The 977,081-nt window shown below is 31.3% G+C and overlaps 24 protein-coding genes, 1 long non-coding RNA gene and 1 other non-coding gene across 50 annotated transcripts; 13 read left to right on the top strand and 13 right to left on the bottom strand.

Annotated features, from left to right (window-relative positions):
* Positions 1–29,495: 29,495 nt before the first annotated feature.
* ds (dachsous cadherin-related 1) lies at positions 29,496–585,453 on the top strand. Its single transcript, XM_076398269.1, has 16 exons — positions 29,496–29,791; positions 43,183–44,937; positions 510,860–511,040; positions 528,095–528,580; positions 544,710–544,885; positions 544,951–545,361; positions 546,994–547,189; positions 547,389–547,625; positions 571,846–572,076; positions 572,130–572,422; positions 573,935–574,967; positions 575,031–575,748; positions 578,066–578,886; positions 580,036–580,221; positions 580,282–580,701; positions 582,361–585,453. The coding sequence occupies exons 2-16, from the start codon at positions 43,195–43,197 to the stop codon at positions 585,312–585,314; spliced, it is 10,086 nt and encodes a 3,361-aa protein (XP_076254384.1). The 5' UTR covers positions 29,496–29,791; positions 43,183–43,194; the 3' UTR covers positions 585,315–585,453.
* On the bottom strand, positions 369,783–371,238 carry LOC143192751 (uncharacterized). The gene is made up of 3 exons (XM_076398302.1): positions 371,038–371,238; positions 370,129–370,233; positions 369,783–370,071 (listed from the first exon to the last, which is right to left on the bottom strand). Exons 1-3 carry the CDS (start codon positions 371,131–371,133, stop codon positions 369,955–369,957), a joined length of 318 nt encoding a protein of 105 aa, XP_076254417.1. The 5' UTR covers positions 371,134–371,238; the 3' UTR covers positions 369,783–369,954.
* LOC143192706 (uncharacterized) lies at positions 393,434–461,732 on the top strand. Its single transcript, XM_076398199.1, has 3 exons — positions 393,434–393,463; positions 397,123–397,356; positions 461,531–461,732. Exons 1-3 carry the CDS (start codon positions 393,434–393,436, stop codon positions 461,609–461,611), a joined length of 345 nt encoding a protein of 114 aa, XP_076254314.1. The 3' UTR covers positions 461,612–461,732.
* On the bottom strand, positions 481,495–483,526 carry LOC143192749 (facilitated trehalose transporter Tret1). The gene is made up of 2 exons (XM_076398299.1): positions 483,394–483,526; positions 481,495–483,337 (listed from the first exon to the last, which is right to left on the bottom strand). Exons 1-2 carry the CDS (start codon positions 483,455–483,457, stop codon positions 481,956–481,958), a joined length of 1,446 nt encoding a protein of 481 aa, XP_076254414.1. The 5' UTR covers positions 483,458–483,526; the 3' UTR covers positions 481,495–481,955.
* LOC143192752 (uncharacterized) lies at positions 535,332–535,758 on the bottom strand. Its single transcript, XR_013004873.1, has 2 exons — positions 535,632–535,758; positions 535,332–535,572 (listed from the first exon to the last, which is right to left on the bottom strand). It is a non-coding gene; the product is annotated as an uncharacterized LOC143192752 (long non-coding RNA).
* A 3,186-nt stretch (positions 585,454–588,639) lies between the features above and the next one.
* Positions 588,640–600,556, top strand: Traf-like (TNF-receptor-associated factor-like). Of its 2 annotated transcripts, none has more exons than XM_076398268.1 (8): positions 588,640–588,796; positions 589,801–589,960; positions 593,666–593,907; positions 597,141–597,480; positions 597,531–597,665; positions 599,300–599,454; positions 600,060–600,212; positions 600,274–600,556. In XM_076398268.1, exons 1-8 carry the CDS (start codon positions 588,710–588,712, stop codon positions 600,466–600,468), a joined length of 1,467 nt encoding a protein of 488 aa, XP_076254383.1. In that variant the 5' UTR covers positions 588,640–588,709; the 3' UTR covers positions 600,469–600,556. The 2 variants fall into 2 exon arrangements, with proteins under 2 accessions (XP_076254383.1, XP_076254382.1); XM_076398267.1 differs by having other exon boundaries at positions 593,666–593,911; positions 597,145–597,480.
* An 8,498-nt stretch (positions 600,557–609,054) lies between these two features.
* LOC143192740 (pectinesterase) lies at positions 609,055–614,449 on the top strand. The gene is made up of 5 exons (XM_076398266.1): positions 609,055–609,359; positions 611,585–611,843; positions 612,685–612,839; positions 613,039–613,321; positions 614,214–614,449. Exons 1-5 carry the CDS (start codon positions 609,117–609,119, stop codon positions 614,414–614,416), a joined length of 1,143 nt encoding a protein of 380 aa, XP_076254381.1. The 5' UTR covers positions 609,055–609,116; the 3' UTR covers positions 614,417–614,449.
* A 1,659-nt stretch (positions 614,450–616,108) lies between these two features.
* LOC143192739 (pectinesterase) lies at positions 616,109–620,827 on the top strand. Its single transcript, XM_076398265.1, has 6 exons — positions 616,109–616,168; positions 616,430–616,669; positions 616,735–616,990; positions 617,053–617,207; positions 618,702–618,969; positions 620,548–620,827. Exons 1-6 carry the CDS (start codon positions 616,166–616,168, stop codon positions 620,745–620,747), a joined length of 1,122 nt encoding a protein of 373 aa, XP_076254380.1. The 5' UTR covers positions 616,109–616,165; the 3' UTR covers positions 620,748–620,827.
* Positions 620,828–640,840: 20,013 nt separating this feature from the next.
* Positions 640,841–640,947, bottom strand: LOC143194505 (U6 spliceosomal RNA). The gene has a single exon (XR_013005345.1). It is a non-coding gene; the product is annotated as a U6 spliceosomal RNA (small nuclear RNA).
* Positions 640,948–648,375: 7,428 nt separating this feature from the next.
* Positions 648,376–670,044, top strand: LOC143192736 (muscle LIM protein Mlp84B). 9 transcript variants are annotated; one of them, XM_076398260.1, is made up of 11 exons: positions 648,409–648,542; positions 649,089–649,222; positions 650,261–650,417; positions 651,963–652,089; positions 656,585–656,681; positions 657,888–657,972; positions 658,119–658,215; positions 661,532–661,828; positions 664,219–664,351; positions 666,345–666,649; positions 669,243–670,044. In XM_076398260.1, the coding sequence occupies exons 4-11, from the start codon at positions 652,058–652,060 to the stop codon at positions 669,397–669,399; spliced, it is 1,203 nt and encodes a 400-aa protein (XP_076254375.1). In that variant the 5' UTR covers positions 648,409–648,542; positions 649,089–649,222; positions 650,261–650,417; positions 651,963–652,057; the 3' UTR covers positions 669,400–670,044. The 9 variants fall into 9 exon arrangements, with proteins under 9 accessions (XP_076254372.1, XP_076254368.1, XP_076254375.1 ...); XM_076398261.1 differs by having other exon boundaries at positions 648,472–648,614; XM_076398257.1 differs by lacking the exon at positions 658,119–658,215 and having other exon boundaries at positions 648,376–648,542.
* Positions 670,045–674,660: 4,616 nt separating this feature from the next.
* Mp20 (muscle-specific protein 20 transgelin) lies at positions 674,661–676,661 on the bottom strand. The gene is made up of 4 exons (XM_076398264.1): positions 676,643–676,661; positions 676,416–676,584; positions 675,478–675,689; positions 674,661–675,101 (listed from the first exon to the last, which is right to left on the bottom strand). Exons 2-4 carry the CDS (start codon positions 676,443–676,445, stop codon positions 674,789–674,791), a joined length of 555 nt encoding a protein of 184 aa, XP_076254379.1. The 5' UTR covers positions 676,446–676,584; positions 676,643–676,661; the 3' UTR covers positions 674,661–674,788.
* A 2,701-nt stretch (positions 676,662–679,362) lies between these two features.
* LOC143192737 (uncharacterized) lies at positions 679,363–782,586 on the bottom strand. 2 transcript variants are annotated; one of them, XM_076398263.1, is made up of 4 exons: positions 782,271–782,586; positions 766,755–766,951; positions 697,082–697,364; positions 679,363–679,753 (listed from the first exon to the last, which is right to left on the bottom strand). In XM_076398263.1, the coding sequence occupies exons 1-4, from the start codon at positions 782,584–782,586 to the stop codon at positions 679,503–679,505; spliced, it is 1,047 nt and encodes a 348-aa protein (XP_076254378.1). In that variant the 3' UTR covers positions 679,363–679,502. The 2 variants fall into 2 exon arrangements, 1 of the variants encoding a protein (XP_076254378.1); XR_013004871.1 differs by lacking the exons at positions 679,363–679,753; positions 766,755–766,951; positions 782,271–782,586 and adding an exon at positions 698,890–699,027 and having other exon boundaries at positions 697,229–697,364.
* LOC143192735 (coiled-coil domain-containing protein 63) lies at positions 711,033–715,530 on the top strand. The gene is made up of 8 exons (XM_076398252.1): positions 711,033–711,304; positions 711,359–711,574; positions 711,632–711,888; positions 712,633–712,879; positions 713,123–713,311; positions 714,771–714,918; positions 714,976–715,132; positions 715,248–715,530. The coding sequence occupies exons 1-8, from the start codon at positions 711,086–711,088 to the stop codon at positions 715,486–715,488; spliced, it is 1,674 nt and encodes a 557-aa protein (XP_076254367.1). The 5' UTR covers positions 711,033–711,085; the 3' UTR covers positions 715,489–715,530.
* Positions 782,587–798,582: 15,996 nt separating the features above from the next.
* LOC143193309 (uncharacterized) lies at positions 798,583–803,869 on the top strand. Its single transcript, XM_076399458.1, has 5 exons — positions 798,583–798,833; positions 798,915–799,078; positions 802,250–802,489; positions 802,545–802,715; positions 803,622–803,869. The coding sequence occupies exons 1-5, from the start codon at positions 798,750–798,752 to the stop codon at positions 803,830–803,832; spliced, it is 870 nt and encodes a 289-aa protein (XP_076255573.1). The 5' UTR covers positions 798,583–798,749; the 3' UTR covers positions 803,833–803,869.
* A 4,335-nt stretch (positions 803,870–808,204) lies between these two features.
* Positions 808,205–809,765, top strand: LOC143192733 (uncharacterized). Of its 2 annotated transcripts, none has more exons than XM_076398250.1 (4): positions 808,205–808,624; positions 808,687–808,915; positions 808,987–809,224; positions 809,284–809,765. In XM_076398250.1, the coding sequence occupies exons 1-4, from the start codon at positions 808,360–808,362 to the stop codon at positions 809,527–809,529; spliced, it is 978 nt and encodes a 325-aa protein (XP_076254365.1). In that variant the 5' UTR covers positions 808,205–808,359; the 3' UTR covers positions 809,530–809,765. The 2 variants fall into 2 exon arrangements, with proteins under 2 accessions (XP_076254365.1, XP_076254366.1); XM_076398251.1 differs by having other exon boundaries at positions 808,221–808,624; positions 809,029–809,224.
* Positions 809,766–810,500: 735 nt separating this feature from the next.
* NAT1 (N-acetyltransferase 1) lies at positions 810,501–828,242 on the bottom strand. 2 transcript variants are annotated; one of them, XM_076398248.1, is made up of 17 exons: positions 828,093–828,230; positions 825,706–825,850; positions 823,946–824,076; positions 822,793–822,906; positions 818,913–819,035; positions 818,725–818,856; positions 817,881–818,078; positions 817,652–817,824; positions 817,468–817,596; positions 817,102–817,391; positions 816,739–817,013; positions 815,480–815,651; positions 815,098–815,420; positions 814,868–815,038; positions 813,265–813,378; positions 812,928–813,182; positions 810,501–812,866 (listed from the first exon to the last, which is right to left on the bottom strand). In XM_076398248.1, the coding sequence occupies exons 3-17, from the start codon at positions 823,967–823,969 to the stop codon at positions 812,804–812,806; spliced, it is 2,556 nt and encodes an 851-aa protein (XP_076254363.1). In that variant the 5' UTR covers positions 823,970–824,076; positions 825,706–825,850; positions 828,093–828,230; the 3' UTR covers positions 810,501–812,803. The 2 variants fall into 2 exon arrangements, with proteins under 2 accessions (XP_076254363.1, XP_076254364.1); XM_076398249.1 differs by lacking the exon at positions 823,946–824,076 and having other exon boundaries at positions 828,093–828,242.
* A 536-nt stretch (positions 828,243–828,778) lies between these two features.
* On the bottom strand, positions 828,779–830,098 carry MCTS1 (malignant T-cell-amplified sequence 1 homolog). 2 transcript variants are annotated; one of them, XM_076400366.1, is made up of 7 exons: positions 829,966–830,098; positions 829,757–829,909; positions 829,529–829,629; positions 829,332–829,465; positions 829,084–829,151; positions 828,906–829,010; positions 828,779–828,829 (listed from the first exon to the last, which is right to left on the bottom strand). In XM_076400366.1, exons 1-6 carry the CDS (start codon positions 829,974–829,976, stop codon positions 828,929–828,931), a joined length of 549 nt encoding a protein of 182 aa, XP_076256481.1. In that variant the 5' UTR covers positions 829,977–830,098; the 3' UTR covers positions 828,779–828,829; positions 828,906–828,928. The 2 variants fall into 2 exon arrangements, with proteins under 2 accessions (XP_076256481.1, XP_076256480.1); XM_076400365.1 differs by having other exon boundaries at positions 828,912–829,010.
* Position 830,099: 1 nt separating this feature from the next.
* LOC143193924 (uncharacterized) lies at positions 830,100–833,103 on the top strand. 2 transcript variants are annotated; one of them, XM_076400363.1, is made up of 8 exons: positions 830,100–830,221; positions 830,378–830,581; positions 830,922–831,078; positions 831,135–831,466; positions 831,526–831,658; positions 831,741–831,852; positions 831,908–831,977; positions 832,699–833,103. In XM_076400363.1, exons 2-8 carry the CDS (start codon positions 830,387–830,389, stop codon positions 832,762–832,764), a joined length of 1,065 nt encoding a protein of 354 aa, XP_076256478.1. In that variant the 5' UTR covers positions 830,100–830,221; positions 830,378–830,386; the 3' UTR covers positions 832,765–833,103. The 2 variants fall into 2 exon arrangements, with proteins under 2 accessions (XP_076256478.1, XP_076256479.1); XM_076400364.1 differs by having other exon boundaries at positions 830,183–830,321.
* Positions 833,104–834,658: 1,555 nt separating this feature from the next.
* On the bottom strand, positions 834,659–854,917 carry egh (egghead). Its single transcript, XM_076399214.1, has 3 exons — positions 854,120–854,917; positions 843,878–844,181; positions 834,659–837,889 (listed from the first exon to the last, which is right to left on the bottom strand). Exons 1-3 carry the CDS (start codon positions 854,674–854,676, stop codon positions 837,308–837,310), a joined length of 1,443 nt encoding a protein of 480 aa, XP_076255329.1. The 5' UTR covers positions 854,677–854,917; the 3' UTR covers positions 834,659–837,307.
* A 153-nt stretch (positions 854,918–855,070) lies between these two features.
* Positions 855,071–855,814, bottom strand: LOC143193190 (mitochondrial inner membrane protease subunit 1). Its single transcript, XM_076399215.1, has 3 exons — positions 855,631–855,814; positions 855,373–855,532; positions 855,071–855,320 (listed from the first exon to the last, which is right to left on the bottom strand). The coding sequence occupies exons 1-3, from the start codon at positions 855,730–855,732 to the stop codon at positions 855,136–855,138; spliced, it is 447 nt and encodes a 148-aa protein (XP_076255330.1). The 5' UTR covers positions 855,733–855,814; the 3' UTR covers positions 855,071–855,135.
* Positions 855,815–855,901: 87 nt separating this feature from the next.
* Positions 855,902–859,239, top strand: LOC143193187 (NEDD8 ultimate buster 1). Its single transcript, XM_076399213.1, has 10 exons — positions 855,902–856,116; positions 856,172–856,431; positions 856,502–856,703; positions 857,009–857,166; positions 857,248–857,444; positions 857,498–857,659; positions 858,250–858,388; positions 858,444–858,675; positions 858,765–858,897; positions 858,956–859,239. Exons 1-10 carry the CDS (start codon positions 855,988–855,990, stop codon positions 859,132–859,134), a joined length of 1,791 nt encoding a protein of 596 aa, XP_076255328.1. The 5' UTR covers positions 855,902–855,987; the 3' UTR covers positions 859,135–859,239.
* Positions 859,240–860,183: 944 nt separating this feature from the next.
* Positions 860,184–881,586, bottom strand: LOC143193885 (cilia- and flagella-associated protein 44). 3 transcript variants are annotated; one of them, XM_076400320.1, is made up of 34 exons: positions 881,468–881,569; positions 878,215–878,378; positions 878,025–878,155; positions 876,484–876,624; positions 875,704–875,886; positions 873,548–873,790; positions 869,083–869,205; positions 868,800–868,994; positions 868,363–868,633; positions 868,196–868,307; positions 868,025–868,138; positions 867,822–867,921; positions 867,575–867,761; positions 867,294–867,466; positions 867,095–867,237; positions 866,808–866,969; positions 866,308–866,497; positions 864,788–864,976; positions 864,469–864,602; positions 864,277–864,409; positions 864,018–864,217; positions 863,725–863,962; positions 863,493–863,673; positions 863,266–863,434; positions 862,968–863,106; positions 862,660–862,850; positions 862,328–862,604; positions 862,088–862,268; positions 861,930–862,016; positions 861,684–861,873; positions 861,114–861,363; positions 860,884–861,049; positions 860,653–860,828; positions 860,184–860,215 (listed from the first exon to the last, which is right to left on the bottom strand). In XM_076400320.1, exons 1-33 carry the CDS (start codon positions 881,545–881,547, stop codon positions 860,662–860,664), a joined length of 5,604 nt encoding a protein of 1,867 aa, XP_076256435.1. In that variant the 5' UTR covers positions 881,548–881,569; the 3' UTR covers positions 860,184–860,215; positions 860,653–860,661. The 3 variants fall into 3 exon arrangements, 2 of the variants coding, with proteins under 2 accessions (XP_076256435.1, XP_076256434.1); XM_076400319.1 differs by lacking the exon at positions 860,184–860,215 and having other exon boundaries at positions 860,516–860,828; positions 881,468–881,568; XR_013005126.1 differs by lacking the exons at positions 860,184–860,215; positions 861,684–861,873; positions 861,930–862,016; positions 862,088–862,268 and having other exon boundaries at positions 860,516–860,828; positions 881,468–881,586.
* Positions 865,155–866,297, top strand: LOC143193887 (proteasome inhibitor PI31 subunit). The gene is made up of 3 exons (XM_076400321.1): positions 865,155–865,798; positions 865,862–865,982; positions 866,095–866,297. Exons 1-3 carry the CDS (start codon positions 865,244–865,246, stop codon positions 866,241–866,243), a joined length of 825 nt encoding a protein of 274 aa, XP_076256436.1. The 5' UTR covers positions 865,155–865,243; the 3' UTR covers positions 866,244–866,297.
* Positions 881,587–884,334: 2,748 nt separating the features above from the next.
* LOC143193306 (uncharacterized) lies at positions 884,335–898,334 on the bottom strand. Its single transcript, XM_076399446.1, has 8 exons — positions 898,210–898,334; positions 894,619–894,802; positions 890,696–890,766; positions 890,473–890,641; positions 890,188–890,421; positions 887,862–888,169; positions 886,132–886,391; positions 884,335–884,539 (listed from the first exon to the last, which is right to left on the bottom strand). The coding sequence occupies exons 2-8, from the start codon at positions 894,784–894,786 to the stop codon at positions 884,340–884,342; spliced, it is 1,410 nt and encodes a 469-aa protein (XP_076255561.1). The 5' UTR covers positions 894,787–894,802; positions 898,210–898,334; the 3' UTR covers positions 884,335–884,339.
* A 3,108-nt stretch (positions 898,335–901,442) lies between these two features.
* Positions 901,443–966,608, top strand: LOC143193307 (G-protein coupled receptor moody). Of its 9 annotated transcripts, none has more exons than XM_076399454.1 (6): positions 901,443–901,486; positions 953,429–953,569; positions 960,133–960,318; positions 961,574–961,758; positions 963,393–963,735; positions 965,663–966,608. In XM_076399454.1, the coding sequence occupies exons 1-6, from the start codon at positions 901,458–901,460 to the stop codon at positions 965,799–965,801; spliced, it is 1,023 nt and encodes a 340-aa protein (XP_076255569.1). In that variant the 5' UTR covers positions 901,443–901,457; the 3' UTR covers positions 965,802–966,608. The 9 variants fall into 9 exon arrangements, with proteins under 9 accessions (XP_076255569.1, XP_076255562.1, XP_076255563.1 ...); XM_076399447.1 differs by lacking the exon at positions 901,443–901,486 and adding an exon at positions 907,470–907,598; XM_076399448.1 differs by lacking the exon at positions 901,443–901,486 and adding an exon at positions 907,476–907,598 and having other exon boundaries at positions 960,148–960,318.
* A 3,471-nt stretch (positions 966,609–970,079) lies between these two features.
* On the bottom strand, positions 970,080–976,387 carry LOC143193305 (putative methylmalonate-semialdehyde/malonate-semialdehyde dehydrogenase [acylating], mitochondrial). Its single transcript, XM_076399445.1, has 8 exons — positions 976,228–976,387; positions 973,175–973,343; positions 972,234–972,428; positions 972,000–972,101; positions 971,743–971,921; positions 971,329–971,567; positions 970,803–970,986; positions 970,080–970,743 (listed from the first exon to the last, which is right to left on the bottom strand). The coding sequence occupies exons 1-8, from the start codon at positions 976,240–976,242 to the stop codon at positions 970,267–970,269; spliced, it is 1,560 nt and encodes a 519-aa protein (XP_076255560.1). The 5' UTR covers positions 976,243–976,387; the 3' UTR covers positions 970,080–970,266.
* Positions 976,388–977,081: the final 694 nt, after the last annotated feature.

The raw sequence follows: 977,081 nt of genomic DNA, 5'->3' as shown, positions 1-977,081 counted from the left end.
TGGCATCAGTTTCGGCGATCATTTCTTCATTCGACGAAAATTTCTTCCCAGCGAGCTTTCCTTTGAGATCTGAGAACAGGAAATAGTCGCAGGGGGCCAGATCTGGAGAATACGGTAGATGAGGAGGGAATTCGAAGCCGAGAAGATTTTGCCATCGTTTTCACTGACTGGTGACACGGTGTATTGTCTTGATGAAGCAGCACTTTCGGCGATTTCGTCATTCAAACGGTCCAATAACGCTATGTAATAGTCGCTGTTGCTGGTCCTTCCTTTTCAAGGTAGTCAATGGACATTATTCTATGCGTATCCCAAAATACAGACGCCATAACGTTGTCAGCCGACTGGTGCGTTTTCCCACGCTTTGGAGCAGGTTCATCGTATGCAGTCCACTCGGATGACTGACATAAAATGTATATATGAAATAATAAATAAATAAATAAATAAAATTAATAACACAAACAGGGGGGTTAAAAGTATAACGAGTGTAGAGGTTCTATCCAGACAGTACACATCAGCACCCATACCGAAGTGGTAGTAGTTATTTGGTTAGTAATACTTAACTTAGCATAGGCTAGATTCTATGGAAAAACCGATTTCTTGTAGAAATCCGAGGAGTCTGTCAGATTTTCTCCTGTTACGGCGTTTCTAAAATTTTGCAGTCTGTACTTAGTTCTAATCTGACTAAAACATCATATTACGTTTTATATTTCAAGTTATTTCGTTCTTTCTAGATATTTTATTCCAATCGTAATTCTTAAAACTTCTTCAGACAAATAACTTATTATTTTTACCTATTATTATTTATTGAATATTAAAATTCTTATTAAATTTCAACAAAATATCGATTATATTTGTCAAAACATTCGTAGGACCATCTATATACCACAATTTCAAATTTAAATAGTAATCGACTATAAATATTAAATTAAATTAGTTTCTTTATGTAATTTTTATCGCTAAATTTGTTTTCTTCGACGTAAAAGAGATTCTTCACACCTTTTTCTGTCATTAAATAAACACACGGTGCGGTAGATTATTAATAATACAATATATTTTATGCTAATGCTGAAATGATGTAGATTCGTTGTTTGCTGACGTTGACGGTCGTAAATTTCAGAAACGTTTTCCTGTTTTCCCGAACTGTATGAATGGTAATGACAAATCCTACAACGGAGATTAAATTGAATATTAAATTTTATTCCAGATGAGGCTGTTTCGCGATTTCGTTAACAATTGGTGCTGGAAATGACGTTTTCTTCCTTTTTAATAAGGAATCGTACATAACTATTCATACCGTTAATTTCTTTCGCTGGGTTTAAATGAATTTTTACAACACATAATGAAAATTTTCTTTACCAATTTAACTAAAATATTATTCTACCACAGCTATTTGTAAATTGTTTCAATGTTTGAATTAGCGTCAGTTAACAATATTTTTATCTAAAAATAAAGTTATATAACTCTCTATACTTCATTTATTTCATTTATACCCAACATTGTTTTAAATCTGTAGTCTATCCAAAGAAGTTTTGTACATACGTCGTCTGAATTTGTGACATAGAAAAAATAGAAATTTCTCGGTATAGGCGACCTTGGGGAAATGTTTTGTTTAGTTCAATCAACGGTAGCGCTGCGATCGCAAATTGTGATTGGCTAGTTTAAATTCCTGGTACCGCCACTAACATGGAACGTGATTGGCCGATCAAATTGTGTGAAGTCAGCATTTTCTATGGGCGTCCATTTTTAAGTTTGTAGTTTTAAGGTTTTCGTTTTTGTTTAGACCAAGAAGTCTTCGTTTTACGTTGTGCATATTTTCTGTTTTACATTAATTATTATGGAGTAATAATATAAAAATTGATGACAATGCGTTAGTGTTGTAAAAGATGTAGTGTACCGGGGTAAAAATTTGCTACGGAAATTAGACATCGTTTCCCAAAGAATGATCTCGCTCCTTTCGAAAAATGGGTTGATCAAGTAAATAGTAGTAAGTTACCTGGATAAACCACAAGGCATATATATCAACGTCCATGGTGTCTGTCACGGACATTTTAGTGAAAAATTTAGAATTACCCTTCCTTCACGAACAGGTATTAGGGTAAATGCATATCCAACATTGTTTTTATCAGGTACATATAAAATTATCTATCTACTACATGTCTGTTTATATATTGTTTGTTTACAGAAAATCAAAACCCACTTATGAAGATGTTAGTAGTAATAAAATTCAATTAATCTACCAAGTTGTTCGTATGCTGTCAGTGTGATGTCTCTACATAAAAAGTCTTACAAGGAGGTAATAATTAAGATAACTGGATAATTAATAGTAATAAATACTACTTTTGTTTGCAAAATATCTCTAAATTATTGTAATTCTTTAATTTTTTTGATTTGTTACGGTGCCATCAATTAAAAATTTAATTTCTACTTTTATTGGATTTATTACCTTAAAGAAATCTATTTTGTCTAAATTTACAAATAACTACATTTGTTTAACAAATCTTAACCAAGATTGCTTAAATAATTTTGTTGGATCTAGTAGAGGTCATGGAGGTAGAAACAGCATCCTTCACCTAGTATGTTCGAGAAATCTTTAAAAGGGCACATCATCACTTCAATTTTTTCACATCAGTCTCCCGGAGAAAATTGTCAAGAAGGTGAACATGTTAGATAACTTACATTCTTTTTTAACGGGAGATCTAGTACCACTTGAGGTTGTTAAATCACTAGTTGAGTCTATATTTTCAGTTCCAGAGAACTTTGCTCTGAGAAAAACAAGAGTCTAATATTGTATTTTAGTCTTATTTCAGACTATTTAACAAACTTCTCAAAAAGTGACAACATGCAATATTTGCCTACATTCTATATTAAGTAGTTCCACAGATTAAATACTCTAAAATCAAAATATCTTTAAAAAACATACATTTTTAGTGTTTTAAGCGTCCAATCCATAATGATTTTCAAGACCAAGTTTTAAGTTATTATGAGGTGTGATTGTATTTTTGGTTTAATGAAGTTAATGCAATATCAACAGGGAAGGATTTAAAGTTTACCTTCAATATATCAAGATAAGTTAGAACTCTAATAGATCCCGTAAAATTGATGGCACGAAACAAAAATGGGAAGGCGATATAGAAGAATTATAGATCTTTTAATTTTGCCTAGAATAGAGTTCATAATTGTTTTTTTTTGCTTTTTCTTTATTTATATTTATATTATTTACACTTATGTATATTTGTATAGGATTTTATTTTAATAAATTAATTTTAAAAATTAAATTTGATTTTCATACTATTGGCCAATAAATGTGACGTCACAAAGTAATCAGGCGAAATGGCAGACCAAAGCAAAGTATTTTCTTTATAGGTTTATACATTACTATTTTTAACTAACCAATCAAATCCACGTTGTCAGCGCCGCCAATGATTGAACTATGCAAAACTTTGCGCCACTACTTACCATTGGAGTTGCACACCGCTGACTTGTGATGTCAAAACGTCGCAATGTTGCCGTATCAACTCTAAGTTTAAGTTCAGTTTGCTTTTGACAAACAACAAAATTATAACCAAAATAAAATAATTGAACAAAATTACGGTTACTAAATATAATTTATTTTAACATTATAGTAGATATAATGTATTATAATAGTTCGTAGGTTAGAGTTGTGTTTGATTATATTTACATTGAACTCTTTTCCATACTAACTATGAGTTCTAGGCACTTTTTTATGTAGTTTTATCCCCTGTAGGCCTAATCTACCTAATTAGCAATTGTATTTCCGAGTAATATATTTTACTTTCATTAGAGAGCATATTTACCTTTATGGTTTTTAGTTTGATGTGTTAATAGCTGTATACAACTTTCTTGGTGAAATTAGATTTAATCACCACACTCTCCTCAATGCATTTTCAATATCTGCAAAATTCTGAATAATTACAATATCTGTGCACATACATATTTCACACTCTACAATAAGATTTCCTAAAGTTATCGTATATTAATTATACTCACCTTTAGTTGTTTCTACTCTCATTACCCTGTGTTAGAAATTGACAGCATTGAGTCATATTATATTCAGAAAGTTTCATTCAAGTGAATAAGTAAGTTGTTAATTTTCAATTTATCTAATATTTGTTCACAACTCCTTCATTTCTCAATTTCTTCTTCAATGTATAAATCGAGTTCATCCAACTCGAAGGTGTTATTAACCATTCCTATTTCCACCATGAAGTACAATATATCTGCAATGAATTATTAATAAATGTTGTAATAAATAAATAACAAAACATAATCAATTGTTATTTCAACGTAATAATAAGTTTTCGTTCATTTTTCATGCTTTTAAAAGTTGTATTATCTTGTAAGCCCACTAGACCACACAGATAATTTTCAGACTAAGAGTTTCTTCCGAAATAATTGTATTAAATTATGTTTGCGTTGAAAAACTATTGGTTGTTTTTAATATATATCATATATTTTATCTCTGAAAGAGCTAACATCAAGCAGATCTTGATTATATTTTTAATTTTTTGATGTATTTTAATGACCGTGTCCATACTAATATTCAGTGCAGCTGCAACACGTTAAAAATATTTTTAATGAAATTCGCAGCAAAAATTAATATTTAACAATAAAAATGCTTACCTCTCTAACGAATGTTACTGGCAAGATGGGGCTTCCATTATTTCGTTCCTGTTAAAAGTAACTGACTAGAGATGCAATCTGTTTTGTCTGGCTTCGGAATTTTCACTCAGAGAAATTTATCAAAACAAGCAAAGCATTAAAATAAGGTTTTCTGGTTTATTACCTCTTATCATTATTGTTTTGAAGGATTTAGTATACATTTGACAACCGTACTATTTTGGCAGGCTAGTTCGGTTACACGTTCGAAGTTCTCAGACAGCATTGTGTCTCCTTTTAACTAGAATAAAATGAAAAGGAAAATATTGTCTGGTTCTGAAACAAATTTACAAATTGCGGCAGGCAATACATTAAACATCTTGATGATGTATGTACAAAAGTTCTTTGGATAGACTATACAATTCTTTTTTTTAGTCTGGAAGGTTACTGTCATAGAGTAACAGAGATGCAACTCAATAGGGGACTCTGGCGCATAGTTTTGGTTTGCCCAACATCAAATAGCATAAATGCCATAATGGGCCATTCAAGTAATTTGATTGGTCAATTTAAACCTCTATTATAGGCACCTGTAAGAAAAATATTTTACTGTGAAGTCATTTCATTGGCTTATTAGTAATGTTAGGCACGTGACAGCCTTGACGTCATGTTTAATTGACCAATGAAATTTAAATAAAAAACAATTTTTTCTGAAATAAATTTATGAAATTAAATTCAATTAAATATATATATAAAGATAATATTTAAAAATAAATCTATAAAATATAAATATTATATACATAAATATAAAACCGTAAGCAAAAAACTTTGGTGCATTGCAAATCAAAATTATCTCTTCTATCTCTCCATTAGTACTTTTAATATTTTATTCGAAAGATCATTATGGAATGTACAATTGAAGGGTTTTAAATTTACTTTTTTTTAAACATTTGACAAAAAATTTGTTATATTATCGACGCGGCAAAATCGCTGAATAAAATAAGATATAGCTCAAAGACCTACTGACAGTATAATAAAACAATTTTGTTAGAGTCTGGGGCAGGAGATATTGTGTTGATCAGTCTCAATTTCTGGGTCTACTGATTTATTCATAATTTTATGTAAATAAAAATCACACTTAATTTCTATTTTAAAAAGTTTTACTAAATAACCTGAGATGTACACTACGGTACAACGTAAAAATCTGTTTGCTCCTTTAGGAACATCTGGAATGAAGTTATAGAGTCAAGCAATTAACAGTAAGAATGAGCAGAAAGAAGGATACTGGCTGAATGAATACAAACTTTACCATTACCTTCTGGAGCTTGTCCAAATGTCGATGATAGTTGCTTCGAACACCCTGGTTGTGGACCTGGAACGATGGAAATAGGCACTACAAATATAGTAAGACAGTTTAGAAATTAATGGTAACAATTATGAACAGAAATGTGACTGACTTCTTTAATTTACCTTCTATAAAATTTTGATTTTGATCCACTTCCATTTGTACATATTCTGGGCCCGTGGTATTATTTTTACCATCACTAAATTGTTCATAAGTACTTAAAGGAAAGTTTAAATGTATCACAAAAATGTCTCACATGATAACGATCATTAATCTGTTTCATGTTTAATTCAACCAGTTTAGGATTTTTAATGATTTCTACTCATTTCTTAAAGATCACTTTTTTAACGGAAAACGATGATTTCCTCACTAGCTGTGCATCCGGGCACACAACACTTCCTAGAACGGGAATGCATTTCAACTACCGACTTGTATATAGTAGTAAAATAAAATAATAATTTAATATATAAACGTTATAAAAAGCTAACCACACTATTCTCAATATAGGGCACATTGAAAATGGCGTGAAAATAAACAAACCATAGAAGAAAATAAACCAATCAGATTCCGTCGCGGCTCTTAGCATAGCGAATAAAACAAGTAATATGTTAAACGTAGCGACATCTACATGTTGGACGCTGCGTTTCGCCAAAATTTCCTATGAAGTTAAATCTCTATTTCTCTATGTATGTTATTGTTTTTGTTAACTTTATGAGAATTATATCTAAAATGAAAAAACCAATATACGTATATTTTTATTGCTGGAAAACGTTCACCGTAAATCTTGAATATCATCCCATACATTTCAGAAGCGCTTTTCTTTTGAATTGAATATGAAAAGCAAAATATTTCTTCTTCTTCTTCTTCGAATCTCAGAAAATTTTGCTGTACAACAAAATGACATATAATAAAAAGTAACGATGTCAGCTATTCCAACAGACATTGTTGTTTAACACACAGCAAATATCACGTATTAATTTAATTAAACAAGAGGTTTTTTTTACATTCGGTGCTAATTAAAATTTTATACAGTTATTAATTAACCATTGTCTCGTTTTGTGTTTAAAGCTAACGGATGATGGCGATTTTATGCCTGACATTCTTTTATTTGTACAAAGTTCTTTTCGTTTTATTACATTGCGGTTTTTATATCCAGCAGGATTGTGAATTAATTTTGAGGGATTTTTTAGAGATTCTAAGGAAGTCTATTTTTAGAATTCCACAGCAAAAAGTCAAAACTGAAGAAGTGCGCTCAGCTAGACTATGTGGATTGAAATAAATGATATATGGGAGAAATAATTAGAATTTTGTGGATACCACGGTGATCTAATTTTGTATTATGATTATTTTTAGATTTTATCATTTACTTTACATATATTTTAAAGTTTAATATACAATTTTTATTATTGAAATATTATGGTTATTGAAGGTATGACGGAAATATATTTATGATATCCAAATAATTAAGATTGAATGTGATATATAATAAATACGAAACAGTGTCGTTACAGCAGAAGGTCGCCACACATTAATTTATTTCTACTGTTCTGCTTGACATGTATTAATAGACAAGCAAATCGAGTACTGGATTGATATATTTCCTAAATTAAAATAAAACTTAACTACTTAAGCTAAACTAAAGAACTCAAAACACAGAGGAATTGGAAGTGTAGTTCTCATCTATTAGAGGTTAATTGAAAAGTCCCCGGCCTACCATAGTAAAACACATTTTTTTGACAAAATTAGTTTTTTTATTCAACATAATTCCCTTCAAGGGTGATGCACTGATTATAGCCACCCTCCAACTTTTCGATACCATTTTTGTATACGGTGGATGAGGAAGCAATTGAAGCTCAATTCATGGATTCTTGCCATCGTTTTCACTGATTTGTGACACGGTGCATTGTCTTGGTGAAGCAGCACTTTCTTTTTCTTCAAATGCGGTTGTCTTATGGCGATTTCGTCCTTCGGACGGTCCAATAACGCTACGTAATAATCGTTGTTGATGGTCCTTCCTTTCTCAAGGTAGTCAATGAAAATTATGCCATGCGCATCCCAATATACAGACGCCATAACCTTGCCAGCCGACTGTTTTCCCACGCTTTGGAGCGGGTTCATCGTGTGCAGTGCACTCGGATAACTATCGATTGGACTGCGGAGTAAAATAATGGTGCCATGTTTCATCCATTGTCACATATCGACGCGAAAACTCGGTTTATTACGCTTGATCATCTTGAAACACTGCTCCAAATCATCAACTCATCTATGTTTTTGGACAAAAGTGAGCTCGCGCGACACTCACTTTGCAGAGAACTTTCTCATACCCAAATGTTCGTGAATGATATGATATAAACGTTCATTTGATATCTTTGGAGTGTCTGCTATTTCAATCAATTTGAATTTACGGCCATTAAAAATAATTTTGTTCTTCACTGCGTTCACCGTCTTCGATGCTCATTTCGCCACGTCTAAACTTAGCATTCCAATTCTTGATGGTTGATTTTCCTGGGGTAGTGTCTATCAAGCCAAGTTTTGCTTCAACTGTATTTATTCCCTTCAAAAAGCAATATTTTATCAACACACGAATTTCCTTTTTATAATTTTTTTTACAATAACTAAAGTTGCTTCACTCAAAATGATATAATTCACGAACTAATAATCCGACAGCTGTCAAAATTTGAGCAAAATTACACGCATCTTTTGAGGGTTAGGAATAACTAAAAAACATATGGATTTAATTCTAGTAGTACCATCTATGTGTCAGGTTGTGGATTTTTCTATTGACTTGTTACAAGCCTGCTAAAGAAAGCTGTTAAAATTTCATAATTTTCTACTCCTAGGTTTGTGAGTTATTGTGCTAAGTGTGACACTACTTCTGTTATTTTCAATACACTGCTTCTTGATGGGAAAATATATCGTTCAAGCGAATCAATAACTTGAAAAGTGTTATAAGGACACCGCTCCATCAGAAACGACAATAAAACGTTGGTTTGCTAATTTCAAAAGTGGTCGTAAATACAAGATGACGCAGGACGCAGTGGACGTCGAAATGAGTTGGTATAACCAGAAAACTTCAAAAAAATCCACAAAATGGTTTTGAATGGCCAGAAAATGAAGTTTTGTCAGTTAGCAAATATCGTAAAGATATCAAAAGAATTTGTTGGTTTTATATTGCATAAATATAAATGATATATTTCATTGCGATTTTTGTCATTTTTCTTAGAAATAAGCCAAAAAAAGATACCCAGAAGATCAGATGGCCGAACAATATGGTCACATAATATTACGACTTCTTCTTTATTACTGTATATTCAATGCAATCGAGTTCATATGGTGGGTAGCAAAGAATTATTATAATAGAAAAGCTGGTCGAGAAGGACATTCCATCAAGAATTGTTTGGATATGTGGAAGGAGGCATTGTCGGCCATAACACCTTGGCTTTGGATGAACTTGATAAGGCATACAGAGGAAGAAACTGATAAACGGTGGAATCGTGAATGTGTTTTAGACAGATTGGAATTGCATGAGCATTTGGCTATGAGAAAGCTCTGTTCAAAATGGCTGCCGCCTTTGCTCACTGTTGACCAAAAACTAAAACGTGTTGATGATTCGAGAGCAGTGTTTGGGTATGTTTAAACGTATCATAACGGAATTTTTGCGTCTATATATGACAAAGTATGAAACGTGGATCCATCACTTCACTCCGCAAGCAAAACTATCGTCATCTGAGATCACATCAATATGACGACCGCCATATTTTAAGGCAAAAGATAAATCCTTCTACAAAAGTGGTATTAAAATGTTAGAGCGGCGCTGGAATGATTGTGTAGTTCTTGATTAAGATTACCTTGATGAATAAAGCCAATTTTGAACAAAAAAACGCGTTTTCTTTGTTATGCCTGATCCATGTGTTAGTTGGTAAGTAGTTTAGTTTTATTTTATTTGCAAAATACATACTGACGCATACTAATCTCATACTTGCCTTGCTTGTGTGTTAATGGAAGTACAACACAACAGTAGTAATAGATTAATTTGTAAAATAAGATTGTATTAAGAATATCGAACATAAGAAGTAATTAATAAAAAAAAATTTGAGAAATATTTGTTATTTATTTTACACCAATTATTTTTGCACATGTATTGATATACACCTTACGCATAACAAAATTATATAGTTCATTTAACATTTTTACTGTAAAGGAAAGCTTTGCTGGAGCATCGAATATCAAATCAGTTAGTTCCTGCTATTGTTATTAAAATATCTCGTAAAACAATTAACGACAGTGCTTCGATTATGTATATAGATTTCATGATCAATTCGGATTTATCATTAGGAGACCTTGAGCATCGAATTCAGGTCTTTAACGTTACATAATGCGATGCCTTGATGTAATGTAATAACGTGGCACCACACAAAGGAACTGGACCCTGTTTTTTGACGCTATTTCTAAGGTTAGGGGCATAATTACAGTAATTAGATTTTTTTCCGAATGTATTACTGAATAATTTATATTGTACTAAGAATATCGAACATAAGATGTAATTAATAAAAAAAATTGAGAAATATTTGTTATTTATTTTACACCAATTATTTTTACACATGAATTGATCTACACCTTACGCATAACAAAATTATGTAGCTATTTAAATATAATACGTTTTTCATTTAACATTTTTACTGTAAAGGAAAGCTTTGCTGGAGCATCGAATATCAAATCAGTTCGTTCCTGCTATTGTTATTAAAATATCTCGTAAAACAATTAACGACAGTGCTTCGATTATGTATATAGATTTCATGATCAATTCGGATTTATCATTAGGAGACCTTGAGCATCGAATTCAGGTCTTTAACGTTACATAATGCGATGCCTTGATGTAATGTAATAACGCGACACCACACAAAGGAACTGGACCCTGTTTTTTGACGCTATTTCTAAGGTTAGGGGCATAATTACAGTAATTAGTTTTTTTTCCGAATGTATTACTGAATAATTTGTATTGTACTAAGAATATCGAACATAAGATGTAATTAATAAAAAAAATTGAGAAATATTTGTTATTTATTTTACACCAATTATTTTTACACATGAATTGATCTACACCTTACGCATATCAAAATTATGTAGCTATTTAAATATAATACGTTTTTCATTTAACATTTTTACTGTAAAGGAAAGCTTTGCTGGAGCATCGAATATCGAATCAGTTAGTTCCTGCTATTGTTATTAAAATATCTCGTAAAACAATTAACGACAGTGCTTCGATTATGTATATAGATTTCATGATCAATTCGGATTTATCATTAGGAGACCTTGAGCATCGAATTCAGGCCTTTAACGTTACATAATGCGATGCCTTGATGTAATGTAATAACGCGGCACCACACAAAGGAACTGGACCCTGTTTTTTGACGCTATTTCTAAGGTTAGGGGCATAATTACAGTAATTAGATTTTTTTCCGAATGTATTACTGAATAATTTATATTGTACTAAGAATATCGAACATAAGATGTAATTAATAAAAAAAATTGAGAAATATTTGTTATTTATTTTACACCAATTATTTTTACACATGAATTGATCTACACCTTACGCATATCAAAATTATGTAGCTATTTAAATATAATACGTTTTTCATTTAACATTTTTACTGTAAAGGAAAGCTTTGCTGGAGCATCGAATATCAAATCAGTTAGTTCCTGCTATTGTTATTAAAATATCTCGTAAAACAATTAACGACAGTGCTTCGATTATGTATATAGATTTCATGATCAATTCGGATTTATCATTAGGAGACCTTGAGCATCGAATTCAGGTCTTTAACGTTACATAATGCGATGCCTTGATGTAATGTAATAACGCGACACCACACAAAGGAACTGGACCCTTTTTTTGACGCTATTTCTAAGGTTAGGGGCATAATTACAGTAATTAGATTTTTTTCAGAATGTATTACTGAATAATTTATATTGTACTAAGAATATCGAACATAAGATGTAATTAATAAAAAAAATTGAGAAATATTTGTTATTTATTTTACACCAATTATTTTTACACATGAATTGATCTACACCTTACGCATATCAAAATTATATAGCTATTTAAATATAATACGTTTTTCATTTGACATTTTTACTGTAAAGGAAAGCTTTTCTGGAGCATCGAATATCGAATCAGTTAGTTCCTGCTATTGTTATTAAAATATCTCGTAAAACAATTAACGACAGTGCTTCGATTATGTATATAGATTTCATGATCAATTCGGATTTATCATTAGGAGACCTTGAGCATCGAATTCAGGCCTTTAACGTTACATAATGCGATGCCTTGATGTAATGTAATAACGCGGCACCACACAAAGGAACTGGACCCTGTTTTTTGACGCTATTTCTAAGGTTAGGGGCATAATTACAGTAATTAGTTTTTTTTCCGAATGTATTACTGAATAATTTGTATGCTCTCCATTGTGAAAGGTCAACATCGGACAAAATTGGACCGAAATGATATAATTATTATTCGGTATTAAGAACACTACATTAGTTAAAATGATTTTAAAAACGAGGTATGAAATTATTGCTGCGTCCATCCACTAGATGTAAAAGGAAACGAGGCAAACGTAATTTTTACAATAAGCGTTGAAAAAACGCTTAATTGGAGAACAGTACGTGATTTCTGCTCGCGGGAGTGAGTTTTATTTATTTTACGGTGCGGCGGAAAAATTAATTAAACCGTTTTGGTGTAATTGCGTTTAAAAATGCCATTTAAATGTCATGTACAATAATTACGCTGATTTATTTTCAGTAAACTTAACTACTTAATTCAAAATAACGCAACACTGGAAATATTTGGTGTATTGAATTAAATTGTGATCGCCCAATGCTCAAAATACGACTATAATTCTTCAATTGTGTATCTTGTGTAAAAGAGGAACAAATAGAGTAGAACTTTTGGGCCCGAGGAGATGAGAATTATTCTTAACGTTATTTGATGCCTTGAACTCGTATCTTCAATCCGTGTGTCAAGATTGGCTTTAGTTTTCGAGTTCGCACATGGGGGCAGCACTGCGTTCTTATAACGAAAATGGTAAAAGGTAGAATAACATTTGATTGGGATTTGTGGGTCAGAATATTTTTTTAATAATTAATTTCATGCAGTGAATAAGAATGGTTTGATTCCTGGAACAGAATTAGTGTTTTCCTCCAAGGGCGGCTACCATGGAGAAATAAACCATAACATGTTTTTACTCTGGTTTGAAAATCAATTATTAAAGAACGTGGAAAAGCCATCAGTTATTGTTATGGATAATGCCCCATATGATAGCAGACCCAGCAAAAGCATTAGCAGAGGCTGTAATGAAGGAATGGCTTTCAAAACAATTGAAAAAAACAGTGAACTATTTCAAACTGTTATCCGATAAATATAAATTATATATTTCATTGCGATTTGTGTAATTATTTTTAGAAATAAGCCAAAAAAAGATACCCAGAAGATCAGATGGCTGAACAATATGGTCACATAATATTACGACTTCTTCTTTATTATTGTATATTCAATCTAATCGAGCTAACACAACACTGGAAATATTTGGTGTATTGAATTAAATTGTGATCACCAAATGCTCAAAATACGACTATAATTCTTCAGTTGTGTATCTTGTGTAAAAGAGGAACAAATAGAGTAGAACTTTTGGACCTGAGGAGATGAGAATTATTCTTAGAGTTATTTGATGCCTTGAACTCGTATCTTCAATCCGTGTGTCAAGATTGGCTTTAGTTTTCGAATTCGTACATGGGGGCAGCACTGCGCTCACACGAAAATGGTAAAGGGTAGAATAACATTTGATTTGGTTTTGTTGGTCAGAATATTTTTTTAATAATTAATTTCATGCAGTGAATAAGAATGGTTTGATTCCTGGAACAGAATTAGTGTTTTCCTCCAAGGGCGACTACCATGGAGAAATAAACCATAACATATTTTTACTCTGGTTTGAAAATCAGTTGTTAAGGAACCTGGAACAGCCATCAGTTATGGTTATGGATAATGCTCCATATCATAGCACATCCAACAAAAGCATTAACAGAGTCTGTAATGAAGGAATGGCTTTCAAAATAATTGAAAAAAACAGTGAACTATTTCAAACTATTAGCCAGTAAATATAAATTATATATTTAATTGCGATTTTTGTCATTCTTTTTAGAAATAAGCCAATAAAAATACCCAGAAGATCAGATGGATGAACAATATGGTGACATAATATTACGACTTCTTCTTTATTACTGTATATTCAATGCAATCGAGTTGATACGGTGGGTAGCAAAGAATTATTATAGTAGGAATGCTGGTCGAGAAGAACATTCCATCAAGAACTGTTCGGATATGTGGTAGGAAGCATTGTCGACCATAACACCTTGGCTCTGGATGAATTCGATAAGACATACAGAGGAAGAAACTGATAAATGGTGGAATCGTGAATGTGTTTTAGACAGATTGGAATTTAACAATTTGGTGATTGGTTCGGACAGTGACTCGGAAAGTGACAGTAACTAAAGGAAACTTCCAGGATATGTGATAATGCTGGAAATTCCTCAGACAGAGGGATGAGAGTGGAATAAACTAAATTTATGCACATAATTAATAGAGTATAACTATAGAAAATGGTATTGTAGGGTGTGAAAGATTTGTTTGCATAGATATGTGGGTAATCATCCAGATTTATACATTAACATTAGGTAAGAGGAGAGGATGAATACTAACTGTTTTGTAGATATGTTAAAGAAGAGGGAGAATGATTAACAGTGATTAATTTTATCAAAAATAGTGTACCACAGGTAGTAACAGAATAAATAAAAAATAAAGTGATGTCACAATGACTTGACAAGGAAACACACCTTCGAAGAAATGCTCTCTGACGAAAGCAAATTACATTACTTGGGTATACAATTGTTAATTGGATGGATCAGTCCTTCAGGGGATGCCACTACATAAAAAACGCGCTTAGAACTGTACCTCATAGGAGGTGTAGAAAATAGTTAAATGTAAATATAATAAAACAATTCTAAATTAAACTGTACTTTAAATTATTTGAATAATATATTATAATATATTAGGTGTACTATAATCTTAAAATAAACTATATATATTTGATAACAGTATTTTTGTTTAATTGTTATATTTAGATTAAAATTAAGTTGTATGTCAAAGCCAAACTGAACTAAAACTCAGAGTTGATGCGGCAACATTGCGACATTTTGACGTTATACATTTAGATGATGTATGTCCAAAACTTTTTTGGAAAAACTATAGTACTTGAATTTTATATAATTGTTATAATTGTACCTTTTACATTATACATTATTCTTTTACATAACTAATTAATAAAATGTACTTTTAACTATGTTAAATAAATAAACTTTTCGTCGCTAGATTCACGCCATATTTGAAATTGCTTTATTAAATAGTTGATAAACTAGACCCGCCATTAGCTTATCTCTTTTCCGAGGCAACGGCCTATTCAGTAATCTCTTAACTGACCTGCTCTGGGTTCGAATGTGATTTGTCAACGACATTAGAGATAAAAGACTCCTTATACAACATTTTAGCTAGATCCGAGGTCTAAAGAATCCCTGGTCCTTTTTCCATCGACGGCTACGGTTTCTTTTTTAATCTACAAAAGTCAACAGAATATTTCCTTCTTGGAAGAATGTAAAAGAAATACACTTAAAACTGTGTAAAATAACAGTGATAGATTTTATAATATCTAAACGTATTCAATATTTATTATATTCAAGATACTATTTAATTAATTAGAGATCAAAATGCAGTTATTCATTAGTAAAAGCAGGTTAATTATTTTAAAAATAATTTTAATTAAACATTGTAGGATGGTTGCTTTTTATATTTCGGTATTTGAGACTAAATCGGATATTCGTTTTACGATAAACAACAATATTTTTTTTAGTAAAAGTTATTTTATTCTTACGTGTTTATAGCACGATGGTTGCATTTTATATTTCGAGATCAAATCGTATATTTATTCATTAAAGATAAAAGAAACAATAGTTTTTGAGTAAAAGTGGCTTTATTATTTTTAAACTGACTAATTTTAATTTCATTTTGTTCGATGGTCACATGATAATTCATGATAATGCAATTTATTAGAGATAAGACAATAATTTCACAATAATTCATCGAAAAAATCAATAATTTATTAGGAAAGTAGTTTATTGAAGGATGGTTGCATTTTATATTTTGAGATCTAATCTAATCTTACATTCAAGAAAATGTTATTCTTTAGAGGTAAAAGTAAGACATATTTATTAGTAAAAGTAGTTTTATTACATTTTACAAATTTTAATTATAATTTTTATGATCATTGCATTTTATATTTCAAGATTTATGATAAAATATTATATATATAATAACTTTTTAGAAAAAAGTAATTTCGTTGTGCTCTTTATTTTTTCTTTATGCTATACTTAATCAATATACTACATTTTCTTTAAAATATATTTCCAAAAATCATGATAATACGGAAGCTTGAGTACTTTTTAATGGTTCACATTTTAGTTTCTTACTATTTAAAATCTTTTTTATAATCTGATAACTAGGGTGAACATTTTATTTGGACATTTCTTAAATATAAAACTAAAATAAACATAAAAATTATATTCTATGTGACGTTTGTTTAAATGCATAATTTAAATAAAGTTTAATTACAAAGTGCAAGTTTAAGTCTAGTTGCTCTATAAGTCTCTTGCACGAACTAAACAACCAGAACATGTTGAATATGTTTTTCTTATTTGTTTAATATGGATTACTGGTATAATGCCAGATCATTAAATTAAGTTTAAAACAAGTTAACAGCGTTTGTTCCATGCCAATTTGTCTATATCTTAATACACAGCCACCAGTAATTGCTTAGATATTATATTTTGTCATAGTTTCTGCCGCGTGATGATGAATTATCTACGACAGCGACTCCTTTCGCAACGAAATTAGAGCATGTTTAGCATTGAACATGTATAATTTTCCTCTTAAACAGCAGAAACGGAATTGTACGATGTATGTTATTCTGCATAATTTTCGACTTCCTGATAGATTTAGACTAAGCACCCCGTTACACGAGACGTTTTTCTGAATATCCCGTTGATGCCTTGGGGATATTGCCTCAGGGAGGGAACTGATTTGTTTGTTAGCGTATGTTCTATTGACACCCAGGTAGATTTTTTCTCAAGCATGAGTGGAAAGCTCATAAAATAGTGCAGGAATTTCAGATTCAGTTGGTGTTGGATTTATTCGTCAATTTTCTAAAAATATTTTTTAATATATTATTTGAAATAATACTTTTAATGGTTCAACAATCTACTCAATTTTTTTTATGTAAATTTTATTTATATTTTACATAAGAAACATTACGTTAGACAAAAAGCAAAAGACATTAGAACTAAAATAAAACAACTATACTGGTTAGTCGGAAGATCTCTCAACTTGATCTAAAATCAAAAAGGTTGATCTATAAGACCATTATAAGCCAATTTGGACCTATGGGGTGCAAATATAGGGTTGCACTAAAAATTCAAATCAACTAGTGACCTGGAAATCGAATGGATTTGCGAAGTTATTCAAGATATCACCTTGAAACACGAAAGAAGATTACTAAATCATACTGACGTGGAAGCAATACAACTGCTGGTCAGCGCGCAGGATGTCAGGAGATTGAAGCGAATCAAACCGTACGAACTTATATAAAGTGTTTACCTTTAGTGTAAACTAAAGCTATAAGTTATTATAATTTTATAATTGAGGAATACATATCGATGTATTTTCTGGCACTCATCTTGCTTGTGAATTAATCCAAGTACAAATGAAATATATCGTAGCGTATCTGATAAAGATGTTATAAAAATAAATTACATAAGATATGCTTAGTATAATCTTAACTTAAAAAAATAAATTTATTAGTCTGTTCCGCTGTACTCGCATCAATACAATAGCAGGACGAATATGGGATATACACATCAGTGTGTATTTTTTAAATTAAAATTAATTTAGACTACTTAAGCTAAAGCTGAGATTAAACTCTTATACACTATACAAGTTTAGGAGGTACCGGCTTGGTGGCACAGTGGTTAAGGTGACAGGATGACCCTCTTACCGTTGCGGTAGTCGCGGGTTCGACATCTGCTAGGGGTATTTTATGTCTGCGATTGTCATTGTAAATGTTACTATATTTAATCGTAAAAAACCCAATAATGAATAACCATCCAGTCACGCCAGGAACCAAGCTGGGTAAGACCGGATGTCTTCTGGGATGGTTTGGTCACTGGTTGGCGGTATGATAGGTCCATTTTGCTTCAATCGTCTGATTTCTTGATTGTTCTCCAGTAGCTGTATTGATTTTGTAAAACTGTAAAACTTTTGAGATTACAGGTAATACATCTCCTGTTTTTTTTGGCTTTGGGATTAATAATGATTTCAGCTAGGGAAGTAATTCGTTGTGAAATATTGTAATAAATATTAATTTTATTAATTTTATACACTTTTCTGGTAGTTCTTGTAGAACTTTAAAAAAAAATTGTGTCAACGCGCATTATTCTTTGTTTTACTCTTTTTATTAGTTTTATGAGACAGATCTACTTAACATTGCATTGAAGATTAGTTTTATTAATTTTATACACTTTTCTGGTAGATTTGTAGAATTTGTTGATTGAGAAGTAGATTTTTTAGTTATTATATTTTCTTGCGCATTATTTTCTGTTTAAATGCCTTCACGGTAGTGTAATGAGGAGGATAAAATATAGGCTTTAGAGAGTTAATTTTATTTTCTTCATCTGCAGTTATCTCAGATGAGTTTAAATATATTTTTTAAATGATTAGAATAAATCAGCCTTTTCTTATTTTTACTGGGTAAGTTATGTATTTAGTGTCTTATGAGCTTTCTTGTTGCTTTCCATAGTGAATATCCGTTGCCTCAGTTGGTGTCAGATTTTCTTAATATTCTTGAAGTCCTTGGTTTTATTTGTTGTGGATCGGTTCTTTTTTTTTCAGTTTTTTCTATGGCTTTGTTGAATATTTCCTTGTGAAAGAGATAATGAAAATAGCTACAATTTAGAGACAATCGGCGCATCAATTTCGATTCATTTTCGCGTTTCTTTAAAAAATGCGTGCTATTGTCTCGATAGGTTGTGTACAATTCATGAGAATATATTAATAGTCACACCGAGCAATATTTGGTGAATGTAGCGGGTAGATTAAAATTTCTCATTATATCAGAGAGGCCAAGATTTTTAATGAAATTCACAACTGATGTTGATAATTTTGGGCTAGATTTCGCTTTTTTTACCATTGAATTATCAGCCTCAAGTAACGTAACTTCGATACCTATTGTCAATAAGCTTACTTAAAAAAAAGAAATTTTCTTTAAAAAAAGTTGAAAAAAATCGCTTCGGTGGAATTAGAGATAATATACCAACCGTTCTAAAAAAATCGATAGTTAACAAAAAATTACACGCAGTTTAAGCCTTACAGTGGTGCTTTATATATAAATGTTTTCCTATGCAATTCTTGCTCCTTATATTGGGCTATCCCTTTCTTCAAAAACAGCATTTTTTGAACTTCTTACTTCAAACGAGCGGTTTGATCCTCTTCTGAAATGTTAGAAGTTCGCTCTGAGCGCTCAATCTTGGTGTTGCTAAGTTTAATGGCAAACGTATAGGCTTCTGGACCTATAGTTATTCCCATAAGGGCCATTTTTTAATATGGGAATGAAGCCTTTATTAAAAATGCAAGCCGCTATAAAAAAGTCTATTTCAATTGTGTTACTTCCAGCACATGTGTAAGTGCAAAAGTCCGTATCAATGAATTCACAGATTCATTATTATTATTGGTCTCTGAACCTAAAAGATCCCTCGACTTCTATTGTTTAATCCGTTCACTCTTTTGTACATTTCTAAAACAGCTATGAGCCAGAAAATAATTTAAATTTTGGAAAATCTTTTCAAATTATATCCGGGATATTCTATGGATCTGTTAAGAAAAAAGAAAATGATGTCTTCTCCTATATAGATTAATAAAACGGCAGGTGTGATGCAAGTTAATGAAAAGATCACAATAAGCCTACCAACAAAAATGCAAATACATCTGATAGCGATTTCATACTAAGAACGCGAATATGTTAATCGAGAGCGTATTTATAAAATATTTGTGCTATAAAACAATTTTAATGGCATATCCAATCCTCCCTGTTATCCGTGGTAAAAAATGACTATAATTTAGACAGTGCGATCGTTCCCAATGTCATCAGACTCTTAAAGGCTTATGAATATTCGTACGTATTTTAATGAGTACTCATCAGCTTGCAAATAGACAAGACAATGGTTTAGTTCTGTGGGTTTAGCTATTTATGGTAACTTTAATGAATCTCGAACATGTCTGTCTGAAAAAGACAGAAATATAGATAATACAGAAAACTGTTGAACATATAAAGCTACACATAATTATTACTAATGGTTTAATTGTTCCAGCTGCAGATTATATGACAGAAGTCATAAAGGTATAAATAGAGATTAGAAAGATGCTTAATATAAGTTTATAATGAATTTTTGACACTGATTCAATAATAAGGGCAATTTTACGAAGCTTTTAAGAGGGGTGAAGTCTTTCTTAAGAGGTAATTTAATGTTGTATTCTTAACTTTGTTTTACCACCAATGCAAAATAAATACTTGATAAGGATGAATGTGAACGACTGTAAATGTGTATAATAAAGTTTATTTTACAGTTATTCTAGTTACAGTTAGAGATATTCTTCAAAAATTTAAATATAAAAGTAAAAGAAATTTTTTTCACTTAAATCATTTCAACATTATTGTGTTATTTAATGACTTTTTGAACATTTTGATGTACTAAAAGTAAATTTTGAAAACAACAAACGAAAGTGAGTGATTTTTCTTATCGCCACTACATTAATTATCTCGGGTTTCATCCAATATAGTATCCATTCGAATTTTAGCACGTACTTTGACTGATATTATATTTTTATCTAATTTTAATTACTCTCTTCTGTCACCCTTTGGTACAACGTGGGGCAAAAGCCCCGCTATCATTTTTATTGCCTATAACTTTGCTCAAAGAAAACATAAGTAAGTTTGCTTTTCACAAAAAGTTTATTTGGTCTTTACCATTTTTTTCGTTATGATTGAAAAATTATATCGGCTAAATGGTGTGCTTTGAAATTTTTGGTTCTTTTTAAGGCATTTTTCACTACATTCTGGAATATCTGAAGCTGAATTTCTTCAATTTCGTGACGAATATTGTCTTTAAGGTGTTGAATCGTTTGGGACTTATTCACATAAACTTTTTGTTTTAAAAAAATCATAAGAAAAAGTCTGGCGCTGTTAAAGCCGGAGATCTGGCTGGCCATGCTTAATCACCACTTCGCGAAATTAGTCTTCGTTCTGTGTGTGCTGTGGCCCTATCTTGCTGAAACCATATGTCCTGTAGTCCTTGCTTTTACATTTCAGACACAAGAAAGTTTCGAATCATGTCTTGGCACCGTTCAGTAGTAATAGTAACTGCAACACCTTTGTCATTTTCAAAAAAATAGTGACCTGTGATGTTTCCATCATGAATACCACACTATGCAGTTGGTTTTAATGGATGCAATGATGTTTCATGAATTAATTGAGGATTCTGTGTTCCCCAAAACCGAGTGTTCTGTTTATTGACGTGGCCCCTGAGAAGAAATTGGGCTTCATGGCTCATTATTAATTTAGACGAAACATTTTCAATTTCACCAGACAGCCTTAGGATTGCATTACTGTACTCATCTCATTGATCTGGATCTCTCGGTGTCAATTTTTAGACTAATTGAATTTTGTAAGACAACATTTTCAAAATTCGCCTCAAACTGCGTGCAGAAATGTGTAACTGGGAACCACGTCTTCGAATTGATGTTTCTGGGGACTCTGCAACACTATCGCACACCAGAGCCACATTTTCATCATTACGAGACGTCTGTTGTCTCCCAGAACAAGGCCTGTGTACTCTCGTACTGTCGAAAATTCGCATGTAAACGATAAATTGTGGTTTTGTGAGCCACTGGACCATTAGGATATTTTTTACGCAATTTCCGTTGAGTGGCAATAATGGAAAGATTATTTTCAATAACTATTGTCACTATTTCTGCTCGTTCTTATTGCGTATATTTAGCTGCAATAAAATTTGGACATCTACACAACACAATGGTCGAAACGTCACATAACTAAGATGGCGGAGCAATCGAAATGGTAGCGGGACTTTAACCCCATCTGTTACATTCTTAGGAGTTCTTGATCAATTATATCCAAATTTAAAAGTGATCATATTTTCACTAAAATAGAAACCTTGAAAGCTTGAACTTTTCAAGCGGGCAAACTTCAACCTTTCTTGTTCAATTTTATTACGGTGGAATGAGTATATGATCAAAGAGCTGTGATTTTGATGAGATATACTCACATGAAGTACATCGAATTATATTTATCTGTAGATTTACTGTCACATGGTAATAGCACTAGGACGGAATGTCATGCATTTGTTTAGATTAAAAGTGTTATAATAGCTTTTTTGGAAATATTCAGAAATCGATGGTTTATCCATTACTGCCTACTACTCATACTCAAAGTATGAACAGTACAAGAACAAGTAAACTATAAACAGCAAAATTCTTAACTTTACAAGACAGAGCTCGTACCAGTACCAGGTTAAATCCAAAATGGCCGTTGTGGTTCTTTCGATTATACCTCTCGATTGCTTGTAAATGACAACGTCGCAAAATAGCTACTACTAACAAAGTTCGTCCACATTCCTCAAACAAAAAATAATTTGTTTTTCTATCACATCTTATGAAGAGTTCTTGCGTGATTTCTGTATTATTTCTACAGACGAGGATTTCTTCTCATGAGGGATTTATTTAACAGATTGAAAAGAACCAACTAGCTCTGTATAATATTATTAAAACACATTTTTTCAAATAATTTTTTAAGTATTTTGTTATTTAGTAAACGCTACGAATTAATTCCAAAATTGAAAATATTTTAGATCAAAATAAAAATGGAAAAACATCAGAATAATGATAAATTTGGCCGTAGTGAATGAACGTCTAGTATAACGAAGACGAATACTCTTCGCCGTGCCCGTTTAATATGTCGTTCACGGAAAGGCTTGCAGTTGAGGTTAAGGGTGCCGCTCTTCTTTACTATCTCGGAAAGGTTTCAGTAGGTTGTCGTATTCGAGTTTTCACTTTATTTTAGTAATTTAAAGGTCGGCCGTGTAAATCTCGAGCGTCAGGGCGCTGGTCCAGCGATAGCGAGGGCGTGGGTTCAACTGACTCTGACGATGTGAACGTTTGTAGTTATCCAGTTGAGTAACGATCATTCATAGTTATTGTACCATTTTTTGGGTACATTTTTAGTGCGTACCATCGACCAGAGTGAGGTTTCGATGAATTTTCTACTGAAAATTATATTTTTTCAAGACATATTTTCATTTCAAGTTACTTAAAAGATACTCTTATTAAGGTATTAGTAGAGTATTATCCATTTTTGTTACCATTACAAATATTCATTACTATTAATATATCGTGAAATTATGAATTAAATATGTGTAGTAATAAATAACGCTTTAAATATGCAATAAGTCCCTGGAGATGCCAACGTGACGTTAGGTTGCAAACCTTCCTTTTACTCTAGAACGGTACAATGTTTTAATTACGTATATAGTCTATCCAAAGGAACAGTGAAGTAATGCCATCTCAATTTATGTCACGGTGTAATGTTCCCGCACTTAATGTTGACATTGTATCCATTTTAGTTTATTTTAGCTTCGATATATAACATCATTCCAATTTAAATAAAATAAACAAACATACATGTTGTCAAATATAATTTATTTTAACAGAATGTTACATTTAATGCATACATTATCAACGAACTTAAACTATTGTTGAAGTGAACTCTTTTCTAAACCACATAAGGTATCCCCTGGAGGCTTAATCAACCTAATTAATAAATGTACATCCAAGACATGTATTTTATTTTCATTAAAGAATATATTTACCTTTTTAAATTTAGTTCTTCTTTCCTTTTTTGCTGTGTTTTCTATTCAAATCATTCTGTTATTACTGTATATCTCGTTAGTTTCTTCTATTACTACCCGTGTACATTTTTATTGATAAAGTTAGATTTAATCACTGCATTCTTCATATTGCATTGGCTATATCTGCAAAATGCACGCTCGCACATTCTAACAAAATGCTCATATATATTCTGAACAATAACATACATATCTATGAACATAAATGTTATAATTTTCTACAGTTATCTTATATTAACTATTAGCTAATTTTATTTTATTATTATTATTATTTGTTTAAATTTACCTTTAGTTGTTTCCACTCTTATCATGGTATTGTCAGCGTTAAAATGGCTATTTAAATTAATTACTAAGCCGCTAATTTCCAATCTAACACTAGTTCACAATTCCACATTTTTTACTTTCTTCTTCTGTGTGTCTGATGGAGATCCCCCAAACCAAAAGGTGTTTACTTTTACCATTTTGCATGAACTATTGTTTCTTTTACACACTCTTTATTAGCGTCTTGCCAACGGTGGCCTAATGTTCCATTTTGAAATACCTATATATAGAAATTGTTAAATTGTAAAAATTCTTTTTAAAAATAATATTTGGAAGTTGGAGTGGATCTCTTCGAGGGTTAATTGTGTACTTTGCTTGATGCTTTCCAAACTGACGGTTTTCTCTGAAGTAATTATTTTACATTTTGTTTATTTTGAAAACACTACTCACAGATTTTATACACTTCATAAATTTAACCTGGAATATAGCTAACATCAAGGTAACTGTATATTTTCTTTCCGGTGAATCCAAAATTATATGGTTTAACTTATGGCCCATAGTAATTGCAATGCAGCTATAACACAATAAAAATATATTCAAAAAGACCCTAACAGCTAAATATTTAATAGTATCAATACTTACCTCTCTAACGCATTTTACCGGTAAGAACGGGTCCTCATTATCTTGTTCCTATTATTCTTTTGTACGTAATGTGTTTCTGACTGACTATTTATACATTTTCAACCAGAGTAATTTCAAAATATTAAGTAGCGATTTGATTTGAAATTTATCAAAACAAGTAAAGCGCGTTTGGTGGTTTATCTTATTATCACTAAGGTTTTGGAGAATTTTGCAGAGATTTGACAGTGCCACGAGTAGTTTTGTAGGCTGATTCAATTACATGTTCGAACATATACGTTGATTCTTTTTTAACTGTTATAAAATTAGAGGGAAAATATAGTATGAAACGAATTTACAAACTGTATTAGGCAATACATTGAACATCTTGATGACGTGAGTTCACTGCAATTTTGGATAGACTATAGCTCTTTCTTCTTACTGCTCCTAATTCGATACAATGCTGAATAAAGCTATTTATTTGCATTTTTCTAAATTATGAGAGAGTTTTTGGTAAATTTTTAACTTATAATTATATTTGTAAAGTAAACTTAAAGTTAATTAAAGATATTCTTATTAAGGTATGAATATTAACTATTGCTGTTACTATTACAAACATTCATTAGTACTAATATTTCTCAAAATTATTAATTAAATGTGCGTGGTAATAAATAACACTTTAAATGGGCAATAAATCCGTGGAGATACCAACGTGACGTTAGGTTGTAAACCTTCCCTGTAATGTAGAACGGTACAATGTTTTAATTACATATAGATCTTGCTTATTACCGCTCTTAATAAAAAACTATGCCATATAATGTTATGTATTTGCATTTTTATAAATCAGATGCATTATATGAATACAGTATTTCAATTTTCGTGCAACAATTCAATCAAATATAGAGAAAATTATAGCAATCAAAAACGTTTTGTAAAATGTCTTTAATCAATTTACTTTTTTTATGTACAATTGTCTACTTTTTGAGAGTGTCCATATTTGTCTTCATTACCGATTTCAACATCAAAATATGTATGCTTTTTATGGCAAATATTTCAAATCTTTAGGAGGAACTTTATTACAATCTCGTTTAGCTTTATCGTTTTAAAAAATAAATAAAAGGCATATGTGTATATATTATAGTATAATTATTCGAATAAAGTTATAATATATTTAAGAGATAAGATATTATTTACTTTTATTAAATTTTGAAATGTTTCCTTTTCTATTATTTTCCTAATTAGTACACTAAATAACACAAAAATTAAAAACTAGTTATATCAACAAGCCATTACTAATACAGTAGAAGATATTCTACCGAGATGTTTGATGTTGAACTTCTCTGATGAAGGTCTAACACATGGGTCTTCTGTTTTCTTTTTTGCAGTTAGTTCTAGGTTTTAAGTTTTTTTCTTGAAGATATTTTCATGTTCTTATCTGCTTAGGTTTTAAGTATAATACGGAATTATGATTTAAATTTTTATTGAGGTTTAATGAGTTCGTAGATTTTCCTTTTTGGTTTTTGCTCAATATCTTTTCTATTTCCTTAATTCTTACGATTTATCCATGTTTAAGTTAATTATCTTACTATACTTTTTAATATTATCATTGCTAATATTAAATTTTGTTGTGCCAATATCGTTGCTTGATCTTTGTGTGTTTTGAGTTCTTTAAATACCTTCGTTTTCGTTTGTCTTTGTTATAGTTTAATATTTATCCAAAAAATATAGGAAAAAATCATTATATTCAGTTTATATTTAGCTAAATATCATTGGTATTTCATCATTTCTGTGTGTTCCAATAGGGAGAACACGGTAAAAATCACATATATATTTAATAATTATGTTGCATATGATTATGTCTATGACTGAGTGTTGTTAATGATGATAAATATAGCATTTTGTATGATTTTATTTTAGTTGCTGAACAACTAGAAGTGTTAATTCTTGTTTCGAACAAAATGAAAATCAATTTCAAATAATAAAATTCAAAATAGTAAAAATAAAAAATAGGTATAATTAATCTTGGAAGCAATTATTTGATATATACAATAATATAACATATAAGGCCTTGACTACGTTTACTATATCTTCGGAGATACCAACGAGTCGTCAGGTACTGAACCTTCCTTTTTTTACTATACTATTTTTAAACATTCTAATTATATATTAGGTATTATTTTACCATGGACCAACGTATGTGCTAATTAATATTGTTTTTATTTTAATAAATCTTGAGTCTAGTTGTGGCGGATATGGATGCTAATTATGGTTAAAATTACTATTCTTAATTTGTATCAATATTTCTCGATAACATTGAGTATGGTATCATTGTTTTTTTCACGCAGTGATGATGAGCTAATTAATATTGTTTTTAAAACAATTTTTGGAATAGATATAACAGATATGTCTTTAAAATATTATGTTTTATATTTTGTTATGTTAAGTTTATTATTTCACTGTAATAAAGTACTCTCAACTTGACCTAAAATCAAGGAGATTGGTTTATCAGCCAATCATAAAGCCAATTTGGACGACGATAAAGAGATTAAATCAACTAGTGATCCAACGTACCCAAAATCAAGTTCTACGATTAATTATATAAATACCAATGCTTATCGCTATGTAACCAAACATGAGCTGCGATAACTTCAATCTATAATAACATAATATCAAAGGAATACACGGAGTTTTAACGGAGCAAATTTTACCTTAAAACATTTAATAAGTTTGCCAAATTACAGCAACGCGAAAGCAATACAGCCACTGAACGATATGCAGGAAATCAGATTGAAGAAAGATTGAAGCGAACGAAATCACACGAACTTGTTCAATGTATATATTTGCAAAAATATTATTACAGCAAAAGGCATTTTGTTATATAACAGTTTTTATTTTTAAAATTTATTAGTTAATGATTTCAATATAACAAAGAAATAATTTTAATTAAAAGAGAACTTAATGAAATAAAACACATAATATTACATAGTACAGCTTTACTTTTGTTTTTTCCCTATATTAACTTTCTATGTTGTCTCAGTGTACATCTATATATCATGTGTTGCAGTATTTACAGGACTTGTAGTAGACATATATACAGAGATAATCAAAGTAATATGAACACCATGTAACATACTACATGTTGCATGTTGGCAACATTGCTTCCCTGTAAATAATATGACGCCTATATATTGATCAGTTTTTCTTTTGTAGATTATATTTCAGCATAATATACGTTTTGTTCTGTGACGGTTGAAGCAAGCGATCGGTGAAATGTGTGATCTCTGAATGGTTGTTGAATATCGTGGTATTCGGCTGGTCCTCACTTATATTGTTCACAACAATGATCGGCTTTGTCATATGCCAGTACACAGAGGAGATAAAAATTGCTAAAAGAAAATTAAAAAACATCAGATATATATAATTAATTAACGGTTCGGAATTATATTTTCCTAAAAGTTATAGTAATAATAGATATTTTTATTGGCTATTGGTCTTAGTTAAATTTATATGACGAATTCTCTTCTAGATCCGAAAAAATATTAAAATTATTAATTACTATTAATTAGTAGCGTATTAATTAGTTTTGAGTAGCCTGTCTGCTGTTTTTGAATTGTGAATAGGGTCTGATTGTTGAAGACGTTGGACAGTCTTGCTCTACAGTATAGACGAGAGAAAAAATGTAAAAATAAAAAAAAGATACAAGGAAATTGTGAGAGATCATATTTTTAAAATTATTCAACATATTTTGAATGATATTATAGAAGTTCCAGCAAAGATAAATATTTTGTTAGTAGATGTGTAGTCTTGGCGTAAAGTATAGCCTGTCTGTGATGTTTGAAACGTCATTTTGATCCGTCTATTGAAGACGTTGGATAAGGATGGTTATACTGTATAGCTTGTCTGTGATGTCTGAATCGTCAATTTGATCCAACTGTTGAAGACGCTGGACAAAGCTTGGTATACTGTATAGATATGATAAAAAATGTTCCAATTAAAGAAAATAAGACATAAGGAAATTGTGACAAAAGAGATCAGTTTCTAAAAATTACTGAATGGTTTTTGAATTATATTTTCATAGAAGCTCCGACAAGGATAGATGTTTTCATTGATTAGTGGCTGTAGTCAAATGTATGGGATGGATCTTCTTCTAGGCCCGTGTCGTTCCGTCTCGCGACCGAACACCGCAACATATTCGGGACAATGCGACCGTTTCGCCGATGTGCCATCGAATCCTTAAAAGCTTATGAATATTCGCGTGCGTATTTCAGTGGGTACTCATCAGCGAAATAGCCCGCGAATAGACAAGACAATGGTCTGTTTCTGTGGCCCAAACAATGAACGGCCGTCATTTCAAACTTGCCGCGCTCCAACAGCCGCCGATCGCCGTATACCTGTGTGTGCTTGCGAGTGTGTGTGTGTTGCCGCCGGTTCACGAGACCGAGACAGGTGGGGGCAGGGGAGCGCAAAGGAATGCGGGAGGGGGCAGCACTCTCGCGGCTTCATCTCGTTTAGTCCATCTTAAGAACTCGAGGAACAGGTACTCGGCGCGTCGTCCGGTCTTCTTCTTGTGTTGGTGCACTTTCTAACCCCCGAAAAACCGGGCGTTGTATTTTCTACCGTCGCGTCGACCATCACGTAGGGTCGCGAGCCGTCCGCGGAACCTCGCCTCGCATCCGGTGGTGGTGTTGTTGTTGTTGTTGTTGTTGTTGTGTACCCCCGATGGGATTATAGTGTGCGACCCGTCCCGAGATTTTTGGCTCGTGGTGCCGTTGGGATTAGCAGACACGAGACGCAATGGTAGCGCAACAGTCTATCGCCCTGCAGGTACGACGAGGAAGCTGTGCGTATGTGTGACCGATAATCTAAAATAGTTCGTCGAAAACTCGGTAAAAAGCTGGTGTTATTTTGACACCGGCCCGTTTAAGCGGACCACATTGCTGGCGTGCCTGCCTCGGGGGCATGTGCTGCCAGCATTCGTCTAATTAGATTTTGATGCTTTTGCTCTTTGAAGAATTCTCGTTTTTGTTTTCTGGCCGCGGTCGTCCTTTCTCGCTCTCTCTCCGCTTACATTCATGATTTCGGGCCCTTCCAAACGTTATCCGCGTTTCTTTCGCCACTACTCTTTAAATTCTTAATCGGCCTCTTATTGTTCATTAACATAACCCTGTAAGATTTTTAACATCATCATTGTTGATGATACAACCTGTGCAAACCATGCATCTGCAAAGGATATCTTGTTTACAATCGTTTATTCTCTCTAGCAGTGTTTTTACTATAATCTAAGTGTTGTTTATGTGTTCAATATTATTATCACATGTTTAAAGGGATATTTATATCTCTAGCTCATTTTAAACTTGCTTAAGCATCTAGTGGTTTCTTGCTCTTACCTTTACAAACTTTAATTAAACCTATTGTTGATGTTAATGTTGGCAATTTTATGATATACAGGTTCCAAGATCGGTATGATTTCCCAAACTCAGATTCATCCAGCGCGTTCTTAATTTAAGAACAATTTTCCTACAGATATTTTTATCAGATCTTTCATTATGGTAATTCCATATAGACAAAAGCTATTCTGAAATTCCAAATTAGCTGGATATTCTGAAAAAGATTTCATTAATTATGTTTCTAACATTATTATCACATGTTTAAAGGGATATTTATATCTCTAACTCATTTTAAACTTGCTTAAGCATCTAGTGGTTTCTTGCTCTTACCTTTACAAACTTTAATTAAACCTATTGTTGATGTTAATGTTGGCAATTTTATGATATACAGGTTCCAAGATCGGTATGAATTCCCAAACTCAGATTCATCCAGCGCGTTCTTAATTTAAGAACAATTTTCCTACAGATATTTTTATCAGATCTTTCATTATGGTAATTCCATATAGACAACAGCTATTCTGAAATTCCAAATTAGCTGGATATTCTGAAAAAGATTTCATTAATTATGTTTCTAACATTATTATCACATGTTTAAAGGGATATTTATATCTCTAACTCATTTTAAACTTGCTTAAGCATCTAGTGGTTTCTTGCTCTTACCTTTACAAACATTAATTAAACCTATTGTTGATGTTAATGTTGGCAATTTTATGATATACAGGTTCCAAGATCGGTATGATTTCCCAAACTCAGATTCATCCAGCGCGTTCTTAATTTAAGAACAATTTTCCTACAGATATTTTTATCAGATCTTTCATTATGGTAATTCCATATAGACAACAGCTATTCTGAAATTCCAAATTAGCTGGATATTCTGAAAAAGATTTCATTAATTATGTTTCTAACATTATTATCACATGTTTAAAGGGATATTTATATCTCTAACTCATTTTAAACTTGCTTAAGCATCTAGTGGTTTCTTGCTCTTACCTTTACAAACTTTAATTAAACCTATTGTTGATGTTAATGTTGGCAATTTTATGATATACAGGTTCCAAGATCGGTATGAATTCCCAAACTCAGATTCATCCAGCGCGTTCTTAATTTAAGAACAATTTTCCTACAGATATTTTTATCAGATCTTTCATTATGGTAATTCCATATAGACAACAGCTATTCTGAAATTCCAAATTAGCTGGATATTCTGAAAAAGATTTCATTAATTATGTTTTTAACATTATTACCACATGTTTAAAGGGATATTTATATCTCTAACTCATTTTAAACTTGCTTAAGCATCTAGTGGTTTCTTGCTCTTACCTTTACAAACATTAATTAAACCTATTGTTGATGTTAATGTTGGCAATTTTATGATATACAGGTTCCAAGATCGGTATGACTTTCCCAAACTCAGATTCATCCAGCGCGTTCTTAATTTAAGAACAATTTTCCTACAGATATTTTTATCAGATCTTTCATTATGGTAATTCCATATAGACAACAGCTATTCTGAAATTCCAAATTAGCTGGATATTCTGAAAAAGATTTCATTAATTATGTTTCTAACATTATTATCACATGTTTAAAGGGATATTTATATCTCTAACTCATTTTAAACTTGCTTAAGCATCTAGTGGTTTCTTGCTCTTACCTTTACAAACTTTAATTAAACCTATTGTTGATGTTAATGTTGGCAATTTTATGATATACAGGTTCCAAGATCGGTATGAATTCCCAAACTCAGATTCATCCAGCGCGTTCTTAATTTAAGAACAATTTTCCTACAGATATTTTTATCAGATCTTTCATTATGGTAATTCCATATAGACAACAGCTATTCTGAAATTCCAAATTAGCTGGATATTCTGAAAAAGATTTCATTAATTATGTTTTTAACATTATTACCACATGTTTAAAAGGAAATATATTTTGAGATTTGGAGCTTTTATAAGTTAATATCTCTTTGCATCTTATTTGTTTAGTTGCATTTTAAACTCTAAATGTTATAGAAGTCTTTATGCTTCTTGTTTATGTCTTGTGGCTTAAATATTTAATGGTTTCATAACCTTACAAATTATATAACAAATTTGAAACTAAAATACTTTAATGTTTTTTTTCCCAAGAATTGTACAATTTCTTCAAAGACAGATCCATCCATCATCTTCTTAAGATTTGTTTGAGATTTTCTTGTTTCAGTTTTGCGAGTTAGAATAACCTCAATTTTATTTGTCTGAGGTTACTTATAAGCGTTGATAGTATTCTGTGTATTAATTTTCAAAAAATATAAAAATTAGTTATGTGTTTAACATTATTACCCCATGTTTAAAAGGAAATGGGTTTTGAATTCTCGCGCTTTCATACGTTAAAATCCCTTCTGATCTTTATTTCTAAGATTTAGAACTCGTATAGATAGAGTCATCCATAATCTTCTTAATATTAAAACAATATTCTTTCAATTTTTTAAAAATCTAATCCTCTTGCTTGAACTCCGCGAGTTTATAAAATAACCTCGATTTTATTTGCCAAAGGTTATCTCTCAGCGTTGGTGGTATACTGTGTATTATTTTTCCAAAAAATATAAGAAAACATCATTATGGTAATTTTATATATCGACAAACTGTTTTGAAATTCCGAATTAGTTAAATAGTAAAGATATTTTGTTTCCGAAAAGGTCTTCGTTAAAATACAAATACGTATATGATTTTTAAAGATTCAATAGAACTAGTGGGACTAGTAAACTCTAAGTATTTTTTACAAAGTTCGTTACATAACAAACCAGTATATTTTTACTAATTACACTGTATTTCGTGTTTTCTCAAATAACCGCGTCAAATCTCGCACTTAACTCTTCTTTTATTAAGTTGTATTTTGTCTTTTATTTTACTTTTTTCGATTCTAATAGATTCTTTTAATATTTCCACGCCGGTTTTTATAAAGCTTAATTTATTCCACAGCCATCACATAAAACATTTATATCTTTCACCTTCATTAAATGATTTTACATTTAAATATCCTTGTTAGAGACGTTAAGATTTTTTTTAATTATCTGCCCGCCATTTTTAAGTGTACAACTTGTTCCCTGACAATAATGGAGTGAACACTCTGATGTTGTGCTTCGTCATTTCAATTTCGATAGTATACTATTGTCCGAAATGAATTTTTACCGTTCTGTTTTTAGTTTTAGTATGTTTAAGAAATAATTTTGAGGTCCGAGGTAGTTTTCTGTACCTGTAAATCTCGGTTGTAAAGGGAAGCTGTAAAATTTAGGACTGAAAGGTTATGGTTTTCGTTTATGTTTCTTTTTTGCGTGGGGTGCATATTTGAGTAGCTAAAAATTCTTGACTCTACCGTCTGGGTTTCTGTGGATGGTCGGATAAAGCCTAGGAAACATATATTATCTGTTCACAATTGTAACATCGTCGACGTACGATGGAGATTATAATTTCTGACTTAACATTGGTTTTCTGTTATCGGAGAGTTTTACGGATTAAATTTTTGGTTTCTCCACGCGATGTTTTACGGTTCTTAACGGTACATCGTTCCGAAGTCGACAGTTTGTTTTATAACACGTTAATTAGCAACTACTTGCAATTATTTGAGGTACGAAGTGCTTTGTAAAAAGCCTCGCAGTGGTGAGATTGCTCAAGTGAGCCTTTATAAATTCATAAAGCCGCGGGTTTGGCAGTAAAACGGACATTACGGCGTAACGTTGGATACGTTTGACGAAAAGACGAAGAAACGCGTGGAATGCAACAGTAAATATCGGACAAGGCACGTAGTAATTTCGGAAAAGTTTTTATTTTGAATTATGTCGGAGGGGCTTCGTTATGCGTTGCCTAGCATCGTTTTATATGCTGATGAGTTGGATGTAAACAAAATAATGGAATTCCTCCATCATTTTATCATTCGTCAGATATAGCGATTGAATTTAAATCGCCCTTTAATTAGTTTTAAAATAGGCATCGTGTTCTCGTCTTTTTTTCGAGTGTCTCGAAGTCCATCTACTGGTTTTGGTTTTCATTAGTTACCCGTAGAGCTTAAATGAAAAGCAAAAATCGTTGTTTTGGTATGTCGAGAAATAGCACAACAATTGTTTAATTATAATATATTGAATTGAAATGAAAAGCTAAACAATTTTCATGGATAATGAAAAAATCCAACATATTTCAATTTTCAATTAATAACCACATTTTTTCATATTAGAGAACTAAATATAACGTGATGTGGTAACTTTAATTTAGACTTCAGTTTTATTAGATTCGTTTTTTTAAAAATAACTAATATAAAATATGACCAAAAAAACAAATATATTTTATTATAATTTTTTTACATTTTTGACTCTAATCGTTTATTAGCTAGGTTCAATTTACAAATTAATTTATTATCATTTTATTATAATACTAATACACTATACACGGTAACACATATAAGTTCGTGTGGTTTGGTTCACTTCAATCTTCTGATTTCTCGCGAGTTGTCCAGTAGCTGTGTTTAACTTTGAAAGTCTTGGAACATTTTGTAAACCCAGTTGAGTTCGAGGTCACCCATAGTTCTTCCTTGGTGATGTAGCGGTAACCATTGGTAATTAATCAAAGAATTTGATTTGGTATTGTTAAATTACTAGTCGGTTTGATGTTTCAATGACTTTATCATTACATATTTGCTGTGATTTTTGTCGAACATGATCATCATTTTTTGTTTTAAATCATATTTAGAGTTGAGAATTTTCAAATGTTTACTAAATCTCAGTATTTTTTTACTTATTTTCGTAAATACGTCACATAAATAACAACAACATACACTTTTGTTATGATCATTTTAAAATACGACAAAAAATTTTTTTAATTTTACACATCTGTTATCTGTTATTCAATTTCAGCTGTGAAGATGTATCGTAACAATGATTAATATTTAGTCAAAGTATACCACGAATATACCCAGATATTTGTAGCTTTTACTAGAGAAATATAAGAGTATATAGATTATACAAAATATACATGTAAAATAAATTCAATGCAAAAAATGGTAAATATATAACCAAAAATCTTTTTATTTTTAAAAACATAACTTATAAGGTAAACATTTTAATATATATATATATATATATATATATATATATATATATATATATATATATATATATATATATATATATATATAACATTTAATATATAGTCTATTATTGTATTGAGAATTTGAAAAATTTGAGAATAAATTCAGTTACAAATGGCTTTATAAAACTTGCTCTTTCCATCCATAGGTTTGAATAAGTATTATTTGTATAAGTTGAAGTAGTATTATTTGGAATAGAATGATGCGGATAATACATAATACAATATAGGCAATAAGGATATTAGGGAATAAAGGTAAAATCATACTTTTTTATGGATTTCGAACACATGCATTTGAAAGAAAATATTTCCTAGAGTGCTTAATGCGTTTTAACATCACTTTTCTTTGGATTACATGAAAAAAGTAAACCCTTTTGCTTTGGATGTGAGAGAATATGTTAAAAGATTATGTTCCACACTGCCGATGTGGCCATAAACACCGCCATCTATTGTAGATCTTAAAAATAATTCGCGTTCGTAATATATAATAATATAATTAAAAATAATATAGTGCCTGTATTTCGTTGAATGTAACACGTCGAAAGGAACAAGGATATAAATTCATACAATTATACGGCAGCCATGCTATACTTAACGGTATATATCTCAAATACTTGCGTGCCTATTTGTACTTAGTTACTCCGATCTCTCTCCTCGGATATGAAGATATTCGACGAGAGATAACCCAGTTTAAGTTCGTTTGTGGTCCGATTGAAACCAATTAAAGGTTCGCCTTTTAAATTTCCGTATTTCTTCGCGTGTCCTTTTTTTTGGTTATAGACAGTAAGTCGAAAATCTCAATTATTCGTACGTATCTATGCAGGTGTGTTGCTTCAAAGGAACGTCCCAAGCCTTTTTTCTCTCGCCATCGAAAATTCTGTCCGTCCAATCAAAGCTTTCTGGTTTAATGATTGCCGTGCTATAATGAAGCCCATTTGTTCCGTATCAAATCGCAAAACGTCCAATTTTTTTTAAACGCGAACAAATCCCAAATATCTAGACGTACGTAATGAGACTTATGCGGTATAAATATATTATACAAGACGGTTTTTTTGTTCTCGGGTTTCATATTGATCAGAAATCGACGTGGATTCGATGTAATATCGAGTAATTTTACGGTATAAGGCGACTTAGGGAGTAATGAAACAATACGAATAGCAATTTATTTATTATCAGATGTAATTTTTCTTTATTGAAATACTCGTTTTTTTCTGATTAAATTTGTAGTAATGGTAAAAAAATTAAGATTAATTCGACATGGTATGAAATTGTTTTTGCTTAGGTCGTTCAACACTAATGTTTCATACTGTTTTAAGCGTTATTAAATTATAATTTATTTATTTTTTGTTGAAAATATGTTTGTAGGTGTGATAAATTAATATCTGGTTAATTTAAATGTATATTTATATTTTTCTATTAATAGCCAAACATATAAAAGTTCTTGTTTTGACACATCTAATATATATTATATATAATATAAAAAATGTAATTGAAAATTTTTATCTTGATATCCGAATTTTTTTGCCTTTTCTTAAGCATTGTTTTATCTTTTTATAATAAAATTAACATTTTAAATAATATTGAATAATTCATTGTTCTAATTTTATTTTCATAGATTTTATCTTATTTTTAATTTTACTAACTAACCCGAATGTTTTAACTAGACATAAAGCAAATTAAATCAAGGATTTCAGTAATTTTTGGGGTTAGGTATTGTTATTTGTTATCATTATTTCAAACAATAATACTTTGTCATATAAATTAAGTACTGTTGACATTTTAAGGGCAAAATATTATAATATGTTACAATGATTATGATAAAAACTAGGATGTGAAGACGTATCTATGATTCGATTTCCAATATTTCCTTCGATAAAAATGAGATTTTGAAAATAATTTTAAACTATTTGAAGTTAAATATTGATATTATGTTAATAATGAATGTTAAAGAAATGTAGAAGAGTAAAGATCATAAATATTTTAATATGATTGAATATTTCATAAAGCATATTGAAATATTTATGATCTTTACTCTTCTACATTTCTTTAATATATATATATATATATATATATATATATATATATATATATATATCAAATATTGCTACCAATTTTTATGGCTATTACACGATTATTAGCAATTTATTCCTCATGAATCAAAATAAGAATCCATTGAGATCCATCTTATGAATATTTAATATTTGCTTATTTAACTTATATAAATTTTGATACATATAATGAATGTGATAACATAAAAAAAAGATAAAGAGATTGAAATATATATATTGGTTAACCTTAACCCTTTTTTTGCTTCTAATTATATTAAGTAATAAAATTTGGATTTTTATATTAACTTTATAGGGATCAGTTTGTACTTTAAAATAATTAATAGTTAATGATAGTAAATATCAGCAATGAAACTTATTTATAAGAAGCTAATATTTTAATAATAATTCTTAGCTTAAACTAAAATTGTAATTTTTTTGATCTCAGAATAAATATGCTGTACAAAATCTTGTTGTATATTTTCACATAGTACATTAACTAGGAATAAACTAAAAGAAATAATAAATCACAAAGCTTCATGTACTATGTTATCAATTTATTCCATCCACTTTCTATTAAATACACCTTATATTTACACTATGCTGAAAATTCATGATACCGTTAGCTTTTAGCTTGGTTATAGCTTTTTTCTTCTTTTGAAATATTTGTAAAATCAGAAAGATATAAGTATAATAGGAAATAGGCAGAAAACGTATACAAACATGACCATATTTCATTCTTACCTTTACTATAATCTTCAAATTAGTTCTGTTTCATGTTATTTAAGATATTCTTTGTTCCATACCAATCTAGAAAATTAGTGTTATAAAATGGTAATATTTTATTAGTAATTCATTCTTTATACACTCATTTTCGCATTATCTGCTGGTAATTTTGCCTATGAAATTATTTACCTCTACAAAATGTAAATACAAAATTAACTTAAAAATGACGTCTAACCACAACTAAGACTGTGGTACGAAATGCGTGGTAGAAAAGGACGCTAGTTGTGAAAGCTGTCAGGTTAGATTAGAACAAGTGCGCATGTGAAGTTCTAGCCAACAGGAACTTGTATAGGCATGGATGGCGAGGTCTTTTACTGTCGTCTATGCCGAGGACTGGGGTTCGGAGCCCACGTTAAACTGAAAAAAGGAGACTTTTATTAACTAACTAACTTTTTTAAATTTTTATTTATGTTAATTTATTACTTTTAACTTATTTAACTTATTAATATAAATATATTCGTTATATCTGCAGACTTATTAATTCATAACACATACGTTTTGGACTATATTATTTTCCGGTTCTTTTTTCATTCTCGCATATATCATTCGTTAATTTTTATTGGTCAATCCAGGTTTTTTACTGTCATTGATTGATTGATGAACACACTAATGTAATTTAAAGTTTATGTCGTAACGTTTGAATTCGTTTTTAATTTCTCCATGGAGTTACCGCAAAATAACTCCTATTGTTTTGTCAGTTTCGTTCGACGCTTTTAACATATGAAGCAGAAATAAAAACCAGACCAGCGTTTTTGCCCGAGCGATAGATGGGAGACGAAGGAAAGGAAATAAACCGAAGATTAATTGACATTTTTTATGTTCTCTATTTGAGGTACCTCCATATTAAGGTATTGAATATGTCGAATGTTGTTTTCGTGCTTCTATAATTAATTGCAGCGAAAGGAAAAAATACAAAGACCGGAGGATTTAAAAGACTCATTAATTGCAAAATATGCGGCGTTTTAACACAGAGGAAAAAACACGAATTTTATAGACTGTAAATGTTTTGTTATAAACAAAAGACTGAGGCTTTCCTGAATAAACAATTAATTGCCCATTTTAAATGAATGATGATTAATTACGTTACACATGTTACACGCAGGACGGGTGAGTAGTTTCGGGCAACGGTTATTCAAGATTCTTTTGTTGTTAACGCAATTAAAAATTACTTGGTTCCTTGAAGAAATGTTTTAAAATGTCTTTATCGTTTTCTACTCAGCGAGGCTTATAAATATGTGGTATTTTTCGTAGAATAAAATTAACGTTCAACGAGTCTCTATTTGTTAAGAATATAAAATTTCACTGTCTCATTCAGTCATTCAACCTAGCTCGAGTGTATGTGCATTTAAGAACATCTGTTATATTAATATTCATAAAGACGTATTATTAAATAATGCTATAGGTATAATCGAAGCTACGGTGGTTGTTTCTCTCTAAAAAAATCGATTGTTGAACATATCGGCGTTAAAATAATAATCGATTCATCACTTATGTCATCCTGTTGTCTGCAAAACTCAATTACACATATGAAATTACTAATTTTCTTTTCGCATTTGAGGGTTAACGTACATCGGTAATAAGTGCAGGTTTTAATTATTGTAGAAATTCCTTCACGTAGTCGTTTTATTGATTATGAGTAATCTTAATGGAATTTCTTTAATTACTGTTATGATATACTTTAATAATGCTAGTAAAAAGTTCTGTAAGGTATCTAGCTCTATTATTAGACGAGTGGATAGAAGTTTTAGTTCACGTTGTTAATATCAGCTGCAACACAAAAAAATAAAATTAATTATAAACATTAATATAAAGATGGATGTTTGATTTTCTTGAACTTCTAACAAATTAGCAGCTCTGAGAACGAAAAGGTGTATCCGGTATTATATCAAATTACCTTGTAATATTTGTGTAAATCAAATTATAATTTTTAAGTTAATTTTAATAATAGCCTTACAATCTTGTAACCATATACAACTACAATGCTTCAACAAATACTTTACAAAATCTCTATTTAGACATGCTTTAACATATTAGGTTCGTCTATGAATTCCTAAACTAGATTTCGCTTAGTTTCTTTCACTTTACTTTATTTCAGTGACAATATTTGGGAAGATGATTTGTTGTTAAAAAAATGTATAATAATTGTTTTAAAATTACAAGAGAGTATAAATTAACTTTCTGGTTGTTGTTTACCAGTTTTCCATGATGAATCAATATTTCTTTATATCTGATATCGATGTTAAAATATTTCCTACTAATATAACATACTTGTGAAAAATGTTTTGTGCTACACTTCTTTTTGCTCATTTATTCATATAGGCAGAAATATTGAGCAGAATGACCTTAGTCTTCTATCAATTGTTTATGAAGATTATACAAATGGAATTTCAAAAAGCTCACGAGAAGACAAACCTAGAAGGGCAGCTGGGATATGGACCCAATCGTAATTGTATAGATAGGATTTTCTTCAGATAGAGGAGATGCTCTGCTTTCGATTGTATACACTCCTCATTTTGTGTAGCTTTGGAAGCTGAAAATATTCCCCTAAAAAATGTGAAACTTCTTCAGACACCTTGGTTCTATGGTTCCAAGCTATGTGTAAGAGTGATATGTTAAATTCAGAGATTGATGATTGATGTCGCCTCTTTACTGATTTTTAAAATATGTTTGCTGGTTCAATGTAGGTGGATACAATTATGCGAAAAGCTTTTGGAAACCTAACCTAACCTAACCTGTTCATTATGATGCTGAAAATTACTTGACCGATCTAGTATTCGCTGATGATAGCCCTATATACGTTGATACAGATGCTGAGGCTTCTAATATTGTTCATGATATAGTTTTCACTGCAGAGTCATACAACTTGAATTTAATGAAGACAAAACCAAAATATTGATAATTGACGTGTGGAAGGTAGGAAATACTACAATGCTTCTGTACGGCTTTGAGGCTTGGACAGTATTACAGTCTGACATCTGTTGCTTAAGCATCTTGAAGACTTTAAAATTCGATGCTAAAAGCAAATACTACTCTCTGAGGCCGTATTAGGAATGAAGTTATTCATTTCATACATTCAGAGACACACATTACATTGGTTAGAACTTTTCGTTCATATGAAAGGTGAACAAAATCATTCTATGATGAATTCAACCTTTTGGAGGGAAGACTGAGATCAAGATTATAGAAAGCGATTTGAAAAATTAAGATTGTCCAAGACCAGAACAGTTGTGGTATTCCTGCAGCAGCAAGAACAGCATCTTGGTTGAGAAGTGACCCCCTTTCCAAATTCCTATGTAGATTCAGTAAAAATTTCTAGTAAGGAAGTATTTAAAAAAATATTCAGCATTTAAATGAAGATTTGCAGATGTATAAAAGAGAATCCGAAGTAAAAATAATAAATAATAATAAAATATATAGATTAAAAATGTAATTAATTATTTAATTTAATTAGAAAAATTCGAAGTATATACAAAAAGGTATGTCCATTCTAAACCAATCAATAAATTCGGATGCCATCTTAATTTACATCAGGTCTCGATCTCACAAAGCCATACACACACACGACTCGTTAATTTGCCAAAAAGTGACAAATGATTTATAGTGTTGCGCAAGTTTAACGAATCGTGACCTTGACATTTGTTATGTAATCATTTTTCACTGAATGCACTTTTAAAATAAACAATGGCTTTTAAATGTAGGCTTGCATTTCCTCGTTGTTTCTTTTCGTTCTTCTGTTTTTTTTTCACGGTACTGCAGTTTGTTTGTACAACGTTACGGTTGTTCTACGTGAAAGTTTACATTGTTTTGTTGATGTCGTGTCGTAGGCTTGTGATGACTGCCGATTTATTTCACTTGGGATTGATTAGTGTCTTCGACTAGTTAATATGATATATAAAATGTTTAATTAATAATGTGTCCTTTCTAAGTATTAAATAATGTTAATTACTACTTGTTGGTGTGATTTCAATAGCATTTAAATTCTACGTCTTTCGGACACAATAATCAAAAAGTAGCAATCATGAGCAGCTAGGTATGGTGGATACGAGATACCTTCTCATTAATAATTGTTCTTATAGATTATCTTTGATTTTGGATTAGTTTAGTGGTACAGAAGTTTTAAAATATTTTTGTCAGCATTTTTGAAATATCAATTACTTGTAGAGTCCATAGAGTGTTGACGAATTCATCAGTAATTATTTAACGATAAAATTGACAATTTACAGTAGTTGTATAAAGCTATTATCACAAGTATATTCCGCATTTTTGATGGATGACGTATTGTTTAAAAGCTTTACTGAAATTACCAATGCCACAGTTCGATGATTTTCAGCAATAATTTTACGTTCTCACAAATACCTCAATATTATTAACAATTACATTAACAGATATATCTATTAACGGATGAAGTGAATTGAACTTACTCTGGCTGAATTACTTATTATTGTATGAACCGGACTTTTCCATTTAAACTATCAAAATTTAATTATAAAATCTATTGAACAATTTTCATCTGCGTGGCTTTTTATTTACACGGTATTCGTATAAATTCCTGTGGGATTTTTTCTCCGAATCGCAATTAAACCTTTCAATAAATCTCCGATCGAAAATGTACGTTTTTAGGCCCAAATAAAAGAACATAAAAATAAGCTAAAGAGTCGTAAAGTTCCTACGCAGAGTCACGCACAATAAAAGTATCCGTAAAGTTGAGTGTTGTAAACTACTAAGGTATCCTTTCGATTTGATTATCGGGATATAAAATAACTCAGGCTTAAGGGACGACGTCGTCTCGGCGACCTTCCTCGGAACTGTGGGCCGACTTCGTACCCAACCGTTTATTTCGATTTCGCCCCTTACATGCTCTACTTAATGACTTTTCGTTGTTGCAGGATGTGCAATAGATGACCATGCGTTCGTTGACAGTAATGGCCGTGGCGCTGTACCTCGCCAACCTTCTCCTGCTGGCCACCGCGGGAGCAGAGCACATCCGAAACCTAGAGGTATCCGAGGGCGTCCCCGTAGGCACCAAGATTGGTTTTATCGGTGACGGAGCTTCGCCCGATAGCGGTCCGCCGTACTTGATAGTTCCCGTGGGAGCAGCCGTGGATACCGACTTGTCCATCGATTCTACCACCGGCGAGATTCGGACCAAAGTCCCTCTGGACCGAGAAACACGTTCCAGTTACTCACTGGTAGCCATTCCCATGAGCGGTGATAATGTTAAGGTGGTCATTAAAGTGCTCGACGAGAACGATAACGCCCCAACGTTTCCGTCGCCGTTGGTGAATATAGAATTTCCCGAAAACACGCCCAAAGATGTGAAGAGGACGTTGCCGCCCGCGAGAGACTTGGATCTGGATATCTACAACACCCAGAGGTACAACATCATATCGGGAAACATCAACAACACGTTTCGTTTGTCGTCGCACCGTGAACGTGACGGTGTCTTGTATCTGGACTTGCAGATTAACGGGTTCTTGGATAGAGAGACCTGCGAGTTTTACAGTTTGGTGATCGAAGCCCTGGACGGCGGTACTCCGCCACTCAAAGGAGAGATGACCGTGAACATAACTATACAGGACGTGAATGACAATCCTCCCATTTTCAATCAATCGCGGTACTTCGCGTCCATACAGGAGAACAGCACCGTTGGTACGGTGGTGCTCCAGGTAATAGCTACAGACGCAGATGCCGGTGATAACGCTCAAATCGAGTACTCGATCAATCGCAGACAAAGCGACAAGGACATGTTGTTCCGAATCGATTCCAACACCGGCGTCATCTCGGTCAACAAACCCCTGGACTTCGAGACGAAGGAACTCCACGAGCTGGTGATCGTGGCCAAGGACCAGGGACTGCAACCCCTGGAAGCCACGACGTTCGTGTCGATTAAGGTGATCGACGTGAACGATAACCAGCCCACCATCAAAGTGATCTTTTTGAGTGACGATGCTACACCGAAGATTAGTGAGAGTGCGCAACCTGGTGAGTTCGTAGCCCGGATCAGTGTCCACGATCCGGACTCCAAGACCGACTACTCGAATATTAACGTGACACTGAGCGGAGGTGACGGACATTTCGGCTTGACCACCAGGGATAACATTATATATTTAGTGATAGTGTCTTTGCCGTTGGATCGGGAGATGCAACCCAACTATACGCTTAACGTGGTGGCCACGGATACGGGGACACCTCCTCTTCACGCCTCCCGAACGATCAACCTCCAGGTGACGGATGTGAACGACAACGCTCCGGAGTTCGAACACGATGTGTACGAGGCGAACGTCATGGAGGTGTCCGATCCCGGCACGTCCGTCGTCCAGGTCCTGGCGACCGACAAGGACGAGGGCAACAACAGTGTGATAACGTACTCGCTGCTGGAACCGGCTAATAACAACATTAACTGGTTCCAGATCGATTCTCGAAGCGGTTTAGTGACTACGCGGGCCCATGTCGATTGTGAAACTGAACCGTTGCCTCGGTTAGTTGTTGTCGCTACTGATAACGGTTTTCCGCCGTTGTCCTCGACGGCCACAGTGTTAGTGACCATTCATGATGTGAACGATAACGAGCCTATTTTCGATCAGAGCTTCTACAATGTGAGTGTTCCGGAGAACGAGACGCAAGGACGCTGCATATTAAAGGTGAGTCTTTATTTTTTTTTTGTTTTATTTCATTCATTTTCGTTGAGAGAGACATTTTTTTTAATTAATGCGGTTGTTGATTATCCTACAATTTGTCTTTACAATAACTTGAAAACTGGGTATATATTTAGGAGAATGCGTGAGTCCTTATAAGTTTCCACATTGCTGGTTTTCATGTTACAAATACTTAACTGCACTACTAAATCAAATGGTTTGATCTTTTTGAGCCTGTGTTGATGTTTATGTTATCCAAGAGTTGCAATATCTCGATATTAACAGGAGTCTTGACTCTCTTGATTTCTTGACTGACTATGGGTATCTCAAGGTCTCGGTGTAAATAATTATTCCTAGAATGTCCAAACACTTCTCAGGACTTTGTTATTTATGTTACTTTTCACGCAACATTCCCATAACTGAAATTTCCTATGTGGGGTAATTGAAGTTTTCTTCAAAATAACTAATAAAATTTCCCATATATTACTGTTTGTGTCCTCTGTCCTTTGGTTGAACTTTGGTCCATATGGATTTTATATTTTGCTTATACTACAGCAACTTATTATGTACGGATAAGTGAGATGTTAATTAACCTATACATTTCTCTATATTTTCAGTCCAGTCCGTTTATTTCTTTGTAATGTGATTTTAATTTATTAGATTGAAATATATAACAATATAATATTGATTTAAACGATATAATATTCTCTAATCAATTAAGTTGTAGTTGTGTATTGTAGAGTAAACTGCTAGATCGTTCATTAAATTTGTGTAAATAAAAATCCGAAAACGAAAATTTGGAAAAAATAGATTAGTTGTTAAAAATTGTTTATGACACTTTTTACAATAAAACTCATTTATTTCAACAATGATTATTAAAATCCCATGTATGGATAGTGTTTTTCTAGAGAGACTGCAAAATTACCTTCTTTTCCTCCTTATTTAACAAGAATTGATTTTGGAAAGGAATTTTGGGAAGTGTGACAAGAGCCAAAATCCAAAATGAGATGAGACAGATTTTAATGCACAAACTCAATGCTTTTTTGAATGCTTATGTGAGTCCCAAACGGATTAAAGTCTTACAATGTTAATCTGAGTTTATTGTCTTACCAATTTGGAGGTAATTCATCAGCCAAATTTCTTTTACCTACTTTTTCTTTAACTGATTCTAAGGGCTCCAGGTTAGATTCATACTACTACTCTTTTTAGCCTCTTCTTAGCCTATAGATTTGATTCAGAATAATAATAGTAGTCCCAAAGCTCATCCAGTGTAACCAAAATTATTTCAATCTTTTTTAAAATCGTATTCGAATCTATTTTTATTTCAGTTCATTTATTTTAATAACGAAACTGGATTATGTTTTTATAAAGAAATATTGAATATGTTCTTCTCTAGATGGATAAAATATATTTCATGAACTTATTGAACAACCTAGTAACTTTACGACACTAAAGCACAATTTAAATAACATTAATAACCTGAAGAATATTGTAAACATTCGTAATATAAGGAAGGTAACAAGAAACTGAATTTGAAATTCGATCTAACTAAATGAAAAATACGTATGACTCCATATTTTATTCTTGAAGAAATTGTAATTCAAATACATTTGTCAAGAGAACGAAGTTATAATAAATGGTGTAATATAATTCCTTTTAGTTACAGGAATGTTTCCATTCAATTAAATTTTATTAAAATAACATATTTAAAATAATAATGATGAATAAATTACTTAAAAAATGTCGTGTTAAAATGTAATAAAATATTTAGTTAATGTTAACAATATATATGTAATAGTATAACGAGAAATATTAACTACATAGTCAATATTTCGTTTTAAATCGTTTTAAAAACTATAGATATATTTAGGCTTAAGAAATAATTTTCTCTTAGCCTTTATTAATTAACAAATAGATTGAAACTATATATCTACATCAAATTTATTTTCACATATTTTCTAAATGTATGAGCTTTATAAAGGAGTTGTATAAGATACACCAATGCCTATATATTGGTGAATTAGTTCTGGTAACTGACATTAACCCTAAACGTTTGTAGAAATATTTACAGAGTAAATACAAGATTGGCAATGGTTTCTTTTGACGAAATGTTTTAGTTGTAGAAGCATCTAAAGTTCAAATAACATAGAAACTAGAGCCACTGAATCACTTAGACGTCGTATATGTCATGAATTATTCATTGTAAGAAATGTATTGTTAATTCAAGATATAATATGATTGTTTACTTTAATGAAACGTTAACATTCAGTTTTATAAGAATATTCTATGATTGTTTTCTAAATTTAGAATCACGCTTGCTAAAATATTATCAAATATTTCAATAAATGTGTATATGTTTGTAGATTTGCGATGTTATGAAAAAACGTATATTTTGATGAGAATTGAATGAACACGAAGAAGCGTAACCTGTGATTTATTAAACATATGATTTATTAAACTTCAAATACGATATGTCCCCGTGAAATAATTTATAGGTAGGGAATTCTATGGGAGTACGAATTAGATTCTTCGTGTTATTGTTGGATTGGATTAGGTGATGCCATCATAAATAACACTTATTGTACAAGTATTTTAAAGTCTTATTAAAATAACGCTTACAGACTACGCAAAAGTAGGATACGTTATATAGAAGAACCGTATAAGGTTTGGCGCATACGTAAAATGGGCTCCATTTATTTTAAGGTAACCTATATATATATATATATATATATATATATATATATATATATATATATATATATATATATATATATATATATATATAGAAATAAATTTGAAAAAAGTTTTAATTGAGTTATTTTGGGTTGAAATTATATACAAGAAGAAAAATAAAGGTTGGAAAAATTTTGACATAACAGATTTTATTAAAAAAATTAGTGAATAAAATGAAATAATACAAATATAATTAATATATTTTTCTATTTTTAGAAAGCTCAGTCTATATGGATATATATATATATATATATATATATATTTATAATATCTATTAATAAACAAAAATGTCACCAGCATTAGTATACATGAAAGGAGTGAAAATGTTGCAAAAATCTCCAAATGTGATCAACAGTTGTCCCTATTGCAATTTCCGCTACTATTCTTGATGGACAAACCCCATAAATTAATTAACTACTTCCAGCTTTTGGTAAAATGGTTTTGGTTCACATATGGTACATTTACTATTACTATTATTATTAGTATTACTTCCAGCACAATTGTGACAACAAATCTCTCTTATAACCTTTATATTTTTTAATTTAAATAACAAGAATAATTTTTTTCTCTGCTTCTTGTTATCGTTTCGAAATTTGCAGCTATTTCGGGATAAAATTTCAGCATAGGTTGATTCCTATATGATGTCGTTGAAAATGTTTCTTGTTGCTCTTTAGATTTTATATTTTTTAAAAATTTAACCTTCCATTCTGCACTTATCTCTGTTGTTCCAAAATCAATATATTATTAAGTTAAACTATCAAGAATAATAGAGCAATTTATTTATTATTCCTATAGAGTTATTAATACAGTAGATTTTTAATATTATCAACTCATTTTTTAAGCCGAATACTTCTTCAAAAGAAAACTATGATGTATTTCTTTACTATCTATTGTTTTGGGTACACAATACATCCTAGATTGAGGATAATCTTTTTTATTAATCTCTTAAAACTTCAGCAAGCTACCCGTGGGCAATAAGTATTATTATATGATTTCCGTTATACTATATATCACTCTACTGACATCTAGAAGATCACCTCGGTAAGTGATCTGCTGTACAACTTATAATCTAAATCTTATTCTGGATACTTTTCTAACTTATTTTAAAGTATCTCCTAACTTATTCTAAAGACTATTCTATTAGATTATTAAATCTCACTTTATGTATCTATTAATCAGTTCGTATGATAATACTCTTTCGTAGTATTTCGCACTAACACTTCTAATCACATTCGTTATGGGTTCTAAGGGGATATCACGCTGAATCAGTTTGTTGGAGACGTAATATAAGGCATCAACGATGACTGGTAATACAACTCTGTAGGACAACTATGTTAGATTTGCTAGTTGTACCCCACAGTTCAATACTATATGTCCAAATGGGCCTAAGTATAAACTTATACAGCAAAACTTGTTAGCTAATTATAATTTAGATTTACGCCCTATCAGCCAATATATTTGATTTAGTTTAAGCCCAAGTTGTTTGAGTTTTGTCACTATATGTTTTTCCATGTCAAACAAAATGCAATGAATAATGTAATCACTGAATCATTTAAAAAACTAATACAACCTTCAATACGTAAGGTACATTGAAATTGACGCCCAAAACTATTAAACAACAAACGCACCATAGAAACGCAATGAACCAATCAAATGACTTCCCGGCTCTTAGCTCTTAGCTTATAGCGATTAAAACAAGTAAAAATTCAAAGTAGTAAGTTAAATCTCTATTTGTTCTGTGAATAACGTATGCTCGCGAATGTACACTCAAAATACGTTCGAAAATGAAATCAATCGACACAGTAAGTAAAAAACCGTGTAATCTTCTCGGCTATTTAAATTATATCCTGTCGAATCGTACGAGAGAGATTTGTGGTTACAAACATTTTCCGAACCGATAAATTTATGGTTTAGTAAAAGGATTGAATGAATAATAAATATCGGATACTAGCTAAACGTTTACAACTGTATATGAATAAAGAATAAGTTCAAGGACCTAGCGGCCCAATGGGTGGTCATACCTGATTTTACCTAGATGAGTCCGGGCGGTGGTATTTATTCGTAGCGCTTTTTGAACTGGGACAGTTTCGGCATGCAAAAATATACGGAACGTTTTAAAAATAAATCGACTCGTTTTGTTAACTAATTCTGTATTCGTAATAACTTTTACTTTTCGTTTTCATCGTTGCACAGTTATGTTTCAGTCGTAGACATTGTTTTAACGGTTCTTGTTGTTGTTTATGACAGTTACTATTGTTGTTATACACGTGGCATTTTTTATTAAGAATTTATCGGAAATATCCTTTGTAATAACAAATAAAATATTTTAACAAAAAAATTGAACCGACTTCAAAAAATAAATAAGGAACTTAGATTTTTAACACAAAAATATGCGTATATGTCATAAAATTGTATTATTACTTTTGTTTTGTTTAGGCTCGGCACCGACTGACTTATAATTTTAATTTTAATTGATTAATAATTTTAATTCCTATTAAATGACGTATTAAATTCACTTAAGTGTCTAATAATCTTGGCTTTAGTGACACTTGGCATCATACACTATTTATATAAGTGTTGTTTGAGATGTTCGAAATTTCTATCGGCTATAATACATGTTTTTGCTGAAATAATACTTATTTTAGGTCAAGTAACTCAAAGTAGCTCTTTCAAAATAAGTTCTCATGCCATTTATTCCAACAAATAAAACTACAAAAAGCTCATAGTTTCAAACAAACTGATCAAGATATATTAGAAGAATAATATTTAATAAAAATATAGCTTTATTAAAATGGATCCTAAATGTATGTACTATATTTACATAATAATTTCAATGATAATGTGAAATTTTAAAATATAGATGCTTTTATTTTAACAACACTTAAATTTGAAGCTGCGATTCCTCATCATTAAACTTTTTTACCTCTTCTAAGACACTAAAACTAATGAGTCCATATTTTCAAGGGAGAGGATTATGTTTAAAGCAGTTCTGCAGCCTTTCTCTGAGTGTCAAACTTGAAATGTGGTAAAGAAAAGTATTTATAGTTTGGAAAATGTATGTAAATTTTTTTTGTAAGGGCCTGATAATATATAGATTTACCTATTTTCATGAAACTTTCTATTAATTTTTATTATGTTTTATTACATTTTATTAAAGTTATGACAAAAGTATGATGAAAAGCGGTAAATAAAATTGAACTAACAAAACAAAATTGTTTAAAAACAAAATTAAGTGATATAATATATTAGTTATAATAATAAATTAATTATTTCTTATGAAATTTGCAATCCATATCACTGTACGATAACTATAACAATTCTAACAAACAAAATATTATCCATATTATATTAGTTTTACATAATATGATATCGGCACAATATATTAATTTTGAAACAGGTTATTTTTATATTTTCGTACGAGAACGACCTGAATAAACAAACAAAAACCCATAAAATGGTGGCTTTATTATGTAATGTTTACAAGAAGCTGGTGTTGTATATTTAGTTATTACCATATAACTTTATTTTATAACAGACAACAAGTCAAGAATATTTCAGTCAAGATAATATTCTTTCTTGATGTTATTTAAATATGTGTATGTAATAAAGATATAGTAGTTGTATATATTTTTTATTTCAGGTAAAAAGTGTTTATTAAATTTATTAATAATTAATACCTTTTGTTGGCTGATTGTTATTAATTGAATCAAAAAGAAACTTACAATAGAAATTATTGAAAAAATCTGTGAGATAGTTTCACACCTGAGGCGCCAAATTGTGATTTCATTACGGCGACTTTGGTTCTCAGAATAGTTACCAAACCTCTGGTTCTGTTCGGTTAAGGGTTGGGTACAGGTAAGAATCTCGCCTTGAAAGGGCACCCTATGTAAAGATTGGTCGGAAAGTGGTGCGGTCAGGTCGACTCAGCTATATTTACTTTCAATAATTTACCTGTAGAAATTTTACCTCTCCCGAAGTTAAATAAGAAAGCTTATGGCGGCGTGGTATCCATTAAAAAACCTCTGCTTTTACAAGTAGTTTAAAAGCTCTTTTTAAAAAATCATTGGTAGGAATCTGTGACATTAAGAATTTTTCTGGGTATTTTTTACTTATTTGTTCAATTAATTTCAAAGTTGTCTTTGTATTTTGTTTAAAATATTCGCGCCATTTTTATGGAATATATTATAATTTATTTGATATTCTATGCCGGGTGCTATTGTACTGACCATCATTTTAAGACTTTATAACCTTTTCTTCTGGGTTATTCTGTTGATCATATGTTTCTGTTTTTGTTTTTTAGAATGGTAGTGATTTCACAGTTCACATGCAGTTCATTTTCTCCTCTCTTGTTGCCATTCAATTCTTCTAGGAATATAAGCTGGCTTAATATACTAAACCCATCACGTTATATTAAATATGACCCATGTACACAATAGAAAAAACAAATGAGGCTTAAGCTAAAATTTTATCCACGTTATTTATCTTTATATTATGTTTATGAATAACTTGTTATATACTATGCGAGTTCGTGTGGTTTGGTTTGCTTCAATGTTCTGGTTTCCTGCATGTTATCCAGTAGCTGTAATGCTTCCACATCGTGTGATTTAGTAATCTTAACTCATGTCTTAAGGCGAAATTTTGGATAACTTAAATCCATTTAATTTCGTTGGTTGCGTTGCATTTGTAATTACCAGCGGATTACTAGTTGTTTTGATGTTTTAATGCAATCCCTTAGGTCCAAATTAGCTTTGTGATTGACTGATAAATCAATCTCTTTGAGTTTAAGTCATGTTGAGATTATTTCACGAGTAACCAGTATAGTTACTTGATTTTCAGTCTGATTTGCTCTGCTTTTTGTCTTATATGATGTAGATATATGGTGAAATAATAGGAAAATATGAGATATTATTTGGAGTAATGGAAAACAGAATTTGTAAGAAACAAAGTCACATAAATTATAATAAAAATGGGGGTAGAAATGACAAGAAATAAAATAGATATGGTATTTAGAATTGGAAATGTTTTTAGATAACAATTTAATAAAACAGCCAACGTGCGTCATAGATGATGTACTGCCATGTATAGTTTGTAAAAACGTAAAATTTGTTTTAAACTTGGAGTGGATTTTTCCTCCTCATATATGCAAGTTAAAAGAATACAGAACATGTAACTGACTCAGTTTGTAAAATTTTATTTGGGTTGGAACTAGTCGACAGCGTGACACCGTTGTTAAAGGTCTACAAAATTCTGCAAAATATTACTGAAAATAATGATAGGTTACAGACCAACAGTCGTTATAAACAAAAATTCTATATAAAGTTAATGCAGCTACCGTGCTACCGTCATACATTTCATTCATACATTAGACTATATAAACAATACTTCTCTAAAGTATTGGTAAAGCGATTATTTTAGTATAAAATCTAGTTTTTATTTTAGTTCAGTATAATTAACAATGTGAGATATATAGTGTATACTAAACAAAATTATTCACTGTAATAATACTTATTTAATGGATAAAACAAACAACCATGATTAGTGACATGAGCGGAAAAAACGTGTACAATAATACCAGGTGTTCGTTTGACCCAACAATGAATCATTTTATTTTCGAAACGTTTCTGTTGTTCTTGAGATTGTGATTAGAGTAAAAAAGTCTAATTTATTACTATGTCTTAATACTAAGGAATGATGTTTGCGAAAAAAAAAAACACACCAAGTGGGTGGAAGTAGTCCACCGATCATTAACATGTTTAGCTGTGGCAGATCGTATAGGAACGGCTAAGTGGTACTCTTACGTACTCCATAACGAACCCGGGCATCGATGACCTTAAAGTAATGACACACGAGCAGAAGTTATTAACTCGGGATGTACACGAGGATAAATGTTAAAGCGTTCCCTCTTTCTGCGCGTCGGTTTCTAATTTGGTTTTTTTCTCTCTCTTTCTCTGCGATGCAAAGCAGGTTAAAAGTGAACGTAATAAATCTGAACGCGGCGAGATTTCCACCACAGAATGTTTCCTAGATTTAGAGAAAGTGCAATGCACACTAGCCTGCGGAGTTACTTCGTTACAAAGAGGCTGCATAATTATCTTCTTGGGTGTAACGCCAAGAAAATGACATGGTTAGCAACGATGAAATATGGGCATTGTTTGCTTTGTGTATTCCCATTAGATTCTTCACAATTTAATATTTATTTATGGAAATTCATTTAACTTTGGCGGTTTATATTCATGGTCGATATCTACCTCGTACCCTAACGATTTAACGGGCGTTTTAATGGCTCCACATGTCAATATTATTTAATTGTTTATCTGTATGTTGTTATAAATTTAAAGAACGAAAGTTTCCGGAAGAACACGAGTTAAAAAGAATGCAATATGCTCTATGTTTCATTGTTCTCAGTTTCAGTGTAACTCTAGCTATTTCAAAATAGCTGGATATATAATAATTGGTATAATAATATGTTTAAATGATTACTATGATAATCTAGTACATAAGATTTTAAGTTTGTTATATTCTTGATGAATTCTATACAACCTTTATATTGCAACTAGCGACCCGCCCCGGCTTCGCACGGGTGCAATGCTGATACTAAATTAAATACACTGCAGAAAAAATATGAACGTTGTATATAAAAACATAGCGGCCCGCTCCGACTTTGCACGGGCATAAAATATATATGCCTATGTCACTCAATGAAAACATGATTAAAATCGATCCAGTATTTTTGGTTCATTCATTACTGCCCTTGGCCTGCACGCATTAAATTTGGAGTAAAACAATTCCTCTTCCCCTATACTTTCTATGAAGATTTCCTGCTATCTTTGGAATATCTAAATTCATACAATTTTTATTACATTACACACTTTTAAACGCAAATTTTAAATTTGTAATATCTCCGAAAATATTTCTTTAATTTACATGCTGTAAGGAACCATATTGATCTATATTAATTGCACACTGTATTTAAGGTACTTAATTCGACAAGGATTAATGCCGTATTGCTTAAAATAGCTTCGTAAATAAGCCATTTTCTCACGTAAAAAGTAAACAATAAAAATGGTTAATGTGGGTTATCCCTAAAAGATAAACATATACCATCGCGGACTTTTTTGTAGACCTTTTTATGGTGTACAATACTGTAGTACATTAATTTGATCTAACTCGTAGGGTTAGGCAGCGTTTTTGCTAATTGCTAAATAAGCCTAAAAAATAGGTTAATTTACGACATCACGTTAGAAACCTCTAAAATTAGCAATGTTGCCTTAGTATATTATGCATGTATTATACATATAAACCTTCCTCTTGAATCACTCTACCTATTGAAAAAAACCGCATCAAAATCCGTTGCGTAGTTTTAAAGATTTAAGCGCACATAAGGATATAGGGACAGAAAAGGCGACTTTGTTTTATACTATGTAGTGACTAGGTTTGTTTTATGATAATACAATGTGTTTCCCTGTACTAATTTCAGTTATTCTTCATTTTGATATAGATCTTAAAAAAAATATTTGTTTCAACAGGCTTTCTCTTGTTGCTTAACCGGCTAACGTGGTATTTTGAGGTTCTCCCATTATCTTTACTTTCTCAGGATATTTTTGTAGGTTTCTTTCCTTTTTTGGGTTCTGTCCCTTTTTGTAATCTTTTATATAACTGATACTTTGAACTTTTTTCTTGAATAGTATTTTATTTCAAGATTATTTGGGACCTTTTCAACTATCTTTGCTTTCTATATGTCTTTATCTACTCTCTCTTGTAGCTTATATATAAATAATAATATTGATTATCGACTTTTTTTAATATTTTGGGTTGTGTTCCTTCTTATAGCTATTTAATATTTATATAGTTTATATAGTGTTTTGTTCTTTTTTTAGTGTAAAACCGTTGTAATTATTTATCACTTAATTGTTTTGCAATATTTGATGTTCTCTTGTTTTTGGCCATTTTTTACCATAATAGGTTAATTGTTTTTTTTCTTGAAGTTGTGGTTGAAATACGTTGGTGATTTTCAATGTGGAAATGAAAATCCAAAATACGCCGTGATTACTATTTATTTGTTTGAACTTTTTGAAGTGTGATTCCTCATAATGTTGATATTTCTTGGTCGATTTCTAGTCCGAGCTTTTTTATTAATATAGTTTTACGGCTGTTTTGAACATATTTACTTCTACCTTTTTCTAAAATCATTCGTTTTTCAATTTTAATTTCATTTTATTAATTTTTTTACAGTTTCGATATCGGTAGATCTGTGGTTCTTTTTTTGTTTTGTGGTTAACGGAACACTGAACGGTAAGAAGGCATTAAGGCATAATCGAATGATATAAATTATAAATAGTATTTTATCACAAAACGTTCTATTCTACGCGAGCTCATTGAATATAAATCAATATTGATGGGCATTACTGTACAACTATATATAAATAAATATATAAAGAAATTTTGTATGAGTTTATTGGACGAAATTAAAAGGTTATTGCTCGTATATTATTCCATCAATTTATTACCCTCCTCATATATATCATTTACAGCATCGACGATTTTTCTACCAAATCGAATTAACTTTTATGAACCATTAAGGGTATCTGATGATAGGCTTAGTCTTTTATGCGCTTATTACCCCTACCGTTTAAAAATGGCGATATAGCCGAAGTGTCAACCGTAAATATCGACTTTATCTACTACAATCGATTGTAGCGGTGATTCTACCGCTGCTATTAAAATCAACAAAAATGTTATCAACGCATAAAGCTCCTTCAACTAGCGAATCATCGTTTCCCAGCTGTCATTATAGCACCTCCACAATATGTCATGGTGTCTTCCACCTCGATTTTTGAAAATGAAACACTCAAACTATCCGATAATTAAATTATGTTAAAGACGAAAATAATGTTCCTTATAGTCATTCTATATCTTGTTCTTGCAAATTTATGTTCTGAATACTACATAAAAAACATAGAAGAGACCAAACTACTTAAATATTAATGGTTTTTCTGAAGAAGCTTTTAATTGTCGAGAATTACAATTTAACATAATAAGTAATTTATAATCGAATTTTAAATCTAGTATAATCCTAAGATGCAAATATTTTATTTGTCTTTTCTTTCATTTTAGAAAAATAAATAAAGTCATATAAGACGGCAAATAATGAATTTTTGTTCTATTTCGTGCTGGTATCAGGACTGAATGAATGTAATTTCCAGTAGCCAAAACATATATAAAGCCTATTTAGAATTATAGGGTTCATATATTTATATAAAACATCAAACCAAGTTATAGTCCAGCAATGCTAAAACAAAATTCTTTGATTAATTACTACTCACTGCATAACCAACGAAGTATCACACGAAGTTATCCAAGATTTCGACTTAAAACTTAAAATAAGGTTATGAAATTACAGCAACGTACAAGCAACACGTAGAATATCAGAAGATTGAAGCGAACCAAATCATATGAACTTGTATAACGTATAGGTTTTTATTCTTAACCATCTATAACTAGTAATATGTCAGATATAATAATAAATAAAGCTTGAAAATTTCGGTAGATTATTCCTTTATTTTTAAAAGTAGTTAACAAATTGCTAACTTAGTTGTTAATTCTGTAAAGACAGTTTAAACAACAAAGTACAAAATCTAAAATATTTTTGGCACCTAATTGCTTTTGTAATCATTACGTGTATTCATAATAATTATTTAAAATTAGTACTTAATAACCATATTATAATAATCTAATCAGACCTTTGTCAAGCATTAGTATAGATTAAGTAATTCTAATTTAGATACATTTAGGTCCATTGGATTTTCTACGCAATTTCACAATCCATTGGAAACGTTTCATTCATCTCATAAAATTATTTTTTTCATTAAGTAGAGCATATTAAATTTTTCGCAATTCGAAATATTTTGTTAAAAACTTGACTTCACGTCTCTTCTATTTTTTAATTAATTACGCATATATAATTAAATGATGATATAATTAAAAATATATTCATAAAAATGTTTTAGAGAAGAACTGGTTTATTATTATTTAATTATTACATTGATACTAGTCATTTCCGACTAACCTACAAATTGTCTTTATGATAACTTAAATCTAGGTATATTACTAGGAGGACCCATCGGCCCTATCTCAATCTCTGGTGAAATAATCTTTACATATGTCACTGCCGTATTTTTTATTATAGGCACTTCACTACACAAAACTACCCAAGATCAGATGGTTTGATTCTTTTGAGTCTGTATCCAGTTCTGGTGGTATCCAAAATCTGCAATACTTCAATATTCTCATGAGAATGGAGTATTTCCTCATGCCCCTTGCAATTCTCTTGATTTCTTGACTGACTGTGGGTATCTGAAGTTCCCGATGTAGGTAATCAGTCCTATAGTGTTTGGGTGCGCCTACAATACCTCTCAAAAAAATGTATTTTATTTATGTTACTCTTTGCAGAACATCCCCATAATTGAACTCCGTATGTCCATAAGGGTTTCAGTATTTGCTTATATAATAGCAATTTATTATGTACTGATAAAAGTAATTTTCTTCCAATTAGCCAGTACATTTTCCAACATTTCAATACATTTCAATACTAGTTCTTTTTTTTCTTCTTTATATGTTCCTTCCAGCGAAGTTTTGCATCAAGATTTGTTCCGAGATATTTTGCGTTGTTGTTATATGGAATTATAGTATTATTTAATATTATTGGTGCTTGTACGGTCTGATTGTAGGTGAATTGCACATGCACAGATTTACTTTCATTAATTTTTATTTTTCAAGCTTGTGTCCAATTATTTATATTGTCATTTGCCTGTTGTAATTTTCGTGAGGCTTCTTCACTATTGTTTCCGACATCTATAATCGCAGTATTATCAGCAAATGCAGCCATCGCAATATTGTCCATTTGTGGTATATCACAAGTGTAGAGTAGATAAAGTATTGGCCCCAGTACACTTCCTTTTGGTACACCTGCTTTAAGTTTTTTTGTAGAGTAAATTTCATCTTGTGTGACTCTAAACATTCTGGTTGTAATATACAATTTTAAAAGTTCGGTGTGTTGTTTTGGTAACATTTTCTGTAGTTTATGAACAAGGCCTTCTTGCCAAACCTTATCGAAGGCTTGTGCTATATCTAAGAATATAGCTGAATATACTTTTTTACTTTCGTAGGCTTTTTCAATATGATCTGTTATATGGACCTGGTCAATTGCTGAATACTTGTTAATAAACCCAAACTGGTGTTTTGTTATTAGGTTTTTTCTCTCCATACTGGCAACAGTGATATAGGCTTTGGGATCATTATAATTTCCGATAATTATAATTTTCATTATAATTTTAATTAATTGTTATATAATAGAGAGGGAATACTTTTTAAAGTTTAACAAGCACCATTGTATTCTCAAGATATCTTTTAAGGTATTATATGGAGCCTGGCACCGTTGGCTTTTATTCTTTAAAAATAAGAAAAAAAACAGAAAGTAGAAACAATATAAGGTGACATATACAAAAGTGACGGTGATAAACAAATGGTCGACTAATTATGTCATTGAATAAAGATAATGAGTAGCCAAGAAAAATAAAAGATGTCGTCCGAATTCGAGAAGAAAAACGCGCGAAGTGCCCAATAATTACCGAGGCAAAAGGAACAAAAGTAAAAGTGTAAAACAGCAAAAGACGTTGTTAATTGGTGAACGGGTATGACACGGTGGGTTACCGCGAACCGGCCAGATATGTGACATATTTTAACCGCTTGAGCTCGTACTGACAACCGTAATAAGGACGTTAATAGACCCAACGGACTCACCGCCAGGACTGTGTCCTGGTCATTTCGTGGAGTTTTAATATCTATTTTATGGTCCGACTTGTGCCATTGCCTTTAATTGGTTTTCTTAATTATTTCTCTATGTTTAGAGGCGGCTAATGACGGACAGTCCATCATATTGTTGCAGAGGCGAGGATTAAAGCGCATAAAAGCAATATAATCAAGGAACAATCACGTGATTAATATCTTGAAAGTTTATCAAGCGTTCACGCAGAACATCTGTTTATTTGACGCCATCCAGTCGTTTCTAGGATGACAGAATATTTTTCAGCATTGACGGTACATCGAATCTTATTTGTTATGGTATTTAATTTTAAAGGTTTTTTCATTGCCAATAATTGGATTTTCTTGAAGCAATCTAACCTTCAAAGCACGATTATCTAAGTTTAACAATGTTTCTGTGAAATTTTATGCATTTATGATGAATATTAGCAGGATAATCTCCATGCCTACATGACTGTCATCACTACTGCTGTTAATAGACATATTCAACAATAAGTACATATTCTCAGATTTATTATATTGAGGATTAAAAATAGATTATTTGTCCAGAAAAATATCACTATATGTCGATAAGCATTTATTGTTGTTATATTGCAAGTAGGTTGGATGTTTTTACATTTCTGTGCAATCCTATTGAAGAACCCTAAGTTTTAATCTCTGTTATACCTGGACAGTTTCTTGACTTTGAATGTGATCTGCTCTGTTTCTCTAACGGTATATTAGCTATGTTATACTCAAAAGTAAAAAAAAGTCATTGGTCCTGAAGAAATATCGGTTTGTTGAAAAAATGACTTTTGAGATCAGATGGTTTTATTTTTTGAGTGTGTGTCCTGTTCTGGTAGTATCCAAAAGCTGCAATACTTCAATATTCTCATGAGAATGGAGTCTTAACCTCTCAGGACTTTGTTGGAAAAATTTGTATTATCTTTATATTACTCTTTGCAGAACATCCCCATAATTGAACTCCGTATGTCCATATAGGTTTCATTATTTGCCTGCAATTTTTGCATCAAGATTCATTCCGTGATTTTTATCGTTGTTGCTATATGGAATGATAATATTATTTATATTATTTATATTGTAGCTAGACTGTTGTAATTTTCATGAGGCTTTTTCACTATTGTCTCCGACAGCTATAATCGCAGTATCATCAGTAAATGTAGCCATCGTAATATTGACCATTTGTGGTATATCAAACGTGTAGAGTAGATAAAGCATTGGCCCCAGTACACTTCCTTGTGGTACACTTGCTTTAGCTTCTTTTACTGTAAAGTAAGCTTCTTCTTGTTTGACTCTAAACATTCTGGTTGTAATGTACGATTTTAATAGTTCGGTGTGTTGTTTTGGAAACATTTTCTGTAGTTTATGAACAAGGCCATGCCAAACCTTATCGAAGGCTTGTGCTAAATCTAAGAATACTTTTATACTTTCGTGGGCTTTTTCAATAACATTTGTTATTATGTGGACCTGGTCAATTGATGAATGCTTATTAATAAATTGACGAATGTTTGATACTGCCGAGGACCGTAAACCTAGTTGGTAAAAAAGAGACTTTTAAATATAATAATAAAGGCATGTTTAAAAATAAAAAAAATATATTTTAGCCATATTTGTTTGAGTAAAGAGTAATAAAAATTGTTTGGTTTAAACTATTGTTGCTTCTAGAGTCGTAAAAAGAGATAGAGAGGAAGAATAAGGAGGAAGCCGAGACAGAGAAGACCGAAGGAAACCCGTATACGAAAATAACGACAATAAAATCGATGATTGCACAATAAAGCTAATAACAACAAGTCGGTGAACAAAAACAAAGCAGCTACTCATAATTACATTAGATTCCGTAGTGGAGTTTTTAGCAGCGTTAAAGTCGTTTTGTGGCGAACGAATAAGATAAAAAAATTATTATGGCATATTTCAGAAAATTCCACGACGTTATGACTGGTTTCCACTAAGCCATATTTGGACAAAATTGAATTTAACGAATTACCTCACAGTTACGCACTGATGCGACCATAATGGTTTCGTTAGGTATGGATTTATAATTGATAATAAAAAATGCAATATTGCGTTTGGGTTAGAGTCGAACAAATTATTCAATTACCCGAGCGCGGATCAAATAAAATCGCGTTTCTTTCCTGTCGTCCTGTCGCCACGAAATATTTTCGGAATCCTAAACTCTCGATGTGGAATGCGCGTTAAATTTACATGTCATCTCCATCAATAATTGAAAATGGAATACTTCATATTACGGCATGAATATTGAATAACCTAATAATTATTATAATTTCTCGGTCAGGCTGACAGCTTGAATTACCTCAATCGCAGTCGTACCTAGCATAAAATACGCTATAATGCTATGGTACAGCCGAGAAAACGGAGTACTGTTCTGGCTGCGTTTAATTTTATTTATGCCAGGCCGCCATCGTACATATCACGCCTCATAAAAATGGATAATCTTATATATTGAGCCTGTAAATTAGTTTTAAAAGATTTTTTTTGAAGCGTTTGTGTACAATGTATTTTATTCAAAGTATTATCCATCGTTAGCCGTCTTACTCTTCGTACAATTCACGGATTCCCTCTCAAAAGCACTCCATTTTTACCGATTTCGAAAAAGGAGGAGGTTCTATGTTCGACTGTATATATTTTTTAATGTATGTTCACCGATTTCTTCGTCAAGTGTGGACCGATTTTCAAAATTCTTGTTTTATTCGAAAGAGTGCACTTCCGAGGAGGTCATATTGGAACCACGCCAGGATCTGTTGGGGACAATGTAGGGAAACAGAGGGAAAACCTCAAAGGCGTGTACAAAGTTTTCACATATTTTTGATCTAATATAACACACCCCAGATGGAGGTCGAGGGTTCAATTCCCGGCGGGGACAATTAGTTTTGTTCTAGATTAGTTAGAACATTTGCCAAGTCACCTAGGTTAGGTAGAGGATACCGCGGGTTGAAGCGTTCCTTTTCGTTCAATTATTGTTTCTTTATCCCTATTTTTTCTCATACGGGCTTCACTTTTACTTGGCTTATCCATTGTAATATTTAATATAATAACTGCGTAATTTATTGAGTAAATATCTAATACTAAAAAGAGAAATAAAAAATATTTTTAACAAAAAAATTGAACCGATTTCAAAACATTATAAGGAACTAACTAAAAAGTAAAAATAATTCAGCTATCAAATTTATACACGCATCTTTTAAGGGTTAGGGCTAACTAAAAGACATATGGATTTAATTCTAGTAGCGCCATCTATATGTATAGACTTTTCAATTGAACTGTTAAGTAAAAAATATACTCTAAATGAGCGATAAAGCTCCTATGCTACAAAAAGGGAATCAGAAGAAGAAAGGGTCGAAAAAGTTTCGCTAGCAGTCATCTGAGCCATAAAAATATATTTTAGAACGTTGAGAATATGAAGGAATAAGCGTAAATCAGTTGGTGGTTCAAAAATAACTGCTTTGAATAATACGAACGGTCAGAGAGGAGGTAAATAATTCTGGAATATATAAGGAACACTCAAAACACAGAGTTTTTATATAATTTTTTTAATTAATTTATGTTTTAATACTTAATTAATATTACTGGCTTAATAATAAGGAAAACATTACTTTTTCCTTGAATATTACTTTATTATTGCGTAATATTACCTATAACAATCTCTATAAAATATAAATAATATAATAAAAAGCCTCCTTATAATATCTAAGTGAGCTCAAGTATATACCTCATTAAAAGTTCGAATTTCATATAAACCCGAGTTAATTTTTATACCTGACCAAAGGAATATTAATATTTTATAACTCTCCCGTCATTTATTGATTATAAACGTACAAAATCGACTTCTGTTTCGAACGTGGATGTTGTTTTGATGGCCGGAATCCATTATCATACCGAATAAATAACTTTATATTTAGAGATCTAAGACAATGTAATTGAGACTCTTAGGTCGGAAATCGGTGGGTCTTATCACGGTACGGGATCTCGATTCAGATACTATAAAGTATCTAATAATATCTATAAAGTATCTACGCGGCCAAGGCAATCTACTGTAATCCCAAAAGTAATGGATAGTTTGGCTCAAATAGTTTTGATTCAGATCTGTTCAGATCCAAATATCTGATCGTTATAATTAACGTAGCTGTTACATATTAACAAACATCGGAATGCTCTCTGTGGTCTCTTGGGCATGGATATAAAAGAAAATCTTGATAAGAACCAATAATTTTGTGTAGTTGTATCTGAAATAATATATTTTAATTGTTTTAGTTTAGCTTCTTCATCTAAACCATCAGAAAGTTTACCATTTTAGATTATTGTATATAATTATTGATGATTTTGCATAATTAAATAAATATCGACATTAATACATAATTACAATTGCTTTATAGAATTGTTGGATATCGTCTTTTTATTAGATGCATCTTGTGTTTGTTTTTAATATCATTTCTTCTATTTATGATCAGAAAAAATGGACAAAATGTTGTTCGTTGTTGTTGATCGTCCACACATCAGTATTGATTAAAGATACGATTTAAATAGTGTAATAAATAGTATATATATATATATATATATATATATATATATATATATATATATATATATATATATATATATATATATATATGTATAAGTTTTTGGGAGATAATGCATTTTGCTGTTATTTTTTACTTTGTCTTGAGAACTAAACTACTTCAGAAGCTATTCACTTTGCTTTTTTTCTGTTAATATGTACATATTTCGTAGTAAGTTGTTCGTGGCTCCTTTACAAATAGTTAGAGCTAAAAAGTTAGGACAAAAATCCACATTTTCCGTTATGGTATTTATGAAGGGGGTGAATATCATTAATTGTCTGAAATCATATTTATATTCATATTGTAAATAAATTCGATATAAGTAAGAGTAATAAATAAGACATGACAACTGAAATAGATATTGAAATTTAAACTGATAAATTAACAACTAATTAAATTTGCATAATTTCATTATAGTTGTTAGATATTGTAGTTTATTCCATATTTTCAAAACATATCTTGCAACTACTTTTAAAACCAACGAATTGTGTTAGTTAAATATCAACGAATTGATCATCAATAATATCTTTCGTTATAATTAGCCTAATTATAATTATAACAAAAATTAGATAATGGTTAACAAGTAAATTATTCAATGCCAATTTAGCTATAGATGCCAAGCAACTATACTATTTACTCCATTGAAGCTTTCACCAGAACTATGGTTAAAGTACTTATTAATGACATTTTAATATTTACTGATTTGATACAGATCTCATTATAAAAACATAATATTCATTTCTATCTATTGAAGTAACGTGAATATACAATATCAAAAAATTGATCATCAAAAACCTTTAATTATTATAAGTAATATGTAAATAATTAATGAGTTACTAAAAGAAAATATATCTTGTGTTGTTTGAAGTGAATTTGGCGCTTAAAAAGATTGATCTATTGAAATTTCTTCAGAATAATGATAAAATGTGGTTATTGATAAAGTTTTAACATTAACAGGTTAGCGGTGATTAGTAACCCCGGAATAAATAAATGGTTTAAGCAATTTATTTATAAAAAAATATATATTTTCTAACCGAACAGTTTTCCATTCAGTTCAGTCCATTCTAATTGGGGCATGTTTAATATTATGCTTATTATATATTATTAATATACATACAACTGATTATTCAACATCTTTTGCGATAGCTATACGGTTTGTCATGTGACAACAGAATACACGATCTTCCACGATCTCGAAATATAAAAGGCAACCTTCATAAATACGTTTGGTTAATTAAAGTTGGCTATTTATGTCGGAAATGCATATTCTTAAACGCGAAGCTATTCAATTAATTAATTTACCTCGGGCTTCGAGCAGCGCGCTTTTAGTTTATTGTGTTGATATTTTTCAAAATAAACAATAACCTATTCAAACGTTTAACGGTAAAACGCGATGAAAATATTGTTCTTGTTTTCTATTTCGACCTGCGCGCTACTTGATTAGAAACATCTTTTATTACTTTGCGTATGGAGACCTCTTTCAGGCGATGGAACACGGCGGTTCACTGAACCCCATCGTTCAATAAAATCCGAGAGGAGAATAGGACGATGGCGCGGCATCGCCGGCTCCTAATTATTTTAAAATGCCTCGAATACTCTTTAATTTCTGTCTCCCATTATATTAATAAACTCATAGAAATGAGCGAGTTGTATCCTCCAGATAACGAATAGGGCGCTTCCTGTATCTGGGCAACTTTCTTGTTGCGGAAAGATTGCGGTTATTTGCCGTACGTAAGTGATGTTTTACTATTTCATCGCGTTCGATACCGTGGCAAAATTTCACTCGAATAGGCCAGAAGCTACTTATTATGTTTGTAAGGCCTTCGGAAGCCGAACAGAACCAATAGAAATATCGGGACCGTTTTTCAACATATTTTAGATGCAGCAGCATGGCGTTCGGTTGATTAATCAATTACCGACTTATTGTTGAATTAAGAAACTGTACTTAACAGTTCAGCTAATGTTTATCTGTCGTGGCTCTTTTTCCTGCAACAAGAAGTATTATTTCTGTTTAAAAACAATTTTTTTATTCTTACATTGTTACTGGTCGTTGGCTAGTAACCTGCAGTTTGTTTATACAATTACTTAAATCTAGGTATACATCTAGATTGTTTGCATTACAACTTTTGATATTTGGAAATTCTGAAACAAAAGACTCGAAAATAAAGTACATACTTGGTAAAAACCACATTTATATAACAATTTAATCTCTCGTATTAGGCTATTAATCTACTTCCATTTTTCATGTTAACATTTTTATATATTGCTGAACTAAAAGTACTTCAAGAAGTTTTGAGGTTGGAAACTGCTCCATCGTCAATGAGTATATCTCCCAACAACAGAAACAGTACGTGGGATATTTGCCGACGACACAGTTATTATGATAAAAGATATATCTCTGTCTGAAGCTGTAGAAAAACTACAAGTAGCAGTAAACAAGATCTATAAATAGACTAGATATTGAAAAATACAGCTTAATAGCTCCAAATAGGTCCATGTTACTTTTGCGTTGTGGGGAGTCGGCTAGTCGGAAGATGCTCTCAACATGACCTAAAATCAGAGAGACTGGTTTATCATAAAGCCATTGCTGTTGGATGTAAATATGGGGTTGCACTAAAACAAACCAACTAGTAATTCAGCGCAGCCAAAACAAAAGTTCTACGATTAATTACCAATGCTTATCGCTATTTGACCAACGAAAAGCTACATGATGACCTCGAATGGAATCAAATGGATATACGAAGTGATCCAAGATTTTGATATTTAAATTGATATAAAAATATTTAAATCACAGCTATATGGAAGTAGCAATAGTATAGAATTCTGTAGCTGTATTGCAGCTACAGAACACCACGTTGGAAATAAGAAGATTGAGGCGAACCAAACCATATGAACTTGTATAGTGTGTAAGTGCTACTCTTAACTTTGTCTTAAGTAGTTTAGTTTTAATTCAAATTTGAGAAATACATACTAATGTATTAATCCCGTAGTCGCCTTGCTTGTATATTAATACAAGTACAACATAACAGTAGTAATACATTAATGTATAACTTAAGATTGTACTAAGCATATATAATGTAAGATGTAATTAATAAAAAAAAAGAGAATATCAGTGAGCATCATTGATTCTCATTACCAACTATTTTCGGATATCGAGAATTAAACATGTGATATTTAAAAGGTATGAAAAACTCAGACAAAAACGATTTTAAAATTGCCCATATTTTTTTTAAGCTTGTCCAAATCAAAATGGCACCATCATCAGTTTACATTATTCTTGATCGTATGAAAGTAGTATGAAAATCAATACTTATTTTATAAGATAAATATATTGGTTTACTACTTGTCTTTGACGTCTTTTTATGGGTTCTTATCTAATTTGAAAAATAGACATTATTTACTTGACGACTTTTCGATATATGTAAATGCCATATTCAGGTTGTTAGTTCGAATCTTCTCCATTTTTTGGACTTGTTTTATGATCTTATATATATATATATATATATATATTTATATATATATATATATATATATATATATATATATATATTATATATATATATATATATATATATATATATATATATATATATATATATATATATATTTATATATATCGATTCTTTGTGTCGATTCACACGTCAAAAATATTCTCACAGGAAAATCCTAACAGAGAACAGAACGCAACATGTACATCATCTAACAATGGCAAAACAAATTCGAGCAACAAGCGGACCAACAATCACAGTCGGCATCTCATTCTTATTCAGTTCTAAACACAATTAGATATTGATCCCGCATAAATTCAATGGAAAAAACACAAAACTTCCGGACCTGAAAATAATGTTCTGCCTTGAAAGAATCGTGTCGACACATTTTGAGAGCTTTACATATTCAATTATGTGCGGCAATGAAGGAGTGGTCTCGTGTTTTGGCTATTCGACAGGTTTATAAGGGCGCTAATTTAGTATAGGTGACTAATAGTAACGGATATGGTCTCGGAATAATCGTTTTTTCTCTGTGATGGGAAATAATTAATCAATAATTGCCATTTTACTTTGATCATTTGTTTAAATGCCGGTCTTAAATGATTTAATTGAGTCGAATCCATACAAACATTCTGAGGAATGCTTGGATAAACGATGATACAAAATTATCTGTTAGATAACGTCGTAATATTTCAGCTGACTATGTTGCGTTTAATGCGTTCTCAAATTGAACAATGAAAAAAGAAGTCTATCCAATGACCAGGTACAGTTAAATTAACCTATAATTGGTGCAACTGTGGGTTACTAACTGACACATCGTTCTAGCTGAGAAGATATATCCATTCAATCACGTTAAAATAAATTTTTGAAATTTTTTAAAATATAATATGATATAATAAATTCAGTGGAAAAAAACACAAAACTTTCGGACCTGAAAATAATGTTCTGCCTTGAAAGAATCGTGTCGACACATTTTGAGAGCTTTACATTTTCAATTATGTGCGGCAATGAAGGAGTGGTCTCGTGTTTTGGCTATTCGACGGGTTTATAAGGGCGCTAATTTGGTATAGGTGATTAATAGTAACGGATATGGTCTCGGAATAATCGTTATTTTCCCTGTGATGGGAAATAATCAATCAATAATTGCCATTTTACTTTGATCATTTTTTTAATTGCCGGTCTTAAATGATTTAATTGACTCGAATCCATACAAACATTCTGAAGAATGCTTGGATAAACGATGATACGAAATTATCTGTTAGATAACGTCGTAATATTTCAGCTGACTATGTTGCGTTTAATGCGTTCTCACATTGAACAATGAAAAAAGAAGCCTAGCAATGACGAGGTACAGTTAAATTGACCTACAACTGGTGCTACTGTGGGTTATTAACTGACACTCTGTTCTGACTGCGAAGATATACCCACTCAATCATTTCAAAATAAATTTTTGGAAATTTTTAAAATATAATATGAAATATAATATAATATAAAAATAATCTGAAATAATAGTTAAATATATAATTAGTATATTACATTTTTAGTTTTTCAGTGTTTCAGTTTTTTAAAATATCTCACTGTTTATCTAAAAATTTAAGCATTAAAAGTTTTAAAGATAATCTATGTACGGTATAATTTCTTTATAATAATTTATAATTTATAATTTTTTATTATATCGTACAATTCTTAAACTTATTCAATATTCATATCAAGTTAAGGGTACCTAAGCTTAAGTTAAAAGTAACACTTATATAGTATACAAGCTCATGTGGTTCGGTTCGCTTTATTATTATAAATAACTACATACTGTCCAGTAGCTATATTTCTTCCATGTTGCTGTGATTTAGTAAGAATTTTTCATGTTTTGAGGCAAAATCTTGGATAGCTTCGTAGATTCATTTGTTTTGGAAGCCATCATCCAGTTCCCCATTATTTAAATAGAGTTAAACATTAGTTATTAATATAAAAGTTTTGTTCAGCAGCGATGGTTAGCAATCGGTGTAATTTCTTCATGCAACTCCGTATTTACACCCTAGAGGCTCAAATAGGTTTTAGAATTGACTGAACATTATAAAATTGAAATTAAAAATAATCTGAAATAAGTTCGTACGTTCAAAAAAAGTTCAGTTAAGCAATGCAAAATTTTCTGATTTAGAACATTAGAACAAATTGGACATGTGTCAAAAATATAAACTGATACTATCTTTATCTTATTAGCAATTTGAAATCAGTGGGAAATGCGATACATTGATTTCTTTACTTATTACTGTTCTTGTGAATATACTGTGAATACTCTGGTTTAACATCTCTACGCTTCTTGAGAAGTAGTTAAAAATTGGCTCGATTTTGGAATGCCTTAAACGATGAGGAATTGTCCTAGCTAAAGATTGGCAATACACAAGGCCACGAAAAACTTCTTATGACATGCCACTGAAGTGCATAAAAAACTATTTGTTCATATCATAAAAGATTGCTTGTTAATTTATTTTAACGCCAATTATGACGATCCAAAATCAATAATTCTTCTTCCCCTACTTGATTTTTTGGTTGGTATATAACAGGCTTTTTAAACTCACTTTTCTGATTTCCTTTTTCGCTGCTATTAATATCTAAAGACTTTTGACAACCTTTACATTGCATTGCTTACACAATCATTGCTAGTTGACTGAGGTTCATTTATGGTTTCAGTTAAGATCGGTAAGAATACTTTGTGAGAATAAAATGCGTTGGACTCATTAGTAATTGCGATATAACCTGGTATAAAGAATGAAGTAATGATTTAAATGTGAACATGAAATGAAACTAAATATATATTTATAAACTAGACTGCAGGTAAATGTTGTTGGATGAGGATGTGGTGAAACTAAAAGCGACGTTTATCTGAGATATTGATGATCAGGTTATTAGATTAATTTGCATTTTCAATGCCAGAGGAGTGCGAAAATCTAATAATGGTAAAAATGTATTGTATGTTGTTAGTTGGTTCAATATTTTTTGATATATTTATCATACAGCTTACACGGTATCATCAAATTTTCCTCAACTTCCGTGAAATTCCCTTAATGGAGGGAAATTAGCGTTGAAAGTCCAAATCACGACGTTGCGTGATGCGCTATAATAGCTTGTCTCATTCCTTTTCTGTAAAAAAAGTTTAACGTTGATGGAATAATGGCTTTATTCGAAAAGTGGCAAAGAGTTCTAAAAAATTAATATTTTTACTAATTAAAAAAAACGTAAAAAGATTAAATATATAAATGAATAGAACTTGAGCTCAGCCGTTTTGAAGAAAGTACTTTCGAGAAAAACCCGTATAAAGTTTCGTTTTTAGATACTATGCCACTAAAACAGCTGTATATCTGAAAATAATTTAAATTTTAAAAAATATTCTTAAGGACATGTCTTTGGAGGGTTAATCTTCGAGAATGTGAAAGAAGAGAAGGATTTTTTTGAAATTTCTGGGCTAGATTACCGCATTAACGTTATTGTTATCAAAATAACGGAAAAAAAGTCGAAACAACCAGTTTACATGCATGCGTGTGTATGTGTGTTTCTTTAAATCCTGGATATTTTCCGATCTTTACGAAGTCGTTTTATTGACGAGAAATATCTTCAACGATTGTAATTCGTTAATCCGACCCAGTGTTAACCTTTATTTATCACCGAATTTCTTTCGGGCGAAGAATGCGAAGGAGAACAAAATACGACCGCGGCCAAATCCCAAAAATTATCCAGACAAACTGCATTTCACGATTTTAATTCAGTTTAAGTCTGAAATATTTCCTAAATCACTTCTGTGGACGTCCTTGTAATTTAAATTTTATTCCTCTTTTTTGGGCCTCGCGGGCGCATTACAATTTTACGTGTGGGTGACACAGAATAGAAGCAGGTTTATACCTAATCTCGCCATTTGCATATTCATTATTCTGTATAATTTAATAACGCTCTTTCATTACCCGGTTTCTTTTACACCTCGAGAAATTAACGTACTATTGAATCGGAACTAATTAGTGTCTTTCGCGATGCTGACTGACGCCATCTTGCTTTTCCGTAAGCGTTATTACGGCGGTAGTCACAGAAGTTCGCCACCAAATAGAAATATTTTATCGTCTATTCTCAGTAACATTTCTTCTTAGGCCTGCCATTTTATTAACCATCGGATATTTTTTTTCAAAATCAGAAAAGAAACATTATTTAATGCTATTAAATTTGGTGAATATGGTGCTTGAGGAGGCAATTCGAGTGATTTGGTTACTGATTTTATGTTATTATTTTGATGAATAATATTGTAACTGACACAATCTTGAAAAAATAAGAGTTACTAGTGATCAACTTGTGGTTAAAATTAGACCACAATTTATAAAGTTTTTTTTATTACACTTCGTGAGTCCACAATCTGCCCTATTGGCAATAAGTATTTCTTATGTCTATATTATATATACATGGCATGTAGAAAATCACTTCATTAAGCAATTTTCTGTACAAAATATTATCTTAATTAATTAGTTTTATTCTAAAGCTTATTCTAAAGTCTACATATGTCCAGTAATCAGATCAGGTGGTGTTAAACGTTTTAGTCTACGCACTTCACTATCACATCGCATATTTAGCTGATTAGCGAGTACATTGGGATGCACTGACACTCTTTCGAAGTACTTCACACAAACACGTTGAATTACACTCGTTATAGGTCCTGGAGGAATATTGCGTTGTATCACTTTATTTGAAATATAGTACGGAGCATCAACAATGGCTAGCAACACATTATTTTGGAACCGTTGAATGATGGATATATTAGATTTGCTAGCGGTACCCCATAGTTGGATTCCATATGACCAAATGGGCTTGAGTATAGACCCATACCGCAATACCTTGTTGTCTAATGATAACTTGGATTTGCGCCCGATGAGCCAATACATTTAATATAATTTGAGTCCAAGTTGTTTCAGTTTTGAGAGTATGTGCTTCTTCCAGGTTAGGCGTCGACCTAAGTGCACACCAAGCTATTTAAAATGCTCTCCTTGGGTTGACGATGATTAATATTCACTGGTGGCCATGTTCTTCAACCATAATTGTATTTGCTCCAGGTGGGTTTGTAGGTTTATCGATGCTGTGACTGGATCTTCATGGGATGCTAAGATTGCTGTGTCGTCTGCATATGTTGCCACAGTAGTTACTTTTGTGGTGCGCAGATCGGCGTATACAAAATATATAGTACTGGACCCAGTATACTACCTTGCGGAACTCCTGAATATATGGGATTTAATTCGGTATGTTCATCGTCTTGATTTACAATAAATTTTTTGTGAGATACAGTGAGATACGATTTTAGTAACTGATAGTCCGGATGAGGGAGAAGTTTCTATGGTTTGACCTGCAAGCCCGTATGCCATACTTTGTCAAAAGCCTGAGATATGTCTAGAAAAGCAGCCGAACAATATCTTTTGGCATTTAGGTCAGCGTTGATTTTGTTTGCAAATCTATGCCCTTGTTCCATAGTCCCATGCTTATTGCGAAAGCCAAACTGATGTTCTGGAATAATTTTTCTTTTTTCTATTATATAGTTTAGCTTCTTTATGTAAAATTTCTCGAAAACTTTCGAGATTATCGGTAATAAACTTATAGGTCAGTAGGAGGTCACATCTTTTCCTGGTTTAAGAATCATTTTTCCTGATAATTAAGTAATTAAATCATTAATATTAATTAGCTAGTAATTTTATTTTCCTCATCTTTATAAAGATACATTTTTTAAGTGTTTTGAGAAAATGTCCAACATGGTATGATGATATGTTAATATTACCAAAACTTGTTTTGATAATATTTTTAAAAGATTTTAACATTTTCGAATTGCATTTAATTAATTTAATCAAAGTATTAATAAATTTAAATTGCTACATCACTGAACATTGTAATAAAAGTATCTTGAGTAATATTATGTTCAGAACAGAACAACTTCAGACCATGAAATTTACCTATATATGATTTTATTTACATTTAAATAATGTATTTATGATCTTTATATGAACTGTTAACGTCTTAGAACGTAGGTCTATAAAGTAAATAACTAAAATAATTAATAAAAGATTCGAAGAATAAATTGTCATGTTTGTCTACATATTTTCATTAGGTCATTTATGTGTTAATATATGTTTTCATCTTCTATACATATTTTTCGAAAAACAATAAATTTAATAAAAATCCAGGCTTATTTGATAAGAGAATAATTTACTTACATTTTCTAAATAAATTGCATCGTTTGTTACTTATTTATTCGACTATTCACTCTTTAAAAGAGTAGGTGCCATATTTTTTCTTGTCAGTATTTATTTCAATCTATAATTTTGTGTATTATTCTAGAACGATATTCTATGTCTCTAGGACATTATGAATTACTACCAGTTCTTCCATTTATCATACACTACCTGTTATAAATATTTTAACCACTTTTTTGTATTACATTTTAGAGAAAGCAAAGCTCATAATTTCAACTAAAAACATGGGGCTTAAAATTATTAGCTTTGATTAATTTTTTTTAAACAGTTATTATTTTCGGCTGTTGATAATTTAATGAAAATATATCCATAAAAATGGTAAAAGTTGTTAATAAACCCCAAAGCTTACGAAGGATGTTATGTAACTGCGCAGGATCTTGTGGAACAATTTCCATTAATATAATTAAATTTTTTCATATATATCATAAACATTATCATTATATAGACAATTTTAAAAGTAAAAGTGACTTTTAATAGTTAATTAGCTTGCAAAATTATCTCAAAACGGTATGTCCTATATCTAAATACAAATTACATTTTAATAGTTAATTGCAAAATAATTGCGGAGGCTAAAATTGATTTCGTCATTTCATCCTCGTCCATTAGATTTTTTCTAATCTTTGTAGTTTAAGTTAGATAGTGATTCAGTTTTAATTATTTTACGAGAGTTGTTTGATAAATAATGGACATTAACAAATTTGTTTATCTCTGGGTGTTAAATCTGGCAAATATGGTGGACGCGAAATGATCGTCAGTTTATTCTAAACGTCGTTATCTGTCTTGCCATTTTACTAATTGAATTGTTAATATTGGCAAACAAGCAATTTATTTTTTAGTTATTAATGAACAATTTATTTGTATTTAGTCATATAATGTTGTCGCCTCGTCATACGTACGACATCTGGCCGACCATTTTTGTTCTCTATGAGGTGAATCGTAAAATTACGAAAGCGGCAATTAGTAATTAGGTTGCAAGAACAACTTAATTTCGTGTGGGATAGCTCTTAACTATTTTTAACGAGTAAACGTAATTTCAGCCGAGACGTAAATATCTACGTTTTCTTAATTATTAATCTAAAGGCGAACAGTGGTTTTTTGCTTTGTTAATACTAGCTATATATATTTTTTCGCAAATAGTGCTGTTTATTAAAACTACTACTGAATTCAAGGGACTATCGATGTTTTAAAGTTTAGGATGTTATTACCGTTATACATACATAAAATTATATTATGTCAATGGCATCTGTCATTTTAATATGTATTAATAAAATGTATTAAATATAAGATCGATCACAACCTTTGTATTATATGATATATATGATGTATATGATGTATATGATGTATATGATGTATATGATGTATATGACGTATATGATGCATATAATATCTATAACGTATATGACGTATGTGATATATATGATGTGTAAAATTACTAAACAAGATAAATATTAAGAAATATAATAATAATGTGGGTTTAATAAAAATAAAACAAAACAAAAGAGTTGGTGTTGAAAAGGATATGTGTTGATATATGACTAGATATGCATATAGCAGGTCAAAACATTCGTATTACCCATTCATTCATATCAAAATCATAAAATTAGACTATACATTTCGTGACCGTTACGATGAAGTTGTACCTGCAAAATTTAAATGTCACTAGAACATTAACACTCATATTTACATTGATATTTAATCGCAATACAATACCGCTTAACCAGTTAACTTCACGGTCAGTTCGATCCGTAAATCGTGATTTATAATCTACAAGTTCGGATTCGTCGATCATCACCATCTATGCACCGTTAAACCGAAAAATGTTATTCATAAAAAACGTCTTTTGTCGAATCTAATATACTTCGCGTACGGTCAACTTTCTTCGGGGAAACGACACGAATTACGTTCGAATGACTAATGACGGCAATAATGATTCTAATATTTTCCATTCTCGTCGGGCACCTACACGGGAATATTTGAAAGCTTTTCACTTGGACATTACGTAGATTTTAATCTGTCTTCATAGATGAACCGCGCAGATATGGTAGAAGGCCGACGGAACGAACTGAAAAATTTATTGCGATAACTGTCCGTGTGTACAGGGTGATCGTTTCGGAATTTAAATAAACACGCAACGACCGTTTTGTTTTACTACTGTTTTATGATTTCGTTCGCTGGAAATTGCTGTAACTTTGTAAAAACATCGCGGAATAGAACTGGGGGAGTGAATTAATTCTGAAGGGTTTAAATACATTGCCTCTTTTATTAAAGCTCTTTCAGCAAAGTTTACTTTATATTCTGTCAATAAGTTGGTATTTAAATGACATATACTTGAATTAATTTTGATTATTTTTTTGGTATCAGTTTTCATCATTTTCTACAATGGTTTATATCTTTCATCTTAAACATTTCATATATTTCCGTATCTAATTAATGATGATGCTGGTTTGGCAGAGATATTGCTGATATTCGTTGCAATAATACGTCGTGAAGTTTGTTCTATTGACATCGGTAGACATATGCAGTAACAGTTTTAGCAGTTTTAGGGAGGATGAGTTTTTGAGGGATATAATTAATATTCAATCAGTTTTCAACAAGGGAAAAAGATGAGAGAATGGTAATGTTAGGGTAGATGGTCAATAATATGAAGAGAATATTTATAAGATATTCATGAAAATGAATGATTTTTGCATTTAGAGAATATTAACTCTTGATTCTTTATTCTGTTACTACTAACTAGCCGCTAGTACTAAGGCTTCGCTCTTTCAAAGTATAATCTTAACTTCGCGCGATTTTGTTATCTTACTAACTATCGGGACCTCGTACCATCCATCATGCTTTTTACAATATTTGATTTGTTTTTAATTGATGTTTTTTTTTATTCAATCCATTAAAGGATTATAAGAAATATTCAATCAGTTTTCAATAATGAAAAAAGATGAAAGAGTGGTAATGTCGGGGCTCCAGTAAGATGATGATGACTGAAATGATCTATTAGATTCTATAAATAATAAAATCAGAAAATAGAAAAATCAGATCAAAATCGACATAATTTTTTACTTTATATAGCAAAAAGAAAGTTAACTACGAAAGTAAATGGTGATTAACGCACCTTCTTCTTATATTGGTGCATAATGAGTGCTTTGTGGAGCATTTAAGGATGCACTTTCTCACACACGTATATTCGTTTAAGCTTTTCGATATTTAATTAGGTTATGCCGATGCAGATTAAAGAACCAGATAAATGCGAAAGTGACGCTTTTTGTCGTCGCTCGGGCCAGTTACTTCGTTTTTTTCCCTTTCGTTCTCTCTGGATTAATGGGACATCATCGTTCGTCGCCTCGCAATTTCGAGCCCATTAGTGGAACGCGCTTTCCGAAATCGCCAGAGCCGCGGACTTAAAATCGATCGCCGGTGCAATACGACTTTCTCTTTTTAAAATACGCGCACTTTCTCCTTTTACGCTGCACTTTATCGCAAAAAAAATCCGTCGATATCTTCGATCTGTATGTCCCCGTATTTAAATTTGTTTCAACGCTTGCAGGTTGAACCGATTCAATAAAACAATTTATATTTATATTATTAATTAATCATATCAGTAATGTTATATCAGTTTTCATTTCATCTAACCTTAATTTTAACGTTTAACTTCAAAACATATTTACAAATTCACTGACTGTCAGGCCCTGACTTCAAAGGTAGTAGTTAAAATAATATTATAAGTATTTAAATAGATTTAGATAGGTATTAAGCCAAATTGGGTGTATATAGTAGAATATAAAATACGTGTAGTAGATAGGTTAAATAAGTTTTATTTAGTTATTACAACGATTATATGGACATATTTTATTTTAACTTTTTTTTTTGTATTAAAAATCTAAGTTTTTTTACCACTGTCGCTTCTTGTTGGTTATTTTTGATTGTCAGGTCGTCTCTTGGATCTCTTAGTTGTGACCCTTGCGGAAGGGTTTTACGAATGTCATACTTTTTAAAACCCCGATATTCCATATTAGTACAATTTACAATATGTAAAAAATATTGCGGCTCTATGAATGACATTTTGTCCTTTATCCAAGGTCTTCTTTGCCTAGAGGCAAGTAATCTACTATTACTAACTAACTAGCTCCAACGTTCTAACCTTCGTACATTATCATTTGTGTTTTTCAAAGTATAATCCTATTTTTGCGCATTTTTTGTCATCTTACGTAAGAAAAATTAGGACCCTTTTACTCAATGAATGAATGGCCTCGATGTAAAACTGAATAAGGTACGATAAATAAAATAATAACAAAATTTAATTAAGATCAACTTCAGAAATTACGAACTGGAGTAAATTGCTAGAGTAGTACTGAATGATGAAGTACAGTTCAATATGGACAAACAAAAAACAAAGTTTTGTGTCTATATTTTTTCACTAAGGTTCATAGTCCAGATCATATTCTAGATCATAGTTTTTAGTTATCAGAAACTAAAATAACCCTAAAACTTACCAGCCAAAGTAAGCTGCAAAATGACTTCTAAAATGCCCAATATATTTTATTTAGACTCATTTTTAAATCATAAAGGTTTGATTTAATGGATCGTATCCATATTTATTCACAACAGTAAATATATCGCTTAGTATCTATAATATATATTTAGATATATAATATATCTCTTTCAAATAACGAACTGTTCGATGAATAAATATTTAAATGGAAATATAGAAATGTAATTCCAAAATTCCCCAGATTCTAAACAATACAATTTACATCATATCATAACCGAACTGATCGATTGACACGGCAACTGAATAATTTATTAGTGGCTCTTGTTGAAGAATGTCAGAAATTAGCTGTCTGAATCAGCTAAGAGTGTCCATATAATAAAATGACAGTACGAAAAGAATATGACATAAGCTGTATGAGTATGAGTCATATAAAACCCAAACGCATATTTTGTTTCTACAGTATGTTGTCGTTTTATTGGATTTAGAATTAATCAATTATTTCAAGTTTTTCCTTTATGTTTTAAAATTCTTTTATGTATTTTAAGGTCTCCTTTTACCAACTAGGGGTTTACCAACGTGGGCTCCGAACCACGGTCCTCGGAATTAAGTCTACCGACTGGCGAGTGACCAACTTAGAAATCATCCCAGAAGACATCCGGTCTTACCCAGCCTGGTTACTGGCGTGACCGGGGTCATTTTACTTGTTGGTTTTTGCACTCTTGCCTAGGAAAATCACAAACATAAATTTACGACTATGACCCAGCAGGATTCGCACCTGCGACTATTGGCAACAGTAGGTGGACTATATTGTCGTTTTTACCACTCTGCCACCAAGCCGAAATTTCTAGTTATTGATGGAGACTATCAATATTGGTCGTGATTTTTTGTTTTTCATATTTTATTTTCTTCGTTGTTATTAGTAATTGTTACTTCCACTTATTCAAAGCATTGTACTGCGCTGTACTTTTCTCTGATGTTATGAATTCTTCTATCGGTGGCTATTTTGTTTTTTTATCAGATTGATGTCTTCCTTGAGAAATACTTGCGTGTCTGTTGTTTTGTACAGCTTAGTATTTTTTATCCGTTATAAGTCTTAAGCAAGTTAAAAAGGATGATATAGAGGTGTAGATTTTGTTCATATTATATACTCTGAATCATATTTGGTGTAAAGATGAAAAGAAAAAAAAACTTGAATGTTTTTCATTTGTATTTGGACCAATTCCTAGGCAAGATGAGTTTGGGATTAATACATCGTTACCAGTGCCAATTTAAACTAAAATTTATAATGATAGTTAAACATTTTATACAAGTTCGTGCGATTTTTTCGCTTCAATCTTCTTATTTTCACTGCATTGTCCGGTAACTTTCTGGGTCCATTTTAGGGCCATCGTGTAGTTCTTCTTTGATTACCTAGCTCATTTTAACGCAACTATACATTTTTCACAAGTCTCTAAATTTCCTTTAGAAAAGATCAGACTCTAGCAAGTGAGAATAGTTCTGCGACAACAAACGGTTAAATAACTGTGGATCGATTAGGAATAAGGTTGGGCAGCTGGGCAGCTGAGCTCTTTGTTGGTTTTTGGGTGGCGATTTCGAAATCCAAATTGGAAATCTGGTTTATTTATAAGTTTACGTTTTAAGTTACGTTTTAATAGTAGCATTTCAAACAATTTTGATATAATAAGTAGCAACGAGATAGGTCCTTAAAACTAAACATATTTTGTATATTTTAACATGATCATTGGTTTTCATGTTAGTTGTATCAATCATTATAGCTATTTCAGGCTGCTAAACAAGTGTTGTATCAATTGGATACTGTTTATTGTATATACCACGTACGACAAAAGTCCCGCTACTATTATTGCTACGAGTGGCAATTCAATAAATATTGTCACTATTTCTGCTCGTTCTTATGACGTATATTTATGCGTAATAAAATTTGGACACAACACAATGGTTAAAGTGAGACTAAGGTAAACGTCACATAACTAAGAAGGCGCGCAATCAAAATGGTAGCGGAAGTTTTGCCCCACCATATGTTTTGAAGTTATATGTCTAATGATGAGATAGAGGAGATACATAGATGTTAGATTATGTGTCACACATTCATTTTTAATTAATAATCAGTAATTATTTACTAATTTTTTGTATTAATTCCCTAATATATTGTTAAAGAAATGTTGATTATTTTTTTTTGATTCGTTTTTTTGATTACTAATTTAATTAGACTTTTTTGTGCCTATTACTATTCTAGCTTTTCGTCTTTCTAATTTCAAGGGGATAATTTGCTGTATGATTCAACCTCTCTCTTGTTTCTGAATCAACAAATCAATTAAAAAAAGGTAAAAATATGGCAAAACTGTTATTCGATCATTTCAGTTCAAGAGTTAATTAATTTTTCAGTTTAAATAGTGAAAATGGCCACCGGGTAATGAAACAAAATGCTAATCGGTCACATTATAAAGTCAAATGGCATAAAGGACGTGGTAAATAGTTAAAAAGTTTTTCCCTCGTAATTATTCATTTGGAAAAAGCATTCATCGGGAACGCGGTGAAAAAATCTGTATTATTCCCAGAGAACGGCTTAAGTGAAGCATTAAATTAAATACAACATTGTTTTTTTGTAGCATTTCTGCTATGTGGATATATTATGTTTAATTTATTTCTTGTTTAGCCATAAATGAACAATGACAGAATACATATAAACTTTTGTAGTATTTTTTCTGCTCGTCCAAGCATTACCGAGAAGATAGACAAGCGAAGAAAAAGAAATATAATAAAGTATTAATATTTATGGCTGTCTTTAGAATTAGAGAAAAAAGTAATAGACTTACGTGTAGTTTCTGTAACTTATAATGGACGGTGTTTTTATGCGTGCGCCTTAACAGGTCTCCCGAGCCTTTAGACACAAGTTAGCAAAGGTTCATTTGTTTTAACTATCAAATGCAGTTATATCGACAATGTCACCTGAGAGCTTTTGCCGCATAAGGCGCGTTTCATAACTAGTCGAACAACAGGACGGGCGAAATATAACATGTCTATTTGTGTTATTGTTTTCGCTCGGCCATCATCTTGTATTGTTTTTCCTCGGAAAACGGCGTCGATCATTATTTATCGTGCGCTGTAGAAAATGCGCATTTATTCTTTTATTTATCTTTATATACTACTTAGCGATGGGAACTATCGACTGAAAACAGTCGAAACAGTCGACAGTCAAAAAAATAGCGTCTGAAAATAGTAATTACTATTTTCAGTCATATGAGCGGTTCGACTGTTTTTTTTTCGTGATATCAGACGAAGATGAACGAATCCTTATCTGTATAAATTGTGAGATAGGAAAGGACGAAGATAATTGCTCGGAACAGTTAATTTTAAATGTGTTTATATTTTCCAATGGTAATATCAACGAGAAAAAGATGTATTCATTCTCGTGCTAACTTAAAAAATTACTAATTTCTATTAACATGTAATAAATAATATAATTTTAAAGGAAGCAGGATTACTTTTATACTGAATCTTCTGTGGATTTGTAAAAATGAATGGAATTATAACACCACAAATATTCTATCGTGTTTTAATATATTAATTGCTATATTTAAATAACATAGCATAATAAATATAAAAACAAGACATAAAAACTAAAAATGTTCAAAAACCATATTTACTAAGTAAAATGTAAACATATACCTAATTAAAAAATTTAATTCATGACGAACCAAAAATAATCGTACAATAACTACCAGACCCTTTTTAAATAAAAGCTTTATTTATTTTTGAATGGAAATATGTTTAAATTACTGTGAATATTATCATGTTCAACTTTTCTCCTCTGAGACGATTTCTTCGATCGTTAATTATTTGCCCAGATGTTGCAGATATAGAGGAATATTTCACATGTAACTGATATAATTCACGTAGTGTCATTTTATGGGCCCGTCAAAAATCTAATGGATTTACTGCTTAATCTGTAATGTTGCTGCAGTACTTGGAGTAATTACTTCTTTCATAGTAGCCATTTCTTTATCAAAATATCTTCAGATGTCAATACATTCTTGGTCAGTAGTTGTGCCTTGAATTTTGAGTTGTGGAACTATATTTGTATTTTTTCAAGTTAGAATGAAAGACTCCTTCTTTGTGATAACTTTTGGTATCGCCTCAGCATTATTTGCAACACCAAACCCTGCTTTTATACAAAAGTAATAACATCACTTTGTGACATATACACAAACTTCAAAGTGGTCAGTTGGTAGTAGTTAAAATAACATTGTAAATAGATAAATATGTTTAGGGATGTATTAAGCTAAATTGTGTATATAGTAGAATATAAAATACATGTAGTAGATAGATAAAATAAGGTTTTTGTCTATTTTTATATAGCTTTAATAATAATTTTGTTTTGATATTTTTTTTAATATGTTTTTTTGTGTGTTGAAAATCTAAGTTTGTTTAATTTTTACTTTTTGGTGGGATCCTTATTTATTCTTTGATTCCGTCGAAATTTTTGTTAAAAATTTTTTTTCTATGTTATTCTTTTTACTGAATTTATCTCCTCAATGGTTATATGGTATATCTTCTACAAGATAGACAATCTAATCAGTAAAAAGACCATGCAGGTGATTTTCTGTTTTTGGAAACTATTTACAATTATTAGTACATATTATTATTACTCCAAATTTAGCAATGAGTTTAACCACTTCTTTGTCAGTTTTTTTTTCTTTGAGAGCTCTGACTATATATTTCAGTAGTTTCTTGGGAAATCAAAGTTCGAGTTAGTCACTTCAAATCAAAGTCAGTAATATAATGAACAAATAAAACTGACATTTTGAAGGCCAAAACTTTATTTGATTTCTTTGATTCTAATTCTAATGATTCTAAATGCATTTTTTCCTATTAATTTTCAACAATTCACATACTCTTTATATAGTGATTTTATAGTAATTTTGATATTATTGCTGATTATACTATATCATATTATCTTTTAATATACAGCCATTTTTCCATTAAAACAACCTGTCAACCTACATTGTCACGACAAATTTCTGATTCTGTGATGAATATCATCCGACTTAATCTCCAGATTTAGCACCATATGATTTTTAGCATAATTTTTTCAAGAATAAATCTGAAATAAATGGTTTTCAGAGCTAATTTGACTATAAAAGTATTATGATCGAAGAATTAAAAAGGTACAGTTCTATATGTTTAAAAACCTATTCTGTGTCCTTATGTGTATTTCTCAAAAATTATTTCTATTCATATTTGTTTAACTCGAATATGCTAAATATATTCAAACATATTAAAGCTACAGTACGGAACTGTAGTGGACACTTCTATTTACACAATGGCTTCCAGTTATGCCACATTATTATTTATGAATCGTGTTCAGTGGGTTATTGTCCTAAAGAAATATTTATTGGTCTCATAAAATGTCTTCTCGGTTAACTATTCCTTTCATCTCGATATTTTGAAAAAAAAAACGGAAAAAGCTTCTTTTTTTAACCGTCTTCAAAAAACAAGAAGGTTCTATGTTGGGCTGTATATATATATATATATATATATATATATATATATATATATATATTTTTAATGTATGTTCGCCGATTCCTCCGTCAATATTGGACCGATTTTCAAAATTAATAATATAGATAAAGAAAGATAAATAAGAAATTCACTAAAAATTTTTGTTGTTGTTTGTGCTAAAAATCTATGTTTGATGATTTTAAAGTTTTTAGTAAGTTCCTCATTTATTTTATTCGTCGGTTCAATTTGTTTGTTAAAAATATTTTATTGTCTGTAACTTTTCACTATGATTAAAACTGAACTTAACTAATATATTGTATTCAGTTTTATAGTCGCGTTTAACGTTGTTTTATGTGTGAGTTGTCAACTGAAATGTATGGCAAAGTATTTAGCATCTTTACCTTGCGGAAGGTGTCTATTGTTGACTTTGAAAGAGAGTATGTGTATCTACGTAAGATAATGGTTACGTGGGAGGACTTTGATTCATTAGCTTCGATGAGCCATGTTTTTAACTAGTGTTGGATCTCGCTAAGGTCTGTTTCTATTTTCCCCTTAGTTAACGAGGTATTAATATATTGTTAGGACTGCTTCATTATGAAATAATACAACAGGAATATTTAATGTTATATTGTTGTAAGCTTTGGACTTATATTATCAGTATTCTACCACCTGTCATGTTTGTTCTATCCATAAAGTTTCAAGGTTTTTTATTTGATATATATATATATATATATATATATATATATATATATATATATAATTAGGCGAAAAAAATATTTGCATTTTTTCATAATAGATGGCTCTAAATAATAATAGATTGCATATCTCTAGTAATATCACGTTTTTAATAAATCCGAAAGGGCTAAGATTCATTGCAGACTCCTTTGACAGTTGTGTTGTGTCTATGGTGGTGAGTGTTTAAGTGAACGTTTATGCCTGAAATGCCTTGAAGAAAATTCGACATTAAACATACAGTCGAGTCAGTTATTGGAAAAGTCTACGGAAAAAAAGCAGTTTTGAACCAATTTTTCATAAAATATATAGCAAAATTAGTTTGATTCTTCGACACATAATTAAGGAAATATTTTTTATTGAATATTAGAGAATGTAGCAAAAGTATGGGATGTTTTTAACTAACCAAGAAGAAATACCAATAAAATCCGAGAAGCTTTTATTATACATTTAATTTTACCGTTGTTATATAAATTTAAAATATGATAATCGAAAATATATTTCGATGTTAATTGAAAATTAATAGCTCTAAAATGTTCGGTAAAATTTGAGGTGTAAATATAGCGTTATTGTGATCACTAAGAAGATTGCCCTCCGGCTATTCTCTAGATTCGTCTAGAGCTCATATATGTGAGAAATTATCTTTTAATAGCCGCACTATTAAAGATATTAATGGGTTTTTCAAAAATCTCTTTTATACCACGAATTTTTCTTTTAACATCCCGCAAAACAGATATATCTTAATGGCGTTTTTGATTTATCCTCATTAATGGAGCAAGAAATAAATTGGTAATAAACTATACGTTCGCTAGTGCAATTACCTTTCTCTAACACTCGGGTTCGGATATGTAGTACCGCTACGTAAAATGGCACCTTCTTATACAGAACCGTCTCGAATTAAAGAGATCTGGAAAGTCGGTAGCTGCGCTTGTTATTTTTACATTATTTTTCTGGGTCCAATTATTTCGAACTAATTTCGTGGTAATTGCGGGGAGCTTTTTCAAAATCAACAATCTACATGCCACGTCGGTACATCATCATTTGACGGACGTAGGAAAAAATTCTAACGGAAAATTGTTTTTTTTTGCCTTTTAATCGAAATTATCGGACTCTAAAATTGTTTATCATTATTGTTAATGATCAAATTATATACTCTAAAATCAACAGAATATATATACTGCTAGAAAAAAAGTTATGGACAGCAATGTATAATATTAAAAAACAATGTTTACACAACGGATACCTTTAAATTTACTTTAAAAAAATATAGTTCTAGCTCTTGTAAATTAAAATCATTCAGATCTGTATCTGATAAATATAGAAAAATAAACATTTATTTAAATTCAAATATAACACCGATATATAAATTGTTTTAAGTACAAATATTACATAATTATATACAACCAAATAAATTGATCAGAGCTAGTTTAAGGTTTATTGTTTTCATACCACTTTAAATATAATTGTTGATATTGAAAAATATATATTTTTCATTATACTAAATTACAGGATAATGTTTTAAGACAAGGGTCTTGATTTCTGTCGCAACCAATTACTTTACGTTCGAGTAACAGTAGAATGATTTGTTTGATTAATAGCACAATTTGTCTACAACTTTTTCTGTTATAAAGAAGTTTTAAAATGAGTCAACGTTTGGTTACCAAAAATGTAAAAATAATTATGGATTATGCTTTGATCTAGGCAAAACTTTAAGTATAATTAGTTTTCCTCTAAAACTCGAAGTCACAATGCTATTTTATGTCTGAGGATAATATATGTTATATATGATATGTTGATATGTTATGTAGATGTTCATATCAAAAACTGAAACAGTGGAAATAATATTGTTATAAGGATAAACATCTTTAAAATAATAAAGCAGGGCGATTGGTTTCATTTATTTAACGGCTCAATATTTTTGGTTATTGTATTTAATACTGCTATATATCTTTAAACTGGACTAACCAGTACTATTCTTTGATTTTGAGACTGATGTGCTCTGCTATTTGTTTAATGCGATGTATCTAATTTAACCTACCATACTAATGCATGCTGAGGTGATTTTTTTTGTATTGGGCATCTCTCAAGTGATATAATTAGGTACTCGACATTTCGCTACAGTTGACATGAACAGGTTTCCATTATTTTAAACTTTCGTTTAGTTAATTTAAACTGAATTTTGACAGCTTCTAGTTCATTTGTGGATCTTGTACAAGTGACTGCCAACTTGTATTTTTCTATCGCTCTAGTCAGAGAAATGCTCCAAACACTGTTTCTTTTATTGATGGTATACCAGCCTTGTAGAGTAGATACTAGAATGCTCCCAAGACATTATTCTACTGACAAGTTTCATAATAAAATAAATATTATTAGAAAAAAAATGTATAAACAGTTTGACGATACTGGAAATGATACTTAGTAGTCTAGTATTTTTATTACAAGCTCGAACTACCAAAAGGGAAAATAATATTGTTATGAGAATAAACATCCATGAAATAATAAAAATAATAATATATGTAATAATAATTTATTACATAATAATTTTTGTAACCACAATATTAGGTCAAAGTATTTTATTGTTTTATGTGTTTAAAGTTAAAGTTGTAGTAAATGAACAGAACATATAATAAATATAACAAAATCTACAAATATTATATAACAGGAGCGATATCAACTAAAACATCTTACTAGTTATGATTTAAACAAGATACTAAAACATCGATTTTTTATTAAATAATTATGATTTCTATCAAAATTAACTAGTTAAAAAGAAACTATATAGAACATAATAATATCTCAGAATATATTAAAAAAATAACAGAAAATTATTATTAATTATTAATTTTCAAAGTGATGTTAACGAAATGCGCATGTGCAGTTTAAACCAATCACCATCCGTTTAGATTAACGAAAGTAAATTGCATTACAAGCACCAATAACATTAAATAATACTATCATTCAACGCTAAATATCTCGGAATGAATCTTGACGCAATTTCGCTGGAAGGAACATATATAGAAGAAAAGAAGTAACAAGTAACAGTAACAATGTAATAATTAAATAATAAAAAAACATCCATTTAGGTCGAATTTCCACATTTTGCTGAACATTTACAGTATACTCATATTATTAACTATTTTTTCAGTAAAAATAACCATATATTTTGAATAAATGTTCAAAACTAAAACAAAAATCTGTAGAAACGTTACTGTTATCTCTATATGTCGTTCCCTCTTCGGCTTGATCGTCCGTAACACGAAAGGTCTTCGAGATATTTCTTTTATAATTGGGTTTACTTCCTCTTATTAGATACAATATATATTTTAGTGGTAACAAAGCTTTGCATTAGATCCATAATGGGCAGCGTGGCATCGAGAATGAAGCGATCATTACTCAAATAGAGGCCGGCGGTATTAATTTTAACCCACCTGCCAACGGGACATAATACATCAGGCCCGGTCCTGATCACGAAACACACGACCGGTCGTCTCTAGCGTTGCATCAACCTCAAAATAGTTTAAGGTCAGTAGTCTGTGGCGTCCGCTCGAGGATTTTAAATCAACTTATTTGTAATCAATGAGGTTGATCTAATTTAGTCGAGCCATTAATCAAAAGCCCATGCTACTTATCATGACCGAAGGAACTTCCACTCGGTTCTCGTTCGGTTGTGAGGTGAACTCTACCCATGAAAGGAATCGTGCTAGAGAGAAGTAAATTATACTGATTTTTCCGGTAAATCCGTTAACTTTTTATTGGCACACGTTAATATACATATACAAAGTGCGTTTCTTAAGTTATGTTTCGTTAAATCACCAAATAAGTTTTAAATGTAGTTCTTTCTTTCATAAAGAACATCATTTTTATATTGAAAATAGTAGAAATACAGTTACCGAAGGGTAATACTAGATGTCTGTTAAGGACACTGAATTAAAAGTAACAATAAGTAACATGAAAGCTGATATATGATGACGCTGGTCGCGCTTTAATTTATTCTGATGACTAAATGCCAGAACATATCTTAATGTTTTTATTACATCTACATTAGATGTTAAAACATTAATCTTAATTTACAAATTACCTTACTACTACTGTTCTATTGTACTTGCATTAGTACTTAAACTAAAATTAAATAGCGTGGCAAATATACTATATAAGTTTATGTGGTTTGGCTCGCTCAATTCATTTGAATTTCTTTGCGTTGTCCACTAGATCTATTACTTCCACGTTGCTATGGTTTGGTAGCCTTCTTTCATGTCTTAAGGGGTATAACTCCTTATATCCACTTGATTTCGATGGCATAGTGCGGTTCTTCATTGAGTACGTAGATATAAGCATTGGCATAAGCAAAATCGAGTTGGGTAACTAGTCCTTTTGATGCCTTAGTACAACCTCATATTTACATCACATAAGCCCATAATGCTGATAAACCAATCGCTTTGTTCTTAAGACAGGTTAGGAGGATCTTCAGTACAGTTATTTGGTTTTGAGTATGTTTTTCCGGGTATTTGATCTAACATATTTCTAATTTAACCTGTAATCGAAATGAATATCAATGTATTTCGCTGATTGTGATGGAGGAATTGGCCATTCTGCCCTCAAGTGATATAATTAGGTTTTCGTCATTTCGCCATAATGTTAAATTGACATAAACAGATTTCCATTTTACAGGCTGTATTTTTAAGTTTCTAGCCAATTTGTGGATTTTGTACTTTTTTATATTTCTAGACAGAGATGTGTATTTTGTCATAATGACTGTGTTGTCTGTAAATGTACCAAGTACTGTGTCATTTGTTATTACACTTACACTACAACTTTGGACTATTCATTCACATAAAGTATGTCCTATAGTGTGTATCTCACCGAAACTACTGAACATTTTACCACATCGTCCTTATTTCAGTCTTTGTCTAACAGTTTGGTGACTAAACAATAAATGTAGTTAACACAAAAAATTAGCAAGCAAATCATTCGAGAGACCATTGAGGTTAATTTTCAAAAATGTATTTACTTATACTTAAACAAAAAACTATTAGTACAGCATAAGAACAAAGTATCTTTTGAATGGTTTCTCCATTTTATAGGACAAACTTTAGGTTGGCAAAATATAATAGTATGGTATACTCTAGATTATATGTCATATATTAGGCACGTTAGTTTTTCATTTATAAATAATTACATTCTAGATATTCTTAATATAATGAAGAGAGAATTTCAGATTATCTCGCGTCATCAACATTATCTTCTAGAAGCCATTTATATACGTTTTTGATTTGTCTTTCGATAACGAGAGCTTAACTTAAATAAGATTGGCTTGATTAGTTGAAATCTTGTGTCAAAATCACAAAATCAGAATCAACTAACTTCGAGATTATTATTTTATAAAGATTTATATATATATATATATATATATATATATATATATATATATATATATATATATATTCTAACTTGTTGATATGTAACATAAGTTTCTACTTTTTCAAATGAATCAAATGAAATATTAAACTATATACATATATCATATAACTGATTATTGATACTCTTGTTATGTCTTCAATGGTTTAACGTGATTTACAGCAAATGCTATATGGTAAATGCATTCGATACTTCATTATGTAAGAGTAGCACAACACAACGATTTTATTTCAGAAAAAGTTGATGCAGGCAAATGTAAAATAACAAGAACATTCCACCTAACCAGTACGAAGTTAAAGTTAATGGTTAAGCAGGAAATACCAATCATTATAAACCATATTTTTCCCATTTTTTCATCTCGGTAAGTTAGTTCTTGTTTTTCATAGTTGAATACGTTATTTAAATTCCTGATACTCATCGAATATCTCGTACAGTTACAATTAAATCGATAATTAGTCCACTAGCTTCCGCGTATGAATTATGAAGACCGCAGCAATTATCCATATTGGTTTAATCTATGCTTAATAATCCGACATAAAATATGACCTGATCAGAATTTCAATAAATTAGATGAGATGGGTATGATCTGGAACAGTTAGATATGAAATTATAGTTTGGAGTTTAATATAGGTTATTATTGGAGAATACTGAAATGCATAAGACTGAATAAGATGAATTATTATTAATAATGCAGTATCAAAAATTTAAAAAGAAAATGTCGAATTTTACATAGTGGAACAACGGTCTACAAAATGAAACCAGAAAAACAATCCCCGATGTTGAACACGGGCGGGGTGCCAGCAGCGTCAACTAGAACCGATAACGAATAGCTAGCAACCCCGAGACGTTTATCTGGGATGTTATTGAAGGGTATTTCCAAGGATTCAATAACTGACCATCGTTTCATCGACCAAATTTTCTTGTGCCTGAAATGGAAGAGCAAGACTACTAGAGGACATGTGGTTTCAGCAAGATGGGGCCGCAGCACACACAGCTCGTTCAACAGTTCAATTATTGAATGACATTTTTCCGCGAAGACAGCACCAGACTATTTTTTATGGCGTCTTTTTAAAATTAAAAATTTATATGAATAAGCCCCAAACGATTCAACATCTTAAAGATAATATTCGTCACGAATTTCACCAAATTCAACTTCAGATGTTACAGGATGCCATGAAAAATGCCTTAAAAAGAGCAAAAAGTATCATAGCGAATCGCGGTCACCCTTTAGCCGATATAATTTTTCAGTCACAATGAAAAAAAAATGTAAAGACCAAGCAAACTTTTTATGAAAACCAAACTTACTTGTCTTCTCTTTGAGCAAATTTATAGACAATCAAAGTGGTAGTGGTACTTTTGCACCACGTTTTATTACATTAAATACTTCTTAACCAATATTTTGCTGTTGGTTCTATAGGACTTTTAGTGTTGTTCATGATATAGTAAAATAATATAGTTAGTCTTAGCTAATGAAGTATGTGAAGAATTCCTTCAATTTTTATTCACTAGACATTTAAACCATTGTAATCTGAGCCTGAATTTGTTTCCGGCTGTGCATTGACTGTCGCTTCTTCAGCGAATGACTTAATTTCTGATGCGACCTCGAACCATCTAGAAGACCTAGTTGAACACCTGCATAATTCGACAGTTCTTAATACTACAATACTTTGATATTTTCTCTATTGATTCTCAACCGACAATAATATCAACACATTTGATACACTAACGTAGTAGTGATTTTGATTTCATGACTGAATACTGCAAGCCAAATGAATACAGAGTTTTTCCAAGAACCATATGTAGCCATTAAAGCATTCAAATAATTTAACTTATACATCTAATTCTTGTATTTAAGATATCAATGTAACTGTGAGGTTTTACTGTTAATTTTTTACTATTCAATTAGTGGGTAAGTCTTAGATATAAAATAAATAGTGAAATGCAGTTTTTTGTTAGGGCTTATCGCCCCAGAAGAATATTATACATTAAAAATGTTAATTTACGTTAAATAAACAATAATCGTGAATAGTAATCAAATAAAATTGAAAGAAATTTGAAATCGTTTAAAAAATTAAATATCTGAGTAATTTAGTTGAATTAACAGTATCCTGTAGTCTTGGTGATGGTTAGCTTCAACCATATTTTATTACCATTGACAATTATCTCGTTTTTTAACATATAAAATCGCGAGTTGTAAATGTACATTAGAATAAGTGAGGGCATAAATAAGTCTTACGATACCGTCAGTGAATGGGATATAACTAGAAGTTAACATTTAAGTTACAATCGGCCGTTATCACTAAACCACACAACTGGAATCAGGAAGATCGAGGGGAATACAAAACGCGTGACCATAGGTCTTGTTGCGTTATCTTTTCCGGCGGCTAGAGTTACTGTTAGGAAATGAGCAAAAATAATAATACAGAAACGTATAGATCTTGAACAGTACCGATAATATGCAGGGTGGACAAAGATTAAGAGCTAAATGAGCATAAATCGAGACCCGATAACAATCATCGAGTATCAGAAGGCAGGATGATGTTTTTGTAACTTATTTTTCTAGAGATTTTCAGTCTAGAGAATATTCAAAAGTAATTCCAGAAAACATAATATGATCAGAACTACAGTACTTAAACTTGAAGGCGATCACGTGAATCGAATATTTTAGGAGAATTTGCTTTTGATTCTTCTTACTCCTTGTCTCCACACTGTCGCCAAAATTGCTTTTTTGTATGTATCATAATTTTGAGATAACCTTTTATTCAGATAGGGGGAAGAGTGATGTTTTCATAACATATTTTTCAATTAAAGGCTGGCAGATTAATGATGGTATTTTTGTGGAAGATTCAAAAGTATCAAACAATGAGATAAAAATATTTAGGTTTAAAAGTCCCAGAAAACGTAATTTAATTAAACTATTGAAATATTGAAGTTATTAAGAGTTACTTTGATTATTTAAATGTTAAGGTATTTAAATTTTAGACAAATCGAGAGTCAATCCTTTGAAATTTTTATTAGAACATGCTTTAGGTTTTCTTTACTTTTGTTTTCATTCTTTCTCCAAATTGTATCCTTGTTTTCTTTCTTGTCTCTTGTATCATTTATTTTAGTGTTGCTCTGCTTTTTTTGTATGTTTCATAATTTTGAGATGACCTTTTATTCAGATAGGGGGCAGAGTGATGTTTTCATAACATATTTTTCAATTAAAGGCTCGGCTTCTGGCAGATTAGTGATGGTATTTTTGTGGAAGATTCAAAAGTATAAAACAATGCAGGCTAGGAGATAAAATTATTTAGGTTTAAAAGTCACAGAAAATGTAATTTAAACAAATTATTGAAATATTGAAATTAATAAGAGTTACTTTGATTATTTAAATGTTGAGGTACTTAAATTTGAGACAAATCAAGAGTCATTCCTTCGAATATTTTTAGGAGAAAATGCTTTAGGTTTTCTTTACTGTTTGTTTTCATTCTTTCTCCAAATTGTATCCTTGTTTTCTTTCTTGTCTCTTGTATCATTTATTTTAGGGTTGCTCTGCTTTTTTTGTATGTTTCATAATTTTGAGATGACCTTTTATTCAGATAGGGGGCAGAGTGATGTTTTCATAACATATTTTTCAATTAAAGGCTCGGCTTCTGGCAGATTAGTGATGGTATTTTTGTGGAAGATTCAAAAGTATAAAACAATGCAGGCTAGGAGATAAAATTATTTAGGTTTAAAAGTCACAGAAAATGTAATTTAAACAAATTATTGAAATATTGAAATTAATAAGAGTTACTTCGATTATTTAAATGTTGAGGTACTTAAATTTGAGACAAATCAAGAGTCATTCCTTCGAATATTTTTAGGAGAAAATGCTTTAGGTTTTCTATACTGTTTGTTTTCATTCTTTCTCCAAATTGTATCCTTGTTTTCTTTCTTGCCTCTTGTATCGTTTATTTTACGGTTGCTCTGCTTTTTTGTATGTTTCGTAATTTTGAGATGACCTTTTATTCAGATAGGGGGCAGAGTGATGTTTTCATAACATATTTTTCAATTATATGTTCGGCCTTTGGCAGATTAGTTATGGTATTTTTGTGGAAGATTCAAAAGTATAAAACAATGCAGGCAAAAATATGTAGGTTTAAAATTCCCAGGAAACATAATTTAATCAAATTATTGGAATATTGAAATTACTAAGAGTTACTTTGATTATTTAAATGTTAAGGTATTTAAATTTGAGACAAATCGATAGTCTTTCCTTCGAATATTTTAGGAGAAAATGCTTTAGGTTTTTTTTCACTGTTTGTTTTCATTCTTTCTCCAAATTGTATCCTTGTTCTCGTTCTTGCCTCGCGTGTCGTTTATTTTACTGTTGCTCTGCTTTTTTTGTATGTTTCGTAGTTTTCAGATGTCTTTTTATTCAGATAGTTTTTTCGGAATTTCTACTTCTACTTTATTTTTGTTTTTGGCCAGATTTTTTGTATTTAGTACCACATGTCAATTTTGCTGAATCTAATATTTAGTTCTTGAGATAATTCCAAAATTATTGAGTTGCTTGTTCTTGATATTCTTTCAACTCTCTCTCAAATTTCTGGGTTTATAGTTCTGCTTACTTTCTGTTTATAATTTGATTTTGTAATTGGTAATTTCTTATGGTTCCAAACTGCGTATGTTTTTTGGTTGACTGTTTTTGTTCTGTACATGCATTGTCTTTCTTTATTGTCATTAAAACTTAGTAGTGATCACTTCCTCCTTCTTCTCAAAATTACATCCTTAAGTCTACATTCTGTCTCCTTTTTTACTCTTCTTACCAATATATAGTCTTTGATTGATTTTTCATTTATGCTTGTTTATTTCTCTTATATATTGCTCTACTTATAGTCATTTCTCACACCTTCTCCATATTTCTTTATATTTACTATCAAACCTTATTAGTCTATTCTATGATGGTCTATGAAATCTCCCATAATATATAATTTTCCTTTTCCTTCATTAGTTACCTGTGTTAGATAAGTTTTCATATATTTTTCAGTATTATATTTATTATGTAGCCTACTTCTGCTAATGCTCTCTCTTCTTACTGTAGAACCTATGGCTGTTACTAATATTAAAGTCTAAACCTATGAAAATTATGTAACAGAGAGTGTATTGTTAATTAAAGTCGAAACATTTTTTCTTTAGTAAGCATAAATTGTACTATCAAGAGAATTGTACATTTTAAAGTCAAATATAGTGAACTGTACCAATATTATCTAATAATACACGCGTAATAACCATATATGTCCAAGATATTCTTTACTTGTTACACAGGATGTGTTGTGTACATTGTCATGTACTTTGATGTAAATTTCATGTTTAGAAGCTTAAAAGTAAATAAGTTATGAGCATAAGTATTTTGCATTGCATATATTTGACTGTTAAGTCGTCAACTTGTCACCTAACTGTTGCGTTCGAATTCTTATGTGTTTTGTGTTGTATGTTAACAATTTACTTTATTCTACGATTATTATGATTTAAAATTGTTTGTTTGATTTAAATCATGGAGTACGGAGTTGTTAATATGGGAAAAAAGAGAATCAAAGACGAACCCCATTCGTGTTTGTGTTTCCATTTTATAATATATAACATGATTTCTTCACCGAGACGGTGAAAGAAGATCAGGCAATCAGATTTTTCAAATAACTCAGATGCCTTTTGTTCGGCCGCTTTATAGGCCTCCCATAAACTACATTTTTTAAAATCCAGTTAATGTTAGTATTCGTCCGCAATATTAAATTTTCCCATAAAACGTCATAAAGACTAATTTATCTGCAAATATAAAAAATTCCAACACAAACGGCTGTAAAAGTATGAAAAATGCTTTATCTGAAGATTAGTTGCGACCTTCGGCAAATTTAAATTAATAACTCATTAACATTCGCCGGTTGTTCGTGGTTGGTCAGAGCGCCATCTCGGCCTAATTAGAATAAATATTTGCTTAAAAATATTGATATAAACCAGTCATGGTTTTGACATATTTAAAATATCTTTAGGCTGTATATTTTATAGTTGCTTCAACTATTAGAGGATCGTAAAATCTGCTAATTTTTTATATTATTTTGCTAACTTATTCTATATTTTGAGTATATTTGTACGTGTAAAATATCGCGATTAAGATGAGGATGGGATAAATACATAAGTAAATACACGTATATCCCAAATTAAAATTTAATTAATCTATTAAATCAAAATTAGGAGTAAGACTTGTACAAGTTGGTGTGGTTTGTTTGGTTTCAAGATTGGCTTACTTCGTAGATCCAGCAAATTAACGGTTAGTTTTGATAGCTTATGTTTTGATTTACATCTCATTAGTACAAATAGGATCTTGTCTTTCTTCATGATAACGTACCTTCTCACACAGAATTATTTTATCGAGGCATTGTAATCAAATATTCAATTCATACCATCTAGCGATCATAACATTCTCCAGATTTAGCTTCGTTGATCGTAATTCTGTCTGTTCCTAAATTGGAAAATGTCTTAGAGGATGTTGTTTTAAGTTGTATGAAATTATTGAAATCAAGTTGAAGTAGGTTTTTAAAAGGCTACTGCAGAAGTTGAATTCGATAACAATGTTGAAGCGTTGAGAAATCATTGTTACTAATGCATGATGAATATGGTTTATTGGATCATGATCATGCCAAAATGTACCTTGTAGAGACCGAAACAAGAACAGATAGGTTATTTTAAGCAAAATTATAATTCAATATATAATAACAGAGAAGTGCTTTTATTTTAAAGTATAGAGTACACAAACGTTGGTTTATGTTTGATAATGATCTAGAGCCTACATATTTAATATTTTGAAATTTTCGATTTTGTTACATTATTCAAGATTCAAGTGGTGAACTATATTGTTTTTAGAAAATGTATGATCATAACACTCTTGGATTAAGTATTAAAGTATAACTGTAGTAAGTAAATAATTTAATAAAAATAGTTCTTAGATAATTGATAATACATATATTTGGTGTATCTAAAGTTGACGATTATGAATAATAAATATATTATGTTTCCTTGTTTATAGAAAACTCTTTATGGATCCATGTACTTGTTACTCCAACTGATTTTTCTCAATTTTAACATATATTCATTGAAATAGACAAATAATTTCTAAATCCACTGCACGTCATCAGTAGCACAAAAAGAAAGAAGAATTCTAGAGGCACAGATAATAATTTGAGTACATTTGCTGATTCTTATGGCTTATGGAAGATATTGAATCAGTTCTAAAAATGACGCGGATTAATGTTATTGATTAAAGTTCAGTGAAGGATTATATAGATAGATAGGTATATATAGATAGGATTATATATATATCCGAAGCTAAAAACTTTTGTTCTAGGTCCTTAGGTACCTAGAACAGTACCATATGTTGGTTAGAATGGTGAATGGATGATGATAATATAATTACAGAACTCAATGTGTATATATGTATAGCAATAGTCTTTCTTGTAGGTCTATGAGTGTAACTTTCTTGAAATCAAACTTAGTTTACCAAAGACAATATTACGATGACAATTATTTATAATGTCTCTGTTTATGTCTATTTACAAATCTCCATAACTTTTCTAACAGACACAGTCGTACCTTTATATTCGTTTGTGCTTATTTCAACACTTTCATCAAAAATAAATCAATGCCAATGTACCATTTTATAGTTAGAAGAACATTGTAAAATTAAATAGTAATGAACTATATATAAAATCATATATATAAAACACATAGCATATACATCATTCAGATATAATTCATTGTTAAATAATTTGGAAACTTATTTCGGCATGATCATTCGTACTTACACATGCAACAGCCGCAAAGAACAACCTGCCTTTTCATTCCTTAACGCTTCGCTGCTATTCTTTATTGCTGGTTGGGCGACACATGCGGCTCGGACTGATTTTAATATTCAATAAGCCGAGAACCACCTCCAAATAGAAAATACGATGTAAAATATGGTATCGTCTTTTTAGAATAATAATTAAATGATTTAAAATAATATTTTTAAATGGAAACGTATATCGAATCTATGATATATCGATCTGCTTCACCGACCGTTGCTTCGGGGTAGATTACCATTGCATATTTGATGATGGGAATTTTGGTTTGTTTATGTTGCTATAAATTTCGAATTTTCGAATAGTAACTAATATTTTTCTTTTTTTGTTTTAGGTAAGCCACTTGATTTTTGGAAGATATTGTATAGTGAGGATAATTGTCGATAAGTACCGTAAGTAAGTGTATAAAAATAATGACTAATTGTTATCATATATACTATTTTGTAACTTAATTCATTATATGATAAAGTTCAGTGTTTGATTGAAATAACAAATGTATAGACTATGTTTGGTTTCAGCTGATCATCTGTGGCTATATTGTCAAGTATTTCTGATTTCTCTAAAATTAGCATTCAGTGATTATTTGTAATCGATATTATCGTGGATTTCTTATCTCTTCATCGTTTATCATTCTTTCTAGTATATATATTTTTGTGGATCGCAAAAATTGTTTAATATAAATGGATTTCATTCTCGAAATAAAAAAAATTTAGCCAGTGAAAAATATGACAGATTTTTTTGTATGAAGGATGCAAGGGCAACTGTTATTCACTGCTCTAGAACAATAGTACCTTTTTGAGATTTTGTACACCTTAACATAATATTGTCCATAGCAACTGTAATGTGAGATTACTTCTGATTCGAAAACAAGTAATTAAAAATATTATTAACACTGTAATGTTGAGGGTGTTTGAAAGCTTATTGAAATAAACTGTTGATATGTTGTCTTTGCTTTTTACTGACTTCGAAAAAGGAAGAGGTTTTATGTTCGACTGTATATATTTTTATATACATATAATGTTTACCGATTTCTCCGTCAATTATGGGCCGATTTTCAATTCTTTTTTCACTCGAAAGAGTGCACTTTCGAGGTGGTGCACTGGGACCAAGTCAGAATCTGATGGTGGAATCCTGAGAAATCGAGGGAAACCCTCAAATTTTGGAGGCACATACACAGTTTTCACATATGTTTTTTATCTAGAATAATCAGATATTTGTGTATAATGTTATTGCTCAACTGATGTCATGGAAGACCAGAAGTCTAGTGAAGATGCCGTTGAGATTCCTTTTTAAGGTCTACCACATCATATGGGAAGCCGTAGAAATATTGCAGGCAACTGCTTCTATGGTGTAACGGTTACAGCGTTTTGTTGTTGTTCTAGTTTGGTTAGATAATTCATATGACCTAGGCTACTCATTATAATACTTTGAGTATTTATTGAGTAAATATTTAACACTAAAGTTCTTTAGCTGCATATGAAAATAAATAATAAATATAGAATATATATAAAAACCGACACTAGAGGATAATGCGACTCCGTTTTTGAACTAGACAAGTTTAATTTAATAATCACTCTAAGTGTAAAAAGTGCAAGAAAAATGAGAAGAGAAAATTCTGAAGAATCTAATTATTCCTATTATGACATATAAGTGCTTATGAGAATCAGATAGAAAATATTATAAGACGATATTTTGTAGAATCTTTTCATAAACTTGCATCAATACCAACATCTCCAATGAACTTTTTTGAAGTATTCTTCATACAATCTTATGTACTTATCATATAGCTCTTGTATTTATACTTATTTTTCAGCGTTCGAACATTTGCTATTTTATATTGATTTAATACTTAATATATGTTAATCAGTTAGTAATTTTCAGTGTTTTGATAAATATATCAACCACTAGAATTTCCCCATACATCTTTCGCTATTATAGAGAATGATTAATGGTTGGTGATAGCCACTATGACTATTCAAGTGACATTTTATTTACATAATCATTAATATTATTTTCGGTTCCAGTTCATTTAGGCTTCATATTTTGACGCGAATATTTGAATATGCATGATAAATGGAGTTTCTATTTGTCTATTTAACGGGCACCAAGTAATTGACGTGTTCTGTGTCGCTTTTCTGATAAACATCCGAGAATATACGTTTAATGAATTCAGAAAGAAGGGGGAACGCAAACTATATTACATTAATTTGTACAGATCTACATATAGGATTGATTATTACGGGTTTATTACGCTTGATCATCTTCAAACACAGCTCTGAATCAGTAACTGGTCGTTGTTTTTGGTCAAAAGCGAGCTCGCGCGGCACGTTCTTTGCTCAGAGCGTTCTTATACCCAAATAATCGTGAATGATATGATGTACACGTTCAGTTGATATCTTTAGAGTCTCTGCTATTTTATTCAGTTTCAATTTACGGTCCTTCAAAATCATTTTGTGGATGTTTTCGTCTGTAACAATCCCTCTTGGGCGTCCACTGCATTCGCCGTCTTCGGTACCCATTTCATCACGTCTAAACTTAGCATACCAATCCTTGATGGTTGATTTTGCTGTGGCAATATCGGAAAACTCGGCATCATCCAAGTTTTTGCTTCAATTGTATTTTTTCCTTTCAAAAAGTAATATTTTATCAACACGCAAAATTCCTTTTTATCCATTTTTTTCACAATAACAGAAGTTGCTAATAACTAATGATCCGACAGCTGTCGAATTTATACACTCATCTTTTGAGGGTTAGAGCTAACTGAAAAACGTATTGATTTAATTCGGTTCCAGTTCATTTAGGCTTAATATTTTGACACGAATATTTGAGTATGCATGATAAATGGAGTTTTGTATTTGTCTATTTAACGGACACCAAGTAATTGACGTGTTGTGTGTTGCTTTTCGGATAAACATCCGAGAATATTAGATTAATGAATTCGGAAAGAAGGGGGAACGTAAACTATATTACACTAATTTGTACAGATCTACATATAAAATTGATCTATTATGGAGATAACTTAACAGTAATGGACGATTTACTTGTGTACATTTTATAAATTACGTATAGAGGTGGAAAAAGCTAATAAAGCAATCATGTCAAAAAATCACTTTATTTAATGGGTTTAGACACTAATTTACACTGTTTGCGTGAGAATTTTTGTTACACTCTTTCACAGTCATTATGATGGGTTATTAAACTGCAAGTCTCGAATAATTTATCACTATTCAATCTTTGATTTCGTAGTTTGAAATTATGTTTTAATATTCTTTTTATATTATTATTATTATTAAGAGACAGTAATTTTAGCTTTTCCAAATATATTTGATTAACTATTAATAGTACTTAATATGAATTTAATAGAAATTGATATTCTGGTCTTCTAATCATTTTAGCGGAGATTGTATTTTTAATATTAGAAAAAGTCTATGTTCTTTTATAGTACAGTATTGGACGGTATGTAACTTTTGAGTGATCATTAAGACGTCATTATTTTCCTATTTGTTTTTAAAATGTAGAAAATACGATTTATGCAGGAAAATACTTGATTGATACTTGGTGCCTAATTTCGAAATAAGTTTCGAACGATTTCTTACAAATTATCTGATACTTTATTGTTATAATACCAACTCAGTAATTTCACTCTTTCACAGTAATTCAACTGCAAGTCTCGTATAATCTATCACTACTCTATCTTTGATTTCGTATTTTAAAATTGTTTCTTGATATTCGTTTTTTTTTCTTATTACTAATATATAGTCTGTATAACTAATATATAATACACTTATACACTATACAAATTCGTGTGGTTTGGTTCGTTTCAATTTTCTGATTTCCTACGTGTTGTCCAGTAGCAGTTTTGCTTTCACGTTGCAGTGGTTTAGTAACTATATTGCATGTTTTATGATTTCGAGGTCATCTCTTCATTGGTTACATAACAATATGCATTGGTAATTAATCGTAGAATTTTGTTTTGCCCATATTTGCACCTATTGGTTAAGCTTATCTTCCGACTAACCAATGCAGTTACTGACTTTGAGGATAACTTCTTCTTATAAAGGAAGCAAGGAAAGGATATATTGATGAATTATAGGTGCAATAGTTCCAATATATGATATTATAATATTCTAGTGTGATTTTTTATATGAATTCAATAATAATTTAAAAAACTAAAACTGACTGTAATATTAACACAAAGGTCCAAGGCCTTATAAAAATATGAACATAGATTAGTATCTAAAAAGTTGCACTCTAGACTATTTTAATGACATATTATTTTCTTCTATACTCCAACATATTTTTGTATCCGGTATATTTTTCATAGGGTGTTATTAAAATATTTTTAATGGGCTTTAAAATTCAGGTAGAAAGACCCACTCTGAATAGATAGTGGTGGCGGATACTTCTTGGAAAAGAGAGTAGTTATATCTGTATGGTATATCTTTAGTTTGGAATGAGAACGAGAATACAAAATCATCCAAATTATTATTGAACAATACGATGTTACATTATTTTGTATTTAGTTTGATTTGATTACTAAACATTTTAATAAGTTAACAGATTATTTTAATAATATATAATATCTTATGGCCGTCTCTTCTCGCGGTATTCTGAAACTAGACTAACAAAGATATTTTTTAGTAAAAAATGTATTAATCCAGTTAATATTCAACTAATAATTTTCAACATTTGAAAATAGCTAAACATATGTATTTATTGATATTGTTAAAATCAGCGTAGAGAACATGGATTATCGAAATAATTAATTATGTAATTAGAGTTCTATGTTACGGTTACCATGACAAATTAGAAACCAATATAAAATACGCTAATTGTTAGTTTCTATTACAATTTTAAAATGAAGAAAATAGAGAAATACCTATTATATAAAATTATTATTAGAATTTGAAGAATTGAGAAGAAGTTGGGATAAATTAAACAGAATATACTAAGTATCACATGTTTTTTCAATTATGCTGATGAGTGAGACTTTAAAATATTTTTTTTTTCAAGTTCATTGTGATTAACGAGCAGTTCTATTTATCTCTAGTTCTATCTTATCTACTCAAATATTAGAACCTCATTTGGATGTCCACTGCGTTCTGAATCATCGGTATCTCTGTGAGCATGTTTGAAGTCAGCAAACCAACGTTTTGTTGTTGTTTCTGATGAAGCCATTGATTCGTTTTTTCTTACAAAGAGGATGTGTAAAATTAAAACACGAAATTGTTTTTGGTCTATTGTTTTGAAAATAACAAAAGTAGTGTCAGTCTTACCACAATAACTCACAAACTGATGATAAGAATATCATACAATTTCAACAGCTTTCGTTCAAAGGTTAGTACTAATAGAAAAAAGGGCGAAAACAATAAAACTAGCTCCATCTATATGTTAGGCCCCGAACCGTTCAACACATGTGTTATAAATAAAATTAATATTAATTTTGATGTTTGATAAGTGCGAAAAATAAAAAAGATTCATTGAATATCTAAATTAATTTCTTGTTGGTCTAATATACCAAATAATCTTAACATTATTTTGGATATTGTTCGGTGCGGTTCCGTTTCAAACTCGAACAAAGAACCGAAAAAATATCCATAATTTATATCTCGGATCTAAATTTTTAAATTGTAACTTGCATATCATCATTTAGCGAAATGGGCTTCTCTCCATGCGATAGAGATCTCGCCGGCTATCCGTCTCCGTTAAACATCTCTTATTTTTTAAGCCCACACATCGGCCGGGCGCGTTGTTGGTCATTTTCGATGCTCTTTTATTTCAGGACGTTAAAGGCGACCAGATAAAAACGCATTCCTACGCATTGGCCCAATGAGAATTATTACGTAACGGTCGGGACAATGAGAGACCGATTCGGACGTTTCGATTCAGTTTTTTGGGTTCGATTCGATTTTTCGTATAATCGTGGCGAATTCCCATTGAAATGAGATGATCGTGGGCGATTCTAAGTTCAATCATGTAGCAGATGCTCTCAGGCGCATGCGCAATTTTGTTTGACACATAGCATAGATCTGCAAAACAATTCTAAGATCTATTTAGATGTTGTGAAGTGATATTTTTGTTTTTGGGTGTGCCGAATCCGAAAAGGACTTCTTTTTTATCATAGAATGACAGGTTTCTTGATAATTTGGGTAAGTAATAGGTCAATTGAAAAGTCCCCGGCCTACTATAGTAAAACGTATTTTTTGGCAAAATTAGATTTTCTTATTCAACATAATTCCTTTCAAGGGTCCTCCAAATTTTCGGTACCATTTTTATAGTACGATTTGTCTTTTGCTTTAAAATTGGCCCCAGTTTCGGCGTTCACTTCTTCATTCGGCAAAAATTTCTTCCCAGCGAGCATTCTTTTGAGATCTGATAACAGAAAATGGTCGCTGGGGGCCAGATCTGGAGAATACGGTGGATGAGGAAGCAATTCCAAGTCCAATTGACGGTTCTTCCATTTTCAAGGTGGTCAATGAAAATTATTCCATGCGCATCCTAAAATACAGACGCCAAGAACTTGCCAGATGATTGTTGCGTTTTCCCACGCTTTGGAGCGGGTTCATCGTGTGCACTCGGATGACTGTTGATTGGACTTCGGAGTGAAATGATGGAGCCATTTTTCATCGATTGTCACATATCGATGCAAAAACTCGGGTTTATTACGCTTGATCATCTTCAAACACTGCTCCGAATCATCAACTCGTCGTTGTTTTTGGTCAAAAGTGAGTTCGCGCGGCACTCACTTTACACAGAGTTTTCTCATACTCAAATATTCGTGAATGATATAATGTACACGTTGAGTTGATGTCTTTAGAGTGTCTGCTATTTCACTCAGTTTCACTTTACGGTCATTCAAAACCATTTTGTGGATTTTTAAAATATTTTCGTCGGTAACAACCTCTCTTGGGCGTCCACTGCGTTCACCGTCTTCGGTACTCATTTCACCACGTCTAAACTTAGTATACCAATCCTCGATGGTTGATTTTCCTGTGGTAGTATCCGGAAACACGGCATCAAGCCAAGTTTTTACTTCAACTGTATTTTTTCTCTTAAAAAATCAATATTTTATCAACACGCCAAATTCCTTTTTATTAATTTTTTTCATAACAAAAGTTGCTTCACTCAAAGGAAAATTTATATTTCATTACTGATCAATTTCTCATCTTTTCCTTTCATAAATAGGATATATAATATTATATATTAGATTAGTATCTGTAATTTTTACGAGAACTCCCTGAAAACCACTAGGTACCAATTAATAAAAAGCGAAAAACACTTAATCCAAACGGTTTTCAAGTAACGGTTACCTGTTCATATCAGAACAACATTCCGATTGCTTTTGCTAGTTGTTGCGGCATTTGGTACGCTGTTCTCAATGCCTCGGATTGATTGAGCAGCTGCTACAGGTCGCTTTTGCGATGCTATAGAGATAACGCGAATTTTGAACAAAACGAAAAAGTAGGCGATTTAAAAAGAGTGAGTTATTATTTTTTCAACAGTTGAAAGTGTCTTATTCGAACATCTCTCCGTGTCTGTTTTTTTACTCATTGTGCGAATCATGATAATAACCGGCTTATTTAAAAGTATAATATTGTAAACTCATTCTGCTATCACTAGATAATCTAAGCTTGTTTGGATCGAATTATCTATATAATGAAAATACGATCGGCTTTCATTATTTAATACGAACTTAGTCTTATGGCTGAAAATTATATCAGGAAAAACTTAATCGCCCTGCTCGACGATGTTTTTGTTTTAGAAAATGGTCTGCTTCATGGAGGTATAACTATTTATTTTGTCTCTATTAATTAACGTTAGTTATAGATAATTTGATCTTGTTATAGGCTTGATAGGGGACAAAATTTCATGATCCTATACTCTAACATTTCTTCTGTATCTTGCAGGATATTTCCTGCGAATTTGTACAGATTAGAATATAATAACTTCACTTTTAAAATCTGCTATTGATCTAATCAAGCTGTTGCTATTTGTTCAGTTTCATATGAGTTTATTTATTGGATGATGGCTTAGTTTTGTTGATTTTTTTAATGAAAAATAGACTTTTTAAAAGATAAATCCAATTTTAATATGTTTCTATCAAATGAATGAGAAGAATATTGAAATTTGATGAATTTCAGTTACATCTTTTGAACCGTACGTTTTTGAGTATTAATTTTAAAGGGATATTACAACTATATTAACATTATAATTACTTTATTGCTACTTAATTTTTATATAACCCAAAAAGTTTCATTTTCTTGAGCTTCGTGTCGGCGAAGAATACTTTTTTATTCTAACAAAGTTGTTGTTCAACTCTTGTTGTGACGTTAATTGTGACATATCTATCTGGGGTCATGCTGCTGTAAAATTGACTATGCTATTATGTTAGCAGTTTAGATATACTCGAATATTTACGAATTATTATAAATTTTAAAAAATCATATATATATATATATATATATAAAACTGTTGGAATATGTGTGAAATTATTGAGAAAATTTGTTACATTCTTGGATGTACCAATTATAAAAAAAATGTTTTCTCGAAAGAAATTAAATATTAATTATTAATTATACTTTAGAATATTGTAATTTATACCAATATATCGGTAGCATATATCTAATTATTATTTGATACACCTTTCTGAATTGCTATTAATATTACTGTCGTTGTATTTACTCTAGTTTAGCATTCTAATTAGAACAGCAAAATGACTTATATCATTAGAACGAAAAGTATCACGTATTACGCCAGAATGCGTATCAAAAAACCCGAGATATCTCAGTTGCGTTCTAGGGAGGTCCTAGAGCCAATTATAACTGCATAGAAACTTCACCTGAATAGCCAAGCTTCATTGTATGAGTTATTTACAATTTCCTCGAAATTACTTTTTTTGCATAATGTATAATTAACAGCGAACTAGTGTTAGTATTAATAATATTTGCAATATAACAGGGTCTTGCCTTGATTTATGTTTTAATACGAGCGGATGGTATAATGAAACAGCCACAACTATGCTTATAAACCATAAAATGTTCATCGCTAATTAACAAACCTATGAAACAACGTACTTATTATAACATAGATGTTGAAGAAACGCCTAATTTGTCGTTTTTTTTGGGTTGTCGTTTTTATCGCGTAAGTAGACGTAAGGAGACGTTGAACTTCATTTGTTATTGTTAAGTACACGACATAGTACATTTTTTGCGGTTTTTAAATGTCACGTACTCGCGCCGGGTTTATGATATGTTCCGCCATCATGCTAATTTGAGTTTGATTGTTTTTGATTGTATGGGCTCGTGAAATATTTGTTTGTCCATGAATAGACTACTTAATTACCTATGGGGCGTTGACTAATCAGCGGCAAGGTGCATGTTCGCATTGTTCGGTTGTAAGGACATTAATTAACAATGTGTGTTTGTTCGGTTAGATGGCGACGGAGTTGAACTCGCTAATAAATTAGGATTGATTGAAAAATCCCCTAAAACAGATTAGTTTACAAGGAGTTTATTTTATCAAATTAACATTAAATTTATCATATATTATTATTAATATATTATTATTATTATGAACTAGTGGCCGCCAATTGTTAATTGTTATGCTACTAAAGCTTGTTTTGACAGTATTTTTATCATAAGATCAGTATATATTTGACATATAAATACAAGTGTATAACAAGTTATACATGTCTGTCTGTTAAAGCATATTAAATTATATGCAAATTATCTTAAGGACTAACAGTCATTGTCATTTCATTGTCAAATTGTATTTAATTAAATCTAATTTCCATTCCATTCCAAGTTTCACTAATCAAAAAAATATTGATAAGTTACTACACCATTGAACAGAACTTTTTCAGAACTGTAACTACATTAGAGCAACAAATCTTGTTTACTTTTATCTAATTAATATAAATTGGGAATAATAAATGAAGTAATAGTTGTAGGTATATTCAAACAGGGAGTATATTAATAAGATAATTTTGAAATTGATATTTGACTTTGACTTGGCATGTCTGTTAAAACAATAATGAACAGAATTAGGTACTTTATTTTCTACAATTTAGAAGTGTATATTAAAGGAATGTACTTACAATCATGAAATGAACTGTTGATTTTGCAAAATATAGGTTTACGAAGTAAATAATCAAAATAATTGATACAAGGTTCAAATAATAAAATGCCATATAGTTATATATCTTACTTCATTAATCATTATACACCTTAATATTTATCAAAGCTCCAAAATATTTACACAATTACTGTTATTACTTCATGATTTTTTCTTTTTATCCTAGTTCCATCTATGAAAATTATGTAGGTATGTTGTATTTAGTGTATTAGTTGTGTATGTACTTAGTTTCATTTATTGTCATTATTTATGTATCATATAATGTTATGGTTATATTTTATCCATATTTCTCTGATATTGAGGCTATTTAGCATTAGATAATGATGCCTTGTTGTTCATACAACTTGTAATATTATCTAAAAATAATTGAACTACAAGACAAAAAAACTTTAGTAAATTTAAGGCACGTAAGTGCTTTAAAATGTATTGAGTAGAATTTTTACAAAAGTAAGTAAAAGAACACTATAATTATTATGGATAGTTCGATATATATATTATTAATTATTTATACATAATATATAGAATATAATATAAATATATATATATATATATATATATATATATATATTTATATATATTATTTAATTATTTTTTAATTATAATTAATTAAACAACGATGGAAATATTAAATGGTATACGCTGTGTCTTGATAAAGAATACCGTATAATAAGAAACTTGTGATGATACTGCTCGGTATAAAATTTTTGTCATTGATAAAATTTATATGGCCATTAATACCTCTGAAATTCTTGGCCATAAATTTAGCCATTGTTCTCGCCCTTCAAACCATACGTTTTATAAGAAAATTAAGACGAAAAGAATTATAAAATCATCTATAAAAACTAAAAATATTAAAGCAGGTTTATTAACCGATATTTAATTTTTAACGGAATGTGTTTTTTATTGCATTTGTTGAGTTGTGAGGTTACAATGTAAAGTTAATTTTAAGTTCGGTGTTTATTGAGGAATGGTACCAATGTTAGTTTTGATATATCACTAATATAAGAAGTAATCATGATATTCGACTATTTTTGGCATTGTACCTGCTATGTCTCTAACGCTCTATGTCTTTTCTATAATCATTAATGCTTAACAATTATTGTTATTAGTAATTTTTATAGATTTTGAAATAGAGATAGGGGAAGGTATATATGCATTTCTTTGAGGGTTAATAATTTAGTTAGAGAAATACGTATATTGAGATTTTAACTGCAAAATCACAGAAATATATTAATTTAAATATCATTTTGAAATTCAAAAGTAACTTACTTAATAAGCTTTTCTTCAAATAATATTAAATGTTGATCAAATGATGGCAAATCAATGTTGGAGGTGGAAAAAGAGATGAACTATTAGTAGTAAATCTAGTTAAGTAAGTTGCGATATGTAATGACAAAAAAATACCTAGACATATAATATTATACTGGCACTAAGATATTACTTAAGATATACGTTCAAGTAACTATGTCGTTTACACGTTGCTGTAATTTTGTAACTTATTTCATATTTTAGGGCAAAATCTTGGATACCTTCGTAAATCCATTTCGTGGTTTAATGTTTTCGTGTACCCCTCAAACCAAAAAGCCTTTATAATTGGCAGATAATATAATCTTTTCAATTTTAGGTCAAGTTTTGGAGGTTTTTCCCGACTAAGCAGTACAGTTCTTAAATTTTAAGCCTGATTTGTTATGTTTTTTGTCTTACTTGATGTAGAAAGTCATTTTTTTTACTAACTACATCTTATATTAGATATGCTTAGTACAATTTCAATTTACAAATTAATGTATTAATGCTGTTCTGTTATACTTGCATTAATTTACCAGCAAGGTAAGCAAGCAAGGTGAAGCTAAAGTTAAGAATACACTTATTCACTAAACAAGTTCATGTGGTTTTGTTCGTTTCAATCTTCTGATTTTCTGTGTGTTGTCCAGTAGCTGTATTCCTACCAGGTTGTTGTAATTGAGCAATCTTATTTTGGAAATCTTGGAACACTTCGTGTATCCATTTGATTTTGAGGTCATCGTGCAGCTCTTCGTTGGTTAGGTTGCGATAAGCATTGGTAATTAATCGTAGAACTTTGTTTTGGGTGCGTTGTGTTACTGGTTAGATATAGTTGGTTTGATGTCTTAGTGCAACCCCAAAATTGGCTTGAATGATAAACCAATCTCTTTGATTTCAAGTCAAGTTGAAAGTATTTTCTGACTAACAAGTACCGTTGCTTGACTTTGCGTCTAATCTGCTCTGCTATTCCAGTTGTTTGTTTGTGATGATGTTTCCAGTTTAACCTACCATTGAGTTATATTCTGAGGTATTTGGCTGATTCTGCTTGAGGAATTGGGCATCGAGTGATATAACTAGGTTTTTGTAATTACGCCGCAAAGCTAAATCAAGATGAAAGAAAATAAAATTTTATAGGGTGGATGCTTTTTCATAATGCTATTAAAACTATAATTTATTATTGCTTTATTGTAAAACTAGCCTATTTTAGGTTATTGATGAAAAACTGAAAACAATAATATTAGTAAAACGCAGAATGTAAATTCAGGTAATTATCGGAATAAATATGTTTAACGTCATCAATATTTAAACGCTTGACAGTAAGATATACGTTACGAACAAAAATTAGATGGAATCAATACGATACGGCCAATATATATACGATTCTTTTAAAATACTGCTGGCAAATTAATAGCCGTTTGAAATAATTAGACCCTAAGAGCTTCCAATATTTTCCGTCTTAATGGGAAGCTGTAAATTCGTACGATAATGAAACCATTATCGTGGCATTATCCCGGTAATCTTAAACAATCTTCTCGATACTCATTGTGCAACCAGAGGTACTAGTATAACGGTCGACAACAATGCGGTCAGCAGGGACAGTAAAACCAGATGTAGATATGCCTATCTATTTACGGATATCTGAGTGTCATAAACTTGCACGTTTTCCATTTTGCCTTTTGATATATTACGGAGATGATTATTTTTTTATTGTCGGGTTACCGTACCGCGTACCGTGCCCGCGACCGTTTCAGTGCACTCCCGATATTTTAACAAATCTTTATGATTATTTCCTGGCGTTTGTTTCGTTTGCAACTCAATCAAATGTCGAACTTCTAATGATATGTTTGTTACTTAAAACTTAAAGAGTCCGCTCTTCTTTGTCCTAAATTGTTTATATATTGTGTATATGTATGTATTTTTTTATTGAGATAGCTTTGATCTGTGCGCGCAGCTTCTCTCATCTCTCTACAACTGTTGTTGAGACTGGAGATGTCGCATCTTTTGAGGCTTATTCCTATTCCACTCAGCACCAATGTCATTTCATTTATATGTTGTATTCTCTGGTACTTTAGGCTATACTGTATATGTACCTGTTGCTCATGCCTTGAGGAATACTGAGCGTGTGCCTTAAATATTTGCTCTGAAACCGTGCATATATTCCAATATTGCTGTTGCTTGCTGTGTGCCGTAGTTGAATGCCGTTTACCCAGACCGGACCTTTGATGGATTTGTACACCATCATTTTACGCTACGCAGTCTGCTGTTGATTGGTTTAGATGTACTAAATATGCAGAAACGATATTTGCTTGCTGTGTTCTGTATGATCCTACTTAACATGTATTTACGCTTGTTTTAGAACCCGATCAGTTTCCGATTTCATAAATCTGTCTCTAACTTTTGTGAATAATAGGTAGTTTAGTCAAGAAAACAGCCGATGGATGTCATAGAGGACGTCGAATATATTACCAATCGCTGTTTATAAAAATGTAAAATTCGTTTTGAACTAGGAGCGGTTATTTTCGTCTCATTTTATTTATCGATTTGGGTTGGTACTAGTGCACCATGTTGCCAAATGTCTGCAATATACTTCAAAACATTAGTAATAATAATTAGAGGTGATAAACAGCCAAATATTCTTTTGGCGTTATGTTTACTTTGATGATTGTATCTATGTGGTTATGTATGTTTTACTAGGTGGGCTTTTGTATCTTCAGAAATGGTATAACCACACTTTAAATCGTTACTAATTATCTTCAATTATAATTATCGTAAGACGTAAATTATAAATAATTCATATCAACAGTATCCTTATTTATTATTTTTCTGAAAATTACTTAGTGATGATTGAACTTTATACACTTGTATTTATATAAAATTTTTGGGTTTTATGGAACCTGACTCAGAAGAATTACTTGTGCTAACAGGTATTCATGCAGAGTTTTTAATGAGAATTTCTTCATTTGCCATGTTCGATTTGCTGATCCTACTATATGCGGCCTAACTAATGTCTTTTTTCGGTAAGAATTGGAAGTAAATCTATTTTTCACCGCCCGTTACAATGCGTCTTGCTGGGCAAGCAAAGAAATGATGTTGAGACGGTTCGAAATAGTTCCTTCAGTCAACTCGTCTGGTACTAGCCATTTTTCTTCATATCGCATTCTTTTTATCACACGTAACCGCTCTGAAAATATTTAGTTCGTTATTTGGTAAGTTATCGGAAGGTTCTTTGAAAGTTTCGGGTGCGTTTTTGTTCAAAAAATCTTGCAACAATTAATTGTCTTGTCTCTCCAGACCGTTCTTTGCCATTGTCATCTAAATGACTGAAACCAAAACCTACTAATGAGATATGATGATGAAGCAACATCGCTAACTATTTCAGAAAGATTCTAAAGGGAAAACTGTTATTATATATACGGAAATGTCAAAACCATCGAATTTAAGATTTTAATTTAAATGAATTTTTTTAAACAGTTAACTTAAGTTGTTCAACAGTTGTTTAAAGCATTTTCAACAATAGATACCGCTAAACAAGGCTATATTTATAAATAGTACTAATATTATTATAGGTTTTTCTATAATTTGATGACAATAAATGGTGGGAACGTAAGCCGAAATCTTCATTGTAGTTTAGCAGCAAGTCGGGCCGCGTATATCGGCCATTGTAAGACGTCGTCCGGCTTAATTATTTATTTAAATTAATAGTGCCAACATAAATCACACAGATAAATCTCGAAGCCGTACGGTTTGGATACGTGGTATTTTTTTGTAAACGCGAAAACGAATAGTTAACTTTTCTTAATTGTAATAAAACATTATTAATGGAAATATTTTAGGCAAACTGTCGTGACAGCTATAATAAACGGCCTAAAAATGAAAAAAAATATATAAATTAAGAGGAGGCAATCAGGCATTATTACGGACGTAGTTGAGAATGGGCACTAATAAATAAAAAGGAGTTAAGTCAAGTTTTCGATGCCTATAAAATATGAATATTTGATATAGCTATGTAACGGAATATAAGTTGTGTGCGTAACAAATAATGTAGAGAAAAATTTCTTTATAATGGTAATTAAAATTAAATATCTAATAAAATGTAAAGTTAAAAAGAGGATTTTTGTCCAGTATTATTAAAATTTTATAAATATGAAATATATTTTTATATATTATTAATATTTAATAAAGCCTAAGTTAAGAAAACTTTTTTGTATTATATGTTATTATTGTGGTAAATAGTTTTAAAAAAATTCTATATTATCCACATCTAATAACATATGACAAATATTTTGTCGAATGATACCTTGTTTTTTTAATATATTAAGTGAATAGATTAATTATTGTTTAAAATAATTGATGTTCATAGGTTAATTTAATTTTTTAATACAGATTTAGCCACATGTGACTGAGTCTTATTAGAGAAATAATTTAATGCTCTATTTATTATGACGATGTATTGTTTAAAAGAAGTGTTTTGAATTATTTTATCATTCATGTTGGTAGCGTATTTATTCTCGTGGTTCCTCGTTCATTGTTTCAATATTAGTCTAATATTTATCCATATTTCCGTATATATTATTTACATAATCGATCTTATTTCTATTCAAAGTGACTAGTAGTAACTCATAAGATATAAAGGATACCTTAATTTCTGTGATTCACTAAAACGTTATCGATTATGTCAAAGTCTTACGCGAAAGTTTGGTGTATGAATGTAATTTAATAAGTAACTTCTTCTAGATACCTAGAAAGATAAAAAAGGATGATTCTAATTGACTTTACTACATCAGAATTTGAATTAAACCTATCATTCAGAATAGGTGATGGAATTTATAGTTCTAAATCGACTAAGCTGCTAATCACTACATAGTATAAAACAAAGTCGCCTTTTCTGTCCCTATATCCCTATGTGCGCTTAAATCTTTAAAACTACGCAACGGATTTTGATGCGGTTTTTTTCAATAGATAGAGTGATTCAAGAGGAAGGTTTGTATGTATAATACATGCATAATATACTAAGGCAACAATGCTAATTTTAGAGGTTTCTAACGTGATGTCGTAAATTAACCTATTTTTTTAGGCTTATTTAGCATTTAGCAAAAACGCTGCCTAACCCTACGAGTTAGATCAAATTAATGTACTACAGTATTGTAAACTATAAAAAGGTATACAAAAAAGTCCGCGATGGTATATGTTTATCTTTTAGAGATAACCCACATTAACCATTTTTATTGTTTACTTTTTACGTGAGAAAATGGCTTATTTACGAAGCTATTTAAGCAATACGGCATTAATCCTTATCGAATTAAGTACCTTAAATACAGTGTGCAATTAATATAGATCAATATGGTTCCTTACAGCATGTAAATTAAACAAATATTTTCGGAGATATTACAAATTTAAAATTTGCGTTTAAAAATGTGTAATGTAATAAAAATTGTATGAATTTAGATATTCCAAAGATAGCAGGAAATCTTCATAGTAAGTATAGGGGAAGAGGAATTGTTTTACTCCAAATTTAATGCGTGCAGGCCAAGGGCAGTAATGAATGAACCAAAAATACTGGATCGATTTTAATCATGTTTTCATTGAGTGACATAGGCATATATATTTTATGCCCGTGCAAAGTCGGAGCGGACCGCTATGTTTTTATATACAACGTTCATATTTTTTCTGTAGTGTATTTAATTTAGTATCAGCATTGCACCCGTGCGAAGCCGGGGCGGGTCGCTAGTATTTCTATATAATATAAATTCAAACTTCCAAATATATGTTTCTAAGGCAATACGACAACAATTGGGAAAATAATATTTGAAGGATCAGGAAGATCCATTGACAAAATTCTTCAAACTTTTTGTCGATGGTACTGAGTTGATTTAAATCACCCAATAGTTGTACTGTTATAAATACAATAGAAGTGAAAAGGCTGTGTTCTTCACACGTACATTCTTGTATTGACTGACCTCAATATCGTTTACATTTAAATGGTTTCGTATTTATCATTTCGACTATCTTGTTTGGGCAGATCGAAGAAAGAATATCCAATTACTTTTTGACATTTTTCATGCAAATTAACACAAAGTGACAATCTCGCTAACTTTAGTCGTATCCAATTAATCGGGCGTCTCTCTCGAAAGAAAGTTTGTCTAACAGCATGTAGAACCATTCGATTGTCAATCACCTTTTATGTTTCACTTAAGGCCGTTTTTTTTATTATTCATTAGCCGGGCAGTTGATGATTTTTTGTTTTTGTTTGATTTGATTAGACAAGAAAGTTTTATTATTAGCATACGCCCGGGGCTGTGTACCTGTTTCAGGTTTCGGATTGATGTAGAATTCTGCCTTTTGGAGCGCATCATTGGCTATTTATACAAATTGGCATTCATGCAGGGAATGAAAGTTTATAATTGTTGATATAAGTTTTAATTAGCTTATACATATTAGAGTAGTAATATTTTCTTTTATTTTCAATTAATATGATAAATAAATAATCTGGGATACTTCATATCACGGTGATTGACTTGTTCAAGTAATCGTACTACGTACAGTTGCTTGACTGTGAGTCTATTTTGCTCTGCTTTTTGTATAACATGATGTTTCCAGTTTAATCATCGAGATATATTCCGAGGTATTTGGTTGTATATATACCATAACTGGAAATATACCATAAACATATGTACATTCACTGCATATGATTGGTACAGAGTAAGATTGTTCAAAATGTTGATATTTATTAAAAATCAACTGCTGAAGTTAACATTTTTTTTGCCTGCGTTTGGTTTCTATTAGTTGGTGGTTTAGTCTTGCTAATTTTTTAGGAACTGTCCTTTATTTTATTATATAATTTTCAGTCAATTTTAATATATTCTTTGACATATAGCTACAAAACTGTACTATGTTCTTTGTTATTAGTAGTTGCCAGACGATTCAATAGTAAAAAAAATGATGAGCTCTGTTTTTGAAGTGAAGAAAATGATAGCTATTGAATTGTAATTATATTTAAAGAATGTTGATATAGTATTATGGTTTGGCATTACAGTAACCTCAAGTTTTATATAAATGAATTCGATTGATTTGTATGAACAAAATAATACATTATTTGTTGTTTATATATATTTTTAAAAAGTTTAAAATTATATTTTTAGGAATTCAAGATTTTATACTTTAATTAGGTATATCGAAAACGGTAATAAGAGGTGAAAATTTAGCGAACATTCTTACCTCTTTTTTTTTAAATAATATATTGAAATTATATTAAATTAAACATATTTTTCTAATTTTAACGCAAGTAACATACTTCATTTCAGGATAATCACTTTCTTCCAATAATTTGAATCCTTGTTGCAGCTTACTGTAGTCAGGCTATATTGTCATTTCGACGATTTTGAGAGTCATTAACCTTTTCTGGAGTGTACTCGACGTGCTAGTGTGGCGATTCTCTTGGTATAAGTATTCCTGTTCAATTCCGGCTAAGAATGTAAAATTTGAGAGACAACTTGCACTACTTCAAGTGTTTCAATCTAAAAAACTCCGTGCTATACTCAATACCCCATGGTTTATGAGGAACGTCAACACTCACCTCGAATCAGACATCCCTCTCATTCATCCCGGCAGTTTCACGAACATGGTCAGTGTAAGGTTCTCCCTAGGCGCCTTAGAACATGATATCTTGATTAAATCCCTACCCATCCACAAACCACATCAGCAAAAGACCATTTGGTTCTGGCTAGTCATTCTGGAACAAGAAAAACATGGCATGGCAGTCATGTTGATTAAGGTACTCAACTACAATCCACGTTGCACTAAAAATTCAAAGCAGTTAGTCATACAGCGCTGTCAAAACAAGGTTCTTCGATTCACTACCAATGCCTATCGCTATGTAACCAATGATGAACTGAACGATGACCTGGAAATCAAATGAATTTACGAAGTTGTGCAGGATTTCGCCTTGAAACACGAAAGAAGATTACTAAATCATACTAACGTGGAAGCAATACAGCTGCTGGACAGCACGCAGAATGTCAGGAGATTGAAACGAACAAAACCATACGAACTTGTGTAAACATTTAGTGTGATTATTAGTGTAAACTATAGCTATAAGTTAATAATTAATAAATAATTATAATTTTATAATTGAGGAATACATTCTGATGTATTTTCTCGCACTCGTCCTGCTTAATCAATCAATTAATTAATTAATCCAAGTACATAGGAAAAGTAGTAATAAATTAATTGTAGATTAAGATTGTACTAAGCGTATCTAATAAAGATGTTATAAAAAAACTACAAACCAGAGAGATCAAAGTTATCCTTAAGTTATTTTTAAAGTTAGTTTTTACATATATTTAATATTTTCGATTAGAAATATCAAGTAAAATATGCCTTAAACCAATTCCGTTTAGTATTTCTTTTTTATCTCGACTCACTGGACTTAATACGGTACAGGTACGAATAATAAAATGGTAGCAATAATACTTCAATTCTCCTCCTTCGAGCAATAATCCTCCGGGTAAGTCCGAAATATCGTCTCTCCTATTATTCCATAAACTAATACCTGTGAGGAATGTGATTTCACGTGCGAGCCGGAGAGATAGACGGTCGGAAATCAACGGCTAAGAAGCCGGTGAAAATAATAGCAATTACAAAAGGTTTTTCTTCCTGGCATAGCGGTTATTTCAATAGGCGAATAGGCGAGTGGCTCCCATCTCTTTTGGAGCGTCCCCATGTAATTTTTCTTTTTATTTCGTCGCTTATCGACAGGGTCCTCGTCCACGTTGTGGTCCTGACGGATTTAATTCTAGCCGGTGAATATGAAGTATGTCAAGTAGATTAAGTGAAAAAAAAAACCACCTGACTTATCAACTTATCAAACTGATGTGTCTGCCTAAATATTTTAATGATTTTTAATTATACTTTCTCTTTTATATACAGTATTATGTTTTTTTGTGGACGTTATATTCGATTGAAAGTATATTTAAACAAACAATATTACCGCATGTGACGGGCGAAAAGAATGGATTATTTTAATTACTTTTTTAATATAAAGCTGTTGGATTTTGAGAGGTTTTATATATACGGTTTGCTTTCTAAACTGTGGTATCTCTTGTTATTATAGTTCTAATCGATATTAGGTCTTTTTAAATATTACTTACAACATATATTAAATATGCTTTTTACAATTTTACTTCACAAATGAATTTATTACTACTGTTCTATTGTACTTGTATGAATATACAAGCTAGGCTTGTTCAGGATTAATACATCAGTATGTTTTCCCAAATTAAAATTAAACTAAACTACTTAGGTTAAAGTTAAGAAAACACTTATACATTTGTGTGGTTTGGTTCGCTTCAATCTTCTGATTTCCTGCCTGTTGTCCAATAGTTGTATTGCTTCCACGGTGCTGTCATATAGCAAACTTATTTCCTGTCTTAAGGAGAAACGTTGAACCACATCGTATCTCTATTTGAGTTCGAGGTCATCGTGCAGCTCTTCGTTGGTTATGTATTGATAAGCATCGGTAATTTATCCTAGAACCCTGTTTTGGCTGCGTTGGATTACTAGTGAAGAAATATGAAAAGAAAAAGTAGCATCTAAATTAATTTCTTGTAGGAGAAAAGAGTCTTAACAAGATTTTCGTATATTTCAGTTATATCTAACACGATGTTTCTAATTTCACCTCTAAATTACATATTAAAATATGCCAAAATATCGTTTATTGGCACCTTTCTATTTTTCAAAAGCATTTTTATATGAATATAATTATTTTTTATCCAAAACTTTTTTGTATATTGTGTTATTTATTTTTAATATTAAAAATATCTAATGTACATCTAAAGAAATTAATTTCATCTAAGAGAAAACAGTCTTAACTTTTCGTATATTTCAGTTATATCTAACCTTTTTAAATTACATATTAAAATATGCCAAAATATCATTTATTGGCAACTTTCTATTTTTCAAAAGCATTTTTATATGAATATAATTATTTTTTATCCAAAACTTTTTTGTATATTGTGTTATTTATTTTTAATATTAAAAATATCTAATGCACATCTAAAGAAATATGAAAAGAAAAAGTAGGATCCAAACTAATTTCTTCTAAGAGAAAACAGTCTTGACAAGATTTTCGTATATTTCAGCTATAGCTTGTGAGTATGATGTATGAGTAAAGTACATATTAATTTTTGGGATAAGAATATGGATAATTACCTCACAGTTAATTTTTTTACAATATTATTTTTACATTAATTGGTAATCTAATGAAATTTCGGGTGTGGGGCACTAACTATATTTTTGGGTAACAGATTCCACAGCATAATTTTCTAAACTTTTTATATCTGAATATGATCTAAAGCGGGTTTCTCTCTACCGTCATTACCATCTTCCATTATCTTCGCTGATTTATTCTGTATATTACACCGCTTTTAGAAAACCATCAAACTACTGATTATTTAAATTGAGATATTATAGTGAAAAAAAAAACGTAAAAAATGAGCCCGCTATAAAACACGAATTCCACCGTTGGTGAACATAATGGTCGAACAAGGAAAAGATACGTGGTAACATCCTTAATCAAGAGAATCGTTTGTAAGAAGGAGACTAATGCGATATTAATTTGGTTTTAATTTGATACGGTTTGGACATATTCTTCGGGTTGGGAATTCGGTCAATTTGGATTACACGAAAATGATTTTATGAACCCGGTGGTGAACGAGTCATTTTCTTGCGTAATGGTCGGAATTAAAAAAGATTACGTTTTTGTTTTTTCGGACCGCGTGTTCCTGTTCCGTGGCCGCGGATGCGTGTTGTTGACCTTCGGGATTGTTTTTAACCGGCGCGATGTCAACGCTACGGCCCCGATGTCCTTAAGCCCGTCATCGCGAGCCTCGAATTAGATCTCCGCACGGAATACATGTGGGTGATCGAAAACAGAAAATTAATTTTTAAAGTTCCTTATCGCGATATGGCTCAGCTCCAATCCGACATATTTTTAATTACGCGTTTTTCTTTAATTCGTCAGATACCGGGTTCTTATCAGTTCATCGTCGTTCCTGCGCGTTTATCCGTTTCCACCGTGTCGTTGGTTCGACTACCGATTGTTTAACGACAAACATACAGCAAACACCAGGATAGACGACAGTAAAAAACCTATACATCCATGTCTATGCAAGTTTCCATTGGCTAGAACTGCACATACGCACTTGATCTAATTCGAAATGATTTATCGCACGATTCGAAATATCTTTTAAAATATTTATATAAGTATAATAACAGATAGTCAGAAAATGTTTACAAACATGATGCTATTTCATTTTTAGATTTACTATAATCTTCAAATAAGTTCGGTTTCCATTTTATTTAATTTTATGTTATATATCCTCTGTTCCATAACAATCTACAAAATTAGTGTTATAAAATGATAATATTTTACTAATAATTCATACTTTTACACTTATTTTCGCATTATCTGCCACTAATTTTGCCTATAAAACAATTACCTCAACAAAATATAAATACAAATTTAACCTAAAAATCACTTCTAACCACAACTGTGGTAAACAACAAGGCGTTATAGAAAAAGACACGTAGTTGTGAAAACTCTCAGGTTAGATTAGATCAAGTGCGCATGTGCAGTTGAAATGTGTATATGCATGGATGTATAGGTGGTTTACTGTCGTCTTACGAGGATAGTGTAAACACAAGATAATTTCAGTTTAGCACATGAGCATTTGCATTTATTAGAATTAATAGTCTGAGTGAATAAGCTCGCTCTTCTCAAGACCTACGCAAGCGCATACTTTGTTTTGAAATTGGTGTTCAAAATATTAAAGATGAATTATGTGAAATATATGAAATATTATATGAAAATTATCGCTATCATCAAAAATGCACATTTTAATAATTGAAAGTGATGTAATTTTGTTTACTATATAAATAATAAATAACTATATATTTACTATGCATCATATTTATAAAAAGACATATTGAAACATCTTTAGAGAAAGTCCATGTGCAATATTTGCATAAATACTTATCCATAGTTTTTTTTCCTTGTTTGTTTCACTCCTCCACTTTCAGAGTAGTAGTCAATAGGGTCTCATTGGTGATTAATGTTATATGTTTTATTTATTCGATTCAGATCAACTATTACTGGTAAATTTGATCTTTTCAAAATATCGTTTTCCACTATTCTTGCATCCTGTAAAATCCTATCTATTTTTTTCCTGGTATTCTAATTTAACTTTCATCAACTTTAGCTCAACAACTACTAGCGATACTCCACCTATAAAAGAAAAATTAAATCGTTGCTAAAATATATCATGATTGAAGTAAATGACTAATTTTTATCAATAACTGCAGTATTTGCTACTATTTATGATGGACAAACCCCAATAACGAATTGACTGCTAATCAGTTCACCTTTTGGTTGACTTATTGCACATCTACTAGCCTATATCGAATGGATGGTTAATTACAACAAAATGTGTATAAAAGTTATATTTACGTTTAATATTACTTCTACATAATTGAAATTACAATTGTACGTATATTATTTTTCTCATAACTTTTGAAACGTCTTTATTTCAACAAAAAGAATAATTTTCTTCTTTGCTTCTTGTTATCGTTTTGTAACCATCTGCAGCAATATCGGGGTGAAATTTTGGAATATGTTGACTTCTATTTGATGTCCTCGAAATCGATTTGTTACAAGTTGCGCGCTTAACATTCCCACTATAAACAACTGATTTAATTGGGTTGGGTTCTTAAAATTATAAATTTATAAAATTAAAATTGTGTGTATATAATAAACCAAACAAAAATCTAATTTAAGTGGTAGAATATATAATACATGTAGTACAGAGGTTAAATAAGGTTCTTGTTTATTTTAATTTAGTTATTACAATGACTATTATGTACATATTCTATTTTAAAATGTTTTTTTAGTGTTAGGAATCCAAGTTTGATTATTTTTTAATTTTTGGTGAGTTCCTTATTTACTTTTCGAAGTCGGTTAATTTTTCTTGTTAAAAATAGTTATCAATATCAATCACAGTTAGGCACGTTGTGATAAATAATGAATGATCAAAGTTTTAGGCAATTCCACTGGTGAATTAGACGGTGATGATTAATGTGCTGGCTCGTCTTAATTCGTTACACCCCGACCGCTCCGGTATTGATGGCATGAGATGGCGGATTTCGCTTTCGGAATGGGTTTTTGTTCGAGCTACTTCATATCGTCCGAACGATCGATTAAATTTAAAAACACATATTTTGAAGATATTCGAGGAATCGCTATGTAATACGACTCTTGGAAAAAGTTACTGTTCTTGTTAATTTTATAGAAGCCATAGAATGACCGTGGAACTTACATAACCAATGGACACTCTTAAATGAAATTCAAGGGACTAGATTCCTTCTGATTGTTACTTGCCGGGATTGCTAACATATTTTATGTATTTATATATAGTCTTAAAATACGAGGTAAATTTGCGATATATTATGTTTTTAGAAAAATGAAAAACTAGTGATTAGTGCCCTATAATTATAATTGAACAGAAATCCTCTTTCTTTTTGCAGAAAAATTCTAATAAAAATTTAAAATCTATTTAAGGGTATTCTTTAAAAAATTATATTATATGTGGAGTATTTCTTATCCTTAGTTACTATTTTTTTTATTTTTATGCCAGAATTTTAATTATACATAACCATACATCCATCAATCTTTCGAACATCTTCCAGAATTCAGTATCAGTTATCTTGGTAACAATGAATCGGCTGCTAAAGAAAATTGTGCAGCATCCATGAAGCAAGTGTGGAGCTTATCTTGTAAACTTTTCAGGCAGGTTTTGAGATAGCCACTTAAATCGATACCCATCTTTCTATGATGATGTTGTTGAATTTTAGTATTAAATTATTTTAAGCAAATGAAACCTGCGGCAAAAATTGCATTTGAGTTATAAGAAAATTTTGCACATTATTAAGTTTAATAGGCGTTTGCACGTATTTTGATCAGTGATATCTATTTGTAAATATGAGATGTTATTTTGAGGCATTACAACTTAATTATACTTAGTTTCTACTTAATTGCTTAATTAATTACGATTTACAACTTAATCTAACTATTAAATACCGTGATTTTTTCTTTACCTAAGATAGCTATATTTCATTCAGTATTATTGAGTTATTTGGTATACACAGGCACAAATTATGACACGGTCAAAGTACTACTTTTGCTGTTGAATGTTTGAAACCTATGGTGATGTTGTCCTCTCATATTCCACTGTCGAAAATGTAAACAGTAAGAAGTAAAAGCTCTATCTACACTGATTTCCAAATGGTCGATGATGGCCTGATGCATTACCAATATGTCTCTATAATTTTTGGACTAGAGCTCAAATGGACTTATGAATGAGTGAAAATGAATTTATGTTTGGATTTATGGACTTCTTTTTCTCATTTAAAGTAGTAGATTATTACGTTCAAGTGTAGCAACCATACCTGATTTAGCAATGAAGAAATTTTAATATACGGTATAATCTTGTTGTTTTGTTGAAGTTACGTGCCGTAAATGTATATGGTAGTTAATTGTAGATAGGAAAATCATTAAACACAACGCTCTTTAAGATATTTTCCACTACATGACAATTACTTTTCTGTATTTATATTATTTCCGTTTCATTTTTTTGCAGTATTTTATCGTACCCGATTAATTTGCATAATAGCGACACGATCTGAATTATTGTATTGCCCTATTGCGAGCATAGCGTATGGGAATATGTTCTTTTTATAAAGTTGATTCGTCATTGATAGAATTCCTTTAAACACGCGCAAGTCTTATTATAATTCATACTGGAAGTATGTAAAACATTTCAAGTAGACGTGTCAGGGGGTTCTATCAGTCGTTGATGCAGTATCTAATATATAGATATAAAAATTATGATAATTTAAGAACTGTGAATTTTATTTATAATAATTTTAAAGCATTCATTTTTTATGAATTATGATTTTTATAATATTTCTTTTAATTTTAATTGTTCAGTATTAACTTTACCTATTCAGTGTAAAGAGAAGTGTGGCTAAAAATCATCAAGCTATATCGGAGATTCTCAATAAAGTTGCTTGCATTGAGAGGCCTTTTTGAATATTAGTTCCAATGGCTGGAAAACTGAGTAGAGCTGTTGAAAAGTTTAGAAAATGTGTAATGCTACAATTTCAGTGTAACTTGCCTTTGAAAACACAAAAAGTCAATATTTAAAGGGATATTTTCAGAAATATTCTAAACAAGTTGATTGTAACTAAATCTGATAATATTTGCAGCAAATTCTTTAAGTGGAAACATATAACAGTGTATCTCTTAGTCAGGAATGTTTATAATTAGAAGCTATACAGATAAACATAAAGAATCCGTATGCAAATATATAGCAGTAACATTTGAATTTTTACTATTTCGTTTACCAGAAAAAATCATATTACAATAAAACAAGGAATCCAGCGTAACAGAACGTAGATTAAAATAGAATTATGCAAATAGTATGAAAATAGAACAAGATCATTAGGTTTTATTATTTAAAAATGGTTACAGTTATAAAGGTTTAATAGTCGGAATATCTCATCCGCCTTTAAATAGTCGAGAAATGACAATGTCAGAGAGATTAGATTGAAATAGAAACATGCGAATATTTCAAATTTGACAGATGAAACGTGTACGGTTATAATGACTTTTTAACGCGTTAAAATATAATACAAGTGTGGTTCTTTCTTTATTTAAGTGCCGATTGCCGTTAGAAAGTTATAACAAATCCTAATGAATTGAGATTAATGGGCAATTTGTTTTAAAAAAATATTTATAAATTGTTTAGGGTTGTATTATTGTTTTCTGTTCAGCTTCGAGCGTGATAACTGTTTTAATATTACACGTATTCTTAAAGACTTTACTCTAAGTTTAGCTTATTAGCTTTAACAGTAATTGTTTATGTTTTTCTCTGTTTTTTTTTGTCGAGATTTACTATATATTACTAAAGTACTAACATTTTGTGATAGAATGGCTATTTCCTTTCAGTGCTAGGTTCAAAAGTTTCAATTGCCATCCATGGTGATATTCCATGTTAGCTTTGTGCTGAGATTTCAATTCTTCATTCTGCAATATTCTAAACTTTTTTGTTTGACTAAGTAATACTCACAAATTTTTAACAATGAAATAATATTCTTCATGAGTTTTTAATGGCAATTAAAAGTTTACTCAGCAATTGTGTTTACGTTGACAAAATGGTGTTTTGTTGGCTTGTACTTGGGTATATTATGTTTATTGCTTTCAGCATTATTTTAATATTGTTATATCTATGTTCAATATTTCCTTTTAAGTATATTTATACCTAGAAAAATATATTTAGATAAAGGCTTTTACTCTTGAATCGTTCTCGAATCCACTAGAGCTATAGCTTAGTAGATATTAATAAGCTAAATATACTTCGCTATAGCTTTTTGAATTTGAGTGAAGCTATTCGATGTTATTAGGAGTTTTTTCTATATTAAATGTTAAACTAATTGATATTTAAAAATAATATTATTATCATATTTGTATTGTACCATTGTAATCGTTGTTGATACTATAACAAGGAAATTCTTCATAAATAGATTTTATTCTATCGTTCATAATGAGTGACAGTTATTCGAGCCTTGGATTTTGTTCTTTGGTTTGTATCACGTTGATTTCGTGCCTTTGGTTTATACGGATCTCTCCTCATCAATGGTAGTCTTTTATTGTGGTTTCCTACTTTTTTTGTACGTATAGGGATTTTTTAAGCAGGTTTCTTGGATATTCTTCATTAATTCTGAATCAGTAAGTTCGCATAACGACAGCTGAGAAACTTGAAGCTTACAAATATCAGTTTGTGTCCAAATATCTGAGTCATAGGAAGGGTTGGTAAGATAAGTGTTCAAAAGAGAGGTATTTTAGTCTTGAATGTAATACTGCTTCTCTTTCACATGCACCATCTTGACGCTGCAATGCAAAATATTCTATGAAAAATGCTAGAAACCTTAACATTTACATTAATTAATATAACGTTAAGGTCGGTCAACAATTATGTAAAATTGATGTTAATTTTTTAAAGTTACTTACAGAAATTTTTGAATCCATTGGGTGCAAAAATTAGTGAAAAAAAAACACGATTTAGAAAATAAAAATCCAGCTTATTTACCCGATTTAGCACTCTTTGATTTTTTTGTAGCCTCATCTACCATTTTTCCAATTATTTTACGTTTTTCTACAAGCTTGTTCATACAATTTAAGCGTCCTATATATAGCGTTGTTAATTATGCACGAAATAAAGCAGTTGTTGTCCTAAAAGAAGTTTAAATTAGTGTAAAGGTCGGACAAGAAACGAGTCCGAATTGTAAAAATGTCCCCTGAAATAATGGACGCCCGGCGACCATTAAAATCAATGATGTGACAGCTTTACTGCTCGATCAAAGTGTCAGTGCGGTGGTTTAATTATAATATTAGTAAATACAAAAGCCCAAAGAACGTGAAACGGCCGCGTCCTCACTGATCCACGGGCCCCGATGCCCATCGTCGGGCCGACCAACCGACTGCAAAATTTCTGCCATTTTATAATTATTTATTTATTCAGCAGTTACGGGAATATTGCGTAATGATAACGATCTGGACTTCTGTTAATAGAGATATCGCCTTAGAATGTAAATTGTTCGCGCCTTGACGAGCATAACAATGAGTTCAAATATACCTCAGCTTCATTGTTTGTCTTCATTATTTGTTTATAAATACCGAGTTAATATTTTAATAGCAAATGTATTCATTATCCTTCTTATTTATTGTTTATCAAATTGGTTGTAATTTTTATTCGTTCTTTTTAACTCTCTGTAAACTGTTACAGCTATATTCTTAGTATGATATTTTGTACCAGTATGTTTCCATTCTTCCTCAAGTTCTTCCTTCTTATTCTTCAGTCCTCACATGCTCGTTTGTCATGTTTTCTATAGTCCTTCCTTTTTATCTTGTTGAGTTTATTTGATCTTTTCTTTTTTTCAATTTTCATTCGCCATGTTCTTGCCTTCCGTCGTCTTTATCAACACCCTCCCCACTATATTTTTCTCACCATTAATTGTTCTTGAACTATCTCTCTCATATCCTCCTCTTGTCCCTTTCCAACCCATTTGTTTCTATGTTCTATGTCCACATCTCTCCATCTATTTTCAATTTTTGAGTCCTAATTATATAGTTTTGCCGTTCTGTCCCTCTTCTTTTTGTTTATTTTTCTTCTTATTTTTCTCTGTATTAGCCTCTGTTCCTTAGACATACCCTCATTAATATATATTATTTCTTTCAATTTAATTAGGTTATTTTTATTCTTCATGATCAGTTGTTATTTTTAATATTTTCAATCTTAATTAGACAGATTCTATGTCCCAATTTTCATTCTGCATTGTTTGAAAATCTGTATGTCATTCTTCAATTGTTCTCCTGCATACATATAGTCATGTTGCAGTCATGACATCACTTCAATTTCTTGTATAAATAACTTTTTCATGTTTACCTTAGAAGAAATTGAAGCCAAAAGCCATTACAGTGTTTTGTGTGTTCTTATGATGGTTGCATTTTATATCTCGAAACTGAGCTAAACATATATTGTCATGTATCAACAGACATTTCCATGTGTAGTGACAAAAAATTGTTATTTTTAATTATTTTCTACTTCGGTTTTTACTAGTTTAAAAGGCAGTATAAGATACTCTTATATCATTGAACATCTCCCTTAAAATTATGTTCATATATAAGCTTGATATGGTGTATTTCCTTTACCTTTTGCGTTAAGATACAATAATGTTAGTTGCAGCTACTTGAAAATTAGCATAACTGTTACTGTACCACAAATAATTTGAAACATTACTTTGAAATTATTTGGATAATCTTTCAACAATTTTTATGGTACTATTAGATCTAATAACTTTATTTAATAGTTTGAGGGGTTAGTGTTATTTCATTAAACATTTCATTCATGTCGTTAGACATCTTTTGTTGTTGTTGATTTTGATCTAATATTTTCTGAATTAATTTTCTTAATAACAATTGTCTCCTACATTTTGAGATTAAACTAAGCCGATGTTATTATTCGGTAATCAGCTTTATCACACACTGAAAGGTTTTGATATACTGATACTATTTATATTATTCAAAGTTCCTTGAAAAATATACCATAATAAAAACCGAAATGCTAGAATTAATCGGTGATAATGAGATAATTAAATTTATCGTTTATAATGGAGCAGATCAGAATGCTTTATATAATAGTTTTGGCAATATAGCAAATTGCAAGTACTATTTTTAAGTTATTTTAACTAATCAATTGTTTTGGTTGTTTACTTTTTTTACTTTCAGTTTTAATCATTATCGTTTTAAATTTATACGATGGGTGTCTTTTATATTTCGGGATTAATTGAAACAGATGATATGCAATTATTTATATATTGTTTATAATAATTATTAATAATTAAGCTACAAGATTCTTGGAGTCCTAATACTTATAAATAGTTAAATCCCTTGCCCATTGGATATATTGCAAATTTCTTCAGCATATCGGAAATCTTTCTATGAAATATTTTATGAAATGGTGTAATTTAAATGAATATTAAATAAATTCAGAGTCCAACGACCAGTTCTAGCAACACTGGAAAAGCCACCGCGTTTATTTAACGTTAATTAGTAACCTGAATCGTAATCGTAAACAAACCTACACCGCGCAATGTCCCTGCATCGTTACGCACAGACCACGTACTCCCATAATATCAGGACCAGTTCGGAGCCTGCCGATGTATCAAGCTTTCGACTTCTTACCTAGCCTATACATATTACGGTATCCTTTTAGGTATCTCCAGGGTCCGCTAACGTCTGTACATACATTGACAAGACATAATTTGTAGCATTTTCTGCCAGCTGACTTACATACAGGTTTGTATATCTATGTTGTTTGTTTAATTTTTATGGCGCTTTCCGAGTGAGTGAGACGGAGAGTCACAGGAAGTTCGCGTCAAGTTGCTTCTTTAAATTATCGGTTTTGCATATTTCGTCGAATGATTTGTGGATCTTGATGCGCGATATTTCGAGAATTTCCACGGGAATTTCGAGAATCGCCTAGGATGATACGGATAGTGGCGATAGATCTCCAATTTTTATGTGCCGTTCGATTTTTCCGCAATCAATATTGGTCAGTTAAAACTAAGTAAATAATTTCATTTATTTAACATACATTTCTAGTTGATATGGTATCCGACATAGGTAGTATCGTATAGGATCTAGTTTCCATTTGCATTTAAAATATTCAGGTTTTTTTAGATAATTGGATCTTATCCAGTGAAATTACTGGCTGCAGAGAAAGATTCTTCTAGTTTTATTAAAAAAATACCAGAAGACAGAACATATTTTAAATAGATTTATTTGAAGTGATTGCATGTATTTTAGTCAGCGTTATCTATGGGTGAAAAATTATTGTTAATCCCATGGGACACTTTTAGAAATTTCTGGCGATGTTGCTCGTTCATGTCTCAATTGTTGATTTTGGTTTCGTTTATTTAGATATTGTGATTTTGATGTCATAAAGTAGGACAGTGAATTTTAACAGTTATTGGATGAAAACCCAGTAACACTCTCGAATATTTTTCATATAGCTTAGTATTTAATGAATCAACTATTTATAGACGCTTGTATGTCATGGGAGAGATCCAAAAAGAGAGAAAATGGCTACCACACTAATTGACTGAAAATGATACCTTAAATCCTTTTGATATAGTTTTATTACTTGCTAAGTTAAAAAATATCTGGGAAGTATTGGGTTGAATGAAATGTGACTATACTACGCTAGTACCAAGCACAACAAGTTATGCCTTTGCCCAGAACAAGCATCCATATCAACAATGAAGCGAGCATCAACTTTACCTGAATTAAGCTTTTATTGCAAATGCGCGCCGTAGAAAATATCAACATTCTGTGAAGCTTATACGAAATAGTATATTAAGTTGTAGCTCAAATTAATGAATATTATAGTAATTGGTCTCAGTATTTCGACTATTTTAAAGTTGGAAAATGATCAGATTACATGCATACATAAATTAAAATATTCCTATTTATTTATTTTTCCTATTTATCAAGTATACTTCGCATAAATATAGATGGAATCATATTTGTATTATTCAATTTTTCTTACATATTAAGATAAACGGTTGGAATTATGTTTTGCGCCTTGCGAAAAAGGAATTTTTAAAGGGTTTCAGAAAAGATTTTATAAATAAATTTCCTAAAATTTTCAACAGTTATTTAGCTGATTTTATGATATATCAGCAAATTCTGCTTCATCCAGCCTGTTCATCAGGCATCACACCTTCTGTTTATACTTGCTAAGAGAGAAGCACCATGGATTTAGATGGCATACGGTTTTGAAATAATGAACGACCTTCGCACTTCATTGGTTTATATATACATAATCTAGCAAGAATCATGGCTAAAAGTTGTAGAAAATGATGCATAATATTTTGATTAATACCAATTTTAATGCCTTTTGAAAGTGAATATATGATCACAGTACATGTAAGAATTTATTCCTACATACTATTCATTTATGATTTATAAATTGATGAAATTAGGCGTAATTAATTGTTTATGTCTATTTATATTTATCTGAATAATATAACTTTATTTTAAATAAACAATTTTCAACAGATAGAGAATCCTTAGTTTTCGCCTATCCTCAGATATTTCATCTTTGTAACATAGATGGAATCTTATTGGGCTTATTATTTTTTTCTACATTTCGATATAAATAGCTGAAACAATGTTTTTCGCTATCTGTAGTTGCTATTGCTTTTGAAAAATATGTTTAGATATTTCTCTATCAGAATAATCAATAAATAATTTTTTGCGATATTGAACTAGCGTGTGTAAAAGACAACCTTAGTGTAGAGCAAAATTATGTATAATAATATTAGTAAAAACCGAATATTCCTCTGTGGCTTATAATGAAAAGGAAAGAGACATACCATCAGACCTTCTACCTCGGCTGTAACGCAACCAATTAGTTGAGCGTATATGCCATGTCAGCCCAGAACAAATTTTTTTTACGGATCATTTCCGAGAACCGAATTTGGCCAAGTCATTTTCAATTATGATTTAATTTTAAGCTTCGTTTTTTTTTCTCGAAATTTGTTTTATAGAATGGAATGGTCGTATATGTAGATCGTAGTGAATTTTATTTCAATTATTTCCCCCAAATTACCTAACGGTAGAATATTGGTTTAATAATTCGTAGAAAAAAATGAGGGCTTGAATAAATTGAATAAGTTTTTCGAGCAAAAACAGAGAATTTCGCGCCCAGCGTTCGTTTTAAATTGTTGGGAACCTTTTTCGTTTGTAACGGTAAAATTTCATTAAAAAATTCATTTTTGTGAGTCGTAAGCATAACCTGGTAACTGTTTATTCTTTACTCAATGTGTTTCATTAATTTCTCCAAAGCATTGCATGTATGTAATAATAATTTAGTATCTAGTTTTAATAATTGTAGGAGCAAATTATATTTTAACTTTCAATTTTAAGCTTACTGAATTTTTTTTGTCCATTGTTTTACCCCTTCTTCTATCTTCACTGGTTCACTGCTTAAAACACATACATGGTTTCCAATATCTCTAATACCAAATATAATTTCAATTTTAGTTTAAGATGTAGTGAGTTAACATAAATCTATTGAGCTGTAATTATTCAGTTGGTCAGCACTCAATCATCAAGCCTAAGCATCAGATTATTTATCATGATATTATTTATCTGTTCAATAGCTTTTGAAATGGTAATACCATTTGAGCGATTTCAGCTTCGGAGGAACATAATTTCCATTGATTTTTAAGAGGGTAGTTAAGACCCTCTTATCTAGACTTCTATCATATCAAAGTAAATTATTGTACGTTCACAAAATATGGATTTTTATGTTTAAAAACACATCTAAAATGCTTCAATCTCCAATATGCTTCATAACACATTGTAGAGATGATTTTAATGCTTGTAATATGTTGATTTTAACTTGAACATTGGAGAATATTGCAGACAAAAATATGAGGATGAAACAATGACACTCGTACGGTTGAAGATACATGGCAATGTCTACAATAACTCGCGGTATCTTTAAAATGTTGATCTATCATCAATTTCGGGCAATCAGAAAGCCATTTTAATGATTCAAAGTAAGATAAATATCAATTTTCTTACTCGATATCTCGCTCCAGTGCTAGAAAAAGAAGTTGTTTTATATCGTACTGCTACTGGTAACGTAAAACTGAGTAAGAATTTCTATGAAGTTGTTTGTAAACTGACGAAGTTAACTTCTCACAAAAAATATATATTTCTTGTTTTGACGGAAAAGTCTCTCTCATAAAACGACATTACTTCTTCGATTTGCCTTTATTTTATACACATTTTAATGCCATATAATAATTGGCAATCAGAACCGGTAATAATTAGTAGCAACAACAGTTACACAATCAATTATTGGAATTATATTTTACAGTTTTAAATTATAAACTTACATTACTTATATTAGATCAATTAAATGACTGTTCGGTAATAATAATTTAATAGAAATGGTCACGGAATGGTATAGAAAGATGTTTTTGCCGGCCGAGTACCCACCTCGTCGCCGTATCGTTAGTAATTCTTGCCAGATCTCGAAAAGAATCTCGAAATTGAGAATTACATCAGATAGGTATTGAGGAAAGCATCAGCGGATAAATATAAAAACATGCTGGGATATGTTAAAACGCGCATTTATATGCATCTTTGAATCAAGGATTTGTATAGTATCGGATAGATAATTCTCCGCTATCTTGTTTTACTATTTTTTTCTTCGTTCGGTTGCCATTCGGTTATTAATCATTGGAAAATTACATATCATAATGAAGGGAATGTCAGACGAGTCCTTCTGGCAGTGTACCACTATTATTTTATTTATATAGGGGAATATCAACACGTTCTTCTCGACGATTACTTCTAATGGCTAATCTTGTGGTATTTCTTTCGCGATGGTTACTGCCTATTGGTTTTTTGAAATTACTTTTATGTTATTATTATTACTGTTATCCCACTTAGATCATTGAAAGTGATAAACCAGATCGGATTACACATTTATAATGGATATGGGTATTATTTTATACCAATTATAATAATATTGACGGTTGGATGTTAGAAATAAGTTCGAAATTTAAGCAAATTGTTATTACAAATTTTTTATTAATTAATAATAGTCCTACAACAGTTTCGGATAATTTCAAGAAATATTCCACATCAACAACCTATTCGAAAATATGTTTTTGTGCTTCATTTTTCAATATCAATTTATTATCTCTTTAGAAACCATTTAAAGTTGATACGCGGCATTTTTAACTCAAATTTCTTAAAAGAGGTTTAAAGCTTATTCAAATTCATTTCAAAATAGATTATGTATTAAGCTAATCTGGGTTTTCAAAAATAGTGGTTTGTAACACAATGTTAACAAAATATTTTCGCAAAAATATAGGATATCGTTTCGGAATAATGCAACAAAAAACATTCAGCGCGACCTTATCAGCATGAAGCATTTGGTTAACTTTAATTAGACTCTATTACCGCAATTCTTAACATACTAATAGTTGTTTGAACACCCTAATATATACTAAAGTTTCATCACCGAATGATTTAATTTACTTGAAGAATGGAGCAACGACGACTGAGTAGTTGTACCGTATCTTCTCAACCAATCTTTCTAGTCTATTTATCTATCGTAACCTTTTCAAATACAATAATAATTTTATTTATTGTTAGTAAGGAATATTTAGTTATTAAAAATATTATTATTTGTTGAATCTTGAATGAAAGATGTTCTAAAGGTTTGAAGAAACACCGAGGGATTTAGAAAATCGGAAAAGTCAATTAAAAAAGACCCAATAGTTACCAAGATTTGTATTATATTCATTTCTATTTATCAATAAAAAACCATCTTTATTAGGTATGTTTGGTAAAATTTTAACTATAAATTAATTTATTTCTAGATTTCATTTTTACTTGGATTAATTCACGAGCAAGATTAGTGCGAGATAAATACGTCAATATGTATTCCTCAATTATAAAATTATAATAACTTAAGCTACACTAAAGGTATGTACTCTATATAAGCCTGTATGGTTTGGTTCGCTTCAATCCTTTGATATCCTGCGCGTCTTCCAGTTGTTGTATTGCTTCCACGTTAGTATGATTTAGTAATCTTGTTTCGTGTTTTAAGGCGAAATCTTGGATAACTTCATAAATCCATTTGATTTCCAGGTCATCGTGCAGTTCTTCGTTGGTTACGTAGCGACAGGCATTGGTAATCAATCGAAGAATTTTGTTTTGACAGCGTTGGATGACTAGTTGATTTGAATTTTTAGCGCGACCCCATAGCTCCAAATTGGCTTTATGATTGTCTGATAAATCAATCTCTTTGATTTTAGATCAAGTTGAGAGTATCTTCCGACTAACCAGTATAGTTGTTTTATTTTATTCCCAATGTGTTTTTTTGTCTAACATGATATTTCCAATTACCGTTAAGATGGATTCCGAGCTATTTAGCTAATTCTGCTTGAGGAATCGGGCATCCATTAAGATCGATGAAAATGTTGGTACTTTTTACGTTATAATATTAATAAATAATCTTGAAAGTAGAATTCAAAAATGCTGCTATATTAATGTACAATATATTGTTAATTACAATCATACTACAAAACTAAACATAAACCCATATCTACAAATAAATAGTATATATAAATCTATGTAAGCATACATTCGGCATATTATTTCCAAGGTCGCGCCTAGGGCGCCAAAGCCAGAACGTCAGAAATCAGTCGAATGATACTGGCAGGTCTGAAAATAGTAATTAGAACTGTCGATAGTAAAATGTACTCAAATCAGTCGAACTGAAAGTAGCGACTGAAAGTTGTTGGCTTGAAACAGTCGATAGACGTTTTCAGTCGACAGTTCCCAGCCCTAATATAAACTGTTTTTTAGTATAAAATTTCTTAAAGTTGTATGGTTGTATTTTCATCATAAATCTACAATTTTTGAATATGTTTGCCAGTGATAAATCCGTGGATAAATCGGAAATATCTAAAAACAATGAAACTACTAACACCTCTCCGAAAGAGTTAGAAACAAAAACTCATATCTAATACTTAACTATTTATTTGACTTCCATCTGAATATCTGATCCTCTAATCTTGATTATTCTAAATGATAACGTGATCTAGAAATAAGTGAGACGCTGACGGCGAGGACAGTTGTGAAAGAGATTCAACGCCGACCGACGCAATGTGTCTCCTTTAATAATTTCGTATTGCTGGCTCCGCGCACAGATGCCATCGTGGATTTAATGAATCTAAAACAATTTTTATACAAGACAATCTGACGCGTTGCATTGCATATCAGATGGACGGTAGATACACGCGCTGAAAGTTATATCATCTTTATCACCAGTCATCAGATGGCATAAGTAACACATTGAAAATGAAGGTCCGAGCGACGATCCATGTCGGAAACCATTGAATATGTATCTAATGTACGCTTGCAGCTGGTCATACAGAAAGATGAGAACGATTGACGAAAGCTTTAGATACTTATCTGTATTTAAATATCATCACAGAACGTTTTTTTTCTCCTTCCTCAATTGTTTTGGAACTAGTATGGGAATTGGATTATCTGATCTTATCGCTGCCGTTCATGTCGGTTTCTTAAACATTCCAACACACGTTTAACAAAAAATAACCATTATTTGTATGGACGAACGGTAATGTGATATTTTAGAATTTTTTTAAACAATCTTTTTAAATAAAATGTTCATACAAATAGCCAACATTATCATAAACTAATTAGATAAATGGTATCTATTGTAAAGCCATTTTTTATTTATAATTCGGAATTTATTTACAATCTTAGCAATAATATGCATGATCCATGTAATAACCATTTCTGAAAATATTTCATAATATTCTAGATAGATATTTAAAAAATATTTATGTTCAAATTCCAAAAACTACAATTATGCAGACCTCCGTCCATTACTGGAGAGGAAAGGACTAAAATTTAATTCGTTATCCTAACTGAATTTAGCAAATGAATAAAAATATATATTAGCTAAAAAATATCGTGATTTGACCTTATTATCGGGAAAATATTAAAGCACTCATTAAGATCATCAAGGTAATAAATGCTTCGTTTAGACTACAATATATACCACAAATGTGGAAGGTGGCTCAAGTAATTCTATTTATCAAAACTATCTCATAAAACAGCGTCATACCGGCCAATATTGCTATTGTTGACAATATTCAACCTATTTGAAAAATTATTGAGAAGAAATCCAGTCAATGAGAAGCATCTTATTTCTTATTCCATTCTCATTCCGGCCCAGAAAATCAACAATGTCATAGAAACATTTCTAGATACAAATAAAATTTGTTTCGAAATATTTTTAGATGTTGCTCAAGCTTTCGATAAAGTTTGGCATGTGGGTTTAAAGCATAGGATTAAACTGCTTCTTCGTAGCATAGCAATTCACTTTTTCGAACAATACTAATTTGGATTCATTTGGCACTAATTTAGATGAATTAATTGTCAATTGCTCTAGAGACTTTTGCAATGATAATATTTTTGTAACACAATATATAGTTCTTTCAATAAAACAGCCAATGCACGTTATCAATACTGATAAGGCAAAGTTGTAGCCTCAAATTTATGTTTCCGTTTAGTTTGACTTTGACAACAAATTATTGATGTAAATGAAATACTGGCCGGCTTGGTTGGCGCAGTGATAAAGGCGACTGGATGGTCCATCTACTGTTGCGATAGTCGCGGGTTCCTACTGGCGCATGGTCGTTATTTATGTTTGCGATGTGTTTAATACTTGTAATTGTCCTAGGCAAGAGTGTAAAATCCGACAAGGAAAAGGATCCCAGTCAAACCAGTAACCAGGCTGGGTAAGACCGGATGTCTTCTGGGAAGATTTCTAAGTTGGTCACGCGCTGGTCGGTCGGCTTAATGCCGAGGACCGTGATTCCGAGCCCACGTTAAACATTAAATCCAGTCCAGATAAACCTTCGGTGGTTAAAAGGAGACTTTAAAATATTTTTAAAAAATTGAAAAATAACGTTATAAAATATAATTAATATTAACAATATAGTACCTCTATTACATATTTATTGACGGAATTAAACTAGAGCTAATTAAGCAGCCAAAATAGTTTGTAGGTTATAGTTGTTTTATTATATTTACATTGACATATGAGAACGGTGTTAATTACTACCAACATTAATCGAATTCTATAGACCGATTTGGTAACATGTAATTAGAGCAGTGCTAATTAGTAAAATGAGAAAGAAAAATGCTCCGAGTTTACCGAGGTATTTTACGTTCTTATAAACTGAATTTGGTAATAGTTCGACGGTGTTGATGACGTGCATTGGTTGTTTTATGTGTAACCTAGTGACCACAAATTTGCTTTGGTCGAAATGATTGTTTTGTATCCGTTGTCTGTCGATTGTATACCTACCAATATTCCCGGGGAATCTATAAAAATCCTCGAACACGAGAAATATACGCACACTTCGACCCTATTGCAAATTAGAATAATCGAGTCGTAATGATGCAGTTCGCAGATAAATCCTAGAAAATATTACCTTTCCGCGGTAAATTTGAAATACGTTACAGAAATTATATTTTACGATCGCCGTGGTACTGCTCGGTATTGAGTTCTACGCGCCATACAAGAAACCGATGGATTTTTACCATCCTTTCACGATTGCCATTCCGAGATATATATTTAAAATGGAACGGCTGCATCTACGACCTTTCAATTCCACTGCCATAAGGTGTCCGTTGACACTGCTCGTTCTTTTTGTTTACGTTTCTTGGCTGGCCGATGACCATTTTTATCTCAACCTCCATTGCTGCCTGTTTAGAAACATAATTAAAATGTTTGTTCTTGTCGGATGCTATCTGTATAATATTTTAATTAGTTACAGAATAATCTATGTTCCGATTGTCACAGTTTCCTTTTATATTATCGAATTACGCCGGTATACAAAATCATTTCTTTTGGGTTTTGGCGCATGGATTTTAGTTAATACGTTCTGATCGCCAAGCTGTCTAAAAGTTTTTGCAGTTTGAGCTGAGTTTTTATTCAATAAGTTTTGAAAATCATAGTCTTTAAAGTTTTAAAGTTTTGGTTCTTCATTTTATAAATGATATCTTATAATATCTTATAAATAACAAACTTTAAAAGTTTGTAAACGAGACACCGACTCGTTTTAATATATTTGCGATATATAAAAATTTTTTTGATAACATCTTTATTAGATATGCTTAGGGCAATCTTAATTATAATTTAATTTATTACTATATTTTATTTGTACTTGGATTAATTCATAACCAGGACGATTGCGAGATAATTTCTCAATTATAGAATTATAATAACTTAAGCTATAGTTTACACTAAATATCTACACTTTATATAAGTTCATATGGTTTGGTTCGCTTCAATCTTCTGATATCCTGCGCGTTGTCCTGTAGTTGTATTGCTTTCGCGTTACTATAATCTAGAAGGTTACTTTTGTGTTATAAAGAGAAATCTCAGATAACTAAGCAAATCCATTTGATTTCCAGGTCATCGTGCAGTTTTTAGTTGGTTACGTAGCGATAGGCAATGGTAATTAATCAAATAATTTTATTTTGAGCGTTGGATGACTAGCTAATTTAAATTTTTAGTGCAACCCCATATTTATACCCCATAGATCTATATTGGCTTTATGATTGTCTGATAAATTTCTTTGATTTTGGATCAAGTGGAGAGTATCTTCCGACTAACCAGTATAGTTGTTTTATTTTGGTTCTAAGGTGTTTTGCTTTTTGTCTAACATTATGTTATATATTAAAGTTACAGAAAAAAGTACGATCTATGTACAAATTAAAATATTTGCGAAGCCTATCAAGCCTACTTCAATCAACCTGTTAAAAGTCAAGACAAAAATGGGCTCAACATCATGGGTGTCATGTAACTCTTGCAGAAATATTCTGGAGGGTGAGTTTATGTTCTTTTTTTTAAATTTTATTGAACCATTCATTATGTTATGTGGTACGTCTTATTGTGTTTGCAGTGCCAAGTCTTTGGAGGGAACCAAGTAACCATGACACAGGTTATTATTTTTGCATTGTAAATCCACTTAAAGGTAAAAAGTCAAAGAAAACATCTTATTTTTATCTACCATCGATATCCATCGTATACCCCATACAGAAAAAATCCCGTACCTGCATCTTTTGTATCTGTATTCATCTGTGTTCATCTGTATCCGCGCATTGCGAATTGAATTTATTCTCTTGTACTGACCCATGATTTTTTATACTTGGAATGTTTGTGGTAGATTTACTTTTTGCAGACAAACATTAAAACCGCGATGTTGAGGCGGTTGGAAATGATATTTTTAGTCAATTCATGCGGAAGTAATTTTCTCTCCTTCTGGATATTGTTATATATAGACATATAGAGACAATTGATTCATCGACTGCCAAGCTGTCTGTTAAAGTTTTTTCAGAGTTTGAGCTGGGGTTTCATTCAATAAGTTTTGAAATTTATAGTCTTGATTTGACAATTGGGACTCAAAACCGATGAAGCAGTATCACCATAAGTTTCTAAAGTTATTTAGAGATTTTCAGTAGCAGCTTTCTTCGTATATTCATCCATGATTAGCAACCATGTACAGCGAATAGTTTAATAATACTAATTGAAAACTGTCATTTTATGAAGAGAAATGTTAAAACCAGCGTATTTAGGTTAGGTTGGGTAGACCGAAGAATCACCAAGAGATATCGCTGGCTAGATTATGGCCAAGATATTTCAGCTTGTTAGGATTAACTAGACATGTGAACATTGTTGTGTTTTAATAGAGAAGAAAATTTTAGTATAGAAAGGTAGCATGAAAATTAAACTACATTAAGAATAAATTAATATAAAATATATAACGCATAATAATAAATTCCAAATACTTATATTATTTATATCCTTAAAACTTAAAAAAAAATACATTATTTAATATTAATTTAGCTGTGTTTAATTGATATTATATATCATAAAAGTACGATTATTTACTTAATTAAAATGTGTATTTATTTCGGTTAATACTATTGTTATTCGCAGTATATTAGTGTAAAATATAAATTCATAGTAATATGATATAACCACACTAGAAATTATCAATTAATAATAATGGTTATTAAAAAATATGCCAATCAATCATAATTTTCGTTAGAACTTGAAAAGTACCATTCAAAAACGTACATGACTCAACGCGTGACGTATTATTTTTGTTGATTAGAAAAGAAAGTCCCTCCAGTGGATCCTTATGGCGTTTTTGCCATCGTGAGCTCTCGTGTTTCTATTTTCTACGGCTAAGCCGGCAAAAATGTTAAGCTCTTCTTTTTTCGGCCCGACTCTAATGCTTTTCGTGCCTCCACGGCCTTTTTATGTACTTGTATTGCCTTATTACATAACGTATAATTATATTCTCATTTATATGAGCTTTGTCCATTAAAGTACCAGCCTGACTAGCAACTATAAGTCTTAAGTGAAATTATTTCAGAAGTTTCGATACCGGGTCGCTACATATAAAATATAATTTTCTATTATTAGTTGGTGAGGGGCTGAGACAAAGAAATGTAGATGTACGAACGGATAGTCGACCAGAACTAATTTGTTTCCTACACAGTGACCCAAAAATATATCCTAATATAATTGTAGAATTTAATTTTTCGTTTCAGATCCTTTTGTTATGCAATTTATACAGTAACTGTTACAAATAACTGAATGTCCAAACCAAATAGGGAACAATACCTTTTAACTGTGAATGTATTTTTCTGAGCGTTCTATCTGTTTACCATCAACAACAAATTGGAAATATCGTGTTTTGTTTCATTCAGGAAAGAATAAACATCATTATATAATAACGATAGGATATGATAACGATATTAAGTGTATGTATTTAATATATCTTTACTGAAATCTGCAATTTCAAAAATTCTGAAGTAATTTAGAAGGATTTTTTTTGCACGGGGGAACAGCTAGCTCATTTTTAATGAGATTTTGGTGTATTTTTGAGTAAGTTACAATGAAACATACAATGGACCGTTAGTTTTTATTATAGATCCTAATAATATGACTTGTATTTGAAAATGATCCAATAGCCCACCTTTGTTCGGGTATGATATTTGAAAGAGACAATAACTGGTAAATACAGAGTGTTTTTTAAATGTTATCAAGTTTCCAAATAAACTTGTGTTGATATTTGGATTATAACCAACTCAATACATTCTAACAATGTGCTGTTACGATAAACCTGTGTATTATTGTGTACCTTTAATTTATCAAATAAATTAATGTAGAATATATCTAGGTTATATTATGATGAAAGGTATATGAAGAATTTTTAAGCCGCACTTGTTGAATATACCTTATAAGGGTGCAATTATTGTGTTGTTTGGCTATAAGTGCTTTCTTTTTCGAGATAATTGCTTTGCGTTGTTATCTCCCGCTTTTTACTAGTTTTAATACTGAGGACTGAGGTAAAATAACAGTTAATTGACGTATATATTTTTTATTAAATATGTAGTTAAATTGAGATTGTAGATATGTTATTGTCCATATTGAAGTAGATTTTTTACCTGTTAGTTCATAACAGTTCTATTGGTATTATATTAAGAAATTATTTATTCTTTTTTAATTAACAGTTAGTCGATAACATAGTTTCAACCAGCTCTAGGAATTAAAAGGTCTTCAATTGCTAACATAACTGTTAGGTAATTTTTGTAATATATTACGCTTGATCGATTTGTTTGATATGCCTGTTATTAATAAATTCATTTTATGGCATATTATTGGTGATACCTTGTTAAATGGAGTCAATGTGCATGTTGCTTATACTATATTACATCTTGTCGGGCCCAAGTTTTCACTTATCTGAACAGGAAGTGTACGAAACTGGTAAAATACACAGGCCGGGTATCTGTGCTACTCCTTCTTGTTTGAAAAGTCTAGATTTACGAAAAACACGCCGCCAGAATGTTGTAATACCACAAGCGTTCGCAATTAGTTGGGAGATGGAATTGGAAATGCAGTTAGTGTTTATCGCATCTTGGGATATTGATATTAATTGACGTTGAATTATACGTACTGGTATCTTATTAGTTTGTAGTCTCTATTTTTATATCAGATGTCTTTCTTGTCCTTAATTTTTTATTTTCGTTTCCAGTTTTGTTTCTTCCTTCTTCTCTAACAATTAGTTCTTATGTAATGTTAAAGGTGTAGCTTTTGTTTCATTGTCTATAATTAATGTGTTTGTAGTGAGAATAATGAGTTGTCACAGGAGTGATTCTTGTGTTAAATATTTTGTTTTATAGTAAACTGTCATCTATAGGACCAAATACCAGCCTGCCGTTGAGGAGGAAGCTTTTTAAGTCTAACCTACAGGCATGTGTGCCATAATTTATCAAAAGCTTGAGATATAACCAAGAATCCAGACGAGTTATATATTTTATCATTTAGGTATTTATTCGGTTTATCAATCTATGTATGTTTCTGTAGATCCGTACTTATTGTGAACCTTATTTCAATTCTTCTATTAAGCATCCCGATAATATCTGTATAAGTATTCCAAGAACTTGAAGATTATAGGTAATAAAACTTATCAGCCGGTAGAAGGAAGATTGGGAATTATATTATGATTTCACACAGCGGAAACACTGCGTTAAATACAAAGGCAATAACGTTTGTATTTAACATAGTACATAGTGCATTTAACATATTTTATTCCCTTTTCTGGTGGTTATTGTAAAATTTTTCCTGTTATTATGTCATATCTCGAGATTTTTACGCTCAGTTTTCTTCGGAAATTTAAGAAGTTACATTAATAAAATAAGTAAATAATAAAGAACACATCAATGCAAATCCTTAGATTCAAGTTTCATTTACAGTCTGATTACAGTACATTTACAGTGTCTTAGTTGTCTATGTGTTAATCTTGAGATAAAATATTGCTCTTAGAACCTACTGCTTCAAACTTTTATCAAAATATTTTTAGCTGACTGATGATCCTCCAAAACTATATTGTGTGTTGTGTTTTCAAGTGTTGATACACGTTTTGGATGTACTTTTCGTAGATTACCTTCAAAATTGGAATGAGCACGTTTAAATTTAGAAACATTATCAAAACCTAATTACGAGGCAATTTTAAACAGCTAAATATAATAAAAGTACCACCGTTCTTATAGATGTAAAACGACCAAGTAAGGGGCTTGAATTACATGTGTTAAAATGTGTATAGATGATGTAAGAATGTTATTTTTCAGTTCTGTAAATTCTGATGGTATATAAACACATGAACATGTAAATAATATTAACATAACCATAAAAAGAGCACCAGTAGAGTTTATTTATTATTTGTTCAGACATATAATCATTCACGATAAGTGAAAAACAGTCCAAAAAAAAAACAAAGGCACGGAACAAAGAGCCGTTTTATTCGATAAATGCAATTGAAAAACTAGGGGTATCGGGTGGCTTTCCTTTTATCGTTCATAAAAGGGTATATCCGTAGAGCACTCACCAGGTAGAAATAGGATTATTATATTTCACAACACTCCGTAGAACTAATTACCAACCTTGAAGATGTCGGGTCGCGGCTCAAATCGTGTTTTAATGGTACTCCTAAGGTTTATTTGCCTGCCTGTATTCGTCATTTCTTTTTTGTAACTAATAAGTTGATTATATATCAATTTACGGTTAAAAAAAAGGAGAAGAAGATGATGATGACGACGAACAATTTTTACTAAAGCTGATACAGGCGTTAAAGCACGGCTAAGAGGAAAATCGCCCGAGAAAGGAATCCGCAATAATTCTTGACGTTTCGTAACAGCTTGTGTGACTTAAAGATGACACTAGTTTTTATATCAATTAAAGACATACCATTTATGAGGCTCATTGCGAGCTATGTCTAACGAAAACAGAAAAATTAATTGTATTGCCATATTGTTCCTTTCGCCTGAATTTATGACGATTTTTAGACAAGATAATAAATTAATTAAAGAATCTATACTGGGAAATGGAAAATCCTTTGTGGATTGTACCATCCGCGACTTGTTGGTGAAGCAAACGACCTAAAACGGTTAATTAAATCTTTATATAGCGCCGTGTTAAAGGAGATGGTTTGTTTTGCTCATACATAATTAAATTATACGTTTTCTAATTTTTATTTTATTGTTTTCAGCTTATTTGTTTCTCTTCATTTCATACTAATAAAGGATAATTAATTCTCTTTTAATTGATTAGTTCAATGTGTAAATTACGGATCGTTGAAACTTACCTTTTATTAACTTTAAGAAAAATAACGCTCTCTAAGCCGCCGCCTAAGTGCTTCAATTTCATTCCCAATTTCTCTGTTTGGATCATTATGGTGTTTTTAGTCAATATATTATTTCCTTAACTTTTCAATTATTAAGCACGATTCGTGGTTTCATAGAAATTAACCTATTTTTAATCAAGTTTCGACTAGAGTTATTTTCGCCTCAGAGATTGATTTTTAATATGTACTTTGCACCTTTGCAATAAGCCTGCTACATCTCAAGGATATGTGACAGTAAATTTTGAATTTTTCTGAGCATATCTGAGTCGTATTATTAACTTGTTATTCCTATTAGTTTTTAAAATCTTTAGTTTTTGTCAATTGTATAGAAAGAGAAGTAATTCTGCCGGTACCATATTATCTGAATATATAGCATTTGTGTCATTTAATATTGTATAATTTTATTTACATTATATTGTATTAGGCCTGTAAATTTGTTTTAAAGTAATATGGGCGATGGTGATCTCCATTGGTGGTTAATTTTTAGAAAATTATAATATACCACGCCAAGCTGATCTTACCAAATAAAGAGCATTTGCTTGGAGCCATGAATATTCGGTTTTGTCATTGATGTGACCATGTGGTTTTTATGATTTTTTTGCTTTGAATAACTGTAGTGAATCTACGTTATATAACTCGTAATAATACGATGCAAAAAAATCGTTCCGATTTGGTCGTTGAAGCACAATTTCACACATCACCAAACGCTTTTCAATATCTCTTGTCTTCGATTCATACGGTACAAAAAATCCAAGCTTTTGGATCTTTCCTATGTTTTTCAAGCGATAAGAAATGAATTCGTGTTTTATTACCAAAAATTCTGCGAGTTCTTCTTAATTTTTAGACGGATTTTTAGTGCTCTTTGTCTGTCACTTTTAAAACGTCGAAATCAGTATTCACATATTGAAATAGATGAAGAACAAGGTTTCCAAAAGCCTCACACAGCATTCGATGACAATGTCAGTGAGGCTCAAATATGAAATTGGTTACAGATACACCTAATATTGTTCTATTATAAATTCTTTAAAACAACTATTATTCCTTTATGAAGAAAGCAATTACGACTAAATAATATTATTAATATATAGTCTATTCAAAGTTTTTTCAGTTTGGCTTTCACATACAAAAAATTCTAATCTAAACTCTTTTCCACATCATCCGCGAGGTAGAGTTTCTAGGTGCGTTTTTTTATCTAGTGGTATCTCCCTGGACGCCTAATCCACCTAATTAACAATTATATAGAGATAAACGTATTTTAATTTAATTCGAGAACATATTTACTTTTTCCGTTTAGTTCTTGTTTCCTTCAATGGTGTGTTCACTTGACAAGTCATCTTGGTATCACTGTATATTTTATTTCTTCTGCTACTATCTGTGTACCCCATTCTTCATAAAATTAATCACTGAATTCTGTCTAATGCATTTACCGCATCTACAAAACAGTTAGTGATCAATCAGCTCATGTTCAATTTTGAACAATTACAATCATATCTAAGTACACAAATCTTTCACACCCTACAATACCATTTTCTACAGTTATTTTCAATTAATTATGTGCATATCTTTAGTTATTTCTACTCTCATCACCCTGTCTCAGGAATTTCTAGCATTGCACAGCATTATCATATATCCTGAAATTTTCCTTCAGATACTTTCACTTTCCCACTCATTGTCCAATTTAATCAAGTGTTTATTTCTAATATGTCTGAAACATGTTCACAGTTCCGCCATTTATCAATTACTTCCTCTGTATGTCTAATCGAGTCCATCCAAACCCAAGGTATTATGGTTGACAATGCTTCCTTCCACATATCCAATATCCTTCTCGACTAGCAATATATCTGCAAATAATTATTAATAAATATAATGATTAACAAAACCTAATCGAATGCTATTGTAACTTTTACCTTTTTCCACCTTTTTGTTACCGTTTTGCCAAGAGTGCCACAATGAACCATTTTGAAATAAACATGTTTCATCAAGATACACAATTTCAATTAGTTTATCTTCCTTAGTTTTAATTTAGGCCTTTAAAAATTTAATTCTTTTCAAGGTAATGTCTGGAACTTCTATTAAACCTCTCCGAGGGTTATCTTTACACCATTTAAACCCTGTAAGGGTGTATAAAAGGAGGTCTTACATACCTGAAAAAGCTTCATGTCCCTAATTTTAAGTTTATATCGATAAAATAGTTTGTGTACTTACTGTTCTTATTCATTTCGTATATTCGGTCTCGAATAGAGCCAATATCAAGGTGGTCAAGATTCGTCACCCACTTTGTATGTAGAGGGGTTTTTCTTGGGTGAATCTAACGTATTATTCTTCATTTTGTAAGCGACGTTATTCACAGTACATACACTAATATCTAGAGCGGCAGCAGCCCGCTAAAAGGTATTTTAAATACAATTGTAGGGACTAGTATTATTTAATATCATCAATAATTACCTCTCTAACGGAATTTACTGAACTAAAGCTCAGAGTGAATTCGGCAACATTGCATATTTCGACGTCACAAATATCCATGATGCGTTATTAAAAAAACTTTGAATTGACTATAGTTTTGAACGTTTTAATTACGATTTCGTAAAAATTAACTACCAGAAATATTTGGTAATATTTTAACGATATTAAGGAGGTCAATCTATAAAATTTCGATCGAATATTGATGAAGAATTTTAGACGGGGGTAATTTTGTGGCCGATACAATTATTATTTAGATATTCATGAATGATAAATATTTATGAACAAGAAGGTAGGTGAAAAAATGGCCCCGTCTTACCGACTTTTCCCGTACGCCAAGCCAACTTTGTTTTAATACGGAATAGCTTTTCGGTCAGATAAGCAATATTGTCGCCAACGCACAGGGGACCGTTACTTCGTCCGTATGTAGCCAAGATTCATCTCAAATAGATCAAAAGTACCGACGGTTTTTCAGTAAAACACGACGTCAGTCCGTGCAGTACTCTACCGTGAAGAATGTGTGATAAAAGTTAGTGAAATATAGATGCTGTTGTAAGCAATTTTTAAGCAAGAAACCATTATAAAGTGAAGAATTTTAATTGAATTTGCCGTAATATCTTTGACCGTCATTCGCAGAACGTTCACTAGAATTACGGATACTTTTTAATAAGTAATTTTTCATTACATTTAAATATCATGTTACGTTACTTTCACATATGCGAGGGCTAATATTTGGGGATTGGATAACAAACATTAAACTTATATTCCAAAAATATTTTCTTCGCTTTCTTTAAGATTTCTTCTAAAATATATTTTCAGAATTCTTGGGTCGTTTTTTATATTCCGGGATTGGAGATCAACCATTAAACTTAATTTCTAAATACTTTCTTTACTCTCTTTGAGATGTGTTTAAATAATATATCTATATAAGAATTATCATTAATACTACGGATGCTTTTTACTAATAGAAATTCATTTCATATTTGTGGGGGTTGTTTTTTTAACCTTAAACCTATTTTCCAAACATATTCTGCACTCTCCTTGAGACGTTTTCAAAGAATATATCTACGTATAAAATTGTTTTTAGAATATGAAAAAAGAACTAGCCGTACGAACAAAGAATATATCAACACTATCGAGAAATCTGTGTATGTGGAGGTATTTTATCTCCCTAAGTACAATATGTTCAAAATGTTACATGACTTACCAGTTGTGTGGGTACCTAATCTAACAGTGTAAATCAAACGAAGAGGGATTTCATAGAGGTCGCACGGCATATTACGACAAATTTGAAAATTCCGACGGTGTTGCCATTGTTCTCGTATAATTGCTGGTTTACAATTAGAGTTATGTTGATCGTAAATAATATATTTAAAAGTTTTAAAGTTTGTTCATTATAATTTTGTGTTACTATACGAATTATAAACTTCATTAACTCTCTATTTTTAATAATTCCTTCATATTATAATAGAAATGGATTGAAATTCAGTAGATTTTATCCTGGTTATAATGCTTTTTAAAATCTATAGTGTGATAATCTACGTGTTTGGCCATATTAGTTTATAAACAGATCAAAACCTAGTTTGAAATTTAGAACCAATTGATTTAAACAATTATGAATTATTATACTCGAAATATGGAATGCATTAGATGCTATTAGATATTTATTTGTCTCATATCTTTACCGGATATTGCTCTTTTTTTGGTGGTATTGGAAATTGATTTACTTCGTCAATTTGCTTCAAAACATATTCCATCTCTTTCATTACCGAGATCATCAAAACTGTAGTTGGGGTTTATCAACAGTGAAAACTTATTTTGTTGGAATGAAATTTGTTGCCTTATTACAAGAAATATTCATTTATTTTGTCATTTAAACGTGTATGTATAATCCATCCAATAAGACAGTCAGTGTACGTCATAGATGAAGTTGAAAGTGCAATTTGTAAATTAAAAAGAGACATAATGTTGTCTGACGCGTCGGAGTATGGCACCGATTTAATCAATAACACTTGATTTGTGTTTGTACTGGTGGATTGTTGTCAAATGTCTATAAAATTATTCAAAACTTTAAGTGATAGTAATTAGAGGTTATAAACCAACAAACGTTGTAAACTAAGAGTCCAATTTAGTGCGGCAACATTGCGATATTATTAGATATATCATAAGATAACCAAACAAGCTTTAGTCTAATAAGCCAAAACAAATTTATTTTGGAAATTTGACTTTATTTACTAACATATGCTTTAAGCCTCATATATATACTACTATCTTCTGATAACTTAAGATGTAAGCAATCTTATGTAACATAATTTTCCAAAATTATAATGTGGATATTGGGTGAAAATTAACAGTGGATATTGGGCGACCAGAATGTTCAGCATCATGGGTATTGGTGCGACTCTGTTTAAATTAGGATATCAGTTAAAAAAAGTTAGTCATTTTCCCTTGTCCGGAGTCTCTATAATGCTTATTAAGCCATAGTCTGGCATGATATGATATTGCATGATATTGACATGTATCGTTTGAACACTAATCAAAAAATCTAATGGGTTTGTCAGCAGTGTATCAGACCAAATGCTAACAAAGTAAGATAAGTTTCTTGCAATGGTGTCGAAAATTGATTATGACTAGATGTTTATTAGAGATATTATACAAAAAAAACGATAGTAATTAATATTCGTATGAGAAATAGACTGGAATGGAAGAAAATACATAAAAACTGGACAGAAGCAAATGGAAAAATGGACGGATAAAAACAAGTTTCAGATATTTTGATCTAATAGACGTAATTTTTTGAGATCACGATGGTAAAGGGGCTTCAGAAGTATTCATGTTGTAGACTGCTAAGCATTGTGATGGTAGCTTAATGGTTTGGGAATACTTCGGTTGTAATTAGTCCGGTCATAAGTTTAAAACTGATAGAACACTTATTAAATGAGTGTATCTGAAAATATGTCAGGAAAATTAGATTCCGTCTGGAATGAATCTAATTGGCCGAAGATTTGGTTTTCAACAAGACAATGACCGCAAAAATTCGCCAAATTTTTTTCAGGGATTACTACAACAAAAGCGAAATGAAGACATTTTGTAAATAATGAAATATCGAGTTCAGCACAATTGTAGGATAATTACAAGGTTAATGGAAGATATTGTACTCCCAATATTAAAATACGTTAAAAAAAATAATAAGTAAAAGTTGTGATCAAGTGTTAAATATAAGGGTGGCTATTTTGTATGAAAATTATATTTGTATTAAATATGTTTAACTAACTTTAACTAAATGATTATTTGTCGTTATGTATTACTGTCGTATTTTTCTGATTATTTTATTGTCTTCATACATTCGAACGCGCGAACTATATATTGTAGGTTAGTAAATCGGATTTTCACAGAAGACGTTATAAATTTTCTCATATTAAAATTTATTGAACCTAGGTGAATTTGCATTATGTAAATCGTGGCAGATAAGCGATGCGTACGAATAAGAATGGATCGGCGGAAACTAATGTAAACTATTAAGATGCAGTAGTCATTTGCCATGTAAGATAAACATCCTGTACTATTAAAAAATATGTCGGCTACTAAAGATTTCTCGTTTAGGTAAGGAGGCTTGCAGTTGATCGTGCGAGAACGCTAAACTAGGTGGAAAGCAGGCAGCAGTGGGCATTACATACTTGATTACAGTTTATAACGTGGAACTCTTAATGGCGTCTTTTGTTTAGCAGGCTAAATAGCCGAAGACTTTATGCACGACCCAGGCCGGAGCGTCGAGGCAATGAGAATTCGCCGATGTAGGTGGTACTGCTACGCTAACAGCGCTTGTACCGCGTAAATTTTCATTCCCGACCGCAAAAATTCTATTCTACTTATTGGCCGGCGATTATCAACGTATTTCTGCCAGATATTGGCGTGGTGGTTTATGGTGGCGTTCCCTGACGGATGAATAACAAGCCGGTAAATCCCTTTTCAAAATATAATACGCCCACGTCGTACCGACATTTATCTTGTTAAACATCACCGTCCTTTAATGTCTATACTACAACGTTTTTTATCACTAGCCAATTAATACATATTCTGCCCCTACTGACCTCTGCAATTTCATACCCTAGTTCACAATCATATTAATAAAAATTTTTCTCAATCAAATAGCAACTTTTTCTCAAACAAAGTAGGAGGTGGTTCTGTCAATACACGATTTGGTAAAGATTATACAAGAAAATTTTTTAAATATATTATTGAGCTAAGATAAAATACTTATAAAGTACTGTAAAGTATGCCCTAATAGTACTTGCACAACACAGCTTTTACAAAAAAATATACATTTGGTAGATGTTGGTAAATATCTTTAATTACAGTTAGAGTTTTAAAACAATACAACTGAGTTAAGTTTAAGTTGTAAAATGATCTTAAAATGATAAATTCATATCTTTTCTTGTCTTGATTAGAGTGTGTATACTTTTTTACCAATTTTAAGCAAGAAAGCTCATCTAATCCTAACATTTTGTCGTTGGTGTACGTAAAGCAAAGCTTTATACAAGTTTTTATATATCTTCTCCCAAATTTCTTATACTTTATAATCATAAAATACTGATAATCTTCATTACTTCTTCGGGATTGGTTTTCTCTGCGTAATAATTCTTCTTATTTTTATAAGATAAAAGAATATTCTTCCGGCTTACTTAACCTGCTGATAGATCCGCCACTGTTTTTTAAATCTTTCCGTGTTTTATTGCAAATTAATAGTTATATATTTCATTTTTAACTATAGATTATTCTTGTTGAGAATATGAGAATTTAAAAAGATTAATTGCTATTTGACATATATTGGAAGCCTTATTATTACTGAAGGAAAGAAAACAAAAATGAAATGAGATATTAATGAGAATTAAAAGTTATCAAAACATACCTTCAAAATCAAAGTTGTTATATTTGGCTAGCGCGACGAACCTGAAGAAACTGACTATAAATCATCAAAAGATACTGTGTGGTTTGGTTCATATTCTGGACTAAAAATGAAGCTAATGGAATCTAGTATCTTGGTCATTATTATTTTCAAATAAAAACAGGCGTAATTAAATGTTTCTATTCAGTTCTATCATTCTACAAATATCCTTTTAAGGATAATTATTAAGGGAGTGTTTGAAAGAGAAATGGAAGGGAGTGTTGTAAGGGAAATTTTGAAAAAATATCTTTCTTCTCAATATAGTCTGTTTTTAGCTCGATATACTTACTAGCTTTAAAATTTTTCTTTCAGTTTAATTTGAATTCGTTTTGATTCCAATATAATGTAGCTAAAATTCAACGGTTTCAAAACAGTGTTAGGATATATTTAGGTTTTAGCGTGGTTTTGACGAGCTTTAGAGCAAGATTAATGATAATATATTTTACACATATCGTTTACTGAAGTGATCTTCTACGAAGTGATCTTAACAAAAAATCCTAACAAATTATTGAATCACTAGGGATAATAAGAAAAACATTTTTGGTAGTAAAACTTAATTCTATTTCTTGATTATTAATAAGACTTTTAGTACGAAGTCACCTTTTCGAGGACTGGAAGTAAAAAATAAGACGAAATAACAAAATTATCTAACTGTAGCTTCGGACGCGAACTAGGTCATTTTCTTGATGAAATTGTTTTATTTATTCATTATTTTCTTTCATATATAGCATCGTGAAACTTTGTTATAAGCTTCTGTAGTAATTAGGCTTTTGTTTGCTTTTATTAATGAAAACAGTCACTGAGAAATATTTCAGGCACCTTTCATCAGTTAAGACTACAACTTTACGAGTAGATACAATCGTGAATGTTTTCTCTGTTTCGGCCATTTGGTTATGTGTGAAGTAATCTATGCAAAAATTGTGTCCAACTGTTGTGAAATATCGTTGGGCAGTCAACTTAAATACCCTCGTAACGATGTTTGTATTAATTTTGTATCAGAATTAAGACGTGTTCAGTATAGAGCAGTTAGTATACGATGAAACACTATTTTATTAATTTTCATCAATTTAAGTGTATTCTTAAATTAATTTCGATATGATAATACAGTATAACAAAGTGCTGAACAATTTATAATATTAGATATTTTAATGTTAAGCTTTCTTTTTTCTTTTTTTCGCCAAGCATATTTTTTAATGTTATTATTCCTCAGACCAGGTAGATCTAATCTTGTAACTGTAGTTTTACTTGTCATCTCACAATATTCTGTCGCATATATCACACGCCAATGTCTCACTATAACTGTTATTATAAAAATTACAAGCTACCATAAGACTAATGGCGGCGTCTTAACTTCGTTTTTAACGTTACAAAACGTCTAAGTCTAATTTAGTGACTCATGGCATGTATAAACCATTTGATTTAACTGTAACACTCATAAAAAACGCAGTCACAACTTTCTTAAAATGGATGTATCTAGATAAATCTCAGATCTTACCTGCAATAGAGAGGAAAAAATCTCGTTAGCTGGCTTCGAGTGAACAGTCAGGACTTGCAGCAAACTGTAATTTCGTGGGAATTTTTTCTTATCCTTTATATTTTTTTTTGTACGGCAATACAATTATATTCTGCTTCCGAACATCAGAATACGTTACTGTAACTCGAGTTTTTCAGCGGGATGGAAATAGAGGCAAATAATTTAGGAGAATATACGATTTATTAATTAATATCCAAAAATGAACCGTTCGAATGAATCAACGTTGATACTCCGTGTTTTTTGACTTTAATATGATAATGTGAGGTTATTTAAGTCAGATCTAGGCAATTCGAACATTAATTTAAAGAAATGAACTAGGAACCGCACTAATACTAGCGTTTAACTACGTTTGCGGCTTTGATTGATTTGATTAATTGAAACCGTTAAGATTCGTGGTAATAAAAATGTAACTTAATTGATATTTTTGCGCAACGTTAGTTTATGGACTATGTTGGTTAATAAAACAGTGGGATATCAAGAAATGGAAACTTATAATGATGATGTCTGTTTTAATCATTCCGTTTTAAATATACGTTTGAAGATATAATGTTATTTTCAAAATATAGTACGCAATCGTTGTTTTACCAAATATTCAAATATATAGCTTCAAGTCAAGTTGCCTTAATATAAAGTACTGTATGGTAACACATTTATAGGCAGAATATATAAGGTATAAACCATACATTTCCCATATTACATGAACATTGCGGCTTCAAACATACGTGAAACATTAATAAGAGAAATAGTTAATGTTATAAACATGTTATATGGTTCACGACAAAAGAGGACATAGCAAGACTAAAAAACTGAACTATTGTACTGTCCACGTGTACCAAAGACACTAGAGACAATAAACCGTGTACTATATTTATTATTTTTCTTAATTTTCGATCACTTTAGAATTTGAACATTTTTTAAAAAGTAAATAAATTATTAAAATAACAGGTCAATTGAAAAGTACCCGGCCTGACACATAGATGGAGCTACTAGAATTAAATCCATATGTTTTTTAGTTATCCCCAACCTTCAGAAGATGCGTGTATAAATCTGACAGCTGTCGGATCATTAGTTTTTGAATTATAGCATTTTAAGTGAAGCAACTATTGTTGTTGTGAAAAAAATGGATAAAAAGGAATTTCGCGTGTTGATAAAATATTGCTTTTTGAAGGGAAAGATACAGTTGAAGTAAAAACTTGGTTTGATGCTGAGTTTCCGGACACTGTCACAGGAAAATCAACTAGCAAGGATTGGTGTGCTAAGTTTAGACGAAATTGTTGTTTTGTTGAAAGTTGTTGTTATTTAGATGAAATGAGCAGCGAAGACGGTGAACGTAGTGGACGCCCAAAGGAGGTTGTTACCGACAAAGACATTAAAAAAATTCCCTATTGACCAAAAACAATGACGAGTTGATGATTGGGAGCAGCGTTTGAAGATGATCAAGCATAATATATCCGAGTTTTTGTGTCGATATGTGACAATGGATGAAATATGGCTCCATCATTTCACTCCGAAGTCCAATCGACAATCATCCGAGTGGACTGCACACAATAAACCTGTTTCAAAGCGTGGAAAATGTAACAGTCGGCTGGCAAGGTTATAGTGTCTGTATTTTGGGATGCGAATGGAATAATTTTCATTGAATACCTTGAAAAAGGAAGGACCATTATCAGCGACTATTACATGGCGTTATTAGATCGTTTGAAGGACAAAATCGTCGAAAAACGGTCGCATTTAAAAAAAAAGAATGTGAAGATTCACCAAGACAATGCACCGTGTCACAAGTCAGTGGAAACGAAGGCAAAAATTCATGAATTAGGCTTCGAATTGCTTCCTCATCCACCTTATTTCCCAGATCTGGCCTCCAGCGACTATTTCCTGTTCTCAGATCTCAAAAGAATGTTTGCTGGGAAGAAATTTTCGTCGAATGAAGAGGTGAAGAAAAGGACAAATCATACAATAAAAATGGTTATGAATTTTTAATATTGGTAGGATTTATTCGACCTTTTCACTAAGATTAGCTCTTGGAACAGTTTTGATTGTTATATAATTGTTAAAAATAACAGGTATAAAAATGGCAGATGTTAAATAAACACAAATTTGGTTGGAAGAATAGTATATCAATAAAATTAATAGAGAAAACTGAGTAAAAATTGTGAAAACAGAACAGAACTAACACGTTTTCGCGCAAATCCGATACAATGAGTATGCCGAACGATATTTATTGACTGTTTAGTGTTGTTGTCATTAAATTTCCCTCATTTTTATCTTAGTTTCGACGGTACATTAGTCGCAGATTAATATCGGATGGGAAATACGGCAACCTTGCCTCATAATTTCCAGTTTTACCTTCGGAAATATTTACGTATCGAAAGAGTACCGCCGCGACCACGCCGTTCTGTATCAAGATCTTCTATATGCTGTCTTGGGGTCAAATAATGCAGTGTATTTCTCTATCTATAATACAATCGAGAGCTATGTGGTCGACGAGGGTATTTTTTATTTAGGATTTCACACTTCAGCAATATTTGAACGTAGTTTCTCCCACGAATTCACCTATGAACTTAAAGGCGGTTTTACACAAGAATAAATGTACTTAGTGTCAAACTGGCTGATATCTTCGTGTAGGTGGTCAGTAATTTATAAGTATATAATGACTTTTAAATTTATACCAAGTGAAGATCCGCCATTTTTATGGGTCGTATTAGCACTTAGTTGTTGTGTTGCATCGAACTGATAAAAAATTTTAATATATGTCGCGGGAATGGCAGGATTGCGTTTATTTTATTGAAGGTTCGTGTACGTTTTATATATTAGCTTTTTATTCCTGCCCCGTTATTTTCGATAGTCATATATTCCGAAGTAATAAACGCTAATATATTCTGCTGCTTTTATATAATTTTTGACCCTCCTAGAGCTCTCTTGCAATTCTATTACATTAACAGATATAGTCTTAGTTGTCTATGTTCACATAATTAATAACACAACTTAAATAACATTATATAGCTAGTCCAATAAAAGATCCAACTCACGCCATCAAAATATATGACGTCAGCACGTTGCAGTATTAAACGAAACTAATATTAAATATAATTTGCTGCACATTGAAGCTGAAACGTGCATTGGTTGTTCTTAGACGTGCTATGTGTATCAAGCTACGAGTTAAATATTACAGTATAGTTCTACGACTCCCAGGAATGTTACCAGGTTTTCTATGTTGTATGGTGCTAGGATCTTTTCTAGATTGTCAAGATTTTGTGTTTTTCCTTTTTCGGTATAAGAGTTCATTATAAGAGAGCCTTCTAGAAGAATATGCTTGATTCTCTTGCTTGACATTGTGTACAAGTCACAGCATCCTGTGGTTCCAGTCTGAGACGGGTAAGAATAATTATTTTTACTGAGAAATTTATTGTAGATCTTTCTAGTATCCCACAATTGGTTTTCATGGTTTTAGCAGGTAACAGTTCATTTGGTGTGGTTTTAAAAAGACAGTGGCAAGGTAGTTTTCTGAAATGTATTTTACCTCTTCGGAGGGGTCAGCCTGAAGATTCCTGTGTAGGAGGGAAGCAGTAGGGAGGAGATTGATTTGCTATGGTCGATTAAGACAGCAATATGATGGAGATATCTAAAGGGTGGGAAGTCGATGACTTGTAGTGACGTCATTGAGTTTGTTGCAATTACGAAACTCTTATTTTCTCTCACCAGAAATTAATTTATTGATTTATCAATGGCCAGGTACTCCGCTGTTAAAATGCTTAGTGAGATGTTGCGCAAATGTGGAACAGCGTTTCTTTCAGGAATTTTCTTGTAAATTATATTATATGTACAGACGCTAATACAGGTTGAAAATTATATTTTTATAATAATAATATAGTACAACATGTACTTTCTTTAATATTAGTTCATATATCACTCGTTTTCTCATTCTGGAATATTGCGAATATACAAAGTTCTCGCTGCCTTCTCTACATATGATCATCGCATATTTTATCTTTCGACACTGTGCACAAAAACATTTCATCTTCTCGATTATATCATATCATATCATATTTTTTATACGAGGATTGATATATTTTCAATTTGAGCCTAATAATGAAAATGGTTCCATTGTCTTTCGAAGTATTTTCCATGATGACCAATACATATTGTCATGTGCTTGAACCAATCTTCTTAACATTTTCCACCTTACTGGGGTAAATTCTGTCAAATTATGCGTGATCCAACGCGAGTAAACATTTTTCACATCTAAATGTTTATGCAATATCTTATTGATGCTTGCCATAATAATACCGAAGGATAACACAATTTCACGGTAACTCACAAGACGATCTTGGAATATATATAATTTCGGGTACCTCATCAATATCACCATGAGTATTCGCTCAAAATAAGTATTAATCAAAAGGGGCAAATTCCGACGAATACAGCGGGTAGAGTGGGATAGATTATGTAGGTAATATTTTATACATATTTCTTATATTTATACCTATATACTTTTTACTATAAGAAATACTATTCATATTCAATTTTTATTTCGATATAATTAATAACAAAAACCTTACATATAAATCCCTATTGTTTATATTATTTATAATTAACACTTTACTTCGTGTATATTGTTTAAATTAACTAAAAAATAAGCACACCAAACAATAGCTAGGAATAATGGAGATTTCTCGTCAGTACACATTTCATAACTGTTTATAGTCATTTTATTCATTACTTTTCGTAACTATATTTCTTCTCCAGATGTTTATTAAAAATCTTGTTATTTTATCCAGTTACTCGCTGTTATTATTTATTCATTACTTCGAAATAAATATTTATTTTAAAATAATGTAATGAAGCAAGCTGCTTTCAGTTCCGTAATAAGAATATGTAATCTCAGTACTATTACATTTTACTAGTCTTGGTAAAGTACGATTTCTCTTTATGTTATTGTTGATTATTTCGCTTCATTTCAGCATTTAGTCGATATCTATTTTTTATGATTATTTACTTCTTTCGATATATTCATGTTTGTCTTAGGTAGGTTTCAGATTTTCATTTCATGTTTATAGTAGTGTTTATATAGAGCAATGTGGTAATATGAAATTATGTGGATTTTTGAATACTTTTTTTGGAAGAATATAATCATTTAACGAGTTCACACAATCATGTTTAAACTCTGCATACTAATTGTTGGTGGTTTATTTCTCCTGCAAAATGAAAAAAGGCACTGGGATGAGTTATTATATCAATTATATCTGCAGTACGGTTTCTCTTTAATCTGATATTTGCTGGTTAGGTTTTAGTAATAATCGTTTAATCTACACGTATAATATCTTATTATAATAAGTGTTATTTTATTCACAGGACAACTTTGGTTTTACTGATTTAGGTAAAATAGGCTTAGTTAGTTAATTACTCATTTCTTACTTTGAGCCAAACTTGGGGAGTATTATTTTGAAGTCTGAGGACAATAAGTAGTTACTGGGCGTCACTGTATGTTATTTTAAAAGTAACAATAGTTATTTCATTGTCAACTTTTGGACTATATCTCAGATTGCACTGAAATCTGATTGGGTCATTTAGGAAGGTTAGAAACAGAGTTTGGGAACATAATAGCGTACACCAAATAGTCATTTTGATTATTTCTAAAATATTAGGGTAAAACTCCCATAGTTAGTTTGACATAATTGTTAAGTATATTGGATTGTTGTAGTTCTTCTTCGCGACTAAATCGATACTGAAGAAGGATATTAAACTTAGTCCAATGACGTCAATCTCCATCTATGTGCTGGTCATTTAAAATCTAAGTTTTATAAGTCCAAATTTACTAATTGGGTGTAATTGAAATTTACCATCTTCATGTTGAAAGAAGTAGGGACCAGTTATTTCATTCTATACTATTAGTAGTGGATTTTGTATAATTTTTAAGACGAAAAGTCGAGTTTAGGGTTGAAATGAAAAATTGAATTGTAAAATTTTATGTATGTCGTAAATTGTAAAATTGTGAAATGCAAAATAATGTAAGATTTTGTTTTGTCGATCCAACATATGCTTTTTAATAATAATTAATATAAAAAAAATATTTTAGGCTCTGTTTTCATTGGACCTGGCTGATCCGCTGCCAGCTCTATTACTATTTTTTAATTTTAAGTAATATTGTTTAAGATTTTGTATTATTTGTGGTTATTCCCGTATTGTTGGGACTATTAAAGAGTTATGGTATCTATGACTCAATAACTAACAAATGTATGATCATATATTGTTCAATTTTAGATTAATTTTAAGGGCAACAAATGAGTGTGTCCATTTTAACGGAAGGTATCAATGCGAAAATTTCATCCTAGTATAGCTTAACAAAAGTCCAGAAAAACAAGAATAGTATGTGCTCTGTTTACACGGTATTTATATTTTTGCAAGCAGCCTTTTTCAGATTGATAATATAAACATCAATCAATCCATTTTTAATTTTAAGAATTTCTATTAATTTGATATCTGCTGAACACAGCTCAGAAAAATATTCTTGGTTAAAAACTGGTAGTAACTGATCAGATTCTGGAGATACAGAATATCATTTTATTAAAGGTTATTGTTGAATTCTAATTCCTCAGTTGTTGATACATTTACTAACAGGAAAACATATGACACCTATTGTTTTAATGATTGATTAGTGGAATAAATAATTAAAAATGATACAATTTTATTTAAAAATGTTGGTAAATAAATTATTCATTTATCAAATGAGTCCGATTTTTTTATTCAATATATTGTTTTAGGTGAACAGTATGTGAAAAAAATAAACATTATATTAATATATAAATGAAGTACTGAAGTTGTTGCAGTTCTGAAACAAACAAAACAACTCATCATATTTTTGTTATAATATTCCGTGATCTAGTAATTTAAACTTATTGTTGATTATTAAAATTTAATAGGAATCAAATTTAATTAAATACTATTTAATAAAAGTTATTTAGTGTGTGTTCTTGAGATAGTTTGCATGTATTGTAATATTGCATTTGTTATTGTAATTAATGTTATATATCAAATATATTTCTAATTTTATATTGAAAACATTATCAGCACAAATTCTAGTCACTTTTAAGTTCTCTTATACTTATCAATCGGTAATACACTAATATTATATACTGAAGCTTATTGATTTTATAATATAAAATTGAGAAATATATTTTTAGAGTTGTTTTGGAGCCTATCGATTCCATGTGATATTCGGTAATGAAAACAGGCGATTTCAAATCTTCGAACCCGACGGCATTGGATTGGGCGCGCAAAAAGTTCGCGGAATTAGTGCAAATCATACCACCTGCCTATAATACGGGTAACTGCATTTGCAGGTAGAGAAATCTGATGCATGAAATGTTGCGATGTGGGAAATTGAAAACCGTCTGCCAAGTTTTGTCCGCGCCGCTGCCACGCAGACCGACGACGAATAGAAATATTTGCGCTAATGCCGGGCTTATTGCAATTTAATACATTGTCTTCGTCCCAGGAATTTACACCACAATGTGGTATTACCTCCATTTATCTATTGTCTCGTCGATATCGATGTAGCGAATTACTAGATACTCTCGATTTTTTTTTTAGATTTTACTGTACTGTTAGGATTTAGTGGTCCGATTAATACGTCCGATGCAAGGACGGCTGATTTTATTTGTTCTTCAATCACCTGTTAAGCTCGGGAATCTGAATCTGCGTAATCCAGCGACCATTACGCCTAAATAAGATCAATGAAATGTTTTCACTTTCATTGTTTTGGTGTTCGTTGTTGACATTTGTTCTGTTGGTTTTGTGTGATCTAGTTTTCGTTACATGCTAGCTATTTAATAACTTTAATAGCCCCACATTCTATAAAATTTTTCACATAATATAGCTCGATGCTAATCTTTGGTCCATAAAATTAGGGATCCTTCATGTCCTACTCATTTAATTGTAAATAATTTATTGCTATCTTGTAATACAATCTTATAATTTGAAATATTTTGTACATTCTTTATCATCACGTCTAATATAATTTCTATTTTGTTAGGTTTTTATGTCTGTAAGCTTGAAGTATTTCAAATACGATTACTAAGGTCCCCATACAAATGAGGAACATATCCAGAGGCTCAGATTGCGATAGCTTGGACATATTTATCGAATGAAAAGTGGAAAGTTCCTCAAATACTTCTTTGCCGAAATCGACTTTTTGGCCGTGAAATATGGGGCAATAATATTATTCAAGGTGTCATTAAGGTCAGAGATGGGTCTGGATATGAATATGAAGGTTTGATATAATAAATAGAGTCGTTATATACAAAATATAATCTAGAGGAGGATCTAACAAGAGAATGTCAAACAATAAATGCTTATTCATAAGCAAAATATAACCTTATTTGTTTAACAGTCTTAAATTATGAAAAATAAAAGGAGGAATATTAGAATTAGTACTAAAATTACATTTATTTATTGTTTTAGAAAAGTATGGAAAGGCACCCATTGATGCTATAAATGCAGTGAATTATGAATATTTCTATATATGGCTACCAAATCCCGCCAAGAAAGTCTATGCTTTTCAGAAGTATGTTAAATTATGTACCAGGATTCAGATTCAAATCATAATACCTATAATAGAAGATGGTCAAAGAGAAAGGACTGAAAATTGAAAAGAACTGGCGCGATGAATGATTAATATTAAAGTAACAAAAGTTTTATCACAAACCTGTTCATAATTAAGCGTATGAATAAATGAGAAGTACTTGATCACTTCCGACATTTTGGGGGCATAATGTACTAATAACACCATTAAGCTCAGAATGTGACTGTGACACTATTCGACCACGTCTCCAATGAAATGTGGTCTGATATAAATAACCATATTGTAACGTTGGAGATCTCTTATGACTTTAAGATATTACACCATCATATATTTCTGAATTCTTTTTCTATTTTGGAGAAATTTCTAGTTGATGACCATCAATTGCTTGTAGAATTGGTTACGTTGATTTAACAAAGATAAGTTGATGCGAGTGAAATATTTCATTTAATATCTGATGGGCTTGAGTTCGATATTAATAAACAACATTACCAAGTGACCTTATTCCTGTTTTATCTACTGTATTCACCAGTGTAAATATCTAGGTCATTACTACGTATTTAGATGTAAAAATGCGTGACATGACGATGAAAAATGAGTGATAAAACAGTGATTAGCGATTGATAATATAATATTTCTTTTCTTTCAACAATAAATCTCAGTTTCTCATTAACATAATCGTAATATCCTTATATGTAATCGAAACTGAAGTTGATTGATAGAAAATGCAATTTTAACCAAGGTAAAACAATAAAATTAATCCGTAGATATTTATCGGCATACAAACAAGTTATGATTTTTATCTCGCGTCTCAACAAATTCCAACTGTACATGTGATCCGAGATAAGCACCACTGAAAAGTACTCGTACATATGTGTAAGTTACCGGACATATGCCACCGTCGACAACCCAATTAAAACTCATTGAAAAAAAAACGGTCCGTTCCTATGTATCGAATACGACCCAGAGAAAAAATAATTAGTTATAAAGAACGTTCTGTTATGACTTTATTATGACTGCATTTATTATGTTTTAGTCTAACAATAAACCACTCCCACGTGGTACGACCTCAGGGCCACCTAACTAGCTGGAAGTGATTGATTTTGTTTACTGCTAAACAATACGGCTTTTGTCGATGTCGGACGCAGTAAAGCGATACCTCGATCTGAACTCTCAAATTAATAATTCCCGTTCGGTTTTTTTCCTGTTCCAATTCATTTACACTGATACGCATCTATCAGGAAAATATTTTTACGCTGATTAACGCCGGCCGCTATCTATATAAGTTAGTAGTTTATTATGAATTACTTTCTTTTTGCGTACGAACCGAGCCTTTGGGCTCCGAGTTAAGTTCATTTGAATAATTATAGGAAACGATCTAGAAAAACCATGAATAATGTACGATTGGTAATAGTTTAATTAATTCCGCGACTTAACGAGTAAATACTTTCTTGTACGATATTATTTAATTGTTTCATAAATCAATTTTCTTTTCGACAAACTCAATATTACGTGAATGCCTAAGGAATGGAGTTGAGAAATATTCATTTTTAATTGTCATGGGCTTTGCATTAATTGAACAATCGAAATACTTAATTTACTCGAAAACTATATTGGATCTTTATTCTATTATATAATATAAACTACACTCTTAATTTTAAACTTTTCACCTCTCATCTCTCACAGTTATATATAAATACTACATCCTGTAGAGAATCGTTTAAGTCAGCCTTTGGAAGTTTCTTTCCAATTTCCAATTTCCAATATGTTATGTTGGTCCACAGGAACTTTTGACCGCCTCTGATGGCTTATACCTTCAAATGGTTTTTTTTTTAAGATATAGACGTTCCCTAGTTCTAGTAGTAGTTTTTTAGCGGACTCTCATCGTCTTCAATAAACCTTTGGCAACCTTTCAGCTTGATTTTCTATGTTTTCGCCATAGATACTAATTTATGACCACTAATCTATGCTTCAAGTAACTTCGGAAGGATAGATAGTCCAACGGCAACTTATTTTCTTTTCTCTATACTATATTTTTTCCGAATAAGCAGTCACCTTAAGTTAATTCTTTTTCAGTAATTAATTTTATAAATGGATAGTAATAATGGATTTCGAATATATCGCCTTCCTTTTTCCATTTTCATTAGCTCATATAACATCAAAACTCCCAAGGGTTTTGATATCAAAGATTTTTCCTATGTAACGTAAAGAAATAACGATCTTGGTATATGTATGAAGGTTAGATAGATAGAGGTTGAGGACCTGACTGTAATAGTAAATTGACATTATTTACGGCGTATTAGAAAAATTACTGAATCTGTTGAAAAAATAGCGAAATGCAATTTTGGAGGCTTATATCATAAAATTAAAAGACATGAAAAGTCGCAAAACAATGCTGTTCTGGAGTCGCCTCGTCGTTCTTTTGACAACCTGACATGAAAGGTGCTTAATCGATACATATATTAATAGAGCTGCCTTTATAAAATGTTATTTTAAAAACCTTTTTGATCATCAAATAAATATAAGCCCTTAAATAAAGCAGTCTTATTTTATTTTAACAAAGCATTATTTGAAGACAACCTTATGAAAACGGAAGCTGACAATTGCCGTTAGTTTGCTAAAACTATAGTGAAAAAACATTGTTCATTTAAATATGCATACACTAACTTATAATTTACAAAATATTGATTTCTGGTAAATTAATTCGTTTTAGCATGAAAGCTGTGAGCAAACATCTAAGGGTCATCTTCTGAGTCTTTCTTCATTCATCGTACTAACTAGACAATATTATTGTTCCACTTCTGACTGTCACTTAATTATTAGAGAATTTTTATGTTTAAATATTCTAATTTTTTATTTAACTAATTGATAAAAGTTTAGAAACAGTAATTGGTAACAGCTTGATTAAAATAGAATTATAAATCATACTTTAGATATTACATTATTACTTTAAAATAGAATATTATACCATTCCAGTTATTCATTCTTTATTGCAATTTTGATTTTTTAAAAATCTGTTAATAAATATTATAAAATGATATAATTTATTAATTGTCCTTTATTTTAGTATCCTTTAATCATTATAAACAATATGATATAATAATTAACCAATGCAATAGTACACCAATTAAAGGTAAATATTATAGTTATATTAAGTTAGTTTTATTAAATGTTTTATTTGCACATAAAATATTGATATTCAGGTATTGTAACAAATTGACTTTATTAATTTTTGTTACCTTCTTGTGAAAATAAATAAAATAATGTAGTATATGCATCGTAAATAGTAACGGGTGTCTTAATTAACAACAAAACAGTGCTTAGTGAAAAATTAAGCCTGTCACTGACGCTTCAATCTGAAGTTGGTTACGAATCTACCAGATAAGATTTAACACCATCTGTTGTAGATGCTTTAAAACTAAGTAAAGGCCTGATAAAAATAATTTTACCTTTTTAGCTCAGTAACAAGAACTACAACAAAAAATAAAAATGGGCTGTAAATTCCCTGACTTTATTGTGACTGGTAAAGTTTGACGATTTTGAGAAATATTAGCGTCAGACCGAAAACAATTCGAGAAAAGAATGTTAGTAGTATTAACACTTTTGTAAATATTTTGTCCGTTTTGTACCGAAATGGTAACTGGAAATAAATTTGCATTCTCGCCACCACCAATCGCGACGGGACCAGATATTCGCATCTTGTTGTCATCGCTAGCCAGTTTTATTTATACGCTGACGGGCCGACGTTGTCAGGACTCTCGTGACTCGGCTAGTGCGACATGGATCCCAAGTAATTCAGCTCATTTAAATCTTAATACCCAAACATAAGAACGTCAGATAAAATCTCAATTAAAATAAAGAGACCTGTCCGTGCTTTCGCGACTCCGAAGAGGACTTTAAAAAATCCCGAAATTTATTCAGCCAGTTTTTTCGGGAACCGTAAATGGCAGCCCATGGCACGTAAAATATGTTGGTCATTGTAAACGCATGAGGTAAGTTTTGATAATGGCAGAAACCAGTGGCGTGCCCGAAATACTTTTTTCCCCCCGGATACCGCTTAAAATTCCTATACGTCATCGGACTTCGACTGGCTCACTGTAAAATAGCTTTATTTCAACTTAATGATTCGATAATGGTTCTTCTTACCTCGATATTGTCATATATATATATTTAAGAATAAAACATATTCAGTTAATTTTTTTATTGATTGCATCTTACACTGGAGTTACAGTTAGTACAATATTCATTTACAAATTAATATATTACTACTATTCTGTTGTACTTGCATCAACAAGCAAGCAAAGCGAGAACGGGATAAATACATCACCATGTATTTCCTAAATAGAAATAAAATTAAACTATTTAAGCTAATGTCAAAAGCTAACACACTGGAACATACTAACAGGTTAATTGAATAGTCCCCGGCCTGACACATAGATGGCGCTACTAGAATTAAATCCATATGTTTTTAGTTAGCCCTAACACTCAAAAGATACGAAAGAAAGATTATTGTTTGTTATATGTATTTTTATAATTCACAAGTTGCTTCACTACTTTTGTTATTGTGAAAAAAACGGATAAAAAGGAATTTTGCGTGAATATTGCTTTTTGTAGGAAAAATACAGTTGAAGCAAAAATTTGACTTGATGCCTAGTTTCCGGACACTGCCCCAGGAAAATCAACCATCAAAGATTCGTATACTAAGTTTAGACATGGTGGAATGATCACCGAAGACGGTGAACGCAGTGGATGATTTTGAATGACCGTAAATTGAAATTGAATGAAATAGCAGACACTCTAAAGATATGAACTGGACGTGTACATCATATTATTCACGAATATTTGGGTATGAGGAAGCTCTGTGTAAAGTGGGTGCCGCGCGAGCTCACTTTTGACCAAAAGCAACGACGAGTTGATGATTCAGAGCAGTGTTTGAAAATGATCAAGCATAATAAACCCGAGTTTTTGCATCGATATGCGACAACGGATGAAATATGGCTCCATCATTTCACTCTGAAATCCAATCGTCATCCGAGTGGACTGCACATGATGAACCCGCTCCAAGGCCTGGGAAAACGCAGCAGTCGGCTGGCAAGGTTATGGCGTTTGCATTTTGGGATGCGCATAGAATAATTTTCATTGACTAGCTTGAAAAAGTAAGCCCATCAACAGCGACTATTACATAGCGTTATTGGACCGTTTGGATGATAAAATCGCCAAAAAACGGCCGCATTTGAAGAAAAAGAAAGTCAGTGAAAACGATGGCAAAAATCCATAAATGGCTTCGAGTTGCTTCCTCATCCACCGTATTCTCCAGATATTGCCCCTAGCGACTATTTCCTGTTCTCAGATCTCAAAAGAATGCTCACTGGGAAGATACTTTCGTCGAATGAAGAGGTGATGGCCGAAACTGAGGCCTATTTTGAAGCAAATGACAAATCGTACTACAAAAATCGAAAAGTTGGAGGGTCGCTGTAATCAGTGTATCACCCTTGAAGGGAATTATTCTTGCGAATTATAATATTGATAGTATATTACACTTTATTTTTTGGTATCATTATGTATTAGGAGGTTATCTAGAACTAGTTTTTATATGGGACCATTGTTATAATAAATTTATTCTAAGGATAATAGTGAATATATACAAAGAATGTTGCGCCTAAATAGTTAACGGTCATCTAGCGGAAGAAGTTTACGGGTTAGTAATATTGTTCTGCATTGATCTAAAAGTAAGAGAAAACGTTAATTTTATCGATTGATGCTCTCTTAGTTGTGTCGACCAACAACCGCAATGCCCGGCTCCGAGGCATTAATAGGCAAAGAGTGCACTTATGCAATTCATCACGTTTAAAGGTTAACAGACTCGTACAATAGAGTCATAATTAAATTCATACGAAGCCCTGCTGTAAAATACATTATTTTATGCGAAACAGCTACGATTCATACCGCTGATTAGATTTGCGCAAATAAATAACTGAGAAATTGTTTTCAACGTTTTCGTATGAATGGTCTCCTTGAACATTTTGTTGAGTGCAACGTGACCGGAGTGTACCAAAAGATTTCTGTTGACTTATTTCATGTGTATATGTTTAAAATGTTTATGTTGTAATGCCTTTGTTTTAATGCACTGGTTTTTGCTATTTTTTCCCAATATAATTTCTCACAATTTATTTCCAAACACTTATAACTCGGAGGTTTTAACTGAATTGAGTTTTTAAGGTGCGTTATCTTGGAGCGGTTAGGGTTTTCTTAACTTTTTCATGGAGAATGACATTTTCTTCTCTAAACTGGGTCTTTTTCATTAATTTTTTCATATATTTATTTCGAAAGTTTATAGTACTAATCTGAATTTATTTTTATGTCTATTTAAATTTAATTCAGGAACAAAATTCCTTTTGAATCCCAAAAAAAGCTGACCCTAATACTTTCGGACACATTTCTGAGTATGAACTTGGGTCAGGTTTATATTACGCTTAGATCTCTTTTTTTATGAAACATCATTGGTATTGTACTGCAATATCATGCATAATGGTAAAACGGTGCTCAAAGTCTTTTAAATTATTTTAAAAGTCACACTTATTGTCAAGGGTGTGATTAAATTCTTCTGAGATTGTAAATATTGTTATTCTTATGAAAATGGTGTTATTCAACAAACTAGTACACACTGATATAAAATAATAATGACAATTTAAACGTTCATTAATATTTAAATTTCACTAGTGATTTTATTGTTGAGCCATTATTTGTTTTTTTTTTGACAAACTTATTTATACTATTCCTGTAAATATTACTAAGATGTTAAAATGTAAGTCAGTCTTTTTATTCATTCTTATATCTATATTTAAGTAATACTTTATCAAAACTTCATTATGCCAGTCAATGTTTCTCTACGTCCCCTAACTCCAAACTACAAGATTTGAATACATAATGCAAGTAAAATAGTGACTGCATCCCAAACAGACACAATGGAAAGCAGGCTCTGTAAGGCCCAACCATCCTTTCTTAGTAACAGAAAAGTAGTTAAAAAGTTAAATTATGCAAATTTTCTTTAGTTCAAACTAATCACCCACCAATATTTTGTTAGTAAAGAAGTACCATTGCTCTTGCTACAGGTTATATGGGACTAAGGACAAATTTCAAGTGATCATTCTTTTTGCATTGATGAAATAGACTCAGGATTTGAAGTTTGCTAGTTCTTGTAGAAAGGAAAAGAACTACAACCTTTATGTTCAGTTACAGTCGTTCCATGAGGTATTGGCCAACAAGGGAACGTCCCTTAATAGTTAACAGAACTATTTACATTTATTATACTATTAAATTTAACTTAAAAATATAAAAATATATATAAAGATATTTTGTCAGAATCTGTACGAAAAGGCATCGAAATAAGAAATGTTTTCATGAATGATGAAATATTTGTTAAATATTTTAACGGATTGAGACCTGAAGGTGTAGAAAAAAGCTGTTGTTACTCAAGGTTGTCATTTTACGATCATACCGAACATATTCGACAAAAATCCACCAGAGCAACGGGAGAACCAGGTTTTATTCCGATCTTTATCGCTGCATCTTATCAGATTCCCATCATTCACGTTTAGTTTATCCAAATGAGAAAATTGCACTTCACTTAATTAACTGGCGGAGCCTGTATCTTAACGATGAGGTTTTTAGGATCACATTTACCTCGATATTTGACGTAAAAGGAGAACTGTTTCCGATTTAAATTAAAGAATTTAACGAAACATTTCAATACGACGATAACGAAATTAAAGAAAAACAAAACGGGTCCTGGTAGTAAAAATGCCCGTAAAATTTTAACATTGCCTCGGCAGCATTCTGGTTGTTGACAACCTGGACCGTATGAAGTGTTTGGCGAAAGAAGACCAATGGTAAATTAGACCAGTTGGCAGGTTTATAAAAGAATAAGAAAAAAAAGTTTCTTCATAATTAAACAAAAATTAAATCAATATTATTTGAAATTAATATGAGATGGAGCTATAGCATAACTACACTAAATAACTAGAGATGACTACCTCCTCTCTGTTATTTCCTCGGTTTGTCTAAGATATCTCATTATTTTTGTATAAGTTGTTCTAAAATCTTATATATAAAACTCTCATATCACAATGTCCGTTCCCATACTCCTCCGAAACCGTTTGACCGATTCTTATGACATTTTTTATACATATTCATTAGGTCTCAGAATCGGCTACTATCTATTTTTCAAAGTGATAAGGGGTGTCCACATCAATTTTTTTTTTGGATAAACTTTTTCTAAATTTTTTTATTATGTGACATTAAAAATACATACAACCCTAAATTTTCACTTTTCTATTTTTCTATTTCTTAATTTTTATCCCGCTCGATAACATCAATTATTATCACTTGGTAAGTTATCCCCAATCATCAAACAATTGGCTTATCAATCAATAAGCCTTCTCTCAGTCCCTCTAGAGTTTTTGGCTATTATTAGTGTTTATTCGTCAAGCGTAGTAGTAAAACATTTTTGCTATCTCAGTGTAATCCTCATATCAAATTTAGTCTCCAGTAACTTTATTATTTGTTTATTAAAAAGTAATAAAATTATTAATTTCAGTTAATTAAGTGATTTACATAACCTCTAAAATATTCAACACGTGTTAGGAGTTCCCGCCAAAAACGGCTATTGAGTTGTAAGTATCAATTATTTTTATACTTTTATTATAAAATCAAAAATTATTCTCTCTAATTTATAACGAAAATATTGCTGGGAATGGTGAAAAACGAATTCGGTGAAAGTGAGATTTTTTTGTGTTTACTTATAAGAGCTCTAACTTCTACAGAATTTATGTTTCACTATTTCTAACAATATGTATTTTCGGTATAATTAAGAAAAATAAATTTTTTTCTCTTTCGTGAAACTATATAATATTTACACGTATATTTAAGGTAATCAAAGATAAAATAAATTATTAATATAATAATTTTCATAATAAAATAATTCAATCAGTTCTATTTATGTTTGTTTTGTATTGTGCAGTGAACAATGCCAACAAAACGCAAAGGGGCCAATTTGAGCCGTCATACAAATACATCTATCAAAAGCATTCGAAATAGAAGAACCCAAACAAGCGAAGAACAAGTTCAGGAACAAAATATTGGAGCGCGTGTGAGCAATTGCGCCAAGAACAAAACAAAGACGGGCTTACAAAAAATATTGTTCACGCTGTAGCATTAAGAGATTAATATTATGTAATGAATTAATGATATAAATAATTATTACTTAAAATACATTATAATAAATTAAATAAATTAATGCTTGGCGTGAAAAAGAAAGAAAAAAGAAAAAAAGAGAATCTAAATATTCCAATAGAACAAGAAGTTATATAATAGAATTATATAATTTTGCAATTTATGTTTATATATTTTTGATTCTTTCGATTTATATTCTTATTTCTGAGTATTTTAATTTAAAACTTTATACATTTGCTTGTTCTATGCCCTAAAATATATTATAATATTTTCATTATATATATTCTATTATATATATATTATTCATTTTGAATGATATTCAGATGTTCATTGTGACATTTCTTAAGAAATCTTTGAAATAACATTATTCTTATTCTACAATTTTATTGATTATTGAAAATAGCTCAAGTTAACAATAACACAACAGCCCTAATATCTGTACAACAATTTGTAAATCAGTAGTTGGAATTGCATTCATTTTTGATGTATATAGTTTGAAGATTCGGAGATAGCTTAGAGTTAATAGCCAAAAATTCTGTGTCAACAAATGTGCCATCTACGTGTCAGATTGAAGTCCTACTGAGTGATATGTTGAAAATATCAAGAAATATATTGTTTATATGCATATTATCTATTACATCATATATTAGATATGCTTAGTATAATCTTAGTTTGTAAAATTAAATTATTACTATTGTCCTGTTGTACTTGCATCAATATACAAGTAGGATGGGTGTAGGATAAGTAAATCAGTATACATTTCGAAAATTCAAATTAAATTAGATTGCTTAAGTTAAAGTTAAGATTAAACTTATAGATTACACAAGTTTTTTTTAGTTTCGCTTCAATCTTCTGATTTCTTGCCTGTTGTCCAGTAGCTGTATAGCTTCTACGTCGCTGTGATTTAGTAACTCTATTTCATGTTTTAAGACGAAACCTCGGATAACTTATAACTTTTAATTTTGAGTCTGATCTGATCTGTTTTTTTATCTAACGTGATGTTTCTAATTTAATATATACACAAGTATTTTATTATGTAAACATTTCTACATATTTCAATTATTAATTACTTCTAGACACTGCCCTGATAGGGATGTAAGGATTAGTGATAATGTTTCCCTTATCATTTTTGAAGGTTTTTGTGTAAATAAATTAAAGACAATTGTCTAAATATGTTGTTGGTTTTACTATCAGTTACTTAAGACGGACTCATATCTTAATAAAAGCAGTTTGTGGTTGTCTGTGTCTGTATTTTACGCAGATAGTGAAAATCAAAGAGTAAAATGGTGGAATTCGGCGATATATTTCAACCAGCTGATAAGAAAATTAAAGAAAAACAAAACGGCGGTGCGGCGATACGAAAAAAATGTCGTGGTCTCCGATAAAGAAGTCTTGGTAAGGTTCATTGCGGTATTTTAACTAAGTAAATCGTTAAATTACGGCATTGTTTTGGGCAGGAGAGCGGACGGGCTGTTGACACAGCTATATTTTTCGACTGCCCGAGCAGATCTGATAAAGCCCAACCCCTAAATTCAAGAGTCGATGAACCTCTTGCTTTTGGATAATAAGACAGTATGCAAATTCTTCTTTAGTCGGTAAAAAGGACACTGCCAAGTCTTATTTATGGCCGTGCCCGAATAATAACACGCAGTATACAAAATTTCCATTTAGGATGGAACCAGCCTGCTGCATGTGACAAAATCAACTTCTCCGACGTTTCGCTTCTGACCGTCCACCGTCCGTTTCGACTGAAAACAATGGACATGGGTAAACTGGTAGCCACAGGTATATAGAAATAATAAATGCTTTCTAGAACGCATTAAGAATTCAAATTAACTCATAAACTGATTTAATCGAGATAAATCTGTTTCGGTTCGCCATTTAATATTTAACAAAATCTCCAATTACATTTTTTCCATGTTGTTTTCGCCGTCTTTTAACTTCGCCGCCACAGTTCAACAAATACCTTCTACATACATCACCGACCAAAATGTCAACAAGGAGTATTATTCGAATGTTATGCATAATCTTTGCGGGTTTTTCGTTCTCCTAAACTACCTTCTAATATTCGGCATTTGATTTTTACGACTTTTTCATAATAAAATCAAGAAATGTTATTCGATAACCGCCGTATTGGCCTGATTTATCGTTGGGATTTTGTTTGTCATCTATACTTAGTAACGACTTTGAGGCCATTGTTTTGAGTTAATTGAAATTGTGGAAAGCTGTAAAGAGTATGAGTTTTAAATTACTATACTAAATGTTAGGTGTAACTCATGACTTGAATTTTCCTATCTTTCGTTGACCTTTGGTAGAAATTCAGACATTTTCAATACACTGATTTTTTTTTGTTCAAATTTCGACGAAATGACGATCAATGTTATCACTGAACAAGTTAATAATTTCTTAGACATCACTACATAGTATAAAACAAAGTCGCCTTTTCTGTCCCTATATCCCTATGTGCGCTTAAATCTTTAAAACTACGCAACGGATTTTTATGCGGTTTTTCTCAATAGATAGAGTGATTCAAGAGGAAGGTTTATATGTATAATACATGCATAATATACTAAGGCAACATTGCTAATTTTAGAGGTTTCTAACGTGATGTCGTAAATTAACCTATTTTTTAGGCTTATTTAGCAATTAGCAAAAACGCTGCCTAACCCTACGAGTTAGATCAAATTAATGTACTACAGTATTGTACACCATAAAAAGGTCTACAAAAAAGTCCGGGATGGTATATGTTTATCTTTTAGGTATAACTCACATTAACCATTTTTATTGTTTACTTTTTACGTGAGAAAATGGCTTATTTACGAAGCTATTTTAAGCAATACGGCATTAATCCTTATCGAATTAAGTACAGTGTGCAATTAATATAGATCAATATGGTTCCTTACAGCATGTAAATTAAACAAATATTTTCGGAGATATTACAAATTTAAAATTTGCGTTTAAAAATGTGTAATGTAATAAAAATTGTATGAATTTAGATATTCCAAAGATAGCAGGAAATCTTCATAGTAAGTATAGGGGAAGAGGAATTGTTTTACTCCAAATTTAATGCGCGCAGGCGAAGGGCAGTAATGAATGAACCAAAAATACTGGATCGATTTTAATCATGTTTTCATTGAGTGACATAGGCATGTATATTTTATGCCCGTGCAAAGCCGGAGCGGGCCGCTATGTTTTTATATACAACGTTCGTATTTTTTCTGTAGTGTATTTAATTTAGTATCAGCATTGCACCCGTGCGAAGCCGGGGCGGGTCGCTAGTTGTTGTATAAAGGGAGTGCCTCTGCATCTCCATTTTATATCTACTTTTATATCCGTTATATCTACACAGAACAACGCTTAACTTATTCTTGGAGCTTGAATATTCTACTCCAAATAATGTTATTATTCTAGAATCGAATTGTTAATTACCCACGCTAATTTTAATTAATTATTCTGTACGTGAACCTCCTAATTTGAATATGTTCAATGTTACTCTATTTAAATCAGTTTAAATATTTGAGAGCGTAAATAAGATTTTATTGTTGTTAATTGTTTCGTCCTTCTGTCAGTCGGTTGATGGAATCCGTCCTGACATATTTAAATTCCTCGAGCATTTGACTATATCATCATATTTTATCTCATCTAGTTTTTGTATTATACTTTTACCAAATTACTTGCTAAATTTTAATACAATTTTTTGGGTATCAGTATCAATAATGTCATGTTTTAAAAATTTTTGATGATACTAATGATTTGATTGTATTATATTAAGCAACTGTAGTGAGTTATAGAGCGACACATATGTTTATTTTTGGCAACACTACTTGACGAGTAACGGGAAACGTTGGAAAATTGGTTAGTGACAATAATTTAGAATTAGTAAACAGGTCAATTTTTTTTCTACAGTTACTGTGCTAGTTCAACCATAGTACATTTGTTAATTGTGTTATATAGGGTAATATAATAACATATTTGTTTTACACAATCTATTATATATGTGTGATATACCTAATATTTCCCATATATATCTCCAAAACATATTTTTTATATTAAACAATAAAAAAACGAACAGACACTATGGATAATTAACTCGATTCATATGCAAACAACACAAAATATAATTGACATTTTTAGATACAGATGTCATGCGAAATATTTTCAACGGGCAACACAAAGCCGATTCAATTCGAACTATTCATTACACGGGGCAAAAAAAAATGACACGAAATTAATCGCAATTTATTTAAATGATCCCATAAGAAATATTTCTACCGTCTTTACCGGGCCCTATCTGATGAACCGTCTCCTATTCTAATTTATTAGTTTAAAATTGTTATTATACATGTATCAATGGGATCACCGATGATTTATGACCATACAAACCGACTGGCAGATATAAAATGGTAGTCTTCTAATTATAAAGATATACTACGAATTTTCGGTGAATGTTAATGCGAGAAGAGATGAGAAAAAAAGAGTTATTCGTGAGTTTATGCTTATGGTTTTATCATATTTGGTTTTTTCATGCATAAGAATATTGTCTTTTTATTGTTGTGTCCAGTATTTTGATGACCGAAAAAAACTGTTGATATTTATCTTTTAATAATTAATGAATCAGGTTTCTGAAAATTTTAATTCTCTATTAGTGCTGAAGATGCTGAAAAAATAGTATGTTTGGTCATTTCAGTAGTTTGTTCATATATTCCGGGTTCAAATTTTCCTAATCTTTCCCACATTTGGTAAAATGTTGTCATTTTTGACTTTATTACCATGAAATTATTAAAGGGCCTTCCGAAAAATGCACTAATGATGATCAACCTAATAATATATCCAGACTACAAAATGTCTAAATCATTTGAAAAATTTTTATTGAAAAGGATACACCCAATCATTGAGGGAAGGCTCTTATTCAGGAAGGCATTCTTATATCTATTATCATTCCATCAAAATAAATAAAAAGAAATTAATGCAATTTCACCAATAAAATAATTAAGTATAAGTCAGTAGATATAAAACATCAAATAGTCCCATATGGAAATACAGACAAATATCTTGAAAATTTGAAGAATACAAGCTGACCTGAAATACAAAGAATATACTGGTTGTTTGTTATTAGCTTTTGCATTACCAACAATGTTTAAAACCGATGTGGGCCTATGGACAATCGGTACAAGGACCTGTAGGTATAAACTATCGATACCATTATCAAGAACTATGACAGAGGCTTCATAAGCACGTGCTCCAAGAAATGTTGATATAGTGATGTCTTAGTCAGACTATCAATTGTTCTAGTTTAGTGAAGTTAAAAGTAAAACTCAGTTCTCATTAAAAACAGTGAAAAAGATGTCAAGTCTAAAGTGTCTAATAGAATAAGTACTTTATAATTTTAAAACCGTAGCCAATTAGGATAAAAACAAATTACTTGAGTGTGAATTTGCCAGATTGCATTATAAATAATAATAGGAAAAAAAATTAGTAAAAAGGACAAATATAGAGGTTGCCTAATATTAAGAATCTTAGCAAAATGGAAGTGTAATAAGCTAAATACATTTAAAGAATGTTTATTTGGTATGACCATTTTAGCTCGAATCCCCTGATACTTTTAAAGTTGATGTCCTTGATGAAAATAATGCTAGTTATCATGCATATGTATATTAATTTTCAAGATTGATCACATAATTTAAATAAAACGTGACATAAGACAGACCAGTTAGTATTGTCGGACAAGTACTACATGTGACTTTCTTAGCTATTACGTGCATATGTAACCCTTATATGTTGATATACGTCATTTCTCCATTGGCTTTTTGTTTCCCTTTTCCTTTTGTTCTCCCATATTTTGTTGAAATGTAGAAACGTATTCAAGCATGTCTGATTCATTAAGGAATTTGTTCTTTTCTCGAAATCTCCCAAAGCTATTTGATTTGCTTAAGGAAATAGGTGTTTATTTTGAAACCTAATTTAACTGGTACTTAGTTTGATTTTAAGATAATTTTTATTTAGCCACAATTTTATTTATCTAATTAATTATTTATTTGTTTCTCTATATATTTGTTTTGTTTCCATATTTATTGTATAAGTGTGGTTATTGATTTTGCTTATATATTTTTGTATCCTAAACCCTTTCTAATTTCCCAGTTTTCGTTAATATTCCTTCAGGCGTCATCAATCAACCAATATTTTCCTGTTTTTACTTTTAGATCCTTTTAAATGTAAATGAAACATATTTTAAGAAATAGGATTTGTTGAAATATTTTGTTTCTTGAATGATGTATGAATTTTTGGTTCTATATGGTTTTTAAGTTTTTATATTAAGAATCTTAGCAAAATGGAAGTGTAAGAAGGTAAATAAATTTGAGGAATGTTTATTTGGTATGATCATTTTCGCTCGAAACTTCTGATACATTTAAAACTGACGTCCTTGATGAAAATCATGCATATGTATAAGACAGACCAATTAGTATTGTCGGACATGTAAACTAAATCCGGATTAAATCTTGAACTTGAATAAACCCAATCGAAATAAAGAACGAACCTTGTGGCGAATTTCCGCTATATCTCGTCATCACGTCGCGTTTAGATAATGTTCTCGATGCGCAGCGCATTTAAAAGCTCAATCCAACGTGGCATTTCAACGATTTTTTAATAAATTGTTTTTCGCTTCCTAAAAAAGTTTTAACTGCGCCGTTTTGAACATCGATAGTACTTAGCGATTCCGAGCGGCGAAGTTTATGGTATTGACGGTGAGGAACAGCTACCCACCTTTGCGGTTTCGGAGTAGAATAAGACAAATAACTCTAAGAGTTTAAGTCAAATCGGCATGCACAACATTCTCGCTAATTATCACCATAAAATAGACTTGGCGTCGGACACTTTTAACACCTTTCCGATGGCATGGTCTTCTGCGGTATCTTGTCGTTGCGACCGGGTAGGTATCCGTGCTAGGGACTATTTTATATCAACTATACAAATACATTTTAAACGGTAGTATAGATCCCGGCGAACATCCACTCTACAAGGCTTCGTTAAATTTTACTGACCATATAACGCAGCTTAAATGATTCATATATACGAGGGTCACTATTTATATTTCGGGAATACGAAAAAAACAAACAAATAGTTAAGCTGCGAATATATTTTTATTCTGAACAAAATATTCAGTACTTTGGTCTGAAATCTTGTAATGTATGAAAAATATGTAGTCTATATATGAAAGAATTAAATACCAAGCGTGTTCTTATCATGAACGATATACTTATTTCTCCATAATACTCATGTAATAGTGAAAACAACACGGATCCCATAACTAGGTTGTTGCATACACGTACGTAAGCTTTAATCATTCCGAGAACTATAACATTAGCTGTCCGTTTCGTTGATTTTTACATATCTCACATACCGGTTATATAATTTTTATTAATTTATTTGATTTTAGTGGATTCCTCGGCGATTTCCTTCTCTAGTCACGCAAGAATTTAGACCTACGGATGAATAGCGAATAAGTTGTTATTCTAGATCGAGCGTTTCTCGATAATGTTTTCCTATATCAAAAGTTAGATGGATGGATATTGTTTTAATAACTAAATTATCTTTTTTAAGCGTCTATTTTTATTTTTACAAGAATGCATATTTTTTTATTGATCGCATCTTACATTAGATGTGCTTAGTACAGTCTTAAATTGCACATTAATTTATAACTAGTGTTCCGTTGTACTTGCCTTAATACTCAAACAAGGGGATTAATAAATCAGTATATATTTCCCAAATTAAAATAACTCTAATCTACTTAGGGTAAATTTAAGAATACACTTATACACTAAACAAGTTCTTGTGGTTTGGTTCGCTTCAATCTTCTGATTTCCTGCGTGTTGTCCAATAGCTGTATTGCTTCCACACTGCTGTGATTTAGCAATATTATTTCATGTTTTAAGGAATTTAAATATAAATAAAAAATGTATTAATTTAAAAAATATAATAAATTGGATTTATAGAAATGTCTCTATTCTTGGATATTGAAAAAAATGCTGTTTCTATATTGTGGTATATAAAGTACATATTTCATAAAATAGGCCAATTATTTTACAGTATCTTCCTGTGAACTTGTTTTATACCAGGTAAAGCCTCTAAGATACTTTTCGGCCTAGCTAACATTTTCAACAGGGTTATTCTTCAAAAAATGTTCTATTACAATGACGAAATATTAATTTCCATCAAATAATGCTGTTAAATGCACTTTGAATTCATAAATTATTTTATGAATGAGGGTGTTCAATAAATCTTTTTTAGCTATTACGTGCATATGTAACTTTTTTATTTTGATATACGTCATTTCCCTATTGGTTTTTTGTTTCCCTTTTCCTTTTGTTCTCCCATATTTTAATGAAATGCAGAAACGTATTCAAGCATGTCTGATCCATTAAGGGATTATTGTTCTTTTCTCGATATCTGCCAAAGTTATTAGTTTGTTCATATATTCCGGGTTCACATTTTCTAAATCTTTCCCACATTTGGTAAAATTTTGTCATTTTTGACTTTATTAGCATGAAATTATTTAAGGGCCTTCCGAAAAAGGTACTAATGATGGTCAACCTAATAATTCATCCAGACTACAAAATGTCTAAATCATTTGAAAAATTTTTATTGAAAAGGATACACCCAATCATTGAGGGAAGGCATCTTATTCAGAATGATCAATTTGATTGCAGGAAACAACATTCCACGATCGATTAGTTTCACAGAAATACCAATGTCATAGAAAAATCACTAGAATAAATAAAACTTTGTTGGGCAACATTTTTGGATGTAGAGTTTTTGAATGTAGATGTAGTAGATTTAAAGTAGAACTGACTTATACTTGGGTCCAACAAGAAGATACCTATTCTGATTAGAGGAAAATACAGGGCAGTGTGTCACAAGGAAGTGTATTGGGACCAGTTCTCTATATGCTGTATACTCGGGACTTGCCTACGTTCAATGAAAATGTTGTAGTTACATTTGCCGACGACACTGCGATTCTAGCCATTAGTCGAAATACAATGCTGGATCATTGGCCAATCAAAATAAATAAAAAGAACTTAATGCAATTTCACCAAAATAATTAAGTATAAGTCAGTAGATATAAAAAATCAAATAGTCCCGTATGGAATTACAGACAAATATCTTAAAAATTTGAAGAAATACAAAGAATATACTGGTTGTTGGTTATTAGCTTTTGCATTACCAACAAGGTTTAAAACCGAATATATAGAAATGTTTCTATTCTTGATATTGAAAAAAATGTTGTTTCTATATTGTGGTATATAAAGTACATATTTCATAAAATAGGCCAATTATTTTACAGTATCTTCCTGTGAACTTGTTTTATACCAGGTAAAGCCTCTAAGATACTTTTCGGCCTAGCTAACATTTTCAACAGGGTTATTCTTCAAAAAATGTTCTATTACAATGATGAAATATTAATTTCCATCAAATAGTGCTCTTAAATGAAGTTTGGATTCACAAATTATTTTATGAATGAGGGTGTTCAATAAATCTTTTTTAGCTATTACGTGCATATGTAACTCTTTTACTTTGATATACGTCATTTCTCTATTGGTTTTTTGTTTCCCTTTTCCTTTTGTTCTCCCATATTTTAATGAAATGCAGAAACGTATTCAAGCATGTCTGATCCATTAAGGGATTATTGTTCTTTTCTTGATATCTGCCAAAGTTGTTAGGTCTCTTTAAGCAAATAAGTCTTTATTTTGAAACCTAATTTTACTTGGTACATAATTTCATTTTAAGAATTTCAATCTATCGACAATTTTATTTATTTAATTAATAAGTTTGGTTATTGATTTCGTGTATTTATTTTTATATTCTAACATCTTTTCTATTTTCTCAGTTTTCGTTAATATTTCTTGATTTGTATTTATAGTCTCTCAAAAATGCTAATCAATCGTCCAATTTTTTCCTGTTTTTAATTTTACATCCTTTTAAATGTAAACGAAACATATTTTAAGAAATTGGTATATATGTAATATTATGTACCACAATATATTGTGGTACATAATATACATATTTCATAAATAAGCTAATTATTTTACTATGTCTTCCTGTGAACTTGTTTTATACCAAGTAGAGCCTCTAAGATCTTTCTTTGCCTACCCAATATTTTCAACAGTGTTATTCTTCAAAAAGTGTCCTGGTTCGACGACTGATATTTTTTTCTATCAAATAAAGTTCTTAAACCTATTTTTGAATCCATAAGTGATTTGATGAATGTTTTAATTTTAAAGTTTTCCTTTACTTTGAAATTATGTCATTGATTTTTTTTTGTTTTAACCTTCTTTCGACTTTACTAGATATTAGATGGTGCTGTGACTCTCATATTCTGTTGTATGTTATTCCTACATTTATATCTTGTTTATCTTTTCCTTTTGCTTTTCTATCTTTCATATTTTAACGAAATACAGAAACAAATGCAGATCAGTATTCCACTTCGGTGTCGATGATGGTGAATTTCCTGGACGAACTAACGACTTCTTGCCTATGAGGTTGTCGGAGGATCTCCAGATTTAGTTATTAGTCACAATACATAAGAGAAAACTCTATTTTTATATAATTTTTATGAATAGATTTTGCTGGCAAGTTCCTAATATGTAAAAATGTCGACAATGTAATTTAAGAATTGCTAGGAACACGGAATTGTTTTTAAGTAATAAAATTAATATGCACCGAATGAGATATATGATGATTTATTCAAGGCTTCAGGTCATATATATGAAACATATTATGCAGAGTCTGTAAAAATGACTGATTATAATTTTTCGATCGAATAATATATAGTAAATCAATGCTCTCGATTGTCTGGAATCCTAATGACGTTAAAATCGTCAATGGAATCCGTAAGTTTTTAACGTCGAGTCCGAACATTTTCCGAAGAATCACCCGTGAGAGTGTTAGTGTCTACCTGCTGTCATCAGATCCATTTTAATATTTTCATCACGTCAAAAATTCTTCGACGCTATCGTGATGATAATTTCAATTTTTTTTTCGTTCAGGATTTTTATCAGCAATAATTCGGTGGATTTTAATAAGTTTAATAGGATATTACAAAATCGTCGAATATGGACATTTATTGCCCGATGTCGTTTGCATTTTCGTATTCATTTAAATTCAACTTAAATTAGTATATTATTCTTCAGAAAATTTAATTTTGTTTATCTAAATAGCTATTATTCATAAACTGTAAATACGTTTTGTGGTGACAGTTTGGCGTACAAACTTTGATTGTTTATTATTATTGATTTTGATTATCTGTTATTGTTACATTATATCTGGTTTCCTTCTTTTTTTGTCACTACCAGTGTCTTCGGGTCGTCGGATTCCATCTCCAAAGAACGATATATTTTTTGAGGCTATCTAGTGTTTTCATAAGACACAACCCAGTGTTTTCATAAGTTGTGAAGCGCTCTTCAGGCAGGTCACAACTGATATGTCGGAACAAGTAATAATCAGAACGAGAAAGGTCTGGAGAATACACTACGGTAGGGTAGCATCTCCCATTGTAACGTTTACAAGTATGTGTTCGCCTGTTTTTTAATATGTGGTCGAACGTTATCATGCTGAAGAATAACATTGTTGTGTCTTTACTCGTATTCCGATAGCGATTTCCATTGATGATTTCATTCATTTAATTGTTTTCAACAACGCTCTTTGTCTTCGACGTCAAGATCATCACTCTTTAAACGTCGAAAGCGGTATTTGCTTGTCGAGTTCAATGAAGCATGGTATTCATAAACTTCAGACAGCATTCAGTGACCTTCAGTCGCATTTTTCTTTAAATTGAAGTAAAGCTTCCAGACAATGCGATTTACTCGGTATATATTCAGATATTTTCACACTTCGTGGAAATTACGCACATTGAAAAGTGAAGCTTGTGAGTGAGGCTTCAACATGGAATGTACCCTAAGCGATTTAACACGCAGAAACACCATATGTTGTAAATCCTTTAAATGTATATTTATAGGCCGATAGTAATAATTGTTTGAAAGGTAACTGCACATATTTGTTCAGCAGAAACAAACTTATTTTTTTCTATCATTATTTGTGGATTAATTAGAATTTTTTTATGAAAATACGATATTAATATTTTTAGAGAAACACTTAAGGGAGTATCCTACTTCAGAGACATGCATTTTAGTTATGTAGCAAAAATACTACAACTTCTATTAATGTTTAGAGAACACGTAAAGAAAAAGACAGTAAAAAACCAAAAATTACCCTTCTAGTAACTGGTAATCAAAAAAAAACTTAATTTAGAGAAATACTGCTATTGTACAAAGTGAAAAAAGGTAAATTTTGAAAAATCTGCTTAAGAGTATATTTTTAAAGGATCAGGCTTTGGAAATATGCAAAAAATGTTATTTTCAAATTTCTAGGTTACTACTACGATACCCCCCTAAGAGTCATATGAAAATAATGGTGAAAAGTGAAATTAGAGTGAGTATTTAGTTTTGTTGTTTAGAAGTGGTACAGCGTGATGGTTTAACGAGTATAATTCAGACCGTTAGTGTTAAGTACTTTGGAAGAGTATCTAAAATGTTTAGTAATATCCGATCTTATTAGTGGTTATATGTGGACTTTAGATCAAGGTATAGAATAAGATATTTTTCATAGGGGTTCACTAACTTACTTAAGTGATCTATGTCATGTATATAATAATTATCATAAGACATACTTATTGCCTATTGGGCAGATTTTTTAACCACTATGGCCAAAAATATACAACAATTTCGTGTGTTGAATGATTTTTAAAATAACATTTTTAGAATCACTGAACGAAATTAACGTGACATGTTTTAATTAATCAAAATGTTTTTTAATTAGGATTTTAGCCGATTGTTGAGCTATGGCGGTTTGGTAGTAATAAAAAGGAACGATTAATCAACATTATCATCCCGTACACATCTAACTCCAAGGAGAATCGCCATATTTGTATCTTGAGGGCTATCGCGACAATTCCCCGTCGCCTCTCGTAAAAAATAGCAATTGTAACAAAAAAAAAGACCATCGATGACTATCGTACATGTGACTTGTACAGATTGAATCCGTCTCTGTCTCGGTAACTAATATTCGAGGATCGTGTATCGCGAAAGTGTGGATAGGTATTAACGGCAATTCCTCCCGTAATAAGATATTGCGAGAGGTATAAGATTCGTCTCCACTAAGATGTAACCACGATGCCGAGCAAATGTGAAAACACGTTTACTTATTCTCGGTATACTTATTCTTCTTTCTTTATAGAGGAACGGCGCTGAGACAAGCTTGATCAATGATATTTTGCATTTCGTATTCTGTTTTTACCTTATAGATTGAAAATTGTCTTTTGCTTTTATTTTACGTTAATGGTTAACAATGGCTGTCTAGGTTTTGCTCTTTTTATTTTATTTAAAGCTTTTACTATTGTACCAAAGCTATTAATATGTTTTTATTCATAAATATCCTTCATGGTCACTAGTTTGTAAGTAGAAGTATTATTTTTATTAGTCTTGTTTTAACTTCTAGTTATTTTCATCTTACTTGCATATTTTTTTTATAAAACATCAAAATTCAGTTATTTTATGAGCTTGATCTAGAAGCCTTCTATATTTTTATTTATAATATTTTGTTGTAGTACCTTTTCACTAATTTTTTCATTTTTTATTCCCTTTAAAGCTGTTACTATTGTACTAAAGCAATTAATATGTTTTTATACATAAACATCCTTCGTGGGATAAAGTGGAAGTATAATTTTTGTTAGTCTTGCTTTAACTAGATATTTTTATCTTACTAGAAATGTTTTTTTTTTTAAAACATCAAAATTTAGTTGTTTTATGGGCTAATTCTAGAATCTCTCTATATGTTTATTCATATTGTTTTGTTATAGTATTTTTGACTAATTTCTTGTCTTTTGTTTCAGGTATGTTACATTATCACGGAAAATTATATTTTGGTAAGATATATTTTAACAATATTGTTTTTTAGCATGCTTGATCTAGTTTTATGATATATATAAATAGATACTCTAGGGAATATTATAAATATTCAATTTTATATTTTAATGAAAGTACCAACATTTTTTTATCAATATTTTTGAGGTTCTACTCTTTTATTTGAATAAAGAAAACCTTTAAATTTTGTTTTGATTCAAGGTCACGGTGATAGTAACTTGTCTTATCCACAGTGATCTTTATTCTATATCTGGTATTTTTAAATAAAATTTCATATGAAAGATGAAATATTAATACCATATGTATAAATGTCTATGGATGCTTATATGTTGTTGGTAATTAGACGACATTTTCAATATAGAATGAGAGGTCCTTCATATAATAGGTCAATTGAAAAGTCCCCGGCCTGACACATAGATGGAGCTACTAGAATTAAATTCATATGTTTTTTAGTTAGCCCCAACCTTCAAAAGGTTCGTGTATAAATTTGACAGCTCTCAGATCATTAGTTTTTGAATTATAGCATTTTGAGTGAAACATCTTTTGTTATTGTGAAAAAATAGATAAAAGGAAATATCGCGTGTTGATAAAATATTGCTTTTTGAAGGGAAAAAATACAGTTGAAGCAGAAACTTGACTTGATGCCGCGTTTCCGGATACTGCCCCAGGAAAATCCACCATCAAGGATTGGTATGCTAAGTTTGGACGTGGCGAAATGAGCACCGAAGACGGTGAACACGGTGGACGCCCAAAAGTGGTTGGTACCGACGAAAACATTTAAAAAAAGCACAGTGATTTTGAATGACCGTAAATTGAAATTGAATGAAATAGCCAACACTCTAAAGATAACAACTGAACGTGTACATCATATCATTCACGAATATTTGGGTATGAGAAAGCTCTGTGCAAAGTGGGTGCATCGCAAGCTTACTTTTAACCAAAAACAACGACGAGTTGATGATTCGGAGAAGTGTTTGAAGATGATCAAGTATAAACCCGAGTTTTTGCGTCCATATGTGACAATTGATGAAACATGGCTCCATCATCTCCGAAATCCAATGGAGAGTCGTCCGAGTGGACTGCAAACGATCAACCCGCTCCAAAACATGGGAAAACGCAACAGTCGACTATTACATAGTGTTATTGGACCGATTAAAGGACGAAATCGCCGAAAAACGGCCGCATTTGAAGAAAAATAAAGTGCTTCTTCACCAAGACAATGCAACGTGTCACAAGTCAGTGAAAACGATGGCAAAAATCCATGACTTGGGCTTCAAATTGCTTCCTCATCCACCGTATTTTCCAGATCTGGCCCCAGCGACTATTTCTTGGTCTCAGATCTCAAAAGAATTCATTGGGAAAAATTTTTCGTCGAATGATTAGGTGATCGTCGAAACTGAGGCCTATTTTGAAGCAAAAGACTAATCGTACTACAAAAATGGTGTCGATCTGTAGTCAAAATATACAGCCGAAGAACTGAAAAAACCCGCTAACGAATCGAGATTTTTTCGCACATGCCCAACCATCAGGATTCCTAAAATAAGTTAACTACGTAAAACAAAAAGCGCCTACTTGATACCATCCGCCGCAGACACAACGATATTTCTGGTTGCGTTAATAGGAGTTATTAAGGTTTAATTGTAATTGTGGCTTTTTTCAACGGGGATCGGAGAAAAAGAACTATTTTCCCCAGTTAATATGCGCATACAAATATGCCGTTTAAAGCTCAAACAATGCATTTATACCCGGTATGGCGCGTGTCCAAGGTAAACTTTGAACATTCCATTCCATAATGTACACAGTTAACGTATCGAAAAGAAGTTGCGTCGATATGCGCATTCCGGCTACACTATTCAATAAGAGATAAAGGCTGCGGGAAAAAATACATCACAGCTATATATTATATATATTAAACTCGTATAGGTAATACCTAATAGGTAAGGCCCATTTACAGTCCATTGTGGAGTGAATAAATCTAATTGGTCTGAATTGTTTGAATACTGGGCACTTCAACCTCGAACCTTTATGTTTCGCCATTTTTTAAGTTTAAACGACAAGTATTATGTACACAATAAAATCGTTACTATTATGAAATAGACTGTTATGGTATTTATTGCATGTATTTGTTGTGAAATCTAACCTAATGTATATTTCAATTAAGTTAATAATGTTGTATATTGGTTTTAAACATATAGTCTATTCAAAGTTTTTTTAGTAATGCGTTATGGATATTTGTGACGTCGAAACATTGCAATGTTGTCGCATCAACTCTGAGTTTTAGTTCAGTTTGGCTTTGACATACAAGAAAATTCTAATCTAAATAAAATTCAATTCAACAAAAATGTTATCAAATATATTTTATTTTAATATTATAGTATATCTAATACATATATTATCGTAGGACTTAAAACTACAATTAAGAACACAGGTATAATAGTTTGTAGGTTAGATTTGTGTTGTTTACATTGAACTTTTTTCTACACCATCCATGAGGCAGAGTTTCTAGGCGCGTTTTTTATATAGTGGTATCTACCTATAGCCCTAATCCACCTAATTAACAATTGTATATCTAAGAAATCTATTTTACTTTTATTCGAGAGCATATTTACCTTTTTACGTTTAGTTTCCTTCGATGGTATGTTTACTAGTCAAGTCATCTTGGTATCACTATATATTTTACTAGCTGCTAGTATCTGTGTACACCATACTTCATAAAATTAATCACTGAATTCATTCTAATGCATTTACCATATGTACATATATACAAAATAGTTGGTATTCATTCTCTCCTCATGCGTTCTAACCTAAGGCTCATGTCTAATCTTGAACAATTGCAATCATATTTGTGCAAACAAATCTTTCACTCCCTACTATACCATCTTCTGCAGTTATATTCAATTAATTATGTGCATACCTTTAATTGTTTACGCTCTCATCACCCTGCCTCAGGAATTTCCAGTATTGCACAGCATTATCACATCTCACTCTCCTTCAGCCACTTTCACTTTCCGACTCACTGTCCAATTCAATCACTATACTGTTCATTTCTAATATCTCTGAAACATGTTAACAATTCCACCATTTATCAATTACTTCCTCTGTATATCTTATCGAGATCATCCAAACCGAATGTGTTCGGGTTGACAATGCTACCTTCCATATATCCAAACAGTTTTTGATGGAATATCCCTCTCGACCAACAATATATTTGCAATTAATTATTAATAAATATAATGAGCAACAAAGCCTAATCGAATTCTATTGTAACTTTTACCTTTTTCCATCAATTTTCCATCATAAGACAAAAACCTAAAAGAAGAAAATAAAATTGTCGAAATATTCATATGGGAATTACGGTGATCGTAAGTCACATGAAGGTAGCAATCATAAAATGGGCTTATTAAACTTTACGAAGCACTTCTAGAGATGAGAGAAAGTGGAGCTACCGAACGTAAGAAGTAGGTCAATATTTGCAGTTGGCGCCCCGATACTCGGCTATCAGGTACTCAACATATGAAAAAAAAATCAATAATCTCAAATATAATCACTTTTTATGTATAATCTAGACGTATCCATCAAATCCTAATCAAAATTATCAATAAGAACATCGGTGTATAATAACTGTAAAAACAAAACATCAATAAGCAAATAAACGCTCCTATTTCTACATTAATTAAATGACCTAAATAAATTATAAACAAAAACAAAGTAGAGTGAGGTCATTCGGTAATAAATGGAAAGACCATCAGTTTATTGGACTGACGTAGAAAAAATATTTTGGAAAAACTAAATAGTACAGCGAAAAAGCAGAAATGTGTGTATAGCAGTGATCTTCAGCAATTAGTTGATGTGTTGATTTTCAGATTGTTTATTCCATTCGAATCTTATGAACATCTGGATATTTTAAAACATTAGAGTGGGCCACTTGCCAGTTGGTAGCCCCCATGAGTTGTTAAATATTAATACGCTTTGTTGGTGTTAAGCAGGAGATACATATATATGATTGAAAGCTAGAATATTATAGCTTAGAGTACAAGTCAAGCAGTAGGTCCAGTCCAACTTACACTAGTGATTTATTATTAAATATTAATAAATAATACCTTTTCAGTTACATTACTAGATCATTAATATAGAAAAAAATAGGAAGTTTCTCAGGTTCTAATGTCTTGGTGTATATTAGGATATAAGAAAGTAATTTTAATCCTATATATAGAAAATATTTATGAGATGTATTTCATGAGGCAAGAGATTCAAACGTCATTCTGTTGAAGACTCTATTGCTGTAAGCTTGGCTTTGGAAATTTGACTATCGTTATTTTATCTGTATTCTTCATCACTTTCATCTCGTAAATTTGCAGTAAAAAAGTGTGCCAACATTGAAAATGTATTTTATTCAAACTCACTATATATAAAATATAGAAGATGTATCGTCATATGCATTTCCAAATCTCGAGTTAATCGGTATTGAGAATTCATGAAATTCAAGAATCTTAGTGTTGATGGACATTAGAAAAAGTGAGTAGACACTTTAGCTCTCTTATTTCTTAATATCTAGGCAACAAAAGTCCTATGTGAAACGAATTTCAAATTCATGTTTTTGGTAATGGTGCAGCTGTGTTCTTATTAATATTAACTGGAGGCTTTCATTGGCAGTATTGGCAGAATATGGAAAGATGATTAAGAAGCAAATTGTAGAAATATTAGAAAGGTACCTGAAAGATTTTGGAATAAGGCGGTTGTAGAATGAAATATTTATAAAGAAATATTAAAGGTAACCAATAGTGATATTTTCATTACCAAACCAAACTACCTTGCTTATTGATTTGAATAAGATTCAAGAAGAAAGCAAATGGTACTGTAGGTGTGTTCGACTGGTCGGTCGGTCGAAATATGTGGCTGTGGATGAGATTGTTTGTCCGAACACTCACTACTATTTTTGTGGAAGGAATTCGTACGGGAACTGAAAACACTGGTTGAATAAAACTTGTTTATTTCGATATTGATTGATACACATGGTCGACGGAAGAATGGACAGGATATTAGGTTAGGTAAAGGAAGTGCGGTAGCGCTGTAGAAGTGTTACTGTTACAAGAGGGTAAAGAAAAGAAAAGAAAGCAAGACGTCATCGTGGTGGCCTTTTATAGCTGGGAACCGCATGCTACCAATCTACCAGCGTTGCCAACCTTTGACCTTGATGTAGGTGAATGCGTGGTGGCCTAAAGGGTCGTAGCGCTCGCTACATCACTCCCCTCCAAGTGGCGCTATCGTGGAAGTACATGATGTGATACACTTTCCAGAGTGTACCCGCGTTTACGCAATGAATCTCCTAGGGACTGTTTATGAGATGGGGACCCCAATCTGAGCGAGGGGTTTTGTAGGATCAGCTGTCACCGAAGTTGTACCAGGAGGTCGTTCGTCTTGGTGCATTCCGATTTGTTTGAGGGTACCTATAAGTGTGGTGGCTTATGTGTCCCGTTTCGTGATACAAGGGTGTTCATGTGTTAATGTTATGCATGATGGGCTTCGGTTGTTTTCGTCCTTCAGGCTAGTCCCGTAGAATAACGTCGACCATGTGATGTTGATGGGTGCCTCGTGCTATCCTTCCATGCACGTGTCAAGCACCTGTCCAATGGCTTATGTAGAGCTGGTTTCCCTATTTTCACACTATATACACATATACACTCACTACTATTTTGTGGAAGGAATTCGCACGAGAACTGAAAACACTGGTTGAAGAAATACTTATCTATTTCGACAGAGAATTCACAGGACATTAGATTAGGTAAAGGATGTACTGTAGCGCTGTGGAAATGGTACTGTTACAAGTGGGTAGGGAAAAGAAAGGAGAGCGAGACGTCGTCGTGGTGGTCTTTTATAGTCGGGAACCGCATAATATCAATGCATCAGCCTTGCCATGCTTTGACTTTGATGTAGGTGAATGCTTGGTAGCCTAAAGGGTTGTAGCGGTCGCTACAGTACTAAACGATATTAAGATAAAGAGAGTTCATAGTGTTATACGTTGTAATAAATCTAGCAATAGATTGGCTTAAATCCTTACTAAGGTGTCATATGAAAAGGAAATTTCGGTTTTATTATCAGTAGAATAAAATTTCATAAGAAACAGTCATAGTTACCTCTTGGGTTGCCAGGTTGAGTAAATAAATTTGGGTTTTGTTTGTTACTCACTATTTGATATAAATCAGGAATTACCAAAGATTAATGTGAATTATTACATTAATTCCTTAGAGAAGAATGGACCATAAACAAGCATGGTTTGAAGCCAATATTAAGTAGAATGTAGAGACACCAATTTATAGTAATCTGAAGAATGATACAATAATAAAATGCTGTGTTGTGCTGACAAAAGCTTCTTAGGCCAAACTTCTATGAAGAAATAAATAAAAAGTGTATTTTTATGGCAATAAACATTAAATAATGACCTTGGGTTATAACCCTGACCGATTTGCATCGAAATATTTTTATTTTCACGGCACGCAGTTAGTGAATACGCCCTTCAGGGACGTTCTGTGTTTTAATCAATCGAAATTATCATCGAACGGAAATCAACACGGGGTAATTTGAACGGAGAAGCCACGGACACAAGAAATATTAGCATATCGGTTACAGCGGCGTAAATTCTGTTCCAAAATTTAGTGGCGAAAATATGCAAATAATCAGATGTTGGGGCCCGGTACGAAGCACCGCGTCCGATAAATAATACTAACAGCGCATTACAACTGTATAACGAGGGGACGTGTACGAATGCAAACGCGCACTGAAGAAGAAAGAGCTGGAACTGTCGAAGATGTAATCGGCCGGAATGTCCTGTAATACGTTTTCGGACGCCGAGATCTCAAGTGATAGATGTCCGTGACGTAACGGAACCATCTTCAAGGAAGGATTCCGTAAAATGAAGGTAATTTCAGTTTAGCACATGCGCATTTTCATTTATTTGAATTACTAGTCTTACTAGTTTTCTACTTGATGTCCAAAATGTTTTATTACAAGTTTAGCGTTCAATATTCTCACTATAAACAAAACTGAAGCTGTTTGGTTATTTTAACGTTATAAAACTTAACCTTACATTCCGTACTTACCGTTGTTCTTCCATATTTTAAAACCAATGTATGTTGTAATACTAAAAATAACACAATTTAATTATTATTGTTATATACTGGTTAATTCAATACAAAATTTTAATCCAATAACTTTTTAAATCTACATATTCTAAGTTATTTATTTACACTCGACCAACAGTTAATTTTAAAATGGCCGATTATACACTGTTGGTGCGGAAAAGATGAGCGCAAATATTTGGTGCATGCGCACAATATTCCATCATTACCTGCAGTTTAGCGTCTTCTGTCGAAGATGTAATCGGCCGGTATGTCCTGTAGTACATTTTCGGACGCCGAAATCTCAAATGATAGATGTCCGGGACGCAGAGGAACCATCTTCAAGAATGATGCCTCGTCGAGCATACAGTAAACTGCAGGTAATTTTAGTCTGACTGATGCGCATATTCATTTACTTGAATTAATGGTCTGAGTGAACTAGCGCTCTTATGACAAGCTCTACGCAAGCGCATATACTTCCAAAATTGTGGGTTAATATATTTTCCATCAATCCCTTCAGTTTAGCGTATCCTGTCTCATCGGGGTTTCAGGCCGATCGAATAAAATCGTTTGAGAGATTCAGCGGGAGCTTACTCATACTTAACAGCTGCAGTCTGCCTTCGAATTGGGTAGTGGTATTTATTAAAAGGTAATAAACGAAGTTTTAATCCCTCATTGCGTTTAATTGTTCGCGGAGTAAATTAAATTTATCTCTTTTATTTGACACGTCGGATGATGGGTACTTTTTTCTTTCTTTTAGATTCCCATTAGAGCTTGATGAGAAATCTCGTTTGTTGTCCTCCAGATAAATTCATTGATATTTAAATAAATCTTAATAGTTCTTCAGTTAAATCTTATAAAGCTTTGTTCATCTACATTTACAGTTTACAATAATATAATGAATTTTATTTTTAATTTTTTTTGTTTACATTATTAACATTATTTAATATTAATAACATCAAAATATCCTAATAAATGAGTCGTGTTTGTGAATATCGCATAATAATGTTTGTTAATTAATTTTATTATTTGGAAAAACAGTGCTTTTTCTTTAAAGTTTTTTCGATGGCTGAAACATTTTAAACATATTTTCTACTTTAATATCTTTCAATCTTATTTAAAGCCCCTCCAATAAACTAGAAAATGTACGTCCTCATATTTTGGCTCTAAAATATAACAAAATACTAAAATAAATGAAATTATATTTTAAATATAATTCATTTTAACATTATAGTATATCTAATGTATATATTATCGAAGGACTTACACTAAGATCGTATAGTTTATTATATAGTATAAGGTTATTTTATTATATTTACATTGAACACTTTTTATGTTAGTTCTTGTCTTCTTCATTGTTGTATTTCAATTTTAAGTTTCTTGGTCGAGTCATTTTGATATCAATGTCCTAATTTTTTCTCTTTTACTACCTACGTACTACTACAGATTCCCATAAATCTCCTAAATATTTTTCATATTTATTCCTCTCTTAATTTATTTTCCATATTATCTGCAAAAGAGTTACTACCCATTGTCTCTTCATATTTTTCTACCTCCATTTTGAACAAAAATAGTGAACCCAAATTTAAATTTATAAGCAGATTTGGTTACATCTTCCGACGCACAAGACACCACTCTATCTCTTTATAATTAGTACAGAATGATAAGGAAATCCCCGCTCTGGGTTTAAAACGAGTTTTACGTTACTACAATTGGCAACATATTCCACGCCATCTATAACATGTAGGTTATAGGCTTTGTCGGACGGGCTGTACATACTTTTATACGGTTTTTACGGTTCTGGCTTCTCAATACTGTATTTCAATATACGCTTAATTATATAATTAAAACTGTTTTAAAATTAATAATAACTTCATGTCACATTCACCACCCGAACTATTTCAATCTGCTCAACATTCTAAGCTAATAAATAGATTAATATATTAATAATGTATAATTTGTAATTACATATTGATATGAGAGTTATGCAGAGGACTCATTCACTCAGAATTTCGAGTTCACATTCGTAATACATACGGAGGAAGAGATATGCGAATTTTTGATGTTCTCGTATTTGAGATATTTAATATCTGTACGTTACATGTTTGTTGTGTCATCTGGTCTGAGAATCCTAATGATGTAATAATTATTATGCTATATTTGTTGATAAAAATTGTATTTGAATTATTAAAACTATTCTATTTGAATGGAAAGAAGTGTAACAGTTTAGTTAAATTATTTCTGCGTATTGACTGTATATTCTTCCGCCAGTTTTGTATTTATATTTTTTTGAATTCTATTATTCTTACCTAAGTTTTCATGAGATAACCTTTATGAAGTGGCTTCCCAAGCTTTGCTGTTTACTAGGCTATATTTATTATTTTGATGGCCTTACACTGCTTTAAGTGCAATTTGTCTACAGTCTAAGGGTGTTTTTCAAATAATGGATGTTTCCTAATTTTAGCAGTTCATGGCTAATGGTATTGGGAACCTTTGGTGATATTACTGCCTGAACTGCGATATTGTTGAATAAACTGCACTAAAGTATGTCTGCCAATGATTGCCATTCTAATGTCAACGTGTCTTATTTTTTTTATATAAGTTGTTTCTTTTCTTGGCAAGTACGTTGCTGCTAGTTTATTGATTAAATTCCAAAGAAAGAGAAGGCTTAACGCAAGGAAAGAAGTGTACCTCTGTTAATTGTGCCTTGATCTATTTGAAGTAAAATTCTAATTAATTCTATGCATCATCTAAAACCTATATCGATGAAGGCTTTTTGACAAATGCTATATACCATTAAAAGCATGTGTGCCAATATTTTTTAGCCTAGAAATTTGAGAAAATCGAGTTTTTTCATACTTTCAAACTTAAGAGTATTTTTTCTTTTTTTTTCTGTTTTAGTAACGCGGCGTCTAAAAACGAAACTTTAAACGTGTTTTTTTCGAAACTGCTTTTTTCAAGATAGCCGACATGATATTCCAAGATCTATACATTCTTCGATCGCAGCAAAGCGAATTCATAAAAAAATTTGAATATTTACTGTTTTAAGAACATTCAAAAATGTTAAAAAACTGTAAAAAAATTGTTTCATTTTCTCAAACATCCGTAATTATCGAAAAAACTTCCTTTGATGAAATTGTGATAATAAACAAGTTCTGATTATTTCTATTGTGGACATTATGGTTACCCTCAGTAATTATATATATTGACGAATAGCGAGAACTTATTCAAGGATCAAATTTTATTAGGAAAATAGTCCAAATGGGTACCGGGCACGGAAGCGGTTAGTTCCAAAAGCCTCAGCGGTCGGCCAGAGAACAAAGGAAGGTTATTTACTTAGTCCTTTAATTAAAATTATAAAAAAAGGCCCCCGGTTTTAATTTGTCAAGCCACATTAAACCACATACGCGTACCACGTTACCGAGCTCGGTTCATAAAATTAAATGCGAATGCCCTTCCAGCGCACAGACCGTTTTTTATTGGGCAGCTTAAGCCGAGACCAGGCGAGGTGTTAAATATCGAAAGTGTTAAAATAAAACAAGCACGGGTTTCGGGCATAAATATGCCCGTTCTAAGCCGCTTACGGGCGAAATATTCGAGGCTGTATATCGAAAATACTATTTAATTAATTTAGAACGTTATCTTTTGGCGAAATCCGAAAGAATTAAGCGGCTTTTGTGAGCGCGGAATAGTTTGCGAGCGAGAACTCTAAATCTATTTCGCGACACTAAGAAACCATATACCTTTTGTCTACCGCGACGATATATAACAGGTGTAAAAACAATTTTATGTGTAACCGGATTAGTAGACGCGTATAGAGTCGGTACAGCTTCATTTCTACTTTTGATATAATTCTACGGTTTACGTGGACGTTTTCAATAACGCTCTATTTCGTCTCGCTCTTAGTTTTCTGTTTCTCTCTTTCTGGATTAATTATTTTGTGTTTTGCGAAAAAATGTGTTTTATTTAATATTATCTTATTTCTAATTTGAACTAATTTTACCATCTTTTGTTCGTCTTTTCCTGATATATTTTAAAGTCTCCTTTTTACCAAAGAGGGTTATTCTGGACTGGAACCATTATTTAACGTGGGCTCCGAACCAGGATTCTCGGTACTAAGCTTACCCACTGGCGAGTGACCAACTTAGAAATCATCCCAGAAGACATCCAGTCTTCCACAGCCTGGTTCCTGATTTTTAGTGAATTCCTTATTTATTTTCTGAATATTTATTTGAATATATGTAGATAAATGTGTAGATTAATAAATAATGAATAAGCATTGCGATAAAACCATTTTATAGCATAAATAAGAAGTAATTAGTTCAATTAGTACAGAATTATTTTGTATTAAATTATTAATTTTTCTCATGTATTGTCTCGTTCCATAACATTTAGGTATAAATTCATCCAATGTGAAATGCTGTTTTGTATATAGTAAACTTACTGTTGAAAAGTAGAGATATTGATCTGAACGTTATAGTAATCAGTAAAAGCAGTCGTCCTCTGGTGACCATTCCCGAAGCTTCGTAAGCAATATTAGACCAATATTTGTTTTAATTAGTCTTTCACTGTTGTCATACATGTTAAGTGGACGTAGAATATCTTATAGCTAAACAAAATAATCTTCTATGTGGTGATATCGCCGCTGTTTAGCTTAAGAGGGATAACAACACGAATTACTTTGAAAAAAAAGTTTCAGAACTTCTATACACCCTGTATGCATGTAACAGCATCGCCTATGTATTTCCGTAAATATAAAGTAGCAATTATTGCATGGTTACACTAGTAAGCAAAGGATGACTCCAATCTGAACAGCTATTTTAATAGGAACATATGACCGTCTTGTTGAGACGGCAATATGCCTCTGACATTTAAAGCATTCTACGCGTAAGCCGTGGGACATTAAATTAGATCAGAAGTGATAAAGAGGAAATAAAAGTGGACATATTTAAACCAATTGGTTCACGTCGTAAAATACTTATTAAGTCACGTGGCAGATATACCATAAAAAAAGGAACACTAAAAAATAATTACTAGCTATTGTATAAACACTGTGAAAGTGTTTATCTAGATTTATTAATTAATTATTGATTTCTAATAGATTGTAGGACATTTTACTTCGTAAAAAATAGGGAGAGGTTACCTTCTCTTTAACAGATGATACTTCTTACCTTAAAACATTTGGTTGATATGCGAATTCGCTTTACAACTTTCTGTGTCGTACTAATTACAGAACAATCGCAAATAAAAACTAGTTATAGGCTTATAAGTCATATCAATATTGAGTTTGATATTAATCGATATAGTAATTAGTGCGGCAGGTACTTTCTCTTTATTATAGGACAAGTTTTATTATATATATATATATATATATATATATTAAGATAAATAAACATTCTGCTTTGTACATATGAAAGTTGCAATTAACTGCCTCGCTCTGTAAAAACAAAAACGAAGCATTTTCGAGCTAATTGGCTTGAATTGGTCTTTGAATAGATACATAACGAGCCGATACGTGCATATCCTTTATTTTTGTTGTGATTAAGCCTTATTTCATATATCGATTAAATAAAATTGAAAAATATCTTTAAATAATAATAAATTTAAGCAATAACGAATATATCGAATGGAGGATAAGTTATTTTTTTGTTTTGTTTAAATATGAGCTCGTTAATATTTTCGTTCAGCCATTAAGTAGGTTAGCAAGAAAGTAATTGCGGTGCTATAAATTAGACAAATACTCATAATATTGTATAGGGTGCTTTTCATTGCATTAATATTAAAAGCATCTTATTATATAAGCATATTATTGGAACAAAATTGGATATTAAAAAGAAAATGGGTTTTTTTTTGACGATCTAATGATATGTTTAGTTATTCTTGATTATTTAACTTTCAAATGTCTATCCTTTAACAAAAAGTAGAATAGCTATGAGCCGAAGGTTTGAAAAATGTCTCGAGACTTGCTAATGTTCTAAAATATATTTAATTAAAATGTACCTGTCCCTCAGATTTGTTTTATCAACAAACATTCAACAATTGACCAGGTACATGGAATTACAGATGGCATTGAAAAAGACTACAAAGATAAAAAAGTCAGCTCATTTATATATTTGCATGTAGCCCAAGCCTTTGAAAAGGTTTACACACCAAAATTATTCAAAAAATTCAGTAATGTTACCAAAGCAGGACACTACTTCTAAACTCTTACATCTCAACTAGAATGTTTAGAGTCAAACAAGAGGAAGTCTATTCTACAAGAAAACATAATAAGGCTAAAATACGACACAGAAGTATATTGGGGATACGGCTTTACTTACTTTACACGTGTGTTATACCACAAATGTCTACATTTGCTGTTGATACTGAGTGAAGTTGATGTTGGAGAATACAGCGAAGAATTTCACCCCATATAGCAATAACGCTGATGTATATTGGGATGTATTTAGATGCAGGACTCCATTGGAAGGAACATATTTGAAAGAAAAGAAAGGAATTTGAAAGAAAAGTCTTAAATATCCGTAGATAAGTTACTGGTGTTTTCGATTTCAAGTAAATTTTAAAACCAATATGACCTATGAAAGAGGTCCATATCATATAGGGATGTTTCTCGAATATTATTAGATAATCTCTCTTAATAGTAATACTGAGGTACTATAACTCTTGGATAATAACCGAACAAAACACAGACTGAAGAATTGAACCGAATTTAACAGAAAAAAAGCACTGTTAATTCATGGACATTACTGTAAAAATAAATTGTAGGTTAGCTGGCAATGACTAGTAACAATGTGTTAATAAAAAAAGCCTTAATATTTTTCAGAAATTGGGTCTAAGAAAACTTGTTACAAATTCAAAGAAAATTAAGAAATGGAAATGGTCGAAGCGTTATATCTTTGTTTACTTGACCTTTGAGCGAAAACAATAAAATGTACTAAATGTAGTGATATCTTGATTTATATTAGAATCTTTCCTACTAATTTCAGACCCACTAAATAAAAATGCTGTTTTGTATATAGTAAACTTACTGTTGAAAAGTAGAGATATTGATCTGAACGTTATAGTAATCAGTGAAAGCAGTCGTCCTCTGGTGACCATTCCCGAAGCTTCGTAAGCAATATTACACCAATATGTGTTTCAATTAGTCTTTCGCTGTTGTCATATATGTTAAGTGGACGTAGAATATCTTATAGCTAAACAAAATCATCTTCTTTGTGGTGGTATTACCGCTGTTGAACTTATGTGATTATGGCGGCTTGTAGTATTGGTTAATTGAAAGGGAGTCTTAAATATCTATACGTAAGTTTCTGTTGTTAAAGCAAATTCTAAAATCGATATGACTTATGAAAGAGGTTCATGCAATATTTCCCAAATATTACTCTGATGTTAATATTGAAGTATGGTAACTCTTGGATAACACCGATTAAAACACAAACTCAGAATAATCAAACTGAATATAACAGAAAAAATAGTAGTGTTAATACATTATTGCGTTCTCTTAGTTATGTATATAGTTTTTAAGTTATTGTAAAAACAAATTGTTGGTTACCTGGCAATGACTAGTAATTATATGTTATTAAAATAGGAACAAAATGCCTTAATATTTTTCAGAAATTGTGTCTATGAAAACTCGTTAGTTGTTACAAATTCAAAGAAAATTAAGAAATAAAAATGGTCCAAACGTTATATCTCGGGTTACTTGACCTTTGAAAGAAACCATTAAAATGTAGTAAATGTAGTGATATCTTGATTTATATTAGAATCTTTCCTACTAATTTCAGACCCATTAAATAAAACACTCCCATGTTACATAACATTTTATAGATATCCATGATAATTGTACAATAAGTGTTTCTTTAGACAAAAGAACATCATCTAGAACTAGCTGAAAGTCAATTTACCAAAGTTTTTCTTCTTTTATTTTTAATATATGAAAATACATTCTTTTTTCCCCGACATTTTATTACGTTACAACATAGACAATAGTATGATTAGCCTTATCTAAACCAATGTGTTCGAAAATCATCTACGTCTTATAGAGACCGGTTTAAGGTTCCCCGCTCTTAGTCAGATGAGTTTTGGTACATTCTCCTAGGATCCTGATTAAAACACTGTACGCTCGAGTACCGGCGAGTGTTTATATTGTTTCACGAATGTCTGAAATAGTTTTCACATCTATGTCAAAGGATACGGTCGGAACACGGTGGTTGCTAAGCTAATATATCTGATTTGAATGTGGAGTTATTATTGTTTACGTGATATACGGTTTCATAATCTTAATGGATCGTGTTTCCTTAAATGTTTGCCACGTTTTTTTCTTTGCGGCACCAGATTCTGTGCAATTGCCATGTCCTTTCACGGTGCTTAACATAAGGAGTGAGATAGTTAATATTATAATGTTGGACGTATAAAGCTCTCATCTTGAGACATGTCTTTTCAATGTAATCCATTCATATAAATATCGGTTCATTACATTTTAAAGTTTGTCTGGTTTCATAATTATAGGAAAATTAACTGCTACATTCCTTAAAAATTGACGGAAACCTCATTTAATATGTTTCTATTCATAACGTGATTATACACATTAAAAGGTTTTTCTGGACATTTGATTGGTATAATTGGTAGTATATCCATAGATATGGTTGAGATATTGAGTCGTGCTTTTTTTCTTCACATTTTTATATTGAATATTTTAATTTTTCAGATAGCTAATTGAATGATCTTGGGTTTGTGAAGGCCAATTTTAAGGAGTCTTCAAGCTTTTAGTCTGTAAAGTATCCATTCCTAGCGATTTCACAACTTCAAAATTTATTAAAGTTGTAACGCAACAAAAAAATGGATACAGATTGTATAATAATACTGAAATAATCAGTGTTTAATATATATTATTTCTAAGTTTAGATCAGAGTCATTAACAATTACAGTCATTGTATTAGTCAAAGCTTCTCATTCTTTAAACTTTCTGTTCAGATTCATAAATTTCTTGATTTTAATGCAGTTCTCTTTTACGAATACTGATTTCTGAATAACGTTTTTGTTATTTCAATTTGCATTTTTGGAGGTGGTCTTCTCATTATCATCAGGTAATTTATTTCTAGAGTATTTAAGTCGTGGAACTATGAAGCCTTAGTTTTAATATGTTCTTTTTTCCCAAGCTTATTTATCTTAATGGAAGGATAGTTCACTAAGATTCACTAAGTTTTGATATATTTCTCTTCGCAATACATTTTTCATACATTGATAAATGAAAATAAAAACTGTATGTTTATCTACAGCCATTACATTATATATAATTTTCAAGATTGGGAATACGGACCATCAGAATGTATCTTAACGTCGTTTTCGAAGATATTCATAGACTATGATACAAATGAACAACGCTGAAGGGATGATACTCACCTTCAAGTCGTATTTCATTATATTGTGAATGGCACTCTTGTATTATCTCCATAGAATAAGGTGTATTAAGAAAATAATATTGTTCAACTTTAGTCAGAAATATCGATTGACAAAAAATATTTTAAGAAATGAAAATCTTCATTATATTAACTGGTTCAATTTAATACGTATCAACATATTAGGCGAATGCCTTTTGATAAATGTCAAAGAACCGATATCTTTTCTAAACTGAATTTGGTTACTGACAGAGCGTTATTTAAAAACAATAACGAAAATATTGTGTTTTATTCTTGTACTTGTTCCTATGTATCTATTTATATGTATTTTTGTTTATACTAGTGCTACTATATTTAGGTTATATATTTGTATATAAATGGGTATTTCTTTATATTTAAATCTTCTTTTTACCTATGAGGTCTGGACTGATCTGGAATGGACCTACTGTTTAACGTGGGCTCCGAACGACGGTCCTCGGCATTAATCCTACCGACTGGCGAGTGACCAACTTAGAAATCTTCCCAGAAGACATCCGGTCTTACCCAGCCTGGTTACTGGCGTGACTGGGATCATTTTCCCTGTTGGATTTTACACTCTTGCCTAATACAGTCACATATATTAAACATTTACGAATATAAATGTACGACCACGCCTCAACAGGATTTTAACCCGCCGCTATCGCAACAGTAGCAATACCGTCCTTTACCACTGCACGGCATATGTGTATTTTAATATTTATATTTGTTTTGTACCTTCCTATATCCGAAGCAGTTTATAATTGTCTGGAATTTGCAGGAATTTGGGTTCGAATGCATAAATAATTATTTCTCTATTTTTTATTATTGCGATTTTATATTTATTTCTGTATTATTCGTATAATTGTTTATATTTCACAATTATATACATATTATGTATATGGACTCTAATAGACTTATACAGTTGCTGGGTCAGTAATGTATAAAAATTAATTAATTAATAATTTTTGGATTGATTGTGAATAAGAATTAATATGAAGCTTTTCTGGTTTAGTATGCAAATTATGTTAATATCTATGACCATCTCGTATGCGGAAGAATGAGCAGTGAAAGTGTTCTCTCTACACTTGCAACTTTGAACGCTTATTAATAATTTCCGAATTCAGAGACCGTACCCATTATAAGTTAATTTCCATAAAACTAGAAAGCACATGCAGGTGTCTAATCTTATTACCGCAGTAACAACATGCCGAATCCGATGAACGTAAAGCAACAGGTTTGTTCCGCGCCAAAACAGTACGTAATATGGTTCATAGTTCGTGACACGTCTGACGTAATACGCCTCTTCAAAGGTTATTTAAACGGGTTTGGCGTAATTGACATATCAATGGTACATGTAGACTCTAAGTGGTTCTAGTTGCGATACAAAATCTCAAACATTTTACCGTGACTAGCTTAATATTACATGCTGGGTTTTGTCTCAAAATGGGACATGGATACATATATTTTCGTCGTAGATATATTTCTCTACTAGATAAACTATACGTCCTGGGACTTTGTTGAGAACAACATAATAGAACGGATTTGTTTTACATAAGACCAGACGGTGTGTTTAAACAAAAATAATCGGGCGGTAATAGCAGATGTTACCGTCGTGTGGTTGTTGTACAAAAGTGAAAGCTAACAAGTTGTAAATCATTAATAAAGTTCAGACAATATCTAATAGATGGTTAGTTAAGGGGGAAGTTTAAAATATCCTAACCTTTTCAGCGGTATTAGATTTTCTCTTCGTTAGGGGACTTTTTTAATTAGCTGATATAAGGCATTAATTCTTCTGTTATGTAATTATCTATTATTTGGATAAAATAATTTCAAAACCCATCGAAGAATTTTAATTTTGACTTTTATTTTGTTGCTTTGAGTGCTATTTCTGCAGAATCACAATAAAATAACTATTAACGAGATGTTACATAGACTGCAATTTCAAGTAAAATTAATTACCGTTAATAAGTATATACTAAAAAACAACACATATCTGTATTTTTATTTACTTAGTAACAGATTCGAAATTCGATATAATTACCATATAAAAAAGTGAGGTTACGTTAAAAGCAATGGCGTTCGGCAAATTAAGGATATAGAATGATTCTCATTTTCAAAATTCATATATAGATTGTTAAATATCGAAAAAAATATAACTAATTGGAAGAATCAGTGGAGATTTATTTTTACTCAGAAATTATTTAATACATCGAATTTACTATACTTCAGAGGTATATCTAAGAATAGTTAAGGTATAATATATTGGAGACCCTCTAATATTTAACGTTTTAAACCACACATATTTTACAAGTTAATTTATAGTTTTTCCTCTCTAAGTTGTACTTCTTGGTTTTGCTTTCATACTTTTATGGGCAACTAAAAGGGAACCAACCAGCATTCCAAATTGATTCCGTGAATGGTAGTTGATGTCGAGATGCCTTTGGGTCTGTCAGAACAAATAGCCACTTAAACTATTATTATATTCCGAAAGAGAGTCACCAGTTATTGTTTATATTTAACATTTTACGACCTGTAATATTTTAACAAGATAACAGGATTCTAATTATGAATAACTTCTGCACTTATGATTTAAAGCGAAAGAAGAAAACTGGAAAATGAATCTCAAATTCAGAAACCTCAATTAACCATTTACATTGCACATCCGACATTAAAAACATTCACTGCAGTGCGCAGACTACGAATTCCAGAAAATGTATTTTACGATTTTTTTTTAGAAATAATGTGTTTCTTTCACGACTGAAAGTGGTAAAATGGTTCCGAATGCCTGTACTCAATGTATAAGAAATAACATCATTAAAATTGGGAACAAAATCCTCAGCATTAAGCCTACCGACTGGCGAGTAACCAACTTTAGAAATCATCCCAGAAAACATCCGGTCTTATCCAGCTTTGTTACTGGCGTGACTGGGATCAATTTCCTTGTCGGATCTCACACTTTTGCCTAGGACAATCACAAATTTTAAACAATCACAAACATAAACTTACGAGTCCATGCCCCAGCAGGATTCGAACCCGCGGCTATCGTAACAGACGGTCTTCCTGTCTATCGCCTTTACCACTTTACCAGGCCGGCTAAGTCTAATTTTAATTGTCTTGTTGTCGCAGATGTGGTAGATGTTTGCCTTCAATTGGTGAGAAGTATGTAATTTATTCTAAATGATTCTAAACATTTTGAACTGTTGTTTCAACAAGTCCTGGCCATTTTGAAACTTCTGACATTTTATTCTGGAGGTACCATTCTAAAGTGCTAAACCAATGTCGCCATTGAGTCAGAAGTGTAGAGTAAAGAGAAGAAGAAGTCAATAAGTGTAGAACAAAAATTATGGTGGGTGTGCATCGGTAAAGATCAAGTTATTAATAATACTAAGAGGGTGAAGTAAACTTTCTTAATGTTTGAAATATTTGCTGCTTCTATCCGATATATTGTGATGATGCAAATTTTTCTCCCATCAATTTTATAGGAAGAATCATTCCTGCAAGTCAGGGCACCAAATTTATTTCAAACACAGGTGTTATTAACTAACCATCCCACAAACTGCATTTATCTCCAATGGATTTCTCTTTCTACCCTTTTTTCAAAATTTATTACTGAAGAATCGAAACATATGTAACGAAATGCTGTTAATTTATAAAGTGTATTATTTTCTTAAAGCCATTTGATAATTTAGGGAACATTTTGTCCATCTATTACAATTAAGATTTTAATAATTAACAATATTCTCAATTTATTTTCGAAAAACTATTGTAGAGAGCTATCTTACTATGTCCACGTCTTCGCTTTATAATTAATGATCTTGGTTAATCGAAATTTATTTTGATATGGTAGATTACAACCTTTTTTTCTGTATAGAATATAAAATCTTTGATACAACTCGGAATTATTATTATTCCTGCGCGATGTAATTAATCTCCTCGGCCCAACTGGCAGAAACATACTAGCGACATTCTCACTATTACCACATAAAATTATGCGTCTCTTATTTTCTCGACGTCTTAGACTTATATCTGAGAGGGCGTAAAGCACCAACAGTATTTATGAAAATAAAACAAAGACACGGGAATATTTATACAATCTTTGGGGCATATCTTAATATAATTATTTTTGTCGTTCGTACCGATCCTGGACAAGATGGCGCAGCGTGAACGTCCGAAAATGGGCATTTTAATGGTGAGCTTGATTTTAATGTTTGTTCACCCATGAATTTAAAATATTGAAACTAGGAAAATATTATTTGGCGTTTATGCTGTAACTTTTCATGTTTTTCGCAGTTAGGGTGAAGTTATTAAGGCATTTGAATAGTACCCTTTTTACTATTTTTCGTGTATAAATATTCCGTGAAAATAAACTACTCTGGTATCTTTTAGCTTTTAGTTTGACAATAATTTCAACGGTGTCAGGGCTGTTAGATCTAAAATTTAGATGTTTGCTTAACATTTATCTCAACATTGTTCTTGTTTGTTATGTTCTGATGTCAACTGAGTTAATTATCAATAACTTATATCTGAGAATAATTCCATATAATCAAAAATACCTTTCTAATATTACCATATGGCTAACACTATTTAATTTGAGACTTATTAGAATGTTTTTCCAAATTTATATGCTCAACACAAACACTTGATTTTAACTTAACACTCTCATCATATATTAACGCAATACTAATTCTTAAGGGTGTGGCTATTTAATAATATTCAGGGTAACTAGTGTTCTACATGGGAAGCAAATTAAAATGATCTATAAACTCAAAGATACACCGAGCTTCTGATTATTAGGGTTTCTAGAGTTATTTGAATTATATTTAGCAATTTGTTAATTCTCTTGGTTCCTTTAATTAATAGAGATCATAAAACCATGCCCCTGAAAGGTTGTTTTGTTCAGTTTGAGTAGGCTATAGTAAACTAGACTTAGGCAATATCAACAAAGATGTTGTAGAAGCTTCAAATTAGCATTGCTTGTCATGACATATGTTAATCTCGCAGATTCAATTGATGTGACACTTAAAATTCACTTGTAGATGATTCGTAATATATTTGAATGTTTCAATATTATTGTGCTATCATCATCATCATCCTCATTGCTGACCATAATCGGGCTTCGTTATGATTTATTTCATGGTATGCCAATCCAATACACAACAATTTTTCTTCAGAGCTTTTCTAGCAATGTTTTCAACTGTTAGTAGTACAACTGTAGTTCAACTGTTTACTATTTTAATAAATTTCATCAATATGTTTCATTTTGGGCTCTTTTATTCTTCATATTTGTTAGAGATGTCAAAGCCAATGTTTTTACACCAAGTATGTTTACTGATAGAAGGCACTAGTCTAGTATTTGTTTTGTATCTCATTCATATTATTAACTCCTAATGAATGTACAAATTCAGCTACTATTTCATGTACATCTTGGAGATTTGGCTGGCCATGTTAAATCGTCACTTTGCGAAATTAGTCTTCGTGGAAAAACGTCATTCAATTATTGAATTGTTAAACAAGGTGTATGCTGAAGCCACATGTTCTCTGGTCCTTGCTCTTCCGTTTCAGGCAAAAGAACATTTCGAGTCATGTCTTGGTAGTTATCTTTTGTTCAGACGTAATAGTAACTGCACCTTGGTCATTTTCAAAATAGGGACCAACAATGTTTCCAGCATTAATACCACACTATACAGTTGCTTTTAATGGGTGCAATGATATTCGTGAATTAATTGAAGATTCTGTGTTCCCCAAAACTGACTGTTCTGTTTATTGAGGTGGTCACTTAGAAGAAAATGGCTTCATCGCTCATTATCAATTTACATGAAAAATCTTCAATTCCACCAGACAGCCTTACAGTCTTCCATAACGAAGCCTCTCTGCTTTCGTACCGTACTTGTAAGGCATAGAATATTTTTGACGCAATTTCCGCTGAGTGGCAATAATGGAACGATTATTTTCAAAAAATTTTGTCACTATTTCTCCTCGTTCTTGTGGCGTAAGTTTAATGGGACTTTTGCCCCACCTGTTACCTTAATGGTTTGTCTTCAATATTTCAACCATTACTTTTGAATTGTCCAAATAAACAGGAGGGGTTTGCAACAGAATATAACCGCTATGATCAGTAATACATGTTATGAATATTTATCATAAATGTCTCGTCCGTTGTATTTTTTTAAAAGTAAGTCTATAATTACTTTCATCTGATGGTATCATACTATGATATGATATTCATTCACCCGATAATATTTAATTCCAGTAAAACTATCTGTAACAGTTTAAAGATAATAATGAATTCGTAGGTCTAATATATATAGAAGAAATAAAAATAAGTAAAAATATTTGGACTACTTGCTTCGCGATAGATTTAGAACAAATCTACAAACTATTAAGGCAATTATTAGAAACAGAAAAATTGTTCAAAATGTCAGAAGAAGACTTTTATATTTGTCGGAAGATTTTTAGACTTATTTCTGTTACGTTTTCATTAAAAATTATCCATTCAGTGTTAGTGTTTAACGTGAAAAGATGCAGATCGAGAAAGGCACATCGACATGGCGATACATGTCATTACGATTCGCATTGACGAGCGAGAAGGAATATCCACGAGGAAACGCAGCCAGATTATATCATCGCTGACAGACTACCGCTGAAGAATGTTTAATTAGGACATTCTTCAAACCCGATATTACCACCATATGTAATCAAAAGCGAATATCATCGAGTACAGACCAAAATAAAGAAAATTAATCGAATTTTTCCAAGGCTGCACAATTTCGCCAAAATTATATTACTATGTATTTCGCAAATCAATTCCGCTAAATTAGGGCTAATTACGCATAATGGTAGAGCTATTTGCAAGTGAATATCCAGCCAACAAAATTAACTATACTTTCACGGTGCCTCTGAGAACACTTAAGGTATATTGGGGCCCCTCTTACATTTATATTTTAAACGCTACATATTTTACTACTTAATTCATATTTTTCCTTGGCAGGAGGTTTAAGTCGAAATTGACATATTTTTTGTGATTACTTTTGATGGGGTAATAAAGTAATTGCGTAATCGTTGTTACACCAAAAAACGATTTCCAAAATTCATATCAATTCAAACAATAACTCATGGCAGGTTATTTATCATGGAAAGTAATTTACTATTTACATTTAGGAAATTATTTTCATTTATTATGTTGTGTGTTGGATAAAATTATCAGAAAAGTCATTTCTACAAAAAGGCTGTGTCTAGTGCAGAATGACATGTTTCCAGATTTTGTGTTGATCTTGGTCTAAGCTTCAACATGCTTTGGTCGTTCAGCTATGCTAAATATGACTTAATCATCAAAAAAAAAACTGCAAAAAGCGGTTTTAAGATGGATTGATTCAACAAGTGTACATAAATAATAATATTTCGATTTTTATTAATGAAATATTGAATATCGAATGTTGTTTGAAAATTGTTATTTCATTAAATATTGATGTTGTACATAAGTTGATAATAGTTCTAATATGCATCCATTAGAGTGTTATCATTCTCCACCATGACAATAAGAGTCCTTTGTATATATATTTAAATAAGTTACACTGATTTTAAGTTATTCTGATTTGGCATATAATTGCTTATTTTTTTATTTATGAAGCTTTTTTTACTCAAGATATTATAGATCATCATAAAATTCTGAATAAGATGATATCTGGTAGTATGGTATTGCTGTTGAATCACAAATAATTGATATAGAACTCCAGAATGGAAGGCCAAATTATTACATCTATCATATATATATATATATATATATATATATATATATATATTACATGTAGTAATACTTGGAAATTTTTTTCTTGAATTCAAAATTTAGATAAAAATAAAAATAAATAAAATGCTTATTTAGCCTATCTACTACACGTATTTTATATTCTACTATATACACACAATTTAGCTTAATACATACCTAAATCTATTTGTCCATTTACAATATTATTTTAGCTATTACCGACTGATCACATTGCAGTCGGTGCTGAGCAACAAATTAGATTTGATTTGTTCGTAATTTGATTTTAAGAACCCAACCGAACCCAAACAATTATATTAATTTAGATTTTTATTGTTGGTAATTTTATTTTTTATATGTCACAAAATTTTATTATTATTTTTGTATTGTTAAAGCTAGGCAGCGACTTCAGTATCAGTTGGTTGTAGTTAAAATAATATTGTCAACAGATAAATAGGTTTAGTTATGTATTGAGCTACATTATGTATATATAGTAGAATATAAATATAAAATACGTGTAGAAGAATTTTGAAAATTGGTCTATAATTGACTGAGAAATCGGCGAACATAAATTAAATAAAAAACATACAGCCGAATATAGAACCTCCCCGTTTTTCGAAGTACATTAAAAAATCTTCCCAGTATATTTGCTATATTATTTCAATCAATGCCATTAAAAATAACTAATAATTAGTTGAAGAACAGTACAATTTAATTTAATTTTAATTTAAATGCATTTAATTTCAGACAGAACATAATATAATTTCAATTTAATTTAATTTCAAATGCATTTTTAATTAAATTTTAATACAGTTGCACTACATGTTTAAAGAAATGATGATATTACGTTAAAACAGACCTATATATTTCGCGAAGGTTTGGTTATATGTTTCATAAAATCATAGCTACTAAAAACTATTTACAAAAACGTATTGAATAAAAAAAACATTTCGTAATGTATGACAATTCAACAAGAGGAACTGTACTAGTTTATCGTTAACCCAAAGCTGATTATCCTGTATAAACAACGATTAAGCTACATATATATCCTATTATTATACCTAAAACAAAATTGAAAATACGGATGGATATTACTTTTAACTCAACTACATCAACTGTTGTTCACGGAATCGATTTGGAATGCTTTCTTATTTCAGACAGACATAAGTTACGTTGCCATTTTGCCGCCCATAAAATACAAAGTATAAAAGCGAAGTAGAGAAATACAGCTTAGAGAGGGAAAAGTATAAATTAAGTAGTAAAATATGTAGCGTTTAAAGCATAAATGTGAGAGGAGCCCCAATATACTTTAAGTGTTCTCGGAGATACTGCGAAAGTGTTGTTAATTCTGTGTCTTGTTCGCTTGCAAAATAGCTCCGCCATTATCAATAATTAGCCACAATTTACCTTAATATTCGACTAATTTCAAAAATATAAATTACTGTTCTTATGCGACCAAACCGAAATATGGGTTGGTGAAAACGCCCTAATTAACTATTGTTTAACAAATCAGCGATTTTTTATCGATGTCTTGTAATTATTTTTTTAATTAATTATCTGAGAGGCCTCCAATTGGCTTCCCATTTTTCATCAACTTCTTTTCTCGTCTGCTAATGCAATATATAAAATAATACAACATATATATAAAATTAGTAAAAATTTGCGTGTATTTGAGACATTACTGTTCTTATGCGACCAAATCGAAATATGGGTTGGTGAAAACGCCCTAATTAACTATTGTTTAACAAATCAGCTATTCTTTGTCAATGTCTTGTAATTATTTTTTTAATTAATTACCTGAGAGGTCTCCCATTGGCTTCCCAACTTTCATCAACTTCTTTTCTAGTCTGCTAATGCAATATATAAAATAATACAACATATATATAAAATTAGTAAAAATTTGCGTGTATTTGAGACATTACTGTTCTTATGCGACCAAACCGAAATATGGGTTGGTGAAAACGCCCTAATTAACTATTGTTTAACAAATCAGCTATTCTTTGTCAATGTCTTGTAATTATTTTTTTAATTAATTATCTGAGAGGTCTCCCATTGGCTTCCCAACTTTCATCAACTTCTTTTCTCGTCTGCTAATTCAATATATAAAATAATACAACATATATATAAAATTAGTAAAAATTTGCGTGTATTTGAGACATTACAGTTCTTATGCGACCAAACCGAAATATGGGTTGGTGAAAACGCCCTAATTAACTATTGTTTAACAAATCAGCGATTCTTTGTCGATGTCTTGTAATTATTTTTTAAATTAATTATCTGAGAGGTCTCCCATTGGCTTCCCAACTTTCATCAACTTCTTTTCTCGTCTGCTAATTCAATATATAAAATAATACAACATATATATAAAATTAGTAAAAATTTGCGTGTATTTGAGACATTACTGTTCTTATGCGACCAAATCGAAATATGGGTTGGTGAAAACGCCCTAGTTAACTATTGTTTAACAAATCAGCTATTCTTTGTCAATGTCTTGTAATTATTTTTTTAATTAATTACCTGAGAGGTCTCCCATTGGCTTCCCAACTTTCATCAACTTCTTTTCTAGTCTGCTAATTCAATATATAAAATAATACAACATATATATAAAATTAGTAAAAATTTGCGTGTATTTGAGACATTACTGTTCTTATGCGACCAAATCGAAATATGGGTTGGTGAAAACACCCTAATTAACTATTGTTTAACAAATCAGCGATTCTTTGTCGATGTCTTGTAATTATTTTTTTAATTAATTATCTGAGAGGTCTCCCATTGGCTTCCCAACTTTCATCAACTTCTTTTCTCGTCTGCTAATGCAATATATAAAATAATACAACATATATATAAAATTAGTAAAAATTTGCGTGTATTTGAGATATTACTGTTCTTATGCGACCAAATCGAAATATGGGTTGGTGAAAACGCCCTAATTAACTATTGTTTAACAAATCAGCTATTCTTTGTCAATGTCTTGTAATTATTTTTTTAATTAATTATCTGAGAGGTCTCCCATTGGCTTCCCAACTTTCATCAACTTCTTTTCTCGTCTGCTAATTCAATATATAAAATAATACAACATATATATAAAATTAGTAAAAATTTGCGTGTATTTGAGACATTACTGTTCTTATGCGACCAAATCGAAATATGGGTTGGTGAAAACGCCCTAATTAACTATTGTTTAACAAATCAGCTATTCTTTGTCAATGTCTTGTAATTATTTTTTTAATTAATTACCTGAGAGGTCTCCCATTGGCTTCCCAACTTTCATCAACTTCTTTTCTCGTCTGCTAATTCAATATATAAAATAATACAACATATATATAAAATTAGTAAAAATTTGCGTGTATTTGAGACATTACTGTTCTTATGCGACCAAATCGAAATATGGGTTGGTGAAAACGCCCTAATTAACTATTGTTTAACAAATCAGCGATTCTTTGTCGATGTCTTGTAATTATTTTTTAAATTAATTATCTGAGAGGTCTCCCATTGGCTTCTCAACTTTCATCAACTTCTTTTCTCGTCTGCTAATTCAATATATAAAATAATACAACATATATATAAAATTAGTAAAAATTTGCGTGTATTTGAGACATTACTGTTCTTATGCGACCAAATCGAAATATGGGTTGGTGAAAACGCCCTAGTTAACTATTGTTTAACAAATCAGCTATTCTTTGTCAATGTCTTGTAATTATTTTTTTAATTAATTACCTGAGAGGTCTCCCATTGGCTTCCCAACTTTCATCAACTTCTTTTCTCGTCTGCTAATTCAATATATAAAATAATACAACATATATATAAAATTAGTAAAAATTTGCGTGTATTTGAGACATTACTGTTCTTATGCGACCAAATCGAAATATGGGTTGGTGAAAACGCCCTAATTAACTATTGTTTAACAAATCAGCGATTCTTTGTCGATGTCTTGTAATTATTTTTTTAATTAATTACCTGAGAGGTCTCCCATTGGCTTCCCAACTTTCATCAACTTCTTTTCTAGTCTGCTAATGCAATATATAAAATAATACAACATATATATAAAATTAGTAAAAATTTGCGTGTATTTGAGATATTACTGTTCTTATGCGACCAAACCGAAATATGGGTTGGTGAAAACGCCCTAATTAACTATTGTTTAACAAATCAGCGATTCTTTGTCGATGTCTTGTAATTATTTTTTAAATTAATTATCTGAGAGGTCTCCCATTGGCTTCCCAACTTTCATCAACTTCTTTTCTCGTCTGCTGATTCAATATATAAAATAATACAACATATATATAAAATTAGTAATAATTTGCGTGTATTTGAGACTGTAATTTTCGATCTGAACGGTATAATTTATTCTCAGTAATTCTTATTTGATTATATATCGTATCTTTGTTTAAGAAAACCGTATAAAACATGATATTTTAAAATGACGTGATAACAAGTTAGTTCTGTATTTAAAATAAAATAAAAAACCTTGTGTAGTTAGAAGTAGTGTAATGAAGTAACCAGATATAATATTATTAAAGGTAATTTATTTCCATATATGAAATATTTTATGTAAAACATGATTTTTATATACGTGATAGTAAATTAACTTACTTTATAAATTAATGGTTAAAGGATTCCAGAAAGAAAATTACAAATATCAATGATGTTGTTATGTATGCTAAGTCTAAATTTTGACTGTCTGTTGATTCTATACCATCATTTCAATAAAGTAAACCTTCTTCGTCACGTTTGACAATTTCTTTCATTCCTATCTTTGATATCAGTTTTAAATAATAGAATAGATATAAGTATTTGGATTTGGAATATTTTGAAAGAGTTTTATATAATATATTTCGACAGCTGTTACAAGAATTGTATGTAAAAAATTATATTTCCCAGCAGAGAATTATTAAATAAAACTATTCCTGACAAGGAATTTGTTTTTGAATGTTTTTGTTTCTTATATTGACACCTGTGTCGAGGCCAGTATATATGGTTTTTATTAAATTTATTATTTTGGAATGGGAAAATGCATAGTAAAATAATTTATAGGCTGCCAATAATTACAAGTTTTATGTGAACGTTCTTCTCAATAATGCAAGTGCTCTAAATAAAAGCTATTTTTTTAAATATATGTAGCGGTAATTAATTTTAAAGTCCTTCATAAATGTTATTATAAAATAGTATTGTTAATTATTGGAAATGGATGATTTCATGGCACTTAAGTTCTATATTGAAGAAAATGAGGTGTGTTGATGATCTCTGTTGATCTCTGATTTGCTAGATTATGCAGGAGAAAATGAATAAATAGTTCTGATTTTAAAGGCTATATAGTGTGTAAAGCAAGTGATGTAGTTTTTATGGTTTTCTTACTTGACATACAGATCTTAAACTGAAAACTCAAAAAAGTATTTCCAGGCCATATTTTAATTTAAATATCACATATTAATTTACATTCATTCACTCGAGGTACCCTAATAAAGTTTTGGTAGTCCATTCATATTGAAGAAGCACTTTTGAAAATCATTTTCATTCTTTTAATCCTTATTATAATCCTTCTAGAAGAAATCATTTTAGACTTTTCGAGAAAAAATGTCATTCAACAGAAATGGTTGATTTTTTGTGGTGTTGGTGTAAGAATTTTGATAGAGGTAAGAGAAATATTCAACGACCTCAAAAACTTCATAGCCATTTCAAATAAAATGCAACTTTATATAGGCAAATAAACAGAGTCCAAAAGCTTGATAATGGGCGTTTACTTTATTAGCCTACTTTTTTACTAAAACCTCATCTTCAGTGCTTCTGCCGTGGATAATTATCCCTTTTAAACGACACCATTTATTATAAATCCCTCAAATTAACTTAAAACAGATTCCGCATTCAAATTAACAGCCTGTATTAAGAGTTAACAGTGTAATAAAAGTTATCATTTATCATTGCACATTTTCATATAGTAATTATGAAAAATAGTTTTTAATGCTATAATTATTATATATGTTATAGTATACTATTTATATTCGACAATGTAATAAATCTTGTTCGATGGTCATGTTGCTGTTGTTCATGGAACGTAAATAAACGTTTCGGTCGTTTTAAAAGGCGTTTTGCATATTTAATTTCGCGACCGATACGATATATAACGATCGCCTGGCTAGATAATACTTTATACGTACCCGAATATCCATCTAATAATTCAGAAGTGGCAAATTTATTGACAGCCGGCCCGTCAGCGGATGTCCAATCTGCCAGATTGCCAAATGTTAAAAGCCACCATACGGCCGCGATTAGCCTTCCCCAATATTCTTTAATATGCGCTGCCGAGCAGGCATGATTTCAATAAAGATAAATAAGTAGTAATAACATGATGTGAACACCATTTTCGCTGCCAAATTAAGTTAAATTCCATTTTGGATGAGATGTAGTTACGATGGTCGTATTACGTAGAGTTATCGTGGCATAAATGTTCTTTGTTCTTGATATACATACATATATATTAATTACGTCATATATTATATAACCTTAGTATAATCTTAATGTAAAAATTAATTTATTACTACTGTTCTGTTGTACTTGCATTAATACACAAGCAAAACTAATCTACTTAAGCTAAAGTTAAGGATTCACTTATTCACTAAACAAGTAAACAAATACAACAAACAACTGTGATTTGTTTCGCTTCAATCTTCTGATTTCCTGTGTGTTGTCTAGTAGTTGTATTGCTTTCACTTTGCTGAGATTTAGCAAACTTATTTCATATTTTAAGGCGAAATCTTGGATCACTTCGTGTATCCATTTGATTTCGAGGTCATCGTGCAACTCTTCAGTAGATACGTAGCGATAAGCATTGGTAGTTAATCGTAGATCTTTGTTTTGGGTACGTTGGGGTACTACTTGGTTTGATGTCTTAGTGAAACCCCAATTTTGCACCCCATAGGTCCAAATTGGCTTTATGATCGACTGATAAACCAATCTATTCGATTTTATGTCAAGTTTAGAGTATTTTCAGTCAATGCGACAGAACGGTCCTCCTACTGTTGCGTTAGTCACGTGTTCGAATCCTGCTGAGGCATCGATGTACTTTATGTTTGTGATTGTAATTATAAATGTCCTTATAGGCAACAGTGGAAGATCCGATAAAGAATAACCATCCCAGTCACGCCAGTAACTAGGCTGGGTTAGACCGGATGTCTTCTGAGATTATTTCTAAGTTGCTCACTCGCCAGTCAGTAGGCTTAATGTCTAGGACCGTGGTTCAGGGCCCACGTTAAACTCTAGGTTAATATATTAATTGTTTTTCGATAGCAATATATTTAACAAAAAAAAAATGAAATCAAGTTTCCAAAAAAAAAAAATGTCTATAATTTTTTCTTGAAACAAAATAAGATAGCTGAACTGAGATATTATCAACAAGCGAGACATTTAAGCAATGCTTTTCTCTTTTTTTTTGGAGAATAATTGAAATAATTCAAGTACACTGGCTTCTGACGGAAAAACAAGATAATAAAGAAAAAGGCGTTGAATTTGGATAGCAGCTATTTTAATGGCTCTATACCGAGTGATATCACGTTTCTGATTGATTAACCAAATGCCATATTTACGACCGTTGCACCTGTCAACATCATATTTATTACTTCTTGTAGAATTTAAATTGTTATGGTTTTGCATTGACATTGCAAGTTATTAGTACGTATTAGCTTAGCTGTGAGAATACGTAATGCCAGATTATAATACGTTTGAGTTGTGTATAGTTAGAAATGTTATTTCATTATAGAATTAAAATTTCTATTTTATTTATTTGAGTTCATGTTTTGTATCATTCGATATGTATCTCATCTGTCATCATCAGGCCTTGCTTTTCGTGTTCTATTCCTGGTTATACAATATAAACTTCAATTTCAAAAAAATATTATATTAATTGCATTAAAATCCTTAATAACTATACCTATTACTGGAGGCTCTACTCCTCACAATGAGGAATATAGATTGATTGATCATTAGGTATGAAGAATATATTAACTGACATCTTGAAATAAATCCCATCAACAAGCTTCATATAATTAAATTCTGCATACTATTAAATGATATGGTTCTGTCATATAAACGAAACTAAATTATGAACAAAGTTGGTAGTAGTTCAAATAATATTGTAAATTGATAAATAGATTTAGGTAGGTATTAAGCTAAATTGTGTGCATATAGTAGAATATAAGATACATGTAGTAGATAGGTGAAATAAGGTTTTTGTTTATTTTTATTTAGTTATTACAACGATTATTATATATATATTTTGTTTGAATTTTTTTTTGTGTTATAAATCTAAATTTGATTATTTATTACTTTTTAGTGAGTTCCTTATTACATTGGTAATTTATCGAAGAATGTTGATTTAGTTGCGTTGGATTGCTAGTTGTTTTAGTGAAACCCCATATCTGTATCCCTTATCCAATCTCGTTGATTTTAGTTCTAGTTTTTTTTATTAATCTCTTAGAACTTTAACAATGTTCCCGTAGACAATGATCGTTATTATATGATTTCTGTTATATAATATAACTATACTGACATGTAGAAGGTCGTTTAAGATCGTGATAAGTAAGTGATGTGCTGTACAACTTATAATCTAAACCTTATTCTAGATACTATTCTATTTTATTTTAAAGTATATGCTAACTTATTTTAAGGACTATTCTAATTTATTCTAGACATTATTAGATCTCACTCTAGGTGTCTATTAATGTCACTATTAATGAGTTCGCATGGTATTTTGCGTTTGAGCAAATTCAGTACACAGCTCTCGCGCACATTTAACTGCTTTTTGCTAGTGCATTGGCACGCACTACTAGTTTTTCAGAGTACATCGCACTAACACTTCGAATCACACACCTTATGGGTTCTAAGGGAATATCGGGCTAAATCAGTTTGTTGCAGACGTAATATGGGGATCGACAATGACTCGCAACACTGTATTCTAGAACCTTTGGAGGATATCTGTGTTAGATTTGCTAGTTGTACCCCACAGTTCAATAGCATAGGTCCAAGTGGGCCTAAGTATTCACTTATACAGCAAAACCTTGTTATCTAATGATAATTTAGATTTACGCCCTATCAGCCAATATATTTGGTAACTATATGGTTTTCCATGTCAAACGTCGATCAAAATGCATTCCCGCATATTTAACGTTGTCTGCTTGCGGAAGTTCACTATTATTCGATTTTATTGAGGGACAAGTTCTTCTACAAAATGTGAATGCGCAGGGATAGATTTTATCTCATTTACTTTCATACGACACGCTTTCAACCACAATTCGACTTTGTTAAGAAGTTGGAGATTTCCTGTGGCTGATATTGGATCCTCGAGTGATGATAAAACCGCTGTATAGTCAGCATATGTTGCAACAGTAGTGTTTCTTGAGGTCTGTAGACCTACCGCTCAGTTCAGCTGACCAGCTGAATACAATAGGTAGGTCAAGTTGAGAGTGTCTTCCTACTAACCAGATCAGTTGCTTGACTTTGAGTCTAATCTACTTTGTTTTTTGTCTAACATAATATTTAGAGTTTAACTTACCATCGAGATATTTTCCGACGTATTTGGCTCATTCTGCTTGAGGAATCGCACATCCGTCAAGTGATATAAATAGGTTTTTGTCCATGTATATTCCAGTTTCTAGTCCGCTTGACAAGACGTAGGTTTACTGCTTCTTTGGATAGACTATACATTTTACTATCAAATATTTTAAATACCCCGGTAAGGTTGTCGAAACTGCGTGGAAACGAAAAAAAAACAAAAGGAGATTTAAAACACTCGGCGCATTTTGTCCGTTTTCGTGTATTTAGATTTCTGCATTTAATTAGGTTCTCGAGAAATGGCGAATTTACATGTAAGAGTAGCTGTACGCCATAAATCGAATTTCGGTCCCGAGGACAGGAGACAGTTGAAGAAGAATAGTCTGTTATAAAAAGATAAGTTCGGTGATTCACGAGTGCCACATCGGCCCTGGAGGTTGCAGTACCGGATTCTATTGTTTATCGGGTTAAGTCGCTTTTTGTACCGTTTTTTACAGCCTTTTAATGCGAGCTGTTTTGGTGACTGGCAATTTTTCTGATAGGGCGGCATTCCGGACGCGTATAATTATTTAATTAACGGCCAATAATTCAAACTTTATAGTTCCGAGAACGGCGAAAAGACCCCAATTTCAATTTAATTCAATTTCGGGATATAACAGTATTATTTTTTCTACAATTCCTGCTTATATATGTAGTGTATATTGTTGTTGAACTTTTATTGTCAAGGCAATCGGATTTGCCACCTTCAGGTCCTTTTGAGGAAAAAATATTAAAATATCGATAATTTTTTTAACAATATGGATATGTTTTCCCAACAATTCTAATATCTATGGCAGGAGCTTAAATTTTTGGTACTTAATTTTCGATACTTCGATCCCAAAATATATCGATAATTCTTCAATTAAATATCGGTCAACCTAGCCTGATTCTTATCGTATAAACAAAGACAAATAGGGAATGAAAGCCAATTAACAGAAAACTAAATCATATTATATTAAATCAACACAATAATTAAAACATTTTCAATTCTGCCCGTGTAATGAGAAGTAGAGAAAAAGGAAAGCAGATCTGAAGATGGCAGGTGAGATTCTGCTATAAAGTCGTCAACATATTACACAATTTTTGAATTTTCGAAGAGCACGTCACAGATATACATTGAAATTACATCTGACAAAAAGCTTCAAACCCATCAATAAACTCTGTTGCCTGAAGATCTCAGTTATGCTTTTTATGAAACATGACATATATAAATTATCATAAAATAAGTATAAATAATACCAATTATATGGATGAATAATAAACAAGTAACTAATATTGGAAAATAATAAAATTTCTATGTTGCAAACCTAAGATACACATATAATAACATTCTATATAATAATATACATCATTATATCATAGGGATTTTTATATATTTACTAATATAAATCTTACCTTTTCACTTCACTTAAATATCACACAAAAAATCAAAAATGTTAGTAAAAAGGCATAAACTACTTTCTTGACGACTGGGTATTAGTTTTAATTAGGACCTTTTTCTGAAATATTGGAGAGAGAAAATTTGGAGGAAGTATATCGCACTGAAAAGTGATTAAATATATTTTAAATCTGTAAATATGTTTCTTGTCAAGGTCAAGTACTTACCATAAATACCTCATCGTAATAGTTGGTCCAGTTTAGATATATCATAGTTTTTAAAAGGTGGGCTCTAAAATATAACAAATAATCGTTCGTAAGCTATGTAAAAAACAATTATAAACAATATTATTAAGATGTTCTTCAATTAAATATATAACATTCTCTCTGCACCCGATGCGGTTCTGCGTACTTATTCCATAACGTATTCATCGAGTATCACTGAGAACCGGACACTATGCCTCTCTATAGAACATCCTTCTACTCGCAAAAGAGTTAAATGTGCTCAAACGCAAACTACCCTACGAACTGACTAATAGACACATAGAGAGAGATTTAAAAATACCTAGAATAAGTTAGAATGGTCTTTAGAATAAGTTAGTATAGACTTTAAACTAAGTTTGAATAGTACCTAGAATAGATTTAGACTATAAGTTGTTCAGTAGATCACTTACTGAAGTAATCTTCTACATGTCAGGATAATTATATTATATAACGGCAGTCATATAATAATACTTATTGCCCCCGGACATATTGTTGAAGTTCTAAGAGACTAATAAAAAAAAGAAAATATATTTCAGCTCCTTAAATTCTTTAAATTTCTTGGTATGTTTAAATGTATTTAATTCCCTAGCTCTGCAATCTTAAACTTTTAGTTATTTTCGTCTTATATTTATTCTAATATATATAAATTTCATATCATCTATCAGTTGTCTCCTTAACAACTCATATGTGTTAAAAATCTTTTAAACCATTACTATGATTAAGTAACTTTAGATGACTGTTTTTACATAATTACATTAAAATCTTTAATAACTAAGCATATTACCGGAGGCTTCATTCTTCATGTCGAAGAATATTGTTGTTAGGTATGAAGAATATATACACCCTATCTATATCGTTAACAATCTTGATATAATTAAATTAAGCATATTTTCGCATGATGTAATGGGTAGTAATTTTGTAAAGTATTTGGATTATGTATATATTAATTTTTTGAATCCGTGACGCATGAATAGACATTTTTGTTTTACGTTTACTGTATCCACAAGGTAAAAGTAACACTACCCGGAACCTTCGCCGACGACACAATTATTATGGCAAACGATGTATCTCTGCCTAGGGCAGTAGAAAAAGTACAAGTAGCAGTCAACAAAATCTAGAAATGGACAAGAGAGTAGAAAATTCAACTTAACAGCTCTAAATCTGTTCATATTAATTTTGCATTACGGCGAAATAATAAAAACTTAATTATATCACTCAATGATTGCCCGATTCCTCATGCAAAATCAACTTAATACCTCGGAATACATCTTGCCGGTAGATTAAATTGAATACATCAGGTTAGATAAAAAGCAAAACATATTAGAACCAAAATAAAACAACTATACTGGTTAGTTGGAGGATACTCTCAACTTGATCTAAAATCAAAGAGGTTGATTTATAAGACAATTATAAAGCTAATTTAGACCTATGGTGTGCGACAACGTTGTTCGATTGATTACCAATGCCTATTGCTATGTAATCAACGAAAAACTGCACGACGACCTGGAAATCAAATGGATTTACGAAGTTATCCGAGATTTCGCCTTGAAATACGAAAGAGGATTACTAAATCATACTAACGTGGAGGCAATACAACTGATGGACAGCGCGCAGGATGCCAGAAAATTGAAACTATAGCTTAAGTTATTATAATTTTATAATTGAGGAATACGCATTGATGTATTTTCTCGTACTCGTTTTGCTTGCGAATTAATCCAAGTACAAATGAAATGTAGTAATAAATTAATTTATAATTAAGATTGTACTAAGCGTATCAAACAAAAATGGTATAAAAAAATTACTGTATTTTATAGAGATAATGTAACTAAAACGTTTTCACGACGGGCGAGTACGTTCCTGCTCTCTGCCGATTGAAAATCCGAAAAGCGGGTATTATAAGTAAAGTAAAACAAAACGACACCGGCCGCTGTTTTCGACAATCCGAGAAGAACTAAGTTGCAGCGCGGTGACGGCTCGACGGTCGGCCGCGGAGGGGGACTCGCGGGGGGGACTGTGGACCCGGTCGGGGCGGGGAGGGCGGCGGCGGCGGGCGCTGCTACATTTTTGGTTGTCTCTTTGCGAATTTACTGCGGCCGATAGAAATCTGCGACCGAACGGGCCTGGGCCGCTCCCCTTTGCTTCGCCGTTGACAGACAGCCCGTACGGCCTTTAACCAAAAGAATAATTTACCGAAATTTTTATGGTGCTCGTTTTACGTTTTCGTGAATCCGATAATTCCACGGTCCGATTCCGCCGCTCGGATCGGAAAGTGTCGGGACGGGTTCATTTGAATAGTCCGACTTAATTACGTGCCTGCCCGCCCGCCCCGGGTTCGAATGAAAATCGGCACGTTCTCCGACAACCGCGTGTACCGCGCGAACTCCGAAAGTTCCCGGTGTTTCTGTTCCTGAAAATTAATATTCGTGGTGCTTTCATTGAAATTCCGTGATAATTAAGTTACGAGGGCTATCGCTATTTATATTTTGAATCTTGACAATACTATGTAGCGATCGCTTCCAAAAAATCCATAGGCCCTAATGTTATCTCAGCAAGCAATCTGAAAGACCTCACTAGCAAACAAATTTCCGAGCTTGCAAACATCATTAATTGATGCTCAAGCTTTTCCCAAAAGAGTGGAAACATGTGCACATCACCAAAAAAGTGATGTCAGATCCGTGCGACCACATGCCTATCAGCTTGATTAGCTAACTCTTCCAGCTCGTAGAAATCAGCAATACTGCACGCTTTAAACAATTGCACAGCTGCCATAATGGTTTACCAGGTGTGTCATAGTGTTAAAAAGAATCATAGTGTTAAAAGAAAACTCCTTGGTCTGCCTTCTATTTCCACTGTTACGGCTGAAATGTTCGCAATAAAAGAAACACTAAACCTTATATCGTAATATCACTTGATAGCAACGCTATAACCTAGTTTATAAGCTCTTATTTAAGACTGACAAAACTTCATTGAAGCCATCGACAATGTATTTCCCCACATCTGTTAGTGGTGTAGATCCTTGAATTGTACAGTCTGGTTACGTCGGTCTGGCTAATTACGGTAAAAGGAAAACAAGCTGCCAACAGCCGTTAGAAAGATTTTTTTGATTATAGTCACTTTAACACTGTTCTGTTATTTGGTGACTTAAACGTATATTTGTTGTATTAGGACTGTGTATATTATTGTATGCCTAGTTGACAAAATCAAAACAGAATAAACATGTACAAAATACATATATAATTCATAATACATAATATATTAATATATTGAGACCAAAGTAGTAGATAAAAAATAACGTAAAGGTTATAAATATAAAATAGTTTGGGTTCTCTAAAATAAAATTAAATATGAGATAAGAAATTAAATAGAATCTTGTAAATGAATTTCATATAAATAATCAAATATTTTATCGATGTGGTTTGAAGTGAAAAGAGTTTTCAGATTTCTAAGTATGTTATGTCTATTTAGAATAGACCGTAGAGCCTCACATGATTGTGAAACATATCGGACTGTTTTTAATAGACCACATTAATCACACAACGGAGGAACATCGCCAGTCATAAGATGTGAATGTGAGAACTGACAATGCCCGATCATTACCCTATTTAACAGGACCTGCTTATACTTTGTAGGTAATGTCATAGAAGTAAAAAAAGTCTTGCTTAATAAGCCACAATTTATTATCGCCCTCCAGTAAGTCCCACTCCAGTTGAACAAGACTATCGATTTTAGTCGAACTGAGAGATCCATGTGGCCCAATTGTGAGGAACCATGTTTTGGTAAAATGCAGAAATTTATTTACTATCAGAAGAAATTATAGCTTACGTAATTGATTGAGTTCTCAGAAGAGTTCTGTTCGTTTCTCAACATTTAAACTCATTTCGAGTGGAATTCCACAGGTAGTGTCTTGGTCCAATTTTCACGTCTTAGCTGCTTTTACTTGAAACCTCTTAAAATATAGACCACAATTATGACTATCCTCGTCAGTTCAATAGTAAAATTCAACTATCATCTGATGCCTTTAAATATAGGCATTGTGTTATAATTTAATCAGATTATTTATATTATCAGATTAAATGTGTTTTCGATATTTCACAAAATCTTGCAACCTAGTAATAGTTGTTCTAAAATAATAAGACAGGAAATGTCGTTTTGGTTGTTGAAAAGTTCTGAATACTGTAAGAATTATGAGTTTAATATATAAGCTGTAAATTATTATCTTTTGAAGGTACTATTATTATCATGTTCCGATACTTTTTGATTCGATTACTGCTATGGATGCACTCGATTTCGTAATAACGAAAGGTGGGTGAACGTACCCGAACTAATACCGCGCTACTTAATTAGTATTACTCGGATTGGTTAAGGAATTTGTTACATAACTCCGGGCTTTCGGTCGGTAATAACCGGAAAATTTGAAGAAGCTCTAAACAAATCTATTCTCCACGCATAGTTTAGCTAATTGACAATAGGATGGTTTTAGTTTAGCTCTGCCGCGGAGATTTTAATATTGAAAATGACTAGGAAGATTCGCCTTGTTTTTTGCCTTTCATTATTTTTCGTATTCTAACAGTAGCATTGTGCTGTTTCTAACAGTAACATTTTTTTGTTTACTGTAAAGCTCGCCGTTTCTTTTTGAACTATGAATCTTTATTGGTTCGATTCTAATTGATTTTAATTCTACATGATACAGTGTATTATTATAGAAGGTGAATAATAAGGGAAGTTATTTTCACGTTTATTTAATTTTAATTTCATTATACTAGACTAACCCTTTTTTTTAGTTATATTTTCTCATTTATTGATTATATTGTTACTAGTTGTTTCTGTTGTAACTTATATACAAATAGAGGCTAGAGGACCCATCGGCTCTATCATAGTCTCTACTGTAGTAATGTTTATATATTAACACTAGTAGTGTTTTTCTGTTCAAATCATCTCATTACACTGCACTATACAAGATCAAATGGTTTGATTCGGGTCTGTGTTCTGTTCTGGTGTTATACAAGAGTTGTAATAAATCAATATTGACATGAGAATCTGGTTGTTTCCTCATTCCTCCTTGTAACTGTCTTGATTTCCATATTAACAATCGGTATTTAATGGCCTAGGTGTACATAATCCGTCCTGTAGTATCGAAGTGTACGTATAATATGTCACTTCTCAGGATTTGGTTATGGAATACTTGTATTGTTTTATATTAATTTTTGTGTAGCATCTCCATAATTGGAATAAGTTTGTTCATATATTTTTCAATATTGGCTTACATAATAACAGCAAGTTATTGTGTAGTGATAATTGTGTTTTCTCTTTAATTAATCAATTCACCTATATTTTAATACCACTTCTTTCATTTTCTTTTTAACATATTCATTCTCTCGACTTACTTTCGTTAATTATTATTTTCTATGTTTGGATCCAATTATTTATACTGTCACTTGCCTGTTGTAATTTTGATATGGCTTCGTGGCTATTGTCTCCGATACCAAGAATCGCAATATCATCAGCAAATGTAGCCATCATGACCTTTTCCTTTTCCTTTTTGTGGTATATCACATGTGTACACTTCCTTGTGATACACCTGCTTTAGCTTCTTTTATTGTAGATTAGGCTCCCCCTTATTTGAGTCTAAACATTATGGCTGTCATGTAAGATTTCCTGTAGCTTATGAACAAGGTCTACATGTCCTATCTTATCGAAAGCTTGTGTCAGTTTTAAAAATATAGCTGAACATACCTTTTCGTACCACTTGGCCAATTGTTGAATGTTTGTTAATAAACCCAAACTCGTTAGTAGATATTAGGTTTTTTCTCTATATAATCTAGTTCTATTAACTAACAACCAAACTATGAAATTGATTAAAAATTCAGTACAGGTTGTAGCTAAACAGACCTGTGGTATTACCAAAAACAGATCTGTTCAGAAACAAACGCCATGGTGATTTGAAGATATAAAAATAAGAATAAAACAAAAGAGGAAAACTTGCTAAACCTGGTACTATAAAAAAGGTAAAAACAAAAATTATCTTGTGAATAAGAGTGAGAAGAATGATCAAGATGGACAGGATGAGAAACACAATACAGTATAAGATCAAAAAAGAATAGAGAAGTATTCTTAAAAATTTAGCTGGTCAGCTATATTTGAAACTTGTTTAAAATTACTTATATTTAAATGTCAAAGATGAACTACAAAGACAACAATTCTGTTACTCAACAAAGAACCACTTTTCTACTACTATTTCTGGTAAAATATGAAACTGTATCAAATGTTTGCAATATGTGTCACTTGTATATAACTGGCTTTAAACGTACATTGTTAATTTGAAACCAGTTCTTAGGCAACAGAAACCTTAACATGTCGTTCGTCCATCCTTGTTAAACTCATTTATAACCGTATTCCGAAAGTGAGAGTAAAAAATCGTACCTTGTTTATAAATAAGTATGCAATAACTGAAGGCGATATTATGTCGATGATTTATAGTGTACCATACATTTTTAGCTTTCCTGCTTGAGTATTTTATTTAAAAGTGCCATTTACCGTCGTAGCACTTTTTATTGCAAACATTTAACACCGTTTATGAATACGAATACATTCACCAATTTTCGTTTCGTTTTTTTTTTTGGGGGGGGGGGTATCTCTCTCGTCCTCTTTCGCCTCCAATGATGCAATTTTGAAGAAATGGCAACGTACATCTTCGAAGATTTCTATAGACGATATGGGTTAAAGATGGATGGTGTAGATGTTGTTGATTTTGATCTGACACACTTAAATTAGAAAACACTGATTGATTTATTGCTGTTGGTGGACGAAGATTTTGATGTTTTCGGTACAGGTAGAAAGGTAGAATGTTAAATTATGGTACGTGTAATGTACTTCATCAGAATCACGGGTCGAATATTTCTGTCTTTATTTTTTGTCGTTTTCTTTATTTCGTTATGGTTTCGTTATATAGTCAGGGGGATCTATACGATACTCTATCTATATCTCCGTCAGCAATTTAGGATTCGCATTTATTTTTTTGTTTATTCTCTTATTTTGAAATTGATGATGTTTTCCAGGATTATAGGATGAACTTCCACAAAAAGCATTCATCATGTTGACGTGTACGTTTAATGACTCTTTGTGTCTAAAGTATGTTCAGGAATGTTTTAGTGGCAGAAATAATTATACCAGAATATTGAAAACCTATCTCAAATTTACCGAAATATCTAGGTATTGATCTGCAAGCTAAAATAAATTGGAAACATGATGTTTTAGACCTCAGTTACTTCGACTTTTGTAGTTTATTTATTAATATATTGTCACTAATCATTACAGACTAACTTAAAACGACAAGGAACTAGTTATTTATCCAGGAAGACCCAACCGTCCTTGCTTAGTCTCTAATAAAATAAAAATTAATTTTTGTAGTACGATTTGTCCTTTTATTGAAAATAGGTCTCCATTTCGGGATCACCTCTTCAATCGACGAAGATTTCTTCCAAGCAGGCATTCTTTTGGGATCTGAATACGGTGGATGAGGAAGCAATACCAAGCCCAATTCATGGATTTTTGCCATCGTTTTCACTGACTTGTGACACGGTGCATTGTCTTGGTGAAGCAGCACTTTCTTCTTCTTCAAATGCGGGCGTTTTTCGGCGATTTTGTCCTTCAAACGGTCCAATAACGTTTTGTAATAGTCGCTGTTATTCCATGCATATCTCAAAATATAGTCGCCATAAACTTGCCAGCCGACTGTTGCGTTTTCCCATGCTTTGGAGCTATGTTTCATCCATTGTCACATGTCGACGCAAAAACTCGGGTTTATTACGCTTGATCATCTTCAAACACTGCTCCCAATCATCAACTCGACGTCGTTTTTGGTCAAAAGTGAGCTCGCGCGGCACCCACTTTGCATAGAGCTTTCTCATGCCCAAATATTCGTGAATGATATGTTGTACACGTTCAGTTTATATCTTTAGAGTGTCTGTTATTTATATTGACAATTAACACCAACCTTTGTCCTCTAAAATATACAGAGTTTAAATAATTAAAAAATATCTCGAATATACAATAACTTACACACGTTTAAGATGAGGTTAAACGTATGATAGCGCCATCTGTGTTTTCTCCAAGACCTAAAGCACCGGTTAGTTTAGGAAGAGCATATTATTTTTGTACGTAATTATCCGTGTATACAGTTAACAAAACAATAATAAAAAATACAGTTTACTAATAAAAAAAGGAAGCTAATAACAGGTTTGTTTCCATTTTTAATTTTATAGGAAAATTAATTATTTACCCGTTGTAGGTGTGGAATTTAAATTACAGACATTACAGACCTAACCGTACATAGAAATTAATCACTTCTAATTAGACGTTTTCTGAGTCAAATCATTGGCAACACTGTTGCAGACGCCGACGTCGGCACATGTGATGGCTCCTCGCGATTCCAAACCTTTTCTGCGCGCTTCAAATAATCAATTCACATCTCGAAACCAGACGGTTCTCAGAGTTGGTACTCGGGACATTTCACTGACATGAGGAGAAGAAAATATATCCGTAATTGGCTCTCCGCTGAATATACTCACAAAACTATCTTAAATCGCTAAAAATATTTAAATTTCGAATTCTCTTTCTCGGTATTGGTTGCCAAATGCTCGCATAACGAGGTAAAAAACCTAAGGGTCGGGTAAATCATTCGGACGGGGAATAAAAAACAGAAAAAATCGGTTTTGGCTTTTTTGTCGTGCGCGTTTTTCTTGAGTGGTGGTATTATTTTATTCAGCATCCTTTATTTTGATATAATTGCTACATTACAGGAATATAAACCGTTACTACATAATCACGTGAAAACAGAAGAATTTTTCACGATTGCGGAAGGCTTCACCACTAATTATCGGAGATTAATGGTGTAATTAGTATCATAAAAATGTAGCTCCAGTAGATTTTGTTCTGAAATACACTTAATTAGAAAGTCGTCTTGTTGCCTGTGAACATGAATAGGTCGATTTTCGATATAATTTGTAACATAAGATGTGAGAGCAAAAATTGTGGTCTCTATAAAAGATTATCCTTTGGCTTTGGATGTTTCGATGATATTTTTATATAATAAAGCTAATTATAATTGGAAAATTATTTTCAGGCTTTGGAGTTATTGTAATTTGTCGTTCACTAATTGTGAAATTCTAGCAATATCCTGTCCTGATTTGCTGGCTCAGTCTGATATTAATTATTAGGAAAGTAAATCAAAGTATTATTCGTATTTAATTTTTTAAACTCCTTTAAGATTCTACTACCTTTTACGGTTTACACGATAATAATGATAACATAACTATGCCAAATTGTTTGTTAAATTTAAACCATTAGAGATTTTTTTAATTCGTTGGAAATTGACAACAAAGAGTATACAGAGGCATTCTTCTATTAAGATACGACGTTATGTAAACACTTCAAGCCCATCTGTTGAGCACTTTCCAAATTTTGCGGGTACAATCATACGGAGACTGCAGAAATATTTTTGCAATTTATCTAATCTTCCTCTGTATCATAAAGCTTTTTAAAAATGTTCTAATTTTGTTTGTGATGGCATCAGTTTTCTGAATAGTTATGGGTAGAAGTTGTTCATTTTTAAAATTAAATGAAACTAATTTTGGGTATAGTTTTGAATTAATTATAAAATGTTTTATAAGCTCTTGATATTATTTCGTTAAATATACTAGATATAATACTGTATAACAAAGTGTCTGTTAGTATTATCTAAAACTTATGACTAGTTATTTTTAACAGAACATAAGAAATAAACAAATTTTGTTTTTGGGTAAAAATCTTCAATTGTGTCAATATGGCCAATATCAATATTCAATCAATAGTGGCACAAAATCAGGAATAAACTTTGTTAATTTTAATTTGTGATTAGTTAAGAAATTTGTGGCAATTTTATATGAACATATAACAAATTATTTCAATTTAATTTCAGTCATTTTGAATTATATTGATCATTTTAATTGAACGGGGTAATTTCGACCATTATGAAGTAAGAGTGATTTTAATTAGCTTAAAAAATCTGTCCAAAGTTTTTTTAAGACTGAAACATTCTAAGCTAAATATATGGGTAAGATTATTTAAGATATACTGTGAATAGAGTAAAAGAAAGTATTAACTTTCACCAAATTTAAATTAATTTTTTGTTTAATATACATATATTGTCGAAGTAGGCAACTTGAAGATGTTCTTACTTAAATATTCTTGTAAAAAAAAACAAACATCAGCCATACTGATGATTCCTTGAGGTTTTGATCTTGCTCGACTTACGGTCCAGCTAATAAGATATCCTAGCTTTTTTCATTTTGAAATATACGTATACGCACCCTTTCTTAAATATCATTAACGAAGTTTTGTTATTAGCAACAATGACTGGTAGCTGTTGATAAATACAGCTGTTGACCGATTATATTTTATGTTTTCAATTTTAAATTTCAATCATTGTGGCATGGTGTAGTATATTTGTTACCTCTATTTAAGCTCTACCTCTTCTACTTATCTTTTCTAACGGTAAATATCTGAGGCGATCTATGAAATATTTTGTCCCATTTTTTATAAGTTCTTTCTAGATATGACGTTTTTTTTTCAGTTAGTGTAAACTTGACTTAAACTGGCTGAAGCGTCGTATACCTCTTTGGAGTATTAACGAAACACAATGCTACCTTTTTTATTTTTAAGAACAATTTCAGATATAACATGATATTATTAAAAAACTATTTCCCGATATTTTCCCGATATATTGAATATTTGATATTTGTTGTTGGAGTGTCTATATAAAATATCTATAAAATACTGTAAAAACTCGGTTTATATTGATTGTTTTGCTGTGAAATCTGCCTGTAATCAGTTTATAGCATAAGGTTCTAATAAAACAGCCAATGCACGTCATCAACACCATCGAACGTATTGCCAAATTTCGTTTGTAAAAACGTAGAATCCCTCTTAAACTCGCAGCATTTTTCTTTCTCATTTTATTAAGATTTGCAGCCAAATCGGTTTAAAATTTTATTTGTGTTGGTACCGGTCGACACTCTTGTAATATGTCAATGTAAATACAACAATATAACTCTAACCTACAGATTATTATGGCTGTTAGTTATCTGTAGTGTAAGTTCTTTAATAAATATGAATTAGATGAACTATATTATTAAAATAAATTATATTTTATAACGTTATTTTTGTTTCATTATTTTATTTACATCGGTATTATGTTGTTAAAGTCAAAATAAATGAAAATTTAAATTTAATGCGACAACATTGCCTTATAAATTTTGATGACGTGTATTTTGGAAGGACTATAGATCTTAAATAATAGGTGTAGTAGACAATAATAGAACAAACTGAGTATATTTGAATTCGAGCAATTTTAAAATATGTTTTTTGGATTTTTAGCTTCAGTTAATAAATATGATATAGTTAATGAGTTTTTTAATTGCACAATATGTCAAACTTCAGTTGGAGTGTGTGTGTACATATATATATGTATAAACGTATACTCCAGATATCAGCATTGTAATTAATGGCTGCCTTTGTTATTATTATCCCACAAGAGCTAGAGAAAATTGCTGATCGACTTTTGATTGGTTTTCTTAAGAGCTTCACGGTACTTTAGAGCGTTTCTTTCTTCCGACCGCCGGGCGAGACGGAGACGGCACGATACAGCCACGACTCGAGAGAAGGACGACCTCATAAAAACTAATGAACAGATCGAAACCTTTTTGTCTTTTTAATTTTGTTTTTTTTATGCATCGTTATTAATATTTTAACTCATTTTGAACCGCTTAGGTCGGCGAATACCGCCAGCGTGTCTTACGGTAGATCACTATCGAAGTCTCCGCGAGCCCTCGGCTTTATTATTTTGGCCATGCGAATTATTTCGAGAAATTATCTTGAAAGACGGTTATTAATTAATGCCGAGGTAAGTTATTGCGGTATTTAACGTTGGTGCCTATTTAAGAGGCGACCTCTTAACCCTCTTTATCTTTTATTAATAAATAAGATGGTTTAACAATAAAATCTTACTTAATAATAGCATTTACATCGAACCTTTGACTTTGGCAGGGTCCGCGGCGAATGTTATATTTTAACGATTAATAAATCTATCAGCGAGTCGACTTATTGCTTTTCTGTTACCTTGTTTATTCTGGTTATGAAAGTTTAGTAGGTTTTACTGTGCACTTTAAGCGCTGAACTTAATAATCCCCTTTTTATATTCAATAATTAACTTGTCCTTACTGGTTTATCAGTCAGTTTTTGTCTACTCGCGATGGAAAAAGAGGTTTCCTGTTTCATTTATGGCTTAGAGTTCTTTTAGTGGTCATCGTATATAATGCAACCTCAGTTTCTTAATTATCTCTATATTTACAAGTTGCTTTAACGGATCAGTAAAAATATTTTAATGTTGATATGTGTTTTTGGTTATATACTACTTAGTTATCTATCTCATATTCTGATTTTTGGTCTGGATTAGGCAACTTTTTTGGATATCCGATGTGTTCCAACAGAAAGTCTATTTTTGTTTCATCATCATCATCATAATCAATTCATAGTCAGCACTCGGCAAGAGCGTTTATTTATTAAACAATACCCTGTGTCTCTATAAACTGTTCTGGTCTCGAATAATGATGGTTATTCTACTTCTTTATACTGCTTACTGGAATGACTGGGATGATTGTTACTTGTAGCAATTTATATTCTTGTTTATATCCTTACGTTACATTCATGTACAGTGACAACCATAAATGCAAAACATCAATGTCCTAAACGAAGCAAACGCCAATATTATTGTGATTAATTTGTATCACTTTATCATCATCGTAATCAATTCATAGCCAGCACACGGCAAGAGCGTGTACTTACTAAACAATACAGTGTCTCTATAAACTTTTATGGTCTCTAATAATGATGGTTATTCTACTTTTTTATCCTGGTTACTGGAATGACTGGGATGATCGTTACTTGTTGCAATTTATATTCTTGTTTATATTCTTATAAACGAAGCAAACGCCAATATTATTGTGATTAATTTGTATCACTTTATTATCATCATAATCAGTTCATAGCCAGCACACGGCAAGAGCGTGTACTTACTAAATAATACAGTGTCTCTATAAACTTTTATGGTCTCGAATAATGATGGTTATTCTACTTCTTTATCCTGGTTACTGGAATGACTGGGATGATCGTTACTTGTTGCAATTTATATTCTTGTTTATATTCTTATAAACGAAGCAAACGCCAATATTATTGTGATTAATTTGTATCACTTTATTATCATCATAATCAGTTCATAGCCAGCACACGGCAAGAGCGTGTACTTACTAAATAATACAGTGTCTCTATAAACTTTTATGGTCTCGAATAATGATGGTTATTCTACTTCTTTATCCTGGTTACTGGAATGACTGGGATGATCGTTACTTGTTGCAATTTATATTCTTGTTTATATTCTTACGTTACATTCATGTACATTGACAACCATAAATGCAAAACATCAATGTCCTAAACGAAGCAAACGCCAATATTATTGTGATTAATTTGTATCACTTTATTATCATCATAATCAGTTCATAGCCAGCACACGGCAAGAGCGTGTACTTACTAAATAATACAGTGTCTCTATAAACTTTTATGGTCTCGAATAATGATGGTTATTCTACTTCTTTATCCTGGTTACTGGAATGACTGGGATGATCGTTACTTGTTGCAATTTATATTCTTGTTTATATTCTTATAAACGAAGCAAACGCCAATATTATTGTGATTAATTTGTATCACTTTATCATCATCATAATCAGTTCATAGCCAGCACACGGCAAGAGCGTGTACTTACTAAATAATACAGTGTCTCTATAAACTTTTATGGTCTCGAATAATGATGGTTATTCTACTTTTTTATCCTGGTTACTGGAATGACTGGGATGATCGTTACTTGTTGCAATTTATATTCTTGTTTATATCCTTACGTTACATTCTTGTACAGTGATAACCATAAATGCAAAACATCAATGTCCTAAACGAAGCAAACGCCAATATTATTGTGATTAATTTGTATCACTTTATTATCATCATAATCAGTTCATAGCCAGCACACGGCAAGAGCGTGTACTTACTAAATAATACAGTGTCTCTATAAACTTTTATGGTCTCGAATAATGATGGTTATTCTACTTCTTTATCCTGGTTACTGGAATGACTGGGATGATCGTTACTTGTTGCAATTTATATTCTTGTTTATATTCTTATAAACGAAGCAAACGCCAATATTATTGTGATTAATTTGTATCACTTTATCATCATCATAATCAGTTCATAGCCAGCACACGGCAAGAGCGTCTACTTATTAAACAATACACTGTGTCTGTATAAACTGTTCTGGTCTCGAATAATGTTGGTTATTCTACTTCTTTATCCTGCTTACTGGAAAGACTGTGATGATTGTTACTTGTTGCAATTTATATTCTTGTTTATATCCTTATAAACGAAGCAAACGCCAATATTATTGTGATTAATTTGTATCACTTTATCATCATCATAATCAATTCATAGCCAGCACACGAAAAGAGCGTGTACTTATTAAACAATACAGCGTCTCTATAAAGTTTGCTAGTCTCGAATGATGATGGTTATTCTACTTCTTTATCCTGCTTTCTGGAATGATTGGGATGATTGTTACTTGTTGCAATTTATATTCTTGTTTATATCCTTACGTTACATTCTTGTACAATGATAACCATAAATGCAAAACATCAATGTCCTAAACGAAGCAAACGCCAATATTATTGTGATTAATTTGTATCACTTTATCATCATCATAATCAATTCATAGCCAGCACACGAAAAGAGCGTGTACTTATTAAACAATACAGTGTCTCTATAAACTTTGCTAGTCTCGAATGATGATGGTTATTCTACTTCTTTATCCTGCTTTCTGGAATGATTGGGATGATTGTTACTTGTTGCAATTTATATTCTTGTTTATATCCTTACGTTACATTCATGTACAGTGACAACCATAAATGCAAAACATCAATGTCCTAAACGAAGCAAACGTCAATATTATTGTGATTAATTTGTATCACTTTAGCAATAATTTTGATCCCTTGGACCAATATACTTTAATGGTTACTAATTCATTCATATTTACTGTTATATGTATAATTTAACACGGATTAACCGAACTTAAATTGGTTTTGTACCAAAAGATATTAGACAAATTAAAAACTAGCGACTTGAAATTTAATAAATCATTAAAACTGTTCCAGTATTACCCATTAGAGACTGTAATAAAATGATAAATTATAGAAATTAGTAGAAGGCGTCTGGTAAAATGTCGCTTGATATTAAATAAATTCGTATTCACTTCCCGGCACTTATTATGATTTATAATGATTGGCCGCCTAAGATTGTATTATCAAGTGACAACATAAATCAAAACCTTTGGGCAATCGTATATAATGTAAGGGATTTGTGATAATTTCGTTCATTTTATTTCTATTCGATATGCATAAATCATTTTCAAGCTCGAAGAAATTAGAAAATAGTTTTAGTATCAATAATAATTAAGTGATTATCTAATAATTATTTTTATCTAACTAATTTTCATCTTTTTTTTTCAGGTAAATTGACGTTATATTATGTGATCAGCTTAGAAAATATTCCTCTCTGGGTAAGAAAATTTGAATACTTAATTTAATTTTACATATATTTGAAGATAAATGTCGTGCTTATGTAGTTATATCAAATTAATTACTAATGCAAATTAGCAATTATGTTGTTATAATAGCGAGAGTAATCATTTTATTCTTGTGTTATGGATACTAATTTAGATAAAAGCTTGAGGAATTTGCATTATTACACGTTAATGATATTTGATTGCTGTTTGGTTAATTCATTGGGACGATGAATTAATGTTGAGGGTTTATTTTAATGTCGATATTTTATTTTAAAAAGATTATTTTAAATTATGCATATTCAAATTGTTTATTGATATTCGTATATGTTTATTAATGTTAAAAAATCTAATAAAATAAATAATGTATCTAATATATATCCAATATAATATATAGGTAAATTTCGGCTATATATATTAATATATATATTAAATTATTAAAATCGATCCAGTATTTTTGGTTCATTCATTACTGCCCTTGGCCTGCACGCATTAAATTTGGAGTAAAACAATTCCTCTTCCCCTATACTTACTATGAAGATTTCCTGCTATCTTTGGAATATCTAAATTCATACAATTTTTATTACATTACACATTTTTAAACGCAAATTTTAAATTTGTAATATCTCCGAAAATATTTGTTTAATTTACATGCTGTAAGGAACCATATTGATCATATTAATTGCACACTGTATTTAAGGTACTTAATTCGATAAGGATTAATGCCGTATTGCTTAAAATAGCTTCGTAAATAAGCCATTTTCTCACGTAAAAAGTAAACAATAAAAATGGTTAATGTGGGTTATCCCTAAAAGATAAACATATACCATCGCGGACTTTTTTGTAGACCTTTTTATGGTGTACAATACTGTAGTACATTAATTTGATCTAACTCGTAGGGTTAGGCAGCATTTTTGCTAATTGCTAAATAAGCCTAAAAAAATAGGTTAATTTACAACATCACGTTAGAAACCTCTAAAATTAGCAATGTTGCCTTAGTATATTATGCATGTATTATACATATGAACCTTCCTCTTGAATCACTCTATCTATTGAAAAAAACCGTATCAAAATCCGTTGCGTAGTTTTAAAGATTTAAGCGCACATAGGGATATAGGGACAGAAAAAGCGACTTTGTTTTATACTATGTAGTGATATATATATATATATATATATATATATATATATATATATATATATATATATATATATATATATATATATATATATATATATATTTCAAAGGCAGGTACAATGTTCTGACCTATTTTTTATCTAAAATAATCAGATATTTGGGTATAATGTTATTGCTGAACTGATATCACAAAAAATCGGAAGTAGTTCATTTTATAAGCTATTTAGTTTGCGTTTTAAGCACTAACCATATCACATGAGAAATTGTAGAAACGTGATAGCCAACTATTTCTATGGTGTAATAGTTAGAACGTTAAGCTCGCACACGGAGGTCGCGGGTTCGCTTCTCAACAGAGCAGCAACATTCTTTTTTCGAGTTTGGTTGGAACATTTATCAAATCACCCAGTTAGTATGATCCAGTGCCTGAAACATGTCTTATTTTTAATTATTGTTTCTTTATTCCTATTTTCATTCAGACAGGCTGTACTTTTACTTGGGTTATCCATTATAATACTTAATAAAATAGCTGTGGTACCGACTTCAAACTGATTTTTATTTAGTTAATACAAAGATTATGACGTAGATATTTTATTTTAAAACATTTTTTGATGTTAAAAGCTTAAGTTTGATTATTTTATGCATTTTAGTGAGTTCCTTATTTATTTTTTGAAGTCGATTAAATTTTTTCTGTAAAAATGTTTTGTGTTCTATATATTTAGTTACCAGTAGACTCGTTTCTTATTACATGTATTTTATGGCGTAATTTTGATCGACATAAAATCTAATAAATAAATAGTTGTTTGGATTGAGATCGTAATTACTTTAAGTTATTTGAAATGTCGAAATAAGTTTCGTTCTGAGATAAGAGCTTAATAATATATAAATAATGAAATCCCAATTATCTGCCTGTTGGATTGGTAAATATTTGCGGTAGTACAACGTTCGAGATAGACATCGGAGATTTTATAACGCGAAACTCGGCCATCACATTCACCTGTGGCGGTACGAAGAACGTAGAATTGAGCTAGTTGCTGCCGTATCAATAAACACGCACGAATGACAAAGGAGTCGTCGGGTTTAGATCTCGCTGCGGTGGTATTTAAATTGTGTGTTCTATTTGTTTTACAGGCCCGACTGATTCATATATGCAAGAACGATCGACGGACATAACCTAAAAACTGGCCGCATAAACGGTTTATTATTTACAGTTAGCACATTAGAGTCAAGGATTGTACTTGTCAAACGTATATAATCAGTAACCAGGTGGAAAATCTGATATGAGCATCGTAGTTGGAATAAGCGTGTTTCTGTTTTCATCAGATATCTTTGGAAATATGTTTATATACCGTTAAACCAAATATATGTTTTTTTTAATGGTGTTACCATAAAATTTGGTTAAAATATATAAAGATTGTTTTGTTTATAATGTAGTATTAGAGTATTTCCAGAATATTGTCATTATAATTAGTGTTTTGGAGAATAACTAATTACAGTTTCTTTTATATCTGTTGCTTTCTTTCTGTCGTAGGGCTGCTTTTCTTACAAAAAAAACATGAATGTGCTTACATACTGTACCTTTGATTTTATTTTCAGGGTCCTGATAATTATATTAATTTAAACATTTTTTCATTTGTATCGGTATCCTACTCGGTGGTCCTTTTCGCGTATCGCACTTACCGAAATGTCATATTGATCGTGTTTTTATATTATGTAACTTAAATAAGCTATTATTCCTTAGCAATCTACAATATTGTATTAATAAATGATAACATTTAATCTATATTTCATGCTTTACACATGTATTGTTCGCTGCCAAATTTCTCTGTTAAGTAATAAATAATTATATAAACTAAGACAGGAATGATGTAAATATAAAATTAACAGTAAAATACCACACAACTCCTACTCTCGTAAACAACAATGCGTGGACAGCAGAAAATGAAATGATAGGCAAAAATATAGAAAATTTGGAAATATTTGAGAATTCGCAACAGTATGGAATATCTCACTAATTAGATGTTTTATTGATTATCTTATAGTATTTTAATATCTTATAGGTTTTACATAGCATATTCGAACCTGTTAGACCCCCTTGTATTATTATATATGAACAAATTTTCGTATTATCTAATAAATTCACAAGTTATATTACTATGCTAAAGGATCCAGGTTTTTTGACTGCTTTTTTTATGTTTATTGAATCATGGGACTATGAGTTTCTAGTATATATACTAAATTGTTTTATAACTAGGACTCATTGGCACATCCATGTTAAAACGTTCGTTTCTAGTAACTATTCGGCGTTCTGAAGAGAATAATATCGACCGGGTAGTCTCACCGCAAAAAGACATAAGACCTTTTCGTAGTATTTCGTGTAGCCGTCCGAAAACGTAATGGCTGAAAATCCGGCCATTCGCCAAACCATAAAGAAGATAATAAAAAAGGCGAACCCATGCGGCCGATGAGCACGTCCTCTGCGGTGCGGTTCCGACAGAAATCTTATATTACAGGGCGGATGAAGGATTCGGGGATGCGGCTTATTACTTTTTATATTCCCCCATACGCTATGTGTTCTATACAATTCAAATAGTAATTATGACAAAAGTCGGACCGGGCGTATAATTTCGGTTGGGCCGCGATCGTATTTAATGACACGGTAGGAACTGTCGTTGCGGCCTGCCGAAAGCCGGAGGCTCGCCGAGAGGTCAGCCGCAGCATCTCGGACACAATTATTTCGTCTGGATCGTTCCGAATCAAACGCGACCACATTTCCTATCTCAAAACATGAAATAACTCAATCTTGATTATGCATCCGTTATATTTACAACTCCAACTTTTTCCATTTCGTTTCATTGGTAATTTTTTAAATTTATTGAATGAAAGGTTTATTTTTCGACGAAAAACGTTTTATTTATCAATATAATCGCGTTTTAGCTCAATACATTAAATACAACGCTTTTCCTACATTCTTGTTCTCTCCAGATAATAAGTTTCCTCAATGACTTCAAAAGAGGGGTTTGTTTCAGTGATGAACTCTTCATTCGACTCAAATCTGGAGAGTGTATTGGGTGGGGGTAGCAGTTTATAGATGGTTTTTGCTACCCGTGCTTTGTTTTGTTAGAAAAACACTATTTCCTTCCCCAAATGCGGTTATTTTTTTCTCAAATCTGTCCGAAAGCTCCGAATAATATTCGACAGTGATATAGATATATGTTAAGTGATATATTTAAGTCCCTAAAATCCATCGTGAGCATCAATATTTATCAGCTAAAGTTTCATAAAATTGAACAGATTCTTCTAAGATTTTATGTTATTCCACTTGATTGGTTGAACTATTCAAAATATTTTTTTAGATATTAGTTTTTACTTTTTAGTGAGGTCCTTATTTATTTTTTTGAAGTCGGTTCAATTTTTTTGTTAAAAATATATTATTTTTCTCTATTTACTGTTACATATTTACTCAATAAATTACTCAGTTATTTGGACATTGGATAGCCCAAGTAAAAATACAGTCCGTATGTTCGGAAAAATAGGAATAAAGAAACAATGATTGAAAATAAGATAAAATAAAATAATTCCAATCAAACTAGAACAAGAAAAGTCGCTGCCTTGTTGGGAATCGAAACTGGGACCTCCGTGTGTGAGCTCAACGTTTTAACCATTACACCATAGAAACAGTTGCCTAAAATGTTTCTACCATGTCTCATATTATAGGGTTAGTGCTTAAAAAACAAACTGACTGACTTTTATACTGATCTACTTCCGATTTTTCGTCGCATTAGTTCAGCAATAACAATATGCACCAATATCTGAACATTTTAGATAAAAAATATGTGAAAACATTTTACCTGCCTTTGAAATTTTAGCGTTTTCCTTCGAATTGATAATCTAGATTACATTTCCAATGAGGGTCATACTATTACCTCACAGGATATCATATAAAACCCTAACACAGCAGGCGTTGTTAACAGCAACAGTCAAATAAATGTCAAACAAGGTTTAAAAAAAATAAAATGACGTAAGCGTGTCGTTCACACAAATCACATCGAAGAGCCTTTTTTCTGTCTGTATACTGACGCATTGTCGCTAAAACACCAAATCGATTAGATCGGGTATTTTAAATAAATTAAAAAACCCATATGTATTCAAAATTAAACAATTCAATTTAATTAGTTACGTTAACTTTAAATCATTAAATACAAAATGCGTGTCAGATTATATTAAATAATTACAATAATAGGACGTAAGTGGCAATATTATTTCTATTTCAGAAATTAATTACCAAGTATTGGAAAGTGTTAATTATCTTCAGATAATGGCCCTGCTGCTAAACCTGCCAACTCTGCACTATAGAATTCAAGTTAACGGGCGTACTATCTTAAAGTTAACGATTAGTGTTTTATATGATTTTTACTACTATAAAAGGAGCTTTAAATATTGCACTTAATTATTTTTTGAAAATATATGTTCGTCTAGTGGAAGTTGGTTTGGTCGTTAGTAGTTTGCATCTGAGCTAAGCTCTTAAACATTGTTATTTTATTTTATTTTTCATTCATATTAACAACTTATTGTTTCTGTCATCAGTATTTAAGAAAAAATAATGAAATTCTTTTTTAGCCACTGTTTTGAAAATATTTAAAAAAAATAACGTTATAAACTAATAGTAGATATCATTTGAATATTAGTACTACTCAGAAATCATTTGTATTACACGTTAAAAAAAGTATTTTTATAACTAAGGTTGTAATATACTATATTCAGCATTTTTCGATTCAAATAATGCCATTCTTATTAGTTGTATTCACTATTTCAAATATTTACGTGAACACAGTAAATTAATATGAACATAACGTTCTAAATTAAATGCGAAAACTAAAGTAATACCTAACTTAATTATAATTAAAAGTTGTTGATAAAAATAATTTGTTTCTTTTATTAGGGGTTCATTTTACCAACTTAGTTTATCTTATTATCTGGACCGGACCTACTGTTTAACGTGGGTTCCCAACCAGGGTCCAAGCGCTCAAGTTGGAGATCATCTCAGAAGTTGTTCGATCTTACCCAACCTGGTTACTGGCGCGACTGGAGTCATTATTTCCTTGTCTGACTTTGCACTCTTGAATAATCACAAAGATATCTTTACGACCATGCCCTAGCAGGATTCAAACTCGCGGTTATCGAAATAGTAGGAGGACTGTTCAAAGTGCTAAAAGTGCCATAGAAAAAAAAATGAAACTTTAATACACAGACAAAATTAATTAAAAGTCCTCGACATCAAAATCAGCACCGATTGCTACCAACTGAAGTCACTGAACGAGAGTAACAAGAAAAATGTGATAAAATGTTTCATGTCTGATACCGACGCGCCTTTAACCTTCAGACTTTATTTCTGATACAATTTAATTATAATTTACTTGTGTTCTATTGTCTAAAATATTGTCTTGAGCCATTCCGCTGAAAAACATGCAGCTTGTACCTTGTTCGATTTCTTAGACCAGCTCCTAGAGTCAACCTTGAAAATGAGAAATCTCGACCAACGAAACATCAACACGAACACGTAATAAAATGAAGTATTTAATTAATTAATAATTCGTAATCAGATCTTGTCCATTTGCGAACAATAGGAGCGACTTTGAATCGGCAAAGAAAACGGAACTCTATGGTCTTAATTGTCTTTGTTTTCGAAACAGAAAGTTAAAATTCCCATTGCGGAAGATTATGTCGGTCATATAAAATATAATGGGCAAAAATTGCTCCTTGATGGCATAAGATGTTGTTCTGTCGTCATTTTTCATAACATTTTTGGGAACTCGCGTGATATGAATTCCAAAGGTAATAAAGTGGTCGTGACTAAGTCAAACTTCACTCGGAACAACGCAAAAATATTACTACAAAGGATTATGGTCCGGCATACTAATTTTTGAAAACAATGAGAGTTGATAATAATTCCGTATTGTGATAGACCGCAAACGAAATGTCTCTTTAATATTTTTAATATGAAGCATTAAGGCCCGAAGGTTATGTGATATTTGTAGAAAACACCGACAGAATGTTCAATGTTTTATATTTGGTACTGGTTGATATCAAGAATAAGCTACACTTCCATCAAAATACTACATTTTTTCGTTGTGTAATAATGTCTAATTTATACAAAAATTATGTTTGACATTACGGAAAATAGAGGTCATGTTGGTATACTTACAAATGAACTATCAAAGGGAATATACTAATTATTATTAAACAAATTATCAAACATTATTAATAATAATAATATTAATTATTAATCATTATCACGTGAATTTTGAAACCATTAAGATAATATAACAATTAAAAGAAGATACAAACAATGTTGTTATTTAATTTGTGATTATCTACTGGATAGTGAAGTATTTTCAGGTGTTTTACTTAAAATTAATTATTACATTTTAATGCACTTTTCGGTAATTTTATTCGGACCAAGTACTTTTTGCTGAATTTTAGATTATATTTTTCCACAGCTTCAAAGATGTCAAAATAGATGTGAATAGAACACTATTTGTCGGAACACTTCAAATTCTAATTGTTTAAAATAAATCGACTAATCTTACCGACAAAAATTTGTGTTTATCCTAAAACTTATTTTAAAATATGTTGGTTCCGACATTATTTTGATATAGTTGACAGAGATTGAGTCGAATAATGATTATAAATTCTTCATGGGATGCACTATCGATTTGTATTGGTACGTTTGAGATGAACATTGAATGCTATGCATGGTTATGTAAGCAGGATAGCGAAAAAGTTGATGAAATAAAAGCATCTGTCGTATGAGACTTTGCTTCATCGGTTTATAACTTATTCTACTTAAAATCACATAATCTAAATGAGCATCAGTTTCCCGTAGCAGCACAAACTTTATGATAACGTGTCATTAAATATATTAAAAATGAGTTCAGAATAAGGAGTGACCTTCTTTATCGTAGAATGAGTTCTTTGCGGTTCCTGTGTTTCATTCATGCAATTAATTCTATAGTTTTGCTTGAATAAGTCCAAACAACGCTGTTGATTTAGAATTTTCAATTTTTCGCATAAAATTATAGACGATATTGATTTTCTCACACTTTCTGAGTTGAAATTCCATATTACCCAAATTCACTTTAATGTTTTACAAAACTATTTTGCGGACATTTTGTATGTTTTACCGAAGAACTTGCTAATTTGGGCGAAGAGGGCTTTCAAACTCTCTTTTATCGTATATTTTCATTTATCACTCATTGTCAATTCTCCTCTGTATCTTCTATCAATTGAAACCAGGTACTTTGACGTCGTAATTTATGTCTTGTAGAAGATAAAGCGTCTAATAGAACCACATCAGGTAAGTACGGCGATTGATCAATGGTAATGGTTGCGCTGAAATTATACATATTATTATGATTCACAGTATAAGTATTTTTTTCCAAATATTAGGCATTTTGGTATGATTTTTTCTGGTTATACTGAGTTTTTTGAATACTAACTTATGATTATCTGTCATTATTTTCTTCAGTTTTGCGATACTAACTTCAGATGATGATGTTGGAATTCAATTAGCATTAAGAAATTGAAGACATCTTTTCTTTTTGACGATTCTATTCATTGTAAAAATCGCTAAACAATTTTAGTTGAACTAAAATTGAAATTAATCGAAATAATCGAGCACAATAAACAACCCAAATAAAAAAATAAATAATATTAAATATTAAAAAATAGTTTAAACATTGTAATTAATTATTTTTGAACAGATATCTTAGTTCGCTGGAAGTTAGTTTGGTTTGTCCATATCATTGCGGTTTTAATCAGTAATTTACTTCTAATTTAGTTCCTAAACATTACTATTTCTTTTCATTTTTAATTCATATTACCTTGTTTGCTGTTTTCCTTTTAAATAATAATTTTTTGTATTCGTCATTTTGAATATTTACGTATTCACAGTAATTACTAAATGACCTTCAACGTGACTGAATTAGATCGGAAAAATAACAGTTGGAACTGAAATTACATTACTTTTCATGATCAGTTGGTATTATCAATGATCAGAGAAAAAGATAGACAGAGAGAAAGAGGGGGAGAGAGACAGAGAGAAAAAGAAATAAAGGAAACTGTACCTAAGGCAAAGAAGATAAAGCTCAGGAGGCTCCGTGGCGATGAATAAAGCTCGGAAAGACAAAAATGACGCAGGGATAGATTTTGGAATTTAATACGGGCGTTAATTATTAAATGAGACGATAAATATTCGATTTTTGGAGCCGACACGATATAATCCCAAAAATAACGGCCGAATAACAAAGTGATACTAAAGAACTTAAGCGCAATAAGTACCTTCTTGTCATCATATATTGTTATTTAGGTCGTTAAGGAAACGCGCATACATATTTGAAAGTATGCTACTTCGACTGATTTTTTAATTTACATATTTTTATCATTCCATTTGCAATATTTCATTATTATCAAAAAATAACCGCTTTATAAATAAGGATCGAGCCGGTTCTTTTTTTTCGTACGTGGTACTAAGTCTATCTTATGAGGAAATTGTTTATCGTGTCTTTCGGAAGGACGGGGACAATATTACGGATCCAAAGGCAACGATGCGCGTCCTTTCATCTTTCCACCATCCATAGTTTTGGCTGAGCTGATTAACGATAAGTAATTATAATTCCTCATCGTTTTCGGTAAATCCTTTTTGGATGCACATATACGCCAACAATATTCGACTTTTATTATATCATCTTAAAAAAAACCGTTATCGTGAATTAATTCTGCTATATAGTATTTCTGCTGAATACTTTTTTTTATTTCTTATCGCTAGAGGCTATTTTTAACTATATTTCTATATTCCTGTCATAAATTTTTGATTAGTTATAACATGTAGGCATAAAAAAGTTTGTGCTGTATGGCACAATAGCATCGGACATTACTACGTTCCTTGTTTTGTATTCCAAGACGAGTAGCCCTGAAGGATATTTGTAATTACATGTAACTATCAAATTGTAGCATTAGTTAGTATCTCAACTAGTGTCCAAAATGGAAAACGTGAAGAATTATTTCAGCAAAATTTTACTTGCCAGTTAGTATATCCTTAGACTGTCTCTGGGAATTCTTTAGAAGAAAGTTTTTAGAGTTGAGAAGTATCATCATCTAAATATCGTCAAGTATCGTCTAAGTATCGCCATCTAAATTTGTAACGTCAAAACGTCGCAATGTTGCCGCACCAACTCTGAGTTTTAGTTCAGTTTGTCTTTGACAAACAACGAAATTTTAATCTAAATAAAATAATTGAACAAAAATGATATCAAATATAATTTATGTTAACATTATAGTACATCTAAAAACTACAGTTAATTTTACAACTACAATAGTTAATAGGTTAGTATTACAACCACTTACCACTATTGCTTTCAAGAATTTTGCATACGTCCGACAATTGGACGACTTCGACGGGTTCATTGGTTTACGTGTTTGAATTATCTCAACAACAATCAATTATATACTAGAATAACATAAGAAGGAAAATGTTGTCTGCTTCTGAACGAATGTACAAAAAACACTTGAATTGGCTAGTGAGAGTTTTTGTTGTTTTGTATGGTGATATCAAACAAAATATGCCAACAAATTCAATATTAGTAATTTAGTAATTAAAACTTATTTTCTCTAGGAAATTTCGTATCTTAAATATTATGTGCTTGCATGTAATCTGATCATTTTCTCACTTAACAATGTGATTATTGAAAAAATTGCGTAAAATGTATATTAATCAAGATATTTTCCGCTTTTTCTTTTCAGCGTCCTGTATAAACTATTCCCATTTTTTTGAGCTCACTATCTCCATTCCTAGATCAATATATCGCTTCAGCATTTATGTATATGGCTCTCCCGGACTGTCACATGCCCTTTTCCATTTTCCAATGAGAATTATTACGTGTAACCTTCATATTCCACCCTTTTGGATATTTCGCATGACAGGTACATCTGGAAACACTTAACCCATCAACTTCTGAGCTGTGTGGAAATTCTTGGAGAGCTTGAGCTGAGTTTTCGTTCAATAACTCTTACAATTAAGTGTTTTAGAACTTTGTTTCGAACATTTTTAAATCGTTGTAATCAAAAAAAAAAACAATTGAAGTATGACGGAGCAGCGTCATTTTAAGAGTTTAAAAGTATTTGATGGACTTCGGTGTCCGACATTCGAATTTAACAGTTAGGATAATGATACACTGGTAATACTGGATATTATAAATGTGAAAATTGGGAACGATTATATATGTACATACTTTTAATCTAATTATATGATCAACAATAAACACATAATCACGTATATTCTATATTTCTATTATTTATTCTCAAAAAAGGAAACATCAAGCTATTATTTAAATTGTTATGTTTTAACAGAGAAATCATTTTAGTGCTATATGCCTCCTCGGAGTGTCATTTTGAAACGGGTCTATAATTATACAATCACGTTTTGCATCGTTACGAATGAAGAACGGACGCTGGCCACATTGACATAGTACCGGTGATGAAAAGTGTGTCCTTATATAATGGTGATAAATATATATTCAAAGATGCCGCTAATATCACCTTTTCCATTGATCGGCGTGACGTAATCGCGTGGAGATTTGAATTTCCTTTCCCGCGTAATCGACATTTACGTTTTTGTACAATTATTTCTACGAACTTGTTCAATTAACTACAAGAGGTTTGATGACTAATTTTGAAAAACTACTTTGTGACAGTTCTAGGTATTTACTTTACGCGCAATAAAAGTTATTTCTCAAAAAGCTTGGATTTAAAAGAAATATTGACGTTTGAAGTTTTAAATGCGTGCTAAAATGTTTCAGATTTGTGCGTGACGTAGTTGTTTTAATAGTACTGGACGATTTGCATGGGTACAGGTTTTACTTACACATTATTTTAATAATTTTCTGTTATAATTGGATATTCTAATGTGTATCGATAGTGTGAGGGTCCCTAACATAATTATAGATCCGTGAAAATTCCAAACAAGTTGTGTATATTCATTCCAAGGCAAAAAAACTTACAGAAATGTGGTTATATCTTGTAAGGCGCAAAGCAGCTGGTATAGCTTGAACATCGGTAATTTATTCGCAGCGATAATACCACCCCAATGTATGCTTAAGTGTGATTAGCGTAATATTGAGATAAATAATACTGTCGACATTTGACATTCAAACAACATTTGTGGTTAGGCCTAATTCGATTTGTTAATTGTGTATTTGAATTCCTAATAATTTGGTTCTTTATAATAAATTAATAGTCGGTATATAATCCTTCAAGATTCGAATGCCAACTGGACAGAACAGAATGGGCTTCTAACTGAACTCATTGAACATTCATCACGTTGTTGCATAACCTTTAACGATAACATTTTGTGTTGTCGTTACTATCAACTATGTAAAGTTAACATTTTGGTAACATTATTAAATACATTTACGTATCTTCTTATCTGTATTTTCAAATTAACATCATAACGTTTTCTGTAGATTCTTGTTAGTTAGGTAGTAGCCATCGATACAATTTTAATTTGTATTAGCATGATTTCCACAATATTATTCTCATAGTTTCCAAATGGCGATTAAGCTGTTAATCAAATTTCATGTCTTAATACTGATAATAATTTTACTTAATATTTTTCAATATTCTACTAGATTTCATGGTTAGTCGAATATTGACTGACTTCAGTTCTATAAAAGTTCTAATATTCTTTTTACAATTCTTATTTCGGTTAGAGTCACACATTACAATTACCGACGACATATCGGGTCCGAGAAATTTAGGTTATCTACTTTGATATAGTTTAATTTTTTGGTTTATCTTTTCTTTTCGTTGGTAGCATAAAATCGATTTTTTCACTGTGAAATATAAGATATATAACCATGTAGCGACCTTGAGGCATGTCGAATTTGTCATAGTGGAATAACGGTCTACAAGATACCCAGAAATATAATCCCAGATGTCGAACACGGGCATGGTGCCAGTAGCGCCAACTAGAACCTGACAACGAATAGCTGGCAACCCCAAGACGTTTATCTGGGATGTTATGGAAGGGTATTACCAATCATTCAGTAACCGACCATCGTTTGGTTTAGACGTGATAACATCGACTGCCCAAGTCTCGTCTCCATGTAACACCGCTGCCATCCGTTTTATCTATTTTGTATTTTCCACATTTTTATATTACTTCAATAAATAACGGTCACATAATCTAAACACCACTGTTTCATTTCGTTTTACCTCCATTCACCGAGCCATATCATATACCCTAAAACCAAATGAAAATAGAAGCGAAAAGTGGTTAGAAAAGGTTAAGGGACGACAATGTTTCGCAACTGTTCTGGTTGGTGTTCTGAATATTGTAATTTAAAAATAAATATTTCTTTTTAGAATATGTTTATTATATATTATTATCATGCCTGCAAATTTATTAAAGTATTAAATGGGTTAGAGGCTTGACTTTTAACTATGACATTTGCCGAAGTGTGAAGAAACATTTTTTCTTATGCGTAATGTCTGAATTTCATTCTTAGTCGATAGTTCCCAACGCTAGTGTTAATCAATATTTTTGCTATTCTTTATTACAGCTACAGTATTGTCGCTACTGTTCTCTTTTCAACGCAGTCCAAGACCACGTAACGCGCAATTTTAATAAGACATTTTACGGCTAAATATGCGAAATAATTCGTACCCCCGTCGAAAAATTAGCGATCTTATGAGGCCTTATGTATCCGTTTCGAAAATAAAATCGCCTTAATAAACTAGCACCGTCAAAATTGCGTGTTGGAAATAACATTTCGAGCTACCTAGAAATTTCTGTAATTGCAAACGTCTAATTTGGGGTTTGGGCCTCGGCCTATCCGAACTTATCCTGTCTTAAAACAATGATTGATGGCAATACGTATTTCAAGGCACCGGCTGGAATTGTCTGGTTTTTTCTTCATCGCTACGTTGGTCTCTCCTCTCTCTCTGTTTTTTTTCCGCTTCGTTCTCTTTTTTCTTTTAGATATCAGATTGTAGAACGAATTTATTCGATGGAAGAAATGTTGTTTATCGTTGGCTTTTTATTACCGCGATGAAAGAACATGGAATAAGAGGAAAATATGAGAGGGGATTGGTGGTTTTAATAACTCTTGCTTCTGTTTTATGGGGTTTTACGTATATATCAGGAAAAATACAACATACGATATTTAGAACTGAGACAATAGCTTGGAAAATTAATAATTGTCGTTATTGTTTCTCCATATTATTTAGATATATCATTGATTTGTATGGTTATAAGGTATAAGTTATAAATGAACATCTAGGACTCCTTTATACATCAATACAAGTTATTATTTCTTTCTTTAGATTTTAATTTAATTAATTACTCCTTAAATTCCTCGAAATTAAATTTAAAACTTGTGGTATATTTATTATATTCAAAAAAAATTAACTTGCCCTATTTTGTTTCAATTGAAATAAATAATTTTTTGCTGTATTTGTTTCAATGGTCTAATTAATCCTTCATTTTGTGCGTTAACTAGTTTATTACTGGATGAATATTGAGATTCTTAGGTTTTCTTAGATGATTTGTTACCACAGCTAAATATTGTAGAAAAGTTGAATTAAATGTCTGGTATATAATTAATAAAATTTACATAACAATGCTGTTGACAGGAATTAGGATGATTATACGAATGTAAGAAGTAAATGCAATCTAATGTAAGTTACACAATTATAGCGCAGTTGTCTTTTATAAATCCGCCATATCTTTAATAGGTATTGGTTCAGGCCATCTAGAGAATCGATCTATAATTATGAGGATATATTTGTAATTGTTAAATGGTGCTAAAGGTCCGACAATGTCAACATACAGATGTTCGAATCTGTTATCTGGCATATCTATTTGTTTATAAAGTGCTTTGTTGTATTTTGTTACCTTGGATTTTTGGCAATGAATACATTCTTTTGTCCATCTATTGATGTCTTTGTTCATATTAACCCACACAAATCTTCCGTTTATCAACCTTCTAGTTCCTCGCTATCCCGGGTGTGCTAAATGATGCAATTTTGAAACACTTGAAGTCTGTATTTTTCTGGAATATATGGTTTTATTTTACCATTTAATGAGTGGCAATAGAGAAGGTCGTCTAGATCTGGTAGTTGCAGTTGCTCCAGTTGTAGGTCAGTTTTCTTTGATCCATTGAGGATGTGTTCCAGTTCCTTGTCTTCCTTTTGTGCTTTTGTAATTGCTGTATAGTCCAATGATTGTTCAATTTGATTTATGTTTGGTTTTGAAAGGAGATCTGTAACTATGTTATTTGAACCTTCAATGTGTCTGATATCCGTCGTGAATTCCCCATAGATAGATACGGTGTGTTTGATTGTTTATTTCAATTTTTAAAACATGTTTTAAACAATATTCTTTGTCTTTACTATATCAAAATCATTCTTATTGCGAACACATTACTTAATATGTATTGAAACTGACTAATACAACAACAATTTTGAGAGAAAACTGAGGTTCATTCAAGATATTCACAGAACATTTTATTTTTAATTTCAAAACAGGCTTTATCTTATTCGGAAGTTATCATTTCTTTATTTGAGCCACTCTTCTTCCTTTGAAGCATTATTTTTATTTTTATTTGTCTCTAAATATTTTCTCTGGGGGCCAGATCTAGACTAGTGAAGTGTTAGTTATAGAATTTTACAACACTTTCCATAGAACTGTAGGACTATGCATTGCTTTGAAAGTAACAATATTTTTTTCACCAAAGCCACTGTACTGAGTTATGTTTAGGGTCTCTTTGTTATTCACATTGCTCGCAACTTATTCGGTCTTATATAGTTTTTAGACTACTATGCTTTGCTACAATACATACTACTTTTGTATAGAAAGTGCTAGGAATTAAATAAATACTTAAGTTTATTGACCTTTTTAGTATGGCATTTATTAATTTTTGAATGGTTTTATATAAGTGGAGATCATTGATCTCGGTGAACTTGCTTTTTTATATTCTTTTAAATATTGTAAAGTCTCCTTTTCACCAAGGGCTTACCTGGACAGAACCTACAGTTTAACTTGGGGTTCGAATCACGGTTCTTGGTATTTAGCCCATCAGTTGGCCACTTACCAACATAGAGGTGTGACTGGGATGCTTATTCCTGTTGTTATTTTCCACTGTTGTCTATTACATTAGCAATTACAATAACAAACATAAAGCACATCCTTGTCCCAGCAGTATTCGAACCCGCGACCATGGCAACGTAGGAGGACCGTCCTGTCTCTTTGATCACTGCACTAAGAAAGCGGGCCTCACTTTGTTTATACTAATACTATCAGAATGTTAAAAACTATCTCCTGTTTCTTAGGATTTATTGAATTGTTTCTATATCATTATTTTAAATATGAGTTCACACAAATAATATTATGAATTAATATAAGTAATATTTAGTTATTCGTTTTTCATATGAATATATTTTAGTTAAAGATTTTATTGTATTAAAATACAGTACTTTGTAAATGCTATTCTTGTGTTGATTATGTCACATAAACCCTGATCTGTTTCTTTGTTCTTTTGCTGATGTTGAGACAGTAACGAAAATAATTGGGAATTTACTATTTATAGGACGAGTTTGTCATCGGCCGTCCTAATTATTTTGCTCATTCTGGCAAGGGATTGTCTTTGATATTTTCGCGAGTGAGTTTGTGCGGTTCTTTTTTGGGCACGGTGAAACAGAAGATCGATAATAACAGGGTAACCAGTTCTCGGAGCGCGTTCTCGTTGTTCATTTTTTGTCTAGTGAAATCGGATAGGTCATAATAGTGCATTAGCACCTATGTCGGGTGCATCTAAGTGTAAAGAACTCGGTTACCTGGGTTTCCCTTCAAAATATTTTGTCACCGGATTGAAATTTGAGCGGCGGCCGTGGCAAATGTTGCCCTCGTAGCCCGTCCCCGTCGGCTCTTCCCTCGATTTTTTCCTTTTCTTTATTGAAATTTTATCTCTCGAGATACACTTATCGTTAGCCGAAGGTAGTCAGCGAGAATGCGGTTTTTCGAAGCTCAAGAAGGGACGCTAACGGGGCTCTTTGTTAAGCTGGTGATTTATATATTGGGTGGGTCACCAGGAAATAACAGAGTTTATGTATAGAACGTTTGAGAAGTTAATGAACCAATCGATATATCTCTGAGAAAAAAAAGTTCTATAAAATGGAATATTACTGGATTTATGAACTATCGCGGGTAATAGAGAAAATTTATGGCATTCGCGTCCTTATTATTTAATCGTTTTGTTTCTTTTTCCTTTTAACTTTATAATGATATAGAGTAGAGGAAGATAATATTTTTTTAACATAACCATTTCTTTGACTTGGCAATGAAAAGGGTTCGCAATTTGTTGTTAATTTTCTATTGATTTCAAGCAAAACTTATGGGAACTTATGGGATATTTTCGACATGTAAAAATATTAATATATTATCACGTAATGATCGTAATCAAAAGTTCAATATGATTTCTTCAATCTTTATTGATAAATACGGTTTTGCCTATTATGTCAACAATATTCACCTGAAAGTAGTAATACACTAAGATTTAATGATCGCTATAAAAGTTTTAGTTTAATATACAATTATATTTGCACTTTTTGGATTAGGTGCCAAAAATTATGTTTAGGTTATCTATAACTCTAAGAATGGATGTGGTGCCTTAGTTGAAAATCACAGTAGCTATTTTAGCTAAGAATGGATAGGCTCTACTTTTGTATTCTATTTGTAAGTATCTCCTATTAAGATATACTTAAAGATATCGAAAATAATTGAATATATAATTTCCTATTTACTTTAATAATTCTCAAACTCAAAATTTATTTTACATGCTAACGGACTTTTCTCATAGTTTTTAGTTTTTTTGCTAGAATATTGAGTTAATTTTGATGAAACTTGCTATATATGATATAATTTGATGTATCACATCCTATGAATATTTAACTCTGTGTCAAAAATATCATTACTTATTATGTTTTGCTTTTCTGAGGTATTTTTTTTTTCATTTTCTCATTTCTATTTTGCTTCCTATGATTATGTTGAATGAATTTGTTGAGGACTAACTTAGAAGTTGTGTTTATAAATGATTTAAAATTATGAAGACCCATTGCCCTTTACTTAGTCTCTAATAAATTAAAAGTTTAGTGTTTTTACTCTTTGGCGCTCTTTGCCACACAACCACACAAAGCACATGGTTTGGTTCTTTTGAGTCTACGTCCTAAGTCTTTCTTCATGTCTTGTTACGAATCCCTTAATTTCTACACTGTGAATTGGAATCCGAAGGCCTCGGTATAAGTATTTGTTGCTATAGTATTTGGGTGCATCCATATTATATCTCACTGGACATCCCTATAACTGTATTTCATAGGTCCATATATGTTTTAGAATCTGTTTGTACAGCAGCAGCAAATGAGCAATAAATATTTTATATTTTAATTCCAGTTATTTCCTATTCTTCTTGATAAACTCTGAAAACAAAGTTTTGTGTCAAAATTTAGAAATGTTACTGTTTGAGATAAGAGTATTATTCATATTTATTGGTATATGAACAGTTTGATTGTAAGTAAATTCAATATGCACTGATTTAGTCTCGTGCACTTATTCCCCATATTTAGGTCCATTTATTTTTATTATTACTTACGTCTTGCAGTTTTCTGGTTGCTCTAATACGAATAATTGAACATTTGCTAAACATAAAGTTTTCTTTTCTTTCGATGTGGAATGTAAATATTTTCGAATAAAATAAGAAACAAAATATTTATAAATTTCATAACATTTATCTCTATTCTGAAGAGAAACTACATCACTACATAGTATAAAACAAAGTCGCCTTTTCTGTCCCTATATCCCTATGTGCACTTAAATCTTTAAAACTAGGCAACGGATTTTGATGCGGTTTTTTTCAATAGATAGAGTGATTCAAGAGGAAGGTTTATATGTATAATACATGCATAATATACTAAGGCAACATTGCTAATTTTAGAGGTTTCTAACGTGATGTCGTAAATTAACCTATTTTTTTAGGCTTATTTAGCAATTAGCAAAAACGCTGCCTAACCCTACGAGTTAGATCAAATTAATGTACTACAGTACTGTACACCATAAAAAGGTCTACAAAAAAGTCCGCGATGGTATATGTTTATCTTTTAGGGATAACCCACATTAACCATTTTTATTGTTTACTTTTTACGTGAGAAAATGGCTTATTTACGAAGCTATTTTAAGCAATACGGCATTAATCCTTATCGAATTAAGTACCTTAAATACAGTGTGCAATTAATATAGATCAATATGGTTCCTTACAGCATGTAAATTAAACAAATATTTTCGGAGATATTACAAATTTAAAATTTGCGTTTAAAAATGTGTAATGTAATAAAAATTGTATGAATTTAGATATTCTAAAGATAGCAGGAAATCTTCATAGTAAGTATAGGGGAAGAGGAATTGTTTTACTCCAAATTTAATGCGTGCAGACCAAGGGCAGTAATGAATGAACCAAAAATACTGGATCGATTTTAATCATGTTTTCATTGAGTGACATAGGCATATATATTTTATGCCCGTGCAAAGTCGGAGCGGGCCGCTATCTTTTTATATACAACGTTCATATTTTTTCTGTAGTGTATTTAATTTAGTATCAGCATTGCACCCGTGCGAAGCCGGGGCGGGTCGCTAGTTTAATATATATTCCAAGATTTAGAAATTTTAATTAGTTTTTTTTTTGAAATAATAAACAAGATATACTGTATTTACTAGTTATTGCACAAAAAAAGTATTAGGAATACCGAATCATCATTTTTGGAACGCGTGTTCTTTCCATCGTTTTTGATAATGAAAAAATACGTTTCTATTGTACCTTTTCCTAAAACTAATTAGTACCCTCTCCGTATACCCGCTAGAGAAGAATTTCGTTAAGAAATGATATCTTTTTACTATGATAATTTTATTACCAATAATTATAAACTTTTAAATAGTGGACGGATCGAGGCTCTGATGTTAATAGGACAGGTCGGGGAAATTTGTGAGAGTAATACAAAAAAAAAACGAAGGTTCAGGACCCGGTAAATGAAAATAGGAAGGGCCCTAACAGCATTAAGTTTTATGTAAATTCGATTGGAATGATTTTTGTCGCGGGATTTTCAGATTACTAATCTGCATATAAACTACACCTGTAGTAGTTGACGTTTAGTCAGACCTATTACGACGGAACTATTATTAGGGTCGGGGTATGGGAAAATGGTGAATGGTGGAATGATATTTCTGGTTTCGGTTCATTCGTTACATCGGTTTATATTTTTCTAACAAAGTTGTGTTTCGTCGGTATTTTATGTTTAAATGTATATTCGCCGATTTATGCGTCAATTATGGACCGATTTTCAAAATTCTTTTTTTATTCGAACGAATGCACTTCCGAAGTATTCCCATTGGAAACAAGTCAGGATAGGAAGGGGGAAGGGGAAGGGGGAAATCGAGGGAAACCCTCTAATTTCAAAGGCTTGTACAAAGTTTTCACATATTTTTTATCTAAAATAAACAGATATTTGTGTATAATATTATTGCTGAGCCAATGTGATGGAAAATCGGAAGTTTTAACTAGTTTTAATATCGTATTTTATTAGTTACGTTTTATTTATATTTTATGATAATATGACTTGTTATTTGATGCCAAGTCTATGATAAAAGTCAAATTGAATTGCAAATTTGAGGTCTATTAATGTTTCTACATATTACATACTGTATAATAATTGTCCTTATAAGTAATACGAGATATCACTTGATAATATTTCTAACAGTGCTTATATGATACATTAACTAATTTTACTTAACTTAACATTTTATCTTTAACTTTTTTTAGAATTATTAGGTAGCTAAAATTGGGAATCATTCTGTCGTATTTAGAACAAACAAACTATTTACCAATTTTAAACCCGCGTTGTATTCTTGAAGTACACGCATATACGCATTCGTAGCAGTTAGGGCTAACTAAAAAAGATATGGATTTGTAGACATGTTCGTCGAGTCGGTCAGTCGGTCTAGATGTGTGGCTGCTGCTGCGATTAATTGTCAGAACCCTCACTATTATTTTTGGAAGGAATTTGCACGAGAACTGAAAACACTGGTTGAAGAAATACTGTTTAATTTTAATATTAAATTATACATGTGGCCGAGAGAATTGACAGCATATTAGGTTAGGTAGAGGAAGTACCGTAGCGCTGTGGAAGTGGTACTATTACAAGGGGATGGAGAAAAGAAAAGAGAACGAGACGTCGTCGTGATGGTCTTTTATAGCCTGGAACTGCATGGTATCAATCCACCGGCGTCGCCAGCATTTCTAGTTGTTGTTAGTGAATTCTTGGTGGCCTAAAGGGTCGTGGCGGTCGCCACATAACTCCCCTCCTAGTGGAACTGCCGTGTAACGTACCTCTATGTGCTGCAGGTTCCGGAGTGCACCCGCAATCACGCAAACAAACGCCCGGGGACTGCTGATGAGATGGGGATTCCAACCTGAGCGAGGAGTTTTACGGGATCAGCTTCCATCGAAGTTGTAGCAGGACGTCTTTCGTCTTGGGGCGTTTAGCTTTTTTTGAGGGTACCTATGAGTGTGTTGCGTGTCCCGTTTCGTGATGAGGGGGTGTTCATGTGTTGATGGTATTCATGATCGGCTTCTGTGGTTTTCGTCCATCAGGCTAGTCTCGTGGGATGTGGTCGACCATGTGATGTTGATGGGTTCCGTTCCTCGTGTTATCCTTCCATGCACGTGTCAAGCACCTGTCGAGTGGCTTATGTTGAGTTGATTTACCTTTTAGGTACTTTGATCACATCAGGGTCAGCAAATGTAGGCATGTTCGTTGGATCGGTCAGTCGGTCGAAATGTGTAGTTGTCGATGCGATTGTTTGTCCGAACACTCACTACTATTTTTGGAAGGAATTTGCACGAGAACTGAAAACACTGGTTGAAGAAATACTGTATAATTTTAATATTAAATTATACATGTGGTCGACGGGAGAATTGGAGAAAAGAAAAGAGAACGAGACGTCGTCGTGATGGTCTTTTATAGCCATTAAAAAAATAGATTGTAGAACAAAAGCTTTACTTAAATATTATGAAAATAAAGTCGGGTTTATTTGTAGAAACGATAAAATAAACTTTTGTATAATAAATTATTAACAAATTGTTCATTTCTTCTTATTGCTTTTTGATATATTTTATTTCATGTCTTCATAGTTTTACAACATTCTTTCCTAGATATTATTATTTTCGTTAAGTTACTTCTTAGGTATTGTTTTTCATACGCATTTAGTTTGTTCTTTACTGTTTCTACTTTTTGGGTCTTCTATTTTATACCTTTCAAGGTATATTACATCTGCGAAGTAATTTGAAGCGTCCTGAATATTTGATTTAATGTTCCAAATGTAGCTGTGTGCTTTTGACGCTCTATTGCATAGCAAGAAGTTTTACTACATGGAAATGAAGAAATAAAAATGAAATACCTCTGTGCGAATATTTGATGTTTTTACGTCCCGCGAGTTGCTTGACTGCGCAGAAATCTATTAACATTAGCCAGTCCCGGAAACACACTGATAAATTTCTTAGAGATCCTCAGGAAATTATGCCATTGTCCCGGAGGGTCGGGCTTTTTATGTCATTTTAGGCAATTAACTCTTTCAGCGCATTAAACGGCAGAGAAAAGTTTTTTCCACTTTCCCATTTTCTCGAAACTAATTATAAATGCAAGTTAAGTTTTTACCTATAAAACGGCCTAAGCCGGGGACCATTAAATTATCGACCGCCGGGAAAAATAAAAACCGAGCCTAAAATACTGAGTTAATGGTTTCTGTAAGCGTTATCTCAGTTAATGTTCCATTGGAGAAGGCGCGAACAACTTGTTTTTTGGTGCCATTAAGTGTAAAATACAGTCATTTTTCAATGTAGTAATTAATTCATTTAAATATAAAATGTATTTATCGATAAATGACGGAAAGGTCTAATGTGATACGGGCGCCGCACCGCGGAGGTTTCGATCGTTTCGGGCGTAGTTTTTTTTCGGCACTGTATATAAATTGGGAGGCCCACCGTCGAATAACCACCGTCCTCCTTGCTCGTTGTTCTTCGGCCTCTTGGTGTGGGCAACTTTTCATTTTATTAATAGCGGATACCTTAATCAGTACCCTGAGAAGTAATTAAGACATTAAATAAGTTTCAACGATAAAAATAATGGACGTTTTTACCATTTCTTCTTGTTGCGTCAATAACTGAAACCAGTAAGCTGATAAAAAAACATTTTCAGTACCAAACTGACCATCGATGTTTCTCTTTTCATATATAAAACAAAACTCTAAGATTTATACGGTCTATTTCCGGTAGGATATCAATTTTTACCTTACATTAGATATGCTTAGTACCATCTTAACTTACAAACTAATTCATCGCTATTGTTGTTTTGTACTTGCATCAATATACAATATAAATGTGGGATATATACATTTGTATATATTTTCCAAGAAATTAGGCTAAAGCTGCAGCTTAGCACATGCACTATATATGATTATGTGGTTTGGTTCTGATTGAGGAATCGGGCACACCTCACCTGATATAATTATTTAATAGGTTTTTGCCATTTCGCCACAATGCAAAATTAATATGAGCAGATTTGGAGCTATTAATCTATATTGTAGATCTTGTTGACAGCTATCTGTACTTTTTCTACAGCTTCGATAGATATACATTTTTTGCTAATATGACTGTGTCGTCTGCAAATGTTCCAAGTATTGTTCATTTTGTGTACCACGTAAGAAAGTAATTATACTTCTTACAGGTGAAATTTTCATAAACCAGTTTTGTCTCATTGGAGTTAATGAAGCAGTTATTTGTTTAATTGATGATTGTAATTTGATGTTTGTTTATAACGGCCACTATAAGATTCAAAAAATATATAGTGCTTGGTTCTTATTACCCTATTATTTCTTTGGTATACCTAAAGTTAGATTAATCATTTGTGTAACAAATTTTATAAACTTTAAAAAGTGTTTTTGCGAATATAACGACTTCCAGGTTAATTAACGTCCCCCACAATTATTTGTAACGTAAAATCTTAACGATTTTATGATTTATCTGTGTAACTGAATTCTGTATTAAGGAAACAATAACAATACCGAATATAATTGTTTCGTATATCGACGTTAAGAAAGAAATAAAAGTGGTAACCATCCTGGACATAATCTTTTATGATTATTAGATGGTACTTGCGGCAGGTCCGTACTAAATTAAGTAAGCAAATAATAATTTTATGGGCTTTTAAACGATAATATAGATAATTCAGTTAATAGAAGTGATGTAATTGGATACCGGATAATTATCCCCGTGTGGGCGTCGAAACTTTTCAAATTACGTGCCAGCGGATCAATTGATTTATGCGGGTTAATTTTCCTGCTTAAAAGGCAATTAAGGCACTTTCCGCAAAAGTGACGTTAGAGCCTACGAATCGTTACCGTGATATACTAGAAAACTATAGGATTCATTAAAAATAATCGTGATGCGGTAGATTGAATATACTACGCTGGCGCTCGCGTCTCCACTGTTAGAAATTTTTGAATACACTCTGTGTCTTATTTATAACCAAAGTATGGATATAGCCATAGTATTAATCTTCAATGGGTAAAATATACTCTGTATAATTTTTTAAAATATAAGGTAATGTTTATAAGTTTTAGATCAACCCATATATACCATGCATATATAAATATATAGCAAAAATGACCTTTAAAAGAACAGTAAGATGATATATTAATTTATGAAACATCTTGGATGAGGTAGAAAAAAATACAGCGTAATATTAAAATATTAATTATAAAATAAAGGATATAAAACAACGAATCTTAACCATAAACCACAAATGTATTATATATAAATAAAATTTTAGAACAACTTCCTTGTAGATAGATTCTTTTATATTTATCATACTAATTACTAATTAATTAAAATACAATAAAAGTTGCAATAGAACATTTTTCCAAATAAAAGCAAGGTTAATATATTTCATAGCTTGCCCTCTAAAACAACACCACCATAATTAATGAAATCAAGGACACAAGTACCTAAAAACTCAATGATGTTAATATTTTGTATATTGTTTTAGTACATATATTATACCTTTCAAGAATTTTCTTTTATTTCTTCTTTTCGTCTTTCTTTTCCTCAGGTGCTTCAGTTTTTCATGCTGCTTTTTTGCTTTTCTCTTCTTTGATACTTTTCCTTATCAACAAATTATATCACATCACAGCTGTAGCAAATACAATCCTTTCCTAAATAGTTACCTTTTCAGGATTAATGGTATGCAATCTTTTCCTGCACTACTGCAATGCCTATAAACTGAACGAATAATTGGGATTCATATTGGATACTTGTACTTGCTTAAATACTGAGTCGTATAACATTCTTAACAATCAAATTATACTGATATAGAAATACTCAAATTAATGTTTTGCCCGTAACTCTTCTTGCCTTATTTCACCCTACCTAAAATTCATTCGTAAGATAATAATCACATCGATAGTTTTATGCAAAAGACACTACCTTGATGACAACTATAATGTTCTTGGCTTCTTGAAACTTATTAACTTCCTGTTTTCTGAAAAATTCTTCAAGCATTTTTTTTATCATCCTGTGGCTTCCAACTCTCCAAGCCTTACAAATTCTTAAAATATAGATTAAGTTGTTTAACATACATATTATGGATCCAACAATGATGCTGCCGAAATTCGGGATTCATTAAGGGCAGAGAGAAGGCAGATGATTCTTCTTTTCATCGGCTTTAGTTGTGCAGCAAGCTCCTGCTGAAATCTGTTTCTTTATATTGCTACTAAGTATGTCTTATTATAAACTAGGCGTATTAATTTACTTTCTCTGCAAAACTTAAGCCATTTAATTAATTTATCCTATTTGTAACAACTGAAACTAAACCTACCCTTGATTCTCCATATTTGTAACACGCTGAAATGTTAAACTAAAAGGCTATATTTGAAGTAAAAACGACGTCAAAATATGACTTTATAAAAAGCCATATCAAACGCTTTAGTAGGGAAACAAATAAATGCCCAACACTAAATCAGAGCAATAGCATTTATCACCATTCCTTGTGAACGCTTAGCTTGCAGTATCCGGCAGTGTTGCCAAATTTAAAGGCAAAAATAATATATTGTACTAAATAGTAAAAAATACACAACGTAACATCCATAAAGTAAATAGTCTAACTGTAAATTTGTCAACATCGACTTTTCAGCATTTTGACTTGCGTTGGGAATATTTCGCCGACCAATATACGAACAGTTCCGAAAGTAGCCGAATCTCTGGACCACGATGATTTTTAATGTATACTAGAAACTATTAAGCGTACGTCCCGTCTCTCTTCCTGATTTGTTCATTATGCAAGGCATCCCACTCGGAACGACCGGCGCACTATTAAGTACATCATAATAACGCAATTACGGCCGAGTTGACGGTCAAGGGAGGGTACCGCTTTAATTTATAATTTCGTTACTTGTCGCAATAATAAAACCGTTTTGGTTCGTGCGGACTCGCGCGCAAAATATGAACCTTTTGTTTTGCCGTGTTTTACGATGTATTGATTAAGTTAATTACCGGTTATTAACGTGAACCACAATAAATTACGAGTCAAACTTGTAAACAAGCAACTAATGCTCTCCGGGTCTGCGGTGAGGTGTATTTCGTTTTAGTGCATGAGATTCGCCAAATATGTTTTGATTTATTAGCTGGGAGGGTCGTAAACTAGTCGGTCGTACTTGGTCCAACTCTTTTTTGTCATCCTTAATATATTTCTTATTTAGAAGCACATGGCATACAACAGGTCAATTGAAAAGTCTCCTACCTGACACATAAATGGCGCTACTAGAATTAAATTCATATGTTATTTAGTTAGCCCTAACCCACAAAAGATGCATATATAAATGTCAGCTGTCAATGTTGGATCATTAGTTTGTGAATTATAGCATTTTGAGTGAAGCAACTTTTGTTATTGTGAAAAAAATTGATAAAAAGGTACTTAGCGTGTGAAACTATTGTTTTTTGAAGGAAAAAAATACAGTTGACGTAAAAACTTGGCTTGATGCCGAGTTTCCGGACACTGCCCTAGGAAAATCAACCATCAAGGATTGGTATGCTAAGTTTAGATGTGGTGAAATGAGCACCGAAGACGGTGAACGCAGTGGACGCCCAAAAGAGGTTGTTACCGACGAAATCCACAAAATGATTTTTAATTACCGTAAATTGATATTGAATGAAATAGCCGACACTCTAAACATATCAACTGAATGTGTACATCATATCATTCACGAATATTTGGATATGAGAAGGCTCTGTGCAAAGTGGATGCTTCGCGAGCTCACTTTTGACCAAAAACAACGACGAGTTGATGATTCGGAGCAGTGTTTTAAGATGATCAAGCGTAATAAACCCGAGTTTTTGCATCAATATGTGACAATGGATGAAACATGGCTCCATCATTTCACTCCGAAGTACAATCGACAGTAATCCGAGTGTACTGCACACGATGAATCCGCTCCAAAGCGTGGGAAAACGTAACAGTCGGCTGGCAAAGTTATGGCGTCTGTATTTTGGGATGCGCATGGAAAAATTTTCATTGGCTACCTTGAAATAAGAAGGATCATCAATAGCGACTATTACATAGCGTTGTTAGACCATTTGAAAGACGAAATCGCTGAAAAACAGCCGCACTTGAGGAGAAAGAAAAAGTGCTGCTTCACGAATACAATGCACAGTGTCACAAGTCAGTGAAAACGATGGCAAAAATCCATGAATTGAGCTTCGAATTGCTTCCTCACGCACCCTACTATTTCCTGTTCTCAGATATCAAAAGCATGCTCGCTGGGAAGACATTTTTCGTTGAATGAAGAGGTAATCACCGAAACTGAAGCCTATTTTGAGGCAAAGGACAAATCGTACTACAAAAATGGTATCGTAAAGTTGGAGAATCGCTATAATCAGTGTATCACTCTTGAAGGGAATTATGTTGAACAAAATAACTAATTTAGGTAATAAAATGTATTTTATTATGGTAGGCCGGGGACTTTTCAATTGACCTGTTATACATAATTACTCTAGAATTAATTGTAACTGTTAGATTTATGCCTATTTTTTGTTTTTTGTGAAATAAGATGCCGGAGAATATATCGATTTTTCGATATATTTCCAAAAAAAAATGAAAGATATTTCTTAAACATTTTAGAATACTTGTATTGATTTTTAGTAAACCCTTAACAGTAGTACATAATTTTAAAGATTTCTTTGAAATATCGCTAATGTTTTCAATATTTTGAGAGTATCGATACTTTTTTGGGCCAATATATCCTTTGTAAATTATCCATACTTTATATAGTTGTTGCAAAATTGATACTTTTTTTTTATACATATTGTTATTTTTTTAAAATATCGATATATGTCTCGGTGATGGACAATACCAATTTTTTTCGACATTTTTAGCCTACTCAGTAATGCTGTTGATAGCTGTTTATACTCTATTTTCTATTTCCTCAATATTGTTACTTGTAACGACGACTAATGTAATGTCAGTCATATTGGAACAAGGACACTGTATTGTGGTACAACGGCATAATTGTTTTTAAAATCTGAATATTCGTTAACGTAGCTTATTTGCAAATTAATTTAAAAAATATGAGTTTTTGACCTGGCTCGTTTGTTTAGGTAATTTGTTAGCCAACTTGTGTTCAAAAGCCCGGGTCATACCCAGAAATACGGCTGAAGAGATATCCTTCTCTCCAAATGTCTTCTCAATTATGTCCTTAACAAAACGTACCTGATCAATTGTGGAATATTTATTCTTAATCCATATGGTGGTAAATTTAGGTTCTACTAGGTTACCCTCATCTTTCTCCTTTACGTCCTTGTTGCCAATACCCTTTACTTGTTTCTTATACCAGCTAAGTTGTCTCCGATCTACGTAGTCTTCCACTGATACGATTTTTAGAAAAATGGCCGTCATTTAACGACATACTGCAAAATTTATTAATATTTAAATAAAAACTTAAATTCTTATTTTGCCAGAAAATGGAGCAAACCTCGACCCTTTTTCCATATGAAATTTTAATTAAAAATATAAGAGATAATGAATAGACATTAGTAAAGATTTATTTGGTATGTCATAAATTAATAAGGAAAAGTATAATATTTCAAATCTTGTATGAAATCGAACATACCTTCTAACCTAACGTTCTGATACTACACACCTGAAATTATAAAGTTATTAAATAGTTTTTATTTATACCAAATAAAGTATAACATGTCGTTGCGACGTAAATATGAAATTTTACATATATATAACGTATCCTTCATATTCCAATCGTACCACAAACTGAGCTCTAATTATCTCGGTACTTCCTCTACAAGCATTCAGCTTGATAACATCTTTTCAAATAGTTCGCAACATAACATGAGCTTCATGTTAGATATCAACAGAAATAGCAGTCCTCCTCCAGCGGTTCAAAATCCCCAATTACTATCTTATACGGGAGTAGTCGTTTAATTCATGCCTGCCTTTTTTTCCTTCCTTTATCTTCTCTTAATGCGATTAAATCCATTAATTGCTATGTCTCTGAGGTTATTATATTTTGCATAAATATTACGTAAGGTAACTGGCCCATTTATATGGTCAAGGTACCGATACTAGTTTTATTAACTACAAATCAGCTCGCTTCAGTTATTTGGATCTAAGAAACAACTGTTACTTAATGTTTGTTTTATTTCATCTTTAGTTTAGAAAAAAAAATCTTTTGGTATCGTTATTTTTTATTGTTTTCTATAATTTTTGTCGTGAATTACTTTTCTATCAAGACTACGTTAATTAAATGCCTCAAAAGTAACGGAAGTCTAATGTGACAATACAAGAAAGTCAACAATAGTCTGTTCAAAGTTATTTTATATACACGTCATCAAGATCTATTGCCTGCCGTAATTTGTAAATGCGTTTCAGTAAATGCGTTTCGTAAAAACGTGTCTTGTTGTTTCTTTGGAATGTTGATACTATATTTTTTTTGTAAACTCATGGTGGACTATACTGGCTTCAAGATTTCTTTGTATAATAACAATTTATTGTGGAGTAATAATTTGGATTGTGGTCCAATCAACCATCACCATTTTTGAGCTTTATATACAATTCTTTTCGTTCGTAACATGTTTTATATACAGAAATTCAGAATCCGTTTTTATATATATAGTTAATATAAAATAAATTTGCATCAACTATTAATACTTTTACAACATAAAATCTCTTAGTGATTAATGATGCATGTTTCATAAATAGACGTCAGTCGCACGCAACTATGCCATGTCCTGATATAATATTCTTGTATTATTACTGATACAATTATTCCGGACCTTTTCACGTCATAACAATATATTTAATCGCACTATCGAGTGCACCACCATACACAGAAACACGCACTGAGGAATTTTCTGATTTTCTTTCATTGGGAATCGCCGGTTTATTAATGATGTTAGCTTAACAGTCAATGGAACTGGGTTACAGCACCATCGCTCCGAATGACCCTGCATGCGGACGCCATTATGACTTAAAAGATTAGATATGCCTGGACAGGTATTATTTACTAATATGAAGAATAATTAAGCTTCACTTATTCAGCTAAACGTGTTGATATTGTGTCACCGCCATTATTCCGTTCAGTAAGAGAATTGTTGTTCACGAGATGAAGGTATGTACTTGTCGAAAGATGAAACTCGTAAAAGTGTTGTCGAATGTATGAAATGTAATTTCCTCTAATAAGAAGTATTAAAAGAAGTTGAATTATCATGGCATTTTTTATATATTGATTGCTATTAGGGCCAGGAATGTTCTTAAAGAATCAAATTAGTGTCAAAAATTATTTATTACTTAGTCATGTTTTATTTGAGTGTTCAATGCCTTTGGATAGTGATACTTAGACGAAGTCATATCTGAAGAATAAGACAGGCACATTAGAATATTCTAGTGTTTCAGTGTTTCTAAATATTTTAACTGGTTTATCTTATTATTATTAATTGTTATTAAATGTATGGTAATTATATATATTTTTTACGATTTCTTGCTTATTTTTATATTATTTTCAATCTTATCAAGAGAAATAATTTTTTTTTGGTAACGTTTTAAAATCTTAGACCATTATAATTTTAGTCATAGTGATTGTCTATCTATAATGATGGATCTAAAACATGAAAATAATTTTGCTAACAAGTTACAAAGATAACGAGTTATGTACAAAACTAACTATAATCCGATTTTGTTAAGTTGGAGCACAACTCAAGTTTAATTTAGTCAATCGATCCTGATTTCTATTGAAATATATTACCAGTTATTTTATAAATGTCTAAAAGAAGTTTAACATTGGTTGTTGGTCCCCTTTTTGGTATTCCTAACTGTATTCTGACTTTCAGTCACCCATTTGTTAGCTTATTCCTGCAGTTTTTCCTTGAATATACGGCTATAATGCATCACTTGTTTTGCAATTAGTGATAATCCGCAGTTATGGTTTCATTTGTTTTTGGTAGTTCACAAATACATTATACCCTTCCAATTCTATAATTTCTATTTCCAAGATTTAATGGTTTATCAACTGTTATTATGCTCATTATGTCATTTATATATTTCCTGAAGAATTTAATACCAGTCCTTATCAAGCAATTCTTCCAGTCCTTTGGCTTTGAATTTTGTCGGTTATCTGGATCGTTTTTTGAGTTGTACATCAAAGTTATAAGTCTTAAAACACTCCATAACCTTCATTAAAATGCTATGGCTGTCTACAGCTTTTTTATATAAAAATGTGACATGCTTGATAAAGCATAATTTATTGTTATTTACTTCTTAGTTAACAAAATCGACCAGAACAATAGATGTGTTACTTACACCATCTTTATTACATATTATTTATTAACTTTATTAACACCAAATAACATTAATATAAAATCCTCACTAATTTATAAAATCTTAACTATCGTGTTAAATTACGTGTTCTTCAAGCATTCAGCTTTTTAAACAATATTTTCAAGTCAGCTTGGTTGTAATAGTCGCGGATTGGAATCTTGTTGCGCTTGAAAAGCAAACTGAATGGCTTTTGCACTGAACTACATCCGATTTTCCACCGCATCGCAAATGTCTGATTATTTTAGATAAAAATATGTGAAAACTTTGTATGTTCCTTTGAAATTTGAGCATTTCAATCGATTTCCCTCCCTTCCCCCCAACAGATCCTGACCTGGTTCCAACGGGACCGCCTCGGAAGTGCACTATTTCGAATAAAAAAAGAATTTGGAAATCGGCCGACAATTGACGGAGAAATCGGCGAACATACATTAAAAATAAAAACAGCCAAACATAAAACCTCTTCCTTTTTCTGAGTCTGTTAAAAATAATAATCCAATTTCTCAATTGTAAAATATCCTGAGCAGATTTACTTACGTGTATGTCTATTATATCTTGTCGAAAGGAAAAAAATAAACCATCCTGTATGTTTGTTTCTATAATTGGTAATTATACTTTGGCGTAATTAATATAATCAATTTGATGTTGATAATGATCGATGTGCTCGAGGAGATTCTTCTGTCGTTGTAAGGAAATGGCCGTCGCTAACGAAAAACAATATTTAACAATTTTGCGGATTAATTAATCTCTCTGTTTATGATCCGTAAATCAATAATTCCGTTCATTTCGAATATAATAAAATTCTAATGTAATTATAAACTGCTGATCCGCTAACTATTTGTAATTACTCCTTGGTTATTGTAGTCTCACAGTAATTATTTGTGGTAAATTGCTAAATTGCCTAGATGCTGAGCGTTTAGTTTTTGTCATAAGGTCAGGCACATATACGACTATTTTCATTGGCAGTCGTGGGCTATATCTGGAGGGCCTTCATAAAATTTATCTTTGCAGCCTTTATACTGCGGATCAAAAGTTTGAGACTGGTTAGGAGATTGTTATGTTTACGTCTCTAATATTGTTCAGTCATTTCTTGTTTTAATATCTGACGGTATTTTATTTTTATTTAACCAATTCCCGCTGATTATTCAGTTTGCCAATTTCTCTTTAATTATCATCTCAAGTGAAATCTTCACAGAAAAATGGGCTATATATTCTGATATAAAATGCCGAAATATTAATTTTTCCTCTTATGAACAGTAGAATCCTTTTTCATTAAATACCACTAGTAATCTGCATTCCATTTTCCTTAATAATGCTCCTCTATCTGTTTAACATTCCGGTGAAAGTTTTCATCTTGATCGTCACTCACTATTCCAAAATTAGGAAAAAAAATGAAATGCAAGAACTGTATTTTTAAAGACAGTTTGCCTCCCATCGTTTTATATTTTTATAAAAATTCATTAACCAAAAACTCGGCATTTTCTGATAATATCCATGCAGATTCTCTCTATCTCGGTAAGATTTTCATCGAATTTATTGTCTTTATATGTTTTCTTATTTGCGGACTAATATCAAAATTATTTTCTTTTAAAACAGTTTTGAAATATAAAGATATTTTACCATTTTTATCCGTGGCATCAACAAAATTGTGCAATAAACCATGTTTATATGTAAGTTTGAAAGAATCCCATTTTCTTGTGGTCTAAGAGGTTCATATTTGAAGTTTGATTTACTACAAACAAAATCAGTTTTTTTTCCTCTCCAACAAACAGAGGAAACAACAATATTTTAAACTTTAAATGAGCACAACCATTCCAGTTGTATTCTTTGTATTTCATTAAGTCTAAAATTAGATTCATGTTTCCAGACGTTTCTTTTAAAATTACTGAATATGCAATAGGTACGGAATGATATCGTCTGCCACTGTGGTGTAATACATCTCATAAGCTCAAATAGTATCCACGCTATTACTAAGAAACGTCACATTGAAATGGAAAACACGTAATCTTATTTAAATTAGAACTATTGTGTCACACAGTATCATTATTCAATATTACATAATTACTGTAAGTTATCAATAATTAGTATCTTCCGATTTCAACCACTGTTAAATGTGTATACTAGTGGAAGGAGAATAATTATCCAAAAAGTCCAAAAATTCGATCTAATTGTAAATCAAAGGAATTTATAGGAAGGCTTTCACAAAATGGTTTTGTCAATTTAACAGTCGAATTGTTAATCTTAAATAGTCCTCCAAAATAAGCTAAATATACGGAATTCGCTAGTATAGACCTTCATAAGAGTAAACAAATATCGATATCTCGAAAATATAATAGCTCAATAAAGGTACGTAATATACTAATGGATGATGCTAAGTCATTTACCATTTGTTTGAGGAGATTTGTATTTGAGAGATTAAATATAAGAGAAGTAAACAGAACACCACTTTTCCAAAATGAATTTCTACAGTTTGTTAATGTTTTCAGTGACGTATATTTTTATTCGAATATGTTAATAATTGAATTATAGAAACTGGGTAATATAAATATATAAATAATATAATAACTGGACATAACAGTGATACGGAATTCACTAGTATAGACATTCAAAAGATTAAATAAATACTGATATCTCGAAAACGTAATAGCTCAATAAAGATGCATAATATACTTAGAGATGGTGCTAATTAATTTGCCATTTTTTTCTACCACTACTTTTCTAAAATGAATTTCTACAATTTGGTAAGGTTTTCAATACTACAAATGTGTTAATTGTTACTTAATGGATGTATATATATATATATATATATATATATATATATATATATATATATATATATATATATATATAACTTTAATTATTAAAACGACGTAATTGGAAGCTTTGTTAAGAAGTTGTTCTGTTTTAATATGTATATATAAAAGCTGAGCCATCAGTGACGGGCCAATGTATCTTTTGCCATAAACGCTTAATACGTGACTGAAGAGTTAACAAGTGCCTCGGTGGGCGTGGTCCTTGTCATTTTTGTTGGCCGTTTTGCAATTTACTTCAAATTACTGAAATTATCTATAAATAAAATCATTGTAATTAAGATTCTCCTTAAAAAAATACGTTAACGACAGGAAACTGGTCTAACGCATCCCGACGGTGTATTATTAATACGTTAATTTCTGTTAAATTTTTAATAAATACTCTCGGGATATTTTAATTAAATACGAGGGCCGGGAAAAATGCATTTTTTGATTAGCTTTTAAGCGGCCTAACGGCTCTCTTTTCCACGGCAACCGTTACATTCTGGCGCTGCAAAGTCAATACGACTACATCATGTAAAATACGTAATTATTCATGTCTGTAGCGTGTGTTCCCTCGATATTAACTAAACTTATCTTTATATAAGTCTGCTTATTTCTTATACAAAACTTACAATAACGATATTCCAGTATTTCAGAACATATAATGATCACTTGCTGTTCCGTGTTTGTAGTCACAGTTCATACATTTTTTTCTCATGTTTTTTAAATTGATCCTGGTATCGATACTTGGTTTCCTCTGTACATTTCATTCTGTTTACTATATCTTTTTTCTCTCCCTATTTACCATCTCAGTTTTTGTAATAGTAATGGCGTTAGTGATAATGTTGGTGATACTTCGGTCCCGTTCTGTTTCTTTGTTTTATTTATTTTTTAATTTTATTTCTGTTACTTTTGTCTTTTAACTTTTGTTTGTTCTCCTTCTCCCTTATCTTTTAAATTGTTCTCTTTAACATTTATATTTTTACTACACTCTAGTTCTTCCAACTTATGTTCTTCACCATTAATGATCAAATTCTTTTTTATTTCTTGTTTCTTTGCATAAAAATATTTCTTATATTTCTTTGCATTTCTTAGTATTTATACTAACTTTTGTTTTTTTGTCAGCATTATGAAGATTCGCCTTTTATTTTTTCTCATACTGTTTTCTATCTTTTTACAATATATTTCGTTGATTGTTATGTCCTTCCCCACTTGTTCTAATAATTTGCTTTATTACGATTCTATACTTTTTATCTCAGGTTTTGCTCGGTCGTTCTCAGGTTCTACAAATTTCGCCAGAGTTGTCCAGTTTTTATATAATTCGGTGATAATTTTGTTTTGCACCTGTTTGTTTTCTTTTTTTCTCTTATTTTCTTATTTAATTTCTAGTACTTTTTCTTTTTATTGTCTCTGCTCTTCCTTTTCTTCTCTATCTCTTTCTTTACTATTTATCAATTTACATTTCTCTAGTTCTCCGAATTCTTCACTATTAATAATTCAATTTTTTATTATTGTTTCTTTGCCTAGATATTTCTTAATTATTTCATTAAATTTTCTCGTATTTCTACTATCTTTTTTTTTAGTCAGTATTATTTTGATTTATCTTTTCTTCTGTGTCGTGTTATTTTCTATCTTTATTTTATTTTTTGTTATTTCTCTCTACGTTTGTTTTATAATTTCTGATAATATGTTTTGTTATGATTCGCTAAAGACGGGGAAAACTTGGATAACTTCGCGCATCTATTTGATTTCCAGGTCATCGTGCAGTTCTTCGTTGGTTACATAGCGATAGGCATTGGTAATCAATCGAAGAACCTTGTTTTGACAGCGTTGTATGACTGGTTGATTCGAATATTTAGTGCAACCCCATAGTTGCACGCCGTAGGTCCAAATTGGCTTTATAATTGTATTATAGATCAACCGTTTTTTGTCTGACGTGATATTATAGAAAAAAATGAATTTGTGATACGTAATCATATGAAAGTGAAAGTTAACAGTATTCGTAACAATATTCCAGTTCCATATGTATCTTCCAACGATGATTGAGCGACATTTTATTCTTTGTGCTACTTTGTATAGCAAATTAACTGTAAAGTAAAATTTACGTCCGAAAAGGATTTGAAATTAACATCTGTAGATCAGAACTATATAACTTCAGACAAATGATATAATGTCCAACATTGCAACGAGCAGTAATTTCAACAAATCAACATTGTACATGTATTGACATTTGCGGATGCCAAAAAAATATTTTGGGTTCGCAGGCCATTACCACACAAGAGCGTATTCAATATCCTGATAATGGTTAGCTGCTGCGAAGAAAAGGAAAACAAATAAATTTAATTCTTTTCCTGCGTTTTTATTTCTCTTATACCAATTTGTTCCCTTCATCTCGGTAAATCAATCCTGTCAGATATTCGAGAACAGCCTTAAGAAAGAAAAATCTAACGGTAACTTTTTTAACGTGTATATTAATTACGTTCGGATTTCTCAACTTAATGACATTGATTCATTGCAGCTCAAGTGCAGAGGTTACTAAGCTCCTCCGTACTGAAGATAATGTTAGTTTGGCCATCGGATTTTTACCAGTATACCGGGTTTTATTCTTAATTACTTCAGCGGGTCATATTTTGTAGTTTAGTTTTTAGTGATGTAACGTCGACTTTTTTAATGTGTGTCCTCTTTTTTATTACAGGTGAGTGAGTCATATCAAAGAATTATGAAGAAATTAGAATGAAGGTGATGTAAGTAGATTTTTTTGTTATTTTTTCACGGAATTTTGTGCAAGTGGTTTCAGAGGTTTGTCAAATGGGTTAAATAAAAAATTTTATTTGAATAATTTCGACATCAGTTCACACCTACGAACTAATATTTGGCTTTGTCAAATTTGTTAAATGAGGTGAATACGTTTAGTAATTATATATAATAAATCTTAAGAAATACCATGGCGGATATAAGTTGGAATATAATAAAAGACTTATTAGATTGATTTATTGTTGAAATCAAATTAAAAACAGCTTCTGGTCATTGCCCATTATATTATACATCTATTTTATTCTATGTTAATAATTCTATAAATAACGAATTTATTTAATTTTATTATTTAATGGTCCAACTGCTTCTTGGACTTTTCTAGCTTCTTTGCCTTCTTTACACACATTTAACATTTAACACAATGTAGGTATAGTAAAATAAATGAGACTAAGAAAAACATAAGTGTGACATACAATCATTCTTTTTGCATACGTCAGTGTTTTTACGCTCTGATCACAACATCAAATAAGATAATAAATAATAACCAGTTAGTAATTAGAGGCAAAGTACCCTCAGGAATGCCTTCGAACTATATAAATTTCTTAGGCTAAAGCAAGCTTCCAAGTTTCCCCCAATAAACTTAGTTTTTTATTTGCATATTCCTGCATTCAATTAAATTATTCTTAACTGTGAGTTTTGTGTCACACTCAGTACAAACTGGAGGAGGTTCACCCTATAGAAGAAACATTAATTATCCTGAAACTACTTAATTTATTCGGATGTCTATCTATGGTCGTTGATAGTAAGTCCTTTTAATTTCCCACAGATTGTTTTCATCCTGCAAATCCCAATGTAATTGGTTAAGCTTTCTGTATAGTTCCAAAGTATGAGCATTTGGGTCTTTGTACTTAAATAAAATATTCATTATTAGTGACTCCTGTATCATTCCTGCAATGTAGTAGGAACGTTCGTTACCCCTGTGCCTATATATGACGGACACATGATTAAATTTTGTCACTAAAGAACTTGACAAAAGTTTGGACTGTATGGAACTCAGGTTCTTGAGGAAGGTCATGGATTCTGTGGTAATTATACAAACTACATAGTTATTTTTCTGAATAAATTCTGGTGTATAAAGGTGGATAATAGTTCCCTGATTGTGGAATACCAGTCACTGTGTGTACGTTATAGTGTTGCTCCTGCACCAAATTCGTATGTGCCGATCCAACATACTCATTCTCTTCTTGGCACCATTAATAAATATGAAATGATGATCCCTGTAATTTCCTTTCTTTATCTGAGCGAAGAAGTTACGAATTCTCTGAGAGTTTAGTTCACTCGCGAGGAGTCTTTCATAGATAAATTAATATTGATATTTGGTCAAGGCCATGAAGCTATTTTATTATTAGGAATGAAAGCTGATGTAAGAGCCAGTTTTAATATATATATAATTTCCCTGAACCTCCATGTTTGGTAGAAAGCTATGGTAGACTTTAGCAAAACCAGAATGTTTTAGGTTAACTTGCAAGGAGCATCCCCTTCGGTTTACTAAAGACATTTCGTCTCACCATAAATGTTCTCCGCTGGATTTGTTTCAAATGCCCTTAAGCTAATTTTATAGATGTAAGATGCAACTCATTTGCGTGTGATGTATGAGCAGGGGCCATCATCATCTTCTTATATATCGCTATAGTACTAGAACCTGTAACTGTAAAGCGGGTACACTGTACATAAGAACTAAACTTTAGATAAGATTCCTAAAAAATAGAATAACTTAATTTACTAAAAGTGTTTTTGTTTAACTAAAATTTTTGGTACATTTTGGTGAAGTATTTTTTTCTGACTCTTAAAACTACAATCATTAGAAATATAAAAATTAATATGTAGTAATTAACAAATCTATAAAATATATAAATGTCATTGTATAATGATGCAAAGATGAAAATTTGGAAAGGTTACAATTTAGAAAGCTATCGATCTGAATATTTGATAGACGTTTTCAACTATTTTAGAGAAGAAAACTAACAAAATTCATTCATACGTTGCCATAAAAATAGGATGATGACTGTCCTGAAAGATCTCTTAGGCCCGGTTACGGACCGTCTTTGCCGTTTTTCCCCGATCACCTTTCGGTCACGTAACAAACCTTAAGGCAAAAACAAAAACAACCTGAAAAAGGAAATAGTTTTGAATGTTTCGGTCAGATAAGTTTAATTTTTTTCCCGTTAATTGATAGACCAAAGTGCCGACGTATTATCCACGGGTAACAGTTTTTGTGGGGGACTTAGGCTCTCTGTTATTTTTTTCTTCGGAGATCCGTCCTACTGTCTATAATCTATTTTTATTTTAAGGAATAGCGTTTCAATGAATGGTTCTAGTTACGGTCGGATGAATATATTTTTGTGTATCATCCACCTTTGGAAGGAAAGGTGCTCGACCAGAGCCAGGAGGCTTTAAACTAATTGAATTTTCGGCAATATACCGAGAAACGGTTGAAAAAGATTTGGTTTGACATCCGAATCGTAATTTGAATCGGATTTTTGGTATTCATCATGCTACAGTAATCTCATTACTTTTTTTTGACATTGTTATTCGTTATTTATCAGGATATTGTTTTTGTTATTTTTAGTAAGGGACATTCTGTCGAAAATATCTAAAACTTTGAAGCTTTAAAATAATCAATTTTTTGATAGGATTCCAACAAATAGTAAAATCTTTTTTAAAGTATTTCAAAAAATGTTTACTTTTGAAGAAGCTATTAGTGAAAACTAAATATGTCGGTAGCAGCGGTTATAGAAACTACTGAAACTAGTCATTAAAAACATTTTACATATAATATTCATTATCGTCTACTTTTTGGTATTCATTTTTAAATCCTGTGATTTTGACTTCATATATCTATCATCATTAATATTCTTTAAATTATATCATAAAAAAGCATTATTTACTCAAACGCAACAAAAATTAATATTAATATTGCAATATCTTTAAACTAATTTATGGTTGTGAAATTTTGAATCTTCTTAGCTAATACTTTAATAACAGCCATTGTTAGAGTGTACTAGTTTGATAAAGACTCTATTACTTTGAAACAAAGTCTTCGATTACTTTTAGGACCTTTGTGTACGATGACTTTTTTAAAATGTATAGATAACTTGATATAGTTCGACAACATACAATTGTAAACTTCAACCAAGCAAAGTCAATTTTACAAACCACTCTTAATTGAAATTAATACATCCGAGAGCAACATTGAATAGAAAATAGTTATTATGCAAGTAGAAACTTGACACAGCAACTGAAACTTCGATCGCATTTAACAACCTTATCCTTAATATTCATTTGGCACACATATTCAAATTGTTCTAATCTACGTCTTTATTCCTCAACTGTGCATTAACTGTTGCATTTTAAACGAATGACTTAATTTTTTACATGGTAGAAGGCAAGCATATAGAATTTAGAAGACTTTAGATATTAGACTATAATATTATAGAAGTCTTGGAGCCATACAGAAGAATTGGCAAGAAAAGCATTCGAAAGGATTCTATTCTTAAAGTCTTTTAGTTAGTCTTAGATTTTAGTCATGATTGAAATATTTCCCCTCTTGCATATTCAAATTAAAAAAGCAAACGCTCCTTTATATTAACTGATTGTGGCTATAACTGCAGTGCTTTCACTCCACTTCCTTCATCAATATTATTGATTCCAAATACTTGAACTCCACCACTTTTTCCAATTCGATCCTTTCGAGATTTGCAATAACAGGCGACCCGTCAGCTGTCAAGACTTTGATCTATTCTTCACTCATTTTGAAGCCATATGTCTTTGCAATGGGAATTATATCATGAAGACTGTTGAAGCCGTATGGCTCTACAATGTGAACTATATAATATATTTTATATTAATATATATTCGACAAAAATTAGATCGGTCAAGGAATTTTTAGCATTCTATTGGACAGCATGCTTTGTTGTTGCATCTACTACTATTATGAATTATATTGAAAAGCAATGGAGGAACGATATCGCCCTGGCAAACATCGGCTCGGACCGCATCGTAACCACCGTAGAAGGGACGATAGATAGTTCTTATAAAATAAAATAATTGTATTATATCCGACAAATAACTATGCAAAAGAAAATGTACTGAAGGAAGGGAAAGGAAAGGAAAAACAAACACTTAATATTCACATTTTAGTAATTTAATATTATTGTACTAATACCGTTAATATTACTTAGATACTAATCTTCAGATCATTCATTGATATCTTCATCATATTTTCATTTTGAGATGATTAAAAAAATGTGTAACAAACCTTTTGTTGGTTTGTCTCGGTATTCGAACATCATGAGTTTATCTAATACACTTATAAAACTTTATTAAATTTTAAAGTGATTATTTAAATTTTATGAAAACCAAATTTGCTTAAAGTTTGACTTTTTATTGGAGGTGTTGGTGATCACACCTCCAATAATTTATATATACATACATAGAAGTGTATAGAATTGTATATACTGTAAATTTGTTGGGTAATACAAAGTCTATTCAAAGTTGTTTTTTGTACATACATCATCTAAATTTGTGATGCCGAAACGTCGCAATGTTGCCGCTTCAACTATGAGTTTTAGTTCAGTTTGGCAAAATTCTAGTCTAAATAAAATGATTGAACAAAAATGTTATCAAATATAATTTATTTTAACATTATAGTTCACCTAAAAACTACAGTTAATTATACAGCCACAATAGTTTAAAGGTTAGAGTAACTAGAATAAAATAAGAAGGAAAATATTGTTTGATTTTAAAACGAATTTACAAATTCCGGCAGGCAATGTATTAAACATCTTGATGACGTATGTACAAAAAAACTTTGAATAGAATATATATGTTTATATATGTATTTTTTCACGAACATTTATATATTATTATTTTACATTATACTTGTTTCACAGTCACTATATTCATGTTTATTTACCGTTACTACATACCTCGTATATTATACTAAAATTAATTAACTAATAAAATAAAATAAACAGCGATATGTGCCTGTTATATTGTAATTTTCTAGTCGGTGCACACCGAACTAAGGCAACAGAGTCTACCTGAAACGAAGGATTAAGATAAGGCTAACATACAAATTTAGTTCTAATTAACTTCCTCGAAGGTAATTAGCGATAATTCAGAAGAAAGCAGCTGTCGGGGATGATTTTCCGTCGAGCTGAACATCAAAGCGAGAATTAGTGACGTCCCCGTTAATTGTTTCTTTATAGATGATTAAGAAACTGATCGGTCCGAGAAAACAACAATTAGCGCGCTGCGCATCGGTAATGGAAATCTAGGAGAATGCGACCGGATTACTATTTTGGGAAAGCGCTGAACCATAGTTGGCATAACTGTACGACATAGTTAAGGTCCGGCAAGAAATATCGTGTCTATATTCTTCTATTGTTAGATTTGTAGACCTGTTCGGTTGTCCAAGTGGACCACCTCTGGTATATCCATTGTTGGTTAAATGCATTGTTTATATATTATTTATCATTGCTGCGGAATACGTAGCTACCGTTCATAAATGATAACCCAGAGACACTATTCTTTGATGGTGTCGCACATATTTGAATAAATATTCAATCGAACTCAACGAGTGGTAATAAAATGTTAGCTTAGTTGTTTCGCAGTTTGCGATTATAAAATGGGATTTTTTTAAGGACTTTTTATACTTGAAGTTGCTTGAAAAGTTCCTAATCGCTTATTCTCAATTTTTATTAGGTGAATTTTTCTTGGATTTGCTCTGGTACTACTATATTTCATAGTGTCTTACTGTTACTGTCCAAGGTTTACCTCAGCTGGCCCAAGGCTTGATGCCGGCTTCGAACAATGGTTAGCTGCATTATGTACTGTGAATGCAGAATTTTGAGCATTTAGAGAAGCGGATTGATATTTTTGTTATATTTTGCTAATGAAACCTTTACTTTATGGGTAGTTAAATGAAATTTAATGGTAATTTTAGATTATCAAAGTCAATGTAAGCTGAGATTTGCAATTTCGGATGTAATAAAGTCTCTAATCGGTTTGAGCTTACCAATTGAAGAGTAATCAGGGTGAGATTGAGGTGGTTGTTTCCGGTTTCATTTTATATTCTTAACTATAGTTATGCACAAACATTAATAAGAAATATCTTAGGTACTAAAAGGGATTTGATGTAACTAAGATATATGAATTTAATAAATTATAATGAATATAATAAAGCAAAAATAATAACTAAATTGGACAGTAAAGCATCAATATCATACAATCAACATTTAAATAAAGGTTTTCTATGGGCCAAATTTTATGTTATATTCTCAATAGTTCATAATTCTTTCAACTTATTGTTGATTATATGTTGATTGTCTCTGTTAATATATTTGACCTATGTTTTATCTGGAGCAGTTTTTCTGAATTTTTTGCTATTGGCAAGTAATGTACTCATGGTATTCTCTCTATTTACTGACATGTACAACAAACTTGAACAAAATTTTAAAATCTAGAGATGTACAACAATAGCCATAATAATGATCTCACAATAATTATTATAGCTTTTTTAAATAAAGTAAATGCTTTATTTGTTATTGAACGGAAATATTTTTTAACAAAAATCGAAAGAGTAATCGAAATATCGCCTATTATTTCCTTAAAAACAGTCTAATTATATTAATAATGATAATAATGATAATTTTGACCTTTTTACCTTATTACATTAACAATCTTGAAAAATATCGTTCCAATATTCTGCTGTAATAATATACAATATATTGTTATTTACAAGCACACTACCAAAAAAATCATAAAACTATATATATTACATATATATGTACGCAAAAATTGGGTATATTTTTGTTAATATCGAGGCTAGGACGAGAGAGCCAGAACGTTAAAAATCATTCGATTGAAACTAGTAGAACCAAAAATAGTAACTAAACGTTCATCACTGATATAGTCGATAGTAAATAGTAACTAGTAAAAAGTAGTAAAGTCAGTCCAACCAAAAATAGCGACTAAAACAGTAGATATTAAGAACTAGTCAATTACTAAAGAGTCGATAGTTCTCAACGCTGGTATATAGATATTTCCAAACTATTTCATATATCTCTGAAGGTTCCTCTTTCATTTTATTTTAAATATTAATGAAATAACAGGATACATAACCTAAAAAGGAATTATTTTATAATTCTCAAACATCTTTCGGTTTTACGTTCCGTTCCATATCATCGATTTAGAATTACATAATCATTTTATAGCGCACATTAATTTTTATGTGACTATTTTATTTTTAATACCGATTATTCGAAGTATGCAGCACAGAAAACGAAGTAAATTGCCAATAATACTTAACGTGAACTTATCTCGAAACAATTTAATTATTGATTTTAATGTGTCACTCATAACGTGGATTCTCTCCAGACCGTTAAAGAAATAATAGCAGCATTTCCAGAAAACTACGAGCTATTAATTTGAGTTGAGTGCTTTCGGGAAATTGGTCGTGCCAAATCTAAAATAATTGTACCGACGTTTAATTATTTTTGGCACCTGTACCAAACGGTATAATGACCAAATAAATAACGATTAGACATTCAATTGTGGCTACACGTTCTGCATTGTAAATGATGCCGAAAAAAATGTGTAATAATTCCGGGAATTCGAAATTTTAAGTAGCGTAATTACCTGAAACGACGGTAAAAGGTACATGAACGAAATGCGAAATTTATTGTTGAATAAATGATGGTTTCCGTGAAGATATCATCTTACGTTATTTAGTCGAAAAGGCCGCTTTTGTCCCACGGATAAAGTCACTTCTCTTTTTGATTGAGTTGACCGTCATTTTACGTACATTAATCTCGGGAATTACACGTAAACAATTACGTCTTTTTTCTCATATCTACTAACTTTCTGAAATAGTATTTAATTGTAAAGGATCAACAATCGTTTCTACAGTTGATGCAATTTAAGTCTTTAATACCATGCTGTAGTAAATACTATTAATATATTAGACTAACATCACGTTGGATAAAGAACAGGACAGATGTGTTTTAAAATTAAACAAATAACAGATCATTTGAAAAGTCCCCGGTCTGGCACATAGATAGCGCTACTAGAATTAAATCCATATGTTTCTTAGTTAGCCCTAACCCTCGAAAAATGCGTGTATAAATTTGGCAGCTATCGGATCATTAGTTTGTGAATTATAGCATTTTGAGTGAAGCAACTTTTGTTATTGTGAAAAAAGGGATAAAATGGAATTTGGCGTGTTGATAAAATATTGCTTTTAGAAGGGAACAAATACAGTTGAAGCAAAATTTTGCTTGATGCCGAGTTTCCAGACACTGCCCCAGAGATATCAACCATCAAGGATTGGTATGCTAAGTTTATACGTAGTGAAATGAGCACCGAAGACGGTGAACGCAGTGGGCGCCCAAAAGAGGTTGTTACCAACGAAAATATTAAAAAATGGTGGTCCACAAAATGGTCTTGAATGACCGTAAATTGAAACTGAATGAAATACAGACACTCTAAAGATATACATCATATTATTCACGAATAATTGGGTATGAAAAACTCTGTGCAAAGTGGTTGCCGCGCGAGCTCACTTTTAACCAAAAACAATGACGAGTTGATTATTCGGAGCACTGTTTGAAGATGATTAAGCGTAATAAACCCGAGTTTTTGCATCGATATGTGATAATAGATGAAACAAGGCTCCATCATTTCACTCTAAAGTTCAATCGACAGTCATCCGAGTAGGCTGCACACGATGAACCTGCTCCAAGACAATGCTCCCTCATCTAGCGTATTCTCCAGATCTGCCCCCCAGCGACTATTTCCTGTTCTCATATCTCAAAATAATGTTCGCTGGGAAGAAATTTTCGGCAAATGAAGAGGTGATCGCAGAAACAGGCCAATTTTGAAGCAAAGGACGAATCGTATTACAGAAGTGGTATCGAGAAGTTGGAGGGTCGCTATAATCAGTGTGTCACCATTGAGGGGAATTATGTTGAATAAAAAACACTAATTTTCCCAAAAAAAAAAAATGATGAACCCTATGGATTAATGGGATGCAAATATAGGTATCGTTAACAGTAGTCATCAAACCGACTAGAAATTTAACACTGCCAAAACAAAGTTCTTCGATAAATTACCAATTGTTATCGCAAGTTAACACGTGAAGAATTGCACAAGGACATCGAAATTAAATGAGTAACTTGCCGATGTATTTATCCTGTAGTTGTCTTGTCTTGCGTATTAATTATTTATTAATTTATATATTACAGACCCATCAGCTTCCGGCACTAATTCGGATCTATTTACAGATATACAATTTACAACATACTTACAGTATCAGTTTTCAGCTAAAGTTTATAATGTTATTACAAATATGTTGCAAGATTATAAGTAAAATATGTAAAAGCAAACAGATACATGAATATATGAATGCTACAGTATAATGGTCGCACAACCCATGACAGTGATAAGGACACAGGATTCAAAAAATTCAAACTCACATGCATAATATTACATAGATGCACACTATTATATTTCTAGTGGTAGTTCTGTTACGGTTATAAAATTAATATTAGTAAATTAAAGTGCTAGTTGTGGCTTCGACATTCGATTAGTATGTGTTTGGTAAATAGTGAGGAACCACATTCGACGCACAGCGGTGGGCTTCTTTCCTTAATGAGAAACTCATGGGTCACTTTGCAGTGACCAATTCTGAGACCCAAGAATAAGCTTAAGTTTCTGCTGCTGATGTTAGTGGTGTGATAATACAGTGGCCCTCATAATACTCTTTTCTCACCCCTCAAAACTCGTTGTTTTCTGTTAGATCCCATCTGAGTTGGTCTAGATGTCAAAAGATTCTAGTAGAGTGGTGCTTCATATCTATACTCCAGAATAGGATATTTTCAATAAGTGATCCCTCCCTCTTCTTAGCTAAGTAGTCCGTTCTTTCCTTGAAAATGATTCCAGAGTGTGAAGAGAGCCACATAAAGGTGATAGTTTTGTCGCTCCTTTCCAACTTAGAGTTTAGTTCACGGATAAGCACTGCTAACGGGTGTAGAAGTAGATATGGTTGGAGGCAACTTTAAGGAGCTTATTGATTCGAAGGCGATATCGAATTTGCCTTGAATATCTTGTACTGAGATCAGGGCCCTATACTTGTCAAACAGTTCGGCCGTCAATACCTAGATGAAACGGCCTTAAGTGTCCTTCCGGCATCACCGATGTAAATGCTGCCCCACGTAGTCATTGCTCTTGGAACTGTCCGAGAATATGAAATTGTGTTCAGCACATTTCTCAGTTTTATATTGATCGAATTGGGTGCAGAATTACTCCTTGGTAGACTCCTCAAGGAGAGATCGACAGTCGCCATGGAGGTTTTACGGCTTAATTGATCCAAGAATAAATGAAAAATAGACATTAATTTAAAATTAAAATTGAAATAACCGTACCTAGTAAAAATTTTTATATATATACGTTAAAAGATCAGCTAGGCTGCCCTTCAGTCTACCGTTAACTGAAGTCTTTGAGGAATTAAGCTCACCTCTGGAATTGTTTTTCAACTTTTTTTAATTTAGAAGACTGCAGTTTTTGATTGATCCTTCTAAAATTACTGCTGTATCTGACCTGTAATATAATTGTAGCGTCAGGGTTGGTCCTTCATCAGAGATACCTTGTCATAATTGAAAACTGTAATATAATTATTAGCCTCAAATAATTGCTTTTATCTCTTATGTTCTACCGTATTCGTTATATTCATGAAGCATTACTACTGCCCACTAAATACATTCAGCCTAATTAATAAGCTAATAATATAAATAAAAACTGTTTATTTGGAGAATTCAAATTCAAATTTTGGAAATATTGGATCCACCTGTGGCTAGTAATATGTCCAGTTCCAAAGCCAATTCCCAGATAGAAATAAATCTGTTTCCCGTAATGAAAGACAATGGTTATTTTTAATAAGATATACTTTAATATTAAGTATCGTATCGATTTATACTGGTGGCTCTACATTTTACAATCAACTGATCAATTTCAATCAACAATTTTAACTACATAATTCCAGTGTTATGGAACAAACTATACATCGCAGCTTAATTATTTCAACATGAACTTCATAGAATTAGATCGTATTTAATCGAGATCATTTACTCGCACAACCAGACAACGTTTAGTAAGAAACAACATGGTTTCTTTAAATAAAATCATGACTACTTCTTTTACGACAGATTCTACATTTACTAGAATATGTTTCATGTTGGTTATCTTGAATGACTGAAATTCTGTTCAAATATCTTTATACGTATATCTATATTTTTTCTGGTATTATCTTCTAATTGGAAATTAATAATGTATTCATTCTTAATTTTTAAACTAATTCAACTACTGGAACACTAATATGATGTTATTTCTGATGCTCAAGGGTGTGTTATATGTTAAATATCTCAAATTGCAATCTTACAGCCGATATAATATGGTTCTTGAAGACATTAATTTAGGCAGAAGTTTTCCATAGTAAAAATGATTGGCCTGAATGTAATTTAAAGCTATAGAAATTGGTTTTAATACTTCAATGAATTCCTTTAGATATTCTAGTTCTATGTTCAGCCATTCTTTTATGGTTTAGCTGACATCACAACACTACACAAGATCAGATGGTTTGATTATTTTGAGTATGTGTCCTGTTCTGGTGGTATCCAAAAGCTGCAATACTTCAATATTCTCATGAGAATGGAGTCTTTGCTCATGCTCCCTTGCAATTCTCTTGATTTCTTGACTGACTGTGGGTGTCCGAAGGTCTCTATGTAGGTAAACAGTCCTATAGTATTTGGGCGCGCCTACAATACCTCTCAGGGCTTTGTTCTGAAAAATTTGTATTTTATTTATGTTACTCTTTGCAGAACATCTTGAACCTCTTGAACCTCTCCATAATTGAACATCCATATGTCCATATAGGTTTCAGTATTTGCTTATATAATAATTTATTATGTACTGATAAATGTGGTTTTCTTCCCCTTAACCAGTACATTTGCCTATATTTCAATTCCAGTTATTTTCTTTTCTTCGTTATATGTTCCTTCCAGCGAAGTTTTGCATCAAGATTCATTCCGAGATATTTAGCGTGGTTGTTATATGAAATGATAGCATTATTTAATGTTATTGATGCTTGTATGGTCTGTTTATAGGTTAACTGCACATGCACAGCTTTACTTTCATTAATTCTTATTTTTCAAGTTTGTGTCTAGTTATTTATATTGTCACTTTCCTGTTGTAATTTTCATGAGGTATCATCAGCAAATGTAGCCATCGTAATATCCATTTATGGTTTATCAGAAGTGTAGAGTAGATAAAGCATTGGTCCTAATACACTTCCTTCTGTACACTTGCTTTAGTTTCTTTTATTGTAGAGTAAGCTTGTTCTTGTTTGACTCTAAACATTCTGGGTATACTGTACGATTTTAATAGTTCGGTGTGTTGGTTTCATGCCAAACCTTATCGAGGGCTTCTGCTACATCTAAAAATATAGGTGAGCATAAGTAGACCTTTTCAATAACATCTGTTATTCTGTGGACCTGGTCAATTTTTGAATGCTTGTTATTAAACCCAAACTGGTGTGTTGGTATTATTTTTTTTCTCTCTATGATCGGTTTTATTCTTTTCAAAAGGAGTTTTTTAAAAACCTTAGATATTACTGGCAGCAGTGATATAGGTCTATAGGCTTTTATTTACTTTGGTGACTTCCTAGGTTTTGGGATCATTATAATTTCCGCCATCTTCCAAATGCCTGGGATATGTTTTTATCCTAATGCTGTATTGATTAAGTTGGTGACTTTTGTAATTCCCTTATTGGAAATATTAATTGCATAATTCTTCAGTGTCTCAATTTTTCATTTTTAGGATTAATTGGATTATAAATACCGAATATGTATTTGCATTTCAATTACGTGCTTTAATTACAATTAAATTAACTACTGCCGAACCGTGAAAATAACATATTTTTTTAATTAATCAGATAACCTAAAATAGTTTGTAGAACAACAAACAGAGAACGGAAAACATAAAAAGAGATAAAACAAGAATAATTCCGCCGTAACCTTACCCTTTCTTACCGAACCTATGTAGATTTAAAAGTCAGTTATCAGCAACGTATTTATCATGTGTATGTGTGTGTCTCCATTCGCCAAACCACGAGTTCGAAACTGGCCTCGGGGAAATGGTAGTACTAATTCATAAATCACCGCGGAAAGGGTACCCATAATACCGAGAGATGTGGGATAAAATATGGGATGCCGAACAGAACCTTTTTACACACTGTTTAATTATTTTTAATTTAGTACGTTAGCCCAATGTATTATTAAAGTGTAATCGATATCATTTTAGATAATACACTTGGCACGAATTTATGTTCTTATGCGGTCGCTGTTTATGCTAAAATACGGATAAGGGAACGCTTCGCCAAGTGATTTTTTGAATTACGGTCTTGCTCGGACGTATTGTTCGTTAATAGTATACGTACTCCACTAATATATACGTTAATATATCTGATTATCGTTGTCTGTAACAAAGAGCTGCATAGTAGACAGTTCCTTGTAATCGTAATAACTAGGTTGGACACAGGAGGAGAGAAATCATCAGGTGACACACCAGTACTGTATTTTTTTTAATCGCTCAATACTGTAATTATATTAGGTGTTGCTATTGACAATTTAGTTAAAATGAATTAGAAAATTATTAACAACTATTGTTATGTTACATCTGCATCAATACAAAAACAAACAGAGTGTGAAATAAATATACCAGTATGCTTTTCCGAATTATAATTAAATTAGACTACTTAAGCTAAGAGTTAAGCGTAAAACTTATACAATATATAAGTTAGTCAGATATAATTAATTCCTGTGGTTTGGTTCTGATTTCCAGCGTGTTGTCCAATAGTTCTATTACAGTTACATCTTACTTAGTATATCCAATTAATTTCATGTTCGCTGCATATCAAGTTCTAAGTAGCAATTCAAATTATTGGAATATGTGTTAATAATACCACAAAAAGTGCATTCCGTTATAACTATAAATGTCTTGTAACTGTCTTCATATCTAGACAATCTATGTATCGAATAGAAAGTTGAGATTGACACTGAATGACAAATATATCCGTTGAAATTTGTTATGAAATGAAACAGTGAATAATCTTTCAGTCGATATCGGCGTAATTTATATATTTATCCTCTGGTCGGCGACCAAATATAGTAAACTATCTTATGCATATGACATTTAAAATATCAAAACAATGAATGATTTATTTACATTGTATGCACAGGTTGTCTAGACAGCCTGAACTTTCGAAATGTGTGGTTGGAAAAACTATTACGTAGTTTTTATTATATCAAGATCAGTTAAGCTAATAAATGCAAAAACTAAATTTGGTTTTACTCCTTTACGTGGGGTATATTAAATAAATATTTTGTTAGAATACAATTAATTTAGGTATTGAAGACTCACAGACCATAATCAGTTTATGGTATGGTAGTTTTTTACTAGACTGTGACTTTTTATATTTAATTAAATATATGAATTAATCGTGTTGCTGTAATTTTTTCATATTTATTTAAAACAATTTCAATTTAATTGCAGAGTTATTCTTATTTCTTAAAATAGGTCACATAAATTTTACCAAACGAGGAAACAACTAGGGATGTTCTTTGTACTGTAAGAAACATTCTAAATTTACTTAAACAGCCTTGCAAATTCAGATAATTGGGGTAACTCCTAAAGCAACTATTAAATAAAAGGTTTGATGCTGTGGTGATTTTAAGTTTATGAAGACAATTAAAAAGGAGTGAGAATTTTTTTCAGGATTTAAGAGGATATCAATCACAATCATCTAAATAGCGAAATGATTTACTTTATGCCTAGTAAATTGTATTGTATAAGAGATGAATGCCGGAAACTTGAAATAAAATATATATATATATATATATATATATATATATATATATATATATATATAAGCTTTTAGTTGTCCAAACAGAATATAAAAACTAGAGGTAGACTATGCAAACAGGTCGATGTTTAAAAAAATCTATTTAATTGCTCTCGAATTTTACCGCATAATATAGTCGAACGTATTGACAAAGACCGCTTTGTTTGGCTAGTCGCAAAGTGTATTTACTGAAGTCTGAGCGGACTTTACTTAAGCCCCCGACCCCCACCATTTCCAACTTCTTTTCACTGATATAAAATTGGGATTTCAATTAACACCTGCCACCGAAAGAACCGGAGGATGTGTGCCATAATGGTAGCAGCGGCTAAATAGGCCGCCTTTGATCTGATAGGAAGAATAAACTTTGTCAGAGCGGAAGGAATACGGTGGCAGTCGCTATATGTTTGTTAGTGGTCGTGCGGATGAATGGTATTAAAAATAAAGGAGATTTCCAGGGGTTTAAAATAATTAGTATGAATTACCGACCTCCTGTAGATTCGGATCTGATGTTGTGTTGTTGGAGGTCGACTGTTGTTTTTGTGGGTTCTTATTAGTCTGTAAATAAAAACAATTTTACATGATCATAAGTTTGATGGATGTTTTATTTGAGCTAATATTTTAATATTCTTACTTTCGTTTTATGAATTCGTCAAATTATAGATCACTTACTACAGAATAGTATATATTATGTCTTATTTCTGTTAATGTCATATATAGCAGGTCAATTGAAAAGTCCCCGGCCTACCATAGTAAAACACATTTTTTGGACAAAATTAGTTTTTTTTATTCAACATAATTCCTTCAAGGGCTATACAGTGATTATAGCGACCCTTCAATTTTTCGATATCATTTTTGTAGTACGATTTGTCCTTTGCTTCAAGATAGGCCTCAGTTTCGGCAATCACCTCTTCATTCGAAGAACATTTCTTCCCAGTGAGCATTCATTTGGGATCTATAAATTGAAAAATACAACGGCTGTAGTAAAATATAGTGATATCCGTTTGAGTAGGCCTCCCGGAATAGAAAATAAACTTTAAACATGACACTGAATTGTTTTTCTGTTAGTTTTTACGACGTATTTCCACTATTATGCTCTGATTGTATTCATATCACTACATAGTATAAAACAAAGTCGCCTTTTCTGTCCCTATATCCCTATGTGCGCTTAAATCTTTAAAACTACGCAACGGATTTTGATGCTGTTTTTTTCAATAGATAGAGTGATTCAAGAGGAAGGTTTATATGTATAATACATGCATAATATACTAAGGCAACATTGCAAATTTTAGAGGTTTCTAACGTGATGTCGTAAATTAACCTATTTTTTTAGGCTTAGTTGGCAATTAGCAAAAACGCTGCCTAACCCTACGAGTTAGATCAAATTAATGTACTACAGTATTGTACACCATAAAAAGGTCTACAAAAAAGTCCGCGATGGTATATGTTTATCTTTTAGGGATAACCCACATTAACCATTTTTATTGTTTACTTTTTACGTGAGAAAATGGCTTATTTACGAAGCTATTTTAAGCAATACGGCATTAATCCTTATCGAATTAAGTACCTTAAATACAGTGTGCAATTAATATAGATCAATATGGTTCCTTACAGCATGTAAATTAAACAAATATTTTCGGAGATATTACAAATTTAAAATTTGCGCTTAAAAATGTGTAATGTAATAAAAATTGTATGAATTTAGATATTCTAAAGATAGCAGGAAATCTTCATAGTAAGTATAGGGGAAGAGGAATTGTTTTACTCCAAATTTAATGCGTGCAGACCAAGGGCAGTAATGAATGAACCAAAAATACTGGATCGATTTTAATCATGTTTTCATTGAGTGACATAGGCATATATTTTTTATGCCCGTGTAAAGTCGGAGTGGGCCGCTATGTTTTTATATACAACGTTCCTATTTTTTCTGTAGTGTATTTAATTTAGTATCAGCATTGCACCCGTGCGAAGCCGGGGCGGGTCGCTAGTTTGTATATAAAAGATAAAATAATCAGCAAAAATTACATTTCGCCTGTAAAATACCTATAATTTCTTTTTTGTACAGTTTTGTGCTGTTATTTTACAAGAGCGAGCGCTAAAATCTACTTCTGCTTGATGGAGTGAAACTATATAATACCTTTCTTTCGAAGAAACGAACAAATTGATGTAAGTAGTCGTTCTAACTTGTCGTTACACCACCAGTTGAGCTCGGAGGACCATTACAGATGAACACGATTTTATTATTTTATTGAGCGAAATGAAAGAACGAAAACATCGAAATGTTTGCCACGTCTTAATTATTATGTGGTCGAATTTTAAACAGGAATATAAAGTGCTCGAATCACACCCCTTTAAATTCGCGTTACGGTTCACATTTTTATTCGGCCGGTTTCCTTTTCGGTTTGAACCGTATCGTGACTTTCCGGTTCATTAACCACTTATCCTCAATCGAGACTCCCGCCGAATTAATGCCGCATTACGATATAATCCAAACGAACAATAAAATATTGGCCGAAAGCGCGAAAACAATTTGTTATGTAAGCGCAATTAAACGTTATATATATTTGCGGTGATCTTAATACAATACGAGCTGTAATATGTCTTAAGTTATTGCAAACAATTATTCAAAACCAAACATAACGAAGTCCGGACTGTTTAACCTCAATCCTCGTAGTTTCGTTAATTGATTTAATTATATAGGTCCTCTGTTCTAAACTAGGCTGAACTTACTGGTTTAGGATACAAGCAAATGCTGCTATCCTTTTTTCTCACACTGCATTTCTCACTTCGACATAATAGTAAGAATCACTATACAATGTTGCTGAACTTTGTGCTTTCATTAGGTCCAACGAAATCAGACGCTAGTAGATAAGTAATATTTTAATTGATAAAATATATGTAGTACTAATTTCCTACTGTGGTTGCATCAATGAACAAACGAGAATAAATACATCAGTAGGTATTTCCTAAATTAAAATTGAATTAGATTAATTAACTTTTAGGGCAAATGGATATGGCTCGGTGAATGGAGGTAAAACGAAATGAAGCAGTGGTGTTTACAATATGTGATCGTTATTTATTGAAGTAATATAAAAATATGCAAAATACAAAATAGATTTCGAATTCGATGGTGGCACATCTACAACAAACGATGGTCGGGTACTGAACGATTTGAAATTCCCTACAATAATATACCAGATAAACGTCTCGAGGTTGCCAGCTATTCGTTGTCGTGTTCTACTTGGCACTGCTCCGCCCGTGTTCAACATCTGGGATTATATTTCTGGGTATTTTGTAGACCGTTATTTCACTATGTACAATTCGACATGCCTCAAGGTCGTTACAATGTTAAGCTGAAATTAAGAGTAATAAACATTTATACATTATAAAAGTTCATGTGCTTTGGTTCATTACAAACTTCTACTTTCCTGCATGTTCTAGTCTCTGGTAGCTGTATCCACGTTGAATGGAGTTAGTATGGAGTAACTTATTTCATGTTTTAGGGTGAAATATTGAAAAAGTCGTATTAAATAAATAATAATAAATCTTGTAGTTCTTCGTTAGTTACATAACTATAAGCATTGATAATTAATCGAAGAACTTTCCTTTGGCAGTGTTAGATAGCTAGGTAGTTTGTAATTTAAGTTCAGATAAGCCTTTTTACTGATTAATAAACAAATATTTTTGAATTTAAATCAAGTTTGGAGTATTTTCCAAATAACCTCTACAGGTCTGTGATTTTGAGTGACAGTCCCACTTAGTGTTTTTTGTAAATTGTTTAATTTGTTATGCTAATAAGTAATTCTTCTAAATGCGTAATTCTTCTAAAGTTTTGCTCTTTACTTCTTATTTTGCTTTTTCCACTTTTGTTTGTCATCCAGTCCTGTTCTAGAACCAATTATCACTAGCCAGAAATCTTTAAGTAATCTTATAAGTCCACTCAGTAATGTTATTAACAACCCTTTGTCTATGTATACATTTACCTCTTGTTAGTTGTAGCGAGTAAAACACTAACATCATTATAACATACTCATCTGGCTAGGTAATTTGTTGTAATTGTATTCCCGATTATCAAATCTTAGAATAAGTCATCTAATAATTTGAACAAAAATATGTTTGGCGCCATTATAGTTACGCTTTAAACGCAATTCATTTGAGGTCTACTTTAACTAGTGTACGTTATAGTGATTCACCACTTATACCAAAACTCTTGCTTTTACTTTTATTTTTATATTTTACCTAAACCAATTTATTATAATTGTTAGATAATATGATGAACAATAATAAAAATGGATAGAGCCTTTCAGAAATACATAGTCGGTTAAGAATAATGGATTTTAATAATGGACTAGTGTTGTCTTTAGATATAATGACAATGTCTAATTCCAAGACTGTATGTCTACCAGTTTCGTCATGTATAATGTATAGTTCCGTCTATGCAGTTTCACCAAATATAAAATGTAAAGTTTTCATGAGTCAGTTACGAGTAGTTCAACATCCGAGTCCAAATGTTTTTGATCAATGTTTAAGAGAATCTAGATCAGGTAAATTCTTAATAAAAGTTTTGATGTTTCCTTTAAAAAAATTGCCAAATTTTACCAACTTAGTTTAAAAATCTATGCATAACCCATTAACTTCTGAAGGAAATTTGGATATTTCTTTAAGGTTATGTTTCATTCCTTAAAACTGCGAAAGACATTGATGACAAAGGAACAAATTTCAAATCATTATCACCAATAAGAGTATTCAGATGTTTGTTAGATATTTCTATAAGATGGTAAGTGAAGCATCACGACTTGCATAAACAATACAAATATATTTCACATGAAACTTAGATAGAACAATATAATTGAAACTTACAACATATTTCTGATTTACTAAGAAGTTTTTCTCTATTAACAGTTAGTGTAATTAAACCTACACTAATCATATGTTGATGGATTTAATTAACTTACAGTTAATAATTCTTTATTACATATTATTAACATAGTGATTATGTGTATAATTACGTGAAAGTATATTAATTAGTTATCTGTTTAAGATCAACTTATTAATTTTGGAGAAAGTAATGTTATTGGTTAATATAACCTGTATACTGTATTTATTTATTATCGGTTTGGTTGGCAGAGTGGTTAAGGTGACAGGACGCGCCTACTGTTGCGATAGTCGTACCTTTGAATCCTGCTGGGGCATGGTTGCAATTTATGGCTATTAGGTACAATCAGACAAGGAAAATGATAACAGTTGCGCCAATAACCAGGCAGGGTAAGGCCGGATGTCTTCCGGGATGATTAATGCGTTGGTCACTCGCCACTTGGTAGGGTTAATATTCAGGATTTGGTTCTTAACCCACGTTAAATGGTAGTCCGGTCCAGTCAAACACTTGTTGATGAAAAGGAGACTAAATATATCAAAAAATAGTACTATACGTGAAAGTTGTATTAGGAATCCATACAATAATACAGAGTCTATACAATAAATAGAGAATATAACCCAACGGTGCATAGTCTGGCGAATAAGGCCATTTGTGTTTATATGTCCAAAAAAACGAACGTTACACGTAAATAAACAATTGTAAAAGTTATGGTTAATGAAAGAATAATGTCCCTATGCGAATTTAATGATCGTAACTGTAATATAAACCGAATCCAGCAACAAACGAGCAGCTCAAAGTGATATATTATAGCAATTATGAAAGGATGATTTCAATTTAAATTAGGCATCAAACCGATTTATCAGATTTACAATAAGTGACAAAGACAACCCGTTGACATTTGCCATTGCGTTGACACCGTCACCTTCAATTCTTTATTTTATTGCTTAATTGTGGAATAAATATCGGCATTAAAAATTACTTTTTAATGAATAATTTAATAATGTAGTTGGCATTAATGTATTTTCTGTTCAAAATCAAAAAAGAAAGAAACCATATGCATTGGTGTGATAATTAAACCTGAAAGGTAATGAGGGATAAATGTGAACGAAGTTGAAGGTAAATTGCGAAGGATGCAGAGGTAAATCGGCGAACAATACCAAATATACTGAAAAATACATCCACTGTTTTCTTTTATGGTGATTTTCATTGTTTAATTAAGATACAATCTAAACACTTCAATATTTCAATTAATATATGCCTTAATCAATAGTCTTAATGAAATTTCATGGGTATTGAGACTGAATGCTGATACTGGTATAATACAGCAGCAAATACTCAAGGAATTAATTAAACATAACATACTAACAAATAATAATTACTTTTAATTACGGCTGTAATGTAATACATCTTTGTTTCATGTAATCAAGAAGTTATCACTAATTAACTATTAATACAAAAGCATTCAATTTGTTGACTATTGATATCATTTGTTGATTATAGAGGGTCTTATAATTTCATAAAAAATTTCAAATATTTATGCTATCCGAGATATTTACTGTTGTTTTGAAAATAAAAAAGTGCCTGACAAAGAAAATAAGTCTCTCTTGCACAAAATCGTTATAACTCTTTCTTCATTCTCAAACAAAAATATCTTAATATATTAAATATGATTAGTAAAACCATCTTTATAGATCCTTCAGAGAAAATAATTACATTTTTCTCGAATAGAAAAAAAATCATGCTTCAGGATACAGGTGGATATATAATGAAAATTACCTTTAACTTTTAAGAAAATCGTTTAAATTGAACTTGTGTCATTGAAAATAATGTCAATTAGGTTAAAAACATGTTTGGTTAAAAGTTTTACATTGGAGAATGTCCTAAAAAATTAACTACTAAATTAACATCGAAGATAATTAATTGGTTCCAAATAAATATAAGAAAGTGTTTCCAGATATTGAACAGAGGTTCTAAATATCAACGATTTAGGCATCTTAAGAAGAAATATTATAAGCACATTTGGATAGCCAAGAAACATATGTGAGAATATATACTTTCAAATACATTTTAGTTACCAATATAACCTGCATATGCTATATAATTCGCAACATACAAGTTTGCTGTTGTTTATATTTCCTATTCAATAGTGGTGGATGTTATGTGGAAGTATTATTATGTCTACTCTATCATTCTACTCTTTCGAAGTACTTCACACAATCACGTTGAATTACACTCGTTATAGGTTCTAGAGGAATATCCCGTTGTATCACTTTATTTGAAATATAGTACGGAGAATCAACAATGGCGCGCAACACTTTATTTTGGAACCGTTGAATGATGGATATATTATATTTGCTAGCGGTATCCCATAGTTGAATTCCATATGACAAAATAGGTTGAGTAAAGACTCATACAGCAATACCTTGTTATCTAATGATAACTTGCGCCCGATGAGCCAATACATTTGATATAATTTCAGTCGCACTTGTTTTCCTTTAGAGGGTATGTGCTTCTTTCAGGTTAGGCGTCGATCTAAGTGACATCATCAAGATTTAATTTGTTCTGCTTGGGGGAGTTGACGATGATTGATATTCACTGGTGGACATGTTCTTCTATGCAAGTTAAACGTCACATGGGTGGATTTTGTTTCATTGACTTTAACGAATCATGTCTTCAACCATAATTGTATTTAATCCAGATGGGTTTGTAAGTTTATTGATGCTGTAAATGGATCTTCATGGGATGCTAAGATTGCTGTGTTGTCTGCGTTTGTTACCAGAGTAGTTATTTTTGTGGTGGGCAGATCGGCCGTATACAGAAAATACAGTACTGGACCCAGTACACTACCTTGTGGAAATCCTGAATATATGGGATTTAATCCGGTATATTCATCGCCCTGATTTACAATAAAATGTGTATGAGTGAGACACGATTTTAGTAACTGATAATCCGGATGAGGGAGAAGTTTCTTTAATACGAAGAATACTTTGTCAGCCGAACAATATCTTTTGGCATTTAGGTCAGTATTTATTTTGTTTACAAGTCTGTGCATTTGTTCTATTTCTCTAATTTTTCTTTTTTCCATTATATAGTTTAGCTTCTTGATGTATAGTTTCTCGAAAACTTTCGAGATTATCGGTAATAAACTTATAGGCCGGTAGAAGGTTTTAAATAAAATTACTTTCGTTTTATCTTTCCTGTAGATATATTTTTTAATATTACTTTTGAGATGGTCTCGTATATATAATAACAAAATGACTAATAATAACTGTTTTACACTATAACTTAAGATCAACTGAAACCAGCTGGATATTTTCTGTTTAATAAGGAAATCTAGCGGATAATTAGGACTTTAATTTTACCGAACACGCCAATAAACTGTATAAATAAATTACGGCCTATAATGGAAGAGATCAATGCAAAACGGACTTAATTAGGTCCGTCAGTCTTCATACCCGCCGCTTTGTTCAACTTTCTTCTAAAAAATAACTTATTAGATTACGGAATATGAATGCAGCAAAGCTAAATTGTGAATCGATTTAAAAACTATCCATTAAATATTTAATGGAAGTAAATGAAATTCGCCCATTCCTAATATTAAGTCAATTAAGCCGACTTATATTTCAACGATTATGTCTATTAGAACAAAATTGAAACTGACTTAATTACCAATATCCACATTATTAAGAACTTAACTGTTGCTATAAAATTAAATTGTGTATATTGAGATTTTTTCAAATATTAAATAACAACGATTAACCACGAGTGAAGGTATCAAATGGCTAAATTAAAGTTAATCCAATTTATTTACGAAGACCTATGAAGGATATGTATATTAATATAACAATTATTTTCTGTTGCAATCATGATTTCTTTTTAATGACGTTTAGATTAAAGCATGTATTAAGTATTTTAATGAAAATTATATTATTAATGTGGTCACATTTCTATTTAGGTATCATTTAGTGAATTATTAATTAAATTACTTTATAATTCGTTTTTTATAATTTATTAATATTGCTATTAAATCAAATTATACATGTTGATATTTCTTTGGTATTTTCAGTTAGATTATGTATAGTATTCAGTAGATTCACCATAAATAATCGTTAATTAAATGAGGAATGTCTATTTTTAGTCAATAGGCTGCTGTTATTACCGCAGTGTTATTTCGAAAATGCTAGTCAATTTTCTAGCATATCGCTATCACATTTTTTGGTCTATGCCTTTTTTCGGAGATTTGTTACCTTAATCAGTAAACAATTCGTTCATCTTTCATTTGTTGAAAATATCTTTGGAGACCGATGATCTTTGAAAAGCGAAATATTCTGCAACTTAGCCGATTCGGCTGTAGATCCTAGTTTCCTACCCTGCATTGCAGATTCCATGTACTTGAGTTTTTGCTGTTGCTTTAACTTGATATTTTCTTTTCTTCGTTAATTATCAGGCTATGTATCAATATTCGAAGCCTCACCATCTGTATCAGCAGATATAAAAGCGCCCAAAAATGTTGTATCATTATATCAAATGCTATGCCTATTTAAAATAATTTTGTAAGGTAATAGATAAACGACTTCAGCTTCCAAAGCTGCCCAAACTCTCGTCTTCTCCTCATTTAATAGGTTCCTCCATAAACTGGTGCAATATGAAAATCTTATCTACACAATCGCGATTCGGTCTAAATTCTGCCTGTTCTTCACGTAATATCTATCGTAGATACCACCAAATCACAACGGATGAACGATGCATATTAACAAGGCTGCAAAGTGATTCCAATTCGATTTTTTGTCAGAACTGGACATCACACGCCCATATAGTGCCTTCAGCATTTATTCACAGGAAACCAGTCTGTTGTTTCTTGAGAATTGAGGTTCGATGAATCATATTTCTTCTGCCATGGGTTGTCAAACTTAGACCTACATCAAAAACTATCTATAGATGAATCGTTTTATTGGTTGTTTTGACATATTTCTTGTTGATGAAGTTGATTGTGCATATATTTCGAGTCTGACATGGTTTGGTCTGATTAGATTTTGAGGGAACACTGAAAATGGAAGGATTTATTGATGCTATTCGAAGAGATATTCAATGTTTCACATTGAAAAGTCTTGTCTGAATTTCTTTCGAAAAAACTAGAACTAAGCCAATGGAAGCTAGAATTCTGAACTTGAACAATTCGGTACTGTCCAGGCGAAGATTTTAGAGCGAAAACATTGTACACTAGAACACTATTATACCTACTATAGTACAAATCATCTTCAGGTCGAAGTTTTTCTTTGAGATATCAAATATTTTAAAAAGTTCAAAGATTCGAAATTGAAAGAATTATTGGTTTAATCAAAGATACGATCGGAAGTAATTTCTGCATCGAATAGTGATGGGTGATGAAAAGTTGATTCATTTTAAAAATTTCATTTTAAAAAATCTAAGTGCAACGAATCACATGGCGAAGCCGGCAGATCGACTTCAAGGCAAAATTATTTTGGTCACAAGATAATATTTTGTGATTGGATGCAGCAGAATGACGAACTGTTGAAATCTGGTGAAACAGTTAATGGTGATCGCTACCGACAACAAATAATCGATATGAAACATGCATTGATCGAAAAACGTCCAAAATGGGCCCGACGACACTCTCCATACCTTGCCGTACTCTCCATACCTTGCTTCTTCCGACTATCAACTTTTCTTATCGACATTTCGAAGAAATTTGAAAATGGTTCGATGAATGATTTTGCTCAAAGGACAAACAGGTTTTTTTTTGGGATGGCGTCCATAAATTTTCTGAAAAATGGGTAAAATATGAATCAAATGGGCAATATTTTGAATAAATATAATTTCCCATTTTCTTGAAAAGTATGTAGTTTCCTCCCGAAAAAAGAAACACCAGCGACTATCCGGAACGCCTAGTGAAAGATAATTTGAACCAATATCACCAGATTAATATATGAAATGTGAATATAAAAAAATATAGCTCGACTCTTGTCCTTCAAGAGCTACCACTGAGTGTTAGATTATAGTTATTAATAGAGCATAAACTGAATAAATCTATCGCATCGATATGCATCTCGGAAAATCAATTAACTATGTCAAACAAATATCAATGCTTTATCATTAAGCCTCGCCGACCAGCAAAAGGTTGCGCTAATGAATGAAAACTATTAATTAAACATCGAGTGCAGACGAAGGGAATCGCCAAAGTAGAGCCCGTACCGTAATTTATTAGTTTCGGAATGCAGGTGAATTATTCGATGGGCATATCGTAGCAAAATGATCAATTTATATTCATAAAAATGTGTAACACATTCGCGAAATATAAAAAAACCGTAGCGGGAGCCGCAAATAAACAAGGGCATCATTGAGCTCGCCCACTTACCTTTAATATTATCGTGAAAACCTTTTAAAATTAATTGCCGGTGTACAGTCGCTGATATTTTATTATTAAATTTAACAAGCGCTGTACAAACTGGAAAAGAGTTCGGATTTTCATGTCGCATAAGACTTACCGGTTTCCTCACTTTTTGGTTTTAATTAATTGATCTCTTATCGTTTTTTGACGGATCGCCGAACTCGCGAGGATATATTCTGCAAATTTTGTCATATAGTTAATGTGACTTAATTTTAAAGGAAATGTTTTTTCAAGGATATTTCAGAGTCTTCCGGATTTTAAGTACTGCAAGTCTTGATGCCAGCCGAAATTGAATCGTTTATCACAAATATAATTATTAGACGCATATTCTTGACTCTAATACTCCCGAGGTATGAGCTGCTTAGATTTGGAGATGTGCAAAAGATCGAGCGGACCCACAGAATGGGCCCTCTTCTATTTCTAAATTAATATGACCACTTTTTAAACGTGGAAACTAACTAATTAACTAAACTAACCCGCAAATACTATTTACACGGTATAATTTTTTATTTATTACTCTTCGTGAGTCCACAATCTGCCCTATTGGCAATAAGTATTTCTTCTGTCTATATTATATATACATTGCATGTAAAAAATCACTTCATTAAGCAATCTTCTGTATAAAATATTATATTAATTAATTAGTCTTATTCTAAAGTCTACATATGTTCAGTAATCAGATCAGGTGGTGTTAAACGTTTTAGTCTACGCACTTCACTATCACGTCGCATATTTAGCTGATTAGCGAGTACATTGGGATGCACTGACACTCTTTCGAAGTACTTCACACAAACACGTTGAATTACACTCGCTATAGGTTCTAGAGGAATATCGCGTTGTATTACTTTATTTGAAATATAGTACGGTACATCAACAATGGCACGCAACACCTTATTTTGGAACCGTTGAATGATGGATATATTAGATTTGCTAGCGGTACCCCATAGTTGAATTCCATATGGCCAAATGGGCTTGAGTATAGACTCATACAACAATACCTTGTTATCTAATAATAACTTGGATTTGCGCCCAATGAGCCAATACATTTGATATAATTTTAGTCCCAGTTGTTTCCGTTTAGAGAGTATGTGGTTCCAGGTTAGGCGTCGATCTAAATGCATACCAAGATATTTAACATGCTCTGCTTGGGGGAGTTGACGATGGTTGATATTCACTGGTGGACATGTTCTTCTACGCAGGGTAAACGTTATATGCGTGGATTTTGATTCATTGGCTTTAATGCGCCATGTCTTCAACCATAATTGTATTTGCTCCAGGTGGGTTTGTAGGTTTATTGATGCAGTGACTGGATCTTCATGGGATGCTAAGATTGCTGCATTGTCTGCATATGTTGCCATAGTAGTTATTTTTGTGGTGGGCAGATCAGTCGTATACAGAAGATACAGTACTGGACTCAGTACACTACCTTGCGGAACTCCTGAATATATGGGATTTAAAGATACGATTTTAATAGCTGATAGTCCGGATGAGGGACGGTATAAATTAAGACATTTTCAACGCACTGAAAATAAGTTTTGTTCATACTTCGAGGAAATGCCACTGAAAAATGAATACTGTCAATATGAAGTTGGTTTCAAATGTACATGATGCTATTTATTAGATAGTAATACCAACTGTTTTAAACTAATCCTTTAAAACTAATTAATAGGCCTAATATTTAGAACTGCGTTAGATCTTGATAGTCCAGCTCTGCTAAAGATATGACTTTGCCACTTTCTTGATGTATAGCCAGTGATAAATCTAGAATACTAACATCTAATAATAGGTAGGGCAAAAGTCCCGCTTGCAAAGTTGGGCAAAAGTTGATTGCGCGCGATCTTGGTTAGGCGACGTTCACCTCAGTTTTGCTTTAACCATTGTGTTGTGTAGATGTCCAAATTTTATTATGGATTATTATACGCCACAAGAACGAGCAGAAATATTGACAATATTTATTGAAAATAATCGTTCCATTATTGCCGCTCAGGGGAAATTGCGTCAAAAATATCCTAATCGTCCAGTGTCTCGCAAAACCAATTTATCGGCAGTAGACAGGCCTCATTATGGAAGGCAACGGACGTCGCGTAACGTTGAAAATGTGGCTCTGGTGCGCGATAGTGTTGCAGAGTCTTCAGAAACATCAATTCGGAAACCTGGTTCCCAGTTACATATTTCCACACGCAGTTTAAGGCGAATTTTGAAAAGTGACTTGAAAATGTTCCCATACAAAAAACAGTTAGTCCAAAAATTGCTTGATGAAGCCCATTTTCTTCTCAGTGACCACGTCAATAAACAGAACAGTCGGTTTTGGGGAATTGTACGGTGTGATATTCATGCTGGAAACATAATTGGATCCTATTTTTCTGAAAATGACCAAGGTGATGCAGTTACTGTTACTGCTGAACGGTACCAAGACATGATTCGAAGCTTTTTTGTACTTGAAATGGAAGAGCAAGGACTAGAGGACATGTGGTTTCACATCTCGTTCAACAACTCACCAAGAAGACTAATTTTGCGAGGTGGTGATTTAGCATAATGTGGTTTCACATCATCACACATATCACACACACCTCGTTCAACAACTCAATTATTGAATGACGTTTTTCCAAGAAGACTAATTTTGCTAGGTGGTGATTTAGCATGGCCAGCCACATAAAAAAAACTTACTGCATTATCAGACAAAAAGTGTTTGTTTTAACCTACTACTTAAACTAACGTACGAAATTGTTACATATAGGCAAATTGTATGTTTGAATAAAAAAAAACCAACTTAATAGAAGAATATATAAGTAAATATACTCAAAATATCCACAAGGTGAAAATGCCAAAAGACCTGTCAGGAAAAATCATTGACTATTCATTTAATTAGATAATTTTCATAATTTATAGATTTTTATAATATTGTGTTTTAATTCATTGATATATATATATATATATATATATATATATATATATATATATATATATATATGTATTTTTAAGTCTTGAAGTATATATCAAATATTTATATTGATTTTATAAATATATGGTACTTAATAATCAAATATGGTTAGAGCGTATAACGGTACAGAATTATACCCATTATACATTGACTTATTGACCTGTTCATTAGTCGCTAACAAAAAGAACCCGTTTCCTAGAAAACGAAATAAAATTATACTGCATGATAAACGCAGACCACTTACAGATCATTAAATATCGAATAGCGTAATGAAATTGTTAAGTCATATTTCCTTTGTTTCGTTTCCTTCGTATTAACATTTTGTTCTTATTTTTGCTCGCTCGTTAGACCCAGTGGAATCGTTCTGGTACTGTTACAGTTAGAGTTATTAAGTTTTCGATTAATCAGGGTACTGTAACAAAATCACTACTTCTAAAACATTATAAGTTTCTATACTCTATATTAATGAATACATAAACAGAACTTAGGAAATCTTGCGTTAGTTATTTATAAACTTTCCAGGATAAAATTGTTCTAAATAATTATTCATTATTTAAATAGATTTTGGTATATTAACTTTGTTCTAGATATTGAAAAATAGAGTTCAATAGCCCTTAACTATAAACAACTAATTTTATACAACTAGATATTGTAGGTAGTCTGTTTTATTGTATATGAAAATTACATGCGAACTTCGTAATATTTAATTATATTCACCATTTATTAGTTTACTAAATAATGATATTGTCTGCTGTTTATGCTCTATGGAGAGTTGTTACGTATGGCAAGTAGTCCAAAATCATCAGCAAGTGTGTCATTGTTACTTCTTTACATTTAAGGACATCAGTGATAAAACGTAAATTACATTAACATTATTTGTTTTTTCCGTCTTCTTCTAGAGTCTTATTAGAGGACCATTCTATTGTACTGTTCAACAAAAGAAGTTGTATGTTTCTTTTATCACATGTGTCAAGTTTCGCAGATATTTAGTTAAAATAAATGAAAATTACACATAATTTTTTATTAGTTGTGATTTTTGTTAAATATATTGTGGATGACACATTTAAACTAGGCTTGTTCTTTTTAAATGATATTTGCATTCTAAAATATTAAGGAGCACCTGCCAGATTGTTGGAGCCATTATATAACTTTAACTCTAAATATTTCAGCTTTTAACTGTGACAAATTAATATTTGTCACAGTTAAAATAATATAAAATCTCTTGGTTTTTAATAATATATTTATGCAATATCAGGATTTAACCTTCCTTGACTCTTCTTCTTTCATGTGGTCTTCATGTTCTACTTCTCACTAAAATTGAAGGTAGCGTGACTGGTGAATTAACCATATATAGAGTAAGTTTGAATACCAGGCGGAATATTCTCGTATTTCACTGTTTCGTTTTTGTTTTGTTCATAACATTGTTTTTATAGGTGGGGTTAAACAATCTACGGTTATTGGCCAGAAATCGTTTTAATCATTCTTGTAATATAACAGTAACACATGAGTTATACATACATATATGCGGATCCATAATTTATCCTGGATAGCACTAGACACAGCAAAATGTATATATGAGGGGAAAATGTTATTTCGCCATAAATATATCAAAAGTTATTATCCGAATTATCACTTTTCTGTGGCATAATTTCACTTCCTTAATTTTTACTTGTTATGACCTTCTAGAAAAGAAATGTGCCAATTGCCATTATAATGTTACTAGCACTCTTTATAAACTTGGCACAGCTATAATAATTATATTTTAGCAGCTAAAAGGCTTTCCATGGTTGAAAAAAACAGTAGATTATGGCAAATATGTCACTAATCGGTTCTCTTTGTAGGGATTTTTTTAATTCCGCAGGAGAACTGTTGAACAATGTCGTCTAAATTCCACAAATGACTTAAAATCATAATAGATATCGTATACATATTTAAATAATGTGAATACACTTTTGGGAGTACAAATTTGAAACAATTAGTGAGAACTGATTAATTATCATTGCCAGAAGTAGACTAAATAAAAAAATTCAACTTTAAAAAATATGTTTTGATGGCAAATATAAGCCACTACTTTCATAACAATTATACTAAATAATATTTTTTATTAAAAATAAAGCAGCAATTTACAGTAGCGATACATGGTGGAGTAGAGATTAAATTAGTACGGTCAAAACGAATGTGTATCTTATTCATAGCTCGATAACTCGCATACATAAAATACGAGAGCCGCGAAACTAATAGGAGGTTCTCCATTAAACCCAAACGACGTCCTCGATTCTTTGTCGCCTTTTTTTTGTTGTTGTTGCCGCTGCAATCGACAAATTGAGATAGTTATAACGACTTTTTTACTAAAAATAGATCGAGCGGAGACCGCGGCCGAGATGAATAATCAAAATTCAATACTGTGAACATCGTTCGCGCTCATTTTTCCGAAGCAAATACGCGCGTGTATATCTGTCCCCCTTATACGAGCGAGCGGTAGCCGATACAATGCTAAACAACCATTATTGTAAGCCGTACGTCAGGTGTTACGTCTTTGTTATTCAAATACGACGTCATAGCACGATAACAACCGAGAACTATTAATTGCTAAGCGAGTTTACTTAATGCCACAACGCCATTTTTGTATCGCTACGGCCGTAGGTGCCTTTCACATAAAGTGTACGACCGAATTGAGCGCTTTCGACTAATCCAGACACCTAGCGACCACGTCGTGTCGCGACGCCTTTCTGGTGTAATTTTCAATTTTTTCCGTCGAGAGAGGACCTTCAACTGTCGCCCGGATAAACGCCATATAACTGTGTGCGAATGCGCATAGATACATTTACATAAAAACGAAACAACAGTGGTTAAACAGATAAAGATCTCACACTAGTGAAAGTAGTTGGCTGAGAACAGCATACTAATGAATAAAATAATTAACAATTTTTTTTTTGGAAAATATTGGTCATGGTACTTAATAATAAAGGATTAACAATTGTCAGGGCGTCAATATAAACACCGAAATTATTAAATTTATGTGAGCTTTAACAGAGTATATTATCTTGGTAGCTATCAAAACTAGAGATAATGGTTATTAAGGATGTCTACTCGCTGGTGAACACAAGCTGAATTTGCTAAATTAAATCAATGTTAAATTGCTTAAAATTAAGGATATATAAACAAAAATGTGTGAATATTTGAAGGGCTCTTTATCTCGTCCATTTTGCTTGCCAAACATGGCTTCTTCTAGTAATCTCCTTGCCAATAATATTATATTCGGTATGGCAGTTACAACTCTTTAAAATGCATCGAAAATTAACTAAAAATTAATTTTTTTTGAAGCAAATTCAATTTTTTGTCACAAAATGCCTCCGTCTTTATTTTCCTAAAAAGCTTATTGACAGTTTATCTGGTTATGGTCACTACTTATTTTAATTGGGAAATATACTAAAGTGATATATACTGGTAAATGGTTGTGTTATTTTGAGGTTTGCACAAAATTATACGTGGTTTTGCAATTATGCCTTCAAGTCCAGTTTGCTTCAAGTTTTTTTTTTGACTTTATTTTCATGTTATACCAAATTATTATTAGTTATGTTCAAATTATATGAAAAACTATAGAAAACGAGAAAAATTATTTCGGATTAGCAATTTGGTTTCAAGAAACAAGATTCCATTATTGATCAGATTCACAGAATCGCTGATGTCATAGAAAAATAACTAGAAGAATATAAAATGCAATATTTTTAGGTGTTATTCCAGATTTCGATAAAGTTTGCTAAAAGAGTTTAAATTACAAGATTAACATGTTTCTTCCTGGCCAATATTCAAAAATTTTAGAGTCATATTTCAGATTTCAGGGCCAAACAAGAATAGATATCTTCTAACTTGAGGAATATTAGCTTAAATTAAGAATATGCTACAGAAAATTTTATTGGGAGTAGTTCTTTATCTGCTGTACCCTTGGAGCTTGCCTACAGTCAATGAAAATGTTTCCTATTCAAGACACTGCAATCCTATTCATTGGAGATAATAATACTGGATCAGCTCAAAAGTTACAAACAGCTATTGCTGAATTACGTACAATGAGTTTCATCAGCAAAAGAATCATGCACAGCCAGTACATATAAATGAACAAGTAGTTCCCTATCTGTTAACACAAGTGAAATTCATTTGTTAAAATGGTATCAGGAACTCAAGCTTAAGTTATTGGGTTGATTTTCAGATCTATCAGTATATAAAAAACTTTTTATTTACCAACAAGTCTTGAAACCAGTATGGACAGGGTGGCGTTCAAACAGCCGTACTAGGGGTTGTACCAGCCAAATTCCAAACTAAGGTACTGCAAGGTATTTGTTAATGCTTCATGGTACTTTCGTGGTGACAATCTGTCTAACGACTTAAAGGTAAAAACTTAACAGAGAAGACTTAATGATGGATTAATCTTCGATTGAACTTCGTAATTTTAAAACCGAAGTAATTTAGGTTCATCATAATTAGCTTATTATTATTAATTTACTTGTTATAATTAATTTAACATGTTATAAAAAAAAGAAACAGAAATATGAGAAAGAAACAACAAATATATTTATACCATCTCTTTCTTACTAATCGTTTTGATTTAATATTTAATTAATGTATATAGAAGTTGAAGGAAAAAAACGATTGTAATCCTTAAGTTATATTTTTCCAAAACCTTTTCACCTGTATTTATTTATAATTTGCTGTTTTATAATTACAGATAGTTAAAAATGTGGACTTAAAAATATATAGGAGAATCCCTAGTGATGTTGATACAAGAAAACACTGAATTTTAGTATTGAAGCATAAAATGTCTCTTGTGTTGTTATTAATATTAATTAAGTATAGGAACTATGTAATAGAGCTACGCAACCTTACTCGATGCTTAATGAAAAGTCGTAAAGATATCCGCGGTCCAATGCCTGTTTGTGCTAATTATAAAAAACGACCAAGAAAAAAATAAAGAATGCAAATGGTTAGCCTGAAAGCAAAGAAATATTGTTTTTCATATGGTCCAGGACGTTAACACGATACTATAAATAATATCAGCTTGCGGGGAACCGCTTTTAAAAGCTGCCAAAAGTGGTGGGGCACATATTACAATACGACTACACGTAACGTTAAGGGTTATCGCAGGACCACACTCAAAAAATTTACATCGCGTAATGTCCGACCATATTTCCAGCGAGAAAAAAATCTTTTTTATTTGTATGAGGAACAATAGCCGACAGACTTTTAGTCCCACATTTAGTGTAATTTGCCTTGGATTTTTTCCTTCTTTCGTGGAAAATGCTGTGATATATCAGATCAGAAATAACATGAATAATTGAATTATTTTATAAATAATACTGATAATTTTTATAAGTAAGATTAAGTATCTAAAATTAAAATTGTGTAAATTACTTTTATTTACTATATTCCTATTTATCATATATTTTTGGTTTATTTGCTATTAATTATGAACTTGTTGTATTTTGTATTGTATCTACTATTTTCTCTTTAGTTTTTCCTTCTTTATTCTTAGATTATCGTTCGTTCTTTCTTTCTCTGTTTCAAGCTCTTAACTGACTAAAATACAACCGCTGAAGAACATAAATCTCACTACTAAGGTTAATTTCTAGTATAGAAACTGTTATTTATTATAAGATATAATGAAGAAGACACCCATTTTAGCGCTAAATGAAATTAAATACATTCTATTAATGAAGAATAAGTGTAGTAAGTAAATAAGTGTACTGTGTGATCTTCCTAAAATCTATCAAACTAAAATCGGACATTTTTTCGTTAAACTTCACGTTCTTAATTTGTTAAGCACCGTAATTATAATTTAACGTTAACAGGTTACATGACTTCTAATGATCTTATCTTAAAAAGTCTTAAGTAGAATTCCAGGTCGGAATAAAAATAGAAATTAATAACCCTGTTTTGGTTGTCAGAAATTTCCCAGCAAAAGAACGAAAACTATTTCAATAAAATGGATAATTGTTTTGGTTCGGCATTTATTGTACAAGTTTGGTTATTGATTGTATTTATATATTTTAAAAATGAAATTTCTGCCGTACTATTAGAAAATTTGCTATTTTTTACCTAGATTGAATGGTTACTTAATTATATATCGAATGAAATCGAGTTCGAAGTCTGAATTTTAATAAATAAGAACAACCATGCTAAGGTTCTCAGAACTGGAAAAGATTCTAGTCAGAGAATATTTTTTAAAACTAATCCTATACAACCTTGAGACAGAAATCATAGAATATAATGTAGATATGAATGTTAATACACCATAGAAGATAAAATATAAAAGTGGCGGCTATAGAGGACATAAAAATAAATTAATGTATAATTCTGATTCTATCTAAAGAAAATTTATAATACATTTCTCATGAAATCATGAATTAGGTGGTTTAAAGCGGATTCATTCATGTGATCAAAATTAATGACATTCGCACTTCACAATGTTACCGCATCAATTTACAATTTTGTTTTATAATATTTGCCGGTGTATTACCTCTAATTATTATCACTGATATTTTAAAGAATTTTGTAGACATTTGGCAACATGGTCCACTAGTACCAATCCGAATTCAATTTTAAAGGCTGATCCGGTTACATGTTCTAACGCATCCGATTTCATTCAATCTTGGTTTAACTATGACGTGCATTGGCTGTTTTAATGGACGGGCTATACATAAATGTAATGCACACAAAATTAGTCGTGGTAAAATAAATTTTTAAAACAATTTCTATCCCATGCACTAGCCAGCGTAAAATGTTTTTATGAGTTATTCAGCAAGGGAAAGGAAAAAACAATGAACACGGGTATAATAAAAATAATAATTGAAGATCGTCACGATCTAAAGACCACACACATGTTAAACAAAATTACAAGTAGATCCGTAGTAGGGCGCCCAAGTAATTCAGTGTGATCACCTAGTAAACGCTCATTCGGCTTTTGTTCTTTCTGGCGCTTCTTCTTCCTTTTTTCGACGGAATATAAAATGATTTAACGAACCCTAGATCGAGTGAGCTGAATCATAAAATTTAATATTTACGTGACTGGCTCTAGATGTTTTATAGTCCGATTTTTCTAAAAAGGCCAAAGAAAAATACGTTTACGATTAATTTTCTTTCTGATTAAGTACTAAAATAGATTACAGAGCATTAAATAGTAATAGCAGGAACTTTGAGATGGCTACATTGTATCGTATGATGCTACCAAGCCGTAATTATGTCTGTTATTATTTCCTTTACATAAAACTAATCTAAAATTGTTTCATATTTACAAAACTTTTTCTGCGTGGTTCGTTCTTTTTTTTCTCTGACCGCGTCGTCCATTTACTACTATCATTACGGCGGGGCTATTAGGATTAATCAAAAATACATAAGAGTCTTTTTGCTACGGGGGTAATCGCCTATAACGTATCAATTTTGTTAAAAGACTGTATTAAAGCATCATGTGTTATATCTCTCTTAGAGCGATTTTGGTCTACATTAAAGCTTCGCCTTTGTAATAATGAATGCAATTTTCAATAATTACAGTCGATTACGGTATAAAGTGTTTCCAAAATCTGTACAACCTCTCGAAATCAAATTGGTCGCTTAGTTCGTAATGACGAAAACAAGATGATGGTGGATTTATGAAGATGCGCAAGATAAATTCGTACTATGATTGCCTCTACCGTCGAATCGTTCTTTCGAAAGAAATTGGTGGAGATATGGGTAATAATAACGCTGCGACGTATTGTTTAACTTTTTTAATATTATACGTAATTTCTCAATTTGGTAATGCCACTATTTATATAACATATTGGTATATTTAATTTTAATAATTTATCCCAAACCTAGTCAATGTATTCAATAATCTTCTGAACAGTAATGAATATAACTTTTTAAACAAACAAAAAAAATATTTACTGTAAAAGAAGAACTACAAATGAAAGTTTTTTAAAAATTACTGATAGTCGATATGAAAATAGTTCTGCTAGTAATTATTTAAGTTCACACACAACTATCACACAATACACCTATAAGAAAGGACCAAGAATCAAGCAAAGTAACTAAAAAAATTATCTGTTAAATAATACATTTAAATAATAATAAAAAGTTTTATATGCACAATATGTTCATTGTAAAGCTTGTTCATTTTTTTTAGAATATCAGTCACTACACATTTATAAGCTTATCTTAAAATACAAATTTTTCATTACAAATTACATTAATTTTTCTAGATTTAGGTCTCCATTTTTTGTTGAAATCGTTTCAAGTCACTTTGAAAATCATTTTATTCTATCTAATATCATCGAAATCATGTTTAGTATTCAAATTTCTAGGGTACCATCTTCATTTCTATATTCAGTATGGACCAGCTGATGTTTGGGAATTTTTGTTAGTTATTTTTATGTGAAAAACACTTATAAATTGCTAAAAATAGCTGTAATAAGCTAATGAGCAAGGTTGGGTAAGATGGAGTACACATTGAGATTAAGCAATAAGTCTAGTTAAGCTAAATTCCTATTGCTAAAATGAATAAATAGATAACAACTGAAATTAAATTAAATTTACGTTATTTCCTTGAAATGAATAGTATATTTCAGAATTCAATTTTCAAAATCAATGTATAATATAATACTGAATATATTTATACCTGTTACTTTTTACCATTAATTGAGTACATTTGCTTTGAAAAGTACCATTCGTAGCTGATTCGTTTGTTTTCCGTATCACATTCCGTTTTAGAATTTTAATTGTTCTTCATTAAGTTTCTAAGGTTAATATGCTAATCCTCAGTGTATATGGTAAACATAAATATGACACTATGCAGCTGTATTTAATAATTTATATGATTGGAATGTTAATACTGTAAATATCGCAAGGTATTTGATATATTATCAGAATATAACATATTTTATTTGCTTAATTGACTTCGTCACTTAAGTCTATAGTTATTTCTAAAGTCCATAGTTTATTGAATTGTTAAATTAAAATGTATCGTAAATAATACAAAGCAAATATAGTTGCAGACTATCTGGAGAAAAGTTTCCATCGAAACCAAGGGTATAATATTCTACCATGCCTCAATCCTAATAACTGTTCTAAGAGGATTGTTCCTAGGAGAGTTTCGGAAGAAATTAAGCACTAGGTTAATTTGAAAAAAAGCATCTGGCTATAATCTTGTTACGGGAGAGACCTGTTTAGTGTTTGCGTTCACTTAAGTTATGTATCAGATGCATGAAAAACACCTGAAGTTATAATGACACCAAAATCCTGCAAAAATCTAAGCAGAGTGAGATCTAAGAATACCCCCCTATTTATTTGTTATGGCTAAACTCTTTGACAAATTGATTGTGAAAGGATTCGAATATCTAGCAAATAAATTTCTTACCAGTTTGGTTTCACGAATAGCCTTTCAACAATTAACCAAGTACATCAAATTTAATGTCTCTAATTAAATCTATATAACATAAAGTCACTTATACCTAAGCATTTATACATTCTATTAAAATCTTATTAGGTTAATCAATATGTTAAAAATGAAGGAACATGCTCTGATCTCAAATCGATAAGGGCTGGCTTGTCTCAAGAAGATGTGTTGGGGCTAGTATTTTATCACCTTTACATTAATGATCTACCCACAACATTATATAGCACAACTGCTACACTTACAGTAGCCGAGGTTCAAGAGACTGCAAAGAGCTCAACTCAGAAACTCCAATCTTGATAAAGTTGCTATCTGAACTAAAAAATGGCGAATCAAATTACATTAACAGAACAAAAAAGCAACAACCCGGAAGCATCTAGACTAAATGAGCATTATGTTAAATAATGCGTTTAAATTTGCAAAAGTGGATAATGTTATTAGACGTCTCAAACGAAAAAAACTTCTGATCTTGCTCAACAAGCTTAAATTGCTCTTGTTTGAACTCAACAAGTGATTCAGCGGAATTTGTTGTAGTTGTTTGTTAGTATGTTAAATCAGATTAAAGTTAAATGTTTGCTGTATACTGGTTTTAATAAATAAATTAAAAACAGAATGCTTGGAAGATTAATTTAAATACGTGGAAAATACACTGATCTTCATGAGAATTATTTTTCTAAAATCAATTTAAAAATTATTGTCCAAAATCTCAAAATATAAAAGGCAACTCACATATTGTCCGCCCTTTAAAAAATGCTTTCTCAAAAGGTATGAGGAATTAAAATATTATTATTTTTAAACACTAAAATGGGCAGTTACGAGATCGATCGTAACATTTGAATATCGTACAAGTGCTCGAAGTTCATTAGGGAAAAATAAAATTTCGGCCGTTCAATACGGACGGTACGATGGGAACGGCCTGAAGGCGGCCCTGACCAATCCGTCGTAAAATATACCGAGAGGTCTCAAAAATGTTGCTTGTAAGTTGTTTGGTTCACGATAAATACAAGCAAAGTTCTGAAAGTGATTCATTGGCCATATCAAAATTCGCGCTCACCTGAAGTTATGGTCAATAAAATGGTTTAAGCCGAGATTAAATAATCTTTTTCGGCATTCGGCGTGGAGCTTTATTAACTTTTACATGACGGAATTTTTTCTTATGGGCAATAATAATGTCTTTATATGGCGTCCAATTTTTATTACGGTTACCCTTCGGTGAGGCGAAGACTGTTCGTCGTTTATTTTTTCATCTATATTCGCTCAAAGTTCAATAAAGTTTCGGTGAGTTTATGAACTTTGACATTTACGCCGAGATTTATACTCCACACTCGAAACCGGTCAGTTTTGTTTTAACGCCTTAGTTTTCATTAAGGCATCGCAAATAGTTCTGAAGATAATTCTCTGCAAAAGACTGTCTAGAAAAACGTCCAACAATCCTTTATGAAGCCGAGTTCATTAAGCATTGGCTAAAGTGATATAATAACAAATGAATTGAAAAGTCCCAGGCCTGACACAAAGGTGACGCTACTAGAATTAAATCCTTATGATTTTTAGTTAGCCCTAACCTAAGATTTGACAGCTATCAGATCATTTATTTGTGCAAGCAACTTTTGTTATTGTGAAAAAAATTGATAAAAAGGAATTTCGCGTGTTGATAAAATATTGTTTGTTGAAGAGAAAAAATACAGTTGAAGCAAAAACTTGGCTTAGTGCGGAGTTTCCGGACACCGCTCCAGCAAAATCAACCATCAAGAATTTGTATTTGTTTAGACGTGGTGAAATAAGCACTGAAGTTGGTGAACGCAGTGGACTCCCAAAAGGGATTGTTGCCGAAGAAATATTAAAATAATCCACAAATTGATCTTGAATGGCTGTAAAATGAAATTAAGAGAAATAGTAGACACTCTAAAGATATCAACTGAACGTGTACATCATGTCATTCACGAATATTTTGGTATGAGAAAGCTCTGTGCGAAGTGGGTGCCGCACACTATACAAGATCAGATGGTTTGATCCTTTTGAGTCTGTATCCTGTTCTGGTGTTATCCAAAAGTTGCAATATTTCAATGTTAGTATGAGAATGGAGTCTTTCCTCATGCCCCCTTGCAATTCTCTTGATTTTTTGACTGACTGTGGGTATCTGAAGGTCTCGATGTAGGTAATCAGTCCTATAGTATTTGGGTGCATCCACAATACCTCTCAGAACTTTGTTCTGAAAAATTTGTATTTTATTTATATTACTCTTTGCAGAACATCTCCATAATTGAACTCCGTATGTCTATATAGGTTTCAGTATTTGCTTATATAATAGCAATTTATTATGTACTGATAATTGTGATTGTCTTCCAATTAGCCACTATATATTCCTATATTCCAATTCCAGTTATTTTCTTTTCGTCTTTATATGTTCCTTCCAGCGAAGTTTTGCATCAAGATTTATTCCGAGATATTTAGCGTTGTTGTTATATGGAATTATAGTATTATTTAATGCTATTGGTGCTTGTACGGTCTGTTTATAGGTGAACAGCACATGTACACATTTACTTTCATTAATTCTTATTTTCCAAGCTTGTGTCCAATTATTTATATTGTCACTTGTCTGTTGTAATTTTCATGAGGCTTCTTCACTATTGTCTCCGAGAGCTCTAATCGCAGTGTCATCAGAATATGTAGCCATTTTAATATTCTCTATTTGTGGTATATAATGTGTTGAGTAAATAAAGAGTTGGACTCAGTACACTTCCTTGTGTTACAACTACTTTAGCTTCTTTTCTTGTAGAATAAGTTTCTTCTTGTTTAACACTAAACATGGCTGTAATGTACGATTTTAGTAGGTCGGTGTGTTGTTTTGTGTGACCTTCATGCCAAACTTTATCAAAGGCTTATGATACATTTAAGAATATAGCTGAGCATACTTTTTTACTTTCGTAGGTTTTTTCAATAACATCTGTTATTCTGTGGACCTGGTCAATTGTTGAATGCTCGTTAATAAACCCAAACTGGTGTGTTGGTATTAGGTTTTTCCTCTCTATGAATAATTTCTGAATAATGATGTTGTTATTAACACAGATCGTATAATTTTTTAATGAAAACTCAACTTTTAATATTTGATATATCTATTTATTCAGACTATTTCGATCGTAAATTACTTAACAGAAGCATTTTCTTGTCACGCTCTCGTCGAAAGATTAGGGACTTATTACGCAAAGTAGCTGTCGTCATTTATTTATATGTTGCAATAAAATGTCTCTTATATCCCGTGCAATTCAACTATAAATATTTATACATAAACGGATATCGACTCAGTTTTATTGCCAAATTTACTTTGTATTCATATGGAATCCATGACTGGCGCCGTTTAATATCACATTATTTAGTAAATTTTAACCTGTTCCATATAAGGGACTCGTAGCTTGAACTGCAAATTATATAACATTATTTTTCTTTTGTTTCAGGTGAGTGGAATTATTCGGTGCTTTTGATGCGTTTGTACTGAAGCGTAAGTAATTTAAAAATATATCATATTCATTCATTAGGTGTGAAATTAATTCATGTTTTACAAACGACGGAACATTTTCTAACATTAGTCTTTCTAACAGTAGTAAATGTTTTTCATTATTTCTAGTTTAATTTCATATTGATGCCCTTGAATGGTGGAAGAAAAGATATTTATCAGATATAAGTAAAAATTATAGGTAATAATTCAGTGAAACAAAATACAAGTAGAAGTGTTAATAAATCAAAATGGCATTATGATTTTATAGCTACTTATATTTCTCATGTTACCTCCTAACAAAAGCTGGTAAGCATTCTTTCTGACCATTTTCGATTAGAACCTTTCTATGTAGATTATGCCCTGGTGTCCTGGGCCATATTAGCCCTATACGGCGTCAAAATTTTGTGTGCGAGGGTAAAAATGAATTTTGCTTTGCTGAAGTAATTGTTTTATTTCACCGCTATTAAAGAAGTCCATCTTAGTTTTTCTGCTTTTTTATATTTATATTAAATAATTCTCCATTCATAAGATCTCATACTAGAAGAAAACAACACGGCCCTCGCAGATTCGTCCTGTATGTTTTTAGAAATTTTACAAGTTGTTGATTAAATGCAATATTCAACTTTTTCAATAATTGATTTCAAACTTTTTGGCATTAATATTAAATAACTTAGATCAAAATTACCGTACTATCTATGAAAACATTGCGATAAAATATACATATAATCTATTCTAAGTTTTATGTAAACTTTTATAGATGTACTATAATGTTAAAATAAGTTATATTTAATAACATTTTTGTTCAATTTTTTTATTTAGATTAGGATTTTGTTGTATATCAAAGCCCAAATGAACTGAAACTCAGAGTTGATGCGGCAACATTGCGACGTTTTGACGTCACAAATTTAAATGGTGTATGTACAAAATAACTTTGAACAAACTATATACATATATAATCTATGAAAGCTCCCTAATAATTACATAGAGCTAAGAAAATATGCAAATAAAGCTTACATTTTAATATAATTGAAGTAAACTTAAAGCCAAGAACATTCATTGAAGTTAAAACGAAATTTAGGTCAAAATAACAATATTATCACTGAAAGCATTGCAATAAGATATACAATCGTCTTCATAAATCAAGAGCGTCGAGTCAATTGAAACCGCATCGGACTGTACCTGACATAAAATACACATTAGATTCATATAAGCATAAAATCTTCATACAGATATCCGAGCGATGCATTCGATGCGTCGCCTAGACCATGAAAAATATCCTGACAGTTGAGAACCAATCATACGAGATACTTATTACATAATGTTGTTATGGTCTTTTCATCTATACCGGATTCCAATGGGTAATAATGGATATAAGACGCTTTCGAGAAAAAGCATTATTTGTCCATTTATCGTGCTAATAAACGCTTTTTAATGTGCCTGCCTGTGAGACTTTCTCACTTCGCATGCGTCAAATATCTCAAATAGACTCGGTTTATTTCGCTGTTACGATTAAGCCGATCTTGCATCGGCACCACCGTGTTGTTCTCATTTTACGTTCGGATATAAAACTTTTACGTTCCGAATGTTTATTTCAATGGAGGTATCAAAAATTCATTTAGCGGCACTCGAGCTAATGCAAGCCTTTAGTTTTGACGACACTTTCAAAGCTACATATTAATGCAAAAATAATGTTTTCTCAAATATATATTTACTAATCATTTCCGACTAACCTACAGTTTGTCTTTATGATAAGTTAAATTTAGGTATATAACTAGGAGAACCCTATCTCAAACTGGTGTGTTGGAATTAGATTTTTTCTCTCTATGATCTAAAACCGATCTTTTCAACAGGAGTTTTTCAAAAATCTTAGATATTACTAGCAGCAGTGATTTAGGTCTATAGGCTTTCGTTTGGTGTTCTTAAATATAATGCGGCATTTTCTATATAATAATTGTAGGTGTTGGAATTATTTGAGAATTTTATATTGATGGTAGTTGTTTGACTTTTCAGTCCTCCGTTCTTCTATATATTTTAAGATATTTATATTAAAGTCCCATTTTGTCTTCACGGTAACATTTATCTGTATCGAACTTTATTTTCCTGAATCATAAACTGGATGAAGGTCGAAGACAATTTTTTCACGAAGTTATTTTGTAACAGTTGGAATTCGAAGGTCTCGGTGTAAGTAACTGTTCCTGTAGTATCTGGGTGCCTTCACAATACTTCACAGCACTTTATTCTGTAAATTTTTTCTAGTACAAGTTTTCTAGTACAATATATATATATATATATATATATATATATATATATATATATATATATATATATAATTTCAGTGTAAATTTTCACAGCATCCAAACTTTTTTTTTCAGTGAATTTAGTCACTACCTGGAATTCAATTTTATCTTTTTGCCAACAAGTCAAGTTTAATTAGCTGGTAAATAAAGAATTAGTTGGTAGGTTTCATTTTGTCAGATACTTTATAAACTTTACAGGACATTATAACTCGAATGATGACTCGATCAACTACATTAATTTATAAAGTTAATTTTTACATTTTTGTATATTTATTTTCATATTTAGGTCTAGATCGAAAACTTATTTGATAAATTCAACCGGAAAATATAGTAATTCGTCCTGATAAGTTCAATACCGACCAGACTAAGTTACCTGAGTCTTCAGTGATGGATTCTATAGAGATATGAGAAGAGGCAGTAAAATAGTGTATCCAGTAACCTTTGATGCATAAAAGATCCTTCGTTTGGAAAATCTATCGGTTGAAAAATATATAATTTTAGATGCATTTTCTATATTCGATTTTTTGATGATTTTGATTTTGTGATTTTTTTCAACAAATCTAGAATACCAACACGCATAAGAAAAATAAATAACTTTGATTCTTTTATGTGGACCTTTATTCTTTACTAACTGCATATCGGCGTCTATAATATCGGAGAGTATTTTAGTGCAGAAATAAGATATTTTTAAGCCGGCTTGGTGGCGCAGTGGTAAAGGCGATTGGACAGTCCTCCTACTGTTGCGATAGCCGCGGGTTCGAATCCAGCTGTGGAGCATGGTCGTAAAATTTATGTTTGTAATTGTTTAATATTCGTGAGTGTTCTAGGCAACAGTGTAAAATCCGACAAGGACAGTAACCAGGCAGTCTTCTGGGATGATTTCTAAAGTTGGTCACTCGTCAGTCGGTAGGTGTAATCCTGAGGACCGTGATTCTCGGAGCCCACGTTAAAGTTTAGACCCAATCCAGATAAACCCACAGTTGGTAAAAGGAGACTTTAATATATATATATATATATATATATATATATATATATATATATATATATATATATATATATATATATATATACATGTATATATATATATATATATATGTATATATACATATTTTTTTTAAAGGAATAACAAATAATTTATAATATAGGCATATCAAAATTTCTCCTTATCTAAATTTTCTAGTGACGTTAATAATTATCAACCTATCTGGTAAAATTATGATTAAAATCAATGAATAAACGTTATTAAAAGTTAAATATAATAATCCAAATTCGGAAGGACAACATTTCAACTTTGGATTCTAAACCGAAAAAAGCTGTTTATGATTAATAGAAAATATCACAAAAGATCTTCTATGAATGATGATATAATCTTTCAGTGAAAATGTAATATAGTCCTAAACCCAATCCATACTGAGCGTCATATATCAATGACAATCGCAATATTTATCGTAATTTTAATATATAATTAACTAGCGACCCGCCCCGGCTTCGCACGGGTGCAATGCTGATACTAAATTAAATACACTACAGAAAAAATATGAACGTTGTATATAAAAACATAGCGGCCCGCTCCGACTTTGCACGGGCATAAAATATATATGCCTATGTCACTCAATGAAAACATGATTAAAATCGATCCAGTATTTTTGGTTCATTCATTACTGCCCTTGGCCTGCACGCATTAAATTTGGAGTAAAACAATTCCTCTTCCCCTATACTTACTATGAAGATTTCCTGCTATCTTTGGAATATCTAAATTCATACAATTTTTATTACATTACACATTTTTAAACGCAAATTTTAAATTTGTAATATCTCCGAAAATATTTGTTTAATTTACATGCTGTAAGGAACCATATTGGTCTATATTAATTGCACACTGTATTTAAGGTACTTAATTCGATAAGGATTAATGCCGTATTGCTTAAAATAGCTTCGTAAATAAGCCATTTTCTCACGTAAAAAGTAAACAATAAAAATGGTTAATGTGGGTTATCCCTAAAAGATAAACATATACCATCGCGGACTTTTTTGTAGACCTTTTTATGGTGTACAATACTGTAGTACATTAATTTGATCTAACTCGTAGGGTTAGGCAGCGTTTTTGCTAATTTCTAAATAAGCCTAAAAAAATAGGTTAATTTACGACATCACGTTAGAAACCTCTAAAATTAGCAATGATGCCTTAGTATATTATGCATGTATTATACATACAAACCTTCCTCTTGAATCACTCTATCTATTGAAAAAAACCGCATCGTATCCGTAAATCCGTAAATCCGTTGCGTAGTTTTAAAGATTTAAGCGCACATAGGGATATAGGGACAGAAAAGGCGACTTTGTTTTATACTATGTAGTGATATATATATATATATATATATGTGTGTATATATATATATATATATATATATATATTTTATATATATATATATATATTTTTTTTTTAAGGGAATAACAAATACTTTATAATATAGGCATATTAAAATTTCTCCTTATCTAAATGTTCTAGTGACGTTAATAATTATCAACCTATCTGGTAAAATTATGATTAAAATCAATGAATAAACGTTATTATTAGTGAATAGTATGTTATAGAATAGTTATATTAGTGAAAATGTAATATAGTCCTAAACCCAATCCATACTAAGCGTCATGTATCAATGACAATCGCAATATTTATCGTAATTTTAATATATAATTAATGTTTGGAGAAAAAGTGACTAATGACAATGGACGAATCTAATCGGTAAATACGAACGAGATTAGTAAAATACGAGACAGACAAATTATATATGGTCTCGCCCCTCCCAAATAATATTATGTTATTCCTTTAAGCTCCAAGTGGGTGGGCATTGTTGTATTATTAAGAGCACTGTTATCGTCCGGCCCCATTGCAAAATATTCCCCGCGAACAAACGATATTATCCCAAGCGACATTTTGTCGCTTTCGTTCTTTTTCTTCTTCGATACCGAAACCCATCTCGTAATTTTTTTTCCGATTTCGTATTCGGTTTCTCCTGCGGGTTTTTTTCTTTTGCGGCTATATTATTGTAGGTATAATGTTGATTGCTCCTCGTTAAAGAACCCACTTTATAACAAATATTTAAATTCAGAAGTGACCCCTTTAATAGGTCTGCTCTTTTTTGCACATCATTGAGATGCAATATTATGGGCCCATAATCATTTATTTGCATATTTTTTTTAGTTTTCTTCTGCCTATATGGCCGTTGGACGTCGGTCCGTATGCATAGTGGTCGTTCGAAAGTACGGCATGACGAATAAAAACAATTAGTTATTTAAACGTGTTATTCAAGTACCTTCAGTTAAGGTTTCTTAGTCTCTGGAAACACTAAGCACGATCTCTTTGTCGAAGTTAATTCGACGTTTGCACCAAATAAAATTGAAAAATATCATCAAGTTAATATTATTGATCATCTTCAGGGTATCAAGTATTCAAGCTCGATTAACTTTAAAAGTGAAGCAGGTTATTTATATTATATTTTTGAATAGTGATGAAAAAATATTTCAATTCAATGATAAATAAACCATTTATTTTATTTAAAAAAGCTCTAGTAGTTATTATGCCATCATTTTTAATTATGTCATGAATTAGTTTTTTTTCTATGATTAGATGTATGTTTAATTTTTATTTAGTATTTATGGTTTATTTTAAGAATTACAATATTCTTTAGATCTTAGGTTTTATCTATATTTATTATAGTATACTATTTGAAATTAACATATTAAAATACTATAAAACATTTGTGGGGTATTGTTCCATTCCATAGAAAAATTCTATTCCTTTTTAGAGGTCCGCAGAACATTCAAATGTAAAAGTAATTCTATTTTGTTTACGATGAAATTATTAATTGCATGTTACTAGTATTCAGTAATTATTTTTTTCCTTATCTTTTTTAAGGTTAGTACGTGAAGGAATATGTACATCTCCGTCTCGCTTATAATACCGTTGTAAAAAATAAGCACATATAAAATTAACTGCTCCAAGCAATTATCTCCGTCCTTTTCTCTCTCATAATTTATACAGAAAAGGGTTCGTACATCTTCGTCTGATATTACGAAGTTTTTTGACTATCGACTATTTCGACTGTTTTGCGACTATCGACTATTTTTAGTCGATAGTTCCCAACGCTAATTATAACATATAAAATTAAAGTATTCGCCTTATCGTCAACTTTAAAGAAATTATTTTAACTGTGGTTTTAAGTCGCTATATACACGCTGAGAAAATGAAGCGCTAAAACTGTTACATTAATCAATTAAATATAGTAGAGAATCAATAGGTCGGAGAGGGAGAAGGACGGGCCGAACACTATCTGAGATTTAAACGATAACTGTATCGGCGTATGGCATTAACCCGAAAATGTGCTGATAAATTGAGAACGATGCAAAAGGCAATGGAGCGGTCAGTGCTTGATGTAACCCCGAGAGATAAAATCAGAAACGAAAAGATTCGGAGAAGAGCGCGAATCGCAGATGTAATTAAGAGAATTGCCGGACTAAAGTGCCAATTTGACCGGGTATATTGCGGAGAAAGAGAGAGTGAGAGAGAGAGAGAGAGAAAGAGAGACGAACGGCCACATAACGAATATCATCCACTTTCTTTTGCTTCAACAAATTGATGGATGTATATAATATATAGTGAAATATATGTATTATGATAAAAAAAATATAAAACATATAATATAAATATAAAAGCGTGCTAATTATATAATATATCGTCATGTTTGCTTTTGTTTATAAGCAAGAATCAGTTTCAGCCCTTCTGAAGTCCAGATACATTATGGGTTTTTGTGTACAGATACAAATATTTGATGCAATGTTTAATTGATCTTACCAATTATGTCCTTTTACTTCAAGCTTTAAACATGAGAAGATTTCCAAGGTTTTGTTTATTAGAACTTGAAGTATATTTCACAAATTATCACTAGGAAATATTGGAACAGTTTATACATCTAAATTACATTTTAGTTTATTACAGGATTATCTATATTGGGTTCACATTACCTGCCGTAATGTTATTCCGAAATAATTGATCTGGTACATTATCCGGGGAGGGAAGCAGGTTACATAATATTTTTCACTTGTCTTCCTTCAAGTATTAGATATAAGATTAAAACGGTATCAAATCAATTTTTATTGTTTTCTCTAGTATACTCCTAAACTTCTAAAAATAAAAGTTGTTTGTTTTTCATATGATATGTTATTTATTTTTCAAAATTTCAAACTATTTCCCATTTTTTTTTGACAGTATAATGATGTTATATCGATACAAATTATAAAAATAAACTAACGTTTTTCTGTATTTAGTCCAAGTTCGACGAACTTATTGGTCAATTTATAATCAGGAGGCATTAAGTCTGAGCAGTGAGAAGGAGAAGCGGTGATATGTACTAAAACGTTGTCGTGCAAATCTATGTTTTTGTGTTCATTGGTTGCTATTACTGCTCTTTCGTTTAAGAGTCCTTTATTTAAGTTAATTTAATTTTGGTAGATTACAGCGATGCTTTTCTTAAATAAATTTGTGGCATCTTGGTGTGGTTGCATATATTCCATTTTGTGTTAGTGATTCTCTAGATTAATTTCGTTTCATCAGGAAAACTATAACAAAAAAACGCCTTTTCCTGTTTTAAAACTTTCAGTATCATTTGACGTCGTCATGCAGTTGGTTGGTTTAATGAACGTTGGAGGCAAATGTACCAAAATCAGTTATTTAACACGTGCTAGTTCTCAATAGTGCATAACTGGAGAAATTATAGATAAAACGACTAAAAATCCAGAGTTTGTCGATTTATGCACATAATTAAACGACGTTTGCAACTTGGGATTGTAGAAAATATCGATATATCTATAGACTCGATGAAAATGTATCATTATATTATTTGAATATAGAAAAAATATCTATAACTATGTTTTTTCAATAAACCGATATATTTCCCAAGACAAAGAGATTACTTTCGGTTCTTGGAAAACTAAAATTATAATATATCTTTATGTGTAAAAATAACTACCAATAGCCGGTTTGGTTGGCGCACTGGTCAAGGCGATAGCACGGTTCTTCTGCTTTAGCGATAGTCGCGGGTTCGTATTGCTTGGGCATGGTTGTTTGATATTATACGTAGGAATGAGTATAAAATCCGACAAGGAAAATGATCCCAGTCACGTCAGAAACCAGGCTGCGTAAGACCGGATGTGTTCTGTGATCTCCAAAGTTGGTCACTCGTCAGTCAGTAGACTTGCCGAGGAATGTGATTCGGATACCACGTTAAACTGTAGGTCCATTCCAGTTCAACCCAAGTTAAAGTTAATATAAAGAAGATTTTATATGTAAGTCTGTATAAGCAACAGGTGACAGACATATCAAAATTAATGAATTTTAATTTTATGTACATTTTTTGACGAGATAAATTATGACCAATGGATGGTGCAAATAAAAAAGACCCTAGTCCTAATACATACCCAATTCGTGAAAGATAACAATCACCAATCATGACAGTAAAAAACTAATTAAGTCCTTGTTACGATCGAATATCCCTTGTATCGGACGTTGTTTTCAGCTATTTCGGAAATTACAAAAGCGCCCAATTTCGAACGGATACGTAACGGGCAAATAAAAAGATTGTCCATTGTCTTAAGGACGTAGCGCTTTAATTGAAATTCAGCCGAGAAGATGATATCTTAAAAGTCGTGGCAGTGTCGAAAATAAAACGAAAACCGACGAGGAAAAAATAAACATGGAGAAGGAGAAGGAGAAAAAAACCGCCCCGGTAAATTAACTACGTCTTTGTATGGAGTCTTATTGTTATCACGGGATAGCTTTAACGACCGCTCCTTCGCGGACAATATTCTGGGAAGTTGTGGCCGATTTTGCGATTTCAAACGCGTTTTCTATCCAATCTGACCGGATCTCTAGGAATCCAATCTCTCGGATTATATAGTATATATATGTCGTTTTGAATGCAGCGATTTTAACGGGTTTTCATAACGGAAAAGTCCACTCACTACATGGTACTTCAATTTTGACATAAACTAGCTGCCTATTTTTGCTTTTATTTTATTTTTTCTATTTTTTGCGTAGTACTATGTCGAAGGAACGAAGCTTGTTTAGCAGCCATCCAATAATCGATCCATTATAGCATTTCTTCAGCGTTTCGAAACCGTGTTCCACCACTGCCATGCTGCATCGATCAGAATAAGTCACAATCAGAAGCCTTCACAACTCTTAATATATGGTCCAGTGTTGTCATGCAAGAAGATGACTTTGTATCTATTACTCGCTATTGAGGATTCTTTTTACAACAATACACGTCGTTAAATTGGTTCAATTGGTGTCAACAGAAAACTGCAATAATAATTTCATTAGATTTTAGCATCTCGTAAAACACTGCACATTGCTCGATGCTTCAGTGTCGATGTGGAAGGCTTTCTTGGACTTATCCATAACTGTTGGCATTTGGAATTGTCGCAGTAGATCTATTTTCATCGACAGTGACAATGAACCACAGAAGATTCTTCTTGCACATAAAGCTATGTAACCATGGAGTTAAAAGTCTTAGAAATGGTGAATGCAATTATGTTGATAACCCTTCTTTTGGTTTCTTCTCATCACTTGTTATGCTCTCTGGACTTCGAATAAGAGTTGCACTTTATTTTCTTCTAGACTTTTTGTCCGTCCAAACAGTTCTTGTGTTCACCAAAATCACAACTGTTATATCATAAAACTGAACCCGACCATAAGTTTTTAAACCTTCTTAAAATGCTTCGAGGGCGGATTTATTCAAATAAAGCAACAAAAGTAACGAATATCCAATATGCAATTTTTAGTGTTGATCATAATTAGTGTCTGTATACATTGAAACTAAAAAATACTTTACGAAAAACTTGAAAAACGAAATACTGAAGAAATATCAAAACGTATAATATATTAAATCCGTTCATATTGTAGTGCTTTTGTTGGAGTTTTTAGACATTTTACATCTGCCTAACATAATATATCTACTTGTTTACAGTGCATAAAACACAATTAAAAATCCATTTAGATTTAGCAAGTAACAATTTGAAATGCTTCACTCTTTAACATGGTGTCTTACAAAATTTAATTCTTCTTTTACAAGACATTACATAATTACAGTTTTTGCTGACCACAAGTCGGAATCTTTTGGTTGGATTCCTGTTTCTAGCATGAAGACTAATATATCTGCATTTGACTGTTAAAAAAATATTATGATTTATAAACTAAAATCAAATATTATTCTAACTTCTACTTTTTTTAGCAACTTTTGTTGTCTTTGCACTCTTTTTATTTTGATTTGCCAAGGGTGGTCTAATGTTTCATCTTGAAATACCTATGTCTGTTCACAAATGGAAATAACAAGTCTCCTTTAATGTTATTATATGATTTTAAACATTGTATTCTTTTAAACCCATATCTGGAAGTTGCATTGGGCCTATTCGTGTGCTATCTTTATACTATTTAAATCTAATGTGTCCTAACAGTGTTTAACAAGATTTATAGTTATTTTGTTTTCGGTGAATTCAAAATTATATTGTTTACCTTTAATTTTGAGAGAGTTTAGTTATAGTGTCCGTACTAATGTTCAGCGCAGTTGCAATATAATAAAAATATTTGAAATAAAAAACCCCAGCAGCTTAATATTTAATAGTTTGAATACTTACCTCTCTAAACCCATTTTACTGGTAAGAACCCTAAATTGAATCTGTTTCCTACACTGACTATTTATTTGGCCTCGATATTTTCAACCGGAGTAATAATAAGCAGCGATTTGAACTTTATCAAATCAAGCATATCGCCAAAACAACTTTTGATGCCACTCTGTAACTCTTATTATTACTAATATTTTGAAACATTTGACAACCAAATGACTTTTACAGTCTATCTCTTGCAAATTTATAATTAGCTGAAAACGAAACTTTGCAAAAATTGATCAACACTTTTGTAGATTTAACTTATATTAATTGGTAACAAAGTATCGACATTTTTTAATTAAAGAATAATTCATACAAAGTATATTTACTAATGATCGCCTAAATTATGGTTAACAATGCGCTGGCAGTGTCGGTGTTAGAATATCAGATTGTCCGACTATTGCCGGTAAATGAAGCACGTAGCAAGATGGCGCTGCCGCTACTCGCTGTCACCGATGTAGTTCTGGGGTCCGGTCATTACTGTCCCGGACTCGCTAATGAGCCTGCTCACTATTCATGAGCGCGGAGGCGGCTTTGCCTCAGCTAGAAATAAACCACGACATCGTAGTATGCGTGCTTCTTTCTTTTGTTTTGCCGATATTGGAATGCCCTTATGGTGCGAGTGAGAATGTCGCTTAGATTAACATTGATTGGAAAATATGATAGGCGATCGATTTAGGGGGAGATTTCGTATACAATTTTTGTTATCGATATCTCCAGTACTTGTACAGTGTGTCCGTTGGGAATAATCAAATTTTAATTCTACAAATAAACTTTTTTTTTAAATATATCTAATAAAGTATCTTTTTTAACAACAAGGTTTTATCTAGACTGAACCTAGAGTTTAACGTGGGCTCCAAACCACGGCCCTCGGCATTAAGTCCAGCGTTTGTCCAATGACCAACTTATAGACCATCCCAGAAGACATTCGGTCTACGCAGCCAGGTTACTGGCGTGACTGGGATGGTTATTCCTTGTCGGATTTTCCACTGTTATCTATAAAGGCATTTATAATTAGAATCACAAACATAAAATACATCCATGCCCCAGCAGGATTCGAACCCGCGACTATCGCAACAGTAGTAGGACCGTCTGTCGCATGGTTCACTGCAGCAATAAAGCTCTGCTAAAGATCTCCATACTCTATGTTCTATAGATTATTTCTGATAGAATACCAGCAGTTTACATACTCTTGATTAATACAAGAATTTGAAACAAACTCAATATAATCAAATAATTTGTGTCATCTTGTGTAGTGTGGCATAATGAGGTACATTAAATGGTGTCTAGGAAAAAATTATTTCCATGCAAGCCTATTCTTCTTAATTTTCTGCTTTCCGCTATTACACTATTTGAATTTTGTGAGGCAATTATTTCTACACAGCTGAGTGTAATATTGAATAAGGATATATGAAATGGCTAAATCCTTACATAGAAGAAGACGTGAAACTACAATGTCCTTGAGCTGCGTTGATATATGTTCAGATGAAATTTACAGAACCTTTTCATGTGTTTTTTATCAAATGAATGCTGAATTCTTGGATCACCAACTTATTCTGTAACATCTATATCAATTGTAAACGCGTATTGGACGACTAAGCTCACATATTGGTTGCTTCAGTCCAAATCTAAGTTATTGTCTTTCTTAATGAACACTCTGTACATATTACCGTTTAATATTTTCTTGACTTCGAAGATTTGAAGATATTAGACAAAATAATCCTAAATATTTAAATGAAAAACATGTACAAGTTAAGAAAATTTTTTTTTATGGATTTGTTCTTATAAATTGAGGACTTTATTTTAAAAAGATGGCTGTATTATACGATAATAATAATCAATATCTGAATCAAGTATCAGCATTTAATGTATGGTTGATGAACAAATTTAAAGACACATATTACAATGCTTTGGACATATTTGTCGAATGAAAAGTGAATGAATTCGTCACAGATTTCACAATTTTTAAATTTTCTAACATTATCATTTAGAAAGAATAATTAAATAGCCATGAAATATGCCCTCCAGATGTGATCAGATTGTTACAATATATTTTCAAATATAATAATAAAAGGTTGAAGCATTGGGTAATACCATGACACCTGTTGTATCAGTGGTCAGAGAAAATTCGAATACAAAAAGCAAAAAAGACTATATTTAGAAAAAGCACTGACATGTTTTAAATACATAGTTTCAGTAGAATATCTGAAAGCCCTTTCCTAAACTTAGGCATTTATTGAAATTATCACCTATACCACAAAATACCAACGATTTTATTGATGGAGAATATTCACTGAATATTTTAAACATTATTAGGAATAAAAAGTGTATATAAACATCTTTGCAGCTAAAAAAGTGGTGTTTATATTTCAATAAAACATAACGGTGGAGTCACGCCATCTATTGTAAGGCCCTCGGAGCCAATTCCCAATCCTAGAGATTTTCTATGAATTCCCATAATATTGATTCTTGATTGAAACCAATATAAATACCGTTGCGGTTGAAATGCAGTCTCGCTTAAGTAGTTCACGAAGTACGGCCTTAATGACTCGAACATATTGATATTTTATTACCCCATTAATTAAAAAATATCGACATTTAAAGCCGTACGAGGTCTGGTTTGATGTCGGAAACCAGTCGTCCTATATTTTATAATTTCTAAACGCCCACCGACCGAAGAAATCAAACTTCCAAATTAAAAACGTTCAGAAATGGTACATCATAAAATATATTGTTAAGACGCCATATCCAAAGCGCACCTTAAAAGAATTTCAGATTATCTCCACGATAGGAATGCCTATATTTTACTAACATCTCTAAAGGTAACGCTATCATAAACTCGCTCTTGTCAATGCCGTGGCTGTTAATATTTTCGAAGCCCGATCTTACCAAAATAAAACATTGTTATGGCTATTTAACTTCTCTATTCCTGTGTGGATTCTTTCTAAAATTGCTTCGATCCATTTATTGGATTTTTACGTAATAAAATTTTGGTTGAAATATTATATTAACATCTTTTAAAATTATTACTTATAACGGTCTAGCAAATCAATACTAATAAGCTATTTTTTCCATTCTAATTTGCTGCAATTTAAAAATTACAAAGTGATAGGTGAGGCAAAAGTGCCGTTACCATTTTGATTGCGCGCCATCTTGGTTATGTAACGTTTAGCTTAGTTTCGCTTTAACCATTGTGTTATCTAGATGTCCTACTTTATTATGGATAAATATACGCCACAAGAACGAGGAGAAGCAGTGACAATATTTATTTAAAATAATCGGTCATTATTGCCACTCAGCAGAAATTGCTTTAAAAATATTTTAATTGTCCAGTGCCTCACAAAACCACAATTTATAGTTTACATACGAATTTTTGACAGCACGGTACGACAGCAGACAGGCCTAGTTCTGGAAGACAACGGACGTATCGTAACGTTGAAAATGTTCCTCTGGTGCGCGGCGATAGTGTTACAGAGTCTCTAGAAATATCGCTTCGGAGATATGGTTGCCAGTTACACATTTCTGCACGCAATTTAAGGCGAATTTTGAAAAATGATTTGAAAATGTTCGCATACAAAATCCAATTAGTCCAAAAATTGCTCAGAGAGATCCTGATCAACGAGATCAGTACAGTAATATTTGTCTAAATTGATAATGAGCGATGAAGCCCATTTTCTTCTCAGTGGCCACGTCAATAAACCGAGCAGTCAGTTTTGGGAAACACAGAATCCTCAATTAATTCATGAAATATTATTGCATCCGCTAAAACAATCGTAGAGTGTGGTATTCATGCTCGAAATATCATTGGTCTCTATTTTATTGAAAATTACCAAGGTATTGCAATTACTGTTACTGCTGAACGGTAATAAGACATGATTCGAAATGTTCTTGTGCCTGAAATCGGAGAGCAAGGATTAGAGAACATATGGTTTCAGTAAGATGGTATCACAGCACACACAGCTCGTTCAATAATTCAGTTATTCAATAACTTTTTCCACGAAGACTAATTTCGCGAAGTGCCGATTTATCATGGCCAACCAGATCACCGGATTTAACAGCACCAGACTTTTTTTATGAGATTGTTTAAAATAAAAAATGTATGTGAATAATCCGCAAACAATTCAACATGAATCACAATGGTAGCGGAGGTTTTGCCACACGTTGTACTTATTCTACGATAAACATTTTGAGCTTAACATTTATGTCACTCCTTTTGATGTGCACTGAGTTATTCGTAACTTCACTGAACTGGATCAAATGGTTTTACTTTATTTAATCTTCTGATTGAACCATTATTATCTGGGAGCTGGAGAACCTCAACAATGATGTGCTGATGGAGCTTCTGCTCAAGTATTTGGACATAATCGTTAATAATATTATGAACGGATTTTAACTTTAGGTCCTTATTCAGGTTGTAGTTACGAATATACTATGGAGCACCAACAATACTTCGCAGTTTCTAGTTTTCACAATACTTGTATGCCATTTCTTGAGGGTCTTTGGCTGGTACAACACTAGAGTATAACACCATAAGTCCACACTGATTTCACGATTTATTGGCCAATAAGAATAAATAAAGGAATAATTTCATTAATAAAAAAGCAGTGAGACATGTATTAAAATTACTATATTAATGTTTGATAAAACAGAACCAGAGAGAACTTCCAAAATAAGTTTATATTTTCTTTGTGACGATTTTTGATATAGATAAATTATTGAAGTTGTCTTTAAGGCTCGTGCTACTGCGAATTTTTATAGTTTTCGATCTGTTTTTTACAAACAATCTGATCACTGTATTATATTATTAATTTTTCTATTATTAATAATAGACGAGACAATTTAAAATACAAATTGCTTGTTAATAAGGAAGAATATGCAGATTTAAGTTACATTTTCGTTGTTTCCTTAGGAAAAAATTAAATATTGAGAAAAATCGTTGACTCAAAGATGATGAATAAAAATTAATGAAATCCAAAATAACGAAAACAAAAAGAGGTTACAGAGCACATTAACAACAAAGAGATACAGCATATAGGATCAATAAAATATGAATAATAATTGTTTTAATACCAAACCAATAATAAAGATCTTAAACAAGGTTTAAAACAGGAGATCATGGATCGCTTTTTTGTTCTCTGAATGATAACGAAATTAAAATTAAGAGATCAATAAAACGCAATATTAAAAAGATAGAATAGAATCTAAACAGATACTGATCCACTTCGAAGAATCCAGAATCTTTGTTCTTAATCCACTGATAAATTTACTCATTCATTCATGGGAAATAACGTTACTCAATGAACTGATGCAACAGTCTGATGTTTTGTAACAAATCAACAATTCCTAGAAATATTTTGTTTTGAAAATTTTATATCTAAAATCCCGTTCTTCTTCTTTGTGCTGTAACTGGATATATGGCTAGTTCAATAAAGCAGATTTATAACCTTTAATTATTATTACAAATATTTTAAAGAATTTTGAACACATTTGGCAACATGGTCTATTAGTACCAACCCAAATAAAATGTTATAGGCTCATTTGGTTACATGTTCCAACGCATCCGAAGGCATTCTAGGTCTTTTTAACTAATACAAAATGAGAATGAAAAAATCTGCTCCGGGTTTAAAAGGAATTTTACGTTTTCAGAAACTTCAGTTGGAAATATAATGGATGATATCTATAACGTGTATTGGCCGTTTTATTGTACGGACTATATAAAACTAAAATATGTATATAGCACCACAGATTCTTTATTTCTCTGTCGTAAACGAAGAGAAAAAATTCGATTTCTACAAATAATGATCGACAAACATTATAGTGGTGATATTTTAATACAGTTTTCGCAGCATATGTAGACTGTTTTTCTTTTATAGGCGCCGTATTAACATTTCTTGTTGCATATATGCAAAACCATAAATTCAACGTTCTATTGACGTTTGGCAATAAAACGTGTTGAAGTAAACGGACAATATATAAGCAAATAGAGTCATTATCGAAACCGTAAACGTTTGACAGTTGAACTGGTCGACGGGCGAAAGGGTGAAAACGACCTTCTTCTCTTTAGCACCTCGCTGACAATAATGAAATTCAGCCATATAAACCGTCAGCTCTATCGGTACGACCATCGTCGAGGCGTGCCACGTCCTCATTGTCACTGGGCATGCCTGAATAATACGACATTATCTCGACCCTGTACTAAAAATCCCGGCTAGAACTACCAGCTATCCGACTTTTAATCTGCACATATAGTACGGCCACTACACCGTCTTCATCTTGGTTTTGTTGGCTTAGTCACATAGTGGGTATGCAAATGAGCCTCTTAATTGTAAGTTGTGCAGTACGCGTAGCGAATGCTGCACAATTGGCCGTTTCAGAGAAAAAATGGACCGTCCATTTATTTATATTATTTTGTTTCCAGTTTCGCTGTATTATTAACGGACGTGTCGATATATCTAATAAAAATCTCGCTTAAAATACGACATTCTTTTAGTAATTTAGCGTAGCGTAGTATTTTGTTGTTAAACCTACTTATTTATTGCATATTACATACTTAGCAGGCCCACTGAAAAGTCTCCGGCCTGACACATAGATAGCGCTACTAGAATTAAATCCATATGTTTTTTAGTTAGCCCTAACCCTCAAAAGATGCGTGTATAAATTTGACGGCTGCCAGATCATTAGTTTTTGAATTATAGCAATTTGAGTGAAGCAACTTTTGTTATTGTGAAAGAAATGGATAAAAAGGAATTTCGCGAGTTGATAAAATATTGTTTTTTGAAGAGAAAAAATACAGTTGAAGGAAAAACTTGCCTTGATTCCGAGTTTCCGGACACTGCCCCAGGAAAATCAACCATCATATCTCTAGAGGTGGTGAAATGACTATCGAAGACGGTGAACGCAATGTGCGCTCAAAAGAGGTTGTTACCGATGAAAATATTTTAAAAATCCACAAAATGATTTTGAATGACAGTAAATTGAAATTGAATAAAATAGCAGACACTCTAAATATATCAAGTGAACGTGTATATCACATCATTAACGAAAATTTGGGTATGAGAAAGTTCTGTGCAAAGTGAGCCGCGCGAGCTCACTTTTGACCAAAAACAATGTCTAGTTCATGATTGGGAGCAGTGTTTGAAGATGATCGAGCCTAATAAACTCGAGTTTTTACGTCGACAATCATCCGAGTGGACTGCATGCGATGAACCCGCTCCAAAGCGTGGGAAAATGCAACAGTTGCAAGGTTATGGCGTCTGTATTTTGGGATGCGCATGGAATAATTTTCATTGACCACCTTGAAAAAGGAAGTACCATCAACGGCGACTAGTACATAGCGTTTGAAGGACGAAATCGCCGAAAAACAGCCGCATTTGAAGAAAATGAAAGTGCTGCTTCACCAAGACAATGCACCTTGTCACAAGTCAGTGAAAACGATGGCAAAAATCAATGAATTGAGCTTCGAATTGCTTCCTCATTCACCTTATCCTCATGATCTGCCCCCAGCGACTATTTTCTGTTCTCAGATCTCAAAAGAATGAAGAGGTGATCGCTGAAACTGACGCGTATTTTGAAGCAAACTACAAATCGTACTATAAAAATGGTATCAAAAAGTTAGAGATTCGCTATAATCAGTGTATCACCCTTTAAAGGATTTATATTGAATAAAAAAAACTAATTTTGCCAAAAAATATGTTTTATTATGGTAGGCCGGCTTTTACACCGGTAGGGACTTTTCAATTTACCTGTTATATTTCAATTAAATAAAATAGTTATTCACTTTCAATTCACGTAAAAATAAAATTAGTGTTAACATATTTGATGACGAAATTGATAAAACACTATAAAAGGTTGATTTTGGGGGATTTAAAACAGATGGTCCATTTGATCATGAGATAATTTAAAATGTATCATACAGACAATTAGAACCATGAAAGTATATTTACGATGTACTACGTAAATTCATATTTAGAGTGGACTAAACCTCGCATATAATGCTGTTCACTGGTTCTGTCCGTACAATAAAGATGTGAGAACCTATTAAATGTCATTTTTACCGAAAACTGTGGTGTACGATGCAAATAATCTCGGCGAATGTGCCTCGACTTCTGATGGGCGATATACGTTTACGGAAAGTAAGACTGGCTGACACGCCTGAACTGTGACCCCTCGTTCGGTCATACGACATGAATGCACAACTTTAAAGCACTGAGGGTTGCTTATCTGTCAGATTACATCAATATTTCGGTGCGGCCATGGACGTGGGCTGTCTATCTTCCAAACAATGCCACGAGAGGCTCGTTTCTGAATACGAAATTTTCCCATTTATTAAAAATATAAACGTTCCAACGGTCATGGACCCGTGAACGGTACGGCGGCGGTACGGCTCGGCCGAACTTGGGAATTTTTCGGTCCTTTGTGATCCATAAGAATCCAGTCAAGAGGTCACTTGGTGTCTAACAAATAATGGCTGATTAAATAAAGTGGGTTTATAGTTAGAACTCTAATTCAATGAATTTCTATATGCACTGAGTTTTAGCATCATAACAAGTCAATTCAAAAGTCCGCAGCATACCATAATAAAACACATTTTTTTGGTGAAATAATTTTTTTTATTTAACATAATTCCCTTCAAAGGTAATACATTGATTATAGCGACCCTCCAACTTTTCGATACCATTTTTGAAGTACGATTTGTCCTTTGCTTCAAAATAGGCCTCAGTTTCGGCGATCACCTCTTCATTCGACGAACATTTCTTCCCAGCGAGCATTTATTTGAGATCTGAGAACGGGAAATAGTCGCTGGGGGCCACATCCGGAGAGTACGGTGGATGAGGAAGCAATTCGAAGCCCAATTCATGGAATTTTGCCATCGTTTTCACTGACTTGTGACAAGGTGTATTGTCTTGGTGAAGCAGCACTTTTTATTTCTTCAAATGCGGCCGTTTTTCGGCCATTTCGTCCTTCAAATAGTCTAATAACACTATGTAATAGTCGTTGTTGATGGTTGTTCCTTTTTCAAGGTAGCCAATGAAAATGATTCCATGCTCATCCCAAAATACAGACGCCATAACCTTGCCAGCCGATTGCTGCGTTTTTCCAGTCCACTCTGTCTGGATGACTGTCGATTGGACTTCGGATGGAGATTGATGGAGCCATGTTTCATCCATTGTCACATATCGACGCAAAAACGGTGTTTATTATACTTGATCATATTCAAACGCTGCTCCGAATCATCAACTCGTCGTTGTTTTTGGTCAAAAGTGAGCTCGCGCGGCACCCACTTTGCACAGAGCTTACTCACACCCAAATATTCGTGAATAATATGACGTACAATTTCAATTTACGGTCATTCAAAATAATTTTGTGAATTTTTTAAATGTTTTCGTCCGTAACAACCTCTTTTGGGCGTCCACTGCGTTCACCGACTTCGATGCTCATTTCACCACGTCTAAACTTAGCATACTAATCCTTGATGGTTGATTTTTCTGGAACAGTGTGCAAAAACTCGACATCAGGCCAAGTTTTTGCTTCAACTGTATTTTTTCTCTTCAAAAATCAATATTTTATCAACACGCGAAATTCCCTTTTATCCATTTTTTCACAATAACAAAAGTTGCTTTACTCAATATGCTATAATTCAGAAACTAATGATCCGACAGCTTTCAAATTTATACACACATCTTTTGAGGCTTAGGGCTAACTAAAAAACATAGATTTAATTTTAGTAGCGCCATCTATGCGTCAGGCCGGGGACTATTCAATCGATCTGTTATTTGTTAAAAAAAATCGAATGATATAAATCTCTAAAATGTGAGGAAAGAATCTGAACATATAAACTTAACTCACCATTTTTTTTTTTGGTATTTTAAAATATATTATACAAAATATATTTGAGTGTTTGAATATCGTTTGGATGAAGTAAAATTGTGGAATTTTTTTTTCTCTAAATGTTACTAATTTTCGTTATATTAGCACTAAAATGTTGTAATATGGCCTTAACATTACCACAGCTGGTTGTTCAATCTGAACTTCGGAGTAGGTCCTTTCTTTTTAGTCCCACATTATGGTTTGTTATTTGTCATTTCAAATGAGATTGTAGTGTTGGAGTGTCAATCAGCAGTTCTTGTAAATTAAATAATTTATAGTCATCACATTCATTAGCAACGCATGTTTTAATATTATAAGGAACTGCTAGGACCCTTATCGAATTTGGTGTATTTATTGGATCACGCACTAACAGGTCTGTGCAAAGTGGGTGCCGCGCGAGCTCACTTTTGACCAAAAGCAAAGACGAGTTGATGATTGGGAGCAGTTTTTGAAGATAATCAAGCGTAATAAACCCGAGTTTTTGCAACAGTATGTGACAATGGATGAAACATGGCTCCACCATTTCAGTCAGAATTCCAATCGACAGTCACCCGAGTGGACTGCACACGATAAACCCGTTCCAAAGCGTGGGAAAACGCAACAGTCATTTGGCAAGGTCTTGGCGTCTGTATTTTGGGATGCGCATGGAATAATTTTCATTGACTACCTTGAAAAAGGAACGACCATCAATAACGACTATAGTTTGAGGGACGAAATTACTGCAAAACGGCCGCATTTGAAGGAAAAGAAAGTGCTGCTTCACCAACCAATGCACCGTGTCAACAATCCATGAATTGGGCTTCGAGTTGCTTTCTTATCCACCGTATTCTCCAGATCTGGGCCCCAGTAACTATTTGCTGTTCTCAGATCTCAAAAGAACGCTCGCTGGGAGGAGATTTTCGTCGAATGAAAAAGTGATCGAAGAAACTGATGCCCATTTTGAAGCAAAGGACAAATCGTATTACAAAAATGATATCGAAAAGTTTGAGGGTCGTTATAATCATTGTATCACCATTGAAGGAAATTATGTTGACTAAAAAAACTTATTATGGCAAAAAATGTTTACGGTGGTAGGCCGGGGACTCAATTGAACTGTTATCTTCATGCCAAAACTGTTATTATAATTCATCATGTGTCATTTTGTTGAAGTGTAAACAATATATCAACTATATCTCAGCAATTGAAGATATCATCTGTCCATTGTTTTCAATAAAATATTAAATGGAAAATATCTAGTTAAATGGTCTAGGGACTGAAAAATTCAGCTTAATAGCTCTAAGTATGTCCATGCTAATTTTGCAGTGCAACAAAACCTTGACTATATCACTTGACGCATTGATTCCTCAACTAGAATCAACCAGATACCTCGGCATCCATCTTAATAGTAGAACAGTAGTAATAAATTAAGATTATATTAAGCTTATCAAATATAACATTCTCTCTCTATCTTTAATGTATTTTTTGCTATAATCATTGCTAAGGTGCTAAAATTCCTTATTAATTGGATTATTTCCATTTTTGCTCAACATGACAAGATACAACAAACATGCTTTTAATGAGGCAATGGAATAAAACAGCGAGTGCATCGTTATGGAAGTAAATCTAATTTCGTAGCGAGATAATAAATCATACGGCGATCAAAATGCTTCGTTACTCATCTCGACGTTACCGTCTTCCTCGACCGGACTACAGAAACCTTTTAGTTCGCAGATTGGCATCTTTTTCCTGTGTTCGTAAACCACGTGTGTTTAACGCTGCTGGAGGCGAAACGAATTAATTGGCTAAATGGCAGATTCGACATTTAAATGAAGAAAGACTTGGTGGAAACGCAACGGCTCGGATGTGAAAAAAGATAACTATAAATGACGTCTTAAAGGATCTGCAGCTTTAACTAATGTTAAGGGTACTTTAAGCGATTTATTTTGTTCTGTTGTGGAGCCGATTCCGTGCCAATATGTGTGTTGATTTTTAGGATTTGTCTTTTTTACGGGTTCCGCCTCTACGTTCGGACGAGATCGTATACGAAGGGAATGATTTTTTTCGAATTTCTCAAGACTTGAGTTATTGGATGATTGTTTTTATTGGTTTCATGTTTAATGTTGGTTGTATGTTTTTCATATTCATTCCAATTTTTATTCCAGTTTTAAACACATAATAGCTGATTTGTAAAAACGTCAGGTTTAAAATACCACCTAATAATAAATGATTGCTTGTGTCTCGATATTTGGGCATTTTTTGTCGATTCTATGTTTGCCTTCTTTTTTATATATTTTAAAGTCTCCTTTATACCAACGAGGGTTTATCCGGACTGGACTGTTCAACGTGGCTCCGAACCACGGTCCTCGGCATTAAGCCTACCGACTGGCGAGTGACCAACTTTACAAATCATCCCAGAAGACACTCGGTCTTACCCAGCCTGGTTACTGGCGTGACTGGGATCATTTTCCTTGTCGGATTTTGTACTCTTGCCTGGGACAATCACAAATATTAAGCAATCACAAACATACATTGACGACCATGCCCCCGGCAGAATTCAAACTCGCGACAATCGCAACAGTAGGTGGACCGTCCTGTCGCCTTTACCACTGCGCCAACCTGTTTACATTCTGATGAGCTTGTTTGAACTGCAGATTTTTAAAATTTGTGGTGTTGAACAATTATCTTTCTTCCTTGTATTTGTAATGTCCAATATATTGTTTGATTACTATTTGCGTTTTGGTTCTAAAGTATTTTTTTTAGTTCAGTCTTTATTGTTATCAGCTATTTGTTAAATTGTGATAGAAATATTTGTTTCGATGAATGGAATACCGTAATTAGTAATAAAGGATTTTTAACTCGTTGGCGTACTGCTTTAGAACAAATTTAATTCCAATATGCATATAGCCATATAGGAAATTTGGTTGCGGTTTCATAATAATATCAAGGCAGAGGGTGATTAGGAGCTATATTGTTAAAAGTTAGTTAGTAAAAGTTAAAAAATGAAGATTCACTACAGGGACAAACTTGAAGGAAAATATGGACACTATGGATGAGACCATTTAAATCCATTTATTTAATTATTTCTGGAATTTATTTATTTCAAAGAAATGAAATAATGAAGAAATATTTTTCAACAACTTGTGGGTAGTTTTGAAGAAATGTTAATGATAACAATGCTATGTTTAATTTTCATAAATAAAAGCGAGTACTAAAATACAGTCTTACTCAAAATCGTTAGTTAATCTCTTATTAAATAGATATTACTCAGATATCATTACATAAACAAAAATAATAACATTAAAAGGTATAGGTAATGTAGTCATTATTTTTTTTATAAAAACAAAAGACAAAACTCATGTTATTTTTCTTGTAATTCTACCAATCGAAATTTTGTTAGGATAAAGTTCTAAATATGAGGTGTACAAATATGTTTCCAACTTTCTAAATGACTAAAGATCTAAGATAGGACTGGAAATCTCTCAACGATATATTAAATCAATAATCTTCAAATACTAGCAATTTAATATAAACATAACATATATTTATTCCTTTCCTTTCGACATTTGAGCCAAATAAGTCCCGCTTGTAAGTTGAGGAATTTTGAAAATATTCAAAGTTTTGTGTGTTATATTTTAGCAATAATATGGAATTTGTAATATTAATTATTAAACTGCATTTTCCTGACTATATACAGGTATTTTTGTCTATTAACATATCTGTTTGAGTAGCACTTTATATAAAAAGGGGATACCAAAAATTAAGAGCACTCCATGGAGATGATAAAGGATGCAGTATATTTCAATATAGTATCTATATGCTGTCAGAAAGATGTGAATAGTAATGACTAGCGATAAACAACATTCCGAATAATGCAAAATGTTTAAATCATATTTGTACAATGATAACTTAATATTTTATAAATAAACACGCCGAAATAAGTCTTTTAGTAGGAAAATAAAGGACTTAAGGAATAAAACAAAGGAATAAAACAATTGAATCCACTTCAAAAACTAAATTATGAACTCACTAAAAATTAAAAAATAATCAAACTTAGATTTTTAACAAAACAAAAAACATTTTAAAATAAAATCTAGTGTACTAATAGTCATTGTAATTACTAAATAAAAATAAACACAAGCCTTATTTAACTTATCTACAACACATATTTTATATCCTACTATATAAACACAATTTAGCTAAATACCTACCTAAATCTATTTATCTATTTACAATATTATTCTAACTATTATCAACTGATGAGTTTGAAATCTACGGAAATGTCAAAGGATGAAGTATATTTTAATATAGCATCTGTATGCTGTCAGAACGATGTGAATAGTAATGACTAGCAATAAACAATAATCCGAATAATGCAAAATGATTAAATCATTTTTGTACAATGAGAACTTAATATTTTATAAATAAACAGATCGCAATAATACTTTCAGTACGAAAATAAAGGATTTTGAATAAAAAAATTGAATCCACTTCAAAAACTAAATTATGAACTCACTAAAAATTAAAAAATAATCAAACTTAGATTTTTAACATAACAAAAAACATTTTAAAATAAAATATGTACTAATAGTCGTAATAACTAAATAAAAATAAACAAAAGCCTTATTTAACTTATCTACAACACATATTTTATATTCTCGTATATACACATAAGTTAGCTTAATACCTACCTAAAGCTATTGATCTATTTACAATATTATTCTATTATCAACTGATGAGTTTGAAAGCTACGGAAATGTCAAAGGATGAAGTATATTTCAAAATAGCATCTGTATGCTGTCAGAAATATGTGAATAGTAATGACTAGCGATAAACAGTATTCCGAATAATGCAAAATGATTAAATCATTTTTGTACAATGAGAACTTAATATTTTATAAATAAACAGACCGTAATAATACTTTCAGTAGGAAAATAAAGGATTTTGAATAAAAAAATTGAATCCACTTCAAAAACTAAATTATGAACTCACTAAAAATTCAAAAATAATCAAACTTAGATTTTTAACACAACAAATAACATTTTAAAATAAAATACGTACTAGTAGTCGTTGTAATAACTAAATAAAAATAAACAAAAGCCTTATTTAACTTATCTACAACACATATTTTATATTCTCGTATATACACATAAGTTAGCTTAATACCTACCTAAAGCTATTGATCTATTTACAATATTATTCTATTATCAACTGATGAGTTTGAAAGCTACGGAAATGTCAAAGGATGAAGTATATTTCAAAATAGCATCTGTATGCTGTCAGAAATATGTGAATAGTAATGACTAGCGATAAACAGTATTCCGAATAATGCAAAATGATTAAATCATTTTTGTACAATGAGAACTTAATATTTTATAAATAAACAGACCGTAATAATACTTTCAGTAGGAAAATAAAGGATTTTGAATAAAAAAATTGAATCCACTTCAAAAACTAAATTATGAACTCACTAAAAATTCAAAAATAATCAAACTTAGATTTTTAACACAACAAATAACATTTTAAAATAAAATACGTACTAGTAGTCGTTGTAATAACTAAATAAAAATAAACAAAAGCCTTATTTAACTTATCTACAACACATATTTTATATTCTCGTATATACACATAAGTTAGCTTAATACCTACCTAAAGCTATTGATCTATTTACAATATTATTCAAAGGATGAAGTATATTTCAAAATAGCATCTGTATGCTGTCAGAAATATGTGAATAGTAATGACTAGCGATAAACAGTATTCCGAATAATGCAAAATGATTAAATCATTTTTGTACAATGAGAACTTAATATTTTATAAATAAACAGACCGAAATAATACTTTCAGTAGGAAAATAAAGGATTTTGAATAAAAAAATTGCATCCACTTGAAAAACTAAAATGAGTGAGTAATGAGTTGCTACCGACTTCGAAGAAACAACAATAATATATATATATATATATATATATATATATATATACGAACATATAACCTCCTCTTTTTGCGAAGTCGGTTAAAAATGAGTAAAATGCTGTTCTCGTTACTTGTGATTTTAAATAATGTTATTAATTAATTGATTAGATCTTGTGGGATAGTAGAGTAAATATGTATAAAAACAAGTTCTTTTATTCATAGCCTTTTCTATATAAAACGAATACGGGACGCAATATCCTTTTGAAATTCAAAGAAAAAATTTAATTGGCTGGTCGGACGTGTAGTTAATGTACATTATGCAAGTTTCATTAATAAATACACCTGGTGAAGAACTATGACAACAATGCGCCGGTTTAATTAGTCGTACGGGCCCGTGTGGGAGTACTACCAGCGCGGAAATATCGCTCGAGCAAATCAATTAATCGTTTCGAACAATATATCGCTATTGGCCCATAACCAACGGATATAGGACAACACTTAACCCACTTGTTATGACACATACACGCCGTCGCATACACAAACTCCACGCCGGCTCAAACACCTGCATCTGCGTCGGCAATTTTGCATAACGCGATTGTCACTTAATATGTCAATTCTCGGCCGTCATCTTCGATACGCCGATCACTCTAAATGATAAGCTGCCTCTGGCTTTCAACGTAACTTGGGTGCGCCGGCTCTACCAGGATCCTATTTGTTATTTATATAGTTCCAGCTCGTAACTAATTACGTCGTGTAATACTGCTAAATGTAAGCGATGTTAAAAGTTAGCGATCGCCGAGTGGATCGGACAATTACACGATCATGCAGGGTGAATTTGAATGCAATTAAAATGCTGAGAATCGTTTCACGCATGGTTTATCATTGGAGATTCGCCGTGTGCTCGGTTTTTTCGTCGTTTTTTTCGTTTGACTTGTTCGCTTATTTGTTTATTTGTGCCCTCGGTGGTTGACGGGCGTTGTTTGCTTGTGGCGTCAACGATGTTCTCCTACGGGCCGCTTCTGGTCGATGGTTTTCACCTCCGATGTTCTCATATCTTACTTTATAATCACGGCCGAGTATCCGTGATAACTTCTTCTAATGGAATAAGCTTGACGCCCGTAAAGGCCTAGTTCTTCGGACATCTGCTTTATATACACAGCATGGCATACAATGTTAACCATGTTTTTTAGCTGCATATTAAGGATTAAACACAAGTTAACTTTATGATTTGTTCCAAAAGATAACAACTACTAACGTATACGCGGTTTCGGACCTGAGAATTCAAAAGCTTTTTATGAAGTAAACTGCGTGGCTACAATCAAATTAGCAGCTCTTTTTTTATATTCATTATAGATGTCGAAATATTTACTATTTTTGTATTTTTCACCATAAACGACCATACATTGAATTAAAAATTGTAAACTAAAAATCAACAAAAGTAGAACTGAGTAAACTTTATACTTTATACTGCAAATGCGCTTTTTTGAGTGCAATTGTAATGATTTTTTCACATTAACCGAACATATAGCATCCACAAAAGTAACGAAAACACTTTGAATCGACTTTTCAGCGTTGTTTTTACATTTTTGCATGTTCCGAAATACAATCACAGCACAAAAACAAGTTCCAAATGAAGTTTCCAGCTGACAGCCATTATAAGAGCTCAATACTACTACCACGAGCGAATTTGATAAATAGATCTCATCTTGAGACAGATATTCAGAAGAACTATTGATCTGAGAAGAAGAAGATGATTATTTTGGGGCCGAGAATAATTCTCATCTCGGCCCCAAAAGTTGATCAGAATTTGTAAACTTAAATCTTCTTGAAAATGCTTATTTACCAAAGTGTCATAACTACATAAAATCCAAAATGTTTTTATTCTATTCTTCCAAACTTAGCCAAATAGTTCCATAAGTACATATTCAAAGGTTTCTTTTTTGGGTTAATTTTGACACGGTATTTGTAGTTTTGTTTGTTTATCTAATGTTCTGTTTTTATTATAAATAAACTTCATCACTGAAGATCGCATTCAACAGACACCTCGTCTTTTTCTAACATAATCCAAAAATATTACTAATGTCAATTATATTCTTTTTTAATTTTAAAAATATCCTCGAATTTTTTTTCCGTTTTTCTAGAATAAATATTTAGATTTGTATTGATTATGTGTAAGTGACATAAGAGAAGAAACCTGAAATTTAAACAGATCTTAGAAGCCCTGGATGTTTTACAGATAATATCATCCCAGTGACAAAGAGATTCATTGATAGCAAAACAGGAGCTCTACTTATAAAGAAGGTGCCTTTGTGTACCTGGTGGGCCACGAAGAGGGTAATTTATCACGAACTCCTAAAACTGAATAAACTGAGTGAAGAACTTGATCAGAGGGTCCTCTTTTCTGGCAAACAAGTAGGCAAGATATTCTGCTGCATAACAATGTTGCTCGTACGACATAAGGTCTTCTTCTTTGCCTCCCGAAACCTGCAAGTTTATTTATACGAATAATATGCAAAAATCTTGCACTGCTCTTGCTTGGAAAATACGGCCCGATATTCGGTATTTATGTATATCTGTATGCCTATATTTGCTCAGTAGCCTTCTGTTTTCATATTGAGTATATGGTAATACATAATAGCTATCTGTTAATATATATTACTCTATATATGCAAAAAGCTATTTAATTTTTAAACCCAATATATTATAAAATACCAATCGCAACCCTTGAAAGTATTAGACTACTAACCATATTTTTACATATATATCTTATATAATTGATCCAAAGTTTTAATAACTTTTTGTAGAACCGTTGAGTTTTTTTCTTACTATTAAATAAAAGCGCATTAGCATGATTTGGGGTTTTACTATCCAGAAAATGCATTAGTTTTATGGCTTTTTAAGTAGTGTGAAATTAGCTAGAAATTAGACATGATTCTGTTTTAAAATTACTCGAGAAACTTCCACTGTTTCAGGGAGTTTAATATTCGTCTCAGAATATAATATAATTCCCATATAGTGCATAAAATTATACTAGAACAAAAGCAAATTCAAATTACAAATTAAAACTCAATAGAATTTGTTATATAACAAGAAACATATCACTCGAACTGTCAGAATCCAAATTATTTAATCAACATAATCAATTTTGAACGATTTAATTGAGTTCTCCAAACATCAACATTAAAAACATGATAAAAAGTGATCGAGCTTGCATATTTTATACTAAATGACGCTAGCAATTAACAAACAATTTGTAATAAACTCTCAAAAAAACACAGCTAGTATATCTCTATTCTGAATATATTCACAGGTCCACAAGTTAAGATTAATATCATGATGTATTTACGACAAAACATAATTTTTGTTTATCGATAACTAAAATACAACTGTTCCCTGGGTAATGATATGAACTACGTCGGAAATATAACGAAATTTTTTCACTCGGGATGTAATAACGATTATCAATCATCGAGATATTTTAATTAAGACATTGCATACTGGTCGGTGTGCCTCTTTTTTATTTTAATTCTGTTCTGTATTGCGTATATGAGAAAATAGAACAAAAAGTAACCGATGGTGAAGTATAATTTTCCGCAAACATAACATTACCGTTGACGTTACGTGCAATTTGGATGTATGGTATAAAATACTGTGTTATAAGCGTTATACCTCGACTGTCAGTGTGAAAAGATAACTAAGAAATTAAATGGGGAACGCGTTATAAATTAAATGATAAACGGATTGCTTTCGTATTTTAAATTTATTCAAGTTTTGTTTCTTACGAATTATCGGAATTTATCCATTATGACTTCATAGTGACTCACAGAGTTAAAGGAGTAATATTGCTTTCTTAAAAAAGTAGATTTACGATGATTTTTACTCTTTTAAAAAAAATTACTCTTAAATAGAGGTTCTGATTTTCTAAAGATGGTATTTTTATGGAGAACTCAGAGAATGTCTATCGGACGAATGTAAATGTATCACTGAAACATATGGAAATACTAATTTAATTTAATTTTAATTTGAATAACTAAAATTAATATATTTGAATCAAGTATTGACGAAGAATTGTCACTATAAAAAGTAACAATGGTATGAAGTTATCAAAATCCTTTAAAACGCACATCCACAACTATAAATCGACCTTATCCCTTCAGTCGTATTTAATGGAAATCGATCCTTTTGATTTTTTATTTTAGAGCTACAGTGAGTTTAGCTCTCATTAATATTTTGAAATGTTTTTATACTGACGCAATAGTTAACCAAATGAAATTGATGGTAGATATTGGTAATAATGTATTCAATAGAACTGGACTTTAAATATGAGGAATTCAAAACAAATCAATAAATATTAATGGCAATGTGAGCAATATTGGTAACTTAAAAGAAAATTCAGCTGTTAATTAAAAAAAATCTGTAGAAAGGAAATAATTGTATTTTATCAAACTTTATATGGAAAAAGTTGGTTGGAAAAAGAACTTACAGAATGCTTAATTGCCATTTCCAATTGTAATTTGCTGAAACCATTCAAAAACCTAGATATATTGAAGTTGAGAGACGTTGTAAAGTTTCTGTATCCAAAAATCCCTTGCAAGAGCAGAAATTTCAGATCCTCTGAAGACAAAACTTTATTGAAAATCCAATTTTATGAATACGTGTGTATGAATGTATGAATATGTGTATGCATATATTAGTACAGGCCACCCTCTATTTATAAATTCTACCCTGCTCAACACTTTTTCGAAAAATTTCTAATAGTATAATAATTAACATAAAACCTAGATCCAGCTTCCAACATCCTTTAATCGATGAACAAAATCTATCATAATCTATTATAATGTTTATAAAGTTTATGGGGATTATGTCTAACAAGATGATCAAACTAAATGACTGCTAAGCAAATATACTGATTAAATTAGTTGCGTAATCAACAAATATTAGTAAAAGTCTTCATTAATAGTAATTTTTAAGGATCTTTAATAGTCAAATATAAAAATTTAATCGAAAATATGGTTGATTCCCAATTATACAGAACTCAGTATATTACAGATTCCATTAAGTGATCACACATTTCCTTATAGTATTGCAAAATGTATAAAAATATTGTGCTACTTATGTAAAACTTATTGAAGAATATGCTAACATGTCATGAAGGTAAATATATTATTAGAAATTCAATTTGTCTGAGAGAACAGTTGAAATTCAATCAATTTATTGAGTTTCAACAAGGAATAGATAAAATATGGTTATACAATAAAAATGAGTGAATGAATGTTCGCCGAATTGTTTTATTTTCATTAGATTAATAATTTTCAAATTTCATGGTATTTGGTATATTGTATGAGTTAAGTTTTATGTTAGGTCCAATCATACTTTTTATCAAAATTTAAGGAAATATACATAAAATAATATGTGTTCCTATACCAGCTCATGACTTGATGAAATCATATATATAAAAATTCTCGACCAACCCATATAACCATGACAATATGCATATTAATTACTTTATTAGCATTTACAAGGGTTATAATATAATAAAAAATAATTACCACCTATTCGATCAATGTCTTCAGTATTTGCCGCTCACTTATTCTCCTTCTCTTGGAAATACCTATTACGTATGCACTAAAATAATCTATACATGACATTGGTTTATATTTCTGAGTAACTTTTCTGTCAACTAACTAAATCAAATCAATTAAATTGTCACGTCAATTATTTCTATTATTTTGTTTTAGTATTGCTGATATTATAAAATACTAACAATAAACTACTTTTGGTGTCCCTTTTATAACTTGATCTAAAGACAATAACCAGGCATATCAATATGAAAGTTCTGTGTAAATGAAGATAATACAAGAACAACAATAAACAACATTAAATGATAAATTAAAGAAAGAAGTAAAATAAATATCATATTTGAAAATATTTAATGACATATTGCTGTGATCAAAAAATAACAATACTAGTAAATTAATTAATAATGATTTGTTTTATTACTCCCTGGTTCTTGTCTGGAGATAAAGGCACATAATTCGTATGTTTCTCAATTAACTGCTTTGGCAAAAACATTATGTTTTTACTTCTTCCAATAATTATTGACAATTGAGCAATTTGATAACTTCTGAATCAAATATTGTTCTTGTGTCTTGATTAAGTAACGCTGTTTCACATTTGGAGATATGTTTCATATCCCATATCCAATCTGAAAAGGAAACAACAAAATGTCCTGTTCGGAAGTGATACTTCTTAGAACGACTTAATTTTAAAGAACTTTTTACCGAACAATCAGAATCCTATCAAATCCTATCGTATAATAAATAATACTTAATTCTGTTTAAAAACTGATTATAACATTTGATGTGAATGCACCATGTATAGACACATTATATGACCGATTTTTGTTGAATTTGATCTTGAATTAACGTCTAGACTATTACATCAAATATGTCCAGTGAAACATATAGCGTGACTATTGATAAATCGTTAACCATATCGAATAATCTTTATTACAACTATTTAGAATAACATATTTATAGATAAAAGAACATAAATCTTGCAGGCATTTACTCAATGAATTCTCGAACTTCTCGATTTTGCACGGCCTGAAATCCGACAACATGCTGATATCTATTAACTTGTAATGCAATTGATTCATTACGGCTTATCTTACTTGCATCATTAAAATGCTTTCTGGGTCGGACAAATAGTTTTACGATCGATCGGCGTTTCCTTAAACTGTAAAACACCTGCGCTTAGACCATTTTCATACTTGACAAGTTGCTAAATTGTCGATAAATTCATAACTCTGACAATAAACGTTTATACTTAACAAAGCCGATTAGAAATAATAAGTATCTCACCGATAGCATTTCCGTAAAGTTCACTACTAAATTACACATTGACAGATTTAGACAAATTGATTCTGACTTTATATATAGGTATATAAGCTAGTAAATAGTTGAAACTTATTAGATACTGTAAACACTTGTCTTCATCTCTTAAACAAGAGACTGCTTTGCAGCATTAGTAGGGTAGCAGTCCCACGATTCCTGAAGAATATAAAAAAAATACTTATCAATTATCGTAGTCAAATCTGAAGAGCTTTCACTTCAGTAACAAAATTATCTGTATGTATCTACAGCACCTTAGATAATTTTCTGAACTGTAATATTTATCCGAATTTCGATAATATACAGATTAAACCGTCCAAAATTAGGGATACTTTTAGCAACCTTGGACTTGATGTAGATCTTGAATTCCGTTGCATTGGTCCAAATTCCAGTAGACTATATTAAGGGATACTTAGAACAATTTCGAATTGATTGAAAATCGAATATGAGATCTTCCTCCTTTCTTGAGTCCCACTTCGGTTTTTTCTTCCTTTAGTTAAAGGTTTTTGTCACTACAGCACGATTTTACTATTTATTAAGAATCATTTTCAGAAGGACCAATATTTGATTTGGCTTTCAGGCGATTTTCATAGGTTTGACAAACTTTGATCAAAAATTATCATGCTGCAAAATCATTTCATAGAATCTCCACTTATACAATTGTGCTCTGAATTCTATATTCCATAAAAACTCACCATTTGCAACAGATAGTGATTTTCTATATTCCATAAAAACTCACCATTTGCAACAGATAGTGATTTTCTATGTAGGTCTCTTTCAAGTTGGATAGCTAGTTTTAAACAGCACTGAGCTAGAGCCTACCTAGAGGTGAAATTTGATAGTTTAATATACATTAAATTTTTGATCTGCACTGTCCTAAATTTTGTTTCCATTGGTATAATTTGTATTTTTATTTAAAGCACTTATTTGGCCAAATATCAAAGGAGTGTGTATAATGTTTATTAATCGCATTACTTTTTTATAAACAAAAGAGTTGTGTATTACAGAAACATTTGCCATGTCATTGATATAAAAGTAAATAAAACAATGCAGTTAAAATGAACCTTCCTAAAGAAGAAAATACTGTAGTTTCCAATATAAATAAACATGAAGATTGATGTTTTTGAATACTTATCTAATCTTGTGGTATTTTATTTAAGATTATAAAAAAAATCTATCGAAACTATTTATCAATATACTCAAGTGATGGGAGGATTGTAATAATTGAAGCATTTGTCCTTCCTCTCAAAGTGGACTCAGTTTTGACACACACATCACTTCTTCATTTGACTCAAATTTCGATCTAACATAATAATATTTTGATTTTGCTTGAATCCATCCAACAAATCTTTTAGATCAGCGTGTCTCAATGTAACACCCATTTTGAGAGCAACTTGCACATGGTCAAATAATCATGCAAAATTGTAAATTATTATGTTTAAGTTGTTATTGGTCTTTATTAATTGTCAGTACCCAATTTCATTTTACAGGTTTTCGTTTCAATAATTATTAATTTTAATACATTGTTTGTCTGCAATAGTGTTTTGCCGCACCAGAAAAACTATATTTGAGCAACATACAATATATTTATACAATTATTTATAAAAATTAAAAGATGTTGCTTCACAATATTTGTTCCAAAATTTTTAATGGTTGAGTTACCATAGAATTTAGGTATCTATTATTTATAGACTATAGGTCTTTCCACACTGGTGCTAATGTATATTAGACCGGATATTTATTAAGGGATATTATATTTACACAAATTATGATATTACAAAGTTCTGGTAAAGTGTAATTACTTGAACTATTTGATGTATAATATAACAGATGTTCGATAATATTAGCTTTTTGTAATTTAGCCATGATGGAATTTTATTTAAAATTAATATTTAATAATGAATATTTTTCTTAGTATTTTGAGAATATACAGTGGTTTAGTACTATTAGAAGTTTTTAATTTTCTTTTGTTTTTGCTATAAGATCATGCAGGAATATGAGCAAGAAGTAAATAATAGGAAAGCGTTTTTTGAACACAAAAACTATTAATTTACGTTAAACTATGATTTATTCAAAGACAGAAGAGGTGACTTTTGAACGGCGATACCAAACCAAACCCAACTTACTCATTCACCATTCAGGTAAAATTGTTTTCGAATGTCGGTTGCGCCTTTGTCCGCCGGCTTGCCTATGATTATCTTCGAACTGGCCATCTTTCTACTCAAAGTTCCATGGTATTCCTCTCTGGAATATTTCTTACTTGGAATAGTTTTGGCTAAGGCTCTTCGAGCTCAACTCCACTTAACTACACCAAAGAGTGTGCTTCGAGTAACTGCTGAACGATTGCCAATGCAACTACTGTTACTGAATGAAGTGCATTATAATATCCCCAGATTCCTACCGACTGTGCGAATTTGAAATGAGAAATTGTTTATAAGAAGTTGTGGAGAATAAAGAGAACAGTCGTTAATATAAATGTTTTTTACATAATTTGATACAATTTCTCTTGTACACTAATATATTATTCAAAATAATACTGACTTTGAAATTATTTGAAGTATGAAGTAAAATAAAATCAATTACTACTACGTTGAAACTAGTATGTAAAATCCCGGATATGCGATGATAAATAATCCCAAGTTATTTGAAAAACCATGCAATAATATATTATAGAGGATACCGGTTGGTAAAAATCAAACAGAAAATATATGACCTCATGTAAATTATCACTGCGAGTGTACCTCCAGTATCTACCACGTGTAGTGCCCGGTGATTTATGTAAAAACAAAATTCTTTGTAGTTTCTAACGTTCTGTAATAAAATATTACGTTCCTCATCGCAAAAAAATATTGATTTACGCCAGGGGGAAGTATTTAACTATTAGGTCAGAGCTAATTTAAATATCCCCAGCCGTTTTTTCTTACTGAAATGCACTTTAAAGCGGTCGCCGCGAACTAATGGAGAATAATTTTCGTTGCGGAAAAAACTGCTCCGCGTATCGAACACTTTAATGCTCATAACCAGATCACGCTTCTCAGTTTATCATAGATCATTAGCACAGTTCCCTTCTATTGTAACACATGGCAAATTTAATGCGAGTTTCCAGCGGTTTATTAACAAGCGTGGAGCATATTTACGCGTATGTGATACACGGTCGTTCATAAATTAGAACGAAATTATAATCGTCGATGTGAAAAACGTCTCTCGGCGCGCTTTTTAATTGGTTGACAAATTTAAATTTATAATAAACAAAATTAGTTAGTTAAATTAAGTGACTTTACGGACATGAATGCCTCAACGTGTTAATCATTAAATTAGAATAGAACGATAAAAAATGATTTAATTTTTTGATGGTGTCGATTTATTTTGAAAACCAAGCTTAACATACTTGTTTTTATTTAAGACATGAGGTGAAAAGTTCCGGGCCTAACACATAGAGGGCGCCAGTTTTAGTGCCGCTTTTTCAGTTAGTATTAACCTGAAAGCTGTTAAAATTTCATGATAATGAGTTATTATGCTAGGAGTGACACTGCTTCTTGATGGCAAAAAATACCGTTCTACCGAAGCAGTTCTCACGACTCCGCTAGACATCAGAAACAACAATAAAAAATTGGTTTACTGACTTCAAACGTGGTCGTAGAGACACCGATGAAGCATAACGCAGTGGACGTCCTAATGAGGTGGTAACACCATACAACATCAAATAAATCCACAAAATCGTATTGAATGATCGAAAAGTGCAGTTGCGTGAGTTAGCCAACACCGTAAAATATCAAAAGAACGTATTGCTTTTATATTGCATGAGAATTTCACTATGAGAAAGCTCCACTCAATGTGGGTGCGATGTTTGCCCACTATAGACCAAAAACAAAAATATGGTGATGATTCTGAGCAGTGTTTGAGCATGTTGAAACGTAACAAATCGAAATTTTTGCATGGATCCATCACTTTACTCCTGAATCAAAACGATCATCATCTGAATGGACACACACACAAGAAAAAATCGTTCTAAAAAAACAGTATTGAAATGTTAGAGGCGAGGCTGGAATGATTGTGTGGCTCTTGATGGAGATTACGTTGATGAAGAAAACCAATTTTGATTAAAAAGCACATTTTCTTTGTTATGCTTTGGACTTTTCAGTCCATGTGTTGTACCAATAGCAATATCTTATATTAATTTCCATTCACACTGATTACTGTTAGACAAGTTGCCAAGTTTGCAGAGTTTGGTTCTTTTCGATTGAAAAACCTCTGGATATTCATTGGGTTATGTGCTGGTGCTGGTGTCTGGCTCAATTTGCTTAACTAAAAATACTAACGCATTGGAGAGACTCTAAGGGGTAATAACAATTAACGAATAAAATATCTATACCCATAAGAAGATTCAAATTCGTGCCGTTTTTGTCAGCGTTCCAAGCTGTTCTGTCGCCCTAGCCCCGGCACCTACACTCTATCTTATTTTTGTTGACTTGTTTTTGCTTTGAAAACACATTTCCTAATATATCAGCTCTGTTATCCTACTTTAAATCAGTTTTTTGATACAATCTTAACTAGCATAACATAATATGATTATTTCTTGTCTATGGCATCTCCAACTCGTCTATAATAAAGTCATTGGTTACTGATTCAATCTTTCAGCAGTTTCTCAATATGGTAAACATATATAGGAACAATAATTTTAGTTCTGAATTTTTTTTTACAAATATAAATGATTTTTAAAAAGATATTTTACATCAATACACTTTGATTTTTTAAATTTAAGATTACAGTGACTTTCTTTTAAGCTATATATAATAAATAATTAGGTAAATGTTCTTGGGAACAGTTCATCAATGTTTATATTTTGGTGAAATCGTTGTTGTAGTTTCTAGTAAGTTATATAATGGATATAGTACCACATATCCAGATGATTTTCTGAATGAGGGTTTAAGGATAGTCATTAAGGAAGACTTTTTAATAATGGCAACTAGTGGTTCGTTTTGCTATTCCTAATAATATTTATCTTACTGGCATATCAAAATTCTTTAACTTAACTATTAACGTTAATTTTTTCTAAATTTTAGCTAATGACGATGTTGCTATTGCAATATTGAGAATCAGCTGTTTTAATGCTGATATATTGGAGCAATTTATTTCTTTAATAACAAATAATTAGTTCGCTTAATCGCGTTCGCGTTTTTAATTAAATTGTATTTAATAGATTGACAATATCTTTTTTATTAATTTATTAATATATTATTAATAATATCATAATATCATTGCCGGTGACTTAAAAGTAAATACTTTTCTAGGAAGATCCATTTTCCGTTACTCAGTCTGTAGTAAAATAAAAGTTATTAGTACCCTTCAGTCTTTTTACCACTTCATCACACAAGGTCTACAGAAGGTTACATGGTCTGATTTTTCTCATGTCTTGCATCGAATGTCTTGTGTCATGTTGATATTAATTCTCGTAGAAATATCAAACATATCATTATAGTACATTCGAATCAAAATTGACTTTCTAAAGTAATAGTGTAAAATTTAACAATGAAAAACCTTTTCAGTCACGCCAGTAACATTCAAAATCCCACGTTAAGCAGTCGGTTGCAAATGAATTATAATTAAATATTCCAAATAACTGTTACTATAAATAATTATGATAAAATAAATAAAATTTAACATCTTCCAAGAAACTTTTATCTCAATCTTCGTTCGTCCAAGTTGATAAAAAAAACTGTTTCAGTTGTAAGCGATGCCACATATTATTTAAACAATTCCAGCAACGCAACGACTGCCCGACTGACGGCCCCTAAAAAATTATCTCAATGACATCGTTCTTCTCACTTTCGAGTTTCATTATCAATTATTTTCGGATCATCGGATCCGACCAGATTTCGGTGCCTTGGAAATTATCAATTCCCCGTAGAAATGATGCGGTCTCGCGTTGTTATTACCGCCTGCCGGTGAACCGCAATGAATAATTGGGACCGTTTTGCGCGAAAGAATCCCACCGTAATGCCTTTTTGGTGAGGAAATATCGAAAGCGTTTTTTGTATTCTGACAAATATCGTCCCAAATTATCTTTCGGGCTGAATTATTTTGTAATGATGCCCTAAAAACTATCCCTGTTAAACGGTTCGAGTTTTTGTCAGCTCCTTTTTTCGTTCTATTTTTCTTTGCGCCGTTTTAAACTTACATAAAGTCGAAGAATATTTAACTCATTTGTTTAAAGGATATACATGTAAACGAACAAATATTAAACGGAGTGTTTCAGATATGGAAATATGATATAATCACAGGGTGTAAAATCTGACGAATGTGGAGATTATTTTAACAAGTTATATTTGGACTATATACTATTTTAAAATTAACAGAGTTTAGTAATTTTAATCTATTTAAATTCTTTTTACTTATTTGCGAAGAAACGTAGATTTTTCAAAGACATGATATATACGAGGGTGGTTCAAATATGACGGAGACAAAGGCTGTAGGTGTATGTATGTGGCGCGCATGTATGTTTTGAAGGCCGTAGCTTGAGTATGTGATAGCTGGTTCCCCCCCGTTGTCAAATTGTCAGTCTGGTGGCGAAGTAATGCTAAACTTGTTTACAGGTAATATATGGTATATAGACTTCTAATTCATGTGTTTTGTGGAACAGTGTGGCATAGTTTTCGTCGGGAGCGCATGTTTCACTCACGTGCTTCGACAATGAGTGAACGTTATGTGCCGACATATATTATACTATATTGTATATATATTAATATATACATCTCTTTTAATTTGCTGTACTCAAAACTTTCTTTCGTATGTTTTTAACAATTGAAAATGGATGATTTTTAGATTTAGATGTAAATTTGCTGAAACGTCGTTAAAACAATAACAATTACTTGAAAAATCGATAATATTCGATAAAAAAAATCGATCGAAAAATCGATAAAATGAGAATATTCGACTATTTTTATACATACTAGACTAAAATCCGAAAAAAAAATCGTCATTTTTAATTCATCCGCAAATTTGAATGTATAATGAGATGAGCTATGGTCATTAATATTCCAAACTAATAATTATGAAATTACGTATTCATCAATGACAAAAACCGTTCATGTAAATTTCTTTCCTATTATTAATTTTTTCGGAAGATGTATCACTAAGCTATGGGATTAGTTAATAAAATATTTTTGTTCTACTAATTGAAAGGTTAATAGTAAATATTTTATGTTTAATTAAGATATTCAGTTTTAATATACATTGTTATTTTAGTCTACATATCGGCTATAAATAAACCGATACGAAAAATTAAATATCTTTTATTAGCCAAAATATTGCATTTTAATAAGTTTTCTTCAGTTACGTATTATTTATTTATACTATTTTCCAATATAACTATAACTCCACAGGTAAAGACAAATATTTATCTACCCATCTTTCGAGATAGTATAATAGCAAGTTACGCAAACTTTGTTCCAAAAATCAAGGAGGTATGTAAAATTTTATGGTAGTTTTTCTCCATCTGGTGAATCTTTTCCTTTTCTAATCATTCTATTGCTTGCCATTTTGCTTTATATCCAAATTCTGGCAGAACATTTAATAAATAATTTAGGCTTAGCCAAGGAAATTCAATATTTTTCCAATAAGTGTTTTTAATAAATTGTACCTCGCATTGCAAAAATATCATCCGTTGATACTAGAAGACATCAGGCAGATGACATTTTGCGCTAAAAAATTATTTGAAAGTTAGGAATGGTTGACTCAGTTTAGTTTGAAGTCGTGAAAATGTTAAAGATGGACAACAATAAAGAAAATACCTTATATGTTATAGTTTTTCCTTGAATAAAGTGAAAATGCAAGACAACAACTACTTAATGAATCATATTTTTGTTTAATCAATAATTTATTAACCTTCATGTAGAATCTTCAAAATCTCCCAAAATACATGTGATACATCTCTAACTTAACTTAAAAATAAATAAGAATGTATTGGAGCTTATTTATTATTTAATAGATATTGCTTTAACAAATACTATAGTTAGTTTACAAACAGTTGCTTGTGCAACGATTGGAACCATTACGGCAACGAGACACACGCATTCCGAGAAATCGAATTATCATAAGAGATTTAAATGGATTCGGACCAGAAGGAAAAGCTGCAAAATTACGAACGAACGATCTATTAGCATAGACCAATAGCGCACATATTTCGTGATATAACGTATCGCGTTATATATACACACACACGCTGTCCGACGTACGAATCATTGAGGCCATTTAACGAGCTTCGTTCAAAACGAACGTAAGCGTAGGACTTTCAAGAGACCAGACAATTTCGCAATTTAGGACAACATTGTAGTTCGTGTAGATACCACTTTCTTTTACACCTGTTTTATTGAATATCGTGTTCACTTTTGTCGGACATTACCATAGATCACGACTCTCGACGTATTCGAAGTTGATTTTCGACGCGGAATTCGAATCGAAACTGAATAGTCACGGGGTGGTTTTCACTTGAATAACGATCGGCCGGTAATGTTCTGCCTCGTTGATGCAATCGATTTATGATTCGCATACACCTCTCTATTGATATTATTCCTATTGAAACAATTTTTCGTATTTTTTATAAAGATATTTCTAGTTACCATATATATATATATATATATATATATATATATATATATATATATATATATATATATATATATATATTATTTATTATACCAATTATTATATAACATAATAATTCATATAACCATTATAAACTACGTAAACAACGCATGTTATTTCGACACTCACTGAAATGACAGCTCGGAATAATGCAAATCTGGAAAAAGGCATTTGGAGTACGTGGAACGAGTAAATCGTCGGTGTATCTGGTGCGCCTTACTGTATGCTCGCTAAAATTAGCTTTTCTGTCCATGTTTCTTAATCAGTTGCAATAGCTTATTTATTATATTTTATTCTTATTGCCAACATACTTTATTGCTTATAATAATTAAGTATTGAATCATATTTTATTCATCAAAACACATACTTTGGTACTATCATAATATGTTATACGCTTGTTGAAGGTCTAGTTGCAAGAGCAAATACGAAATGGCCTGAAGATGACTGATATAACTCGAAATGTCGTCAGTGAAAAATATTATATATTTCTCCATCATAAAACCAATTACTTATCGATCACAGTTTAGTATCAATTTTCTAAATATTAAAGAAGTAAAACTGGACTAATTTTATGCCTTTATTTACTTTTCTTAATCACATTAAGTTGATTCAAAATTGATTCTCTTTGTAGAGTATCAATGTTTTGATGGTCTAGAGCTTCCAGAATTATATAAGCTCATGAACTATTAGGTGCCTCCATGTATTTTGATATAACTGTTAAATTCGATAGTTTTTCTATTTAGTACTATTAAATTGTTCATTGTTTACAGTCGCTAATCACGGAACGTTCAACTTACATTTTCTATACTCATTAATTGTATTGTTTGATTTGAAGAAATTTGCTGCCAAAGCCCACCAAACATTTTACCATAAATAACCTATGATGCCCGTATATCAATTTTTGATGATAAAAGAGTGGTAATTTTTGGATTCTCGATGACAAAAAATTAACTGAAGGGCTCACCAAAACCTAGCTCATTCACATGATGATTATGATTACGTACAAGTACAAGTACTTAATACATCTTTTTAGAGTGATATTCATTGTATTTCAAACGGATATAAACTGTTTATTGCTTTATGTTGTATATAGTGACAAAATGTTGGTGTTTATTTTCATATAAACATCTAATAATTAATATATGTGTTAATATTTACTGTATTTTTGTTTCAGGTAATAATATAAAACAGATGCATTTTGAAGTTAAGCGTGTTTAATGTAAGTATAGTAGTATTTATACTCATTTAATATACGAGAGTTAAGACTTTCCTAAAGAACTGGAAAGAAACTTCTAGAGAAAATTTCTGGATAGTACCAGATTTCATTTTTATTATTTAATTATTGCATTGTTAGGTCATTTCTGACTATTATACAATTTGTCTTTATGATAACTTAAATCTAGGTATATAACTAGGAGGACCCAGTCTCTGATGAAATAATGTTTATACATGTCACTGTTGTATTTTTTAATTACATGCACCTCACTACATAACAATACACAACATCAGATGGTTACATTCTTTTGAGTCCGTGTCCTGCTCTGATGGTATCCAAAAGTTGCCATACTTCAATATTCTCATAAGAATGGAGTCTTTCCCCATGCTCCCTTGCAATTCCCTTCCTTTCTTGATTGACTATGGGTACCTGAAGGTCTCGATATATGTAGTCAGTCCTGTAGTATTTCGGTGCGCCCAGAATGCTTCTCACGACTTTAATAATTTAACTCCGTGTGTCCATATAGGTTTCAGTATTTGCTTATATAACAGCAATTTATTATGTTCAGATAATTGTGATTTTCTTCCAATTAGCCAGGACATTTTCCTATATTTCAATTCCAGTTCTTTCCTTTTCTTCTTTATATGTTCCTTCCAGCGAAGTTTTGCATCAATATTCATTCCGAGATATTTAACGTTGTTGCTATATCGAATGATAGTAGTGCTTAATGTTATTGGTGCTTGTACGGTCTGATTGCAGGTAAACTGCATATTCACAGAATTTAAGAATATAGCTGAGCATACTTTTTGCTTTCGTAGGCTTTTTAAATAACATCTGTTATTCTATGGACCTGGTCTATTGTTGAATGCTTGTTAATGATTCCAAACTGGTATGTTGGTATTAGGTATTTTTTCTCTCTATGGTCGGTTTTATGCTTTTCAACAGGAGTTATTCGAAAGCTTTAGATATTATTTCGTTTGATGACTTTCCAGGTTTTGGAATCATTATAATTTCCGACATCTTTCAAATGGCTGGGAATAGTACCAAATGACTTACGATTTTTATGAAGTGCTACCAGGAAAAGAGGAAGAGATAATACCTAGCCATGAAACCTGAATATGTATTTTCTTATTATTAATAACCGTAATAATAATGGTCCGTGCTGAAGCAAAATGATATATAGCAACTAATATAAAACACTTTAATCTAATGACCGCCAATAATCGCCAAGACCTTGAACTTCAGAAAAATCACCACCAATTAACTTTTTCGAAATCGCTATTTTTATTGCGTTTCACACATTATGATTCCCGATTTAATCACAATGCAGATAATGCTACGTTTTTAAAAGACTTGCAGCTTCAATTATGCAAATTTTATTATATATGGCAATGTCGCTTACTATTTTATTGAGATTATCTTTTACGGCTAGGAGGTTGAATCAAGTTTGAAATAATAAATAAAGAAGAATAAAAAGTCGTTAATTGGCCAAGCAAGTGATAAACCAGTATGATTACTATACTATTTTATTGAGAATAATTTGTGTAATTTATAGGTAATATTGGCCAAGGAATATGTACGCCGGTCAAGAATAGTTTTACGTAATAAATATGATCTTCGGTTAAATTGGAATAATATTTTCTCCTCCGTGGTAAACGGTAATTAATTTAGCGGATAGAATATGCTTTTCTTTTGTTTTGTCGTATTGTTAGGTCGTAAATGTCCTAGCCAATTAAAATTAATTGGGTTTCAGAATCATTTTTATTCTTGTTTTAAAGAAAATTTTATTTGGTTCTTCAACAACTGCAGAGATTTGTATATATACATATATATATATATTATTTTCAAAACAATGGCTCAAAACAAAATTCGTGTTTTAATTTTGCGCTGCTTCTTGATGGTCAAAAAATACCGTTCAAGTGAAGCAATGGTTTGAAATGTGTTATAAGGACTCCGCTCAATCAGAAGCAACAATAAAACGTTGGTTTGCTGACGTGGTCGTTGAGACACCGATGATGCTGAACGTAATGGATGTCCAAGTGGGGTGGTAACACCAGAAAACATAAAAAAATCCTCAAAATCGTTTTGATTGATCGAAGTTGCGTGAGTTACTTTGCGTTTGCTCACTGTTGTCACCAAAAACAAAACGTGTTGCTGATTCTGAGCAGTGTTTGACCATATTTAAATTTAACCAGCCGGAATTTTTGCGACGATATGTATCATTGGATGAAACGTGAATCCATCATCCATCACCTCACTCCAGAATCAAACGCCATCCGAGTGGACAGCAGCTGGTGAACCTCGTCCAAAGCGCTCCATAGTCCAACATTCGGTGGAAAGGTTATGGTCTCAGTATTTTGCGATGTGCGTGATGTAATGTCATGGACTTTCTTGATAAAGGAAATACCATCGACGGTGAATATTATATAGCATTATTGGAGCGCTTGAAGGCCGAAATTTCAAAAAAAGGACAGCATATGGCTAAGAAAAAAAAGTTGTAGCATCATGCTAAATGGATTGAAGTTCGAATTGCTACCACATCCATCCTATTGGCCAGATTTAACTTCCAGCGACTACTGGCTTAGGCAGACCTAAAGATAATATCCTCCGGAAAATATTTCGCTCGAATGAAGACGTTATCGCTGAAACTGTGGCCTATTTTGAACCAAAAGATAAATCGCTCCACAAACGTGATATTGAAATATTAAATAGGCGCCGGAATGATGGCGTGGTTCTTGCTGGAGATTTCGTTCATGAATATAGCCAATTTTGAACAAAAAAACGCGTTTTCTTTGTTACGCCTGTTACTTTTCCCATGTGTTGTATATATATATATATATATATATATATATATATATATATATATATATATATATATATATATATATATATATATATATATATATATATATATATATATATATATATATGTATATATATATATATATATATATATATATATATATATGTATATATATATATATATATATATATATATATATATATATATATATATATATGGTGTGTAGGTATATATGTATAATAGATACTGACACTCAGAATCTATTACCATTCGTGCTAAAATGCAATTAATTTAGTTGATGTTTTTTCCTGCATCTTATATTATCGTTAACCATGTGGCTGTCTTATGCAATTAAAATTCTTATAAATGAGTGTCTCTCCATTTATCTTGACGTTACCACTTACCTCTCCATTCATCTAAACAATGGAATAACTAATATATTGCTCTTATCTATGTATTTGTTTAATTTTATATAAAAACGCGATACAGTAATATTAATAATGTTAATTAACAATTTAAACAGTTACTGTTCTAAATTACTTCAATTATCGCCCAATAGGAAAGGCAAAATAAAAATATAAAATAAGGTTAGCGACACGAAAGACAAACTCGTACATTAATAAAGCAAATATACCAAGTGCACGGCCATTAGGCTCTTTCAAATAGAGCTGAAACATTCTAGAACCGTCGAGGACCAATACATGGCAAAGCCTTAGTTAGTCAACAAGTTCTCAAACAGAAAACTTCTCTTCCATGGGAATAATTAATAGAGATCCTATACTTTTACTCTTAATGTTGAGTATTTACTATACATACGTTTATATGTGTCTATATAATCTGCATTATTTTTTTGTATTTTTAAAAACGTTTGATCTCATTTTATTTCAAACGAAATCTTTTACATCTAGCAAACGGATATTACAATCTGTTTATTTTTTTCAAAAATGTGTCTCCTGCTGCATTTCCTACTTTTAATTAATTAATCATCTCCAGCATTTGTTTTACAAAAACTTCAATTTGATCTGTTCTTACCAATATTTCAATTATCTTGTTACTATCACCTAGTTTAAAAGTAAGTAATAGTGGGTTTCCACTCCCATTAATTTAAAGCATTTAAGTAGCTATTATTGCCATCATTTTATTACTGTTTTAGACTTGTATTATTTGTATTTAGTTTATCAGTTTCGCATTTTTGGATGTTAGCATTTCATGGATTCGTATACATGGATTTTTTCGTTGAAATTCCTGATACTAAATTATGTTCTATTGTCGAATGAACAAACAAATATTCAAGTATGAAGGTAAATCCTTGCCATTGAAACTACGTCAATAGAGTTACATGATAAAGCTCTTACAGATTTGCCAAGCTCTTCCTTAATAAGGTAATCGAAATTCAATTGTGGTTAAAAACATGGCGTGTTAAGGCAAAACTTGCTCATGTTGCCTTCACCCTTTGGTAGCAGGTGTTCCCCAGTAAAAGTTAATGAATATGAATGCTTAACTTGGAGAAAATATATGGTAATAAAGCATAAAAAACTTGGGACTGAACTAATTCAGACTTATTGAGCGTCAATAAAAATTATCCTTAGATAACAACATATTACTTATAAGTCAATGTTTAGGCCTATATGGACGTATGGTATCTAACTGTGAGCACTTACTTCACCATACTTCAGAACTCAGAACATAAAATGCTCTAACAAACTAATTCAACACGATATCCTCCTGAAACCCATAACGAGGATGATTCAATATGGCAATGTAATGTACTCTAGAAGGCTGTCAATGCAGCCCAATGCTTTTGCCAAGCAGTTACATGTGTGCGATGATAGTGAAGAACGCAGGCTAAAACATTTCCTACAATCGTAGTGTAGCAATAGTAACTAAATGAAGTTCTAGTTTATCACTTTGTACAGAAGATCACTTACCGAAGCATGCAAAATGTATATATATAATGCAAACCACGTAAGAAATTTATTGGGCATTGGAAAATCGTTGGATGCAATGACGATAAAAAGTAACAATGAACTTATTACGGTACTACCTGTCTTGTCATGATTTTAAAGTCCTCGAGACCCAAACTTCGAAAAGCTTCTTTGCTCAACTAAATTCAACATAACTGATGCTCTATGTTGCAAATCTTCTATGGCAATAACAATAGCCACTTTGTCGGTTAATGGTGACTTAAAACTGTTCGAGTGCTTACTGGCAGTGTTCTGTCACATCTTATGGCATCCGATCTAATGCTGTTTTGAACATTTTGACTAAATCGTTTTTCTCATAAAGAAACTATTGTAGTTCTCTGTATTCCAATAATTCTCTTCACTGTTGAGTTGTCGGCACAACAGTTATTAATTTCTACATTCAGATTGCTAATAAAAAATTGTTGGAACCGATTATCTGGATCTGGTAGGGGTAACAGCGCTCTTAGTAAGTTAGAGAAAACTAATGTATTTTTAATGTTAGCCAAGAAGTGGTCAATAATTTCCCATCCCAGAAACTAATGTGCGTAACGGATTTGTTGGCTCCATAGTCCGGATTAAAATCATCCAAATTAATTGCGTTGTACCCACTGTTGTTGTGTTTAATATGCAAAAATTCATTGCATTCTATACTTAGTTACTTCATTTCCAGTCACAGCGTGAATTACATTTACAAAGTATGCTTCACCATAAACAGTCACTACATATTTCATATCTATTCTTGGCAGATGTTTACTCGAATGCAATTAGTATACGATCGATATACCCATCAGTACATAGTTAATCATATTTGACATAAATATCATTATTTTTCGATAGATTCTCACATTATCAAATCGATCTACCTATAAAAAAACACGTACAGTAGGAAATATAAATTATGGTAAAGTATTAAACAGTCACTGGTGAGAAATTATTTCCATTATTTAATATATTTCATATTCCAATCGCCGTTTTATATATCAACATTTTGGTCACAATAATACGTTATACTACCATAGTAAAACATATTTTTTTGGTAAAATTAGTTTTTTTTATTCAACATAATTCCCTTCAAGGATGATACACTGATTATAGCGACCCTCCGACTTTTCGATACCATTTTTGTAGTACGATTTGTCCATTGCTTCAAAACAGGTCTCAGTTTCGGCGATCACCTCTTCATTCGAAGAAAATTTCTTCCCAGCGAGCATTCCTTTGAGATCTGAGAACAGAAAATAGTCGCTGAGGTCCAGATCTGGAGAATACTGTGGATGGGGAAGTAATTCAAAGCCCAATTCATGGATTTTTGCCATCGTTTGCACTAACTTGTGACACGGTGCTTTGTCTTGGTGAAACAGTAGTTTCTTTTTTTTCGAATGTGGCCGTTTCTCGGCGATTTCGTCCTTCAAACGGTCCAATAATGCTATGTAATGGTCGCTATTGATGGTCCTCCCTTTCTCAAGATAGACAATGAAAATTATTCCATGCGCATCCCAAAATACAGACGCCATAATCTTGGCAGCCGATTGTTGCGTTTTCCCATGCTTTGGAGCAGGTTCATCGTGTACAGTCCACTAGCATGACTATCGATTGGACATCGGAGTGAAATGATTAAGCCATGTTTCATCCATTGTCACATATCGATGCAAAAACTCAGTTTTATTAGACTTGATCATCTTCAAACAATGCGCCGAATCATCAACTCGTCGTTGTTTTTGGTCAAAAATGAGCTCGCGCGGTTACTACTTTTCACAAAGCTTTCTCATACCCTAATATTCGTGAAGAGTACGATATACACATTTAGTTGGTATGTTTAGAGTGTCTGCTATTTCATTTAATTTCAATTTACGGTCAATCAAAATCATTTTGTGGATTTTTTTAATGTATTTGGTGCTCATTTCACCATGTCTAAACTTAGCATACCAATGCTTGATGGTTGATTTTCCTGGGGCAGTGTCCGGTATCTCGGCATCAGGCCAAGTTTTTGCTTCAACTGTATTTTTTCCCTTCAAAAACAGTATTTTATCAACACGCGAAATTCCTTTTTATCTCTTTTTTATACAATAAAGAAACCATCAAACAAGTTCCGGTCAAAAGTGAAATATAAATAAGTGACAGATGTAACAACCCGTAATTTTTTTCTTTGTACCGCTGTAATAATAATCTTTTCAGATGTCAATACATTTATCCGTATCAAAATCGGTTCTGCTGTCCCGAGGAACATATTTATTTACTTCTAAAATAAATTCACCCATATATTTTTCTATAATGTCGTCCCACGCCCGATCATTAAGAGCCTCATCGAACACAAATTTATTCATAATCTACAACTTAATAAGAACAACGGCACCGTAGGAATTTTTTCGGTTAGAAGGCAGGTACAGTTTCCGACACTTTTCACTTTAAGAGAATGTAATTTAATTGATATGTTTTTAAACGTTGATAATCCATTGGGACTGTCGTCGGGGAATAAATTATAAATTTTAACGGGTTACCCGCTGACAATCACAGTTTTTGGACCGGTTTGTGGTGTTGCTGAGCTAGGCGGCATGTACGTACCGGCGATTTGACGGGTTCCAGGTAAACGCCGCTTGGATAGATTCGTCGAATTGCCGCTTCCGAGTTTCGCTAGCTGAAATCGAAATTGCACCCGGCAAAAAATGAGCTAATTACGTCTAATGGTTCAATTTTCAATTAGTTCTCGAGTTTTTTTCTCTCTATATGACGACCGTACTGGCATAACTGTTATTTCGGTATGTTTTATAATTTATTAATTATTTAATAGAAAAAAATTGCTTGGGATAGTTTCAAGACCTTAAACTAATAACACGTTTCTTATTATATCTGGTAATAAAATATGGTGAAATAATATTTGTTTCGAAAAATGTTTTTAATTTATTATTTAATTATTACATTGTTACTAGTCGTTTCCGACAAACCTACAATTTGTCTTTATGATAACTTAAATCTAGGTATATAACTAGTAGGATCCATCGGTTCTATCTCAGTCTCTGGTGAAATAATGTTTACACATGTAACTGTAACTGCTTCACTAGACAACTCTACTCTACACAAGATCAGATAGTTTGATTCTTTTGAGTCGGTGTCCTGCTTTTGTGGTATCCAAAACTTGAAATACTTCAATATTCTCATAAGAATAGAGTCTTTCCTCATGCCCCCTTGTAATTTTCATGATTTCTTGACTGACTGTGTCGCACGATTTTGTTCTGAAAATTTTTTATTTTGTTTATGTTACTCTTTGCAGAACATCAATACACTTTTCTATATTACAATTTCAGTTATTTCCTTTTTTTCTTTAAATGTTCCTGCTAGCGAAGTTTTGCATCTACATTCATTCCAAGATATTTCGAAAAACCTAGCTGGCGTTATTGCCAAATATAGTTTATATATTCAGATATTATTATATCACCCCCGTTTCCATTATTTCATTCCATTATTCCATCATTATTTACCATGAAATTTGTTGTTTTCTATTCTTTGAGATTTTTCTGCATCTTTGACACCTTATAATGTAGATGACAAATTATTGCAAAGCTCTTTTTCGGATTCTTTCTCCGGAATGTGCATGCTACATGTTAATACACGACGTTTAACCACATTGCTTCCTAAAAGGAAAACCTTTGAACTCTATTAATTAACGATTGAATATTGATGAAAAATCTTATTCTGTGTAAGATACCATTTTCTCAATAATTCTTTAAAGCCTATATCTTTCAATTAATCAGATCGGATAATGATAGATAATTTGTCTATGAAGGTCCCTACTGTCCCTCACATTTAGCTGAATGGTAAGTTCAATGAGCCGCACTCAAACTTCTTAGAATCTGTAACACTTTAAATTATACTCGTTATGGATTATAGAAACATATCATGTTATATAACTTCATTATGATAACACAAAGCATCGACTCTAACACTTTGTTTTGGAACCGTTGAATCCCATAAAATATAATTACATCTGCAAAATTACATAATGTAATTAATTAGTGAAAAATGATCTGAGAAATTAGTTCAGAAACATTAAAATACTGTTTAAATTAATCTAGAAATTATTAAAGTAATAACATATAAACTAATTATAAAGGAACTAAATTTTATACGTTCAATTACAGTCACTATTATTGTTGGTTCCAAAACATTTACTCCAAAATTGTCTCCTACGTCTTCAATGCATTTTGGCATTACACATTCCTTACACCGTCCTTGGATAGCAATTTGATCCAATCTTGCCGAAGCATGAACCTGTCTAGAATTAAGCACTACATTAAGCACAGTTCTATTATATCTTGAAGCTTTTTTCTTGAATAAATCGAGTTTTTCTTTCGGAATGAGCTCAGATGAAAGTCGTTTTCATAGCCTTATTTATGTAGATTCACACACTACTTCTTGGCGTCTAATTTGTTGATATTTTTGACGCTTATTGTTTCAAGATGACAATAATTAATATTAATACTAATTTAGTGGCGAAGCTTGTTCATATTTCATATACCAGTCAATCACTATCAATCACAATCAAATATAGATGCAGTTTTGAATTCCATCTTATGGAGAAGTCTCTAAAATATCACAATGTTATGTAGATTTTAAAAAATATAATGAATAGATATAACTGATTGTAAGAAAATAAATTGGAAAAAAAGTAAAAAACATGACAAATTCAATGGCAAATAGGGGGACTAAGGGGTAACAACCCTCTGCTAAGGAGAAATCGCATGACAACAAGCTAAAAAAGCTATCCATAGAGACTAGTGGTTCGGCAAAAGGAAACCTTTTTACAAAACAAATTTCAAAAACATTTTTACAACGAAAATCATCCACAGTTATCTTGATACTATATTTTATTTTTAAACGCAAGGTTTTAAGTATATAACATTAACTTTGATTATTTATACCTGTATCATCATTATTGATTTACTATTATAACTCGAAAACTGAAATAATGTTGTTTTAATAGTGTTTTATTATCTCCAACTATCACTATCACCTTCATTACCACAATTAATTAAAAAATGGATAAACAATAATGACATTAATTATTTAATTCTACATAGCTTAGATATTTATATAATACAATAAGCACCCTATTTTAAGTGATTTTATTTGACTTTGTGTTATCACACCCTTGTCGGACGAATCGATGGATCGTTAATATCAATGCATCCCCATGCGGTGGGTATACACATTTTTCCCTCCTGATTCACCAACGTTTCTTCTTTGTTCTCGGAGTTGCTCTACGGAGAAATAGGTTTATTCACGTTAAAATATTAGAACATATATTCAGGTAGTACCAAACGTCTTGTTGGACGAATTGCTGGGTCGTTTACATCGATGCATCCCCAGGGGGTTGGAATGCAACTTAGCTGAACTTCCTCATGGTTGTTGCTCTCACTTGGCTTTATAAATGAAATATATTCACAAATCCAGTAAGAAACTATATATACGGGGGATAGATAAAATAATATGAATACTACGCAATGTAGGACATCGTATAAATAATGCTCAATTGACATGTCGTTAAGTCTTATAGGTTATATTACAGTTTATAGTACAACAGTTTATAATATAACAGTTTCAACGTTTAACGCGCGACAATATCCACGGTAATGACAGTATACACAAAACAAAATCTGAACCCTTGATAATTAGAAGAATGTGGTAAGGTTTGATCATCTTTTGCACTGTTCCCTACAAACGGCCAAGTGTATATATAGAACATTCCAACAGAGATCGAGGGCGGCTGTATCATGATTTGGTGCGACAATATCGTGATACTTCGCTGGCTTTCTTATACATATCACTGGCCGGTTTACTGAGAATGAATATCTCGACAACTCTCCGATTCCAATTTGATAATACGCCCATATACACAGTCAAGAAGCTTCAGTCTTGGCCTGAGCAGCGTCAGAATATCCCTAAATATTTTCCTCATTAGTACTATAGCAAGACCTCAATATAATTGAACCGTTATGAATCGTTCTAAAAAGCAGAATAAGGAGCAGAGTTCCACTTGTAACATCATTTAAGCGGATGTTTTGATACAAATATTCATTGATATTCGGTTGAAAGCTGTTCAAACACTATTTCTCAAATAATTGCAGCTATCTTAAAAGCAGGTGATGGTACTACGCCGTATATGTCAGGAGTTTATATTATTTTATCCATTGTTTGTATATATAGTCAAAAATAAATCAGCTTACCGTGTCTTTATCGCTGTCGGTTTTATCTGGGGCTGGTAGACTGGTACCAAGCAAGAACACCACACTCAATAAAAAGATATGGATGAAAACGTGCATATCCGTTGGAATTTGCGCTAAAACCTTTTAACGAACTACTATCGGATGAAATCGAAAACACCGGCTTAAATTACTTTTATACACCTGAGGAGATTTAGAGATTACATTACAAATAAACCGATCAATTATAACTCTCAATTTTTTCGTGCTTTTTAACACCCTATCCTTTCCTATATCCATTGATATCAGGCAGTGGACGTTTTGTTGATTTTCGCCATGTTCGATAGTAGTCATAGAAACGAGTAGTTCAAGGTAAAATGTTTCGTCGTTTGTTTTGTTTACGCTGTCGATGGTAATGCTCTTATCTTGTTTATAAAATTAGCTATATAATACTGGCCATAAACATGTCATAAAAGCGTTTGTATTCAAAGAAATGTTGTTGGTTTTGATGTTCTATTAATAGTATTTAATCCATACCTAATAACGTATGACTATTACGTTTACAAGCCGCATCACATTTTATCAATATTTGCTAATCAATCACGTATAATAAAAGGATTTTCTTACAATTTGCAACATATAGATTATCGATGTGCATATCGGGATTGAGCTAATTATTCAATTTTCTTGTTTTATTATCATATTTTAGTGTCTTCTAAATAACTCACTAATTATAACCTACTCAGTTTGGTTACTAGTTTTTCTCTACTATCAAGCTAGCCCCACTCAAGTATATGTTGTAATGGTTGTCAATATTTTGACCGTAAAAGTACTTTTTTACATATTTTGAAATATCCTTTTACCAACTATAGATTTATCTCGACCGGGCCTAAAGTTTAACGTGGGCTCCGAACCACGGTCCTCAGCAATAAGTCTATCGACTGGCGAGTGACCAACTTTAGAAATCATCCCAGAAGACATCCGCTCTTACCCAGCCTGGTTACTGGCGTGACTGGGATCATTTTCCTCATCGGATTTTACACTCTTGCCTAAAACAATCACAAATTTTAAACAATCACAAACATAAATTAAGACCATGCCCCGGCAGGATTAGAACCCGCGGCTATCGCAACAGTAGGAGAACCGTCCCATCGCCTTTACCACTGCGCCACCAAGCCGGCTAAAAATACTTTTGGAGCGTTTCGTCATTAGGCTCAAACCATCATTGCTTCATTGCTTTTTAATTTCAATCTACTTTTAATGAGTCATCTTCTGTATTATCCTGAATTGGCACCTAGTAACTTGTTTTTAATCCACTATATTAAAGATAAAACATAACGAAAATGGTAAACATATGGCTTAGATATTTTTCCGAACTATTAATTCAATGTAATCGATAACGATACACAAAAAAAAAACAAATAATTCGTTCAAAGTTTATTATATTTTTGTAACCAGAAGGCGATAGATTATTATCTCATCGACGAATAGTTTTTTATAATGATAAAAATTCGTATTTTAATTTTAATTAAATTGAGTCGATTTGGATCCATTTTATATTTCACTTCCTAAAATAGATGGTCCTAAATAAATATAGCATACAACTATCAGTTACCACATTAAGTTCAGTTTAGATGATATTAAGCTTCTCGAAAAAAAAAATTGTAATTCTAAACTAATAATTTTAAATTTTTATAAGATGATAGGCCACAAAGGAATCCAAACAAATAAACAGACTGGTTTACAATAAATATATATAAAGTTCAGTTAATTAATGAGTACCTTACATCCTTGTATTTCTTGTGTTCCAGTTCTAGTTGTCTAAAGTCTCCAGTATGTTCATATGCTTGTATTGCGTTCAGTATTTTTTCTTATCGGTGCTGTCACAGATTCCTTTGTGCTTCCTTCTGGCAGATTACGAAACTTTTTTTTTTAATTTGTATTGATAAAAAACAGTATCTTTTCTAGGTCCCATAGCTCAATAGTTTTCAGTTCTCAGCCATCTTGAACTTTCTTTTTTGTTAAAATTAGTTATTTATTTTACTATTTTGAGGAAGCCAAATTTGGACGTCGCCTTTGGAGTAGTTCGGACTGCAGTTTAGAAGAGTTTCAATAAAAAAACCTTCTAAGATTTAATGCAGACTATAAAAATCATATAATATCGCCAATTATCTCGTCTAAGACCTCTTCAACTCTTTACTTCTTAATATGGTATCTAGTATGGTAATGAATTATAAAAAAATACGACTAATAAAACCTAACGTCTTGCCAAGAGTCCCAGTGTTCAATTTTGAAATATCCAGGTCTCGTATAGATACACAAATTGATATAATACATATTCTTTAATTTTATTTTATGCTTTTAACAGCTGTATTCTTTCAAACGCAATGTCTGGAAGTTTCATTAAGCCTCTTAGTTGGTTATCTTTACACTATTCCTTCACAGATCCATCAACACTAACAGTTTCCTCTGAACTAATTGTACTAATTTATGTTTATATTGACAAAACTACTCACTGTTCTTATACATTTCATACATTTCATATCTGATATATCTAACATCAAGACGATCTTGATTCATCACCCTCTTCGTACGAGGAAGATTTTTTTTCGGCCAAATTAAGATTATATTGCCCCTCATTTTTCAGATATTTTAGTCACAGTGAAGCTACAATAGGCTAAAAAATATTTAAACCAATAAAATCCTCAACAACTTATAATATAATAAGTATATTACAGAATTCAATTTAACAATAAATATCGTTTCCGATATTTAAATTATGAAATAATATGCGTATAACAATTTCGATATTAAAAAAATTATATCGATATATCGTCGAACACAAAATGTTGATAACAAATCAAGCAAAATCCGCTTGAAGACCGTGGAGAGAAATCCGAAAACAAAAATTGGATACATTACAACTATCGATAGTTCTTTAAAAAAACATGGAAAAATATCGCCCAAATATAAATCATTATAATAGCATTCGACATTTTCAATTAGCATGAATATGAATAAACAGCCGTATGAAATGTATCAAAACATGCAAAGCGCGAAAATAAAAACATTATATATAAATTAGCATCACTAATCTTTTGAGGAATTTTGCAGACGTTTGACAACCGGACGACTTTTGCTTTTGATTCGGTTATATGTTTGAACTTATCAGATAGCATTGTATCTTTTTTTTAACTAGAATAAAGTGAGAAGAAAAATATTGTCTGATTTTGAAACCAATTTACAAATTGCAATAAGCAATAGATTATAAACATCGTTGTAACGTAAGTTCACTTATTTTGAATTGACTATATGATCAATATGATATTAGATATGAATCTGGCTCCTGGAATTCAAGGATAATGTTAAAAATCTTTTCCTCCTGCCTTGGGTGAAATCGCCATATTTCTCTACTCAGAAACATCCAAATCTGATTTATCTAGCTGAAGATTAGACATTTTAATGACGAACGAACAATGCGGCCGCCAATTAAAAAGTAAATAACAGAAAAAGGACGGCTGTATTGTTGGAGATGAAAGACCATATAAATCGTTGGTACAGTGGTAATGTCACTGGTAAATTACTTCGACTTATTGCTGTAGAGTCGTTATTTTTGCTAATAATTTAACTAGATAATTGCTTCATTATGTTTGCACGAATGTTCAGTTAGTTCACGAGTTAATTGTGAGTACACTGGCACATCTAGAGGTGCCGACAAAGTTTGTTGTATTAATCTCTTGGAAATAATTGATACGTGCAATTAGGTGTAGCAATTAAGGTCATTGCCAGTTTAGTTGTGCAATAATTGTTCTTGTGAAATCATACGAGTCGTCGGAGATACGATGTGATCAATTAACGATCACAAAAACTATATTGTATTATTGCGTAATATCGGTGGTTTTTAATGCATGTAGATCTGTATCGCTTTCTGCATTGTTTCGCTTTAATTGGCAGTCTGCAGATATTCTGTTGATATCAGTAATCCAGATATTATATCTGATATCAAATTTCTTTGATTATTTTTATAAAGATTAGCGATAATTTGCTTTAGTATATGAATATTATACAAATCATTGTAGGGTTTGTTATGTTTTACAGTTATTAGGAACATAAAGAATTTTAAGAATAAATATTAACACTCTGTTATTTGTAGCCATTTGTTCTATACGATTTAATGTGGTTACCTAGTTATTGCAGAATATAGTACAAAATTAGCGTTGGGAACTATCGACTGTTTAATAATTGACTATATTTTACTATCGACTGTTTTAATCGCTATTTTCGACTGTTTTGACTACATTTTCCTGTCAACTGTTTCGACTCACATACTTTCAGTTACTCTTCTCACACATACCAGTTTCATTCGACTGATATTTGATGTTCTGGCTTTGTTGTCCTGGCCGCGATCTTAAAAATAATGTGTCGAACTTATGCTTACAGTGTATATAATGTAGCAACATTCTGGATCATTGTTTTTCAAGGTCATTTATTGATGTAATAAGATAAAAAACAATATTTTGACTGATAAACAGAAAAATAATTTTGATTGCATTTATGCTGCATGCCTTTTGGATATTAAAACTACTTTTATTCAAGCTTCAACAAATAACAATCTCAAAATGTTCCTTATTAACGATAAATAAAATTATTATCGTATTTAAAAAGGGTACGATAGTTAAATTGTTGATAAATATTTTTTTACATATTTTAAAGTCTCCTTTTACCAACTATGGGTTTATCTGGACTGGACCTAGACTTTAACATAGGTTTCGAACCACGGTCCTCGGTATTAAGTCTTCCAACTGACCAGTGACCAACTTAGAGACCATCCTAGAAGACATCCGGTCTTACCCAGCCTAGTTACTGGCGTGACTGGGATCATTTTCCTTGTCGGATTTTACACTCTTTCCTAGGACAATTACAAATATTAAACAGTCACAAACATAAATTTACGACAGGAGGACCGTCCTGTTGCCTTTACCACTGCACCATTAAACCAGCTGTTGATAAAGATTGATTGAGGAAATATGATACAAATATTTAGAGGGCATTACTCCATTCCTCTTACTATCAAGTCAAATATATAAAATATAAAAATAATTTAACATCATTCAAATAAAAACGTTATTTTGAATAATAAATTACAGAAATTTTATTTTCCTTTTCACTCCCAAAGAAAGTTTGAAAAGGAATATGTACATCTCAGTCTCATTTATGTTACGGTTGAAATAAAATATTGAAATGAATTAGAAATAAACCAGTTACTTCTATCATGTCATCGTTACTTTCCTAATATTAAAACACGATTAAATATATTCGGGACCATTATTCCGTTCCTTTTTTCACACTGACACTTGCCAAATTAAAAATAATTTAAAATTAGCTGATCTGTACAGCACAGAGTATCACACAATCATCTCAGTCCTTTCTTCTCTCAAAATGAGTATAGAAAGAAATACGTAACATCCGTTATAACTGAATAGTAAAACAGTGGAAATGTGCGTTTGATTGAAACAGTAGTTACTATTTTCAGTCGCTATTATCGACTAGTTCAACTGTTTTGGAACTGTCGACTGTTTCTACTATTTTCAGTCGATACTTCCCAACGCTAATTATTACTAAAAATTATGAATTAAAAATTTTTTTAGATACTGAGGTTTAATATGATTCCTTTCTTATTTCGCAATATTATGAAAATACTTAAACTATATTTCAAATATTATATAAAATTAAGCAATTGGGTACCGTGTGCTATGTAATAAATCAAGTAATATTTTTTTAATGAAATATTGCAGCAAATACTGGCAACATATTTACTGTTTTACGTTGAATTACATTACGGTTTGTTTATATTATTCGTGACTGATAAATATTTATATGTGGAAAATTTGACCTAAAATCTTACACTATATATTTTCCTGCTGTTTCGTACGTAATTATGCGTTCATATTTGCTTTAACATCTGAAACTAATATTCTTAATAAATATAGTTTATTTCAACTCTTTCTCAGTTTATTTCAGTATCATAGAACGAAATATTAAAATATTTATTTTACAATTTAGCGAATAAAATTGACTCGATTTCCTCAAAACCATTTGTTGAAAGGCTTCGGGGAAGTCATATATTGATGGCATTTCCTGCACTAAAGTGTATTGTTGGGTTTTCAGCAGAAGTAGTTTAAAATTTTAGCAAATCATTAAATTCACCACAACTACCATTTGTGCCCTGATATTATAAAATCATTTTCTATGTCATCATAAGTCATCATTTCCCAAAATCATTTACCTGCTCTCTACCTGGATTCACAGAATTTGACTCACTAACGCTCAAGTTTGTGCGAACTTAATATATTATGAAGTAAGAATGTGATTATTTAACATACTTATATAACTAAACCTTTTTCTTGACGAAATATTTGTGATAATATAAAATATCATAGGATACAAACATTAATTTATTAATAAATTTTCATTTTTATAAATTAAATATATTAATTTACAGGGTATTCTAAGCCAAGGCTATATGATGGTTGTTTATTAAAATAATGAAACAAAGAGGGCCTTATACCAAATAAAGGTTTATAATTGTATGTATGTATGTATATATGTATGTATGTTAAATCGAAATATAAACAAAATCTATGGTACGTAATTAATATAATCAATGTGATTTCTGGCACTGCTTCTGTTGTAATTCTTTTAGGTTTTTGACTAGTGATTTTGTGATCCTTAATGATTACAGATATCAAAACTAAGATTTCTGGCTTGCCTGTATCTTGTTCTAATAACAATATTATAGTTTAAAACCACAAAGAAACATCAATATAAATAAAAATATTTCTATTTCTATTAATTAATAATTAATCAATTTGTTAGCCTTTTTAGAAATAGTTTTATCCAAATATTAGAGCTTCAATCCAGATGCTTAATACAATTTTAAAAACATATAAAAATGTATAAATTAATTTCTAAAGTAACCTAAAACTAGGTACTGATATAGGAAGACCCAATGACTCTTAGTCTGTAATAAAATAAAAATTAGTAACATTTTTAGTGTTTTTACCATTCAGTGACATTCACAACTATGCAAAATCCCAAAGTTTGGTTCTCTTGAGTCTGCGTCTTAACAGGTCAATTGAAAAGTCCCCGACCTGACCCATAGATGGCGCTACTAAAACTAAATCCATATATTTTTTAGTTAGCCCTATCTCTCAAAAGATGTTCAAAAGAATGATCACTGGAAAGAAATTTTCGTCGAATGAAGAGGAGATCGACGAAACTGAGGCCTATTTTGAAGCAAAGGACAAATTGTGCTACAAAAATGGTATCGAAAAGTTGGAGAGTCGCTATAATCAGTGTATCACCTTGGAATTATGTTGAATAAAAAAACTAATTTTGCTAAAAAATGTGTTTTTCATTGAGCTGTTAGGCCAGTGTTGTTCAAGAGCTGCAGCACTTCGGCGTTAATACGGGAGTGATTGTGTATTTCTCAGGTCTTGTTGCAAATCTCTTAATTTCGTCTATGAGAGTTGGAATTCGCGTAAGGTATCGGTGTAAGTAGCTGCTCATATACTATATACTCACAATACTTTTTAGGACTTGATATTACGTCCCGCAGAACATCCCCATAACCGAATTATATATCGAACCCGTGTAATCTATCAATTTGGAATAATTATAATGCTACATATATCAACGTAAGCTTTTACAGTATAATAAATAAGGTTTTGTAAGGTCTGATATCTTTTTTGGAGTGATTGTTTGACATCGACACTGATCAAAAGGCCTTCTCTTGCTTACAACCAGTCCCTTTTTCTCTTTCACAGTTTGAGTGCTCCGAAATGATTTCCTTTCAAATAATAATGGATTTTTCTTTTTAAACTGATGTATCAGAATTGATAAAATAAACATGTTTATTTCTCTAGATTTCAAAATTCTTTGATATATTAATAAATCAAAGCACAGACTTGTTAAGCTAACTACTTTGAGATATAAGTTTATAACTACACCTCGTAGAAATAGTTTATATGCTATCACGTTTATATAACATGCAACGTTATATACGGCTTGCAGTTACGAGGATATTTTAATTCCCAGTTTAACTGATCTAGGATAAATCCGCGGCAATTAAATGAGTCTCTCCATTGATCTAGATACGGAACTACCAATTCCGTTGCATATGTAAATCCGTAAAAAAAACCCAAAAGCGATCAGTCGATTCCGTCAATAAACGGCTGTAATTGATTCCGACTGCGATGTAAAACACGAACGTATTAGATAATTACACATTGTAAGCGGTTTTGATTAATGATTCCATGGGCATTTCGAATAATTCTTTTTTCCACCGGTGCTCGATGGTTCCGTTGTGAAATTCGATGGCTTTACGAAACCTAAATGGCAACAGTTAAATAACGTGTAGAACAAGCAAAATACCTCGAGATAAATCAGCGTAATGTTATGTCTTTAGATGTTTGTCTTGAAGATACATCTGAGTGGTTTCAACGAGATTTTTTTTTTAAATTTTAACCAGATGATGTCGCGTAAATAATAAAAGTAAAAGGGAACAGATGCACTAGAATGTTACTCGTATTTTTCATCTATTAGATCAAATCTTCGACATTTTTTGAATTTAACAAAATTTGATATTCAGGTTACATATTGCGTTTATATAAATATTATTAAAATTTTAATTGCTACTAGTATTTCTGGATTCTGTTATGTAATGCCTATTTCTGTAATTTCTATTTCTCTGATTACACTGTGTGGAAAGAAACAGCTTGTTTTTGTCATGTTGTACCTGCTTTGTAACACAAAAACTTTTTTTACAAAAACTTGTTACAAAAATAAAAAAAATACATCATACTTATATACTTATATTATTAATTTTATGAAAAAATAGTAAGGCATATTTACAAAGAGAAAATGAATCAAAATAGCTCAGGTCTAAAGGGTCAGTAGAAAAAATTAGACATATATTCTGCAAAAAATTATAAAATATTAACATTTCCTTGTGTGGAGAGTAGAATCCTCTTTCGTTACAAACTAGCAGTAATCTGCTAAGATTTTAGTATTCCATCTTCTTTGATAACGCGCTTCTATCTGTTTTATATCCTAGTGAAAGCATTCACCTTGTTCGTCATTTACCATTTAAAAGTTAGGGGGGAAAATCGAAATGGGTATGCAAGAAATGTATTTTTAAAGACCCATCGTTTTAAATTTTTCTAGCAAGTCCTTCACTAAAAACTCGGCATTTTCGTGTGGGGTGGAAGAATCACATTTTCTTGTGGAATGAGTGGTTCACATTTGACGTTTGATATACCTCACACAAAGTCAGTTCTTTTTGGCCATCAATACAATATATTTAATCAAATTGGTAGACATATTCTGTAACCGTTTCATAGCCAACTTCAATACTCTATCGAAAATCGTTCTTTGTTTAGCCTGCAAGGCAATGAAACTGTGATACCGAAACAGTTCGAAATGCCATTTTCAAGTATCGATTAGTAATAAATGTAATAATAAATGTATGATACCCTAACGGTAAACTTCGGCGACGAACTTATTAAGGTTGTAGTCGGGAAGTGTGATTGTTATTAACAGGAAGACAAGACCGGTAGCTGGAAAAATGTTGATTCAAAAGCTCGATATCCATGACCAGAACATTGGTTGAAAATATTGAAAAAACTTTAGAGTAAATCCTGAATAGATTCTTCTACTGCCACTACGTATAAAGTTGAGCTTAACAAAATCATTTTTAGAACTTTACCTGAAAATGGCTATTGTTTTAAATATATATGTAGAAAATTTCAGTTTTTGAACATAAACCAATAAGCTATAAAATAAGTTTATATCGTAATTAATATGATAAGCAAGATCAAAAGGTTTGGTTGTCCGATCAGCCTAAAAATCCACTTTTTCTAGAGTTATTATTGCGTCTTTATATTTGAAGACAGATATTACTTATATTATTACAGATATTATTTATGGTTGATACGTCGATGGGCAATATTTCCTTTTTTGATGGTTCAAAGTAGTTCGGATGCAATCGACATAATTAGATGTAAAGTTTTACATATTACTTATACTACTACTTATACTACTTCAGTATTTGTACTAAACTCATCAAAGTTGTGGTCGGTAACTGTGATCATAATTAAAAGGAAGACAAGACCGCTAGCTGGAAAAATGTTGATTTAGAGCTCGAAATCCGTGACCAGAAGATTGACTGGAAAATATTGCAAAAAACTTCTACTATTACTACATAAAAAGTTGAGCTTAATAAAATAACTAATTAGAGCTTTACCTAGAGATGACGATTGTTTTAAAATTTCCTCGTTTATTAGAAACTAAACTGAAAGATTGATGAATAAAGATATTTTGATTGGGCTTAATATTAGAACAGGAAACATGGGTATCATTTAAAGAACTTATAGCTAAGTTTTTGGGCTATGTGAGATTCGTTAACTAATATAATAGGCAAGTTAAACATATTTTGTGGTCTAATGAGCATTGATATCCACTTTTTGTTCAGTTATTTTAACTTTTTTTTTCTTAAAAGCTAGATAATGTACCCGAAGAGCATGTTTTCCTTATGATACAAAAGGGATGGAGAAACATTGCCAGCAAGACTTTTATTTCTTTCTTTTTTCTTTAAACGAAGTAATACTTTAATAGAATTCTAAAATGAATGATACCCTAACGGAAAACTTTAGTGACGAACTTATTAAGGTTGTAGTCGGTAACTGTGATTATAATTAATAGGAAGACAAGACCGGCAGCTGGAAAAATGTTGATTTAGAGCTCGAGATCCGTGACCAGAAGATTGACTGGAAAATATTGCAAAAATTTTTAATTATTACTACATAAAAAGTTGAGCTTAATAAAATAACTAATTAGAGCTTTACCTAGAGATGACGATTGTTTTAAAATTTCCTCGTTTATTAGAAACTAAACTGAAAGATTGATGGATAAAGATATTTTGATTGGGCTTAATATTAGAACAGGAAACATGGGTATCATTTAAAGAACTTATAGCTAAGTTTTTGGGCTATGTGAGATTCCTTAACTAATATAATAGGCAAGTTAAACATATTTTGTGGTCTAATGAGCATTGATATCCACTTTTTGTTCAGTTATTTTAACTTTTTTTTTCTTAAAAGCTAGATAATGTACCCGAAGAGCATGTTTTCCTTATGATACAAAAGGGATGGAGAAACATTGCCAGCAAGACTTTTATTTCTTTCTTTTTTCTTTAAACGAAGTAATACTTTAATAGAATTCTAAAATGAATGATGCCCTAACGAAAAACTTTAGTGACGAACTTATTAAGGTTGTAGTCGGTAACTGTGATTATAATTAATAGGAAGACAAGACCGGCAGCTGGAAAAATGTTGATTTAGAGCTCGAGATCCGTGACCAGAAGATTGACTGGAAAATATTGCAAAAATTTTTAATTATTACTACATAAAAAGTTGAGCTTAATAAAATAACTAATTAGAGCTTTACCTAGAGATGACGATTGTTTTAAAATTTCCTCGTTTATTAGAAACTAAACTGAAAGATTGATGAATAAAGATATTTTGATTGGGCTTAATATTAGAACAGGAAACATGGGTATCATTTAAAGAACTTATAGCTAAGTTTTTGGGCTATGTGAGATTCCTTAACTAATATAATAGGCAAGTTAAACATATTTTGTGGTCTAATGAGCATTGATATCCACTTTTTGTTCAGTTATTTTAACTTTTTTTTTCTTAAAAGCTAGATAATGTACCCGAAGAGCATGTTTTCCTTATGATACAAAAGGGATGGAGAAACATTGCCAGCAAGACTTTTATTTCTTTCTTTTTTCTTTAAACGAAGTAATACTTTAATAGAATTCTAAAATGAATGATACCCTAACGGAAAACTTTAGTGACGAACTTATTAAGGTTGTAGTCGGTAACTGTGATTATAATTAATAGGAAGACAAGACCGGTAGCTGGAAAAATGTTTATTTAGAGCTCGAGATCCGTGACCAGAAGATTGACTGGAAAATATTGCAAAAATTTTTAATTATTACTACATAAAAAGTTGAGCTTAATAAAATAACTAATTAGAGCTTTACCTAGAGATGAGGATTGTTTTAAAATTTCCTCGTTTATTAGAAACTAAACTGAAAGATTGATGGATAAAGATATTTCGATTGGGCTTAATATTAGAACAGGAAACATGGGTATCATTTAAAGAACTTATAGCTAAGTTTTTGGGCTATGTGAGATTCCTTAACTAATATAATAGGCAAGTTAAACATATTTTGTGGTCTAATGAGCATTGATATCCACTTTTTGTTCAGTTATTTTAACTTTTTTTTTCTTAAAAGCTAGATAATGTACCCGAAGAGCATGTTTTCCTTATGATACAAAAGGGATGGAGAAACATTGCCAGCAAGACTTTTATTTCTTTCTTTTTTCTTTAAACGAAGTAATACTTTAATAGAATTCTAAAATGAATGATACCCTAACGGAAAACTTTAGTGACGAACTTATTAAGGTTGTAGTCGGTAACTGTGATTATAATTAATAGGAAGACAAGACCGGTAGCTGGAAAGATGTTTATTTAGAGCTCGAGATCCGTGACCAGAAGATTGACTGGAAAATATTGCAAAAATTTTTAATTATTACTACATAAAAAGTTGAGCTTAATAAAATAACTAATTAGAGCTTTACCTAGAGATGAGGATTGTTTTAAAATTTCCTCGTTTATTAGAAACTAAACTGAAAGATTGATGGATAAAGATATTTCGATTGGGCTTAATATTAGAACAGGAAACATGGGTATCATTTAAAGAACTTATAGCTAAGTTTTTGGGCTATGTGAGATTCCTTAACTAATATAATAGGCAAGTTAAACATATTTTGTGGTCTAATGAGCATTGATATCCACTTTTTGTTCAGTTATTTTAACTTTTTTTTTCTTAAAAGCTAGATAATGTACCCGAAGAGCATGTTTTCCTTATGATACAAAAGGGATGGAGAAACATTGCCAGCAAGACTTTTATTTCTTTCTTTTTTCTTTAAACGAAGTAATACTTTAATAGAATTCTAAAATGAATGATACCCTAACGGAAAACTTTAGTGACGAACTTATTAAGGTTGTAGTCGGTAACTGTGATTATAATTAATAGGAAGACAAGACCGGCAGCTGGAAAAATGTTGATTTAGAGCTCGAGATCCGTGACCAGAAGATTGACTGGAAAATATTGCAAAAATTTTTAATTATTACTACATAAAAAGATAAGCTTAATAAAATAACTAACTAGAGCTTTACCTAGAGATGAGGATTGTTTTAAAATTTCCTCGTTTATTAGAAACTAAACTGAAAGATTGATGGATAAAGATATTTTGATTGGGCTTAATATTAGAACAGGAAACATGGGTATCATTTAAAGAACTTATAGCTAAGTTTTTGGGCTATGTGAGATTCCTTAACTAATATAATAGGCAAGTTAAACATATTTTGTGGTCTAATGAGCATTGATATCCACTTTTTGTTCAGTTATTTTAACTTTTTTTTTCTTAAAAGCTAGATAATGTACCCGAAGAGCATGTTTTCCTTATGATACAAAAGGGATGGAGAAACATTGCCAGCAAGACTTTTATTTCTTTCTTTTTTCTTTAAACGAAGTAATACTTTAATAGAATTCTAAAATGAATGATACCCTAACGGAAAACTTTAGTGACGAACTTATTAAGGTTGTAGTCGGTAACTGTGATTATAATTAATAGGAAGACAAGACCGGCAGCTGGAAAAATGTTGATTTAGAGCTCGAGATCCGTGACCAGAAGATTGACTGGAAAATATTGCAAAAATTTTTAATTATTACTACATAAAAAGATAAGCTTAATAAAATAACTAACTAGAGCTTTACCTAGAGATGAGGATTGTTTTAAAATTTCCTCGTTTATTAGAAACTAAACTGAAAGATTGATGAATAAAGATATTTTGATTGGGCTTAATATTAGAACAGGAAACATGGGTATCATTTAAAGAACTTATAGCTAAGTTTTTGGGCTATGTGAGATTCGTTAACTAATATAATAGGCAAGTTAAACATATTTTGTGGTCTAATGAGCATTGATATCCACTTTTTGTTCAGTTATTTTAACTTTTTTTTTCTTAAAAGCTAGATAATGTACCCGAAGAGCATGTTTTCCTTATGATACAAAAGGGATGGAGAAACATTGCCAGCAAGACTTTTATTTCTTTCTTTTTTCTTTAAACGAAGTAATACTTTAATAGAATTCTAAAATGAATGATACCCTAACGGAAAACTTTAGTGACGAACTTATTAAGGTTGTAGTCGGTAACTGTGATTATAATTAATAGGAAGACAAGACCGGCAGCTGGAAAAATGTTGATTTAGAGCTCGAGATCCGTGACCAGAAGATTGACTGGAAAATATTGCAAAAATTTTTAATTATTACTACATAAAAAGATAAGCTTAATAAAATAACTAACTAGAGCTTTACCTAGAGATGAGGATTGTTTTAAAATTTCCTCGTTTATTAGAAACTAAACTGAAAGATTGATGAATAAAGATATTTTGATTGGGCTTAATATTAGAACAGGAAACATGGGTATCATTTAAAGAACTTATAGCTAAGTTTTTGGGCTATGTGAGATTCGTTAACTAATATAATAGGCAAGTTAAACATATTTTGTGGTCTAATGAGCATTGATATCCACTTTTTGTTCAGTTATTTTAACTTTTTTTTTCTTAAAAGCTAGATAATGTACCCGAAGAGCATGTTTTCCTTATGATACAAAAGGGATGGAGAAACATTGCCAGCAAGACTTTTATTTCTTTCTTTTTTCTTTAAACGAAGTAATACTTTAATAGAATTCTAAAATGAATGATACCCTAACGGAAAACTTTAGTGACGAACTTATTAAGGTTGTAGTCGGTAACTGTGATTATAATTAATAGGAAGACAAGACCGGCAGCTGGAAAAATGTTGATTTAGAGCTCGAGATCCGTGACCAGAAGATTGACTGGAAAATATTGCAAAAATTTTTAATTATTACTACATAAAAAGATAAGCTTAATAAAATAACTAACTAGAGCTTTACCTAGAGATGAGGATTGTTTTAAAATTTCCTCGTTTATTAGAAACTAAACTGAAAGATTGATGGATAAAGATATTTTGATTGGGCTTAATATTAGAACAGGAAACATGGGTATCATTTAAAGAACTTATAGCTAAGTTTTTGGGCTATGTGAGATTCCTTAACTAATATAATAGGCAAGTTAAACATATTTTGTGGTCTAATGAGCATTGATATCCACTTTTTGTTCAGTTATTTTAACTTTTTTTTTCTTAAAAGCTAGATAATGTACCCGAAGAGCATGTTTTCCTTATGATACAAAAGGGATGGAGAAACATTGCCAGCAAGACTTTTATTTCTTTCTTTTTTCTTTAAACGAAGTAATACTTTAATAGAATTCTAAAATGAATGATACCCTAACGGAAAACTTTAGTGACGAACTTATTAAGGTTGTAGTCGGTAACTGTGATTATAATTAATAGGAAGACAAGACCGGCAGCTGGAAAAATGTTGATTTAGAGCTCGAGATCCGTGACCAGAAGATTGACTGGAAAATATTGCAAAAATTTTTAATTATTACTACATAAAAAGATAAGCTTAATAAAATAACTAACTAGAGCTTTACCTAGAGATGAGGATTGTTTTAAAATTTCCTCGTTTATTAGAAACTAAACTGAAAGATTGATGAATAAAGATATTTTGATTGGGCTTAATATTAGAACAGGAAACATGGGTATCATTTAAAGAACTTATAGCTAAGTTTTTGGGCTATGTGAGATTCGTTAACTAATATAATAGGCAAGTTAAACATATTTTGTGGTCTAATGAGCATTGATATCCACTTTTTGTTCAGTTATTTTAACTTTTTTTTTCTTAAAAGCTAGATAATGTACCCGAAGAGCATGTTTTCCTTATGATACAAAAGGGATGGAGAAACATTGCCAGCAAGACTTTTATTTCTTTCTTTTTTCTTTAAACGAAGTAATACTTTAATAGAATTCTAAAATGAATGATACCCTAACGGAAAACTTTAGTGACGAACTTATTAAGGTTGTAGTCGGTAACTGTGATTATAATTAATAGGAAGACAAGACCGGCAGCTGGAAAAATGTTGATTTAGAGCTCGAGATCCGTGACCAGAAGATTGACTGGAAAATATTGCAAAAATTTTTAATTATTACTACATAAAAAGATAAGCTTAATAAAATAACTAACTAGAGCTTTACCTAGAGATGAGGATTGTTTTAAAATTTCCTCGTTTATTAGAAACTAAACTGAAAGATTGATGAATAAAGATATTTTGATTGGGCTTAATATTAGAACAGGAAACATGGGTATCATTTAAAGAACTTATAGCTAAGTTTTTGGGCTATGTGAGATTCGTTAACTAATATAATAGGCAAGTTAAACATATTTTGTGGTCTAATGAGCATTGATATCCACTTTTTGTTCAGTTATTTTAACTTTTTTTTTCTTAAAAGCTAGATAATGTACCCGAAGAGCATGTTTTCCTTATGATACAAAAGGGATGGAGAAACATTGCCAGCAAGACTTTTATTTCTTTCTTTTTTCTTTAAACGAAGTAATACTTTAATAGAATTCTAAAATGAATGATACCCTAACGGAAAACTTTAGTGACGAACTTATTAAGGTTGTAGTCGGTAACTGTGATTATAATTAATAGGAAGACAAGACCGGCAGCTGGAAAAATGTTGATTTAGAGCTCGAGATCCGTGACCAGAAGATTGACTGGAAAATATTGCAAAAATTTTTAATTATTACTACATAAAAAGATAAGCTTAATAAAATAACTAACTAGAGCTTTACCTAGAGATGAGGATTGTTTTAAAATTTCCTCGTTTATTAGAAACTAAACTGAAAGATTGATGGATAAAGATATTTTGATTGGGCTTAATATTAGAACAGGAAACATGGGTATCATTTAAAGAACTTATAGCTAAGTTTTTGGGCTATGTGAGATTCCTTAACTAATATAATAGGCAAGTTAAACATATTTTGTGGTCTAATGAGCATTGATATCCACTTTTTGTTCAGTTATTTTAACTTTTTTTTTCTTAAAAGCTAGATAATGTACCCGAAGAGCATGTTTTCCTTATGATACAAAAGGGATGGAGAAACATTGCCAGCAAGACTTTTATTTCTTTCTTTTTTCTTTAAACGAAGTAATACTTTAATAGAATTCTAAAATGAATGATGCCCTAACGAAAAACTTTAGTGACGAACTTATTAAGGTTGTAGTCGGTAACTGTGATTATAATTAATAGGAAGACAAGACCGGTAGCTGGAAAGATGTTGATTTAGAGCTGGAAATCCGTGACCAGAAGATTGACTGGAAAATATTGCAAAAAATTTTTATTATTACTACATAAAAAGATAAGCTTAATAAAATAACTAACTAGAGCTTTACCTAGAGATGACGATTGTTTTAAAATTTCCTCGTTTATTAGAAACTAAACTGAAAGATTGATGGATAAAGATATTTCGATTGGGCTTAATATTAGAACAGGAAACATGGGTATCATTTAAAGAACTTATAGCTAAGTTTTTGGGCTATGTGAGATTCGTTAACTAATATAATAGGCAAGTTAAACATATTTTGTGGTCTAATGAGCATTGATATCCACTTTCTGTTCAGTTATTTTGACTTTTTTTTTAAAGCTAGATAATGTAGCCGAAGAGCATGTTTTCCTTATGATACAAAAGGGATGGAGAAACAATGCCAGCAAGACTTTTATTTCTTTCTTTTTTCTTTAAAGGAATTAATACTTTAATATAATTCTAAAATGAATGATACCCTAACGGAAAACTTTAGTGACGAACTTATTAAGGTTGTAGTCGGTAACTGTGATTATAATTAATAGGAAGACAAGACCGGTAGCTGGAAAAATGTTGATTTAGAGCTCGAAATCCGTGACCAGAAGATTGACTGGAAAATATTGCAAAAAATTTTTATTATTACTACATAAAAAGTTGAGCTTAATAAAATAACTAATTAGAGCTTTACCTAGAGATGACGATTGTTTTAAAATTTCCTCGTTTATTAGAAACTAAACTGAAAGATTGATGAATAAAGATATTTCGATTGGGCTTAATATTAGAACAGGAAACATGGGTATCATTTAAAGAACTTATAGCTAAGTTTTTGGGCTATGTGAGATTCCTTAACTAATATAATAGGCAAGTTAAACATATTTTGTGGTCTAATGAGCATTGATACCCACTTTTTGTTCAGTTATTTTAACTTTTTTTTTCTTAAAAGCTAGATAATGTACCCGAAGAGCATGTTTTCCTTATGATACAAAAGGGATGGAGAAACATTGCCAGCAAGACTTTTATTTCTTTCTTTTTTCTTTAAACGAAGTAATACTTTAATAGAATTCTAAAATGAATGATGCCCTAACGAAAAACTTTAGTGACGAACTTATTAAGGTTGTAGTCGGTAACTGTGATTATAATTAATAGGAAGACAAGACCGGCAGCTGGAAAAATGTTGATTTAGAGCTCGAGATCCGTGACCAGAAGATTGACTGGAAAATATTGCAAAAATTTTTAATTATTACTACATAAAAAGTTGAGCTTAATAAAATAACTAATTAGAGCTTTACCTAGAGATGACGATTGTTTTAAAATTTCCTCGTTTATTAGAAACTAAACTGAAAGATTGATGGATAAAGATATTTCGATTGGGCTTAATATTAGAACAGGAAACATGGGTATCATTTAAAGAACTTATAGCTAAGTTTTTGGGCTATGTGAGATTCGTTAACTAATATAATAGGCAAGTTAAACATATTTTGTGGTCTAATGAGCATTGATATCCACTTTTTGTTCAGTTATTTTGACTTTTTTTTCTTAAAAGCTAGATAATGTACCCGAAGAGTATGTTTTCCTGATGATACAAAAGGGATGGAGAAACATTGCTAGCAAGACTTTTATTTCTTTCTTTTTTCTTTAAACGGTTGTAGTCGGTAACTGTGATTGTTATTAACAGGAGGACAAGACCGGCGGCTTGAAAAATGTCGATTTAAAAACCCGAGAGATCCGTGTATCGTGAGAGTGGCGAATCGATAGGCGAAACAGATGGGAGCAAAACGGTAAAAACTCTTCCTCATGCCACAGTCGGTTTATCATGTAGAAAACAATAACTGCGAACGAGGCAGAGATATGGCTTTCGGCACACATGTACGACACGCATGATTTAATTTTTCGGAGATCCGATAAGGAGGCGGTAAACGACCGGCTGACGCCGATCGCCATTGGCCAGAGCGGCTCTTCGGCCTCAGCTACCGGTTGGCTACTCCGGTCACATAATAATGGTAATAATAACGACGGAGGTAATGATGAGCCCGACTATCGGGCCCGGTAATTGCGAAAGCAGCATGGCTCCCGCGCTGGCTCGTAATGTCAGCTCGGCGCTGTTGGTCTGTCGTCCTCTTCGCGGAAGGACCGCCGCTCGTCAGTTTCCGGTCGGTCCGTCCGTGGAGGGTTCGCGTGACGACGGTGTCGCGCTTTCGTCGGCAGCGCTCGTCTAACGCCAGTCACGCCAGTTCTTCTCGTTTACGATTTTATTTTCCTGTCGTCCGTTTCTGCTTTTGCTCATTACGGTGGTAATCGGTTTGTTTAGCGTGACCGTGGAATCCCCATTGTTGCTATTAACCATAATAACACACATATATCTGGTCCGCAAATTACTCGCCACAGTACGGCTCATTAGTAATAATTATCTCTCTCGCTTACACGGATCGCTCAAAAAATATCCGCCCTCATTACTAAATGTTTGGATCAGTGATATCTATCAGTGAACAATCAAAATAGATAGTTTTTGGTCTTTGTCTACATAAAATAACAGTTTTCCAAGTAGCAAGTAGTAACTTGCGTTAAAACATAAGCAAGGCGAGTACGAGATTAAAACAAGTCAATTGAAAAGTCACCAGCCTGACACATAGATGGCGCTCCTAGTATTAAATCCATATACTTCTTAGTTATCCCTAACCTCCAAAAGATGCGTGTATAAATTTGACAGCTATCGGATTATTAGTTTGTGAATTATAGCATTAGTGCATAAGCATATTAGTTATAGCAGAGTGAAGCAAATTTTGTTATTGTGAAAAAAATTTATAAAAAAGAATTTCGCATGTTGAAAAATGATTGCTTTTTGAAGGGAAAAAATACAGTTGAAGCAAGAACTTGGCTTTGTGACGAGTTTCGGGACACTGCCCCAGGAAAATCAACCATCAAGGATTGGTATGCTAAGTTTAGACGTGGTGAAATGAGCACCGAAGACGGTGCACTCAGTAGATGCCCAAAAGAGGTTGTTGCCGATGAAAATATAAAAAAAAATCCACAAAATGATTTTGAATGACCGTAAATTGAAATTCACTGAAATAGCAGAGGCTCTGTGAAAATATCAACTGAACGTGTACATCATATCATTCACGAATATATGGGTATTAGAAAGCTCTGTGCAAAGTGGGTGCCGCTCGAGGTCACTTTTGACCAAAAACAGTTACAAGTTGATGATATGCAGCAGTGTTTGAAGATGATCAAGTGTAATAAACCCGAATTTTTGCGTCAATATGTGACAATTGATGAAACATGGCTCCTTCATTCCACTCCGAAGTACAATCGACAGTCATCCGAGTGGGAAAACGTAACAGTCGACTGGCAAGGTTATGGCAAAAATTCATGAAGTGGGCCTCGTATTGTTTCCTCATCCACCTTATTCTCCAGATCTGGCTGGAGGCGACTATTTCCTGTTTTCAGATCTCAAAAGAATGCTCGTTGGGAAGAAATTTTCGTCGAATGAAGAGGTGATCGCCGAAACTGAGGCCTATTTTAAAGCAAAGGACCAATCGTATTACAAAAAGGGAATCGAAAACTTGAAGGGTCGCTATAATTAGTGTATCAACCTTGAAGGGAATTATGTTGAATAAAATAAACTAATTTTTGCCAAAAAATGTGTTTTACAATGAATGTGATATCGATAATGGGTGACAATAACAATGGTAGTCAATAGCAAGGATCGAATAATCAGAATGATTAACAAATTCCTGGGCAATAGTAGTCAATAACATTGACGGACAATCATAACAGACAATAACGAGAGCTGAGCAAAGATAAACTATGCTAGGATGATGTATAACATGTGCAAACGATACGAGAGGGAAGTAACTCGTGATGTACCATCTTATACCCTAACACTAACAATAATGGACATGCAATAATATCAAACAGAGGCACGACATTCTGCCACAAAAGTTAGTAGGCCTCGCTAGGGTAAAGCCGCAATCTCAAATAAATAAATAAATTAGCTAAAACCCTTGTTATTGTGCACTCACTTGTTCAGCTATGATGGACGTGCAATGCAAGGAAAAATCAAAAGCCACACGGTTTGACGGCCAGCAAGAGCCAGCACAAACCACTATCAGTTGTATTTATGTATTCATCACATTATCAATAGATTATAACCACATGTCGGTTGTTTTGCTCGCAGTGGCGTTAGTTTCTGGCTTAAATGATAATTTATAACTTTTATTTTATTCCATTTATATATACTTTTATAGTTGCAACCATAAAACTATTATCTGTAATATACAGTATTTAAGAATTGGAAAGATATGAAGGTATGAAGAAATAGTAAAATAGAGTACAATAAAATAGATGAAGATACATTGATGAATATATAAACAAATAGATAATAATAAACAGATAATAGTAAAAAGAGAATGATAAATAGAAAATAATAAATGAAGATTGAATTAAAGGTTAAAAGTAAGAAACAAGAGAACTGAAAAACGAAAACTGGAATCGTTCGTGAACAAATTCGCCCTTTGATGAAACTCAGGTTGGGCAGCACCAAACACAGATAAATCAACTGTATAAGAAATAGCTGGTGACTCTGAGCGCTGCGTTTTCACAAATTAACTTTTATAAAATCCTAACGTCCCTTCGACGTGTTAAAAACATCAGTAACGTTGCCATTAATAGTAATTATTTCTGTTACTAGTTATTCGCAGAGGCAACAAATTCCACAATTAAAAAGAAGCGGCAATCCTGCCTAGTTCAAACCTTTAAAAAAGAATGAAAACCATTTTCATATTAATTTCTGTTATCAACAGATTTATTTTTAACAAGATAATATATATTTGAGCTTGAACATTTTTTGGGACAACAAATTCATAGTTCCCACATAATTCACAATACATTTCCATATAATTCTTTGAAATGTTATATATAGCATATTGTTATTCCTCAGTAATCTTATTAAATCTCTCTAGTTTGGTGGGCATATGGTAAATGAATGAATGCCGTTATGCACATATATGAGAAAGGAGCATCAAAGGTACATTTCTATTAAAAATCCGGTTGATTCGGAACGCGCACAGTTAGATCCATTCGACATATATAGCATGATGGGATAGATAAAATGCATAAACCTTGGAGAATACCTATTAGGTGACCAAGAAATGTATATGCAAATTTTGATGTCACAGAACGCCAAATGGTGGAATGAGATCCAAGCTGTTGCCAAGTTGAATGGAAAATAATAGTAGATTAAGACAAAGATAATCGTCTTTTTCAATTTAACTTTCTATGTACATGAGGTTGTGTAACGTATGCTGATAAAAGGTTAAACACATCAAATATACATTACCATTTGGTCGCGTCGTATTAATTTATATATATATATATATATATATATATATATATATATATATATATATATATATATATATATATATGTGATTAATTGCTGCCTATCACATGTGATAACATGAATGCCTATATGTGACTAATTTTTCGAGTACACTAATTGAAAGTGTTGGGCTTGAACTAAACCAAATGTATTGCCTCATAGGGCCTAAATCTAAATTATCATTAGATAACAAGGTTTTGCTGTATAAGTCAATACTTAAGCCCATTTGGACCTATGGTATTGAACTGTGGTGTACTGATGACTATATACCAAAATCTAAAATGGACATCCTCCAGAGGTTCCAGAATAAAGTGTTGCGAGTCATCGTCGTTATCCCATATTACGTATCCAATACACCTGATTCAGCGCAATATCCCCTTAGACTCCATAACGTGTCTGATTTTAAGTGTTGGTGCGAAGTACTGTGAAAGAGTTTTGGGAGGTAGATCAACTGTATATAGGGGATACAGTGTAAGGAAAGATTTTAATAACTGGAAATGTGGATGAGGGAGGAGTTTCTTTAACTTAACCTGCAACCCTGTGTGTCATATTTTATTAATAGCCTCAGATATGTCCAGGAATGCAGTCGAATAATATATTTTACCATTCTAGTCTATATTTTTTTTGTTTACAAGTCTATGAACTTGTTATATAGTCCCATACTTATCATGAAACCTAAAATGATCTTCTGGAATAACATTTCTTTTTCTGTTGTATTATTAAGCCTCTTTATATAAAATTTCTCAAAAACTTTCAGGACTGGCGGTAGTAAACATATAGGCTAGTAAGAGGTGACATATTCTGATGTTTTTCGTGATTTCAAAATCATTATTATTTTTAAAACTATTAATTTATAAAGGAATGGAATTTTTCTATGAAATGAAATAATATCCCACAAATATTTTATCATATTTTAATATGTTAATTGCTATTTTGAAATATTATACTATAATAAATATAGACAATACAATAGAAATTACACAAAACCTAAAAACTAAAGATGTACGTACAATAACCATAAATTCTATAAAAAATATATACCTGATCATAAAAAAAACTAAATCATGTCATAATTAAAAATGATCGCACAATAACTACTAGAGTTTTTTAAATAAAGTAAATGCTTTATTTATTATTGAAAGGAAATATATTTTGACAAAAATGGAGAGAGTAGTCGAAATATTACCTATACCACAATTTTAACCTTTTTACCCGAATACATTAATAATCTTGAAAAATATGTTTTAAAAATGCTGCTATATTAATATACAATATATTGTTATTTACAAGCATACTACAAAAAAATCATAAAGCTCTATATATTACATATAAATCTATATAAGCCTAAGTTCGGCATATTTTTGTAAGGTCTTGGCTAGAATGACAGAGCCAGAACGTAAAAAATCAGTCCACTGGAACTAGTTGAATCAAAAGTAGTAACTAAAAGTACACGACTGAAACAGTCGATAGTATATAGTAACAAAATCAGTCCGACCCTAAATAAAATTAGTCGAACCAAAAATAGCGATCGAAACAGTCGATAGTAAAAAGTAGTCAATTACTAAACATTCGATAGTCGATTTCAGTCTATAGTCCCCAATACTAATTTATAGGAATGCGTTAAATATTATTGTTAATAACTTTACACCATTCTCTGATAATTTTGGTTGTAATCACTCTACATTATTCCTTTCGATAGTTGATTGTTAATTTTCAGATTCAAATACAAATATGACAGTTTTTCACGAATTTATTGATCAATCTAGTAACCTTCCACGGATATTTTAATGAAATCAGCGTATAATGTTTTGCGTTATATAAAAAACAACGCATTAAAACAACATGGACGTGGTTTTTCAGAATTCGGATTCGATAATGGTATATTTATTTAAACCGTTAGGCCGTTTGGCGTTTTGCATACTGAATTGCCAACCTTGAGAAGAATTTAGAGCTTACCTACAATCACGAATACGCCGTCTGACTTGCAAATTTCCAACTGCAAGCGATACGTTCCTTGTCAAATTTTAATAAAATACACATTTCCTCCTCAGATACGATCTTAATCCATTTATACGGCGTCGCAGTTCGCATTTTCGACATTTCTTTTTCTGTCCGGTGCCCACTTCAATGAGAGATCGCCAGCGATTTTTAACGGCGCGTCTACCTTTTTTTTGTTTTTAATTAAAAAGGAACACTTAACAGAAAATACACGGCATTCCATCAACAAGGCGATAGTAATCAGGTCTGGTGTACTTATATATATAGTATTTTCTTTGATAAATATATTGATAGTTTATGTGAGCATCCATCCTGTATCAGAACAATTAGCGATAACAACAATCTGAATTGGTCTTTGTAAATAGTATGATAAACCCCAGAAGACGAAAGGATTTTAGAGAATTATGGAATTCCCAATAGAACAAAAGATAAAACACTAAAGTTCCTCCCTCAATAGAGAACCCAACGATGGAGTTGGACCTATAAAAACCCCGACACAGATTTAGACGGTCTCTTCTTCTCCGAGCTCTCTCGATAAATAATCCCGTTACTTTAGATAATTTTACCATGTGGCCGCTATTAAAGCCGCTATTGAGTTCGCTATTAAAACCACTCGACTTTTTCTATGTTGCGTGTAGTTTTGAAAATGCCAGTTATCTGCTACAGTATCTATCAATGTGTTACAGTTCCGTGCTAGCTCTCGAAGAGAACGGTCGTGTCCGGTCCGCCGAACCTACCTGCGCTTCCGAGAATTACCCGAAACTTTCCCTAAGACGGTCGACCCGTTATCACGTTTCACCAGTGCCTACGTAAAAAAAAAAAGCGTCTGTAAGCGCCGAAAAGGCGTTTTTACAGACAAGGCAATGGCGTCATGTACGTCAGAGCCGACGTCGCCTCCTGAACATAATCCCAGTGTTTCAAATTCAAATGGACCATCTTCAGAAGACAGCCGAGAAGTGCTTATAACGGAATTGAGAAAACAGAACGAAGACCTGCGAAAGCAGATAGCTGACCTTAAAACGTTCGCAAAAGCCCAAACAGACGCCCTGAACAAACAGACGGAAAAGCTGGAAAAGAGCGAAAAGGCTTCCGAAGAGCTCAAGGAAGAAATAAAAACTCTCACAGCTACGATAACACAATTCATGAAGCATCAAAGAGATGCCATGGAAGTAAAGATTCCCGCTGCCATAGAAATTCAGTCCTAGACACCAGCTAAACCGACACAACACTTAGACCAAACTGAAGACTCAGAAGACGGTTTCACCTTGGTGGGAAAAAGGAAAAGAGGGCCCGTCACTCCACCTCAGGAAAGCCAGCTGCCGAAGGCCGGCAACAAGGGAAAACAGGCTCCCAAATCACAACCCAATCCGGTAGCCAAGCCAGCCACTAAATCTACCCAATCGAAAGCCAAGGCTAACGTACAGCCTTCGATTACAAAATTTGCCACCAGACCAGTGCAAAACAAGCCGACCACCAAGACGGCCCCACAGCCAGTACCGAAACAAGTTACCACAAGACCAACCCAAGACCAGCCTGCGCAGGTAAGTAGCCAGGTCACTAAACAAGTCTTAACCTCCACAGCAAAAACAGTGCCAACCGTTTCGGCGACTGTTTCTCAAAGTCCCCCAAAGGAAAAAATTCCGCCTATAGTGCTCCGTGATAAGAAGAGGTTCATGGAGCTTATTAGAATTACTAAGGCACAATCAATAGACATTATAACCCGAAATAAAAAGGACGGCATTTTCTTATTCGTCGCCACAAGCGACAATTACCGTAAACTTACTACCCTGCTCGAGGAAAGGAATTACCCTTACCATTCCTTCTGTCATCCGGAGGAGAGAGCATTCCGGGTAATAATAAAAAACATCCCAGAATCACTCTGCATTGACGAAGTACGTGAACTTCTCTTTGATCAAGGCTTCCATCCCAAATTTGTGCAAAGATGGAAATTAAAATCCGGGACAGAACTACCAATTGTTCAGGTAGTTGTCCCTCGCGAAGAGCGACAGATCATATATATGACCAAACTCGGCGTCATCACAGTGAAGGTCGAGGTCCAGAGAGGAAACGGCCAGCCAGTGCAGTGCTTCAACTGCCAGCTTTTCGGGCACTCCAGCTCATATTGCCGAGCCCCCCCACGGTGCGTCAAATGTGCCGGGCATCACGACACTAGATCCTGTACCAAAATCCCAGAAGCACCTCCAAAGTGCAGCAACTGCGGTGAAACTCATACCGCAAACTTCAGCGGTTGCACCTGCCGTCCTGCTCCAAGAAAACCAAAAATTCCGACCGAAACCAGACCTCCACAAGGTTCTGCATGGAGTAACCAAGGTGGCAGAAAGCTAGCCCAAAAATTAGCCAGCGCTACCCAGCCTGCTCCAACTCAAACTCCTGCTCCAACCAATACACCGGACCTTAACTCCACAATGCAGGCGTTTACTGACCCGCAGGCTTTCCTACAAGTGATCGCCCTGGCTCACCAACTTGCTCGTCTTTTTCCAAATGTCGCCGCCTAAGCGGCAACACTTACCTGTCTCTATAACTTTCAGCAGCCTTTAACTCTTCGAAATGGCTGTTCCGAAATCTCTTATACTGATGACATGGAATGCAAATAGCTTACGCGGAAAGCAAGCGGAATTGGAGGACGTCATAACATTCTATGACGTCGACATCGTGCTCATCCAGGAAACTTTCCTGAAACCTTCGCATCGTCTCTCTTTCGAACACTTTTTTGTCTACAGAAACGATAGAACTCCGGGTCGAGGCGGTGGAACCGCCATTCTCGTCAGAAAAGGAGTCAAACACGAGCTCCTTCCATCGTTATCAGTAAACAACTTCGAAACAACCTCCATTAAAATCGATATCCAAGAACGTCCCTTCGTGATTACATCCCTGTACAGGAAATCTTCTGCATTCAACTATACCAAATACCGATCACTCGTCGAAAGAAAATTCCCAAAAATAATGGGTGGCGACTTCAGCGCCCACCACCCCACCTGGGGGTGTTCCAAAGCGAATCCCGCAGGTAACGCCATCGTAGCTCTAAGTGCAGATCTGGGCTACGGTCTTGCCTTGCCAGATGAACCCACCCATCACCCTAGTACAGTCTCTCAAGGCGCAGCAAGAATCCTTGATTTCTTTATTCTTCAAGACGTAAATCGCGATTCCGAAGTTCGAGTCCTTGACGAACTAGACTCTGATCATCGTCCGATCCTTCTCAAACTCGGAAACTGCGCCACCACTCAAGTCCCACTAACAAGATTCAGGAAAAAAACCGACTGGAAAAACTACCAATCTCTTCTCCTGAAATCCGATCCAATTCCGAAAATTAACACACCAGAACACCTCGAGGAAGCCGTACTCAAGCTAACTCGCGATATTCAGTCTGCTCACGAATCTTCCACAGTCAAAATTTCATCACAACCCCAGCCGTGGAAAAACAATCTTCCCGCTTCTCTTAAACGTGAAATTCGCATCAAAAACGGTTTATGCAGATTAGCTCGATTCACCCTTGATGCTGCAGACAAAAGGGAGGCGAACAGAGCATGCAAGAGGGTAAGGGCGGCCGTCTCGACTTGGCGAGCAATGAAATGGAACTCATTTCTCGCGGACCAAAGGCTGGATGGCCCCCCTTCCTTCTGGCGTGTCTCCAAATGCCTCGTGGGGAAGACGCACAATGTCATCCCTCCCCTGAAGTCAGCGGTTACAGGAAATTTTGCAGTCACTGACCAAGAAAAAGTCGAGCTCCTTGCAGAGACCTACGAAGCTCAAATGAAATGCCTCCCACCCGCACAGAACACTAAAACTAAAGACATTGACACTGTCATCAACGAATCCAACTCCGTCAAAAGACCAGTAACCCCCGCCTTTCTTCTCAACCATTTTGTATCTCCAAAGTCTCTACAGACTATGATCGGCAAACTTCAAACCAAAAAATCTCCAGGTTTCGATGGAATATCGATTACCCAGTTAAAAAAGCTCCCGCATAAGCAACTCGCAGAACTGGCAAACATTATTAACTCCATCATGAGACTGCAACACTTCCCGGCGTCTTGGAAACACGCACATATAGCGGTTATACCCAAGAAAGGAGCAAAATCATCTCCATCTGATTACAGGCCTATCAGCCTTCTCAGCGCCATTTCGAAGCTTGCCGAGAGGGCAATACTCTACGCTCTCAACTCTTTCACAAAGGAAAACAACATCATTCCAGATGAACAATTCGGCTTTCGCGCTCACCACTCATCCGTCCATCAAGCTTCCCGTCTGGCTGCACACATCCATCATGCTCTTGACCAACGTAAAAAGCTTGGAGCAGTTCTTCTGGACCTAACCAAACCCTTCGACAAGGTCTGGCACGACGGATTGTTCGCAAAGTGCGTGCGGTTAGGCCTCCCAGAAGACCTAACCGCTCTCATCAAGTCCTATCTCTCGGACAGATCTTTCCAGGTCAAGATCAGGGCGTCACTTTCCAGTCGTAAACAAATCGATGCTGGCGTACCTCAAGGTTCCCCGCTGGCCCCAGCCTTATTTAATCTCTTTATTTCAGATATGCCGAGAAAAGAGCATATTGACGTCGCCTTTTACGCTGACGACACTGCTTTCTTCACGGCCGCCAGGTTCGAAGTTACAATTCATGAGCGTTTACAGAAGCAGCTCGATCATGCGGTCAAGTGGTTCAAATTCTGGAGGTTGCAAATCAACCCCCTGAAAACCCAGGCCATCATTTTCCACAAGAAGCGTTACGCACTGCGCGTCTCGCAACTTAAGATCGACACCGCAATAATTCCATGGCTGGATAACGTCACGTACCTAGGTCTTCACTTCGACCGGCGGTTCGGTTGGCATTCCCAAATCCAGAAAGCAATCCAAAAAGGTTCGGGGATAGCAAACCTGCTATCTCCTCTGATCTGCCCTTCTAGCAGGCTTCCCATCTCCATCAAATGCTTATTTTACAAGATGTTAATTCGGTCCGTACTCCTCTACGGATCTAATGTCTACTTCAAGTTTGTTACACCCAACCAGGTCAAACGGCTTCAAGTTTTCCAAAATAAGCTCCTCAGGAGAATATTAAACGCTCCATGGTTTGTCAGAAATAATCAAATCCATAGGGAAACTGACACTCCAGAAATCAAGCACTTCATATCTCAATCATTCCACAAACAACAACTCAGCTCAAGTTCTTCTGAAAACGCGCTTGTTCGCGAGCTGGTTGACATGCTGGGAACTTAGCACCGCGTCACCGCTAAGCTCTCCCCCTTTTCCAGGCTGAAACGACCTCATCCGTCGCTACAGTCATAACTTTTGCCCCCATACAACAGTACCCAGTTGTGTGTTAACTCAGGTTCGCGAATCAATAGAATCGCCGGGCTCTCGTGCCCAATAACGGCTGCCCGATCAGCGGGTGCCATATCCCCAAATTTAATGCAGTAGCAGTAGTGATCCACAGGGGTCAACTGTGAGGCGGTTTCGGTTTAGTGTATTGGTAAGCCCAGAGGCAGTCCCACATAACCCGGTCCAACTTGTCACTCCAGGGCAAGTCTCCGCGACCAGGTATGCGTCATGCATTCCACCGCCTGGTTTTTAGGCCAGAACAAAAAAAAAAAAAAAAAAAAAAAATCTATCAATGTCTTTTAATTAACCACGATTATTAAGACAGTAGATAAAGACATTGACCTATATTATATTTCAGTCGTATTTTGCAATAAGATAGAAATATGCAAAATATAGTTTATTGTATATGTGAAATATTTGAATAGAGTGACCTATATTTACAAAATAGTAAATATTAAAATTGATTGAATAACTGAAACTTTTGAGACGTTATAAAGCAAAACACAAAATTATTTTAGAAGGTCTATTTACTGTCTAAATACATTACTTCTGATTATCTGTCTAAGCAACGCTTAATTTTTATTAAAATATTAAATATAATATAAAAATATAATAAATATAAAATTTTTTCTATATTATTTATATATATATATATATATATATATATATATATATATATATATATATATATATATATATATATATATATATATATATATATATATATATATATATATATATATATATAGCCTAGTACTGTCACTAATATTAAACAATCACAAATATAAATCCACGACCATGTCCCAGCAAGATTCGAACCCACGACTATCGCAAAAACAGGTGGGGACCGTCGTGTCGCCTTTACCACTACGACAGAAAAGCGGCTATATTTTACTTATTCTAGTTTCCCTTTAATGATATTAATATACTAATAACATTTTGCAAAATATTAATTGCATTATAAAATTATATTAAAAAAGTAATTGATAATTCATCAACTATTTAAAGAGAGATTTTTAATAATATAACGGCAAATTTATACCAATAATTAACAATTTCCATAATACAACTATAAAAAGTATATATTCTATTTTTGAAATTTCAATGATCAAAGTTCGACTGGTTTATCTGGTGAAGCATATTACCTTTGAGTTAAACAAAAACAGGAATTACAAGAAATCTAGAAACATTCTACATGACAATCAGGTTTCTTAATTTAGTAGACAATAGTAGTAGGTACTTCTATAAATATTTCAGGGATATATTTCGATCATTCGATGAATATTATTTCATGGCCTCAGAGGAAACTAAATTTGGCAAATATGGTGTATGTTCTAACTATTATTATTTTAAATCATTAAGGTTTGTTAAAAATTATGCGTTATTGTTGTGAAGAATAATTATCTATTTAGTTTTAAAAATCATATTTTTCCTCGTACTTTGTTCACTTAATTGATTTACATGGTTTCGATGAATATCTGATTTTATTTTATTACTAAGTTCCCGGAAATATACTTCCTCACCGATGAGGCCAAAATTATAATTTTTATCTCCTTATTTAGGTCCAGGATGATGGCGGTGAATCCACATCTCAATATTCAAATTAAACTGTATATGCATTTGCCCCGTTAGAGTTAACATCAACCGTTATTGTCTCGCCTACGTTTCATTAGAATTACACAGATCTACTTATATCTCTCATTAACGGGTCAATTGAAAAGTCCCCGGCCTGGCATACAGATGGCGCTCCTAGAATTATATCGATACGTTTCTTAGTTAGCCCTAACCCTCAAAAGATGCGTGTATAAATTTGACAGCTGTCAGATCATTAGTTTGTGAATTATAGCTTTTTGAGTAAAGCAACTTTTGTTATTGTGAAAAAAATCGGTAAAAAGGAATTTCGCGTGTTGATAAAATAATGCTTTTTGAAGGGAAAAAATACAGTTGAAGCAAAAAATTGGTTTGATGCCGAGTTTCCGGACACTGCCCCTGGAAAATCAGCCATCAAGGACCGGTATGTTAAGTTTAGACGTGGTGAAATGAGCAACGAAGACAGTGAACGCAGTAGCCAGTTGATGATTCGGAGCAGTGCTTGAATATGATCAAGAGTAATAATACCCGAGTTTTTGCATCGATATGTGACAATGGATGAAACATGGCTCCATCATTTCACTTCGAAGTCCAATCGACAGTCATCCGAGTGGACTGCACACAATGAACCCGCTCCAAAGTGTGGGAAAACGCAACAGTCGGCTGGCAAGTCTATGTCGTCTGTATGTTTTTGGATGCGCATGGAATAATTTTCATTGACTGCCTTGAAAAAGAAAGGACCAGCAACAGCGACTATTACACAGCATTATTGGACCGTTCGAAGGACGGCCGCATTTGAAGAAAAAGAAAGTACTGCTTCACCAAGAGTTTTCACTGTGTCACAAGTCAGTGAAAACGATGGCAAAAATCCATGAATTGGGCTTCGAATTGCTTCCTCATCCACCGTATTCTCCAGATCTGGGCCCAGCGACTATTTCCTGTGCTCAGATCTCAGAAGAATGTTGTTAGGGACGAAATTTTCGTCGAATGAAGAGGTGATCGCCGAAACTGAGGCCTATTTTGAAGTCACAAATCGTACTACAAAAATGGTATTGAGAAGATGGTATCCCTTGAAGAGAATTATGCTGAATAAAAAAAACTAATTTTGCTAAAAAATGTGTCAATTGATCTGTTATTTGAATTTTTCTCAAGTAAAATTAGCAAAATATATATTAGACGTCATGTTACAGAAATTTCTTTGATTAAGAAGAAATACTTAAAACTATTTAATGATGCACGATGACCTCAAAATTATATAGATCTACGAAGTTGCTGTAAAATCTGGAAGTAGGCTACTAAATCACACTAACATGTAAGTGTATTTTTAACTTCATTGTGTATATCTAATAGAGTATACTATATATATATATATATATATATATATATATATATATATATATATATATATATATATATATATATATATATATATATATATATTAATTAGAAAATTAATTCTTTGAAAATCCTTGAAAATTAATTCACAATCGCAATGTTGCTAATTTACTTTTAATCAGTCATAAATAGCTAAGAAACTATCTTCATGCAAATATATCTGCTTTAATTAATCGTATATACCTTACAGAAATGATTAAAACCCCTTTAATAAAGCTGCTATATATACAACCATTTATCAAATGTCGACAAACAAATAAGAAGACATTATCCGCGATTAGCTGCCTTGATTCGCACCTTTTCTGTCTAATTTTTATGCTTCGTTATTAATAAAAACATGATGTGCACGTCGACTATTCATTTCCACTTGCACGGAAATTAAACGATGGTCCGGTCATGAAAGAGATCCCCCCGAAAAACAAAGCGGAGCAAGGTGATATGGAAATTGCTATGCTAAAATTCAGAGTAACGCCTCGGTCAAAGGAGTGTAGCACACCCATTTCATAGCTGTGAAGGACAACCACAATTACCTCATTTTCAGAGGCGTGCTCGAGAACGAAATTAATCAAGAATTAATATGCTTTTATCTAAAGCTCCGTTTATTGGATGGCTTTCCGTAATAACAGTCTCCACCTACTGATCGGTTTGGGTCGGTTGACGCTTAAAGAACACCACATCTGGGATTAGAAAATCCGACAAATAGTTTAAAATATCAGAAGGTGTGAATAAATAAAGAATTAAACTTAAGTATCTTATTTATTATCGTTAATATTTGTGGGATATTTTACGTTTATTTTCGCCTGTTCTGTATATTTCGAGCAATAATCTAAAATAACATTCTTTTTTATATATTTTAAAGTCGCCTTTTACCAACTACGGATTTATCTGGAAAGGGCCTAAAGTTTCACGTTAGCTCCGAACCACGGTCCTCAGCAGCTCTACCGACTGGCGAGTGACTAACTTTAGGAATCATCCCAGAAGACATCCGGTCTTACCCAGCATGGTTACTGGCATGAATGAGATCATTTTCTTGATCGGATTTTGTACTCTCAACTAGGACAATCATAAACATAAATTTACGACCATGCCCCAGCAGGATTCGTACCCGCAACTATCACAACAATAGGTGAGGACCGTCCTGTTGCTTTTGCCACTGCGCCAACCAAGCCGGCTTAATTTAAATGTATATTATTGCATTTTAAAATGTTATGTTTCTTAAGCATTATCTTAATCTACTCCACATTTTCTTAACGATTTTTCAGTTTAATTTTCGTGCTTTTTTGTTTGTCTCTCTTGGTTAAATATATTTTCTTTGTTGTGTACTTGTTTAGACTTATTTCTCTTCATTCGTCCTACTTTCGTTGCTTGTTAACCTGTTTTTTTTTTCGTAGATATTCATAAACAAACCAAATTAGGAATATATATGGCTTAACGACAAAAACCCAAATATTGATTATTTGTATTTTAATTTTCTATTGAGGTAAATCAGTTGTTCTTCAGATTTCAAATTTCGCTTATAATGTTACTGTACGGTGGATCAATTAGATATTTCAGTTTCTTTCATCTTCTTTCAGATTTTTCAAGAATTCCTTTATTTAATTCTATTTATGATCGTTTGCATTGTTATGATGGAGAATAGTTCGCCTCTTCATCGACTTTTGGCCTCTTTTCCAAAGACTTCTGGCAAACGATTAGCCGTATACCATTCGAAATTGGTGCTATACCAAAAATACAACTATCTCTTTCTTATGACTATTAGGCTTCTCCTGCGAACAACTCTTGTTAGATTTGACTTCAACAAGAGAACCCATACAACCAATTTCTGTTGTGAGTCTCATACATCCATGTTTCGTTAGCTATGTGTATATTAAAAATACCTTTTAAAGGATCTGAATGCATTTTAAGTACGTTATGTTATATGAACATCTTGCATTACCATACTTTGCAGTTTTATTCATTTTGGTTTGAGATTTCATTCATATTCTTAAAGCAAATTTGTCTAAAGATTTTTGCCATTGTGAGTCCGACTTTATTATTTTTCATATTGCATTATTTCGTCTTTCTTTCCATTAGTTAGTATTGGTTATTATATAAAATGTTCCCAAAAACCCATTCCCGTTCCCATTTATAGTTATTGTGTTTCTGTTTTTGTCTTGTTTTATTGTACTTTTATTTTATTGTAAAAACAAACTCATGATAAATTTAAGTGTCATTATTGGAATGTTAGTATTTTAGAATTAATTGACAATTTTGTTAATTTTCTCTTACATAGCTCTCATTTATTATTATTATTATTATTGTTTCTATATCTAGATAGTGTATACTTTATTCATGTTCGTTTTATATTTTTCAATGGCTATACATATGATATAATATAACATTATATGTATATTTGTATATATATATATATATATATATATATATATATATATATATATATACATATATTTCTCGTTCTTTACACCATATAATAACTATATGTGGAGGGTTACGCCGCTGTTTTGTATTACAATATGAAATTAATATTGCACTTGCTAGCCTGTATGTCTCACTCGGCAGCATTGTACTCATGTTTGTCTGTAAAATATGAATTACATTAGCATTCATTTAGTACTTACATTCAATATAACACTCTTTATTTGTTTGAATAATTTGCGACGTAAAAACTTTCTTTCTGGTTCAGATACCGGTATTAATATGTATCTTATATTCTGATCAAAATATATAAGGTTTGTTTATTTTTCGGAATTTATGTTGACCCTTTCAAAATAATCTCCCTTTAATATAATGTTCGATTCAGTATAATATCCTCAGTAAACACTAAACAATAATTCAAAGGGAACTAAATCAGCAGAACTGTAAAATGATGTAAAAAGAATGAGTTTAGTGTTTTATGAATGAAGCTTTAGTCAATTAATAACTATAAATTGTGTTAAGTTCTACGAATGATTAATAGATGTAATAAAAAATAAGTAATTGTATACAATTTCACTGATTTATGATAATGAGTTTTGCGATATCATGTATCAAATTCCTATCGTTGATCGTCGGAATATATATAGTAATATTTAAATTAATTAGGTTTAATATTGTGGGAGTATCTATCTGTGTTTTTTCGCAAATTTGCATCAAATGCTTCCTGTCGCCGAATTAATCAAAACTCGCGTTTACATACCTGTTCTCCGATGATATCACAACTTTCTAATCTATTTTTACGAGGTTTTGATTCGACGGCCTTCTGCCGCTTCATGTCCCATTCAAATCAAAAATACATTTAAATATTTATATAAACTGTATTAAAACGGTTTTTTTCTCTCTATCGATACGATTAGCATTAAAAACAGAGAATGGGATGCCTCATCACCGTCTATTGTTCTCGAATAGTAAAGCAATCAAATCATGAATGCATGATACTTAACAACTTTCTTTTGATGTCAAGGAATTATTTTAATTTAAATATAAATATATATTTTTATTAGTTAATTATTACATTGTTAATAGTTGTTTCCATCTAACCTACAATTTGTTTTCTTGATAACTTAAATCTAGGTATATAACTAGGAGGACCCATCGGCCCTAACTCAGTCTCTGGTGAAATAATGTTTATACATGTCACTGCTTTATTTTTTATTATATGCACCTAATGATAGTGATACAACACTACACATGATCAGATGGTTTGATTCTTTTGAGTCTGTGTCCTGTTCTGGTGGTATCCAAAAGCTGCAAAACTTCAATGTTATCATGAGAATGGAGCCTTTCCTCATGCCCCCTTGCAATTCTCTTGACTTCTTTACTGATTGTGGATATCTGAATGTAGTGATGTAGGTAATATATAGCATTTGGATGCGCCTACAATACCTCTCAGGACTTTGTTCTGAAAAATTCGTATTTTATTTATGTTACTCTTTGCAGAACCCATAATTGAACTCCTTATGTTCATATAGGTTTTATATTTGCTCATATAATAGCAGTTCATTATGTCGAATTAGCCCTTACATTTTCTTATATTTAAATTCCAGTTCCTTTCTTTTCTTCTTTATATGTTCCTTCCAGCAAAGTTTTACATCAAGATTCATGCCGAGATATTTAGCGTTGTTGCTATATGAACTGATAGTATTATTTAATATTATAGGTGCTTGTATGTTATGTATGTTATAGTATGCTTCGTATGGCCTCTTCACTATTGTCTCTGACAGCTATAATCGCAGTATCATCAGCAAATGTGGCCATGGTAATATTTTCCATTTGTGGTATATCACAAATGTAGAGTAGATAAAGCATTGGCCCAGTGGACTTCCTTGTGTTACACCTGCTTTAGCTTCTTTTATTGTAGAGTAAGCTTCTTCTCGTTTGACTCTAAACATTCTGGTTGTAATGTACGATTTTAATAGTTCGGTGTGTTGTTTAGTAACATTTTCTGTGTGTTTATAGACAAGGCCTTTATACCAAACCTTATCGAAGGCTTGTGCTACATCTAAGAATATAGCTTTGCATAATTTTTTGCTTTTGTAGGCTTTTTCGAGAATATCTGTTATTCTGTGGTGTGTTGGTATTAGGCTTTTTCTCTCTACGAAAATATAAATACGATAAATCGTATATATATTGAAGACCAAGATTTATCTAATACAGCTTTATTGAATAGTTGAATTATTATAAAAAATTGCGTATTAATTTTAAATAATTTCAGAGTTTCTTATTTGTGAACCGATAAAATTTTCAATTTTCAATCAACAAGCAACAACAAACTCATAATATCATATCATCTCATTGTACATAACCAGTTGTATGTCTATTAGTTGCAGTTGCAGTCCAGTGTAAAACATTTTTGACAGTAAGTTTAACTAACTTAAAATCAGTTGGAGCATCATGAAAAATGTTGTTTAATTAGTACTACATTATTCTGTATAATAACCAATTTGTTGTAAATTTTGATATCAAGGGTTTCTATCCCGCGAGAATAACTATAATATATGAGGAAAATTATCCCATTACACTAATTCGTGTTTTAATAATTATGTGTTTATATATAATTTTATATTAAATATATAAAACTATATGATTTGTGAGAATAATGTGAATTTGTATATGTTAAAATCTGTTCTTAAAAATATGTATAAAAACTTCAATTTTTTCTAATATTCCTTATTATCTTCCTTACGTTATGAAAACTTTGAAGCCGTCAAATCTGTAGTAAAAATACTCAGTTTTTTGAAGACATCATGACTTCTCTGAATCCTAATGTAATGATAATCGAATAGCATTTCTATTCAAATTTCTATGTTAAATAAGCTACTGAGTAATTTTTTAAGCTACAAATAATAGACTCTTACTTAACACCATTTATTGCAATTATTAACCTAAATTCCTGACTTTCAAACACAAAACGATACGAAAATAGTATTATCTCACATTGATCTGCATTTTTACCTTCTGTCTGTATATCCCTCTTTCTCTCTCGGCTTCAGCGTTCCATTGTTGTTCTACCAGCATACCGCTGAAGCGCTCGCAAAGTAGGACTCGTTCGATTCTAATTACTTCTCAGACGTACAGTTACATTTTTTTTGTCTCTTGTATTGCGAAGGAAAGTCTAATCTTCTCGGAAAGTGTCGACGAGAAAAAAGCGTCACGATAAAAGCAATTTAACTGTTTACCGTTTTTGTTTCTGTGGATTATCTTCATAATATCGTTATTAATAATTTTTCTCATGAAAGGAATGGTTCATTATATTCGACAATATTGCTTGTTTTTATTGTTATATATAACGGATGTATAAGTACAATCTATAGAAATTTTTTTATCTTGTTTTATAAATTTTATTAAATAATAACTGCTCCAGTCATGTCCAGACAGGGTAACACCAGATATATTCTAAAATGATAGTCTTAGTATTGAGGATCATATTTCTTAATAGACTCATTTGTTCTAACAATTTCAGAGTGGCAAATATTAAAAAGCTTTGTTACTATATATCACCAATCTCATATATCAATTAAGTAAGATGGTTATATGTATTTAAAAGATATGTGGTAAAACAAAAAAACTATTTTTTAAATATTATATCTTCATAGATAGAAAAAATCGAATACTTGTACATCATTTTGGTTTTATGAGCCAACATTCAATAATCGACGAGGTACATAGAGATTATTGAAAAAGCATACGAAGAGAAAAAGTTTGCTCAACCCTATTCTGTGACGTATAAACTCCATAAAATGTTACCGAAGCAATATTTTGAACTCCTACACTCGTCGGTTCGGATGTTTAGATTTAAACAGGAAGAAGCAAGCTCAAGAAATGATCAATCAGTCAAGGGAAGTAAGCAAAGATCAGATCATGAAAATTCATCAAGTCAACCTTATGAAAATGCTGTTTTATAGGCTAGTATGTTGTTCTAAATTCGATCCCAACAACACTGAGCCTATATTAAGATCGGTTTACGGTCTGTTAACATCTGAAGTATTTTACATCTGTTGTGTGCTACTTTAAAAGAGAAATGCTTCAGTAAATCAGTTAGTTGATATAAATAAGATGTTAATAATAATATTTATGAGGAATTTTGTCATCAATAGATGTATATTGGGTAAAATAAATATATTTTTAAGTTCTAAACATCATCATTATTGCATTGTGATATCAGCTTAACATCTTAAATACAATTTAAAAGAAAACAACTAGTCATTAAGTCGTTAATTATTTAAAGCCGCACTGTTAATAACTATGTGTTTTCTTTATTTCAGGTGAGTCCAACAAGACAAAGATATCTGCGTCCAGCTCGAAGCGGTACTTATAGCCTGGTAAGAATTAACCAGTATTTTTTGAGGTTAATTAAGAGCGAATATAATTCTTGATGTCGTAAAATGATAATATGTTTAATCAAGTACGGATTCAAGGAGGTTCTTTCTTGCATTTGGATCCTTGAGTGCATGTGCGCTAATTGTGTAAATCTCGTTTACGTATATGGAGCGTAGCCGCCTGCGATATTTTGCAGTTACTTAAGAGTAAAGTCGTTTTAATTATCATATAATTAACTATTTCCCATTAAGTATTCATGCACTTGTGGTGCCATTAAACAACCTGAATGGTATTTTCTTTTAAGGGATTACTCGTTTTCTGGTATCGAGATCAGTGGTTTCCTAGACGACGTGCAGTTTTGACCTAGTGCTGCCAAGGAGAGAATCAAACAATCTAACATGAATGGGAGTCACCACTTCATAGTTTTTAGATTAAGACATTAACATATGATTTCTAAACTATAAATATTACATAATAATTAGACAAGTATACACGGTTTCGAATCTGAGCAACCAACAGCAGCAACTTGTTTTTTTCTAAAGTGGTTCTAGTTAGCGAAATATTCAATTAAATCATTATTTTACTATTTTTGGCCATCTGTTGAGTTAAAAAGTATAAATCAGAGATGAACAGAGGTTGAATTGTGACTTTTATACTATCTGTAGTAATCGCTCATCAAGCCCTCGTCCCAAAATCGTTGATATCGCTATTCGATTTTCGCTATATCTTGGTGTAGCTACTCTCCTTGCTCGTCGCTCATGTCGCCAAAGTTTTGTGCAAAAAATGAAGATCTGATGGGCTCTAATCTTTGGGTAATTTTGCAATAAATTGTCAGTTACCGAGAAAGTTGCGAAAAAACTTTGAAACGATGACCATACTTCAGGTATTTCACATTTTATAAATTTTGAATCAGTTTTTGAGTATTAGGTCCAACAAGTTTTGAAAACAACTTGTTTAAGTACTACAAATCCGGTCCTTCGCTATTGAGTACTTTGACATGGCGACAAAACTCCCTGTGGATTGACAAGTGGTACAGAGGACACGTTTTTGTCACATTTACCGCATTTGGTGAGCATATGACATTCACAAACGTAACAAAAACACTTTTAATCAACTTTGCAACGTTGTCTCGACATTTTCATATGTTCCGAAGCACAATCACAGGACAAGAACAAGTTCCAACTCGTATTTAATGCAACGTTGTTAGCTGAAAGTCGTTATATTTTGAATTTGTAAACATGTTATGGCTTCCTGAGATTGTTCGCAAAAAACATACCTTCAATTAAAAAATTTAACTAAACTTAAATTTAGATTTCAATTTTTTACAGTTGTTTTGTTTTGTTAAAGGGATATTAACAGTATATAGAAATACAGATATTGTCACATAGCACTACCCCGGAGAGCTCTAGCCAAAATAAGTTTATATGTTGAAAATGTAAACTGCATGCGAAACTCTAAAATTTTTTCTGGTATTGATACCAATACTAGACAATAATTTCGCCGCAATCGTTTACTTATCTTGTGGTTTATACCCAAATTATTAAACCTGCTCAAGAGCTTGTGATACGTACAGGAATATTGATATACAGTCAATTTAAAATAGTAGTGACACGAGTGTCAATATATGTCTCAATATATGTCTTTAAAAAGTTGTAAATTCGTTTTACAGTCAGACAATATTATCCCTGTCATTTTATTCTGTTTAAAAAAAAGATAGAATGATATTAGAGAACTTCGAACATGTTACGGAATGAGCCTGCAAAAGTTGTCCGTTTGCCAAACGTCTGAAAATTGTTCAAAATATTATAATTACGGGTTATAAATCGGCAAACGTTTCAACGCTTTGTTTTAATGAATTTGAAATAGAAGCGGTTTTTATTGAAAATATTTTTTGCGCCTTGCAGCTGCACTGTATATTAGTACGGACATGGTCACTAAAATATCTCAAAAAATAAAAAACAATATAACCTTAAATTCCCCAAATAGAAACTGTGTTTATGTGAAATAGGTGACGAATCAAGATCAACCTTGGTGTTTCAGAGATCAAATATACGAAATATATAAAACATTAAGTAGTTTTTTCAATCGAAACATAATTTAATACAATTATTTCAGAGAAAATTGTTAGTTTGGAAAGTATCCACAAAAATCCCAAAGATATACAACTATTTGAGAGATGTAGAACATCCGTTCATACATTATTGGATAATATAGGATTTAAGTGGTGTAAAGATAACCCTCGAAGGGGTTTAATGGAACTTCTAGAGATTGCTTTTAAAAGAATACAATGGCAATTAAGGAATGGCTTAAAGTACATAAAATAAGTTTCTAAGAAATGATGTTAAAGAATGAACTATTTCAAATTATTACTCGGTAAATATAAATGAAATATCTAATTGCATTTTATGTAATTTTTTTGAATTAAGCCTGAAAAAAGTTACATAGTAGATCAGAATACTGAATTTTGTGGCCACAAAGTATTACGTCTTCCTCCCTATCACCGCATTTTTAATCCAATTGAGTTGATATGGGGTATTGCAAAGAATTATTACAATAGATATTCAGGTCGAGGAGGATATCCAAACCAGAACTCTCTGGGTTTATGGAAACAGGCATTGTCGAAAATAACACCTTCGGTTTGTATGAGCTCGATCAGAAACATTGAATAAGAAATTGACATATGGTAGAATCTGGGGCAAGTTTTTAATAGATTGGAAATAAACAGTTTGGTTATTAACTTCACTAGTATTTCTGAAAGTGACTGTGATTGAATAAAACTTTATGAAAGTTGGTTTTTGACTCAGTGCTGACGATTATCAAGACAGAGTGATGAAACAGGAAACCTCTAAAGGTCAGTATAGAATTAATATCGTTTAATTGTAGGGAATTGTATCATAGAGTGTGAAAGCTTTATGAGCATCTGTGTGATTGTTCAGAATATACATGAAAGTTTGGTTAACATGTATGAATAGAGAAATAACACTAACTCTTTTGCAGATATGGCAATACATTAAGGAGGATACAATGATTAAATTTAGTTTTATCAAGAAAGATGTATACAGATAGTAACAGGACAAACTAAAGAGAAACGTAGTAATATCATAATGACTTTACAAGGATACATTGCATCGAAAGAAACAAGAAAAGCGTAAAACATAAATATGTTCTCTAATGAAAGTAAAATACATTACTCAGATATCCAATTGTTAATTAAGCGGATTAGGGGGGATACCCCTACATAGAAAAACGCTTCTAGGACCCAACCGATACTAGTGTGGAAAGTAGTTTTAAGTTCTTCAATAATAAATGCATTTGATGTACTCTCATGTTAAAATAAATTATATTTAATAGACTATTTGTCCAATTATTTTATTTATATTAAAATGTTGTTATATATCAGAGCCTAAATATACTAAAACTCAGAGTAGCTGCGGCAACATTGCGACGTTTTGACAAGTCTCCATGTCACTGCTATTTTTAATTGACTATATATTTATTTTCTCCAAACGCCTTTTCAATAACCGCTGTTACTCTGTACTTTTGGTCGATTGTTGAGTAGGAGATTCACAATTGAAAGTGGAAATGTGATAATTTTCTGTGATCTGACACGTTTTAATAGCAGTTAAATAATTAGGATAGGCCAGCTGCTACGAGATAGGGTTTATCGGCCTTTTAAGCAGTATTTTTTAATAATCTATCATCTATTGTTATCAATGCCCGTGGCAACTTGCACTGGAGAAACTAGCTTTAGAGCTATATCTGGCTGATAAACATGTGTTGTATCCACTGTAGATATTCCATGAGGTCGGAATATTGTTGGAATAAATGCTGCGTGAATAATTCAATATTTTACCTCATCACTTGAATAATTGGTGGTTTACAACTTGAAGTTTTCTTCCATAGCGAACAGGGTTTAACTCACTAACATATTTCTTAAAGTGATTTTGTTTGTATTCTTTAATCTTTTTATTCATTCCCATTACTTTTGTCATATTCGGATTTCTCTCTCATCCTTGTCGCAGAATTCATTCTATTAAATTTCACGTTTATTGATCAATATTGTCTATAGATTTTAGTCTTAGGATTAAATTGTCCCAGTCGGTATATTTGAGGTTTGTGTTTTTTTTTGTTCTCTTTTTAGAATTGCCGCGCTCACTGTTAACAACACTATAATGTGTTCAGATGTTAGTTTGTACAAGATTTCGGTTTTAATTTGTTTTGTGAAGATACCTTTCGAAGCGAACCTACACTAATGACCTTAATCGTTCTTGTTATATACGAAAAAGGATATTCAGGAGAAAAAAAACTATAGAAATTTGTATTTCCAACACACACACACACGGCTTGTTTCAGTTTCCTCAATCCCATCGCATTTAAAACTCAATAATAATCAATTACGTTGCTATACGACAACCGTATTATATACAAAAAAAAATCTGTTTAGAGTAAAAGGTTATATTAAATGTACTCCCTATAAATCCATAATTAGAGCAACACGCTCTTTTTTTTCCTAAGCCCGTCTACGCCTACTACAACTACGTCTACACTGTTTAACCAACGATACTCGGTATGACGATTTTAATGCATTTTTTCTTTCTGTTCGGTTTTTAGACGGGTTTTAATTAACTTTTACTGTTATTTTCTTTCTTATAATTAAATTGTTTACGGGATGATTGATGATCGTATTGATTCAGGCCGTAAAAGTTTTGCTTCGGTTTCGTTCGTTTTTTGTTTTCGGGCGATGTGGTAGGAATTCGACCCACGTTTCACCATATCGTTTTTAGAACAATGCAATTGCAGCTTTTGCAGGGTTAATAATTTTCTTAAATAATTAATAAGTATTATTAATAACTTGTTCAGTATGATGGAATATTGTTTCATAGGCTGTAATTGTAAAAAAAACTATTATTTTAAAATTATCCATTACTATTAATTAATTATTATCCCTACATATCATGATGTTAACATATCTAATAATTTTTTAAATTATATCTGGTTTCCATAAATTTCTACGTTATTTGTGTATTACCTTAAACTTTCTTAGCTTTTCCTATCACATTTTTAAGCACCAGAAACTTCATCACCATATTCTAGAAGAACAAAGCTCTTTCTGACATCTAAAAGTCTGACCTTTGTAACTATAACCGTCTTCAAGAAGCTTTGTAACCTGAGCACAAGTTGTGTTGTTTACAGTGACTTGAACATTCTGTCCCAAAGAACATTTTTATTTTACGACTTTTGATCAGGATATCAAGAAAGAAGCGTAATGCTCAACTTACCTCGACTTTTGGCGATGAAGCCTTATCCCTGGCCACTGTGAAAAGTTGATATAGGAAATTCAATAATAGCAGTTTGCTGAGAGATGAAAATCAATTCTTGAGTCAGAAAACTTTGACACTATGACTGAAATGTTATTGCAAAATCGTCATATGACTTAGCCGAATTTTGAGTTTCAAGGAAATTCATATGACAAGCTTCAATAAAATCAGATTTGTTTTTCATTAGATCCCAGATAATTTGACAAATTCTCACAAAGATACGGCTATCTGTAGGTACAGAGAAATGATTAATAAATACAATCATAGTGCATCAAAACTGTATATAAGATCTACCCAGAACCGCTAGTAAGTCTTATGTATCCATCATACAACGATTCCAAAATAAAGTGTAGAGTACCATTGTCGATGCTCCGCACTATGTTTCGAACGAAGTGATACAACGCGATATTCCTTTAGAACCAACAACGAGTGTACTTCGAAAAAATATCAGTGCATCTCAATGTACTCGCTAATCAACTAAACATGTGAAGTGATAGTGAAGTGCGTAAACTAAAACGTATGACACCACCCTATATATTTTTATACAGGAGATCACTTAATGAAGTGATTTTCTACGGGCAGATTTTGGAACTACTAAGGGTAATATTTAAAAAATAATGCTTCAGAATATCTGAAAATATGGCAATCCTGTAGCTAAAGCAACTTAGAATGGAATTCAATGGTATACAACCATTTGTTTACCATTAGTGCTTCATGGAATATGAAAAAAGAAGCGAAATCTAATGATCATGCTTCGTCATGACAGTGCAAGCTCTCACACATCAATTGAAACAACCACCTATTTAACTATCCCAGAGATCGAATTGATAGTTCCGGACAGCTCTGTAATGGCATCAAATGACTTTTTTATTCTTGCATATCAAGAACTTTGTGATCAACGTTTGTTTGCAACGCATCAAAGCTGAAAACCAAGCAAAGTGGAAAAACTATATAATTACTTAATTTTTATAAGAACTCAATTTTCTAGCATTATAACAAAATATTTTTAAAAATCATAAAATTAGAACCCCATAAAAATTCCTGTATCATATATTTAAATTCAATGTTAGTTATCTTATTATTATTTGCTTATTTTTGTAAAATTTCTTTTGTCTGAAAGTAAATAAGTATATAAGAGAAAAAAAAACATTAATTCGTTTTAAGTTTTTTTTATTCGGATTGTTGCTTCCTGTAGAAGATCGTCACTACCAATTTCCATCGATAATTTACTGGTTCTAACGCTTTGGTTTCGAGGATCTGTCCAAGCATGACATCAACCAAGACTGCCATTACAATCATCTTCTAAGAAACGTAATGAGGTTTAAAAAACCATCCACTCGCTTTTGTTTTAAATTGTAAATATAATATATATCTCGGTGTGGTTTCGAAGCTTGTAATAAGGGATATCATGCTTCGTTTGTGCCTGATTCTCTCGCAGAAAAAAATACAGAAAAAGCATTCGTGGTAAATTGATTTTTTTCATATTTTCTTGTTTGGTATAGCTATGAGATTATTTATGTTCAAGTTTATGCGAGTATTCTCACACAGAGTTAGTGCAATATCAGCAATTATCAAAAATACTTCGCTTTTTTAACATTAGTCGTGAGAATTACCTTTGAAGAAAAAGTTAATAAACACGGGCTCTAGTAAATATAGAAATATAGAACACATATCTTTTTAACAAGAAAGTTGTTTTATAAGTGCATTGTAGATTGAAATTTGATAGAAGCCGACCGTCAAAAAATAATGGGACTCTTGATATAAGGCGATAATGAGTTATTTATTTTTCCACGTTAATTTGCTTTGTTCTTTATTCAATACAATACATTTATGTCAATGAAAATATTCTTTTTTATATTAGAAAATAACACCATCAGAGCTGAACTAGGCGAATAATGTCATTTCAATAAAGTTGTAAAACAAAAGATCTTTTCATAGACATATTTTCGTAGATCATATATATACTGGTTTATCTACTATTTTTCAGTTATTAAATTGTCGATTTTGTCTGTTTTTCCTAAGTAAAAAATCTAACTTAAATATAAAGCGAATAACTGTCCATGTTTTATAGCGCAAGAGAGGTAAATAATAAAAATTAATAACTAAATAAAAGATAAGAACTATAAAAGAAATAAATAAATATCAAGTTATAAAAATTCGGTTTATATTCCATATTTTGCGAGATTAAAACAAATTTCTATTAAAGGGAATGCTTGTGCCTATGGTTTCTAAAATATATTCTAACATAAACATATTTAAAGCAATTCTTTAAAATGTGTAAATTAAAAACATTAAATATATCGTGAAACAATAAATTCCTCATCATTAGATTGTTAATTTGTCTGCATTAATAGCAAGTATGACATTCGTTTTAATGTGCTTTAATTTGTGTAATAGTATGGAGTTTCTCTAATATATTGTATACTATATATCAATATTTTTATATGCTAAATTTCTATATGTTTTATCTATATTTATAACTTTCTCAAAAACTTTAATACAAAAAAATATGCTATTACTATTAAGTTAGGTTTGAATTATTTTACTGTTTAAATTAATACTATATAGCCGGCATGGTTTGCGTAGTGGTAAAGGCGACAGGACGGTCCTCTTACTGTTGCGATAGTCATAAATTTTGATGGCGTAAATCGGCTGTTTTATTAGGCAGGCTATACACAAATGACTACCGATTTTTAGAAAATAATTACACATGCAAAAGGAGCAGTGCCTCTGGGCATGGTTTACAATTTTAAAAGATAGTAATATGAGTAATTCATAGGAATGCAGGAGGAATTGGAGTTTGAAGACCTTTTAGCTACGCTGTATCGTAAAAACATGTATTATATCTATTAAGTTGATGCAAAAGTTTTTGAAAGAACAACGAAGTCAATTAAAGATTTATTAAAAAATTTAAAACATGTTTCTAGTTGGTTATAATCGTAGCTGAAAAAGCTAGTGGTATACACCAAATCGGATGATTTTTTGTATTTGGATTTCAGGAAGGTAACTAAGACTGGTGATCCTTTTTATAACTAACACAGTTTTCTCAATAAACCAAAATAGACAACTTTTGCTCTATATTTTTATAGTTCATATATATTATAATTAGAAACTTCTAATTATAATGAATGATGAATAAATTAGCGACTAAACATAGAATAACTTAAACAATGATTAAAGAATCGTAAAAGTAAGCTAAAATTGAAGAGTTAAGTTTGATTTTGTATTTATATTGATTTCTTTTAAAGTTTACTAAATATATTCATTACTAATATAATGGGTGATTAGTGGAGAGGGTTCAAATTTTTGTAGAGAGGAAGCTATTCTTTTTAATACGTCTTATAGTAGGTATCCTTATTATAATCTCAATTATGATTGTTACTACTTGTTGTCCAATAACGGTGGTGCCTTTAGTAACTTTAACTGTGATATGGTATAGTATTTCATGTTCATGTTTTTGGGGCGAAATCTTGGATAATTTCATAAATTCATTTGATTTTGAGGTCATGGTGCAGCTCTTCATTGTTTACTTATTAATAAACACTGGTAATTAATCGAAGGACTCTGTTTTGTCAGCGTTAGATTAGTAGTTGGTATTAGTTGTTAGTCCATTCATATTTGAACGCTATAGTCGAAAGAGGTTTTATAAAAATCTAATAAATCAATATCTTTGATTTTCGCTCGAGTTAACACGTCTTTTATTTTGAACTTTATTAATGGAAATTTATCAATGATGTTGTTTAACGTTGCACTAGCTATTTGTTGCACTAATACTATTAAGTTAATTAGATATAAGGCAATAGTAAAGTAAATATAATTGTTTGTAGTAGTCTTTGTTTAAAATATGAAATGTTAGAGTGTTTATTAATATAGGACACGATACCAGATAATAACGTATAAATATTATCTTGATTTGTTAGCCAATTAAATTCAATATGGCCGTGGTTCTAGATATTGGAAGTAGTATATCATTTAATCTAAAAATAGTAATCACAATGAAAATACAATATATTCGGTGTTGTGTCAATACTAGTTTAGTAACTGTGGTGGTGATATTGATCTGATACAAAATAAAATATGTACAGTGGGTTTATATTCTGGCCACTGATAGTATATAAGAAGGATCAACGAACTACAAACGGTCTTGAAATAATAAATACCGAATCCGTGTTGTTTTGCAACTAATATTAAACATTTCTGTGGAAAACGAAACGCTTTTGGCGTGTTTAAATTGACATTTTATTTGTACACACCTACGTACACCTGTTTAAAACCTAATTATTCTTGTGTTCAATGCCATTAGTCTTCGCGAATAGTTAAATGTCAATTAAATGTGCACAAAACGAATTAAATATCGGATCGTGATGCAACCAGTGTTATCTGCGCTGCATACACACCAGATCTTTTCGAACCAGAAGCAGAAAAGTACGGCTTCTGCTACTCTGACGAAACCCGCCGCCATTTAAATGGGAAATATCGCCTTCTCAATGACAGGTAACCTCAATCTACATTCATTCATGCTTCAGTAGCCCCGAAAAAAAAACGGAACGACGAGAAAAAATCGGTGCACATACGAAACGGACCTACTTAAATGCGTCGTACCTTCACTATGTCACAAATATGGCGACACCAATCCACTTTCTATTTCGAACCACTTGGTCATCTTATCGGACCGCTCTCGTCACTCGGTATCATGTGGAATTAATTAGTATCAGATGCAGAACGTTTATTTTTATGTATGCACGGGTCGATTTTCACTCATGAGAAAAAATGTCCCCGTTACTTGATGATGTTTAAATTCAGCCGTAATAAAATCGAAACCTATTCGGGCAGCTTATGTTCAAATTTATTGTTTCCATTTATGTTGGGTTTAATGTTGTTTTTATTGATACTGTTTGATCCATAGTTTGGTTATGGAAATGCGATATAGTAATAGGTTTCTTTTTTTCTTAATATGAATAACAGATAGCTTTCTTATTTGTTCATTAGGATATTATATGTAAAGAAATATCGCATTCGCGGATATTTTCTTTTTCTTTTTTAATATAATTTTCATTATTTTTAGCAGAGCTAATAGCCATATGATACTTCAAGATAGTATCAATTATTTTTTTTTGTAATTATTATAATTTTAAGATATTATTTAAGAATTATATTTTGCAAAGTTGGTATTGGTATTGTCTATCTATTTCTTACTAGCAATTATTTGATTTTTACCTGGAAAAAATTATATATCTTTCCAACGCATCTAAAATATTGCCATTAAAGTAATTTATGAGAATTATGAAACAGTTTCTCAAGTTTTGCTCTATCATAATTGCCTGATTTAACTCCCTTGGATTTCTACACATTTCCTACATCCAATGTAAAATTTTCTCTTTCCCTTAATGTCTTTCTTCCTTCATGCTTTTGTTTTTTCTTATAGGATAGATAGGAAATAGCTCTATAATCATTACACTTTAATATAATTTCCACCAACTTTGAGCTATTATTTGAAAATACTCATCTGTCTCATGGTACTACTTCTTTTCATCATTTTATTAACATTAGAGCTCCATTTAGAAAAAAATACATATATTTCATGAAAAATGTTTCAAAAGCTGTGAAATATTCAATTAATAAATTAATTTGGTGGTATTTTTAGTGAGTTTAAAAAATAATAAACGCAAGTCCTTTTGGACTTCAGACCAAACTGTTAACAAAGAAAGTTGTTTAAGAAATTTTAGCACCATATGAGTTCTGCCTTATTCGCTATACTTAAAAAGGTCGCTTCGGCGTAGTTTTCCAAATATTTCTCAAAATGAGACAGCTCTGTCTCGTTGCAACGTCACTTTGTCAAAACCCTGCTTTTAAAAGAACCGTTTCTTTGCGAAATAAAATGTTTTTTGAGAATTTCGTTTGTACTGAGTTTGTACTTACTGAACTGAATCACTTTAAATTTTGAACGACAATTTTAAATAAAAATTTCAGTTTCTTTCAAAAATTTAAAATATTAGCTAACTTTTGCTGATCCTATATATATAGCTCAGCTATTCTAGTTATTAGTCAAATTAATTAACTGATTTTATTATTTGTCAAAAAAATATAGTAATTTTTCTTGGTATTTACTGGCTTTTCCCAAATAAGCTTTCGGTAACTTTCGTATTTCGAAAAACCTTCACCTAGTTGAGCAGCCCATAATGCCAAACGCCATGTTTTATTCATTCAGACACATATCCAACTCTAATTCAATGAAATCGAGTGAATTTATGAAATATCTTTTTGTTCGTCTTAATTTCACTCTCTGTTTGACAATCTGTTTGGAATAATATATGAAGACATGCTCTCAGGACTCATTAATTGAGTTACAATAACATACCAAAAGCAAGGGTGCCAGATAACTTTTTAATCCAATTTGAAGCGAAACAGTGATTTTTCTTTCAAAAGACTTAGTGACAATCGAAATTATTTTTGTATATCGACTAAATATAACGCAAACTAGTGGAAACAGTAAGCTGAAGTCAGGACAAAGTTACCGTATAACTTAGTAGCACAATTGATATGTTTTATTTGATAATTATGCAACCCAGAGAGGCAGGTAAACAAAAGGTTTTTTGTTGGACGTAAAGCGAAACGGTCGGTAGATGGTTGCATGATCTAAACTGGACATCACATTATGCAAATAACAACATGTGATACTAAATTAATAAATTACCTCGAGATAGTTGCAATTTAACACAGTGACAAGATAAATAAACGCAATTATCAGGAATGTTAATGTATGTAAATAAAAACAGGACTAAACTTTTATATGCCCATATGAATAAATTAGTGAGCTGGGCACATGAAAAAAAATGAGACATGTGAAATAAGATCCTTTCGTGTCTATTTCTCATGAAACTTATGCTTGTTCCTGCAGTCGTTATTGATAATGTTTCCTGCCCGTCAATGTTAGCAGCATTCGGATAGCTGTATCAAGCGAGCTAAACATTTCCTATAGTAATTGTTATTAACAAAAAAATTTATAGTAATTATTCAACAGTGAAAAATGGCTTTGTATTTACAATGCAACACACAGTCAATGATAAACAAAAAGGATATTAATAATCAAAAGAAATAAATATTTATGAGTAACATTTTGTTCATAAATTATTTTGTATAACAAACCTGATCAAAATTTTTAAAATTTAGTAATCTAAATTATTATATCTCAATAAATTGTTACAATTTTTAATATATCTTGTTTAAAATGTATTTATTATAAATTTTCTAATGATATTCACCAAAATTTTGTAGGTATTATAATAAAACACAATAAAGAACAATAAGATCAAGAAAAATGAAGAATATATCTAGTAAAATTAGTTTTGCCTTTTTCTTTACCTATATTATTATTATTATATAAGAATATTATAGTATTAACAAATAATAAATATATACAAAATTAAATATCGTAGAGAATGTCTTGTCATGAAGTCATATCATGAGTCATAGCTTCATGAAAATGTTATCTTTGCTTAAAAACATCAGTTTGTTATGTTTTCTCTGTAGTCTGGATCCTAAAAATTTGATTTCTCCTTCAGGTTATTACTTTAGTTAATAAATATAAATAATTTTTGATTTATTGTATTGATCATTACAATTTAAAAATTTTAAATCATAAAATATAAAAGTACAAAATATTGATTACTGCTTTGGTTATTTTAATATTTATTAAAATATATACTACTTTTGTTGAATTATTTTACTCCAATTTTCATAATGTGCTGGTATATTATTAGAAAAATATTGCTGATTTTTTATAATATAATATCAAATTTGAAGTTGATCAATGTCATTAAAATAAATGATAGAAAATTGCTGATTTATTTTTAAAAATTATAAAAATATAATAAATTGTATTATCATTTTATCATTTACAGGTACAAAATATCGATTACTGCTTTTGGTTATTTAAATATTTATTAAAATATATAATACTCTTGCTGAATTATTTTACTCCAATTTTTATAATGTGCTGGTATATTATTGGAAAAATATTGCTGATTTTTTATAACATAATATCAAATTTGAAGTAGATTAATGTTATTAATATAAATGTCAGCAAATTGCTGATTTATTTTTAAAAATGTTATAATGTTACAAATATAATAAATTGTGTAATAATTGTATAATTTACAGTTACAAAATATGGATTACTGCTTTTGTTTGTCTATATTTATTAAATATTTATTAAAATGTATAATAATCTTGCTGAGTTATTCGTTTCACGTTTTTATAAAGTGCAGTTGATTATAACGTAATATCAAATTTGGAGTTATACAGTATCATCAATATCAATTGCTAGTTTGTTTTTAAAACTACTTATTAATTAACTTTGTTGCTTCTGATAGTATATTATTATCATCTTTGGTCATTAACTAAAGTTTCAGAACATTTGCTCTATATTTTGCTAATCTTTTAATCTGGCATTTATAGGGAGGTGCAAGAATTTATCATATTATAATATTCACAAAATATCCATTAATATAATATTTAAGAAAAAAATCAGCTATTGCTGACTCACTAATGAATTGTAGGTATCTTGTAAAGACTCGTAGATAGTTGTTAATATTAAAAAAGACGCTTTAAAATCTTTATTGTCGATTTTTATTATAAATGTAAACGTAGGGATATCATGTCCAGCAAATGCACAGTTATATGTTATCGTGTAACCGAAAAAAACGACATAGACAGAGGGTAGACTTGCATACCAGGTATCTCGGCAATAATTAAATTATGTGCCCCTGTGTTCGCCATTCAAAGCCAATAAATTCACCGTGCCGACTAGTCGAATATTAATTATGACCGTACCGTTGGTTATTTATAGTAGCCATGTTATGTCTGCTCTCGAAACAAGACTACGCCACTGCCATATTAATATCAATAAGGAATTTTATGTTACGGCCTCGGCAATGTATAGGGCTAGTGCGTGTGTTTGCGGTCATCTCGCGAAAGATGTTCCGGCAAAGGAAGTCCCCCTTAAATTCCGATTTCTCCTTGTTTTCTCTTTATATTTAAATACGGCTATTCGAAAACCGACGCATCGCAAATAGTATAGGCCGGTATTTATCGATACAGAAGCTTATTCATACTGTTTATAAATACTCGCTCGCCTATGGTAATGCCGAATATGGCCAAGCGCTTCAACAACAAAATATCAACATTAGAAGTCCATTTAATTTCAAAAAGATAGAATATTCCTATTTTTTTATATGGGAAATTATTATTGTATCCTATTGGTATCAGTATTATTGGCTATACTACTGAAGATACATTGAGATAATATTTCGATGTAGATTTCTTGTTAAAACAATACATCTAGCATTAGATATGGTTAGTATAATCTTAATTTACAAATTAATCTATTACTATTGTTCTATAATATTTGTCAATATACGGGCAAGACGAATGACAGATATCTACATCAGTATGTATTTTACAAAATATTCAACAACCATTCTTCAACTAAAGCTTAAATATGGAGTAATACTTATAGAAGTTGCTGTGATTTAGTAACCTAATTTCGTGTTTTTGTCTTAGTGCCACCCCATGTTTGAATCCCAAGCCCAAATAGGCTTTAAAATTAACTGGTAAGCCAATCCCTTGATCTTAGGTCAAGCTGAAAGAAGAAGTACAGTCGATTTTGGACAATTTTGATGTTATTAATATAGGTGTAATATGAGTATTTCTGTAACAAATAATATGTTCTCTCCAAAAACTTCTAAATTTTTTATATGATATTTTTATTTCAATTAGCCAATACATTTCCCTATATTTCAATTCCAGTTCTTTTCTTTTCTTCTTTATATGTTCCCTCCACCGAAGTTTTGCATCGTTCCGAGATAATTAGCGTTATTGCTATATGGAATGATAGTATTATTTAATGTTATTGATGCTTGGACGGTCTGATTGTTGGTGCACTGCACATGCATAGATTTACTTTCGTTAACTTTTGTTTTCCAAGCTTGTGTCCAACTATTTATATTGTCACTTACCTGGAATTTTCGTGTGGCTTCTTCAAGCATCATCAGCAAATGTAGCCATCGTAATATTTTCCATTTGTGGTATATCACAAGTGTAGAGTAGATAATGCTTTAGCCCCAGTACACTTTCTTGTGGTACACTTGCTTTAGCTTTTTTATTGTAGATTAAGATTCTTCTTCTTGTTTAACTCTAGACATTCAGGCTGTAAGGTACGATTTTAGTAGTTTGGTGTGTTGTTTTGGTAACATTTTCTGTAGTTTATGAACAAGGCCTTCATGCCGAACCTTATCGGAGGCTTGTGCTACATCTAAGAATATACTGTTTTACTTTCGTAAGCTTTTTCAATATCATCTGTTATTCTGTGGACCAGGGAAATTGTTGAATGCTTGTTAATAAACCCAAACTTGTGTGTTGGTATTAGGTTTTTTCTCTCTATGATTTTCATATGATATAATTTGCTTTTTAAATCTTGTCAGATCTCTGCTTTGTCAGCCTATGTTCATGCTGTCTATATTAATATAAAAATTCTACATTGTTTAAAATTTACTTAATTACTTTACTTCTAGGTCACCCCATCATTAAGCATATACATCCAAAACAAATATAAAACCAGATATATTTAGTTTAATTAAAATGAATTAATGATGGTAATTAATGAATATTATTGTATAAATTTTATAGAAATGCACTAAATAAATTAATTGGTACTCTGTTTTAACACAACATATAGGCAAATTATTGGCTTGGTCTTCGAGTTTTAACATTTTACATTTTGTTGTAATAAATTAACTATTTGGAAATATGCTGTAGCAGCTAGAGCTATAATTTGAGAGCTAAACACCCTTTCAAATGCAATATTTCAATTTTATTACGTGAATAAAAACAGACCGAGACTATTACTGCTTAACTATTTTTAGAAAACATGCATATTTTACAAAAAATTGTTATCGATTATATTTATTTCAAATTTTTCTTAACATACTTTGTAGCACTTACAACATATAAAAATAAAGAACTCAAACATTAATGTTGAAACGAATAAACAAGAATTCCTCGTAACAAAGTTACACGATTTTTTAAAATCTTATATCGACTTCAATAAAATACAGTATTTTTAGATTAAACAGCCTAAATCTATTATTCCGTTCGTGGGTACTAACTTCAAGGTTTCTCGAACCAGCTGCTGATAAGAACGACATTTATTGTACCTGAATACTTTGAATATCAATTTTCATCTAACGAAGGAATTTTGCAAATAGAAAGTTTTACAGTGATTTATATAATGCGAATATCGTTAAGCTACTTGGATTAATGATTATTTCTAATATGAAATTCCGAAATATAAAAATCAACCTTGATGCCGAATGTAGCTTAGTAGCGTTTTAGCAATTTAAACCCCTATAAAACAGCAATACATTTTATTATTATTTAGTACAAGACTTGGAATTAATTTTGAACGGTTTACAATATATAGTGGCACTACTTCTACATTGCATGTGATGCTTGTGCAGCTATGGACGCCCGGGAAATCCGAAAGGTCTTGAAGGTTGGAAATAAGAAGCTGGATTGAAACGATGTATTAGATTAAATAGAAAACATTTTCTGTATTTCTGAATCAATTCTGAATTTCTAAACGACCACTGTTGTTGTTTTACGGACTCTTCTGTGTCATCAATAGCATATTGCTTGATTAACCTAATTTTCGAATAAGAAATGTCTAATAATATCTACGGAACTAGCAGACACATTGTGGATGCATTAGCTTTTTAAAAATTACAACACAAATACTACAGTTTTATAGCTTAATATCATATTGAAAATTAATTCACATCCTTACGTTTTATTAATTTTGCAAAATACTTCAATTAAAATACAAATAAAATTAGAGTTATTGATGTCTCGTTCTGTTACCTTTTGTTTCTTCTACAAAACTACTCCTATTCCTACAATATGTTACACCAGGTCAAGTTGCCAAGACAGTTAACTGGCCATGTAAAGAAGTTAACGTCATAGTCGAAATAATCTATTAATAACGTAACAAATGCAATACCCATCACATACTTTATAGGTTTACTGGCTTGGGCGCATCTATGGAAGTACTGAACAAATTAATGGCGAGCTGGATGGGCAAAAGTCTTCACACTGCCCGCCCCTGCACGTATATCCCTGCATCGAGCCCTCTGTAATTTATTAACAAGCCGGACAAAGCCAAACCGCAATGTGTCCAATGTAAAATGGCCGTGTAGAACGATTATAAACTGAGAGTATCATAATTTCTTATTGATATTCAATGCCAGTGGTGTAGTCAGGCAGAATGGTAAATTTATCGACACAATGCCGATATTTTTTGTATGTTTTTAAGCTGCTGTCGATAATTTTAATGAATATAAATTGGTGTTTGGGTTAATAATGACTCTGAGTTGTTATATGGTTACCTATATGTTTTTATTCAATTCGTTAACAGCTTTTCTTATATTAATAGATTATTTTGGCGTATTGAGTTTCAGTTTTGAGATAAGAAATATTAAATTGTTAGTTGCCTGATAGTTACATATCTTTAATAATCAATAGGTATTCGGTATAGTTATTTACATCATTTTTTTGGCTACATGATGTCCTTTCAGCTGAGAAGCTCTGATTCAGATACGTTTTAGTGTTTAGAGATTAGTTAAACTATGTTTCACGATTTGTCGTATATCGATATAAATAAATTATAGGGTTCTATCAACATTGGCCCTCTATAGGTTAGACTAGTGATTTATTAAGTAGTTAAATTCGATTACTTAAATATTCGTTTATATAAAATATTAGTTTTTAATTTAAAATTATTATGTTATTCAATGAATACAGATACTAATCATGCTTTTGGATACTTTTTACTCCTGTTGTAATACTTATAAAAAAGTTTTAGGAACTTACGGTGATGCTGCTCCATCATATATCACTAGTTAACCATAACAGGTGCATCGCGAAATTTGCAGCTAGAATGCGATATTCTGTCACCTCCAGGGTACTCACCAGAGGTAGCGCTTTATGATTAATACTTATTCAGACCAATTGAATCGACAGGTGGAAATATGGAAAAGAAGGGGTCCCAAGAAATGTAAATTTTATACTAACAATTGTAGACAATACATGCAAGCACTTAATATATTAACATTGAAATTGTTATACATCAATACAAAATTATTATTTTTGATATTTATATATACTAAAAGCAATAATTACTACTTACTAGATTTAACAAACTAAATTGTACATATTTTTATCTGATGGTAACATCAGGCTAGTGACTAAATCCAGATGAAACTACTATAGGCAATTTTATATAAATAACTAGTAAAACACTTGTAGTTTATTCAAAGTTGTTTTCTACATACGTCATCTAAATTTGTGGCGTTGAAACGTCGCAATGTTGCCATATCAATTCTGAATTTTAGTTCAGTTTAGCTTTGACATAAAACAAAATTCTAATCCAAATAAAATAACTCAACAAAAATGTTATCAAATATAATTTATTTTAGCATTAGTACATTTAAAAACAACAGTTAATTATACAGCCACAATACTGTATAGGTTAGAGTTATAAACTCCTATCACTGTTGCTTTCAAGAATTTTGCATATGTCTAACAGCCGGACGACTTTGACAGGTTCATTTGTTTACGCGTTCGAACTAATCAGGCAGCATTATGTCTCTTTTTAAATGGAGTAAAATGAGAAATGAGGAAAATATCGTCTGATTCTGAAACGAATTTAAAAATTGCGGCAGGCAATACATTAAACATCTTGATGACGTATGTACAAAAAAACTTTGGATAGACTATACAAAAATGCCCTGAATAACCCAAAATATTTTGGTTCGATGACACTTGGCTTACATGTTATTATATTCGATAGAAAGTGCTAGTTTTAATGATCTGCTTCACCAGATATCACTTCTTGTGATATATGCAGATAACTTAGTTTGTTTCCAATTACAAGTCTGTGATATAAATTCAAAACGTGTACTATTGAGAACGCTACATAACGAAAATAATGGACCTGTAATATGATGTAACTATGGCCCATAAAAATAACGTCATTTCAAAAACATAATATAACACTGACTGGATATCCCACAGATATTAACTACTATGGCAACTGCTGCTTCTGGTACTACTGTGAACAAAAATATTATATATAAAATACTCCATAATATGCGTCCAATTTATTTGTTTAATTGTTTTAACTTCACTGTGTATCAATAATATTTTAATTTATTATGTTTGTTTTTACATAATTTGGGTCATGACAGATATAGCTAAATATATCGTATTAATTAAACACCTCTCAACTAAAAAATTGTGTGCTTCGTTCATTCCACGAATCAACCTAGTAAATATGTAGCAAACCTAGTAATTTATGCCTTCCTCTGTTACAAATCAAGACCTTGTATGAGGTCCCTCTACTCTGGTAGCCCCAACATATGAGGTTGTACATGTTTCTCTGCAAAATCCGAATCATGAAATATTAAGATCTTCTATTTTCACTTTTTTTTTCAGATTCTCCTTTATTTTCAATATAAATTTTATTTATTGCTGCACACACTTCATTCATTTGATAAACGTTCGGAATATGGAACAGGTCGAATATCAGATGGTTATACAGGCAAATTATAACCAAATATTCACTAATAATCTCACCATTTCTAACCTTCAAACAGCTTAATTATTTGTATTTTGACATTTGGTAGACGTATCATCATCGAAAAACGTGTTGTTTCCAACAGACGAAAAAGGAATATTATAGGAATTATAACATATCACTTATGTATCTAAAACTAAAGATAATTAATACTTTTTATATCTGTCAAAATTATCAAGAGCAAAAAGAAGAGAAAATTAAGGGACAGATAAGGAAATGAAACAAGGAGTTTGATATCGCTGGTTAATATAACTAATAATAATTAATTATAATATTAATTAACTAATTAATTAATGATTTATTAATCGTAATATTAATTAAATTTAGTCTATACTACACTATAGGTAACATTTTAAATATTTAAAGGCCGTATTTGCTTTCGATCTGATCGAAGTACAAGAATCCTGGGCATAGTAGGCAGACGTGGTGTATTTCTCTTATTATATTATTAATAGAAGTATTGCGGAAGGTGTTGTAGATTAACAAGATTAATTGCCCCGTGCAAGCCGCCTTTCGTTTTACACGATTCTTAGATTACTTGACGGAAAATGGTGAAATGGCTTGCCTTGTCGTTAGATCGTTATAAGGAAACGAATACAGATTTATTACGTACAACGTGAATTTTCAATCCTGAATATGTATCATTAAATTAAGTGAAAATATTCTACCTGTATGTATGAAGATGATGCTCTCTCATTTATTTGAATATTTTCTTCAGAGTTTGTTCTACATATCCTTTACAATGATTTGGTTAACAAGTACGTCTATAGTGTTTTTGATCTCTTGATCATTGTTACTATTCGTAACTTATTCCAGATTATATAATTAAAAGTCATCAACATTTTGGAACACATGCAATGAAACGATTTAAAAAGATACGAAAGAAAAAGCGAAACAAGAAGAAAAGTAAGAAAATTTGAACAGTCTTACCACCTTAGTTTCATTTATTTAGGCCTATAATGAGCCGACAAATCACAAATTATAAATTAATTTATATATTATTATTTTTAGTTATTGGCCATTCACCCTGAACCGAAAACTTCTGTCTGTTCAAATTCCAGTAGACTATTATAATTAGCAGCAACTTTAGTCCGCCTTTGGTAGCCTTACACCTCGAAATGAAGAATGTTCCTCTAATCTACAGACAAGGAATGTTTCTCAAAGCTTCAAGGTTTCCTAATTGGGATAGTTTCTGGCTAGGGATTGTTCAGTACCTTAAATCCAACTTTTATGACCTTACAGCTTTAGCTGCCATACTTCCTTCAAACTACATCAAGGAATACTTCGAGTAACTGAGGAACGATTGCCAATCCAAATAAAACTGTCTTATTTTATTAATAATTGTTTCGATACCAGTTAATTGAATGTATTCAAGAGACAACAGTCTTATTATCTCCCCAGAAATCTCTGACGCGCGCAAATTATAAAATTTGAAACATTTAAAACAATTATTCTAATATAAACTATAATATAGTTTAGAATATAATCTAAAAGAGATTACTTGACAATGATATATGAGCAGAATATCAGTGTAATATAATCAAATGCTATCATATACTATATTAATTACTATATGTTATATTAGTCATATTTTGCATAATATTACCTGTTTACCCTTTCACATTTTTTCGTATGCTGAAAGTAAGCCAAATGCCAATTGCCTTGTTATATACGTTATTTGATAAATATAAACGATGATGTATAGCAACTCTTGCGATTGATTAAGTGAAAGAACAACCATGGTTTGATGTTTTTTCAACATTTACGTCAGTAAAGTGGGTAAAAAATGTTATCTTTATCGATGTGTTTTGCTTCAGCCTTTCTTTTTAATTTTTTTACTGTATACTTTTATATAAGCCGTTTAGTTAGATTTTCATTAGAACAATTTTCATTTCTAGATATGTAGTTGATTATCTTGTGTAGTTTGTTTGTAGAGAAGACACACCTTGCAGTTGTCATTCCAAGTTAATTACCCGTCCATCAGTCTGTAGGGCTTTTTGGGGTTGATACAAAAAATGTCTTTTAAAAAATACAGATCTGTAAAAAACTTTTTAAGAGTTGTTTAGGTTTTGTCACATAACATTTATCTTTTCGGGTTTACTGAATTATTTCCTTTTGTCATAGGGCGACACGTTCCTTGACAATTTGGGTGAATATTGAAATAAAAGAGAATAGACTTATAAAATATCATTTTATATACAAACCATTAACGATACATATTTTTTATCTATTGTACGATTACTGACACACTGAAACCTGCGAGTGAGGTTATAGTTTTTACATTTTTGGTTGTGAGAAGAATCTGAAAAATCTCGGTGAAGCGTCCAAGAGCAGTTTGATTTCATTGAGGCGTTGCATTTTATTTTAATATTTTTAATATCCTAGTGAAATCGTTTACCTTGCTGATCACTCATATCTCCCAAATTTTCCCGAAAGTACTCGATGCGAGAATGAAGAAAATATACTTTTTGGGTCATTAGGCCTAAGGTCTTTATTATTTCTTAAAAATATCTATCTGGTATCCTTTAAAAAAGGCGACAGTTCTTTTTGTGTTTATTCTTATTCGTAGCGGTGGTAAAATAACATTATATAGAGACTCCAATGTTTCTTAAGGGGCGCTATTTTCAACAACTTTAAGGTCTTTCCTTAAAACATCTTTACAAACAATCCCACTCTCACTCTCAATTATTTCACAAAGAAATTAATGATATTTTTGGTCAAAAACTGTTATCTGAATGTGATCATTATATCTTAAAAATAAAATTGACTGCAGTAACTTAGATAGAGTTATTAATTATCTTGTCATGGGTAGTTAAAAAACTTCCTCATATTTGGTAATTATTATTTAAGGCCCTTGGTTCACCATATTCTACGATTAAATGAATAATCACTACATAGTATAAAACAAAGTCGCCTTTTCTGTCCCTATATCCCTATGTGCGCTTAAATCTTTAAAACTACGCAACGGATTTTGATGCGGTTTTTTTCAATAGATAGAGTGATTCAAGAGTAAGGTTTATATGTATAATACATGCATAATATACTAAGGCAACATTGCTAATTTTAGAGGTTTCTAACGTGATGTCGTAAATTAACCAATTTTTTTAGGCTTATTTAGCAATTAACAAAAACGCTGCCTAACCCTACGAGTTAGATCAAATTAATGTACTACAGTACTGTACACCATAAAAAGGTCTACAAAAAAGTCCGCGATGGTATATGTTTATCTTTTAGGGATAACCCACATTAACCATTTTTATTGTTTTGTTATTGTTCTTTTTACGTGAGAAAATGGCTTATTTACGAAGCTATTTTAAGCAATATGGCATTAATCCTTATCGAATTAAGTACCTTAAATACAGTGTGCAATTAATATAGATCAATATGGTTCCTTACAGCATGTAAATTAGACAAATATTTTCGGAGATATTACAAATTTAAAATTTGCGTTTAAAAATGTGTAATGTAATAAAAATTGTATGAATTTAGATATTCCAAAGATAGCAGGAAATCTTCATAGTAAGTATAGGGGAAGAGGAATTGTTTTACTCCAAATTTAATGCGTGCAGGCCAAGGGCAGTAATGAATGAACCAAAAATACTGGATCGATTTTAATCATGTTTTCATTGAGTGACATAGGCATATATATTTTATGCCCGTGCAAAGTCGGAGCGGGCCGCTATGTTTTTATATACAACGTTCATATTTTTTCTGTAGTGTATTTAATTTAGTATCACCATTGCACCCGTGCGAAGCCGGGGCGGGTCGCTAGTATTATATATTTAATAAATCTTTGATCATTTTATACATATAACAACAAGTCTTGTGAACACTGTCCGTTTTTGTTAAATCGTCAAAACAAACTATCAACAGTATACATTTAAAATCATCGTGGTACAGCGATTCGGCTACTTTCGGCTCTATTCGTATATCGGTCTGCGCAATATACCCCCGGCAAGCCGCAATGCCGAAAGTCGATCTTGCCAAATTCACTATTAGGTTATTTGCCTTATGGATGTTATTTATTTTAGAAAAATCATTTATTTAACAAGACCTTCTTATATTGACTTTTATATTTTCTCCTGAAACAAAAGATAATAATAGATTAGATAAGTTTTTTAGTATTTAGTACAATATATAGTTCTTCCTTTATATTTGGCAACATCGCAGGCTGTTGCAAGCTAAGCGTCCCTAATAAAAAATGGCACGGTACTGCTTTGATTTAACGTTGGGCATTTGTTTGTTTAACTATTAAAGCGTTTGATATGTTTTTTTTTAAATTTATATTGTGACGTTCCTTGTTACTTAAAAAGATGACATTCTAGTTTAACACTTCAGCGTTTTAACAGGATCACAAATATGGACAGTCAAAGATAGGTTTAGTTTCAGTTGTTACGAATAGGATAAATTAATTAAGTGACTTAAATTTTACAGTGAAAGTGAATTTCACCATGAGCTTGCTGCTCTTCTCTGTGTCCCCAATTTAATGATTTTAGTATCCATATAACCTGGCTAAGGGCAGGATCTTTATCGGATCCATAATATAGATGTTAAACAATCTAATCTATATTTTAAGAATTCGTAAAGTTTTAAAAGTTGGAAGCCACAGGACGATAAAGAAAAAAAATACTGCTTAAAGAATTTCTCAGAAAGCAAGAAGTCAAGAAACTTATATACCACTGTATAAGGAGTTATCATCAAGGTATTGTATTTTGCATAAAACTATCGAAACTATCGCACCGGCGCAGTTTAGTCAATCTACCGGCCTACGATGATTTTTAATATATCTTACTATCAACGCATATCAAATTAGAACGAGATACGTTCTTAAAATAAATCAAGCTGTGTTAGCCCGGTGTAAAACAATTTGCATAACATTACTACAGGTTATCCTTCCTCGAGCTTTCACATTATGTTTTGTCCAATGAAAGTAAGCCCATTCGAAATTGACTCATTACCTTCCTTATTGGCGAAATTTTATTGATGATGTATTCAATCTAGTATAATCAATCTGAAACAAATTGATCATTGTTTCGTGACCATTTTTCTGGTACATATTTAACTCGCACTTATCTTGATTGCAGCAACAGATTTATTTATTAGTGGAACGGCTTTGTGTCGGTAAACAATACCGATAATAGCGTTGTAGATCTATAATGTTATTCCGATTGTTTCATTATAATTTGTTATTAATTTACTTGCGGTTCTGACTGAGTGTAATTAGCACATTAATTTTTATCGATATACCAGTATAATTTACTTACATGTTCAGATAGATATTTAGTTAAGATATTTAACTCAACCTCAAGGGTTGTATTTGTAAAAGAATAATTTGTTTTTGATATTAATTGTTATTACAAAAGCTCCTATGGACATCTCTACTTTTCCATATTTATATACCCTATATGGAGTCTTGTTTTGATTATTTTATATTTCTTTATTTCTTAAATTTAAAACTGTTTAGTATATTTTAAAGTCTCCTTTTACCAACTATGGGTTTATCTGGACTGGACTCACAGTTTAACATGGACTCCGAACGACGGTCCTCAGCATTGAGCCTACCGACTGGCGAGTGATCAACTTTAGAAATCATCCCAGATGACATCCGGTCTTACCCAGCCTGATTACTGGCGTGACTGGGATCATTTTCCTTGTGGGAATTTACACTCTTGCCTAGGACAATCACAAATTTTAAACAATCACAAACATACATTTACGACCATACCCCAGCAAGATCCGAACCCGTAGCTATAGCAACAATAGGAGGACCAACCTATCGCCTGCGCCACCAAGCCGGCAAACTGTTACTCTTATTAAATTAACTTTGTGGGTTCTACCAACCTAACGAAAAAACAATTTTATGTGGAAACTAGCGACGGACCCGCCCCGGCTTCGCACGGGTGCAATGCTGATACTAAATTAAAGACACTACAGAAAAAATATGAACGTTGTATATAAAAACATAGCGGCCCGCCCGCTCCGCTCGATTAAAATCGATCCAGTATTTTTGGTTCATTCATTACTGCCCTTGGCCTGCACGCATTAAATTTGGAGCAAAACAATTCCTCTTCCCCTATACTTACTTTGAAGATTTCCTGCTATCTTTGGAATATCTAAATTCATACAATTTTTATTACATTACACACTTTTAAACGCAAATTTTAAATTTGTAATTTCTCCGAAAATATTTGTTTAATTTACATGCTGTAAGGAACCATACTGATCTATATTAATTGCACACTGTATTTAAGATACTTAATTCGATAAGGATTAATGCCGTATTGCTTAAAATAGCTTCGTAAATAAGCCATTTTCTCACGTAAAAAGTAAACAATAAAAATGGTTAATGTGGGTTATCCCTAAGAGATAAACATATACCATCCCGGACTTTTTTGTAGACCTTTTTATGGTGTACAATACTGTAGTACATTAATTTGATCTAACTCGTAGGGTTAGGCAGCGTTTTCGCTAATTGCTAAATAAGCCTAAAATATAGGTTAATTTACGACATCACGTTAGAAACCTCTAAAATTAGCAATGTTGCCTTAGTATATTATGCATGTATTATACATATAAACCTTCCTCTTGAATCACTCTATCTATTGAAAAAAACCGCATCAAAATCCGTTGCGTAGTTTTAAAGATTTAAGCACACATAGGGATATAGGGACAGAAAAGGCGACTTTGTTTTATACTATGTAGTAAAATTTCCGAAATTTACATTTGAAAGTCTTTGGCGGTTTTTTGTTATCAAAGCATTCGAATTTTTTTTTATTGTGGATTGAACATTTTGGATCGATAAATACCAGAGGATATGTTTCTGGTTGGAAAAACTGGTATTTGGTTGCATCACCTATAAATTAAAAACTCCAATTCTTGCTCTTTTTATTTAGTAAATATTTGTGTATCGCTTTTATTTATGCGGTTGTTGGAACATAACTTTATAGTTATGTTGTACACGCACAGCAAATGCCGTTTAAAATATTGCAGCTCGCTCTCGGTAAGTTACTTTTTGCGTTTTATTTTCTTTTGGCGACTTTATCATTTTGAATATTACAACATAAAATGTTTTGCTCTATTTATATGTGTACGTATATAGGAAGAGATATGCTGACTCTTGTTTTCTTTTTCAGGTACGAACAAGTTTCATTTCAACGTAGATGTACGTAAGTTTAATGCATGTATAAAAGGTTACCACTCATTTCTATTAAATAACTTAATTTGATCATTTTAAAATATATTCTTAATTAATTTTATTTTTAAACAATATCAACAAACTGTAGATAATGGCATAACTATTAAATATTGATATACCTGTCTATCTTTACCTTGTTTAAATCTAATCCCATCAGAACTAACCAGTCAAAGTTGTTCTAAATGAAGATTTTGCATATTAAGTTTTTTGAAAAAAAAAGTGTTTAATATGTTCATTCAATTAATATCTTCCACTAGATTATTTTTCATATTTATATATGTATTATGAATGTTTAACGCTGGTTCAATATCATTATTTATTAAACAATCTTCTTTATATGACGAAATTTATTGATCTATTGTGTTTTCTTGCAACTTCCTTTTTGTCCTTCCAAAACACCTTTTTGTCCAATGTTACCTGCTGAACAAAAACCCTAAACGCATTGTTGGTAACACGTACCATTTTAATGTTACGTTAATACGATTGAAGTACTATAAATGAATAAAAATTAATTTTTTAAAAATCATATTAATTTATTTATATTATTAATTTTATAAAAAGTAGTAATATATATTTACAAACAGACAATGAATCAAAATAGCTCAGGTTTATATGGCCAACAGAAAAAATTAGCCATATATTTTTATAGAAAATGACGAAATATTAACTTCTTCTCGTATGACCAATAGAGGCATCTCTCTCATTACAAGCCACCAGTAACCTGCTACCATTTTGGCATTTCATCTTCCTTGATAACGCTCTTTTATCTGTTTTATATCCTAGTGAAAGCGTTCACCTTGTTCGTCATTCACTATTTCGAGGGGAAAAAATCGAAATGGAAATATTTGACGTTTGATTTACCGCAAACTGTCAGTTTTTTTTGGAGAACCTTTAATTTCATAGTGGTTCTTGATGTCAACAAACAAAGAACAAAAGGCAAACCGAGAAAACAACAATATTTCGGGAGACTTCCTTGTAGTCCAAGCAATATAACATCAACATTTATATCAGCACAGACTTTCCAGTAGTATTCTTCGTATTTGATTAAGTTTAAAAATAGTTTTTTGTTTTCAGACGTTTTTTTTTAAATCACTGAATACATAATAGTGGGGAGTGGACGATACAGCTTTTAAGCCTACATCGTTTTCTCACTATTACTAGGGAACTTGACGTCTTAGACAACTATATCAATAGACAATGTTTTTGACAATGGAATAAGGAATTCAAAACACGTAATCTTTTTTACGTTACAATAATATTCGTTAATTTATACTTTCCAAATTCCAATTATTTATATTATCACTCGCCTGTTGTGATTTTCGGGTGGTTTCTCCGTTCTAATCTGTGAGACCAAGAACATCAGTGTCATCGCCATCGTGATATTTTCCATTTGTAGTATATCACATTTGTAGAGTAGGTAAGGAACTGGCTCCAATACACTTATTGTAACTTACGTTAAAATTGTATCGCACAGTGTAACTAAAACATTTAAATGAATATGTCTGAGCTTAATCTTTGAAATCTCTTCTGTTCAGTTATTCTGGGAATATTTTAACGCAATCTATATTCTTTATTCTTTTTGTTATTTTATTAAATTTCTTTTTTAATTAAGGTTTTTGAAAAATGCCTCTTACTTTTTAATTCTTACTCCCTCTGGTATATCTGAGTGACATATATCTCAGGACTGTGTCAAAGAGTTAACTTTAATAATATAACATGTAATGACATATATATGATACAGTGTGAACGTTATTAAGATCCAATACGTATGAACTGCAAAGCTTAATAGACGACAATCTATTGACATATTAACGATCTCATATTATTGTTCTATGATAATTATTTTAAATATTCAAATGGTTACGTGGGCTTGGCATAATTTGTCGCTATAACTGAGCTGCTCATATTACCAACGTTAAAACGTCATTCGCCAACATTGACTTATTGCCGGTGGATCGAGTGGTTTAGTATGTCAGATGTTATTCCCAATTTATGTTTTACCTTTAAAAGTTGAAAAACGAATTATTTATCCGATATTTATGATCGACATAGATATGCGTACGTAGTATCAGATGTTGTTGACAAGCTTTATCTAATTTAATATTCATTAATGAGTTATACGCTCGACTTAAACGAAAAAAACTCGAACATGATCGAATACGATTTAAACAATCAGTTATCTAGACTGACGCAATGTAGTTTTTGGGAAAATATATTAAATATCGAGAGTTGAATGTGCTTATTTTAATCGAATGTATTAAAATATATTAGAATTAATTACAATATACAATTACATAATTTAATTGCATTTTAAATTCTAATCGTTGATCTGTAATCTTTACAATCTGATCGAACTGAAATAGAACACAAAATGAATCGAAATCAGCTTACAGAAATTTGGAATATCAAATGTTTTTTTATAAATCAAGCACAGTTTCTTTTGAGATTTTGAGGTCATCACTGTAAATAATAAAAAGTAAGCTTATGTTATAAAGCTTTCTTTATTTTACATTTAATTCGTATTTTATTTATAGTGGGGTATACAGTAGTGAAAATTTGATATGTTAAACTTAATTTATTAAAACTAAATCTAATTAAAGTTGTAGAGATGAATCTCAATCAGCGAAGAAAAATATATAATGGTGTGATAAAGAATAATTAGTAAAATTAAAAGTTTTTTCAATCTATAGTAAACTAACTTGAAAGATATGTTGAACTATAGTCCGTTTTAGAACTAAATTATTTTATTAGATACACAAAAAGCCTATGTTGGATATTTAAAAAGTCATTTGATTCTTACACATTTTTTACAAGTGAACATAAATCGTATGCTGGACGACTAGTCACTTTTTTTACTCAGAATAAAGTAGCTCTGCTGAAATTTGGGACAAAAAAACGTGCATTGGAATTATTGGTAATGGAATGATGACCAATAACAAATATTGCAGTCGAATAAAAACGAGTAGAGATTTCGATAATAAAATAAATTCGATAGTAAGTAATAAAGTGAGATTTTTCATTACCCATTATTATTCGATGGAGAAATTACTTCTTTTCATACCTTTGAAGCAGCAATTTACTGGCGATTTGTGGATTTAGTAATTGCCTGTCGTTCAATTCATGTTGCGTCCACCTTCTGATCCTTTGGAACTCTTCCGTTGCTTGTAATCGTTCACAGATTGCGGCTCGGCTAACATGAGTTTGTTTTGAATATTTCGGTCCAATAATTTCTGAAATTCCACAATTTCAAACGTTTTCGGTATACCAGCAAGTTTTTTCTCTTGCTTGAACTTTATTCTCTTTCTTCAGAAACTATATAAAAACAGGTCATTATGAAAAATGCGTATTTCATACTAGAACTAAGGATTCAAACTTTGTCGATTCATTTAAATGGTAATTTATTGAATTATTCTAATTTTGAGAGCATTTCAATTTAATTTTATAAAAATCCCATATTTTATTAAGAGTTTCAGCATTTAACTTTAAATGTATAGATTTTCATGCGATGAACTTATCAATACTTTTTTTGAATTTAGGTTTCATTTCATTTCACTACCACTTTTTGCCTACCTCAAAATAGGCCTGTCACCAGTTGCTGACCACTCAGATCTTTTGACTCGGGAGTAAAGCGATGGATCGATGTTTCATCCATTGTCACATATCGATGCAAAAATTCCGGTTTGTTGCATTTAAACATGGCCGAACTCTGCTCAAAATCATCAACATTTTCTTGTTTTTGACCAAAAGAGCAAACGTGGCACCCACTTTGAGCAGAGCTATCTCATAGTCAAATACTCATGCAATATAAAACCAACAAGTTCTTTTGATATATTTACGAAGTTAGCTAATTCACACAACTTCACTTTTCGATCATTCAAAACGATTTTGTGTTTTTTTAAATGTTTTCTGATGTTACCACCTCATTTGGATGTCCACTGCGTTCTGCATCACCAGTGTCTCTACGAACACCTTCGAAGTCAGCAAACCAACGTGTTATTTTTGTTTCTGAAATACCAGATTCCTTATAATACTTTTCAAGCCACTGCCTCGCTTGAACGATATTTTTTCTCATCAAAAATCAGGGTAATATTAAAACACGAAATAGTTTTTCATCCATTGCTTTTAAAATACGAAAAGCAGTGTCACTCTTAACCCAATAACTCACAAATATTCGAGTAGAATATCATGAAATTTTCACAGTTTTCTTTTCAAAGTTAATGCTAACTGAAAAAAAGGGCGAATACAATGAAACTAGCGCCATCTATGCGGTAGGCTTGGGACTTTTCCCATGTGTTATTTATATACGGAAAAATAAAAATAGATATGAATTCTTTGTGTTGTTGTACGGACATACAAAACTATCGTGTACCAAGCAGGACACTGTGTTATTGTCCTGCATATTTCACGTCGCATATTGTAAACACGACATAAAATAATATCTTATCGCGTTCACTTAGACAGAAACTTTAATTTTGGAATTCCGGAATGCGCCTTTTCTCGGCAGAAACATTTCAATAGATCTTTGTTTGAACTGGATGTCGACGAAACGTGTAGGTTCGAACGGAATCGGACATGGATAATACATATCTTTATGCTAAGTATCTTCTTTCGATCTAGCACGAAGTCGCGTTGGAAAATCACGTCCATTTGAAATGCAAAGTTGCTACACACGTAGGGGAAACGCGAGTGCCGGTGGACACGAAGTAGCAGTTAAGTGTTTTTGTCGATTTCAGCCAGTAGGTTCCTAATTAAACGTGCACAGAGTGCTCGAAATATACGGTTGCCGATCTGATGATGCGATTTTTTTTTGGTCGATCTTCTACTCCATAATTCATTTCACTAATACTTTGTTTATATTTTCTTATTCTTAAAACTTTGAACTTATTCAAAAAATCAAAAAATAATTATTAAATATACAATTAAATATTTGACATTCTACAGTACACTATTAGATTTTACAAAATATCTGTCTGTTATATGCTAGATTCTTCTTCGAACACTTTCGATCTGACTGTATATAGCCGGTCTTACACAGCATAGTTAACCGGCGTAACCAGAAATATTTTTATTGCTATTGTTTTTGTTTCCCCAGTGCTGAAACAGAAGCTTCGATTGTCCATTGGTAAGAATCAAATCATTCTTTTTTTTAATGATAATTTGAAACAAAAGATTTGAAAAACTTTGAAAAATTATTTTGGATATGACATGGGCAAGTGATTATTGAGACCAGTCTATTGTTTATAGTTACCACAGCAGGACTTAAGTCAAATCTTTTTAAATGTCTGCTCTAATTCATAATTCATTTCATTAACACTTTATTAATACTAATCAATAAACAGTTCAAAAAACTTAAATACAATTATTAAGTTAATTATTAAGTGATTATGATATTGTTAATAGGGTTTTCTTCATTAAGACTACTGTCTGGCTACTGAACTGGCTTTTCGGTCTCACTGATTGAAATTATTATTCCTTGTTGGCAATTTATATATTTGCTTACGGAAAATCAAATATTCTATTACAGCGTTGACTTATCACTTATAGGGTATTAAAAAGCTGCAAATAAAAAACTAAATTAATTATAAATGATTTATTTGCAAAAATATTGAATCAGTTTACAAGAAATTGCGACGTTCACATATCCCAGTAATAATTGGATCAAGATTTTTTGTCTTTAGCGACTAAAGCAGGACTGCTGATTTTTATGAAATTTTATAAAATAATTTAATAAAATTCTCAAGTTCCTGAGGCCTCGTAAATTCTAGTGGTTGAATTTCGTGATATGGTATATATAGCTATTTTCTGCTCACAAAGATAATTGAAAATTTACCCCCAGTAATTGTTGGTTAGAAGAAACTTTACGGGTATCATTACTCATTATTGCTCTCAGTTATATTGTTTAAATAATTGATCAAAATTTATTTCCATTTTTCTAACTAAGTATTATACTTTTTCATGTATTTGTAATATTAATTTTCTCGATATATTCATATCAATTGATATAAATGGCTACTTAAAAGTTATGTATGATTTTGTTAATATAATTCTTAACAGAGACGGATTTATCGGCATAATAATTACATGAAGATTGGCTTTTATATTTCGGAATCTGATTTATCTATTAAATCTGTCTGCATAGTATTGTAGAAAAATAAAAGAAATGGCAGAAAACAAAATCCGTAAATAATCTACAAACAGGAAAATACAACTTAGTAGTGCCAAATATATCTAAACAACTGAATTATATCACTTAATAGATAAAAAATGAGTCAAATACTTGTGTATCCATCTCGATGGCATGTTAAGTTGAAAAAATTTCCTTCCTACAAGCAGAGCATATCATATTCTGAAGAAGACCTGTACTGGTGAGTCAGAGGATACTCGTAGTTTAACCTAAAATCAAAGAGATTGGTTTATGTTATATGTATATATACGGTTGCATTGATATATTAAGCATTAAAATAAAATAAAGAAATAAAAAAATAAAATAAAGCTCTTCGATTAATTATTATATTAAGTACTTAATTAACATAATTTTTAAAATGGTGAAAATTCGTTTATGTATGTTGAATTTGTTTTTCTTCGGGTTCATGTTAAACTTCATTAAAATTAATATAATAATATTTATTCAATTAAGAAAAGAAATCAAATCGTAAATATCGTAAATATGATCCAAAATAGATTATTGTTTAGGTAAACATTGACGTACGTGGATTGGATACGTGAGTGGATAGTACAGTTAAAGTATCATATTGATTATGAAGAATCCTCAGATATTAATGGAACCAACTGAATGAGACCAGATAAGTAGTCACTTTAGCACTAAAGAATCGATTTAGTGTATCAAATTAAAATCTAGTGATTTTTCTTTGATTTTGATAACTAAAATATAATACAGCAGACTCTTAACGTAAACACTCAATAATTAAAATATTGCGTTAATTATAGATTGTTTTTCTTTTAACTAAAAATTATTATCGCTCATGAAATTTTTGTTTAGTTTGTTATAAATAAATATATATATCTTATTCTATAGCTATATAGTATATATAGGTATTTTCTGCTAAAAATTATATGCATTAAACATTTCTTTTAATTAAACGTTTATTATTTAAATTTTAAATCATTAACCAGCTAACATGCTGTATTTTGGAAAGTGATATTATTTTATTTTCAGGCTCTGTACTTTCTTTTCATTATATAACTTTCATATTCTTATAAGATAATGCTATAAAAAGGAAAATTAAATTCCATATGTTCATAGTTAACTATATTGAACGTACACCTTCTTTCCCCATAATTACGCTCTTAGACGTGGAGCTTTCGCGAAACCATGTACGCTCTTTCTCCGTGATCCCCTACTAGCACACACCTAGGGTAAAAGACGCGAAACCTTCGCTGAAAATCGTAAACATATACACAATCTCGCGGCTACTGTGCTCGGCTCTTATCTCGTGATCGTGAATTCTTGCGTTATCGATTATTCGTTATGGGGAAGCTGATGAAACAGAAAATCAAGTGTAAAAACAATGGAAAGCATGCGGGTGCGGTTAAGTGGAACGCTGAACACCGCGTGCTTCACAGAGCATAATGTTTCACACAAAAGTTAATAAGTTTAGTCCGGTCGGTCTCTTTATCTCTCTTTCTCTCGAGAAATGGTCAAATCGAATGACCGTTTTACTCTATTCTTTCCATCCTGTATTCGGCAAGCTCGATTTGGTAGGTATTGTGAAATAATTTTGTGTGCGTTCTAACCTAACCCTTAAAACGCAGTAAAATTATTTTTAGTTGTGTGCAATCGCCTTGTTGGTACTCCATGAAAAATCAGAGTAAGAAGAAGCATCATCCTTTATTAAAAAAAAAAAAACTAATCATTTCAAATATATGTGTAGTGTTTCTAATTATAATTAAAATATCACTGTAGGATTTATTATAGAATAATTTAAATGAACTCAGTTGAATATTAATGTTAACAACTTATTTTGAATATAGGGCTTTAATTATTTAACTTATTTGAATGTAAGTCTGTGAAGATTCACTTTGTGGTAAAATATATTCTTTTTATTTACATTATTTGTTGGAACTTTTGCTCTCTCTGAGTTTTTTTAGATCATTATGATATATTTTTGATGTTTCTGGATAAGAAAATTTGATAGACATGACCTGTATAGATTACAGTATATCTTTTTTTTACAAAAACTAAATGAAAGCTTTAATTGCAAAATGATGTTACCTCTTCTTTTACGAGAATACGCTTAATAAATATTGTTGTGCATTTATATACCTAATTTGTATAACCTAATTTTTAGATCTTCTAGCAATATTTTTATAGAGAATTATTATTTTATCCTTGAGAGTAACTTTTATCTTTTAACTTTAACTTTTATGTATATCGAGAAATGCTGAATAAACAAATTCTGCAATCAAACAGCATATAAAATTTGTTCAAAACCTTACTGTGCCGAAGGTGTTTTTTGCATTTAAATTGATATAGCGTTCGTATTGACATATTCTATTTTTGTTAATTATGTTTTTCACAGAGGTTGTCTTAGAGGTGTTTTATAGACACATTTTCATGTGATGAATTACTTATAATCTTGGAGAAGTGCTATGATGAATAGTGCAGATTAAGAACACAAGCATATTAATGGTACAAGTACTCAGGAAGGTGATAGAGTATTCACTGAATTTCAGTGATGTTAAAGTCGTTAAAATGTTAAACGAAGTAAGAGGTTTTCTAATATTTGATTATTTTCTCAATAATTTTAATTGCAAAAAGGTAATTTATTTTCGCAGCAACGTTCTTGTAAAAAAACTAAACGAAACATATTTTCATTCATACATTCTTTCGACAACAATATTAATCAAAGAATCCTAAAATATCAAAATACAGGGTCTCTAAATAATCGTATTCGAACAAATACTATTCATTTTGCTGCTGTTTTGGATTTACATGAGCTGCTTTTGTTTCAAACAAACTCTTTCGACAATATCTCTACTCAAAATCATTACAAATCTTGCTTGGGCTTAATATTTTTAACTACATTTTTGTTTTGTCATCGTGCCAAAATGTCAAGAGCTTCTCTCTTAAAAATGCTTTTGAACAAACTTTATTCACCTGATTTAGAACCCTGTGGGTTAACCTATGTGTTATATCAATGGGCTTATTTCAATTCATGATAATTTGGGTAAAACGTGTTACATCACATCACTAAGTTTTGGGAGTTTTTGAGGATGTTTTCCGATTCGACAAATAAGGCTACGAAGTTATGTACAACATAAATCAAATATGACTGATGAAATTTAGTAAAACTCTAATTTTCAAGTTGTCTCGATCTATCCGATTACTAAATAACGAATCGTCAAAATTCATAATTTATTTTCTTTATTCTTCCATATAATTTTCTTAAAATTTTTCAGAAATATACTAAAATGTTCTTTTCAAATGAAGCATTCATTGTTTCACAATATTTTGTGATGTGACAAGTAAAGTTTCAAGGCAATGCACGTACAACCTGACTCAAACCTGATTGATGAAATGTAATAAGACTCTGATTTTAGAGTTTTTATCTAGATCTATCCAGTTACGAAATGATGAATCACCAAGATCCATAAAACGTCGTTAATGCCTCCATAAAGCAACCGTAAAGTGATGTGCTGGATACCACTGTAATGGTGCTGTGGGCATATACAGGACTGATTAAAGCCACGTAGATATTAGAAGTCTCCATTTAATCTATTTTCAGTGAGAAGATAGTAAGTGGATAATAATTTTCCAAAGCTATAATTAAAGGCAGTAGTGGATTATGCAATTAATTCTAACAGCGCATACCTAATACTAGAATTGCAGTTGCTTTATACTTCACATTCTCTACGACACGCGTAATAATATATTCAGGAACATAAGAAATAATTACCCTGGTATTGAACATAAGTCATAAGCGGGAATGTATATTTCCAATTATAGTTATTTGCGAACGGCCAGTTTTTCATGGACTGGTTAAGAAAGAGCGATTCTCGGAAGTTGTTAAGGTGGCCGTTTTTTCGGAAAACACAATGTAAAGGTGATGAGAGAAGTTCGAGTTTTAGCCCGCCGCTTATTAACTGTCTTACGGATACATATATATGGTTCGGGGCTTTGTTGTTTATGAATAAATGAAGACACTGAACACTGAACTCGCCGGTTAAACGGTATTAAATTGTTATATGTAAAACAGGTGTTTTATATAAGCCGTTAGCGAGGGTATTTCGGTTGAATTAATTCGTCTTTAACATGTTACCATTCCTCATCAACCATCCGTAATTAAATGCATTTTAATTTTAGGATTTTCATACCAGATATTTTACTACAGATCTCTATCTCTATGCAGTAACCTTCATCCGGTTAACTTTTTCCACATTTCCCACTTTACCTTTTTTAATTTTAGTCTTATAAAATTAAATCGCCTGGTGTTTCCAATCTTCTTATGGCTCCCATTCTTACACTACATGTTATTCCAAATGATTCTGTTCTAAACTCGATTCAAATATGATATATTGATTCCAATTGATAATATATTGATTTCAACAATCATACTGATAGTAAAAATGCTTTTTTACTTGAACTGTTCAAAGAATTTTGTACAATTATATTATTTCAAATGTTGTGTTGTACTTGCACCAGTATACAGGCAAGACGAGTATCAGTATATATTTCCCAAACTAAAATTAAAATAGATTACTTAAGCTAGAGTTAATATTAAATACTTTATGCGGTTTGGTTCGCTTCAATCTTCTGATTTCCTGCGTGTTGTCCAGAAGCTGTATTGCTTCCACATTGCTGTGATTTAGTAACCTTATTTCATGTTTTAAGGTAACATCTTATATAACTTCGCAACTCCAATAGATTTCAACAAGTTTTTTGACAAGTCGGTTTGATGTTTCAGTGCTATTCTATATTTGAACTGCATAAGTCCAAATAAGGTTTATAATTCACCGATGAAGTCTCTTTCTCTGAATCTCTTTCGTTTTAGGTCAAGTATGGAGTATTTTCGGACTAACCAGTGCAGTTTTTTGAGTTTCACTCTGATCTGCTCTGCTTACTTCATATTATTTTTCGAAAATGAAACAAACTTTTGTGAAGCTAATAATGACTGTTGACATTGTGATATGTGGTCGAGTGTTCATATCAAGAATCGTTTTATCTTCTTATCTTTCAATGGTCAACTTTACTGAATAAATTGCAATCGACAAATACTCCCATGATGATTTCATGCAGTTATTTCGCCAGCCAAGATATTCTTTGTTAAGTATATAGAAGTCAATAATTATAAAACATACTCGTACGTTTTCATGATATATATATATATATATATATATATATATATATATATATATATATATATATATATATATATATATATATATATATATATAGTGGCCAAAATTACCTGGTGGTGGTTGGTACCTCTCTTTGATATAATATGAAAAAAATAAAACCAAATCTCCAGTTCTTTCCTATTGATTCCTAATTAAACATATTTTCTTGTTACTGTTCTTAGAGATTCAACAATCTTTCGAGTAATATATTATTTTAATTAGTAAATCCCATTCTATATTCTGTTCTAAAATCTATATAAATCCTATAGCCAGATCGGATGGTGTTAACCGTTTTAGTCTAAGAAATTCACTTCATTCACACATCACGTCGTACATTTAACTGATTAACAGGTACATTGGGGTGCACCAATACTCTTTAAGAATACTTGCACAAACATTTTGAATTATACTTATGATCGGATCTAGAGAGATATCGCGTTGTACTAGTTTATTAGAAACATAGAACGCAGCATTAACAATGGCACCCAACACTTTGTTTTGGAACCGTATGATGGCAATATTAAATTTGCTAACGGTACCCCACAGTTGGGTGTACCAAATAAGCTTAAGTATGGACGTTTCGCAATACCTTGTTATCTAATGATGACTTGGATATGCGCCCGATAAGTCAAGATATATTAAATATTTTATTTGAAGTTCCGGCTATTTTCTGATCTCCAAGAATACTTTAAAGACATCGATTTGAGTATATTATGGTCAAGTCCATTGCAGTAGAGGCTTAAAAGGAAATAAATTTATTATTATTATTATTTAATTATTACATTGTTAATAGTCGTTTCCAAATAATCTATAATTTGTTTTTATAACTTAAATATAGATATATAACTAGGAGGACCCGTCGGCCCTATCTCAGTCTCTGGTAAATAATGTTTATACATAACACTGCTGTATTTTTTATTATATGCACCTCACTACACAACACTTCTTCTGAAAACTTTGTATTTTCTTTATGTTACTTTTTTCAGAACATCCCCATAATTGAACTGCGTATGTCTATATAGGTTTCAGTATTTGCTTATATAATAACAATTTATTATGTATTGATAATTGTGATTTTCTTCCAATTAGCCAGTACATTTTCCTGTATTTCAATTCCAGTTCTTTTCTTTTCTTCTTTAGATGTTCCTTCCGTTGAATTTTTGCATCAAGATTCATTCCGAGATATTTAGCGTTGTTGTTATATGGAATGATAGTATTATTTAATTTTATTGATGCTTGTACGGTCTGTTTATAGGTGAACTGCACATGTATAGATTTACTTTCATTAATTCTTATTTTCCAAGCTTGTATCCAATTACTTATATTATCACCAGCCTGTTGTTGTAATTTTCGTGAGGCTTCTTTACTATTGTCTCTCCGACAGTGTAGAGTAGATAAAGCATTGGTCCCAGTACACTTCCTTGATGAAATAAATAAATAAAAATATGAATTATATTTCAAAAGTTTTACGTTTTTTAATGAATATAAGAACAAACGAATATTCAACAAACGAAGTTCACGAAGAAGACCCCATTCTTAGAAACGATTAATCCTCGTTGTATCAACGACACCGGTATCGACTCCTATTATTTTGAATGTTTTATCACCGAACGCGGTACCGTAGCGCTGTTATTTGCTGTGTTCCAATTGTTACGGGCGAAGTTTTTATCATTTCGTGATGTACGGTTAGAAAGGTACGACTTTTGCGTATCTCTAGCTCGCGGGAACATAAAATTCCGAACTTTTCAGCGGTACCGTTATCCGACACAAAGCGGCGTCGCGTTATTAGCTGGAGATGATGCTGGAACACCACCATTAAGTAGGTTATTAGATAGTTGCATGGTCGCTATACAGGGCGCGCCACCTTACTCGCTCCGAATCAGAACGAAGCCCAAAGGCCAGAATCCTTTCAATTAATCGAATTAAGGATCGGTGGTTATTTTTCTTTCGTTTTTTCGTTGGTAATGCCGGTCGTTTCGACACGATGATAATAAATGGGAAATGTTAAAAGTTATAACATCGCAGGTTGTGCGGCTGCACGTGAAATATTAACTGTATTGTCCGCCGGGCGATTGTTTTCTTCAAATATGGTATATAGTGCCTTTTAAGTGAACACTAACCGAAGTATTATGTCAACCACGTAACACATGGTAGATGTTGAATACATCAGAATTGTTATAATATGGTTTTGTAACTCTCCATATTGTTTACAGTACTCATCAGGAAATAATACCGCTCTCTTTAGATAATTACATATAATGAGTCGATCAGTAAGTTCACGAGAGTAAAAGAATGAAACATGAAGATGAATGAAAAAATGAAAAATGAAAAGAATTAATTATAGTTGAGAAAATGGCTTTGTTTTCACTCTAAGTTTACCTCAATTTACCCGGTTCACAAAAATACTATATAACGGTCTAAGAATATTTATAATTTTATAAAAGGTTTAAATTAAAATCGATATCTTAAACATTTTTCTATATATAAAATATAAATAACAGTTTTGCATTTAATATTATGGAGTTATTCAATGTATACAGGCGCTAATCATGGAATAATTTAAATTCCATTTTCGACATTCATTACTTTTGTTTGTTGTTTGATACGAAAAAATATGCTGCTGACACCCATCAAATCCTTAGAAACCTATGGAGTAACATCGGTTTTCGTTCCAGCGATTTTGAAGTGATGACGTTGATGTTAATTGTATAGAATGTACTGGAAGACCAAAAGAGATGGAAGACAATTTCGTTAAAGCGAGAAAATGATCAGTATACATGCATGCACCTACAAAAAATATCGATAAATAACTAGCAAAAATTATCTTTTGTATATTGTGAATGTAAAGTTCATCAACATTTACCAAGAACAACAGGTAAAATTTGAAGGTTTCCTCTCATAAATGTCCCTATTCAAATGCAATATACCCAATGCCTTTTTTTTCAAGAAGATTTAAGGCACTTTCAGGTATAAACGCTATATTGATTTAGTATTTTGGTATTGTTATTCTTTATTGATGTTATTTTAAAAATCAACACTTGCCATTGTAACTAAATTGTTCATATTTATGTACAAAGTCATTCGCAAATATATATTTTCGATACATTTACTATATATTCTTAACTAGTTTGTTAATATACTAAATGTAATACTGAAAAATAACTAATTATAAATCATGTTACAATTGTTACTGATTGAACTGATTGTACTGCTACTTCAAACGTATTTTTTTTAGAAAACTATATTTATTTAAATATATATATATATATATATATATATATATATATATATATATATATATATATATATTTAACAAATTTTAATCATACATGCATTTCGTTACAATGAAAATAGAGTTTTATTTAAAAAAAAATATTTTTAGGGTTTAAATAAAACAAAGATGATTTCTAAAGTTGTCTTGATCTAATCCCATTTCAGAACATGATATTTATTAAATTAGAATCGTTCACATTTTCCGAAATATCTTAGTTCATATTGAATAGCTGCAAATTATGTAAGAAGGTTTTCACTCAAAAATTATTTTTAATATTTATACTTTCTCTCTTTATATATATAATTATACTTTTTAATAAGAGAAAAAACTCAAAAAATAATTCAGTGGGAGTTCAGTAATTTACATGTAATAGTTGTTGAAAATATCTTAAAATACTCTTAATTGATATTCATAGTAGATTATGAATATGTATTTATGGCCGTCTGGATCCCCAAGGTTGAAGTAATTTGACACCAATTTTTCGTCAAATTTTTTAACAATAAATTAATTAATAAAAGTTATTAACTATCAAACTTGATACCCCGCCCGTTCAATATCCAGGTACCCGGGTACCCACTAGTTTACGACGACAGGTTTATACACACATAAGAGACTACTTATTAAAGTATTTAGTTAATTTGACTTTTAAACTGATAATAGACAATATAGTTTGTAATTTTTTTTATTTAAAAAATAATTCTTGTTATAAACAATAACAAAAATAGTAAGTAAGGAATACATAACCATGTTTAATTTAATTTTATTAATATCGTTTTCCATTCTTTTACTATTTATTTACATTATTTTATATATTATAATACAGTGCCATATAAAAATTGAAGTACATTAAATTATTTCGTACATCCTTCACATGTCGTGGTTGTAATACAGTGTTTGTCACAAACAGGTTTCTCACATACCGAACATATTTTTCTAGTTTTGCGACGTTTCTTAAATTCACTTTGGAGGCATTCATAGCATACACCAGTAATCCTTTTCCTCTCAGTTGAATCGAGCTGCGTCTGAGGTGTCAATGATACAGATGATGTTCGCTGATGCGCATTCGGATTGATAGCTCGACTAAGAAGAGATTCAATCGCCACTTTCGTTGAGAAATGCCTCATAAGTTTTGCATTATTCAAACGACTTTCAACGAATGGAGTACATAGCTCTATGCCCAATTGCCGATAAAATAATCGTCGTTTATACGATTTTTTATCAACCATCTTATTATTCTCATAATACAGAATATATGATGCAAGGCAGGCAATATCGAGAATATTGTAAAAAAATGCTAGAGACCACCTTTGAGTTGATCTTTTTGTAGTAATATCTACCAAGAATTTTATCCACCGTGTCTACTCCAGCTTTAGACCAGTTATAAAACTCAATCATTTCGGGTTTTTTCTTTGCACTCTCAGTAATCTTATCTTCATGATGCATTGGTGATAGCATAATTACTACCTTGTTTTTTTGCCACATATCTACATAGGGTAACTTTTTCATGAAAGCCAAACACAGTGGTTAATTCTTCTCGCGTTTTTGATACAGCCATTGCTGGTGGGCAGGTTCCAAGATAGTAAAAATTTTGCCAGTGGAAGTGTTTGACAACTCATTCACCAACGTTTTTCTCACGACCATCTTTCGATTTTCCAGTGTAAAGCTGTCCAGTAAGTGGATACGAATTTTCGGCATCACATATTCACCATACTTATATACTGAGTGAATGTAGTGAGAGGATGGATAAAGTTGCTCGTCAATTGTCAGGTATTCTGTTTGCTTATAATATTTTGCTAAATTTCTATTCAGCATTGTCCAAATGTCTCGTATTGGAGCAGCTTTATCATTCTCCAAGCGCTGAGCTCGAGTATTGGCATCATATTGACTTGCACATCTGCCACGCTATAGGTGGGTACCCGAGTACCCGGTAATTGAACGAATGGTGGAAGACACTATGTTTTCCCGCCATAAAAATAATACTTTGTCAACACACAATACACCGTTTTAATCGCTTCTTTAATAACAACGAAACGATTGTAAACTAATAGCTGGAATGATATGAAATATTGACACGTATCTTTTGAAGCTTAATACCATCCAGAAGTTATATAAAGTCATATAATTATTAACTGATAAATGATAATTAACCAGGCTCGAAGACTAAATATCAAATAATCCCACATCAAATTTAAATATTTATCTATAATTAATTTTTGAGTCATCAAACGAAAATATAATATATTAAACGTCCTTTAGGTTTAAATTGGCCATATTTGAGCTTGTTCTTAGAAGGGATACGACATCGCAGAACTAGTTTTATCGGCTCTAATTAATGCCTAAACAAGAAATATATTAGAGCATGCAGCATTATCATAACCACTTCGCTTTTATTCTCTCATTAGCTCGATTATTATCGTCGGAACCAAGACCATGTTTGTCTACTTGTTTCCTTTCTCCGCTCAAGTGTATCTATATTGATAAATTAAGAAATAAAGCAAAGGAAAACTTACACATGAACTCGGCTTGATCTATAAATATTTAATTCCGTTGTAATCTGATGATGGTTTCGAATATTTCTAATTAACATCTATAATTTGAGGGTTTTTATGGAATATGAAGCTATATCTAAAAGCTATGTGTAAATATTATTAGTAGAAGTAAACAAACTTTTCAAGAAAAGCAGTTTTTTGTCAATAAAAATGAGCGTTTCGTAATGGTAATGTGAAACAAGTTGAGCTAAATACTAACGACCAGGAAAATGCTTTCCGCCAACTGTTCAAACATCAGTTCTAGTCTTGTTGCAGGAGGAACAATGTCGGACATACCTAAAGTGTTTATCTTTCGCTAACTAATTATTCACTGGTTCAAAACCTGTATATGTGTGGGTATTTTTAGTTGAAATAATGTAAGCTTAACGAAGAAAACGAATGTTGTCTTCGTGTATTTAAATTATTATTGAAATTGATATGATGAAACCATTTTATTGTTTCGGATGAAGGTTTGACGACCTTCCTGATATCGAAATTTAGCGACCGTTTTCGCCGTTGGTCATTTTTTCGACGTTTCTGCTAATTTGGCGTTGTCACGCGTCGCCATTTCCTAGAACCAAACACCAAACATCATAAATGCTGCGTTATTTACGACCGTTCGTTTGCAAACTCCCAAGTACTTAAACGTCGTTGTTTATTTGCCATTTTATCTTCCGATTTTTACCGCAGAATCCTATAATTTCGTTTTCAATAGTCAATTTCTCATTCTTCTTGGTGGTCATATAACTGGGAATCCTTAACATTCGTTTACAATTACTCGTAAAACATTCGACTGATTCTAGTGCTAGGACTATAAAAAAATGCAATTCTTAAGGGTACGTTTATTTGGTAATAATGTAAGTGTTACTTTACTATATCATGGCGGAAACAAGATTATGCTTATTGAACTCATTTACATCAAGGCGAATTAATCAACGTATCTCTATATTTTATACTATTTATTTCTCTCTTATTGGTATCTTCATCTGATTAATTGATACTGGAAATTCAAATATTATTTTCCTAGATTCTATATACTACCAGCATAGATTTCTAGTCTGAGTAAATTTAATGGGTGCTTGAATAATGTAATTTATATTTACTTTAACAAATAAGTTTGTCTCTCCAGGTACTACTGCAGTAAATATACGACATTATAAGGAATAGAAGCAGCAAAAGAAAGCATTTAATATAAATATAAAAAGAATATATTATAATCGACCCATTTTTTAATATCTTCAAGAACCAGAAACTGGTGTTCTGCCAGACCATAATAATCTCAAGTACCAAATCTGGAGAATACGACAGGTAGGATAGGATGTTCCATTTTAAAATTTCAACGCACCACTTACAAATTGAGATTGTCATGTAACATGACTACTTTGTTACAATCCTTTTAGTTCAATATATATATATATATATATATATATATATATATATATATATATATATATATATATATATATATTTTGAACCATTCTTCAACATTGCAGTTTGGAGCCATTCTCGTCCCTCTATTTCTCTAATACATTATTCACCATCATTCTCCAGTATTATTTTACGAGTTTCAGCTGAGTTTTCCTAGAAATCTGTTCTTTCATTGCTCTCGATTTCGGTATGAGAGGGAACTATATAAATATAACGATTTTACCGCTGCTTCTCAGATTTGCAGTCAATTCGCGAATGAGTACTCCCAATGGATGATGGGATCGTATTAATTATTAATTAAGGCTTTACATGAAGCTCATCAAGTCGGATGTAATTACAATATCTTAAGGTATTCTCTACAAACTTTAGAACTTTGTAGATGGTTAGTAGAAATGCTGATTTAAAAGTGACCCCTATATAACAGCATCTTGTACTTGGGATATATACTTTGGGAGCTCGAGATTCTTTTGAGAAGATTCTTCATTGAGAAATCAACAATTACCAGTGATAGGAAAGTGATCGCCGAGAATGTAGATAGATGAAAACTCGAGAGGTAGGCAATTACAGACTGCATGAAATTTGTAGTATGGGTCTTTGCTAGGTTTTGGAGAAATTGATGTTAGTATTTGTTGGGAAGTAGTCTATACTCAGATAACCGCTTTAGTGTGCGTTTTTTATCAAAATGGTCTCACGTCTTGAACCAAGAGAGGAGAGGACCAATATATACATCAATTTAGCTAGTGTGGAAAAAATTATTATGTTCATCAATTAATGTCTTAGCTAACACTAAAGTTAACCGAATAAATACTAATTAGTTAGTAACTAACACTAATAAAGATAAGTGAATTCAACCAGAATCGGCGTCTTAATAATCCTCAATAGCACGTCATCGCGTGTTAGTATCTCTCGGATTAAGCTCGCATATCGCGAAAACCGAAACCAAACGCTGAATGAATTTCATATTAAACGCGACGAGCAGTCCCGAAGCGCAAAAAACCTCTTAAATAACTTTGTCCCGTTTCTTATATTTAATTAATAAGAGCATAATTAACTAAGGTTGCATAAAAAGCTGCAAAGTAGAATAATGGCCTCTCTTTTATAAAATTCCTACGGCTTTACTTATTTAATGTCAGAGATGTGCTCGAACAGGTTTGATGGAAAATCCATTAAAGAATCAATGTTAATATTGTAGGCAGTACTTAAGCTCTAGAGACCGCTCTCGTTTTATTTGTCTACTTAGTACGTTGGAATCAAAACGGCGAGGAAAAAATGGACGTATCTGCTCCGGTGCTCTTTGCATGTCTATGAGGTCTGCGAGCAACAGAACACAGATTATCAATTAGCTTATTATAAATAATTTGAGAAAATTGAAAAAAACACTGTAAGCTGATATTTTCTTTGGAGCGTTGCCTGTTTATGCTGACTTTGAACTTCAAACAGGATAAAAGCATAATATATAGTATCAGCTATAAACTATGTGAATATATTAAATATTTATGGGCGTATTAAACCATGGTTATTTCAGTATTTTTCTTTCACGTACTTTATCAATATCCTTTCAACGCTCTTAGTTTCACACTAAACTTGTCACTTCATATTATAAAAATTTAAATACATTAGTTGTAAAATATCTATCTAATTCCATTCGTTTTGATTTTAATTGGTTTTTCCTTTTGCATACTACTTTTTAGTTGTTTTCACATATTTATGCATCTATTTGGTGTAGAAGATTACTATAATAATCAGAGATCAGTTTGGAAGTAATCTGTATACAAAGGTCACTATTTATATTTTGGGAATATGAAAAAAATAACAAATAGTTAAGCTGCGAATATATTTTTATTGTTTTTCAAAGTACTCGTCACGATGATCGATACACTTTTGCATACGCTTAAACCAATTTTCAAAGCATTTATTCCATTCCGAATGAGGTATCTTCGAAACATGTTTTCGAACGCTTCAATAGCTTCTTCGGACGATGAAAATCGTTGACCACGCAATTTATTCTTCACGAATGGGAACAAAATAAAGTCATTGAGTGTCCATCAATTCTATGTTTTGAGTGCTCAAATAGTCTCTTATTTGAGAGCTCGCATTGTCATGATGAAGAACAATCCAGCGTCTCTTGTTTGTTTTCCTTATTACACCGAATACTTCTGGTAAACAAATGGTTATGTACCAATCAGAATTTACAGTTCTACGATCATCTAAAGGCACTGTTGCAATATGACCAGTTTTCCCGAAGAAACACAGCACCATTTTCTTTGAAGTGCTTCGTGCGCGAACAACTTTTGTTGGATTTAGCTCATACGAATATATCCATGATTCGTCACCTGTCACGATTTTATAGACGAATATAATATAATAGATTGAATTTCTTAAGCATTTCTTAGCAGCAGTCGACACGAGCCTTTTTTTTGAGCGATTGTCAAATTGTGTAGGACCCAAAGCGAACATAACTTTAGCTCAGCTAAGTGTTCATGTAAAATCGCATTCATGCTGGTAGAACTAATGCTTAGGGATGACTCAATCTCACAATAGGTGACATGACGATTTTGTTTAATCATTTCGCACACAACATCGATGTTTTCTGGCACAACAGTCGATTTTGGACGACCTTCACGAAACTCGTCGGACAGCGAACTGCGACCACGATTGAATTCACTAAAACAGCGATACACGGTGGTTTTTGATGAAGCTTCATCGTCAAAAGTCAAATTAACTTGATTGATAATCCACGTCGAAAATCGTGAAAAATCATCGCACGAAAATGTTCACGATTCAGTTCCATTTTTTGGCGAGACGAAACTTTCAACTAAATATAAAATAAACTGATAGCGTCCGGGCGACAAAATGTTCTGAGTACGTAAATCGTCAAAAATGTCAAACTTTACGATGGAACCGTCATATGGACTGACAAGGGAAATATAGAGTGACCCTCGTATAACTAATAACTAATAAAACAGTGCTTAGAGCTTAGGTGTTATTAAGATTTTTATGTAAATATTAGTGGAAATAACTTCTGTTTCATTTAATTTTTCATTATGAAATTCATTTTAACACATCACTAACTGCAGCGTATTGAATACATTAATTTTTGCATCAAAAGTTATAATGAACGTTTCAAAGAATATTAACAGTTATAAAATGGTTTCCTAGAATTTTAATTCCTCATCTGTTGGTGAGTTAGTAGTTCCCATGTGGCACATAGAATAAAGTAGAATGCAGTAAATAAACGACAGGCATAGAATATAAATTAGAGTTATCAGCTAGAACGAATAAATAAGCAAAGAACGATGCCATTTTATTTAAAAATTTCAGTCCAGAAATTATTCTTTTAATGAGCCTGGCGTATTTATTGGTATTGCAGTAAATATTTTTTGAATGAGAAATATGCATAAAATATAAGGACTGTATTAATACAGAAATGAAGTAATGAATATATGCAGAAGTTAAATACCAATTTCAGAATTGTTTTATGCATATATCCTTTGTTTTATATACAAACATGTATTACTTCAGATTTTATTTCATATTTATTCATATACATTTGCTGCTCTAAAGTTGTTTCAGTTCTGAAAATAATATTACTAATGATACTTTGTTATAATATTCAGTGGTATAGTAATATACTTATCAAAACTGACTGAAATTTAATGGATATTAGATGTAATTAAATGAAGTTTTAAAAAGGTTAGTGAGTGTTAGCTTTTAAGATAGTTTGCATACATTTTAATGATTTAATATAAATTGATGATTTCAATTAATCTTATATTGAAAATACTGTGAAAATAAATTTTAATAACGTATCATTACATTATTCCCCTTTACGCTGTCATGAAAGAAACATGATCTATACAAGATAACAACTAGTATAAAGAAATAGCAAAATCGTGGACTATACTTTTGGATTAAAAATCGGTACCTTGACTGGAAATGATAGAGTTTTCATAAAGCCTCTTGAAGGGTGTCTTGTTGGCATAATTGATACACGAATGTTATTGTAGTACCTTGTATTTTATCAAGATAGTGACCATTATAATGTTTTTTCTTTGAATATTTGTGTTTTATTTACCAAGAAATAAAAGTATTTCTTGCAGAACTTGGCAAAAATCTATAAACCTTATTAACGAATGACAGAAGGCATGTCCGAACGAATACCCCCAAGGTCGCGTTCATGTTAAAACGACCGAGTAACAACTTCAAACCGAACGAGACAGACGCTCCGGTTAAAAACGTCTTACGCGCTCCCAAAGAATAATCTCTCCACTAACAAAGATGAAATGGATAACGCCAATTTATAATTGTGCGGGCGCTCTCCCGAGCGAATGCAACAACAAATTAAATAAACATTTAAAAGTTGCCTCTAATGGCCGCCGTGTCTGGTGATGGACCTGACGTTGCCGCTACACGCTCGGGTTTAGCTCGTTCGGTTCGCTTGCCGGGGCACTGCCGTTGAAAATTTATAGACTGCCTGTAAACATTCACTTCTAACGAGTTCGTCTTAATTTTTGAACCGTGTAATTGTTGGATGGATATCTTGTTTAAATATACGGACGCGAGAGGATCATTCTTCTTTGTTAATGCGAATCAGTTTCATGCCGAACAATCAATACAAATCAACGTTTTTTTATGTAGGAATGGGGACCTGCTTTTACTCTACTTGTACAATTTTATTTAAGAATGATTTATAAATTATTCTTAAAGCATTTTTTATTATAATGTTCTTGGCCCATTGTTATATCTATTGTATACAGCTGACCTACCGACCTCAAGAAACACTACCGTTGCAACATATGCTGACGATACAGCGGTTTTATCATCACACGAGGATTCAATATCAGCCGCAAGAAACCTCCAACTTCATTTTAACAAAGTCGAATTGTGGTTGAAAACGTGGCGTATCAACAAATAAGACAAAAATATACCCATGTGACATTCACCATTTATAGAAGAGCATGTCCCTCAGCATAATTGAATTATCATGAACTTCCGCAAGTAGACAACGTTAAATATCTGGGAATTTGGAATATCGAACTGAAAATATGAATTAGTGTTTCTGTTGTTGACATTTGAACTATCCATTATACCAGATAAACTGGAAAGTCATTATCTCTTGTCAGTTTTCTTGTAGAAATCGCTAGGCTTAATTATGCAATGTTGTGTTTTAATGCATATGTCATTTTACTCCACTGACATCAAGGTTCAAGTTATACATGTTATGAATAACACCGTCATAGATTTATAATATTATATGTGGTTCAAGAAACGATCAACGACCAATTACGAGCAATGGCAAAAGTTTAAGGAAGATGGCTGCCATAACAATTGAATGTGAAATGTGAAATATATGTGAAATGCTGTTTCAGAAGTTTGATCAGAAATCATTTCTGGTCATCGAATGGTGACGGATGATGAAAAGTGGATTTATATTAAAAACCCTGATTCGACTTGGTCGCAAGAAAATCCTCTGTATTTATTGGAACCAGAGTGGCGTGGTGTATTAGGAACTCTTGAAACCTCGTCAATAGTTCTTGTGAAACAATTAATAATGTTCGTTACCGACAAGAAAATATCAATTTGAACCATGTATAGATAAAGAAACGTACAGAATGGGTCAGTAGATACGGTAAAGTGATTTTACACCAAAATAACGTGCCGTCTCATAAAACAAAACTAGTTAAGGAAGCCTTGAAAGCATTTAGATGGGACATACTAACACACTCGCCGTACTCTCCAGACCTCGCCCCGTCCTGCTATCAACTTCTCGCATCAATGGGACACTCGCTCGTAGAGGAGCACTTCACCAATTTCGAGGAATTTAAAAAAGACTCGATGAACGGTTTCGCTCAAAGAACTAATAGTACGACGTATAGACACAAATGGTCTACATATTGAATCAATTAATAATTCCATTTTCTTGAAAATTATGCAGTTTTTCGCCGAAAAAATCGGAATCGATATTCCGGTTATATTCCGGATTATATATATATATATAATCAAGATAATAAAATATACAAACAACCAACCAACCAACCAACTAAATGAATGCGTACAACAAAAATAAATAATATGCGTAAGTTGCCAATCGGTTTCGTACCATAGATAATCGCTGGACAAATTTGTAAGCGCTCAGTTGGCCTGCATAAGGAAAACAAATGCGCCGACCATCTAGTTCTGTATGTAAAAGCCACTTTTTACGTAGAAACATTTACGTTACCCGACCGAACTACTAACGCGCAACAGGTTTTCTCTTTCATTCTTTCCGTGGCATTCCGACCGGCAAATTTATGTTGCCATATTCATAATGAGACTACGTATGACGGAAATTTCAGAGACGAAGCGCTTGATCCGTACCACGGGATTCATGCGTCGAAATTCTTTATGCGCGAGTCGCGGCTGTACCGGTACCGAGGCTGCGAGGAGCGCGTGGTGTTTTATGATAGAGACGACGATCAAAATGGATTCGGAACGACATAACGATGAATATTGCGAACGCTCGGTATGGTAGTTGATTCGGTACTTTATTGTTTCATAATCGAACCGACTACTTTATTTTGGATTTCCCTATCGCTCGTAATCGGTTACTAACAGTTTCTTGGGCCTCATTTAAGGTTTCTGTCAATTTTTTTGAGTTTGAGTTGAATCTTCATCTATTAACTCTTACAGGTTCACATCTTCTTCTGTCTTCCAGAACGTTCATTGTCTTACACGTCCAAATCACCACTTTTGAATTTTCGAAAACACAAATTAAAAAAATCAAAAATTAATTTATGAGTACTTTAAATGATTTGTTAAGCATACTAGCCGAAGGATGTATACTCTTCAATGCACGAATTCTAATAGACCCAAAAAGAATTCCACATTATCTTGATTAAATAGCTTTAAACCAATAGATTTTTTAATTAATGAAATAAACCGTTTCCAGGTGATATGCTCCTAGTGTATTGAACTTTGGTTAATCCTCTCTTAAAAGGTTTGCATACAGGAAAATTTAATTTAGTGAAGTTTCAACTATTAAATAATTGATACAAGAATAAAAGGATATGGCCGTTTGTGTAGCTTCTTTCGGAAAGGGACTAATTTCTAAAATGAAAAAATTAATATTTTATATGATTAACATATTAATATGAATAAACATACCTCAACTTACAACAAAACACGCTGTAACGATCATAAATTTCTTTGATGGTTAATCCAGTCAGTTTGGGATTTTTAACATTATCAATTATTTTTTAAAGACAGTTATCTACCTCTTTTACCATTCTACATTTCTTTACTATCTGTGCATTCGGGTACACGACACTTTTTAGATCGAGAATTCACTTCACTTATTATACTACCATCTTATAAATACTATAACTATGAATTAATAACTAACATGTTATGAATCTCTCCAAATGTTATCAAAATCTAGATGCGCTGCTTCTTAGGTACTGAAAATGGCGCCGGACACAAATAAACAATAACAGAACTGTAGAGACGAAGTGAACTAATCGGCTCCCGTCACAGCTTATAGCATAGTGATTAAAACAAGTAATAAGTTAACAATAGCGACATCTACATGTTGGACGTCGCGAAACATTTTCCCAAAATTTCTTATAAAGTTAAATCTCTATATCTCTACGTATATATCGTTCACCAAAATACATACAAGCAACTAATACTAATAAATAATATTAATAAATAATCAATAATTAATATTTTGCTTTATATAGTTATTGATATAAAAAAATTAAAGTAAATAGAAGAATTATCATATTATGTTTGTAAGTATAATTGAACCTGAAAAAAAAACAATGAACATTTTTGGTAGTTTATTTACATACGCATAATAAAAGTCATTGTAGGATATTGTCCGTCGCTTTTCAAGAGGACCACAGTTTTTGACGTATCATTGTAGTTCGGTCGAGGTACGCTCGCCGACCAAGAATGTTGTTCGTAGTATTGCATAGTTTAGATTGACACAACAATGAATGGGTGTTACTATTCCCATTTATAGTTCTAATACGTATTACTGTGCACAATTTGCTTATTTTGTTATGACGAACCGCTTGTGGGCCGTTTTTTTCTTCGTCGAATCGAAGAAAGATGTGCTGATGTTCAATAGAATTTGCACGATCATTTTCTGCGTTACATGAAGCCAACGTCCACGGATAAACCATAAGTAAATTGTGTTCAAATAATGTTGTAGTATTATTTTACAGCTATGACAGTTCCATCTCGTTCTTTAAATGTTAATCATAGTGAGTTACTGTTATTTGAATTTAAATATTATGGGTTGATATACGAGAATTTACAATTGATGGTGCATTTTATACTAAATCATATTTGACACTTGACTATAGCTATATTCATGTTCCAGAAAGAACATATAATTGAAATGTCCAATTGAAGAGGAAAGGCCAACACAGAATTTAACTGAAATGATATTTTCATTTCCAAACCGCTTCAACATCACAGTCTCATTACCTGGCATGAAAGAAAAACAAAGTGCAAAATATTATGGGTTAGTTCAGGAGGCTCATCTAAATCGACACCTAAGCCGTTAACTGCTAAAACCGACTAAAACTGTTAGATCAGGCGTAAAATGAGACGCAGATTAATGAAGTGATGCAGTGAGGGTTACGGCAAGTGTACGCGGGAAAAAAGAGCACAGTCCGATTGCAGTTCTCATTTCGCAGTACAGCTATACACAGGAGTAGGCTTGGTACAATGCAATTTAGTTCTAAGTTTAATTGGAAGGCGAATTCGAATCAGAAATGGTAACGTTTATCTCCCAGATCGTTAGTAAATGGTAATTGAGAAGTTGCATCAATTAAATCATTTAGTAAAGAATTGTAATTAAGGAATTTAATCCTCATGTAGTCTACATGACTTGTATCGTACAAATCTTGTCGAATCCGCACACTTTCGTTTAACTCTTCTTCCATTTTTAAACACTCTTTAGGCCAAAAACTGCAGCAAGAAGACTGCGTTTAGTTACAAGATGCAGAATAAGACAGCAAAGGGATCGATTATTGCATTCGATTCCAATTATGTAAAATATTTCCACTCGTATCCAACTTTACTCAATAAATACATTTTAATGCGAAAACAGACCAAAATACAAAGGCATGAAAACATGCAACAGTTATATTTAGTTACATATTCTAATATTTTGACATCTTATTTTACAAAGTAACAACACTAATAATATTTTGGATACGTTCTTCTTATATTCATTAACATACTATGGGTTTAAGTTGCTTAAACTGACACTAATCCACACCTTCTATGATAGTAAATACTGTTGTAACATGTATATATGTATATAAGCTAATAAGAGAAGAATATGTATTAAGAATAAGAAGTACTGCTATTTAACTGATAAAGTCGATTAATGCTTCAAAATAACTGGAATTTTGTATGGCTTTCGAATACCTTCAGTTTAGAATTGTAGGTCATAAATATTTTACTTCCCATTTTATTTTGATTCGTTAAAATTATGGGTAAAAGTTGATGTTTAGATACCCGAAATTTTAGATAATTTTTCCTCCATTATATGATCCAACTGAAATAAGAACAAAATAGGAATGTTTACAAAGAAAATAATTTTAATCATTACTCGTATTTGATTAACAGGGGTGAATAACTAACATGTTCTTTTTCTAGCCTTCCACTTTCTATTTGACATGTTTTGTTTCAATGTCCCATAATCATATTTAATTGCATTTTCCTTAATTATCGTATATTATATTGTTCTTCAAGTTAATGAATAAAGTCTATCAACTTTTGTTGTCATTACACTATATTTATTATCATCTTGTCATCAAAGACTCAATGTACCATTCTGAAATATCAAAGTTGCATCTAAATATACAAATTAATATAATAATTCATCCTTTAATTTGTTATATGTTTTAAAACTTATATTCTTTTAAAAGCAATGTCTTGAAGTTCCACTAAATATATTCTTGGGTTATCTTTACGCCACTTAAATCCTATATAGTCCAACAGTGTATGAAGGGATGTTCTATATCTCTCCAATAACTGAATACCTTTCAGCATTTGATGCATACTTTCCAGACTAACAATTTTCTCTGAAATAATTGTATTAAATTATGTTTCGATTGAAGAAACTACTTACCCTTTTTATACATTTCGTATATTTGATCTCCAATACAGCTAACAGCAAGCTAATCTGATTCGTCATCCGATTTTACAACTTTCGACAGGCAAAAATTCATTGACTAGTAGCAAATAGTAACAATTGGCAAACGTTAAAAGTTATTAAGAAAGAGAATAGGAGAGTTACAAATTATTAATTAAAGAATAAAAACATCAAATTAAACTAATTTGTAATTATTTTCCTGCTTTCTTCTATATTTGAATGTAGAAACCCTATCCAAATCTATGGATGCACCTGCGTCTGATATTAAATTCAATACATTAAACATAAGAACAGATCGAGATAAAATAATCACAATAATTCCATAGAAAACCGTGTAAGAATTATCGGAAATTGATTCGGTACCCACGCAAGGTCCCTAACAAATTCATCTATCGGAGAGTATTATTTGGGTGTCGTCGTTGTCGACCCCTACCTTCCACCGCGTCCCGTTTTCACACCAATTAAAATTAATTAACAGGCGCGAAAGAACAAAAGTACGTAGACGCATAGTTAACTATGCGTTTGTGTTTGTTTTTTTTTCGTTTTATCTTCACAATCGTGCCTAAAATTAAAATCATATTAAGTAATTTATTGACAATATAAAGAATGATCGATTATAAAAAAATAACCGGAGATAATAAGATGACATTTTTCGTTGACCATCCATTATCTCGGGACAGGCCTACATGGCCGCGTAACCGAAACTGTCACGGTCCGGTTCAATCAATTTTTGTAATGATTTTTGTTTTCGTATATTTTATACTTTATATATAACGCCGGATGGCTTTCGAGATTACACTTTTAAATCGGGACTACATAACAAACCAATTTAATAGGTATATTCGGGAAAATTCCGAACTCGGTCCTAATTATTATGGATCTAGATATCTTGGGGCGGCGCTGACAAAGTTCTAATGGGCCGTGCATGCGATAAATAAATAAAATGCTCGACGACCGGACCAATTTCGTCTATTGTGCATATCTAAAGAAATATTAAGTAAATCGGTAGGCTGTGTTGTTTAATGGACCAGAAGGATCCGGTGACATGGATAATTAAGGGACATTTTTCTCACCTATCTAGCATGAAGAATATTTAACACAAAACTTCGTTATTCGTTTATTTTATATTATCAAATGTCAATATAGCCGGCTTGGTCGATGCAGTGGTCAAGGCGACAGCAAGTTCGAATCTTGCTGGGGCATAGATGTACTTTATGTTTGTAATTGTAGTTGTAAATGTCTTTATAGGCAACAGTGGAAAATCCAACAAGGAATAACCATCCCAGTCACGCCGGTAATCAGACTGAGTAAGACCGTGCGTCTTCTGGGACGGTTCCCAGTTGATCACTCGCCGGTCTTAATGCCGAGAACCGTGTTTCGGAGTCCACGTTATACAGTAGGCCCGGTCCTAATAAAATCTTATTGGTAAAAATGGAGCTTTATAATATATTTAAAAATAATTCACTATAGTTTTCCTAAGAAGAGTTTCCTTCCTTTCCTTAAGAATGATTCAGAAAGAAGAACCTTGGCGAAAGAGACGTTGAACGTCGTTTTTTCAATTGTCAGCAACTCATGCAACACAAAAAAAGAAGTATGTTTGTTTTTTAATTACATTGAACTGCTGAACGAGCATCTACTAGGTTATTGAATATAAGTTATTAAAATTGGTAGTCACACACTGTACTTCGTTTTTTTTTCTGTAGGTGTCATCTGGAGCATACTTGTACTTTGTATCAGTAGTAAATTTTGCTTCATTTCTGAGGCGCTTATAACTCCGCATCATCTTTGAAATATCTTTAAACTTTTCTCAATGATCTTTATTAATAGCTCTAGAACCAGATAGAAAAATCCCTATGAGGGTGATAATATTATTGAAGAAGTTGTGTGACCAATCATTTCATTAGAGAGTTTTCCAAACTTTCTTTTCTTCCCTTGAAAAAAAGAACTAACATAGTATTATCATACCATAATCATTTCGGCAGGCAGTCTTCATAAGGTGCATCTAAATGTTGTGCTGGGAGGTGACAAAACTTGTTGATAAAATTTGCATATCTACTGATGTACTGATATGTCCAAACTGGAGATCCTATACCAGTTAGAACAAAATCAGCATTTACAACATGATAACCTTTGTCGTTAGACAAGAATTTAACGTTTACTGGATGTGGCAATTCACAAAAAAATAGTATTTCAGTCACAATTCGATAAGTTATTTGTTCCTGAATCCCCAGTACAATGGTAAATGAAAACAGAGGGTACATTAAGTTCGACAGGCTGTGCAAATAGTAAAGATTAGAATTTTAACCCTGAAGATTATTTGTTAAAATTATGTTTTATTCGCGCACATTAGAAATTTTTGAGATATCACAAAGAAAATATAATGGTAAAACTCGCTCTTTAACACTTAACACTTAACATTAATATATATATATATATATATATATATATATATATATATATATATATATATATATATATATATATATATATATATATATATATATGCGTATGTACAGTTTAATAATTTATTGCTATTAGACATCAAATATTTCATTATTCCAATAGATAATACAGCAAAAGGAATTTTAAGGGATAAGTCCAAGAACGTAGGTTTTTTAACCTTACCAATAGAAAACACAAAAAAAGACATTCATTTTCCTTAATGGGCACGGTGATTTAGAAACATTAAGCCCATTAAACAGCCCGCGGTATATCAATTTACTTAATTTTACCACAGATATGCGCAATAGGCCCGATAATTCTCGCTATGCGTTTTATTTGTTTATCGCCAGTCCTGTCCATTAGGACTTTGTCAAGGGCCGCCTAGACACTTATATCTAGATCCATAATAATTAAAGGGTAACTGAATATATTTCAGAATGCACCTATTAAATTGATTTGTTGTGTATTACTATTTAAATATAAATAACCTCAAAAAGTAAGACGTACAAAGACATGTATCCGTTTTATTACTTAAAAAATAATTAATTAATATATTAGATTATATTCAGGCCATAAATCTTAATGTTTCCGATCATCAAGTTGTAGTAAAAGTTCTCTTGGCCGTGTTGTATCAATCTAACGATGTCAAAGACTTCCCATAAAAAAAGTGTTAACAGGAATGTGACTCTTCGATTGAAAACGTTGATAATGTTTCGAAGGCAAATAAGCCAGTATGTTTACACAGAGTATAACATATATTCATCATATTAGAATTTATAAATAATGCTTGGTTTCATGTTGTTTCTAATTTGATATATTAGATGGATAAAAAATTGGTTTAAAATTAATATGAGAAACTTTATATAATGTTCGAGATGATATTTATGAATATTACTGTAGGTTTTCCAATAATTTTTATAACATCTTTATTAGATACGTTTAGTACAAACTTAATTATAAATTAATTTATTACTACATTTTATTTGTACTTGGATTAATTCACAAGCAAGACGCTTTCGAGAAAATACATTAATATGTATTCCTCAAGTTATAAAATTATAAAAACTTATAGTTATATTTTACACTAAAGGTTACACTTTATATAAGTTCGTATGGTTTGGTTCGCTTCAATCTCCTGACATACTGCGCGCTGTTGTATTGGATCTTGGATAATTTCGCAAATCCAGGTAGCGATAGGCATTGGTAATCAATCGAAGAACTTTGTTTTGATAGCGTTGAGCTTTGATAGCGCTGCTAAGAGTGTCCCTAGCCGTGAACTATCGGAATTTGGGAACTTTGACTAGAACTGTCGGAAATTAACCAAAAGCTTGCAGTTCAAAGTGCACGACCATCAAAAGGAGACTGAAAGTTTGACCGGTTAGGAAACTACACTATTGCTGATAGAATATAGCAATTTGGGTAGAAATATTTGATTTCAGAAAATGTTATTAAAAACATCACAAAACCTTATATATACCGTGTGTTTCGGCAATTACTTTAATATTATTAATCATTTTAACAATAACAATTTAATTTGTATCAGATTTTACTAGCAATAAGTTAGTATTTGATATATAGGTAATTTTATTCTACTGACTAACAGTTTATTGAGTAGGTAAAGAGTAGGACTCCAAACACTACCTTGTGGTTCACCTTCTTTTGTTTTTTTCATTGTCGAGCAAGCTTATTCTTCTTTAACTCTAAATATCTGGCCGGGATACAGGAATTTAGGAAGTCAATGTATTGTATTGTATTCATGTATTCACAATCTTATTATGTATAGGATAGAAATAACGTATAGTTCCTTATGCTAGACTTTATCGAAGCCTTATGCTGCGTCCAAGAAAACAGCTGTCAAACTTTTTTTTTGTCAAACTCTACGTCTCTACCAGGTAAATTGTTGAGTGTTTATATTAGCAGTCTTCAGACCTTTACATGCGATGTGAGTGAAAGAAAAAGATCGAAAATTTCATTACGACGGCAGAGTTCTCTGTAGTGGTGTTGTGACTGGAAATTAAAATAGATATGGAAATGGAAATGGAAAAATGGATATACTACAATCTCAAGTACAGACGGATTACTACTTGTTTAGATCAATGGAACCTGTGTGTCAGAAATAGGTCGATGATTGATGATTGATGCAAGATGGAAAAAAGTTATAGAACATAACATATATTAATAAGGAAAATATATTAACTAATATTATATTGTATCAATTTTTCTTAATAATTGCTTTTCTAAAAATTATCATAATATATATAATTAGGTGATTGCATTATCATTTCAAACTTGTCGTTTTAAACAATTATTGCCTTTTTGAGGCAATGAAGTAATCTTTTGATTGCTTCTCTACTTGTATACTGGACAATCTACGTGAATACAATGTTTAGCTTTTTTCCCATCGACTTTCTTCTTAATGGAAATGGGAAAAAAGACTATTAGTATAATTATTGTAAGTGGCACTGTTTAAAGTACTAAATAAGTTGAATTATACATTTATCTGTCTGTATCTGGAGGAGAAAAAAAGCGAATTTAACTGTAAAATAATCAATTAAATATTATTACCGCTTTTGAGAGTCATCGCGCTCAACTCGAACACAATAGGTAGGAAATAGCTAATAGAATCTAATAACTACCTCAGTGCATTCCCAGTTATTTTTCAGGCATTAAGAATTCAAGTTTGGCTTGTAGCAATAACCTTATTGTTTAACAGTTTCGCGTAAAAATCGTACCCCGTACCGTACACAATAGACTTTTTAAGTTTAATGGTGGTTGACTTCTCATTGCTATCTTTAATATACAATTCTCTAAACGGCTGTTAGCTTCACCGTTAGAATGCTATACACATAAGGAAGCGCTTGATATCGGGATTCTAACCGAGACGTTTTTTAAATATATTAGGGTTAACAGGTAGGGCAACATTTTTGGTACAATTTTGATTGCCTACAACTTTGCTCTAAGAAAAGATAAGTACGTTTTGTTTTCATAAATAGTTACTTGGCTTTTACTTTCTTCTTTCGTTGTGATTGAAAAATTATATCGGCTAAATGGTGACCGCGATTCGCTATGCAACTATCGGCTCTTTTTAAGGCATTTTTCATGACATCCTGCAACATCTGAAGCTGAATTTCTTCAATTTCGTGACGAATACAGTCTTTAAGATGTTGAACCGTTTGGGACTTATTCACATAAATTTTTGATTTTAAAAAACCCCGTCAGAAAAAGTCTGGTGCTCTGGCTCGCCATGTTAAATCGCCACTAAATCGCGAAATTAGTCTTCGAGGAAAAACGTCATTCAATAATTGAATTGTTGAACGAGCTGTTTGTGCTGTGGCCCCATCTTGCTGAAACCACATATTCTCTAGTATATGCTCTTCCATTTTAGGTACAAGAAAATTTCGAATCATTTCTTGGTACTGTTCAGCAGTAACAGTAACTGCAACACCTTGATCATTTCAAAAAAATTGGGACCAACGATGTTTCCAGGACCACGTAGTTGTTTTTAGTGGATGCAATGATGTGTCATGAATTAATTGAGGATTCTGTGTTCCCCAAAACCGACTGTTCTGTTTAGTGACGTTGCCACTGAGAAGAAAATAAGCATCATTCATTATCAATTTTGACGAAAAATCTTCAATTTTACTAGAGAGCCTTAGAATTCCATTACTGTACTCAGCTCGTCTCGATAATAAAATTTGGAATAGTATTATCCATCGGTATCCGCTACTTTTTCCCATCTTACAGGCAAATTTATGGATTCAATCTCGAAAGATCGATTAATCTTTTGAGGGTATCTAATATTGTTATGCCTTTGCATGTATTACTGCAATTTTTGGCGTAGTTTTCAGCTCAAACGCATATATTATAGTCAATAGCAATCCTCATTCATAACTTTATTAGGTTTCAGCAGCTCATAGTGTACCACACTAAGATAATACCATCAAATACAAATCAGTAACTTGGAGCCATGGATATTCGCCTTTATCATTGATATTAATGAATGACTAGGCGGGCCCCATGATTATTTACACTTTGGATTATCGTAATAGATCCACTTTTCATCACCAGTAAGAATACAATGCATAAAACATTTTGAATTTGCCAATCAATAAACGCCTTTCATGTCTATTGGATTAAACATTATACTGCACAAAATATACAAGCTTTTGGATCATTTCCATGTTCTTCAAGCTATTAGAAATGATTACCTGTAATACTCTCAACAATTCTGCATATTCTTCTTGCGGTTTTCACGGATCATCATCGATTAAGCCTTCAAATGCACGTCTTCAAATTTTTTTGACCGTCCGGAACACTCCTTTACTTCGGAGACAATACTTTTAAAACGTGAAAACCAGTATTTACATATTGATATCCTTCAGCTACATACAAAATTTAATTTCCCACAAATTTGATTCAGTCTATATATATTCAGACATTTTCATCGCACTGAATTATTTTTTTCATACTTGGACGAAATTACACATACTGACCTGTAAAGCCTCACTTACAACATCAACTTCTGGCTAATTTTATTTGAAATTCCTTTTTAATCTATTTTATTTATATACTCATGTATCTTATTTATGTACACATATATAAATGTATTAAAACTTGTGATAGCCACGCCATTCTGTCTTAGTCTGTCCTTTTTGACATCTTTATCAAAAATTTTCATTTAACTACATATATATGTGCAACTGGTGAAAGTTATAATATATACATTGTAGATTATTATTGCTGAATTCACGAAATATTCAAACTGTTAATAAAATTGAGCAAAGCATTATAAAAATGTATAATGCAAAAACTGGTGGCAAAAAATAATAATACTCGGACATCATTTGCTATTGTTTCTATGACCTTTATCATAAATTATGTTCAAATAATACTCCTTGTTATATCCAGTACACTTTAATAGATTATATTCACGCATTTTAAATATTTATCTATAGGTGTAGTACCGTAGTTTATTGCACCCTTCTTGTTGAATGAATTGGGCGCTTAAGCAGGCCAATAATTATGATAAAATATTCAGATGTTTATAGGTCTAGTACTCAAAGAAAAGCAGATGCCAATTTCTTTATGATCAACTGCTTTGTCATAGAAAATATCACATGATTTACACAAACTTATGGTTTCGTATTTCGGAATAATGATATTCTTCACTGATGATTCGGTTATATAAGCAAATTACATATATATATATATATATATATATATATATATATATATATATATATATATATATATATATATATATATAGTGTATAATATATTTGTTCGCACATTAGTGCCGAAAATCTTTTATTTTATGTAGTGAAAGATCCGAAATGTAGGCCTGTAATATTATAATATATTCCTGTAGGATGTTGAAAACTACTGGTTTCTATATTAGATACAACTACTATTAGATCTAAAACTCAAAATTGTCGATTTAAAAATTTGAAATCATACACCCAAAAATTGATGCAAGACTCCACAAAAACTAACCTCAATATGTTTCGCCCACATACTAATCCAAAAAAAAAACTAGAACATTTCTAGTAATAAAACATTAATCACTAGAAAGTAGTTCTTATCAATAAATAAATTTAAACAAAAATCACTCAAACATAAAACTAAATTGCTCCATTATAATATGGAATTTTTGAACACCGATGGTGTTTCTATATTAATTCCTTGATTTTTATCAAACAACAATGTTCCAATTAATCATAGGTTTTTTATGAATTGTTTTTATGCGTGGAATTTTTAACATTTTAACGGCGATGATATATTGGAGCTTTCTCTTTAAATGTAAACTTTGAGCAATTGAAATTTAATCATTATTTATTATGGTAAAATATCTCGAGTCCTGTTACGTTAATATTATTTGTTGAATGTTGAATATGGTATTGGGTGAGTCATCTCTTGGTTAAATTTCATGTGAGTATTACTTCAACATTGTTAACCCTACAGGAGCTTGTTATTGACAGATATATCACTGCCAAACCTCCTCTGTTAGAACAAACAAACAGTACCTTGGTGATCTTGGGGCTACGTAAATTAGTTTTGCTGTCACAGTTTGTTAACAAATGAGTTTAAACTGATGATAAATTTGAACGTTAACTTCCATATAGTTTGTTTATACTACTACATGTTCTCAGTTCATCTCAAAAGTGATTTTCCATCGATAGAAATATCAAACAAATAATTTGGCTTAAATTATGTACTGCAAATATAATTTTGTAGCCGTTAAAAATGTTACGGAAACTTTTCAGTTGTATTAAAATTAGTTTTGAGTTTTGACTGTAACTTTGTCTACTAGTGCGCCTTGACAATCTTTCGAATTGCACTGTTTTTATCCGAATTTCTATAATATAGTCTATACAGAATTGTTTGTCGGGTTTTGGTGATTCCAAAGTCAAATAGTACTTGGCTAAGAAACTGATCTACTGTATTTCGTCTTTTGTGGCTGTTCACCCAAACAATCCTCCACCCTGATTATCTCTCATTATGTTTGAATGGATTGTTCTCGATGATTTCATTTCGAATCAAATATATTATTACTATTAATAAAAACAAACAAAAGGTTATTATTTTTTGTCGCAAATATGACAATGTTGCAGAACTAACTTACAAGGAAGAAAAAATAACTAAGGGAAAGAAGTAGTGAAAATGTGATTCATTCTGTTGATGTGATTCGGTCTGACACATAGATGGCGCTACTAGAATTAAACCCATATGTTTTTTAGTTAGCCCAAACCCTCAAAAGATGCGTGTATAAATTTGACAGCCGCCGGATTATTAGTTTGCGTATTATAGCATTTTGAGTGAAGCAACTTTTGTTATGGTGAAAAAATGGATAAAAAGGAATTTCGTGTGTTGATATAATATTGCTTTTTGGATGGCAAAAATTTGGCTTGATGCCTAGTTTCCGGATACTGCCCCAGGAAAATCAACCATCAAGGACTGGTATGCTAAGTTTAGATGTGGTGAAATGAGCTGTTCTCGGTGAACGCAGTTGTTACCGACGAAAACATTTAAAAAATCTACAAAATGATATTGAGTGACCGTAAATTGAAATTGACTGAAATAGAAAACACTCTAAAGATATCAACTGAACGTGTACATCATATCATTTACGAATATTTGGGTATGACAAAGCCCTGTGTAAGGTGGGCTCCGCGCTAGCTCACTTTTGACCAAAAACAGCGACCAATTGATAATTCGGAGAAGTGTTTGAAGATGATCAAGCGTAATAAACCCGAGTTTTTTCCATCGATATATGACAACGGATGAAACATGGCTCCATCATTTCACTCCGAAGTCAATCGACAGTCATCCCAGTGGACTGCACAGGATGAACCCGCTCCAAAGCGTGGGAAAACGCAACAGTCGGCTGGCAATATTGTATTTTGGTCGGCGTTTGTATTTTGGTATGCGCATGGAATAATTTTCATTAACTACTTTGAAAAAGGAAGGACCATCAACACCGACTATTACATAGCGTATTGGACCGTTTGAAGAACGAAATCGCCGAAAAACGGTCGCATTTGAAGAAAAAGAAACTGCTGTTTCACTAAGACAATGCACCGTGTCACAATTTAGTGAAAACAATGGAAAAAATCCATGAATCGTGCTTCGAATTGCTTCCTCATCCACCGTATTCTTCTGATCTGGCCCCCAGCGACTATTTCCGCGTCTCAGATCCCAAAAGATTGCTCGCTGGGAAGACATTTTCGTCGAATGAAGAGGTGATCGCCGAAACTGAGGCCTATTTTGAAGCAAAGGACAAATCGTACTACAAAAATGATATGGAAAAGTTGAAGGGTCGCTGTAATCGGTGTATCACCCTTGAAGGAAATTATGTTGAATAAAAAAACCTAATTTTGCCAAAAAAATCTGTTTTACTATGGTAGGCCGGGGACTTTTCAATTGATTTGTTATATGTGTAACTCCTATAACGTTACAGCTCAAAAGTTGAGACAGTGGACAGATGTGAACTCTATAATTCAGTTTCGAAGTGCATTAGGGTTTGGAAACTGACGAGGAATGTTTTAGCATCAGTTTTTGGAGATGCAAAAAGAATTTTCTTGGTCTATTATCTGGGAACTGGCAATGTAACAAGGTTATTATTACAGTCGTTTGGACTAGATGAATATACAAATTCGTGAGATCTGCTTTACAGGAAAAATATTAAAGACAAGTCGATAATGGATTAAGTTCTCCCTGACTTTTTGTTGACCTCGACTTTCTAAAATGCAGGTGAAGAAGATTATTTACGTCAAATGAAGATGCAATAATAGCAGTGAGAGTATATTTGGAGAATGTTATACATTTCCAGTTTAAAAGTATATTATCGTCATTTCAAATCAAAATATTATGTTCTTATACATCTAATATCAGAATTGGTTATTGGACTATATCTTCAGTAAAATTTCAATAGAGGTATGATCAATTTACGCTTTCGTCGTAATGAATTGATCACACCAAATACGTACATTTAATAAAATTGTTACAACAGATGTACCGGTATATTTATTCCTAAAATGTCAACAGGCAATACATACAGAGAGCATTTACTCCAACCATTCCGTAACATATCCATGAGAACTCTTGACTGAACCGGTCCGTTTTCAATATGTATGTAAAGATAAGCTCTATCGGCATATCGAAGTTGAAACTGAGAGTTAAGCCCAAAACCTTGCTCGTTCCCAAGGCACCTAATAAATAAATAAAAATGTCGAAGTAGAAGCGGGCCCGAATAGCTGTTTGGGAGTTATTGCATCACCTTATACGTTATAACACTCATTTTATATCTTAATTTACGTACGTATGAATACGAATATATATATTTCGACTTTTCAGGTAATAGATTATATCTCCCAAATTTAACTTTCTTTGACTTCTGGTTATTCTTATAACACACATATTTTCTTGTTTATCATTTTTCTTTGCCTTTTCAATTTTAAGAATAATCTATTTTTTATTCTTTCTGTTATTTTCTTGATATTTTTCAAATAAGTTTTTTTGTACATTCACACTTTATTGAGTTTAGTTGCTACTTATTTTTGTCTTTTTGAACTTCCGTCCTATTTACCAAATTTATTTCCCACCAACTTCTGGCTTTTATTTGAAATTCCTTTTTAATCTATTTTATTTATGGATATACTCATTTATGTACACATATATAAATGTATTAAAACTTATGACAGCCACGCCATTCTGTCTTAGCCTGTCCTTTTTGGCATCTTTATCAACAATTTTCATTCAACTACATACATACGTGCAACTGGTGAAAGTTGTAATATATACACTGTAGATTATTATTGCTGAATTCACGAAATATTCAAACTGTTAATAAAATTGAGCAAAGCATTATAAAAATGTATAATGCAAAAATTGGTGGCAAAAAATAACAATACTCAGACATAATTTGCTACCGTTTCTATGACCTTTATCATGAATTATGTTCAAATAATACTCTTTGTTATATCCAGTAAACTTTAATAGATTATATTCACGCATTTTAAATATTTATCTATAGGTGTGGTACCGTAGTTTATTGCACCCTTCTTGTTGAATGAATTGAGCGCTTAAGCAGATCAATTATTATGATAAAATATTCAGAAGTTTATAGGTCTATTACTCAAAGAAAAGCAGATGCCAATTTATTTATGATCAACTGCTCTGTCATAGAAATTATCACATGATTTACACAAACTTATGGTTTCGTATTTCGGAATAATGATATCTTTCACTGACGATTCGGTTTTATAAGCAAATTCTTCCTAGACTGTTTGTTGTTTGTTGGCAACTTTGTCTAATGTAACAGTATTTATTTCCCATATTAACATTAATATATAATGTGATTCAATAAAAATCTTCTTATTTCCTGCGTGTTGTCCAGTAATTGTGTTGCTTACATTGGTATAGTTTAATAGATTTATTTTCTCTAACATGATGTTTCCAATTTAATATACTATAGTGATGAAGGTGAAGCTATTTTCCTGATCGAGATTAAGGAACTGGACATCACTCAAGTGATTTATTTAGGTTTTTGTCTTTTTGAATGCAAAGCAAAATTGGCCTTTGAACATCTTTCGAGCTATCAGGCTGGATTATTCCATCCATTTGTCGCTCTTGCTGACTGCCCGTTGTAGATTTTCTATAGCTCTAAACAGAGATGTATTTTTTGCTATAATGACTGTATCATTAGCAAATGCTCGGTATATTTTAACTTATAATATAGAAAAATACGATAAATAGCCTTGAATTACATTCTGGTAATGAATGTGTTACTTTTTTGGTCGATTATAGACAAAGAACGAACACATTTTACTGAAACCTTCTCACACCCAAACTTTCCTGTAAAATATGACCAAAATAAGCCAGATCGGTGACTTTTCTACCGACATATTTATATAACGAATTATTGGTCAAAACTAAACAAAGACTTTATGAATAAACGCTTATTATATATACGAGATGGCTCCTTTTAGATACCGAGCGAATATACTACTTAATTTTAATTGTAATTAATTGTATAGAATTTAATTAATTCAATCTCTAACAGTTGGTCCGCTTATGGTAATGCGATTCGGTCGAGATAATGTCCTTTTGCAAAATGGCCGACCGCCCGACCGCCATATTAATCTGGAGAAATTAAAACGTTTACAATCACTAATTAATAGAACTCTTGAATTAATTTTTTTTTAATGTCACGGGATTATCGCCGTTGACTTTTTTTGTTATATACACACAGGACACACGGTTATTGTATTATAATAAACATGTTTACTTATATATGAATAATATTGCCTTATTGTTCGTATATAGATTTTAGTTTTTTTTTCTACTACTACATTAAAGATATCAATAATATGGCATATGATAATCAGCCATATGGATATATGATAATTAGGTTGATATACATTGAGTTATTCAACAGTATAAATCAGTTAAGGTATATATTAATATATCTATTAGATAGATTTAACAACTGTGAATTAATTCTGAAGGATTTTTTATATAGTATATCAAATAAGTTTGCATGTTGCTAGAAAAATTAGAATTCCACTTCCAATAGTGATATTTGTCAGCAGTATTGGAAATGATCACTTCTAGAGCATATCAACCAATTCTCACAAGTGCCGGCTTGGTGGCGGATTCGAATCCTGCATGGTCGTAAATTTATGTTTGTGATCGTCCTAGACAAGAGTGCACAATGTCACACGGAAAATGATCCCAGTCACGCTAGTAACCAAGCTGTGTAGGACCGCATATCTTCTGGGATAATTTCTAAATTGGTTACTCGCCAGTCGGTAGGCTTCATGCCGAGGACCGTGGTTCGGAGCCCACGTTAAACTGTAGTTCCCCTCCAGATAAACCCCTAGTTGGTAAAAGGAAACTTTAATATATATAACTAATATATATTTAATATATATATATATATATATATATATATAAATTCGCACAAGTTTTTATTAATATAATTTGGTTTTAGCAGTGACAGTGTTGTCATATTTAACAAGTTTGCGGTAGATCTACCTACTTCATTCCTAATCTACCTATCTCCATAAGCTATTTTCAAGATATTTCATCATATTAATATAAATTCAATGTTTTTTAGTAATGTTTATATTGACAGGTAGTCGACATGGTCTTTTTGTCCCTGAGGAACTAATAATACTAATAACAACGTAATACATGATATATTATAATCCTAATTTATATTTGTACATGCTTAAAAAAAATTTATGTGTTTATATTTCTTGTAAATGTACTATTAATTATTAACTTTTTAATCATTATCAACATTATATAACACCAGTTCTGTTAACACTTGAACCTTACTTCTGTATGTCTTCGTAATTTACGGATTTAGTACCTCATATTTGTTTACACTTATTAGGATACTTAACAAGGAATATTTCAGTTGTCTTTCAAAGTTGTCAAATGGATGCAATTTTAATTTAACTAAAATATAAAGAATTAAATAAAAACAACTGAAATCTGATTTAGGAAGAAGTATAATAAATGAGGAAATAATATATAAACAATCATTTAATAGGTGTTAATAAAGACATGATAAATGAGTATAATAAAAACTATACTTAATTGAAGAGAAGCAAACAGATAAAGGGTAAGTAAGTTTTGAAATGTGTAGGGTTTAACAAACAAAAACAAGTTTAATTTACTTTTAAACTGTTTTATTTTAATGAAAAGGGGCAAGGCTTTGATAAATTGACAGCATAAGCAACATTATCCATTCTAATGATTCTAATAAATAAATAATAATTCTAATTTTCTCTCAAGTCGTTTCCTAAAATTACTGTTAGCACCAAGGATCAGTGTAATATTTTACAATTTTGTCACCCACATTTCAAACGAAACCAACCAATTAAATCATTTTCGCTGCAATTTGAAACCTTTTAAAAGTATACTCACATTTACAATCCAATAAAAAAAAAACACGTATATTTGAAAAACATTTCGGTTAATAATCGTAGTATGTTATTTAAATTCGTAATAATTAATGTGGAAAAAAGAATAATAATAAATCAGTCTAATATAACAATAGAATGTGACATTGAATCTCGAATTACATTCGCACTTAAATATTCCGCGAGATTTAAGGAGAGATAAATATTTATTTAGGTATACGTTTCATTTACATAAGCTCGCTGTCTCAGAGCCAGTTCGGTATTCACCAGATGTTCCTGTCCGATCAGCAACTGTTGGATTTCCTCCAGCGTTTTTCCTTTGGTTTCGGGCATATAGCGGATGATAAATATCACTCCGATCATGCTGCATATCGAGAAAAACAGAAAGGGAAATGCCATTGATCCGGTCTGATCGAAGGATATTTGAAATATTTTCGATACTATCGAGCCCATGAGTACCGAGAATGTATCAGCTGTGCAAAGGGCTTTCGCTTTCACGTTGGTTGGGAAGAGCTCGCTCAGTACTGTCACCATACCGAATGACAAACCGATACTGAACATTATGTTGTACATCACCAAAGCGGTTATCGGTAGGAAAAAGATGTAATCGGTATTGATGCCGCAGTCTTTGATGAAGAAGTATACGGCCAGTGTAAAAACTGATATACTGCAACCCGCGGCTGATGTTATAAGAAGTTTCCTCTTCCCGAAACGGTCTACCACGAAAATGGTGGTCATAGCGACAGCAACTAACTCCACAGCACAGTACACTATAACAGATAAGGTCGCATCGATGCTACTACCTGCTTCTTTAAATATAGTTTCAGTATAAAACATACAAGGATTTTTTCCACTAAACTTATTAGTCAGACAAACGATCACGAAAATGAAGCACGCCTTTCTGTTGCTGGGTATAGTGACTAGTTCTAGCATCCCAGCTTTTCCAGCAGTTCGTTCTTGTCGCACCACCGACTGCGCTATGGCGATCATTTCCTGATCGACTTCGCTCTTACCCCTTAGAACTTGCAAGCTTTTCTTGGCGTCTTCGAATTTACCTTTTTTAATGTAGTAATATGGCGATTCAGGCACACAAGAAAAAGCCACCATGTGAATCAAAGGAATAGTAGCACATATCAGACTCGAAAGGAAAATATTTAAGAATGAACCTATTATATTGATGAACAGAGTTCCCGTTATTGCTGCTATCGCTATTGTCGATGTTAAGAAACCTCTTATTTTCGGATCTGATATTTCACCGACATACATGGGTAGTACCGTATACAGGGCACCTTCTACCGAGCCTATGACCAATCGCAGGGTAGTAATTTCCCAAATCGTTGTCGAAAAAGCAATTCCCACAAAACAAAACGATACCCAAGGCGCCATGAATAAAGTGGTTTTCTTCCTACCGACTTTATCGACCAGAATGGCAGCGATTATCGCGCCCGGTGGTGCTCCTAACAGAGGAGCAATAGCACACCAAGAACCTTCGTCAGTTGTAGTCGGTATACTAGAATCCGTTGCCAATAGTTTCGGTAAATATGGAGACGTCCATCCTAGATTTATTCCCGAACTTAATATGGAGAAAGCTCCTGCAAATTATCACTTTTAATACCTCCATCGATGATACCTTTTTAGTAATATTTACCAGAAATCGTCGCAAAATATTGGAACAGATATTCGCGTTTGAATATACCGAACAACAGCTTCATTTTCTAATATATTGCCATCTTACATTATTGCAAATAGCAATGGTGTTAATGCTGTGAAAGTGGTCTTATTTATAACATTCCCATAATTATTTTTTGTTTATTTAGAAAATAATAGCGTTAGTTTAGCCAGGGATTAATTGACTTACTGGTCGTATTTCATGTTAGACATACAATAGAATGCGACTAAATATATATACGAGGGTCATTATTTATATTTCGGGAATAGGAAAAAGAAAACAAATAGTTAAGCTGCGAATACATTTTTATTGTTTTTCAAAGTACTCGTCACGATGATCGATACACTTTTGCATACACTTGAACCAATTTTCAAAGCATTTATTCCATTCGGAATGAGGAATCTTCGAAACATGATTTTTGAACGCTTCAATAGCTTCTTCGGGAGATGAAAATCGTTGACGACGCAGTTTATTCTTCACAGATGAGAGCAAACAGGTGTCATTTTGTACCAAATCAGAGCTGTACGGCGGATGACCCATCAATTCGATGTTTTGAGTGCTCAAATAGTCCCTTGTTTAAGAGCTCGCATTGTCATGATGAAGAACAATTCGCCTCTCTTGTTTGTTTTCCTTATTTCCCGAAGATTTCTGGCAAACAAATAGCTGCGTACCAATCAGAATATACTGTTCTACGATCCTCTGGAGGCATTGTTGCAATATGACCAGTTTTCCTGAAGAAACAGGCCACCATTTTCTTTGAAGCGCTTTGTGCGCGTACAACTTTTGTTGGATTTAGTTCATCTTGGAACACCCATACAGTCGACTGCTGCTTACTCTCGGGCTCATACGAATATACCCATGATTCGTTACCTGTCACGATTTTATAAACGTCTTTCGAAGCACCGCTGTTGAATTTCTTAAGCATTTCTTTGCACCAATCGACACGGGCCGAGTGTCAAATTGTGTGGGATCCAACGGGAACATAACTTTCGCACAGCTAAGTGTTCATGTAAAATCGCATATATGCTAGCGGAACTAATGCTAAAAAAGATGCCCCGATCTCCCAATAGGTGACATAACGGTCTTTCTTAATAATTTCGCACAAATCATCGATGTTTCCTGGCACAACAGTCGACTTTGAACGACTTTCGCGAAACTTATCGGACAGCGAACTATGACCACGATTGAATTCACTAAACTAGCGATATATGGTTGTTTTTGATGGAGCTTCATCGCAATCAATTTAAGTTGATTGATGCACTCTTGTTGTGATAATCCACGTCGAAAATCGTAAAAAATCATCGCATGAAAATATTCACGATTCAGTTTCATTTTTTGCCAAGACTGAACCTTCTACTAATTATAAAATAAACAAATAGCGTCCATGCGACAAAATGTTCTGAGTACGTATATCGTCAAAAATGTCAAACTTGGCGATGGAACCATCAGATGGACTCACATGACAACGGTGTTGCAAATTCCCGAAATATAATTAGTGACCCTCGTATATATATATATATATATATATATATATATATATATATATATATATATATATATATATATATATATAAAGATATAATTATACACAAATTAAACCAGTTTCAAGCAAATAATACGAGAACAATAAAGCCTTAATACTCTTGTGTAGATTACAAAATGCACATTCAAATATTAATTAAAATAATTTGGACGATGAACAAATATTTAATATAATAGTCTTGCTAATTAACATTCGCTCTGGGCCTGATATTCAGGTGTGTATTAAAATAATGAGCCTCTTCTTCAGATTCAATTAAACCCATTTTTATACCTGTTGTACATTTTATACCTAGTAATGTATCTAAAACATAGACAGCTTAAGAAGAGTTCTAAGTTCTCAAATGGAAATATATATTTCGAAATGTATTGATTAATATCAAGTTCAGTTGTTATATCAATTCAGTTGTTATTAATAATTGGGGCTTTCGCTGACCTAAATGCCAAAATACATTGTTCGGCTGCATTTTTAGATGTATCTCAGGCTTTTGACAAAGTATGGCATACGGGCTTTCAGGTTAAACTAAAGAAACTTTTCCCTCATCCGGACTATCAGCTACTAAAATCGTATCTCACTGATAGACATTTTATTGTAAATCAAGACGATGAACATAACGAATTAAATCCCATATATTCAGGAGTTCCGCAAGATAGTGTACTGGGTCCAGTACTGTATCTTCTGTATAGGGCCGATCTACCCACCATAAAAATAACTACTGTGACGACATACGCAAATGATACAGCAATATTGGCATCCCGTGAAGATCCAGTCACAGCATCAATAAACGTAGAGGCCCACCTAGATCAAATACAATTATGGTTAAAGACATGGCGCATTAAAGTCAACGAAACAAAATCCACCCATGTAACGTTTACCCTACGTAGAAGAACATGTTCACCAGTGAATATCAATAATCGTCAACTCCCCCAAGCAGAGCAAGTTAAATATCTTGGTATGCACTTAGATCGACACCTAACCTGGAAGAAACACATACTCTCTAAAGGAAAACAACTTCTACTCAAATTATAACAAATGTATTGGCTCATCGGGCGCAAATCCAAGTTATCAACATGATGTTGCTGTATGAGTCTATACTCAAGCCTATTTGGTCATATGGAATCCAACTATGGGGTACCGCTAGCAAATCTAATATATCCATCATTCAACGGTTCCAAAATAGTGTAGCGTGCCATTGTTGATGCTCTGTACTATATTTCAAATAAAGTGATACAACTCTAGAACCTATAGCGAGTGTAATTCAACGTGTTTGTGTGAAGTACTTCGAAAGAGTGTGAGTGCATCCCAATGTACTCGCTAATCAGCTAAATATGCGACGTGATAGTGAAGGGCGTAGACTAAAACGTTTAACACCACCTCATCTGATTACTGGACATATGTAGACTTTAGAATAAGCTTTAGAATATGACTAGTTAATTAAGATATTATTTTATAGAGAAGATCTATAAGTAATAATATATAGACATATATAATATAGACATAAGAAATACTTATTGCCTATAGAGCAGATTGTGGAATCACAAAGAGTAAAAAAAAATTAAAAATTGGTTGAATGTTGGTGAACGTATTTCTTTAATATTCTTACAGAATATTATAATTGCGTAACTAATGAATATATATATATATATATATATATATATATATATATAGCATATATATATATATATATATATATATAGCATATATATATATATATATATATATATATATATATATATATATATATATATAGCATATATATATATATATATATATATATATATATATATATATAGCATATATATATATATATATATATATATATATATATATATATATATATATATATATATATATATATATATATATATATATATATATCTAGCAGTACCATTTTAATAATTACTTTAATGTTTTATTCAGAATCCTATATATTATCAAAAAAAAATCATTTGATATAATGACGACACTTTTATGTGTTTTTCCATTGTAAACAACTACGGTGCAGTATCTAGGTTAAATATTTATCTTATTTTTTTCATTGTAATTAATTAACAGAGATTGTAGAGATGTAGATGTGAAAATATTTCAAGTGATATCTTATTCATACCAAATTATTACTTAAACACTATTACTAGATAATTGAAGAATTTATTGATTTAATAAAATGCCAATAACAATATACCCTGGCTGATGGTGTAAAGCGGGGCTAGCGTGAACGGTTGGCGCCAGATGTGGAGCTAAACAAGACATAAAGTGAGATCTAAAACTGTGATCTTCCGTGGTCCTGTAATCGACAGTTTATTAGCGTTATTACGTCGTTTTTCGCCCGCGGTTGCTCTTGAGCCGGGATTTATATCGGTGGTAGCTCTTCAGTAGGTCATCCGTGCGACAGGGCAACAGCAGAAAATATATTGCCTCAATTTTATATTTTATTAATAGCCGGATTTATTATAAGCAAGATCGTTTTAAATTGCCTTCATTATGCTTTATTTTTAATATGACGTAATTATAACACTCGATATTTTTTAGTTAACACAATAGTAAAACATCTTTGTTCACATGTTTTATTTCAGTCCTAAAAACTATAAATATAAGTATAAATTAGAAAACATAAGTTTTTAATCACTTTTTCTTCTAAGCACTCGTTTCCACAATATTTAGAACAGAGGGTGTTGGTATAACCAAGTATATGATGAAGTCTTACTTCTTTTGAGCTTGACTTTTAAATATGTGTTATATCGTCGAAGAAATATTTTTTGTAATTTTAAACACTGGATTGAAAATGCTTGAATGTGTAACGAGTAAATCGCATTTGCGGGAAGTTTTACTTAATTTGAAGGAAAAGGCTGCTGAATGTCATCGAATGCTGTGTAAAGCTTATTGCAACCTTGTAACCAAAACACATTGAAAGACGTTTGATCATATGTGAAATGCAGCTTTAATGCCAAAGCCACAGTATTGTTACTAGTGATGAAAGGCGGGCCCATTATGATAATCCAAAACAAGAAAATCATTGAGACCTAGTCACGCATTAGTATCAAAGCCTAAGGCTCGGAATTTTACTGAATCAGCTTGGTGTGGTATATTATGAGAAAACACAACCTAATAAACGCATCAATGGAGATTGCTAACGTCGACAATTAACGCACTTGAGATGAGTACTGCGCGAAAATGACAAGAATAAGAGCAAAGGTATAATAATGTTACTCTTTAGCATGACAACACTCGGCCACCTGTTGCAAAACCGGTAAAACACTCGCTTTATTCTCCAAACCTCGCTCCTTCTGACTACTACTTATTCCGATATATAAGTTGGGACAAGTCTAAGCAGTGTTTAACTTCTTACAATAAGGTAACTAAAATGGATCCATGGATATCATGGATAGCTTCAAAAGATACATTGTTCTTTCGAGAGAGAATCCGTAAATTGCCTGTAAACAAACTTCAAACAAAAAAATCCTTTAAAATTAATTTATAGGCCTACAACACCTATATAACCTCTACAACAAAACTAAATCTAATCGTTGCTAAGACCACTTAATACTCAATTATACCACCGTATTAAGCTCCCTATTTGAAAATGCAGTGTAAATCCAATTCATAACTATACAAGATTCATATCAGTAAAATTATATCGACTAAATAAGGATATTGTTATTGGTTGTGACAAGTCCCCTTTCCTGAAGATAAATTACAGTTAATTGCTTTATTAAATTCTTGAATTTTATTAATGGTGTATCACATTATATTTATTACACCAATAAATATCTCATACTTTTATTAATGATATAACCAAAGACTTTCCAATATACATATTGTAATATATTGAAAATAATAATGCATACAATATATTTTAACTTCTCTTCCTACAATTAACAATATATAAATATAATTAACTTAATACTTTTTTATAATAATATTCTCAACTGTCGTTAGCTGTGAAGATCTTCGTTAATATACTAAGAATCAATACATTTTTATTGAATCTTCATTAAAAGTTAGAAAATATTCTCTAGAAAATGTTTATGATTTAATTCCAGTTCTGAATAAATGAATTCTCCCATGATATTATGATCAAAAAAATAATTAAGGACATTCCCGAAATATAAAAGACAGCTCCGTATCAATATAAACATGGAGAATCAGAAAACCTAAATTAATATGTCATATAAATAAATAAATAAATAAAATCGTATCAAACACTAGTCTGAAGCATTTTGTAGATGCATATTTAGTAGATTGCTACGCCAATGACGGTCTTCATCCAGTTCCTATAAAACTGCTTGAGAGTCATATAAATTCACCGGCATGTAACTCTTAAGACCATATAAGATTATGTTCAACAGCAGTAATCAAGCAAATAGTTCTTTGCTGCTTCCTGAAAATAATGTTCTATGTCACACGTTTTCTAATGTTGTTACTTCCATTGTAGTAAAGTCAAGTAGTTAACTATTAATTTTTTGCCGGTATATTTTCCTATAAAAGCCGTACTTGTTCAGTAGATTAGGTGCTAAACTTAGTTTCTATAGCTCACATTTAAATGACACAGAGGCATGTCTACCATATACCTAACCAGTATCCTTATATATCTACAATATTATCTACATTTATCGATTAATTAGTTTACGTTCAGAGCTAATTCAGTATATATCAGAAAATATCTAAATTATACCTTAAAATAACATACATTTTATTAGTCCGATATCAGGTCCTATATCTATATATATTGATATATTGAAATAAATTGATAGTAGAAGCCTTTGTATCAATGATGTTTATTAAATATTTAACAAAATTGAAATAATAATAGAATGAAATCAGAATGATAATGGTAGAAGGTTTAAATATCAACAATATTATCTCGTTTATTAACTTGTTCAAATATAGAGCTAATTTTACAATATCACAGGTATTTGTAGACTGTTTAAAGCGTATATTTTAGTAATATCTGCACGTTCAAATATGTTAAATAAACTATTTTTAACTACTAGTTTGCATTGTCACATTTTGGTGAAACGGTTTTGTCTAAAAACTAGTGTTGATTTCACAAAAATGAAATTAAGCAAAGAAATAGACATTTACAGGATTTTTTACTATATCTATATATAGATAGTTTAAATAATATAGGTTTGTTAATTTATACTGGAGTAACGAACAAATGGCATCACAATGGTCGCAATAGAACAGGACAGTTGAAACTAAGAAAAGTTCTTCTGACAAAAATTCACCTTTTAATTGGTCGCTCATCACTAAACCCTAATCAAAGCCAAGAATATTTTTGTAGCCCCTATACATATAGTTATATTCCACACATCTTCGCATTTATCATCATCTTCATGTTCACTCTCTTCGTTTTGGTGTTTGTAGACTGTTGAAAGCGTATGTTTTGGTAATATATGCACGTTCAAATATGTTATATAAACTATTTTTAACTACTAGTTTGCATTGTAACATTTTCGTGAATCGGTTTTGCCAAAAATTAGTGTTAATTTTACAAAACTGAAATAAAGCAAAGAAATGGAAATTTGCATGATTTTTTACTATATCTATACATAGATAGTTACAGAAAAAATAAATCAAGAATCAACAAATGCGAAATACAGGGTTTCTAAAACATTTAAATAATATAGGGTTGTTAATTTAGACTAGGGTAAAGAACAAATGCCATCACAATGGTCTCAATATAACACGACAGTTGAAACTAATATAACTTCTTCTGATAAAATTCCGCCTAGTAATTGGTCGTTCACCACTAAACCCTAACCAAAACCAAGAATATTTTTCTACCCCCTATACATATAGCTATGTTCCATACATCTCCGCATTTATCATCATCTTCATTTTCACTGTCTTCGTTTTGGTAATAAGAATTCTTCATCCTGTCGCTGTGAGTCTTAGATCAGTCCATTTTTTAAGTCAACAGAGTGGACAGCCATATAGGTCTTATTAATTAATCTTATATCTTAATTATCGCTTTCATTGATCAATAATGGTACAAACTCCAAACCACTTTCGATTTTAATTCTAGCTTCTTTAGCTAATTTCGCCAGGATTACATCTATTTTGATCAGTGATATGTAAAAATAGAATAAATAAAAATAACATTTGTTAAAGAAACTTACCTTACTACTAAATGCGATAGGTTTAAAATTTCTCTACATAAAATAATAGTTTTTTATTAAGTAATATTGAGTTATTTAGTATATACAGCTGATTATGAAACTCTCGAAATTGCATTTACGGTGTTCATTTAACTTTTGTTGTATGATTTAAAAAAATCTGCTGCGAAGATGATCAAACTCTTTGATAACCTTATGGTGATGCTACTCCCTTATGTCTCAGGAAGGTGTCGTCTATTATGAGCTGCTGAAATTGGAAAAAAATTGAACCTACTTCAAAAAATAAATAAGATAAAAAGACAGAAATTAAAAGAAAATCAAACTTAAATTTTTATCACAACAAAAAAAACATTTTAAAATAAAATATGTACATAATAATCGTTAACAAAAGTCTTATTTAACCTATCCACTACACATATTTTATATTCTACTATATACACATAATTTAGCTAAATACCTATCTCGGTTAATAAGTCGGTTCAATTTCTTTGTTAAAAATATTTTATGATTACTTACGATTCCGAAATGCTGAAGAAGCTCGAGATTGGATCCATGATTAGATCATTATTAGATAGTTGCACTTTTAGGGTTAAAATATAATAAATGGAAGCACCTAATAAAAAGTACAGGCTAATAATAAAATCCTATTATTTCGAATTAAGTTTTTCTATCATAGTTTTTTCATATCAGTTATATTTAGCTACACGTCAAATCTACACGATAATCCTCTTTAATAAACTGCTGGCTCATATAAAATCAAATACCTTTACGAGTATTACGGCAAGAGATTCAGTGCAGAAGTAGTACCGAGTTTCATTTTATAAACTAAGCGACATCATATAGAATCCGCAGCAACTTTTTGTTCACTTGTTACGCAGTGACTTTTTCAATTTGTAATCATCCTCTTCCTGAAGGCTCGACCAGTATTAATTTATCGGAACATTCTTCCGGATGATTTATTGCTAGAGTACATTACACTATAATTACGTAGGGCATATTTGCCATCCATTAAGTTTTTTTGTCCTGCTCGCCTTTGATGTATTTAGTTTCTTAATCACGCGGTAATATCCTGGCCGATAGTGTTGATATGGCATAATTTACTTTGGTTCGATAAAAAGCGAATGTTTAATTACTTGTCCAGGTCCGGTATAAAATACTGAATTTTTTCAGTCTGTATTAAACCAATTATGTTTCCATCCCGATTAAGCTGTTAAATGTATAAATGTTTGTCTGGATACGAGAAAGGTTTATTGCGAAAAAATGTCTGTGATTGATTCTTTTGTCTTCAATTGTTGCGCATGTATTGTAAAAAAGTGTAACGGCCTCTTTCCCATCTTTCTAGCAACATAAGATATAGTCTATTCAAAGTTTTTTGTACATGCGCCATCAAGATGTTTAATGTATTGCCTGCCGCAATTTGTAAATTCGTTTCAGAATCAGACAATATTTTCCTTCTCGTTTTATTCTAGTGAAAGAGAGACACAATGCTGTCGGATTAATTCGAACACGTAAACGAATGAACCTGTCAAAGTCGTCCGGTTGTCAGACGTATGCAAAATATCTTGAAAGCATTAGAGATTAGAGGTTATAACTCTAACCTATAAACTATTGAGGCTGTATAATTAACTGTAGTTTTTAGATGTACTATAATGTTAAAATAAATCATGTTTAATAACGTTTTTGTTCAATTATTCCATTTAGGTTAGAATTTTGTTGTGTATCAAAGCCGAATTCAACTAAACTCAGAGTTGATGCGGCAACATTGCGACGTTTTGACGTGACAAATTTAGATGACGTATGTACAAAATAACTTTGAATAGACTATAAATCTTTAGACATATAAATGAATCAATACAGTTTTTGTCATATTCATATGATACGAAATTTTATCGCTTTTACTCGAAATAAATAGCGTACAGAGGGTACAATATTAGGATAATAGGGCGGGTAGTGTAAATTATGAAATTGCAAAATAATTTATACTCGTTTCTGCTAAGAAAAGTGATTATCTCTATCAATGCTCAACTAAAACTCACTCACTCCCATCACCATTATTACCAATGCCAACTTATCTCGCTTAATATGGAATAAAACTCGAAAGAACCAAAAATAACTTCATTTGTTGAAGGGAAAATACTTATTTACAAATCTGATACTATTTTCTAATGTTTCATGTAACACTAGCCTACGTTTCATTACATTTTTCGTTTTTAATGATACCCTTTGAATTTCAAGGCTGAACAACTGTCTGGTGACTAATTTGGGTGGTTTTAAGTGTAATATAGTTTAGTTTTGTCTTCTTGTTACTAATTAATAAACTTCTAGTGAATTTTTTTCGACTTATGACAGTTTTTTTCAATATGTAATAAACTGCCTCTAAAAACCACATTTTTCCTTAAATTCACATTTTCAAAATTAAAAAATATGTATTATTACTTGCACAGGATCAATATAATATAATATATATTGTTTCACTAAAATAAACCTTAATAGACAAACAAGATGTAGAAAAATATTTATCAACCGAATAACAATAAAGTTCCATTTCGCAGTACAGAAATAACATTTTGGCTGATTCGGCAAAACAAATGGGTTAATGTTTTACTATAATATACTACGTTCATTTCCTATATATTATTATTCTTAAAAACAGACAAATTTAGAAATTGTGGTGTAGTTCATTATAAATTTCTTCTGCTGGGCAAGGAACGAGACACTGAAATAATGGGATATCTCTTGTTTTTAAATAATTCAATTTAATCAATTCTTCGTGACTTCCAAAAAGTCAACTCATATCCAAAGCCATCCTATTCTCATAATTTAAGCCCTTTAAACTGACTATACTTTAAATTCAGCGCGTATAAATTATTAAAAAGTTTAAAACAAAAACGGTTACCTAATTTGAGAACCACTTTATTGTTATGGAAAGAAGTGGAACTTGTTTGAATGACTATACATACAATATTGCAGCCCCAATTCAGAAGCTTCCGCAAATTCGAATAGACTACAATGCCAAAATCAATATCAATCATCTTCGATCCATCTTTGATGATGCTACAGCTTGAATTGCGGTTCTTTTGCTCAAGCTTCAGTAAGGTATGTCTAGGAATGATTCAATTACCTGAGAAATTATTGACATTTCATCGTCAACCTGTCTTCATTTATTGATATATAAGTTAATATAATTAATTTAAAAAAAAATAAAGTTTTGCCATTTTTAATCAATAGTATATTTGATTTCATTTTGGTTGCAGCAACATGACTTTCTTAATTACCAACATTGTCAATAACTTTCGCTATATGAATTATTAAAATTGATATTTTATAATATTGTTCTTACAGATCAGGTTATATCAGTCTAGTTTGAGAATGAGTAAAACCAATTAATCGATTTTAATTAAGGAATAAAAACGACCAGAAAGTAATCGGAGTTATTTTCGTTATTATTAGCTTTTTTCGTTCTCGAATGGCGTTTAAGTGTTTTGCATTATTCATACATAGTCTCCCGATGATTGCCTTCTGATGTTTAATTAGTGCCTTTAAAGATGATAAATCTACAAATGTGCAGTACTTCCTGTGCTATTAAGCACAAACTGGTATTGCAACGTAAATTATTGTTTCGCCATCGTGGCTATTTTTAAATATAGCCAAGGTTTAAATCAAAAACGGATTGGCTGATGCCAATTTCGCATATATAGCAAAGTTCGATATTGATCAATCATGTCGCTTTATTACAAAATAAGCAACGTTTGATTTATTTACAGTAAGTTGTTCAAGATCAGTGAAGCTGTTGTTTTTGTAATGCTATAAATAACAAAATAATGGATCTAGTCAATAACTAATACATATATTTTTAGATAATTTAACATATAAGATCTTGATAATTTACTAGGAATTCTTTACAAAAAGGTTATAAATTTTATTAATTAAATGTTTAATATTATTCTCACTATGAATAAATAATCTCAAAAAATCAATTAATTTCAGCAAAAATGCTATATATTGAAAGAATATATTATAAATTGGAAGGGGGACTTTGATTAATATTGTCTTAGGATTTAATAATTCATTATACTATATTAACAGCCAAGGTATTATAAGGGGCAGTATCTTTACTCTAATGATTCAAAAAATAATATAAAATAGAGCTTGTATTATTGTAAACCCAGAAAACTGTATAATAAAAATTTGTATTCAAAATACAAGTTTGTAAGGAGGATTGTTTATCACATAGCATGAGCCCAAGTTTTGAAACCTGTAATGTTAGAAGAACATTTAATTAACCATTCTGTATCAACTGATAGAAGTAGCGAATTTTTTCTTAGTTGTAAGTATTTCACTCTCCACATATCATAGAAATACAAAACATGTAGAATTGTTTCTACAATCCTCAGGACAAGATTGAAAGGAATTTTTTCTGGTACAAACATCTATAAAAGACATATAATTTCAACATATTTTTTACAAACTCTTCTATAGATTTTAAATGACTTTTGACAAAATTACAAATTCTGACTCCTATATTAAAACTTTATTTTATTTGTTATCATAGTTGGTGTTAGAAAACGCAAACTCTTTGTAATCATAACAAGTTAATAATAATATTATATAAAATATATACGATAAAAAGTCCTAAATAAAAAAGAAATGTTTATTTAATATAATAAGTTATTTTATATATTCTATTACAAAGATATGTACCTGAAAAAATACAGTATATCTTTCAACTGACGTCTAAATCCTCTGTGCCTTGGTGCTGCTGTAGTTTGTCGACAAAAACAGTTTGTATCGCTGGAAACGAGATGCTGCAAAAAACCAATAAATCACTTAATTGATCAAACGTCACATTGCCTTCATAGGCGTATGCGGCAAAAACGATCTATTATACCAATATTACAATTACAAATGTTTTCGTTATTTCCTTCTACGTAGAAAGTATCCTTTTCATATGGACTCTATGTATGGTATACGCTATGTGCGAATTTAAAATTACAAAGCTCAAGCACAAAATATCGAGTTGATATATTTTTCGAATTGCATTTAACAAGAAAAAGTATATTTGCTTTTAAACTTTATATAAATTATCATTGCTTTGTTATTCAAATATAATTGAGTGTAAATTAATAAATTATTTTCATTCGCTCCGATTATCACCAGTCATTCAAATCGTTTCAGTGATTGATTGTTTTTGAGTTGTCTTCATATCGATTAGTAAAGAAACAATCTTTTGGTTTACACAAACATTACTTTTTTATATTTTATTATTGCAAATGAGTTAGATTTCATCGTTGATATAGAATTATATAACTAAGTTCTTCATTTCTATAAAAACCACATATACATATATATTCCTACATCCTCAAGTTTTAAATGTTTTTGATACTATGTTTAATATTTAATTTCGCTATAACAATTAAATGCAATGGTAAAGATCCTTAAGGAAGAAAAGTGGCTACCATATCAATTAACCGAAAATGGCATTTTAAACTATTAACTTATACAATTGTGTGAAAATAATTAGTTCGGAAATACCACAGACCTAGAAAACCACAGCACCTTATAGAGGAATATTACTATGAATTGATAACGATTTATTCAACCTACTTCCTTAATATCTGAAAAAGATTTGATGGCAGCTTCAATTAACAGAAAATTGCATTTTAAACTATTACAATATATCGCGATTTTAATGCTTGCTAGACTAAAATGAAGAAGTTTTATGGAACTTGTTGTGATTGGCGATGAAAAGTTGACCAACCACAATAATCCCAAGCAAACAAAATTGTGTCAGTTTTCTCAACGTTTTCTATCTAAAGTTTTGCATTTTGTCATCTAACATATTTAGCTTCTAAAGTTTTCAGATAAGCTATTAATCTTTTATAATAACATTTGTAACCTATATAATTATGTCCAAATAATTAGTTCGGAAATACCACCGACCTAGAAAACCACAGTACCTTATAGAGGAATATTACTATACATTTATAACGATTTATTCAATCTACTTCCTTAATATCTTAAACAGCTTACAATCTGTAAACTTTTTTCCCAATTATTGTTATTTTAATTCTATTTCAAATTATTATCGAAATATATTGTGAAAAATTAAGAATATACATTATTTTAATGTTTTCGAATAATAGTTGAAAATAGTAACAAAACAACATAACAACATTGGTAAGTGTAATTAATATACAGAACTTATTAATTAACAAAAACTGATATAATGACATATTATTAACTATAGAAACAATTGGACTTCTAAAATGTATATAATAATTTTTGTAATTATTTTGTTAATATTTAAAATTACATTTGAGCTTAACATTTATTTCACTGAACTTGATCAAATGGTTTTACTCAAAATCTTGTCTTAATCAAAAATCATGATCAAATGTCTTATACCGATTGTCATTACGAATGTACCATGAAGCATCAGCAATACTTCGCAGTATTTTGTTTTGAAACCTTTGTATAACTACAAACTTTAAACTATAACTTTGACTGCTAGAACCCCAAAGTTGAACACCATAAGTTTACACTTGTTTCAAGACTTGATGATAAAGTAAACGTTTATTTTATACTGACAGGACAAGCAATATTTATTGGGTGTTGTTCTATCTGATCTGATTTTTTCTAGAAAAAACTCTTGCCTCATATAATACTAAAATACAAACAATATGATTAAGCGTCGCTAGCGAGTGATAATACTTCTTGTAAAACATAAAGACTTATTCCTAAATCTAAGACAAAGGAGACTTGGACTATCAGTTATAAATTAATTACACAGTCATCAAAAAAACATCATTGATTATATAATATACAGAAATGTCTGTTTTAAATCAGACTTTAATATGATATATGAATGTTTTTTTCGCTAATTCCGCGCTATTTTTAACTGTTACCGATACATTAGCATTTTTATTGGAATAACTTGTAAATGGGTATTCAAAGTAGACTGAAAAGCGTTAATAAATTATCCAGAAATATGAACAATGCCTTGGAGCCGATGAAATAGTACATATTTAACGGCGGTTATCACCCACTATCTAATTCCTGGACGTCGAGCGAAATATATATCTGTACCATTTCAACACTGTGTGCAAATTTCCACTGTCATCTCGTGTATCTTCCATCTATCGAAATTTAAATACAATTTTGGTACATGTAAATCCCATGCCTTTTTCTCGGAACGTTTACATATTTGAATTGTTCTTTATGCAGATAATGTATTAGCATGGTTTTCCATAATGTCGGTAATATTGTCCCGATGGAGCCCGTAGGCCGATGATGCAGTAAATAGAATACAATAGAGGTGTTATTTCGCTTACTTTATTCATTTAACACTTTATTTCGCGCTGCATAGCAGACTGGGCATGGCGGCCTTTTTGTGCGCCTCTTTTGTGTGTTCGCATACGACATTCGGACAAGAAGTGGCCATAATTTAAATTTAAATCGATCCGGTGGTGTAGGAGAACATAGGCAACACGCGTTGTTCTGCCTCGTAAAAGTTAAACATGGAAAAATTAAAAACACGCCTATCTTGATTTAACATAAATGCACCTATGTTTTGAGATTTAGTAAACAACAATACAAGATGTCTCCTGAGAAAGTTTATAACATTGTTTCTATGAATTAAGTACCCTATTTGTGTACTACAGACTGTTTTTTCTATATCCGAATTTAAGCTTCTATATTGACGTTTTACATCTAAGCGTGAGGATGCAGTAGAAATACCATAACCAATCAGTTTAAAATATTTTGGAGAATTGTTAATGCGACATAGTATATCTTTGGAGATAATTCATGCATCAAAATGAAAAACGGAAGAGGTCGATGGTCGATATTTAAAACGAATAGAGCTGCACGAGCTTCGAACACGGAAAAATATCTTGGCAACATTTATTCAGGCTAATTTTACTTCGAAATCTACTCACATATTTTAGGTCCTAAATAACTTAAAAAGTTACCGAAGACTTTTTCAATGTTTTCGAAACCGATTCTTCAGAACGAGACGTTTTTAAATGTGATGTTTAAACTCGTTAACTCAATTTTAAACAGCTGTCTACATGGACAGATATCTGAGACGAACTTGATCCAAATTCTTTCTTATCTATCAAATATACTAATCTTTGAAATTCCACGCAATTGGAACGCATTGACGCAATTTCCACTGAGTGGCAATAATCCATTATCCATAATAAAATTTGGACGTCTACACAACACAATGGTTAAAGCGAAACTGAGCTAAATGTCACAAAACCAAGATGGTGCGCAATCAAAATAGTAGCTGGACTTTTACCCCACCTTACCCTTGTAAAAAAAGAGCCAGTTACGTCCATTACTAGTTTACCAAAAGGCATATAATTACTAGGCACTATCTCAACTCGAACTAGCTTTCTGAATACATTTCTCACTCTATAGTTTCTTGTTTTGGTACAAGATCATGGTGACATACAGAATTCTTATGTATAGATTAAAAAGAGGCAAAATTGAATTCGAATCTAAAAACTGTTTTTTTTAAATTGCCACATTAAGCTTAATTAAACAATGGAATTATGATTATGTTTTTATGAAACGTATAAAAATGGTGTCGAATTTTTTGTTCGCAACGATAGCGAACTTTTTGATCAACCTGGTAATTGATAGTTCGAGAACTCTTTGGCGAGTTACGGGCGACCGACTAATATATTCTGAGGAATTATTGATCGACCCTCGTATTTTAAGTTTAACATTTATTTTAATAAAAGGAAAAATGAGTTACGAACTTGATACTTTGTTAATATAAGCATGAATGCATACTAACACCAACTGTGTTACCGTCACCAATGTTTTCTCTCGCTTAATCGACAATAAGCCAGTTTAACCAGACAATAAGTACTCAATTACTGTACCAAGACCACGCACAGGGTAAAAAAATTGGTCATTAGGCTTTCTCAATTAACCTTCCCGAAAGTAATAAGACGAGAAAACCGTATCAGCCGAAACGTCACAAACAACAATCACCAAGGAACATTAAGCGCGAACTTTTAATATGTTTTAAACGCCATAAAAATAAAAATATCCATATTTGTAGTTACCTTCGACAGCCGATTAAAAATTGATTGAAGGGCGACGAAAATAACCGAAAAAAAAAGAAGATAAAACGGAACGTAACTCCGTTAAGGAAAGACACTTCTCATCTTTTAGTGAGAGTAGTCCAGTCATATGAGTCAAAAAGGGGGTCTACCTCGGAATGCACGCTTATTGGTGGAAGAATGGATGGAATGGCACAGGTTTATTGAGCTTTGTTAACTTGATCGATATTGTCCTCGGATTTGGTAGCAGTATATATTGCCAATAAGATGCGAATTCCATTTACATATAATGTTTGTACAGGGCTTGTTGAAATATTTGAGCTAGTTGACCTAAATTTAGCAGTTTCTCTTGTAAAAGTTCTAAAGAAAAATTTCTTCCCTTTTTTAAAACAGAAGTCGTATCACTGTCACTAAATACATGCAAGAATAGAATATGTTTTTTAGAACTAGGAAATTTATCAAAAATTTTGGAAGAGTATACTTCATTTTTAATATTCTCTTTTTCCAACTTTTTTAAAGAATATTTCTTGTTGATGTACGTCTAATTAAAATGACGAGCAAATGTATATATTCTCCCATTATGACAACGGTCCATTGACTTTTGGATTCTTCCATAGCATCATCTCTGATCTGTTCTGTTGCGGCTAACTTATATTAACAGCTTCTGATGTAATACAATTAAGAAAAAATTAAAATTATTTATAATTATATACTTGAATAGTATTAACTGAAAAAGCGGGGCGAATGTGTGGCGACCGCCACGACCCTTTAGGTCACCACGAATTCACCAACAAGTACAAAGGTTGGCAACGCCGGTGGATTGGTACCATGAAGTTCCAGGCCATAAAAGACCATCACGACGACGTCTCGCCCTCTTTCCTTTTCTCCATCCGCTTGTAACAGTACCACTTACACAGCGCTACCGTACTTCCTCCAGCTAACCTAATATCCTGTTAATTCTCCCGTCGCCAACATGTATAATTCAATATTAAAATAAACAGTATTTCTTCAACCAGTGTTTTCAGTTCTCGTGTAAATTCCTTCCAAAAACAGTAGTGAGTATTCGGACAAATAATCGCAGCGGCAGCCACGCATTTCGACCGATTGACCGACCCAACGAACATTCCTACAAGTGGAATGAAACTAGCGTCATCTATGTGTTAGGTCCGGGACTTTTCAGGCCATATGTTGCATTAGATAACTCACATTTAAATGTTTCATGTTTTCATTACGTTACTAGTGCAGCATCTTCCATTCATTGCACAAAGCCTGTGTACTGTGTACAGCTTTATTGGGAGATTATTTTAAGCGAGAACCGTAACTGCGTTTGCGCGGTTTCGGCATCTGGCAGTTTTTTCCCGCGTACACACGCCGTGACATTCACTGCGTCACCTCGCCAAGCTGCGTCTCATTTTGCGCCTAGCCTAGCACGACTGGACTAGAGCAGAACGTCGCTATCGGATCGATGGCATGGCATTCGTACGGTGTAATTGTTATGTGCTATAAAAAGTCGCGGAGTCGACGTGTTGGTTTTCTTTCAGTCGTTCCCTGATAATTCTGTAAAGCGGCTGTGTGAATTCGCCGCAAATGACTTAATCAGCACTTTTCTCAGAATTCTGAATCTTTCCTATCGCTGCGCCATATTAGACTGGACGTTGCCAGTCGCGGCGATCGAAAGAATTCCTGCGACGGCTTTTTAAAGCTCGAGGACACAGCGGACGATTACTTAGTGGCATGGTTAAATATTCCTGTTTTTATGGGGCATTGTTGCCTTCGCGGAAACTGGAAATTATAAGTCGATGGCTCGCATATATTGCCTTCGCTTTGAATTCATCAAAGTTATCAGTTTGCCATTTTATACGAGGAAAAACCGGTTGTTTTCCTGTGCTGAGTATATTTCAACGAAGCTTATTATGTAGAAAAAAGCATCAAAACAAATATATATGCTGTAATAATTCAAATAAGGTTTTTAGGTTATATTAGTCACCAAAACAATATAATTCATATACAATCATCAATACATGGGCTTAAAATCCCGGGCATAAAAAAACGCGTTTTTTCTTTGTTCAAAATTGGCTCTACTCATCAACGTAATCTCTATCAAGAGTCACGCAGTTATTCCAGCGCCACTCTAATCTTTTAATGCCACTTTTGTAGAACGATTTATCTTTTGTCTCAAAATAGGCCTGCCACCAGTTGCTGTCCACTCAGATGACGATGGTTTTGATTCCGAAGCAAAGTGATGCATCCATGTTTCATCCACTATAACATATCGGTACAAAAAATTTGTTTTGTTACCTTTAAACATGGCGAAACATTGCTGCAAAAAATAACAAATGTAGTGTCACTCTTAGCACAATAACTCACAAATTTATAAGAAGGATATCATGAAATTCTAACAGACTTCTTTTGGGTTAGTACTAACTGAAAAGCGGTGAATCGAATGAAATCAGCGCCGTCTATATATTAGGCCCGGTACTTTTCAGGCCATATGTTACATCGAATAACTTATAATTAAGTGTTTCCTGTTTTGATTTGCAAGTGGCGCGAATGATTTTTTTTAATTTAGAGGCATATATCACTTATAATTAGTACACGTGTTACAACTAGCTTCCGCTATGCAGTATTCGAATGTAGGTCTAAAGTATATGACATAAATATCACTTGATAGATGTACTCCCACTGGTGTATTCCATATATGTTTAAAACTAAGACTTTTCTATAAAGGCATATTCAACAAATGTTTTCCATATTTCTGAAAACAAAGTGATAGTATGTCGAAAGAATGATGTTGCTCTGGCAGCGCTCCAATCATTGATCAACGTTCCCACTTTTTCAACAGTTCGAAACTGTTGTTTTTTGCGTTTGAAATAATCGTATACCACATCGTAACTGATATACTTCTTATCACCATTTACAGTATGCTCTATATCGCTATAGAAACCGGTTAGAAGCATTTTGATGTAAATAACATTTCCAGTTAATTTAGATGACTACCTCACTTATTTTCCTCATATTCTTCATTTTTTCTCCTTTGCGATACTTCGCATTACTTATAAAGCCGTTTGGAGCTAATGTATTAATTAACTGCTAAGCTGTCCGAAAATTCTTTAAGAATTTAAGCTGAGTTTTTACCAATTAATGTTGCAATTTCATCGTCTTCGAATTTTTGTGCTCCTACAGGCTATTCTTTGTTATTGACATCATTATTTGTCACTACTTCTACCATAAGCGTCCCGGATGGACTTTAGTAGCAAATTTTGAGCGTTCCGTGATTGTCACCTGTATATAATGAATAATTCAATAATATTATTAATTTATGCAAAAAAAAATGGCAAAATCAAATAATTTAATAGCTTAGACTATCTATCAATTGATAACATTGATACTTTACATTTTTAACAATACATAACACTAACAAAATCTTAGAGATATAGTAGAGTATAGATATGGATTATAGATTATATTATACTTAATATATAGATATTGAATATTTTCCTCACCGTTGAGTAGCATAGTTCCACAATAGTTCTAAATTTGTTTTTTAGGGATAGATCCCAGTTATCTGTCTTTCTGTCTTAGATTAAGTAAATAAAACATGAACAAACTGTTAAATATATCCAACTTTTTTTTAAAATCTAACTTGATGCTCATTAAAAGAAGTACTAAACTCAAAAATATCTTCACTTCGTTAAATAATTTAAATAACCATTAATGATAATTTCATATTGAGTTCCCTATCAATAATTCTATATTTGACGTCCATATAGACTTTAGAATTTAGTTATAGAAGGAGTTCTATTTTATGTAAAAACAAATGTTTTTCTGACTTGCCACCCGAGTAACTGGCACATTCACGCCGAATTAGCTTATTTAATAGGTCAATTGAAAAGTTTCCGGCCTGACATATAGATGGTACTATTAGAATTAAATCCATATGTTTTTTAGTTAGCCCTAACAATGAAAGAAGCCTGCATAAATTTGACAGCTGGCGGCCCCTGGAAAATCAACTATCAAGAATTGATATGGTAAGTTTAGACATGGTGATATGAACACCGAAGGCTTCAAAAGAGGTTGTTACCGACGAAAACATTAAAAAATTCATAAATTGATTTTGAATGGCCATAAATTGAAACTAAATGAAATAGCAGACCCTCTAAATCATATCATATCATTCACGAATATTTGGATATGAGAAAGCTCTGTGCAAAGTGGGTGCAGCACGAACTCATTTTTGACCAAAAACAACGACGAGTTGATTGTTCGGAGCAGTGTTTGAAGATTATCGAGCGTAATTAACCCGAGTTTTTGCGTCGATATGTAACAATGGATGAAGCTCGGCTCCATCATTTCACTCCGAAGTCCAATTTACAGTCATCTGAGTGGACTGCACACGATGAACCCGCTCCAAAGCGTGGGAAAACGCAACAGTCGGTTGGCAAGTTTATGGCGTCTGTATATTGCGATGCGCATGGAATAATTTTTATTGACTACCTTGAAAAAGGAAGAACCATCAACAGTGACTACAATAACATACCGTTATTGTACCGTTTGAAGGGCGAAATCGCCGAAAAACAGCCGCATTTGAAGAAAAAGAAAGTGCTACTTCATCAGGACAATGCACCGTGTCAAAAATCCATAAATTGGGCTTCGAACTGCTTCCTAGACCGTATCCTCCAGACCTCGCCTCCAGCGACTATCTTTTGTTCTCAGATCTCAAAAGAATGCTCGATGGGAAGAAATTTTCGTCGAATGAAGAGGTGATCGACGAAAAAAACGACAAATCGTACTACAAAATGGTATCGAAAAGTTGGAGGGTTGCTATAACCAGTGTATCACCCTTGAATATGTAGAATAAAAGTATATAGTATAGTATATATAGTATGTGGAATAAAAAAAACTTAGTTTGTAAAAAAATATATTTTATTTTGGTAGGCTGGGGACTTTTCAATTAACCTGTTATATATAGTCCCTTTAATTTTTGTCAATTCTCTCTTATTTTTATTTTTTAGTTTATTTACATTTAATATGTGAAGCTTTTATAGCACTTGGTTGTTTGTGTATTGCTAATTATAGGCAATAATCAAGAAACAACTAATTATCATTTACTCTCATTTTAACTATAATTGCAACTGATGTTACTTACTATAATAACTATCCTATTTTTCCATTTTTTACTTACCTGCATAAGCTTATATAATTTGACGTTCTAAAATCTTGCCCTTTTTGATAAACATTGTCCAGAAGACGTAAATACCTTTTTTATTTGTTACCTAAAGGAATTAATTAACTGATGACAATTCCAGTTAACATTTGTAAATATAAATATTAATTCTGTAGAAAACAACAATACTAAAATAAAATACATTAAATTGAAACTTTTGTTTAAAACTAAAAAGGTATGTTTACATCAATTAATTTTATGCTAGCTATAGTTTCTTTTTGAATTTTGATTTCCAATTATTACTAGTAGACTAAACCAATATTATATAGATCAGTTATAGTTATTATTTAAATAACTTACTTTAAATATAATAATAAAATATATTTAAATACAATATTTCAGTGCAGATAGAAGCTTATTGCAGAAGAAAAGTATACTCTACTGATGCACAAAAGCCTTGAATATACTGTGGTGATGATTCCGCGAATAAATAATATTGCTTCGAAAAAACTGGGATAGTTCTACAGTCAGGTAATCGTTCAATACAACCACTCCGAGAGCTTTATAAAGTCACTGCAGAAATTCTTTTCTTTGTTACTATTACCATCGCTCAGTCTAATATGGTACACAGCAGCAGAAAAGATTATCAATTCTGAGAATTGTGCAGATTAAGTCATGGAGAATGTCGCTCATTTATCTTTTTGTTTCCACGTCATTGTTTCACTGTTATATATATCTTCCTTTATAACGAGAAGGTTGTGAGATAATATCGTTTAAATATATTCTACTCGTTAATATGCTATTCATTTTGACAATAGCCAATCAGTCGGCAATCATGAGCTTAATTATAATTGCTTATTAATTGGATTAATATTTATTAGATATTTTCTGTATAGTAAAGAAATTGCTATTACTTAACTTAACAAAAAGTGGCGATGCTAAATTACGTTTACTGTTATTTTAATTAATTCCTGAACTATAAATATATATTTCGAATTTTCTTCGGTAAACAATCGAAATTATTTGGTATAAAAATATAGTCAAAAGGAGCTAAGTTTGGTAAATACCACTACTGATATTAATGCCATTTTTAATACAGTTTATTTGTGCTTTTAACAGTGTACTGTATTAGTTATAATTTCATTTTTGTCTTTGATTCAACATTTCTAAAGTAATTAAATGTTTCTATAATATCCAATCAGGAAAAGGACCATTTTATGGATTGTTGAACTCCCAAAGATAATAAAGAAATGCTCTTTCCCATTTCTCGTCAAAACATTTGATATTTATTTATGTTTTGATTTAGTCCTAGAATAACTCTTAGTTCGACCACTTCCATAAGAACAAATTACGCTGCAAACAGAAAAATAAATAATTAATTAATATATTGGGCATACAACAATATTCAACAAATATCCGGTAAGTCCTATAATATATTGATAAGATATAGCTTTTACGATAAATATAATGGTAAGACTTTTGAAATAAAACGAATTGAAGTTATTTTCTTTGAATATTTTCTGAATCTTATCAAAGATTTTTTCAATTTTTATGACAGTCCTTGAATTTGAACATTTAACATTTAACAATTCTATTTTTATCACCTTAATTCTCTAAAACAATGCTCTAATAGAAATTTCCTGAGTTTACTGGATAGTCAGAAAACCAACAGAGCTAAACCAGGCTGGTATAGTGAAACACAATAATATAAGCAGAATTTTTGATGACAAATTAATAGTCTATGAGAAAATGCATTATTGTGATGTAAAAATATTAGATATCAATCTTTTTATACAGATAGTTTAATGCAGACAAAACATAGCACACAAATAATATTATTTTGTAATAGTTTGGTACAGCAGAGAAAATTGGTAATAAACAACATACATATAAATGGAAATTTCTTGATAAAAAACGTTCGTAGACTTTACGAGATAACAAGAAAATCAACAGAGTTAAATCAAGTTGGTAGAGCGATAACACAGTGACATAAGTAGAATTACAGATGAAAATTTAATGATATGTGAGGAAATGTATTATCTTGATGTAAAAGCTATAAATATTAGTATTTTTATGCACATAGTTTTGTGCAAAGAAGACATATCACTCAAACAATATTATTTATTGATATTTTGTACAATGCAGTGTGGTGATAAAAGTAAGATTTTTGATGATAATTCAATAATGTGTGAGAAAATGCATTTTCTTGATGTAAAGCCTCTAAATATAGGTCTTTTATACAGATAGTTTAAGACATAACACTCAAATAATATTATTTATTGATAGTTTAGTACAACAGAAGAAATTCGTATCGAACAACACACAAGTAAATGAGAATTGCTTGATAAAAAGCGTTCCTTTTATTCGCTTTTAATTGCTTTATTTTAATGTCGCTCTTTTGTCTAGTAAGCAATATTTTCTTCGGTAAATCGTGCGCTAACAACGGCCAGCTTGCGGGTCAACAGAGACATGTTGAAAGCACGAGGAAACCTTTCTTCCTAACGCTCGATAACATATATTTATTATGATGTTGTTTCTATCGCCATTACCATTACCCTAATTGAGCTTTATCGTGGAACGTTTTTACCTAATGTCAATATTCGACAGTAAATGCGGCGCATTTTTCCGACCACAATCGAATAACAACACTCTAAAAATTAGTATTATGGTCATTTCCTCACTTTCAGGCGTGATGGAATTGGCCCATTACCGTTAATGCCATTTAGATTATCCGAAAATGCGTAACAACTCTCGTACCGTCCCGTCCGCCACCTCTGCCCGCACCATCGCGGTCTTCCACGGTTGAATATTTCGTCCGAGGCCCTAGACTTATACCGGAATACGTCCGTTGACCCGTTAGATGGCGCTGATAGGGCCTGTGGCGTGGGCCGTGAATGTCGCATTCGCGGTGTATCTGAGCTCTTACGCTGCCTGTCCATTAAAATAACGGCATATCAAGGCCTCCCTGATGGGTATTTGTGGCCGCTCGTCCTGCATTGATTTATATACATCTAATAGGCTCAGGAAAGTAATAAATTTTATCAGGCGCTCCGTTTAAGGACGGTTTTCGATGTGATAACGCGAAATTTTCGCGCCACGACTTTCTCCGAGGTTGAAACAGTTTTATTTAATCTATATATAATCGATTTATCGTGTTGTAAACCATGAATATGTTAAAAATTGGCGACGTTAATTCAATTCCTCGGACTGTAAAAACATTTTGTAGAATTTCAAATGTATGTTAATACATATCACTCATGTCAAAGCCTAATCGTTAGGTTCTAATATGCCTATCACTTAACTAAGCTTTACCACATGTATTGAGCTGTACTTGTAAGCGTTATTGAACAAAAACACGAAACACAGAATCTGTTTTGAAATAATATAGGAGGACGGGTCACCTTTCAGGAATTGATATAAGTTATACAACAGGAAAGGATTTAGAACACAGGAATTACTAAGTTACTTTAAAAACTGTTTTATTCAAGAAAATAACAAGCGACTTGTTAAACTGCGATATAAGGCAACACTGAGGGTTCTTATCTTTTAGTAAACAGACTTATTAGTTTTAAAACAGATGGCCCATAGCCACGATAGTGAAGTTCCCACCACAACGGTATATAATATTACCCTCCTAAAGAAACAACCACTGGGATATAAGTAGTGGTTGTCTGATATGGATAGCTTACAGTTGTTTTAAAATTGTTTTTGAGTCACCAGTTTGCTTTTTAAGATCTTCAGATTGCACTATATTCGATTCCATTCCAATAGTTTACGGCTAAGAAACTGAGCTGCTACAATCCGCCATTGGTAGCCGTTCTCCCTGAACTGCAAACTTCTGTCCAAACTCCTACTGACTATTAATTCACAGCAACTTCAATCTGCCTTTGGTGGCCTTACACTTTGAATTGTAATGTGTCGTGTATTTTATAACTACGCGTATATTTCAAAGCTTGTACATATCTTAGTTGGAATAGTTCATGGCTAGGGGTATTTGAGCACCTTCAATTCATCTTTTATAACATTACAGCTTTAGCCTTTGTCTGAACTCCACTCAACTACACCAAGAAACGCTTTGAGTAAATTCGGGACGTTTGCTAATCCACTGTCAGCCTGTCTTCTTTCCTTAATAATTAATTTAACTGCGGTTAATTAATTGGTTTCAAAAGAGAACAGGTTTATCATCTCCTACCCGTTACACCAGTTCTAATATGGGAGAGGATATAGAAAAGAAAAATTATTATTTTACTTTAAAATCTGTTTTGCTTAAGAGAAGAAGAGGTGACTTGCGATACAAAACGACAGTGAGCCTTTTTATATATTAGAAAATGGACCAAACCCATACATATCACTCGTTCACCATTCAGGCAGTCAAAACATATATACAAGGATATATAAATGTACCGTCTTAATAAAAAGCATACAATGTATGAAATTAAATGTTCTAAAAAAATTATATCATAGTCCCTATAGAATAATACATTTTGTCATCAGATTTTACTCTTCATGACATCATTTATCTGCTGAGAAGCTTTGTATGTTGTAACGCAAGCTAATAGATCTAACAATTAAGCGATAATAAAACAACACTTCCAAAATGTATACATGTTTTGACCAACGTCAGAAAATATAAAAATTCACACAATATATCAATTTAAATCTCATATTCTGAAAGTTAATTCACATTCTCTAAATTTAAAATTTACACATTTTTTACATATTATGTTATATTGTTTACAAATGTTCTTCATTTCTCAAACATATCAATAATCAAGATAATAATTCGCATAAATAAAAATATTTGCTTTGCTTAAACTGTTTTTGAAAATATCATGGCGTCTCGAAATATATGAAGTCCAGTTTAACATTGTTTTATTAATCTATTTATCATATGGTGTTTCTAGATGTTTCCATTTGAACTCATTTTCAACTAAAACAGACATCTAAAACAACTATTCCAATAACATCACTAAACACTTTAGTTGTTAAATATTTCTAAATTATCTTTATCCCAAAAACCTTTTAATAAGAAATAAGATAAAGCTGATAGAAAATAAATAGACTTCAATAAATCAAAAAATTGTTATTGATTTCCGAACACGCTGACTCACCATCTCTTACACCAACTTCTTGCAGGTTTTAATATTTCATTAATTCAGTTTTATATGGTTCTTTCGTTCTAAAATATATACTACGGCGTATAATTTATAACGCTCGCTATAAAGAAGCCTTTGATGCATTTCACACTTGCGATATTATGTCGCGGGTTTATTCGTTTTTATTTTTAATGATATATCAAGATAGATATAGATGTTGCGCCTTACAAGACAGCAACAACTTATCTTCCAACGCCCTCGGGCCATTGTTTCCGACACACAGGTTTCCTGCAACATTATCGCCGTTAAATTTTATAGAATTTGTAAACACGTTAATATTTCCATGCGAGATATTACAATATTTATTGAAGGAGAACTTCCACGTGTATATACGATATGTTTTCTGGTGCCTACGTCACTGTTTGCTAACGTTGTTTAATTTGTTTCAGGTTTCTGCCACTGATCCCGACTGTGGAGTTAATGCCGTCGTTAACTACAAATTAGGAGGAGGTTTCGAGAAGATAAAGGAGTTTAAAGTGAAGCCGGATACGGGAGAAATATGTATCAGTTCTCCCTTAGACTACGAAACCAGGAATGTCTATGAATTCCCTGTTATTGCAACTGATAGAGGTACGTAATATTACTTAAATGTAAATAACGAGTTTGTTATGTCGTTAAACATTGGATGTTGGATATAATTTCGCAGTGTTTTACAATTTTATAATTCACCTATTTGTTGATATCTTCATAAAAAGCTAACTTCCTTTACCAGCTGTTCAGTCATTGGCTGAAACATGTGGTAATAGAACAGAGAAATATCTGAAGAATATTCCTAGTAGCGTAGACATTAGAGAGTTTTCAAATATGTTTTGACCAATTTAATATGATCATTCACATCATTTTGCAATGCTCCGTTTGTAATTTAACCAAAGATCATCTACGCCTGACAAGCCAATATTAGATATTAACCGACTTCTTACTTTACCTGAATAAATGAACCGACTTCAAAAAATAAATAAGGAACTCACTAAAAAGCAAAAAATAATCAAACTTAGATTGATAACACAAAAAAGAAACGTTTCAAAATAAAATATGTACATAATAATCATTATAGTAACTAAAAAAAAAACAAAAACCTTATTTAACCTATCTACTATGTTTCACGTATGTTGTATTCTACTCTATGCACAATTTAGCTTAATACCTACCTGAACCTATTCATCTATTTACAATATTATTGTTACTACTACCAACTGATCACTCTGAAATCGGTAGGAGCAACAAATTTGTTTTATTTTGTTCGTAATTTATATCTATTTATTACTGTGTATATGTCACAAAATTATATTATTATTTTTGTATTGTTTGGGCTGGGTACCGACTTCAAACTGGTTACTTGGTAGTTAAAATAATGTTGTAAATATATGAATAGGTTTAGGTAGGTATTAAGCTAAATTGTTTGTATATAATAGAATATAAAACAATATATAGAGCCAAACATAGAACCTCCTCCTTTTTCGAAATCCGATAGAAATACATCAGCGTTCGGTATTTGAATTACCAATTAAGAAATACATTTTTAAGAACTAATCGAATTACAAATACTAAATATGTATTTGTATCTCAGTTATTAAAGTACGCTAAATTACAAGTAATTTGAAACCTGTCCAAACTTACTTATAATAAATCGATTTTAATTTACAATATTGCTCCATAACATAGGAATTTAAAACAAATTTATCCGATCATATTTATCTTCAAACTGGTTAATTGGTGGTAGTTAAAATAATATTGTAAATAGATGAATAGGTTTAGGTAGGTATTAAGCTAAATTGTTTGTATATAATAGAATATAAAACAATATATAGAGCCAAACATAGAACCTCCTCCTTCTTCGAAATCCGATAGAAATACATCAGCGTTCGGTATTTGAATTACCAATTACGAAATACATTTTTAAGAAATAATCGAATTACAAATACTAAATATGTATTTGTATCTCAGTTATTAAAGTACGCTAAATTACAAGTAATTTGAAACCTATCCAAACTTACTTATAATAAGTCGATTTAAACTTACAATATTGCTCCATAACATAGGAATTAAAACAAATTTATCCGATCATATTTATCTTCAAACTGGTTAATTGGTGGTAGTTAAAATAATATTGTAAATAGATGAATAGGTTTAGGTAGGTATTAAGCTAAATTGTTTGTATATAATAGAATATAAAACAATATATAGAGCCAAACATAGAACCTCCTCCTTCTTCGAAATCCGATAGAAATACATCAGCGTTCGGTATTTGAATTACCAATTACGAAATACATTTTTAAGAAATAATCGAATTACAAATACTAAATATGTATTTGTATCTCAGTTATTAAAGTACGCTAAATTACAAGTAATTTGAAACCTATCCAAACTTACTTATAATAAGTCGATTTAAACTTACAATATTGCTCCATAACATAGGAATTAAAACAAATTTATCCGATCATATTTATCTTCAAACTGGTTAATTGGTGGTAGTTAAAATAATATTGTAAATAGATGAATAGGTTTAGGTAGGTATTAAGCTAAATTGTTTGTATATAATAGAATATAAAACAATATATAGAGCCAAACATAGAACCTCCTCCTTCTTCGAAATCCGATAGAAATACATCAGCGTTCGGTATTTGAATTACCAATTACGAAATACATTTTTAAGAAATAATCGAATTACAAATACTAAATATGTATTTGTATCTCAGTTATTAAAGTACGCTAAATTACAAGTAATTTGAAACCTGTCCAAACTTACTTATAATAAGTCGATTTTAATTTACAATATTGCTCCATAACATAGGAATTTAAAACAAATTTATCCGATCATATTTATCTTCAAACTGGTTAATTGGTGGTAGTTAAAATAATATTGTAAATAGATGAATAGGTTTAGGTAGGTATTAAGCTAAATTTTTTGTATGTAATAGAATATAAAACAATATATAGAGCCAAACATAAAACCTCCTCCTTTTTCGAAATCCGATAGAAATACATCAGCGTTCGGTATTTGAATTACCAATTAAGAAATACATTTTAAAGAAATAATCGAATTACAAATACTAAATATGTATTTGTATCTCAGTTATTAAAGTACGCTAAATTACAAGTAATTTGAAACCTGTCCAAACTTACTTATAATAAGTCGATTTTAATTTACAATATTGCTCCATAACATAGGAATTTAAAACAAATTTATCCGATCAAATTTATTATATTTTCGAGTTTCATGACTTACAGTTGGCAAGTAGGAAGACGATCGGAGCTAATTTAAATTCGACTTGGGACCTGTTGGAGATACCGTGCACGAAGATACCCTCCAACACCCGTCGCCGCGCCATAAATAAATAAACGTTCCCTTTCCGAGACGCTTCTATCGCGAATATGCAGATAAGATTACAAAATCGGAAGAATGCACCGTCTGGAATCAACGAGAACGCCGAAGCCAAATAATGTATAAATTCAGAAACCAGAAAGGCCGTGTGCTCGAACTTACCGTTAGGCGAACACAGAGAGAGAGGCAACAGCCGGCTCGTATGTATGGGGCATAACTCTTGCTTTTTAGCAAAAAGCGTTATTGAAAAGCTAAGCCATTATAATACTTGTGTCGTAGAGACTTACATGGATTCTAAGAGGGCTTTAAATATATTGTGACCGCGTCGCATACTTCTCCATTGTCGATAGTGACATTGTCACCGGATTAAATCGCGGAAAAAATACGTTTTCGTTTATCAACGAGTTATAAGAACGGCCACTTCCATGGTCTATTATTGTTTAAAAAAATGTTAATAATGTAATCCAGCGGTGGTGGTCTATATTTAATTTATATTATTATTATAATACATCATATCGCATACGCTTACTTCAGATACTTAATCAATTTAATAAATATCTTCCTTTCTAGATAAAAAAATCATTTTATATAAATTTATAAAACCAAATGGCGTCGTGGCAAAATGATAACTTAAATATATATATTTTCCCATAAAAAAAATAAAGATTCTTATAATGCTTGCAGATGCCACGTGGAATAAAAAAACCTTAATTTAATAGGTCAATTGAAAAGTCTCCGGCCTGACACATAGATGGCGATACTAGAATTAAATCTACATGTTTTTTAGTTAGCCTTAACCCTTAAAAGATGCATGTATAAATTTGACAGCTGTTGGATCATTAGTTTGTGAATTATAACACTTTGACCAAAAACAACAACGAGTTGATGATTCGGAGCAATGTCTGAAGATGATCAAGCGTAATAAACTCGAGTTTTTGCGTCGATATGTGACAATCTACGAAAGACGGCTCTAATCTACTAATCGACAGTCATCTGGGTGCACTGCACACGATGAACCCGTCCTAAAGCGTGGGAAAACGCAACAGTCGGCTGGCAAAGTTATGGCGTCTGCATTTTGGGATGCGCATAGAATAGTTTTCATTGACTACCTTGAAAAAGGAAGGACCATCAAGAGCAACAGACTGCTTGAAGGACGATATCGCCAAAAAACGGCTGCATTTGAAGAAAAAGAAAGTGCTGCTTCACCAAGACAATGCACCATGTCACAATTCGATGAATTGGGCTTCGAATTGCTTCCTCATCTACCGTATTCTCCAGATCTGGACCCAGGGACCATTTTCTGTTCTCAGATCTCAAAAGAATGCTTCCCGGGAAAAAATTTTCGTTGAGTGAAAAGGTGATCGCCGAAACTGAGGCCTATTTTGAAGCAAAGGACAAATCGTATTACAAAAATGGTATAGAAAAGTTGGAAGGTCGCTATAATCAGTGTATTACTTATTTTACTATGGTAGGCTGGGGACTTTTCAAATGACCTGTGTTTATCCATAGTTAATTAATCTTGCAAACTACAATTCAAGTTTAAAGCCACTATAACGAAAAATTTTTGATTATTTTTAAATAAGTTAAATTATATTTTAAATTTCAAAATATATCTAACATTTAGAATGACTTCCCTGGGACTAATATCACAGTGCTGTCGTACACCTAAAATGCTACTTATAATTGTATGTATCATTCCTAAATAGGTTGTCAATAATTAAAAATAAATTTAAATGGAAATATATTCCGTGGTAATATAAACCCTTAACAAGAAATTTAAAAGAAGTTTAAGTTAAGTTAAGTCTTCAATAGATTCCCAGGCCTTTTCTGAACTTAAAAACATTAATGGAATATTATTTCGACTTTTATATTTTTATTTTCATATTCACTCATTCATTCGTAATACATTCTCGAAAATGTCATCAGCAAATAATTCAAATATATTCAAGTATATTAATTTTTATGGACAACATTTTGTTGATTGAAGAAAACAGTTTAATAAATAATGTATTGTTCTTGATATTCCAAATCCCAAAATATGAAAGATAATATTCAGTTCAGAATCGTATTGGAATTCGAGAATCGAAGTCATTGCAGACAATATGAAAACAAAAATATTCAAAATATAAGCAGGACCAAAATATAGCGAAAATCTAAGCCTGGAAAAAAGTCTGAAAAAACATTACTGGAGTACTAAAGGGAGGTTTAGTGGAGTAATAAAGGAATGTTGAATAAATAATACAGGATTAAATATAGGATATAAAAACATAGAAAAATCGAAATGTCGGTAGGAGCTCTTGCAGATATTGCAACAATAACACTGATAGAAAATCGAGAGAAAATCTTTAACAGATTCCATACGATACGAAGTGAATATTATATAATAATAACTAAAAGTAAAACAAGGGTCATGATGGTTGGAAAGTAATGAGTATCTAAATTGAGAATGTAAAAATATAACAGGTGTATCAATTTAAGTATTTCGGGGTATAGAAAACTAAAGTTATGGAAGACAAAATGAAATATGAAGCATAACTAAAATGAAAGTGTACAAAGTAATGTGTAGAGTTTTGGTTACTAATAGTAAGATACAAGCAGCAGAAATGCAACACCGCAGAAGAGACAGGAGTATACCAATAGATAAACCTCGTATAAAAACGAGCGTGTCAATTTAACTTGAACTGAAATCAAAAATATTTTTAGAAGAAATTTTAGGGTAAATTGATATGGCTCAGTGAATGGAGGTAAAGCGAAATGAAACAGCAGTTTTCACATTATGTGACCGTTATTTATTGGCAATATAAAAAATGTAGAAAATACAAAATAGATAAAACGGATGGCAACGGTGTTACCTGGAGATGAGGCTTGGGCAGTCGATGGTGGAACGTCTAAACCAAACGATGGTCGGTTACTGAACGATGGAAATACCCTTCAATAACATCCCAGATAAACGTCTCGGGGTTGCCAGCTATTCGCTATCGTGTTCTAGTTGTTGCTGCTGGCACCCCGACCGTGTTCAACATCTGGGATCATATTTCTGGGTATTTTGTTGACAGTTATTACATGATGTAAAATTCGACATGCCTCAAGATCGCTACAAAATTAATGATATATGCTATTCTAGCATATATCATTAATAGTACGAGTCAGGTAGTGTGATTTCACTATTATATTTCAAAGATTTTAATAGTACAAAGAAAGTGGAACTACAAACAAACAACATATCAAGAAAATAGATCTAATATAGATAAATATGTGAGTGTTTCTTTCGCCAAAAAATTAGAGAGATTTTTTTATCAATAATCTGAATCGCTTCTACGCAAAGAGAGAAAAGGTTTAAATTACTTTAAACATAATTTTTAACAAAAATTGTTAAATATCTGATTGTTGCTGAACTGTGGCTTTAAAACCATTATTTTGCAATAAAGCGTTAGAAGATCACAATGAATATAGCTTTACATTTCTTTATGAAAATTTGTCGGGTATTTTATTATCTTCATGGAGTATTTACGTATATACTTGATATTCAAATAACTATAGAAAGATTTATTGAGCATGTTTCGCACTCTAGGCATATTTTACCCTTTGTTGTACGAGGATATGTTATTTTTCTGTTTCTATACACGATGATGTTGATATATAGCCAATATAAGGTTACGTTAAATTGCTTCGAATTTTAAATATACGACAGTTTAAACCAGACCCAAGCAAGTCCATTTGAACTTCTTTTCTAAGGTAACACATACATTTTTTTGCCCTTTAATATATATATTTTTTAATTCATTAATATATTATTATTAACCGTTGCCAGGTAATTTATAGCTTGTTTCTACAATGACTGAGAAATAGGTAAAATCAAAGAAAACCCTTCTTTAGTCTCTAATAATATATTTCTTCTTTTTATATATGATATTTCTTCTGGCAGAACATAATTATATAAGTGAATTCCATAGGTCCATAGAGAGTTTAGTATTTGCTTGTCCAGCAGCTCCTTATTATGTACGGATAATTTAGATTATCCTCCAATACATATTTTTTCTACTTTAATTAGGACTATTTTCTTGCATTTTTTATATACATTATATATAACAACAGCTTTGTAAGTATATAGTTTTCAATTTATTTTTAATACGTTCTCATATTAGCAACTACATTTTTTCATCCAGTATATTAAATTAAACGTCAATCATTTACAATAACATTCTACTTTTATAAACGACCTCAAAAAAGGAGGAGGTTCTATGTACAGCTGTAATATATATATATATATATATATATATATATATATATATATATATATATATATATATATATATATATTTATTAATGTATGTTCACCGATTTCACCGTCAAAACTAAAGAGTGTTTTTCCGAGGTGGCCCCATTGGGACTAAGTCAATACCTAAACCTAATTATAACATATTATTATTCAATTATTCAATAACTAAAACTATACCTAATTGTATCTATTACCAACTATAGTAAATAGATAAATAGGTTTATGTAGGTATTAAGCTAAATTGTGTGTATATAGTGGAATATAAAATACGTGTAGTAGATATTTTTATTACTTTTATTTCTACTTAGTTTTTGCAACGATTATTATGCACATATTTCTTTTAAAAACGTTTTTTGGTGTTAAAAATCTAAGTTTGATTTTTTTTAATATATATTTTAATTCGTGGGCTCCGAACCACGGCCCTCAGCATTAAGCCTATCCACTAGCGAGTGACCAACTTTAGAAATCATCCCAGAAGAAATCCGGTCTTACCCAGCCTGGTTACTGGCGTGACTGGGATCATTTTTCTTGTCGGATTTTACATTCTTGCCTAGAACATTCACAAATTTTAAGCAATCACAAACATAAATTTACATCCCAACAGTAGGAGGATCGTCCCATCGCCTTTACCACTGCGCCACCAAGCCGGCCTTGATTATTTTTTACTTTTTAGTCTGTTTCTTATTTCTCTTTAAATGTCGGTTCAATTTCATCGTTGAAAGTATTTTTTGTGCTGAACTAATATTGAATCGCCATAGTTTGTTGACGAATCGTGATAAATTAATCCCTGAAATAGGCAACCACTTATACGGCATTTTCTTGATTCATCTGTACTTCTATAATATATCAGAATGATAAAGAAAGTGATTTTAATTAGGTGTCTTGTACCGAACGACAGACGGAGAGAGAAAACGTACGCGAACTGAAATGTAAATATCTATTCGAGATATAGTTCCTATTATATAAGTGCAGAAGAAACAAAACAAAGCTGAAATCACGATGTCATTCCTTTAAATCGGCGCTCACGAAAACGTGCACTTAGTGTTTCACTTCAGAGATGTTCTTAAGACTTACGGTCTGTATCCATGTGTTTAAAACATTGCATTGCATGATTTTTGTTGCATCTTTTATTTGTCGATTTATATATTCACATAAATAAGTTACAAGTCATTGCAGACAATATGAAAACAAAAATATTCAAAATATAAGCAGGACCAAAATATAGCGAAAATCTAAGCCTGGAAAAAAGTCTGAAAAAACATTACTGGAGTACTAAAGGGAGGTTTAGTGGAGTAATAAAGGAATGTTGAATAAATAATACAGGATTAAATATAGGATATAAAAACATAGAAAAATCGAAATGTCGGTAGGAGCTCTTGCAGATATTGTAACAATAAAACTGATAGAAAATCGAGAGAAAATCTTTAACAGATTCCATACGATACGAAGTGAATATTATATAATAATAACTAAAAGTAAAACAAGGGTCATGATGGTTGGAAAGTAATGAGTATCTAAATTGAGAATGTAAAAATATAACAGGTGTATCAATTTAAGTATTTCGGGGTATAGAAAACTAAAGTTATGGAAGACAAAATGAAATATGAAGCATAACTAAAATGAAAGTGTACAAAGTAATGTGTAGAGTTTTGGTTACTAATAGTAAGATACAAGCAGCAGAAATGCAACACCGCAGAAGAGACAGGAGTATACCAATAGATAAACCTCGTATAAAAACGAGCGTGTCAATTTAACTTGAACTGAAATCAAAAATATTTTTAGAAGAAATTTTAGGGTAAATTGATATGGCTCAGTGAATGGAGGTAAAGCGAAATGAAACAGCAGTTTTCACATTATGTGACCGTTATTTATTGGCAATATAAAAAATGTAGAAAATACAAAATAGATAAAACGGATGGCAACGGTGTTACCTGGAGATGAGGCTTGGGCAGTCGATGGTGGAACGTCTAAACCAAACGATGGTCGGTTACTGAACGATGGAAATACCCTTCAATAACATCCCAGATAAACGTCTCGGGGTTGCCAGCTATTCGCTATCGTGTTCTAGTTGTTGCTGCTGGCACCCCGACCGTGTTCAACATCTGGGATCATATTTCTGGGTATTTTGTTGACAGTTATTACATGATGTAAAATTCGACATGCCTCAAGATCGCTACAAAATTAATGATATATGCTATTCTAGCATATATCATTAATAGTACGAGTCAGGTAGTGTGATTTCACTATTATATTTCAAAGATTTTAATAGTACAAAGAAAGTGGAACTACAAACAAACAACATATCAAGAAAATAGATCTAATATAGATAAATATGTGAGTGTTTCTTTCGCCAAAAAATTAGAGAGATTTTTTTATCAATAATCTGAATCGCTTCTACGCAAAGAGAGAAAAGGTTTAAATTACTTTAAACATAATTTTTAACAAAAATTGTTAAATATCTGATTGTTGCTGAACTGTGGCTTTAAAACCATTATTTTGCAATAAAGCGTTAGAAGATCACAATGAATATAGCTTTACATTTCTTTATGAAAATTTGTCGGGTATTTTATTATCTTCATGGAGTATTTACGTATATACTTGATATTCAAATAACTATAGAAAGATTTATTGAGCATGTTTCGCACTCTAGGCATATTTTACCCTTTGTTGTACGAGGATATGTTATTTTTCTGTTTCTATACACGATGATGTTGATATATAGCCAATATAAGGTTACGTTAAATTGCTTCGAATTTTAAATATACGACAGTTTAAACCAGACCCAAGCAAGTCCATTTGAACTTCTTTTCTAAGGTAACACATACATTTTTTTGCCCTTTAATACATATATTTTTTAATTCGTTAATATATTATTACTAACGTTGCCAGCTAACTTACAGTTTGTTTCTACAGTGAATGAAAACTAGGTAAAATCAAAGAAAACCCTTCTTTAGTCTCTAATAATATATTTCTTCTTTTTATATATGATATTTCTTCTGGCAGAACATAATTATATAAGTGAATTCCATAGGTCCATAGAGAGTTTAGTATTTGCTTGTCCAGCAGCTCCTTATTATGTACGGATAATTTAGATTATCCTCCAATACATATTTTTTCTACTTTAATTAGGACTATTTTCTTGCATTTTTTATATACATTATATATAACAACAGCTTTGTAAGTATATAGTTTTCAATTTATTTTTAATACGTTCTCATATTAGCAACTACATTTTTTCATCCAGTATATTAAATTAAACGTCAATCATTTACAATAACATTCTACTTTTATAAACGACCTCAAAAAAGGAGGAGGTTCTATGTACAGCTGTAATATATATATATATATATATATATATATATATATATATATATATATATTTATTAATGTATGTTCACCGATTTCACCGTCAAAACTAAAGAGTGTTTTTCCGAGGTGGCCCCATTGGGACTAAGTCAATACCTAAACCTAATTATAACATATTATTATTCAATTATTCAATAACTAAAACTATACCTAATTGTATCTATTACCAACTATAGTAAATAGATAAATAGGTTTATGTAGGTATTAAGCTAAATTGTGTGTATATAGTGGAATATAAAATACGTGTAGTAGATATTTTTATTACTTTTATTTCTACTTAGTTATTGCAACTATGATTATGCACATATTTCATTTAAAAACGTCTTTTTTTGGTGTTGAAAATCTAAGTTTGATTTTTTTAAATATATACTTTAATTCGTGGGCTCCGAACCACGGCCCTCAGCATTAAGCCTATCCACTAGCGAGTGACCAACTTTAGAAATCATCCCAGAAGAAATCCGGTCTTACCCAGCCTGGTTACTGGCGTGACTGGGATCATTTTTCTTGTCGGATTTTGCATTCTTGCCTAGAACATTCACAAATTTTAAGCAATCACAAACATAAATTTACATCCCAACAGTAGGAGGATCGTCCCATCGCCTTTACCACTGCGCCTCCAAGCCGGCCTTGATTATTTTTTACTTTTTAGTCTGTTTCTTATTTCTCTTTAAATGTCGGTTCAATTTCATCGTTGAAAGTATTTTTTGTGCTGAACTAATATTGAATCGCCATAGTTTGTTGACGAATCGTGATAAATTAATCCCTGAAATAGGCAACCACTTATACGGCATTTTCTTGATTCATCTGTACTTCTATAATATATCAGAATGATAAAGAAAGTGATTTTAATTAGGTGTCTTGTACCGAACGACAGACGGAGAGAGAAAACGTACGCGAACTGAAATGTAAATATCTATTCGAGATATAGTTCCTATTATATAAGTGCAGAAGAAACAAAACAAAGCTGAAATCACGATGTCATTCCTTTAAATCGGCGCTCACGAAAACGTGCACTTAGTGTTTCACTTCAGAGATGTTCTTAAGACTTACGGTCTGTATTCATGTGTTTAAAACATTGCATTGCATGATTTTTGTTGCATCTTTTATTTGTCGATTTATATATTCACATAAATAAGTTACAAGTCATTGCAGACAATATGAAAACAAAAATATTCAAAATATAAGCAGGACCAAAATATAGCGAAAATCTAAGCCTGGAAAAAAGTCTGAAAAAACATTACTGGAGTACTAAAGGGAGGTTTAGTGGAGTAATAAAGGAATGTTGAATAAATAATACAGGATTAAATATAGGATATAAAAACATAGAAAAATCGAAATGTCGGTAGGAGCTCTTGCAGATATTGTAACAATAAAACTGATAGAAAATCGAGAGAAAATCTTTAACAGATTCCATACGATACGAAGTGAATATTATATAATAATAACTAAAAGTAAAACAAGGGTCATGATGGTTGGAAAGTAATGAGTATCTAAATTGAGAATGTAAAAATATAACAGGTGTATCAATTTAAGTATTTCGGGGTATAGAAAACTAAAGTTATGGAAGACAAAATGAAATATGAAGCATAACTAAAATGAAAGTGTACAAAGTAATGTGTAGAGTTTTGGTTACTAATAGTAAGATACAAGCAGCAGAAATGCAACACCGCAGAAGAGACAGGAGTATACCAATAGATAAACCTCGTATAAAAACGAGCGTGTCAATTTAACTTGAACTGAAATCAAAAATATTTTTAGAAGAAATTTTAGGGTAAATTGATATGGCTCAGTGAATGGAGGTAAAGCGAAATGAAACAGCAGTTTTCACATTATGTGACCGTTATTTATTGGCAATATAAAAAATGTAGAAAATACAAAATAGATAAAACGGATGGCAACGGTGTTACCTGGAGATGAGGCTTGGGCAGTCGATGGTGGAACGTCTAAACCAAACGATGGTCGGTTACTGAACGATGGAAATACCCTTCAATAACATCCCAGATAAACGTCTCGGGGTTGCCAGCTATTCGCTATCGTGTTCTAGTTGTTGCTGCTGGCACCCCGACCGTGTTCAACATCTGGGATCATATTTCTGGGTATTTTGTTGACAGTTATTACATGATGTAAAATTCGACATGCCTCAAGATCGCTACAAAATTAATGATATATGCTATTCTAGCATATATCATTAATAGTACGAGTCAGGTAGTGTGATTTCACTATTATATTTCAAAGATTTTAATAGTACAAAGAAAGTGGAACTACAAACAAACAACATATCAAGAAAATAGATCTAATATAGATAAATATGTGAGTGTTTCTTTCGCCAAAAAATTAGAGAGATTTTTTTATCAATAATCTGAATCGCTTCTACGCAAAGAGAGAAAAGGTTTAAATTACTTTAAACATAATTTTTAACAAAAATTGTTAAATATCTGATTGTTGCTGAACTGTGGCTTTAAAACCATTATTTTGCAATAAAGCGTTAGAAGATCACAATGAATATAGCTTTACATTTCTTTATGAAAATTTGTCGGGTATTTTATTATCTTCATGGAGTATTTACGTATATACTTGATATTCAAATAACTATAGAAAGATTTATTGAGCATGTTTCGCACTCTAGGCATATTTTACCCTTTGTTGTACGAGGATATGTTATTTTTCTGTTTCTATACACGATGATGTTGATATATAGCCAATATAAGGTTACGTTAAATTGCTTCGAATTTTAAATATACGACAGTTTAAACCAGACCCAAGCAAGTCCATTTGAACTTCTTTTCTAAGGTAACACATACATTTTTTTGCCCTTTAATATATATATTTTTTAATTCATTAATATATTATTATTAACCGTTGCCAGGTAATTTATAGCTTGTTTCTACAATGACTGAGAAATAGGTAAAATCAAAGAAAACCCTTCTTTAGTCTCTAATAATATATTTCTTCTTTTTATATATGATATTTCTTCTGGCAGAACATAATTATATAAGTGAATTCCATAGGTCCATAGAGAGTTTAGTATTTGCTTGTCCAGCAGCTCCTTATTATGTACGGATAATTTAGATTATCCTCCAATACATATTTTTTCTACTTTAATTAGGACTATTTTCTTGCATTTTTTATATACATTATATATAACAACAGCTTTGTAAGTATATAGTTTTCAATTTATTTTTAATACGTTCTCATATTAGCAACTACATTTTTTCATCCAGTATATTAAATTAAACGTCAATCATTTACAATAACATTCTACTTTTATAAACGACCTCAAAAAAGGAGGAGGTTCTATGTACAGCTGTAATATATATATATATATATATATATATATATATATATATATATATATATATATATATATATATATATATATATTTATTAATGTATGTTCACCGATTTCACCGTCAAAACTAAAGAGTGTTTTTCCGAGGTGGCCCCATTGGGACTAAGTCAATACCTAAACCTAATTATAACATATTATTATTCAATTATTCAATAACTAAAACTATACCTAATTGTATCTATTACCAACTATAGTAAATAGATAAATAGGTTTATGTAGGTATTAAGCTAAATTGTGTGTATATAGTGGAATATAAAATACGTGTAGTAGATATTTTTATTACTTTTATTTCTACTTAGTTATTGCAACTATGATTATGCACATATTTCATTTAAAAACGTCTTTTTTTGGTGTTGAAAATCTAAGTTTGATTTTTTTAAATATATACTTTAATTCGTGGGCTCCGAACCACGGCCCTCAGCATTAAGCCTACCCACTAGCGAGTGACCAACTTTAGAAATCATCCCAGAAGAAATCCGGTCTTACCCAGCCTGGTTACTGGCGTGACTGGGATCATTTTTCTTGTCGGATTTTACATTCTTGCCTAGAACATTCAGAAATTTTAAGCAATCACAAACATAAATTTACGACCATGCCCCAGCAGGATTCGAACCCGCGGCCATCCCAACAGTAGGAGGATCGTCCCATCGCCTTTACCACTGCGCCACCAAACCGGCCTTGATTATTTTTTACTTTTTAGTCTGTTTCTTATTTCTCTTTAAGTGTCAATTCAATTTTTTCATTAAAAGTATTTCTTTGTGCTGAACTAATATTGAATCGCCATAGTTTGTTGACGAATCGTGATAAATTAATCCCTGAAATAGGCAACCACTTATACGGCATTTTCTTGATTCATCTGTACTTCTATAATATATCAGAATGATAAAGAAAGTGATTTTAATTAGGTGTCTTGTACCGAACGACAGACGGAGAGAGAAAACGTACGCGAACTGAAATGTAAATATCTATTCGAGATATAGTTCCTATTATATAAGTGCGGAAGAAACAAAACAAAGCTGAAATCACGATGTCATTCCTTTAAATCGGCGCTCACGAAAACGTGCACTTAGTGTTTCACTTCAGAGATGTTCTTAAGACTTACGGTCTGTATCCATGTGTTTAAAACATTGCATTGCATGATTTTTGTTGCATCTTTTATTTGTCGATTTATATATTCACATAAATAAGTTACACCAGGCTAAGTGTACAGGGAAATAGTTGGAATATTCGAGAGCGCTTTCCGATGAATGCATTAGTACTTTTGTTGGGATACTGTGACTATATATTTCAAATTTCTCTATTAATAATACTGTTTAACTATAAAATATTTATTAGTCTGCACTAGTTAATTATTATAATAGTTAGAATTTACATAAAGTTTGATTTTATTGATTTATCTCAGACGTCAGAAATCTTTTTTATAATTATTAATTATTAAATTGTTACTAGTAGTTTCCGACCAACCTACCCTTCCTTATTACAATACCTAAAATCTAGGTATATATATATATATATATATATATATATATATATATATATATATATATATATATATATATATATATAACATATACAACAACAGAAAGAAGCTGTTTCTCTATTAAATCCACTTCACTACACTACACAAGATCAAATGGTTTGATTCTTTTGAGTCTGTGTCCTCTTCTGGTGTGATCCAAGAGTTGTATTACTCTGATATTGACATAAGAATGTACCCTGTCCTCATGTCTCTATGTCACTTCCTGATATTTTGAGTCCTACAATATTCAACGAGCTTTGTTCTGGACAACTTTTATTGTATTGATCTTCGCGGATATAGGTTTTAATACTTTCTAATGTGACAACAATTCATTGTGTACATATATAATTGTGATTTACTTACAATTAACTAATATATTTTCCTATATATTATCTCCAATCCTTTTCTTATCTTTTTTACATGTTCCCTCCAGAGATTTTTTGCATCAAGATTTGTTTAGAGATACTTAGAGTTATTGTTATGTAGAATGATAGTATTATTTGTTGCTATTGGTATTTGTGCGAAATACACTTTTGTGAAATACACATGCACAGATTTAGTTTCGTTAATTTTTATTTTCCAGGTTTCACTCAAATTATTTTTATTGTCACTTACCTGTTGTAATTTTTGTGTGACTTCTTCGCTTTTATCTCCGACAGCGAGAACCACAGTATCATCAGAAAATGTAATCATCATGATATTTTCCATTTGTGTAATATTACATGTGTAGCTAAAGAATTGGTCTCAGTGCTCTTCCTTTTACTACACCTGCTTTAGCCTCATTTATTATAAAGTAGGTTTCCTCTTATTTGACTCTAAACATTCTGTCTGTAAGTATAGTAGATCACTTACATCTTATACTGGAATGACATTACTTACTGAAATAGCCTCCTACATGTCAGGATAGTTATATTATATAACTGAAATCATATAATAGTACTTATTGCTCATGGATAGATTATTGACGTTCTTGGAGGTTAATAAAGAAAAATGTAAGTAATCAACGTCTGTAGCTTATGAACAAAGCCGTCATGCCATACCTTATCGAAGACTTGTATTACATCTGAGAATATAGCTGAACATGTGAAATTCTAAGTGTTATTTCATGAATATCCATACTGATGAATAGTGGGTTTTGTAAAAAACAGGGTTAATCGCAAAACACTTTCGCAATTTTCTATCCCGTAATCTTGTAATAGTGCTTAAACATTTGAATAGTAATTAAAGAAATAAGACAATGTCGGGTCATATTTATGGCAAAATGAAATAATGTATTTAAAATACTTGCAATAAATTAAAGAAAACTGAATGAGAATTATTGACATCATATTTAGTATCAAAATATATTCGTATTGGTCATAGAATTTTCATTAATCTGAACCAGAACAAATTTTTAATAAATTTTAAATAATTTATCAGTTTGGCCTTAGGAAAAAATACTGAGAATCCTATAGAAATTTTTATTAAAATTAATTAATATGTACTAGTTAATACTCACCTATTGTTTGAATTTAAAAAATAATAATGATTTATAAAATATAATGTTCTCTGTTGTGAAATCCAAATGTCCCTTACAAATTAAAATAGTAATTAAAGATAGATAAAATTTTGTGTCATTTTTATAACAAATTTAGAGAACAAATTTAAAATCCTTATAAAAAAGTGAAGATAACTGAAGTTACATATTTAATATTAACATACTCAAGATTAAAAAATCTAAAAAAACTATACAATTTTCTAAAATAATGTTAATGACCTTATATCTAATTTAGTATACTTTTCTTTACAGGAGGCCTCAGCACCACAGCAATGGTGAAAATACAAGTGACAGACGTCAACGATAACCGCCCGGTATTCTATCCGCCGGAATACAATGTTTCTCTTCGAGATGGTGGCGCATCATCATCAGCTACCACTCCCGTGGTGGTCGTGTCAGCTACTGATGCAGACTCAGGAAAATTCGGAACTGTCACCTACCGAATAGTAGCGGGGAATGAAAATGGCTTATTCCGGATAGACAGGAACACTGGGGAGATATTCGTCAACAGACCTCATCAGTTATCGACAAGGAACCAGCCCTACCATCGGCTGAACATCAGCGCTACGGATGGAGCGAATTTGAAATCCTTGAAAGACGCCGAAGTGTTCATCAGTGTCATTGATTCCACTCAGAAACCGCCGATCTTCGAACCCACCAGATACAAGTTCTCGGTTCTGGAGAACGTGAAGAAGGACCATGTCGTGGGACATGTTAAAGCAACAGTAATAGATAATGGTAAGTCTTATTTCTATTGCTATTAATATTTTAGTGTAACTTCTCACTTTCTCTTACATATCCATTCAGTTTATCTCCATTTTTGTTATTCATGAAATACATTACAGTCCTTTCTTATTCTAATTTAACCTACAAATAAAATTCTTTTATAATAGTATACTTTTTAGTAATACGTCTTATTGCTCGTTACGATCTACCCTTTTTATGAATAGTTTACTCTTCAACATAGTTTCTTCAAAACTTTATACATGTTTCGCAAGCCATTCCTTAGTTACATGCTTTGTCGATACACCTATTGAGATCATTTCCACAAAGATGCTATTTTGTGGTGCATTATCCATTTACCATTTTCTCTTTAACTACTATTTTCTTTACACTCTTTTTATTAGCATCTTGTTTATGAGCAGCCCGATGTTTCATATGACCCATATTTCGTCTACATACAGAAGCATAAATGAAAAATCTTCCTTAATTTTATTATATGTTTTATAAATTGTATTATTTTAAAGGCAACGTCTGGAAGTTCCATTAGTCCATTTCCTGGGTTATCTTTAATACTATTTTAAAACCCGTGTTTTAACAGGGTATGAAGGAATGATATGCGTTTCTAAATCAGCTGCATATTCCTAAGATTTCTAAGAATACTCCCCATCTAACAGTTTTCTCTGAAATAATTTTATGACATTATATTTAAGTCGAAAAAAAAATTCAATGTATTTATACATTTCATAAGTTTAATTACGAATAGTGGTAATTAAGGCTCTCTTGATTCTTCCACTGTTTCGTATGTGCATACTTCCTCTTTAGTGAATACAAATAGTATCAGGACTTACCTTTCAAAAGGGGTTTAACAACAATGAGGGTATATTATTATCTTACAGCGTCCGACATCATTCTATCTCTTTTTAACTAGGATAATATGAGAAGAACAAATCCCCCTTATTTTACACCTCTATAAAGTATATCGTCTTCAGTTTTATATAGAAGTTTTTATGTTTTTATGTTATGAAGTTTCTAGAAATGTTTTTATTTAAATTGGAATCTTATTGACTGAGTTGAATAAATATCCCGAGGCATTAAATATCATTTAACGTTCAATTGCTCCAGTGCGTCGTCCATTTTTAAAGCGTGAACTTTTCCATTAGCAACCCAACTAAGCCGAATAAAATATAAATTTAAAAAAACCATTAACCATCGAGTATAAGTAGTCCTGGCCAAAGTAAAAGTTCACACATTGAGTACCACAACCAGCATGGAACCCTTTATCTCTTCGCATCCTTTGCCGTTCCACCACATTATTAATATCACCTCTTTGTCTCCTTCGCTCAGTAGGAGACAAATTTCTCCGGCGTTTTATTTTTTCCTCATCGTTTCCGATGCAAAATCCTCAGCCGTACCAGGTTGAAGAATGCGACCGTTCAATGAGACTTTGCGAAATAAATTTTTAATAAGTCAACCTAATTGCTTCTTAGAGGTATTTCGGCTTTCTGAAAAATCTCTTTGAGAAAACATTAATAGCTAATTAACTACCGAGGTCCCAAGCGTAAGGTCGTAATCGAGATGGAGATTTAGTACTTTAATCCATAAGTATCGCATGAAACTATAGCTTGAAATTAATTTCTGTATAATTTCTTCGTAGGGTCCTTTATAACGTTCCTTATAATGTAATAGTCTTTACGGTGGATTAAAATAAATTATTACCGTCATAAGCGTATGGGACAGCTATTAAACAATGGTACGACCCTCTTTTAAAATTTATTATTATGATTAAAAAATGTAACGTCTGTAGTTCAGTGTAAAAATAAACCATAATTAATTTATTGGCGGATATTAATCGGAAACATCAACGATCGCAGAAATAGGTAACTCCTCATTCAATAGGAACAGTGAATTTAGTTGATTAAAGCTTTAAGGACTTTAATTCATGAATATTATATGAAATTATACATTAATTTTCCGGCAGTCTTCTCATGGTGTCCTTGATAATGTCCTATACGACGTGACAGTTTTCATTAAATGTTATAAACATACATCATTATTACTCTTGGTCAACAAAATACGATTCAGAGTTGTGATTGCTCAGCGTTTAATTAATTATGACTATGTTTATTGAAGATATTATAGTCTCGGAGACACCAATGATCGCATAAGTAACAAGCTTCATATTTAATCCTATTCATGACTAAATAACACCTAGAGAATTACAGACTTGTGCCTACATCTGTTTATAAAAATATTTTAAATATATTGCCTAGAGCTAACATTAAAATAAGTATGACCTGAAACCCAATGTATCCCATCTTATTAATTTACACGTTACATTAAATGGAGATGAGGATAACCGCATAAGTAGGTAACCTTGTAATACTTAATTATTTTTAAATTTGTTATCATTGTTTTGAATTACTAGTGTTTTCATATCATTTTTATTTTACTAAATATATGTTTTATAAAAATTACCCTTTTCTTTTAAGACATTATTGCATATAATTATTTATGTGTCTGAATAATATAGCGACGATGGATATTTATAGACTTATACATGCATGTTTGCCAACAAATTTGCAGGATGGTTACATGGATTCATATTCAAGTTTATTAGAGTTCAATTAGTGTAGAAATGAAAACAGGCATTTTTATGGAAACACTTTACAGAATCCATATAATATTACTTAGCAAATTTAAATCATTATCAAAAGTTTATGAAAATGTTTCGAGTATCTACACAAGACGAAATCTCAATCATCATCAATATTATCATGATGATTTGGTATCCAGCACATATTGATACTGGTAAATATTAGTTAAATATATCTTGCATAAATATATAATATTAGATATAATACACAGTTACATGTTATTATGATCATCATATAGTATCGTCTTATACATCAACTTGATCAATAAATTTTGGATGATGGCTGAAACTACCACAAAATTATCAAGTTAAGTAAAGTAGCAGATGTAATTGAAAAAGCCTGTGAAGCTGAAAAGGTTTCTTCAGCTGTATTCTTAGATACAAGTCTTCCATATAAATGTTTAATACCAAAAAACGGAAAGTTATTCTAAAATGAAAGAGGCTAAAACAGGTGTACGACAAGGTAGTGTATTAGGGCCAATTATTTACAAATGGAAAATATCACTCTGGGTACATTTGCTGATGACTCTGCGATTCTTGCGGTCGGAGACAATAACGACTAAACCACATAATAATTATAAAAGGCAAGTCACAATATAAATGATTGGACCCAAACCTGGGAAATAAACATTAACGAAAATGAATATCTGCATATATACTTCACGTATAATCAAGACACACAAGCACAAATAACAATAAATAATATTATCATTCCATATAGAAATATCGCCAAATTTCTCTGAATAAATATTAATACAAAACTTGCTGGATAAAACTTATAGGAAAGTAACCGAAAAACCTGGAGTTGAAATATAGGAAAACGTATTAGTTAGTTAGCAGAAAATTTTAATTATCATTAAAAAAGTATTACTATAAATTATCATCATAAATTGTAACGAAATAAAAGCCTATAGACCTACATCACTGCTGCCAGTAATATCTAAAGTTTTTGAAAAACTCCTGTTTAAAAGAATAAAACCGATCATAGAGTGTAAAAACCTAATACCAACACACCAGTTTGAGTTTATTAACAAGTATTCAATAATTGACCAGGTCCACAGAATAACAGATGTTATTGAAAAATCCTACAGATGTAAAAAAGTATGCTCAGCCATATTCTTAGATGTAGCACAAGCCTTCGATAAGGTTTCGCCTGAAGGCCTTGTTGATAAATTACAGAAAATGTTACCAAAACAGCACACCGAACTATTAAAATCGTACATTATAACCAGAATGATTAGAATCAAACAAGAAGATTGCTCTACAATAAAAGAAGCTAAAGCAGGTGTACCACAAGGAGGGGTACTGGGGCCAATGCTTTATCTACTTTACACTTGTGATATAACTCAAATGAAGCATATTACGATGGCAACATTTGCTGATGATATTGCGATTATATCCGTCGGAGACAATAGTGAAAATGTTTTACGAAAATTAGAACGGGCAAGTGACAATATAAATAAATGGACACAAGCTTGGAATGAATTTTGAAACAAGAAAAGAAAAGAACTGGAATTGAAATTTATGAAAATGTACTGAGTAATTGGAATAAAATCACAAATATCAGTATAATGGCTATTATATAAGCAAATACTGAAACCTATATGGACTCACCGAGTTCAATTATGGTGATGTCCTGCACAGAGTAACATAAACAAGAGACAAATTTTTTAGAACAATGTCCTGAGAAGTATTGTGGGCACACCGAAATACTATAGGACTGATTACCTACATTGAGACCTTCAGATACCCACAGTCAGTCAAGAAATCAAAAGAATTACAAGGGGACATGAGGAAAGACCTATTCTCATGAGAATATTGAAGTATTGCAACTTTTGGATACCACCAGAGCAGGACACAGACTGAAAAGAATCAAACCATCTGATCTCATGTTCTGTCGAATAGTGAGGTGCATTTAATACAAAATACAGCAGTGACATGTATAAACATTATTTCGCCAGAGACTGAGATAGGGCCGATGGGTCCTCCCAGTTATATAGCTAGAGTTAAGTTATCATAAAGACAAATTGTACGTTAGTTGGAAACGACTAGTAACAATGTAATAATCATATAATAATAAAAAATCATAAATTAAAAATTTTACGGGAGACCTTATATAATATCCGACACCAATTTCAAATATTTTCCAGAATAGCGCGGTTATTTATGATAATTTAAAGTGGCTATATGTTAATACATATTTAGACAGTGATAGGTAATATTAATGACACATGCTAAATCATAACCCCAAAAATGATTAATTATAATAAAATCAGTTCCCAGATTTCCGAAAGTCTCAATTAGTAAAATTCCACACCGAAAAAAAAAACTTAATTATTGACATGCGATGAATAACGGCGTCGATTACACACGAGATATCCCCGCGCGTTTCTCATAATGATACATTTAGAACACACACAAAAACTAGGAACAGGATAATTCGATGGGAGGCATCGACCTGCCGCATTCCTCCCGTATCTCCCGTCACGCTATCGCCGGGAAATAAAACGTTATAACAGTGAAGCGACGTTATAAAACGCGTCATTCCCGAATTTTATAATTCCAGAAGCCCCGGACAATCGGTGGCACCGAAAAAATCTTAAAAGCTTTTGATTTGCATTATATTACCCGTCAGAGGAGACGCCAAAAAGAGGAATAAAATATTTAACACCTCGGGACTTGTGGGCGATTCAAAAAAATGATACAGTGCTCGCTATCTTTCGATGGTGTAGGCGTCGAACATTTATACAGTTGATATTTTTTATTACCAATTAAAATTTTTTTGCATAGACGATTTTCGTGTGTTTTTTAACTATTCGAAAAGTTCTTTGTGCACGGTTTAACGTGTATTACTCCACATCGTTAGGAAATAATATTTTATACACAACAACAAGTTTTATTACACAATAAAAATAGTCAATATATTACTTAAAAACGCGATTTTTATTGTGGGGAATTATACGAGAACCAATATGACTCTATATTCTAAAGAATACTGAACAATTTTCAATTAAAAGATGTCTTAAATAATCTATTTTGCATTTTTTTTTTCGAAAATCATCGTTTAGGTTCTTTAGAAAAATTGGAAGATCTGACAATGAATGATCATGTCATGCCGGGTAATAGAAATAATCGGAAATCTACTGCGATCTCCCGTGTATAAAATTGTGACCAAATTATTCTCTGCTACGCCACCAGGGATATTACTTATTACTTACCAGACTTATTAATGTTACAAGGGGAAATTAAAAAATACAATTTTAATAAAATATATTATTTAAATGCTAGGTAAAATATGTTTAAAATTAAATAATTTAAAAAACATAAGCTTAAAGTTAAATATTTTGTGAATCCATAAATGTAATATGACTACTAATAACTTATTTTCTAATTATACATAAATTATTGTCGTAAATATTACAACATAAAAACCTATAAAATAAGTCCAGGATAGTAGTTACATGTTACAATTTTGATTACGAAACCTCTTTTTCTTCTTTTTTAAGTGTTTTTTATATGTGCTTAATTGGACACCATCGAAAAGATATGTAGCCATGCAAACATTTTAATTTTTTTCCCTTTGCAATCCTGCTTACTTTTTTCATCCATCAGAACAAGCAACACCTAATTATTATTTTTCTTATTAGATCTCCCTCTTCTGGATGTTGAACACAAGTAATAGCTTTAAAAAGAATGGCATTTGCTGTCGTAACATTTTATCAGGAATATCCTTCAAATTTGCTTTGGCGCATACTTTGGATAATACATAAAAAATGCTAAAGATAGCTTCAACTACATATGAATTGAAAGAAGTTTTTGGTACCGTGAGACAACATTTGTCATGCTGGCGAGCTTTAATAACTTCTGTAGCTGTATCGCCTTTCCGATACCAAGTTTTTGCCCTACAACATTCACATTTAATTACCTTTAATAACTTTCTTGCAAGGAAACTTTCGGATATATATGTTCTAATATTCCTTTCTATTTTATTTTTTTATATGTGTAGGAACTGTTATGGAAGGCATGGACGATAATGAGAAGGCTGTTGTAGATTGGTTGGCACTTACCACTTCGCTTGTAAAAAAAATTCGTAAATTATCCATACCTCCTACTGACACATCCTCTTCACAGTTGGTTCCTGGTGATCTTTGAGACAAAAAATTGTTGATAATGAGGTTTTTGAGTGCCGAGACCAAATGGTCAGGTGTCGGGGAAACTTCTCTAATCTTGTAGCTTTTAATATTTCCAAAAAAAAATCCAAATTACCCTGCTGTAATGGTCTCGCTGGCCTGCAGATGGTTTGGCCCCTGACTGCTCAAAGTTGAGGGTACATGTTCCTCTATTTCTATATGATCTATATAGACACATATAATTTTTGTATCGAGTATCTGTTCCGAAAAAAATTATACTTACTTTTTAGGCTATTTAAATTGCAACTGGAAACTGCATCTTTGTTAAGCAGTGGTCTACCACATTTGGGTCTATAATATTCTGGTCTACAATACAAAGAGCAAATCCTTAAATACATATATAAATACTGTTGAGGGAGGACCTTAAGTTTGTCATTGTTTACCTTATCAAGTCATTTCTAGCTTAAAGCAGAACTCTTAGGAAAACGATGCATTCTGTTAGAACCACAAAACATTGTAATATTAAAACATTGACATAAACATTAAAAGATTTAAATTGAGTCTTTATGTTTTGTGGTCGGTTCTAACTTCGTTCACTTCACAAACGCTACACACTATATTTTATGGCACTTATAATTCAAACCGAAAGAAATAAATTTGTAATCTTTTTATGTAAATAAATGTAAGCAAAATAATAAGTTAACGTTATATATTTCAATGTTTTGTGATGCAGTCAAACTCAGGCCTAACTAAAAATAGAACGTAAAATTATTCATTTACAGGTATAAAGAAAATAAATAAAGATGATGTCATGTTCTAGATGACGGAAAGTGTGATATATAACAATAATTGTATATTTAATGACATTTTCTGAAGAATAACCCTCCACTCGATGTAATATCTTAATTTCGTAAACTTTGGCGAAATATTCCTTGATGAGCCGTAAAAAACGAGCAGTCGTTAACTTCTTAATTGTTTAATAGATTTAGTAAATGGTTATTTATCACGGAACATTTGTTTATGTCTAGATTAATGGAGGTACACTCTTAGGTTTTACGTTTCGGTAATCTTAAAATATTTAAGTGTTTATACAACGCAGTGTTTCGTATTTGGCGTATTTAATTTTATGTATCGCGCTCATTATCAGTCGGGACGGTTCTGGTATTAAAATTTAAACATCAGGTGACCAGTTGCTTCGATAAAAACCATATTTATATGTTTGAGAATTTCTCGATATAAAATTTACTGAAACGTATAATTCAGTATTGATATATTACACATATTTAGAGGCTTATAATGGTAATAGTTAAATGACTTTCTATTACTTAATTAAAATTTTTCTATCTTCATTATACTTAGAACACTATTTAACCAGGCTACAGAGTCTATGTTCCATGGAGTCATATTATATATATTCACCAAGCTTCGGACTGGCACTGGATCCAGTTGAGATATAAAACAACAGGCAATCTGTGAGTTGTCATTACTTTGGTCTTTTTTTCATTGACTCTCAAGGATCTCTTAACTATATCATGAAGAATGCTAAAGCCTTAAGATCTGTAGCATCATAACGTAGCATCATAACACTGAATATCATCCATATCTATTTATAATTTTTTAATTAATTTAATTTTAAAATTATTTAATTTTTTTAAATTAAAATCGGTTCGAAATGTTAACTGAAAAATACCATTATTCTTGTTCAAGAAATATAAGAATGTTAAGTATTAAAGCAATGTAATAACTATAGGAAAATTTTGAAAATATCAATGCTATGCTAGAAATTTTTAATAAATTTGACGTTTGCCAACGATGGGCTACATTTATTCTGGCCTCATCTATCTGAATGATCACCAGATAGTTTTATACGGATAATTCTCTTCCACTCGAAAGTTCGATCTCCTCACAGAAGTCTGCAGATCATTACATCACAAATGATTTTATTTTAACGAATTAAAGGAGCAACTTATCAAGAGATTTCTTTTATTTTTTTGGTTCGGCGTGACGTTTGATGAAACCTGACTTGAATTGTATTAAACGTCCAATAAAATACGAGTCGAAATAATAAAGAATGGCGGCTCGATGGCACGGATATTGGGCGTAAAGGAAACGCGCCGGCCCCGAGGACAAAAGGCCAGAAAAAAAATACAAGAAATTTGCAAATAGCCACGACAGAAAAGGGCCCCCTAATTAAATATAATAAGAGCGGCAATAAATAGTTTCGGATTTCTGAGGCCCTTATTAGCATTTAGGCAGAGGAGTCGCGTTTTGTGATTGTGACAGAATAAACAAAGGAGCGAGCTACGTGAAAGAGGCAATTATTTTGGAGGGATGCATGTGCCACGGCTTTTGAATCGGAAAAAAACGACATTTTGGGAGTATGCTAACCGAAAAATATGGCCATTGTGTTCAGGATTTACTCGGCTGTCAGCCGAACTGGTCGGCTATTCAAATTGGAACAGGGAACACGAAAAGGCTTAAATTTCGCGGACCATGGGAATGGCGAGGACAGCGAACCACTCTCGGTGATACGACTTGACAATGTGATGAAGAAGATGAACCGATAGGCCGCGATACTTTCCACGCCAACTAATACACAGCAGGAATAATCTTCTTTTTTAATTCATCTTTCATTTTCTATACTTATTTTAATTGAAAACAATTTAAAAATTAATTAACGCACTATTTACAAATTTATGATATGAACTAGTGTTGGGAACTATCTACTGAAATTGGCTATCGACTGTTTAGTAATTAACTACTTTTTACTATAGATTGTTTCAGTCGTATTTTTTGTTCGACTGATTTTACTACTTTTTTCCAGCGACTGTTTTCAGTCGCTATTTTCGGTCCGACTCATTTTGTTACTATTTACTATCGACTGTTCCAGTCGTGTACTTTTAGTTACTATTTTTGGTTCTACTAGTTTCATTCGACTGATTTATATGTACTATATGTAGTTTTATGATTTTTTTTTGGTACATTGCTTGTAAATAACAATATATAATTTTTCAAGATTGTTAATGTAATAGGGTAAAATTGGGAGTGATAAATAGTAAAATATTTTGACTATTTTTACGACAACAATAGATAATATTTCGATTACTCTCTCGATTTTTGTTAAAAATATCTCCGTTCAATTATATCATTTCATTCAGATCATTTTTAATTATGTCATGGATTAGCTTTTTTATATGATTATGTATATGTTTAATTTTTATATAGTATATTGTATTGTCTATATTTATTATAGTATATTATTTAAAAATAGCAATTAACATATTAAAATACAATAAAACATTTGTGGGGTATTATTCCATTCCATAGAAAAATTCCCTTTTTACAGATCCACAGAACATTTAAATAAAAAAGTAATTCTACTTTGTTTAAAATTTAATTATAAATTGCATGTTATGTATAATTATAACAGTATTCAGTAATTATTTTCTTCCTTTTTTTTAAGTTAGTATGTGAAGGAATATGTACATCTCCGTCCCGCTTATACTACAGTTGGAATATATATATATATATATATATATATATATATATATATATATATATATATATATATATATATATATTAGCTATAATTAAAGTTAAATTATAGACAAACTATCAATATTCAATATTACTTCCAATAATAAAGATAAACTTAATAAATATACATTACTATAATAAAATAGTGGAATATATTAATATTTTCAAATAGCAAACAAAACATCTATTCTTAACTACAAAAACAGATGAATACAATCGGTATGGTTCTCAAGTTATGACGTGACCAAGGATAGACCATTAATGGACTTGGAAAAGCGAGAGCATTATTTATATTAACGTTTGGCATAAACAACACTAAATCACTAAAATATGATAAATTAAATGTCTCCTTAATTAACTAGTAACTCCTAATGACTAATCGACACCTTTTTTGCATACTATCACACAATGTAACCGTCACATTCAGAAAAAATTATCTTAATTAAATAAAAATGTAATCTGCAGGTGTGAAGTGAATATATCACTTAACACCTGCCACTTACCACATTACAATCACACATTATTCAAGGATTCTTAATAGAGTTATCAAACGATTCTCCGAATATTAATAATGCTTGTCGGAAGAAAGGATATTATTGAATATAAAAACCCGATATAATTCGAGTAGAATTCCCGGAATAATTTCAGCTGCCTAATTAGTAACAAATTGATTGTTTTTAATAAGTAATCATATTAAGGTTTCCTAGAAAATCAATTTGACCAATGAAAAAGTCCCGTTTGATTTAAATTATTCCCAGAACAGTGTATCTAAATTTAAATAAGAATTCGATCACCCACCAATTTTATACGAATATGTTTGGACTAAAATATGGTTGTCCAAAACGCCACCTACCGAGTCAGAAACATTTTCTACAGGGAGTAGCATGACTTTTGACTACACACAAATTTCCGGTAAGTTCTTATTACTGATTTTACACTTTAACGTTATAAAATATAATACTGTTATGGTGCTACGGGAACAATTTTAATGGGGACCGGATAAATATTTAGTTGTATTCCACTAGATCGTATTGAGAATTAATTTATTGTTTGATTTGATATCACGCAACACAATAAATATAGAAACGAGAGAAAAATAGAAATAAAGTTTTAGTTCGTCCACCTACGTAGGTTATGTAAATTAATGTTTGCAGTCAATTATAATTCCTTCTGCAGATGTACGCGGTGGGTTTCGAACAAGATGGGAATTCCTGTGATATTGCTGTATTAAGGTATTAGTTAAAACACGAACATATATGATGGGGTCTTTATTCTAATTGAGAATGTTTTATTCAAAAAATACTTCCTTTATGTATAGACATTCATTGATAAAAATCTTCATTAAACGTCCATATTGTACTCACCTGGTGTTGCTATCGGTAGTCTATGTATTCAAGAGATTATATCTTAGATAATTTCCTGTCACTCTCAATTCTGCCGATGGAACATCATTAAGAATTGGACAAATAAGCGAAAATCGTGTTAAGTTGCCTATAATAAATTTTTGTTGCAATTTATATAGATATTGATTGTAAGTAAATACAGCAAACTCACATAAATTATTGAAAGATTAAAGCATACTTGGACACTAGTGGGAATAAATAATTAGAACCTTGATGAACAAGAAAACCTGGAATACAATTATTCATTTTTATGCTTATTAAGAATAAAATTCAACATTTAACAATGAAGAAGCAATTTTTGCTTTCAATTTCTGAATGTACATTAATTAGAGCGAAAAAACTACATCTAACGCAGACAGTACTAAAAAACAGGGCATTTTGTTAAAACCTCTCTTATTAACATGATACAAAATGTTCACAAATAAAAGATCTTAATGTCAAATATTTAAATAAAAAGCAACCTTGATAATAATTGAAGATAGATAAGACTTGAAGATATTTTTTTGATATTTTGCCTTAAGAAAACTGGGATAGAGATTATAACATAAGTATGTTATTGATGTATGCGAACAATTTTAGTTTGAAATCTCATTTTAAGTTTTAAAATGGCATTTAAATTGATATTTTGGAATCCGATAAGTGGGTCATATTACTATCTAAAATGGGTCTTAATGTGACTCAGTGCGTTAAAGTATCAAAAGTACGTAGATACTACAATAGTTGAAGCAATTAGCAGCAAATCTATTTTAAGTTATCAAAATGTATAAAATACGTTCCGTAATTTCACAAATTACTAACCTAAAATTGATTGATATTGACAAGATTTTGATATATCAAATAGAAACCATCTTATTTTGACATTTACATACAGTGATGAATGCTTATTTACATAAGTATTAACATGGTGAACAGTGTACCGATTATCATGTTAATTTTTTCTTTCGAATCCACAAAAGACACTTAGATGACAAACCTATCTGCTTTCTGGATAGTATTCAGACTCTGCTACAAATACAACACAAAATGGGACTCTCAAGGAAATTTCTATAATTACTTATTCTGTAAAGGCAATATTTTGCTGTTAATCCATTTGATTCGTCCTACGAATCTACCGCGCAGACTCGACGTGACATACGGTGGTTCAGGTGTTAACTGAAATAACGTTTTATTCGCCACAGAATCTCCACAGATTTCATAGAAGTCCAATCTAAACCAAAAATCAATTTTTCAGGCATATACATAAAGAATAAGACATATAATATATAATATATAAGAAAAAGAAGAGAATAAAGCAATACATATATTATATAATAAAAATATATTAATAAAATATTTAGAAAATTCTAGTGTTATAAAATAACAAAAAATTGAACCGACTTCAAAAAATAAATAAGGAACTCACTAAAAATTAAAAAATATTCAAACTTAGATTTTGAATACAAAAAAAAACATTTCAAAATAAAATATGTACTTAATAATCTTTGTAATAACTAAATAAAAGTAAACAAAACCCTTATTTAACCTAGCTACTACACGTATATTATATTTTACTATATACACAAAATTTAGCTTATTGCCTAACTAACCCTATTTATTTATTTTCAATATTATTTTAACTACTACCAATTGACTACATTGATGTCGGTGCCGAACCCAAATAGTTATATTAATTTAGATGTCTTTTTTTGGTAATTTAATTTTTTGTATATTTCACAAAATTATATTATTATTTTTGTATTTTTTGGGCTCGGCACCGACTTCCTAGTGATCAGTTCGTAGTAGTTAAAATAACATTATAAATAGATAAACAGGTTTAGGCAGGTATTAAGCTAAATTATATCTATATAGTAGAATATAAAATACGCGTAGTATTCCTTTTTCGAAGTCGGTTAAAAATAAATATAAATCTGATCGACAAAAAAATATAAATATATGAGAATGGGTACCGCGCTTGCTTACGGTGACCAAAAAGCAAAAACAATGTTATAACAATAGTTATTTAACAAACATATAAGTTACCTTATACAACAGCAGCTATTATTATACTCGATAAATATTGCCTTAAACAACAATGTAGAACATATTTACATTATGAGTCAATTTAAGCCACACAGGTCGACATAAATAGGATGATAAAACGAAATTAAACTGTTCTAATAGCGTCAAATAACAACAACAACTTTATCTCTACGATCGTCAACGGATCGAGGAAACAATTTGTGAGAATAAAACTAGTTCTTTTTTTTCGCGAATAATTAGCATCTTCATCGAGATTTACAAACCAACATTCGGTACAATCGGCTCTAATGCATAATATCCGTTTTATTGCGAAAACTCGTAGACATGCTCGGCAATAAAATAATCTTATTTATGCGATATATGTGGTTTATTTGGCATTTAATTAAACGCCTTTTGTTTGGTCAACGATCACAGGTGTTAAATGCGTCGTGAGTTTTTCTACGTCGCTTTTATTGCCTTTTACCGACTTCAAAAGTCATTTTATTGCAGATAATAGTTTAACAGTTTAGTATCCGTTACATAAAAAGTCGTTTTCAAACTATCTAATTATTTTTGTCTCTTCGGAGATTCTTATTAAATATTAGGTGGACAAATAAATATCTCACGGTCAACTAAAGGAAACTACACAAATTAAGTAATGTAATATAGATCTGTAAAATATAGAAACTTCAAACATTAGCGATTATGTATTAGTATTTTGTATTTTCTTTTATTTTCTTCCATTCAGGATGTGTACTTTAATTAACGAAGTACAATACCTGTCTAACAAAACAAAGCACTTCGAGTAATTATCAATGCTTTAGTCATCCAATCTGTCTAATACTTTGCTCTAAAACATGGCTTTCTTTTATTATTCTCTTAGAACTATTATTATAAGTATATAATATGATTTCCGTTATACAATATAACTCTACTGGCATGTAGAAGATCGCTTCAGTAAGTGATCTGCTGTAGAAACTTATAATTTCAATCATATTCTAGATACTATTCTAGCTTATTCTAAACTATATCCTAACTTATTCTAAGGACTACTCTAACTTATTCTGTGTCTATTAATCATTTCGTATAGTAGTTTATGTTTGAGCCTACGCACTTCACTGTCATCGCGAACATTTAACCGTTTCGTGAGTACATTGGGATGCACTAACAGTCTTTCAGAGTACTTTACACTAATACTTAGAATTACACTCGTTATTGGTTCTAAGGGGATATCGCGGTGAATTAGTTTGTTGGAGACGTAATACGAGGCATCGACGATGACTCCAAAAACTTTATTCTGGGGCCTCTGGAGGATATCTATGTTAGATTGATAGTAGTGCCCCACACTTCAATACCATAGATCCAAAGATAAGGGAATTTAGATTTAGATTCAGGCCCTGTCAGCCAATACATTTGATTTATTTTAAGCCCAAGCTGCTTGCGTTTTGTCACTATATGTTTTTCCATGTGAATCGTCTATACGACATAACGTCTATACGTCTACGACATGTTCTACCAAGGGCGAATGTCATATATGTAGATCAATTCATTTCAATTTAACATGCAATCCAGTGTCCGCCCCTTGTCGAAGGCTTGAGATAAATCGAGAAATGCAGCGGAGAAATCTTTTATCATTTAGGTTTTTATTAATTTTGTTGACTGATCTATGTATTTGTTCTGTTGTTCCGTGTTTATTATAGAAGTTAAATTGATAGTCTGGAATAATGTTTCTCTCTTCCATGATTATTTTGAGTCTTTTAATAAAACATGGAATAAGGTTACTTACTCGTAAATCACAGCAAGTTAGAAGCAATACAATTATTGGGTAATACTCAGGTAATCAAAATATTTAAGCGAACCAAAAGAGTGTATAATTTATATGTATTTATTAGTTGTCTTGTTTCTGTATTGATGCAGATACAACAGAACAACAGTGCTATATTAATTTGTAAGTTGTAGGTTCGTACTAAGCATTTCTAATGCTTAGAAAGATGTGATAAAAAAATACGCTTGAATCAAACCACACTAAATCAATATATACTCTGAAAAATAATTAAAATCTCTTAAGGAAATCTTGATGATCAATTTATTTAAAAAGTGTTAAATCAGAACCATAAAAAAGTGTAAAAAATGGTCATTAGCATTAGTGAATATGATTATTATCATTAACAGCAAGGTTTCAGTCAAGAAAAAATTACCAATTAACACAATTAATCACTTAAATCACACAAAAGCAACATTTATAATGTAAATATATATTACTAAAAACTTTTTATTAATATCTGTTATTTTTAATACTACTTCTCAGTTAATAAAATCAGTGTGAGTGGTGTAAAATATCATAAAGTATTCTTACAGCTAAATCAATATATATAAAATATCCAGACTAAATCTCTTATTATTTTTTAATATTTGTGTTACAGGCAGAAGCACTGTTCGATATTCTATATATTCCGGAGATCCAGATGGACTATTTAGAATCGATCCAGTCACTGGCACTATTAAGGTTTCCGGAGTTTTGGACCATGAGTCCAGATCGACGGTTTTGCTCAATATTCAGGCAACCAGCGGCAATCCACCAGTTTATGGTCACACTCAGGTATGTATTTTGTTGCTTAAATACGTTTACAAATTTAATTAAAGCTATAATATCAACAATTTTAGGTTAACATTGATATTGATGACGTTAACGATAACACTCCAGAGTTTGAATCGCCTACAGTACATATATCAGTACCCGAAAATGCAGAAATTGGGGTTCCTCTATATGCAGCTCACGCCACTGATAAAGATAGTGGCTCCAATGGTGTCATCCGATATAAACTAGTCAATACTGGATCAGATTTGTTCAAAATCGATTCGAAACTCGGTCATCTCACTCTGACCCGTCATCTGGACTATGAGGGCACCCAAAGACATACTCTGGTCATTACTGCTACCGACATGGGTGTACCACCACTGTCAGCAAACCTGACTGTTCTTGTTGAAGTTCAAGATATGAATGATAATCCTCCAGTGTTTGAGAAGAACCAATATAGTTTAAGTGTTGTGGAGTCACTGCCAATTAATTCCCACGTAAGTTTCTTCATTATATATGTGACGTGTTATTAGGTGCTTACATGTATTTTGATCAGCGATATATTTTGATAAAAATGCGAAGAATACATTTTAAACAACCTCATTTAAATGTCGATTGTTTCGACATTTCTCTATATAGAGTAACAGTTTTCCATGTAGTATTACGGAATTATGCAATGTATAGCAACCCTAATCATGGGAAGCTTAAAATTGCATTTTCGGCTTTCATTACTTTTGTTATTCGATATTTTGTTGTGCTGATGCTGCTCGGTCATATCCCAGCTGTCAATTTGAGCTTAAATGACTTAAAATTTTGATGTCAATGCCAAAAAACAGCCAGAGAACCAAAAAATTTCAAACACAATAAATTATTGCACAAAAACCCATCTTGCAGATTTTCGGATAGTTTAACAGTTAATGGATAAATTGTCCCCAGATATTTACACACAATTAGAACATCGCTATCCATAGCATTACTAACTGTTAGTGAGAAACAAACGTATTATGAAATGATTAAAAATGTTAGAAACATTTCAACTTAGCACTGTGAAAATTTCTAAATGAAAAAGAATGCCCGAAATATACAATAAAAGTTCTAAGAAAATCTCAAAACATATTTAGAGATCAGTCTATATAATGATTTTTAATATGTGTGATAACTAGGAGATTGTAGTAAATTATGCTAATTCCTAATAATATGTATTCTTAATATGTTATCTAGTGAATTTCCTTCGAGAAATGATGAATATTTACATATAATTTCTAAGCACAATTGTTTGCAACACTGGGAGCCGATATATTTAGCCTATAAAATGCTAATTCTTGGAAATAAATTCCGAACGATCAAAATATATCAAGCGATATCTCGAACGATTAAGAAATATTTATTTCTTGAAACCAACATGGTTTCATAGACACTGAAGCATAAAGGCTACATCAACATCAACATCAACGAGAGTAAGTTGTTTATTTTGAGAATGTACGACTTTTTTCACTGATCTGATAGCTTATTAAAAAGGCCTCCCGTAATTCAACAGGATCATGCAGCATGGCGTATGGCCAGAAAGTTTTCAACGTTTGAAAAGAGCTTTCAGAAGATTATTAACTATCGCCAAATCTCCAATGTGGTTACATAATGCGTACCAACTCAGTATATTGCCCAAAGCCTAAAAAAAGTATATTGTGCGTTCACATCTGCTACAACCTCAACTTAAAATGAAATGATCATGACTTAAAGTTTTCCTGTGCAAACAGTAGGATCAGCAAAATTGACTAAAACTGTTACTCTAGATGTTTATCAACTACAATTTAACAGTAACAAACGAAAAGTCGTCCTCAAAGAAAACAGTCGGCCACACGTTGCAAAAATTATCAAAAATACGCCGTTGCAGCATGGCTTAATTAGCACACAGCTTAATTCCTTCGACTATCGTTCCTTCGACACGATATCGACATTTTACCAAAAAGATGGAAAAAATCCCATAAAATGTTTAGATTAATATATTTTATACCAATTTTCCCCCATAAATACCGTTTTGAAGTGAAAAAAATATGATCAGAATACATGCAATCGCCTAAACCTATGTGTGAATACGTTAATGTTAACTCTCATTCAATTCCATTTTGTAGATCGTCCAATTTACTGCCGTCGACGCTGATACAGGCAACAATGCGCGAATAACTTATCGCCTGGTATCATCAAATTATTCGCAGGAATCTTATGAACAAATATTTGGGATATTTCCGAATAGCGGCTGGCTTTATCTTAAAGGAAATTTAGACAGGGAAACAAAAGACCATTATAACCTGGTCGTAGCCGCTAAAGGTAACTTAACTTTCCAAAAATCTACCCGTAATGCAACAATTTAATTTACACAATGTATCGTAAATTCGATAGTGACGAATTGCCGGTTAAATTACAATAGTTTCGTTGTTTTCTTGTTGCATCCACGGTTAGCGAGAGACATTCTCTATGAAAACATTTTTGTGACTTTAATTTAACTTTGATCGTCGTGATGTTTCAGATAACGGACTTCCTCCGCTGACTGCCACGTCACAAGTAACCGTAGAGGTGGTAGACGTCAACGATAATGATCCAATATTTGTCGAGGAAAGTTATTCGTTTAAGATCGAGGAGAATCTTCCTCGCGGAACATTTGTTGGAAAAATCGAAGCAACGGACGCCGATATTGGAATAAATGCTGCTATAAAATACAGTCTGATACCTGGAAATAGTAGTTTCCAAATAAACGCCATTACTGGTAAGTACATTTGACAATTATTTATATTATAATCTATATATTTATAAATATAAACATAAATTCCTTAATTTCCTAAGAAATATATCAATATAGATATCATTATCACCGTCGAATTTTGTGCATTAAACACATTCCAACAAAAATTTAACATTAGCTTTTCAGTGAAATTAAGGAACAATATCATGTTTCCTTCTTTAATTACATCAATATAGCAACGTACTAAGTATACCTATAAAATATCTTACGTAAATATCGAGCCTGATGAAACCCTCAAGCAAAATGCATCTTTATACATCAGGGTACTCTTCGTCAGGAGTGATATTATACTTTCTTGGTGTACTTCTCTGATTTGTATACTTTATTCGTGCTTTCAAAAGAGGCTTCACCTTAAGCGCTTAAGCTTCAAACATTGCAACATTGCAACATTGTTTTGTGATGTGCAACAGCCAGTAATCAATTGACATATCATTATCACCGTCGATTTTTGTGCATTAAAAACATTCTAACAGAAATTTAACATTAGCTTTTCAGTGAAATAAAGGAACAATATCATGTTTCCTTCTTTAATTACATCAATATAGCAACATACTAAATATACCTGTAAAATATCTTATGTAAATATCGAGCTTGATGAAACCTTCAAGCAAAATGCATCTTTATACATCATGGTACTCTTCGTCAGGAGTGATATTATACTTTCTTGATGTACTTCTCTGATTTGTAAACTTTATTCGTGCTTACAAAATAGGCTTCAACTTAAGCGCTTAAGCTTCAAACTTTGCAACATTGCAACATTGTTTTGTGGTATGCAACAGCCAGTAATCAATTGAGATATCATTATCACCGTCGATTTTTGTGCATTAAATACATTCCAACAGAAATTTAACATTCCCTTTTCAGTGAAATAAAGGAACAACATCATGTTTCCTTCTTTAATTACATCAATATAGCAACGTACTAAATATACCTGTAAAATATCTTACGTAAATATCGAGCCTGATGAAACCCTCAAGCAAAATGCATCTTTATACATCATGGTACTCTTCGTCAGGAGTGATATTATACTTTCTTGATGTACTTCTCTGATTTGTAAACTTTATTCGTGCTTACAAAATAGGCTTCAACTTAAGCGCTTAAGCTTCAAACTTTGCAACATTGCAACATTGTTTTGTGGTATGCAACAGCCAGTAATCAATTGAGATATCATTATCACCGTCGAATTTTGTGCATTAAACACATTCCAACAAAAATTTAACATTAGCTTTTCAGTGAAATAAAGGAACAATATCATGTTTCCTTCTTTAATTACATCAATATAGCAACGTACTAAATATACCTGTAAAATATCTTACGTAAATATCGAGCCTGATGAAACCCTCAAGCAAAATGCATCTTTATACATCATGGTACTCTTCGTCAGGAGTGATATTATACTTTCTTGATGTACTTCTCTGATTTGTAAACTTTATTCGTGCTTACAAAATAGGCTTCAACTTAAGCGCTAAAGCTTCAAACTTTGCAACATTGCTTTGTGATGTGCAACAGCCAGTAATCAATTGACATATCATTATCACCGTCGATTTTTGTGCATTAAAAACATTCGAACAGAAATTTAACATTAGCTTTTCAGTGAAATAAAGGAACAATATCATGTTTCCTTCTTTAATTACATCAATATAGCAACATACTAAATATACCTGTAAAATATCTTACGTAAATATCGAGCTTGATGAAACCTTCAAGCAAAATGCATCTTTATACATCATGGTACTCTTCGTCAGGAGTGATATTATACTTTCTTGATGTAGTTCTCTGATTTGTAAACTTTATTCGTGCTTACAAAATAGGCTTCAACTTAAGCGCTTAAGCTTCAAACTTTGCAACATTGCAACATTGTTTTGTGGTATGCAACAGCCAGTAATCAATTGAGATATCATTATCACCGTCGATTTTTGTGCATTAAACACATTCCAACAGAAATTTAACATTCCCTTTTCAGTTAAATAAAGGAACAATATCATGTTTCCTTCTTTAATTACATCAATATAGCAACGTACTAAATATACCTGTAAAATATCTTACGTAAATATCGAGCCTGATGAAACCCTCAAGCAAAATGCATCTTTATACATCAGGGTACTCTTCGTCAGGAGTGATATTATACTTTCTTGATGTACTTCTCTGATTTGTAAACTTTATTCGTGCTTACAAAATAGGCTTCAACTTAAGCGCTTAAGCTTCAAACTTTGCAACATTGCTTTGTGATGTGCAACAGCCAGTAATCAATTGAGATATCATTATCACCGTCGATTTTTGTGCATTAAACACATTCCAACAGAAATTTAACATTCGCTTTTCAGTGAAATAAAGGAACAATATCATGTTTCCTTCTTTAATTACATCAATATAGCAACGTACTAAATATACCTGTAAAATATCTTACGTAAATATCGAGCCTGATGAAACCCTCAAGCAAAATGCATCTTTATACATCAGGATACTCTTTGTCAGGAGTGATATTATACTTTCTTGATGTACTTCTCTGATTTGTATACTTTATTCGTGCTTTCAAAATAGGCTTCAACTTAAGCGCTTAAGCTTCAAACTTTGCAACATTGCTTTGTGATGTGCAACAGCCAGTAATCAATTGAGATATCATTATCACCGTCGATTTTTGTGCATTAAACACATTCCAACAGAAATTTAACATTCCCTTTTCAGTGAAATAAAGGAACAATATCATGTTTCCTTCTTTAATTACATCAATATAGCAACGTACTAAATATACCTGTAAAATATCTTACATAAATATCGAGCTTGATGAAACCTTCAAGCAAAATGCATCTTTATACATCATGGTACTCTTCGTCAGGAGTGATATTATACTTTCTTGATGTACTTCTCTGATTTGTAAACTTTATTCGTGCTTACAAAATAGGCTTCAACTTAAGCGCTTAAGCTTCAAACTTTGCAACATTGCTTTGTGATGTGCAACAGCCAGTAATCAATTGAGATATCATTATCACCGTTGATTTTTGTGCATTAAACACATTCCAACAGAAATTTAACATTCGCTTTTCAGTGAAATAAAGGAACAATATCATGTTTCCTTCTTTAATTACATCAATATAGCAACGTACTAAATATACCTGTAAAATATCTTACGTAAATATCGAGCTTGATGAAACCTTCAAGCAAAATGCATCTTTATACATCATGGTACTCTTCGTCAGGAGTGATATTATACTTTCTTGATGTACTTCTCTGATTTGTAAACTTTATTCGTGCTTACAAAATAGGCTTCAACTTAAGCGCTTAAGCTTCAAACTTTGCAACATTGCTTTGTGATGTGCAACAGCCAGTAATCAATTGAGATATCATTATCACCGTCGATTTTTGTGCATTAAACACATTCCAACAGAAATTTAACATTCCCTTTTCAGTGAAATAAAGGAACAATATCATGTTTCCTTCTTTAATTACATCAATATAGCAACGTACTAAATATACCTGTAAAATATCTTACGTAAATATCGAGCTTGATGAAACCTTCAAGCAAAATGCATCTTTATACATCATGGTACTCTTCGTCAGGAGTGATATTATACTTTCTTGATGTACTTCTCTGATTTGTAAACTTTATTCGTGCTTACAAAATAGGCTTCAACTTAAGCGCTTAAGCTTCAAACTTTGCAACATTGCTTTGTGATGTGCAACAGCCAGTAATCAATTGAGATATCATTATCACCGTCGATTTTTGTGCATTAAACACATTCCAACAGAAATTTAACATTCCCTTTTCAGTGAAATAAAGGAACAATATCATGTTTCCTTCTTTAATTACATCAATATAGCAACGTACTAAATATACCTGTAAAATATCTTACGTAAATATCGAGCTTGATGAAACCTTCAAGCAAAATGCATCTTTATACATCATGGTACTCTTCGTCAGGAGTGATATTATACTTTCTTGATGTACTTCTCTGATTTGTAAACTTTATTCGTGCTTACAAAATAGGCTTCAACTTAAGCGCTTAAGCTTCAAACTTTGCAACATTGCTTTGTGATGTGCAACAGCCAGTAATCAATTGAGATATCATTATCACCGTCGATTTTTGTGCATTAAACACATTCCAACAGAAATTTAACATTCGCTTTTCAGTGAAATAAAGGAACAATATCATGTTTCCTTCTTTAATTACATCAATATAGCAACGTACTAAATATACCTGTAAAATATCTTACGTAAATATCGAGCCTGATGAAACCCTCAAGCAAAATGCATCTTTATACATCAGGGTACTCTTCGTCAGGAGTAATATTATACTTTCTTGATGTACTTCTCTGATTTGTATACTTTATTCATGCTTTCAAAATAAGCGCTTAAGCTTCAAACTTTGCAACATTGCAACATTGTTTTGTGGTGTGCAAACAGCCAGTAATCAATTGAGACAAGATCTGGACTATATACGTCATATTAAATATTATATTTACAAATAGATCTTTTATACTTAAATAAACTCTAGACTCCAATAAGTCTAACAAATAAAACAATTTTAGGCAACATCAAACATTAGTCAGTTTATTCTGATGTAATTATAAAAATTACAATAAAAATTGCAAATAATTACCGTAACAAACACGGAACTCAACCTAACAAGATATCGTATTCAAAATTACATAAATGTTACATCAAAATTGCTAAACGATATTTAGCATTCAATAGAAAGAATATTGTTTAAGGACAAAATCGTATCAAATACATAATTAGAATTGGATGTATTAATCTGTGTAGCTATTTTGACACGTACAAATTATGTTGCACATTAATAGTATTACTTGACGTGTATGAAGAAAAACGATGAAAACATTACTTGAAATTGAATGAACGCACCAATCTAATACATAAAACATGTGAAAGCAGAGAATGGCAACTTGCAGAATACACATTTTAATATTTATCCCATACGTTTCTGACATATCACGTCTCGGTTGATAGACCAGAACGCAATACGGTTTGACAGAAAAGACACGACCAAAGAAACATACAAAACCATAATAAAAAAAAACATTTTTTAAATATACATTGCATTGTTAAAATTATCATTCAAGCACAAAGATGTTATAGTAAATATCGAGTAAAAAGTATATATATTATAATATTATAATTTTATTTAAGCTAGAACGGTACTACATTAAATATTAGTATTAAAAACCAGTATTTAATGTATTTTTTAAATCTATATCAGCACTTATTTATGGGAGGTGCTGCCTCTTTGTACATCTGGTTATGGTCTAGTTTACAATATTCATCAATGGGGTTCCTTTATTTCTGAGGTAGTATTATTTATTTATATTAATTATCCTCATTTCTCAATATTATGTGATGTTATTTTATTGAATTTGCATAATAGGATGCTAAACATTACATAAATAATGCCTGTAATATACGTTAGTTGAATTTATTTTTGGTGATTCGGTATATCTTAATCATATTATCTCATTACTGAAATGAAAGTAAGTAAACCCTAAAATAAGAGTATCATTTGCAACTGTATTTATATTATCTTTTTCTAGTTATTAGAAAACTCGTGTATCAAATACAAGAAACGTGATTTGATTTAACGTGAATGATTTATTATCCTATAGATGAATTACTAATAAATGTTGTACAAAAACAACTTTTATTAAATTCTTTGATGACTTCAATTGATTATTTTAAAAATATATATTATTATTATCAAAATATCATTTGAAAAACACTGTGAAATACGATTAGAAATCAAACAGTGATTTTCTGTGTGAACAGACTCTATATGACATTGAAACAAGAGAAAGAACAGCATGGTTTCTTGTTATGGCAATTTTCTGGTATCTCTGGTATTGAATCATTCAAACAAGTCGCAATACTATAAAATATCTTCCATATTATTATTCGTAGTGTAATATGAGATAAAATATAATCTATGACTCTACAATAAGGTCAATTTTAATTGAAATATAACCAATTTTTGAACATAAATTACGTTAACTCCCAGAATATTATTCCATTAAACTTCCAATTTATAAATCCCATTAAAATAGTGATTTTTTGGATATAACTATTTTCTACGCTTGACTAAAATAATTTTGCTTAAAAGACTTTATAATGAAGTGAGAACATTTTGGTTCACTGACGATACCATTGGTTTTTTGAGCGATATCTTGCTGAAAATTATTTACCTCTCTTCTAAACCGGATTTTCACATTTTTACTTCTCACTAACTCACTTGAATGTAATGCATTTCTGTCTTTTTATTAGTTTTTTTATAGCATGATCGTATGTTTTTTAATTTAAATATCAAAGAGATATAACTAATATTAGAAAAGGGAAGTAATTTTAAAGCTTTATTGAATGTTCATTATCTCTCAAGTCATTTTCCATCACTAGTCATTATATTTGAGTGGTGAATGCAAGCGTCGTTGATGACCCAAAATCCACAAAACAAAATATGTTTTCAGATCTGAAACAGTACATTGATTTTCAATGTCTGATTTTGAATGGAAATTGTGTAAGTCATCATCTTCCTGATGAAACCGTATTAAAAAAGTATTCAGTATGTGAAGAAATCTGAATTAATTTTTGTTAATACGACTCTTCATTTATTGTCGATGCAATCTAGTAGACCTTGACTTTTTTTCGTAATATATACGAATCATTATTGTTTTTTTTTGTGCAAACAATGATATATATTCATCTCAAATTATAGACGTGTGTCATACTATAGAACTCTCCTTACAAGATTAGTCACGGTTTTCTTGTGCATAATTCAAACAATAAATCCATAGTACTCGTCTATCGAAAATGTCGAGCTGTTGGTGTAAACAGCACTTTTTTTCCTTCGAGAGGTCACGGAAGCCGCGAATATCGTTTGCGGCCAAGTCCCATTCCCATCACCAGTAGCCTTCAAACAAACGCCATCAGGCGGTAAGTCTTTTGTCGTCAAATATGCGGTGTTTGACGCCATTAAACTAAATGGCCTTAAAAAGAGAATATGGAAGAAAAAAGAATTAAAAGCCGTCCTGCATTAGCTTAAGCAAACAAGCAGGTCCGCAAGAGACGGCTCCGTTTAATGTATGTACAGAAGGAAGTTTTCTGTTTGTCCAACATGTTTGCCCGAGAGATTTAAAGATCTGTTATAAAATAGTGAAAACTATTTATCCTACTGCGGCTTTCGCTATTGACCGAATATAGGATTCCAATTAATTGTCTGAATGTTGGTTTTTGTTTAAACAAGGTTATTTTATGTCTTAACAATAAATCATTTACATATTCTGATGTATTATTGCATCTTGCATTAGATATGCTAAGAGAAATCTTAATTTACAAATTACTATTCAATTATTATTATTCTGTTGTACTTACATTGTATTGTACAAGACGAATGCGGGATAATTTCCACTAGCTGAATTACTTCCAAGTGGATATGATTTAGTGACCTTGTTTCGTATTTTAAGGCAAAATCTTGGATAACATCTTAAATCCATTAGATTTCAAGGTTTTCGTGCAGTTATTCGTTGATTACGTATAGATAAGCAATGGTAATTAACCGAAAAAAATTGCTTTGATGGGTTTGGATTACTAGTCGGCTTGATTCCTTCAGTTCAATCACATATTTACGCCCTATAATACCAAGTATATTTTATAATTGGCTGATTGACTCTTTGATCTTATGCCAAATTGAGATAATCTTCCGACTAACCATTACAGTATTTCGTTTTGAGTATGATCTGATCTGCTTTTTGTCTAATATAATATAAAACTTGTAACGTGGGAACTTTATTTCATTGCACTATATGTTTTATTTATTAGTGTAATAGGAATTAACTTATGTGCGTAAAATTCATCACAACAGAAATAAAACACAAAACTCTTAATAATTTGAGTATTATAGCACTTAACTCAAGTCCCTTAATTCACCTTTTATTGGCGAAAATATTTAGCGTTGGCTCTGATATATTATGATTTTCTTCTGTTGTTATCAACGCTTACAACATCTACTATTAATTTTTCCAATGTTTAAAACAATAATTACGGGCTCTTACATTCTATTTGTTTAATTATTAAACATTACTCTTGATTGATGATTACTGTTGAACCTCATAGTATCAATGAATACTTCATAGTTTCACAGTTTTAAGTACATCATACAGATAAATCATTTATTTATATAAGTAGCTCTTTATAACTAAATATATATACTATAGAATTCCTTAAGATAATAATAGCGTTATAACTGTTATAATATGGACAGTTTCATTTGTAATAAGGTAGATTTGTAAAACAAAACATTATTTATAATATCGTCAAAATATTTTTCTTATATATATATATATATATATATATATATATATATATATATATATATATATATATAAGACATCCGGTCTTACCCAGTCTGAACACTGGCGTGTCTTGTTTAGGAAAATCACAATCACAATCAAATACTAAGCAGTTACAAAGATACATTTATGACCATGCCTCAGCAGAATTGGAACGCGCGACTATCGCAACAGTGAATGGTCCTGATGCCTTTACCACTGCGCTAACCAAGCCGGCAATATCTTTCTTTTATCATCATTTTTCAATACCATTTTCGGAGGATATTTTTTGAATTAAATTTCAAAGAATTATATGTAAGATTAATATCAACGTATGTTTTGGGGGATTTTTCTATTATACCATTATTCTTCATCACTGTTAGCTACCAAAGGAGTAATTAGATTCAGTCCATTCTCTCCTTTCTCGTCTTCATGGAAAAGGAAATACTAATCGGCAGATTGTTAGTTATATACTCATATGACCTTCGAACAAATCACTCAAACTCACTCATAATGAAACTATATGACTGCAGAATCATGAATAAAAATATAAACAAAGAGATGTACAAAATTGATCCATCAAAAAAACACGTCCAAAATTTTTACCTAATTTATTGACTCTGGTGTAATTGCGCCACTTCTTTATTTGTACTTAATATTGACAGGCAAAATCACTTTGGCTTATAGTCATAGGTTAATAGAGAGAAAGCTCAATTGGAGTTTCGCTATGTCCAATATTTAAATGTTCATACAATTTCAGCCACACATTTGATTGGTTCTTTGATAAATTGTACCATGGAGGTCCGACTCATAAGTGTGGAGTTTCCTTTTCAGAGTTAAAAACTATATTACGTGATTACACAGGATTCCTTACTTAAAAGCAGCTTAATTTCAATTGATAACAACGGTTGCATCAAGATATTTTGTAGATATACCGAGTTGTTATAGTTTGCGGTTTTCCGGAACGTTTTCCTGGCTTAATCTCTTTAATTATCCTTCGTAGAATTGAACAACAAATATCTGACAAATTAGAAGTAGCTACATGATGGTGTACAATCCTCAGATCGGGAAAAAGTCTACGAATTTTTCATCAGACTCAATATATACAGTATAATTGGGTTGTAAAATATGTACTGTTTGAGGAAATAAATTTTAATTGCCTATATAATTTATAGAGAAAGAGAGGCAAAAGTAGGTGTTAAGATATGGTTACTAAATTATTATAAATGAAATGTTTTACCGGCCAAACGGGATAAACATAAAAGAAAACAAACCCACACAGCGCCTATTACAAACTTACACTATCGAATAATGATAGTTGTAATGGGCGCGAACAATTTCGAATCGCGAGACGTATCTTCGCATATTTTTTCCCTTAACGCTAAACGCGTTTTTAACTATTATGGCCCACGACATCGTGGTGGAAACTCGTCTTTTGATTTAGCGCCTACCGAAAGGCAAACATTTTCAAAAATAGTTTAAAAAGCCCATTAATATGGTAAACATCGATACATTGTTGGCTGATACCATTACGACCTACCAAATACGGTCGGTCGAATGAAAACGATGAGATTTAAGGCGCGGTAAGAAGCGAATTTTACGATCGTCGATTATTATAGATTGTTATTTGGCCGTGCGAAGAGTTCCCGATGATATATGGCAAGAAGAAAGTGGAGAATATCAAGAGAGATGCTTGAAGAATCAATGTTTTTGCATTAGGTCGATTCATCATTTCGTCACGCCACGTTATATTCAACTATAAACACAGAGAAATATTTCGTGATGTTCAATTTCTGGATGTTACTACATTGAACTAGATAGTTGTTTTAATCGATTTGCTAAAAGCTTTTGATTGGTTCATTGCACAGATAATCTCTATCTGAAAGTTTGAAAATCTTTGCTCATGCTGTCTTTTGCACAGTTCTAATATTAATTGAACCAAACTTCCTTGATAATATATCAAAAACTAACAGCGCGGCTGGATTATCTTGATGCCACCAATACTTTCATTGAAATTTAGCTGCTTTTCAAGTGAAGAACACTGTGGAACCACTTCATACACTATTTCACTATGAAAATATCTCATCTTAAAGCTGCAAAAACATTGTCCATTATAATGAGGCATATTTGCTTTAAATGCCTTTATATTTACACTACAAAAATCATTTATATTTTATTTAAAGGACGTCACTAATTATTTCCCAGATCCGATAATAAGACATACTTTTATTATGCCAAAAGTTTCTTCCATGCCAAAAGAGCAATAATCTTTTGGCATGGAAGAAACTAATATGATATTGCTGATTTGTACATGAATAGCATAAAATTAATGTTATTCATGATACCAGAAATAAACAAAATTATGTGAACACCTGACATATATAAAATATTTATATATTAATGAAGTGTTGACCAAAATGAAGTTATGATGATGTTATTTTCATAACGTTTATATTATTTGGTATCTCCGCTGCGTATATTCTAATCGTTATACAAATTTTCTTTTTTTAAATAGAAATTTGCACTATATGTATTAATAATGATTTTTAGCTTGATAAAATATATAGTCATTGATTTTTTTGTTCTACCATCAAGAAACTGTATTCTATTTTATAATCTTAATTTGATTCAATCTGATTTTTATGATCCAATTTTTAATAACGAAAAAACTATTCTAATATTATTTAAATTATCAAACAATAAATAAATTTGAAAATAAAGTAGTTTTAATTGGCTATGGGCGTTATAAAGAAGAAGAAATAGTTTACAGTAGTTACAATGCATGTGTACTAGTAATTTGACTAAAATATATAAACAAAAATAGCAACCAAAACACTTTTACCACTATATATATATATATACCAATAAACAATGATACAAATCGATTATATCAACGTATCAAAACTATTTTTATGTCAATAAAACACATTCAACAAACAAATTCAATTAAATATTAATAATTATGATAAATACCATAATATCCTTACGTCTAAAAGTCAATTGAATATAAATGAAATGAAAATAAATAAATGAAATAAAAAAATATATAATGAAAACATATTTTATCTAGTAATTAACACCAAATATAACAAATTACTATCGATATAAACAAGATAACAAACCTTTCAACACTAAAAATAAGTACCACTGCTTCCTAAACCTCTAAAAATCAATTGAATATAATGAATATATGCTGTATACAATAATTAACACCAATAATAACAAATGAAAAACCTTGTAACACTAACTAGACCGTCGCATCGATTTTTTGCGAAATGAAAAAAAGCGAAAAGAAAACAATTAAGTATCGTATGAAGTTACTGCGAGGCAAATTAATAAGGTATTTCAAAGATTGGACGAGAGGCTTTACAGAAAGTGTCAACGGTTTATTATTTGTGCCCGGGCAGAATGCCGAAAGCATTCTTGAGCTGCCGAGTGAGCGGTCGAAAAATCTGACCGTCTCCGTTTGGTGTAAATTGCCTATCTTACAATACGTTTTAATCATCTTCCGGTGGCACAGTGCCGTTTTTCTCATATTTCATCGAACCTACTGAAATATGATATTTTAATAAACGATATTTTTTATTAAATATTTATAATTTTTGGTGTAACTTAATATTAAAAAAAACATTTACAAACATTATTTACCAAACAAAATTTGTTTTTTCTTAAAATTGTACAAAAAATGTTCATACTTACTTTTAACAATATAGATATTTCTTCACTCTAACCCCACATTTCCAAGCAAAATTCATTTCATGACCAAATGGGAGATATCTGAACACAAAAGTTCGATACCTTTCTTTGGAAATCCTTAGTTTTGTATCGAACATTCTGGGCTCCAGATCTTTTACGTCAATATTTTAATTTGCAACCATAGTTTAGCTACTTCCATTCACAACTATCGATATCAATATATAGATCAAAAAATATCAGCGAAATATATTCATAATTTTTCGACATCTCCAACTTCTTCTGATAGTCTAGTATAATTCTATTTTATTCTCCGTACAATTCTAAGTTTAAAATTAACTTATTCTCTTAATACTTCACTTTCAATATAACACGCATCAAAAGTAATTCAAAATGCACCAAAATCGTATTAAAATTATATGCCTAATGCAAATATTAATGTATATATCAGAGTATATATAACCAACAAAACAAGTACTTAATTTCCATATTGATAAGACTACACGTAAAAACTCTTCTGCTAACTTCACTACATATTATAAAACAAAGTCGCCTTTTCTGTCCCTATATCCCTATGTGCGCTTAAATCTTTAAAACTACGCAACGGATTTTAATGCGGTTTTTTTCAATAGATAGAGTGATTCAAGGGGAAGGTTTATATGTATAATACATGCATAATATACTAAGGCAACATTGCTAATTTTAGAGGTTTCTAACGTGATGTCGTAAATTAACCTATTTTTTTAGGCTTATTTAGCAATTAGCAAAAACGCTGCCTAACCCTACGAGTTAGATCAAATTAATGTACTACAGTACTGTACACCATAAAAAGGTCTACAAAAAAGTCCGCGATGGTATATGTTTATCTTTTAGGTATAACCCACATTAACCATTTTTATTGTTTACTTTTTACGTGAGAAAATGGCTTATTTACGAAGCTATTTTAAGCAATACGGCATTAATCCTTATCGAATTAAGTACCTTAAATACAGTGTGCAATTAATATAGATCAATATAGTTCCTTACAGCATGTAAATTAAACAAATATTTTCGGAGATATTACAAATTTAAAATTTGCGTTTAAAAATGTGTAATGTAATAAAAATTGTATGAATTTAGATATTCCAAAGATAGCAGGAAATCTTCATAGTAAGTATAGGGGAAGAGGAATTGTTTTACTCCAAATTTAATGCGTGCAGGCCAAGGGCAGTAATGAATGAACCAAAAATACTGGATCGATTTTAATCATGTTTTCATTGAGTGACATAGGCATATATATTTTATGCCCGTGCAAAGTCGGAGCGGGCCGCTATGTTTTTATATACAACGTTCATATTTTTTCTGTAGTGTATTTAATTTAGTATCAGCATTGCACCCGTGCGAAGCCGGGGCGGGTCGCTAGTATTTCATATAAAGCAATTCCTACCAAATTTAAAACAAATACATTTTATTTCATTTTTTATATTTGTTTTGTATATAAGCATGCGTGTATAAATCTTGCATGAATAATGGATGTAAGAAAGATGGAAACATTTGGAAATACCAAATGAAAAAGTCAGGGTAATAACTATCCAAGGTGATTGATTCAAGTACGTGATTCATAATATCCATCAAACCACAGGTCCAGCAGCGGAGAACCAAAGACTCTAAAGTTGCTAAAATATCTGATTTAGAAAAATGAACATTACCAATCGAAAGCTTGGTTTCTTTTCCTTTTATTTTTATGAAATAATTTTGTATTAAAAATTTCCTTTTCGATGTTATTTTATATTATTGTTTTTTGTTGAAAATTGATAAAAATTAAAAATATCCATTTATACATTTTTTAAATACATTAGTTTATAAAAAAATAATTATATTTTATTACCTTTAAATATAATAATACAGATTCTAAAAATAATTTATCTCAGCTTCATATTTATTTCTTTCGTAGATTTATATTTGTTTTACTTATAAGATTTGTAAGTTTAAGCATATGTTTATGCTATTTTATAGTATTATTTTTTCTTTAAACTTTAAAAATCAATTAAAAACGGTATTAATTAAAAAGCTATTTCATATTTATAACTATTTGTGTGCTTTGTTATTTATTTTATGTTATTATGATAATAAAGAACAAGTACTTTTAATTACCTTTAAATAATTATTGCTTAGATAGATTATAATAGTTCAATTTAAATGAGATATGGAATAAATCTTATTTCTTGTTTATTATTTATTTATATTATTTCATATACGTTATTTTAAACTTATTTATCACTTACTCTTCGATCTAAGTAAACCCATATCTCGATTTCTGTTATGTTTGTATATACAGGGCTTTTCATTGAAGGCGTTTTAGCTTGTAGAATATTCACTTCCTATATATTCGCTTTATGATAGATAACACCATCTTCTTGAAGGTTTGATATTGAAAATATTCTGTAGCCAAAAATTGTGTATCATCGTCTTAGTCCTTAGTCTTCGGGGCCAAATATCCCAAACTCCTCAACAAAATCAATATTCACTATCTTATCTGATAAGTTTTACGAAGATTATCATCTCTCCAATAATCTGGATTACCGAATCTCATTTTTCCTCCTTAAACTGACTTCCAGTATTTACTGTTTCATAGTAAGGGGTGTGCTGTTATTCAGGTGAGGTTTTTTAGCAACAGCACTACAAAATTATGCACACAAATGACATGATGGCCAGGAATTAATTGCTTTGAATCATTCTGCATTAATATTCGAATTAATCATAACAAAAACAAATACAATACAGGCTCTGAATATCATTACAAAACCGTACGATCATTTAACTTCAACAAATCGCTTAACAATAGAGTCCGTATTGAATTCCCACTGTTGGAGGATCGATATTAAACAATTCCGTCAGCAATTAATATCGTTGTCAGTAGAAAAGGAACGAACCAAAAAGAAAAAAACAGCGAGCCACGAAGTTCGCGTCTATAGTTCGTTTTTTTTTCCTACGACCGCGGAGGTTTATGGTGCAAAACATGTTTACCTTTCCGTAATATGTTCCGAAGATACTATTTCTCGAAGATGACGGCAATAATCTCGGAAATAAATCACCGTTTGCCCGCCAGATTAGCTAAGGTAATTTAGTGGATTTCGCGGAGGTTCCGATGCGGAGAGCCGTCTTATTTGCTCACATTTTCTCGTCAATGTGGCAACGCCTCTTTCAAATAGTCGACGATGCCCCTACGAATACTGGGCAATGGAGAGCCGTCGAACTGCATTCCGCTCCGAGAAAACAAAAAGTTTTAAAGTGGCCGTGTTATGCAATAATGAGCTAACATATCGATACCGATATAAACAAGTTTGTCGATAAAGATATCGAAATAATTACTTACAGTATTAGTTAATGTGGTTTTTTTCTCCCTCGTGGTCTGTCTCGCTCGTTCTCGCTCCATCTGCCACTTGAGATATTGATAAAAACTGACCGGGCACAATTGTTGACGGTGGCTCGAAATGAGAGTCGGGATAATGTCGATTGCTGGAAATAAATAAATGGAGAAAGTGAAAGTGAATTTGAGCTTTTTTATTGGGTCAATTTTTACTATGATTAAAATATGATGCCGTTACCTTTTCATATCTCGCGAATAAACATTTAAGATCTATTATATTGTTGTCAAAAAATAACATCATAAAATACTATATAAGTTCGAACTTACAATACATATAATCTTAAAATTTTCTGTGTGGTCTTAGTTAATAAGGCACTAGGGTCGCTACTTCTCTGCATTTGGTTGCTTAGTTGTCATGAAAGCATTTCGTTGGTTCAGGATCTTATTTCTTACTAATATCTAACGTTATATTTTACTGGCAAAAAAAATTCGTGACAATATTAATAAAAACTAAATTATATAAGTGTATAAATTATTAAAATATATTTATGTGAATATGCCAAAATTTAAATTAAAAAAATATAAATATAATGTATAAAATAATTAAATGTACAAATATTTGTCCTCTTTCATATTTTTTTTTAGTAATATCACTTTAAATGAGAATTTTTTGTTCTCTTATACTGAAAGCAGACTAAATCTGTGCCTTTTAATATTGTATTGGGGCAAATTATAGTTTTTTTAGCATTTTATTGTGAATATTGTGGATGGAACAATTAAAACTGTTAAATTGTATGATAATCTGTAATTTAATAATAAAAAACTGTAATTTCACAATAAGCATGGGACTATAGAACAAGTGCACAGACTTGTAAACAAAATAAATACGGGCTTGCAGGTTAAACTAAAGAAACTTCTCCCTCATCCGAACTATCAGTTACTAAAATCCTATCTCACTGATAAATATTTTATTGTAAATCAAGGCGATGAACATACCGAATTAAATCCGATATACTCAGGAGTTCCGCAAGGTAGTGTACTGGGTCCAGTACTGTATCTTCTGTATACGGCCGATCTGTCCACCACAAATATAACTACTGCAGCAACATACGCAGACGCCACAGCAATCTTGGCATCCCATGAAGATCCAGTCACAGCATCAATAAACCTCCAAACCCACCTGGATCAAATAGAATTATGGTTGAAGACATGGCGCATTAAAGTCAATGAAACATGACCCATGTAACGTTTACCCTGTAGAAAAACATGCCCACCAGTGAATATCAATCATCGTCAACTCCCCCAAGCAGAGCATGTTAAATATCTTGGTATGCACTTAGATCGACGCCTAACCTGGAAGAAGCACATACTCTCTAAACGAAAACAACTTCGACTGAAATTATATCAAATGTATTGGCTCATCGGGCGCAAATCCAAGTTATCATTAGATAACAAGGTGTTGCTGTATGAGTCTATACTCAAGCCTATTTGGTCATATCGAACGCAACTATGCGGTACCGCTAGCAAATCTAATATATCCATTATTCAACGGTTCCAAAATAACGTGTTGCGTGCCATTGTTGATGCTCCGTACTATATTCCACTAGAACCTATAACGACTGTAATTCAACGTGTTTGTGTGAAGTACTTCGAGAGAGTGTCAGTGTATCCCAATATACTCGCTAATCAGCTAAATATGCGACGTGATAGTGAAGTGCGTAGACTAAAACGTTTAACACCACCTGATCTGATTACTGGACATGTGTAGACTTTAGAATAAGCTTTCTAATAAGACTAATTAATTAAGATAATATCTTATAAAGAAGATCGCTTAATGAAGTGATTTTCTGAATGCCATGTAAATATAATATAGACATAAGAAATATTTATTTCCTATAGGGCAGATTGTGTAATCACAAAGAGTAAAAAAAACTATCCATTGTAATTAACGCGCTTTATTTAAAGAAGAAACCGTAAAGAAATTATCGACACGCCTGATATTTAAAGCCTAATTTTTTGAGACTGAAGCGTATTGGAATCACTCAGTTTTCTCGTTTTAAAAGAACCAGTTTTACTATAGAGTATATTTGCTCAAACACTTATCGTTAAATAATACATATTTTACAATATTATTAAATAATATATGTACATAAGGCTTTATATATTTTTAAGGCTAATTCACTTGAATATATACTTGATATTTAAAAAAGAATAATGTTCATTCGAGAAATTCGGGTACCGTACAAGCGTCTTTCGGCAGCACCAAGGGTGAAACTAATCAATTGGTAGCGGTTCCTATTTTCTAATTATTTTCGATGGAAAAATGTAAAGCGGCGTTAATAAAATAGACCACGGCATATACGTGCGCTCATTCTATCCCCGTTTTTGTTCAGTTCGGAATCATTGAAGCACAAACTAAACGTCACGCCTTTGTGATCTGGCGGAATATCAACCTTTTTTATGGGTCAGATGACGCTGAGGGACTGTTCGGGCAATTTGTGTATTTGAAAAATTCTGTTTTTAAATCAACGTTGCGTAATCCATTTTTAAATACTTATTATAAAGTTATAGTAATTCAATTTGTCTGCAATGATATAAGGTTAAGAGAGTTCGTAACTTAGCTTAAGTGTCGCAAAATTTCATAAAAACTGAATACAAAATATATGGATATAATTTTATAACGATGCTTGATATTAATGTAGTATATATTTGCGAGAGGCATAGAGCTTGTTTAAACACATCGATAAATCGAAGTGATTATAATGACACTGACACAATCTGACAATGCTCGCAAAACAAATATATTAAAACAAGTTTTAAGTATATCTTTGTTAAAAGAAATACTTATATACTATACTAGTTCATGTGCTTTGGTGAGTGGTGCTTCAATCTTCTGATTTTCTGCACGCTGTCCATTAGCTGCATTGCTTTTACGTTCCTATGCTTTAGTAGAAGGTTACTAAATTCATGATTTTAGACGAAACCTTGAATAACTTCCCACAACCATTTGATTTCGAGGTCATCGTGAAGTTATTCGTTGGTTACGTAGCGATAAGCAATGATAATTAACTGAAGAACTTTATTTCGGTAGTGTTCGATTACTAGTTGGTTTGCTGTCTTAGTGATTGTGTTAGTGCCCCACCCTTGCACCCCATAAGCTGTGTATTTAACTGATTAATATATCATTGTTATACATGAAACTTAAAAGGTTTTTAAAAACTCAAAACTTCCCAAGAATATTTTATTGATAAAATTACCTGATATTTCTAAACAGTTTAAGCAGTAAAGTTGCTTGAAATATTTAATGCCTTACTATTAATAATTTATTGGATCCTTTCAATTCAGTATAAAAGAGTAATATCAGCAATAGTTAAAAGGTGGAATGGTCTTCAAGGAATTCTTTGATTTAGTTGAATCGCCTCAATCCACTCAAAACTATGTTCTTGAAACAATTTATTGGGTTTGAAATAGTCAAAAGGCTGACGGAGTTAGGTTAAGCCTATGAGGTGATTGAGGAAAGCTATGAGCCATTTTTTCAGAAATAATGCCACAATGTTTAAGTCTTACTATTTTTTGATCCCATTGATCGTTAAATCGATTAAATAATAATACAATATAGGCATAGAATATTTAAGAGAATATTCTAGTATATGATTTTGCAAGAATAATTTTTTTTCATATTATCAAGCTTAACTACTAAGGTTATTCCTCAAGAAAATGTTTCAAGTTTTAAATTATTTTCCGGGATATAGTTATTTTAGCGACGCGGCATCTAAACAAGCTAGTAACTAAAACAAAACTTTAGGAAGTATTCCAGTGTAGAAATTCGAAATATTCTATTTTTTATATTCCCAAAGCTTAACCCTTCAAGAATATGCCCTTAAGAAGGTATAGCTGTTTTACATCTAAAATCAAATTTTAAACTCGTTTTTCTCCGTCAATCATTAACTTATACTTGAAATTTGTACTGAGCCTATTCTGTACATTCTTCTATCGCGCCAAGTATAACTATAACAAAAATGTTTACTATTTTTTATAATATTCGGAAATATCAAAAATTTTGTTAAACATTTTCATTTTCTCGAACAGCCGTAATTTAGCGAACAAAAATCTGCTTGACATTTATTTTACTAGCCAATATTTTTTATAACATCGATATTAGATACTCATAGTACAATCTTAATTAAAAATCTATTTATTACTACTATTCTTTTGTACTTGTATTGATTGACAAGATACTAGTCTTGTGCGAGAAAATACATCAATATGTATTCCTCAATTATAAAATTGTAATAACTTATAGCTATAGTTAACACTAAAGGGATGCACTTTATATAAGTTCGTCCTGACATCCTGCGCGCTGTCCAGCAGTTGTGTTGCTTCACGTTAATATGATTTAGTAATCTTCTTTCGTGTTTCAAGGCAAAATTTTGGATAACTTCGCAAATAACTTTGTTGGTTACATAGCGATAGGCATTGGTAATCAGTCGAAGAACCTTGTTTTGACAGCGATCCTAGCCAATATTCAAACATTTTAGAGCCACATAACTAACCAATATTTCAAACTCAAACTAGGAGGTGCCACCTCTTACTTAAGGAAAATACAAACAGGTATGCCACAGTGAAGTGTATTGAGACCAGTTGTCAACAATTAAGCCCTACCAGTACATAATAAGCTTTTACTTTACCAACAAGTCTTGAATCCAGTGTGGAATTATAGTGTTGAACTCTAAGATTGTACTAGTTGAAACAATAGAAATATTACATAGATTCCTAAACAAGGTACTGCGAGGCGTTGTTGATGCTTCATAGTACATTCATAATGACAATCTGAATAAGAACCTGGACGTAGAATGTGTCGATAACGTTACCAAGGATTATGTCCAAAAACACGAACAGATACTCCATCAGTACATCAATGCTGAGGTTCTAGGTTTCCTTGTCCGAGGTAAAGATATCTTAACCAGAAGATTAAAGAGCGTAAAACCATTTAACCAAGTTTAGTGAAGTTGCGAATTCGGTAAAAACAGTGACATAGGTGTACAAAGTATATATAGTAATTACAAATTATATATCGTAGTAAAAGCAAATTAGAATAAAAACAAATAGCTTGGTAGTGTTAACTTAATATTTCGATATAATAAATAATAATTTAAATAACTCAATTAAACTCTTCATATTTACAAACTTTCGCTACAATTTAAACCGAAAAACGAGCAACCGAATGCGGGCTACGCATCAATCGCCACCGGACCTTTTATTTGAACACATCAACCGGACCTATCATGGTCGATAAATTTAATAATGGATATCGTGAAAAATATGCTTAGCCTCCGTCATTCAAAAGTAGCCGGCAGGACCTCTCGTCCGGTTTTTAATAAGGAGTTTTAAATTACTTCCCATTTGTTGGTCTTTTTTAGAATTAAGAAGCCAAAAAGCGAAACGGAAAAAATCGACAACGAACGGACGAACAGAAACGAAAGCAAGACGAGCGAGCGGCAAAAAAAATGTAAGCCTCTTATGACGGCTATCTGCTTAGCAAAATCAAGGGTGTCAAAATTAATCATGTGCTGTCGACGTAAAGTTGTTTGCGGTCGTCTCAATTTACGAACCTCCAAATGGAAAACGATATTTATATGTGTACGGCCGGTAATCGACCGCAGTTTATTACTAACCCCATTATCGGTTTTTGGTAATGTTGCTTTTGTGCAACTAATATCGCCACAACAACTAAGTGAAAATTAAATTTGTTTAGAAATTCCATGATATATTTTAGTTTTATTAGTATTTATGAAAACCAGTGACCGTCCAAGTGGTCGAAAATCGACCAAAATATATTAACTTAATCCTGTTTCTCTCATAATAAAGAGATTGATATTTTTCGTTTTTTTCGACGACGACGTCAGACGACAGAACGACTTCCAATTTTCCGTCAAATCAGTTCAGCAATAATATTATTACCAAATATCTGATTATTTTAGATAAACAATATGTGAAAACTTTGTACGTGCCTTTGAAATGTGTGTGTATCCCTCGGGAAATCGCGCAAATACGCACAAATTCCTCCAACAGGTCCTTATTTGGTTGTAATGGGACCACCTCGGAAGTGCACTCTTTCGAATAAAAAAATAATTTTGAATATTATTTGAATTTTGAATATTAAAATTTTGAAATATTATATATATATATATATATATATATATATATATATATATATATATAGAACATAGAATATCTTCCCTTTTCGAAGTGGGTTAAAAATAAAAATAAATTTATAATTAGTATAGTTTATAATACAAATTAATTGTGGTCAAAACACCGTACATGTATTAAATGAATGCGTAATACTGAAAAGTTTAAATGTATATTTCAAGTTCGCCATTGTTTCAACAGCCAACTTTCCAAGATGTTTCAGAAAAATTTATTCTTCCTGTTGTCCGAGAAAATTCTATCTATTTTATGGCTTCGTCGGCTCGTTGGTTTGCCAGGTCTGCCCACACTTCTTTGTTCTGTGGGTGATCTGTCTCAAGAGATTCTTGCCATTCTATTACGGTCCCTGTTTGTGATAATATGTTACTTTTTATTCTATTCTACGTGTGCTACGCTATTATTTCTTTTACGCGTTATATTGTAATCGGTATAAACCACTAACTTTTTATCGCACATCTATCTTGAGGTACAACATGGGAGTTGTTATTTTCTTCAGCAGCGTCTGTTGTCGGATAATTAGACCTTTTTTATTGCCTTTAAATGACTCAGTTTCGTAGTACAACGTAGTTAGAATTAAGTTAAATACTGGTCATACTATTATTTATATATTATACTAGATGATAATATTCGTTGACAAACCACTATTAAATTTTTGAATATGTGCCAAAAAGTGGTTAGAATCATTTCCCATCCCTAGAACTAATATGCATAATGCATCTGATGGTAGGACCAATTGTGGCAATTTTACTTTTCCACCTGCAAACATAACCCAGAAGATTCACCGCTAACCACTTCATTTTCAGTCACTTTAGAAAGCAATTTTAACATACCAGAACGTGAGGTTACTCGCCGCACATTTGATTGACTTTGACGATCTAGTTCATGTCGTTTTCTCCTTGGCAGTATCTTCTCCTTCTCTCTTGCAGTAAATTTTAGTAGTAGGTACTTCTGGAGAATCCCAACAGTACTCGATACATTTCGTTAGTTTCCGCCTGATTATGCGACGTTGTCATTTGCGGCGCTGGATGGAATTCTGTTGATGCTTTATAGTTTACTTGCCCTTGTACTGTTTATACATATAAACATATTTTTATTATAAATGCTAGACAGCAATGGATAAATAAACGATTTGTGAATATTATCAAAAAAGCTATTATAACACTCAATCTAAACAGACATGAGCGAAATGGATCACAAGTTCATAAAGGTGTATCGAAGTGTGAGAGGTGAATGTTACTGAAATCAGATAAAAAAATTATTGCAGCCGAACTAGCTGTTAAAATTCAAATCATTGGACGAATTATAAAGATTAATATAATATTCAGCAAGCAAATCAATTGAATTCAACAGTTACAAAACATAAAGATGACGCTGCTAATAATCATAATAAATGAAGGACAATATGAAAGGTTAATATAATAAAGCCATGAATGTATTGGAACAATTTGAATTGCATTCATCGCTTTTATTAAATGGATTGAGGGAAAAGATTCCATGTTTTTTTGCATATCAAAGATATGCAATCATATGCAAGATATGCAAAGATATCAGATATTTTGCTTTATTTTCTCATTTTCCTTTCACAATTAAATATATTTATAAAAGTTTAAATAACTTAGATATAATGTATAAAGTTTAAATAATAGACAGCAAAGCTTAACTTCAGTTTAAATGAGATTTTATGTTAATTTTTGTATTCCAGAATACATATTATACTCTTCTGTATAAATAGTTTACAAGAACCATAACTTTGGTTCTTTTCTTGTAGTGTTTATGTATTAATAAATAATTGCATATTGTTTTATTTTCTCTTTTTTCTTTTCAAAATTATTTTAAAATGAAACACGTTAATAAAAGTGTCTTCATATTACATTTTTTTTTATATTATAGGTCCCGAAAAATATATAAAAACATTTTAACTTCTTTCTCAACAGAAATATTAGGTTAACTTGTGAATTCAAAATAATTTAATCTATTCTTCAAATGTGCGTATAATTTCCAACAACTGGCAACCTTGCAAAACTCAAACCCTTATGTCCATGTTGGAATTCTCCAATACTAGATTCTTGTCTAAATTTGCGAATAAATAATAAAAAGACCAACACATTTTTACTCGACCATAATATATCATATTATTTATATCATATTTGATATATATTTCATATTTTTAACTTAATTTTCGCATTATAGAATCGACGTACATTTATATAGAATATAAATAATGGTAAAGTATTTTACCAATTGCTAAAGTAATAAACGGTCACTTTCGAGAAATTATCTTCAATTATCAATACATTTAGTCACCCTTTAGTCATACTTTTAGTCACAAAATACATTTTTGAACATACCCATAAAGACAAAAACTAACAAAAATCAATCCTTTGTGACAGTGAAATTATTGGTAACAGTGACAAGAAATAATTGTTGCTTTAACTATTTTTCTCACAATTAATTAATATTTTCTCACTATACAAATCTTCCCTGAACTTCCACAAATATTTTGAAACCAAAATTCCCGAGTTTTAGCGAGACTAACGAACGACAATAATTTTTTTATTTTAATTATGTAGGTTATATTACCAATAATTATCCTTTTTTTTTCAGGTGAAATTACAACTCGAGATATATTGGACCGTGAGGCTAAAGAGCACTACGACCTAGTTGCCGAGGCCAGAGACCAAGGTCAGCCCTCCAGAAGTTCCAGAGTGGCTCTGAAGATAACAGTGCTGGATATCAACGATAACGCGCCTGAAATTGTCGATCCACAGGAAGATGTAGTGAGCGTACGCGAAGAACAAGTTCCTGGTACGGAGGTTGTACGAATTAGAGCTATAGGTATACATGAAAACCACTACTAAAGACACGGTATTAATATTATATAATTTCAGATGCCGATAGTGGATATAACTCAACGATTTCCTATTCGTTCTTGAAAGATTCCGAGGGTCTTGAGGCGTTTAGCATACATCCTATATTAGGTGTCATCAGAACCAAAGTCGTCCTGGACCACGAAGAAAAAACTATTTATAGAGTTGGCATTGTGGCTACCGACGGAGGCAATCCATCAAAACAAACGGTCCGCATGCTGAGAATAGAAGTCCTTAATCTTAACGACAACAGACCCACTTTCACGAGCTCAAGCTTGATATTTAGCATCAACGAAGACGCGAGGATCGGTCAGGTAGGCAGCTATTTTATTGTCTTCAAACAACTGCTAACATCAACAGAACAATGAACCAGGATAGGTTTTTATGCGTTACAACAGAAATATTTCTTTGAAAGGAATAGATTTTAATCAAAAACGTTAAATGGGGATATTAATTAGAAATAATTTTATACTGAATAACATTTTTAGGAATGAAATCTGTTTTATTTCTGATCTTTCAGTTTTATATTCTCAATACAAAATGTTATTAATTTTTATATTTTTTCTAAACATGTTTACTTCAAGACTTGTTAATGGTAATGGTCATGGTAACAGTTCATTTCAACAGTGAAGCTCATGGTTAGTATCAGGGAATTTTGAAAATTATTTTTTGGAAAAACATTTTTTATTAAATTATGTATTAATTTGTCGAAAATTTCATCAGGCACAAAGTACTCGATTATCATGTCATAGTAATGAGCAGCATTAATAATTACTACTTAATGAACCTCAACGTCCAATATCTAATGTTCAATGATTATTTCAGTCCAAAATATCTTATAGATTTGCTTTTCGATAATCACATATAGATTCTCTGAATCCTAGACATAATAGGATGATTTTGCTGGAAAAATATTCATTAATTTGTTGATGTTCAATGATCCATTCAAGCGCTCCAATTTATAATGCTAATGGTAATAATGTTCATTAAATATTTCCGCCAATAAATAAATCTTTTCATCCATGAACACCAACATAGTCAGATATGTATGACTAAAAAAATCATGATCATTTTATAGCCATTTAAATACCAGCAACTCTTAGAAATCTGCAACCCTCACAATTCAAAGATGACAAAATAGCACAGTTAATAATCATTTAAAAATAACATATCTTGCTTTATCATATATTTTTGTGTCTGTCCAATTTTCGACGAGTAACTCTTTTACATAGTATCTTTCTTTTCTCCTTTCTGTCCTTGTTTTCTAATATCTTCTTAACTTTCTTGTGTCCTTCATATGTTCTAACCAACTAAGTTGTCTGCTTTCTAAGTTCTTTCACTATTTCAATATTGAGGTATTTTCATTTTATTACTTTACTTCTTAACGGGCCCATCTCTGTGATATCATCATTCTCTCTGAAGTATGTCTTTTCTATTAGTTTTGTCTTATTTTTATCTATTTTTAACAACATCCACGTCTCGCAACCAAATATTATAACTTATATATTGATTCGTAATTCGTAAACTTCAATTTCCATTTTAACTGATATTTGTTTTTTAATAATAAATGTAGTATTTGTATCGAGGTAAAGATTCACAGTTTCATTTCACTTCCTTCTCCTGATATAGAGTTCAAATATGATATTCAGATATTCAAATAGTTGTTCTGTTTTTGCATCTTTGAATATTTATTTCTACATGCTTTCCCATCACAATAACTTTCATTTTGCTTTTATTTATAATGAATAATCACTATTTATCATTAATAAAAATAAAGCGTTTAAGAAAGGATGAGAAATATTTAATATAATTAATCAAATTTACAGGTTGTTGGATCTGTTGCCTCAACACATCCGGAAGATGAAGAAAATTTCATTCAGGACAGTACAGGAAACCACATCACTTATACCATCACGACAGTGTCATTTGACTCGTCAAACAGCGCCTTCGACATCGAGAGGAACACGGGCAAGATCGTGGTCGCTCAAGAACTCGATCGTGAACTTCAATCGGAGTACAAACTGGAAGTACGAGCCTTGGATACCAGAGCGATGAACAATCCACAGAGCAGTGCCATAACCATAAAAATTGAGATCATCGACACCAACGACAACGCTCCTAAGTGGTCCAAAGATCCAGTCACGATTCTGGTGAACGAAAATACTGAAGTCGGGACGTCGGTGTATAATTTCACGGCTACCGATGCCGATAGCGGAGAAAACGGAGATCTGCGTTACGCCCTTGTTAGCCAGCATCTGAACTCAACCGCTTTCACTATCGATACTTTAACGGGTACCTTGACGTTGGCATCACCTCTAGATTACGAATCTGTTAAAGAACACACGCTCATCATCAGAGCCAGCGATCAACCGTTGAATAGTTCGGCGAGACTGAGCAGTTATGTCACCGCCCGCATCATAGTCACCGATTTCAACGATAACACGCCAAGATTTATCGTCCCCCAGTCATCCACGGCGTATATCAGCGACAGTACTACCGTGGGAATGAAGATAACCAACGTGCTGGCAGTGGACGATGATTCAGGCGATAATGGACGCGTCACGTATATCTTAGGTAACAACAATGACGCTTCGTGGTTTTCTCTGGGGTATGACACGGGGGTACTGACCCTGGCCAAGCCCTTGATGACCGAGCGCAAGTCGTATATGTTGAACATCACCGCTACCGACCACGGGAAACCCACCAAACAGTCCAGCATGAAGCTGAAACTGATTGTTCAGGACATTTCGGAGAATCCCCAGAGATTCCTCGAGCCTGAGTATGAAGTTAACGTGATGGAGAACGCGGGTATCGGCACGCTGATTTATCAGATCAACTCGAGAGGAAACTCGGATCAAAGTAAGTACCATCATTTCTCCAGTCTATGACATAGTACTATATTATTTTTGTTTCGTGTTTTAGGTGGAAATGTAACGTTCATTATACCACCAGGGATTCAAGATGATACTTTCGAAGTCAGATCTCCCAGTGGGAAGGTCTTCACCAAAAAACTCCTGGATCGAGAATTGACAGGTTCATACATCGTCCCCGTGTATGTGACCGATTTCTCCACGTATGATACGCCGATATTCGATATGACTAAACTAAGGATCACAGTGATCGATATCAATGATCACGCTCCCAAGTTTCAGTCCGGATCTTGCCAGAGACTGGCTATTCCAGAAAACAGTGATACCGCTGTCTTTCATACTGTGGTGGCCAGTGACATGGACAGTGGAGCCAACGGTCAAATATCCTACTCCATAACAAGCGGGAATATCCGTAACAAGTTCAGTATTAACTCCAATACTGGAGAACTCACCGCCAAACCATTGGACAGAGAGAGCAATTCTCGCTACTATTTAACCATAACAGCTCAGGATCACGGAGTACCCTCCATGCAAGGCTATTGTAACTTGACGGTGTTCGTGGAAGACCAAAACGATAATGATCCAAAATTTGATCTCTCAAAGTACTACACAACTATATTGGAAGATACTCCGATAGACACATCAATAATGAAGGTGCACGCTTCTGACGCAGACACTGGATTGAATGCTAAAATAATCTACTTCTTAGCCAATGAGAGTCAGTGGTTATTTCGGATCGACAACAAAACTGGAGTCATTACTACTGCAGGGTAAGTTTCAAATACATTACTTGTAATGAGTCATCCAATGCTATATTAAGTAACGGAAATAAGTTATTGATTGAAAAATACTAACTAATCTACTAATAACTCTACTAACTAATCATTCAGTATGTAACATAGTTTTCAGCTCAATTGTTTTACTATTAGTTAATTAAGGAAACCACAACATTAAATTAAAAATGTTTATTTTTTATAATCATTTACAAGTTATTTTTACTCAACACAGGGAAATAATGTGAACAAATATACCCAGAAGTTGAAATATATCTGAATCATATATTTGAATTAAGTAATATAAATAAGTTAAAATATATATCTTCCCAGACTTATCACTGATTCATACCATAGATCCTAATTCCTACTAACATCCCTTTAAAGCATCTTTTAATTCTTCTTGAAGAGTCATGTTTGCTTTTACAGCAGCAGCAACATGTAAATTCAAACCCATACGTATACTGATATATTGATACATATACTGTTTGATTTTATTCTTGATTTTCTTGCATGATATTCTGGTTAAGGATCAAACAGAAATTCCCGATACTGTTGTATTTTTTTAATAGTCGAAGGTATGCTACTTTCAATTGACCAGTTTTTCTAACAGTGTAAACTTCAGGTCTTTTAACTTGCTTCCAAACTGAACTGTGACATGAATGTTCTACTCTTGATAATGAATATACCACGTTATAATACATCAAGCCCTGTTTCACTGCATCCGCTAGTTCGTTGTTGACCGCTTGTTTTCTTATTCATCTGTGATCTCAATCTCGTTAATCTCGCACCTTATGTGATATGTTGTGATCCACAACAAAATACTCTTTGAAACATTTATTCATTGTCGGTTCGTTTAGTTGACAAATTTGAATCGACAAGTTCAACTAACAACCAAACAAATCCCATACATCATTAAAACGTTATTAAAAATAATATAACAAACATATAATTTTTCACCACAAGTAAGACTTGGATTTGATAAAAGTTAGGCCTAAATATTCCAGTAAAAAATTAATTATCAGGTCAACTGAAAATTCCCCGGCCTGACATATAGATGGCGCTACTGGAATGAAATCCATATGTTTTTAGTTAGCCCTAACCCTCAAAAGATACGTGTATACATTTGACAGCAATAGGATCATTAGTTTGTGAATTATATCATTTTGAGTGAAGCAACTTGTGTTATTGTGAAAAAAATATATAAAAAGGAATTTCGCGTGTTGATGAAATATTGCTTTTTGAAGGCAAAAATACAGTTGAAGCAAAAACTTGGCTTGATGCCGAGTTTCTGGACACTGTCCCAGGAAAATCAACCATCAAGTATTGGTATGCTATGTCTAGATGCGGTGAAATGAGCACCGAAGACAGTGAGCGCAGTGGACGCCCAAAACAGGTTGTTACTGACGAAAACATTTAAAAAATCCACAAAATTATTTTGAATGATCGTAAATTGAAATTGAATGAAATAGCAGGCACTCTAAAGATATCAACTGAACATATACATCATATCATTCACGAATATTTATTTGAATTTGATCAAATCGAATCAACTCGAATGAGTGGACTACACATAATGAACCCGCTCCAAAATGTGGGAAAACGCAACAGTTAGGCGTCTGTATTCTGGAATGCGCATGGAATAATTTTCATTGACTACCTTGAAAAAGGAAGGACCATCAACAGTGACTATTACATAGCGTTATTGGACCGTCTGAAGAACGAAATCGCATATGATGAAAAATAAAGTTGCTTCACCAAGACAATTCACCGTGTAACAAGTCAGTGAAAACGATGGCAAAAATCCATGAATTGCTTCCTCATCCACCGTGTTATCCAGAATTGGCCCTCGGCGATTTCCTATTCTCAGATCTCAGGTTAATGCTCGCTGGGAAGAAACTTTCGTCGACTATGACAACTACTGTAGGTAGAATCAATCGTTCTCTGGCTATGTTCAGAATTAGTATGAAGTAGATATAAATTTCTGACAGAAAACCATAATCTGTAATGATACCTAGTATTTGATACAGATATTTTATTAATTTTAGTAATATGTTTGTTTTAGTCTTGGTTGGACGTGGATACTGAAAAAACTTTATTATTAATTCTTTTTTAATGAAGCTTCAATGGGTTTTCCATAAATCTAACAAAAGGACTTATGATTCCAAGAAAATCACTATAGTTACTCGATATATTTATACATTTTAATCAAACACAAAGTTCAAGTAGATTTAATGAAGAACCTTATGGAATAATTTCTATAATATAATAACATAAACCATATATTTATATTAATGTTATTATTTTGTTGTAGGTTATTTGATAGAGAAAGACGCAGCGAGTACAACTTCATGGTGGTAGCCACAGATAGTGGCAAATACAATGCTAGATCAACCAAAGTACCCGTAACCGTCTACATCAAAGACGTCAATGATAACAAACCGATTTTCACCAAGTATCCGTTCCAAGAACGAGTAACCGCTTATATCCAACCCGGTCAGAAGATTCTGAAGGTCACGGCGACGGACTTGGACGAAGGAACCAACGCGGAAATCGTATACAATATTCCAAATAAAGGAAACGACGGGAAGTTTCGTATCAATCCCACCACCGGTATACTGACAGCTACGCAATCTCTGGCCGGCAACAACGGAAAGGTGATTTACCTCAACGTCATAGCGACGGATAAAGGCAACCCGCCCAAAAGCTCCACCGGTCTGGTTGAAATAATCGTCGGAGACCTGCCCCAGGGTTCGGTGAATCTGCGCTTTCAAAACACCACTTATGAAGTGATATTGCCGGAGAATACCGAACAACACCATGACGTCACGCAGGTCAGCGCGGTTCGTACAGACGGTCGACGACAGAACATATCTTATTCCTTCGGCACGGGTAATGAGGATAACGTATTCATCATCGACGCTGAGACCGGAGTCATCCAAGTCAGGGACCCCAAATACTTGGATTACGAGTTGCAGCATGAAATTCACCTGGTCGTTGAGGCGAAAACCGATGGGAATCCGAACTTGCACGGTTATTGCGAGGTGATAGTGAAGCTCACCGATCAAAACGACAACGCTCCGAAGTTCACTCAACAACAGTATACCGCGTCTGTTTGGGAAGGTGATAAGAAAGGTTAGTTAACACAACAGCTCGTATTATATATTAACAGATAGTGTAATAGATGATCAAACTTGATTCATCTTTTTATTTCTAAAGATAATATATTTATCTCATGGTCATCATCATTGTTATGTTCTTTTAGTAAGTTTATGAAATGCCTCTTTCTAGAAATTTGATAAAACCGAATTGTTCACTCTAACTTCCATATTATTAAAAACAATAAATGACTAGTTAGAATTCCAGATAGTGCATCAACTTAAGGCAAACGAAACCATTGGGTATATTGGTCCATGTCTCATCTAAATACATAAATTGAAATAATAAGAGGTCCTTCATTTTATTATATGCTTTTAAAAATTGTGTTCTTTTAAACGCAATATCCGGAAGTTCCATTAGACCTTGAGCAGTTTCCTCAGGAATAATTGCATTAAATTATGCTTTTATTGAAAAACTATTCACTGTTTTTATAAATTTCATATATTTAAGACTAACGTGAGCAGAACTTGATTCGTCACCCGCTTCGTATGAGGATTTTTTTTCGGTGAATTCAAGATTATATTTTTAATTTTTTTGTGATATTTCTGTAACTGTGTACATACTAACATTCAGTGCGGCTAAAACAGGCTAAAAAATATTTTCAAATAAAAATCGCAGCACATTAATATTTAACGGTAAAAATGCTTACCTCTCTAACGAATTTCACTGGCAAGGGGGATTAGAGACATTCTGTCTATCTTCGAAATTTTCAATCAGAACATTAAAACAACGTTTGACGTATAACCTCTTATTACTATTATTTTGAAGAATTTTGCATACGTCTGACAACCGGACGACTTTGGCGGGCTAGTTCGGTTATACATTCGAACTTATCCGACAGCATTGTGCTCTTTTAACTAGAATAAAATGAGAAGGAAAGAATATTATAATTAAACATCTTGATGATATATGTTCTAAACTTCTTTGGATAAACTATATATAACATACATCGAATTTAACAGTTAGATGATCAGATGTTGTTTAACACTTGTTTACATTAATACCAATAAATATCGCTGATCACAATACATACAAGTGTTTAATACTGGATATTTGTACACTTCATATTGTTGGTATATATATAAAAGTAAAATACGATTATAACTTTATTTGTTTTATCTCCAGGTACATTCGTATTACAAGCTGTAGCCTCTGATGCAGATCAAGGACAGAACTCAAAAATTCTTTACCACATCGTCGACGGAAATCACGACAATGCTTTTAAAATCGAACCACCATTCAGTGGAATCATCAGAACTAACACTGTACTGGATAGAGAGATCCGTGATAACTACAGAATCACCATTATCGGTAAGTGTCAACACATTTTATCTTCAGATAGTAAAAGTAGCACTAAAACTGTTGTTGCAGCCACTGACGAGGGAATTCCACAAATGACCGGAACAGCGCGCATCAGAATCAACATCGTGGATGTCAACGACAATCAACCCACTTTCCCACCACATAAAACCATTACGGTTAACGAGGACACAGAGGTGGGAACTCTCCTAACAACAATCACCGCCAACGACGTGGATACATATCCGGAACTGACCTATAACTTGACCAACGGAGACAAAGAATATCTGAATTACTTCAGCATCGATCGCTTCAGTGGCAAGATATTCCTCAAGAAGAAACTGGATTTTGAGAATTGGTCGGAGTATAAGTTAACAATCGTGGCTTCTGATACCATGCACGTTGCTCAAACGACTCTGACCATCATGGTAGGAGATGTGAATGATAACGCTCCTCGATTCCAACAGAGTGCTTATGAAGTTAATTTACCAGGTAAATATTTCTAATAATTTTTGTGGATTGGATTGGATCTTCGAAATCAACTTTACTGATACATATTTTACAATTTTTGTGAGAAGACCATTTCTAAATTCTTTGTTGAACTAAATTTTTAGGTAATCTAAGTTTGTCACTACTGTATGCTTCTATATGTTCTTAAAATATTTTTATTTGTGTAAATCAGGAACAAGTACAGTAACTACATTAAATAGGGAGATACGATAGAATAGAATAGAATGTTTCTTAATGGATATTTTTTCACTTGCGTATTTATTCTGACAAAAAATATAACCATTCAAATTATAACTTAACAGGCCAATTGAAAAGTCCCCGGCCTGACACATATTAGGGTTACTAGAATTAAATCCATATGTTTTTCGTTAGCCCTACGCCCCAAAGGATGCGTGTATAAATTTGACAGCTGTCGGATCATTGTTTGTGGATTATAGCATTTTGAGTGAAGCAACTTTTGTTATCATGAAAAAACTGGATAAAAAGGAATTTCGCGTGTCGATAAAATATTGCTATTTGGAGGGAAAACATACAGTTGAAGCAAAAGCTTGGCTTGATGCCAAGTTTCCAAACACTGCCTTAGGAAAATCAACCATCAAGGATTGGTATGCTAAATTTAGACGTAGTGAAATGAACACCGAAGACGGTAATCGCAATGGACGCCGAAAACAGGTTGTTACCGACGAAAACATTTAAAAAATGCACAAAATGATTTTGAATGACCGTAAATTGAAATTTAATGAAATAGCAGACACTCTAGAGATATTAACTGAACGTGTACATCATATCATTCACGAATATTGGGGTATGAGAACGCTCTGTGCATAGTGGGTGCAGCGCAAGCTCGTTTTTGACCACAAACAACGACGAGTTGATGATTAGGAGCAGTGTTTGAAGAGGATCAAGTGTAATAAACCCGAGTTTTTGCGTCGATATGTGACAATGGATGAAACATGGCTCCATCATTTCACTCCGAAGTCCAATCGATAGTCATCCGAGTGGACTGCACACGATGAACCCGCTCCAAAACGTGGGAAAACGCAACAGTCGGCTGACAAGGTTATGTTGTCTGTATTTTGGGATGCGCATGGAATAATTTTCTTTCACTAGCTTGAGAAAGGAAGAACCATTAATAGCGACTATTATATAGCGTTATTAGACCGTTTGAAGGATGAAATCGCCGAAAAACGGCCGCATTTGGAGAAAAAGAAAGTGCTGCTTCACCAAGATAATGCATCGTGTCAAAAATCCATGAATTGGGCTTCGAATTACTTCCCCACCCACCGTATTCTCCAGATCTGGCCCTCAGCTACCATTTCCTGTTCTCAGATGTCAAAAGAATGTTCGCTGGGAAGAAATTTTCGTCGAATGAAGAGGTAATCGACCAAACTGAGGCCTATTTTGAAGCAAAGTACAAATCGTACTATAAATATGATATGATATACTTTGAAAAGTTGGAGGGTCGCTATAATCAGTGTATCACCCTTGAAGGGAATTATGTTCTATGTTCTGCCAAAAAATTTGTTTTACTATGGTAAGCCGGAGACTTTTCAATTGACCTGTTAATATTTAATGCAAAATGCTACTAGGAATGATACTCTTTTGTTAATTATATAATAACACTAGCTTATTTTGTTTCAGATATTCAATCATCGTCTTTAGTCGAGATATTAACGATGAACGCCACCGACGCAGACTCCGGTTTGAATTCGAAGATAACCTACACCATCCTGAACCCCATGATGGGTTTCACTATCGGATCGTCAGACGGAATCATTAAAGTGAACATGTCCAACATATCGACGACGATGCAGGATATCTACTTGACGGTGAAGGCGGAGGACGCAGGAAGACCACGTCTTCACTCACTGGCTTCGGTGAGAATCCGAAACAGTAAACGAATGGGCGTCAGCTACGGTTACAAGAAAGAGTATAAAATCAACGTCCCGGAGAACAGCAAAACTGGAAACGCTCTGATCTACCTGGCGAAACCGTCGACGCAAAACCAGGCGTCGAATTTCCGAATACTCGACGGTAACATCGACAAGGTGTTCGAAATAGCGAATCCCTCGGGCGCCCTGACTCTGATCAAGGCGTTGGACCGCGAACTACAAGACGAGTACGACCTGACGGTGTCCATAGACAGCGTGGGGTCTCTGACAACCCACATTGTGATAACTGTGGAGGATTATAACGATAACGCTCCGATATTCACTGATTCCGACTACGAGAAGACCGTCAGCGAGAATCTGCCGGTGGGATCGTCGATAGAGAAAGTAATAGCCACTGATGCCGACTTGGAAGCCACACCAAACTCCGAGATAATCTACGATATCACCTCCGGTAATATTGATGGGTGTTTTCGTATCGACGCACAAACTGGAACAGTTTTTGTCAACCAAACTCTGGATTACGATAGGGGCAGTACGGATTATAACCTGGTTATACGGGCGTGTGATAATGGTGCTGTGCCGTTATGTTCTTTATGTACTTTGTCCATATCGCTACAGGATGAGAACGATAACGCTCCGGTGTTCCCTTTCATGGAGTACATAGAGTCTGTGGGAGAGAACGAAGCTGTTGGGACGGCGGTGTTCACCGCTCACGCCACAGACCTGGATAAAGGCGTTTTCGGTAAAGTCAACTACTCCTTCGTGGATTCCCGGAATTACGGGGGACAAGAAAACTCGTGGAAGTTGTTCCATATCGACTCGGATAGCGGGCTGGTTACTACAGGTGCTGTATTCGATTATGAGCTCAGAAATAGATACAATTTTGCTATCAAAGCCACTGATAGTGGTGGTAGGAGTACCGTGGTAAAGGTTTATATTGAGATTGAAGGAAAGGACGAGTTTTATCCTCAATTTACCGAAAGGACGTACAAGTTTTCCTTGGCGCCTTCGGGTGGTTTACCTATTGGCTTTGTGGTTGGTCACGTTGTCGCTACAGATAAAGATAAGGGACCTGATGGTCGCGTGGTGTACCAACTGACCACCCAGCATGCTTTTTTCAAAATTAACAGGACCACCGGAGCGGTTTTGTTGAAGAAGAAATTCGATGATTCGGACACCGTGACGTCAGGGCGGGAGATTAGCCTGGTGGTGACTGCTAGTTCGGGCAGACAGGGTTCGTTGACGAACATGACCGTCATTGAGATCATACTGGATCCCTTAGCTGATCCCGGAACCAACCTGGCGATAAATCAGGGAGGTAACGCGTCCAATTCATCCGGTGGCATTTCCGACTGGGCATTAGGATTATTGATATCGGTCACCTTACTGCTGATTGTGTTCGGAGCGGCGTTCATCTACATGCACATGAGGAACAAACGAAATCGCAAGATCAACAAGCCGAGCTTAAGCACGGAAACCGTCTCTACCTCCAATAATTACGTGGATCCCAGCGCCTTCGATACGATACCGATCAGAGGAGGTGGTTCCCAGATACCCCCGGTGCAGAATCAGTTCGCACCGCCCAAATACGACGAGATACCACCGTACGGTGGGGGACATCCGGCCAGTTCGAATTCCGGGGCCGCCACTACCTCCGAGCTATCGGGGTCGGAGCAATCGGGCTCGAGCGGTAGGGGGTCCGCGGAAGACGGTGAGGATGGCGAGGACGAGGAGATCAGGATGATAAACGAAGGACCGTTACAACGAGGCAACGACGGCGACTCCCTGTCCGCCGTATCGGTTCGAAACACTCAGGAATATTTAGCTCGACTGGGTATCGTCGATAACTCGGGCGCCCATCCTCAAGCGGTATCGCGACTATGCACCGATCCCAGGAACAACAAGGAGGCGATGCATCATCATCAAACCGTTCCGCTGGATAGCCTTCACATGTTCGACGAGGAAGCGACCACCGACAACGACATCACGAACTTGATCTATGCCAAATTGAACGACGTCACGGGTAGTGACAGGGCCAGTTCCACCGACGAGGGAGCGGGAGTGTCCGCTTCCGCCCTGGGTCCCTCCATGGACCACGTCATGGCCATAGGAGGTTACGGCGAGGTGCCCGCGGTCTCCCACCAGCCCTCCATGAACGGATCCCTGAGCTCCATCGTCCACAGCGAAGAGGAACTGGCCGGTAGTTATAACTGGGACTATCTGTTGGACTGGGGACCTCAGTACCAACCTCTAGCCCACGTATTCTCAGAGATTGCAAGACTGAAAGACGACACGGCGTCGGTGCACAGCGGCGCCAGCGGTAATTCGAGCGTGCGCAGCAAGGTGTCGGTGGCACCGGTCAAGAACATCCCCCCGCCCCTGATCACGAGCGTGGCGCCGCGGTCGATCGCGATGCCGATACTGAACCCCCGCAACGGATCCGGGCATCACGGCTCGGTCGGGCACAACCAGATGATGATGCTGCCGAGGTCGCCGATCAACCACGACGCGTCCGGAGCTGGTTTCAGCACGTCCACGGCCATGTCGCCAAGCTTCTCGCCGTCGCTCTCGCCCCTAGCCACCAAGTCGCCCTCCATCTCGCCGCTCGTAGCTCCAGGCCTGTCCACCACCCATCACGTCATCTCGAGACAACCCGCTCAAAATCGCAACAAGTCCGTCGTGGACACCGAACTGAGGCTCTAGTAGTGTTCCGCGTTTAGGTTTCGTATTGGTAAGGCTGTGCTACCGTTTTATAGAGACTGAAAAAGACTTTTAACTAATTAATCAACCGTCTGTACATGTTTGTGAATATTGTAATAATTCGCGAGTGCTCATTAGGTTTAACGTTTAGATCCAATGCCATTTTTTAGCCATACAATTACCGACATCGAATCTATTGTAATATTATCCTCTCTAAATTATTGTTGTAAATAAGTGTACGTATAACTATTCCGCATCCGTGTAGTGTTTTTAATATGTTCAACGTGAACAAACCCGTGTAGAGTTGAGTTGAGTTGTTAACCAAATCCGAACTAATTCATTTTGGTCGATTGTACGCCTGTAAGATATGTGAGAATGTTTTAGAGTAAATAAATCGTAGCAAATTTTTGTAATAATAAAGAACTGTAAAAATGTACAAATTTTTTAAGTATTAAAATCAAAAGACCTGTGAGTTTTCGTTTCATTATGCAACCCATTATACCCTTATATTGTTTTTCAAGTATAAATACCTTTTATTTAAATAACAGTGTAATTATTTCACGAATTAATGACCGATAATAATAAGTTTTATGTATTAAAAGTTATAATATACAGATAAACTAAATACACTGATAAGTAACAAAAATAATGCAATGTAAATAAAGAACAATAATACATAAATATTAGATGATCACTGTTTTCACTTTAAAGAGACATTTATTGAGAAAAATTAGTAAAATATGTATTAATCAAAACATATTCCATCTTTCTGACAACATGATGATAACGTTCGAAAGGACAATGTTGGTTTCCGCACTCCTTCACATTTTCGAAACCGTGAGCCAACCAAATCAAACTACCCCAATCTGAACAAATGATAATCAGAAGGCTATGTCTGGTGAATATGCTAGATGCGGCGAAACTTCACATTCGAACTGCAATAATGTATTTCACTATTCTTGCAACGTGTGGAATAATTTTCCATCTGTTACTTGCTATTGCTGATCTTTTTGTAATAGTTAGTAATAATAATTGAAAGCAACACAATCGCTATTTTCAATGCATATGTTACAACGAAGATCCAGGTATATTGTATAACATAAGATGTTTGAAACTTTCGAAAATTTAATCTACTTCTTCAAAATTAAACAAGCAAAATACACAACAAACTCACAAAAATATTCAAAGCTGAGAACTGCAATAATGTATTTCACTATTCTTGCAACGTGTGGCCGAATGTTGTCATGCAAAAGAATAATTTTCCATCTGTTACTTGCTATTGCTGATCTTTCTGTAATAGTTGTTAATAATAATTGGTTTGTCAATTGTTAAGCTATCTAGAAATGATTTGAGCCATTGAGCTCGGTTTTCGTTCATAAATCTGCCAATTCATAACGTGAATGTTTTATCATATACAAAACCCATAACGTATATTGTAATAAGTCTGTATACGAATCCAAAGGGAAACAAGATGCTCATGTACATAGGGACTACTATAACCATTACTGCATCTTACCCATTATTATAGATTCAATCAAATATATATGATGCCATATTTGTTCCAATATCCAATAAAATAGTACTCCAAAATGGTTGGTTAAAATTTATATATTCCAGCATACTCATTTTCAGCTTAATGACTTTGTTAATGATATAATATTTTTGGCTCAGAAACATTATGGCTATTGGTGCTTAATAAGGTATCGTGGTAAACAAGTTTTTACTATTATCATAAACTGGATAATATTGATAGACAACATGGAATTTCAAAAAGGTAGTGCTCCATGCCATATAACCTTGGAAATAATTCGATAACTGCTTAAGATATTTTGTGATCATGTACTTGTTGGACCCAGATCATATGCTTTAACACTACTTGCGTAAGTTTATTTGTGTAATCTATCGTTTTAATCTCTTTGTCTATATCTCTGATTTTCTGGTGAAATCGAAGTAATGATTCCTAGTAAAAAAATTTACTTTTGATGACATCCAATAAGGTACAAACTTACCTACAAACTTCCTCAAATGTAAGTGTCCGTGTAATATGGATTTAACTTTCGGATTTTCAGTATGTACTCCATCATTGCATAGGCAATTTTAGCTATTTTGCTTCAACATTTACAGCAAATATAAGGAACAACATCTGATCCATACAGCATTCTATTTTACAAATATTGAGCTGAAATGGCGAAGTAATTTAATATAACACAAAGTTATTAATTTTAAAATAATAATTTTCAAAATATCGAGTATAATTAATTTCATTAAATTAATTTAAATATTCACTATTAAAATGATGTACTTTCTGTTATTTAATTAGTTCGGTAGCTGTCTGATATTATGTATTGTTAGCCTTAATGTAAATTATAATTTTATATTTGAACCAATTATTGATGACAAAATGGTGAAGTTTCTTGTTCAAGAAATATAAAGGATAAATTACAATATTTGTAATACGAAATATAATTTTAAGTATATTTTTCAAACACATTGCTTTGTAATAAGACATAAGGAATATATTTGCAATAAAACAACAGTGTAAATGTATAATACAAAAAAGATGACGCCAGCAGCGTCCGAAACTGATAAGAAAACATTTTAGGAAACATTCAATTTGACAGCGTTATTACTTTAGAATTAGGCAACCAGAAATAAGTTCGATGTTTATAATGGGTGGCATTACTAGACTTTCCTTTTTGTGCTAATTGTTAGATTGTTGATTAACAGATATAAATATAATAGAAACGCTAGGTATGTCTTTTAGCAGCGCGATGTCTTCGCAAGGAAATTGATAAACTTCATCATCACTCGTGAAACTTTATTTTGCCCGGTACTTTGTAAATCGTGTTCTAACATCCACGAAAAATTATTAACATGAGTTGTTTAAGATATAAAAGGAATATTATTCCTGGATTATCTATAAACTCGTAAAATGACAAGCTCAGGTTGTTGTTGGATCCTTTCAGACCTACTAGATGTAAAACTGGATCAAAAAAGATTTAATAGAATATCAGAACGACAGCACCTTATTCGACCTCTAAACTTCTGATATGTCCCAGGTTAAAACGTTGTTTCGACATTTTCAAACAAACAAAATATGTTTTAATTTTTAAAACAGTAGGAGATAACTCTTCTTTTCATAAAATTACGGTACTACTTCCCATTCGGCTTATCGGTTTATTCGGCACTTGAAATAATTATCTGGTGATTGGTTAAAAACCACCTGAAATGACATGACATAGCACTGATCAATACACTAAATCGTTGTTCCAAAAAGACTGTTACATCATAGTTACAACAAAATCAGCCGCCTATCTTTGTTTAAAAATAATTATCTTATCAAAGGTGAAACATTCGCATACATTTGACGCGACTATTCAGTATGTTACAGTCGGTTTATGTGTGTTTATGATAAAAGTATGAATAATACGAAACCATTTACATGTTACTTTTGTAACCAGACAATAAAAAATGAATCCGAAGTTGTAAGTATTGTTTATTGCACGGTTTATATATTTAAAATATGGTGGATCATGCTCTATATAACCTTTAAAGTATTTTGAACTGAATTCTATCGAACCTATAATATTCAAAAATACATTTAATCGAAACTCACATCCAGCTGATACTACCAAATGTCAACGGTATTTATACAGACAATGGAATTTTTTTTAATTATTAGCAAGTAAACAGTTCCCCACTAAATTACGACATATATCAACTGCAACTATGACTTTCAAATATTTAGAATCTTCTTATACATATTGCATTGCTAAATGACATCTGATTTCTAACTAGCAAATGCAATCTGACGTAGCAAATGTTATTTATAAACATAATTGGGTCTGAAACAACTAAAAAAAGCATGGCCTCAGTAAAATCCATTATTGTATTATTCAATTTCATTATTCTTTAAAATAAATCGCTCAATACAAGCAATGCAATAATAACAAACTAAATATATAATAAAAAGACACTTTTTTTCACATAGTTGTATTGGTGGGTTATGCTTAGTATCTATTATTTCTTGCTGTATGTATTAATTCCTCCTGTTTGCTATTATTTCTTCACAATCTTCTTGCTTCGATCGATGTTCTTCCTCTCTTCTGCATAGCTTAGGACAGTCCTCCTCTCCAGCCTTACTGCCCATATCCTCTTTATTTGTCTTGTGCCTCCATACGCTCTAAACATTCCCTACAAGAGAATCATCATCCTTTGTATATACTGTTCCACCGACTTAATTTTGAGGTATTTTCTTATTTCTTTACTTCTTATCTCTTTCTTCTGAAGTATTTTATTTTATTTTTCTTCAATAATATCATTCTGAAACTAGTTATTTATCCCCTTAACACATTAACAATATGTCTTTCAAAAGAGCTTGAATATAGTCTCAAAATTTACACACAGTAATATAATTATAATCTCATAATAATATGTTAAGTAAATTAAATATTATTAAATAAATAAAATCTGTATTTTCAAATTCCAGGGTCACACAGCTCTCTGCTCAAAAGTCCTGATACCGTGTTCTTACAAATGTGGTTCGTATATACAAAGGGAAAATATGGCTAAACATAAATCTGAATGTGTAAATAATACCAATTCGTTAAAAAGATCCGAAAAAACAAGACAACCAGTAAATACAATAGGTAAGATATATTATTTGCAATTAATTAGTCATTAGTATTTAATCATTATATATCGAACCTTCTATTAACTAATATCTCATATATTTGATAAAGTGGAATGTAAATAGATATAATATACACAGATAACATTATTAAAAATACTACTGTCATTTAATTCATCATCGTATATTGGTATTAAAATGTATATTTAATTAATGAAAAATAAAAATCACAAATATATTACCCCCTTGGATGCAATGCATTTATACGAAAGTACTATTCAGTGTCAACACTTTGTTCGATTCACCTTCAATCTGAATAAATTAAATAATCGACCTCATATCATCGAGACTCATTATTTTAATGAAAAAAGCTGAAAACTATACTCAAATGTAGTGTAAATTAAATTGAGAACTACCACTCTCTGGAACATTCATATCATCGTTAATAAAATATTGAAAGTACTTTACTATTAGTTACTAGTTTTTCTGCCGAAATTACTACTTCTAAATTGAAATATAAGCCGTTGTTTAAATGTTGATATTTAGCACACCTTATTGTTATTAAAAACTTATAACAATTGGTGCTTTTTTGGACTGTAAAAGAAAAATCAATGGAAGGCAATAGAATTATATATGTTAATTATATATACCAAGTCATATATTTGCTCCGGTTCTATACAAAATGACTAATACAACATCAAGTTGACTAATAGCAGATTATACTTTAACATTACAAAGGTTACATTGCATTAATATTACCACATATTAGTAATCGTCCAATTTTCTTTTTCTTCCTTATATATATATATATATATATATATATATATATATATATATATATATATATATATATATATATACTATATATATATGATATATTATGATATATGATATATTATGATATATTATATATATGATAGCATTGTGATAACATATAACCACAAATGTGTAATTTAAAATAAAAAATAACATAGACGTATTTTAGAGTATCAAACAATTACGCCGGTATCATCAATAAATTTGTACAATATACAATAAAAATTCACATTATGTTGGTTAATATCGCAATGAACTGATTAAATTCAATGCCCAATTCACCGGCAGTTTTATTTTAAATTGTTTGAACCATGATTTTTGAGCAAAATCTAGGTATATATTTTTATGAGTTCGGTTTTCAGTTCAGTAAACTGGTCAATATTTTTTAGACACCAAAATACGCGTTCTTCCATTACCCTAACTCTGGAACTGACAGTTCGAAACCGCTGGAAAGACACCGAAATGAACATGAAATTAAATTAATTAAATGACACACTTACGGATACTTTAAAATAATTTCAACATAAAAATGTTTTTCAAGTTCTTTTGATATAACCTTTCCGATTTTTAAGCAATTAAAAATTACTCAGATCATTCACCAATTGTACTGACTTTAAGTGAATATATCATGTTAAAGCCAAATAGTTGCTATCTGGTTTATAGTAATACCAAATGGAGAGGTTTCAAAAGTGGCATTAAAAGAAAAAATCAACTTGGGAGACCGGATACAGACCGAAGAGGAATTGTATTTTTACGGTGAAGAAGTTCAAGGATAATCAGCGCTCGGTCTGGAAAAATACCCCAGAAATCGTAACGTAAACTAGACGACAATTATTACCATAAAAAATCCTAGAACTTATATTAAAAAATAAGAGTTTTCATTCATTGGGTTAGAGAGACAAAACTAAGCTGAATAGTCTTACATCCCAACTGAGACATTAAATTAAAGAATTAAAATATGACACATGAGTGATTTTCTGAGTGGACTTATATAATAACCCTAGTGCTGAGTACTCGCTATGGTAAGCTACTAGAAACTTAAAAGGACCTAACGCCTCTGGTAAAAAATGAAAATGGTAACTGAAACAGAGATATAAGATTTGCAGACCACCTTAAGAGAATATTTCAACCCGACAAAATGGGCCTTAAATCATTACCTCATCAGAGGAGTTATATATAATTGACCAATACTGCAGACTCACAGAAGAAGATGTCTATTCCGACTTGAGGACAATACAAGCAGGGCACAAGTGTTTTGGAACCAGTATGGACGTATGGTGTTTAACTCTGTAGCTTTAGCAGCCAAAGCAATAAAAATAATAATTAACAAATAATTTTTAAATAATCTGTATTTATGTATTTATATGCTTAATTTTCCTGCATTCTATTGAAATAACTTTTTTCAATACTCAATATATTTTAGTCTATAAGAGGTGGGACAAAAGTTCTGCTACCATTTTGATTGCACGCTATCTTGGTTATTATGTAGACGTCCAACTTTTACTATGGATAAAGATACGCCACAAAAACGAGCAGAAACTGTGACAACATTTATTGAAAATAATTGTTCCATTATTGCCACTCAGCGGAAGTTGCGTCAAAAATATCCTAATCGTCCAGTGCCTCACAAAACTTCAATTTATCTTATACATGCGAATTTTCGACAGTACGGTACGACAGCAGACAGACCTCATTCTGGAACACAACGGACGTCTCGTAACGCTGAAAATGTGACTCTAGTGTGCGATAGTGTTGCAAAGTCTCCAGATACATCAATTCCCAGTTACACATTTTTGTACGCAGTTTAAGGCGAATTCTCAAAACTGATTTGAAAATGTTCTCGTATAAAATTCAATTAGTCCAAAAATTACTACCGTGATGTGCTGATCAACGAGTTGAATACAGTAATACAATCCTGTATTACTGTAGTCAACACACAGGATTGTATTACTGTACTGGCTGTCTGGTAAAATTGAAGATTTTTCGTCTAAATTGATAATGAGCGATGAAGCCCATTTTCTTCTCAGTGGCTACGTTAATAAACAGAAGAGTCGGTTTTGGGGAAGACAGAATCCTCAATTAATTCATGAAGCATCATTGCGTCTACTAAAAACAACTGTATGGTGTGGTTCATTCTGGGAACATCATTATTGGTCCCTATTTTTTTGAAAATGACCAAGGTGTTGCCGTTACTGTTACTCTGGACGGCACCAACACATGCTTAGAAATATTCTTGTGCCTGAAATGAAAGAGCAAGAGGTAGAGAACATGTGGTTTCAGGAAGATACAGTCCGCTCAACAATTACATTTTTGAGTTATCCACGATGACCAATTTCGTGAAGTGGCGATTTAACATGGCCAGCCAGATCTCCGTATTTAATAGCACCAGACTTTTTCTTATGCGGTTTGTTAAAATAAATGATAAATAATAATAAATAAATAAATAATAATAAATAAATTTATGTGAATAAGCCCCAAACGATTCAATATCTTAGATACAATATTCGTCACGAAATTAAAGAAAATCGGCCTTAGATATTGCAGAAGGTTATGAAAAATGCCTTATAAAGAGCCGAAAGTTTTCTAGCGACTTGCGGTTATCATTTAGCCGAAATAATGTTTCAATCATAACCAAAAAAAAAAATGTAAAGACCAAATAAATATTTTATGAAAACCAAACTTACTTATCTTTTCTTTGAGCAAAGTAGTAGGCAATCAAAATTGTAGCGGGACTTTTGCCCTACGTTGTATATATAATATTTTATATAATCACATATAAATGTTTCAAAATTAGCTACAAACAAGACAGTTTCTATTAAAATAAATTAAAAGCACCTAATAACGTATAAATAAATAACATAAATAAAAAATCCTAATAATGTATGAGCTAACCAACTTTATATTTTAGATCGTAACGGGGTGGTACCAACAATTAACTCCAAGGTTCACGAGGACATTACAAGACTTCAGCAAAGATACGCAGAACTCGAAAATCGTCTACAATCGCAACAATCCTATTCCGAGCCCGATAATTCAAAATATAATTTAGCGGATATGAAAAACAATCTGAATCACTTATCAATAGCCGTGCAGAAACTGAATTATGCTCAGGGAATTTTATCAGAATGGCGGAAAAACATTGACAGTCAGGCATGTATCAATACCAAATAGTAATTTAAATAACACATCCTGGTTTCGGCAATATCTAATCAACGATTATGAAAAGATGTTTTTCTGTCTATTTTTAGAATTTTACATCATTTCAGTAAAAAAATCTCACGAAATCCTTAATTCAAACGGTGGGTAATCAATTCTACTAACATTAAAATATTAGCTGGATATCAGATTAGCGGAATTACCAATAATTAGGATGGTGAATTATTTACTTGAACTTAAGCTACATCACAATCGGTAACACTTTGATTATATTCATGTTATCTGGTATAATAATTGGTACAGTATATATTAATCAAAATATTTTCCATCATCTTCTACAAATTTTTTCCATTTGTGTGGCGACATAGCGATACCGTATTGAAAGAATGATATTGGTTTTGGCATCGATACATTCGAATATCGAAGAAGTGGTAATCAGAAAACGTTATGGCCAATGAGTACTCTGAGTAGGACTTCATATTCGAGCCGTAACAGTGTCTCCTTCAACTCAATCCTCAACCTCAATCTTGTATCCTCCTTAAAGTGTACTCTTGCAACAACATGTGGCTGAACGTTGTTATGGAAGAGAATAATTTTTCTTATCGGTAGTATAAGGTCTAGATGAGTAGAACTTCCATTTTTATAAAAATACTTGAAAATGAGTCAAATTTTGGATATCTTCAAAAACTTGATCACTTTCTCCGGCATTGAATTCAGGCACCATCAGAAAAATAGAATAAAATAATAAATAAACTATGTTTTTTAATAATAATGCATCAAATTTGTAAAAAGCTAAGTTGCAATTCCTATACTATTGTCTCTATTGAAATTTAATTCATTAGAAACTTTTATGTCCTTCTTTAATATTCTTTTTTAATATGTCGGAGGATTAAAAAAAAGCAATTAAAAAAAATATATCATATTTAAAATGGGAAGGTATGTGGGAAGATATATTTTCTCGGTATATTTTTGGTGTTCATCTTTGATATATATATATATATATATATATATATATATATATATATATATATATATATATATAAATATATATATTATAACATCTTTATTAGATACGCTTAGTACAATCTTAATTTTAATTTAATTTATTACTACTTTTCATTTGTACTTGGTTAATTCACAAGCAAGACGAGTGTGAGAAAACACATCAATACATATTCCTCAATTATAAAATTATAATAACTTATAGCTATAGTTTACACTAAAGGTATACACTTTATATAAATTCGTATGGTTTGGTTTGTTTCAATCTCTTGACATCCTGCGCGCTGTCCAGCAGTTATATTGCTTCCTCGTTACTATTATTTTGTAGTCTTCTTTCGTGTTTCAAGACGAAATCTTAGATAACTTCACAAATCAATTTGATTTCCTGGTCATCATGCAGTTCATCGTTGGTTAGCGACAGGCATTGGTAATCAATCGAAGCACCTTGTTTTGACAGCGTTGGATGACTAGTTGATTTGAATTTTAGTTGGCTTTATGATTGTCTTATAAATCAACCTCTTTGATTTTAGATCAAGTTGGGAGTATCTTCCGACTAACCAGTATATTTGTTTTATTTTGGTTCTAATTTGTTTTGCTTTTTGTCTACCATGATGTTTTTTTTTATATGTATATGAGAATATATTTCTAATTCATATCATTTAAATTCTTCTCTATATTATTGATTATTATCAAAATATTCTCCAACATTTTCTGCAAGTAAAGTATATCCTTCAAAGTACATATATCAATAAATGCTTGTATTCTATGATCCTTCTGTATTATGCTTAATACATAACTAACAACAATCAACAAAGCTTATATTGATTCTCTTTCACTCCTATCTTCTATAATAACATAAATAATATTATAATAATTTATCAGTTTTTCTAAATTTCCTGTCATTTCCTTTATCTGAAATGTATTCAATGCTAAAAACATATGTTCTTCTATTTATATACATTTCATTAACTCTATTTTCTGATTCAGACCTAATCTGTTTCCAATATTGGCTCTAGTTCATATAATCAATATCAATAATGTTTATAATAAGATTATCTATATCCGTCTTAAAGATCGGAATCAACATATTAACTAAGCGAGTCATTTTTGATAACTAACAAGGAACAATAAAGATAAAATAGTGCAGCAATTTACAAAACACTAATATAAATAGTTATCTTAAAATTTAAATAAACGATTAAACAAAGATAATAAATTCCAAGAAGCAATCAAAAATCAAATAAATAATATTATAATATTATTTATTATAATATAATTATAATATATTATAATATAATTTATACAATAAATTTCTATATTGATATAACTCAATAGGTTTATTTTTTGTGAGTAACGTTTTATTTGTGAACGTAACAACAAATATTATAACATCTTGTACAAATTCCTAGGCACTGGTCATCATAAATTAGTTACTAATTGAACTGCTTCTTCATTTTTGTATAATGCTCTTATGTTAAACCATATAACTACATCTTTTCTGTTGGCTTTTGCTTGACTTTTGTTCCGGATATACCAATTTGATATTTCAACATTCAGTATCATAGGTTCATGTAATCTTAAAATAGGTATATCTGTGTAAATATCCTTTGATCTAAATTTGATTGATCGTTTCTCACTTAATAATTATATTTAATAATAAAACATCTGAAGCTTTAATAAAGCTTTTAATAAATCATACTTTTATTATCAAAACACCTCTAATATCACACATTAACGCTGTGCTATATAATATAATCCTATGTAAATTTAATTATCAGTACAAGTTAAATTTATCAGTTATTTTACCAAGAAATACACGAATAATTGTAAAAAGAATAGCTATCAAACGCTAGCCCACATTTTTTTTAATGCTTTATTTTTTTTTAACTATAAATGAACTTACTCAAGGACAGGTTTTATATTTTCTCACGTCATAAGTAGCAATTGAAGAGAACAAAGTCCCGCGAATAAGTTGAGTAAGATAGAATGTCCATGCAGATCCTCACAGTTTTCGAAACATGTAGTTGAACGTTGTAATATTGTAAAATTGCTTGATAGTATTTCTGCTACTCTCTCTGCTCGGAAATCTCTCGTTTTCATCGATACTTTCATTGACTTTAAATACACTGTTCATATATTTCACAAAAAAAATCCAATTATTTATTGGTGGCGTCTTATTTTGAGGAACAATCGTAACCTAATAGAATAAGATAATTTTATTTCAGGTAGCTTTACTAAAAACTACAATTGCATCAGTAAACGCTAATAACCAAAGTCAGACACAGGACAAGGAACTGAAAGTGGTTCAAGAGAAACTTCTAGAAATAGAGCACTTAAAGATGAACCTGAATATGCTCAACGAAACGGTGTATAAAGAGAACTCCAATATCAAGAAGACTGAAATGAATTTTGCTAGATCACTAGATGATTTAAACACAGCGGTCGTGAGTAATAGGACGGCGTGTGTAGATATGTGGAATAACAATTCCAAGGTTCTGGATAATGTCATCGGCGATTTAAGAAACACCCTAGCCAGTTTAGATGAGCAAAAAGCGAAAACAGCTAGTAAGTGTCCATATGATCTTATTTTATTGTTATTAACATCGAGTTTTTAGGCTTAGTATTTGATATACGTGCCGTGAATCAAATGGCATCAGAAGCAGCTGATAAAACAGAAATACACGATAAAGAAGTCAAACAATTAAGGCGTGAACTTAATCAATTACAAATTGACTCGGAAGTATTAGAAAGTAAGCTACGAATTAAAAATAATAATACAACATCAACATAAATATTCGATTAATATCTAATACATCGTGGTCCCGCTACCATTTTGAGCGCCTATAACTTTGCTCAAAGAAAAGATAAGTAATTTAGATTTTGATAAAAAGTTTATATGGTCTTATATGAGTCCGCAACCTCTATACCACTTTCGGCTCTTTTTAAGGTATTTTTCATGACATCCTGCAACATCTAAGGCTGAATTTCTTCAATTTCGTGACGAATATTGTCTTTAAGATGTTGAATCTTTTGGAGCTTATGCACATACAGTTTTGATTTTAAAAAACCCCATAAGAAAAAGTCTGGTGCTGTTAAATCCGGAGATCTGGCTGGCCATGCTAAATCGCCACTTTGCTAAATTAGTCTTCGTAGAAAAACCTCATTCAATAATTCAATTGTTGAACAAGCAGTGTGTGCTGCGGTCCCATCTTGCTAAAACCGTATGTCCTTGCTCTTCCATTTCAGGCACAAGAAAATTTCGAATCATGTCTTGGTACCGTTCGGCAGTAACAGTAACTGCTACACCTTGGTCATGTTCAAAAAAATAGGGAAGAAAGATGTTTCCAACATGAATACTAGAGCATACAGTTGCTTTCAGTGCGTACAATGATGTTTCATGAATTAATTGAGGATTCTGTGTTTACCAAAACCAATACAATGGTTAAAGCGAAACTGAGCTAAATGTTGCATAACCAAGATGGCGCGCAATAAAAATAGTAGTGGGACTTTTGTTCCATCTGTTCTTTATTTATAATTCATATATATCAGGTGCTAGTGTGTATTACGTTCATATTTTTCGGTATAAAAAGGCATTTATTGAGAAAAAAATTACTACAATATATGTTAATCAAATACTCTCTACAACTGTTCCCATTTTTCTACCAACATGATGATACCGTGTCGAAAGAACAATATCGGTTTGGCTGCGATACAATCTTTAATTAATTTTCACACTTCCTCAAAATTTTGAAACATTTTGCTACCCAAGTTATACTGCATCAATCTGATCAAAATCAAAAGCATAACAAAATATCATCAGAAGGTGCTATATCTGGTGAATACGCCAAGTATATCAGGCAACACCCCTCTTACAACAGGTGGTCGACAGTTGCCCTGCAAGAGAATGACTTTGCATCTATTACTCGCTATTGCTGGTCCTTTTTACATTACGTCCTTCCTTCATTCATCATTCGTCATTTTTTCCCTTGGTTATTGTCGTAGATCCATTTTCGAACGCCAGTCACAATATGCCATAGAAAATCTTTTTCTGTCTTGCAAATAATGAACCCACAATATTGAAACATTTCGAAATAACTTATTCAGTTAATTCGTGAGGTAGCCATTGTCCCCCATCTTGATTCTTTTCTGTCGCATATAAATATTTGCTTCAAAATTGTTTCATCTAAAGTTTGTCTAAAATTCTTTAAGAGCTTGAGCTGCAATTCATTATCTTTGAACTTTGATCCTCCAATCCGTTTGGATCATTGGCACCAAAATAGCCTCCTTCATATCATTCACACCAACACTGATTTTATTTTAATATATCTGTCACTTTAAGTAATACTGATTAAATAAAAATTATAAAATAAATATTTTATTTTAGGTATCGTAACAACTTCTGAAGGTAACTCGGGATGTTACAAACAGTTACTCTGGCGAATTACCGAAATAGAATCAAAGATGATCAGAGCGAAAGAAAACGCTATAGTTTTGAAAAGCCCGATTTTCTACACGCATCAGTATGGTTATAAAATAAGGGTAAATATATTTTTTTAATTTGGCGTACAAAACTCCTTACAATGAAAGCCAAATGGATAATATTAACATTCATATTATATACAATCATATCCATACTATATAAAAATATAATCAGTGAGCCCATCATTATTCACTAAACAAGCAAATCGTAATGATATACCACCATAAAAGTTAATATTTTTACTATCTAATACCACTATTAATCCATTGAAGAAACATAATTAAATTACCCATTAGATTGTTTAAGATTTTAGAAAAATACTTGATAAATAATCAAATAATAATTATTTTTTATATCCCATCTTATATTAATACCCATTTATACACATAAACAAATCAGTCAATTTTAAATGAGTTTAACTGTTTAGTAAAACACAAAAGGTAAGGTTAAGAATACAATGAATCAATGAAATATCATTTCTAATATCTGTTGAAGAAGAAGAAGTTTTCCCTCCTTCTTCTCATCATCTATCAACCACTAAGATGTTCGAAAATTCAATAACCATTGAAGCACTTTGGCTTACAACTCAATACCTTAATATTTTGCTTATGTCTTCCATAAGACACTTATCATTTTCTGTATTTTATTAATATTTCATTTTCAGCTTCTACTTTATTTAAATGGTTTAAATAAATGGAAAGACAGATACGCATTAGCATGCTTACACGTGCTTAAAGGAGAATTCGATCCTCTTTTAAAATGGCCGTGTACCCTGGAGGGTACAATTGCATTGAGAGACCTTTCTAATATAGAAAAGGTATCAACCGCTGATAAGTTACTACCTTACTGAAATATTTAATTAATAAAATAACTTTTAGCCAAAGAATTTTTCTAAATATATTAAAACAAAGAGAAGTGAAGGGGACGAGGATGAAGATGAACCACAAGAATCGAATCCAACATATATTTTTATACCTCACAACGTTCTATTGAAAGATACATATGTAAAGGACGATACAATATTTCTAGACATAAACATCGAGGAAAAGGTTAAATATGAAACTGCTATTTAATAAATGTATTTCAGCTTGTAAATTATAGCTTTAAATTTGATACTGTTTTATAAAATTTAAATTATAAACGATTTATTTATGATAATAATTTCTTTGGGTTTTATTTAATTATTTCATTATTGAAGTATCGTCGCCTTTATGCTGTAAATCTTCTTTTTAGAATATTATATAGAAATATTTTGGCTATTTTATTGATAGTACCTGAATCTTAAAGTTAATATTATTAACCATGTATTAAAATTGATGTCTCAGAAAATTAAATTACTCTCTTATAAATTCAACAGTGAAAATTGCTATCAAAATATGCTTTGTTGACAAAAACGAATGAAAAACAATTTGTGAACAGTAGTTTGATACCCTCTCTTATTTTAATAAACTCATACAGTGAAAAGATCTTGGATCTTTACCACTATTAGTGAAGTCATGCAAGAGGATGATATTGCGTCTGTTACTCGCTAATACTGGTTTTTTTAACAACGTCATTCAATTTCCTGAATTACTTGGCAGACATCTGCAATAATAGTTCCATTCGGTTTTAGCAACTCCTAATTCCCTACACCTTGCTGATCCCACTACAGGCACAGCAATATTTTATGGCTTTCGTAGCACTAAACCATTCATTTTTAGAGTTATGATTGTTGTAGTCGATTCAATATTCATCGCCAGTCACAATTGTTGTAGCTGCAGATTTCTTCAAATAAATAGCAGATGTTATAAATGTCGAAAATGTTATTTTGAACAATACATATAATGAGAATCTTAACAGGACTAAGTGGAAAACAATTTTAGGTAGATAAATATTAACACTATCGAATTTAGGGGCTACTTTAAGTTATTTAACAGTTGTTATATTGATACCTCGCGTTTTCGCAAATAGATATACCTTATCAAAATACATGCAAACACCTAATACGTTTATTTCACCTTATATTACAAAAACAGAACAAATTAATAATATTTAACAATAAAAGAATACAATTGAATTCATTATATTAACTCCAAATAAAGAGTATTCTTCATACTAACTAACGATTTACTAAAGGTACATTTAATACCCTTAATTTAATGTGTCATCGATCCAATTCCATATTTACCTAATATACTTATATTGTACCACTTTTGACCACGTATTTCCAGTTAGAATGGGATATTATAGTCGTAAAGACATACGTTTTTTTCGTGCTATTTCATATTTTATGTTTGCTCTCGGGATATTTCCTCCTTATAATTACGAAAAACAGTCATTATGCAGTTCAAAATATTATTTGATTGCCGTTCTTACTTTGATCGTGACTCATGGAGTGTTAATGTTCTTCAGTGTTACTTACCTACTGAAATATAATATGAGTACTAATATGTATTTGAAAGTAATCGATGGTACTATTGTTATCATCGGGTATACGATGATATGTATCACAATAATACTAATTTACCGACGTAGGAAATATATTGAAGACATGATGAATACATTTTCGTACTTAGAATGCTTTGTAAACTTAAACACTACCAACTCAATGGTGGCACGTGCCATTGAAGCATCTACCGTCCAATTCGGCATAGCAATCTTCACAATTTTGTTGGTTTATACCGCCAATTTTTCCCTTTGGTACAGCCACCAACGCTGGTTAATCAAAGTATACTACTACGAATATATATTCTCCATGTACAGCTTTCTCTTATGCACCGGCTTCATAAACTTGAACAGGTCACTGAAGCTGAAATACGAAGACATGTGTGGTAAAGTTGAAAGAATTTACCTCCTCCCATTGGACAAGTCGTTGCGATTCGTCAGATCATATCGAGTCATGATTAATCACATGAATGACATAATCAGAAAATTAAACCTGATTTTTGGCATTCCTTTCCTGTTCATGTATTTTGTTCTGGCTTTGCAAGGATTACAACTTATTTTAAGATTATACCAACCAACAACGGACTTATTACATGTGATGACAACAGCTAATAAACTCCTTTTCGGATACTACATGGTTGCTAACTTTGTAAGTATTATTTTCAATACTATCTAATTTTAACTATGTTTTTAATAGCACTAGAGAGTTAACAGAACCGTTGTAAGAGGAACGGTTTTCTAAATTCAGTTTTATTCATCAATAATAACACATGAGCTAAAATGTCCCAGGCCTAACACTTAGATGGTACTAGTTTTATTGCATTCACCACTTTTTCAGTTAGTACTAACCTTCAAATGGAAGTTATTTTATGATAATTTACACATAAGTTTGAGAATTATTGTGCTAAGAGTGACACTACTTTTGTTATTTTCAAAACAATGGACCAAAAAAATTCGTATTTTAATTTTACATTGCTTCTTGATAGGAAAAGATACCGTTCAAGCAAAAATTGGCTCGAAAAGTCTTGTAAGGACACCGCTTCATCAGACACGACAATAAAACATTGGTTTGCTGATTTCAAACGTGGTCGTAGAGATACCGATGATACAGAACGTAGTGGACGTCCAAATGAGATTGTAACACCAGTAAACATAAAAAAAAGTCCATGAAATAGTTTTTAATGATCGAGGCGAAGTTGCGTGAGCTAGATATCAAAAGAACGCATTGGTTTCATGAGCATTTGACTATGGGAAAGCTCCGTTCAAAGTGCGTGCGAGTGTGATCACTATTGACCAAAAACAAGAACGTGTTGATGATTCCGAGCAGTGTTTAACAATGTTTAATCGTAACATGTGTTATATTTCAACACTCTTCTAATTTCCATCCATATTTCATCAGCCACAAATCCAATAAGTAGTTTTCGAATAAAGTGGTCAGTATATTACTTAAATACCTTTAAGTTGTAATTTTATCATACTCAATTTCACTCTACGAATTTCTAAAACTATTACTTTTTATTTTTTTGCTAGCTTTATACGACCATAACCTTCAACATCATCATCATTTGTATAACAACGCTTAATATCGGAATTAAGCTTATGAAGCCACGCTATGATACTATTCAACAGTATGAATTATATTCATTTTCTCATTCATCATAAATTGTCTTAAAAATAAAAAAGTAACTTAACTGAAAAGAGTTTAGAGAGGGCAAGTAAAATTCTAATTGTAAAAATTCTACTACAAAACTGCATAAGCTGATTTAATAGGCATTTGACTGTCAACTTCAAAAATACAAAACTCAAAACTACAAAATGTGTGTCCATTTGATATATCACTATAATTCCTAACAATGTGACAGTCGCTATGTTCATATTTTAAAGTGATGTTTAGCACGTTTCTACCTCCAAAAGCACTGTTTTGTTCTAATCCCGGAGATTTAAGTTTTAATAGTCAATTAACCAGTTTGGTATATTGAGAATATTGCTTAAGAATTATTTCTTCTTAATAGTAAATAAAAACCGAATAAATCAATTAAATATTACCATATATAGGGCAAAATTGTTAAGCAAAACACAAAAGTTAAGAACAACGACGGATATTTTATATGAATGTCTGACTGATAAATATTAGGTCGGACATAAATTACACGCCAATATCACACTATATAAATTACGTAATTTTTTGTTAAACCTTTAAGATATTTCTTAGTCATAGTATGAATTACCAATTAATATGTTATATGTAATGTAATATGTAATAAATTATCTTTGATATTTAAATAATTATATGTAATCATAAATCGTTATGTGGTACCGAAGAAGAGAACGGCTTAATTGAGATACAGCAACTAGTAGGGAAGAAAAATTTAAAGGGTATATATAATTTAGTGATAAAACTGACACAATAAATATTTAAATATTCAATAAATTCACCACATTAATAGTATTTAAATTTAGATATTTAAGTAAAACACATTGTACAGAAGTTCAGAGTAAATATAGAATATGTAAATAAGTCAAAGTGTAATAATAATGCTCATATTAGCCAGTTGGCTGACGCACTGTCAAGGCACATGACAATCTTCTTACTGTTGCTACAGTTATGGGTTCGAATGCTGCTGATTTTTGTTCATGGTTACAATTGTAAATGAACTTAAAAGACAACAGTGGAAAACCCAACAAAGAATAACCATTTGAGTCATGCCAGTAACCAGACTAAGTAAGATCGGGTGTCTTCCAGGATGGTCTCAAATAAGGGTAAGTGTACTGGTCAATCGGTAGGCTTAATGCCGAGGACCATGGTTCGGAGCTCACCTTAAACAGTAGCGCCAGTCCAAATAAACACTCCTTGGTAAAAAGAAGACTAAAAAATATATAAAAAATCTTCTATTAAAATTATTAAATAAAATAATACAAAATATATATTAGCATATTAATATTAATAATAAGTGGATTAATTTAAATTGTCTAAAATAAATATCCTAATAATAATAACTGTTATTTTTCAGATGTTATTATGGTCAACTACAAACAGCACAAATATGATCAAAAATCGGTCAATAAAACTAAACAATATATGCAACAATCTCTACAGATACTTATATTGGCCTGCGCATCATTTGGAAGAACTGCTTGATTTCAGTGAACAACTGAAGGACTGTGACGCCAAGTTTTCAGCTGCAGGGTTCTTCACCATTAGTTCAAAAACATTATTTAGTCATTTAAATACTGTCATATCGTATTTTATTGTCATTACACAACTCAAAAACTAAATTTGTGTTGATTAATTGATTAGTGAATAAAAGTAACTGTTTGAAATACAAATTAAATTGCGTTTTGGTCGTGGGTTTAAAAAAAGCATTAACGTTTAAGAAGTTTAAAAAGATAAAAGAATTATATTGATTCTTTCAAACCTTCAAACGTTATATAACCGTAACGAAAAAATAGAACGACTTTGGATAAAATGCATTCATATTAATCAGTTTTTTAGCACTCAAAACAATGATTGAATTTGATTTTTTTATTATAATTCTTAATTTCTTGAAATATCCACTATTGCTTGCATTTTAACTTTCCAAACATTATTTCCCTAATGATCTTGCCTATATTTTAAATTTCTTTTGGTTTAGTATTTAGCAAATTAAATATTGGATTAAATCAGTTGCATAATCAGATCTGTATATAGAAATATAAGTTACTAAATTATGACAATAGTTTAAATTGTAAAACATTACAAAAGCGTCAGCAGTCATCAACTATACTATATAAATGAATTTATTATTCAGGCCTCTTTTTCAAGACTAATTTTATCAGACTCTAAAACTTATCAATATACACAATCCGAATATCTGAATGGTTGAATTCTTGAAAACATTAGTACTGGAAAATCTGACTATACTGTTGGTAATAGTAAACAATCCTTTGACAATTCAGAATGCTGTTAATGCTGCTATAAATGTAATATTTTAATTTATTTCATAAGAAAAAATTTTTTCTCCATCATTAATACACAAATGTAATCAAAATATATAACTATTCGAAATTTATAGTAAAAAATTTAATCGACAACTAAGCCAAATGGCAGAAACTATGGCAAATAGAAATGGTTGTGAAATAGAAATGCAAACATTAAATGTCCATAAAGTCAATTTATCATATATTTGTGTAATTTATTACTATTTTACTCCATCTTAAAGTTATGTATATCTTAAAAAATATCCATTATAATAAATTATATTTCAGGCTGGTGGATCTGCAAGAAAATATATAAGAACTGAACTTGGTACCTATAGAGAAACAGTTTATATACCACGTACATCTGTACCTTTATATGGTACTGGAAATTCTGCAGACAATGTCCACATTACTTTGGAACAGAGCGCCCAATCTTCAAATGACCAGCACGAAAGTGGCGACCCGGCATTTGCAATGTACAAGAATTGTATCAAAAAATCGAAGATAGGTAGCTCGATTGGAATTTCATAATTAGTAAAATTAAACTAATTACTTAAAACCATTTTAAAAGACAACCTGCTCTTCTATCGTTTGGATTCAAGCAGACAATGTTCAGATAACTAATATGGCTCTAGAAAATCCTTCAAAAGCAGCTCAAGCAGTCGCTGTGCAAACCTAAGCTGATAAAGTTCATTTCGAAAATGTTAACTTTTACGGATTTCAGGTAAATATGTAAAAATATACTTTGAGAACGTGACCAATGTAATATAACATATAGTTTAGTAATATTCGAATATTTCGAATGTTTACAATGTACATACTTCAATTGCTAGATTGAAATTTTATAACAATTAATTTATAAATTATAAAACCACTAAAAGTATTAAAAAATTATTAATTCCAGTTCTTTCACATACAATAAATATAATTTTATATTTTAATCAAACAGAATTATAAATTAGATTTCACAAGCCTCTGTAGTGGGAGAGATGTCATTTTACCTTTAAAAAAGGACAGTTTGGCTGTTAGAATAATAAAATTGTTAGATGGGGGGAGACTAGATGAAGGCTCATGTCAAACATTTCAAAAATAATCTAAATTATTGCGAATTGCAAAAATCCACAAAATGATACATAAGTAGGAAAATTAGGTCCCTTATATAATAAATATATATATAAATATATATATATATATATAAATATATATATATATATATATATATATATATATATGTATATATATATATATATATATGTACATATATATATATATATATATATATATATATATATATATATATATATATATATATGTGAATATTTTAAACTTCTTCAAAATAACAAGACGCGATTAGTAAGTTTATCGTCATTTTTCTCTACACTCACTTATATCATTTTGTCAGATATTATCATTTGCTAAACAATTTTATTTATTAGATACTTAAATGTTATCGCGTATTAATCGATATTATTTCTTATTTTTGCATATATGTTACATGAGGTCAAGTGTTCAGTGTAAATTCTGGAAATATTTTAAAAGCTCCTAAACTTAGTTAATGTGGGTGTATCCAAGCCTAATTGAAACATCATTTCAAAATGTTTATAGAGCGATAAGCATTGATAATTAATCGAAGAAATTTGTTTCGACAGCGTTGAACTAACTACCAGTCGGTTTTATGTTCTAGCAACCTAATATTTGTATCCCATAAGTCTATATGAGCTTTTTAATTAACTGATAAACCAATCTCTTTGATTTTAGGTCAGGTTGGGAGTATCTTCCAACAATAAAATACAGTTCTTTGACAATCAACAATCCAATATAGTCTCTTGCCCAGTTGTAGATTTTGCTGTACTTTTTTAAGGTCCAAAATAGAGATGTGTCTTTTACCATAATGTGTCGCCAACAAATTTACAAGTATTTGTTCCTTTGATATTCAGATATGAGCATTCTAAAGTAGATACAGAAGTGCTCCCAAAGCACTATCCTGCGGAAATCCGACTGAAATAGGTTTAGACATTGAGAATGTTCTCAATTATATTATGTAAAACTCTAAATTCTATTTTCACTCTATGACTCCAGCTAGTGACAGTAGTTCTAATTTAAAATATGAACTTTCTCAATAAACAACCTATATTATATATAGTAAAATCACAACTAATATGAAGGACGTTTAGTTACGATATTTGTATTAATATTAACAACGAAAGAATATTATTTTATTAGTATTTATTATTATTAGTATTTATAATTATATTATACGATGTTTAAACAGAAAAAATAGTAAAAAGACTTAATTCAAAGACATATATCAAACTTAAGAAATGCATTATATAATATTATATGATTATTTGAATATATTAAGACATTGCCAATATATTGATACAAATGATTACAATTTATTTTTCTCGGAAAATGGAATATGCTTAATGCATAGCCAGAAATACATAGAATACTAATATTTTTAGGTAAAAAAGCTTTTAACAAGAAATTAAATAAATTAAAGTCGCATTATCGAGAAATTAGAGTAGTTGTTATGTCAGCAGCTCATTCTTTTAGCCCAAATCATGTATTGTTTACCTCTAAGCTCAGATTTGCACCAATAATATTATTTATTATTTGTTTCAGCAATAAACGTAATCGAGATCAACATTTTTCTTAAGCGCGCTAATTGATAAAGATATAATGAAAGACTGACAACATTATTGAATTTAAAAACTGTCAACAAGATTAATTTAAAAGGATTCCAGACAAGTAATTGTGCAGACAATATTTGTTGAAACCAATTATAGGTGAAGTTCCAAACATGTCATTTCGACCACAAAAAAATATTACTTCTAAACTATTTACTAATATATAGATATAGATAGTGTAACACAACAAGCTAGGTGCATGAAATATGTTGCCTTCAGTAACAATAAATTAAAGTATCGAAACTTCACAAAGCTAGACATATATTTTTTTTCATTTACACAAACTAAATTAATACTCTAATACATAATAATAAGTCAAGAAGTTTTAGATAGGTTTGGCCTTTAAACATTGCTCTCAAGTACTTATGACCTTTATGGATAAAAAACATAATGTGTACAATATAACATACAGCAAGCAAACGTATAATAATTAATTGTATATTTAATACCAGCAATCAAAAGGTACTCAATCATAATATTTAATAACCTGTTTACAAAACAGTTATTTGTTACACACTTGAGATGTATCAGATCCATTTTCTAATATCTTCTTGATCGATAAGTACATCCTGAACATACATAAATACTCTCTAGGGAGGCACGACTTCATTGTGTGTGAAATTGACCAATCGACATCAAAAACTACAACAATGAAGCTGATATCATTGCTTCTCGTGTCTTGCATCGTTGTGCTTTCTTATGCTTCCCATCAAAATTATCCAGGCACAAGCACAAGACCAATACTCTCGGACTGGGAAGCGTCTCAATACACGGAATCAAATTACTTGAACGGGTGGTCTCCAGAGACCATCAATACTTGGCAGGCTGATTATACTGTCGGTTCTGGTAAACAGTATTCGTCCATCCAAGAAGCAGTTAACGCAGCTATATGGGTATGTTTTTTTTATCGTGAATTACGGCTTCCTTAAATATAAGACGTATAAATAAATTTTAAATATTTCTGTTTGAAGATTCATGTAAAGCATCTGTTGATATTTATTATTAAAAGTAGTATGCAATAGAATCCAATTTTTAACCATTTACGGCTAAGTGAAATACTCTTCAAAATTATGAGTCACTGACCTAAAGAAGGAGGTGCAAGGTTTGAAGAATACGAAGAGTCGGACAAGATTTTCTGTTTAAGGATTTTAATGTATATTTTCAATAATAATTTTTTAAATTAATTTAAAATAACAAATAATAGTTTTTTATAATAATAAGTTTGTTGTTGAGGGATTTTTTTAACCCGCGATATGTTTTTATTATCTATTTAAAAAGTTATTAATATATTATTACTAAACTTTACTAACTCCTAACTAGCCGACTAAATTTACTTAATCTCTAATGAAATTAAATAAGCTAGTGACACTTTTCAGTGCTTTTGCCATGTCATGTACTTCACTACACAACTACACAAGATCACACCGTTTGATTCTCTTGAAGCTGCGTCTAGGTCAATGTTGTACAAGGGTTGCAGCAGTGTTTGGGTTGGAGTCGGGTCTTTCCTTGTGTGTTGTTGCGAATCTTCTAATTTCTTCTAGACAGTTGCAATCCGAAGATCTCTGAATAAATAAATGTTCCTGTAATATTTTGGTGCATACATAATATATTCTCAGCACATTGTTCTAAATACCGTGTGTTCATATAACAGGTCAATTGAAAAGTTCCCCGCCTACCATAGTAAAATACATTTTTTTGGCAAAATTAGTTTTTTTTATTCAACATAATTCCCTTCAAGGGTAATGCACTGATTATAGCGACCCTCTAACTTTTCGATACCATTTTTGTAGTACGATTTGTCCTTTGCTTCAAAATTAGCCTCAGTTTCGGCGATCACCTCTTTATTCAACGAAAATGTCTCCCCAGCGACCATACTTTTGAGATATGAGAACTGGCAATCGTCGTTGGGGGCCAGACCTGGAAAATATGGTGGATGGGGAAGCAATTCGAAGCCCAATTCATGGATTTTTGCCATCGTTTTCATTGACTTGTGACACGGTGCATTGCCTTGATGAAGCAGCACTTTTTTTTCTTCAAATGCGGTCGTTTTTCGGCAATTTCGTCCTTCAAACGGTCCAATAACGCTATGTAATAGGCGTTGTTGATGGTACTTCTTTTTTAAAGGTAGTCAATGAAAATTATTTCACGCGCATCCCAAAATGCAGACGCCATAACCTTGCCAGCCACCATAAACTTAACCAATTCCTAATTACCTTTAATAAACCTTAATCTATCTTAAGTATACCGGTCTTTGATGGTTGATTTTCCTGGAGCAGTGTCCGGAAACTTGGCATCAAACCAGGTCTTTGCTTCAACTGTAATTTTTCCTTTCAAAAATCAATATTTTATCAACACGCGAAATTCCTTTTTATCAATTTTTTTCATAATAACAAAAGTTGCTTACTCAAAATGCTATAATTCACAAATTAATGATCTGACAGCTGTCAAGTTTATACGCGCACCTTTTGAGGATTAGAGCTAACTAACAAAATATATGGATTTAAATATATAGCGCCATCTATGTGTCAGGCCGGGACTTTTCAATTGACCTGTTACGTTATAGTATCTGCTCATGTAGCAGCAATTTATTAAGTATGGATAATTTAGATCTTCCAAATAACCGATATATTTTTTGAATTTTAATTCAAGTTCTTTTCTTTTCTTTTTGATGCCCTTCTTCCAACGAAGTTTTATGTCAAAGTTCATCACTGTATGGGATAATATTAGTATTTGTATTTACTTGTATATAAACACTTTGGGTGTAGGTGAAATCAATATGTACTCCCTTTGACTTTTATTTTCCATGTCCCGCTCCACTTATATTTATATTATTACTTGCGTTTTATAGTTCTCTGGTTACCTCTTGGTTATTCTTTCCAATAGCGAGTATCGCCGTATCATCAGCAAATTTAATTATAGTAACATTTTCTATTGGTGATAAGTCACGTGTAGGTAAGTACTACTGTACTCTAATAGATAAAGAGCAGGACTCAAAATACTGCTTTACGGTATCTTACTATATAGAAATTTTGTATCAATTAATTTATAGTGATAGTTATCAAAAATGAAAAATTTGCACACAAAATAGTTCTTATATATTTTATTTTCTTCTATGTAGGCAGGTGGTTCAACAAGAAAGTATATCAGAATCGAAGCTGGTACATACAAAGAAACGGTTTATATACCATCGACTAGCGTCCCCATAACTCTGTATGGAGGCGGGGGTTCACCAGATGATGTTCAAATAGTACTTTCGCTGAGCGCTCAAACCACTGGAACTGAATACACGAATATCGTAAATCCCAATTGGCAAAGATACAAGAGTGGAGATCCCGCGTATTCCATGTTTGAAAAGTGCTATCAAAGCGCCACAATCGGTAAGGCATTCATACAGTTAGCATACAATTAAGTTCCATAGATAAGTTGTAATATTAAGGCTATTATTTATCATGTTTTATTCAGTAACCTACTTTGGGTACTTTCGGGTACTTATTGTAAAAAGGCATTTGTTGAAAAATATCTTTAAAAAGGTTTTTTTGGCAGAGATCCAATCATCGATCCATTGTTACACTTCTTTAGTATTTCGAAAGCGTATGTTAACTTAAACAAGTACAGCATCGCTATGAACAAGTGATAATCAAAAGACACCATGTCTGATAAATATGGTGGATGCAGGAGAAACAAATCACTACAAATCTTGCAAGGTGCGTCCCAGCGTTATCATGCAAGACAAGTACTTTGTATGTGTTACACGCTATCATTGATAGACATGTCGATGGTTTTCTTGCAGTAATCTATGGCTTGTTTCGCTTGAGATTGTTGTAGTTAATACACTTTTTATTACCAATAACAATACGCTACAACAGCCTCTTCCTTTCTTGAATTCCAAGCAGTGAAACCGCCATGTTGAATGGATTGAAATGGAATCAGTTAATCTCTCGTTTTGGATCTTTTCCAGCATATTTAAACATCTAAAAATACTTAATTTGTCAGCTGCAAAGCTGTCTGAAAGTTCTTTGAGTATGTAAATTGGGTTTAATAAGTCTTGCAATTTATTGTCTTCGAGCATATTTGTTCTTTATTATAATGCTTTACATATTAAAATCCTTGAAAGCAAAACCAACAATTAGGATATAAAGGAGTAGTATTTCTGAAAGCATTTGATGAGCTTCAGCAACAAATTTGCATCACATACACAACATAACTTGATACTTTAAGGTACCAGCTGTTCTTCGGTCGTTTGGATCAAAGCCGATAACGTCCAAGTAGCCAACGTCAAATTCGAAAATCCTTCCACGGCAGCCCAAGCGGTAGCAGTTCAAACCAATGGCGACAAAACTCACTTCGAAAACGTTCACTTCTACGGATTTCAGGTGAATATTTTTCATATAATTAGTTATTATTGCTACTTGAAATTAAATTAATATTTTCACCCCACGGTGATAATTTTAGCTTTTCAAGTACTTTGTTTGCGTTACGTTTATTATTTATTGTTGAGATAACAAAATACCATTCAATATGTTTATTTGAGGAATATATTTAAGGAATGAAGTATCCTTTTTTCAATTTTAGGACACCTTGTACCTACATGCTGGAAAAGCTTACCTAAATAATGTCATAATAAAAGGAGATGTTGACTTTATATTCGGCAGTGCAACAGCAATCTTCAAGAATTCCCAAATTATCGGCAGAGCAGATAGGCCGCGCACCAGCGCTCTTATGTTTGCACCAAGCACAGATCCGAATAACTCATACGGCTTTCTTGTAGTGAACTGTCAATTATCAGCGGAAAGTAAAGTCGCTTCCAGCACCGGATTGCGATTGGCTAGAGCTTGGGATTCAGGAGTATCATCAGGTAAACACTTTCACGCATTTTATACTTCGAATATATATTACTTGCATATGAGATATCTTCAGATCATTGACATTTTATTTATTTCAACAACAGGAATCTGATAATGTATAAAATGTATGTATTCAGGTTTTGTCCGGATATATGTAAAATTTTCTTTATACTATCTCTGATAGTGGAGATGTTTAATATATGGAACAACTATTACCACTACAGATTGCACAAAGTGGTTAAAATAAATATTGATCTCATCACAAAATTACTGAAAATACTAATTATATCACTTTTTAGATAATAAATAATAAATGGCATATTGTGTATAGTCTTATTAGTGTATATTCACTGAAATGTGAATTGATTTTGAAAATTTTACAGTAATATTTATAGATATCATTTTTTTTAATTTGCTCATTACTAGATTTATCAACATTTTAAAAGCAATAATTTTCATATAGTTGACAAAGTATAATCTGATAGTCAAAAGATTCGTATATTAGGAAATACAGATTGCTATAGATTGTAATTCTACCAAATATTGAAAGAAAGATAATAAGGATTGATCAGGACAAACGCACAAGAAAGCTTTTCACTCAAAAGAATTCTCGATCATATCTCGCAAAATGCATAACAATTAAAATCTACCTTGAAGAGTTTAGATAAGAACTCCAATCGTACACCCCTCTATTCATTATATTATGCTTCTTCCATTTATCACTTGTTCAAATTATTGTGACAGTTAGTCGGGGTAGCACTTCTAGTTGTTCAGTCTAGATTCATATAATGAGCAAGATTAGTAATCAACACAGCATTTTTCCACAAAGGGCTTTAAAATTAATTCACGGTCTTTTAACGGTATTTTATATTCAACATAATATTATAATTATATTTTTCTTAGGTCAATATGTACCAGGTGTATCGCCAAATGGTCAGTTGATTATTCGAGATTCCTCAATAGCTAAAGGTCTTGATGTCAATGCTCCATACCAAACATCTACAAGTGGACGAGCTTTTTCCACCAGCACAAGTTCGAGCAGGAACTTGAACGACAACAACCACAATCGGTTCTGGGAATATAACAACAGTGGAGATAGCGCTTGAGACCTAGACAAAAAATAAAATTATTAAAAAGTATATGATTGCTTATTTATTAAATAATTTAACATATATTTCTTCCTGTTCTACACCATTGACATCAGTGATATGAACGAATATGCGGTGGATATTTAAACCGTCAACAATATTATAGTTGTATTATTATTCATTAATTTTGAGCAATGTATGGTGAAGATATAGAAAAACTCCCACTATTTTTTTGTTGTAAATATTTCCTAATTTCAACAACAACATAATTTAGTATTATTTAAAGTACTGTCCATTGTAAATACAGAAAAATTAAGTATCTGGACTGGTCACGGTCCTCGGCATTAAGCCTATCAACTGGCGAGTGACCAACTTAGAAATCATCCATCCATACGTGACTGGGATCATTTTCCACAAATATTAAACAATCACAAAAAAAATTACGACCATGCCCCAGCAGGATTTGAACCCGCGACTATCGCAACTGTAATAGTCCTGTCACCTTTACCACAGCGCCAACAAAGCTGGCAGTAGTATGTCTGGTATTCCTCTAAATTTCTAATTTATATTTATATAAATCTATAAGTTTTACTCGTTTTGTTCCTCGTATGTACCTAATAACATGAATTTGTTATAAATTTATATATTATATTTGTGATAAAATAGTGATTTGTTATATATTTGTGATTAAATAATTATCAGATATTATCAATAAAAATTTCAAAAGAACTGAAATTTTAACTGAAACAACATTTTACCTTTGTACTTTTTATGTGTCGACTGTTTCTTTCGACGCATTCAAATGACGTTCAAATATCTGAAAATGATTGCTTGACTATCTTTTGGTGATTATTTTAATAATTTTGCAAGTTTTTATTGTGTTTGATATGAATTTTCATGAAATAACTCTGCCATTTTTTCATATTCACCTATTTATGCCCTTTTCGAAAGTTATCAGTTTCTCATCCATCACCATAAAATAAGGGGTCTAATAAAATAAAATAACAAGTAAACAAACTTAATAATTTTAATCTGAAAGACGAAAATTCTAATAAATTCTAAGAAAGAAAAACCACAAAATTAATTGTTACAATTTTTTGCTATCAAGTGATTATAAATAAAAAGATTACTTAATGTATAATATATATTATATGGCATGCAGCCAAAAAGGTAAAAAGCAATGGTGAATAGGAAAATGATTTCATAATAGTAAAAGTAATTAAAATAGTTTATCAAATTAATTCAGTTACTTATTTTAAAATAATATTTACATAAAAACCAGTTCACAAATCCTTATAATCTCTCGCAACATCCAGCTGTGGGGCTTCGCTAAAAATATTAAAGAAAAGACAAAAATAAAGATGATATTAATAAGCCGCAGTTTCCGAAATAAGATCCTTAATATGAAACATTGTCAAGGTTCTTCTGTGAAACAAACAGTGATCCTTCATCATAATACTATTGATCCAACATCTTGTTGATATAAAAAAAATGTAGCAAACTAAATTTGAAATAATTTATCATAACTCATTAATCACAAAAGTAATTTTAGTCAATAACAAAAAATTACATAATATTTAAATACGAAAATAGATCACTAAAAATATAAAAAGATATACGTCATATCTACCCACTCAAATCCTTATCATAATTACAAGAATTTAATTCAAATACATCACAGGCATTTGTTTATAGATTTTAATCAATAATTTAACCAAATTTAAATTGGTAAGAACAAAATAAGTTTTAAGTTAAATAATTGCCGTTATGGTAAGCGAATATAATTCTTTGAAATATCCTCTAAAAATCTAATAGATCATCAAGAAAATATTTACGTTAATTCCTAGCAAGTGTTTATAAAATCACGTTTTTTGCAAATGTAAATATTTTTTTTTTTTAAATAGACTGAACTTGTTGGAATAATGTGTGTTCTAAATTATATGTTATATTTTAAAACTAGATGAAATAATAATTAAAAAATAAAGCAAAAAATTAGAAACATATTCTGAGTTTATAAATTTAAATTTGCAGTTATTTTTTCGAAAATTAAGTTGTTTCCTTCTACTTATAATTGGTGTCCATTCAATGAACAGCTACCCAGGCACCGAAACTAGACCAATTTTATCAGATTCAGAAGCAGAACAATACAAATCAATATCTTATTTAAATGGTTGGATACCAGAACCTATTAGGAAGAATCAACCTGATTATCTTGTTGGAGATGGAGAATTGTACACATCCATTCAAGAAGCAGTTAATGCTGCTATTGAAGTAAGTTTAGTATTAGTAGTACTTTACAATTACAATTAGTAGTACTTTTTCCATATATATTTCAGCAAGAAAATCCTAATTATGATAGAAAGTATATAAAAATATTAAACGGTACATATAAAGAAGTTGTTTACCTACCAAGCACTAACACACCGTTAACTATATATAGCGATCCAGGGAGTGTTCGAATCGAATTCAACCAAAGTGCTGAAACCACAGGTTCAGAATATATCTCGCTGGTTAATCCTAATGGTACAAAATTCAAGCCGGAAGATCCAGCTTATTCTATGTATAAAAAATGCGCTTCTAAAGCTACATTAGGTATTAGTATCTATTATAATTAAGTCTATTAATATATTTTAATCAATATCTCGATTGTTCAGGAACTAGGTGTTCATCAATCTTTTGGATAATGGGAGATGATGTAGAAATTAGTGGTTTGACAATTGAGAACGTATCCAAAAATGGGCAGGCGGTAGCTGTGGAAACAAATGGAGATCTTATACAATTTGAAGAAGTTAATATCTTAGGATTTCAGGTAACTTATTTGTCTGGGATATTATTTAAGGTTGTTTTTTAGCTTTACAAAGTCAATTACTGAGAAATATTGGTTCAATATATATCAAAGTTTTTTCCATCATGTTCTATAACTTTTTTCAATTTGTCTGACAACATAGCAATATCATGCCACAATAATATTATTGGTTTGCTACATCGATCTAAATAAGTAGTAATTAGAAGGTGTTATGTTTGATGAGTACAATGAGTGCGCCAGAACACACAATCCACCTTTAGTGTCAATGTGGTTGACTTTCCTGGACTCATTGAAACAGTTGAAAGTATCATCAGTAAATTCGTGTGATAGCCCTTTTCCCTCTTTTCCAATATTTCCTATTGCATATAAACATCTAGAAGCAGTTGATTTATCAACTGCTAATATGTTTTTAAGAATTTTTCACAATTTGAGCTGAATTTTCGTTGCTATAATAAGTGTAGCTATTTATTTTCTTCGAAGTTTTTTGGTCCCTCAGATCATTCTTTGTGGTCGTTATCAAATCCATCACTTTTAAATAGTTGAAGCCAAAATCAACAATTGAAGGTAATGGATGTCGAAAATACATTTTTCAGAATTCAATGATGAACTTCTGTAAATATTGAATAACTCAGTGATACTAAATGGATAACTATTATTTTAAAAGTGTGATCTGGATGAATAGAATTTAAGAGTTACGTTAGATTGTTTAACAGATGTTTACATTAATACTTCTAATTCTCTCTAATAGATATCGTAAGTAACGTAATACTGAACAAAACTATTGCTCAGTCTCTTTTGTCGAGCACAGTAATACCCTTGCCTGGTGAAACTAAATGTGAAATTGTATGTGATTCTAATGTAAAATAACTAAGTATAATTTAAATTTGTTTTGTTGTAGAAGAGAATTTTGTAATTTAGAGCTTGGGCTAATTTCGCAAACGACTTTTATCGTATTTTGCATAACTAGTATCCATTCTTCCTATACGGTAATTGCCAAGGTATATCATCGATTTCTGAGTTAAATTTTGAACTTAGATAGGTCCTTTAAACTTACTTACTTATTTTCTTTCTATTTACTTGTCTTCCGTTCATTCATTGAAGAAAAGGTGTAATATAAATAAGTGTAGTGTAATATAAATTTTAAAAAATCTGTTTTAGCATGACGAAAAAACAATACTTTAATATAACTTCATCTTTAGTTCAGAAAATGCATTTATTTATATTTTTATTTACAATTTTCAACAAACTTATGTAGTATATCATTTAATAAAGGTAGATAAAAGAGTCTCGTTTACTGTAAGGTGCGTTTAAATGAAAATTCCTAATTTGGATAATATGGCGGCGATTATTTATACTCGCAAATATGTCATCTATATATAAACACGTTAGTTCACACCCGACATATTAACGCTACATATTTTTCAATTGGCAAGCATTGCACAATTTTATATAATAGCGTTTACCATCGCCTACCCGTTTTTTATCTGTACATTTCAGGATACGTTCTATTTAAATGGAGATGGAAGAATTTTTGTCAACAGCTGCAGAATTTCTGGCGATGTCGATTTCGTTTTCGGCAGTGCCAGGGCCGTATTTTTAAACACCGCGTTTGTCGCTAGAAGCGACAGACCTAGGACGACCGCCTTGATTTTTGCCCCTAGTACCGCCGCTGATGTCAAATACGGATTCTTGGTGGAGCAATGTAGACTGGTTGCTAACAGTAATATTACTCAACTTCAGTTAGCAAGAGCATGGGATGGAAAAGGTATTAATTTTAGTTTACATACATATCTTGTTTTTTGGCCAAGAACCAAATGGTCTTTTGGTGATGTCGCTTCGAATTCGTGATAGTGAAATGATTTACGGGCGAGAGGGAGGGACAAAGACGCTAGGTTACGACTGGGATTTTTTGTGGATGGGTAGTGATTTGACCAAGCTGTTGTCGTGTTCTAAGGCGCCTAGGAAGAACTTTACACTCAGCATTTTCGTGAAACTCTTTACGAACGTGATGCCTAATTCGAGATGAGTGTTGACGTTCCTCATAAACCAAGGGGAACGTAGGGAGAGACGTCGGTCTTTTATAGCCGGGAACCGCATGGTACCAATTCATCGGAGTTGGAAACCTTTGAACTTGATGTATGTGTAATAATGGTTGTAGTGGTCGCTACAAATTATTTGCAGCTAGCACCATCTATCCGTAAAAACGCAGCAAACTTTTTCATGGCGCATTATATTATATCGGGTGCACAAATTGCTTAGGTTAAAAACCTAAAAAACCTTTATAAAAATATTTTAAACAGTTTACTATCTTGTGATCTTGGGTGTTAAAAAGCTTTTTATGTGATATTGAAATATTCTTCATGTCAATAGATCCTATATGAATAAAACGTTGATCAAATAAAATTATTTATCTCTATTGAAACAAATCAAATACTAAAGATGCAATATCCAGTGAATAAAGTGTGTGAGAATAAGCTCCATAAATTATGTAATGCAAGTTTATTGCATTACAGAATTTACCCCTCTTCCGTTGTTCTTTATCTAATAGATCACCTCGAATGTATTAATTGTTAAAAAATAGCGTTCTGTAGTATAGTCTGTTTAAAGTTATGTCGCAGTGTTGCCGCATCAGCTCTGACATTTAGTTCAGTTTGGGTTTGACATACAACAAAATTCTAATCAAAATGAAATAATTGAACAAAAATGTTATCAAATATAATTTATTGTAACATTATAGTACATCTAAAAACTACACTTAATTATACAGCCACAATAGTTTATAGAGTTATCGTCTTAACACTATTGTTTTTTTTTAACCGGACGACTTTTGACTGCCTCATTTGTTTACGTGTTCGGAAAAACTCAGACAGCATTGTATCTCTTTTTAACCAGAATAAAATGAGAGGGAAAATATTGTCTGATTCTGAAACGTATTAACAAATTACAGCAGATAATACATCAAACATGTTGTTGATGTATGTACAAAAAAACTTATTATATTTACTTGAATTATATTTACTTGAGTTGAGTTGAGGATGTCGAAGTCATCATTTGCAAGTGATACAATGTGTTTCAGGTAAATTTTCCTTCTTTTTGATAAATCATAATGTTTCAAAACAAATGTTATAAAATAAAAATTAAAGTTATCGCTTTTTTTCTGTAAAATACAAATATTAAAATAAAACATAGGACCCACCTAATTATAATAAGGCGGAAACATATTTCTACGCATAATATTAATCATTATTTTACTCTCAAATATATTCTAATAAATTACAAGAAATATATGAATTTTTATTTCAATTAACCTCAATAGTTAAACTAACTATTAAACTGATTTCAGAATATATTCCTGGTATCTCAGCAAATGGCCAACTGGTTATAAGAGATTCGTTAATATCAACGGTGGTAAATGAGACGGCACCGTATGCTTCAGCAACCAGCGGAAGATATTTTGTAGGAAATGATAATCCGGATCGGAATTTGGATGACATTAACTTTAATCGATTTTGGGAATATCAAAATAGACCAGACTATTCATAAGGAACCGGAAGTCAGCCACTAAATTAAAGTAAATAATGTACTGAAGATAAGATTGCAAATAAATGTAACGAAAATAAAAATGATTATTTTCTTTTTGCTTTAACAACTTATTAAATATATTTGTCCAATGATAAATTAATCTCGTAAAAAAAAGTGTTCCCAAATCTATATCTCGAGCCACCTGGCGGCAAATTAAATAACTAAAACATTGTTTCGCATGCGCAGATTTAAGATTACCCCTCTAAATTCTCATTATTTTGTGATTATAGTTTCGTATTCATTCTATAGTCAGATTACAAAGACCTGTTAAAAGTGTCACCTGTTGGTGTTTTCCGTAACTAACACAAGAAATCTATTACGTACTAATAATAGTTAACATCTTTACCATTAGATGTCGCCACAATCACCCTTTCGCTATTAATCAACTAAAGTCCACTATAACAACACTACAACTATTGATTTATTTTCGTAACTTCTCTAGCGGTTGCCAGTTAATTAATAAAAGTTATTTCGTAAAAATGTCAGTCATTTATTACTGTAAAAATAACCGTGATATTATTTGACGAGAATATTTTTAGTTCGCAATTAATTCATGCGCTGTATTCGTTTTCGGGTTTTCGACTGGATATATTCCGGAAAAAGAAATGTTCGTCGTTACTAAAATTAAGCAAACATTTCCATATCACTTACCTGGTTAAGGTTAAGACGTCAGTGGGGTAATTAGTGTCAAAGCTTCAATATATTCCCGATTGACCATTAATCAATCTAATAAGTCAAGTATTTGTTGGCTACGGACGCGTTAATGAATGAATAGTGTCCACCAAGCTTGCATAATAACAATTAATATTAACATTCAAATTATTGTCTCACACCAAAATTATCCAGATCTTGGAATGATCATATGTTTAGTTTTCAGTAATAATAGAATGCCGATTATTATCGAATACAAACTTATATTTGATGTACAAGGATGACTCCGCCTTTTCTTACAAAATTTCATTTTATAATATTTGCTTTACCCATATGTTAAATAATTATATGTTTTACTGGTTTATAATAACGAAACATAATTTGCCGAAAGTTTTGTTATAATATTTAAGAATGATAGGGGTTATATTTTATTACTTATCTAATTTCACCAAGATTGTTCATTTTCATGAATATAACACCCTTGATGGATAAAAACATGTAATTTCAGTTTCATTAATACTACATTTACAATAGTTTTATTAGTTTATGACTTGGATTTTTTCATAATATTTCAAAATTGATACATAACTATAGAAAATAAAATAATTTCAAACGTTTACGATGTTTCTAAATGTATGTTTTTTCCTTCTTTAGTAATACGCAATTATTTATTTAATTTCTGTTAAACTTCTTTAAAACCTTGAGGAATAGCCTTGTCCTTTTACTGCTGTAATAGTCGCGAGATCAATTCCCAGCAGGACTTGGATACTCTTTATTATATATAAACTCCGACAAGGACTACATCTGAAACTATATTATATCTTTTAGCATGCTAAATGAGAATATTTGGATTTAGTTTGGATTCAAAATTATTCTTAAATAACAAAGTATTTCTGTATAAATCAATACCGAAAAACTTGCCACTTTAAAAGCACATGTGGGTGTAAGAAATTTAACCATGGGGTACTTTCAGTAAATCTAATATATCCTTCATTCATTAGTAATAAAAAAAAAGTGTTGGGTGCTATGGTCGATACCTCATTATTATGGTTCTAATGATACAGCACGATATCCCCTACCGCCGTTAACCCCCGCACCAACAAAGGTGACCACAAAGTATATTGGTGGAATAAAGTAAAAAAAACATTAATGTTTAACACCCACTAGTTTTTGGATAATACAATATTTGATATATGATATGATACATATGATATAGATGCGAGATACAGCTACTGACTGATATGAGCATATATTCTCATTTCTCATTTTATTCTAGTTAAAAAGAGACACAATGCTATCTGATTTGTTCGAACACGTACGGGAATAAGCTTGACAAAATTGTCCGGTTGTCAGACGTTTGCAAAATTTTTAAAAGCAATAGTGATAAATAAGAGGGTATAGTAATAAGAGCTATAGTTTTTAGATTTACTATGGTGTTAAATTAAATTATACTTAAAAACATTTTTGTTCAATTACTTTATTTAGATTGGAATTTTGTTGTATGTCAAAGCCATACAGAACTAAAACTCAGAGTTGATTCGGCCTCGTCTTGAAGTCACAAATATAAATGACGTATGTACAAAATAACTTTGAACAAACTATATGTTTCACAACAAGGACATAATCATAATTCTTCGCCTAGTAAAAATAACTATTTCTGAGAAATGCCGGGACTACTCATATACAATTGTTCCTCATTTATTATTGCAAAAACAATGCATCATTTGGTTATAAAAAATGTTGGACCAGAAACGTTGCTTGCTGAGCGTGGATAATCCGTACAAATCATTGGAAAAAGATTCCATTAATTTTTGGCATAAATACATCAACAAAGACTTTTGCCGATTATTATGCATTATTCTAACATCTGGCAAAAACTGTTTTGATTCTTGGCAACGAGGTAAATAGTTATAAAATGATATGTTTCATTATTTGCAATAATAAATTAAGAACGTTACCAGTCAACTATTTTGAGTTTAAATATACGCCTTTTCATATCCCGAAATAACGAAATTACCTTTCTAAATATATGTTAAAATACATCAGACACATTTTTAAGTGAAAATATCATAATGCCGCAAATATCAATCATTATGAACATGTATTCATCGTTTTGGTGAATATTATACTCTAACACATTTTCTGACATTCCGAAATTCCTACCAAAAAAAGGTTATTGAAACTAAAACCGTTAAAATAATCTACTTATTGTTATCAAAACAGTCGTTAAATTAATTTTCTGCATTTTCTTTTAATCTCTTTAATCAACTTGTAATATCCTCGAAACAGTTTGAATAAGTGAACTATAATGTATTCAAAGTAGCAATCAACTTACTTCATCTCAATTTATGACGTTAAAATGTCATAATGTTACAGCATTTAACGTTGGCATTTTACACATTTTAGTTTATTTTAACTTTGATATAAAACAACATTCTAGTACAAATAAAATAATGAAATAAAAATGTTATAAAATAGAATTTAAAACTACAGTCAATTAAAGAGTCAAAATAGTTTGTAGGTTAGATTTATTTTATTATATTTACATCGAACTCTTTTTTAAACCACCTATGTGAACTATGTGAACCACCCTGAAAGCTTAATCTACCAAATTAATAATGTATTTTATTTTCATTAGAGAACATATTTGCCTTTTTACATTTAGCTATTGTTTTCTACGTTGCTGTATTTTTTTGTCATATCATTCTCATGTCAGTGTATTTCTCCTTAGTTTCTTCTGTCACTACCTGTGTAAATTTTTCTTTTTGAAATTAGACTTGATTATTAAATTATCCTTAATGTATTTACCACATTTGCAAAAGAGTTAATATTCATTTTGTCCTAGAATATTTTAACCAAATTCTCATATATATTCTGAATAATTCCACACATATTTATGCACATAAATATTTTACATTCTACAATAGAATTTCGTACAATTATTCTCTATTAATTACATACTCACTTTTAGTTGTTTCCACTTTCATCACCCTATTGAAGCATTGAATCATAATCCCACAACCAGAAAGTTTCATTCACACACTGTCACATTCTGTCAATTCCTTCTTCTCTGTGTCTTTGCCACATTCTATAAAAATTCGATTTGATTGAATATGCCATCATAGGGAGGAAGGCGTTACACTCTGTCGTCATAATATCTATCTGATCTAATGTGTATTTTTATCAATCTTATTTCTATGAATGTAAATTGCATATAATACTATTAAACATTTCATTTATATTTAGCAAGTGACAATTTGAAATACTTTCTTTATCATGGTATCTTCAAAATTTAATTTATGTTTTGCAAGCCATTCTTTAACTACAGGCTTTACTAAATACTTATGGGGAACTTTCTGTTGGATTCCTATTTCTAGCATGAAGAAGAGACCTCTCCAACACAATTTAACTGGTAAAACGGGCCCCCGTTACCTTGTTACGTAATCTGTTACTGACTGACTATTTATTTGGCCTCGGCATTTCCAATAAGAGTAATCACAAATATTAAATAACGATTTGAAATGTTTCAAACCAAGCGAAGTGCCAAAATAACCTTTGTCGGCTTATAACCTCTTATCACTGTTGATTTTTACTAGGCTAGTTCGGTTACATGTTCGAACTTACCAGACAGACAGAATTGTGTCTCTTTTTAACTAGAATAAAATGAGAAGGAACATATTGTCTAGGTTTGAAACGAATTTACAAATTGTAATAGGCAATACATCTTAATGACGTGAGTTTACAGCTATATTGGATAGACTATAGTAAACAATTAACTGAAATATTATAATAATGTTTGTGTTATCAAATTTACAAGATCTGGACCGTACTATTGAGCAAAAACTTACAGTTTTACAAAACTACACACAGATAAGTTGTATTCGAAGAAAATTAGTTTGTGATCAATTTGTTAACCTCATTATAACATAAATAATTATTACTGTTTATCACTAATTATTACTACTGCAAATTCACTCTTACATAAATTAATCGGATGTATCCCATCGCATGCAAACGTCTAGAAATAGTTGGCTCACCAACTGCTAAAGTTTTTGAAGGTTTTTTGAGAGTTTGAGTTTAGTTTTCGTCCATTAAGTCCTCCAATTCGTTTTAAGTGTAAGTACACACCAAAAGTGACAATTGGATTATGACAAAGCAGCGTAACCATATTTCCTAAAGGTACTTCATGGGCTTAGGTAGTAGATATGTTTAAATCACAGCAAAAGTTCTGACTGTCAGAAATTCAATTTTGATAGTTTATCTTGAAACAATTTAATCTGTATGGAAAAAACCATTATAACACATGGGCTCCATCAAGAACCACACACACTAGCGCAGCTCTACAACTTTTGTACAACGATTTATGTTTTCCCTCAGAATAGGCCTGTTACCATTCCAGATAGATGCGTGTTTCATCCATTGTCACATATCAAATTCCAGTTTGTTACGTTTAAACATTGCCAAACGCTACTCAGAATGTTCAGAATCATCAACACGTTCTTGTTTTTGATCAACACTGAACGAAATGCAGAGCCTTTGAACAGAGCCTTCTCATGATCAAATGTTCATGAAATATAAAACCAACAGGTTCTCTTTATATGTTTACGATATTGGCTAACTTACGCAACTTCACTTTTCGATCTTTGAATAAGACTTTGGATTTTTTAAAATGTTTTTGGTGTTGCCACCTCATTTGGACATCTCTGCGGCCACGTTTGAAGTCAGCAAGCTAACATTTTATTGTTGCTTCTGATGGAGGGAAGTCCTTGTAACACTTTTCAAGCTATTGCTTCATGTGAACGTTATTTCTCATCAAAAAGCAGAGGAAAATTAAAACACGAAAGTGTTTTTTATTGGTTGATTTAAAATTAAAAAAGTAGCGTCATTATTAGCACAATAACTCACAGATTATCATAAAATTTTGATAGAGATTCTTTTGAAGTTTAGTACTAGATGAAAATGCTATGAATGCATTAAAACTAGCGCCATCTATATGTCAGACCGGGGACTTTTCAGACCATGTGTTAGTCATTGATATGTTATAGCTGAACATTGAAATAATTAAACACTCACACACATGTTGTAAGAACTATGAATATGTGTAAAACAGGTCAATTGAAAAGTCCCCGGCCTGACACATAGATTGCGCTACTAGAATTAAATCCACATATTTTTTAGTTAGCCCTAGCCCTCAAAAATGCGTGTATAAATTTGACAGCTGTCGGATCATTGCTTTCTGAATTATAGCATTTTGAGTGAAGCAACTTTTGTTATTGTGAAAAAAATGGATAAAAAAGAATTTCGCGTGTTGATAAAATATTGCTTTTGAAGGGAAAAAATACAGTTGAAGCAAAAACTTGACTTGATCAACCATCAAGGATTGGTATGCTAAGTTCAGACGTGGTGAAATGAGTAACAAAACCGGTAAACGCAGTGGACGCCCAAAAGAGGTTGTTACTCACGAACATATTTAAAAATCCACAAAATGATTTTGAATGACGGTAAATTGAAATTGAATGAAATGTCAGATACTCCAAAGATATCAACTGACCATGTACATCATATCATTCACGAATATTTGGGTATGAGACAGCCCTGTGTAAAGTGGGTGCCGCACGAGCTTACTTTTGACCAAAAACAAGAACGAGTTGATCATTCGGCGCAGTGTTTGAAGATGATTAAGCGTAATAAACCCGAGTTTTGCATCGATATGTGACAATGGATGAAACATGGCTCCATCATTTCACTCCGAAGTACAATCGACAGTCATCCGAGTGGACTGTACACGATGAACACGCTCCAAAGCTTGGGAAAACGCTACAGCCGGCTGGCTAGGTTTTGACGTCTGTTTTTGGGATGCGCATGAAATAATTTTCATTGACTACTTTGAAAAAGAAGGACCATCAACAGCGATTTTTACATAGAGCTATTGGACAATTTGAAGGACGAAATCGCCATAAAACTGCCGCATTTGAACAAAAAGAAAGTGCTGCTTCACCAAGATAATGCACAGTGTCACAAGTCAGTGAAAACGAAAGAAAATCGGCAGAAATCCATGAATTCGGCTTCGAAATGCTTCCTCATCCACCGTATTCTCAAGATCTGGCCCCCAAGCTACTATTATCTATTCTCAGATCTCAAAAGAATGCTCGCTGGGAAGAAAATTTCGTCGAATAAAGAGGTGATCGCCGAAACTGAGGCCTATTTTGAAGCAAACGACAAATCGTATTACAAAAATGATATCGAACCTTTGAAGATGAAAAATGTGTTTTACTACGGTAGGCCGGGAACTTTTCAAGTTCCTCTAAATATATTTGATTCAACTACTACAAGCTCTCTACTATAAATCGGGTGCAATAATTTTTTTAAAATGTTAAAGCCAATCGTGAGGATGATATATGTATTAGATTATTATCTCTAAAAATACGTTAGGAAAACCAATTGAGCAATAGTAAGCAATTTCCAAATGGAATTTTACAAAAGAAATAAAATTCAAATAATCTTATCCAGAAACTATGTAATTCAATTGATTTATGAGAAACATTGGACGGATGGTAATTATTTCGTATGTTGTATATTTTCCATGATCCATGTAGTTTTAGTTTCGTTATAAGTAAAATAAACTTAAACAGAATTAAGGAAAATTACGATTTATTTATATAACTAATTATATAAACGTATAATTATGTGTGGAGAAATCGGAAACGAGCGAAAAATTAACGTTATAATGTATATAAGCCGGGTACAAAACAGCAAATATTTTTCAGATTAGATTGGGTTACTTTCGCGCGAAGCTATTTCAGTACTTTCAGTTCATGGAACTCGATCCAGGAAACAGGTATTTTGAAATTTGGATAAACCTACGACATCCCAATTTCTAAAAATACAACCGACAAGAAGATTTTTTCCTGCGAGGGTTTTTCGTGAAATATAGGATATGTTACTTGGTGTAATTCACTGAAGCAATTACTTTAATAACATCAAATCCTTGAACTACATTTTAGTCAAATATAAAAGATATTCAGCATCTATTTATGACATCCATTACATTTTTTTTTGGTTGGTTTTATGGGGTATTTTATCAATTTATCTTTTAGATAGATTATTTAACAGATAAGTGGTTTTCAGATGGTGACAATTCAGATATTAATTGATTGGCAATATAAATAGAAATTTTATCTTGATTTATAAATAATTATTATACATTCATTTAAGATGCTAAGCCTAATTATGTCAAAAACTTATTAGATATTAGATAATTTTAAGTATTATACATTATATTATCATATAAACTATTTTAAAATTAACACTAGATGGTTTCATCTTATTTTGGTTGGAGAAGTTAAGTGTGGCTGTTATAAATGTTCCATTGAAACTGTTGATATTCAGCAATATTTATTCTTAACGTTTTCAATTTTACACAAAAATTAGTCCTTTTAAATGAGTGTTTTTTTTAAACATAGATTTTTATAAATAGTTTGCGTCCTGTGGCCAAAGAGGACATAGGCATGACACAGTTTTTCTGCCATATTCAAAGTTGAAAAAGCCGACACCGCTGAATTCACCTGATATATTTTCTCTGATTCTAATTATCTTCTATTATTGGTTGTTTAGTTTCTGCAATTTTTATAAACCTTGGTAGAAAAATATTTCACCTTTTATCGAATTTTTAAACTATTATTTTTAGCTTCCTCGTCCAAGTTTTTGTCCAAGTAATCATTATTATAATATATAAAAAAATCAATAAAATTTTGGATTGCAACTTTTGCCGGTTGTTATCTAATTGTTATCACTAATATTTTAAATTATTTTGTGGGCATTTGGCAATATGGTCCACCAGTACCAACCCAATTCGAATTTTATAGACTGAATCGGTTACATGTTTCAACGTATCAAACAGCATTCCATCTCTTGTAACTAGGATAAAATATGAAAGAACTATATATAAGTTTAAGATGTAATAGGCAATATATTCGATTGTTTCGCTTGTTTTATAGGACGGGCTATATATATATATATATATATATATATATATATATATATATATATATATATATATATATATATATATATATATATATATATATATATATATATATATATATATATATATATATATATTGATCTGTTTAATATATTCTTAAAAGCAAAACATTTTAACTAGAAAACACAAATAGATTTTATAGTATAAACTTATAGTAAATTATATTACCACCTTGTAGTTTTAGTTAGCCTAATTGAAACGGATTTTTTTTCTACGATATAGCACTTAATTAAGTCAAGAGTGATTAACAGAGGGGTTCAATTAAGGTTTCGTAAGTTATTCGGTTGGTAAAACAAACGTGATGCTATGTTTAGATTAGAATAAACTGTGTAAAATTAATTTAATCCGATTTCTGGAAATAGCCGCTCAACGTTAATTATATCTCAATAAATATACTATCCTGAATTTAAATTTTAATTCACAAAAATGTATATATAAAGCTGTATACTATTATCTATTGATGTATCTATTGATAAAAATGTAAAGTATCAATGTATACTATTAAAACTAAAGTACTGAAGTACCACAATTAATTGAATTATTAAAATTATTATATAATTAGTCTCAAATCTCAATTACTGCAAGCGGACCGAGTTAAATTTCGAGATTCCGAGTTAACCAAACCAAATCAAACGAATCCAATTTAATTTTTCTGATATAATTTGACTTCGAACCAATTGATGTACTCTCGAATTCTGGATAATGTGGAAGATATTTCCTTCCAATTCCTAATTTTTAAGTTTTTACTCTTAATCTTAACTCTTTGTGATAGGTTTAAATAATGACCACATAGTATAAGAATATTGTGTCCAATACAATCTATACTTTTTAAAAATAACAATATTTACAGGTACCGGGGATTATATTTTGAACTATTAATATAGCTTCTGCAGTTAATATAGTCGGGCTTTAACTAGACAGTAATAATATTCAGATATTCTCTTTCGATTGACATATTCACTCATTCAACATTGGTAAAAATATTCAGTCTATATTTATGGTATCCATTACCATTACCTATTTCTTAAACGACAACGAAAAAGCAGGAGGTTTTATGAGCGGCTGTATAAATATAGTTTTTAATGTATGTTCGCCGATATCTCGGCCAATTGTGGGCCGACTTTCAAAATTATTTTTTTATTTGAAAGGGTGGTCTTCTTCCGAGATGGTCTCATTCGAACCAAATCAGAATCTGCTGGGGGAAAGGAGAGAAATTGAGGGAAACGCTCAAATTTCTAAGGCACGTAGCATGTTGCCGAGCTGATGTCACGAAAAATCGGAAGTCGTTCAGTGTAAAAGCCATTCCGTATGTCTTTTAAGCATTATAGCATATAAGATCTCGTAGAAAATTGTAGACAACTGCTTCTATCGTGTAATGGTTAAAACGTTTAACTCTTAAACGGAGGTCGCGAGTCCGGTTCCCGCTGGACACAATAACTTTTTGTTATTGTTTAGTTATAAAACACTTGTCAAATCACCTAGGGTAGGTCTCGTCCCCCAGGGCCTGAAGCGCTCCTAATTTTCAGTCATTGATATTTTATTATTATTTTGCCGCATACAGGCCGCAACTTTACGTAGTCTACCCATTGTAATATTAAATTATTTTTTCAAAATGAATTTAAATTAAACATTTAAAAAAATTAAATTAAATTAAATTAAATTAATTTATATTCTAATATATACAAAATTTAGCTTAATACCTACCTAAACCTATTTATCTATTTACAATATTATTTTAGCTACTACAAATTGATCAGTTTGAAGTCGGTGCCGAGCCCAAACAGTACAAAAATAATAATATAATTTTGTGACATATATAAAAAATTAATTACCAATAACACAAATCTAAATTAATATAATAGTTGGGTTTCGCCACCGATTCCAACGTAGTCAAAATAATATGGTAAATAGATAAATAGGTTTAGGAAGGTATTAAGCTAAATTGTGTGTATATAGTAGAATATAAAATAGGTGTATTATATAGGTTAAATAAGATATTTTATTATTTATAACTAGTTATTATAACAATTATTATGTACATATTTTATTTGAAAATGTTTTTCATTGTGTTAAAAATCTAAGTTGGGTTAATATAATCTAGTAATATTATCTTTTAATTTTTAGTGAGTTCCTTATTGATTTTTCGAAGTCGATTCAATTTATTTGTTAAAAATATTTTTTTGGTTTGGTTTCATGGGGTACTTTATAAAATTGTTTTCATATACAAAATTTAGCTTAATACCTACCTAAACTTATTTATCTATTTACAATATTATTTTAGTTAATACAAATTTATCAGTTTGAAGTCGGTGCCGAGCCCAAACATTACAAAAATAATAATATAATTTTGTGACATATACAAATAAATAAATTACCAATAAAACAAATCTAAATTAATATAATAGTTGGGTTTCGCCACCGATTTCAACGTAGTCGGGTGGTAGTAATTAAAATAATATGGTAAATAGATAAATAGGTTTAGGTAGGTATTAAGCTAAATTGTGTGTATATAGTAGAATATAAAATAGATGTATTATATAGGTTAAATAAGATTTTTGATTATTTATAATTAGTTATCATAACGATTATTATGTACATATTTTATTTGAAAATATTTTTCATTGTGTTAAAAATCTAAGTTAGGTTAATATAATCTAGTAATATTATTTTATTGATTTTTCGAAATCGATTCAATTTATTTGTTAAAAATATTTTTTTGGTTTGGTTTCATGGGGTACTTTATAAAATTGTCTTTTACTACAATAAGTGACAACAACTATAATGTATTCTATTGTTGATATGTGTTTCTTTCTATTCACTAATTTTATACAAATATATAGATAGTATTAATATATAGTTATTCGCATTAAAATATCAATATTACAATATAATGATTGGAAATTTCAAAATACATAAACTATAACAAATTTTAGGAAAATACATCATATTTTGTTTCTGTAAAATAAAGCTTAATGGTTCGAAATTCTCAGTAATAGATAAAACCTTTAGTATGTCACTTCATAGATGTCCAATTCATCAAGTAGAATCAATGAAATACTTTGGCATCCATTTCGATGCTTGGGTATATTGAAAATATCACGTTAGACAAAAGGCAGAGCAGATCAAACTCAAATTCAAACATTATAATAAATAATAATAAAATACTATTTGCACTTATGGGATGAAAATATTGGATATGAAAATATTGAAAATATAAATATACACAAAGCAACTTTGAGATCGCCCCAGAAAACATCAAGTCTTGATGGGTGGATTGTTTGATTACAGCCTGTATATAACGCTACGAGCTTGCCTATAGAAAATTAAACACATAATTTAAATGCTCCCACATCTTGATCTGGATTCAAACCCGCGACAATCAAACCCTCTCTTGTATATTTTAATTAAATGTATAAATTTTCACATACTTCGAAATAAAAACGAGATTTATTATTACTGAGAATTTATTTGAAAACTCTCGGTTCATTCTCCGAAAGAAAAAATAAATTTCGAGAAATTGTAGCAAGAAAAAAAATCCGAAGTGACCAAAACAATTCATTATCAAATTTCTGATTCGAAAATAAACCCGAAGATTTATTTATTCTATTATAAAAGTCGTTACGTTTTTAATACTAATCTTACACATGTTACGGATCTTTTAATAGACCGTGTGTGCAAATATGAATAATATCATATTTTGGCAAAGGATCTTATTCTATTTACGTATGCCGCGTCGTATTTGTTGCTTAACCTCCTCTAAATTCGGTCATTAATTTAGTTTACTTGTGACTCATATCGATTTTATATGTTCCTCGGTGTACTTTTTAATTTTTCCCTTGCAGTAAATCATGGTTGTAAGACATGGTATAGAACCTACTAACACACTGGTTTTCATTAATTAAATTTTATTGTGCTACTGTCGAAAAAGGTCTGCCAAACTTTGAATGTCGCTAATATTTCTTATAAGTTTCGGTCCAATAAAATTTTTGATTATTGTAATTTATTTAGATATTTTTAACTGTTATTTCAACACTTCATTATTCTTTAAATATAATATTATACATATTCAGATATTGTTATATACAAAATTCAATTTAAACATATTATTTATTGTCCTAAAAGTGTTAACCAAACTTTGATGTTCTGATATTGCTTGATTATTTTATTATTACAAGTCATTTAGATATTTAGTTAACCCTTATTTGAACAGTATATTCTTATCAGATATTATTAGGCACCAAATTTAATTTAAAATTATATTTAGCAACTATTATTCATCATTGTTAATAGTTTAAAATGAAAAGTCAGTTTTTGGATGCTTCTTTCTGCCAGATCTTATGAAAAATTATTTTCTATAATTACCTTTTATTATGCTATTGTCTAAAAAGGTTTGCCAAGCTTTCAATGTTAATATTTCTTGTGAGCTTCGTTTCAATAGAATTTAATACACATTTTCAGTTACTATTATACATAAAACATAAACTAAATAGATATGCAGGCCACCATTTTTCATCATTTCACAATTTAAGTAAATTGCTCTTTCTGTTAAATCATATGAAGGGAGAAACATTTTTTTAAACAACCACTTTTTATATTCGATAACGTGTTAAGGTGAAAAGAGAGTTTTTAGATATTTCTTTCTACCAAATCATGTGGAAAAGATATTTGTCAATTAATTTTATTGTTGTTTAATTTTGTTTCATAAACGTTTTGATTATTGAAACTTATTGAAACATATTTTTTAATTATTTAAATTTAACACTTTTTTTCACATATTCTTATACTATTCAGAACATAATTTAATTTTGAAAAAGATTGTTAAGACGACTGAACGTTTTATTTCAGACGTTTTTGGATTATCTCTTATACCGAACCCTCTAATCATTCCTCAAACATTTACTTACTTCTAAACCAGTATTCAAATGTGTAGGTGTCGAACTCAACAAATTTGTACACCATAATTTTCAACATTTATTGAACAAATAATATATGTTTTATTAGTTGTATTTTAAAATATTATATACCATTTAGGGTTTCGGAAATAGAGGGAGTACAGGGACAGGGACGGTAGAGAACGTGGGGTTCTTACCGGTTAATGGATTGATTTTAATTAATTAAGGATATTTACATTATACGCTTAATTATAAAAAATACATTACATTAATATGTTACAATTAAGTTGATTAAATAGGTAACAGTATCAACAATTTCTTTTATTATTTAATTAATATATTGTTACTAGTCGTTTCCGTCTAACCTACAGTTTGTCTTTATAATAACCTAAATCTAGGTATATAACTAGGAGGACCCATCGGCCCTATCTCAGTCTCTGGATAAATAATGTTTATACATGTCACTGCTGATTTTTTTAATATATGAACCTCACTGCACAACACTACACAAAATCAGATGGTTTGATTCTTTTGAGTCTATGTCCTGTTCTGGTGGTATCCAATAGTTGCAATATTTCAATATTCGTATGAGAATGGAGTCTTTCCTCATGCCCCCTTGCAATTCTCTGGATTTATTGACTGATAGTGGGTATCTGAAGGTCTCGATCTAAACGCTGTATTGATCAAGTTGGCGAGTTTTATAATTCCCTTCCTTGGTAGTTTTTGCAGTAATTCTCCAGTTATTAAATCGCAGCCTGGTGATTTTCTGGGGTTAATGTCAGTTTTAGTAACTTTGGTTACCTCTTTCGGCGTGACTAATTCAATTATCGAATTTTCAGCTTCTATGTCCGGCAAATTATGTTCAATATTAATTTCGTTTGGTTTGAAAGTTTTTTCTAGATCTTCAGCAAATGCTTCTGCCTTTTGGTGATTATCACATGCCCAATTCCCACATAGGTCTCTTATAGGTGGACTGTGTAGACATGAGCGCCTTAGATGTTTTGTGGCTTTCCAGAGTGAGTAATCAGTTTCTTTATCATCTGTTAAATTTTTCAGATAGTAATTTATGGTTTTGTTTTTAATTTCCAGTATTTCCCTTTTCAGTCTTTGGGTTATATTGTTTAAACTATTTTTATTTTCCGGTGTTCTGTTTTCTTGCCACTTTTTTCGTAATTTACGTTTTTTAGCTACCATTTCCTTCACTCCTTTTGGATAATTAATTCCTTTAGTCATACTCTTAATTTCTGGAGTATTATTCCAAGCAGCTTGTTGAATATCAACTACGAATTTCTCTGCTTCAAAATTTAATTGTTCAGTTGTCTTGGGGTACATTCAGTTATATTCGTTTGTTCAATTCTTCTGCAAATCCTTCCCAGTCTTTTCTCTTGTTTGTTAATGTTGGATTTCTTATCTTATTATATTTTCGCTCAACGTCAAAATCACTGGTGTATGATCTTAGCTTAGCTCAAAATTTTCTTCGACCTTATATAGTTGGATGTTATGTTTCTTACTATGAAGAAGTCCAACAGGTCTGGGGTTTTCTCTTGATCAATCGGCCAATAAGTTGGTTTTTCAGTTGACATGTAACTAAATCTTAGTTCAGCGGCTGCTTTATGGAGTTCATTGCCTTTAGTTGTTGTCATTCTGGATCCCCATCTTGTATTTTTTGCATTGAAATTACCTCCTATTATACATTTTTCTCCCATGTTGCTTAGGACATTCAAATAATTTTCCTTTTTTTGACTGTATCTTGGAGGACAATAAATTGCGGCTATTGTAACATTGTATCTGCTTGATTTAGTAGTTACTGCTGTTACTTGATTTTCTGCTGTACTGAGCCCAGGTTCTCGATGGTGGGAAATGTTCTTTTTTATTATTATTACACTTCCTCCTCTTGTATATCATATATAAATGTATATCTCCTAAATTTTATAAAGGATTCTTTTGTTAAATGGGTTTCTAATATTAGGCAAATATCTATTTTTCGCATATCTAGGAATACTTGTAGTGTAGCGTGATGTTGCTAGTATCAACAAATAAACAGCAATTTCAATGTGAACACTGTCTCAAAAAAGGCCATTAAGTTTTGCTCTAAAAGGAATAATATTAACTTGTCCTTCTTATTTAATTATTATGGCATATTTAGAGCAACACTGGTCTTGGATCTTTGCGTATGATATGTGATGTCACCTAGATTTGTTACTAGTATAATGGTTGTTGCTCGTCGGATTTTACTTTACTTCTTCTTGTAAACAACAAAGTTATTCCATCAAAAGAATACAGGCTTAATATGCCTAGAGCTTCAAAGAATTTCTTCATTATGAGAAGTTTTGACAAGTATAGGGTTTTTATAGCATCACCTAAAATTAATCCAGTTACTACGTTAATTGCTCGGTTAGACTGTTTTTTTTAATTCGCGATGTCAGGCGAAGATGTACGAATCTTTTGCTGTATAAATTGCGAGAGAGAAAAGTAGGAGATAATTACTTGGGGTCACATATATTTATATGTGATTATATTTTCCAACGACGATTATAAGCGAGATGGAGATGTATACATTCCTTCAAGAACTAACGTTAAAAAAGAATATGAAAAAAATAATTACTGAATAATATTATAATAATAATACATAACATACAATTTATCATTTAATTTTAAATGAAGTAGAATTACTTTTATATTTGAATGTTCTGTGGATCTGTGAAAAGCAATGGAATTTTTCTATGGAATGGAATAATGTGTAAATTGCTATTTTTAAATAATATACTATAATAAATATACACAATAGAATTTAAACAAAACCTAAAACTAAAAAGGTACAATAACCATAAATACTATATAAAAATTAAACATATAATCACAGAAAAAAACTAATCCATGACGTAATTAGAAATGATCTCAATGAAGTGATACAAATGTTTTATTTATTATTGAACGGAAATATTCTTTAACAAAACTAGAGAGAGTAATCCAAATATTACCTATCGATGCTACAAAAACAGTCAAAAGTATTTTCCTATTTATCATTCACAATTTTATATTAACAATCTTGAAAAATATTGTAACAAAATGCTGTAATATTAATATACAATATATTGTTATTTAAAAGAAAACTACGAAAAAATCATAAAAATTCACATATTACATATATATGTAAGCATAAATTGGGTACATTTTTGTCAAGGTCGCGGCGTATATATATGTAAGCATAAATTGGGTACATTTTTGTCAAGGTCGCGGCTAGGAAGATAGAGCCAGAATGTTAAAAATCTATTTCAGTCGATAGTTCCCAACACTAATATATATTAGGGTTGGAATTATTATCTGATAATATTTATAAGATAATAGACGGTGGTATTATCTCAGCTTCTTCAGTAATAGGAATGGTAAAAATCAAAATCTTTCTCAGATTATATTACACTTTGGACACTTATTTTTACACCTTAAAAAATAATATACAAATTAAAAGATATCTTTTATTCATAGAGGATATTGTTAATAAGACAATGGTTATAAAGGGTGTCTCAAAGAGCATGTTAAGAGGGGATAACAGCGGGATTTTACGGGAAGTTTAACCCAATAATCTAAGATGTTGATGTGATTAGCATCACGTAATTGCATCTCTATACGTTCGTTTCACATATATATTTGCCGCAAAATCTGTTTTCTGTAACGTTTTGTCCGACATTTATTCATAAACGAAAAATGCAGCATCTATATACTTATTTTTATCGGCCGATTTGATATATTTTTCTTTAAATCGTTTGTTTACTCAATAATATTTGATAATATGCCAAAAATCAATTAGCCGTATCTTCTGTTGGTATTTAATACACATTGGTATTAAACTACCGACATATTTAAAGCTAAAATCGTACAAAAGCACCGGAGTGGAACTTAGTAAGTACCCTTGGACTGGCACTACCGAAGCTCTACTGCTTCACTCTTTATATTTACTTTTAAAAAAATACGCAAAAATAGAATGTAACAACCTTCGTAAAAACGTAAGGTAAGAGTAGCTTGCCAATTTGTAAAATTATAATATACTAGACGATTTGTGGACACCTGGTTATTATAAGAATGTTAACGTCATATCTGAAATTAATTTATAAATTATGGCAACATTTATCTCCAGTTGTCTAATTTTACGTAAAAAAATAGCAGAACATATTCTAATAAAGGACACTAGACCGGGATGTCCACGTAACAACAAATTATGAGGTTACAAAGAACATCTTCAGCCTCCACCTACCACTACCACTTTTATACCACTGAGACTGGTATAAAATACAAGGGTTGCACATAGCCATATATATATATATATATATATATATATATATATATATATATATATATATATATATATATATATATATATAGTTCTCCAGTTATGCATAGCAATATAACGTTACGTTATTCTATATATCGTTATGCAAAAACTACCGATATCCTACCTGAGAGTTTTTACACTACAATATTTGAGAGGATTATTTTTAAATAAATCAATTCTAGCTTAGTTTCAAGCCATCCTTGTTACTATATAATAAAAAAAGCCTCAATATTACCTGAAATGTCCTCAACTGATTGAGAAAGTAGCTATTTGCCTTATAGATATAATAGAAACGATACTTCAGGGTTCTTATAGTGCAAATCCGAACTGTATAAATATGAAAAGAAACAATATAATGTTACAGACGGATCTATTTTAAGATGCCAGATGTTTCTAATCGGTAGGTATCCAGAATTTGTAAATTGAAAGGCAAGCGTGTAACTTGAAAAATTGTTGTGGTTTAGTTCAAGAATGATTTTGAATACTGCATATAGCAAAATTATAATTACTTTTTATCTACTATGCATTTTTTATCATATATGAGTATAAAGGTAATGTATTTAATTTGTTTTTATGACACTAAATAATATGGGAGGTAAATTATTTAAACAATGGATCCATGGATCCCTCCAGACCAAAGAACCGCCTCTGGAAAGCATACTCATTGCACTTAACCAGGATATGTCTGAAGCTCAGCGAGGATCTGCACTTATTGCAGATGGATGGAATTTATCCTTTAAGAAGAAACTCATGAATCAATTTGTAGTGGTCTATTTAAAGTCGGGGGAAGATACTTAATGAGTGCCTACCAATGTCACGAATGCTAATATCCTGATAAAATTCTTTTTTTATTTCCCATAGTTTATTTCTGTTCTAATGTCTCTCTGTTCTAATGAAGCAAGTTCTCCGAAAGCGAGCCTCCTCACCGAAAAATGCTCAGCTCCCTTATTACCCTTAATTCTCATGTGAGATGGAACCCACATGTAAGTGATATTCTTGCAGCTATTGTAAATAATGGTGCTTAGCACTCGGATGCACATTATCAGTGGATTATGTGTCTGTACTGTTTCAAAACCATCTAGGGAGTTTATGGAGTCAGTGACAATCACCACTGAGATCATCACATCTAGACTGTTTTGAATGTATTTTAGGGATTTATAGATGGCTAGCAATTCGGCAGTAAAAATTCTTGCCAAAGAGTGCAGTTTAAAACGCCCTTCCTTTAATGTTGAATTATATGCAACTCCCATATATTCGTTACTCTTAGATCCATCTGTGTATATTAAGAGATGATTGAGATATTTTTCGGAAATAACTTCTTTAAAGAGGGAACGTGTGCTAAGAGAACTGAGATCATCCTTGGAATCAACGAGAGATCAATGGCTATTGGCGCATTCTGTCAGGAAATAATGGCAAGACTGTGTTTTTGATTGAGTTGTCTTTCTCTATGGGGGGCTGCAGAAAGGAATCAAGTCCTAATCAAGTTTACTCAACCTCAGCGCTCTATAAATGTTTAAGAGAGTAATCTTGGGTACGGGCACGGCAATGAAATTTGGCAAGGGACCGAACTAGGGTAATGCCAGCCAGGCATCTGTTCTTTATATATTTGATGTCTGAAAGCCAGCTGAGGCGTGAGTCAAATATAATTCCCAGGAAATGCTCAGAACAGTTATTCGGGAGCACTTCCTTATCCTGCAATAATGTACGCTGTTAGATCTATCGAGAGAGAACCTAAGGACATTTGTTTCAGCCCAAGAAGAAAGAGTATCAAGGCATTTTTAAGTAAATCTTGACACATCTTGTGATCCTGATGAGTATGATGGATAACAATGTCATCTGTAAAGAAGAGTATTTTAATTTGTTTTGCTCTAAAATCTTTGATAGAATCGTATGCAATTAAAAACAGAGCTGGACTGATGGTGGAGTCTTGAGGTACACAGTTTAGCTGAGGAATTTTAACTATAAAATCGGTCTCTTAAAAAGGATGAGATAAAGCGATACATATTTCTGTCTATCTTCCATTCTTGAAGTTTACTCAAGATTTTGGACAGCTTGATGGAGTCGAATGCTTCCTCCAAGTCTAAAAAGGCTGCTGTGGTATGCTGCCTGTTTTTAAATCCTTCGACCAAATTGCTTTAACAATGTGGAAGGATTCACGATTTTGCGTGTCATCCTTGCGCAGGGGCCATACTAACCTTCTCTGTATCGTTCTAGTTTTAGTATATGTACCGAACAAACGAGTACTAGAATCAAATAGTCTATATTTTGTAAATAACGCGTTTTCTTTATTTTCTAATAATCCAATGATTTGTTTAAATGAATCTATGAACACAAAGTATTATGAAATAACAAGATGAGAACGCAGTAAAATATTTGCAGCCCCTTTCTTGAAATAGCGCATTTTTATATTCATGTATAACAGATGGCGCGTTATATTAAAATGATCATAAAAATATTAATATGCTCGATAGGATCGAAGCGTGCGAAAAGAAAGAAAAAAACACAAATAATGTCATAAATACTTAGATTCAATGCCAAGATATGGCGAAAAATAGAAATTCGAATTCGCGCATAGAGATCGATTACCGTTTTCAATTTCTATTAATATTTGATCGTCACCAAACCGTTATGGTAAAAGGTCTATTGACAAGCGAGGCTGTACATTAACGGGGTGAATCACGGATAAATTGGACGGATTTTTGTCCGCTCGACAATGCACGATACAAAGACTGTCCCGTCTCATCAAATCTTTTTTTGAAAAATAACGCTTGTGTTGTTTTGAAGCCCACGCAATATGGGTTTAGTCTAATTCGGTCAGCCAATAGTTTCTCGCTGATTCACGCTCGCAGATACGAGCGTATCGTTTGGACTAGGTTTCTTATTCATTTTCTTAATTTATCATTTAAACAGTGGCGGATTTTTTTTTAACTGTTTTCGATTTATAGCATGGCACTTATTGTATATCATCACCAACCAGACAATAAAGTTCTATGCTGAATATGAATTTTCTCTGCGAATTATTCTCTTTGATCTAGATACGAATTTCTCTTAAAACATTCCCACCTCTGGTCTTCTTTCATTTATTTAGTCTACATCTAGTCGAATGTCTACTAATTCAATCTGACTATTCCGGATATTTGAAGGGTACAATGCTTAATTTATGACACATTTGTTTACCTGCAATAAGTCAACATTTATTAATACAATCTTAAATAGGTTGAACACATTCATCACCAACCAGACATTAAAGTTCTATGCTGAATATAAATTTTTCTCTGTGAATTATTCTCTTCGTTTACATCCAAATTTATCGAAACTTTTCTGATAAATTAAGCGATATTTTAGATTTCTCTTAAAACTTTCTCACCTCTGGTCCTCCTTCATTTGTTTAGTCTACATCCAGTCGAATGTCTATCAATTCAATCTGACAATTCGTGATGTCTTCGGATAGTTTAAGCGTATGATGTTTAATTTATGGCACATTTGCTTACCTCCAATAAGTCAACAGTTATTAATACAATCTTAAATTGGTTAAATACTTCAAAAAGTTACAAAAAATTACTCCTAATTCTAGTAGAGAGCAGTCTAACAACATAACACATGAACTGAAAAATGCCGGCCATAACAAAGAAAACGCTTAAGAAGCAGTGTAAAATTAAAACACGAAATGGTTTTGGATCCACTGGTTTGACAATAATAAAAATAGTGTCACTTCACTTCAGAATAACTCACAAATTTATGAGTAGAATATCATGAAATTTTAACAGCTTCCGTTTGAAGGTTAGTACTAACTGAAAAATTGGTGAATGCAATAAAACTAGTGCCATTTATGTGTAAGGCTCAGGACTTTTGCACCCATGTGTTATATTACTTACATATTCTTTAACATTGAACTGTATATTAAACTAAAATCTTCTGAATTCGGAAAATTACTAATCTTACTTAGTACTGCCATTGAAAATCGCAGCAGTACATTATTGGTCAAATACATATTGGAAAATAATAGGTACAGTTCAATATAATTGCATAATAACCTAAAAAACTGGTTATTAGTTGAAAATACTAAACGAATGAGTGCTGAAAGACGATAACGTTGGTAATATACAAGTTTAGAGACATGAAATATTATTTATGGATACACATAATTTGTTGTATATGATATCTATTAAGTATGTTATATTAATTAATTTGTACTCATTTTTCAGTAAATTTATTTTATAGAATAAATAGACAATTTATTAATATTTGGAAATATTGTCCATTGATTTATCTCAAGTAATCGATAAATGTAAGTAACTTCGTATTGCAAGTCAAAAAGTCTTACAAGTAAATCAAGTAATGGAGATCTCATGCAGCTGTATGTTTTGTATACTTCTTTACATAGTAAACAATCTTTTCTGGACAAATCCTTATTTTCATATTTTTTCAAGGGTTTTATGATTATAATAAAAAAATATACATTTTATCGCCCTTAAAAAAATTATTTTTTTGTTGCCAATTTTTTTCCAAATAATTTAATTTATCTATTTTAGTGTGAATACTTGAAAATTACTATTTGAGTAACTCCTAGCTTCAAACATTAATTGTGATGTGTCTTCATCCAATAGACTTTTCAGTTCGGCATATTTCTTTAATTTACTACTTCTTAACATTGTACTAATCACATCACCATAACTGGCATCATCATCAAAAATATTGTTTTCCATCAATTAATAAATCCTTATTAACGCTTATTGAAGCCTAATAATCGTTAATCTTATATAAAACGCCGCCAATGAGTTAAAAAATTAAGTATTAAGTCATATATCGTACACTCTGCCAGATCAAAGCCTTTGGTATCCGAAAATTTGGCCAAACTATACGTGAATCATTTCCAATCGTATTGATGATAGCCAGCTGATGTATAACCATGCGTAACGTCCGCTAGACAACGGCCCACTATGAATATAGAATAGCACTAAAGAATTTAAATGGCATTTTAAAGAAATAACAGCTAATTTGGCGAAGTTATTTTTAATATTCGGCCATGACTGTTGTAGAAAATCAAAAATAAACTGTTTACTTAGAAATATTTTAAATATACTTCGATCAAAATATTAATCAAATGAAATAAAATAATCATATGTTCATATGTCCTTGTAGTTACTTAATTTCGCAAAAAAAATTGACAAAACAATATGTACATATATGTCTCCAAGTTTTTTTAAAAATAAGTACCGAGCAATTCTGGTAATACTTCTTGATACTTTTATTTAATTTTTTATTCCAGGTGAAGAGAATTAAAAAAAGAAAACAATTAATAATCTAGAGCTTCCAAGAACTCACAAATTCTCTAATGCTTAAATTTTCAACACCAAGATATATTTGAAATATATGTTAAAATAATTATTTCAATAACTTGAATGTGCTTTGCTGAAGAAATGCTTGAATTCTTATATTTTAAAATTAAATCAAATTTAGATTTACACGAAGAAACACTGAAATAATTTAATAAAAGTTATTAAAGGGTCCTTAATTGCTGAATTAATTTTTTTTATGGAAACCTTACAAACCAAAAAGATTATTGGAGCTATTTTGATTGGTTGGATATTTCACAAATAATTCCTGGATTATTTACTAAAATTAATAATCAGAAAACTAAGCATACACTTGTAAAAAAAGAAGTTTCTCTTTTGATACTGATCTCAGCTGATAATAAGTTGATAACATTTCATTTTAATTGTTCGTCATTTATTATCAGATAGGTTGAGGATACGTTACAACTAAATATTAGTGATTATATTTGAAATAAGATTTTACTAAAAAATATTAATATTGGTCATCTCTGATATAAATTATTTCTTTTTAACTACATTGTTAGTTGTATAATTAAAAATTTTCTTGGCCTCATATTTCTAGCACTATAAATTTCAAACCAAAACGCCAGATAATCTAAAATAAATTTTAAGAATTTATAATCAAACAGTAATGAATACGAGGAATTTAATTGGCCTTTCCTTTGGTATAGTTCCATATATTTATTAACATATATAAAAAGTAATACAATAACCAGTTTTTCTTTGTTGCCCAAACTATACTTTAAAATCAACAGAAGTTACCCTAAATATGCAATTTTTACCGACTTCCAGAACATTAAAACCAAAACTAACATATTTAAATAAAAAGTGAACTCTCCTATAAGTTTCAAACAATTTTAAATAGATGTCTGATTCTCAACGAATATGCTATTACCACTCAACAAAAGAAACAAGTTTAAGTTTATTAAAACTTGTCACCCATCAGTTTTTATTTTCTTTAGGATTCAAGCGAATGGAAATAAGATAGTTGTGTCGTCTCATGTCACAGATTCTTTGAATCACATTACTCCTAAAACATGTCTCGCCGAATACAAAATCATTTACTATTACGAAACACTGTCTTGCTCCGTTGTGGTGATTTATTTTCTATCTATTTTCATTTGCACGCATAGTAATACTCTTGCAACATGGGGCACTGAAGCGGACGCAATCGAGACAGAAGAAAGAATAACACAACAGCACACCACGTTCCTAAATTAGACTTGTTTCTTTTAATAGCCTTTGACCCACATCGAAAACTTCCTTGTATTGTGTTACATTTAAATTTTGAGTAAACAGACAAACAGGTACCAGTGAGACTTGATGATATTCGTTTTACTTTTAGAATAACTTGAATTAACAATTTTAAGTAAAAAGTCTCATTTTAGCAACTAGGATTTATCTGAACTGGACCTACTGTTTAACGTGGTGTCCGAACCACGGTCCTCGGTATTAAGCCTTACCGACTGGCAAGTAACCAACTTGGGATGATCCCAGAAAACATCCGGTCTTAACCAGCGTGGTTACTGGCGTGACTGAAATTACTTTTCTTACTGGATGTTGCACTATTGTCTAAGGATAATCACAATTGTTAAAGAATCACAAAAACAAATTACAGCCATGCCCCAGCAAGATTCCAACTCGCGACTATCGCTACAGTAGGAGGACCTTTACCATTGTGCCAACTGAACCTGATTTAAAACACATTAAAACCAAATAAATAATATATGATTTTGTTAATTAATGAATTTATAGATTAATGAATGAATCTATGAACTACAAAAAGGAAAACTACAGTAATAGTTAAAACATATTTATTTTAATGTAAAAATTTAATTTACACCCTTAAATTTAATTCCAAAAAAGAATATAATTTAACATTACAGAGTAATAGAATATGACAAATAATAAATAAATATTAATATAACAATAATTATATATATATATATATATATATATATATATATATATATATATATATATATATATATATATACGACTTAACAATATGATAAAAAGAAATTGTAAATTTATTCAATAGCAAGAAAAAAGTCTTATAAAATTATAATATACTATTACAAAAATTAACTTCATAATTTAATATTTTCTAAAAAACATTTGAAATCTATTTTAAAACTGATACTTATTAAAAGGCAAACAGCTGAATGAATATTTAGTTTATAAAAATAGATATATTATTTAAATTCGTATATTATTCCTGAATAAATAATGACTAAATACATATAGTTTGAGTCATGGCCAAACCCTATTTATCTTTCATGGTAATGGAAGTAACATGTTAGTTTATAAGTGTCTGATAGAAAATAAATTACTTTACTTTAATATATATATTTATAAAACAATACTTTCTAATATTTTCAATTTGTCGTGCTACAAAATGTTAATCATACTCTATTTTTGTTATTGTATAATATACATTACTGAAAATATTTACCGTTGGAAAAATGCAGAGAAAGTTGTTTGAATATAAATTATTATATACCAAAGCAAAAGACACATTTAACTATTATGTAATGTAAATTTAATTAAACTAATTATTTTCTGAAATACTATTAAACGTTTATTTGTAACATATTTTTATTAAATATAAATATTCGGAAAAAAAATATATATATATACTGAAATAATAAACATGTTTATTTACTATTCGTTCTATAATTATAACCGTTAGATTTACATTTATAACGAAAATAAATGCATAAAATTCACAATAACAAAAGAAATCCGAACATTTTTAAATTCGTCCATTTATTAATACATAAAAAGTTGCATCGTCGCCAACTATCTGTAGGTTTGGCAACACTGATTTCTATAGTAAATTTTTTTACGAATTTTGAACTGTTTTAAAATTTTTAAAAATAACATTAAAAACCAAGAATTTTGAATAAAATTGGATATACGAAATTTTATTTAAATGAGTAAAAAAATACCGTATATTTTTGAAAATTATTTCATATAATTTATTTATGATACATTATAATATCTTATTTAATAATTAAAATAGATAAGAGGTATTGAAATAGTACATTTTTAATACATGTATATAGAAATAATACTGTTAATTGCTAAAAATAGAATTACAAATTTAATTTAAAAAAAAACTGTAAATTCATTATAATTTTAAATTTTTTATAGAATACATAAAAAATCTTATTTAAAAATTTACAAAAAATAACTGTAAGTATAAAACATAATAAAAAGAAAACTAATAAAATATATTTAACCTAAAATATTTAATAAAGGGGTCTGATATGCATTAAAATATTTTACATTTAATATATTAATTATAATTATTTAATATATGATACATTATACTATTTTATCTCTAATTTAAATACTATTGCTTAAAATTCAGTTAACTAAAGATATTTGTTAAAAAAGTATGTTAAGTAAGATAATTTTACATTTAATGTAAATTTTAAAAAATTTACTTTTAATTTTTGATACATTATACTATTTTATCTGTCTTAAACTATTAAAACTTAGTTAACTAAAAATATTTTATACAGTAGTCTGATATGTATTAACAAATTTTTACATTTTAATTTATGATGCATTATACCATTTTATCATTAAATTAAATGATATTGCCTAAAGATTAGAGAAATACAGTTAACTAAAAATACTTGGTAAAAAAGTCTGATATGTAAAAAAATGTAAACATTTAATGCAAATTTAAAAATTTTCAAAATTATTATATTTAATTAGCAAAATATACATAATACTAAGAGATATACGAAAAAATTAATTACTTTTAATGTAAATTAAAAACGGTTTACTTTAATTTATGATACATTATATTATTTAAACTTTAAACTTTATTTTAAAAACCAATAAAAACATGTATTAGTTATCAAAATGATGGTAACAAATTGTTTTTATTTTAATGATCAAGGTCTAAAAATAGAGAAATAAAAACATGAAAAATATTAATACATATATACATCTTTTGCGTATTTTTTAAGTTTATAGGGGGAGAAATATGTCTCTTTAATAAAATCAAAAAATTATACAAATAATACTTACACAAAATTAACATTGGTTATATTGGTTAAGAGTAAAAGGCAATTAACAAAAAAAACGTATAAAAATTGAGATTGAAAACGTAGCGATGGCCATTTAGGCTTTGAACAGATGTTTACCCGTATCAAAATACAGCATTACTAACGATTGGTCATTCCGCGGACCCTGATCTACGTAAGAGTTTTTTATCCAGGTAAGGTGATATCGAATTCCTGAAAAAGGTGCAGAATTTTCCCTAAAACCCCGCTATCCATCGCCGGTCCTACAAAAATAGACCGTCGGTTCGCCTTCCAAACGGCCGTCGATGAGTTCATACGGCCTCCCTACCTTCCCGACTTGGTTCCGTGTGCAAAAAGTCCATAGACTAGGCTCGTCCGGCCTGCTCCCCCTGCATTCGAATACGGTGGTTGTTTCTAAGAGGATCCCTCCTAGACCACTTTGTTTTTACGATCCGACCAGGTACGACTAAAATCAGATCTCTCTAAAAGAGAAGAGAAAATTTAATCGAGTGGTTTTGTCACAGAACAACAAGTGCGTTGCAATACAGTGTGTCTCTATATCGATCGAACAAACGGCGGAACCAAGTTCCGACATCGCGAACGGTACGCAGCCGATTGTGTGCAGTGTGTCGATTATAAGTTCGGTAGTCTGCCGGTAAACGTATCCGACCGCTTCCATATTAGGTAACTCACGCGGTGCCGCGTCTGGCTCGGATCCAGGCCCGCGCCTATTTTTGATTTTTTCTGTTTACATTCCGACGTGTTGGAACCGAGCCAACTGGCCTAGTAAGGAGCCGCGGCAATTAATTAACAGATTTCCTTTCCGCTTCCGTTGATTTTTCCGGATTCTTATCTTTCCGCGATACCTTAACTAATCAGTGTCGGTCGCATTATATATAACGGCGATAATACCGACTATCACCGAGTAAAATATCAGTATAGAGACACATTTAACAACGCGATCGATCTTCAAACGAGATTCATTCACATAATCAATTTCTTTCAGGTCGACTAAATAGTTCAAAATGCCTTTCAAGCCAGTAGAAAACCCAAAATGCCCCAAATGCCAAAAATCCGTCTACGCCGCTGAAGAACGCGTAGCTGGTGGATACAAATTCCACAAGTCTTGCTTCAAATGCGGTAAGTTGTCCCTAAACGTTATCCGGTTGTTTTTCCAGTATAGAATCGGAACTCGACCGCCTGATATTACGCAAACCGATCGCCGAAAATACATCAAGGACGTGATTCATTTGTTTCTTGCTGACGGGTTTCGGAAAATGTTAAAAATATCTCGGGAAAATAAATCGAGACGTATCTTGGCCAAGCCGAGATTTTAACGATATGGTGCAGCTGGTCAATAACATATTATTCCAGTTTACATAATGACCATTCGAAAACAAACCGACGAAGATTGTTTTAACCTTCGGTCGTTTCGAAGAGAGAAATTTGATATCGAAGAAATTTTCCAATACGTTTTTAAAAACTTTTAATGGGATATCCCACCTCTTTATTAAACTTTTCATTCGATATAGTCCTGGATTCATAACGCTGCATCAAGATCTGACTTAAAAAATTAAACATATATTAACATCCGGAAACATTGATACACAATATGCTTTTAAATAATACTTGATAGAAAGAGCCGTCTCTTCGTCACTTCGACTACGTGTGACATTGAATTAAATACATATACATTAGTGTTCATCATTCACTAATAAGTTCATAAGAAATAATTGTTTTTAAAACTATGTATCAACAAGGAGTTATTTGGACTGGACCTACTACTTAACATGAGCCGACATCCGGTCTTACCTAGCCTGGTAAACGTCTTGACTGGGGTGGTTATTCCTTCTCGAATTTTATATTATTGGCTAGAGATATTCACAATTACAATTAAAAACATAAATTACATCTGTACCCTGAGAAATTCAATCGAATGAGCTGTGAAGTAGAACAAGAAACAATTTATTTTAGGCAAGATAAAACCGGGATAACAGAATATATTACAGACTCCGAAACTTGATATATTAGCATCGACCAAAATTTAATAATAAAGTTAAGTACGGGAAAACAATGAACACTAATTATTTCGAAACTATATCGAACCAATTAACGATAATATACGTCGAGATGCAAGAAGAAGGCAAAAAATCACAAGCTCTATGTTCTGGTTTGCAGGTCTCTGCGGAAAATTCTTAGATTCCACCAACGTCACCGAACACGAAGCTGAATTGTACTGCAAAAACTGCCATGCTCGCAAATACGGACCCAAAGGTTACGGATTTGGCGGTGGTGCTGGATGCCTTAGCATGGACACTGGTGCCCATCTCCAAGGGTGAGTATCGTATATAAGTTTTACTCCGAAGACTTGACGGAATGAATAAATTAACCGACAAAAATGGGACATTACAAGGTGGATATGGGACCGAAATTGTTCATTGTACATAGATAGCTTCACGAACCAAATATCCCCTGATGCATCTCAATTTTTCGTTCGGTAATAGTTCCTGCAAGAGTCTTAACATCATTCGTTAGTTTGGTTATCGGTAGAAGGCCAAATACGTTTAATCTGTAATTGAGGGCTTTCCTTATCTTAATCTGTTCATAATTTTATTTATTACTGCCTCAATATCGCAAGCTAACACCTCTGAAAGCTTTATCGTATCAAGTGAATATTTCGATGGGTATCGATGATTTTTTGTTGTCAAATCAAAACAGTATTGTCTTAATAACCATGAGAAAATGTGGCTTAATTGAACACTAATCAGATGTGTTTAGCTTGCTTCGTTAAAGCCGATGCCAAAAAAAATATATACCACGAGTAATTTTGTTCAGAAGCGTGACTTGCTTTTTTTGTGTCACAGTAACTAACTGAATCGACCAAAGGATTATGGGACGACCGAGCAATACCATCAGAAAGTGTCGTCATCACACCTTTTCTTTTCATCCATCCAAAGTTATAATTTATTTATTTATGATACATTATACTATTTATATAGATTTATTATTTAGAGTAATTTAATACTTATATTTCGTTTTACATAAGATTCGATTATTATTTTGTAATAAGCGGATTAGAATCAAACAATAATAATAAACTTAAAATTTTAAAAACAAACATGCTGGTTGTGCTATTTTTTCTGGCGCGATATCCAGTTAAGCATTATTGAACAAACTCTTTCACGATTCTCATCAGGATCTAAAAAACCGTCCAGTGCCATGTCTTTTGTTGGTGTTGTTGTTATTGCTTTGTTTCTTCAAAATGTTTTGTGGATATTGTTGCCTGTGTTTGTCCTTGTCCCTCGTATCCTACCCCAACCCCCCGAAATAAAATCACACAAAATCAAATCTGTCCTGTTCGGTGTACGTTCGTGATGGATATGTGATGTGACAAAAGCCGAAACGGTGAGAACATATTTTTTTTAATTTATATTTGGCCAAACGCAGCGCTACCATCTAACACAGCAATTACTACCTTCCTTAACCTTACTTGTGATGGGATAAGGAGTGTGCCCTCAATTTAGATTGATCATTTCGATTATCTTAGATTGAAATAATGCCAATAACAAAATAATAATAATCATAATCAAGCCGGGAGCAGTCATCCTTCTCTCATTACGATTATCTTATTTGTACTCAACTTTTTTTTTCTTTCTGTCTTTCTATTAGATAGCCAGCAACAGCTTAATGCGTAGAATAAGACGGAGCTAACTTTACCTCTCGCACTATCTGTGTTCTCTCTTCTGTGCACCTGTTTCTGTTTGATTTACTTGTTTTATGTTTCATGAAAATATTTCATTAAAATATTAAGGGCTTTTATAACATCTGCCGTTACATACGATCTCGTTTGAAAGCATATCAATGTAGTGTCTCATTGTAGGGATGACATCGTAGTCAACAGAGCTCCATTATTGCCAAAAGCTATCGCTAAAGCACCTGAAGGCGAAGGATGCCCTAAATGTGGCGGATACGTATATGCTGCTGAGCAAATGCTTGCTCGAGGACGTGTAAGTATTCCCAGTTAATAAATCTTAAAACCAGTGACCAAGAAAAATAAAGTTAGTGATGTTTTCCCAGAAGCAACACATTTTAAAAAAATATGTATCTACATATCTATACACAGACTCTAAATTACTGATAAACATCAGAAGCTGATAAGCCAAGAATAGATAGTGGTGCTGAAAAGATCAACTAAGTTGTTTAGATATATCGGTAAAGAAATAATTGCAAAACATAGTCAATAAAATTTTCCAAAGATATCATAACAACAAGCAAACATTCAATAATAAATAAAGCAATGTGATTATATTTTTATGGTAAAAGTTATATAAAAATAATTAACTTTAATCATAAAATAACAGCAAATCTTCAAAAAAAGATTTACAGTTTCATACTACAGTTACGTAGAATATTTTCGTTACTAGATGGTTAAAAAATAGAAGTAAATAAAAAATAATATCCTGCACATAGTAACGTAATGAAAGGGAATGACTAATAATTATTTATCTAATATAGTCTTTATCAGTTTTCATCAATTACAGTGTACTTAACAATCACATGTTAAGTTATACAAGTATTAAAACAATTTAATGTTGTATCTAGTTTTATTTTATTCTATCAAGTTTTATTATACCATCTTGATATTTCAGATGTAATAAAACTGTGCAGTCTAATTTGATCAAGAAAATGGTTTGGATCTTACTATAACTTAGTTATTGTCTTTCGTGCAAATAGCATTTTTTCATTTTACTTCCTCCTTATGTAATATTCGTAAGTACTTCCTCTGAAGTACTTCATTTACATAATTGAATATAAAGAAATGAGGCTAGAAGAAACCTTTATATATACAATATCGCTAAAAAATCATATGAAGTTACATCTTATTCATTAAAAGTTTATCATAGTAACATAATTTATTAAGTATACATTCTTAAGACAGATACTACTCTCTATAGGCATAATACATTGAAATCATAACACAAATTTATAACGATGTTAGCTGATAAATCATGAACAACTAATGTATTGTAAGAATAAAAGAAAATTCATGTCCATATTCTGAAAATAAATGCACTTGTTAATCATAGTTTCATAAAAGCAATTAAAAAACTTCCTATATATACAATCAAAATATTAATTTAAAATGCATAAGTAATTTTAAAATGGTGGCTTTTTGTAAAATATGTATAAGCCAAAAAAAGCATTAAAGAAGAAATACGTATATAAGTTTGCAGTTTCTTTTTTATAATATACTATGTTTGGTACTTAATATTAAATGATTTTTAAAAATATCTTAAATCTTCTTACATATTTTTCTTTATAAAGGAACAATAAAGGCAATAACAAGAATTAACTAAATAATTTTTAGCACTTCTTTCTGTGAGACCTGTCTAATTTATTTTACTCTAAAACATTTATATATCGCTATTGGACGAATATTTTATGTAGTGACTTTTGCATTTGACTTGGATCTTTATCTACTAATTGGCCTATAGACAACCTATATTTTAAAGTTTCAATTCGAACTATATAATTTTTTAGACTACACGTATCGATTACTTACACACGTAATATATCATGATAAAGTAATAAATAATCATATCAAAGTAATGTAAAAAATATTTAAAAAAAAATAAAATAAATATTAAATTCATCCTAACCATATAGGGTTGGCACAAAATATGTTTCCGATGTGGAAACTGTGATAGATGGTTGGATTCGACTTCTCACTGTGACGGCCCTGATGGTTTTGTTTATTGTACTGGTATGCCATTTTAATTTATCATGTTTAATGATTTGGCATGCAAGGGTACCGTCATCACGAATTTATGTGACGTCAGATTTTAGTTCATGTAATATTTAATTTATATCCAATTAATATCAACTTTATGGCTTAAAAAAATAACTTAACGTATATTTTTTTTATAAAGAAAAGGTATGCAGTATATATAAATATATACAGAATAGATCAAATACACTAAAATTACATATAAGTATTACATATAAGTAAAAAATAGATATGCAATCAAAACACTCATTAATGCTAACTGATATGATGATATATAATGATGGAAAAATAGACAGAATAAATGAAAGAGTTTATATATAAATAAAAAATAGATATGCAATCAAAACACTCATTAATCTTAACTGATATGATGATATATAATGATGGAAAAATACACAGAATAGATGAAATAGTTCATATATAAGTAAAAATGGATATGCAGTCAAAACACCCATTAATCCTAACTGATATGATGATATATAATGATGGAAAAATACACAGAATAGATGAAATAGTTCATATATAAGTAAAAAATAGATATGCAATCAAAATATTCATTAATCCTAACTGATATGATGATATATAATGATAGAAAAATAGACAGACTAGATGAAATAGCTTATGTATAAGTAAAAATAGATATGCAATCAAAACATTCATTAATCCTAACTGATATGATGATATATAATGATGGAAAAATAGACAGAATAGCTGAAATAATTTATATATATGTAAAAAATAGATATGCAATCAAAGCACTCATTAATGCTAACTGATATGATGATATATAATGATGGAAAAATAGACAGAATAAATGAAATAGTTCATATATAAGTAAAAATAGATATGCAATCAAAACACTCATTAATCCTGACTGATATAATGATATGTAATGATGGAAAAATACACAGAATAGATGAAATAGTTCATATATAAGTAAAAATGGATATGCAGTCAAAACACTCATTAATCCTAACTGATATGATGATATATAATGATGGAAAAATACACAGAATAGATGAAATAGTTCATATATAAGTAAAAAATAGATATGCAATCAAAACATTCATGAATCCTAACTGATATGATGATATATAATGATAGAAAAATAGACAGACTAGATGAAATAGCTTATGTATAAGTAAAAATAGATATGCAATCAAAACATTCATTAATCCTAACTGATATGATGATATATAATGATGGAAAAATAGACAGAATAGCTGAAATAATTTATATATATGTAAAAAATAGATATGCAATCAAAGCACTCATTAATGCTAACTGATATGATGATATATAATGATGGAAAAATAGACAGAATAAATGAAATAGTTCATATATAAGTAAAAATAGATATGCAATCAAAACACTCATTAATCCTGACTGATATAATGATATGTAATGATGGAAAAATACACAGAATAGATGAAATAGTTCATATATAAGTAAAAATGGATATGCAGTCAAAACACTCATTAATCCTAACTGATATGATGATATATAATGATGGAAAAATACACAGAATAGATGAAATAGTTCATATATAAGTAAAAAATAGATATGCAATCAAAACATTCATGAATCCTAACTGATATGATGATATATAATGATAGAAAAATAGACAGACTAGATGAAATAGCTTATGTATAAGTAAAAATAGATATGCAATCAAAACATTCATTAATCCTAACTGATATGATGATATATAATGATGGAAAATAGACAGAATAGCTGAAATAATTTATATATATGTAAAAAATAGATATGCAATCAAAGCACTCATTAATGCTAACTGATATGATGATATATAATGATGGAAAAATAGACAGAATAAATGAAATAGTCCATATATAAGTAAAAATAGATATGCAATCAAAACACTCATTAATCCTGACTGATATAATGATATGTAATGATGGAAAAATACACAGAATAGATGAAATAGTTCATATATAAGTAAAAATAGATATGCAATCAAAACATTAATTAATGTAAACTGATAATCATTGCTGTCTCTAACATTCTACTATTTTTTACATATAAATATATAAGATAAATTGGAAGATCTCTAGAAACAATACAATATTTGTTCTAATTCCTCGATTCTAAAGATCTGAAAGTACGCTAATAGATCCTGCAGAGGATCGTTATTAAGGCACTTCTTTAGATTTGGATTTATGAAAAATTATCCATCCTTTTTTGTTTTTAAAGCAATACTTCACAAGTAAAAGTCTTAATATTTTGTTAGATGAGATATATTGTTTACATAGACTTTTAGATATTTTCCAAAAAGATCTTGATTTGAATTTTTATTCACACCTACTATTCATAAATTAACTTGAGAAGATATATTTTAACTGCCTTATATACATAGTAATAAGTTTCAAGCCATATATTATCTTCATAATGTCTAGAGTTAGCTAAGTTATTTGATTTAGAACATCACAGTTTGTCTTACGACTATATTCAACTCTATAAAATAATAAAATCAAACTCAAATATATTAATATAATAAAAAATAGTATTTCTTGCTCTAAAGATTTACCTAAATTATTTCCAATGATCTAGAATAAACTATATTTATATTCATAATATAATAAAAATAGTTTATATTGAATAAAGAAATTTATATCATATTTAATTGGATATAAATTTAAATATATGTTTTGGTATCGTTCGAATTATGTTGAGAATGGCTGTTTCAATTCAAGGCTTTCCACAAATCTTGCTTCAAATGCGGAGACTGTGGCAAAAGATTGGATTCCACTAACGTCACGGAAGGCCCCGATAAGGAAATCTACTGTAAAGGTGCGTTTCATTTTTCATTTTCAAATTCACTTTACACACAATCGTTATCGGTATAAGGTTAAGAACTTAAACCTCAGAAAGTTATTATAAATTAATAATGGGTTTTAATTGCAAAATATTTTATTTAATATTTGACTGCTTTGCCCCAGTCTGATTTCCAAACCATATTTAGATACCATAGTAATGCATGTTATTGCAGTGCAAAGAACTTTTAAACATCCTAATTTAACTACTAAATTCGATATATATATATATATATATATATATATATATATATATATATATATATATATATATATATACCAATATTCGATATTCTCTAATTAAAATAATGGTTAACTAAAAATACCATTTCCTACTTTCCAATAATCCAAGAGACCCGTGCAAATCGATACCACCTTAAGTATTGCCGTGCGTACGGTGCGTAATATGTTATTACAGATGTCTACTGATATCATTTGAGCAAATTGAACAACGCATTGATTCATTACCAGCAGTAGCGAATAACGGGTGCATAGATGTACTATAAAGTTAAAATATAAAGTTATGAAGGACGCACTCTTGAAACTCGAAAGGGAAGGTGTGACACATCCACCTTACTCGCCAGACATAGCGCCTTCTGATTAGTACTTGCTCAGATCGATGCAACATGGCTTGGCTGCAAGTATCTATTTAAATACCTCATCAAGTCTCATTTAATTAAATTTAAGTATCTAGTTTTTCAAGAACTGATTTATTTCAAGACAATAAAGTTATCTCAGGATTTTCACAAAGCAAATATGTCATGTATGACTTGTTTTAGCGCAATTTCCCAGTAAAATGATTATAACAAGAAGAGCGAAATGATACTTCTTCTTAAAAGTTACAGTCAATAGTAATCTGTCATAATGATTTTGACAAGTTTAAGCCTCTAATTCCTCATCTGAATGACCTTCTCTATGATTGTATTGAATTAATATATACTGAACACGTCTGGACCAATACTAATATTTCTATCAAACATGTCACCAGTACTAAAGTACTTAAATTAATTAAGTAAATTAAAAAAGGAAAATGCAGCTTCTAGTATATGATTGATATAGGACATGTAATACTTATATGACTTGTAATACTTATACCGATATGATTGAAATTTACGTTACATAGCCAACACTAAAATGTATCAATAAAAATTACTTATCATTTTTTGCCTCCTTCATGATCTAGTCTGTTATGGAAAGAACTTTGGACCTAAAGGTTACGGTTATGGTCAAGGTGGTGGTACCTTGCAGAGCGACACCTTCTCTGTCAGGTAATTTGATTGGTTTGATGCTTATTTACATATCTACACGCTTTTTTTAATGAAATGCAGTGATAAGTAATACCGGAGTTTTTAGTTGTCTTAGCTTAGCATTATAAGTTCAGAGGCAACAATGCTAACTAATGTTTTATGTGCAGCTTGCTATGCTCAACGCTTTGGGCCTCGTGGCATTGGCCATGCTGGAGGTCATTTCCTGGGGCTTATGTCAGACGCTTTGGATATTGAATGGCAGAGGTATATTTAGATGCGCCATGTGTTGTGTTGTCTTGTGTTGTTTTAAACAATTTTAAAGATATATAAACATACAAACATGTATAAACTATAAGTAGAATTTGAATGAAATTGATCTAGACCTATTATTTCAGTAAACACTTTTATATGTAATGTTGAAATGTCTTTTTGATGATGTTCTTGAAACTATGGCTGTAATTTGTTGTTTCTTCATTGAAGAGAGTACAGCTTTATGTTAATAATAATAATAATAATAATAATAATAATAATAATAATAATAATAATAATAATAATAATAATAATAATAATAATAATAATAATAATAATAATAATAATAATAATAATAATAATAATAATAATAATAATAATAATAATAATAATAATAATAATAATAATAATAATAATAATAATAATAATAATAATAATAATAATAATAATAATAATAATAAATTTCAATTAATATAAAGCTGCAGTTAGCTCATCAGAAGGCCACACTTTTTTCGTAGCACAAGTTGAAACAACAATGATTGATTATTTGTGGTAGATTATTAGGAAGTGAGGTTTTTTGGAATTTTCACATATAGTTTAAGCAAAATCAAAACTTTATTGTTTTACATAAAAATACCAATGTCACGCTATATCTTTCCGAATTTTCTTACACCAGCCAATGTGTCTTTATTTCAACCAAACATTGGATTAAATGATTTAATTTTACGAAAAAAACTGTATAGTTCGTACTGCAAATATATGCATATACAAGTAATATTATCAGGGCCATTTATAATTAAATAAACCAACAGATGACTCACATTATATAATATCTGAAAAATAAGACACGGAAAATAAATAGTTGTTGCATTATAAACATTTATTTCAAATACAATTTTATCTCTTACATGATTAATATATTAACCGCAATATAAATAAAAGCTGATATTGATGTGCAACATTCGGTGACAATCCATACATCTTATTCATATTCAATCAAAGTATCTCGCAACATATCATAATAAACATATTTTTCTTTATAATCTAAGACGTGTATCTGTTTTATTAAGCAAACAGGTGTGCTTATAATTAGACACTACTGTCAAATTGTATTATTGTTTAGTAGTACTGATAACATGATATATCATAATAAATCAAAACCTATCTTGCTTTCCTATGTAAACTTCAGTATCAGATAGAAACAAATGTGGGTCTCATTAATATCATCAATTAAATCCTGTTCAATCAAAATATAATCAATAACAGTTAATAACAGGCAAGAGGAATGATCAACTAAATATAAGAAAACAAAAAAACTTCAATTCACATTAACATATTTTTGAAACTAAGATGATGAATTGTGTGTTTTACGTTGTTTAACATGATTTATAAAAGGATACATTCAATATGTTGTCACAATTTATTTTACACAAGCTATTTATTAGAAATATTGTCTAATTGTTCATATTTTGAACAAAATTTCCGCAATAATGACCTAATATTTATGTTCAATTTATTTGTAAAACCAATGTCAGGCGGTATTATAGTTTTCTAAATTATATTCTATATGAAATATTACAATAAATATTGTATCCATGATAGATTATTTCATTCTTTAAAATATTAGATAATATTAGGAAAAATGTATTAATAAAAATAACAGGTCAATTGAAAAATCCCCGGCCTACCATACTAAAACACATTTTTTTGTCAAAATTAGTTTTTTTATTCAACATAATTCCCTTCAAGGGTGATACATTGATTACAGCGACCCTCCAACTTCTCGATACCATTTTTGTAGAACGATTTGTCCTTTGCTTCAAAATAGACCTCACTTTCGGGGATCACCTCTCAATTTCTTTCCATTCTTTTGAAAAAAAAGATCTGGAGAATAAGGTGGATGAGGAAGCAATTCGAAGCTCAATTCATGGATTTTTGCCATCGTTTTTACTGACTTGTGACACGGTGCATTTTCTTGGTGAAGCGTCACTTTCTTTTTCTTCAAATGGGGTCGTTTTTTGGCGATTTCGTCTTTCAAACGGTCCACCTACTTTACACAGAGCTTTCTCATACCCGTAAATATTCGTGAATGTTATGATGTAAACGTTTAGTTGATAACTCTAGAGTAATAACATGCTATTTCATTCAATTTTGCCGTCTTCGGTGGATCATTTTGCCACGTCTAAACTTAGCATACCAATCCTTGATGGTTGATTTTCCTGGAGCAGTGTCCGGAAACTCGGCATCAAGCCAAGTTTTTACTTCAACTGTATTTTTTCCCTTCAGAAAGTAATATTTTATCAACGCGCGAAATTCCTTTTTATATATTTTTATTTAATTCTAGTAGTGCCATCTATGTATCAGGTCAGGGACTTTTCAATCGACCTGGTATTTTCCATGATTTCCTATAATTTTTTCTACATATGGATCTTCAGATGTTCGTTCCTCTTCAGCATTTCGAAATCATATGCTAGCTAAGCTATACTCCATGGATGTGAACAAGTTGTAATCATTGCTTTGTGTGGTGAATACGCTAGGTATGGTAGAACTTCCTGTTCGACTACAAGAATGTATTCTTTAGAACTCCTGCAATGTGTAGTCGAACATTTTCATGCAAGATAATGACTTTACATCAGTTACTTACTATTTCTGGCCTTTTTTGCAATAATATATCGTTTAGTTTATTCCATTGATGTCGGTAGATATCTGCAGCAATAATTTCACTTGGTTCGTACTACACTACGCCTTACTAATTCCATCATATATACAGGAATACTCTCAATTCTCCATTACATTCACTGCCATATGAAGGAGCAGCATTGCTAAAGCTTCTAAAAATGCTTGACGGGATTCAGTAGCAGATTTCTTCAAATCAAACAAACACAAATCATCAAATCACAACAATAATAATGAATTTTTCTATTTTATCATCAAAGATGTATTTCGTTATAAAATTAAGAATGAATATTCTAACAACTCGAAACAACTATTGATATAAGGCACAGGCGGTGCAATCTGACGAAAACTGAGGGTAATATATACAGGAGAAGATTCCAAATTTTTATAGTGGTAAAAAACCTGAAAATATTTATAATAAGTGCTGCAATTTTGGGCAGTGAAAAACCTTATAATATGTGCTGCAATTTTGGGCAGTGAAAGAAGATTTTAATGAATTTGGGGATTAGATATGTTTTTACAAAATTGTAGCAAAATTATGTATAAAACTTATAGTTTATTTATAAAAGAAAGAAAGTACTGACCTTGTATGTTTATAGAATCGTTTAGAGTCGAATGTAAGAATCAAAATCCATCATAACGTAAATTTTTTTAGTGGTCAAGCACCAAAGATCACTGTTATCGATACCGCTATCATCAAGGCCCCACCCGGCCAAGGATGCCCACGTTGCGGTGGCGTAGTATTCGCCGCTGAAGAAGTGCTGGCCAAGGGCCGCCCATGGCATCGCAAGTGCTTCAAATGCCGCGACTGCACCAAGACATTGGACTCCATCATCGCTTGCGACGGTCCCGACCGTGACGTGTACTGCAAGACTTGCTACGGCAAGAAATGGGGACCTCACGGATACGGCTTCGCTTGCGGAAGCGGATTCTTGCAAACTGACGGTTTAACGTAAGTATAAATTCAATTCTGGTAAAGACTCTTTGATCAAAATAGTGAACACTATTGGAATTGAACTGAGAAATGAATGTTGAGGAATGAAAGTTGGAGAGCTGAAAATTTAGAGTGGTAGAATATCAAATTTAAATTAAAATAATACAAACTAAATTTGGAGCCAAATACGTATTTGTGTAATATACACCGTTTTCAACCAGCCTTATTTCTAATGAAATAATGACATAACATATTATGTCTCCAACATGTAAATCGCATTACGTGATACATTTTTAATGATATAGTGATTGATCTTGCTTGATCAACTCTTCATAGATTATTCATCATGGCATTCATTATGGCATCAAATTCAAAAATTATGTTATATATCTAGGAGGATAAATCGACTCTATGTTAGTCTCTGGTGTAATTATGTTTATGTATTAACACTACTGTTTTTCATTAAATGTACATCACTACATTACATTACACAAGATCAAATGGTTTGATTTTTTGTCGATGTCTTGTCCTGGTGTTATCCAAGAGTTGTATTACTTCGATATTGACATAAGAATGGAGTTTGTCATCATGCTTCCTTGTAAGTATCTTGCTTTCATGGGAGACAGTCGGTATCTGAAAATCTCGATACTTCTCAGGACTGTGTTCTGGAAAACTTTTATTGTATTTATATTAGTGTTCGCAGAACATCCACATAATTATATTCCGTTTCAATACTTGCTTATATAATAGCAATTTATTATGTACTGATAACTGTAATTTTCTTCCAAATAACCAATATAATTTTCTATATTTTAACTCCAGTTCTGTCCTTTTCTTTTTACATGTCCTTCCAGCGAAGTTTTGTATCAAAGATCATTCCGAGATACATACCATTGTTGCTATATAGAATGATATTATTTATTTTTATTGGTGGTTGTCTCCTGATTTTTTGTGAACTGCAGATGCACAGATTTACTTTCGTCAATGTTTATTTTCCAAGTGTGGGTACAATTATTTATATTGTCATTTGCCTGTTGTAATTTTCATGTGGCTTCTAGCTATATCTCCGACAGCAAGAATCGCTCTGTCATCAGAAAATATACCCATAGTGATATTTTCCATTTGTGATATATCATATGGGTCAAATGGCTAAAGAATTGACTCCAATACGCTTCCTTGTCGTATACCTGCCTTAGCTTCTTTTATTATATAATTTGATAATTTGAAATTTCACATATTTGAAACCAAGTGAGTAAGAATAGTAATGATTTTGCTTCTTATTAGGAAGGAAAATATCATATCAACATATTTAATACTTGTAATAATACCTTATAAATACTTGTTTTTCGTGTATTTCGGGTATATAGTATCATTTTTAAAGTATAATTTTTATCTAGGCTTATAACATCATTATTCAAGAAAAATATTTCTAGTTTTGGGGATATAAATAGGCGAAAGCTAATTAGTAAAAATTGATAAAGAATGTTGATAAATTGGAAATTAATAGTAAAATTATTAATATATATGGCCATTTTCAAGCATGCCTTCAATTTTTATACAATGATTTTAGCTTTTTTTATCTGAACGTTACAAAACCACAAAACAAAACATCATTATTCAAGAAATATATTTAAAATCTTGGTGAAACAAATATACGAAATTTTCAAAAAATATTATAATTTATTAACGACAATTAACATGAAAACGGTTAACATGGCAAAGGGAATATAATAATTTATAAGTTAGTCTTCAGGACTTAATATGTGTCCTTTTTATTGGAAATTATACATCGAAAATACACAAGAACACTTATTCGCTAAAATGCTTTAAGTAATTAGTTATACAAAACATAGTAAATTATAGTATTCATGTAGCGTAAAAATATAGTAAATCAAAATTGTCATCATTGAGATTCCAGTTCCAGTGGTTTATCCAGTTGTTGAACCTTGTTGAACTTATTAATATACTAAACTCCCAATACATTAAAACTTGTCATAGCAAACAAACTAGCTTTCAATTGTTTTAACTATTATACTTTTTATAAATACTAAATTTAAGGTTACAATGTGGGATAATGGAGGCAAAAATTAATAAAAAAATAGTAATAAAACAAAAACCAATAATGGCATTGGTATTTGATTTATTGGTAATGTTTATTTTTATTATTACTTTATTTGTACTTTATTGGTACTCTACATCCTGTGAAAACAAGGAACTAAATACTAATTTTGGAAATATTTTTCTCAATTCCTTACGGCATCAATCTGTTCTCGAATTTATCAATGCTCTTCCAGATAATTCAGAGGTTATATCACTCTAAAAACCCACTTAACAGAGCGAAAGGATGAGTAATGAGTATTTTAAAATGAAAGATGAACTCAATAATAAGGAATTTGTTTCCATAACAGCGAAGATCAAATTTCTGCTAATCGTCCATTCTATAACCCCGACACTACTTCCATCAAAGCTCCACCTGGTCAAGGATGCCCCCGTTGTGGCGGAATGGTATTCGCTGCTGAACAACAATTAGCTAAAGGAACCGTAAGTAGAATTTATATAAAATAAAATATTTTAAAAAGTTCTCAATAATTAGTTCATCAACAATACTTTTCATAATTAATGGCTTAATGTTTACCCAGAGTTTTTATCCAAGCTTCCAATTATATTTTCAATAACTTCCTTTTAAATAACAGGTCAATTGAAAACTCCTCGGCCTACCATAGTAAAACACATTTTTTTGGCAAAATTAGTTTTTTTTTATTCAACATAATTCCCTTCAAGGGTAATATACTGATTATAGCGACCCTCCAACTATTCGATGCCATTTTTGTAGTACGATTTGTTTTTTGCTTCAAAATAGGCCTCAGTTTCGGCGATCACCTCTTTATTCGACGAAAATTTCTTCCCAGCGAGCATTCTTCTGAGATCTGAGAATAGGAAATAGTCGCTAGGGGCCAGAATATGAAGAACACAGTGGATCAGGTAGCAATTCGAAGCCCAATTCATAGATTATTGCCATCGTTTTCACTGACTTGTGACACGGTGCATTGCCTTGGTGAAGCAGCACTTCCTTTTTCTTCAAATGCGCTTGTTTTTCGGTGATTTCGTCCTTCAAATAGTCCAATAATGCTATGTAATAATCGCTGTTGATTGCCTTTTTCAAGGTAGTCAGTGAAAATTATTCCATGCGCATCCCAAAATACAGACGCCGTAACCTCGCCAGTCGACTGTTGCGTTTTCCCATGGGTTCATCGTGTGCAGTCCACTCGGATGACTGTCGATTGGACTTCGGAGTGAAATAATGGAGCCATGTTTCGTCCATTGTCATATATCGAGGCAAAAACTCGATTTTATTATGCTTGATAATCTTCAAATACTGCTTCGAATCATCATCTCGTCGTTGTTTTTGGTCAAAATATTCGTGAATGATATGATGTATACGCTCAGTTAATATCTTTAGAGTTTCTGCTATTTCATTCAATTTCAATTTATAGTCATTCAAAACTATTTTGTGGATTTCTTTGACGTCTTCATCTGTAACAACCTCTTTTGGGTATCCACTGCGTTCACTGTCTTCGTTGCTCTTTTAACGACCTCTATACTTAGCATACCAATCCTTTATGGTTGATTTTCTTGGAGCAGTGTCCGGAAACTCGGCATCAAGCCAAGTTTTTACTTCAACTGTATTTTTTCCTTTCAAAAACAGTATTTTATCAACACGCGAAATTCCTTTTTATCCGTTTTTTTCACAATTACAAAAGTTGCTTCACTCAAAATGCTATAATTCACAAACTAATGATCGGGGAGCTTTCAAATTTATACTAGCATCTTTTGAGTGTTAGGGCTAGCTAAAAAACATATAAATTTAATTCTGGTAGCGCCATTTATGTATCAGGCGGAGGACTTTTCAATTGACCTATTATATCGATGGTAAATGATAAAAAACATATTTGGCCACAAACAACTTATTTTAAAGCAGGTAAATCAATTTGTAGCGCCTTTGGTGCTGATGTTTTGTCTTACCAAATATGTAATTATTGTTATGTAATATCGTAAATTCGATCTTAGTGCTAAGCAACACCTTCAACAGCTCCTAGAACTCGAACATGTAGAATTTCGACCCTCCTGAATGAACATTCAACGAAAAATACACAAGAGTTTACATTCTCAGCTAGGAGTGACGCAACTAACTATTTATAAACGTTTGGGTAACTCCTAGCTGAGCCGCAACTTTTCTTAAATATAAGATGGGAAATACCTTCTCCTGCACCAGGAATATCGACCTGATTTGGCCCCATCCAACCACTACTTTTTCCTGTTAACGTCGTAGACGATAAACAGTTTAAAACGCTACGATAAGCGTGAAATCGTTGGTTTTTTTTTTGGTATGTTATATCAAAAAAGCTGTGGACAATATTTTCCTGATTAAACTTGTAAAAATTAAGTCATAAATTATACAATCCCTTTTAAATACATCTCACAATTCATAGACTTATGTTAATCGATATTTATACTGATTAATTGCTAATTTCAGATGTGGCATAAGAAATGCTTCAACTGCGCTGAATGTCACCGTCCCTTGGACTCTACTCTGGCTTGCGACGGTCCCGACAGGGAGGTCCATTGCCGTGCCTGTTACGGTAAACTCTTCGGACCCAAAGGTTTCGGTTTTGGACACACCCCCACCCTTGTCTCCACCGACGGCGCTGCCCCAGTCATCCACGACCCCCGCCCCAACAGCGGTCCACGCGGTGCTCCAGGGCAAGGCTGCAGACGCTGTGGATTCGCTGTATTCGCTGCGGAACAGATGATCAGCAAGAACGGACTCTGGCATAAGAGGTAACAAACTAAATACTTCAATCACCATTATTGCTCCTTCCATTGATTGTATGATACAATAATATGCACCTTCAATACAAAAATCGACATATCACAGACCTAATGATTGATTATATCAAGTTTTGTGGTTATCTCTTAAATACATATCATTATAATTCAAATACTAAACTGTACTCACTGTCTATGTTTCCGAGGATTGACTTATTCTCTATTGGTTAAGACCTATGTGATCTGGTGGTCTGTACAAGACGAAACTTCCTTACACTTTTTATGTTGCTGACTTGGTAACCTCGACAAAATGGTCCCCCTATTGCTGCGATAGTTGGGGATTGGGGTTCTGCGGAATATGGCATGTTAGTCATAACTAGCGTTGGGAACTATCGACCGAAAACAGTCGAAACAGTCGATAGTCAAAAAACTAGCGACTGAAAATAGTAATTATTATTTTCAGTCAAATGCACGGTTTGATATTTTTTTCAATTCATGATGCCAGACGAATATGTACGAATTCTTTCCTGTGTAAATTGCGAGAGAGGAAAGGACGGAGATAATTGCTTGGGGCACTTTATTTTATGTGGTTATATTTTCCAACGGTAATATAAGCGAGACAGAGATCTACAAATGCCTTCACGAACTAACTTTAAAAAAGAAAAGGAAAAAAATAATTACTGAATGCTATTATAATAATAATACATAACAAGCAATTTACAATTTATGAATATTAATATTTAAATAAAGTAGAATTACTTTTATATTTGAATGTTCTGTGGATTTGTAAAAAGTAAACGCCACAATTGTTTTATTGTATTTTAATGTGTCGATTGCTATTTTTAAATAATATTCTAAAATAAATATACTCAATAGAATTTAAACAAAACCTAAAAACTAAAAATGTACAATAACTATAAATACATTATAAAAATTAAACATATAGCTAATCATAAAAAAAAAAACTAATCCGTGGAATAATTAAAAATGATCATAATCAGAATCAGAATGAAAATATATTTTTAACAATAGTCCTGCTACTAATATCCAAGTATTACCTACTATTGCTATAAAAACAGTAAAATAGTATTTTACTATTTATTATTCACAATTTTAATTTCTATACCCTATTACATTAACAATATTGAAAAATATTGTAACAAAGTGCTATAATATTAATATATAGTATATTGTTGTTTACAAGCAAACTACCAAAAAAATCAAAAACTATGTATATTACATATAAATCTGTGTAAGCATAAATTGGGTACATTTTTGTCAAGGTCGCGGCTAGGACGACAGAGCCAGAACGTTAAAAATCAGTCGAATGAAACAAGTATAACCAAAAATAGTAACTAAAAGTACGACTGAAACAGTTACAGGTAAAAAATAGTAAAATCAGTCGAACTAAAAATAGTGACTGAAAGAATCGATAGTAAAAAGTAGTCAATTTCTAAACAGTCGATAGTCAATTTCAGTCGATAGTTCCCAACACTAGTCATTTTAAATTTATATTGAAACTTTGTCTTCACTTATTGAACCTATTTTACTCTTAAGCTGGATTTATATGAGATGTTATAAAATAATTTAAATTAATTTCACTAAATAACGATAAAAAGAAAAATAAATAAGGCTATACGAACTTTAAATTAAATGGTAATCCATTATGCTAGTATTGCTTCACCTATTGTATGATCTTAATCCATGTCATTTTCGAAGTTGTTCGGTTTGTCTTCCACCCAAAAACTACACCTTTCACTCGACGGACATGTTCTTTGAAGGTTTTCCTCAACTGCGCATTGATTGCTGGGTCTAAATATAGAATTTATTATATAATCTTCAACAGGGCTTCTATTAGTAATGTATTATTATTTTTCAACTCTTGTTTATTGATTTAGCATTATTTATCAATTTTCCAATACGATTTTGATGCCACGATCAAAAAAAGACACATTTTATGGCATCAGTTAGAATAACTGAAAATCAAAAGGGAGTAATCAGAATATATTAAAATCACGACCTTTCTTAAACAAATTTCTGTTCTTCCCATGGTATAATGCCCATTTTTCTTTCAATGCTCGGTTTTATAGACAGTAATTGCAACTGACAGCTATACATACTAATTTTGAGCTCTATTAGCTCTCATTCAATCTTACTTCATCAACGTTTTTGAAGCACTCAAATGAAAACCAGCAATTGGGATATGACGATCACTGTAAATTTCTGAAAGTATTTTCTAGAGTTTCTGAAAGTTGATATAATGTCAAATATGAATTTTAAAACATGCACGAGCACTAAAAATTAAAAATTTTATGTGAAAAAGTGTTAAAACTATCGAATTTAATGGCTTATAACTTTCATACCTCGCATTTTCACCAATAAATATTGGTGATCAGAATACATGCAATTACCAGATGTACCAAAAAGTCATTACCGAAATAACAGAGAGGCTTGAACCAGTTTCTTCATAAATTGCCTTTATTGGTTTGGAAATATGTTCTTGTAGAGGAGACAATCAATAAAAACCTAAATTTCTAAAACTAAAAAATTCCAACCACATATAACTGTTGAATAAAACGTAATACATATCAATTAATGTTTACAGATGCTTCAGCTGCGCTGATTGCGGCCGTTCGTTGGACTCCACCAACCAAAACGACGCCCCCAACGGCGAGATCTACTGCAGGGGCTGCTACGGTCGCAACTTCGGACCTAGGGGAGTCGGTTTCGGAATGGGAGCCGGCACCCTCACCATGGCTTAAGTCATCCTCCAGTCTAACGTCGAAATTGCTCTCTTAATCAATTTCAGTGTCTTCCTCTCACCATCCCGACGACGGTCGCGACGCCTCGCGAGCGAATATCGATTCAACAGGCCTGGACAATATCAACAACTTATCTTCAACATCTTCGATACTAGCCCCCGGGTGCCCAGCGACCATCGCCCGAAGACCAAATTGACTAAGACTGTTGTAACATATTCTCTACTAAATATAATCAAGGATATCCCTGCTTATTAAACAAAAGAAAACCGATTGCGCAAATTTGAAGTGACTTTTAATTAGTGTTAACCGATAGCTTAGGGCATAATTTTTTGAAAGGTATTTTTTTAAGATGATGTTTTTTTTATAATATATACAATTCCACAACCTACGAGACTCAGAGGGAATATAAGACTCAGACTACTGGTTTCCGGATACCAGTCAACACTGGAAAGACTTCCTTCGAACGACGCAGGTCGACCTGAGACATAATTTTTTTTTGTATATATCTACATCGGCCATTTTTATGGTCTATCGAATGGATGCTTAGCGCTTTGCAAAACATGTAACGTTTTCCGCTATGAATTATACGATTTTTTTTGTCTAGATGTCATACTCAATCTATATAATAAACACCTTGTAAAATAAGCTCGTACTGTGTTTTTTTTCTGGTCCTTCTTTTATGCTCGCATCCTGCTATTAACCATCGCATCCTTATTAAGAGCGTTCGTACAAATATGTGAGCCGGTGTTGGGTATCAATTTCGTGTGGGTTTGATGTAATTTTAACTGTTTTTTTGAAAAGTTACGATCGTTAGGCACGGTGCCAGAAGACGGCGTGGAAATTTGTCAGAGTTTGTGTAATTTTTATACACCGGTGCGTATTTTTAACTTTGGAATTTTATACCGGTTTACGATCAGGCAAAAATAATTAAATTTGTTATTTCTTGGTTATGCAGAGAGTAGTTCTCGGAAATGCTAAATACCTTTAGTGGGATAGAAATGGTATGGAACGGAAATCTTAAAATTAAAATAATTTAAACCTAATATATGTAACATGATTTTGAAAAAAAAAACTAACTATTAAGACTCTCGATTATTTTTTAATCACACATTTAAGGGCTATCTGTAAAAAAATAATTTGTCCATTACCAACTACTACTTTCTTTGCATTTTTTATTAGTACTAATGACAGAGGGAAAAATTAACGAATTTGGAACTACACTAAAAATCGTTACAGTATAATAAAGCTTCTAGAGTCGACAGGAATAATTAAGGTTAGTAGCGGGATATTGTTTCAATGGCTTCACGTGCTGCTCACAGAAATTTGGCCATCGGAAAGAGTGCCGTGAGCATGGAAGAGAAAAAAAATGATAATTGTTCCTGAAAATGGAGATAGGAACCGTAAAACCATCAAGATATAAGCCCCATATCAATTATCGAAAAGGTTTTCATGAAAAAGATTTTTGATCGCCGGCTTGGTGACGCAGTGGTAAAGGCGATAGGACGGTCCTCCTACGGTTGCGATAGCTGCGGGTTCGAGTCCTGCTGGAGCTTGGTCGTAAATTTACGTTTATGTTTGTTTAAAATTTTTGAATGTTCTAGGCAAGAGTGTAAAATCCGACAAGGAAAATGATCCCAGTCACTCCAGTAGCCAGGCTGGTTAAGACCGGATGTCTTCTGGAATGATTTCTTAAGTAGATCACTCGCCGGTCGTTAGGTTTAATGCTGAGGACCGTGGTTTGGAGCCCACGTTAAAAAGGTGTTGTATGTAGAAATCATAAAGGGATTGTCGTTTTTACTAATTTTTGTTCTGCTTTCGATTTTTTCAATAAAGTGGTGGATATAATTATCGATATAGATATTATCGTGGATGATACCATCTCTGGACCGATCTGATGATGATATAGATAGTAAATTCGCTGATACAGATGCTGAGTCCTCTAATATTCTTCTTGATATAGTTCGTACTGCAAAGCTAAATAAATTGAGAATTAACAAATTAATGAATTATAACTGTTGTAAATCTCAGCCGTAACTAGATAAACAACACCAGGAATTCAGATACTTTCAAGCATTTGCTTTCCTAATATGTCACATATGAAACAGAGGAAATATTATAATCAAAAGTACAGTCCGCCTCTTTCCATAGCTCCGAGTCTTGAATTAGAAATATATAATCATTTGTTTAATACTATACTCAGTGTGCAGTTGAGGAACAAATTCAGACACGCAGAAGTATTATAAGGGTTCAAGGTTGTCGGTAGGTTATTGTATGCATCAAGTACAATAGGGCTTCGTGTTTTTATTCTAATATTTGATGGTTTTCTTTTATTCGACCTAAACAAAAGCTTCAAACACGAGTATTCTGACTTGCCTTTATTAATATAGGGTGCGGCAAAAGTCGCGCTACCATTTTGCTTTAACTATTGCGTTGTATAGACGTCTAAATTTTATTATAGATAAATATACATTACAAGAACATGCAGAAATAGTGACAATATTTATTGAAAATAATCATTCCATTAATGCCACTCAGCAGAAATTGCGTCAAAAATATCCTAATCGTCCAGTGCCTTACAAAACCACTATTTATCGTTTACACGCGAATTTTCGCGAACACAGAATCCTCAATTAATTCATGAAACATCATTGCATCCACTAAAAACAACTGTAAGGTGTGGTATTCATGCTGGAAACATAATGTTTTCCCTATTTTTTGAAAATAACCAAGGTGTTGCGGTTGCTGTTACTGTTGAACGGTACGAAGACATGATTCGAAATTTTCTTGTGCCTGAAATGTAAGAGCAAGGACTAGAGAACATGTGGTTTCAGTAAGATGGGGCACAACACATACAGCTCGTTCAACAATTCAGTTACAGAGTGACGTTTTCCCGCGAAGACTATGTTAATTTCGCGAAGTGGCGATTTAGCATGGTCAGCCAGATCTCCTGATTGAACAGCATAAAACTTTTTCTTATAGAGTTCTTTAAAATCAAAAGTTTATGTGAATAAGCCCCAAACGATTCAACATATTAAAGACAATATTTGTCATGAAATTAAAGAAATTCAGCCTCAGATGCTGCAGGATGTCATGAAAAATGCCTTAAAAAGAGACGAAACTTCCATAGCGAATCGCGGTCACCATTTTTCATAGAAAATAGCATCATAGCGAAAAACGTAAACACTAATTAAATTCTTTATGAAAACCAAACTTACTTATCTTTTCTTTGAGAAAAGTTACAGGAAATCCAAATGGTAGTGGGACTTTTGGCCCACGTTGTTCATTGATAAGTAGGGGAATAAATGCCCAGAGATCGTCTCTAGGTGTGTCACTTAGTTTTTGAGTAGGTTTTACACCGATGAATGGTGAGGAAAGTTGGTTGATTGATGATGGATAAGCCGCAAAAAATATCTTTATTTTTGCTCTTGACATATTGTGGTTCATTTTATATGAAAGAAAATTTATTTACTTCTAAATCATATCCAATATATGGAGGAACTACTGCGCTGTCAATTCAGTTTTTTTATGTGTATCACCAAATTACATATTTTTATATTTCATGAAAATTATCAAAAATTAACGCTTTTCCGGTCTAAACTTTGTCAGTGTAAAGTTAAATGATGGCATGGTAAAGAGTTAAATGAATGTACCAATGGTAGGATCTTAGGCACTAGTCATATGGCTTTTGGTGCATGGCAATCAGATAATCCCATATAATCTCACTAATCATCTTCAATCATTCTTTGGCTGTCCATAAAGCATCTTCTAAGGAAAAAAAACATCACTTATTTTGCCTTGCACTATGGGCTATGTTTACTATATATACTATATAAGCCTTTTCCTAAGCCTTTGATAATTGAACAATACAAGAATAGTCATATTTTCCGCTCATTGAGTTTATGTGATTTAATAATTTTTTATATAAATAACAGATTGTTTAGTTTTTGATTTGCAGGAATATAATTTACGCCATCTGTTGTAATTCCATAAAATGACAAATCCTTTCTAAACTGCAATTTTAAATATGTATGAAGGTTGTGATTATATGAACTAAAGGATATCAATGACTGCTAAATATTCCGAAGAACCAAACGTAGGCTTATTAAAATCTATATTGATTAAAGTTATTATTGTGTCCTTCTACAAATTCAATAGTAGCAAGTTCGAATCCAGCCCAGGTGGTTGAAAATTTATATTTCTGATTATTTGTTGGAAAAAGTCTAAAATCCTACCAGAAAGATCACCCAGCTGGTTTGTTACTGATGGAGGCTGAGTAAGACCTGATAATATCTTGGATGATCTCTAAGTTTATCCTTAGCCAAATGTGGAAGGAAAAAGTTGTGTGGTTTTATGCAGTGTTCTTAAACAAAAATAAAAACATTACTTTACAATATAATCGTTCATAAAAAATCACTTTAATCTTACATCAAACATTATTGAATAGAGAGTTACATAACCACGCGAATCAAAATACAATATTGCTGGCTAAACATTTAGTCATAGATTGATTTACTTTTTTAAATAACATTTTACAACCAAAACATTAAGGATAGCAAATATACATTTGCTAAGCGTTACAAAAATTAAGAAATGCTTTGTCAGAGATACATACGCTTCGCATAAATACTCGTTTGATCATTTAATATATCCAAAACAAATTGGAAAAAAAAATTTATGAATTCATCGTAAACAATTGGAAATCAAAACATTTTATTTTTGATTGTTTTCTTATAATCCTCTGAGATATTTATAAATATATAAGTAATAAAAATTTATGAAAACGTATTTTCTCTTCTGAGTTTCAAATATTTACGGAATAATTACAAGCTTATAGCGAACTAGAAGAATTTGAAGAATGCAGTTTCATAAATCACCTAAAAATATATTTTTATTGCAATTTTATGTAATATAACATATATCATTTGAAACCGCCATATCTTAAAATGGAATCACTTGAGCTTAGGATTCTGTCTTCTACACCATACTAATTAACATTTTCTAAACGTATATTCCATTTATAGTTACTTACTTACTAAACTAAAGTATCACGTATCGTTGTTTAGATACAGCATCAGAATCAAAGAGAATATTTTGATAAACTCAATAATTAGTGGAAGTAGTGTAGTTTGGGCTATATTATGTATAGAGCAATAATTAATAAATATTTTCTTGCAAACTAATTTAATGTTTGTTAATTGTTAATTTTTCTTATTTGTAGGTAGCCAATTAGAATTGTTGATGTTAAAATAATCAAAGTCTGATGAGGTAAATAAAAATATAGTTTTATTTAGTTACATAATATTATCATAAATAAAAAGGTATCAAAACGAAGGTGTTTTCTTTCTCCATCTTCCCCTCACAAATTAATGCGCAATAATCGACGGAAAATCTACTTTCCGAGGATGATCTTGCGGCCAGCGCCCAAGTTCTGTCCGGCTTGGGTGGCACCCTTGTTCTGACCGGCTTGGAGACCGATGATGGTCTGGCCGGCCTTAAGCTGTTCTTCGGTGAAGTCACGTTTGTTCTCGTCAGCTGGTTTGGGTCCTAGGTATGGGCCGGGCCATTCGGCGTGTTTGTAGGTGGCGCGACCGAGGGCGAAGAGTGTGTTGGTCACCTGGGCGATATCTTTCTTCTCCCACAGGTCGACCGTTTGGAACACGTCAACATCAGCGACGCCATAGTTCTTGATGGCGGCTTGGAAACTGTAAGAAGATAGCACAAGTTAATTTTCGCTCTGAACATGTAGAAGCACAATGAAAAACAGTTTAATTAATAAAGAACAGGTGTGGCCATCAAAATTACAACGATTTTGGCAAGTGTAACCCAATATTCGTCTGAGATGATTCGAGAAATCAACCGGTGTATTAATAGATCACGAAATTATACAACGTATCGATATTTTTGTTTACCTGTCGACTGCGTATGAAAATAGATCGGTTTATTTAAAAAAAAATCAATTTTTTAACCTTCAATTTTGCAACAGTTAATGCAAACAGAATTTGTGAATTTTGGGTTTCTTCATTGGGTTTAAAATCGACTTCCCAACAAGAAAAATAAGTAATAATACTATATACATACTTGTTGATGTTTTCCATGAATTTGAATTGACCACCGGAGGTATTGATCTTGGGTACGGAGCCTGGGGCAAGCTTGTTGATCAGTTGGCAGAGGATGGTACCGTCCTTGATGACATCTTCATAGAGTTGACCTGGGGGGAATTTGGCTCCCAAGACAGTTTCGATCCATGCCTGGGCTTCCTGATCTTGTTGTGGGTTGCGCTTGGCGGCGATCTAGAATTAAATTATTTAATTTAGTAAATAATAATCAGAATATCTATTTATTTTACTACCAATATATTAAAAATGTGTCGTAATTATTTTTACTTATATTGTCTTTTAAATAACTAGTGTATATAACAGTATAAATGATATATTATTTATCTGAGTGAAATAATTATTTTCCAAAATATTTGAATTATTTTTTAACATTAGATTTAGTTCATCTATAATTATTTTTGTTAAATTGATATTGAAAATTATTCGTTAAAAATAATATTACTACCTTGACACTAATATCAATCCAGTCATAACTTCAAATTATTATTTAAAATAAAATAAACTGAAACAAACTTTGGATAATAGTTTTTATTGTTGAAACTAGTAAATAATTCCTGATAATTTACCTTAGCTTGAACTTGACGTTCCAGGGAAATGTTTGGTTTCGTGAGTTACTTATGTTGTCTTTTAAATAACTAATGTATATAGTAGTATAAATGATATAATATTTAACTGACTGGAATAATTATTTTCCAAAATATTTGAATTGTTTTTTAACATATCATTTAGCTTAACTATAATTACTTTTGTTAAATTGTTATTGAAAATTATTGGTTGAAGATACAATAACTACATTTACGCTAATAACGATTCAAAATCATAACTCCAAATTATTATTTATAATAAAATTCGATAATAGTTTTTGTTGTAGAAACTAGTAAATAATTCCAGATAATTTACCTTAGCTTGAACTTGACGTTCCAGAGACATGATTGGTTTGGTGAGTTTTGCACTTAGGTAGACCAACGAGATTGAACACCCAACTAAACTGACTGCCAAACTAATTTTATGCTTATATACGAGGTCGTGCTTTAGATCAACCCACCAAATTTCGGAAAACCGACGAGGTCTAATTTTAGAAAGCCGATTCAGTTTTATTTGTTTTAATACAAAATTTGTAATCAAACCTTCTGGAATATTTTCGGTGTTGTTGTAACCGCGTGTCCCTGTCGTCACCAAAACATCGGGTCCAAAGAATTCAGTACTGGAGTAATGAAGTGGCCGACACGAGAGCTTTTTTACATTCCAAATATGTAAGTCAGCAAACCAGCAAATTTTTACATCAATTTTATCTTCGGATTTTTTCAATCTTTGGTTTCTTTTCGCCTTAAACAATATATCAATTAACGTAATATTTTAAATATTTTTAACGGAATGTTTTATTGAGTAGTTTTTTAGTTTATATTATATTTTAGTGCAATATATAACATTATACTTTATACCATTATTTGAATACTTAAAAATATTAATTATAAATATATATTTATAAATATATTAAAAATATAAATAATTCTATAACTGTGGTTAGACAAATGGTTCATATAATATAAACAAAAATTTAATATCATCATATATACTCTAAAAACTGTTATTAAAATTTATATAAACTTATTTTTACTTAACTATTTAAACGTTTAAAAGTATAAGATAATATATATTCAAAAAATTAATTTTGCTGTTATGTTAAAAGACAATAATTTGTAGTTTTCATATCAATTATTTAATTGTTTTGTAATTTAATTATAATTAATCAAAATGATCTTATCTTTCATTAGGCATCATACGCCGTCATTATTAATTTAATTAAAATTTACTTTTATTTATAAGAGATTTACTGAATTCTTATGACTATATATTTTATATGTAATATATCTGTTATTGCAATGTATACTGTGTAATTATTTATTTGTAATAAAACATTCTTAACAATTAAACAGTATCAAATATAATTTTTTAAATAGTTTGTTTAGATATGTTTTAGAAACATTATATTCTTTAACATAATAGCTCATATTTAAGATTTAGTTAACAAGAAGTGTTCTTTAAAACGAATTGTAAACTGAATGTTAGAAATATATTTATTATTAAATAGCGTTTATTATAGTATTAGCAACAATAAATATATTAATAATAATATAAATTTAAAAATATTATACAATATTTAAGCTTTATATAAATCAGTTTCTGTGCAAAACTTGACCAGCATTTAAATTTATTTATTTATATATTAGATATATTTACCACAATTTATAGTTTCAATTTACTTATTTACTTATTATATATTTAAATCAACCAAAATTGATCATTATAATGAGGATATTTTTACCAATCTTCTTAAATTGAAGATATGTATTTATTTACACGAGATTTGTTAAATTGATGCTACTTCTGTAATTTGTAAATGATATTTATGCTATGTTAATATACATTTTCCAAGTATTTATTACAAATATAAACATTCTTACAGCAGATATATTACTATAAGTTCATATTATATGATGAAATAAATAATAAAATCTTTTAATTTACATTGGCAGTACAATAGATGCAAATTTTTTAATTCATTTTATTTTATTATTTTCAGTACAACATAGTTAACCAACCATAAAATAAATCAAATTTTGGTAATAAATGATAATTTATGCGAGACATATCTTGCTTATAATTCAAAATAGTCATGATGTCGAAAATTATAGTTTAATTTTAGTAAACGCGCTATAACAAAATATGCAAGTACAAAACATACATGTAATATAAACAGTTTCAAAATTAGAAAGGCAGAACAGTCAAAACATTTTAGATTCGTCTGACTACAACAAAGTATTCTCATATTATCACATAATCATGTTAAAGTAGGTTTTAATTTGCTTTGTTTTTCTTCGCTTGATTTATAATTATCTTTATTATTTGTTACACGATGGTTAACATTATATCTATTTAAAAATTTAGTAAATTATACATATATCACTCAATTTTAATTAATATTTACTATAGTTATAACTTTAGTTGAGAAAGTTGGCATTAAACAGACTTTTTTGATCTCAAACTCCAAACGTTTTTTTCAGACATTGGAATTATTAGAAATATAGTATTCTAATTGCCAAGTGTTTGTTTATTTTAAGCTAACTCATCGTATATGTGTGGTCTGGATATGAAAGAAATATATAAACAGTTAATTAGAATATTTGCTTTATTTTTCTTTATACATAAATTGACTAGACAAAAGTTTTGATAATATTCCGTCTAAAGCGAGAGCTTCGACAATAAAATATACAAAAATTAAAACATGTTTAAATTGGAATCGTATCCCTGTCTTTTTTACAATAATACATTATAGGGTACAACATCATTATAGACACTTTTTGCTTGTAATCTTCATTGACGCATTTTAATTTCTATTTTATTTGTGTGGTAACAATGGATATACAACCAAACAGAAAATAAAACATGCAGTAAATTCAGGAAGTTCTTATTTTTTACATTGATCACATATACAAAAACTATTTACAAATATATACAAGTAATTAAAAAAATTACTATCAATTTAGGAGCGTATATTCGACGTAATAACTAATTTTTATCGAGATTTAATAGCTAATAATTCTCGGTTTTACTATACTGTACAATAACTTAACCTCTATCGTCTTAAAGATATCGAACCATGGAGGAATTATAGTACACTGTATGGTACAATAATGCTCTTAATCTAAAACATAAACCTCTATGAATATATCTATCAGAGTATATAAAAAAATCATCCGTATACAAGTCGTATAGCTAGATAAATTCAATATCAAGACGGATTTATATTTATCTCTAGAGAAGATTTGTTTCTTAATATTTGTTCTTATGTTTTATCATTAAAAAATATTGTTTGAAATGAAACATAACTCAAGGTAATATATAATACTGTATGATATCGCAAAAACTGAACTGAAAGTATTATCAACATAAAAAAAACTTGAAAATAAAGGATGAGTACAATATTTAAAACAAATGATTGGCTGTTGGCTTTAAGTGGTCGCCCAAGAGATAGGACGCTGCTCCGCTTGAACCCAATAAGGACGTGAACGGAGACGAAAGAGCTGCCGCTGCGGCTGCGTGGTGCGATTGCAAATGGCTTGGCTGCGACGACAAAACTTTATTGGCTTGCTGAACCAGCAGGGCTGTGTTGCAGGACTGGGGGCTCATTGACGACCATTTGTTGTTGTTCGATATCGAGTCATCCGATAGTTTACCTGAAAAAATACAAAGTCAATTAATATATTTTGAATTGGTATATAATTTTAAAGGTTTTTAGTATTGATATACTTTGGTCCCCTTTCTAAGAATGTGGATACAAAAACTAATTAATTTATGGCAAGTGATATTTTTTTGAATATTCGAGTATTTTTAGAACCATTTTTTTTAAACATCTTTATTAGATACGCTTAAAATCTTAATTTACAATTCATTTATTACTACTTTTCCTATGTACTTGGATTAATTCACAAGCAAGACGAGTGCGAGAAAATACATCACTATGTATTCCTCAATTATTAAATTATAATAACTTATAGCTATAGTTTACACCAAAGGTATACACTTTATATAAGTTCGTATGGTTTGGTTCGTTTCAATTTCCTGACATCCTGCGCGCTGTCCAGCAGTTGTATTGGTTCCACGTTAGTATGATTTAGTAATCTTCTTTCGTGTTTCAAAGCGAATAACTTCACAAATCCATTTGATTTCCAGGTTATCGTGCAGTTCTTCGTTGGTTACGTAGCGGTAGGCATTGGTAATCAATCTAAGAACCTTATTTTAACAGCGTTGTATGACTAGTTGATTTTAATTTTTAGTGGAACTCCACATTTGCACCCCATAGGTTTTAGATCAAGTTGAGAGTATCTTCTGACTAACCAGTGTTGTTATTTTATTTTGGTTCGAATGTGTTTTGCTTTTTGTCTAACGTGATGTTTCCAATTTAATTTACCGTCAAGATGGATTCCGAGGTATTTAGCTGATTCTGCTTGAGGAATCGGGAATCCATTGAATAATATAATTACGTTTTTATTATTTCGCCACCATGCAAAATTAACGTGGACAAATTTGGAGCTATTAAGTTGAATTTTCTAATCTTTCGTCCTTTTGTAAATTTTGTTGACTGCCACTTGCACTTTTTGCCGTAATAATTATGCTGTCAGCAAAGGTTCCAAGTATAGCAGCATAGCACATTGAATTTTCACAAATATCATTTTAAACTCATAATATTAAAATTAATAAAACCAAGTTGAATATATAAAGATTTATTTTTATTGTTTGGCTTATACATGTTCTGGTGACAAAGTCTAATATTATATTAAAGACAGAGCTGTGCAAAATACAAGCTTTGCTTTTTTTTAAATACACATGACAAAAAACGGTCAGGTGTAAGGTGATGTAAATAGAATAAAACCAATCCGGCACAGCCTATTAATCCGTAAAAGTATTAGTAAAATAATTTCCTCTCAGGAACATTAGTTTTAAATGTAATATCAGCTTCTTGATGGGGAATAACTCTAACTCTATTATTGATGTCTGTAGTATGGTAAATTCATTTTATCTGTTAATACTGCTACTCCTGTTACTCACAGTTCATGCTTTTGTAATTTGCCTCTAAAGTATGAATTGCATTATATTGTGTTATTTGCTTCTTGTCTATTGTGATGTTTTCTGGCAACCAACTCATTTTGTAACTAGGGTAGTAGCTCCATGCATAGCTCCATTTAGTTCAGATGACAGTTTAAAATACGCATCAAATCTTCTTTCTGAGCTTTCTTTTAGTGAATGGTACCGCAACAGCAAAATGCATTAAATTACCATCCTGGATACGTCACAGCATTCACTCGGTTCTGTCCACCATTGTTCAGCATAATAGATGTACATGTAGAGTGAAATAGAATATCCATCGTAACATTCTTAAGAATGAAAATGGCAATTGACTGATGACATTATTATCACCAGAACGCAATCATTAATAAGGTCTTTAGATGTATTTATGATGAAATGTACTTTAAAGTTATAAGTATTAGAAACACCAACTATAAAATACCTCAGCGTCAGATATTTGAAATAATAACTGCAAATTACATATTTAAGAACGTACAATATATTTCAAAAAAATTTTCTTGTGATAAAGTATATAAAAAACACATCAATATTAATATTAATTATCATAAATATTAAATAACATATTTAATAAATAATATTTCTATATTATTATTGCATCAAAAATACTTCGAAACCAACGAAATTTGGAACATACCGAAGTATTAATAATAAAGAAGGTCAACAATATAGAACAGGGTCGTTTACAATTTTGTGGGGTTTATTATTAGTATGGCTCAATTTAATTAACTAAACTTTATGTTTTCTTTTATTTACCGGATAATTTAAAGTATTATTATTTTGGATTTGTTCATTTTAATATTGTATTATCTGCCTTTAATTCACACAAGTTTGTTGCGGTGATTTCTAAATTATTATCAACTATCTGACCCGACATACATTGTCTGTGCAATGAATACTCAATTTGAACTAAAATAAGCAATTTATAAAAAAATTTAAAAACATAGTATTCATTTTAATGCGTTTTCAAGCACAATATTATTAGTTTCGTTTTCTGCTGCTTAAATACATCATGTTAATGATTTTCTTTCGATGTATTTGAATGAAAAAATTTACAATGGAGCATTAGTTTTAATTGAGAACATATGCCTGCTGCTTATCAATAAAGGATTAACGAAGCCACGAAAGTGTACAACGATACGCTCATGAAGGTCGTGAATGATAGAACTGCCAGGTAGCCTACACATTTTAACATAGTAACCTATTGTACTATTCTACATATCATTGATATCTAATCATATTCACTATACAATAACTACAATACTACTATGACAAAAAAGACGCACTCCATAAAAATGTTAATTAATAGTAATAATAATTCCTTTCCAAAGAGGGTTAGTTCTTGGCTTTCCATCAATTTAATCCACATCATTTCTCCGACTAATTCTCTTGTTTTAGCTGTGTGGAATCGAGAGTGTTCTTTTACATATCGAAAAAGACTATAGCGGTAATAAAACACCCAAAGAAACCCCAAAATACCGCCATAAAACTATAAAAGTGTAGATATTATCAAAACGTTATTCTGGGAAATAAATATTAGAATGTTACAAACGTAATTAACAATTTTACTAATTTATCTCTCTGACATCCTGAACAATACATATATAAACTGAAAAAAAAAACATTTATATATAATATCGATTGATTGTGAAAACGATATAAAAGAAGCCGACTAGACTGTAGCTTATAAATTCGCTCGTACGAATCTAGACGGCCATGCATCAAAAACCATCCCTGGCCGAAAATCGAAAGCGACAATATTACTTTTATATATGCTAGATATAAATTCTGCTCCAGCATCTGGTCGACTTCGAAACTATCCACGTCCGTTATTCATACACGTTAGAACGGCCACCCCTAAAAATAATACACGAATAGATCACTGTCAATGTTATTTCGTAAGTAAGATGGGAACGTATCATTTTAAAATTACTCATTTTGTTTATGGTTTATAGTAGGATATTTAAAAAAAAACATCGATATATCGATATATCAGATATAACAGACTGGAAAAATATTGATATTCTTTTTAAATATTGACAGTATAAAAATTTTATAGATTTTAGAAAGTAGCGATATATTACCGAATTTTAAAATTAAGTACCAAAATTACAATTAAGCACTAAACCTTTACTTAGTACCGAAAATTAAATTTTATAGATTTATTAAAAATAATTAATATTTTTTTAATGATTAAAAAATATTTTCGATTTATTTCAGGCAAAATTTTTCTATTTTTATTATTAATGGATTTTTCTATTATATATCGGCTAATTATATCAATATATTGAAGTTTTTCATTATCTTTTATTTACAGTATATAAATGACAGCTTTCCTAGTTTTCTTGTTATGTATTGTTACCTTTTTAAATACTATTCTGCACACTACTGATACATAATGATATTTAATATAGAATAACCAAAATATTACTGTGATAAAAAGTTGCAATACATAAAAATGGCAGAGACGTTTTTCATGGGGTTAGCCCTTGCCGAAATTTCACTCAATTTAACATACTTATTATTTTACCGCCTTATTCCCTTGGTTTTGCTCCATTATACTTGTATTTCCATAACCCTAGAAGCTGAATCTAATTATAAGTCGAAGAAGGCTTTAAAGGGCCATCATCATTGACATAATCATATTATATCCAAAATAAATACTTAGAATGGTACAAAATAATTAATTAAAAATATTCCTAGCTTTTGATCCCTGTGGTAAATATGTTTAAAATGAAGGAAAATATTTTAGATCAAGAAGGAAACAACAAATAATTAAATAACTACGGAATATTAAAATACAAGAATTTAATATATTATTTTATAGAATCGATCTTAATGGTTTTATGAGGTGCAGCTTAGAATGTCATCTATTACATTATTTATTATTCTCTTAACAGGTATATTCATTAGAATTTTGTTTAAAATAAAAAAGCATATTTTAGAGCCAAAATTACGTTAACGGTCAAACACAACAATAAAGAAAATATAAACGTATATCGAAATTTATTTTAACTGATTTTGTATTATTTACTTCTGACCTGTTGTAAAGCTTCCTGACAACCAACGCATTTTGTAACTAGGGTGGTAGCATGATGCCAAAAAGGTTCCCTTTATTTTAGATAACAGTTATCAAATCTTCTTTCTAATGTCTCTTTTAGTTGTGATGGGGTAACAGTAAAATGCCTCGAATTGTAATCTTGGATACATCACAATATGGCCACGTAGGTGAATGGAGGTAAAACGAAATGAAACAGTGGTGTTTATATTATGTGACGGTTCTTTATTGGCAAGAGAAAAAAATATAGAAAATACAAAATAGATAAAACGGATGGCAGCGGTGTTACCTAGTGACGAGGCTTAGGCAGTCGATGGTGGCACGTCTAAACCAAACGATGGTCTGTTACTGAATGATTGGAAATACCCTTCAATAACATCCCAGATAAACGTCTCGAGGTTGCCAGCTTTTCGTTATCTGGTTCTAGTTGGCGCTGCTGGCACCCCGCCCGTGTTCAACCTCTGGGATTATATTTCTGTGTATTTTGTAGACCGTTATTCCACTATGTAAAATTCGACATGCCTCAAGGTCGCTACAAATGTATGAATTTGATAATCCGTCTCAACATTTACAATGATAAGCTTATTTAGAACAAGAAGTTTCGTGAAAATAACCGCGTAAGAATAAAAGTGACAATATACTATACTATTTGTCGTACAGTATCGATGCAGCGTTGCAAACTTTAAAGATTGGCATGCTTATTATATGTCGAAATTTATTCTGGATATGCGATAATAAAAATAAATCATCTCTTATTCCATACCTACATTCCTGCTGAGAAGGTACATGAATCACCAAATCGTTATTTAGAATAATCAAAACCTTATTTGCTTATTTTACATTATTGCGACTATTGTGGCAGTGAAAATGTATTTTTGACGAAAAAATGTAAATATGATTTTAAAAAATGTATAATAGTTCCACTAATAACTAAATAAGTTACATGACGATCTATAACTGTCATGTAACTAGGTCACAAAATTCACTTTTAAACACAAATCCTACACCATTGAAGTCAACAAATGATCATTAAATATTAGTATTTCATGTCCAATAGACAAGTTAAGCAAATCGATGCTTTATTTCCAGCGGAATCCCCAGAGAAGATTGTAAAGAAATTTAGTTATAGTTTTAATCAGTGGACTAGTTACTCTAAACAACACAAATAACCCATTTTATATGTCAACGCAACAGATTAATTGAAAAGTCTCCGGCCTAACACATAGATGGCGCTACCAGAATTAAATCCATATGTTTTTTAGTTAGCCCTAACCCTCAAAAGATGCTTGTATAAATTTGAGAGCAGTCGTATCATTAGTTTGGAATTATAGCATTTTAAGTGAAGCAACTTTTTCATTGTGAAAAAAACTGATAAAAAGGAATTTCGCGTGTTGATGAATATTACTTTTTAAAGGGACAAATACACTTGAAGCAAAAACTTGGCCTAATGCCGAGTTTCCGGATACTGCCCCAGGAAAATCAACTATTTGATATGCTAAGTTTAGACGTGGTGAAATGAGCACCGAACTACACACTCTAAAGATATCAACTGATTATGTACATCATATAATTCACGAATATTTGGGTATGAGAAAGCTCTGTGCAAAACGAACAGGTCCCGCGCGACCAAAACCAACAGCTCTGTGCAAAACGAACAGGTCCCGCGCGACCAAAACCAACGACGAGTTGATGATTCAGATCAGTGTTTGCAGACGATCAACTATAATAAATTCAAATTTTTGCGTCAATATGTGACAATGGATGAAACATGGCTCCATTATTTCACTCCGCAGTCCAACCGGCAGTCATCCTAGCGGACTGCACGCGATGAATCCGTTCCAAAACGTGGGAAGACACAACGGTCGGCTGGCAAGGTTATGGCGTCTGTATTTTGGGATGCGCATGAAATAATTTTCATTTACTCACTTGAAAAAGGAAGGACCATCAACAGCAACTATTAAATGACGTTATTGGACCGTTTTGAAGGACGAAATCGCCGAAAAACGGCCCCATTTGAAGAAAAAGAAAGTGCTGCTTCACCAAGACAATGCACCGTGTCGCAAGTCAGTGAAAACGATGGCAAAAATCCATGAATTGGGCTTCAAATTGCTTCCTCATCCACCGTATTCTTCAGATATTGTCCCCTGCGACTATATCTTGTTCTCAGATCTCAAAAAAATGCTCGCTGGGAAGAAATTTTCGTTGAATGAAGAGGTGATCGTCGAAACAAAGGCCTATTTTGAAGCAAAGAACAAATCGTACTACATAAATGGTATCGAAAAGTTGGAGGATCGCTATAATCAGTGTATCACCCGTGAAGGGAATTATATTGAATAAAAAAAAATGTTTTACTATGGTAGGCCGGGGACTTTTCAATTGACCTATTACTCGATGAAACAACACGATAGATCATATGAGTGCAAGGCGGCAACGCTATTTTAACACAATCCCGAAATATAAAAGGCAACCCATCTTTTTGCATAAACAACCTATTTGTAACGGCAAGAAACACGAAAAAATATCCTTTATTTATGTCGGGATTCACCTTCGGCTCGCTTCGCCCGATGGCACACGTAAATCCCTCCATATTTATTATGTATAATTGATTCGTGTACGAAAAAAAAAGATTTATTACACAAAAAATCTATTTATACGCTGACACGCACCCAAAGTCTGATGAAATCTCTCCTCGCCAAGATTCCATTAGATTGTAAACGTGTAACAAAGAAATAAACCGTTCTATTTCTGACGTTGTTTGAACCTCCACAAAACTGAGATGTGTTTAGAGTAGTTTTTTTTTTCAGGAGTCATTAAGAAAACAAATATCCCGTTCGATGGCTATCGTGTTTGTTTCTCTATTCGTCCTCTCGCAGCTTAAAGTATGCACTTTTGCTTTAACTGGCTTTTTTTGCTTAACGTGGCTTATGTCGATCTGTAAACAAAATTATAGGGCGAGACAACTTTTTTTTTGTTAATGCTCTCTAGCATTTGATGCTGATAGTTCAAGAAATGTTACAAGATAACAAAAAAACAAATAAATCAATTTACCGATAAATTATATATCTTTGAATACTGAAAGTGTATTTAGTATTATTTTATTGTCTACAATTCTCTCACACTATGACACCAATTATGTACCATAAAAAATTAGATACATAGAAACTAAAAGTCATGATATTTTCCTCGCCTTAGTTTTCAAGATGAAATCCAAAATCATTTTACTGTCAAATCATCATCTGTTTAGTTAGTTAGATATTGTTTCATTAAATTTTATGATAGTTTCAACACTTTTTCCTTATGAGCCATTGTTTCTTGGATCAATATATCCGTTACTCTACTGCTCTATTAACATATAAACTGTAGAAACGTCATGAATCCCTTTTGTTGACCAAGCAGCAGGAGCAAACAGAGAGGAGACTTTTAACTCTCCACACAGCATCCAATTTCTGCTAGATTTACATGGATTAAATGTAACGAGCGATAAAGCAGAATTTCCTTATATAATAATATACATTTTACACTTTTTTTATAAATTCTTGATACTGAAATGTTAAAATGTGAGAAAATTGATTCAGCGTTAACATTATTGAAAACATTTTTTCATCGTTGCTTCATAATATTCATTATTAATAATAATAATAATGAAGTGAGTAGTGATGAAATGAATGAAATAATGAAGATACTTTCATTTTATTAGTTACCAAAGGTGTTTAAACCGCACAAACTTGATCAATAATCTGACGAGATTGGAGAAATAGTTTTATAGTTAAGTTATAAATTCCTAAAATAATTCTAGTAATGTTCCCTAACGCTTGTAAGTCTCCTTCAGTTAGCTTTCAATTATCTCTTATTTTAATTTAAAATGTTTTCTTGAGAGCAATTCTTGAGGTCCGAGAAAAACTCTGGTGGAGCTGAATATGACCAATAAACCGGATTCTAAAAATATTTACATACTGATTTTTGAGCTTTTGATGAATTAGCTTAATGAAAAATATTTGTTTTCTCCTGTAAACTGTTTTAAAACAATTTCAGTTTGTTCTAACAGTTTGGAGGACACTTTTTTGTCACCACTATTTTAATTACCCACCAAGGACACTCAATTGACATCTTTTGACTGAACAACAAAGTTAGGCATAAGAGAAAACTCTAATTGTAACAAAATATCATCCACGATCTCTTTATTGTTTTTTATTATAGCAATGTAGTAAATTAACATTGACAAGCTATTTGTTTGTTATTATCCTAATTTTCTACAGTTTTAGAATTATAGAGTATTTATGCTACAATAGACACTCTGGGCTTAACAACTATGTCATTATTTTTAATATGCACTGAATTTTACGTATAGCATGATTAATCCAGAACAAAAGGTTTTACGGTCTTTAATATTCTAACTAAACCATCGTTATCTAGGAGGACCTCAACATTGATGTGCTGATGGAACCTCTCTTCATGTCTTTGGGCATTCTACTTGATGACGGTATCGACAATTTCTACCTTCAGGTCCTCATGCAGATTTTCGTTACGAATATATTATTAATTTGGCTGGTATAACCCCAAAGTTGAACAGCACAAGTCCACACTGGTTCCAAGACTTGTTGGTAAAGTTAAAGCTTATTATATACTGATAGAACTGAATATCTACCCAATAACCAGTGCATTTTGGTATACTTCAACTTGAGTTCTTCACATTTTTTTCTTAACATGTGACTTCATTAGAATTTAATATTAAGAGTCATGCCAAAATATTTGCCTGTAGTTCCATGTGGGACTATTTATATATACTGGCTTGTACTTGATTCTTTTGTTGGTAAAATCAATATCCATTGATTAATTTTGATTTATTATAATATGCCCTTTTCCTGTCCAACATTGTATTTCGGCAAACGCTGTTTGTAACTTTTCTGTTGATTTAGTGTTGTTATCTCCAATGGCTAGAATTGCAGTGGTATCTGCAAATGTAACAACCATATTTCCATTGAATATAGCAAATCCTGAGTATAATAACTGTAATTTTCAAATCTTATCTGTAACACTATTAAAGAACCAATGAAGCCTTTTAGTGAAAAAAACAACAGCTTCAGTAAGCCAACATTTAACAAAGTACAAATGCAGTCATCAATCATTAATAGGTACAGTTTGTACAACACACCTTTTTTCAAATTAGCGATCTTAGGCGTAATATATGAAAAAAAACGCGTTTTAAACGTTCCGTTTATTTCACACTTTACATAACATTTCGTAAAAATAGCGTGCCCGTGAATTTGGAACTGACCTTGAAAAAAAACCGCAGCTGAAAGATAGGTTTTGGCGAACAGAAATTGAAGAGTTTTCAAAAAATATATTGGTCTAGTTTCTGGGTTAGATAACTCTGTCTAAACATTTTTTGTTCGTTTTGTCTCGTATAAATTTTAAATTAGATATAGCGTTATTATATTTTATCTATTATTAATATATTTGTCATATACTAGGTCTCGAACTAGTAACTAATAATAAAGTATAATATATCACAATAATCATTTAATTTAGGCTATAATGAAAAGCTATAAATACAACTTACAATAAACAAATTTTATTAATTAAAATATTTATTATTTCCGGTAAGATACGTATGAGTGAATAGTGGAAGTAGACGATAAAAACTATATGCGAGCAAATTGCTGAATGAAGATCGAAATATTTGCAGTAAAACAATGACTTAAGTAGAATTAAGTGTTAATCGAAAAACAAATTATTCTAGAGCTATTCAAGCAAATTAACATAATAAATAGGAAATAGTAAGAAACAAAAAGTCCTGAGTTAGTTTTAAAATAGAAAACCACATTCCTTGCCTCAGGAAGAAATACATAAAATTGTAGCCCATAGTTTAAACTTCATCATTTGAATAATTATATGTTAATAAAATATTTTTAACAAAAAAATTGAACCGACTTCAAAAAATAAATAAATAACTCACTAAAAATTAAAAAATAATCACACTTGCCCAAGCAGTTATATTAAATTAGGTTTGTTTTTTATGACATAATATTATATAATTATTTTTTTTAGTTAGTACAACGATTATTAAGTATATATTTTAAATTTTAAAACGTTTTTTTTTGTGTTAAAAATCTAAGTTTGATTATGTTTTACTTAGTGAGTTCCTTATTTATTTTTTGAAGTCGGTTCAATTGTAAAATTATTTTATTTTTAACTTTTTAGCGTTAGATATTTACTTAATAAATTACGCAGTTACTTTATTAAGTAGTAGAATACATAGCCTAAGTAAAATTACAGCTCGTATGAGGAAAAATAGGAATTAGGAAACAATGATTGAAAATAAGGAATATTTCAGGCTCTGGGGACCGCTAGCTAGTCTCGGTGATTTGACAAATGTTCCAATCAAACTAGAAAGAAAAGGCGGCTACCCTGTTGGGAATCGAACCCGCGACCTCCGCGTTTGAGCTTAACATTCTAAATATTACACCAGAGAAACAGTTTTAAACAGCCTTTCTACGACTTTTCATACGATATGGTTAGTGCTTAAATATCACAAACTGAATGGCTTTTACATTGAACTACTTCTGCTTTTTCGTCACATTAGTTCAGCAATAATATTATACCCAAATATGTCATTATATTAGATAAAAAATATATGAAAACATTTTACGTGCCTTTAAAATTTGAGGTTTCCCTCGTTTTTCCCCCCTTCCCTCATGTGATCTTAACTTGGTTCCAATGGGACCACCTCGGAAGTGCATTCTTTCGAATAAATAAACAATTTTGAAAATCGGTCTATAATTGACGGAGAAATCAGCGAGCATACATTAAATATATATATATATATATATATATATATATGTATACAGCCGAACATAGAATCTCTTCCATTTTTGCAGTTTGTTAAATAAAGGGTTCATGTGCTCTTCGAACACACTAAAGAGCTACCAGATTTATTAATTTTTATAATTTTAAATCAATATAGTATTTATGTAAAATGCATTATATTAATAATGATAACAATATTTCAAAACTTGTAAGATTAATTTGATTGCGTATCAAAGATAAAACTGCCAAAAAATATAAAAATAACTAAGTGCTCATAATTCATCATGTCATTATGCAAATATATTAGAATATATATTATTTACGGCAATCTACATAATATATGTAAGTCATAGGTAATGAAGCGAGCTTTATTACCTTTGCTTATGTGCATTCATCTGTTTTATTTAACTGCATTATAACCTATAATCATAAATATGGCCCTTTTCCAAAAATTATTTTAAATCACAATCAATAAGAGAGATATGTAGAACATTCTAGTTTAAAGATAATTAATAAAATATATAAAATTGTAACAGAATTGAATAGAGAGTGCATTCTGAGGTTGTGAGATCATGTTAGAGATTTTTCAAAATATTTTTAAATGTTGATTTTTTATTTTTCGTGCTTTAATATTGTTATGTTCTTTCTGATATCAACTTTTGATCGATAACATTAATTATATTTTCATAAATCTTATATACGGATATAAGTTTGTTTAATAATATAAATATTATTCCAAATATAGACATAGAAACAAACTAACGAATTGTAGAGATAATCACAAAGCAGTTATTTTGTCGACTGGACCAGATGCGGAAGAATTTTTCATTGGAGCTACAATAGTGTGTCCTTGATAATTCTTGCAATATATAACAGAACATTTCACGTGGGACACAAGATAAAGTAAAAAGCAATAGCTATCTGCAAGGGCGAGATCGAAGAATGAAATAAATAAGCAAAGAACAATTCAATGTCCTTTGTTTATTTATGTATGTTTATTACTTATTGTACCAGTTTAATGATTTATGTAAAGAAATTATTCTTTAATCAGCCTAGTATGTTTATTGCTTTTGTAATATATATATTTAGGTGACAAATATGGATAAAAGATAAGGACTATATGAATACTTAAATGACGTAATGAAAATATTCAGGAGTTAAAAGGAACCTAACTATATAATTTGCATAGATAGAACACATAGGACAAATAGAAGAAGTCATGAATTATTAACAGTACATTCGTAAACATTTTAAAGCTTTGATAAATATTAAGGTGTTTAATGGTTAATGCAATAAGTTATGTGACTATATGACATTTTATTATTTGAACCTTGTATCAATTATTTTGATTATTTACTTTATAGACCTAAATTTTAGAAAATCAATAGTTAATTTAATGATTCCAAATTGTAAAAATTCTCTGTTTCAATATACACACATGTGATACTTCATTTCTTATTCCATACTAATGTGTATAACATAAATGTAAAGAAAGATGATGTATACTTATATTTAATACTCTGAAGTTGTTACAGTTCCGACAATAATCTTACTGTTACATTGTTGTAATGTCCAGTGGCGTAGTAATTTAAACTTATTAATATTTTATTGATTATTGAAAGTTAAGGGAAGTTAGATTTAATTAAATACAATTTTTTAAAAAATGTTAGTGAATGTTAGTTCTTGAGATAGTTTACAAATATTTTAATACTATTCTGATTAATGTTATGTATCAAATCCAATTCTGATCTTATATTAAAAATACTGTGACAAGTTTTTGAAATATATTACTTTTAAATTGGTCCTATTACACGAGAAACATGATTCATTTAATTTAATACTTTGTGGAGAATTTCGGCAACAGGGCGATCACCGTATTGATATAACCAAATTTTCATACGTTTCCAAAACGTTCGAATTTTTTTGCGTATGGGTTTTTGTCACGTCGCGAGTTCTCCCTAATTGAAAGACGTATCGTATTGCGGGAGTATTAATCTCGAGATAGAGATTCACCGCGCCCGCCCACCGTTAAATAATAAAGTAATAGTAGTTAGTATATTCAAATAAAGCGAACATCCTTTTTCCATGACAACATGCCATGCAGGCCCGGTCTCCCGGTGGCGGCAGCCGAAGAGTTGACAGTAATGGAAATAAACGAGAGGCGGCGGGCAATTTTCTAGATTAAACGTCAGGGAGAGGCGGCTGTGCTCCTGCTGATGCCGATCTCCTGCCGTCCAAGAGCCAGGCCGAGCCGATTCCGGCAGGACGCGGGCGGCTGCAGGGCGCGTGTGTCAGTCCGGCCGGCACGGCGGACCGGGGCATGACTTGTTAAATTTTCATCTCCAGAGACATTTTTTCAATTACCGCTCCGGTAATTATCGGAATTGCGAAAAGGTATCGCCCTAAAAAGCGAGACAAACAACGACGGAGTACTTTTTAATTCTCTTCCTGTCTGTTGTTCAACAGGCTTTCAATCTTGCGATATTGTTAATTTCGTTTTTACTATTCGTACACAACAAAATAAATGAACAACTCTACAGATGTACCAGCCATATCGGAGAGACTGTACTGTTTTTTCTAACAGATGTCGCTAGGTTTAAATAAGCAATCTTATAATTTGGCACATACATTTTATTCAATATTGGTATCAAGCTTCAAAGCTACACATGTTATATTTTGCGAAAATGACACGTCCTAGTCGTCCTAGATTTATACATCTTTTAAAATGTCAAACTTCACGCCTAAAAAAGTACATTTTTTTTATTCAATCAAAATAAAAATCATTAACAAAAAAAAAGAAAAGTTTTGGTTTCGAAAATGTAAAAGTGACAATTTGAAGTGGCTCTGGTAGACCGACAAAGTTTTAAGATGCGAATATTTATTATGAGAATAAGAGTTATGTAAACAAAGTGTATTTATTGTTTGTCAAATATCAATGCATTTTTTATTGTTTAATATGTTTATTTATGTGTCTGAAAATGTATTTTCTTTTGCGTATGCAAATAATCTACAAATAGACACATTTAGATAAGCTTTAATACAAAATATTATGTGTGAAAGCTACAGAAAATATTACTGAAACAACACATTGAAATATTAAAATATTACACTACTGCCAGAATTTTTAGGGTCAAAGAAGAGGAAGCCTATTCTACAATAAAAGAAGTTAAAGTAGATGTACAACCAGAAAGTGTATCGGGGCCAGTTCTCTACCTACTCTACACATGTAAAATACCCGAAGTGGAAAATTTCTATATTTGCTGACTCCATTTGTTGATAATACCGCGATTCTTGCGATTGGAGATAATAGCGAAAAAATCACATGAAAAATTACAATAAGTGATAATACAAATAATGGGACCCAAACCTACAGTCCACTTATAATTAGATCTCACAAGCACCAATAACAACAACTATTACTATCATGCCCCAAAAGTATCTCGAGTTGAATCTTAGCAATAGTATCACAATAATCAGTACATAATAAATGGCTATTAAACAAGCTACTATAAAAACCTATATGGACATACAACAAAACCTGATTGATTACTTCTACATAGACCTTACCAGATACCGACTGCCATTCAGGAAATCAAGAAAATAACAAGGATACCTGACTTTATTCTTATATAACCAAGTGTTACAAATAGTATTAAAAAAAAGCCAATAAAAATGTCAATATCAAAGTATTACAAATCTTGGATAACAGGACACTAAAACAAAAGAATCAAAACGTTTGATCTTGTGTATTGTAGTGAGGTGAATTTAATAAAAAAACAGCGGTGTTAGCGCATAAAGTTAAATTCTAGGTTAGTTGTTAACGACTAGTAACAACGTAATAACTAAATCATAAAAAAATAAATAAACAAATGTGTGAAACGAAAACTTGAACAAATATTGCACAAGATAAAATAAATGTACTACGAAGAGAACATGCATACTCTGGCTCTCATTAAATCGAGTACGAAATACTAGTAAAAAGTAGTTGACATAAGAGGAGTACCGAGGATGCATAGAATTGAACAAAATACATCGATATTTCAACATCAATCTCTGAGAATTTATTTTTATATTAGTTTTCCTCTCTCTACAAAAATTAAGAAATCGAGGTACAGAAAGTTGTGTATCATCTCACCTGCCGTGCCAACATTGAGAAACCCGAGGGACGAGTATCAGGAATATAATGGTCGACAGAGAACAAATAACTAGCAACGCCACTTATAACAAAAGAGAATATCGATCAAATCGTAGAGGTATATTCTCATCAGTTTAGAGAGGTTGATTCTCACCTGACATTACATAGAAATCCCATCGTAAATTATTCACAAACCGAATCATCATTTTGTATACAGTCACATTCCAATAAGAATTATTCGAACCTTTTAACAGTTATCTATCTTCCACAAACCTTCATCAGTTGGTACCACTTTGTATCATTTATTTATATCATTTTAATCTTACATATCTTATTTTGTAACTTAATTATTTGTAATAATAAGTTTCTCATAAACAAATTACGTCTTTGCGCATTTATTTACGTAAAGAAGAGAGAAGATAGACTTGCATCTTTTAATTCAATGTGTATCCTCTCCTATATCTCAACATGGTGCTTGCATACTCTATTCGTGAAAATGTAAAAACTATTAACGGACACATTATTAAACATTTCCAAGTCTCTTCATGTTAACACTAACTTGCCTTGAATTGTATATGTTATGAATGATGATAATTATATAAATGATTCACTATAAAAAAACTGAATCAAATCAATCTAGTGTTTAAATATGGAATATAATTTTACAGAATTAACAGGCCAATTGAAAAGTCTCCGGCCTGACACTACTTTACTAAAATTAAATCCATATGTATTTTAGTTAGCCCTAACCGTCAAAAGATGCGTTTATAAATTTGGCAACTATCGGATCATTAGTTTGTGAATTATATCATTTTGAGTGAAACAACTTTTGTTATTCTGAAAAAAATGGATAAAGGGGAATTTCGCATGTTGATAAAATATTTCTTTTTGAAAGGAAAAAATACAGTTGAAGCATAAACTTGGTTTGATACCGAGTTTCCGGACACTGCCCCAGGAAAATCAACCATCAAGGATTGGTATGCTAAGTTTAGACAAGGTGAAATGAGCACCGAAGACGATGAACGCAGTGGACGCCCAAAAGAGGTTGTTATCGACGAAAACATTTAAAAATGATTTTGAATGACCATAAATTGAAACTGAATGAAATAGCAAACACTCTAAAGATATTAACTGAACGTGTACATCATATTATTTACGAACATTTGGGTATGAGAAAGCTCTGTGCAAAGTGCGTGCCGCGCGAGCTCACTTTTGACCAAAAGACGAGTTGATCATTCACAGCAGTCTTTGAAGATGATCAAGCGTAATAAACCCAAGCTTTTGCGTCGATGTGTGACAATGAATGAAACATGGCTCCATCGTTTCACTCCGAAGTCCAATCGACGACAGTCATCCGAGTGGGCTGTACACGATGAACCTGCTCCAAAGCATGGGAAAACGCAAAAGTCAGCTGGCAAGGTTATGGCATCTGTATTTTGAAAGGAAGGACCATAAACAGCAACATAGCGTTATTGGACCGTTTGAAAGACGAAATCGTTGGAAAACAGCCGCATTTGAAGAAAAAGGAAGTGCTGCTTCACCAAAACAATGCACCGTGTCAAAAATCTATGGATTGGACTTCGAATTGCTCCCTCATCCACCACATTCTCCAGACCTGGCCCCCAGCGACTATTTCCTGTTCTCAGATCTCAAAAGAATGCTCGCTGGGAAGAAATGTTCGTCGAATGAAGAGGCGATCGCCGAAACTGAGGCCTATTTTGAAGCAAAGGACAAATCGTACTACAAAAATGGTATCGAAAAATTTGGGAGGTCGCTATAATCACTGTATCACCCTTCAAGGGAATTATGTTGAATAAAAGAAACTAATTTTGCCAAAAAAATGTGTTTTACCATGGTAGACCGGGGACTTTTTAATTGACCTGTTAAATTTTATGCAATAAATATTTTGATCTCACTCACCGTTATTAACAGGTTTGATATCGACCCCATTTGACGAATGATGGCTGGAGAGACTACTGGTATTGGAGTTTGGTGTTGTGCTCACGCTGGAATGGGGAGATCCAGGCTTCACGTCCTTTTGCATCACCTGTCCACTCTTCGCCGTCGTACCAGCGCTTTCCGCTTTGATCGATGGCGGATTCGGACTCTCGGCGCTGCTGCCCGTCTGGTTTTGATTGGAGGCCTTCTGTTGGGCGAGACGTTCTTGTTTCCGGAACTTTGCCCGTCTGTTTTGGAACCAAACCTAAAATATTATAAGACTGATTATTGAATATGCTTTAATTAGTTATGTGTAAACTGTACTGATGTAATATTTGGTGTCACGTAGAGAAATTTAATAGTTTTATAATAAATAAACAATAAAATAGATTTGAGTTTATTTGTTCGTTCTTTGTCACATAAAATCTGTAAAAAAAACTGAAAATTGTAGTTCTAGCTTCTTGAAAGAAACTGAAAGAAACTTGAACTGAACTGACAATGTGAAAAACTGTAAGCATACCGAGTGGCATATGACTTTCAAACTTTCTGTCGGTGCAAAAAGCAGTTACATATGATGAGTGATAACCCAAGGCCTAATGTCAAATCGGCACATAATTATGGCTGATATAAAGTGCCTTAAGTGTTAGCCTTAAGGTTTCTCTTAAATTCCGACTACATTCCGACCATTTGAACTAAAACTGTTTTGTTAATTTTTTCCATATCTGTTTAACTCCTATTATTCATTGTGTTTTCCCTTGCTTTACGTATGTTCCTCTCTATAAACGACAGTATTGATTTAATAGACCATATTTTTATTTACTTATAGGTACCATAGCTATTGTTAATCTGTTGAACTCTAAAATATATTATGCAATTGAACAGCGTGTGCAATTATTATTTAGCCTTCGATTAACATGTTCTCACAATAGACAAATGTAGAAATATTATACTCTATTAATGAGTATTATGGATTAATTTTATTCAAGCACTTTCTATGTTAGTTAGTTTTTTATGACATAATATGTTATCATCAGCAAGTTCTGCTTAACAAGCGTGATAAAGCAATTTATTCGAGCAAAATTATTTAAAAAATTGGGAAGTTTGAGGAACACCCTACAATATAGGTATCAAAGTGGTTTAGAAGTTTCAACAGATGAGAAAAATGATAATTCCTTTATGAGTCATTAGAAAATGATATAACTCCTAATGTACTGGAACCAATGCTTTATCTACTCTACACTTGTGATATACCACAAACGGAGAATATTACGATGGCTACATTTACTAATGATACTGCGATTATAGCTGTCGGAGACAATAGTGAAAAAGCCTCACGAAAATTACAACAGGCAAGTGACAATATAAATAATTGGACACAAGCTTGTAAAATAAGAATTAATGAAAGTAAATCTGCACATGTGCAGTTCGATTATAAACAGACCGCACGAACACCAATAACATTAAATAATACTATCATTCCATGAAGCAACAACGCTAAATATCTCGGAAATAATCTAGATGCAAAACTTCGCTGGAAGGAACATATAAAGAAGAAAATAAAAAAAATGGAATTGAAATATAGGAAAATGTACTGGCTAATTGGAAGAAAATCGCAATTATCAGTACATAATAAATTGCTACTATATAAGCTAATACTGAAACCTATAAGGACATACGGAGTCCAATTATGGGGATGTTCTGCAAAGAGTAACATAAATAAAATACAAATTTTTCAGAACAAAGTCCTGAGAGGTATTGTAGGCGCGCCCAAATACTATATGACTTATTACCTACATCGATACCTTCAGATACCCACAGTCAGTCAAGAAATCAAGATAACTGCAAGGGGGCCTGAAGAAAGACTCCATTCTCATGAGAATATTGAAATATTGCAGCTTTTGGATACCATCAGAACAGGACACAGACTCAAAAGAATCAAACCATCTGATCTTGTGTACTGTTGTGTAGTCAGGTGCATATAATAAAAAATACAGCGGTGGCATGTATAAACATTATTTCACCAGAGACTGAGATAGGGCCGATGGGTCCTCCTAGTTATATACCTAGATTTAAGTTACCATAAAGACAAATTGTGTTTACACCAAACCAAATATTGTTCTAGCCAATAAATTTTAATCATTATTTATAGACCTCATTTATTACTAGCAACGAACGTACCAGCTGTGAGTATATCTTCAATAGCGACATACACGCATTTCGAACATACAAATTTAAAGTGATCGGTGTAATTTAACGTCGAAAATCTCTCTTTCCGGACATTTACCGATGGTTCAAATTATACGATGCTCAAACGCCCGAGCCAAAACAATTACGATCGGTTTTTTTTTTATTTACAACTGAGTGGCATTTTTCCAATGACACTTATTCTTCAGCCAAATGAGACACATTTTCAGTCTCAGGTAATTTGAACAACTGGTTAAATGGTTTTAATCACTGAACGTGATTTAAATCAAATATAATCAGTCACGCCACATTTAGTACTGATGATTAAGTACGTAAAAAAATCAAAATTTCAATTTACAAACTGTAAGATATTTTCAAACATCTAATAAGAGTTTGTTTTATCAATTTTACTTAACTTATATTCCAAATCAATGCAAGTATTCAGAATAATTAATTACTATAATATAAAAACACTAAGATATATTTTTCAGCTATCTACCAGAAAAAAAACGAAATTTCTTTTTCCCCAACCTTATGACATATCAAAACTATTTGAAATAATTGAAATTAATTATATTTTATTTGAAGAACAAAAACTACTATCCGTTTCAATGAAACCACGAGTAAAAAAGGGAAAAAGGTAAAAAATGACACGCTGCCCGACGTTATTTACACAACAATTTGCAATAATTGCGCCATCCCGCTGGCAGCCGATAAATAAAAGCAGAATTGATTAAGCTGATTGCCTCCCGTAGGTCCCTTTTAGGATAAATAAAAGCTGGAATAAAATTGCCGTGTCAAGCTAGTTTTTTTTGTGTCCAAAAAAAATCAGACTACAGTTTCGGACTAGAATGTTATAACTTCTACATTTTGGCTATTACTAATGGATAATAGTCACCAATTTTTAAATTAATTTCGGTTATTTTTTACATTATCAATCATTTTTAGCTACGCGTGTTAGTGGTGTATTACAGATACCACACTGGGACAAGAGTAGCACCACTAACTTTTTAAATATGATTTTTGTTTTCATAAATACATTGTTTCACGACAGTGCTGCCTCAGTGATCAGTCAAGTTATAGGTTATATATATATATATATATATATATATATATATATATATATATATATATACGTTTTTTTAATTAATTACATTTTATAATAGATATGCTTAATAAAATCTTAAGTTACAAATTAATTTATTACTACTATTTTGTTGTACCTGAATCAGTACATTAGCAATAAAATACAGCAAATACATCAGTTTTCCAAAGTAATAAATGAAGAGAAAGCAGAAAAGTTTATCTGGAGAACTCAAAACATTAGAATCATACAAAAAAAATACAAAAAAATTAATGAAGGCGCATCCTATCTCCCAACTGAATTTGTCACGTTATAAACTATTGTACTATAGTAATAAGTAATCAAAAAACACACAATCATACAATTTCTGACGCCATAAACATTTCAGAAGATTTTAATAGCTGATTACATGTGAAAAACTTATCCTTAAGATAACGGTTCACAGTTAATAATTCAAACACGTTTGTTGATATCAATCAAATCAAATAGACAAAATGGTAAATAGTTATGGATACCAAAATATAGCAGAAACCACACCTAAACAAAGAACAAATACAAACAATCCAGTTCCTATGAAAAACAGCAATAAAATTATGTGCTAGGCATTACCTACGTTGAGTGTCATGAAAATAGAAAACAAAAATACCAATTGTATCAACTTATGGTTGAACTTTTTCTCTTCTCTTTCTTTTCTCAGTCTAAAAAATATTAAAACTTCAAAAAAACTCCTTGCCCTATTACTCAAAAGTGGCGGCTTATTATGATTACGATAGGAAATAGAATAAAATCCTACTGTCCTATCCTAACTGTCCTACGTACAACTATCCAACTTACGACAACAACCAATCCGAATAAGACTAGGTGTTTTTTAAATCGCCTGAGAGTTCGTCAGTAAGATTAATGCTCAGGGATATAATTGATGCCATAAACATTTTCAGAAGATTTTAATTGCTGATTACATGTGAAATAATTATAATTATAATTATCCGTTAAATATTAGGTTCATTGGTTCAGGCATGAAGCCGCATCAAGGGCATCGTTTCAAAAATTATTCACAGCTTTCTGTCATTCACCACAAATCACACGATTACAAGCACGTAATCGACAATTTGTTACAAAATTACCACAAGATTGACGCTAGATTGTATCTCAAAATATATTTTCTGCATTCTCATCCTGATTTTTCCCACAAAACTTGGACGACATGAGTGACGAGCAAGCAGAGCGGCTATACCAAGATATAGCGAAAATTAAAATGTTACATTAACGATATTGGTACGAAGGCATTATGAGCTATTACTGTTAGGCTTTAATGCGTGAAAAAGATCCCAAGCAGTATAGAAAAGCTCAATTCAAACCTCTGCTCATTTCTGACTTAAACATTTTAATCCAATAATGGCCATAAATAGTCAAAAACAGTAAAATAGTGGTATATTTTGAAACCTAGACCAATTTAATGAAAAAAACGGACTGCTGATTTATATTCATCCCCTAATTTGCCCTATAAACAGCTTTTGGTTTGGTTAGAAAAGTTAGCAAAAATATATGAACTGAGTAAAATACATTTTAGACAGAAGAATGTTGTAGATTTTTTAAAATCTTCCTAAGATCTAAAGCAGTGAAGTTTTTGATCGTGGAAACATATATTACCTATAAAAAGTAGGACAACCACTAACACATATCATAATCAAATCTTGTAAGCTGTAAATAATCAATAATTAATAACAGAGCAAAAGACGTTGTATATTTCAGTAGTAATTCAGGATTTAAAAAGGTTCCAGGGAGAACCAGATGGAAAACAAAAAATTATTGATAATAGTATAAAGAATTGTCAAAGTATTGTTTATTCTAGAAAACAAATAGTATAAACAACATTATTGTAATCATGTTTTTTTAAACAATATTTTCCATATGAAATAATATTTCGAGTTTTTTTCTAAAATGTTTTATTCGAGTACAAAGCGATATTAATAGAATGTGTTTTTATTACAACGCGCAAAAAAAATCAGATCAAGTTCATGCGTTTCAAACCTTGACTCAAATCAGCGGTATCCAAAATATCGACATATTTACTTACTGACGGTATGCACTATCCGAACTGATTAATTTTTTGTCGAACTGTCGATATTTACCGGCCTAAAACACAATGATCATGTCGAATTATGGTAGAGTTGTTTAGAGCGAGCCTACAACCAAACAAAACCATTTATTTTGGCTCTTTAAATTCAAAACATTCCGGCCCTCTGCGGGAGGGTCATCCAAACACGCGTACGTTCAGTGGTTAGTGGTTCGTGTAACTTTACCCTTTTGATCACTGTCGGATTATTGGAACTGCAGTGTTTAGATCGTTAATCCGATGAATCGACTGTTTATAAAAGTTTTTTCGACAAAATCTAGTTAGTGCACAGTATTTTGTTTAAAAGATAAAAACACTGGGTTTTTGATTTCTTAATATAATTTTAAACTGAAAAATAAATATCAAAAAAACAAAACACAATGTTGTAATGTTTTTTAATTAGAGTAGTTTATGGCTATGGGTCTTTGGGCACCTTCAATCCACATATTGTAACCTTACAGCTACAGCTGCGATTCTTTTGGCCGAACACCACTTAACTACACTTGTAACCGCAGAGCGATTACCAATCCAATTTCAACCTGTCTTCTTTTCCTAATAATTAATGTGATACCCATTAATTGAATGAATTCAAAAGAAAATAGCGAGCCGGCTTGGTGGCGCAGTGGTAAACGCGGCAGGTCTTCCTACTGTTACGATAGCCACGGATTCGAATCCTGCTGGGATGTGGTCCTAAATGTATGCTTGTGATTGTTCTAGGCAAGAGTGTAAAATTCGACAAGGAAAAGAATGCCAGTAATGCCAGTAACCAGGCTGGATAAGACCGGATGTTTTCTAGGTTGATTTCTAAAGTTGGTCACTGGCCAGTCGGTAGGTTTAATGCCGAGGACCGTGGTTCGAAGCCTACGTTAAACTGTAGGTCCAGTCCAGATAAACCGCTAGTTGGTAAAAGGAGACTTACATTAAACTTTTATTTATTTATAAACCATAAAGATCAAAGAATATTTGCAGCTTTGAATAAGTACTTCTGAAAACTATAAAAGAGGTGATTAAATCAAGTATTATATCGCAGCATTCTTGAAAGTGATTGATTGGCAACGTTTGATGAATGAATCACTACGATAAAATGAAACGCCAATTATTTAAACCCATTTTACTTTTACTGTAATTGTTCAGCTCTCGAAATGATTTAAATTTATATTTATTACTTTTTAATATTTTTGCAATACGATTTAAACTATTAGAAGCTTGAATTATTGTTTTTTTAATTGCAAAATTTAATAAAACTCCATTAGTAACCTAATAACTTTAAAAGAATTATAGATCTCGCAAAAACGGCATATAAATTAAGGATATTTGAGATTACATGGATTTTCCATATTATTCAGAAAATTGTTGATATGTTAAAGAAGCACTTGGTGATGGTTTCGGCGAGTGAGATGAGTTTTTTCAATTATTTTTAGTAACATAGTATGTATATATATATATATATATATAAATATATATATATATATATATATATATATATATATATATATATATTGAGATAATAGTATTTTCATTTGGTTCAAATCAAAATATTATGGGCGAAGATATAGTAACACGAGATATGTGAGATGGGATGATTTCCAGGGCTTTTTATTCACCGATCATCGGAAATAAGAAGACATACATTGCTTTAAATCTTTCTGAGGTAACTCTACCAGGCATTTTATTATATTTTATCAATGGATAAAAATTATTCGATCGCTATTAGTTAAGCTATAACCTCATAAAAGTAGATTTCCAAGGTTTTTGCAATATGTAAATTTGCAATTGCAAATATCATGAATGCTCAGTGAAAAAATTCAATAAAGATTGCAAAAGCTAAACAGAAAAATATAACATTGAAAAAGTTGCAACATCAATGCTCCTGTATCTATGAAGAATAACAGACCATATTAGTATAGTGCCAATAAATGTGAAGGCCAAAATTACCTTCAAACTACACACGAAGACATATCAGACGTTCCGTAAACCTACATCTAAAAGCGTAATAAGACTACACAGGATGTAAGTGTTTGAATGACTGGAACGATAATAAAGAACATGTATAAAATAACTACAATAGGTGAGATATGGACAAAAGGTCCAGTCAGCTTTGCTTATTTGCTAGATGAATACAGATTTCAAAAAGTTTAACAACATAATAATTAATTAAAATTAAGTGTGATTTTAAAAGTTTGTATAAAGTAATAAATATTATTTTTATGACATATTGTTAAAATAATGTTCTATTAAATATAATGCATAGTATCGGCTCTAGCTTCAGATGAATAAGCTCGATTTTCAACGAAGAAACACAACAAATTTTTTCGTTAGACAAACACATCAATCAATGTTCAGTTACCAGTTTATTGCTGGCTGACCATCTTTTCACATATTTTAGACATTTGTCTAATTTTACCCAATTTTATTGATTCCATCCTTCACTACTACACTTCCTCTTAAACTACTGCTTAATAAACACAAAAGTTGATTTACTCAACAGATTAAAAGTATCTAGCCAATAAATATTAATAGTTGATACATTTATCAACACTCTCACTTTTGTAAGTTCTACGTCAAAAGTTATGATAACTAATTACATCAAAATTTTGCCAAAGATGAATATTTCAAGTTACTATAAACAACACAAATTTTACACACGATCAAAGTACAGAATGTTCCGCAGAAGCTTTGTTATGTTTCAGAATGCCAAATGTCCAATGAAATTATCAGGTGGTATGTACAAGTACTTAGTGCCAATGTGTGTGTGCGTGTGTTATATCGCGCGTCTGATACAGTCTGGTCGTTCGGAGGAACAAGACAGTATATTTATGTTAAATTAAAAGATTTGATAAGTGCCATGTCTAGACATAGAGGCTTATGTATATTCAAGTATGCGAGTGTTGTGATGGCATTTTAAACAATGCTGATGACTGATGAATGACTTTTTATCATTATGTAGGGAATTCAGTTCATAAATACACTCTTGTTGAAAATTCATATGAAAAATGACAAAAATTTGCTCGCATCCAAATTAAAGAATGTTCCAAAGAAGGTTATGTTTTAGAAGGCCAGCTTTCCAGTGAAAACATTAGATGCTGTCTACCATAACTTAGTGCTGCTAAAGCCAGAAATGTAAATAGCAACCCTCTTCTTAGAATAGCTTTAAAGTGTTCTCCATATAACTTTACATGTATCAATCTTCGAAGAGCCTTTATAATACAATAATAAATACTTGTGGTGCTTAGCTCATATTTTAATAATACCAAATAATAGCGTCCTAATAAATTCCCATATACATTATACGAATTCAGGTGGATCGAAATAATAGAAATTGCCGAAAATTTCTCATCACAAATAAATTTATACGCCGTGAAGTTAGCCAAATAACGAGTTTCCGCTCTCTATGACTCTTTGTTCGGTTTAAATCCAGCAATTCTAATCATAATAATTTTAATCTTTCCCCCCAAGAAGAAGAAAATTTCAAAACCTATTTTAACTTCCGACGGTTTCTATATTTAATTAACAAAATTTTAATTAAATACGGGGCCTCTCTCTCTCTCTCTTTCCAGTAAATTGATTAAAATTCTCCTTGGGTTCTGTTTTTCGGTATCATCTTCACGGCGTGGAGTAGACGGAAGAACGGCTCGACGTAATTTATAACACTTTTCATTCTTTAGATTTGCAACCCTACTTATCGGGATTAACTAATGAAATGGTATGATTTACGAAATTTTTATTGAAAGCGCGAATCGGTGTGAGATGGAACCGTTTAAATTTGCGAGTTGAAATGCATTTTTTAACTTAAAATGTTAACATTTTATACAGTTGTTACTGTTGCCTTCTGATAATGCTATCAGAACAATTTTTGTTTTGTTTAAAATATGAGGTTGATCAATATTAGTAAACAGTAAATTTCGCTTTTTGTCATGTTTTTCTTAGTAAATGTATGCATTCACACTCTCGACAGTAAAGAAACTAATTTTAATGAAAATATACTTTTTTCTGATGATTGCTGACACCAAACTTTTGACAATGAGTACTCCAAGACTAACTACCATTGCCCATTTTGGCCTGTTGTATCATAAATCATCCACCACCACTCACCATAAACACCTTTGACTTTGAAAATATTTTTCTTAGATTTGGAGAACGCCTAGTAACAGGAATTAAAAAAAAATCTATATTGTAACTACTAAACAGGTGAGGAAATTGAGAATCAACATTTGATTATATGAATCACTACCATAAAATGAAATTCTACCTTTTTTCAAAATTGTCCCGCTGGCGATAAGCCTTAAATTTACATTTATTCTTTTTCTATACTGTTATATTGTATAATATGATCGAAAACCCTTGAACTGTTAAAACATTGATCTACTACAATGCTATTGAAACAATTTTTGCTTTACTTAAAATTTTAGGTTGATGAAATATCAGGAAAAGGTAAATATTGATTTTTTCATGTTTTTCATAGGAAACTTATTAATTCACACACAAACACAATTTATGGACGAGTATCCGCTGCATGTTTGCAATTTTTGAAGTCAAAAAAGCATATTTTAACTAAAATAACGTGTTTCTGATGCTTGCTGGTACCAAGAGTAACTACCAGTCAAATTGAACATTTTCACACTTTGATGTGTTCGTGAATTAGCCAACTCTATTCACGCTAAACATTTTTGACTTTGGTAAGTATTTTCTTCGGTTTTGGTTAATATTTTCTGTCTTACACCTCTGAGAATTTATTAACCGTTAAATTGTAAAGGCACTTTTCTGTATTCATTATCTGTTTTCTGAAAATTATCGTCAGGATGTCCTCCGGACCGCTGATAATACTCACATAAAAATAATTGTACACTTCCCGCATTTTCAAAACACACTAACTTCTGGCTGAGTTAAAGAGTGACACTACTGCCTATTTCGAATTAAGGGTTACAGTGCAACAAAAAACAGTAATACAACGCTACCAAAAATCAAGTTCTCCAATGCTTATCGCTACATAATCAACGAAGAACTGCACGATGATTTAAATGAATCTACTAAATCACAGCGACGTGGAACCAATCAACAGCTTCTAGACAATATGCAGGATATCAGAAAATTGAAACGAATCAGACACGTGTTGTCTTACTTATAGAGTATCTCTCAAGACGTCTTCCTTTTAATTTTAGCTAAGTAGTTAGTCTGTTAGTAAGAAAAAAGAAATTACTTTATCCTCAAACTTTAGCAGAACAAATTTATACAATAACTATAGCAGCCGGCTTTTCAATTTTCTATTTTCGCAGCACATCAACGAGCTAAGCAATAGGTTTACGAAGTACCATTTTTTCCTCAATGAAGAACAACAAAGTGGGCATCACTTTAACACTTCTTCAACTCATTCTTTGTTCACAAGTTATAGTTTAAAAATTGACGAATTCGTATATTAACAATAGAAGAAATTGAACATATGATGGGCTGATACTTTGAACAGTAGTTGTGTCAGCCTTGAAGTTGAAAACTGCTTCAGCATTCAAAATACGAATATGATTTTGTAAAAACATAGATTGAGCAAGAGAAGATCCATCACTCTAATCAACTACAAGCCCAGTTGGAATAAGTCTGTTAAGATTTCAACATTCTATAGCATGGGTCTATAATATACTCCATTTATTCGTTTTTTGTGTTTAAACATATCTATCAACAAAAAAATGTAATAGTCTAATTTCAAAATTACGCCCTGTCTTTATGAAGAATACAATCTTAGCCTAAGACTAGGCACTGATCGAACGACTCTCATATAATTGATAAAAATATAAAAACAATCCAAAACCTGAAAAAAGCACCTAATTCGAGCTCTAAATATAGCGTATGATAAAGACCATCCATTCTATAGCAATTGAATGATTAGAACTGCCATACATAGACATCAAACCGACCAAAATTGAACGCAGCGTGTGACGTTTAAGATATACGTTTTGGCACTTACTAAAGTGCTATTTTTAAACGCGTGTCTTCACTCAATACTACGCCGTACAGTGGTCCAACTCCGCGCAAACCATCAAAATATTTGAGTTTTTCAGCTTTTGTTCCTGTGTGTCATCTCAAAATAATATTCTGCTCATTAATACATCCATTGTATAAAAATACTAATCTTATCTAATTAAACACATTTCTCAAATATTGTAAGTTGAACAAATACTTTCTAAAATATGATTTTAATTACAAGACTGCTAACATGGATGTCTAATATTTTAAATAGATGCACTAACAAAGCTAATAAACAATTTTCATTTGTTATAATTAGATTGCAGACACGATTTAACATATTAAAAAATGTCAAAATTATTGGAGACGCTGCTACCTTTGCAGGATCTCTGTAATTTTATATATTTTATATATTGTTTATACTTATAGAAAACAAACATAGTTATAGAATATGATATAATACAAATAATGGCAAATTATTTTAATAAAGTTGATGGTAAAAATAATTAATCTATTATTATAAATTCGATGTAGTTTATTTTCATATTTATCTGATTAAAAAATACGAATATATCTCTATCAATGACCAGATAATAATAAGACAATATAAATCAGAGTGACTTTGGCTCACTACAATTTTTCACAATAAAAATAGAATTCCAGTTGGATTCCTCGAGTGAACTTAGTTGAATGAAAATATATATAATACTAAAAATAACTTTGGTGAAATTTAATTTAGCACATTATTTTTATTAGATAAGCTTTCTACAAGATCCACTACAATACTGATAAATTTATATACTCATAACTTAACTGTTCATAATATACACACTAAATAAATAAAATAAAACAGAAATAACTGTTTGGCAAGACGAGGTCTCAAGTCATTTATCTTCGGATAAAAATATGATTTTTGTCTATATACAAGTACTAAATATTTTAGCGTTACACGTTCACAAAAACGAAATAAAATTTTAATAAATAACGATCAGCTGAAATTGATTCAGATCAGAAGAATTTCGACGAGTTGGGCTTGTGATGTTCCAGTCATAACATTACCACATTTTCTATTAATAAAATACGGTATCAAATTTAAGCGTAGTAGGTTGTTTAATGACAAAATAATTCGACAAGTAAAACAGTTCTTTTGTTTTGAAATTAAAAAAAAATAACTCACCTAATATCGATATATCGATAATTTACTCAATTTTCTTTTTAAATATCCATATTTCTTCACGATATAATCCATATTTTTGTTGACTAATATTTTCTGGTATATCTTTTTAATTTTCTTTTTTAATATATTTCAAAGTCTTCTTTTTACCAACGAGGGTTTATTTGGACTGGACCTACAGTTTAACGTGGGGTCTGAACCACAGTCCTCTGCATTAAGCCTACAGATTAGCGAGTGACCAACTTAGAAATCATCCCAGAAGACATCCGGTCTTACCCAGCCTGGTTACTGGCGAGACTGGGATCATTTTCCTTGTCCGATTTTGTACTATTACCTGAGGACAATCACAAATGTTAAACCATCACAAACATAAATTTCGACCATGCCTCAGCAAGATTCGAACCCGCCGGTATCACAACAGTAAAAGAACCGTCCTGTCGCCTTTATCACTGCGCCAAACAAGCCAGCTAGAGCAACTAAATGAATTTAGAATTCCACTTTTCGAATATATCGACATTCTTTGGGAAGTGAATTGGAAATCCTTTCATTCATGCATTTATTGAAATAATAGAATAACATCTATTCATTGAGAGCTAAATAATGAGAATACGAAAGGCATTGACATAATTTGTGCTATGCTGTAATAATTACCACTAAATGTTCTACTGTTCTACTCTATGTAAGAGAATCACACAACAAAGTGTCTTTACTAACATCTAAAGCTCAGATGGAAGGAGCATATAAAAAAAGAATGGCGATGAACTCAACATCAGATTCAGAAAAATGTATTGGTTGCTTGGCTGAAACTCCGAGCTGTCGATTTACAACAACCTTATTTTATATCAGAAAATACTAAGATTATTATTGAATTCAGCTGTGGGACTCCAGTGACTCCAATGTCCAATTAATTCAGAGGTTCCAAAATAAGGTACTAAAGTGTACTGTAAATACACCTTGGTATATATGCATTTGTGACACATTTTTGTTAGTTGTATACTACTTTAATAAACATACTAGTTTAATCTCCGTGGTAAAGACGCATCTTCTGCGGCGGAAACGACCTTTTGGAGGATGACACAGTAAACATCTCCAAAAAAAGGCATAACTCAGATTTCCCGAGGTTATGTGTCCGAGGTGTCCATTCGCTAACTATAGCAAGACTTAACTAACTTAACTTAAATAACTTAAACTTAATAACTTAAAAAATAGTCAGGCCATCAACCTGCAGCATCATTGCTTAAGAAGTTGACACTCTCTCCGGTAATGAATTGGGTGACGAGAATAAGGCCATCTGTTATCGAGTATAAAGCTATCGTTAGAATATTAGGTATAAATCAACTAATATCTAAAAATAGTTAATTCTTTTATTTCCCGAATTTTAATAAAATAACGTCACAAACGTCATAAACTGACACTAAAACATCAATAATTGTTGTTACATTTCAACTATTGCGCGTAAACTGATTGTTCGCTATGTCTAAAACCAATTTACCACTGACCGATGAGGAGAAATTCGAGCTCGCCCTGCAAACCGAGCAGGAATTGGCCCGATTAACCAGAACGTACACAATTTTAGAGAGGAATAGAGCGGAATTTCTACAAACCGGGGGGGCATGTGGCAAACTAGCCAAGCACAAGAAAGTTCTAGACATTTTTAAGAAGGAACAGCGCAATATTTTGACTGATCTCGCTGTATAACGTCCTGATAAGGTTTTTCACATTCTCTCAGTGTTCGATTGATTTCAGGTTGCTTCTGCTGAAGCTAAAATAAAGGACGACGAAAAACTATCGAAGAAATTGGGATATCTTCTGGTAGAATGTGATGAATTCGATGATGACATCAAACAAGAAAAGAATCATACCAAAGAGATCGAGTTCCAAATACAGATGATGAAGAAGAAGGCATTAGAATTGTCCGCAAAGCAAATTTCAGAGGATAAGCATCAACAACGAATAATTAAGGCAAGTTTCTAGGTACAGTACGTAACAGTTAGTATTTATTATAACACGTATCTTTAGAGCGAAAAAACCGTTCAAACGCTGGAAAATAAGTTGGAAGTACAGATGAAGAAGTTCTGTGCTATCTGTTCGGAAAATCGAAATCTACGATACGAACTTCAACATCTGCTAAATGAAAGGAACGAATTCAACAAGATATGGGACAAGCTGATCAAGAATCTCTGCATAGGAAAGAAATTCATGATTGACCTTATTGAACAGGCCACTATAGCATATGATCAAAGAGAAGAATGGGTTTCCAAATTGCAATTTTTAAGGTATGTAATATTAAGAATTATTTTATAGTATTTTCCAGAACAGCGAAAAGAATTCAAATATAGTTTCAGTAATGTTTTTGACAAATTATAAACATATATGCTTGGATTATCTGCTTCAGATTATTTCTTCAATTACTAATTAATTCACAGAATTTTAGTAATTATGTTATTCAAATTTAAAAGTCAAAAAAATTTTCAAAATCCAAATGAACAAAACAACCCTTATTGCCTTAGATTTCAATGTTCTTTTAATTAATTCATATTACTTCTTCATTTTTGGTCTTCCCCATCATAGCTAAGGATATAAATTACTTCATGGCTCATTGGAACTCCTTGTCTGCATATTGACACTTTTATTCATCGTAAACAAATCAGTTTAAAACAGTAATTTCGTCATAGTGGCCATCCATAGGGGAGTACACCAATAAAGTGATACATAGTTTATAAAAGGAAATACCTATTGACTCAACACTGTTGAAGCTTTTGTCACAAACACTACCATAACATGGATATTATACAATATAATTTCAAATAACGATAAAAAAATTAAAAATTTCTAATTAATCAATTTAGGTCACATTCATAATATTTACAAACAACAACCAAGGAATCGAATTTCAATTAATTACACAAAATAATAATAATATATCAACATCTCATATGACTTTTTTAATTAGCTGAAGTTAATAACCAAATCCACAATACATTCTCTACATAATTCATTAATTAAATATAATTTTTTAGATCGAAAGCTCATAACGACCTACTAGCACATATTCAGGATCGAAGAGAACTTCAAAGAAAACAAGACAATGACTTGAAGCTCCAAGAATTTTTTGCCGTCAAGGGACAAAAACGCTTCATGAAAGATCTTGAGTCAATCCAAATAAAGAAAAGAGAAGAGAACAAAGCTATTATCGAGAAGAAACTAGAGCAGTATCTAGAAATGTTGGTGATGATCAAAGAATTCACTAATGAATCGAATATTCCGGTAACATCAAAACTTATTCATTTTAATAACTAAAAAATATATATAGGATGCTTTAATGAAAAGCTCTTAAAGTAATATGAGAACTTTTACTTTAATCTTCTGTGAATATCAAGTTTTTAAGTTATTTAAAAATACGAATGGTCGAAAATCAGGTCGCCTGATTCAGCAAAACATATGTCGATCGTTAATGAAGCTTAAACATTAAAAACACTCTATATTTAGAACATTTTTGGTGTCGTTTAGGATATCGCCAAAAATTTCCTGAATCAAGAGGAAGAAAATTTCGCGATGTTCAAATACGTGAATAATCTGAACAAGCAAATGGAGGGGATGAGCGATATTTTGACACAGCTGTACAAAGACATAGACGAAGAAGAAGTTCTGCAAGAAAATAGAGCCAAGCAGCAGGAGGATGCACTCAAAAAGTTAGAGGTAATCATCACAAAAACACCAAAATTAAATCTTGTTTAAGATATTGTACTCTAAACTCATTGATTTTCATCATATTTTATTATATTTTAACAACAGATTGATTAAAAAAAACAATTGAATATTCTTTAAACAATAAAAAATATTTACTTATTATAAACAGTTCAATAATAGCAAATAACTATATTAGTTATATAATAACCAACAAAAGCACTAGATTTCCCAGTATTAATGCTCTGTTTCGATGTCCAAGATGGCGTTAGATGGAAGTATTTCTCCATAGAGTATTATCACACCAGATTCATTTTTGTCAACGGTAACAATTCGATGTACGCATGGGTCTTTAAACCATCTCCAAGACTTTCACTAATTATTTCTCTAAGATCAAAAATAATCAGCATCATGATTATAAACTTGCCGTCAAATTATACTGGCAGTTAAATATGATTAATAGAAATGAACAGTGGCATTAGAACAATACCGGCACCAGATAGAGCACCAAATTAACAAAAAAGTATAAAACAAAATAGGTTGCCGAAGGATGTATAGACCTAAGATCTAAAATCTTTAAGACTGAATGAAAGAATAAGTTAAGGATGAACCGACTCCATTTTATTCCTAGTTCTTGGTTTTATTATTATATGAAACGTATAAATATTGCAGGCATTGTACATTATAGCTCATATAATAGCTAAATAAGTGATGTTCATCAACCAATAATGTGAAATCCATGTTCTACACTGAATTTTACAATTTGACCTAATGCAAATTAGCCTTATTATATTTCAGTTCATCTTGCTATAACCAGTGCTATGGTACATATCATGCATACAGCCGATCTACAAACCACAATAATAATTACTGTCACAACATATGCAGACGACATAACAATCTTAGCATCTCACAAGGTCCAATAGGGGCATCAAAGAATCTCCAAACAAACCTTGATGAAATACATCTGTTGCAAATGAAATAAATTCTACTCATGTAAAATTAACTCTGCGTACAAGAAGATGGCTACCAGTGACTATCAATAATCAGTGAGGTTACTAAATAGCTTGGTACGCGTCTAGACCGACGCATAACCTGGAAGAAGCACATACTTGTTAAACGAAAACAACTTGTGTTTAAACTATATCAAATATATTGACTTATCGGGGGCAAATCCAAGTTATCATTGATAATATGGTATTGCGGTACAAATAAATACTTAAGTATATTTGTTAGGAGGAAATCACTTAGTGAATTGATTTTCTACATGTCGTGTACATAATATAGTTATTGTTGTTGAACCGCTACGAGTAATAGTAATAGTAATAGAACTAATCATAAAATTTTACTTAATAGTTTGAATACAGCAAAAAGCAATCTTAAGACAATTTTGATTTATATGAACTCAACATTACTTACGGTGTTACTAAACCTTTTATAATTAAGTGTCATAGTTAATACTTATGGCTAGAAAGAAGTTGACGAGTACACCAAAAAGGCGAATAAAAAAGAAGACGAATTGAAGACAGTCGAAAAGAAGTTGAACGTCATTCTCAGTGGAATTGAGACCTTATTCAGATTGTTCAGATGCAGTAACGATCCAATTATTTTGATGCTGGGTACCTTATTTATTTCCTTGAACTAAAAAACAGTATATACGAGATATTCTTTTACAGGTCACAATGAAACTATTCACTACCACAACGTTCTTCTCTATCTGCAAGTATTAGAGAAAAATATCCAGGACGCATTGGTTACGGTGCATTATAGAGAAAAGCGAAACATGAAGAAGAAGTCAGGCCGCTCAGAAACGTACATTGTGCGACAAGATATGTATGAACCCAGTTATGATTTAAGATACATTAAACTAGATTCATATATAGGCAACCATAAAAACACCTTTCAATCTCAATATGCTCATAATACGTTTTACCATTACTGCGTTTAGACGACCTCATATGATTTATCCTATCGAGAAAATATGCAACACGAGCCCGTGTCCACTGTGCATCGAACACGACTTGGTCAGCGATGTCATCGATGAACTTCAATTCGCCTACACCAAGAGCGAGATTCAGGAAAAACTGCGGACAAGATTGCAAATCGAAGGTCCCGAAACCGGTCTACATAACGTCTCTGCCTGTCATCTACCGAAATCGAGACAGATTATACAGAAACGGTATCAGTAAATATAATAACATTAGTACTAATAAAGAGTTTTATTTCAAATTATAGTACAATAAATATGAAATAATTAAGTATTAAAGTAATAAATCACTCGTTGTCACAATTTTCCTAATTTATGCAACCAAATATACAGTGGATTATTAAAATTTTAACAACTAACAAAATTATATGCGATTCATGACCCTAATTACAGCTTACTTAAAAATATTAAGAATTAAATTGCACCAAAGGAATAAACTACAAACAAAGATCAAAGGAAAAATAAAGGCAATAAACGACAAAATCTAAATAATATGACTTTTTTTCATTTTTTTTCTATTAGTGTATGGCTACAGATCCTTGTAATTGTACCTATTATTAATTGCATCTCTTATTTATCTATTATCTGCTTAATTATCTTTTATCCTACCCATGTTCATTGTTGTATATGACTGAGAAATCAAATTAAAAAAATGACTTTGTTTACCCTCTAAATAATGAAATTGATGAAATAGTTGATGATGACACCAATAGTGGAAGAAGCCATTTTAGTAACGATTGAAAGATCCAAATCAATTAAAAAATGTAAAGCTTCATTCAAAACTCAAACCAATCTTTATTCATATACTAATTGAGTAGTTTGCTAGATTTGTGGCGATAGTTCTTTAGTTACTCTTGTATCATATTCGTTTTCATTGTTATGTATATAATAAAAATATATTTTTTGCATTTTTATTTTTATTTTGCATTAATATTTTTTTTATTTTACAATTGTACATTGTAATTATGTATTATTATATTTCAAAAGAACAAAAGCAGCAAGCGAAATTATTTTACTAACTTAGAACGTGCTTTTTTGTTACCATTTATACCCACAATAAACATGAATATTAAAATTTCTGAATAGCGCTAACCCTTCTTGGCTTCTTACGATTTTTTAAATATTCTTTTCATACTTTATACGACAATTAAGTTGAAGCTACTTCAACGAAGGTTAAGATTCAATAATTTTAAGTCATCTGAGATGAACTTTTCTCTTTATTTATCTAGAATTTTATATACTTACATACAACATATATTTTTACAACCTTCTGTATTGATATTTTGCATAGAAATTAAGTAAACACTAAGAAACCAATATTATATCACTTTATACTTTGAAATGCTTTGAAATGCTAAAATGAAAAAAATTATGTCTGAATATAGCAAGGGCATTTGTCAGATTATATCTCCATTCTTCTAGATACTATCTATTATTCTAGTCTAGTTCTAGTTTTTGTAATCTCTTAACCAAATGTGTTGGTAATTTTCTACCGGTTTTATCGCAATGTCACTGTTCTGCAAAATCAACTTATCATGTCTTTGAGCGTATTGTGGACTCATTTCTATGAATGTTTAAACGTGTTGATCATTTGTTGTCAGTAGTGAGCAGATAACATACAACACCAACCTGGTCTTGCCAGAACACAGAGCTACTGCCACTGTTTCGCTTCGTATTTTCGAAATAAATAAATATTTCATCACCCATTGCTCTTCGAGTCTGAAATGACTTCTTTTTATGCCGCTGAAGCAGTATTTCACTGACGATTCTTCGATTTGAGCCTCTCCCATCAGTTGTAATCATTCGCAAATTGCTACTCAGCTCATATTCAATTTTTCTGTGAATTGCCTTTGAGTTTGTGGAAATCTAAGTTTGGTTGTTTGTTTGGGTCTTTATCCAATAACTCCGCATCTCGCAATTCCACATCTTCAAACGTTTTCAGCCTACTACGTTCTTTGTCTCGGCACACACACATTTAAATTGTTGAAGCCATGTGTGGTATATTCTTATGGTTAGATCATAAATCTATACCAGTAAACTATGATAGAAAATCTATAACACCCTTATTTTACCAGAGGGTAATTCGTGTAGTTTTAAGCTTAATATCAACAGTTATATAAAAGGACATTTGTCACAAATCATAATATTACATATTTACTGCTAGTAAAATCTGTTACAAACACAGGAAAATAGTTACCGACGTATCTAGTAAATAGTTACCTTTCATGAGTGTTAAGTATAGGAACTCTAAAATTAAGCTAGAATAGTAAAATTCATTCAAAAATTCTAGTTAATTTATTAATTGCGTTTCGAGTTTTGCAGACTCAAACTTACGGAAGCTCAAAAAAGTGTATTGAAACAGTGCATAGAAACATGCAAAAAACATCTAAGTACTACGTAAATGCGTAAGTCATGAAAAAGTGGATATATTTGGTGTTTTTGCTCTAAGATCCTGTATTTGATCATTTCAAAATACACAACCTTTATTTATTGCTCTTTTAACTCAAGAAACTAAGTATCAGAGTATTTTTTTCTGTAGGAGTAGTTGGATTCATTTTAAACATTTTAATAGCTGAGTAGCTACCCAATAACATTACAAAAATATATCTAGTAATCGTTGGTTATTTTAGTTTTCCATAAATACTACGTTGTTTATTTTTTCCCGGACGGCACTGAGTAATTGTCATGAATTCGATTGGTCCGACAATCGAACGGCTAAAACTCCCCAATAATCGCATCACCATCGGTATTCGGCTCCCGGCTACGTACGTACGCCGACTTGATTGGGACGCAAAAGGGCGGTTAACGAGCTTTTTACAAGGGAGCCGCCCCAGAGCCGGCTAACAGTTCGTTAGTTGTTTTGAAATTCGCCCGACTACGGCAGTCGACTGTGTGGATTGATTTTGATTCGCCGACCGAATAGCATTATTAGATTTTTTAAAATTACAGTAGTTTCGAGTCCCATATCGTTTAGGTGATATTTTATCCAGTTGGCGACACCAGTTTTTACTAAACAAAAAATTAATCGTAACCTGATGTATGATCAAAATTAAAAATTATATTTAGGCAACTAGCAATTCGTAATGACAAGGTAAATAATATCTGCAACTAAAAATACACATTATTACGTTGAATTCATAAACGCACATTCACCACTTTCTAATTCTATCGTTGCAAATGTTTTTAAATATATTTTCCCTTCAACAAAAATTTTTACTCCACTGGAGATTACTCACACTATTATATATGATAGCAAAGAGTCAAAAATGCGTTATGCTTTTTACAGGTGTTTAGGCAACTAAGAAAGCACAGATCGAGGAATATATTCAATCTGCAACTAAAAATGCATATTGTTTTATTAACTATAATCATATGGCATAAGTAACATATTGAATACATTATAAAGTAAAAAATATATTAAACTATACTAAAAATATCGTACTATTATTTAAATGCTTCATGTGAAAAACATAATAAAAAATAACTTTTTTACAAATAACAAATACATTAGCTGTTATTTTTTAGAGATACAATCAATATGATTAAGTGTCATTTGACTGATGAGAGGAGCCATCATGTTTTGACAATACTACTCACTAAGCACTGTTAAACTAATATTTATTTTGGCCAAATTTATAGAATACGTCGTTGAATTTATATATTTCTCGAGATTTTTGATTTGATAATTATATAAAGAGAATTTGGAGTGAAGAAATCATCTAGAAGTTCAACAATGTTACTGAAATACTGTTTAGGAAAATAAGTATAACACCGTAACAGGTCAATTTAAAAGTCCTAGGCCTGACATATAGATGGCGCTAATACTAGAATGTAATCCTTTTTTTTTCAGCTAGCCCTAACGCTCAATAGATGCGTGTATAAATTTGACAACTGTCGGATCATTAGTTTATGAATTATAGCATTTTGAGTAAAGCAACTTTTGGTATTGTGAAAAATATTACTTTTTAAAGGGAAAAAATACAGTTAAAGCAAACACTTAGCTTGATACCGAGGTTCCAGACACTGCCCCAGGAAAATCAACCATCAAGGATTGGTATGCTAAGTTTAGACGTTGTGAAATGAGTACCGAAGACGGTAAATGCAGTGGATGCCCAAAAGAGGTTGTTACCGACGAAACCATTTAAAAAATCCACAAAATTATTTTGAATGGCCTTAAATTGAAACTGAATGAAATAGCAGACACTCTAAAGATATCAACTGAACGTGTACATATATCATGCACGAATATTTGGGTATGAGAAAGCTCTGTGCAAAGTGGGTGCCGCGAGCTCACTTTTAACCAAAAACAACGACGAGTTGATGATTCGGAGCAATGTTTGAAAATAATCAATAGTAATAGACCCGAGCTTTTGCGTCGATATGTGACAACCGATGAAACATGGCTCCATCATTTCACTCCAAAGTCCAATCGACGTCATCCGAGTGGACTGCACACGATGAACCCGCTCCAAAGCGTGGGAAAACGCAGCAGTCAGCTGGCAAGGTTATTGCGTTTGTATTTTAGGATGCGCATGGAATAATTTTCATTCACTACCTTGAAAAAGGAAGGACAATCAACAGCAACTATTACATAACGTTATTAGACAGTTTGAAGGATGAAATCGCCGAAAAACGTCCACATTTGAAGAAAAAGAAAGTGCTGCTTCACCAAGACAATGCACCGTGTCACAAGTCAGTGAAAACGATGGTAAAAATCCATGAATTGGGCTTCTAATTGCTTCAACATCCACCATATTCTCCAGATCTGGGCCTCAGCGACTATTTCTTGTACTCATATCTCAAAAGAATGCTCTCTGGGAAGAAATTTTCGTCGAATGAAGAGGTGATGAGGCCTATTTTGAGGCCTATTTTAAAACAAAAGACAAATCGTACTACAAAAATGGTATCGAAAAGTTGGAGGATTGCTATAATCACTATATCACCTTGAACCACTTGAAAGGAATTATGTTGAATAAAATTAATTGTGCCAAAAAAATGCGTTTTATTATGGTAGGTCGAAGACTTTTCAATTGACCTGTTAATATACGTAGAGGTTTCACACGTTTAACCGGGTATATCATTAGGAACAATTGTCAATTACCAAAGTTGTATTTTTTTCGAACAAAATGGGACTTCTCCTGTATCTGCTTTACACTGCCTGTATACCAAACAAAAAGAAACAATATTTATAACATAACATGGTAACACATCATCAACCGTAAGTTAACTGACAGAGGTCGACGAATATTAAATAGATTTATGTGCATATAATATAAAGCTACCGAGGTAAATGTGATGGCAGAGCTCAACACTCACTTGAGTAATATCGTTTCGATGAAAACAGTACAACAGGAACTCCACAAAACTAAAATTCGTGGAAGAACTGCGACTGCGAAATCCTTTATAGCGGAAGCCAATACAAAACTGCAAATAAAGTATTGAAACCACCATAACACCTTAATATTTCATGGTTAGAAGAACGTAATATGGTCCAGTCATCGTTTACAGTGCTTCCTACAAACGGACGGTTTTAAGTATGAAAATTCCCCAAAACAAACCAAGCTCCCCCCCTTTTCCAGGCTGAAACGACCTCATCCGTCGCTACAGTCATAACTTTTGCCCCCATACAACAGTATCCAGTTGTGTGTTAGCTCAGGTTCGCGAATCAATAGAATCGCCGGACTCTTGTGCCCAATAACGGCGGCCCGATCAGAGGGTTCCATATCCCCAAATTTAATGCAGTAGCATTAGCGATCCACAGGGGTCAACTGTGAGGCGGTTTCGGTTTAGTGTATTGGTAGGCCCAGAGGCAGCCCCACATAACCTGGTCCAACTTGTCACTCCAGGGCAAGTTTCCGCGACCAGGTATGCGTCATGCATTCCATCGCCTGGTTTTTAGGCCAGAACAAAAAAAAACCAAAACAAGCCAACGATTTGGTCCACAAAACATAGAAATATAGAATGGGAACTTAAATGAACACACCCGTAACCATATTTTGCACCTCCGAGTCGCAATTCTACAATCGCTTCATGGGAGTCAAACATGGGGCGATGCTGTTATTATTTGGGCGGCAACATAGTGGTATTCGGTTGATTCTCTCATTCACACCACTGGCCGGATCACTGCTAATAAATATCTCGACATCCTCAATGATGAATGTTCTATGACTAGCATATTTCTGCCAAACTCTATCCAAAATGATAATGAGCATATACATACAGCCAGAAGGTTCAGTTTTAGTTTGAGGATCATCAGATTTGTTTCAAATATTTTCCTTGGCTAGCATAATCACCAGGCATCAACATAATTAAACCGTTCTAGCTCAAGCTTCAGAACAGAGAATGAGGAATAGGTTTCCATCACCAATGTCATCGAAACAATTGGCGGATGTTTGACACTAAAATAGAACAGCATTCCGCAGGAAACTAATCAAACCTTTTACGAATACATTCCGCAAACACTTGTAGCACCATTTAAAGTTAATGGTGGTTCAACACCTCATTTATAAATAAATATTGGATATAATTCAGGTAGTCATATTATTTTGTACATCTCCTGTATTTATGCTCTTTTCACAATTAAGAATATACTAAACGCATTTAATTTATATATTTATAACTTACAACTTTAATTAAATATTTTATGTTTCCTTTTTACCAACGAGCTTTTATCTGGACTGGGCTTACAGTTTAACATGGACTCCGAACCACGGTCCTCGGCATTAAGCCTACCGATTGGCCAATGACCAATTTAGAACCATAGACCATCCCAGAAGCATTCCGCAGGAAACTAATCAAACTTTTTACGAATCTATTCCGCAAAAAAATGTAGTAACATTTAAAGTAAATAGTGGTTCAACACCTCATTCATAAATATATATTGGGTATAATTCAGGTAGTCATATTATTTTGTACATCTCCTGTATTTATGCTTTTTCTTGTAAATTTATCTAAGTTCAAATGGAAAGTAATAATAATTGAATTCACAATTAAGAATATACTAAACAAATTTAATGTATATATTTATAACTTACAACTTTTATTAAATATTTTATGTTTCCTTTTTACCAACGAGCTTTTATCTGGCTCACATTAACATGGACTCCGAACCACGGTCCTCGGCATTAAGCCTACCGATTGGCCAATGACCAATTTAGAGACCATCCCAGAAGACATCCGGTCTTACCCAGCTTGGACACTGACGTGCCTCGGATGGTTAATCATTGTCGGATGATCCACTGTTATCTATAAAGACATTTACTTTCGCTTTGACCACTGCGCCAACGAAGCATTGTTAAACAGCCCACTAGATCGATTCTAAAAATAGGTTTACCAATAAATTCCGTTATTTCCTGCTACCGTTATTAAAGATGAACTGACGTTTTGAGAAGAACATCTCTCGCGGAGAAAAAAACAACGAAAGACAATTTAATTTTCAGTCCGGCAATGATAATTTCCGAAAAATGTGAACCTATCTGACGTTTTTTTCTCCGTCGAGAAACGAAGACGCTCCGCTCAATTATTCAACGGGCAACATTTAATAAAGTCTCCCGGCTTCAGACGTACAATTATGGCTGATACATTTTTTATCAGTTCCGCCGAGGTGAGACTTTTATTCGGGTCACAGAAACGAACACAAAAACAAACGTTAATTTACTAATGCCGAGGCATTCGAAGATCCGTTGTTTACCATTGCTCCAAAATAAAACACCAACAATACTAAGGATGTCGTGCTAATTGAGAGTTTATGATCTTCTACCTATTCAGATGTTATTTCCCGATGATTATTGATCTAAATTCATCCAAATTGATGAATCCAAGATACCTCAAAATATAAATGAAAGCCACTGTTGAACAAGCTAACCCAATTGTTAATTTAAAAGGTTCTGATATTTCTCTATATACAATACAGTAGTAACAGTTCATTTTAGTATTATTTACCGCCAATTAAAAATGATTGAAATGAATGGGTTCGACGCAACGATGAAAAAGCTGAATTGTTCGCACAATATTTAGCTAACATATTTCAACCTAGCGATATAGAATCTGCAATGGATACATCTCCTGTTTATAAACTCGATGTAGATCTAAATCTAATTTTACGTTGGAAATATACAGTGATACCAAGATGATTTGACTAGTAAACACACCATCGAAGGAAACAAGAACTAAACGTAAAAAGGTAAATATACTCTCGAATGAAAGTAAAATAAGTTTCTCAGATATACAATTGTTAATTAGGTGGATCAGGCTTCCAGAGGGATACCACTACATAAAAAACGCGCCCAGAACTACCTCATGGATGGAGTGGAAAAGAGTTAAATGTAAACAAAACAAATCTAACCCACAAACTATTATACCTGTGTTATTAGTTGTAGTCTTAAGTCCTTTAACAATGTATGTATTAGATGTACTATAATGTTAAAATAAATTATAGTTGATAACCCTTTTGTCAATTATTTTATTTGGATTAGAATTTTGTTGTATGCCAAAGCCAAATTGAACTAAAACTCAGTGTTGATGCGGCAACAATGCAATGTTTCGACGTCATAATTATCCGTGACGACTAGCATATTTCTGCCAAACTCTATCCAAAATGATAATGAGCATATACATACAGCCATAAGGTTCAGTCTTAGTTTGAGGATCATCACATTTGTTATCAAACATTGTTATCAAATATTGTTATCAAACATTTTCCTTGGCTAGCATAATCACCAGGCACCAACATAATTAAACCGTTCTAGGGCTCAAGCTTCAGAACAGAGAATGAGGAATAGGTTTCCATCACCAATGTCATCGAAGCAATTGGCGGATGTTTGACACTAAAATAGAACAGCATTCCGCAGGAAACTAATCAAATCTTTTACGAATATATTCCGCAAACAATTGTAGCAATATTTAAAGTAAATGTTGGTTCAACAGCTCATTCATAAATAAATATTGGGTATAATTCAGGTAATCATATTATATTGTACATCTCCTGTATTTATGCTCTATCTTGTAAATTTATCTAAGTTCATATGGAAAGTAATAATAATTGAATTCACAATTAAGACTGTACTAAACGTATTTAATTTATATATTTATAACTTACAACTTTTATTAAATATTTTAATGTTTCCTTTTTACCTTTGTAGTTTTAAGTCCTTTAATAATGTATGCATTAGATGTACTATAATGTTAAAATAAATTATAGTTGATAACCGTTTTGTTCAATTATTTTATTTGGATTAGAATTTTGTTGTATGCCAAAGCCAAACTGAACTAAAACTCAGAGTTGATGCGGCAACAATGCAATGTTTCGACGTCACAATTATCCGTGACGCATTACTAAAAAAACTTTGAATAGAGTATATATTTAGGTAGGTATTAAGCTAAATTTTGTGCATATAGTAGAATATAAAATACATGTAGCAGATAGGTTAAATTAGTTTTTTATTTATTTTTATATAGTTATTGCAACAATTATTATTTTTTATGTTAAATTAGATTATATTTTAAAGAATAATATTCCATTAATGATAAGGAAGAAACAATATTGTAACTTAACATTTTTACCAAAAAAAGCCAAAGGAGTTTTAGCGGTTATAGTAGAATAGACGAGAGACAAGGCTTATAATTAATATTCTATGTAGATAGGCGCCTAAATACGGCACTGCCTCTATCTCCTGACGACGTTTTACACCGTGTCGTTTGGTCTGCTAATTCGAAAGGCAAATACTCCGGGACGCCCTCTCGGTCTATTTTTCCGAACAACTCTCCAAATAAAACAACACTGGCAGCTGGTGGTACAAGGCTTGCGGTGTTTTCTTATTTCATATGCTTATTGCTGTGTCAACAGACCAGAGAAAATACCGTAAAGTTTTTGAGGGTATTTCGGGTGTGTTGTTTGCTGTTATTATTTGGTGACCTCGGGGTGTTACCGGGAATTTTTCCGGCAAACAGTAGCCTCAAGGAACGTGAATCGATAGAAATCCAGTCCAAGGTGTAATTTCTCTGCCGTAGTTTGTTATTATGCATTCGTTACTAAATAAATTTTTATATTTATTATCAATAATGTATTTAGTCGACAAGTATTAAACAAGTGCTTCGAAAAAAACCAATCATTTAAAACCAACATAATTTAATATATTATTATATTTGTTACTATCAGAAGCTATAAGTTATTTCAATCTTGCAATCAGATTATGAATCCCATATGATACAACATCTAATATTTATGGTTAAATATAATTAATAATTAATAGTCCTGATATTTTGAAGCAAATATGTGTTCTTTGTTTAAAATAAGCACATTTCAGTTGCTTGACTTGCACGACAAAAACAGTAATTTATCTATAGTGTGTTGTTTGCTGTTATTATTTGGTGACCTTGGGGTGTTACCGGGAATTTTTCCGGCAAACAGTAGCCTCAAGGAACGTGAATCGATAGAAATCCAGTCCAAGATGTAATTTCTCTGTCGTAGTTTGTTATTATGCATTCATTACTAAATAAATTTCTATATTTATTATCAAGAATGTACTTAGTAGAAAAGTATTAAACATGTGCTTCGAAAAAAACCAATCATTTAAAACCAACATAATTTAATATATTATTATAATTGTTACTATCAGAAGCTATAAGTTATTTCAATCTTGCAATCAGATTATGAATCCCATATGATACAACATCTAATATTTATGGTTAAATATAATTAATAATTAATAGTCCTGATATTTTGAAGCAAATATGTGTTCTTTGTTTAAGATAAGCACATTTCAGTTGCTTGACTTGCACGACAAAAACAGTAATTTATCTATAGTGTGTTGTTTGCTGTTATTATTTGGTGACCTTGGGGTGTTACCGGGAATTTTTCCGGCAAACAGTAGCCTCAAGGAACGTGAATCGATAGAAATCCAGTCCAAGATGTAATTTCTCTGTCGTAGTTTGTTATTATGTATTCATTACTAAATAAATTTCTATATTAATTATCAAGAATGTACTTAGTAGAAAAGTATTAAACATGTGCTTCGAAAAAAACCAATCATTTAAAACCAACATAATTTAATATATTATTATAATTGTTACTATCAGAAGCTATAAGTTATTTCAATCTTGCAATCAGATTATGAATCCCATATGATACAACATCTAATATTTATGGTTAAATATAATTAATAATTAATAGTCCTGATATTTTGAAGCAAATATGTGTTCTTTGTTTAAGATAAGCACATTTCAGTTGCTTGACTTGCACGACAAAAACAGTAATTTATCTATAGTGTGTTGTTTGCTGTTATTATTTGGTGACCTTGGGGTGTTACCGGGAATTTTGCCGGCAAACAGTAGCCTCAAGGAACGTGAATCGATAGAAATCCAGTCCAAGATGTAATTTCTCTGTCGTAGTTTGTTATTATGTATTCATTACTAAATAAATTTCTATATTAATTATCAAGAATGTACTTAGTAGAAAAGTATTAAACATGTGCTTCGAAAAAAACCAATCATTTAAAACCAACATAATTTAATATATTATTATAATTGTTACTATCAGAAGCTATAAGTTATTTCAATCTTGCAATCAGATTATGAATCCCATATGATACAACATCTAATATTTATGGTTAAATATAATTAATAATTAATAGTCCTGATATTTTGAAGCGAATATGTGTTCTTTATTTAAGATAAGCACATTTCAGTTGCTTGACTTGCAAGACAAAAACAGTAATTTATCTATAGTGTGTTGTTTGCTGTTATTATTTGGTGACCTCGGGGTGTTACCGGGAATTTTGCCGGCAAACAGTAGCCTCAAGGAACGTGAATCGATAGAAATCCAGTCCAAGATGTAATTTCTCTGTCGTAGTTTGTTATTATGCATTCATTACTAAATAAATTTCTATATTAATTATCAAGAATGTACTTAGTAGAAAAGTATTAAACATGTGCTTCGAAAAAAACCAATCATTTAAAACCAACATAATTTAATATATTATTATAATTGTTACTATTAGAAGCTATAAGTTATTTCAATCTTGCAATCAGATTATGAATCCCATATCATAAAACATCTAATCTTTATAGTTAAATAGAATTAATAAATAATAGTCCCGATATTTTGAAGCAAATATGTGTTCTTTGTTTAAAATAGGTACATTTCAGTTGCTTGACTTGCACGACAAAAACAGTTATTTATCTATAGTGTGTTGTTTGCTGTTATTATTTGGTGACCTCGGGGTGTTACCGGGAATTTTTCCGGCAAACAGTAGCCTCAAGGAACGTGAATCGATAGAAATCCAGTCCAAGATGTAATTTCTCTGCCGTAGTTTGTTATTATGCATTCATTACTAAATAAATTTTTATATTTATTATCAAGAATGTATTTAGTCGACAAGTATTAAACATGTGCTTCGAAAAAAACCAATCATTTAAAACCAACATAATTTAATATATTATTATAATTGTTACTATCAGAAGCTATAAGTTATTTCAATCTTACGATCAGATTATGAATCCCATATCATAAAACATCTAATCTTTATAGTTAAATAGAATTAATAAATAATAGTCCCGATATTTTGAACCAAATATGTGTTCTTTGTTTAAAATAGGTACATTTCAGTTGCTTGACTTGCATGACAAAAATAGTTATTTATCTATATATTAATCGGCTTATTGAAAATTTTGGCACCTAAAATATTTGTATAAGATGTGCTACAAACTCCAATAAAACGAAATACTCCCCAAAAAGAATCATTTGCGACAAAGGCGACAGGGCGGTCCTCCGGGTTCGGGTTCGGGGGCGGGTTCCAATCCTGCTGGCGCATGGTCGTAAATTTATGTTTGTGATTGTCCTTAGGTAAAAGGGCAATATCCGACAAGGAATATAATAAACAATCAGGCCAGTGACCAGGTTAGGTAAGACCGGATGTCTTCTGGGATAATTTCTGAATTGGTTACTCGCCAGTCGGTAAGCTGAATGCCGAGGACCGTGATTTGGAGTCCACGTAGGTCCAGTCCAGATAAACCCTCGTTGGTAAAAAGGAGACTTTAAGATATAAAAAATAATAATAACAGGTCAATAGAAAACTCCCCGGCTTGACACATAGATGGCGCTACTATAATTAAATCCATATGTTTTTTATTAGCCCTAACCCTGAAAAGATGCGTGTATAAATGACAGCTATCTGATCACTAGTTTGTGAATTATAGCATTTTGAGTGAAACAACTTTTGTTATTGTCAAAAAAATCCATAAAAACAAATCTCGCGTGTTAATAAAATATTGCTTTTTGAAGAGAAAAAATACAGTTGAAGCAAAAACTTGGCAAGGGATTGGAATGCTAAGTTTAGACGTGGTAAAATGAGCACCAAAGACGGTGAAAGCAGTGGACGACCAAAAAAGTTTTTACCGACGAAAACAATAAAAAATCCAAAAATGATTTTGAATGGCCGTAAATTGAAATTGAATGAAATAGCAGACATTCTAAAGATATCAACTGAATGTGTACATCATATCATTCACGAATATTTGGGTGTCAAAAAGCTCTGTGCAAAGTGGGTGTCGCGCGAGCTCACTTTTGACCAAAACAATGGCGAGTTGATGATTTGGAGTAGTGTTTGAAGATGATAGTTTCACTTCACTTCACATCATTTCACTCCGAAGTCCAATCGATAGTCATCCGAGTGGACTGGCAAGGTTATGGCGTCTGTATTTTGGGATGCGTATGAAATAATTTTCATTGACTACCTTGAAAAAGGATGGACCATCAACAGCGACTATTACATAACATTATGGGGCCATTTAAAGGACGAAATCAGCGACAAACGACCGCATTTGAAGAACAAGAAAATGCTGCTTCACCAAGACAATGCACCGCGTCACAAGTCAGTAAAAACGATGGCAAAAATCCATGAATTGGGCTTCGAATTGCTTCCTCAACCATCGTATTCTCCAGATCTCGAACCTAGCGACTATTTCCTGTTCTCAGATCTCAAAATAATACACGCTGGCAAGAAATTTTCGTCGAGTGAAGAGGTGGTCCCCAAAACTAAGGCCTATTTTGAAGCAAAAGAAAAAAGAAGGAAAAAATCGTACTACAAAAATGGTATAGAAAGTTAGAGGGTCGCTATAATCAGTGTATCACCCTTGAAGAGAATTATATTGCATAAAAAAACTAATTTTGCCAAAAAATGTGTTTTACTATGGTAGGCCGGGGACTTTTCAATTGACCTGTTAATAAGAATACCAATAATACTCTCTCAATAAAAGCAGCAAAATGAATTGACATTGATAAAAAAAACTAGATTTACTAAAAATATATATAAGAATAAAAATATAACAAACCGAACTCAGAATTCAATATGTTTTTCAATCAGAACAAAAAAATATCTCCACAAGAAATAAACCGTTCTGATTTAATTCTGTTTGATCCACGGGTAAAATGTATTCCAATCCAACACGGCAAAAACTCCCCATCGCCTAATTGTCTGCCAATAGAAGGCCGAGGAACTGAATAACGGCGGCCGTCGAAGTCGGAAAGACGATCCTCAGCAAATACCAATCAGGACTGAGACTTATGTTAATTTGCAGTGGTTGGCCTGCGAAGATCGTGACCAACTTGTTTAATTCTGTTAGTTCCCGATGTTTAAACTTTGAATTAACTATTGTATTACTTCGGTTTTCTTTTTTATACCTTTATATAACGTTATCGTATAGGAATTATCTCAAAACTCTTATCAATTTGATGACACCAATAACGTAAAATTATGAATTGTTAACATGACAGTGACAGTAGAAAATACGAAAGAGAAAAACTCTTGTTAGGAAAGGCTCCGCCTCCATAAGAATACGGTCATGCTATTGGTAGTTATAGTAATAATATAAATAATCTTTTAGAAACCATTAATTTTACACGTTTGGAATATATTGAAAAATATTAATTGATAAAAATAATAAATCAACAATTATGTTTTTTTTTTGAAAGGTAATATAGATTGATATAGATATAATTTTTTTAATTTAATTTAGCAAAAATGTCATAATACTGTACTGGCGGTTGCATATCAAAAATATTTTTTATTAAAAATTTTAATTGTATATTAAAACTTACTATCTAATAGTATTAATATATAAAAATAGTTATATTCACAATTCATATTTATTGAAATATCTCATATAAATTGAAAACTTCTGTAAATAATACAAGTAGGACAAATTATAAAATAACATTGTTGTATTGACGGTTACATAAATCAAGCAAATATTCAATATTTACCGTTGAAGTGATGACAAAGACAATGCAAGTTCATAAAAAAAACGACGCTTGTAAATCGAATTACACATGTTGGCAAAGTCGCGTTTTTCCGCAGGGGGTGGATTAAGTCATAAGTGGTCTAATAGGGTGCGGAAACTGATGGTGCTACGACACAGCTAATGAATATTAAAACATCCCTCCGGTTCCGGGCTCAGTCAATCGAAAACGAAATAATCAAACAGGGCGGTGGATCCAGCTACGGAACGACGAGGACGGGGGTAGTTACTTGACGAGAGGGAGAGAGAATCCGTACGTCTGTGTGGGCGACAATGAATTATCATTTTTCATATTTCACTTTCCAGTCAATTCGAAAAAAAAAAAAAATATATATATATATATATATATATATAGTCATTTCTAATTCTAATTCTAACAAAAATTTAACAAACAACAGAAAGGAATATAACAAAGATATGTGAAAACTTGAAGAAGATAATTTTTATCATGATTATATATGTACCTTTTGATATTTTTGGTATATATGTAAAAAAAATAACTAACATCATTCCGAAAGCATTATATTTGGCTGATTTAATACTCAATGTTGTCAACTTGTGAGGAATTCTTTAATCTGTGAAGAATCTCATGATTATTGGGGATTCATTGAGTATTGGCATTATGGGGGGATCTTAGGGTAAATATATTATCAATAACTCATTCACCAGTAATATATTCACAATTTATGTCTTATGTATTTTCACTGCTAATTTCAATAAGTGGTTTTAATGAGAAATGTACCTACATTAAATATTGAAACCAGAGGTAGAAAATATTTTGAAAATACTGTCTGTTAACGTCAACTTATAGCACAAAAAATGTTAAATGGAGAGTTCATGTTTTAGTGGATTTTGCACAACATTATCTCCAACTTTAAGAAGGTAACATTGATGATGAATGTTATTCCAAATGCTGCTAAAAACGCTGCGAGAGGACTCTTGTTTGCAAATATAAAAATTGTCCGTACTGCTGCTGCTGTCGTGTCTAGGATTAATCTTCTAATTTCTGGATTTTATTTTTTTCGTTTTAACGCTGTGATTATGAAGTGGCGAAATTAGTAACAAAACATCATTGTTAATTCGTTTAAAATACTTTCGACGTTTATATATAGGTGATGTTATTATTTATCTTATTGTTGTATGTTAGTATATCGTGAAGTTATTGGTATTATGTTGAAGTAAGTTAATGGTTTCAATAAATTAATATATCAGAATGAAATCTGTGGCGAGCTACTAGTACTTCTTCCTAAGTTTTATAAAACATCATCTTTTGAATGTTTGTAATAGTCGATATATTTATTTTAATTTTCAATAAAATGTACGTGGCGCTGTTCAGGTGGATTATGCAGCATATATATATATATATATATATATATATATATATATATATATATATATATATATATATATATATATATATATATATATATATATATTCATTTTTAATTCTAATTCTAACAAAAATTTAACAAATTTAGAAAGGAAAATAACAAAGATATGTGAAAACTTGAAGAAAATAGTTTTTATCATGATTATATATGTACATTTTGATATTTTTGGTATATATGTAAAAAAAAATAACTAATATCATTCCGAAAGCATTATATTTACCTGATTTAGCATTATCAGATTTGATATAATTTCTATTAGTTAAACTCAAAAACTCTTCAGAGATAAATATATTATAACCAAGAAGGACGCTCTAATTGCCTTTCATTCACTACTATTTCCGATCACCGTAATACAGTATTGTTATGTCAATATGCAAGTGCATATGGTGTATACACCATATATATAATAAAATAGAAGAACATAGCAAGAAAGACATTTGAAGTAAAAAATATTAATGAAGGTTTGAGAAAATGCAGAAGATGCTTGAGAAAAAATTTCAACTCAACTCAATTAACTTTTTTAATACAAGATTTAACCAATCAACAAATCTGATAAATGCTGAAAGCCGCAGAAATACTATTTTAGTTTTTATTGTAGATTTTTTTGTACATGATTTACTTGACATTTATTCAATATAGATCCTTGTTCCTTTTTCATATAACTAAAGATAAACTGCCAAAAATTATATTGTTATAATTATACTGTATTATTGTTTCCTTAATCCAATAAGATTCCTTGTTCCCTCTTCGTTAACCCTACAGATAAATATAATTAAATCAAATACCACGTCACCGATAGTAAATGATAATCAATGACGAGACAACCGGTCACGGTATAAATAAGCGTAGGAACACATGTTAGCGAATAAAGAACCTATTAATCCTTTATACTGTTCACACTTGTCGCACACAAAAAGCACGCTCAGTAAATAAAAAAGCATACACAGTAAATTAAATCCTACTTATTTCGGCTTATCATGAACACATGTTATTAGGGACGGAAAGCCGAAGGTTTTACAAAGGGGATCCATCGCGCCAACTAACAGAAGGTTAAATGGTGTTCTATCTATTCAAAAGTGCTTAAATGGTTATATGAATATATATATATATATATATATATATATATATATATATATATATATATATATATATATATATATATATATTACTGAAACAATGTATATATTGTTCCAGTTTTTATGTCAATATTTAAAAATAATGAAGATGTAGCAGAAGATGATAAATATGGGCTATATAGTCAATATGAAATGTAAATATATAGTGTATTCAAAGTTCTTTTAGTATATATATATATATATATATATATATATATATATATATATATACATTGTTTTGTGCATGTGTATGTCACTGAACATCTCTTAAAAGAATGAATCAAATTTAATATCGAATTTTGTATATGTATATGTAGATAGAGAATGGTTTAGTTTCACAACCAGTCGCTCTAGATGGTGCTGCTTTTTTATCTTTTAAACATTTTTCGGTCACAACAAAATCACTAATTAATGTTATGTAAGTGAATGTTGATTTAATCGACAATCCATTGAAAAAAAGATATATTTTATCAAATCATGCCGGCTTAAAAGAATAAAAAGCTCCATATAAATTTAAAAAATGGATATTGCTGTATACAGCTTAACTACAGACTTATTTTTAATCTTCAGCATATAAATCTAGTAATTGAACAAAATAGTATAAGAGAAACAGTTATACGTTCAAAGATATGTAAAAATGTACACAGAAGCGTTTAAGAATTGTCCCATTAAATAATCATTTGGTTGGGTTAATACTGCATAATCCACCTAAACAGCACGCACATTTTAATAAAGATTAAAATAAATGTATCGACAATTACAGATATTCAAAATATGAGGTTTTATAAAACATAGGAAGAGGTACTAGTAGCTCGCCACAGATTTTATTCTGATATATTAATTCATTGAAACCATTAACTTACTTCAATATAATACCAATAACTTCACAATATACTAACATACAACAATAAGATAAATAACAACATCATCGATATATAAATGTTGAAAGTATTTTAAACGAATTAACAACGATGTTTTGCTAATGAGATCGTTAGAAAAAGATCGTGTTGATTAGCTTGGCAAGTGTTAATAAACTAGGGTTTAAACCCTTTCCTCTATAGAAAAGCAGATGAATAAATGAAAACCCATATGCGCTAACATACATACTAAGAACTTTTCCATGACTACCTAGCTCTATGTACTCTGGTGTGCAGTACTTTTGTCATACCAATCATCGATAGGGTTCTCTAAAGAATTTTAATGGAAAACTAAAATATTTACATTTCCATAAATATTAATCCCTCATCCGAACTATCAGTTACTAAAATCGTATCTCACTGATAAATATTTTATTGTAAATCAAGACAATGAACATATCGAATTAAATCCCGTATATTCAGGAGTTCCGCAAGGTAGTGTACTGGGTCCAGTACTATATCTTCTGTATACGGCCGATCTGCCCATCAAAAAATAACTACTGTGGCAACATACGCAGACGACACAGCAATCTTACCATCCCATGAAGATCCAGTCACGGCATCAATAAACCTACAAACCCACCTGGAGCAAATACAATTATGGTTGAAACCATGGCGCATTAAAGCCAATGATACAAAATATGCGGTACAGCTAGCAAATCTAATATATCCATCATTTACCGGTTCCAAAATAAGGTGTTGAAGTGCGTAGACTAAAACGTTTAACATCACCTGATCTGATTACTGGACATATGTATACTTTAGAATAAGCCTTAGAATAAGACTAATTAATTAAGATGATATTTTATACAGAATATTGCTTAATGAAGTGATTTTTTACATGCCATGTATATATAATATAAATGACATAAGAAACATAAGGCATAAGAAATACTTATTACTAATAGGGCAGATTGTGGAATCACGAAGAGTAATAAAAAAATAAATAAATATTAAAAAATGTAACTGCAGAAAATAATTAGCATAAATTATAAATAGGCTAAAAATAATGTACTAGGAAACATATATTAGACGAATAAATAACCGAAGGGCAAAACCTGGGTCTGAGTTTTAAGAGAGTTAAAAGAAAATAAAAACAATATAAGTTCTAATCGCAGCATAAAAACGAAAGAAATAAAAGCCAGAAATTAGAAGATGAATCCTAGACATGACAGTATAAGCAGTAAGGACATCACAATTTTTATATAAGGGGGCAAGTAATGTCTTGCAGCGTTTTGAGCAGCATTTGGAATAGCATTCATCGTCAATGTTATCTTCATGAAGTTGACTTCTTCATCAGTTGACGTTAGCATACAATATTTTCAAAATACTTTCTACCTCTGGTTTCAAAATTTAAAGTAGGTATATTTTTGATTGAAACCACATATTGAAATAAGCCGTGAAAATACATAAAATTGAAGAATCAGTGTGAATCAAGATCAAGTGTGTTATTTGAAATTGATATAACTTCAAAGAACCAAAAAGAAAATTAATAACTGTTCATTTAAATAAGTGAATATCTCTAATAATAATATAATCTAATAAGAGTTAATTAACAATTATAATACATTTAAAAGAACCTGGAACATTATCGCAGCGCTACCTACAGGGTCCGGTTGTGAAACTCAATATGAGATTCCCCGCAGATTGGGGAATTCCTCACAACTTGGCAACGCTGCGTATTACGCCAAATCAAGATCAAGAGTGTCATTTGAAATTGGCGAAACTTCAAGGTACAAAAAAATATATACAATTATGCATTTAAATAAGTCAATTGCTGTAATAAACTAATAGATAATTAACAATTAAAAAGAAAGGAAAAACAATGAATAGGAAAAGATTCATTACCTAAAATGACGAGAGATGTACGAAAATATTAAAACCGAATTGTGCCAAGTTGCTTTTCGCTTAATAAAGAAAGAGCCCGCTTAAAAATTCTCCCCCTCGGACCATTGCTTTGCCCCTTGACAGTTGTCACAAACACACAATTTATAACCGCCATCTCGAACCGAACAGGGACCTGCTCCTCAAGTACAATTCAATTAATGTTTGCTCTGCGCCTTTTGTGCAGTCCGCGCCGGGGTGCATAACAACCCCTCGATGCAAAAACCGTCCTCGAAAACTGCACTGGTGCTTATTAGAATTTAATGATGACAAAATAAATGTTTTCTCATTATTATTGTAGCTTTTAGATATGATTCACAATATATACGTAATGATATATATAGTCTATTCAAAGTTTTTTTGTACATACGTCATCAAGATGTTTAATGTATTGCCTGTCGGAATTTGTAAATTCATTTCAGAATCTTTCAATATTTTCATTCTCATTTTATTCTAGTTAAAAAAAAGACACAATGCTGTCTGATTAGTTTGAACACGTAAACGAATGGGCCTGTCAAAGTCGTCCGGTTGTCACGCTCATACAAAATTCTTGAAAACAATAGTGATAAGAGGTCGTAACTCTAACCTATAAACGATTGTGGCTATATAAATAATTGTAGTTTTTAGATGTACTATAATGTTAAAATAAATTATATTTGATAATATTTTTGTTCAGTTATTTTATTTAGATTAGAATTTTGTTATATGTTAAGCCAAACTGAACTAAAACTCCGAGTTGGTGCGGCAATATTGCGACGTTTTCATGTCACAAATTTAAATGACGTATGTACAAAATAACTTTGAATAGAAGGTTTATATACATTGAAGGTTTTTTGGTACAAACGTCATCAAGTCAGACGTCGTTCATTTCAGAATCAGATAATATTTTCCTTCTCATTTTATTCTAGTTGAAAAGAGACATAATGCTGTCTGATAAGCCCAAATGTGAAACCAAACAAGCCTGTCAAAGTCGTCCGGTTGTCAAACGTACGCAAAATTATTGAAAATATTATAATTACGGTTTATAAACCGGCAAACGTTGTTTTAACGTTTTGTTTTAATAAACTTCAAATCGTCGCGGTTTTTATTGAAAATATTTGTTGCAGCTGCAATGAATATTAGTACAAACACGGCCACTAAAATATCTCAAAAAATAAAAAACAATATAACTTTAAATTCACCAAAAAGAAATCGTTTTTATGCGAAACGGGAGACGAATCAAGATCAGCTTCATGTTAGAGATCAAATGTATGAAAACAGTAAGTAGTTTTTCCAATCTAAATATAATTTAGTACAATTAGTTCAGAAAAAATTGTTAGTCTCGAGTATCCAAAGAAATTATAATAAAAATTAAACGTATACATAATGTTTATTATTAATTTAACGAAAACAACTAGTCTTTTGGAATTAACTTACAGAGAAAAAAAGAGGATTTTTTTGGAAACAGTGTTTTCTCTCTCAAACCTCAATAGATAATATCGAAACATAAGATAATATTTTGAGCCAGATTTTAAAAGCAACTTGCAAGGAAAACGAGCTAACAAATGACAATACTTTATAAAAACTATATTTCAATTTAGGAAACATCCCTTAAAATTAATTCACAACCCCATTTAAGGATCTAAGTTTATATTTTGTTGTACGTATAAAATATGCATGTAGGCCAATAAGACAGCTGATATACAATAAGCAGACAACTTATTCGAAAGAAGTTAGCAGTTATCAATCAAACAAGGTCTGATTCCGTACGCACAACCCTTAATCAGCACCTAGCCTTCCCTCTTCGACACGCGTCGCCCCAAAGGCAAACAATGTGGTCAGAAGGGCGTAACTTCACACCCTTCCACCTACCCATCTGTCACTGTTTAAGTTTGAGCTTTTTGCCGCCGAGCAAAAGATTATTTTATCCCTACGCGACTGATTGTTTGTTCATTAGGTACACTATTCCAATGGCATAAACAAATATACTTATATATATATATATATATATATATATATATATATATATATATATATATATATATATATATATATGATATGATATATAGTCATTCCAAAGTTATCAAGAAGTTCAATATATTGCTTATAAAGAGAAAAAAATTAATAGCAACACACCAGTTTGGGTTTATTAACAAGAATTCAATAATTGACCAGATCCACAGAATAAACACATGTTATTGAAAAAGCCTACGAAGACTTAATGAAAGTAAATCTGTACATGTCCAGTTCACCTATAAACAGACCGTTCAAGCACCAATAACATTAAATAATACTATCATTCTGGCTGAAATGAACTGGCTAATTGGAAGAAAATCACAATTATCAGTACATAATAAATTGCTATTATATAAGCAAATACTGAAACCTATATGGACATACGGAGTTCAATTATGGGGATGTTCTTCAAATAGTAACATAAATAAAATACAAATTTTTCAGAACAAAGTCCTGAGAGATATTGCGGGCACACCCAAATACTATAGGACTGATTACCAACATCGAGACCTTCAGATACCCACAGTCAGTCAAGAAATCAAGAGAATTGCAAGGGGGCATGAGGAAAGACTCCATTCTCATGAAAATATTGAAGTATTGCAGCTTTTAGATACCACCAGAATAGGACACATACTCAAAAGAATCAAACAATCGATCTTGTGTAGTGAAGTGCATATAATAAAAAATACAGCAGTGACATGTATAAACATTATTTCACCAGAGACTGAGATAGGGCCGATGGGTCCTCCTGGTTATATATCTAGATTTAAGTTATCATAGAAACAAATTGTAGATTAAACGGAAAAGACTAGTAATAATGTAATAATTTTTAAAATATATATTGCCTGCGGCTATTTTACAATAAGACATTATTTTCCTTTTCATTGTATACTAGTTAAAAAGAGACGCAAAGCTGTGTGAAAAGTACGAACGTGTAACCGAATCAGCCTACGAAAGTCGTTCAGTTGACAAACGTATGCCAAATTCTTCAAAACAATAGTCATAAGAGGTTATAAACCGTCAAACGTTATTTTAATGCTTTACTTGTTTTGATAAATTTCAAATCGCTGCTTATTGCTCTGGTCGAAAATTCCGAAGCCAGACAGAACATATTGCCCTTCTAATCAGTTACTTTGAACAGGAACGAAATAATGGATGCGTAAAATTCGTTAGAGAGATAAGTATTTTTACTGTTAAATATTAATTTGCTGCGATTCTTACTGAAAATATGAAAAACTAAAGATATAATCAAGATCAGCTTGATTTTATCTCTATCAGAGATTAAATATATGAAATGTATAAAAACAGTGAATAGTTTTTCAATGCAAACATAATTTAATACAATTATTTCAGAGGAAACTGTTAGTCTGAGCAGTATCGAAGAGATCAAATGAATCTTCCTGATATTGCTTGGAAAAGAATAGAATTCTTGAGAGCATATAATAAAATGAAGGAAGACTTATTATTTCAATTTATCTATTTAGATGAGACATGGATATTTCAGAATGGAACAAATATACACAATGGTCACTCATGGCAAGATTATAATAAAAATAGTGCTTTAACAACAAAGATTGATGAAAATAGGTAAACGTTGGAATAACAATTGATTAGGTTTAATTAGTCATAACATTCATTAATAATTCATTACAGATATATTGTACTTCATACTGGCAACAGGAATGGTTAAAAACACCTTCGGTTTGGATGAACTCGATCACACATTGAAGAAGAAATTGACAAATGATGGAATTGTGAACAAGTGCTAGATAGATTGGAAATTAACTTGAATGAAACTTTCTGAATATGATATGATTCAATGCTACCAAATTCTAGGACATATGATAACTGTAGGAAATGTTACTGTAGAGTGTAAGAGATTAACGAACCAAGATATGAGTGTTATTGTTCATAATATACATGAGCATTTGATTAATATATGTTAATATGTCGTTAATTAATCGTAGAATTTTGTTTTGGGTGCGTTGGATTTCCAGTTAGCTTAATGTTTTATTACAACCCAAAATTTGCAGAGTATAGGTTCAAATTGGCTTTGAAATTAACTGACAAACCAATCTCTTTGATTTTAAGACAAATTGAGAGTACAGTTGCTTGACTTTGAGTTCTATCTGCTCTGCTTTTTGTCAAACATAATGTTTCTAATTTAACATACTATCGAGATATATTCCGATGTATTTAGGTGAGGAATATCTGCTTGAGGAATACTGCGAATTGATTGTATAAAATAAAGCCATAATACACAGGAACAACCTTATGAACCTACATGATGAATTAGTGATATTTTGTGAGAGTAACAAATAACAGTAACACAATTTATCTACGTTAAAACTGAATAGATAATATCATTCAAAAACATAACGTAATCGCTAAAGCAGAGCAAGAAAAACCGTTGAGGGCGATTCTAAATGTGAACAGTCTTCGGAGAGACAGTGCATCGTATTTATCTAATGGCCTTTTACCCGACTTGAACTAAAAACGTATTAACTTAATTACGCTTAATCAGGAGGATTGCATCGAAGACCACCAGAAAACAATTACTGCGTCCGGGACAAAAGAAGCCGGGGAATAAAGTGATTATAGTAAGTGACCAAGCAGCTGGGTTCGGAATCATCGCCATAAAGTTGACAATTTTATTTCGTCCGGACATGTAGCCTGACGATCACCGATCCGTATGTCACCGTTTAATAAAGCGAAGGTTTGAGTGGTCCTACTACTACCGCAAATTATCTCGGCCGTTAAATAGTATTTAATGCTTCTCCACGAAACCGAGGTCAGTGAATACGGCCTTTCGAACAAATAAAGAAATGTACACCATCGTCGTAATATTTCAAAGATTTGAGAAAATATGAGATGTGTATTTTCAGCAGATGTATTAAATTGACTAACTATCTTATTTTTAAAATATACTCGCTATAATTTAGCCGATATTAATTATTAGAGAAGTAAATAAAAGTATTCTAGGGAACATAATCACAGCGAATGCAAGGTATACTGGAAATTGAAGTTTTCATATACTTGAGAGACATATTTGAGATCGTCTCAGTACTGTTAGGCCTCAGTCAATTAAAAATTTGTTGGCATCCTTAGACAAATCAAAACTTTTGATCTGTATGAAGATACATGAGAATTGTTGCCTTAGTTTGTTATTTTATTTAGCTCCGTATTTTATTTAACCGTATGTCACCGTTTAATAAAACAAAGGTTTGAGTGATCCTACTACTGCCGCAAATTACGGTGAATACGGCCCTTCGAAAAAGTAAAGAAATGTACACCATAGTCGTAATATTTCAAAGATTAGAGAAAATAATTTATCCATAATTTAGCAGATGTTAATTATTAGAGAAGTAAAAAAAAGTATTCTAGGGAACATAATCACAGCGAATACAAGGTATACTGGAAATTGAAGTTTCATATACACGAGACGACATATTTCAGACATATATGTATATATATATATATATATATATATATATATATATATATATATATATATATATATATATATATATATATATATATATGTATCAAGATTTCTACCTTCCAATGATAATTATTACAATTAAAACACTATGTAGAAAAATAAGGGTGTATGTACACCTGGTATAAGAATAGAGAATGTATATAAAGGGTTTTAAAAATAATGAGGAGGATAATGATGTAATAAAACAAAGCAAATTATAATTATATTTTGTGTTGTTTTGGGGGGATACGTTTATATTATTAGAGAGTAACTCATTTTACGAATCTTAATATTATTCTGATTATTAATTTTTTTATATTACACTATATTATTTAACACTGTAACACTGTTGTTACAATACCATATATCTAAGGTAAATACAAAACAGACTACTAACTAGAATTATTTTTTGTGTTATTTTGACTAATAATACATTTACAAAATTAAAGAATATATTATTATGTTATATAATATAGAATATATAATATAATATTTTGATTCTTTTGATTACTATTTTATATACACTTTTGTTATAACAACAACTAGTCGTTGTTACACTATTACTACAATAGCTAAAATTTTGGATAAAAACAAACCAAACTATAATTATATTTTGTGTTGCGTTGGTTAATGATACATTTATACAATTAGATTATAACGACTCATATTTTGAAACTTAATATTATATATTTTAATCCATTTTATTATATATATATATATATATATATATATATATATATCCATGTTTTTACATTATATTGTAAAATCTAGGTATAAATCCAGTAGTACCCATCAGTTCTAACTTAATCTCTAGTCTAATAATTTTGTAATAACACCGCTATTATATGCACCTCACTATACTACACTAAATAAGATCAAATGGTTTAATTATTTTGAATTTGTGTCCTGTTCTGGTATTATCCAAAAATACCATTACTTCGATGTTAACGTGCGAATGGAGTCTTCCATTTGTGGTATATCACCTGTGTAAAGTTAAAAAATTGTCCCCAATATATTTCTTTCTATCAAGATTTCCACAATCTCTTAAATGATATTTGTTACAATTACAAACACTAAAAAGTTGGATTAAAGAAAAAATAATGGTGTATGAACAAACACCTGATATGAGATGAATGCATTCTATTCTATTCATTCATCGTTTTCAATGTTTGAGACTTCGAGGGAGTGTGCTTGCCAAGACAAATATCAAATGTATGATACAAATCAAGATACCAAACCAGACTGTTCTTAATACTTTTTTTCATGGAATCTCTGATGGCATATTGTTAAATTCTCTACCAATTGCCCAAGCCTAAAAGTAAAACCTAAAATCCATTTTTGATGTCATGAAGCATCTCATAATTCTGTTTTTGTTTAGTTAAATGATATGATGATCGTATATTAATTTTTATAAAAAAAACCTCAAACATTTTAAAAATTGTATTGTCTTAAGACGTTCGTTATCTTTCTGTAAACATTAAACAAACATAAATGGCCAGTTGTGTTTTTTTATTGAGCTATAATGCTTCCAAAATAATATGTATAGATATTAACATCATATATCTTCAACTGAAGGTAATACATGCAGGTATGTCTCAAAATAGCGTTCAAGGACCTAACTCCTATCTGTTCTATAACAGTAATATACCTAAACTGAAGGAAATTACTATTTATGATGCAACATAATAGCACCATTATCGATAACTTGTAGTCTTTCTTAGTTAACTAAACGAACTATAAGATGTCCATCATTAGACACAGCATCTTAGATATATGTATAATTATTCCATAAAGAATATTAAGATAAACCAATGAAGATAAAAAATGATGTTTAAAACAATTATTATATAAATTACTAAAAAATAACAAAAAAATTTAAATAGCAGAAAGTGTGAATTTTTTTTTTCATGCCCCTAATATATGAAAGGTAATCATTACGTCTGGTATACTTTTATAAAGTATTTACTCATTACCACTACATTCGCATGAGAGAATAAAATTGACAAAATTTACAGCGATTCGCAAGACAGATAAGCATATCAGTTAGTAATTATTGATCTCCGTTATTAATAAATATTATTTTGAACCGTACAGACCGATAATTGGATCGGATGGTTCCCGAAGGACAGTCCCAAAGTCCAGTTTTCCAGTTTCGAAACGTCTATCATATTAGGTAGGAACAGTGAAATATTTAGACAGGAGAATCGATACATTTAATTTCTCGCCGGACGTCGTTTCATTTGATCTAGCAGGCGTCAATTATGTGAAACAAAAAAAAAACCTATATCCTAAAAAAAAACAAAAATCTCTTTTTTGCCACCTAAGATTTATTCTGGTCTAATCATACTGCTCAATATAAACTCTGAACCATAGTCCACAGTAGGGATGCAGAAAAAATATCGATATATTGATATATATATTTTTTCTTAAAAATATCAATATATTTTTTTTGTAAAATATCGGTGTTTTTTATACTTTTTGCAAAAAAAAAACCGATATTTTTTTTCTCCGGTATATCGATATATCTAAAACAATATATTGATATTTTTCAAAATATCGATATATCGAAATATCAATATTATTTTCGGTGGCCAACGCCCCTACTGCACAGCATTAAGCCCGCCATTTGGTCAGAATGGTCAGACCGAATTAATTTCTAAGTAAATTTACCTACAAGCGTAACTAGGATTGTTATACTATAACAAATGTTAAAATGGTCTCAGCAGAATAGAAGTTTTTTGCTCCAAACGTGATAATATAACGCAAAATTTGTAAATGGAGTTAAATTGATATCAAGAAAATTGGCCAAAAGAGAATTTATGTTCCCAAAATGTTAATCATGTTTCTTGACATATCATATAATTGACATACATAATGGTACATTCTTGAAATCTTTCCTATAAAAATATCGATATATCGATCAAAAAACTATAGGCCAAAAATATCGAAATTTGAAAAAATATATTTAGAAAATATCGATATATAGACATATCGATAATTTTTCAGAAAATATCAGTATATGTATATATATATATATATATATATATATATATATATATATATATATATATATATAATGGAGTAAAACATATAATCATGCCTCATATTAAGATTCAAAAATGAGTCGTTATTCTCTAATTGTATAAATGTATCCTTAACCAACACAACACAAAATTGTATAGGTTGCTTTGCTATCATACTAGATTTAAACTATTGTAATAACAGTGTAACAACGACTAGTAACAGTGTAATAAATAGTTTTAAAAAATGTATATAAAACTAATAATATAGAAAATATAATCATGCCTAATATATGATTCATGTATCAGTATTCTCTAATTACATAAATATATTCTTAGCCAAAATAGCACAAAATATAATTGTAATTATTATAGTAGTTTGCTTTGTTTATACCCTAGATTTAAGCTATTGTAGTGTGTGTAATAGTGTTACAGTGTAACAAATGATACTAATGCCAAATATTAAGATTTCTATTGAGTCATTATTCTCTAATTAATCTCTAATAAACGTATCTTCCCAAAACAATACAAAATATAATTATAATTTGCTTTGTTTTCATCACATCATTATTCTCCTCTTTATTTTAAAAACCCTTTATATGTAAATACTTAATAGTAATAACAATAAAAAATATTTATGGATTTATCCAAAATAAGGTGTTGCGTATCATATAAACATACAATCATGCCTCATATTAAGATTCAAAAATGAGTCGTTTTTCTCTATTGGTATAAATGTATCCTTAACCAACACAACACAAAATTATATAGGTTGCTTTGCTATCATAATAGATATAAACTATTGTAATAACAGTCTAACAACGACTAGTAACAGTGTAATAAATAAATATAAGAAATTATATAAATATAATAATATAGAAAATATAATCATGCCTATTTACTCAATAGTAATAACAATAAAAATTATTTATCGATTTATCCAAAATAAGGTGTTGCGTGCCATTTTTGATGCTCCGTCCCATATTTCAAATAATGTGATACAACGCGATATTCCTCTAGAACCTATAACGAGTGCAATTCAACGTGTTTGTGTGAAGTCCTTCGAAAGAGTGTCAGTACATCCCAATGTATTCGCTAATAAGCTAAATATGCGACGTGATAGTGAAGTACGTAGAATAAAACGTTTAACACCGCCTGATCTGATTACTGGATATATGTAGACTTTAGAATAAGCTTTAGAATAAGACTAATTAATTAAGATAATATTTTATACAGAAGATTGCTTAATGAAGTGATTTTCTACATGCCATGTATATATAATATAGACATAAGAAATACTTATTGCCAATAGGGCAGATTGTGGACTCACGAAGAGTAGAAAGAAAAAAGTAGAGTGAAAAAAAATCGACTTATGCTTTTATTTATATCAAATATGTCTTTTTTCTCTTGTTTTGCACTTGTTCTGGCTTAGTTTGAGATACTCTTTTTTGTCCTATTCTCACGGTTAATTTCCTTGTAGGGAATACACACTCGGCGTCCCCAGACATCCATAAAAAATCCATTCTCAACGTTTGTATTTTGATATTGCAATTAAGCAATTACGGCCAGTGACAACTCCCCGAAATCTCGAAGGACGCATTTCGGCTCCACCCCACCGGAGGGGGTTCGGGGCCCCAGGCTGCACCGACTGGAAGATAACTGGAAACTATTATGCATCATTTAGCGCATTCGGTCTCCGGAGAGGTCACGATGCGTGGGAAAAACGAATCTAGTACGTGGCAGATATTTTAGAGGCTTTATCGATAGGATGCTCTCTCTTATCTGGCCTTACACGGATATTAAATTGTCCGATAAATAATTAGAAACACCTGTTCGAAGGTTATTTATACGAACGATTCTATCGATTCAATTATATCGTTATTTATATATTATTATATTTGTTTTTTTGTAAATATCTATGTTTAAATGGTGTACCATAATTTTTCTAACTTTTTTTAAATTCCCTCAAATATAAAGACCAACCAAACTAAACCTAATTGATCCAAAACGAAGTAAATATTATCTTGTTACATGTATTTTTTTTATAACATCATTATTAGATACGCTTAGTACAATCTTAATTGACAATTAATTTATTACTACTCTTCCTATGTACTTGAATTAATTAACAAGCAAGACGAGTGCGAGAAAATACATCAGTATGTATTCCTCAATTATAAAATTATAATTATTTATTAATTATTAACTTGTAGCTATAGTTTGCACTAAATGTATACACTTTATATAAGTTCGTATGGTTTTGTTCGCTTCAATCTCCTGACATCCTGCGCGCTGTCCGGTAGTTGTATTGCTTCCACGTTAGTATGATTTAGTAATCTTCTTTCGTATTTCAAGGCGAAATCTTGGATAACTTCGCAAATCCATTTATTTTCCAGGTCATCGTGCAGTTCTTCATTAGTTGCATAGCGATAGGCATTGGTCATCAATCGAAGAACCTTGTTTGACAGCGTTGTATGACTAGTTGATTTGAATTTTTAGTGCAACCCCATAGTTGCAACCCATAGATCCAAATTGGCTTTATAATTGTATCATAGATCAACCTCTTTGATTTTAGATCAAGTTGAGAGTATCGTCCGACTAACCAGTATAGTTGTTTTATTTTGGTTCTAATGTGTTTTGCTTTTTGTCTAACGTTATGTTCCCCATTTTATTTAATCTACCGTCAAGATGGATTCCAAGGTATTTAGCTGATTCTGCTGGAGGAGTCGGGCATCCATTGAGTGATATAATTAAGTTTTTATTATTTCGCCTCAATGCAAAAATAACGTGGACAGATTTGGAGCTATTAAGTTGAATTTTCCAATCATTCGTCCATTTGTAGATTTTGTTGACCGCCATCTACACTTTTTCTATTGCCCTAGGCAGAGATATACCTTTTGCCATAATAATTCTGTCGTCAGCAAAGGTTCCAAGAAGTATTTCATTTGTTGTTGGAATATCAGCAGTGTAGAGCAGATACAGGAGAGGTCCTAAGACGCTACCTTGTGGAACTTCAGCCGAGATATTTTTACATGTCGAGAACGCCAAACGCTGTAAAAATTTGCTCATCTTTCAGAATAATTCCAAATGCCAAACCCGATCAAAAGCTTGTGAGACATCCAGGAATATTTCAGGGCAGTATTTCTATTCCTCAAACGCTCTTTTAATAGCCGCAGTTACTCTGTGCACTTGATCGATTGTTGAATGGTGATTTCGAAAACCAAACTGGAAATCTGGTATTGTTACCAAATGTTTAACACGTTTAAATATCAGTTTCTCAAATAGCTTTGATATTACAGGTAGTAGCGAAATAGGTCTGTAAGATTCGACTTGTTCTGCAGGTTTGTCAGGTTTTTTTCAGGATAATTATTTGTGCCACTTTGAAGCATTCCGGGACATGCTTCAGCCTTAAACAGGCATTAAATATATATGTCAACATAATGATTGCTAAAATTCACGGTGATATTACTCCTTTAAATCTTAAGTATCGGTTTTTTATTTAATTATCTATCGAAGATTATTCGGTTTCACTATCTTTTTCATATACCTATTGAACAAAATTGTCAAAAAACATACATATAGCATCACGTCTGCCGTTTAAACGACCCGACGTTCGAAAAAAAAATTCGCACCTATAAATCATCATTCGATATCAGTTTTTTGATCCGTCTCAGTTCCAATAACGTTCCTGCCGGCTTTCCCGTCGTAAATACCTAAAACGGAAGTTAAACGGAAATTAAATTAATGTTAAATTAATTCCGTTCGGAATTACAGCGTAAAACATTCACAACGTCGACGTTTAACGGCGAAATTCGAGCGGCATAAATAATTGAACTAAGCCACAATTTCATAAATGACAACATTTGACGTTGATCATTTTTCTGGCAATTATTCATGGTGGCCCCCCTTACCGGCACGTCACGTTGCATACGAATTAAATATTTCGGCCGTTTTAGTTGGACGGCGCCGCCCGAAATACCGGGATTAATTCTTCTTTTGTTTCCGTCGCTCCGACCGATATTATATTCGGTGGGATAAAAATTGGTCGGATGACGAATATTTTTAAATTCGATTATCGGCGCGTTTTCGCCTCGTCCACCGGAACTAATATATGTCTATTTTTATTGTGAAATTAATTATCGTCGAAGCCTTTCGGGCAGGACCCGCTTGTTTCGTTCGAAACTGGTCGAACTTTTAAATATTAATTGTAAAAATGTTATTTTATAAATTATATGGAGAGGATTTAACAACATTAATTAAAAACTAATCCCTTTTCATCGGGCTTTGAAATAGTTCGGCTAAAAAATTGAAAAGAAAAGAAACTTTATTAAAATACTGGCAGAATCGACAAACATTGTTCAATTAAAACGTTTCTGGATCAATGCATGGTTGAAATTGATTATTTGCTGTTGGCAGTGATCACCATTAACTGTTTCACCGGTCACTGAACGCCAACAAATACAGAGGAGAGGTAGTATTGATACTATTAAATATTAATTGTAAAAATGTTATTTTATAGATTATATCGAGAGGGTTTAGCAACATTAATTAAAAACTAATCTCTTTTCATCGGGCTTTGAAATAGTTCGGCTAAAACATTGAAATGAAAAGAAACTTTATTAAAATACTGGCGGAATCGACAAACATTGTTCAATTAAAACGTTTCTGGATCAATGCATGGTTGTAGTTGATTATTTACTGTTGGCAGTGATCACCATTAACTGTTTCACCGGTCACTAAACGCCAACAAATACAGAGGAGAGGTAGTATTGATACTATTAAATATTAATTGTAAAAATGTTATTTTATAGATTATATCGGGAGGGTTTAACAACATTAATTAAAAACTAATCCCTTTTCATCGGGCTTTGAAATAGTTCGGCTAAGAAATTGAAATGAAAAGAAACTTTATTAAAATGCTGGCAGAATCGACAAACATTGTTCAATTAAAACGTTTCTGGATCAATGCATGGTTGTAGTTGATTATTTACTGTTGGCAGTGATCACCATTAACTGTTTCACCGGTCACTAAACGCCAACAAATACAGAGGAGAGGTAGTATTGATACTATTAAATATTAATTGTAAAAATGTTATTTTATAGATTATATCGGGAGGGTTTAACAACATTAATTAAAAACTAATCCCTTTTCATCGGGCTTTGAAATAGTTCGGCTAAGAAATTGAAATGAAAAGAAACTTTATTAAAATACTGGCAGAATCGACAAACATTGTTCAATTAAAACGTTTCTGGATCAATGCATGGTTGAAATTGATTATTTGCTGTTGGCAGTGATCACCATTAACTGTTTCACCGGTCACTAAACGCCAACAAATACAGAGGAGAGGTAGTATTGATACTATTAAATATTAATTGTAAAAATGTTATTTTATAGATTATATCGGGAGGGTTTAACAACATTAATTAAAAACTAATCCCTTTTCATCGGGCTTTGAAATAGTTCGGCTAAGAAATTGAAATGAAAAGAAACTTTATTAAAATACTGATAGAATCGACAAACATTGTTCAATTAAAACGTTTCTGGATCAATGCATGGTTGAAATTGATTATTTACTGTTGGCAGTGATCACCATTAACTGTTTCACCGGTCACTAAACGCCAACAAATACAGAGGAGAGGTAGTATTGATACTATTAAATATTAATTGTAAAAATGTTATTTTATAGATTATATCGGGAGGGTTTAACAACATTAATTAAAAACTAATCCCTTTTCATCGGGCTTTGAAATAGTTCGGCTAAGAAATTGAAATGAAAAGAAACTTTATTAAAATACTGGCAGAATCGACAAACATTGTTCAATTAAAACGTTTCTGGATCAATGCATGGTTGAAATTGATTATTTGCTGTTGGCAGTGATCACCATTAACTGTTTCACCGGTCACTAAACGCCAACAAATACAGAGGAGAGGTAGTATTGATACTATTAAATATTAATTGTAAAAATGTTATTTTATAGATTATATCGGGAGGGTTTAACAACATTAATTAAAAACTAATCCCTTTTCATCGGGCTTTGAAATAGTTCGGCTAAAACATTGAAATGAAAAGAAACTTTATTAAAATGCTGGCAGAATCGACAAACATTGTTCAATTAAAACGTTTCTGGATCAATGCATGGTTGAAATTGATTATTTGCTGTTGGCAGTGATCACCATTAACTGTTTCACCGGTCACTAAACGCCAACAAATACAGAGGAGAGGTAGTATTGATACTATTAAATATTAATTGTAAAAATGTTATTTTATAGATTATATCGGGAGGGTTTAGCAACATTAATTAAAAACTAATCTCTTTTCATCGGGCTTTGAAATAGTTCGGCTAAAACATTGAAATGAAAAGAAACTTTATTAAAATACTGATAGAATCGACAAATATTGTTCAATTAAAACGTTTCTGGATCAATGCATGGTTGAAATTGATTATTTGCTGTTGACAGTGATCACCATTAACTGTTTCACCGGTCACTAAACGCCAACAAATACAGAGGAGAGGTAGTATTGATACTATTAAATATTAATTGTAAAAATGTTATTTTATAGATTATATCGAGAGGGTTTAGCAACATTAATTAAAAACTAATCTCTTTTCATCGGGCTTTGAAATAGTTCGGCTAAAACATTGAAATGAAAAGAAACTTTATTAAAATACTGATAGAATCGACAAATATTGTTCAATTAAAACGTTTCTGGATCAATGCATGGTTGAAATTGATTATTTGCTGTTGGCAGTGATCACCATTAACTGTTTCACCGGTCACTAAACGCCAACAAATACAGAGGAGAGGTAGTATTGATACTATTAAATATTAATTGTAAAAATGTTATTTTATAGATTATATCGAGAGGGTTTAGCAACATTAATTAAAAACTAATCTCTTTTCATCGGGCTTTGAAATAGTTCGGCTAAAACATTGAAATGAAAAGAAACTTTATTAAAATACTGATAGAATCGACAAATATTGTTCAATTAAAACGTTTCTGGATCAATGCATGGTTGAAATTGATTATTTGCTGTTGACAGTGATCACCATTAACTGTTTCACCGGTCACTAAACGCCAACAAATACAGAGGAGAGGTAGTATTGATACTATTAAATATTAATTGTAAAAATGTTATTTTATAGATTATATCGGGAGGGTTTAACAACATTAATTAAAAACTAATCCCTTTTCATCGGGCTTTGAAATAGTTCGGCTAAGAAATTGAAATGAAAAGAAACTTTATTAAAATACTGATAGAATCGACAAACATTGTTCAATTAAAACGTTTCTGGATCAATGCATGGTTGAAATTGATTATTTACTGTTGGCAGTGATCACCATTAACTGTTTCACCGGTCACTAAACGCCAACAAATACAGAGGAGAGGTAGTATTGATACTATTAAATATTAATTGTAAAAATGTTATTTTATAGATTATATCGGGAGGGTTTAACAACATTAATTAAAAACTAATCCCTTTTCATCGGGCTTTGAAATAGTTCGGCTAAGAAATTGAAATGAAAAGAAACTTTATTAAAATACTGGCAGAATCGACAAACATTGTTCAATTAAAACGTTTCTGGATCAATGCATGGTTGAAATTGATTATTTGCTGTTGGCAGTGATCACCATTAACTGTTTCACCGGTCACTAAACGCCAACAAATACAGAGGAGAGGTAGTATTGATACTATTAAATATTAATTGTAAAAATGTTATTTTATAGATTATATCGGGAGGGTTTAACAACATTAATTAAAAACTAATCCCTTTTCATCGGGCTTTGAAATAGTTCGGCTAAGAAATTGAAATGAAAAGAAACTTTATTAAAATGCTGGCAGAATCGACAAACATTGTTCAATTAAAACGTTTCTGGATCAATGCATGGTTGAAATTGATTATTTGCTGTTGGCAGTGATCACCATTAACTGTTTCACCGGTCACTAAACGCCAACAAATACAGAGGAGAGGTAGTATTGATACTATTAAATATTAATTGTAAAAATGTTATTTTATAGATTATATCGGGAGGGTTTAGCAACATTAATTAAAAACTAATCTCTTTTCATCGGGCTTTGAAATAGTTCGGCTAAAACATTGAAATGAAAAGAAACTTTATTAAAATACTGATAGAATCGACAAATATTGTTCAATTAAAACGTTTCTGGGTCAATGCATGGTTGAAATTGATTATTTGCTGTTGACAGTGATCACCATTAACTGTTTCACCGGTCACTAAACGCCAACAAATACAGAGGAGAGGTAGTATTGATACTATTAAATATTAATTGTAAAAATGTTATTTTATAGATTATATCGAGAGGGTTTAGCAACATTAATTAAAAACTAATCTCTTTTCATCGGGCTTTGAAATAGTTCGGCTAAAACATTGAAATGAAAAGAAACTTTATTAAAATACTGATAGAATCGACAAATATTGTTCAATTAAAACGTTTCTGGATCAATGCATGGTTGAAATTGATTATTTGCTGTTGGCAGTGATCACCATTAACTGTTTCACCGGTCACTAAACGCCAACAAATACAGAGGAGAGGTAGTATTGATACTATTAAATATTAATTGTAAAAATGTTATTTTATAGATTATATCGAGAGGGTTTAGCAACATTAATTAAAAACTAATCTCTTTTCATCGGGCTTTGAAATAGTTCGGCTAAAACATTGAAATGAAAAGAAACTTTATTAAAATACTGATAGAATCGACAAATATTGTTCAATTAAAACGTTTCTGGATCAATGCATGGTTGAAATTGATTATTTGCTGTTGACAGTGATCACCATTAACTGTTTCACCGGTCACTAAACGCCAACAAATACAGAGGAGAGGTAGTATTGATACTATTAAATATTAATTGTAAAAATGTTATTTTATAGATTATATCGAGAGGGTTTAGCAACATTAATTAAAAACTAATCTCTTTTCATCGGGCTTTGAAATAGTTCGGCTAAAACATTGAAATGAAAAGAAACTTTATTAAAATACTGATAGAATCGACAAATATTGTTCAATTAAAACGTTTCTGGATCAATGCATGGTTGAAATTGATTATTTGCTGTTGACAGTGATCACCATTAACTGTTTCACCGGTCACTAAACGCCAACAAATACAGAGGAGAGGTAGTATTGATACTATTAAATATTAATTGTAAAAATGTTATTTTATAGATTATATCGAGAGGGTTTAGCAACATTAATTAAAAACTAATCTCTTTTCATCGGGCTTTGAAATAGTTCGGCTAAAACATTGAAATGAAAAGAAACTTTATTAAAATACTGATAGAATCGACAAATATTGTTCAATTAAAACGTTTCTGGATCAATGCATGGTTGAAATTGATTATTTGCTGTTGGCAGTGATCACCATTAACTGTTTCACCGGTCACTAAACGCCAACAAATACAGAGGAGAGGTAGTATTGATACTATTAAATATTAATTGTAAAAATGTTATTTTATAGATTATATCGAGAGGGTTTAGCAACATTAATTAAAAACTAATCTCTTTTCATCGGGCTTTGAAATAGTTCGGCTAAAACATTGAAATGAAAAGAAACTTTATTAAAATACTGATAGAATCGACAAATATTGTTCAATTAAAACGTTTCTGGATCAATGCATGGTTGAAATTGATTATTTGCTGTTGGCAGTGATCACCATTAACTGTTTCACCGGTCACTAAACGCCAACAAATACAGAGGAGAGGTAGTATTGATACTATTAAATATTAATTGTAAAAATGTTATTTTATAGATTATATCGAGAGGGTTTAGCAACATTAATTAAAAACTAATCTCTTTTCATCGGGCTTTGAAATAGTTCGGCTAAAACATTGAAATGAAAAGAAACTTTATTAAAATACTGATAGAATCGACAAATATTGTTCAATTAAAACGTTTCTGGATCAATGCATGGTTGAAATTGATTATTTGCTGTTGACAGTGATCACCATTAACTGTTTCACCGGTCACTAAACGCCAACAAATACAGAGGAGAGGTAGTATTGATACTATTAAATATTAATTGTAAAAATGTTATTTTATAGATTATATCGAGAGGGTTTAGCAACATTAATTAAAAACTAATCTCTTTTCATCGGGCTTTGAAATAGTTCGGCTAAAACATTGAAATGAAAAGAAACTTTATTAAAATACTGATAGAATCGACAAATATTGTTCAATTAAAACGTTTCTGGATCAATGCATGGTTGAAATTGATTATTTGCTGTTGGCAGTGATCACCATTAACTGTTTCACCGGTCACTAAACGCCAACAAATACAGAGGAGAGGTAGTATTGATACTATTAAATATTAATTGTAAAAATGTTATTTTATAGATTATATCGAGAGGGTTTAGCAACATTAATTAAAAACTAATCTCTTTTCATCGGGCTTTGAAATAGTTCGGCTAAAACATTGAAATGAAAAGAAACTTTATTAAAATACTGATAGAATCGACAAATATTGTTCAATTAAAACGTTTCTGGATCAATGCATGGTTGAAATTGATTATTTGCTGTTGGCAGTGATCACCATTAACTGTTTCACCGGTCACTAAATCCCAACAAATACAGAGGAGAGGTAGTATTGATACTATTAAATATTAATTGTAAAAATGTTATTTTATAGATTATATCGAGAGGGTTTAGCAACATTAATTAAAAACTAATCTCTTTTCATCGGGCTTTGAAATAGTTCGGCTAAAACATTGAAATGAAAAGAAACTTTATTAAAATACTGATAGAATCGACAAATATTGTTCAATTAAAACGTTTCTGGATCAATGCATGGTTGAAATTGATTATTTGCTGTTGGCAGTGATCACCATTTACTGTTTCACCGGTCACTGAACGCCAACAAATACAGAGGAGAGGTAGTATTGATACTATTAAATATTAATTGTAAAAATGTTATTTTATAGATTATATCGAGAGGGTTTAGCAACATTAATTAAAAACTAATCTCTTTTCATCGGGCTTTGAAATAGTTCGGCTAAAACATTGAAATGAAAAGAAACTTTATTAAAATACTGATAGAATCGACAAACATTGTTCAATTAAAACGTTTCTGGATCAATGCATGGTTGTAGTTGATTATTTACTGTTGGCAGTGATCACCATTAACTGTTTCACCGGTCACTAGACCCCAACAAACACTGAGAAGAGGTAAGTATTGATACTATTAAATATTAAGCTGCTGGCATTTTCAATGGAACCATTTTTATTCTGTTGCAGCTGCACTGATTACTGGTATGATCATTATAACTAAAATAACTCAAAAGAAAAAGATACAATATAATTTTGGACTCACCGAAAAGAAAGTATCTACATACCTTGATGTTAGCTCTATTTAAGGCCAAATTTATGAAATGTATAAATACGGCGACTAGTTTTTTTAATATAAAAATAATTTAAAACAATTATTTCAGAGATAAATGTTAGTATAGAAAATACCCATATAAAACTTGGAAATATGCATCTCTTTTTGGGATATAAATCATCATTTGTGTACAGACATAGATATTTTGAAATGGAACATTAGGCCACTCTTGGCAAGACGCTTATAAAAAGGGTGTAAGCAAAACTAAATTTGAGACAAAAAAGATCCCAACAAGTGGTCGGTCAATTTTTAAATTTATCGGCGCGTTTTCGGTCCATCCACCAGAATATATATTTTATAATAATTTTAAGTATAATATTTTTATAGTAAAATTAAATGTCCTCGAAGAATTTGGTGCCGGACCAGTTTGCCTCGTTCGAAACGAGTCGATTTTAATAGCACCTTAAATATTAATCGTAAAAATCGTAAAAATGTTGTGTTGTTAATGAAATTTCTTCAAATTATTACTCTACGTTGTTCAACAATTATACTTTTTGTTAATTACATCTTAGATCACTAGATGTTTTTATTATATATATATATATATATATATATATATATATATATATATATATATATATATATATATATATATATATATATATATATATATATATATATATATATATATATATTAGGCGAGTACGGGATTAAGACACTAATTGGTACTTCTTAAATTAAAAAAAAACTACTAGTTTGATTTGCTTCAATCTTTCTGATTTCCTGCGTGTTGTCCAATAAATGTATTACTTCCACGTTGCTATGATTTAACAATCATATTTATTTCATACTTTAAGACGAAATCTTGGATCATATCGTAAGTCCATTTAATTATAAGTCCATTTTATCATGTTTTCGGTGTGTTAGATTTCTAGTTGGTTTGATGTTTTAGTGCAACTAATTATTTATTGCATATTTACACACCATAGATCCAAATTGGCTTTATAATTGACTGATAACCTAATATCTTTAATTTTAAGCCAAGTTGGGAGTCCGACTCTGCTCGGCGTTTTGTCTAACATGATGTTTCCAATTTAGCCTACAATCTAGATGTATTCCGAGCTATATACTTGATTCTACTTTATAGTAATCGGGCATCCATCAAGTGATATAATTAGATTTTTATCATTTCACCGCAACTCAAAATTAACACGAACAGATTGAGTGCTATTCAGTTATATTTTCCAATTTCTAATCCATTTGTAGATCTTGTTGACGGCTACCTGAATTTTTTCCACAGTCTCAGACAGAAATACATCTTTTGCCATGATAGTTGTGTCGTCGGCAAATGTTCCAAGTGTGTTCTTTTGTTCCAGTTCCTTTTGTTGTTAATCCCAATTCCATCAACAGTATAGAGCAGATACAGGAGTGGTTCCAAGATACGATTGGCTCATTTTGTACAGTGATCCCAAATGCCATAGCTGGTCAAAAGCTAGATATTTTTCCGGCTATAAAATCTTATCCAGGAGCATTTTACAATTTGTCTCTCCATTATTGTTTGTTTAACTTCCCTGACTGTGATTTTTTCGCGTGGAATGTCTAATTTAGGAAGCTGGTAATTTTATTTTCTCCCTCTTTATATTTTAGTACCAACGGGAAAAATTCGATACATTTTCTAAGTAGTTTGAGAAAATGTCAGCCTTGATTTTATTGCTTAATTTATTTTTAATAGGTGAGTTATACTGCTGAGACATTTCGAGTTTTGTTGCAGCTTTCCATAACAAATAATCCGTAGCCTCAGTTAGCCTCAGATTTTCCAAAATATTATTAATTTTGTTCATTTTCTATGAACTTTTCTAGTTCTTTTATTGCTTTATTGGTTTAATTTTTCCTGTATTGGGCAAGATATATGTCCTGTATATGTTTTACTATATACAATAAATATATTAACCAGCGTACTAAAGAAGACTTGAAATTGTTCTAATTTTTTGTTATGTTTAGGTGGGCAATAAACCGCAGACAATATTATTGGCCCATGAATTTCTTATATGGTTATACTGGTTACTATAGGTAATTTTTGTTAAATTTTTCTCTTTCATAATGCTTTATATCTTCACGGATGATTATGACTGTGCCTCCATATTCCTTATCACCTTGAGATTTGGTATGATAAACCTTATATTTGGGAAATCGCAGATAATGTTTATATGTGAAGTGTGTTATAGAATCCATTATTATGTTTTGTTCAGTTAGTTCCCTAAAAAATTATAATCAAAAGAAACTAGCTACTAACTAAAACTAGTAGCAAACCCGGCAGATATTTTCCGTTAAAACGTTTTGAATTTGCAATGTTCTATTTTAAAAATATATTGATGAATAGACCGTTTAGAAAATATGTTACACCACAGTTATACAAATTCACCTATATGTGAATATATCTGTATACTATAGCTTAAATGTGATATGTTGAAACTTAAACTGGTGTAATTAATAGCAAGAAAGGAAAAACTCATGACAGATATATTAGAACTATATAAAAAAACAAAATAAAAATAGGAAATAAGAGTTTCTCACAAAACTCTGTATGATTTATGAATATATTATATATTGTAAAACATTGTGTATATTTAATGACGTAGAAATCCTTACAAAAGCAATATCCCGCAAATAGTTCTTGACATGGGAACTATCTCGTCGATCCTTTACTCGCCAACACCCTAATGACAACATCAAAAGACAATTTCACGGTTTAGCGTGCCTACAAGCCTATCGAATTACGGATTTTCGCCACGTGACTAAAATTCACGAAGTGTTTTGTTGTTGTTTGCAGTCAATCGGATGATCGAGAGGGTGAGCATGCATGCTGAGGCCTAGAGGCAACAAAAAAAAATAGAACCGGATACGATCAAGTTGTAATCGGCGTAGATAATCGCTCCGTATAAATTGTATATCCGATGATGATTCTCACCATAGAAAATATCATATTTCAGCTACTGTAGGAGATATATTTTACATGTACTGTACAAAATCCAGTAACTAATAACATATTGATACTAAGGATGCAGAAAATTATTGGCTAACTATACTTTGAAAAACAGTAAAATCACTATTTTTCATAATAAAGCTAAAGTAACTTAAATTTTGTTATAGAGAAATCCATAATTTTATATTTCAAATATTCTTGAGCTTTGGTTATCAAGAACAAAGAATTCACTTCGAAAGCATCTCACTGATCTCCAAAAATAAACATTTATTCATCTAAATAAAACTCCAGTTAGTTAATTGGAAATACCGAGAAACCACATTAATTTGGAATCTTTGATGTATATATGGAATATTGACATTATTATCTAATATTATTCAATCGACTATAAGGTAAAATTAGTGTTAATTAGTGTCAAAAACTTTACAATGTAAGCAAATACGACAGAATTTTTACACTTGTATTATACTTTACTGATTCAACACGACAAACATCAAGAATATTTTATTTTTGATGCAAAATTGAAAATGTTGTAACTGTAGTCATCACAGTATACCTGAAATTAAGAAACAAAACCTTCCATCAATTGTACGATGTCAAAACTACGTCCGATTACTGAAGTATATTATAACAAAGGCATAGTGCTCGTAACTGTACTCTGAGATGTACGTAGTTGGTTATACTTCGAAAAATGCGAAGCTATTAATGTAAAGTGTGTAGATAGATCGATCGATCGAGATAGTGGAAGATAGATCTGATTTCCTGAGCTGTATGAGTGAGTCTATAATCTTTGTTATAAATTATTTTTTCTTCTGTAAATTACATATTTTCTAAAGACTGGTGTTGACAGTTTCTTGACTATTTTCTGGTCTCTAATTTACTTTGGAACCGAAATACTCGGTTCGCATTACTTCATACTCTCTCGATTTTCTTTGCTAATGTAATGACAAACCTATTATCTATCATTATATCATCATTGAGACTTAGAATATATATTGTAAGATATTTTTTTTTGGTTCAAAAACCACTGTTACTCTACACACTTATTGTGATTATTGATTATTGATTATTTTGAAAGGCAGTCTAGCATAATAAGTAGTTTAACATACTCATTTTAATTTAGAGAATGACAGAGAGAGTTGAGAATACATTAGCAGACATGTCTTAATATCATTCAACAACAAAAAAAGAAAGACTTACTATTACAGTTAAAGAGAAAAAATCAAAACAAGCTAATCAAAATATTACTAAAACCAGCATAAAATCGGTATCAGTATCAGCTTTTTTATCAAATTAAAAATACATCTAAGTATCAATTAATACATATTTTATACAGTTTTAATAAAAAGTAAATTCAAAAAATGTTGAAGTGTATCAGACAACTGTAAATTATGAAGTACAAAATGAATGTCAAACTCAGAATTATTATATTAGATTTCGTATCCAGGACTAATAATGTATTGAAATTAAGAATGTTGTTAATATTTTACACATATATTTATCAGTATGAGCCAGTTTTTTTTATAAAACTAAACAACTACATAAAAGCGACCTCAAGAGCCGTATTTGTTACAAAATTCAAACTTTTAACACATATTTTGTAAATAGTATCAGCTATTTATTTTTATCTAAACAACTCGTAAAGACCACTTTAACAGTAACAATTCTTACAAAACTCAACTTATTATTACATAGTTTATAAATATAGTTTTAAAAAATGTCAATTTAAAAAATGTAAAAATGTATCATAAAACTGTAAATTATGAAGTACAAAAAGAAAATCTAACTCAGGACTATTATATTATATTTCGTATCCAAGACTAATACTTTATCTATGTTATGCCCAGCCAAAACAGCTTAAGTGTACCTTTATTAATGTCTTGAAACTAATAATTTTATTCATATTTTACAGCTTGATTCATCAGTATCAGCTTTTTTTTTATCTAAACAACTCGTAAAAACGACCATAACAACCAGAATTATTAACAAATTCAAACTTATTAATACATATTTATAAATATAGTTATAATGAAAATAAATTTAAAAAGTGTAAGAGTGTATCGTACAACTGTAAATTATGAAGTACCAAAAGAATGTCAAACCTATAATACATATACTTATACCTATAATACATCAATTAATACATATTAATTATATTATAATGGATGTATTATATTTTAAAATGATTATTTTTACATTATTGACTAAATACAAACATGCTTTTTAATACACTTAACTCACGGGAGTTTTTGTAATTTTTTTCCCGCTGCCATCGTTGTTATGTCGATCGCAAACAAAAGGATAGTTCATAAAATTTCGAGTGTAATTTATCACCGTAGGCAGGTGACAAAAACGTGATTGTCAGTGACGCCTAATCCATTATCCGGCATCTCTATCTGGTGAATAATTGCTCGCTGGAAAAGGAAAGTGACGGAAGATAGAAATACTTTTATGGATATTGATACCGTCGCTAAATTAAATTTAAGCTGGGACGTAAGTGGAGCATAAGCGCACCTGAGTCGGCCCGTTGAATATTTTATGGGGCCTCGGAAGTTTTTGGCCGGGCCCTGAAAGTTCGGCCCGAGGAGGCACGTACTAGATCTCCATGGCGAAAATGAAGGAAATGTCAGAGGCGACAGGATTCAGTCAGTGTTCGGGTGTTTGAAACAGTAGGAAGAAAAAGTTAATTAATCACGGCTGCAGATTTTTGTTTTAAATGGTTATTTCGTGTTACAAGATGACGAAAAAAAATATTGACGCTTGTTACGGTTTTATTAAAACAAAGTCAAAATCAACACGAAGGTTAGACAATTATTATTTAAATGTAAATATGGGCTATACAAGGAAATTGAAAAAGAAGCTCACCATATTATTCACAAGAAATAACAGTAAATATGATATAGTAGATACCATTTTCGTTTAGATTTCCAAACTTGAAACAAACTAAAAGATATTCTGATTTATTAGGCACTTGCATTTAACATGAACATTTGTTCACTTAAAGTGACATTTATTAAGAAATATTAGTACTATATATATTCATTAAAATATTCTCCATAATTTTCTATAAAAACAAATCTTACAAATCATTTTCACTGTTTTTTTGGTCGAGGCCATTCTTTGTAATTTATATTAAAATCGGCACTTTTAAATTGTTAAAATCAAAACCGACAATTAGATTGCAACGGAACAGCATCACCATAAATGTCAAAAAGCGTTTGATAAGTTTTACTAGTAGATTTCTTTAAATCAAATAAAAACTGTAATGAACAGCTTCTGTATATACTAAATAATCCAACAATACTAAATGGAAAACGGCTATTTAATACATAAAAATATCATAATCACCACATTTACCTAGATAGGTTAGGTTGTTTAACAGTTGTTAGCAATTCATTTACTTGTTACTTCGTTTTGCACCAATATATAACGCTGATCAAAATACAATCAAGCACCTTGATATACTAAAAAATAAAATCAATTTAAAAATCAATTAAAGTCACCAATAAAGAATTTCAATATTTTTTCAATTTAAAAGTTTATGGAAGATAATTATTGTAAACTATTTAATTTAGTGTTTTAATTTAATAAGTGTCAAAAGAAGCCGACTATCTTAATCGACTATTAACCGACTACTAATCGACTTTGCGCAAATATTGCCTCCCTTTTTGAGGAAAAGGGGGACACTTGGGGGGGAGTAAAATTTGGCATGGTCAAAGTTTATATGAAGGAAGAAATTTTATGCCTAAACTTTTGAGTAATATGCGCTACAATTAAGTAAATTCCAATAAAACAATATACTACCAAATTAAGCAACCAGGAATAAACGTCACATTTGTAATACAATATGAATATTAATGAAGTAATGAAAATATGCAGCATTTAAATTAACAACATAATTTGCATAGATGGAACATAGAGGATAAACAAAAGAAATTATGGATTATTAACATTTGCAATAAATTATGGAAATGTATTCGTTAATGATTTAATATACATGCGAAAGTGAAATATTAATATCAAAATTGTTTTATTCATACATTCCCTACGTTAAAACAAAAATGTATTACTTCATTTATTATTCCTTATTTATTTTTATAACATAAAATTATATATAATCTGATCACATATGTGATGCTCTGAAATTGTTATTAATATTCTGAAAATAAACTTATGAAACATTTGTTAAAATGTTCGGTGATGTAGTAATTTAAACTGACCAACACTTTGTTGATTGTTGAAACTTAATGGAAATTAGATTATACATAAAAACTTATACAAACATACATTACTTTAATTAATATTATAATCAAATATATTTCTGATCTTATATTGAAAGTGTTAAAGAAGTTTTAGTAACCTAACATATTTTTAAAAATTTTTTTTACTCTTTTATGAAAGAGACTCACTGAGTGCTGACCATTTATAATTATTGCTATACAAGATACGTATTTATGATTGACAATAATAAGTTTCAAGTTGATCGCTTCAAATCACGCTTACCCATCCACTTCAAAATAAAAAATTTCCGATGTACTTTCTGCTAAACGAGCTCTTTTGAATGAAATATAATTGTTAAAAAGACCATCACAAATAACACCCAAAAAAGTTAGAAGAACGGAAATTGAAATAACTTGCAGATGAACTATAACGCTGGTGGACGAAACGTCTGAAATAAGAAATAACGACTAAATCGAGCGATCTCAATGAAGGATCTACTTTAGGAACCAAAAAAAAATCATAATAGATTATATAAAAAAATTATTCTAACAAATAATACCAAACAAAAGTGTTTCATGCATCTATAAATTATGAAATAATAAAAGGATGTAAATATGTAAATAATTAATGTTCCACATTGCTACTAGTTAATTTTTTCTCAATGAGTAAATACTCGCCTACAGAAAAACAATCCACATAACAATTGAATAAATATACAATACGCAAAGAAAAGTCATGATTTCCACGTTATATCGAAAACTAATCAGACACCGTAATCAATAATGAAACAACACTGCAGTGGCATTGCAGACACTAAATTAAAACCGTAGATTACCCAAAAACGTGCTAATCGACGCTTTTGAAGAAATATGACCGCCATAAAGCAGTCAAAAACACCATTTCACCTGCACACACGCCAAATGAGCTCGTATATCTCGCAATATCTGGTCCAATTAGGTCCGGAGTAAATATTAATAAAGAGTGGCCAGAAAGAAAATCAAAAACATTCATCAGAATTACCCGGCTCGCATATGGGGATCCAACCACGCAGGCTATTTGCGGGAGAAATAGTGACGAGAATTCACGTTTTATGACCTGCACGGTTCGGTTTTAATCTCTTTTCATTTCCCCAAACTTTCAAGTACGCCAGTTTCCGGTCAAGCTTTTGTTCGTCGTAATTTATGAAAGGACGGTACATTTTTATTGTATGCCCTGCGAATTAACATGTCATAACTTATGCATACCACACACCTATAACACCCGTACGAGGGGACCTCAGAAATAATTAACACGACACATAAAGTGGATTGACAAAGTAATACGAACACCTAAACACAATATGTCTTTACTAATAAGGTGCTGAGCCACCATTTTCTTTTAAAACATTTTCAATTACTCGTGGTAGGTAGATATGTAAAGTGCCTGAATAGATTCGAAAGAAATGTTGTAACATTCTTGTACCAAAACATCCTTCAATTGCTTCAATGATATTGGAGATTGATCCACACTTCTCTCTCCCGGCTTCATAACGGTTTAATTATGTTGGAGTCTTTGTTTTGTACGAGCAAGGGAAGAGGTTTGAAACCTCAAACCAAAAGATTTTTACAAATCTAATAACAAAAATGACGAATGTAGAAAATCCACAGTTAGCGTCTGTGTATACTAAAAATCTTTAATACTAAAAACTGTATTATTCTAAATTGTACTAAAAACTTAACAGGTCAATTGGAAAGTCCCCGGCCTAGCATAGTAAAACACATTTTTTTGGCAAAATTAGTTTTTTTTTTAACATAATTCCCTCCAAGGCTGATACACTGATTATAGCGGCCCTCCAACTTTTCAATACCATTTTTGTAGTGCGACTTGCCCTTTGCATAAAAATAGGCCCCAATTTCGGCGGTTTCTTCATTCGACGAAAAATGTTTCCCAACGGGCATACTTTTGAGATCCGAGAACAGGACCAGCTTTGGACAATACGGTGGATGAGGAAGCAATTCGAAGCCCAATTCATGGATTTTTGCCATAGTTTTCACTGACATGTGATACAGTGTATTGTCTTGGTGAAGCAGCACATTCTTTTCAATTCAAATGCGCTGTTGATCCTTTCTTTTTCAAGGTAGTCATTGAAAATTATTCCATGTGCATCCCAAAATACAGACGCCATAACGTTGCCAGCCGACTGTTGCATTTTCCCAAGTTTTGGAGCGGATTCATAGTGTGCAGTCCTCTCTGATGACTGTCGATTGGACTTCGGAGTGAAATAATGGAGACATATTTCATCCATTGTCACATATCGACGCTAAAATTCAGCTTGATTACGCTTGATCATCTTCTTGAAACTTGAAACACTGTTCCGAGTCATCAACTCGTCGTTGTTTTTGGTCAAAAGTGAGTTTGCGCGGCACCCACTTTGCACAGAGCTTTCTCATACCCAAATATTCATAAATAATATGATGTAAACGTTCAGTTGACATCTTTAGAGTGTCTGCTATTTCATCGAATTTCAATATACGGTCATTCAAAATCATTTTATAGATTTTTAAATGTTTTCGTCGGTAACAACTGCTTCAACTGTATCTTTTCCATTCAAAAAGCAATATTTTACCAACACGCGAAATTCCTTTTTATCAAATTTTTTCACAATAACAAAAGTTGCTTCACTCAAAATGCTATATTCACAAACTAATGATCTGACAGCTATCAAATTTTTACACGCATCTTTTGAGGGTTAGGGCTAACTAAAAAACATATGCATTTAATTCTTATAGCGCCATCTAAGAGTCAAGCCGTGGACTTTTCAATTGACCTGTACTTAACATTATTCCTCTCTCATGTTTATGTCCTTATCCCCCCTCCTTTGTCAAAAAACTAGACTGGAATCGTTCACCATCAAAATAGCTAGCAATAGGAACCCTATAGGTAATAGTCAGTTGGTGCCAGATGCCGACTATAATTTGGATACATAAGAAGGTCCCTGTTAAGTTATCGCAGCTTCTGACCATCAGACGGTACAGTTGTTCACAAATCATATTCACACATTAACAATAACATTAACATATCTAATATCACAAATAATAGTCACGCTAATAAATAAAAGCATTTCAAGAAACATAACTAAAATTAGAGAGAATGAATAATATTGGTATGTTGGACTCTATATAGATTATTTATGTGTAAAGCAAAGAAGAGCTTCAATTTTCTATAAATAAGATAAATTGGTTAAAATTAACCGAATAATTTTGTTTCAAAATTACTTGGCAATTAATGAATGAGACAATATATTGGCAAAAGATAAAGCCTTATATCTTTGATAATAAAGCATCTTGCGGAAAAACGCATTTCAGTCTAGAAACATAGTAACAAGTACACAAATAAGTGTTAAAATATCTGTAAATATATGACAAAAATATTTATAATAATAATTTTTTTTAATTACCTTATTGTAAAAATATTTCAAAATTGATATCGATATACATTTATTTCATTATTATTGTTCATCTTAGAAAAATAATTTTACCAAAAACATTGGTGTTTTTAGTATTAAAAACAAGCAATTAATCTATTATATGTATGTTTTTCTGTATGTTGCCGGTTATCCTGAAAAGTATTCATAATTTTTTAAACACAACAAATAACCTTACTATTTGTTTAAGTTAATTATTACATATGTTTAATAGTACTAATAGATATTTATATATTAATAAATATTAAAATATATATTTTATAATATAGAATATCCTTAGAAATAGAAAGAAAAATAATCATATTAAGTATTAAAAGGTTAATAACATCATGCAGCAAAATAACATTTAACTGACTGTCTTACCTGAACTCTAGCTTCCGTAAGATCGATTTTCATAGCAATTTCTTCTCTTGTATAAATGTCAGGGTAATGGGTCTCCTGGAAAGCCCTCTCCAGTTCCTTTAATTGGGCGGAGGTAAAGGTAGTTCGGATTCTCCTTTGTTTCCTTTTCTCCGTGAGGACACCGTCGTGGCCTGGATATACTTTGTACGGTAGACCCCCTGCAATCAAATAAAATTTAATTAGTTAAACGATAAAAACTTAAACGTTAAGTTAAATTGTTTTAATTCAAGAATAGATGGGAAATTTCCTTACTTAAAGGAACCTTTCAAATTTACTTCCAATATTAACTGTTTATGCATATACCTAATATTATATAAGGCGGACAACCAAAAAAGAGTTGAGTTGCTATATGAAATTCTAAAAAATTAACTAGATTGATGAAATGGATTTCCTTGAAGATGTTTTTGATATCGAAGTATTTTGCAATAAAGAAGCGTTAGAGTATAAAAAATTACCGTTTTTTTTTGACTTTTAAATCAGAGTTCAAATTAGTTTCCTTCCTTGTGTTAAAAATCGAAATTAATTCTAATTTATTTCCTATTTTCACAACAAAATAACTTTAAGATTTTTATTCGCCTATTAATATATAATAGCAGAGGTGAGAAAGTGTTCTTATCAATATTATTGTCCTGCCACCATATGAAAAGAAATTAATTAAAATGTTATATTTTTTATACTAGTTTCTTTGATACGTACATAATATTTTCGTTCAAAAATCTAATTTAATTAATATCTAATTAAATATCTAAATAATCTTACAATAGTATAAATGCTTATAATCAATAGTTTTTATTTACAATCAAAATGTTAGTTGGTTCAAATCAACCAGCCGATTTTTAGATTAATTAGAACCTATTTTACAATTTTCTTTACCTGTACTTACGGATGTAAGTACAAATATAATTTTGAGAGGTTGAGAGGTAGGAAGAAGTTTGAAACTTAGAAATTACAACATGTGTTTTACAGATTCTTTTGAAACAGACAATTTGTGCTTTCAAGTTCATGCATATAGAGATCAGACAATACAACATCAATCAGACTAATAATTAAGTGCAATTTGATAATATAGCAAGCCAGAGTTGTTACATATTTGTTCATAATTCTGCTATTTTTAATATATCATCTAAGTGTCATTAAACGATGCCAAAAATCTATTTTAATTCATAAGTGAATGATGCTATATCTTGATATTCTTATTAATTACTCTCTATTACATTTTACGTCAGAATTTTTTTAAACATCTTTATTAGATACGCTTGGTACAATCTTAATTTACAATTAATTTATTACTAGTTTTCCTACGTACTTGGATTAATTTACAAGCAAGACGAGTGCGAGAAAATACATCAATATCTATTCCTCAAATATAAAATTATAATAACTTATAGCTATAGTGTACACTAATGTATACGCTTTATATAAGTTCGTATGGTTTTGTTCGCTTTAATCTCCTGACATCCTGCGCGCTGTCCAGCAGTTGTATTGCTTTCACGTTAGTATGATTTAGTAATCTTCTTTCATATTTCAAGACGAAATCTTCGATAACTTCGCAAATCCAGTTGATTTCCAGGTCATCATGCAATTCTTCGTTGGTTACGTAGCGATAGGCATTTCGAAGAACCTTATTTTGACAGCGTTGTATGACTAGTTGATTTAAATTTTTAGTGCAACCCCATATTTGCAAACTATAAGTCCAAATTGGCTTTATAATTGTATTATAGATCAACCTCTTTGATTTTAGATCAAGTTGAGAGTATCTTCCGACTAACCAGTATAGTTGTTTTATTTTGGTTCTGATTTGTTTTGCTTTTTGTCTAACGCGATGTTATGTCAGAAAATGACAAAATTTTTAAATATAATTAACTATTTAGAACATATTCAACAGAACACTGCGAGTGGATGAGAAAATTTTACAATATTTAATATATATTTTCTTATTAAATATTTGTAAAATTTTATTTAAAATTAAATGATGAAAATTCATCATATTTGAAAAACTTAATAATTCTTACATTAGGTAGTTTTTATGTTTTGAAAATGTTTCATTCAAGCGTTAACTAACAGTCAAATAAAATATTTTATTAAAATCCTTTCTCCGAATGTTACGCCATAAAAATTCTCACTTGGAGCGCCTTCTGGTGATTCAGATGCGCAAAATCTTGGTTATAAATTATGGTTATAAAAATGTTTAGCAGGAATGTAAAAAAGTTCACCTTTAATTTGCCATATAAAACCAATACTCTACTCTTAAAAAAAATAAAACGAACCACGTTCTGTTGATACTAATTACCATAAATTATAATTATTTTTCAGGAAAACGCCGATATAAAATAATTTATAGTGAAAAAAATCGGCGACCGTATTTGAAACAACAAACGTCCGTATAAAAGTAAAACGAGTTTATTTTATTTTTATTTAACATAAAGCATCGTAAAATTGGTTTATAAAGGCGAAATGTCGTGCCGTTTTAAAAAAAGTACATAGTTACATAAAAAGTATAAAAAAGACACGTTCTGCAAGATTTATACGTTTCGACATTGGTTCTAAAGACAAAGGAAAGCCGTAAAAAGATTCACGCGGAGGCCATAAAGTCCTTCTACATGTTACGATAGTAAAACAATCATAAAATTCGCGTAGCATCTACATCAATTCAGCTGCTGCTTATTCGCATGAACGACTTTATAGAAAACGAAACGCACTTTGCGAGGGGGAAATTTAAGAGAGTCGCTCACTTTGTAAGCACATTTTATAGATTTTCCGATCATTTTATTTATTAAACCGCCTTACAATATCGTAAGTGTATCTGAACGTTGACAGATCTGAGCTAGAAATAAATATTTCGAATTACTTACTTGATAAATTATTATTTTTTTATAACATCTTTATTAGATACGCTTAGTACAATATTAATTTACAATTAACTTATTACTACGTTTCCTATGTACTTGGATTAATTAACAAGCAAGACGAGTGCGAGAAAATACATCAATACGTATTCTTCAATTATAAAATTATACTAACTAATAAATTATACTAAGCTATAGTTTACACTAAATGTATACACTTTATAAAAATTCGTATGGTTTTGTTCGCTTCAATCTCCTGACATCCTGCGCGCTGTCCAGCAGTTGCACCGCTTCCATGTTAGTATGATTTAGTAATCTTCTTTCGTGTTTCAAGGCGAAATCTTGAATATCTTCGCAAATCCATTTGATTTCCAGGTCATCGTGCAGTTCTTCATTAGTTACATAGCGATAGGCATTGGTAATCAATCGAAGAACCTTGTTTGACAGCGTTGTATGACTAGTTGATTTGAATTTTTAGTGTAACTCCATATTTGCACCCCATAGGTCCAAATTGGCTTTATAATTGTATTATAGATCAACCTCTTTGATTTTAGATCAAGTTGAGAGTATCTTCCGACTAACCAGTATAGTTGTTTTATTTTGGTTCTAATGTGTTTTGTTCTTTGTCTAACGTGATGTTTCCAATTTAATCGACCATCAAGATGGATTCCAAGGTATTTAGCTTGCTTTAGGAAACGGGCATCCATTGAGTGATATAATCAAGTTTTTATTATTTCGCCGCAATGCAAAATTAAAGTAGACATATATGGAGCTATTAAGTTGAATTTTCCAATCTTTCATCCATTTGTATATTTTGTTGACTGCCACTTGCACTATTTCTATTGCCCTAGGCAGAGATATATATTTTGCCATAATAACTGTGTCGTCAGCAAAGGTTCCAAGTAGTGTTTCTTTTGTTGTTGGAATGTCAGCAGTATAGAGCAGATACAGGAGAGATCCTAAGACGCTACCTTGTGGAACTCCAGCCGAAATATTTTTAAATGTCGAGAACGCCATTTAGTGCGATACTCTACATTTTATTCCGAATAAATATAACTCGAGCAATTGACAATAGTTACGCCGTAACAATTTTCTAATCTTACAATAGCCTTTCAATAGCCGCAGTTACTCTGTGCATTTGATTGATTGTTGAATGGTGATTTGGAAAACCAAACTGGAAATCTGGTATTATTACCAAATATTTATCACTTTTAAATATTAGTTCCTCAAGTAACTTTGATATTGCAGGCAGTAGAGAAATAGGACTGTAAGATTCGACTTGTTCTGCAGGTTTGTCAGGTTTTTTAAGCATAATTATTTGTGCCACCTTAAGGCATTCCGGAACATGCTTCAGCCTTAAACAGGCATTAAATGTCAACATGTTGATTGTTTTTCGTAGCAGTTTTTTCAATAATCCAGATGAAATGTCATCTATACCAGGTTTTTAGGATTGAGGTTATCAATTTAATTGGCAACTTCCAGTGGAAAATTTAAATTTAGATCTACATCGAGTTGATAAGCAGGAGATGTATCCATGGTAGATTTTATATTATTAGGTTGAAATATGTTAGCTAAGTATTGTGCGAATAATTCCATTAATTTCGATCATTTTTAATTGGCGGTACTCGAATAATTGGTCATTTAAATCTTCGAGTTGCTTTCCATAGCGAATAATCTTTGTCTGCTTGTGGGCTTAATTCACTTGCATACCTTCGAAAGCAAAGCTTTTCGCCTTTCTTTTATCATTTCTCTAATTCCGAGGGGGTAAATTACTTCATACTCTGATTTCTTTCTTGCTATTGAGGTATCATCTTTTGCAGCTGAACAAATTTGTTCAGTTATATTTTTGATTTCTTGCTCAAGATTATCTATAGTTTTAAGTCTTACTTTTAAACTGATTTGTGCCTACAATATTAATCTGAATTTGTCCCAGTCAGTATATTTGTTGGTAAGATTAGGCTTTTTTGCTTTTCTTAGGATTGTCGTGCCCAGTGTTAACAATACTGGAGTGCAATCAGATGTTAGATCGCACAAGCTTTCTGTACTAATTTGTTTTAATGAGATGCCTTTTGTAATGGAGAAATCCAGCAGGTCTGTACCTTTATTACTGTCTGTAGGTCAGTAAGATAACTTATTATGATGACTGTAAATTAATTTTAAAGTTTGTAAATTGTTAATTATTTTGTACTATTGTATCATTGTTCTTCATGGTACTTCATTTAGTAAACTCCACATTTTTCAGTATTTTAATGCTATCTAAGTACCAGAAGGTATCAATCGATCAATTAATCAAGCAATGAAATTTCGTATTAATCCGGTTTTGTTAGCTTTTCCATTTCTCTAACTCTCTAAACTAAATTTACATTCATAGTAATTATTAGTTTATTATTTATTTATAGTAGTATATTATTTATTTATTATTTGAGTTTAGTCAATATAAGGAATATGATTGCATATGTATATAATACCCAATGTAATGTCTCAAAAAAAATTCCAATTTAACTACTGACAATCTAGATCGAAAAACATGATCAACCTAGCCTAGGGCATGTTTAAACTATAAATAAGAAAGGGGCTACAAAATATAATAGCTCGAAGTTGAAGAAAATAAAATACACAGATTATCGAGTTAGAAATTTCAAAATATCAATTTATTAGCATCTTCATGAGAATAATTATTGATAACTACAAATACATAACATCATTGATAACATCAAATAGTAATAATTTACTTGCCATTTTCTGATCACTAAATTAGAACAATTTTCGATATAAGTAAAAATCAAGAGGAATAAAGTCTGGCGAATAAGGTGGATAGTGGGTTGCAAATAGTCATAAATTGTGTAATATATGATCAAATGCCATGTTGCAATATCGTTTTATAAATTTTCTGTTAAAGAAAATAGAGGTTTTTCAATGCCACATTCAAATGCATCAAATGATTTCGTTCAATTTGAAATTGTTCGTCATCATACAGTTTTGTCATTCCACTAATCCTTTAAGCTTTAGAAATCTCTCATGACTGCTCTGACTCTGAGCCTTGATGATGAAAATCTTACAGTTTGTATGATGATCTCAATAAAATAACGACAAACTCAGTTATCATGTCGATGAAAGGCGTAAGGATCCCCCAGAATCTGTTGCTCTACCAGAAAACTGTTGAAGGAATTGATACAATGCAAAACTAATATTGCCACGTAACTTACTAATTAAAACAACTTATATCAACAAGCATCATTAACAATAGCATTGGTTTGTTATCATCAGATACAACATAATTCCAAGAAAGCTTTAAGGAACGCAAACAAACTAAGAAAATTAATAGCAATAAATATATGAACTAAATAAAAGAATAATATGAACCAATTTTAAGAAATTTACAATAGGTAAAAAACAGAACAATTCAGTAACCCCATTTAGGTTTGTTTCATTAAGTTTTACATTACCTCTGGTCCAACATAAATCAATTAAACATAAATATATTATAATTAATTCATAACTTAATAATAAAACCTGCATATTTCTTGGCATATGATATACTAAATAATAATGTAAGATAATTGAACGAATACAAGTTATGAATACAATGTATCAAATCGCTAGAAGAATCCAATCGGTAATAGTGACGTGAATATTTAACGCTGAATGTAATTTGCGTTAAGGTCGCCTCCACACTTGTGGTTTACCGTTCTGAATATTTGAGTGGCCACTAAACACTGTGGGAAAGGTAAAGGGATTAAAACTATAAACATGAATTTATAGAGATGTTCCTGTAATAATAACGTGAATGGCTATCATGTAAGTTTGTATTATGTTGACAAAAATGGGTAGGATAAAAATGTAACTAAAAAAATTAATCACACTTGTGTATTAATATAATACGTGACCAACAGTTTCAAATATTTTTTTAAAATTATCTTGTTTACCAATATCTCCAATCAGTCAGCTATTTCTTGTAAGCTACCACAATTATCTTCTTATATCAAGATAATCACAATTAACAGTATTACTACTAACTATAATACTACTAATCTTTATCGAGCTAAGGGATACAGAATAATTTATCTCCAACAACATTACACATTACATTAAGGTATAGAAGACAAGAGTTTTTTATTATCCACTTCAGACCATTTTCTTTCAATTGCATGACGTAATACATTTGGACAATTGGACAATTCCCTTTCAGTCCCACCAGACACACAGCGTCCTCTTCAGCGTTAATTTTGGCTTCACAAAATGGGCTCAATATCACTTGTTCACGATCATTGATGCTTTCGGCTATCAACGGATTGTAAAGTCCAATGCCCTAATGCAAAATACCAAAAATTTTATCTATCCCAAATCATTAAGAAAGCAATTTTACAACACAATCAATGTGTCTTATGTCAACGATTAATATTTTTGTCAGCATTATTACAGGCATTACTTCCAAGTTCAACTATCATTGGTGATATCAAGAGATTTTTAGTTTAAAAGTAAAGTACAGTAATTTTCAAATATATATTAATAAAGTTTGCACAAGTAAAGTATTGTTAATGGATAAAATTATCACCTTTGATATAATTTGATATAATATATATAATAATGGTTTTATCTATTTGTAAATCATTAATAAAATATTTTATATATCTTCAACAACAGGAACTATATACTTGGAGAATTTGAGTAAAAAGTAAATGTAAACCACTCGTTATGCACTTTAGAATAACTGTTAAAAAGATATGCCAATTAATTATTACATTCAAAAAAGTTTCCTATTGGTTTGATTAGCTTCAGTATATAATCATCTTCCCTAGCCAGCACAACTGTACGACCTCAACAAAATCGAACCGTCATTGGAAGCAGAGAGTGAGGATTCGACTTTCATTTCCAACATCATTGAAGCAATTGAGTTGAAGCAACACTCCATTGAAAACTATTCAGACACTCTAAAAATGTATTCTGTAAAGCATTGCAAAGTATTTAAAATTAATGGTAACTCAATCCCATATTAATAAATAAATATTATATATATATATATATATATATATATATATATATATATATATATATGTCAGGTGTTCGTATTATTTTCCATATTCCCTGTATATTTCAAAAACCGCAACTGATTCTTACCGACATTTCTGATAATAATACAAGAAGAGACGGTCATACCAAATTTATTACTTTTTATAAAATATAATGACAGAAAATCAAGATTAAATAGACTTAATCACAAATTAAATACAAATTCATTATTAATATATGATTAAAGAAAGGTTATCTTAATTAGCACGTGTTTTTTTTTCGTAAAGTTCTTGCGTAATCCACGTATCTTTTCGGCACTTTCTTAGGTTAGATCGATCAGCGCCCCCACGCATATTTTAAAATAAATATTTTCGCTTTTAAACCCCACAACATCCAGGAGATGATTGATGCCTGATAATTTGCTGAGAGACGTCTGAAATTGAAAAAGCCTTCCTCCTCGCACCTTACCGAGATAACAAGTTGCCGACAAGTTAAAATGTTGAAAGCTTATACCAAACGTGATGGAAACGCGAGGCAAGAGTGGAAGTGTGTCAATATTTTCCATGTAAATTGTGTAAACGCCTTAAAAACACCTTCCTTTTGATTTGAGTGATGTTCAGACAGAATATTTTCGATACAGCTTAATTTTTAATTCAGTTTGAGCGAAATTTGAAGTTTATGTAATAATAAATCGATTTTTAAAAATGTTAAAATATATATACATATATATATATATATATATATATATATATATATATATATATATATATATATATATATATACATACAATAATTTAATTTAATGGTTAATGATGTACTACCTTAACCGCTATATAATGAAATGATATGAAACAAATCAAAATTAGAAGGTATAAGATTTGATGACTAGAGCAGGTAGTGTAAGAGTTTCAATTTTAGTATTCTTATATACATTTTTCCATATCTATACAAAAATATCTATGTATAGAGATGGGGTTCTGGTGAACCAGGTTATTCTTTGTCAGGTGTATTAAGGATATAAAAGTTTCCAGCAATATTTTATAATTTTCAGCACTCATCTTTACTTTAAGCTAGTGTATAGGAAAATGTATCTAATGTGATATAGAAAAAATCAGATAAATTGTAAAAAACTGATCAAAATTAATTCAAAGTTGAAAATAAGTATTCAAAGTAATAAATTGAAACAAATGTATATAGTATATATATATATATATATATATATATATATATATATATATATATATATATATATATATATATATAGTATATCATTAACCGCTATATAACGAAATGATATGAAACAAATCAAAATTAGAAGGTATAAGGTTTAATGAATAGAGCAGGTAGTGTAAGAGTTTCAATTTTAGTATTCTTATATAAATTTTTTCTATATCTATACAAAAATATTTATGTATAGAGATGGGGTTCTGGTGAACCAGGTTATTCTTTGTCAGGTGTATTAAGGATATAAAAGTTTCCAGCAATATTTTATAATTTTCAGCACTCATCTTTACTTTACTTTAAGCTGGTATATAGGAAAATGTATCTAATGTTATATAGAAAAAATCAGATAAATTATAAAAAACTGATCAAAATTAATTCAAAGTTGAAAATAAGTATTCAAAGTAATAAATTGAAACAAATGTATATAGTCTATTCAAAGTTTATTTGTTTATGCGTCATCAAGATGTTTAATGTATTGCCTGCTGCAATTTATCAATTCATTTTCCTTCTCATTTTAACCCAGTTGAAAAGATAATACTGCCTGACGCGTAAACGAATAAACCTGCCAAAGTCGTCGGATTGTCAGAAGTATACAAAGTTCTTGGAAGCATAGTGTTTATAGATTATAACTCTATCCTATAAACTATTGTTGGCTGTATAACTGTAGTTTTTACATGTACTATAATGTTAAAATAAGTTATATTTGATGACATTTTTATTTCAATTTTTTTTAATTTTTATTTAAATTAAAATTTTGTTGTATGTTAAATCCAAACTGAACTAAAACTCAGAGTTGATGGAGCAACATTGTGACGTTTTGACGTCACAAATTTCGATGACGCATATACAAATAAACTTTGAATAATCTATAATGCCATTTCCCGTTTAGTTAGACAGTCTATATCAACTTTTCTGAGGAAGTATTGAATAAAAAGTATTAAATTTTAAGCAGAAAGTCCTCTTTCTTTCTGTTGTATATTTATCTAATTGCTATGTATTATATTGTTAAATCTTCTACCCTTCAATTTTTTAAGTTCTTAAATTCTTATTCAATTCAATTAAGGCTTAAATACCATAAATATACGACAAGAAACATTAAAATTAAATGGTCTCAAACATAAACAATAAATATTAATGATGTCCACAGTAGTAACAAAATATACCTCATAGATTTATAAATTATGTACCCTAATAAGTATAATTATAAAGTGTCCTCCTACTTTCAGATTGTTGTAAAAAGACAAATTATGGCTGACTCAGTATTACAATATTACAAAAAAATAATTTAATAAAAATTTACTTCTAGAAAAAGAAACTGTGTCTCCTTTTTCCTGTTAGAAACGACAGCGGGTATATCTAGCAGGAGCGGGTATCTCGAAAATCGCAGATAGACTTGCAGGAACAGGAAAGGAGACCAGGAACAAGGAAAGAGTAAAGAAACGCCTATATCGATCGCCAACATGCAGAAAAGCATTTTACTCCCTCTCGGTTCTTACGCAGTGAAAAATGTCCGCCCGAATTATGCCGTATCTTAAATAGTTCAATAGATTTTCCATCAAAAGATTAGCTTATCTATTATTCAAAATGTAATCGAGATGAGGAGATTTATATTTAGCATACTGTAATCGTCTTTATCTCTAATCAGTTCTCATCAGTTCAAGGAAAAGGAAGCAAAACCTGAAGACGGTAACGAAATTCTACCGAAACTAACAAATATTGACATTTTAAATTATTTTAAAATATAAATATGAAAATATATAAGGTTAAAATTACCTGTATGTAATATTTCGAAAATAATCTAAACCCAAATATATTATTAAATGTTTATACATTTCTATTTTTGTGAGTAAATTTAGAAATAATTTATAATAATGTTACTGAGCGTTACTGAAAATTACTGATACGAATTAACTTAAAAAAATTAAGAAAAATTGACAACTTTATATGTAACATTTACCAAGAACATTTTTTTAATAGTCACTTAACTTATTCTTTATTCCAATTTGAATAACTTATTATTGTTTAATTGTAATGTAAAGACAAAAATATATCTTAAATATTATAAATAAAGATTTTTTAAATTAATTTAAAGTACTTTATTCTAGTAGTTTTGCAAACTTCACAATTTTAAGTATAAAACTTACTAAAAGAAAAAGATTTAGAAGTAAGAAAGGTTGACCAAAAATGTTTTATTAAAATCTTAACAATTTTATATAATATTAGGAGAAATATCAGCTCAAATTTTAAAACGGTTTGGGACTCTAATAATCAAGTCAATTATCAACATTCAGTCATACATATATTAAAGAATCAGCAACAATTTAAAATTAATCAATATAAAACATTAATTATCATCAGACTGGCTGGTCAAGAATGTTTTTCTCTGGTGAAGAAAACAACAGCTGACTAACTCGAACAAGACGTACTAATTACAAATAATCAGTAACTATTGATATTAATCATTATACAAGACTAATTTTACATCAGGCTCGAAACTATCTCACTGGCTCGAAGAGGCTTTTATCTTCTCAATAAAATATTACAATAATAGCAAATTATTAAAGTATAACATATTCAAAAGAGCTAAAAATCCTATCAGATCTTAAAGCTGTTTGGGATTATTAATATTTTACCTATAACTATTTAATAATTGAAGAAATAAACAACTTTTACTTACAAGTATATAAAATTATGAGTAGCTGTTAATGTAAATAAATATAAAACTATAATTATATACATATTTTGTAAAATTATTAACGAAATAATCGAAGTTAATTACAGTAAAATCAAGTAGAAGAAATCATAAATGTTTTGCTATAGTTTTATTTCAAACAATTGACTGACTTGAACAAGACTTACCTGTTTAGAAAAAGGAAAATTATAATAATAGGAAATTGTTAAAATAAAACATGAGATTGAACATCAATGATTCAGCTCTGATCTTAATATACAAAGGTAAATCTCATAAATATATAAAATTATCAGTAATTATTGACACCAACTAATATTTAAGAGTAATAGCTTACGTTAAAAGAAACACATCACTGATTACCACTTAATTAACGAAATAATAGAAACTAATTATGACCCAACCAAACAAAGAGACGGAGACAGAGAGACGGAAAAAAACAGTTTGACCGTACATGTTTTAATGTAGCTTTACAAACTCGATCGACCAAAAGACGGCAGCTGACTGACTCGAAGAAGGCTTTTTCTCTCTTCGGAAGACCATCATAAGGCCATAACTCAGTTTGGCCCGCTAACAAGGTTACACTTCTCGGAAGCAGCCCGCTCAAATTAAATAATTTAATAGCAGCGAAAGTTATTGTGAATAATCCGGTTAGGTCGCCGATATCGAACGCGGCGAGGCAGGGAGAAGGACGGGACGATAGGCGGGCGACCGCGGCGAGAAGAAAATGGAAGACCGACTTCGGAGGGGCCGACCAGGAAGGCGAAAAGGAAAAGATGGCTGTGCATTTTAAATAATGCCACTTGATCGCGGAATGATTCGCTGGCCGTTTACATTTTGCATCTTTGGTCGAGTCGTTTGTTAACCTCTATCAGTTAGAAGAGGATTTTTATTGAAAATAGTCGAAATAGTCGATAGTCGCAAAACAATCGATCTAGTTTTTAGTAAAAAACTAGCAACTGAAAATAGTATTTACTATTTCAGGCAAATTCACTGTTTTTCTATTCGTGATAACAGATGGAGATGTAGGAATTCCTTCCCATACCAACTTTGAGAAGCAGAATTAACTAAATACATCGGAATCCATCTTGACGGTAGATAAAATTGGAAACATCATGTTAGACAAAGAGCAAAATACATTACAACCAAAATAAAATCAATATTGGTTAGTCGGAAGATACTCTCAACCTGATCTAGAATCAAAGAGGCTGATTTATAAGACAATCATAAAGACAATTTGAACCTATGGGGCGCAACGCTGTCAAAATAAGGTTCTTCAATTGATTATCAATGCCAATCGCTAAAAGTAACCAACGAAAAATTTCACGATGACCTGAAAATCAAATGGATTTGCGAATTTATCCAAGATTTCGACTTGAAACACGAAAGAAGATTACTAAATCATACTAACGTGGAAAAAATACAACCGCTGGATAGCGCGCAGGATATCAGAAGATTGAAGCGAACCAAACCATATGAACTTATATAAGTGTATACCTAGTGTAAACTATAACTTAAGTTAGTATAATTTTATAATTGACGAATACATATTAATGTATTTTCCCGCACTCGTCTTACTTGTGAATTAATCCAAGTACAAATGAAATGTAGTAATAAATTAATTTATAATTAAGATTGTACTGAACGTATCTCAGTGAGATCGAGTTGTACATATTCCTTTAAGGAAAAAAAGGAGAGAGATAATTATCGTAATTTATTACCTTTTTTTAAGCGATGACCCGAGTCAGTGCAAAAGTGTTTGTTAACATACTAAGTATGGTTTGTCAGTCAAAATAGACGTACACAACAATTAATTTTGTAATTGATTGTGACTTTTTGGCTCAGTTATGCAATTTAGACATACTGAATAATATACTAAACGGCCACAAATATCGGCCTTATTGAAAAAAGTGGCGAATATTAAATTACAGTCAATCTAAAATTCTAAATCGGATTCTGGTCACTCCTCAATATCTATCGATGAAGATCTTTTGGAGCTGATCAAACATTTTGGGGCCTAAAAATCGTTGATAAATAATTAGAGACCTTGCTGACCTCACATATTTGTGCTCGACTCAATTTAATCAATATAAAAACAACACAATTATCAGTCGTATATGACCTTCGGGTCTAAAAACACTCAATTTTGTCCATACTGTGTATTAATGTTGTTAAAAAAACATTATCAACAGTATCGTTACGGTAGTTGACAAAAAATTACCCAAAATATAACCCAAACTACTAGACCACAACACGCCACCGAAAGTCGGCTATTAGTCGGCTTTCTCCTATTATTATAGTGTTGTTTATTATGAATTCCTTTCTTCTACCCAAACTATTAACAAGGGACATTCATTGAGTGTTATCCATCATTTATGTGAAACCATGCGACTCAAAAGTTTAGAATTATGGACCAATAACTTGTTTTTTATGACATTATCAAGTGGAATATTGTTGGAAAACCGCATATTATGTGATGTACTTCCTCTTATAGTGACGATTTTTCATTAAAATCTTAGCTAAAACTACTAAAAGAACTAAATCCTAGTCTTCAAGCTTGTATTCTATTAATTACTGCATTCCCTTTCAACTATATCAAAATTAACAGTTATAAATCAACACTAAAACTAAGCCGTTTTTACCGATGACATAAGTAAAATGCAAATAGAAGAAACAAACCAATGTAGGTCTTCAAATGTTGCTAATAAACAAGATTTTCATAGTTATTTTTGCTTTTAACAATACCTTAGTTAGCTAAAAACAAAGCGTCTAGGACTTTTTATTAGTTTTAGTTAGTTAAATTATCGAAGTTATTGAATCCATTCCATGCCAATTATTCAAATTCACCATAAACTAAAATAAATTTCTGACCGGTCGTCACTAAATAATTAATGTATATTATAACAATTAAATATATATTATCTAACTAAAAAACTTGATAAATTAAGCACCACTGTAAATCTTAATAAATAGCGAAAAAATAAATATTAAAAAATGGTGATCATAAACATTAAAAAACATTTATATAGATTTATTGCTCAAATAACACTATACAAAAAATAAATTACAGCATAACAATTAATTTGACAATATAAGAAAAACAAAGTAACCCAAAGAAAACATAGACTAAAAAATATGATAGGTACTACCGTTGTTAAATTTTATTTGGTTATTACTTTGTAACTATAATATTAGATATCTACTACTAATATTTTTCTAAACCTCCAATATTTTTATTAAGCTATTTTTACTTCAATTAGTTGTGAATTAGTATTATTATTTTTATTGAAACTGAAGTTAAAAGGGTATAAAAATTGTGCTGGTGTAGGACTATCAAAAGTACATAAAAATTGTTATATTTAACATTACGGTATTAATTATTAGATTATTATAATTATTAGAGTATCAAAAATGTATAATAATATTTCCTGTCAAAATCAATTAAAACACAATTAACATTATTTAAAAAAGAAATATTAATATTGCCTCAAGGAAAGCAATAAAAAACCTGAACTAACTATGAAGTAACGACTACATCGTATTATTTATTAATCAGAAATGTATACAAATATTATTTTTTCAGAATTTTATCTGCTAAAAATTACTATCATGATCAAGAAATCAAATAATAATCATAAAAAATGCAGAACTACATGGATTTCCGTGAACCACTAACGTATATCTCTCAAAATAAACAATCAAACTCACCTTGCAAATTCATGGACGACGGGAACATCCCCGCAGCTCTATGGACATCCTGGACGTGTGGCCTGGCTCCCATAACCGCACATTGGGAACCAGCCGGTGTATGATGGACACCCATCGGGGTACCGGCCGTCGGATTGTAAGTTCGAGCCATGGAGGCCGCCGCGGCTGTATACCGGTACGCTGCCTGGGACATTTGACTACAGGAAGTCAAGTCGCCGTAAGAACAAGGCATATTAGTGAGACCCGTGGGGTCCATACCGGCCCCCTGAAGACAGCTCGAATCGAAAGAAGCTTGATTCAAGTAGGAGTAATCCATCGTAGGGAAAATAGTGAAAGAAGAGTGAAGTTTTATAGAAGCGGGAGAGGAATTCGATCAACTAGTGATGACCATAACAACAAATAAAACAATCAGGATCGTCACCAAACGAAAAGAATCGGTAAAATCTGCGGCCACTTTACGATATAATCCGATAAACGATCTCGTATCAGACGCGAATCTCAATCGACCTTAAACCGGTGGTATGATTTAGCACCAACCTAGTTAGAGCCACTTGTAAACTTGTTACTTCCGACCCGTTGAGGAATAATCGAATAAAGTCTCCGGCTATCAAATTATGGCTATTAGGGTTTTCGCGCGCGATTTTTTCAAGATAGCGCTCTCCGAGCTCGCGCGTTAGACCTTACTGTCTGCCCGAAATCAAATGATAAGCTTAATTCAATAACCTACCCCGTGTACACCCTTCTCCGGAGGGGGACGTGGCGTCGCAGCATCCCCGTGAGGGCGGGGCCTGCGGCAGCGACAAAGTCGCGCAGCCAATGGGAGGGCGCGTCCGCCAGCGCGCATCGCTGCAAATGGTCGGCGGGGTCGACGTCACGACACGCGACCAGACGGTGACAAAGCCGGAGCAGCACGCATCTCGCACACACACACACAGAGACACATACACGGACGGCCGGATGGAAGGAGGAATATTAAAAGGGGCCTCGCATCGTCAGGACCAAATTAAATTTGTATTCGTAGAGCTTATCTGTTTTTCTTGGTTTGCATCAACAGCCGGCGTGATTTCTAGACACCTGTTTGGCGATGTAAATATTTCGGGATGTTTCCGCGTCAAATTTTCCGGGTCGGTCTTTTTTCGGGCGGCCGCCGAAGCGAATGACACCTTTCTGGACCAGATCGGAACTGCATCATAAATAATTAAACTCTAAAAGTCTTATATTATTCAAAATCTATCAAAAATATTACTTACTATGCATGCGATGTTTATTCTTGAAAATGCATAAACTTTTCAAACATCAACGACGTTTTCTTATCTTTTACATTTATACAATAAATTATTTTTAACAAAATAATAGAACCGGTTTCAAAAAATAAATAAGAAACTCACTAAAAATTAAAAAAATAATGAAACGTAGATATTTAACACAAATTTTCTTTCTTAATAAAATATGTACATAATAATTGTTGTAATAACTAAATAAAAATAAACAAAAACCTTATTTAACCTATCTACTACACTTATTTTATATTCTACTATATACATACAATTTAGCTTAACACCTACCCAAACCTATTTATCTATTTACAATATTATTTTAGTTACTACAAACTGATTACTTTGAAATCGGTGCCGAACCCAAACATATATATATTAATTTAGATTTGTATTGTTGGTAATTTAATTTTTTGTATATGTTACAAAATTATATTATTATTTCCGACATAAAACCGACTTCAAAATGTCCAGTGAATGATTTCAATTGAATTATTAATGAGTTCCCCATTTATTTATGAAGTCGGTTAATTTTTTTTGTTTAAAATATTTTATTTTTCTCTTAGTGATATTTACTCAATAAATTACAATAGGTAGGCTCAATAAACGTGCAGCCCGTATGAGCAAAAATAGAAATAAAGAAGCAATGATTGAAAATAAGAAGCGAATCGAACCCGCGACCTCCGGAGTTGAACGCTTTAACCATTATATCATAGAAGCAGTTGTCTACAATATTTCTACGAGGTCTTATATGCTATAGTTAGTGCTTGAAAAAGCAAACTGAATGGCTTTAGCACTGAACGACTTCCGATTTTCCATCACATCAGCTCACAAATAACATGCACAAATATATGATTATTTTAGATAAAAACTATGTGAAAACGTGCTTTTGAAATTTGGTGCAGAAATCAGCGAACATACATTTAAAAAAATATACAGCCGATCATAAAACCTCGTCCTTTTTCGAAGTCGGTTAAAAATGAATTGCTGTGTGTTAGCCACCCTAAAACTCAAGAACAGCTAGACCGATTTGGATAAATTTGGTTTTGAAATATTTACAGAAGTCCAAGAAAGGCTTGTATGGTGAGAAAATATAGAATATTTGCATAGAAAATAGTAAAAATAAGTTTTGCTTTCAACATTATTGGCACAACGGATCAACATTATTGTTGATTGTCAAATATTTAAGAAAATTCATAAACATTTCAAACATCAACGACATTTCTTCTATATATACAAAAATACATTGCCGTTCGTTACTCTAGCTAAAACTCAAGAACTGCTTGGTCGATTTGGCTAATTTTGGTTTCAATACTTTTGCACAAGTCGGAGGAAGGTTTATATGGTGAGAAAATATAGAATATTTGCGTGGAAAATAGTAAAAGTAAATTTTGTTTTCAATATCATAGTCACAACAGATCAACATATTATCGCTTATTGTCAAATATTTGATGAACATTCATAATCATTTCAAACATCAAAGACATTTCTTTATCTTTTATATATACAAAAATACATTGCCGTTCGTTACTCTAGCTAAAACTCAAGAACTGCTTGGTCGATTTGGCTAATTTTGGTTTCAATACTTTTGCACAAGTCGGAGGAAGGTTTATATGGTGAGAAAATATAGAATATTTGCGTGGAAAATAGTAAAAGTAAATTTTGTTTTCAATATCATAGTCACAACAGATCAACATATTATCGCTTATTGTCAAATATTTGATGAACATTCATAATCATTTCAAACATCAAAGACATTTCTTTATCTTTTATATATACAAAAATGAATTGCTCTTCGTTAGTCTCGCTAAAACTCAAGAACAGCTAGACCGATTTTGGCTAATTTCGATTTTGAACTATTTGAAGAAGTCCAAGGAAGGTTTATATGGTAAGGAAATATAAAATAATTGCGTGAAAAATAGTAAAAATAAATTTAGTTTTCAATATCATAGTCACAACGGATCAACATTATTGCAGATTGTCAAATATTTGATGAAAATTCATAATCATTTCAAACATCATCAACATTTCTTTATCTTCTATATATACAAAAATGAATTGCTGTTTGTTAGCTTCTCTAAAGCTCGAGAATGGCTAGACCGATTTGGCTAAATTTGATTTTGAAATATTTGCGGAAGTCAAAGGAAGGTTTATATGGCGAGAAAATATAGAATAATTGTATGGAAAATAGTAAAAATAAATTTTGTTTTGTAATTATCCAACGTAATTCTTTCATAAAAATATAGGTATATTTTGATAAGTACATTAGATTCAATAATGTTGTTTTGATTCAATAACGTAAAAATCAAATGAAAAATTATAACTATGTCAAATGTAATATAACTATATACCGAAATGACCGTTAGAATTTTGAGTGGAATTACGATTGAGTAAATATTTACAAAGAATATAGTTGAAATATGTCGTGACTGTTTATGATAAAGAATACTTTGTAAATATATTTCAGATTTGTTTATTATTTAATCACAAATTTACAAAACAAAATCATAATTTATTAAACATATTTATTGTGCAAAAACTTGATTTGCTTTAATTATTGCCAATAACAATGCCAAAGAAAAAACATTGTCAAAGCATATCAAATGTGCGACGAGCTACTTCACGTAATAACAGCACTGGGCTGCAAGAGACAGAAAATAATGATCGTTCAAAGATTATATATAAGAATATATTATACGACTATATTATGCCACTTATGGCATCTTGGCCAAAATTCAAAAATATAAGAGTTATTTCCAAATGGGGTCGTTTGGTGTAATGAATATTCTAAAGGACAATTCCATGTCCACTTTCAAGGTATTATTCTATAAAAGCTTTTTGGTAAGTTATTTGTATCAGAAATAAGTGAACAAAATCTTAAACAATTGAAAATACAAGGACAAATTTAACACTTCCTGGGCGCGTTTTTACCATTACCAGATGTAGATCATCAATTCTTATAAATTTATTTTATAGGCAATCCGGATTCCGTAACGAATATAAGTTGTACTCAGTGAAGTGAAGTGATGCGAACAGAACAACGATTTAGTCTTCATCAGAACAACGACTTAGTTAAAATAGCATTGCATCGGATACTATTTGACAGCCATAATATCATCACTAAACCTAACAAAATACCTGCTGGTTACACAATAAATAGATATTGTTTTTGGCTATGTTAAAAAAAACTGCAGGAGAGATATAGAGATACGAAGCTCACTGTTCACAGTTCACAATAATTCTTTTATTATGTTTTAATATTTATATACATAAAATAATGACTACAGAGAAATAAACAAGTTGTAGCATACGATATGTCTAATTAAGCTTTTAAATAAAATTAATAACATTTTGTTGAGAAGTTAATTGAATTAACGATATTGTTTACATTATTATTTAAACTCTTACGATGATTAATATTTCAGAAAATTTAACCCAAAATAAAATCACACAATGTGCATTATAGTATGCATTAAATGATGAGAATTATCTGCTTTTTGAAAGTTGCTTATGAAACAGTCAGAATATGTTATCTAGATTTATAAGGAGCAACATTCACAGTGTAGAATGATAAAGAGTGTCTCGGGGTAAAAAAGTAACCGTTGCATTTAATGAAACTAGAAGAGCATTTTATTTTAACAGAGATAGAGTTAGCTGATTCTATATTAATAAAACACACAAAAAGAAAACTTGTTCAGAATATACCAAAATTCATGGTAAATCAATTACCAGTTACAATAGAGGAATCTCATTAAGATATCGCCGGACCTAACACATGGACGGCGCTAATTTTATTCCATTCAACGCTTTTTCAGTTAGTACTGACCTTCAAAAGAAACATTAAAAAATTCATGATTTTCTACTCATAAGCTTTTTGAATTATTGAGCTGAAAGTAACACTGCTTTTGTTGTTTTCAAAACAATGGATCAAAAATAATTTCTGGAATGCTTCTTGATAGGAAAAAATACCATTCAAGCGAAGCAATGGCTTGAAAAGCATTCGCTCCAGCAGAAACAACAATAAAACGTTGGTTTGCTGATTTCAATCGTGGTCCTAGAGACACCGATGATGCAGAACGAAGAGGACGTCCGAACGGTAACACCAGAGAACATAAAAAAAATCCACAAAATCATTTTGAATGATACAAGTACGTGTTGATGATTCTAAGCAGAATTTGGTCATTTTTAAACGTAACAAACCAGAATTTTTGCGTCGATCTGTGACAGTAGATGAAACATGAATTCATCACTTCACTCCGGAATCAAAACGATCGTCATCTGAGCGGACAGCAGCTGGTGACAGGCCTATTAGGATGGAAAAGATAAATCGTTCTACAAAAATTGTATTGAAATGTTAGAGCGGCGCTGGAACGATTGTGAGCTCTTGATGACCCTTGATGACTGATGATTGACCCAACCAATTGCATAATTCAACGTGTTAGTGTTAAGTATTACGAAATTATCTCAAGAAGTGAATTATCATCCGCATTAATTACTGCAGATTGTTGAAAAACTAAATATAATAGTAATCAAAATTATAAAACGATTTCAAAATTCATTATAAAAAAGAAACCAACAGATGGCCCACCCTATGTAAAAATTATTAGAAAAAAATTTAATAAAAAGGGTTCCTCGCATAACTTAATCAACTCAATCGATTTTTCTTAAAGTTGCATTGCCTGATGGGTTTTTAAAGAGCCGAGACAAAGAGAAAAATGAAATTATCGCCTAACGTCTAACTGACTCAATCGAGATTATTAAAAGACGATGCCGTCGTTCCGATTCGATGGCGTGCTCGTCATCTGTTTTTCTTCATCCGCCGAATTTTCTTCTCCATTGCCCCTGATTGTGTGGGACGTCAGATCGGATAAGCGAACACAAATCTCGAACTTGAACCTTGGCAGAGTTGGAAACGAATATTTTGCTAATTAAATTCTCGATACAAGTTGGTGCATTTTTTCTTGAAATTGGCGTGAATTATATTTCTATTTAATATTTCCTTCCATTATTGGCATACATTTTTTTTTAAATTAAGTCTGAGAATATTTACGTAAAATATTTTTTGTAGAATTTTTTTTATTAATACCCTAGAACGTCAACAATCTGGCAGTGGGAAATAAGTATTATTATATGATTTCAGTTATATAATATAACTATCAATGTAGAAAATCACTTCAGTAAGTGATCTACTATCCAACTTATAATATAAATCTTATTCTAGGTATTATTCTAACTTATATTAAAGTATAGCCTAACTTATTCTAAAAGCTATTCTAGCTTATTCTAGAGATTATTAAATCTCACTCTATGTGTCTATTAATCAGTTCGTATGGTGGTTTGCGTTTGAGCCTACATACTTCACTGTCATCGCGCACATTTAACTGTTTGGCGAGTGCATTGGGATGCACTAATAGTCTTTCAGAGTACTTTGCACTAACACTCTAAATCACACTCGTTATGGGTTTTATAGCGATATCGTGCTGAAACAGTTCGTTGGACACGTAATATGGGGCATCGACGATGACTCCCAACACATTATTCTGGAACCTCTGAAGGATATCTACGTTAGATTTGCTAGTAGTATCTCACAGTTCAATACCATAGGTCCAAATGGGCCTAAGTATTGACATATACAACAAAACCTTATTATCTAATGATAATTTATATTTACGCCCTATCAGCCAATATATTTGGTTTAGTTTAACCCCAAACTGTTCGATCCAAAATGATCGAAATGCATTCGCATATATTTAACATTGTCTGCTCGCGGAAGTTTAGAATTATTCAATTTTACTGAGGGACATGTTTTTCTACAAAGGGTGAATGTTACATGGGTAGATTTTGTCTCATTTTCTTTGATACACCACGGTTTCAACCACAATTCGACTTTGTTAAGATGAAGTTAGAGATTTCGTCGTATATTGAGATTACGTGAGTTCACTGCTACTTTGGATGCCCTTTAACCTACAGAAAACCATTAATACGAGTAGCATTCTTAAAATTACCCGTAAGGCTATTACTAATAAAACACTTCCCAGCTGTGAATCAGAAGCCTCCTAGAATAATGTATATATCACGTAAGTAACATCATGTTAGACAAAAAGCAAAACGCATTAGAACCAAAATAAAACAACTACACTGGTTAGTCGGAAGATACTCTCAACTTGATCTAAAACCAAAGAGATTGATTTATAAGACAATTATAAAGCCAGTTTGGACCTATGGGGTGCCAATATGGGGTTGCACTAAAAATTCAAATCAACTAGTCATCCAACGCTGTCAAAACAAAATTCTTCGATTAATTACCAATGCCTATCGCTACGTAACCAACGAAGAATTGCACGATGACCTGGAAATGAACTGGATTTGCGAAGTTATCCAAGATTTCGCCTTGAAACACGAAAGAAGATTACTAAATCATACTAACATGGAAGCAATACAACTACTAAACCACTCGCAGGATATCAGATCATTGAAGGGAACCAAACCTATAACTTAAACTATAGCTTAAGTTATTATAATTTTATAATTGTGGAATACATATTGATGTATTTCCTCGCACTCGTCTTGCTTGTGAATTAACCCAAGTACAAATGAAATGTACTAATAAATTAATTTATAATTAAGATTGTACTAAGCGTATCTAATAAAGATATGATAAGAATGCTGCAACATTGCGACATTTTGACATCGTAAATTGGGATTACGTGAGTTCACTGCTACTTTGAATACCCCTTAACCTACAGAAAACCATTAAGAGAATTCTTAGAACTACCCATAAGTGCTAACAACATAGTATTTTAATTCCCCGTAAGGCTATTACTAATTAAACACACGCCAGCTGTGAATCAGAAGCCTCCTGGAATAATTTATACATCACGCAATTGATTCGCGCGTCTCAAACGCCATATTTTATATCAAGATTTCATAAAACCCTAGAGAAATACTGCTTCTCGTCTAGGATAACGCAGGATCGGTGCGGCGTAAATCATTAAAATTCGAAAACTCGCCGAATAAAGGACGGTAATGAATTCCGTTCATTCCTCCGGTATCGAGACGTTGGAGAAGGAGCCGGTCTTATAAGTTTTTTTCTTCTCCTCCTCCTTACCTGACTACAAAAAAATAAGTTTGTCGACCATCTCCCCAAAGTAAACAGAGGGCGGCATCTGCTGCGTGAGGTGTTCCCCCGAGGGAGAACGGGTGGGGCTGCGGGGAACGGGGAATATTCGTGGACAAATTGCTGCCGTCGGAAAATCGGCCAAGGCGAAGGCTGTTTGCGCCAGCGGTTTCGAGAGTTTTATGGTTTTGCGCTTATTGTTTATTACTCTGTGGATAAAATTGTACTGGTGTTAGTAAATAATCTTGTTCTCTGTTAAAAACTAATGCCCTTGTCTTTAGTCATATCTTTTCACATGATTCTGACTTCAACAATCTGCCCCATTTTTTAATTATTTCTTTCTTACATTAGATACGCTTAGTACAATCTTAATTTACAAATTAATTTATTACTACTATTCTCTTGTATTTTCATTAATTAACACAAGCAAGGCGAGTTAACAACTTTAGCCAAATTCGCTTCAATCTTCTGATATCATGCTTGTTATCCAACAGCTATATTGCTTTCACGTTTTTGTGATTTTTAAAAACTTATTTCATGTTTAGTCTTAGATAACTTCGTAAATCCGGTTGATGTCGAGGTCATCGTGTAGCTTTTTATTAGTTACATACGGATAAACATTGGTAATTAACCACAGAACTTTGTTTCAGCAGCGTTCGATTACTAGTTGGTTTAATGTTTTAGCGCAACCCCATATTTGCACTCCAGGCCGAAATTGGCTCTATGATTGACCGATAAACACTTCAAATAAAAAGTATCTTTCGATTAACCGGTACAGTTTTTTGATTTTGAGTCTAATTTCCTCTACTTTTTATTTAACATGATTTTTCCAATTTAACCTACCATCAAGATGAATGTCAACGTATTTAGCTGATTCGCAACGCAGAATTAATAGATATGAAGGTAAAACAGCTACTAAGATGTATTTTTCAGTCCCTAGTCCATTTGTAGATCTTGTTGACTGCCCCTTATAATTTTTCTACAGCTTCAGACAGGGATATATATTTTGCCATGATGACTGTATCATCGCTAAATGTTCCAAGTACTGTTCCTTTGTTGTTAGGATATCAGCAATGTAGGGCAGATACAGAGTGTTCCCAAGACACTAACCTTCTAGCCAAAACAGGTTTAAGTGTTGAAAATGCCCCTTCATGCGATATTCTTAATTTTTTTCAGAAGACGTATTGCACCAAAAATTTGCTCATGTTGTTGACTACTTCCAAATGCCATATGCCCTTAAAACCTTGTGAAACATCCAGGAATATTGCTGGACAGCATTTCTTTTCTTCAAACGTCTTATATTGATCAACATTTTTATGATTTCTATCAAAAGAGGATAAGGCAAAAAGCTCTCGAACTGACAATGAAAGATGTCATTAGAAAAGTTATTTTGGTTTCTTACACAATCTACCTTGACTTCAACACACTTGAATCAGAGATTTTTCAATATCAATATTATTTCCCAAAACTGCTGAGTCTGGGAATACTGATCTGTTCTTCATTGCAAAACTTTCACAACTAGCGATGCAAGGTGTAGATACATCGATAACAATATATAACAATATATCGAATTTTGTCGATATCGACATATTGATATATCAATCCGGAACACCTATATACCGATATTTGTCGTAATAAATCCAAAAATACACTTCACTATTGGCAAGTGACTGGTTATCGTATTGATGATGATCTCTTATCGTCGCCCAGGTTTTTTGTTCTTTTAATTTGTGTGTTAGCAAGAGATTTATGGTGTTTCCAGAAGTTAAATCTTCATCCTCTGGTGAAATTGATGCACCTGCAGATTTATATTCTACAATAAATTTTCTAATTCTGACATCGCTTTTGCACATACGTCAATTATTTACATTTTTTTAAATGCAGGTTTTTGAAACAAGTGTTTGACAACGTCGAAAGTGCTAAGAACATATTATGTGTAACATTTATCTTCACATGACCGACAATGCTAGAAACGATCTTTAATTTGTTGTGTTAATCACTCGCATAACTCACCATAAATACTACTTTTCAAATAATGACATAATATTCGACTGCCTCTCTCATAATGACGTCGAGTGGTGGCCACCTCTTATGTGCCAATTGTTCGATATATTGTTGCATCACTATTCAAAGACTATTAATGGAATTTTGGCAACAATACGTATTTAAATTTGATCATCGCCATTTACAATACGCCGCAGAAAACTCTTCTTTCGAAATTCGAAATAGCATTTTCAATAAACTCTTATAGTAGCAATTTTCGACCCTTTTGAAACCTTGCCATAGCATATAAATATCTAGAAATAGTTGCTTGATCAAACACTAAGTTGTCTGAAGATTCTTTGAGAGTTTAAGCTAGATTTTCGTTCAATAAATTTTGCAATTTATTGTCTTCGACCTATTTTGACCCATAAAGCTGTTCTTTATCATTGACATGAGAATCGCCACTTCTAAATCGCTAAAGTCGAAAGTAACCACTAGTGTATGACAGAGCAACATGATGCAAAAAAGCGACCATAAAGGCGACAATGCAACTTTGAGAGGGATGTCAAAACTATTGAATTTAACAGTGGAGTTAGGTTGGGTAACAGTTGTTCGCATTAGTACCTAACACTTACCTTTACATTAACACCAAATATTGAAAATGGCGCAAGTTTAACGTTGGCGGAAATTGGCGCCGCCATACTTCCTTGATGCCAATCCAGCCGTCGAGATGGACTCCTGTCTGGAGGCGATGAGGACAATCACTCTCCCAGTCTTATTTCCTCCGAGAAGATATTGCCTGCTGGCCGAAATCAAGAGCACATGCAACCAAACTTTGCTTCTAATGAATGGCTTCAAAATTTTATTTTTCACCGAGATGAAACAAGAACACGATTCCGAGAAAAAAAACGTAATATTAGATCAGAAAATAAAAATAACAACTTAGCACATTAACATGAATAATATTGGTTTGATCTCTGGTAAGCAGTGGTTTTCTTTCTATAAAGAATGAAAGAATGGGTCTTCTAAGAAGAATGAAGTCATATGATATAATTCATATGACATTCAACATAGTTCCCTTTATGGGTGATACACTGATTATAGATACCATTTTTGTAGTACGATTTGTCCTTTAAAATAGACCACAGTTTCGGCGATCACCTCTTCATTCGACGAAAATTTCTTCCCATTTAACATTCTTTTGAGATCTGAGAACAGAAAATAGTCGCTGGGGGCGAGATCTTGAGAATATGAGGAATGAGGATGGGGAAACAATTCGAAGCCCAAGTAATGGATTTCTGTCATCATTTTCACTGACTTGTGACACAGTGCATTGTCTTGGTGAAGCAGCACTTTCTATTTCCTCAAAAGCGACCGTTTTTTCACGATTTCGTCCTTCAAACGGTCCAATAATTCTATGTAATAGTCGCTGTTGATGGTCCTTCCTTTTCCAAGGTAGTCAATTGGAGCGGGTTCATCATGTGCAGTCCGCTCGTATGACTGTCGATTGGACTTCGGAGTGAAATGATGGAGCCATGTTTCATCCATTGTCACATATCGACGCTAAAACTCGGATTTATTACGCTTGGTCATCTTCAAACACTGCTCCGAATCATCAACTCGTCGTTGTTTTTGGTCAAAAGTGGTCACGTTCAGTTAATATCTTTAAAGTGTCTGCTATTTCAATCAGTTTCAATTTACGGTCATTCAAAATCATTATGTGGATTTTTTTAACGTTTTCGTCGGTAACAACTCTTTTGGGCGTCTACTGCGTTCACCGTCTTCGGTGCTCATTTCACCACGTCCAAACTTATCATACCAATCCTTAATGGTTGTTTTTCTTGGGGTAGTGTCCGGAAACTCGGCATCAAGCCAAGTTTTTGCTTCAATTGTATTTTTTCCCTTCAAAAAGCAATATTATATCAACACGCGAAATTTCTTTTTATCCATTTTTTTCAAAATAACAAAAGTTGCTTCACTCAAAATGCTATAATTCATAAACTAATGATCCGACAGCTGTCAAATTTATACACGCATCTTTTGAGAGTTGGGGCTAACTAAAAAACATATGGATTTAATTCTAGTAACGCAATCTATGTGTCAGGCCGGGGACTTTTCAATTAACCTGATAGTCACAACTTTTTATATCGCCTTCTCGTACATTGGTTGTTTTTTTGGATAAACTATAAGTTTCAGTATTCTATGTTTGATAGTAACATAAAATGTATACTTATAATAATGTTTGTGACATATTTCAGTGGTACACAGTAATCATAACGATCTGTCAACAGGGCTGTGATCTATACGTCGAATCGAGCAGTTATTGAGAAACTCGTTTAATCCTAACAACTTAATAAATAAAAGAGAAAATAATAATAACGAAATGTTATCGAGTAAGTTAGCTAGACGTTTGCAGGAATATAAACTTTTAAGATCGGACAATTTAATTATGTTGTAAAGGAGAATTAGTCGGTTAATGCGGCTCTTCATTGCCTTTAATCCGATAAGAAGCAATTTGAGATGCTAACAGCGTTAATACCCGAAGCCTCATTTCATAAACATCGATTACAAGGGTTAATGTAGACCGCGGCACAACTTTTTCCGAATAAAGGATGGCCGGAGGCTTTGGATTCGCCGAATTGGATCCCAACGGTTTTCTTGCACAGTGTGTTCAGCGAAATTACGTCCGAATTAAACTCATAGGAATTATAAGTTCGCGATAATTGATTAAAATTGATGTTAACAACCTAATTCGTAATCATTTTCTTTAGAAATAAGATTATTTGAATTAACATTTATCTTCAATGATCAAAAATTGATATTTTGAGACATTGAAGACAGCCAAGAAATGGGGATCTTGCATTTTGTTTTGTAGTTCGGAAATATCTATTGCGCTATTTCATTTATTAGAAATAAAGGTATTTATTTTCTTAAAGCGAAAAACCACTGCAAGCGATGACCAGCACTTGGCCATCTGACTTCTGAATGTAATAATAAATCTCCATAGGTTGCATAATTTTCACTTAAAAAGTCTCTACATTTTCTATGTGTCAATACCCTGTATATACCTCCAATCATATTTGGTTTTCCTAATAACAACTTTCCTAGTATTCATTTGACAAAAGGTTTTTCCACATAAGGCTTCTTGAAGAATTACATAGAGTAATATAGTGAGTGTTGTTTTGCGTGGTCTCAGCAGGAAGGCGCTGAGAACGTAATTTCGCTGAATTTCTTGGTTAGTTTAAATTACCATTGCAAGCACCTGTGAAGAAGATATTTTAATAGGAAAGCATTTCATTGGCCGAGGACTTCATACGCATCACGTGACCAACCTCTGACGTCACATTCTACTGACCAATAAAATTTGGAATAAAATCCAAATGTAATTTTTAAAAATTCAATAAAATAATGAAATATAAATACACAAATAAAAAATAATTAAAGGTGAATATAAGAAAGGCTGCAATCTAATTGAATACATAAGATATCTCCTGGCAAATATAATCAAAATTGTCTATAGCGCTTTTTCACTTTTTCATATTTCATTAGTGCTATCAATTTAAATAAGTTATATTAAAGTTTCTATCTTTTTGTTCCCTCATTCTGAAAGCAGAGCAGCATAGCTGGAAGTATGTGTCGGTTTATATTTTACTTGCTTGTTCAACGCAAAAATGTATTGAGTTATAATTATACAAGTATACACATTATAATTCTTTTTACAATGTTATTGTGATTATTGTGGAACGGATCATTAAAACCGTTAAATTGTATGATATACTTCAGAATGGAGAAAACATACCAAAAAGTAATACTTTAAGAACGAGGACAAAAAATTAAAATGTATAATATATATCAAAATTATTACTGTGCTGTCATTATGGTAAAATGGAGGAGTTAAAAAGACAGCTTAAGGATCTATTAACAATATAATAAAACAACCTCTTGTCTATAAAATGAAGTTCATCTTGTTGATCCACAAGTTGTATAATTTTATTTTGTATTGATGTATTTTTAACGCCTTTGTTTGTTGACGCGTTAACCCGCGATTTCGGTTCACCAAATAATCAACTGTATTTTGAACTTTTTCTGGACTTTATTCATTTATTTTAATTACTAAAAACTACACATGTTATCTTAGATGCTAATATTCTTATTCGCTTATATTCTAACTTAACCTAACTTTTTATACATGTTAGACGTTATAACTACTTACGTCGAGGACATTCGAACTATCTTAAACATCGAAGAAAAAACTATTTCCCATCGACGTCTAAATCATATATAATATATGTGCGTCTTTGTTATCAAGACGCAACATTGTTGAAAAGGTTATCTCGATTAACGAGCCTTAAGCCAAAATATTAATTATAAGTATCTTAAGCAATATACATTTGATTCAAGTAAATGAACCCCTTCAAAATAATTAATTTTTTAATTGATGGCACTTTACAAGCAACTATTTAAAAGGCAACAAACTTTTCATGTAGTATAATCACATTTACCTTCAATGTAATTTTGCCACCGCCCAATTTGGACACATTTTGGTTTTAAAGGAAGGATAATATTTTCATGATTTCTTCTGTTGTATTCCTATGAGTAATAATATATATGAATATAAACGCTCTATATAAATAAAAAAGGTAAAAGCAATGTTGAGTCACACACACGTCTTAAATATAGCTAACTTGGGTTGTTTCTTCCTACGAAAACGACGCCTTTTTTTTATTTCCGCACATATACTGGATACACAACACTTTTGAGAATGAAGATACATTATAATCAAATAATAGTGATTATAATTAAAAATTCTAATCGTACTCAATATCAGACACACAAAAATTACGTCCTAAACAAACTATAAATAAACAATATGTCCCTTCTATAGCATTATTAGCATTTGTTACATCAGTCACACCACAGTAACATTTACGAAATCTTCCGTACTCCATAACAGTTTTGTTAACTGCTTCAAATAACTCACTGCCTTTAGTTGTTCCATGTAATGGACTAATATCGATCTGATCGGCACTTTCATCCAAACATATTGAATAGTACTCGCAATCTACAAAGCGATCACATATACTTTTTGAAATATAATCACCCATGCCATCTATTCGTCCCACCACCGTTCGATGAAATAATGCTACGGATTCAAGATTTTCCGCCAATTTCGCCTACATAAAGAGCATACGTTACTCCACAACATCTCCCGTTTTGGTTTAAAACAAATGTCTAATTATTACCAGTTACTACAATTTTTGACTGACTTGACAAATGACTGAATGATTGAATGACTTGACTATTTTGGTATATGTTGATACCTATTCCAGGTCGTGATTATGTCAAACTTCATTATCTGTACTTAGTTTTGGACACATACTTGTTTGCTCTGTTAATTTATTTTTGTACTACCATAACTTCTTGCTTCACCAACATACTTTTTATGCTTTTATTTATATAAAGAAGTGTAGTGTCGTTTAACATATCCGTTAATTGCAGACAAAACTCACTTGTAAATCAGCCACTGAATTTTATTGTTATTGTTGGCTAGTCTAAAATAGAAATAGTCTAATTACCATTTTTCATTCAACGCACGGTTTTCTTCGCTTAACTTCCGCTTCTCACTAGAGATAAAAAACTTGCCAGAAAAGTTTGTTGCCATAATTTGTCCATCAAATTATTTCGGATTACAAGAAAAAACAAATTACAATATTCTCACTACAAAAAATGTTGTTATTTAAAGGACAGCTCTGAACTTAACAATAAATCTCAGTGTTGGTCACTTTTCCGACAGTTAAAAATTCGTGTTGTTTCCATACATTCACTACTCAAAGTACGCCAGAAAAAAATGGCACATAAAGAAATTAGTTACGCGTAAAGAATCTGGCGTATCACTAAACACCCTCTTATAAATCGGCCTGCGGTAAAATATAGCAAACATTATTCATATTTTCATGTATTTGTTACATTGTACCCGTTTAACTGACAACGCAGGTATGACTTTGACGTAAAAACTCCTTGTCAGTTCGGTTTTGTTTTACATAATAATGAAAAATACGTCAAAATTTCTGATAAAACCGTTTTATTATTCTCAAAATTATCAACATGATACCGGTAACTGGAAATATCCCGTTGGCTCTATGTTCGGTTGTATTGAGGAGATTCATAGATAATTATACTGGAAACCTGGTAATTACAACGGGTTTTAATGAATTTCATATTATTTTCTTGCGCCAAGTTGATACATATGTTGAACAATCGATTTTTTAGCCCGTACCTATTCCTGCCAGAAGTCTAACGTCCACTCCTACGTTAGCTCTATTTTCTGGTGTATTATTCTGTCTCTATCAACAACTCAGGAGAGGTACCTTGGTCAACATTGGTTTAGGAAAGAGAGTTTCGTCGATTATCAAGAATTCTAGGCACACCATCCAGTAAGTAATAAATAACAATAAAAGTAATGCATATGATAAGTATACTATGTTTAATATAATAACACATTGAATTTGCAAAGGTATTATCGACTTATTTTGCAGTATATTAAGTGTATAGTTGCTTTTGTTCGAATGGATTTTGTTACACAGTTATTCTTTCGTGTCTGATGAGTAATCTCAGCAAATTCTGCAATTGCATATCGATTTTAGATTCTAAATCGGCTTATAAATTAATTTTAAAGGATTTACAACAGCTATGTATTTAATTGCATCGAATACATTTATAACCAACTTCATATGGAGGCGTCACTTTTCGGTGTGTGTCATTTCGTCGAAGTGTGAACAAAAAATGTTTTTCGGTGCGTTGAAAATGTCTGAATTTGTAGTTTTACTTCTTCGCTTAAATTAGAACGAAAAGATGAGTGAAGGTCATTGGATGCGGTGCGAACTTTATGGCAACCCTGCTCCATGGATTTCAACATGTGAATACTGGTTTGGACGTTTTAAAAGTGATGATTTTGACACTGAAAACAAAGACATCCGAAAAAATGAGGATTTGAAAGTATTGCTCTATAAAACCATCTATGGAGATTACTATGGACTACAATTGATACGTTTGAACCGAGCACTGCACGAAAATGGCCGAAATACAAGCAAATGTCTAACAATGTTATTCTTCAGCATGATATCGTTTGACCACATGTTGCAAAAACGATAAAAACATACTTGGAAACATTAACTTTGAAATTTCTATTCCACTCGCCATATTCTCCAGACTTTGATCCCTCTGATTAGTATCGTTCTTTCGAAATGGAATCCGTAGGTTCCCTGAAAGTTAGGAAAAGGTACCGGCTATCGATGGACAGTAATTTGAATAAAATACATTGTACCGGTTTCTCACAATAAAGCTTCAAATCTTTAAGATTCCTTTAAATCTAAATTGTGGACCTATATTAACCCATGACAAAAGTAGTTAAAGTTAATGTTAGCATTACCGCCTTTGGTAATCATATTTTAGAATTCCTCAAACTTTCTTTTTCAGGTATATGTTACTATAACCGATTTGGACTTACACAAACATAAAAAGTAAAATAATAATAGGATTTCATTTCAAAGTATAATACTACTGAAGAAAAATGCTAAATTAATAATATTTCCTACCACTTTAGTAAATTACAAGCAAAAACTGTATAGCAAAAGTAGCAGAAGCAGAACCATTAAAAAATTAGTGCAAACAAAACCAATTACCAAATATGATTTATTTCAATATATCTAACAATTCTGTTAAACCAAAACCTGGAAAGTCACCAAACGAAATAAAAGCCTATAGAACTTTAGGGTAAATGATGTGGCTCGGTGAATGGAGGTAAAACGAAATGAAACAGTGGTGTTTACATAATGTGACCGTTATTTATTGGCAATATAAAAAAATGTGAAAAATACAAAGATAAAAAAGGATGGCAGCGGAGTTACAAGACGAGGCTTGGGCAGTCGATGGTGGCACGTCTAAACCAAACGAGGGTTGAGCACTGAATGACCGAAATACCCCTCAATAATATCCCAGATAAACGTCCCGGGGTTGCCGCCAGCTATTCGTTGTCGGGTTCCAGTTGGCACCCCGCCCGTGTTCAACATCTGGGATTATATTTCTGGGTATTTTGTAGACCGTTATTCCACGATGTAAAATTCGATATGCTCAAGGTCGCTATAGAACTATATCACTGCAGCAAGTAATATCTAAGGTTTTTGAAAAACTCCTGAATAAAACCGAATCATAAAGAGAAAAAAATACCAACACACTAAGCATTCAACAATTAATCAGGTCAAAAAAATAACAGATGTTAATGACAAAGTCTACAAAAGTAAAAAAGTATGCTCAGCTATAATCTCAGATGTAGCACGCCTTCGATAAAGTTTGGTATAAAGGCATTGTTCATGAACTACAGAAAATGTTACCAGACTGTTTAGAGTTAAACAAGAAGAAGCTTACTCCACAATAGAAGAAGCTAAATCAAGTGTACCACAAGGAAGTGTACTGAGGCCAATCCTTTATCTACTCTACACTTGTGATATACCGCAAATGGAGAAAATTACGATGGCTACATTTGCTGATGATACTGCGATTATAGCTGTCGGAGGCAATAGTGAAGAGGCCTCACGAAAATAACAACAGGCAAGTGACAATAAAAATAATTGGACACAAGCTTGGAAAATGAAAATTACCGAAAGTAAATCTGTGCATGCGCAGTTCACCTACAATCAGATCGTAAAAGCACCAATAACATTAAATGATACTGTCATTCCATATATCAACAACGCTAAATATCTCGGAATGAATCTTGATGCAAAACTTCGCTGAAAGGAACATATAAAGAAGAAAAGAAAAGAACTGGAATTGAATTGTAATATAGGAAAATGTACTGGCTAATTGGAAGAAAATCACAATTATCAGTACATACTAAATTGCTGTTATATAAGCAAATACTGAAAACAATATGGACATATGGAATTCAATTATGGGGATGTTCTCTGGGACTCTCTTGTACCTTTCTGGCAATATGACAATACCAACACCATGATCATACGTTTCTAAAAGTGTTTGAAATGCTTCGATAGAAGATTTCTTCAAATCAAGCAAAAAAAACGATAGTAAAGATACTGTAAGTTTGAACGTCCCATGGTTAAGGTCTATATAAAATAAATAACTAAATAATACTAAAAGAAAAACTGTTTGTTGATGTGGAAAAATGTAAAACCATCGAATTTAACGATTTGGGTTTCAAAATAGATACTAAGAATAGACAGACGAATTGAATGGGTCCCAGATAATTCAATTGTTATTTTAAGCTTTCGGGCCTTATGTATACTTCATGAAAGGAAGATCTTATTTATCTTTATTTGTGAACTAAAGATGGCAAAAAGCGCATTAAAGTTGAAGGAAATGTTAGATTGTACTGAAAAATACATACAACTTTTTTACACAATTTACTGAAATATTCGATGCCTCTGGCTAAAAGAACCTGCAGTCTCTTTACAACAACATTTCGACAGAATCTCATTTGTAAACTTCGGGTCTTGATTTTTACTTTTTTACTTTTCTTATGTGTCAAGAGCATTAGTGTTAATTTGCAGTTCTTGTATATGTTATATAATAATATGTCATTATTTTAGACGTCGCATCAAGAACAAATCTTGGTTTTTACGTAACATTGACGCGTGCCGTCGAAAATGTACCGAAGCCATGCATCAACTAGCTAATAATCCGAGAGACTCCATCGGAAATATTCGAGATGAAACGGGAACTTTCAACGAACCCTCCTGCTCCCTGGCCTATACACCGAAAAAAGACAATGAAATCCGACAATGCATCAAACCACGACATGACCATATCGAAATAGAAAGTTTATACAGGTAATATTTAGAAGATATTTGCAGGTTTACGTTGAACACATTCAATAATTCTCAGCAATAATTCTTACGATGTGAGTGAAGAACACTATCAACCAAATACAGATAATAACAAAAAGAATCATCTATATTCGGAGAGAAATAACTGGGATGCTATAATCAACAGGCCAGTTACAAGGAATTTTGTGAAGAATTGTTTGGACAATAATCAGAAAAGCTGGAGAAAAAGGTATACTATATCTATATATAGAGCCCGTCCAATAAATTAGTTTCGCATAAGTTTGTAATCTCTAATTATTATTACCAATGTTTTAAATAATTTTGCAAACACTTGGCAACATGGTCCCAACCCAGATCGAGTTTTATAAGCTGGTACTGCTACATGTTCCGACGCATCACACAGCATTCTATCTCTTTTTAACTAATATTAAACGAGAAGGAAACAACCACTTGGAGTTTAAAAGGAATTTTTCAGTTACAAACTATGATTGGCAATATACTCGACGTCGCCTATGACGTGCATTAGCTCTAATCTATTCTATATCTATAAGATTTTTTGTACATACGTCTTCAAGACGTTTAATGTAATACTTGCCGAAATTTGTAAATTCGTTTCACAATCAGGAAAAAATCAAAGAAAAATTTTCCCATTTTATTCTAGTTAAAAAGAGACACAGTGCTGTCTGATGTTCGAACGCGTTAATGAGCCTGTCAAAGTCGTCCGGTTGTCAGATGTATGCAAAATTTTTGAAAGCAATAGTAATAAGAGGTTATAACTCTAACCTATAAACTATTGTGGCTGTATAATTAACTGTAGTTTTTGGATGTACCATAATATTAAAATAAATTATGTTTGATAACAGTTTTGTTCAATTATTTTATTTAGATTAGAATTTCGTTGTATATTAAAGCCAACCTGAACTAAAACTCAGAGTTGATGCGGTAACATTGTGACGTTTTGACGCCACAAATTTAGATGACGTATATACAAAATAACTTTGAATAGACTATATTTTATTGGACGAGCTATATTTATATGTCTGGTCTTGGAACCACTAAGGCGCCGCATATTATTACGGAGCATTAAAAATTACGAACATCTATAAACACTAATAAAGTTTGTACCAAATTTTAGGTTGTCATCGAAAAAACGAAAAAAAGAAACAATTCTCAAGGACGAGGTCTCGAACTATAATCCGAAAACCGTGAAAAGCGACCAATATTGGGTTCCAAAGCAAACACCAAGGGTGTCTAAAGGAAATTTAGATAAATTAGGGAAATCCGTGAAACCGCAAAAAATTACTCGTAAAACAAGAAGTGGAAAAGTGTACTCTTATAGGTTATGATAAAAGAAGCATATATTTCGTAAATATATGATTTAAAAGATTGTCAAATTGTCTTTTCTTAAATGTCTTTAGGCCAACAAAAGTACATTGTGATAAAGTATACGAAATTGTTAATAATTTTATGTTAATTATTGGGTGTTGGAATTAATTCGTAGCTTTTATAAAAGACGACGTATATGGAAGCGCCGTATCAGTCGTATTCATAAGTTAAATCTGCCGTCTCAGTCTTGCTATTATTACGTTTTCATTGGCTCTTTCATTACCAATAAAAAACTAATGTTTTGTTATTTTCTCTGAATTTCATCAAACTTTCACAATCATATCCCAGTACAACAAAATAGTGAGTTAAAATATCACCATAGAAATTACATACGTCATCAAGATGTTTAATCTATTTCCTGTCGCAATTTGTAAATTCGTTTTAGAATCAGACAATATTTTCCTTCTCATTTTATTCTAGTTAAAGAGAGACATAATGCTGTCTCATTTGTTCGAACACGTAAACGAATGATCCTGTCAAAGTCATCCAATGGTCATACGTATGCAAAATTATTGAAAGCCATAGTGATAAGAGTTTACAACTCTAACCTATAAGCTATTGTAGCTCTATAATTAATATATTACATATTAATTATTTCCCTGTAGTCCAGTCAATACCAAATTGGAAACCAGTTATAAATAAAACAATATATTCATAAACACCAGACATCGGCGCTAAAATTTTAGTTGACCATGTTGCCAGTTCTTGTAAATAATATGTACATTTCAAGAAATATAATGTAAATGCAGTATATTTTCTTGAATTCACTTCAAATTCAAATTCAAGTTTATTATAGGAAATAAACAATAAACAAAAAATAAAAATCTTATAGGAAATGCCATAACAAATATAATTTATTTATCAATATATAAACATTGCAAAAACAAACCAAAGATACTTCCTTTGATATAATGTTATATTCTTTTAATACCATGTTACATTTCTTTGTTATAATCAATCGAATCAAATTTGAATATTTCTTGTTCAATTTTCTGACTCACAAAGCAGATCGAGTACCATATCTCTGAACATTTATATTCACAGACTCATTTTTGTCAAAATACAATGTATTTACTGAATAATTGAATCCAATTTGCAAAATTAAAATAAATATTGGATTTTTTTCTTTTCAAAATTATTTTAAAATGAAAAATTTTTATAAAACGATATTCTTATTACATTTTTTACATTATACAGGCCTCAACAGAAATATTAGGTTCTATGATATTAGGTCAACTTGTCAATTCAAGATAATCTATTCTATTTATATTATATTCTTCAAATACACGTATAATTTTCAACAACTGACAACGTTGCAAATGCCTGTGCGCATGCGGGGATTCTCCAGAACTAGACTAATGTGTAAAAAAACACTCTTTAGTTTAAAACAGAATAAAACAAGATACTATAAACGGAGAATATGTTGTTTGATGGACGAACCGTAATCTGACTCCTTAATTTTGTTTGTTTCACTCATCAAACGATAAGTATCTGCTTGACATGAGAAGTCGCATGGAGTGGGACGCACCGCTCCGCCACCTTACGCCCAATAAAACATCGAGAACGAACAAAAGGAAACATAAATCAAGTACAATCAGGATATAGGCCGCCGCCAAGTAATGGGATTAGACAAGAATTTGGCAGCCGGTAGGCTACGTTCCGACACGTGGCCTGCCACTCTACAACACGTGCCCACTATCGGGATCATGCCCAACGATCCATTGTGACTCCGGAGCGGTTGATTTGTCGATTGTAATTCGAGTTTTATACGCGGCATCCGTATAATAATTTTTTGATTGATTACGTTTAAATTTTCGATCGTATCGAACCTGACACCGCCGAAAATAGATTTTATATAGAGTGTAAATAAGGTGTTAAAAATAACAGTGCCAAACACAAGGCCGGTAGTAAAAACTGGGATTTTTAACATTTTCCTAATTTAATAAGAATGACACAAAAAAGGAAAAAAAAGCAACACGGGAGAAGGAAAAAAGGTTAAATAAAAAATAAATGTACGAGATATGAGACTCCTGGCTAGGGTTTGTATTTAAATTACTTCTAATTAAAATAAGTAATTGAAGTACAACTATATATTTCATATTCTGTTCAAAATAACAGCGAACTCACGTCACCACATTGTCAAACGTCTCTGCAAAAGCCTTTAAAACATTGATAATAATTAATTAAAGGAATAATTATAGGTTATGAATCGGCAAACGTGGTATTAATATATATATATATATATATATATATATATATATATATATATATATATATATATATATATATACTACTATATATATATATATACTACTCAAAAAAAACACCAGTTATTTATTTTAATTTACAACGTTATGTCATAAAACTGGATATCTGTCACCAACATAACCTCAATTCGTACTTTAACCAAAACGTCATTTGTGAGAATTGCTTATTTTATTTCTTTAATTTGAATATATCTGCGGATGGGACATATCGATTATCGCTAACAAGTCAATAAAACAAGTTCTTGGGAATGGTGTCAAAAGCGTAATGATGGTAAATTTGGTATCAGTAGCAAAAAGGTGGCGGAAACAACGTAGATGGCGTTGCAAATGTCAAAACTATAAACTCTCAATTTGAACGGCAGTAGAAAGAAAAAATCTTTGTACATGTATTTAATTTTAAATTGTTATTCGAAGCAAAAAGGAATTTTGAAGAACGTAATAAACACACAATAAACAATCACTGTCGGAGTTCGACATAATAGGAAATTTCTTTAATAAAAAATGATCGTAAAATTTACTGAACAACGACCTAGTGTTATCGCAATCTAAATCGGCTAAAATAAAGCTTAACAATTTAACAAAAATTAACGAAATATATACCATACCATGGACTCATTTTATGCTCTAGATAACTTAATTTAATAATACATTCGCTGAAAAAAAAGCTCGTTTAGTTATATGACAAATTTCAACATGTGTGCAAAGAAAGAATGAACGAATATAAGGTAGATCATGACAATACACCTTCCACTCGATTGCCGATCGGAATAAAATAATTCACCGGCCACGTGGCTTATACAAAGACCATTTGGCAGCCCATTCTTCCTTCGCCCCATGTCTGTATCGCCCATTTACTTCATTAAACAGTCGTTGTGCGATGAGGTTTTTTCACTTGCTGTAAATGAAATTGAAAGCAAATGGTTTAGGTCTATATAGATATAACATATTATTATGTAATATAGTAAAGTAATCCATACTTCTGCAAGTTATACAGTGTTCAGTATTTAATTAATTCAGCAGATTAGAGCAGTTAATTAAATTTTCATTTTTATATTTAGTAATTAATATACATATAATACTGATATATATATATATATATATATATATATATATATATATATATATATATATATATATATATATATATATATACTGATGACATTTACCTGTATAGGCAACTTATTATACACAGTTAACCAATATTAACTATACATCTTCACGTTCACTACTATATATACAGTTTTTGAGTTAATTAGACAGCTATAAATATATTATAAATTTTTTCAAATGCTAATATTTAAAAATCAAATATAATTTAGTAACATTATAAAAATATATGATAATTATTCATTATTCTCAAAAAAAAAATATAATTTGTGATTTTATTAAAATGACGAAGTATGCATATCATATCCTCGATAACCAAATCAAATTGATTTAAAATTCACATATCAAGTACCACACCAACAAGATACAATAGATGACACCCCACAAAGTAACAAAACGGGTCAAATATCCCGAGGGACAGCAGCGACGGCATGGTCCTCTATCATTATTGGGAAATATTTACAGGATGCGCTCTCACGTATCCTAGGGGACCCAAATTTTAATTTTCCTGAATCTATTGCCACCATCGGGACTCATATGGAGAATTCCTGATGGTATATTTCTCTTGTAATGAATTAAATCGTGAGACCAGTTATGTGTATTAACCAAAATATCAACTTGAAATCGTAACAATTTACTTTTTATCTTGTATACTTATAAATTTAAATTATAAGCTTATAATATAAAATATATATAATTCAACTGTATTGCTTATTCCACAATCTAGCAAATTGTCTATTTATTCCTATATATAATGTAAATTATCCAATATAGTAAATTACTTTTAAATGTTATTATTCATTTATCTTAGCTTAAAGGCAATTAATATTTTGTTTTTTAGTATCTCTAAATCTTTATTTCAATATATATTGTTATACATATTAAAGGAATCTTCTAAATATAGGCAACTTAAAATAAATGCTATCATAGGCAACTTCGTTTTCATATTACTCTTCATTCGTGTTGAAGGTTATATTTTAGTAGTTTATAAATACATTATACCTTACGTACTTTACAATAAAAATATGTGAACTACAATTATTTCATATATCATTATAATAGAAAATTGAGTTGTCTAATAAGCATATAATGATTTTTTTGTAAATTAGAATAATGGGATTGATTGAAGATGAGCTCTTAGAAGTTAAAAAGTTATGTGAACATATCGTTCCAAATACCAAACTTATTTCCTGCGTCCCTACGATGGTACGGACTGAAATAAAGAAGACTAACTTTAAAAACATAGTGATATGTGCTCAATTTCCCAAGGAGTATCCACATTCACCTTTACTGATTGAGTTAAAAAGTAAAACATTATCAGATAAATTATTACTAGCTTTAACGAATGTATGTGAACGAGAATTGAAAACAAAATTAGGTATTAAGATGATGTATGTACTATGCATTAATTATATAACTATTAGTAGTTATATTATTTAGGTAAACCACAAATTCTCCATACTATAAAATTTGTGGAAAAATTCATAGAGGAAAACCCTCTTACTTGCTGTTATGATGAAATAAATAACTTAAAGAAAATTCTAACTAAGCAGGATCAACTGAAACTAAAACAAAAGACTTCAAGTTTAATTTTAAAAGTATATAATGAGGAATATTACTGGATTTGTAAAATAACTGTACCAAATGATTATCCCTGTAAACCTATAGAGTAAGTTAAGGCATCATTTATATATTAATCCTGTGTAAGCTTCAATATGTTTAAAATGACCACATTTTCAGCATATTAAATGTCGAAACAAATTTTACTCCAACCTTTCACAGGCATATGGTAGCTCAAGCGAAAGAAATTGCAAGAAGGTGTGTTGAGCCACCTTTGAAAAAGAAACCAAAAGATCCACCATTTCAACCATCCCCCTCATTAGAGAAAACTGCCCTTTTTTTGATAGACTGTATTAAAAGAATGCCAACAGAAAAATGTCAATTTTGTAAGGAAATATGTTTTCATAAAAACCCAAAGGTAATTTTGGGCAATTATTTATATTCAGTGTTGAGTTCATTCTATCATAATTATTCTAGCTTCTTGAACACGATGAAAAGTCTCCTAAATATGTCGAGAGGGTTTATTGTGGTCATCTTTTTCATCAAGGATGTCTACTAGCCTACATGAAACAACCGCCATTTGGAAATAAAACTTGCTCAAAGTGTGGGAATAAGATCCATCATTTTAAATGGAATCTGACAGACAAAATGGCTGAAGCTCAATGGGCACATGAACAAGCAAGAGAACGAGAACTGCAAGAAGTAACAGATTTTTTCAAATAACCCCATATGAGGAACAGGTTTTCTTTAAAAAAAGATGGAATATATCAAATTTTGAATCTTTGTCGAACTTAACACCAGTTTACTGGAAATTGAAATTATTTTCTTGATTTGTATGTACACAACAAAAACTTCATTGTGATTCTAGGACAACCATTATATTTCATTGATTCAAAATAGATAATATTCAGTTATATCCAAGAAGCAATGTATAAAAACTGACTATGAATACGTAATAATTATATCATTGTTTTGTATTACCATATCCTATGTTCAGATTAATATTTTTTACTATATATATAACAACAATCAATAAAATTATAGCGATATATTGCCCAATTTTCATTTAATGAAATATTTTTATTAATTATATATAATAGGAATTTTACTTAAGACTACTTACGGTAGTAGTTTTGTTATTTTAATCATTCAAGTACCAAAAGTTTATTTCCATATTAATATCCTAGAGTAATCGAAAAGGGGTTTCTAAAAAGATATCATGAAGAGTGGTTTTTTTCCCTAACACATTGTGGGGCCAAATTATTGTATAATCTTTATTTCTAGAACTTATGATTAAATGTGTTATGAATTGGTTCATGTTTGTTTGCCTTTATACTTACATATAACACTAGAATGTATTTAGATGACAAAAGAAAGAAAGTATACTATTTTACGACAGTAAATTAAAAGAACATTACAATTTGACATATAATTCTGAACTAAAAAAAATTATATAGATTTGTTGCCTTTATTTTATGTATTTATATTCTTTTATAGTTTGACGTATAATAGTAATAGTAGTGTTACAGTGATAAAATAAAACAAAAGAATAACAAAGGGTGTCAAAGCACGCTCTGAGATATCAACATAATTGTTTTGTTTAAAATATATGAAAAGTTGTCGAAAACTTTTCACTGCAACGTTAACAATATGAATTTCCAAGCTTCTAATAAGGTAGAGAAAGAAAAGAGACGTTTACTTAATCCGTTTTCGATAGCAAAACACCACCGAACGCTTTATTAACACAAATCTAATAGTACATTAAATTGTTTTGTTGCATGTTTACTCTAAGACAGATAAATTAAAAATTCACTTAGTAAAAACAAAAAAATACTTTTAGAAAAATATAATTCCACATAGAAATAAGAGGAGTAACTATAAGAATAATATGATAAAAGAGCATCTAAAACATAAAAGTACAATGCAGGACCTAATTCCATAAAAAAATTTGTCTACAACTCCGTTACTTGAAATGCCTCGTTGGCGTATTTACAAATTAATTTATGAAAATTAAATAGAATCAAATGCCGGCACTTGATCAGAATGGAATTAAAGAAAATATTTTTTAAACGAATATTTCCTTTAAATTCTGTACAAAATGAACAGAACACTTAAATTCTATTATGAAGGATTACCGCATTTAATTCTCGAGTTTCTTTCTAATGATAATTCAAAGGAAATTATAACATATAACTTAAACAAAATTAACAATAGATCTTTATTTTTTTAGGGATTTTACGATGTTACGGTAAATTATTATCTAAGTATGAGGTGTTCTCTTGTTACTTAGTATTGAAATCATATATGATTCTTGGGACCTTAAAGATTATTACAAACTCCATTCCAACATCCAACACAGAACCAAATGTTCCTGTACAAAACTTAACTGAAGGTTACGTTTAGAGATATCACGTCAACTTTTAATTATCCATTAAAATGTCGTCGAACTCAGCTATTAAAATGAAATTATACTATTCTTATACATATATGAATTTCAGACTTCCGTAAAACCCTTATTTTCTCCAAACGAAAGGGATAATATATCTAAATCACTTTCAGCACGATAAAAGCTATGTTGACTACATAAATTGACTCTCAATGTACCAAAAAGCAAAATGAAATTGCACATTATATCTCAAAAATGCATAAAACCCCGACGCATTTGTTAACACAAAATGTAGTCTAAGACGATAATGAGGATTATTTCCAACGTTGAAAAAAATAGAATTGAGAACGTTTATGCATTTTTAACATCGTCCGTTAAGTGGACAGTTTAGTTATGAGCGAGTTTGAAGTAAGTGAACGTTTAATGGAAAGTTTAAAAGAAGAACCAAATAGTCACAACCGGTCAGGAACTGAATACAGATACAATTGTTCGTCTACTAATAGAGGTACCAACCTTACTAAGACCTAATATAAATCATATGAACACCTTAAAGAATATTTAAAATTAATATTTATTTATTCTGGCGTAAGTACCAAAACGTTTAGTCCAGAAAACATTGTTTGTGCTGATATCTATTACTACCGTATTCTAAATCCTTTTAATATTTTTTGATTTCTATTTATATTGGGACTAGATATATCACATACAAATAGCTTGCGAAAAAAACAATATTTATTGTAAATGATACCTCTATGAATTATGTAAAATGGGTAATTTAAAGCAATATAAGATTCATCACTGCTCCTTGAAGTAAATATCAATGCACTCGAATGCATAACAATTGATTCTAATTATGTTCATATAAAAACTAATATAAAAAAATTATTTCAATCATAAATGAACTCGATTGATATTTACTCACTCTTCGAAACCTTGAGGGCTGTTTTAATTCTTCCACGATGCACTTCAATATATTAATTATCTAATTAAAATGCTTATCAGTTCATCATGACTATGATTACATACAAAAGTAGTGAACAGAACTTTCCAAAAAGGTTGACTAAACCCAAATTCCATTTTGCCAACACACAAACTACATGTCTAGATGTTTCACTATAATCACTAATCACTACTAAATAAAATGAATCAAAAATACTTAAACCATTCTATTTCGGGAAATTACCAGTTAGCAAGTTATTTAAAATAAAAGAAAACGGTTATACAAAGTCACAAAAAGTTAATTATCCTTAATGTATATGTATTTTTTTATTTTTCGTTATGTGATTTTTTTTTGGGTTTTATTTCAAAATATGAGGATATATTTTCCATTGACTCTAAATAAGATTTGATGCCCTCAAAATAACAATTATAAATAAAAGTGAAAGTCAGTCCGCGTCTGTTTTCTTCTGTTTCGCCTCATATTTCGAAACGGACTTTTTTTGTCTCAAATTGATGTATCAAAAAAATTCGACTAATTGATAATAGCTCCGTTTGGAGTTACTTTTCATTTATTTGTGGCTTAATTATTAATTACTTTACTAAGGGCGTGTTTTTCTTTCAATTTGTGGCAGGTTGGTTGACTGTGAACTGTTCTTGATGGATTACGTTCATTCAGTCATCTTCTTCTTCATCTTCTGATTCTGCTTGCTGCAGCCACGTTAGCCACTGATTAACCTGAAAAAAGAAGGTTTTTAATTAATTATCCTATGTTAAAATGTAAATTTGTAAATAGTACCTGGAACAGAGCATTGCCTTTGCCAGGATAGGCATCAGTTACATCTTCCTTCCAGTTAAGGAAGGCTTCTTCTTCAACAATTTCCAGTTCATATAAAGCCATAAACCATCTCAACAACTGCCCGCGAGGGAACCCCAATGCATAGAAATGCATTTGAAGCGAGTACACCGCGACTAGCTGTAAAGACGATTTGTCGTGTAAGAAGGCATGTAGGATTGGTTGATAACGTTTTAGTAGAGTGTTTTCCTTTTCAATCTAAAAATAAAATAATATTACATATGTAATAATCGCAAAAATCACTAGCTTTATATTCTGAAAGCTTTTAAGCTCAACTCACCATGGCTTTCTCATCTCCAGCGGACTGAGCTTCTTGGGTAATATATTTAATTAGCACAGTGACAAGTGCGTTAATGAAACCTGGGTCATTGAAATTTGAAGATTCTAAATTCTCCTGCAAAAATAAATTAAATAAACTTGTAGTTAATTCAGAGTGTCTTATTAGATATATATTAATACATTCTAATCTTCTGGAAACTTTTTAATATTCATACAAAATTAAAAAGTGCCTTAACCTTTGGTGTTAAAGGTTCTTAAAAATTCGCAACTGTTTTAAAATCTAAAAAGCGTGATAGCAGACGTTCTGAGTAGCTGCCAGGTAGTCAGGTGGTAGCCACCATCAGACGCCAAGCAAGTTAAGCGCATCTTAAGTGCGCGTGGGCATCACAAACTCCACCTCATACCGCGCATAGTTAAAGTTAAAAAAGCTCCCGCAATTGGCTAACATAATTAACTCCATCATGAGGCTGCAACATTTTCCAGCGTCCTGGAAACACGCACATATAGCGGTTATTCCCAAGAAAGGAGCAAAATCATCTCCATCTAATTAGGCCCATCAGTCTCCTCCGTGCCATTTCGAAGCTTGCCGAGAGGGCTATACTCTACGCTCCCAACAATTCGGTTTTCGCGACCACCATTCATCAAGCTCTTGACCGATGTGAAAAGCTTGAAGCAGACCTCCTGGACCTAATCTAAACTTTCGACAAGGTCTGGCGTAACGGTTTGATCGCAAAATGCGTACGGTTAGGCCTCCCAGAAAACCTAATCGCTTTCATCAAGTCGTATCCATCGAACAGATTTTTCAAAGTCAAGAATAAGAACTCTTTCCCTTTTAGATTCACCGCTGGTCCCAACCTTATTTAACCTCTTTATTTCAGATCTGCCGAGAAAAAAGCACATTGACGTTGTGTTTTACGCTGACGACACTGCTTTCTTCATGGTCTCCAGATTCGAGGATACCATTCAAGGATGTTTACAGAAGCAGTTCGATCAGTGGTCAACGGGTTCAAATTCTGGAAGTTGCAAATCAACCCCGCGTCTCGCAACTCAAGATCGACATCGCAACAATTCCATATGCTGGATAATGTCACGTCAATCAACAAAGGTTCGGGGCCAGCAAAAATGCAAACTCCTCTGATTTCCTCTTCTAGTAGACTTTCCATCTCCATCAAATGCTTATTTTCCAAGATGTTAATCTGGTCCATACTCCTCTACGGATTTAATGTCTACATCAATTTTGTTACACCAAACCAGGTGAAATGGCTTCAAGTTTTCCAAAATTAGCTTCTCAAGAGAACCTTAAATGCTCTATGGTTTGAAATAATCAAATTCACAGAGAAACTGACACTCCAGAAATCAAGCACTTCATATCTCAATCCTTCCAGAAAGAACTCAGCTCAAGTCTTTCACTACTTTCATTTTTTATTTAAACTTGATTACAATGTAGAAATAATATTTGAATTTTAGAAGAATTTTATAAATTTTATGATATTTTACGATCTGGGGTCGACACATTCCATCTAGTATAGGGCAGGCTTGGTCACCTGGTACACAGAAGGTTAAGATATGTCCCCAACAAAATTATGATTTTTCATGAAACATACCTTTATCCATTTATAGAAAGCTTGTGGATTAGGATCAGTGGCTAGTTGTTTTGCCAAATCAGCTTGAATGCGTAATAAGGGATACAAGAATACTAATTCACGTTCTTCTAGAATTTCGGTTAATCTCTCCTTAGTTTTGTCGGGTTCCGGTAATTGAGCCATCAAATTTATCTAAAATATACATTAACAATTAGTTACTAAAACTGAGGATTTCATCAAATTTTTATTACCTTGCTTTTGTTAAACATCTCACTTAACTCTGATTTACCTCTCTTCTTTTTCACTCTTTGCAATACTAGTAAAAATAATGGATGATGGGCTCCATTATCAGTTAGTGTAGCTACATCTGACAGTGGTGTCAAGTGCTCACAAACTGCAGCTGCTAGTAATACTGAAGCAGCAGTGATAACACTATCCTTGTCATCACCTTCATTGTCACGTTGATCCAAAACATGACATAATGATTTAAAAGCTTCTTGGACTGCATTTCCTGATACTATGCAGTCTTCTTTAAGATTACCTAATAGCTTAATGAGCTTTTCTTGCTCAACATCTAGAATTTAATGTTAATTTATAGAAATAAGTGATTAATAAGAAAACACTAAAATTTACCTGATTTATTTAAAGCTAATGATAAGCCAGATATTATGACTTCCTTGGCGAACTTGTCGGGAACCTTATGTTCCTTGTAAGCATTAACTGATTGCTTTATGTCAATATCACCCTTCCAAAATTCTTCTAATAATGTACTGAATTTTTTTACCACTTCTTCTTTACTAGGGCCCTAGAACAATTAACACATTACATAAAAGGTATAAGGGAGGAAACATTTTCAACAAATCGTTTTTATTTTTTGTAGTATCGACCATGTAGGAATCAAAATAGACTCTAAGATTAAGTATAACAGATGAGCCTAACACACGTCCTAGACTTAACACATAGATGACGCTAGTTTAATTGCATTCATCACTTTTTCAGTTACAGAAGAAACCTGTCCGAATTTCATGATATTCTACTCATAAGTTTGTGAGTTACTGTGCTAAGAGTGACGGCTACTTTTGTTATTTTCAAAACAATGGATCAAAAACAATTTCGTGTTTTAATTTTACACTGGTTCTTGATGGGAAAAATACCGTTTAAGCGAAGCAATGGTTTAAAAAGTGTTATAGGAACTCTGTTCCATCAGAAATAACATTACAACGTTGGTTTGCCAGTGGACGTCCGAATGAGGTAACACCAGAAAACTTAAAAAAAAAATCACAAAATCGTTTTGAATGATCGGAAAGTGAAGTTGCGTGAGTTGGCTAACATAGTAAAGATATTAAAAAAACGTGTTGATTTTATATTGCATGAGAATTTTACTATGAGAAAGCTCTGTTCAAAGTGGGTGCCGCGTTTGCTCACTGTTGACCAAAAATAAGAACGTATTGATGATTCTGACCTGTGTTTGGCCATCTTTAAACGTAACAAACAGGAATTTGAGACAATGTGTGATAATGGATGAAACATGAATCCATCACTTCATTCCTAAAAATCATCGCCATCTGAGCGGACAGCAACTGGTGACAGGCCTATCTTGAGGCAAAAGATTATTTGTTCCATAAATGTGGTATTGAAACAGAGCAGCTCTGGAATGACTGTGTGACTCTTGATGACTATTAAAAGCCAATTTTGAACAAAAAAAAACGCGTTTTCTTTGTTAGGCCCGAAACTTTTCAGCCCATGTGTTTTTTTTGCGTTAGAGTTCAAATTAATAGAAAAAGTACAACAAATGCAGCCATTTTGAATGCTAAAGACACCATCATATTATAATAATACATCAATATAATTAAAACATTTTTAATTGATAGCAATGTATATAAAAAAATTACCTTATCTTTCTTAGACTTGGGCTTTTCCTGAGTAAGTTGCTTCATTGGTAGTGGTTCTTTAACGGCACTAGGAGGCTGTTTACCTCCCACAAACGAAGGTATTTCCGGTTGTGTATTTCGAGACTGCTGCGATCCCATATTAGCAGCGTTGTGATTACGCACCGATGCTTTGTTGAATAACATTGAGTTTGGACGAAGTTCGACCTCCTGAAGCTCCTCTTTGGCCACTATAAGATTGTTACGTTTGAATCGAGGAGCTAAATCTTTGTTGGATTCTAAAAGAGAAGAATTAATGATTACCGGACGTTCTTAAAGCAGTAAAATAACATCGCAGTCATAGTCGTAATGAAATCATATACTTACGATTGTTGAAATTGGACCCTGAATTGTTCTGGTTATGCTTATAATGCCCTCTTCGACTTCCCTCATAACCTCCACTATTATAGCTTTGGCCTCTTCTATCACCTCTAAAGGTGTCTCTACCTCCAAACCCATTAGGTCCGCCAAATGGAGGTACTGGTATCAAAGGTGCTGGAGAAGAAAAATTTAAACCAGCCAGCATGTCGTCAAATCCTCCGCGGGTCTTCAGTGGGTGTCGGAACAAAGAGTCGCTTTGATTACGTTCCGAATCCCTATCATGTTGATTGCGATCTCTGAAACAACGTAGTAGGTTTTTAACTCTCTAACTGATGACGCACTGTATAAATAGTAGATTAAATAAAATAGTACCTTCTAAAACCTGGACGATCATCATCTGCAGGTCTTATCTGTGCTATAGGAACAGGACCTTCTACTACAGTTGCTTTTCTAGGTACCCATCGGTCAGTCCTCAAATCAATTACATCCTTCAACATGAACCTAAATCAAATCGGCATTAATTATATAATCAATATGACCGGCGAAGAAGGCTCACCTTATCCGGGGCTGCAGGTCCATATTATCGGCCAATGTTCGCATTCTTTCGAAGTACTGATCCATAAGGTACCGGCCCTTGTCAGTGTCCAATATGCGACCGCAAGTGCGCATAATTTGACATAGACATTCAAGATCTTCTGAAGGATCATCACCTCTACGCACCAAGAGTTCCTGAAAAAAGAGCATCGATATGGCGCTGAATGGATGAGATTCTGTGTAGTATTTACCCTGATGCATTTATGTAAAATGCTTTCCGATAACATCTCGAGCTTACCCAGCTCACCGATGAATTTAATATTGCCCAGCATTTTGCGTTTGGCCGTTTGACGCCTCTCCTCCATCTCGTCTCTGTCAAGAGGAGTGCCATCTTCGCTGACTCCATTGATGTTCAATTCTAGAGCAGCAGCGCGATTTTCAAATTCTACCTATAATTAAAATGACAGAAGTGCCGTTAATCGTGTCATAAATTGATTTTAATAAGTTTTATCGCTCAATGCCAAAAGATGATTTTATGTTTAAAATAAATTTCATACATTAATTTTGCGGGATTCCACCTGAAAATTACGAGTTAATCTAATGAGATCGCATGATTTTATTCTGTCGAATCTTTGTCTCTAGCTAGTTCAAAATATTACTTGGACGTAATCCACGAACAATATTTGTTTTCCAGTCCAAAAAAACTACTGCTAACATCTTCTTTGCCGAATTCTAGAAGTTAGCTTAACTTGAAGCCAAAATACTGGACACACACAACTTATTAATATCCTGCTATGATTTGGAATCACAGTGATAAATCCAAGCCTCATCCACAGTAATAATTAATATACATAATATCCTTTAGTTTTTTAAATAATGTTTCTGTGTCTATGTATCGAATACAACGCCCACTGTGTACAACACAACTTCATTAAAAACCTCAGTTAAAATATTGATCACATTACCTAAGATACCAAGGATTTTTTGAGGTTTTTTTTTACTAAACCTGCCTCGAAAAATAGAAGACAAACTGTTAATACCCTCATCCTTTATCGAAAACAAAACTTATTGATCCTATATTACCAATGTACTTACCTTGCACTTGTTAAGAAGAAGTTTACGAAAAGTGTTTGGAGTGCAATCACCTGTCTCAAAGTTGGGGGCTTCTTCGCTCAGCCGCTTGCACAGCTGAGCGTACATCGACGAGTATTTGGGCTCATCTAGGGCCTGAACAGACAATATAACTATTGAAGATACTTGCAAATATCATTTAAACCTCTTACCTTATCAAATATTAGAAGAATCACGCCCCTTAAGATGATCGGCGATTGCAGCTCTACGCGCAGCAAGTCGTCGCTCAACTTCTGGAACTTCTCTGGTGTGAGTTTGTTGAGTATACCGCGAATCTAAACATTATACATAATTGAATCATTAATAAATTCGATGTAGATTCAAAAACATTAAATTTAATATAAACGCACTATAATTCACCAATTTCAGTTATAGTAGTTTATCATTCAATTAGAAGCAGTGGGTGATGGATTTAACACTGACTGAAATATTTCCTGCTATATAGTTTGTTTGATAAGAACGTGTATGACAAGATCCAGAGAAATTAAAAAAAATAAGTTTTTCTGTCATTCAATTTTTGTCAGAAATGGGCACATTTTATCACGGGTGGTAGATGCTTCATGTTACGAAGCGATATGTTTGTTTGGATACAAAAAGAGAAGCTAAAGATAATTTAAACGTTACTAAAATGATCAAGTTAAATTAAAAGGTTAGCGTCTCATTAAATGAGGTTTGCAAGAAAACAAACCTATGGCTATTGCAAGACAATGAGCTAAGACTTTGTACAGAAAATGATGTTGATGTACTAAATTGCCTACCATCGTTGCCAGATGCTATGTTTGTACTTTGTACGAAGTTGAAGCTTCGAGATCTGGATTCTTAATTGGATTGATGTGGAGGTCTTTGTATCAGTATTATGTAATTAAATTAGTAGGAAACTTGTTTAAAAAAATCTTGATTAACCTTTTAATTTTGTCGTAGTTTGTCTAACTTTTTTGACAAACAAAAACAATTTTATTCTCAAAAAGAGATGAAAAGTGAGACTAATCGCAACCAAAATTTCATTATTAATCATTAAATTTATAAAATGTCACTATTTTTTTAAAATTATGATAAAAATTCTGATTCAAACAAAAAGTGGATTACAACTTACACACCTAGTATTGTATCCAAATCATTAGTTGCCATAAAAATAAAACTGTCTTAATCTACTCATTCAAGTCACTTTTTAAAGCATTGGTTGAACACAACGTGTTAGAGAGTACATTTTAATTTCCTGTTACAACCGAAGTAATAGCAGACTATCCAAAATACACAGATAGTATTCAAGCGTTCTCCCCCTTTAAACACTAATTAATTCTTATTCATATTTATTTAATATTGACCATGAGATTAAATTATAAAATCATTATTTCATTGTGTAAATTAAATGGCGGATCTAAAACAGAAGGAAATATCTGATCCATTACACGTTTAGTAATACTATAGATGTCTGGAATTAAACCGCTATTATTAGATTAGACAAGAACTATTTCAAGTGAAAACGGTGATAAGACAGGATGTTTTTATTAAAGACTCACGACTAGCTTTACAGGCGGGACAATGTTAAAGTAACGTTTAAGAATAAATCAAGTTTTAAAAACGTGACTTGAAAACATTTTCAAATTCCTAATCCTTACAACAAAATTGAATTAAACAAATATATAACTAAAACGGGTATCTATCACAATTAAAATGTTGGTATTAAATACCACTTCCTTCTTACCCAATGTTACATACAAATCGACATTGACAGTTCATCGATAATGATAAAAAATTTATGTAATATTTATATAAATGATATCAACATGATTAATATTTTAAAATAGCTTATATATAATATTATACTATTTCCCTGTATTAATTAGTGGGTCTAAGAAAAAAAATGTGGTGCTTTTTCAATAAAATTTTTAAATATTATTAATTATATAACTAGTTTTTCTAATAGTGTGAAAAAGAGTTTATTTACACCAAATATATTACATTATTATAGGCAACGTTTCATCATTTCTCGTATAGATCTATGACACCATTGGCAAAGAACTGGTTACTCAGTGAAATATATAATTAAATGATTTTCATTGGTTTCATTTGAAAACGGCCTATATCTGTTAAGAGATATACAAAGATATACGGAGCATTCTACATACAGACTACACGGCGAATTGAAAGATGTATCGCAAAAGTGAATGCCACTGTAAGGTAACAGACGTCATTTATTAGAAAAATTAAGAAGCTAATATTGAAGAAAAATTTGACACAAGATGACACCGCAGACAATACCACAATGGTTTTTACTTTTCTTTACCTATTCAGGAAAAAAACAGAAAAAATGTTACAATTTTTAGGAATTATTCGATCAAAAGCAGTTCAAAGCTATAAGAATCTGACAAAACAATTCAACTGATTGTTGGTTGTAAATCTTGTTGGGCTAGCTTTTGCAAAATGATAACCACATATAAAATGGGAAAGGTTCTTGGCGATTTCCAACATATATTCAGCTAATGAGACCGGCTGTCGATGTACTTATAAGTTAAAAGACCTAAAGATACCACTGTCAAAAAAGTTTGTCAATTCAATGATACGAGATACCTTTTTTGGGAAATGTGGACGACAATTTGTGATAATTTAACAAGAGTAGTTTAGGAAAAGAAAATCCTCTTTCACATGCTTCAACCCATGCTAATTTATAAAAAATTAATAAAATCAATTAAATAATAAAATATAAATTAAATTAATAAATAATATAATAATAATAAAAATTAAATTAATAAACTAATTAATACAAAAGCAGCAAATATCGAAAACGAAGATGAATCGCTTGTTTAAACGATTGCAGATGATTTAAGTTGATTTAAGAGGTGGTAAGAGGTAATTAAACATCCAATTCCACTTTTAAGTGAATGTGGAAGCACAAATTCTCATCACTTTTTTCCAATTTCAAACTAATACAAGTTGCCAGCCACTCTACCAACTTCTATGTTTGTATACAATCATAATAGGCTAGATGGCTATTTTTGAAAAACTACTTGAAAAATACGAACGAAAAATATTGACCTTTTAAATAATGTAATTTTAAATGCGCGCTAAAACGCTCCAAATATGCGCGTGACGTAGTTCTTTTGGTGACACTGGATGGCCCAAGTGTAAATAAAGTCAGTATATATTTTTACAAGATTCGAATGCCAACCAGGGAGAAGAAAAAGGGCTTCTAACTGAACACACTGAATAAACATATATTCTCAAAATATAGAGAAAAATATTAATTAAATTAAATTCAACAAGTCAAACAATCAACAATCAAACCCCATCATGGTAAAATAAGAAAAAGCCAATATCAAATATGTGAATTCGTACATCGAATAGTTCGACGAACTATACTTCACCAATTTATAGATAACTTACATATACATATTTGATTGAACAATGTTATTTTAACAAGGTTTTACAGCCTATATGTGTAGTATAGCAAACACAAGTTCAAAGCCTTTCCGGATAAACTTCTTCGTTGAACAAAGCTGCAAATAGTTGGAGAAAATCAAACATCCATCATTAAATGTAAATATATTTTTTTTTAAATTGTGTTGTAGTTACATCAACTATGTAAAATGAACAGTTTTGGTAGCCCCGTCAAATACTAATGTATTGTATCTGTATCTTCAAATTATCATCATAAAATATTAATCTGTTTTAGTTTAAAAATAAATGTATTTTTAATAATCTCTTGGTATATTATTATTATAAATCAATGTTTTAGTGATTCTTCATTACCATAGAAGATGGCTGAGATCCATCTATTTAAAAAAACACTACGAACTTATTCTCAAGCCCAATATGTTAATAAAATAAAAATTCGATCAAGTACTCATTTGACCATAAGTATCCTATTAATCTAGTCAACTCAAAATAATAATTTTGCATAAATGATAACATATGTAACATATGTAATAGTTAATGATACCGTACCCAATTAATAATACACAGTCATAATTTTTTGGTAGTCACTATGACCCCAATAATTACCGTACATAGTTCAGTGTTATAAGTATTTACCTTACGGAAAACCTGGTCATTACGGGACTCAGGCGTGGCAGCCGCATCGCGGAGCCGAAGCGTCGAAGGTGGGACCCAGCGTCGTTTATTGGCGGAAGGGGCGGCTACGCCGTCCTAAAACAACACTCAGTATTATTTACAATCAAGGCATTTTCGGATGAAAACATTTCATCGCGATATCAAAAGATATTTTAGCCCTCTACAACGTTCGGACCCTAAAAACATACGGTATCTCATGTTGTTAAAATAATCGAAAAAAATTAAACAGTTATATTTGCTTACATGCTATCGTCCATGTGTATCCAAACAATTCGGTTAAATTAGCACCTACTAAAGGATATGGTAAAAACGCAAATTGTTATAAATTATCCTACAGAAAAGTTGTAATCGATTATTTATCTGTTTGATAAAATAAATATACAATTAACGACTACCTGAAAGTATGTCGTATATAATTTACGAATGACAATACAATTGTTTGGATGTTAATTAAATATTAAAAAACAATTCAATTAATTATATCAATATGTATTTAGTACAAAATATTAAATATATATATATATATATATATATATATATATATATATATATATATATATATATACACAATAAAGTACCCATAGACGATAGAATATTTATCTAATTAAAACTATAACTAAAACCACTAATAAAAAAAGTAAAAACTACCAATAAAACAAACAATAAACAAAAAAAAACAGTTTCTACAAAAAACATAAAATTGATCCAACAAAATCTAACTAAGAATTCCTAATAGACAATGCCTTTGTCATAATTTCATTTTTTATGTGTAAATATACTGAACATAAATTATGTCATAAAATCAAATCAAACGAAATCTATCAAATAAAAACACAAAAACACAGATGTCTAAGTAAACATCGTCGAATCTGAAAATCTGAAATAAAATAAACGGAAACTAGTATGATGATCAATAAACTAATGTTCAGCTGATTAATTTTCAAAGGTATTGTATATTTCTAATAACCCGTGGGGCTTTTCATTTCACTATCATTCATTGATGAATGAATGTCAGTAAAAATCCCAAATCAACATAACCCTAGGGATAAACACGCTTAGTGACCTCCCTAGTGAACTTTGTTCGAATATGGATGGGATCCTCTAACACACGTACCGTTTTTCCGACACATTGCACCATTAGAGTAATTTGTTCTTTGCAAAATATCTTCAAGGATGAAATATGAACTTCAATAGAAAGACGATTCTTCACTAGAAAAAAAATCAAGCTTGATAGCACGAAGTTACCTGAAATATGGCAAAAATGAATTATAAGCAATATGCCGTGTTGAGTAAGTACGTCTGCCGTTAAAAAAGAACATCTCCACTCGGTTTGCTGGAAAAGCTGACGGGACTTAAAAATATTTGCAGTTAAGATTGCAATGGGAGTTAACATGCGTTATGTTTATATAGAATCAATGTCGATATGCTAAATAAATAAACGCAAATTCCTGTATACTTTAATATTTAGTCTTCTTGCATATTTGGTGCATTCTAGCCTATAAAATAGCGAACACTTATTGATTATTTTATAAGATATTCCCTATACAATATAATCCCATTACCAATTGAAGATGAGAAATAACCAAACTATAATTAGCATTCTCTACGCATAACAGAGTTCATATTACTAACAATCTGCATCTAAGATATGATCTGATACTAATACCCTACAGCAGGTGTTCCCAAACTTTTAAAGTAACACCTGCTAAATTACAAAATCAAAGACACTACAATTTAAATAAGAACAAATTATTTTACTAGAAATCCCTTTCATTCTTTCTTTTAACATTTAATGTTAAGAACGAAATTGTTTTACAGTTTGATATTATGCCTGACAACTGTCTGGAGAAGCATAAAAATATTGGCTGAAAACCTGTTTCACTACAACTGAAGCAATGTTAAAGAAAATTTTTGCCGATCTTAGAATATTCACTCCTCATAAGCCAAAACTCACTCAGCGACATAGACTAAAAGTGTAAGACCTCTATGAATGCTTTATAATTCATGACATTTATAAGTTGACAATACAGGTTTATTGATAAAAAATGAATTTTGTTTGAAAAACCCATTTGAAGCATATCTGGAAACTAATTTGACAAAAGTTTCAGGATATTTTCCGAGTCTAGTTATGATCTTTCTCATATTATTTGGGCATTCTAAAACTTTTCCGTGAAGAAATAAAAATTTTAAGAATTAAAACTTGTCCATTAGTCTTCTATAACTGCTTAGAAATATAACTGCTTGCTGTTCCTAGTTATGCCACCCATCAAAAACAGTATATCAAAAACTTTCAGATAGAAACTCGAAGTTCATAAAACTGAAAAAACAAGAACTTTGCCTTTTTAAAGGGATTTAGATGTACAAGAAGAGTGATTCATATTAACTACTCATTTCTTCACATACTATTTTGAAGAATTATCACTGGAACGGACAATCTCCCGCATAATCGACGATTGTTACGACTTCATCAAGGTAGCTTTTTTTTTCTGCAGACATAAAGCGGCAATGCACTGACACATTCTGTACCAATGCCTACTTGAATACATTCCTGCCATTTAAATGTGTGCTTACTTATACAACACTAATAAATATTTGTGTAAATTTTCATAAATCTACCAAACATATATCTAATGAAAACAACCATCAAGTTACATTGCAAACATATTTGAAACATTTAAAGCCTGTAGGGTAATATTATGAGCTATTTCAAAATAATATTTGTAGAATAAATAATTTCGTCGGATTCATTTCAGAAATTCATGCTCTGTAGAGTTGTGTTGAGAACGAGGTAGATATATTAAAAGTCCAAACTGTTGGTACAACTTTAACGGCAAATCGATGAATCACGGAAATGATGCTTAACAAAATTACTACCTTCCCCGATGCACGAGCTGCTTGTGGCCCCGCTTGCCTGGGGCTCTCCGTGGTGGGGGTGGGGTTCTGCGGGCGGCCAATTGCTCGTACGCTCCCTTGCTTTTGAATGAAAATATCTCAGTTACTCTTCAAGTGGTCCAATAACCTAGAACAATAAGAAAAATTACAAAAATTAATCAGTGTTCATAGTAATCTGCTAAATGTATTCTTAAGTATAATATCAAATTAAAGTTTCTATGCATCATAATATTTAACATCCCAGATATAATATTCTTCAATTCTATATATTTATTACTATTATAACGAATTGTTGGCGGTACAGTTGGAAAATAACATTACGCGTATCTTACAATTTTATGTTCCATTTTCTGTTATTGTATTACCCAACACTGACTCTTTAGAAAGGGGTTTGTGCTAAATATATATCAACCTACAGCTAAGTCTAAAATTAAATGTTTTATTTAATGATATTCAAAGATACACCCGCTCTACACTACTCATCAATTGATGGGTAAAACCCATTCAATTTTCCTGGCAACAATGTTTTGAATCATATTTATTTATTATAAGCTTAATAATTATTGTAATATAATAAAATTAATTAATGTTCTTTATGTTGATGTACTATTAGATCCTGCTAATATTAACAACAAAAAAACACTGACAAAGTGTCTAAAATAATGAAAATAAATAAGAATATATTTTAAGTGTATTTATGCCAATCATATTTAGTAAATATGACAGTTAATATATACATATGATATTATAGTTACCATAAGTACTAAGTAGTAAACACTAATAATCAATAAAAAATATAATTATCTTAAAAGTATTCATTTACACTGTTAGACAAAATCAAAATATTTTCAAGTTACATATACAGTTACAGTTATATATATACATATACAGTTTTATATATACGTATTTTAAACGTACTAAATATAAGTCAGTAACAAATTATAAGAGAAACATCAGTAATAAACAAAAAATGTATTATCTAAATTTTAAGCTTTATATTATACAGCGTGATAGTGTCGCCATAAACCCCAAGTTTCCGGGAATGTTGGAACTAATCTGTTTCTGCTTAGGTAAAAAGAACCTTTCATAAACCCAACGTGAAAAGGCAATTTCGATCCATTAAATAGGTTACCTCAAATTACAGGTAGTAACATCAGGCTTTTTCTAGTAAAAAGGAACAAGACATTCGGGTATTTTACAATAATAAAATTTTCAAAGGTAAACAAACAGGTAGAAATTAAAATTATATACGGGTCTTTCTAAAATATGCAATTTATGTATATTTTTTATCATATTTTTCTAAAACAAGGATCAGCTAACTTTTGAAATTAGAGAACAATTAACTTTCCACTAAAGCCAACAATAATTAGTGACGATAGCTGGTGCTGGTGCACAACAATGTTGATGTCAATCTAATTATATCTTTGTATACTTTTGATATTGGTAGTATTTACGTGGACGTACTAATACAATTCTCATTCTAATAATTTGGATAAATAGATAAACAAAATTACGTTTTAATTAACTAAAAAATACATAGTTCGTATATAAAGCGTAAGAGACCAATATAGAAAAATGTAAATACTACAGCTGATAGAGATAAGAATGACCTGATATTTTTGACAATTCATGAAAATGATTACAAAATTTACAAAAATAAGAGAGAACTTCGAGAGTTCAAACAAAATCAATAACATTTTTCAATTATATCACGAAAAAAGTACGTATTTGTTAAGAAAAAACAGGACATACTAGGTTCAAAGCCAACAAAGAACAGTGGGAGGTCACCGACCTAGAGACGCCGGTATTGAAGATTCAAGGTCCCATTGGGTGCATTCCAAGGATAAATATGATCACTTATTAAAATTTCTGGCAAGGTAAACATACCCTAACAAAAATATGCAACAGATACTTGTACCTTTACAAATGCTTAGTTTAATTGAAAACAAAACCTGCTTACTCATACAACTATTAAAGTAAAATAAATCTATAATTAATCAATTCAAAAAATTACGATTTTGAATTACTCATCTTGAGTAGATATTTTTATTTTTTTTCTACGAATTCAAATTGGCAGGTTAAACCGAATCAAGCATTGTAAAAAAACAGTACTATGAAGTCAAGCGTTTCGCAACGCACGAGAACAAAGGAATCAGATTTTGGATCTTAAATGTGTTAAAAAGTTACTTATTTCAACTAAAACACAAAAATATAATCCAAAATTGCGATAAAATTACACGATGTAGATTTTAGGGCAAATGGACATGACGCAGCCAAACCCCCATTCAAACGGAAGCTCATTGATTTCCAACTCATTCTACCACGTTTTCTTTGAGAAGTTAAAAATTTAAACATGAAATATTACTTACCACTTTATTATAATAAACAAACAAATGAAAAATAACAAAATTTCCACAAGTCTTGGTGATTTTGTATGAAAAATTAAACATAAAATGTACTTATTAACTGTGGCTTGTTGTTTGTGGAACTGACAGAAACACCACAAGCCAAATGCCAGCAATTCGTAGGGAAATCGTATATTATCGGTAATTTTCGGGTGATGTAAATAAAGGTTGTTCTACACTAGCAATACTTAATTATTAATATTTTAAAATACTTTTTAAATTTACTATTGCATTAATTTTTGAAATATAATTTTAAAAAAACGGTAACAATAAATTACTTTTTAAAGCGATCTATTAGCAACACTTTTAAAAAAATGTTAAGAAATCTTTAATTAGACAATATGAAGTTGCCTAAGCTCTACATAACAGCGGGTAATTTAAAAATAGATTTATTTTTATTAATACATAATATGATTTAAATTAATATATCAATAGTTTAATAAAATTGTTAAATATTTAGTAAATAACTCCTTATTTAATTTTCATTTTAAGGTAAAAGTTTAGTTATATAGGTAAATATTTCTTACAAACAATATTAATAATTTAATATATATAAGCATGTTTCTTTTATATTAAGCCAATTAAAAATAAAAGTTATATAATTGTATATTAATTAAAAAGCAATGCTATTGTAATCAAATGTACAAAAATATATTCATTCCCTTTATTTATATAAATAATTGAAATAACATATATATATACATATATATATATATATATATATATATATATATATATATATATATATATATATATATATATATATATATATATATATATATATATATACACTAAAGTCCTTATTTAACAGGTTTCATTTGCCACAGTCCATCATTTAAATAATGGCAATTTTCTACTCCAATGCCCTTATTAATCTTTGCACTGAAACAAAATAAGAACAAATTGAAAACAAACATATTATAAAAATAATTCATAATTGTCAAACAAAACTTACATATCTTCTGTTGACAATGTTGTTTTCCCAATAGCCAAAGCATGATCTTTACCTTCAGCCATAATAGCCTAAGAAGATAAATTATTATTAGCATTGTTCTATATTTCTATTAATTATAATAAATTATACTCATGCTGCGAAAATTACATATGCCTGAAATAATTAAATATCAATCTATTTCTTAATAATAGATCAATAGAAAAAAATTAATGATTATTAAATTAATCATATATTGATGATAAATTTACCACAATGGTATCCTTTTGGACTTCAGTCATTTGAGCACCAGGAGATGTTAAACCAGGGCACATTATATTTGCCCCACTAAGGACAAATCTGATTGCACCTTTATCTACTTGCTGCATTGGTAAGAAAAATGGATCTAAAATGTTCCATTTTATTTTATTAAAATGTCATAATTTTTCAATAAATAAATATAGCTCACATTTGTGCAAAAGTTTTAATGTAGGCATCCATTGTCCTTCTCTTTGTCTAAAAAATTGCTGTTCCCCTGCAGAATTTATTAAGATTTCTATGTGATCATGACTACAACAAAAAATTTGTTAAATTTTCGACAATATTAATTAAAAATTTGCAACATGTCTATATTCCTGTCAAAGTTTTTCTTGTAATATTTATATACATTATTTATATTATCAGATTTATTTAATACCATTTAACTATCTTAAAAGCATCTTTCTTCGGTAAAATTACATCTAAATAATTTTCCAAATGTGGATAAGAATCCAAAATTTTTGACCGAATTGATTTCTGTACAGATGATTTTAGTTGTAACACTCCAGATATACTTTCTTTCTCATCAAATCTAAAAATAAATTATATGTTAATTAAAAATACATATAATTGCTTACTAATAACTACTTCTTAAACATTTTGGTATCTCTACAACTTAACAATTAAGGTAAAAAAATTGGTTACGGTATTATCCTCTTCTCGAAGATATATTCGATTTCATATATAAAAATCATATATTATAAAAGCCATTGTTGTCAAATGTTGTGTTAGAATACGTGCTTTACATGCAACATAGATGCGTTTATATAAAAGATCTGTGAAGTCCTTAAAATTAAACATTAGTCTAGGTCAAAATTTTTTATGTTATATTATTTGAAGGAAAGTAAGTATTCATGTGTTATCTATTTTTTATTTCTGTTATCATTTTAAAACTCAAGGATATATTTGCTCTGACTCAGTTTACTTAAAATTCCTAATTTTGGGTAACTTTATGTTAATTTATACTGGCAAGATTAGATTATATTGAAATTATTTTTAGGTCTCGAACATGGAAATACCGAATTCTGGAGAACAGTTTAATTTAAAATGGAATAATCACTTGGCAAATTTCATTCAGACTTTTATTGAACATCAGAATGGGGAATCATTAGTTGATGTTACTTTATCTTGTGATGGACAATATATTAAAGCTCATAAGTTGATTTTATCAGCATGTAGTGATTATTTTCATAGTATCTTTCAGGTAAATATGGTAATACAGAATCTTAATTTTAATTATTTGTGGACCTAAGGATATTTATCGGAATTACTAATAATATTAAGCTATCTTAATATATATCCATTAAATATTGTAATATAATAATTATAGGTTATATGGTTGTAGATTAATATCATTTCTATTAGTTAATGTATATTAGAAATATGACATTCATGTGTTTACTAAGAAATAAACATTCTTTTAAAATTTTAATAAAATATTGGAGAGCAAATAAATGGAATATTTAATTAAGCTTGTCTGACTGTTAAAATATATTATAAATGTATAATGAAGCTTAATTTTTTATAAGGAAAATACATTTCAGGTTCACAATAATGTTTCCCATCCTTTTATACTGTTGAACGGAGTTAGATTCACTGACCTTAAGTACATATTGCATTTTATGTATCATGGAGAAGTTAAAGTTGTTGACACAGATTTACCTAGTGTTTTAGCTTTAGGTGAAACCTTACAAATAAAAGGTACATTTTATATTGAACATACAATTACATAAAAGCTACATATTTTTAATCTACAGGTCTTTCTTCAGTTAAATTGCGGGATGTACCACCAGATCAAAATGTTATGCCAAGTGTTGCTTCAACAAATCCTGATAAAATATACACAAAAAACCCAAGTCATGGACAAAGTACTAAAAGTCTTCCCATATTGCCAAGTGAAATTCCATATCATCCTCCAAAAATTAGTGTGAAATCAAACTATATTAATAGCCAATCTACCAATCAGAAAGTATCTTTAGATAGTTCTAATAATATAAGTCAAAAAAATAAAACCATTTTAAATTTAACTATGAAAACTCCCACAGAAATGAAGGCAGCTGATGAATCAAACGTTATTTCCATATCTCAGGTATTAATGGGAATTATTCAAATTGTTTTCTTTGATATTAATGAAATACATTGTTCTAGAGTCCACCCTTTAATAGGTCTTCTAGCGAGTTAAGTATTAACCATGAATTAAAAACATCTACACCAAAACCCCAGCATGCGTTCATGATATTTACTAATGAATGGAGGAAAAAATTATCGGTTGAATATCCAGGTAATTTTAATTACAATAATTTTATATTAGATATATAGTGCCTGATTATATGCAATAAAAACAGTGACATAAACTTTTCTAGGCAAAAGTAATAAGGATATTTCAATAATGTTGGGGAATATGTGGAAAAATGTTCAGCCAGAAGTTAAGAGTAAATACTACAAGTTAGCTAATAAACGGACGAAATTTCAAACGTAAGGACTTGCTATTAAACTTCTCTAAGGTAATTAAAAAACTTTTTGGTTGCAGATATACTGAAACATTGGAATCTACTAAGAGAAAAAGTGATGTGTTGAATGATTCAACGAATATAAATGTGGTAAGAATATTTAAACGGTACCGAATATAAATATTGCATATACAAACGTGACTTTAACATTACTAAAGGTGTTGTGGCTTTTGTGTATAATAAAACTTTTTTGACACACAGACAAACTACTGCGAGTAAAAACAATAGACTATTATGAAAAGTCGATCGTAGTTGCTTTAGCAGATACAATAAGCCTTTTGTTATTGTTTTAATGATAGCATGATTATTTTCTGTACATAATTTCCAACAACTTTTTATGGTGGCAAATTTTCATCAGACACCTTTAAAGTATATTAAATTGCAATAATATTTTATCAAACCTGAGTTTTATACTTGTACATTACTTGATTAAATAGTTTAATTTCTAACCACTGCAGATTTTGTATATTTTTAATTATTTTGTGTAATTTAAGTTATTTGAGAAAGTGGATTTATTTTAGCAAGTACAATTGGCTTTCAAGATGAGGTTGAGTTTACAAAATTTGATGAAGTTTCATATACAAATTAATAGCAATAAACAAATTCCAGAGTATTTTCAAAACATGACGATATTAATTTTGAAATATATATAATGTATATAGCGATATTACACTATTAACATATAAGTATAAATAGTTACACAAGTAAAAACTGAAAAACAACCCAATTATGCGATATTTTTCGTTAGCAGTATATTTATCTGTATCACAAAAAAACAATTGATCCTAATAGAATTTCAATTATTTTGCAGCCTTCATTTACATTAGATCCAATGGATGTAGTAGAAATACAGGAATCTAATACAGATAGCGAATAGAATTCAATATTAATATTTTATGATAGAGTACCTCAGTTCAGGAAATGATTGTGATTAACGGTATTTCAGACATTATCTGTATATAGTTTGTTTTGATTACCTTGTCTATTTGTGTGATTTTGCGAATTACATTTTTTGTGTAACAATACAGTTTTTAATAAATTATTTTATCATAACTAAGTGGAATTAATTTATGTTCTGATAGATATTATTCTGCAAACTAACATGTAATATTTAAAAAAAATTAAACATTTTATAGTGTATGTTTTTTTACTCTGGTAAATTTGAGGTGTAAATATGTGTTATATTGTAAAACATGCAGAATAAAACTTATACATATGTATGACAGCATTTTTGTAATAAGTAGGTCAACTAAATACTATTAATCCTTTGTTATAATTATTAAACTCCATGTTTATTGGTCAACCTCTCATATAATTACACAAACATATTTCTATTTTTTGTGGTAATCAACAGAGATATATAATTAATATCTATGCTAAATTCACATTTTTTCTATGACTGATATCAGGTTTTCCCAAATCTATAAAATTACTAACTATTATATGGCTTAAGTTTAGATATGAAAATTGATCATTTTATGACAATACAAATAAATCGTCTACCTTTCCTAATGAACAAACTGTTGTATGAGCTATTAAAGAAATTATATCTTTATTTGAAAGTTACTCAAATAATTTCTTACAGTGGCACGTATCCGGGTGGTTAAATTTTCGATGTCATATGGAACCGGTTGAATTTGAGCGATGACCTGAGTTATATTAACTTTAAAGGTACCAGTCAATCGAATCGTCAAATAGAAAAAATCGTAGTATTCACAACATCGAGTTACGTTGTTAAACGAATTTGGTTATCGTATAGATAGCGCTCGCCGATTAGGAATGAAAAAGTGGTAAAGTATTATTTGGACGTGTCACTCAATCGCGCACGCGCACTCTTAAATAAGAACTCATTATTAAGTACACAAATGGAATATCACCTAGACCACCCATCTCCTTGACTTATTTTGCCTCCAAATATGGCTCCATTAGGAAGATTATAGGGTTTTGGGGATTCGCGAACAATTTAGGGGAATCCCCCTGTAACACGTAAATGTTTTTTTCGGTGGAATCTAAAACTATAATACTAAATCATTCAAAAGAATACACTAACACCCAGTACCAGTAATGATAAAATTATTTAAATTTTACACTCCAACCAACATTACTGTTGAGATATTTAATGAAAGCATCACATCTATTCTCAGAAATTATGGATAAATTCGATTGATCACTGATACTCACTTCAACATTTTCAACAACAACACTGATAAAGTGAAGAGTGAGACAAAGGCAGCTCATACAGCAAGAGATCAATTTTTTGATGAGACTGATAGTTTATTATAGGTACCTAGAATTGCAGATCGGCCAGTGAATCACTAAAAATAAACGTATCGTATCGATTTGGCAGCCTTATTATCGAAAAAATAAGTAAACATTTTATTAAACAGATTAATTTGTTTTATTTTTATATGGTTATCCTTTTCCTGCAGATCAATACCATAAACGTTGGAAAATGTATTTCATAGAGCCGCCATTTTTTAATAAAATATATATTTGTACTCTATAATGTTCTTTCGAAAGATGCCGTGTCCAAAAAAATGAAGCGATTATATTATTACCTATAAAAATTATTAAAAGTGACAATTATATCGTATTAAAATACTCTAAAAAAGAAAAATCAACCAATTGTATTTATCAATAATTTATAAATTTAATAGATTATACATTATCATGTTTTATCAAAAAACAATTGTTTGGCAATTTATCTCTAAAATTATGAATATGAGTATTTTTTATCGGTAAAAAGGGGAGGAATAAATAAAACCAACATAGAATAAATGAAAATGTGTAATAGTCTTACAATCCTACATTTGCTCTTCTGCCTAGCGAAATTAAGTGTTATTAACATATTTTGTTTGCCTTTTTACATTAAAATTTGAAATGACTAGACTATAAATTCTACTACGAAAAAAAACAGTTTACGTGGAATGAAATTTTAAGTAATAAAAGACATAAAAACCAAACAATACGATTTTGTTGTATGCTCAATCTTAATTTTAGGGCAGCAATAGGTTAGCCTAAAATATTGACGTTATTGCAATCACCATCAAATAACGAAATTCATAAACAAAATAACATTCGTAGAGATTGGTTTTAAACATATCGCAATATTCTTCTGCAACTTTTCTGCGTGATAATATAAGCAACAAGACCAGGGTACCTGATGCCCGCATCTATATACCTCCAACCTTTAAAGTTAAGCTAGCCTGAAGTAACAAGCAGAAGAGTTACAGAAAGTTTGAGTTTTAACAACAAAATATATTTCGTGAACTTATTAATATGGATGATACTATATGCATTGTGTCAAAAATCTGAAATGTATATAAATAATTATAACCACGTGCTCTTCATATATTGCAATAATAACAACAATTTTTTAAATTTCACCAACATCGAACACTTAAGTATTTGTACGTTTAATATTAACTTAAGCTTCATAAATATTTATATGAATACATACATCAAACTTGTTTAACCCCATTAATTATCATCGAGTTGGTAATTTAATAACAACAAATATTTATTGCTTATTTAATATATGGAATGAGGTATACAAACTTTTATAAAATATTTGCAACATATGAGGTGTCGATGGGTTATTTCTGACTCTTTACCTAGCGCTGGCTTTTTGAAACTTGGCCAAGCACGACTAAATAAAATATCGTTAGAAAAATATATATAAATTAAGATACCTAGCAATACGGATCGAATATTTAATCCGAATCAGTAACTGACTTTTGTTTCAGAGTTTTATTGTGTGTGTAGACATAAAAAAGTTGCAGTCGATTAAGATTTTTTTTCATTGCAGCATAAAGTGGATTATTCTATATACATATATATTGGACCAACGCTGATTGTTTTGTAAGTTTGAAACATATTGAAAACAACTGAAGAAAATTAATAAATTAATCCGAGAACATCGATATGAGAACAAAATTAAAGAAATGATCGATGAGAAATTTAGACATTAAAAGAATGAAAATAAAGTTAACATACTATAGTTTAAACAAACACACAGATAGATACATACATACAAATATAATTGGCAAACAAACTTCGAATACATCCGTTGGGAGTATTTTATAATAGCCATAAAATACATTAAACATTAATTATCAAGAAAAAACCCCCATCTACTGCGGAGCACAAAAATCCAAAGTAACTAGTGAATAGTGAAAATTCATTTGCCAACGTACTAAACACAAAAAAAACGCAAATAAATATATCTATAAATCGCTAAATAAAATAATCTGAATACACTTTCTGGGGAATGATAATTGTTAATATGGCAAAATGACACCCTTCGACATATTGCAATCGATAACGCTAAATGTTTTCCATAAGAACAATCTGACATTATTAAATAAAGATAAAATAATATTGATATTGCTATATTAATGAAGTTTTTCTCTCGTTCGTTATCAACTTGACTGAATTTGACAACTTGAATCATACTTGACAATGTTACAATGGAAACATTTAATTCGAACAGTTTCGCTTTATGTTGGTAAGTTAAAAAAATAAGTAAAACGACTTATCTATCAAACCAAATTAGGCAATCAATTACGAAACCTAGATAATGGGCACGTGAAACGCCCAACCACAAATTCTAAATAAAATTCTATATTCTTATTTGACTTAACAATCTTTACCGTAATAAAAATTGATGTTTGCATAAGGATCTGTATATTCCTTTTACTATGACTCCATTAACCAAACACTGATAAAATTGGCAAAGCCAAATATATTATATTTGGTTACACTTATATACATCTGTTCATGTATAATATAAGAACATTCATGTTCATATGTTGTATAACTGTTCCTTTCGAACCACGATTTATCGCGAAACATATTCAAACTAATTTTATACGCCGTTTAACCGAAAACCACAGGATACTTGCATTATGGTGAAAAATAATTTAATTTGATTGTAACATTAAGACCATCTAATGTTAATAAATTTGTGCATATTTGTGTGGCTAACATAGTACTAAATTCAAATTTGAACTTTGTAGTAGAACAGCATTAAACAATATAATGCCTCACTATGAAACAAACAAACACACGTCTGGTTATGTACTTTGTATTATTGTTGAACTGGTGCTGATGAATTCCAAGTTGAACGATAAACTTTCAACGCGTACCTACATATATATACGATATCACAACAAATCAAAGGTACTAATTTAATATTTGAACGTTTTTATTACTAATTAGTCCTAAATTATTTCATAATTTCGAACATCATTGTCTAAACGCGTTTCTTTATAGACATCATTCATTTGGCATGCCACTAGCAACAGTTTCATTTCCTTGCCTTATAGATAGAATGAGATCAATTATCTACATAAACTATCACAGATGAAATAACAAAAACTTAACCAGACTTGTTGAAATTATCCATTTAATAGTGTTATTTAACATATATCTATGACATTATCACGAGCTACGTTCTTATCGACTACGTAAAATTTATGCTTTTTACCGAAATAGCCCCATATTACTGCTATATTCTCTATAATTAAGTTGAAGGGCATCACTGCTACTGCTCCCATTACGCATAGACAAAACTTGCACAACCCCAATCGGTAAACATTGAAAGATTTCAATACACCAAATATAAACATGTAGATGTTTACACTGCCGATGAAAACTACAATGAAATCCAATATTAAGGGACATGGTATGGGGAAGCAAGCAGCTAGGATAATATTGCTAACAGAAAGGGGTAAAGTTACCCAACTATAACAAGAACACGCTAATAATAATTTATACTTGATCGGTATTGCTTTAGAATGAACTACTAGTAAGATGCCTTGTAACCAACGTTTTCTTTGCTGTATGAAATCCATCAGCGTGAAGGGAGACTTTTCCCACATATCTCCCTCTATAAAGTTGAAGGTATATCCCATGCTGTAGGCTTTCATCGCAAAAAAGCAGTCTTCCGCTATAGAACCATCGGGACCATTGTCGAACGATACATCTTTCTCTGCTTTGACCTAAAACAATAAAATTATTTTAACTGTGATTTAATAGTTCAATTGAAAAGTCCCCGGTCTGACACATAGATGGCGCTACTAGAATTAAATCCATATGTTTTTTAGTTTAACCTAATCCTCAAAAGATTCGTGCATACATTTGACAGCTGTCGGATCATTAGTTTGTGAATTATAGCATTTTGAGTGAAGCAACTTTTGTTATTGTGAAAAAATGGATAAGAAGGAATTTCGCGTGTTGATAAAATATTGCTTTTTGAAGGAAAAAAACACAGTTGAAGCAAGTTTTAGTTTTATGCCGAGTTTCCGGACACTGCCCCAGGAAAATCAACCATCCAGGATTGGTATGCTAGGTTTAGACGTGATGAAATGAGCACCGAAGACGGTGAACGCAGTGGACGCCCAAAAGAGGTTGTTACCGACAAAACATTTCAAAAATCCACAAAATGATTTTGAATGACCGTAAATTGAAATTGAATGAAATAGCAGACACTCTAAAGATATCAATAAAACGTGTACATCATATTATTCACGAATATTTGAGTATGAGAAAGCTCTGAGCTCGCGCGGCACCCGCAAACTGGGTGCTTTTGAAGCTCACTTTTGACCAAAAACATGATTCGGAGCAGTGTTTGAAGATGATCAAGCGTAATAAACTCGAGTTTTAGCGTCGATATGTGACAATGGATGAAACATGGCTCCATAATTCCCCTCCGAAGTCCAATCGACAGTTATCCGAGTGGATTGCACACGATGAACCCGCTCCAAAGCGTGGGAAAACGCAACAGTCGGCTGGCAAGGTTATGACATCTGTATTTTGGGATACGCATGGAATAATTTTCATTGACTACCTTGAAAAATAAATGACCATCAACAGCGACTATTACATAGCGTTATTGGGCCCTTTGAAGGACGAAATCGTCGAAAAACGGCCGCATTTGAAGAAAAGGAAAGTGCTGCTTCACCAAGACAATGCACCGTGTAACAAGTCAGTGAAAACGATGGCAAAAATCCATCCATTCATTCTCCAGATCTGGCCCCCAGCGACTATTTCCTGTTATCAGATCTCAAAAGAATGCTAGCTGTGAAGAAATGTTCGTCGAATGAAGAGTTGATCGCCGAAACTGAGGCCTATTTTGAAGCAAAGGACAAATCGTACTACAAAAATGGTATCCAAACGTTGGAGGGTCGCTATAATCAGTGTATCACCCTTGAAGGGAATTATGTTGAATAAAAAAAAACTAATTTTGTCAAAAAAATGTATTTTACTATGGTAGGCCGGGGATTTTTCAATTGACCTGTTATTCAAATGAACATAATTATAAGATATATAACTGTAAAAAAACACACACCTTGTGATATAATAATTTGATAGTCACGCCAAAAAATAATTAGGCTTTTTAATTACGAAAACATTAAGACTATACATGAAAAAAAGCGATATTGTTCGATGTTATACACAGGGGTTTCAGCTGAGTAACATATGCACTCTATCTATATAAAAGATAAAGCCTTGTCACGCAATAAGTCTTTAGAAAGTGTACAACTTGCACGATTTATCAGTTCCTATTCCAGATATAAATATATTTTGTTTTGGAAATTACTTATTTTTAAAAATGATTTTTTACTCGAAATAAATGTACTAATTAAAGATCCACAAGTATGCAAATAGTATTAATTATTAATCACGAATTTATAGTATGAATAATATGTTTTTCCATGCCAGTCAAGGTTCACTTTTAACGTTTATTTTTAAAACAATTCCTCAATTTAATTATTAACGGTTGCTATAAAATTATCTTACACATTAATCAGTATCAAATAATTGTAAATTTAATAAATATCAAAGGATATATTAGTTTTAAGTCCTAAGCCAGATATGACGATGTTTTTTTTTAAATTTTTTCATTCATTTTATTTTTTTGCTGGCCTTATTGTATTTATTAATTTTCATTCATTTTCCTTTTTTTGTTCTCAGTTTTTTCTTCCAGTTGGACTTTGTATAATAATAATGTATAATTATTTTACACTAACACTTTGTCATGACATATATACCTTTCAACAATCTTTTAGTTACACAGAATGCTTTGATTTTATAGTTTCTGTCTCCATTGGCTTTGGATCTCCATTGCTAGACACTATACTATAATTCCTAGAACTAAAACTGGTTTATCCTATTGTTTAATGTTTTCTTTTAATTCTCCTCATTGTTGAAAAAATACAAGACAAAACAGTGAATTAAACTATTGTTGGCGGATTGGTTGGCCCGTGGTAAAGGCAACAGGACGGTCCACCTACTGTTGGGATAGTTGCGGATTTGAATCCTGCTGGGCCATGGTCGTAAATTTATGTTTGTGAATGTTTAATATTTGTGATTATCCTAGGCAAGAGTGCAAAATCCGACAAGGAAAATGATCTAAGTCACGCCAATAACCAGGCTGGGTGGGTATGACCGGATGTCTTCTGGAATGATTTTTAAGTTGGTCACTAGCCAGTCGATAGGTTTAATACCGAGGACCGTGGTGCTAAACTGTAGGTCCAGTCCAGATAAACCCATAGTTGGTAAAAGGAAACTTTCAAATAAATAAATATATATAAATATATATATATATATATATATATATATATATATATATATATATATATATATGTAAACACATAAAAAAGTCTTGTTTTAAAATACCACACATATTCTCGCGTAAGAGCATAAAGAAAATAAGGCTTGTTAGTAATTATTTATCTCCTGCAATGCCTCACGTATAAATTTCAACATATGTTCATATTCACAGGCATGAAATATTAGAATACTCATTAACACGTGTTTATTTTTAGGGAAACTCAATCAAAATTAATCAAATTAATTTCGTTAATTATTTTCGTGTATATATTATTGCAAATTTTTCTAAATAAAAACGTTTGAACTTTCTGACCTTGTCGACGTTTATATCTTAATCCCATTCTATTCCAAATCCAAAAATAAGTCTGATACTTTTTTATATAAAAATAGTGATTCAATTGTTTTTTTTATAAAATAGATAACTGCTACGTTCGAAATTAGATCATATATTTTAATACTGTTCGTGTAAAGGATTATTAACATGCACAAATAAGAGGAAATTTGAATTAATCATTTTTATGGATGTTATAAAAACTACACGTCACTACCGTTTATATATATTGTAGTAAAATAGTACAATATATGACAGTGTTTTCTACATGGTATCAAAGGTTGTCTATGTATGAGTAATCATTAGGTGGCAAGGCCACAATTTACCATGTAAAACTGATTTTATTTTTAAAGAGAAATCCCTTAATGTATCGGTAATAATTTTATATAACTGCGCAAAACTTTATCTCAAAGATAACGGAAATTCTACAGTACATATTGTACTGTAGGTAATAGACCAACCGTGGTTTTATTTACTTGTAATCTATAAAATTTTATAATAGACAGGAATTTTCCACCAAATTTATCGATTTCCTCAAGCCCAATACAAACAAAAAAGATACTTTAAACAAAATCGCGTAAAAATTCCACTATTTTTATGTTTCTTTACTCAGAATCTATATTGGCAAATAGACGTTAAAAAATAGTATCACGAGTTTGGAATAGGCGAGGTATTAGAACATTATCCAATTCATTTTAGGCTGAGAATTCAGCAAACAAATCCTGTATTTACCGAAACATAAAATTAAATGTTAATTAACTACTGTTTTAGCATTGAAATAAGAACGTTCGAACAGTTGAATCTGCCATAAAAGTAATGTGTGAAGAACAAAGTAGGCCACGTTTACTTAAAAACATTTGATAATCTTATCCAAACTTGTATGAAAATTCGTTTCTGAAAATATTCATTCGATGCTATAAGATCAACTCTAGATTAAAACATAATTTTATTTATCTAGTCATATTCTATATATCAAGAATAACCTTATACGAACCACCGGTAGGATAGTCTGCTGTATTAATTCCTGAGATATGAAATAAAATAGTTATTTTACACTAGACTTGCTGTGTTATTCAATGTATATCATGATATCAAGAATCACTGATACTATAACAATCACTGATATTCTGCTAAATTGATAAGGCAATTGATATATCAGTACATTTTTAAAATATAAAATGTATTTTGCTCATCTGAATTGAAATATAGTCTTACTATGTCTTACTACGAATTTTTTTGAAATTACTATTATTATAGAGTTAGTTCATCGATATGTTTGTATGTATCGCATTTAAAATTAATTTCTTTAAAACTTTACACATATATGTCTTATAAAACAATATAGTTTTATATAGTGTTATAATATTTGTACGATAGTAAATGAAAGCAAAATTATCGCAACTGATGCTGTAATGTTATAATAGGTGGATTAAAGATGCTCAAAGACCCCGAAACATAAAATATTTCAATTAGGAAACATCTAAATTTTAATAAATAATATATAACAGGTCAATTGAAAAGTCCCCGACCTGACACATAGATGGAGCTACTAGAATTATATCGATGTTTTTTAGTTAGCCCTAACCCTCAAAAGATGCGTGTATAAATTTGACATCTCGTTTTGATCATTCGTTTTGAATTATAGCATTTTGAGTGAAGCAACTTTTATTTTTGTAAAAAAATTGATAAAAAGGAATTTTGCGAGTTGATAAAATATTGCTTTTTGAAGGGAAAAATTACAGTTGAAGCAAAAACTTGGCTTGATGCCGAGTTTCCGGACACTGCCCCAGGAAAATCAACCATCAATGATGGGATAAGTTTAGATGTGGTGAAATGAGCACAGAAGACGGTGAATGCAACGGACGCCCAAAAGAGGTTGTTACCGACGAAAACATTAAAAAAATCCACAAAATAATTTTGAATTGCCGTAAATTGAATATGAATAAAACACCAAAGTGGGTGCCGTGCGAGCTCACTTTTGACCAAAAACAACGACGAGTTGATGATTCGGAGAAGTGTTTAAAGATGATCAAGCGCAATAAACCCGAGTTTTTGCGTCGATATGTGACAATGGATCTCCGTCATTTCACTCCGGAAGTCCAATTGTCACTCATCCGAGTGGACTGTACACGATGAACCCTCTCCAAAACGTGGGAAAACAGTCGGCTGGCAAGGTTATGGGGTCTGTATTTTGGGATGCACATGGAATAATTTTCATTGACTACCTTGAAAAGGAAGGACCATTAACAGCAACAGACCGTTTGAAGGACGAAATCGGCGAAAAACGGCCACATTTGAAGAAAAAGAAAGTGCTGCTTTACCAAGACAATGCACCGTATCATAAGTCAGTGAAAACGATGACAAAAATCCATGAATTAGGCTTTGAATTGTTTCCTCATCCACCGTATTCTCTTGATCTGGTCCCCACCGACTATTTCCTGTTCTCAGATCTCAAAAGAAGGCTCGTTGGGAAGAAATTTTCGTCGAATGAAGAGGTGATCGCCGAAACTGATGCCTATTTTGTAGCAAAATAGAGAAATCGTACTACAAAAATGGTATCGAAAAGTTGGAGGGTCGCTATAATCAGTGTATCACCCTTGAAGGGAATTATGTTGAATAAAAAAACTAATTTTGCCAAAAAAATGTGTCGCTGTTCTGAGTATAAAGTCTCCAAATACTTATTGAAGTTACTGTGAACTAACAACCTATGTTAATGTCATGATCAATCAATCAATGTTATGAACAAGGCCATGTGTTTATATTAAGACGGTATAGTGTAATGAATGAGACGTCTAGAGGTTGGAGTTTGGTTTATGTTGAAATAGATTTAAACCCTCACTGTCGTTCCACTTCTTTCAATTAAATACCTAGTTAGCATAGCTCAAAATGCCATGAATTATTTGAAATTCTAACGAATTTCCTAGATTTAGCTTCTTTTGACTCCTCTACAGGAAATAAATAAAAGATAAAACATTTTAAAAACTGAATTTTTACAACAATTTTTTTGCCAAATATTGAGTATTTTAAAAATTGTCCTCTTTACCTGTGTCACCACGTAAGATCCCTTAAAGCTGAACAGTGGTTTGTGGAACATCAAAAATTGAAATCTTAACTTTCCCATATCATCGGCCACCCTGAAGCTGTCCGCCAGAGTGGTGGCCCAATTGACCACCTCCTCGTTGGCGTAGGTAATGAGACCCTGACCGATATGATGTTTGCCATCCGTGACGAAGTTCAAGATACCCCTGACAGAGTTTTCCGTCAGAAGGGTTTCCTCATCCAAGTGGACTATCCAATCGTTATCGCTCCATATGTTAATGTCGTCCCCCAGGCAGTACTGAAGAGCCCTGAAATATTTAACGAATATTGTTAAAATATAGTTTTATAAGAAAACGGTTTTTATTTTAACGATTTATTTCTAGTCTTTATTTTATTTTGATGATTTTATCATCATTTCGCCAGTATACAATTGTGTCTTTGTGTTAAAAACCGGATAATCTAGACAAACAACGTGGACAAACATAAATGCGTATATGTATAAATAAAATGTATATGACAAATAAATAAATAAGCCCAATAAATAATAAAATAAATAAATAAAAGTAAAATATCTGACAAAGATTTATGTATAGATAAAAAGATTATTAACAAAGAAATGTCAACGTTCAGGATGATAGGAAAGGGTAACACAGTTGAAGGATACAAATATTAGGAGTTAAGGGAACGATTCATATGAGTTAAATTCTATGATAATAATCATTCTCTCGTAGAAATCCCATCAACCAATCACAATTATCTTTTTTTTCTATTTCTAAACTAGAATACTCTTAATTCAGATTATATATCTCAACAACTCAATATGAAATACACACAAGTCACACTAGAAAATCCAACCTAATCCCTTGAAACGTACGACCACGATACATGTGTAAACATACGTCACACGTGGTCTGTTATAACGTAATTGATATCTCAGTTAAATTTTCAAAATATATCTAATTGTTTATTATTATCTGAAGTGAAATACACTCTTATGGCGGGATTTTTCTAAATTAATACTACCGTAGAGTGTTATATTCTTTATATATGTATTACGCTTAAAATTAAACCTTTCCGTATAAATGGGTTATATAACAATTTTAAAATTAGCATTATGACACAATAGCATGAATACATTTTCCTCTTAGTTATTCTAATTTATCTCACTTAGCATAAATTAAATAAAATGCATTCTAATTATCACCCGCTTACAGTAAAACATTTATTCCAACCAGTTTCGGAAACCTATTAATTTCTAATTCTACTTTAATTAATCGCTGTAATGTTAGTGTTTTATTTGATCGATTTTTGATTAATATATAAGATTGTGAAAAATGTAATTTCGGGTTATCCGAACGAATTAAACTACAGGGAAATGAACAAGATGCGCAACAAGTAACGCGCACTTTGACAATATGCATCTGGTTATATTTATTATAAGTTATTGTTATTTGGCTAATTAATTATGCCATAAAAATTTGATGATATTCTGAAAAAAATAACAAAACACTAGTTTTATTAATTTTATTACTTATTAATACCAGTAAGTATCTATAGTCTGTTCAAAGTTATTGTGTACACACGTCATTTAAATTAGTGACATCAAAACGTCGCAATGTCAACTGTAAGTTTTAGTTCAGTTTGGTTTTGACATACAACAAAATTCTAATCTAAATAAAATAATTGAACAACAATGTTATGAAATATAATTTATTTTAACATTATAATAAATCTAAAAACTACAGTTAAATATACAGCCGCAATAGTTTATAGGTTAGAGTTATAAACTCTTATCACTTATTGCTTTCAATAATACATACGCCTGACAACTGGATGACTTTGACAGCCTCATTCCTTTACGTGTTCGAACTAATCAGATAGCATTGATAAAATGAGAAGGAAAATATTGTCTGATTCTGAAACGAATTTACAAATTGCGGCAGACAATACATTAAACATCTTGATGACGTATGTACAAAAAAACTTTGAATAGACTATATTAATATACCATATATTATTGGTAGAAAATTCATTCACAAAGCAACTAAAGAAATTAAAATGTGGCTAGGGTATGCTGACATACTGAGATATATATATATATATATATATATATATATATATACATAGTTTTTTAGATTATTTTAGATTTATTTAGTTTTGGGTTTATTATATATAGTTTGGGTTATATTTATTTAGTTTTTAGTTAGGGTTTGATTAGAATATGTAAGGAATGGGCAGTGATACTATTGCAGATAAAATTGTACATTTTCGGAATACATAAAGTACATAGATGCTACTAGATGAAAAATATAAAGTTATGAGTATATAATTAAATATATAAAATATATATAATTAAATATATCGATATTGTTGCTTCGATATTGAAATATATCATAATTGACATCAAATTAGTTTTGTTTCTTTGGTTTGAATTAACGTCTTCAATGATAAAGATGATTAATAGATATAATAATAATTTAATTGTCTTAAAATATTGATAACATCATTAATAAAGGCCTTGTGACGAATTGTTTTTTAAAATGCACTTCCCTACGAAACACGAACATGTGAACAATAAAAACGTCAAATATAATTAAACTAAATTGAAATGTTATTCATATATATATATATATATATATATATATATATATATATATATATATATATATATATATAATATATATATATATATATATATATATATATAATATATATATATATATATATATATATATATATATATATATATATATATATATATATATATAGTCAGACATACTACATCTTGTTCATCTCTTACTTTATATTGTGTCATAATGAGGTTGATTAATAATATATTTCTATATTATTATTTTGATATGACACCAGGAAACGGAGATATATAACTAATTTTTTTATGTTTTCAACATAATTCCCTTCAAATATGATACACTGAGTATAGCGACCCTCCAACTTTTCGATACCATTTTTGTAGTACGATTTGTCCTTTGCTTCAAAATAGGCCGCAATTTCGGCCATCACCTCTTCATTCGACGAAAATTTCTTCCCAGCGAGCAGATTCTTTTGAGATCTGAGAACACGAAATAGTCGCTGTAATTTGTAACTTGTAACACGGTGCATTGTCTTGGTGAAACAGCACTTTTTTTTCTTCAAATGCAGCCGTTTTCCGATTTCGCCCTTCAAACAGTCCAATAACGCTATGTAATAGTCGCTGTTGATGGTCCATCCTTTTTCAAGGTAGTCAATGAAAATTATTTCATGCGCATCCCAAAATACAGACGCCATAACCCTACCAGTCCACTCGGATCACTATCGATTGGACTTCGGAGTGAAATGATGTGAAGTGAAGTGAAACTATCATCTTCAAACACTACTCCAGATCATTAACTCGTCATTGTTTTTGGTCAAAAGTGAGCTCGCGCGACACCCACTTTGCACAGAGCTTTCTGACACCCAAATATTCGTGAATGATATGTACACATTCAGTTGATATCATTCGAGTGCCTGCTATTTCATTTAATTTCAATTTACGGTCATTCAAAATCATTATGTGGATTTTTTAAATGCTTTCGTCGGTAACAACCTCTTTGGGGCGTCCACTGCGTTCACCGTCTTCGGTACTCATTTCACCACGTCTAAACTTAGCACACCAATCCTTAATAGTTGATTTTCCAGGGGCAGTGTCCGGAAACTCGGCATCAAGCCAAGTTTTTTACTTCAACTATATTTTTCCCCTTCAAAAAGGGCTTTGAGGGTTAGGGCTAACTAAAAAACATATGGATTTATTCTAGTAGCACCATCTATGTATCAAGCTGGGGAATTTTCAATTGATCTGTTAAAACTAGATACTTATCTAGAAGACTCAATGGCTCTTACCGAGTCTGTAATAAAATAAAAGTTAGTAACACTTTTCAGTGTTCTTAGGCTTTAGTACACTTTACTACACAAGATCACACGGTTTGAGTCTGCGTCTTATTTAGTGTTAATACAAGAGCACTTCGGTATTAAAATGGGAGTGGGGTCTTTCCTCATGTCTTGTTGGAAATCTCTTCATTTCTTCTATAACAGTTGCAATCCGAAGGTCTTGGTGTAAGTAATTACATTAATAATATCTGGGTGCGTCAAATACTTGTACTATATTGCTATGTAAAAATATATATAAAATCAGACTGGAACAAGTAACGAATGGGCTTCCTTATGAGTCATTTATTTGATACCGAAATTATGTAGAATATATAAAACATATTTTTACATTAGGAAAAAAATTGATATGATTTCCGTTATTTAATCACGTAATTCGTATAAATACAGAGTAAACATGGGCCTGCCAAGCGGCATTGTATTTGTCAGACGCAAACCAATTGTAATACTTGGAAATCTGGCTTCGATTAAACAAGAATACTTTATCTTATCAGGCGACATCCATAGTACTGCCTGATTCTATCGTTATCAAGACTTGCGTATGTGATAATTTATAAATTTAATTAAGGAGTTGTGAACTGATGGCGACGTCTAAGATGATTCATCTTTGTGGAATTGGATGGGTATACCCGACTGATGATGTATCATGAAAACGGCAAGTACTAATCCGACGGGTTGGACTAAATAAATATATTAAATACGTATGATATCAAGGAATCTATGAACAGATAATACGGATTTATAAGGATTTACGGTCATACAAAAATAAAATTCATATCCAAAGTTTGAAATATATTGGTTTTTACAGTAAGGGCGGTTTGATGTGGTAGCCATGTTGTTTTAGCAGCGTAGGTTTGACCTACTGTTCAGTCATTGATGTCAAATTACTATAGAAAGTTACATGATTAAGGAGTCAGTTTTTTAAATTACACCTTACATTAGATGTACAATGATTATGTACAATTTTAATTTACAAATTAATTTTTTACTATTTTTCGACTGTATTTGAATCAATACACAAGCAAGACGAGTACGGGATAAATAATAATTAAATTAGTATGTTTTTCTATACAAGTTCGTGTGGTTTGGTTCGCCTCAATCTTCTGACTTCCTCTGCATTGTTCAGTGGTTCAGTATTGCTTCCACGTTGCTTTTATTTTGTAATCTTCTTCGTTGTTTTGTGGGTATTTCTCAAATGATGAATTAGGTTATGTCATTTCGCCGCTACGCAAACTTTACATGGGCAGATTTCGAGCTACTAAGCTGCATTTTCCAGTCTCTATTCCATTTGTTAGTAATACATATTTATTATGTTGCTCAATTTTTTTAATATACCTTTCTTCTTCATTAGATAAATTAAAATAACATGAATGAAAGCTTTTAACTGAGATATTGAAAACATTAATGAAAAGAAAAGAAAATAAAAAAACAAAATTGTCAAATATGGTATATTTCAATATAGAATAGCATCGATATATTAAATTATGAATATATGTGGTGCAAATATTTCTTGTAGGAATGTTGGTCGTCAATAAAAATATCGATACATCGATTTTGGTATTTTTAAAAAAGTATCGATATATCACAAAAAAAATCGTTTTTTTTTGTGACAATTAAGAAAAATATGGATATAAAAAATAAAAATATTAATATATCATTCCCAGACAACATTGATCTTTTTTAAACATTTTAAGTAGCAATATTTTCTTAAGAGCATTTAATATTAAGTACCAAAATGCAATAAATCTTTGAAATTGGCCCTTTATTTTTTTTAAATTAAAATTGAAATAAGTAAAAGGTTTTTTAAATGCTTAAGAAATGTTTTAATTTTTTTTTCCAAAGATATGTATATAATCTATTCAAAGTTTTTTTGTTGATGTGACATCAAGATGTTTAATGTATTGACAGCCGCAATTTGTAAATTCGTTTTAGAATCACGCAATATTTTCCTTCTCATTTTAATCTAGTTAAAAAGAGAAACAACGATGTCTGATTAGTTCGAACACGTAAACGAAAGAGTCTATCAAAGTCGTCCTGTTGTCAGACGCATGCAAAATTCTTGAAAGCAATAATGATAAGAGGTTATAACTCTATCCTCTAAAATGTTGTGGCTGTATAATTAACTGTAGTTTTTAGATGTACTATAATGTTAAAATAAATTATATTTGATAACATTTCTGTTCAATTATTTAATTTAGATTAGAATTGTCAAGTTAGTCATATCAAATCAGCAAAACTGAACTAAAACTCAGAGTTGATGCGGCAACATTGCGACGTTTTGATGTCACAAATTTAGATGGCCTATGTACGAAATAACTTTAAACAGACTATATCGATATTTTTTCAGTATCCCCATTTCGTTGTATGCATGAATTCTTCTCTTGCAACTTTATATTTTTCACCTTTTTCGCCAAAAATATGCAATATAGTGTGTAACAATGCAAGTGCCTATATTCTTATCAAACTTACATACATACTAGGAACAAAGAACGACACTAATACTGAAATATATAAATTTAATATATTTTACCAGTTTTAGATAACTATTAGTTATATTTTACTTTACTATAAATCTTTCTATCCTGAAAATGTTGTTAATATTATCACATCTAGAGTATATTATTACAATTTTTATTCATATTTTACGTTATGAATTCGAATTAATGTAGTACCAATAATATATAGTATTCTAACATACAATTACTGGGATTAATATATATTCTCGATACGTTAACAACAGACGTTACGTCAATTTTCTCATATGAATAAATTGCTCTTGTCCAGACTAAGTAGCAACAGACCGATTCCCTTAAAGTCAACATAACCCAGGTCATCGCTCAAATTCGGTCGAATCTATGGTATACTCTGAATGTAATGGTTTCCCAAGTTTTGGTAGGTCCATATTCGAACTGAGCTACCGCAACCCGCATTTGGTGGCCTTATACCTTGAATTGTAAACTTCTGTCCAAATTTCAGACTGTGTTAGTTGACAGCAACTTCAGTCCGCCTTTGGTACCCTCACACCCCGAACTGTGATGCTTGTTACAGAAATCCACGGACTAGTAATATTTTCAAAAGCAGTAGATATTTCTTAATTAGGATCTAGAAATTTCAGTCTGGATTTTGATAAGTAACAGGTCAATTGAAAAGTGCCCGGCCTACCATAGTAAAACTTTTTTTTTGGCAAAATTACTTTTTTTTATTCAACATAATTCCCTTCAAGGGCGATACACTGATTGTAGCGACCCTCCAACTTTTCGATACCATTTTTGTAGTACGATTTGTCCTTTGCTTCAAAATAGGTCTCAGTTGATGGTCCGTCCTTTTTCAAGGTAGTAATACAGACGCCATAACCTTGCCAGTCGACTGTTGCGCTTTCCCACGCTTTGGAGCGGGTTCATCGTGTGCAGTCCACTCGTATGTCTGTCGATTAGACTTCAGAGTAAAATGATGGTAAAATGATCCATTGTCACATATCGATGAAAAAACTCGGGTTTATTACGCTTGATCATCTTCAAACACTGCTCCAAATCACCAACTCGTCCTTGTTTTTGGTCAAAGGTGAGCTCGCGGGGCACCCACTTTGCACAGAGCTTTTTCATACCCAAATATTCGTGAATGATATGATGTACACGTTCAGTTGATATCTTTAGAGTGTCTGTTATTTCATTCAATTTCAATTTACTGTCATTCAAAATCATTTTGTGGATTCTTTTAATGTTTTCGTCGGTAACAACCTCTTTTGGGCGTCGACTGCGTTCACCGCCTTCGGTGCTCATTTCACCACGTCAAAACTTAGCATACCAATCCTTGATGGTTGATTTTCCTGGGACAGTGTCCGGAAACTCGGCATCAAGCCAAGTTTTTTGCTTCAACTGTATTTTTTTCCTTCAAAAAGGGCTTTGTGGGTTAGGGCTAACTAAAAAACATATGGATTTAATTCTAATTAAATTAATTCTGTTAAGTTGATTCCCGTTAATTCAATAAATTCAAAATATGCCCCTAAAAAATCGGCCCGTTCTTATTGAAAAACCCTATATAAAGACATTTTATTAATCGTATCTATGTCTGCATGTATAATCAACATCTAACCTACACGCTTAATAGTTAGCTTCTAAAAATAATAACAAAACCATTTATTCATTCGCTATATCATAATTTCCCTATATCAGTATCTATATTTATATATTTACCACATAATTTAAACCTTTTAATAACATTCTGAGGTATATTATGGTTTCGATAACTCCATTTTTGATACACTATATTGATATTCTGACAAACTAACAGATATGTTATGTAAGGTTCTATTTACGTTGATTGTTAAAATGTATGAATATTTTTCAAATTTAGTTGGCATACCTTGGAGTGTATAAATATATCTAGATAATATTAATAATGGGTTTTAAAAATCGCACCTTTATGCGCTTTGATTAAATTAATTGACCATTTGAATGTATGCATACGGTACAATAAACAATATTATTTAATATCAAACACAATTTATTGATAAAACTTTGCCAATTGTTTGAATTACAGTGAATTGGCTTGAAGGATTTACAATGAGAAACGACATGCTCTATCTCAAGCGACTAATGACACTATTCTAATGTTAATTATAGGCTCGAACAATTATCAACTGTATAATTTTATTTGATGTAACACAGGAACTCTTGATAAGCTTCTGCAGACTTTACCGTAAAGTTAATTAGTATTCAAATAACCTTAAGGAATGTGCAATAATGCTTACTGTTACCGATTATGTAGAGTTTAAAATTAAATGGTACTCTTGTTTTGGACACGCTAAAAAAGGACCGCCTTATTACAAACGCAAATTAACTAAAAAATAATTAATTATTTAAATTACTTTTAAATTGGCCAATGAAATAAAGCTTTCATTTCGAGACCATTAACATAATATTATAATAAAACTAAATATGATGGAATGCTTTTTAACATTTTAATATCACGGTATTTGCTGACGGTAAATGTCATTCAAAAATTGTCTTGCAACGCAGGTCGAAATAAGTGACAAACAATAAAAAAAACAATCGAAAAACGTAAAACAAAAAATGTTGTCATCGATATGTAATGTCGTGCTTTTAAAAAATATTGAATACCGAGGATAATATAAACATTTTTAATTATTCCACAGCTACTGATCTATGTCACCACAATATTTGTCTGCTTCGAGGAAACAATTTTCACAGTTCATTGTTTCGTTTCCTTGAGCTAAAATTCAGTTAGTATGTTATGTATGCTTATATTAAGGATGTCTACCATTATATATAAATTATCTAATCCATAACATTGAGAACGATAACTCATAAACTGTTCCAATAATGCATTTAGTTGAGAACAACCAATTGTTGTGATGCGAATGTTACCTAAATCGAAAAACCTCTGTGGGATAGTACTCAAGATAAAAACTTTCATTTTTATCTTTAATGCTATCTCAAAAATAATAATAACCCTTATAACATTTCGATATATCAGGATATGATAGAGATTTTAATCCATTATTTAAGTACCATAAATGAAATATCAAAATAAGAAAGATTACTAAGTTTTAATGAAAAGAAATAGATCAATAGGCAAGCAAATTTATCGAAAAGTCTTCAATTTTTCTAAATCTACACATATCTATGCTTCATGATCTTACTTTTTATATTATAACAATATAAAAATGTATTTAGAAATTATATGTGCTGTTCTTAATTTTACAAACAACTATTATGATTATAATGGTTTATATATATTTTATATAAATTATATATTAAAATTCATATTAAAATAAAATACATCTAGTATTCAATTCAACAATTTGCACAAAGCAAAAAAACTAATCACAAATATTTCTTGATAAAACTAAGATAGCACAGTGATATAATAGGTTCCTCAAACTTGAATAAATAAATATTCATCCAATTATATTAACTAAATAGCTGGAAATGAGTGTAAATTTTCCTGCTAAAGGAGATTAGAATACCTAGCACAAAATGTATTTGTGTGATTATGTCATAATGCAATTTTTAATTTTGTTATAAAATATTTACATATAAAGTATATGCAAATGCTTAAACAAATTAATTTAAAATGTATTGCATAAAGATCTTAATATATATGACAAAGGATATGTAACTATAAAAAAAACTGACGTGACAAAGGCATATGTTACTTAAATTTATTTACAATGAAATATATTTATTTTAATTTAATTTTTGAATAAATTCAAACATATTCTTTATAAAATGAAATATTTTTAAGTTCATTACATAAATCATTTAGATAACAGTATCAGGCCTATAACATTTAAAATACATACCTTGCTTTAAATAAGGCTCCTGTTGATGTTTTGTAATCAGGTGGCACTATAATTTCTCTAATTCTTCGATGTCCTTCTAACCCTATTGGTTTGTCAGTAACAACTTCAATAAAAAAGTTCTCTAAACCAGCATCCAGGCACTTATTCATATTTTTGGTCACATTATTTTTAACCAACTCTGGAAAATCCCCCCGGGTTACCACACGTATGCAGACCGATGGGGCAAGTAAAGGAGATCCCTTTAAGGTTACTTTATCTGGGAATGCATTATAGAATGTCAATCCAATTGCATTAAAAATCACTTGTGGTAAGGATAGCAGAGTCACTAATCTCAGGGTATATAGAATGAATGCCCCCACTATTCCGTAGTACACCCAAGGATCTAAGTTGTCTGATGCCGGCGTTTCATCTGGAGGCACTTTCAAACAATATGAATAATACTGGAAGGAACACACAATCGTCAAAAATAACAGACAATGTAACGTGTGTTTGGTCCGACTATTTAGGTTGATAATGCAATTCGGCGTTAAACTGCCCAAATCTCTCAAAATCCTCATTTTTAATAATACAAACAATGGTCTTTCACACCCTTCACTTAGTTTTCTTGCGATCAATAAACATAAACAAGTATCGAATATTTAAGTCCTTTCAGCAAGCTTTTATTAATCAATACCGAAACTTCACTACTAAAAATGCAAGATTATTTTAAAAACGAAGTAAACGAAAATGTATCGAACGTTAATTTTATAGCAGCACAGCAAGCAACAAAACTTTGTTATAACACCAACTGACAACTGTTTCAGCTGGATATATTGAATGAATGTGCTACGTTGCCAATATGCCCACAAAATCGTATCTTTTAAAGAAAAAAAAGGAAATGACTTTTGTGTGAATCTTGTTTAGTATTTTACGACTAAATGGGTTAAATGATTTATAAAGAAAATAAAGTAATGAAATGTACTTAGCATTATATTAAATAAAATTCAACAACAATTTATATAACAATAAATTAGCATTCATAAAATTGTTACACTATTTGGTGGCCATACTTTACATATAGCTCTACTTCTAATTAGTCCAATGGGAACAGGTCCGTAGTTTCTGCTATCTGTGGAATTATTTCCATTATCTCCTTGTAACCATACATGGCCTATAGGAACTATTTCATATCTGGCAAAACCAGTTTTAATTTTTTCACCCTATAAAACACCCATATTCTAATGAAATTTCTCATATTAAAAAAATACTTTCCTGTACTCCTATAACTCTTTTACATATTTGTTGTTTTGGATTTGTGGGGCATTTAGCAATGACTATATCTCCTTTTTTAATCGTTTGTCTCAGTGTAGATACATGTTCAGTAAAAAGAATATCATCTGAAACTATTGTTGGTTCCATAGAAGGACCAGAACACTAAAAGTTAATATTATTTTAGAACTGGAATATATTCATCTATTTTATCATTATATTAGGAATTATATTTTGCTGTTAGTATACAAATTATAGCATACCAAAACAAAATCACCTATGTATTCGAAAACACAATGAGCAACACAACCATATTGAATTACATAACCTAAAGTGCCTATAAATTTGGATACAAAGTTTTTCATTGCGGTTTTATTTCATTATTTAAATTTATTTTTATAGCGATTCAAAATCACCTTACATCTAGGTTAATAACCACTTCATACGAATCTTCTTTAGCTTTTTGTCAGGTATGTGCAAAATTCATATATAATGCCATTACCGTAGTAAATTTATATGTAAATTAAAAGAAGATTATAGCAGTGTCACGGTGAAACACTAGTTGTTATTGTTTTTGATATTATCGTATTAGAGTTGTTTTCTTTTTTGAATTATATATAATGGGTAACTCTCCAGAAAAAGATGATTTTTTGATTCAAATCAGAGATAAATTGCGGAAAGATGGTGTTAAACTATGGTTGAAACCATACTATAATGAAGAAAATGGAAGTTCTGAAGAACATATCAAGGTAAATAATTGTTTACGCAAGGTAATTAAAAATAACTTTTTATAAATTGCTATAGGCTTTAAGCAGAACTATCAGTGAATCTTTATCACTGCCAAATGATATGTGTTTTGAAGTTGTAAAAGAATTGCAAGTAAATTCTTTGGAGAATTTAATGCAAAGGAGTCGTTTTCAAAATTCTGGTCTTGCTACTTTGAAAATTAAAGTTGTAGATCAAGGAAAAGCGCCAAAATTGCTTACTAAGGAGGTAATGTTAAGTTGCAGAGGAAATGATTTAAAACAATTTATATGTCAAGATATTTTGGTAGATTTGGATAAGTAAGTAGATATAGATATTATTTTATTATTAGAAAACTGTCTTATTGAAGAATGTAAATCGTATTTTTAGACTGAAATTGATATCGGCTGGAAAAATAATATCAGCGAATGATTCTCTATTTAATCAAGGGATTAAGAATGGACAGCAAATTTTAGCGATTGTTTTGGCGGAGACCCCTATTGAAGTGGAAAAGAATGAAAATAAAATAAAGGAACTAGAAAGTGTAAAAACTGATTCTCAATTACTGGCTTTGGATGACCATTATTTGAGGGTAAATATGAACATATATAGATGTACATGTAAATACTTATAAATATAAGAATCTTTTATTTAATACTAATGTTTAATATTATTAAAATTAAATTCATTTAAATGTTTTATATACTTTCTTGTGAAACTACTTCAGGAAGAGGCATTAATATATTAGTAAGGTAAGAAAGTGTTTATAAAGCAGAAACCATATCTATTTATTATTCATTATGATAGGTTTATTTTATGCTATCTTATAATGTAATAGAGGATTAATATAAGAATAGAAATGACTGGCATGTTAATATTTTTTCTTTCTTTTGTTAGTTGGAGGATCAATTTGGAAATCCTATAAAGATACCAAATAATGAGAAAAAAGCACTAATTGTTGCTATGACTTTGCATGAAAAAGGAAGATCAGCACTTAAAAAAGAGGATTATTCAACAGGATTAGTTTTTTTTCTTGAAGCTGATCAAGAATTTAGGTATATACTAATATTTTTATTGTATTATTTTAATAGTTTTTGATATTTAATTGCCATTATATTCTTAATATTTTATTCCAGAAATTGCAGTTCTGCTCTTCTAAAATCTGTTGATAACTATGCGCTCTTGGATCTTGATATAGCTTGGTGCTTTTTGTGTCTTCAAAGTTTCACTCATCTTCCAGAGGCTGAGGAACGTTTGCATAGGTGTGAGAAGAAATTTCAAGAAACTTACGGAACTAATATGGAGAGATTGATAGCTGTGAAAGGATCATCGGGTATAAAAGTCAACTTTCCCAATATTTGATCTAATTTTATGATTTTATCTCAGGAAATGAAGATTGTCTTTTAGCCAGACTCCACCTTTTACAAGCAGTATTATTATATCATCAAAATAAAAGATCTGAGTCACTTAGTCTTTTAAAAACAGTGCAGACTGAATTGCTTAAATTAAAAGTGAATGAAAATAGTATTCTTGCTTTAGTTGAGTTGGGTATGTATCTCTATAAGGTATATTAAGTTTATTTATATATTATAAATTAATACTTCACACAAACTTTATATATAGATTTTTAAGAACATACAATTTCCAGTATATGAAAATATTTCCAAATAAAACACATATCTTGAATAGTGTTCTATATGAAATTAACACACCTTTATTTTTCAAAACAAATTCATATAATTGCTTTATAATTTGACGTTTTAATATTCGAGATATTTGAAAACAAATGAGTGAAGTAGTAATATTTATATATAGAAAGTGTCAGATATAATTTGATTTTTAAACCGCTTTGAACTTAAAATCCTTTTAAGTTTTTTTATAATATTTATCTTTCTATTATCTAAACGTCCCAAAACACTTGAAATATACCGTTAAAAATCAAATCAACAAAATGAGGCTTAACTTAACCGTGACAAATGATAAATCGACCTAAAACGCTTAGGTCATATCTGTTGTAACTTCGGATTAAATTATATAAGAACACTTTACTTTCTCCGCTTTATGGGCATAAATATATTGAAGTTGAATTTTCGGATATAAAGATTATGTTATTAATTTATATTATTTAATTAATGAAGGGTATTCTGAAACTGAAGCTAAAATTGGACTGAGAGCTGTTGGAGGTGATGTTAATTTAGCTGCTAATTATATTAATGAGAATAGACAGAAAAGATATGAAAGTAGAAAAAAAGCAATAGCAGAGGAAATATTAAATAAGTATAAATATTTATGCAAATTTGTTATAATTTATAAACGATACATGATATTTTAGAGAGAGGAAAAAGCTGGGTAAATGTGCCGATGGTAAGCAGTATGTAGATCCAAATTTTTTAAATATTCTGGTTAATATGGGATATAATAAAGAAGTGGCTAGAATTGCTTTAAGAAATTGTAATAATATAATATCGGATAGTATTCAATATATTCAAGAAAATCCGTTACCTGGGCCTAGTGAATCTAGGAGTATGGAATTTATGTCTTTAATAGAAGATTTAGTGCCTCAGGTAGATTTCCGTTAATTATTTTCTTTCCTTACTAATCAATTTTTTGTTTCTAAATCATTTTATTAAATATAAAGCATATATTATTGTAGTTGGTTGATGCAGGTTTTGACGCCAGAATGGCAAAAATAGCTCTACAAAAACACGGAGGCGATATCATGAAATCTGCGGAGGAGTTACTGTTGAATGGAGGTATAGTTTCTGGAGATTTATCTCAGTTTAATAGTGAGTATTTACTTTAAACAACAATTATGAAAGAATTATTCATATTGTCATTCCTTAGTACGATCTGAGAGTATTGAAGAGATAAAAAGACGGAAAAAAGAGGAGGAAATGAAAGAGAAGGCTTTTGAAAGGCTTAAGGAAGATATTTCAATAGTCGATGATGATTATTTAGATATCAATTTAGAGCAGGAGGAAGTGTTCCTTAATCACTATCTGTCCTTGTTAGAAAAAAAGTAGTAGACTTAAATAAATTTAATAATATATTTGTGCAATTGAGTTTGTGATATTTTGTTGTTAAAAACACATATTTTTGTTAATAAATTTATTTTTATTTACTCTTCATTTACATGTATTATTTTATTTGCAAAACATAAATTAAAATACGTTTTTAAGAATGTCTGCTGCTGTATTGAATATTATAAGTAAATATAAAATTGACGAAAATTTAAATGATATACAAAAAATTTATACCAATTCCATAAACATATTGTGGTTCCTTAGTAGGATCTGAGAGTATTGAAGAGATAAAAAAACGGAAAAAAGATGAAATGAAAGAGAGAAGGCCTTTGAAAGAAAGATATTTCAATAGTCAATGATGATTATTTAAATATGAATTTAGAGCAGGAGGAAGTGTTCCTCAATCACTATCTGTCCTTGTTAGAAAAATAGTAGTAGATTTAAATAAATTTAATAATATATTTATGCACATGAGTTTGTGATATTTTGTTGTTAAAAACACACATTTTTATTAATAAAATCATTTTTATTTACTCTTCATTTACATGTATTATTTTATTTGCAAAACATAAATTAAAATACGTTTTTAAGAATGTCTGCTGCTGTATTGAATATTATAAGTAAATATAAAATTGACGAAAATGTAAATGATATACAAAAAAATAATACCAATTCCATAAACCTATTGTCATTCCTTAGTAGGATTTGAGAGTATTGAAGAGATAAAAAGACGGAAAAAAAATGAGGAAATGAAAGAGAGAAGGCTTTTGAAAGGAAGATATTTCAATAGTCAATGATGATTATTTAAATATGAATTTAGAGCAGGAGGAAGTGTTCCTCAATCACTATCTGTCCTTGTTAGAAAAATAGTAGTAGATTTAAATAAATTTAATAATATATTTATGCACATGAGTTTGTGATATTTTGTTGTTAAAAACACACATTTTTATTAATAAAATCATTTTTATTTACTCTTCATTTACATGTATTATTTTATTTGCAAAACATAAATTAAAATACGTTTTTAAGAATGTCTGCTGCTGTATTGAATATTATAAGTAAATATAAAATTGACGAAAATGTAAATGATATACAAAAAAATAATACCAATTCCATAAACCTATTGTCATTCCTTAGTAGGATTTGAGAGTATTGAAGAGATAAAAAGACGGAAAAAAATGAGGAAATGAAAGAGAGAAGGCTTTTGAAAGGAAGATATTTCAATAGTCAATGATGATTATTTAAATATGAATTTAGAGCAGGAGGAAGTGTTCCTTAATCACTATCTGTCCTTGTTAGAAAAAAAAGTGGTAGATTTAAATAAATTTAATAATATATTTATACACTTGAGTTTATGATATTTTGTTGTTAAAAACACATATTTATATTAATAAAATTATTTTTATTTACTCTTCATTTACATGTATTATTTTATTCGCAAAACATAAATTAAACTAGTTTTTTTCAAGAATGTCTGCTGCTATGTATATTATAAGTAAATATAAAATCGACGAAAATTAAAACAATTTAAATGATATACAAAAAATCAATACCAATTCCATAAACTCTTTCCAAGATTTCATTGATTATGTTCAATATATCGGTCCTTTCTGCGCTTTGTATTTTTTCTATAGATTTTTTCAATTCGTCTTTATCTAACTCCAAATCTTTAGTGGATTCTTTTACTTTCAGAGCTAAAATAAAAATGCGCCTTACATTTTAAAAATGTCTTGTTGGGATAAAACATACCAATCTGATTCATTACATTCTCATTCGACATAACTTCAACCGGTAATGTGTCGAGTAGTTTCTCTACCAATGTGGTTATTAGGTAGTGGGGATCTTTGCAAAATATCTCACTCAAAGTTTCCGCAAGGATCTCGTTCACACAATTTATTATGCTTTCAGAACTCTCCTGAAACTCATTATTTGCTAATAAAACATTTTCTATATCGACCGTTAGGTATAGTAAATTTTACCGGCCTTTCTTGGGAATCAAATAATTGTTCAGCTATTTCTTCGACGCTTTTCCTCTGATCTTCAGTTGGTTCAATAGGTATGTTGTCTATGATCTCTTGGATAATTTCTTGAACGCTGGTGCATTTTAATATACCGCTTAATATGTTGTGTACCATTGCTTCAGTACTTTTTCTATCTAATTCAGTATCAACGTCTTCTAACAGGTTTCCTACCAAATCAGTAACAATATCTTCTGTTTCTTTTGAATAACTGTAAAGTATATTGGATTTATTATGTTAAGACATATGAATTTAAGGAATATTTTCAATAATATTATACATTTTTTACAATGATAATTTCGAGTATTGATTTTCAATTTATGCAATTTTTAATGAGGAAAAATGGAAATACAATCTTCAATGTTTAAATCAGCTTGATACATAGTATTAATTTTTTTTCTAATTACTGAAAATATATTTTTTCATCATCATTACCGTCATTTTTTTTCTAACTCTCAGATATGATTTTAATATATAATATAAAAAGGGATTGTTAAAAAATAGCAAACTGTCCTTATGAAATTTACATACTAGCCAGGAATAGTGATGTCCGTTTTTATAGGCTCTTTTTCTTCGTATTCTTCTTGATCGCTAACGTATTCATCATATTCAATCCATTGCTGCATTGTCTCCTCGCGGCTTATCTTTAATTCTGGATCAACAGTTGTCGCTTTAGATTCGGAACTTTTTGCTTTGCGTTTTAACACTTCTTGAGCCATTCCTAAATTATAATTTAAAAATAAACTATACCTTCACTAATATTTAAAATTCGTTTACCTTTGGATTTCAATAAAGCTATTTCTTCTCGTAGCTCTTGTAACGTTTGGTTTTGTTCGAATACTATATCTTCTAATTTTTTTAAATCTTTAGAAGGCAAAATAAATTTGTATGAATTTTTGGCGTTAGATAGATACATTTTAAAAAACAGTAAATACCTTCAAGAAATTTTATATGTACAACTTCGGTATTTTCTATTTTTTCTTTTCGTCGTTGTTGAGTATCAATAAACCTGGCTAGTTCCTTTTTCTCTTTACTAATCACCGCCAAGAGCTCCAAACGTTTTGTATTATCTTTAATTTTCTTGGCTAATTGAATTTGTCCGTTGACAATTTTTTTCTAAATTCGTTTTTTAAATAATACGAAATATCCACTTCAAAGATATGAAAATATTTTACCTGCCAGTGCTCCAGTTGAGATATGTACAGGCTTCTAACATCAGTCATTTTGATACGTAGATCGTAAACCATCTTCTTCAGTAACACTTCTTCCAATTCGTTTACGAAATTCTTTTGAAAAGATCTTTGAATCATCGCCATTTCTAGCTCATTGATATCGACCACCTTTCCAAATTTTATTTTCAACAGCGATACTATTTCTTTCTTTAACATTTTCGCTTTTCTTTGCATGTATATGATGTCTTTTTTCATACGCAACAAGTGAGTTAAATAGGTACTAATGAAAATTAACAAATGAATATTTAATAGATTAATTGAACTATCTGTCTTACTCATGTTTGCTTTGTTCGTCTAAAGCTTCAGATTGTAAAAGCCCAACTCGTTTATATAAATCTGACAATTTTGATCTAGAGAAGACCAAAAAATCCGATATGTCACTTGATTCCGGGTTAAAGCCATATATTTGATCTAGATGCAAAACGACAGTACATCGAACTGTGTTCAGTTTCTTTTGTTTTTCTCTCTATAAAAATAATTTGTGTAACCAGATCTTGATTTGTTTATATGAGTGAATAAAATAATTGTGATATATTGAGAATGAATTAATGGTAAATATTATTATAAATATATACAAACTTACTCTAAATTCTACTAAGTTTTTTTCACATTCCCTGTATTCAGACTGTAACTTTCCAAGTTTCCGATTTTGAATTTCGATATTCTTCTTTGCTAATTCCATGATTCTAGTTTCTTCTCTTTCATTCTGTTCAATTTCATGTCTAAAATATTAGCTCTATTATTAGTTTTACTACTATTTATATGTGCCGCATTCCGTGATTCATCTCAATCTTTAACTGTTTACTACGTAACAATACACATTGTGAACTTATTTGATGATGTTGGGTGGATAAAAAAAGTGACAAGGAGCTCCTTCTTACCTTTTAGTTCGCAATTCAACAGTTAAATTAAACAGAGCTGGTTCACAACCTTTAGGGCACACATTTATATCTTGTTTGATGAAACCAAAATCGCGTGAATCTATACTACCAGCGTCATCACCATAATCTGATTCTTCTGAACTGGACGAAGATGATGATGAACTTTCATCTGAAATAAAACATTTATAGTCTTAACAATATCTGACAAAATAATATGATGTACCTACCATCACCTTTTATTTTAGGAGGTCGAAATTTCTTTTTGAACACCTTTTTTAAAAAGTCGTAAAATTTATTATTTTCCGCTGCAATCTTAAATTTTTCCTGAACTTTTGCCTCTTCTGCTTTATAGGTTTCCAACTTCTTAAGACTGTCTTCTTTTTCCGCCTTTAAACCATCTATCATATCCTATAGATCTAATATGTTATTTTTTAAATCGTCATTAATTTATAATGTTACCTCCATTTTATGTAGTTCCTTCAACTTATTATTTACTATTTGAGAAAGATTGTCTTCGTCAGCTTCTGCATTTTTTAATATTTGCAATTCTTCATTTAAGCACACAATATATATATCGATAAAATTTCCTCTGATCAGAATAGGTAAGCGCGCCTTTCTTGCCTCGTAGATCCAATTATTAAATTTGTTTATTTGTTCCTCCATATCGAGTATTTTTAGTTTTTGATAGAATAGTTGCCTAAAGTTTATTTATCCTTTGTAGTCTGAGGGTATCATATACTTTTACACTTTACCTATTTAATCTTCTAGCTCTTAAACATAATTCACTGGAGGTATCACTGTCTTCTGGAAAATCACACAGCTGATCAAAAGTTATATCTGGAGAATTCATTATGTCGTCATTATAAGAGCAACCCATGAAATGCCCATTTTTGAACATCGGATATTTTTTAGAACATAGTAGTTGCTTTTCTAATTCATCTCCAGATGGTGGCTAAAGAGCAATTAGGATTATATTATACATTTATGTTTTAATAATTTGTATATACTTACTATCATAGTAATTTTATTTTGTAAATCAGTATCATCAGCTTCCATTTCATTTTCTGGCAAAACAACTTTAACTTGTAATTTTTCCTCTGGATATTCATCTGGATCAAAATCGGGTATGTTAGGTCCTAATTGCCTACAAATTGTACCTTATTATCTCATTACTTATATAATATGCTTGTAAGATTAACAAACCTTAAATCATCTGGCAGTTCCTCACTTATCGCCTGCAATTCTTGTTGTTTCTTTTTAAGTTTCTCAATTAGTATATATTTATAATCTCTTATGTTAAATACTTCTTGGATAAAGTTATGCCTTAAATTATATTGCTAAAATAAAACATATTTTTGGAGGATACATTTAAAAAGTGCTGGACAAATGGCCAAGGTTTTTATGATTAACAGTATATTTTGAATAAGAATATTTAAATAATAGGGGATTATATAAATGGTAGAAAGTGTCATATCTATAATGAAGAGTAAAATAATATAAAAACAATGATTTGAGTACTTACTTTTCCTCTAGTTTGCAATAACTTTTTATAATGTTTGACTGTAGTTTCGCGATTCTCTACATCTACTTTGTAATCTAGACTTTCTTTTAATTTATAATCACCGAAAGACTGTTTTGCTTCGGCTAGAAACTTCTCATCATCAGGGTGATTTTTTCCATGAATAGGTTTCTTAGCCATAAATTCTTCCCACTAATTTTTAGATCATTATAATTAGTTACAAAAAGTAAATAGATGGTTAATAATATTAAGAATAATAGGACTAAACGTATATTCTGTTAAAAAATAGTTTTTTTATTTATAGGGTTGTACAAAAGGAGCATGTTCTAAGCCTATTATAGCTCAAGAAGAAAAAAACAAAAACATAACCTATATTAGTCAATCAAAGTTTGAATGACAAACACTTATTGAGTTTTTCGTGTTATTAAATCTCTGTGATTATCTTCTCATACACCTAAAATGGCATCAGGTTTATTTGGTTGGGACTTGCTGTATAACAGTGTTGAAAAAGATATTAAAAACGATCAAGATATTTTGGTATGCCTCACTCATTTAGTACTGATATCAAAGGGATTTAAATGTATTGGATTGGGAGAAAGTAAACATATTGATGGATCTGAGACCAAGACTGAAAGTTTACCTAAAGGATGGAATGAAGAGTATGCTATAAGATACATTTTTCAAGGCAAATTGTATAACTTGAAGGGCACTAATTTAGATGAGAGTGTGATACTTAATCTAGTTCGTGTAGATGAACGCACAGTTGGTTCATTACAACTAAATGCAAGACAAGTGTTGTCGAGGAAAGGAACACTGCCAGATATGATTCCAGAAAGTGAAGATATAGTAGCCCAGATTCAAAGTGAATTAATCGATAGAGTTGTTATTTCAACAAGGACACAGGATAATGCAACCCAAACCCCAGCTGTCGATAGGGGATCTGGAATTAGGTCTACAGATCCAATTCCTATGTTTCCTTTTGCCATGCCTGATATAGGCAGGTCGTTGGTGCAGGTAAAATAATATTATAACATATTGAATAACTCAGTACTGATAATTATTCCATGAACATTTTAGCCATATGGTCGTTCAGATTTGGATCCCTTTGGTTTTGAGCCCAGAAATCCAGGACGTATCGGCGTTCTACCGGGAGGTGGAGGAATGATTTTTAATCCACCAAGGCCTTCTTTTCCACCAGGTATGTACATTAATAAAGATGACTGCTCTTAACAGTCTCTATGATAATGTAACAAGAATAATTGCCATTTTTATATGAATAAATTGAGAAGTCATAATGTTTAAATTCTTAGGTAATTTAGGCGTACCGCCAGGATCACTTCCACCAGGAGCTCGATTTGACCCATTCAGACCTCCAGATGGTGGTCCGAACCCTAGAGCTCCTAGAAGGCCTGATAATGATGAATTTCCTCCACCTGGTTATGATGATATGTTTATGTAAATATCTACATGTTATAATTTAAGCACTAAATAAATGTAATGTCGCTAAACAAAATCCCCAGTACCTGTTTACTCCTTTTTTCCCACTTATTCCGTCTTTTTCTGTATTTTGCAAGAACTCTGGTTAGTTTAGGTCCAAGCCTGTATTCAATAACTGACTGTGATAAACTTAGCAAGAAGAATTCTAGGGGTGATTCGGTGGTCTCCACTTTTGTTGCAATAGTTTTTTGTGCAACCTGGATTCTTTCAGGAGGCCTGTTAGAATATTTAAAAATCATCATTTAATCAAAATATCAAATCATTTCAATTTTGTTATTATTATTAAGGGTTTTTTTTATAACGACCTACCTTCTTCTTTCCATTGCTCTGGTTGCAAATAATAATAATATTAGTTTTATTGTCATTAAATGATTTAAATAATATTGCTAGTAAACACAATAGTATGGACAGTGCCATGAACGGTCTGTTAATTATTTTGTGTTATGAGATGTGTTTTAATTAACTCCATGAAGAGGGTATGTATAATAAAGTTTCAATGGAAAAAAAATTGTTGATATTATATTACCGAAATTTGCCTTCTTCTTCTTTTATCTTTTGTTCAATTATATCGAACATTTCATAAAATATTTCAGGCATGATTCTTTGTCTTACTGTTAGAATTGCGCAGTCAGGAGCATTTATTCCAGACACTTTATTAGTATGCCTATCACAAGGACTTGTAAAGTAACTGAAATAGAAATATTGGAATGGATATTATAATTGCATCTACATTCAACGCTATTGTAGAAAAATAAAAGTGATATTAAAGTTTTTGACTAAAGTTTTTAACATTATATATATGCCATGACCTACTTTTGTAGCTTTGTAACCTGTATTCTTGATTTTTCTACATCATAGGCCAGTTTCCTTTTCACTATATTGATTTTATCATTAAAACTTTGGACGACATAGTCGGCAATTCTTTGATCTGGTTCTAGTTCATCTCTGGGTATAATCTAAGAAGAATGACTTCATTTTAATTGTTTAAATATACTAAAATATGTACTATTACTTGACTTGGTAACAAATGACTGTTTCTTTGTAACAATTTTTTGTATCTCTCCTTTAAAGATTTCAATATTTCTCGAACATGTTGCTTGTGTTCGTTTGCTAGTTTTTGGATTCTGTCATTCTCCGCCTTTATTTTCGTTTCTTCTAGACTTAATTTTTGTAGAGTTTCCGTATCTATGATGCAAAATAAATATATGATTACCCGAAACGTAATTATTTAGTGGTTAATTCTTTTTAATTGCAGTGACACTTATTTTTAAATAAATTTAATTTTATACTTACCATCAACGGGTAAACATATATGGTTTTCTTTAATTATCCTTTCTCTTGTATACGGAAAAATATACTGAGATGGATTGAATTTATATGAGAAAACATTACCATCATGTCCGCAGCTGAAGAAATATTTCTCATCATAACTAAAGCATAGTTGAGGAACGAAACCGTTTTGGTTGTCGTGCATAGAAATCTAAGATTGTGTAACATTTATAGATGATATGATTTAATGTACTTGTAAATAGTAATTTACCTGGAAATAGTCGTTTAAGTCAGTGTAATCATCAGCATTTACTTTATTTACTCTTATGGATCCATTTTCCATAGCGAAAATTAAATAATGTTTGTTGTAACTATAAAAAGTGTCTTATAAATCTTGTTTTTAATTTTTTTTTCATGAACATATATTAAATAGCATAAGTAAATTGTGTTAATTATTAGGATACCACTACTTACGTATAAGTATATGTACTTATTTCCATATTCTCGCCACCTTCAATAAGCCGAAATTTTATTGGTATGGAATCTTTTTGATCAATTTGATATTCATAAATATATCCGGCATCATATCTAATAAGGAAATTATACATTAAAGAAAGTTTGTTTAATAATGATAAATGGTCGTACCCTCCCATTGAAAGCCATATAGTTAAATTCTCGGTATATTTTAACCAAATAATTCGATTGGGTACTTCGGGTATATAGAGAGGTTCTAATTCTTCTTCGCTTTCAGAATCAGCTGTAACAAGACATTATTGGTATATTATCAAGATTATTGGTTGATTATAATTGACCTAGAAATGTTTCTTCGTCTATCTCTAGTCCGGGGTTTTCTTTTTTGAGTTTTTCCATCTCTTCTCGTTTCTTCGCAACTTTTTTTGCTTTTCTGTCCTCAATCTCTTTGATTTTTATGTCGCGCTTTATCTGCGACTTGTACGTAGTAAAACAGTTTAGTTTTGCTTCTAGATCTAGTTTAAATGATACACCGGTGTATGTTTGTTCTTCCTCGGGTAGAGTAATTTCCATCATTTTTCCACGTAAACAGCCTACTAAGACTGTGTTATCCTAAAACGATATCAAGTTTTTTTTGAGAGAATTATTAGTAATTGTCATAAAGTCTGAACTAGATCTTGCTCTGTCAATTTGGGAGATATTGTTAAATATTTTAATGTATTTTATGGAATTTATTGGATAAAGAGCCTTTAATAATGTTATATATTTAGTTACTTACGTATTCATAGTGCCAAGTAATACAGGTAACTATATCTGTAGTTGGAAAGAATCCTATCGGAATCAGTAATTTATTGTGGGTCACTAAATCCATTTTGAAAACAAATATGGAAGAATCTTCTCCGGCGGTAACCAACAAGGTTCCAGTTTTATTAATAGACATTGTGGTTAGTTTTTTGTTATGCGGTTTGATTACCTAGAAGGTATCTCGTAAAACATATATTTTTCTTAACGTATGCCAGATTAGATTATTGAGTTTTGATGAGTTGTTTTGTTTCTTATACCTGAGAAACGACTAAGGTAATATCCGTTTCAGAGTTGGAAATATATCGAGGAAGTTGCAGGCAGCATACTCTAACTTGTCCATCTTCGAAGCCAGTTAATAAAATTTCTCCGGAAGGGTTAATCTGCACAGTTTTTTAAGTTAAAACATAATTTATTTTGAATTATATTTGATCTTTATATAGACAGTGTTTTTCAATATATAAAGTTTTATTTTAAAAAATAATATTCAAGTATTTATAAATACATTTTTATGTAACGTAAATGTTAAAAATAATAAAAAATCATATAAATTATACGTACATTTTGTGTATCGCTTTTTGTATTTCAATTCGGAAACATAGAAAAAAATATTGGCAACGTCGGAGTTAATAGTTACATTTTGAGGGCGAATCAGTGAGAAAATCAAGAGTAGTGTAGAAGTGGGTAGTAAAAATGCATTTGTGTTTTCCTTTGTTACGAACTACTTATAATTCGGGTTGCTACTGAATTAATAACATCATTTTTGCCTTTGACACAAGATATCAACTTTATTTTCACTGCAGCGCTTTATACTTTGAACAAACGTTCGAAAAAAACTACAACGCAAATATATTCAATACTTTTAGATACGGGAGTTGTTATTTATGTAACTGGTCTTGACAGTACAAGAGTTGACGATGTTATTGGAAACGTGACATAGCAACAATGGCGTTAGTTAAAGTTATTTGTTTAGAGAAATTCGGACAGCATAGAAGAGTTACTACTTCCAAATTTGAGTGTAACTGATCAGGAACTTATAAGAGTATATCAATAGGGTGGGAGGCGAGAGTTATTAAAATTAGATAAAAATATGATTACAGCCAAACTAGCTAATGAATGCATGGATGAATTCCAATGGATGCTAGATTGAATCAAATGTGAAGTAATTTAAGTAGTGTATTTATTGCTTTTATGAATGAATTGAGAGGGGTTTCATTGCTGTTTTTGAATAACGAAGAGGTTCAACGAGGAAAGAATGAAGGTATTCAGTGCGGTGCAAGATATATTATTGACTAATTTTAAAGATAAATGGATGTTACTATTTTTATTTATTGATAAATAAATTATTTTTATTACCGTATATGTTGCTTTATTTTCTCTTTAAAATTAAATATGTTTATAAAAGGTTAAATAACTTAAAAAATAAATAGAAAACTTAAATTAAACTTGAACTTGAGTTTCAAGCGAGATTTTAAGTTAATTTGTGAATTCTAGAATATATTTTATACTCTCCAAGTATCAGAATAATTTACAACAATTATAACTCAGTATAATACTATATGAATTTCAGTATTGACTATGAGACAAAATAAGTAAAATAAGTTTAGTTTATCGGTTTATGATCGTATATGAAATAGATTGCAATGTTTTCATACAAACTAACGTTAATAAATGATAAAATATTTACAAGTGAATTAGTTTCTCTATTAAAAACTTTGATTACTAAGACTAAGTAACAGGTCAATTGAAAAGTCCCTGGCCTGACATATAGATGGCACTACTAGAATTAAATCAATGTGTTTTTTACTTAGTCCTAACACTCAAAAGATGCGTGTATAAATTTGACAGCTGTCGGATCATTAGTTTGTGAATTATAGCATTTCGAGTGAAACAACTTTTGTTATTGTGAAAAAATGGATCAAAAGGAATCTCGCGTATTGATAAAGTATTGCTTTTTGAGAGAAAAAATACAGTTGAAGGAAAAACTTGGCTTGATGCCGAGTTTCCGGACACTGCCCTAGGAAAATCAACCATCAAGGATTGATGATATGCTAGGTTTAGACGCGGTGAAATGAGTACCGAAGACGGTGAACGCAGTGGATGCCCAAAAGAGGTTGTTATCGACGAAAACATTAAAAAAATTCATAAAGTAATTTTGAATGACCGTAAATTGAAACTGAATGAAATATCAGACACTCCAAAGATATTAACTGAACGTGTACATCATATAATTCACCAATATTCGGGTATCAGAAAGCTTTGTGCAAAGTGGGTGCCGCGCGAGTTCACTTTTGACTAAAAACAACAATGAGTTGATGATTCGGAGCAGTTTTTGAAGATGATCAAACGAAATAAACCTGAGTTTTTGCGTCGATATGTGACAATGGATGAAACATGGCTCCATCATTTCACTCCGAAGTCCAGTCGACAGTCATCCGGGTGGACTGCACACGATGAACCCAGTCGGCTGGCAAGGTTATGGCGTCTGTATTTTGGGATGCGCATCGAATAATTTTCATTGATTACCTTGGAAACGGAAGGACCATCAACATCGATTATTACTGAACGGTTTGAAGGACGAAATCGCCGGAAAACGGCCGCATTTGAAGAAAAAGAAAGTGCTGCTTCACCAAGACAATGTACCGTGCCACAAATCAGCGAAAACGATGGCAAAAATGCATGAATTGGGCTTTCAATTGCTTCCTCATCCATCGTATTCTCCAGATCTGCCCCCAGCGACTATTTCCTATTCAAAAGAATGCTCGCTGGAAAGAAATTTTAGTCGAATGAAGGACAAATCGTACTACAAAAATGACATCGAAAAGTTTGACAGTAGCTATAATTACCCTTGAAGGGAAATATGAAAAAATTGATGTGTGTTTTACTATGGTAGGCCGGGGACTTTTCAATTGAACCGTTATGTGAAGACAAAGCGGCATATTTGTGTTAAGACTGACTGATGTGATGCGTGAGATGTCTAGACATAGGGGTTTGATTTACGTTGGAATATATTTAAACCTTTAGTATCGTTTTGTGCTTACCGATTAACAGTCACTTTCAGAAAATAAAATAGTTTTAAGAATAAAATTTATTATATATATTTATTAATTTATTAATTATTATAATATTAATATTATATATTTATTTATTAAGTTTTTGTTATTTTAAACTTTCAATTATTATAATTTACATATATAAATAATAATAATGTATGTAATATATTTTTAAATCATTTTTAGATTTAGAACATATCTTAAAACGATTTTTAGGAATTCTGATTAATCCGGTTAAGAATCATTGAAAACAGTAGCCTCTGCTACTCATAAGCCACAATTTACGCGTTTCAGAACCGGAAGTTAAGTTTCTCAACAATATCTAAAAATGGTAATTAATCTTTGGACTTTATTCATTATTAGTCATCATGATCTGATAAACATTTATGTTAATACCACGTGGGACAAAAATGCCGCTACAATTTTGATTGCCTATAACTTTGCTCAAAGAAAAGATAAGTAAGTTAGGTTCTCACAAAAAGTTTATTTGGCCTTTACATTTTCTTTTCGTTATGATTGAAACATTATATCGGCTAAATGGTGACCGCGATTCGCTATGCAACTTTCGGCTCTTTTTAAGGCAATTTTCATGACACCCTGCAAATCTGAGGCTGAATTTCTTCAATTTCATGACGAATATTGTCTTAAAGATGTTGAATCGTTTGTGGCTTATTCACATAAACCTTTGATTTTGAAAAACCCCATAAGAAAAAGTCTGGTGCTGCTAAATCCGGAGATCTGGTTGGCACTGTTAAATAGCCACTTCGTGAAATTAGTCTTCGTGGAAAAACGTTATTCAATAATTGAATTGTTGAATGAGTTGTGTGTGCCCCATACTGCTGTAACCACATGTCCTTTAGTCCTTGTTCTTCTATTTCAGGTACAAGAAAGTTTCGATTCATGCTTTGGTACAGTTCAGCAGTAACAGTAACTAACTAACCAATGGTGTTTCCAGCATGAATATCACACCATACAGTTGTTGTTAGTGGATGCAATGATATTGCATGAATTAATTGAAGATTTTGTGTTCCTCAAAACCGACTGTTCTGTTTATTGACGTGGTCACTGAGAAGAAAATGAGCTTCATCGCTCATTATTAATTTTGACGAAAAATCTTCAATTTCACCAGATAGCCTTATCTCTCGGTAGCAATTTTTGGACTAAACGAACTTTTTACGGGAACATTTTCAAATCAGTTTTCAAAATTCGCCCTAAACTGCATGCAGAAATGTGTAACTGGGAACCGCTTCTCCGAATTGATGTTTCCGGATACTCTGTAACACTATCGCGCACCAGAGTCACATTTCCAGTGTTAGAAGACGTCCGTTATCTTCCAGAACGAGGACTGTCTGCCATCGTACCGTACTGTGGAAAATTCGCATGTAAACGATAAATTGTGGTTTTGTGAGGCACTGGGCGATTAGGATATATTTGACACAATTTCCGCTGAGTGGCTATAATGGAACGATTATTTTCAATAAATATTGTCACTATTTTTATTTGTTCTTGTGGCGTATATTTACCTATAATAAAATTTGAACGTCTACACAACACAATAGTTAAAGCGAAACTAATCTAAATGTCGAAAGATGGCGCGCAATCAAAATAGTAGCGGGACTTTTGCCCCACCTTATTGATTATGAAAAATAAATGGAAATTTCTGGATACTCACATTTAAGGGCAGCCAAATCATACAAACGGCTCTAGCAGGAAATCTGTGTTGAAATAAACGAATTTTTGTGATGTAGTTGAATATGAAGAAATCGCCGGATTCGCCCAAGCTGGCTAAATATGGACCAAATGGGCAGGAGGAAATGCCCACTACTTTACCACCGTGGCACATGTATAGTTGCACGGCTGGTTGTGGTTCTTTCTCCGTGTTTAGATCAATCAGCCAGATTCCTCCATTACCATCCTAAAATAATATTCGTCATTATCAATATATAGGTGATGCTAGAAGAAAATGTCTACTTCTAAACCGATATGGCGTTGTAGGCGCAGCAGGACGAACAATATTCACCAATTCTCGCCACCACTGACTATCTGGCTTCGATGAAAACTTCTTTTATTTATCAGATTGCTTTCTGTAATCTCATGCTTATCTCTTTTGTGGCTGATCATTGTGTTTTCGATGCAATTTCGTTACAGAAGTTTATGTGCTCCTACCAATTTAATTTAGGTTTTTGTCACATTTTTATTAAGGTTTTTGCAGAATTTGCTATAAGTATTTCATTATAGATGTTGGAGTATTCAGCTTTTTACTTTAGCCATGGATGCCACTTCGTTCTCGGGTACTACTGATAGTAAGGTACTGAACTATGTCATGAAGAATGCACGAAACCTCCAGTTGTCAATAAATATCAGATCGGTTAAGAAGTTAATGACAATTAAACAAAAAATACACTTTTTTTTCTTATTCCAAAATGACAAGCTAGAACCAAATGGTCTTTTGCTGATGTCGCTTCGGATTCAGGATAGAGAAGTGTTTTGTGGGCGACAGAGACCTTGGGTCATGACTTCATAAACAGGATGTCTGATTCGAGGCGAGTGTTGGAGTTCCTCATAAACCATGGGGCATTGAGCAACGCGCGGACTTTTTGGGTTGGAACACTTGGAGTAGTTCAAGTTATCTCTCAGAGACATACCTGTACTGACGGACGAACTAGTATCTTATACAGAGTCGCTTTCTGGGTTATTGGGAATTTGCTTTTTCTGACTCTCTTTTGACTCCTGCGGATATCTGTTTTCGAGAGGAGACTGCGTCATCGATCCTCACTTGAAAGGATCTACCGTCCAAGTATGAATCAATCAGGGAGATTAGGTCATTCGATAGATCTAGCTGGTTTGGTATATAGACTTTATAGACTAGATCAGCGTACCATATTTGATCGAAAGCTTTAGAAACACCTAAAAAGATGGCTCCAGCTTTGCGACCTTTTCTTAGTGTCTGGTGGATGGTTGCTGCGACGCGGGCAACTTGATGAAGAATTTAGTCTTCGGCACGGAAACCGAATTGTTCGTTCGAGATTAAGTGGTGTGCGTCTGTGAAGCTGTTTAAAGCGTCTAATATAGCTTTTTCGGTTTTGGAAACATACACTTTTAGTGTCTTCTTTAATTATCAGGAATCTTTGGGATGTATTAGAGCAATTATATAATATATGCCCACCTATTGTTTTGTTTCTAAAGTATTATTTCGAGATTGATGCGTTTGACATTGACAGATACGTTGAACTGTTAAACATGGACATTGAAAATTAAACCTAAAACGAGTGTGGCGATTTTATTTCCAGAATCTACAAAATTGTTAAAATGTAGGTTCTCTAAATTCATATTTATTGTCAGATAATACTTGTGAATGTGACTATTATATTCAAAATGAAATGATACTAGTTGTAGAATCTCTGAAGTCAACAAGCAAGTGATTTGTAGGATATTCAAGGAGTCTTCATATTTTTGTTTGGGTTACACAATGTTAATTTCTTTTACAGTTAAAAATGCAACTAACAGTTGAATTAAATGGCTTTTAAACAAAGAAATAATTGACAGATCAAAATGAAATTTTGGTTATGTTCTTTTGAAAGATGATGTAGTAAACCAGCGTCGCATTTTCAGTTTTATGTTGATGAATAAACGGTGATTGGATGAGGATTAGGCCAGCAGGCCACAAATAACTGACGTCCATATGTAAAATATCAATCTAGCTATTTGTTAACTGTCTAGCTATGTGTAGTGTCTTAATTAATAGACATTTAAATTTTTTTGTAGAAGTGATCTCTTTATAATATATATAGGTATAATTTTTAATATTTTTATTATATTTATACTTACTTGTGCGTACCAAAATGTATCTGTCTGATCTTTAGGATTCCGCTTTTCAATCGACATCAGTTTTACTCCGGGTGTCCAGAAATCGTAGGTGGGGTCTACCAATATCACTCTGTCGTCATCTGGAGGATCTGCCTGATCTATCTGTTCGAACCACCAGACCTTCACGTGTCCATCCATTGAAACCTATTTTTTTTAATTAAAAAAATAGCCATTTCTGTTCAAATACTTACGTAACAAATATAGTATATTTAAAGATTTTTCAGTAATGCGTCATGGATATTTGTGACGTCGAAATATTGCAATGTTGCCGCATCAACTTTGAGTTTTAGTTCAGTTTGGCTTTGGCATACAAAAAAATTCTAATCTAAATATAATAATTGAACAAAAATGTGATGATGTTTGTGAACACATTTCAATGATTTTGTAATGCATCATAATAAGGGTGATAATTCGGCATATTTATGAAATACAATGTTTACATAAAAATGTTTTCTTGCATGTAAATTTGGCAGGTGGGGAGGATTATAACAATTCGTACTCTAATTTACTTTTGCGATAATTGTTGTGAACCAGTTCTTTTCTACTAAATGTTTACATGCAGGTTCCAAATATTACATTAATAAAATTAGTCTATCGTTTAATCAGTTTGAAGGAAATCCACTAATCATAAATTAAATCAAATTAAAACAAACCGACCAAAAAACAAATTTTTAAGTTTCATATAAATTATATGTGACAATAAAGGTCAATAGTGATTCTAGTATATAAAAACTACCTTACCGTCCACAATTCTCTGTCAAAGTAATAAAACTGTACAATGGGCTCGTCATGACATTTCCTACGCAAGGATCTGAATACTTCGAATGTTATAAGGCCGTCATCCCAAACTAGAATGTTACCCCATGAACAACCGGAAACTACCTGTAATGTTAGAGAGCATTTTCGTAAATAAACAAAAAATAATAAATGTATGACAAGGAACGGTCAAAAACGTATCTCTGATTCAAAATGTGGATATAATATAAACAATATTACATTTCAGTGACAAATAATACTATATGGGGTTGTTAGTGTAGCAGCATCATGATATTAGTTAACTGCACTATAATTTAATAATATTAAATGACAAGTTGTATCGATTTCTGGAGATTGCAATGCTGGAAATACTATAATACATTTTATATTATATTAATACAAATATAATATTATTTAGATTTTGTGTAAGTTCTTGCCGAGACTTAATTTTTTTATTATATTAAACATGTTACAAACATAATTTTTTACAGTTAGCTGTTACAGTTCCTGTAAATATATTGACCTTTATTTTTTAGAAATATGTAAATATTGATTTTACTTCAAAATAAATATTTGAATTCTGAAAATTAAAAATAAATGATTATGAACAGAAAAGTGACATATAATAGGTCAATAATATCATAAAGATATATGGTATACGATAGCTATACATGCAACAAGCACCAAAAAATTGTTCACATAATAGTACATAATAGCCTTTGAAATCATTTGAAGGAATTAACAAGAAAGCTTATATTAGAGGTAAGAATTTTGGCTGCAGTTGTCAGTATCAGTCCAGCATAGATTATTATTGATTGCTATTTAATAATAATAGAAGCTATAATAGTAAAAATAGGTTAAATAGGCCCTACATTTTCTTTTATTTGCTTTATCCATAAAACATTTCTTTTTGATACATCATCTTACTGAACATACATCTCTTGTAGCACCCACAGACGTACGAAACTTTTTGCAATGGGTTATAATTTGTAATTTAAATTCAAAATAGTTGAGACAGAGATAGACAAGCCAAAATTGGATAGCTCTTTCCTTATCTTGGACTGGATACTGTCGTATGGGGGTAAAATTTATGACTGCAGCGACGGATGAGGTCGTTTCAGTCTGGAAAACGGGGAGGTTAGCGGTGACGCGGTGCTAAGCTCCCAACATGTCGACCAGCTCGCGAACAAGCGCGTTTTCAAAAGAACTTGAGCTGAGTTGTTGTTTGTGGAATGATTGAATTATGAAGCGCTTGATTTCTGGAGTGTCAGTTTCCCTATGAATTTGATTATATGACAAACCATGGAGCATAAGATTCTCTTGAGGAGCTTATTTTGGAAAACTTGAAGCCGTTTCACCTGGTTGGGTGTAACAAACTTGAAGTAGTGAATCCGAGGCTTGAGCTTCAAGAATAAAATGTTATGCAATAGACAAATTAGAGAAAAGGGAATAGAGCAAAGAACTCAAATAGTAACTTATGGAAGGCCCTGATATAATTGTGGTACTTATATATACGGAAAACTTACTTTTGAATCAGGCATCGGTAGAACGCCTAAAATATCTGAATACTCAGTCTTGCCGAATCGACCGAGTTCTCCTTTTAATTTTAAACCAGTAAAGGTGGTTGCCATTTTCCAGAATTTAATATGAGCCACACCTGAATGCCACAAAACTCATTATTTCGATACGATTTCTGGATTTATAATAATATCTTACCACACGTGGTTAGTTGTCCTGGTACGTAGGGTGAGAATTTTACCCGATATACGTCATTCACATATGATTTCGTCCTCAGAAGGATAGTATGGTGTTTCCAGTCCCAAATGGTGATTAGGTAATCCGGATCGCCGCTTTGCGAGACTAGCAAATCTCCATCAGGGCTTAAAATTAATTAAATATTATTATTAGTTATCCAGTCGTACGACTTTTAACATGTCCACCAGTCTATATCAATAAATGTCAACTCCCGCAAGCAGTTGATGCTAAATATATCGGTTTGAACATAAATGGACGAACGAAACTTTGAAACTCTACCAAATGTATTGGCTAATCGGGCGCAAATCCAAGTTATCATTAGATTACAAGATATTACGGTATAAATCTATACTAAATCTGTTTGGTCATATGGAATCCAACTATAGGGAACCGCTAGCAAGTGTAATATATCCATCATACAACGGTTCCAAAATAAAGTGTTGCTTACCATTGTCGCTGTTCCGTACTATTTTTCAAATAAAGTAATACAACGCGATATTCCTTTAGAACCTATAATTGTAGTGAGAGAGTGTAATTCAGCGTACTTGTTTGAAGTACTTCGAACGAGTGTCGAACTTTATCTACTTTAGAATAAGACTATTTAACTGAAATAGTATTTTATAAAACTGCAGATATTTTATATTATGCCGAGTTGATAGTGTGGTGTAATGACTAGAGTCATAGACACGGTATCGAAACGCCAGGGAGTCGAATCCTTTGGGAGAATGGATGTTTCTGTTTGTTTATAGAAGTTGGAAGAGTATTTGAATGACCTCAAGGGCAGTTATCTTAGTCATTTAGAAGACGTGATGTCTTTTGGGCAAGATCTCAATGTTGATCACTCGTTGGTCTATTGTCATGATTAGTTATATCCTAGATTGAAGCTGACAAAAAGTTGCAGGTCCAGCCACCAAAATATCCACGGAAAGTGAAGTGAAGAAAGTTAAAAGATTTTATCGGTATAAGATACGTTGACATTTGTAGGAAATATGAAAACTGCTTTTTTTTCAAAGGATATACTGCACTGCAATGTTCTTAGATGTTTCAAATGTTTTTGACAGGATATGGTGTTTAAAATGTATCCACAAGATGAAAAAATTATTGCTGCAGATTCCAAGTGCATTGAAATGAATCAACCAGAAAAAATCTTTTGTATAAGAAACAAAATTTTAATGTTCCCAGTTCCAGTTGTAATTTTGCAAAAACAAGCAGCAATACTTATAAGGAAGTTATATACTCGTATTTTGGCTATTTTATTAGACCCAAATTCTACAAAATTGCCTTCCTCCTCCTGATTCTATAATTTGTCGAAATATATTGTTGTGTAAGCATTGTTGACACTTCTGTTGGTGATTGTAACTTCGCCATGTTTTTTATAGCAACAATTTAGTTTAACGAAAACAATATTCGCACTAAACCATTAAAAATTATTTGAATAAATGTAACATTTCTATTAAAATATTTTAAAAAGTGGCAGAAAAACCAACTGTTTATTAATCTGCGACTGGAAATGTTGTCATTGGTTTATAAGTGCAAATACATATAGCAATACATTACCATATGTTAACAACAATGACTAATTAGATTAAGTTATAGCATTAAATTTAATAATAATACCTACAACACGACTATTTTATTAGAGAAAATCCTAATGTTTGGAGTAATTATTTTATACAGAAGCACTTGCTTGTCTTTTATGTTTCAGGAATTTTAATCAATGAGATTTGTTTTATTATTGTTTTTTTTATTAAAATATCATCCATTAAACCAAAAAATACATTTTGAAAGTGATGTAATTGAATTCAGAACATTCTGAATCAATGGTTAAGTTGTTTATAATGCGTATGTATGCTGATCATATTAATTTCCAATTATACTTGTAATACAAACACATAATGTCTAAATACACTTGTATCAGTTCACACAACAATACTTATTGGAACAGTGACTAATTTGAACAACTTTCTCGAAATTAATCTTTAAATGAACTAGCAGTAGTACTAAGATGCCAAATCTTGGACAAATAGTAGTAACAGGAGGGGCAAAAGTGCCGATACCATTTTGATTGCGCGCCATCTTGGTTATGTGACGTTTAGCCCAGTTTTGCTTTAATCATTGTGACGTCCAAATTTTATTATGGGTAAATATATGCGACAAGAACGAGCAGAGATACTGACAATATTTATTGAAAATAATCGTGCCATTATTGTCACTCAACGGATTGCGTTAAAAATATCGTAATCATGCCTTACAATATCATAATTTATCGTATACATGTGAATTTTCGACAGTACAGTACTACAGCAGACAGGTCTCGTTCTGGAAGACAACGGACGTCTCGTAACGCTGAAAATGTGGCTCTGGTGCCCGATAGTGTTGCAGAGTTTCCAGAAACACCAGTTCGGAGACGTGGTTCCTAGTTACACATTTCTGCATGCAGTTTAAGGCGAATTTTGAAAATTGATTTGAAAATGTTCCCGTATGAAAATGCAATCCTAAGGCTGTCCGGTGAAATTGAAGATTTTTCATCTAAATTGATGAGTTATGAAGCCCATGTTCTTCTCAGTGGCCACGTCAATTGCATCCACTAAAAACTAATGTATGGTGTGGTGTTCATGTTGGAAACACCATTGGTCCTATTTTTTGAAAATGACCAAGGTATTGCAGTTGTTTTTTTTTAATCAAAAGTTTATGTGAATAAGTTCCAAACAATTCAACATCTTAAAGACAATATTCGTCACGAAATTCAGCCTCGGATGTTGCAGGATATCACGAAAAATTCCTTAAAAAGAACCGAAAGTTGCATAGCGAATCGCGGTCACCTTTTAGCAGATATAATTATTCAATCACAAGGAAAAAAATGTAAAGACCAAATAAACCTTTTATGAAAACTAAACTTACTTATCTTTTCTTTTAGTAAAGTTATAGTCAATCAAAATAGTAGTGGGACTTTTGCCCCCACGTTGTATTGGATTAATCCATTTCGAAAGTCGTTTATTGTTGTTAGTCCATTTTGAAAAAACAGTTCAAAAATTATAGTAAGTTAAAACACTTTTAATATGTTCATCGTCAAAAATAAACTATGAGAGAAATATTTATTGATAGGTAGTAGTACCAGTTTAGCATAATCCTGGAATATAAAAGACAACCCTCGCGCTTAGTGATTAGGTTATTTCACTATTATAGTTGATGTTTATAGTATCCTACTACATACTTGAAATCAATATTTGCATAAATTCGTTCAGCGCCACCTTTTAATACACACACTATGTCCATCGTTGGCCAAGTATACATTATGATAATCGGTAGATTTCCACATTCGGCAACGGCGAAATGTGGATATTCCGGATTAGGATTTTTCTAAAAGTAACGTTTCGTACTCACACATATATATTTCGGGTTAAACTTACCCTTATATGGCCAATTCCTCCACCCAAAGCACTCCTTCGAAACGTTATCACTTTCGTTCTTACATCAAATATATTAATAAAGTTGCCAGATGCAAAAATTAATGTGTTTTCATCCAATACTGTAAGATTGAAGTACTTCAGGCAATCATAACCAAATAAGAAACTGAATACTTGTTAAGAAAAAAATGTTAAATAAAAATAGCCTGTAACAAACTCTTTTCGAAAGGATACTCAAATTCTAATACGTCCAAGTTTAAAGTTCCATCTTCACTGATGCTTGGTCCAGAAATAAAATCGTCTGGGTTGTAAACTTCTTCTTCTTCTTCTTCTTCTCCAGCGTTTGTTTCCGTTCCTATTTCGTCGTCAGGAAGATTCTCCACATCTCCTTCTGTTTCTGACATTATGTTCACTTTAACTTCTACGTTAAATTAACTTGACAATTATTTTGATACTTTAGCGTATAATCACAGGTACGTCATAGTGTAAGACTTGTAGTGTTACTGTTTACCTTTAGTTGTTTTGGTTACGTTTAATCAGTAACCATGACAACAAATATCAGCTGTAATAACATCAAAGATAGTCATCATGTAATATTATATAGAGTGTTAACTTAATACATTTAATTTCAGAATTGTTTTGCGTGGTTTCAACAGGAAGGCGCTGAGAACGTCACTTTTCATTGGCTAGTTTAAATTACCATTACAGCGACCTGTAAACAAATATTTTATTAGGAAAGCATTTTATTGGTTGAGAATTTCATACGCATCTCGTGACCAACCTCTGACGTCACATTCTACCGACCAAATAAATTTTAAATAAAACCCAAATGTAATTTTTCAAAACCATTTATTAAAATACAATTCTATATAAATACAAATATTATGATATATCAAAAAGTTAAACTATAAGAATATAATGAATATATATAATGTATATAAATAAAAATAATTAAAAATGAATTTACAAAAGGCTGTGATCTGATTGAAAACATAACATATCTTCTGGAAAATATAATTACAATTATCCATAGCGCTTTTTCCCGTTATCATGTTTATATATTTTATATAGTCTATTCAAAGTTTTTTTAGTAGTGCGTAATGGATATTTGTGACGTCGAAATATTGCAATGTTGCCGCATTAACTCTGAGTTTTAGTTCAGTTTGGCTTTGACATACCAAAACATTCTAATCTGATGTAATTGTGTAAATGTTGAGGAGGAAAAAATGGTATGAATACTGAATCATATTTTTACTACAGAGGATATTTTTAAAACTTCGATAAATATACCTAGCATCTAAATAATCTCAAGTTAATAAAAATATTTGATAATTAATAATTAAAACGAACATTTCAAATATATTTTGTTGTATTTTTATTGTTCAGTCACTTTATATTGGTTGTAACGATGCGAATAAATACTCATATCAGCTTAATGGAATGTGAAGCAGCTTAAATTATATGATTATATTAATTATGACGTACATTTTGCTGTGGAACAATAGAAACGAATGTCGAAGATATATTTTGTTGCAGTTATAATTTATCATTAAAACTATTATTTTAAACTTATTTTGCATTCTTACCTAAGGATAATCACAAATGTTAAAGAATCACAAACATAAATTTACGACCATGCCCCAGCAAGATTTAAACTTGCGACTATTGTGATAGTAGGAGGATCGTCCTGTCGCCTTTACCACTGAGCTAACCAAGTTAACCTGTTAACTTATTAGTGAAAGTAGTGGCACAGCTACCAGGTAAGTTGGCAGAGTGTACGAATTGTATTTATATATGGAAAGTAGAATACAGACCTACAACAAAACAATCAATGTATTTCGAACAATCAAAATATTTAGAAAGTTTACGTTTTAGGCTTTTGTTAGGAATGACAAAATTCATGGAAACTCAACTATTTGTTACTTATACTCTTGAGGTAACGGAAACATGACCTATTCTCCTACTGTTGCGATAGTCACGGGTTTGAATCCTGCTGGGACACGGATATACTTTATATTTGTGATTTTAATTGTAAATGTCTTTATAGGCGACAGTGGCAAATCCGACAAGCTATAACCATCCCATTCACACCAGTAACCAGGCTGGGTAAGACTGTCTTGCTGGATGCCGAGGAACGTTGTTCGGCGCTCACGTTAAACAGTAGTCCAGTCCAGATAAACCCTCGTTGGTAAAAAGGAGATTTTAAAATATATAAAAAACAGAAAATTTTGTATTATTTTTAACGTCTTTATTGAACAAAGAGATTTATATGTACCCTAATATCTTCGAAACGACGTAGTTCATATTATAAATGCACCAAAATAAAAAAAATTGACAACGAAAATATTTATACAATTTTCAACATAAGAGTGAATGTGTATTTTATATATGTGATTTCTTAAATGTCCCTCTCGTTTCTTTTCATATTTTCAGCCATCTCTTTTATATTTTTGTACCTCTCTGTTATAGTAACTAATAATATAAATAATTGTAAATTGGATCTTTATCTGCAAACGTATATTTGCAAATCTATTAAAGTTAACGTTTGACAAAAATATTTTTAATGTAATTCAAAATAATGTATGATTTTATTCAAGTGATTTCACATTAATCATAATATTACTAAGCACGTGAGATGTCTGTTGATAAAAATATTGTAGTAAAACACAGAAAACATTTTTAAGATGTTTTATTTTGAGACAATTTACATGTTTTACCTAATTCATCATATATTTTTGAAACTGATTGCAATAAGTCCGATTTATACTTATAAACAGTTCGATCAATAATCGATGATTGATTAACACAGTCGTTTCCACCAAACTCACAAACTCTGTAATGATGCATCAAAACATCCTGCGGATCAACATTAATGACACCTGAAATAAGAACAATACAAAGTTTATAATATTAGTTAAAGTAAAATTATTATTCACCAACAAGTTTGAAATTCATTGGTCAACATTTTCTTGATACATAACTATTTATGATATTAAATATGTAGAGATTCGTATCTAAGAACTGTCCTTATGTTGGAAACTACATATAGGGTATGAAAATAAGGAAAAAATGGAAATGCCGGTAGGTGTTTTTACAAATCATATAATAATAGGAACTGATAGGCCAGAACATCTACAACAGATCTTAAACAAATGTGATCTGATACTTAGAGAAAATGAAATGACAATGAATAAAAGCTAAACAGAATTCATGGTGATGGGAAAGTCAGAAGTAATAATATATCTAAATTGAGGGTGTTAAACTAGAACAAGTAAATGCATTTAAGGATCTGGATATAGAAATCTAAAGTAATGGAAGAAAAAACACGAATTTCTAACTCTTTATAAATAGATAATTCATTAATAAAAAATAATTATCGAGCAAAAGTAAAATGGAAGTGTACAAAACAACTTGACATAATCATAATAATAAGAACATAAATAATAAGTAATACGAACCTTGGCACAACAGGGTTCGTATTAGGCAATCGACTAAGAAAGTGTTCCAGTTGGTCTTATTGATGTGTGTGTCGTTTTGTCATTAAACAACAGGCTAAGATGTAGTTTGAACCCAAATTTTCAATTTTGAACAGAGTTCGTGTTAAACAATCCACTAAGAAATTGTTCCAGTTGGTTTTTTTATTGTCTGCGTCATTTCGTCATTAAACAACAGACTAAGATGTAGTTTGAGCTCAGATTTACAATCTTGAACAGAGTTCGTATTAAGCAATCGACTAATAAAATAAATAAAAGAAATTTTGTTCACGTATTATCACCGAATTAACCATATGGATGCAATTTATTTAAAAATATCTGCTTTTATGAAGAAAAATTAGTTTTAAATTAAGATAAGGCTGTTTATATAGCTTCAAAATTAGTGAAATAAAGTAGGAATTGTCTTATTCGCCAAATTCAGTTCTCTCTGACTTTCGATCCTTTTCACAGAACTCAAAGAATTCCTTCAAGCAAAAAAAAATTCATTAAATGAAAATTTCCTGAAAAAAGGCCCTTTTTCTAACCATTAATAGGTTTTTATTTTCCTTTTCGGAATTTCTTTTTTCATTTCCATGAAAATACTGAACAACCTAATAAATGCGTATGGTGACACTGAAAACCGATGATTACAACTTTTGCCACTATTTTATTTGATTAAGCAATAGATATAGATTCTAGATTATGATTTAGGAATTGGTAGGTTGAATAACCACCAAAAATTAGAAATTCAAATATATATAAAGCAGACTGGATATAGGAGATAAAGATTCATGTTAGATGAAGTTGTAAAACTCAGGCAATTCAAGGTAAAACCTATATACTTTAAAATGAGTCAAGTCATGAAATAGTCACAAAAGACATTGTTTGTTTGACATAGAATTGAACTAATTCGAAGCTGATGTGAATCATAAAAAACATTAATTTTCATAAAAACAAAACCACAGGCGTTTATTCGATTAAAATACTATATAATTTACCAATTTTCTTATCCAAAAAATTCCAAATGAAGTGATTTCCGACCGTAGTAACCATTTCCGGTCTAGCGATATATTTTGATCTGATCCTGTGGATGTTAAGTTTTATGCGTCTTCGCGTTTTCCTTAGCGTGATTAATTTTGAAGCCAGTTCATCCCCATGGCCCGATAATTCCTCGTCGTCTGGCCATTGTCTATAGAAAAATGCGTTTTGGATTGAAAATGCACCCATGGTCAGAATTTTTGGATGCTTGTTGATGTTTCTGGAAAAGTAAACGTGCTATTTTATGATAAATAACAAACATTTTCGAATATATTATGTGTTGGAATTAATTTAGGGGTTTATATAGTGTTGGGAACTATAAACTGAAATTGACTATCGACTGTTTAGTAATTGACTACTTTTTACTATCGACTGTTTCAGTCGCTATTTTTGGTTCAACTGATTTTACTACTTTTTACCACTGATTGTTTCAGTCGACTGTTTTCAGTCGCTATTTTCGGTCCCACTGATTTTGTTACTATTTACTATCGACTGTTTCAGTCGTACTTTTAGTTACTATTTTTGGTTCTACTTGTTTCATTCCACTGATTTTTAACGTTTTGGCTCTGTCGTTCTAACCACAACCTTGACAAAAATGTACCCAATTTATGCTTACATAGATTTATATATAATATATGCAGTTTTATGATTTTTTGGTAGTTCGCTTGTAAATAACAACATATTGTATATTAATATTACAGCATTTTGTTACAATATTTTTCAAGATTGTGAATGTAATAGGGTAAAAATATTAAAATTGTGAATGATAAATAGTAAAATACTTTTGACTGTTTTTATGGCAATAATAGGTAATCTTTGGATTACTCTCTCGATTTTTGTTAAAAAATATTTCCGTTCAATAATAAATAAAACATCATAAAATATCATTTCATTCAGTTCATATTTATTTATGTCATGGATTAGTTTTTTTTCTATGATTATGTATATGTTTAATTATTATATAGAATTTATGGTTATTGTGAATTTTTTTAGGGTTTGTTTAAATTCTTTTGTGTATATTTATTAGAGTATATTATTTAAAAGTAGCAATTAAAATATTAAAATTCTATGAAACATTTGAGGGGTATTCCATTTCATAGAAAAATTCCATTCCTTTTTACAAATCCACAGAACATTCAAATATAAAATTAATTCTACTTCGTTTAAAATTAAGTTATAAATTGCATGTTATGTATTATTATTATAATAGTATTCAGTAATTTTTTTCCTTTTCTTTTTTAAAGTTAGTTCGTGAAGGAATTTATACATCTATATTATTCATATTATTTATATACCGTTGGAAAATATAACCACATATAAAATTAACTGTCCCAAGCCATTATCTCCGTCCTTTCCTCTCTCACAATTTATATAGGGAAGAATTCGTACATCTTCGTCTGACATCACGAATTGAATAAAACAGTCGAACCGTGAATTTGACTGAAAATAGTAATTACTATTTTTTGACTGTCGACTGTTTCGACTGTTTCAACTGTTTTCAGTCGATTTCACTCATGGTATTTAACCAAACTCTCTAGTTTATATGCTATAAAATTGGTGCATTTGTGCATTGTAATAAAGTAGAAGAAGGTGGCATCTACTGCTGATGTGAATAAAGAAGTTATGAAAACGTTACGAATTATTTCCAACACTTAATAATTGTTTATGCGCTTGTTAATAAATTACGTACCCTATCATTTCTTTATAATTGTCTGTTTTTTGCGGTATTATATACTCATCCACGTCGACAAACAATACGTGGGAATATAAGCCCATTGTCCGATATAAACAATCATTAAGAGCGGCAAAAATCCCTTCAGTTCGTATATCCTTCCTTGAAACTAAAGGTAACTCCCAATTAATTATCGTTACTATTCCATAGCTTATGTAGTTTTGTAGAAGGCAGTCTACTTGTGGTCCCACGGTGTGATTGTAAAAATAAAAATGCTTCACGCCTAATATTCGATGTAATTCTATAAATTCAATTAATTCGGTTTCCTGGAATAATAAACATAATGCAGTATTATTAGTTAATATTACTACAATAAAAGTAATAAAAACACAGATAAAAAATATTTTAAAATGGGATGGTAATTCATCATGTAATTCATCATGAGCATTACGGAACATTATTATTTTGAGAACTAAATATTTTTAAACAAATTTAAACTTCCTTAAGTATTACAAAGAAGAGATTGAAACATCTCTATTCGTTCATAAAAATTCTGCATTTCTATTTAATTCCCATAAGTAGCATGCCTCATTTCATATTTCAGTGAGACTTTTTCTACGTTTTTCCTGTTGCACTACTTAGTAATCTGAATGAAACAATAATCTAATATGTTGCCAGATTTTCATTGGTAATTATATCATTAATTGAGTTGTGCACCCAGTGATACTATTCTCATCTTCTGCGAATTTTGATGCTAGATCTGGTATTCTATTTCTCTTTAGGAGAGAGAAATCATTCCCTGCAGTTCAACAGCTAACTGGTTAATAGGTTGTTCTACTTTGGCTTGATAGTTCTTGATGTATGACTTAAGTTCTTTCTCGAGTTACTGTGGTTGGTTTTGCCTCGTAGATGTAGATTTCAGCATAGCTTTATAGATGGCCATTTACTAGCGTTTGACAACTATGTAGACGTATTAACTATGTAGAAATTTTATTATGGATAAATATACGCCACAAGAACGAGTAGAAATAGTGACGATAATTATTGAATATAATCTTTCCATTATTGCCACTCAGTGGAAATTGCGTTAAAAATATCCTAATCGTCCAGTACCTCACAAAAATACAATTTATCGTTTATATGCGAATTTTCGACAGTACGGTACGATAACACACAGGGTATGTTTTGGAAGACAACGAACGTCTCGTAAGGATGAAAATGTGGCTCTGGTGTGCAATGGTGTAGCAGAGTCTCCAGAAATATCAACTCGGTGACGTGGTTCCAAGTTACACATTTCTGCGGACAGTTTAAGACGAATTTTGAAAATTGATTTCAAAATGTTCCCGTACAAAACTCAATTAGTCCAAAAATTGCTACCAAGAGATCCTGATCAATAAGTTGAGTACAGTAATGCAATCCTAAGGCTGTCTGATGAAATTGAAGATTTTTCGTCTAAATTGATAATGAGCGATGAAGCGCATTTTCTTCTCAGTGGCCACGTCAATAAACAGAACAGTCGGTTTTGAGGAACACAAAATCTTCAATAAATTTATGAAACATCATTACATCCACTAACAACAACTGTATGGTGTGATATTAATGCTGAAAACACTATTTGTTAGTTAGTTACTGTTACTGTTACTGCTGAACTGTACCAAGACATGAATCGAAATTTTCTTGTGCCTGAAATAGAAGAATAAGGAGTAAAGGACATGTGGTTACAGCAGTATGGGGTACACACAACTCGTTGAATAATTCAATTATTGAATGACTCTCCGGATTTAACAGCACCAGACTTTTTCTTATGGGTTTTTTAAAATCAAAAGTTTATGTGAATAAGCCCAAACGATTCAACATCTTAAAGACAATATTCGTCATGAAATTGAAGATGATGCAGGATGAACCGCATTGGCTTTAGTATGCTACTGCTTGAGCCATGCATCAGAGTTTGTGGTCTCGGAATTACAGTTGCAGTAAGGATTGTAGTAACATACGTTGTAGTGGCATTAGCTTGAGGGGGTATATCAACTGTGAATAATAGATACAGAACTGCACCCAATGTGCTGTCTTGTGGTACTCCTGAATTAAATAGAACATTTGAGAATAATAGGAAAAAGTGTGATAAAGTTTTTTTTTTATTTTGTAGAATAGCCCATTGTGCCACATCTTGTCGAATGCTCCATAACAATATCGTTTGTTATACTAAATTAAAAACTATTATTTTATGTAGAGAGACATGAAAACCATAGAATTTGAAACAGTTATTTTCACCAATAGATCAATAAGCACTTAACACACAATAACAAGATCAATAATTGTGATTAAAAATGTAAACAAAACTTACTATATTATATTCATCATAAAATGGTTTCACACACACTGCTATATCTTCAACTGCTGTGGGTAGTTGGTAGACATTCCAAGATGCATTTCGAACAATATTAGTGGTAACTTTCAAGATATTTAATGAATTTCCTACATCTGAAAGAATGCCTACTGCGTGAGGTATCTGTTCTTCGTGTATCGGACACAATACATATCGAGCGCTATAAGGCAGGTTCCAGTTTTCTTGAATTAACTAAAATTAGATCTATACACATCCCTTTTAAAATGAAAGTTAGCAACTTACCACGTGACTTCCTTCAACTAATCTAGACTGAATGGTTTTGTTAGAGTCGTGGTAGTATAATCGACACAATACCTTTTGAGGTTTTTTTGTTTTACCAGCTGCGATTACTCGAACGAAGCGTTCTTCTTTTCGATCATCGTAATAAGCGGAGAATACTAGGAATTTGGATCTGAAAATATCATTTCAATAAAGGGGATTAATACGAATGTGACGTTTTACCCACTGTGGATCGTCGTACACGTATTGCCAATGGTCTTTTAGGTGTTCTAAGTTTTGAATATCGATATTATGAACCTAGAATATGTCTTTTTTTATTGTAATTAGTAGTAATTAGTGTTGGGAACTATAGACTGAAATCGACGATCAACTGACTGAGTAATTGACTAATTTTGTCGCTGTTTTAATCAACTGTTTCAGTCGCTATTTTCGGTCCGACTGATTTTGTTACTATTTACTATCGACGGTTTCAGTCGTTTACTTTTAGTTACTATTTATGGTTCTACTAGTTTCATTCGACTGAGTTTTAACGTTCTGACTCTGTCGTCCTAGCCGCAACCTTGACAAAAATGTAACCAATTTATGCTTACACAGATTTATATGTAATAAATATTTATATGTATATGGTTTTATGATTTTTTTGGTGGTTTTCTTGCAAATAACAATAAATTTACATTAGTATAGCGGCATTTTGGAACAATATTTTTCAAGATTGTTAATGTAATAGGGTAAAAAGATTAAAATTGTGAACTATAAATAGTAAAATACTTTTAACTGATTTTATGGCAATAATAGGTAATATTTCGATTACTTTCTTGATCTTTGTAAAGAAATATTTCCGTTCAATAATAAATAAAGCATTTACTTTATTTAAAAAAGCCTTAGCAGTTATTGTGTGATCATTTTTAATTATGTCATGAATTAGTTTTTTTTATATGATTAGGTATAAGTTCAATTTTTATTTAGCATTTATGATTATTGTATATCTTTAGTTTTTAGGTTTTGTTTAAATTCTATTGTATTGTTTATATTTATTATAGTATATTATTAAACAATATCAATTAACACATTAAAATACGATAAAACATTTGTGGGGTATTATTCCATTCTATAGAAAAATTCCATTCCTTTTTACAAATCTTACAGAAGCTTTTTACAGATCCACAGGACATTCAAATATAAAAGTAATTCTACTTCGTTTAAAATGAAATTATTAATTGTTTTGTTAATAGTGTTCAGTAATATTTTTTTCCTCTTCTTTTTAAAATTAGTAAGTGAAAGAATCTCCATCTCGCTTATACTAAAGTTGAAAAATACAAGCACATATAACAACATTAACTGCTCCAAGCAATTATCTCCGTCCCTTACACTCTCACAATTTATACAGGAAAGGATTCTTCTTCTTCTTCTTCTTCATCTGACTTCACGAATTAATAAAAACAGTTGAACCGTGCATTTGCTAGTTTTTTGACTATCGACTGTTTCGACTGTTTTGTGACTATCGACTGTTTCGAATGTTTTTAGTCGATAGTTCCCAACACTAGTAATAATGGTAAGAATTTGAATGTTTAAGTACCGAGAATTCTGTTTTAGCTGTATGATTTAATTTTAACAGTTTTCAGAAAATTGTTTCATATAAAAATACAATGAATCTTAAGAAATATGGTTTATTGTTCCCTGTGAGCTTATGCAATTTATAAATTGTTACAGGTCGTTTTTGACCAACCTAGAATTTGCTCTAAAATATTTTTATGCATATCTTATTTATTTTTTATATCTTAAATGCAGCTCACTGCTTTACTAATAATCAAATGATTCTTTTAAGTCTTATTCCTATAGTACGTCAGAGTGCTTCAGATATTTGTTAATTATTGCGTGCTCAATTTCCACCTAGATCTTTTATTATTGGACTATGTAAACATGTTCGGTTTATATTTTTGGTGGGCTTCCAGAGGAAATAGTCTGTTTCCCTGTCAGTTATTACGTTTCGCAGATATTTATGGGTTTGTTTTGTTCTGTCTGTTTTATTCTATAATTTCTGTAGACAATTAACTTTTTTAATTGCTTTTTTAATTTCTAGAGCATTATTACAGTTTGATTGCTGAATTTGATTGTTGTGTTCTTCGGCAAATCCTTCCCGATCGGTTCGTTATTTGTTAACGTTAGATTAATAGATATAATAGTCTAGAGTTTTATCCGATTTACAGTAATTCGTATGTCCTATCAGATATACAGTAGGACTTTCTTTAAATGGATGTACTCTTTTGCTATCGATTTACTGAGTGGCCTGGATTTACATTTGGCTTTTAAGTTTGCGATTTTCATAAAAATATATTTTTCTATAGTTCGCCAAAAGTTTTTTTGTTTTCGTGTACCCATACTTTGACCTAGGTGGTATTCGAACAACATATGCGAGAATTATTTTCAAACATTCAATGCTGTTATTTCATAGGATAGAGCTCGGAAATTTTGTGTTCGGTCCCTTGAAACAACAAAACAAAATTTTTACTTCCAATTTTAAGCTCGAAAAGATATAAGTAGAAATTAAGTCATACACCTAATAGATTTTGAGAAACATGTATTACTAGTAATGAAGTATATATTGGGTATTATTTTGAAATGATAAAATTTGAATTGAAATCATATAAACTCATATGAATTAACTTAACATACTTTGGTATGTATATTGTTGTTTTTATCAATTTCTTCTATTTTTGTCAGCCTTGGAAGTCGAATATATTCTCCTAAAATTTATGAAACTCTTTCAGGCATCTTAGGATGATTCTAACAGGTCAATTGAAAAGTTCCCGGTATGATACATAGATTTAGAATAAATCCATAAATTTTTTGTTAGTCCTAACACTCAAAAGATGCGTGTATAAATTTGGCAGTTGTCGGATCATTAGTTTGTGAATTATAGCATTTTGAGTGAAGCAATTTTTGTTATTGTAAAAAAAAACTGGATAAAAAGTAATTTCGCATGTTGATAAAATATTGCTTTTTGATGGGAAAAAATACAATTGAACCAAAAGTGTGGCTTAATGCCGAGTTTCCGGACACTGCCCCGGGAATATCAACCATCAAGGATTGGTATGCTAAGTTTAGACGTGGTGAAATGAGTACCGAAAGTGGTGAACGCAGTGGACGCCCAAAAGAGGTTGTTACCAACGAAACATTAAAAAAATTCACAAAACCAGTCGGCTGGCAAGGTTATGGAGTCTGTATTTTGGGATGCGCATGGAATAATTTTCATTGACTACCTGAAAAAGGAAGGACCATGAACAGCGACTATTACATAGCGTTATTGGACCGTTTGAAGGACGAAATTGCCGAAAAACAGCTACAGTTGAAGAAAAAGAAAGTGGTGTTTCAATAAGATAATGCACCGTGTCACAAGTCAGTAAAAGCGATGGCAAAAATCCATGAATTGGGCTTCGAATTGCTTCCTCATCCACCATATTCCCCAGATCTGGTCCCCAGCGACTATTTTCTGTTCTCAGATTTTAAAAGAATGCTCGCTGGGAAGACATTTTCGTCGAATGAAGAGGTGATTGTCGAAATTGAGGCCTATTTTGAAGCAAAGGGCAAATCATACTACAAAAATTGATTGATTGTATTGAAGGGGATTATGTTGAATAAAAAAAATAATTTTGCCAAAAAATGTGTTTTACTATGGTAGGCCGGGGACTTTTCAATTGACCTGTTATTAGCTGATTTTAATTGTAAAACGATTTGTCAAATTCATTTTATATTAATTTTAAAAATACTAGTAAGCAACTTACTCCTTGACCGATCTGATACAGATGTTGAAGCTTGTGTGTTGACGCGAGTGGAAGAGGCTTATTTTAACACATGACTTAGCTATCCGTAGGCCTGATGCTTTTAGAATAGTCTGTTTTATGTAATTTCTGTATATTTCTTCTGGAGAGTGTCCAAAAGCAAAGCAAAGTAAGAAATTAAGATGTGACAGTTGAAAGACAAATCCAGCGCCAAAGATTACAACAATTTGAATGCCGAATAAAAGTTTAACAAATTAATCATCGGTATAGAGGTAAAGAGCTATAAATGTGTTTTTGTTATCATTGAATCATTTCAACTTGTTGAACAACTTAGTACATTACAGTTCTTAGCAACTAACTGTTTACTTACCTTGGTAAAGTTGACTTTTTCAACTAAATTATGATTTATCCTAGATGCCGGTACTGATTCATTTAAATATTCATTGGATTTAATCATATTATAATGCATAAAGCATGTCCATAACATTGTTAAAGATAAGAGGCAACAAAACCAAAAACACTGCGTTAGTATTCTCATAATTAACGGACACTTTCTAAAATAAAAAAAGCAAATAACAGAAATCGGGAATAAAACAAAGTTGTAATCTAATGGTTTTGAAGTGCTGTAAAAATAAATATACAAGTATTTGATTTCGAATATATTATACGAGATAGGTATATATTTCTAAATATGGTTCCATTCAAATTAATGAATTTAATGAATGAACAGAACACTTATTTTACTTATCTTTATTATTTTAATATTATCTTTTAAATCAAATAAAAATATTTAAGTACTAATGTCAATATTTTAAAATTATTTCTTTTATATTATTTAACTAGTTACATTTTTGCCACTATATTATTATATTTGCCTCTAAAAACAATTGAATTGAATATTCTAAAACAAAATAAAACATCTAAATAAATAAAGCTTATTCAGAGGAAAATTGTTCAAAACTAAGAAGTGGATTACAAAAAAACAATAATAATTAAGTAGTTAAAGTTCTTAGATATTCTCAGTTTCATTTAGGGTGAAGAATATTTTGTATTATTTTATATTATGTATGTTGTATTTTTATATTTTATTTAAAACATTATTATAGTAGTTGAAATTGGGAAAAGTGACCATTGAATTTACATTTTTTCACAGCACTCTATTAAATGATTGCATGTATCTTGAACAGTTGTAACTATCGGTTAAAACCAACTTTTAAACAAACTGACTTAATTGTTAAGTTCGATCGTTTAGATATATTCCTACATAAAATAACTGTTTTATTTAGTATTATTGAGTTATTTAGTGGGAAGACTCAGCTCAAGCTCTCAAAGACAGATTAGGCAGCTTGGCATTTGGTGAATTGCTGTTCTTGAAGTTCTGTCGCACTCATCGTATTCATCAGACATAGCATCTATTGATTACAACTTATTCGGATTGATGCAACATGGCTTGGCTGGCATATGTCTTCGAAATGCAGAGGAAATGGATGCCAAGCCAATATCTTTCTTCCTACACAGTTGTTGTTGCCAGTAAGTGTGGAAAAAGTTGTTAAATGTCTGTTTTAAGTAAACAATGGTCAAAATACATGCAATTATCTTATAAATATGTAAAGTAAAAGAGTACCTTAATTTATCGAACAGAACACATCTCGCTAGTAATTAAGGGCTAATAAACCGCTTCTTAGGCACTAAATGTCTAGTAGTTAATATTTTAATATATAATTTTAATGATGTTTCAGCTTAATGTTCAGCATAATGTCATATCTTATCTACGGTATGATAGCAGAAAATATCGTTTTTTATAAATACATATTTTTTTATATGCCAGTAAATAGACGGGCTCTTCTACCGCTTAATTAAATAATAAATAATAATTTTAAATACAAATACAATCATTTACACTTATAGTATTATACAAACTATAAAAAATATGAGTATTATATTTTGTATAAAATTATTAAAATGATAAATAAATAACAATTTTGACAGAGTGCTATGTAAATTTTAATTAGTGTGGTTATTTCATTTGTTGCACCTGTTATTATATTCACAAATATAGTAGATACTATACATAGAAGCATATTTGTAAATACATTTGAGATACTGGACTAGTTAAGATAGAAGAATAATTGACACTACATGGTTCCATAGTGGAAAAATAACTGGAAATCTTCTAAATCTGTTACAAACCTCAAAAAAGGTTATTTTAATCTAATTTAGATATTTCATAAGCTCTCACAACCTAATTAAAGATATCTAGCCGAATATAATAATAATCGAATATTGAATATATATTTTGTAATATATAATCTGAATATTCTACCTTAACCTGTCGGATTCACCAGGGCTAGCTTCTTCTAATTGACAAAAGTTTTAGTTTGTGGCTCGGAAAATTTCGGAAAATAATATATAAATTTTAAGGTGTACTTACGAATCTTTACTGTTACAAACACTGTTCTGTAATATATTAACGAATTATTCTAAGCGACCCGATACAGTTGTTCAGATAACATCAATAAATACACACCATCGATAATAATGTTTCCTTCCATTGTTGGAATGTGTTGATAAGGCATTCATTCTTATTTTTTTCTGATTACAAACTAGATTGTCATAATATCTTTTCAGCTTATTACAGTAAATATTAGAATAGTACGCCTAAGAGGTATATTAAAATTAATCTTTCCACTACATATTATTTGATTTTAATTTTATCTGATTTAATATAATAATTATATTTGATCCCATTGTTTATTATATAGTTATAATTTATGTGATTCATTTTTAATATAATAAATTCTGAAAGTATTAAGATATAAGATTTGATAATTTTTGGTTTCTGTTTTACATTTTGTTATTTATGTAGACCAATTAGATAGGGGTAATATTTAAAATGAAAAAATGATAATTTCTCTTTTATTGATAATCTTTTATTGTCATTAATTTTTATGATGGAAAAATAGTTAATTTCTTGAGACTATTGACGAAAAAAACCCAATTTTTGATGTCTTCATATAATGTTCAAACAAGTTATTTCTCATCAACGCAAGCAGGTATTAGTTGGTTGGACAACGTTTATGGTTTTCTGTGTAAACATTTCCATGTACATTTACATGCTACAAAGTTCATGACCAGAGTCTATTTATAATGATCTTCATTGATGATTTAGTTTGATTTAAGTGTTCTGTTACGTATAATCATGCATTGGCGTTCTTTCGTTCAATTTTTTTCAGTCAAGCTTATTATATAACTCAGTCAGAATTATCCTGTACTGCTAAAAACAATCACCGTGAGTTTCTAAAAGTATTTGATGGACTTTTTAAATCATACCATGGTCCAATCATAACCATATATCAAGGAATGAATGTTGAAAATGTAATTATGAAGGTTCAATGGATAATACTTAAACGATAACTGTTATTTTATGCAGAGAAATGTCAAAACTATCGAATTTAATAGTTGGGTTAGGTTGTTTAACAGTTGATTGCATTAGAACCTTACATTTCCGTCAATAGATATCGGTGTTTAAAATATATATAAGCGCCTAATATACAGTTCATATAAAGTTATTTTGGACATCATCTAAATCTGTGATATCAAAATGTTCAGTTCAGTTTGGCAGTGAAATACAGCACAATTCTAATCTAAATAAAATAATAAAACAGAAATACTGTTCTCAAATATAATTCATTCAAATATTCAATTTAACATTATAGTGAGTCTAATACATATATTATCGATGAACGTAAAACTACAATTAAATACACATTTATAATAGTTTGTAGGTTAGGGTTATGTTTGATTATATTTACTTATTAGTATTTATAGTTCTATGCGCGTTTGTAGTTGTATTCATCGGAGACTAGGTGGATTAGGCCTCTAGGTAAGACAACTACATTTACACAATTAACAATTTTATATCCAAGTAATATATTTTATTTTCATTAGAGAGCATATTTACCTTTTACGTTTAGATCTTATGTTCTTCGGTACAGTGTTTCCTTGTAAAGATATTTTGATATCACCGTATTTCTCCTTCGTTTGTTCTGTTAATACCTCTATACATCTTTCTTGATAAAGTTGGATTTAAACACTGCATTATTCTTGATGCATTTGCTATATCAACAAAATACATAAATATAAATAATAAGTCTTCCATGAATTTACAACTACAATTAAGTACACATTTATACTAGTTTGTAGGTTAGCGTTATGCTTGATTATATTTACTCATTAGTATTTATAGTTCTAGGCGCGTTTGTAGTTGTATTCATCGGAGCCTAGGTGGATTAGGCCTCCAGGTAATACAACTACATTTACCCAATTAACAATTTTATATCCAAGTAATATATTTTATTTTCATTAGAGAGCATATTTACCTCTTACGTTTAGTTATTATTTTCTTCGGTACAGTGTTTCCTTGTAAAGATATTTTGATATCACTGTATTTCTCCTTCGTTTGTTCTGTTAATACCTCTATACATCTTTCTTGATAAAGTTGGATTTAAATACTGCATTATTCTTGATGCATTTGCTATATCAACAAAATACATAAATAGAAATAGTAAGTCTTCCTTAATTTTATTATAGGCTTTTAAAAATTTTATTCTTTTGAAAACAATATCCGGAAGTATCATTTGACCTTTTCGATACTTTTCAGACTAACACTTTCCCTTGAAATAATTGTATTAAATTATATGTGTATTGAAAAGCTACTCACTGTTTTTATACATTTCATATATTTAATCTATGATAGAGTTAACATCAAGGTGATCTTGATTTGTCATCCGCTTTTTCAATCAGATTAATAATAAGCAGCGATTTTAAATTTATAAAACAAGCAAAGCATTAAAATAACGTTTGCCGATTTATAATCTCTTATCACTATTGTTTTGAAGAATTTTGCATACGTTTGACAACCGGACGATTTTGACAGGCTCTTTCGGTTACACATTCAAACATATTAGGCAGCATTGTGTCTCTTTTTAACTAGAATAAAATTAGAAGGAAAATATTGTTTGATTTTACAACGAATTTATAAATTGGCAATACATGCAGGCAATACATTAAACATCTTGATGAAATATGTACAAAAAAAACTTTAGATAGACTATATAATAGTTGATGTGTATTACAAAGCACGTTATATCATATATTGTAATGAAATTCCCATATATTTTTATTGATATTTGTATTTGAATATTATATATGTTATATAATATATAACGATCCTAATGACATAAATGAAATCAATAGATTAGATTATTAGAAAGTTTTCTATAATTATCAATTTGTGATTACTATCAATAAGGTCAATCGTTTCGTTGAATAAATATCCGAAGAGAAACCTTTTTAGACGTATTCGCTTATATTTAAAAATGATGGAATTATTCAAAATAATCTAAGATCAGTTCAGTTTTCTTATGCTAGTAAATAAAATTACCTTGATAAAAAACCGATATTTATTATCAGTAACCTGATACAACTTGTAATGTAACCTATTAATAAGCTTTTATTTTCATTTTTTATTCTAATTTAAAAACATAAATCCCATGAATATCTCTACTTAATCCTTTAATTTTGTGATTGCGGTTTAATAATCTTTAGTCTCTGATATTTAAATATAATAATGTGTCTTTTTTTTGCTACAGATTTTCATAAAATTCAATTGTCATAATTTGGTAATCCCCTTATTTACCTGATTTTACTCCGTCTGATTTATGGGTGCTTACTAAACTCAAACAACACTTGCGGACATTACTTTAAATCTATTGATGATATTAGAACCAAGGAATGTTTAAAGCTAATTTAAAATTCTAATTCAACACTTCTTCGGTTCTGGAGATCGAAATAAATTTTGAAATTTGAGGATGAAAATTTTTTTAAAATTATAAATTTTGTTTTTTTATACATTATAAAAGACTTAAAATGTAAATAACAACTGGAAACCATATCCCTGTTAAGAAATGCTCTTCTACATTTCGGTTTGTAATTTGCAAAATGTACATTACAGACTCTTTTGTTCTAATTTAAGATCTCACAAGAGATTCCCACAAGTTTTTAATTATTTTTTGCTAAAAGCCATGTCTGATATAGAGCAGGATCCCTAGGATTTCTAGGTATTCTATTTGGAATGGTACTACATCCTGGGAGGCAACACTTGCGAAGTGTTAAGATTTAAACAAATCATTTAACTAAAAAAGAACCATAAAAACACAATTAAAAAAATAATAATATTTAACATGTAAGTTCATAAGTTTTTTAAGTTTTCTTTGTCAGCAATGAAAGAGACGCTTTCAACAAAAGCTTTGTCAAAAAAAAAAAAACTAAACCGAAATTCTTTGTATATAAGTCAGATTATTTCTATAGGAAGCATATAATTACCACATAGAAATACCACCAAATATAAACATATGTACACTACGCCTTTTTACTTTTTTAGAATAGGCCTTAGGAAATATACTTCGAGCCACCTGGCGGCAAATTAAAGAACTAAAACACTGTAGCACCTGCGCACATTTAAGATACCCTTCTAAATTGTCAATATTTTGTGGTTAGGAGATACTTGAATATCGGTGAATTTTCCCTAACTACATGTGTCACTAATAATCATGTGTGCTTTTTCAGTATGGGGCTAAAATAATTTAGGAAATATTTCAAGGAAATTAAACTGATTATATTTATAGAAAACCAGAGCTAAAACAACACGCGATTTTTTCTAGGTAGTCTGTTTAATAATAAGAATGTTTAATAATTAAGTTTCTCTTAGAATGTTATTTAAAAAAGCAAAATTTCAGATCTTGGGTTGCAACTAACCGGAAACAGAAGGCATCAAAGTTGCTTTTTGTTTTCAATCAGGATGCCAAACACACAAATACCATATAGAAATATTGAAATTTGATCTTTCTTACTGGACACACTGTATAACAAATGAAAAAAATATGGTGATTTATAATATGTAGGCATAAATATGCATTTTAAAATGGTTTGGGCAGACACGACCAAAAAGTGAAGTGATGTCGTCAGAAAAATCTTAGCTACATTGCATGGAATTAGCATTATTTAGAATTCGAAATTGATTATTGGAATCATTTGATCGTTAGTCACAATCTAAATTTCTTATGTTTAGTGCTGTACTAGTGTTTTGTGAGATCTTTTTATTTAAAACTAAATATTATTAGTAATATTTTTTTGTAACGAATCGACATAATGGATGTTTTATTTTCACTTTCACCAAAGTAAGTGATTTTAATTAATTATAGGTAATTAACAAAAAATCAAAGTGATTCTAATAAAACTAAAATAGAAACTAACAAATCTAACAAGACTTTTTAAATTGTTTTTAAATATTTAAGGAATATACACGAACATTTTTAACATATTACAATTTATTACATACAACATTCTTAATGTCGGACAGAATGCGTATTAAAAGTTTAAATATATATCACAGATGCATGATGAACATTTGTAAAGCAGATGTATTTTACGTTTTTTACAAACATATTAATATCTTCCGTGATGCGTCCACACTGCAACGTAATCTGTTTTAAATTTATTTTATCATATGCGTAATAAATAACCTCGATTAAATTATGCATCTATTACAGGCTTGCCAATCTCGTATATGGTAAAGAATGAATCAATTACTTCAAGAAATGTGAGCTTATACGTTTTAAAATATTCTAAATAAATATAGGGATTATTTAATTCAAGATACGAATCTTCTCTGTAGCAAAGCTCTGTACGAAGCTTCCTGAATATATAAATAGATAATATGCAGTTCACATATATTGTTTTAGTTGGGAGACCTGATATTCGTTTGAACATTTTGTTATATATCATTGTTCTAGGTTGGCCTGTTGACAAAACCTTTTATTTGTTGTCTGAGCACATAAGTATACAATACATTTTAATAGAGATATGCGATTTTAAAGTCGTATAATAGGAAAAATCAATATTACTTTTTGACGACCTTACATTTATTTTAAATTAAATTTAGCATTTTTAATTGCGGTTGCATTTAAATACAGATAATAATACAGTAGATGTTGTTACTGTGTATTCATCGTATTTGGTACCTTTGTCCTAACTTCATGTTGTAATTGCGTTATTTTATCGAAATGTGAACAAAAAAATCAGTGGGTTGAACTTAAATTTGCAAAAAGAGGCGACTGAAACTTATTGAGTTTTGAAGGCATTATGCGATGAAAATATCAATGGGGATCAAACAATATCAATGAAAAGAACGGTCGAAATACGAGCAAAGGCAACAGTATTATTCTTCAATATGACAACTTTCGACCACATGTTGTAACACCGTTGAAAACATACTTGGAAGCATTAAAATGGGAAATACTATCACACCCACGTATTCTCCAGAGCTTGATCCTTCTGACGACTATTTGTTATGACATATGAGTCCTAGCCTGTATGAGCTGCGTTTCACTTCTTTGGGGGTATAAAAAACTGACCTCTTAGTGGATAGCCTCAAAAGATATATCGTTCTTTTGAGATGGAATCCGTAAATTGTCTGAAAGATGAGAAAACATAGCAGCTATCAAAGGAGAATAATTTGATTAAAAGACATTGTACCGATTTTTTACAGTGAAGGTTCAAATTAAAGAAAAGTCCTTTACAGCGAATTTATAAGCTTAATAATTAGCCCTTAAATTAATTACAATTATTCTAAAATAATACTTATTTATTCTTAAATAATACCTAATATACTTGTTAAATATTAATACACTTAAGTAATATAATTGATTTAAAAATGTATATTAATAAGACATTTTATGTTTATGTATAAGATATATATTTCTATTTCACTTTTTTATATTTTTTTACTGGGTTTTCATAATAAACTATTGAAAAGTAGTAATACTTCATCAAGATGTTTAATGTATTGCCTGCCGCAATTTGTAAATTCGTTTTAGAATCAGACAATGTTTTCCTTCTCATTTTATTCTAGTTAAAAAGAGATACAATGCTGTCTGATTAGTTCGAATGCGTAAACGAATGATCCTGTCAAAGTCGTTCGGTTGTCAAAGGCATGCAAAATTCTTGAGAGCAATAGTGATAAAAGATTATAACTCTAACCTATAGACTATTGTGACTATATTAACGGTAGTTTTTGGATCTACTTTAATATTAAAATAAATTATATTCGATAACATTTTTGTTCAATTATTTTATTTAGATTAGAACATTGTTGTATGTCAAAGTCAAACTGAACTAAAACTCAGAGTTGATGTGGCAACATTGTGAGGTTTTGACGTCACATATTTAAATGACGTATGTACAAAATAACTTTCAATAGATTACAGTTGCCTTATATAATGCAAACAAGCACATAGAAAACAATACAAATAAAATCAAATAATAATGCATAATGTTTAAATATAAATATAAATAATTACAAGACATCTCTTACGTTATCTCTATTTCTCTCTGTCGTGTTGTTTTTTATCTTATTTGCATTACTCTATAATTATTTACAGTTAAAATTTGTTATTAAACATTTCATACTATTATAAAATAAAAGCTATTAATAGCTATAAACAGTTTTTATTGTTCGAATTTGATTATTTAATATTTTAATGTATAGGTTAATTATATCATTTTAAAAATTTACAACTAATCCACATTTTTTTCCCAACAATTTTCTTTCCTTATATGAAGATTATAAAATTAAAAATAATATTAGGATTATATAGATTTTTTTAATTCAGAATATAAGTATTTAATCTATATTATGTTTTTATTATGTATTTTTGACGTCTATAATGTTATATTATCAGAGTCAATTTTTCTTACGGCAATTAGGCGTAGTTGATGTCGTCTATGCACTTTAATGTTGTCCCTATCTCGTCTATATTTCATATTATCTGTAGTATGATTCATTACAGGTTTTTCTACCTTATCTTGATATGTATACAACTTGCTATACCCACCTGAATTAGTGGTAACATACGCATAATCTATGCAGTATTCTTTTTTGATTCAAAACGTATTCTAACTTTAATAATTGTATATCAGCTTGGCCACGTCAGAGCATAGTTTTTCAGTAGGATAAGTTTACATTTTTACTCGTTCTTAGTTGAAATGTTTAATTAACATTAGAAGTAATACCTTAGTTATGATAAGTTTACTTTAGTTCTTGTAGCTCCTAGCTTATTAACAGTTTTCTGTTAATCTTATCAAAATCATTGTTATCATTGTTGTTTTATTTTTATAACGTATTCTTGATATATTCTTTAGTGAATACATTTATTGTTACTTTTATTATCGGCATCTATTATTGTTGATGTCTACATTTGCCTCTGATGTATGTTGTTCTTTTATCGATTAGTTCATCTCATATTCATTTTTCTTTGATTTTGACATGGTGACCAAATTCAACCAAAAGCTAACGTTGTTTTATTTTTAGAATAGTAAACTTATTTTTAACAACTAGATTGTTCAATAATCCGAAGGACTATATGAAACTGCACTGCTATGTATTTACTGTATGATTTTGTGTAAATTAATTTTTATTTAAATTAAATTAATTGTCCTTCCCGCATTTTCTCCTGCTCGAAATATTTTTTTTATTTATCTGTTGTTTCCGCTTAATTATTTTTCTCTGTGCTAATATATACTCCTTTTCTTTATATTTTTTGGTACTGGTGTGTAAGTTAAGCTCGTTCATGTAATTTTCTTGATTTTCGGTTAAAATAGTTATGCGTTATGCAGACTGTATTTTAAGTTTTTATTTTTTTCCTCAGTTGTTATAATAGGTTGTTATAGTCATAGTTTTGTAATGGTGTTAGTAATATATATATACATTAATGAAAAAATGTGCTGGTTTAAAGAATAAAAATATTTTTTCGTGAAAAGGATGCAATACTAGCTGAAAAAAATAAAATTAAAGAAAGCCCCCAAAATTAGTTCATAGTACCTAAAAATATGTGTTTATTTACTATCTATTTCCATTTTCTTACACATAACAAGATATTATCAAATTTAAATATTAAATATTGTACATACATTCATAATACAACTGTTTTTCTAAGAGATTTTGTTTGTATTAAATTCGGATAGGCTTCCGAGTAACTGATATAAACTGATTGACGTTGCGAGGGTAGTTTTCGAATGTTTGTCCATATCTTTCAAGAGCTGTTACTTATCACGTCCAAACACTTGCTTACGCTTGCTATCATTTGATTTTAATGTCTTCCTTGTTCGCCAAGAAGTTCCCTTATTTCGTTTTTTTGTATCAGTGGGACCTGTTCGTTTTCTATGTGGTTTTTTTTTATTGCAGATTTATTTTGTGTTGTTGTGTTAAACGTGACAGTGTTAAAATATATGTTGATATATGTATCCACGACATCGGTAGGTAATCTTATTCGTAACTTGATTCAACTAGTTTATTTGTTATATGATAATATTCGAATTCTGAGATTGCTATTGCTAAGTAGGTGTTTACATTCTAATAGTCATAGCCAAGGTTTATTTGCTAAAGGTGAAATGTTAGTAACAAATTGATAACACCAACGTATGAGTTAATTAGAATTAAATATTGTTAATGCCCAAAACATGTATTAAACTTATTATTAGAAATGAAAATAATTCCACAAATATTTATTTAAAAGTATATTTTACTAATGTGTTTTGTTATGTTAATATTCTTAGAAATAATACGAATTAGTACTATACCTTTATAACTTATTGTACCTAAGAATTTTCAATAAAATCCTTTTTAAATTAATGGAATCATCGTTATTTTAACATATTTTTAAGATTATTAAAATTACTTATATTTTTTTTCTTATTTACTAACTTTTATTTACCGGAAATTTATCGAGTGAAAATATGTGTATAAAGACAATATTTAGTGAGAGACGCAGCTTGGTATTTTACAGATTTTGGTTATTTTCAAAGTATTATTTATGGGAACTTAGTTGAGGAAATATCTAAACTATATCGGAATTAACAAGATATATCTACTTTATAAAATAAGCAGACCTTTTAATTTATTGTGGATTGGTATCTATTGGTTCTTGGAGAGGTTTAGTTTGTTTTCACCAACAATTGGGCGAAGAGGGATATCTAATATACATTTTGGAAATCCGTATAGTTTAGGTTTTTATATGTATGCATAGGTTTAACATTTAATTAACGTGAAGTCTGGTTTAATAATGGTTTTGATGGCCATTTCCCTTCGATCTTGAACTCGAAAGCATCAGCTATATTTTATATCAATTTCTCTATGGTGAGAATCCGTTTAGATTGACTTTCTTAGTCCTCATGTTTTTTTTTTACAATTTTTCAATTTAGGTTAGTTAAACATTTATTATAGGATGATGGATATCTATTATATATCATATTGATGCACTATGTTCACAATAATGTCATAATGGACTTTTGGAGAAATTTTGTTTGAATTAAATAATAATTTATTTGCCAGTTTATTTTCGAGACAGTGCTGACATACTCGAGCTTGGGCCACATCTAGAAATAAAGCAAAATATATTTCGATTTGGTTTTGATAGGCCAATATAGTGAGATGACTGCTTTACTTTGATAATCAGTTTGATGTGTTTTAGGATTAATTTCTCAAACAATTTGGATATGATTGGTAGCAGTGCCATTGGTCGATATGACGGTTTAGTGATCATAATAGTTTAAACAATCTTCCACCATATAGGCACACGTTGCAATCGCTATGTACCGCTGAATAAATGAGAAAGTTTAATTACTCCCTTTCTTGTCATTTGTTTAATTACTTGCCCATTTGTCTGATCAACATGCAGCCTTTTTGATGTTAAAATGTTTTGAATTTCATTGAACATTTTCCTTTAGAATTATTAGGTTTAAAACTCTATCTTTATTAACGTACACAAAATAATATACAATGATAGCCCTAAATCCTTACCAGTTATCAGTATTCCACAAAAATCACAACAAATTCAAGTTTTCGGTGCATTATGGCCCATGTTTTCATGATAATAATTTAAATAAAACTATTTACCTCTAATAACTAAGAATTTGTCAACACTACTGCCTGGAGACGCTCTCTTATCATCGTCTAACTATCGATAGGGCCAAAACTACGTGCACATAGCATCTACAGTTATTTCATGAACATAAACTGATAAGATACCAGGAATATTTTCGGTTATGTATTACAAATTGGTACTTATTATTACTGCAAAAGTTGATGTTACTTTAAGGTACAGTGTGTTTTTTATTGGAGTTTATAAGGGATTTCTTGTAAATCGTTTTTTACATGAATTTTCGCGACTTATGTGAGATTATCGTCAGATGGTTTATTGCAAGCAAGTGGATTTTAAAAATGTTTGTTATATTGTAAGTAATCTTCTGTTAAATTAAATTTTATTTTTTTTGGTTTATATTGAATTAAAATGATCATCGCGAATCTAATCGGTATCGATTTGGGTTATGCTATAAAGTAGTAGATATTTAAAATGAATAACTTACGAATAATATCTTATAAATATCATAATTATTTTTGAACAGAAAATATTTTTGTAAGATTGTGCATGAAACAAGATGAATGTTTTCCTTTAGATAAGGTTGCCAGTTTACAAATAATTGAAAATTGAACCTAATATTAAAATCACTCATTTGGATATACTAGGTGAGTAAGTAATTCGTTTCTAGTTCTTGTAACAAATTTCACACATAATACATATATTACCTTCCGCCAAAATAATAGAATAACAATAATAACAAATTTTTGTGTCCTAAAATATACACTTGCGGCAAGTGTTACTTTTCTCGTTTCATTAAAATTCGCTAGAATTCGCTAGAAGTCATCTTTTGCCAGTAGGACATTATGATGAGCATGCTATAACCATAAAAGTATTGAAACTTGGTTCAGACAATTAGAATGTGGCAATTTTTTCAGTTTTATTCATTGGCATAAAAGCTAAATGTGAGCTGAAAAATTTGTCCAAAAATGGTGCTTCAAATGTATGAATGCATCTAACAATAACAGTATACGATGTCGTATTTTATGAACTGTTGAAACCTGGAGAAACAAATGATCGCTACATACAAATAATGAGCAATTTGAACTGCGCATCTGATCGACAAACGTCCATAGTGTGATCAGAGAAGTGATAAGATGCTTATATAGCATGACAGAGCTCCGTTTTATACATAAAAACCAGCCAAAAAGGTGTTGAAATCAATTGAATAGATAGTTACACCGTACTTTCCAAGCCTAGTTCCTTCCATATTACCTTTTCATATTGATGGGACATGCGCTTGCAGAGAATATTTTTCAAGAAGTTAAAAGATGGGTGACGTGACGATTAAGTGATGGGTTAAAAAATGAATGACTCAAAGGAGAATTTTTTTTTCTTATTTTTCTGTTCGTTCGTTTCGAATGGAATCCATAAATTTCCTGAGAAATTATTAAAATGTATAAAGCCAAAAAGCTAATACTAATACCAATTCATTGACAAAAAAAAACAATCTTTAGCGAAAGAAACAGAAAAGAATTACCGATTTACCTGATATTTAAAAGCTTCCATTCAAACATAATATACATGAAAATTTTCTTCAATTCTTCCGTAAAATTTAATTGGGTTTGCAGATATGGTTTCGATAAAAATTACTCAAGTTATTGAAATTATTTTATCTGTTTTTGAGTAATTAAAAATATCTAAGTAATAGACGATCGAATTGGGGAAATGGATGAAATTGTTGAGATTGTTTAGAAAACTAGTTTCATAACTCGTAAGGTATGAACACACAAGGTGTGTTCTATTAGTTCGCAATTTAACATTTGTTAACAGTACACCATTTTGCAACTTATCTAAGCCCATAATCAGTTGAAACATTGACATTTCCATATGTAATAATTATTTCTTAGAAGAGTGGTTAATCGCATATAATAACATCCCATGATAATTTTTAAAACAGGCTTTATGTACAAGCCAAACAAGATAAGAAATATTATGTAACAAATTGCACACCTGCGGATTAGAACATTCACAAGTACTAAAACGTATCTGCTCTTACTGGTATCATTATCAGAGAGGCCGAATTTTGATGACTCCATAAGCAAACCAATTAAATAGCATTGCCTTTGCTTTCAAACGTTTAGAACTAACAATTATAACTCAACAACTTCTAAGCCGACCTAAATTTTTTATAGAATTTGAAATTGGTTCTCGTCCATAAGTCCTGAAGTTAATTGAATTGGAACTTTTTTGATCTCCAGTGTGGTCGCTGCAATTGATCAAATCAGACAATTTGGAAATAACGGTGCAGCATATCCATTAGTTTCTAAAAGCGTTTCAGGGATTTCCGTAGCAGATTTCTTGAAGTCAAAGAACAGAAGTAGGAATGTCAAAAATGCAATTTTGAGCGCTCCATTATTATACACTTACTTTCGTATTGTCTACTGCTGATTTTCTCTACTAAATAATAAGTAATTATATTACCTCAACAAACTTTTATAAACATAAAATTAATCTAATAAAATTTAAGCCGGCTTGGTGGCGCAGTGGTAAAGGCGATGGGACGGTCCTCCTACTGTTGCAATAGCCGCGGGTTCGAATCCTGCTAAGGCATGGTCATAAAATTATGTTTGTGATTGTTTAAAAATTTGTGAATGTTCTAGGCAAGAGTTTAAAATCCGACTAGGAAAATGATCCCAGTCACGCTAGTAACCAGGCTGAGTAAGACCGGATGTCTTCTGGGATGATTTTTAAAGTTGGTCACTCGCCAGTCGGTAGACTTAATGCTGAGGACCGTGGTTCGGAGCCCACGTTAAACTTTAGGCCCAGTCCAGATAAACCCATAGTTGGTAATAGGAGACTTTAAAATACATATATAAAAAATTAACAAAGAAATTTAACCGACTTCAAGAAATAAATAAGGAACTCACTAAAAATTAAAAAATAATGATACTTAGATTTTGAACACAAAAAAACAGTTTAAAATAAAATATGTACATAATAATCGCTGTAATAACTAAATAAAAATAAACAATAACTTTATTTAACCTATCTTATATTATTTTAAGTGCTACCAACTAACTACTTTGAATACGGTGCCGATTTTAATATTGAAACAATGATTGAAAATATGGAGTGTTTCGGGCCCCGAGGTCCGCTACCTGGCCTAGGTGATTTGACAAATGTTCTAATTAAACAACAACAAAACTTATTATATAGATAATATGTATATTATGTTTGAATGGAAGCTTTTAAATATCAGGTAAATCGGTAATTCTTTTCTGTTTCTTTCGCTAAAGATTGTTTTTTTTTGTCAATGAATTGGTATTAGTATTAGCTTTTTGGTTTTATACATTTTAATAATTTCTCAGGAAATTTATGGATTCCATTCGAAACGAACGAACAGAAAAATAAGAAAAAAAAATTCTCCTTTGAGTCATTCATTTTTTAACCCATCACTTAATCGTCACGTCACCCATCTTTTAACTTCTTGAAAAGTATTCTCTGCAAGCGCATGTCCCATCAATATGAAAAGGTAATATGGAAGGAACTAGGCTTGGAAAGTACGGTGTAACTATCCATTCAATTGATTTCAACACCTTTTTGGCAGGTTTTTATGTATAAAACGGAGCTCTGTCATGCTATATATATATAGAACAGCTTTTACATTGAACGACTTCCGATTTTCCGTCACATCAGTTCAGCAATAACATTATACACAAGTATCTGATAATTTTAGATAAAAAATATGTGTAAGCTTTGTACTTGCCTATGAAATTTGAGCATTTCTCTCGATTTCTTACCTACCACCCAAGAGATCCCGATTTTGCTCGAATGGGACCACCTTGGAAGTTCACTGTTTCGAATAAAGAAAAAATATTGAAAATCGGTCCACAATTGACGGAGAAATCGGCGAATACAGCCACAACAGACACTGAACAAATTGTTGAGGACCCTCTTAGTTAATGAGATGCAATGCTTGAATAGAGAGGCAAACTATATAATAATGTCAATTTATTTAAAATTCAATAATACAAACTAGACTTTTAATACTTGAGTGTACTGATAATATTTCAAAAATACGTTTCAAAGAAAGATCAACAAATTATAAAATATAACTGAATCTGCTTTATTTTACCCATTTTTCTTCTCAATAGGCAAACTGTCCCGTTTTAGTAATCTCAATTTGTCTGTCCCCAATTCAACTTTAATGTGTTTTGGTATTTATTTATGAAGCGAAACGGACTCTTAAAGAGTATTGGGCTATTAAGGTTTTGATAAACAAACAACAAACGGTGATTTTAACTACACATCCATAAACGGAACATGGATTTGTTTAGGTATATGTCTCAAAATAGTTAACTCTATTAACAGCCTAAAGTTTATTTTAAACTTAACGATCTATTATTTCCTTAACTCTTTAAGTGTTTTGGTTCAAAATGATTGGACTAGTAACATAAATAGAAATACTATTCATTTTTGTTTTAAAGTAACAGCTCATGGATTTATGTGAATGTATTTACGACTTTGGGTAAAATGTAGTTTCGATCTTTCTTAATAGATTGTTTAAAGTACATATCTAGAAAACGCAAAATACTTATTCATTAAAACCATACTGTAGAATCCTTGGAAGTTTTATAATATATTCTTCGTTTACCCGGTTTAAAGCTATTGTGCTGTGAAATAATGTAATTTAAGAGTTGTAATTTAAGAATAAGTAATACGTGAATAATAAATAGTGTCAGAATTGGTTTGGTTGTTTAATACATATCATTATTCCATCTGAAAAGATACTGAATTGAGTTTTGGTTTTATTTTGTTCTGGCCTAAAACCAGGCGGTGGAATGCATGACGCATACCTAGTCGCGGAGAATTGCCCTGGAGTGACAAGTTGGACCGGGTTATGTTGGACTGCCTCTGGGCTTACCAATACACTAAACCGAAACGGCCCAATAACGCTGTGTAATACTCGCTGTTGATGGTCCTTCCTTTTTCAAGATAGTCAATGAAAATTATTCCATGTGTATCCCAAAATACAGACGCCATAACCTTGCCAGCTGACTGTTGCGTTTTCCAAGGCTTTGGAGCGGTTTCATCGTGTGTAGTCCACTCGGATGACTGTCGATTGGACTTCGGAGTGAAATGATGAAGCCATGTTTCATCCATTGTCACATATCGACGAAAAAACTTGGGTTTATTACGCTTGATCATCTTCCAACACTGCTCCGAATCATCAACTTGCCGTTGTTTTTCTCATACTGAAATATTCGTGAAGGATATGATGTACACGTTCAGTTGATATTTTTAAAGTTTCTGCTATTTCATTCAATTTCATTTTACGGTCATTCAAAATCGTTTTGTGGATTTTTTTCATGTTTTCGTGGGTAACAAGCTCTTTTCCCTTCAAAAAGCAATATTTCAACAACTCGCAATTCCTTTATATGAATATTTTTTTTCACAATAACAAAAGTTGCTTCACTCAAAATGCTTTAATTCGCAACCTAATGATGCGACAGCTGTCAAATTTATACACGCATCTTTTGAGGGTCGGGTCTAACTAAAAAATAAAATTAAATATGGATTTAATTCTAGTAGCGCCATCTATGTCTCAGACCAGAGACTTTTAGTTGACTTGTTATTTACTCGTTGAAACTAATTATCTAATTAACTCTTATTATATAATAATAATATAATAAAGTAAATAACATTAATAACTACTAAATATACATTTTAAAAATAAATCTTCCTTGTACTCAAAGTTGTTGGTTACAATTCACTGATTAAATCATGTATAGTCTATGACGTCAACACGTCGCAATGTTGCCGCATTAACTTTTGTAACCTATTTTGTTTGATGCCTATTATTAACTATAAATATTGTAACCTGTTATCACTAATGTTTTGAAGAATTTTATTGTCATTTAGCAACAGCGTCGTCCAGCACCAACACAAATAGAATATAACAAACTGATTCAGTGATATCTTCTGTCGCATCAGGCAGTATTTTGTTTCTTTTTAACTGGGGTAAAATGAGAAGGAAAATTCCTTTACTAATTTAAAACAAATTTTACATTTTTACAAACTGCATTTGGCAGTATATTCGGTGTCATCTATGACGTGCCATTTTTTCTAAATGTATGTCGATTGTCTTCATCAACAAAGCCTAATTAAGTCTCAGTAACGACATCTAGTAAATATGTTATTTGACTAAATTCCACACATAAAATGTATAATTTTAAACATGTATAATTGTTAAATAAAAATAATTTAATGGTAAATTAATTAAAAGATTAACACTTTCTGCTCATATCTATAGTATAGTTTATCGTTTGTATAAGATATGACTAAAAAACAATCTTAAAAATGACTAATGATTCCGGAAAGCTGTTAATATGTATTTTTTATTTTACTTGCAAATTTTTGGTGGGTAAAAACCCTATTTGTTTTAGATAAACAATGCAATTTATAACTAGTTTCCATTATTTTGTATTTAAACAAAATTAAACAATATTATGCTGCATCATGCTTGGTGCTTTAATTTCAGTTCAGATGTTGCAAAATTATGGATTTCTCTCTTGTTGTCTACAGAAACAAAAAGAAAATGTTAATTTGTTGCTATTTTAAAGAACCTGAATATTAAGTATTACAATTACTTTGGTCAGTGGTCAAATAAAATTCTATGACTTTTTCTCAATCAGTATTATAACTAATTCTCCACTAATACCGTATTGTTAGAGGATGTTTCACATATATTCTTATAATTTTCGTGATAGTAACATGTAAACTTGCATTTTCACTTCCCATTTTATTGTTTTCAAGTATGTTTTCACCGCTTTCGCAACATGTGGTAGAGCATTGTCATGCTGAAGAATAACATTGTTGTGTTTACTCGTATTCCATCAAATTTTCGCCCACTACTCATCTCAAACGCATCAATTGTAGTGGATAGTGATGCCCTTTGATGATTTCATCAAGTAATGTCTTCAAATTCTCCTCTTTAGATTTTGGTGGCTGTTTAGAAAGCTCTTTGTTTTCGGTGTCAAAATATCACTTTTAAAACTTCGAAGCCACTATTCGCGTGTTGAAATCGATCGAACATAGTTGTCATAAGCTTGACACAGCATTCAGTGATATTCAGCTACCTTCAGCCAGGCTTGATATTTTAGACTCTCCTTGTTATGAAATTATGGGTTTATTGCGATTATATAGATTATCTTCAGTATTAAGTTTATTGACAGATTAATTTCAGAAGACATGCAGGTCTTACCCAGCCTGGTTGTCCGCAAGGCATTTTATGATTTTAACAGAAAAAGCAGATCAGTCTAAGAAATTATTGTATTATTCTGTCACTGCCATCTAGTTCTAGATATTTTTCCAATTTACTGCATAGGTCTAGCTGATGCCTGATGTGGTAGTATATAATACAGTACAAGATATCATTCAGCTAGTGCTCTTCACTGCTAGTTAATGGACATCGTGAGAATCATCAATGATCAATACAAATATTTGGTATCTAGCTATAGCTATAGTGATATATTTTTTGTTTTTTTTAGAATAATGTATAATAGTATATATATGTCAGTTTTTAATACTAGCCTATTTTGCCAAGAAGATCCATTGCTTTTCAACATGTGGATGTGTAACAAAAGACATGGTGTTCATAGTTCATAATTGATCTGATTTCAATTTATGATTGGGCTTTCACAATTTAGTTTTACTTCATTATACCGGTTCAATCTGAGTGGGGTAATGGCGATATGTATATATGCATGTTCTTTTGTAAATATTTTAAATTATTACTGTTGTATTTAAGGCAATAAAACTTTAAATTATTGATGCAAATCAGTCTCGGTTGGTAGGTTTCTAAAGACTAAACCTTGTACTTAGTTTATCAACAACAACTTCTTTATTTAATAATCAAATGTCAATGAATTAATCCGAAATTAGCACCGAAAAGGCATCTAGACTATATTATACAATATTTACCAACGTACTTTTATTAGTATTGATGGAAATATATACTATATACTTGCAACAAAAAAAAAAGAAAGCTTTGGCAAGTTTCTAATAACAGGTTAATTGAAAAGTCCCCGGCCTATCATAGTAAAACTCATTTGTTTGGCAAAATTAGTTTTTTTTATTCAACATAATTTCCTTCAAGGGTAATACACTGATTATAGCGACCATCCAAATTTTCGATTTTTGTAGTACGATTTGTCCCTTGCTTCAAAATAGGCCTCAGTTTTGGCGATCACCGCTTCATTCGACGAAAATTTCTTCCCAGCGAGCGTTCTTTTGAGATCTGAGAACAGAAAATAGACAATGGTGGGCAGATCTGGAGAATACGGTGAATGAGGAAGCAATTCAAAGCCCAATTCATGGATTTTTGACACGGTGCATTGTCTTGGTGAAGCAGCACTTTTTTTTCTTCAAATGCGGCTGTTTCTCGGCGATTTCGTCCTTCAAACGGTCCAATAACGCTATGTAATAGTCGCTGTTGATGCTCCTTTCTTTTTCAAAGTAGTTAATGAAAATTATTCCATGCACATCCGAAAATACACACGCCATAAACTCGCCAGCCGACTGTTGCGTTTTCCCACGCTTTGTAAGGAGTTCATCGTGTGCACTCCACTCGGATGACTGTCGATTGGACTTCGGAGTGAAGTGATGGAACCACGTTTCATCCATTGTCACATATCGACGCAAAAACTCGAGTGTATTACGCTTGATCATATTCAAACACTGTTCCGAATCATCAACTTGTCGATGTTTTCTCATACCAAAATATTCGTGAATGATATGATGTACACGTTCAGTTGATATATTTAGAGTGTCTGCTATTTAATTCAATTTCAATTTACGGTCACTCAAAATCATTTTGTGGATTTTTTTAAATAGTTTCGTCGGTAACAACCTCTTTTAAGCGTCCAGTGCGTTCACCGTCTTCGGTGCTCATTTCACCACGTCTAAACCTAACATACCAATCCTTGATGATTGATTTTCTTGGTGCAGGAAACGGGCATCAAGCCAAGTTTTTGCTTCAACTGTATTTTTCCCTTCAAAAAGCAATATTTTATCAACACGCCAAATTCCTTTTTATACATTTTTTTTTCACAATAACAAAAGTTGCTTCACTCATAATGCTGTCATTCACAAACTAATGATTCGACAGCTGTCAAATTTTAACACTATTCCTATTTACACAAACTTATCAATTAATTGGAACTGTTAAATTATCTATTACCATAAAACCAATATTAAATTCTCGTAAATCTTAGTTAATCGTATACCATAATTATATTTATGCACATTTAAAATTAATCAGTATGTTTAATAAATATATGGAACAGTAGAGGTTACACTTTTTCAATAAATCAGTCATATCTGCATTGTTTACTTAAATATCGAGGTTAATATATCAATAATGGGCGTTTGATACATTAAACTATAACAACGAAAGTGTTACATTTCGATTTTAAATGATATCTGAAATTTATGATTAAATGTTTAAATATCAAAGCCACATAAGGGGCTGTCGGTTACTTTTACTTAAATAGGTCATCAGTTAACAAACACCATTATTAATATAATCGTTATATGTTTGTGCATTTTAACCTGTCCTACATTTTTGGGTAGTGTTAATAGTTTCAACAGGTTAATGATACAGGATGACACCATTTTACTTTTAAAAATGTTGATGTTTTACTCGGTGATATCTCCGACTTTTAATCCAATTTAAAACGTTATATCAGTTCTTGCGATTCTTTTAGCTTCTATATAATAATTATTTGCTTGCAGCTGCGACCTAGGATGAAGGCAATTTATTTAAATTGAACCATTGTTGCTTAAATTGAGAGCGTACCTACTGAATTTAAAGATATAAGAGAAAAGGAAAACAAGAAACATCCTTTGAGTCACTTTAATTAAATTAAAACTTATTTTTTGCTATGTGAAATGATTAGGATATATTAAAGTTGGCGTATGGGCTGTAACAATTGTTTCTGATGCAGTGGTATGAATTATTTTAAGTGACCAATAAGTTGATTCATTTTATGCCTGTTTATACGTTTTTTTTTTGGTGATTTATAAAAATTGTACACAGATATGTATCGGTCCTACAATAAGTATAACTTGGTCTTACAAATAAGTGATAGAAGGAGTACCGTTAATACATTTGGTTAACATTGTCTGATGTAAAACGCCGAATCCTAAGAACGGAGTCAACTGTTAATAATCTTGAACTGTTAGCTGCCTTGTTACAGAACATATTCGTTTTTTTTTTATTTGTTTTACCGAAGTTTGAACCTGAAATTGGAAGACTTACTGACTGGATGTTGTTCCTATTGGAATTCATCTTCGAGTGCTTCAATTTTGCTGAAATGAACCGTGAATCCCTATAAATTTACTGATATTTATATTGATGTATTCGTCTCAAAAAAGCAAGTCTCCGCGTCAAATTAGTTAATTGAATGCGGGCTTAATAGATTAATTGATGGCGACAAAACTAAAGAGATGTTTATTTATAAACCACTAGTGGCAATAATGATAATTATGCAATAATAATGGTGTTGGATAAATATTTTTTGCTACTTGATGTACAATACCTAACAAAAAATCACTTCTTTAATCCTAGTCCTACCTTTTGATTGGTCCAATCCGTTTACTGACCTATTATCCTTATTGGTCAATCGATTAGCATATTTGGGGTTATTTTGGGAATTCAAATGACCGGTAAGTCACCCTATATTTCTCAAACTTAAAAAAAGTGAAACAAAAAAGATGAGTTGGTATATATATATGCAGAAAATTCGATACAAATTTCAGATGCTCGACAACGTTGTTGCTGTCCATACCCAGCTTCCTTGATTTTATTTGTGTTAGTGTCTTGTTTTATTTATTTATTTATAATGTATGTTGTAAGAAGTTGGCGCTTTTCGGAGTTACTCCGGTATGTATATATATTTTTCTATATGTTAGTAATACTAAAGATAAAATTGGGATAAATAAAAAATGCAATATTATAGTAATTGTTATAACTCTTGATGTTGACGCTGTACTCAAGAAGTAGTATAATAAATATATAATAATAACATTAAGGAAATAAAAATAAACATTCTAAAATAAAATGATGACAAACATGATAACGATAAGTTAATTATGTTTTACACACTCTAACATACTCACTAAAATCATCAAAACACTAATCACATCATAAAACACTCATCAATAGTACGTGTCATTTTTTTACCACCTTTTTGTATTCCTTTTCATTTCATAACAGAAATACATTTTCGTCAATATGGAAATTTCTGAGCTAAAAAATGATTCAAATCTTCTTGCGCTCTTGTTCAAATTCATCTTGAATACATCGGATGAAAATAAGTAAACCAATTAGGAGACTGATGTTCACTTAAGTACTCATCACAATAAATAATGATGAATTTTCGATGGATGAGCTTGGCTTCATTTTTCTCTTTTTAAACTATTTATATCTAAAATGTGTTGTGTTTTGTTACTTCTTAAACGTGCTATAGCTTTAATGAAAGATTATCTGAAATGAAAAATGCCCGGAAATTAATAATAATTAATAATTTTGGCTATATAATGCCAATCTCCAATCAACATGAGATTACCCACAGATCGGGAAATTCCTCACAACTTGGCAACGCTGTTAGGGCAACAAATGCCAAATAAAAATCAACCTGCAAACACGAACATACCATATTAGTTCAATATAAACTACTTGATAAATATTACTAATAATTAACAATGAACAATTAAAGACGGACACCATTAGCACGTCTTATTTAATTGTCATCTTCCGTCTCTTCGCTTTGAAGGAACGAATACAAATGCTTTACGTAACTCTAACCCTTGTTTCTTCAAAATTAGCAAAACTACGTTCCAGATATAAGCTCTTCTTCTTGAAACAGTTGAAATAAAAACTAACAAACTGTTTTTTTATCCTTACTAGGATTCGAAAAATATTATAATTATTTAAAAAGTAATAAATTGATATGTTAAACATATGATTTCCTATATATGTAAAATATAACTGAATTCATTGATAACGTATAATTTTTAAAAAATGTTTGCAAAATATCTGATAAAAAATTGACCGTATACATTTAAAATATATGGGTACAAAACATTCCACATAACTAAGATATATTGAGAATAATCCTAAATATGCAAACTAACTGACGGACAACCCTATCTCATTACCATAACAGTGGCAGACCTCCAGTGAACTGGCAATTTTGTGGCAAGGATACGTATATGCTAAAATATCTCAAATAATTTAAATGGTTTTAGCATGAATATTGACCACTTTTTAACATATAAATTAATCTTGCTATTTTTATTATTTATCTTGATTTATTTATCATATTAATATAAAGAATGATATTTCAATGAATCATGAGCATACATACCTCCAAACAATCAGACAGTACTTTTTATACTAATCACACAAAACGTTTTAAACAAACTAACGTAATACTAACCACAGTTTAAAATTATCTACGGTAGTTGTTGCAGTTTATACGTAAATATACAATTTGCCTTGTTTCAGCTATCAGACAATATATTACTTAAACAACAAGTCATCACTTGAAAACACAATGTTTTTGTGGAATACTGATGGGAAATTACTTTTCTTGTTGCCAGGGTTGTTGCGGTCATAAATACAGATCTGAAGATGAATGTGTGTAATAACTTTCAAATGAAAGGGTGTATAATAATTAGTATAAGAGAAATAATAAGTATTTATAAAAATGTTTTTATAAATGGACATTATTATTAGGGGATTATAAAAGGATAAACTAAAACTGAAAATTATAACGTTATGGGGTGTCCACAACATTCCTTGGTACCACCTTGTACAGTTCGTTTTATCTCTCTATTATTCATTGTCTTACTACCTATCCCATTGTTCGCATTTACTTTGTAGTAACGAATTTGCAGAGATATTTTAATATATGTGTTAAACCCGTTCGAGTTCGAAATAGAAGAAAATTTCTATGAATACAGTTTAATATCACAATATTTTGATAAGAAAAATGTATTTATACTGTTACTTTTGTTCAAGGATTTCATTGGTTAGAATTGTTGGTCTCGGATGATTCCGTGGCTTAAGTAAAAATAAATCTGGGACATGTAGTGTCCAAATCAATACAAACATTTTTTCTAAATAAAATTTTGGTCTATTTGGATAATGGAGTGCTTTCGTTTATTACACAAAATTTCAGTTGGACTTAAACTTGAACTGAAACTTGAACTTGGAATTATTCTAATCAAAATTTCAAATCAAAGGCAAGTTGTCTTTACATTACGGTACAATGGTGAATTATCTGTGAACCACTATGGTATTAAGGACCTATAACACATTAATTATTACAGTTATTGCCACTATCATATTTCCGCTTTTCATCCAACCACAACACTTATTTCCACTGATCATAACACTAATTCATTTGTTGAGAATTAAGACCAAGCTTGGGCTTATTACCAAGTCAGCATTGAAATATAACATAACCTTAAAATTGATATTTTTCATGTCACAGAAAGAAAATATTACATAGTTTTATTACTACAAGAATTTGCTTTCTTTGATTTCAAGCTTTTGTTAGATAATGTTGGATTGACAAATTTTGTCACTGACATCGAGTATTCGATATATATTTCGATATATATATATATATATATATATATATATATATATATATATATATATATATATATATATATATATATATATATATATATATATATATATATATATATATATATATATATATATACATACATTTTCTCTTTCTTTCTATTTTTATATACATTTTCTCATGTAACCATGTGGAAGCATGATTCTTAACACTCATTTGTGCGTATTGCATAAAATCAATCTATTCATCGTTTTTTTCCTCGGCCAAACTGACCCCTTCCTGATTGGTCATCGAATTTACATATTTAGGGTTATCTTTAGACGCGATGACCGGTAGAATACCTTTTGTCTTCTCGATGTCTAAAAGCACGCAAAAAAAACCTTTTCGCTAAGAATATATACGTCGGAGATTCGTTCAGTTTCCAGATGTTTAACGAGGTTGCTAGTGAACGCAGCTATTCTCTGGTCGTATTTATTTAGAAGTTCGTTGATTTTCTACGATAGTTCACTATGTATGTCTTCAAAAGTTGGCGATTCTCTGAATTATTACGGTAAGTACTTTAATTATTTGTGTTGTATACTAAAAATATTTAAATAAATTATAAATTATGTAAATATACGACATCTTATATGTACGGAAGTTAGTAGGAATGACATTTATTTTATCATGTCTTACCATGACAATTTATTCTAAATAGTAAAATTATATTATTTTTTCTATGAATTCATTCGGCTTTTTGTCCGTAAAATGAAATGTAGTCGATGGGTTTATTTGAAATTAGAAAATTCGTACATTTGAAGCGTCATGTTTTTTTTGATAATAATCCCTAGTTGTTTCATTAAATTTTTAAAGTTGTAACTGTGTATCATGTCATAAACATTTGTAGTTGTTAGGATGTAAAGGTTTGAACAACTCCATTCCTGCTAGTTATTTTTGTTTGATCTATTAGGTCTATAAATTAGTTTAAAAGGATATTTTGAAATTTGTATCAGTCCTGTGTTCTTCAAACGATTGGAAATGTTACTCTCAAGAATTCTGGATATTGTTCTTGCGTTTTATATCGTGGTCGCCATAAGCTTTACACAGCATTCAATGACCTTCAGCCACCTTTCTCTTCACATTGAAGAGAAAAACCCTCAAATGCGATGATTTACTTGGTGCCAATTCAGGTATTTTCAACTCACTGAAAAAAATGTTTATTTACGCATGAAGTTTATTACTATTTTAGTCTATGCGATTTAATATACAGTAGCACCATCTATTGTAAATCATTTAAAATTAATTTCTAGGTCCAATCGTTGCAAATAACTCATCATTATTCTGAGTGCTGCTAATAAATCGTTGTGCTGTTAGTTCAAGAGTTGTGAGTTCTTCCTACGTAGGTGCTTGTGCGAGCTTCTTTCTTCTCTTTAGTTATCTCGAAGAGGTTCAATTTGTTACCCGTTTTTTTGTATTGTTATATTTATTTTTAACAACGGTTTGATGAAAATAAGGCATGTATAAAATCTAACCACAGTTTACAGCAGAGATTTTGGCTTGATATAACATTTACATTTTGTTCAAATTTTATTTGCTTTATAGTTATAAGTTTAAGGTTATGAATTTTAACATTCCGTATTCTTCTTGCAAGTATTTTGATTGATGGGTTAAACTTGAAAATGCCGCTCAATTTCTTAATTCCTTGCTGTTAGGCCGTTACACTACTGTATCTCTTTTTAGTAGATTCCGGTTCTCTGTTTTTAAATATTTAATGATACTAAATTTTCACTCGACAGATGCGTTTGAAAACGACAGTTATTATCGATTCCCAAAATATTATTATTATTAAATACCTTTATTATTTTTTTTTATTAATCTCCTAGAACGCCAACGATCTGCCCATGGGCGATAAGTATTATTATATGATTTCAGTTATATAATATAACTATCCTGACATGTAGTAGATCATTTCAGTAAGTGATCTACTATTCCTTTATTAATAAAATGATAATAAAATCGTTTAAAATGAACATAAGATTTTATAGTATTCAAATATGGAATTAAAGAGTATTGAAAAATATTTCAAAAAAATATGAAATTTAATATGAAAAATGTCTGGAAATAATTATGCAGGTATTTGAAGTTCTTGTAGATATGTTAATTTTGGCTATATAATGCCAATTTCCATTCAACATGAGCATACCCAAATATTGGAAAATTCCACACAACTTGGCAACACTGTGAGCACAACAAATGACAAAATACAAATCCACATCCGAAATACGAACATACTATATTAGTTTTATATAAACACCATCTATTGTAAATCATTTAAAATTAATTTCTAGGTCCAATAATTGCAAATAATTCATCATTACTCTGATTGCTGCTAATTAATCCTTACGCTGTTAGTAAATCCATCACTGTTGGAGTTCTTCCTACGTAGGTGCTTGGGCGAGTTTTTTTCTTCTCTTTAGTTATATCGAAAAGACTTAGTTTTGTAACTCATTTTTTGTATTGTTATATTTATTTTTACCAACGGTTTGATGAAAACGAGTTATGTATAAAATAACCACAGTTTAGAGGAGAGTTTTTTTTTAAAAATGATAAATACATTTTTTAAAATGGTGTATTTTTGGCTGGCATTTACATCAAACCACCAGATTTATTATATTCTAGTAATTTCTGATGATTTGTTAGTGTTGGTGTGTTTATTGCATTATGTTTTTGAGCGATATATTTAATAATTATTGTGAGTTGTGAGTATTATTAAACTGTTACTGTAGATGTCCAGTGACGCCGCTTGAAGAAATTGAACGACATTGTCGCAAAAAGAACAACAGTAGAGAATAACAGATACAAACCATCCTCTCGCATGATAACGCTCGGCTATATGTGATGAAACTAGATATATTTTGAGGGTACACTTTTGGCGTTATATGACTTACTGGACTGCTGGATCATTTTGTCGACCAAACCAAACCATCATTTTGTCGACACGGCATCTCCATTATGCCAAAAATATGAGAAAAAGTTGCTGATGATGACAGAACATATTTTAATTAACAATTTTAATTTTAAAGTGAAAAAAAGTGATCAAAATACATGCAAGTATGTGATTTTGTTAAATTTTTGTTATTATATATCACATTAATGGTTTAAAAGGAATTAATCAGATTTTTTAAGTTTGTGTCAGGTTGGTCAAAATGATTTATATGGTTATTTTTAATATTATCTAGTACTTCTTAAAACAATAATATATTGATAATCAAAAAATGTTTAACAAAAATAATTATTCACCAAAATAAATAGTTTTAAAGTAGTAGTTAACTGCTGTAGTCGTAAATATATATTTAATTGTCTAAGGGTAATTAACTTGCGGTGAATTTTTGACTAGTGCGCTTTATATGCATAAATACAAACTTCTTTCGATCATGTATACGTCGACGTTGTATTGTATCGTGTAATTGCGGGTAAAAGTACAGGAAAACACCTAAATATGCCGCAATCATAATATTTTGTGCGATTAATACTAATTACTTTTATAATTCAATATCGAAACGTCGAATGACGAATTACTACTTGATGAATAAGTTTTCCCATGACTGAAATAATGTAAAAACGTTCGTACGTGTGGACTGCTAAGTATCGGGAATTCATTGCAATTTCCATCGTCAAGCAACGTTCGTACTGTTGTTGTTTAGCCGCGTTAGTTTGTTTAAACGTTCTATTATGCGTTTTGAAGGAGAAACCGAATCCGAACTTCTACGGTACGTACTATTTTATATATTCTTAAATTGAAATATCATTTTCTAACGAAATATACCCCACCCAAAGCCTCATAAACGCAATATATAATAAACACATGTTAAGAACGGTATAATGTTCAAGATGACGGGTCATCAAGGTTACGACTGTTGTGGGTAATAGATCAAAAATATTAGGTTTCACATCCAGCTTTGTTACGTATTTACTACCATATTTTTAATTTTTATTAAAGTGCCAATTAATCACTTTTTATCTTATTACGTTTTTTTCTTATTATCCAAATACGTAGCTATCTTTTAAAAATAAAAAAAGGTTTTGTTATAACTTTTAATGAATTAGTATAATATTTTTATTAAGTGAAATCCTAGAATTAATGTGAATTAGTTTTTAAGGACCAAATCTTGAAAAACCACTCTTTCTATTTATAGATTTAATTTCGCGCCACAACGCTTGCCGGTATCACATAACGTCAGCATACAGTTAGTAAACAATGAAGTTAGGCGCGACAGTATCAAAATAATTTATTTTGCATATTTATCATGAATTCTAATTGCATAAAGGGTGAGTCGTTCTGTACAAATGCATATTGCATCCTAGGCTTGTTGAAAAATGGTAATTAATCACTTTATATATTTTTTTTTTTTTATAAAAACTTTTTAATTTTCAAAGGTTTTATTATAACTTTCGATGAATTAGAATATTGTTATCAAGTGGAATTATGTAGTTATCGCGAATTAGTTTTGAGGGATTACATTTTGATAAGCCACTCAATAATATTCTAATGTAGTTACTATTCCTTACAAAATATTATACCTGTAGGAAATAAGGATTTTCAAGAAAAAAAAGCTTATATCTATTTATAGATTTAAATTCGCGTCAGAACACTTGACACTATAATATAACCTCAGCATAGAGTTAGTAAACAATGAAGTTAGGCGCGACAATATCAAAATCATTAATTTTGCCTATTTATCATGAATTCTAACTGCATAAATGGTGAGTCGTTCTGTACAAACGCATATTGCATCCTAGGCTTGTTGAAAAATGGTAATTAATCACTTCTTATCTCTTTTCCTTTTCTTTAAACACTTTCTAATTTTCAAAAGTTTAATTATAAATTACGATGAATTAGAATATTGTTATCAAGTGAAATTATATAGTTATTGCGAATTAGTTTTGAGGGATTACATTTTGATAAACCACTCAATAATATTCTAATGTAGTTACTATTCCTTACAAAATATTAAACCTTTAAGAAATAAGGATTTTCAAGAAAAAAAGCTTATTTCTATTTATAGATTTAAATTCGCGCGAGAACGCTTGACACTATAATATAACCTCAGCATAGAGTTAGTAAACAATGAAGTTAGGCGCGACAATATCAAAATCATTAATTTTGCCTATTTATCATGAATTCTAACTGCATAAATGGTGAGTCGTTCTGTACAAACGCATATTGCATCCTAGGCTTGTTGAGAAATGGTAATTAATCACTTCTTATCTCTTTTCCTTTTCTTTAAACACTTTCTAATTTTCAAAAGTTTAATTATAAATTACGATGAATTAGAATATTGTTATCAAGTGAAATTATATAGTTATTGCGAATTAGTTTTGAGGGATTACATTTTGATAAACCACTAAATAATATTCTAATGTAGTTACTATTCCTTACAAAATATTATACCTGTAAGAAATAAGGATTTTCAAGAAAAAAAAGCTTATTTCTATTTATAGATTTAAATTCGCGCCAGAACGCTTGACACTATAATATAACCTCAGCATAGAGTTAGTAAACAATGAAGTTAGGCGCGACAATATCAAAATCATTAATTTTGCCTATTTATCATGAATTCTAAATGCATAAATGGTGAGTCGTTCTGTACAAACGCATATTGCATCCTAGGCTTGTTGAAAAATGGTAATTAATCACTTTATTTTCAAAAGTTTAATTACAAATTTCGATGAATTAGAATATTGTTATCAAATGAAATTATAGAATTATTGCGAATTAGTTTTGAGAGATTACATTTTGATAAACTACTCAATAATATTCTAATGTAGTTACTATTCTTTAAAAAAAAGAAAAATAGTCCTATTTCTACTTATAGATTTAAATTGGCCCCAAAACACTTGCCAATATCATATAACGTCAGCATACAGTTAGTAAACAATGAAGTTAGGCGCGAGAACATAAAAATAATTGGTTTTGCGTATTAATTATGAATTATAACTGCATAAGGTGTGAGTGGTTCTGTACAAACGCATATTGCACACTAGGGTGGTTGAAAAATGATCGATATATCTATAAAATTGATCGATACTAAGGGTGTTTTTACAAAAAACCTATATATTTTCCATATAAAGGGAATATTAACACTATTGTGAATATATCATGGAGGATTGCTGAATTCTCTGGGTATTTTCTCATATAAATGACGAATTTTGATATGAAAATAAATACATTTTAATAAATCCCTCAATTCGATTTCAGTAGATACAACTACACTACACAACTACAATATTGTTGTCATTATTGTTTATTGTGATCGTCCCGTTTATTGACGCTGAAAAGACTGGTATAGCTAATTAGCAAATTTCAAAAGGATTTTCGTCACTATTAGGGGTAGAGAATAATAAAGTAGACCTAGGTTAAATTAAGAGACGTCAGCAAACATACTACCCTCGAAACTATCAACAAGTAAAATTAAGAGGGAAGTTGTCAGGAAGAGGGATTGTATTAGAGAAGTAACATAAATAAAGTTGGATAGAGCGCCGGTTGTTTCGAAATTAATTTATAGTGAATACAAATAAAATGAAATATGATTATGAGAAATAGTACAATAAAACTGTTTAGTGAGGTTAGATTGATAGAGAAGGGTGGTAGAGAAGGGCGAATGAGAAAATTATAGATTGTTGTATAATGATAATTGCATATTGAAAAGTTGTTGCTATAGAAAGTTAAAAAATCGATTTTTGTCTGATGGACAGAGAATTATGCAGCAATATCTATGATATTTCTTATATAAAAATCATCGTAGTGTCTCATTTTTCCGAGAACTATATTGCGAATAAATAGTTTTTAACGATTCTTTTATGGCAACACTATATTTAGCAATATAAATTTTTGTATGTATGTATGTAGTAATTTAAACTACATTCCTTATTGGTAGCAGTAGTATATACACATATATTAGGCGATTGCATGTACTCTGTAACCTTAAAAAGACGTTGAAAAATTGGTACATTATACTATATAAATAAAAATATTTCCCTCATTTTCGACAACTTTATTCCATCTTTCTGGCGATATGACGATACCGATTTTATCGCCAGTACTGATCTAAATAAAGATTAATCAAACAGCTCTGTATCTGGTTAATTCTCTGCGTGAGACAGAACTATCGAACCTCAACAGTATATCTTTCATAATTCTTCCAATATCTGGCTGAGCGTTGTCAAATAGGAAGATTACTTTGCATGTATTACTGGCTATTGCTGGTTCTATTTCCAATAAAACATCATCAACAATGACGTCAGTAAATATCTGTAGTAATAGCGTTATTCAATTGTAGCCGTTCGTAACAAACTACACCTTGCTGTTCTCACCATATTCACAGTAATACTTGAGTTGAGTTGGCTAGAGTGCTAGTTGTGTGAAAATGTGTTTAAAATGAATACAAATGAAAATAAATATGATTAGAAGAAATACTAAAAAAAAAATGTTTGGAGATATTATATTAACAGTAAACGATGTTGCAGAACTGACGAATGAGCAAATTAGATGTTGTTTAACGATTATTTTTTTACATATTGAAGTTGACATAGAATTAATACTCTTTATATGTAGTTTGAATCTAGTTTTTTAAACCACATTCCTTATTAGTAGTAGTAGTATAGAAATATATATTATTGACTGACAATTTTTTAACCTTAAAAAGACATTGAAAAAAATGGTAAGTGAATGGAGGTAAACCTAAATAAATCAGTAGTTGTTTACATGATGTGATTGTTGTTTGTTATTGAAATAAAAATAATGTGGAAAATACAAATAGATAAAAGGGATCGGCCCTGGATTTACCTCTAGACGAGGCTTGGGCAGTCGATGGTGGCACATCTGAACAGTCACTTGATCGATGTAAAATTTATGATTGAAAGTACCCTTCAATCATCTCCCAGATTAACGTCTCGGGGTTTCCAGATATTCGTTATCGTGTACCAGTTGGCGCTGCTGGCACCCCGCCCGTGTTCAACATCTGTGATTATATTTCTAGATATTTTGTAGACTGTTATTCCACGTATAAAACATGTGGCCCACCGTCATTACGCAAGAAGATGACTTTGCGTCTGCTACTCACTATTGTTGGTTCTATTTCTAATAAAACATCGTTAACATTAATGTTAGTAAGTATATATAGTAATGGCTTCATGCGATATTAGCAGCTTTAACATACTACACCTCACTGACTCCAAACTGCTAGGCTGTATGAAAATTTTTGGAAACTTTCTGACAGAAAACTTGAAACTTCTTTTCGCCCAAGATTCTTGCAATTTTTTACCTCCCAACTTTTTTGTTGTTTGTCATTGGCTTTAAATCAAAACCGACAATTGAGATATGACATGACAGCATCATCGTAATCGTGTCTAAAATGGATGATGGTCTCCGGCAATAGATCCTTCTTCAAATCAACCAAAAGTAATGAATGTCGAAGATACAATTTTAAATGTTCCATGATTATCATGTGGTTCATTAAATAACTTAATAATATAAAATGTTCATTAACAGATGTCGCTCGGCAAAATAAATGCAAACATCTACCAATGTAACCATTTTTAGCATGTTAATAATACATATATGAATATATATATATATATATATATATATATATATATATATATATATATATATATATATATGTATATATATATATATATATATAAAGTTCATAACTGATTATTATTATCAGTAATTCAACAGTCAAACATGTTATAAACAACTAGGTTTCTAGCTGTAGTGATTAAGTTTTTACAGTATAGTTAGTTTGAACGAATAATAATGACAAAGCCAAATATTTTCGATAATGAAATGCATAGGTACGTATAAGGATATTTTGTAGTACTGTACCCGTTGTGATAACATTTTTCTTTAATAATAATAGAAATTTACATGTAATTTTCACAAAATACATCATTAATCGTCAATTTAACTTCAATTAAGATTACTAACCCGTTTTCATTATTAGTAAAGGTTTCAGTTTCATTTCAGTAGATAATGTCCAATACATTTTTTACTTTTATTATTAATTGTGCACTGGTTTATCATGTTTGTCAGCGTATAAAATTATTCCTATATATTTTTAGCGAGCTTTCAGTTATATTGATATATTTTATTTAATATTAGATTTTTCAATAGGTTTCTTGAAAAGAACGTTTTCTACAAATTATTTTTGTGGAGCGCCAAGGGCTAAATTAAATAAAAAAAGCTAAATTAAATGCAGGAACATGTGGAATTTTAATATAGAGTGCGTTTAAAAAGGGATGCGTTATGTTCGTGGAAAATAATATTTTATCTGTAAACCAGGTCATTTTTAACGAATTTTTACATTCCATTTATATGAGTTGTTATGCTTAATATTATTGCCTTATCTATAATATATAAACAAAATTCATTTTAAATGATGCAAATCATAATAAACGAAATATTTGTAGTAAAGACCTAAGAAATATAGACTATTATCTACAAAAGTAAATAAGAACAGATCGAGGAGAAACAAACAAATTAGTTTAAAAAAGACAAAAATTTCTAAAACCGTATATAATACAAGTAAGAGGATAAGGAAATTGGAAGAACTAGAATATATAGGAAACCTTCTATAGTTATTGTAGTCTATTTTGTCCCCGTTTTTGTATATTGAAATAACGAATGTCATTTGAAAATCTTGAAAGGTTATGCCTTCTTTCCATACTCTGTTTTAAATTTCCAATAACTCGTAGCTGACTGTTGTGTTTTCCCACGCTTTGGAGCGGTTTCATCATGTGTAGTCCACTCGGATGACTGTCGATTGGACTTCGGAGTGAAATGATGGAGCCATGTTTCATCCATTGTCACATATCGACACAAAAACTCGGGTTTATTACGCTAAATCACCTTAAAACACTGCTCTGAATCATCAACTCGTCGTTGTTTTTGGTCAAAAGTGAGTTCGCGCGGCACCCACTTTGCGCAGAGCTTTCTCATACCCAAATATTCGTGAATGATATGATGTACACGTTCAGTTGATATCTTTAGAGTGTCTGATATTTCATTCTGTTTTAATTTACGGTCTTTCACAATCATTTTATAGATTTTTTAAATGTTTTCGTCGGTAATAACCTCTTTTGGGCGTCTGCTGCGTTCACCGTCTTCGGTGCTCATTTCACCACGTCTAAACTTAGCATATCAATCCTTGATGGTTGGTTTTCCTGGGGCAGTATCCCGAAACTCGACATAAAGCAAATTTTTTTCTTTAACTGTATTTTTTCCCTTCAAAAAGCAATATTTTATCAACACGCGAAATTCCTTTTTATTGATCCAACAGCTGTCAAATTTATTCATCATTATCAAATTTATACATATCTTTTGAGGGTTAGGGCTAACTAAAAACATATGGATTTAATTTTAGTAGCGCCGTCTATGTGTCAGGTCGGGGATCTTTTCAACTGACCTGTTTGAACTGGAAAAAATCGACATGAAAACTTAGGTTCTCGGGAGGCAGTATGGAATTTTTGTTTTGAGATTTTCACTGAGATACATCAGTAAAATATGTAAAATATTTTTTTAATTAGGTTCGGATTACAGAAATACCGATATCGTTAAAAAGAGTATCGTTTTTTTGCTGCCATCATTCGTAAATCATTCATTCAATTTTGATAGGTAGATGGCGCTGTAAAATCTTAAATTACCCAGCGTATAAATACAGAAACGGCAAATAATTAATTAGTATGACCGCGGTGCAGTTAATTGTAAATAAAACTTAATTAATTCGATGGGTATATTCGACTGAGCGCGAAATTACGTCCCGAACCGACTAATTATTCTGTCGTAATCGATAGCGAAGGCATATTTTCATACTATTACGAGACGTACGAACTATCGGGGAATTCAGTCGACGGCGTTCGCTTGTGCGGCTCTTTAAATTTCCGATGAATAACAACAAATGACTCCACATGACTAAGTCGCCGTTTAGCGAACGGACGCACGGTCACCGGGAGCGCCACAATGACAATTGACTGCGTTCGGTCCATTCGACGCGGTTTTAGTTGTTTGGAGTTCGCTGGGTGACGCTTTTTATTAGCCTCAATTAGTTTTAATTTTTAACTATCCTGTGGGTGATTAGGCCCCAAGGGAGCACCCTTGTCGTTGTCGTAGTGCGGTGCAGTCGGCGACTGTTTCGTGCGTTTTTCCGAACGATAACCGATCCGCGCGCTCTTTCTGTGTTCCGTTTTTTTTTGGTGTTTTTCATCTCCTTCGGTTTGATTTGATTTATTTCTTGATACATTATCGATATGGATATTGTGGAGAGATCGCAGTTCTCGGAGTTGGTTCGGTAGGTACCCCTGTTTTAAATGTTTTTAACAACTCGATTAATTATAAGTTTGTTTGTCGTTAATTCTTTCTCAATTTTTAATTTTTCTTCATCTATAAATCTCAAAAAATTACGATCCTGATGAATAATGCAAATAGAATTCGTTTTAAGTTCAATTTACATAGCATTGTTTAATAAAATAAGGAATTTTCAAAAATATTTTAATAATCTGTTGAATTTTTTGATGTAAATTTTTGTTATCTTTTTAATTCTCTTTCCTTGTTTCTCCCTATCTCTCTCTCTGTCTCTCTTTACATTTTTTAGTGCTGTAGTTAAATAATTATGTTTTAATCTAGTTTAAAAATTAAATTAATTATAAGATTTTTTGTTAATTGTTTTTAATCTTTAATTTCTCATTTTGGAAACAAAAGGTAATTCTGATAACTTATTTAAAATATTCAAGACAAATCTATATATATATATATATATATATATATATATATATATATATATATATATATATATATATATGTATTTATCTTCGTTTCTTTAATTATAGTTTTGTTGTCAATTCTCTCAAAATTTTAAACATTTGAAACTAGTGATGATTCTGATCAAACATATATAATTAATATTTTTGAAACAAAGATAATTTACCATCCATAATAGTAATTTATATAAGGTTGAATAGTAAAAAGTTATTGGTTTTAATAGTGTTATATTTTAATGATTTTTATGATGTTCTCTCTCTCTCTCTCTCTCTGTCTGTCTGCGTTTTTGGATATATGTATGTGGAAGAATTGTCACAGTGTGTCGCAAAAAATTCCCTCTTAACTATCTCTTATAGTTTTTTGTGTTGTAGGTTAATTGTTTCTCAATTTTAATCTTTCTTTTACTATACATTTGCTAGAATAAATGACTGATCTCATATTGAAAATTTTCAAAACAAATATAATGAATATTTATTAAATAAATACTAATTTGTTATCAACAAAAGAATTTTTATTATTGAAACAATATATATTTACAAAAATAATAAATATGTATTGCTTAATAAAAAATATATATTTATTATTGAGCTTCTCTCTTTCTCTCGCCCCTCCTCTCTCTCTCTGTCTGTATCGCTCTATATATATACATAATAGAAAAATTGATAATTTTTTGTTTTTTTTGCATCAATGACTCATACTTTATATATATTGATTGAAGGGTATAATGGCATTTTTTTTCCCGATATTTTACCGATAATTTTATATATACATACTTCAATAGAAATTTAATTAGGCCCCTCTCTTGGAGGACTTTTTATAAGGAAGATGTATGAAGAATATCTTAGAAGACATCCGTGATTACCCAGTCTGATTACTGGCGTTCACTGTTTCCTATAAAGACATTTACAATTACAATCATAAACATAAAATATCTCCATTCCACTCTCACAGGATTCGAACCCACGACTGTCGCAACAATAGGAGGACTGTCCTGTCCCCTTAAAGATGATTTTCTGTTTTTAATTTTCTTGGTAAATTATAAAAAACGCGACTTATGTTGATATTGACCTAACCCATTTATATGTTTATAAAACATATTTAATTAATTTTCAAGTTTAATTTACATCAATTTAAAATTTTGAATACCTATTATCTGTTATTATATAGGTGTTTTAGCTGATGATTTTTTCAAACGACTTTGTTAATCTATTATAATTTAAATGATTTGAGAAAGATATTGTTTTATATTGCTTGATCGATTTTTTTTCCCAGAAAACTTATAAAAATTTATTAATTTGAAACAACTATATATTTCTACATTATTTTTTGTTTATCTTTCTCATATGTTTATCATGCCTAACTGAACCTGAATTTATTAATTTTTTAAGCTGATTAATTAACGAGTTTATAGTCTACTCATAAAAAAACTTACCCAAATCAAACTGTTTTTTTGAAAATACTACTGGTAATATATTTCCTTTCATATAAAATCTACGAAAATCAAACCTTAGTTCTTAATACGTACTATTTAGAAAGCTCTTGAAGTAATTATTATTTGATATATATTATTATTGATAATGTCAACATAAGCGTTTCTTAAGATATTTTTGTTGTGCTACTAAATTTACTTATTTGATACCCGTATCGATTTATAAATAGAAGCCAATATCTTGAAAGTTTGTTTCGTAACTATTTCAATTTTAATATTCTATAATTCAGTCAATTTAATACTAATATATTATCTATTGACATATCACTAATTATTATTTTATATAAAATTAATAAGAGAAAAAGTGAGACGTTAAATATAATTATCTTCCTCTAGACTCCTAGTGATTCTTATGCATGCATCCGTAATATTATCTTTGTTTATTTGTTTTTGGTGTATTTAGTGATGAGAACTTGTAGTACTTATATGATATGAATCACATGGGATTATTAACATGTTGTTGTCTTGAAATCTAATCTATTTAGTAGTAGTTAATAGGTCATTATATTTTATAGCTGGTACTTTGTTGTAATGTTTATTAGTATTAGTTCATTGATATTTATCTTTTGTAGCAAGTTTTGTATCAGGATGTGTTTATTATGACAATTTATAAGTTTATAATGTAATAAGTAACTGTCCTCGTCTATCTTGTAAATGACCGTGTATTATATTACAATCTTATTACTTTATTATTGACATTCTGAAGTTATACAGTATATCAGAAGCAGTATTTTTATCGCGTATTTCATAGATTTCATATTAATATTATAGGAAATATAGTCTAACTAATGTTGCCAGGCTTACACTTCTTGCAGCAGAACTCCTTAAAAAAGAAAGAATGAATAAATATTACAAAATATGCTTGAAGTAGATTTATTTATACATTTATTTATACATATATATATATATATATATATATATATATATATGCTGTTAAGCTAAAAGAGTTGTTTCTTTCAATTGTCTCATAATAATTTTATTTTGTTTTAACTTAAGTAAGTAATATATATATATTTATATATAAATCCAATAAAGGCAGAGAAAATATCATCATTTTTATACTTTTGTTTGTAGATTTTCTGATAATTTTGGCAACAGTAATTATCATTAAGGACTTGTAATTTAGTCTAGGAATATTCAAACGCTTTATCTAAACGAACAATTGATTTCATCATTACAGAAAGCCATTAATGTTATGACTACAATTCAAATTAACTGAAAACAAGCAATATGCCTACAGTCACACATAGAACTGTAATTATTATTAACAAATAAATTGATTTCTATTCATTTACCTTTTTCTGTTAAATTGTATTCAGGACATGTCCTGAATTCAGTCCATGTATAGGCATATAAAATAACCTCAATTTCTTCGATATAGTATAGCATTTTTATATAATAATCGTGTTGTGTGATTTTATATCTGATCCAAGCAGATTTGCATCAGGTTATGTCCATATAAAGCTAGTGTGTCATTGGAATAAAAATAATAAAACATAAATTACTACGTGCTACTTCAACCATGCACGTACGTGATCAATATACATTAATTTGTAGATAATATCGTTATACTAAAGTATTCAGTTTGCTTGTTCCATCATTAATAATCTTCTATATAATGAGTCTTGATAAAATGTATAAAATATATAAAGATGCCAAATATTACAAAAGATATATTACTAAATGAGTAGCAATCATTGAAATAGATCACAAATTGTATTTATCTTCGAACTGGACAGAATATCAGTTGTTTAAATGATGTATATAGTCCTTTTGATATTACCATTTCAGCGAAAATATCCTCGATAATCAATTGGTTCTTGAACTCTGAAACTATGGCGTCAACCAACTGGATGTAGCACATTTTAATAATTGTTTTTGATATGAATGATGTGCCCATAATGTGGCTAATAATGCTAATTGCTATTAATCGTTGTTGATGATAAAAACACAAATGTGTGTTAAAAAAAGTCAGAAGCAACTTTTCGGTATTTTGGCATTAACCAGGTATCGATCAAGGAACAACACTAGATTGTTTGCAAACAAATATTGTCTTAAGTTGTATACATATGAATCTAAGTCAATATTTTAAAAGAGCAAATTAGGACACTATTGAGCATCTTGTCCACTCGGCAGATTTGATGATTGGCAGACAGTGATTATTTTCTATTTATATATTAGAAAAGAATGGTTTAATGGGAAAAATTACATGTTTTAAATTAAATTTAAAAAACCTTAAACAGCTTACATTGAAAGGAAAGCTGTTGGTAAAATATAGCTTTAATGATGATGATAAATATAGTTTTAAATGATGTTGATAAATAATCTTAAATATATTTAACTCTTCTTCGTTCTCCTCTGAATACTATTTCCTATGGTTTCTATTAATAGTCATTCATTTAGTATCTCGTAATCACACTGTTGATGATATAAGAAGCTATCGTTAAGTTTTCGGGTTACGGCGTCTAGAAATAAAAAATGTTTTAAATTGCCGGAAGCTTAACATTCACTGTTGGAAGCTTACATTTTAATATCATTAAGGATAATTAAAACTACACGTAATTAAAGTGATAGAGTTTCTTATTTTTAATTTTCATTGTCAGTTTATTTTTTATGTATAATTTTCGGTTAATCTGAATTGTGTAAATTTACTCATTCATTGAATCATGTATATTTGTTCTTTTGTAGGTTATGTTGAAGGATCTGTAATAAGAGAGAGGAAAATATACTTTTTCTCGATCTATAAGATTATTGGTAGTTCCTATTTGCGATATGAGATACTACGTTTGTTTGAATGTGATGTACCTAGAAATTTGATGAAAATCTAGACATTCTAAAGTTTGAGTAATGTAAAAGACATTAAAAGTAAATAAATTTAAGAGAAATATTGAAATAATTAACAGAGAAAACATTATACCTATTGGGTTATAAAATTGGGATAACAATATAAACATCAACTACAGACTAATGAAAGGTAGAAATCTCTTCTTTAGTTGAATTAACTGCAGATTTGAATGGCTGGGCTGTTCATCACCAGACCAAGACTTTTCAAGACCAGTCCAGATCAACAAATGTATTCTGATGATTTGTTCACTTTAAATAGGCTTCTATTGAGAAAAATTGGTACATTATATTATAATTAAAACACATTTACATCATTTTGTATACATTTTTCCGATTTTTCTGGCAACATGGTGATGCCATATTGAAAGCAAGATATTAATTTGGCAGGGATACAATTATCGACCCATTTGCGTATTTCCTCGGCTACTGAAATCTATTCTTCTTTTGCCTTCTTAATATTCAGTTTTGGATCTTGTCCATCGCATCTCTGGAATTTTTGGAAACTGTTGATTCAAAATCTAATACGTCTTAAAAAATTTTGAAAGTTGGGTTTTCGCCAATAAGTATTTTTTGTTATTCAGGATGTTCTTTGTTATTCATATCAAAATCATCATTTTTAAGTTGCTGGAACCATATTTGACGATGAGGATAGTGTTATTTTATGTAGAGTTGTCAAAACTTTCGAATTTAAAAGTTAGTTTAGATTGTTTAACAGTTATTTACATCGATAATTCGCATTTTCACTAATAGCTATCGTGGAAGTACATGAAAATATCTAAAATATATATTATCGAAGGAAATATATGAGTAACTAAATTTTTTCATTGCTTAGGAATATTAAATCAATAATTCTATATGTTATTTACAAACATCACAAGGCAACTGGCCTAACAAATTGATGTTGTTATTATAAAATACCTAATGCATTATGGATATTTCTACGATAATTGGAAAAGCCAAGGTTTTACTTAATCATCAAAACGAAGACATATAACTATTCTAAGGTAAAATATATATTTCAATCAATATACAGTCATATTAATAATTGGAATGGTGACAGTACCAGATATTCAGTCATAATACCGTTATTTCCTTATTTTGTTCCAGGTTGATTTTAGGAAATATAGTTATTATATATCACTAATTTTTTGAAAAAACGTATTATGAATTTAATACCTTGTCTACTTTACTAGTGACGTAAAATCTTAAAATAGAAAATTGTATATCCTACAATAATAATATATTTTCAAGTAATTTGTCATCATCCCAATTATTTTATCTCATCTAAAAACAATGTTATTCGAAACTATACCAAATAATTTCGATAGGCTAGTCCTATAATTAATGATCGTCCTTACCGCGAGTTTAGCAACAAAAGTAGCAATTCAATTATACGTATTACTCGATGTTTAGCGTTCTGACTGACCGCTCTTCAAGGTTTGCGTTTAAATCGTCATGTCAAACTCCTGAAACAAATAACTTTTTATGTAATATTCAATTGTTCGAAAAAATAATGAATGAGCGACTGTTTTTGATTAATCATTGATAAAAATAGTTTATTTATTCATGTATATTAAAGGGAGATATAATAATATAGGTGTATATAGAGTGTACCATGTGTTGATTTTTACATAATTTTCCAAGAAATTCCAACTATATTGAATAAATTTAAATGATTGTCGCTTTATTTATGGGGATAAACTACAGTATATTGTCTGAACATAGTAATGCCGGATATTGTTGATAATTGCTGTTTTATGTTACGAATAGCTTGATGGGTATTTTCTTTACGTTTTATTGTATGAAACAAGGTAAAGCTGTGTCAAATCCTCTGAAAAACGTTTCCAAATAACTGATGCCCACAGTTGTACACGTTACATCAGATTATTGGAACCGAAATGGTTTAAGTCATCTATGACAAGCGGCAAAATCAGCCAGTGTGTTTTTGTAGATCAGGTTTATTATTTTTTTATTTTGAAAAAAGTTTTGAGAAGGTTCAAGATAACAAAAACTTTTATTTTAGTTTGAAACGCTATTTTATGGAATGGAGAGGCGGTTTGTTGAATGGCGATACAAGACGACACTGAAGGCTGAGGCCATATATATAATAGGTCAATTGAAAAGTTCCCGGCCGACCATAGTAAAACACCTCCCATTTTTCTTTATCATTTCTGTAGTACTATTTGCCCTTTGCTTCAAAATAGGCCTCAGTTTCGGCGATTACCTCTTCATTCGACGAAAATTTCTTCCCAGTCAGCATTCTTTTGAGATCTGGGAACAGGAAATAGTCGTTGGGGGCCAGATCTGGAGAATACGGTGGATGTGGAAGCAATTCGAAGCCCAATTCGTGGATTTTTGCCAAAGTTTTCACTGATTGCACTGTCTTTTTCTTCAAATGCAGCCGTTTTTCGGCGATTTCGTCCTTCAAACGGTCCAGTAACGCTATGTAATAGTCACTGTTGATGGTCATTCATTTTTCAAGGTAGTCAATGAAAATTGTTTCATGCGAATCCCAAAATACAGACGCCATAACTTTGATGGTGACCAAACTAACTTTCTACTGTGTCTTACAACTAATGGGTTTGAAATAAGCGGTTAAGAAGCATTACAAACACGTTAGTTCTCACATATCCCTTTGAAAGATAAATTGGCTGGGAAATGTCGATGCATCCACCCTATAGTCCGGACTTGGCTATGTTCGACAATCATCTCTTCCGGTCTTTGCAAAACTAATTTAGTGTTGTAAAGCTCGGCTTCAAAATAAATTTATAAATATTGTTCAGTTCACTTTTTCGCCTATATATATATATATATATATATATATATATATATATATATATATATATATATATATATATATATATATTAAATGTTCCACAGTAATGGAATTATGTTTTTACCAGAAAAAAGTAGTAAAATATCATCGATCAAAATGACACATGAGTCTTTGATTACTGTTTGAAATTGATATGATTAAATTAACTTAGAAAAACTTGAAATAAAACCGAAATTACTTTTTCCACGACCCATTACCTGTTATTATCAAACACGTAAAAATAAATAAACATATGGCCCGTACTAAGAAACGGACAGTGCGTATTCTATATTTTGTTATGATAAAGCGAGTCCACCATTTACTAGCAAAACTTAACGGGTTCGTCATTTCCACTTTTTGTGATTCTTTTTAATTTGTGTGATCTTATTGTCTACATGTGTGGTGCATGTGACGACGCGATAATTTAAAGACTTCGATCAGTGGCGTGGCACGGGTCAAAAATAGAGATTAATTAGAAATAGCACAATAATAATCTATGAAACTAATATATAGTTTGAATGGTCTTTTTCTGATGGCATTGATATATTTATTTGTTTAATCACACACTTCCTCTTGCGATCATCGAATTACACACGTTTGATTCATAAATTTCAAGAAATTCTTTGGTCAGTGATGGTATACTTTCTCTCGGAATGACTCACCTATATTGCCTTGGTACTTACATACAGAGTTCAAGTTCTAGTTCGAAAAATCGATGTCGAATTTTTAATTTAATTTAAACTTAATCTTTATTTCGATTTCTTTAAGTAATATTTATGTAAATAGAAATAATTAAATGTAAATTTAATTATTATTAGAATTCGTTAATGCTAATTATTATCGATACCGAGTAATTTTATTTGGCAGGGTGCAGGTAATTTATAAGGGTGCCCGTAATAATTAGCAGTAATTATCATTGTTAATTAATGAACTCTGTCCTAAATTATATTGGTATATAAAAATTAGTTACAGAAACGTTAGTTAGTGTAAAGAAATTTATATTTTAAATATTTAAATATCAAAATATCACAAACCTTCTGACTGTTTAAAAATAATTTTTTTGATAACTAAAGATAAAGATTTGATCATTATAAAACTGTTCTCAGAAGGCTTGTTCCCCACAAAGATGAAGACAAAAATAAATAATAACCACATGAAAAAATGTCTGGATTATTTGGTAGATATAAATCTCTGACCTAAAGGGTTTTACTCATCAGGTTCAATGACTTAACAAACTATTTTTTATATCTACAAGCGATGAATATTTTTAGGCGATTTTTTTCTGGTAAATGAAATAATTTTAATTCAATATATTGGTAAATATAAAGGTTTGGCAGTAAAAAGTTTACATCCAACAAGCAACGTGTGCTTTACCAAAGTGTCTTGGTGAAGTGTGTGGGTATCTGTGTGTCAAAGACTGAGGTTTCTTTTCGAGATTTTACGTTTCATTACATTTCATTACTTTTAAATGGAGTGAATCATAATATTGTTCGTAATTTAGTATCATTTGGTCTCGATATCTTCTATTGATACATTATGTCATCATTATATTATAATTTAGTAAACTGAGCTAAGAGCAAATATTGTTACTTATTTTAACACTTTTATTTATGTGGCTAAGAGATTAGACTGCTAGTCTTGTTTCTAAAAAGGTCGAGGATTGGAATTCCGTACTGAGCATGGATGATTTTAATTATGTATAGGTAATATTGTAAAAACTAACATTAAATGATCATCTCAATGACACCAGCAATCAGGCTTCACTGCTTTAATTATTCAATGCTTAAATCTATCTCTAGTGGCATCCTTGTGGATATTTTGATAATGACAAAGTAATGGTTCTAAAAGCCCACAAGATATTCTTTATCGAAAATACAGAGTGTTTTTGTGACAGCCCAAAATTAATTTCAATACACGAAACAATGAGTTGGTGATATCAATAAGACCTCCAATTGTTCTTAGGTGTTTTTTGAGCGTTAGAGTTCGAAACAATGTTTGTTAACCCCAACACTTTCGTGTTCGTGAAGCCGACAAGCAACTTCCGATTGTGCTAAACGATTTTTCAGCATCTTTGTTGAATTTTTTCACACATGTTAACAGGTCAATTGAAAGGTTCCCGGCCTACCATAGTAAAACATATTTTTTTGATAAAATTAGTTTTTTTTGTTCAAGATAATTCCCTTTTAGGGTGATACACTGATTATAGTGACCCTCCAACTTTTTGATACCATTTTTGTAGTACGATTTGTCCGTTGCTTCAAAATAGGCCTCAGTTGCGGTGATCATCTCTTCATTCGATGAAAATTTCTTTCCAGCGAGCATTCTTTTGAGATCTGAGAACAGGAAATAGTCGCTCGCGGCCAGATCTGGAGAATACGGTGGATGAGGAAGCAAATCGAAGCCCAATTCATACATTTTTGCCATCGTTTTCACCGACTTGTGACACGGCGCATTGTCTTAGTGAAGCAGCACTTTCTTTTTCTTCAAATGCGGCCGCTTTTTGGCGATTTCGTCCTTCAAATAGTCCAATAACGCTATGAAAGAGTTACTGTTGATGGTCCTTCCTTTTTCAAGGTAGTCAATGAAAATTATTCCATGTGCGTCCCAAAATATAGACGCCATAACCTTGCCAGCCGACTGTTGCATTTTTCCACGTTTTGGAGCGGGTTCATCGTATAAAGTCCGCTCGGTTGACTGTCGATTGGACTCGGTGTGAAATGATGGAGCCATGTTTCATCCGTTGTCATATATGGACGCAAAACCTTGGATTTATAATGCTTGATCACCTTCAAACACTGTTCCGAATCATCAACTCGTCGTTGTTTTTGTTCAAAAGTGAGCTCGCGTGGCACCCACTTTGCACAGAGCTTTCTAGTACCCAAATATTCGTGAATGATATAATGTACACGTTCAGTTGATATTTTTAGAGTGTCTACAATTTCATTCAATTTCAATTTACGGTCATTTAAAATCACTTTATGGATTTTTTTAATGTTTTTGTCGGTAACAAACTCTTTTCCGTCTTCGGTGCTCATTTCACCACGTCTAAACTTCACAATAATAAAGGTTACTTCACTTAAAATTCTATAATTCACAAACTAATGATCCTACAGCTGTCAAATTTATGCAAGAATCTTTTGAGGGTTAGTGCTAACTAAATATCATATGAATTTAACTCTAGTAGTGCCATTTATGTGTCAGGCTGAGAACTTTTCAATTGACGTTAAAAAGTGAAAAAAGCACTTTTGGGGATGGTTGCAAGATAATGTTATTAATTATTGATGCCTACCAACTTAACAAAAAAAAAGATTATATGTGCCTTGATGAAAAAAACTTTTGTTATTATATTTTTCTAATTATAATAGCGTGTATATTTATCTTATGCACTCATTTATTTGTTAAACACGATAGACATATTATTTGTTTTTTTATTTACTTGTAGATTAAATGTTCATTTCGAAAAATGGAAATTAAATCACAATATTAGATAAAGGTCCCGCATATTCTTCCCGTTGTATCTAATAAAACCGATGAATCATAAGTTATTTTAACCTCAGTGGAACACGGATTTGTCATACGTATCACTAAACCCATTTCAGACGCATTATCTTAATTAGTATTTTGGTATTTAGTTAACTAGTTCTCATAATATTGATTATAGATTATTGTATTTGTTAAAATGATCCGGCGGGTATAGTTCGCCGCCTCTGTAATACCCAGCTGTATTCTGGTTTAAAATTTCAACTCAGAGTCGCCACTAAACACGTTAGAGCACCAATTAATCCAATAAAACCCATGCCGATATATTAAACTGTAAGTGTTCTAATAAACTGGAAACATCTTTGGTGCATATGCAGCACAAATACAACTAATTTATCAGGGTACGTTATTTTTAAATGTCCTCTAAGGAGAGCTGTAAACATTTATATCGATCGGTCAGAAAAGATACTGTAAATATATTTCAAATTCGATTTTAAGAGAATGCAAATTCATATTTCCAAGTAACTTTATTATGAGGGTAAGAATAATACATGTTTTGTTAATTTAATAATATATTATTATTAGTCGTTGTCGCATAACTTCCTCCTTATCTGGCCCTTATCTAGAAATACTACTTAGTTTTTAATAAAATAAAAGTTAGTAGGACTTTTCAGTGTATTTAATACTTACTGTAGTTCACTACACAACTACAAAAGATTACAGGATTTGGTTCTCTTGAGTCAGCGTCCTAGACATAAAGTAATAGAGAGATAACTCAATAGGGGACTCTGGATTTTTGCCAACGTTTTCACTGATTGCACTTTCTTTTTCTTCAAATGCAGCCGTTTTTCGCCAATTTCGTCCTTCAAATGGTCCAATAACGCTATGTAATAGTCACTGTTGATGGTCATTCCTTTTTCAAGGTAGTCAATGAAAATTATTTCATGCGAATCCCAAAATACAGACGCCATAACTTTGACGGTGACCAAACTAACTTTCTACTGTGTCTTACAACTAATGGGTTTGACATAAGCGGTTAAGAAGCATTACAAACGCGTTAGTTCACACATATCCCTTTGAAAGATAAATTGGCTGGGAAATGTCGATGCATCCACCCTATAGTCCGGACTTGGCTATGTTCGACAATCATCGCTTCCGGCCTTTGCAAAACTAATTTAGTGTTGCAAAGCTCGGCTTCAAAATAAATTTGTAAATATTGTTCAGTTCGCTTTTTCGCCTATAGGGAGAGCTATAAACATGTATATCGATCGATCAGAAAAGATACTGTAAATATATTTCAAATTGGATTTTAAGAGAATGCAAATTCATGTTTACAAATAACTTTATTATGAGGGTAAAAATAATACATGTTTTGTTAATTTAATAATATATTATTATTAGTCGTTGTCGCATAACTTCCTCCTTATCTGGCCCTTATCTAGAAATACTACTTAGTTTTTAATAAAATAAATGTTAGCAGAACTTTTCAGTGTATTTAATAGTTACTGTAGTTCACTACACAACTACAAAAGATTACCACTACCATAGAGTAGTAGAGAGATAACTCAATAGGGGACTCTGGAGAAAAGTTTTGCTCTGCCCAACATCCAGATGTGGTTAAGTCGGCCATTCAAGTAAATTGCTTGGTCAATTTAAATTTCCGTTATAGGCACCTGTAAGGAAAACATTTTGCTGTGAAGTCGTTTCATTGTCTCTTTAATAAAGTCACTTTAATTATCTTCCTTAACTTTATTCCTTATTTTCATTATTCTTATTATTTTTATCCTTTATTTCTAGTTTACCAGTTAATTTTTATTAACATTTAGACATAGCCTAAATCAAAAATTTTTGAAATTGTTTACTGGTACTCGTCATTCTTCATTTCGTGCTCATTTTCTCTCTTCACAGTCAATCCTCTCTATCTATCTATTTTTCATTTGTGTCATTTCCATCTTACTTGCGCTATTCACGTTTTCTTCCAAGGTTTTGCTCAGTACATATCTGCATTTTCTCTGTTCTTTCTGTATTTTCCAGAAATCCTTTTGTCCCCACCAAAGATCTAATAGTAAAGCATGTCCAAATATTCTTCTATTTCTTTTTCTATATTTGTCTTCGCACTTCTTCTAAACTTTGTCTGCAGGTTTTCTTCTTTTTTATCCATCTGTGGTATATTATTCTGCCTCAATGTTCATTTTGTGTTTATATCGCACCTAATATTGTTATATCTATATATAATATTAAAATTTTAATATATCTCGAAAAAAGGTGAATGAAAATTAGAAGATAAAGAAGAAAGCTGAGAAAGAGCGGAAAATAGGAAAGGGATAGAGTAGATGAGGAAAAACAAAGAGAAGACAAGACGAATAAAAGATAGTTACAGAAAAAGGTTTTTACAGAATACATAAAATAGCAGAATCCATGAAATTAAGAAACTAGTGGATGTATCACTACCACTTTCACACTCCTGCTATTTTTGTAGTAAAACCATTATTCCGTAGTAAGACATTTGAGATTTCGGGGTGAACACCTGAACCAATTAATTTTCATAAATCCCTTAGAGTCAAACAATCTTTACATCATTAAGAGAATAAAGACCTTGTGTCCTCCAAATGGTAATCGAATAGGGTAATTTCCTCGGCGAATGTGTATCATTCAATAAGTGCAACGATGGACAGTCGAATTAATTGTTTTGATTACGATTCCATAAGCTTATGTGAAATTATTTTCCGGCATCATCTTCCTTAGTGGCCACTACTACTTTTGCAACTGTTTCTCAAGCTTCCCTTGGATCAATCCTGATCATATTCGCACATTATTGTAGTAGGTTTCATTAGTTCATTAAATGCTTCACTCTTAATTCGTGTTCCATCTTTAACTCGAAATTTTTAGGAACGAATGTGAACAACTCTTGAGTACTTATCACGATAAATACTGCACAATGTTCAATAAGCTTACATTGCACTTTTAAAAAGGTAAAACGCAAAATATCACGAAAATGAGTTTCAGGAAATTCCTAATGAAGTTTCTTCTTTATTTTTTATTAATCTTTTCAACAATCTGCCTGTATGTAATAAGTATTATTAGATGATTTCCGTTAGACAATATAAGTATCCTGACATGTAGAATATGGCTTCAGTAAATGATATGCCGTACAAAGTTATAATCTAAATTTTTTTCTAGGTATTCTAGATCTAACTTATTCTAAAGTCTATCCTAACTTATTCTAAAGACTATTCTAACTTGTTTTAGAGATTATTATATCTCACTCTATGTATCTGTTAATCAGTTCGTATGGTAGTTTACGTTTGAGCCTACGCACTTCACTGTCATTGCGCACATTTAACTGTTTGGCCAGTGCATTGAGATGCACTAATAGACTTTCAGGGTACTTTGCACTAGCACTTTGAATCGTACTCGTTATGTGTTCAAAGAGGATATCGCGCTGAATTAGTTTGTGGAGACGTAATATGGGACATCGACGATGACTCGCAACACTTTATTCTGTAACCTCTGGAGGATATATTGTGTGGCTATGATGGATATGTGCTGTTAGAGATATGTGGGTTTTATGCGATGCAACCCACACAATAACTTAGTAAAAAACAAGGACATATGGGGTACTTCTTCTAACAGCGGAAAAATGAGAAAAGAGAGTTTCCGAGGGTTGTAATTTCATTTTATACCCGGCCGAATGCGATGGTGCCAAACACACCAGTTGACAATCGGCCGGTGTAAAGTATAAGAAGAAGAAATACCCTTCGTTGTTGTCGGTTTTTATTTTGGGCTTTGCGCGTCGTACAGTATGCTGGTTGTCTAAGCCGCCACAGATATGCGACGTTAAAGCCATCTATTAGGAAAAACCGCAATTACTTTTCTCTCAACCTATTAAGTAACCAGGTATAACCCTTATTAATTTTCCTGGAATGCAAATGAGAAATAATGAATTAATAATTATCGCTGTTGAATAGTAACAAACGTGAAGATTATATTTATGAATAAAATAAATACTGTGGCAAATTTTCAAAAGTTATTTGCGGTAAATCGTTTGTACATGTTAAGTTGAGGTTTGAAGTCAGATATTACCGCGCATTGGTTTCCTTGAATGCCATAATGGGTATTTTTACAATTTCTACAATAAAAGGAATTGTGGTTTGATTTCAATTAAAAATAGACATTTTGAGCGTCATTGAATAAGGCAAATGGGAAAATTATTTTATGTAACTTAAAAAGTCATACATATTAATGTTTTTTTTTTAAATCTATAAATAACTGATTTTAATTTATTTCTGAATATTCACGTTGACGAGAAACTCTTTTTTACTTTACGGGTTTTAGGGATTTATTTCTTTTTAATGAACGGGCCATTCATGAGGTCATATTAGATATTATAAGTAGATTATTTGACTTAAGAAAATGATATATGTTAGTGTTTAATTTGATAAGTTTCATTTATTAAAATATAAATAATACGTGTTTTACTACTAAATAATACGAGTCTCCTAAATTCCATCATAATTCATTAAGTTAGGCTTTAGTTTTTATATATAGATATTTTAAAGTCTCTTTTTACCAACGAGGGTTTATTTTGACTGGACCTACTGTTTAACGTAGGCTTCAAACCACCTACAGACCAACTTTCGAAATAATCCCAGAAGATATCTGGTCTTACCCAGCCTGGTTACTGGCGTAACTGGGATAATTTTCCTTGTCGGATTTTCCACTTTTAATCTAGGACAATCAGAAATGTTAAACAATCACAAACATAAATTTACTACCATATCCCAGCAGGATTAGAAACCGCGACTATCTATCGCAACAGCAAGTGGACTGTGCTGCCGACTTTACCACTACACCAACCAAGCCTTTCTAGATCGTGTGTGCATTTTGAATTATTTGCACTAATAGCATTATAATTCGCCAATACAATGACCATTTCAACCATTATTTATTTGAAATAATAATTTTAATTGTTGGTTAATACAACACAATTAAAAAAAAATATTACAATTAACTGTAAAAAGCAAATCTTTAAATACGGTCAATTCTATTTAGGACACGTATTCTTATTGTGGACTAGAACACACAGACGTTATTTTCCTGAATTAAATTTAGTGCTCAATTGTTTATTTACGTTTTAATTGTTTTATGTATAAAGTATATTGACCCCTACAGTAAAAAATACTATTCACCACGGAAATATGTCTTCGAGTATTTCTCGTGATGATAATGACTTGTAAATAAAATTAGTATTTTACAAAATAAAAGATAAAAGGAAAATGACGTTTTTATTTAAAATATGATGGTAAAAGCGTTAGCAACATTTAAATTCATTTGTGCTTTTTGGTGATTGTTGAGTCACTTTATGTTGATATAACTTCGTATTTGTAGTATGATAAGGTTTCACATGTACATTAATTTTTATTTTTTGATTATTTATAGATATTATAATATATTGGGGGTCAAATATAAGCAAATTTTTTTACCCGAAAAAATCAATAAGTTGAATATATATATATATATATATATATATATATATATATATATATATATATATATATATTCAATTAATTACTTACCATTATTAACAATTATTAGTTATTTTCATTATTACAATGTCGTCAATTAACTGATCAAAATATATCGGAATAATTTCGGTTATAAATCAATATATTCTCTTTCCATTTAATCAATTTTCTTATAATTAAATATTATTATATATTGGCTTTTACTTCTTGCTTTTTGTGATATTATATTGCCTGGTTCCTGCTTGCTTGAAGCTGTTTCAGAGCGGACTGTTTCAAAAGAATCTTTGTAGAAACTAATAGACTTCTAATAATTTAGTGATATTTTAAAAAACTTCTCCTGATATGAATATTGAACTTTTTCCTCTTCGATGGTTAAAGGTAAAGAAAAAGTAAATATCATCAAATATCCAGTTACATTTTTGACCATATCATAGGACGAAAGCGTAAATTAGTTTTTGACCAATTGGCAAAGCTGTGAACCTGAAATCAAAGCTGGAAGATTGTCATGATTGTGCCCACTGAATAACTTTCATCAATTTTATGTAATCATGTATCAACATGTAAATATTTTTTTCGTTCTCAATATTTTTTATAGTTGTTATAATTAAATAGTTTAAAAACATATATAAACATAAATTTAAAAATTTAGACATGTATATATAGAATATAGTCTGTGAATCTAGAATTTTGCAAATGCAAGAAAAACAACAGCTGTAATAACTACAGTAAATTTGTAGTTTACCAGGAGAGAAGAAATCTGAGTTCTCTATCACTATAAAGGAAAGTACCGTTGAACATGTAAATTGTAAAATCACTATGAAGATAACATGTTAAATATATGTCATGCGATGTACTAAGTAACATTGTTATGTCATGTTCCATTTTATTTCTGACAATAACAGTCTTAAATTATTATATAATTGAGATTTGAGAAAAGCCAAAATTACAGTGAGTATAATTTGGGTAATAAACTGGATTTTAATATATTTCTTTTGTAAACTTGTCATTTTTTTCTGATTCAATTATTTTTTTAATCAGTTTGAAAATTATTGTTATTTTGAAACTGATTAATTAATTACAATTTTATTATTATTATTATTTTCTCTTAAGTCTCCTTGTATGTATCTTTAAAGTTAGTTCGTTGTAATTAATATCGTTCGAGCTCAAGTAACAGTTTGTTCCAGATGTGTTAATTACACTTTATTTTTGTCGGGCAAGTAAAGGGTCACTTATATTTAGAAATATCCTTCGCAAACAGAACTGTCACAGTTAATTTATTATTCACAATTCAATTGCTCCATTACGTCAATTGTTAATTTCCTGGACCCAACATCCGTCTATTTACTGATAAATTTAAATACCACCATTATATAGGAGGTTTCTCATAACTGTCATATATTTACTAATAATGAATAAGTAGTTTTTCTGATTTTGTTCCGTTTATTGTTAACTGGATAGTTTCGAAGTTTTTCTATATTTTTTATTTGTTTTTTTTTGAACGAGATATACAGATATACAGACAAATGATGAAGTTTTAAAAATTAAATGAATGTGATAGTACTTGAAGTAACTATATATAAAAATGCTCATAATTTTAGATGGTATGATTTACGAGTTACCATTCTTAAATTGTCCTTGAATTGCAAACGCCCTTAAGGCTAAGGATTCAGATTGTTTTTTATTACTCTTAGTGGTTTTACAATCTGCCCAATAGGCATAAGTATTTTTATGTGTTTATATTATATACACATGGCATGTAGAAAATCATTTCATTAAGCGATGTCCTGTATAAAATACTGTCTTAATTAATTAGTCTATTTCAAAAGCTTAGTTTAAAGTCTATATATGTCCAATAATCAGATCAGATGGTGTTAAACGTTTTAGTCTACGCACTTCACTATCACATCGCATATTTAGCTGATTAGCGAGTACATTGGGATGCACTGACACTCTTTCGAAGTATTTGACACAAATACGTTGAATTACATTCGTTGTAGGATTGGATTTCATATGACCAAATAGGTCTGAGTGTGCTCATACAGCAATACCTTGTTATCTAATGATGACTTGAATTTGCGCCCGATGAGCCAATACATTTGATATAATTTAAGTCCAAGTTTCCGTTTAGAGAGTATGTGCTACTTCCAGGTTAGGCGTCGATCTAAATGCATACCAAGATATTTCACATCCTCTGCTTGGAGGAGTTGACAATGATTGATATTCACTGGTGGACATGTTCTTCTACGCAGGCTAAAAGCTATATGCGTAGAGACTCAGATTGTGAACGTACTTTTGTTTCCATGTTTTAACGAGTTTCTTCCAATTATGGATATCCAATTTTTTTACAGTCTTTCGTCTGTAGTAATGCTGTAATGCATTACATAAGTTACTCTGATGTTATCCATAGTGTCACTTTAAGAGTTCAACTTTGATTTTTACTAGAGGTACTTTTCTGGTATGATGTAAAGATTATGTTGATGAATGATGAATGATTCGATTAGTTGCCCAAATACGTGTTCACGACAGCGTATCAGAGACCAAAAATCCAACTCACGTAGTAGTCTTTCTTAAGGAAAATCTTAAGGAAAAAAAAAAAGAACGAAAAGATTCAGACGAAAAAACAGTAGTCCTTCGAAGCGAAGAAACGTCAGAGAAAGATGACCTAATGATTCTGTCATTAGTCATAGCTGCAATACATTACAATCACTGTTAACATTATTATAGAAATACAAACATTGGTGTATGAAATTCAAATGGTTTATTGGGCTATTTGGCTAAAACGATTGTATTATTTCATCAATCGTAATGCAATAAAGGTAGGATCTGAATTCGAAAGGAATTTTGACATTAAAATTTTCAAAAATCGAATGCTAGTCTAGAAATTAGGAATTATAAGAATTTACTCATATTTTGTGAACAGTTTCGAGTCTTATATGATCTGATCAAATAGCAGTTGATTTGAATTTTAAAATTTTGCAAAATTATTAGGTACTTTTATATATGCCGATGAGTTTTTCACTTTCTCATAAAAAATTGGTTCAATATATATTAATTGAAATAATTTCCATACTTTTCAACAACTTTTTCCCCTTTTTCCGAGTCAGAAGATTAGAAGGCGCTATGTCTGGTGTGTATGTTGGACGAGGCAGATTTTCCCATTCAAGCTGTAACAGCATATCCTTCACAACTCTTGCAGACTTTGGCGGAGAGTTGTCATGCAAGAATATAACTTAGCGTTTAGTGTCTGTTATTCGCCATTGCTGGTCTTCTTTGCGATAATACAATTGTCAATTCGTTCATTTGGCGTCGATATCTGTAGCACTGTTGATTCACTTTTTGTATATATTACACCTAGCTGATATCTCCATATAACCAGCAAGACTTTATAGTATAAATATACACCTTCGATGTTGATATGCATAGTTTTCCTGTACTAACTTATTACTTTTGGCGGTTGGGGCTGTATTAGATCTCCTTTTCACTGTTAGGCACAATATGTAACAAAATCTTCGTTTTTTTTTTGGTTGCTAGGTTGCCTGAACTGAAAGTTCTTTGAGAGATTCAAGTGGGTTTTCGTCCAATAGGTCTTTATCATCAAGTTCATTATCAGTGAATTTTTTTGGTCCTCTAGGAGTTATTGATATTAAAATCGCTACTTTCCAATTGGTGACACTACAATTATATAGTTTTTCTGGTGTTTTCTATGTATATTTATTTAATGGCTTGCCTTCCTATTTTCCTGTTATTAACACTTTATTTTTAGAGATCTTCAGTTTTTTTCAATTTTTAACTCTTTCCTTATTTGTCATTATTACTATGTTTAGTGTTAATAACATTAATTGATGTGAACAAACAATCCTTGAATATAAATTCATGCAAAATATTTTTTTCTTTATTTATCAATTAGGTATATTAATGATCCCTGTTGTTACTCCAAAATATATTTATAAAACGTTACTAATTATAGAACTATTATTTGTGAGAACTATATTCCGCCAATGAATTCCATGATTCGTATTTGACTTGTTTTGACGACTTTTTGTATTCGACGGGTAAGTTATTAAATATAGGGGGATTCTACTAAAGCCCCGTTGATTCAAGCTTGCGATATGTTACATGACAGTTTTATATTATCAGTTCATACACAAAATCAATGTTTGTCTACAACAACGCGTTGTTAAACGAAAAAAAAAGGAGTCATCGATAATCAGTCGTCATTGATAGTGTTTCGTGGTTAAAAGTGAAATTAAGTTTAAATTACTGTAAATTACTCGCTTATTTTTGTCAATATTGCAGAATTAACGTTGTTGGAGGCGGAATATGATTTTTTAATATTTATTTTAATATTTTATCGCATTCTTTTGGTTTAGAACTATGTTTCCAGCTAATAATATTACTGCTGTTAGTGACAGGTTTCTCAAAATGTTACTAAACCGCTAGCATATCACTGAATGCGGTTTTACGTCAATCAGTGAGATAAATATCGTAATTGTACTTGAATAATTTTTTCACTCGGTCAGTTCTTTGTTAGTTTTCCGTTAAGACCAATTGAGTCCAATGCTCTTTCCAACGAATGTTTCGTGTTCCAGATATTCACGACCGATGATGACCATAGCCGGTGCTTTTACAGTGATCATAATGCTAGTGGGTGTCATAGGAAATTTGCTTACCCTGATGGCGCTTCTTCGACATTCTAAAATACGAACGGTTGCAGCAGCATTTATAGCAAGGTAAGACATTATTTTCTAACTATGTATATCTTCATAGTCATGGTTAATTTCAAATTTGGTTTCATTCTGCAAAAACAATTGTTCCAATATAGATGTAATTATTTATTAAGTAGTAGTTAATTTTTCTCGTTAAGAAATATTGACATGTTCTGGTAAACACAGTGGGTGGTTCTACTATAGATCTCTTAATAATTTTTTAAGATAATTTTTTCGTTAATATTTATATTTTAGCAAAATGATGCGTAGCAAAAAGCTAATAAAAATGCATAGCTAATAAATAATGACAGAACATTGATATGACTACACTATCAACAGAATATTTAATAATAAATCATTATAATTATTCACAGTCCTACTATCAAGATTATTGAAATTATGATTGTTCTAATGATTCCATGATTGGAAAATATTTATTATTTTCGCTATGTATCTTGAATTGTCTTCTAGGACCTTCCAGTTTTCTGCTGGTGAAAAATGTATTTGTAAATGTATTTTAGTGGCCATTTAATATATTTTATAATTATTTATATTTTTACCGTCTCTATTACTAATAAATTGACGCTTCAGCTACTCTCCTATATATAAAAAAATTTTGTCGACATAAACGTGTTGAAGTAGTCGAAATTAAATGAGTTCAATATAAATAGCAACACGGAACCGAAACACTTATTATTAAGTACCATTTAATATATATTAATATTGTTGCTTAGTAACAAATATCACTGCATTTTAATTGTATTATTTGCAGAAGTTCTTCATGTAAATTAGTAGTAAACATGTTACTTTAATGTTCGTATCTTTATCCGGAAAATGGGCAAAACCACATGTTCTCTATGGAATTAAACACCACTTATTTCTTTTCTAAAGAGAACAATAGTACATATGACCAAACCGCAAACTTCCTCTGATAACATTTCATGCACAACAACATTTATTTTTTTAAGTGTTTCGCTTCATCCGAGGTTCACTACTGCTTTTAGATATTTTCGATAAGGAAATAAGTTCGTTGAATAAATAATAATATTTGTTAATTCAAAATATGAAGTATAACTACACTAAATTTAAGCGATTAAAGTATCAGAAGACCTTTACTATTAACTACCAAACCAAGATTAAAAATCGAAAAATTTTGGAAACCAACGCTTGTAAGCTCATCATCATCGTCATCAATTCATAGCTGGCGATCCATCTCGGACAATGTTATTCCGTGTCTTGGTTTAGACGTTGAGTCTTCGATACAAAAATTCTATCTTGTCTCAGAAGCGACAGACATCTTCGAATCATTGTGATCTACTTCTGAGGATTTGTTTATCAACTGTACACTGATAGTCAGATCTTAAACCAATTATTTCATACGAGCTCAGTGAGAAACCTGTAGATTTTAAAATAAGCATCGGATTTGAAAGACCTGTTTATATACTGAAGACGATAAGAGTGTTCAAGTTTCAAAGCCATACTGTAGATCCAGTCCAGATAAACCCTTAGTTGGTAAAAGGAAACTATAAATATATATGAAAAAATATATTAGGAATAAAAAATTTTTTTTCTGTATAAGGTTTAATCGTGCCAAATTTCATCTCGACGCTTTCGTGTTCGTCAAAAAGGTAGGCAACATTTTTGCTATGACGATTAATATGTAAATTGATCAATTAATTATTTTCATCTAGATTTTCTATTAATCAAAAACACTAGCAATCGGTCTTTAACATCTATGAATCACAGTGAAAACTAACATTTAAACACGCGCTTAAGGCGTTTATTTAGTTTAAGATAAGTGACAAACACTTGAAGGTCATAACGGAATGAGTTGTTTATTCGACGAACGACATCGACGTTCTTCGTGACATTGAAGATCCTTTAGATGCTTCCGCAACAGGTGCACAGTCATCGTTCAACTATTTTACAGTATTTGTGAATCACGTACGTTTCTCTTTTGTTTTCCCGTCAACTCAATCGATTAGTAATACCTATTCAGTTTAACTTTACCATTTTACAATAAAGTAGAATGGATGATGAATAATTGTCCAGTGTACGGTTGGGTTTAGCATTTAGTTCTTAATTTGTCATTAGTCACAACAACCAACAACAGATGGATTTCGTGGTAAAAATATTAATAATGTTTCTGTCAATATACAATTGTATTTATTATTTATAAAATAATTGAACCAACTTAAATATATAAGAAACTCAATAAATAAAAAGTAAAAAATAATCAAACTTATATTTTAACTACTTATTTTATATTACTACACGTATTTTATATTCCACTATATACACTCAATTTATCTTAATACCTACCTAAACTTATTGACCTATTTACGATATTGTTTTAACTACTACCAACTATCACTATGAAGTCGGTGCCAAGCCCAAACAATACAAAAATAATAATATAATATTGTGACATATACACAAAATTAAATTACGAACAAAACAAATCTAATTTGTTGCTTGTACCGACTTCAAACTCAAACTTGTACCTCAGGAAATCAGAAGGTGCCGTGTATGGTGAATACGCTAGGTGTGGCAGAACTTTCCATTCTAGTTGCAACAGCATATCCTTCAGAATATTTGCAACTTCTGGTCCAGAGTCGTCATGCAAGATACTTTGCGTCTGTTATTCGATAGTGCTGTTTTTTTGGCATTTACAGTAATAGTTTCAGTATCGACGTGGGTCATCATTCCATTCACGTCAGTTCCCCTCCTATTGGATGTTTCAACTGCTAAACTGCCTGAAACTTCTTCAAGAAGGTCAGTTCGAGAGGATTTTCATCCAATAAGTTGTGTAGTTCATCAAATTCGAACTTTTTGGCTTACCACACTATTTTTTTATCATTAACATGAAAATAAGTACTTTTATATCTCTAAAATGAAAACCGGTTTAGGGTAAAATGATGTGGCTCGGTGAATGGAGGTAAATCGAAATGAAACAGTTTGTGTTTACATAATATGACCGTTATTTATTGACAATATAAAAAATGAGAAAAATACAAAGATAAAAAAGGATGGCAGCGGAGTTACCTGAAGACGAGGCTTGGGCAGTCGATGGTGGCACGTCTTAACCGAACGAGGGTTGAGCCCTGAATGACCGAAATACCCTTCAGTAATATCCCAGATAAACGTCTCGGGGTTGCCGCCAGCTATTCGGTGTCGGGTTCCAATTGGCACCCCGCCCGTGTTCAACATCTGGGATTATATTTCTGGGTATTTTGTAGACCGTTATTCCACGATGTAAAATTCGACATGCCTCAATTCGCTACAATACTCCCCTGCCAGAATTTTACATAAAATTACTTCAACAAAAATACAAAAATGTTTGCAAGAAATATCAAATACAAAAAAAAAACATATACCAAACAAAATGTGCTGTGTAAAATGGGCTTTAAAAAAACATGATAGTTCGAAACGGTTGTGGCTGGTACGGCTGCGATCTGGCACGGCTGTTGATATCTTCCGGTCCTACAGATACCGTTGCATCATCGTCGCTTTGGCACTTGAATGTGGTCCATCGACGACGTTGAAAACAAGCTATTCTTCAGACAGGGCTCCCGTAATCGACGCTGTGGGAGGATCGACTGTTCGACGACGTGGTAGCTTATTTTCTTCGACGACGAGACGTTAGCAATTCTGGTACTTCGGCGAAGACATAACGAGTCTACGGTGACTGCAATCGGTACCTAGCTTCTGGAGCTGCTCTGTGACTAATCCGTAGTCACATACGTTAGGTTAATTCAGAAAAAAAACAAATAACGACGGTATCCGACCGAAGCTGCCCAAAGCCTTTCAAATCAAAATATCTGCCAGTATGACGGAGACGGCGAGCGAAGGAAGACATTATGATTTAAACATAGCGCCGAAAGAAATGTTTAGCCGAGACGCTGATGATTAAGCAGTGACGTAAAAATATTCCAAAAGATTGTGAAATAAAATTTTGACAAAAAAAATTTTAAAAATGAATTGGAAATAATGAAATTAATCGGAATAAAATGAAAATGAACCTTGAAGGTAAAATTTAAAACGAATCGAATTAAAAATATTTAAAATTTTGAAACAAAAAAAATATAACGGTCACGTAAAATACACCATTTTCTACGTACCCTCCATTCACGAGTCCAAACCCAATTTTGCGAAAGATCACGTCGGGGTCACCACTTTAGGGTAAATGATGTGGCTCGGTGAATGGAGGTAAATCGAAATGAAACAGTTTGTGTTTACATAATATGACCGTTATTTATTGAATATAAAAAATGAGAAAAATACAAAGATAAAAAAGGATGGCAGCGGAGTTACCTGAAGACGAGGCTTGGGCAGTCGATGGTGGCACGTCTTAACCGAACGAGGGTTGAGCCCTGAATGACCGAAATACCTTTCAGTAATATCCCAGATAAACGTCTCGGGGTTGCCGCCAGCTATTCGGTGTCGGGTTCCAATTGGCACCCCGCCCGTGTTCAACATCTGGGATTATATTTCTGGGTATTTTGTAGACCGTTATTCCACGATGTAAAATTCGACATGCCTCAATTCGCTACACCGGTAATTGACAAAGCAGCTTCAACATAATTTTCTATAGGTGTTTAAGGGTTCCTCAAATTAAATAACAATATTAGTGAATGTCGAAAATGCAATCTTGACTATTCCTGGGTTTGCGTCTTTATTCACTGAATAACTCAATAGTACGAAATAAAAAACTGTTGTTTTACCTAGAGAAATGTCATCGTGATGTGACAGTTGGGATAGGTTCTTTATATTGATTCCTAAAGTTTTCACCACCAAGGTCTAGCAGGGATCAGGGACAAGGTTTCAGAACACGAAATGACATATCTGCACTAGTTACATAACTTTTCAAAATGTTGGGATTTATTATCGCAACAATTGAAGAGCTATCTTTCAATCTAATATCTTTCAAGGAATCAATTTGTCATCTATATATTATTTGAAAAAAGGCCGTAGAAAATTATGATCCTATGAATATCTCCAAGCTCTTTGACTGTTTTTTTTTCTGTACTACAGAAATGGTTGAAAAATCAGTAAATTACCATATATCTAATATAATAAATCAATTCTTATCATTGTTTCTACAAATCATTAAACTCTTTCGGCGCACCTTTCGGACAGATCATGTATTAACCATTGTTTATTTTATTTCTGAATCACTTCCATGACCTCCGGATGTTTATTTACATGCTCTCGATTGGCACTGATTTGGCTTGAATCTTCATATATTAAAATTGTTTAGCATATATTTGATTACCCATTATCAGGAAATATTTATTGTAATGGTTTGACGTTAATACGGATATCCCAGAAAGTAATTTAGAACTTTACCTTTATTTTCACAAAAATCGCCCGTTATCTCTAATTCAAAGGTGATTTGTAATGTCAAATGTCTATTTGCTAAATAAAGGGTTGGTGAGAAGGCAATATCGTCTTCTTTGTGTTTATCAAAGCCAACTTATTCAGGTAAATATCAAGCACTATTCAATGATATATGTACAGTTGTGATTGATGATCTCTTAACATTTTTTTGATTTGAAAAAAATATAATTTTATCACTCTAGTGACTTTTGCGACTTCTGGTTAAAAAATAAAGTTATTTTCACAAGGCTCTTTTGAAACCAAAAATTTACATTATGTTATTAAGAGAGTTTTGAAGAGATTGAAATAGTTGTTAGTCGGAGAAATTGTTATCATCGATCATCATCTGTAGTAAATCCATTTTTAATCAGCAGTACTCACTCGTTTCAAAAATAGCTCGATTCAAAATTGGAACCTCGTTTTCCTAAAATGTTTTGGCAGCATTTTTGGAAATAAAAAAGCAAAATATAATGGCTTTATAATATATAAATAATGGCTTTCTGGAGTCGTCATTTTCAGAGCTTAATAATTATTGAACTGAGTAAATGAATACTTTACTTTTATTTCTCGAATATTCTATGAACTATTATCTTTCAAGCGTGCTTTAGTATAGTTTAAGTGAATGATTATTATTGAAGATATGTGAAATCCATTAGGAAAGAATCAAAATTAGAGGATTCTCTAACCTTATAATAATATACGGATAAAATAATATTTTGCTTATAATATATATGCTAACTAATTTTTTTATTTAAAAGTTTTCATTGATTGTTTGATTTTTCACTTTTCTTGACACATTTTTTGTATTGGTAATTGCAGAAATACGGCTGTTTAAGTGACGCGACATCTAACGTAAATCGTAGCATCTACAAACAAAGCTTCAAAGGCATTTTTCTCCAAACACCTTTCTCCAGGACATAATATCTCTCCTCTCTATGCATTAGCATATCGCATAAAAGTGCACAGAAAATCGCATAGAAATTAACTATAATGACATTTTCTAAATGGTATTTGCGGTAATTAAAAGTTTTCAAATAATGATTAAATAATGCATTATTATTTTGGTTATTTTATGTTAGATGATTAGAATGGCAGATTAGATTTAGTGATATATTTTAGATTATTTCTTATTAATGCATGACTGTTTTGACTAATGAGACCAAATTTATTCGCCCTATTTAGACATTTCATTTACAATTTCAAATTAGTTATTATTTCTTCAGCTTGTGCCTGTCCGACCTGCTCTTCTGTTTCCTGGTGTTACCGTTCTCCGCCAGCCAGTTCTTTCACGGAACATGGATCCACGGGGAGATACTTTGTACGATGATTCCGACACTGCGATACGGGACCATCGGCGTTTCCTTGCTGAGCATTGCATCAATTTCTATAAATCGGTGAGTAATTATTTATATTTCAGATAATTTCGTAGAAAAATTATGCCCTAGTTATTGCCGCAATCATGGGAATATTTTCAGGATTGAAATAAACGCAGTACTCTGGCGATAGTAAATCTGTGCTGTATGGTGGATGCATCAATATTTTAGAATTAATTTTCTTTTTACACAGTTTAGTTTTTTTATAATAGAATGCACTTATTATAATTTTACATCTGTGAAGGACATTATACTCTAAATAGTTTTGTCTAAATTAGAATTAGTAAATAGGATATTAGATATTTGCATGCATTATGATAATTTATTTCATTTCAAAAGAGTATTCATAGAAATAATTAGGTAGAATATGAGTTAATCAAAATATTTTTCACCATTTTCTACAACTTGTTCCAGTCTTTTTGGCGACATGTCAAAAGAACTATGTTGGTTTGGTAACAAATCAATTATCGATAAATTTTCGCACTTCCTCAGCGTTTCGTACGAAAGCATGTATCAGCCAGCAAGTGGTAGTCAGCCGAGCGTTGTCATACCAGGGGATGACTTTGCTTGTGTTGCTCATTATTGATACTTTTTTAATATAATTTATCGTTTAGTTGATGCTATAATATATTATCATTTGATTTTAGCAGCTTGCAATATGCTATACCTTGCTGATCCTACTTATGGGCAGTAAACTTTTATTGCTATGACTACTCCGCTTTCATATCGATTTGAATGGTCCTTCTTAGCTAACCTTTTATCCCCATTTCATCGCCAGTTACAAAAAACTCTTTTTTTTGCCTGACAAGCAACGAAACAGCAATGTTGAAACGGACCGAAATTGAATATTCAGTTAATTCATGCGGTAGCAATTTTCCTTTCTATGGATCACTATCATCGCTTTCAAACAACGAATTCGTGAACTTTATAGCTGTCTGAAAGTTCTTTAATAGTAATTCAGTGCTTTCCAATATTTTTGGTTCTGTAGGTCATTAAAATTCAAATTGATAATTGGAATACGATAAACACCATCGCTATACGTTTCCAAAAGAGTTTGACGGGCTTATACAGCAGATCTTTTCAAATCAAACAAAACAGAAATAAAGAAATTACTTACTGTAGAGAATCCTCAAAATTAACGAGGTTAATAGTTTTGGTTACGTTATTTAATAATTGTTTTGCATTGATGGTGGTTATTAATAGATAATCACCTAATATTTATTTCATTTTATTATCATAAAATAACTTGATTTTAAACTTTCTCCGTTTGTTTTAGATATATATTGATAGCGTGGCCTCAATTATATTCCCAGATCTATACGAAAACGAAGGTCTTCATGTACATAACAGCTATTTGGTTGTTTAGCTACGGCTTGCAAATTCCTACGCTTATGGGCCAGTGGGGCGAATATGGAATGGACGAGAGACTTGGCACGTGCTCTATTAAAAAAGATAAAAATGGTAAGAAGTCCTTCTGCTGCTTTCGTATTAGTTTAGTTGATAACCTAAATTAATTAATTTATTCCATATTAAACGCATAATCTGATAGATATTAATGATGACAATTTAAAAAATGTTCTAAAGACTTCCAAACATATGTGTGCATTTTTAACACCTTGATCTTAATATTTGGTAGTTAAACAGTGAGACAGTCTGGTGAGCTAACATTGTTTCTGTCACCGAGATGTATTACCATCTGTTAAATATTAAGGGTTGCGGTTATGGCCGGAAAGAGCGATAATGATCTTTAACATCAGTGTTGTCAAACCTAATTTTAGAAAACTAATAAATGTACAAAATATATCTGTTTCTTAGATTTGTGTGTTTATTCATTTAAATCAACTTATGCTTATTATCAACATTTATAAATTAATTGCGCCCTTAAATACTTGTTGACATGTACTTCCATTTTACTTCCAAATGAGGGAAATAGGTGTTAATAAATTCATAAAAGACTATTTTGTTTAATGAAAAAGTCTCTAACAAGACAAATAATACAAATTAAATTTGTCCCTTTTTATTAAAAATCACGCAACAGTCACTTTGATTCAGAGTGTCACGTTTAAAAGAAAAGTCATAGTTATAGTTACAAGAAAAACCACAGAAAAACAAAATTGTCATTCCCTATCAATGTCAACTTTTAGTCTCTCATTTTCTAAGAATAAAGACGATATACACATATCTTACGTTAGTCAAATATGATATTATAATTGAATGTTGCAGTACTATGGATTATTTCAATAAACACGTTGACTAGTAGAGAAATACGTAGATCTACTAAAAAGTTGAACAATATGGCAACGTTTACGCGGCTTAAATGGTTCCATATGTTTAAGCTTAGTTCTTTTTTAATACAATTTACACTCAATCAAATAAAATATAAATACACCGCTGTAAAATGTTTAGATACAATAAGGTAATTAAAAAAACAGCAGTAAAATAGATGATCGTGATTATGATTTATTACATTCAAATCTTAACATTTGTATGAAAACATTTCATAAAAAATTTAAGAAATATATAAAAAAACAATATTATGCCTTAAATATTATAAAATAAAAAATAATTTCTGTAAAATATACTTAAAAATACAAGATTTAAATTTACTGAATATAAGAATTACATATTTAAGTTTTGAATACAAAACCTTTCCTTCTAAATATGTTTTTATATCCATATAAATGGATGGGCTTAAAAAAAGGAGGAGGTTCTCGAATAAAAAAATAATTTTGAAAATCAGTCCATAATTGACGGAGAAATCGGCGAATATACTTTCAAAAAATATATCAAAATATCCAAATTTTGAACGGTAATGTATTTCTTTCACATTGCTCAAGAGAAGTAATTTCGACCGTTTATATTAAAAATAAATCTGGGACAATATATTGAGTATTAAAATATTGCGCATGTTAATATTAAAATGTATTTAAAGATTATTGCATATGAATGTGGGCCACCGTGATCGAACCGATTCATTTATTGTTTACATTGAACGGTTCAATGTTAATCGACCATAATTACTATTATATGTTAATCCGATAGATTTTAATTTATTCTTAACGCATCGTGCAAATTTCATTTTATTTTTATTGCAGGTAATTCGTCTAAAACTGCCCTGTTCATAATAGGATTCGCTCTCCCTTCTGTCGTCATCGTAATATGTTATTCCAGCATATTTTGGGTGGTGCGCAAGTCGCACAAGAGATTGGCCCAGCATTGCAGTAACGATGGCAAATTCAAACGCAGCGAAATGAAGATCACCAAGATGGTGTTGGTGATTTTCATCTGCTTCGTGGTGTGCTACTTGCCCATAACGATCAGTAAAGTGTTCGATCCCGATGTTAAACACGCGCCTTTGCACGTCCTCGGATATCTGCTGCTTTATCTAGGAAGTTGCGTGAATCCTGTTGTGTATGTTACGATGAATAAACAATATAGGTAAGTTTTATAAATAATTAGAGTTCTATTATCAAAGAATTAGTATAAAAATATATAAGAAAAAATTTATTCGCTGATATTTATGGCCTGTTAAATATAAAATTCCAATGTTTTCTCATTGGATATCTATAATCTGTTAATTTATTTCCTTTAGTGGCTGTTTTATCGCGGATAGTGTGGCTAAATCGACAGCTTTCTCACCCCTGCCAATCACGGATGTTTGTATCCATACTGACCTTATCCCATTCGTTTCTTGTTTCACAAAGGACGAGGTACAGCGTCGTTGGGCCCAGGAGGCCAACTCCAACAGGCTATTTGTGGTTAAAACTGATTTTTTTATCCTCTCTTTGCATCCCTTCCCTTCGTCAGCATGCTTTAGCTTTGAATCGACGGAGATTGGGTCACTGTCGTTTCTCGCACGGTCACTTCATGACTTCGAGCCCTCTTGCTCACTGTAACTTTTGTCACCGTGCCCCTTCTTCAGTCTACCACATACTGAATGATTGTTAATGGCTCCCATATTAGAAGTAGTTATTAGTAGAGTATAGGTTGCAAAATTTTAGAAATGCCTTAACAGGAGGAAATACAAACAGACTCCTCGGATTTCTGCGGAAATAGATTTTCTCCATAAAATCTAGCCTACGCTAAGTTAAGTGTTCCTGACCAAATAACCATTACTACTCCGGTATGGGTACTGATGTGTTCTGTCTGGATAGAACCTCTACTTCGTTATGATTGTGTTTGTAGTCCTGTATTTGTGTTTATTCTTAAATTGTACATACACTATTTATACTTTTAGCCCCTTGTCTATGTTATTGATTTTATTTATTTATTATTTTATTATATTTATTAATAATTGATATTATATTATTGAGTGTTGATATTTATATCAACACCGTACGATTATATAGTCGCGAAATGACGCAACCCGTCATAGCGACAAAAAAAAAATTATATATATATTTCATTAAGTGATCCCCTATGTAAGTAAAATAACTTATTACGTACTTATACTCGCCAGTCGGTAGGCATAAGCTTACGTTAAGCAATAGGTCTAGTCCAGATAAACCCTAGTGGGTGCCGGCTTGGTGGCGCAGTGGTAAAGGCGATAGGACGGTCCTCGTACTGTTGCGATAGCCGCGGGTTAGAATCCTGGGTCATGGTCGTAAATTTATTTATTTATTGTTTGTGATTGTTTAAAATTTGTGATTGTTCTAGGCAAGAATGTAAAATCCGACAAGGAAAATGATCTCAGTCACGCCACTAAACAGGCTGGGTAAGACCGGATGTGTTCTGGGATGATTTCTAAAGTTGGTCACTCGCCAGTCGATAGGCTTAATGCTGAGGACCGTGGTTCGGAGCCCACGTTAAACTTTAGCTCCAGTCCAGATAAACCCATAGTAGTTAAAAGGAGACTTTAAAATATATATATTAAAAAACAGCCTAGTTGGTGAAAAGAAGGCTTTAAAATATAACAAAAAATGGACAATCTTTATAGATCACATTAATATTTTTTATTCTGTATTATTTCTTTTTAAATAATTTGAAGAATGATATCTGTGACTTGAGTGCCTTTATAGTTCGTACTGTATATGACAGTTGACAATATTCGCATAATTCTATTTATGAAACATCTATAGCTTTTTAATAGCACGTTCAATAGAATTATTAGATATATATCAGCAGATCGCATACTATTTTATTCGAGCTAATTTACGTTTCTCTTGTTCCTAGTGAGTACTGACATTTCATATATATTTTCGCTAACGTCAAAAATTAAAAATTTCCGCGCTATTTGTGAGCATTATTATTCATTGGTATCGCTGATCAGGATACATGCAAGCACCAGCTTAGCAATAATATACCTATATATCATACTAGTTTTATTTAGAATCTGTTGTAATATTGTGTTTTATGTTCTTTACAGAAATGCCTATTTGGAAACAATTAAATGCAGATATAACAGCAATTTGGAGTCAGGCAATACTCCTGCTAATACGCCAACGAAAACTCAGGGAATGTCGGTGGCATATCTCAAAAAGCCTCCCCATCCAAACGTGCACTGAAAACTAATGGACTTCCAGGACTAAGTTACCAAAGAAACAATTCTCTTACTAAATAAGACAGGTATGCTCGAAGAAAAGCCATTAGTGACGAGATTGATACATTCCACCACTAATAATTATATATTCCAATATTTGCCATTATTCCGATTTATATCAGTACGTAGAGTACTACCAAACACAATTCCTTTCATAGAGTGATTTTTCTTACAAAGCATTCCTGCAGTAATATCAATCTGATGCTTGTATTATCCATCGTAATAGTATTGTTAGATCTCCTGTAAAAGAAAAATGTAAATCTAATTTATTTTAATAGTTGCCATGTTTGTGATATTGCATTTTAATTTAAGGTAAATTATAATTAGGCTAGTATATATTTCATGAACACCCATCTGGTTTTGATTAAATCAATAGTAAATAATTGATGGACCATTTAACTCAATATGAACGTATAATCGTTGGGTTTAACGTTGTATATATTGAAATAATTTTGTGGATTTATTCCAAGTTCAATACACTGCCAAAGTTGTGTAAAATTAAGACTAGTAAAACGTATATCAAAGAAATCTCAACAGTACTGTTGTCAGATGTATGTATATATTTGTTCCATATGTGATCATTATTTTATTATTATAAGTAGTACAAACAAGTCACATTAGGATATTGTAATTAAGATATTATGAAGCCGCTCAAAAGCCTTATATTAAGGTATTATTGTAAATGTGTTTATATATTTATTGTTATTTCTGTATTGTTATTTCCAATTTTTATATATGAACTTGATAAATAAACATATGATAAATTATTATATATATTAGTATTTCATTTTTGTATGTCCAGATTTATAATCCTACTAACACGTTGTTACAAGTTTAACATCTATTAAGAGAATTAAATCTATATTTTTGGGATTTCATTGATTACATATGCCCCAGCAATTGAGACCAATCTCAATCCTTTGAGGTTGAAACGGATTTTAAGGTGGTACAAATAATTATGCTTAAACATCTGACATACCGACAAAATATGTCGGGTTTTACTGGCCTATTGCCCTCTTACAGACCGAGTGCATAGGGCAACAGCGGTTATTCAAAAGGCGTTTAAGAGATTATTCCATTTCAGTTCTATTATTCCAAACACGGAATAATAGAACAAATATATAGATTAGTCAACCAAATTAACAAAAATGCTGAAATCATACCTCACAGACAGACATTTTAATATCAAACAGGGTGACGAATACACTGACCTCCACCCAATATATTCGGGTATTCCGCAGGGCAGTGTTCTCGGCCCATTGTTATATCTTTTGTATACAGCTGACCTACCCACCTCAAAAAACCACCTGTTGCTTGAACATATGCTGACGATACAGAAGTTTTATCATCACATGAAAATCGAATATCAGCCACAAGAAACCTACAACTTCATCTTAGCAAAGTCGAATTGTGGTTGAAAACGTGGCGTATCAAAGCAAATGAGACAAAATCTACCTATGTGACATTCACCCTTTGTAGAAGAACATGTTCTTCAGTAAAATTGAATAATCATAAACCGCAAGCAGATAACGTTAAATATCTGAGAATGCATTTCGATCGACGCTTGACATGGAAAAAAGCTTGGGGTTAAATTAAATTATCATTACCAGGTTATCATTAGATAACAAGGTTTTGCTGTATAAGTCAATAATTAGGCCCATTTGGACATATGGTATTGAACTGTGGGGCACTACTAGTAAATTTAACATAGATATCCTCCAGATGTTCCATAATAAAGTGTTGCGAGTCATCGTCGATGCCCCATATTACGTGTTCAACAAACTGATTTAGCGCGATATCCCCATAGAACCCATAACGAGTATGATTCGGAGTGTGAGTGCGAAGTACTCTGAGAGACTATTAGTGCGTCCTAATGCACTCACCAAATAGTTAAATGTGCGTGATGATAGGGTATGCATAGGCTCAAACGCAAACTACCATACCAATTAATTAATAGACACATAGAGTGAGATTTAATAATCTCTAGAATAAGTTAGAATGTTTTTAAAACAAGTTGGGATAGATTTGGCAGATTGTTGACGTTCTAGGAGATTAATAAAAAAAAAGATAATACTGCTCTGCTATATTCTTAGATATCTTACAAGCATTTGATCGGGTAGGGCATTTGGGATTAATCCATACGATGAGCAAATTGTTATCACGGAACTACTGCCAATTATTGGAGACGCTAAAAAGGTAAAAAAGTGTGTTCAGCTATATTCTTATATGTAGCATAAGCCTTCGATAAGGTATGATATAACGGTCTTGTTCATAAGTTGCAGATAATATTAGTGAAACAACACATTGAATTATTAAAATCTTATCTTACAGCCAGAATGTTTAGAGTCAAACAAAATGAATTTTACTCTATTATAAAAGAAGGTAAAGTAGGTGTACCACAAGGAAGTGTATTAGGGCCATTTCTTTATCTACTCTATACATGTGATATACCAGAAATTGAAAATATTACGATGGCTACATGGTTTGCTGTTGGAGACTATAGCAAATAAGCCACACGAAAATTACAACAGACTAGTGATTATAAATAATTTCGATGTAATATCAATTTCGTAGAGCAACAAGAAAATGAAAGAATTGGACTTGGTATATAGGAAAATGTAATGATTAATTGGAATAAAATCACAATTGTTAGTACATAAAAATTTGCTAATTTTCAATCAAGAATATATAGATATATCGAATTCAATTATGGGGATGTTCCGTGAACAGTAATATAAATACAAATTTCTCAGAGCGAATTCCTGGGAAGTATTGTAGGTGCACCCAGATTCTACAGCACTGATTACTTACACCGATGTCTTCAAATACCGACTATTTCTCTAAAAATCAAGAGAATTGCAAGGAGGCATAAATCAACATTAAAGTATTACAACTCTTGGATGTCTCTACTTATGTTTTTCTGTTTATAACATTATTACTCCAGATTCTAAAATGGGCCAAGGGGTCCCCCCAGAAATATATCTAGATATAAGTTATTATAAAATCAAATTATACGTTAGTCAGCAACGACTAGTAACAATGTAATAAATATATATTTATGTACTTAAATATCGGTATATGGTGGGTCCAGTGAATCAAGGAAATGTGGGTGGATTCTTAAGACTTAAAACATTAATCTAGGATGTACAATTAAAGGAGTTAGCAGCAACTTTTTATTGAATTGTTTGGGTCGTTCTTGTTAAATGTCCTGTGTTAATTGCTTTAGGTGTAGAGAGACAAGTCAATGGTTTGGACAGATTAGAATAACTCCATGATGAACAATTTATTTTTTAGTCACACCAAACACTATCCAACTGTGTGTGAAGCTTCTTCGCTGAAGCTGTTATTTCGTTTTATATGGAAGCGATTAGCTTCAAATTTGGGAAAATTAGTTCATGTGAATTACAGAAGTTTTGTTTTAAAAGCGCAAATATTTTAACTGAGTAATTGAATAATGACACCTTAATGTCTAGAACGTTATACAGTCTTTTCAAAAAATAAATCTTACTACATATATGCCACTTTAAAGCCATTTACTGAGAGAAATGGGAATAATTTTTTTCCCAATTCTAGGTATTATAGTTTTTACTCAAATTAATTATTGTTTTCAATATAATGCTAAATTTTATATGAATATTCAGCAACTATACTAGTTACTCCTCAAATACTTTCAGCTTGACCTATAATCAAAGAGATTGGTCTATCAATCAATTATAAAGCTAATTTCATGGAGTGCAAATATGAGGTTACACTAAAGTATCAAATGAAGTGGTAATTTAACACTGCCAAAATAAAATTCTTCGATTAATTATCAATACTTATCGCTACATAAGCAACGAAGAACTGAAGAATGTCCTCGAAATCAAATGGATTGACGAAGTTAATACGACTCTTAAAAACATGAAATAAGATTACTAAAGCAATACAGCTACTGGACAATATGCAAGAAGTCAGAAGATTGAAGCCAACCAAAACACACGAACTTGTGTACTGTGTAAGAGTTACAGCTTTAGCTTAAATAGTGAGAATTAAAGGACGTATATCACAAATGTATGCATAAATTTTAAATTACAAGACTGAATATTGTGCTGCCATCTATTTCACATGACCGAGTACTTGTCTTTTGTACAGGGATCTACATTAACATTAAATTAATTTTAGTGTCAAACGTTGTTTATTTCTTGGAAACGATAACGTGAGTATTATATTATGGTAGAAGAGTTAATTTAATTACATAAAATCCTCAAGATTATGTTTAATTTATTATATATTGCTGGGGAATAGCTGTTATGACAATTTTGACGTGAATAACTGTAACAACTATTTAAAAAAATGTTTCTTCTTGTATTTCAACAGTCTTCAATAAGAGTATATAACAATGATAAAACAATACGTCTTATAAACATATCTCATTTTAGATAGCAACATGTTCAATTGTGAACGGGCATAGATACTGATGGTACAGAATTGGCCGGTACGGCTCCTTTCCTCCACAACGAGGTTATCGTTTTGGTTTCCGTGTAGAAATAGAGTCCCTGTTTGCCGTAGAAGTGCAAGTCGCCATGGAAACTTCCCCGGGATCCGGTGAAGCTGAACATGGGTAGTGGAACTGGAATGGGAACGTTGACGCCTATTTGACCGGCGTCTACTTCATGGACGAACTGTCGAGCGTAGTTTCCGCTGGTGGTGAAGATGGCGGTACCGTTACCATACGGATTTGAGTTGATGATACTAATCGCGTCTTCCAGGGTATCAGCGGAGATCACTGACAATACCGGGCCGAAGATTTCCTCTTTGTAACAATCGTATGAGGTTTTAACGTCAGTGAGGAGGGTGGGTCCCACGAAGTTACCGTTGGGATATTTATCAACTTTGACTGAGCGCCCATCCAGCGGGCATTTTGCTCCCTAAAAATATATTGATTGAAAAAATCACTTTACTAAACCCAACTTACTTGTTTACTTACCTGTTTAATTCCAGATTCGATCAGTTTAAATATCCTTTCTTTTGCTTGAGGCGATATGACTGGACCAACATCAGTTCCAGGTTCATGACCGGCACTGACCTTTAATTTCTTCGCCTTCTCTATCAAGTCGGGTATCCAATTTTGTGCATCGCCAACAAGAATGGCTACACTCAATGCCATGCACCTATAATAAGCATTATTTTATAAGCGTATGACAAAAACTATGGAAATTTTGGTGATTAATCTCTCAATATTTAAACTAATTTTACATTATGTGCGGAACAAACGCTAGTTAGAGTGGCGCAATGTCCAAAAATATGAGGTAATACGAGTACATCGTGCAGAAAAATGATATTATTCTATGTTTTGGAGAATTCAAGATATTTTGTTCAACGATGATTGAGTGACATAGTTTTTAACAGCATACAATAATCTTCATAAATTACAAATCTCGTATATTCTTGCCCTTTTAGAGCAGTTTTCTTTTGATATAAAGTTAAAATGCAAAATTCACTTTTGCTATCACCTTTGACCAGCAGCACCAAATGCTGCTCCAACTAAAGAATCTAACGCTGCATTCTTGTCAGCATCCGGAAGAACAATGGCGTGGTTCTTGGCACCCATATTGGACTGGATTCGTTTTCCACTAGCAGCTCCTCTTTGGTATATATGTTTACCAGCCCGGTCACCTCCGACGAAGCTGATGGCTTTGATGTCTGGATGATCACAGATGAAATTCACAGCATCGTGGGTTCCGTGAATTACCTAGAAATTAAAATTACTTAATAAAGTTTATTAAAACAAATATCGTAATCAAAGTCAAATATATTATTTAATATTTTTTAAAGCGCATTCGCCAAATGTCTATAAATAATGAATTGGCGAATGTCTGAAACATTGATCATACTAGCTATTTAAAAATAATATTATTATCACTTACATTTACAACCCCTGGCGGGCAACCCGCTTCATTTAAAAGCTCCATAATTAGCATCGTTGCGCCGGGGTCTCTTTCCGAAGGTTTAACTAACATAGTGTTTCCAGCAATCAGAGCAAGTGGTATCATCCAAAGTGGAACCATAGCAGGAAAATTGAATGGACAAATACCAGCAGTAACGCCTAAAAAGAAATAAGGAGTTATGACAAATAAGATGAACTAGATATTTAGTAACTAACAAAGTTAAATAATAAACTTACCTAGTGGTACTCTGTATGATGTAATGTCCATATCCCTGGTAATACCTTGTAGGGATTCTCCTTGGAGTAGGGTTCCGGCCGCACAAGCATGCTCAACTACCTCTGAAATTGTCATTTGAAGTGTATAATAAGCCAAAATAAAAACTATAGCTTCCAAATAATACAGGTATTACAGATGAACTGTCCATTATATAGTAACAAGTATACTTCTGTAAATTAAAAATAGATACTTACGAATTCCTCTCATAACATCACCTTCAGCATCAGGTAATGTTTTTCCTTGCTCCAGAGTGATGTTGGCTGCAATTTTCTTGATATCTCTTCGCAAGGCAGCTTGCAGTTTCAACATAATCTGTTGTCTCGTTAATACAGACGTATTTTTCCATAGTTCGTATGCAGATTTACATGATTCAACTGCAGCATCCATTTCTGAAAAACATAATTAATATTTGTTGCTTGTATTGACCTGGTAATATTGTTAATGTTTTTAGTTAGCTATATTTTTAATATTTCAAATTCCAGAGTCAAAAATATACTTTATAACAAAATGTTAAAACTAAATCTCAAGAATTATTACTTATATTAACAAAAGAATAAGCTTTGAATATATATATGGGTCAAATAACAAATAAAATAAGGTCACCCTTGTAAACTTTCTAGTGTTTTGAGATGTTAATTGGCTTCATATATTATCATAAGTGTGAAAGTGTCTCAAATAATTTTCGAGCTGTATTTTTGTCCAATAAGTCTTATATTTCGCTGTTTTCGAATGTTGTTTGATGGGCGTCGGAATTACATTTCTTTAAAATCAAACAACAAAGGTAATTAATGTCAAAAATTCAATTTTGAGCGTTCTGTAATTATCACCTATATACACTCAATAACGCACTAATACTTAATAGAAAACCATTCATGTAAAGAAATATTGAAACAGTTATGTAGACATGCAATTACCTAATAAAAATGACAATTAAAAAATAGATAAAATAAAATTAAAAGTCATAAAAAGGCTTCATTATAGCATAAAAAGGTCTAAATGTTACACGGTATAATTATAAACAAAAAAGTTTTTCGAAATTAATTCCAGAATTTGAATATTTCTTTTGATTAAAAACAAAAAATATTATATATATATATATATATATATATATATATATATATATATATAAATTTACCTGCTTGTGTACTTTGAGGAACTTTGGTTACCAAATTATTTGTAGCGGGATCATGCAGATCAACCCATTGTGTCGCTTTAGAGTCTACAAACTGTCCATTAATGAACAGTTTTGTTGTTGGAGCTACATTGGAATAATTACGCTTTAATGCGTTGAGTAATGGCGATGTCTGCAAAGAAAAACTGTCATTAGAAAGGAGAGTAATGAGGAAATACATTAGGGTCACTTATTTTTATTAATTAATTTTTTCTTTTATTACTTACCTACTTTTTTTTAAATTGTTCTAAAAAAATTTTTTGTCAAATAACCACGCATTTATTTTAAAATATTGTAAACACATACAAAAATAGAGGTTATATAACAGAATCTAAAAAAAATCATATACATATTTACATTTTTTTAAAGTAAGATACTATAAATTTAGTAATATAACTCGCAAAATATAACTTAATTGAAAATAATCTTATTTGAAAAGGAAGACCGAATAGAGATAGAGTAACTGATATTCTTATTTTTTGTTGTTATCAATCCCAATGTGTACTTATAAATGTAAAAAAATTTAAATTTCACAATGATTTGAACCCTTCTGTTTAACCTTTTTATTTCATATTTAAATGGGATAACAAAAACCAACAATTATATGGAGAGTGTGCATGTTTATTGTTAAGCACTTAAATAGCTGGCCTAAAAGTATGATAAGTACAGAAATGACAATACATGACAATACGTTTTGTATCACATACACCGTGGTATTTCTCTGTCACTATTCTTGATTTGGTATAATAATATAATAATTACAATAATATTAATTATAATAGAAAAAAACGTAGGACGTAGTAGAAGATTTTTTATTTGTATATATATATATATATATATATATATATATATATATAATATTATATTATATTATTAACATTATAGACAAAAAAAAACTACTATTAGTAGAAGTAGTAGAAGATTTTTTATTTGTATATATATATATACAATATTATATTATTAACATTATAGACAAAAAAAAACTATTATTACTCTCTTGAGCTTGATATTATGTACAAATATTTAGAAATTTATAATTATATTACCACTTGAACTTTAGTTAAAAAAAAAACTTAAATTGTCAAAAATATTTAATTTTTATTACTCGTATATTAAACCAATTAATTTAAATATATGTTAGGATTGTTTCGAATTATTTTATGTTTCTAACATCGTAGAAATTGATAATTAGGTTTACCTATTTTAATAGAGGACAGTTTTTAACTAATTGACTAGACTAAAACCATATAAATGAAGTTTTAAAAGCTCCGTGTTTCCTATTGAAAAACTATTTTTGAATGTAATAATTGAATTGTAATAACATTGCATAACTGTTGCGATAGTCGCGGGTTCGAATCCCGCTGGGGCTGTATATGGTCTCTAAGTTGGTGACTGGTCATCAGTCGATAGGCTTAATGTCGAGGACCGTGGTCCGGAGCACATATTAAATAGTAGGCCCAGTCCAGATAAACCCTCGTTGGTAAAAAGGAGACTTTAAAGTTATGAAATTGATGAAATTTTTTATTTTTTTTGACAAATTTTCGATATCATAATGTACTGTAAAAATATACTGAGAGAGCAAATATTCTCATATAAGTCTTTATATTTAAATTAAATAATATTATACATATGTGCATAAATATATATCAGTGTTACCTCTGGCATGCTAGAGAAAGCTGCAGTTTTTACAATTAAAATTAAATCTTTCGTAGTAATTATTACAAGAGCTTTAGAATGCAGATAATTAAAATTTAGGTTAATAACTGTGCAATTCTCAGTCGGTAAGAGTAGTTCTTATGGGAACATTTTTGCGATTTTATTTACTTAATGGAAATTGGCAATTTTAATGATATGATGCATATAACAAGGCATTTTTATACCTATTATGTTGATCATAGGTCATTATGGAATGGTAGGAGTTACGTTGTAGTAAAAAATATGTGAATAACCAATACTGTGTTAGGAAGAGCATTGTTGTAAATAAATCAATAGTTATTAACCCATAATACCGATTGAATTGAGTTTGGTTCAGGAGAAGAATTTTATAGGGAAGTACATCATGATTTTTACGTCTTAACCTTTTAATTACAGTAGTATTTAAAAATTGTGAGTATGGTAAAGTAATAATTAGATATCAAGCTAATTATAGAATTTATCACATCATGCAAACTTTTGACATAATTAAAACTTCTGGCTTATGACATAAGTGTGTATAACTGATAAAAAGTATATTTAGAAAAATAAACAATACTCTTTAATAATCAAACATGTAAATATATCAAATACAATAACTGTAGTATGAAACGGAATTACATGTACGAATATATACTATTTTAGCAACAAGGAACACGTAAATTATATTATTTTACGATTTTAACAGTTACGAAGATTTTTATCAATTCTAACCATCAAAAACGTGTGATGTTTTCAATACAGAAAAATGAGATTAAGATAAAAATATTACTATAAACAAAAATATTTTTAAAAATACGTTCCAAAGGTTAACTGGCTTCACCTGAACAGATTAAAATGTTTATCTTTTGAGAAATTACCCATTTATGTAAGCGTTTAATTAGTGCAATTATGAATATACAATCTTTAGATGTTTGAATTTAGGGAAATATAGCCAAGATAGTATTTTTACGTTTTTTTTTTAAATACATTCTTTTAATAAATAAGTATCGTGTAATAATAATATTTGTTTTAGATTATATACACCTATTTTGTTTATATATAAAGAAACAAAACGTTTTTTTATAGAAGAATAAGTTATAATATTACATCATAATAAACAAATTGTTGCTATTTTGGGTTCAATAAAAAAGCCAACGACTTAAAGCGTAGATATTAAAAATTCACGACGCCTCTTGCATTATACACGTTTGTTCGACTCCCGTCTATTTTTATCCCGCGAATATCTATATTAAAAAAATATTTATCGTTTTTCCACGTTTCGAATGAGTATTAGAAGTTTTCCCGGTAGGAAAACATTGAATATAAACTAACAAGGTACTTACAGCTGACCGAATCATTGTGCTACCATTGACCCTGACTCGTGTGGAGATATACCGCGTATCTGTTCGGAAAGCTTGCCTGGCCAATAACAAAACCCGATAACACAATTTGAATTTTGTTTTCAGCCCCACTCCTGCTGAACAACATTGCCTTAATTTACTACGTCACTCCTTCTTCAGGTTACACCAACTAAACAATCAATTCGATTCAATATTATGATGTGTATAATGATAATGTTACATTGTAACATTAAAAGAATGGTTTCATAGTCCCCAACTAGTACGAGAGTTTAATTACACCGATTAATTTCGTATTTTCACGGAATTGTTTAGGAGTTGAGAGCTGCTGATGTAAACACGGTCATTATGTCAACAAGGTGAGGTTATCAGGAATGTCGAATATATTTTTAAATGAGGCAATTGTTTACCAGAAATTTTACATGTTTTTACTTTGAACGGCTTAAATACTCGTTATCTGTCAGTGCGTTTTGGAGATTCCATATTGCTATGTAATTAATTAACGCATATCGCTTTGTTTTGATAGAGCTTTTGATAGTACGTAATTATGTAACTGTCCTTGATCTTCTCTTTTTTCGATTCTTTCAACACAAGTCACCTGATCTTGGGTTTAGTTATTATTGTAATTTAATAATATTTGAGATATGGATATTTTATTTAAAATCATTATTGTTTACTTTATTAACGTTATTGTCTGATGGTTTCTAACTGACCAAGATTGGTGACGCCCGTGAAGACATCTTGTCTTACGCAACTTGATTATTGACATATATTTTACACTTTTACCTATAAACAATCATAATCACAAACATATAATAAAAACACCAAAGTACCACTAA

Source organism: Rhynchophorus ferrugineus, unplaced genomic scaffold, assembly GCF_030347505.1.
Source record: "Rhynchophorus ferrugineus isolate W39M unplaced genomic scaffold, kcgeb_rfMv2 rfM3, whole genome shotgun sequence".
Lineage (NCBI taxonomy): Eukaryota > Metazoa > Arthropoda > Insecta > Coleoptera > Curculionidae > Rhynchophorus > Rhynchophorus ferrugineus.
Note: the sequence above shows the minus strand (reverse complement) of the source record. Positions and strands in the feature narration are given on the sequence as shown.

Coding starts and splice junctions, on each gene's coding strand:
- ds (XM_076398269.1), top strand. CDS start 43,195: ATGACCATGCGTTCGTTGACAGTAATGGCCGTGGCGCTGTACCTCGCC. Junction 528,581..544,709: donor AGCAACAGTAATAGATAATG/GTAAGTCTTATT, acceptor TTTGTGTTACAG/GCAGAAGCACTGTTCGATAT. Junction 547,190..547,388: donor CCTGGTCGTAGCCGCTAAAG/GTAACTTAACTT, acceptor GTGATGTTTCAG/ATAACGGACTTCCTCCGCTG.
- LOC143192751 (XM_076398302.1), bottom strand. CDS start 371,133: ATGCACGTTTTCATCCATATCTTTTTATTGAGTGTGGTGTTCTTGCTT. Junction 370,234..371,037: donor CCGACAGCGATAAAGACACG/GTAAGCTGATTT, acceptor TCATTTATAAAG/CCAAGTGAGAGCAACAACCA. Junction 370,072..370,128: donor TTCGTCCAACAAGACGTTTG/GTACTACCTGAA, acceptor ATTTCTCCGTAG/AGCAACTCCGAGAACAAAGA.
- LOC143192706 (XM_076398199.1), top strand. CDS start 393,434: ATGCACATATATGAGAAAGGAGCATCAAAG. Junction 393,464..397,122: donor ATGAGAAAGGAGCATCAAAG/GTACATTTCTAT, acceptor ACTCCACCTCAG/GAAAGCCAGCTGCCGAAGGC. Junction 397,357..461,530: donor CCCAAGACCAGCCTGCGCAG/GTAAGTAGCCAG, acceptor CTGACGATACAG/CGGTTTTATCATCACACGAG.
- LOC143192749 (XM_076398299.1), bottom strand. CDS start 483,457: ATGAAGCTGTTGTTCGGTATATTCAAACGCGAATATCTGTTCCAATAT. Junction 483,338..483,393: donor ATATTTTGCGACGATTTCTG/GTAAATATTACT, acceptor GATAATTTGCAG/GAGCTTTCTCCATATTAAGT.
- Traf-like (XM_076398268.1), top strand. CDS start 588,710: ATGTGTGTTTATGATAAAAGTATGAATAATACGAAACCATTTACATGT. Junction 589,961..593,665: donor ACAACCAGTAAATACAATAG/GTAAGATATATT, acceptor TTTATATTTTAG/ATCGTAACGGGGTGGTACCA. Junction 599,455..600,059: donor AGTATGGTTATAAAATAAGG/GTAAATATATTT, acceptor TTTCATTTTCAG/CTTCTACTTTATTTAAATGG.
- LOC143192740 (XM_076398266.1), top strand. CDS start 609,117: ATGAAGCTGATATCATTGCTTCTCGTGTCTTGCATCGTTGTGCTTTCT. Junction 609,360..611,584: donor CAGTTAACGCAGCTATATGG/GTATGTTTTTTT, acceptor TCTTCTATGTAG/GCAGGTGGTTCAACAAGAAA. Junction 613,322..614,213: donor GGATTCAGGAGTATCATCAG/GTAAACACTTTC, acceptor TATTTTTCTTAG/GTCAATATGTACCAGGTGTA.
- LOC143192739 (XM_076398265.1), top strand. Junction 616,670..616,734: donor CAGTTAATGCTGCTATTGAA/GTAAGTTTAGTA, acceptor TATATATTTCAG/CAAGAAAATCCTAATTATGA. Junction 617,208..618,701: donor TTAATATCTTAGGATTTCAG/GTAACTTATTTG, acceptor TGTACATTTCAG/GATACGTTCTATTTAAATGG.
- LOC143192736 (XM_076398253.1), top strand. CDS start 649,108: ATGCCTTTCAAGCCAGTAGAAAACCCAAAATGCCCCAAATGCCAAAAA. Junction 649,223..650,260: donor CAAGTCTTGCTTCAAATGCG/GTAAGTTGTCCC, acceptor TCTGGTTTGCAG/GTCTCTGCGGAAAATTCTTA. Junction 658,216..661,531: donor TTGGATATTGAATGGCAGAG/GTATATTTAGAT, acceptor AAATTTTTTTAG/TGGTCAAGCACCAAAGATCA.
- Mp20 (XM_076398264.1), bottom strand. CDS start 676,445: ATGTCTCTGGAACGTCAAGTTCAAGCTAAG. Junction 675,690..676,415: donor AACGTCAAGTTCAAGCTAAG/GTAAATTATCTG, acceptor ATTTAATTCTAG/ATCGCCGCCAAGCGCAACCC. Junction 675,102..675,477: donor TTCATGGAAAACATCAACAA/GTATGTATATAG, acceptor ATCTTCTTACAG/TTTCCAAGCCGCCATCAAGA.
- LOC143192735 (XM_076398252.1), top strand. CDS start 711,086: ATGTCTAAAACCAATTTACCACTGACCGATGAGGAGAAATTCGAGCTC. Junction 711,305..711,358: donor ATATTTTGACTGATCTCGCT/GTATAACGTCCT, acceptor GATTGATTTCAG/GTTGCTTCTGCTGAAGCTAA. Junction 711,889..712,632: donor TCCAAATTGCAATTTTTAAG/GTATGTAATATT, acceptor ATAATTTTTTAG/ATCGAAAGCTCATAACGACC.
- LOC143192737 (XM_076398263.1), bottom strand. CDS start 782,586: ATGGATTACTCCTACTTGAATCAAGCTTCTTTCGATTCGAGCTGTCTT. Junction 766,952..782,270: donor GTCGTCCATGAATTTGCAAG/GTGAGTTTGATT, acceptor ATTTGATTGCAG/GGGGTCTACCGTACAAAGTA. Junction 697,365..766,754: donor TTACGGAAGCTAGAGTTCAG/GTAAGACAGTCA, acceptor ATAATATTTTAG/GTTTGGTTCCAAAACAGACG.
- LOC143193309 (XM_076399458.1), top strand. CDS start 798,750: ATGATACCGGTAACTGGAAATATCCCGTTGGCTCTATGTTCGGTTGTA. Junction 798,834..798,914: donor ATAATTATACTGGAAACCTG/GTAATTACAACG, acceptor TCGATTTTTTAG/CCCGTACCTATTCCTGCCAG. Junction 802,490..802,544: donor GAAATAGAAAGTTTATACAG/GTAATATTTAGA, acceptor AATAATTCTCAG/CAATAATTCTTACGATGTGA.
- LOC143192733 (XM_076398250.1), top strand. CDS start 808,360: ATGGGATTGATTGAAGATGAGCTCTTAGAAGTTAAAAAGTTATGTGAA. Junction 808,916..808,986: donor TATCCCTGTAAACCTATAGA/GTAAGTTAAGGC, acceptor CCACATTTTCAG/CATATTAAATGTCGAAACAA. Junction 809,225..809,283: donor GTTTTCATAAAAACCCAAAG/GTAATTTTGGGC, acceptor TAATTATTCTAG/CTTCTTGAACACGATGAAAA.
- NAT1 (XM_076398248.1), bottom strand. CDS start 823,969: ATGGTGCAATGTGTCGGAAAAACG. Junction 817,825..817,880: donor TTTTACATAAATGCATCAGG/GTAAATACTACA, acceptor CTCTTTTTTCAG/GAACTCTTGGTGCGTAGAGG. Junction 817,597..817,651: donor GACCTGCAGCCCCGGATAAG/GTGAGCCTTCTT, acceptor GATTTGATTTAG/GTTCATGTTGAAGGATGTAA.
- MCTS1 (XM_076400366.1), bottom strand. Junction 829,630..829,756: donor GCTTTTAAGATAGTTAAATG/GTATTAAATAAA, acceptor TTTTTGTTGTAG/TCATGATCACATAGAAATCT. Junction 829,152..829,331: donor TCCAAAAGGATACCATTGTG/GTAAATTTATCA, acceptor TTATCTTCTTAG/GCTATTATGGCTGAAGGTAA.
- LOC143193924 (XM_076400363.1), top strand. CDS start 830,387: ATGGAAATACCGAATTCTGGAGAACAGTTTAATTTAAAATGGAATAAT. Junction 830,582..830,921: donor ATTTTCATAGTATCTTTCAG/GTAAATATGGTA, acceptor AATACATTTCAG/GTTCACAATAATGTTTCCCA. Junction 831,467..831,525: donor ACGTTATTTCCATATCTCAG/GTATTAATGGGA, acceptor ACATTGTTCTAG/AGTCCACCCTTTAATAGGTC.
- egh (XM_076399214.1), bottom strand. CDS start 854,676: ATGAGGATTTTGAGAGATTTGGGCAGTTTAACGCCGAATTGCATTATC. Junction 844,182..854,119: donor GGAGCCTTATTTAAAGCAAG/GTATGTATTTTA, acceptor TAAATATTTCAG/GGCTCTTCAGTACTGCCTGG. Junction 837,890..843,877: donor GATCTTACGTGGTGACACAG/GTAAAGAGGACA, acceptor TTATTGTTTTAG/GTCAAAGCAGAGAAAGATGT.
- LOC143193190 (XM_076399215.1), bottom strand. CDS start 855,732: ATGAAAAACTTTGTATCCAAATTTATAGGCACTTTAGGTTATGTAATT. Junction 855,533..855,630: donor ACATAGGTGATTTTGTTTTG/GTATGCTATAAT, acceptor ATTAACTTTTAG/TGTTCTGGTCCTTCTATGGA. Junction 855,321..855,372: donor TAAAAGAGTTATAGGAGTAC/AGGAAAGTATTT, acceptor TGGGTGTTTTAT/AGGGTGAAAAAATTAAAACT.
- LOC143193187 (XM_076399213.1), top strand. CDS start 855,988: ATGGGTAACTCTCCAGAAAAAGATGATTTTTTGATTCAAATCAGAGAT. Junction 856,704..857,008: donor TGGATGACCATTATTTGAGG/GTAAATATGAAC, acceptor TTCTTTTGTTAG/TTGGAGGATCAATTTGGAAA. Junction 857,660..858,249: donor TCTTGCTTTAGTTGAGTTGG/GTATGTATCTCT, acceptor TAATTAATGAAG/GGTATTCTGAAACTGAAGCT.
- LOC143193887 (XM_076400321.1), top strand. CDS start 865,244: ATGGCATCAGGTTTATTTGGTTGGGACTTGCTGTATAACAGTGTTGAA. Junction 865,799..865,861: donor TAGGCAGGTCGTTGGTGCAG/GTAAAATAATAT, acceptor TGAACATTTTAG/CCATATGGTCGTTCAGATTT. Junction 865,983..866,094: donor AAGGCCTTCTTTTCCACCAG/GTATGTACATTA, acceptor TTAAATTCTTAG/GTAATTTAGGCGTACCGCCA.
- LOC143193885 (XM_076400320.1), bottom strand. CDS start 881,547: ATGTATACTTGGCCAACGATGGACATAGTGTGTGTATTAAAAGGTGGC. Junction 868,308..868,362: donor AGACGAAGAAACATTTCTAG/GTCAATTATAAT, acceptor GTCTTGTTACAG/CTGATTCTGAAAGCGAAGAA. Junction 864,977..866,307: donor GGGAAAAAAGGAGTAAACAG/GTACTGGGGATT, acceptor TCTAAAAATTAG/TGGGAAGAATTTATGGCTAA.
- LOC143193306 (XM_076399446.1), bottom strand. CDS start 894,786: ATGAGAATACTAACGCAGTGTTTTTGGTTTTGTTGCCTCTTATCTTTA. Junction 890,422..890,472: donor TAGTTGAAGGAAGTCACGTG/GTAAGTTGCTAA, acceptor ATCTAATTTTAG/TTAATTCAAGAAAACTGGAA. Junction 886,392..887,861: donor AATTATAAAGAAATGATAGG/GTACGTAATTTA, acceptor TTACTTTTCCAG/AAACATCAACAAGCATCCAA.
- LOC143193307 (XM_076399447.1), top strand. CDS start 907,519: ATGAATTTTCGCGACTTATGTGAGATTATCGTCAGATGGTTTATTGCA. Junction 953,570..960,132: donor GCAGCAGCATTTATAGCAAG/GTAAGACATTAT, acceptor ATTTCAAATTAG/TTATTATTTCTTCAGCTTGT. Junction 963,736..965,662: donor ACGATGAATAAACAATATAG/GTAAGTTTTATA, acceptor TGTTCTTTACAG/AAATGCCTATTTGGAAACAA.
- LOC143193305 (XM_076399445.1), bottom strand. Junction 972,102..972,233: donor TGATGTTATGAGAGGAATTC/GTAAGTATCTAT, acceptor TGACAATTTCAG/AGGTAGTTGAGCATGCTTGT. Junction 971,922..971,999: donor ATCATACAGAGTACCACTAG/GTAAGTTTATTA, acceptor ATTTCTTTTTAG/GCGTTACTGCTGGTATTTGT.